We start from the raw sequence: 1,153,433 nt of genomic DNA, 5'->3' as shown, positions 1-1,153,433 counted from the left end.
TCATTCGCTAACGAGCTTATTTCTCCCCTCTACCATGCACACATACACACACGTAACCTCCGACAGACGGACGGTTGCCGGTTCGCCGGGATTCGAGAGGCAGGTTCTCCAGGTGTTCCCTAGGCCGCTTTTGACCGTTTCACGCTCGTTGACTTGGATAATAACATAATACGTCGCGGACATGTCCGGCGTGCACAATCTGTACCCGCGGAATGCGAGCGCCGCGATATATTAGCGGCCTTTGATACTCCGTCCGCTAATGCGAAGCATTTCGAGTGAAATTAGCTTTCCTGTTTGCAGCACCGACTCGTCCCCGCCCCTGCCTTCCTTGTTCTGCTTCTCTTCTATTCTTTATTCCCCCGGTGAAAAACGGGCGTCGGTGTATATTATCAGAGAGGAAGTGGCCAATGATACTGGCCGAAAAGACTGCTTCGAGAAATAATCATTATTATTGGTGTACTGACTCACGCAACAGGCACTGCACCACGCACTTCACTATACTCGTATTGCATAAACACAGGAAAATTTGCAGTCTGCAAACTCTGCTAGATTTTACAGCGTTGTCAGACTCTCTGAGCCAGTCAACGTTCCTATAAATAATATAAATAAAAGTTTATGTATGAATCTACAATGAATAAATAAAGACAATGTAATAAAATAGCATATCTGCGTATATCATATATTTATTGAACCACCAATCTTTCCCAAACGCCGGACTTGTTTTACAGTTATACTACTGATTTCCGCAAGAATATGTGACCGTGTATGCATAGCGAAACTTTGAAAAAAAAAAATTTTGGAATGTCTGATGTATTGTTGACTTCTACTACTGACTTTTCGTGCCCCCCCTTTCGCTATCATAGTCTCCTAATACAAACGTCGATTTTCGAGATTTTCGAAAAAATTTCGACCGTCTGGCTTGTCATTGGGTTGTGGTACAAAATTTTCCTACCACCTCTCTCACTATCACATTATCCTAATACAAAACTCAATGTTCGAAGTTTTTGAAGATTTTCGGAAATTTTTGGGTTTCTAATAGAACATGATAGTAACGGAGGTGGCATTAAATTTTCGTGCTACCTATTTCGCTATCATATTCGCCCAATACAACATTCAATTTTCGAGATTTCCGAAAATTTTTGGCTTTCTACTTTGAGAATACGATAAAGAAAGAGATGGCACCAAAATTTCCTGCCACCTCATTTGCCATAATATTCTCATAATATAAAACTTAATTTTTGTCTAATTTAAACATTTTTCTCTATCCAAAATTTTCTAAGATGTTCATTTAATTTTACTGTGGAATAGTCATGTACAGGGTGGGGAAAAAGAATACAATAACTGTTGTAACTAATATTCTTCATTTTTCCGAAAAAAATTACAACATTAAACTCACCATGAAACATATACGATATAGAATAAACTAGAATCTTAGACAGTATAGAGTATCCAGTTCTTGCTAATATGCCTAAATCCGCGAACTATCGGTAACATGGGGTGCGACCAGTGTCGTCAGATGAGGGGAATCACGGTGAGATGATGTACCCCCTCTCTGATGACCAGACCAGTCCACGGCACGGACACCGTGGTCTACGGTCTTAGTGGGGGACGTTGAAGGATGTGCATACTCTATTCTGGTCATCAGAGAGGGTACTTGTATACCCCTCTGGTGCCCGTTTCGGCACTATCTGGCGACACTGGGTGCGACAACGAAAAGGTATGGGGTCTCCTAGAGCTCCCCGAGGCCTAAACAGAAGAGTCCATAAGATGCAATGTCTGTACTGATAGGTCTGTGCATAGGTGGACATAGAAGACGTATGTTTTTCATCCTTGATCAATAGGTGACTTAAAGTATTACATTATTATTAGACAGTTTTAATTATATCATCACTCAAAAACATTGTCTGCAACCGTATATATCTCCCACAATTGTTACATTTTTCCATAGCAACGTTGCGGTTCATTTCAGCCGAAGTAAAATCAGCACCTAGTAGTCAGACGCAGAAGCTGGAGTTTTGGTTTCCACGCTTGTTCCAATAAAGTCTCGCGGAATATATACTTTACTTCTCGAAGAAGAAGTCGCCTAGTATTTTTCCCAGCATCCTCAGACTTTTGGTGCTCCCTACAATGAAGCGAAAGTAGGACACCGAAGACAACGACCATGAACGTTCGTGCCCGCGTTATTTCAGCGAGAGTGGTTCAGAAGTCTTCTAAATCGGGTCTAAATCGTTCCGGAGTCGGAACGGTAGCGCGACTCAATATTCTTAATAGGATGGTAATGAGCAATCCGCTAAGAAATTCTGCCGTCCCGTGCCAGTTACGATTGCGCGAAACCGTTCTCGATTAAGATCGCATTGGCATCGGATCAACTGGGTCGAATATCGTCGGCGCGGGAACAACGGTTTAATTATTTCTGTTTAGGGGCGCGCGAGAACCAGTTTCCGAGAGAGAGAGATAGAGAGGGGGGAGGGGAGGGGCTGAAAGGGGGTTGCATCCATAAGGGCTGTCCGGCACGGCTAAGCAGGCGGCTTCGGGGGTCCGCGCGTCGTATCGATCTAATGAACGATATTGATTAATGGTGTCGCCGGTGTGAATAGGCCGCATCGCTTCGTATAAATTAGTGGAGCGATTCCCGTTGCCAACGCGCGCATTAAGCAACGCGGCTTGCTAACACAGCCTCCGCACCTGGTTTACGCGTCCTGGGCGCTAACTCGAGTTAAACGAGATGAATGTTGGTTCGCTAATAGTTGTTACGAATTGCCACTGGAGCTTGCTTAGCCCGCTTAGAGAGATTTAGTCGAGAAACTAAGATGAGCTCGCCGACTAACCGTTCCGCTCCTCTCTCCCGGCCGATTCTTCTTCACGCTCGCTCGCTCATCGGATTCGTCGTTGTTTCACCAAGATTAGATGCCTGGACCGCCGGCCGCGTCTTCCAGGATCAAAATTTGACCGCAGACTAACTTTCCCGCGGATTTACCACGAAATCGTCAGCTGCACTGCACTACGGTCCTAGCATCTATGTGCTATGCCTACCGCCATAAGACGTAATGATCACTAGACGGTTTTATGCATCTATGACAAACATTTTTGGATTCGATATAACGTGAATATTCGATGGATTACAGAGTATTGTTGCATTATTTTCATATCATTAAAATGATTAAACGAAGAAATAAATGTATATGTAGCTCCTGTACTGTGTGGCCAGATCAAGACCTTTCTGTCACTCTACGTAACTCCTACGGCGACGATTATTCCCCAGCAATCCTCACGTCCGCGACGCGCCTGTCACGTGACGTGCTTCGTCTCCGTTGAGCACGTGTCACAATTGTAAGTCAGGCACATGAGATGGCGATTCTATTAGAACTTTATAAAACTTGCTAACATTATGAACACAGTTTTAGAATAACGATTTATTTCTCTCAATTAGTTTGATCAGCTCCTAGGACAGTCTCTAACAATTTCCAGCCGAATTCGTCGCTGTTTTGCAAGCGATCACAGATCTTTTTGTCTCGACTAGTGCGATTAACCAATAGTTACAGGTCCCCGACGGATGGTGCACCCTCTGTCTCGCGAATCGATTAACCGTGTTGTTCCGACCGAGAGTAATTTCCGTGAAATTCCATCCCCAAGAGGTGTAGCCTGACCGGAAGTCGATTCGTCCCGCTCCTCGGGATACTGAAATCTCAGTAGATTCGCTAAGTAGCAATATAGGATAAATTAGCTCTGTCAGAGCGGCAGAGCCTCGGCCTTGTTGTCCTCCTTCCGCCGTTTCTCTTTCTCTGTCGTCTTTCGCATCCAAACACTCGCCTCCCTCGAGACATCTCCTACCTGTCTCGCGATGCAACCCTGATGTATAGGTACGCCTGAACAAGCACACGGGAAACGGAAGCTGGAGATCTCCTTAATTCGTGGCGGAACACTTTTACGAGCCAAAAGATATGTATACTCTCTTTCGCGTCTCCTCTCAGTTTGCCACGAATCTGCTCGGGAAAATGCGAAATCTGGTGCAACTCTGATATACGGGCTTCCAAATGGTAATAGACGTGTTCATTGTGACCGTCGCAGCTAGATCTGATTTATGATGTGAAGTATAAGACCACCAAAATGTTGTTTTTTTTTTGCATAATAGAAGATGTAAATTCATTTTTGGAGACCTATGATTCTTCTTTGCCGACGTTTGTTCATTTCAGATCAAATAAATCATCTGTAAAATGTGTAAAATGTGGTAGCTGTGACTCTGTGCGGTCATGAATGGTGCGAGCAAACATGTCAAACTACAATCTCGCCATTGATTTTTAAGCAAGATTTTAGTTTTAGCTGTTTGAAGTACGAAGTATTTCACTGAAACTTTTAGAATTAGTGAGGCTTATATTCAATTTATTTCTTGTATGACGTTCTACGATTACTATATCGTGGCATGCGATCGAATGGTGCAATCGAGTTGAAACTTACCATACATCACCACCATTACCCAATTCTATTTATCCAGCAATTGACAACAATTTTCTAAAAAAAAAGAAATTAGAGCATTTTATTAACTGTTACTCACGAAATTGCTTGTGCCAATAATCTGCGGTGTCTCGCAGATCAATTTCATTTTTGTTGCATGATATCGGGGGCGATTAAGAAATGTGACAAAAATCCGATACACCTGCACCCGACTCCCAGGCTTTTATGGTCGCGGATATTGTCGACGTACACGCGTAACCCTACGCGTGAAAATGAGTGCAGCCGAAACGCGCGGCGGACGGCTATATTCAAGATAGGCGAACACTGAACATTTCTTGGGCTCGAAAATGGAGTCCGGAACTCATCAAGGTAATGCAGCTGGGATTATCCTGAAACCGAGCACGTTCCCAATGCCGAGAGTCGGGAGTACTGGCACTGCTCTCGGGAAAGGTAGAGCCTCGGCAGGTTATTAGTTGATCGTTTGATCGAAACCCCGCGGAGACCGCCAGACACTTCTGACACGTGCTGCGTCTCTGGTTGTCTTTGTGAACGTGCACATTTGATCGGCAGTGCCCGTGCTTGTTTATTGAAATAATTTGTCGGGACCGGGGCTAGCGGCTCGTCTGAATGATTCAATTATCAACATGCTTCACAATGGTCAAGACTGCCAATCTAGCAGTTCATTTGATAAAAAATGACTAAGGCAAGTTATTTCGCTTTGACGTGGAATATCTTTTGAGTACCAAATAGTCCTACATTTTTTCAAATTAGAATATTTTCAGTATTCTTTTGCTTGTGTATCATGCCGCAAAAATCATTTCCACTTTCATCCTTCCTCAGGAATTATTATTATTGCATAAAAATTATATATAAATAAAATTATATATTATATATTATTGTTTTAAAAGTGGAGAGCATTTTAGAACTACAAACTTTGTTGTTTTATTTAGGTTCGCATCAATTTTGAATTACTTAAAGGGCGAAATAAATTGTATAACATTTTTGAGATTGGCGAAGTTTCCGTTTATGTCCATCGTCAGAATTGGATGAAATTTTGGATGTAGGTTCTTTTTTGACTGAAATGATGATTATCAGAAGGAGTTTTGGCGACTCGAAAAAGTAATTTTTACCATTTCAATGTCACTTCCTACTATTAGTGGGAAAGTAATTGTATCCGTTGACCGGTTACAATTATCAAAATTAATAATGAACGTTCATTGTAATATAAAATGTTTTCCCGTGTGTAGGTATAGAAGAACGCTCGTTTGTTCCCCAACATAAAAAATAAAATTATCATATTAATTTATAAGGGAGCGACGTTCATGCATAAGCTGTTGAATTCAGGCCAGGGACAGCTTTGTTTCTTGTTTTCGCATGGATTTGCATAACTTTAAAAACAACGCTGAGAAGAAATATTTTTTAAAGAATTTCTCATTACTATCTCTACCGGTGTGTGTGCGTGCCTTAACACGTTTCAATGAAAATAATGAGATTTTTATTTCGTAATTCCTTTGCAGTTTGCGGGGAGGGGGAATTTGAACCTTTTTTCTGGAATAATCCGCAGCTCTATTGTTGGGCGATCGTACGGAAGTGAACATAATTTTATACAATTTTCGTTGCCTTTTACATGGAGAGTCTAAAAGAGTCTACAAAATTGACTTGACAAAATGATATTTACCCTGTGATGCAAATTCAAGCGCTTTCTTTTAGGTTCTAATGGAATGTGGAAGCTTCTGGCAACAATTATTTGTCGTTTATATATTGTTCGTAATGGACTGTAGGCTCTATGCATTTATAATACATTTAAATACATAACACATAAAATGGTAAATATTTAGAAAGTATGTTAAGATACTGTTGTGGGAATAAGCTGAGACTTTACTTTCAGTTAAGTCAAATAATGTTCTCTACCAATTTTAAGAAGCAGGAGTTGAATAGAAATGTATTTCTCCTTCCTTCAATGATGTTGACGTCAAAGATAATATGCAAGTGTCCTCAAACTCTTTTAATACCATAAGTATACTGTGGGTTTTATACATTTATGAGAGAAATGCGTAAGAGAAACACAGGAAACTAAAAATATCAGAAGAATTTGGCACTATTGTTATATTATTTTTTGTTTTATTACTCGTTCATTTCTATTATTAATGTATTTATTTCCTCATAACTTACTTTCTTTACAAGAAAAAATGGTAAGAACAATATATATGCGATATTAAGTACAAAATACTTACTTGTGAAAAGATATATTTGTATCACGGTTCCTTACAATTCTTTATGCAACAAGATTGCACCATTTCTCCAAATGTTTACAACTGATTGTTAAATACACTTGTACATACATCTCGCTTTTTATCGCGTCGCTATCTCGTCATGAAGTTTGATCGATATTTCATAGTTCGAGAATGCGAAAAGTGTACAAAAGAAGCCAGTCATGCTGGTCGAGTCCAGAATCGACGGAAGCCTGTCGAAGTGGACGTAACAGCGAGTGATAGCAGTAGTATGCGATCTGATGTCCGGTGCCAAGAGAGGCCAGTAGCAGGGTAATAAAATAATAGTGCAAGGATCGAGCCGGGTTAAACGATGACCCGCGCTATAGCTTTCCAGTCGAACACCGTCGGGTTCGGCGGATCAGATTAACCAGACATCGGGGAATTTATCTCCGAGCGTAACGACTACGTCCACGTCGTCTGGACGACGGGCGCGGATAAATACGTGCGTTTAGCGGATTGATTGGCTACAGCACACTTTGGCTAGCCTCGCTTCGGGCTGATGCACTTTTGCCATCGTCGCACCGAATATAGATGCGCTCTTGAGTCACGCGCGACGTGTCGGATCGTTCCTTGCCATTCGTAGCAAGGTTAAATTTTGCTCTGGCGCCACACACACGTACACAAGATCCCGAGGTCCTTCGCGACTCGCTATAAACGGGTGTATTCGTCTTCGTAACAGAGCTCCGGTTTTCCGGGTACCCAACATCCGTCGTGATACTAACGCGAAACTGCGCACGGAAACTTCGGACACTTGCGCTTTTTATCAAAACGTAATAAATTCGACGAGCTCGAAGGTGCCGCGCAATGCAGCTTGTTTATCCCATGCTCTTGCGAAGCTCCATGAAATACTAGCAGCAATTTGCTCTTTCAAAGATTGATCGGAGAGGTTTCAAGAGCGATTCTGATAAAGTTCGAAAAATGAAAGTATAAAGAATTGTTCTGACTAATGGTCGATTCCTTTCTTCGTTTTCGGTCCCTTTAGACACCTTATTGTATCGAAATCTTTATGAAATTCAAGTGATTATTTGCTCTTCCAGTTTTCCACGAAGTTTGAAAAGCGGCTCTCCTGAACTGCTCAAAATAAAAATGTGAAAATTTCATACCATTATCATGTTGCGTTCCTTCGGACACTTCCACGTTTTGGCCAGATGAAATGAATTCGTTCTTCTTGAAAGTGGCACAAAGTGCAGGTTTTTATGCGACGGTTTCCATAAAAACATCGAAATGTTGCTGTCTTGAGAAGACTGAGCGGTTGGCCGAGCTATCTCGTTAATTAAGAGTTGCTCGGTACCACTGGATCGGTGTTGATTAAACAAGAGATCCAACAAACATCTCAAAAATAAAGTTCACAGCACCATTCTCACTGTTTATCGACAATGAAAAGTGCTATTATAAATCCTTGACACATCTGCGTTACGTTAAGCGAAAATAATAGATAGAATAACCCGGTCACAAAACATCAAATCAGTACGAATAACTTGAGACACCGAAGAAAACCAGATCCCAGTAAAGATAGCTTATCACCCCCAACTGTCGCGTAAACTCGCCACCAGCTGGCCGAGCAGTTTAATTAAAATGTCTTTTCTGTTGCTTGTTGCAGGTAAGAACGGCACATCGTCCACCCGGCCCAATAGTCCTATCGTTCATCGGATCGGTGAGTGGTTCAAAGAAATTCGAAATTGAACAAGGTATCTCTCACTCCGCCGTCGATCCTCGGACATTAAGGGACGTCGGAAAAAGGAGAGTCGAGCATTTAATTACGAGATCTGTCGGCGCGAAGGCGACGCCGAGAGATTCGGTGGGAAAAAAATAAAATCGGTTCGAACCGTTCGACGGATCCTTTGATAGCGATGACGAGAGATAGAGAGAAAGCGCGAGAGCGGAGAGAGAGAGAGAGAGAGAGAGAGAGAGAGAGTGCCGCCCCGCGGTGGCGAATTCTCCTCGATCCTCGATCAGGGGTTGATACGGGCTGCGAAATGTCACTGGGCCAGACATTTCTATATTTGAATTCGAGTTTCGCATGACGGCGCTTCGACGTAGAGAAACGGGAGGACCGACGTCTCTATCTATTGATCTAACTGCCGGCTGGGCCGCGTGACGTTCAGCTTGGAAATAATGTTTTGTGAGTCTCGTTGGGGTAGTTCGTCCGTTCTTCTTTCTCCCACCCCTGCGATCCTCGTCGTGTCAACTGTAGCCTGCTTTCTTCCTCTCACTCTCTTCCTCTAACTTTCTCTCCATTTTGTTCTTCTTACGCTGACCGCCGATAACCGGGATACCGCGACAAAAATACAACGTCAGTCAAATCCTTAATCCTGGAAATAGAGGCTCTTATCTACGCTGACGTAAGTGGTGCAACCGGACGTGAACGCCACCCACGCTCTCGCCTTCAATCGCTTTGCTTCGCTGTCTTTTTGGGACAATTGCTGCCCGCTGATTTTCAGAACCTTCGGAAAAATAGGAGAAACTTTAGTAGCGCACTTCCTACTGCATTTCGATTAATAAAGATTCATCCTAACTTCAATTTGATTCTAATCAATTTTGCGGAAGGTCTTGTTTTAATGTGGGTCGTACTTCCTAGACTGTAAGTAAAGAACTATTTCCTACAGAAATGTTTATCTGAATTGCCACAAAATTAATTCCCCTTGAAACATAATACACATGATTCCAGCAAAAGAATTCCAATAAGAGGATCATTAGCTTGATTCACTCCTATCAAGAGGATAAACATAATCTCAGCGAACCGCAGACATCAATCTCTCTCGTCATCACTACCATCACACCCGAAAACGATTCACAAAATACACGTTCCCAGATGCGTGTTCGCAACGAAGCAGTGCACTCAACACAGCAAAAACTCGTCGGCTATTAGTTTCGCGAGACTCCCGTGCGCGGCGACGGTTTATCGCTTAATAAGGATGGATAGGTGGTATCTCTGGGCGTTTTCGGTCGACAATGAGCCGAGGTATAAGTTAGTCTGTAGTCCCGCAGGACACCCAGTACAGTCTATCGAGGGAACGTGCCGCGCGTGGTTGACGATAATTATAACACAGAAAACGGCGAGCATCGGAGACCAGAATTCCCTCACGTGGCGCGGCATTAATGACTCGGCCGCGCACTCTCTCTCTCTCTCTCTCTCTCTCTCTCTGTCTCTCTCTGTCTCCCTCTGTCTCTCTTGGTTGAAATACCGGGCGCGCAGTTCCTGAGGCTGCGGCCGGTGTTAGGTGAGAGACGAAATTCACGTCGAGGCCTTAAGCAGCGCGGAGCGTGGTAATATCCGAAACGGTAACTTCTGCACGTCCCCGGCGCGCATCCGAATCTACCGTCTACTACCAGCAGGAATATCCATTTCAAGACATTTAACCCGGCTGACTGCCGCGACGAGGTGAGACGGGATGTACACAGCTTCTAAGATTACTAGGCAGTTTCATTACGCTTACGAAAAGACCCCCTACCCCCTGCTTCCACCGTCTACGTCTCCGATCCCCCATCCCCCAGCATGCCGTCCCCCTTCTATCTCTCGCTCTCTCCCTGACCCCTCTGTTCTCTTTGTGTCGCGCAGAAAGGTTTTCGAGAGGTTCAGACCATAGCACGTCAAAACCGGAGACGAGGGCACCCACGAGGAACCGAGACGAGACTTCCTCTTCCTCCCTCCTCGAAAGTTTTCTGGAAAGTATCTCGGCTAAGGGGCCGCGAAAATAAAACTGATATTCTACATTAAATGGAATGACTTTCATGTTCCTGTTAGCAACTGGAATTGGATTTATCGCAGGCCCCGCTCAGCCGCTCTCGAGAGAGAAGCCCGAATTTTTCTACGTCTTTCCACGGCCATTCGAAATCTCAAACAAGATTAATTTCTAGCTACGCGCGAATAGGGTTGCGGATAAATTCGACCATTTTAATTCCCTGGAAACGTAGTGCAACAACCGGTCCTATTTAATTCTGCTGTTAATGTACCTTCGATTAATGGTGACTGAATTTCACTGTATCTACGGTTGACTATATGTATTGCGAGACAACATCCTTTTGTGTTATATATTTTTCAGGATTATAGTGTTTACAACTTCTTAGTTTTTAATAGTTGTCTAGCAGAAAGAAAAATTTACTTCAATGCCCAACTATTGATAATATATACAAGGATCAAATTGTATTCTGATTTCAAAGAAATAAGGAACTTTTCTAAAAAATGAGTAATTAATTCGTTACTATACGAAAAATGGTTAATACTTTACGTTTTATTTTATATTCAAACTTTCGAGATTTGAACGTCGAGAATTGTATCCATATTTTACTCCATAGTTTATATACTTGAACTATGCTTGCGTGCACATACGAAAAAATTAATTCAACATTAAAAGCCAGAGTGCTTGAACACTGTGTTTACACCGTTCCTATGAAAGTGCATTTTTGTTATTTTCGCATCGAAGAAAGGTTCGGATCAACACGGAGCGTTCCCGTTCACGGTATCGAAAGTGTAATTTCGTGCAACGTGTAATAATAATGTCTTCATGGAATGTGAAATCGAACGGAGCTAATGTTACAGGTTTACCGACGGCCGTGTAAAAACATGATTGATCGCCTCGGGGCGGCCGGTACGAATAAAAAGAAAATTTCGTAACCCGCCATTTCCGTATCGCACTTAACTAGCTTCGCATTTAATTATCGGTATGGAAATGTTATACACGCCGCGCCAGCGAGAATTCCTGGCGCGTTTTCGTACGTTCCAATCTTTTATATACGTTTCGCTAATTACTTTCGCAAATCGCGTAATCCCCGTTGATTAACGGGGAACGCGTACGCGAATTATCGTTCAAATAAGAGGCAGCCAGAGACATACTGCAATTTCGAAGGAACTGAATACGTGCTTACCGCGTAATTGGGGTGCGAATGAAAGAGTAATCTGCGGAAAGTGTCACTGTGCGGAAGCCTAAGCTCGTCAAACTTTCGTAATCTCCGTATCAGACGCGGTTCTCGCGATAAATCTCAACCGATAGACTAAGCACGCTCAAATCCGTTCTGCGTACAATTATACAACAATATTGTGTACGATAATATTCTACCACGTCTGGGTAAATATATGCAAATATTTAAAGATTCAGATTCGATGCAGACAAAATATTTTCAATTCAATGGCTTACAAATTTAGCAACCTGAAATTATTCTTAAATTAACTACGGATTTTCATGTGTGTACTTGGTTTACACACAAAATTGTAAAATATAAGAGGACCTGTAGATTAACAAGAATTTCCAGTCGATACAAGAAACATTTCTCTTGTTCCAATTTTTATAAAACAACCCATGAAAATGGAAATTTTCATGTACAAATCTGCAATTTAGTCTGAAGTTACCAGCTGTATGAACAAATATTGGAAACAATGTTTGCATGAGATCAAACGAGACATACAAGACAATAATTTTATTCATGTTTCGCTAAAGCATCGAATTACGACAAACTACTGGGTCCCAAGTGACACACAGGCGAGTCCTTTGACACATCCAGATTAAAAGCGCCAGCGCCATTAAATTAAGTAAAATCAATAGCAGCTTCAGAGTACTAAGATAAAACGTATTCAGCGAAAGAGCGGATCTGGAGCGGTATTTGCAGAGAGCCCGGTGTCTTTGATTAATTGAGGAAACAAAACGACAAGTAGCCGCGAGTTTATTTGTACGCGTCCAGAAAATCAACTCGCCGGGTAAATCTCGGGTCTTGGCGCGCAAGGCGGTCATAATTTCAGAACTAATATACAGCGTTCTGTATTAATCGGGCACGCACCATTACATCCTCCAGCGCATTACGTGTAAACCAATCTAAACGAGCGACAGTCATTACGGAGTTTCGCGGAGCAAGGATGCTGCGGGCACACACCTGCGTGCGCGCATTCGTGCCGTGTTGCCTCTTCCTTCTGAGAGCGAGCACAAATGACGTAGCTACAGTGCTAAACTGCGTTATGGCGGTCTTCCGTGGCACGTCTCATTAATCTCTTATTCGAGCCTGGAATCATAGTGGAGGATATAAAACCAGATAAATTGAGGAAAGAATGCTGCACTGAGCGCTCGCATAGAAAATGTCAGTGCAGCTACCTAAACGTCAGACTACCCAGCGTGTGGGAGGATCGTTTAATCAGTTTTTCGGGGGAAGTTCGTTTCTTCAGAAACCCTCATTAGTTATCCGATTACCTGCAACTGCAATAATCCCGTTATCAAAAAGTCTAAACAAACTGTATCAATTTTCAAGTGCACAAATTCATTCCTGGATATTGCAATTACCTTAATTATATGGATAAAAGTAGCCACTGTCTCTGTACGGTATAATATGCATCGATGCATGATTATTCTTCTCTGCTATTCTACTTCATAATTGAATATGATATGAATAAATTCCTATGATTTTTCATTTCGATTGTGACAAGATTTGGGATGTTTAAACGTGAACTTCTACATTACTAAAACGTTTCCTGACAATATTAACTTATTATACGTTTATCATAAAAGAATGTATAATTAATTTCGGTTGATTGAAATGAGCGTTCCCGGTGCCTAATAATTGAAGAAAAACATTCGTCCGTCTCCAAAGACCGCACAACAGTTCAAAAATCGATTCGCGGTAGGCACAGGGATTAATACGCCGAATAACGATATGTCTGACCATTGCGGCGTGTTCCACTCATTTATTTATTTTTCAATTTAATGGGCGCGGCATTGTTCGCATTGAAACAAATTTGTTAGAGACACTTTAAACGCGGTTTGTCGGGTTTTTTAGCGAACGGTTGTTAATATTTGCGGGAGAAGGCACAATACGGCGTACATAATAATAGAATAGCAAATCTCATTCGAAGTGTGTTTCCTCGCTATTCCCGGATACCGGTTCCGCTACGAAAAAGTTCGCCGGCGGAATGATTTCATTGTCCGTTGCCAGTTTCCATGGACACATTAATGTCTCATTAGCGGGGGCGGGTATTTCATTGCAGCCGCAAAAGTGGCCCACGATTTGAACCGTAAGAAATTCCCGGTGCACGGAGCCCCGTTTAAAAGAAAACGATGGCGGTTTTGATACGTACCTTCTCCAGGTAAATTCAAGCCGACAAAGAAGAAAAGCCGATCCGGGGGGTTGCTGGGAGGTCGATCTAAAGCGTAAACGACAAATGAGGTAAATACAGGATCGGCGGGCGACGGGTCGAGGGGTGTGCTCGAAGGAGCAATTAAGCCGCGAGTATTCAAATCGACGCGGAATGAAAAGAGCGACGTGTTTTCTCGTGGCTCAAGGCTCAGACCAAAGGAGGTAACCCTCTTATTAATACCATTAATCACCCCATAAAGATCCGGCCGGAAAACAAGGGGCCCCCGAGAGTGAAAAAGTCGCCGGATCAAGAGAGTTCAAGAAATCCGTACCGGACCGCGCCACCAGCCCCCGCGATAGTTTCCAGGGGACGCTGAGGGCAGTAAAAAAGGGCCGACTGGCACCGTATTGTTTCTCACGCAACTTTTCACAGATTTCACTTAGTCCACGGAGCAAGAGCTGGCTCCGGTTCCGAAGAGCCGCCCCCCCCTCTCCCAGGCCCTTTCTTCAATAAAAATTCATTTCCTTCCTTTGATTTACTTCAAGCACCGAGCCAACTCGTTCTTCGCTTCTTTTCTTCCTTCCCACTCTCTGTTCGTCTAACCCACCCTTTCTCTGTTCCCTTCTTCTTGTTCTTCTTCTTCTCCTCGCTTTCTGTGTCTCTCCTTCTCGTTCTCCGTCGTCGCTAAGAAACACTTGGAAAATACCGACCAGATATAAATTCCTTCGCGCCGGCTGAAGCGCAACGAAATCCTCGTGAAAAGCGATTCTCCGTGACAGATTTCGCCGCGTTCCACTTACCTTCATCGGTAAATGGCTTCATCGCTTAATGAATCTTCCCGGGATGGATACGCTGGTTGGCTGGCCATTACTTTTCCAGAACGGTCTACGAGATTTCAGCGGGAATGGCGCAAAATGTGCCGGTACGCGGATTTATGATAACGATAAATTGGGCACGCCTCAGTTTTTCTCAGAAACGCGAGCGCTCGGTTGGTCGCGTCGGTACATGTGTCGCAGTAAATAAATGTGAGTTGTTTTGTTTTTTAGGAGCCGCGAACTTTTTGATTTTTTGTACCGGACAGTGCTCGTTTCTTTCGTAGCTGTATGCGAGACGTTGTCTCGTCGCAGCGAAATGTTCTCATAAGCGACCGAGAATCAAATCTTCGGTAGAGACATAATAAATTATGAAATTGCACAGTAGCATTCAAATTAGTTTGTATTAGATTAAAATATCAGTGCGATATCGCAGAATGGCGTTTAGAGAAGCTTGAGTGCGTTCAAATTGTAGCAGAATTTTTCTAAGGTAAAAACTATCAATGTCTGACTAGTGCAGAATATTCTACTTAATGTGTTCTTGGGTTTGTTTCTCAACTAGTTATTATGTAACTACATAAAGTTGTTTCGTTAGATGTTATTTGACAACACCAGTACGTTCGCATGAGGATGAACATAAACAAATAATTATTGAAGGGCTACTTGTAATAGATTCTAACAAATCTGGCCATTATGTTCCTTTCATCTTGCTCCTACAAGGATCAAGTGTTACGAGTTAGCCGAACGATTTATGTGCACAACAAAAGCGCAAGATGCACCGTAGACAGAGTTGTTATTTTGCGGAAAACGAGGATAAATATCGGGAGCGGCGGTTCGTTAGTATGTTTTCTAGCCGAAAACCGGGATTGCTTAATCAGAAGCCGAAATTAAACGTCTCGAAAATACTAGCGAATGCGGGCGATAGCACGGCCCCGCCATTAAACAAACGCCAATCCCGACGAGCGTTCCGCCAAAGAACAATGTACCGCAAAGCGTGCAAAGCTTCTTGGAGGAACGGGGCGAGGATCTTGAGAGCGGCTGATGGCGCGGTAGCTCGTTTTCGTGCGCCCTATTAATTACGAGGCAACGGCTCGCGTGATTCGAGCTATTTGCCGATCCGGCCCGCCTCCCCGGCCCGGTTTTCTTACGGCGTCGGTGCTAGCCAGGGAGCCTCGATTTTCTCTCTCACATTCTCTCTCTCTCTCTCTCTCTCTCTCTCTCTCTCTCTCTCTCTCTCCCTCCCTCTCCTCGGCAACCTCGGCATCGGAGCCTTCAAACAACCCGTGAACAACCGAGAGGCCCGTCGGTGAATGAGCGCCCCGCGGAATGGAAGACGTCGAAGAGTCGAGGACGCGCCGCGGAACGGAACGGAACAAAACGGAACAGAACGGGCTAAAGAAGATACACAGAGACCCGGGGACTGCTTGAATAAGTCGAGGAGAGTCGCATCCAATATTTTAGAGAAGTTTCGAGCTCCTCGTTTCCAGCTTGATTCCGTGGCCGAGGGATCAGAGAGCGAGACAGAGGGAAAGGGGAAGAGAGAGAGAGAGGAAGGTCCGCGTGCATGTGCGGGGTCGCGCGCGTGCAGACGCCGCGTTCTGGGAAACAGGAGCGGAAGGGTATGCTAAAGGGCGGTTTCAAGAAAGGCACCAGGGAAAATGGAGGAAGAGGTGAGTCGGCCAGGATGAGCCGTATATCTTGGGGGATAAGTATCGAACCTGAAAATCGCGACCAAAAACCTCGACTGGCGCAGCAACGTCATGCGGAAAACGACGAACTAGGTCGATGTCGAAGAGTTTCGCTGCAGTTGGCTGGTCCAATCGAGTATCTATCCTCTCTTCTTCTTCTTCTTCCTTCTCTTCCTCCCACACTTTCTACTCTCCCCCCTCATCCTACTATCCCTTCTTCCAGCTCCGACGTACAGACTTCTTCTCTCTCGTCCTCGTTCATCCCGTATGCGGGAGGAGGAGAATCAAGGGGGAGGGGCACGGGATTTGAAACTCCGTCCGACTGTTTTCCTCATCGCCGACGAAAACATGCTGCCCTTGTACTGTCGTCGAGACAAATACCGAGACAGAGAGAGGGGGAGAGAGAGAGAGAGAGAGAAGGAGAGGAAGAGAGTTGGAAGAGTTGCGGAGCCAGGGGGGACGGAAAACTTTTCTACTGTTCTTTTCGTTTATAATTTATGTTACCCCGCGCACGGCCGAGACATTGTTATTGATTCCGTTACGTAAACAGGCGGCACGGTTTTTCCAACGCTTCCGCACGAAACTTAGCCGTTTAAACGCCGGCTTTTGTTCGTCGCCTCGGACGCTCGAGAGCCTTTCTGCTCAAAGGAGTCCATAGTATTGCTGTTCGACCTCCATTCACTGAACTTACCGTGGAATTAGCGATCGGCTCCGCTTTTGTCGGATGCTCGTTGTGGATTTGTTTATACTTGCCCGGAATAGGGCATTTATCTCCTTCTTAAATAATTATGGAATTTCTATACTGAAGTTCAGATGCTGGAGATTCTTCATGTCTGTTATAGTAACGACAGGATCTTGTCAAGTTTTCTGGAGAGATTCTGTTCAGCTTTCGATCAGAGAAAATCTGCTTTTATCAATATATATTAGATAGCGAAGATATTTTGTATTTGTTTTAAGTGTACATTTACTTATGTCAAGGTGAAGGTGATCCGAGTTGGGTCCCCTCATATCTATATTTACCTCTACCATAACCAACAATTCTTGACAAATCCCGCAAAGATCTCAGTGAAAAATCTCAATTGCAAGTACGAGGAACATTAGCAAGGAAGATCTATGTTAATAAATATGTAAATAGCAGTAAACAGCAGCGTTTATCGAGTACATATGTGGTCCCATTGAATATGGTGTCGTCGTAGCATAAACCGGCGTTGTGTTGACGTGTTCGCAGCCCTCGTGTGTCGTATTCTGGCCAATTGAAACCCCGAAGGTAAGGGCCGGGCCTCTCCTACATCGCGATAACCGAGTTACGTTCCAATATCATGATTACACGTCATCCTTGACAGTTGACAATCCCTAGAGTAATGACTATTGCGGAATGGTAGAACCAACGCGAAGCAGCGCGGCGGCCATGGGATCACGTCGTCCGGTTAAATTCTTGCAGCCGAGAGAGGGAATACTCTCGCGCTCGCTAATCTTCACGGCCGTGGAAACATATTGCCGCACGTTCCCGCTTTAATCTTGTGACGTAAAACGGTTCGTGAAAGAATTTGTGTTTTTAGATGCCCGGACCGCCCGCCCCGCTGTCCCGCGCCGACGGGAACTTTCCTCATTTCCTGCACTTGGGACTGCAATAATTTAAAAATCACTCGCGTGGAGTTTCATCATCGTTCTCGGTTATTACGCACCGACCGTCCCTCCAAAGAAATACTTTTGAAAGATAACACTCCACGTGTTCCAGATACTAAATAAAATTGCAGCTCTCGCTGTCCGGACTCTTTGGTCCAGGCTGGCACTCTCTCTCCGGGAACTTCTGACAACGTTTCTTCCGAAAACGTCGCCAGTAAAGATTAATGCTAGACCGAGGACCATTATACAAAGTAAAAATTGTCGGATTAGATTGCTGACGCCATAAATTACATAGAACTGTATTTCATATAACAAGTTGAAAATAATGTTATTGTAGAATATTATTAAATTCTTGACATATGTTCATCGCTTTGTGTTTGATCAATTCATTTTTGTCGCGAGTGCATAAAGTGTTTGATTATTAAATACATTTTCATTACACAGAGTATCTCTGGAATTGGGGCATAAGATCCCAGGTAGTAATTCTACATGTAAACATAAGACGAAAACAACGAGTAACAATTTTTCGTTTGACGTATCGTTGTCGAGATAATCGAGTTTGAAAAGTCATCGAATAGGCGCGCTGTTACCTAAGAGTCAGCTGACGCGTCTGATCATTACCTACCGTTTCTACTTACTATAAGTACTGATGTGAGATACGCAGACGAGATGCATAGTTAAACTCATTTTTCTTTAAAACGGAACCCTAAACAAAACAAATATTATTCTTTCTTGTAGACTTATTTTTGCACGTAGAATTAATAGCCAGAAACACAAATTGCTGTAACAATAAAAATGGCCATTATTTTGACTCTAACACCAGCAGCAACTCCTGTTAACATTCGGTATGACTAGACTGTGAATCTAAATGCAAAAGAGAGCTACATAACAATTGATTTATCGTTTTTAGTATTTTATTTTGCAGAACAAGAGAGAATCTGTTAGTCTTCGCCATATACACCAGAAAAATCATTATCAGCTGGACAAGAACTTCCTGAATGATATGTACCACAATATTTAATTAACCATTGAGTTCTTTGCCAAAAAGTCAAGCAAAACACTATAAAACTCTTTGAAAGAAATAAACGTATCCAACAAACTAGGAAAGCCTCTAAGCATTCAGAAAATAATAGTTTCGAGGAACAGAGCAAGTCCATGGGAGATTAGCGTAGAGACGGATTAAGGAAGCGAATCGCGAAATCTGCTGAGTTCTCGAACTTAAGAAAGACGGTTGATCGAGCAATTAGACGGGTCTTCGGGTCTCCAATTACTTTCTCTCTCTCGGTCTTCCGCTCTGTCTCTGTTTCTGTGGGTAAGGTCGAGCGTAGCTCTGCTGTCAGTTGTGGATGCGCCTTTCGCACGACAGGAGGAAGCACGCGCTGCTGCGGTTTTCCCGCCAAGTTCATTCAGCATCTTGCGTTGGATGTAAGCCAAATGCTGAATACACCAGCGCGTTCCACCTCTCGCTCCTCGCCCGGGTTTCCCTCTCTCGCGTAACTATTATCATCCTGGAACGGCAAGTTGATGTTGCCGTTGTTGCTAACACCGCCGGCGTCGCCGTGTTATAGAACAAGCGACACAGTCCCTAATAAGGTCGGGCCATGGCCCTATTCCGCAATATTTCGCGACCAATTGTGCGCCCCGTTACCGGGAACAAATGCGACAGCCAAATCCGCCGGGAATTATTGGCCAAGCTATTTCCTGCGAATCTCTCTCTCTCTCTCTCTCTCTCTCTCTCTCTCTCTCTCTCTTTCTGTCGCGCACGCATTCCTCGTGCCCTCCAAAGCCAAACGGAATTCTCACAATAGTCTCCGCGAAATTTTCAACGCAAAAACCTACGATCCCTGTTTCCAGCTGCGAATGCTCGTTGCTTCGATACACAGAAAATCCATGCATATTACTGCGACGTAATAGATAGTTGATCTACTAAATACAATTGTTCTTCTCTGTTTTTAGATCGAGATGAAAGTAAATTTTTCTGCTACGAAGACTTCATCAGTAGAATAAACGCACGCGTACAATAGACACAATCCTTTGTCTTCTGAGGCTATTAGTAAAGACAAAAGGATTCGCTACAGCACACCTTTAGAATCGACAATGCTCTCAACAATGCCGGATATTTAAAGACTCGATTACATTCTCATATCGTAAACACTATTTGTCGAAGAATTGTTTCCGCCATTTAAACAGTGTAGATCAATCGAGAGGTACATCGTCTGCACAGATTTAATTAACTCTCGACGATTAGATCGTATCCGGGCGTTAAAGTGGAACGACTGGAAGAACCAGCGAGCGCGAATCACTCGTGTTCGATAATTAAATTCATTGTCCCTCGCCCAGTATTTATGGACGAGTTAAACGCCGATTCTCGCGTTGCGGCGGGTACATTTTAAATGAAAAAGTCCCGGGGTGTATATAGCGCGGCGTTCACGTAGTGTTTACGCGTCAATTGTTTCCCGCGCACGTCGTGTCGCGTTCGGGAGGGAAAACAAACGGCGCGAATTATGCGATTCTGATTTCCACGGAGGCAGCAGCCTTTTCCACGGATCCCAGCCGCGTGCTTTGGAAGCGAACGGAGAATCGGCGTGCGGGTGTGCGTAGTGTTCATAGTATTGGCAGCGGGCCAAGTCACGTTGTGGCTCAATGAAATCTTTCTGGGTTAGGTTAGCCCCTTCCTTCCGTGTTAAACGTAGGATACGTTTACACGGAGTCGCTGGACGTAAAAGAAAGTGGAGAGGGAGAGACAGCCCGTGAGAGAAACATAGAGCGAGAGAGTAGAGAGGGAGCAAGAGGGAGAGAGAGAGAGTGAACTGGAGAGAGAAAGAGCGAAAGCTAGGATGCTGGCCTGTGGCCACGCGGAGGGCTCGTCGGAGTGGCTGGCTTTAGGATCCGTCGGAAGTAGTGGTGGTCAATATTGGTCGGACCAAGGGGCTTCTTAGGCACGAGATCGCGCTACTTCCGGGCGAACGCGAGCGTCGGCGCGGCGCGGCGCGGCGATTTCGCTGGCAACTGTCAGCGGGACATCAAATCATGGGATCAGGGGCTTGTTGCCCCAGATATATCTTGGACCCTAAAAATATACAGCCGCGCGGATGCTCGCCGTGGGAGCTCGGAGGAATCAAAGGAACAATTTCGTCGGCGTTTTCGCGGAATTGGATTTTTCAAGATCTCACCTGGTTCCAAATCTTCGAGTCGCGCGAGGACGCTTCCTATACATTGACGAACCTAGGGTGGCGTGCGAGGGATGGGAGACGATAGGGGGCAAGCAGGTGATGGAGGAGAGAGTTGAGAGGAGGGGTGGTGAAACGGTGGCTCGACGGTATCGTATGTACGTACGGCTGACAGCGGTTCCAGATTCGCGCGAAGAAACACTTCATTCAATATCGCGTCGTGCCAGGAATTTAGCTCGCGAACGCGTAACAAGTAGTCATGCACCGTTTCGGCATCGGTAGAGCCACGGGCACCAGCGCACACAGCACACAGCACCGCACAGCACGACTCGTGAGTACAATCCGGCTTCTCCTCCCCTGTCTCTCTCCCCGACGTGTTCCCCTACCTCGGGGAACGGGTTGCTCTCCCACCTGACGTTCACCACTCGACCGTTCTTTCTCCCTACCATCGCGCGGCTCTATCCCGCCGTCAAGCGAGCGTGGCGTGGCGAGGAGGAGCAGTCAGGCAGTCAGGTTCTCCGCTGGCATTAAGTATTCCCGTTGGATCGGCGTGGCGTGGCGTGGCGTGGCACGACACGGAACAGCACATCGCAGCGCTTCACAGCGCTGCGTGTCACGGCGCTGCGCTGCGCTGAGCTGCGCTGAGCTGATCGCCGCTCTGAGCGAAGCAGAGAGAGCCGCGGAGTGGCGCGACGTGGTGTGCGTCGCGTAGCGTCGGTCGATGCTGGGGTGCTCGCGAAGGAAGGAAGGAAGCGAGCGAGAAGGAGAAACGTCGCCTCCCTCACTCTCCCTCTCTCCGCGCCCCCTCGGCGAGCCCCTCCGCACCCCACGGAGCCACTCACTATATCTCGCTCGCTCCCGGGACCCAGCTCGTCAGCTCTCTCCGGCTAGAATCCGAGAGGCGCTATCCCCCTCGAGCGACGGCAGCGCCCCGGGGGCGCCTGCGCGCCTCGGAGGGGTAGAAACGGTGGCGAAACACCCGGTCGACGGGGGATAGGGGCCCCTCCCTCATTTCTATCCCTCGCTCGTCCGACGTACACCCCACCACGTTGGATTCGCGCGGCTCCGCCACCTCCCCTCGCTACGGCTCCACTGCCCGGGCCTCCACGATCGCCCCATTCCGTTCTCGGCATCACAGCGTACAGCATTGAACTCGACGCACGACGACAAGGAGCGCGACAACGACCACCTGCCTCTCGGTGCACTCCACGGATAATCTGTCTGTCTCTGTTCCGCCCCCAGTCGCCTTTCTTCGTTAGACCCCGACGACGGTTTCGCCAATCGAGACGCGCTCGACCGCCGCTGCGAGAACGGTTACGCGAGAACCTGAATACGTGTGACAGAACGACGACTACGACAACGACAACGACGAGGACTAGGACGGCGATAGAGGAAATACAGGATTCGTATTGTTCTTCACCCTCGTCGTCTGCGCGAGGATACACAAAACATCATCCGTGAACGGGATCACGCGTGAATCCGTCGATACCCCAGGATCTTCTTCCTCGTACGGACGTCTCTATCTCTGGGCCAGCTATCTCGCGGGTGGCTAGCAGAGCAGTGTGTCACTCGGCCAGTTCACAGTTTCTTCTTCCTGTGTTACGCTCGCCAGGGATCGAGTTCCAGTTTCAGTGTGCTCTTAGCGACCACGATTACGCGACTATCAGTGTGCTACGCGCGCGAATGTAAGCCGTTCGACGTATACAGAGGATTTACGACTCGCCGGAGAGGATCATCGTCGCTGTTTCAGCTGCGAGGGAAGCGAATCGCGATCGGTTCGACACCCTCATTCGTTGTCAGCGTCGTCGATCGTACGGTCCCGGCACGGTACACTGTCCTCGAGGTCCACGGATCCGCGGGATCGACGCAACAGAACCGGCAGAAAGTGAGCCACATCGTGACCATTTAGTCGTTGCCGTTGAAAGCCGCGAAACCAGCCGAGGAGGCTATAGTTACGCGTGTGCTGAGGAAGCGAGAGTTGTTCGTGACAGCACGAGGAGACACCCTTGGGTGGTCCCTCGATCGCCTGTCCGTTTCTCCGTTGACGCGGGCAAGCCGTAACGCGTTGATCGCACGGCGCTCGGTACTCGCGGCAGTACTGAGTGACCTGCAGCACCGAACAGTCATCGAAAAGTGTACACGACGGCGGTCACCACGTACATCACGCCGCTCATCACACCCGAGAAGGTACGGTGGTTCCATTAAGCAATCTTTGTTAAACGTATAACTCGTTCGTTATCGAATCGCGTATCATCGCGCCGCGACGCAAGAGAACAAGGACGCCGCTCCGATTGTCCCCGAGGAGGTTCTGTGGATCGGTGTGACCGTGCGGGTGTATCGACGTTTGTACGCTCGCGATTCGCGCGTACACACGTCCCCAGGCTATCATCGGTGTGCGTGTGGGTGTACCTTGTGTGCTGGCTGCGGGCGTGTGTGTGGGTGGAGCTTGATTCTGGACGTCATCCGTCGGGTAGAGACGGAGTGACCCGGCTCGGTGGATCTCTTGCTACCCTCTCCCTGGATCCAGCCCGCCTTCCCCTTATCTCTCGCGCCGTTTATTTCTCCGGACAATGTGCAGCGACCGAAAAGTTCCGCGTAGGTGACGTTCCAATGAGCCATCGCTGCCCCCCAAAGTCCCCCGGAAGTTTGGGGATCTCGAGCTCCTGATGGGCTGGATTTCTCGGAGCCTGTCACGTCGTGACTCGATCTCTTCCTCATTCTTCCACCGGTTTCTCTCGTCGTCGATGAAAGATCCTGGTCGATGCTAGATCCTCGTATCTCCCTGGTCCTACCCGTCGCTTCGCGTCGTGGTAACGCCAGCTGAGACCGTCCGGATAGCCTTTACTCTGTTCCTTTACTCTGACCGTGTCGGTGCGTCAAATCGGATGAAGGAATTATTAATGGAATTAATAAGTTGAGTGGTCCAGCAGAGGACGCCGGCTGGAGAGTACTATTTCCTTTTCACCGGTGGAGAGCGCACTCTAGTTCCTTATTACGTTCCCCGCCCGCCCAAGCAAACTTATTATCTTAAGTCCTTCGGCTCTCCGAGTGAAACGATAACGAGATCGTTACTTTCGAAGTTCCCGCCTTGCGGCCCGCCACTCGATAATTATTTTTCTCCCTCGGTTCCCGACTACTCTCTGCCCGATCCGAATGCAGTTTTTTAAGACTTTCTCCCCGCGAGCTCCGAGGATAAACGACTACACACTGTTTTAGAAATGATAGCACTCTCTCGCTCTCGTCGCCCAGACTCGCTTCCTGACGCAGACGTACGCGCGCTCTATTTTTCTGAGCCATTCTATCTCGGCGACGGTTTGTATCGCGATTTTAAATACGTTAACCCAGTTTCCTTTGTCGATCCTCGTTCTCCTCCTCTTCTTTCTTCTCTCTTCGTACTCTCTCTCTCTCTCTCTATCTCTCTCTGATCTCGACGGATGTTTCAATCCACCTCTGTGTCGGGCGCAGCATCAAGAACCCGTTCTACTCTCCAGTCGATTCCAATTTATTCTCGATGAAAATCGTTTCTCGATTAAAGTACATAATCCACTCGATGAGATTTTTAATTAATCCCCTACCTGCCTCCTAGCCCGCCGCCGTCGCCCGGAAAAAACGTCCAAGTCAGCGTCGACGCGATGTACACGTCGAGAACGATCCTCGATCGACAGAATCGCTCGCGATATGCTCGTCATGCGGGAATTGGGTCGCGTCCGATTTTTTCCGTCTCGTTCCCCTTTATCGCACACAGATATCAGTTTCGATGACCAAATGTGGCTCGATGATCTCCAAATATTCGCGGTTCTCGCACAGTTTCAGCTTGCGAACGCTCGCGGTCGGAGCGTAGCGAGTGTCTTCTCGGAACTGGAGCTCCCAAAGACGTATTTCCGCTTATTCCATGGCTCCGTCAATGATGACAATTTACCGCGTGAATTTTTCCAGAGTGAATGATTCCCAAATGTTCGAGATACTCGAAAAAATCGCGGTTCAAATACGACAAACTCTCCGTTTCCGCTTGCAAATATCTCAAAACCAGAAACGTATTTCCACGTAATCTACTGTCTCCGTCGATAACAATCGAGCAAGTGAACGTCCCCAGACCCAACGACTCCGAAACGTTCGCGATGCTCGAGAAGATCGCGGTTCAAATACGACAAACGCACGGTTTCAGCTCGCGAATGCTCGCGGTCGGAGCGTAGCGGGTATCGTCTCGAAACCGGAGACGCCGAAGACGTATTTCCACGTATATATCACGCGGGAAGAGGTAAATTCGCTCGTACATCATGCGAGCGCAAAAACAGGGACGTCTGGCTGCGCGCGCGGACGCTGAAATTTACGGTTGGCCGCGTGAAAATCTTTCCTTGAGGCTTCTCGGGGTGATAACACTCACCCCTGGGTCTTGTTTCTTTTTCCGTTTTTATCGTCGGGGAAGAAGTGGAAAATAGAAACACGTCGCATCTGCGTCTCGGAATCTTCTTCTGCCCGGGCGATGTGTTGCCGTGTCTGCCGAGGGAAAAATTGAAGAGAGACAGGGGATGCAAGAACGAAACGTTTTATTGTAACGCCCCCCCGCGAAAAACCCGGGGAACCCCGGCTGACAGGTGAATAGAATGATCGCCAAGTGTTTCAACCGGTTTTAAAGTGTCCGTCGCTGTGATCCCTGGCGTTCCGACCAGATTCGTCCGTGTGATTATCGTTTAGCTTTCTTCGATGTGCCCACACCCTTCCAAATTGCAATCAAGTCAGGCCTCTGCATTTATAATCTTCGAAACATTCATTAGTGTATTCATTCAATCATTCGTCGTGGATGTGTAACCTTAAACAGTGACAAATCTGGGAAAGTGTTCGTTTAAATCATTTCACAAATCGAGTTCTGCATTAAATCTTTGCGGACGAGAATTTCTTAAAATAGTAAGAATAATTTTATCAGTCAACTAGATTAGGTATATATATTGCAGCGTTACATAATGAAGAACATTAGTAATCTGTTCGTAACTCAAGGAGTTAAATATATAATTCTGATGTCGTTAATATGTCAACATCTGTTCTTATGATTGAATAATCAGCAAATTTCATTGGTTTCTTGAACACAGTTGCAGAAAAGTTCTAGCTCGACAGTTTACGTCAATAGTATTTTCGCGATCTCGTAAGTTCGGAGGAATATATCAAAACTACAATAACATGAAGGGCAAACCGGTGCAGTATCTGGAAGAGGAAAATGGTCGAGTCTCTAGCGTGAGAGGATTGGAGTAATTTTTGAATAGGGGAGCTCGATCGAATCGATACCAATTCGCCAAGAATTAATGGGCAGCTCGGCCGCGATTGCGGCGACTTTTGGCAATCGTTTCCTTAATAAATTCTTCAACCATAGCTCTCGATCTAATGTTAGATCTAATGCTATCTAAGGGTTCTTACAATCCTCTACGGTGATTAATGTTGCGTTTCATCTCGGTCCTATGGAAATATCCGGGCGTCCTTGCTCTCTCTCTCTCTCTCTCTCTCTCTTGCTCGTAGTCCATCCATTCATCAAGAAATACTTGTCCTCCCCTACACGTAACCAAGTTGCTCGTTTCTTCGCCGAAATATCGCGTATCACGATAAAGGGCCGGGGAATCCGGCAACCGGGGGTGGAACGTATGAACGCAATAAATATTTTTCATCCTCGCGCGTGAAAAAGTTTCCTCAAAGGCAGCTCGGGGAGCCGGTAGCAGGAGTGGGCTCTTGATTAAACGTTGCGCCAGCGAAATGTATTATTACCCGGCGAACGACGCTTCTAAACTGCGATGCTTCGAACTTAGTTGCGAGCGAGGGCGGATTTTTCACCGAGCGATGCTGCCGCTGCTCTTCGTCGGAGAGCAGCCCCTTCTTCTTCGCGTCTTCCTTCCTTCTTCGCTGATTTATCCGGGGAGAGAGGAGCTCTCGCGAATTCCTCGACTTCGATTTGAACGTGCTCCTTCGAAATAGCGGAGAATAGTTTCATTGTTTCAATCTGTTGAGTTCAAGCTTCAGGCATTTCAGAATGCTGGGTGCTTGATATACGTAGGCATGATTTTTATATAATGTGGATCAAAATTGAACAAAATCTCTGTGAAAGTGCACTGCGACTTTCGGATATCAGTATTTTTATCAGAGTAGACAAGAATACGTGATATGTTACACTAGGGCTTTTCAATTTTGATATCGATACGTTATTATTATTATTATTATTATTATTTATTTATTTATTTATTTATTTAATGCTTTAAACCAAGTATGGTTTATGATATCGACACGTTCTTTCAGAATTTCGAACTTCAGACGTTCGAGAGTGCTAGTAGCTATATGGTTTTTGTGTAATGTACACATGATTTTTACACGATCTGGTAAGACAGAATAACATTCTCTGTGATAGTGCTTTGTGATTCTATGATTTAAATTTTCCAATTTCACAGAAGGCAGAATACTATACTGGAATTCTTTATTTGACATGTTCTTTCAAGGCACAGTTTCAAAGAACAATTTCCGTGTTCCAATTTCAAAGCTGAAGCTTTAGACTCTTAGCAATGTCAATAGTTAAATATACATGTGATTTATGATTATTTTTATTATTATTATTATTGTGATTTTGTGATTTCTTGATTCTTCAGTTCCTGTATGTGTTTACTTTCACAATATCAGAAAGCGACTTCACTGTTTCAATCTAGGAACTATAACAGACAACTGAAAATATCAATAGCTACGTATACAAGTTATACGTTCTCCCATTACAAACGTGGATTGTAGTCGCAAACATTCTTACCAAAAAGCAGTGTGATAGTAGCAGATTTCAATATACCGATCTGGGAAGTATATTTCTACCGAAGATGCATGATGACAGTTAATACTTTACTTACCGTCAGCCTGTTAATAGGATTATCAATAATTGTACTACCCCAAAATGAAGTCTAAAAATCTTCTTCAACATTGTTATTCTAAATCAAATTATTAGATGACTGAGTTCCCAAATGAAATTGTGGTTGCTATTAAAGAATTCATTAAAAAGTCTTTAACTTTAGACCTGTTCGGTTTTAAGCAGACTGAACGTGAGATTTGGACTTACATTAAACATGGTCGGCTGCAATAGCTCGAGACACTAAACGCGACGCGACGGTCCCAGAATGATTTGAGTGTCATCGGACACCACTTCGAGACCTCCGTGAGCGAACCCATTGTCAGGGCGATCTTATACAAACAAATACTTTAGTTTCCATATGGTTTTCCCATACCTTTCGCACCCAATTAATTGCATAGCCTGAACATAGTTTTACCAAAGCGCCCGTACTCCGGCAACCAAAATGCACCACCCACTCACCAATAGAAATCATTTAGTCACCCCATACATTTTTGGTTAGGGAAAAGATCCGAGCTGACATTATACACGACACCGAAAAACAGATCTCGAAAATCACTCGAACCGAAACGGAGGAAGCTAATCATCTTGAACCGAAAATTTGTATCTTGGTAAGTTTAAAATATATATTGAAGTGTTGTGTAACTTCCAAAACGTCGACTCAGTTTCAACTAGTCGTTGTTACTTCTATAACCTCGTCAAAGCCCGGAGTATCGCCGCGAGCAAGCGAAACATGATTTACGACCCCGCGAGGTTCTGTATACGGCCTTGCGATATTCGGACGCTTCAAGAGATCACACCCATAGACTTTTAAAAATTATACAATATTCGTCATTAGGTAATGCGTTAAAATACACGAAAAATGAAACGAATCGAATAGAAGACAAAACCCCGCGAAAGTGATATTTGCTTATAAAGTAACAGCAGAGATGCTTTAATTTTGAAAAATTGCGTTTCAAATCGTCCTGTGAGTTAATGTAACAAATTGCTAAAATCCGGGAGGTTGTCAAGTACTGTAGCGTTTCGCGCTTGGAATAAATACCAGCACACAGCCAGTGAAAAAGGGAACGGATAAAAATGGGTACCGGACGAACTGGGATCCTTTTCCTGTTCGTACAAAACGAGGAGACGATGTTTCTAGCGTGACCGACACGCCGTGTCCTCTCCTGTTGCACACACGGACCAGTGCGCCCGGATTTTCAGTCTCGGACGACGAAAGAAGCTCGGCTTGCTCGTTCCGTTACCGCTTTACGCGAGCAAAAGGGAGGTAAGCGGATTTAGTAGCGGTCGCGCGGCTATTCTAGCGGACTGGAAACGTGGCCAGGGGTAAGAAAGGTTGTTATCGGGGGGTTGGGGGGGGGGTGAATTAAAACAGACGCGTTCCCTACCGCTGGCCAGTCCCCGGGGGAGTCTTTCAAGGGACACACGTCAAGAGACAGAGACCGAGAGAGAGAGAAAGAAATCGGAAGATCGAAATTTTCGTCGCGTGGCGGACTTCAAGCTGCTTAGGATCTGTCGAAAGTAGATGAGGCGGAAGGGAAGTTAATCAGCTTTGCGCGTAATTATTCGCAGTTATCAATTAACAAAGATTAAATTCTACTGGATTTTTAAAAATTTGTGAACGTACGGAGCTCTACGGTGAGTTTCAATATTCGTTCAGTAGTCAGAGGTCGAGAAAAGTCGATAGGCGAATCGCGGAGCAATATTCCCGGAAAACTTCGCCTCTGTTAAATGAGAAGCAGGATGCTGAATACCAGAAAAATGTCATCTGGAGGTAGCCGCGGGAATTGCAGTGTCTTTCGAAAGAAGGGAGGCAAGAACAAGCGACACCGATCGAAGGAATTAGGTGGCGGAATTCGCGAATAACAGGGCTGTTTACATCGAAACGCTTTTAAATCCGGAGCGACGAGGCGAGCCGAGGTGTGGTGAGGTGAGGTGAGGTGAGGTGAGGCGAGGCGAATCGAGTCCGGCCACCCTATTCTGTGAATCGTTGGGACGCGCGTCGCACCCTCTGCCGTCGTTGACAAACGAGCGAAATGCGAAAGTAGGTGACTCGTACCGACCACTTTCATCCCTTACGTTCAGCTAGGCGTGCATGTACGCTCTCGGAGAGAGAACGGGTGGCTCTCTCCCTCTCTCTCTCCCTCCCTTCTGGTACTCTCTTCAAGTACAAAATACACAGGGCCAGAGAGTCGCGGATTTTCTCCTCCGCGTTCCCCCGGCGCGTCCCGCTGTTTGATATTTGTCCCGGCTTCCGTCGCCGTTGCAGATTGACACTTTTCTTCTCCGTTTTCCGCCAGGAGAAGCGAAATGTAATTCCGCTGGCCGTCTGTTTGGCGAATTCGCACGAGGCAAGGCGAGAAAAGACACGCAACCCTCGATGAGGACGCCTCGATGCTGTGAGATGCAGCCCAGGATTGCAGTTTCGTGTGTTTCCGGCAGCGACCTGATTTCCCACCGTCAATTCTTTTTTCTCTATCCCCGACGACTGGATACGTTGCGCTCTTATTCCTCTCGCGAGTGACAAGTTACCGAACGAATTCGATGTTACGTTGCTTTAAGGGTTGAGCTAGTTCCTTGGAGCTCTCCAGATAGGATACCAAGCTTTCATTGCTATAGATTCTATCTGCTGCGATTGTGAAATCGACTGGGCACCGTTGTCGAGATAATTGGGTAATTTGTTTCTGACTCTGACAATCATCCGACTGTGAAATCACAATTTCGAGCGTTTATGTATGTTTTTGTCGATGACATTTCTTTGTTGTGTTGTTCATAAGTTTTACTCAGTTCCTTGTCCAGTCTTGACTAATTCCCAGTACTTAACCTAGTCTTCATTAATTCTCTTGCACTTTGTAGTAGCCAAGTTCGTAATCGATATTACTCAACAGCATCTTGATTGTCGACTAACTTATAAAATAAAATCAACTCTTCAAAGATATTTAACCATCTCAGGTCTATACTAACCCGCCAGGTACGACGCCAGTGAATTATACTGACTTTAATGAAAATTTCGAATTAATTACGCAAGATACACTTTCAAGCGTTACAATCTACTTTCTAGAATTCGAAGGTAATTACGAGAAACATCAGAAAGTCTAAATCTCCATCAAATTATGGTAACGTTTGCAACATTATGCAATGTTGGTCGTGCATAAAGAAGAACAAAGAATTCAAGACGGGGCAGCTTAATCAAGTAGTTCTAGCAATTATTAAGGAAAGAATCTGGGACATATGTTGACTGTTCTATCGTTTCCTAAAGACTTGCTTATAAAATCATTTTCACAATTTCTCACAATAGTCAGAGAAATAATCAGAGACAACTCATTCTGGCTGATCGATTTCCTGAACACATTCTCACGAAACCATTTGCACAGTTTCAACAACAGTACGAAAACGAGACCCATTTTGTCAGTCACAGCCGAACATCCCGCGGCCGGTGAACTGTGATTCGCGGTAAATAAGAGCGCCGTAGAAAAATATGTTTCGCCGTTAATTAACGAAACGCGGCAGTCAATGAGCAGCTTGGAGCATCCGCGTGTCAATTACGCGGAACGGTTTCCGTAAACGATTGCGGTGTGGGCGAACGTATACGTGAAAAACGAGAAAGAAATCGCGGTTCGGTTTGATGGGGGGAAACATGGGTCGAGGAACAGTTTTCCCTCGATACACACTCGATATGTATATTTTCCCTGAGGCTGAGGCGATACGGCTCTGTCCTGCGTGCCCCACCCTCCTCCTTTTTTGCTGGCCAGTTGTTTTAGTCGAGCGTGTTCTTCGCGTGCCTCGCGCTGTTCCGTGTCGCGTACGCGCGCGAAACGAATACGTTACGCGAGCGATCAAGAGCAACGACGTTATTAATTAACGACATCACAGAATTTCATAGTTTACCGTGTCAACGAAGACACCGATTACTAGCTCAAATGCGTCGCGGTGTCCGGGAAAATTATCCGTGGAACGTTTAACGCCGTTAACGACGTCTCCCATCCATCCGGCGCGTTGGCGACAGGAATTGTTTGACGTAGTTGAAAACGCGATCCAGTTTAACACAGAGAGAGGAAGAGAGAGAGAAAGAGACCGAGGGAATTGCGCGCTGAACCGATTATAACGTTTTTACTTTGTTTCAACCCCGAGGGAAATGAAATTCTGAGGAATATTAATTCCTGCGCACTAGTCCGCTGGACTTTTTCGCGCAAACTGGTGGACGATCTTCAAGTTTCCGCCATTGGACGTTTCTGGAAATGCTGATCGGGCTTTCCATTCGTTGGGGAGACGCTGGAGTCGTTTGGCCGCGTTGAGCAAATTGCGAAAGTATGCTACTTGGTGGCAGATGATCAAGAGCTCCCAAATTAACCCCTTGCACTATAACAACGAGTCAGACCCGTCATCAAGATTTTGAACGGAATGCACTAAATATGTATGTTATAGATTACGAAATGCAAACATTCTAAAATCTGGCTCAATCAGGCTAAGAAAAATGATTTAATCTTTGGGGTGGTTCCCGACAAATTCAAGAAAACCTCGTCTCTCCGCGAATCATTCTCTCGAAGAAATTATACCTTCACGTTGAAAGGCATAATTAGGTCGTAACACTCGCTTCAGCAGAATCGAGCTAGTTATAATACTGTCATCTTCCACCGAGCAGTCCAATAATCACTTTCTGGAACGTTCCAGCCCCGAGCAAGAAATGTATTGCGCGAATTCAAATTATCCGGGCGTTCCAGTAATTTCTGGCAATAATTCATTGTTAAAACATTGACTGAATCCACATGATAAATTATCAACGGCCTGAATCTGGCTCGGCGGTGGTATTCCGCGCGAATCCGGGCTCGAGGTCGATTCTACCCCGATAGTACATCCGTGTTAATCTCTTATGGGATAATTACCGCGATATGCGGCAGCAGGGTAGATCCTCTAATCGAAGGTTACACGATTACGCAGCGCGCGGGATGAATTCCGCGCGATTCCTTGACAAACGTAACGCAACGGGTGAGGTTGGTGCGGAGGGGTTTAGGCGAGTACGAGCACAAGTACGAGCACGATGCACACAGGCATACGAGCACGCTAGCGAGCGGTCGACAGAGAATTGAGGTTTCCGCCTCGGTGAACACAGACATGTCGACGCGCATCGGGCGAGAGCCTCGCGTACAGTACACGAGTCGTTAATTAATCCCTCGTTACCGTACGTATGGTACACCCAAGATCTGCGCTAAACAGAGGTAACCAGAGGTTTGACCGTCAAATCGCGCTTAAGTACGCGTGCTTCGTGGCCATTCGGGCTCCGTGGCGAGAACGCCACGGGAGAAGTATTGCGAACGCGATGCTCCGCGGCTTGTTCCGAGGCAATTCCAACAGGTTCCCATTAACGAAGCTACTAACGTATTCAGAAATAGTCGGCCGTTTAATGAACCGAAACTCTTAGACCGACGAAGCGCCGCCGAGCGCGTAATTTTCGTGTTTGCCCGTGATTTACGAAAAATAATTGCTGTAGCCACCGCTAGGAATCCTGAAATCTGATGATATTAGCCGAGCACACACATTCCCGGTGATTTCCCTCACAACGAATATATTTCGCCGTCTTACGAAAAATAATTTATCTGATAACCCCATTAGCGTTCCACATCACTTCCCTGCTATAAATCGTCGACTATGATACTTTAACTCCTAGGAAAGAACATTTAAACTTCTATACAAGATCAGCTGTTTGATTTCGAACATGGAGGCTCGTAACTAGACTGCGACTTCTCTGTCCAAATTGCAAGACCACGGGAAAAAAACAGAAATGTCTTTCCTCTTTTAATAATTTTGATAACTTGACAATATCCTCTACTGTTAACTGTTTAAATCCTCAATCTATTGACAACATACATATGTTTCGTCCCATTAGACTTACAAAATGTACGTCATGTTCAATTGAAAGACACTCTTCTTGTTCTGAAAATTTTCTTAATATTTTAACCAAAATTTGTCTTCCACTTTTTCCCCATTCACTAGAGGATAATCGCAAGCAATCAATGGACTATAATTACCAACCATCAATTTTGGTGAGATATTTTTCGCCCATTGAAAACCCTCCATATGGTGATAATATCAACGAGGAAATCAATTGAATAAATACCGTAGAACATTTCGTTGCTCCCAAATTATACGCCCTATCTAACTGGAATTCCTGCAGTAAATTTTTGTTTTCAATCAATGATTTCCCGTCATACTGGTTTCATTTGTTCGACGCTATTGATGTATTGCATTGTGCGACGTACATATTAATTTCTGTTTCATTTACGCCAGAAGTTACTTGGTTACTAGCGAGACAAAACCCGGTGAATCGATAAATTTCGGTATTTTTCATTGTCCGCGTGCCATGCAAACACAGTGCACGCTTTTATGCAACGCATAGAATGCGCGCGTGTCCGCGTGCAACAGAAACATTTACTTTCAATCGTTGTTACTATTAAATAACGAAATATGATTAACGTAACGATCAGTGACACGGCGCATTGTGTAGTGATTTATGCCTGTATTACACCGTCACTAGCGCCGCGTTATCATTGGCCGGCCAGTTTGCTCTGTTTGAACGCGCGATCAATGGAAAATGTGCGGGAATGCATATTGCATTAAACATCTCCGTGCATCATTTAAGGTAGACGCGAGCTATTCTGATATGACACATTAATACGTGATAGTATCGCCGCATTACAAGCGTCGTTCTGCTGCCATGAGTTGCACACGACGACTATCGAGTATATGTTTGTTGCAAAATTTATTTTGCCCCGATACAACCGCGAAACGACGAATTATTTACCGAGTCTTTTGTGTCGTTTGAAACTTTAACCGGGTCTCCGCGTTTGAAATACATTCCGAACGTCCTTCCTAATAATTATTCATATTCCAGCCGAAACGCTTTACCGTAGTCCTTTAAGTAACGTTTTATGAATCGTTTTTTTGCAAATAATTTCACCGTAAGGGATTAAACAGTTCGGAATTTAGTTAACACTAAACCTACCACCACCGGTCAATATGACTTATTATTATTATTCCAGACTTATTATTTTAGAATTATTGAATTAATAAAAATGCTTTTATAAGAATTGATTGTATAAATATCTTTAGTACAGCACGTATTATAATCGAAGCCACACAAAGTCTAAATAAAATCAATCTTGTCATTTTTATAAGGGAACATGTACCAGTTACTTTTAAAGCTCCGTAGGTTTAGTGTTAAACAAACTGTATGAAATTCTCTTGCCCCAAACGATTCACAATTATTGAAACTTGTAACATACCGCGTATAAATACATACAAAACTTTAAGTCCATAGAAAGATATCACTTTTTTAGATCATTTTTAAACATAACGGAACGATCTTCTCAATTTCATCGTGATTTTACAGTTTTGGAAATCGAAAGCAGGCTGTTAGCCAATCAATAAATGCTTATGAGAGTGTGTTGTTTGAAATTGAAGGATAACGTCATCGATATTAATTTAGCACCGAGAAACCCGATAGGTAGATATCGATTTCACTAAAATTCGCAACGCAAAACTAATTCGGGCAATTGCGTGGAGTACTTGCACAACTTCAGATTCAATTAAAAGTGATCAGCGTGTCCAGCAGAACTGTTCTAATTTACGCACAAATATTATAAATAAAAACTCGTAGAGGGATCGCGATCCGCACCAACTGGTTCCGAAGTGTTTCAATCACTGTGCAAGCAAGAAAATCGCCGGCGGATCGGCGACTGAAATTACGAATCTACAATAACCACGATTACTTTGGCACCAATTATGCAAATCGGTAGCCTCTAATCAGAAGCAATCGAGGGTTGTAAATTGATGCGTTGCCGGCGTTCGAAGCGATGCCGTTAGGAGTAACTGGTTTACATTTTAATTGGCGAAGGTGTAAAGCGGTCTTAATGATATTTCTGTGTTGCTGCGCGCGATTGAATGCGGCGTCACAATGGCATTTCTACGTACAATTCAGCTTCCATTCGTGACGTGGCAAACGGCTGTTGAATGTGCCTTCCTCCTCCTCCTGGCCGTCCGAGATCGAGTTTACGTCGTTATTGAATTTCTACGTGCTCCAGTAGCGGAGACACGTGATTAAAGGTCTCCCTTTTGCGCCTCTTTTCTTTTCTCTAAACACGCCTCCATGGCGGACGTATCCGTCTCAGGAAAAAAGACCGGCAGGAATAACAACCATTCCGTTGCCCGCTCAATAGACAATTTCACTAAATCCACCCCCGGATTAATTGCGAACCGATTATTCACCGTTGGCCATCCGCTCCTTCGTCGACGTGCTCCAAAACTCAATTTCGTAATCGACGACTTCGCCCGGACGCACAGTGATCGATCAGCAGTCCATTTGGTAAAAAATGACCTGTATCATATCGGTATTTAATGTATCTATATTACTTTCTAAATGTTTAGCAATTCTGGAAATGTCGATATTAATGAAATTTAATATTTATTATAATTAGAACACGCAGTTTTTTGAAAATAAACATTTTGTGAATATGATTTTATATCGAAAAATTTACTAATCTCCTTTTGTGAAGCCGATTCTATTTAATATTTCTTTCGCGCTAAACGCAATTTTAAGCAACGTTCCTGTTAATGTTAATAACGAAAATTTTGAAGTAGCAAAACTGCAGTTTCACACTTTTATCACATCACGATAATCTTGCTGTTTCTTAACAGAAGCATAAATGAAATTTCAAAAAGAAATTGAAAGTGGGTACTTGATTATTGACATAAGGGTTATGATAAAAATAAAACTGAAATTAGTACATGTGTTATTTTTCACATATTATTTTATCCCATAGACCCCATCAATTTCGATACTGATTTAATACTGTTTTAAGTAGATCAAGTTAAATTAGGATCAAAGAGGAATAAAACATAATACTGTATCTCCTCCAGGAATAGAAAATTGATCACTTTTTACTCTAGAAGCAAATTAAAGATGATTTCATACCTACATTATTCAACATGATTTCCATTCTGAATAGAGCAGATTAATAAATCAAGCAACTAATAATTGTGTTCGCTAGCATCGATAATGTTCAACTTCAACTGCGATAATAGAAGAATTTGGTGCATGTTTGCACCATACGAATATTAAAGTAAACGAACACGTGTCCTACACTAAATTGTTTATTCACCCGAAGATGAATGTAAAAACATAAATTTAGGAAAACAAGATTGTACACAATGCGTGTTAGATAAATTCGTCGACGAATCTCTGTTCCTGTATTACGAAACACCCAGTACGAGCAAATGAAGTCACCGAATGCATAATTCAGAGGACAGAACCAGGACACCGAGTGCATTTCGCCGAGGAGACATTGAACGGACTCGTTCTCCGTACGCAAGTAGGGTTGCAAAGGGCGGGCTGTAGTTTGTTCTAATTTCGAGGCGAACCCTATCGTACAGAAAATTACGAGCGTTCTCCCCGCAACTTCAGGAATGCGTTGTACTTGAAGATATTTCATGGAATAGCCCGGCATCCCGAGGAGGGGATAAGATTTTAGGGTGGAGTTTTACGAGCGTCGCCGAAATCTCCGGCATGCAGCTCGATAAAAACCGCTCACCAGGAGCCGGAGTATCCACTTTTATTACCTAATACTCGTGAGACTTGGCCACCGACGTATCTCGATTCTATTTTCTTCTCTTGTGACGATTTTAGCGCGGCCGATCTCGCTTAGCCTAGCTAACCGGTAGCATCGGCTGTTCGTCGATTCAATCGTTGCTCAAGATAAAATTGATCAAAGTAACGACTGCTACACGTAAGTCTGCAAAGAGATCGGTGAGGACGATTTTTGAGCGTCGAAATCGACCGGTAATTCGCCGAACGATTTCTGTCTTCCTCTTCCGAGAAAGAGAGCGAGAGAGAGAGAGAGAGAGAGAGAGAGAGAAGCTATTCGACGTCGTTGACGACGCGTTCGAGCTGCGAACGTTCCATTTCATTCCGTTCGATCGTCGCCGGGACGCGTGCACTTTATCTGTCCATTTGTCCCTTTGCTCCTCTTATCTTGCAACGTATTCGCGAACACTCGAATAATTGGAATTCCGTCTGCAGCGGGAATAAACAACGGAATCGCTCAGCTTCTACGCGGCGAACGGCTCCCGTCGCTAACGTACACTTTTCTGGTTGCTATATTCTTTTCCCTACCCTCAAATCTCGACGCATTCCTCTGTTAAATTCGAACATCGTCACAAAGCAACGAACGCTTTTCAGTTCAGACTCCAAGGAACGCTTCTGTTCCGATTTTGTAGCGTTCCGTGGCGCCAGACATTCGAGCAGATTAACTGGAGTCGGGTATCCAAATTGTTTTCCACAAGCTATTGAAAATTGTTAACTGTTGAATTGTCTAGATATTCTAACAATGTAAAGAGTCTCAGCTAATAGAGTCCATTGAGAGTTCAATAAAGTTCATTGAAGTTGCATTATTACGTTCGTGATCCATAATTTCATAACGTACTGATATCACTTCATTTCATTTGTGCCAACATATTTATTGATCGTATGGAAAGTATAATGTGCAAAGATGAAGAGAAGCCTCATGCAGTTTTCTATAAATTTTTGAACGCGATACTTTACTCGTGGAGGTAAAAAATAATTTTCTACTGTCACAAGTGTACCAATAAATAAATCGTTCCAAATGGTCAGAAAATGGCCACGGAAACCTGCAGTATCACTTTAAACGACCGTCCTACAAAGATTAATCGAACAAGGTGGATGTGACTATGAATTACATCGATCTGCAGCTGTCGTGAACCATGGAGAGGTTCTCGTGGTTGTTCCTGAACCGTTTCCGTCGATCGCCACGACGTTTTTAAACGAAAAGTGAACGTTGCACGCCTCGCTGGCACCGTCGTGATTTTTTCCCCAAAGCAGCGTAGCGAGCGAGGAAAAAAAGAACGAGAGAGAAGAAGTCGATATCGACGATCTACCTTGAACAGTCGACGACGGATTATCGCGCGCAACGGGCCAGAGAAAAGAAACTATAAGCGCACACAGAATCGAGGCACCGACTTCCGCGTAGGGGCGCGTCGGTTTTTTTTTTTTTAAAGAGCGCCCGAGCATTTCGGGCGTCTGAATAAAAGGCGACTCCTGATAATGTGCATCAAAGGCGCGGAGCAAAAATAGAGAAGCGTGCTTAAGCCACGCGTGCACTTGTCGGCCGTAGATGCTTTCATCTTCGCGTTCAAAGAGCGACTCGTAAACGTTTGATACCACAGGATCAATAAATGTATCGTGCGCCAACCGAAAGCCGGCGCAACGTCGCGCGAATCTTCTCCCGGAGAATGACATTCCTAGACAAAATCATTTCCCCGGCTAGCTGACGGTTTTTCCATCATGCTTCGAACCCGGCGGACATGCCTGCTGATCACGCAGACGTCAGAAATATTTTTGCGAATATTTGCGAACCGTGGAAGTCCGTGAAAAATGTGTAGAAATTGTACACGGTGTGGATCACAGGTGCGCCAAAAATCAGCAGAATATTTTTATAAATATTGTGTGCCTTACAGAATTTTAACCTTTTGCAGTCGGAGCTATTTTAACTTGAAAATTAAACATGTCTTCCCACCTAGAGTAATTCTATCGTATATTATTTTTTTCATTTTATGAAATTGACATAATACATCATACAATACTGAAATATTTATTAATTGATTAGATACCAACGTATTTAGTAATGTAAACAATATTGTGAATAATGCTACAGCAATTTTTAGTATTGACTCAGAGTCACTCCTCGACTGCTAGGAGTTAAGCTAAGATTACTACTATTTTACGTTAATCCGCACTAGCTGGATATTTTTATCGATTTCGTAGTAGCCTAGATTTGCCTTCAAACAGTTGATAAACAATCTTTTGAATCCATTGAAATCTCTTAATGCTACTGTAGTTATAATAATCCTATTGGAATCATATTGCAATTTGAGAGCATGAAGCCTGCGTTTTAAAACGGCTGTTGTTGCATCATGATACGACGTTTGATTCCTAAGATATCGTCATGTAAAAACAAAGGTGTTTTTTAAATATTTTTCTCACAGTTGTAACTGTCCTACCCCTACGCGCCGTATGTTGAGACAGGCCAGTTTTACTGTCTTACCTTGGGGTGAGTCAGTTGTTACTATGCTGAACGACTGTGGTCACGCCGAAAATAAAGGGGTTTTGTGAGCCGCAGGGCTACTCGCGAGTTGAGAATAAAAATTCATTCCGAGAAGAGCCGGTGGAGATAATTTGGATATAATCGAGTCGACTCTATATGCGGACAGAGTTCCCGAGCGAGATAGTTCGATAAATTCTCCGAGTAATCCCCTAAAGTCGCAAGTCCAACAGTTTAAGTCGGCGAAGTAGCTCGGAAGGGGGTAAATCGCAACCGCTCGGTGAATGTAGTAATGGCTCGGATTCAGGACGATAGCGAAAGGTGTATCGAAACTTTCGGTTATTAAATTCAACTGCGCCGCGGTCCCCCGAATTCAACCGCGGGAATCATTTTCGTCTGGTTGCAATTTTCGTCGACTAATTAAGTCGCCCAGTTCCCTCACGGAAATCGGTTGAAATAATTATTCGGTTCGCGCTTTGTCTTCGTAAACTCCTTTCCGTTTCTGCGGTAACGGTTTCGCGAGATTCTGCGTTTAAACGAAGGATACCAAACGGGTGGAACGAATGAAAAATTTAAATAACCGTCTTTCTTTGTAATTGCAACGTTTTCTGTCGCTGTCTTCAAGGCTCCGGGAAGTTGCGACAAAATCAGAAACTTCGCAGAGCGAGGTTGAATCGATGGAAACCGAGCTGTTCAAGTGCTGCTCGAAATGGCAGCTCAGAATTTTAAACCAGCAGCCCGGCAGCCGCGTCGACTATCTAAATCAATTATACAGGCCACTTCCTGAAACATTTCGAGTAGATATTTAAAGGCACGTTAGGTAGTTCGGGTAGCGTGTAAAATTCTCTTTGGAAGCTGGTTTCGCATGGGGCTCGCTTTGAACCAGTATTCCAAACGATCGATTCCAATCATTCTTTTTTGGATTACACGGCCCGGGGACGCGCTCTAAATTATGTAAGGCAAAGCCGATGCGGCATTCGCGGAAACGTGCGACACAGCACTGCTGTCGCAAATCGCGCTTGTTCGCGAGAAAAATCGAAGTCCTAATCGAATTCCCGTTTCGCGATGATGGTTCCGGTAATGGAAACGAGGCGCCGCGCCACACCGCGCCGCTCCGGGAGACAATCCCGATCGGCTAAGAGTGAAATTCTATTGTAATTCACGGGCCGTGGGAATTGTCACGCGAGACCGCCGGCTCCGATCCAGTTATCCTTGAACTACTGCCATTCGGGAGGCGTCTTCTTCACCTGGAAGTTCCTTTTCTTCCGGGCCATTCATGTCCCGCCGCAGCAACGGATGTACGATGATTGCAATTCAAAGAAGGTACAATGGAGAGGGATGAGTCCCGCCATTGAGACCGGTAAACCTTCATTGTTTCGCTACTTGGGGATGGCTCAGCTAACGAGGTGAAGAGAGATCCCTGACCATTTAATGTGAGGCAACGACATCTATTACATCAGCATCAGTCTCGGGGAGCCGAGCGAAGTATTTCGCTGATTGTGAGTCCGAGAATTCGTTTCCGCGTGATCGAAGGATCTCCACTCTCTCTCTTCCATACCGTCTCTTCGTTCGGTTGCAATCAGTCTTTGTCAACGTTAACAATGGAGAAGAGATCCTGCCGCTGATAAAACGTTGATACTCTCTCGAGAAGCGAAAAAGAAATCATTCCTCGCTCCCGCTGCGCCGGACCTGGCCAGAAATTTACTATCATTCGATTTCCGAGATAACTAGCCATTCGGAGTTTTTTTTCTTTCTTGAATTGGAAACATCCGAGGAGGATCTCTGGCGTTTTGTGCGCTTGACCTTTTGAATGGAATGATCTCACTTAAGGAAACTAGCCACGCGTTCCCCGAACGAGGTCGAATATTCTAGTTGTCAACGAGACTTTATTTGTTGTTCGATTTTATGGAGAGCCCGAATCAAACGGGAACACTCGAACTCGATTCGATTCGAATCCCGACGATTTTATCGGTCAGTATCGAGAGATAGAGAGACCGATATTTTTCATTCGAATTCGAACTCAATTTAAGATTTTCGATACTCCTTGATATCCGTGCGCTAATATATTTGAAATTAATAAATTCCCATTTATTTGCGCTCCACTTTCCCCAAATGATCGCCGGCTCTCCAACGTTTACACGAGCACAAATTCCTCTATAATTGATGCTCTCGTTCGTGTTTCTATCAGATTGAAATTAAAACAACGATTTTCATCGGACATTATTAAACTCGCTACTTTATGGTCCGGTCGTGTATTAAAATGCATAAATTGCGATCAAATTCACAGTTTCATATCGCCATGTTTTTTTGCTGCTTGACTTCTCCACGATTTTAATGGGACTCTGAGTTTCGAATGACTTCCAGGAATTTCCGTATGGTTGAGGGCTTAAATTGAAAGTAATGAATCATACTTCATAAGCGCAATGAAATTCAAAATGACATAGATATAGTAACGTCAAGAATTATTTGAATGGGATTATTCGAGTCGATTTTAGGATTTGTTTTGAAAGGAATTTTTTAATGCTTGACGGCTGAATTAAAAAGAAGAATACGTACTCGTGTCAAAATATCGATAAATCCTGACCTTGAGCTCGGACAAAATGCACCCCATTTTAAGAGGATTCTTCGAATCGATTTTAGAATGTATTGTCGTGGGAATTTTTGGACTTTTGAAAGCTTAAATTAAAGATGAAAGATGGCACTTTATGATAGAGACACTTTGGTATAAAAATAAATACGAGGATAAATGAATAAGACACAATTCTGTACCGCTGTCGTCACAATTGTGCGATATGACGGAATCAGTCGTAGACAGGCGGTTCGATAAATATCTTACAAAGCTGCAGGCGGCGTTCCGGCGTAAAAATAACAATGGCTGAGGGGCGCGTGGATGCAATTCGGAACCGGGGCGTAATCTTTAAACCGTGTATTAGTTCGAGCCGTTGGTAAAATATTGCGAAAAAAAGTTTTGGCCCGGTGAACAGCCCCCGATATAAAGCATGCATGCGCCGCGTATAATCTACGTGAGAGCACGTACAGGGGGTGAATTTGTAGGATCGTGGTATAACGTGGCCAGTGTAAAGCCCGGTCGAGTAAGGTAGGGTCAGGGCTGGACAGTGCGATAGCAATGCCCCGAGCCACAGACGAATGTTGAGCGCCTTACCGTCCGCTCGCTGATAACCTCCCTTCCTCGCCATAACCTCTTTTCGGTATTTATGGCCGGCAACTTAAATTCTGAAACGTCGGACACGCGAGAAATTAGCACCGAGCTCTGGGCTACTGCAGCTGCGTCCGGAAAGATAGACGCGGACGCCACGCCGCGCCGCCTATGAATTCGACGGTTGCCGTTTTAATTCGATGCGTATCGATCCCTTTCCATTGTTCCTCTACCCACGTGCTAGTTTAACAATGAATATTTCTATCGGCAATTTGCCCCCGTCCTGTCCGCGACAAGGTCCACGAAATAAAATCGATTCGAGACGTCTCGCTTAAATCAAAATATTGACATGTGGTAAAATGGTGAATTTGATTCGAACGTGTCGCCCGAGTAGTACACATTTGCTGCACAGTTACATATGTTTTCAGGAATTTTAGACCCCCTCAATTCGTTTGTACGAAAATAAATTTGCAAGTGCCCATCACTCGGTGATTAGTACTTCGCTGATTTTATAGTTAACTATAAAATGATTGAATGAGGGAATATACGAGGTGTCCAAAAATTGTCGAGTTCTTTGAATATGTAGCTTCAAATTACCTCGCGAACCGCCTCTTTCAAGGAACTCGAACACTTTTGGGACACCCTGTATTTTCATGTTACTCCCGCTCTTTAGAATTGATGTAGAAAGTTTCTATTGCATATAGGAGTTCACAGTCTCATGATAAATGCATTTCCAATATTTCTAACTCTCTGTAGTTCCAAACTGCGTTACGAAACAATTTCTACTCCAATTTTTTGTAACTCATTGTTCCCTTTTTGATAGAAAGGTTAATTAGAAAGTTAGAGAGAATTGTTTGAAAATATACTCAAGAAAAACAAAACCATCGCGAATAATATTCAATCTGTCCAATTAGAACCGCGAACAGATTAATATGTTGAGAATCGAGAAATCGTCCAGAGTTCTCGGGAGATGATTACTGAAGTAGTTAACAAGGTTTTCGCAGTGTCAGATCCGAAATGCGATTCAAAGTCTCCTGAAATCCGCGTCCTCCGCGTCGCACAATTCACTCTCAAACGACTCGCTCCAAAATTCATACTCTCATCTGTCCCTCGCAAACGCATATGCATGTGCATAGGTGTTCACCGGAAACTAGATAGATCCTTTTGAAAATAAGGTTACTGACACTCCGTGCTGTGGATACCTTATACTATAGCTAGCTGCTACGTGATAACACGCTCCGAAGATTCTTGTAAACTGGATCGCCTCGAATTATGTATGAAAATTCACGATGCTACCTTAATAGGACGTGTCTGGGGGTTGGGAGAAGTCGGGAAGATTGAAATATGGTAATTTGAATTTACGATCGGAGCGAAACACCTATTTTTACTACTATTTTTACCTTTACTGCGATTACGGCTGCCGCGTGTAATTTACTTTATGATTCGACACGTTCTGTCCTTCATGTGCTTGTACTAGGTACGGTTTGCAAGAAGATGAGAAATCAACTTCAACTGCTGAAACGATTTTTACAATGCGTGCATAACAATGTGTGTATAATTGTCCCAGCATTGCTTTTCTATTGCTTCTATGCAGACTCGTCAGAATATTCTTTGAATGCAACTTAAATAGAAAACTTAATAATTTTATCAAGAACACGGTTAAAAAATGCAACAAATAAGATCAAATATAAAATACTTCGTATCATAAAAGAATAACAGTAAAAACAGTAAAAATTGCTGTACAATTATTTACAATAATGTTTACATTATTAAATATGTTGGTATCTAATCAATTATTCTAGGTCGGAAGATATATTTAATTTTCAAGTTAAAATAGCTTCGACTGCAAAGGGTGAATGTTGATAATCGAAGAACGGAATTTCGTTTCGACTTCAGAGAAAAGAATAAAATTCATACATAACTTTACGATAGTTCAGGAAGACATTATAGTTGCTTCAAGAAGTTCTATATGGTCTCTCAGACTCAATCTGGCCAGTAAAGGGTAAACAACCCCTGCGGAAAGGCGTGTATGGTGGGAAGGATCGATGGCAAACGAAAACCGAAATTATTTTCAGCAGCAGGAAAGTACGAAGAGTACGGTTGGCACGTCGAAATCCCACGGCTCAAGATAATCTGTGTTGTCGCGAATCGAGGTCGAAGGGGCGAGCAGAACGAGGGTGGAGCAAGCGCGTTCGAAGGACAGGGAAAAAATGCTCCGAAGGAAAGGGACGGGGGAGAATCCCGCGTATATATCCCAAAGCGAACGTCGTAACCCTCCAGATGATAACCGATTCACCCTCCTCGTTTCCCGCCCTTTTGCCCTACTTTCTCTGTCTCAGCTTCTCCGGAAGACCGTGGCAAGGCCCTCCACCCACAACCCTTCAACCCCTCGCTCTGCCACTTTTTGAGGCATCTAAGGATATCAATCTTAAAGGGCCGCGCCTCTCACGTTCCGCTTTCATTGAGAGGAAGCGACCAGTTTTCTGACCCTGCGAACGCTCACTGATAGCTTTTAGATTGCCCGATGTGAGGGCGGGTTTGTTTATTTATACGATAACTGTGATTTATACCTCGATTCTTCTCCGGCTTGCATTTCGACCATAGAGATCTTCTTTCGAAAAATGGAAACAGGAAAATGTGATTATGATGAGGACGAGGACATATAGCGCGATCGATGAACTATACCAGCTGCGTTCAATATTTTTATTTGTTAAGTTGTTTCAATTCCTCGGTAATAATATGAACTTCAGTTTTGTTTTTGTTATGTTTTTCTTTACAGTTACCTGCATATGAGAATCTTATAATATAAATTAAATTCAATTTCACCGACACCAAGATTGAAAACATGCAAATTTGCCAGACTCCTGTCTCTTTATCTTCTTCCAAAATGAAGAACATTGTGTCTAGATGGAATAAAATGATGAGAGACAGAACGAAGAAGAAATTAGGGTGTTCCATAAAGCGGATTATTCGAGCGAGTTGCCATTAAGCCGTAAGGTCGTTGAAACGTTCCTCAGGTCTCGTTATTCTCGCAGCGAAATAAGGGTGAGCAAAAATTGCGAAACATTTTTCGAACGATACGATCCAAAAAGTTTCCGCGATATACCGGTCACGTACATACATTCACGCTGCCCCGCAGTCTCATCAGCATAGCAGCGGCATAGAGCGGCCGATTAAACTTTCACAATAATTGCGAACGAGCAAAGCGTTCTCCTTGCCATTTCATACGACAATATTCGCGCTCGCGAGGCAGATTTAACGGTTGGGCATGACGAAACTGGCACGCCCACTCTCCACCGTTTATTCCAATATTTATTTTACTCATTTCCCTCGTTCTGCACCCTCGCTACTTGCTCGCGCGATCCCCGCTTCACACTTACCTCGTTTCTTTTTACACTGCGGCTATTTAACGGATTAAGGAGTCATCCCTGTGTAACAGGTCCAAAAAGTTGATCTTCCTCTGCATATACAAAATATATAACACTAGAAATATGATCTCAAAATTTTACAGTTGCCATCGAGAAAATAAGAAAGTTCGTTTAGTTTTGAAACATATTGCTTGAAATGGTTGCAACGATATCTCAAAAACTACTGTACCTATCAATCTGAAATTTTGCATATGTTCTGAGCACATGTGTAGCTATCATCTGTACTGCGAGTATGCCAAAAAAAATTTTTTTCTAATTTTTGCACTCTTTTAAAAGCGAAACAGACGGAAAAATTACAACTTTATGTTCGAAGTGACACAATTCCTAAAATGTTCAATATTTTCCTTTCTTTTTGGTACAGACCATAGTCAAAAACATCCTAACAAGAATCAATTGGATTTCTTATTCCAGATAAGTAAAAATCATCAAATGTAATTATTATTAAAAAATTTGTAACCACTCTTCAGAGACAAGTACATACACAGGACAAGAGGCCAGGTTAAAAAGCTTTACTGAATGTTTATAAAGCATTTGCAAAAACGCCAATCACAATATCCCTGTAATCAGACCGCATTTCTGTACCACGAGCAGTTTAATTGTCCACTTCGGTCGTACAAACTTCTGCGTTGTTGTCCGCCCTGGTTTCTGGAATCCCTCGATCTCCGGGATCGCATGATAAATTGTCTTGTTTCATCTCGAGGATGAAATTCTCCCGCTTTATCTTCGCATCGGTCCAAGAACAGGCAAGAAAAACCGACCACCGAGAACTGGCCTGTCGAATCGATGGATTAATCGGCTGCCAGAGAGAAATTACCTACGGCTACGATCTATATTTCCACGTTAAGAACGCCGACGTCTGACACGCGGTCACGGCGCTTTAATTGGAATTACTTTCCGAAGTGTTCCACCGACTCGACAGTATCTCGAGCGAATATCTTTTGTCGGAGTAAGTCCCGTCGACGGTAAAAACCGTATTTACACAGCGAATTGTCCGCGTGATACATTTCACTATTCATGAACTGTGAATATTCATTAGTTTCCTTGACGCAACCGGTCTCGAGGATTTAATTTCACTTTTCAATAAAACATTGTTCGCCGAGCTGCCACAAAAGTGTATTCCACGTTTGTTCTCCCGTTACACGGTGACAAATTTCTATTTAAAACCTTAGAAACAATATTTCCGCTTTTAAGGAAAATTATTACATCATGTTCTGGTAAAATAATTTCTATTGAAAAGCCAGGCTCATCAATTTTCATCTTGGAAAGTATTTGCCAAAGTGAGTGTACAAATTAGAATTTTATAGAAAACGTTAATTCAACAATTTAGACAAATGTATAGACACTGTCTAAAAATGGCAGCCCCTATTTAAAATATTCCTTTTCGTCAAACTTCGCGAGCGCGCGCGAAGAAACTCGCCACTGTGTACCTTGCACAATGTCTTACTCACATGTAGAACTGTTTTAATGTTTTAATGAGCACTTAATTACGAATTTACAGTTTAAAAACGTAATCGAAAATTGCAAAGGGCTCTCGCTCGCTGAGGAACGGGAAGCAGCGGATTTCCGGAAGCCCCGGTGAAATTTATACGGCTTCTTCCGTGCGACAATTTCATTTTTGTAATAGCGGGAAAGGGAAAGAGGTGAATCGCAATGGCGAGATAGGGGCGCGTACGCGGCTATAGTCCGGTAGGGCCGCGAGGAAACCGAAGAACGAACGACGAGAACGAGACGGACCCCGGAGCGATGAAACTATAAAGCCACACCTAGTAAGTTGTAAAATTGTAATAGCCTTCCGGTATTTACATAATGCTACGGCATAATAAGTGGAACTCCCCGAGTTTCCATTACCATTTCGCTGCTATCCGCTCCTATCTTCGCTAACGACCCCGGCTCGGTCTCCTCCGTTCACTCTCGTGACTTATATTTTTCTACCCTATTCTTCCTCGGACAACTAGCTTCGTCTCTCTTCCGCGCTCTCTTCTTCCCACTCTCTGTGAGCGCTGGACATGGCTAAACTTGAACTGGATACTGTAAAATCTTGCATGGGATGAGATTTATTAGGGTTTTTTTTGTAGACTTTGTAGGAAATCTTGGAAATCCTGTACCGTTATATTCACTAAAAATTGGAAACCAATTACAGGTTCGTCTTATATATACAGGTGAGCTACCAAAAGTTGTCAGTTTCTCGGGACCGGTCTGGGACGACGACCCTTCCTGACCTGGGAGGTGTCTCGGTGCCCGATGTAGGCCGCCAATACTCCTTGGTAGTCTCTGATAAACCCTGATGGGTCCCCACACTAGATATTCCACCACTTTTCCTAGATCCTCTACTCTGTTTCTTCCTCTAGATCTTATACTCCCCTTTCTTATCCTAGATGCTCGCTTTCCTTTCTTACTCTAGTCGATTTTAAAATGTGTACTCGTAGATATCTTCGATCTCCTGAAGGCTGTCATTAAACGTGAAAGGATCACGCTCTGCGACAGCTGCGTTTGGGGTCAATTGAAACGCAGTGTCACTCATCAAAATTAATTATGTCACGATCCCTAAGTTACCTGAATCTTCTAAAATTGTGCGTTTAAGATAACTCCATCCAACCTGTATCGATGTACCACACAGAAGTACTCACTTCCGTACACACGAGACCCCCATAAGCACGCGAAATCTTACCCGCAGGACAGTCAGGAATATCCAGACACTGTTTAGCCGGGGGGACACAGTATTCCATAAGATCCAAGAACGTAGCAGCGGCCGCGAAACTTCGCTGATGTAATTACAAGCGGGCGAGCGATGTTCTTTAAGGAGCCAATCTGACGAGGTCTGGCTCGCGGGACAAAAGAGTTCTCGCAGCTGAAAGAAGCGAGCGGCCGGTGTCTCCAGGCATCTTGGATAGAGGAGACGATCTCGGGCTGAACTGTCTCGTTTGCACGACAATGCTCTCATTACGAAACGGGACCGGGCGTAGCGGAGCGTAATAAAATTTCACCGGCTCGGCCAGTTCTTAGGCCGAAACCCGTCCGTCGACGACGAGAACGATGAGGACGAGGACTCAGCCAGCGGCGCAGGATATCAGAAAACTTCAATTCCGTCTTTCGGCACTTCCGGCCGGCCTGAAGCTGCCACTGCTGCAACTTCATTCGAATAAGTGGTTCTCCTTTGCCCGGTCTACCCTCTTCCCCTTGCCCCTCTTGCTATTTATCCACGTCTATCTCGCTCGGTTCGCCACGCCCCGGTACTCTCCCCTTCTCTCTGCTTTACGCTACCCCACGCAGCACTCTGCCTCGCCATAGTAACTCGAAACCATTAAAATTGTCCAAACTTGGGCCATTGATCTCTATATCCGTGAAGTAAATGTTTGCACAAAAAGAATTGCCAGTTTTCGCTCCGTGTTTGTTTATAAAGCTTTGAAATAAGGGAAGTTTATCATTCAAGTGAAAAGAATTAATCTCTCATACAGAACATAACGTACAAATAACAGCTTCATTTAATTCGCAGTTGTACTAGCCATTAACCGGACAATTGTGACAATTGTGCGTTTTTCATTTTCTGACAGTTGTGTGACTGTCCTTCATCCCCTGAAATTTTTTCAGAGGCAGATAGTCGACAGAATTCGAGCCAGGTGATTTACTTAATTTTCGCGATCCGACCGTTTTATTTTCATCCTCGGGACTTTGTACACTCCGCTGATTAGCCCGAGACCTAACCGACCTCGCGATGGGGTCTAGCTACCCCATAAGATGAGAGCCACGCGGGGATGAGAGCCTGGAACTGGAGGGTGGGATTAGAAAGAGACTCGGGGTGAGTTCAGAACCACGAGGTGGAAGGACTTGCGCCCTGGGGGTTTACGTTACTCACCGGATATAGAGAGGTCTAAGCCTGGCCATCACTGAAATTACCAGAGTTTACCTCTTCTACCGTTTCCGCTGTATTCACTGGCCCCCTCTGAACCCCTTCCCACCCGTTTCCCCCCATCTTCCCACCCCTTTCTCGCGTTACGTGTTCTCTTTTCCCGCCAACAAAACTCCCGCCATCGCCATCCCTTGCGAAATGTTCCGCGCGGAGAGCTTTATTACATTGCGATCATATTATTAAGACGTTCCCCCCACGAACATCGAGCACCCTCGTTCTTTTCTTCGCTGGCACGATATCTCCCCCGACCCCTGTTAAAGCATTTTCTAGTAATTAGGTTCGCCGCGATACGATTTCATGCCACGGTTTTACAAGCGCGAGTTTCATTTAGTTTTCTCTTGTCTTCGATCCGGTTATCAGCACTGATAAGTGGAGTTACCAGGGTTACTGCCGCGCTGAGATTCTCAGACCTGCTGTAGGGTGAATCTGTCTCCCGATAGGTTGCTGACGTCAACCCTTGTTTGCATCCATTTCAGCTGAACGTGACAAACTTTGCGATAATCAAGTCGGCGATGCCTTACCTATTGAGTCGACAGGCTTGGGGAATCAAAGATACCGTCAGTGATTGTTTAGTCAATTTCATGGCTAGCTATAGCAATTTCATTCGTAAAGCAACACATTTCAGACAAATGATTCTTTCCTGCTACGTACAATACGAATAAGAGAATAAAATTTATGACGAAAGTCTGTAAATCCATTGAAAATTAGTAACATCAGTCAAGCCATTTGAAAATGCTATTGCACTGTTTTCAATCCACGAAAACCATAAAAAATTAGGCTCCTGTATCTACCGATTAATGCAGACAATTTTTGTTTGTTTATATCCACTGTTTATTTATATCTGTCAACAAATATTATTCCTATTAGCTCTTTATTCTCTAGAAAAAATGTGTGCGGATTATAGCCGTCATTTGTTTAAAAGTACAAAAAGCACCACATAGATGACAGGTTGACGGATATAGCCGTTATTTTCGAGAATTTGTTAAGCTATCAAACTATTAAAAATTATTAAGATTCTTTTGTCGAACGTATTTGTGAATTAATATGTTTAGCAGATCTTCGTGTCCACTAATTCCCACATAGTTCCAAACTCACACGTCCAATAGTGTACATTAAAATCAAGTTGCAGGAAAGATTTTTCCTCCGGTTGAAAAAATATCATGTATCCTTCAGTCTAATTTACAAACTCCGTGAGAGTTTCCTCTGCAAACGTTTTGTTCTTCTCCCCTACCAAAATATAAAATAAGATCGTGAACCTCTGTCGACCGCGACGCGCCGTGGATGGAAATCATACAGCACAACGAATTTTCTTTCATGGATTCAGAAATATCCTCGCGAATGCAGCTTGTAGCTACACAATGTATGCTACCCTCGCTCCCTTCGCTCGCGGAAAACTTTTCAATATGGGAAACACGTACCGTGCTCTCTGCCCTCGCGCCGGCACACTTTTCCCACGTCGAAAAAACCTGAGTATCCTGTGCGAACTATGCGAATAACTCCCGAGCCATAATTACGATTCGTTCTTACGCGCTTCAAGGACCGTCCTCCTTTACATAACCCAGAATATCGCCGAACACTGTGCGGAGATTAGCGAGCGTACCATTTTCGGACGTGCATAGAGACCGCGACCGAGAATAAATCTTGTTTCGATAAATCGATTCCGTTCGCAGGGTCGTAAGACTTGTACCCAGGAAGTTATTCAAAAGTTTGACGTTGATTGTTTCTTTTTTGCGGAAGTAGGTACGGGCGACGACGACGTTTCTCACGAATTTTTGCGAGACGAACTGTAATTCTAAATTTGAGGTATGCATTTTCAAAGTAAAAGAATGTTTTTCATTAAAATAAGAAATTTCTTAGAAATATTAAATAGGTTCGACAGGCTTCACAAAGAAAATTAGTAATTTTTTTTATCGAAAATCATATTCACAAAATGATCATTTTTAAATGATTGTTCTAATGATAATTTCTATTAAATTTCATTAACATCGATATTTGTAGCATTTTTGACCAAATGATCTGCTGGATCGGCTGCCCGGACCACTGTGCGTCGATCGCCGGCGTCATTACCCATTCGAGGAAACATGAAATATGGGAGGAGCTATATGTACTCTGCGTGGGAACGTGCTCGACGCGGTTCATATTTTATCAGCTTCTTATCAATTTCTTAAGCAAGACCGTGCCATTTTTCAGCTCGTGCGCCCGTCCGTTTTCCTTTGCGGACTTCCAGTTCTTCCGTTCGCAAACGCGATTTGAAAGCTGCATTAGTATCAGCGCGTTTTCGCGCTCCGCGAACGTATTTCGTGAGTCTCCGTGGAATTCTTTCTCCACCACGCCTCGCCGCGCTGGGACCGCCGAAAAGGATATTTAAGAAAACTGGAGGACCATAATTCCGCCCAGGGAAACTTTTCCACAGGAAGAAACGTCGTTTGCTGTTCGGCAGCAGGCATTCACGGATCTATTGTCGTAGATCAAAGTGAAAAGTTTTTCAAAGCTCTCTCTCCTACCGCTCTCTCCGGCCGAAACTTATTTTCTTCGGCTTATATCGGGACGGGATTTTCGTGATTGAGGTATTCGTGATTGTTGCGCGCGCTCTACCGTGAACTATTCGAATAAAATTCTGTTCCCCGACGCTCCGGTTGCGGAATTTATTGAAAATATGGTAATCAGTTTCGGCACATTTTCCAAGAGGAAATAAATATCGTTTCTGTTTCAGGCGCGTTCTATTTTTCGTGCCAAATATGAACACACCCCCGACGATCAATAGCAGTTTACGAAAACCGTCCGCACGTGTACGGAAATACCGATTTCGCAGTTACGAACGGTGTGACCAGAAATTCGGAACACACACATTCGACCGTAAATGCGGAAAACGTTTTATACGTACTTCTGAGCTGGGCTAAAGTTATGAACGGAAGAGGCGTTATTAAAATTGCACAGACGCTCTCGGGAGTCTTCCGTCGACTATTTATTCATCGTTACCAAGTGACAAATCTCAAATAAATGATGCTGTTACGTACTCTTTTATGGCATTCTGTTTAGAAGTGCAAAAACTCAATTGTTGATATTTTTGCATTTAATAATGTACATATTTCATATTTCAAAACAGCTGGTTACTTAATTAAGTCCCAATATAGAGATGTTCTTTTTTGTAATTTGTGTCCTATCGGGCTTGTAAAATATTCAACTATGGGTACACTATGGGTCAATTATAAAAATAAATCATTTTTTCTGAATTCATAAAATGACGATAACGAATAACCACTTGTGGCTGCACGTTTACTTTATAATTTGTAACCTAATAGTAATCTTTTACGACATGAAATTATAAGATTATAAAACAATGTGATAAATTCACCTTGCTGTTAATTCGGCTAAAACGACCATTATAAGCCTACCACTGATCTGATGTTTCGATATAGTAATTGCTAAACTGAATCTTGTTGTTTGAGGATCTAACAGTGTTTTCCTTGTTCGCAGATGGTGACAAGGACAAAGAAGATATTCGTCGGTGGACTATCGGCACCGACGACGCTGGAGGATGTCAAAAACTACTTCGAACAGTTCGGCCCGGTGAGTGTTCGCTTAACGTTGATTAATAGGGCTCGGCGGTGTCACAGGTTGCACGGGGATACGCGCGCCTCGTCGAGTAAACTCGCACGGGTGACAAACATTCGACACGCAGACCGTACATCAATGACAGTCGGGAGCGCGCGTCGCGATGCGTCGCGGTGCGTCGTTGTCAGGTTTGCGTCGCGTCGGGAACCGGTCCGTCATTGTAGCCGAAATCATTGGGGCAGGCTTCGGACGCTTTGGCCCGTGACGGGCCGCCGCGACACTACGGGACGGGACGAGGCGGGCTCGAAACCGGACATTGCCGGTGATCATTGTCGCGGGACCGGTCGAATCATTATTTTCGGCGGGGAGCCGGCGACGCGACGCGCGCGATTCGCCCGACACATTGTCGATCCGATTCAGCATTTTGCTTATTTCCTGCGTTACGTGCGGTCGTCTAATCCGACCCGGGGGCCTGGATGAAACAGCCCACCGGGGGTTGGGAACGCGAAATTTGACAGGGCCAATCGCCGGCAACGAGTGTCCACCGGCCGTCGCCAATTCACGGCGTTTATTGTTTCACCGATTTTAATAGCCGCACTTCGGGACCGGTTTTATTGCTCTAACGACGCGGATGCCTGACGTTCTCGGCCGCGCTCGCCCCCATTCAACCCTTGGATATTACAATTTCGAATAAAATTCACGGTGAACGCCGCCCGGATCGAGGGGAATCGAGAGCTCGACCTCTATCATCCCCCATAATTTCCCGCAGATTCTGCTGATTGTCGATTTCAAATCAAACCGCAGGAATATTTTCCTGCAAATCGAAAGATATAGGAGATCACTATCCCACAGGCAATCGCTCGTCCCGATATTGGATTTTTATCGCGGAAGGTATACTCTACCAATAATTGTGATACTCCTGTCGCATTAGCCCATTGCGGTCGTGATCGTTGCAGATACTTTATCGTTAATTGTTTGCTGCAAGAAAAAGAATTCTGTGACTGTTGTCCGCGTTTAATTAAAATAATGGAGGAATTGTATTTCATTTTTATTTGTTGTGAATTGTTGATTTCTTGTGTTCTTTTAGAACAAGAATATACATTTTTATAATTAATAGGTTATACGCCTACTCGACTAACGATAGGACTAAACACATTGGACAGATATCTCTATTTAAACAATGGCACACTCAAACTTATCTTCAGAATCAGAAGAGTTAAAGAAGGGATCGATTAATATTCATAATCCCTGTTAACACTTATAAGCATACTATTCTCGAATTGCTACTTTATCAGATAATTCGTTGTGAACATTTACAAATTATTTAATTTGTTCTAATGTAACTATTTCAAGATACAACTGTGCTTCTCATGCTGAAAAGCAAAATATTTTATTTCGACAAAGTTTGAAACTCGGTAATTCTTCCTGAAAAAGATTATTTAAGTACCGTCGCGTTTCTTACAGTCGTATAGTCTTCTAGAACCGAACTAAATCCGAGATAGACACGTAGGCAATTGTTTGGACCAAGGAATCCTCTTCGATCGAAATTGTAGCAGCCGGTCACTGTCCAGGTATCGGTCCATGCAGCGAGCATTGAACTTCCGGAATACTCGAGACGCCCTTCTCTCGCCACGGCGTGGTGAAGTGATTAGGAATTGGTGGAAGGACCACCTGAGACGAGGATTTCTGCTAATTAGCCTTTATCGACCTCTGGGCGAGACTGCGCGGACCATTACGCGTTATTGTGCGAACTTCTCCAGCTTCTATCGCTCTGATAATAGCCGTCGCGATTCATCGGCTCGGTGTATGAGACAGATAATGGTGCTCGAGCGTGATTTACGAGTCGGTGCCAGTTGCCCGAAATCGTTTCTCGTTCTGGCGATGAAGTAAATAGAATTAACGGTTTGGTAATTGCTAATAACGACCGTCGTTTGCCTTTTTCTGGTATCTCGGGACGGAAGCCGAAACGAACGATTGTTTGTCTCGAATTTGAATACCGCTTGTTATCTGTATATTTTCGCACCGTAGTATTTGTACGTGCAATAATATTAGTAATAATATAGTATTGTAACGACATTTTTAGGTCTGTTGAAACACGTGGAATAATTTAGAGACAGTGAACAATGTCTTCGATTTGGTTCCAATGACGATTAAATGGTAGCTCTGTGGAAGATTATGAGACCAAGTAAATTGTCCTTCACGTGCAAATTGTTCCCACAATTAATCAACTGTTCTTTTAATCAGATTTGCATGCAACACCCGTTTCATCTTTACATTTTTGTTTTCCCCCATCATCCCTCGTACAAAAGGAACGTCACGAGAATTCATTTGTACACCTGATGCACGAACCATCTTTAAAATGCCCTCATCAAATCGTTAGAAACGCAGTTGTAATTCGATTATGTTAGCGGTCTGTCTACCGAAAGCTTTTCAATAATTATGCTGTACCAAAGAGAAGCTTAAATATTGTCTTTCATACAATAATCGCAAACGAAATTATTCGATTACGTTATTGAGCGAGGGAAAAAATCCGTAGCTGTAGACCATAGACTTCGAAAAATTATTAGTTAGTAGTGGCTCCAAAGGAAGGCCCGGAAAGATCGAATCTAAAAGAGGGAAGCGGTGGGGATCCCGATGTCGATGGTTGTCCGCGGTTGCCGGCACGAGCCAGAAATGGATTTGAGATATCAGAGCTAGGCACTATCTCCGGTCTGGCCTCTTGACTCGCCCCCCTTCCCCGGACTACTCGGTTTTTCAGCGTTCTCTTTCGTTCTTCGTTGAAAGTCTCGTCCGGTTTCCGAATGCATAGTTTCCTGCTCTCGCTCTCGTTCTCCTCGCTCGTCTGACCCACATACGGAGATAAGATCGGTCTCCCACACATACATATAGATAGATAGATAGATAGAGAGAGAGAGAGAGAGAGAGAGAGAGAGAGAGAGAGAGAGAGAGAGAAGGGGGAGATGTTCACATTCACGGATGGAAAATCGGTATTGGCTTCTGTTCACCGCGGGGGTTGCAAACTGGCATCGCGGCACGTTTCAGGGTTCGACCCGAAGGAAGACGGGTAAAGGGGGAGGCACGTGCCGGCGCAAGAACCACGGGGAACACACTCGCACGGCTCGATACGTCGCCTGTGCACAGTTGTACAAACAGCAGTCTCTGTGTTTAGAACGTAAACACACCAACTGCCGACCAAATCCTGCTCTGGCCAGCTCTCTGCCCTGCACACGTAACCTTATATCGTTTGCCAGCCGCTTCAGGTCAGCTTGGTACCCCGCAAGTCCTGCTTCACCACTACGTTCCAGCGGCAACGAGATCTACGCCAATGAAATACCAGCCAGCCGCCAGTCCGATAAAGTTAACGACATTCCCCGTAAATTCGTTATATTTAGCTTCTTCACGATACCCCAGTCTCGGAGCCCAACGCTCATCCCCGAGATCGAGTTAGGTCTTCTTCTGATCCGACCAGAAATCGACGATACCGATCTTAATTCGATCTTATGACGATCTTGCTATGTTGCCTCTGATTTCCAGATCAGGTTATTTTGCTGCTCCTATTCCAAGTTCACAAAAGAAGAATCAATCGAGTAAAAGTCTTCTCAATGGGGTAGTTGATCTTCGTAAGGAGCTTCTGCATGTTTTTTAGAATCGGGAGGGTGTGACAATGAACACATTTTTAAATGGGTTGGCATACGAATTCCAACTTGAGATTTTGCAGAGACATTTCCACAGAGTCAAACTACAAGCCAACAATGAAATCCCACTCCTATAATTTTCTTTTTAAATCGATGATCTCTACTTCGAAAGATTTTTATCATGTATGGATTTTGAGAAGATTGTTCTTTTTATGTGGACTTTCAGTGTTGCTTTCTGTTTTACAATCTACAATATATACTAAACGTTTTTGCTAACAGTATTTCCAGAAATTTGATATCCTCCTATGGATATCCCATTCCGTACGCAGCTGTAAAATTAACGTAGTTAGCGATAATATTGAAATTGGATGTCGTTTGGTACTCGTACTCCGGAATTACGATCCTCCGCGGAGAGGTCTATGAAATTTGATCGTCTTGTCAAGTCTAATCAACTGAGATCACTGTGGAGGAATTGCCGAATAAATATTTCGCAAAGGTTTCGAGAGTGCTGTAGCTCGGTTCTCCTTTGAACGCAATCGAATCCTTCAGCATGCATAAAAGTGAAATAAATCTTTTGCTCCGCGAGATGGGAAAGCAATGAGTGAACCGAGGAAACTGATTATACTGCCAGCAACTGTATCATATTTATTCGTACGGCAGTTTGTTCGTGCGAAAGGAACCATCGAATCAAGGTCGATCGCAAACACACATACGGGTCGAAAGCGTGTAGAACTTATCAAGGACTCGTTCAAGAAATCTATACTGTCGTTTCTGAAATAAAATCCTAGCGTTCCTTGAGGATCAGTATCGTTTTATATCGAACGTTATTCAGCGTTTGATACTAAATGTTCGACAAGAAATGGAGCGTGGTTCCGATTCTATTCAGTTTTGCTTCCAATCTTGTTTGATATTTCGAGTTTTGTGTGATCAGAGTGGTATTAATAATTCTTATTGCGGACGCGCTCTCTGGAATGGCAAAAGTAACAGTATTTACTTTAAATCATTGTAATACAGTGGAACCTCGGTATACGACCTTAATCCGTTCCTGATGTTTGGACTTATACCGAATAGGACGTATACCAAAACAACCTTTCCCGTAAGAAGTAATATAAAAATGATTAATCCGTTCTCATGTAAGAGAAAAACTCTTATTGATATTATACCTACATTAATGGTGTTGTAAAATAATTTAAACACTGTTTAAACACGTAAATAAAAAATTAGATTTTATTATAAATTTTTAAATTTAAACTCTTCTTAATGCTAAAATACAAAAAGAAACACTCGGTCGACTGATCATTTTCTTTCGTCTCTCCGTGTTGTCTTCGCGGGCTTCGCGATCATACACCGACCTCATCAGTAATTCCATTACTGATCCTTACTTGTATGATCAGTCAGTTCATAATACATCAACTCCGAATATAATTGTTTTAATATATATTATATAGTAATTAATATGAAATATTAATTTAATTTTTCCTCCGAGATAATTATTTAAAAATGACGCAAAATTCACACAAAAAAGTGATGTCGTATACCGAACAGAAATCGTACATATATCGAGCAAAATTTGTCACGTCCAAACAGGACGTATTCCGAATTGGACGTACTCCGAAGCAGACATATACTGAGGTTCCAATGTACTTGATAAATTACATCCTAGGTACTTACCAGAAATTGTAGAACTTCTAGTGGCTGGGAATTCGGCATAAAAGGATAGTGGAACAATTGTATCCAGTGTACTGCTACAGTTCCGCAACCAAAGAGTGTAACCAATATTGTTGGCCCACTTCTCAGCTGGTAGTAAGTCGTAGATAATTTTCCTGACCCGATATTATCCGATCCCAAATTTATCAGTTCGGATAAAAACCGTGGTAGCGTGCCATACTGGACAAAAAGGGCTTTCACTATGCGGAGTGTTACGAGCGGCAAGAAAAATACAGCGGGAGATATGAACGCCTGCACAGGAAGGTGCTCTCGCTTCCTCCATTTGCACACATCATTAAAAAAACGTGTTGCAACACTTGTCAGTCTCGCAAACGAATTACTCCACATGACTCAACCAATATTAATCTTTACCACAGGACAAAGAAAATAATTTTTTAGCTCTAGTTCAAGGTTCATGATTTCTGTCGATCCCAAGACTATGGACGATCTCTTCAGACTATTCCTATGAATTTCCATTGGTCCCAAGACCAAGCTCTCTTCAGGACTATGTATACCGCTTTTGATCAGAACTAATAATATTTCATGAACCTGGTCGACTAGACAGCTCGGCGGGGCCACGCGACAGAAAACTCGGATAAGGACAATTCGGGCGACGTTACTTAAAAAATGAATGGATCCCTGAAGAGCCGAGGCTTAATTGCAACGGCTCTCGACTTTCGACTTCTTTCGTTCGACAGCTGAAGTGGCGGGAGAGAGGGATGGAAGAGCCCAGGGAAGACGAAGAGGTATCCACCGCGAGACCTCTTTGACGCGGCGCATAACGGTCGACTTGAAATTAAGAAATTAAGAATTAACGCGTCCTGGGATTGGTCGGCCGGGATCTCTGCTCTATCTCTTTTTTTCTCTCTCTCCCTCTCTCTCTCACACACACACACACTTGCTCGCCCACGCTCCTTCAAACTATCGTCTGGGCAAGCTCGTTTAATTCGACGCCGCAAAGGGAACTTCGCTTCCAAGCGATCGTTTATCGATGGCGAGCTCCGGCTCGAAAGCCTCCGGGAAGTTTACCCTTCGCTTTCGTAAGCTCGCTGAAAGACAATTACGTCATCGAGATTGGCCGATTGGAAGCACGAAGATTGGCTCGTTTCTATCGGACGCCGCGCCCCTGAAGAAAGTTCGACTTCCCTTGTAATGTATTGTGTTTACTTATCGCTGGATCGCCGAGTTTATTCAGGCCGCGTCAAGTTTATAATTACTGAATTGTGTTCCCTCCACCCCGCGATGTCTATACTCTTTTACGAAACGGTGAATGCTAATAAAAGTAGAATAAGTGCCGGCGCCCTTTGATGCAACGTGCTCCGAATCCAAGTGCACTTATCGCGAGATTCCAGAAAGGTTCGTGTACTTCAGCAATGTTAAAGATTACTTTAGAATATAGATTTAGTTTCTGTACATGATTCAGATTTTGTGCAATTTTTTGTTGGAGTTTAATATTGTAGGTGTCTAAAGATGTTCATGATTAGACAATAGATTTTATGCATTTATGACATATGACAAAAATGACTAGGTGTTTGCAACAGTAAAAATACTATACGATTTAAAAATTCTGCTATGTATATTATTTTCAAACCAAAGTTTTCAAAGTACTCGACAACGATGGTTTCACAGCAACGAAACTATAAGGCCCATTTTCATTAAAAATCCACAGATGGTCGTCTTCCCCAAATACAGTAACGAATGCTAAATACATGCCAGTTATTCACGCACGCCGAAAGACAGTTTATCATCGCGGAAATGTGCAGCGCAATATAATAAATATAAAGAGCTCAATTTGCACTGTCAGATGGAAAATTAAGATCTCGTGTGTACGCGGTTTGTCAACGTGACAAGTGAACGGTAAACACCGCGAAATAAGAACAGAACGCAGCGGCGTTTGCGTGAATATTTCAGTTCCTTCCAACGGGTTCGGGGGGCCACTGTAGGTGCATAGGGGGGACGGTGCATTGTTTCACGTGAACGTCGGGCGCGAACAGTTACACGGCGTGGAATCGTAACGCGCGCGTAACGGCCGCATATATCGCGGTCATTTCCATGAATCGCTAATAATTGTTCAGCGGCGCTCCTCTCACCTGTAGAACACGAGCCGGAGGCTTCAACCGGGATTTCGGCGTGCGCCTGCGTGGATGAATAAATAAATTTAATGGCGCTTGTCACGTAGCAAAACGGAATAAATTCCGGGCGTCTGACAGCCATTTAAAACAATGCCGTCGCGAATACACGCCATTTGTAACCCGATGCTTTTGTTTCACGTTGCTATTCATTTCGGCGTCCGCCCGCCACCCCTCACCCTCTTTCGGATCCCACACTTTTCACCCCCCGATTCACCCACCGTCAGGGCAGAAAGTATCGTTGGACGGAACGCCGCCGTCGCAACGCTGATAGTGTGCGCTCCTACCTCTCGATTCCGCGATTCATTTTTTATCCCCCCGATAAAAACGCAATTAAGGCTGTTCGATAAGGCGCGAATGATCGCGGCGTCGCCATTGTGTCTCTGGCGACCTTACGCCCCCAGAATCCAGAGATTCATCACCGAATCCCGGAAACAATTGGAGCGTTACCCTGCCGAGAGGAAAAATTGCCACCTTTCGCAGAGAACAGCTCCGGAGGGGGAGGATCTGTCGGTTGCCAATGGTTCGTAATAAATCCGCTATTATTGCGGAGCTCCGCGGTTTAATTGCTCCGCGAGGCGGCCAGACCGGCATCGATTTTACCATTAACATTTTTGGACGGTGTTGCGGGTGTAAATTGCGTCCTTAAAATCGTGCACCGCGGTACCGTGTGAAATAATTTGCTACCTCCTTTTATATCGCCATCCTGCCGACGCTCCTATCAACCACGACGACAGTCTACTCTCGAGGACTCGTGGTGGTGCTGGTTTCGTCGACCGAAGTTTCCTGATTAGTTCGCCGTTTTATGACAATTTTGCGGCCAGAAATTCAAGGATTTTAGGAGAGAGGTCTCCGCGATGAAAACTGAGTGTGTCCATACTTTCTTCTTCTAAGTACACCACTGAAATTGCGCCGCGTTGAGACGGAAAGATGACCCGGTTCGAGGATGAAGTTCGGGAAGCCTAAATGGCGTCGTCAAGTGCGTTGACTTGTCATCCTTTGACATTCCAAGAAGTACAGAAATTTTGTAGCAAGAAATTGCTTCAGTGTTTATATAGAGTGGAACAATATTTTTGTGCATCGAGTATCCATACTTTTCTGTGAACCACAAACAAATCTTAACATTATTATAAATATTTTAATTTCAGTTAGCAAATTTGTTAGTTCGAATGCCGGACACATGGCAGGAAGAACCAAGATCGAGCTTGAAAATTATTATCTGAGAATAAGTTTCCATAGAGAATATCGACATGAACCGATTCTACACTCACAATACAGAATCCAAAAAATAGCAATTATAGAATCGACATGGAAATAAAAATAGTAACCGTAATATACAAATACATAGTACATAATAAGTATACTGCGGATCTTTATGTAAATTACAACTTACGTAGATCACATAAGAAAAGACAAACAATGTTATTAATAAACTGCCGATCTTTATGCATTTGAGGCAAAAATGAGTGGACTAAATGCAAGACAGTATATGATGTACATATGGTATTCTGTAATGTTTTACTTTGCATAAAGGTCCGCTTCAGAAATGTGTAAGTACATAAACATATAAAGATTCGCAGAATAGTAGTTGTACATGTTGGTTCCTAAAGTAACAGCTATTCAGATGAGAAAGGTTCCTAAGAACACAGTTTTATCCAGAGCCTTTACACAACCCTTTTAGACAGTCATTTTCGGGGGCCGTTTCAAGCGCTCTCTAGAACTTCGTGTAAAAGTAAAAACAGTGGAGCGCGAAATCAAACTCGCAAAGAGACAAACGATTTGTCACCGGGCTCGTTTCTTTTTGCACGGTTCCAGCTATTTAATTGCGAGCCGGTCCCCGGAAGGGCGGTGGATTTAAAGCGTAACTCGTGTAAAGTGATTACCGTATCTCGCGCAGCCGGATGTTTTGCCCGTAGCAACCCTAATCCGTCAGCGTTTCGTCCTTGTCAGGATAGTGTCGGTTCCTCGATTTCTTAAGGGTTTTTTCGAAATCGCAGGAGCTCGAACGAGGGTCGGATGTTTCTGGAGCATTCCTTCTTCGGGGATGAAGGGAACAGGTTGAGCGGAGGCGCTGGGGCGCGTGGAATGAAATTTATGAAGGTCCTTTATTCCAGCACTTAGGGGGCTGACTTAAGTTTCAGCAATTTATTAATTTCCTCGTGTTTCGGGCGCGACCCTGGTAACGCGCGCGTCCCATTCTCTCCATCACCCCTCCGAGAAAGAGATCACGTTCAACCTCTTCCCCTCTCTCAACCCCCGAACTTGTACCTTTCTTCGTAACCGGTTAAACTTGTCCTCCTCCCGGGACAAGATTTCCTACAGGCATTTCGGTTACCGATCGCGGGAAAGCTTTTAGCGTCGTTTCTCCTGTGAACTCTCGCGACTTTGCCCAATTAAACGATTAAATTAGCGGAAAGCACATTAACGGGTGACGCGAGTGGTGAACACAACACCGGGCGAAATAAAATTTTGTACAGATGCGGTGGTGACGCGCACGGTTTTTTTTCCCTCCCTCCATCCCGATGAATCGTTCCGACACACGGGTTCTTTTTTCTACCGGGAAAAACAAAAGGCTGTGGGCGTGTAAAATATCATTCCGGAAATTCGATTTGTTTCCCGGCATGAAATATAGACGGTGTTAGGTGACGATTATACAAGCGTCGGAATTTATTGTACGTATTTTATTAGTGCGCTAGATATAGGCGTAAGCGACCGACCGAGCAAGCAAGCGAGCGAACAAGAGAGAGAGAGAGAGAGAGAGAGAGAGAGAGAGAGAGAGAGAGAGAAAGAGAGAGAGAAAGAGAGAGAGAGATAGAGAAAGAGAGAGAGAGAGAGGGAAATGTGGTTTAATGTCCCGTCTGAAAATTTCGCATTCAACCGGCCTCCGCGCGTAATAATATTTCACGGTAATTTCGCAACTGTGAGACTTAAAACTCGTCGCATTTTCTAGCGGCATCGGAACATTTCTATGGAGAGAATTATTTAAAAATTATCAAAGGCGACGGGCCGCATTCAATAAAGATCGAAATTCTATGTATTGCCAGCCGGCCCTCTTTTCATTAAAAATAATCGGCATCTTCCGCGCGTTTCGCCCCCGAAAGCGCAAAAAATTTCCAGCCGAGAAATTAAAAACATTATTCCAATTGTACTTCAGAGCGCAGCAATTAAAATGTTGCGCTTAAAATTAAAACGCGTTCCCCGTTCTAAAGCGACGCGTTTCTGTTCCCCGCGAATACGTTCATTCGTGCCTCCTAATTGGTTCATATCATCGAACAAACCCCTGGGTCTATTCAGTTCCGCGGAATGCGATTCAGATTTGCTGATTTTTCATATGGATCATTCGCGTTTTTCAGTGGGCTGTGCTTTCCGCAAACGATTATTTGAAATCATAATTACAGCTCGCGCCGTGAATGCAATTTCCGCCGACTTCGATTGTACTGAAAGTTATTCATTCGAATATGTAATTTAATAAAATAAAGCCTCCGATTTCAATAAATATTTCACTTTCCAATTACTTCGGAATTCATTTTTCGTTTATTCTTTGTACCCAGTGTTACAAAATAAGTTATTGCTTAAAGTATTCTGAAGGTAGTTTCTGAATCGATAAAGTAAATAGAAGATTCGGAATTATGAAAATGATTATGCAAAAAGGAGTATAATGTGTTTACAACAAAAATTCTTGTGTGGAGGTGTTCCTAACTTGTGTGATGTTATTGGGCCACAACAATCTTATTCTTTGTCAAGTAATGTACAAGTATTAATATCAATAACTGAACATAAATTATATCACTCCTGATTAATGAAACGATTAAAAGTGTTACTTGTAAGTAACGATTAGCAACTATTACTTTAAAAAAGATTAAGGATTATGAAAGGAGAAGTACTACTTTTGCATACTTGCATAAATCACAATTCTAAATGAGTAAGAACAGCACGGATGTACGTATTCTAAATATCATTTTTCACGTTGTACCAAGAATTTGAATGATCAACATTTTTTGAGAAACTATGTATGTTACATTCTCTCCCAATCGATCCCATCTAAACGAACAACTGAAAGACATAAATAAGGAAGTTGGTGCAAGTTGCTGCGAGTCCGCACGCAACAGTGGAGCAGAACCACAAGCCTAGAGGATCGCATACCGAAAGGAGCATTGGATCTGGCGGAACAAACTGCCGGTCGATTGGTAACTTCGCGATTAATCATTCCAAAATACCGAACCCCGCAGAATGCAGAACACAGTTCCGAAATTCCAGGGAATTCTACAGTTCTGTCGGGCGATCGCTTTGCGAACCTTCGAATTTAGAAGCGTCGGAGGTTCTGGCGAAGGGGTTGCCAAAATGTTTGGCAGCGAGCGGGTCAAGTACGCGAGAACACGGAAATCATGGTCCTCAGGGTCGCGTTGTATGTTCTTCGCTTGCGAATCAGAGCGAGCGAATCTGTGCAAGAGGGTTCGCGAGTGACGGGAGTTGGTGTGTGTGTGTGGATGTGGGAAGTCGAAGAAGCACGGAAGGGGTTCGGTTCGAAGCTAGACAGAGACAGAAAGGGAACGGGAAAGACTTCGTCGCTCGAAACTCTGACTCGCTCTCCCTCTCTCTCCCGGTTTCTCTCTTTCTCGTGTGCTTGCTTGTCGCAGCTTTTGTCTGGCGATGCAAGCATCATTAGCGTCGGGCGTAATGAGCACACTAATCACCAACCGACTGCGTTCCGGAGTAGTGAAGCACCCCGGAGCTGAAGGAAAAAAAGCATCGCGCCTTGCCGGAGACGCGACGGTGACGGCAAGAGGGAAAAAGCGGACACGGGGCAAGTGGCAGAAGTGTGCGAACGGGGGTGGCGTGCGAATACGTGTGCAGAAAAATTCATGGCGACGCGGTGGTTTACATCACCCCTCTCGCGAACAGGAGAACGGGGACGCGGAAGCAACCCGCGAAAATCAGCCAGTTATTGTCACGAGCTGATTGCGAACGTTCGATCCCCGAAAAAGGTTTATCGTCGAACGAGATTTATCAGACGACGATTTTGCAATCTGCTCAGGGAGATGATGAAACGATGGGCAAAAAGCTGAAGTAAGTGCAATATTGGAATGTTTCTGGATGTTGCTAAATGTCGTTGAATATCTTCGAGGAGATTAAAAGCCGTTCTAACATGTTAAATATTTTCGAACATTTATTAGATGTTGACATACATTTCTGGATACATGATGAGATGTTGGATTATAAACATATCAATACCTTGAAGTAATTTTTCCTTACTGATTTAAAATTGTAATATGAACACTACCCTTTGGCAGCATTTTATCTTTCATGTCTTATATCTTTAATCTGGTCATTTATAAAAAATACTCACCAATGCCTGATTTTATTATGCGTCTTGATAGTCGGAGTGTACAATGTAACAATTTTATGTGTCTCAAAAAATTTGTTGTATATAGATGTTTGAAGTCGGATGAACACGTCTTTCTATATTAATGGATACGGAACGACTGCCGAAATCGTGTCTGGTGGCGGCACCGCAGTCTCCTTATACGTGCAATTATCTACAAAATTCAAGTAGCATATTCACCTAAGAATGTTTGTTTAAATTCAATAGTTTTTGGTCGTTATCATATTTCCAAGTGAAGATGTTACCAACAGCCCCAATTTATACTACAGAATATCTTGAAATATTGTATAATATTTATATTATAGGAAATCGTTAAATATTTTCGAATGCTATAGGTCATAGGACATCATGGAATAATGGAGAATGTTATTGAATACCGTTAAATATCGTGTAACGTTGTAAAGTACCGTGAAGTATTGTAGAATATATTGTAAAATATCGTGCAAAATTGTGGACTATTTCGGACTACTGTAGACTGTAGAATATTGTGTAGCATCGTGGTGCAGTGCATCACATCAAGGAGCACAGTAGAACTCACGCACTTTAAACATTGATACCGTAGATTTTGAGTTGACGAACGATCAGTGGAAGAGTTTGAGGCAGAGGAATCAGAGATATTGCGAGTTGAATGCGTTAAATCAAAAGACTATTTGATATTAATTTCATCCCACGGATTTGGTGGAATTGTAACGTCAGTCCTAATGCGGGGAACGTTTGTAAAGCGCAAAGCCTGTAGATGATTAATTTAATTCGTCAGTATTGTCTTCGTTAAATTCCACATGCCCAGAGCAAACCGCGGATGCTCCTCTAATTCGCTGCGCTTCATTGCACGATGTTCTGTATAATGGAAAATGTGTGTGCTCTCTCGCGCGCGGCCCCGTGTGTCTGGCGGATGAAATTTCGGGGACGACTTCTCACTAGCGGGTTCTGTTTCGGTTTGTTGTCAATACGTGGGGGATCGTGGTTACTTGATTACTGTAATTATCGTGATACAGATTTACGTATTTGTCATGTCTGTTGCGGGAAATCCGACGCATTAGTCATGATAGCCGCGGCAGATTCATTACTGTGATAATTACATAAATTCGCGTTACGTTACCGCCGATTCATAATCACGTATTACCATAATTATCTGTTACGCCGATTCATAATTGCTGGCCGTTTAGTAGTATGTAATCGAAGACGCTTTGAACTTTCTACACCTAAATTTAACTACACTAACCAATTTCCACGGAATTCGTCGCAATTCATTTAGGTCGCTTGCGACCTTCTCCATTTTACACCCAATTATATAAAATATTTAATTCTAATTTGCGCTCACAGTAAAATCAACAGTAAATTCCATTCCCGACAAGCTATAAACTAACTCCGTCATTATCTTCTATCCGACATAAGGCTCCCTCCAGGGAATAAAAAGCTTTCGTCGATTCGACGATCGATTCTTGTCAAATTTTTAAAGCGCCATTGTCGAATTGGATTGAAATCGAGACGAAGCTATTCTTGGAAATCCGTTTAGGATTGATTCAAACGGAATAGTCGTTCCGTCGGAAGCTGAGTGGAGCGTAAACGGCGCCCATTTGCATTCTAAGGCAAGAGTTTATCGCGCGACTATTTGCCCGTTCTCGTATTAGGGCATGAAGGCCATTTCGCGTTAAGTGCCATTTCAGCGCAGAACTCACGCCATTTTATACGCGTGTGTCTCGCCGCCTGTTATATCCCCGTTAAATTTTTTCACGGTGGAATCGTTTTCACGCCGCAGCATATTCTTCGGCTTTGGAAAATATTATTTGTGGACTGTGTCTTGCGTTTTCCTCGTGGAAAGTTTGCAGATTTCTTATTCTCCCTCTCTATTTTTTATTTATATTTCTGACTATTTCGTGAGGTGTTCTATTATATTGCTTCATTATTTTTTGTGTTATTTTGCATTATTATGTGTTAGGTGATTAAAATGTCTTTTGATGGCTATACTGTTAATTTTTTAGGGGTGTATCTATTCGAGGATAACACTTGCACGGTCACGCAACGGTGACCAATTAACGGACGAACATACTCTCTCGTTCGCAGCAAGTTCTGCTGCCGTGCACATTACAACCCCGATTCATTCGTAAGAACTGTACGTACGCCGAGAACTCCTTACTCTTGGCAACTTCTTGTTCAAACAATTATATCTCCAACGCAGAGTAACTTAGTGGCGCGAAACAGGTACAAGCTAACGAGCAAAGTTTCGCTAATTAATAATTTCGTTGGAAAAAAGATTCGACCGGTATTACGAATTACAACCAACGCAATCGTAACGTGAAACAGCATCCTCCTCTTTCTGTATCCTGCAGAAAACTATTATATAATCACTTCAAAGAATACGATTTACCACGATGAAACGTCGAGAAACAAGACAGTCCTCGAAGAGGATGAAGTACCTTCAGCTAGATCTAGTAGTTGGAGAGTGCAGGATCGACCGTTCGGTTGCCACGTGCTGGAACAAGCCACATTATCCACATGATAATAAAAGGATCCGATAAATTCTCTTCCTTCGAATTCTAATGAATACTACAATTACTCCAAGGTACCATAATCGAATATCGGAAGACAAGAAAGTATTCCAAGAGGGTCAGTTTAACACGATCCAGTTGCAGTGTGCAGGATCGAATGATCAGGTGGCGTGTGCTGCAGCAGTGCACACAATCCACCTAATAATCTCCTACAAAAAAATTGTATTGAAACATCGGACATGCAACTTCGGACAACGAAGTTGAAGAGGATCAAGTGCATTTTAACGTGAGCGAGTTCCAGTGTGCTGGATCGACCGTTCGATTGTCACGTGCTGGAGCAATCCACATAATCGTCGAGTGCACCGCGAAAGATTCGATTCGAAGGATTCGATGGCATCTTTGGAACGAGCTAATCGGCGGAGCTGCCATCGTACAAGGGCGGGGGGGGGGGGGGAGGGGGAATCGCCGGGACATTGTGTCAAACAGAGAATCGGATCACGAAGTAGGTCAGCCGAGCCGAGGGCCCTGCAATCTGCCAAATGGCCGTTCGCTTTGCTCGAACAGGATGGTCCGAGCACTAAAGCCGAACCTGGAGACCCGGTCGAATCGGACACTCGGCTAGAGGCCACAAGCGGAAATGGCCTAAACGGGCTCGAGAAGGAGAGCCCGACGAAGTATAGCTTGGGAGATCCTTAGGACAAAGAAGAACGCGGGCCAGCGGGTTAGAGAAGGGGATAGTCGGAGCGCGTTTAACAGTCCCGTTAAACATTAACTGCCGCTCTGCAGTTTTCCCGTGCAACTCCGGGTTAACTTTGATTGCAGTTAACGGCCCCTGGGGATGGCGCCTTTAGAAGGGGTGTGGGAATCACCGTAGGAGGTTGATGAAGGAGGCATCTGCAAGATAGAGAGAGAGGAGGGGAGCGAAAGCTAGAGCAAAACAGGCTGAGAGAAGCGGACAGCCGATGAAGAGGAGGATTCGACTGCGGGAGGCACCTTCTAACTTCTTATAATTACGCGGGGGCTCGAGGGTTTAACTGCTGTTTAATTTCATTCGGCAATTAACCGGAGCTTTATCGGCGCTCGAAACACCTCGAGCCCGTCGCCATCCTCGTCGTCGTCGTCGTCGTCGTCTGGCCGGCCATCAACCGGTGTTTTATCGCGGCCGGCTTTCAACGGCGCGGAACGGCCGCGCGCGGAATCGGAAACGGCGGAAACGCGGACGCTCGTTGATCGCCCGGCATTTCAATGACGACATTACGTGCCGCGCATGGAATCCATTAATGCGATTAATGAACGCATTGTGTCTCGCAGTTTACGAGCTACGTGTTTAAGAGTTACGGGACCGTCTTCCCCGGAATTATGGTTGTCCGTTTATCCGCTGGCCGAACGGCATTCTGAGCGATATTTTTGATCCGCTATACTTCTCGTTTTCTTCCCAATTTAACGTCTCTCCGAGTTAGTACAGGGTGTATGAAAAGTAATGGTCATCCGTTCTAGGGGTGAATCTACACCTCTGGATCGGTGGACATTTGTAAGAGAAACTTGCCGCAAAATTGTTTATAACAAAGAAAATTGTCGGTGAAGTTGTTTTTTACATCGACATCTTCCACTCATCCAGAAAAGAAAAAGTTTGAAACACGGATGACCATTACTTTTTATATTTAAATCCTGTACATTGTAGACGGTTCACTATCAAAAAAGTTCATTTCTACGAGTTAACGCAAATGAAGCAAAAACTTCGTGAATAGATCTAAAAGTTTTCAAAATATTTACGCTCTGAACAGAAAACTAACAATCAAAATCAACGTCTCCAGTCATCAGTGCTTGCAAAACAGAAGATGCCAATTGGCGTCGCCCGTGATTCTTTTCCCATTAGAATAAGACCAAACACGGTACAATTACAATTACAATTACCTGTTTAATTCACGATACAGTGGAACCTAGATTATCCGAACTGATGATACCCGAATTCTCCAATTTCTTCGCCTTGTAGAAAGAAGAAACGCGAACCCTCTTTGATCGCAAGACGTTTCAATGGCATTATGTCGTGCATTGAATCCATTAATCCGATTAACGAACGCATTGTGTCTTGCGGTTTACGAGCTACGCGTTTAAGAGTCACGTGACGCATGGTGGATTTATATGGATTACTCGAATGGACACGTTTTATCGCGCCACTCCGGCTTGGATGCTTCGTGACGAACGCGTTGATTCGCTTTTCCTTTTTGTTGTTGTTGTTGGGTTGCGTCATCCATCGATCGGGAAACAAACACCACGACAAGTAAATATATTTCTTAATTGAGACAAATTGCCGCCATTCTTTTGTCTCCCGTCGAACGAGATCACCCTACTTCGTTATTTCTCGTTCGTTTCGCGCGTTTTTTCCCTGGCGCCTTCGTTATACCGTGTTATGTCAAACAATCCTAGTGTTTCAATTAACGGGCCGGACACTGTAAACAACGGGAACCCAAATTGTCGCATTGTGTGTCACGCGTTTTCATTCGTTTTAGCGGATTCAAATGGTTAACGGGTTTAGAGCGGTTCATGCAGTGAATCGATGGCAAATTTACACGCTCGGACTAAGTATCTGCACACTTAATAACAGATTTTGAGTGAATGTCTTTCAGATTTTCTGTTTTATTGTTATTGTGTAAATATGTTTGAAAGTGGTCGTCGTGTTTATTGATATTTAGTTACCATTCATTAATTTGTTTAAGAATTTTGTTGCTCAAAAAAGCATTTTTCGTTTTAGACCATCATTGAGTCTTCATCAGATAAATTTCTTTCACGTGAATATTTATAGCCATTACAAGATATTAATCATTATAATGTGGATCTTTTTGCAAAATAAATATTTTCTGCATCTGTTACAACTACAACATATATGCTCTCTTATTACTCTATGGTAACTATCATACATGTTCAATAATTAGTATTTTTATTGTGAAATGTTTAAACTGCGGATTTTATGCATTCATGACAAAAATGGTTAAATGAAAATCTACGAAAACAAGCTTCAAAAGTAACTAAAAATGTCCTTATGCTATTTTCAACTTATCAAAGCCACCAAACGAAGAAATGACAATGTTTATTATGTATGAAAATCCGAAGTTTAATCTTGTTATAGCCATACAAATAATCAATTCAGACGAACGTGAAGATGTCTGTATATCTATACAAATATACCAATAACAATTACATAAATTAGCAACGCGTAGGAATATTACATTGCACATGTTTAGACATAGCAGCTCAATCGATCGTCATAGAAATAGAGACTCAAACTTCCGAACCAACAATCATAGATATTTCTGTCTCCGGTGAGTAAATATTTTCGACCGCGTCGAATTTCCCGGGAAAATCTGTCAGCGATTCGTAACTTTCGCGAGTGGAGTACGTCGAATTTAAGTAGTTGGATATTACGGCTTCATTCGAAATTGTTGACGCACTTGAGGAAAGTTCCCAGTGGCGGATGTGATCTTCTGAATGAGCAGCTTGCGCAAATTCGTGGTTTCCCTGTTTGAATTTGTTCGGTATCCAAGAGGAGCGAGAGCGAGAGTCAGAGTTCGGAACCGTCCCATGGAAGATGGAGGGATCTCTGGTCGCTTAGAGCTTCATCCTAGGGACACAATTTTCCCTGTCATGAAACCATAAACATCCCCAGCCCACGGGCATACCTCGGCCCGACCCCGAGCCTCTCCATAATCTGGCCGCCAGTCTAACGCTGCTGCTGCGTTTCTCTAGCGCCATTTAGATAAACTCGTAATCTAGACGCCGTTTCCTACGGTGAAATATTCCCCCGAGGGTGTTGCGAGCCACCAGAAACCCCGTACACCGACCACACCGCGCCAACAAGGGGTGCGAACCCTTCCGCGTCGACAATTTAAGATCGATCCCCTACCAATAACAACAAGTCTCCCGGCGGCTCCTGCTAAATTGCTAGCCCGGGAACGGCTGTGAAACGCAGAACGAAACGTTTCTTGTGCATTTATCCTTCGTAAATGGGTCAACGAACGCCTCCGGCCTTTCCGCGCCGATTTTATCTCGAGCAAGAAACGCGTCACGCCGTTACGCTTTTCTACGTCGTCAAACTATACAGAACGATACTCCTCCGAACTGCCGAAAATGATCTTTTATCATCGACTAGGTAATTTACTGTGCTAGGCTCCTCATCGCGAGCATTTTCCCGGTCTCCAGAAACGAGTAAATTTTGACGAAAGAAACACCGAGAATTAGAGTATTCATTTCTTACTACTTCTAGTATTTCTTTATATAATGGTATGTATTTAATTTTATTTATATGAATTCTATCCTAATATTCTCATTGTTTTGTATTTTATTCGCGTAGTTCTGTTCTCAATGCATAATATCACACAAATCGTGTAAGAAGAGCGAACTGGATGTTTGCCAACGTCCAATTGTTGCTCGACGAGGACAATTAAAGAACGACATCAGAGAAATATAAAACAATAGAATTCCCTATTGAGATTCATGCAAAGCCATTGCCGCTTAATTTTATCGCTGGAAGACATTAAAGTTGCAAGCCGCCTTTCCACGAATTGGACCAACGAATAACGGCGCAGCGGGCGAAGGCGTAAAAGCTTTCGCGTTTCGAAAAGAGAGGAGAAAGCACAAGCGTCGAGATGAATGGGAAAAAATACCGGATTGCCGGACGAGTTTAAGTGATTTTTGAAAGTGTATCTCGTCCGCAAACTTTAATCGTGGCTCTGCGCGTGTCGAGAGGGTCGAAGGTGGATTCTCGAGGAAGAAGCAGCGTTCGTCGAAGCAACAGAGCGGCGTGACCGAAATAAAATGGCCGTGTTTGTTCAAAATATTGCGCATAAGTTACGGTAACAAGCCAGAAATCATTATGTGCACGGGTAGGACGGCGGAAGGGAGCGGCCTGGGCGGTAGAACGAACAAACGAGGCTGCCTCTGCATAGTTGGGAACGGCGAAACACCGTGGCACGTTGAATTCGCTTCCGTTGAAATTTGTTTATGCAAATAATACGCTGCAGCGACAAAGTCGGCGAAGGTGTACCCGCCTGTTTTCTCTTTCCGCGTTCCCATCGTCCATTTGTATTTCAAATAGGACGGTCGCGACGTAGTCATATCCTTCGACTCATCCGTCTTTCATATTCCCTCCACTCTACGGCCCCCGGAAATGAAATTTCTCTGCCATCCCAATGTGGAATCACCAAAGAACAAAAAAAGAAGAGAGAGAGCCACCGTGGCTCACTCATGCGAAATTCTTTTGGACCGCGGTCAAGAAACATTGTCAACCGCATGAATATCTTCCAGACAACGTCGCGTTTCTTATCAATACAAATGTTGCAATAACTGACATGTAAAGAAGATTCTTTGTATTCTTGATGTTTGCTTGACAGATCATCTGACAGCAATGTACAGTTCTTCTGATTCACGGTAGAATTTTCCCTGTTCGGACAGTTTGAGTAAATAAGTGAAGGAATTTTCTTTCTATTGTGCTGTAGACATCATGAAGTTATTGTTTACAGTGTACGTTTATATATACAAACGATTCTTCGTAATGTTTGATGTTTGGATCGCAGTCGACCTAGGAGAAATACAGATTTATTTATTTTTATTCAGAGTACAATTTTCTCTGTTCCAAGATTTTAAGTAAATAACTGAATAAGTAAGGAGAATATATTTATAATCAGCTGTAGAAGTCAGGAAGTTATTGCTTACTATTCGCATGACAGATGATCCAGCAAGAATACAGATTCACTATTATTGATTATAAATCAGAGTAGAATAAATTAAGTATGAAAGAAATTCTTGTTACTATCAGCTGTAGGCGTTGAAAAATTATTATGTTAACATATGTTCGCATGAGAAAGAGCCGTCGTTTTAGGCGTTATTCTTAAAGAAACATACGTCCGGTTGTCGGGCAACAAATAACGTCCCGCGCCGACGTTAAAGTTACACATTCTGGCGTTTCGAACCGGCAGATTTACACTGGCCGTGAATCACATTTCGCAGCGAAATATATTTTCCTGGGTTGAATTAAACTTCGAGGTTGCCTGATGCATAGCTTCGCTGTCATCCATCGTGAAACGAAATCTCCATGTAACGAGATCGAAACCTACGTAGCCCGTGTATTTCGGAATTTTGATCCCAGTCTTCATTTAAATAAATCATACGTTTGCTCTAACTCCGACGCTTCGTAACCACTGGTCTCTATAGTGGAGACTGTGACGAGACACGTTTGTACATACGCAACAATCATTCTTTAGAAAATTTCTTCGGATACCTAAATTTTCGTTCTTTGCACAACGATTTGCCTATTGTTGTCATTAGAATGTACAGATTGATTATTGATTGAAATTGATGTGGAAGCAGTTGTTTTAACACTTAAGCGATACAGTGTCTATTCAGATTACAAAGCATCATGCTAGGACCTGTCTAAAATTCTCTATAAATTTTCTCATATACCTTCGAGTATACACATGATTGAAAACTAAATGATCCAGACATTCACAGAAGTTAAAGAAACTTAATATGGAAATTATCGTACATTACAGTAACCAAAGTCAGTGTACAGAATTTTGTTGAAGAGATCCTAGTATACCACTTAACACTAAACCTACCGAGCCTTAAAAGTAACTGGTACACGTTCCCTTATAAAAATGACAAGATTGATTTTATTTAGACTTTGTGCAACTCCTATTGTAATATGTGCTCTATTAAAGATATCTATATATACAATTATTTTTATTATTTCGATAATTGTAAAATACAGAATCTGGAACAGCTTATTTTGAACGGTTGTGGTAGGTTTAGTGTTAAGAGTTAAAGTGTTGTACAAGGTTTATGGGGACTTGACGGGAATGACGGGGTTTCTAATATTTTTAATTTATTATTATTAAGATGATAAAAACTCACTTCTTTGGTTATACATATATTCTAAAAAGAATGGCCAATAATTTGGACATAGATATATTCTGGTTAGTTTTATAAATTGAAGTAAAGTAGTCACTTTTAAAAATGTTTTTGGAGATCGGAATGATGCGGGTGAATCATTGCGACACGCGCACACAAAGAAACAGAGCACCGTGGATTATTCTATCGAATTATTACAGTCGGGAGAGCACTATCTTGTACACCGTAAAATTGCTCGTTTAAAATCGAGACTTCGGTTTAATCGGCCGGGGCTGGTGGCGTGGTTGTGTCTCTCTTTTTGGGGGGAAATCGTCGTCGAAGCGGTCAAACGCAACGAGCGTCCGGGGCAGACGGTCGAATGTGCAATCACCGATCGAATGCCTCCTGCGGACGAACCATTATTCGTGTCCAATCGGCATTGTAACGTGGAACACACCGGCAACTGCCCGATAAAATCATTATACGTCTCATTACTTGTCAGCTGCAAATGTCCCTGTCGTTGTCTGCCTTTTAATTTTCACCACGCCAAGCAGAGCCGTGTCCCCAAACGATACAACCGCGTTCATCGTTCCCAGCGCCCTTTTTATCCTTTTTCTAGCTTCTTCCTATCCCGCCCTTCGACCGTTGAACTTCGATTTCTTAGAATTCCGATCGGGGAACAATTGAATTGACCGTCTTGTTCATTTACCGTCCAACAGGGTTAATCGCACGCCACCGAGAGGATCCTTCGCCTTTGTGCGATCGCTGAAGAGTGTAAATGAGTCCATTGTGATAGCTCCTCCACGGCAAACTCCGGAATTATGGTTATCCGATTATCCGCTGGCCGAGCAAAATTCTCGGTGATATTTCTCACTCGCTATACTTCACGCTTTCTTCAAAATATTACGCCCCACCAAGTTTCCGATGCGTTCTTTACCGATAAAACTTGTTTGTTTTTTATTTCTTTTTGTGAGCATTTTATCGACATATCTGTGACGTTTTTCTACACTGAGAAAAAAAAGTAGTTACTTCAATAACACGCGTGTTATTGTAATTTTTTTACTTCGATGAATATCAATGTATTCTTTTCAATAGTATGAAATTTAGAAGCAAATCGTGATGTATTTGAATTGTCTATCACGAAATGATTGAAAATATTATTCGATACAATACCGTACATTATTATTCGTAATATTTCTTTTTTTCCTTCAATCAGATATGTTGTTAAAAAAACTTGAGAAATGTATTGATTTATACTGGAATTGGTTTGAGGCCATATCTTATTTTTTTGAAGACATTGACGGTCAAGCTATTCGCTTATATGATTGGCGGAAATGAGTTTTGCTATTGAAATTCAATAGTATTAAATATTAAAATAAGTTCATATGATATTGGCACTATTCAATAGTACATCTTATTGAATCAGCATATATTTTTTTTGTTCCGACAGGATTTTTTTCTCAGTGTAGTTAATATGAGCCCAAACTCAACACCATTCGAACCATAATTACTTGTTCAAACGGGAAGAGTTGTACTTAGCCTAGCGCGCGCATCTTAAACACAAGTAGTCTTCCATTTTATCGTTTCATAGTGTGTAAACTTTATGATATTACTTTCGACTGCAGTTTAAAATTGCAGAATCACTTGACTAACAGATTGATAACCAGAAGTTGAACGTCTGACTTTGAATGCAATAAATAGTTTACAAACCGATAATTTTATTTAGCAGCTACCAAAATGTAGGCAACCAGTTCCGCTAGACAGGCTATTTATTTCGCAGGAAGCTTACTCGCAACGATAAATAGTTAACATTCGGCTAGCCGCGATTCTACCAGCAACGCAAATTTGGATGGACTACATGTAATTTTAAAAATACTCTCGCAATCATGAAATACTTAAGCAGACAGCGGGGAACATCTTCGAATGGAAGTAGGTTTCTATTCGACGGCTACAGGCTCGTCCGGATATTGTAATCGAACGTTTCACCGCGGATGAGTCGAGAGAGAGAGAGAGAGAGAGAGAGAGAGAGAGAGAGAGAGAAATAGAGGTCATATCAAGTTTCCTATCCGACGATGAAAGAGTGCGTCTCTTCCGAGAGCGCGCGCGCGAGCGCAAGAGGAACAAGCGGCTAAGCAGATTTCAGCAGGGAAAGAGGAATTTTCTTCTGGCAATGCTCACGCTCGATTTAGTTACAAGCCTAACCCCAGGAAAAATCGTTTCCTCCGGGGATATGACGTTGTAAACCGAGTGCTCTGTGAGCGAAATCGAAGCCACCACCGAAGATGAGGTTAAAATCTAATAGTCTGGCCTGGTATACTCCTCTAGAGGGCGGTGCGGGGGTGGAAAACGAACGGGATGGGGTTGCGCCCCTCGAATTACAACCGGATGACGGAATTTTGATTTTCTTGGCCCATCGCCGGCGCACGGGCTCCTCCCGTATGTCCATCACCCTTCTCATTCGATTTTACATCGGAACGAGACGGGCCTGATTACTCTCTGTCGCGAATTTTCTCCGTCTTGGATGGGAGAACGTCTCCGTGCTTCAATTGGAGGTCTTTTATTTCCCCCCACCCTCGTCTCCACCCTCAAGTCTTTCTCTTTTGTCCTTTGCAGTCCCCGTAAAAGAGAAACTTGTGCTGGTAATTGCGTTTTCGAGTAATCGATCTGAAAATATCCCGCTCCGCCTCTTCCTCCTCCTCCTCCTTCTCCTCGTTTCATCGTCTCTTCAATTTCGTTCGGAAGTTTTTGATCAAAGCGCCGCAGTATGTTTCGCGAAGATACCGCGAGGCTTCTTCTCCCGTCTGTTTCCGTTGTGTCTGTTCTAGAAGTTTAAACGATTTACGTCTCGTCCGACGTAACAGATTTATAAGCATCAATTTCGCGTCGAAGTTTATCGGGAACCTCTCAGACGTACAGGCACTGAGTCCATTAAGGAATTCTTTAAACTCGACTTTTGTACATTCGTTTCCCCTGTGCGCTGGATAGTGACACTTCGGCTGTCTATACGGAGCATTCGCTTTTGCTTGGTAGTCTGTAGAGAAATGATTAAATGATTTTACAGAAAATACTTTATCCTTGATTTCCAAAAGACGAGATGATCAGCAATACAATCGTTGACAAATAAATGTTACTTTTGATTCGCTAGTTTAGCGTTTACACTATTGATTCATAACTTGACTGCGGATTTTATGCATTGATGACAGGTAAATGGTACAAAGATTTAAACGAAATTGGGAACATCAGTATAGTATCCTCGGGCTATTAGAATTATTAAAAGAAGAAAGACATTTTTGTTTTGTTCCTATCTCTAGCAATTGAGACAAATATTTTTATTCTGCGTAAAGGTCTTTTCCTAACCCTATTGAATAAAATTCACCTAGTATTAATATTACACTATAACTATATTTAAAAAAATACCTTTTAGCAATTTCCAAGTGTGAGTTCACATTAATATAAGAAACAACTTATCCTTTGCATAACTTTTATCTCCATTCACATAAATACGCGTTCAAAGACAAAACTGTTGAACAAAATTCTTGCTTCGAGCTTCGTTACAAAAATTGTTAATCGTGTCACAAAATGGAGTGTCGAGTGTAAATTTGCTGTTAAAGACTGAATTGTTTATGTCGTAGACCTGACGGGGATTTACATGCAGTCGGATGGGGGGGGGGGGGGTAATTACGAATGAATTTGAAAGATATTTACTTGCACACATAGCTGTCGTGATTCTGGGACGAAAGACGGAGCAGCAGTTCATCTCGGAATCCTTTGAATAAGACTAACCCGCAGCTGGAGCTTCTTAAGATTAGTTGTTGACGGGTTAAGTTTCTTCTCGCGAACAAAGCAGTTTCCGGCGCTCATCAGCCCCTCGAATGTGACTGTTTCCAAGCGTAAATAACTACTGGATACGTATTTACGCAAGCCGGTTTATATTATTACGAGTGTACGCGGTAAACAACTCGATCGCGTTGTTTCCTCTTGTTCGTTGCCCGTGCAAAGTGGTTCTCCAGCAAATGTGTTGCTTCCTGAGACAACGACGAGTTCTTGAACGGGAGTAATTACAATAAAAATGGTTTAATACACTGAAGTGCAGTAAATTGAATCATCTGTGTTAAGTTGATTCGATGATCGGGTTCCATTTTTTTTAACGAATCTATAATAAGTTGCATGATGAATATCACTATTTATTTATTTTTAAACAGCGGGATGAATGAACGGGATGATTAATGACGGTTTAATCTGAAAGCGTGCAAGGTTACCGTGATAACAAACAAATGTATGATTTTTCGATGTGCTCGCTGCAAATTACACGTAACAATTTAATAACTGTCCTCATTGGAGAGGATCGACGAATATGTGGTGCAATTTATCTATATTGAAAATCGCTTTCCGAAACAGTGCGGGCGGGCCGTGTTGATATACGTCTGCTCAAACAAATTCGCCGACCCTTTTGTTTGCCAAAACGCGCCGAGTAATCCGATAAAATCTGTTATTGTTGAAGAACAGGCCCGGCATTTTTGTCCTCGACGCGACGTTGCGTTGCGCCGCGCAATGGACGAATGATAACGCAAACCGATCTGTTACGAGGAAACGAACATCGTCGATCATGATATTATTATAATTGGAACTCGAATATTCTTTCAACGTATTTCCAGTGCTTCGAGAGAAAGAGAGAGGGAGAGAGAGGGAGAAAGAAACAGACATGAGAAAAGAAAGCTTTGGATTTCAACAATTAAGAACGCTGATTGCGAAAGACTGAATAGACTGTTCCACTGAAAAGAAAATTTCGCTTGACAATGGAAGCAATTTTTACGCGGTTACATTTCTTACTGGCATTGCGACTTTCAAGTCCTTAACCTTTAACTACCCGCGCTGGTGTAAAAAGTACACCATTATTTAAAAAAATGCTGTCCCATCACAGTGCGACTTCCCCCACCACTGCCGCTGCATGTAACCTACGCCCAATGTATCCACAAAATACACACGAAGTATTGTTTTTGTGGCAGCACGTTGAACTGCTGTTTCCGTGTATTCATTTGTACAGAAGAAGGAAATGAAGAGGAGCCGCCACCAGCTTTGGCAGGTATTTTGATACGAGCGAGATGTTTTATCTGCGGTAGGAAGAAGAATCGAGTAACCACTATCATCTGCGGCAGTTGCAAGAGATCAGTATGTAATCAACATATGACCACCGTTATTACATGCGATTCGTGCAAGATCGGCGAACAGAGCAGCCAATAAAGCGAATGTGAAAAGAATGTCACCAGATTTTCTTTCTTATTAACAATTATTATATTCATTTATCGTTATTTTCTCAATAAATATCATAATTCATCAAGACAATGTATTTCCTTGTACTAATGCAATGATACATGTACTTAATCACACAGTGATACATATGATGTACAAAATACACCGCGCGAGTACTTACGTGAAATTTCAGGGCGCGGGTAGTTAAAGGTTAAACAAAAGGAAAACGCGATGGACATTGGTATAGACGCGGTAAACACTGCAGCACGCGTGTGCATGGTAAACCGGTGGAAATTGCATTCGCCGAACGAGACGAGTGCATCGGCGCGAGAATGATAAGAAACAAGAACGATAAGTGTGCACGAAACATTTTTGCCCGCCGTTAAATCTACCGTGATTAATGCGGACGAAGAATACTGCAAATTACACGACAGCACTATATTACCTTATGTCTTTTTGTTATTTTTTTCCAGGTTCCTCTCTCATCTCTTTTCTCTTCTCTCTCGCTCGCTGCTAGCTTTTTTTACGCTGACCCAGAAACTTTGAAGCTCGAAAAAGTGCACGAAATCCTGACAAATTAAAGCCGAGGTAGTCATTAAGTAATAGCTTTCTAGTTTTTCTTGCGCTGGATGGAAACTTTTTTCTGGGGAAATTTTATTTGAAACTGCAGATACCTCATCCTGCGAATTCATTTTGGTATTAAGGAAATTACTGGTAGAAATGCGAGTATCTCGGGAGTACCGTGAGTATTTCGGGATATTTGACTGCTTAATCCGATCGCAGTCTCTCCGAGAGCCAGTAAATCAGTTTACAATTTCAGAGAACGTTATTTGATGTGCTGTAAATGCTTTTTGGAACTCAATTTCATAAACCAGTAGTCGTTTTAATAATCGTTCTCTCCTGTAACAATTCGAAGCACTGTTATGTCCTCGATATGGGTTTATGCAATATCCAGACTACAGATTTTACGCAGTTATGACAAAAATAAATTTTGATGCGATGTCTTAAATTTATTAAAATTATTTAAAACAGATTTTAGAGGAATATTCCATTTTCTTGCATTGCAATTGCTATAAAGAGATTAGTCGAAGCTTCAAAATGCATCCAACACATTTTAACAATGTTGCAACGGTTCACAGAAATTAAAAATTCAATTCAATAGACTAATGAGTTTACTAAACAATTTTGTAACAGTAATAGCAAGTAAAAATTGAATGGGTAATAAGCTGTTCTTTATTTCGCTCGCTATAAAAAAAAAATAGTACATAAATGCTTTAAACTGCATCTTAAACAATATGCAACGATTGTAATGTCTTCTAGAAATTCAAAATCAATTCCAACAGATAAGTAAACTTAACAGACATTTTTATAGTAGTAAGAGCAAAATTAGCTGGATATAACAAATTAGTGCAAGCTACAAAATGCATTCGAAACACCCTGCCACAACTACAAAATTCTCGAAACGTAAATCCATTCTACAACCGTCGGGAAAAAGCAAGCTCTGTCACTTCGAAGAAAGGACAATATTAAATTTTCGGGGTACAGCACACGGCACAAAAACTTAGTGGAGGGTGTAGAACACGTTGGAACCAGAACGGGTACCGGTTGCGATGATTACCGATTCGGAATGGAACGGAACGCAACAGAACGGGCCGTGGCGGAGTGTGCGATATGGCGCCGGTCGACGCGAACTATAAATTGTTTCTAGTTGCGAGCGTTCTCCGATTCTCAATCAGCCAGGTTGATCCCCCGAGTACACGGCGGCAGAAATCTCGTGCCAATGTTTTTTATCGGGGCGGGCGTCGGTGGCGGCGAGAACACAGATTATTCCTTCTCTGTTTATCCACGCTTCATAGTCCCGTGATTTTTCCGCAACGGCGCTTTGTCACGGCACATCCGGCCGCTTCCGGCGCACCCGGGACCGGAAGCAAGATGGCCGACGCTGCCACGTCGGTGCGGCTACGATGAAATATTAGCGGAAAAGCCGGGAACGCTGCGTGCGCTCGACAGAGACAGCAAGAAAGAGAGAGGGAGAACAGCGAAAGACAAAGAGGCCGACAGAATCAGAGAGTGAGAGAGAACGAGAGAGGAAGAGAGAGTGAGGGGCACGCGGGCGTGTGGGTGCGAGCCCGAATCCGTGTGAAAGAGAAAGCCGGAGACAGAGGGCCCCCGGGAAATTTCGGAAAATCCTTTAGCCGTGAACGTAGCGGCGCTAGTCACCCGCCCGACGCCTTATATTCTCGCTTCTGCCCCGTTTTCCACCGGAAACGGCCGCCTTCGGTCATAGCCGGCTATAGATTCGGCCTGGCAACCCCCGTGGCCAAGACACCCGGATCCACCGCCGCCGTGGAAACCCTGAAAACTGTATAAAGAGGGACGTTAGAGAATACTGAACGCGGGGGTGGCTGGTCGCCCCGAGTGCGAGCAAGCTTCCGCTAAAGTAGAAAGTTGTTCCCTTGACAGATGAAGGACCTGTTGAGGGAAGAAGAGTTGCTTCTGGGTGAAATACGCCCGCTTCAAGATTACTTGTTTGCGTATTCCCGCCGTGTACTTTTCTGATATAAATTAGAAAGTGGTCTCGCTTAATCGGTCCCGGAGTCCGCCTCCAGCCTTCCGCGGTTTTCTGTTTTCCGCAGTCTGCAATACATGGGATTCGCTGATTGTTAGCGAAGCATTCATGAAAATTTTTTCAATTCAATCGTCGGGAACAGAAGTTCACTCTTGACCAGCGAACTATTCTTGCAGCTATGTGATTGGTGATATTTACTACTATGTATTCGCTGCTTTATTCGTCAATTTTTCAAAATATTGTCGATGGTGTATAAACACGTTAGTCTTTCTGTTGCTCCTCATGTAACAGTTGTACGTTTCATTCAATCGCCAGAAATTGAATAATTAAATGACGCTAGAACAAGGCCCTGCTATCAGGGGGTTAAATAAAAATGTCCTCCTTCATTTAATAATTTTAATAATATTTACAATATCACCGTTTCAAACATTTTTATTATAAATTTTTAATGAAATTGATTAGTTCCATATAAACAATCCGCAATTTTATTTGCAGAAAAATGTGTGTTACCATGGGAAAGCATGGCGGTGAACTTTTCTACTCAGGGTCCAGACATCGCGGTGAAGCGCAAACAGCGGAGAAAATCCGCTCGTTATAATTCACGTTTGAAAAACGCGGCGATCCGGGGGAACGCGACAGGGCGATTACGTAAGAATTGAATTTCAATTATTTAAAGAGCGGATCCCGTCGTCCGGATCCGCTTGAACGGTGGCATCGCGCACCCCCCAACCCCGCTGCCGTTGCGTTTGCGAAACAAGCCGTCGCGGAGGAGATAATAGTGATTCATGGATCGAAGGAAAGCGCGGCAACTCGGCGAATAAGCTCTGTGGAAATCGGCGTCGGTAGTCCGACGTTTATTTAGCTTCGACCTTTTCGTCGATAAATAATTCGAGACTGGTACTTCTCCCACCCACGACAACCGCGCTATCGCTCTCGGATTCTCTCTTTCCGCCCTCTTTTCGCTTGTTTCTCTCTTTGTCCTTTCTCTGTCCCTTTCCCTATCATTCTCCTCTCTCTCCTCTTTTCCTCTATCCCTCTCTCTCACTCTCTTTCGTTCAGTTTGCTCGGCTGCCTTCGTTCCTCTTCAACGAATCGAGCGGGCTCACGCGAGCGCTTCTCTTATCAAACGGGTGTCCATTATTCACGCGTTTGCGAAACTCCCTCTGCCTTTACAATGGCTGCCTAACCCGGTGCCTCGTGTTTGCGATCGATCGATCAACCCTAGCCGCGCCAGCCATCCTATATCTATTGTTTTTCAAAGAATAACTAGGCTGCCGTACGCGTTCGATCGTGACTCGCCTGGATTTCTTTTGTCCGCCCGGAATCCTAACCGAGGCCCCGTTCTTCCGCCCCTCTTTGTCCCGGCATTAACGAGACCATATTAAGGAACACGATTGTTGATCGCCCTACCAGCCCGCCCTTTAATTTGCAATCGATTGTTATTATTTAACGCTGCTCTATCCACATTCATCCGCAAATCCGTGCTCGCCTTTCAGCGTCTACGAAGAAAATCTCCTTTGTGCGATCGAAAAATAAAGAGAATTCTTCTCAACCAACCCTAAAATAGTGTCCCACTACTTCAGAATGCAGTATACCAAGACCATTTTAAAATTTCGCAAAATGGATTACATGGATGAGAGAGCTTTTTAAGTATTATACATATATGGATGTCGTCGATCTAGGCTGCATAAAATATTCGAAAGAAATGGAATAATCTTCATAGTTGTAAGTATCGTGTAATATATTATTGAAAATCAGTACATAGAACATTTTGTGGGCTCATGCAAGACCTGAAGGTTCCATTGGGGAGTTACCAGCTTCATAAATATTACAAGTTTGCATGTATTTCGATTATTCGCTATTTTTGTTGCAATATATACTTGAATTATGAAATTTAATCAATCCTTCCTTACAAAAGAGTCTTTATATCATAATTTTAACAATTTTTCAATAAAAAATCTAAAAATTCGTAGTCCAAAATTGTTCCGGTTGAAGATTGATACGAAGCTGTCAAGAAGCTCGAGAAAACGCGATCTTCGTTGATTAAGATTCACTTTCGCCTCCCCGAGACAGGCACCAAGAGGTTCCCGGCGAGCAGTATTTTCGTTCTATTCTTTCCCGTGGAAATAGTTTGTCGATCGGAGATTTCAATGGAAATTCCAGCGCGCAAATATTTGCATGCTCCGGGACCGGCCTGTGTTCAGACGTCGAAGGTGAACCAGATCCACTTGTGCTGTTTTGTCGATGGCGACTGTAACGAATAGAGTCTAAAAGAGTGGGGCGGACAGGGCTCGATGCAAAACCGCAAACATGTCCGTATACATATCTCTGCAGGAATCCTGCCGTCGACATTGGACCAAGGATGAAAAGTAAGCATCGACTCCGGCTCGCCCTCCGCCGACCCAGCTGCTGATTCAATATTCGTTTTTCTGCAGTATAACTTTCCATTTGCATGGCCTCGCCTCCCTCTTCGCCGTACCTACCCGTCCCTCGATTTCCTTCACCCCGATTCCTGCCGTCTCCTTCTACCCCTCTCTTTCCATCTTTCTGATCCCCTTTAAACTTCTTTCGACATGGACCAGCAGCTTTCTAAGTCAGGGGCTTCGACCCGCTATACACCGACATGTGTTGCGTAATATTGAAATATTTTTATACTCGCGATAGAAACGCCTCGGGCGGCGAACTCCGTCTCTGATATTGCGGGCCACCTTTTGAACTCAATGTTGGCAGAAAACCGCCATTTTGCCTCCGAATTTAGCACAACCATATTCGGTTTACCATTATCTCAGTCGCAAAATTCAATCCTATCGGCTGATCGCGAGGAATATATATTTTTTAAATATGTCGGTGGTCAAACGTGTTCATACATTCTCCAAACGGTTGGAAATGATTCTTCGGTAACGTTATGATATAGTCCAGTGTTCCTAATAACTAAATGGTCATTGATATATTCATCTTGGGAAGATTCATAATGGCAATATGTGATTTTTGATATTGAATCCATTCGGTGGGACACTATTTGTGTCGAATGTCCTTCGTGTACTACGAACGATTCTTTTGTACTTCACTTGTTTGAGAGCATCTTGTGTTTATTGGTATATGTCGATGATTGTACTAATGTAGTGTATAAAAGTTAGTCAGAATCAGTCAAGACGATATTGACAACTACGATGAATTTAGTATTCTCAGTCTGTATTCCTTTAAATAAACTACTCGATCTGTGTAGTATTTTTATGGCCGCCGGATTGGCACTCGGCGTGTTAATGAAGTTGCCGAGTTCCTGGCCGATTCACAAAAAATTAGACGGGTCGGCCGAGTTAATACGGCACTCAAAGCGTTAAAAGTTAAAACACTCCTGAATCTATCGACCGAGAATTTTCAATTCAAATGGTGCCGGTCCCCGGGAAGTTGATACCCCGCTGATGGATCAGGACTCTCTTGAGCGTGGAGACCCAGACCGATGAAATGTTTTCAGAGAAAACCGCAAGTGGAATAGGGAATAACATGATTAGCAGTTCTCGTGTTCAGTCGGTGTGTTTTCAAGGAATCCAGCGTTAACAGCCGCGTACGCAATTTGTACGTGAGCGGTGTCTGAATATGGTCGGCTTTTTTAGCAGAGCAGGCGAACGAGCCCCGGCGCGGTGCGGCGTGAGCGGGTCTCGCAAAAATTAATGTTGACGGAGAAGTGGTTTTTCTAACGCGCATTAACGGGATAAGCGGTGCAGTCGTCAGCCTGACAAATCTTCTACCCTCTTCTGCCGTTCCGTGGTGGCACTTGTGCAGCCACCCTCCCGCGATTACGAAGGTTCTGTCCCTGATGTAAGCGGTCTTCCTCATTTTTCTCTCTCGTCGGAGCTGCGAATTTACGACGCTCGTTCCCCGAACACTCAATTTCGCCTCCTTTTTCTTCGTCGTCGTCGCATACCCTTCCCCTATCCCCCTCTCACTCTCTCTTGCTCCTCCCATCCATGGTTGTCCTAACCGAGAGCGAAATACTTACGGAATTTCGACTGGGAACGGAGATAACGCAGACGCGCAAACACCGGTCGCGATAAATTTCGGCGTGGCCTTGATTTATCGTCGCGTCGAGTCCAACGTACAAACGAATGATTTACAAGCGAAAATTACGAGGCATCGGCACAGCGGAAACAGATGTACGGATGAAACGCGAGGGGACATCGCGTGGACGTTCGGTAACGAACAGAGAGAAGCTTCAAACCGAGGCGGAACACTTTTCCACGGAAAACAGAGGATCCGTCGGAGATCAGCCCGGAACACCGTGAGGGTCGGCCCCGCCGCGAACAAGACCAATTTACGATTTTGCAATTCCAATTGCCACGGCGCTACCCCCTTGGACAAATATGCAGATTCGGAGGACGCGACGGCCTTCTTCGCTCCTTTCCCCCGGACATCGCCGGACCATCAACACGAACACAAACACAGATAAATTTCGGGAACCTTATCCTGGACCCGACGATCTCTTCTGGAAAATATCACGGTTTCTTGCAGAAGAACTCGGTGACAGGGCAACATACTTTCCTACAGTGCTATGGGTTCTTCTTTCTGTAATGATCGACTATACTGCTGATTTTTATGCAAAACAAACATTGTCTGTGTGAATTATAATGTACTGGAACCAGATAAGTATTTGTTGCATCCTTCAATACTTCGAATAAGTTGATGATACTGTATCGACACTTTTGGATTTCTTTTATCTCGCTCTACTATTTTCTACTTATTCATATGTGTCATAAATGCATGAAATCCGCAGTCTACTAATGACTCCATTAACCTAGAAAGAAAACAATCACATGTTTAAATGCTTTCAATCCTCCTGTTCTCCTATACTCATTGTTCTCATAAATTACATTCTTTGATTGTATTGCTAATCTTCTTCTTGGACCTTATCCGATCACGATCGCATTCGTTTACTGAATTTGTAAACTAAAAAGGTACTGAAATACCATCCTGTAACAAAGATTGTAACAATTAGATTCCAAAGACGGATTGTGACCAATCAGAGCCGCAATTCTACGGAACCCGTCATCTCAGCAAAGCACACTAGCACTGGTCGCACTGCCAACAAAATATCCGTTGCCGAAACGTTAGGGTTGGCTTGCGGGATCCTGAAGAAACCCTATCGCCGACCGCAAACCGAAGCGAATGCCTGGATGCGGCTACGGCGGTGTTGTCCGGCGGGTTGGGTCCGTCCGAAAGCACCGTCGCAATTTGTACCGTCGAACAAAGGTAATTACCGTATGCGTTGTTAGTGGCAGACCGTACACTCTGCCGGCGGAAGTACAGGTACCGACCCGGCTAACCAGCGTAGGCTGTAACTCTGTGATTCTCTTTTTGCGTGACCGACTGCTGGTCGGATTCTACCTTTCGGATAGACGTTCTGCTCGTTCCTGTTCCACTTACGGTAACCTCTTCACGCACCGCACTATCGCTTTCGACTTCGACCAATAGTGAAACTCTCGAGGTCGCGATTCCCCAAACTGCTTGCCGACAAACCGACTGGTGGAAACTGCCCGGACACGTTACGGGCCATTATTGTTGCAGCGAACAGTAACGCCGTCGACCGATGTTTGTAAATATGCGAACAGAAGCACGGGTATGCACACAAGGCTATCCTGCAAACGCCACGTGATCGATAGAACGATCAACGCTGCGATCAGATCGCGAAACCACGATGCGATGGCCGACTGCTACTGCTGCAACGAACTGCTATCGGCTACGCTGGAATGCGCTCGTTCCCAAAATTACTGCAAATTTGAGAAGTGAACAGAGCGACGATTCAACGCACCATCATTTTCGCTGATATCGAAACACTAATGCGCCCGAAAACTGGTCCGAGCTGTTTTTATCGAAAACCAACGCCTGCTGTGACCTATCCGAGCGGAATGGAACGATGAAACCACCGCGCAGAATGCACGGAATTTTCGTTGTTTTGAAGGTATCCGAATGTTTGTTGCAAAACAGACTGTATCATCGGGAAATGAATTTTCGCAAGCGTGTCTGCGAGCGTTAGTAACGATTCGTTCGTGTTTGTACAAACTTCTGATCTAAATCAACGTATTATTGATTGAAATCAACTTATTGAATACCTAAACTGCGGACTTATGACAAAAGAGGGTGGGTTTAATCCGAAAGAGTTGTAACAGTGAAAGAACTTTAAAATTTCAAAGCATTTCTTACCTACTAACGAGAGAAATAAATTTTTTTATTACAATATCCTGCAACTTCTGTAAACAATTTTTATTTTACACGAAGATCCTATTAATCACCGACTGTATTTACATCGAGTGGAATTTTGGCGTTACCGTGTACAAAAGTGACATAAGTAACAAGTTAATAGAACATCATTTTCAAAAGCACGCAAAGCGCAGAGGTTCCAGCGATTATTTCTGCGTGTAACCCGCGGAAGTAACACTCATGGTCAACGATAACGCTTTGCAGCTGAAGTAGAGCGCCCAGATATTTTTCTAGAACTGTGTACTCGGTCGTATTCCCACCGAAAACGCAGCAACCCGGAAACCCGCAAACGCGTTCCAAGACGACCGCGCTCTCACTCCCAGGGGATACCGGGATGATAAAAGTCGAGGCGTAACGCGTGTTCCAGTTACCAGTGCCAGCGATTAAGGTCTCGCGGCGGTGAATGCAAGGCAAAGGTGTCAGCACAGGTCGCGGGCCGAATTAAAAGCGGGCGTACCATGCGGCACGAAGGGAAAGAAGAACGGCGTGGCGCGACGCGAGCTGGATATCCAGTTAGGATGGTTATAAATTGCGAAAGCTCGCGGACCGAAGTCCCTCGGGCAAGGGCGGCAAAACTTTTCTGCTGGCGCTCGCCTAACTCGAAACTCGTACACCCGGAAAACGTAGAAGAGCTTCCCTCCGTGCATTACTCCGCCTCCTTCTGGCTCGTGCCATGCAGGCGTCCCTACTTTTACTCGCGTCGCTTTTTCTCTGATTAAGGCGATCCGAGGAGCGGAATCCTCATGCTAGTCTGCGTCGACCTCAATTCTCTGTGTTCCTGGGAAAATTGATTTTTTAGGCAGAATTCCGGAGTCCTCGAACGACGGACCCTGTTCACGTATTACGTCTTCAACCTGTCTCAACATTCGTTCAAATTTTATGTTGTAGGATTTGTTTCTTTAATCAACGATAACCTTTTAAGAATTAGTTCGGCGAACTAATATATGCTGAGAATTTCTGTAAGAATTTTATTTGGTTTATAAAGATGCGTGGTACAAAATTAATATATAAATTTTCTTATAATTCTTATTAAATTATCTTATTAAAAATGTACGTTTAGTGTTAAGGGCATGAACAGATGAGAAACATTTGTGTAGGATTATAACTATATGAAACCTAGTAATAGAGGTATATTAGTTCTGACACGTCGACGAAGCGTCGTTCCTCGATTTCATCAAACTTTGATCGAAAATGGAACAATGTTTTCCCCGTTTGTACGGAGTTTCGTAGACGGTTAGTTGTTTGCATAGCTAAGACTGTTTACCCAAGTCGGTCTCCCGTTGTATCAAAGTTGATCTAAATTTTGTTCGTCCACAATGTTTGATCCGAATTTGATTACGAACTTCGGGAAGGAACAGTGCTGCCACTTACTTAAAATGTAGATTAAATCACTCCTGTCCGAGTGTACGGAAGTAATTTTATTAACAGACAAGAGAAGCATATGTCAGTTCGTGATGTATGATTTCTGCGGTAGTCGGGCGTTTTCCATTCTTTCGAGCGATTCCAGACGCGCACGCGGCAGCAACGTTCCGAGAACGGTAGAATTTATCTCTGGGAATGGTAGATTAATAATAACCGCCGGGACAATCGTTATACATCATTTTTGCTCGCATTATTATGAACGGCCTGAACTTCCCATCGTATACATTATAATATATCACGGGAGCAGCAGCCGGGCGAGAGCGGCGTGTCCCGGCATTCCTCTCTTGCCAGTTTTTACGCCATAATCGCGCAGTTAAGGAGATAAATATGATGTCAGTGGCAGCGGCCAACGACGTGCTGCACGTGCTAAGAAAAAATATATCCTTCGGTCCAGCTGAATGGATGCTTACACGAGCGTCATGAAAATTGATCGCCGCTGAATACTTCATTATAACCGGGAGGAACTGCACAGCCTCGGTTACATTGAAACGGCCCCGGCCGAATAATTCATTCAATCGTTTCAAACTTTTAAATACTTCCCGAAATTCTTAATCATACTAGACACGTACAGACCTTTCTCCGTCCGACTCCACCCCGGATTCATTTTTTAAATTCAACCACAAGGTTTCCGGCTTCAACAGGTTTAACCCACATGTCCCAATCACATTGCATTCAATCTCATGCACTGTGGGCACTGTTGACGTTTACAGTAATGCCTCAGTAATACGCGAGGGAGATGTGCACGATATTTGCGAAAAATGTATACCTACTACCAAAGGGGGCGCGCTCAAGAAGGCACCGGAAGGAGGGAGACAATACTATAACCTAATGACAATCCTTCGTTGTTTTTGTTGATTAGTTTCATTTTTGAGGTTTCATCGTTCAGTAGAAGTCGATACCTAAAAGTTGATGAATCCGAATCGCTGTAAAGGCGCTGTTATCGTTGGGCTTCCCGCCTTTTTGGTGGGAAAAAGTTTTAATTATTCTTTTGTGAACTTTCTACTAACATATTCGTGATGTTCTTCTTGTTATAAAGCGTCCAAACGAGACATAGTTCGGAGCATATGTGCTTCGTCAATTGACGTTTCAGTAGAACCTTGATTATCCGAACTGATTGGTATCTAAATCCTCGAATATCTTACCCCGAGCGAAACGCAACCGAAGTCAGTCAGCGTAAAACGACCGACTGGCAGAGTGGGCGCAGAAAGGAATTCGAGAAGTCTAAATTGACCAGAAAAGCGCCGACAGCCCGAAGAAGACAACTTCGTCGTCAGCTAATTGAATCGCGGCTCCCTTTCCCCGCGCACCGTTTTCCCGTTTTCCTCAAGAAACGAGGAAAGTTTCGCGGGCCGATACGCGATGAATAACGTGATCTATAATCGCCTAGAGGAGGGTAGCGCACAGGTACACCGGGCTCGTGTACTTCTCGGGGGCTTGCTCTAATCGGGTTTAGTTTATCTCGCGAGGACACGCGCTATACAAGTAGTAGGTATCTACGTTTATCCTCTTCTCGTCCTCGAAGCGTTCTCACTCGCTTTCATCCTTCGCCTACCCCGCGCAGCCCATCTTGGCTCATCATCTTCTGGAAGCAGTTGGTTGGGTGGCTGGGAGCTCCCGTCGCTTTGCTCTATAGGTAGCTAACTCATAACTACGTCACATCCTGCAGGTAATTGAAAACGTTATCTCGCACCCGGGACTCTCCATCCTTTCCTAGCAGCGGACCGGGGACCACCTCTCCAACCCTCTCCTCTCTCTGCCATAGCTTAAGGCTGCTTCCCTCTGCTACACTCTGCACCTCGCCCTCCGACCCGCCACCTTTCGCCGGTCTAGCACGGACTGGTAATTAACACTCTAACTCAGGGTGTCCTGATAACTCCTGGAAAACTCGGAAAACTCGAAACAGCGCGTGGCCAGCGCCCCCTCTCTCTTCACAGAAGCACGTGGACCTCTGCTTCATTCTCTTCCGTTCTTCCCGATTCAATGTTCACCAATTCGCAATCTTCCGATCTTTCTCTCTCGTCTCGTGGAATCAGCTACCTCTCGAGTTGCACTTCAGCTAAATGGATTTGGGTTTCCTCAGAACACAACCTACATTTACTAACAAGATGCGAGCCGCCACCTTGAAATAATAAATCCGCTTTCGTAGGAAATGGCTGAATTAGTGAATTGACTTTGTCATTTAAGCACATATTGTAATGAAAGCTGTATCTACAAAGTTTAAGCAAATTCAATCTTCGCGTAAAGAACGGACATTCGATCGGGAGTGCAATCAGCGAGAACTTACTGTACCTTCGGAATTGCATCCGAACAAAATGGATTCGGAGTTTCGCTGAACGGAACCTGCGTTCGCTGAGGTGGTTTTCGCGACAAGATGCAGGAACCAGAACAAGGAAGCAACCGGCTGTTGCCTATGGCGCCTGCGAACTGGAATGAGAACCGGCTAGGACTTGCTGGCTGCCTCGGATAATGGAGTTCATTGTATGGGCCATATTGCTGGCGCACCTACGGAGCAATCTCCCCGGAAATCACCGGCAGACCATGGATTCTGCGGATTTTTATGGCGGTGCCCTGTCTGCGGTTCTCCCGCTGGATTAGAAAAATCTGGAATAATTCTACGAAGTAGCAGTTCAACTTTGTTCCCCATTTTATACACTCGTGTACACCCTTATGAGATCATACACTTCATTTCGTTACCGGCATCTGGGCATTTTGAGGCACTAGGAATGCAACAGGAATATTTTTACGATTGAAATATGACGACTTTAAAAATTCAAATAAAAGACGTATTTCTTTTAACGTAGACGTATTACGATTAAAATTAAATAACAACATATTGTTTCTCGCTATGCAGATTTTTATTCTATTTTTATAATATAAAATCGTAGTTTGCATCTCAGCACTACTTTTACAGACAGGATATCAACCAACTGGAAGCATTAACAGTAGACGCATGAATTTCTGATCGTCTGACCAACACACCTAGAATCCGAAATCGACCGAGCACACCATGATAAATAGTTTTATGGTTCTCGAACAAGGGCACGGAATACCCGAGTGAAATACGCTCCCCGTTATTCGGGAGCAGACACTTTAAGTTTAAGACGATAACGCGTGTACGTGCTTCTGACATAGAAGAATGCTCGATATCGAGCTGCCGGGACCAATTATCATAAAATATATATATATATATATATATATATATATATATAAAATAAGTTCCGCGGTAGGAAGCATTACTGTGGGATCCTTATGCTCGCGGGAAACGGCAGAGCGCTTCGCGCTCTTCTTTGGTGAAACCGAGCGTAAACGAGAGAAGGATGACACGTCGAGGGGGGTGAGATCGATTTTCGTCCCGTCTACTTCTGTCCCGGACAGTGATAAATGGAGGACACCTTTCAGCAAACTCGCGAACCATGGGACCCTTTCTCCTTTCTTAGCTGCTGTCCGATGTGGCTCCATTAATTAACAAAGAATTAGAATCGCTCCTTCCAGGAACCATCAATATGTTCGTCGTGTGGGAAAAAAGAATTTGAGCAGGGTAGCTAAGTGTTAGTTCGCTACAACAGCTCTGTTTTCATTGTATGTGTGACTGAAGTGTTAATTGTTGCTGATAGGTAAACTCTTCGTAAAGGTAAACTTGTTCACATTAAATTCTGGTTTAAAGAGTTCCTTGTATAATTAAGAATCGATAGAATAAGAATCAAAATTAATATTGTCATTTATGATGATAAAAATGTGGCAATTAATTATCAGGAGCTATGTATTAGCTAGATACGCGCTTATGTCCTAATGCAAGATGACGTACGTCCTCTAATACATCAATTTTAGATGAAGAAACATTATTGGAGCAATTTCAACCTATCGTAACATACTAAGAGTATTCTCATATTCGGTTATCTGTCTGTTGGGTGGTAAATACAAATCTGTATCAAACCTGCTAATGTATTAAGCCTCCCCAACCTCTGTTAGCAAGTGCTTCGAACCGAGAACGCCATATGACGAGCCTAACCAGCATCGAAGCCAGTCCGTGCGGTGCTCCCGCTTCATTATCTGCAAAACTGCAGACACGTTCGCCACCGGGACAATAGCGGTCAGCATTCATCAGTATTACAGCCCATGTCCCGTTTCGGTCTGCGCCAAACCGATCCTAATGTTTGCCGTCGTATAAAGGACAAGACGATAATTCACGTCACAGCTTCTTAGCTCCTTGATGTCTCAGCGGTTTCACCACTTGGATATGAATACCCTGACTAAGAGTGGGGGTGGGGATAGTGTGGAAGGGGGCGTTAAAACAGGGAGGGTGAAAGAGAGACAGAAGTGACAGACCGGAAGCCTACAGGGGTCCATCGTAGACGCCATTCATCAAAAGTGTCCACCCCGAGACCTCATCTTCCCTTTTCCTCCGCTCTCAATCCGTCTAGCAGTAGTCACTTTTCCCCGACGCTTTCTCGAGGCCCCGGCGTCAACCTCCTTCGGCGTCACCTTTGCCTAGCACCTCTCCGAAATGCCATTCCCATTGATTAATCGAAGCGAGGCATGTCGGGACTTGGCAACACCCTCCATTTCCTCCCTTAACCGCCGCCACTAATACAACCCGTCTCGGTACCCAACGACGACGGACTACTTGCTAGCACCTATCACCGTTGCTTGTCACACCATCAATGTCAATAGAGGCGCGGGTGCCGCCGATTCAACGCTCGACACACACACACGAACAGTCGCACACACTGACACACTCGCCAGATATATTGACTCTCCAGAGGGTGCTCGATCCTTCGCGGTTCCATGACCGCCATTGTTGATTCCGTTTGACGAGACAAGCAACTGGTTCTCGTAACCTCCTTAAGCGATTTTGGTCCACGACGATCGCTAATTAACCCAGATATGCCCATCGCCGTTTCAGGCAGACATCTACTGTCTTATTCTCTTCTTACTCATTTTTTAATTCTATTTCAGCTTCATTCCATTGCAAATCTTTATGCGAAACATTTCCTGCAACTGATGCAAAAAACAAGAGCTACATCCGAACCCATTATTACCTAAATATTATTTTACACAGAGATTCGCAATCTAGTTCAAATTACGCAAAATTCTGACGGAAGCGTATAGAGACGCACTCTAGAGAGGAGTCTAAATTCGTCCAAGTAAAACATAATTCCGTCTCCATTGCATTCCGCGCGCATTATGCAATATAATATAAAATTATTTATTTATGCATTTTTTTAGAATCATGTTGAGTGCAGCGCTTATGCAGTCGTGTGTCTCGGCTTTCTCGGATGTTTTCAGTCTCATTAACCGCGCGCGATCGGACGTAGAGCAGCGTGTAACAGGAGAAGCACGCCTCATTTGCCACGGGGAAGAAGTAAATTTCCTGCATTCTGAAACGCGATCTGGGTTACTGTAATTTCTTCGTAGATCCGCACGCAGAGATTTCCGGCGCGTGCAACGAGAGAGCGTGGGGTGAAGAAACGACGGTGAAGAAAAATGAAATTTAGTAGTAGTCGTCCCTCTCTCCCCTGGTCCCGGTAACCGACGGTTTACTAAGCCTTAATGTAAGCGCGTTATAGAGGCTCTCGGCGCGGGCTGTTGCCAGCAACGCATGCTACATTTACTGTAAACCACGGTTTATAGTCGATGCTGGAGCACAACCCGGACTGAGAATGGAAGCGCGTGCGTTAATCACGGCCACGTTCCTAGGTAGCTATGAAACGCGGCTGCCAGCTATCGTAAATTTTCGTTCTGGCTCGTCGAGGCGCTCTAGCCAACGACGATACCCTCCGCTTGTTCCTTTTTTTGTTTGCCACTTTTAATTGGCCGCGATCGACGATATCGCCGATACACCCGCGGAACTGCGGCACGAGTGCCGCCGATCGAAGCGATTAAACTTTACGACACGGGATCCATTAACCTGTAAACACTAAATACTGTGCTCCCTTTTTTCTTAACGAGCTAGAGCTCTCTAGAACCGGATTCGCTCGTAAACGGCTCTCGGAATTTCTGTTGGCTGCGGTGTATAACTAAGCAAACATCTATTCCTGGCAGGGTCAGATAAAAGTGCTAGACAAAAATGGTAGAGGCATTTATACCTTCTTAGTGGATCTAATACAAATAGCTAATCAACTGCACTGTTTACTCGAAAATTAGAATTCAGTTGGAACGTTTCTAACTTTGGGTCAAAATAGCCTCAAGTCCCACCTTCGAAGGTGAATTTAACCCTTTTATACTACAGGCCGTCTGTAAGACCAATGGCAATAATTTTCATTCATACATGTTTCAATTTTGATAATAGCCATCAATCAACATTGACTTTTGCACCTACTTATTTTATTGATTTAGATTGTGTTCATCGATTATGCCACAATTACTTGACATAAAAGAACGATTTCATTATTCCTGATCTGTTCTACCTAGGTTATACAATTGAATTATGTTCTAGCAAGTTTCCAAATAAAAAATGGAGGAAATAAACAATCCTATCTTTTGGTACTAACCATAATACGCCGAATTCAATCATTCCATCGCGCCCACGCAATTCCCACGATCGCAGCCGGCCATCAAAGTGCAAAACACAGATCCGGTGCGTCCTTCGATTTCAATTTCGCTGCGCGGCGGTCGGCATCGAAAACTTTCGCCGTTGAAAAACTGCAAAATAAAACAACACACCGATTGGTGCGGGGAACCGTTCTTCGTATGCATGACATTTTCGGAAAAATTCAAGCCCTCTACGTGAACCGAATTGATCTGTGCGAGAAGAGGGACGTGGACGGGCGTGGTAACCGGCCTTCGTCGACGTTGTCATCGCCTCGGTGAAAAATAAAACTCGGAAAGAATCCAAATAGAGGGTGTGTGGGCGCGGTGACGTTCGCCGCAAACACTGCGACAGAGGGCCCGCAATCTCGACGGCCGAACACGGAAAAGGCTTCCTTCCGGCTCCCGGGGAAGTTGGGCTGCCTGCGGCGAAGGCCTTGAAACGAAACTGTCCCCAGCGGCGGCGGATTCCTTCGCGCCGTACCGAAATTCCGTGCATCCGGTAAATACGCTGAAGGCGTCGCGATGGAATTCAATCATTATGCGGGGCCGGGTTCCGTGCACGCCGCTTTACTTGCCGCCCCACGCGCCACCTCGCATTGTTGGTCAGCTCGTAATACAAGTTCCTTCGCCGCTGATCCTCCTGGATATTCCTGTCGTTGCTGCTCCTCGGGTTGCAGCGCGTTGCAACGACTGAATGTGCTCGTTGACCTCTCTGCGCTCTCCAAGTTTCGCATTCTGCGAAGATCACACAAATCCACGCTTTGTCAAACAATACGCGAATTACGAGCTGCGTACACACGTGTGAGACACACATTTTATTATCGAGCTATGTCCACACTGAAGCAACGCCAAGAAGAAGGTAACTACAGTGTGGACACAGTTTAAGATTTACATTGTCATCGACATGTTCTCTCCCACTCATATATATTTACAAATAAATTACCAAATTTACATTCCTTGGGGAGATTTCTGGTGGAGGACTATGGCCGCATATATGCATACATTGTTTGTGAAATGAAATCATTAAAAGGCAAACCTAAGCTCTATCACCAAGCTCCGACGATAGCGTCAGGAGCCGAACATATTCACTTCGACAACCCTTTGCTCCACTATCGAGTTCGCTATCAATACCGACGTCCACAGCTTTTTCGAAGGCGTACAAGTCGTCAAAGTGAATCGCGCCAGAAAACTGCGCTGCTTTTAATGATTCCGACCCGGTCTTGCACTTTATTGTGCTCGCGTTTTTCGGGGATGAAGAGCAAGGTGGTACCCGGTGCTTATGTGAAAGTGGAGCTTGCCTTGAGTAACCTTGAGTAACCTTGAGTTGAAAGGGGTGATAGAAAATGGTCAGACGGAAGAGGTGGGGAACGCTACAATTTGGCGCCGCCTGGTGTGAAGTACGCTGTATACTTATGTTGCTTTTCTGGCTCGTGAATTGTTTGAAAGAGTTTGAAGTATTACTTTAGTCACAAAATACTGGCGACGTTATTGGCAGAAATAAATGTTAAAACTGAATAAAAACATTGCGAAGCATCATAATGAAGACAGCATCGATTAATAGACATCGAATAATTAGAGTTACATCTTGTAAAAGCACACAAGAGTCTTGTAGTGACACGGATTCTTCGAATAATTATTTAGACTATTAAAAGAAATTAATTTTTGTACTCGTATATTCACCTGAACAAGCTGGTCTACGATCTACAAAACGCGAACGGCTCAAGTGAGTAATTACCACAAGAAATTGTTACGTTCCAGGACCTAGTTCATTTAAAAAAATGTCTCTAATTCTACAAAGTTTTTAGAAGCACTCTTTCATGAAGCAACACGTTGAACATTAAACGATACAATGCAATGCTGCCACGAGAGACTTCGCTTTCGAAAGAATTCAGTTTGCAAACGCAAGACATCACAACAAGTGGAAAAGTTTTACTTTGGTCAGACTGACGCAGTAAATCATACACACGCACGCGGAATTTAAGACCTGGAGCTCGTCGTACAATTTTCGCGCGTTGTCAAGGCAAATTCCTGAATCTACTACGAGTACGTGTTGTGCTTAACTTTTTCTCGTTTGCTGCAAGAATTTAATATTGATGTTCCCAAGAATAAGGGGTATGGCTTAAGAAATTTCTCACTAAAAAATCTCTCTATTTATCTTCTCGGGAGGAGGCAGCTTGTTCGGCATAGTTCTCATATGTGTCGAGAAGGGTCTCTGATATATCAAATCTGCGAGACCTTGGAAGAAATTTATGAAGAAACCGTTATCGATTATTTTCGAAGTCGATGCGTTAAATTTAAGCGGGTGGCGACCATTCCGGTAAGCCTGGGCACCGGGTCGTTGAACATTCAAACGACCATCCTCGTTGGAAAACTGAATTTTATTCTTGAGGAGAGTCCCTGGGGAATATCGAAGGGGGTCAACGCAGTTGGCGGTGGTATTATCATTGATCTTCGGGATAGACCGTTTAAGTAATCCAAATGACAGACCGCGTTCTTCGATTGTCGTTTCAGGCTGAGCGTCCCCTCACAATTCTCCGCTTTCCATGTCCGCATTATTCAGTCAGTGTCGAGTTTCGGCTTCCGTCCTGCACATAGCAGGCTTAGACATCACTTTACGGAATTAGATGGGGCCAAGTGGCCGTAACATAGCCGTCGTTTCAACAGTCGGATTTTCGAATGGTTCGCTGCTCCTGGGAACTTGAACCGATCCCCTTAGAAACTCGCATCCACCTAGTTTCTCCCTTTTATCGTATCAGCTTCTTTCCTCCAGCTTAGACGTCATCTTTTCTCGATGTGGTCTCTCTCACTCTCTCTTCCCCCCCTCTCTCTCTCTCTTCTCTCTTCTATCTACCATCTCTCCAGGTCACTCTACTCGAGGAAACTGTCTGCAAGAAGCTCGTTATCTTCTTTCCGATACCGATCACTTGAGACTTCGATCCTCGTTAAAAGAGATCGCCGCACCCGTCTATCTCGATACTCGCAATGCGCAGTTCTTTCGCGCCCTAGACCAGCGATCATATCGTTCATACACACGCAACGATGACACGCTTAAACTGTTCCTTCGTACACCGAGGGCCCAGCCATTCCACGCGATACTGATTTCGCTTCCGACCGACACGGGAATCGCGTGATTGCGTGCGCGTGCCGAAGCGACACATATCTGAGGAACTGTAGATTTGGTTTCAGTGGTTCGTTTGTCCGAAAACTTGGACAAAATTGAACAAAATAGCACGCATTACATTGTGTCTAATTAACTGTTTTAGTAGATTGTGGATTTTCGTGATGAATAATCTGCGTTGGTTGCACGAATCTGGATCAAAATAAAAATGTCCGTCTTCCTTTAATCATTCTAGTAAATTGAAAACAGTACTTTGATGTTCCTGAATTCTTTTAATTTGTTTAGTTTTTAAATTGGATGTACTCATTTTTTAAATACTGTTGACTTCACTTAGTGTTCACTCTTTCCAACATGTTTTATTCCGAAATTCATCATCGGACTTCAAAGCAGACTCTTCAATTCGAATGGAAATTTTTAAACGTATTTCAAGGAAAATGGATGTAGCTTGGTGTTAGGTATTGCCTTGAGTTCCAGAAGTTATAATCACATCCTAACTCGCAAAGTTTCTCGAGTTTTCAGGGTGAAACAGCCCTCATAAGGGTAGTTTTCTGTTCCAGCCAAAGAATAAAACGTAAAATCACATTTTACGAATTAGGAGACTTGTAAGATCTTTTATCCACGATTTTGTACAAATTGATCGCAGTTCGTTCCCCGACAGGGAAATGTTCTCATCCCGAAGTCTCTTCGACGCGGAGCATGAACGAAGGGGGCACGAGACAACGATAGCTCTGTTACGCAATGCGCGTCGTACATCGCAGGAATTTCAATTTACCAAATGTTCACTCGTCCCTGCGTCGAGTGAATTGTCCTGTCAACGGTAAAAATTTTGTCTAGCCTGCTGCTGTTGTGGAAGGCGCCAGCATTTGTAGCACTGCTTTACTTCGAGTCGAACTATATTGAGGCATGACAAATTAGTCGCTGTAAATTGGCTTGTTTCCAAAAAATTATTCATCGATCATGCTAATGAAATTCTTAGCAACATAAAATGAACAGAAAATTGGAAAGACTTAACAATTAGGATAACAATATCAGGAGACCAATTCTCTTCTGTCTTACGTTCGCTGAAATCGATGTCCTGCAACGTACTAACAAAGATATAGTTCAATGAAATTAAATTCTAGAGGGGTTTATACATTTTCCAGCAAAAAATCCCTTATTTTACACTTCTGGTCACAGTAAAACAGTTACTTCCATAAGTACCATAATTCGAGGTTACGAATAAAATCAAAATGATTACACCAAGATAACTCTAATATCTTCAACGTACGCATTTCCAAATTCGAACCGAAAGCCTCTAAAACACGGCCAGAATTTCTCAAGCGACATTAAACCGTATCCAACTACCATTGCACCTCCATCTTCAGAGTCTCCATAATTATTTCCCAAGCCCTTTCTGCTCTTTGAATCGCATGTGGCCGCGGGGACTTATCTGGATCCGTGGCGTCCGCTAGAAAGAAGAAATCACCGTGCGCAGAAGAAGATCCGAACTCTATTGCTCTTGGAGAGTAGAGGAGAGAGATCCACTCCCTGTAAGCGCGACACTACAATTATACGGAGCTTCTGGTAGGTTCCACGTGGATAGCCCTCTAGGTGGTTCTTCTCGGTTGACCCGGGTGAACAACAGCAACAGTGCCAACAAAGCCCAACGACGTCGACGCGCGACACTTCGAGGAACGGCTTGTTAGCGGCGGGGCCCGCGAGATCCGCGTATTTCCGGACGTCTTATTTAATTAGACACCTTTCGACGGCATTGTTAGGCATCGTCGAGGCGACTTCGCCGGGCACTCGTCCACGCCGCGGCATCCCCGATGCGGCCTGTACGTGTTCAAGTTGGCCCGGGGCCAATGAGCGCCGGCCCCTGGATTACGGTTCTTTTTAAGAGTCTCTCTCCGCCCGTTTTCTTTCATCTATTCAGTCGTGGCTGATCAGACGCTCTCTCTCTCTTCTCCTCCCTCTCCCTCTCTCTCACCTTGAATATCGCCGTGCATCGATGGACCCATACCGGCCGCCGTTCGCTCCGTTTTCTCGAGCCGTTCCGCTTTTCGACGTAGTTTCAAGCTCGAGGAGACTCTTGACCCAGGAAGACTCGATTCGAATCCCATAATCCCGGTCTTCCACGAAATCCTGGCTTCCAAACCATCCCCGCACACACGCGAACAACCGCGTATACGTACACGCGGGGCTCGACGCCGCGTGGCTATTGGTGCTCGAGAGCACTTTCTCGAGTGGAGAACGCCGAAGTCAATTTTGGAGTTGTCTAATGAAGAGTTCCAGCAACGAGCACTCGTTCCTTGTTCCTGTTTATGCCGGCCCACGGAACTTCCGGTGCCAGACGGAGAGGAATACGAGATTTACCCGACGGGAACAGAAAAGTTCCGTCTGCCCTCCGTCTCGCGGAAATTCGAGACTATGCGTGCTTCAGACGTATCGTTGCATTCGGAGCATGCGACAGAACACGAAATTCACCATTTTTTACGTGGGAACGTCACGGACACATTTTTCGATGAATTATGCCAAGGAGCTACATACAAATTTATTTCTTTTTCTTTCATTATATGTATAGAGCTGGAAACAATGCAATAGTATTTTTAAATGTTGTTATTGTTTTCCATTTGATCTACATTCTAATGATCGCTCTATTGCGGAGGAAATCGACAAGAGTTTACACCTAACCATTAACATTAATACAGTAACTTGTACTCATTACAGATTAAATTAATTTGTACCCCCTTTCCATGTTGAGACGATTGAAAAAATAATCACAGCGCTTCGAATAAGTTTAAACATGTTAAAACATCAATCCACTTCTGCAAGATCACTCTTGCAAAATTACGTGTCTCTTTATACTCGATGAAATTTTTTACAGCCTTGTTACACAGTTTCATTTCCCCACAAAGACATTAATGCATTCATTTATTCCTAACGAAACAGTGCTATAAAGAGCTTTATGATTGAATAAATATTCATGCAGTATTAACATTCTTAACGTCGAGTGCATAAATACTAAACCACTCGTTCCTCGTCATACATCTAGCATAAATCTCACACTGTCAAAGTCAGCATTGCAGAAAGAGATCTACAAAAAATTTTCAAGTTGCTTTTCATTTGAAATGGGCAAATGAAAGCGATATTAATAGTACAGATCAATTCATGATTAGACTGCGGATTTTTATGCAGAATAAAAAATTGTCTGCATTCGATACAACAAAATTTTATAAAACAAAATTAAACCGACTTCGAAAATACTCACTAAAAAAATGCACTACAAAGTATGAAATAATTTGCATTTAATTTATGTGAATACACACGAACTTAAATACAATACAATCTTCTCGGAGGCGGCGCAAAAATAAAAAATTTTCCAAACAACAGAAGTTGCTGGTTATGATTTCATTGGAATATGATGGACTTGGAAATCAGTAGGTGGGAAGAGAAGATACATTAATATGTGAAAGCATGTAGAAGAATTTAAGGATTTTCGTAATTTCCAGCGTCGAAAATTTTCAATTTTGCTCCACCTGCGAAAAGATTGTATTGTATTTAAGTTCGTGTGTATTCACATAAATTAAATGGAAATTATTTCATACTTTTTAGTGCGTTTTTTCGAAGTCGGTTTAATTTTTTTTTTTATTTCACACTTTTTAGTGGAACGAGCAGAATTTGTAGAACACCATAGGATGGTTTTTCGGTCTTATTGGTTATTTGCAATAAAAACCGCAAAGAATGAAAAAATGCAAAATTTGTTTTCAAGGGACCAATCGGGACATATACTCTACAAAAATGCAGAAGGTTTCGTCCTGATTGGTCCATCCATCTCGGAGTAATCGGTGAAATAATTCATTTTCCGTAAATAAAATTGTAAGGAATAAAAAAATACAAAATTTTTTCACGGGACCACCCCGGGGACATAGTCTACAAGATGCAAAAGATTTCGTTCCGATTGGTCCATTCATCTCGGCGTAATCGGTGAACATACATAGAAAAAAAGCGAATAAAGGCACATACATTTTTTAATCATGTTAGAAACTCAAAAATAACGTATTGGCATTCTTAAATGCTTTTATCTTTTTACTGATTCGAATTACACCAGCTCATTCTTGCGCTATAAATGCGTAAAATTCGCAGTCTATTCATCACCCTCCTGATTGTCACTCCGATTTAAACTTAAATTTGTTGCTGGATTCAGTGAGATGAAGTAGCTAAACATCAATCGTATGGATGAGGTAGCTACGAATTAATTTGTATACGTTATTGGCGTCGTGAAAGTCAGTAGAAGGAATCGCCCGTTCAGAGGGTGATTCGATTAACGTTGATAACCCATGTACGACCGAAGGTCTACCTCTAGAAAAGAATATTCGCCCGCAGAGCTGGCACACGTGCCGGTCATGGGAAATGCGGGTCACGCTATAGAAACGCGCGCAACTTTATAAGCCGGGCCGCGCGTTCATCGTGCCGGGGGAATTGTGGTGGATCATCATTTAAGAATGCTTCGCAAAGCACTTTGTGCGTCTGCCCCCCCCCCCGCGTCTTGTTCCACGACGACGCGAATTACTCGCGGAAATGCGCCTAAGCGACTCGAAATTTACCTATCCGTTTTAATACACGGAGCTGCTAACGCCTGCCGGCGGCCATGTCTCGTTTCACTGACGATAAATACTAAGGGTTACGTTGCTGCCGCCGCTGCTGCTCCTGCCTACCTCTGGGCTCCACCCTTGTGTCAATAAACGCCGGAATCAGAAGTCATTTGGGAAGTATGAGCACTCGGTTTCGGTGTGCAAGCATGGGCCACGGATTAAACTCGTGCTCCGGAAACTTTGCCCGGAATACTTATTTCCCGATGTTTGACTTACACGCGGTTATACGCGGCCAGAGATGATACGTGCTTCATCATTTTTCTATTTAATCGATTTTTACATACCCGAGGGTAGTCAAAGAATAATCGTTTTTGTTCGGAATTTTGAAGAGACTCAAAGTGATAGCAAATGTATAGTTTGTGACAGCCTTTAAATTACTTCTGTTCCAATATCTCTTCCTGTTCTCTTTTATATGATCTTTTTTAAGATTTCCACTTAGGAGGGCACTTAACCAGATTATATTTATTTTAATTTTTATTATACACTATTCAAGCAGATTATATTTATTTAATGAAATCAATGTTGTATTACTTGTACGTTTAAATGTTTATTGCTTAAATTCTTGTATAGAAGCTATCTTCGCTAGAAATTATAGATCTTGTGCAAACAACTTCAAAATACATGCACTTTAAAACTAATTTGTAGAACAAAGTTTGACCATTGTATAAATTAAAAATGAACCTTCTCATGTACTAGGATCTCCATTTATCATCCCTTAAGACTCTGACCTAGAACCCCCAACACAGCATCCAAACTCGCATTATCAACCGCGCAGATAGGCCAAGCTAGCAGGTTTGGTTGAAGAGGGTTGCGAAGTTAAAAGCGATATTAATTAGCGTTGACAATTTGCGTATCGGTCCCGAGGAAACGCACCGGCGCGGCATGTAGGGTCGAAAGATAGAGGGACCCCTTCAGTTTAACCTTCCCCGCTCCCGTCCCTTCTGCCTCATTTATTCCACCTTTCTCCCAAGAGACTTGCTCACGGATAAACCGACGGAAGCCTTGTGCAGCGGAATCATGCACGCGCATATCATTCATTAGGATCACACACTAAGCCGTCGGAGGGACAGTTGGGAGCTGCAAGCGCGGGTGGTATATAGGGTGGCGAAAGAGGTGGTGGTGGTGAAGGAGGGTGTGGGTGGCACTTGACGCGTCACAGTAACGAAGTAGTGACGCGCATGCCGTGGCACTTAATTAATTCTGATTAACCCGTAATCACGTAGTCGTTCCGCGGCGCTGCAGGCCCCCCGTCCAATTTGTGTCGTTGGCTATTAATTCCCGGCCTCTGTCCGACCCTCCCTTCCGACGAGTACCCCATCCGTGATATTTTAGGACACTTTGTGGCTCCGTGATACCCATCGAATGCCGTCCCACGTGTCTCCGAGCCTCGAGGAAGGTCGCTTACTTAACGAGCTGTGTGTGTTTGTGTGTGTGTGATCCGCGAACAATATCTCCACCATCTACTACCCCTACTAGATCTAGATCCGCTGCCACGGAAATACACGCTGAAAATCATTAACCCGGAATCTAATGAATTCCAAGCGAAGCAACTGCTACCTGCTCGCGTGCTAACGCTATCGCTCGCATCGGATTTTTCTTTTAATTGCCCCGGATCCTGTCAACGAGAAATTGTGACTAAACGGGGGACTTTTTACAAGGATGTCACTCGACACCTTGAACACGAGGGACTCTAATTAGGGAGCTGTTGGAGTTGCTTTCTGGTGTTGTTTCAGCACGATTATTGGTACATTGGTGTTATTGGCTTGTATACTTTGGTTAATAGATATTAGAAAGATTGTCTCGAGGAGATCCTACCTTTCTTCGTTTAATAAAATTGATAGCAAGCGAACCCGTTTTAAATGAAGATAAGGATTTTAACAGTTTGGATGCATTAACCCTTTGCACTCGGAGCTATTTTAACTCGAAAATTAAACATTTCTTCCGACCTAGAATATTTTCATTCTCAATGATTTCTTTTGGTGGATACGAAATTGATATAGTACCTCATACAATACTTAAATCTTTAATAATTCAAAATGGTACAGCAATTATTAGAACCGCCTCAGAGTCATCACTCGAGTGCTAAGGATTAATCGTTGTGTACTATGCTTTAGAAATCTTATATTGTACCCTTCACTTTCGAGTTTCCTTATATTTAGATGTTAAAGCTCTAACGCTGCAATGGTGCTGAACCTTCTGCATTTACGAAAAATTGTCTTAGTTTCTAGGCTTAATATCTTGAGACTAAATGACAAAAATTAACAGAAGTTTCGAAATGAGTGTATAAGTTGTGTGACCAGATAGAAAATCTCGGGCGTTTCGGACGAGATTGCGCTTTAATAAAGAATTCGGCCCGAGTTTGCTTTCGCCGATATCGATCTGCCGAGCAATTTAAGCGTCGTCGTCGGTGAGCCTTTGAATTTACGTTTGAAAAGGGATTCTTTTCGCCCGTGAAAGTTTCAGGATGCTTTGCTTGTTAAATTCACACAGGCTGGAAGTTTTATGGGACAGTGAAAAATAACGGTAATTCATTCTTGCCCGATAATTGACAATTTTAGATGGCGACGAAGGAAAGTTCCTTCATTATTAATCTATAACTTTCGCTTTATTGGTTCCCGAAGTATACAGGGGAACTTGGAGAAATTAAAACGAGAGAGCCCCCGGACCCCATTTTTTCCGCTATAAACTTCATCTTAACGGGGAATTTCTCGAAAAAAAGAAAGGAGGAACGAAGAAGCAACAGAAGAATGTACTATTCGGGAACTTTTTAGTTGAATTAGTTTTAACGAAGTTACTTTTTATTACTACCGTCATTTTCGCTCTTTGTTTCTCGTTTCTCCGTGAAATCCGTGGAACCGGTGATTTTGCAACCGGTGTGCCTGGCCGTGCTTTCTGCGCTTGTCCCGCTGAGCTGCGCGTTTAACTTCTTTCTTTTTATAATGTTTTTTTTTTAAATAAAATTATGCCTGTGATTGTGAGAGCGAAACGTTAAACCGCTTACCAAGCTTATAAAGTTTATGAACCGGGCCGATTCTATACGGCCGAATCGGTTTCAATTCCAATAATGTGCTATCGACACAAGAAAATGAATATTCCATTAGAATTATCTCGCGAAGTTTATGTTTCGGATAAAGAGAGGATATTTCTCCCCACCCCGACTGGTTTGCGAGAATGCGTACCGCGAACAACAAAAACCGCGAGCTATACCCATGAACCAATAAATAATCATTCTTGTGTTATGTTTTATTTGTTTGAAACCGAACCTTTGAATTTATTTGCTGTTCGTTTCCGATGGTTTTGCTTGGAATATTAACTGAAACAACGGTAGAACAAGCACGGTTCCTCCAGGTTTTTGCAACCCACACCCTCCGCAATCTCTCTCTCTCTCTCGTTCTTTCTCTTCCCCACTCTACATTATCGTCGTAGTAAAGGCCCTCGTATATTCATGCGTTTTTATTAAGCCTTTTTCGCCACGATAACTCCCGGAGCCTCTGGAGCGTTGTAATTAAATTTCAAGCAGTGTGCACTTCCCAAGAGGTCGATATCATTGCTGCATAAACGTGTACCGTGAACGAAAATATCCAATAACGGCGTCTACAAACAGTATAATTACGACCCGAGAATACACGTGAAAATTTAATCAAAATTTTTCCCCCGATAACTCTGTCAACGGAATAATTAATGACTCGCCGGCGTTCGATTGAAAAAGAAAATTACTTCGCCGGAAAAACTTGTCTGAAGTTCCTGAATCTGCAATACATCTCAATCGTTATAACGCGTCAATAGTTCATTCCATTCGTTAGTACTAGGGCTTGCAATCCCGCAAAGTAGGACCCCACGTCCTTTTTTAATCCCACATTTCTTAAACAGGTGCTGCGAAATCCCGCAAATTTTGCGGGACTATGCGTGTAATCAAAATTGCGCGAATGACGACACTGAAGATGAACTATGTCAACGATGTTTATACGTCTTTGAATAACGAAATAATAATCTCAATAATTGCAACAGATGAAATCAGGGACATTTTGACCAGTCTGGCAGTTCACTACGCCACAAGATCTCTTTTTCAACGAGGATTCCAGAAATTGTTTCCTCGAGCAGAACCCATGCGGGTCTCTTAAACAAAACTTGCTCGCATTAGCATTTTAAACCAGCCGCCGAAGTACTCGCGGCGTTACTCATAATAACAATGTTATCGTGCAAAGCCGACAGTTTTGCGCGCCATTTATGGACCACCGCAAAAAGTGAAAGCGACCGCCATCCTATTTTCCGCGGAATTTTAATAACTTCTGAAAACGCTGAAGCATCGCGCTCCGTCTTGAGGGAGCTTAATGAAACAACGTTTCGCGATGCTGAGCCGGTGGAGGTTCCCGCCAGGGATGCCCGCAGTTAGGAATCGAGGCCCGATACTCGTAATTACCGCAGACAGTCGGTGAGCTATTTCAATAAGCTATAACAGCCGCTTAAGGCGATCCAATTTTAAGTTGTGCAGAATGTGAAATACAGCATCTGGCGTGAGAAACACACAGTCAGCGCAAACCAAGTGCTACTGCCGATGATTTCCTGCCTCTCGTACTTTGAAACTTAATAAACCCGCGGCTCGATTATTGCGGCCATGCTCTGGACGAAGATCGATGCACCCGAAACCTTGCTGGCCGACGCAATCCTCGGGATTAACTAGTATTTGCTTCATTGAACTCTGGCTTATGTTGAATGAGTCGGAGTTTCTCTATAAAATAACAACATTCTAAATCTCCCTTAAACTTCCGCGTCTCCAAACTATAATCATAAATTTCCGTTAGAAAATACAGAAAAATCCGCAATCTCCGTATGACAGAATCATTTAAAAAACCCACTCAGTGCCACGGAATCCCTAAATTCAACAAGCCAAACGTCATTTCCGAAGAAAATTACCTGGCAACGCCACCGGAATAAATCATGCAAGCGATATCCCATTCATCTTCACCGATCAGCAAATTGAAGATAAACTTCCTCTCCGGGAAATTTCGGCTGACCAAGAAGAACGAAGTCTCGATCAAAGATGATTTTCCATGCCATCGGCGTCGGTGAAAGCCGCTGCTGAAAATAAAGGGATCGATCGAGCGCGTCCGTCGCGTCGGGTCGGTCGCGTTTTAATTCCCTGGCAATTGCGCTTTTTAATATGGCGTGGGCGTTAATCCTTTCGCGATTTCGGAATTTTCTGATTCCACGGGCGTCGAGCTGTCAGTCCGCTGGCAATAATGTTCTTCGTCTGATAATTAAAGGCGACTGTCGCCGTCGATAAAACCCAATAAAATATGGAAATTGGACGGTGTTCGAAACTGTTCGGTGTCGGTCCGCGGGAAAAAGAGGGAAATCGAAGGGGCTTGACGAGGCATTGGAAGAATAGAGAGGATACGGGACGCGAAAACAGAGCGTGGGTGGACACGGACCATGTTCGAAACGTTTCCGGTCGCAGACCAGTTCGAGGACATTGTTCGCGGATTCCCGGGGGGCAGCAAGGCTCATTCGATCGGACCCCGGCGCGGTTGTTACCGAAATTAGTTCGCCCTATACCGATGACATAAATTGTAGGTAACTCCGCCAGGTGAATATTCATACGGGCGCAATTATATTGGCACGATGTACCCCCGCGAGCACGCAGCTCTAAGGTTTTTCCACCGCGATCCTCGTCGTCGATTTTATCGGTCGCAGGTGAACACCTGTCCCTGTGGACGCCTTGCTCTGTAACCTCTCGGTTTTGCTGCCCGTTGACGCGTTCCTCGTTGACTCGTTCCAATGTCTCCCTTTTTAGCTCTATTCCCCGGCGCTATTACCGTTTAACTGGAACAAAAGTTTCACGAATTGCCAGTTGGCGAATCCTCTGGATCGTTTCAGGGTAAAATAGTTCGTGGGTAATCATTTGTGATCAATCCAAACGTTTGCGAGCTTAAATTACGATTTTAGAACAAGTATTTCAAAAATAGTTAAGTGAAAAAATTGATATTTGTATCACCTATGCATATATCCAAGTGTCAAATACTGCACCAACAAAAGGTTTTTATAGTGGCAAAATAAAATACTCCTGTCATGCAGCTAGGTTTGACTGACAAGTGTACAGTGTCAAAATGAACGAGCGAGGTAGCTTATAGTTGGCTGACAAATATTTGTCAGATTTCTCGAAATTATACTATTCGCTTTTCTAATGGCTTTTATTCCATATTTGGCCTTTTTCTACCACCGTTGTGTGGTCGGAAGAAACCGGAATTGTTACGACACAATTATTAATGCCGTTTATTTATATTGTTCCTATGTCTAATAGCCGGTACATTTTATTTGGACTTGTTTTCTAACGTTACGTGGTTTGATGAAACACTGAATTATTATAATAGTCTGTTAAATAACTGCGATTATATATTTGGTACAATTTGAATCATTTTGGAACACTAAATCTAAACCTTCGTCACATGCCGGAGCAGATAAGTAAGAACAAAGTTTCTCAAGCTTTTACAACCTGAAAGTCTTAGAAACTAAAAGAAGGAAGCAAAAGTAGCCTTCAGTTTAGTATATCTTTAGCTCAACCATTGGAAACGAAGAAATAAAGTTGAAGTACCGGGAGATTCGCTTTATTAAAATCTTCAAAGACTTTTATTCTTAGAGACTTTCTATCTTATACTCAAACTCAAAATATATTACCTGCGGTATAAGATAAAAATGTTATACTTAGATTTTCCGTGTGCCTCCTATCTCACGTATAAATTTCAGATGTGTTACCTATCGTGTGAGATAGAAATTTCTTAGATTTTCTATCTTGTGTTTAAACGTGAAATATCTTACCTGTTGTATAAGATACAAATTTTAGACTTGGCTGTTCCATAGACCTTGTATCTTATGTTTAAACTTGAAATATGATTCTACTTCTAAAACACAAATTTATACTTAGTCTTTATATAAATTTTTTATCTTTCGTTCAAAGAAGAATCATTTTATGCGTGTGTAAAATGAAAATATTATTCTTAGATTTCCTATAAATTTTCTATCTCGTGCCCAGAATTATTCTTGTACTTCCATTAGAGCTTCTATGTCACGTTCAAACTTAAAATGTATTATGTATCTTATAAAATAAAGATTTTATTCTTCGGATCTCCCGCGGATCTTCTACAGTGCGTTCAGGCTTCGACCATTTCGTTTAACGCGCGAAATAAAAATCTCATTTCGAACTCACGAGATTATACTTTGTCCCGAGGAAATTTCAAGTTGTCCCGTAGATTTATAAGACAGTAGTTTTCCAAGTAGGAAAGTGGGGAGTCCGATAAAATTCTTTGTGCTCGAGGCAGTCCGTTTCATTAAAATACCCGATGCACTTTTCCCCCGTTGCGCTGAAAGTGTTCACTGTCTATCGGAAAACGAAGAATGCATGCGTGAATGGTGAGTGCTTTCAATAAGGAAAAGAAGCGGGCATAATACGCGAATGGACGGAGAGTTAAAGTCGATGGCGAGCGTAACCGGGCAACGACAAAAATGGAACGATTTCGCGGAGGTAGAATACCGATGCACAATGACGGCGATCGTAATCGCCATTGTGCCGCATCCCCTGTTCTCGTTATTATCGGTAGGTCGGTGTCATCGTGACGGAAAAATGGCCCACGCATTTTCGAAGTGCTTCCCCTACCTCGTACCTCATTCTAGAGCGGATCGATCGTCGCTAGAAACTTTCTGCTGTTTTCCCTTTTACTCTGTTATCTTCCCATCCTCCTTCGCTCACTTCCGTCTTCTTCTTCTCGATGTATTCTACGGAAAAACTTCGAAAGCGATTCAATTCTACGCGAACCTAGGCACACACACACACACACCTCCACGTCGCAAAATATTAATTTCTCATCCACCGACAAAGTATACAACTCATTTTCAACAAATTTCTACTTCAAACTGGTAAACGGGCTCTAGTTCTCTAGGCAAAATGAAAAATTTTTACTCTAATTATAGGAGAGACGAGTTGAATCCAATTTGACCTTTTTCTTGTAATTCTTCATGTGATTTCTGACGAATAATTTAATTCTTTTAAGACAAGAACTTCTTATTATTGTATCTTTCTTCCACTTTCTTCATAAAACAATATTATGCACGCAAGTGCTAAATGTAAGACTTACATTGAATACAAAATGTAATTTAATATCAACTTATGTATTTTCTCAAAGATTGTTATGAGTAAATAGCATCTTATACAATAAACAATTCATTCATTCATTTATTTAATGCATGACTTACATTGTGCACTGCAGCATTGTGTGTTTAATGAACATTATTTAAGAACAATAATTTTTTTACTGCTACAGTATAACAACGTGTAGGAACATTAGGAACATTATATACACTAATGGGTCTGTAAGAAGTATCTTAAAAATGTATGTTTGAAGTAAATGGAAAAACGAAGCTGTGTAAATTTTAACAATTATTGAATTCTTAAAATCTCTTTTGATGTTTTTCTCGTTTTATATAATACTTTGCATCAAAATCGATATCAAAAATGCACAAAATCCGCAGTCCAGTGGCGAGCATTCTGTCCAAACATTTCTTTCGGGGATTGTAAATTTGCAGAATTTTCAGACACGTGTCAACAGCGATACGACTGTGTAAATCAAAGTACACAGGACCGGGAAGTTTTCCCGTGTGCAATATCATAACGCAGTCCGTTCAAAGCGGATCGTTTATTTTTCCTTTCAATAAAGCTCGTCTCTCCAATAAAACAGGCGATGGTGAGAAATCGACATCCTTCCGTCGCGTCAATTACAGAGCTCCTCTACTGAAGATTATAGACGTAAAAACATATCATAGGTTGCGCGACGCTTCGCTGTGTTTCTCGTTTTTCAAACAATTTCAGGTTGTTACGCTGGCGGACGGGGGGGGGGGGGACTTTATTGGCGAGATAAAAATACCGATCGCCGTTTCACACAAAACGATGAAAAGTCCCCGTTGATCGGGGAAACATTCGACCGATGTATTTTTCCTTTTCTCTTTTTTTTTCCCTCCATCGTATGTAGGTTTATTTTTCGCAGCGCGTCAAAGAAAAATATTAATCACGAAAATTCCGCAGCGACGGTCTACCCGTTCGTTTGTAATCCTTTCGAGCGCGCTTGTCCCGCATTCACTCGACTTTCTCTTTTCTCGTTGCAACGAGCCGCATAGGTAACGGGATTTGCTTTTATTATTAACTACGGAATGAAACGATTCTGTTTTTTTTGGTGTCGATGACACTGGAACGATTCGGAATAAAATCGTAATATTTCGAACATCGTTTAATGCTTCCTGATCACTTTATTTTCAATCTATTTCTGATATTATTTTCTTCTTAGTTGGTTTTGCACGTTCCCCAGATTAAACATTCTCCCGTTTTCTGTTTACAGATACTGTAAAATGTATGTTTTCCTTCTCTGTGTGCTACAAAATATAATTCTTCATGGACGTATATATAAAACGAACTTGTTAATTTATAGTGTCAGGAAAAATTGAGTAAACAGATATGCAATTATTTCTAAGGAACGCGTAAGGCTTAATTATGATTAATTTGTTGTATATAGAAGATTTAAGAATTATTTGATACAATACATTTTATGTTTGCACTGTTAATGTCACTAGCTAAATTAATTTGACTTTGTGGGAATTGTCAGGGGTCGTGTAAAGGTAATAAAGCTTTTTAACTGACTTTAAACTATATAAGTCTTAGTCCATTGACAAGATTAAAATTTCATGGTGTCCATAGCAACTCCACGGTGTCGTTCCAGAGTTAATATAACGACGAGCCGAAACTATCGTTTTCCACATTGCGATAAAAATCGACGTCGAAAATGTTCGCTCGTATACGATACGTTCCAGGGACCCGTTCATTGGAAGGGTCGGAAACTGCGTATTCGGCAATCGATACGACAAGCATAACAATTATCGAAATATCCATTAATAAAGTCGATCGCCAGGCAGAAGCTGTCCCGCCGCTCGAGAAGAGCTCCCAGATGCAAAATTAACAAGGCTTCCACCGCTCGTTTCCCGTTCGTAACGGCGGCGGCTGTAAAGTTGAACGCGGAAAGGATTTAATTGCGGCCGCATCGGTTAGAGGATCAATCGTTAGTCGCCGCGATATTATTTCCGGATTGTGTACACGGAATTACGAGGCGAAAAATATCACTCGAATGCTCTTTCCGCTCGGAGCTTTGAAGATGATCGGAATTTGTAGAACGTTTAATTCCTCTGAACGAGACTGAATTAAACACTGAAGAAAAATTGCATTTGACTATTATAAAATACTTCAAATCCCTTTTGGTTCAAGCTTCGAAGCTTGAAGGTTTACATTCTTTAGGTAGTTCTAAATGTTCATTCAAAAAAAAGTTCTGTAAATATCCACTGATCCGAAAATAAGGATTCATGTCCCAAAGCCCGCACCCACTAATTTTTTTACGCACTATGCCTTCAATTGCATAAACAAAACCTGCAGGTAAACAAATGTTGTCGCGCGTTCGTCAGTTGGCTCCGGCATTGTCGAATCGGAATAAAACATATGTATGCACTTAATAATCATAACATTCATGATATGCATGCTCATAGGTGCATACTCTTTAAAACCCCGAGTGATATTTCAACCATAATATTCGCTCCGAAAAGTAAATACAATCGAAGTCCCTGGGAAACATGAATTTCACTCCTACCAAACATACCAACGAATGCATAAATTACCAGCTGCCCCTCGATTTCTAAATCATTGTCATCTATCCCATAAATCCTGCAGAGGAATAGAGCACGTGACGATTTCAATAAATGTGTAAATTAGCTATTGTCCCTCGATGTTAAAATTATTATCACTGACATAAAAATCTTGCGGTAAGGAAGTGTAAAACTATTTTCGATGTTCATAAAAATTTTAATGAATGCAGAATTTAACGGTTGCCCCTCGATGTCTAAATCATCACCACCAGTCTCGTAAATCCCAAAGCCTTCAGCGATTACGTCTTTTGCTATTGATCAGACCTTGACACCCTCATCTTCGTCCCACAGGAAACAATCCAGGTTGTGTCCAAATTCAATGTCTAAATGATCACCATCTGTCTCGCAAATCCCACAAGCGACAAATCGCAAAGCAATTTTACTACTTTCGATGTATAAAATATTATCATCATTCTAATAAATCTCGGAGCCCTCGGAGCGATTACGTCTTTCGCCATTGGTCGGGGCCCTGACATTCCCATTTGCGTCCCTCCGAAGCAATTCCGGTAATCTCCTAAACGAAACCCTTTATCTCGGCATTACCATAAATCCTAATTAATTGGACCTCAACTTGGAGAGCACGTTAGCAGTGGCGGTAGCGGGAGTATCTCTAGGTCTCGTCTCGATTCTCATGGAGTCGTTCGCGAACTTGTCAGCCCTGTTTTTGGCGTGAGACGTCTTTCCTGAAGCTCATCCTCGCGGTGTCCGCGAACTTCCGGCCCGGAAGAGACAACGGCCTTGGTACGATTAATAGTTGGCTCGGTCCTCGAAGGCGAGCCAACCTATCCAGACCCAGAGCTAGGAGATAGAGGATTGCAAGGGGTAGATGAAGGGAGACGAGCAGGTTCACAGTGTATTCGACGTGGAATAAGGGGATGCTCGGGGGTGACACGGTAGCTGCAGTGCAGGCCAACAGGGATAGGAGATGGGGTCTGACTGGAACTGTGCTGCCATAACACTGCCGCTAATTAAACGATTAATCATGCAACGAATGACACGTACCTAACCGGTTCGCGGGGAATCGCTCCCGCCAGACTACGCGTCGCTCGACCGGCGAAGGTTGTGCCTGTTATTCCCTGCATAACCTGCTCTCGTGGTGCGTAACATCTGCATATTTCGGTGCATTGATACATGCACGTATCGGCCTCGAATGCCGGCAAACAGTTCGCCAATTCTGCTGACGTCTGACCACGCTGCTCTCGAAGGCTGATGGGGGGATAATTTTTAGGGTACGAGCCCCTATACGCAATGATTTTGCTCTGATTGTGGATTCAAGATAGTCTGTTGCAACCCCTTTGTTTAGAGAATATTATTAAGTATTTTTCAAACTTTGAATTACCCCTGACATTTTGTTCTGTAATTTAAGCGATGTTTGTCTGGATTTATCTCTCGTTCTATTGTTATACACGTTTCATTTATATGTTCAATATATTTACTCTATTGTATTCAATTTATTTAATAATGATGTTATTGTATATTGTGGAATATATTAAATGACAATGTCCTTATTTCGTTTGTTTCAGGTAAGCACTTGTTACTCACTGTAGTCAATGATGTCAGGTGGCGGTATCGTGAGTGCTAAATCGATTTTTAAGCATCAACCATTAATTTATCTTCTTATTTCGCTTTATTAATTAGTACATATTAGTGAGATCTTTTCCGTAACGGTCTGGTTGGGTTCTTGCGAAAGCTCGTGCAAGTTAAGCTGTTCTAATGGAAAATGATTATAAAGAGCAGCGCACAAAGCTAGGATGTACATCAAACATACGCGAAAACACCCCATTCGTCGGTTTATACACGTCCGTCTTGGTCCGGAGCCCGAACCGGGCACATTTTCCGTGTTATTTAAATAATTTTTAGGCTATTATGGATAAGAATTCAGAAATCAAATGTTTTCACTGTAAGCTCCTAAAATCTCATTTTCATCAATTTGTAAAATAAACAATACTTAAGATATCGATGAATCCTTTGAGATTCGTTGATATGTCACTAACGACTGCACATGTTCAAATTTGAATCGAATGAAATTTGATCGACCGCTATTCACAGGTAGGCTTGAAAAAACCAATGTCCTTTGTACTATGGATGGTAGTTACCTGTACTGTTGACTCGGAGTGTACGACATCCCAACATCACAATTTAGGTAAAATAAACGACATCTCGCGTCCTTTTCCGCGCGCTCTTTTCTGTGGAGCCCCTGAAAACATTTTTTTGGTGCTATGCACAGTGCGGAACTGTCAACGCGCTCTCGAAAGGCCATGTAGAAATGGTCAGACGTTCAAGCTAAATAGCCCGACCGTGCCGAGAAGAAAAAATATCGAAGCGAACCCTGGCGCAGACCGCGCGGATAACCGTGTAAAAATAGATACAATACCAGAGTAATCAAACTCTGTCCGGGCTCCGGATCTGACACTGAACTGACGAGTGCAAACCAGCCTTTACGCGCTACAATTAAATTTCTAGACGTCACTAATTGCAGTACACAGCAACGAGAAATAATGGTCTGACTAACGGCCAGACTGTTTTACATTAGATATGTATAAATAAATATGAATATATATATATATACATTAGATATGTATATACAATTTTATAACATTTTATAACATACTTTATGTCTTTATTCTCTAGTTTTTAGACATTAATAAAATACATATATCTCGAACCCTGTGTCTGTCAGAGTACTCCAACAGAAGTCTTACTACTGAAATGTTTCAGGAACATGTTCATATTTTTTTGAACATTGATAACAAAATATGTAATTTTATTTAAAAGTGAAATCATGTAATCGGCATTGTTAATTTTGAAACTAAGATATATCATCTTTGTACTATTAAATATATGGAAAACGAAACGACTTTGGACAAAAGCATGTGAAAAACAATTGAAATTAGTATACCCTGACATGAATTGTAAGGTCCAGATATAAACATGACTGTAATAAGATAAAGATTAGACGTTGAACAAATTTCTAATAACCAGTCGTAGATGAAATATCGGAAAGCAACAAATTCCCGGAGGGTTCGTTTAAACTATAAAGAAAACGCGTGTGGGCAGGTAGTTACTAACCGATAGAGAAGGACGAGAGATAACGTAATCGAATCGTGTATCACGCGGATGGAGGACACAGATGGGAAATCCCAATCCCTAGGTCTCCGTTCCGCAGGGGGATGGTCAAGTCGGCTTTCACGGTCCGCGCTGTATGCGCTTCGTTTCGATTGCTCGATGCATCGATATTCGACATCAACCGTGCCCGTCTTTATTCGTTGCGGCCAATGCTCACAGTACTCCCGGTTATGATTTGTTGCTCTGTTCCCGACATGTGTTGCTACGCCGAACGAACTTCCGTCGACCCTCAGTTTTGTCCGCCTCGAGCTTTCTACCCTTCCAAGATTTATACATCGCGATCCTACACGCAACGAAGCGTTTACCTACGATTTAACGAACATAAAAGGCGACTCGCAATTAAATTTGTAGAACACACGCATGAACGATTCTTTACGACCGTACCTGGAAGTCTACTGTTTCCTTGATATTGCTGGGAGTGAAGTTAGTGCTCGATTCCAATTAGTTTAGAAAGCTTGTAAAAAGGCTGTAAAAATTGTGACGCTTACGTTCGTCGGATCAATGAGTATTTAGTCAGAATGTTTAGGGTAATGGACAATTTGTGAATATTTTCTGAATCTTCAAAATGAACAAATTCTGAGAGGTACGATCGAACACGTTCTTTTAATGTTAGGAATATAACGTTTATTCAAAATTGTAAGGGAATAATAAAGACAGAACAGCAATGCTTCTTTTGTTCTTCTGTCTCCTTTGCCTCTGCCTAAATTGAGTCCAACGGATCTCATTGGAGAAAGCCATCATAAGCTACTACTCATCTTATTCCTCCGTTTGTCTTTGCTCATTCATCTTACGTATTGAATAAAGAAGAAGTTTAACACCGTATTGGCATGACTAGAACGAACATTTTTGTGCAAAATCAGAATTTGCTGTATCAATTGCAAGAAACAGGATCGTCCATTTCCATCACACTTCAGATATGACTAACAGCTTTAACTATTTTTTCGTAAGCAACAAATGGAAGGATCATTCTAAAAATATATATAGAAGCACTTCAGAATCAAAAATTGAGAATCGAAATGGTCCATGAGTGGAGCAATGATTAGAAAGTGAAACATTAATCAGATTCACTTGGCGATCCAGAGATCGAAATGCATACGTAGCAAGTGTCTTTCTGGAGCACGCGACGAGCATATCGCGCGAGTATGGTCGCGGGCCGAGCAAGCGTCCGGAGCCCGTACAGGGGAAACGAGAGGGCGAAGAAGAGATTGCACGTATAACACGAGGCTATAAAGAATATGAGATCGAAAAAAGGTATAAGCATGGCCTTTTCGCGCCGCCCTCTGTATACTGTATAATCCTCCGATTCTCCCATTATCCTGTTGTTTCTCCGCTCGTGGTCGCAATTTATTATATTCCGTTCCCCTTACTATCGCACCCCCTTCCGGCCCGGTTGTGTCGTCCTGTCGCCCCCTCTACGGTCGCCTTTCGTGCTCGCAGTCGCCCCTTTCGTGGAATACTCGCCTCCCCGTTCGCAAACCCTCGCGAAAGAGACGGGGATGGAAAGGATCGGGGGTTGGTGCGGAACAGAGAGTTAGAACGAAGGGGTGGTTGCACAGAAGAACGGAGGAGAGGAAGAGAGAATCGTTGGTCGGGGTGCGCTACAGGTGTCGACGAGATACAGGTGTTGTAGGATAGCTGTTACCGCGAGGAGGGTAAAACCGGCCTCCTCCTCTTTCAACCCCCCTTTACACCCCGCTTTCAACCACCCTCGGTGGCGCGCGTCCGAAACTTTCGGAGATTGCGGAGCTTCGGAAAGACTTTGGGAGACCCGTTCGACACTGCAGCCCGCGGCAACGGAAAGTGAATTAACGACGAACCTGACAACTTCGTTCTCCGACCCGTTTTTCCGACGAGACGCACGACGGAAGTCTTTACGAGGACATGGAGGAGAATTTTGGCGATTGGTAATTGCTCGGGACGTTCGAGTCGTTGTGCAACTGCAAGGAGGCACTGCAGGTTATTATGTGCAGAATATACTATGTTCATTTTGTACCGCTTTCGTGAGAAAGGAACGTCTCAACTTTAAAGTATTTCAGAAGGGAGATTGCGGGAAGTTTCTTTACGATTTTATGGTAGAAAATATTATATTATAAAATATCAATAGAAATTGTCGAACGATCTTCACTGTAAGAGGCTATCGAAATGTTTAGGTAGAGACGATAGAAAAATTAGAAATATATTTTTGTGCTGAAATTGAAATCGAGGAGGTCGCCTTTTTTTAAATTTATAGCACAGCAATGTATTCTAAATTTTTGTGTCTGCTGTGTATTGTAAATTGTATTTATGGTTTCATGGCAAGAACCGAATAGTATAACAATGTTTGAATTTTACTTTATCGAATCCAGAATTGTCAAATTAAGGATACAGTCGTTCGACAATATTGAAAACAAGTAATCCTCGTGTTGCTCACGCTCTCATCGCAGACGAGCCTCGAATTCCCTATGAAATCGAGCCTCCAGCGGGAGATTTTCACGAGCGGATAAATTGGACGACGAAATTGGCAGCAGGGGCGACGGTTGCCTGATGGGGGAGAATCGAGTCGCAGAAAAGCGAGCGCAAGGGACGAAATATCGCTAGGGTCGACGCTATAATTGCCACGTGATGTATCGCCGAAGGCGTCCTGACCCCTGAAAAAAAGATTCGGGATTTCATTCGAGCAATTTCTATCATGCAATTATCGGCAAGCTGACAGTAATTCGTCGAATCGTGTTAAAAATTATTCCCGTCGATCCGAGAACGAAAATTCGTCAATATAAAACTGAAACTTCACTTTAACGCCATTAAATGTCGTCAATCATGTGTCTGGAATACTTGTACGATTTTATTAATCGATTACAATAATTCATCATCCCTTATACCAGTCTAAAATTGAAAATATATTCGTATGAACGAGGAGAAAATTTGTTTGTGTGTGATATAATTTGGCTTGGATGTACGGCTTAAAAAATTGAATTAAAAAATCCTTTTAAGGAGATCGACCAGAGAGATTGACCTGAATCTCCCTTGTATATACTCAAGACCAGCCTTCTAACTGGCCCTCAGAAAGTTTTAGCTATAGTTTTAACTATATAAAAATTTATTAAATATGCATGTTGAGAAGAAGTCGAACACTGTTGGCCAGGGTTCTACCTAGGTTAGATTATAATGTTCTTATGTGTTAAGTATTCACTCCTGTAACCACAGCAGTAGCATAAAATGAAACATTCCTAACCCAGATCTTATTCAGGCAGTGTCGAAAGGGTGCACTGAACCTATGAACCTCATTTTGTTCATTATCACTTAACAAACAATAGACGACGACTGACAGCTTTTGAAGGTCATCATTACCTTGATAACATTCATCAATGTCATCATTGTAGGTCTGTCCTTAAAACAACATTTTTACCAAAAATGCCAAGCAACTGTAAAAATGAACAGTCCCAATAGAGAACGAAACCATTGAGTGAATGTACACGGGATGCGCAGGATCTCAGCAGTACATCACAGAATCATTTCTTCCGCACGAAGCTCGACGGAAGAAGCTAAACCAATTCTGATGCTCGTTACCGGAAGTCCGCGCAAGATAAAAGACCGCCGCGCCAAGAGATAAGCCACCTCAGGGAAGAGAAACGCGAAATGAACCCGTTGAATGGGAGTTCTGTCGCGCGCCATCTTGACAAAGGAGCACACCCTACCCTCAAGGTACTCATCCTATAAAACAGCAGTTTCAAATCCCACGAGATTGGATTCTCCAGTCGTCGTTCTCCCTTCCGTCGTCTATGTTGTCCTTCTACCGACGACAAGTGTATGTATCGCGCGCGACGCATTCTACGGCCGCCACTACTTAACGTTAACGAAGCCCATCCAGTAATAAAAATCTTCATAAAGCTGCCGTGCGGCATGCCGGGAACGACGCTGCCCTCCGGGAAACAGAAACAACGACGCCGAGTATGTGACGCTCGTTCGTAACTCTAGGAATCATGCTACCGAATCCTTTCTCTTACACTTGGGGAGAGTAACAAGAAAGAAACCGTGTTCCGGAACCCTTGAAGAAACATTATACTTGCTTGAGGGTGTCTGACGAAATACTTGCGAATATTGTTCGAATGGTTTGTCTAGGGTAGACACTTTTTACGGAGGTCAGGAAACGTGCAGTCAAGTAAATACAAGACACTTAGAGAAATATTATACAATTGTTTGGGAATGTTAAAAAATTCCGCAAGGGTTGACCTAATCTCATTTGTTCTACTTTAATCCTTGGGTACTGTTCAAGATAATTGAAACGTTTGTTTGTTAAGAATTAAATGGATTTATGATGAATATTCGATTTTGGATAATATTCTTAATTCGCGTGCAACGTATAGAAACGTTTATTATTACAATAAATTGATTTGATCACACATAATAATACATTTGTGTTAAAACTGCTGAATCCGACCAAGGGTCGTAGAGCTAAAAATATTTAAGTGCTTAACAGATGAAAAGGTTGATCGTATACAACGTAATAAAAATAATAAAATACTCATGCTTAATATCAGCACCTTATACGAACCACTCCTGAGGACTAGATTTTCTTCTACAATCTCCCCGTTCAATTTAAAATCGTGCAACCACAGCAAAGATACTTACACCACAGTACGGAGAAACTCTTCCAAAATTTTTCACCCTAATTTCCCTGAACTTCGGGAACAGATTCGAGCAAACAGTCGACCATCTCGTTACAAAATCATCTTCGAGAGTTCTCAACGCGGACATGTAACGAGAGGAGGATGATAAGTCAACCGAGGAGAACCAGAAGGGCATCTGCTCGAGGATAAGGGCGAGTCGGATCCGTTCCAAGCAAAAGGAACTTTTCTATCACCAGGCTCTTGCGGCAATACAATTAAAAAGATTGCGAAAGTTTGCGTGGCACGAGTGCGCGAACGTTCGAGCTTAGACCAAGTTCGCGGCGGAAAGAGGCAGAAGACCCGGGGTGTGGCGAGGCGTCTTCTGCTTACTTGCCCGTCGACGGCCACTGTTTGTTTGTCTTCCAATCGGTGAACAGAAACCTCGGATCCGCGCGGCGAAGGGACCACGGCCCGAAGCGAGTGGCTTCTTACGCTTCTAACCTCGTAATGCTTTTCCGCGCCGTTTGTTCGCCCCGGCACTCGTCGGAACTTTCGTTTCGTGGCAATTCACCTTTTCGAGAGCCCTCCGCATCCCTTAATAGCCTCCAACGAGTCGATTCACCCTTCCTCGACGATCCCGGGAACTGGAGCTCCCCGGGGTAAGAACCTTGTAGAATATTGCGCGAGTTGCTCCCTGATCTACCCACTATTTATTTCGAGAATACACCCTTGTCTGACCGTGGTTCCGAATCTACTGATTGGCGGCAAGAGGTCTTTGATTTCTGAGGCTACACTGATCTACAGCTTCGAGAAGAACTTGGCTTTACGTGCTCAGTAACAGGTGAATTGAGTGTTGAAGTTTTAATACAAATTGCTGGACGTTCAATCAGAACAAAAGAGGAACAAAAATTAGGAACGGTTGTTGTAATATTGATGAATTTGCTTCATTCAGGAATTGGCGACTGCTTAATTCTCTGCACTTCTTCGTATTATGCAATTAATGCAACTCTGGAGAATTATTTTCATCGAGAACCGTTGCGCCGAGAACATTTGAATATTATACATTTCACTCCTTGCGATCGATATTTCAAACAACAATTATTTTCATCATTTAAATTAGAATATAACAAACCAATAAAAAACGTGTCGAAAGAAGTAATGAAACATTAACACAATAGGTGATTGACAAAGTTAGCCAATGTTTTAACAAATTTAGTAAATCAACAGTACAGTCTAAATAACTTCATAATAAATAATTTCTCCGTACGATTCTTTAGCACAACATATATTTTACATATACTACATCCATGATTGTCTTTCACAAATCGAAGATTGGCCATAGTGGTCTCCTTAATCAATGTTTGCAACAATTTCATTTATTATATTTCTGGTAACATTACTGTGCTCCTGTTACAACTAGCATCACAATTACCCGTTACTTACATGGAGACACGACATTGATTTACTCGGAAACGAATGCTAATGTTTTTCCCAATACGTCGCGCTGACGCGGAAATATTTTAATGGAACAGGCGATCGTAAGCGAATTCGGATACGTCCTGAAATATTTTTCTTATGGTCCCGATTTCCATTGACCAATATTTTACAGGACATTTCGTTCCCGACGCGACGGCTCGCTCCTATGAATGGATTCGAAATTTTCAAGGAACCCTCTTTCATATTTAAATGCGCGCCTCGCATAGAATCACCCGGCCCGTCGAACACGTGACAGCTGCGACGTATTTCAGAATGAAACTGTACTCCCGCTGCTTGCCGAAGACCGAGAGGTATTCATCTTCCTTAGACGGCCTGCGATAACGATGCGGCGACAGCTGCATTCAGTCATGTTTTCAATAAACCAGTTAAATTGCCGACCGACTTAGACGATTTTCGCGCGCTATTAGTCTTCGACGTTCGGGATAAAACTCGAAACCCCCAACTTAAAAAAACGAGTTTTTTACTTTGACGAATATAGCAGCATGTAAACAGATTATATCTCTAAACTATCAGGTAGAAATTCGAAGCAGTTATGCAGTTTCTCAAACAGTAACGCGTCGTAATATCGTTAGGATAGATCTTCTATCTGAAAGCTTGATGTTTAAGAAAGAATTAAGCTAATCTACTTAAAGTTGTAATTGTATTTCTTCTTAAGTACCACAAAACGTACGAACTTTTGAAGTGAAAGAAAAAAATAGCGTTTTTGTCCACAAAATAAAATGTTAGAATGTTTTATATTTAGTAAATTGTGTAGAGTATAAACAGAGACTAGAGTAAAACCTATAAGCACAGTTTGCAGATTACCTAATCACATTCGTTCACAGTATACGGATAAAATCGTATGTGTTTCCCCAAGCCTTTAGCTTTCTCTACGGATTGCAAAAATAACCCAGGGTGCAAAATGTTTTTCCTAGTACGATAAACACAGTGATGGCTACTCACGGCCAGAAATTTTATCCTCTATATACACAATAAATCGAGCACAGTAAAATTTTGTCACAAAAATCGTTATCAGTACAGCAAGCTTCTATCGTTAAACGGGATCTAGGCTGTAACAGATCTCATTAACGACGTATGTTATTAAACCGCAATTTCTCCGGGCACATAAATCCCGGCTTTTGTTGGATCGTTTTGAAAATGGGCGAAATTGAAACGGAATCTCGGGGCGATTTCATTCATCCTTATTACCGGGAACCGTGTAATATTCGTCTTCAGTGGGGGAACGACGTTCATGAACCGATAATACGGGAACGTCGCCGTCCGGAAAGCCGCGAAGTAAAATATGAGGCGTATCATTGCTAATATTTTTCTCGTGGAAAACGGCTCATGGTCGGCGAACCGCCACTGGAGAAGAAGAGCCTCGGCCCGGAGGCGATAACTCACTTCCTGGAGAATCCTTAAGGGCGCCTCGTCGAAGTCGGAACGGAAACAGAGAAAGGAAAGGGGAGGGGCCGAGAGAGAATAACTCAAATTTATGAGGTGCAGAGCCAGACCAAATTCCCGGGCCGTTCCCGCCCGTTCCCCTCGAGTCCACTTATGCTCGACCGTTCCCGAATGGTTCCCCTGAATTCGTGCCCGTTCGCCGATACCTCGCGTTAATCTATCGACTTCAGCCCCGTCGCTTCACTGTGCTCCATCCACCGCGAATTTCCCTGTCCGTATAACCCCCGGGAAACCCCGTAGATATTCACCGAACCGAATGCCACCGTCCAAAACAACTTTCAAGTCAGCCATGTGCGGGCTACCCTTCACTTTCTTTAGCGTTGAATTAGCTTCTCCAATTTTGTGGAAATTTCGGTGTTTGCAAGGTGGTATAATACAATAGTGCTTTTATTTAACTGTAATTAGGTGTTTCACTTTATTCTGTCAAACTATAAACGGTACTTCAAAAGGTAATTTTCAAACTCTTCAAACCGTTTTATTTTAAATTCGTTACCTACTTCAATTTTGTGGAATTTCAATGGTTGTTTCAAAAGGATTCTATTAATCTGTTATCTAGCGAAGATATTAACTTACCATTAATAAGGCCTCTGTCTCGAAATTACCAGGTCTCTAATTACTGTACCGATGTAAATTTTCGGCGCAAAGCTATATAGCAGCGCCGTTTTGATTTCCGAAATTCGGCCACAGCGATCCAAATTCGATGATGTCCCTTTGAAAACGCGGCTGAAAACGAATTCTCGAATTATCATCGCGTGGGAATCGGTTGAAAGGATGCGAGCAACTGGCACACGTGTGCCGGAATTATCCTGTGGAAAATAACGAGCCTGGGAATATCGGGAGCGCATGAATTATCGACGCAAAATCGAGTCGCCTGCATTTCAATCCGCAATTTATTGCGTAACTGGCTGGTTCGCGGACCGCTTCCGAGCAGAATGGGAAAAGATTACTCGCTATTATGACGTTTACGTAACAATCATTATCATTCGGTGTGTTCGCGTGACCTATGAAAATCGCCGGGGAAATGAAAGTTTCAACCGTGGTCAATTAATTCTCCATATACTGTGCCGGAGTCTATTTTTGCCGGGAACATCCAAATTGTCATTCAAGTATTGAATTTGTTGCAATTAAACTATAACTGATTAGCTGTTTCATTGAGGATATCGGAAAGACTACACGAGATATCATAAACAGTATAGTTATAAAAATCATCCGTTGCCCGAGGGTTAAGCGAAACTCACTAACCCATCGATACTAGGAAAGAAAAATCGATACTCACGAGAATATTCTGATATATTTGTCACCATCATCTTCCATCAAATCTAGTTTTCAAACGGTATAAAACAATTAGACTTAACTTCTCCGAATAGAATTTGTGTTACTTTACTTAGAAACTAATCAGTGAAAGTCGTTGAACAACTTACAATTAGTTATAACAATATGCTAGTGCATGTAAAGCCTTAGAAGAATATTTTATTTATTAACAGATAGCGTATACATTAACTCATCATGATTTTGTATTTCCCATAAAGAAAATCAAACTAACTGTGTACGTGTTGTAATTAAAAATTGTAATGCGTAGCATAATTTATCGAGAATTCCTAACATTTCTATGACAATGTTTTCATTCACAAGAAAAGAGACACGACTCAAAATATATTTCTAAAAAAAATTTCAGACCATGCAACTTCTGTATACAAAACTTTTTCGTGCAAGTTGCGTGGACCACCCTGTATGTATAATAAAAAAAATTGACCATTTTAGGTAATTCTCAAATGGCTCTTCTCTAAAATTTCCCTTTTTGACTTATGTCACTCTTTTTGTGAATGAACGATTTCTGGAGAGATTAAACTTCGTACACACCTAAACATTTAGCCGAAAATTGCGCCAAACATTCAGTTTGCCGTTCGGCACCAATTTGACGAAATTTTCAGGTCTGTACGAAGTATTACGTTGTATTTGAACGAAACTAAAAATTTGGTCAAAAATAAAATGAGACAAGTATGATTGAAATCAATTGGTAGGTGAAAATTGGACCTGTACTGATTGGTTTGTAACTCGTTGATGCACTAGCCAAATTTCAGTAAGAATTTCGCGAAAAATGGGCTGCATTTGTCGGCAAGTGGGACAGCCGGGAAAAATCTTATTTTCCCCCCCCCGGCCGGGAATGAAACTATTCTATTTTGACGGTACATAATGGCTTTACCGTAGATTAAACTGTCTGAAACGTTTCTTGTTCCCCTTTGTTCTTCTATTCGCGGCGTTTAATCGATTCGTATCTATTATAGAGCGCGGGCGTTCAGTCCGACTACTTCTGAAATTTTCACGCGGTGGCGTTGCTCGTTGCAGCGCCCTGCCGCCGGCTATAAATTCTGAAGTCCCATACTTCTTGGGAATTCAGTTTGAAAAGTATTAGGGAAGCCAACTTCACCGGTATCATACATAAATCACCATACTTTCGCTCCTCCTTATCATCCGCGAATTTTATGACGCAGTAAAAATTAATCCCCCGCTGCCACCGTTGCGTTGCCACGGTGTTGCTGCGTCATTCCTGCGCAAAACTTTTCCTCTTATTTTAATTTTTAACTATTACCCAGAGCCGCTCGGCCCTCTCGGCCGTGATATCCTGCTCGCCAGGTATTTGTTTAAAATGTCAAAACAGTGACAGCTGAGTAGTGCTTTTGTTGTTCCGTTTTGAAATATGTATCGCCCCGGATTCGTGGATATCTCGGACCGATGCACGATGGGCGGAATTGCAACTTATGGATTTGAACTCTTCTATTTTTAAGAGCTCTCACTTTCTGCACAGATATTCTCTCGAATTTGTCGACGGATCCTTTTAGCCCGGTCCCTACGCAACGTTACACAATCATTCGATGACCATGAATGACCTGGTTGAATTGATTCGACTATAAGAACATTCGGTGCTCGATGTTTGGAAAAGTCCCGTCGAATCGATGCCAGATTGACGTAGAAGACAATTTACATACGACCAATATCTAATAATAGCTACAAAAGGTGCATTACTGCAATGTAATACAATGAACAGGAGGTATGCTTTGCAGGATTGTATAAAAATGTTTTCAACGTAGGAGACGTAATTGCTCTGGATATGGGTCATCCGGCTGAAAAACAGTAAGTAACGTGCTTCTCTGCATTTGATTCTTTTTAATGAAGTATCTGCCTTCCCCGGGAACGTTTTATTATATTATATCTTCTGCTTTTTCTCTTTCGCCAGTGCTAATTCGTCATTTTTGCGACTGGAGATACTATCTTTATACGCGATGTTCAGTACTATACTGCTCAAAGAACTTTCAAGTGGGCTGGGGAATTTTTTAAGCTTGGAACAATTTGTTTATATTTAGAAATATGATCCAGTAGTGATACTTGCTTTTATTCACATTCAAGCGATGCGGGATTATTTTTAAAATTACATACAAATGATATTAACACTAGAATTACCGAGACCCAAACGAGACTGATGCATTACTTTACAATAATAAACAGAATTTAATTTATTCAGAATCCATGAGATTTTTTATAAATTGAAGAGTTTCTTAATAATATATTTCTATAATTCACGAGTCGCGAAAGAAACAATATGAAATATTTCTAGCATTCATTACGGTTAACGTTGCCTTGTATTTTAAGATTTCGTATATATAAATGCATAAATATCCGCACTCTAGATATATTAGGTCGTTCGGAAAGTCATTTTGTTTCCACGAAAAAAATGAAAGCCAATTTTTTACTTTTTAGAATAAGTTTTATAACATTTTGTTCTATGAACTTCTGCGACTTTTCAGGCAACTTAAAGATCCCATGTCCATAGAATTTCTGTTCTTTATTGGAAAAAAATTGAATTATATGACTTTTTACTACTTTATTTGAAATGAAATTTCAAAAATGGTAATCCGATGGTACATCCTCTCCGTAAACAGCACACAACTTTTTCTCTCGTGCATTGCAATTTTACCCTTGCGGTAATAAAAATGCAGAAGGGGATGGAAATGCGTAATTTGATTTTGCATATTCCATGCGATGACAAAAAATTGCTTGAAAACATATATAGTACTACAAATCACGAAATACTACAATTTTGCGATTTAAAATGAAGTTAACTAACAACTTAGAAAAACGAAATGACTTTCTGAATGACGAGACAGTTTGTGAATTATACAGTTCTATCTTTGTGCTGCAAATTCGCCCAAAATCACAAACAACTCAGCGCAAATGCGTTAATAGAAGTGATCGTAAATGATCCGGAAATCGGGCATTAGCATGAACCAGCAAAAGTGTGGACCGGTGAAACGCAGGAGCGCGATTCGCGAGATTATTGTACCGCAAAAAATAGCGGAGAGAAAAGGCGGAGGTCTGTAATGAACTCGTTAAAGGCGATTCTTAGCTAGCGGGTCCGGTACGCACCGTCGGATCCCAATTTGCGCGGCGAGCGCATGGTGGTCCTGGTTGTTCGCATTCGCAAATGAACGCAATAACGTGAGCACGCAGGATCGACGGCTCACAGGCCGCGCCTGTGCTATCGGTGTCATTATTAGCGTGGCTTGATTTCGAGGCAGATTGGTAGCCGGTGGCTGGATGCGAAGTCACGACTATGCACACCCACGCAACCATGTGCACGTTTACCTGCATATGTACTCCGGCAGAGATTATTCGCGGACATATACGCGTGTACACTGCCGCTCAAGAATTATGTCCTCGAAAGTATGTTCATTAGCAAATTCTCTTATATGTATCCATTAACACGTTGCCGGGGATCACTTGTTGGTTCGCAATTGAAATTGCTGTTGCTGTTAAAGGATAGACTTTGTAAGAATTATGAAATAATTACCGGTTGGTAAAGTATTAAGATGGTGTCCGCATGCTTTTGACGGGAGAGTACATGTGTGGAAGGTTGTAGAGGAGACGACTCGGTGCACCTATGCACACCACGAGTTATCGATCGGCCGTGACTTTAGGCAGCGGCTTTACGAGCGATTCACTCAGAAGTTAGAGCCGGTATTAGCGTGACAGGCCGAAAGCGTGTTCACGGTGGCCGGATAGGGGTCGCAGAGAACGGTAGTGCAGTAGGGAGGGGGGAGGGTTAGGGGAAAGGTAAAGGGGTGAGAGACAGTGGCTAGAGGGTTGAAGTAGGTGGACGACGGGAAGAATGGGGCTCGTCGCGCTGCAAAGGGCCTCGTGTCTCTAACACTCTTTACTTAAGCGATGCTCCGCTTCAACATACGGCACTGTCGCATGCTGAATACTTCATGGTTCTTATCCAATGGAATGGGAACGCGTGTGTTTGCAGGCCGGCCCCGGGAAGGACACGATTATCCTTTTACGGTGCCGGGAAACGAGGTCGACGTACGCTGAATAAACCATTCCCCCGGACAAAGGAAATGAAAACCGCGGAAAGGACGATCGGGCGCGGTTTGCATCTTCGCTTATCGATCCGATATTCGGCTGCGATGGATGGGCCCTGTGATAGGATATCGAAGCCGACGGACTTCACTCCGGCCCGGCACGACGTTCGCTTCCCTTGAAGTTTCTGCCCGCAGATATCGTACCGACGCGAAATGGCAGTTCACATTTCAAGGGGAGGATCGGGTCTCCTCGTTCAGGATGCGGGGAGACATTGTTCTATGAATGTCTGGAGCATCTTGTTTTACAATGTGTTTTCTTATTGAGAACTTGTAGGGGACCGCCACTGAGTCACGCACAGGCCGAGTTGTATGACCGTGTCACCTTGATTTACTTGTCTACAAAAATGTATTTCTTCTCTTAACAATCTTAATATGTCTAAACTAATGTAAAAACTTTCTCCTTCTATTTTTTTACTATTTTGTTTCTACTATATCTCCACACGATTACTTCCTTACGGAGTCCTTACAATACTTTTTTCGGGATTCTGAAACGTTTTGTGTGGTTCACCTAATTGTTCTGCTGATTAGACTGTGGATGTTTATGCAAAATAAGAATCATATAGATTAATTGCACGACATAGGTACCAATTGGGAATTTATAATATTTCTCTTTTTACTGGTTTCATTAAGTTGTAAGAAATGTATTGATACTCTTAAATTATACTATACTAAATGATAATGATTCGTCATAATTTACGAAGACAGTTTAATCTTATCTAGTGTCAATTTCCCTAGACTTGCCTGTAGAGGGTGAACTGAAACAAAGATCTAACCTGCAGTGATATCGATCGAATATTTTTATTATTATATTACACAACACCTTGATAAAAGAAGCAAACTTCTGGCACGATCCTCCATCTACTCATTAATCGAGAATTTCTCTGCAGCACGAAACGCTGTTGTTCCAGTTGCACAGCCAAACAGTTTTTATTATTTCTGGACTCTCGTACAGTTACAGAGTTTTCGTTTCAATTTTACGAGATTTTCAATAGCAGCATTGCGCTCCACTTTAGTCACCTAATTTCGTAAATGTATCTACTTTTAACATCGAGTTAATGCGATTTGATCCCCGCCCGTTCGAATATTTATATTCGTCGGAATAAACGTGTTGCGAGAAACGGTGAATTTCGTGGGAGCGTATTTCTCGATAAGCCATGATCCCGTTGAACGCGATGTATGATAAATTCAGCGTGACACGATAATTGATATAAATGCGAAGTTATTAGCGAATAATAATATCACTGATAATAGAGCGCGGGAATCAAAGGCATTTACAGCGGCAAATCATGAACACGAAAATCCGGCACAATAGAAGCGGATACCGATGACCGCGCACAGATAAATTCACGATGCGTGAAGCGTCTGACGTTTATCACGAAATTTACGTGGCACGGACAGCAGATATGGATTCAAATAGATACGCATCATCCGGATCCCTTTTTGTAGTAATATGCCAATTTCTCCTGGTCCGGAGTATATTTCCTTCCTGCTACCAAACCATACATTTTCTTGATTTATTTGTGCGCATCTAACATCGCCATTTTTCAGAATCAGATTCAAGTTAATCCCCTGACAGTATATTGTGTCGACTATATTCGTCATTTATATTCGTCGAAAAGCACCCTCAGACATTTTAGAATACTTTGAGGCGAGGGTAAAATTAGAAAGACAAATAACAAATAGTTAGAAAGACACTAAAGTAGTAAATTCTTGTCACTAGACGTGAGTGTATTTTTTAAAAATTGAACTACGTATCTTATTAATAATAAGGTTGATGAACAAGTTTGTAAATCCTATAAATCCTTCATATGGATATCTGAAGCAAATATTTGTTGAGAGGTACATATTCCTTTATTAACAATTTTAATAGGACGATAAATAATGCAAGCTTATTACATCTTGTACATGCTCACAGTGTATTGAGCACTGAATGTATCAGCACGAAAATTCATTTTTAAGTCTAGACTAGTAATTCTCCTGTTTGAAAGATATTCCACGCGAAACAGTGCCTCGAGTGTACATAATCCCCTGTATCCGTAATTTGTTAGAAGCACGCAGACCCTGGTGACAGATTCCCCATTCGCACAGGTCCGCAAGTTGCAGCAGAGTGCAGAACCCGAAGTATAGGAAAACTGATCTCGGTCCCGAGATTTCCGATGCGGTGTTCGTCGGGCAAGTCGAGTTTTCGCGGGGAAAAACGCGCGGAACGTTTAATATTTACCGAAATCCCTCGTTAGAAGTCGGACTTAACTTCTAATCGAGTCTTGGGACAAGAGACACGCGTACCTGGGTGCCTTGTAACTCGTTTATCGACAAGGTGTAGAGTACGCAGTGTCGCAGCCGCGCCTATAAGGTAGGAAAGTGTGCAGGGTATCGGAAACTGTTGGTCGATGGGTGCCCGTGGCACGGTCTCGACGGACGAAACCAGAAGTAATGGCATTAAGAAGCCCCTAAAGGCTGGAGACTGCAGCCGCCTAACTGTCAGCTCCCACTTCGGTTATATTTGACCCTCCCCACCGGCAACGACTGGGCCAAATCACCAGAGCTCTGTCACGACAACGAACAATGACGACTTTCTAGCCGAGGTACTACCATTGTCGCCTTGTGCCCTAACCAGATCTGACTCCCTGTCGTTTCCAAGCCTGCGTCGGCCGGTTAAGCGATCTTATAAGGATTGAGGAGCTGATTCTTCGCGGTCGGCGCGGCGAGAAAGACATCAGAACGTCGGTTCATCGAGACCTCATTCACTGAACAGTACAACTTTATTCTCAGCTTTCTCTTTGCTTGATATTTGAAGGCCCTCTTTTGGAAACGATTAACACAATATAGTTCTAATTGTTTAATCAAGTACATCTCCAAATATCTTTTTCCAATGATCTCCTTCTTTATAAGAATTTCTGCTCCTACTATTTAAAAATGTGTCGACTCGTAAATGGTTGTCTAGTTAAATAGGCTTCTTTTGAAACGGCACATAATCTCACTTTGATTTTATACAGTGCGTACATGTACATTTTAATAATAACACAGCCAGAGCAACACGCAACATAATTATCTTAGCTATCTGACATTTTATTGATTTTTCCAAATTCATGTTATTAAATAGTCAGTGTAATAAGTCAGTGTGGAAACATTATCCTGCAAGGAAAGAACAACATAGCCCGTTTTCAACTTTTAATGGCGCAAACACGTAACAGATGTTCAAAGAGGAAATAATGCCATCGATTAACCAAAGTGCAAACGTTACCGAGTGAGCGAAACTCGTCGAAACCGTAAATTTTTCGCGCCAAGTCACCCGAAACGTTCCCGTCGGCCCACCCCACACGTACCAGACCAGTTTACGGGCAGTATGTGTAAATTGGTGGTAAAGTTAGCGTCTTAATATACATTGGTTAAACTGTTCACCGAAGTTTGCGAACAGACGAAGCGCGATGCTCGCTACCATGTCGGTCCACTTTGCCGAGCCATTTCGAAGTCCATAATTAATCTCAACCTACAAAACCATGGCAAAACGGTTAGCATAGCAAATTAATGCCGGACGACAATTTCTCGTGCTGCGGCCGCTGTTAATCGGCGTGTAAAATTACTCCTCGACGAAGACACTACACTCTCTGCCGTGACATTTACGAGTCACAACATCCAGTGACCAATTACAAAATCTATGGACTCTATCAATACTCACAATTACTAACGGTAGATCATTATACAAATTTCAATTTTAAGCGCCCCTTTTTCTGCAAAATTACTTCTCGTTATAAATATATTCTATTTCATTTTAAAATGTGTAACTTTTTCGTTAACATAGGAAAGATTTAGCTGCAAGAAATAGGCATGACAGTTTTGCAACAAGTATTGAAAGTGAATCCTGAAGATACATATATTTCATTGTATCATTGGAATATTCGTAGTTGTAATTCTACGAACTTTTTTTCAATCTCATCAATATATGCTTACCTTTCTATTCCAACTTTTACACAATAAAGGAAAATAGTTCCAATAGCGAAATTGTATTAGGTCATTTCATAAATAGTGCGGATTTCTCTGCATAGTTTTCTAAGGCAAAAAGTGACATTCGGCTGGAATACATAATTCTGTGGAATGTAGAAAATGAAGGAAAAATATACAAAGAATGGACGTGATTGTTTTAATATTTTGCATTTCTCACGGGATAACCTGATACTTATTGGAAACGTGAGAGAGATTTTACATTCAACATGAAATTTTATTTGGTACGAGTATTGATTGAACATTCTATTTCTTCATCAGGGTTTCATTAAACTCGATAGACTCGTGCACCCGCGCAGATTCGTTATCTAATCATTCCAGCGAGTCGATCGTTTAAATATCAGTCGGCAATTTCGTTTAATTAGTTGAACACAATGCTGGCTTTAGTCGTCGAGCATAATATAATTTCGGTTATCACCGATTTCCTTTGAATTTGTGTGTCCTGCGCGCGACGTGTGCTTCACTGTTGTAAACTTCGTATCGACCGGTGCAAATATTAAAAAGGAAATTCACATGCGCGTCGGCATCGTCGATTCTGTAATTGGTTCGAATAATGTTGCCGATGCGTGCGTCGAAATGGTTGGACCAGGTGTTAACAACACGATACCGCTTGATACGCGTTGTACTAGCTGCACAAATTAATTCGTGATCCTTCCTTCATCGCTTTATACATTCAAGCCTCGAAAATAACCCTTATATTTACATCATTTTAGAGGTAACTAACGAATCTAATAAGAAACTCGAGGCTAACCTCCAGTGGGTAACTTGGGTCGTTAATGACTCCAACAATCTTTATCGCTTGTAATAGGATATAATCGCTGAAAGTTTAAGTATTTAAAACATTAATTGGAAAAACAAATATCAGATAGAAATTCAAGAGTGAAATTTCGCTTCGGTCTTAAACGACCCAGGTTACTCACGGACTAAAACAAAGTCAGGCTACTCATGAGGGTCACAAATTAATTTGTACACCTATATCGAGTCACCTTTTCCGCTACGTTCGCCTAATCGATCGATTCCAGCATGAAATTGATGTAAAGAGTCGGCGCGGTTCGCGAAGAACGTGCACGATTCGCGAAAGAGAATGATTTTGGTTGACGAGTTTCATTAATTTTGGTCGGAAGTTCAGCCGAAAGCCAATCGGAAAACGATATCCGATAACGTAAATCTTGCTGTACACGCCATGCAACCGGCATGCCATGTGTGCACGCGGACAAGCATCAAAAGACACGCGAATTCGTCCGGCTCGTTGAATATTCTGAGACCGTACGGGGAAAAGATAGGGCCGTTACGAAACGATGCACGAAATCAAACGTTCTGCGGAACTTCTGGACATCACGTAATGCCGATATTGCGAGCACAATGCTATAAGAATCCGTGGAAGGCGGACGCCGGTTCACGGAACCATGAACACAATTAAACTTCGATCCGACATGACTGGTTACGATTCAGTGTACACAATTACGATAGCAATCGGAGTTCATTGTTCACCCACGGTGGCTTACATTCAATTTTCTTATTACCACAGACATTTTTGCCACACGTTTTACCTCTTATTTCACGCATCTGTGTAAACAAATGTACTTATTCAGGAACGTGTTCACCACTTTTAATGTTTGTTTAGACACGAACAAGTCATACAGAAAAGACGTCTATCGTTTCTACATTTATTATAAAGCTTGTCAAATAAAATTGAAGCATTCACGAATTATTTATCTCGTTTCTTTTCGACGTCTGCTATAGAAATTATTTAAAGGTTCATTTCGTATTTGAGAAAAAACTGATACCATATACTTACTTTACACTTGCCCATAAAAATGTTGATTGGTATGCACGAATTACATTTTCCAAATAATTACCACATTTTATTTTATGCATGAAGCGTAAAAGGGCCGTGCTGTTTTCCTGCATTTATTATAGAGAGCTTGTAGTAAAATACTTACTTTACACTTGCTGATAGAAACGTTGAATATTCATCACAATTTATGTATATTTTATGTTATACATTGAATGAAAGGCTTGTTCCTTTTCGACATTTATTACTGAAAGGTTATAGAATACTGTTTACACGCATTTGACTGTACGAAATCGTTAGAAAATGTGTAACCATCATGCACACTTTACCGTGCACTTGAAATAAAACAAAGCTGAAAAGCTCTTATTTATTTTGTAGATTTACAGCACGCGAAAAATTGCGGCCAGTGTAAAATGAGTGGTTTTATGTTCCCGGTATAAACGCGCGATAAGATGAAATTGCACGGATTAAAATTTCATTAGGTAATCGCATTCACGCAACTGGCGAGCGTGTACACATTGTTGTCATCTCGGATCTGCATGGTCGATTCCCGACGCCGCGCCGTTCAAATTAGGAATCGCCAATTCTGCAGTTGGCCTAAACAAAGAATAACGCAAGCGCGCGGATACTTAAGCCAAATCCTATATCACAATTCCAAGTCGGTGTTCAGGCTGAATGGACTGAAACACGTGAGATAATAAGCTGATGCCGCGTGTTTCCACAAGGACTGGTGCCTGGCACGCCGTTGGTCACGAACTTCCTATCTACCCGTATAAAACAGAACTCGCCTCTGTATATAAAACGCCAGGAGGAAAAACGTGGCGACGAGGGGAGGCTCGCGTTTCGCAAATGGATCTCCGATCATTGCCTATAAATAAACCATTTTTCATGTCCACCGCAAAAACCATTTGGCTTTTATTTACTCGGCGATCGGCGAACGACTCCCGGGAAAATTTATTGTTACAAATTACGTGCGGTAATTGCCGTAACAAACTAAAAAATAAAACGCCCAACTGCCCCATTTGTTCCTTTGACCGGGAGAAACGTCCTCGGTCAAACTTTACGCGAATTTTAAGGCTAATAAAAACAACTGGGACTCTTCTGCGTCGCGAAAAACGTGCAAAAATTCGTGTATATCAAATGTGTTTAATTGCTGGTGGCTGAGTCACATGTGTGAGTAACTGTGAGTTTTTATGGGCCATAAAAATCTCCTGTGTTGATTGTTATAAACAGACGGTAAGTGACAGTGTATTGCTTCCGGTAAAAATTAGTAGAACGAAAATAATATAAAAGCTATTCAATCCTTTCGATGGTATTGCAGTTTGGTTACACAATTTATTATACAACTCAGCGAAGAGTTAATTGAACACTGTAACTAAGGGGCTATTTTATTATCGGAGGTTTTAGGTCCCTCTGATTAATTTAAACGTAGAGAGTAATTGGAGGTTCTAGAGTAATTCGATTTGTTTTATTCAGCGACAACGGCACTCTATCCCATAAAGAAACCGGATTAATGAAATTAGAATGGCATTTAGGGTTTTCTATTTATCAACTGATACATTTGAAATAAACAGATTAATATGGATTGTTCAACATGGTTGATGATTGATACCTAATTTCACAAATTGACTGAAATTGCAACGAATGAAACTGCAAACATTTTGGTCGCCATTTTAGGGAAGGTTATTTACCAAGGGTTGAAATGAAATTGAATGTTTACAGACTCAATTCATGGTTTACATAGAATTGGTGCTAACAAATGACCGAATCAATAAGCAACCAACCAGATTCTCTTCTTTCCCCACCAAAGAACAGCTGAGCTCAGGCAGTCGATCAGATTCATTTAATTCTCCGAAAGCGTTAACGCGTCCTGCAAGCAAGTGCTTGTGAAACGCATCGCGTCAATCATTGTTCACGAAACCGTGTTTTATTGAAGAAACTCTGTCACCGTGGCAATTACGGAAGAATATGGTAATGCGGGAAAGGTGGTGTCAGCTGGAGGACATAGATGGCGCCTGGTCGCAACAGGATCCTTATGTATCAGGACTTGAAGCACGACGGGGGTTTATGCCTGTCCCCCAGCGAGTCCGTGACGATATTAAATCGTTGTGGCCCGTCTGACAATCCTGGCTACCCTCGTCGTATCCCCCGGCTTAAACAAAGTCTCATCTTTAATAATGGATTCGGGGGGTGAGCGCGAGGGAGGCTGTCTCATTGACGTCTGCGTTTCAAAACGTTCGAGAGGATATCGTCGAGACCACAACTTGAAGTTATCCGATGTCGCGAGGACGGCGAATTACTGTGTTTTGGTAATCCGAATCCTTCGCGTAATCTCTTATCGGCCTTCCCACGGAGCGGACAAGTTCGGAACGCGCGTGCAGCAGCGTCGCTATCTTTCCGGATAGCATCGTAAACGCCAAGAATCTGTTTTACGGTCCGCGGGAACGAGAAATAATCGGCGTTCCCTTTCGTCGGAAGTTTCTCACGAGGCTCCGGCTTTAAACGCTCGTATAAACTTTTAGAATTACGTCCGGAATAATTAGTCGGGGCTTGATTACCGGTCCAAGGGGGTGGTAGAGGGTGTGGAGTTCGCAGGGCTCGTTTCAATGACGTACGAACGAGGGGGTGCCTCCGGTTTCGCCCTGTCGCAATTTTTCTTTGGGTTTCGTTTTTCTCGAGTTCCCCCTCAGTTGTTCAGGTTAGGTGGTTCTCGTTTTTTTTTTTTTTTTTTTGGCCGCGGCGAAAGTAATCCCCACGAGAAAAAGCATCCCTTTGGCACCGAGCACTTCTTATTCCGGGAACAACAGGGCCGGTTATCGATCCGGCATCGAGCGACAGCCGCAACGACGTGTATTGATAGTCGCGGCACTGGCGGGCGGCTTGTTTGCTCGAAACATCGAATTTTCTGTGAAAGTTTACTGCGCGCCCTTCGTGTCGGCGAAGAAGTCGGAGCCGGCTTACGTGTCGCTGAATAAACGGATCAACCCTCGCTACCCACCTCCCTTTCTTCTTCTTGTTGCTTCTTCTTCCTCTTTGCTACCCTCTAGTTCCCTCTCTCTCTCTTTCTCTTGCTTTCTCTCTCTCGTTCTCGCATCTCTTCGCAAGCTACTTAAGTTCTTTGCCCTCCTACTCCGCCTCGCCTTTCCGCATCATTATGCGTCGAGATGCTCGCAGGAAGCCAGAACCACATCAATGTCGAGGGAATTTCACGAGCCCACCCTTCGAGACATAGCTCCACGGATTAGCGGACGGTCTATTTGAACGATTCCACCAACGCCGAAAGAACAGCAGATTCGACACTCAAACGGTGTCATGAAAATTTAGGTGTTCCTTTTTTGTGGGGGATGATCATTTCTTAGGATTCTTTTGGAATGTGTTTGTACAATGCGTTTTGGCCAAATCAAGTACAAAAAAATGGTCCAATTATAATACACGACACTAGCCGAATATTTTAATCAGGCCAATTAACCTGAAGCCATTAATTTTTGTTACCTCGAGAAAGTCGTGCGCCGGACGTCGACTAAAACGAGGTGCGCGAATCCGTCTAGTCTAAATCCATCCACGAATTAAATAGCGCCGAGTCCTGGCATTCTGATTCCTCTTCTTTCGGGGTAGGCAGGGAAAAAACATGGAGAACAAACACGTAGATGGGCGTCTAGCCACGTTAGGCAGAAAGTGTACGCGCATCTCATATAATTTTCCGCGAAAGTTTCCGGGCGCAAGGTGCTCCGTGCAGCCATCGTTCAGCTTAAATTCATTTTTGAGCACCGAGCCGGAGTCGGGTTTCCACATCTGCGTGCGGAACTCGTTTTACTCCCCTTTCTTTCTCCATTCCGCTCTTGTCCTCCATTTCTCTTCCGCCGACTTCATCGCTCCGACTTGAAAGGTAAACTCCGGCGTGACGGAGTTTCGCCGAGCTTTTTCATCGGAACACGATTCTCTTTCCTTCTTCTTCCACCTCTTCTTCCGTCCATTTTTTCCCCTCTCTTGCTCCCTCGCTCCCCCTGGTTGCCAACCCCCTGTCGGGGGCGGAAACGGGAAATAAGAGATCCGAACCGGAGTTCTGGTTACCTGCACCGCGATTCGCGCTGCTGGAAATCGAACGGCGAAACTTTCTAAGGAACGAGTCCCGCACGAACGCAACCTCTCCAAGTCGTTAATTATTTGAGGCTACAGTTTTCGAGGGCCATTCCACCAACCGGCTGCCGCCATCGATCTTCCACAAAAGGTAGCCGGATCTTTCTTTCCTCTACCCCCTTTGTTACTTAATTTTCATTTATTCGAATTAACGGCTCTGTCCGACACACGCTGCCCACCGAACAATCGGCCAAGTTCTAGCCGGTGACCTAAATAGAAACCGATGCAGCTGCCTCGAGTTTTCACCTCGATCGAATTGCTCGGGCACTGCAATCTTCGGTTACATCGCGAGACACTCTGACGGGCAGTAATTCAGACTTCCCCGAGAAAATTCGTTTTCGTCTTCCTTCATTTCAGTCTGGACATGTTTTGTGTCTTTATGTTAAAGTCGAATGACTGAATTCTTCCTTGAGATGTGGGTTTGTTTGAAGAATTAAATTTATATTGAACAAAGATTTGTTTCATTGATGCTTTGCGTAACATATTGATCATATATGTATAGCCTGCAGATCTCTATGTGAAATAAAAATTCTGTATTTCGATTAAGAGGAATTGGAACCAAGTAGAAATTTCTCTACTTCTTTAATAAATTCAAAAAGCTGAAGATAGTACGTTTATACTATGAAATCCGCAGTCTAGTCATATTTGAACCACATCATTGTTTTCCCAAACTTGATCCATTTTTACTCTATACTAATCTACTAAGTAAACTAAATTTTATTACGATCTACGAGATGTGAGAATTAAAAGATATTAAACAAAACGTTACAGCAAAACCAATGATTTGTTCGCAAAGTGTGACTATATGATTAGCAGACTACGGATCAGTAGAAGGTAAATAAAAATTAATTTCATTCCTTAGTAGATCTTTTACATTGAACAGATGATCATAACAATAATCATAGATATTTCTGATCTTTTACTGTTTTATATTTCACCGATCCAATTTCATCATAAATGTATAAAAAATCCACTGTCTAATAATGAGAGTACGACCTAGTTCTATGACTTTTTAGTTCCTCTCTAAGAAATTTTACTTTCAGAGTAACAGCAAGTCAAGTAATAAATCTGGATTCCCCGTGCAAGTAGGGTCAGAGAGGCGAAAATCATTAAAGTGAAATAGCAATTAAACGTGGTCCCCGATATTCCATTAACGTGCTGGGCACGGTGCAGTTCTTTCACATCTTCGTCGCGTGCTTCACGACTATTATGTTTTTCAGCAGTGCGATCGGAAAAATTCTAATTGGCGCGGCTCTCAAATTAACCCAAACCAACGTTTCCCCGGGTATATCGTAGAGATTTATTATTATCCCAAGCGAGAGAGCGTGGGGTTTGGATCGCGCGTTTCTCTCCGCAGTACCCCCTGGCCTGGTAATTATTATTTCTAATTATTAGCGACAAAAAGAAGCAGTGGAAAATCTGCTGCACCTAGCAAATAAACTCGCACCGCGATATTCGGCGACTGCCACTTCGCCGCGTGTAATTAAGCCCCGGGGCATTCTCGCGTCCGCATTGCCCGCGGCCCTATTATTCCACGTTTCGTTCAATCAATCGAATTGTGCCGGCCGATTATAATGCCTATAAACGTACACCGGCCCCGCGGAATAAAGTATTGAAAGCAATCGAGGATCGGAGAGAGAACTCCATTACTGGAACACTTGTCCGAACGACTGAACGGGGAACCTGTTCAGAAAACCTTCAAGAAACCGGGCCACGCAATTATATTCGGCGGAAAATATATTAATTAAAAGACCCTGTGCACTCTTGAAATTTACTGAAATCTACGCCCGACGAGGCATTCGCCTGTAAAACTTTAAGCCTCAATGCAATTCTGCCGAAAATTCTATAAATATGCGGAAATGAAAATGCTCCGAAAAATGTTGGTAGACTGTCGAAAATGCTCGATTTGCTATTTTATCGTTTGCTTGAAAACGATTTTTGTAGTCTCAGATAAATTTGTGTTTGTTAGGGTAGGTTTGTAAAAGAAAGATAAAACTCGTAACAATTTCTGATGATCTAGGATTTGGATGTCAGGCGTTGAATTTCAGCAAACCAACAAGTCAAAGAAAAATGAGGCAGTGCATCCACTCAAACACTTTGATCATCAATTCAACCAGTATAATTAACAAAACAGAAACTTAGAACTCAAGATTTGCAATATCAATTACAAGCTTGTCAGACTTTGAAGACTGTAAGCAAATTTCTCATACTCACTCCGGCATCGGAAAAATTAATTTCCGAGTGGAAATAGGATGCTCGATCCTCTCACCACAGCACTCAAATCCTAAGCACAAATAAATATCCCCGAAAGCCAATAAACTGGAAGGTCGCCGAGCATTGTTATTCCGACCGTCGTTGTAAAATAAATATTAGCGACTGTTCGCCGTGCACTTTTGTTCGGGTGGGAACGCGGCGAAAATTCGATAACTGAGACACGGAGGCGCATAATTATTGTCCATTATACCGCCGGTCGGAATTGGCTTGCCGGGTAGTCGTTCAGGAATACAAAGCACGGCGCGCGCGGCACGCGGTAAGGCACAAACGTACAAAATCGGAGGAAAACTGGCTCGTCGCGACGCGCGCCGCGGCGCGGCGTTGAAAAGCAGCGTGTCGCCGGAGCTTGCGGGTAGAACGCGTCACAATCAGAATCAGAAACGAAGAGAGAGGCTCGAAGCGGGAGCACGGAATCCTTCGAACACCGGAGATTTAATACAGCTCGCTGCATACTAAATCTGCACGAACGGAAGAGAGTGCCGGTTGCGATAGGGCGCGACACGGTACGCGAAATGGCCGGGGAAAAGAGGAAAACTCATCGGAATCCGTGGCTGCTCGCCTCGCTTTTACCCTCGATCGTTCGCGAGTGACGGCGAGGGGTTGAACGGCGGAAAAAGAAGCGGGCGGGAGAGAAAGAGAGTGAGAGAGTGAGAGAGAGAAGGGCGAAAGGGTGAGAAAAAGAGAGGAGGTAGCATTCTTTGGAAATCCTAGAGCTGCTGTAGCGGCGCTTCTGTTACCGGAGGGGTAAATCGGTATCGTTTCGTTTAAATCCACGTCGTTTTACGAGCTGGCGACGGAGGAAAAAAATGGGAAACCTTTCACGGGATGGCGTGGCGCGGAACGGCCGCGCCGCCGGCAACCGTGTTTATTTTAGAATGCTTCGTTCGTCGCCGTAAATGCAATTACGGTCTTCCTGCGGGAATCGATTATCGCGTTAGGTTATCTCATCGACGCATCGGCTTCTTCGGCGGCGGGGATTTAAATAGAAACGTTTTTGGCCGCCGGGTACCGCCGTGAACGTAAACAGCGCGCATCGTGAATACGATATGAGCGACGACACCCCGGAACATTCGACTCCGGCTGGATTTATCGAGCGGGGCTAAGGTCGCGGAAAACCAAAAGGAAATTGGTCCCGGCCCGGTATTCGTTTTGAGATTCGGTTTGAACATTTAATTTGACGCTGATATATTTTCAGTAGCTGTTGAACCGCATATTTCCATTTCTTTGACTCGATTTTGACTGTGTACTGATTAGAGACTTCGAATTTTATGGATTTATCACAAAAATGAGTAAGTGCATTTCAAGACCGTGGACAGATTAAAAGAATTTAAAAATATCAATGTATTCGTTTCAGCTGATTAGAATCATTAAAGAAAGAATGACATTTCTATTTGACACCTGTGTTAAACAGTTTATGCGGACATTATTTATTTTACATAAAGATCCGCAATCAAGTAATGATTTTTAATCCAGCTCAAGATCTTGTTCTGTTGAAAATGTTAAATGTAAGAGGAGGCAGAAGAAATAGTTAATAATTTACCTGTCATCAAGTAATGATTTTTAATCCAGCTCAAGATCTTGTTCTGTTGAAAATGTTAAATGTAAGAGGAGGCAGAAGAAATATCATAGTTAATAATTTACCTGTCACCACGTTCTGTACACTGTTTTAAATTATAGTTCATAAGAGAACACCACATATTAGTTTCAAAATTGCTGATATCAATCCCGGAAGAAATTCCTTACAAAAAGATAGATTGAAGAAAAGCAAAGAGCAAAAACAACACAACACAGAAATCTATTCTAACCAAGAAGCACAGCGAGAAAAATGGAAAATCTTAGCTTAAGTCTCGGCAATATCTGGGTTCTGAGGATATGCATTAGTCTCGTTTCTCAAAGCAGATTTGTGCTGTGTCGTACGCAACGTCTCACGACAAATCTCAAAGAAGGTCGGAGCCGAAAGGTCAGCGGAAAGGGTACGTTGTTGACCCAGTTTCACGAGGCGCCCTTTTAAATTAGTTTGCCAAACAAGAAAGCCAGTAGAAGCGAGGGATGAAAGGTGCCGCGGGAAATAATGCGAGGTGTCTGCGAAAAGGAAAACGTCTCGAGGTATAAAGGGCAGGACTCGTAAGACAGCAATCTACAACACGGTCCACGGAGAGCTGTAACACGACTAGAATCGAACTTGTAATAAGGTACACCTCGCCCACTCACCAGAAGTCGATTGCTCCCATGGGACGACGACCCACTCTCCTCTGTCTTTTCTCTTCTTCCCTCAGGCAGAACCTTTCGGCATTGTTCGTTTGTGAGTTTCCCGCGTCGATGCGGAAGCCACCGAGAAATTACTGTTGCTTTCGACTTCCCTTATACTGGGTGTCCTAGAATGTCGTCCGCCCTTGAAATGGGCGGTTCCTGAGAACATTTGAAGTGGCATTTTCATTTACAGAAATATCCGCATCGGCTTTGTTAAGAAGTTATTAACGAAAAACACCTGAGTCCGGCTCGGCGGCAGGTTCCACTGCGTGTAGCATCGGTCACCTGCTGCGGTGAAGTAGTGAATAAGAGAAGGAGCAGAAATTGATTGAATTAAAACTCACTAGCTGCTTCGAAATCTGTGTCACTGAGACATTCGTAGACTTCGTACTCTTCAAAACAAATGACAAGAAGGTCGATCTTTGTTTACAGCGTCTAGTTAATAGCCGATAACCAGATACTACCATTGTCTACTTAAGAAGCTACAAATTTATAATATGATTTCTAATGTTTTGTAACAGTAAATAACACAATGTGATATGTCGTTGAATTCGTCTCTGAAAATGGTATCGTGTTGAACAAAAAAATATATGGTTCCACTTAAAAAAAAATTGATGTGACTTTGAAAAATTGCACCATATAATTGTTTCCTTCGTACCGAACAATTTTTGTTAACACATTTTTCTCATAACTTCAGTGCGTCACGGAATATTTCCATTTTCAGATAAACGAAACACCCTGCATATCTCATGTTTCCTCGACTGTAGATCCACAGCGACAAATGTATACATATTTACCGTATTAACCCTTCGCCCTCCAAACTATTTTAACTCTAAAATTGAACATTTCTTTCGATTTAGAATATTTCCATTCCTTATGATTTTTGAAATTTTATGTATGTGTTATTGGTATAAATATCTGATACAATACCTAAATGTTTAGCAAGTGATTAGATACCGATATATTTAATAATATAAACAGTACTTCGAATAATGCTACAGCAATTTGTAGTGGCGCCTCAGAGTCGCCATTGAAGTGCTAAGGATTAAGTATCCTCGTCTGACTATTGACTGATTATACTACTTGAAGTCCTTACCAGCTGTACGAGCTACAAGAAGTCAGTGACTATCGCTTTGAAACTTTGAAATTCTGTTCCAACTATTTATTTCTGCGCTATTGATTGTTTGTATCGTTAGTGCAACAGGCCAGTTGCTTTATATACAATTGCATCGAATGAATTCCGATTCGAAAGAAAGAATAAAATAAAATTGAGGAAAATGAATAGCGGTTTAAAAATTTATCACAACGGATGGTTTGGTTAAATAAGTCGGAGGATAACAGAGGTTTCGCCATTTGCCCGGAGGATAATACGCGAATTAACGCGAATCGAGCGAGCAGAAAAGTCGGAATAATTCCGTGACTTCTTTATACGGCGCAGCAGACCGCGATGAACTAAATATTGAAGTAATCAAAGGAGCCGGGACCCGACAAAGGGTCCTTTAAGAATTTATATTGTTTCATTTCCAGAGCTTACTTTCAATTATATTCCCTCCTATTCTTGTAGAACCTGGAACTGGTCGGTATCTCGGACAGAAATACAAATACTCCTATTGAATAGCGTTTTACAACGAAAAAAGTTGTAAAATTGACAAACAAGAAACTACGGCGGGCATTCGCAAGAAGGAAAGAACGTCGTTGCACAATAAACGGAGAGAAGGATTCGGTAACTTTAAGGGAGCGAACAATCAAGACCTCTATTTCGGGGTTTTTTTTCTACGTGGCTGTCAGTTTGTTGGCTTCTGTCAGATTTATTTCCTCCGCCGTTGCCGGCTCCCGTAAGAATCGATTCATCCCCCTTTTTGCCGTTACGCCTTCGCTCCACATCTTGTCTATCGATTCCGTTGACATCTATTTTTACTCGGCGCACACCACCCACTGTGTTTACATTAGAATCTTCCCAACTTTTATCAGCGAATTCGATCGCGCGATGGCACCACCCGAGACCCTTGCGAATCTTTGCGCAGATTCACATTTTACAAAATTATTAACCCCTTGCACTTCGATCTTCCACAACGATAAGAATTTCTTTACTCTTCGTAATTTCCCTGACGAGAAAGAAGATTTATATTGTTCGTATTCTCATACGTTCACCAATGGTTAAATATCCATAACAGAAAATTAGAATTGCATTCCAGTTTAGCTGTTTATTAATAGACGGTACACGAATCACTAGAAGAGGAATTTAAAAATACTATTGTACCATCTTCACCCTATTTAAATCGTTAAACAAAGAAATACATGTTTGTTCACTCTCCAATTTTTGCTCTTAAAATTTTTTAAAATCTGGGCTGCGCATCTTCTTGACAGCTTCAAAAATGGTTTTACTAGTCAAGGAGGAACATCAAAATCCTATCCGGCTTCACAAAAGCGTAAGTCGATTCGTAACTAGTAACGTTCCTAATTGGAAGCTAGACTATGACGCACATATTGAATTATTTAAATGTTTTTCACTTGCCAAAAGCATTTTTTGACGTCAGATTTCAAACTGCAGCACCTAACCCTCGAAAACACGAATTTCCGCAAACATCCTCAATTTTTCTACAGCCTCGTCAGTACCCTCAATCTTCAAGGTTGCCTAAAGGGACTGAGGTCTCGAATTAACTAGTAAGAATGCAGAGACACGTATACCTTCTCAAAACCGTGACACGAACAAAATAAAGAGCACACTTTGTGAAAAAAGGGAGGAAGTGGGAGCGTTGACGATGAAGAGAGGTCCCTGGTGTGTCGGTCTTGCCATACGCTGCGATGCCTCCTCTGTTTTCATTAAAAGCTTCAACTGGTCTCTCTCGCTCTCTCCTCTCTCCTCGTGTCTCGTATGTATCGTCGCCTCCTTTTCTTCGTATAATATTACTTTTTCTTTTGAAAGTAAAAAACGGGACGAACGTCGTCTAAGGGACTGAATTCCTCGCCGCGTTCCCGGTGGCTCTCAAAGCAACAGGACGTCAGTTGTATCGATGAATAACCGTCATCTTTCTCGATGTCCCCGTTTCTTCTTTAACCCCTCATCCCAGCTTCCCCTGCGCAGCCCTGTTACCTTTTTTCTTGGGCAAACACAAACGACACGACGCGATCGCGCTTTGAATAATTCTTCATCGAAGAACGACGGCTTACACGCGGTCCTCTCGTTACTGCCAACAAAGCGGATCTCGAGGAACCTGTGCTGGCTGACCTTTTTTTTAGATTTTTTCGTGTCCCCTGTTTCGCGTTCCAATCCCTGGGCCTCCTGTTGCGTTCACGGAGCGGTTAACGATATTCAAACAAACCCCGCGTCGAGAGAGACCGGACCTCGGATCCAAACGATTAAGGTACTACGCCGATACCCGTGTCTAGTGAAACTGCAAACAACCTACGCGAGGAACTCGAAAAAATCCGGTTTATCGCACATGTTTATCTCCAAATCAGAATTTTAAACGGGAATACATCAAGCAATTTCTTTATTAACAGTTAGTATATTTATTAACAGAAATTTAAGAATTCAGGAACGACGGTCGAGTGCCAGTTTGTTTCTGTATGATCCACTTTATTATACAGGATGCGACCGAATAATATCTACAAGAGGACAGATGGCGATTTCTACATGCAAAAATCAATCAAAAGGAAGGTATAACACTTTTCCGTTTCACACCTTGTTTTGAATTGGTTGGTCATAATCAGATGCGTCAGACGATTCCTATCTAATAGCACGCGTATTCGCTGCATTTTAAAACTCTATTTTCTCATACACGACGCTTCGAATGAAACAATGTTATATCTTTGTGTTATATTAGAATTTCTCTCTTGCTGATTTATCATTTTTGATATTATTCGTTGATATCTTCAAAGAGATCCCTATTTCACACATATGTATATTTCACATATATTTGTGAAACCATAGTCTCGATGCATAAATTAATATCAATGTTCTAAAAATTATACAAATTAAAATGAGGATGCATTAATGCACGTGTATTTAAATACACGTGTTCCCGTGTACGTGTATGTAAATACACATGTATTATTAATACACGTTCAAAACCTCGATCTTTATTCACAGTCTAGAAAGCATACATTGCTGAAATACTCGTCAGAATTGCATAAAATAGTATGGGAATAATGCTATATAAAACGATTTGATCAAGCACTTGTATTACCAATGACCAACGTTTATGAATGTGTAAATCTGGACCACCCTAAATTTCACTAAACCCGCCCTTTCAGAGTTACTTTCAGTGTAGAACTATTACACAAGGCTCGGCAGAAGGTATTAAGTCGAGTTGACAGATGTGCACGGGATGGAACAGCCCGTTTATGTTTGGGACCAAGTCCATTGAATGTTAATCATGCAATCAAATATTTACTGTCGACACGCCTGCTGTGCTTGGCCAGTTTTCCTTTTCTCTTGGCTTGCGTGATGGAAACTGATCTCCTGACGTATCCTGTTTCAATTTTGTAATATTCGAGAGTCTCGTATTCCAAATAATTTAATACGCAGAGTACTAACTAGAAATTTCGAATTACTTGCTCATTTTAATAACGTCGCAACTTTTACGAATTCAATTATTTGTAAAATACGCAACGGGGTATTGTGTAGCGGATTTGATTGAATGAAACTGCAACTTCACGAACGAAAACGTTGACTTTTCCAGATACGATACGGGCGAACCAATGATAAATGATATCAAGAACATGGTTCTGACAGCCGCTGATACTACGCAAAATCGATCATGTGATCCGTTTCCGTAAAATAGAAAAGTTCGCAATCTCCGAAAAACGAAAATTCTGTTTCTATTCATCCGGTAGAGAACAATGTAAGAAAAACAACAGGAATAATCGATAAGGAGTTCCATGTGCCTTTTGTTGGTATTTTGCTATGCAAAATTCGCGAATAAATCTGTTAAAAAGCTTCTGCAACAAAGCTGCGAAAAAAGTTTGACTTATTTACGTTCCCGGAGCGGAAAGACTTGGAAAGCAGGTATCGCGAAAGTGATCGTTCTATAATCCACGGCGGATGCGATCGTCTTTGTGCCGGTGTCTCCCGATTAATTCAGCTAATCGAGATTCCACTGCATTCTCGACGGAATAATTCCCGACCGGTTTTCACGTGCTGCGTGGCCGCTACTTCTACCGTCTCGGGGTCTCGCTGTCCTCTCGCAGGAAGTAGGAAGGAACAAAGCAGGGTAGAAATTCGTAGGACGACAGGGGGTAAAGGTAATCCCTATTGTTTCCCCTGTCCCATAAATCCTACTAGCCGCGTCGCCTTCTCGCCTCCTGCACTTCTCCTCTCCTCTCGTACTCGCACACTTCAGCCACCGACAACACCCCCTTCACGACCCCTTTTACACCCCCGTCCCCTAGTATCCTAACTGTACCACCCACCGTCAACTCACGGTATTCTCAATCCCCTTGCTGTACGCTTTTCTCGCCGGTTTGCTTCGTACATTTCGGTCCAGCTGTGCTTTACGACACACGTGTACTTCCTCGAAGAATACAACCGGTCCTATCTCTAATTCGGCGGACTTCACTCGTACAGATTCGATCGTCGAGAGAGAAGTCGGTTAACCTTCGTTACCGAATCTCCTCAAAGCCTCCTGGGACCCGAGCTAGGTCCGAACCTCGAATTTATTGCGGTTAATTTATGCAATTGGTCTTCCATTGCTGAAGCTACCCCGGGGACGCCTCCTACGAAGAAGTCCTTCTGGGACGGTCAATCGTTAATAGCAATTGGAAATATTTATTTTCTGGGATCTGACAATGAGTCGTATTGTCCTTGGTGGTGATCGTTTAATTTCTCAGTCACTTGGGAACCTTGTATTCTCTGTTGTTAATGTATGCAATTGGTATTCAATGGTTGAAACTGCCCTCAGGGTGCCCTAGACGAAGAAAAATCCATTTTGGGACGGTCAATCGTTAATAGTGATTACAAATATTTAGGTTTTGGGGTTTTAGAAGTTCAGAATGTTATTTTCCATGGTAATTGTTTAACCTCTTAGTTATTTAGGAACCCCAGATTTATTGAAATTCAGTTGTAAAATTGGTCTAGAATCACTGTAGCTACCCTCCAATCGCCATAGACAAACAAGAAGCCATTCTGCGATGATGAAATGTTACATGTGACTGAATAGATTCTCTTCCCGAGTTTCGAGAAGTCGCATTGTTATTGGTGATAATTAATTTAAGATCTTATACACTGAATTAATATTATTAGATTTGATTAGGTGTCTAAAGATCGAGAACTAATTCATGAAATTAAGGGTGAACGTGTAGTGGATATGGGGCGATTCAACTTGCACAAGTGAATAAAAAAGAACGAATACAATTTTTTGTTAACGCTTTGGTTTCGAGAAGATTGAATATGAAAGTGCGGTGGCTGCTCGTACTGTCGAGTGTCGAGTGGGAATCAGCTGACGCGTCCGATCATGGCTGACCTATTCTACTTCTTGCGAGTACTACGGCGCACGGACTCTGTGCATTTTCGAACTAGATCATGTCAAACGCGAAGCATCGACCTATCAAATATTTTGATTCGTTTTTTAGATTTATTTTTATACCTAACCCTAACCATTTTTTTAATGCTTTTGTAACGAATATTCCATAATTTGTCTTACTTCGAGAGTTAAATTAAATGGACAAGAAATATCTGAATGTAATTGGTGCGCACGGAAATTGTAATCTAAAAGCTATTTTAAAGTAGCACGGTGCAACAACAACAAAAAATTGATTTCGAACGTTTCATAGCTGGTGCAACCATTAGTTACTCGAGGATCATCACACAGAATAATTTTTCCCTGAACTGATAGTTCAGCCACTCAAAAAATTCGTTCTGCTATTCCAAGTTCTTGACGGTGTTTCCATAACGTTGTTTACGATCCATAAAGCTTTCAATGGGGTGCTTCAGGTTCCTGACACGCAGAAGGGTTTGCTTTTCCAGTAACGTAGTCTAACAACGACTACTAATTCCTAATAGTGTATTCAGACGTTTTACCAGTTCTGCTTAAGTGTCCTTCTTTATTGCATGCTTAACATAATTATTCGATAAAGACTACAACCCACAGTAAATGCTTATCAAGATGTTATTGCATCTCCGATATATCTGAACTTTAATTCTATCACGTTTTTATTAGCTCGTTTTTTTTGTCTGTCTGTTCGGTACAAATTTTGCAATTGATTTTAAACTAACTTCCCGATGAGCTAGAGACTCGAAATTTTAAACATAGCTTCTGAGCTGGATGACAATGCAATATTTAAAACAATTTTTTAAAAAGCCTATGCATTTAGGAGATATAAACTATTAAATTTAACCGTTTTATTAAATTTAAAGTAGTTACAGGTAGTACGTGATCGCGTTCAGCGATCCCCACTCCGCGCGACAGCGCTCCCTACTCCACTAGGCGTTTCCAATCTAACTCATTGCCACTCCACTGACCCGCTTCGCACCGTAGGAGCTCAGTGTGCGTTCGAGCTCCGTGCGGTGTTGACAAAGTAACTACGTATGATATTATTATACTATAATGTTTGTTTACCAACCGTTACACCGAGATTCTCCGTCGAACCTTTATCTTTGACATTTTACCACGGCGTTTGTTTTCGATATGATGCGGTCGCAATACCGTCTGAAATTTACTACATGTCTCTGTTATAACCTCATCAAAATGTTTCAAATCGATTCAAAAATTTCATACACACAAGACTAAAAAGCCGAAAACAATTATTTAAATAGAAATAACATTTTTAAAAATACCACACAAGAAAAAGTATAAAATAATTTTTCCTAGCCCCGTACAGGTTCCTAACCCCATACAGATTCCTAACACCATACAGATAGTCCTGAAAATTTGTGATTGTGAATTTTTAATGGCTATGAAAATACTTGTAAAATTTCAAACAAAAAACGTGGGGCGCATGCAATAGATAATAATTGATGCATAAATAGTTCACCTAAGTCAGTAACAATTTTATTGCACTGCAAATAATATGAAATGCTGTGGGAGTTTTCTCAACGCCAGCTACACTCTACACTCCTTACTATTATCTTGCGCCCCACGTTTTTCGTTTTAAATCTTACAATTATTTTCATAGCTATAAAAAATTCACAATCACAAATTTTCAGAACTATCTGTACGGGGTTAGGAATCTATATGGGGCTAGGAAAAATGATCTCTTATACTTTTTAGTCCGTTTTAAAAACGTGGTATTTTTTAAAAATTTATTTTTATTCAAATAATTTTAAACAACATTTTTGTTCCTACAAGTGTATCGAAAGTATTAATATCGTACTTGCAAATATATCTGTAACAGCAATAGCAAATATTTACAACGCAAATGCCTAAAGGCTATTGACAACGAAGATACACGACTATTAGATTAATCGTCGAGCTGCACCGTTCTATCTATAGTCGGTTTCGTTCTATGTATCCTATGACGTAGCGCACGCTAGTAACCTACTCTCCTTGTTTAAAATTTCACGAGCAGAAGGAATGTGTAATTTTATTGTGGCCTTTTATATCTCAAGTTCGAAGCCTCGCGTTTCGGCCTGTCCTCCCGGAGATACCGTACACATTTATAACTGTTCCAAGTTTTAATCTCCCTCGACGTTGTTCCCGTCGCAGAGAACAATTTCTGTAGCGGCCATTAGTATTTCGTTAAAAATTCATCGGCAAGTACGTCGCTGGGTGAAGTGCATTCTCTGCGTAAGATTATTCACGAGCTCCAAAAAGAACGCAATGGATCCTCGGATCACTTTCCAGCACGATTGTTATTTTAATGAAAGACCACACTAATAACTCCTAATTTCAACTTAAATTCCACAAATTCTGAAACATATTTTGCTTGTAGCTCCCTTTTCAAAGGGCTCTCTCTCTCTCTCTCTCTCTCTCTCTCTCTCTCTCTCTCTCTCTTCGGATAAGCTATTCCACATCTGACAATTCTTATTTTGCTTAACAATCTGCAGAAGCATCTTCAGATATATTTATGCTGGACATGCTGAAAATAATTTATAGTTCAAGATACTTTAGATTTTAAATTGCAGGTCGATCTTGACTTCCGTCAATTTTACTGCTATAGTTTTAAGACATTTGAATATTTTTAAATTTAACTATGTAAATTTTAGTAGAAAGAAGAAATTCCATATTACCAGAGTTTGCGGATTTATTGGTGCAATGTTGGGATCTCAAGTAACTCATTTGGAAGCTAAGAAGTCGCAATGATCAGAAATTGATATTTTAACGCAGTTCGGATTAGTTCAGCCATCAGAAAATAAAACCACGATCATTTTCAGTTCCCGGCGACCGGTAATTCTACCCATCATTAATAAACTGGAAACCGGAATAAATGTTTTGATTACACGGGGAAATCGGAATGACTCGACTGCCGTGATCGGTGCATGCGAAAATTCGAAAAATGTAACCGAAGTATCGAGCCGAATCATCGCCTTTTCCAACAAACTGGATATAATATGCGCGTTGCGCGTCGTTCCGCGTTAAATTAAATTCGAGCCTCTCACCGCGTGGAAGCGCGCTAATTAACGTGTTTTTATTGAAATTGCAGATCGAGGATGCCATGCTGATGTTCGACAAGCAGACCAACAGGCACAGAGGTGAGTGAAATTTATGATTTTCTCTGGGGCCAGTTCTATCCGCGCGATACAATAATTCAATACGGGGTAGGGTTCACGGGGGAGATAGGGGAGAGGGATAGCGGGGGCCGGTAATTACTGTTTAATCACCGATGATCGTTAAAACGTGAGAGGACTGCTGACCACGCGGGGCCGCCACGCCGGTGAAATTTCAGTGCGCGCACCATAGGCACTGCAGCGCAACGCTGGAACTTTGCCGCACGCAAATATGTTGAAAATATGGTCGAGACTATTCTGTTTAGCAAGTCAATAATACTGGCATTTCGCTCGGAGATCGCGGATCGGCTAATTAACGAGCTGGTTCGAAACTATAATTAGTAATTACGATAATACACGATGTCAATACGCCGGCTTCGGCACAGCCAAAGATAAATAACATTAATTTGACGTGCGCGATCAATCGCTGCGTTAATTACGACGGTGATTGCGCGATTCAAACGCCTACGCCAACCATAGTTCTTGCGATTTTACGCTAAATCGCACTACTTTGCTAGTCAGGAGGCGAGAGGCGAAGGAAGAGGCGTAGAAATTTCACTTTGCGAATTCCGACGCGCTGTCAGGCGTGGCAAATTGCACTTGGTGTCATTAATTCATGCTAAACACTTTGTGGGTTAATTTATTGCTTTGATATGGCAGCGGATTATTTATTGCCGTAACGGGATCTGCGCGCAGCTGGAATGGCGAATATATCGAAAATTGTTTAGACAGCTGTGGCAATGAGATTAATTATTTTGTCTTTCCATAGAGATTTAATGACACAATGAACATTTTTCATTCAATAAGCAGGAAAAGAAGTTACCATGTATGAAATAAGATATGTCTAATTGATCATCATTTTATAAAACACTGCCATCTTTAACGTCAACCAGGTATTGTTATTGAACCATAATTTACCACTGAAACTTCTATGTCAGTTTTATGATTAGGATCCTTCTCAAACTCGATCAGTTGTTAAATATTTTGCAATTGTTATTAGACTGCTAGAATTTTTACCTTCATTGACTGTTAAGTTTGTGGAATTGCTGTAGTGATAGAATTTTTATACATTCATACACCAAGTATAAATATAAGAAATGCAGCAAAATGTATATTATTGTTGAAATTAATATCATCTTTGGTGCTAATGTTGAACTGATAGAATTTTTATACATTCATACACTGACTACAAACCGTTCATAGTCATATCTGCAACTTCTTAGCTTCACAACCTTCTTCCTCATGTTCGTAAGAAATAAAGTCAGCACGGATAATGTGTAATTGCAGAGATATTTGCTGTATGTTTTCTAATGGAGTAGATTTTTGATCATGCAACGCCCTCAGAATTTTGCCGTGGTAAGAATATAGGTTGAGAGATGGACTATGGTAATTTTATAGGCCCCGGTTCCGTTTCGATTCTAATCGAGGCACAGGATGATTTCACATTTTCATATTTCTCTCGCGGACGTAATTCATTCCTCCGTTTATACACGTACGCAAAGGCGGGGAAGTGAATGTTCGGGCGGTTCTGATTCCTGGCACGCGTCGCTTCTTTCGTTCTTTATGTTAATCGCACCTGAATAAAAGGCTGCGTAACCGGCCGCCACGATCACCTATTGTTATGCGTCACGCGATTGGCTGAAGTTCGAAGATGCCGCCGAATTTACGGCCGTAAGATGCCCTACGTGGTTGCAAGGCAGCAAAAAACCTCGGGAAATGCTCCTGATTTCTAGTTCTGGTTTTCTTTAAAAAATTGTTTAGATTTTGTAGGACGTTCATATACGAATTTACTAATCCATATTGAATTTCACAAATAAATACCAGTGACATTAAACATACATAAATTTTTCTTTAATAAATTTTTGATTGTCCACTTTCCTCATTTACAAGAATATTATCTCCATTTTTGAGTTCTTTTAAGCATTATCGAATTGAGCGTTCATTTACGTAAAATTGCCAATTTCTCTAATTGTATATCACCACCTTTGAAATGTAAAATAATTTGTTCTTATTTGGAAACTGGGTTAATTGTCATGTGCATTAGTTATAAAAAGTACACCACAATCTATATATTTATTATTATACTGTCCTTTAGCAATATATTTTCAGTTGTGTCACTTTTTTTACGAATGAATGAATTTTATCTACAGCGCAATCTAATGGAAGTAAAGTCCACATTCCAAATCGGCAGAGCATAATCGAAGAGCGATCTCCGACGCAATTGTTTCGCGTCTCTCGCAATTAAGAGAGCCTTAACGACCATCGAATGCAAGCAGAGAAGGGTGTCTCGAGGAAAATGAGTCTTGCCGTTGGGAGATGTCGGTGAAAATCGAGCATCTCGCTCTCCTGGCGAAATGAGATCGTTCGATCAAGGTGGCCAAGGTCGGGATGAATGAAATATCAGACTCCTAATGTAATATATATGCCCGGGCTCCTTGTACAACGGAAGAAGACCGTGAAGGAGAGGTGCACGAACGAGCTTGGGGGATAGAGAAAGGAGGATCCGGGAGGGCGAAGGGTAAAGGGTGAAGGGTATACGAATGGCAAGGGGTCTCGGTGTCGCGAGCCTGGATCCATTCACGTCGTGGCTTGAATGGGATCGATAATCGTCAGCGATCGAGGCAGCCCACCCGGCCGATAATCGGGAGTCTCTCTATCTTTTTTAACGGTATCCGAGGCTCCTACCAACCTCGCTGCATTCGCCCTTCGTTTCCATCCCTTCTGCTCTTGAGTAGAGTGCCTGCCGGCTCTCAGTGATAGATTCTAATATCGCTTATGAAAAATAGGGGCAAATGGGATATGAAAGCTGGCTCCCTTCAATGCCACAGGGGTTTCTCGCCGCCTCCGTGGGGTGGGGACGCTGGAGATAGATGGAAAGAGCGAAAGAGATAGAGGATTCGAACCGCTGGTTAGGCGAAGAGAGAGAGAGAGAGAGAGGGAGAAAGGGGGGGAGGGAGGGAGGGAGTGCAGCACGTCTCAGCAAACGGACGACAGCGAGGAAAGGAGTAGGTGAAATAGTGGTGTACCTCTGGCGAAGAAAGAGGTATAGGTTGGAAAGTGGGAAGAAGAAAGAGAGGCGACGAGAAATGGGGGTGGAGAAGGGGGCAGGGCTCTTTCAAAGCGGCGCGTAATCTCTCTCGCGATGACATCCAATACCATCCCCCGTCCGACGAGTCTGCGAACCTCAAACCTCGAACATCTCTTGCTCTCCGGCAGATTTCACAATATGGTACTTCCATAGTCGGTCTGTGACCCCTAAGGGGATTATTGTCGGATTTTCTGTGAACATTGCGTGAGCAACTTCGGCCGCAATCAACGAGACACGCATGGATCTTATTCGGTGCTCATTGTCTGCTCGTTACTCGCGATTGCGACTGCCGATCGACCCGGTTACTTGCGTTAGGCTAGATCAACTGTTCACTGTACACTCTTTAAACCTGGTGTCATGGCGTGAATCACCGCCATAGTATGTACATTGTCAGTTTTGTGACGGTGTTACCAAGATCATTCAAAGGTTAATAAAATGATAACTATTTAAAGATTTAAAAAAGGACACCTGATCTAGAGATTATTAAAAAGAGACATTATGGGAAAGACACTTCTGGTGCGACATTTTTAGTTTGAAACTCTTCGGTGCGAAGGATATTGTTTATTATTAGACTGGATTTTTATGCAAACTGAAAATTTGTTTCTTGTTTTAAGAGTTTTAGTATGTTGACGATACTGTATCGACACTTTTCAATTTCTTATATGTTTCTACTGTTTTATGTTTCACCTACTCATTTTTGTCATAAATCCATAAAATCCGCAATCTATTTATGGGTGCGTTCCGTTTCACGCTTCAAGCGCATACACTGTATAGTGTAGTATAAGAGTCTCTATGCATACACTATACAGTGTATGCGCTTGAAGCGTGAAACGGAACGCACCCTATAATACATGAGACTGTTCTAGGGTTATGAAAATTTTAAGATATGTTTTCGTTTTCTTTCGTTTAAGCAATTTTTATTAAAAGATTTGTGATAAATGCATTTCTTATAAAGCAATCATTTCGATGAATTTTTCAGAATATGTATAATTGGCATTGTTTAAATTTGCAATATAATTGTTCTAGCTTCTCATAAAAATCCAAGTCTTATAGTCCAATATTAACCTCCTCTTTGTGTATGGGGTACAAGTGCAACCCAGGGTAACAAAAACGGAAATAGAAAGTTGAGAAATGGAAAATTGCCAAAAAATTTTTAAGACTGCTGTCTGTATATGTTTCAAATTTTTAAAGTATTGAATACTTATCTTTTAAAAGTCAATACAATTTCACGAATACTTTTGCAGACAAATTTTGTCATTTATTTCGCTCGAAAAATGTATGAGGTTCAATTATTCCCCTGTACACGGTTAACATTAGACTAGCAGTACACAGAGAAAAGGTTAAAAAAGTTATGGCCGTTTAAAAGGTGCCAGAATACTACTGTGATTCGCTGTAGCAACAGGAGCCTTCCCAAAGACCCGAAGATTTACCTTGAATCGGGTGCGGCCCGGTAACCTAAAATGCGGCTGCTTTACACCGCGGCGAAGTGTAAAACGCGCGTCGATCATGGAATAAAAGGTCGGATAGGGATCTTTCAGCAGCACGAGGGGGTAGAGGGTGGGAAGAGATCGTTTCTTTGATAGCCGACGGAGTGGGGCTGAGCCGAGGGTCCCGTCAAGGTCGTAACGTTCTCCAGGGCAGATTCGATTTCGATCTGCGAGTGCGGATCGAGGAGCGGGTAGCCGCTCCTTGTTCCGTGTCGGAACAACGATCCAGAGTCGGTCGTGGAATTACAAAGCGAGATCCTTGTCGATGTTCCCGTTGCCGACCTCTTTACGTCCAAATCCCCGAAGAAGTTGCCTCGTCTGAAAGAAGAATCCGAGCGTCTCCGGACAATTTCGAGTCCCGCAGCGAGCTATGATTTCCACGCGGATGGGCAGCCTGCAATTGCAGCAAAGCGTATCTTCTCTCTAGCCGGCGAAGAGGCGCGACTATAGCTCGGGGCGCGATTATCCAAGCTTCGCTGGCCAAAGGATTTTCTCTTGGTGGGCTGGCTGCCTCCACCCTAACGCGAGGATAGGGCGCCACACCTACAAACCCATGGGTCCGTACTTTCGTCTCGTACCCGAACCCTGTTCACGCTTTACCCGCACCGACCCGCACCGTTTTACCGAGTCATTCGCAACAAACACAACAACGAAATATCTCCGTTAGGATCGAAAGTAGAAGAAAATGTTGAAGAATAAGGATGTTTCACTGTTGGAGAATTTAAATTCACTGATATACAGACATTTTCTGACTGCTGTTGTCTGCAAGGCCACTTGATGGTAGGGTGTACTGTAAAACGTGATCCTAATTTTTGGTCCGTAAAATTGCTAAAAAAAAATAAATGCGTCAGTTTCCAATCTATGATCTACTGTCGAATTGTCCGCATACTTTTGAATGACAGTGCATGTGCTACATTCGATATCCAGCTCTGTCCTTCGTGACTGCCTACCGGCAACGTTGAAAAAGAATCCCTTGTCTACTCATGAGTGAACACACGTCAAAGGATCCTCCTTCTACAACGACCGTTCATTGAATCTCTGATCCACCAAATTGTGCACAAGTTTTATGGCGATGTCTTGCCAGGGCTAGGAGGTTGTGTTCTTCTGGTCTTGAGGAGATTCTACAGATAATTTTGTGTTCCTGGGGTTGGTTTTTTTGTGATTCATAAAACTTACTGGAAGACGGCAGAACGATCCATTACAGTAGCAAGTAACCCTGACACTTAAAAATGCTCGTACAAAAGATCCTCCTCCATTTTCACCCACTTTCGTTTTACTGTTTTTACAGACTTCCGGTTTATAGATCTCACCCAGTTTCGTTTTACAATTGAATTCTACCGGTTGTGTTTCGTTCGCAATTTTGTATTTGAAGCAAACGTATCGAATTAGAGTGCACCTTTATTTCTGTTCTGCATCAGCGGAAATTGGAGATTTCGAGCGGAATAACGAAGTGTTTAGAGGCCAATGGAATGTAGATTTTAAACCGTAAAGAACATTAGCTTCTAGCTCCCCTATCTTTACAAACTTGAACTTGTTCGAGTGTAAAATTCCTTAGTGTACCGTCCCGTGATTAAATCTCTAATTTAACAGTGGAAGCATCCCTCTGTCCCAAGTTCTACACAGACGCAAGACAAATAACACTTGAGAAGTCAATGAAAAGGGGCGAAGAGTCTGCACGCGATACGTCATCCGCGTTATGCTCCATTGATCTTTGCTTGCGCTACAGAATATTGTTAGGTTGTTGCATATGAAATGAATTTTTAACAGCGACGTTAAACAGACGTATCTTTCTTCTAAATAAATTTCTAATCAACATATTCTGTCAATAAATTACAAGTTTCTTGATTGTATTCATCACATTAAAGTTTCTTTTATCACCTTTTGTGGTATTAGCAGAGCTATTTGTGGAAGTACACAGAAGAGGAAACTCTAATTTTGCATATTACCTTTAGAATAATCATGCAAAAATTTTATGTGCTTCTTACAGTTTTCATTAACAATAGAGTAAATTTGTAATTTAATTAGTAAATAATTAGTTTAATTAGTAAAATTATTTGTAAATCTAGTATTGCCACTCTGGTTAACCATGAGAATCCCTGAATGAAATCATCAAAAACCTCGACTCTTCAAGGGACCACTCCGAACTTCCCAAATTTCCCATAACCCTGGAGATTCCACGAACTTACAATGTAATCAAAACGAACTACAGAATTTCCACTCGCCATCGACATTCAAAGTCACTCTGGCCACCATCCAGGTCTCACCACATGCTGGCGTCTAATCCCTCGGAGTCCAAACAGTGTTCCAAAGAATCGGTGAAAGTTTCACCGGAGCAGTCTAATCGTGACAGGCAAACCATGTCGCAAAGTCTCGACTTAACGAAGCTCGGAATTCCGTGTCAGCGACGGGGGTGAGTTTCGGGGGGTGGATGCAATTACCGGTGAGGTAGTTGGCTTCCTATTCAGCTGGACAAGGAGAATCTCCGCGAAGTCTCGGGGAACTCGTGGAAGCCGACGCGACAAGGAGCAAGCGACCGGATATGTTATGCCGGTTTGACGTAATCCTGGGTCTGGGCATCAGTTGATGGGGACAGGGGGTGCCCAGAAGGGGGCAGTTTCCTTGTCGTCCTTGCAGTCGCGTAGAAATTCGCACTTCTGGGTCGGGACGATTCGCATATTGCAAATTGTGCCCCGGAACTTCGGTGCGAACAGTAAATAAGAAATGTGGGTTCTTCAAAACGGGGTAACTTTTTATAAGGTGCAGCAAACGACCTGCCATTTCTCAGGGACCTAATAGAATTAGTGCACTGCATGTGTGCAAAAAATTTTTAGAATATTGAGTATAACATTTAATGAAATACCTCACTGAATTATAATTACACAAACAAACTTATCATAGGATCATGGAACCAACAATGAAGTGGGCATTCCACTAAATGACGATATGTTTCAAAATTTGTGGGAAATATAAAGTAGAATTTTAGATCTTTCTCGCAGATTTGATAAAACTTTTATGAAAAATAGGTCTTGTGTGTACTATGATTGTCAACAAACCAACTTGCCAACGACGATGTCGATGGATTGAGGGGTTGAAATGAAAGATTTCGAAGTTTTGCTTTGTTCTATGTTAGAAGTATCTGCGACAGGTCTAGTACCTTTACACTGGCAGAGACTATACATAGACCTGCAAAGAACCGGTAGATTTTTCTGCCATCACTTGACTACAGTGAAACATGCACTCTTAAGTCTTATAAAATATTAATAAAACCGGACAGTGCCCGCTTTCCTGCCGTCTATACAAATAATGACAGTATGCTTCCAATGTTCTTGATTTCCACCATGATATCTGAATATTTTACATTTTACCCTTGCAGCTGTTACTGGTAATTGTACAATACGCTGCGCTCGTTTCGCTTTTGATGATGACTTTGGTTTCGTTTAATTGACTCGATGACTGTATCAGTAACATTTTTTGCAGTTACTGTAATGAAAGGATAAACGGGTGCTCTACTTCTTGAAGAAAATATTGTAGTGATTCTATCACTTAATCTGCACACGCTAGCATTCACAAATCAACGCTTGCGCAAAGATCTGTGAGCAGTAAGTGATTCTCCACCGATTAAAAATTCCCAAGCAAAATTCTCAGTGCGCGATTTCCCATCGCAAATGGAAGACGAGGTTCCCGATTCGGGGGAAGTCGCGCCGGAGCTAAAGAGGCTCGCAAAACGGACGAATTACGGCGAAGTTACCCGAAAATCCCGGCCATCTATCATTTCCAGGCGACCAACCACGAAGCCGGCGGTGTTCGTTTGTTGATCCGAGGGAAGCACGACGATTTCGCTTGTCGGATCGAGTCGCGGTGAATTGTGTCGCGGCGCGTCTCAAGACACGCGTTCCACGGGGCTAGTTCTCATCGATCGGCGGCAGGCGCAATTACCAATCAAGAACCGACAACGCGGAACTCCGTGGAAATCAATCTCGGCTTTCCGCCCGACTAAAGAACCGGCGGACTGATTCCAGGGCTGATCTTAGAAGTTAGCTACAGAGGAACTGCCGGCGCGGTGGCCGCGTGCTGAGGCACACGGCGCGTCGTAGAAACAGAGAGAAACGGAGAGAGAGAACAAGCCGGTTCACAGTGACGGAAACCGAACGGAGTGCTAGAAACAGCTTCAAAACAATTTCGGACCGATCCGTGGGAAATTCGAGCCGTACGGAACTATTCAAGCCCGAGAAATGGGCGCGGCTCCGCCTCGCCTGGCCATTTTGCATACAGTTGCCAGAAAAAGTCCTCGTACGCCATGTAAAATGCGGTGAACTCTCTATAAATATGCCTCGTAAAACATTAAGCAAACGTAACTTTTTTCCTAAATAAATCTTGTTCACCAAAGCACTATTATAATGAATAAACAGCGAATCTCTATGCAAAATAACATTACATTAATTGCAAGGAACGGTAGCCGTATTGAAAAGTTTCTTTCCTCCTTCAATTCCCCCACCGATACACGAAACATTCGACAGAATATTAGTTGGGTTTATGCGCCGGTAGAGGGAGCGAAGCGGAGTGTGGTGAAGAGGGGAGGAGCGTTCCCGTTTCAGTTCAAAAAATCGAAAAGAAATTAGAAACGGAGGTGCTCTATAAACGCGCGCAAACACGCGGAACGTCGGCGGCGCACGACAGAGGGTTGAATTACGGAGGGTTAAAAATTTCCGGTATTCGGCGGACCGTGTTGAAAAGTTTTCCCCGGCAGTGCACAAGGTTGATGCGAGCTCTCATGAAAATATCGTGTCTTTTATGAAGGATCCCGACGTCCCCGGAACATTTTTCTCCCTCTGGCCAAGCGAGAGAGAGAGCAAGAGAGAGAGGAGGGGCGGAAGCAAGAGGGCAGGGGTGGTTTTAGTCGGTCAAAGAAACTCTCGAGGCATCGCCTTTTGGGAGCAGGCACCAACGCCTGGCGAGTATCTGCCTCCGAGCGGAGTATCAGAATAGGGTTTCGCGCGTCGTTGCAACTTTCGAAAACTCCGACGTGGAAGTCGCCCAGCCACTGCTTTCGAAACTTCTGAACGATGGATGGTTCCAGGTCGTGGATGTTACGTAAAGGATCAAGACTCCGTTACCGTCGCCCCAGCTTCCGCTTCAGCCTAAATATGTCGCTGATCCCGATCCCGCCGTTTCATCCCCCCCACTCGAGAATTATTGACGACCCCCCTATTTCGAGGCCAAGACGTCAGGACACTGAAGTTCGACTTTCTTTCACGCCACGAGACCTCCGCGCCGTGGTTTCTTTGAATTTTTCAACTTACAAAATCTACCTCGCAGATCAATCAATTGAGTCCCTTCTACAATCTATTATAGCTTCAAAATGTGCAGATATTTATCTATTTATTTCACCATTTAAGGTCCAAGATGTTTTCTCTCTTTTATTGTAAAACGTGCTACACATCACTATCAAATTACTAAAGTCACAATACATTCAAAATTTACACGCATCGATAATCCATAGAAAAATAAACATAAACAATACAAAATAAATATTTTTGCGTTAATTATGGAAAGTAGAAAATAAAAATCGATTTCCACCCTTAACAGTCGTGATTAATGGAATACATTCGTGATACATGGAAAATAATAGGACAGTGTTTTGATCTCTCTCTCCCTACTCATTTCTCTGCGCATAAAATCTGCACTCTAGTAGTAACAGAGATTACTCGAAATGTTACATTGTATCGTGTCGCGAATTAAACCTGGCTCCATACCATCGCACTCAACATCGGTACCGTTAATACGTACTAGATCATCGTCGACGCTGATTAATATGATCTTCGCGGCTGAACTGATAATTTAATTTGGAGCCTAATGAACTCCTAATCACTCTCAGCGCATTAAGCTAACAACGAGGATGGAATTCGCGCCATGCAACAACACGAAACAGTTATTTATCCCTAGTTGACGCGGTTGTAGGTTCTTGAAACACTGAAAGTATTCCACAACTTACTTTGAGACTTGAGCACGCTTGTTATTCTGACGTTCCTCAATTACTATGCTATAGCACAAGATCGACTGACGCAATCGAGCTGAAACTTGCATCACGTCAGCACTAGTACTGCATGCATCGTTCGACACAGCCATACCTCCCTTAAAACGAAAGCTAGAGCCCAAAAACCTCTCTACGTCCATAAAATCCGGGGACAAGCTCTCGCTGTCGAAAACGTTCTTCGGTTCAATGGTTTACCCATCTCCGCCAGCGAAAACACTCAGACAATTGCAAAGTATGATGTTTGACTTGGTGGTTCCTCGCGGTGGTAAGCTTGTTTGACGGAGGAATAAATTTCATATGGAAGAATGGCCCCCACGGATTTTATTATCGGTAATGTAAGCGACACTGTTCCGCCTTGCATAGAATTGATTCCTTGCGTTTCTACGCCGACGATCGTGTGCGCCACCGTCGTCTCCGTCGTCGTCTGATTTCCGTAAATCCGGATCCGGGGGACGAGATGGGGAATCTCTATCAGCGAGATAGCGCCGCCGATTCACGGCTACGACATCCACCATGCATAACTTAATCCGGCCGGTTTTCGGTGGAAAAGAAAACCGATGCTCCAGCTAGGACAGCGAAAGAGTTTCGCTCCCGGTTTTATTATGGGAATCTCGGAACGGCGCGCGGCGCATCGAAACGCTCCAATTGTCACCTGCATTACGTCCGTCCTGTGCTATATTGCAACCGGCGAATCCCCGTAGGTGGAGAGCAGAAGATGCTGAAATATCGAAGCGAGGAAGACAGTTCTGCCACTTTGCTACCCCCATCTCGCGCTTCCCCTACCTCGAATGTGGAAGGCTCAAGAATAAGGATCTCTTGCTCAACTCCATCGATACCTTCCTGTTTCTCTTTGACTATGATAAGTGAACATGTTCACTTCACTGCTTACCTTCTTTAATCGTATGTGATGTCAGTCGAACTACATCTTTCAATTCGTGGAGAACGTATCAGACTTTCTTGTTCAGGCAAATAATTTAGAACTAATCTTTATGCAAAATAAAAATTGTTATCATTGATTATGATAAACCAGATTTGGCGAAGCCAAGCATAGAGTTCTTACTTTAATGGCTTTTATGAGCCGAAACATTGAAGCTCTTTTTTTAAATTGCATCACTCATTTTTACTATAAATGCATAAAATCGGTTCGCCGTTCGGTTCATCGTTCAGCGCAAATTCGGCGAAATGTTCAGGTCTGTACGAAGCATAATAATATTAGCATCAGTAACATGAGTTGTTTCAGAGAACTTGTTGATTCATGTATCCGAAGTTGTCATTGCTACGAAAACATTCATTAAAATGTCTCGAACTATGAATCTTTAACTCCAGCATCTAAATACTTTAAAATTATTTTTATTCACACGAAACCTAAAGAACCGTGACTAAACGAAATTGCTACAGAACTTCCACTGTACCAAGTGATTATTTGTGTGCACGTGGCACGCTCATTTTGAAGGGTGCCTCACCCAATTCCGTCGTCTGACAAGATCCGCACGCAGCCACGCATATTTATTATCAAATCAGCTCCGTTTCGCGAATCATCCACGATCCGCCGTACATAAACGTATTTCCACCCCCGTGTACCCCGTCCCCGTCCCCGTCGTCGTGGATCGGCCTCCATCCCCCCAAAGCCTCGCGCAAAGCCCCGTTGGTGCGAGTTTCTCGCGCGATTGAATTGAGCCGCCCCGGCTGCAATTTCGTGGACCTGCACTGGATCGAAGTTACCTCACGAATTTCCGCCCCTATCTATCGGCGCTCTTTCAACGGGGATAAAAAGAAGATCGTGGGAGAGAGGACGCTGGGTTGCGAACCAGAGAGGAAACGACGGAAGGGAGGTGAATCTGGACGACGAGCTGTTGAACCAGAGAATAGCAGGAAGAAGGAGAAAGAGCCCAGAGAGAGAGAGAGAGAGAGAGAGAGAGCAAGGAGCGAGAAAGAGGATCTCGAGGATAGGGACTCGAGCAAGGAGGAAGCCAAAAACGAAAAGCGTCGATTTCTTAGTGTAGCTGGGAGAAAAGAGACGAGTGGATCGGTTCGAGCGGTGTGTGCAAACCTCCGGAAGGTCGCGAAGTGTCTCCTCCCTGCTCCCCGGTTCTCCTCGAGGTCCGCATATCCGTCTGTGTTCGGTGCTATCCAAAATGCTGATCTCATCCGAGCCAACTTGACCCCTTCGTCTCGTTCATACTTCGGCGAGCTTAATCCATCGCCGAGGTGTCCTCCTTCTTTCTCTATCCCTGTACTTCGCCTCCGGAAAATCTTCCATCCAGAGGAGAGAATTTAAAATTCAAACGTAAGTGGCCCTCTCGAGTCGCCGTCGTCGTCGTCGTCGTGGTAGTCATCCTCCTCTACGTCGACGTCGTCATCGTCGTCGACGACGCCCGGGTACGACGTCGTCCTGGTTCGCGCAATTCCTCTTTTCCAGCCCCCTATCGCAGCCCGTCGCTGGCACCCTCGAGGCGTGGTCGTTCCAGATGCATGCATTTCTCGCTGCAGGGCCTGCAGGTCGCGCCTGGCTCGCTTACCGAGCCGGGAAAAAATATCACCGGCGAAAAAGAAGGAGCGGGAACCGTGGGAAACAGGGAAACCGGGGGAACGGAGGGAAAACGAGGGAAACGCGACGCCAGCACCGGTTTCCCCCCGTATCGTCTCTCACTTCCCCGACTGAGGTGCGGAGATAACGGCCGAACTCGCTGAAAATACACGAGGCACTGATAAATGAAATTTCTTTAAATAATTCAAGGAACACCCCACTCTCCCCCTCTCGGAATCGAAACGTACCAACTAGAGCGGCGCGAATCGCATTCTCGGGGCGCGCGAGTCTGGTTAAGCTCGACCCAACGAACGATAAATATTCATTGCTCACACATCCTCGCCGCGAGGATTCTCCCATTCGACGCTATTCCGCGAGCCCTGCGTCAGGTGTGGCGATATCGATATCTCAGGGCCGTAACACCGCGATCGAATGCTCCATGGTAATGTATGAATAAAATAAGTTCGCCCAACAGCGAGGCGCGGCACCAACGATAAGAGAGAGGGAGAGATAAGTTCCCTAAGTTCGAGGGATTATAGGGTTGCACGTCTGACTGCTTTGGTATTCTGAATTACAAAGTACCGCCGCTGGAATTCCTAATTAGCTGGCTGCAGCTTTAGTTCGCTGGTTTTCGGGCGACCTAGTAATGCGAGATTGAATCGCGGGGAACTAACAATCTGCCGGAAATCTTGCGCTCCCGTGAACTTCGGATCTATCGATCACTATTAACGCAGAACCCGCGAACTTCCGGCCGTTGTCTCGCTGTCTCGGCGAAGATGCTGCGTGTGACGCTGCTGGGAAGTTACTTGGTTCGGAAAACAGTTCTTAAGGATTTAGTATGTTGTGGTAAACTGGATGGAATTCAGCTTTCACGAACTCTGCGCGCATGAAGTTGATTCCTCTTCGATCGGCGATGGACGTATCAAAATAATTTGTTCTCTATCATTGTTGATAGAACTGCCTACAACAATTTTACAAATGCATCTGACTGCATTTAGTGTTGCATCTTGAAGATGATGTGTTATGATACGATACAATAAAGAACGCAGTATATCAATAAACGGACCCATTCAACGATACCGCAATTGTTATAATATTATATCTTTTGGAATTACTGCAAAAAATTCGACTCAAGCATTAGACCACTCATTCTTTTTGAAACCGAGGCTCGTCAAAGCGAGTTAAAGTTATCAGCGACCCAATTTGCGAAGAAGTATCTCTAGATGTTCCGGACATGATCGACCGTAGGGTAGGCAGCCAATTAGCAACGTGAAGCTGAATGCAATCGCTCGTATCGGCTCGAAGCATCCTGTAGTTTGAAGGATCCACAGGGACCGCGCCTTAAGTATTCGCGAATTGATCGAGCTAACCGCAGCTGGGAATTTAAGGATGGACCTTTCATCGACATCCTAAGTAGCAGTGTGCTATTCGATCATGCTTCACAGGTCGAGAGACATATGACGTTTTCCAAGCACGATGCAAATACGAGAGCATACATCGATCTGATGTTCCCATTACTCGAGCAGATTTTAAAGCCGACCGAAACTTCGGAAATTGCTGTAGCACACGTCGGCACAATCGAGTGAGCTCGGTGTTAGGAACGTCTGTCTAGCTTTTCGCCGACGAATCTCCTTCCCCTTGATTATTCCCGTAATGGAAACAAATAATATTTCTGCGAATGGCGCTTCAGACAGAAAAGCAGGCAGCAAAGCAGAATCCTAGATTTCGATCTAGTCCGTTCTTACGAGATTACAGGTTGGGGAAAGGAGTACATTTTCTACTTGTTGCTCACGCAAACATTTCGTTCGTTTCATTGCACCGCATGCAATTATTGGGTGTGCAGATTCATTCGTAGCCTTCAGATTCAATTCGTTATTTCCAATAACATAGGTCGGGATTTTTACACGTTCCTGTGGTGTATATCCATCCATGTTTTACTAGTTCATTTAACAATTGAAGAAGAAAGTGAAAGCTAATGGTAAAATAAAAAGAGGCAGCTTCCGCACTATTTTATTTCTATATAAAAAATACGAAGTCAGAGCTGCCAAATTAATTTGTACGATTGATAGATTCGGATTGAAGAAACAATTAGGAGGTAGCCTTAGAATCAGTAGAAAATATACTTTGGCACTTTTGCTTTGAGAAGCAATTCATCCTAGGGCCTTGTAATGCGGTAGCAATTTAGCAGCCTGGAGGAGTAGCTTCGCTATAACCTTGCAGTACTTTGACTGGTAGCATTCTAGAGCACTTCTGCTGCCAGATAGGCTTTCTAGTATTTCTTTCTGATCCTCTATAGCTTATGACTTTCGTCGATCGATCACTGACATCTAGAACTAGCTTTTACATATCCAGTGAACAGACAACAAACAACAACAAGCTTCTCGAATACTTCTTACAACTTGTAACTTTCATCCTGTCCAAGGGGCGGCGATAACGCAGAAACTTGCGGCTGAGCGATCCACGCAGCAACGTGAACGTAAACAGCGGCTTGTTCCTCGGAAGTAGTTCCAGGCTTGCCGTAAGCAGCCAATTAAGATGGGGGAGGTGTGTGTCTAGGAATTAGCGCGTAATGCAGCGCGTAAACAATCCACACGCGGCGTAATAATCCCCGTCGTTCCAGTCGATGCATGCCTCGGCGCCGTCAGCCATCGGTTCCTCGTGATTTCTTCCGCGCACTTATTTCCATCGTCTAATATTTCACAAGGCTTCGCGAGCAGAGAAAAGTCATTGAATTCCCGTGGAAAACGCGCCGCGCCGAGCAGAACAAAAATCTCCCTCCGCTCGCAGACTCCTCCCGCTCTCTTCATGACTCTGGTAAACAAACGAACCAGGGAGATGGTCTCGTGATTCCGCGCACCCGGCGCGCCGGCGATAAAATTACGAATTCGCCGATTCTCCGGCTTTCCCTCTCTATCTGTGTGCCTTCTCTCTCTCTCTCTCTCCGCCTCGAAACTCCCGTACCTTCCCCCCTCACAACGCTAACCCTCTACGCCCCAAGCTGCGTAATTTCACGCTGCGGTATGACGGCTCGATTTCAAATTCCGAACTCTATTTGACTCTCTCGAACACCCTGCCAATGATTGGCGCACTTAACCGATCGCATTTCGCATTCAAACGCTTCGCTGTCAAACGCCCGAACATATGAGCCACCCCCACTTCCACGCGCAAACCATCGTGACTGCGGGAATCGGTTCGACTCTGTTGATCGAAGGGTAGAGGGTGCTCGGAAGCGTCTCTGCGAGCCCGTAGCCTGTTTAATGTTAGAGGAGGGTAAGAGTCAGAGGAGACCGGGCGCCCAGCGATCGGCGACACACCTGCAAACCTCCAACGGAAATTGCTACTTGCACTGTGCAACTGGTCTAAGTTAGGACACCCCTCATTAACCGATACGTAATGATTCTTGTGACGGAAAGTCATATTTTGTATGTATCATTTTTGTATTTTGTATGTTGTTTATATTTGTATTCAACTATAGCATTTTCAATCGTCTATAACTCATGACCTAATTAGTCAATTTCGATCGAATTTTTACTATGTATATCACATTTTCTAAATTTCGTTACATTCCGAAATTAAAAAGTGTCTAATTACAGCTTTCTCATCTAGCTTGACAGAAAAACTGAAGTTGTTTGGATTAATAAAAAAGTGATTCCGATTGAAGGTGTGTGCCATCAATTATGACTGTACACATTATGTTGTATGGATTCCTTGGCCCGCTTCGCCAATTGTTTCCAAGCACAATGAGCAACAATCGCCGAATTTTTCGAAATACAGAAGCCACTAAATGCGCCCGTCAGCTAGTATATTACACAATTTCGAGACGCAACAACAACCCGGTCCGGCGCCAGCGGATCACAATTCAGCGGGCTGGTTGAAACAAAGTGTAGTATATAGTATATCCCGCGGCCCGAATTTCCCGGTTTACAACTCTCTCACGCGCGAGCGCGCGTTTCGCAGTGTTTGGTAAAACGAAACTGGGAGTTCGGACGTACGGGAACCAACTTTCACGCTACGTTACGGGGTTGACACTCGAGCGAAACAACCTGCGTGTCGACTGGAACTCGAGGGACACGATACATTTCGGTGGAAAAAGATCGAGCGATCCGTCTGGTTAACGGATCGACCCTCTGTTCGAGCATTCAGCGGCACTCGTCGCCCGGTAATTCGATCAAGACGAGTCAAAAGAATCCTTCAACGAGAAAAAATCGCTAGGTTCTCCAACGGGCGTCGAGCGAGTCTCTCTCGTTCGGTGGCGCGGGTGTATCGCGAAATTGGATCAGCGAATAATCAGGGAAATTAATTAACGATTCAGCGGAGAGGCCCGGCTCTGCACAGCCTATCTTCATCTCGACGGCATATTGTTTGTTGCGGTAGAACGACGGGCGGAAAGAGTGGCGCAGCAATGGAAGGCGCACGAGCGAGTGCAGAAGAGGAGGAGGAACGGATGTAACGAACATTGCGCTTATTTATCCCTCCAGCTGTCTGCGTGTGTCTGTATCTCTCTATATACATATAGTATATACGTCTAGCCGTGTGTGTATGTCTTTCGCAACGTGTGTCTGTCCGTGAGTGTTCTTTTTTTTTCATTCGACGTGGTTACTTCGATACCTCGACAACGGATGACTCTCTGGCCTGTCTGCCGCTTGACACAGATACACATCCAGCACACTTTTTAATTCTGTTTTAATCTCCGAGTTATTGCTACTCCAGAGCTCACACCGCACTGGCTTTCCCGACCATTCATCCTGTATTTCGAATACGCCGCACGTATATGATCCAGCGCCGACGACGGGAATAATGGGCCGCTGCTCCATGCGCTCCCCTATAATGGAGTCGTTCGCTGATATAGACGCTCACGGTTACGCGCCTCTCCGGCTCTTTTTTCCCCGAGCACTGTCGCGGCAGAATTTTTGCCAGGCACAATGATCAATTCAAGAAATTTCGAGGAAAGGCGACCCGTCGCCTCACCTCGCCACCGCAACCCGTTGTCTTACCGAGAACAATGCCGACTCGCTCGCGCGCGCACCGCCTCCGTAGCAACCTAAGAAAATATATTATTAAGACCGCCACGTGATGGGAAGACCTACGCATAGCGCAGAACTATTTCTTCGCGATGCCAGGAACCCATAAAAATACCAGATCCATGATAATATCGGACACCTGACTTCAAAGATGACTGAAAACAGTGGAACTTGCTCTTTTTTAATGGAAACTACCTCGTAGGAAGCTAAACTCGTGGAGACGATCAAACCAAAGGCTAATTAGTAAACTGCGGATCTTTATGCAAATTTTAAACTTCATGGCGTATTTTATAAGAAGTAGGATGAGCATCAAGTTGAATTTATTAACTAGAAAATTCCTTATGGTAAGCATAGATCACTTGTATACGTCCACGATTTTACATTCAGAGCATTGACGATTTTACATTGGACTATTAATTTTTCTGCAGTGGTCTGCATTTGAGATATGCAATATTTTGTGGCGTTACAACACTTTACGGTACCTTGACAGTAATCAACTTTTTTGACTGACGCCATTTTTGCAGTACATAGCTCATTCACCACGAAGTCCCACGATGTTAAAACCCGATTTTCGAAACAAAATCCACACTCGCATACAACCATCGTTCAGAAGCAAGTTATTCGCCATGAAGTTTCGCAACATTAAATCTTGAATGTTTAAATGAAGATACTCTCAGTGAATCTTTATATTCTCCATACAAACATTTCATGTATGTATGTACAATGAATAACTAAAGACACATTATTGACCCACCAATTTTAAGATGCACTATTTAATTTTCAAAAAATTTCGACCGTCCGGCTTGTCTTTAAGTTGTACTACTAAGTTTTTGTGCCATCTCTTTCGTTATCATATTCTCCTAATACAAAATTCGATTTTAGACGTTTTCAAAAAATTTTCGATCGTCTACCTTGTCGTTGAGTTGTACTACTGAATTTTCGAAAACTTTTCGACCGTCCGGCTTTTCGTTGAGTTGTACTACTGAATTTTGTGCTACCTCCTTCACTATCATATTCTCCTAACACAAAAACTGCCACATCTTTTGCTATCATGTTCTCCAAAAACAAAACTGAATTTTTGCCTAATCTGAAAAAATTTTCTGTATCCAAAATTTTTGAAGATGTTAATCTAATTCTACAATTGAATATTCATATACAGGGTGGGAAAAAAGAACACATTTATTATTGTAACTAATAGTGTTTATTTTTCACCTAAATACCTGGTTCACTGACTAACAATACTTTTGTGATAAAAATGAAAGAGTGGCGCAGCAATGGAAGTCATCTTGCCATGAGTGCATGAGGACCCATAATTTAATAACAACCAAGCAGCTGTAGCTCAAATTCAGGTATCACAAACGAAATATACTGTAGCCATTACATACACATCCGCGAAACATCGCTGACAAAATTGCAAACGCAAAGTGGAGCCAGACAGCTCCGTATTAAATAATTTTATTAATATTATTGCGGAGCGCAAAGGTGTATTATTCGCCATGTATGGCGCCACGTAATGAGGAAAATTTCGACGAGTCCGTTCAGACCGACTGGCGTTCCGAGATTTCAAACGCCTCGTTAAAGTGAACTTTTCGACTTTTCAGTATCGCGGTGGAGTTGTACAGCGTGGTCGAAATAGATGGATCGCTCGTTCGTCTCGTTCCACGGGGATGACAACATCCTCAGTTGTCCTGAGTACTGCCTAACAGGTTCCGACCTCGCCGAGTCCGCTAGAAGCAATATGCGATAGCTGCTCAATCATTTTCAGCTTAAAGAGCGCCATCACAGCATGGAAGCAGATTTCCTGATACGCGATCTTTTGCGAGACGCTGTGTCGGTGGCATGCGCGTTCCTTGCTGGCTATTATAAGGACATAATCGGAAATTGAAAAATACGACGGAGCATTACAGCGAAATATCCTCCGCGAAGCATTATTGTAATTTCATTGACGAGAGTTTGAAGAATAAAGATATCAGGTTCTCCCATATCGCTGCTCCGGAAGTATAATGACACAACTGCAAAAATTGAAGATTCGGTTTAATTCTTCTATGAGAGTAGTTTATAGACATTGTGGGTTATTATTGCAACTTTTAAGTTATTTCATTTATAAAATAATAAATACCAGCCTCGATTTACATTATGTCGATTTACAAACATCTAGTAAATGCATTTTTGAGAGCCCGCCAACACAATAAAGTCAATTTCACAGAATTTTACAGTTGCGTCATTATACTTCCGGAGCAGCGATATGTCGTCAGCAAGTCATATCTTAAGTGGGGGGTGTCGTGTTCATCCCAGAATTGGGACGTCGGATCACAGATGGGTTAACGGCGAATGCTTGTATAGTTAAACTCCAGAAAACACGTTTTTTTTATTGTATCCGATTTCGAACTCGAGTGCCTGGTTACCAGGAACTTTCGAGTCCCGACTAGGGTTACCATATTCTAGTCTCGCCAGCCTCCTTACTCTTCCGCCCCTCGCCCAGCTTGTCTGGTGAGTCCGCCCCACTCTTCCCACTAACACTGACGCGTACCACGTGGAGATGGATTGGGAAGAGTGGGGCGGACTCAGCAGACAAGATGGGCGAGGGGCGGAAGGGTGAGGGGCCTGGCGAGACTCGCATATGGCAACCCTGGTCCCGACCCGAACCCGGGGCAAATACCCGACCTCCCCTATTATACAACGTGCATGACTTAGCTTGCTGTCTCCAAGTCAGAATCGGTTGTGCTTGGAGTTGGTAGTGGCTCGGTAATCGAAACAGTTCTGGTCTTGTTGTGATCGCATAGAAATTGGGAAAGCTTGAAGGTAGATGTAGTCTTGGAAAATTGTACATGATTAGTTAGAGGGTGTGTTTTAAAAGGTGGTGGAAGTAGTGGAAAATTAGGAAGAGTAGGACTAGAGGTAAATCCGGTTACAAGCGACTACGAGTTAAAAAGGTTCAGAATATTTTAAATATGGTAGATTCGCTATTTCGTCCTTTATGGCGTTCACGGTCGTTATGCCGCCAGTAGATAGTCTAGATAAAATTCACGGTCGCGCGCTTGTCCGTTCACAGAGGGTTTTACGACGGCACAACTGCTTATATCTTGTCCAGGCAATTATTAAAAGATTCTTGAGATTCTCGATTGAAATACTTCTCTTTTAATTGAAGTTTATAATTCTGCGGTATAGAGCATTGTTGGCCGACCTGATATTGGTTTATCGGAATCGTAGGCAACTCTTTTTCACTTTTTCCGCGCAAAATATGCTCTCTATTTATGTCAGACATATTTTTAACAGTGTTTTAAACTGCACCTTTCTTTTTTAGATCGTGCAGCAGGCGATACAGATAATTAATTTTATCAACGTTTGCTCTTTGATTTTTCTTAAATGAAAAATATCGTTCCCGCACATTTTAAAACTCACAAAAATAAATTCCTATAAAAATATTGCCCGAAGAAAATACAAATTTCAAAAATAATTTAACGAATATTTTTAACAGTGTTTTTCATTTCCCTGTTCTTATTCAGCTCATGCGTCAAGCGATACAGATAATGAATTTTATCAGATATTAGATTTTAGAAAGAAATTGTGTATATCATTTTACAATAAATAGAAAATATCGTGTTAAATCCTTTGTGAAAACATTGTGGAAAATTTCAATAAAAATATCGTCTAAAGAAGGTGGAAACTTTGAGAATAATTTAATATACACCCGAAGTAAATCTCGAGGTTTAGACGCTCAGTGAAACCGCGAGTAGATTTTAATTAGGCGTTAATTAGGAGCTATAAGTTTCCTCAAAGCGAATATACGTGCAATTAAGGCGGAAGAAAAGTCCAGGAGATGAAAAGAGAGATCCGAAAAGAAATGTCCTGAGAGATACGTGTGTGGACCTATGTACGTGTGTTCGGGCGGTGCAACAAGTAATTTATTACTGTTAACAACTGCGCAAGTAGTAGCATCGCAAAGTTTTCAACTCTGTGAATAACATAATGATCCCAGTTAATAATAGTTTGTAGACAACGACGACGACGACGCGGACGAAATTACGTTAAGTAAGGATACCGTAATTCGATGAAATTAATTAACGAAAAACCGTATCGATTCTCTTAAGAGTTTGTATAATTTGGGCTAATACTGGCGCAGCGTGACGTGCGCGAGAGCTTGAAGCGATTTGAAAAATTATGGGCCACGTTAAAAATGTATGATACCCCGTTTCGTAACTGCACAGATGGTAGTTGCCATAGTAACGAAATAAAAGAAGAGCATAATCTGCACGCTTAGCTAGAAACTGGCACGACCTCGTCGGGTAGTAACTCGCAACAACGAGAAACGGTTTTTCTGGATATTGTGGTGTGCGGAGTGTTCTTGAAACGTTTCGGAAAAATTCCGGCGTGCTGCGCTAATGACATTAATAAAAAGGCATTGTTCCAACACAGATTCGCCGGCCCGCGAGTCTTACAACGTCGGAGTAAAAACGAAACGCCCCAGAAAGCGGAAACGTTCCGGGGAAATGTAATCAATTACAATAGAATCTGAAATAATTGCAATTGAATTTGCAACCATTAAATCTCCTGTGTCCACAGTGATTCTACGTAACGTTACGCAAACCTGTGTTCTGACACGCACTTGTTAATACAGCAACAATATCCTGAATAATATGTAAATGTTTATGACGATATCGGTGCACTGCTCGTTACGTGATTGCAGTTGCAACTGTGCAACCTCTGAGAAAAATATTCTGTGCAATCGAAGCAAATAAACATTGAAGTACGATTCATACAATTCATCAGAAAATACAGGGGAACATTGTAACCCCAACGAATTTATTTTAGTCACCGTGTTAAAAGAAAAAGAAAATTTCCATCTATTTTATACGCATGTATTTTTTAATCCTTAGCAGTCGCGGGGTGACTAACAATAAGCGTCACTACTAAGAATTGCTGTACCATTATTTACAATATTGTATAGATTTAGACAGAGCAAAATCATATACAATGGAATTGTTCTAGGTCCGAAGAAATGTTTAATTTTTGGTTAATGTTTAAATATTGACAACAAAATTTTATTTAGTTTCAAGGCAAATAGTGATATGTAGTGCACTAACCAGTATATCTGAAACGTAATCCCCTCATTTGTGAAAATGTATACACGTTCCTTGAAGGATTTCGTACGCACAATTGCAGTATATTTATCGATCAGAAGCAGGTTAGAAAGATCCAGGTTGCACGATCAGCAGAGATTGATAAAACTTCTTTTAACTCGCAGCGGTTCGGCGTTCGCTTTGATCGCGGAACATAGTGCGGAGAGTTTTTAAGCAGAATACACTCGAGATACAGCGAAAGCTGCCCTCTTGAAACTGCACTTTGTTCCGTGCTGATATCTCAATTGGTGGCTGAGACGTGAAGCTTTGAAGATCCCGGAGCGGTGAATGACCGTCTGAAATCCCTGAAAACTCTGTGACCTGCATTTACATATGAAAATGCGTGAACGTAACAATAACGTTGTAAAAAACCGCAGTAGACTCGTTGAAAATCATAGTTCGCTTCAAACTGCAGTATCTCGGTAATCGGGAGTCGGACAAAGACCAATTTCAAAAGGAAAATATCCTGCCTGTAACGATCTAGCGAAAGGTACGGTGAAATTGGTAATATAAAGTTTTATACGAGGTGTAAAGTTCACCTTACTTTTATTGAATCTTGCTACATTATAGCCATTTTTATTGCTAGTAAATGAAGAATAATGAAGGACTACTGTCATGTTAAAGCATAATGAGAAGTATTATTTTTTCATCACTGCTGTAAAGACCTGCCTCAGCGCTGAACGATTTCCGTGAGCCTACTGATCACTGAATATTAAAAAATACGCTTTCCATCGCCCAGAAAAATGAAAAAATTTTCTGTCTTCACTGAAATATTCTGAGGCAATAACGAGATCTCTATAGGCGCGTTTGTGCATTCATGGTTCACATATACTCTCAAATAACAATTCTCCAATTGAACTGCACAAGTGAACATTAAAAAATATTGGGTACGTATACAGAGAAGGGTACACCTTACCGATTTTGATGACCTTGAAATATGTTGTCAAGGTCTGGGTTAGGTTTGGGTTTATTTTCGTCGTATCGTGATAAACAGAGTTGGGCAAAAATTTAATCAACGATTGACGATTAAATTTCTACTTCAATCGTTAATCGTTATTAACAATTAATCTCTTAGTTTAGTCGTTAAAAAATTGCGGTTAACGATTAAATACTTATTAATCGTTAATTGGGTATAACGGTTTTTCTACTGTAGTCGTTAAATTGCGATTAACGATTACATTTCTTTCAATTGTAATCTTTAATCAGATAATTGATTAATAATTAACTGCTGAAATTTCGAAATGAAATACGGAATCAAAACTGTATGAATACTGAAGAAAATGTAAACTGAGTTTTTGTTGAGATATATTTCTGTCAATACTCCATCTCCGCTCTCGGTCTCTATCTCCATCCTTATTACAATTGATGAATAGACTGTATGGCGATTAACTTCATCAATCGATTGAATCAGTGTCCGATTTTTCGATGATTTCTTCTTTTAATCACCGATTGACGATTAACAGACCTAACTCAAATCGAACGAAAGAGCATGAAAACTATTTTTTATAAATATCTCGAAAACAAAGACCGAGCGGCAGTACGTATGTATAGAAAAAAGTTGCTTAGGATTATGAATTCTACAACATATTTGATTACTTTTCTGTATAATTACCAAATATTTTTCATTTGAGGACTTTTCTGTATAATTACCAAATATTGTCCAACAAAAACAGTCTTGGAAATAAATGATTATACACGCTTATTTGCATAAATGATTTGCTAAAGCAAGTATGAATGTTCGAAAGAGAAAATTGGTCGGCACGTGTGGATTCGCGAGATGCATATCAGGCGAACCCAGTGAATCTAACAAAAACTCGAAAGTTCCCGCAGATCTTGTAATCAGTTTTCTCGAGGCCGATTAAGTCGGTCGATCGAAGTTCCGCCGTGAATATTCCGTCGCATTCGAAGCGCTGCAAGCGTAAGGCGCTGATTAATATTCCAAAGTAATCGGAGGGGGTCTGTAACGGAGACGTTTATCGACATTAACAGCGCGGAGATAGTTTGGAATTTCAAAACGAGCAAAAGCTCGACGAGAACAGCAATTTGCCGGTGTATCCGGTAGCTGCGCTAATGAAAACTTCCCCAACTGCGGGCAAAACTAGTTTCGGATTAGAACAGAGAGCGAACAAACGCTGGGGAGATGCACAGGAGAACGGAGCTAGAGGAGGAATTACTTCGAATAGTTGCACAAGATCCATAGGAGTGCATTAATCAGCGGAATTTATGAAACCGGAGGACGCACTGTCCGGCGAACAATATGTGGCTCTAAAGCGAAACCATGGAAGTTGCTGTATGAAACTCATATTGTGCAAATTTCCCCTGTCTTTCATATTACTTCCATTGGTAAAATACAATCAGAATATTTCAATTACAGAATGATGAATATGTACCAACAATTTTCCGCTGTTCTCTTTGAGTGTACTAAAGTTTTATGCTTTTTCCAAACGATGTAATATTTCATTATTGGACAGAGATCATTTTATGCATTTTAATATAGTCTTTCCTATTACATAAATTCGTAAAAAACAATGAAAATGTTAGAATTACAGAACACCGACAATGCACGAATAATTCTTGTTGTTCTGTTCGTTTGTACTAAAGTTCCACCTTTTTTCCAACCTGAATATGTGGTTCTGAAGTTACATGATGTAAGCTACGGAATTCGTATAGTTATTCCATTTGTTTTAATTGGTAAACAACAATGGAAATATTAGAGTTACGGAATGGCGGGAACTAAAAAATAATTTTTATGCTGTTTTGTTCATTCATACTAAAGTTGAAACCTTTTCCCCCATAATGTAAGTTACTGGGAAAAAGCACATACATACTATGTAAAGTGATATAGCCATGTTCATTTCATGTTGCTCCAATTGATGAAAAACAATGGCAATATTTTTATTACAGAATAATGATTTGCAAGGTGTGTATTTTAACACTTAAATGTCAAAGTCAGCTTTAGCCCAGAATGTCAAAGATACTGTGCAGCTATACTTAGTTTTTGATAATTAATTTGAATCAAAGGTTGTGTAACTATAAATGCAACAAACTCGCGGCCATTAAAAACATATTTGAAAGAATTACCGATCAACTGGTCCATTAACTCGCACATACCAAAAGTTTTCGGAAATGTGTAACACGTTTTGTCTCACACCGAGAGATCGAAGAAACGGTGGAAACGGGAGACGGAACGTTGAAAGCAGTCGATGCGGGAAACGCTCGAATTTACAAATCGAGTTCTGATAGAAGCGCGACCTTGATTCTCCGGCAGATTCGGACGCAATAAAACTTTCGCGTCTGGCAAAAATTCGCGCGGTTTTTCCAAGTTGCACGGGATTCGCGCGGGCGTCGCCGAAGGTCGGGGACGAAGTAATGGGCGAAGTTGGATATTCAAAAAGTCAGCGGTGGAAGTAAATTTGATTTCCAACTGCGCGCGATCATAGGTCAGCAGTTTTTTCTTGCTGGGTGTCTCTGTTCCTCTTTCTCTCTCTCTCCCATCTGCTTCTCTATCGGTCTCTCTCTCTCTCTCTCTCTCTCTCTCTCTCGAGCCTTTCTCTCGGGGAGCAGCGAGGCCAGAAGTTGCGCAAACTCGTCAAGGGTCGTATTTGCTGGAAGGGCGGGTATTGCGAGTGACAGCTGGCTGTTCATTATTCCTGGATTACTCGACTGCTATGCCGAGATGGAGAATTGGCATAGAGAGAGAAGAACGTTGGGATCCAGGGAAAAACAGAGAGAGAGAGAGAGAGAGAGAGAGAGAGAGAGAGAGAGAGAGAGAGAGAGAGAGAGAGAGAAAGCGGAACGAGTTCGACAGAGGCGGGACAAGCGAGAGTAACGAGGAAAGAGGTTTCCGCTGAAAACATCGAATACCGTGCTTACCACTCAGCAAAATAGACCCCGTTTTGTTAGGTTGTCATTAAATGTTCTCAGCCCTAAAGATTTCCCATAAATTTCCTCGCTGTTTCCTTCAGGCTCTCCTTCGACTGCTCCGCACGTGTTAAAAGGAAATGAAAGCACAGGCTCGGAATAGCTTCTGCAACGATGGACTTTAAATTTTCAGGGCTTACGGGTCACCCAATAAAGCGCAGCCTTTTTTTGAACCCGTAATCCCTTGGCCTTGATTCCTTTCTCCTTCGCTGGGTTTCGTAGCGGTGCCCTGCGCCTTATGAGCCATAAAATGCCACCGATAGATCGATCCTGTCCTTCTGTTCGGCTCCGCTTTCTTCTGCACCCTTCGATTATCACTTCTGCTGGACCCGTTCGCAACTTATTAACTTACTTCCATGAAACTACAATCTTTCCTGGTGCATCGTTGCTCAGAGATTCCAAAGATATGTAGTCACACGAAAGATCCCGGGGTAATAGTTCTTCAATTTTCGCTTTACGTCATTATGTTGAACGTTACATTCGACCCTGAAGACTGTTTTGGTGATGTCGAGCTCTAGCTTTATTTTCTAATTCAAAAAATAATACTTTACAATTCATGTACTACTGAGTAGTTGTATCCAGTTGTGACAATTGTGATAAACATTCAAGAAACCAAACGTTTTATAGTACTCAATAAAGAAAATGGATGAATGTTCAGCATGGTGGATGTTCATATAAGGGTTACATAATTTCGGATTTGTTTCCCGATTTTATTGGAGCGCAGATATTTTGCTGAAGCAGCATTTCGAAGCGGGAAGTTACCCGACGGCCCGTAGCCATTGTCGAAACCCCGGGAACGTCCTCTTCGAACTTATTCCCCGTCTAAACTCGGGTTTATGCGGCAAGCATCTCGTTACACAGCTCAATGGGTGAAACTGTCCGCCGATAGAGAGCGGTTTTACGAGCGCTCGTAAACCATCATGTGGTCCCGGCTAAATACTTAGTATCAGCTCGAACGTCCGCCGCCATTGTCTACAAGAGCCGTTTAACCGCGAAGAAGGACAGGATGTTACGTTTTAATTACATCCAATGTCGTTTTATGATCCACTGGATCTTGAAGTCGTCCACGCACTCGTCACTGATATTGAGTCTTTTTGGGTCCAGTTTAATTCTGTGTTACAATCCAAATTCTAATTTTCTAACAACCATTTCAAGTCAATAGCTGAACTTACCACCTCCATCAAGAAAATCAATATTGATCTAAAATAACCAGGCTTTTTCTTCGATCCTCCTGTCAAGTGATGTTACATCTATTTGAGTCCAGTTTAATCCTGAGTTACAAGCCAAATTAGCTAAACCTATCAGCTCCACCAAGAAGATCAATATTGATCTCAAAGAACCAGGATTAAAAATTGGAAACACGTGTAATTTCTACCTAAGAATTTGCACTAATCTAGTCTGCCATAAAATCGTCCAAAGCTTCCAGCATGCAAACGCTAAAATTTGGACAATGGCTTACAGTGTCCTGAATTAGTTCAAGAAAATTATGAGATTCAAGTAAAATGGGAATTCGGGATTTATGGTTGGATCGACCAGCACGGGTGAATACTAAATTCGCTAACGGACACACACGCGTGTCTGGAGAAGCGGCAGGGTTCGCAATGGATCCTCGGGGAGCGGCTTTTAAATCAGCACACGTCTCCCGGCTTCACGATGTGCCGGCTCCTTTCTTTCGGCGACCTCCGCTCCCCGACAGCCACGATTTTAATAAGGCTTGATTACAAGCTTTACGACGTCTGGCAGCGTCACGCGTACCGCTTCTTGATGGCCCTTCCCGTGCAAGGACGAAATTCAAGTGCGCCGCGGCCACGAGTAATTAAGTTTGCAAGTGGTTGCGGTGCCTTCGCCGCGGAAAGATGTCTCCGTATCGCGATTTCACTCTGCTAGAGACTTTCACGGCTTCCGGGCTGCTCTCCTACGACACCGGGGGGGAAACGTCCAAAGCGATTTTGGTTGCTTATAATATTCCTCTTGGTCGTTCTATGTCATACTTCGCCAGCTGAGATGGAATAGTTTGGGTCCGATAATTAGCCAAGATGTATCCGATTATTCCATTCCTCCTGTCAATAATAGAAACATGAACCTTGAGCAATTATAATAGCTAGACTGCGGATCTTTATGCAAAATAAAAACTGTCTGCTTCGATTGCAAGAAATAGAAACCAAATTGAATGTTATTTCTTCCCTTAATAATTTTAATAGAGGAGAAATCATGTATTGACATTTTCAATTTTGAAAATTTTTCAACAATTATGAATTTCATAAATGCATAAAGATCCGCAGTCTAATAATAGCATAGTCCATGTCAGTGATTGAACACTAGAACAACCGAGTCCGTTCAAATGACGGATTTCAGATTTTTTTCGTTTACTCTTATGAGGTTATAGAAATATTTTCTTGAGAAATTTTTCACTTCTTTATAGAAATAGATGTTACAATAAATTCAATTCTGTTATAGCTTGATAGTGAATGGAAAACTTGTAACGTACATTTCGTTGTGCGAATTAGAATGAACTGTGAAGAAATTGCAGAAAATAATAGTCTTGATACTTAAGAGTTCATTTGATAATTCTGACGGTAAGGATATTTTATCGAAGGCATTAGTGACATTCTTGTGGCAGTAATTGTAACAATAATTAACTGTACAGTTACTGTGCTTGGATTTTGTAACCTCAAGAGATGGAGTCAGTGGTAGATTCAACTTTTCTAATGCAGTGAGAATCGACTTGACTTATTATTTCAAAGGTATCATTCATGTTTGTCACTGTCTAAACCCCAACGTGATACGAATCAACGGTAGATGATACATCACGCAACCACGACAGTATTCAAATTCAGTCTGAATCGTGACATATTTAATTTATGTATAGACCTTTTCTAAATGGAATAGTAAGGAACACAAATATCTTGATCGATGTTAATTCATTACGACAGTGATTAAATTAAATCTAGAACGCACTACTTGTGAATATGCTTTTTATAAATATAAGAACGAAGAGAATAACTACCTTGTGTTGAACACAATTTGTTCTTTGACTTGCGAAGTCTAGTTTTTCAAGTAGCTGTTACTACTTATTTTTTTTCAATTATTCCTGAAAGTACCTTTACTTGTCTCCTACCTGTACAACATTTAATGAATTTGCTATCCACATAAATTGCTTTACCCCTTTGATGATGAATAAAACACAATTTTTAAAACCGACTTCTAAAAATCGTGAAAATAATTGTTGAACGAATTATATTATAATATATGAGTAATAGTATAGTGTGTATGTATTAGATAAATATGGTATAAAGGTAATGATATTTTAGAAAAACATCAATGACATGAAATAATCATTAAATAAGAAATTGTTTACCTGTATGAGGAAATTGTAAGGAAATTTCAGTAGCATAACAAAGTATTACAACACTTTTTAATATAATATTTCTAACGATGAACAAGAACCATAAACATTGACATAAAAATGTTCTGAATATTTGAAGGTAATTAAACCATCTCTTAAATCAGTCTCTAATTTGCGCATTCTGTACATTGTGAGAGAAATAAACATATTCATTCATATATTAATATTTTATTTATATATGACATGCTTTAAAATTGCATTACTTTCATTGTCAATGGAAATATATTCCACATTGAATATTAATAGTTACAATGATAAATACATGATATTTGTTTGATCGAATATAGTGTCCTACGGGTAGTATATAAATTTTTTGTAATGAAAATTCAAGTGTTCAATGGAGGAATTCCGGCCCTTTAAAGTTTAACAGTGTTATGGAAATGAATAAGATGCTCCATGTCTTCACATATTAATTGATGCAAAGGTCTACATTTTAAACCTCGTTCCAGTTACTTACGGATCGTAAAAGTCCGAGTACATGATTTTGTAGATAAACGAGCGTGACACATTTCCGACTTAGAATCTTTAATGATCGTTGTACGATTTCACGTGCTACTGAATAGCACGTTTTTATTACGTGGAAATCTGGCTTCGACTCTTAAACCACGTCGTGCATAAACTATCAAGTAGCGAGTCCTTTCTTCACCCGAATCCTATTACTTGCTCATAGTTACAGTTTATAACTTGCGTTAAATGCAACTGCACCGTGTGATATCCGGCCCGCCTACGAACGTTTTTTTTTTCATTCAGACTAAACGAGGATAAATTGGATTGCTAATACTACCTCGTATCAACGTGGACCTGGAATAGTCGAATTGATACTCGATCAGCAAAATAAATTAGTTTTTGGGAAAAACAAATTCAAATAAAAAGCGCCGCGTGCATTCCATCAATATTTTGCCCCTAGGTCTGGCTCAAATCTGTCTTTCAAACTAGTTTATGCTTTATGTTGTTGTATAACCACAACATATTTGCCGATAGAAAATTCTATTATGATTGTTTCAACCTTTTAAATAGAAGAGACGTTTGTCCTCGTCTTTCTATTATACTATTCCCTTCACTAGACCACTTGTCAATGCGGTCATTTTACGTTTTTCGAAATCATATTTTCTGAATAAAAATACTATACGCAGTAACAATTCACGGTTTATGTTCTGCACATCCGAGATTTATGGATTTTCGTGATTTCACTTCGTTTCCCGATTTCACTTTTTTTACATCGCTTTGTATAGGATACATTTCATTTCGCCGTACTTTATAACTCTAAAAAAATAGTACGGTTATTCTGGTTCCTCTTTTTATTTATTTTATTTCTGTGTGGAGTATATTTTATTCTGTTACATTTTTGTGTTTTCATATAGACACGGAAATTTTTAAAAGAGTACAAATATTTTGTTTCTTGTTTTCATAATATTTGATTCGTTCCTTGAAAACATTTGAGGATTCTTTTTAGAAATTTTAAATGGATTTCCGACGATTGACAGCTGAAAGCTGTCGGCAGTGTCACGTGGTCAGAATCCGAGTGAAGCGGCGCGCGGCGGTCACTCCGAATCGAAACACCCGAGGCGACGCTAATTGACTTCTTAACTAATTGCATTAATAATACGGACGCTGTCCCGCGCGCACACGCGCTCGTGTACGAGAGGAAAATGAACGCGCAAAGTCCAGGGAATGAATCATGGATACGCATATAAATACTACACGGCCGGGCTTAGAAAGGAGCAGGTCGCTCGGATGCGTATTTAATATGCAAATTGAAGAAATGGGATTGTACCATGCTGTACGCGGACCGTGATATTTTGAGGCCGACCGCTGCGAGGATTATATCCTTGCGTTCCACCTATATTGATATTATGCAAATCCTGGCTACCGCGCGAACCGCATCGAGTGCTTTTAATGTCCCTTTGTGTCAAGCCGATACGCGTTAGGCTCGTGTGTCTACGACTGCTCCCGATTGCCGATTAACTTCGTCGGATTAGGTCCCAATCTGATTTAATTTACCACGTTGCACACTTTAACCGACGATCGAAACGGCAAGAATCGATTTTCTACAAAGTTCACAGTTCGTTACTGTTTTATCAATTGTCGTTTCGCATTTCCATTCGTACGAACGGGCCTTAAATGCTTGCTAAAAAATTATTTCATACACTTATATAAACTTCTTTTCAATGAAGTGGCACGACTTCATATTTTTGTTCGTAAAATTAGGGTGTATATTGAATATTTATTAAAAAATCATTTGAGTTACTGCATTGAGGATGTATAAAAATGAAGACACATTTAGAAATTAAATGTTACAGCTTCGTATTTTCGGCCTTAAAAGAAGGATATGCATAGAACATTTGTTAAGAAAACATCTGAAGTGCGTTACTGCCCTGATGATGTTTGAAAGCGGAGACACTTTTACCAATGATTTGTTACGATTTCATCTTTTCATTCGTATAATAAAGATATGCATTGTTTATTTCTATATGACGGTGTCTCTTTAAACTCTGAGGATGTTTAAAAACAGAGGCACATCTAGAAAGGAATTAAAAAGTTATCCAACAATGAGCCATGTTACTGCATTGAGGACGGATATTGTTTGGAATGTTTAAGTATGATAATTTCAGGAAACAGAGTGAAACAATCATCGTAAGACATGCATTTTTGTGCTCAGAGCGCTCTCAAAAAATGTTGGATAACCTACGGCAACACGTCTTTATGCCAGAATGTAGTCGGAATAATTACATAGGAATGCATACCTAAAACCACACTGCTTTTGAACGAAGTTTTCATGAATTTTGGACCGGTATGCGTAGCATGGAAACGAAACATTTAACGCAGGTGTTCTTTCTGGTCGTTCGGGACCGGTAATTAAACCAGGTCTCTCTGGTCCTTAATGACTCGTTCCAGCTGGGTCTCATATTCATACTTCGCGGGCTCGGATGAATATTACAATTTCGTCATCGAGCAGCCCGGCCTCTCGCTCTCTCACTCTCTCCCTTCGCTTTCGAGGCTTCGGTTAAGACGGATTGCTATTGCGGTCCGCGGAATTGCTCTTTACGGTTAATGCAGACCCTCGGGCGCGAATTTGACTCTTAATACGAGCGTACGGGGTCGTGTAGACGCTCGTAAACCGGTATTATGAGTTACGAGCGGCCGGGATTAAGGCCGATCACGCTTTTGTAATTCCATTGGCGGCGGGTGACGAGTGCCGCGTTTTAAGTGCGTCGTAACGACGATTACGTACTGTGTTGTATATCGCGCAACGCCGATTTCGAACGCACGCCGCTGCTGCCTGCTGCTGCTGCTGGCCAGGGGGTTAAATATGGAGATGTCGTTTTACGGCTACCCCGGGGGACCACGGGAACGTGCAACGCTTCTGCCGAAAAAAAACGGAATTCCCTCGTCGACACGTCAAATTTTAACAGTGAATTTTGAACGCGATGCCCCGATATTAACACCGTTCGCCGATAGGGCTGGCTCGTTCTCGTCACTTTGACTTGTCACGCATTCTGACAGACGTGATTATGTACGGCGACACGTTTCGTCAACTATGCTGTTCCAATTTGAAAATATGTTACAGAGGTACATATCGAGAATATTGTCAATTTTAGGCGGGATGTGTCTTTGTGTGCTTGTTAATGCTTTTTTGAAGCGTCGAAGCTCTAGATTAACTACAGTGGATCCACCAAGTATTTAAACATTATATTGTCGGTCTTTGAATTGTGAAAATTTCGTAAAAAAAAATGGTTTGACTATATACGTGAACTCATTTTAAAGCTTGGAGTCTCTACTTTCGTTAATTTTTGTCTGAGATATTTTGGCAGGATAGAGCGACTAAGCCTGGAAGCTTCCCCTTTAAAACGAATGCTTAAAATTGATTTTATGATTTTTTGTAGCCAATTTATTGTACTTTCAATGGAAGGTGTACCGCCAACTTTGTTCTAGTATGTGTGAGAGACACCATATAACTGAACATGTCCCCAATTTTGATGGCATAAAACAGCCAAAAGAAATCGTAGACCAATTTTTGAGTACTCGTTGTAATGGAAATGGTCCAATCTCTAAACCTATAATAGTTTCATTAAGAAAAAATTGTTATTATGCTTTTACAGTCGATTAGAATGAAAAGAACGAAAAGAATGAATTACATATATGAAAGTAGAGGCTTCGAGTTTTAAAATGAGTCCAAGCTTATTGAACGATTTTTTAACGAAATTAACATAGTTTAAACATCGACAATTTCTCTACAATTGGAAATGTAGTGATTGTTTAATTGATTGACTCTTGTGGCTATTAGTACACATCGTACGCAAGATGTAATATTCTTATCTACTACCAACTACAGCGATCGTTCGAAACACAATCGAGGCAGAAATTTCATCTTCCGCTCGGCTGATCTCCGAAGACGCGCTCGCGATTTTCTCGCGTAGTTTCTCGCGCTGGTCGTTCCGTTGGAGGAAGAGACTAGAAACTGTAGAAGAAGAAACAAGAATAGAACGCGCCGCGGTGGAAAAGAGTCAAAGGAAACAATAAGGGGTGGGTGGTAACGGCAGTGAAAGGGACGAAGGGGGGTATAGGGAGAGGAAACAGGGCTGTCGTGTCAGGAAGAAATGAAGACAGAGCTATCAGTTACAGAACACCGTCTGCACGGAAGCGATTCATTCCGCCTCAATGTTCAACCCTTATGCGTCCAACGATTTCCGCCATCTTTCAGATCTTGTACTATGTCGACTTTTGATCTTACATACGTTCTTCGCCGTGAGAAAACCGAAGGGGAAAAGACCGAGGACTGTCGATCCGTGAACCAAATCGATGGCCATTAGCCATTGTCCATAGACTTTTAAAAATTATTAAAAAATCGCCGATGACTGTTAATAGAACGTTAAACATATCGAAGTATTACCAAGGATCTTTGTTCCCAGACAAGCAGTTTTAGGTGGGACGTGTATTTGTACTTGTTGATGCATGTATGAAGCGTTCGAGCTCTAGAATAGTTATAGTGGATTGTGATAATTTCGTCTATTTGTCGTCTATCTTTCAAGGATCGTTGTTCCCAGACCAATAAGAAGGACGGATTCCTGTTGCCAAGTGAGACTCGGCCTAATTCGACGAAAGAATATCGGGTCTAGGGTGGACCCGAAGGAAGTCGATTTTGCATATCAAAGTGCGTGTCGCCGGTGACACAAAGCACCGTCACGAAATGGTTGGTTTCTCCGCTGGAAACTCACGACTTTAATTATCCCGACTAATTACGCGAATTAACTCAAATTAACCCCTTACCCGTTTGACCCGTCGTTCTTTGCCAGTCCCACCGCTGCCAGTAATCCGGACACGTTGCACACTGATTACCACCGATCGGTTAGCTCTCGCCTATGCCCGCCACAAGCTGCAAGTCAAAACGCCAAGCTTTGAAGTTCTGTCGCATTAATTCCCCTTTCCTCCCTCCACTCCGTCGATCCCCTCTTCAACCCTCGGTTTCAACCGTTGGTGGCCGAACCGGTGCGGAGGGTGAAGAGACAGAAAGAGAAACAGAGGAAGGAAAGAGACAGGGAGAAAGAGATAGATCAAGACCCCGAAACTCACCGATTGCCACGTAGAAGAGGGTAGCTGGGAATGTTACTTAATACTTGTAACTGTTGTTTGTGATTAATGTTTTCCATTTAGAAGACTGACTACGGCCTAAATTAGCGGAGCCGGAAGTGTTCGCTTTTGGAATGGAACGCGGAAGAGGTAGCTATCAGGCTTAAAGAATATTGAATCCCTCGGGGAATGTGGGACAAAATCAGCAACGTGGTTTCGGTAAATCGTGACTGGAATCCTACAGATTCTAATAGATGCTTTCTTATTTAGGGTTTAGGTATGTGTAGGGTGTCTCCATAAAATGGATTTTTCATCAGATGTTCTGGCTTGAAAATCTACATTTGCGTCAGGTCTAATTCTATCTTGTTGTTACTTAATGTTCCAACAAACGTCCTATCTAAATTTTGATTTTCTCCGAACTAGTTCAAATTATTCGTTAAATAGTTACTGTAAAGAATGGTTTTATTCATCATTGTTCTATCCCGTCATTGTTCAGTGTGAATGTATAGATGTCTTTTATTTTATTAATTTGCAATCTCGCAAACAGTCGTGAGACGTCACAAATCTTTTTGTTACATCTTCTGGGCTGCTCTTAATTACAGAAATCGATGCAGATATCGCGGCCGATAGGACGCTGAAAGATATTAAACAAAAGGTTCCTCGAACGTTGCCCTTTCGCGGCGGCCGATAAAAAGGGTCAGGGGGGTAGATTGTGGCTCGTCTTTCGCGAGGCACCGCTCCGATGCCGCTCGTTATTAAAATTAAATTGCATTATTAACGCTTCACGAACGATTTCCGACGGTTTGTACGGCAATTTGCGGGCGAGAGCGTCCGTGGAAATTCGAAAAGGGATTACTACTCTCTGCCGCGGCGCGGCAACCCCCGAGCCACCCTCTCCCTTCGCGGGCCAAAGGATTTATACAATTAATTCTCTAATTTGTCGCGTTCACGTCGGATTTCGTCGGCAATAGATTCTCATCGATCGTCAACCCGGTGTTCCTCCTCCTCCTCCTCCTCCTCCACTTCCTCGTCCTCTCTGCACGCCTCTTTTCGACGCTTTGTGTACCCGCCTACCTCACGTTTTACTCAATGTTCATATCTCATCATTATTTTCGCCCTGGTTAACCGCCGTTAATATTCCCGATACGATTTTAATTAATAAATCGCGTTGATTAATATCCACCGGCGGGGTTGCGGCGTTTTCCAGCTCCTTCCGCCTCGGTGAACCGCGAACTGGCTTCTCGGTATTTTTGCAGACGATGTTGTTTTAATATCTTAATACCTGAGCTTTTTTCGTACCAATTCGGATAATTTGTTGGTATTAAAAGCAGAGTGAATGCAAGTGGAAGTTAGTGCGGTTTCTGGACAAGTTATAAACAATATTTATTGCAACTACATTATTATAATGTCATCGTGAACGGTTCACTAAATAATTTTCAGCCAATGGTAACGAATTCGTACGGTTGCGAAATATGTACACCACGCGAGAATTTAGTGGTTAATGTAATTGTATATATAAATGAAAAGTCAGATGTTAATCGCCGGACAATATACTATGATGATAGGTCGTTGCTCTTTGTTGCAACATAATGATGTAGTGTTATAGAATAAACTAATATCATTGTCTCTTTTGAAACGATACTTACCACCCTGAGATATTTCCACTACGACCCACCCATTCATGTTTGTTCGATAACTAAAGATACAAGATAAAAATCTACGATTTTTGGGCATGTATTAATACACTCCCGTCGTTGAATTTGGAATTATACTCAAACAATACCAGTTCGAACAGAATCAGAACAATGGAACTTCCAGGCATTTCGACTTTAAATCAGAAAAAGCAAATGCAAAACTTCCAAAATACACTGTATCTCGAACGAAAAAGAATATCTATTGACAAAAGGATTGTGCAGCAAGCAGAAGAATTCGATGATTGAACACGATCGAGTACAAATTGGTCGATCTAGTAGTAAACTCGAGAATTCCAAATTAAATTTAATAGAACGGCAGTGAACGAAGACGACAGAGCCGGCCATTGATTCGGTTCGCACTGTCGCGTCGGCGTCGTCACTATCTAAAGCACGTGTTCAAGTTAGCGATAGCTCGTATGTAACGGTAGAACAGCCAGGAACAATTGGACGGCATGAAAAACAGTTGACCCGATTAAAACGAGATCGGCGCTCGATGGTTCCTTCCGGGACGATGCACGAGTGCCATTCATCTCCGGCCCGGTAAGAATGGGAATAACGATAACAATGATAATAACACGAGCAACAGTAAGGATATCAGGAAAATGAGCGGGGCCATCGATCGTCGACCAACAGTTGCCGGTAACGAATTTCTATTTGAGACGATCAATCTTCAGCTTTCTCTCTTTCCCTCCCCCTCTCTCGCTCTTTCTCTCTCTCTCTCTCTGTGTGCGTGTGTTCGTCTCGCTGTCGCGCGCTCGTTCTCTCGAGTGCCCCTTTTGTTGCGCGAGAGAACAGTGAGGGGGGGGGGGGAGAGGGAGCCTAGCGGATGATAAGGACGACGATTAAGGAGGGCAGAAAACGCGACCCTCGCCTCGGACTCGGTGGCGGCGGTGGCGGCTGCGAGTTCAATTAACGTTAACCGTTTGATATTTGCTCGGTCGGCGAGTGAAAAACAGCGAAACAAAGGTACTCACTGTAACCCGGTTTCCTTGAGCGGCACTCAACGGCTTGCTTCTTCAGGCCTCGTCTTTTCGAGTGCGCAGATTTGTGGGTAATTCGCACTGTGCGTCGAGCAGCTACACCTTTCTCCTGGCTTACCGCAGGAACACAGTTTCCGGCCAACGTGGTGGCTCTATGCCGAACATTTCGCGACCCTGCTACACTTAATTGCGACGCTTCTGACATCGTCTACTTTTTAGCAAAATTTTCAGACACGCGCTCCTTTGATTCATCGATCGATTCAGAAAGGTCGGGCACATTCAGCTACAGGGGTTCGAATTAGGTCTGTTAATCATTGCAAAATTCATATAACAGTCTACGTTTCTTGGTAAATTTTTCAGGCACGAGCTCGGTTGCTTCATGGATCGATTCAAAAGGATGGAATACATTGAGTTGCAAGGGTGAGGTTTATGTTAGGTCGGCTAAACATAACTGCAATATTTGCGTAACTTTCTGAGACTCCTGCTAAATTTTTCTGCCATGCTTTCTGTTGTGTGAAAAGTGACACAACTCAAAATATATTTCTAAAAAAAGTATAACAATAAATATATAAATTGTGGTGTATTTTATAACTAATGTATATGACATTGTCAGTATCTAAATATAATAACAACAAATTATTTACATTTCTAAGTTGCTGATACACAATTAAAAAAATTGTCAATTTCAGGTAATTTTCAAATGGCTTTCCTGTATAGTTTCTTATTTTTGACTTATGCCACTTTTCTTATGAATGAACGATGTCATCGATTGATTAAAAACGCATGGATTTTAATGCACGGCCTCACCATTTTCCTTACGGTAGTTCGAATTCCTTAGGAACAGAATCATTCGAATTCTACGAGGTGTGTGATAAACTACATAAGGAACATGAACCTAAGATGATGATAGTATTTTATTTATAATTGACCTGCCAGTTAAAGCTTAAAAATTGATTCAATCAATGAAAACCTGTAATACCACATCAAGCAAAGTAGCAATCTTCAAACAATACTTCCTGCACCATTTTAACACAATTTTTCTTTTTCGACTCTTTCACACATGTCTAGAAATAATCGAAGTAACCCGACCTGACAGTTCACTCACAAGGTAATAACAATATTAATGTTCAAACGCAAAATGCCAATTGCGCAACAAACGACGAACCATGTAGAAGCCTGAGACGCTAACAACGTTAACCACCCACCAGTCCTTGCCAGGTGTAAGCTGATTAGCATGTAATAGAATAAAACAAGCGCAGCGATATTTTGACGAGACATATCGTAGCAGTTAATTTAGAGTGTCCTCGTCGAGTTAGGCTGAAGTCACGCTATAATTCAGATGAATACCCGGCGTCGCGACGTCTCTAATCCGTCCCCGACGTCCCCGACGGTGTAGCCGGGCTGCCACGGTGTCATCAATTTGAGATTCGCTTCGAGGGCACGGTAATTACTTCGACGGTAGGGATACGAGCCTGAAGGACGGAAAAATAATTTGATTCGAGGACTACGAGGCCGTCAGGGGACGGGGGTAGGCTACGGGCTGTTAAAATAGTAGAATAATCATATTCCACGCGATTCCATCTAGCATTAGTGATTCTTTGAGCGAGTAATGAAGGAATTTAAATATTTCTCTCGTGGCAGTCCCCTTTCCCGCCACTTCAACCCCATCCACGGTCCACGTTCAACGGCCGGGCGTGAGTTTCCAAGTCAATTACCGGATCCAACCACCGTCCTACGCTCCGCGGCCGCTTTATTAAAACAATTCGCCGATTCTGGCCCGTATCCTACTCTCTCTCTCTCTCTCTCTCTCTCTCTCTCTCTTGCTCTTCCTCTTTTACTCTACTTCGTTCTCTTTCTCTTTTCCTCGCTGACTCTTCTCGCTCGCTTCACGGATTCGTAACCGCGGTCTCACGGAAACGCAAAATCCTTGTGGCTCCGTTTCTTCCCCGACTCTCTTCTCTCTCTCCCTCTCTCTCTCTCTTTCTCTCTCCTCCACCAACCTTTCTTCTCCTTTGTCTCCGAACACTGATTTCCCCGCCACCGCCACCGCACGAATTGATATTACAACGTAATTTTACCCGGGACCGCGAGTTTTTGCGCGCGAGAATAATTGCACTGGGAAATTGAAGTCGCGTATTTAACGCGCCGCACTGGATCCGCGAAAAAAGATACTTGACCGCTCTGCGCGAGTCTCTCCAGAAAGACTTCCTTCGAGTGCTACGGATCCACGTTGAAATACGTTCGAAATTAAATTGCAACTCTGCTGGGAATTTTAGATGAATCAGCGAGTCGAAATCAGTCTCGTATGAAACTTAAAAGGAATTTTCTGGGGTGATCTGCGCACGTTGGAAATAAATTGCCTTACACGTGAAACAAAAGAATGATTGTTCTACGCGATCATAATATTCATAATATTATCAAAGGGATAAAACTAGAATGATATCAAATGGTTCTCAAGAACTAGGCTCACGCTAAATTGTACATTACTTTATAAAAATAACAAGAACGAATCTATCCAAATTTTTAGCCATCTTTTAAATAGTATATGTATACTCAAAGAATCTCAATAATCGGAAATTAGAAATATTAGAAGCCAACATTTATACGGGTCCGTAAACATAGTGTTAAGTAAATTGATCATGTATTACTTATGCATTGGATATGCATTTTAAATTGTTTTATAACCAAATAATAATTTTAAGTTCCAGTGCTCGGATTCGTAAATTTCCTCGCAATAAAAATCATATGTTCGAAATTGGAAATATGCGAAAAATAATATGAATGCATTTGAGTTGCTATGAGTATTAAATGTTCACGCAGCGAAATCATACATTGCTTACAAGCGAAAATCGCTGGCTATTAGTCAACTCACCAGAAAGTGGATCGAGCCACGTTTAATTTCCGAAAGTTTGCTCCCAGTCGTCGTCGTATGCTCGGCTTTCCGGTGTAAATTTTATTCCAATAATAATCTATATTAGTTATCGTCACACTGGGAAGTGGAAACTTATTCCGATAGTCGTTCAATTTCTGTAGAAACGAGAAGGGTCGACGCGACGGTCCGGCTCGGAATATTTCATATCTTTCTCCCGTCGTCGGTGAAGAATAAAGTTGTCCTCCTAGAAACTTCCCTTTAACATTACATATATTACTTCGTAACATGAACCGGTTTCCGGATCGCTTCAACTTTTTCTTGAATTGAAAGGATCGATATTTTCAATCGCGGAAATAATACGTCGTCTCTGCACTATACACCATTTTACAGACCCTGAAATCAACTAGATAAGTGGACGGTGAAAAACTCAATATACAGAGAGACCACAGTAGTGAAATCTGAGTTTGTAAAACAGTTTAACACTAAACTTACCAGCACCGGTCAAAATGACCGGTTGCAGATTTTTTATTTTACATTTATTGTAATAATAAAAATGATTTCATAAAAAACGATTGTGCAGATAGTTTTAATAGAGCACGTATTACAATAAGAGCCGCACAATCTCTAAATAATTTTTATGGCTCGGTAGGTTCAGTGTTAAACATCACATTCATTGAATTATATTTCATTTTATTTTCGAGTTGATATTAATTCTTTTATCGACGGTTCGGATAATCGAGGTTCTACTACTTTGTGAATTAAACGAGTAACTGTGATACAAGCTATGTCGAGTTTAGTATCGTTTTAATCAGAAAAATGTCGCGAATATGTTGGTATAAGATTTCATAAGAAAATCATTCGAAAGAAATCAGGTTTATCATTTTATCAGTATTGTACCACCTCTATACAGACGTTGATGTTTCGCTTGCTCGCTATCTTCTTCTCTGCTCAATGTTAAAACAGTAGGAGATCAAGGAATAGCGTTTGTACGTGATATAAGTGACATTTTGGTCCCACAATTTTTAAATATATCGCGACAATACCGCAGTACGGATTATTTATCAAAGACGTGATCGTTCTAAAACGAAGCAGCGAAAATTGTTTTGCAAATACTAAATGAAAGCCGCGCGGGGCAGGTAAAAAGCTATGGAAACGAACAATCGATATACATATTCCGCGATACGTCGAGATTGCCAGCACCTATATTATGGTTGCGCGTTTCCGGAACGAGCTTAGTATCACGACGAGGCACGCAAAAGGACTCGTGAAATGGTCGAGCACCGGTGCGAGCATAAGCTACGCGGTTTCCGAGAACCGGCGGATTGCGAATTGACGGGTTGCACACGCGTTATGATTATTATAAGGCGGAATGCGCGAAAGGCGTGCAATTTCCGAACGGAATTCCCGGTAGCGTGGAATGAGAGCTGCAATAATGCAAACGCTGTGGAACCACGTCAGTCTTAAAGTTTTTGCGTGTCATATACTTTTTAATCACAGTATAACCTCGTTTATCCAAACACGGTAGAATATAAGGCCGTTCAGATAGAAGTAGCTCTATCTGAGGAGATTTACATACAAGACTATTTATTATATTAGGTTGTTCCAAAAGTTTATATTGCAATGTGCACGTTTAGCATTGTTAGGTAACACGAATCATCTGTTCATTATTGCCTTATATTTTCTCAAGCTTCATCTTATTTACCCTTTCCATTTCCTTTTTAGAAAAACTAGTCCGAATTTGCATTGAATACATTAATGGAAAACTAAACAAACTTTCAGGATAACCTAATACAAATTAATATAAATCTAGCATTATAACCGAGCAATTGTTATAATATTTGCAGTCAATAGGGTCATAGTCTATGATCTAATAGCATCTATGATAGTGCTTTCTTTGGAGCGTCCAACCTTATCGATTTCAAATATAAAATAAGCTAAGATATTTCCCAGCTACACAAAATTTCTTTTGAACCGAAAAAAAGGAAAGAATGTAATTTCCAGTGAACGCAACGGAGGCGACGGCCGCGTCAGTCGTAATGGTAACGTGACAGCGAAAGCTGGCACACACGACGCTGCCGGATTAAAATCATGGGACCAGAGTAATTTCACCTGACACACAAGCCGCTACGTGGACGAAGTTAAAGCGAAAACCCGGCCGGCCTGACGCGAAACGCAAAAATAGTTAACGCCCATCGAACCGTTCGTTCGGACAAGCGTGCGCGAAACGACGGATTTCAAGTTTTTGCTGATAAGCCGACTGACAGTGGAAACCGATACTCTGTAGTCTAACGTACAGTAACCATTTTTATCAACCTTCTCGGTAAATCAAGGATTTAACACCGGAGCTACCAGATGCGTCGCAATTACCCACTTCGGATTTATTGTTACACGATTATTGGAAACGTTGCGGCGCTTTTCGGTTGGATTATGGAATAAATTTGTTCGTACCCGTGTTGCGATTTAATTGGTCCTAGTCTGAAAATGTACGGGGTTGTTTGTGGGGGGCACTAACTGTTGGTTAGTCTCTTTGATTATTAACCGCCTGTAGGCTTAGGCAATTTTCGCATAGAACTCGTATGATGCCAGTTTTTAATACGTTTGTGGCAATATAATAGTCTTCACAATTATAACTATTAAACGTCATACATTCGAGAATATCATGTTATATATCATGATTAAATTGTAGATTTTAACATAAACAGTGAAGAAATTAAAAGAAGTTATTAAAGGAAGAATGAAATTTTAGTAACGTGAGAGAGAGAGTCTCTCGTCTGTGTCTCGAATTCAAATAAACGGACGTCCACAATGCGTTGCAACGTTTTTTACACGCAGCACGTTTAAAAAACGATTACAAACCAGCATTTTATCACAGATTCAAAGCCACAGAGCAGTAAAACTAACACAGTAACCGCACACTGGATGCGCATTCGAATAATTCATCGTTATCGTCGTTCATCTTTAACGCCTTATCAATTTTTACATTTATTCGTGCCAGGCGAAACAGGGGTTCAAAAAAGAAGGAAAATCGAAACGAGAGAAATTGTGTCATTGATTGTCGCGAGGATCGATTCTGGTATCAATTTCAATCGGTCCGCCGTTATCAATAACAATTCCGCGTTTAAAACTGAATCGCCACGAATACCTTTCGTCACGGTTTCCCCGGGCAACGATCGCGACTTTTATTTTGTATTTTTTTCTCTGTTCAACCGTCGTTGGGGTACGTTTCTAATACGTCGGACAACGGGTTGGATCGAGATTCTTTTTTTTTTATCTTCTTTTCGGTGTTTTTTTTTTTGTCTGTCGCGTGGGTGTACCGGCTGAACGAAGTCCGCCGCGATTTGCGCTTTAATGGGAATCGATCAGCCGGGGGAACCCGATTGAAACCCGACCGAGGAATCACGCGATGGATTTCACGGTGGTTGTTGGCTATCCTATCGCATTACGATTAATATTTCAATAGGAAATAGCCCGGCTATACCTGAATCTAGGTGGAGACGGTCCATCCTTCCACCCCGCTGCCCTTTCGCGAGCCCACCATCGCGAAACCGCATATACGTTAATTGCCTCATTGAATATGAAACGCGCATCGATTTGCATGATGCCGATTGAAATTCAATATTATCGCCCGGTCCTCAGAACACGACGTACGACCGGTAGATGGAGGATCGGACTTGCCCGAACCGGGGAATCGGCCACGATTTGAAGAACATGATCGAACAGAAAAACGATCTGGAGATATAGTCCTCGTCAAAAATTTTCTCTCTCTCTCTCTCTCTCTCTCTCTCTCTCTCTCTCTCTCTCTCTCTCTCTGCCGAAAAGAACATCTAAAGTATCACAGAAAACTTTTTGAATTCAAACGACTGTACGAACTCTAAAATATGTTTCGAAAAATAAAATTACGACAAATTCGAAGACTAGAATGTCCCCGTTATGACCACGTTTGAAAATTTTATGTGCGATTCTTTGTCGTCGTTTTATCGAACTTTCAGTGGAAGGTCTACCGCCGTTCAAAAATGTTCAGAAGGAGTTTGTTTTCCATTTTTACAGTTGATACCGCTACGCCGTTGAATAAATTCATGAATGGGTTTAAAAGTAGAGGGTCTGTGCAGGTGAACAGGTTGCAGATTATCCAGAAATCAAAGTGTTGAAAAATGTTTGCAAGGAGTTATGTGATACAGATAGAATCCTGAAAGTCGTAGAACGGGGGCACGACGTGTATCGATGCGCCAATGGCATAATGGAGGTTCTATCGCGATCGAATCGATGCAAACGTGAGGTTCATTTCGGGATGAACAGACGTTAAACCGAAAGATATTAATCCTCCGTTGATAGTCGGGGATAATTTCGCTTCGATCAGGAACAGATGAAACCTGTTCGGCGAGTAGTATTGATGGCGCGGAGTGTATTAAAGTATAAACTGACCAAATTAGTAACAAATCGAGGCAATTCCTCTCCTAGGAGTTTCTCGACATTTCATCGAGGGAGGGCGGCAAGAAAAAGCTGGGCTCCCTTGGACGCAATTAATGCGATCGCTTAGTTTTCTTCTTGTTACCTATTACACCATTCCACGGCTATTTGTAACACAAATTGTCCTTGACGTTTCCCTACCCGTAGGTCCGTTTTCTCCCTTCGCGGGACGATAAGGGTGTTTAAAAATTGCGTGGCGAGCAAAACTTGCGGAACGGCGTCGGCGAGAAGTCGTTTTAATCAAAGTCGGCAAATGTTAGATACGTATTTATTTCGCCTTCTTGTATCGCGGAATGTTTCACTTTCGTCTTCGTCAGCTATCGTTCTCTTTTTTTACCTATAACGTTAAGAAAATAGTATTTTTTCGAAGTATGGTGACAGTCGATAGGTAACCGTTCTTCAAGTCGGGAAAGAAGTGTGAGCAAATTCTAGAAACCACTAAAAAAATATGTGAACTAGAAACTAAAATTATAAACTACTTGAAAATATTGAATGTATTTTATCAGAAACAAATAATGAAAGTTTGCATCTGAACTTTTAAGACGCAACTGATATAACCATTGAACATTATAAAATACGATCAAGCTCTATATGAAATGCCGTATCCATTTGTGACAGTAATTTATCATTTTCACAGGTGGACATTGTTCCACAGATGAATTACAACCTCGATGATAAAGAAGAAAAGGTATTCACCCCTGGTACGTTCTTTTCAACCCACCCACAATTTTATTTCTTCATCACCGTCATGATTGTGAAATATTTTCCGATCTAGTCATTGAAGACAATTTTATATTCCAGAAAATTCTATGAAAATTGTAACTATTTGTATATACCCTACTGATTTGTTTTCAATGTATATTTCAACCAAGAACCACAGCAGATTAAACTCTAGAATGACAATGAAACAATTGAAAGCTGGTGAAATTTAGTTTATACACCTTGTTCAAGTTTATAGCACACAATATGTTATCCATGACTTTCGTGTGCCAAATTGTTTTATTATTTCAGAAAGGCTTAATACATTTTACATTTTAACAATACATTTTATGATTTACTAACAAATTTAGAAATATATTTAATTTAAATAACTAGCTGTTGAAATAAACTGTGATGCAGTTAGGTTTCACGAGGTTAAGGAGCTAAACGCGTTTGACTGCGCACGCACAACGATTGAATTGTCGTTATCGTTGACATCTGAATCGTGGGCCGGTGGACGTTAATAAATAACACGCGATCGTGCGTTGCACGTGCGCTTCAGGCTATATGCATCTGGCCAATTATGGCTCGATGTACGTATTAGGCTTGCAACGTGTTGCTCGTGAAACAGGCCTCGAGATCGTGAGCACCCTTATCGTACGCACGTTCCTGAGGAACGGTGAACGTAATGTGCGTGTTCACGCGCCCCTACCTTGATAACAGACGTTTCATCGACGCTCGTGACGTAGCGTGAAACAAGAATCGCACGTACCGCCATTCCGAGTGCGATCGAACGCTCTTGCTCCTCTGTGGGGCAGCCATAACCACCAGAACATGGTTGAGCCATTCGCATGCTCGCTCAATATTTAGCCACAATTTTTACATAGACCTCATTAAATTAGCGCGATGCTGATCTTCGACTACGAAATTCATTTCTATTATGATACATGTGAATAAACCACACTGTATTAGGATTTTTAGAATGCGTCAGAATTAAAGTTGTATCCACCGTGATCAATTTGAGCTCTTCTTCGTATTAATTGAATTAATATTTTCACTGTAATTTATATTAAAATCATTAAGCATGTCTTCATGTTGCCGATATTATATCCTTACATCCGATATAATATCTGAAGTAACGAACAAACGATTTAATCATTCACAAAACAAAAGATCATTGCATAATATTTTCTCCCACTATTTTAGACTGTGATGTATTATCTAGTTCGCTGACGAAAATATCCTCGATACTTCTAAAAATCTTCGTCGTCAAATCTTCTTCGAGCTCCCTAGCATTTTTCCGCCATCTTGCGACCAACGTCATAGATCCACCGTTGTAAAATTTTCGCGGTTACAGAGAAGGTTTAAAACTTCCTCGACAACGTTTCGCCGAGAAACAGCGAAGGTGTTAATCTCAGAAGGTACAGTCTCGCAAACGAACTTCTCCCAGGCGCTCTCGACTCGTTCGTGTAAAAAAGGGTCTATTCGCAAGTGTCTATCTCCCGAACAGGCTTGCCGAAGTTTCGAGACCTTATCACTTATAAATGCAAAGCTTATAAAGTATTATGCAGGGAGAATGGTCGATCGTATCCAAACGATTAAGAGTACTTCCCCAGCTCCATAATTAATTATACTGGAGGCACTTCCCGACCGAGCTGAGAACAGCGGATGTTCCGAAACTTTCTGTCTTTTATTAAAAAAGTTGCCGACTCTTCTAAGGCGTACTAGAATCCGCCGAGTGAATTTATCTATATGTTAATACCGACCTTAACGACGGGAACGTGACTTCCGGCTATAACCCGTACCCCCTCACGCTCGCACCCCCCACCCCTCGCAGGCTGTTCCAAGTTAGTAACTTAATTATCGCACGTCTTACGTGCACTCTTAGCCTTTTCAAACCCGTTGCTGACGGATTAACATCGTTAACAAGTAATTCAAACTAGTGAAATTCTGTGGTGGTTCAAAAAGTGAACATTCAATAATTAATAATTCGGTAACAAATAATCGTACAGCGATAGATCTGGATTCATTTTAAAGCTTGAACTTCTAGCTGCATTCAATTTTATCCTCGGTTTCAGTTTCTTGTTAGATTCATTTTTTTCATGATAGCGCGGGCGGGAATCAGAAAATGCGTGTTTCGGTAATGGTATAAATTGGAAAGGTTCTAAACGTTGACAAATTTTTTTGGTAACCAAATCCTTTATAAATCGGAAGATTGAAGTTTCTCCGTTACAACGAGACCTTCAAACTTGATCTACGATTCTTTTTAGTTGTTCTGTGTAGCAAACAAGCTTGGTCATACGAAGTCTTTATGTTAACGGTATACTTCGCATTCCAAATTCAATAGATTGACTACGAGACTTGATTCTTCAAATCAATGGTGGTTTGATTCCTGGAAAAAATTTTTTAATGATTCACAGACGTTTCAGTTTGTAGTATTTTTCGAATTAGAAAAAGAAGAAAACACAGAGTAGCACAAATTGGAAAACCACTTCGGCCTTCTTTCGTCGTTTCCAATTTCCCCGGTAGAAGGACGCAACTTCGATATAGAAAAAAGGAAAGTCAATTTCGTTGCTTGTAGTGGACGGCGAGAGGAATGATTCCATAAACCGGAGTTCCTATTATTCATCGTCGGCCGCATAGTTGGCGAACTCCGGCGAATTCGAGTATCGACAGCATTTGCATCACAGTAACGAAGTAAATATTTCATTTGCTATATTGATACAGTGCGCTGTGGCTGATATTGTAGCGAAACGAGTTTGGGAACTTCGGGGTGGTTTCGAAGTCGACACTCTTGGCCGGGCCGTAATCGAAAACGACAAAGTTGCTCAGCACGAAACTACCGAGAACCGTAATGCACACCGTTGCAACCGGGGATATACATATGCACGGTTGCAACCCGCACGAATTCATGCGCGCGTCAGGTAATGCCGATAATTCGGCTCTGATAGCAGCCGCTTTGACGCTCTTAGACGCGACGGCGAAACCGGATAAACCGGAGCCACTTTGATGGCCAAATACAGCTGATTGATAAGGATTCATCGGCTCATATTCGCTCCAGTTTAAGGCCTGGTCATGGGGACAGTACACCTGCCTTGCCTCGTGGAATTTCGCGGCGGGATCGTGCAACAGTATCGACCAAACACGCTTGCCAAATCACCTCGACATTTTTACTTGGACGCTCGCCAGACCTTCGTCAACCACTGCCCGAGTCTATTTCCATTTTTTTTTTGGCTTGTTTTTGCGACAATTATGATACACATGTTAAAAAGCTATCACGATGCTGCTCTAAACTGGAGCAGATAGCAGGCAACTTTTTATTATAACCATTCGCGCACGGGGACCTGGCCATTCAGATTACGCGGATTTTCGAATTCTCCGTGATTTTTGCCAGTATTGTTTCGCAAAAATTCGCTGTATTTATTTTATGGACAGCTGGATCCGTATCGATGCCGTACGGATTACCGAGAGACTCTCATTTATGCAATCGCAAATTATGCGGTACATAGAGTGTCTCTATCTTGCTTGCTGTTGCCTGTTTTCTGGAAGAAGCAGTGTAATGTAGTATTTTAATTGTCTTTGGTTACTCAGATTATAAAAATCATACCTCTTTAAAATTCTGTATCCATTTTCTCAGGTACCTTTAAGTGTACAATTCAAAACTAAATAATCCAAATGTTCAAAAGAGGTTAAAGAAACTTGCTATTTGCAATTGTCGTACAATACAGCAGCGAAACTGTACAGAAATGTTGTTGGGGTCATAAGGGACCCCAAAATACCAGTTAAGGTACTAAATAATCCAAATGTTCTAAAGAGGTTAAAAAGACTTGATATTTATAGAGAAATTTTGTTGGGGTTCACGAGAGACCCCACTATACCAGTTAAGGTCCAACCGTGTATGAACTCGGTGAAAATAGCGAGATGAAGAGCAGAAAATGGGACGTTCCGGTGAACGTTTCTCGCAATTTTACTTGGCCGTTCGATTAACGCGACATCAAATTAAAATTCTCCGGGAGCGTAAATGCGGAACGTAATCAACGAGCTATTCAGCGAACGCGCAGCTTCCGGTGGCTGCTCGCGTCGTATTTCCTCGAAAATACGAGACACCGTATACGACGAAAAAGGCTGACAGGGGCCGGGTGACGCGTGCCGCGTTAATTATCAAAGGATTCTTCCTCATCCAATTAGCTGGTCCCGCAGGAACGACTTGGTGCCTTGCCAAAGTCAGACACCCGTGGTCGCCATCTTTGCGCCACGAGGTTTGAATTTGCATCATCAGCTCGCGGAACGAGCAAGCGCGCACCTATATTCGCGTCTCTCTGCCCCACCCGCTCCAAACCAACCCGCAACTCTGTCTCTCTTGCGCGTTCATGCCTTTATTCGTGCGTGGGAATGGCGGAACGCGGGTTCACCGAGATAAAGAGGGGGTGGAAAGGGGGTGGAAAGGGTGTTTGCTGGTGACTTCCACGCTGTGTAGACCTAATCCTTTGCTCTACGGCTTAACGGAACGGCAGACCAGGTCAAAAGGGGGCCGACGGGGCGGGTATTCGCGGCACTTGTAAACAGCTGAAACAGCAACCGTCGATGCTGATACCTCCATCCACGCGTTATACCTTGTGAATGGGTACTGGGCCGGCACCGAAGTGTTCTCATAACTTTCGCGCCTTCGCAGACATTCTTTTGATCGACCCTACAATGGATATTACCGAGTCGGAAAAACCGGCCGATCGCATCCTAGATTTTTTTGGCTGGCTTCGGTGCCTCGAAAATGTCTAAGAATGACTTCTAGACTGCAGATTTTTAAAATTAAAACTTTCACAATTCAATTGTAGGAATCCGAAGGTTAATAAGCATGTATTTTCTCTCTTAGCCTTAGTATAATATCCTTCAATTGTTTTAATGTCTTTTCAGTTTGGTATTGGATCTGTTCATTATTATTAAAAATGCATAATTGTTGCATCGAATGCCGATGGATCCGTGACACTACCGACTAGTACAAAATATTGCTAACATCACAGATTTTTAAAAATGACTAATAAATTATGATGTTGTCATATTGTGTTTGAGTTATTAAAATGATTAAAACATTCTATTTCTTACAGTTGACTTGGACAATTATTATTTGGAAAAAGGATTGAATAGTTGAGATGTGTGGCTTAACCAAGTACTTTTTCATCTTTTATGCACGTTGTGCAGATCCTACCACTACACTGAATATACGAAATGAACACGTATAATATCGTGTAATTCTCTCTCAGAAAGTAATTCTCTGTAATTCTCTATTTTGGAAATATGCGTTTTTCTACCATTACATTCTCTCTCCCCTAGAAGAGACAACATTAGCCTAAACACTGGTGAAATATTGAAACTCACTTGCAGAGCGGTAAATGTTTCATAAAACATCATCCCATTCCGAATTCCCAGTGTTTCTTATTGCGCCATGAAGACCACAAAGACCTCCTATCCTGGCAGCTAAATCACTTTTCGTGGGTCCGAAGTTTCCCTAACTACAATTGTAATCTCCTGTTTGTGAACCACTTACGAAAGAAACTTGATTAAACACCGCGACCTAACGATCGCAGGAATAACTGCGTCGACATATCCCCACGACTAAGGATACCAGCGAAGGGTAAGGGAAGGACGGCGCACAGTGAGGCAAAGTGATGAATTTTGTGTAAACATCAAAGAACTTTAGATAGAAATGAGATAGAGTAATGATTTTTTCTTAGATTAGCTTCTTAGATTAAAGTTGAAATATTGCAAAGAAGGGAAAAATAGAGAGATTATAATCATTTCCATGAAAAAATTATGATCTCCTTAGTTTTTTCACACAAATCGCTTTTTTCCAAATTCCTGAGATAGTGGACAAATTTTGCGACCGGATTTTAAATCAACGTGACGAATTCTACGGGCAATGATGCAAATTTAACAACTTTTTTTGTACCATAATCTCTCTGTTTTTTCCTTATTCTAAAATATTTCAACTTTAATAAAAAAAATCATCGCTCTATCTCATTTCTATCGAAAGATCTTTGATTTTGATACAAAATTCATCACTTAGCCCCACTGTGGGCGCAACTAGAAAGTTTCCAACGAAGTGTAATACTAATGCAGAAAAGGATAGAGAGCAAGTAATAAGTTAGCGACTAACGAGCTCGTGTATGACAGACAGCACACGGCGGTGTCTTAGTCTCTAGATTCTTATCTCAACTTTCAAAAACGATGTTTTCAAGTTTATTAATAGTCGCGTACCAAGCGGTTCGGATCACGTGTCACGCTTCCACCCTCGCGAACCCCGGGCGCAAAATTGACGACCCTAATTACTCTTCGCGCGAGCGTATGATGGATGTGGCCAGAGCGAGCGAAGTGTGTTTCATACAAAGCAAACAGCCGCGGTGTTAACGTTTTAATGCCGCGTTGCTAATGAATGAAAGTAATCGACCGACATCTAGCTTTGATCCGAAGAGAGAGCCTAACCGATGTCGCGTAACAGTGGAAATGTTTCGACATAGAGTGGACGATAGCGAATAAAGCACACGATTGGAAAAACCAGTGTTGTGACGGAAAAAATTATAGACAGACACTTCACGGTATCGTGTAATTTATAAAACGACCGGAATCTGATAAGCGGTTCCCTACCGACTGTAATTACGCACACGCTAACTACTGTAATTAAACGCAACAATTACGCACTCTGGTTCACACGTATAAAGTTCTTTAGAATAAGGTTACTTTGTTGCAAGGGTAGATAAGGGCTAAAGACTCAGCCACTTTGCCCTCCAAGGCTCGAATTATGCCGGCGCGTTTTAACCCCAATTTTTGCTCCACATTGTTGAAAACTGTTCCGTACAATAAAGTAGAAGTAGCTTTTTATGATAATTGAATGAATTGACTATTTGGTTACGACGATCCTGGAGATGGGATCTAAAGATACTACGTAATTTATGTCAATCCCAAACTAATAGTCCACATACAGTTACTCGAATTAATATTCGGACGCTCTAAAAAAGACGATAACTTTTTTAATATTGTAGTAATTATACGATTTGAACTTTTTTGGAAAGCTAGAGCAATTAGTTTACTACAGGATGTGAAAAGAAATTTTCTCAAAAATTGCAATTGATCGGAATTGTAGAAAAAATACTAAAAGTTGCATTTTAGAACTTTTTTATGCGGGCCTATATTGAAAATTTAACAAGTACGTTCTGTAGATCTGTGTCAATTAAACATATTCTGAAAATTTCGTAAAAATCGGTCGACGTTGCAATGAGCTACAAACGTTTAAAGATGGTAAAAATTGCAGATTTTCACGATCTTCTGCCTGTATCTAACAATAAGAATTGTTACATCTTTCAATGCGTGTCGTTTTTTCCCACATCGACCGATTTCTATGAAATTTTCACAGTGCATATAATTGACACAGACCTACAAAACGTACTTGTTACATTTTCAATGTAGGCCCGCATAAAAAAGTTGTAGAATACAACTTTTAGTATTTTCTCCACAATTCCGATCAATTGCAATTTTTGAAAAAATTTCTTTTCACATCCTGTAGTAAATTAATTGCTCTAGCTTCCCAAAAAAGTTCTAATCGTATAATTACTACAATATTAAAAAAGTTACCATCTTTTTTAGAGCATCCGAATATTAATTTGAGTAACTGTACATGAAAATTGTCCAAACAATACAGATTTTAAGAGGATTATTTCTCATATTCATCGTCGAAAGAGATTATAAAATACAAAGAACTCATAATATTAGCTCTGTCTCTAACTAGTCCTTTTTCCAGCACATTGTATAAAATAATTGATATCCTACGGAAACAGTGCCTGCAAAAATGTAATATTATTCATCGCGATTAATCAAATTATGCCAACATATAGTACCTGTGAAAATAATATTAATATCATCTCATAGCATCTCAACATATTTCAGAAACATACCAATTACACATGTAAATCGTAATGTTTCAATGAGAAGTATTAAAATTAAATAACTTCATTCTCCAACTAGGAGCAGTCTGAAAACTTGCACATCTTTCCATATTATTTTGAAAATATCGTCTCTCCGAGATTAAAATCAAATATTTCCTTTCGAGGACCAGTCAAAAACACCTGTTATCATTTCCATAGCGTCGTTTCAACGGTTTTTCGAGCAGGATTCTCCCAGCAAGTTCGGAAAGTCGGAAGTTGAATATTCCCTTTGAGACGGGGCTGGTGTAACTTGGACTATGCAAGAGAGCCCAGTAGAAATTCGATTATTCGACGTAAATGCAAGGTTTCGGCAGGCGGGCGTGGGTAGCGGCGGTTGGCAGGCTACTGCAAAATGTCAATGCATTCCTTATCGGCACGTCAGGCGGCGACCTCTAATCCCCGGGCCGGTGTTATCAGCTGCAGTTCACGTTATCTTTGTTCCTGGGCTCTGTTGGCCACGCGCGAGTAGATGACGCCGGGGCCAGGAATCGTTAACGTATCGTTAACTCGTTCAATATCTGGCTGCTGGTTAAGCTCGCCTTCCCAGGGTACTGTCGTCATTATCGAGGCCCGACGGCATGGCATCCGGACCACCACCGTCTCCTCACTCTCTTTCTCTCTCTCTCTCTCTGTGTCTGTCTCTCTGCCTATCTTTCTCTCGACCGCACGCGCACCGACACTTTCATCCAGGACATGTCAGTGGGTCAGACGATTGCATACGAACGAGCGGGAGCCGTGTTTGCTCGTTAGTACGAACCGGGTTAAAACTACCATGAACCGGGCTCTGAAAAAACCGAGGGAGAAAGAGAAAGACAGCCAGTGAGGGAGAGAGAAAGAAAAAAAGAAATGGTGATTTCCTAACTTCAGGACTGCCGGAACGAATTTCAAACGGTATTAGAGCGTAGCCGGTAAAAGCGTCGTCGGTCTTTCAGCGTTTTCCGACCCGTATTTGAAGTTCCAGCGATTCCGTTCGACGTTAATTGTGACGGAGCTTTTTGCGATCGCATATTTCGCGTTAACGTCAGCCGCCGACTGGCGGAGTCGTCGTTCGCGGGACTGTTTGTTAATGGGGCTTCCGTACCCTGAACGAACGATTGTTTCGCCGTATTAATGTGTTCGGGTGACGTCGCGGTACCGAAACTCCGACGTTCGTCCCACAAAATGAATTCAGCGATTTTCCATCCCGTCATCGTTCCTTATGATCTTACTCGATCAAAGAATAGGATAAACTATTCAATTTGTGATCTAATTCTGAGATGCTCGCGCATTCGTAACGTAGATCAGTAAACAGCGGATTTCTATGCAAAATTTAAATTGTCTGCATTAATTGCAGACAACATTATTAAAGGAAGAGAAGAATTTCTAAGTCTGTCTTGTCCGTTAATAGACTTAGGCCCAACAATGCATGAATCAAAATGGCTAGCATAAACTAATAAATATAAAAAAATATAAACTCTTGGGGCAATTGAGTGAAGGAATTGGTTGGAAGAAATATAAACCAATAAAAGATTGAAATCAATTTTTATTCTACTTCCGCTCCCACAATCAATGCAGAACATTTTTATTTTGCATTAAGATCCACAATCTGATCGGAACAAATGTTTGGTTTTATAGTTAAAGTAGCTTCGAATGCAAGGGGTAATTTGTTGTAAACTTAGTCTAACTACTACACAACTACTTGCAACTGCCTCGTTATGAGGCCACAAAGCCCGGAAACCCATTTCCCGGGAACAAAAGTGGATTCCGCCTCGTAAGGATTGATTTTAAAGTCCGCGTCGCTGATTAAGCATTCTTTATTCCTCGAGGAGGTTGTAAGCCTCCGAAACGATCTCGGACCCTTTCCTGGCGAGGACAAAATCCAACATTCAATTATCGGGATAATCGTCACGTTCCAAATACTTTCAATAAATCTCTGGAGTCGGAGGAGGCGTTTCCCTTCTTTAGCAGAGGAGGAGGATAATTCCGGGGCGGAAAGTCGCCGGGTCCGGAGAGGGTTGTAGAGAGCGTTAGACAAGGTCACCGTGAAAGGACTTCATCATGAAGATTCCGGACGTGTCGGTGGGGTGGTCCGTATCAGCGTCTTCCCTCGCCTGAAGGGAAATTTCGGCAAAAGGCTTCGTTATCCACTGACAAGGCACTTTCTCTCTCTCTTGCTCTCTCTCCATCTATCTTCTGAGAACGTCTATGTCCTTTCTCCTCTCCTATCCTTTCTCCTCTCGGTATCCTTTCCTCCCTCCTTCAGAGGTAACCTCGTCTGGGATACACGGTAGCGATGCTTCCTAAAACCTAACCCAGTTTCCTCTGTGGTCTCAGCCAGTATGCTAATCCGCTACAACGTTCAGGCATCTATTGAAACCGCAGCTTCCTCGTGCATCACGAACTGACGGAGTTCCTCTAACCATGGCATCTCGTGCAACAATGATCTATGTAGCCCGACCAGTTTCCGTGTTGGTGCGCAGCAGAGAGCCGTTAGATCAGGACCGGACGTTAATTGCTACTACCAATCAGCGACGGAGCACCAGATGCCTGCTACTCGGGGGGTGCTAAGGGCTAGTCACTGCCAACCAGCTCCCGCCGTCGGTTCTCTCACCTCTCACTGCCACCCGCCGCTAAATTTGCCTTGTCTTCTAGAGTGTGAATCGATTAAGGGGAAGAGAGATAGAGAGCACAGCGAGATACCGAGAGCAACATGAGAGCGAGAGACGTAGTTTGTCCACGTGACTGAGTCGTCTGATTGACGGAGCACGATCACAGAACAGACCGACTGAGTTAGCGACGGTGTTACTCGTTCCGGAATGAGATGCCATTTAGCTATCAATTACCGCGTGCTTTTCGAATTGCATCCCGCCGCACCCCACAACCCCTGTTTTACCGGCTTTGTAGCCCGAATAGCTCTGTATTAGAGCCTCTCGAGACACCTGAGGTATTTAATAGAGGCCCTCTCTTGATTAATTATCCCGGACAATCGTTTTCCCTCTCTTGCGTGCAATAATCAAACGAAATATTATTTATTAATAAAACGATGGCCTCTATGCAACAGAGGATGAGAACACAAGGGCGAGACTGTGATTTCAGCAGAAAGTGGGGTGTAAATATAGCGGTTGGTGTTTCGCCGATTGGAAGTCGAGGTCGAGGCATTCAGAACGGTTTTAGAATTGATACAATTATTAGGTATCGGGTCTGCGAAGTTCGCGCAATTCAAACACGGGGAACGGAAACGATGAAGTCTAATTACGGGTCTCGATGAGCAGCGATCACTGAAGGGAGAGAACGGGTGGGGGGAAGGAGGACGGTGGTGGCGCGCAGATGGATCGTTACGAAATCTCAATTAAAACTCGATAACAATTTCGCGAAGTTACGTTAATGCTCGCTCGAGCGATCAGTAGTTTTCCCGGACTCGCGACAGTTTATTTTATTCCCGGGCAACTTCGACCCTCATTACCTGGGATCGTTTTTCATCCGCGGCGACGCAGCGAAACGAGTTTCGGGACAATACTTCGCGGAACAATCAAGAGATTCTTTCTTTAGAAACTCGAAACTTGTCCCGGGAATTACAGCGGGCGATTCTGAAGGCGGCTTGCCCTGGCTCGCCCTTTGTTTTTCCCCGTACCCCCGGCTAGAAGAAGTCGGGATAAAATGTAACGAGCTTGTACGTCATAAGCGGACACGCATAAATTTTACACCGTGTTTCCTCCCTTCCCTCCTCCACTCTCACTCTTTCTCTTTATTTCTCTGCTCGACAGAGAAAACATTCTGAGGCGCGGAAAATTTGACGCGGCTTCTTACAAAAGGCAAAAACGCTCGGTCTTGCGACATCACGGCCGACACCGAAACGAATCCCGGCTGACATTTTTGTACGCGAAATGGTGTACAACTTGAAAACGCCCTTTTCAGAAGCTGGCTGCGTCTTCAATGCATTCCCAGCACGATCATTTTTCTACTCGCTGCGCAGGATTTCAATCGGAAAACGTGTCAGTCGCATGGAAATAAGGGATGCTGAGCCGTTCGTTCGATGATTCTGAAATGGGTTACAATATACACACCCACTGGAACTGAATGTGTGTGGAAACCTGAACCATTTTCACTTTTAATTCGAACGCTTTTTATCGAATCTTTATGTGTACAGTTTTTTTAAAGAATAGTACAATGTGCCATTGAAGAAGGAGATAAAGGATTCATTTTTGATTTTCAACCCTTAAACGGAATTCCCATAAACAAGTACTATAAAAATTTTATAATGTACCATTAAAGGACGCAATATGCAGAATACATATTTGATTTACAACCCCTAATACATTACCATGAAGGTAGATTTCCTATGCTATGAAAATTCAGAAAGGAAAATATGGTATATTTCATTACTGGTGGCATTAGTTGTCAATAATCTGCAAATGAATTTCAATCTAGACACTGATCTCCATCGGTCTACTCTTCCACGGTGTGATAAAGACGGAATGAAACAGACAGAACGACTAACTAGCAGGAGAAGGAAATTTCAATTTCCCATGTGCGTATCCCCGAAAACCAAAATTGCGCTGGAACATCGATGATTTCGGGTTGCCCCCACGGGTCTCGAATTTCCCGTTGGCCCGTCAGTTTTAGTTCCTTGCGTAAATTAATCCGTGTCGGCGATATACATGGCTGGGAAGCCGACTATCTGGTTCGAACCGCGAAACTTCGGAAAACTAGCAGTAATCCGTCGGCCCTCGTTAGCGTCGCGAGCGAAGATTGGCCCGTCGTCCGATCATTGTCAAGATCACGGAAATTTCACGGGCATCGGTGCTCCGTTAGAGCAGAAAGTTGTACATCCCGTGGCAGCCCGTTGTAATCGGTGTTCCCCGAAGGTTTCCTCGAAGAATCAGCCGGAGACCGACTCCGATCCTCCCGACCTGGCAACCCCTTAATGGAAATCCAAAGTTACCGCGCGAGCAGCCCGTTATCCTATCACCGGGCGCCGGAGCTTTCGCCAATGACTTTCGAGTTTGAAACCTCGGATTAGATTAGATCCGGGTTGAGTAATTGGCGATTAATAACACGCTCGCCTGAATATAGGTATAACGTTAGACGGTAGGCCATCGGTATTGTAATTAGGGCCCTCTCCGACGCGGCACACACCGTGCGGAGTATCCGAGCCTTCTGGAGCTATCACATCCATCACGTGCCACCTGGCGATTAATACCGGAAAGTTCGGATGCTTATCCGAGTTACATTTACCATCGATAAGACATTAGACCACCTGAAGCGTTGCGTGAGCCTTCAAGTTTCCTCGATGCCGATCCTGCATGGCCGCCCGGATCTTCGTTATTTCGGAAACCGACCGGAAATCGCCTCGATTTTGACCATTACAAGTTCAACCCGCTCTGTCAAAAACTCCGTCAGAGTTCCGTCCCGAAAATAGTGAAAGAATATTTTTGAAGTACTATGTAGAAGAATGTTTAAGAATTTTTTCCCTGGAAACTCTGTACAACTGTTTCTGCACTTTAAAGGACAAACTTCAGAGAACACAATTAATTACAAAGTTGTGAACGATTTCCGCGAAGCCTTGTCGAAAAGTTTTTACGAATTTAACACTAAACCTACCACTGCCGGTCAAATGACCGGTTTTATATTTTTCATTTTACAGTTATTTTTTGTAAGATGCAGATTTTGTTTGTAAGCTAAAATATTTTAATCGCTTTTAGAATTAATATAATTCGTCAAGATTTGTGCAATGTACGAATATATTATACGTACAAACAGCATCAATTATTAATACCCAACCGCAAAGATACCAATTGTGGTTAATTTAGATCGTGCCTCGGATATTACAATGGAAATTCAATGACACAGAAATTCCTGATTGAAATTGATATTTTCCCGCGAGAATAATAAACACAAGTAGAATCAGTTCGGACATCGGATTCTACGGATTGTTCGGGAAACGTTCATATTCTGAGATTACTCCTTTCTGACGGCACACAATTGATCCGACAATTATGATAGCTGACAATAATGTCGATATAAGATTACTCGGCTATCAAATGGCCGCCGAGAAAGTTATTAAACGATCAACCAGTGGATTCAGCGAACATTTGCTCGGGGATAGGTCCTGGATAGCATCTTGGTCGTTTATATGGGATTTCAAGAGAGATTTACAGTGCGCCGTATCCCTTTCAGTTTCGGGCCCATTATTGCTGATATACTGAGAGATTAAGCGCACATGTTACGTACATCGAGCCACAATATAATGTATAATAATAAAACGCTTCTGGTCCGCAGCAGTATGTGAACTCCGTGCGGCTTTCTACCGTGTTACGGGGGAAATATATTGCTCCGAATAAATTCGTTTAGCCGCGACAGTATCGCTGACAATGACGTTTTAAAACTTACACGCTCCTGGGACAAACACAATAAAACAATTTCGCTCGCCTACCTGATACTTTCATATTGCACCATTGCATCTACACCGTTCGTTCTTTAAAACCTTCTCATGTGATCCATAGTTTAAACTTTGAACGCGTTAAAATACATTTACTTTAAAATTCGACAAATTTCTGAACATCGAGTTCCAATTCTTATGTGGTTCGCAAATTTGAGAAATAAAGAGATGAAACATTTCTGTAATCGAATTTATATTGTTCTAAATTTTATGAAAGGAGGGACAATGAAACCAAGCTCCCATGTATACTCAAAAGGCTCACAACATTCAACTTGTGATCTTCCTTAAGACACATTTCTAACAAAATTAATGAAATCTTCAACTATTGGATGGATGTACTTTAAATCCTAAAAATGTTATTACTCATTTACCTCAAGATTAACCAACTTCCCCGTCTGGATATGAAGTTTCATTTTTTTAAATTTGCAAACGTCAGAGACACACAGAACAAACATTTCTGTAATCGAATATCTGTATGCAGTCTTTTTGTCTTAATTGTATTCTTAAAATGCGCAAAATATTCTGCTCGTTCTATGAAATTGTTTCCAATAATTACATCATTGGCGTGCTGAATGTACGAAACATATTAAAATACATTCATTATAAAATTAATAAAATTCTGAACTATTCGACGTTTAGTTCTTCATTTTCGAAATTAGTTAGCGGAATGAATTCGCATGAACACGTAAAATTTGCTGATGATATAAAGCGTGGAAATACAACGCGATTGAATTTACATCTTCTGGAACGTCGTGAAAACAGTAAAAATTCGAGAAAATTGTGTCCCATCGATACGCAATTACGGCGTGACAAGTGCGTAATTATGTTTGCATCGACGAGAAATACGTCGAGTAAAACGTCGCGCGATAAACAACCTCGCCGTAAAAGGTCACAATTTGTAATTGAATATTTCCAATTAAGGTACTTGCGAGGGGCCGATATGCGAACGGGCTACATGTGACACAGAATCCCCGAATGCTCCAGTTCCGAGATTAACACTAAAATCAATAGATTTAAATCAGTGCAACACGGAAAGGGCATCGTGTAATTAATATGTCTGCAACGGGGACGTGCGTTCCAGGACAATTTAATCTTGAATTAATGTAAAACGAATACCGAAATATATATTTATCGGTATTTATACGGCGCATGAAGGATTCTATTAATCGAAATTGATTCGGGTTTTCGCTGTTTCTGTTTCAAATTCGTGCGCGATATCGACCAGCAGCGGTCGGTATAAATTCGCGGCGAAACTTTTCATTGCGTTTCCGAAAACTACGTTCGCGTTACTTTCAAAAATACCGGTCACGAAACTTCAATTCCAGGCCCCGGCGATATTTTGTGCATTGAACGTGTCGATTTCGAGTGGTTTTCGTGAATTTTCGCTTTTTATAACACGTCAATATACACGTCCGACCCACGTACAAAAAATAAGACAGACACATGAATAGAAAATCTATACTTCCGTCGCGCGAATGCTGATATTATCTTTCGACCGTGTAAAACTGTTAAATAAGGATGCGAACGTATCGTAAAGCGGTGTTTGATTGACGTCACACGCTCGTATGGTCTCGCGGAAAATAGAATTTTTTGAATAGACAACGTCAAGACATCGCTTGCCGAGCAATTTTTAAACACCACCGGGAATAAAAACTCCGTTTTAATAATGTAGAGTATAGCGTTGCTACCGACGACGTTGTAGAAGACAACAAAGTAAAACATACCTTCGGACGAATTTTCGCATGGACAACAATGTGGCACACTTTTATGACGATGATTTTGGAATGTACAATTTTTATTCCGAGAGAAACGGACTGAACTTTTTATTTCCTTCGTTGAGTTGTTTCTTTGGTTTGCTAGAATTCTTAATGATCGTACTATATCAGAAAGGAGCTTCAAAGCATTCATTTAAATAATAATTTCAAGAGAAATTATTAGGATATATTATATTGTGACTTTTTGGTTCATGATTGAAATTGTCTGTGAAAGGAGTTATTAGCTTTACACAATAGTAGAATAATGGAAGAGGGATGTGTTAGATCGAATACGTTTTCTCTCAGAAGAATATAAAAAAGCGATATATCAATTTCATATCCATCAAATGAAAAGAACCAAATGAATGGAATTATTTTACGTCGGAAGAAATGTTTAATTTCGAGTTAAAATAGCTTCAACTGCAAAGGGTTAACCAATTCCTTACCAAACCCTTAAATTAGGATTAATAAATGTATATACAACGATCAACGTCAAAAAGTTGGAGAATACCGACCAGTTTCCGCAGTCGATCTGAGAATCTGATTTGGAAAAATCGCATGTGCACCAGCCAGGTAACCGTGACAGAAAACAAAGCGTTCGTTAGTTCGCCAACAAAGCCATGTCGAGCTGTGTGTGTTCAAAGCGAGAAACTTCTTCGAGTAGCTTTTGAAATCCTATGGAACAGACACCGCGTGATTCGCGACGATTGATCTGCTTCAAATTTTATTGTGACTTATTTTTTTAAATTCGAGATTCGAGAGCCGACGTGGGTGGAGTCGAACGAGTGATCTCTCGTTCCGCAACTATAATCAGGGCTGAAGAGGTTCTTCGCTCTCCTCTCTCTCTTTGGCGGAAGAATCACCGACGAGGTCAAACAATGCGATGGCGACAGAAGTGGTCGGGTTTATAATTCGGTCGACACGTTTCTCGGCCTCTATATCCACGGGCTAATTACGTAATTCGATGGCCCCCGACGAGCTTCCGTATCCATTGGCAAATAAGAGATACGTACGGAGCCGTTGCGGTTGATCAAAACACAATGAGTGTAATGAAAAACCTCAGCATATCGGCGGAGCTAATTAATGGGAGCAGCGTTAATGAATGTCACCTAGATAGATGCGCAGACACGTTTCTTCGCTTCTTTTTCTCTCGTTCTTTCGCGCTGCATCTCGCTCTCTATCTCTGCGGATTTGACGGCTGATCGAACGTGCTACTTTCGTCGTCCATTGTATCGGTGTTTGTTAATTGGAGTACTTCATCGCGTGTGATGTACCTCGCGCTACGGTATCAATTAAGGTAATCCGCGGGATTTTTATATTGCAAAATTCAAGTGCCTGTAACGGGTAATAATTACCGAGTATTGAAAAATACAAGCAGAAGATATTTGTTCCGCGAAGGCAGGAATAATTGCCACAGGTTCAGTAAATTTCAAAATTAAACTGGTACTATTATTTAATTTTCGACTTGTTGAGACATTTACACTATTTTGCAAACAAATATTAACTTACAGCACAGTAAGATAATACAGTACGAAACTAGAATACAGAGAAGCATATTTTCCTCGACTAGTAATTTGATGATATAATATGCTTTAAAGATTTACTTATACTACTGAAATTGTGAAAAATCCAGTAACGCGACTTCCTATAAGAAAAATTTAAACAATGGACTTCTGTATGAGATATATAGTAGTGTAGGAAGATTGTCTTAAAAATCTGTAGCACGAATTGTAGAAAGATCGAGTTGTACTACTGAAATAAGGAAAATTCCAGTAATGCGATTTCTCTGTAATAATGCACTTCTATACCATTAAAAAGGATCATGAATATGTAGTGTAGGAAGATTATCTTAAAAATCTGTAGTATGCATTTCGGAAAGATTGACTCGTACTACTGAAATAATGGACACTGTAATGTAACTGGAAGATTGACGCAAAGTACTTCTGGCGGGCGAATTTCAGCTCGTAAAGGACCTATCGTCCTGCACATTATCCCTTTTCCTCTGCAGCGAACTGGAGGCTCGGTAAGCGCTAATTGACACCCGTCAACTACATTTTGCAGTCCGTGACCCATGAATGGATGGAATGACGCGTGTCTCTTTTTTGCGAACGACCTTGTTTCGTAACGTAACCTCGTTAACTATCTCAAAGTCGGCGGAGTTAAAGCCGAATTTCGTGCACATCTGTGCGCACCGGGGAGCAGTTCGAGCTCTGTTTGGTTCCGGAATTTAATTTTCAAGTTAAGTTCTCGGACAAGCTCCGAACCCAGTTCTCCCCATTGCGAATAAAGTTACGGGGTTTCTATTTTTTTTCTTTAATTGATAGCATCCTGTCTCATTTCCGACAGGTTAACAAGAAAGTTTCGCTTACAAATTGCTTCGGAAAAGCGCTCGCTTCGAAGTGCGATCCATCGGAGTTGTAAAATTTGTTATTGCTAATTAGATAGAATTTATAGAATAAAATTTGATAGTTTATCGAACGCCACCGGTGGAAAACTTTTCCGGTTTCATCGGCTCGCGGAGTAAAGGAACTTCGATGAAGTGAAACTGGAGCAGGAATTTGAATTTTTCATCCGAGAACCACGACCTTAATACGAAGCTCAAAAAGAAAATTCCCGAAGAAATATCGACTTTTCCAAAGAGTATCTAGATATAATAGTTGTCTTCATTTATCATCATCACGCGCAGCCCTTCGCTCCTCCATCCCCCATCATCATTTTCCCTCAGCTGCAGTGCGCACAAAACATTTTCCAATTAATTAAAAATCAAGTCACGTCATTTATCCACGTCTTTAATCTTTATTACATTCTCGAAATAAATCCCTCGGTGAGACGTGGCATCGTGAAAACAATATATTCCCGATGACTGCCACCATCAATACTCACTTTTCGAATTTTTTCTTATGAACCTAAACAATATATGTATTTTGATGAAATATTGCAGGCATATCTCCGTATATTTAAACTGTATCTCTGAATTTTAGCAATGAAGCGAACCATTCTGCGTGTTCACTATTTCCATTTTTTGACATACTTTAAGGACGTACTTTGGAATTTGCACGTGATTAAACCAAACATTATAATTTTATGGAACTTGACAGACATATTTCTGTATATTTAAACTATATTTCTGAATGTTTATGCATTGGCATGATGAAAATTACAATCGCTATTCACGCAGGAAATTACAACGAAAATTTTAATGAAGCTCCACCCAAGACACACAGAGTTTCCATCGGCATTAATACTTCTATACAATTTCCGTGCTTATCAGCTTCTTATCCCTCCGAACAGCTCCTCCACTCATTATTCGCCAATCTCCGTTAATTGCGTGCTGATTGATCTCCAATCAAAACTGTAATTATCCCGCGAATAAAACATGATTATATCTAAGGCGGAAATCAAAGAGATCGACAGAGAGTAGGAGGATGGAGGAGTGAAACGGAGGATATCAGTTGGTTGGATATCATCATCGTGGATCCTCTAACGACCAGGTAATCAGGGATAGGCTTATCCATCCTCATTTCCCAATGAAACGGTGACTCTTGTCCCGCGAGGACGCGCTTGTATCCGCAGCGCCGAGATTCGCAAGGGAACCGATGATTGGTCGGCCATTAATTTTTCATCGAATTCCGATCGGCAGAAATTACCGTGGCGTCCTTGAGGATTCTCCCTACCTTCCCTGATCATTCGATTGTCGAAATCGATTCGGAAATTACGATATACCTGACCGCCTACCCTGAACGCATCTGGCAATGTTTTGAAATTTCCTCGTGATTGCTTCTCGGCTCGCGTGGCCTCCTTCCCTTAGCCGACGACATAACCGCGTATCAAATACGAAGTTATCCCTCCATCACCGGATATAAATCCACCTCCACCCACTGTCGGCCTTAATTTGATTGCTTTCTGCGCGAGGCGTGTTCGATTGCGTCGGCTAACTTCGTTCCTTTTGCTTTTTCGAACGCCCCGAACGCACTGCGTTCGTGTTCATTACGATTACGCCACCGCGAGATCAAATTTAGGGGGTGTTACCACTCGGAGTAGTCGATTTCAGACGATCCTCGAGCTCAATCATTTTTTGATCACCCTTCGTGATCGTGTGGATATTGTAGATTTTTAGGCTTTGTACAAACAGTGGTTAGGGAAAATATTTAACCACGAAGTTATCGAAAAATTGTTAGTAAAATAGTAGATGAACCAATTCGACTAATTTTAAAACTCGGAACCTCTACTTTCAAAGGCCATCTCTCATTATTTTCCAACATGTTTTTACAAGTTAGGATAAGTGGAAAAGTTGATTCGTATTTGTGGACACATTTTCTAGATCCTCTAAAAAATTTTTTCGTAAATGAATCCACCATTTTTGTTTTACTAAGTACGGTTTCATTCAGTCTCGAATGAAAGGTGTACTGTTCACTTTATAATAATAAGGATTTTTATTTGTGTTTCATGAAATAGCCAAAAAAGATCGCACAGAAAATTTGAGGAAGTTGAAGGTTTAGTCTTGGAATCTGTGAATTCGTAGCAATTTTATTGCCAATTCTGTGTTTGAGTACACAATTGCGCTGCAGTCTGCAATTCGAACAATTGCAAGACAAAATTTCCGTTCCGCCGGATTCGTGCAGCAATATTTATTATAAACGCATGAATATTCGTAGTCTATTCATAACGCGGTTTATTAATACGTTGTTAAATGTTACAGTGAAAACTCGAATGAATCGTGTGAACCCCCGTTTTCGTAGCATCGCAGAATTCCGGTATTTGTTATACGTACAGGACAATTATAAATTCATAACGGATGGACTAATTGCGTGGTGAATGGAATCTGTACTTTCCGATGAGTTTGAATGAATATAGGTCTCCTGGTCTGCAATTAATTTCGTTTTCACCAGATCTTTAATTGTCCATCAAATTAATTAAGTACAACAGGAAAATTATCGAGGATTTCGAACTACTCGAGCTCGCGCGGTGACTCTCGTAACTAACGCATTATGCGGAAAGTAATTTGTAATTATCGATGACGAATGAAAACGTCAATAGTACAAAAAAGAAACGTTTACATTGAAATTCCTCCGTTTGAGAAAGGATAGTTCGCGCAAACGTCGACTCATGCTACTGATACCGTGAAACGCAACCAACAGTTTTTATTGTGGCAGTATCTGCGCCAATTACGGAAACAGTGCAGAAAGTCCGAGGTATTCTTATGTATAGTCCGCGAGTGTAAAACACCACAATTACGGCACACTTCCCGAGATGACAAGAATGAAGATTTAATTTAAATAACGTGCATACGTAGCGCAATGACGTCATTACCCCTCTCTCTCTCTCTCGTCCCCTTTCTCTTTCCCTCCCTTTCTTTTACTTTTCACTATAAAATTCCAAGCCCGCAGACGTTCGTTCTATCGATCGAGCGGATCTACCTCCTGAAGTGTATAGTCCACGTCATTAGTACCGAGTGAGTCCTTAATTATGTCAAGAGTCTCTCGCACAGTGATCCTCCGGCTTGGCCTTCTCAACCATCTGTCTCTTCCATCTGGGGAAGTTCGGATCTGCAGATTTTATGAAAAATGGAATTGTTGCTCCGGAAGACGGTCACGAAGCTGAATGGAATATTCAATGGGAACCGTTCTGCCCTTAAACAGCATGTAATTCCCAGAACTACAATTTATTCAAAATACAACGGGCATAAGTAAATTAAATGTTCCACCGTATTCTCGGCACAAGAAACGGAAAATGCAATTCTGCAACTTGAAAATGTCCACTGTAGACCTGGTCTATTATTATGAAATGCACAATAGCTCACTGGAGCACATACAGTCATTGCATTTCACAAAAACGAGACACAGAGACATTGCACATTTTAGGATCCTAATTAAACTTTTAGTTCGAAACGCAAATAATATACACAAATAATTCGCATCATGTTTTTATGACCATCATCATTATTCAGACATACAATTTTATTTACTTTAGTAAATCTACACTGGGCAAGTTTTGATACATTTTTGTATACAGGAATATCGTCTTTCTTTTCGGAGCTGTTTAATTACTACAATTAAATTAATTCATCAGTGCGAGTCAAGAAAATCTCATGAAAGCAGGAAAAATAAAAAGCAAGCTACCATTTATACTCAAAAGACTTACAACATTCAACTTGTGGTCTTCCTTAAGACATATTTCTAGCAGTATTAATGAAATCTTCAACTTTTGAATGGATATACTTTCAATTCTAAAAATATTATTACACATTTACCTCGAGATTAACCAAATTCTCTGTCTGAATATGAAGTTTTATTTTTTAAAATTTGCAAATGTAAGAGACACGCAGAACAAACATTTATGTAATTGAATTTCTATATTCCGACCTCAAATTTCATAAAAGCATACACAAAATTTTCAGTTCGTTCTATAAAATTGTTTTCAATAATTACATCATTGACGTGCTGAATGTACGAAATGTATTAAAGCGCATTCACTATAAAATTAATCAAATCATCTTGAAATTTCCTATATCCAAGAAGCAACTGTTCACTGTCGTGATTTACTGTCTGTTTCAAGTTGACTCCGAGGAAAATAATAAACTCCAAAGATCGACGCGCAGTTCCAATCTCAATAAAAATCTGTGCTCCCCAGAAGTATAAAAATAAAGTGAATTCTCGTTCTATTAAAACGGATCAGAGACATAGCTCAACCCAGATAGATTCCGATTGCTCGAATCGAAGATAGATCGCGAAGCAGCCGAAGTGGGGCGGACGATTGATAGATCAAAAGTATTTGCTGAACGTGGCTGACCGTTTTAGCATCCAATCGCGATAACACTGGGACGAATCACCAACCGGGATCTTGTAGGCAAAGGAACAGTGTCGGAGTCGGTCGCTCCTATACAGCTACAAGTCCAGTTTAATCATACTAAGTGCGCCACGTAACCCTTTCAGTCTTATCGGATTGAAATCTATCTATACAAAACTGGAAAACCGTTAGATAGATATGGATGCCTCTTCACGTGGAAATTCTCCTGTAACCACGGTACAAACTGAAATTTCGTAACTCCAGTATGATGATCCGATTACTAGAACTGGATTAATAGCTTTAACGTTATGACAAGTTTACTTTCGTTCTGCTGTTTGCTCACCAAACGCTTTTTCTGTTCCAGGTAAATATCCCGGAGACGGTGTAACCTTTTTCCTCGGCTGTTCTGTAAGTTAATTAAGACTATGTAAGCAGTAGAGACGTTTTCTTAACAGAGATTAGTAAGGTGAGATAAACTTTGGGTTAAGTTGTAGAGTACAGTTTCATTAAATCTTTCTTCTCTTTTTAGTTCTCTCTTCGTGCTTCGTGTTTTAACGTTCTCTCTGTGTATGGGATGCAAATGCACCCCAGGCTGACAAAAACGGAAATCAAAAGTTGACGAATGGAAAATTTCCAAAAGTTTTATAGAAATGTTATTTGTGATATGTTTCGAATTTTTTAAATATTGTAAAATTTTTCTTTCATTTTGTTCCAAAAATGTATGGGGTCCAATTACTCTCCTGTACATGGTTAACATTAGGATAGCAGTACACAGAGAGAAGGTTAATATTTGTGTTATACAGAATGAGGCAAAATTGATAGTTCAAAAATTGAAAATGAGTCTGAAAAATGCAATTGTTTGATCATTATTATTTGCTGTCAAGCATTAGTCCTATTAAACCACATTATAAGAGCTTCCCTCGAAAATATTTTTAACATTTTCACTTTGAGTAATATAATTTCTCAGATCTCATTCGTATTACAAATTTTGGAGCACCCTGTACGTTTTGATCTTTTATTTCTTGTCTCGTGATCTCCTTTCGTCCCCTTTTCGTTCAGTTTGCTTGGGGCGTGGGCAATAAGGGAGTCATTCGGCAAGGTGTTTGAAATTAGGTTATTACCATACATCGAAAAATTTGTATTACTTTCGAAAGTTCTTCATAACGTAATGAAACTTTGTAATACTCTGTGACACAATTCCACCGGGCGATCATAATGTTTAGTGGAATTTAAAACTCTATAACTTGACCCAATATCGCTGTAGCAGCTCCGCCATGCGATTGACTATGTATCAAAGTTTACCTTGAATTTCATTCCCCCCCCCCAACCCCGTGTAACTTTTCGGAAATATTTCCAGCCACGGCCCGTTACCGTTATTCCTCATCGTATCAATCTCTAGTTTAAAAAGAATCGATTAGAGTCGCGCGTAAAATTAGTTTCATACAGTTCCACCGGATATTTATTTCTGGAACGCATGAATTCTTGAAATCAGTTTAAGTGAACGTAATTACCGGAGTAACTATACTTGGAGAACTCTCCGCATCGAGCGCGCTCGCGGCCGTTTGCTAAATTATTTTAATCGGGGAACTCTTTCCGTCGGGATTAAAAATTTTTATCCCTCCTTGCGGAATACTAATAATTTTTCAACTTTGCCCCCCGTGAATTTTCCCATCCGCCTTGTAGGCTATTCATTGGAGTTCGAAAACTAATTTCGTTGCACACCCTCGAACATCGACGTAGGTACGTCCCTGGGAAACGCAAGTTGCAAAACCCTCGAGTACTATGAGGAAATTTGTCAAACATTTCGACGTCATTTGTAATTTGCAACATTTAGAAGTTGCAGTGATTCAAATGTTACGTGAATGGAAAATTTACGTCGCTGTCTAACACGTTCCTGTTTTCTCCCTTATGTTCAATCACATTACTAACTCTACCCAGACTATAAAAGTTATTATTCGATCGTTCAACTTCTGGCAATTTTTATGATTGAATGTTACATTAGGGGCAACAAAAAGACTATCTACAAGACGAAGCTTCTAAAATGTGTTTAAACAAATTTATAGATAAGAATTCAAGAAATTAAATTAGCTGAATTCGCTAGATGGAAACCGAAGAACGACTAATCTTGAAAGTCACGATTCTAGATCGGAGTATATTAATCGTTTATGAATTATCAGTCTACGTTTTTGGCTGTCAGTGGATTGTCATAAACTGTTGCCAATGTGTTGGTAGCGAAATTCCGACGATAGATAGTTCGATAAATCAGCGGGAATCTGCACCGCCGGCAGTTTCTTTTCTGCGAGTCCTTTTGGAAATTGGACGAGTGCTAAAAGCGTCCCTGGTGGGTCGCTATCATCACGTACGAGCCGTGGACTGTTCGCATGAACGCGCTGCCAGGCCGCGTTCGACGAGCAGGATCGCCCTTAGGAAGGTTCCACCCTCTCGCACTCGAGAGAGGGGAAAAATCCTGTTGTTAAGAGACCGTAATCCAAAATTTCCGCTGTACTATCGTACTAAGCCTGGGCGTCGCTCGCGGCCACTTTCCTCTCCTCTCTCTCTCTCTATTTTGGGGGAGAAAAAAGTCCGTTTCACTCTGAGCCGCTTACGACAACGACAAAGACGAGCTCCTCTCACGACTGTTCCCTTTTTGGACGCGGGCCGCCTTATCTCCGACCGAGATAGAGTGGGCCGGTTCTATCAGCGAAGAGGTATGTATCAGGTTTTGCCGGCGCAGTTTATCCTGCTCACTAACTGCCGCGATGGAGACAGTCGCAATTTCTTACTGTCACTGCCACCGACTGTCCGCCGGACGACTGTTTTAGGTGAGAACCGTTTTCCGAAGCGTGTGATCGCCGCTGCAAGTTCCGTGGATCTCTACAATCGTTCTCCGACAGATGCATACTGGGTTCATAAAGTTCCATGACTGGGTTATTGAAAAATTTAATTCCGTTGACTATGAAATTTTTAGCCATCCTCGAGCTACATACTCAATAGAACGCAAAAATGGGTGTAAGAGTATCAATACATTTCTTGCAACTTAATTTAACCACTAAAAAGAGAAATAAATTCCTACTTGGTTCCAACGTCTTGCAATTAATGCATACAATTATTATTTTGCATAATGATCCGTAGTCTACTTATTATGTACGTTATCGTGGTTACATATCTTTTTAACGTGACTTACTTCACTTTCATAATCACCGTCACATTTATTGTCTTCCTATGTAGTCTGCCTATGCAATCTGCAATGGCTATCGACACCGATAAAATAGAGTATTAATATTTAGTCGATTTTGTTCGAAATATTCATCACTAATCTACCTCAATATTATAATGCAAGGAATTGATTACTTGATAGGATTACATGATTGAACCAATGTATTCCATTAAGAAATAATGGAACAGAGAAATCATCGAATGGAAAAATATTCTGCTGTTGCTCCATGGATCGGCAGCGAGGGTTTCCAACATTTTTGTTCGGTGAAACGCAGGATCCCCTATTCTCCGGGCACCAGTTCATAACCCATGCTCACACGGTTCATTTAGAAAGCCCTACGCGAGCTCCGTGCATGACCTCCAGCAGATCGTATAAAATCGAAGGCTCAAGGGGGCCAAACGTCGTGGCAGAGATGCCAGACCCTTCCCGTCGACCCCGATGTCACTTTTTCTCGGCTGTCGTTCTATTGACACTTGCCCCGAGAGACTCGCCGCCATTTTTATATATCGGCCTCGCGACCTCACTTTCACGAGGTGACGGGAAATTCGAGCATTTACAACAAAGACGTTCCTTTCTTGGTGGCGCGCACACGCTATTTCCGTCGGTCCGCGCGCGTCGTCAGCTTGCCCTCACCACACCCCTCGCCGCCCCGGAACAAGAGAATTTTCCGGATCGATATAAATAAAAAGGTTTGTTGTCATTTTCGACTGAATAGCAACACCGTGAAGCACACACCTCTTTCCCGGTGTCTCAAATAGGAAGTGTGGGAAGGGTATGGACCAATGGCAAGGGTGGATAAATTGCACTGTCGCTATAACCGTAAGCGGTTGCGGTGCTTGCTAAGCGATCTTGGCTCTTATTTATCGACCTCGAGGGTGCTTGGATGTTTGGATGGGTCAGGGGTCAGTAAAATCGTGACATTTCTTAGAGACTAATCTTTTAATACTCCGAGGACGGCTGGATTTAATGATTGTACGAATCATAATCTTTGATTCCACCATTTAGATAGTTTAGATAAACTCAGTCTTGATATTTTTATAATATAACACGTGCCGGTCACTTTTCGTGGTGGGTAGGTCTAATGCTATGACTAGTGTTTTAGCAGTAGGGGTACAGTTGAATGCATTTTTTGAGACATTGATAGACTTTATAGCAGGAACTCAAATAAAATAATTTGAATTATTACTAGACTACATAGACGTTTATTTTTTTTTGTAATAATTTTAGTGAGCTAATAATAATACAATATTTTTTAATTTTTTAAATGTCCATATTCTTTCCATCTGATCTACTACATTTTGATCATAAATGCATAAAATGGGGACGATGTCCGACTGCCTGTTTTTGTATTTTTCATAGCCAGCTTCCGATTCTAGAAAATAATTAGTAATACTAGAATATCACATCGAGTAATCCGATCTCGTGTAATCAATTTTCATATACTGTTTCGAATCAGTACGGTGCACAGACGTGAAGGGTTAAATTGCGCGTGCCCGTTTCCGCCGAAACTATTAAATAACGAACAATCACCCATTGATTCCGGTCGATTCGCTTATAAAACGATAACAGTCGCGTGAAACCTAGTGCCATCCATAATGTAGTGAAAGATTCAGCGTCGATGAATAATACATTCAATTCACTTTTACGAGGATAAGCGCGTTAATTGTCGGGCCGGAATCGCTCTCGTCTGGTTATTATAAATTCATCGGTAACAATGGAAATTTGCATGGCGATCTGCAGCAATCTATCGCATTAGGTCGCGTTGCATATTGCATATTGCATATTAATATCGTTCCGAAAAAAGCCTTAATCCCCTCGCCCCCATCTGGGGGGTAGGTGGATGGGTTAGCGACTATCGGTTGCTGTATGCACATGATTTAGCCTCGGTCGGATTTTAAAGCAGAACAGGCGCCGAATATAAAAAAGAGGATGATAATGAATCTTTATCGTGGCGTCGCTTACCCAGAGGGATGCCTTCATCGAGCTCTGGGGCGCTGTTTATCCTATCGTGGAAGTTGCAGCCTCCGCCGCCGCCGCCGCCACCGTGCTTCGCACAATAAAGCGGAGGGGTTGGCATAACAGCTGACTACTCGCATTATCCCCAGACTGTAATTCGCATACAAACCATAACTGAAAGTGGCGCGTTCGCTTCCCCTGCACGACAAACATATTAAATGACGTTGGATTGGCCCGTGATATCGGGGACCGATTACCAACCCCCTCCCTCCCCCCACTCTCTCTCACTCTCTCTCTCTCTCGCTGCCGAACGATACAGACGTCATTTCGTTTGATGGACTCTCGGGACACTGAATAGGTGAATCTGTGTCGCCCCCATTGTGCCACCCCGCTAAATATTCCTGACTGATGCCGTATTGTCTCGTCACGGACACATTTCGATTTATTTAATCTCGAAGCACCGCGATCGACTGCGATCGGCTGCGACCCACCCCACGATACGTAGCAAAGCACGTCGATTGTCCAATCCACAGACCCTGTTGTTATCCTAAGCTTTTCTTGATCGCTGATTGCTATTTTTAACTCGTGTTAGATTCATGTTATTGAGATAGGAAACTTTTTTAGTCCGACATTGCAGGTAGTTCGGCTATTTTGTTTAGTGCACTTGTGTCTTGCACTCGGGGCATAAAATTACTAGTGAATCTGGAGGTTGGGTAAAATACGACGTCTTTGAAATTTAATATTTGTGAACTTTACTCTGAGACGGTTCTGGGGTGAGTGCCGTGGGGTCTCACACTCCGTGGCCAGATCCTTTTCGAACAAAGTCCCACTCATTACAACCTCATAAACATTACCTTTCCGAACGATAGCTGAATAGCCCAAAGTGGCCCACCTGCAATCGCCCGACGACGGTTCTTTTTATTTTCATGCATCCCTATTCAAGACGCCACGTACGACCAGGTACCATAAATCTTTACAATCTTAGGATCGTCTCTACAACAGCCTTTGACTCGGCTTAAACACGTGGACGCTAATATATTAAACTTACCATCACCGATTAAATAATTCATTTCGTATATTTTACTTTACCATTGTTGAAATTGTGAAGATCTTTTCGTGGGAAACTCTGTTTCATCTATTTCTATTCAATAATATAATTTAAAAACACCTTCTAAATCATTCTCGTTATTATTAAAAGGTTTATTAAGAAACCTTCTAGCATTGTTCGGGCACTTTATAAGATTTTGCAACAAAAGATTTCCATGTGGTAGAATGTAACTTTTAATTAAAATATTCGTTTAAAACAGAAACCAGTCACAGTACTTGCAGAAAAAATTCCTGAAGATCACCTTTTTGCTTCTTATTCTTAGCCATGAGCTTAACTTTAGATTGTTAGGAATTCTAAAAACGCGAAATTCATAAAGCTATATGTACCGAAAGATTGTCCGGTATATGTACCTTTAAGTGAGAAGCACTCCTTTAAAAAACGAGTCCACACTAATTCTTTCACGAAGAATATCTATAAATCATATTTTCTTTAGACAGTGTTCATCCTTAAAGCATGGGTATCTTTGAAGTAACTCGTTTTAGAAGAAAAGTTTGTGAAAGCATATTGGAGATATTTTAACTTCCGACGGAATACATTTATGCAACAAGGACCTTTGTTGCCTAGAACGTACGAAAGAAGAACGCCCGAAGGACGAAGTGGAAATCACCTTGGAGCTTCGAAGCCTGATTGAGGGCGGAGTTGAGTAAACAGCTTGTTATGCTGCATATCTCTCCACCGAGACGCCTGGAAGAAACTTGTTGAGACTCGAGCTTTGGTGTTCGAATGCGGCTGCGAAACCCAATGCATGATTCCGTCGAGCGATCATAAGATACTCGTGCATTTTTCAATGGAAAAATGTGCTCGACTTTTATTGGGAAATCTCTTCGGTATTCGCGTTATCGTGTTTCGAACACATTTTATGTGTCATCAATATTATAAAACAGAAAATATCGTACCGTCGCGTTCGATTTACTTAGAATAAGAAAAACATTTAAGAAAAAATTATTTCTGCATGTAAATTATGTTGACATTATATAATTTATTATTTTAATGCTAAATATAGCTCACGGAATTTTTAAATTCTTACTATTAATTTTCATGAGGAAACACGCTGCGATTGTTGATGCTCATTTCTACTTAAATTAGCTATAAATCTTCAATCTGTGCAAATTTCTGGAACTAATTCTTTTTGCACAAATATCCGGAACCCTTATCGAATGTAACGATACCAGAAAGAGTACGAGATATTACTAAATAGTATAACAATAGTCAATGAATTTTTATAATCTTAAAAAAACTTGCAGGATGATTCATGATGTTCAAATATTGATAACTATACTAATTTAGATGGTAACGAAATAAAATCTGTGCGAAAGTACTCTGTGTATACCTACTTGAAAAACTTCTGCAATGTAAGAATTTACACAATTTCCTTAAAACACTTGAAAATCGCTAACGAATGAACGCTGTTTCAAAGACTGTTTAAGAACGCAAAGAGAAAACGCAACACAAAGCAAAAAAAAAAACAATACTAAAACCTTATGCTTCAGACCTTCAACTACATCTAACAGCAAAAATTTTACGACTTACGCAAAATTTTGACAGCAACTTTTTTCTGATTTTTCGGGTCAAATACCCCACTCTGCAACGGTCCAATTGTGGTACTAATACCGTTCCAGAAAGATCCCGATAATAGAAAACAGGGGAGCAGCCCCGACGAGGACATTTCAGAAAAATTCGTTCGCATGTTCTACCGGAAATATGAAAAGCATCCGGTTTAATGTCAGCGTGCGCGGCCTGCCGACAAGTTCCACACGTTTTCACACGCTCTAACATTCCAACGAAGTATTTACAATTTGGAGAAGCTTTCAGCCATTTCACGGCGGAGACCCCGGGAGCCAGAGTTTTCCAGAGAACTTTTCTGCCGGGCACACAGCGCAGGGGCACGTTAAAGTGTTCGCAGAAATTTCATGGGGCATTAGGCGAATCATTCAACAGCTGGCACTGGCGTCGGGTAATTTATATCCAAGTACAACCGCCGTACCAAGATGAAGTCGGCCGCGGGAATATGAAAATTAATGAATCCTAATTAACGGAACAATACGGGAATCAATTTGCTCGGCCCGAAGATAACTGACCTCCTTTTTCCTCTAACGCAGGGAACGCGATAATGGAGCCGTGTATCAATATCACTTTGAAACGACGGGCTCGCAACAATGTCCATGTTGCTTTACAAATCGGCCGACAATCTATTACTCATCGTTGACAGCTTCCGTGATTAACTAAACTCGTATAAACGATTCCTTCGCGTTCCTGCCTCGCAAATCAAAAATCCCGTCATTTAGTTATTCAACTCTGCGTGGGCAGTGAGCGTCATCTTCGCTGCCATTCAATGTCACATCTAGGATAATCAAAATGGCACATATCTGTCCGTTCACGTATAATCCCTACACCATTTCATCAGTTGTCGCGCTATAATACTTTTGCAATTGGACTGCGGATTTTCCTGCAAATATAAATTTGATTACGGTGATTTTTAAACAATTCCTTTCCTGTCATTCACTGTCACAGTTGGGCTAATAAAAATGCAGTATGTATTAACATGTTAGCGATTGCAGAATCAATATAGTCCACCTCTGCACCAGAATCGCCAGATTAAAGCTTGCGTCCCCACTCAACGTCTTCCGACTACATAATTCTGTACTGGCAGAGAGAGAGGGTAACTTTTCCCCCTCATCTGGCGACTCCGACCTGCATTGCCACAAACTGGAGATATAGAAATTTAATTTCTTTCTTAACACTAGATCTACAAAATGTACGGTTCCAGATCTTTTATTTTACACTTATTGAAATAATAACAATTATTTGATTATTGTATAGATGTCTTTATTAGCTTGTATTACAATAGGAGCCGCACAAAGTTTAAATCAAATTAATCTTACGTTTAGTGTTAACATGTTTAATTGGTTGAAAATATCGTACCAGTATTTCTAAATTCTTCTGATGTTTCTACTGTTTCCAATCAAACCCACTCATTTCTGTCATAAATGCATAAAATCTAGCAGTTACCGCGGAGCCATAAAAAGAATTCACAGTGTAGCTGTTGATGTACCATATATAACATCCTAAAGGCATCCAGCTTAGGAACCTAGGAACGACTATGAACGCGTAGTTTTCCAATTTCAAGTCTTCAGAAAATTCGTGAATATTTCTCCAGCGAAACCTTATTTAGACGGGCAGTCTCTTTCGATCATCCTCTATCTCCCTCAAGCTCTATCCACTGATATTGCCTGCATTCAACAGGTCTTCCAGTTCCTCCAGACGAAATAAAAACGAAGCTAGAGTGATCTCAGTCGCCTCTTCTATGAACGCCGAAATAAAATGTTCAGCGTGCTCTCGATTAAAGCTGATCGGTAGACGGTAGTAATTAGCTGAGAGCTCTCAGGAAGGCCATTCCGCAGTACTTATTCTAAGCCACTTAAACAACGATTTCGTGCAGTTGCCGGTTGGACCTTACTGCGGTTCCAAGTAGGGATTCGAAGGTTTTTGGGAGTCGTGCCCGGATCCTGTAGGATTTAGTGCCGTGTACCGTTCGCTGAAGTGTCCTTCGAGTCGGTTCCACGTATATCGCTCGGGCCGAGCCGTATAGTAACGTCTCGTGTCAGCTCCGCATAATCCCTGGATCTGGAGGTGCCACGGTTAGGAAACACGATCGAACGTGCAACCGCCACCTTCCTCCTCCACCTTCGTTCCTCTCGTCCTTCCACCCAAGGCGGAAACTGTTCTGTGAACAAGGCGAAATACTGTCCGATCTCCAGCCCGAACATCTCTCCGGTTTATGTCATCTGGAATGGTCTCAGGCTTCTCACGGAGCTAGTTCCCCGAGTTTTCCCACTTTCTTCCCTTTTTTCTCTCTTCTCCTCTTTTCCCCTATCTCTTCTTCTCCCCTTTTTCTCGCTTTCTCTCTTCTCCTTTGTCTTCTTCTTTTTTCTTGAAATTCCCACGAGTTTTGTGGCTCCCTGTCACGCAGGCATTACCGGGGATACGGTTTGCACGCCGAACGAATATCGTGGGAATGAATGAATCTGATGATAAGTCGAGATTATCGAGCTTAGGACGTCCCGCGGAAATGCCAGTGATAGCGCCCCGTTATGGGATATATTATTTGCCGGATTATTTCCGACGGAATGTTTATCGTTTTTTGGAGATATTGCGGCCGCCAAAGTCGCGCTATATTTCCCGGGATGCTCTGACGTTTCCCGATATTCCGTGCCGAGCTCCACTGGATCGGAGACTGATCGAACTGGATTTTCAATTGTTGCCGAACTTACTCTTCTAGCGGACCTCGAACAAAACGCTCCCCTTCCTTTTCCATCCCTACAACACATCTTCAGAGCCGCCAAACTATTTCGAACACGACGATTTTTAATAGATTTCATGGCACATTTTAAGCCTGCAAAAATACAGAATAGTATTGTTATTCCGAGCAACCACATTTCAGTTGTGGCTCCCTCAATTTTTATTTCTAAGCGACACACAGTTACCAACAAATTGTGTACTGTTCTGCGATCACAATTAACAGCATTTTGAGTTTATGCTCTTTTCGAAGCGTCTTCCAGCAGAACAAAATTTCATTTCTTCATTAGTTTCAATAGATTGAGGATAATATTTCTGATTATCGTGAAATTTCTAATATATACTTTTTGTGAAACAAAAATATCAACATTTGTTCCACCATTAATTAAAGTTGAGCCATAATGAGTCTTTCAGTATCGAACGATGGTCGACCGGTTTTCATGGGTGCATAGTATGGATCATTGGCCATTGAAGCAATAGAATTATTCAATTGCGCTTGGGTTCGATTTTGCAATTAGTCGAAAGAACTAATAGAAAACAGAGGCGCGGCCGTTTATCGGAATCGCATTATCACTTTAAACGCGCTTAATTATAATAGACACGAATAATGCGATTATGCGAAGCATTTAGCACGCGACACGTGCGCTGCACACCGACAGGTCCACACACCGCGACCGAAGGTATTCTCTGGCTGCTCGTTGCCGGAACTTTTTCGAACAGTTAAAGCGGTTTATCTTTCATATCGTTAATACGGCAGCGTGAGCGCCAATGTTGAACTCCAGCGGAACAGTGCAACGTAGCCAACCGTTAAATCAAATTAATTTCAGATGAGAGCAGTGTTAACCTATTACAGTCGCGCTCGGTTGTATTGTAAAATATACGCACAAGTGTGCAGAACATTAGGGGACGTCAGTCAAACAAATTTCCCTTGAAAGAATATCCACTATTATTCATTAATTATATTCCCGCGTGCAATTTTTAATCGTATTTTCCCTTAAGGTGAATTCCGCTTTAGCAACTTCAAAAACTCGATTATATTTGCTTTAATCTTTGCAAAATAGATGCTTTTGACTACTTCGTGAATATAATTCTTTAAGAATTTGTTATGCCTCTGAATGCTACAGAATGCTTACAGATGTTCGCATATACATAAAATTGTATAGCAAACTCTAGAGGATATTTTGAATGAAAAAATTAGTACATGTTCCTTGAACCTAAGACTAATTATATTATCCTAAAAGTTGCAAAAAAATTTGCATCGAAGTTTCTTAAGAATAAAATTGATCAGCTATTTCAGCACCTCCGGTAATGAAACCATTGCACAAATGTTTATACACAGAAAATTCTGTTGAAAATTCCACAGGATATTTTGTAACAAAAAAATGAATGCATGTTCCTTGAACCAAAAACTAATTATCCTAAAAATTTCAAAAAGATTCGCATCATAGCTTCTTGAAAATGAAATCGCGAAGTCACCATACTTTCAGCATTTTAAGTAGGACTCCCTTTTACCGCGGAAGATTTTTAATAACACTGGCGTCCGAAATGTGCATCTACCTTTCGCAGTAGCGGCAGCAGCAGCTTGCACATTTCCGTGCCGACTGCAAGACACAGACGATTAAATTGTACGGAGACATCTGTCGAAATTAATACTGATAAAGATGGAAATTCCGAGGTACCGGAAGAGTGGGGGTTGGACGAAGGAATTCTTGTGAAATGAAAGGAGGAAATAGGAAAAAAGATGGGGAAAAATGGGAACACGGTGGCTAAATGAAAGAAGCGATTGTAGTGTGAGTTTAAGAACGTCACACCAGCAAAACGAGCATCATCGACGTCAGAACCGACGTTGCCGGCGCCGACGCCGACAAGTGGCATCAACGACGGCTTTTCCGGTCCTTTGAGCTGTTAACTTCCGCAGCTTTTAGCCATGGAAAAAATGTTAATTTCCTGACAGCTTGCCACTCGTGGCCACCTGAAACGTGTTCTCTTGAAATTTTTCCACCGTTGGGAGAATAATCCTGCATCACCCGCCAATTTAACAATTTCATTCTCTCGCCTTCCGCGTTTAACACTCCTCGTTTCGTTATCTTATATTTTATGCATAATTCTAATTCAATTTCGACGTTTTCAGAATCAATTTAGTCTGTCACAGTCTGGTTTGGAGCATAGATATTTGTATACATCAATATGAAATCACTTTGGGATCTAGGATCTTGAGTATGATGCTCTTCGGACCTTAGTTTTTGGATCTTAGACGTAGATGTTGGTCCTAAATCCCTTTATAGCTTTTGGATTTGGTTCTTCGACTCATTGTCAGCTCCATTCTTGATTCTGAAATCTAAATCCTGGTATTTTTGAACCTGGATCTCTGGATCTGGGAGATTTGGATCCTTTAGTTCGTAAGCGTGCATCTCTGAGTCGTGAGTCTAAGATCTTTAGAACTTCTGGTCTCACATCTTCTATCTCTGGGTTTTAGAACTTGGAGCTTTGGGTCTTGAGTCTTGGATCTTTATAATTTTTGGTCTTAGAACTTGGATATCGGAATGTTAATTATGTGTCAGTACACGTATTTTCTGGGGCTTAGAATTAGATTATCTGAAATTTCAAGCTGCAGTCCTAATCGCCTGATGCTCGAACAATGCGAATAAATCAATCGCCCACACGGTCCATTAGTATAATTTGTTTGAAAAACATGGGATTCGGTGTTTTGTACGCAGAGCGTTCATCTGTTTCCCCACGTGCATCCACGAAGGAAAATATCCTTTTCGCTGGAAAAAATTCTGGGAAAACATTCATTTTTAAGCGAAACAATAACTCGAGCATTAAAAGATAGACCGAGCCACTACGCCAGTGTACAATCGCACAGTAGTGCGGCCCACGTATTTTCAAACTCGATTTCCTCGAAATTGGAGGGTCGTACGAGAAATTTCATTTCGCATTTTCAATCTGTTTTTTCATGCCGAATTACATTCCGTCCGCGTGTACCGCCTATTACGAGACGTTCTATATGCGCCATGAAACAAAACTAAATCTCTTTCGGATCATCGGATGCGTATTCACGTTTGCAAAAAAAGAGGAGGAAAAAAATGAAAAAAACGCAGAGAAAAAGGAACGAACGAACGCGCGCGCGACTTTTTTTCGAAACTCTCGCGAATCCTTCGAACGTTATTACTTGGAGCGCGAGGGTGGGATCGTGTGGCTGACATTTAACGGTTGACATTTCATTGTTCGGCAAATGAGCGTCGACAACGACGGATGCTCTCGGATGGAAGAACGAAGAAGAAGAATCGGAGATGTGTTGCGCTGGTTTCTGCATGTGCATTTCTGCGTGTGCGTGCTCCAGATTCGCTGGTCCCGAAGGTGGCGCGACCGAATTTCAATTTGGCTGAGCATTTCAGTCACGTTTAACTGTTCGGGGACTGTTTCCTTCGAAACCCATGAATAATTCCGTCACGTGAAGACGCGTGGCGACGACGACGTCGACGACGCAACAGCCCAGCCGCACATAGCCCGTGTAATTCGCCGGGCAAATATTTCCAAGCGGTTGATACCGCTTAATATTGGATTCTGCGAGCGACCGGCGATCATCGGCCGGATTCGCGTGCAAAACCGGCAGACAGGATTTTAATTTATTGTCGAGTACACGCGATTTGTCGTGGCGCAACGCGCCGTCACCCTCTGCGGAACGATCTCCGTCCGCGTGGAATTTAATAACAGCGACGAGCTTTTTCCCGGATTTCACCCCGGCTACACCCCATCCGCCGCATTCTCCGGAAATGTTTAACGATGTGCGGTTCTGGTGACTCGTTCCTTTTCATTTTACTTTCGTTCAAGATTGTTTTCCCTTCAGCGGCGTGCTCCGTCGACAGTACGATAAAACGCGATCTTTAGAAATGTTTTTCTCCGGAACGATGAGACTTTGGTAAAAACTACTTAGTTAGATACAAAGCATATTTTGAAAAATATCTTATAATTGTTTCATTTAAAAATATTTACTGGTTACGAAGTTTTGGTTGATTTACCGGAGGTTCTGTCAAGAAAACGGTAGTCATTGCTGCTGAATTCATTTTTTGACCTGAATAAATGCTCTCTCTCTCTCTCTCTCTTTTCATCTTATCCAAAATTAAAAATTCCATTACATTTTTATAAAATACTACATTACTTAATACTTGCACGAAAGATTTATTTCGTGGATGCATATTTTCAATTTTTATTTTATTCACAAAACCCGAGCAATTTTGATGGTCTAAACCACAACACTCCCTTAATACGGTCGCCGTTTGTATATTAGACAAATCTATTTCAATTTTAGTAATTTGTGACTTATAAACATTTTTAAATAAAAAATCTATGATACACTGTACAAACTGAACTTTTTTAAGCACTATAAACAATTGTTTAAAATACAGAAGAAGGGAATAATCAATGGGCGTTCCTAATGAATCGACTAGGACAATGGGACGGTTTCAGTCAGACAAATACTACGAACACGGTCAAAGATGTTTGTCAAGTAGTATAGACACGACTAATGATCAAACGAAGAGAACGGGTAGAACCAAAGGTCAGACAAGTAGTATAGACACAGCCAATGGTCTGACAAGTACTATTGGTACAGCCAATGGTCATTCAAATTGATATACACTATAGTAGATTAGAAAAATGTATTACATTTGTTTTATACAATCTGCTGAATTAATTAATCAAACACAAAGAGAATTAATAATATGGGAATTATCTATAATTATAATGTAGTAATTTTGATTGGTGTATCAGAGATTGCGAATAAAACTGAATGGATCAAATTAAAGAGTATAACGAGCGTGGATAAAAACCACGTGCACATCTTTAGTGCAACTATTTCCGAGAAACGTAAAAGGGTTAAGAGAACTACACCATTAGAACGTAAAAGCTTCCTCTTCACCGTAGGGAACAAATCTTACATCCCCTCACGACCATACATCACGGAGTGCATCTACCGCAGATAAAAATTCTCGGTCGAGAGACGACTATATCTACGCGGGGATAATGTCGGCCATAAAATTCTACCGCTCGAATCGTACCGGTTCTTTTGCGGAGAAGGCCGAGTAACGAGGCTTCTCTTGATCTTCGATCGGTTTTTTGCGTGGCCTTAATCTCGGCATAAATTTCCGTAGTCTACGTGGAAAACGGTCTAAGTTTTGCCTCGCGCCGCGCCGGATGGATGTGTATTAGTATCGATTGATTTAGCGTAGCGCGTAAGGCAGAGAACGCTTCGGGGAAGAGATGCTTTCAATTAACCCTCGGCGCTTGCTCGGTGACGAACGAACTGGAATTCCACCCGTTTCTTGCCCCTCCTTGACAAATGGCCCTCCACCAATCAACCCCTAGGGACTGGGGGTGGATTCACGTGGATGTGCGGGTGCGGAATTGCGTTCGAGACACGCGTAATATCGTCTGCGTGGCTCTTGCGACGGGTTCCACGCAGACGCGGTTTTTTCGCGTTTGAAAATCCCGTCGGAGGTATTTCAACGCACACAGACAGAGACACAGACACACACAGAGAGACAAAAAGAAATAGATAGATAGATAGAGAGAGGGAGAGAGAGAGAGAGAGAGAGAGAGAGAGAGAGAGAGAGAGAGAGAGAGAGAGAGAGAGAGAGAGAGGAAAGGAGAGGAAGAGAGACAGAGAGCGGAGCAGCCCCATGACGCGACAGCCCCGTCCGCGAATTGGTATTCGCGCCTGTGCCTCGGCGAGTATTCGCTAATTAGCGACATTCATTCGTCACCGCCGACAAACGGAGTGATTACGTCGTCTGCTGGAATCAGCGCGATTGGCGAACGCGAACACGAGCTGTCCGTTCTTCTCTCTCACCCTTCCGTGGAAAAATTGGTCGGCTACTACACTGTTAACCCTTCTAATTAATTTCCTCGTTTTGTCCCGGGAATTCTGATCCCGTCGGACGGAAATTCTCCGGTGCTGAATCGCGACCGCGTAAAACGAACGAAAAAGATAATCGCGAAACGATGTTATTCCCTTTGATGTCTCCGCAGGTCCTCTTTCTGTTGAACGTGTCCCGTTGACCGATCGGGACTACGTTGTTTAATTGCTAATTGTGTTTGTCAACTTTGTATATGGTGATTTGGCTAGAGGGTAGTTTCTGGAAGGAGGGGTGAGTGCTTGGGTAATATGAGGGAAATAATAAGACTCAGCGAAACGGAAGAATAATCATTCCTTAAATCCTCCCCGGGGTGAAAGGATAAGGCAATTAACCTACATTCTTCTTCCGTAGCCCACAGCTACGTCACATCTTGGAGAGGCTACTTGCTCGCCCTTCTATTTTTCTTCTAATCTCTGCTTACGGCTCTAATGAAAACACACTTTCTCAAATTCTTCTCGCTGTCTATTTTATTCCCCACCTTCATCACCTGCTTTTGCTGAATTCTGCGTTTGTACACTGAATTTCTTCGGTCTTTAATACCATTAACAATGCCACGTCGGCCGTATGTGGGTGATACTGTTTTATCATCGGGTTTAGAAATGAATTGTTACTTGTAATGTATTCGAGAATATTCTCTCATTTCGAAAATTCGGATTATAGAAATAACAGTTATAATAAATTTCCAGCTGTGGTTCGATTATCTAAATTACTTTGTAATTTGGCGGTCAATCAAGGAAATACCTCATTTCTTCTGAACACTATTTCCATTGTATAGCACAGTTTCTTTTCATTCAGTCTAGTTCTGGTTCTGTTAGAGTTTATTTCACATATTAGAAAAGTGCAAGAAATCTGTACGTATAAACTATATGAAGGATTAATTTGAATTTAATTTGAACTTTTGAAATATCTATCCATTATCTGAAATTTTAGAATGACTTTTACGAATATTCTTTTTATTTATTATTGCTTTACTCAGATGTCAGCTGTTATACAGGCTTCAGTGAAGACATACATCGTTTTAACGTCTCCCACTTACAGTTTATGGGCATTTACGAATACCGTGGGTTTTCCTGTGACCAATGCTCGCCGCAGGCTGGCAAACAGGAAACAATGAAAGGTCCTGCGACAGTAGCTATACAGGTTCCGTCTTTACTGGCACTTGTATTCATTTCTTCCTTTTACGAGCGATAAAACCAGCCAGTGTGTTACATCTAGCGACTATGAACTCCGGCGCAGGGAGCCGAGTATTATACTACTATCTAAAGGTCAAGTTCTAAAACATTCAGTCCCTTCTTTTCATAACCATGTCTGGAATTTACATATCAGTTGGCTCCCTTACATCGCGGAATATAGTTTAATGTTAGCTCTGTTTTTTTCATAAAAGACGACTCAATCGTCAAAGTATGACTTACAATGTTGATGATCCTTACAAAGGATGATTTATAAACCATTAGCGGATATGTAACACACTTCTAAAAATATTTATTTCTGTTTAGAATCGAACGAATCTAATTCAATCAAATATTTCAATATCAGAAGTACATAACTCTCGAAAGGAAAAAACAATCCTAAAATTTTTCTCTGAAATATTAGAGTCGGTGAAGTAAGAGTAAATGTCAAGTAAATGTAAGAGTAAAGTTTCCAAGGAATATCGAGAGCGATAAAATTGCAGAAAATATGAGAAAGGTTCGAAGATCGAGGTTTATCCTTTTGCAGCTCTTTTTTCGCTCGCATTACGTTTCAATCGAACGCAATAGACGGCATATAAAATCCGCGGCCGATTGCCGTATGAGATTTATCCCATCATCGACTAGGTATTTGATAATTTCCCTCAGGTACGTTGGGAGCTCATCGGTGGGTATTATCGTGCTTAAAGGATCGTATCACCCATAGGGGTTGTTACCATCTTCGTCCTATCTCCCTCCCGAGTATATCACCAGAGACGTTAACGACCATCCTTAACGTCTCCTTAAGCCACGTTTTTAATCAGCACTCGTTCTCTCTGCTAATAGCGTTACAAACCGTAGGCCGATCCCAATTACATAAACGGTCGTTTCGTAAAACTGTAATCGTGTTCTCGCTGAAACTTTATATTAGTTACTGCAACACGGGTTGTTGCCATTCGCGAATGTTACTGGTGGAAGTAAGTATTATTCGATCGATCATGTTATTGGTGTTTTTCTAGCTTCTTTTTGCATATTTAGAATACCGAATCATTTAACGCCTTGCACTGCAAATTATTTTACGATTACAGTGATTAAAACTTCTTCGTCGTTCAAAAAATTACTTACCAATAAAAATTCTCCCAATCAATTGTAAGAATCTGAAATTAAATGAAAATCTATTTTATCGTTTCACCATCTTAAGTAGTAGAAAATAACGTAAAAAGATCCTCAAATTCTTGAAATACCTTCTCACTTTTGTATTGGATCTAACTTGTGTCCTAACTCCGCAATTTATTTATAATAGAAAAACACAATTTATATATATATATTACAAAAAAGGTTAATCTGTAAGCTGTATTACAATACTACAACGCGTAGCGCCAATCTCTGAGAGTCTCTCGCGTTTCTTCCGCGGACGGTTATCGATCGGGTACACAGCGTGAATTTGCGGAAGACTATTATAGTTATTAATGCAGTTAACTCGTCGGAGCGGGTACGCAATCAGCTTACGCAAGCACGCGTGTGTTGTCTTTCCGAACGTGGCTTGGCTTCCTTAATAGTGCGGCGCCGGTCGGACGCACAATGCGTAATAAGTACTATGGCGATACGGAGCATCGATGATACGAGGTGACGGGGGTTGGTCGAGTATGGAGTATGGGGGTGTAGGGGCAGGACAGCAGAGCTGAGCAGAGCAGAGCAACAGCTGCAGAGCGAGGAGCAGGAGGACACGGGGGATGGCATTGATTCGGCGGGCAATTAAGCTCGGATTACACTGGATAGGCCGTACTATATGCCCGGGGCTAAATGGATACACATAGCTGAGATTACTGCGGCCACTATGGCCTAATGTAATGCCGCCCTGCGGGCTGTGTTACAACGATGCTGGTAGGAAGATGCTTACAAGTGAGGTCGCCGTGGAAAGAGAGACTGCTCTGCTCTGCTCTACTCACACGCCCCTATATGCAAGAAAGGACCTGCACGATGGAAAAGGGACACCGACATGAACCTCGGAACAACAGACGTCCTCTGTCTCTCTCTCTCCCTCTCTCCCTCTCTCTCTCTCTCTCTCTCTCTCTCTCTCTCTCTCTCTCTCTCTCTCTCTCTCTGTCTCCTCCTTTCTCTTTATTACCCTCTTCCCTCTTCTCATCGATGAGCCGGATGCACTACCCTGAGTGCAGAAAGGTGGAACCTGACGGGATAGCTAAGAAGATATCTAAAAAAAGATAAAATAAATTCACTACATAATATTGGATCAGTGCAAAACTTCTGAAGTGAGGTTTTATCTCATTACATTCCTGTAGCATCTATATACAATGTCCATCAATGAAAAATATGATGCCCCGTCTTTTACACAATTGGTAAAATAATTACGAACAAAATATTTGTATTGGAAATGTACACTGGAACTTTAATATAAAATTGTTCTTTATTATACGGCGCGGGAGAAAGCTCTTTCCTCTACCAATTTTTAGCTGCGATTGATTTCGAAAGGAAAACCTTCGGAACCCCCAAAGGAAACTAGGGTCCTCTCGTATCTCCAGACTATTTAGGTTAGGCCATACAGTCCGGCTCTTGAATCAAAGTATCAAATACGATACTTTGTCATCTCTGTTTAGAATACGATTCCGAAACCATTTCGTTGATACTTCGTCATCTTTGTTAGGAATACGATTCTGCGATCATTGATTTATATTTGACAACGAAGAATAAGTTCATTATGCTTTTAACTTATTAATAATCCAAAAATTTTTATTAAAAAATGTGCTAAATACCATTAAATAATATTTAAGTTATTGTAACTTTGCGCTTTAACACGATTTTGATTGCATTTCGATGCGACACTTCATTTACGAGATATTGTCGTGTAAAAAAAGACAAAGTTTTTAATATTTTACTATCTCTTTTCCTCTTCCACAATATGTCTTTCTCACTCTAGCACTCATTACTGATCTACCCTTACGAGCCGCCAGTTGAGAGAAGTCAGATTTCACAATTTTTACTATTTGAGCATCGAATGCGGATCATTGTGCAAAATAAAAATTCTCTCGATTAATAGCATCAGGAGATACATAGACATGTATTTGTTTCCCAAAAAAATGTTGTACATATCTTGAGAACAATGCAACAGTATTTTTAACTTCATGTATGACCTTTTTTGTCATAAACGCATAAAATCTACAGTATAATCACGATAATATAGTATTTTATAATTTCATTGGCCAGATCTTGCGCCTTTTTCCTTGTCGTGAACGTACCTATCTATTCCCTTGGTTTCAACTTCGAAAACGAGAAATCCCGGTAAGCGCGGGAATTATGCGACCGGTTTATTGCGAGCACCAATCATAAACCCCGTACCCTCTTCGGAAGCCGGGCGATCCTGGTTTTAATCGTTTTCGATGGGACGAAAAACAGGATCCGGGCGTCGGTTACAGGTCGCTGATTTACGACGGCCCCGCTGTAATCTAGCAGCAACGGCGGCCGCGTAGTTACAACGGGTCCAGTAATTAATAATCGACGGTGCTTAGGCGCACGCTTTTATTCGATACTCCCTATAATTCTTTAATATGTACGACCGTTTTATCGGGGAACAGAAATTACCTGGCGTTGCTGCTCGCGCAAACCGGCCCGGCGTGCGGGAGGGTGCACCGGAAAAAATGATCAACGTTCTACAAGGGTGTATTTGCGCGGCGACCAATTGATAACGTAAATTACGTGAATTATGGAGCGGATATTAGTTTCGGACCGCCTGTGATCGGGAATAATAACGACGGCGCGCATCCCCCAGCCACGATATTTCCACGGTTTAATGCAGCGAGAATTGGACGCGTGATCATGGCTGCCGCAGGATCATAAAGATAACGTTGGATGATCGCGGAATAATGTTCGAGTGATCGAAAACGATGATTATTGGGAAGCTTGAGACTCTCGATTTAATTTAGATCATCGTTTCACTTAAATGAGATTTAAGATCCATCACACGGTGAATACAGGGGAGTAATCTATTTATATCTATCCCTTAGTAATATGTATACATAAATCATATTTTTATTGAATGATTGTGAAAGGTTAATACAGTAGTTAGTGATGTTTGTAAATCACTATTGAATTGAATTTATGAGTCACCTAACGTTATCACCTCAAGTGAAAGTGTCTATTGAATACTTAATGCGTGGTAAGTTTCAATCAAAAGTCGTGCAATTGACTGAGATAAGAATAGATGTAGATAAAATACCATTAAAAATATTTTTTTTTAAATTCGTGAACTATTATATACAGGGTGAGTCACCTAACGTTTGTATCTCAAATGTCCCTGTTGTTTTCAAAGATACATTAAATGTCTTGAGGACAAAATTGAATGGTAAAAATGGGGCTCATACGATACCAAAAAAATTTTCGTTTTTATGTAATTTTTTTGGAAAAATCAAGATCACCTTCATTTCTTTTAAATGGAACCACCCTTTTTTAAACGCCTACAATGATAGTCCCTTTTATTACGAATTCAGTGACAATAATTACTCAAGGTAGTTTAAGGTCACGGACAGGTTAGGTGACTCACCCTGTATAATAATGATTTGTATTATAATATCTGCTACAATTGCATAAAGAAAAAAAAACAACGTACTCAGTGTATACGTGTAGATTTCATGCATTCATGGCACAAATGAGTAGGCGGAATACAAAATAGAAAAGAATTTAATCAAATGAATTTGATACTGGTACATCATTTACAATCTATTAAAATTATTAAGAGATGATGTGAATTTTTAAGTAACTCCCATTTCGTACAATTTTTATTTAGCATAAATACCCACCGTCTAGTACTGATACAAGCTCCACTACTGAAATCAATGAAAATACCAAATTTCTGAATAATTACTACACAAAGAATGGAAGAGAGAAAGAGAGGAAGAGAGCAATGAATACTGTCCCGATCAGATCGAAGGCCGTATTGTGACCATCCACTAACGGTCCTGGTTTTATTGTGCACGCGTGAAAGGATGTCGGTATGACTAGCAGCAGTCACGACGAGAACACGAGAAAAATGACGATGAACTGGCAGACACGACGAGAAGGAAACAGGAAGGAGTAGAACGGATAGCAGGGGTTGGTTCTGGGGGCAAGAAGGGTGGGCAAATTCGCAGCATCGGTCGACATTCGAAGGCTCTGGGAAACGGCGATGTAGGGCATAAACCACTATCACGGACTATAACCATCTACGCCATAAACCTCAGCCTCGGCACCGTAACGAGAATAATGCGTGCCGCTAGAGAGTATCCGCCTCTATTACGCTCAGAAATCCCCCACGGGGTACGACCCCCTTCATGAAACGCGCTCACGCGCGTCGTGTTTCTTTTCGTGCTCGCTAGCGTTCATTACGCCTTTCGATTCCTTTTTCGAACGGTGGAAATCCTGTTTTACTACAGATCGAGTGTTGAGGGAACCGGCGGAATTTTCGATTGGAGAAACCGGCGAAAGAAATTTCATTGAAAATTTCAAGGCGCACACTGTGAGACTTTTCTTAATTTTTCAAAATGTTGGTTGGCAATGTTGTTGGATGTAGTATTGTCAGGGGTGATGTTATTGGAATGTATTTTCAATTTATGTGTTGAAACGATGGAGGTGTTGGATATTTTGTGCACAGTTGTTTATCCCGTGCGAATTTTATGCATTTATGGTAGAAATGGAAATAGAATACTAATCAATATCCACAAAATGTGCAAACATTTTTGGATTCTTTAAACCCTTTAACTAGGTGGCTTTGCAATGATGAATACGTACGAAGATGTAACTACAGCTAAATGACATTAGAGCATAACAAATTGTACCATAATCAACGAAAATATAGATGCCATGATACAATTAAGTGAGAGTCACTTGTTGAATTAAGGAAAACTTATGGATTTCTGAGAAGTCCCAGATTAGACTGCGGATCGTTATGCGAAATGACAATTGTTTCTTCCTTAAATAAGAAGAAGAATCCGAAATTTCTTTCTTCCCTAAACAATTTTAATAAGCTGTGAATCCGTTTATTATTTTTAATTTCACACACTCATGTTTATCATAAATGCATAAAATTTGCAGTCAGCTAACAACGAGTTAACTCGTCGGTTTCGGTTGAAAGGTTAATATTTGAGACTTATTCGACGTATAATATGCATGCAGACTTTTATGACTGACTATATTTATATGATACATACAGAGGATTAATTTTGATTTGAAAAATCGGAGTATAAAATCATCGAGAAATATACTAGAAATAAATATTCGAAACATTCTCAAGTGTAGTTTGTTTTACGGAGAATCACACGGTGTATTATCGTTTGCCAGTCAGTCCACTTATTTCAATACCCATCAGCCCGGCCAGTTAAACCGAAAAGTATGGTTGCTTTCTTCGTGATTGGCAAAACAGTGGAGCCGAGGGCAGGCGAAACTTTCAAGATCCCCCATCGCATTTCCGTCGGAAGACTAGAGAAGATCTCGACCCTGGTAAAGAAAAACGAAAGAAAGAAATCCTTGCTACCGCCGACCGATAATTGAACCCACTGTTCGGCTTTCATCCCCCTTCCCCTTTCACTTTCCAACTCCTTTTCACCACTCTTTCTCCCCTTTCTCCTCTTCCGCTTTCCTCAGCTTCTTTCCCTCTTACCCTGTACTTCCATGTCTGTACTGTAATCGAGTTATATGGCAGTACGTTCGATTCGCGATTCGCCTCGTGAAAACCAGGAAGTTTTTCACTGCACGAGACTCTCCGGGTAATGCTCGGGCGATAAAGGGCCGCTCGATGGTAAAGGGGGAGTGAAAACGAGTATAGGGTGGGGGGCGGAAGGGACGGAAGAAAGTACGAGGGCAATCTCGTGATGCTGCAAGAAATGCACATACCACGGATAGTGCCGATGATAAATCCGATGAACCGAAGTGAAACGATCAATCACACTGCGACGTCCTGCGTTTCCAAGACCTACACCCCCCACCCCTTCCGACTCCCTTCTCTACGCGTTAACCTCTTCCTCGTTGTTTTTCTTCCGGGACAGAGTGGATCAAAATGTAAAAACACGCCGTGTTTGTCGCACGCACCCGAGATCTCTATCGTGATCGACTAGGGAATTTATTGCGCTGCAGATATTTTGCAGAAAATTGCCTTCGAAAATTGGAGAACCCTGAAAATGCTGAGCTCCTTCCAATTTCAAATGCATGTCATTTGGCCCGTTACACTACGTTTTTTTTATGATTACAGAGATTAAAACTCCTCTTAGTCACTCATAATTTCCTAAAAAAAAAAGAAAGTGTCTATTGAATACTTAATGCGTGGTAAGTTTCAATCAAAAGTCGTGCAATTGACTGAGATAAGAATAGATGTAGATAAAATACCATTAAAAATATTTTTTTTTAAATTCGTGAACTATTATATACAGGGTGAGTCACCTAACGTTTGTATCTCAAATGTCCCTGCTGTTTTCAAAGATATATTCAATGTCTTCAGGACAAAATTGAATGGTAAATTGGGGCTCACAGGACACCAAAACAATTTTTCTTTTTGTGTTATTTTTTTAGAGATATCATGGTCACCTTCACTTTTTTTAATGGAACCACCCTTTTGTAAACATGTACCAGGATGTAGACGAATTCTAAGATAATTATTCAGAGTCATTGAAAGTCACGGTCGTGAGTTGAGGTACAAACGTTAGGTGACTCATCCAGTATATGGATTCAAAGATTTTCAAAACCAATCGCCTTCCGAGTGTTAAACAGTAGAAATAATTCGTCATGCAAAACGGGTTAAGCTTTCCTCAGGGACCCAGCTCGCAATTGCGAACCGCGTGTTCAACAAAAATATCGCCGTGCATTAAAGACGCGATAAATTCCGTCCACGTATCCCGGGGCAGATCGCTTATTTTATCGCAAGCGTTAAAACGCGGCGCAGCTTCGTTTGCATTTTCCGATTCATAAATCGCCGGGACCTCAATAAAACAACGCGTTCGACCAGTTTTTCCCGGATAGATCACTTTCGAATCGGGCCGATTTGTTTTCTTACGAGGAAATCGATGGGCACTGCGATGCCCTGCTAACTTTTCCGCCTTCGGATCGGATCTCCATAAAAGAACTGAACAGGGACGAAAATCAGCGGGGTATCTTTCCGTCAGATTTGTAAGATCGTAAAGCCGCCCTTCCACGCGTCGTTCTGACCCTTTATCGTCGCGGACCTCTCCCTTACCCTTTTTCTTCGCCCTGTTTTCCCCCAGGCCAAGTCTCGCGCGAGCTCTTTCGACCAAACCAACCCACCCTCCCAACCCTCCACATTCCTATCGAGAACCGTAGCAAAGTTTTATTATGAAACAATAAAATATGTGAGAATCCGAGTTTACCCGGGGCTCCCTGCACCGCACCGGCACGCTTTGATTTACAGTCGAAGTTTTATCGTATCGAGACAGAGAAAGAGTGGCCCTGGGTCTTACACAGTAATATCGCGGCTTACATTTTATATTAAAAAGTTTCGCCGCGAAAAAACCGACACCGGAGGAAAGATGACTAGATTCATTCGGCCGCGATTTTTGAAAGGCCATTGAATCGCTTTGCATCCTAATGGACCCGCAAGATCAACTTTGAATCGAGTTTCAGAGATGTGTTCGGTTCGTGGTGATTAAATGGATCTCGATCTCTGATATCGGCGTTTTAATGATTTTATTCTGGTTTTTGCACATTTTTGAAGTTCGATTTACTGGTACATTCACGAGTTGACTGTGAATTTCTATTCAATGTCGGAATTTTTGGAGCAACTGCACAAAACACGGGTTTTGCACAAAAACTTTTTTTACAGCCAAAGGATTTCCTTTACTGTTTTACATTTCATACACTTTCATTTGTACTTATATTAAATTTTATAAAATCTGCATTTATACACAATGTGCTATTAAATCTTGTGATTTACCTCATTAGACGCTTTGACAATAGAACAATTTTCTAGCATTTTTTAAAAAATCCGTATTATAATATCTAACTTAGCACACCTATTTATTAACATTTGAAGAATCTACTCCAATTGTTTAAACAACAATAATAATAATTTTTTCAGAGTTACAGAGACAATAGTAAGAGCCTTTGAAAAGAACGTTCCGATATATTCTATATATATAATTTCCACCATTACTAAGTATTTAAATTCAACTATAATGTTTCAGGAATACGTTCTAAATATAGCAAATTATAGAAACATATAAAAAAGACAATTTTTACAATCCATGAAATTAGTAACATTCCTCAAACAAGAAGCTAACACTAAAAACTAACTGTTAAAAAATTTTATAAAAAAAAATTAAACCGACTTCGAAAAAACGCACTAAAAAGTATAAAATAATTTCCATTTAATTTATGTGAATACACACGAACTTAAATACAATACAATCTTTTCGGAGGCGGCGCAAAATTGAAAATTTTCGACACTGGAAATTACGAAAATCCTTAAATTCTTCTACATGCTTTCACATATTAATGTATCTTCTCTTCCCACCTACTGATTTCCAAGCCCACCATATTCCAATGAAATCATAATCAGCAACATCTGTCATTTGGAAAATTTTCAATTTTGCGCCGCCTCCGAAAAGATTGTATTGTATTTAAGTTCGTGCATATTCACATAAATTAAATGGAAATTATTTTATACTTTTTAGTGCGTTTTTTCGAAGTCGGTTTAATTTTTTTTATTTCACACTTTTTATCTCTGTCAGCCGTCACATTCCAAATCGTAATTTATAAATATCTGAAAGCCGCAATCGATAACGACGTCGTGCGTCGTTACTGTTCCTAATATCTAACATTCAGCGGAGTTCACAACGGCATCACCACCCTACATTTTCACAAATAAAATCGTAATTAATAAAAAAATGTAAAATTTTTTGCACGGGACCATCCCGGGAACATACTCTACAAGATGCAAAAGGTTTCGTTCCGATTGGTCCATCCATCTCGGCGTAATCGGTGAACATACATAGAAAAAAAAGCGGAAAAAACCACATACAGATCGAATTGAGTAACCTTCTCCTTCTTCGAAGTCGGTTAAAAATTACAATTGAGGTGGACCATTTGTAATTGTGAATTAAAATGTCCCTCAGACAAGCAAGGGGTTGCAAATGTAGGGATTTTAAATTCTTTTGGGGAAATTCTTGGCGAATAACCTCGCACCTCTCGAACCCTAAAGGCACGCACCGAAAACGTCGGGGTACAAACCCGAAATAGACGTCACGTTCGATCGGACCACCCTTATTTTTAATCGGCACAGACTAACCCCCGTGACAACCTCCCACGCGTGCAAGCCGTTCTTCAATTCAATCGCACTCAAATCTCAATCGTGATTTTTGCGGCCGACCGAAATTAACAACCCAGCAATTCCGGTGTCATTAAAAATTCAAGAACACTAAAGCCGGTCCCTCGGCGACTGTCAGCTCTTCTTCCGTTCGTTACCGCGTTGTCACGATTAAATCTCTTTGGGAGCCACGAAGACAGTTAAAATAAGAAAAGCGTTTACCCCTATATTTCTGTCGTCATTGCAACCTTCAACGTTTGCGCAGACGATACTGCAGTAATCAAATTATTCGGGCCACAGTATGAAAAATATATTTTTTAATCGCGTGAAGAATGATGTTATCTAGATTGCTGCTGAATGCACATCTGTGATTTTCAAACATTCCTATTCTACACTTTAGTAGCTAGACTTTCGTTTGACACTAAAGAAAAATTAAACCTACCGCCAACAGTCAAAATAGCCGATTTCAGATGTTTTATTTTACAATTACTGAAATTATAAAGCTGTTTTGTGAAATGATTAAATTTTTCGATTCATCCCGGTGTGCGGAGTCTTTTGGCACGAGCGAAGTAGGACTGGACGGATTATCAATGCTAATCAAGCCGTTAATGGGAGTTTTATTCTGTCGGCGGGGCCGGGAGGAAGTGGCGAGATGGGAGAGAAGAAGTTTCCCTGGAGTTTAGCCCAGTTCCGGATCCGGTGTCGTTTCATTATTTTCTATACAGCGAGCCGTCGAACTTCCAGTTTCATTGTGGCTTTCGCGGATCCGATAATAGTCGATAATGGGAGCCGAGGCCGATTAATTATTTCGAACGGGCCGGCCGCTAAGTAAACCGGGAAAGAGATTGTGTACAAACTGTTCGCGGCGATCGGGGAATTATTCAAGAATTTAATCCGCAGAAATAAAGTTGCCAGCTTGCTCGTAAATAACTGAACGAGCAATCAACGGCCTAGGACCTCCTAAATTGGCTATCGCCAGGAACGATTCAAAGTTCATCGCCGTTAGTTTCTAATTAAACGTTTCTATTCGATCGAATTTCACGGAGATTACGACGACGGAGCCGTGAGAGGGGGGGGGTGAAGAAGAGTCAAGGTCCGTGACCTCCGGATACGAGCCCTGATAAATAGGTTTTTTGTTTGCCGCGAGTGCAGCGAGATGCATTCTCCCTTGCACCGACGCGACGTTCCGCGCGACGCAGCGCCGGAAAACGGCGAGAACATGCAACGGATTTAATTAATCACGGTTAATTAGATGTAAGCTCCTTGGCCTGACTCCGCTCCTTTTTGCCTGTGCAGTTGACAGACTTCATCAGAGATACGCGGGAACTGCAAACTGCACTTTACCACGTTTTGCAATTCGCTTAGCATGCAGCTCTTTCCACGGTTCGCATCAGACCGGGCTCGGCTCCGTCCTAGCACGCTTACGCGCGCCATCTTCCACTGCCTAACCCCCTTCAACCCTCCCCCCCTCTCTCTCTCTCTCTGAGTTTCTTCCTACCCTTGCCTCGCGTGCAAAGCAGATTAAACGAACGAACCAAATTGAGGTACTTAAGTCGTCGGGTGTGGATAGACCGAGAGCGAGAGGCGGCTGGGCTCGAGGGAGATAGCCGAAGATTAGGCGAAACTGTGCTTTTAAGTCGGGCTGCTTTATGAATGCATTCATCTGACGCCGAAACTTCAATGTTTCATCGCCCGACGATCAAACGGGGCCAGAGAAAGAACTTAGGAATCACTAAGCCCACGCAACCCACCGGAAAGTTCTCGCTTTGCCGAGCTACTTCCGAAACGCAAACTCCTCGCCCGGGCAAAAGTGATTCTACCCAAGCTCCAGCGAAATCCCCTTCAACTCACAATGGCCCAGTCGATAGGGGAGACTGTCGCTTTTTCTATCGTCCCTTTGTCTTCGTTTAGTGTCGTTAGCCTATCCCCAGTTGCTATTATCGTTTGAAATGTACTGCCTGGCTAGAAACGTCTGGCTAGAAAGGACCTTTTTCTTTATATTATTTTGCTACAATTTTCAGGTTTACTGGCAACAATTAACATCAGTTCCCTTTAACAGATGCAAGTAATTTTGAATGTGCATACAAATCCACAGGCCAACCTCAAAATACGAGCAAAGGAGATTCAGCCAGCAGAAGGCAGCCCATCGTAGGGCAAATGCAATTTATTGTATACATTTTCTGACTGAAGAAGCATTTCACTAATCGTCTCGTAGTAACAAATTACACAGTGTGTTTCAACCTATAATGTCTCCCATACAAGTTTTGCAACAAGTATCACTAGGCTGAGGATTCTTATGCAAAATAAAAATTTTATTACTTGCGAGCCACAAAGAAATATACAACCATTTCTTTCGTTTCTTAATAATCGTAACAAACTGACAACAATAGAACAATATAATTCTTTCTCAATTTTATTATAAATCCATAAAATCCGCAGTCTAGTTATCACTAGTCTGCCGATCTTTATGCAATATCAAAATTGCACGGCTTCTTTTATGAAAACTAGGATAAGGAGTGAGTTCAATTTATAAAATTACAAAATTCCTTATGGTCAGCATAGAATAGAGATATCATTAATGTTTGTTACGAAACATGTTTCCTTGTATTTTAAAAATGTGCACGTGCTATAAATTCATAAAATCCGTCTAGCTACCACAAAATCGAATCTCACTATCGCGCCAATACCGACCACCGAAATCTCCCAGCCCACGTCCATCACCCGCAAATCTCAGGTCACCTAATCGCGCGAACAATGCCATCGATTCTTGGCGATCTTTCTACAACTCACTTTTCCGGGCGACAGGCTGCTCGATGAGCCGTTCACCGTGGAACGATTAATTATAACTTTCGACCGGCCGTCAAGCAAGTCTGAGCGAAGCCGTCGACCATGCGATGAGTTTGTCGATCGGGGAACCATAAGATTGCTCCTCGATCAGACAACTTTCTTCCGGATTCCCCCATTGTCTTTGCTAAATTCTGCATCGTACAGTCAGGTGCGCGCCATCTGCTCGAGATAAATCTCTCTTTCGTTTCTTGCGCTCTCCGTAATTCTCTTGGCTCTGCTCGAAGCATATTTTCTCGTTGAAAATCATGCTCGGCGCGGGCAAAGACGAGCGTCAGCCCACAGCCATTACCGTCGAGAACGCGGCCATAAGATATAATTGAACGGAATCCTTCTCTCTATTTGGAGCAGCCGTCTAGGAGAGCCACTCTCTCTTGCGGCCCTCGTTTTCAGTATCGAGGGGCACCCAGTGCTCCTCTCTCCTTCTCTCTTATACAGGGTGTCCCAGAAATGTTGTAGGGGAGAGGTGGCACGCAAGGGACATCGTAAGTATCTTGAATATGGGTTGACCTTTCCAATCGTACCCAGTAGAAGTAGAATGGCCTCTTAGTTTTTTTAAATTCGAAACAGAATTGTCCCTTTCATGCCATCTACTTTCTTGAAAGGGGCGATTCCTAAGGTCATTTGAAGTAACTTCGCGGCTCTGTTAGACGTTATTAACGAAAAACGTAGACCAATCAGAGCGCGGCTACAGCGGACAGTTCCGAATCGGTCAATGCGAACGCCACGCAGCGAGACTTATCACCGAGCCAGAACGCTCGGAGCGCTCTGATTGGTCCGTGTTTTTTGTTAATAACTCCTTATCAAAGCCGCGGAGAAGATTTTCGCAAAGGAAAAAGTTGCTTGTAATAACCTCAGGAATCACTCCACTCGAGGTAGTACATTTTTAGGAGAGCATTCCCCCGAAAACTCTGTTCCCCGAGAAGGAACCTGCACTGGTTTTTCCGAAGCGTTTTCTTCGGTACGACGTTTCGAAGCGATAGCCGTGTATCGTATTTGTCAGAGCGGTGCGGAACGGGAGTGCCGGTGAGGGTGGTTGCGGGGGTGGCAGCCTGGCATTTCGTATGTAAGCCGCACCGCACATCCCGTTTCCACCCACGAAATTGTAGCGATTTATTATCGTCCCGGCCGAAAAGTGGCCTCTCTCCTCTCCAACGGAACGGAACCGCGGTCGAAACGCGGCTCTCGCTGATGGATCTCTCCGATTTTTTCTCTTGCCCTCTCCTCTCTCTCTCTTTCTCTCTCTTTATTTCCTTCTCTTATGCTCCCGCACTTTCTCTCCTTACTCTTTTTTCACCGGTCTCTCCTAGCCTTTTATTTCCTCCCCGTTCCTCTCCTGGACCCTTTTTATTATCGCGGGAATCGTTATGACGCGGAACGCCGCGCGTTCCGTGATTCACCGACGGAAGATAGCGCGACGGAGAGTGCTCTCGAAAGGAGAGGCGGCGGCGGCGACTGCACGGTAAATACAGCCACTGCTGGTAATTCGGCCATCTCTCGGGAAATTCCCGTTAAAAAATGAGAGGGATACGCCACCGGAGCGCTGACGATGTTGGCGTTATGTCGGGCATTAGGTATGGAAATGCGATAAACAGAGCCGGCCCCCCATGCGAATTATGGTTCTTGCCTCCGCATGAATTTTATCCGTCTCTGCGCGACGCTGCTCTGCCACCGACGTCCAAATTGTATCGCGAATGGGGAACGGCTGAATTGCACGCTATTGGCTCTAAAAATTGTCCAGCTGCGCTAGTTTCGCCGCGCGCTGCGAAATCCTGTAACAATGGTCCATGTGATTTTGCTCTTTTCGCTGCAACGTCGTTATCGGAGAATATTGGAAATGGGTGTTAATAAATGGTACTTTTGATATGGCACACTGGTACTTTTAAAATAAAACTATTCTTTATTTCACGACGGGGGAGGAAGCTCTTCACTATACAAAATCTTAGCTTAGAAATCCGTTAGAATTTCGAAAGGAAACCAGAGTCCCCTCGTATTTCCTGACTGTTTAGGTTAGGCCCCACAGTCCGGCTCTTGAAACAAAGTACCAAATGGGATACTTCGAAATATCTGTTTAAAAACGATTCTGAGATCGTTTCATTAGTAAATATTCCTTTCTATCGATCGTATATTTGTTGATACAAGATGTATTAATGCTCTCGTTTAATAATTCACAGACGCAATTATTAATTTTCTTGAAAATGATCTAAACATAGATCGAAACGTCGAAATTTTAATCTGATAAATTGCAAAATTGCCTTGTACTAAAAATTGATCGAACCAGTGCGCCGAGAGCATTAATACATTTTGTATCGTTCCATTAGTACCTCGTAATCTCCGTTTATTAATACGATTCTGAGATCGTTTCTGAAATAATTATAAAATAATTTTAGCGTGACCCGCACAGGACTTTCTTCGTAACGTCGTTCAATATTATCGTGTTTTGTAGAACTTTCACTTCATTCTTCGTCATCCAATGATTAACTGTTTCGACTTGTATCCCTCTGTTCCCAACACTGAAATATTCTCATCTTTTTCCCACACTAATCTCTGGTCTCAAATTCCCAAAAAAGGAACATCAAACTGAGGCGTAATTGCCGCGGTTAATACGCCGATTCATTCTTTCGATAAAGTCTGAAATTCCGGAGGCGTTAAACGGCGAGTCTAGCGAATTATTAAATAACAGAGCGAACGACCACCGAAGCCACGGTTCAGCCGAGAAACTGAAAGCTTCCGAAAAACCCGGTGCCGGGCTTTTCATTACGTTACACCGCATAACGGGGACTCAATTTAATTTCGAAATCACGTATCCGGAAGAGTCCACTAATGGGATTAAACGGGTTAAGTGTAAGCCGTAAACGGCAAAAGAGAGTGGAAGAGAGAGAGAGGAGCGCGTGTCCCGAAAACGCTAACGAAAACCGTAAATGAAATTGGACAGGGCGGCTGCTGGTCTACGAAACAGGTTCCCGATTCGTTTATTGTCGGCGTTATCGATAAGGGATGTCCCAAGCGCACCCGGGGTTTCCAAGACGCTCGACAGATTCGAGAGGCGGAAACGATACCGAAAGCCAGAGACGCGAAGAGGTTCCGAACGAATTTTGAACAGAATCTCTTCTCTCGGCTGGCGTGGCACGGTCTTCCCATTGTAGCGCGTTGATTATGAGCAATAATGAGACATCCCACTCCCTTAATCAAGGCGGCGGGCGGCGTCTTCGAGTCGTCGAATCTCAAGCGTGATTCTTGATTTGGAGGTTCGCCGAAATAATGAGTCTCGCAATCAGCGCCCCGGGAAATGTTTACGCTGCAATTACTACCGCCGGTAGCTGTGAATGTAGTTGCGATCACTACGACGAACGTTCAAACAGGATATACAGTGTGTCTCGTGAACTGTGTCCATCTGAAGCGTGAAACGTTTCTGATCACAATTCTTCGGCTTAACCAGTTGAAACTGCTCCTGCTTTTCTTTATGCAACTTTATACAACTTGATGCAGCATCGCACAATTCAATGTTATCCTCGTCAAACAAATTTTGTATACAAGAATACATAGCTGGTGATTCAGTTAGTACAAGCACTTGTACGAGTTGGTCTAATCCTTCACTCTCTAAACTGTTCCTTCTCTTTTCTTTTGGAACTTGATACGGCCACACATAATTCAATGTTATTTTCGTAAGACTAATTTTGGTCAAAACAATATTCGAACTACTTGAACGAGCTGAATGCACATTCACAATAATTGTCTACGAAGGCAAATGACGCAGTTCAACAAGAGATAGCTTAGAAACGAATAAAAAGTAAATGAACAGATGTTACTTTTACCCTTTTAAAGATACTTTTGGGACAACCCAATACAATATTTAACCTTTTACATATGTATATCGTGTAGCACAACCACCAAATTCAGTTACTTCTCAACAAATTCATCTGTACAAATCTTCCTCAAAAATCCCGAAGCGTTCAAAAAGTCTTGCAACAATGTGGCGAAGATCCGAAAATCAGAGAGGCAGGGAGATGATATTTACGGTGCGAGGGTTGATCGTATCATCCTCGAGCGGGGGCCATTATCCGGCCACGGAAAGTGTTGCTCTGTCCGGCTTGGTTACAGTTTAGGTTAAGTAACAGATATCAACTTGTTGATTTACAGCAACAACCGCGTAACTGTGGTTCCGGGGGCGTTCGAACTCCCCGGGCGAGCCATCACTTCCTAATGGCCGTCCTAAAACTTCCGCGGAACGATGTGCCACCGTTTCGAGTCGACCTGTAAGGCCGTATGAACTTTCTAACGGGGATTCTCTAAACACCGGTTGTTTTCGTCGACTTCTTGCGCGCGCGGGATGTGCGTCGGATTCGTTTTCCACAGGACCACGGGGAGAAATAATCGATCGATCCCTCGTTCTCGCGCCAGTGAGTACCAGCTTCGTAGAAAAACACCGAAAGCAGATTTACGGCGGCGCGGCAAGCGAGAGAATCGGTTCTCCTCTTTTGTTTACGTGTTCTCTGTTATTCGACTCCTCGGATTGCATTCATTAAAACCACCCCCGATGAATATTCAAGCGTCATAACGTTATACGAGTTCTCCCGGTGATTCTATCGCACCCCTCGATCCGATCGATAACGGCTCGATCGACACCGCGGACCGTCGCCACTCCGTGACTAGATCCCGCGCCACGGGATTATCCTGTTTTACAAGTTAATTGCAAACAAAGGTGACGATAATTGGGTTGAACGCGCCGCCGACGTTACACGGAAATCGGCGACCCGTTGTTATATAACGCCCCACGATCCCGTATAACTTAGCTGGATCTGCGAAAACATTTCTTCTGTATGTCATGTCGCAAAATAATAGCATCGTGCGAAGAAAAATATTAATAACTATGCATTAATTGTCAGAAGAAAAGTTGAAAAAGATTCGCTTCTTCTTTAATAATTTTTCTAAGTGGAAAATAATACCAGGTGTACAACTTAATTCGTCATTCTCACAGTCGATCAGTTGTAACTTTATTTTGAATCCACATCTTCCAACCACTATATTATAAATTATTTAACTACTTGAAAGCTAGAGTAAAATCATAAAAAGCGATAAAGATTATTTTGGTAGGTGGAATCCATTTGAATTGTATGCAATTAATAGACTGCGGATCTTCATGCAAAATAAAGACTTTCTTCATCAATTTTCAGGTACTGAAACCAAACACATATTTTTTTCTTGCTTTAATAATGTTAATGAGAGTCTCAAATAACGTTTTAAAGCTTCGTAATTAATTTATTGTTGTACATTCTACCTATTCATTTTTGTCATAAATGTATAAAAATCCGCTGTAGTAATTAACCTGTACATTCGTGCAAAGAAGAGCTACGCATTAATTTGTACTCTTACTACCTTGATGTTTCTGAATTCTCTTAATCTTTTTACTACTTTAAATGGTATCCGCCTATTTTCATCTTAAGTGCACAGAATCTGCACTGTATTAATAACGTCCTTGGGTATACTTGTGTCACATAATTGTTAAATAGAATTGATAGTTATTTACCGATTTATACTGTGGCTCAATATTAATTCGACACATGATGCAGTATCGCCGTAGAGATTCTAGCTGATGATTGTTTTCGAAATTGTGCAGAACAATACACCGTTCCACGACGTATTTAAATAGATTTCAGAACAAAGATCTGATCGTTGCTCTCGCCCGACATATCAGTATTAACGTAATTGTATAGATGTACTAATTGCAAGGCTTCGCGAAATTATTTTACGTGCGCCGAGCTGCATTCACCTGTCAATCCAGACCGCACCGCGATTGCTGTGTACAAACAATTACGTAATCATTATAGCAATGCCATTGTTGTTAACGGTATTTAGATTAACGATGGAGGTTAATGGTTTCATTCGCAATTTTACACGCTCCCGCCGATTATTATCTTTTGGAATACGGCAAAATTTGTAATAACGAAATGTTCTATTGTTCGATATTTAAATCGATTTCTGTAATGAGTTTTATGTTCGCGAAGCTTCTGCAGAAGAATGCTTACGATCTTTCACTTGCATAAGTTCAAGGTTGGACGATTATTATATCTGGAAGCATACTTTCCATGGAACTCTTTAAAATTAGGTGTCTGATCAGTGGCTGACCTATTCTACTTGCGCGCGTTGAACTGATTTTATTCTAAGAAACTTATTGTAAAGTTGTTGAAACACTTGAGACGGCACTAATGAATGTACCCTCAACCAATAATTGGACTCCCTTAATTAAGGGGACTTAGATTTTGTATCAATTAAGAAAATGTATGTTGCATTAAGAAGTATGCAGAACAGTTTCCCCACGTAGTTTTTTTCCCTTGCCTGCGACTTTTCGAAACTCCCTCTGCAACGAAATAAGGGGTGCACACAGAGGAAGAAAAATTTGTATAGAAGAAGCTCAGCATTCGCTCTTTTGAAGTGAAAGTTTCGCGATGCACAGCCCCGGCCGAGAGTTTCCCGGGAATTATAAAATAATACTTGCCGGTCCGACGTCTCCTAATTCGCGAACTTAATAATAGCAAACTGGAATCGAGTGGAGGCGGATAGCGTGGATGAAGATATGCCCTAATTAAATTAGTACTTAAAGCTAATTTCAAGTTGCTTTCAGCTTATAAGCAGGGATATTAGTTAAGACAGTTGAGGCAGGATAACGTGGCATCACTTTTCGCATTTTCCGGCACGGTGAACATTTGGCGCTCCAAACGAACCGTTCATTAGGAAATTAAACTTTGTCGTCAACCATTTCTCCCAACAAATATATACAACTTCACTGACAAATTAACATAGTCGCTGGCAGAACTACCTACATCTTTCATTTTATTTATTAACTTTACTTCAAACAAATAATTCGTACATGTAATTAAGGAGGTACTTACATTTTTACTTGGAACGTACATTTGCAGGATGTATTCTTCACTAAATTCGACATGAGCAATTAAAAGCTTAATGATGCTCTCGAGTGATAGATAGAAATGGATTCAGCAACAAGTGATTAAAATTTACAATCTTCTAAAACGTAGGTCCACAGTCACACGAACATTAATATTATCGAAGAAGGAATTGCAAGATTCGATAGACTTCGACAAAGGATTAAAATGGGGAAAATTGAGAATAAATATGCAGTTGACGCGTCCGCGAATGAAGGGCCGAGGTTTCAGCTTAAACATTTGTTAGTTGCGGCTGGTGAACGGTCATTTGCCGATAACGCGACTGAAAATGTCGCGATAACAGTTAGCCGTTCAATGTAAAATTACCGTCAACTTTCTCCCGCATCGTCGTGCGGAAAGTTTCCGGCAGAAACTCTGGGAATACGTCCGCCCCGGTAATCCGGCGTGAATCCTGGCGCAGCGAGCAAGTGCGCCGGAAATTTGCGATCCCGAATTTGCGATTGGCGAGCTAACGAGCGCTTGGAAATTCTAACATTGCGAAATTCCGCCGGCAACTAATCGAAGGATTGGAGATCGGGGGCTCGCGCGCGAGCTGTGCCGCGCCGAGTTCCCCGCAAAATCGAATCGTGGTTTGCGTTCGTTTAATTCGGACGGGCGACGCGACACATCCGAAATTGGACCCGGAAAAAACAAACGAAATTTTTAATTGGTCCCCGGGCTACACTTATCGAATTGATTCTTTCGAACGCGTTAGAAACATTAATTACGTTGTCGAGGTTTGTCAAAATCCATTTAGGGTCATCACTAAACCAGGATTAAGTAAATTATGTAAAGATGAAGGCAGAAATAGAATCTCTGCGCTGAGCGCATTACTTTCTGTTTTAATTTCGCACCCCACCCTCGTGGTACTAAATATCTCGCCAAATGAGAATTCATATTATACATTTAATTCGCAGATTCTCGAGATAACTGATGAAGGTCACTGGTATAACGAGATGATAATTAAAGAACCTTCCTCTCTTCTCGTATTAACACTTTATTCGGCTGTACCAATAGAAAGCTCGAAAATCTTTTTTTTATATTATATTTTTTTTATCTTTATTTTTGATAATCTTAAATGAAATTGTTAGATTACGTTACTGGGAATGACCTGTTGGTACAAATATTACAGTAGATAATGTGTCAAGAATAGGAATTATTTTCGCAAAAATTGAATGTTAGTGTCAAATAATTGCACGAGATTATGGTTTGCAGACTGTATGGTTAGCTGTAAGTATCGCGAAGTTGAACCAGATTCGCCTGAATCCAATGCAGACGATCGGCGTTCTTTTGGATCGGTAACGATGCAGCTGCGAGCCAGCTCGAAACGTTGGTCTCCGAAAGAGGCAATTAACGACTGAATATCTATGAACAAACTTTCCCAGCGATAGCCATCAGTTACCGTATAGGATTGCAGTTTACACCGCTCGTTATTGCGTCCGACTTCAAGAAAACACGGTTGGGTTGCGATGTTATCGTAACGCCGTGAGTACTGTTGCAGAAACTTTGGTCATCTTCGCTTTGCCCCGTCGAGCGATTAGGTTTGGCGCAAGATGGAGGCAACGGAGAGAGAACGGGAGCAGGGATAGAGGAGGGTGGCCTGCAGATTGCCTCTACAGCCCGTAGATCGTGGTCTTGATTTATTGGTATGCACTCCGATCGGTAATTGGGTTGCACGCACTAAACTGCTTAATCAATAATCTAGAGTGATCATCAATCCATAATAATAACAGCATTACGCACGATGACAATCTCAATCGTGCGATATTCCTGCCTGTGTACCATGCTCGTCTGTCAAGCTACAATTTCTCTGGACCCAATCGTTTTGGTACTATTAATCGTTTGATCACGCTATTCTTCTTGAACAATGTTCATATTAATTTTTTAATCGTCCGGTATGTTCAAAAATGGACTGATTTAATTTTTCACAACAAAATATGAAACATTTTCCAGTGACGTGGCTGTGGAACAAATATTTTTTTTTAAATTCAAGAATTGCCAGGATTCATTAGGTATTTTTATAAAATTGTAGGTAATTTTATTTGTAATTTTAGTTTTCTTTAAAAATATTGCTGTTAGTTTCTTTAATTTTTGTATACTCTAATGGACAGATTACATTGATTTTTTGAAACAAGACACGAAATTATTTCAAATTTATTGAATTTAATATTCAAAGACGCACGTTCTATCAATTCCACGAATTGTATGACAATTTAATCTTTCTTTTACAATACTCACATTAATACATTCAAAAATTCACAATCTTAAAACAAAACTGACTGAAAGCAATTCCTCTTTATTAAATTTCTTCACTGTCTAACAACTTCAACAGTATTTGTAGTAATTTCGTAATCATCATGCACGTTAAAAAGAACAAGTCAAAATGGTATTCAGAAAGAAAATGCAACATAGAATTGCAATATTTTTCTGAGACCATTTATTATTTCACCATTTTATATGTTAAAGAGAGGGATGGGACCATTTTGGTGGCACGATATTAAATTTTAAGGACGTCTTTCCCGGCTCGGAAGTTTCAGCAAAGACACGAAAGGCGAAAACGCGATAACAGAACACTATCTTTACGATCGTTTCTTTCCCTCGGACTTTTCTGCCGATGCATAAAGCTGGATTACGCCTCGGTCGTTAAACCCTTAACAACTGTACAAGTCGTTCAGAAGAGGATAACGATTTCGAAAAATCTTTAAGTAAATATTACCCCGGCCTTCACGCGCCGTTAAACAGTTCTTCAAATCGGAATAATTATTAGGGATAATGGCTTCGGCGTTCTTTACGTTGAAATGCTCGCCATTACTCCGCTCGATTTTACTTGAGGGGTCGTTTCCTTGCAAATGGGTCTTGTATCACTTTTATAGCCGAAGTCTTTGAGCGTCTCGTTTCATTTCCCTGTTTTATCGTTGCAAACCGTGGAATTCGTGAGTTTTACGTTCGATCACGACGGACTTCGTCCCTATCACGAGCCTTCAAAGCCCTTATCAATAATTCGAAGTCGACTTCATTGCGAAAATATTCCCTCCTTGAGCAACAAGAAGCTCGTTCAACACCTTATGTATATACCTAAAATTTTATACGACGTTCGGTATATATTATTATCGGACGTTATATTTCGAGAAATTCATAGTTTTAGCAGAAGTTTTTTTATTGTCAGATGGTACTCAACTGGTAAGTAATCCGAACTCTTTTAAGAATTGTTCTCCACTTTTAAATTATTTTAATCGAAGTACACACACATTGTACGATGCAACAGCTACACCCAGAGACGAATAAATTAATTCGTACGATTTCACATCTTTTTTTCTCTGTTTTGCCATTGTTGCCTCTACTGAATGATATACATTTAGTCATCTGTTACAGTGACGTAACAAGAACCAACTAATTTTAGAATCAACTTTCAACTGCTTATAAGAATTTGTATTCTTCAGTTGAACACTTCATATACTACTAAATTGTCCCAACAGCTTATTTCGTTTTCGACTAATGCACACAATGAAAATTTGAAATAGTCTTCACAGCAAGCAGGTGGTGTGATTAAATAATCGAAAACAGTATCGAATGATTAAACAATTAAATAATCTGATAACTATCTAATTGTAAGAAAATACAGATCAATTTTGCCGTTTGTCGAGAAACCTATGAAGAAACTTTCGAAGACGAACTACATACGTCTTTTGTCGAGTTTGGTCGAACCATCGGAGTCTAATACAGCGGAATGGAAGTCGGATATTACGGCGTTGGTTGTGCATTAAGCGGAGCTCGGCGTATAAATTTGATACAATTATAAAATTTAAAGATCGGCCGCGCTCTCAGCCTGTTGCTGAGGGCGGTCGACATCAAAGTTCCCGCTGGTTTTGCATCGGGGTCTCGTTGTCTCGTGAAATTCATAAATGCGGCGATACTGCCGTCGATATCGTCGTTGTATTCCGGCCGCATTAACGGAGGCAAACAAACGTTCAAAGAACTCGGCCACCTGACGGAAAGAACGTTGAAGCCGCCGGGAGCAGAGCGAGACAAAGACGAGTACCACAACAGAGGAAGAGAGGAAGAGAGAAATCGCGGGGCGGCGGGGGCAGAAAAAAACACAGAAGCGGAGCGAAGGTTTAAGCCATATCCATTTACAAGTTTCAAATCGTTCTGCCAGCCGTTTGAAAGGAACCTTTTAGCATTCTCAATAGACGGTAAAATTCTGAAACGCGCTTAGCAACAGCGTGGCTTTTAAACGTTAACATGGCCACTAGTACAATGGCGGGGTCGCATTATGCTCGAGACTCGAGAGGAAAGGACGAACAGAGGAGAGACGAGGCGGAGGGGTAGAGCCTGCAACCCAGACGGGGATAAAGAGAGAAGTTAGGACCCGGAGAGACGGAGAAAACTGCGATGGTCACGGAACAGAGAGAAGAATTGCTCTCTTCCGTCAACGCCCGACAAGCTTCGAGCCATCAACTTCCATTCTTCCTCTCGTCAAGAGAATTTAACCCTAGAATGAAAGTAGCTAATACTTGTACAACTACCACCCCCAAACACAAAACAGCGTCACCAGTTACGCTCCCCGTTCCCCGTGTCCCGATTTCCAGACGGGACGTCGCGTCGTGTTTTCGTCGTCGCGTCGCTTCAAACTTCAAAGGCCAAGTTTTAAGCACTTCCGAAATGATCGCGAGTGCGGGTGCGGACCTCGGCCATTCATTTTTCTTGTCGGGGTGCGCTGATCATATTTGCATTCGCCTGGGACCAGTGACAACTTCAAAGATATATTATATAGGATTCATTCGATCGTTATTAGAAAAGGAATTAGTAGAATGTTCCGAATACATCATCTTCAAAGATTTTATTTAGTGAAGAAAATCTTGGATTCTCTGAACAAGCCTTGTGCGTAATTTAAATATCAACGATGGTAACTACTAGACTGCGATTCTGTATGCAAAATAAAGAGTCCGCAGGTCAGTAATTACGGACATTCCTCATTTTTCAATTTATCTCAAAAAATAAGGGTCCAGCGGAAAATCGAACTATACCACGCGATAGAGCAGATTTTTATCTTGAGAAGCCACCTTTGAGAAAGCATCTTCGCCCGACATGAGTTGCCGCCAGTGGTGCTCACCACGAGAACGGTCGTTGGCCGGCGTACAGCGCGGTCACTTGCGTAGTAATTTACGCGTAGGACGGTTTGACCGTTGCGTTAGCCATTGTTGGATTTATTGAACTTGATGTACTTGAACTTTGGGCACTATCGATACAAGTGCCTCTCACGGCAGAGATACAAGTACACACACAATGAGAGAAGAAACACTTACATGATAAACATTCCGATAGTGCAGTTCAAACTAGTTCAAACCGCGCCGTATCCCGTCCAACGACCGTTGTAGTGGTGAAGCGCCACTGGCGGCAACTCATGTCGGGCGAAGATACTTTCTGGTTCGAAAAATACGTCGACGATGCAAACTTGAAAGGGTGGTTTCTCAAGATAAAAGTCTGCTCTATCGCGTGGTATAGTTCGATATTCCGCTGGACCCCTATTTTTTGAGATAAATTGAAATGTATATCCTCAAAAGTGGTGTCTCTCCGTTTCTAATGCTTGTTTAAACATGTTTAAACAATCATAATATATTAGTATTGGGTATTACTGGATTCGGGAAAGTCTGCAGAATCTTTTGCTGTAAAGAACAATTCAATATCTTTTATAATAACAATACAATATTTGTTTAATGTTAAAAAATACGTTTTTTTCAAAGTCATGTTTCTGAAAAACTGTGCGTGTAGAAGAATAATTAGGGGCAGATTCTCGGAATCAGCGCAAAAACTCTATAAGATCGACCCAACAGTATATTGGAAACAGAAAAAAGTTTTTGTTGGACAGTGTTATCAGTAACAGGAGGATTAATCGATATTCCAAAGCTGAACGAGGACTAATTTACGAACCAATCTCGCTAATCGTCGCAAACTCCGAATCCGCAGTTTCCCACCCCTATCGAAGACGACAAACACCTCTGGCTGGGAAATCTTAAATCTTGGGAAGACAGAGACAGAAAGCGGGCTGGATAATATTTTTATTCGGTCAGTTATCGGCCCCGATAAAGCCGGTTATAATTCTCGGGTCCGTAGAGCGAGGAAAGGTAGCCGAGAAAATAGTCAGATAACCACAAAGCGTGGCGCAACGGTAATTTCACACCGGTCCGGGTCGCTTATGGATCATTTGAGGAGTTCACGAAAGGTAAGAAGATAAGAGAGAACCGAGACGCTCGTGGAGTAGATAGGAACGAGGCAAAGGATATTTCGGGGTGTGTTTTTTATTGAAATGAGCACATCTGGCGTCGAACGAGGGTTCGCACAAGAGAGCTGAGCACGCATTTTTCCAGGCGGCCCTCGAGCAGAGGGGGTGGTTTTGGCGGACGGTTGTCTCCTCCGTGCAGGCAGGGTCACAGGAATAAATCCCCTTATGAAAATTCGAACTCGCGCAGCCAGTTTTTCTCTCAAAATTTATTGCCGTCTCGGCGGGGATCGCTGACCGCGCTGACCTCGCCGACGATCTAAGGCCTTCTGAATTATCCTCGGCCATCGTCGAGGCTCTAAAGACGCGTAACCTTCGACCGTGCCATCCAATACGTTCTCCAGGACACATGCCGCCGCGATATAATCACGTTTTATCGAAGTTGAACGCAAACCGAACCGGTCCGTGCGGGCACGATCGAACGCCGATGATCGTAATTCAGGACGCACCGTGGCCTATCGCACACTCGTCCAGAATCGCGAAGAGCTAGACAAAATTCATGTTTCTGTTAATTACACATTATTCTTTACTAGACTGTCAATTTGATGCATTTGTCAGAAAAACATGGGCACACGTGATCATGTGCTATAATTCAACTTGATAAGATTAATGAAGACAAATAACTTTTATTTTGCATAAACATTTGCAGTCTCACTATAACAATGGCTCCAGTGTTAAACAGTGCCCAATTTAAACGAATCTCCAAGATCTGAATATTTCGCCAAAGCCTTTGAAATGCAGCATCCAAATAAACCTCCGTCTTCGTACACGGATTATAAGTATTTTCCTCGTGAAACGAAATTGTGTAATTAAGATATACAGGGTGAGGCGCTAGAAACAGGCCACCTGAATAACTCGGTTGCTATTGGTGTTAGGAAGGAATGCATCAGATGGAACTTGCTTGGTTTCGAGGGGTCATTAATCTGATGTTAGTAACTTTTTTGTAGGTGGACGCGTAAAGGACATGTGAAGGTCAACTTCATTTTTTTAAATGGAATGAGGTATTTTTTAATACATCAATCGATGCAGCTGGACATTCGTTATAAAAAAATACTAACCTATGTATGTCGGAAAGTTAGTAGTTCAGGAGATATTTCAATTTAAAAAACTCTAAAATACCATTACTGTCGTACTAAGACGTTACACAAGTAAGTAAACACGAACGTCTTAGTACGACAGTAACGGTATTTTAGAGTTATTTAAATTGAAATATCTCCTGAACTATTAACTTTTCGATATACGTAGGTTAGTACTTTTTTATAACGTCTAGCTGCATCGATTGATGTATTAAAAAATACCTCATTCCATTTTAAAAAATGAGGATGACCTTCACATGTCCTTTACGCGTCCACCTACAAAAAAAATAAATACACTACATAATGTACCCCTTCAGACCATGCAACTCCTGTATACAAAACTTTTTTGTGCCATGCATACTTTGGAATACTGTATATATATATTTTAATAATAATAATTTAATGAAGAAAAAAGGGTCGAGTTCCTTTAAAAATGATTTGCAGTCGCAGAACAGCAAAATTATTACGACTATCAGTAGATGCGTGTTCGCAAAATATTAGCCTTCCATAAATCAATTTTTGAAAGTCTGATGAAAGTGTGCAGTGTATGATAGGGTTAAGAGAATCTGTCTCGAGTCGAAGAAATTCTCGGAAATAGTGGAACAGTAGAGCGGCACGCTAAATTCTAGCGATAAAGGTGCACGGCTTATTCCCCGGCATCTGGATGTTCTTTTTTCAATTCCTGGTGCCGCGGAATTACTTTTATTTCCTGCTCGCCTTGGTCCCTTTGCGAGAGCGCTTTCTTCGCCGTGGCAAGTTGCAGTGTCTACGCGCAGTGCGCGCGTCCCTCTCGGTCCTTAAGCTCCTCCACCGCCATGAAAAGCACGAGTGATTAAGTTATAAACTTGGCAAGACGTCCGTTTGAGTGAGGAAGGGGCTTACTTCATTTATGTAATTTATAGTACTCTGCCAGTCAGCTAACTCCACGGTGTGTCTGAGAACTCCGGCTTCACAAAGGCCGTGCCCTGACACCGGTAACATTTAACTACTTCCTGTCGGACTCCACCGAGCGTGCACACAAGTCCCGGACACGAGGACCTGGGTGCTATTCACCGTCCCCGATATTATTCGTCTTTTAAAGCTCTAATATCCTGTCCTCGGGATAGGCGGGGCTTGCTACAAAGTCGTCTTCTTTTCAAGAGGTATTAAAAAGTTATGACAGACTGTTCACGCCGAGCCACGTCCTTCACTCACTTTTCCCTGCGAATAAAGTCGAGACCCGTCGAAAAGGTGTTCGCTCGCGAGAATATCCACATGGATGTGTGTGGCTCGGTATGTCTGGGATATAATGTACGCGAAATATCGCATGAATTTATAATAGGACCGACACCGTGTAAAATGGCGTTTCGGCAGCGCGCGAGATGAAATTACATTGCTTCATAAATTTCGTCCCGCGCTAAAGAGCTTGATGATGCTCCACTGGAAAATGCCGGGCGATTTTCTTCCCGGGGTTGTTCCACGGAAACAACCGGCTACAGAAACTCGAGCTTAATAACCAGATATTTTCAAGTAATTCCAGATCGTTATGGTGAAATCCACCGCGCGGATAATCAACTACACCCGGCCAGCGAGCGAGACAGGTTGCGAACGATCGCCAAGTATAAACACACCGGATCGAGTTGTTTGCCCTCCGAGTTGAAACTGTTGAAACGGATACGGAAACTGGTTCTTATTTATTGTTGCTTCTCTTGCTTGCGAACGGTCGAATGCTCTCGAAACGCCGACAACTTAAGCTCGACTGTAAATGTTCTTAATACAATGTTTCCCGGAGTAACGTTAACAGGCAATCTACATTATATTAAAAATGTTACAAAAAAAATAATGTGTTATACAAAAGTTTCAATGCAGTTGCGCCGTTTTGAAAGAGGGGTAAATCAATTCCAGCAACCCTCTGTATCGTTCAGCGTAATTAAAGAGGATGTATAAACATGTAATTCTTTTAGAATTTGTGAAAAATGTGTAAGATTCCCATGAGAGGGAATTGAAACTTAAAATATTTCAAAAAACAATGATTTTATACTTCTTCTCTTTGACCAAATATGAAATGTTTGTGCGACAGCCCTCACGATTCCAACCATTTCTCGAGGTCACCCTTTAAACTTAGCCCTGCAACATGCAAGGATATTTTTTACAATGTTCGAAAACCAAGTTGCTTCAGTCTCAGAAATTAACCTTCCGTACTCGAATGGCTACTCTGAGGCGGCACCAAAATTTGCCATACGATTATCCAAAACAATTTACACATTACTGTGCTTGTATCGAAGAAGCTCATATATAATACAATGGAACATACATCAGCATGTACGATGGAAATATTCTAGGTGAAAGAACGTCTTGGTGTTGGAGTTAAACCAGCTTCGTGTGCAGAGGGTTAAAAAATCGATTATTTGGAGTTCCAATCGAGCCGTACACTCTCGAAAGGAAACATGGGATCCACAGTGCATCGAAGAATGATTTCCATTATCGTTCGTATCATCGGGCATAAATAAAGAGGAGCTGAGGTCCGATCGATGCTAATTACCCGAGCGAGCTGGCCGAAAGTGGCGCTGTTGTCCGGAGGGGTGCCTGTGTAATTTAATTCAACGAGCTCGTTCCATTTCCGGTGTAAAATTTAAAAGCCGTGGTGAGGGACGAAGCTTGAAGAATCGGGAGTGAGAGGGAGGGAGGGGAGAGAGAGAGAGAGAGAGAGAGAGAGCGAGAGAGAGAGCGAGAGAGAGGGAGCATGATAGAGAGAAAGAGGGCTGTCGACTCGCATTCGACTCCGGTATCCATCGGCTCTGTTTAATTACGAGTCACCGGGCGTAGTTTCTCTTGGCGACTGCTTCAGCACGGAAGCACTAACTCCTGGTTATCTTAAGCGACATCGCGCACTGGATTCGTATAACTCTGCGCCCGCCGGATAACTTGAGCCTGAATTACTACGCGAGAGACAGCCTGGTGGCGATGGGAACGAGGGAAGGGGGGCCAACGAAGAAGAAGAAGAAGAGGAGGAACAAGGAGGGGCGAGATTAAAATCACCTGGAGACCAATGCAAAGTTTTTAATAACCCTTGATGCTTGATTAAGTTATGACTCTTCGCCGGGGCTCGTCGTCCCTCTTACTCTTGTTCGTCTTCGAGCGAAATAAATTCCGGCGAGAGAGAGCAGAAATTCTTAGACTCGCGCATTCGCGAGCTATGGGGCCCAAGGAAAGGTCGGGAACGAACGGACACCAACGAGAACCAACGGGAACCAACAAGAAACTCGTCCGACTCCGTTGAATTAATGGAAGATCCGGTTGGGATAGTTATCTCCGCGGCGGAACGCATGGAAGTTACGTTAAACTCGGACGTTCTTAAGCCCGGAGAATTACGGCGAATAAAGGGCTCCCCGTATTTAAAGGGCCGGTTAAGATTCACTTTGATCCAGTTACCTAGGATGCCGACGACTTGCTTCTTATCGCACCGGTGTACCTTTAATTTTCAAGCTAGACAAGCGACTCGGTAAATTCTTCATCCCGACGATGGACTCCGGCGAACTTGCTTCCGCAATTTAGTGAAAAAATTTGCGTCCCCTGTATAATAATTATATTTTTTATTAGAGCCACATAGCTCCTCTTGTAGTGTTTCAGGCACCCGGATCACGGGCACCATTTTGTAATTTTTGGTGGAGGCATTTTCGACTTTGGGAAGGAGACTGTTTTGATGCCGATGGAAATAGACCTATTTTTATTGCATGTCTTTGATTTTCTTATTACTCTTCACACACACACATTAAATAAGGTTCTATTTAAATGGAATTATACGGTGTGAGGAGCTAAATGATGCTGGGTGAAAATGGACCCTGATAGCATCATATGATTATTATTAAGTCTGAGCAACGTGTTTGAACAACGTGAAATTACCTTGAAGACATTTTTCGGTTACGATGTAGTGGAACACTAAAATGTACACTAAACTAAAGAAAATGATAAAGAACTTGAAGTATTGAAGCAATTAACGTACAACCTCGTTGTTGACGAAAATGATTAAATATGAATATATATATATACTTATTCGACCACGCAATAAATACATTTTTAGTGTTCACCATTTCTAACATTAAATAAAGTATTGTCGTGCTCGATGGATTTTTTGCCTTCATCCAAAGCATACGGCAATTCATGAGAAGGACGCGCTCAGGCTCGCTAATTGTTATCCAGCAGCGTTAGGAACATAGAATTTCAATGACTTCGACGCAGTTGATTGCACGGTGCAGTGCAATCGACAGACATGATTACCGACGATGACGAGCACCCCTATTCTTTATGTTTCAGGCTTTGGATTTGTCACGTTTCAAAGCGAGGACGTGGTGGACAAAGTCTGCGAGATTCATTTCCACGAAATCAACAACAAAATGGTGAGTCGCCCAGTCAGGCAACAAAGCCTGTTTGTCGAATGAAGAGAGCACTCGCGCTCTCTCTCTATCCTCTCTCCGCGGAGAGAGCGCCGCGCGCGCCCGCAGAGGTGGTATCAAACGGTATTTGCCTTCCGCTTTCCGTCTGCGGATACGACGTCGAGTGGAATTAATTTTCCGTATAATTGAGAAGGGCTGCCGTGGTTATTTGCATTTGACACGCACGCACGTGAACACACGTACGCGCGCGACCACAGCTCCACCAAAGGTAGATCATAATCGGCACGGAAGACGAAAAGCGGGTCCTGGAAATCTCTCGCCGTGCCCGGAGAGAGATCACACGGGTCCTACGTTAATAGACAGTTCTGTTTGCCAGTCTACCTCCTACCTAAAATTTCGCTGACGTCGATCAAGGATTTACCGGATGCCACTTCTCGTTACCTAGAAACCCATCGCCGAGACGCTCCCGCGTCTGTAAACAACCCTCCGACACCCCTGTCAGGCATTAGCCACTTGCTGGATAAAACAGCCTTCTCGCGGAATGATAACGCTCACGATGATAGATTACTGCCGATTATATTATCTCTCTGGATCCTATTCCCTCGCCTACCCGAGCGTTAACTCGCATTTAATTACTGCAAATACGACACCAAACTCCTCTTCATCCCGACGACCAGCCTTTTCTCATCGATACTCATCCGTGTAGCTATAATCAGTTTTTCGAAAGAGGATTGCTGATGTCACAGTAGCTGCCCACCTCACTCCCAGGATGCAAGTCTGAATTGATAGTGGGGTGGACAGCTATCATGACTTCTACTATATTCTCGTTAGTAGGTAAAACGAACCTCCAGTTAACACTTTGCACTAGAACAGATTCATTTTATGTTTTCAACATTGTACGCCTGAAATTAAACCTGTTTCTTATACTGGCGGATTTAATAATATGAATGCTTTTATGAATAATAGTATGACAATTTTTAGTGACACCTCAGAGCCACCATTCGGGTCAATGTTACATTAGTGCATGCATAACTGTCGCGTTTCGTACCCACCGCTGGTTTGGACCAGCTGGTCGTCTGCAATGTGTGTTTCCTCTATATTACTCCATCTTCACTTCCCTTAACTGATCCAAAAGGACCCATGGATGACTAGATCCTGCTATCCTCAAACACTGAAGGATGGACTCCAGTATCTCCTCAAGTTCTTGAAAGTTGAGACAAAGGCTGTCTTATATCCGTGCCACAATCCGCCAAGTCGTTGCCAGAGCATATCTATGCCCTCTAAGCATACCCTAAGTTCACTCTTCCCATAGCAGTCATCTATCAACGCGTGCCACACAATCCAGCCCAGACTGGCTAGAGCAGCAATATCTTAACCGCGACGAGCGTTTCGCATTACCCCGTACACGTTCCGAATATCGAAATACTAACAGGTCGAGTGATTAGTCGGATACCTGTTGAAATGATTGAATCAGTGCTGTCCACGCTAATCTCCGGCGTTTACGAGGTTATCCACTCCGCCTCCGATTGCTACACACATAAACCCTGGCTGACACCTAATTACGCGGGTGTAGCCAGGCCAAGACAAACTGCTTGGAAGGAACGTCTTCTCGGTGGACAGCGCTGATCAGGACTTCCGTTCACGAGAAGAAGGCACAAAATTTGACAGAGGGGATATCCGCGACCCGACTCCTTTCCAGGATTGCAAGGGTGCGGGATGCGCCCTCCCGTGTTTCAGTAGTTAAAAGCGCTAGATAAAAGATCAATCTCGGTCGCGATCGCCTTCAGAAGTCCTATTTGTATGGTTACGAGGCGTAATCTGCATTATTCGGCAGCATAAAGTTGTCGCAGCTTTATGAAAATAGCTGCATGCGCAGCTGTATGCTTCCGAAAAATGCAAATTACGCTTCGTAAACCTAAAAATAAGTCTTTTGAGGGCGGTCGCGGCCTAGATTGATCTTTTATCTAGTGCTTTTGGCTACTGAAAAACCCCATCTTTACATTATCGACAAATGAGAAGGCATACCGCACCTTTGCAATCTTAGAAACAAGTCTACTCCCTTAAAGCTAGCGTAGTAGAAGTTATAGATTCTGGAGGGTCAAATTCGGACTATGCATTGCGAAATACGTATGAGCAGTGTGGGCACGTGATTAGTCACGCCTTCTTCCCGTGAACAAAGGATGGAGGATGGATCCTTAAGTGAGATGGTTCTGTTTCAAGGTCGAGTGCAAGAAAGCACAGCCGAAGGAAGTGATGCTCCCGGCAAATCTGGCGAAGACGCGAGCAGCCAACAGAGGCGCATACGGTGAGTTGGTGATGGTCGCGACACCCACCCCCACCACCTATCGTTACGCGCCGTATCCCCTCCCGACGGCCGCAGCCGCGGCCGCACACGCGGCTGCGGCTGCCTCCGCCGGCACCCCCCACCACCATTTGCTCGCACCGATAGTCGCTACCGCCGCACCAAACGCAGCCGCTACCTACCAATACGCGGCCGGCGCAACCACACCCGCAGCTGCGGCTGCGGCTACCACCGCGGCCGTCTATGACGTCAAACGGGCCCTAGCGGCTGCAGCAGCAGCAGCGGCTGCCGCATCCTACAGGCCACACCCAGTCGCAGCCGCAGCCGCGTCCAGAGCCGCCACGCTCACCTATTCAATGAGCGATCTACTTGGGGTACAAGGTCTCGACATGGGCGCTGTCTACCATCCCATACCCACCATAGGTCTATGACCGACGATACTTACGCCCCTCACCAGGCCTCAGTAGCCGACAGGGGTGAAACTTTCGCGATCGCGTCGTTAAATCCATTCGGCCACGTTTTTTTCTTCTAGTTCTAGAGGTGTCAGTTTACAATCATAATTACTCGGCTATCTGAGGATCTTGCAAAGTACTTGGATGTACTGTGAAGTGGATTATGGTAAACGTATTTAGCGTATGTCATTGTATATGTTACACTGCTTTCCAAAAAATTGAAGGGGTTATATACTTGCTTTTATACGGTTGGAAGATACAAGACATTTATAAATGTTTGAATGCATAAAATTGAGTAGAACTTGCTGAAAAATTGAGCTAAGTATTTCATATCAGAAGGACATAGCAGCTATTTTCCTAAAATTCATTTCAGCAACTTAGTTCTTTCGCAACCGCTGTTGTAAAGCAAAGTCTCCCTTTTACATGAACACAGAAAAATTGATCTACGATTTTTTATCACGGTTTTATCATATCTCAAATGGAAAGTATGCCTTAGGTAGTCGAGTATCTTGGACATTCAGTCAAAATCGCCAGCTCTGGTTGTTTCTTCTTGATAGGCTGATCAATTATTTGGATGTAGGATAGCAAATAGTATCATCGCTATATAGAGGCTTTTATTTTTATCAGAACAGCGTGTTGGATACGTGTGTGTCTGTTGAACAATCAGACGCACCCAAAACGGTACAAATTCGATAAGTCTAGTTTCTGGTAGCTGATTCGGGTATGAAAAAGAAGAGTACTCATACGTACTGGTGTCCCGTCACATCAAACGCAGTATTAAAGCACAGATCATGCCGGTATTATTTTCTATATGATCATAAGCTTTTCGAACGGGACACCGCGTGCCTTTTTACGGTACACCATGCATTCCTGGCGTAGGACTTGTTGCCGCCTTCGTTCCCAGAAGAGAAAGTATCTCCACGAAGCTGTCGTTGATGTCCGCAGTTAGATCATTTCTGTTTTGATAATCAGATCGAAGACATATCGCAAAGTGCAATGAAGTATTTAGATTAGTCGGAAGAGAAACCATTCCTTTTTCCGTGAATTCGAATTCGGGGGTGAACAAATTCTCGCGAGACTTGCTCGAGAAGCTCAGTTCAGTAAAACTGTGATCGTAGCGTGAAAAAAAAGAGTATAAAACTGGTAGTAGATGATATAGGTACGTTCGAAAGAACTCGGTTAGTTGCCTATGGGGCCTCGTTTCTCTCGTAGCCAAAGAGTAGATTAGTTTTAGCAACGAAACAAACGCATCGCAAAAGACTGGTAGTGTTTTTCGTAGTCGACTAGGATGGTCAGGTAGTAGGACAATAAAAAGAAGTGTTCAAATCTTACTTACAAGTAGGGAAGCAAAACGAGTACGTTTCGTTGAGTGACGTTCAGCAGCAGGTTTTGTCGGTGGTACATCGAAACGTCCCTTCTCTCCAACTTTAGTTTCCTAGTTTGCAAATTGCCAAAGATGTTTCTGCGAGTCTTAGGGACAAAAGTGACTCCTGGAGGTGGAACTTCCTATACATGCAACGTTCACATGGAAACTACAGTTCGCGTAAGCGTGGAAGCTATGCTTGCTTGAAGCGAAACGTGATGTTAACATTGAAGTTAAACTTGAAGCTAAACATTGTCTAGAATACTTTATCGAACAAAATCGAATCTTACTTTTGCTGCTACTAAAAGAATAAGATTACATTTTCCTAACACTTTCGATAGAATGAAAGTAAACGAATAAAATTTATAAAAATCGTTATACAAAAGGTAATTTCTAGAGTATATATCTTTATTCGAGAAAAGAATTGAATTTTGAGAAACTTTCTTACTACAATGATTTTAATAAATTGAACCTAACATTCTATCCTAGACATTGTAGATAATCAAATCTTGTAAGGAAATTGTAAATCACTCAAACCTGAAAAAATACAGTTATAGGAAACCTAAACAAATTGTCTACTGCACAAGAATAGAAAACTCCACCTAAAGGCACTAGGCTACTTCGACAATCTACGGGTTTCTGGAACCATTGCCAAAGAGAGTGCAATTTCGTAGTCGTTCTAGCCAGTATAGAGAGAGAAGGGAGAAAGGAACCAAGTAGAAGAGGTGTTTAGTTATCTCTCAGCCAATCGAAGAATCAAATTCCTGCCTCAAACGATTCTCGTTTGCGACAACACGTCAATTCACAAGTAGGTAGATGGTAGACAAGATGGTAGTGACTCGAACGAAGGTGTAAATCTGGAGTCGCGGTGTTGGGTTCAGATCAGTTTTCGCAGAGAATCAACTACGACGGAAGCATCGAAAGTCTGTCGAATATCGATCGTAGATTATTTTTCACGAGAGCGAATCTTGTTCCCTGAATTTTGAGGGAACTGGGGCGTCTAGCGTCGGGATCATAGATCTCTGAATCCCTTTCAAAGAGGAGAATGTGGGAGATACGCGTACACATTCCTGATAGAAGTGTGCGAGGACCTGAAAATAGGTATCGGGTCGAGGCGAGTCGGGTTCTCGAAGGTTTTCCGATAACTTTCGGGATTACTTTCGAGAATTTTTGAGAATTCTGACACGTTCGATAATCCTATGCTCGGGAATCCCGAATTGTTCGAGATATCTATGATTGAAAATCCCAAAATATTCAAGATCCCTATGCTTGGAAATTTCCAAATTTACGAGTACCCCATGCTCTGAAATCCCTAAATTTTAGAGAACTCCCTCCAGAATTCCCAAATTTTCGGGAACTCTATGCTCGGAAATCCGGAAATTTTTGCGAACCCGTCACGCGATCCCGAAAATATTCTCGACCCGTCATCTTCGGGTTTCCGCACGGTAATTCCTAGGTAGCGGCACGCTATCGTATATATTATTCCCGGTGGGTGGTGAACTTCTAATTTCGCGAGCGACGATGCCGGGCATGAATGACCCGTGCAAAATCGCGAGAACGGTGCGGAGGGCCGATAGCGCATCGGTAGCGAGCGGAGAATAATCGGCAATAAGCATTTCTCATTTGTCGCGCCTTTCAGAGTATTTTTCGCAATGAATTTCATGAAATTTCATAATGTGCAGAGAGACGCGCGTACACCTTCTGAACGGTGTTACGCGGCGGTTTCCAGAAAAAAAAGAATAAAACAAGTAGAGAAAAGAAGAAGGCACGCGAGACCGGCGCTATCTATATGTACATAAATGCGAATCTATGTACATACAGATAGAATGACCCGTACAATTGTATGAACGCATATATATCGTACCTTTGAACGAAGCAAGGGACAAGACAAAAGAACGAAAAAAAAAGAAAACAAACAAAAATGAGAACGAAATGATTAAGTAAGAGAGAAGCGATCCATTCTAGATAACGGCAGACTATATACATATTATTATATTGTTTTGTACCTATGTATTTGGTAAACGTCACATAGTATTTGATATTGATATCGATATATTTTGTGAGAAGCGCATTAATACCTTCTAGTTTTTGTAATAGACCTACAGATATATATATATACATATCGAAGCATATCTTATTATCTCTATCTTATACATATATATATATTATCTAGGTAACTTAGGTAATACATTTATGTTGTTACAGACCTTAGTTGACTTTAATGAGATTTTTTAGGTGATCTCTAGGTTCGACTTAGTTAGACCGAATAATTTTTGACGAATTACTATACTATGTATACGTTCCTATCATTGAGATTACTAGTTAATTATAGCTTTTTGGGAACTCACTATGATACTGTTAGTTTAGAATATACTTTAGGTCTTTCTTCGTGGAGGACCGCATATCATCTCTCCGAATCAAAACACGTTATTATTAAAAAATTATACATGAACGAAACCGAGTACAATTTTCCTTCCAAAGAATATTAAAATAAAAGGAAAAGAGAGAGAGAGACGAAGAGAAAAGAACGTTAAGTTGTCCACGAAGAATGCATACTATCAGCGGCTTTAAAGAGACCTATTACAATGTACCTATTACTTAACAAGCTACGTTACATAGTACGTTTATATTACGTTAAACGTAATATTATACCACTCTATAGGGTATATACTAAATATATGTCGTGCGTATACCCCTTCTACATCCACACCTTCAGTCTCATAAAACTTCCCAAAAAAACCAGCCCCTCATCCAGACCGCTGCCCCCAAAACAAAGATTCCTATTACTCGTTACATAGTATTTAACTCTTCTAAGCTATATAGCATCATTTACCTTAATAATAATGCGTGAGACGTGTGTCCTAGAAAGTACGTACTTTGCCCGAGAGGCTCAACAGTGTCAGTTTCGTAAGTAGACCAGATCTTAACATGCGGTTATCTTTTTCTGTTTCACCTTTGTAATGCTTTGTTGGGCCGGATTTTGGTTTGTTACGGGAACCGTAGCGTTGCGCATAGACAACAACGATAATAACAAACACGACAACGCCGAAATAAATCGAGACAGAGCGAAAGAGAGAGAGAGACAAAAAGAACTCAAAAAATAAAGGAAACGAAAACGAAAAAAAAAAGAGGACGACATGATGTTCCGCAACAAAGATGGCGTCGCTCGGACGTAAAATTGACGAACGTCGGAAACAAAACCGCGGCCATCGAACGGGAAGCGAAAGAACACAGAAAAAAAGTGAAATGTGAAAATATATATTTGACGGTGGTGTAGAAAGGAAACAAGCAGAGGGAAAAAACGAACCGTTTTCTCGCATTCCTCGGCCGCGCAAAATATTCTCTTTCCGTTTTGTTGGACGGCGTTCAGAGGAGGAATCAAAAGAGATACACCCACCCGTAAAATTCCGAAAGAGTAACTCAATGGGATTCCGAGCTGGCAAAGCTATCGATGTGACGTAAATGTTAATCGAGCGGCAACCCGATCGTAAACTCGAGCGGGTAAGAGCTTTATACGCTCCTCGAAACTGTAAGAGACTATTAATGTTAATGTCGTACGTAAAACGTCTGCTTTACGTGAAATCGATTTGTTGCATCTGAGAAAGTACACGTACATTATTATTATCCATTATATTGTTCTTACGAGTATAATCGCGCGGTTACACTAATTATTACTATATTATACACACAAACACGCACACACACACACATTCGTACACGATTAATTAATGTCACATACGCGTTGTAACCTGCACATTACAAATATTTATATAAACAAAATGAATCTATATATATATACATATATATATATATATATATATATATATATATATATATATATATGTATATATATATATATATACTATCCGAATCTATTTACATATTATATGACATTTGAATAAACACGAGATAATGTTCGAAGCACATGCGAAGTTTTCATTGTCGGATTTTCATTGTCCGAAAGAAAATAACACGAGGAATCGAGACTTTCGTAAAGAAAAAGAGAACGAACGAAAAAGAAAAACCGAATATGAGAAAGAACAAAAAGCGATGTCACGTGAAAGATAGAGTTGTTGCGTGCTTGACGTAATCAAAACCAGCCCGGTAGAAAGACATTAGGTACGGAATCACTAATACTATTAATATGTATCAGTGTATCTTAATGGCTAGAATAAATGCTCTTATATACTTTTTCCATCTGCGTATATTGTGAGAGCAGCGTCGATATGGACACTAGTATAGTGAATCAGTAGTGTAGTATTGTGGTCGGTGTTTTTTTTCAATATTGTATCGTCGATCTAAATGTGGTAGTGGTGCCGGTAATGTGTCGAGCCCTAAAAAATTATTACCATCGAAACGTCAAAGAAGAATCATCAAAAAAGGATTTATTTGATTAGGTTCCCCTAAAAGTTCGTTTCATTTTTGATTGATGCGATCAATACTGATTCGAAGTATTAGGTGTAAAAATTAATTCGTGAACCTCACAATCAATTAATAGTAACCATATTTTGGATTTACCAAATTGGAGATTCTGTAATTATTTCCAAGATGGCAGTAGAATTTAGTACTTGACAGTAGAATGTATTTTGGTTGTTTGTAAATTATCATCAAATTAAAAAAGTAAAGGCTACGAATTTATTTGTACATCTAATAGTTTTTCAATACAACAAAAAAGACAACGTTGTGAACACTAAACCTACCACAGCCGGTCAAATGGTTGGTTTCAGATTTTTTATTGTACAATAATTATAAAAAGATGCCTTCATAGAAATTAATTCAATAGATTTCGTTATTCAATCATATATTGCAATAAAAATCGCACTGAATTTAAATAAATGAATTCTTATTATTTTTTGATAGCACTCGGTAGGTTTAGTGTTAAATAAGAGGAAGCTTCGGAAATAATAAAGCACTAACGAACAGATGATTACATTGTTTGCATATGCTGGTGGTATCTATATGTGCACATCTTGTGAAAGAAACTTTTGGGACTACCTAATGTACACAGTGTGTTTTGTGAGTGAATACTTGAATAAAGAAGGTCGTTTCGGAAAATGGCAGTTTTCGGCAGGACACATTGCCGGCCCTTAGTCGATATCTAATAAGCTACATAGTCAGCCTAGCAAATATTACTTAACGGTAAATGATTAACCAATACCTTGAAGGCTACAATAACCATAGATCATAGGAGGGTTTATTTTGTCGTAGATTGGAAACACCTCGGCCGCGCGTAGTTACTAGTACCTTGTCACAGAATTTAGTCGATGCGCTACATAGTCGATGCGATATACATCTATAAATAGTCAGAATCTTAGTTGTGTGGTCTTTTCAATTAGTATCAAATTATGAAATTTCATGGATGCCTTTCTTTCTACTTTCTATCTCTATTTCTCTTCTATACTCTTCTACTTCTCCTCTCTGTCTTTCTCTCTTTCACTGAATCTATCTTACTCTTTCTACTCTTTCTACTCTTTCTACCAGTCTCTTTCTTTCTACTCTTCGCCTCCATCTTTTCTGTCTAACCTAGAAAGCTTTTAATCCTGTTTATTGATTTCAATTTTTGTTTCTGTTACTCTCTTTGTTTACCCTTCTTTCATTGTTTGAACCTAGTCATCCGTTACACTCGAACCGTCATTTCCGACGAATTTCTGCAACGCTTTGCTTCATATTTAACTTGTCTTCATGTACATATCTTAATTGTCTACGCATACCTTGGCCGGCACGAAGAAAAATATTGCCAATCAATTCTGCTCAACAGAACAATCTCGAAACGTGATTCAATCTTTCCAACTCGTTCTCTGACGTAAAACGTAAAATCGTCCAATACTTTTCATCGTGCTTAGTTGCAGAAATTTTTACTGAAACTCAAAGGATCATTGCACTAACCAATTAAAAAAATGGAAAAAAGAATATAATGGAGGGAAAAGAATAATTTGAAAAGAAAAGAATGGAAGTCTTTAAATGTTTTAATGGATCTGAACCCGGTATTAATGTGATCTGTTTTTCCTTATAGATTTTATGTGGTCCCTGGGAGCATTACCTGATAGTGAGTATGAAATATTCACGAACATATACAACCAAACGACTTTAATGTACAGTGTACAGTGACATGCCCGCCGTTTTATAAGAACGTCCAATCACGTTTGACGTAAGACCATCGATGTAATATTCACGGGCCGATCAATCATAAGGGAAACCGGAAATTCTGTACATTTTGTTACACGCACGCTTGGTTCGAGTCAGCGGATTCATGCATGATTTACGTACATACATTATACACACACACACATATACTTATGTATATATAATTTACACACATACATACATACACACACACACACACGAACGCTCCATCCGAGAAGCATATAAACTTTTGCTTCCGCGCACGGGATTCATTCATTCATTAACGTAATTAACGATACGCGGCTCGTAACGAGCTCTTTTGACATTACGTAAGAGGGATACGTCGATTGTATGAAAAATATATACATCGGCTCGAGATTGAATTAAAATAATGGGAATTGGAAACCCGATGACTATCCAGCTTGCGCGTCCTCCCGAAAATTTTACATTTCATCGTGAACTTTTCATTTGGAAGTCTTTTACACCGAGACTGTTTCGGAACAGTTTGCAGCGAGTCTTTAATATTTAAGTAGATGGCACTTTCGGTGGTAATCTCTGAAATTGACCTTCACTGACATTGCGGAATGTCGTTAAATAATTCCCCCAATCTACGTACTTTAAACTCTTCAAGAACAAAGTTTCCAGGAACAATCACAATCTTGCTTTCTGCTTGTATTTTATAGTACATCTTTGGTAACGTTGACTTAAAATGAACAAATTTGTGTTGATGTACTTGAAGAGTTTAATCGTAACGAATTACACACAATACACACAATGACACAATTCTCTCTCCGCAGTTTCAAGTTTTATCGAAATAGCATAGTTGAATATGGTGTTTCACAATTTTTGGTATGGAAATAATTAATTTTCTTTACACAAATACAATGAAAACATTTTCACTACTGGATGTATATTGAAAAGAGATTAATAACTGTATTATATTGTTCAAGCAAAGTATAAAGAAATCGTATATACGAATAAAGAAATCCTCCATCGTTTATCGTCCATGTATAACGAACTGTTAAGTATGGTGGATGAAATATTAACCCTTTGCGTTCGAAGCTATTTTAATGAATTCAGGAACTCGAAGTTTCTTTTTCAGCTTATTCATATGAAAATCAGCACATTTATTCATATCATGGTTACAATTTCAATAATTCATTACATACAGATTTTAATGATGCTAATATTGTTTCGAATTATGGTGTAGCAATATTTAGATGCTTCTCAAAGTCGCCGTTTCAGTGCAAATAACTATTTAATCAATGAGTTAATCGTTTCTGGTAGAAAAAGTAAATACTATTTATTCATAACATCATACATAAACATTCATTTGAGGAGCAAATAGTATTCAACCACGAGAATGTATTTTGTTCAATAAATAAACCGCGGATTTTATGTTTTTTTTCAAAAATAACCAGAATCTCTCTCAAACCACTAAAAGACTTTAATAGTTGTATTACTTCTCACTTACTAAAGTAGTAGAGAGAAAGAATCAATTTCTATTTGAGCACTTGAACTGTTTCTTGAAATTGACACAGAAAATATTCTATATGAAAATCAACAGTCTATCCACGAAATACAATCACCGAATCGAAATTTTCTTTTCGCATTCTCCACGTTCAAACAGTTTTAGCTTCGGTGGTATCAGAAATTGTGAAGCACCGTGTCTAGCCACCGACACGTGACAGCACAGGTGACGTAACCTGGTAAATGATGAATCTGTCGGAGAGGGATCGATCGCCCGGTGTAACCGTGGCAATCGTCGCATTTCCCCTTGGTTTACCGACAAGAACTAAATTTAACCGTTTTCCGATCTGTTTGCAGGTTTCCCAGCGGCGGCGTACGCGGCATACGCGGCAGGCCGTAGCTATTCTGGGTACCCTAGTTTCGGACTGCCCTACCCGACAGGTAACCACCTTAGCCTTAACCACCTTAACCACCATAACGCGGGCCATATCGCGCCCCTGAACCTGAACTTGAACCTCATACAGGCGCAGCCTGCCCCCCATCATAACCCCCCAACACCGACACCGCTCTTTTACCATCCCAACTTGGACCTCTACAACGCCATGCCTCTGTGAACTAACTATAATTATATCAATTCAATTAACAACCAATTAAAAAACAACTCGACTCGAGCTGTGCGCACACTCTAACCCATCGCTACACCACTAACTATGCTCCCGCTGTCGCAATCGACGACCAAAAACAGAAAAGAAACCAACAAAAAAAAAAACGAAAATCGTCATCGATCTTTGCGATCGACTGTGGTACGCGTGGGTGTTGAACGAGTCTCGAGGCCTGGTGTTATCAGCCAGGCTTCAACGATATATCACCGACGAGTCTAGATCTCCAGATCGTATGGATTTTTCGCTTATGTCTCGGAATTAAGGGGAACGAGGAATTATCGCGCGATACTTTCCAAGATGCATCTTATCACTCGCGAACCACGTACAAGTGGATTGCCGTATGTCTGAGTGTGAGAGAGAGTTTGTGTGTGCGTCTACGAATGTATGTCCGTATCATCATCCGTGACCGAACAGTATTGCGAGAGCGGTGTTAACGATTCTAGCACGCATCCGGAAAAGCTCTTCGATCTCGAAAAGTCGTATTATCGGGAACCTGTTTCTCGCGCGAAGTTGTCGCGACGTTTAGGGTATACTCAGAGAGTAAAGTGATTAGTCGACTCGTCGCAGAACAATGGTTCTGGTTTCCACGTCCTATAGGGCACACTGTACATTATTGGGCCAAGCCCGTTTCCGCAATGGACGACAAGACGCTTCCGCAATGGATGAAGTTCCCGGTCGCCGTCGCAGCCGCTCGATACGAGGATCAGCGTTGTACAAAGTCGGTATAAATTGTCGTATCGATATTATCTTGTCGGTATAACGTTTAAGATAGTGGTAAGCTGTTGCTGAAATAATAACGATGACGCTCCGCCCCGTTCCGAACCTAACGATCGATTTCAGATTGTCGAGGGCATCAAGTTTCGCGGATTCACGCACAAAACGAGATGATTTGCAATATTTTTTATTTTGGACGTGTCGATGGAAACGCTTGGTCCGTGTTCGTAAGCAAGTTTTGTTCGAAACAGTATTTTTGTTTGGGACACTGATTCGCACGGTCTTGGATTTTCGAAATGGTGAGGGAAACATACATTTTTATATCAGTTCAATTTGGCTGCAAGCTCGTGTTTATCTCGGGTTAGAAACTGCGCGTGTGTGTGTGTGTACCAACAATTGAACATTTCTGACACGTTCTTTTATTTTAGTACAGTTCAGAAATTAAAACATGATTAACTGTGATGAATGATCAAAAAGGACCATTTGAATCATAATCAAAAACTTTACTTCGCTTTGTTTTACTTTCTCAATTAAAGAAACATATGCCAGCAGCGTTCGTTTTCTTATTTTCAATATGACACTGTACATTTTTTTATCTGAAACGAGAGGAACTTTTAACCAAATTAAAATATTCAAGACACGTTTGCGGTAGAGGAAAAACGAGACTGTAAAATAATATAAAAGTGAAACGTGAGAAAAATTTATTTTCGAGATAAAATTGGACTTAAAACATAAGCGACAAGACTTGTACAGCAACCCTGTAGCATAGTAATACAATCTACATTATTAACTACTTTATTATGTATGACAAGAATATACTGGTGTAGGAACGTTAATTACAATACTTTCCATTAAAAGATGTTGTACAAGAATCGATAATCTTGTAGTATACTACACAATGCTGATTTGAACGTAAAATTATTATACAAATGGGTAATGTGTCATTATGTTTTGTGCGACTACAAGATTTTCGTTCTAATGTTTCTAAATTAGTACATTGTTTTCATCTATGGTGAAGTATTTACAAAAAATCCAGATTGCACTAGTATGCTACCTTTCTTATTTACATTGTCATAATAAATTGAGTATGACAATATTTTCCTTATTCAATGCTAAAAAGATATAAATACAATCTGTTAATGAGATTCAGATTGACATCCAAGCCTGCTAAACATCTTGGTTATAATGTAAATTCGTGGGCACCATTAATTTTTCATTCTAATCGATAACAATATGAAAAATTCTATTTTTCTGTTATGAATAGACTGCGGATTTTATGCATTTATGATAAAAATGAATAGGTGTAATTTAAGATAGCAAAAATATTAGAAAAATTTAAACAGCCTATTATATTAGTCTCAACCTACTGAACATAATAGGGAAGAAAATAAATTTCTATTTCACTCCAGTTGCAATTCAGGTATGAAATTCTTATTTTGCATAAAGATCGGCAGTCTAGGTATGAGCATTTAAACGTTCGAAAAAATACAGGCATTAATGATAAGTATTGAAAGATAAAGAGAAGCATCACACACAATAGCAATAAAGGACGCCACGGAGCAAGAGGTTGAACGTTTTCACGATAAATGCATCTCTTTCGCGACTCAATAAACAAAATTGGTTACCGCGATGCAAAAATGAAGGAAAAGTATTATTTCGGTGAATATGCTCAACGTCCCACTCAATTTTTCCGGAGGCTGATGAGGTAGCTACGTAAATACGCACAGACCGGCGCGCTTCGCAGCAAAAATGTTGAAAAACTCAATTTACCGAACTAGGACAAGATAATGAGGGGTTGATGTATGGGAAAAGTTACGTCGTTAAAGCGACCCTGGGATTCTTACCTCTGCGCTCAATACCAGATTGCGTGCCTTCAACTATCAATAACAAACAAGCCCCGGCTGTTGCGGAATTTTTCTTCTTTCGAGGCACCAGGGCTTTGCGACGCGGAACGCTATAAAATTGTTCTCGGCTGATCGATTAATCGATACCAATTACCTTTTTCTCTCTCTCTTTCTCTTTCGTTCTCTGAACAACTCGAAACTCCTATATATAAATGAAATTCTCGATAGGTTGAATTAACCAAACGGAAGATCTCCGTGCTGGTAACCAATAAATAGCGAAATCGATTTCGCGTCGATCGAGGAAAAAAAGGTTTGATGATAAATTTCAGAGAAATATTAACTGCCTTACGATACGTGGCTGTCGTTGTTATATGAATCGTCAGTTTCCAGAATAAAGATTGAAGTCGGTTGAATTTTCTCCTAGAAAGGCAGTGGGTGCAAAATGGATTGGCTCAGTCAATTTCCGATTTTTACAAAATTGACGATATTTAAATAACATAATTTTGTTAAGAAGAATGGTACGATAGTAAATCTTAAAGCTCCTACTTTTACGGTACACGACTCATTTGTTCAAGAATGTTTTTCACAATGTAACGGGTGGGAAAATGATGACATGTTTTTCCTCGAAAATGTTTAAATTGAAACGTCTGTAAAGCTATCGGAAAATTTTTTTCTTGACCGAATCCATCATGGACGTGAAGATTGCAGCTGCTTCTTTACAAGAGCACTTAATTATTAGCACTTTGTAAAATAACAACGAGACACAAGATCAAGTTAACAATTAGCGGTACAGTCTGCATTCAAACCTCAATAAAACAGCTACAAAAAATCTTGTGGCAATTTTTACGTGCTCGTTGTAAAGGAGATACTTCAATTTTCAGTTGTATGGTAGATTCAGTCACGAATAACATTCTCCAATGTTTCTAGTTTCTATGGATCTTTCAATTTGCAGGATTTTCGGGGGAAACGTGTCTTCATTTCCTACCCGCTATATTATAAAAAAAATGTACAGAAGAAGATTAACGATAGATTGCGAGCTCAGATTTGTTATTGTACAACTTCTAGTTCCGAAATTAGAAAAGTTCGATAATTTGACGAAAATCAGACATTCAACGTGCCAATACTTTTTGGAGGTACTGTATATGTATATACATATATATTTAAATCGGCAGTCTATTAAATCGATCGTAATTTAGGATTAATTGCGCGGTCGCGGAACGGGGTAAAATGTCATTGTTAATATCAGGCGGGGGTAACGAGAGCGTATCGATTGCGAACGATATACAAGGGAACCGCGGCGCGGTTGACCCTGCACGCACATAGGGTATACACACATGTACCCGTAGAGCAATTAATAGGAAACGTTCCGAAAATGAACGCATCCATGGCTCGGTATCGGCTGATCTAAATCGAACCGGTTGATTGGAGGTAGTTGCGGGCAAACTTTTCGGGGTCAAGCACCCTTCATGTTGGATTCGAAACTCCAAATGAAAATCCGCGGTCCATCATGAAACGAAGAAGACCAAAATAGAGCTCCGGAGCCCAGGACACAAGTCTCTGCGCAATGATTGCCGACGGAAACTCATCCGATCCTATTACACGTTTACCGGTCGCTTGAATCGGCTCGCGAGATCGACCATTGACGCTTCTATAACATTTCAACAATTAGTTTCATGAATTCATCCGATGACCCTTCATTCTGTATAGTTTCATTCGACGTTATTTGTATATCGTTATCTTTATAAGTGCGTCTGAACTGGCAATGCAATCTCGGAACAAATTAATTGAATATTTGAACAGACAAATTCTCGTACGAAGCTTCATTTTTTAATAAATCTGTGCTAAGAGCTTGTTTGATGGACGTAGATGTATGTATGTAAGTATTAGAGCACTTATCCAAGCATGGAGTCCACCTCTAGAATTTTTTCAGTGGTAATAAGTTCTTTGATATCGTTGGTTTAATCACGCTGATCTTGGAAATGGAACAGGATTATCTTTGTGTAAAATAAAAATGGTGTACATTAATTGCAATCGTGTCTTTCGTTAATGATATTGGTACGTTGAAAATGATCTATCGATTTTCTTAGACTTCTTTTTTAAAGTTCATCTACTCGTGTCTGTCCTAAATGTATGAAATAGCATGGGAATTAAAACTGAATTTGGGTTGAAGTAAAAAAACCGCTGCATAAAATGTTCATGTCCTTTAAGTTCTTTTAAGGTTTCTGCTGTTTTAAACATCAGTTACCAATTATTATCATGAATACATAAAATCTGCAATCTGCAACCACTATGTATAAATTGAAACTGCACTTCGGAAATGTCAGTGACACACTAAACATCTGAAAAAGTTACGAAACAAATTGTCGTTCACATGTTCGACTCACTCTACTCAGTTGGTCGAGCCCCCGTAAGATTGCATTGCCATTCGGAAGAAGCCCTTACTAATTCGTCAATGTTTTCGGTACCTTGAACATTCATATAAGAATTGCAAAGTAGAAACACTATATCGGCGCAGCGTCGGAACGGACGTTCCCGGAAGGACCTGTGAAACTCTCGTGTAAACGGGTGTAGACACGGTACACCGATCGCGTCCCATGTGCCGGACCTTCGCGGGCGTAACACTAATTCCAGCGAAGCTTCTTTCGATCCCGTAACTTTACCCTTGCCCTGTGTCTGCCGCTCAGCCATTGCTCTTACACGTCTTACTAGCCCATTTGTTCCCTTCTCTTTCGTCCATTTCTGGCCATTTGTCTGCCTCGCTCGTCTGTCTTCGCGGACTGTGTCTCTCTCTGTCTGTCTCTCTCTTCCACTCACTTGGCTTGCTTGTTCACTCCCTATCTATCTCTATCTCTTCTCCTTCTTTGTTTTCCGGGCACAAAAGCACCTCGAAAAGAAATTTCGAGGGGAAAAGTTTGAACTTCTTCTTCTCTGCTCTCTCCCGCACTTTGCGCTACCCCGTAAACTAGTGTGCACTCCTCTCTGTGTTCAGCATGGTACGAAGATAGCGAGAACAGTAACACATAACGCCAATAGTAGCGGACAAACTGCGACAGGTGTCCCATGCACGCCGACAGGAGGTAAATTAGCCAGGGAAGAAAAGACAAGGCCCCGGCGCGGCGATCTCCGGAAAACGAGCTCGCACACGTTGTTCACCAGTGTGCTGCGGTTTCTATCGTTTCGCTTACCCTCGATCGTCGTACACACCCTTCGAAACAATTCGCGTGAACGGGCTGAAAGTGAACTCATAAATAATGCATAATGTTTTTCGGACGTTGGAACTCATCCTCTTCCCCCCGTCCCCGCCACCCCGGAAAACGAAACCGTTCGTTTTACTTTCCCCCATACCTCCTATCGACACTTCCCTCTCGTTTCCAATTTCCCTCGCTGTTTAACTGTATCTGAATAACTTTTACGAAGAAAGAAAGAGAGAGTGAGAGAGAGAGAGAGAGAGTGGTAGGAAATAGACGCGTCTTTCTACGCCTCCCTCTCTCTCTCTCTCTCTCTCTCTCTCTTTCCCTTTTTGAACCTTTTCCCTCACGTCCTCTTTCCCTCGTCGCGCAATCTCTTTTTCTATTTTCTCTGTTTACTTGCGTATGGTTCACGAGGCATGGCGGTAGAAGGAAAAAGAGAACATCGGGCCACGATGATTGATCACCGTAAACGAAAACCCTACCCCCGCCTTAAAGCCGTCCGTACATTCCCAATGTCCGAAAAACATTCGTTGGTTAAGCCACCCTCTCCGCCACGAATACGAAAAGAGGGCTGGCTCTCGGACCGTGGTGCACGAGAAACGAATTTCCTCGAATCGAGGATATTTCCTCGGGAGATCGAACCGATCGGATTTACATTCGGCCGGAATGCTCTTTAGACTACCCCCCGCGAACTGGATTCTCGTCCCCGGGAACCGGGGAGAACGGAAATCTATTTTTCCGGTGGCGTTAGTGATTTTGCGTGAAATTGCTCCCCGCGCGAGCATCCCCTGTTTACTCGACGTTGCGACTGCGTTGCTTGTTGAACGATCGCGGAAACACGCCAGAGAAATTTCTCTAAGATGTTTCTACCTCACTTTGATGCTTGACCCGGCTGCTACACCAAGGATCTTTGTGTAAAATACAGTCCACGAGGTCTAGGCGCTGCTGAACCGCTCACGCAGTTTGATAAATGATCCTAATCTTTGTATTCGAGCTTGTAGCTTCGCACTGTGAGCACTGTGAGTGTTCGTTTCTATGTTCACTTCATTGTCCAAATTCGAAGCTCTTTAGACTATAGACTGCGGATCTTTGCGCAAAATAAATATTATCGAGGAGTTAAGTAAAAATTCTTCGTGTAATACCTTTAATAAATGGAAAATAATGCAACAATATTCTTACAATCTTCTGACATTCTCACTACGCGATGTTTCACTTATCCATCGTTACCATAAATGCATAAAATCCGCAGTCTATTGGGTTGGCAAATAAATTCGTTCGGTTTTTTAGAGTGGAATAAATCACAAAAACCGAACGCGAACTTATTTGCCAACGCAATAGTTATCAGGCTTGACTTACATATGACACTTTTAAAATTGAAATTATTGATTCAACATTCGTTTTCGTTGGCAAAAGATTAATATTTAGCTCATCTGTTTTGATACAGTATTCCTTAGGCCTGTTTCCAGAAAACAATTTATATCTATCTATACCAAGATTTCTATAGAGAAAAGTGAAATATAATGCTTGCTAGACACCATTGAACAGTTTCAAGTCAAATAATATTTTGTAAATATCCATATTGATACTTCAAACTCCCCAGTCAACGTGAAATTAGTAATTAGTCATAGATTATAGGATTCAAATGTCTCCGATCATCTTCGGTTCTCGATTTTTACAAAAGTGATTTTGAGTTGATTAAATACGTCCAATATGATGCTTGTTAGACCCCATCGAGCATTTTCTATCGTTCTAAAAAATCGTTACCTATTTTATCAAGTCATACAGTATTTTATAAGTGTTCATACGTGTTCAAAATCCCCAATCAACGAGAAACTGCTTAAATCTAGAACTTCTTACTAAAAACGGCGCCTAATTTCCGCATCGAGCAGAAAGATGTTTCAACTCCCGAAGACCGATACTCTGCGGAAACTCGTGGCAACGGCTCGACAATTACGCGTGCACCGTAACGTTTCGCCGCATGATTCATGGGGCCAAGTCTGTACGATAGTAATCACTTCCCGGCGTGCAAGCACATGGGGCACCTAGCTCGCAGTTTCTCCGTTACGCTGGTCGCGCGATAGCAAGTTTTGTCAGCGTGACAATCGTCTAGCAACTCTGATCGTCTACGATCACCTAACAGAGCTGAAAAGAGAAGAAGAGAGAGAGAGAGAGACAAACCGATTCCGATGGAAAGAAATATGAGAACAAATACTTAGATTAGGGATTCTGGGTGGTTATGGTAGTTTCAGATGGCCTTGGACCGCCGCAGCTATCAGCCACACTGCACGGCTTCTTGACAGAGTACCGAATCATTCCCGAACAATGAGCCACGGGAAACGCCGAAATACCCCGAAACGAAAAATCGAAATTCCAGAAATGGGAACGGCGCGATAGAACATTGCAAGTACGCGTGCTTTCGAAACCTCGAAAAATCCGTGGAACTCATGAAAACCGTTCGTGATTATCCAGAGGCCGAGAGAAAGGAAACAAAAGCAGTCTTTCAGCATCCCCTTGCCCGGACCTTCGAGCATTGTGTAATTCGTGGCGATAACGTCTTGGTAGATCAGGAGACTGGTGCAAGGATCGGATATCTCGGCTTTCTTTCTCTCTTCGTTCAAGAGAGACAAATTCCCCAGATCCTCTTTGACTGCTGTCTCTACCGTGCCCCTCTACCCGTGACTAATAACGAGACACTTCTTGCTAGCCGACCGTTGCTTCAACGGACAGACGTAACGATGACTTTCGCCGAGGTAGACGTCATGTAATGAGATCTCTTCCTTTTTTCGACGATTCTGTAGCTGAAGAAGTCTTGCGAGAATCTATCTTTGAGGATTTTTCACTGAATCCCGGGATAGAAGCGCTTCGAGAGTTTTCTTTGCTGGACCTCTAGACTCTGTCCCTCTTCTTTTATATAGTTTAGATGATGTTTGATGGGTTGATGATCCGAGTTGAGAATTTTGAACAAAGTGTGATGAATAAAATTGTTCATTGTTTCTTTGATGTGCCACTCGTATTGTTTTCGATTAACCTCTTGCTGTACGATTTTTATCACAGCTGTAATCATTAGACTTTGGTTGGTTCCTCATAAGTTTTCTAGATGAGAGATACAGTTTATATTTATCATATATCTGCATTTTCTTTGATGCTTATATATTGACAACATTCTTTCGATTTAAAGGAAATTCACATAATATTCAATTTTAATATGTCTCAACATTTTTGTTCATAAATTATGATTTTGTTCTTCGTTGATAGACTGTAATTATTATAATTAAGTTTAATGAATTTTGATTTGGAGATGTGAGAGTATATTTACTGTGAAACAAATGTTTAACGCTAGACATTTGGTCGATGGTGATTGAACGCGAAGTAACCAATGTTAGTCATAGAGTTCGATGACACGTGTCAAGGCGTTGGTTGACAACGAAAATTGTTTAGTGCATCGTTAAACGGAAAAATTCGCAGATGTTTATCACAGTTACGAGCGATTATTCGCGACTGGCGTATTTAATCTTTATAAGTGAATATTCATTGCTTCGCGCGGTCCGGGTGAATGGCGAGAGTTGATTAAATTCAGAGCAAATTGGTTTCAATTTGAAACACATATTAACCTACTTCTTATAATCTTCAGACTAATTGAAATTTCCGATTCTGGCGAATAGCAAATTAATCACCACCGGGATTCGCGAAATAAACGCGATACAGTGCTGCCAGGCATTTTGTGGGCATTTGTGTAATTTTATACTTTACCATATTGTTATCGGACTGAGTATAAGTGTTGAAAGATATGTCAATTCGATCGGGATCACATCTTATTGAACAAAGAAGAATAATTTAGATTCGTTTGCGGGACCATCGAAATGAAAATCTTCCACCAAAACTCACCCTAATAATTAACTCAATGCAGAATTCATCAGTTAATCAAAAATAATATTGGTTCGCCGCAGGGACTTCCACAGTCCGCATCAGTCAGTTCAAATCAATTTTCCACAGACCACCAACCGATCAAAAAATTAACATTTTTCCCAACCGTTTCGATAAATAAAAATATCCCATTCGTCGGACGTCAGAAGCAATAAATACCCAATAAATAACCGATCGCCGACACAGAGTAAGTCTTCCTGACAAACTGAAAATCCATCCTGTATGCTCGCATGCGGCATCTTCCCGCAGGTGCTCGCCGATCGACAGATCCGTATTATTATTTATCATCCATCAGCGTGCTCGGCTCGCCTAGTAGCGATAGAGACTAGTTTCGCGATGGGGCCGAGGATCGATGGGGGTTCTTCTGGAAATACTCTTTCAAACGGGCGATATTTCCACACCTACACCTTCACTCAAAAATACGTAAACACTGATCTTGATGAAATTTTTGAAGTACAATTTATTTCATTATTGTCAAACGATAGATAGTTGTTAAATCTTATCACAAGCATATATAGGGTGTTCACGGTAACACTAGCCAGCATTTTTCTTGTAAATAGTAAATATGTATGAGAAACAAAATGAAAGAAGAAAGAGTACAAGCAATGTAACGGGGTGTCTGTAAATTTTTTATCTGCATTACTTTTTTAGAAATGAAAATGACCTTCAATTTTATAAATGGAATTCTACGTATATCATATAGCGTGTATGAAAACGAATTTATTCGTATACGACATAATGACCTTCTAGGTCACACTAGGTCAGAAATGGAAGAAATATTTTGAAAATTTCATCAGTGCGTTGCAATTGATGTGGACAATTTTTATTTTGCATAAAGATCAGCAGCCGAATTAGTACATTGCGATCATTTACGAGACTATTTCCGAGGAATTTCTGTATCATTCATAACTTCCTAGAAGCAAAAGAAAGCTTATGTTTACTATATACCTGTAAGAATAGAACTTGATTTCAGTTTAAATGAATAACCTCAACACGAGTCTGACTGGATATTACAGTGCAAGGGGTTGAACCACTAGTGTCCACGTACTTTTGAGCGGAGTGTAGATCAATCCCGTGATACCTACGATTGGCGCACGGTTTTACGCACATATTCGCGTGCGCATACACACACCGGTTCAATCGCGAAGCGCCTCTTCCGCGCTTCTCCGCGCTTTTCATTGGGGATGGGGGATGGGGGATGAGGATGGTAGATCGTGGGTAGGGGTAGGGGGTTGTCGAGCGAAAGGGGTTGCTGCCGGGGGTTGCACGGCAGGAGAGAGGTGCACCGTCGTATTTCACAGTCATTACCGTAACGTGTTACCGAGCGCGCTCGTTGCGCCACGCAATAAATCGTCGGTTACCGTTACCATGGACGGCGCACGACGAGGATACGGGGTGTTCGAGGGGCGAAGCTCGGCTGTTATTGTGGCGCCCCAAACCCCCCCCCCCCCAGCGTTTCGTATCAACCCCCAAGCTATCAGCGTGACACGGTCTGTTCATAACAATCGTAACCTCTTTTTCCTCTCTTTCTCCCGTTCGAGCACCGAACCCGATTCCATCGCGCGTCTGAGTGTCGCGTCTCATCGCGACGGTTCTCGACGCTCTCGAAAGATTTCCCGCCGAAAATCTTCGTCAAACGACTCACGACAAAAATTGCCATCCGGAAATCTCGTTTCGACGCTGTGCCGATTTCCCCTTTTCGTGTTACTAGCGATCACTTCATTTTATCTTATATTTTATCACCAGACTGCGGATATTTAGGCAAAATAAACATTTTATACCCCGATTGTGACAAACACGAATTAAATACGAATTTGTTTCCGTTTGTAACATATTATCTACCGGCGATTATTTAATAACTTATTTATTTAATATAAGGATGTTTTAATAGATCCTTCAGTAGCAATAGCAATTTTAATTGTGAACGAACAACTACCCCTAGTGACGTGATCTGATACTTTCGCTCGACATTGATATAGAAGTGATCATTTTTTAAGGTTGCTTTTGGTACAACATAATTATTGAAAATTGTATTAATACGCTTTCGGTAGATACAGTGTTAATAAGTTAAAAATAATATGGTAGAGTATTTGTAAATTCTACTAATCTTTTTACTATTTCTATAAGATCCGCAGTCTGTTTAATTTACTTAGAACACTAGGTACTACGTACTACTAAAAATAGGAGAGGTGTTAATTATCATCGTGAGGAACATACGAGAGTGGAGAACTTCGTATTGACGACTTCGATTAGCTATTACGTGATCGTGTATCACGTAAACGTAAACCAAATCCGTTTTACCAGTTCGTCAACGGTCACACCTTCGTAAGCCAGTTTCTCAAGAGCTACCCGCCACTGTATTATACACAAAACGCCCAGAAACTGATGTACATACTTTCTCGTGGCAGAATAAGGACACAAAAGCCACAGATAATTTTACGGAAAAACTTTCGGCTCCGCGCTCCGAGAATTCCAAGTATCCGGAGTTTACACGTAACCGTTCCGAAGAATTTCGCAGCGTTTTCTTTCCTTTTTTTCTTTTTTTAGTCGAGTTTACTAGGAACCTTGTCTTCGTACATCGTGTCTTTGATGATTCCTGCTGTTCGGAATCGAAAGAATCATTTTGCGATGCGGACGTGCTCGGTACAAATACGCTCGGGATTGCGTGTACACGCGAGGCAGGTCGGAAAGCGGCCGCGGAAATGAAGCACAGGTGTGGGAAAATTCAGAAAGAGAATAATAGCTCGAATCCTATTCAAAATAGCAGATAATTTTTTTCCGAATTTTATCAACACTGAGGCTGAATAAAATATCCTTATTTCATCCAATGGATAAAATAAAATGAAATAAAAAATTGTCTTAATAGTTTGTAGGAGATTGTCAACTGGCAGTTGTTTAGTTGGTTTTAATAAAATGTGATCCACAGATTGAGGATCCTAATAGCAACAGCAATTTCAATTATGACCCCAAAAAACATCTCCATAACATAATGTAATAACTACACTAGAAGTATAAAGCAGTAAAAGATTAGAAAAATTTAAGAATATTGTAATGTTGTTTTCACAATGCAACAAAATCATTAAGGAGATGAAATCAATTTTTATCTTACTCCTGCTTGCGCCACAATTAATGCTGAACATTTTAATTTTGCATAAGAATCCGCTGTCTAATGATAACTTATATGGAAATGATATTGCACTAATTCAATTTTTTAAATATTTCTCGATATAGTGCAATCTCTTAGACTCCTATTGAAAAGCTCTCGACAGGTGAAACATTAAAAATGTCGTGAAAGTAGCAAGATATTCATAAGAAACAGTGTTATGTATTAAATATTAGTAAGAAACCGTGTTTCGCAAAATGATTTCACTGAATAGCCTCATTCGACTGAAATGACGTTTAAAATTTATTTTTTAAATACATTTTAAATTATTTAAAATGTGGGCTATTTATTCGGAATAGTATTTGTCGCACACCTGCGCGGAACGCTTTCGGGTCACCGTGTACATATACGCGTTTATACGGTAATTAATGGACCCGTGTGGATGCGTGTGTATGTGTGTGTGGGTGTGTGTGTGTGCGTGACTGACTTGGCGGAATGCGGCTGTTGAAGGAAAATGGACTGTACGATTTCGTTTCTTCGGTACGAAACGTACATTCTGACTGTTGATTTACACACGATGAATATTTATACCATTATTATGCGGGATATACGACTCCGGCATATTCGTATTTTCTTCCGGGATCTTATGGGGGACGTTCAAGACTGGTATAAACTATTATAATTTTCTCGGCGACAACGAAAGACAAAAGATATTTGTTATTTCAGTAGATTTCGAAATCATTTTTTCTGAATAAGATATAAACCGATAATAATCTACATAAACAAACAGTTATGCAACGAGTACGGTCAATAAGAATTCGAAACAGTTCGGAACCTGGTCTCTCGCACCCATATTCATGCATGTACACGTGACAATATACATAATTACATATATATATACATATATATATATTATATATATGAAGAATATATGTATACATGATTAATATAAATAAGAGAAAGAAGATATATACATACAAATATAAATATATATATATATAAATATAAATATACGTTATAAATATAAATATACAAAAAAGGGATCTATGTAAATTAATGTTGTTCATATTTGTTGAGATACGGATCGTACAGAAACCGTCGGTTCGAACACTCTTCATTTCTACGACGTCCGATCGATCACCGATTGATCAACGTTCTTAATTATTGCCTAGCATTACACCTCGGATCGTCCTCTTTGATTTTTTCCACGGGGAACACGATCGTTAATAGTCAGTCTCTTTCCCCGATTTTTGCGTTAGTACGCTCGTCGTTGTTTTACCATTTTTTGTTTTTTATTCCACGCGCATATACATCTTACATATATACATACATGCATCGTATATATCGTAACGGTGTTTCAAGTCTCGAACAATCATTGTTGTTGCAAACAAACGCGATATTGTGACGCCTCTAATTACAAAGAACGATTTGACTGACAAAGCTAGCTTTTGTTCGGCCTCGGCCACGTTTTCAAACACGTTCGCCAATCGGTCGAAACGATCGCATTGTCCGCTCGTGTAGCTTTTTCGCCGTTTCAATCAGTATCTTTTGCAAGGATTGTACAATCTCAATCGATGGGGAGCGCGGCAAATCGATGCGCGAGGCTGGCGATTTATATACACATACATATACATGTATACAATATAAATGTATACATATATATATATATATATTTTGCTTTACACGAATCCTGTACATACGTCCGACTAAGCCGACAATTGCTCGGACAGTGGAGCCGATGATGCTTGACGAGCCTCGAAAATGTGATTTTCGGAAACGCCGTGCACGCGCGCATCGACGCGCCGCGTCTTTCGATCGAAAACCAGCGTTGAGGAGATTTAGGTTAACCAGGTGCAACAATTTTCTCACCTGGAGACGCTCCGGAACAATCATCCTCAACGCTGAGCAACAACGAATCACCGAATCCCCCTAATTGCTCTGTTACCTGGGACTTGTTCCCGGTTCAGACGATGACCGATCGAAACAAATATCAATCAAAACTTGTTCTCACGTGGATCTCTTGACCGGAAGTTACGAAAAATGTTCACAGACGCATGGCTGGCAAACTCTGTGGTCCTACGTCAAGCAAAGCGTCGTCTGCCTCTACCCCCATTCCATTAGGTACTGTTCCGAAATGCGAAACGACGCGCGCACGCAACACCCATATCAGCACACGTAAAGACAGACATAGAGACATACACACACATGCGAGAAAAGGAAACACGTTCTTGTGTGAAACACGCCCACAAAACACTTGACACACACATGTATACACAGACTGAAAGAAAACGTGCGCGAGCACAGGCTCACCGCACAGACACACCGAGTATAGCTGCGACGCAAAGGGAGAATGATTAGACGCAAAAGCGCAGCGCATCCTCTCCGCGAAGAGATAACGGGGGAGAAAACGAATGCGTTTCTCGCAAGCTCGAACAGAGAGGAACGAAAGGAAGGTCCCTGCGAGGAATAGAGGCGGATAACACACACGTGAACGCCGGACCGGAGAAAAGAATATCAAAGAAAGGGGAAAGAGAGAGGGCGACGAAAACGCTTTTGTCGATGTTGTAAAACCTGTTCTCTTTTTTCCTACGGTGCCCTCAATTTCATCGACTTCTTCTTCTTCTTCTTCTTCTCTCTAGCCAGTAGAATTAGCTAGACACAACGTGTGCCTCCTAGCACCGTTGCGACGAGAGGAAACAGAAAAGAAAAGAGCATTGAGAGATGAACGCACGTCCGAATCTAGGATGCCCAATGGCGAAGCTGCTCGTGGTTGCCGTGATCTATGAATCATCTCACAGAGGCCTCTATTCTCGATACTCCCATTAACTCCGAAATTATCTGAGAGTCTATCCAATTCTACAATGAAGTTTAGCCTTTTTTGTATTCAGAGATTAATTTTCAAAATTTGGAAGAATTGGCTTCTGAATTAATTATTGTAACGCCAACGACGACAGCCTCGTTGGCCAGCCAAAGTAAAAGATGAAAGCGAGAATCAAAGAGATCATAGTCGAGATCAATCTTGCCCTTTCGTTATTGTGCATGCGTATGTGTGGGGGTGGGAAAGCCAACGAAGACACTTGTCTTGAAGACTTGTAGCAAGCAACAGTGTAGGTGATCAGCTGAATTCGGAGTAGCGAAGGAGTCCAGTTTTTTTCCGGGAGAGCAATCGACGCAATGAACATTTATGATCCCACCCCCCGTTCCTTTCTTTCTCTCTGTCTCTTCTAACCCCGACTCCCTAACACTCCTGTATCTCCTGTCCAATCCTCCTGAACCCCCTCCCCTATTTCTCTGTCGCCCGTACACACCTTCCGTGATCCAATCAGTCTGGAAAAGAGTTTGACGTGTTTTTCTCAAGTAGACGTTTGATCTTCGTAGTGGTTGAGATGTAGTCACGTTCTATGTAATCTCTAAGCTAAACACTTTAATCGAAAAACACTTAGCGTAGGTCATATAGATATAAACGATATAGGCGTTTCCGGGTGGTCGAGGTGGAGGCATCCTACCGGTGTCCGGTTTGTGATCATGCGGCTTAAGGAATTGTAGAAATCGCTCCTATAACTCGGCGAGCTGTTGTTCGAACTTCGAAATTCTTTGCTTTTTAAAGAATAGCTATTGTGCAAATTTATTTCATGCAAATGTCAAAATTAAATATAGTTTCATTTATTAATGATTGAATTGAATGTTCTATGGAAACTGTATCCGACCCTCCAAGTGACATGAGTTGAGGAAATCGTGAAAGAAATTATTGATGTCTTCTTGTTCAATTTTTACGGAATTCATTGGCAAAGTAAAGAAGTTATCTTACTTTTCAGTAATGTTTTCTAACAAAGAAAGCTATTATTATAATTGGCCAATGTAGTAAAAAAGCCAATTTATTAGAATTAATTTCCATTTGTCAATTTGATAAAAATGAAGATTAAATTTGTTGATCGAGTTATTTCATTTTGAAAGTATTGTACATTTAAGAAAGTGAAACCATAATGCTGGTATGTCAATTTCAGATAAATTTATGCTACCTCACATGTTTCTGAGGCTGTATAAATTAATTTCCACTTCTCAATTTGATAAAAATGAATATCACGTACGTTCATTGAGTTATTGCCTCCTTCAGGTCTATCTTAAAAGTATGTTCAAGCAAAAGAAGCTATTATTTCATGTTTCTGAGGCTCCGGAAATTGACTTCCAATTGCCAGTCTGATGAAAATGGATGTTATATATGTCCATTGGGTTGATGCATTTTTTGGTTTGATTTAAAAAATGCGTTAAAGTAAAAGAAGTTATTACTGTAGTTTCTGAGGCTGTAGAAATTGATTTTCACTTATCAATCTTGTAAAAATGAACATTAAGAATGTTAGATAATGATCAACAGTTTCGACTATTGGAGACACATTTCACAACAATCACAGACGCAATATCGGCTTGCATCGTAGTTGACGATTGTATAAATAGGAGGTTAGAGAGAATGAGAACGGGAATCGCGTGAGCAAACACGTTCGACAATCGGCAAAGTTCAATCGGAATTTTCGCAAGAGTGCAAATGGGAATCGGCAGGGCGCTGACACCGCGATACCGCTATCTCTTATCCAGAGCAAATTACATATTGCTAAACGTAGAAGTAAGGCATCCGATAAGTTAGGCGAGAGTAAAAAAGATAAAAAAGAAAGATGAAAACGTAAGAAAGAGAGTACCGACCCTCGTAGAAGAGATTACTGCACCGAAACAAACTGCCCGAGAAGAGAAAAATAAGAAATCAAACCGAGAAAAGGAAACTGAGAAAAAAGAAAAACGGAAAAGAAAAATCAGCGAAAAACAGTTCAACGAGGAAATTGTGCTTTTTGTATCGTTCCCCGCTTACCTTCCACGCCTGTTCAATGTCCTCGATCTCCAACCCTCCGCCGCCTTCCTGTCGAACATTGAAAATGGAAAAGCAAGGACGACACCCACAAAAGGATGACATACACACAGACACCTCGAGAAAAATCTTCGCGGTTTTGCTTGCGATCCGCGTGTGACAAAAAATAAAAGAAGAACGATCACTTTTTCAACTCGGACTTTCTTTTTCGACGTATATGTATAACGTACATACATACATACATAGTATTCCCTTCAATCTTGTTCACTAACGTTTAAACACACAAGCGATCTTGTTATCTTTTGTACCTCGGTGTTATTGTTCGGCCCTCCGTTTGTTTACGTAACACGGGAACGCACCGACATCGGATGTAACATGCGAGAGGAATAGTCGAATTTCAAAGGCCCGACCGCGTGAGCGTACTGGTAATTATGCAATTAAAACAGTTTAATATTGCGCGTTATTCCAAACAGCCTCGGGGGAAACGATTCCACGAACAATTACAATCGGCCCGGGATCCTAAACGGAATCAACAGCGCGCGAGAAACGGGTCGACTATGTCTCGCGACGATCTAACGTGATGCGAGAGGTGCTCGACGAAATTATGATGATCTATCAATGATTTTGTGGCCGGAGATTCGATGAAAATGATCACAGAGTACTCTCTTGCGAGGAAGCTGCCTCAAAGAGTCCGATTTTTCGAAAAATTCGCACATGAAACTAGCACCTTCATATTTTGCTTCTTAATCTACATAGGATAATACGCATTTTTTATTCACATTTGAAATCAACAAATTATATTTTTTATTTTTATAATGTATTGTTTAAGAGAAATATTCACACAAAGAAATTTAATGTTTTTAAATGTACGTGCTTAAAGTGGCCCCTAGACGATCAATATTATCCATATATTGTCAATATATGGCACAATATATTGCACAATAATATTGCTGGCTCACCCACACGAGACAATATTATTGCCCAATAAGTTAGTGCACAACTGATGACGCTGCAGTTAACATGTGGAATAAAAGGAAAGCAAGTTGTGTGGCCATTAGTTATAGCTTTAAAGAAGAAGGAGAAAAAGAAGCGCAGGTGGATGAAGGAATGGTTTAAAAAAGAGATGAGTACACTTATGAAAATTTGTTAAGTGATCTGAAGATAGAACTGACAATGTGCCAATATTGCGCAATATTACCCACAGACGAAGCAATATTTCCAAGATTGTACAATAAAAATCAAACTCTTTTTGATTGACTCAATATATTGTGCAATCTTTCAGTTTGACTTACAGAGGACCAATATTATTGTACAAAATCAATTATTGTGCAATATATTGACGATAATATTGATCGTCTAGTGGCCCCTTAAGAAAAAATTGGAAACACTCAACGCTGACTAAAATATGATTTCCTTTGTGAACGCCTTCAGTGAATGAAAAGTGCAGAAAAATTGCATTGAATATCAATGAATGTGGATTTTGCAATTTTTTATGAACCCTGTAAGCTGTAAATGCACAATGTCTCTATCGTTGTTTTCCATCCGAAATTTTAACAAGATTTTATCAGAAAAATGGAACTCTTTGGACGATGCCTTCGTCAGCCTTGCTTTCTCGATCATCCTGATCAAAATCCTGAAATCCACCACGTCCCATACCAATGTACCGTAGCACGCTGTGAACCGACTTAGATTCTGTTCTGTTCACGGAGTTGATAAACGAAACGGACGAGGCAAATCTAGGAAACGCGAATACATTAAGATCAATTGCGTACACCTACAAAAAGCAAAGTTAAGAGAAAAAACGAAGTGAAGCTTCCGATTCTCGATACGATTAAAAAGCAGCTAAGATTAACGAGGAGATATAAATCAGGTTAAACGCTCATTTGCACGAATTCTAATTTTCTCGATGGAAACAAGCGCAGAGATCGAAGGAGTGCGTTCGAAAGAATATTGTGAGAACGTGTGAGAAAGGTAGAACAAACGAGAGCGATTGTGTGTGTGAGAGAGAGAGAGAAAAAGAACGAAAGAGAGAGAGAAAAAGGGAGAGTGAGAGAGTGAGAGAGACATTTGAGTCACTGGTGTAATAAGCTAATGCCAAAGAGAAAGACACATCTGTCCTGAGCTTATACATATGTTAAACGACACGATGCTTAAACAATATTATTGATACTTTTATGCGTGGCTATAGTTCGCTCGCGTTAACGTCACCGTCTTCTACGAAAACAAGAAAACAGTATATACTGTTCGATCACTATGCGAGTATTGTCCCCCTATTCCTTAAGTCATTGGTTATTCCGTCGGTCGACGCTTTCGTACGATTATCGATTTGCTTGTGAAGCAAAAAAGAGAAAGGAAAAAATTATGAAAATTGGTCCTCGGTTAACGTTATCGAGCTATGGTCCGATTGTTGCTATTCGTAAGATTGTTGTTATATCGCTGTGATCGTGCGTGGGTTTCTATAATACGTTGCCCGATCCGGGATCCGATCGATCCCACCGATAATCGATCGACTATTCTCACGCTCACCGAAAATCATTTTCTCCGTCGATGAACCGGAGCAGATTAATTAAATTCTTTTAATTAATCCTTGTAAGAATACTTGAAGTCGCGCGTCCTCGTTGTGATTCTCGTCGATTCGTCGCACACCGGCTCGGGACAATTGGGGAAAACGTTCGAAACATTATACCGTCCATGATGTTGAAATATTTATGCGTAATCGCCGCCGAATGATGGAACACATATTGGATTTCGCGGACCGGTTCTGCCGTTCGATCCTGGCCTTTCTGTTGATACACCGAGTCGCCTTGCTGATTTCGAGGACGCGAGATCATTCGACACGATTTCACACCGTTTACTTTACTATCGCGATCGTCTCCGACGAGCAACAATGTTTATCCTTTTGATATACGTGTCGAACAACTGGGGGTCAATCTCAACGATCGACTCGAAACCAGCTGAAAATGATGGGGCGTAGGCAGAGAGTAACATTTCTAGGGGATTTTTAGACTGTCAATATTTATGTGAGATAAAAATAATCCAAGAACATCGTAAAGAAGATGAAACTGTATAATATTAACTCTAAACCTACCACTGTCGATCAAACGATTGATTTCAGATATTATATTTTACAATTACTAAACCTATAAAGGTACTTCCATGTGAAATTATTCAATAAACTTTTTTTGTTTCATTGCAAATATAAATGTGTTCTACTTTTAAGAATTTAATTGTGAGTTTCGGTGCTAACAAACTAAAATCATGGGAAAGTGTACAATAATGACAATCGTATCATTTACTGGACGTATAAGTCTGTGATTCGTAAATAAATGTGGAGAAAGAAAAATTGTGAAACATCTGAATAAATTCAATCTTGCAATTGTCAGAAGCCAATACGTACTATGTACTTTCTTTTAGTGTTCGGTTTTAGTATTCACAGATAAAAACGGGGCAGAAATACTTTTAAATTCTTCCAATATCTCTACAGTTTGGTATTTTTACTCTTTGGCGTATAAGTAGAAATATCGAGCATTGGTCAGACACGCCACCAATTTGAGATTCTGTTATCTAATAAAAAAGAAGACAATCTCTACCATTTAAAAAAAATGTTATTCTCTGTTTTTGATGCATTTTCTACTTGCAGAATTAGTTGTTTCCATATTTTACCATCAGTTGTGCGACACGCGGTATTTTAAAGCTTGTTACGAATTTTCGACAATTGTTGTTATTATTGCTATTGTTATCGTTGGTTCTACGGTTTTGTTTTTCGGAGGCCTATTTCGAATGATTCAGAATAAGATTTTTCCGTGGAAATCGCTTCAAGTTTTCTTACTCGCGCATCCCGACGCCATTCGACTCAGCGGGTGAGAGTACATGTATCATTATACGTACACTTTATGATATCTTTCTCGATGTAAATCTCAATCAAAAAGACGCTTCTTCTTCGAGATCCCCTATATCGCTCTATCGACGATGCGCCTTGGTGAACAAAATAAGCAAAAAAAAGAAAAAGAACACGAGGTTTGTAAACGTTCGGGGGTTATAACTGTGTATCTCCGTATGAGACCATCTGACCAGGATTCGGGCAATATATTAAAAAACACCGACGATAATACGAGAAGAAAAGACAAATTAATAAGAGGACATCCGCAGTCACGACAGTTTTGTAAATGTTTCAATCGGTACTTCGGTGAGGAGAGAGAAAACAAAACAAAATACCGAACAAATCGCGGATTAAAAAAAAAGAGAGAGATTAGGAGGATACAGATACGATAAACGTAACATCAAATGTCCATTCAGAGGATCACTCTGGAGCAAAACGAGAGAAACAAGTTTATTTACACATGCGTACATATTAACGACACAATGTAATGATTCGCTGATGCTCTATTATAATAATAATTAAGGATTATAAATAATGAATGTCTGTAATAAATAAAAATTACCACGCAAACGAACCAGAGGGAATTGAGAGGGGAACATACATCCATTGCGTGTCTCGTACTGACAGAAACTAAAAGATAAACATTTGAACAATGTTCATTAAAGACAGAGAAATCGAAGACATGAAAATAAAATCATAGTATCCCTAATTTTTCTTTCAGTACAGGATCAGGCACTTCAATTCGAGATATACTATGAGCTAGGTACCACCTAACGCGATCAGTATGCTTCTTCCGGTAACAAATTAAATTGGTTTACCATTCCACTGTTTTGGTACTCGGCTGGTATACTTTGCTACCAAGTTCTCCAGGACGTAATTACGTCCACGGTATCGAAGAGGGGAAAAAATACACACACACGCGTACACACGTGCGCGAGGAACATACACGAAAACGTATACACATCAACATTAACCACATTATCGCACACTGGTGGGTACGAGTGCAGTTCTATTATTACGTTTACACAACGAGGAAAAGTTGAAAGCAGCCGAGCAACTTTCGACTTGAATTTTCTAGAATATACTCGAAACTTTCGATGCTGGATTAAGCGCGCTGCGACCGTCGTCGATGAAATATCAAACGTCGCACTGCATCTCTTCAATTAGAATTCACGGTTTACATCCCGTCGCGTTGTAAAATTCAATCCTCGATTCGAATCGAGTTGAATCGGAAATGCAAATACGCTACGTTCTCCAGCATACTTTCTATTAAAGATATAACGAGTTCATTGCGCGGAATTATCGAAGCGAACGATGTCGCTGATGAGTACCGGAACAGTCGATCGACAAGTGACGTTTTATTGTGTCGAACGTACTGGATAAACAGGAAAATCATTGCATAAAACGTTGCCAAATATTTTTGACAATGTTTGTACGTTGTTTCAAGAACTGAAATGTTCACTATGTGTAGGTCACATTGGACGGAGAATGCACTTGTAGAGACCGCCGAGTATAATTCTCTAAGTTTTCAATTGGCTAATCACACATCCCACCTGCTATCCCCTCTATCGACTGCGTTGGGCCACGCCTATTAAAGACAGTATACGTTATTTCAAATTGTAGACTTACGAGGAAACTAGAGTGATTTATTGAGAATATAAATTACAGCTGCATATATATTATTAATGTTATAGATCATTGCTATTTATTGGCAGGAGAGGGAAAGTTCTTTTGATTAGAGTATATAAAACAATAGAAAATTAGTGGAAAAACCTTCTATCAACAATGTTAAAAATATTACCAGAAAATGCTCCTAACGCAGTGAATAAATTATTTAAGGTATCAGACTCTTGGAACTATATATATAGACTAGTTCATTGTTTTTATCTATTATTATGAGTTAAAAAATATAGAAAATGAATTAATGTACTAAACTCATCAATTGTTTCTAACAATATCTCAAACAGCACAACATTTCAAAAGGATGGTAACACGTTTATATTCGACACAAATCAAATTTGAGTTACTAATTTTGCCAATAATTTCCTAAGGCTGAAGGATCACTAAACAAGAGTGCTTCGCACCAAGTTGAATTGGCTTAGATAAATCACAGAAAATAAAAGAATGCGTTTAAACCACTTGTGGATCGAGTCACGCGTTCGGAAGTCTTGATCCAGCATCCAAGGCGCATTCACGTATCACCGTTGCGTCCCCCTGACCCAAATAGATGTAAAACTCGTCTAATCGCTGTGTCCGGGGTAGAACTGTGCATAATATAAGATCGGTGATGTCTGTTGTTGGGTAGGAGCGGTCGTGTACCGCGCACTGGGGCCAAGGGTGGGCCGAGTGTCCGTGAGCCCCAGCGGGGGTTGCACCGGTAAGCTTCAACCCCAAAGTGCCAGGTTGTTCCACCAAGTTCTCGTGTTCTCGCTCGTGTTGACGGTAACCGTAATCCGTAGTACGTAGCACGTACCCAAATTCCACGTATACACACTCGCACACACCGACTCAACCAAAACCACCACTCGCAAAACTCACAGAATCTCCCCCCCCCCCCTCGCTACTCTCTCTGTCACTCTCTCGCGAAGAGAGGCCACGCGCGCCGTGTTCTTTCCCACTTTAATTCGTCATTACCATTCGGTAAAGCTCGGTCGACGACAGTCTTTAATACCGAAAATTCCTCTGACACGCGAACGCGCCGGGGCTAATTAAAGTTTCCATAACGGAATCGGAAATAGAATTGCCTCACGAGTCGCCTCGAGTGCCGCATTACCGTTCCCGATCGATACCGTATAATTATTAAAGTACAATGGGAGCCGGCTGATCGGCGAAATACGCGCGTAATTAGCCGCCGCGAGGCCATAATCCTGTTATTTTTCATTTGTATGAAAATGACGCAACTTCCCGACGTTTAAAGTCCGACCGAATGTTCGCGCGTTATCCTGCAAATTGCCCTCACTAAATTCGCTATTTCGAACGTTCTTGATAAAAACTCGAGTTTCACGATTATTGAGATTTTCAGATCGCGAGACATCACACGATGAGGTTCATTTCGCCCGATCATTGCGCATGAGTACTGTATTGCAGATCGTATTGGTCGCTTGGTAATCTACAGAAATTCGCGGAAAAAAATCAATCAGCCCCCGATCGCACACTTATACATTCTCACTCAAACCCTATCACACACTTCACACGTTACTTGTTCTTAATTAATTGGATACGAGTCCTTGTTGCCAACTAGTTGTCTTAGGTACCCATAGTTTCGAGCATTTGTTGCCGATAGTATTTATATATATTGAATTGGTAGGATTTTTGGTATACATATCATGTTCTATATATTACATATATATTATATTATCTATTATAAATATTACGAATTTATGGAATGCTTAGGAGACAGAACGCCGTATATTAGTTGTGCATCCGTTTGTTCGTTGTTTCGCCTGTAACCATTTCGTCAACGAGGCCGACGATATGCGACGTCACGAGAGGTATCCCGGTTTTGCGTGACGAGGATTCGGCCGAATATTCATGAAACAAACAGGGGAAAGATGGGAGGGGTGGGGACAACGGCGAAGGGGAGAGGGGGGGACAGAGTTACAACAGTATGCATTGGCCGCAAAATTGCGCGTTATTGGAATAAATTGTTCTCCCCCATTGATGTTCGGGGACTCAATTTTATTTGTTATTCTAGTCGTTCGCCGTTACCCGCGCAGACGCGCGCGCGCGCGCGTGTTGTACTCGCACTTTTCGTTATACGCGGGATTGATCGTGACAGAGACGGAATTTAATCCACCGCACGGTTACGGAGCGCCGATAAAAGTGACGAATAATAATTCACTTGGATCACAGTAAATAGATTTTCATTCGTATAATATGAATCCCGCGAGCCCTGAATTTCTCACTTGATATCAATTCCCGACCGATATCGTTCGCGTTCGCGGCCCGTTAATTGCCTAGGCCGGTATATTTTCACGTGAAATCGTACTTCCCGTCGATTTTCATTAAAGTGCAAATCCAACGGCACATTTCGGGCCACGGGAATACGTGTAACTGTCCGAGGCCATGGTGTGGAAGCTGGTTCTGCATGAAAAAACAAGTTCGAGTCACGGGGTGATATTTTTTTAAGCTGCCTCTCTGAGAAAATGAAGATGTAGGCTGATAAACGTGTTCATTTCGAATGACGTTCGTAACGGGACTATTAGCAGACTCGGGAATTTTCATACGAATCAAAGAAAATTGTTGTCTTTACATTATTGTTCTTCGCCTATTCAGCGTTGTTTTAATTCGTAGAGTAATTTTTATATTCATATGCATTTGTAATATACTACAGAAGTTTTATTACCTTGTGAATTCGTCTACATGTATTTTTCTATCTGTGCGATTTTATTCAATAATTCATAGAAATTGGAATCAAATATAAACTGATGAGCTTCTCTAAATAATTTTATTCAATCAATGAAATAAAATATATAAATCCATAAATTTATTAATTGTAAACACTAACTCGTACATATAGGACGAAACGGGGCTTTAACGGTGCCGTAAAAATTTGACAAGTACATAAATTGGCGAATTAATGGTCCTATCGAATCAAAGTGTAAAACAACTGTATTTAAAACGGGAGTCTCTCTTGTCAACTACGTTTGAAGAACACGTCAGGCTTAAAAATCTTGATACTCTCTTGTCGACTGACTTTCTTCCAAAGAACAGCTTCCATTCCGATTAAACAAGCCCCAGTAAAGCTGTCCCCACTCTAAATTTCCGCGCGTACTTACTACATGAAAGTTTCATTCGCGAAGCCATCGAACGTGATTTATGCGCAAAAACCCGAATGCCTCGGTTTTCCGCGGCGTCCATTATTCGAATAAGATTTCACGAGCGGTATCCCCAGCAGATCCGCGACAGAAATGAATTACAAGCCGAGGGAATCGCTCCGTAAGATCTTTGGTTCTTTGCGAATCAAACGCGGAAGCGCGAGAACGTTTCATCAGCGCGATAGAATGGGGAAGCATGAGACAGGGGGATAGAAAGTGTTCACAGAAAGAGATATACACCGAATTGCTCCACTTTTATTCGCGATACGAATTACTCCGATGGAACACGATCGATTTCTCGGATAACAACGAGCAGAAATATCGCCGCGTATTTTCGTCGTTCTTGCCCTGAGGAATATTAATAGCGGCTCGATTAGGCGGGTATGTAATCGATGTCGATCGGGAATATTCTTCCGGATAGGATCCCGACAACGTACCCGTGTTCCCGGCGAAGAAAAAACACATATTTTACGCTCCGCGGCCGGACGGGTGGAATTTAATTCGCTGAAAAGTTCGTCGACTGTTTTTCATCGGCCCGGATTTGTTCAAACAATAACACCGGAGCTCCCATCGCAACCGTGTCGGCGATTAAAGGTAAAAATATAATAGAATTCTGAATCTGTTACGCGGGCTGCTGACACCGGAGAAATAAAAACATCGACGCGTTTAATCACCGGCGATTGGGGAATTTCAACGATTCCCGCGAGGTGTGCTGAGCCGATCGGCACGGGGTAAAACCGAGGGGCGGGATCAACCGGGGGATGAAAAAAATATAAACAGCGGAGGGATCATTGGATGAACTGGATTCGACGGTTAATCGCCGACAAAGTCAAAGTAATCCGCAAACGGTGAACGCGACCGAGATTTTCATTAGTCTGAACTCTAATCAGTGTTCCTGAAAAGGATACACGATTTCGAGGGGTAAGTATCGAAGAAGCTATGTACTCGAGAACAAGATTAAAGTCTTACATTTGTTGTACGACGCGTTTGATCACGTTTGGCGTTGTATGAACTTGTTTGACCAGGTTTGACCGAGTGGAATCGTGGCTGAGACTATCTTCTGACGATTATCAATTTTTTTCTTAATCGATTCAACAAACAATGTTGTCTGTCAATATATTTAATCTACCGGAAGAATTATGCACTGTTTCCTTTTTGATTAACTTTGTAAAAGGATGGACTGTAATACCTTTTACCTTTGTGATGATGGTTAAGATACAAGATGAACGCAGACATTCATTTCTTCTCGTAACAATTTCGATAGAAACTGTTAAGAATAGAAATTTCATGAGAAAAATATCTAAATTTTATGCGCGAAATAATAAAGAATTTTTCTCAGTTTCTACAATGTATGTCGAGAGCCACTCTGCTTGAGAATCAATAATTTTAACCTTGAATGGTATTGACAAAGGATTATTTTTGAACGAATTCGTAGTGGAATTAGAATTCGACAAGGCAAGTCGGAGAACTCGTCGTACGATAAATCATAACGTGTGCGCTCCCCTTTAGGGACGAGCTGCCTCGAACGATTTCACCCGCGCGTCGAAACTTTGAATTACTTTTCGTCGACTCTTTTCAATCTTTTCCAGTTTTCCCGTACAACCCTCCGCGTTGCCCGTAATGCATTTCTGTTTCTCGAAACGACTTCTGTTTACTCGGATTGATACAAGATTCCTGAAACTTTCTGGCGGAGGCTGACTTTCCTTTCCGCGGACCGCCGCGTGCCAGAATTAAACGTGTCCTTTATATATTTCCATTGGAGGTATTCCTTCAATTGAACTTTCTATATTAACTTTATTATCGTGCACTCGGCTTGTTCTTTCGACGGCCTCCGTTTATAGTGAATGCGTTTTCTGAGGAATTAAACGAACAGTTAACCACAATAATATTTGGACACTTTTAAAACGACGATAACTTTTTTAATATCATATCATACGACTTGGATTTTTTTGAGAAGTTAGAATAATTAATTTACTACATAAATTTAAAAAAATAGTTTTTCTAGATCTGTGTCAATTATACATATTCTGAAAATTTCATCAAAATCAGTAGATGCGAAAAAAGGCTGCAGGCATTGAAAGATGTAAAAATTTTTCACTATCTTCAAACGTTTGTAGCTTATTGCAACGTTGACCGATTTTGATAAAATATCCAGGATGTGAATAATTGACACAGATCTAGAAAATGTATTTTTTTAATTTTCAGTACGGGCCCCCCTAAAAAAGTTGTAGACAACAACTTCTAGTATTTTCCCTATAATTTGGACCTACTGCAATTTTTTTCACGTCTTGTAGTAAATTAATTGTTACAACTTCTCAATAAAGTTATCGTCCTTTTAAAAGTGTCAGACTATGACTGTGGTTCACTGTAAATGAAAACAGTATTTTCAAACGTTAGTCGATTGTAACTGGGCTTCAAATCCTTATGCAAGATAAATCAATGGAGAGAAATAAAAGCCAAATAGACAGTTCATTGTTTTACCGGCGTATACATATATTGCATTTTGTATATCCTTTTATGTCTTCCTATCATTTAAAATTATTCTTTTGTCCTTTATACCAATTTATACAATTTATATTGATTTATACGATTCGTTGTACAATTAATGTGTTCTAATGAATTCGTGCAACTTCTGAAGGAAATACACTTAGCGCGACCATTCACATGAAAATCAATTTATTTGATTGTTGGATTCATTAAAACGTTGGTTCATTAGAAAACATAACCACTAAAGAAAATTGTTAGTTGTCGTTTAAATAGCAATTGGTCCATTTTTGTAATTGTATTAATATACTGTCAGCTTCTTCGATGCAACCCACTCTTGCTCAAACAACGAAAAAGATTAAACACGCTATGAAGATAAAAACCTTGACTTCTAATCGTCTAGTTTCACTCACAGTTAAGAATGTCAACTACCATCGCGGCACACTGCCAGGAGCAGCTACAAGTGCCGCGGACGCTTTCGAAAACGACGTACTATCACTCTATAGCTTTAGATTGTTACCAGACTCGTGTTGATACGTTTATGTCCGAGAGCTGTGTTTTCTAAATAACAAACGTAGAGCGTAAAGAGTGTTCCACTAAAACCGTAATTCTATCCTCTATATTGTTCTATCATTATCTACGTGTCGTAATCTTCTCCATAGTGCCTAGACTAGCTGACAAGTAATGGTAACGAGAGATCTTTTTTAACTTAATATGTATAAATCTATACATATATACATATTATATATATATACACATACATATTATCCCGTATCAAGTACTGATGTTGGATGACTGCCTAGCTCATAGTAAATAGATTACTTCCAAGACTTCCAGTTTCTCTTAATCGTATCAGTAAACAAGCCTACAAACCGCTACATTAGTTTTCACTAGAACGTTAGCCTGACGTCTTTAGACTCGTTAACACACGGAAACAACGCGGCCGGATAACATACGTATGTAGCATGGGGAAGAGGAACAGCTCCTTTCATGGGAGTCCTATCGCGATAAGGACGAACTTTCGCGAACAGAATCATCGACGGGAAGGAGATTTCAAACGATCCGAAACGCGAGCGTGACTGTGTTCGAGTATCTCGTTCGTTTTCGAACAATTGCATGCACTCGGGGCTCGATGTTTGTAGTTCTAGTGAAAACTGAGGTCCTTACCGTGTTGCGAAAATAATGTTTCGCCAGTCTGCTATCGGGACCCATAGCCAGAACACACGTCGATGAAGATCTATAGTCCGGTTTCATTTCGCGAATTGTCCGCTCGCCTCTATGACTATACATCACGCGGAACCGCCACAAGCGTGTGCAAGTTTAATCCTTTTCTCTCGGAATCGTTCGCGATCGCGTTTCGATCCCACCGCTATAACCAAAACCCACCTCCAAGCCACACGTCCAATCCCAAAACCCCCATAACAACCAGCCCGTAACTCTTTCGTGTCTCGTTCGCGTATACGTCGGCTATGGGTCAGTTTTTTTTCGAACCGCGTGAAAGAAAGAGAGAGAAAGAGAGAGAAAGAGAGAAGTAAATAGATCGATTTCGGGTCGAGAGTAAAACGCTAAAGAGAGCAGGGGACAGACGTCTGGGACAGGATCGTTGCCGAGACCGATGACGAAGACTACCTTCAAGAAGCAGTCATCTAGGGGCGAGTAATCTACCATCTACCTAAACCTACTGTCTCTTAGAAACGTCGTCGTATTATCAAGTGGTTTTTTATTACTATACAGTTATTTATAGTTATTCTGACCTAGTGTGGCGGCCACGGCGGGACGAGCTTGATCGGTAACACATTGAAATGTGTATTGCTCTCTAGTTGGACACGTAGTGTCGCAGAATTGGACGAAACACTTGTCTCAACAAAAATGTCGAATACTACTTTCGTCTTTCTTATCCGACGAGACGAAGATCAGGTTTTTCTTCAGAATTGTCTTTAGTGGATACTCATCTCTCTTCAATGAAGAAAATTATCGTCTTGTCCAAGTAAAAATAAATATACTTCAACCGCACCACCTCGTAGAAAAAAAGCGAGTGTTTTGTTGAATCGTCTCGTATAAATTCGAAATGAAAATTCTTCCATAAATTTCAGGCTACCTCAGGAAATAACGTGATAAAATAATAGAGACATTATTCTGAAATTCTTGTAATGTCTTATCGGTTTTAAATTTTATCTACGACTTCTTTGTGGCACAAGTGCATGAAATCTAATCGTGTCCAACTCTGTTAATTAACATCGCGAAATGTCGAATCAGATCGTGCCGTGGTGGCGCAAGAAACGTAGTCATTTAGACAGATCGAGCTGAACGGATTATCAATAGTCTCTGGTTAGAAGCAGTCAGTAGTATAAAGAAGATTCGTTGTCAACTTGACTTTTGTAACTTACACGTTTACAGTAATTAATATAGTTATGTGTTAAGGTTGCCAATGCAGTCAAAGTAATTTGATTTATTTCAGGAATGAGAGTACATCATTGGATATGCATTTTGTGACTCGATTGGCAATCTTGGCGGTTTAGGCTACTAGTGAGAATTTCGCCATGGAATAGAACACGTCGACCGACCGTAAACAGTATCTTTGTCTATTGGAAGACAATTTTTTTCAGTGTCGTCTCAGTTTGATTAAATGGTTATAGACACAGTAGTACGATATGCTGGCGAAACTGGGGCCCCTCTACAGCCTCGGGCTCGCCGATCCATACATTATCATAGTTCATAGACCAATTTGATAGAACAGTAGATTAGTTGCGTAGATAGTATGAGAGTGGTATATACCTTTACTTTTGTGTGTCGTGTGTATATCCGCAGAGTTTAACTATCCGTATCTTTTTAATACGTATATTGTTACCACGTTTTATATGTACATTATCCTGTTTTGATCATTGTACTTGATGAACCCGTTGTATTCTACGAATAGTAATTCTTTTGATATATATATATTATTATTGTCTATATCTACATACATATATATATGGTATATACTATATAGTATATATATATGCTAGCTATACCGTAACACCTGTTACTTCGACCAGTTGTTACGGTTTAAAACATCGTTGGAGTTTTACTTGGCCACTAGTGTTTATTAGAACGCTAATTAGTAAATAGCCGAGTGAGAGATTTGGCGCGTACGTAGTTTAGACGTTTCTACGTTGACCATCGAATTACATATATTTTCACTATATAATATCTTGTGCTTACATCATACAGGGAGTCTAAAAAATGGCGCCCAACCTTGAAAGGGTCGGTTGCTAAGGTCATTTGAAGTGACATTTTCCTTTGTAAAAATGTCCGCCTCGGCTTTGTTAAGGAGTAATTAACGGAAAGCACGGGCCAATCAGGGCGCGGCCACGAGGCGCGATGGCGGAGAGAGCCCGGCACGGTGGTAGGTTCCACTAACTAAGCGTAGCGTTGATGTCGCGCCGCGGTGAAGCAATTGCTCTGAGTTGCTCTGAACAAGAGAAGAGCAGAAACTGATTTAATTGAAACTTACTTATTCAGCCTTAAATGCACTTGCTGCTTCGAAATGTTGCTACTGGGCCATTCGGAGATGAATTGTACAGCTGACTACAGGTATACGCCAGTGCAGAAAGCCAGGGACCTACAGGAACCTAAGCTCTTCAGAAAAATCTTGCGTAAAATCAGTGTCGTTCGAACCGCGGTAGAGAGAACATATGTATCTGAAGACCTGTCAATTCGAAGCCTGCGTTTGTTATTTATCACCAGCTGTGCAGTTCGTTCATCTGCACATCCTTTGTACATCCCTGAAATCAGCTATGCAATTCGTCTTAGAATGACCCAGTAACACACATCTTAAAGCAGCAAGTGCATTTACGGCTGAATAAGTGAGTTCTAATTAAATCAATTTCTGCTCCTTCTCTTGTTCGCTGCTTCACCACAGCGCGACGTCAACACTACGCTGAGTGGAACCTGCCGCTGAACCGCATCCTCTGATTTCTTCCCCGTGGAAATTTTTGCAAATGAAAATGTCACTTTAAATGACCTCAGGAACCTCCCCTTTAAAGGTTGGACGACATTTTTGGGACACCCTGTATATGTGCATACCTTCGAGATTTTACGATTATTCTTGTTATCATTATTATCGACATTGAATTACGTATCTGTAGTTTAGGATGTGCAATTAACCACGTTTTGGAAATTGTCTGTCGTTTGTCGACGCTTTGCGTCCTCGTCGATGCACTGGGACGCGCTCGACTAACAAACCCGGTCTGACAATTAACATTAACAACGTGATCGTGGTCGTTTATCGAACACGTGACTCGTCCAGTGTGTTGCTTTCGTCGGGGCTTGGAGTTTTTTTCCACAGGTGCTTTCGAAACAGTCGAGGGGGCTTCAGTGCACTAATGCCTCGATACATGTGTAAAAGATTTGTTTAATCATTTTGTCAACGAAATGTTGATCAATATATTTGCGACATTTGTCCGATTAAAATGACCCAAAGCACAACGTGATTCGAAGCATAGTTACTTGTTTAATACACGATTCCATAGATTCTCGATTATCCGAACCAAGTACATACGTGTTCCACATTTAAATAGTTCGATCTAAAGCGATCTACATAGTGCATGATTCATCGTATACATCAGTAAAATTTGAATCCTACATTGTAGTTAGGTAACTGTTCCATCATTAAGAACAGTGCATCCCGTTGATTAGTTTGGATAGTGGAGGTTCTATTAAATCGTGGATTAAACAAGTAAACATGAATCAAATTGCGTCGTGTTTGGTATCGTTTCAATCAGAAAAATGCCACGAAGATTGGTAAAAACTTCGTACAATAATGATTGAAAACACTAATGATTTTTCACTGGATTAATATTGTCATTCACTGGCTATTCTTTTCTATGTTCGAAGCTAAAGCTCAGATATTAAAGAACAGCATCTGTACACGATGAGAGTGACATTTCAGCTTGAGAATTTCGCACGTATCGAGGCATTAGTGTGATTCTAACCGCGACACGCAGAAATTTCGCATTAATCGTCCTCCGATGCGCTCGCCCGTCGGAATTAATCTCTCGCCGCGCGCGAAGCTTTCATTAACCGATACCCCAAAGCAATACTTTCCTCTTATCGCTTCGTCAGCTATCTGTATCCCATCCCGCATGCTACTGGGTCTCCCGTCTACCCGTGTGTATCGCATAACTAATATTTCAGGAACACGTATTTTACGAATACCTCTCCGATACCCAATCCACCGCGAACCAAAACGGTTCGGTGCACAAGCAAACATTATGCGCTCGCGTAATACGTACGTAGATCTGCTCTCTTAGAACCGCACCTGTATTTTATTGCCTGCACGAGGGAACCTGCAGATATGGATCAAGCGAACACTCTTATTTTTCCACGGACTCAGCATTATCCTCGTACCTCTGTCCTCGATGCATTCCTCCCACGCAATCAACTCTTTTATTGTGTTTGGTGCTCACTGTGACCGATTACGGAGCTCCTACTCGCAATTATTCAACGGTTCGTGGAAAACATAATTCAAAGATACAGATCTCCTAGTCAATTTGCCATGGCAACGATTCCAACCTTTGCCTTTCCACGATATTTTCACTATTTTTACATGAAGCAGCAACGTCAAAGTTACCCACTCGCAGTTATTCAATGCTTTGTGGAAAACATAATTCACACATACAGATTTCCTATTCGGACTTTCCGTTGTATGGATTTTAACCCTTTACACAATTTTGTTCGCATTTTTTATATAATTCAATATTTTCGAATCTGATCTTATCTTTAACCAGAATTATCTACAATTAACCAAAATTCAATTTTTCTTTATGCTGTGAATAAATAATCACCTTCTGGAACAACGCCCAATCATTACTTCGTTTCTGTATGATTGGTCTTGTATGATATTCATGACCATTACGAAAATCTGTTGATGATTTGGCTATCTTCAAACTCTAGAAACTACACAACAAATGAAGTGTACTACTAAATATTTCTAACAATCGCTAACAGTCTCGTGCAATAAATTTTGCAACACTCATTAGAGTCAGCACAATGCACACACGGCATCTCTGCAGGATTAACATGTACCTACAGAATAATATTTGCAACTTCGAAGTGCCATGTTCAATTAACAATAAAAATTCGTGCAATAGAGGATTAAATAAAACTTCGCGCAGCCAACGCAGCAATAAACCGAATGGCAATACATCGAAGCTTATGTTCCCATTTAGCAAATTGAAAACCAGTCGAGCTTTTTTGCGTTAATTTCACCACGTAGAAGCCGCGGCAATTGGATAAAAACGTCGGCCACAGTCCCAAGTATTTTGATTTATCCGTGCCGGGCGCCCGTTTTTTTTTTGGATTCGCAAGCGTCAGCATCACGCCGCCAACAAGAAGAATTAATTGCGACCGGCAACAGAACGACATTGGCCGGCGAACTGTGCTACCCGGTTGAAATCATTCACCTGTCCGACTGTCACAGTCTTCTGGCCCCGCCGATATTTCATATCCCGCGAGTGCATCTCGACGAGCAACCCTTTTATCCAGATTCTCGATCGTATCTACGTCAGCTGGAGATACACTCGAAATAGATGAACTCTTGGCCTAGATCTTTATGCGTCCGCCGTTTCGATGGAAGAAACGAACGAGCCTCGCCTTCGAGAATCTTCACTTCGAATCCGCATTACACTGTACCCTCTGTAAATTTTCTTCGATGGATCTTCTCTTGATCGAACGCTGGAACTCAACTTGTCCTTCTATTATTTTACATCGGAAGCATTTCGAATTTCCCTTTTGGGTAATCCGGAAAATTAACCCTCGTGCAATCGAGGATCCATCTTTCTTTTGTTCCACTAGCTTAAAATTCTTCAATTGTATTATTGTATCAAGAAGTTTCCAGAGATCTCAGAATTTAATACCTTTATATAAAATACTTAAACATTTTATTCCTGAGCGTTAATTTTGTTGTTGTACGTACTAGTTTGGAAGTCTTTCATCATTTAAGAATTCAATTGCAGAATTTAATACCTTTATTTAAAGTGAATTATTTATCTAAAGCGAGTTATTTCTAGAGAGCGTCAATTTTACATTATTGTACGAGGAAGTTTGCAAGTCATTATTCAGTAATGCAGTTGCAGTATTCAGTGCTTCTACTTAAAATACTTGGAGTTTATTTCTGAATTATTGTATGAAGAAGTTTGTAACGAAGTCTTTCGTCGTGTAATAATTTTTTAATCGAGTTTTATTCAAAAGTGTGTATTTGAAGAATCTATTTTTTGAATGACAATAATGTCAGTTGCTCTTGTTTCGTACTATGAAGTGTATTTGTAACACTATTACTGTTCAAATTAAACAAATTAAAATCAAGTTCATCATACTTGAACTGCAGATCTTCATTGAAAACAAATATTTTTTTTAAAAATTGCAAGAAACAGGAGCTAAGTACTTAAAAATCTTTAAAAAATTTCAAAGAATACTTTGCCATCTTAAAATCTTTTTAATGTTCGTACTCTTTCAGATGTCATCTACTCATTTATCTCGTAAATGCATAAAATCCACAGTCTATTCACAGCATTTCTGGTTTCCTTGCATTTATACGAATTCACGTGAGCTTGTCTTGCATTCAGAACATTTCACTCAGATTTTATCCAATCTCATGAACGAAAAATAACCGTGTAAAGAACATGGAATATTTATTTCAGAGTACTTTTTTATTTTTTTTTTTTTCATTCATGAACTGACATAATCAATTCTGTTAGGTATTAGGCTATTTCATGAACGAAAAACAACAATATAGGGTATGGAGTGTATTCCATGACAGAAAATATTAACTAAAAATTTTCTTACGTGGATTCGTAAAGAGTCACGAGCACGGGGGTTAACCATAGCGCAGTTTCCCACCGAAAAACCCTTTTATCAAAAAAGTACGACAGGCTCCTGCCAGCGTATCGATGTCCATGCTCGTGGATCCCGAATCTCGCCAACCATTTCCGACACACGTGGCCCCCTTCTTTTCACGAAAAACGTCCGATAAATGTCTGCGGGCAAAGATTTCCAGTTCATTCGTCACTCCGGCTGACAGCACTCCGATCTCGTTCTTTATGTCCACGTTCTCCTGCTCCGCCTCGTTGGCCTCAAAGTTCCGCGACGGATGAGCTCCCATTGTCCAAATATTTGTATTAAGCTCAATGTACCGGGCTACATACATACATACCAGAGAGAGAGAGAGAGGGAGAGAGAGACATCTTCGTCTCGCCGCACACGCAAATTCCGCGAACCACCGCGCTGCCGAAATAATCCAATCAAAACCCGTTGCTGACACGAGATGAAAAATTCACGAGCTCCCGAAAATCCTTTGAGTTTCATAGCGTGGCGAACAATGGCCTCCATAAAACCATCGATTTCCGATTTGCCCGGCTCCCGAAGTGCATCCCCTCTTCGAACAATTCTAGCAAATCGACTATCAAATAATTGGCTGCGCGATTCTGAGCTGTGCTGGCCAACCATATATGATTTGAGCCAAAACGACCAACAATTAATTACGTTCGTCAATGTTCAAGTTGCTCGTTGTTTTTCGAGAACCTTCGTACATTATCATTCACTGTGGAGATGGAAAAAAAAATTATGTACTTATATTTTCTTATATATCTACTCATTTCAAGGTATACCTTCACTTAACCTCTTCCCATGCAATCTTGTCTATGCCTAATTCGATTCATTTCATAATAATTTTAATGAATTCTAAGGTATAAGACTCTTTAAATTTTTTAAATCTTTCTCCTATTCATTTCTCTCATAAATACACAGCATCCACAGGCTATTTGCAAACGATTTTAAATTTGTTCATTTTGAGTATTGCCCAATACTGCTCGTAAGATACAGGGCAGTTCGAAAAGATCGTAAGTTTTCTTGAAAATTGAGTGACCCAGCGTTCTCCACAGAGTACTCCGTTTCCATTTGCAGGCCGGAACATGGTATAGGAAAAAAACGTGTATGAAGCCACGTAAATCGTCAGGCGATACAGAAGCGAATATTCCTCTGGAGCTGCAGTGGCTCGAAACATCCGGCCCGATAGAGACAAGCCACACCATTAAGCGGCGTGATACCCCCATACAAATCACGTCGATCTGCGATTTATGGTCCTACCCCCTGCCACCCTTCGCGCTATCGTGTTATCAGTCTTGCCATTCGCCCAAAACGAGATTCGAACTCTGGAAATACTCTGTTTTCACACTATCCGAGCTGTGATCCTTTTCTTTGGCGTTCCATTTGCTTTTTAAAACCACGTTGATCAATTTACACCCGAGGTGTCACGGGTATGTTTCACCCTGGATCCACAGTGTCCAATATTTTGTCCTCGGGCTCAGTATTATCTTGACTTTTATCTCACGGGAGCCTTCCCAGCTTTCCTTCGATGGTCCATGTGCTTTTTGAAACAACGTTGATCGACTTACACGCGAGGTATTTTTCACCCTGTTCCAGAGTTTGCAATATTTCGGAAAATTATTTTGATTTTGCTCACGCGAAGTTTTCACCCTTTCAGTTGGTCGTCGCGCGGAGTAATTCGCAGCTGTTCCTTCGATTCCCACGGAACTCCTTCACTTCCCAGGTTCCCTTTAGGATTTTAATGTTTCATTTGACGCAAGCAGCCACTAACCCAATTAACCCGAAGCTTGCTTTTCGTGCAATGTTACCTAGAAAATTTTCAGCCATTTTCGGCGATTCGACAAAAGTGTACACCGTGCAACTTGTTTCCTTGACGCTGCCTGTTTGAAAAAACGGAGATGGAGAGGCCAAACTGAACCTGGCAACGAGGATCCCCTATATTTCTATTATCTGCAGCTTCCTCTGACGAGATTTCCATGTCTTTGATGCTCTGATTATGCTCTGACGTCGTTGAGACTCCATTTTCCGCGAGAAATTGCTAAGTTAAATTTTGTCAATGCACAGTGATCTGTAGAAATATTTGTACGTAAACAAAAATTACTTAAGTAACTTAAGCCGCTTAAAAATTAGTTTTACTTATAGTAGAATAAAGCAAGTTAATAAAAGAAATCAAGCATTTCCTAATTTTCTCAGAATAAAGTTTTTGATGTCAATTGCTGATGTCTAGACTAAAAATTATCTGCATCAATTGCACGTCATAAGAGCCACTTAAGAATGTCTTTCGTTCTTTAACAATTTTGGAAAATTAAAAATTACGTTGTCTGCTAACGTTTTTAATTTTACAACTGCTTTCAATTCCTCCTGCTCATTGCCCTCATAAATGCATAAAATCCAGAGCCTACCAATTAGAAGATGTTTCGAGTGCCAAGGGTTGACACCCCAGGAGTACAGTTTGAGCTCGTCAGCATGAACCTGTGGCGATCACGGCTACAATGACACACAGCCATAGTTCTTGGACTTCGTTTTAGAAACGACAGAGTCGCATCCATTTATTCCTGGTCCCATTTCACGGAGCATCGATAACTCGTCACCCCTTTGATCCCCGGGGGCCCTTGGAAATTTCGAAATCAATCCTGTGTATGCGTCTCGCAGCCAGCTTTTGTACGCCATACGCGAACACACAACTGCTATAATTTACCGGCGTCGGTACTCCCGTTTCCATTCGCCGCTTTTGCCCGACTCCCTGTGTCCCGGTTCTCTGTTTTCCACGGCGCATTTTCCGCGACGATGTTCCACGCTCTCGCGCCCGCATTCGCGCGCTAATGTTCCGATGGTCCGCCTTTTGCGGACCGACTTTAAACCATTTACCGGGATCCCTTGTGCGATATTTTTTTCTTTGATTCCGATGTTAAAGGCTGGGCTCGCGTTAATGCACACGGCGTGGTGCCCATACCAGCTCGTACTCGCTCGAACTGCTCGTTCCTACTCGCTCGCGTGTTTATTTCGCGGAAGGCCCCCAAGGGAAAAAGTTGCGCGGCATCAGGCCAGACTATCCTGCATTCATCGACAGCACAAAACGCGCGCCTCGGATTTTCCACGAACCGTTTAAAAGGGTCCGCGAGCGACGATGCTTTTCTTCCTATCCATGGATCGTTCTCTGTTATCGAGCACGAGTAATTAATGTGCGCCGCGATTAGCGACGACAGAAGTCTAACTAAATCGGTACTCAAGCATATTTTCGATTACAAATTTTGTTTCGTGGAGTCTCTAGATGGAGAACCTAGACTTTCCTGTAGTCCCTTCTGGGGGTTGCAATCTTGGAAGATTGAAAATTGAACGTGTAAAATCTCTGATCTTTATCGAAAGTTTTAAGCAATCTCTTAACTGTATTTTCATAATTATGAAATGACAGAGTTGTACGACATTGTTTAACTTCATGCCCAAGTAAAACAACATGGAACTTGCGAGAGAACTTGAAATATTTATAAAAGATCGACAACTTCTTTTTGGAAAGAACGTTTTTTTTTAATTTCCAAGATTACATCCTCCAACGCGCCTGTTATTGATCATTTTATAACGTAAAATATTAATACGCTGATTCAACAATCCTGGTTATGCTATCTGCCACTAGTAAAATTTCTTTTTTCCTTCACGAACAAATATTAAGAACAAAGTACATATTAGATCTAATCTTCTCACGCATGTGGCTGACAACATCCAACAAAAACGAGGAACTCACGTAGTCATAACGGCATCAAAGACCACAATTTTCGTTTTTGCTCGATTCTCATCACTATAGATTTCCACGATCAAGAGATACGTTAGCCTGCTGTTTCCTGAACCAGCGAAAAATCAACAGCATCATTCGAAACATAAAATATCCTCGGACTTATTACACAATATTTCCCTTACATCTGGATCTCGCATCCACTTCCAAGTGAAATATTGAGTATGTACTTTAATTATAAGTACAAGCTTCGCTGGCTCCTCAGTAAACAGTCAGCGAACTCTGTATCTATAATTGCGAGAGACGCCCCGTGCAGGTTTTCACTAGCGAGTGAAATAATGATTTTACTTTATGCTCCTCGCAGTCCCAAAAACACCGTCCATGTATTTGATTTTGATTCCACCTTCTCAGTTCTCTTCTTGTTCTTTACCAATGTTAGGAGTGCCGGCAGTGTACTACCACGGAACCGGAAGTGACAATGCGGGGCGCGCGTATACGGAGACATCGATGCAACACGTCCAACGGACCGCAATCCGGAAGAAATGTATGAAGTCGACATTCACTCTGGGCCTGGAAAATAACGCATCGCACACTCCTTCTTTTTCCTTTTTTCTTTGTTTTTCTCTCCTTTCAATCTATACATCTATCTTTCCGTCTCATCGACTTCTCTACGCCTGTCACTTTGTCTCCTAAGTCTCTATCTAGCTCTATCTTCTTCTCCTTCTGTGCAGATTAAAACTACATTCGCCGATTTCGACGAACGTTCTCACACAGTTCACACGGTTCCGTCTGACAATTATAATTCTCGATTCACCCTGTCTATTGTTTAACGGAATTCGTTTCTGCAACATCGCGACGCGAATTATAGCAATTGTACGAGAGTTTCGGCGGGTTGAGCGCAAAACGGGCCGCGTATCGTCGTCGGAACACATCGGCGATCGATAGTCATGGGTTCTATTATTACAGGACAAATATTTCACGAGCACTCGCCACGTCCGCGCCCTGAACGCGATGGTCGATCGTTCCGGAACGACTTCGAGGAAAATGCTGCGCGGAAATCGCGTGAATTCAGAGTAGAGCTCTGGATTTTGAACGTGGGTCAAGGAATTTCGAATACGAGCACCTAGTTTCCAGATATAAGTAGAATTACAGTACTCGTGATTTAATTAGAGTTTCCTGTTTTACGTTTATTTAGTATGGACATGTGTGATGTGTTATAAAAATCGATTCCAGTGTGAATATGTTTGGTGTATGCGAAATAGAGAATCGTAATTGCTGGAGGATCTTGCAGATTCTAGAGAACACGATTTTTATTGAAAATTCATGTGGAAGACAATTTTATGACGATAGGAAAACTAGTGGTGGTCGATTGATTATGCACTTTACAACAAGATATAATACTTTGAAATATGGATGCTAAAGTGATTTTTCCATATTTTTCATAAAAATTTTTAACCAGGTTTTGAGGATATTGTGATAACAATTTTTCATCGATACTTAAATCGTTGTACCACATGTTATGAAATATTTGAACGAATTCATTTTTACTAGAACTTGTAGGTTGCCGAAGAATTAATTTTTCATCCAGGGTTAGATCATTCTATCATATACTGTGATATACACAACTTTTCACACAAGATTTAAAATCATTGTACCATATTTGTATTGAAACATTGTATTTTATCTCGTAAAAATCCAAAAGTATAGTCAACTCACTACAATAAATTTCTCACGGTCCCAAAGTTGTGCATCGATTTTCTCTGAAATTGAACTCTTAGATCTGCAAGATCCTCTCCACCGAACGTCGCGCATTTGCAGAACTTTTAGTGTCAACAAGCGTATAAATCCCGCATCCATCGGTTCTCTGATTCTCTATGGGAGCCATAACCGAGTCGCGAAAGTCTTGATCGCGAAACGCAAACATCGCAAACTCTGCGAGCCTCGTCGTCGATTTCCGGCGTATCGCGAAACAAAGGGCGCGGAGAAAGGAAAAATAGAGAACGGAAAGGAAAGCGGGGAAAAGCCACATGCAGACACACATACACGAACACACAGAGAGGGAGTGAGGTAGAATCCGGGGGAAAAGCGAAAAAGTCGCGAGAAACGTAGAACGTGTGCTCGTTCGATCGTCACAATCAGCGAGAGGTACGCGCGACAAAGCAACACATGGAGAAAGGTCACGTCCGTGTCTCTCTGTCCTTTCGGCCGTCATCACCTTTGACGTCAGATTTTCTGTTCGTTCGTTTTAATTAGCCAACGAGAGAATATGCGTGTGTGAAAAAGAGAGCGAAAACGAGAGAGAGAGAGAGAGAGAGAGAGAGAAAGAGAGAGAGAAAAAGAAAGTGCCGCTGCCGTGATCCGGCGCGGCGCGGCGCGGCCGATCGTCGAAAAACAGAAAGAGACGTAGCGAAACGCGGCATTCACGCGACACGCCTACGCCATCAAGCGCGGAGCAGTTGTGATCAAAGTTTTATGTTTCAGTGGATCTTACCAACGGACAGCTCACCTCCAACAACAACACGCCCTTGCTCACGCAAGCACTCTCTGGTACGTCTACAAAGTTTTCCATTCTTCTAGGCTTTCGTTCCTCTACCTGCGCTTTCTTGTGTTCTCTCGCCAATTGTTGTCGAAACGAGCTGAATGAACAGCGGGCCGCCGGCTTCGCATACGCGCTGACACACTTAAACATATTTTGATAACTCCTGCAATCTTTGAGAGAGGATCCTGAGGAAAATATAAATCCTCTCTCTTGGTTTATGGTTAAGGGTCATGCACATTAGGTGGTGGAGTAGAATTTTTATCAAATGGATCCTTCATTTAGACCCTTATATGGATATTCAAATTAGTACAAAAAAATATCAAATAAGTAATACAGTATGTTTAATATTCACTTTTATCGAATTGGTAAGTACATGGAAATCAATTTTACTGTTCCCCCTTGGAAATGTATATGTATATAGCGAATTAATAATTTAAAAGTTCAGTGTTCACACACACTATATTAATTATCTACCCTGATTGCAGCCTTTTTATAAGGCGATTTTAATATTTAACGTTTATAGTCATAATGACATTTATAGTCATCTTGGGAAACGCCTTAAGACTGAAGTAGTAAAAGACTTATATTTTGAAATTGCTTTACAATACAAAATTTCCTGGGTATATTCACCTCAAGAAAATTTTCCTCCACTAGACAATAAGCCCTACAAAACCAAAGCGATTTTTCTTTTCTATTTTTTTTTCTCAGAATTACAGGAGTTACTTAGGTGGTTTGTCTCTCGTGAAAACACACGCAGTATGCCCACAAATGAAATATTTTAAGGGATGAATCCACGATCCACTCTAATATAATAATTGAAAATGAAAACAGCTTTTAATATTATTGACTTGTAACATAAATAAGTTCGGCTGTATTCACAATATTTAGTTTAGTTTCAATTCTATGAAATCTAACTACAACTGGCGTCTTGTTAATCATGAGGAAATTAAACAATAGAAAGATTAAAAGAATCTCTATCAACGTATCGATGACAATCATTCACGCGTGTTGTTCTACAGAAATTGTTGGAGCATTTGACCATGGGCGGCCTATTCTACTTACAGCGATTGCTAGAACACGCGTAGCTGCCGAACTATGTTTGTGGCAGTAAATATATAAAGAATTATTTAAAAAGACTGTAGACATGCTACTACAAAAAATAAATGTACGCAGTGTCTTTATTAAACAATTTTTTTATCGCGTGATACTGGTACGTCTTCCACCGAACTTATTCGTGTTACAACCCAGTATTTCCACGTTATTAACGCGTAAGATCCAAAAACGGGAATCCTAATCATCAGTAACTGTGGAAAAATTTGCAAATGTTCTCATTGTAGATGAGGGTATGATCTCTCGAAAAATATTTGACACACATAACAGTCCCCGTCCAGGTGCATACGTCAGAATGCACGGCCAATAGGTCTCGCCGGTTACGACGCACAGTTTCCGATTCTTGATAGCTTTTCATTATCGAGTCACGCGATAGAAACGAAAGGCAATATATACGGGAGGAAGGAGGGTCGGGGGACGACGCTAGAAGCCTCCTACGGCTCCTTACGAGAGAGACCTTCGTGATTGCCAGATCGAGACGTTACGATATACCAGGCCGGGATCCGGTATTACGGCGTTGCAACGGGGCCCTGGAACTCGTGTAATTCAATCCTCTTTCGTGATTCGATTCTCGAGCTTTAACCAAAACAAGCTTTGCATTACGCCGTAATGGCAAATTGCAACCCTAATTCGGCTCCTTCGTACTTCGAACCGTGAATCGCGAAAACCCGCTCGCGCTCTGTTCAAGGAACTCTCCCTCTTGCAAACCCCACGTCCCCGACGAACCGAAGGTTTGGCCACGGGTTGGATATAGGGTTTCCGTGCTGGAATTATTTCTTAGTTGTCGGATCAGGTCGCCCCGTTCTGCCTTCGCCGTCGCGATGCCGTGAGAACGATTCGAGTCGGAGGGAGAACGGAATTGTGTTTCGATATTCGTTTCCCGATGGATCGATGCCCGTTTGCTGGCTTGTAGTGTGTTCCTGCGAACTAGTATGACGCGCCGAAGGATGCTAGTGAAGAAATTCGATTGGGGTCTCGCTTAAATGCTCGTTGTTTGGAGAGTGTACACGGTTCTGATCGATTCTTTCTACCCTGATGAAATATAAACAGTGGAGGATCAAATTATTAGTCACTTGCATAAAAGTAACGTTGTAGGCAAATATATTTCCCGTGTAGTGGCTCTAACAATTTGATCACCCACTACGTTTTAGTAAGGTTTTTGATTTTCTGTGGCACAATACATGTCACTTGTAAGGTTGGCGCACACTAGACCGCACCGCTCCGCACCGTGACTGCACGCCGACCGCCCGCTTCCGCTGTTTTGACTTTCTTCTGTTATTTTCAATGGGAGTGCGCACACCTAACAGCAACGTCACAGCGCCAGCACGCCTCCGTACCGCTACGAAGTTAGGTGTGCGCACTCCCATTGAAACTAATAGAAGAAAGTCAAAACAGCGGAAGCGGGCGGCCGGCGTGCAGTCGCGGTGCGGAGCGGTGCGGTCTAGTGTGCGCCAACCTATATACGGTGTTCTGTACTGTTTTAGTTTGTTGTACTATGTAGTACTACTTCCGATTGGCAACTGTGATATATAGACACACTAAATTACATATACAATTAATAATGTGCAAAGGTTATTGTGGAAAATATTTGTATTTTTATACGAGCAATCGAATTACTCTCTTTATTAATTATTAATATCTAATAAATCTTTATTAATAATATAATTTACGTCCTAGACATTCAATCTATAATATGAAATAACTATTAAGTTTTTAGCCTTAGTTAAGTTCACTGTGAGGTACATACGTTCAGTACCAGTCTTAAAACTTAGCGCAGAAGCTTCACATTTGATATACATTCACCATCGAGTAGACAGTCGAAAGCCGAATAGAAAAAATTGGAACGGAAGAGTTAAATCATCAAATTTTGAAAATCGAATTTCGAATCTCTCCAAGCATCGATTACAAGGATCCTTACATAGAAATACGAAAATGACATCGTAGGAACAAGTCAGACTAAAAATACATCGAACGAAGCGGGACGAGCCAGTATGCGTCTCACGATCTAAAATCGCGAGCAGTATAACCACACCCTTAGCGTCCGCGTGATTTACCGCGGTGTTCGAGAGACGATGAACAATATCCGAGGAAGAGCGACACCGCAAAATCTCGCCGGGAGTAGATTGCGCGCGAGAAATTTACGAGCGGAATCCTCCTAAATAAGTAAAAGGGACCGCAATTCCTTCCAGAATTCTTTTCCCCGAGAATCCGCGCTAATTTCTCGAAAATGGTCGGACCGTTCCAGACGCTTTTCACCGGGCGTATATCGTGAAAGGACTTTCTTCTTAACCGGCGGCAGGCGAGCAGAGTCTTCGTCGGTACGGGGGTGGGAAGGAGGGGTAGTAGAAGCAATTCAGAAAGAAAGAGAGAGGAAAAACGGGGCATGGAATTCTGAAAAGTGTCACATGTGTAGCTAGACGCCGCGCCGCCAGCGAAATACACCAGCTCCTCGGGCGCAACCCTTTTATTTTTTATTTGGTTTCACCACCCCCGCAGAATCTGATCCTTTCTTTCTCTTTCTCGTTCATCCTTCTCTCACCCCCGTTTCGTTCGCCGCGGCCGCAATCTCCTCTCAAATAAATCAGACTTTTGAATCGCGCACACCCGGGTTCCCTCTCCCCATCGACGAATCCGGCCACCGCCGGCAGAAAACTTTGTAACCGGCCGCCATTGTCCAGAGTTTAAAAGCTGAATGGGGTTTTAGATTGTACATCGAGCGCTTTCGGGGTTTGTCATACTCCACCCTCCGACTTTTCTTCAAGCGAGTTTCGAATTCTTTGCGTTCATTCCCCGGTCCACCTTCTTCTATCCGCGATCTCTCTCGTCGTCTTCGTTTTCTATCCCCCTTTATTCGGCTTCTACCCTGTTAATCCGCGAGCACGTATCGCATGAACGCCAGTGCTCAATTTGCCCGAAAATGTCGACAAAATTGATAAAAGGCAACTCTCAGGTCCTAGAATCTCATAGAATACATATTTAGTGGCAATTAAAAATAAACTGTTGTTCAAAGTTCATCATTAGTATTTAGCCTTTTAATCGTGCCACTTCGAAATTGTGAACACATGCGAAGACTTAAAACTTATTTTAGAAATATGGAATGAAAATCGAAATTATTAAGAAGAGAAATCTTTCGAATCTTACAATTAGTGTGAACAATTTTTATTCTACATAACAATCCGCAATCTAAGCATAAGTATTTACGAATTGATCTTGAAGAGTATGTTTAGAGGACATTCTCTGCATTTCTGTTAAGATGAAACAACTCCTGAAGGGTAGTTTCCCATATTGCTTAAAGAAGCATGGCTAAAATCAGATTCTGTACATCAACAAAGTCCTGATAGCGGTCTGTGATTACTCGAATGAGCTCAAATGCAAAACTGAAAAGATATTACAAGAATTTGAAGATATTGTTGCATTATTTTTGATTTTTCGAGACAATGGAAGGTGAAAATACATTTTCATCTAACTTCAATTTATTACAATTGATTTAGACCATTTTTATTTTCCATGAAGATCCACAGATCCTAATAAATATTTGCACATTCGAACTCCGAAAGATGCCAGATCTCATTCTTGTATGATAAAACTTGTATGCTCAAAATAGAATCTACAGATGAACTCATAATACTAGTATATGCAGTAACAAACCACGTATAACAAATAAATGCATGAATATTGTGCACATTTTCGGGCAAATTGGCTACCGGTGATGATTTTCCAACGAAAGAAACGACGCAGTGGCGTACACACCGTGCTAGGGACTCCGTACATTAATCTCTTTCGTGGTGGTCGTCTCGTTCAGCCGGCTCCACGAGGTCTGAGCGAAAGCTTTCTCCTGGCGAAGCGAGCGCTGGATGACAAATCGGTAATTTATTCTTTGCTCTCGTGGACCTTCCTGTAATTCCGGACATATTTTAGGCCATCATGTCGCCGCGGCTAATGGGAAGAGGATGCTCCCGTGATGGATCATCCGCGAAACTCCTCGAAATCGATACAACACGCGAGTCCCTCTACCAACATTTTTTTCCGAGCTTCTCGAACTCGAGCGGATCATTGTCCGTGTACTTCTGACAATTCTAACAATTATATACTAGCCAATAAGTCACTGTGTCATTGTAGATGTTTACCAATTTTGCTTTGCACTACGCGTGGCTGTCGTTCTTTGCCGTTTATTACTCTTTGCTCTTGTGAGTTTCTTATCGCTTTGCGCTGTTCAGTGATGGATGTGATTGAGATGACTGGTGATGGTTGAATGGAGGCGACTGACACATGATCTGCGAGCTGTAGAAATTTATTTTGGCTACGAACGTGTTGGGAAAATTATACTGCTGGACGAGAGTCTGAGTACACGCTGTTAGATGCAAGTTTTTGTTGAATGGAGGCATTTTTCTATATTGTCATTCAAAATAATTGCCAGCTTAAAATATTAGCGGGATATTAAATTATAACTTTCCTATATAACTTTTAATCTTCTACAATACAATGTTTCAAGTCCGAATAAAAAATAGTTGAGTTATAGTTGAGAATAGTTGTTTAAATTCTAGCTAAATAGCAAAATCAGCTTCAGAAATTCAGCTTAAATTTGTATAACTTTTACGGCATCTAGAGTTTTTAACAAAAGTTTACGTGAAACAGGGTATGCCAAATATTTATCCAGCAGTATAATCAGCCAACCATACAAAAATAATGAATCGTGTAGTCATTACTTTGCTAATAATATCGCACCGATGCTAAAGTAGAATGCGACGGTCCAAGCTAGACCAATAAATATCTGAAAGCTATCGTTGAAATCCAAAATACAATCGATTTGATTGAAGTAGTGATCAAGTAGAATGCGACGATTCGAGTCTGACCAATAAAGGTCTAAAGCTATCGACAAGATTTAAAAAACAAATCGATTGAAATAGCAATCAAGTAGAATGTGACGGTTCGAATCAGATCAAAGAATTTTATTCATTCATTCGTAGTATTAAAAAAAAATTTACTGACACATTACCTACCAGCAATTGATCAGTGTTTTTAACATTAATCTTACAATTGAACGAAATCCATAACCGAGAATATATATTAATAAATTTTTCAATAATATCACAACAATTTTAAATCATTAAATCACTTGAAGTATACAATTCAATTTATTAATTTCATTTTGAATTATTATTCATTGTACAGCATTCGGTAGGTAATATGTTACGTTCACGTCAATGGAACAAAGAGTGAAAATAAAATGTATCAGTCGTGAGTTAACTCGAGTTCTCGTCGGAATGCGTGGCCGCAAATGCGGTCTGTTTCTCAGTTCTGTTTATTCGCAGCATGTTTCCTTTGTTGTAACAGGAAACTAATGTAAATGCCGCGGGGTACGGCGTTTAAAGCCGTGTCAGAAACACAAACGATTCTTTCCCGGGAGCGAGAAGCGTGGGGCATTAAGCCGCCGACTCGAACTAAAAAGCACGTGGCCGACGATCTTTCTGTGTTAGCCGCCGTTAATATCTCGTGCGATTGCGTTGCTTGTCCTAGGCGACGTGTGTGCCAGTGTTCATGTATACACGGTGTCCCAAAATTCATGAAAATCCCGATAGGGGGTGGTTCCTGAGACCATTTCAAGCGACCTTTTCCTTTGCAAAAATGTTATCCGCGGCTTTGTTTAGGAGTTATTAACGAACAACTGCCAACTGTCTATTGGCCGACTGTGGCAACTCGCGTCTAGGTCGCGCTCTGATTGGTCCGTGTTTTTCGTTAATAACTCCTAAACAAAGCCGCGGATAACATTTTTGCAAAGGAAAATGTCGCTTGAAATGGTCTCAAGAACCACTCCCTTACGGGATTTTCACGAATTTTGGGACACCCTGTATACATACATATACATACAGAGTGTCCCAAAAATGTACTTCCCTGAAAGAGACGATTCCTCAGGTAATTTGAAGTTATGTTTTCCTTTGTTAAAATATTTCCCGTGGCCTTGGGAAGGAGTTATTAACGAAAAATAGGAACCAATCAGGGCGTGGCGTTGCGTTGGCAGTGGCCGCGCTCTGATTGGTCCATGTTTTTCGTTATTAACTCTTTAACAAGGTCACGGGGAAAATTGTTGCAAAGGAAAGAGTTACTCTAAACGACCTCAGGAATCACCCTTTCAAGGAAATACAACATTTTGGAACTCCCTGTATATAGTATACATATATATTATTATATCTATGCCGGCAGTTTTCTGTTGTTCCATTACGCGCAAAGCTGTCTTGTAATCCGCTTATTGAGTATCCTATCCCCGTTTTATTTGCTTTTCTCCCCGGTGTTTACGTGTGCGTTCACGATAATTTGCCGCCAGACGGAGGCTTTACTATATACCTAACCGCCACTCTTTGTTGTATCGTACTTACTATCCCCTTTCGTGTACACAGTGTGCGTGTGTGTTTGTGTTATGGTTGTTGTATTCGATGTATAACTCATCTTCGCTCGTTGCTGTGATGTCCCGTGGATCGAACGAAAAGTAGATGATCGTTGAACGCGAATCCTTCTCTGGATCGACAGTTTCTCGTATATATACATACATAATACATCACTATATACACTATATATATGCTTGTGGGATATACACATGTATAAGCACAGAAGGTGTGTAGTGATATGCAGCGTTCGATTATGTGAGTTTTGTCGATGGCGTTGCATAAGCGTGTTCAGTGCTACCAACGTTCTATTAGTCTCAATAAGTTGTTGCAGTCAATAGAGACGTACATACACATACACGATAGAATAGTATTAGACGTAATTAGGAAGCGTAATGTACTGTCACACACCACTGAAAACCGACGTCGTATATTCGTTCAACGAATAATTGTATATAAGCCAGTTATCGACACATTTGTTGCCTTTTTCAGCATGCTGTTACGGTGTCTTCCTGTGTGTAAACTGTATAATCGATCGGATCTTCTGAAGACAATCGTGCGTTTCGAGGAGACGCAAACAGTATATAAGACACGCTGTTACACGTCTTATTTACAGAGTTACTCTTACTATCTCTATGGCATGCATTTCTATGGTTCACAGAGACTTTCTCGAAACCTGTGTCCACATTTGTTACAGTAAAGTAGTCCTTCGATATACATAAATTCTTTCTACTGCATTAAATTTCTCCTATACTCGCATTCAAGATGTCCTAAAAAAATGAAATTTTTCAGATGAAATATCCAGGTTACTGATATCAATATATGAAACTTTTTACTGTTTACTTATTCAGGATTGAAAATGGAAATCACGTAATGGGTGACGGTATGCGATAACACGTCATCGTCTAGTTTAGTCATTGTTTAGGCAATATATTATGGTAACAGAACGAGGAGAATAAAACGTTCTCACATTGTCTTATTTTCGCTGTTGGACGAATGACTATAGGACAATTATTATACTTCTCTCTCTCACCATTTTAATTACGTATACAATCTAGGAATGTATCTAGTAAAATTGAAGATGAATACTAAAAAGAACAACATGAAAATCGAAAGTGGGTCTTACATCTGACAGTAATCACTTAATCCAACCACGTAGACCAATGTGAAGACACCCTAACAAATGTGAACACAACTGAATCGATTGTCTTCCTCTCCGAATTCACAGCCGCGTTTGTCTCAAAACCCGTAGTCTCTCGATCAACAGGGATTGTTCGCACCAAATTCTTCGAATCGCAGTTGTTTGGATCTTTATACCTTCAGATTTATAATAGCGCGCGCTCGAGACAGAGAAAGAAAAGAGGAATGAGAGAAATGCGAGAGAGAGAAAGAATGGGGTTGGTCGGTGCGGGCGTATGGGTGTAACTTCGGAATGCTAAAAATGAAGGCGCGTTCGTTGCAGTGATGAACAACTACCAGGCGGCCGCAGCGCAGGCCGGATTTCCGCCGGCGTCGCCGCACGCGGCCGGCGGCCACGGCGGGCCACAGAGCCGGTCTTTCCCTGCGGCCAACTCGCCGGGCCCCATCGACATGTATAGCTCAAGCGCCGCAGCCGCAGCAGCAGCCGCAGCCGCGGACTCCGCAGTCGCCAGCTACGTCCAAGCCGCAGCTAGTCCGCAGCCCCCTACGACCGCGTTCCCTGCGATCGCCGTATCGCGTGCTCCACTTAACTACAGTCCCGTAAGTCCACTATACAATCTCCCTTCTCGCGGAACCGGGACACTCAACACGGTAACATCGAGCGCTATCAAAATGTCCAAACACAAAAAAGTCCGAGGTCTAAGTTGACTCTAGAGAACCAAGGTCCAAGGTCCAAAGTCAGTCCAGAGGACCAAAGTCCAAGATCATAGTCAGTCTAGAGTCTACAGGACCAAGATCCATAGTCCAAGTCAGCCTAGAGATCCAAGATCCCAGTCAGTCTAGAGGACCAAGATCCAAAGTCTAAGTCAGTTTAGAGAACCAGGGTCCAAGGTCTAAGTCAGTCTAGAGATCCAAGGTCCAAATCAGTTTAGAGGAGCACGGTCCAAGTTCCAAGGGTCAGTCTATAGCAGGCGTGGGCAATTTTGCCTCAATTGAGGCAAAACTGTCCCCACCGTAGCGCCTACTTTGCCCCACCAGCATCCGTCGTTACTATGTAGGAAGGACGCGTTTCGCTTGTCGCAAGCAGTGCGCAGGCCTCGTGCATCGGAGCCACGAGGAGCGCCACCGAAAGGAAGTTTGGTGGGAGAAGCAGGCGTTTGAGGGGCTCCACCCGTGCCCACGCCTGGTCTATAGTATATATGTCCTAAGTTCAGCTAGAAAAACATAGGCAGTTAAAACATCAAGTTTGATCGCAGATGTCATTTATGCAGTTATTATAATAAATGAACGGATAGCAGATAATTCTGGCCATGTACTGCAACAAAACGTGAACAATGACTAAACGAAAAAGAACCGAATTCATCATAGAACTATTTTAGCTAGAGATACTAATCTCAAAAATAAAATCATTAAAATATTTTGAACGCAGTCAGTACGAATTTAAAGTTTAGTCTCCATTTGAGAATAAGTATTAACCGAAGAAATGAAGCCTTTAGAAATTCATTTTGTTCTCTTCCTATAAACAGCATTTATTTGAAAACTCGAAACTGACATTGATGTTTCTCCGAAACATTATCGCATAGCTCAACGACAATTTATTTGTATTTTCTCGCCGTCAAAGGATGTAAAATCAAAGAGCTATCTATTCGGAATCCCGAGCACTCTCCGATTGCACCGGATCACAGAATTACCAGTGAATAGACCGTGTACCATTTTGAATCACGTGTGGCCGGCTGGCTTTGGTTTCGATGTTTATTTATTAACATCTGCGCTCGATGTCACCGCATCCTAAAGCAATATCCTGTTATTTACGAACACGGAAGAAAGGAGAAATAAAAAAAGAGACCGATGTTGTACACCAGTCGCTGAGAGCCACTCTCAATAGGTATTCACTTAACGGTTTGTTTTTACTTTGACGCCGGACAAGAGCGAGTAATTTTCATTAAACTTCTTTCCGCTCTCGTCGACACAGAGAGAAAGTCCGATTGATCAGGCTACTTTTCCAAGTATCCGAGTGTCCAACAGCTAACCCGTACTAACAGCATCGAATTATTGAATCTTGTGTGTGACGATTTTTCCGTCCAGTAAATCCACGCTCGCGGAAACTGATATATTCTTTATTAGATTGTATGTACATATTGTACGATGAAACGAGGCTGTAGGGTTACCGAGAGTATGGTCGCCAAACCTTTTTTTTTAATTAGAGTTTTGTATTCACTTATGTTGCCGCAGCTTCGATTGCAAAACAGCTCCGAACGCTGAGCTTCTCAGTTCGCCTATATTTACTGATCTTATATTTCTCACGTCTCTTCCATCCCCCTTTACTCACCTTTTTTATATCTCCTATTTGTGGTCACTTGACGAAGAAGCGTTTTATTGTTTTTGTTTTTTAATTGGACGCGAAAACTTTCAGGATCAAGTATCGCAATTGCACGTAGTACGAATCGTAATTGGAATCCTCCGAATAACCAAGTAGAGAAATTACTCGTTGTACAATTGCAGGAGAACCTTAATGAATCATTTGTCTGCTTGTTTTAGGGCCCTCTAATACCAGCGGCGTTCACTAATGGCTACCATTGAGCCTTGTTAAGACCTAAAAACAGGTATGTAACCCAGTTACAACGTCTTCTATCTCAAGATGTGTACTGTCGTGAAAAATATTTTTCACTTCGTAAGAAAAAAAAGAAGCCTTTTTCCGATACGAAAAAGACTTCTTTTGTTTGATAATTAATCGACTGCTCGTTGTAGGACCCGTATGGAATTTGAACATGTATTGCAATGTGTATTGTACCGATATCAATGTAGATAGACCGTAAATATAAGCCACCACCTACGTTTGATAGATGCCGCATCGCCTGTTCACCCGATCATGTTAATTCTCCTGTTGTTCTCCGAATTTAGCGCATAATCTTGCGAGTACAGTAATGACCACCCTTCATCCTTCTGGTTAACCAACGCTACAGAAACAACACGGTCGAGCCACCTCTATTTACTTCTATCAACTTTGTGTAAAATGACCGATGTTTCCTCAAGAATTAGGCTGGGGAACTTAGGCTTTTATTAGGTTCACCAAAAAGTCATGTTCAGATCACTAGACCAGTTGTTAACAGACAATATGTATTGGACTAATTGTTAATTGAGAGCATTGAACAGAATTCTGTCATCTTTCAATGTATCAAAAAACATTGAACCAACTGTTAATAGGAAGCATTGAACTCTTCCAATAAATTTTTATTGAACCAGAATTTATAAAGCATAAATATGGCTCATTTTATACGAAAGTATTGTGTCATCGTTTAGCGTATTATTGTGCATTTCGTACACAACACCATAAGTGCATTAACAGAGAAACGAGAGAAGACTTTGTGGCTTACCTAATATACCTTGCAAATAACCAGAGACTTACCAAACCAACGATTTGATAAAGTATAACACAGTTTTTCGTTTTAAAAAGAAATGTACTTTATTCAATTTTGTTTTTAATTTCTTAATCAAATTTATGTATTTAATAAAATTACTAACTAAACTTGCCGAATTTGCACGAACTTCCCCAGTCTACTCGCAACATAGGAAGCAAAACGCTTTGGTTACACATGGGCAGTAAGATTCGAATCAAACTTCTACTCGATCCTGCTTAATCGGAACATTTTTGCGAACATCTCCAACAAACACAATGATCCCAGATCCACAGATTCGATCTCTGCTGTATTCCGTTTAAATAATTGCAATCGTACCAATTCGTTGCATTGTTATGCAAAAAGGATTTTGCTTCCTCGCCTATCAAAGCGCTCCGTCACCAGCTTGCGCTAACTCACTGATAGCTTCATCTCAAACAGTTTCATGATTCTACCAATTTTTTTTATCATTAATAGATGTATGATTTTCTTTTTGATTAGGATGGACGAGAGGGCAGAGCGCAGCATGGTCGACTGACGGTACAGCGAGCGAGTTAAATGCCTTGGAAGAATTTATCACGATAAACGAACTCTGGACGGACGAGGATGCGTGTCACCATCAGCAGGAAGAATCAAGATTTAGATAGATGTCAGGATCAAGAGGACGGAAGCTTTAGCGAAGCAGGAAATTTGAACAACATTCGGCACGAGGGTTGAAGAGACACGAAGAATGAAAGTTAAACAGGCAATTGTACATCCAAACCGTCTCCAGAAATCACACGAGAAGAAGACACGCAAGAGGATTGAACGGCAGAGGAGCAAGGGAAACGCAAAAATGGCTGAAGAGCTGCGTACAGCTGAATTTGGTGGCCGAAACTGCGTATTGATGCCCGTTCTCCGACATTAATAAAGAATAATATAATAATAATAATGAATTAAATTAATATGATTAATTGCTAAATAATTAAGCGACTAAGTCTAGAGTATATAAATACTATATATATAAATATATAAATATATATATAAATAATTGATAAATATTAGACGATAACGTATGATCCTTAGTATCTAAGCGAAGTGACGAAGACAGGAGAGAAAAATACCAACTCAAATACGAATATTATTACCGATTATTATATACATATGCATGTTTCTATACATACATATATATATAATAATGTTATATACATACATAACATTATGGCAATTACACAGATTAACAAAATAAAACAAACAAAAGAGGGCGAGAGGCGAGGTTGGCGCGCACGCGCGTATACGTATATTATATACATATACATTGTATGCATGTGTATGTATATATACATACAAGAAGTATAAATATGAATATATATATAAATATAAATAAATAAAAATTATAATTATTATACGCGTGCACACGTTCGCATCCGGGGAAAGAACGTTTCCTTCTGAGCTCTCGGGGTCTTAGGCGTTTCGAGCTAGTATATGACGGATTTCTGAGGACGGCCGAGAGAATGGAACGACGTCATAGAGAGAAAGAGAGAGAGAGAGAGAGAGAGAGAATGAGAGAGAGAGAGAGAATGAGAGAGATAAACTCACGCGCGAATGTAAGGGTAGTCGGGGGATTAGGAGGAGATGACGAGTGGCTTCGCCCTTTTTCTTTGTTTCTCGCGAGTGAGCGAGCGGCCGCCAGCGAACGTTTGCGAGCGTTTGCAAGCGTTTGCGAGCGTGTGTCCGCCACTTCTCAGCGTGCTCTTTGCCGAGCTGAATACCGGAATGGTACTTCTCTCGCCCCGGCGTCGTCGAACCACTCTTCTCCCTTTTTCCCGGGTGTGCAACGAGGGAAGAACAAGAAAGAACCCGAGAAAGAACGGAGGCAAAGAATGCAGCGACGGCAGTACTGGTGAACAACCGATGAGAAATAGAATGAAACAAGTTACATGGTAGCTGAGATACGCGTGTGACAGCACGGACGAGAAGAGAGACGCTGCTAGGGTTGCTTATCGCGCTGAGAAAGAGACAAAGAACAAACCGAAGGGAAAAAATGCAGCGACGGCAGCACTAGAGAACAACCGATGAGAGAAGCAATGAGAGAGAAAGAAGGGAACGAGTTGTAACTGAGACACGCATCACGGATGATGAGAGAGACGCAGTTAGGGTTACTTATCGCCTGGAGGATCGCCCGATTCGGATTTGCAAGGCAGTAGTTAGACAAACAAACTGAAGGACGTGAGAGAAAGAAATTGAGATATATGTGGAGTGCGTGTGTGAGAATGACCCAGTTTCAAATGGGATGCGTATCGACGTGAATCGACGGAAGAGAATCAGACATCGCGCCCGAAGAACGTTGGTTTGCATGCGAGTGCATAGTCGCTATAGACGGAGGTGCAACGACAACTAAGGATGCACCCGGCTGGATTGCATCGGCGAACATCTGGTCCAGCATTTAACGTCGAGACCGATCGCCAGTCGGGTTCAATCGGCTGTTCTATGGCTGTCCAATCGATTACTTGCATTAACCTCGGTACACACATACATATTACCCGCACGCGAATTATTGTATCATTGATTTACCATAATGACCTATATGCATGACCCTATAGAGGAGCCAGTGGGAAACTGAAGCAACGTTCACCGACATACTGACACAATCTTGCACAAACAGACATACATACACAGACAAATATATGTATATGTATATGTACATATGTATATATTCATATATACATATACATACGTACATACAGATTGTAAAAGCATGCAGACATACATACATACAGACTGTACATGTATGAAGACATTTATATATACATACAGACTGTACATGTATGAAGACATTTATATATACATACAGACAGTACATTCATGCAGACACGGAGACATGCGGACTGCATTTGCATGCAGTCATACGTACATACAGCATTCATGCATTCAAGCGTTTCATACAGATACTGTATACCTACACGTAAGGAGCAGCCTACAGAGAGTTATGATAATATATAGATACCGAGCAGACAATGTGTGCACGCGCGCGTGCATGAACACACGATGGTCTATACAAACAATCAAACAAACACACACACACACACACGCACGCACACGCTTTCACGTCGGCGACTTTTTGATCGACTTAGACGAATACTGAGAGATCTACACACATCACATCCAGAACGTACCATGAACAATTGCAGATCCATAAACAATTACGTGAAATAAGGATACGTTAAAGGGAAAAAAATATACATATATACACACATGTATGCAGTTATTATACCGTTCGTCCGCAATGTACAGAGCGTTAGTTAATGGCGAGGACGCGAATCGCCTAAATTTGAACGCGTTAGTGCGCGTTTGGAAAAATGATAAAAAAAATGAGAGAGCGAGAGAGAGAGAGAGAGAGAGAGAGAGAGAGAGAGAGAGAGAGAGAGAGTGAAGTGATGATCGAGAACAAGTAAAAGAGATTGAACGCTTTGATGATGAGAGAGAGATTGTGCGTCTGTGCCCCCGATTTGTATGCGAGAAAAAGCAATGATTGTATACATGTGAGAAACAGAATGCGAGAAGGTGAGAGAGTTCATAAAACAATATATAGGATTTACGAACACGGTCATTTAAATGCCATCGCGATTCAATGTAAAGTATAATTGAGCTAACAAGGAAAGACGTAAACGTGAGAGTATGAGAATATTATGTAGCCTTAATCGAGGAATGACTGGACACCAAAAATAATAAAAAAAAAGCAGATGAAAGAGAAGAAGAAAGAGACAAGTGGGAAAACATGTTGCGTTGTTTCGCGCTTCGAGTATTTGCTGATGGGAGGGGCAAGGATCGATACGAAGATTAAAACCGACGGATGCTCCATTTTGAATATTCGTCATTGGATTAAATTAATTGCAGCGTGAAGTGTAATAAACAGATAGCAGGGTGGTGTCGCGTTAAACAAGCTTTCTTCTACTTTGGTGCACGAATATTTTTACGAGACTCATCCGACAAATTCCGACACATACTTACACGTACGCAAGCTCAAAATAAAAAGGGTGCTTTGTTGAAAACAGGAAAAGATCATGCGAACCGCCCTGCTCTCGGTCAGACGAACCGTCGACGTGAACTATAAACGATCTCGGATTGGTTCACGTGACTTTTGTTAATATAAAACCGCTGATTCACGCCTGTTCCTTACGGAAACTATTGTTCTAGCGATTAAATTGGGATCTCCGTCAAGTGAGCGTCAACGAGCGATTTAATTAAATATAATTACGGGAGTAAAAAAATAAGAAGGAAGAAGAAGACGACGGGATATACGTGCAACGATTATAGCGCGGTTATTATTGTATTCAACAACAGGGTAAACTTTAAAGAGAGAGCGAGAGAAAGAGAGAGAGAGAGAGAGAGAGAGAGAACAAAAAATTAAATTCGGACGCGTGTCGCGTCGAACGGCGGCCATTTTGTTTTTCTGTGCGCGGCTGTGCGTGCGCGCAACGAGAAAACCAAAAAGCGAAAAAAAAGAAGGAGAAGTAATAAATGATAAACGAACGAGTCAATTGTAACGAACGTTAGCAATACTTCGTCACGACCACAAAGAATAAAATGGAAAATAAACGAACACAAAATGCAAAAAAAAACAAGATAAATAAGAGGAACAAAACGGAGGAATATTAATGTACACTATTTTCTCGGGTTACTGTAATTATTAAGTTGATCTGGACGAGATTCCGCTCGTCCTCTGAAGAGGAGAAAATAACCCAAAAAGGGTCGAGAGAAAACAATGGAACGAACTGCGGTCGCGTGTGTCTTGCAGAACGTGTAACTCCGACTTTTTTGCAAGCAAAACAAAATGGTAGCTGCTTCGTTACGCCATAAATGCGTGTAGAAAAAACAAGAAAGAGAAGGAAGAGAGAAAGAAAGAGATGCATGTATCGGACCAAAGGTAGTATCCTGGAAGAACCAGCGAGGCGGAAAAAAAGGGATATGAAAGAGTATTGAAAGAACGGGATTACAGCGGGAGAAAGAGGATACTGCCATTGGATACGAGCGATCAGAGATATCCGTTCCTTGGATTCGAAATTTTCCGTTCTTTTCGTCCTAATCGTTCCCCTAAATTTATACAGAGACTTCTGAAGAGGACATTCTCCAGAAGCAGGTTATCGTTGTTGCGAATTAGCGGATCCTTTTCTACAATTTTGCTCCACGTTGTCACGTTGGCTTTAGAAACTGCGTCGGGCCTTTAGTTTGCCAGTTAACGAACGGAAAGATCTCGCGAGGGAATGGTAGTATACCAGAACACAAACACCACAGTTCAGAGTGATCAAACGAGATTAGGAGAGACCGCAGCAGACAGAGAGAAGCATAAAGAACGAGGAAGTCATGCTTAAGTGTACAAGTTGTAACTTTCCGCAGTTAGGGTGAAAGAATTTTGGGTTCCTGGTAACTGATGTCAATTCATCGTTTTAAACTATTGATAAACGGATCGGATGAACAATACGGTTTACTCGGAACGAATTGACCGAGGATCTTGACGATCGAACTTGCAGTAGATAGCAAATTTGTCGTGATAGAAGGTAGCAAGGCTCCGAAACGCGTATTGACGATTGAATTGCTTTCGTTCGAGCTTACTATAAGTTTCTCCCGTTCACGATCAAACTATAAGGTAACTTTGCAGCAGGAACCCAGGCGACTTTCGGCGAGAATCCTCTGGCAAAGTGGCAGAGTTATTATATATAAATAAATATACATATTCGAAAGAGATCTACGATCAATTATTAATTAGCAAAGAAACAAAAAACGAAAGAGAATGCGAGCGAGTTGATTGACGGGAAAAGCGAACGAGGGAAATGAAGTGACGGAATAGGAGAGCCGAGTTAGGCGAAAACGAAAAAAAAGAAGGAAGAAAGAGAGAAACCAAGAAACAGGAGAGCAAGCAAAGAGTATATGTGAGTACAGTCCACGCGTTTATATTTATAAATATGAAATACATTAATATTGAAATATTACGTCTATATCTACATCTAGTATATATATAAATATATATAAATATAAATATATATATAAATATAAATATACATAATGAACGATTAAGAAAGGCAAGAAAAAATATATTATGTCTATATTATAAACGATTAAGGCGACAAACAAAACAAAAATATGAGGATTATGGAGATGAACAGATATATTGAGACATTGTTTTATGCATTTGTATATATATAGTTATTGATGTTTTAAAAAGCTAATTATACTATTGTACTGATGACAAATTTTTCGATCACCACCGATCGTGGGAGGAGAGCCGAACGGGGGTGCAATGGGAGTGAGAAAGAGGGTAGATTAAGAGGGTTGGGAACGGACAGATGACAAAACGATAAAACAAAAACTGAAGAAGGGAGAGAAATCGCGACCGGGGCGAGCTCGTTGTGCGATGCAGTCCAAAAGTCTCTTATTTTGCGACGCTTTTTCTCTACGAAACCGAAATCCGGAACTATGTTTTTGAGGGAACGAAACAAATCAAACGCAAGCAAGCATTATGGCAAAAAGATGATAAATATGTAAAGTTAGACGACGCCGTTCGCTCATCGACCGAGCTCGATTACTTATCGCGCAAACTCACACGCTCATACACGCATATGCGAGCACACGGAAACACATACAAATAACCAGGTATATATATATATATATATATATATATACAGTCGCATAAGTGATAAGTAATAACTACGATAATCGATACAAAAGATACAAATTATATATGTATATATATATATACACTTTGAGAAGACGGTAGAAGGAAGGGAATGGAGGTCAACATTGCGAAGAGAGTGCGAAGAAGACACAGACCAAGTGAAAAATCGATCATTGTCGTTCCGTGGTTGAACGGTGAAGTGAAAACCAGCAGAGCAGCAGCAACGTTAAATATTGCAGTGTGAAAAGAAACAACAACAAACCGATTTTGTGGTACTTATTAGTAATCTTACGATCGTTTGAAATGCAGTTTTAATCAACACGTTTTCCCCGGATGATCTTGTTACCGTTTTCGATCATTGTTATTGCGATAGGCCGATAAAATAAGAAGCAAAAACAATCGTTCATTTCGGATTTTACTGTTTCTGATACAAGACCTTTGCTTTGCCAAACTTCGTTGCGGTTGGTGATATGATTTCGAGCGTTTGAAACCGAGTTACTCCGAATAACAAACAAAGCAATGTCGAGTAATAATATTAACGACATAATCAATGCGCATTTAGGGGATCGTATACATGTGGAAACTGTTAATTAATCGATTACACCGCATCGAAGGTATTTACAGCCATAGGGAGAGGATATAGTTCAGTTTCGAGGACTCGGAAACTGCCGCGGTACCGTGGTCATAATAGAAATGAAATTATTCGACTAGCAATAGTTTTCTTCTACTATATATATATATATATGTGTATATATATATATATATATATATATATATATATATATATATATATATGCTATCACTCATACGATGAAACTGTTTCACGTTATTCATTACAAAGATAAAAATTGGCGGTCCCTCACGAAGTGGATCGTCGAACGAACAGAGTGGCCCAAAACGATTCACCAGACGATCTTCACTATTTTTCAACCCTGAGAACCTTTCTTTCCACGAGACAACGAGAGAACGACAATTCTCTCGAGAACAATTTGCAACATATTTGCGCGCGCACACACCGGCACGTACACATGGACACGCTCGATTAAACTCGATCAAACTCTTCCGAACACCTCTAAAAATTTTTACCGCACACCTCTTGAAATTCTTACCGCACGAATACCAAAAATAAAAGCAAAACAGGGAGACTATCGAGAGAGAGAGAGAGAGAAAATTAATGGAGATAATTACTTCGTCTCACGGATTCGTCGATATCGATCCTTCGATCGCTTTCTGCGCACCCTCTATTTCTTGACTGCTGAATATGTTTCCTAGAACGGCTAGTTTCGCGAAGTTTTCGCTGACATGAATCCACGCGTTCATGCGACGCCGCACATAAACGTGCATTCGATAACGAACAGAGAGAGAGAGAGAGTGAAAGAAAACCGAGAAAAACCGAGGAAAAAACGAGAAAACAACCCCCGTTGCTCTACGTGTGATGCGAATGTAGCGAGAGACAAGAGAGAGAGAGAAAGCGAGAGAGAGAGGGAGAGAGAGAGTATGTGTGTGTACAAGAGTGCGTGTGCGTATGAGACGAACTCGCAAAAGTCCGTAGATAGATAGACAATTTTCGAAAGATCATTTTCGTGCGTGTCAGGAAAAAGATCGACACCGAGAATCTTGCTGCGACTAACGCACGCGACTCCCGGACGGTTTTCCTCGAACTTCATTGATTTTTTCCGAGCTTGTTTGAATAAAAACAACGGGGAAACCGGCCGAAGAAACAAACACGGGAACACGATCCTCTCGATCGGGTTTCAATCAATTGTAATATAATCGATCGACGGTGTTTCTCCGACGATTTTTCGTAGTCGCAGCCAAGATGTAGGGTAAAAAAAGGATCCTACTTAGGAGTTACTTTAATTCGCATGTCAAGGGAACATGTGGGCTGAACGATGCTCACGCGTTTATTATTATTATTATTATTATTGATATTATTTTTTTGTTTTCCTGTTCTGTTGACTTCTGTATACCTTAAGGATTATTATCACACTATTGTTCATTGCTAGGATTAACACGTTTACGGATGGTATTCCCCACGAATACGTCCCTCTATAATTTGCTATCTTTGTCGGAATGCAATAATCGCTGTGTTACGAATACGATTATCATTGTATTTGAGGTGACCTCGTTTTTTCACAGTTTTTACCGAGAACGCGACCACGACCGGATCGCGCCGCTCACCAGAATCATCGACGATTTTCTGTTTGTTTTGGCTGGGATAGAAAATTCTTTCTAGAGTGTTTTAGAGTGTCTCGTAAGATTGCGGGCACGCGTTCGTTTAACGGAAAATCGAATAAACGGCGGCGGTGCGGTCGAACCCGATTGACTTTGCCGATTTTTAGCCAATTAGCGCGAAAACGACGGGCGGGGCGGTCCGATCGAGCCGCGGGCCTGAATGTAACGTGAACGTAACCCCATACGATAATGTATGTATATAAATATATTATATATATACGCACGCAAACAAAAAAAAAGCAGCATAAATATTACGATAATTATATTAATCATGTAATTACACGTGCACATGTTCGGATGCGCAGTTACATGTAATCTGTTAATATTCTTCCTGCGTGCAACAAGGATTACAGCCACGAGCTTCGATGAAGTTTTGCTAACCGTCGTACATATACATTGATCGCTATATAACGAGTTTTTCATTCGCAGCCCATTTAGAAACGTTACTTTCACTGTCGAGGTTTTAATACGAACAATACTCTGCTAACCGATAACCGATTGTTCGCTGTTCTATTACGAACATCGAAGCGTTTCACATCTCAATGATCATTTCTTCTGTTTGAAAAGGTACTCTAACCGATCAAATGTTAGTTGTACAAATTCGTTCGTGACTCTTGCAATTAATCATTTATAACTGGCCGCTTCATTTTATATACGAATATCATTTTGCTGGGTACATCAGTCATAACTGTATAAAAAATTATGGTGATTAATTTCAAGACTCGAATATGTTTAGATTGTAAATGATCAACACGGTCACGAATCAATTCAGATCCCTAATACATTGGGAGAAGCTCAAAGCGTTAGGTTTTGATGATCTTATCGACGAAACGACGGGAAAACGAACGCTTTAGCGATCCCGATGAGTTAATTGTTTGTACTGATTTTTGCCATCGACTTCATTTACGAAACGTTTCTCTATTCTCCATATGGTACTCCGATTCGCTCACGCGTTACACAATCGTGCTGCCCTTACACTTTTCGCTGCGGCGACGTTGTTTTACATTGATTACGCTGTTATTTACGGTGAATGTAATACGCGTTAACTTTCCAGTGCACGGGTGAAAAATACTGTTTTAAAGACAGGTATGAGCTTGGATAGCCTTTCGGAACACTATACTGGCTGCGGAGGATCGAAGCCACGCCCACTGGAGGCGTGTCGCACAGAGGAAGTCACATTCTTTGACCTTATGCTCTCCTGGAGCAATTCTAAGCACTCAAAAAGTTATGCAATTAAAATCCTTAAGATCAAATTTTATATCTAAAGTTCATTAATAAATAGTTTTCTCTTGCTTGTTAAAAAAATTGTTCATTTGTCACAGTGAAATTAACCCTTTGTCGTACGATTACAATAATTAGAACTTCTTTGATGATATCCTTTGAAAATGTGTATTTATTGTATGTCTATATTTACGTTAATGCTTACATATCGGTTACAGACGGATACAATTCTATTTCATCTAAATAGAAAGGCATAAAATTCATATCTACTAAATTATGTGAGAATTGTTCATCGCCAGTCTGACTTATACGACAAGGGGTTAATAAAAGTGACACAAGAGTTTATTTAGAAGTCCGGCATATTTTAAACAGTTTTTTGAGATTTTTATGGACCCGATCAGTGCACTGGACGTTCAGGGTACATCAGTAATAAGTTAAGATCGTTCCTTTGACTTTGGTCGATCGAATCGTGCTAAGGCAATCGCGTATCTTCGAGAAGCCTCGTGATAAGTTGCTGGATTTGTTTTCCGATTGACATATCAAGCTGATCTGCGAGATCTAAAATTTGTTTGATAGTCTAGACGCCGGTCGACGTTATCGGCACCGAGTGTCACGGCCTTTCTCCCGGTGATTATTATTTCTGTTTTCGAAACGAGCGTTGTTTCGCTTTTCTCGGTTTCGGTATGGTCTTCGCGACACGAAACGTGGAACGACAGTCCACGTGAACGTACACACGAACACACACCGAGCACAATATAATATATTCAGTCGCGTCTTCTGCGAGGAAACGAATAAAGAAACTGAAAAAAAAACGGAAAAATGACGGAAAAAACGGTCCTCTCGGAACTTTTAATATGAATTTAAGAGAGCAGAGAGAGAAGTCTGAAAATGCAATTTTAAATCGATTCGAAATTCTTACGGCGAACTCGCGATCGCTTTATGTATGTGTGAGATGAACATAACGAACAAAAAAAAATGAAACAATTCGAGCACTCACCCGATTCGCTGTGATTCTTACTTTTCCGTGAGATGACTTCTCTTCTTTTCTTTTTTTTTTGTTTTTTTCTTGTCCTCTTTTCCGTTTTTATTGTATACGTTGTAAGAACAAAGAATGTTCCGAGTACACGGCATGTTATGAATTCCGGGAGCCTGAGAATTCTCGTTTACAAAAGAGACATAAATACACTAACACACACACACCCACACACACAATTAACACACAGCAGACTCGTGATCGTCGTATTAGAGAATCATAGCCGCGATTTTGTTGTAACACGCCGAACAGAACAAGAAAGTTTTTAAAATATTTTTTACGACGCCTCGCGATTCACACGAAAGCAATGGCGGATGCGTTGAATGATAGAGAGAAAGAGAGAGACAGAAAGAGCGTGAGAGCGAGAGAGAGAGAGAGAGAAAGAGAGAGCGAGAGTAAATAAATAATGAGAAAAAGGGAAAAAATGAAACGGAAGCTCGGCGGCATGGTACAGCTTGCGATGAGGAAACATGCAATATAACAAGCAATAAATAAGCCACTTTTAATTCCATGTATATTAAACAATTATGTGGATGCTTAATGAGATTTATTGAATTAAATGAGCAAAGCGCCATGGACTAAGACAAAATACCGATTTTACATATTCTTACTAATCGTAAATGATTACAATACGTATAGTACGGCATAACTAAAGAAAAATAAAAAAATCATACGATTATGTATCGATTTAAAAGAACAGATAAAGATGAAAAAAACGGTAAATAAATAATTAATTAAAAAAAACAAACGGACGAGCGGCGGGTGACCGCCGCGCGGACGGTAATCTAATCTACATAAGTACGTAAAAGTTTCAATTTTACACTACCGATAATAATGACATAACGGTAAGACTCTATATAAGATACAATGATGATTTATAATAATTATAACGTTGTACAGAATATTTATGAAAGGCTCGCTGTTGGCGTCAGAGCCGCGCACGTTTCTGTTTTTTCGATCTTGAACGCGTGTTTGTATAACCAAAACGAACAAGAATATGAAAATGCATAGGAGGACAAGGAAAAAAGAAACAAAAAAAACACAATAAATAACAAATAAACAATCGAGAACGTTTGCATTTTCGCGTAACCAATAAATTGTTCGAAAATTCACGATTCGATCAGAGATCAAAAGAGAAAGAGAGAAAAAGAAAATTTTTCCAGGCATTTGCATAGTGAGAGGAAAACGTGCGCGACTCTCTATCCAAAAGCGGCCAGACTATAATGGATGTTTTGTAAGATAAAGCAAAACGATCACGGATTATATTGAGATCGTGTTCAGAGAAATGTATAGTCGATTGCGTATTCGTGCGTTCGAATTGACTCGACGACGCCTTTCTCGAAAGAAGGAAAAAAAATTAAAGAAGCGAGAGAGTCGAAGAGTGGCAGAGTGGGAGAGAAAGCGAGAGAGAACGAGAGAACGAGAGAAAGAGAGAGAGAGAGAGGAATAAGAGAACAAAAAAAACACATAATAAAAATTGCGAAGAAAAGAATTATGAGAAACCGCGGCTCTTTTCTTCCGCAAATAAAATGATATTCGAGCGTTCCCGCCGTCGCTAGGGGCGAATTAACTTAGCCCCCCATTTTGCAATTGATTGAGATGGGGGGTGTGAGATTTAAAAAAAAGAGAGAAAGAGAGAGAGAGAAAGAAACGTGAGAAGCGAAAAAAAAATAGACACAAAAGATAGAAAAATGAGAGAATTTATTCGCCGCGAGTGTGGCGTGAGAAAGGGCCGATAATTTAATTCATTGTGTATGTATACAGACAAAAGTAAATATAATATTGCGATTATAAATATTAAACTAATAAAGAAAATAACAATATTGTACCCCTCTGTACATATAAATATATATTACAATACGATGATTATTACTATATGATTTATTATAAATATATATATACATAAATATAAATATATCTCATGAATTCACATTATTATGTTTATTATTGTTTACTTATTATTATTAAAAATTATTATCATTGCGATGATAACGAGAATGATGATGATGATGATGAGGATGATGATGATGATTATTATTATTATTATGATAATATTATTAATATTTAAGAAAAGGTTCACAACGTGCCGTGTGTATGTGGGAATAAAATATATAATATAATGGACATTGTTTAATTCAATCTAATGTCTTTGTTGTTTTTCTCTTACCCTCTCTTCTACCACCCGTTACGAACTTAAATCGCCATTTTTATTAATACCAGGAATCGAAATAAATAAACAGTTTTCATTTTTTTAAACAAATTCAGTTATGTTATGTTAAAACAAGCTATTTAAAAAAAATTATTAAAAATGGCTCCATGAAAACAACACAAGCAGTTTTTAACTGCAGTAATGCTTACACACACACACACAATTAATTAATTAATTACTTAACCAATTAACTAATTTTTTCAATATTGGTAAACAAGATTAAAAAGTTCCATAACTCTTTCGATCCCTGGTTAAGAATAAAGTAAAATTCAGTAGAATTTTCAATTATATTTATATCAAATATAATCATACAGTTATAGTCAAAATTAGTTTACTCTTTCCCCAAAAATAACCTAGAATTCGATTGTCATTTTATTCTTACATTGAACCTTGGATAATTATTATAGATTATTTCTTTACCTCTACGTGCTTCTGTGCATTTATTATTTTCATTCTTGTGAAGCTTGGTTTAAATATTTTTTTATAGCACAACAAGGTCCTGGTAAAAGAAATAATTTTCTATATATATATGGTAATTATAGTTAGCCTATTATTGTAGGTATACAACTGTGCTTTGTTCGATACCTCGCATTCATATTTTGCGGTCTGAATGAAAGTCATCCATCGATACATCGATACATCGATCCGCAAGCATGGCGCTGACCATGGTTCATTCAGTTATCGCTATTTCAAGTGCACCTGTCAAACGTGACATGCATCTTCATCCAGATACCACATGTCAAATCGACTGATAACGTAGACCAATATTTAAACAAAATGGGGATATTTTTCGCAAAGAAAAAACCTCCGAGTCGTGTCACCGAGCAAGACAAAGCAGTTTTGGTATGTTCTTTTACAATTTCCTAACCTCTCCAGCGTTCTAACAATAGCTAATCAAAATACTGTTCTTTTTACAGCAATTAAAACAGACCAGGGATAAAATTAAGCAGTATCAAAGGAGGATAGAGCAAACGCTCGAAAAAGATCGATTACTTGCCAAGAAACTTATTCAAAATGGAAGAAAGGAGTATGTATAAATTTCCTTTGTCCTTCTATTGTTTCTATATAGTTCAAAATATACTTATCGACTGTTGCAACATTTCAGACGAGCTTTGCTGTTGCTACGAAAAAAGAAATTCCAAGAGCAATTACTATCCAAGACTGATGGACAGCTTGAGAACCTGGAGCGCATGGCACATGACATAGAGTTCGCTCAGGTGGAAATGAAGGTTGTGGATGGCCTAAAAGTGGGCAATATTGCACTAAAGAAGCTGCAGGAATTGGTGTCCATTGAAGAAATTGAGAAGATTATGGACGAGACCAAGGATGGCATCGACAAACAGAGGGAATTAGATGAAATATTATTAGGAGGTCTAACAGAGGAAGATGAAGGCGAAGTTGAGGCAGAACTTGATGCTCTATTAGCAGCAGAGGTCGAAGAAAAGACTCCAGAAATTCCAGTGGATCGAACTTTACCGGAAGAACCAGAAAATGTTGCTTTACCAGATGTACCGGAAGGATTACCAGAAAAGAAGAAAGGTAAGCTGTTAAACACAAGGTAAATGTCATAAATAGACTGCGGATCTTTATGCATTTATAGTAAAATTGAGTAGAAAATTTAAAACATTGAAAATGCCAATATGTGATTTCTCCTCTATTAAAATCATTAAGAGAAGAAATAACATTCAATTTTTGGTTTCTATTTCTTGCCATCGATGCAGACAATTTTTATTTTACATAAAGATCCGCAGTCTAGTCATAAGATATCTTACTTATATTGACTCACATATTTTTACAGAGAGAACAAAAGACAAAATGCCAGAACCTATTGCTCTAGAGGCATAAATAAGCACTCAATATCATTAGTGAGGTTTTTATTCTACATGTACTTTGCCCAGGGATATCTATGTATATATGTACAGCGTCTTACGTGTGAGGCTCAAAATGTCGTTCAATTTGTGTTGTGAGTTCAGCAGACCGTTACTGAAAGACAGGAAATTACTTTTCTTTAAGATATGTCGGTTAGAGGCTGTCTTTGATTATACAGTGTGTGCAAGTGATTTCCATATACAGTGAACAGAAGGTTCAAAGCAGTAGATAATACACGAGCAAATGTAAATTGATCATACACAAATTTAATATACCATATGTGTCATACAATGTTAATTATATTTGTACTGTCTTGTATGTACAAATATATTTGTATCTTATTATTGGCCTCTTATATTTACATATACAAGAAATGCAAAATACTAAGAAATTTTAATAAACATTGTTTCATTTGCTACACAGATCTGTCAAACTTATTAAACACCTAAAATTTATCTAGTATAGATAAAAGATCGACATTTTTTTAGATTATTGTAGGAGAGTTTCAGAATAACGAAACTTGCATTTTTTAAGTAAATGTTGTTTTAAATTAAATGACATCATGCTTCCTTTAGTATGCAGAAAGGAGATCACGCGTGAGTAATTGTGCTGCACGACGTCATATTTAATACAATTTGACCGTGCTACATTGCCATTCACATAATTAGAGGAACGCCACACGCAGGTCACAAGAAGAAGAAGATATCTAATTTGGACAATAATTCATTTCTATCTGGATTTAGCGATCAAAGATCAATGAAAATATTTTAGTACGATCGAGCATCCTCTGATATTGTAAACATTTGCAGATGGCTTTTTCCATTCGTCCATCGGAAGATTTAAATTCATCTCGCGTAAAAATGCTGCGCTTGTTCAATGGAATCCGCATCGATTTCTTTTATGTAGAATACATAATATTTTTCAGCTTGTAACGCTGTTGCATATAAAACAGCTTTTTCTCGTCGCGTCGATCCGTTTTATGCTCTCTCTCTCTCTCTCTCTCGATCTCTGTAATGGAAGACATCCACGATTCTCGTCCTGATCTGTAAAAACCGGATGAGACTAGCTCACGCCAATAACAACGTTCGAATTGTTTTAACAAATCGGACGGCGCCGCCTGCGGAGACATCATTTTAAAAGCTCGCCCGGTGATTAATGCAATTTCAATGGTCAGGGACGATCGGCGTGTCGAACGCAATCATTATGACCGCGTGATAATCGAGCATCCTTAATCAATTACAGCCGATTTACCGAAATTGATCAAGGAATACTTCTCGCGAATAAATCTTACACGAGGCACTCTTGTCGTCGGACTAATTAACGCCGTAGATTGCGCGTCTCCAATTAGAGCCACTTGTACAGGTTTTATTCGAGCTTGTAATTAACACTAGATTCACGAGACCCGTCGATATGACGGGTTCTAATATTTTTAAATTTCATGAGTATGCATCCATGAGGAATTACACACAATTTCTTTGGTTGTACATAGCCCGTATTAAAAAATATTTAAAATTACTCTGTTTCGGGGAAGACATCTTACGGTGGTCACAAATCTTCTGCTTCCGAGATTTCAAGGTCTCTGTTTTTTTTTATATACGGAACTGAATGGTTTTATTTGTATAACGCTTTCGTCTTCCGAGGTCATTCAAGATCATTTAGTGCCGTTTAAAATTTATTTTAGTTAGCTAGATAGAAGCACGTCTACCTAGAGATGATTTGTGAGTACCATAAGATGTCTCCTCGGAGTAAGTTTTATTTTAAACAGTTCTTACAACGAGCTATAGTTTGGGAATCACACTCTGTATATCATAAAAATGTGTGGCTTTTGGACAAATACATTCTTGTTATTTTTATAAAGTAATATAAAAGAGTCAGTATTAGTACTTCGTAGACTTAGTGTTAAAAAAATTCTCATTGTAGCAACCTTTCACGAGAATCAAAATTGTGGGAAAATTAGCGTGCTTATCTCGGGTCGTGAATCACGGAAAATCTCCGAGGAACACACGAACCCGCGTTCCTGGAAAATCGTGCAGGCCACGGGCCGACGATCATGTTGCTATGTATATAGCAAATTACAGGAAGTATCGGAGTTGCTTGATACTTAAGATGACGTCTGTAGTTCTCCGATTCTACACTGAAAACCGGACGACCTTCACAGGCGGGAGAGACGGAGAGAAAGGAAGAACAACACGAAGAACGGGATCCCCTGACTTTAACCTCGTCTCTTTCTCTCTTTCTTCTCTCCGAGACACCTCCTGCTCTCGTTCGACCATGTGTCGCAGTTCCGGGCCGTTTTCGGACGAAAGTAGACTGCCAATTTTGATGCACAAACCATTTTTATGCTAACCCTTCGCTGAAAATATGACTCTATCTTTGATCTGATTTCTTATTGTTCTGGGCTTTCAAAATTTCTGACATACTGATAAACTCCCTAGTTTAACGCGCAAGTGGTCTTTTAGGCAAATGTTTGTGAACATTTTTGGAATAAAAATAAAAATTTGACCTAGACACATGTGAAAAAATAAGCGAACTTCTATGCCGGCGGAGGGTTGAAACGGATACTCTATTTACCAGCTCTAACAAATCGATCTTTTTCTAAGTTTAGCTAATAATAGTACTCGCGAAGAGTATACCTGTAAAATTTCAGGCAGAAATTTGCATTAGTTTTGTAGATAGAGAGCTCGTCGAGCAATAACTATGACTATATCGTATGAGTCGATAATATGGAACGCCTGACTCGAAAAAATTGCGAAGGATAACAAAATTTGTTATTCTAAATAAAATCGACGTTACAGAACGTGGGAACTAACAGACAATGGCACTTAAATAGTCAATCCTGAACGAACTGAAAGGTTTCAAAATTATAATAAAAAAATTTCAGAAGATGAGTAAACTTGAAGCACCGAAAACTGCATTTCCATTTATATCTCTTACAACTCCCAATTTTGATGAATTAATTTAACAGGTTCAGGTTCGAATTATAAATTAATTTTATTGCACATCATCACGATGGAAACACGGAAAGTGTTTTAAATTGGAACAAAGTCGTGTCTATTACAACAGGCATTTCAAAGTACCTTGAGTGGTTCATTATATTTCGATAATATTCCAAGATACAGTGTTCGAAATCGCACGTAATGATAATCGTAACGCGGTTAGTTTTATCGCGAGTTCTAGAATGTCACCCATGATTTCATCGCGTGAAAATGATTCTGTCGATGTTATTTTTCATACACGTGCACGATCCAAGAGCACTTAAAACTGTCAATCTCGTTATTAGCATCGATTTTCTCTTGGTTAGCGACGGCGCTACCATTGCCAGCGAAACTGCGAGCCATTTCAGCAGAACACGGCGGAGACGCAATTTCATCGAGCGTTTTCTTTAGATAACAGTCTGGTTTTGCATGATTTATAGCTTTAAACAACGACTGTTGTGCCTTTCGTTTGAGAGATTGTGATAGTCTTGTCACGACAGGTGAAAACACGAAATTTGAAAGTTTGTGTACGTTCTTCTTCTTAAATAAATAATCCGTGTTAGTGTATGACGTATTGGGAAGGTTTTCAGTTGAATTTTTTAATGTCATTGTTATCTTGATTTTTGCGTAAGAATAAAGAGAACATGAGTCGCAATAAGTCTCGTCGAAAGTTTAAATCCAATTAATGTGCGGCGGATTAAAATTTTACTGCACTTGCATGATCGCATCTCGCGATAAGTGACTTTACATTCGTAACCATCTCGGACGACGTACCCGCTGCGCAAAGTAACTCGCGGGGGAGAAGGATACGCCTTATCGCACTCCAACTATCGCTGATAAAACGCTCTCTTATCGGCGTTGTGGTTATCAGACCGGCTCAGAGTCATGTTTATTAAAATATGGAAGCACCTACATGATATCTCAATATGACAAGGACCGAATAACTTTTTGCTTGTAACTTTTCAAATTGCTAATTCTAGCGAACTGAAGTCTCAGGATTCAAACTATTATTCAAAGTACTTAATGTACTGACCACTGTTTTTAATGATATCCTCCCTTTTGTCAACCTGCATGTTGATTCCATTTTCAAAACAATTACTGTGGTTTTAAACGGGAAAACTGCTGCGTCAATTAGAAATCCTTCGACGTGCAACGTGGTTGAGTAACAGCGTATTTAATTGTCATTTTTAAGCATCCAATGCCAAAAATGAATTTTTTTACCACCTATTTTTTGTCTTAATTTAAATAAAGAACATTTTTTAATCTACATACAAATACGAACAAAATGCAGATTATGAGCTGTACGACTTATAAACTGACCTAATAAAATTCAAGTTTACTTAGTTCCACTTAAAAAAGGAAAAAAGTCGCACATATATAACGTTTTGCACACAAAAAAATCGATATCCACCATTATTAACGTTTAATGACTCTACCAAGAACGCAAACCGCGTTATTTTTATAATAGCATGCACTTCTAGTCTTCGAAACATAGTCCACAGTTTTTAGTCAGCAACAATTTTACAAAATTTTAGTCAGCAACGGTCTTACGAGAGCAACAAAGACCCAATCAGCTGAGATTTCACGTTATATTTATTAGCGCGCATTGAATCGCAATCGCCGCCATCGCCCCGCCGAATTTGCATTGAATTACTGCTAAATCTGTTGCTCTGATTGGAGGTCCAAGATATTCCGGGCAGATTTCCCGTACAATGTGTAACAGTTCCTCATGTTCACTCTTCGCGGATTGCGGAAGTACTGCGATCAAAGTAGAGCTTCTTTGCTTAAATTATCATAAATTAGACAAGATATTTCCTCGTAATTATCTACAAAGTGTTCGTAAGATATCTTTCTGGGGGAATCACGGCTCGAATCAACGATAAACGATGATTATATCCAGAAATAACTTCACGCGGAACACTGACGGAAAAGTTTATAGTTTGATGTTCTTGGCGAGTACAACGCGTTGTGCTAACACATCGCAATACTTCTCCAAAATTATGGTCCCCTTACGAAATCTTCAGATGTTATCTGTTATCTGATATCGTCTGTCCGCTTAGATTGTAAATTCGAATTGATTAACTCAATAAAGACATAATATCAAAATATCGAGCAAACTTGTCTTCCGATTTACAATTATTCAATCGATTAATCTGAGAAGGGTGACAACTCGAATTTAATAACAATTTAAACTTCGGGGGTTTTCAATAATTTTACTATATCAAAAAGAGGCTTGGAAATCATTTTGTATAATCGAGCAACATGGAAAAACCCATAACTTGAATTTAATAGAGATTTAAATTCCGAGGTGTTAACTTGTACAACATTGAAGTCTTCCGTTTTCAAGATAAGCGAGATTGTAAATAAATAATTTAAAAAATAATAATTAATTGAAAATAATTAACTATTTAAATTGCAAGGTATTAGATTCTCAAGAAATGGTATCTGTTGTGTTCGAGCTAATCGAGAATTAAAATACCTCAGTTAATGAATCAATGATTCGAATCGCGAGGTGTTAACTTCGTAAAACCTTGTTTTTCTATTCAATACTTGTCATATCGCAGCACATACCAAATTTGTTGAGAAACGAGTCGATTTGGCGAGTAGAAAGCTTTACTCAGGGAGATTACACGGAGGAGTGGTCGGCCGAAGGAAACCGCCATTCAGTCTCGGGAAAAAGGAACACTCTTCTTCCATTAATTGGACAGACGAACAATGGAGTAATGCCCCACGCACCATAAAGACGAAATGAGTCATACTTCTACGTACACGAGATGACAACCGAAAATAAACGATGGTTGCGCATGTACCGTAGAAAGTTTATGTTGCAGCGAATATGATATTAAAGACTGCAACGTTCCACTGACAATGCATAGCTTTTAATTCGCTATGCGGAATGGAATAACTGCTTGTTTCAGACATCGACGAGTCCATAATTTATTTATGTAACGCTTCCATTGCTTCATATTTTTTACGTCGGGAACCCTTAGAAGAACAGCTGCGCTAATTAACACTCAGGAAACAGTATTTTCGCAAGTACAGTAATATCTTGATAGATGTGTACCTAGCAACGGTATATCTCTGTCGCGCAAAAAGCGTTAAACGAACTGTCTTAAATGTGTGCTCGCAATATTAATTAATAATGGACGTTTTTATACAAACGTTGTGCATCTTCGAAGATTTCAATTCTTTCGTAATGAAGTAAGTGGCAGTGTGGAGTGACTCATTGTTATCGTGCGTGGCGCTCGCTCCTTTAATCACGTGGTTGCAACGCAACATTTTGTGTTTTCTTTTTCTTTTCCGAAGCGATTGTTTAGGAGATTCGTAGAAAAGAAACATGTGTGTGTATCTTTGATGGTAACATGCAATCCTTCTGTGATAAAGTAAGTGGTGGTGGTGTGAAGCAACTCATTGTAATCATATACGCTGAACAAGTTCCTTTAAATGTATGATTTTAAGTTTAACCAACACAATACAATCTTTTATATTGGGTTGGCAAATAAGTTCGTTCGGTTTTTGTTATTTACTCCTCTCTAAAAAACCGAACGAACTTATTTGCCAACCCAATATTTCCTTTTGGAGAGGCAATTAAAAATGTTTATATGTACAAAAATATGTACGCAACCTTGACGCTTTTTTCCTTATAGATAATGAGTTTTAAAATAAGTTGCAGTGTTGAGTGACACATTGTTCTCCTATTAAAAGCATCATTTTATAATCTTAACCAGAGACAACTCCAAAGATTCATGGAAAGGGAACAATATGTGTCTTCGACGTATTTTTCTGTGGAAATGATGGTTAATAAAATAAGTAGCAGTGTTCAGTTAAGTGCAAAGTTGAATGTTCACTTTCAACATTGCTCAACTATGAAGAGACGATTTAAAGGGAATCATAGAAAAGAAACATTATCCATCCCCAACGCTTTGGTTCATGAAGATAATGGATTATAAAATGAATAATGTATTAAACAAACTTTCTCAAATGTACACTATCAACATTACCCAAGAACTGAACTATCTTCCTTCTCAAAACAACAATTTTAAATACCAACAAGGAAAGAAGCACAACTTCTTCGAAGCAATAAACCTCGGATCATTTTTCTACAAAGACAATGGATTATAAAGTGAGTGGCAGTGTTCACCGACTCGATGCGAGGTTCGCGATGGCAGTGAACACTCAGGAAGACCTTATAAATAGATCGAGAGACCCAAGGGAGCCGTTTAGTCCGGAGAACATTAATTGATGTCGCGAACGAGACCAGGACTATCAGCAAAAACAAATCGAAGTATGTAGCATGATCGTGCAACCGGTGTTTTCCGGAACGGTTTCCAACCTGTTATCATTCTTGGGAGACGTCCTCAGCTGCAACCTTATCGGACAGAATCGCGGTCTCGCAACTTTCAGCATCGTTGTTCTAATCGACGCGCTCGGCGCGGGTCAACTGGGAAGCGTTAATAGACGATAAATTGAAATTAATGTCTGTGTTCTTGAGCCTTGGTAGAAGTCTTTCAATGTTATGCGAGCGCGAAAAAGTTCATTGGATTAGCGCATGCAGTGATGTCATTTTATTTGTGGCTTTATTTTCAGCTGTTTGCAATTGTCTCGTAGATAGCGCTGCCATTTGTAGGATCACGCTACATCGGCGAAAAATTATTGGCAATAATGCCTGTTGAAGAGTCCATATTATTGCGCTTAGATTCATCGAGATTTACAAAAACTTTCCACGTAGAAACTGTCAAAGTAGAGAAGCAGTTGAAGTAAGCTACCTCGCGAATCCTCTTTCTCTTGAAGCTATAAATTCGCATAGATCATGCGTCTCCAGCTTGCGTATCAGACTGTCTTCGACTCCCGTGCAACAGTATATCTCCATTCCATTTCGCTCAACAAAGACAATTTAGAGAGGTGGCTCTCGTTTCACCCGCTTTCACTAGATATTATTATAATTTTATTGCTACCATAGGTTAACACCTACGCGAGCATGTCAGCTGCGGCGGCGCCTCTCAAGGATGCATTCGGATCAGTGCTTTTCGAAAAATGAATGCTGAAGAGCAGTCGTACTGAGGTTCACTATTCTATGAATTCAGTATCAGAAGTTTTATTGTACCTTTTTACTAGAATCCATCACAACAAAATTAATATTTAGACCTAGTCCAAGAATGGTGTCTCTTTAATGAAAATATGTGACAGTCCATGCGTTAGAGATTAGTATAATAAGGGAACTGAATGTTTCAAATTTACAGAGCAGACTGAATGAATTATCCTGGATCATTTGAATTATAGTAAAATTAGGTTTACTAGAATCCAGCATAGAAAATTAATTTTTAAACCTAGTCCAAGAATGGTGCCTCTCGAATGAACTTATGTGGCAGTCCACGCGTTAAAGATTAGTATAATAAGGGAACTGAATGGTTTAAATTTAGAAATAGAGCAGACTGAATGAGTTCCTCGTTTACTTTCCTGTTCTTCGGGCGCTTCTTCTATTCAGAATGGCAAAGTGAGGTTCAGGGAACGCGATCCCCGTTGGTAGTACGTCTGCGCTCCCATCGATGACACGCGCTATACTCCCAGTACTCGGCTCGAGCAGTGAAACTGGCAGCGTGGGTTACACAGTGTGCAGAACCGGGAATCGTGTCAGTCCGCGCCGAGTCCTCCGTGTGGGAGCTGCGCTCTCTTGGTGTGTCACGTGGGGGTTGTTGATCAAACACGATCTGCCTACAGCCGGCTAATTGATCTCCAGATGCACAGAAGAGCAGCGAGAGCTCGTCGATCGCAGATTAGAGATTCAGTGTGTTAAGTTCGTGTGTGAGACCGAAAAGGATCAGCGAATTCCAGCAATTCATTCGACACGAGCAATACCAGGTAGGTGCCCTTCAACGTTTACCTGTGTTTACTTGCGCGATACATACTATAATTTTTGCTATCTATTGCTTGGAACAAGAGTTACATGGAAATTGTTCCCTTTGACAATTTTTGTTGTTTAGAGACGATGTGATTTTGTTCTTTGCGATATTTTGACGCGTTGTGTGAAACATAAAGATTTTTGCTAGTAATTGCTGGACACAGCAGTTACAAAATTAACTTTTAACGGTTTGAATTATTTCAAGGTAATGGAACCATGTCCTGTGCTTTTTTCAAATGTTTATATTCTGCTGTGTTTCACCAGTTCATTTTGAATCATTGAGCAGAGAAAATATTTTTGCCACCTTAAGATAGGCTTAACAATCATAGATTTATTTTTCCTTTTGGAAATTTTAATTTGTGCGTACGTGCTTGTGTTCCATCTATTCATTTTTCTTATAAATATATAAAATCTGCAGTTTACCTATGATGGAATGTATGGTTGATTCAATCAGGATTCTGTGTAGGTCGCTTCCTTGAGCGACGTCACCAACTGGTCCTTTTATGAGTCAGGATGCTGCGAGGCTTGCCATGATTAATACTTTAGTAACCGGAAGTCTACCACACAGTAAGCTTCTTAATCTTTCACTGACGAATTCATTTTCCATTGTTTCTTTTTTTTATAAATGATATCTGCAACTTTAAAATAGTTAACATGGGAACAGCTATCGTGTTTACAAGAATCTTTTCTTGAAGAACAACAAGTAGTTCTCAAGGATTAGAAAGTTGAAAAAAATTCTAATCGTTTTCTTTCAACTACTGATCTCAATAGAAATTGCTATCACTATTGCACAATGAATTACTTATCTTCGAATCTTGAAGAGCTCTTGCATAAGTAATCCTACTTACATACCTATATTTTTGAGAGTACAAGTGCGCCAAGCTTTGATAATATACAAGAGGGGAAAGCCTCATGGCAATATCCTATTTATTATGTGTATTTTCAAATGTTTGGAGAAGATAAATTTATCGACCAGACCTTATGGAAGTAGTCCTGTGGTTGAACTTGTTGTAATTGTGAACCTTTATTCATTTATGCTACATTTAAATTATATAAATACAAGCGCAGAAGCATATTATAAAAACTGAATACTATCTTAATTTTATTTTGATGTAATATTATGTAACAATTTTTTTACTACCACAATTCATTCATAATCATCTAGACACGTAAAATCTTATACGGAAGTTCACAGTCGGAATGATAGAATGATTAGAAACAAGGAAAACAAACTCTTAGTATATTAGAATAACAAGTAAATATGATAATGAGAGCGTTCAGAAACAGCATTAGAACTAAACAAGTCCCCTGCTATGAATAAATGATGTACATATATAAGCAATATTGTTAGAACTTACTCCGTTAATAAAATGAAATATAATTGTCATATTCTATTTGCACAACTATTTTGAAATTGTAGTTGAAAACACCTCAGGGATTTCATTGTTACAACCCTTGTTATTATCGTTGCCGTTTTATCTCACTCAGATACGTAAATATCACTGATAACATAGAAAACATACCTAATTACGGTAATCAATAGTGCACGTAAGAGACGACCTCGCAAAATGTTGTTTAAAATTCCACCGCAATGCAAATGAGGAGTATAAACAAGATGCACGAGTTCCTAATTGTGCACAAAACACTAAAAGAAGTCGTACACGTTTTGAATAAAATTCGCGATGGCTGTAGGTTGATGCTTGATAAACTACACCGACGGCAGTAGAAAGTTTAGACTTCTATAGGTTTCTACTGGCGACGTAGAATTTCTGACGTGTAGTAAACTTATAAAAACTGGTAAGGATAGTTGAAAGGAAAGTTAGTACTGCGACGTCCTGCTTTAAGCACACGATAATGGTGTCCGAATGTTGAAATATGTAGAGCAGAATAAACATGACTCTCTCAGTTTATATTCTTCGAAATCTCGAGTACTCCCGATCCATTAACCCATACTCAAGATGAGTTCGTTGACTTGTGTTATCGAATGATTCTACGATAAGCATTTTTCTATTTAGATAACAACCGTCTGGAGCCGTCCTATTTTTCACATTTACGTTGCAAAATGCAGTGAAGAATTCTCAGTTCTTAGAAGATCAATATAAAGCGGGACCATTTCTATTCATTTAGTACTACTGTTTATTCTTGATGCAAAATAAGAACTGCTTCAATTTCAAGCAACAGGAGCCAAATAAAAATTTGTTTTTTGTAACAATTCTAATAAACTTTCTACTTCCAATCTTTCCAATATTTTATACGTGATCTATTGATTTTCGTTATAAATACATACAATACATAGTCTAGTTACGAGTAAGAGCATTTTTATAAAGATTGTAGAACATTTAAGAATACATTAGGTATAAAAATTACACGAATTTAAAATAGAGTAGAAAGATTAGAAAAGATCGATCACATTGTAATTTTCAACTTCTTCTAATCCTTAAAGAAAGAAGGAAAGGCTCCAGTGCCATGCAATCGTCGAACGCAATTCTTGTTTTGCTTGACAAATCCACAGTTGTCTAATCAGTTACAATTCTCCACGAAGTGATGTCAGAAGAAAGACCGAAACCATATGGAATCGCTCACGAGACGCAACAGTTAAAAGTAGCGTATCGATATCTACGAAAAAACGCTTTCCGGATTGGCAGGCCTATATTTAACCGTTCTAAAAATCGTTTCTTCGACGAGAGAGACGTTCTTCGAAACAGACAGAGCCGGTATCGTCACGTTTCTACCGCGAATCGAACAAGGATAACCGCCAACTGTCTCATCAACACGGAATCATAAATAACATCGACACTTTCGCCACGGGTCAACGGAGCGATTTGCCAACAGAGAGAACTCGAATCCCCATTATCATTTCCGAAACTGCGTAGCGGGTTTCACGGTGATACAGTTTAACAGTTTCGAGGATCAAGGCGGTTTCTCGAGAATCGCTTCGGTCACGGACGATTATGGCATCGCGGAAAAATCGGATATTCTAATAGGCGAAGGTGTCTCCGGTTCTGGAGGTGTGTATCGGTGCCAGTCTAATCGGGAAACGGGATTGGCGGCATTCTATTTGCAAACTGGTAGGCACGATCGTCGCAGATGTTTTTTCCGTTCTCGCTATATAATCGATTTACCGTTTTTTTCTCTCTTCCTTCTTCCTTCTCCGTGCTAATATGAAGACGGAAAACACGCGCGTGTAAGTATTAACGAGGCATAATCACCGATCCGTTGAATCGAACGCACGTGGATCATCGTTCCGCAGCGCTGCATCACGTGTCAACCAGCAGGAATACCGCGATCGAGTGACGCATACCCAATGATCTTTACGATTACTTGGGGAATTCATTCATCGAAGACGGCGCGTCATCAGAGACTTTTTTTCGTGCGAACGATTGCTTGATCGACGATTTATGATTTCCCCTCGCTCGACTTTTCTTGTTTATCCGCTAGCAAGGAAACGGAATGGCCGACTTGCTATCCTCAAGTTGTTATTTGCTGTGTATGTACTACTGTATAGGAATCTTCTCGCACCGTTTGTTCTCTTCAACGTTAATTTATTACTCTAGCATTGTTCCTTGTTTTGAAAACATTTGAAGTTTCTAGTATCTTTGCAAGGTAGCATGAAAATATTCAACCACTTGGCTTAGATACAGAGGCACATATAGCAGATTCGATAAAATCTTCATAGTCTCTGTTTCTTCATTTTTGACTGTGCTATACTTATGGTACTCATGGTTTCGTTCTAATCATTTCTGCTTTTGCTACACAGGGTGCTTATCGTACTCGTAGTTTCTGTTTATATATTTCTGCCTTCGTTGTTCCGAGTATTTATTTTTAACTTTATAATTTGAAATAGATCCAAATGTAGTTGCCTTCAACGCCACAATGTTACTGTGATATTGTTCTAAACGTTTACAAAGAGTAATGAATGTTTGGACTTAAAGGTAAAGACATAGCAGTTTGAATTAATTACTGTACTGTACTGTACCGTACTGTACTGTATTAATAACTAGACTGTACTTATTTTTTTACTTCCTAATCTGAAATAAACCAGTCCTTTTATTTACGTTACATTATCGTATTGCATTGACATTACGTCATCTGAAATAATACTTCTTGAACAACAACACGTCCACCACTTAATCGTCGAAAGACTTGCGTCGATCGTCGCTAATCATAAAAATTTCCCAGCTTGTTGATCCTTCAAAACCGGCCAAGAAAATCTGAATGACTCTACTTTAATACATACACATACATAGAGATAAAATAGAATCAATGAATTCTTCAAGGTTTATTTGTTCACACTCCTCAACCATTCTCCTCTCGTCCTATCTCTTCTAGATAGAATACTTCTAGTTAATTCCACAATCTGAAACAAATCTGCACTTACATTGCATTGACACGTTCACTGCCATGCCACTCGTATCTGATAAAGTGCACAAAATTTGCTGACAGTGTTGACAAATTAATAATTTCAACAAGGTTGACCAAGAAATTATTTCACTATATTCACCTTCACCTAGCCTTGCCATACGTGCATAAAATCTGCAGTATATTTATTATGTACAAAATATAAGGGAATTGGGGAAGTTTCTGTTGGGTGAAATAAATTGCTTTTACCCGATCTTTATGGTCGCTGACTGCATTATCTTCCAACATCGTATCAGCTGAAACAATAGTTCTTGTTAGTATCACTTAATACAGCCACCTTTTATGAAGTCATTTGCCATTGATAAGACCAAACTCCGACGGTATCCCGGTTGATCGTACGTCACACGTTGCTGACGCGTCAAAAACCATTAATTACGATTCTTCATGTCGTTGTCATCCGGAATCCGCATCGTCATTGATGATTCTACGTTTCCAAGAGATCGGGAGGAAAGCGGGGAGGAAAATTTCGGTTCTGTTTGCCGTCTTTGGTCGCGAAATATTTACTTCCTGCCGAGTTTCGCAGAAACTTATCTCGGTAGCACGCGAAATTCGACGACGCATGCCTGGCGGTATATCAGCATGAATTATAGTTGTAAGCCTGGGGATGATTAACAGTCGAGCTGAAGTTTCTAAAAAGGTAGAAAACCTTGGTCGCGTACAACTTAATACGATATTTATTGACGCAGCGTTAGGGGTATCAGCAATAAAATTACGATGCTAGATGTCATGGATTCCATAACCACAGTGAATTATCGTCGACTACGGATCGTTGAGTGCTGTGCAATTACTGCAGACCAAGAAACGGCGAGCTTGATCGTATCATTATCACCTAAGAATAAAGTACGAATTGGCCGAGTTGCAAAACAAAGTTAGTCGACGTGCGATAATTCGCTCGGTCGTAAACTTCTTCTTTTAACTTCGCAGTCGATCGAGAGACACGCGTGGCCCCTCAATGGCAGCGTTACGTCTCTCATTGCTGAAAGATAACGCGTTATCTGTTTCGGCGAGACAATAGTGCAAATAGGTGTGCGATACAATTTTTTTTTTCATTTCAAGGAAAATCAGTAATCGAACGTGTAATTTCATTTAACTATTTTTCGCCGAAACGACCGACCGGACTCGTCGCGTTTTTACGCTGCTGCAACAAAAACAAATGCAAACGAGAATATTCGTGGCGGCACGCCACGGCTGAATTATTTGCGAGCTCGAGCATAATCGCGAGAGAGACCATTCACTATTTCACAATTCCCGCGTGGCCGAGCGCGAGGTACGCTTTTAACTAAACGCTCGCAATTAACAGTCCGATGGAACAGTTTTCAACTAGAGATACTCATTCGTGCAGAACGATGATTACTTTCACAGATTTTTCCCTTTCATGTAGGATCGACTTTCTATCGATCTGTTGAATGTTTCTCTTTTGAAAATCCTCTTCTGAAACTTTGTTGCTGATGCGGGCGCACGTTTTCTAATTTTCATAATGCTCGCTTCGTTTCTCGTTTCGGGTTCACTTCTTTACTCTGTGACTAATGCATGCATTATGCATCGAATGCAACATGGAATTATTCTTCCGGATACCTCTAGCGTTGTTAATAAATGTTTATTTTAATTTAGTTAATAAGCTGTTATTTCCCATGTGTGATTTTTAACTATATGTTATTGGGTAATTATTTACTTTCAGGGCTTCCTCACCGATTTTAATGAAATTTAAATATGTTATAGATTTCTACATTTTGAACAACTTTTTCCTATACATGTTAGCGCCGCTCGATTTTAGTTTTCGAGATATTTGCTTGTAAACACGCTGCGGACATGAGAGAAAAAACAGGGTCTCACTCTGACCATACAGGGTGAACTTTCAGTTTTGAAAGACTACTACATTTTCGTATGCGTGGTCGGGCAGGCCCTCTCCGCCCTCCACCACCTAACCCTAACTAATTCTGATCTCATGATTTTTCTCATGATGATGAAAAGATTATGCGATCAGAATTAGTTAGGGTTAGGTGGTGGGGGGCGACTACGCATACGAAAATGTAGTAGTCTTTCAAAACTGAAAGTTCACCCTATATATGTATGGTCAGAGTGAGACCCTGTTTTTTCTCTCATGTCCGCAGCGTGTTTACAAGCAAAATGTAAACAAATGGTGGGCCGGAACAGGCTTACGTTGCCGTAGAGCGTGCAGCAGGAATACAGAAAATTCAATAGATTATTGGCGATAGTTTTTCGCAAATATCTCGAAAACTAAAATCGAGCGGCGCTAATATGTATAGGAAAAAGTTGTTCAGAATGATGAGTTTGAGAACATATTTAAATTTCATCATAATCGGTGAGGAAGCCCTGAAAGTAAATAATTACCTGTTATTGTGCGAGAGTCTGCATTTTTCATTGTAGATTGAATATTACGTGCTGTTGATTCAACGGAAGCATGATGGATCGATGTTGAAATTGCGTCGAGTACTATGTTTCGTGTCAACAGCTTGCTTGAATAATGCTTTCTTTCCGACGCGAACAAGCACCTTCGAAATTCCCTTTATGAAATTTCTGAATCTGAGAATTCAAGGTCATCTATATGCGCATATTGTTTCTATGCACAATGTTAACAGAGTATTTGCACGTTCTTTGTGCAATGATAAAACTGACGCGCAACAGCTCAGTGTTTGACGAACTGTTTAGTAACTTAAGAAAACGTTGAACCTTAATACTTCGATTCTTCTTTCCTGTTGTTATTAAACAATTTATTATCTGCGCTGCTTTCATCAATTCATTCTTATCAACTGACGTTATAAATGAACAATTAAAGCGGAAAGCTTGGTAATCGGTTACGTTTTATTTTGGAATGGGAAACGTGTTTTTTTTAAACTCGTTTAGAAAACTGTCCGACTGTCTTAACTGTCCGACAGAAACGTGATTTCCAAACATTTTTTTTGTTGATCAATTATTGGAATTACTTTTTTAACAAGTATTTTATTTTATAGTATATATGTATATATACGCATTGTACAGAATGCACAGTAATTTTGTTTAAAATTCTAATAATATATGATTTTAACAAAGATTCTGTACAAATTCTGAAGAAATCTGTAACAAAGATGAGAATGAAGATTTTCTTGAAAAAATTGATTTCTGATAAAAATGGCTGTCGTTAGACGCAAAAATAAGATCTGAGGTCTTTTTTAAATTCCTGAAAATCACATTCTTGGGTTACAGGGGAGGACAGTCACCTCGACTCAAGTAACCCTAATTCACGGTTGCACTACTTTTGGATTACATAATAGCGACGCGAACACGTTTGAGATGTAAGTAAGGTTCACAGTGTAGTGTGTACCAGCTATTTAAGTAGGTCCACATAAATTATCTATTTATATTTTCCATAAATATCGCGAATTCACCACAGCCGACGTTAAGTCTGTACTTCAGCGAAGAAACCAGAAAGTTGACTTTTCCTGTTTACATTTACTTTCCCCCACCTCCCATCGCGTCTCGGATATTCTTGCATGATGCTCCATAGAGTAACCATAACCTTGCTGGATCCGAATCGCGTTCACGAATGAATATTTTCATGAGCACATGGAACGGCAGCTGGGAAAACAATCTCGCCGGTGCTATCTACAAAATTTTCCGTTTCGCGATAAGACTGTATTTTCTGGTGGCGTGTGTGACAGATGCGAAACACGCGTTTACATGATTCACTCGGCTGCAATGACTTTATCGAGTCTTCTCGGGTTTTTGCACCGACGCGACGTGGGCACATGAGTTGCAATTGCAGTGACCGCAGATTGTTCTCCAAATAACTTTAACACCAATTTGTAATAATAACAACACTGCATCCATTTGATGCTTCTGATGAAAACATTTTTATGATTTCATTACTTCTGAAAGAAACAATTAGAAACCAATCATTTTGATTGGTTCGATAGTTCTAGTATCAAAGCTTATCGACCAATGGAAAAAATAAATCTTTTAATAGTTCCTGTAAAGATACTGATATATCTATTTCGTGTTCGCAACGATTTTTATGGAGCTGTTTTCGAGAACAGATAAACGAAAGCGTGATATTCAAAAATTAATGTACAGTAAATGTTGACAACGTGAAGGTCAGAGCTATTGGCAATGAAAACGAAAAGAAAATAAGGAGAAGGAAGTGATAATAAAATTCGCGTGACTTAACGACTCGTAAATTGTAACGACTGATAATAAAATCTGCCAGTGTTTTTAGGTCGTTTCCTGATAAAAAATGAAGAGCTGGCCACGCAGCTCTGTATGTATATCCAGTATAGTTTGAATAAACGATTGCAAAGAATTTAGATCTCGACTACAACTAGACAAACCTTGAAAATAGAATCCAACAATAATGTATACCATAAGTTGCGAATTTTAGTAGGCGTAAATATTTCGATAAATTAATAAGTGCAAAAATAGCAGAGAATCTGAATGAGCTTAACAATGTGTCTATTATTTGCAACACATTCCGGTCTCCATGAAAAGAAATAAATTTATATTCAGCTCCTTGTATCTTGCAACTGACGGACACAATATTTGCATAAACGTCTACAGTCCGATCGTAAGAAATTCCACGTAAAATCGCTATTATTAGTACTCTATTCAATTTTTGCCGATACACATCGTTTAACTCTTGAGCACAGCTGTCGTCAACAAACGACAAAAAGGTGAATTACATATTAATACAACACAGCTGTTGTCGATAAGTGTCGCCGTAGTAAACAATAAATATTGACAATTCCTTCTCCAAATTCAATATTTTCTCACTCGGTATTAGACTGCGGACTGCGGATTTTATGTGTTTATGAAAAGAAATGTGCGTAGATATGCAATTTAGACAGATTTAGAAAATTCAAGAGCGTATTAGTTGCAGCTTATGAAAATGATTGAAGGACGAAAGAAATTTTTATTTGACCTTTGTAGATATGTTGCAGTAGATGCAAATTTTTATTTTGCTTCTGGAGTAATTTTTGTATACGTTTAGGGGGGGCCGTGGTATAAATACGAGCCCCCCGTAGGCTTTGCAGTGAGATTTCACAGGTGTGGGTGGACTCGTGCCACAGACCGTTCAAGTATAAACTCGAATGATCTCGCGATCTCGCGAGAGTGGCGATGATCGCGTGACTCTCGATGTTGAGTCTATGAGGGCACGATAACTCTGTTGTTATCAGTGACGCAAATTCATTACCCGATGCGTTTAGCCGGGGGTCTATGCGCGCGGTCGAGCCTCAATTTTCATTTAATTTTCTTATTTTCCATTCCGTGAGCACTCGAACACCATCCCCGGCGCTGGCATCGTAAATCATTCATCGCCGCTAATAATCGGTGCATATTGCGATGCCTGTTCGTTAATGCTAGCCCGCGGTAAATGTGAAGTGTATATCAGTAGCAACGATAATAACCGGCGTGAATCGCTTTATGTAGTCGTGAATTATTGCTTCGCTTTCGTAATACTACGACTATTCGATTGCTCCGCGTTAAGGGTATACAAAGCATATGCGACCACCGTGTGATCTCAAGGTCACCATTTCCACGATGGTAAGAAAATGGCGCGGCTGTGGCTTTTATCGCGAGTCTTTCCTGCGAACCGCGGGACTCCGCAAATGGCGAAGGTTAACGCTATCCGAAAGTGGTCGATGGGTTGGAACTGGCAGTAAAGATAGCTGGAGATAACTATGAAATTGTGCGAATACTAGTTAAAGGAAGTCTTGTAAACCTTTCTTCGTGTTATTCATTCCAAAACGTAAAATCAGAAGAAAAATATGTCCTCTTCCCAAATTGCATTTCAAGTGCACAAATTAATTCGTTGTTCTCACGATTCATCGATCGTAACTTAATTTCAAAAGCAAACCTTCTACATCATTGGAGACTCATTAATTATTTGCAAGATGTATCGAGTACGTAGAAACTGATGGACATTATTTTTGAAAGTAATTATTTTTGAAACTTATAGGAGCTACATACGTATAGACATTCATTTCTTTTCCTAATAATTATAATAAGTTGGGAATAATACAACAGAGTATTTGTAAATTCGTTAAATGTTTTTACTGTTTTGCAGTCTGATGAGTAGACAGTAGATCTTTTTAAATAAAATAAACTGTTTATACATCAATTGCAAGGAAATCAAGCTGAATAAAAATTGATTTATCATGTAAATAATTTTAATTGCTGAAAACAACGTCTCCATATTTGTACATGTTTCTAATGTTTTCCCTGTTTAAAGTTTCACTGACTCACTTTTGTCATAAATGCATCAAATTCGCTGTCTACTAATTCGCTGTCATCAATAAATTCACGAAAATAGGTCCACGAATTATTTGGTGCATCTATAATACCACTAACTATACTAAAAGATTAATCCGCCGTCTGTAAACTGAGTCGCATACGTTCACGACTGATATTTTAACTGTTCTACGTTCCAAAAAAAAAAACTAAAAAGATTCTGGATTACGTGTTGAAGTCGCTATTTTAGATATATAATCGTTTGAATGTCGGACGCTTAAAGCAGTAATGGGAGAAAATAAATATTGGAAAGAAAGAAATTGAAGAGTAAATTTTCAAGATGCAAAATATGTGACTTTGGATCAAAGTAGATACGTTCGAGGATTCAACCAGCGAAGTAGGAAAGTCTAGCAGGAAAACTCTGTAACAATGTCCGAAGCTGCATTAGTCGTCGGTTAAGCGGGATTATAGCCGATCGTTTATTTATCGGCATTTGTGGCAAGGTGTGAAATCGGGTTAAGGTTAAGTCGTGTAACCGGCCGGTAGCCATGTAACAGTTGCGGGCCGAGTTGACGCAACGTTCGGCACCGTCTGTTGGTCCGAAAGGCTTCACGGGGTGAAGCATATGCATAATTTATGACGGAGGGCCTTTTGCTCGTATTAAACACAGAAAATGGTGAGCGTCACGCGGCCTGCCACGTCCACCTTCTTCTACACAGCACGCGAAACATGAGAAAGTTTACGCGTATCGATTTTCCGGCCATGAAGCCTCGACTTCGTTCGAAATGAGCATTGTAAGCCACACCGAAACGAAAAAATTACCACCGGGTCTCCAGTATACCTCTAGAAACGCGCCACTGTGCAGCCAGCCTTACAATTCGGACTCCTTTTCCTTATTTTGGCCGCGGAAGTGAGAATACACAACTCGCTTGCTACCGTTATTCGTTCCGGAGAGAGAGATTCTTCATATTTATGCTATTTCATTAAATATTTTTCAATCGATTATTATTTTCTGTGTTGATCCTCGGATTGTTCTTTCCATTTAATTTGTCTAGGTGACAAAATATATGATTACATTTATGAAATTCCTTTAATGAAAGTGGAACATTTAGGAAGATAATACTAGAAAATTTTTATATTTATTCTAGAAATTAGCTCTCTAACGCTTTGACAGCCTAGAAGTCCTAGCAAAAATTGATTTACCCAAATATATCACAATGCAAATGAATTTCTAAAATTAGGTTGTGTTCAGAAAAAATTGTGTCCCTCAAACATGAACGCGCGCGATTCTTTTTATTTCTATTAATTTTACAATAAGATAAAAGCACAGATGAGAATCAAAATTTAATACAGGGGAATGTAATAGATTCTTTGGTTATTATTATACTTTGGTTCAACCTTATTATACTTTGGTAAAAACGTAATAAAACAGAAATGTTCGACTAGAAACAATAAATATTTCCTCATAATTGATTCTTGAAGGGCGCCACTATTCGAGTTGGGTAACTGTTATCAGACGTCTATTCCGAATATTAATGCGAATCGATGGCGCTACGAACAGCTATAATGTCTTCGTTAGGTTAGTGTAGAAGTTGTGCGTAGTTCTTACACCTTATTAGCTAGCGAGTAGTCAAACAAACTAACTATAAATCAATACTTAAAAACTACTGATGACTTCATCAATTTTTCAATACAATAATTACTATCGTGAACTGTCGTGAAGTTCAATAATTCTTTCTATATTCGTTATCTAACGCGATGAGTGTATAGTCGATTACGCGTGAATAGCGCAGTTCTTGCAGGCCATGCCAAAGCATTAGCTTCGGTGGGACATATTAGTATTACCCTATTTTTATTCGATTTCATAGGATTTTAAAAGAGTTGGAGATCATATTAACCCTCAGCACTCGTGTGGTAATTCAGAGTGACCAATAAAAATTGCTGTACCATTATTCACAATATAGATTACATGATTAAATATGTAGGTATCTAATCAATTACTATACATTTAAGTATTGTATGTGGTATTATATGAATTCTATATCCATAAAATGAAAAAAATCATACAATGGAATTATTCTAGGTCGGAAGAAATGTTTAATTTTCGAGGTTAAAATAGCTTCGACTGAAAAAGGTTGGGTAAATTACTTTGATTTTATATGATGTTACTAAATGATGGTTTAACAATTACCGTTAAGCAATTTGCTTAAGTGCAAAAATTTCAGTAAAACCCATTTTTATTAATAGTTCACCCAACTCATTTTCCATTAAATCCAGTTGTCGCTAAAAATGAAATAAGTCTCGGAATCTTGGATTAACTGGTTTTTACAGCAAGGTTTTCAATAACTCAATGCTATGAATATCAATTTGTTGTAACAGGTATTTATCAGTGTAACTTGCTTATACTAGTTCGAAACCGCAACACTTGAATAAAGTTGAAAGTTACACAAGTCACCTTTGGTATCTCTAAGTACTTTCCACTTTCATGCTCTCGTTTTAGAAAAGAAAATTGCATTACGCGAGCAACGCAGATTTTCCATTTAAGTCGCGCAGCACCATCTACAAGAAACGCGAACGATAAAAATCCACGCAGAGTGTACATGCTAGTATTTCCTCCGACTCAGTTATCAGCTGATTCAGTGAGAAATAGATATGATGTTAGAAAATAAATATTTGAAGACACAGCCGCCGATAGCAACAGGTACTAATTTTGTCCGCGGACGGTTGCATTTCGCTCACGTTTCTCACGTTCGAAATCACGTTTCCAACGTGGCGCACATTTTATTGCATGCGGTGTCGTCGCTTGAATGTTGATACCTTTGCGAATTCCTTGAACTGGCTCGCGAAAAGTTAACGTAATCCGGTTATACACCACAAATACACAGTCGCCTCGCAGTACTCATAATTTACATAAAGAAAATACAAACCTCCGCAAGTTATTGTGTTATGGTACGATTGTGGAACTTTGCACATAGCGAATAAAAATCCTCAAATATATTGAAAACTGAAACATTCAGTATTAAACAATAAAGGTGACTAATTTTTACTACCTTTAAAAATTTCTGCATTTACCGAGACATTGCACGAATTAGTAAGTGCACTAGTATCTACAAAAATATCTTTACGATCTCAGCAATTATAAAATAAAGAATCTGTATTATTAACAAAAATTAGTACAGTTGAATGTATTTTTATTTATTCAAAGAATGCACTTATGGAGACGTTGAACGAATAAATAAAGGCGTTTAGTACGTGACTATCTTCAAAAACATCTCTACAATTTTTACAATTTTAAAATAATTTGAAATTCGTCATTTTGACGTAGTCCTAATATCAACAAAATTTAGTTGAATTTAATTTATTCATTTATTCAAAGCATTAGTCTTTTGCATCTTCTTCCGAACTTATAAATGTGTTTACGATCGTCATGTATCTCAAGAAGTACATGTTAGCCTGGATCGTACGAAATTGCGAGCATCCGTTCGGATTTCGATAAAGGAGCCAAACAGATCATCCATCAAACGGTTAAACACTTGAAGCTAGTGTATCTTCATTTGAAAACAAAGGAGTCGGCGCGTCAGGTGTAATAATTTCTATAATTAGACTTTGCCTCGGGAATTTTTCACGCGTATCGTGTACCGTATTTGCATGTAGTTAATTCTCGCGTGGATCAATCGCGAAAATAATACTATATGAATTAACAGTTTTATCGGCGATTATTCACTCTGGTTCACCTTGTCGCCGAGGAAAACATAGGTATTAACATCTCCCTCGTTTTTATCGGCAAATTGCAGACCGAAAGGACGCATTCGGACCATTATCTGAAGGTGGTTTATTTATAGCCAGCTCAGCCTCTCGAACATGTTGTTCGGCCCACGTAGATTTAATTGGTTTGTTATTTTATTGCGAGTGATCATTTAAAATGAATTTCAATTGCTGGAGAAGAAGAAACAATTCCCTTTTCATTTGTAAATTGCTTGGTAATCATGGTAGGATCAGCAATGGAAATATTTTCATTCATCTATTAATAAAAACTGTTACATGGATGTGTTGACCTCTGGGTCTGCTTTGACTCAGCATTTCGAAGGCACCATCGAGCAACTCAGGTCCTGCTAACAAAAATTGAAAACTGAATGAAGTACCATTAGTACCATTAAAAATGTGTTTAAAAAATCCGCGAACAACTGTTAGCTTGTTAACATTAAACCTACCACCACTGATCAAATGTGACCGCGGTTCCAGATAATTTTACAACTATTGAATTTATAAAGATACTTGCGTGATAAATGATTAAATAATTATATTTAACAGCGCAGATATTATAATATGAACCGCACAAAGTTCAAATTAATATCTTGCTACTTTTATAAGGCAACATGTATCGACTACTTTTAAAGCTCGGTAGGTTTAGTGTTAATGCAATTCGATACCAGAAAAGAGTTTAAGAGGCCTGTAGAATTTCGTATATTTAAAAAATCTTGGAGAATTGGCCTAGTCGTGGCGTGCCTAATTGCAACGGTTCACGAGGGCCGCAAATAGTAGCTAAACCGTTCTCACATCGATTGTTGTTATAAATAAGCTTCATTCATTTCAATCTATCACGGTCGCCAGCGCGTTGCGCAATTACACAAAGATTTATCATCCATCACGGGAATGTTAGCGGCGTGTCATTGTTTCGTTATCATTGGGATTGCTAACAGGAATACAACGGGACTTATTGTAACTAATACTGGGTAGCGTTTCGAGTAATCTTTTCCCAGACGGGAACAAAGAAAGCGTCGGAGTGTACCGTGTGAAACCCACGACACGAACACATAGAGTCGCATGGTTTTCATTTTGTCGAAAGATCGGCAAAATGATTCGTGCCAATCGATTCCACGGACGCTCGCGTTTATTTCTGCATCGTATCGGAACGTGGATAGTTATGTGAACTGGCGCACGTTCGGCCGGCACGCAATTCGAGGTTAAACGACAATTAAAAGTAATCAAGGACAGAGATATTGAGATGAGATATCGGAATTTCCGTGCGGCCGATGCGTATCGGTAGGGATTAACTTTGTATCGGTGGTTTTTCGGAACAAGGTACGGCAACGTGGCGGGTACAGTTGCGATTTACGACATGTGATAAACCGATGATGATACGCAAATGTTTGACGCAAATGCTATCTTCGATTACAAGCCTTTGACGGTTTCTTCGGAAATCCCGGAACTTCTATCAGGACGGCTTGATTGTCGATGTTTATCTTTAATTTAGTACGTTGTCTTTCACTTGTCGCGTACGAAATTGAACCACCTTTGCACTTTTTACAGTAATTTCACGGTTCAATTCGTCAATTTAAAATAACACATTTTTATGTTCAGTTGAAGTCGCTTTTCATCAAATTTTCTCGAAGGTGTGCTTGGTCATCTGTTCTTAAAGATGTCACACGAAATTAGAAAGTCTTTCAATGTTTCGATTTTTGAAAATTAGTTCCTCTAAGCGTTCTTGAATGTACTAGCAAAAATTAGAAGACTTTTTTAATGTTTTAACACGTATTAAAAATTCTTCTTAGAATTTCGTTCCTCCTTTCTTACAAAAGTACCAGCAAAAATTAGAAAACTTTTTTAATGTTCGCATAGCAAACGAAATATTTAAGTCCACTTCACGGGCGTTTCCAACCAATATTTTTATAATTTTACAAAGTAATCATGAAAGGACGTGGCGTGTTCTATCAGTGTGGTCATTATCTTTCTTCGTGGTCGCAGCCAAGGAATATATCTCCATCCTGGCTAACAAAGAGCAAAAAAATACAATCTGCCCGTGAATAATGCATTAATTTAACGCTATACAAAACATCTGATTAAATTATCGCACAACAGACGAAATAAACATTGCAAATCGATACTTCCTTTACAATTTCTGCATGCAAAAATCCATTAACACTAAATCTACCACCACTGGTCGAAATGTCCGGTAACAGATTCTTTATTTTACGATTATTGAAATAATAAAAATGATTTCACAAGGAATGTTGGTATAGAAGTCCCTTTAGTAGAGCACGTATTACAATAGGAGCTGCACAAAGTCTAAATAAAATCGATCTTGTCATTTTTATAAGGGAACATGTGTCAATTACTGTTAAGGCTCGGTAGGTTTAGTGTTAAATCACGTAATATAAAATGTCGGATTTCAAATCATTTGGAATTAGATCGTTTAAATGACTTTTTATTGAATCTTAAGGAGTTCTATGTCTCTGGAAAGTGATTGATGAAGATTTATATGTAGTACATACAGACTTTATATAGACTGATATACAACCTCTTTACAATCGATTTAAATACTATTTACATGGTCAAATTGCAAATGATTTAATGCGGTCGTTTGCAATTGCAAATGAATTGCTATATAAATGCGACATTTTATTTTACACGACCTAGTGAATACGAAAGCTTACGTGTTTATGTGAAAAATGGCAGGTTGAGAGAATAAATTGGAGAAGGTTCGGTATCACTAACGAGTATACTACTTTTATGCATTTATAACAAAAACAACTAGATAAAAAGTAAAACAATTAACATATTTAAAAAATTTTTAAATATTGTTACATAATTTCCAACTGGTTAAACATACGTTTGAAAAGTAAGTGTATATCTACACAACTCCAGCACCTTACAATTAGACAATTTTTATTTTGTATTATAAGTGGTGCATGTTAAGAATTCGTCGTATTATTTGTAACTTATTAAGATTATTAAGGAAATCAGCATTTATCTTTTGCAGACTACTAACGAATAATAAATGTGTACTATCAATGCCGATGTCTGCAGGTTTCAAGTACAATCGTGCCAAATTCAATTGCTAATCAGTGCATCGTTTGATCTCTCGGGCTTACATTAATCTGGTTTGTAAACACGTCAAAGGATTACCGATTGTTTTTCTGTTTTCATTGTGGGAAACACCGAGGATTTTATACTCGATGCAAAAATGATTGTTCCGGATCGAGCAGTAAAAAATGTACGAAGATAAAGCGCGACAGGGGACGCGTCTGACTACTACACGTCCGATTCTACTGATTCATAGATACATACATACGTACTACGTGATCGTCGGTTGTCCGTGATCAAATCTAAAATTCGTGATCTCTAGACTACGCATTTTTATGCAAAATAAAAACATTCTAAGTTGGACAGTAGATGCAATTGATTCATTTTTATAATAATTTTAATAATTTTTATAGTATACTGTTTCTGCAGTTGCGTTTTCCGCTCATCGATTTCTGCGGAGGGAATCACCATTCTTGTTCCGCAGGTTCTGCGCTTGCCAATCTCGGTTGTACTGAAACGGAACCTGCAGTACCGTTTACGCGTGACGATGACTTGAAAACACGAGCAATTTATCTCGCAATATTCTATGAAGTTCTTGCGGGGCGTTTTACATTAACGAGTAATTGGCAGCCCGATTGCAGATAGCAGTGCAACCCGACGTTGATCGGAATCAGGAAGCAATCCCTAACAGTCCGTAATAGGAAAGGAATAATTATTTTCAATGCCGATTCGTCGCGACCTTCGCCGTAAACGGTATTAGTGGACCAATTTTCATAATTACATAACGGTGGGTGTGATACTGCAAATCATACATATACGTGCGCTGCACCACCCACTTTTGATGGATAGCACATCGGGTTTTTTTTTATACGTGCTATTATGCACGTTCTGTACGAGTGATTATTTGTAAGTTTAACAAAGTAGACCGACGTCATCCGTTTATCAGGGTATACTTGTAAATATGTATCTAGTTTATCAGTAATTTTACATAATACCTTCATTAGTCGAAGTAATCGTGTGCTTCGATAATTTTAGGTTCTATTCTTGTTTCATTTACGTTCGCTTGTCAAGGATTTTCGACGTTGTTAAAAATGATACCAAGAATTTGGATGGACATAAAATTAGGATTTAAGGGACATAAGGAAGAACACACAATAATGTATAATTACCAGGAAATGCGTGGTGATGAGGTGTACCGAAATAGAAACATTTATTGTGTCGGGTTGTTTGAAAAGTTTTAAACCCCCCTCCAGTTTGAATCAACAGCTTTGTATTAAATCCTTCGACGATAACACAATTGAATCAAATATGCGCCATTTTGATCGGTAATCTTACGGCATTTTACGAGTGGCGCCGGTGTTTCGCGGTGTGCAATCTTTGCGGTTTCCGGGTGATGCAAAAAGAACCTATCGGAAACCAAGCTGGTATTTTTAGTCATTAAAATTAACAACATTTTATAATACTTTCTAGTATAGCACAGTGGTTCAGATGACTGTTAAAACGTTTCCAGTGAGGCACATGGTAATACCGCTAGTATCTAAGTGTGAATAAATTGTAAAGAAAGAAGTCATTTATTCGTTAAATAAAACATTCAAGGATGACAATTGCGAATCTATTTTAAATCACAAATATCCAAGACAAACAGCGAAGTTAAATTCGCGATAATAGTCATTCTTAGATTGCGGATTTTATGCGCGTATGTCAGGAATGAGTAAATGAAATATAGATCAATAAAAACTTCAGAAGAATGTAAAGACAGTGTTAAATCATTTCCACTTTATGTAAGCAAATAAAAGAAAAAGTACTGTAGCTCCTGTTTCATTCAAACCGATGCAGAAAACAGTTATTTTTCATAAAATTCCACCATTTAATTAACTATCTAGTGAATCTCTATCTGTGTATACACGTTCTGTGCGTGTATACAAAAGAAGTTGTACCGATCTTTAATGTTTTTATTAACCATTTAACCTGCTTGTTTGCGGAACGTGGACCAAGAGCTACACGATATCTTTTCACTTTCTATTAACACGCTCGATATCTGCACGAATTATAATTAATTGAGCCGCTCGTTTGCTCAGTCGATTAACTCCGTAAGCTATGAAGTAGAGAAAAATTCATAAAATAATACACATTTTACGCGGAATAAAAGTGTTCCAACTCATATTTAATAAATGGAAGCTAAAATGTATTTCCTTTGTTCATAATTCATTTTTAGAAGTTCTTTAAATCTTCGTCATTCAATGTAATGTTATATAATTTAAAAAAAAAACAGGGAGTTTATTTTAAATGTATATGTATATAAATATTTTAATTGAAATAAATTTTAAGGAACTTGATCATATATATATATCAATGAAGTGCTTTAACAGTAAAATGTAAAAAGGGTTAAAAAGGTGATTAATCACACTAGCCAATGAAAAACTTAAGTGTCCACCCACAACAGTTGTACCCTAATGTTTCCAAGTGCAACGTTTCGAAATTATCAAATGCGCGCGCGTGTTCAAGCAAACTTATTTGTGTCGACTAGGCCATGATAAGTGTCAAAAATATCACACGTTATCTTTACGATCTCCATCCCCGTTATCAGATGTAATTTTCAGTATAAAGACATCACTCTGCGGATAGACACTCTCCGTTTTAGTCGTCCGGGAATCGTGACGCGAAAACCAACTTTCAAATTCGTCTTCGGGTGCTGGACTACCTAGATCGAATATGGACGAGATCAACGGTAAATCATTCAACAACAAGCTCGACTTATCGCCTCAATAATCTGCCGAATCATCGATAAATCACGGTGCAACCGCGTCCTTTGGGAATCTGCGATTTCGCGGCCATAAATCATCATTTACCGAGCAACGGAAATGAAATTCGTCACTGTCCCCCGTGATCGAAGATGCAAATCCACTTTGCACTTTCTGAGACATTCGAATTTCATTCGACATGCACTGCCTGCCTCTTTAATCCGATCTTTGGTTCCAATTATTTTCGGATTCGTTCTTGGTGGTTAGAGTATTGCAAAATTTTCTGGATTGTTATATTTTCAATCTTTCTTTACTGTGAATGTCAATCCGTTTTGGCACATTCACAGATTATTTCTGCAACATGTTTTCTCTGGTGCGTGGATCTTGGCACGATTTTTGTTGTCGACTTTTGTAGTTCTTAATAGCTTGTCATCTGCTCTTCCTCTCTTACATTCAATACATGCTTTTTCTGTCATGTGATTCTCGGTGCAATTTTTCAAAGTATTATTCAATTTTTACGTTTCTAACACCCTTCTCCTGTCAATATTTAATATTTAATTTCGGTACACTTAAAAATTGACTTTACTAAATAAATTTCATACATGTTTTCTCTGTCATACATATTCTCTGTTCCCAATATTTTTTCACGTCGTTTTACATAACACTTACTCATTTCTGTATTTTTACAAAGTGTTTATGGTGAAGTTCGTACATGTTTCCTCGAGTACGATTTTTTAGAGTCTCAATAAATGGTTTTCTCCTTACATTTCATCATTAAATATTCATTCATTCTGGTAGACATAAAAATGATTTCTTATAATCTCATGCACGTTTCAACCTCGTTATTGAAATTTCTTTTGCGATTTCACACAATTATATCCACTTTTCATAATATCGATCCACTTTTTTGTACTTAATATTAACTCATTTGTGTACATTCTTGTCAACCTCTAGACTCCGAAATAACGTGCAAATAATTCGCCAATATCGAACAGGTAAAAATGAAATATATTTGGTGTTTCATCGAAGAACACAGTGCGTGCTGTATGTTTTCCTGAAGAAGAGCGGTGATAACGTTTCCCGTTAATGTTTCATGGTTTCTTTATTCGGAAGTAGCATGTGGCATGACAGAGAAATGACAGATATCGATCGTGCGGATTGCTAATGTTGGGATGGCCTACCTTCGCGGCGTATTCATTCTCGCGTTACCCTACTTTTCACGCAGCTGAAGAATATTTATAGACTGTTACTTGCCGCGAACATATTTCTTTCGCACTCAAAACAAACGCGGTTGATCGATTTATATTGCCGCGAACGCGAGGGCCGCCTGTATCCGGCGTCACTGAACTTTAACAAGTCCGTTGGACGTTTGTTTAAACCTTCCAACGTAATTAGCCCATGAATTTTCTACCAGCCACCACGCTCCAGCCTTAATTTACGTTGCTCGCGTGCCGACAATCCTTTTCAAATATTCACTCGGCTTTAAATACTTCGCAGACATTTTTTAAAACATTCATCTTGCAACCCCTTCGCTACATTACCATTTTAAACACACCATTGATATTAATTCAAATTTATGTGTGGATGCAGAATTAATATTTTTTAAATAATTGATCAAGCAAGTCCCCTTTTACATATTTAATATTACATAAAAAATTGTGATCGGTAAAATTGAATTCAAATCGAATGCTCTCTGTACAATTCACAATCAATCTGGAATTTCGTAGAATATAAAGGATATTTTTTAAACCATTGACGAATCTCTTTTAAATCTGTGTACCTCAAATAATTTGAATATTTCAACTCCTATACCATCGTATATAAAATCTTACAAAAATTTTACCTGTGCTCATTATAAAGGGTGAAGTTCCTATTGTCACATATTATTATAAAATGGTTCGAGAAAGTTTCTTTTCCTCTTTCGAGATTTCATCGTACGGAATGAAGAAAAATTTTTTCTACATTCATTTCGATGTGAGTACATAAAGTAAAGTCTTCCCTTTATATTGACGTATAATCTTTTTCATTGTTTTATTTTAGAGAAGGCGATACAGTAGAAAGGGTTGATCTACTGCAGACATTATTTTAACAGATATCGTTATAAGAGACGATTAATTTTTTTCGCCATTATCCACTACTATTTTAAGTTCATCCACGAATTCTCCGACAGCTTTGATATCGTTAACTAACGGGATTTACATGCATGCTTAATTGCAAAGAATGTGCCTCAATTTACCACGCACCATTTTCGCAGAAATTTATTATCGGTTCTTATCTCGCGCACAAATCAGAAGCAACAACTCGAGAAATATTATAATTATGCGAACACGCGGCTTTAGATCGAGCAATTCGATTCCTTCCAAACACACGTGACACGCCAACAATTATCGATATCCAGCACGCAAGCGCGTTTATGCGAACATTGCACACAGGTAGAAAGTTATAGGTAATCATAGAAAGTGTCCGATGGTTAAAGAATACGTTAGCAGTGTCGATCACGATGTTCCGATCAGAGCGAATGCGAAATCGCCTCGTGTGTCTGGCGTGCTGTCGTATTCGGCGAGTTAGCTTTTTTCCTTGGAAAAGAATTGTTCACAACCTGCCACCTAATTTTCGCTATTAGTTCCACCGTCGCTTTTGATGGCACACAACTGCTTTGTTCGACTGACCCACTTCAAGGAACGAGTGCTGTCTCTTTTCCCTGATGCGAATCGCCCGCGACATCGGTTTCAATGCCGTTAATATTCCACGAGTTTATTCCCGTCGTTTAATGGTTCATTATCGCGTCACTTTTCTTGCTGGCTAATTTCCTTGAGGCGTTCGCTTCTTGCAGGTCGCCAATGATTTGTGCTAATTGAGCGAGGCGCATAAGAATACATTTTTCAAGTATTTTTGATCACCATTATAGCAAGCATTTTGACAACCCATTAATCTTTGAATCAGGAGCGAGTGGTTCGCGCAGAAATTCATTTGTAGAAGCATTTCTGTCAGTCATTTTTAGAAGAATATGCTACGAATTTTTTAATTGCTTCTTGCTCATTTAATCTTTTAAACAGGACGTCGCAGATTCACATTGGTTGAGTGAGCAGTTCACACAGAAATCAACTTTTAGAAATATTTTTGACAATCATTCTCAGAAGAATATACTACAAATTTTTCAATTACTTCTTGCTTGCAAAGACAAAATCACTTCTTCCATTCTTTCCATTCTTTCATTGTCAACAATCTTCAGAATTACCCTACTGCCATGCACAATTGGAAGGTTATTGATTGCGATTGTTTCTGTGCCTTTCACCTCGGAAGTAAAATATATAATATATCGAAATATAAAATTCAGGGTAAATTGTTAGTGAAAGTTCGAATATTTGTACACGAAGGAAATCATTAGTTTGAAAAATTAACGCCTTTGTTAAACTTGTGTAACACCGTGTAAAGTTCTAAGGCCATTCGAAGCGTATTCAGCACATTCTACGTGAACCATAGTGAAGTTCAGCGTTCCCAGTGCATGTCATCGCCTATCTCGCAAATCAATACTATTCTAGCTAGAGGTAATGGACGTGGCGATATCTTTGTCGTGGATATATATAGATCCATTTCCTAAAATTGACCGACGTCATAAATAGCCGTCGCTCTTTGTGCGTGTATACACGTAATTGAGGCGCGAAAGTGGAATATTGCCCAAAAATAGACATCGTCAGTTATAGACAAATCCATGAAATTGCCCCTGACGTAATCGTGCTATTCTTCATACCATTACGGAAATAATTGCATACGAGATTGCTGGTGTATTTTAACCCCGCTGGGAAATCAATTCGTACCCATTTCATTTGATCTCAAACCTTCTACTAAACGGAACTGAACTTGGATCCAACCTTAATTTAATTCTGGTAGCTGTGGATTTTATAACTTTATGAAAAAAATGTACAGATGAAATTTAAAACAGCGGAGACATTTGAAGAATTTGAAAATGTATTATTTTCGGTATATTGAAATTATTCGAGAAAGACATTTTTACTTTGCAACATCTTATTTGCTAATTTTTTAAGTAAGCAAATTTTGTTTGTCTATTATATTACATACTATTATATGTATGCATCTTTATCTTTATCAATGGACAAATCCCAGGCCTTTTGATCAACAGGATAGGTGACAAACTCAAAAAGAAAACGTCATTGAGGAACAACTGTAAATTTATATGTAGTACCATCTGACATTGTTCCCAGCTAACTCGAAATGCTTCTTCGTTGTTAATGAGCTTTCTGTCCTAATGATTTTAAGTTCCTGACTTAATCCACTGATATATCGCATTGATTTCAAAAAGACCGTTTCGGTGTACAGCAAAAATTATATACGATTTTACACAAGCGTTCGAAACTTTCGTATCTGAATGTAGTATTTTATGAATTGATGGATACCAACATAATCAACCGAACTAACACAATGTTCCCATATTTCAGCAATGTCCTTGGAGGAATCGCGACGATCGCAGCGTCCGTACAGGTACGGGATGGTTCTGCTTTGCGTCGGAGCTCTGATAAACTGGTTAGGCCTCGCAGAGAACTACGTCGAACCGGTACGATATGTCGGTGTAGCTTGCATAATCGCGGGGGCTCTTCTCATATGTGCCGCAATGTGTTGTTGGCTGCACGCACCGCCAAGTAGGGCAACCATGCATACACAACACACAAATCATCCAATCACCGCTCAGGTAAGACTTCATTTTTCTAAATAGCCGCGTAGACGATAAATTTCTCCTCTCTCTCTCTCTCTCTTTCTTGAGTTTCTTACTCGCGTTACTCGGATACTGCATCCATTATCGATGAAAACGTAACAATCCTCTGTGAAAGCGATACTGAACCGAATATGCATCCAATGCCTTTCGTCGCTGACAATAAACTGAGAAAAATGTTACTTTCTCGAAGAATTATGTTGGAAATCGCACAAAATCGCTGCACAGTTTTGTATAATTATTTACATAAAATTTCTCCTCTTTGAAGTCTCTGCATAATCGACTAAAATTTACGTCGAAAAATATGACAAACTGCATAATTTCTCGAAAGCGAAAATGGGCACTAAAGAAAGAAAGTTTTCTAGAAATGGACTTCGCATATGATAAATTATTAGATGCTTTTATAATTCAATTTCTGGATCAAAACATCCCGTCGACGGCCATACGAGTGTTAATTGAAAATTCAAATAAATTGAAAACTTCACTTGAACAAAATATGCATAGTATCGTTGATCAAATACATGCTTAGAAATGTTTGCGACAAAAAATCGAACCACACAGCTAAGAGAAGATTGAGTAACATCATCTTGTTTTATTGTTCGAATTTAAGATTTTTGTTAGAATTGACGTCCAACAATGAATCAATTTTGTAAATAAGTTGGTGCAACTTTTACTTGCTCGAAATGATCCCGTGCGATCAAGATAGTGTAAACAATAAGATTAGGATTAATACTAAGAATTTGTTAATGCAGACCATCGATTTAGGAGGATCTCTTGATCAAAGCCTCCTAAGATTATAGCGTTTTTAAATCGATCTAACCCCCTCTTATAGCCCTCGGTACTACAGTAGTGTATCACCGAAGCCTCAATTATCGTCGACGGTAAACGGGCTACGGGATAAAAATAATGTACTTCGATCAGAATCGTCGTAGCCATCTTTCTACCACACGCAATTCCCTCCGGGAGCCTCGAAACGCGGTGGATGTCTTATAAACGGTTTACGCGAGCCGTGTGCTGTTCCATGGGCTCGGAATAATTGATGAGGACTTGTAACAGACGAGTTCGACGATCAGCAAATTGTTGGTGACGCATGAATACGCGAATCTTTCGAATCGATTCGCATTTATATCGAATACAATTCTCCTAGAATTTTAATCAGTTCCATAATACATTACCTTTTCTGCGCTCCCTTGCCTAATTAATCAACTTACATATGTAGATAGGTTCAACGAGACAGTCTTTCCACTTATAGACTGTAAAAACTGAATAACATCTCGAAGTCTGCACGCAGACATTTCCGAATCAGCGAGTGAAAATATTTCGAAATAAAATTCTTAAAAATACGAAGCTTGTGAAAGCATCAATCTTGCTCCTTGTATTTAATTTGTTCCTCTATGTAAAAAGGTGAACAATCAATATGGAACGAAATCAGATGTAAAGCTGCAGAATTAATTTTATAAATTGCCTCCTTGAAAATGAAGTGCTACAACATCAGATAATTTCTTCTTTAGAAATGGAACACGGCGACAACGCGAGATAAAATAAAATTATTCAAGACGTCCACGATATTCATAGAACGATGTGAAAAGCAGTCTTCAGAATCAGTATAGAATAGAACCGAGGGTCGACCGAGGATTAATTTGATTTGATGCTTGCAAAATAGCGTTGTTACTATTCACCGTGAAATTCCCATTGAGATTTCCCAGCGATGTAGATCCCGCGATCGCAGCTCGTTTCGAAGAAAACACGTCATCCCGGCCAAGCTGTGAGGTTCTCGGTGTCATTTGATGAAGGTTTTGTCGCGAGTCCGCTTATCTTCCCGCGATTCTATCTCATCTGTGTCTAGAACGTTTCCTCTTTTGTCTCTTTCGCGCTATTCTGCGCTCGTTCTCATTGTCCCCGGATCCTGATTACGCGTTGTTCTCGAAAAGTTTGCTCTCGAAACCCGTCTCTTCTCTGCGTTCTCGTTTTTTTCTTTTTCGCTTCTTCTTCTTCTTTTTTTTCGAAAGTATGCACCGACAGCGCGGGCACTCGACTTAAAATAGCCGGCGCTCCTCTTTTCAGAATAAGGAAACAATAGAAGTGAGAAGGCTGTCCGCAGCTCGATACATAAAGGAGGTCGGTGGTTGTTGCGGCGCGTTTAACTATCATTCTAAGGATGTTCACCCGGAAGCTCCGCAGCTATATTTATCGATGGTCATCCTTCGACGTATACCCCCATTCATGACTAGTAGGTCATCCGTTAGTTCCATCGAAAATCCACTGGGTCTTTGAAGCCTGATCTACAATACACTGCTAGTGACTATTTTCTTTTCTTTGCAAAAATAAGGAGAATGTTATTTATTCCGAATTTTATAAATTTTCATCATGATATACGTGTCCGAAGAAGTACCCCACAGACATCCCTTACAATTTTAATGATGATTGACGTTGATGATAATGATAATTAAAACGCAGATTTTATGTATTTGTGACGAGAATAAGTTGGTACAATTTAAAACAGTAAACAATTCTGAGAATTTATCCTGTCTTTGGTACAGACAGGTTGTTTAGATTAAATCCACGAATACATAAAGATTGTATCGTTGTTGTTATGCTAAAATCAATTGAAATAGTTATTTTATGACACAGCAAACGCACAGAGAAAAAGATGATAACAATTTTGGATGTTGAACATATAAATTCTGTCTACTCCAAAAACGTTTGCAGTGAAGGTACACAGTTTACTATAAAATTGTCAGTATAAGATCATTTTGTAACAGCAGACGTACAGATGAAAGGAGAATTGCTGACGTTGAACACAAGTTCTTTTCAACCTAAAAATTTTCGAAGATGTTCCAGTACCTCTCGACACTCCCTACTATTTTTATAGATCAATATACAATCAAACACGCAAGAGCCTGCAAGCCGACAAACATCCATCGCCACGATCGAAGTGTGCAAGCGAACATACTCGACGGAGTTCCCGTTACTACGATTTCGTAACGTCTCGCGAATATTTAGCATTGTGCCCACATAGTTGACTCAGTCCCGAAAACCGTTAGTTTTTCTAACAGTCTGAAGACTAAACGAAATTCCGAAACCCAGTAAAATCAGCGAGTTCGCTTTCTAATATTACCGTAGCATCACGATCCATAAGAAATTAATATTTATATCTATGGCGAATCGATGCGCGTCGTTTGACAGAAAATTGCGTGTCGGGAGCTATCCATAAAACAAATGAAATTCTGCAGAATGTTCACGAGCCATGAAACGATTGAAAAATACGTCAATGTCGCAATCCGGACGTCGCAATCGGTAGCACCGAGACGTGACGCGTTAACTCTCCCAGTGCACAGCTTTAAAATATTCATTTTTTCGCGAAAATTTACCAGCAACCTCAAAATTTTATAACATCGAAGTAATTTATTTAATGAATTAAAAATTGAGAGAATTCAAAATGTATGACAGCAGTTCTTCAATCATTTCGCATCTTCCAGATCTTAACAAAATTTTCATAAAATCTATACCGTAAAAATGAATTTTTAAATATGCGCAAATAATTCTGTCACTCATACCTGGGTGACGAGGCAGTCAACGTGATCACTAAAACCATTGTTGCTATTTGCATAAGACTAATCCTAGTAAAACAAAAATTCATCGAGGAATGCTTAATTGAAATAAATTTGAAACAGCGCAAATTGTTTACTGGAAAATGGTGGATACACAATCCGCGTGTACTGGAAAACGGCGAATATCGTCGTCAGTCGTTCACCTGGCGGGATGCATAGGTCTGATACGATTATGCAATTTTCTTGGAAGGTTTTTTTTATGGACTCAAATAACCACGGCTATTTTCATCCTCTGGGTTTCTCTGTCTGTCTATCTGTCTGTACGTAACGCGCCCTTTCGTGTCTTAGGTCCGTGTCTATAAACTTCATAAAGGTGTCGAGGCGAGCATGTACGTATATAGATATCTATAGACGACCCGAGATATATATAGAGGAGTACCATTTCGGGGTTAATATCCTTGCAGCCGAGGTATAATGCCGTCATAAACTCGAGCGGTAAAAGTTGACTTAGTTTTACGCCGAACCATCACGTGATACTGCATATTTAATTTCACAATTATTGAAATTGTCGATTCCCATGGCTGAGGCTATGGAATTATTTTCACGGCGTTTCGCGAGCACTGACTTCGTCAGGAAGACACGAAGAGGGAGCATCGCTATCAGTATTATACTGTATCGAAATGGTAGCAAAATAATATTTAAAAGAAACACAGGTTCTACGAGAAATCCGCAACAGTAAAATGATGCTTGAATAAGCGAAAGGTTCACATCTATAAAGTTATAAAAATTTTTATTTTTATTCAAGCACGCATTATAATAATAGGGCAAAGTCTGAGCAGAGTAAGTGATGGATTTGTTAGAGCTACTCACGTAAATTATTAAAGATTTCACATTGGAACAATCAACAATAATCGAAAATATTACTAGACAGAGTTATGAACTTTCCATTATGGATGGATGCTTATGAATATTTGTAAATCTGCATTTCGCAACACTGCAGATAGTATTCGTCAGGTGAATGATAAATATGTTTTTCAGACTGTGGGTTTAATAATTTGATCATTCACTGTGTGTGTGCATTAGAACATGTAACATATACATAGTATTAGGTGTCAAACCATTTGTAATTTAATCGTACAAGTGAATTTTTTATCGAAAGTTTACATCACTTAAAAGTTTCTACAAGTCTTCATGTATTACTTTTGTATCTTACATTTTTTATTACACGATCTGAATTTTGTTATATTTATATACGCTAGTTAATTTAAGCAAAAATGAGCCGGCAAGATTGTAGTATCACTTTCTTTTCATAGAACGAAAACGAGGTGGCGGCTACGAGTTTATTCATGGTGTGTTCGAGCAAGAATGATTCATACGGCAACTTTTTGATCCACAGATAGACGATCCGATCCATGTGATCTCCATCGAGGAACCATCTAGTGGATACAGACAGAAACCGCCAGACTACGAGGCAGTCACGGACGCGCCACCTAGCTACGACGATGCCATCAAGCTGAATCCTAGTCAACTGGTTAGGCTGAGCAATAGTAGTGCATTGTCGATGCCGGCAGTCCACAATATGGTTCCGAGAACCGTGGAAATTGCTTCCAGGGAACCCACGCCGTCGCCACCGCCGCCGTATGCGAGGTAAAATTCGATTTTACCCCTAGACTGCGAACTTCATTTATTCAAAACGAAAATGTGAATATACTAAAGGTAAATGGGTAGTCTCGTTTCCAGGATGGGTAGTCTCGATTCCACTTTCTCGATAATGCGAAGATGGGGGTTTTCGGTAGTCAAAAGCCGTCAAAGATAGACAAGAATAATAAAGCTGCGCATGTAGCTATTTTCATAAAGCTGCGACAGCTACATGCTGCCGAATAATGCAAATTGCGCCTCGTAAACATAAAAATAGGACTTTTAGGGCGATCGCGGACTAGATTGATCTTTTATCTCTCTCTCTCTCTCTCTCTCTCTCTCTCTCTCTCTCTCTCTCTCTAGCGCTTTTAAATATTGAAAAACCCCATCTTTGCATTACCGAGAAATGCGAAGGCGAATCCCCTACCCTTGCAATCCTAGAAACGAGTCGAAGCCCTTAGTAATGAAGGAAATGTATATTTAGTCCCATTTGTTTTGCAATTAATGCAGATAACACTGTCCAACAAATTTCAACTTTTTTTGTGATTTCAATATACTGTTGGGTCCTTCTTATAGAGTTTTTTGCGCTGATTCCGAATCTGGTTTTAATTTTTTCCCTATACGTCCAGTTTTTGAAAATCATGGCTTTGAAAAAAAAACATATTTTTCAACTTTAAACAAATATTGTGATGTTATTATAAAAGATATTGAATTGTTGTTTACAGCAAACGATTCTGTAGACTTTCCCGAATACAGTGATATCCAATATTAATACATTATGATTGTTTAAACATGTTTAAACAATGATTAAAGACGGAGATGCACCACTTTTGCACCAATTTTTGCGGATATTTTCGAATTTATCTCAAAAAATAAGGGTCCATCGAAAAATTGAACTATACCACGCGAAAGAGCAGACTTTTATCTTGAGAAACCCCCTTGTGAAGTTTGCATGGTCGACGTTTTTACCGAACCAGAAAGCAAAATATCTTCGCCCGACATGCGTTGACGCCAGTGGTGCTCTTCCACTAGCGCGGTCGTTCGTCGGGATACGGCGCGGCGCGCTGCGGTGAAACGGCGCGTGGCTATAAGCGCGCAATTATGTCAGCTTACTTAAATGTAATATTTTATTAAATGTGTTATACTATTGTTATTTATTATTTATTAGTATATTTATTCTGTATAAATTATTTTATGTATTTTTTAATGTTAGTCTCTCATTTATAGTATATCTAATACAAAAAATACCTTTTGTAACAAAAAAATAATTTATTCACACACTACACTATTACACTATTTACAATGCTAATATATATGTGTACACTATTCAGATATAATACACTACTAAAATACATATATTATATACACAACAACTAAAATACTATAAATAACTATAAATGTTTTTTATGAAGTTTTATACGTAGCAATGCAGATTTGAAATGCTTGACACGACTGATTTCAACAAACACAAAGCCGAAACTGAACTCTGGCATCAGTTTTCTTAAGAACCAACACGATATTTTGAAATAAATGACGGTCTACGGACAACGGAATACATACAATGTAAGGAAAGTCTGCAATGCGGTGACTGAAAAATTTTATTTTCAGTAATTGTCGTCTTATCTATGTATTGTAATTATAGTGCCAATGAACACTCGAGATTCTTCCGAGTAAAATAAGTCCAAACACAATATAAACGGGACTATTTTTATTGACTTAAATACATAATTAAAATAGTTTGCTCCATATTAAATCGATATAGTGTATTATATCTGAATAGTGTACACATATATATTAGCATTGTAAATAGTGTAATAGTGTAGTGTGTGAATAAATTATTTTTTTGTTACAAAAGGTATTTTTTGTATTAAATATACTATAAACGAGAGACTAACATTAAAAAATACATAAAATAATTTATACAGAATAAATATACTAATAAATAATAAATAACAATAGTATAACACATTTAATAAAATATTACATTTAAGAAAGCTGACATAATTGCGCGCTTATAGCCACGCGCCGTTTTACCGCAGCGCGCCTCGCCGTATCCCGACGAACGACCGCGCTAGTGGAAGAGCACCACTGGCGTCAACGCATGTCGGGCGAAGATATTTTGCTTTCTGGTTCGGTAAAAACGTCGACCATGCAAACTTCACAAGGGGGTTTCTCAAGATAAAAGTCTGCTCTTTCGCGTGGTATAGTTCAATTTTTCGCTGGACCCTTATTTTTTGAGATAAATTCGAAAATATCCGCAAAAATTGGTGCAAAAGTGGTGCATCTCCGTCTTTAATCATTGTTTAAACATGTTTAAACAATCATAATGTATTAATATTGGATATCACTGTATTCGGGAAAGTCTACAGAATCTTTTGCTGCAAACAACAATTCAATATCTTTTATAATAACATCGCAATATTTGTTTAAAGTTGAAAAATATGTCTTTTTTTAAAACTCCATTTTCTCAAAAACTGGACGTATAGGAAAAAAATTAAAACCAGATTCGGAATCAGCGCAAAAAACTCTGTAAGAAGGACCCAACAGTATATTGAAATCAAATTTGGTGTTGGACAGTGTAATTGTTGTTTTGATTTTTCTGCTACAATGACTTTTATGTCGTTGCATTTTTCCAATGGTACATAGTCCAGACACCAGGATTCTCGAAGTGAAAGATCGAGTTACAAAAATAATAAATAAAACTTAGTGGTTGATTGAATAGACAATGTTGAATTACAAAGTAAAATGATGCAAGAACGTACTCATTGATCTACAAACAGGAAGAATAGCTACAATAATCAGATATACACTTTAGCCAGACAGATTTGGTACGCTTCATTTTCAACAGAAGTTATATCACATTATAAATCATTGAACAATGTTAACTAGATGACACGTATAATTCCTACACGGGATTTCCGCTCTCGTTGTTGTCTGCTTCGTGAGACGCGATTGATATCTATATGTATAATAATGCGAAAGTAAAGAAGGAACTGAAAGGAGGGCAGGGAAATCCGTGTCTTTAGGAACGAGTATGACGTGTTCTCGCTGATGTGACGTTTCAGATCGTGCTACAAGATTCGTTGACGTCAGGTCGGCCTGTAGATCCGCTATCATTTTCTCGTAAAATAGAATATCTGATAGTCAATCCGATTGTGGTACGCTTTTAATAACGAGTGCTTTACATAGTCGTACGTGTTGCTGAATTCTAGTTCAGAAATAGAAGCTTATCAAATATGTATCTGGTATTCGTGCTAGTGATCAGTCACGGAAATAAAAGACATTCTTCTTCATCCATATATCGTGCTATACAGGTCTAAGAATACGTCGGCAATATGAAATAAAATTTGTACATATGATACTCCGTTTAGAATAAAATCGTTTTAAAAAGATGATGCATGTGTGCTATTCACCCTTGCATTATAACATCGAGTCCGACTCGTGATGAGGATTTCGAACAGAAATATATGCATTATTAATAGACTACAATTTAAAGTAGTAGACAGATCAAAAGAATTTAACCCTTAGCACCCCAGTGGCACTTTAGTGGAGTCACCGCTAAAAATTGCGCTGTACCATTATTTACAATATTGTTCACATTATTAAATATGTTGGTATCGAATCAATTAGTACACATTTAAGTATTGTATGAGCTATCATAACAATTTCACATCCATAAAATGAAGAGAATACTATACATTGGAATAATTATAGGTCGGAAGAAATGTTTAATTTTCGAGTTAAAATAGCTCCGCCTGCAAAAGGTTAATCATCTGCAACTTATTACAATCAATAAAGGAAGAAAACATTAAGGAACGGATTCCAATAAAGATTGTTATACCATTATTCAAAATATTGTATTTAATTAATTACTGAACCTTTGAGTATTGTACGAGTTATTATATCGGTTTCATCTATATAAAATGAGAAAAATGTTGAAAATGTCAGAAGAAATGTTTTTGAAATTAAAATAGCTCCTAGGGGTTAACCAGCGAATAAGAATAGGTTTTGATATTCGAAGTAGTTTGATGTGTCGTATCTCGATTAATTGAAAGTTCCTTCCTTTTCAGGTGAGATTGCCAGCACTATCAGTCCATGTTCGCAACGAAAGAGGTCTGCGATCTGCTGGAGGCCCAGCGTTTTGCAACACCGTTACAATCCATCGATATGCAACCGCGGGACGTGAGTGTGAGGACTCCGTCACCCGTTATCGTCGTCGATAGCGTGGCCAGCAATGGGAGTTAGCGGCAGCCACTGGACCTCGTCTACGTAGACTAAACTCTTTGTGTTCAGGGGATGCAATACTTACAGTTGTCTGCCGAGACGAGACACTGCTTTCTATCACGGAATCAATAGAGCAAACGGAAGAATAGCGTCCAAGATAGAGTACACGAAATGTTAGTCATATTACGGATCAACGCGTCATCGGACCTTAGCAACAACGAAAGAGACGATCGAAGCCTAACGGATGGTGTCACGACTAACAGTGCCTTTCGTCTGGTCGAGTTGAAAAGAGCCTAATCGAACCTCATAGCTAGGACTCGTTACCATAGGGAAAGAAGTCTGAAAATGCTGTTGGAACTCTGACCGAATGCTTGTGTGATATACGAGTGCGATTATCGTCTTCGTCTGGCTAATTTAGAGCGAGTCTAAAGTAGCAAATGCGAGTACACAGAGAGACAATGAGACGCGTCAATCATCCAGGAGTCTGTTTACGGTTTAAATGTGTTTGTTACGAACTTCGGGGAGAGTATGTATGTCAGTGACAATATCGAGCTACTCGAGATCCTTCGAAGTGTAAACGTGGTAAAAAGAGATAGAGAGAGAAGGTGTGTGTGTGTGTGGGTGTCCTAGTGCTTGGGACTCGACACGTTTCTAGGGGTGGGCGGGCACCCGGAAATTCAGGTTCGGGTCCGGTGGGGTCGGAAAACCGAAAGTTTATATTGTTCGGAGACCCGAATGTCATAGATTTTCGACTTCAGGTAACCGAAGTTTCCGGGTATCCGAGTATCACTAATTTTAGGGTACTCGCCCACCCCTACGAGTCTCATCGCTTAGGCAATCGTGCGGCTTGTTAGAGAAAAACTACTTGTTGCTTGCCATATGATTACCATGATTGTCATTTTACACGTGTACATACACACATGCGAAAGCCATTCGCACGTCCATTTTATTGTGATATATGTAATGGTGATGCAGGTATTACGATACGTCACTTGTCGAGCGCGATGTTGCTTTGTAAAAACAAGACTCTTTTTTTTTTATACGTATAATGGAACAACAAATATAAAGATAGTGAAATTGACGATTATCTTTTCCTTGCCCTTGTCTTGTATAATTCTTTGCTTATGAATAGACTGCAGCTCTTTTGGGAGGTGACACTAAGACAATAATTGTTCGGGAAATAAAACTAACTTAGAAATACAGCGGAGTTTTAGTTGATGTGGCCTCTTCGTTAATGAGTCCTCTTCGTTCGACGATAACGATGATCGGCTGCTGTAATCTAGCTGAAAAAACTAATCATTTTTAAATGCAATACAATGGAGTACAAAATTAAATCCCGCACGCGAGTGTAAAATACAACCAGCTCACGAGAGTCAAGCTAACTCCGCACACGAGTGCGGCTTATAAGCGCTTCGGGTGCCCTGGAGACGCGATAACCCGTACTTACTCAAGTTTCCATATCTGTGAGTGAGCCCCTTAGGGACCTTTGATCGGAGGAATATAAATATTAAATCAGAAATATAAATTTCATTTTAAATTAGACTGAAAGTTCCGATGGAAATTCCAATTAGGATATCAGAAATAATAATCGACGGTGTTCGTTGAAGTATCAGTTGAAGGTGGGTCAAGAGTAATCACAAAACCAGCATTACAGAATATTAGAAATAATACTGAATGGTGTTCATTGAAGGAACAATTGAAGGCTAGAATTGTTAAAGGTGGGCCAAGGGTGAACAAAGAAAGCATTGGAGAATATTAGACATACTTACCGGTGAAGGAATGGTTGAAGGAACAGTTGAAGAACAGAATTGTTGAAGGTAGTTGAAGGTGCCAAAAAATGGTCTGCCTTAACATTGTTGAAGGTAGGCCAGGGTAGTTCTGGATGACCTCTGGTCTCTGGTCGTCCTGGTCTCGGAGCCCGACCGCTCCTGCCGGAGTCCCGGGCCCGGAATACAGTTTACCCCCTCTCTGATAACCAGATTAATACGTGATCAGTCTACGGTTTTAGTCGGGGACGTTGGAGTATGCCCATGGTGCTGGAATGGGATAGTGAAAGGGGAAAAGGAAGAGAGGAAAAATCGACCAGTTTTGATCGATTCTGGCGACACTGGGCCCGCCTCACTCACTGACCGAGCGCACTCGCCGAGCTCACAGTCAGGCACGCAATGCCCAGCGATGCCCAACTCTTCCCACACCATCTGATATTGATCAATATCGATCGCCGTGATAGATGTTTATAACAATTCCTTTTGCTAACAATGTCGACAAGCACTCCTTCGACCATCTTGCCATCTAATTTTTTACAATAAAGTTTACTGTTTTTTTTAACATATTTCTGTTCCCGCATACTGATTCTTGGAACAATTATGTATAAAAAAAAATTTATAAAATATTTTTCTAAATTTATTCTTTAATACTTTCTTACGTACAATATTTCTAGGGATTTTTAATTAATTTTTTATTAAACCTTAAAACCAACACCAAAACATCGTCTGAAATATCTTCTTAACTTGAATACGTTCAGCGGAGAATGTAACATTTCATGATAATCGATATGGTTTCCTGATGATTCGCCTTCTTACCGACGAGATGCCGTCGGTGGTCTTCTGCTATTTGCTTATGGGCTTCAATGTCCTAAAGCATTAATTATAATAAAAAAAATACCTAGTCCAACCACAATATGTATATCCTAGAGGGCGTAAGAAAACAGCAAAATTTTTCCCACATCGTGGGAGGTCACGATGTCCCGTAAGGCTGGCTGCCTTTAACAGTATCTCATCGGTGCTACAGACATTGCATCAAGACAAATGCAATGCATTTTTCTATCTAATTCTGAATTACCGACTCTGTAGAAAATGCTCCAGTACGATAGCGGACTCTGCCGAAATGGAACGGTCAGGTAGCGAACTACATGAGGTTGCAACATAAAAGGTATATGTCTGAGGAAGGCAGATTGTAAAACGTTGTCAGCTTTAAGCACCTGATTAAGACAGGGTCAATTATGTCTATAATATAGAAAAAGCGCAATCTGCAACTGTGAAAAAATTCACGCGAATTTTTAAACGTTTGAGGACTGAAATTAAAGGTAGAGTATCGCGCTTCATGATACGAGCATTTAGGTTTAAAAGAAGGACGAGAGAATATGTTGAATGAGAAAATTGTTTCGATTTTGATAGAATTATTCGAGATAATTTTACAATGTATTCAAGCATAAATTTTTCGACGCATGAGGGCTTGGAACCAGGACCGACGTGATGGGTGTGCGAACTGTGCAACGGCACAGGGCCCCGCACATTCGGAGAGTTGAGTTGATATTTTGTCAGTGCATATGTCTCTGGGATTGTCACCTATTTGCACAGGGCTCAGCAAAATATATCGCCGGCCCTGCTTGGAACAATACGCAAACGTGACATGAAGTAATTAGTTATTGTGAGTATTATATTCAGCACATGGATCGTTCAATTTAATAGATCCTCGTGCCCCCTTTACTTCATCAGAAGACATTTTTTCATGCTTTCGCAACATAATTATGGCTCCTGTACGTGCGAATGTGTCCTGATACGTCGAAAGACTTCCGTGCAACAGTTTTGGTCTTATATATCCAATCACTATATCCATTTAACACAACGATCAATTAAATCTTAATATCACAATATATTAAATATATATTTAGTGCAAATACATATTTGATCTCCAGTTAAATCTTACTTCTTTTGGTAGTAGGGGGTGGTGCAAGAACTTTTTCATTGTGAGGATTAAAATATAAATTATGTATATGCAGCAATAGTTCGCTCTGTAAATCCTTTTCCTTTTTGATTTTCTCCCCTGTTTCTCCTTCATGAGGTTTTCGAGGAGCCCCTAGACTTTCAAGTTAATTAAACTACCAGACGAACAGTTCCTATCTAGGATACCGTGACTTACAATGATCTTCGTAGCTGACTCGATAAACAGATCGTTGATAGTCAAGGATATGTTTATGCACTAATTGTTCAGCAGCCTCGTCGAGTTCGGTAGGTATCGATGCAACACGTGGATCGATTTCTCCTTCCTCAATACGTTCCGAAAATCGATCTCTTGGAATAATTCTGCCAGAAATATTGTTTAAACTTTGAATACAACTCTCGCTGAGTTTTGTTATTAAAATCATACTCAATCTTTGCAAATGTTACTGACATTTCTGCCGGCACTGGTCTTCTCTTGACATACTTTCGACTATATTCCGTAGGTAACAATCTACAATAATTTGGCATTATTAGAAAGAATTTATTCACCTTCCCATATATGACAGAAAAAAATAAAACGGCGAAAGACTAATTGGTTATCAAGATAATAAATGAAATCGAAATTTATATACTTAACTCGACGGGCAAAATAAAGATGGCGTACCATGACCTGTGACCAAACTGCAAAATTAATACGCTAACTGTTCGTTAAAGAAAACAGAACTACAAGGATAAGACAACATTCAGTCTATAGTTTATTAAAGCCTGAGAACACCGCAGATCAATTTTCCAGGACAAGAATTCACAATTTGCGATCGCCGAATCTTTTTCTTGAGGACGGTATTGGTTCCAGATATTGTTGACGATTTTTCATATTGCTCAAACCCATTTTACTGAAGTTGTCCATGTATTCTGAACGACTCGTAAAAGGTTCCTCCCACATGGAGAAAGTTTCTGGAACTATGTACCCATTTGCTCAATTTTAAATCTCAGTTGAAAATTACTTATTCTAGTAAGATTTGATATTCCTAAGAATCTATCACAAATGAAGCGATCTTTTACCTTCGAAGAGCGTAAACGTTTTAGCCGGCTGTATGTGCGGTCTCTCGAGAGCAGTGTGACGGAAATTAGTAGGATCCCTGTAACCCTCTTTTATTTCTAAAACTTCCGTCGCTATCGGAGAACAGTATTGCGAATCAACTGCAGCAACCAATTGCCTATAGTCCTGGATCGGTAAACCTGAATCCAATAAAATCAATTTTTTAGATTTTTAGATTGTGCTAGCGGCCGCAAGTTCAGTGTAATTTAGCTCGCACCCCTTTTCGAATAATCTGTTTTATAAACGGTCTGCATCGTTTCATCCATCTCTACGCAATTACTGTCCAACAGCGCCGACGCCAGATTCGTCATTTCCATGTTGACGTTCATCAGTTGATTGACAATTTGTCGTTCCTTGTCTGCCAGGTACTTGTACCTATAAACATTTTCGAATCAAGTTGTACTAGACTTGTTAATAGTAGACTATAGAGTACTCGAATCTTGTCATATATAATTGTTAGACAGCTGGTGTTCATAGAAATATATTTTCTAGAATTGATTCATGAGAGACCGCCGGGAAATATCAGCAATTTTTATTTATAATTGACTACAGTTTTATTTATCATTTCGATCAATCGATGTTATTTTTACCTATTTTTGTTCTTTTCGTGGCCATGAATATCACATGGACAGTCTTCAGGGTCTATTCGAGTGGCGAACAACCTAACTCCGGTGTCCATTGGTGGTTGTCCTGGTTTTGCGACGAGAGGTACTGCATATGGCCATTTAAAGTCATCGTGACTGACGGTACCAAAATTTTGCGACGTAGCCATTGTGGATCAGCCAATTGATTGCGACAGCGTAATACCAGAATTTACATAAACCTTTTGAGAAAAAAGACATTTAATCAATTTTACTCATTGTACTCATCTTAAGTTAAACATGATTTAGTCTATGTGAATATAATTTTTGATGGGTCTATAGATCAGAATCCTAAGCATATTAAAAAAATATCTTTCGTATGAAGTACTTTCCTAATTCCACAGTGAGATCAAGAATTGTAGGGCTCAGTGCTAAAATTTTAGTCCTTGGACCAACTAATCATGAATGTATGAAAATTCAAAATATGAATTTGCTGGTTATTGCACCGAGGTCTACAATGGCAATGAAACTTAAGAATAGTTGGCTAACAATTTATAAAATTTATGACGAGAATTTCTGTAAATGACAAAAATTTTAAAAAGCAGAAAAGTCTTTTATACTGCATATTTGACTTTTTGGTTTCTGAAACTTCGATCGCCGATCAATTTTTGAGATCGAGCGATCTGGGCGCCAAGGGACAGGCTAATTAACACGCAACAGTTTCGCGATGTCGAAAGGGAACGACTCACCGAAAATTTAGTTGCGAGAAGACAACGACTAAGCGTTACATGACAGAGACTGATGATCGTTTCTCGGTGCACTCCTGGATTTCGTTAGCCTCCGAAAAAAACAGCATATCGTTTCTTTGGCCAGCACGATCGTGGCAACGACAGCTTTATAGAGTGCGTAGTGCAGCACGGCGTTTAAAAATGTGATACCGATACGCGCGCCGAAAGAATCGCTCGTCAGCGTAACGTCGCTCATGCTCGTGATATCGAGTCGTCTCCGCCAAGTATCTTCACTTTGTTGAGAGGCCTCGAGAATCCTGCGACATCTTCAGAAGTTTATTGAAATTTTGTTCATCCTTCCACTTGACATTTGTATTAAAAAGAAGAAAATACACTCGACGAAAGATAATTTGAAGTTTGCGACCGCTGCAACCTTGTGTAACTTCACGGTGCTCGAAATAAATTGCTGCTTGTTGCGTGCACCCGTCACATGCACACGTCTACTACTTTCTCCAATATTTAGGAACGACCACTGAATGATGCAGAATTTTTTAAAGTTCGTGGAAAATATAGGGTGCAATACAATTCTTTTTCTTTGTTGAACAGTTTCGTTTCTGAGTGTAGCACGATCTTTCTATTTTTATAAAATTACTAAAGATCATCCAACACTTTCACAACCGACCATTCTTTTGCAGTATTAAAATTAAACTGTTGGATAAGTGCTCAAGTAGTCGATGTTACATTTTTTGCAATTGCAAAGATACGATTGTAAAATATATTCAATCCTGTCATTGTTATGAGACACAATTCTGAGTGATAATATTAAGAGACAAGGGTTCAGTGTTAAAAATAAATTTTGTTTGAGAGATGAAGCAGAATAAAGAAACAGCAGACAGAGTGCTTAGTAAAAATCAATATACCAAAGCTCAAAATTCCTTTGAAAATCCAGATCTTGTTTAATAACACTTAACAGTGATGAAGTAGAAACAATGTACAGTATAATTGCACAAAATTCTTAGATAACCAGCGTTGTTTTTAATGAACATTGTAAATATCTATAAAAATGATTCAGAGCATGATTATCCTTTTTCAAGCAGATCCAACAGAGGTGTCGCTGAATTTGCAGTATGCGGGCGCACATTTTGAGACACGTTCCGTCATCTTTTGTTCGTTAGGTTCGTTCCGTATCTCGTTCTCAGTTTCCGTTTCGCAAGTTCGATCGCCACCCTCAGGAATTTTCGCATAAGCTCTCGACTCAACGTCAGGCCGTTTCGTCGGGTTAACTCGTTGTCGATCATCTCGCGAATCTATCGTCGCGAACAAGTGCTCCTGTGGACTCGACGGAGTCGATTTCAGGAATACCTCGTTCTGAGATTGACTGCAATTCCTTCGTTGAACACGACCCCTCGACGTGGTGAAAATTGGCCTGGTGGTTTCTTGAACGCACCCGCAATTTAGCCTGGTGATTGTTGTCATTGTGCCGCATGGCTCCAGACTCTGAAACCATAATCGCTGATGCAATGCTGGGCTGTGAATCCGCAGCTTTTCTGTTGCTGTACTTCTCAGTAGAAAAGAGACTGCAACATTTTCTAGCCAATCATGAAGTATCTATCATTTTTAACTACCCTTTCACAGTAAAAGCATCTTGTTAACAAGAAGACTATGAAAATATTTTCTAAACAACATTTCCATAATTTTTAACTAATTTCTCCCAAGCAAAAGCAAATAATTGTTTAACACGTTGACTACCACACGAATTTTATACGATCAACGTTATTGATCACAATTGTTAGTTGCTTGATAATGAAGCCTTACTAAATTGATATTTACTGGTATTAATATTATAATAATCTTTTTTAAGTATCTCCATAGTCGCTGGTGATCACCTTCAGCGTATTAATAAAAATGTGTTTCGATAATTCACGTACATTCTTCAGTCGATTTGCAGTGTAAGGTTGAAAGCTGGAACTCTGCAGCTTCCCCCGAGGTCCCATAGAAGACGCCAACGCCTTCGCCTCGAAATAATAATCGCCAATTAACTTCTTAATCTCCTGGGAGTAGTATTTTTCGCTAATATCCCTCTTGACCTGCAACTCCTTCAACTTTCTCAGCTTTTGCATTGCCAAGAACGCTTCTGGTGTATAGCTATCATTGTATTCAGCGAAACGAGGGTATTTGATAGCAATATTGTCAGGTCTTGGAGCGATGTTAACGTAAACCGATTCGTTTGGGAAATTCTGCAAGCGTAGAGAATATTAAGTGCTTTTTTAAATCATTGTGCTTTATTTTATAATTGAATGTTGAGGACCGGTTTGTACGAAAAATTTGCAAACACTGGGGAAAACCACTTGCCAGCGTTCCCAAAAGTCTTCTGGCACGTGGTTGTCCGTGGTTCCTACGATTTAGTTTACGTCACGATTCTGCTTGTAAACGTTAAAATAAACGGTATTAATCATACGTTATTCTTATTAGCGTAGGTGACCTCTCCGACAGATTCCTCGGAAGTCCTCGCTCCCAGATATTTGATTTCGTGCTCGCTGCCGCACGCCTGCTGATAGATCCTCGATCCCATGAACGAGGTGCTTTTCGGTCGCGTGTCCCTATGCCAATGATTTCCCGTCGGGGTGGTGGTGTGCGATAACGATTTCCGACGTTCCGTCAGCTTCGACGACCATCTTGACGCCAACATTCAATTAACATCTCGGAAAATACGCATCGCCAATCAAAAATATTTTATCGTTTAATTTACAATGGACAGTAAACTTTGCCTAGCTTGGATCTTTGTACCTCTAACGTTAAAATATTTATAATGATTAGAATGCGGATTTTATGCATTTATGACAAAAATGAGTAGACGATAGGCGTTACTGTGACCTCAAACGCACCTTCGCAAACGTAAATATTATTGTTTACGAATTGTACAACCTTTGCCGTGGTCGTCCGAAGTCACAGTCAATGTGTTGTGGTTGTAGGTTAAGAGAGGTCATTACTCGTCGGACATTTTGCCATTAATGCGGCTAGTATGCGTGGTCGTCATTTTCATTCACCCTTCGAGAGATGTCGTCGAGAATTGTGCAACGATTTATGCATTATTACGCAAAATTTTTATCCGCCACATTGCAGTTTAACGGTTTACATAATTTGTTTATCCTCCGTGTGAATCGACAAGAGAAATCTTGAGCAACTTCAGGGCTTTGGATGTCTGCAGTGAAATGATTCACAGAGACAATTCATTCCGACAATCAAGACGATACTGTAGAGTGTCTCTTTTTAACGACGTTCAAATCCACAACGAGCTAAACTCGTGCGTCTCAATCTCTGCTATTAAAAAATCTTGAGTACACGGAGAAAATATCTGAACATGGAATTTAATCCTTTAGGGTCTTTAAGTTTCCTAATATGCTCAATATTGTTTAAATAATTTATGTACTTAAATAAAAAAAAGTTCAGAGATACTCAAGAACGTTCGTCAATTTATTTGAAACATGCAGTCAATTTTAGTATATTTTTTCTGTTATTAAGTTGCCGTTGCCCAACTAGGTGCCGCTGATTTTTTCTGATGCATTTTCAGGGCCATGATAGAGCTGCCTAATTTACTGATGCTATCTTGGTACTCTGAACGCCATGGCGGTAGTCGAGTCTCTTGACTCTCGTCTTCACCTTTCTTCGCTTTTGACGTCTTCTTCTTGTCATCTCGCTTTCCACTTCGTTCTTTTATTAATTTAGCTCGAGCAGATGTGTCATCTTCTTTTGTAGCAACCGGACTTGTTAGTCTTCCGTTCGTTCGATCAGCTATTACAAATAATTATACATGTCATTGCCTTGGACTTTAGTAACTAATTCGACCATAAAACCTAATCGTTTAACTATACAACCAATTTTTTAAGCTACACAGACCAATAAAGAGTTTCAAAGAACAAGAATAAAAAATCTCACAACAGTCTTACAAGAACAAATTTCCGTCGCCTTCGCGCCATAATCCAACTGATAGGTAGTTTTTAGTCTATCCTCATCTATTCGGAGCCTAATCTCGTCCTCATTAGCCTCCTTTAACACCCCATAGAGATTAGGATGCTTCTCCTCCAGCTGAAACAATCATCTCCTCCATCATTTCTGTCACAACAAACGCAAAATCAATCAATTTCATTCAATTTACTTTTTTAATGTACGTGCTAGGCTGATCAAACTTCGTCACATCCGTTTCTGGATGAGGGCCAGTCTTCGCTGGATACAGCTTAGGATCAAGAAGACGTCCCATAGGACCCATGCGACTCCAACTTTGCTGGTCCCCGCATAGTTCAGTGACCTTGATCTCTCGAGACTGACTTGAGTCGCAACTACAGAAGCCGGCATCTTCAAGCTTGGACGCTGCTCGTTGGATTTTCCTCGACGGCCACGCGTAATCTTTTTGATAGGTTGTAATATACTGATCCATCCTACCGTCTATATTCTATTCTCGAACCATGGCAGTGCTGCGGGAGAGGTCTCTGCTACTAAAAATTTACTTTGACGGTTTTCGTGTGCCTTCATCTTCGTCCTTGTCGATAGAAGTCTGCTACGATGAAAATGTGGATTTTATGTGGTCAAAGAGAAAGTGGGTAAAAGAAAATCATTATAGTAACAATTTTCGACGAATCTAATGTCATGCTTATTTTATTTTCAGTTTATTAGAGTTAGTACTACACGAAATAAAAATGTTTAATTGGACATGTGTAGAAAAATTGATAATGATCAATTTTTATACCATCTTCATAATAAATATATAATTACTATTATTATTATACACCGACGAAACTGGTAACCAATTAACAGAACAAATAAAAAGGTAGATCTATCTAAACCAAATTTCAACATCCTCTAAGTCTCATTTTGAATTTGTTACGTAACAGGATGATCATTTCGTACAATGTTCACATTTTCTTGGTGCCGGTTATCCAACTCAAGAATTGATTCCCAAGCTTCTTCAAAATCCATTTTTCTAATTTTTTTCAAAGACGACATACTGAAGAGACAAAGATATAGATGTAATGATGTTTCTCGGTGAATACCCCATCCATGTTTTCTACATCTATGTTACGAGAAATGTGGGACGTTCCCGGACGGCCATACTTAGGCAACAAAATGCAATTCCGCCTGTCACGCGATCACAATCCCGATGATTATGATCGCGGTGACATTCACACTCCTCTGTCAACCATTGGTCATAACGTAACACAGTTCGAAAATTCAGTAATTTCGCGGGACGGCAGTTTCACGACTACCGTCCCGGAAACAGTCAGCCATGTATGATTTTGTCGACTGAATAAATAAACCATGTCCAATAAATAGTCGTAGACGAATGCGTTTACAAGCAATGCCGAACAAAGCTGCCGCGTATTAACGGAAGATGGCACCGGTCGTTTCGGGATTATTATGTTTGGCATGCGGCCACTTTCAATAGAAATTATCCGTTTTCCGGGTCAATATTTCGGCTAGACGTAGTTCATCTTAAATAAAAAGCTCACGGACCGGTTGCAGAATAAAAGCAATTTCATCAAACGACAGAAACCAATTCTCTTAAAATCAGACGAGTTTCTCAAAATGGCACCATTGCTATTTATGGGATGAGCGATTTGTGATACAGATCACGTCATGGGAAGATTCAATTTTGTATCAACCAAAGTGAAAATTAGTGGCATAAACCTTATTAAACGTGATCATTAGAAAAGAAGATGAATGAAACATATTATATGATGTTTGTTCTATCGACGCGATAAAAAATCGTATAATATGAAGAAAGACATAAAGTGTTCAAATTATTCGAAGTTTTTCAAACCTGTGTAAATTGTGCAAGTTCAATTTAATTCAGCTTTCAATATTGTCTATCGACTTTGCACGATCATAACTATATTTCAATGTAATAGAATATTTTTAACAATAACTATATTGATTCAACTTTAAACATTTAATAAAATCATGCATATTGAAAACGAATTGCTACTTCTACTTCAGTTTTTAAACATCGTAGGCACATCATCGAATCTAAATTTGTTATTGGTGATAAAATGGCACAGGTTAAGTCTACATACGTTTAATATACATATATTTAATAAATAGATCATGAATTAGTGTATAAATTCATAACGTTAGAAACCGCTCGGTATAACCCATAATCAATTAAAAATGTAAGTATAAAGTTCAATGCCATAAGGTCCTCTCTTCTTCGTGATATTTTGCATTATTTAACAATATGATACACGAATGAACAGAAATAATAAATTCTAGTAATGCTAGTAACAATTGATAATTTACATTGCAAAAGATTAATATTTTTAAAGAACCTACACGTCATACAAACATTGTAAATAAGTGATTAATAAATAGATGCATGTATAATTGCTTGTCACATGTCCGATTCACATGATCGCTATCCCTTTCCATCTGTGCATTTAGCCGGTCGGACTTCATTTTGCGCGTTCGGAACGATTCGTTTCAGTCGGTTGCGCGGCATCAATCTTCTTCTCACCCCTACTTTTTCATCGGTGATTGGCTTGGGTCCAAGACCAACAGATAGTTCAATGTGGAGAACTAGACACCCCGACTGCAATCGACAGTACACCGGAGGAGTCGCGCACGCTTTATTTAGAGTTACATCGGGGTTCGAGAGTTCGGTCATTCCGAGCTTCCGGAATCCATGGTGTCTTCGCCCATTCGGATTCTCAATAAACTTTCGAACAGCTCTCCGTCAACTTTCCGTCAAACAACGGCGACGAGGAACGACGAGAAGCAGGGCTCTTTATTGCACACCTTTACTGCAATAGTAGGTACCCTGGCGCGCGGTGGCAACTCATTAACTGTCCATCTTCTAAAAAATCATGAATCGAATTTTCCATATTGGTGTTTACGGGATTCGTGATACTGACTAAGGTAGGTGTCCCCTCTATAAGCCATTTAGTGGTGCAGTTTTTTTTTAAAAATAAGTTTCTTCAATATAAAACATCAAGAAATAAATAAAGTGAGAATGAAATTTAAAAAATTATACGGCTCTAATGTCTGTTCAGTTCCGATCCGTGATAACTCTGTTTCGTAAACATTGCAAATCCTCATCCGGGGCACAACATTTATTAATTCGAAATTTTATAATAAATAAAATCAACTTGCAGTAACCATGTCCCCTCTGTTGGCATAGCTGTCTTAACTACTGGGCTTACTCACGTCCCCTCTATGAGCCATCATAAAAAAAAAGTAAATTTAACAATGAAAAACTTAATTATTTACTACGTTACGACAATTTTTTTTAATAGCAGGCTCGCTTCAGTTCAACCAGCTTTTTTAATATTTCTCTTTTTCTTTATGTATACTTGAATTATTTATTTTATAATAAATAATGTAAATATTATAAATTATATCTTAAATAACATTTGAATCAATTTCTACATTGTTAAATAAGAAGGTTTATCGACAAGTGTTCCTAACCTCAGTCTTGCCGAAGAAGAAACGATTATTCAACGTCAATCCTGACGAATCAGCAACGATAAATCATTACGTTTAAACATCGTAGACTAGAGATGCAACAAGTTTTCAGATTTTGTAACTAATGGGCTAAGTATAACCCTGTTGCTCGGATAAATAGTTTCGCTAACAACTAGTCTGATCAACAACATCGTATCGTGTTTGGATACTGAATGTTCTTAGCTTCAAGAACATATGCAAAACAGACTAGTTTACCATTATATGTACTACAGAAATTCATTCAACAATATTTGAAGAATGAGACATTAATCAAACTCTTCCTTCTTGTACTTGAGCCTTTAATAAATCCGAAATATTCTATAAAGAAGCTAGATTAATTCTAAAATTGCGGGACTTGGGTCCATTCTGACCCAGAGTTACAAACTACCTCTTTTCCAATTTTCTTTTGTATCATGAGCTATTTATATCAGGTTCAATAAGAAGATCAGTGTTGATCTAAAAGATATGTAAAATAAAATTGGTGAGTAAAGATTTGTAAGGGTCCAGCCATAACTGCAATGAAATCCTCAAATGCATTCACCTTCGGAGGCTGTGCTTTATTAATTCTTGAATTTGATAACTTCCAAAAAATTTGTGTAGCCTCAAAGTTTACAAAATTTCTGCTCATTGTACTTACAATAAGCTCCATCAAAGATTACCTTTTTCTACCCTGTCAATTTCCTTATCCCTTGGTCCTCTGTTTGTGCAAGTTCGCAAATCGCGAGCGTTTATCTGAATGAGAAGTTGGTCCATCTCATGAACCACGCCGGAAGATGGAACCTGTTCAACACAGTCCGCAAGTAGCCGAGAGACAGAGATAGCAGGACGGAGGAGACAGAGACGAACAGAGGTCTTCACTAATCCGAGGGCCCGTAAAACAAGGCGTCAAAGTGAATTCGTTCAAATCGGATGATGCGACAGATGTCGCGCGTCTGAACTCTCGCGAAACGATGACGTTACGGGACGTCGAATTTGTTGGCGAAAGCGAATCATCTTTGTCGTCTCTCTGGCAACGATTTTCCCGTCCCGCGGGAAGAAAAGCTCGGAAACGGACTGTACCGTACCGGTTGCTCTAAACTCTAAAGATATCGCTGCGTCCACACGGCCAGGAATAGAACCGTGACGTCGTTGTTCGTCGACGAAGGAACGAACACCGACTCTCTTCAAGAGTTGGCGTGTTCGACAGTCAGCCAATGAGATACGCCTCGAGGTCGATGCTGAAGAAACGGCACCCCGCAGTTCCGATTTCGTCGCCAGATACTTCCTCGTTTCGTTTCCCTCGTGTCTAACAATCATTCTCGTTCGGCTCGTCTTCTTCTTCTTTTTTTTTTTTAAGGACCGTCACGATTTTTCAGGAACCTCTTCCTCAGAGACCAACGCCGACTACCAACGTCAAGACAATTTGTCTGCACGATTTCATAATAATTAGACTACTGATAGCTTGCTTTCGAAACCATGGCTCTTCTTCTTCTTGGGGTATTTTCAGTATGGTCAAACATTTTCTTGAGGACTCCGTTCTGATTCGGTTTAAGCGTGATCTATGGTGTTTTCTGTTGGGTTATTATTTTCTGTGTTGACTTAAATACTGTAATTATATTTGATTAGTAATATCTTGCTTTAAGAACAATGAATATTCTGCTTCTTCTTGGAGTATTTTCAGGGTAGTTGAACGTCGGTTTTCTTGAGGACTTTGGTCTGATTGGGTTGAGCGTGGTCTATGGTGTTTTGTGTTAATTGTTCTTTGCTGTGTTAATTTGAACACTGAAATAATTTGACTACTGAGTTCTTCGCAACGAGGTTTTTCTTCTTCGACGAAGATCATTGTTCCTTGCTGTGTTGACCTAAACACTATATTAATTAGACTACCGATATCTGACTTCCAAAACCGTGGTCTCAATACTAACATAATTAGACTACATACTGATATCACGCTTTCTTCTTTTGCTTTTTGTACTTCTTCTACTTATTTTTCTAATTCTTCTACTTCTTTTTGTACTTCTTCTATTTCTTCTTCTACTTCTTCTATTTCTTTTTCTAAGAATTAATGTTGCGTAAAGAATTGTGTGTAAGTAAAGTATTCGTAAAATTGTTTTCAAAATTGTCTTGTAATTAATTCAGGCGTGTAAACATTCAAGTAGGACGTTCAGCTTGTTCGCACGTGGATGACATATTTCCAAAATTGTTGTTAAAAGTACTTTCTAACCACTCCAAAAGTATAAATTAACATATAAATTAATGTGTTACATTTTGATTTCTCGTACAAGAATGACATATTTGTAAAATTATTTTCAAAAACATCTAATAAACTAGTTCCTTACCAAAGTGAAATAACTGAATCCGTATTTCGATTTATCGATCACACAGTGTTCCCGATCATTTATCCGTATTACAGATTCCCCGTTTGCTATAACATTGTTAAATCGCCCAAGAGACGACGCCAAGAGGTGCTAATGAACATTAATGGTCCTGTTGCTATTTCGACGGAGTTCCTATCCGTTTTCTAGCCGAGCGACGTCTGCCTATTTGTCTTGTCCCCATACAATTTTAGTTTTCCGAATGCACGGATTTCTGGAAGATGCGTCACGGTCGGTTAACGATGTCCTCATACTTGGAACGCCATTCTCAGTGATTCGTTTCGGGGTAGAGACGGCCATCTTATGTCTGTCTGACCTGAATCATCTGCTTCGTTTCTGAATTTACACAAATGTTACGTCAGTAAATTATTCCTAATCTACGGACAGTTGTTTACCTAACAAGTTTATAATACACACCCTTTCACAGAACATTGATCATTAGGACACCTGCTCTGTCTGCGGAACACATGATTCTCAAAGATTGCGTGTTTTGAACCACTTTTATTGGTATCAACGTAAATCATAGTTTTTGATCTTTTTTAGAGATTTATGAAACGTACGAACGTTTCTTTATCAAGGAAGAAGACTACGAGAAATGTATGTAGTTAGTGATATAGTGTAAATCGTGCAGAATGTAGGTGATCAATTAAAATCGTCTTTTTACGTGCATATTCATCATTTTTGAAATATCACTGTTTAAATTGATCATGATACAGATATTATAAAGCTATTTTCTTGCCAATACAATATTAAAAAGCTAGCGTAGTTTACAGCCTCTCTATCCACTGCAGTACTCTCAAACTTTTAAATCGCACATTCATTATTCGATGATTGTAAAAATACTTTCATTATAGTGTTATTATCCACCACTTCTAAAAAATTATCTACAACAATTTTGCTGTGTCTTCCACTCGAATCGCATTTTATATATAATACATTTACAAAACCCTTTCCAAAATGTATACATTTTATTCGGACTCAAAAAATAATTTAAACCAATGTGTTTTCGAATATCCATGAACACACTTGTACAAACAATGAATTGAACGTTTTAAAAAATTATAAAAGAATTCGGACAAGTTGTGAACAATGTAGAATAGTTCTCCGTGGTCCTGGCAGCTCTAGAAAATGTCGTTAACTTTAATTCCCGTGTTCACCAGTGGAAAATAATGCGAGAGTTAATCCACGGTAGTTCCTTTGTCAGCGTTTTCTTTCATCAGAGCGGCGACTCGACTTGGCCCCGACGCTTTTCCTTTCTTTCCCTTTTTCCCGGCGTCGCGTTGAGTCACACGAACCATCCAGAACTTCCGAAAAGGAAAAGCTCGAGAACTGGATGTCGGTAATGCCACGTTCCTCAGCAACTCCGTGTCCGCGAACGCTTTTGGTCAGATCGTTGCCGGTCTTTATCCGTCAGCAATAATTCTTTCCCACCTAGAATTTACGAGTGTGCCTCTTGTCAACGATTTTTATCGACTCTGTTCCCTCTGACAGTGTCCCCTTTCCTTTCTCCCGATCGAAGTTCTTGAACTATGCGTTGGAAAAAGAAAGTGGCGAATAGATAGTCACGGTTCAACGAGATAAATTATTGTAGTTGGGTTGTGCGTTTGACAATCTTGTACATTTTTAAAGAAATCGCGCCGTAAGTATTACCAATTTTTATTCTGAGAAAATAAGAATCTTTAATGAACTGGTTGTGTTTTTTATTAAGTGAGAAATTGTATTTTTAGGTTAGACATTTTATTCCAGGAAGATAGGAGTGAACTGTTACACTTGTATCACATTAGTGAACTGTTTTATATAATTTAGTTCACAAGAATTTGTATTTTAAAGTTGGAAGCTTTATTCTGAGAATTTCCAATGACATGTTCGCTGTTTCACATTAGAAGAAAGCAACTTCTTAGAAGAACTTATTAGAAGAAAGCAAAATTGATTCAGCGTAAACTAGAGCTGTTTGTCTAATCTAAATTTGTCTGCTCTAAAATTAAAAATGTATTTGACATGAACATCGTGTGTGCATGTGTGTGCGTGTGTGTATGTGTGTACAATTAATCTATGTTTCTGAATGTTTTTAGATGCTCGACACAATTTTTAATTCATCAACGTGCCAGGAACAACAAGACACTCTTGAAAACATATTGTTCAGAATATTCGTATCGATTTCCGATGTACGTAACGTTTCAACACGCGAAAATGGACGTCAGTAGTAGATCTGCGATAAAAGTGTAGCGATTATATCGGAATAGTGTTTCGGAAATGTTAGGCAACCAGACGTTTATGGCCGTGGCTCTCGCATACATAAAGCTGGGAAAAGAAACGAAAACAGGAATCACGACGAATTAATTTGACGGAACGGTCGTCGGTAACGACGCGAAGCAGACGGTTTACATCCAACGGGAAGTCCTCGGTGATTCGACGTACTTTATGCCAAAATTTCCAACGTCAAACACGATGACGGGAACACAGATTCTCTTGTCAGGATTTTATATCTCGCGGGAGGATTTTATGCGTTCCGCTGAATGAAACCGTGCGGATCATGCGTAATAATGTTCTTGGTGATAAAAAGTCGCGGGCTACAATTTATTCGGTGTGCGGAAAGTTTTCGGGACTACGTGTATACAGTTCGAATAAATATCGTAGGGATACAAAGTTGCTAAGACGACATTAACGGCCGCAGGAATGCAGTCGTAGCTGCCACACAAACATCATTTTTGTCTTCGCCATGTCGTTCCTCGGACGAATTCAGGATTAAAATGATTCTCAAGAGTTCATTATGTCGTGTATCATATCACTGTGTACCGTTCATGCGAGCAACCAGAGGATGCTGAAGTCCAAGCAAAATGGCGTCGTGGTTGAAACAGAACTTCATTTCCTATCTTCATCTTTGTTGAAATCATCGATAATAATAGGGTACATCATTATGAATTATTATTTACGTAAATTGTTCTTTACCAGACTCGTCTAGTCTGTGTTGATGTCCAAGAAAAATGGCGTCACAGCTACCACAGAATTCCATCTTCTACATACCTTCCAAAATGACAAGAGCAGGCCTGGGCAAATTCTTCCCGGAAGCTGTCGCTTCACGGCTCCCACTACCAGTGTACCGGTTTCCCCACTATCAACTGTTATTGCCCCTATCTATACGGCCCCCTATACGCTCCTAATCTCCCCTCCTCTTCCTACAATCCACAGGAGTTTGGTGGGGAAAACCCAGGAGTAGGGGACGCCTTTTTTTAATTTAATGGCGTGTGGAAAAAATACATTTGCGTACCCCCCCCCCGCCCGAAGGGGGGGTAGTGTGGGACTCGGGGGAAACAGGTCTTCGGTTTCCCCAATGCCCACTAAAAACCACACGTCCAGGACTTATGCCTTTTCCTCCCTCAATGTCTGGCTCGCTGGAGGGCCAGGCGGGGTCCAGCTTTTCGCATTTCTCTTGTCTGGTTTATTATGCGAGCTGGTACCACTCACGTCCTTGTCCGATAGGAGTTGGGAGAGGCCTGAACCAGAGAAATATAGAAATCAGATTATCCTAGAGCTTCTATCTTTGTGCTAAAAGCAAGAGTAATCAACCATCCCAATATTCACACAGTCTGAATCAATGTTGAAACAAGTTTGTATTCTACAAATTTGCACAAAAGTTAAAAACTCTTCGTATTTTCCCATGTACTGGCACAATTGTTCGACATAATTCTTCCGTAAAGGGATAGCGATGTGTAAAAAATATAAAAAGAAAATATAACAGGACGTAAAGATGAATGTCTTGAAATGGGCTCGCGAAGTTGCAGGTTGGGGCGTTTGAAGTCCGAGCAGGCGAACCGAGATGAACTGCGTGGGGCGGCATTAAATTAAAAAAATCATCCGTTCGGCATGATGGTGAACGCGTTTACGGATGCTCGCGTGTCTCATTAAATTTATACCGGCGTTCACATTCCCGTCAGACGACGTAGCACCCAATTAAACGTTTGATATAGAGTGGCCCCCCATGTTTTGACTTTCGGGGCGGCGCACGTCGGGAATCTGGCAAAAATAATCTGCGACACGCGAAGGGGGGTCAGGGGGGGGGGGAGCGAACGCAAATTCGCGAGTGAGTTTCGCGGAACAAGATGCAGTTCTCGCCCAAGACGACCGTACAAAGTGTAAAATTACGGTTCCGAGGTAAGCCCTTTTTTCTTCCTCCCATCGTTCCACATCCACTGTCTCTTCCACTGATAGTTTTATCGTCGCCAACAGTAGAGCATATATACCTCGTTCCAGTCTCCTGAGAATCTGCTTAATTGTTCTTGTTGGATTTAAGGAACAACGGGCTGCGACAGAAATGGAACTCTACGGTCGACGCCATTTTTCTTGGCTGTTAACGTCGCTCTGACGACTGCTCTTTGTATGACTTCGCTCTTGGAAATGTAGTTAATTATGTGGTGAATTTAAAAAAGATAGTTGGTGGCGAGTGTGGAGATCTATAGGAGTTTTAGCGCCATTTTTCTTGGACTTCCTAGTCGTCTAGATTGATAGATCTGTCCTGTATCAAGTAATAACCTCTTAAACGGTTTACAAACTGATTTAATACTTGATCTTTCAGAATTCATAATTTCTCTAATTTTAGAACGACATTTCGCTAGTCGGACGATCTAGAAAAAAGACAGTTTCTTTTGGGGAGCTCGTTACATTTTCGCGGAAGGCGAAGAAAAAGGTGGATCGCTGTTTTTTTAATTTTCAGAATGTGTCTCATCCGGAACGTGTCGCATGTCGTTTCCTACGAGCAGCACAGCTGGTTCCACGGGACAAACTGATTCAGATCTTTTGTTCGAGGAAGTTCTTCAGTTTGAAATCCCGGGAACCACGGTTCGATGCCGGTGTCACGTGTTCGTTTTTGGATTTCATGGAACTTCCATGCTCCAGCTTGTTTCGGATGGCGTTTATTAGTTTCGTTTCAAAATACCGAGGATGCTGAGGAACGGACGAGATGTACTCTGAATAAATCAATGGGATCCTCGACATGGACAGACAAACTTATCCTTTGTACCTTCTTACTTCAATAATGATTGCAAAAGAATTCTTCCTTTATTCAATTTTTTCGTCATGAGAAACATTTACGCTTCACAAGTGCAGATTTGAATAATCCTGAGAAAGTAGAGGGAACAAAATTGTGACAAATAAAACTATACTGTGGGTAATAGGTACTACATAATAGCAGCAGCCAACTCTTTGCTCTTAGCAGATAATCATTGATTCACTCTGCCTAAGCAATCAAAAATATTTCAGGATTTCTAACTATTTTTAAGCCCTGCAGTATCATATCAAGAATTGCAAAATATGAATACTATTTCTTTCTTTCTTTGAATTTGCAAAATATGAATATTATTTCTTTATGTCTTTGAATTTGCAAAATATGAGTATTATTTATTTCTTTCACGTCGAAACAAAATTCTATCGTTTTAATATTGACATTTGACCACAATGGATCTAGGCACACAATAAATAGAAATTTTCTCTTCTTCGCTAATTCTAATCAATGACAAAAGTCAAGTAAGAATTTCCACGTTAGACACACAATCTTATTAAAACTCACTTCTGGAAGAAATGTCTGGAAATAAGATTCTATCTTTTCAATATTGACATTTGACCATTACAATGAATCTAGGCACACAATAAATACAAATTTTCTCTTCTTCACAAGAAATTATTAAAGACAAAAAGGTTCTATCGGTTGCGAAAGGAACTCCAAAAAAAATCGTAGAACAAGTGGGTTAAAAGATTAAAAGTCAAGTAAGAATTTTCACGTTAGATAATGTTATTGAAAATCACTTCTAGAAAAACTTTTTAAACAACAATTTAGAACATCCCAAAAGACATTAACTATAAATCCGCGGTACACCACGCGTTATCTTATAAACTGGCAGCGCGGCTAATATCTTGGCAGAGGTGTCGCACGAGCATAACAACCGAACCGTCAACCTTTCCGCACGCGCGAGACAAATCAGAATCGGGAGAGTATCGTGGTCTGTATAAATAACGAAACAGTACACGAGAGAGCCTGCTCTAACATGAGAGTTATAGGTGATTTTTTATTCTTCTATTAGCGAGCGTTGTAAATCAGTGAGGTGCACCCCCGGAGCTAATTGGCTGGTTACTAACGAAGATTTTGGCAGGTACGGTGGTCGTAACGCCATCTCCGGCCGATTTGTCCACGCTCCTGCGACTAATTACTACCGAGATATCGTACACGGGTGATGAGCGCCGTTGATTAAGTCTAGGCTACTTGGTTGGCGTGCATGAATGTGACGGGGCCAATTAAAACACGAATATCATCAAATATGATCTTATTTGACAACGAAAATATTATATCCTGTGAACACACTGGTTAGATGACATGTAAAGGATGTATTTGGTAATGAATTAATTAATTCAGAGATTTGGAGCGTTTACGGTTCAGCAAAGATCACGTTGTTGTACTCTGTTTTTCTCTTAATGTTCAATAAAATGTATTAGTGGACTATTGTAAGGATTTTATGCGTTTAAGACAGACATGAAAAATGGTAAAAACATTTAAAGAATGTAAAAATACTGTTATATTATTTTCAAATCATTCAAATTATTAAAAAAATATATATGCTTATGTGGCTGTATCTTACAGTTGATCCAGACAATTTTTACTTTGCATAAAAATCCGCAGTTTACTTATCAGTCAATAAGACTTGAGAATGCTACCTGATTATGATAGCTATTGATACAGTGGTCTTTCTTTCGTGCCCAAAATAACAATTATTCGATGTAATTAAAAATTGAGTAATTAACTGACAATTTTGATACTCTCGATCTGGTTTTATCTCCCGTCGTTTATGAACTAGGAAAATTTTCCTGGTAGGAATATGTGATCGTATTGTGTAATATGATTGTACGACGATATCGTACTTGTGTCATTGGTGGGCGATGATGATCAGCACAGTGTCGTAATGCTTGTGCTATAGCCTACGATTATTGTTCAATAGTGAACTTTGTGTCCTACACCGTTGGCTAATTGCATTGCTATGCTTATTTATCCACATCTTGAAGCAACAAACAACCTAAGAGTCAAATATCAGGGTTCCCTTATGTAATTTTTGTTAAATTTCTTGGTTCTTCTATTAACATTTTTGTGAAATAACTGTTCAATTATCGTCTTTATCCTGATTATTCAGTTCAGTTTCGCTTTACGTTTATTATTCAGATGCACTATGTTAAATTTAGTACCCGTCAGATATGATGTTTGGCTCGGATAATTAACACTAAACCTACCACTGCCGGTCAAATGAACGGTTTCATATTTTTCATCATAGAATTATTGAAATTATAAACTTCTTTATCCAAGCACATATTGTAATAAAAATTGCACAAGATCTAAATAAATAGAGCCTTGTTATTTTTTAAGGTAGAACATTTTAAACGCTTTCAGTGCTCGGTAGGTTTAGTGTTAACGTTTAATTACTCGCATACAGTACTTACAATCTCAAAACATTAAATTTAGTGTTTCAAGCATAAACAAAAGTGCCGTTTACACTAGCAAATATTTGTTTTGCATTGAAGTAGTTATTTTACTGGATAAAAAAATTATTTATGTTGGAGTCTAAAGATCCATGTAAACAGTTACGTAGAAAATGGAGTGCGAGTAAATGAAGGTTAACGTTAATAGGATCCGCTTCCCAGCAACAATGCAGCCGACATTCAGACTGATCTGAAGAAAATAGCGCGTGATCTAGGACAAAGTAGCGCCTATATTTATCAATTCCTTGTAAGTACTCGATTTCCACCGAATCAAACGCTCAGTTTGTTAGGAAAATAGTGTCAAGAGATGTTTGAGAGCATGGTTCCAACGAACGTATTCGTTTTAATGACTGCGCCGCGAATCATTGGTAACAGGCTTCGATTATTTACTCACGCAGAGCAGAATGTTTATCGATTGTTTTGCACTGATTGTTTTCATCAACGCGGTAGTCGAACTAAAAATAATAGTCTACATATACCGAGAGAACGAGTCACTGCTCGACACTCACTACGGATACTGTGTCATCGGGTTTCTTGGCAGGTCGCAGATTCACGCGACAAAACGTCGACAAGTGTCAAGTTTGACGATGACCGCGTGACTACAAATTACGGATCGTTTGTCGACTTTTCCACCAGATGTTCGAAAAAAATCTTGTGGAAAACCTCAGTCTCTGAGAGAGAGAGAGAGGAACAAGAGCTGGACTCATTGCTGGTCTCTTACAATTCATTCTAATCATATTTTTTATTCTGGGCACATTAAGGCTCGAGATCTGCACACAACACCGACACAAAACCGATTCTCTAAAAAAATAAACGGTTCCCTAAAAAGATTGAAAACAAAGAAACGATATACTCTGCCCACGTTCCTAAACCAAGCTCAATACCTCAACATCAACCCTACAAAGAATCGCTTATAAACATCGTGACAAATGACCAAGCTGTCAGTGAAACATTAAGGAACGAACGAAGAAAACGACAGTAAACAATTCTCTAAAAAACATTGGAAGCAAAAGAAACGCTACACTCCCCACAGTTGTCCATCGACCTAGAGAAGCCATCCCTTAGTTTCCTAGGTTAATCAATCCCAATCCCGGCGACAGAGGGATCGATCCCCGTCGAACTCATTCCATAGCAATCGTTCATTAGTCGGTGGCACGCGATACGGTTCCCGGTACCGATCCGGGTTCTATAAAACGGTAATCATCGGACACTTGGTCCTCGCCTCTGCCAAGAAGCACCATTACACAGCACCACCTCGACTCGCCTGAACACGAAGAACGGTGCGGCGCAGAGCGTTCACAACGAGCGTTCTCGTCGTGGCCCAAGTTGGAAGGACAGCGGTGTTAAAATAAGCTCGCGAGAGTCCCAGCGCTCTGCCAATGCCTATCGGTTCAATCAGTCTGTCGGACGTGCGCGCTCTCCCTTTCGGCAGTCGTTGATCGTGCACCGTCCTCGCAACAGCCGTCTCTCGCATAGTCGGTTCCCGTTGCCAGTGGACGCGTTAACATTGCCAGTGGACGCGCTAACTTGCTCGTGGTTGCTCGTCTTTGCGCGCGGTTACCGGTGGCAGTGATCACTCGTTCACCCTCTGGCTCCTTTTTCTATTTTCTTACGTCCACTTTATCCCCAACCTTGCTGTTTTCGAAGACATGCAGTTTCAGACCCGCAGTTTCGAATTTTGAATCGAGACCACACAGCGACAGGCTAGATTAAAGTGACACGTGATTGATCCTCGAACAATCCTTCATCCAGCCAGCGGATCCTTTTTCTATTTTCTTACGGCTCCTCCATCCCCAATTCTGTCGTCGTCCAATCAAGACTCGCAGTTTCGGACTCATAGTGAAACGCGGTTCCGATCAAATTTTGGTTCGAGATCATAGCAACAGGCTCGATCGTTGTGGCACGTGGTTGATTCCCGATCCATGAACAGTGCGATCCTCCAGGAGCCGGACAGATCCAGTCAGGTGCACAGGTACTACACAGCGTTTTGTTACCCGGCGTCGGCCGCGTGTTCCATATTGGATTACGGAAGGTGATTCCCTTGAAAGGATAGCCGCGTGTAGCTCTGGGGGTACGTGTGTACGCCGGTGGCCCAACGCAAAAATAGACGTAATCAGCGTCTCGAATGCACCCGCCGCCGCCGCGCCGTTGCGACAGCGCGGGAAAATGATTTGCGAACCGCGAGCCGTGAAGATTTGTAACGCGCGGCTCCAGTTACGGATTTGCCGCGAGTCGCAGAAACAGTTTCACGATTTCTTCGAGGTAGGATCTCTCTCTGTCTCTTGATGCGCCCGTTTCTGTTTCGACAATGCTGATTTATGAGAAGCTTCGTCTTCTTCGTGTTCTTTTTCGTCGTCTTCGTCTTTTTCGTGGTTCAGCTGCTGGAGACGGATCTGGAGATTAAAATGATCCGCCGAGGAATGAAAGTGTAACGGGGACGGATTCGTTTAAAAATACTGAGTCCCGGTGGAGAGCGTCACGGAAACATTGATACTTGAATGAGGAGGTGTCATGTACAGGGTGGTGTACGAGAGGATGTTCGACATGGATGCGTATCGTTTACCATCGTTTGCCATCGTTTACGGGCTGCCCGTTATATAATGATCTTCGATGGTACCCTGGATTGGCTTGGTGATCATTATGATGGCGTGTGAATGGGGTGTTTGATGCGTGTTGGGTCTGGTTTAATTTGGCGAGGATTTGAGGTGCAGAATTTTTGTTGTACTGATTTGGTGGGGAAGAAAGATTTGTTTTCACATCGTGAATTTCTTCGATTCTCTTTCAGTAGTACATTTGTTAAGCGGTTGACATTTTTTCAGAAATTACTGCGAATGTACTGCGAAATATTCATCGTGCAACTCTGAAAGCACAGCGATTGGTCTGACAGATACAGGAACAATTTATTATAAAATATCGTGTTGTATGATAAATGCTAACTTCGAACTACAAATGTGTGATAGAGAAAAAGGAAAATAATATTACATTTCGTATACACGTTATTTCCTATCAATTTTGGAAAATATTGTAGCTGATTCTTATGTTTTGATCATAGTAACATTATTTATAATGAATCTGTACCCTTTAAATGTAATTAACCATTGTTTGCGTAGTCGCAAAAATTAATATTGCAGCGCAGGCTTCATCGACTATATCTTCGGAACATTTATTAATATTTGGAACCGCGAGGTGCGCAGGACTAACACGTGCCAAACTAGCGCTCATAAAAATTCCACAAAATCTGAAAAGCGAAGATTTACGGCTAGGATTATTATGCTAACCTTTCTGCATCTCGCAGATTTGGAACCTTCGTTCACTCATTACATTTCTACACAGATTAGTTCCTAATCGTTGTACACCATTGTAATAATTGTTGCAAGTATATTTCATGAACTAAATTAGATTATAAATTAACATTAGCTTAAAGAGAAATATTTATGTATAGATGGACTGCAATCTAATCCTTGGAAGATCAGAAACGTACAAAGATCACTTAAAATCCATAAGGCTCTACCAATATTTGCAAAAGTAAGACAATACATGTACGCAACAGATGTTTAACTTTATTAAAATAGGCAAATAGTCTGCCTATTATTCAGTAAAATATGAACATTCTCTTCCGTTGTAGTAAAATATTTATAAAAAATGAGTTTGCATTTGTCAGATCAGCCGCAGTCTCTAAAAGATTAATATTAGAACAACCGTCAACTCTAACAGTGAATTTTTTAAATAAAAGATCTCAAACAGAGAATTTAGAAGTTGGATGAATCTAGGATAATTCTAGTGTTAGTATAAAAGAAAAGAAAAAATGATTTCGTACGAATTTGAAGTATGAGCAAGAAAATCGTGTGAGCCATAATCGAGGTGTCAAAGTGTGATATTCGAGCGAGGATACGGATCAAGAATAATTCTCGCGGTATTCAGTCCGCCGCGGCATTGTTCCCCGCGCTCGTCGGCTATATTTCGTTATTTTAAGACAACGGGTATAGTAAACAACGGTGCGTGCGGCCGCGAGTAAATTTCTGAAAGCCGAGACGCAACAAATGCTTTTGCAACGGAGTTGAGCCACCCCGGGGTGGCCATGTTGTATATTACTGCAGCGATATTAGCGCGAGGCGAGTTTGTACATACACAAAGGCTCGGCCCGGTACAAATGGCGGATCAAAGGGGCAATGTTTCCCGTGGCACTTCATTAAACGCGCAAGCGTGTTTCCCGATGAAAACTGCTACCCTCTTTGTTACCTCTTTGTCAGCGCTTAGCTTGCCATACAGACTGGCACGTGTCTCTCCGCTAAGGAGTCCTAGCAATGTGAAACAAACTTGATCATTTAGAATTTTTACCAAAAGAATTAATGAACCTCTTTAAAAAAAGTACATATATTTGACAGCTTGTAGGAATCTTTTTCTTGCAAAACATTATAATACGTCGGGGTAAGAGCCTGTCTTTTCAAAGTTGATTTGCTGAAGACGTCGCAGAGCGAGCATGATTTTTAGAATCTTTACCAGAATAATTAATGGGTTCTTTTTTAACCGAATATCTTATTTACAAGTGTCTCATGTTGTATAGCTTGCAGCAATTTTTCTAATACATTTTACTGGATTAAAAATTGTTCATCTCCTTACATTTTTAACCTCGATCGTGTGAATAATTTTCTCGAATGATTCAAGTACAATCGCGACGAGGATTAAACTTGCTTGCAAGTTTGGCACATGGGTAGGACATAGAGCAGTTTCCGTCTTCATTCTTTCAATAATTTTTTTCGGACAGATACAGGTAGAAAATCATAAGAGTGGCGAACCCCTCGAAGAATTTCATTTGTGGCCGCCAGGATAAAAACTGCTGGCAAAAACGCTGATTTCCCATTACCCCCGACCCAAACGGCGCGTGACGCATAAATGAACTCGGCGCATCCTTAACGGAATCTAAATCTTGTGCCGGTCCCGCGATTAGTTCAGCCGGCCGACACCTTAAACGTTTTCCACGAATGAAAGTCGCGTAAATCGCGGCACACGCGCGCCCCGGCTATCCGGTTACAACGAGCTGACCACAAATATTTGAATTACAGGAAACGGCGAACGATACAGTCCCGAAGGGAAGGGGTCGCGAGTCGTTTCTAACTGGTGGTAAAGACAGAGAAAGAGAGAGGGAGAAAGAGAGAAAAAGGGATTGGGCAAAAGATCAGTAGTGCCCGACGTTGGAAGTGGATCGACGTAACCCGGTCTTAGATAATAATTAATCAGTGCCTCGTAATCAGTACGCTCGATCGAAAGTGAATCTCTCCAGGTGAATCGTTTCAGTGAATTCCCCGGGGATAAATACATGTTTCTACAGTGACGAAAGTGGTTGAAGCCGGTGATTGGTCAGACGGTTTCGGCCGCCGGTTTTCTCGATTACTACGGAGCATCGACTTGCCGAGAGTGAGTGATATAATTGATCAGTGGCAATCGAAGGGGCGGGGAAATCGTCCGGACACGGGAGTATCGGAATCAAATCACCCGGATGGGCATTATGTGACGGTCGAGCAGATGTTAGGTGTTGTCGGTCGCGCCGAGCCGGAGCCACGACGATCATCCGCACCCTCGTACACCAACATCGACGTGGCACTCATGGGAATTCAAAGCACCGCGCAGTTCGTCGAGAAGTACCACCACATTATCGGTAAGTTCACGTCTTTATCTGCTTTCTTTTCATTTTGCCCACTTCACTTGCTTTTTACAACATTTTTGGGACGAATTTATGGATTCAGTGAAACATAAATCTGTAAAACTTGTTCAAATTATTAGAGAAGAAAGAATATATTTTTATTTGATTTCTGTGTCTGACAATTGACTTAAAGTTCTTTGCATAGAGCTCCACAGTCTAGTTACTAAATAAACATGTACATTTACAATTTACATAAGTGAAAAATTGTATTTTTCTTTTATCACTACAGACTGGGATATATTTATATTTATTGAGATTAACTTTAATTCTTTTGATTCGATTGTCTTGTGATTGAAAATTGCAAGGTGGAGGATTGAAGATGAGAGGTGAAAAGAAACTGTAGAAAAGAAAGATAGAGATAGAGGGATTGAAATCTGCTGAATTAAGATGAAGATTACATCTTATGTAATGTTGGATAATGATTGGATTATATCTTATGTAATGTTGGATTACATCGTGGATTACTCTATGTGCTCGTGTTTGAAATATACGTTCATTGAAAGAAATCGAATAAATTGCACTCTGGATGCAGGAATATTTTTATGTTGCTTAAACATCCATAGTCCAATTATTACATTATAGCAAATGACTCATTGTCACTGGTGTCATGTAATTGATCTTCACGTGTGCAAGACGATCGGCTCTATTTCATTTGTACGTATGCCGCGGTGACTAAAGTTTTCAGCGCACAGCTACATTCAACTTGGCAGATTTATGAGGCTACCGGGAATTGCACTGAAACTCTACAGACTTCACATATTGTTGAATCTGGTATACTGTGGGCCAGTACTAGGAAGAAGTTAGTATAAATTAGAGAAAAAATAGTAAACGTTCAGCCAACAGGTGCACAGGGAAATTTAATATACTATTTGGTAGCATTAGATTAATTTCTACAGTTTCTTCTTATCTCTCCTTGTACTTAATAATTGGTGGGAAATTGATATCAGAAATGAGATCTCTCTTTCTCTCTCTCTCTTTTAACAATTGAGTCTAACTTATGTAAATTAAAATTGACTACACTTCGAATGACTGTCAATTTCCTACCAATTAAATATGTACTGTGTGTATACTGTTATTAATAATTTTGAAGTACTTTGCAGTTTTTACACTGTATCGAAGATTATTACTGTTTCAAAAGTGCTCAAAAATTGTGAATGACCTTGTACACTATCTTTTTCTACAAAGTTGATTTTTCACATTAAGGCTGTTCATTGATCGATGCTTGGAACCGTACAAACGACAAATCCCAACGTAATTACGCCTCGTACCCTTCTCTTCTTCCACAGACAAAAATTATGACCTAGTATATACACAAAGTAGTTCTTACCAACAATAATTTCTCCTTGTCCACCATTGTCATCCTTGTACATCTCCTTCCTGGAACGCTTGATTAACCTGATAAACCTAATCACAGGGATTAGTGTTTATACCTTTGCTGATAAAAATCGCTAAAAAATTTGAATAAACAAATTCTCTTTATTTTTATGAAGCAGTGTAAAATAGTCACTTTTAGTGCTCGGCAGATACAGTGTCAAAAAGTGAACGCTCCTTAATTAAAAAAGAAATGTGACTGAAGAAACTTGTACATAAATAAAAATACATCTAAAGTATCCCATCTTCAAATTTTTGTTCCAATGAATCTGTGAAATCAATTGCCCCCAACGGAGGGTTACGATAGCCTCACCGATCTCTTGAACCGATCGAGAAATTTAATGCGAAATGCATGAAGTGTGTTCTCTATCTCGGACACCTCGCAGAGACAGAGACAGAAGTAGGAACTTCGAACCACTCGTAAGCAATACGCGGTCTATTTTACACAGCGTTTCTGTAACCGTTGATGAAACGTGATCGACAGTCGGACAGCGATCAGGGTGGGGTCCGCGTGTATATTTAAAACCGTTCCGTCACGGATTTTCCCGGGCCGTCTTGAATACGTCAGTCAGAACGCCGGGGCTCGATAATTCATCGACCGTCGAACCGTTTTCTTGCGAATTCGATCGACCGGCATCCTTCGTTTCTGTTCCCCTAACCGATTTCTAGAGAAACGTCCTCGACACTCTCGCGAAGATGTACTGATTCCTAGAAACATTAGAGATTGTTTCAGAACAATAACAATGCATTCGATGTATAGTGACTCTCATTAATATTCGGATGCTCTCAAAAAAACGATAACTTTTTTAATATTGGACTATACGATTTGAACTTTTTTGAGAGGTTAGAGCATTTAGTTTGCTATCGGATGTGAAAAGAAATTTTTGCAAAAATTGCACTAAACTAAAGGTTGCATTTTACAACTTTTTTATGTGGGCCCATATTGAAAATTTAAATAATACGTTTTGCAACGTCGACCGATTTTGATGTAAGTTTCTGAATATGTTTAAATTACTACACATCTACGAAACCTGTTTTCTAATTTTTCCATAAAAGCCCACATAAAAAAGTTGCAAAGTACAATGTTTAGTGTTTTCTCTGCAATTCCGACAACTTGCAATTTTTTTCTCGTTGTGTAGCAAGCCAATTGTTCTAACTTCTCGAAAAATTTCAAATGGCATGGTCCAATATTAAGAAAGTTATCGTTCTTTTAAGAGTGTCCGAATATTAGTGGGAGTCACTGTGCATAAGATTGACATTAATTTTTGTTTTTTTTTTACAAAGAGAAACAGTGCTTAATTTATAAGCAATTTTCAAAATTGAATCTACCCGAAAGATCGACTTTTAGTCGAGTTTTATTCTCAATGTCCATATACCATATTAACGAGTGTCTCATTCGCATAACGTCTGAAGCTATATGTTCAAACTCTTCCACAAATGCTTTTCAACGATTTATCAAACGTCTCTCAGGGCAAATTGTAAAGTTTACTCGAGCCATAAATAATACTTTGCAGCAGTCAATCCTTTGCAATATTACCGATATCTGAATGAATAAGGATACTCTTAAACCCTTACTTATCAATTTTTCTAATCACATTTCTCATGTGAACAAAGAAAAAAGTTCAAGCACAATTTTCTTGTCTTTTACAAAAAGATGAATGATAAGGGGATTTCAAGGAGTCAAATAACACTTCTGTGCAATTATCCATTTCTACTATCTATCTCGGTCGTTCGTGATGCACCACGGCTAATGAGAAAATCGATTCGCTCGTAAAATAGTGTTTATCGATGGCCTAGCGGTCTCGCAAGGAAACGAAACGAAGCGACGTTATTTTTAGGGGTCTCTTCCTCAAATATGCCTTTCGGTTCATTTCACGGCCGATGGAAACACACCCTGCCGTTTAATAGTCTCCGTACGTCTACAGGAGAGATTGGACGCTAAGTAGATTGATTTCGGGGAAACGTCAAACGCGCTGCAAAAAGTAGAACGAACTCCAAAGAAAAATACGTTATCACTTTTTCCCTTAATTCTTTCAAAAGGACCAAAGAGTGCATCTCGGAGCTAATTAAATATAAATTGATAGAAAAATAATTAAACCTTATTTTGTTACTCTACACGATAACGATGAAGTAAACAATCATACTATTTGTTCAGAATAAATATTAAAAATATTGGGTTGGCAAGAAAGTAATTTCGGTATTTTAAGGGTGAAATAAAACCCAATTTTGTTTCTTCGATGTGTTCTTTTCTTCACAATTCCGCGCTCATAAAACTTCTGCTCCTTATCGGCAAATAATTGATCCAAGTACGATTTCAGGTTATCATCATTAGTGAAAGTTCTTGCTCGAATAAAAAAATTGGATTTTATTTCACCTCAAAATATCGAAATTACTCTATTGCCAACCCAATAGCTGAAATCCGCTCGAACTAACTCTACGCTTACAATATTTTCAAGAAAACTGTTCATTTTTCTGTTTTGTCTGGCAAAAATAATTACGTTTCCGACAGTTTACCACGGAATCACTTAAACAAAGTCTGTCAAATATCTCCACATCACTGTCACTTAAACCACGCAATTTACTTTAGCTTGTTTGTTTCGCCCAGCGAAAATTTCGCGTGCTTCGGCTTGTAAATAAAATGATCGCGAGAAGCTCGCGAATTCTCGGCTCTGGAACGCGCACGTTGCAAAAAGGCCTTTATTTTCGGTAACTAGACGGTACATCGGTTTCGTGCATAGACCCAGAGGGATCGTTTTCATGGATCTCTGCCAACTGCCGTGAGTCTGGGGCCTGTGTATGTTGCTTGTGTGTGTGGACGTGCGTACGTCGCGCGGAAACCACGCGTTTTACACGGGCGCGCGCGAGAGCAGCTCGTACGATACGTCAAGGAAAATTTCTGGTTGACAGTTGCTCGCCTACGTCATTACTTTGAAATAATACGGCCGGCACCGCTAATAACTAGCTTCCGTGAATCTTGTTAGTTAACGTTTTCAACCTTCTAAACGTTGGATACGATCTTAGTCTTCGCGTGATCGCGTCGCGACAACGTTATTTATTTGTTCTACGGACGCTCGCCGATTATTGCTCGGTAGACACGTTAATCCCTTCGTCATCGTATTCGTTATTTCCGTTTCTCCAATTTATTGCCCGGCCATCATCGCCTCTGTATTCATTCTCGTACGCACTTCTACACACCTTTATGCGATGTACAATTTTTAATTTTTCTAAAATATAATTGGTTGAATTATTCTTTCAAGCAAATAAGTTACAATAATTACATACAATTCAAATAGAACGTTTGTAACTCTGTAAACTGCAGAATGAAAATAGCATTTTCAACCGTTTTAGTAGAGTATGTGAATGATTAAACAAGTCACGTATTACAGTGAGTAAAATGATCGTAATGGATCCATATTCAATCAACTTCAAATAACCTGACTCTATTAAAATAGTTGTAGAGAATATCCATAGAAATATTTTCCTTCCATGTTTCATCAATTTTATTATTTTCTCTGAAACAGGAGAAACTTTTAATAAGAACAGTTTCTGCATTTTTATAGCGCAGGTTCACCAACAATGTAAGTAGTAATAATGAAAGAAACGTACCATCAATGTGATATAATTAAATGCAGAAATAGCGGCAATGCTCGACTAAAAACGGCGTGAAATTAAAAATAGCATTAACCTCGAAATTAAATGAAAAGGTAGGTGTGCAAGTCTCAGGGAACATCGCGTGTCGTTATTACACTAAAATGTGCTTTGCATTGGTCACGGAAGGGTTCAAGGTGCCACGGAATTTCCCTTAATTACACAAAAAGCGTGAAATCTATCAATCAGGATGCATAATTTTCTCAAAGTCTTTAAATGAAATTGTTCTCGAAAATGAATGACGATTTCAACATCTCCGAATCTATTGTGCGATTACAATAATAGCCGAAAGATGGAAACCGTGCTCGTATAAATAGAATCTTAAAATAAAGTTTGATTACAAATAACACACAAAGAACATCTGAATCTCCCAGTAGTCTGTGTACCATGCACATACGGAAAATTTCTAACTAACCAGTGTCCTCAATAAGGATCTTCGAACATCAACAGATCGAGACTTCGTTCGATCTTCTTGCAGAATCCAGATTTATCATTTGTTACTCCACGCTCGGAACAGCTTTAGATCGGATCGACGGTAGACGCGGGAACGGCGGTGCTTAATAAAACCCGCGTAGGCTATTTCTGGACGATCCAAATATTTTTCTTTCGTTATCCATCATTCCGCGCGTACACAATCGCATCTGGTAATTAAATGCCTTGTCGCGAGCCTTTCGCTTCGCGGCGAGATCGATCGAACATTGTAATCAAACAGTATACACTTTCGCGGTGCAAAGTAATGTTGAAACAAGTGCGCGACTGCCGAGTAAATTGCAAAATTCCAAGATAGATCGAAAAATAAGTGGTTCAAAAATATTGGCTAATTTATCGCTCATTCTTCAATGATCCAGTCCATTGCGAAATTGGCCACAATGCATTTACATTTTTGTCTTTAGTCCATTGATCGTCTTGTTTGCAAGAATAAATATTAACACTAAATCTACCATCACCGGTCAAAATGACCGGTTCCAGATTCTTTATTTTACGATTATTGATATAATAAAAATAATCTCATAAGTAGACTGCGGGTCTTTATGCAAAATAAAAAATGTCTGCGTCGATTCTAAGACACAGAGATTAAATAAAAATTTCTATCTTGTTTTAATTATTTTATTAAAATGAAACTGATACGTTGATGTTCTCAAATTTTTTAAATATGTCCACTCCTTTACATTGTACGTACCAATTTCTGTTATAAATGCATAAAATCCGCAGTCTACTCATAAGAAATGGTTGTATAGATATCTTTAGTGGAGCACATATTACACTAGGAGCTGCACAAAGTCTAAATAAGGTTTTTATAAGCCGAGCTTTCAAGGCTCGGTAAGTTTAGTGTTGAGGAAAAATAAAATCAGATTTGCATTTACATTTTATTAATCTCAATTTAATGAAGTAGAACTTGCCTGTAAACATTCAAACATGCGAGAAGACTTTCTGATCAACCTACTTGCATAGAATGGCGGTTTTACAGTGAAATGATACAATTTTTAATGCAAACCTTGTTACACTTGAATGCTTATTATTCTTTTATTGGCGATATTACAGATAATATTACTCGTCACGTGAATAAGAAATGTGGTTTTAATACTCGTGGATCTAACAATTTGACCACCGACTATAACATTTCGTCTTATTGATTGTGTTGTTTATACTACGGTAAGGTGTACAAATTAATTGACAGCTGTCGCAGTTAGTCAAATGTAATCGTCGAACCCATTAATTACTTGTAGAATTGAGCATTGAAATATATTCATAGGAAAGATCCAACAACGTAGCAACCAAATTTCGCTAGAATATAATCACCCGATCGCAACAACCTAGGAAGAGTTTAATTATGCGCTGTCAGCTAGCGATGTACTTGGTTCCGACTGCTAATGTCAGCTGACAGGAGGACCACTGCCAAATGCTACACCACGAGACCGAGTAGATCGATCTGGTCTGGTCGTCGTACATTGTCGAGAGGATTATGAGAATCTTCCGCGATTTTGTTAACGTTGTGAACCTCTAAGCGGCGTAATGGCCACCATTGACACCGATACGACGCTAGTAATAGATTTGAAACCGTGCGAGACAGGATTTAGTTGCGGCAGCGATTCATTAGGTCTATTAAAGCGGCTAATTCACGCTGATCAAGATCGTAATTCAATGGGCGTTATGGCAACATTTAAAGAGACACGGTCAACTTAACGCGTGAAACAGTGCGGCGATAATAAACTGACTATGGTATGGATTTTACGACGAATCTTATTTTCCCGTTTCGGCTCCCCTCACGCTGTTGGATTAATTAATTTTGCTGTCATAAGCTCATAAAGTATACAAACAATTTTCAATATTCAAAATTATTGAATATTGAAATCAATTTTCAATATAGGCCCACATAAAAAGGTTGTAAAATGCAACATTTAGTATTTTTTCTACAATTCCGATAAATTGCAAATTTTTGAAAACATTTCTTTTCACATCCTGTGGTAAACTAATTGCTCTATCTTCTCACATGAGTTCAAATCGTATAGTACAACATTAAGAAAGTTATCGTCTTTTTTAGAGCGTCCGAATATTTATTCGAGTAACTGTACGTGTTTTATTTATTTCGGATCTACAAAAGCTACTACCACTTCTTGTAATTTGCATGCAAGAATTGAAAATTGCATAAACATTCGCAGTCTATTCATGTACTACAATTTCAAACGACAACAGACGTCAAATCAATTAGATTTTCTTTAAGCAAAATATAAAATTGTGTTCAACATCAGCCTCTCTTCACCTTGAAACACAATTCTACATTAGACAATCTTCTAACAGCTTCTATCACCAACAAAAAACACGTCAATTGAATAAGTGTTACCGACTCAACCCACACCACCCACGTTTCTCTCTGACAGTCGTAAGATTCTCCGCAAGGTTCCCCTGAACTCCGCGATTAAAAAAGACAAGAAAACCTCCTAGAAACTTAACAGCCACCGAAAGCAACTCGAACAATCCCCAGCCACCCCGCAGCTAAAATTACAATTTCCACGAGAATTTCCCGATCGTGAGGAACAACATACCACTGTCAATCTCGCTATATTTCGTTTCGAATCCTCGGTACGAATGTACAACACGGAGGTTCGTTTTCACTGATATCTGACGCACTCGCTGGACCGCACGCGTAATCCATAAATAAGCTTCAGCTATCCGGTCCGAATCGGCATGGCAGAGCGGTTCCGCTTGTAAAAGCGCCGCGGCGGCGATCTCTCGCAGGTAGGAGTTCCTTTCGAGTGAGGGATTATTGGTTTTGCGTGTCTGCTTCTCGTATGAACGAGGGTAGACACGTGTAAGCAGAAACGGTGCACTCGACGAAAGGCCAAAGGCCTTCGCCTAAGATCGCTTTCCGAGCTGGTAGGAAGCCGAACAAGCGGAAGGATTACGCGTGTCGTGACATCGCGGCGGCTAGACCGGTGATTATAATACTTACTGCATTCTGATACGGCAATACCTTGATTAGGGATGGGATCAAGTTCAATATGTACTCACGAATCCGAGTTAATTTCAATAACCAAGTTTCAGTTCATGGGTTTCGATTACTACTTAAAAAACGATGAAGCACCGACATGTATGGTTTGATGAGAAAATATCTATTGGTCAGACTTTAATTGATTTTCTTATGGAATGTCTATGGACGTAGTGGTGCTATTTTTCTGATTAAAATGATACCAAACACGATGCAGTTCGGTTTATGTTCAATCGTTTAATCCACGATAGAATAGAACTTCTATTATCCGAATTTAGTCTGTGGACCCTGAGAGTAATTTAGATGATTGTTTGTACATGGAGGATTCGGATACCAATCAGTATAGATTTCTGTGCATATACGGGCTTCGAAGAATGTATTTATTGACAGATAGCTCAAGTATGTGTGAATGAAAAAAAAAATAATGCTAAACCGCTACGGTTCGATTTCCATCATTACTAATCAACCATTGAATCGCTATTAGGGAAAGGCCATTCTTTAATGACAAATTATTATTATTTCTTAATTGACGAAAAGCAACAAAAGGGTGAGATAAATGTTGCCTAGCTCCTCAATGACCAACACAAGAACACCCATTTATCGTTTACGTCTGAAAATATTGACTCAACAGCTTGATCAGCAGAAAGTTTCGACGATAAAGAAATTGTTGTAAACCATTTTCGAATCGGACTTGCACCGACCGTCTTGCGAGTGCTTCATAAGTATGACTACAGTCAGACTGGCATTTTTCGCGACGTGTGGTCGGAGCGGGACGTCGCGAAAGCGCGCGGGGACCACCATGCGTTTAATGGGACAGAACCTTGAGGCTTAATTAGCCTTCTTACTCGTTACGACGTATTAATCATCGTCGTCCGGCGAATTGCGTGCGCCCGCGCGCGGTCAGTGTTGGAAATAGCCGGCGTTTCGGCTATTTTCGACGGGCCGTCTGCCGTGCCGGTTTTACACGCTCGTTCCTGGAACGGGTTTTCACCGGAATCCTATAGTCCGCGACCGCGAACATAGTTCACGGGTGCGAGGGACTATTGTACCGGTGTCTAGCGCGGTTCGGGGAACTTGGCGTGCCGCGACTTTTCACGTTGCATATACTCACATACTCGCTCTCGTGCACGTTCCTCTCGTGTGTAAAAGTAGACTCGTTCTACGAGCTCTCTAGCCGGATGGGAGTGGTGGACGCAGCCGTGCACACTGCAGGATACGTTTCGCGGAAGGTGCCGGATTGCATAAGTAGAATGAACAGATCGCAAGTGGTCACCGATCGATCCGCTGCACACACACACACGCGCGCGCGCGTGCACCAGATAGAATTTCTGCGAGAAGTAGAAACGACTCTTTTGCTGTCTTTTTTCCTCGTCGGGCCGGGATAAACTCCGTGGATGGTTTTACAAACAGAATAACTTCGCGAGATGTTGCTCAGGGCTGAACCTGTTTATTGTTTGGATAGAAGCCGGAGGAGGTAACGATTTCAAGAGGAGCCCCGCGTGTAATGAAGAGAATGGAGCTGGTTGTGGTCAGACGTTTTTATCGAGTGCACGGAAATTTTATTAGATGTCGGTAGGTGGCTCTTTTATAGACTGGTAGAATGTTTGTAGAAATTGGTGGGCAGCAGAGTTGCTTTGGAAGGTGTAGAAGGGACTTATGGGACGTGTTAAAATGACGTGGTCTAATATTTTTAATTTACGATTGTTGTAAAGATGCAACAAATTTATTTCTTTGGTTAGCTATATGTTTTTTTAAAATATCGCCAAAAATTTAGATAGATACGTTATCGTTATTCTTATAAAGTAATGTAAAATAGTCAGTTTTTAATCTGACGAGGTTCTGATTCCTCTAAATGAAATGTATAAGACGATTGGCAATTCGAATCAATGTAAAACACAATAATGATATCTTCATCAATTGTATATTCACCAATATTTATTTATTTGCTATTTTCTCCATAATAATTTGTTGCTATTTATCAAGTAGATGCGATAGATCATATGATAGGCGATAAATGCATCAATTTAATTTGTCCTCAGAGCCCAGAAAATCAGTGAGGGACATTTAATTAACTATTTCTACACTTATGAAATTATCATTCACGCATCTTTACCTAATATATTGATACAAGCTTTGAATTAGGCATGTAATGATCCGGATAGTAGCCGGACTATCAGGCAATTCGAATAATTGAATAAACTTCGTAACTGGAGGCAGAAGAATCACGAAAGTTAAGTAGAATAAGTGGTCCGTGATCAGACATGCCAAATACACATGATTCACAAAGATTCGAATAATCGACTTCACGTCGTAGTGGGAGACGCAATCTTCACGAAAGTTAAGTAGAATAAGTGGGTCATGATCATACACGTCACATACACGTGACTCGAAAAGTCTGGTGAAGCGAACAATTAGATTAATCGAATACACTTGGCAGTAGAAGGAAGAATCTTCACTAAACTTAAGTAGAATAAGTGGGTCATTATCAGACGTGATATGTACGTACACGTGACTCAAAACTTGCAGTCAGGCTGTTCAGAAAATGAAGTAGAATCAGCCATGATCGGGAGTGTTTAAAACAAGTGTTGAAAAAATACTAGGCGGACAAGAAAACAATTAGGATAATCAAAAAATCTTCACAATAGAGGATAGAATTTTCACAGAAAGTTTAGACCGAGTGGAAACTGAAACAAAAATACTCGTCATACAAATAATCAACTAGAACAATAAAACGTGCTTTACAAGTTGCTTCTCGCGCCGTCGAGTCTAAACAGACTCGAGTTTCATTGAAGCAGAAATGTTACCGTATAATTAGAAGTGTTTACAGCTACTAAATTCGTGTATGACACACGAGCGATGTTATTTCATGACATAATACCGAAATTAATGAGGCTAAATGCTTCTGCTACTGCGACATGCTTTCTGGAAGCCTTAGCCTCTGTCTCTCTTCTTCTTCTTAAGACGATTTTCATCTCGCGAGATTTATCTTCTGTGTACATACAAAATGTTGTATGCTTCGCGGTCGATAGTGTCGATAAAGGGAGCTTTCGATAATTTGGTAGAGGAAGCTCTTCTGTTTCTAAAAAAAATACGTTCGGTAACTAAGAAAACGTTTCTATCGATGCTGGGAGGAGAGAGTCGATAGGAGAGGAATACGTGTCTTGTTTGTGGCTGTACCAGACGTTGAAACAGTCGTACCTCTCATTACTATTAAGTGGTAATTAGATAACAACAATTCATGCATCTTCCAATTTTCGTTATACATTTGGCAAAATTCTCTTTTTACTTTTAGATTCAAATTGATCGGAACATTATATATAAAAATTCACTATTATATGAATGCCTGCAGAACATTCTATGAGGAAGTCTCTCACAAAATTAATTTTGCTATTGCAATATTTATTGATTTTCTAATACTTCCTTTTCATTCACGATCAACTTCATAATTACAACCTCGTCAAAACAGTTGAAATTGACTGAAAACGATAGTACGTCTGCAACTTTTCAAAGCATGTTCTGCAAGCTTTTCAGTCTAGATATAAAACACATAGAAAAATAGTGAAGCTTAATTAGTTATAAACGCTGATAAATCGTCCGTCGAGTACCGATATAAGGAAAGTCAGTTATTTCGACGTGCTTGCAAGCTCGACCGCCACCTGACGAGCTTCGCAGGAAAATCGTGGGAGGCTGCCTGTACGGTGGCGACTCCCGCGGCTCTAAGAGGAGAAGCTCGGCTACGCGAGAGCTTTTCAAATCACAAGCCCGCGGCGCACGCGACTCGACGGCTGAGCAAAAGTACCGGCGCGTGCGGCGACCTTGCGATATTTTTGCGCCCCGCTAAAAATAATTCGCACATTTTATAATACGACCGGCGAGGACTGACCGGGCCTTGCCGATCGTCGATCGTGTTCCGTACGCTATACCTTGCCACGTACAATTCGAAAATTCGAGGTTGAAACCTCGTGCAATCCTTTACTCGCACAACTTCAACAATCATTCATTTGCAACAATCGCTAACATTTTAGTCTCGGTATTCGACATAGCAACAGAATATTAACGACACTGAACATTAACATTTTGTTAACCTTATTAAATATAGTGAAATTGGGAAAATGTTTTTTGTTCGAAGAAAATATTTAGGAGTTGTTAGCGTTTGTGAATTGTTAGCAGGATGTTAGCAGGATATGTTTGCTATTAAGTAACGCCGAACGCGATAATTGATGGGCGATAGAGAAACATATTGTGTTAAGCGCCTGATTAGGTGTGTTCGCGATGATTGCCCCTGTTCCGAGTCACGCCGCGCAATGTTGAATGCACGATTGAATTTCATCCGAAGCTTTTACAGTCGCGTCTAATTGTATTGCCATTAATCTAAGCGACGTTTATTTTTAGGCTATGCTCTCATCCAGACATTCGATATAGCGGTCCCACGGATATGCAAAGCATTAATCTCATTATTTTATGCCCGCGGATCCTGTTATTTCGGAATTCCGTTTATTTTCCGGATCTTTCGTGCGGACTTCTCCACTTTCTCCTTCGAAAGCTACTGTCTTTCTTTCGATTGCATCAATATCTTTTACTCCGACTCAATTTATACTTGAAATTAATTCGTACAGTCCACGAGAAATGATGAAGCAAGAATTGCACAACAAGTTGCCAATCTTTCTAGCAAATGGTGTATTGATTTTAGACATATTCGAAATTAATTCGTAAATGATGAAGGAAGAATTCTAAAAAAATTCACGACGATGTGTTACACTTGAAATTAAATCATATAATCAAAGAGTATGAATCAACAATTCCAAAACTAGTAGTTTTGGACAATGAAATCTTTTTCAGCAATGAATTGTTAAAGACAGTGCACCAAATAATTCACTAGAATATCAACTATTCATGCCATTTGAGGGACACGTCTTTTCTATGTTGCATAAAGATTGGGAGAACAATAAATGGAAATATGTACAAGCCGTTTAGGCCAGTTCTTGTGAGAGAAACGGTAGAATGCCAGGATTCGCGCGATGTGTACGCGGCGCAGACCAAACGGTGGCGATCATGTGAGCACCAGAACAGAATTAACACGAAGGGGGGCCAATCCGGTATTTCTGGCGCGATTGTCCGGCGAAAAATAGATTCGTATGGCGGTTCGGATTAAAAGACGCCACTGGGACGATTATTCTGGCGCTGTTACGCTACCCGTGTCCTTCCGTGATTCTTTCTCTCTCGCACTATCTCGTGCCTCTCTCGATCATTCGTTCCCAGCCCCGGCGAATGGCAACGTGGACACCATACCATCGATCCTCCTCATTTCCCAGGGGCTCGATCAACCGACCATCGTTTCTCTTTCCTGGGACTTTCGATTTAATTTGTGTCCATCCGGGTAATCTCGTTTCCGTAATAATTATCAACTTCCTCCACTAAACTGTTTCAAAACTGTGTCAAAACCTTGACAAGAAACCTTCATTTCCTACACTAATATTTTCATGAACTTCTAAGTGCCATAATATGTGTGAGTGAATTCAGATGTGTAGAAAATGATTAGATGAAGTTAGATTTTGTAGATGATTTTAGATATTCACATATAAGAAGAAAACTTATTTTCTAAAGGACTGAAAGATGATTGTATGAAACTTCTCCGCTAATTTTTATGAAACACTTAATGTATAAATTTTTTCCCATTAACATTTCAACACTTTGTTACTGGAATAGTTTTTAAATCGAATCATTCCTTATATAAAAAGTAAAACTTGATCACACTTTACCAAACATAATCCAGGCAGAAAGAAGTTATGTACTCTATTAAAATTTGGATTGCAGTAACTGCAGAGGGATTATGGCTCAATTAAAGCGTTTGATGGGATCTTAGGTATCCGCTCGTACCGTTTGTGGCTGGATAATCCGTGACCACGGGACACAGACAAAGTTTCAAGGTTCCTTAGGTATTCGAAATCGTTGGGTATCCAAGGCACTTGGTATTCAAACTGCTCGAAGTGTATATTTATTCTCGCCGCTTACTTCTTACACTCGGAACTGTAAATATTATCACGTTCCGATTTGCGTATATACACTTTTTTGCCCGCCTGACGTTAGAGGCGCACCCCTCCGTCGCGAATTCTTCAAACGAAACAGATTAAAATGTTTTAGAGAGAGAGAGAGATAGAGAGAGAGAGAAATCATGCTTAAAGAAACTTACCCCACGTGTCGCATACTTCTGGCGCCGTTTTACGACCGTTCCAAAACACCCGCATACCCTAATTACATCGACGAACCAATTCCTTTCGCGAAAAACTTTCATTAATCTCTGGGAACCCATTTATCAATCACGGGCATTAAAAGTTCCATCCTCGGAATAAGGGAGGAAGGATTCCCTTCAATGATTAGAAAATTCCTTGTGGTAAAGTTAAAATAAAAATGTTGATATCTCTCTCTCTCTCTCTCTCTTCGATTACCCACTTCGCTCCCCCGGACGTGTTATGTCGTCGACATCGATACCGTTCGTATAGGGTCACACACGTGTTACGTCGATACGGTATCGACGTCGCGATATAACTCGTCACTGAGAACCAAGTGGTTAATGTACACGTTTTGCAAATTTGCGAACGTCTGCGAACGTCAGAAGTACTCCACAGACTAATGATTACCAGACGGCGGGTTTTATGCAAGACCAAAAGAATTTAAGAATATCGATACATTACAGCTTTATAACATAGCTGAAGACTAAAATTAATTTCTATTTGGTCCATGAGACTTACAATTGATGCAATGTTTATTCCGCATGGAAATAGTGACACCAGAATAGGGAAATTGAGTCGAATTATAGGGGAATACAGTCACCCTCTCTCTGCCTGTACCGGATTAGTCACGTAACATTGTGACACATGCACTACAGAGACGAAAAGCGTCACGTGACGGGGCCTTGGCAGAAGCGAGGAGGAATAGCGTTGTAGAAGGGGAAGGGTAGAGTGGGAGACACGTCTTCATCTGGTGACACTAATACTCTGTCTCACAATAGGAGTGTGCGGGTACCCTGAAATTCGGGTTCGGGTCGCGTATTTTCCTTGGAACCCGAAAATTCGTGATACCCGTGTACCCGAAGTCGAAATCGGGTCGGAAACCCGAAAATTTATATTGTTCAGAGATCCGAATGTCATTCATTTTCGGATTCCCGATCCATCCCGAAATTTTCGAGTACCCGCCCACTCCTAATGATTATCCACAGATCCATGATGGTGATAATGAGATAGTACTCCATCTCATAAATCCCAGCAGAATTTAATCTAGATTCTTTCAGAGTCGAATTATAATTTCAAATCTCAATCCAATCAGTAAAACGGTGTAGACATTTTTTCGCGGAATTCTCACTCGACCCACGTTCTTCTCGTCACTCTCGGCTCGCGGGGGATTAATTAGCATTCGATCATTCGCACGGACACGGGAACCAGTATAAATCGTTCGGTAACGATTATTGCGAGCATCGCGGATTTTCCAGTGTCTCGTGAATTTTTCGCGAGTCACCAGAAGACTATAAATTCCCGGATACCTGGAAACGCTGTTGGGCTCGCAAGCGGGTAAAGGCGAGACCAGGAGATGAAAGGCGAAAGAGAACGATGGCGAAAAAAAAAATGACAAGTGGTGATGCTCGCGAACGGATTTATGGTGCGTCCCTGAAAACGATCATGTGCGAAACGAAGCGGTCAGAGGAGGAGGATGAGGAGGAGGATGCGTAGGATTAATTCGCGTGTCACGAGGTTGCGAATCGCGCAACATTCTACTGTCTGTTATGCCGGCCGAAGATCACGTGGCGATGCAAATGATTTTAAATTGGCTTGGCGGTGTGCACACCCGAAATAGCGGGCAATCAGTCGATGACACTGCGCAGTGCTCTCTCTATCTCTCGTGTGCTCTTTCTCTCTCTCTCTTTCTCTTTCTAGTGACGGCGGGTTCGACGGATCGGTCATCAGCCAACTCATCTTGCCGCGTGTCGGGTCGTCATCGATCGATGACGTCCCTCTTTTGCCATTGACGACTCGCGGCTACTTTTACTCACACGTGCTTCCCTTGCGCTCTCGATCTCGTGAGCGACGTTTCACTGTATCGATCCATTGTCGTCTTCGCCTTCGATTTTTCTGGCCATTGAAGAAGTACGAATGTGTCACTATTTCGATCGATTGTGGTCTTCATCCACGATTTTCTCGTCATTGAATAACCTTGCACATAAGTATTTCTATTTTTTAATCGATTGTGGTCTTTATCCTCGATTCTCTGGTCACTTAAGCACCATGGTAGAACTACGAAAGTCACTACTTCAATCGATTGTGGTCTTCATCCTCGATTTTTTCTGGTCTTCGAGAAATCTCACTGCAAGTACAGAAGTTTTGTTACCTCAATCGATTATAATTTTGTTCCATGATTTGTACCAATTATTCGAAAACCTCGATAGAAACACAAGAGGTCCGGTAACTTGATAGATTGTGATTTGTTTCCCCGATTTTTCTAATTACTGCAGAACCTTCAAAGAAGTGGAGACCTTCTGCCATTTTGATTGGCTGTAATTTTGCTCCTCGATCTTCCCGGTTAACGAAGACGCTTGATACAACTCCAGAGGTTCAATCTACACGATGATTTTTATTGGAAACCGAAAACAAAGTTGAAATATGTTACAAAGTGTAATTATAGGTGCCATATGTTCATAACAAATGTATTTTCTGCGATGATCGTGGGCGTGAATTAGCAGCGTACTACAATCTGTAATAAATGGCAGATCGGTGACAACGATCATGGCCAAATATAGATAATTGTATTCTAAAACGTGACGATACAATCGCTGTCCTTATTATGGCCGGTGTTTGATTGTGACACTGGTAAATCTCTCGCGGCGGTAACATAGCACGATTTTATCCGCGGAAATTTGCTTGTGCAAAGATTAACGCGACCGTGACGGGAGACTGGACATAATCTTGTGCCCTTTCTGACGTCAGAGGATGATTTACAATTCATCCATTAACTCATTATACTTCACGTTTTATACTTCATATGCACACTGTAAAATTGCTATTAAATAATCGCTATTAAGTAGCTACTTACAAAGAGTGAGAATGAAAGCACTATCTGGATAATTAGTAAAATAGCTTACATCTAGGTTGCGAATCATTATGCAAAATAAAAGCTTTTTGCATCAATTGCCAAATAAATAGATATCACCTGCTAATAACATTAACAAATTGCGAATAATGTAATGATAGCCTTCTAACATGTTTCCATAGCTGCTTACAAAGGGAGAGAATGAAAAGCAATATCTGGATCATTAGCATAATAGCTTACATCTGATAAAAGCTTTCTGCATCAATTAACAGAAACTGAAGTTCAGCAAAAATAGACTTCATCCCCTAACAACTTAAACAAACGAATAATGTCATGACAGCTTTCGTCTCTTTTAACATGTTCAATACCTTGTATTTCGTCTCTCTATTTTTTTCTATAATATAAACGCATGAAGTCTGCAATCTACTTATATCAAAGGATTCAAAGCATTAATCTCGAAATTAAATGTACGAACTTTCATTCCATTTAAATGGCTATACTCATTGCGTACAATAACTAGAACGTAATGGATTGCAAAGAGCTCGTTTCCGCGACGAATAAAAGTAAATGTGTTCTCCACCGAAAGTTTGCTCCGCATTAATGCTGATTTTTATTATACATCCATTTAAGCGTCAACTACCATCAGGCACCCTTGAGCTTTTAAATATTCCATTATATTAAGGTTTAGTAACCCTGCTATCGCATCTGTTGAGCCTCTCCGTTATTGTTTCGCGATCAATAACTGCCGTGTCTATCAGCTTTCACATATGCGTACGAACTATCGTAAAAGTGAACCACACCGATCCGATGGCCGACGTAAAAGCTACGGAACGAAATCGTTAGAATTCCCAGCGAAATCCTTGACCGTGAACGAGGTGCCAGCGATTCCCTGTGAAATCGATAATGAAATAAATCCTGTTAAAGCCGCGAGAAACATATGAAAATAACTTTTACAACGAGCCTGTTAAAACTCGTGGCATGTTACGAAATTTCATTTTTTCGCTAATAACGCCGGGAGATAAACTTCGCTTCGTTGAGCACGAAAGCACAATAAGCAATTCTTGGAACAATCGTGATCATTTCAGAAATTGTATTAGTAGGCGGGAACGAAATACTCGCCGTTTTTCGTACGATTTTATTTACTAGATTCTAGTGGCTTTTATGGGGAGTCCAGTCGATTTTTACGCGTTCGATTCCGCTAGAACGAATCAAATGGCCATTCAGAGAGTTTCAAGAATCGTTCGCAGCAACAACAGGATTTTTGTGTTTGTATTATGCAGGGACACGGTGGGATTTTTATCTCATTTATCGTGCTATCAAATTTTATTGTCCTCGAAATTTTGCACTCCCAAATCCCTTCGTAACGGGACGATAAATTCTATAAATTGCTCCACCAGAAATGGTAAAGCCTTCACTTTGCGAAAATTATGTGTATAATCTGAGACAGTTTAATGTTTTGTGTCTATAATATCGAAGTTATAAATATAATTTTAGAAATATAGAAGGAAATATAATTTTATTTAACGATGGCTGCAATGGTGCATTAGAAATATAATTACTATACTACCAACACGACACATTATATCTAAAATTCTAAAGAAGAATAAAATAATAAAGGCAAAGAGACCGTTGCAAACATTTAATTATTGTCATAACAGTAGGTAAAATCTTCAATTTTCCTAGAACTGAAGGCTGATATATAATTTAACTTCTGGGAGAAAGAATAATTCAAAATATGTTAAAAAATCCTGATCCAATTAAAGTGCCTTCGCTTGCATTTTCGAATTGATCACGAACTTCTGCGCTCATCTACTCGCATTATTCAATTTTTCGGAATATCATCGAAATGACAGTCCAGGGGAGGGAAGAAGGTTCCCAGAGATTTTAGCTGAGAGACGCAAATTGAAAATCTGGGACATTTCTTTCCACTGCGCTGCGGGCCGTGCAGTGACGTAGAACGATAAAAATCGCCGCGGGGCCGCGTTGCCTAATATTCCCAGGGATGTATTCCGCGTCCGGGGACTATTTCGAGACTCATTCTCTCTAATGCAAGTCAGACCACACCTCGGCCCGCCTATATGGCGTTCGTCCGTAAATCAGGGATGGGTTAGCCTCGCGGTACGAGCGATCTTTATTTTTTCGTGCCGAAAAATCGACGAGTGATTTATCGGAAGGGGATATACGGCCCCCAGAATTTCTAGGGCTGCAGAAAATATGATAGCGGAGGTGGAACTCCGTGATTCCGATGCTATCACGTTCCATTCCTTTCAAAGAAACGCGATTTCTATTATCAACGGCTGCATCGACGATTCACATCTTAATAAGATTCTCGCCACAAGTCCTTACGCTCTGTTCTATTGTAATGAAAAATGTTTCTCTTTTATCAAAAGGAATAGAAGTCCTTAGGCTTTTTATTAATTACAATTATAGTTGCATTGGGGGGAATAAATTTTTAAGTCAGGGCCATGTTTCTATTTTTATTTATTTATTCGTTTATGGGATGCTTGTCATTTTAAACAACATACATATTGCTTAAACTTGGTATTAAGAGCAGTATGGAATGCAACAGCATAAATTCAAAATGGCGATTGTCTACCGCTGAATCGCACAGCAATCTGTCATACAAAATATTGAGCACACGGTACCCGGTGTGAAAAGTTATTGCAAATGAATGATTAGGCTCGGAAATTGATTCTAAACGGGAGACAAGGATTGAAGACGCGAGGGTGCGCCAAAACTTGGAACGACAGCGTCTAATAGGGACGACACTGAACAAATGGATTTCTTTCTTCATCGTCACCTGATTCAAATTTTTAATGATGATTTTTCAAGTTTCGTTCGCTCGATGATTTTTCAAGTTTCGTTCGCTCGATGATCTCACACTTTTTTAGACAGTCCCGTACGCAATCCACCGCGACAAAATTTTGCGGCACAGAGTTGCTTGAACCGACGAATTTAGAAATTGCACGTTCGCCAGGAATTTCTTATAGAGTTTGGCAAACAGAATCGATATCGTCGTCAGAATCTCCTGCAATTTAGGGGAGTTTACTACTCTTCATGCTACACTGCCTGTTCTCCCGGTGTCCTCTCGTTGGTTTTGCGTATGATGGCGTCGCTCGATTGACGATGTCACCGATGATCGTTTCGTGGACCTCTTGAGGCAATTTGTTTTTTAAATATTTCTCTTATTCGCGGTAACGATGATAAATATTAGTAGTAGGTAGTTCACTTTGTTAGTTCACTTCATTCTTGGACATTATTCTTTCCCTTTATTCTTTTACTTTGTCCATCACTTTACTCTTGTCCACTTTGACCATGGTAAATATTGAGAATAGTCTGCAGCAGTAAGACTTTAGATATTGCTGAAATAAATAATAAAACACTACAGTAATCTTATTAGTATATTAAGTAGACTCACATTATCTCAGCCTTAGGTGGTAGTACACGCTGAGTTCTATCCCTGAAACGTGATCATTGAATTGGGATACTCTACTCTTGAACCAAGCAATGTTGCACCTATGCAAAACTTCAAGAAATACAATTTCATTAAAAATTGAACATTAGAATGACAATAGAAACAGAGTCACACTGATTGATTTTATTTAGACTTTGTGCGGCTCCTATTATAATTCTTATAAAATCATTTTTATTATTTCAATAATTGTGAAATATTAAATCTGGAGTCGGTCATTTTGACCGGTGTTGGTAGGTTTAGTGTTAAGACGTTTAAATCTTGCACCAAACAATTAGCAACATATCAACCCATACAAAACTTCAACAAATGCCAATTTCACCGAAAAGTGTACCTTGCAGAAAAAACTCCAAGTACAACTTCATTAACCCTTCAGAGACAACGATTTGCTTCTGTATAATAGACATTGTATGATGTTACAGACATTAAGATAATCTCTCCAGGACTTAGACTTCATGATATTCTCCCAAGCTATCTCCAAATTCTAGAAAGCAAACAGTAATACATGCAGACACGTCGCATCTAATAATCTATCCCCCGGTAAACAATTTTGGAATATTCCTTAGAGTGAATACGGTGCACTGATGTAGGATCCCAGGGGTTAAAACATGATCTTGCCCTTCAGTATCTTTCCGTCTGGAATGAGAACAGTATCCCGACCCAGTGACCATGATGGTCCTGTGTAAACCCTATTTGGTACACATCGGTTCGATCGCAGAAACCACAACGGTCGAATTATAACGCGGTCTTACGAAAACACGGAACGCGTTCTCCTCAGCGGCATCCGCGGCGATTTCGCGCCGGGTCCGTGCTTTATCGTTATAAACAAATCGTCAAGGCGTGGACTATCGTACTATGAAATACGCGAGTGGTGCACGTTAGACGGGGTGCTGGCCAGAAAGTGGCGTCGGTATTTGGCAAACGATGACAACGTCGTCGACACCACCTCCGGTTTGTCTGCGATCCCAGGTACCCTAGACCACAGCCTCTGCCTCTTCCTCGGTCTGGTCCATCCTCGTCTCCGGTCCTCTTACCGTCCATCTTGACTCAGCATCTCTCTCTCTCTCTCTGCCACTGAATCCGCCCTCACTCTCTGTCCCTCTCGACGTCTCCGTTTCCCTCTTTCTCTATATCTCGTGGTTCTCTCGCTTTTCTGTCTATCGCACGGCTCCTCTCTTCGCGTAAGAGAGCCACCGTGAGGAGAGAAGGGGCAAAGACGCTTTTAGACACGGAGCGTCCACGAGCGTCGCGACGCCTTGAGAAGCAGTAGTCGCGTACCTTAGGCAGCTTCCACCTTGCCGGCTCGCGAAACCTGAACGTAACGTGATTCTCGTCCGCGAATCCGTGTGCCCTCGTCAATTTCCATCATCAACGCGGACCTCAACCTAGTCATCGTCACCTGGAACCACGGACAAGGACGCCCAAGGAACGTCATCAATCACAGTGAACCTCGGAAAACGTGGCCCGCCAAGCTGGGCGGATAACTTCTAGTTGGACGAGTTAAATTTGGGTCGAGGATTTTGGACTCGCCTCTGGAACACTCTGCGCTCGTTCCTAGCCGATCGATTCTACTTCGATTTTCTGTTGTACACTTTACTACCATCCGAAGATTGAAACGTCTTGTATCTGGTGGTCCGAGACACCGTGGTCAGCTGAGATTCGCAGGTCGGCCGGATCCGCGAAATCTAAATTAATCTGGAGCCCGTTGTTGAAGTTCGGGCCGATGCGGGCCTGCTGGTCGCCGGCGTAAAAAAGCGCGTAAAGTCTCGTTCAACAAGGAACAAAAATAAATGTGATACAGGGAACCGAGAGGCGGATCAGTTTCCCAGCGGAGAGATTCAGCGCTGGAGCTACCCAGAAAAGAACAAGTGGCTGTCCTGCTGTCTTAATCCTTTAGGAAACATCCTTCTCCTTGCCGTGACCTAGCCCCGTCCAAAGTGGAGAGCTGCGAGCTGCTTCACACAGAGGTACCCGAGAAGAGAACAAGTGGCTGTTTTTCAGCCTTCACCATTTTCCCTTCGGTGACCTTAGCCACGTCCAAAGCGGAGAAATTTCGTACTGTACCCAAAAAGAGAACAAGTGGCTGTCCTACTATCTTGATTTTATACAGAACTTCAGAGTGGAGGGAGTGCGGACTGTATCGGAGGTATCCAAGAAAAGAACAAGTAGCTGTCTTCCTATTTTCATCATATACAGGATCATATTCATCATATTCATCATCCCTTCATTGACCTAGCCACGTTCAAAAGTGGCTCCCTTCAAGACTCCACTTGGTCGTCGGGCCACCAGTCAACAGATCTCGAGAGAAAAAGCGCTGGCAACGTCGTTGATCTTGAAGAGAAGACTATCCACCATCTGGAAGCATCTAGACTCGATTCTTTTCAGTGTTACGAGTGTATAGTGTAATCCCTTCGTCTCTTCTTCAGGATCGTGAGTGAGAGTCTCATTCGATGATCGACTAGGCGACGTTTTGTCGATCTTCAAGAGGAGACCCCGGTGGACACCGATCATCTGGGAGCATCTATTCTCGATCCTCGTGGCAGTTCTAATCTGTCAGTCACTGTGGTAGGCCAGGATACAGTGTCGAGAGTGTCTAGTGCGGTCTGATCGAGGATCTCGTCGAGATTTTTCTTCAGGATCGCGAGTGATAGCCACATTCGGTGATGATCTAGCGCTAGCCCAGAGGTGTGACGGCTGCCCGGGTAGTCTTGTCAGTCGTTGATCGTGTCCGAACGGTGAGAACGATTCCGCGAAAGTGGTTCGCGTGGCGAAGAAGGAGAAGGACGCGACGATGGCAGAGCGTCCTGGCGGCAGACGACGCTCGCGTCGCGACAGCGTGGACACTGGCGCCTCCGCCAGGGTCACGCCACCCTCCTCCAAGGACCGGAGGACCAAACGGTCTAGCAAGCCCATCAAAGAACGATGGCTGCTGACCAGAAAGACTTGGAGGTATATGGCGGACGCTGGACGACGTTTAATTCCTGATGGCACACATAACCGACCGGAGGACATCCCAAAAATTGAACAGTACTTCCAAGAAGTCTGTCAGAAAGAGCCAAGGTTCCTTCTCTGGAGGAAAGCTTCGTATCCAGGAACATTAGGCTTCAGAGCTCAGAGACGGAGGAGGCAGATCAAAGGAGGCAGTTGCAGAACCAAGGCCAGTTCAGCGGACGAAGCTGATGATCTTAGAGGACCTCCGCAGTCCTTTGTTATTCACCCTACCACAACAGGAAAGTTTGATCTGGCGAAGGCGAAAAGGGAATGGCTACTCGCGACAGAAGGTGGTAGCACGCCATCTAGTCCTGTGGAGCGCAGGAAGTTCCAGCAGGAGGATTGTGAGGCGAAAGCCTTGGCTGATATGCTGCAGAAGTACCTGAACATGCAGAGCGACGTCGCTGGCACGACGAAGTCGGGTGGAAGGGCGGAGACGAGTAGTCAGGTGGATGGGAAGGATGCGTTTGATTATCAGAGTTTAATAGATAGACTCCTACAGCATTTGGATATGATGGTTGCGCAGTCTAGGTTGGAGGACTTGTCTGTTCGACAGTCTTCTAAAGATAAGGATAAAGATAAGGATAAAGATAAGGATAAAGATAAGGATAGAGATAAGGATAGGGAGACATCGAAGGTTCCAAAGTCCATGCAGCCTTACCAGGGTGATTATGTGCATAAGTCCTTGATGGAGACTATCGGCCGGTACTATAGTAAGTCTGGAAACAGACAGCATGTGATTACAGACATTCTAACTGATCGCAAGTTGTTAGAAAAATTATACTTCGACCTGAGGTGCACCAGGGGGTTCAGAGGTCCTCGCGCGACAGGTGCGTACACTTCACCTTCGTCTCGATGGTGGACTCATCAACGCACCAGAGTTCCTACGAAAGATGAGGATTGGTTATCTACCTGGAGGGACACTACTTCTCCACCTCCGTTGATAGCTGTTCAAGAACCTAGCACAGACCGTGGCCCCATAGACGATGGTGTGCAAACCGATCCTGTTCCTCGTGAAGTGCTGGATGCTATACTGTTAGAAAAAGAGAAGGAAGAGGCTCTGCAGGAGAAGCCAGCGCAGAAAACCACCGGCAGAAGACGCAGCAGTGTAGACAACGACGATGTCTCACCATCTGTTAGTGATACTATCAAAAGGTACCTTCGGATGGCCAGGAAGAAGTCTATGGACGCTGACAAGGTGGATAGATTTAAACGCGTGAACTATGATCGAAATTTAAGAAATATTAAAGCTAAGGGAGAGATTACTAAGTTGAGTGACGACGATGGTAATAGTAAGGGATGTCAGACCGAGGACAGTTGGGCGGTTAATTATAGGGAAATGTCGTCCATGGAGAATCCTTTGGAAAATCTCTCGGACGTTGATACAACCGGCTCGCCACCGAGTCTTAACGCGAGTTCGAGGAGCAGCATAGATGCTGGCCTCGGTTCCGAAGAACCATTGACCCCCAAGCATCATCACCACCAGTCCTTCCTCTCCCATCTCCTTCACGGTTCCAACGCGCACAAGGACAAGCCGCACTCGGCACCCGGTTCACCGGCACTCACCTCCTCGTCAACGAATTCCGCAGGTGGCACAGCGATGCAGAAGAGCAAGTCCTCGAGCAGCGTGGTGCATCACGGCAGCCGACTGGTCGCCAAGAAGATATGGCGGTCCCGGAGCAAGAGTACGTCGAGGGCCTCCAATCAACCATCCGTCTGGACACCGCAAGTAAGTCTCTTCTTCTGCTCATGTGTGCATGTGTGTGCCTCTTGCCCCATTTTCTCACCCACGCTTTTCTCTTTTGCTGAACCTCTGCTTGCGTTTGGACCTTGCATACTTCTGACTCGTTTGCATAGCGAGAGATGAAAACATAGTGCCATGTCCATAGAGGAGGGTTACTTGCTCTGAAAGACTGATATCCTAAGCCAGTTCCAATTCTAATATTGTTTGTAAAATCTTTGAACTTTATTTCGGTTTAATGGAAATTAATAACATACATATTTATTAGACGCTGTTCAGAATCTTCATCAAGTGCCTGGCTCGATGTTATAGTGCACGGGGTTAAGATCAGTCGTATACACAATGTTTAGAAAATTAGAAAATTAAATTTTTCTACCGTAATACAATCAAGCAACTCGTAATTTGTTGACAGGATATGTTGATTACAGTAACACTTTGAAGAATAAGATTTATTGTTGAAAGAATTGTTTGTTCAGTTTTACTGTTTAAAATCCAACATTTCATATGCAACAACGTAACAATAATTCTACTAAATGCATAAGAATCACAAGCGAAATGGACTTAGGTGATCGTTGTTTATCGAGTTGTCGAACCCCTCCACGTTTTTGGGACTAATGCAGGAATTATGGAAGTGAAATGATTGTTAAGATGTGATCTTTTTTTTTTGTTTTAAACGAAATTTATTTACGGTTCGTAAACGAAACAAGAACGAACCGCGCGCGCTATACATAGAGTTTCCCCTTGCCAAAACACGTCTACGAATAATTTGCTTAAACCACCTGTCGCCGCATAGCCGGGAGTGTCCGCCTCGTTATGAGAAAGAAAACGAATTAATGATGTCGCTATTAAGGTTCACCGCGAAAATAGAATGTCGCTATTAATAACGACGCTAATCCGGTCGTTTTCTTAATAATACCCGCAGATTAATATTTCGTATTGCCATTGTGCGGTTCATTCCCTCGCACAATGGGAAATACTGGCGTGATAAAGGATCGCGTCGGAGACACGCGGGTTTTGCTAAATTAGGCAGTCTGACTTTAAACGTGCATTCGTTAACGTGCACTCGTTCATTACAAATTACTGTTCAAAGTTAAATGAAGGTCGTCCTCTCCTGAAAAAATAAAAAATTTAATTTTAAAATATACTTAGGAGAAGTAAATTACACACGTTCTAAGGTATAGTTTGGTGATAGTGGAAAATGATAGTTTATTTGTCTACCGAAAACCGCAAAAGAAGCTTACATGGACTAGGAAAGAACATGAAATTGGTGTCGAGAAGTACATACTATTATTACACCTTCTCGATTCAACACGAACGAACTGTCAAATCAAAAAATTATTGCTTTCCAAATGTTATGACTAAGTAATTTTGTTCACGAACGTGGATCCCGAGGTTTCAAGGTCAACATAGTGTCTGAAACTAAATGATATATTTCTGTTAGCGTATCGTTACAGCAAACAAACTCTATCATACTCTATTACACTTTAACATACGACTACAATCAAGGTCGTGTAAAGATAGCCATGAAAGATATTACACGATTCAACTTTACATCAACCGCAATAATGTAATCACTAGAGGTGTGCGAGTATATTCGGGAATTCCCGGATTTTTTTCGGTTTTAGAAAACATATCAACCATGACCTTGAACTTCTAAAGAGCGACTCCTCAAAAAGCAAGTTTTCAAAGTGCATGTCCTCAATCATGTCAAATCGTACTCGATCCTTTTCTATCAAATTGTGTCTTCAGCTTTGTCACTTGACTCCAGAGTTGGGCATATTTTTGTGTAAATAATAAGTAATAAATAAACGTGTGATTGTAATTTCAAATAATAACTAAACTTTTTATTGAAATAAAGGTCATTTAAAGAATGACTAATGAAGTAATCTATTTATTATTTCTTATTTGCAAATAAAAGATTATTTCTTATTTGGATTGAGGTGGAAATCAAATGAATAGTTTTTGGTTTTCTCTTATTTCTTGTATTTTGTACATACAGCGAAAATATGGTGAAATCACACCGTTATTACCTGTAATTTACATAAATACAACTATATTTTGTACTAAGTTTCATTCTAGTAGGTAGTTCGTAGTTCATATTTGCCTTAAACACTACTCTTTTTACAAACGTATGTTTGTTCGATTTTGGACATATTATTCGAAACGCCCTACTTGAATCGCGCATAAATCGTCTCAACCGAACAAGCTCTAAAGCTTCTCAAACAATGCACAACAGACGATACGTTAATATTAGTATCGTTGCTGAAGACAGTTGGAAAGAAAATTTGTTTAATGACTACGAATAATAAGTAAAAATACCGTATTATTAATAGATAAAAATACAATTTGTAATGACAAATAATAACCGAAATTGTATTTGTAAATAACAATTAACTTCATTTTATATAATTTATTTAGACTTGCTCAAATAATAAATAATTATTTTTGCTTTTTATTTGAATATCCAAATAACAAATAACTTATTATTTAAATTTTTATTGAACTAATTATGAATTTAAATATTGCCCAACACTGCTTGACACCAAATCTTGGCATGTGATGGGGGACACGGAAAATGGCTATAATTTGATTCTGCTACCGAGCCTAATATAAAATTAATCATCTTCAGAACGACGCAGAATTAACTACAGATAAGTGAACGGTATAACAATGACCCAGCAAAAAAATGTTCACGCGTGTGTTGAGAAAATGTTCGTCTCCAATTTCCGCAAATCCGCAAGAAACGTCTCGAAAACACAGTTGCTCTGGTGGCTCAGCATCGGCGAGTGTTGACGTACGTTGTACACGGTGCACATCGGCTATACACAATATTCGATCTAAATCGGTAATCCAAACGTCACGCAATCTCTTTGAAATATCCAAGCCATGACACCTTTTCGGTTTTCTTCTTCTTGTTTCCTCGGGGCGTCGTGTGCAGCCTCTCGGCTCCCGATCCGCTCGCCTCTTCGCCTTCTCGGCTTCTTCGTGGATCTATCTCATCGGTTCGACAGTCGGTCTATTTTTCTTTCCACCTCCCCTTTCTCCTCTCTTTGCTACCCACCCCGTTCGCGAAGCCATCGTTTAATATCTGGCCCGTGTGACCGAGTATACCGCGGCGTGATGTGAAAGAGAAAACGAAGAAGAATAAGAACCGAGAATAAGAAGAAGAGGCTCGACCTTGCCGGTGGCGATCTCGTTAAGTGGTAAGCGCGATAACCAATTTAGGGCCTCGGAATTTCGCTGGCGCCGCGCCGCCAGAAATAGTCAGCCAACGGTGGTGTGTATAAACTATACTTAACCCCTGCGCTACCACTACTACGTGCACCGACACACACCCGGAGTCTTCGACTAACAGTCGCTGTGCAGTTAGGTGCGCGCACCGGTGCGGTGGTCGGAAATCCCCTAAACCCTAGTCCCACTGTCGTCTTCTTGGCCTACAAATTGGATGATGTTGCATAAACTTGACTAACAGTCTCGTGAATATGCTAACATTTCTGTTCTGGGAGCCACAGGTCCTGGAGAAAGACTACTTACCATTTTGTAACACTCAGAATGGGACACTTGCGAATAGCACAGGGTGGTTGCAATTCTTAGTTGTTGTGTCATGTTCTCGAGAGTCTAAATTCGTTGTTGTGGTACAGACATCTTAATACGGGTCTTGATCAATTGTTGGAAGTTCTATTCTAGCAGCTCGAGATCCTGGAAAAGGACTTTTTACCATTTTGTGACGTTTAGAGTGGGACACATGCGATTAATACGGAGTGGTTGCAATTCTTAGTTGTTGTGTCATGTTCTTGAGAAACTAAATTCGTTATTGTTGTACATCTTAAAACACACACAAGTCTTAATGAATCGTTGAAAGCTCTATTCTGGCTATTCTATGTCTTGAAAGAGGATTTGCTGGATGAAGAAAATAATTGGAAAATGTTCAGACTCTTATCAGAACAGGAGGATGAGCTCTGATCTTATGATCCGTGTTACTTTCTTGCACAGTTTGTTGTCCTACGATGGGAGAAGGGAACACAAAAATATACTCGAAGACGAAGACCATTAGAAATAAACCGATTCGACATTTGGGATCCATTACTCGGTTGTATACAGTTTCTGACAGTCTAGCGATTACGAATTCGATCTGTCAATGACACCTGCACAATGCAACTAACATCTTGACGCAATCAAGAGTAAGACGAAATAGCTTACGATAGTAATATTGGGTTTGAGTGCAGTTGCTATATTAGTTACCCGTGTTCTAATTTTTCTACATAGGCGTACGACATAATCCCCATTGGTCCTCCAGTGCACTTATTTTAGAAAGCAATCTTCGCTCTGCAAAATTGTAGAAAAAAATTCATGCTTCGTATTAAATAATGTTCCATCTCTTTGCTTTAATTTCATTCGTTTTGTAATTATTACATTCTTCAAACGTATCTATGCAATTCTGGAACAACCTGTATAGTTAGTTTTCTGTTAAATTTACTTAATTAATTTCATGTTGTCGAAACATTGTTCTATGACTTGGTCCTTGAGTCTAAAAATTCTGTAATAATTTTCAGCCATTTTTACCATTGTTTTGTGTTACATTTTTGTCATTGACACTTGTCCATTCAATTTTCTAATATCTTGTGTAATAATTGATAGCAAATTGAGTTATTGTAAGAAAGATGTCAACTGAGCAATTTCCATTTCTGAAGAGGGTTGAAGCCTCGGTATTCGGCGAATATACTGAATCCAGGAAGCGATCGCGATAAATTAGCCGGGCTCAGCGCGTTGTTCTTGAAACGGTTAAACGGGAATCACGATCGTAAATTATTGGACATCGTTGTCCCCGAACAAGGATGCCGCTCGATAATATTTGAATTTGAAATTGACGGGGAGCCAATTCATTACATCAGAAGCAGCGAATTTGCCGGGGACGCTCGGTCGAGGGCGAAAACAAAATCCGAACGATCCTGACAAACAACAGTATTTACGAATATTCCAGTAATTTCCGTCTAACAATTTCCATTTCTTCGGACACTATCTGGATTAGAAAATGTTCATCTAGCATAATTTCATTTAAATCCTTGATCTTTCATTCAAGATACTTGTTCACTTCAATTACACTTGTTCAAAAATGTATATTGCTGAATTTCATTTTGTTGTTTTTGAAGTTTCAGAGTTGTTATTATTGATTTCGTTATAAATATATTATTAAAATTGATTAATTTGTTACAAATATTGTAGTCGATTGTAGTACTGCGCCTTTCTTTAGATATATATTGCTGTGGAATATATGATTTTGCCATGTCTGGAGCATCACTCGTCGTTCGCCTCTGTCCTCATCTCAAATTCCTCCACGTCACAATTTCGAGACAATCGCTTCTGCTGTAACTTCATCATTGTTGTAACTCCTAGTACGTCCAACAATATTCAACAGACGAGCGTAAACCGTTTGTTACGCGGTAAAAAAAGCCGCTTTCCCCAGCGGTCTCCTGTCGCAGAATTTAGCTGACGAGAACGACAGGAAGTTGGTAAACAAAATTCCCGTGGACGTACGTGAAAATATAACGGTACGTACATAGTCCCAGTTATTTCTTGCTGTCTGCTAATTGAGACAGCTAGAAATAACCAGAAATTTCAATTTCGTGTCGGCCTCTCATTAGATCGAAAACTTTATTCATCCCGATACCACCTATCACTCCAATGAAATATTGTTTGCAACGATATGAAAGAATCGGCAGCAACCCGATTGTTCGTTCGACGAAATAATTAATTTTTACGATGTAATATTGTCGCACGCGTTTGACAACGTTTATAACAAACCGCGTAACCGAATCGTAATTAAAACTTTCCGCTTAGAAAAGTTTTAATTAAATCCTACCTTCACCGTGGTCTTAACGTTGCTTGCTTTCGTGCATCCGTTATAATAGTTCGCACGCTTACGAGTTTAATGAGCTCATTTCTCGTTCTCCACACTTTCAACGATTTCCAGATCGAACAAACGAAACGATTTACAACAATGCCTCGCAACTACATCCGTCGAAATCGAACTCCGAAATTCGAAACACCTTGAAACCTTCACCGCGAATAAATTCTACAGCGCTTTGAAATGCACGATTAATTTTTCTACTGAACCAATTTTCTTGTAATTGAGTTTCGAACGAGGAAAGTAGACGGCGAAGGATAACTTATTGGGAGTCACACATTTATCTCGAGCCAGGCAGCTCGTGTCAGTAATTGCGCAGAAGAGTGAGAAACAACGGGCGAACTTCCCGGAATCGTTTGTTCATTAACAACAGGGAACAACAAAACCGGAGATGAAATACAATAAAATAAAATACGATATTTACTTGGCGAAGCTTGGTGAGGGCTGTTGGAAACATGTCTTGATTTAATGTCAGAATTATTTATCATCAAATCATACTCGTTGTTGATGGGTATTATAAATGTATCTTTATTTAATGTCAGCGTAGAGCACATTTATTATACGAGTTTCTAAATTAACATATAATTGAAATAGAACAGCAAATTAAAAAATAATTTTTTAAGAGGAAAAAAATATTTAAGATCTGCTACACTATGAAAATATAGGTGATTCATTTTGAAAGTAATATGTAGACAGCGGATCTTTATGCATTTTATAACAAAAATGAGTAGGTGTAATTTAAAACAGTGAGAACATTACAAGAATTTTAAAATTCTGTTATGTTATTTTCAACCTTTTATCCATGTTGACAAAGAAAATCAATTTCTATTTCACTCCGGTTTGTTATAATTCAGATAAAACATTTTTTGCATAAAGATCCGCTGTCTAGTAATACGTATATTATGCCATTTTAATGACCCTTTTTGCACCATATATGTATGAATGTCCATACCACTACTTATCGCGTAATAATTAATTTTTGACGCATAATGCGGGATCGTTGCAACGAGAGAAAGTTCTCAGAACATATTATGTTTCAGGGAAAGTGCACTTGGGCGGGGACCAATGGGCGACGAGTTACCTTGCAGAATACACCATTGCGATCGCTATCAGAAGTCGAGAGGAAGGTACTGTGCAAGGTTGCAGTCGCGAAACTTCAGGCCCTGAATTTGGGAGTTCACATCAGGCCGCCCAGTGGTGAGCTCTTTCAACGTGTTTATTGCTTAAATACTTTAACACTAAACCTACCGAGCCTTAAAAGTAACTGGTACATGTTCCCTTATAAAATTGACCAGATTGATTTTATTTAGACTTTGTGCAGCTCCTATTGTAATATATGCTCCACTAAAGATATCTATGCAATCGTTTCTTCTGAAATTATTTTTATTATATCAATAGTCGTAAAATAAAAAATCTGGAACCGGTCATTTTGACCGGTGATGGTAGGTTTAGTGTTCAAAGTTGTAACTAAAAATTCCACGAAAATGAGGCAACTGATTTAAATACGTATTCTACGGCTCCTCTTTCAACCCCCTTGTGTATTGCAAATCCTAAACGTATTTTTCATCCTCGATGTATTAAAGAAAATTCGTGACCCTGTGCACTCGAAATTATGTTAACTCAAGAATCTCGACGATTCATCTCTGACTCCTGGAATATTTCCACTACACGTGACCTTTTTCATTATGCGAATCAAATTAAGTGCGTCCACTTGTACTGCACTTAACCTTTTACAGATGAATATCACTGCTAAGCTAGTGAATAAATTCTTACTTCGAAATAATATGAAGAACAAATTTTTATGATATTACAGACATCTTTTCCTTCAATTCGGATATTTAATTCTTCGATCCTTAAAATTATTTCATAAGGAAAATGTCCAATTGTTCAACTAGTAGAAAAATATACTCGAAAAAAAGTTTATTCTATGGATGAACAGAAGATTACATTTTTAGCAAGGTAGCGTTTAAAATACACATAAATTTGTTGGTGTAAAAATTGGTCCAATTACTTGATCCTTTGCAGTCGGAGCTATTTTAACTTGAAAATTAAACATTTCTTCCGACCAAGAGTAATTCCTTTGTATGTGATTTTTTTTCATTTTATGGATATGAAATTGATATAATACCTCATGCAATACTTAAATACGTAGTAATTGATTATAGATACCAACATATTTAATAATGTAAACAATATTGTGAATAATGGTACAGCAATTACCTCGACAACTACGGGTTAAATTCGTAATTTTTAATGGAACTTCAAAATTTCCATTCCAGTGCAAAGGGTTACCAATTATCTCTCAATGGGTTGTATCCGTAAAAATAGTAAAATGCACCGATTTTTGATTATAAATTCTCAGTTCGATGCAAGTATAGCAAAACTGATTTCGCAACAGCCTACGTAAATTCAGTTTCCCTTCATTTTCGATCGTCAACGTTATTCAACAATCAAGAACGGTATCGCGTTTCATCGAGTCCCATTTCCCCGGCGCGTTCTGCGTTCCTTTGTTCCACTTCCGTATCAAAGCGGAAGTGAATCAATGAAACCACAATGTAGAAAAGAGAGCACAAAGATTTCTTATTGGAACGTGATTCTATTAATGCGGTTCTTCGAATGGATAGCTGTCGATTGAAAGAATAATTGACATTTAATCGGTGCGGTAACACACGAGAGGTGTTAATTCGTTTTGTATTGGTGTTTTGTTTATAGAATCTCTGAGCGGTACCCCTATTACTACAAAGCCGAAGAGGAGAGCACCTTTGCTGAAGAGGAAAGCTCTCACAACAGGTTTCTTCGACAACAAGGGGAAGGATGATAAGGAGAAAGGTGAGTGACAGGTGTAAACACTTGTTAATTTCGTTAAAGGGCAGCGAAATATAGAATGTCATTTTCCTGTTGATACTCTAGACAAAATAATCGATCGATGTGAAAAAAAGAGGAAAAGTTCGGAGGTTGTGAAAGGTTTTGAAAGGTTCCGTCAGGTATTATGAAGTTAAAAAAGTCCTGAAAGTCTTGTACGCCAGGACAATTTGAAAGTTTTAAACATCTTGAAAAGACTTCAAAGGACCTACGTGAATGTTGAGGCCCTTGCAAACCTTGCAAGTCTTGAAAGCCTTACAAATCTTGAATGTTTTGATAACCTTGAGAATCTTGAAAGCATCTTAAAAGACTTTAAACTCTTGAAAGCGTAAAAAAGTCTCGAAAATTTCTTAAAAGTCTGAAGCGGACAACAACAAACGTGCAATAAACTTTCGCCATCTCTTTGCGAATTCCAATCGGGGGGCCGCAATAGAAATTCACTTTATAGAGAATAAATAATTAAATGCGGTGAATTAAGTGCGTAGTTTAATGCGCGGAAAGCAGCACAGTTACCGATCGCAGATTTATGATTCGATTATTTGTTTGGAGAATAACTAGCCCAGCTATTTTCAGGTGCGATTCTGTTTGCTGAAGTGTGCTAGGAGGCTACTCTATCATTTTATGTGTTTACGACATGCCCGCGTGCACACGTATGTATTTCGATTTGGTCGACGCTGTAAGAAACACAAATATTATCGTTGGGACAAATTTTGGTGTTGCTCGGATTCTCTCTTCCTCGTTTCTAATTCCCTCGCTGAACAATTGCGTAAAGCGAGAGCAAAGACTTCCTACTTCACACGACCAGACGATCCTAATCTTATCCCGGCTTTTCTATTCAAGACCACTTTAATCTGTAATTTTAATTTGCACACTTTATGCACACCGACAAGTCCATCAATCCGAAGCAACCTTTTCACAATGCGGACTTTGATTATTAAATACCGATTAACTACTACTTATACTAGAATACATAATATTTTTCATATTATTGACCGTTCAAAAATGAGTATATCAAATTTCTGGGACCCTGTGAACTTTTAATAATGATTCCATTGTTATTGTAATAATTTTTCTACATCCTCTCAACAGTTTCGCCAATGTACGCAATACGAAAATGGCAAGTACAAACCTTCAAGGGATGTTCCCACCTTTAAAGATCAATAAAATAGAAGGAGGAAGAGGTTGCCTTACACTTTCATTAAAAGTCCTCTATAACCGCGTCATCTTCTCAAAAGATTCTAACATTCTTTGGGTTACCAAAGAGTATCTAAGAGACCAAAACCATCGCACGTGATTCTCAAATGTCCTTGAACCCCATCTCTCAACTTCTCGAGGCCACACGATCCTGAGTATTGCAAAAACGGAATCTTTGACTATCTTGCCATTTAGGGTAGTATTCCCCACGGTGCAGACGCAAGTGACACATCAAAAAATGCACCAATCCGTCATGTACAAGCACAGTCAATTCCCAGCAGGAACGGGATCGTGCAGCCTGGTATGAGACACAATTTCACGGGTTAAAATTAGCAACGGGGTGCTCGGTGGCGATGCATATTTCCGCATATACCGAGTTTATTTGCGGTAACTTGTGGGTACGAGGACCACGGGGACCACCGGACGTCAAACGGGATCCGGAACAAGCACATCACAGGGTTACCAACACGGAACCAACCCCCTTCATCCTCTTCATCCTGTTTAAAACCGTTTTACGCAACCCCTCGAACCGGTTTCGACGCGGTTCCCATTAAAATCGTTTTGTGCCCGTGACCAGCCGTTTGAAACGCGGCGAAACACTCCACTGGCTTTGTCCCGCCGTAAATCACACGGTTTTCGGGTCCGTCCCGTTTACAGCGAGCCGTAAAGCCGCCTGTAACGCGATTGATCGCGATGAAACTGGACCAGGCATTTCCATTTTATTGCATCGCCCCGGAAACCCTTCTCGCGTTTCTCAAGGAAGCTACGCGCATTTCTTTGCTGCGCTTACGTTCCCTCACTGCTGTGCGTCCATTTGTTTATCAGACCTTTGATACCGAAAAAGAGAGTTACTCTTACTCTTCGGCTACTTGTAATTAGACCGCGGATTTTGTGTATTTGTGATAAAAATGGGTAGACAAGATTTTAAACAGTAGACCAATTAACGAAGTTCTAGAATGTCCAAAATAATAGAAAAGAGAAAATATGCTGCGTTTTATACTTTTATATTTTAAAATTATACTTTGTTGGGTTGAACTGTGATTTAAATCAAATTTAAATCATACGTCTATGACAGTTATTTAACTCTTATGATCTAAAAACGTGTGGGCCAGACTTCTCTTTCTCCTAGAAAATTATTTTTCAGGCATTCACGTATACGTTCTTTTTAATAATTTCACTTTAGATGTAACCCAAGGAACACACACACGCTATAATCCTGAAAATCAACACATTTTAATAATTACGAACTACGCACAACAGAAATTGCCATCATTTTAATATCATCGTGATATATTATATAAAAATTGAACGGAACAAGAGAGGAACGAGGGAGAATGTTGTCGGGGAGGGGACGAATTTAGGGAGTCGTTTGTTCGAAATAGCGCACGGTCATTCATATATTCGCTGAGAATCGACGTGTTTCCTCCATCCGGTAAATTTCCTGTGTTCGCGAGTGTTCGCGACAAAGTAGCAGATGACGATGACTACAGTGCCAGGAATTCTTGATCGAGTCTCTTTCGTTTCCTAAGAAGTTTACGTTTCCGCAGTGGCGCGCGCGAGCGTGCATCAAAGAAGACTCGAGAAAATCCGATGAAACAATTTCCCGCGCCACGCTCGTCGTTTGCCAAATCTCGTTTGGCCGGTGTAAGGCCATTCTGGTGGCCCTTCTTTGTACACTTTCGTGGAAACGCGTTGATCCTTTTTGTTGAAGTCCCTGTGAACTTATTGTCTCGATGTTTGATCAAATACAGCTGATCAAAATATTTACTGGAATTTATTCCCACAAATGGGGCAGATGAGGAAAAATATAATAATATTGGATATTGACGTACAGCTGAAGTCTACACTATTTTACGTGCAGATTCTGGGGAAAATTGGCCATTTATAGGCAGAGTGAGTGGGGGAGAAAATGAGACAGAGATGGGGGTAAATATTGAATGCTAAACTAAATACATACAACTGAAGTCTAAAGAATTGCGTAAAGATTTTGAGGGGAGGATTGACAATTTTTAGACAGAGTGAGTAAAAGAAAAATGACAAATGGGGCAGATGAGGAAAAGTGTCGATGTAACCGGGAGTTCCAGGAAAAGGCTGGCTCTCCGGATCCATTGTCGCCTCCTGAGAGTGGCTAACGTTCCACGATCAGAGAGAGCTCGTTTGGAGAGGCTGGGATGGCCCAGATTGTGGTCTATAATCGGACCAGTATAGAGATAGAGTTTGTTGCCTTTCGGTTTTTAGCTTGGCTTCGTGACGGCCCGATTACGTAGCCAGAGAGGAAGAGAAAGAGAGAGAGAGAGGGAGCATCGGCTACGCGAAACTCTGACATGTTCGATCACACGAGGGGACGTCACTTAAATGACGTCCTCTTTTTAGACCACGTTCGTGCCACGCGAGTCACGCACACGTGTCTTTCCCGAGCGGAACACATTTTCCGCGCTGCTCACTTGACTTCACCGAGAGATGCGCTGTCATGCGAGTTGGGACAGTTAGAACCTCTTGCACAACACGTTGCAAACGTATAATTCCAGCGAATTACGTTCTGAATTCATTTTGCATTCGATGAGTCCTCTGGTGTTCAAGTGCGTTGGACTGTGGGTTGAGAAATTTGGACTGTCGAGGGAATACATTCATAATGCACAAGTCAATTTTGATGAAACTTAAATGGAAAGTACGTTTTCGCATATCTCTCACATTAGTTTTACCAAATCGAAATTGTCTCGAAACTCTTCATCTCAGGATCAAGATTCTCCTATTTTTTTGGTTCATATATTTACTTACTCTATGAAATTGAAATTATGTGCAAATCTCTAGAGCCAGGCTAGGCATTGCATTTTATCTGTATCCATTTGTCTTTATCTTTTTGAGATGTTTAAGATGGTTTTGAAATTAATTTAGAACATCATTCATACGTTTCCCAGAAAATTCACCCACTTTCGATTCTTAAATACTATAAAAACAAGTATTTATTTAAACCGTGACATTATGAATAGAACATAATTTGTTGATTTAAAGCGTCGAGCATTTCCCATGTTTACATATTACGAAACGTGTGATGTCTCGAATGTCTGCACCATAAAATGTATTTCTTTAAATTCCGACTTTCCATTTCGAACAGAATTTGTTCGTTTAAAGTGTAAAGCAAGACCGGGTGAAGTATTAGGCTAGAATCTTTGTGTACTTGAGTGAAGGGAAATTGTCGTTCCGTGTAAAAGACGGGTCACCGATGAAATTCTTCGGATCTGCATTTCAGATTCAACGGGAGGCCTGGTATTTGGCATACCGCTGTCACAGTGTTTGGAGAACGATAGGATCGCTAGAATCGCAGCTGGCGAGGTCGCCGACATCGGCTGCCTGTCGAGGAGCAGCAGACACGGGAGCAGGACAAGTTTCACGAGCCTCATCGAGCCCACCGTGGCAGCCAAGACCGATGAGGTAAGTAGATTGCTCCTCACGTATGTCAGACAACTTGATGAACAAGGCAAAACGGAGCCATGAGTTTATTAGGACGGTAAACGATGGGCATGACGCACGACGAATTTTCTTCCGACTTCTCGATTATCGAAAAACTAAACGTCTCAGTTGTAACCATTCGGATACATTCAGCAGGGATGGTGAAGAGTTGACGAGATTTTTGTATTGTACTGTGGTTTTCGGCTGAGCTATATGTATGTTTGAATGTGAAAAGAAGTACAGGGATCAATGAGTTTTTTACGTTTTTATGAAATATGCAACTGAGAAATATTAATATATTCCTTTCAATCATGTCTATTATTGCACTGCGGATTTTTATGCAAAATAAAAATTGTCTCCATTAATTTCAAGCTGCAGGAGCTTCATAGATTACATTTCTTAATAATTTAAATTTGTAGGAAATATAATACAACAATATCTTTAAATTTTTTAAATATTTTTACTGTTTTACTAGGGGTATGCGAGAACCCGATGGTCGGTATAAGTCGCGTGGAGGTTGAGTCGGGTCTGGCCGGGTTCCGGAAAACTTCGATATTCCCGAAGGAATCGGGTTTCCCGAAAATCTCGAGAATATGACATATGAGACTCTTGAAAAGAATTCGTGATGCGGACAACATTCTTCCAATGAAAAGAATTTTGTATAATCCCGATTCTTTAGAGAATCTCGAAATTCTCGAGATTCTCGAGATTCTCGAAACCTCTGTATTTACATTAGGTCTACTCATTGTTGTCATGGATGCATAAAATCCGTAGTCTATTCAGTATATATGTTACGGTAAATGTGATTAATCCGGTGATTATGCATAATAACCGGTTATTATATACAGGGTGTCTCAGGTGAAGGAGGCCACCCAAATATAACTTAAATGGTATCGAAGGAGGATCATAGAAGAACAATTTTTATTTGTCCGGTTATTTTTTCATAGTTTTTTCAAGGTCATCTCAAGGTCATTTTTTTTTATTCCATCTTGTTAATGACTTAAGCATATCCAAATATATTTTTTCAGCCGCTATAAGATGGAATAAAAAAAATAAGTTCTCTCGATGAAAAAATAACGATGACCTTTAAAAGACTATGAAAAAATGACCGGACAAAAGAAATTGTTCTTCTATGATATTCCTCCTTCGATACCATTTAAATTATGGCACAAATATCTTTTGTGCCATTAAAAATAAAGGAGATAGTTAGGTGGCCTCCTTCAGCTGAGACACTACCAAGTTTGCCGTTCATTATATATAATCACCACTGGTGATCATGCATAATAACCGGTTATTATACATAATCACCGGATTAATCACACTTACCGTAACATATACATTAAAATCCTTATGTTGTAATATTGCCCGTTTGATCGCCTTATACGTAGGCTGGTACTACTGAAACACAGCAGTTAAGTAGTATAGATGCGTGCTTGATGGGACGAACATAAACAATGAACATCATACGTAAACCTCCTTCATCTCACTTGCTCTAAATTACAATAAATATTGTTAGATACTGGTTCTTCAATGTGTATCAATAGACTGCGGATCTTTATGCGAAATAAAAATTGCCTGCACCGATTGCAAGAAAGGGAAAACAAATTGCATGATATATCTTCCCTTAATGATTTTAATAGAGGAGAAATCATATATTGACATTTTTCCAACAATTTTGAATTTCATCTATTCAATTTTCCTATAAATAACATACGAATAGAAAGCGAGACACAAATGAAAACATAAACATCGACGATAAAAAACTAGATTCTAGATTCTTCTAGATTCTTTGCTTTTGCATACAATATTATTTTCATCTTTTCCCTATTATTTGCTGTTGTAATTTATGCTCGTGTACAATGTGGTCAACCAAATAAGAAACAGAAATGCAACAGACGGAACATACTAATATTAATAAAGAATAGCTTGATAGAGTGATAGAGCTTACATCAGACCAATTTAAATAAAGATGAATGACTCCATACCGCTCACGAGCTTTCTAATCATTTCTACAAGTAGAAACAGTCAGGAATGGTCAGACACTCGACTCAAGTGCCGTTTACAATCATCAATACGTTCATCGATTATCAACAACGATATTCTCGAAAAGAAATCCATGGAATAAGGAACATTACTTTATTCATCCATCTACAAACATTTCCTTCAAAAATAATTACGATGGCACTAAAAGCGTCGGAGCAGTAAATTAATTCACGATCAACAGAGTGGCAGAGAAGGTTTATTTTGGCAGCTGGACCGTCGTCCTTTCGAAACGGATCCCTCGCAGGAATTACGTGCGATAAAAAATGTAGAATAATCGCCACGAGCGATTTACAATCGCAGATTTAATTCGGCGCTCGTTACTCGCAAAGAAGAGGAGAGAGATGAAATGATAGAGGAGAGGAGAGGAGAAGACCGCCCACGCCGCCCCTGGAAATCCGAGTCACCTGTTTTAGATTGACGTTAACTAATCTGCGCGCGAAACGCTCTCTCGACATGTCCCGATCGAAATTTTCACCGTCCGTTCGTTCGGCTGTTCAGAAATATGGCCACGACGAGAATAGATGCATTACACGAATAGTCGCGCGGCTATGCTTTTTTTTAGATGAAATACGCTAAGCATAGCGGTGACGCGAGAGACGGCCGGATTGTAATGGTGGTTTTGTATTTTTATGTGTGGTGTACGGTTCCTCTGTAAATTCTGTCTGTCAGGTTCTCGATTGCCCGGGAAAATGAATAGCGCCACGTATATAGGAAATTTCGTTGACAAATTATTGGTCGGACACGTACTAGAAAGCACAACATGATTCTCGGGAAACAAATTGCAGGTACGAGATGATTTCATAAACGTTTATTGGACACTGTGGCTTATACTGTGTAGATTTATTTGCTCAACTATAAAACAATTATAATAATAGCTTTATCAAGACTTTATCTATCGACCTAGCGTCTTTTAAAACTGACTTTACGTATTGTTCCTCGCGGTTACAATGATTAGAACTTCTTGATCTCTATGCATTTCTACGAAGAAATAGAACAATTATTTTTATCATGTGTCTATATTTGTGCTTAAATATTGGTGAAAGGAGAACACAATTTGGCTTCGATTCAAGAGAAAGGAATAATAGTCATATTTACTTGACTTTGTTTGAAATCATCATCACGAGTCTAACTTAATATAATAATGTAATGTTTTAATCACCACAACGATTTGCTTCGTAAATCAATAATTTATTGTTTCAAAGTAAACTCACAATTCAATCACTATAATCCTGTCCTGCGTAAACAATTGAAGAAGATCTGACGAAAAAAGATGAAAAATTCAAAGGCTTCCTGATCCTGATCTAATCAAACTCGATCGAAAATTCAGGAATGGAAGAAGACAGGCGTTGACCCAGCGTGCGAAACCGCGAGAAACCGAGTTGCAATGAGCGTCGCATGACGGACACCGGTCGTGATCATGAATGCGATCATAAACGACGTCATCGGTTGCGTCATAGTGTCCGCGGATAGTCGGATAGCGGATTGCACGGTGATGGCGAGGGCGAGGGCGTTTATCGATGGCCACTTGCGCGCAAGACTCGACACGTCCCTCGTCGGCCAGCTGAGCCGCAAGTGGTTATTTTTTGACGGATACGTCAGAACGATACGCCGGCGAACAGCCGTTTATTCTATATTTCGTCGCGCACCGCGTTCGAGAACACGCCTCTTTGCCAAATCCTCTTACCGGATTTAACTAACGGTACTCGCCAATTAAATGCCAATGGGCGACCCTGACGTCACGTTCACTGCACCCTCCAAATAATCAGGAAAATGAGGATAAATGATTCTACGACGATCTACCTGTGCGTAGCAACTTCAAACCGTGGAGACTATAAATCTAGAAATCTTTGGTGCTTTCACTCTTTGAAATATTCAACCTTCCATCTTCATTAAAATCCTTCAATCCCTGAATCTTTAACTTCTGGAATCGTTGTGTCATTGAATCACTGAGTCTTCCAGTCTTCGAGTCTTTGAGTTGTTGAATCATTGAATCTTTAAACCTTCGAATTTTTGTAATCGTGAAATTCTGAATATGTGAATCTACGATCTCACATCCTCGAATCTTTGAATCTGCTATCGTGTAGTTGTAGGCTGCGAATTGAGGAGCTCAAAAATACAAGTTTCCCCCATGAGTTACGAAACTATCGCTATAAAAATGATATAGGGACGATCACTAAATTACCCCGGCGTTCCTCTATTTTTACCATTTTTCAACTCTATTTTTCTGAGAGCAATCTCTTTCGCGACCGGAAGTAAATGTTTTGGTTTCAGAGGCACCGGCGCCACCTGGCCGCGTAACACTTTTATTCTTTTTTACATCGTGCTCTTCCATGCCGAGAACTTTGATCACGTTCCTGCGTTATTTTAAGAAAATTGAAGATTCGACTTGTGACTCTTGATTTACACGATTCAATCTAACTTCTCTCTCTACGTTTACACTGTTGATTATTGATTTTCCAGTTTATAGCCCGATTCTAGAGTAATTTGGTCAAACACGTGGAGAAGCTATTCGAAGCGAGCATTCCTTCTACTATATTCAGTCCAACGATTTACTATCTCAATTTCATCATATTCTAAACATGCAATAACATTTTTTAGATCACTGTAAAATCACCTGTACCACCACAAATCGCTTTTAGAAAATCGATCGAGCTAAAACTATTCGAGAAATTTGCTAAGCGTGGAAACGTTGGACTCGTGAATTTTCATCAACTTTCCCCTAGAAATAGAACTTCGCTGGTGTAATGGAGACGAGTGATTCACGCTCTGTGGATGCAGCGTCGATTTATTGTGACGTCCGCCACGACAATGCCACCCTCGACTTCCGGGAAACCGATCGGTGGTGAAGTCGAACGTTTTGTGTAAGTCAGTGGGTGGCGAGCCGAGGGATTGTTCGAATGATTTAAAGTGACGTCCCGGGCGCTCTCTACTCTGATACAACCCATCTCCCTTGTTACTGTTACAAATTTCCATTAAAACATCAATTTCTCAAACACAACCACCGTAAGATCCAAGCGAAAGATTATTTCATAATGTCAGACGTGCACAAAAATGAAAACATAAATTTCCCTCAAAGAGAAAATAGTAACATTAAAAACATAATTCGAAAATTTATAGTGTCGGACCTACATAGAGGCCCCTGTTTTTCAAAATATCCGCTTCAAAAGCTGATTCGTTTCACTTGCGGGTTGTGGTAGTGCAAGTAGAATCAGAGCGCAATGGTCGGACAAGAAATTCCGCGCTCCACTATTTAATTTATTCCCAAGTCTGTGAGATTCGGCAGACAATTTTCAATTCTCTACACACGTAAATAATGAAATTTACTGATTGCCCATCCACCTGAATTTATTGATAAAATATTCTCCACGTTAGCACTTTGCGCTCGACTATCTCCTCTGAGGCACTAAAAATTATACTATGATTCAAAAGAACTTCTACATTACTAAGCATCTTTGCGTTTAATAAATTGTTAGCCGTTCACGTGTGGTACAAGTGGGTAAAATGTACAATGGTAGGAAGTCTAAAAGAATTCAAGGATACCGACACATCTGATGAACGTCCGTATTTAGGAACCGAAATAGCTTCGAATGAAAAGAGTTAAGTGCCATGTCGACTTTCAACTGTTATACTCAAAGAAGCAATGTAACGTTGTATCAATTTTACATACAGAGACAGATTGAACTATAGAAATGATGGGGGGCGAAAGTTACGTGTGAATATTTTAATTATTACAGGTCCAATCGATCCGCCTTTCAATCAAAAGTTAGATCAGGAGACACGTGCGTTTTATTTATAAAGTTTTGCGGTGAACGTTTGCCCGGTGTCGCGATGAAAGGCCACGCGCTTAAATAGCCCCGGCGGGATTGATCGATTTAAAGCGATCTCTCGGGGATGAACGACGTAATTTTGCAGCTCCCGTCGACGTCACGCGTCTCTCGGATCGGACGGTGACGTCACGGATCGAGGACGCGAATAGAACCACGATGAGAGAGCGCTCGTTTTAACCGGGGGATTAATTAACTTACCGAAATTTTGCAAGACTTTCAGCCGAGACGGACGAGCTCCATCGATTTTAAATACGTAGGCGATACTACTATAACAGCTAATTAGTTGAATATTGCGTTGTATGATCGTAATTAGCGGCTCGAGGATTTTGGGCGTTTATAAAGTTTATGCACATTGAGTTAATGACGTTAATGAGTTTATGCACATTGAGAGACAATCAATTAATTTAACTAAAAATAATTATTACTTCCACTATTGGATATAAATAGGAGTCGTCAAAGACAGATTTAAGTTATCAATAAGAGAGTCTTGATTGATTGATATTATTTATTGAGGCTTCCTGATACAGATACACTGTTTCTTAAACCCATGAAAAATCAATAGAAATACATTACAATCAATCTGTTTTTGCTTCTCTATTCTTCTTATTTGCTGGCAACATTTCCATTAAGTTCATTCATATTTGTCTATCATAATTAGACTGCGGATTTTACGCTCTTATGGCGAGAACGTGTGTAGATGAAATTTGGAATATTAGAAAGATCAAAAGAATTCAAGAATGTTAATATATTATTTTTAACGTATTAAAAGAAATATGTCTCTTGAGCTTAATCTTGTTTCATCTTACTCTAATTATTATCTTTCTATCACCCTCAATTTTTTACCATTTTTAAGTTATCTAACCATAAGTTGGAAGAATGAGGTATGAATTGGGGTTAACGACCGAATTCTTTTGAAACGAACCAACTCAAGAGATTAATTAGGAAGGAACATAAGGTCCAGGCGAATTCTAATCGAAGTAAAGCAGCTCGTACAAAAGGAATAATAGGACGAAACCGCGTGTTTCAGGGTGGCTCGTGCGAGTCTCTGTCGTCGAAAGGGGGTGCGTTGACCGGAAGCGATTCCGGCGTTCTGGAACTCAGTGATAGCGGCGGGGGAGGGCCTCCAGGGGAATGGGATGCAGTACCCGGAGTAGTCAGACAATGCATCAGGCATCTGGAGATCACGGGTCTTCGAACGCTTGGAGTGTTCCGGGTGTCACCTTCGAAGAAGAGAGTCAGACAGGTGGGTTATATTTAATTCCAAATGCTGTATCGTTCATTGCAGAACCAAATATAAATACTGACCTCTTCTATGCATCTGAATTAATTAGAAGACACTGACGAGCTCATCTCTTAAAGAGTTTGTTGTAGAAGAAATAGCTGAAGCTGTTTATTCATTTTTGGAAGACTATCTGGTCTCACAGATGTAATTTCTAATGCATTCGGAATTATTTCATTGTAACCAACACAGTACAGGAGAATTTTCTGTGTTTATAGTTGCGGGAGGACTTCGATTGCGGTCGAGAAACAAAAATCGGCCCCGATCAGTGTCCCCACGATGTAGCAGCACTATTGAAGGAATACTTTCGAGACCTGCCGGACCCCCTGTTATGCAGGGACCTATACCAAGCGTTCGTCCACACTCAAAGTAAGATCAACCTGAATGAGGATTATCATCAGCCTATCTAAGCTGCTTAAGCTAAGAGGTTATCAAAGAACATTATACCTGTGAGGCTTTCATTAGCGTTGCCATTCAAAGTGATCGCATAAAGGATGTATTAATACTTTTGGGCTAGAGATTCTAAAGAGATTAATCGCTAAAGGAAAGTTACGTAGCAGATACCATAGCTGGTGATCTTAAGATCAAACGGACCAAGACGTATAATTGATTTGTACTGACGTAACTATTAGTACGTCTGCCTATCGCTAGCTTATTCTACTTATCACATAGATTTTTCAATTTTCTGTAATTACTGATCATTAGACTGCGGATTTGATGCATTTATGACAAAAATGGGTACTCGCAATATAAAGCACTGGACGTATTAAAAAGATTTAAACACATCAGTGTATCAGTCTCAGCTTAATAAAATAATTTTAAAAAGTATGATGTTTCTATTTGGCTCCTGTGGCTTGCAATATATGCAAACAATTTTTATTTTGCATAAAGATAAGTCTACTGATCATTCATCAATATACAGCATCAGTACGTTGATAAGATATCTTCTATCACTGTCCGTGCATCATTAGCTTATTCTACTTACCACTTGCTCACCCTACGTGTTACAGGAATTTCTCAATTTTCGTATAATTATTCCTCAATTATTCGGTAGTGTGAAGTCACAGTACATTAATAAGGTCTCTTCTATATTTTCAATTGATTATTTCTGACTAGAAGTATCAGAGCACTCAAAGTGAACCGCCTCGTATTTTACAATTACTGAAACCATATCTGAAACTCATATTATAATAAAATTGCTTCCTTAATTGTCAAGATTTAACATTTTTTTATAGATTGTTTTAGGGATTTCATTCTAATGACCAGTGATTCCCAGTATCAAGTTTTTATATTTTTCTTTTCTCCCGTAATCGATCACTAAAAAAATTGATGCCGACCTCGTTCCATCGACTTTCCAAGCTTTGGAAATTGACCGGTTATAGTTTTTCATACGGAGACTGACGCACAAGCGGCCCGCGGCATTCAGAGGATCCTGTTTCTTGCAGAGATCCGGAACAGGCGGCTTCAGCAAGAAGCTCTTCAGCATCTCATTCAGTTGCTGCCCACGCCGAACCGCGAGACGCTCTGGGCACTTTTGAACTTCCTCAGCGTGGTGGCGGTGAACAGCGAGGATCAAAAGAACGACACTGGCGAGTGGGTGCCGGGCAACAAGATGGACACGACTAATTTAGCCACAGTGAGTACAAACCCGACAGAGCCGATGGAGCCCTTCACCTTCGTCCACATTAATCCGAGACATTTGCTCAAGTATTAATCGTCAGACTGCAACCTTACGACCAGCCCAATTAGCTAACATTTGATCAACCTTCCACAGACATATACGCAATCTTCCACAAACATGTTACAGAATCTTTGTACAGGGTGTATGAAAAGTAATGGTCGTTCGTCATAGAGGTAAATCTACACCTCTGAAAACTTGCCGCAAAATTGCTTATCCCAAAAAGATTGTTGTTAAAGTTTGTTTTTACATCTACACCTTCTACTCGTCGAGAAGAGAAAAAGTTTGAAAGGAACCACGTGTCGCAAACAAATAGTTATGCAGATATAAGCTGGAAAAATTTTGCAAAACTCTATCAGCTCATGTCTCAATAACAATTTGCGGCACGTGGTTCCTTTCAAACTTTTTTTCCTCTCGATGAGTAGAAGGCGTTGATGTCAAAACAAACTTTAACAACAATTTTGTTTGAATGAACAATTTTGCGACAAGTTTCTCTTACAACTGTCCATCGATCCATTACTTTTTGTACACTCCGTACAGGTATTAAGTCGGTCAAAAATCCACAATACATGAAAATTAATGTTCATAACTTTGTAAGAAATTTTTCTACATCTGTAGCAATTAGTAGTACAGCCAATATTAAGAAGTTTATAATAGATTTTCTATTAGAGTTCACGAGAATGCATTTTATAAACTTAATTGTTACATCCATTTTGGGAAATGTCTCGTTTAAGAAGCACTGTACACGGATTTCTAAGTTCAATTTGTGCACGATGGACTTTGAACAATGGTTCCTGGTGGATAAAGAGTTTCAAGCTGTTGGTCGTTTGTGAAGGTATTCGCACCGAATATTCTCCACTGCGTGAAGCCAGGCCAGAGGTCAGAGATGTCTGCGGAGAGGGCCGAAGAGAGGATAGACGTAATAAATGTGGTCAGAGCGCTTTTGGAACATGCTTCGACGCTGTTCACGGTGCCGGCCGCCCTTCTAGATGAAGTCTACCTGCACATGATGGACACCCACCCAGCTGAATTGGATCTCGCCCTCTCTCGGCGCTCCGAGGAGTGAGTAATTTACGAGGATCTTCTTTTTATCTCCCCTGAACAAACCTGCTTCCACCGAATTCGCTCTTCCCGGAATTACGATACCGAAAGTATCGATGCTCCGATTTTTTATAACATGCTTTTCCGTCTTCGTTTATTTACCTTGCTTCACTACTGCGATTTTATGCAGTGTCTCTTCATTACGAAATTATCGATTAGAAGAACTTAAAAATACTGTTATATTATTTTCAACTTATTAAACGTATTAAGAAAGAAAATAATTGCAATTCAGGTAAAAAACTTTCATTTTGCATAAAAATCTAGCGATGAATATTTAAACTACTTTGCATTGAGGACTCCTTTTTCAATGAATGCGAACTGTGTTTCGTTGCAAAACATTCTACTGAAAATTTAATTGTTACAATGATAGCCTAGATTGTTTTCTGTTCATCCCACCTGATCTGTAAAGAGAACTCGCAAAGTTCGCGAAGTCAAAATTAATTTGACGAATGTTGCACCAAAAATTGTATTATTATTGTATAGCGAAGAACGACATTGTGTACCGCTGCGATCGCGTTTTATGTTTTTCAATCCAATGCTGTCCCGGTGGCAGACAGGAGGAGAGAAAGAAGGGTTGAAAACATTCACGAAGAGAAGGAAAAAGTTGACAGAACGTTCCGTGCGTTTTTCCTCGCAGGCAATGCGGAGACGAAGCAGACCCGTGCAGCGAAGCGGAGACGTTCTCGGTGGAGGAGACCTTGACGACGTCGACAACGACCACGGCCGGGACGACCGCGTCGACCAGAAAGGTAATCGATCGAGATTGATACGCGATACCGTTGCGTCGTAGTCGGACCCTCCTATCTTAACGCGTTTGACGTTCGACCGAGGCCATCAAACTCCCACGTACCTAAAATATTGTCTTCCCTCAAGGAGGCACTGTATCAGCCGAGATTCGCAATACTTCTTTCCTTCCCTATCACATTTTCGCCGTGAAGAGTGGCCTTCTCGCATAACAATTGTTAAGATTTTCTCAATGACAATGTTGAACATCTATCTTAATGGTAGAAGTTTAATTAATGTTTTTTCATGTGAACACACTCCTCCAAACGCAATGGTACATGCTATTATAACAGTAAATGTTTAACCTTCACTCTGCATATAGGAGTGTAACGCATCACAGACTAACGAAAAGTTGCCCAATGGAAAATTTCCAACGTTCTCCTTGGAATGTTTGGAATATTTCACACATGATTAAAAAAATAGAAATTATTAAATTTGTTATTTTTATTTCTAGCGAATTTTTATGTGTTCATTTAAAATTTTCAATCTCCTCATACCTACCATCATGAAATTTCACAAATATTTACACACTCAAGGTTTTGTCTTCACATTTTGCACTGAACTCATGCATGGGGTGTAATTAAGCTCCAGTACAGAGTTAACATTAGAATATATGTATGTACGCAGAGTGAAGGTTAAACACGAGTGAAAAACGTTTGAAGTAAGGAGGACGTTATTAAATTAGCTGAGACATTTATCAATTTATTATGAATCTATTCTGAAATTTCTGCTTTAGAAGAAAATGGTTATTTCAGAAATCTATAACAAAACTTCTCCGAAATACAACCAACAAGAACATTATCCCAAAATAATTGTTTTAAACAAATTTCGAGAAACGATGTTAAGTAATAGCAGGATCGTGGAAGGAGGTGAAAATAACGTCACTGGCACTGTGAGTTTAGAGACAATAGAAAAGATATGTCCACTTTATTTAAAACTTAATGTCTAACTTATTTATTAGAAACTAACCCGACACCAATTCAACACCATAAAATCATAAAAGAAAAACGAGAATAACGTAATAAAAAATAGTAAAGCCAAAGAAGCGCAATGGTTTTTATCGTTAGCGTTTGAAAGGTAAAGTAGCGCAGTGAGAGTAGCTCAAGCAGAACGAGTTTTGAAAAGCAACTGATCGTTCGGGAATCAGCTGTGCCGAAGAAGTTCGAACGGCGGGGGGAGAGGTGACGAGAGCCTTTATTGTCGCGAATCCTTATTATGATTTTGGTAATCCCGTCACCTCTCTCTCCCGTGTCCCATACTGACTCGCGTGCGGCCGCGGAGCTCGCGTGATTCGAAACAAACGATAACCAATCTTATTGAAGATGCGACCAGTTTCCAACGACTATAATTTACGCTGTATTTTTATATGAATTGTTATGCATAAATGGAAGTATCAGCGCAGAATTCAGCACAGTAGCATCATTTGTCTGAAAAGATTCGATGCAATTTCTCCGATGGAAAAAATTGTGGTGAACAGGTGAAAAGGCAATTTGATAAAAATGTTGCAGGTGTGGACAAGAGAACAGTGTCTTCACCAAACAGCAGGCATAGGTGGAGATATAGGTCCAAGGCCGCGGCGATCGAAGAGGCCCGGAAGCCGCAGAAAGGAAGAAGGCAGGAGTAACAGCGTAGACAGCGGATCGAGCGAGGATCCAGCAGATCCTCGACGAAGATCCTCACCTATGGTAATCACCGCTAGCCTAACGATACCAATGTCCGGAGCGTTCACGTTGAACCTCGACGATCCGGACATTCCTTACATCGAGGAAGCACCGAAGCATCCCATCGTCCCTCCTAGGAGACAGAGGCAGCGATCGATCTCCGGTTGCAGCGAAGGTAGCTCACCACATATGTCACTATCAGACCCTTGTCATTTCTGATGAAATAGTTAATCCATAAATAACCTGTAATAACACTATCTCCCTAAAAATTAAAAACGTAGTAGGCTGAACAGGATTATTCCAAAAACGAACGATGACTGTCTACATCAATTCAGAAAGAATTAGTTAATCCATAAATGACCTCTACAGAGTGTCTCCAAATTCCTTCAACAGCCGGAAATGGGAGGTTCCTGAGATCACTTGAAGCAACATTTTCCTTTGCAAAAATGTTATCCGCGGCTTTGTTTAGGAGTTATTAACGAAAAACACGGACCAATTAGAGCGCGACTTAGACGCGAATTGGCACAGTCGGCCAATAAACAGTTGGCGCGCCGAGCCGACTGTGCCAATTCGCGTCTAAGTCGCGCTCTAATTGGTCCGTGTTTTTCGTTAATAACTCCTAAACAAAGCCGCGGATAACATTTTTGCAAAGGAAAATGTTGCTTCAAGTGATCTCAGGAACCTCCCATTTCCGGCTGTTGAAGGAATTTTGGATACCCTGTATATGTACAGTGACTCCCACTAACATTCGGACTTCGAAATGAACGGATTTGAACTATTTTGAGAAGCTAGAGCAATTAGTTTACTACAGGATGTGAAAAGAAATTTTTCCAAAAATGGCAATTGGTCGGAATTGCAGAGAAAATACTAGAAGTTGCATTCTACAACTTTTTTATGTGGGCCTATCGTTATCGCTTTTTTTGCTGGCCCGAAACGTTCATCGTCAATTAATCGCACGGGCCTTCGAACTGTGCCGACGACTGCTACTTTCCGCGTCGCATTAGTAGTGGTTCACACCGATATACCGGAGCCGAGATCAGATTACTACAGTGGAGGGGATATTTTTTTGCGTCCATCCTGTAGCACCTTTTTGCGTCAATAGAGGATTTATTGTAGTTAATTCATAAATAATCTCTATACGTAACACTGTGTCTTTAAAAATTCAACTACTGGCAAGGGATTAAAAATGTCGTAGTCTGAACAGGATTATTCCAAAAAAGACAGATGTCTACATCAATTCGCTCTCTAAAATAAATCGTAGTGGTGGGGATAAAAAGCGCAGAATTAAACAGTATCATTTCCAAACTGAAGGACGACTCTGTCCACATCCATTCATACCTATGGAACACTGTCCCCAGGTGGAAGGCACGGCAGCGACAGCGCAGTGGGCTCATCAGCAACCCTATCAGGTGACCAAGCCCCAAGTTCTCCACCTTCCTGGGCATCCTCACCACCTGCAAGCCCCGACAGCGCAGTAACCGCCGTTTCCTACATACCTGATCAACAAGCCGTCCTTCAGAGGGTTTCCTTCACAACGTCAAGCGAAGTCCGCCAGGTGGCCAGGTCGAACAATCAAGAGTCCTCAAGGAGCTCAGCAGCGCCGTACACACCCAGTATCACTAGCATCGGTGGCGCAGTCCTCAGGTGAGAATCCTTGCCCTCTCGACTATGCGGACACACTGTCTTCCGCTCCAGGAATTAGGCGAATCAAAGTCCTGGTATTCGAGACTGACATTCGGGCCGGTTCGATAACCCCGGGTGAATCTGGGCCAACGTACCTTATGCGTTCGCCTAAATTGTTCGCTATTGGGTCATTCAATTAGATCACCTGGCCTTCAAACATTTCGTATCTGTCGGTCCAGATTGCTTCTACTTTGGTCAAGATTAGACAGATCATGGTCTTCTCTGTATTCAGTGACCATATGTTCTCTATTCAGAAAGACAGTCTTTTACTTCACTTAATATATTAGACTGTGGATCTATGTATATGCAAAATAAAAATCGTTTGCACCAATTGCAACAAACAAGAACTAAGTAATAATTTCTTTTATTCTTCAATAATGTTCATAAGCTGAATCTAATATATTGATGTTGTTTAATTTTTTAAATGTATCCACACTGTTTTAAATTGCAACTACACATTTTTGTCATAAATGCATAAAATCTGCAGTCTAATTAATTATTATCCTTTAGGTTTACTTCTTTTTTTCGAAGATCGCCATTTTGTTCTTTACACATTGTGAATTTAATTAATAACTTAATTACAGACAACTGTTTAATTTTTACCAGATTTTCAGCATTCGCTTATTGTATAAAAGCCTACAAAAACAACACATAATGAACAATATTTATGAGAAAGTGAAACAATTAGAACATCATTATCTACCTTGTATACGTTCTAGTAAAACCACGTTATTCTCACTAATCAAAAATTATTTTTCAGGTCGAAGACCGCCGACATCGAGAGGATGCTGCACATCTCAAGACCAGATACCGCAACAACAGTGTCTCAAAGCAAATCCAGTTCCTCAGCAACCTCTTCAGACAGTAAAAAGTACACAAAGAGGCGTTACACGGACTCGAGGCATCAGACACGTCATATCCCTGATTCCGACACCCTGGCGGGTAAAAACGCGATGACGGTTTCGTCATCGTCACCGGTCGCAATGTCCTCTTCGTCTCCGGTGACCGGTGTACAGAGTCAACGAGCTGCGGTTCAACCAGTCTGGAAACGAAGAGAACTGATTTCCAGCGCGCCTAAGGACAGGCAAGGGTACTTCTGAGCCCTGACGTTCCAGTGACGAATGGATCGAATCTTGGATGACTTCGATGGGTCTCTTCGTCCGTATGTTCCTGAAGACTTGATGTCGAGAGAGGGAGAAAGCTATGTGGATTCGTATTTGTGTTCAATTGGTGGTGGGGCTCTGCAGGGTCTGTTGTTGGTGGTTCTGGGGGTTTCATGGTGAAAGAGCTTGGGTGTTGAGAATTGTTCAAAGATGATTGTTTGAAGATGATTGTTAAGAATTGTTCAAAGATGATTGTTTGAAGATGATTATTAAGAATTGTTTGATGAACGGTTCTTTTTGTCGAAATTGTTAGAGGATTGCAAAGATGTAGCCCGCAGAAACAAAACGTAAATTCTATTGTTTCTTTATTTATGTATTTTTTAATTTATTGATATCAGATGAATTTTTTAATATGAAAACTCTTATAGTACTCGATGGTATCGAAACTTGATAGTATTTTAATATTCACGATAGCAGTTCATCAATTTTTTAACAACGTTTATTGTGTGTTTCAAAAGAAGTTGAATAGAATTTAACGATTTTATACGGTTTCGTTTGGTATGGAATTGATACAATTTTCAGATAATATGTACAATCATATTAGTAAGAAAATAAAGTGTTGATTCAAGCAACTGTATACAGCAATCCTCTGATCATTTCGATCGTTTATAAGAACGTACAGAGTGCAGAATGTAAAGCTTTAAAATTCTAAATTAACATAAGAAAAAGTAATTAACACACTCGCAACCAATTTTCACTGTTTCCGAAAATCGTGTGCAGTGTAGAATAATTTTAAACTTATTGTCGCATTTACGTGCATAAAAGTCGTATATCACGAACGATGTTGAAAGAAAGTCAAGACGTCATAATATGAATATGACAATGTGGTTTTAATAATTTTATAATCCACTATATACATATAGATACCTCCGAAAATATGTTTAACCCTGTTATAATCTTCTGATCATCTTGATTCATTCACATTTTTAAATACATAAACATTTCAAAATTTTTGGCCTAACCACGTCCACATTTTGATAAAAATAATTTCGAATTTTAGAATCATACGGGAAAATTGTTGCTAACGCAGCACAATTAAGAAAATTTCTGTTTTTCTGTCACATTCGTGACAGAAATGAGTAGTGGCAATTTAAAGCAATAGATAGATTTTAAAAATTTAGGAATATCAATGCATTAGTGAACATTATTAAAGAACGAAAGAAATTTTTATTTGGCTCTTATTTGTTGATGCAAAAAAAATTTATTTTGCAGAAAAATCCGCTGTCTACTAATCACAATTACCAAACATTTAAGTATTGTATGAGGTGTTATATCTATAGTGTATATAAAAAAATAATATACAACGGAATTATCCTAGGTCAGAAGAAATGTTTAATTTTCGAGTTAAAATAGCTTCGACTGCAAAAGGTTAATTTTGAGTTTTCCAAGAGCATTTTGCACAAGAATTGTGTACAAAGCTGGTTGCGAGTAGGTTAAACTCGAAGAAAAGCCTAGAGATAGCCGGGAAAGAGGTCCAAGCGCGTGTCCTGTCCAATCATCGAAGTCTCCGCGAAACATAGTCACTGCCGATCAGGCGTGGCCTGGCTAAAGTGTTCCTCGACATGATCCTTTCATTGGAATTCATGTCCTCGGTATCGTGGGGTGTCTATTGGTTCCTAGACTACCGTCCTCGCGCTTGCAACGATCTCCGTGACGAAACGATTCTCTCGTTCTTCATAGAGTACGTTTACATTGCAGCTGTACCCGAAAATATTGATTAGAATGGTCCATGAACGACCAATTCTAACAAGAGCGCAATCTAGCACTGCATTTTGTAGCTGTCGGATGGTTCAAAAGCAGTTCATGTTGTGGCTCGTTATGGCTTCCAGCTTCAAGATAAACGTACTCTGACTTTTCTCCGCTCTGCTTCCGTTCTCGGTGGTTTCGCCTGGATAACGAGCGATTCTCCGAGAGAATCTTCCTGCGTTAATGACGGGATCAAGTACAATCTGTGTAAACGAACTTCTCGCTCGATTTTGTATATTATGCTAATACGCGTTGAAACAGGTGGCTCGCTTCTAGCGCTTAATTGATATGCATAAAGCACACGTGGATTGGCGGAGAATTATAGCAAACCCAGCGGTTACGTAAATATGTAAATGCTGCATTTGCCGGAATCGATTTCTCGAATCATGTCTAGCATTTCTTCAATTTCAAGATACAATGAATCGGAGGAAATGATTCTTAGAAAGCCATTTTACACGGCAATCGTTATCCTGTTGTAACAATGTCAAAATAAGATTATATTTTTCTGTAATTAATGTGTAAAAGCTAGGGTAAATGTAAACAAACAAACATCGAATTATAGTGTATAATTAAAATGAAAAATATCGACAACGTGGATAGACCGCGAATTTTTATGCAGAATAAAAATGATCATCGATTGCACGAAATAGGAGTTGGAATGAAATTGATTTGAACTCCTGATAACAATATTCTTAAATTCTTCTCTTCTTTTTACTGTTTGTATTTTGGTCATCCATTTTTACCATAAATTCATGAAAATTCGCAGTACAATCATGACGTTAAATCAATAATTAATTGAATTGTATACATATCAAAGGGGCGCAACATTTTTGAGACTCGGTCGTGTTGAATCTTTATTAATTCTAATATTGCCATAAGAGTGTACAAAGTGTCAAATGATAGTTGGTAGACGAACCACTGGATCTTTATAGAAATCTTCATTTTTATTGGATATTTTGTAACACTCGGAATAAGGTAAATAATTCTGTCGATAACGAGGTTTCTTATGATTCGAATAAAATAAAAATGTGTGGAATGTTCAAGTCAATTACATTCACGATCAGTTATAGTTTCTCTTGCAAAAATTATATACATTAATAAAATGTGTACATTGTGTAAATTGGTGTAAATTGGTGTACATTCTACACAAGTTAAGAACTGAGTTTCTTCCAAAATTGATTGTCAATTATGATCCAGTTTAATCTCTGTAAAATATGTGTAAATGCTAATGCACAAGGGTTAAAGTTAAAATATACTTCAAACGTGATGAACAAAAAAATGTTGTTTAAGTGAAATGCACACATAATAAAGATCCAAAGTCTATCAACAGAAAACTATGACGACCATTTTTTAAGGCGACTGCACACTGCTAGATGTTGCCATAAATCGCAAAGTACTTGGTTCCGTCGCAGCTCACGTAGTATTTCTGCGGGAGGAGGCTGCGGACTATTGATATGTGTCTACGGATAACATTCTAATGTAGTAACGACAGGTTAGCTTCGATTTGTAAATTATTTTTATTACTAGAGCACGATGGACGATCCGTGTGAGAGTCCACGACGAGCCAAAGCCAAGAAATGAAAAGAAGACTAGTCCCCCGAGTCCCTCGAACTCGCGTCACGGCCATTTTGTATCTCTCGATAAAAAGAATATACCCAAACATAATACTTACATATATCATGCGTGAATCGTCGACGAGCTTTTAAAGATTTCCCATCGATCGCAAGGCCTGTTCTCACGTAACGTGTACAATATCCAATCAACAGGGGATGGTGGACTAAATAAATGTGTGGTCCGAGAGACGCTGTTGTTCGTCGTTTAAGTTTTTCTTTTTTCAGTCTGTAAGCTAATAAATGAAGGTTAATTTTTTTACCATCTTGACCACCTTGTTGTACGCTCCTGTCCATCTTTCGCGGCTCCGATCGGTCTCTGCATTTTCTTACTATGCTACGAAGTTAAAAATTAAGTCGGAATTTCGGTACAATTTTTTAGCAAATCTTGTTAGCAAAAAAAAATCACTGACTTAATATTTTAGAGTTAAGCAGTTGCCATTTTCCTTGCCAAAACTCGTGTCCCCACACTACCTTCCCCTTCTACGACGCTAGTCTCTGTTCCTCTGTGGCTCCCTAACCTTATCTAGTGACTCCGGCCGCAAGTTGCCCAGACCTGGTTTACATATGTCTCCGGTTGTTTGTACGAAATGTTAACTTTAAAAGGTGCATTTTAATCCTGAAGTACTTAAAGAATGCTGGTGTTGGTGTGAAACACTTATTGTATAAAAGACTACAAAAACACCACATAATGAACAATTTTTATAAGAAAGTGAAATAATTAGAACACTATCTGCCTTGTATATTGTATATAGTAAAACCATGTTATTCTCAATAACCAAAAATTGTTTTTCAGGTCGAAGAAACAGGATTTCGTTGGAGCGTAAATTATAGAAACTCGTTTATTATCAATTTCCTCGCATACAATCCTCGTCACACCTAAAGATCATATGGTCGTTATTACAAAAATTCATCGGGACGCAACGAACGCCGGGAAACAAGAGGGTCCGTTGTAATCGGGTAGTAAAGAAGTGCAAAAGGTGATACATAAATTCGGTAGTTCCGTTAAGATACAAGGTTGGTCTGCATGTGCGAAGATACAGTCTGAACATACCCAAATACTCTCTGATCACGATCGTTTTCCCAAATAAAACACACGGGGCCTGGTTGCGTGAACGCGTTTGAAAGCAGTCAACAGTAAACTTCAACACACATTACAAAATAAATCAACAAAAGTGATCCTGTGGAAATCATTTATGCATCGAGTGAGTTTAGTCTTGGTAATCTTTTTAATCAGCAATAATTTTTTATTTGTTAGTCTCCATTCTTTGAATTGACTGTAAACTGTTTGTGCAATAGAGACGCAGAGTGGAATGTTAATCAAGTATATTACCGTTTCAGAAGTTAGAAAATTGTGTTTGTAGATAGATTTCGAAACTGTCCACGCACAGGCTTCGCTCAAAGACACTCATACAGCTCGTGTGATTCGTATCGACGATGAGAATAAGGACAACGAAAGAATCCAACGCGATTGAGTCGTAAATATAATCATCCACTTAACATTATCATAGATCACAAATTAATTCGCTACAGAAAGTAGTAATTATGTTCCCAAAATATACACACGAAGAATTGAGGAAACAATCAATAAAATGGACGAAATTCGAAAGTACTATTCACTGACATAGGGCACGAAAGAATTCGAATTAAAAGATTCGCGATAACCAAAAATCATTAACATGTTCGCTATCACCATCACACATACATGATATCCACAATCCCGTAATTTACATGAAACTAGTCAAGTTAATCTTACGCTGCTATTTGAAGTCATAACATTCAGAGAGTTCATAACTTTCCTTTGCTACATTAATTTAATATCTCGTAGATAGACAGCAAAATAAATGGGGATAGCAAACATGTTAATCATCAGTTCATTAAATAAATATACAACAAATATCGAAAGAAAGAGTCTCCAGGACCTCTACACGAAAAATAAAGATGAAAAGAATCTACGAAGAAAGGAAAAGAAAATGGAGTAAAGGGAAAATCATCGAAAAGATAAGACACCCACCAACAGTAACGATAAAAAAATAATTTCCAACGATCGAAACGAGCATCGTTCCCTTCTGTCACAAGCGCAAAACACACATCTCGATTTACGCGTAACATACATATACATATTTATATATTTATATGTATATATATAAATATATTCTTGTATATACATATACAATCTTGTGTATATATATATTCTTGTATATATATACATATATATTAAAACAATCGCAAAAAATATAAATATATTTATATATTTATTATATATATCTGCGATATATATACGATATATATCTATAACATATATATATATATATATAGATATATATATATATATTATAAATCTCACCGTTTTACGGTTTAGCTGCCTATAGAGGGCTGGACGGATGCGACGCAATAAGTATTTTATTTATAATTCGTGCCCCTGAGCAAGGGCACGCTGGATTAACCCTACACGACGAACGAAGAGTACACCGAGAAGAAAGGGAACGGGTAACGAGAGAAAGAGAATTAAGGGGAAAGAAAGTGGAAGGGGGGAATAAACGAGAGAAATAATCGTATCACGTATCCTGCGACTTATGCGACGAACAAGAAAATGCTGGATCGTTCACAAATTTCCTTCTATCATTCCGATAGAAATCATTGGAAATCGTTAATTTCGGTACCAACAGATTGCCACTCGCCGCTTCTTTACAACGATTATTATCGCGATCGGGCCGCTTCGTGGTTAAAACGGATGCATAACAACAATCACATTCCAGTTTCTCTTCCTTCGAACGTTCAACAAAAGGACTTAATGTTACGCGGTTCCAGCCGTGAATATTTTTTTCTCTTTCCTCCATGGATTTAATATAATCTTGCATCTTCGAGATGCTACCTGATCCAGGGTCGCCAGATTAAGACTTGTCTTCCCGCTCTATCTTCCCCTTCTACGATACAATTCCCCCACGTTTCCGCCACTGCGGTCACGTGAGGTGTTGTGTCTCTGTCATGCATGTGTAACACTGTGACTTTAACTCTCTCACGTACCTTAGACTAAAAAATCATCTATTTTCGCGTATCACACTCTGTATTTGATGTCTTTCTGTTTGTAGTTGCGTTGTACTTGTTAAAGATATCATTGAGCAAGGGGATATACTAAATGATTTGATATTAATATCTATTATTTAAGTGAAAAATGAACATTTTCTGGTAGTTTGAAAATTTGGTTTCTCTAATTGCCCCCCCCCCCACCCGTATCGTGCATAATAAACGGCTACCGATCTCTCCAATTAAAACGTGCTCGCGAATACCACGTCATCAAAGATGTATCGATTAATGAAAGCCGCGGTTCATTTTCTGTCGGTTTGTCTCGCGAAAGTTTATTAAACAGCCACAGGATTCGCCGCGCACGTGCTCAATGGTTTATCGTCTCACCGGATTATGAATCTTGACGTTGACACATTCACGGCCGATGATGTTTCGATTAACATGACCAGCGAGCCTAATACCGCGTGATTATGCGACGATGATTAGGCCTTTGAGAATTTCTTTAACAGGAATTGTGGCTAAATAGATGATTTATAAATAGTAGAATGTGTCAAAGAATTTAGAAGTATCAATATATTATTTTCAAATTTATCAAATTATTGGAGAAGAAAATTTTTCTTTGACTCCTGTTTCCTGAAATCGATGCAGAAAATTTTTGCGTAAAGATCTATTGTTTAGTAATATGATTCAATTGCCAGAGGTTTATTTCAATATAGTGCAAGTATTATAATATAGTATAGTGTAAGCGCCTAAAATATTGATTATAAAGCACAGTTAGACTTGTACAAGTGTACACTTGAAAATAAATGATCTCTGAATCTTCGAATGATTTCTGAAGTAGTAATTGTGTTCATCTTGTGTTTTACCTCCAAACAAGGTCGAAATTTCCTCGTAAACAAATTTTCATTCTCCCGCACTCGTCTGTACTTCAAAATTGCTTCACAAAATTAACTGTTCATATCCTGAAAATGCATTAAGATATACTTTGATTGGTTGTAAATTTATGGTTAAAAAAAGATAACTGTACTCGGTATGTATACCTACTCGAGAATCTTGAAGTGTTTAAAATTCAACAAAAGAATTCAGGACTAGACAAGAATTCAGTATAATATAAAATCCATCGAAGAAATAAAAGGACGGCCCATACCATGAATTAACTACCCAAGATATTCGACTAATTAATAATGTAACGACGATTCGCTCCAAGATGTTCGTGAACCCTCAGTGACTCCTGATTAATGGGCAGTTAAGAATTACCGAGAGTAGAATCATTATCGGTCACGGCTGGAATCGCCCGGAACTTAATAAAGTAATCTCACCGAACACGACTTGGTTGATTTTCGTAATCATCGACGACCGAGGGATCTGGATCCAACGGCGCCGTTCGCCTCGAGATTCAGGTACCTTCAGCGATCTTTCTTTTTAATCTACGCCATCCACGAACATCCATATCCATCGTACACAGCGAACATAATATACCAACGATCTCTGTCTTCGAATAGAACTAAACTGAGACACTAGTCGTCGAATGCATCGATAATTATTGATTTTACCCCTAGAACACTTCCATAAAATAATATCTTATATACAACATCCCGAAACCTGCTGTTCGGGATTTATTCACGAAATAAACATTCACAGAAACTCTGCTCGTACAGAATCAATTCTCTCAGTTCAATCAACCCTTCATTTCAACACGTTCCGTGCTCGGCGGTTTTTCCTAAAGTTTTCATTCGGGCTATTTGATATTTCTATTTAAGACTGACGTGTTGTCATAAATTTTGTTATAGTTCCGACCGATAAGAAATTAGAATGTCTCAATATATGTCGAAATTTTGGGACTGAAACATGGACACCAACATATTGGACTGTTTTGTTATTAACTTTCTTAATTTTAATGATATTTTCAGGAAATCTTATATCAACGCATTCGTGATATCTTCCTGATTAAAATGAGCCCAAACACGATACAATTCATATCATACTTACCACTTTAATCCACGATATAATGCAGCCTCTATTATCCGTACTAATCCTTGGAACGCGAGTGTTAAGATAGATACTAGAGCAGTTATCTAAGTTTTAGCTGTAATTGACACGTTTGTATATGGAACAAGTACTTGATTAACGGAGGCTCCAAACATCATGTTCGGACAATCGAGATTCTATTGTATCGCAAATTAAACAAGTAAATACGAGGTAAATGGTGTCGTGTTTGGTCTCATTTTAATCAGAAAAATATCACAAACGTGTGAACGTTTCATAAAAAAATAATTCCCAACAAAAAAGTTCTGTGACTGAATTTATATCGTCCCACCGATTATTTTATCACACTTCTCAAATTTTTCATAAGTATTGTGAATATCTTTCGCACACATATCGAGTCATTACTGTACATACTAGAGTTTACACACATTATATGCCATCTGCTTTCCTCTGATGTTAATATACTTTCCAGTCTTAAACACACTATGAAATTGTATGTTTTGAACGCGTGTGCCATTAGCAGAACACGTGGCACGGGACGTGTTAAAGTTAGGTCCGCGTCGAAAGAAAAATAGAAGATAGACAAGAAGAGTCGAAGATCTATCAGGTCGAAGATCCATCAACGTATCGAGTCCTCGGGTCGAAGGTCACGATTCAGTGTTGCCACCTATAAATACAGTCGCGCGTCAGACGAGCGCCTTCAGCCGAAGGTCTCACATGTTCTCGAAGACGTCACGACGCCATTGGGAAATTACGGTCGGAGTAATTTCCCTCGATTTTCCTCGACTCGTTTCTCGAGTCCCCTTCTTCGTTAGTTTCCCGCGCGACGGAACAATCGCGTGAGTTTCACACCGAAGCACAATTTAGCTTCTATACTCTTCAGCTCCAACTTCAACTTCGCGCTTGAAACTTTACTGGAAAAAAGTCCTCAACTTTTCCAAACATCACTGATCAGAAAACTTTCTCTAACGATCACACAACGTTGGGAACCTTGGCAGCGATCGCACGTTGCCCATCGCGTCCACGTTCGCGAGAATCATTGCGAATTTCCGCGACAGAACAACGTTCAGAGGAGCAGAGCTTGCAACCTCAAGTATTTCGAGGAGTCGATTCGATCGTTCGAAATTTTCGTTTCGATTTTCGTCCCGATTTCAAAAGACTCGCAAGAATGGGATCCCTTTACACTTCGGTGGAGTGTGTCTGGATCCGAACTTTTTTCTGCGAGCCGTTCCTTGACAAGGTTGGACTGTGCGCAGAAAAACCGGGATTGTGGATTCCCAGCGGTTTTGGCTTCTTCAGGGAACTGCGGAGAGGGGAGGCTGTACTTGTTACACTTCCGGAAGTCGCCACAGACGCCATTGAGCCGTTTCCGGCACCTCCGACGTAGGGTTTTCCGCTGGCGTCAGTCATCGAGATGCTGCCACCTGGAACAGAAACAGAAGTTACGGTTTTAGATAGATGTTCTGTGAATCCTTACAAATATTTATTTTCTTTTGCATTTCCTTGAACAACATAGTTTAATGCAAGAATTGTGAAAATCAAAATAGTTAATCATTGGATAATAAGGAATTAAGTAAAACTTCTATAAATCACGATAATGTCGTGTGCATACCGCGCTAAAATTATATTACGGTTGTTTTATTCAGTGATGATTAAACTCTTCAAATGTAGTGGCAAACCAAACAAAGAAGTATTGACTTACATGTACACCACTTTTGTATTAAATGGCTCATATGTGCGAATTTGTGTGACCGATCTCTGAAAAGTAATGATCGACTTAACAATCGAAATACATAGAAAATAATGAAACACTTTTAAATAATTGAAACTCTTTAATTTCTCTAATGCCTGCACAATTTTTTCAACTCGATTTTTAACTGCATTTTCAGAAACCTGAAGACCTCCTTGGAAGAACACCACAGAATTTTTACGAAAAAGAAATCCACCATCTTGTAAAACGTTGGAAGATAATTGTGAGATTGTCAAAATTGGTTGGTGGAGTAAAAAATATGTACAGTATATTTCCACAATATAAAAAAAATCATCAAAATTCAGTGCAGCTAAGTCTTCCATTTAAAAATTGGTTGTATTAACACATTCGCGTCGAAAAGTTTGAATAATCTAAGAACGCATATATCCGGTGCAGAGTAGGGCAATAATCAACTAATATTTAAAACTGACTAATAGTCTTTTTGAATGTTAATCATAGCAAAATAATCATTAGTCAAAACTTTTTGATTAGTTAGTGATACCTAATTAATAATATTAATATATATTAATCGCACAATAGTGACTGATGACTAAAGATTGATGACTGATCATCAACTACTAATTCACTAATAAGCAATAGCTAAAGATTATTTAGAGCTGTGACTAACTATTTGCCATTTAGTTATCACTAACTAATCAAAAAGTTTTGACTAATGACTATTTTGCTATGACTAATATTCAAAAAGACTATGATTTTCGTATTTCAATCGACAATTGTTTAAACTACAATTTATGATATCGGCGCACTGGTTCGATCAATTGTACAAATATAGCAAGTTTGCAAAATTTACATGAAATTTAGTTTAAATTCCAACGTTTCGGTCTAAATCAAAAAGACTATTATTCATTTTTAAATATTAGTTGATTATTGCCTTACTCTGATCCGGTGCAAATATGGTTAATATAAAATCGTCAATTTGTACATCTGTAACTATTAACACTAAACCTACCGACCATCAAAAGTAACTGATGTGTATAGTATTATAAAAATAACAAGATTAAATTAATTTATATTTTGTGCGATTTTTACTATAACATATACTCGAGTCAGAAAATGTATAAAATGAATTCCCATGAAAACACCTTTACAATTTCAATAATTGTTAAATAAACAATCTAAAATGGGTCATTCGACCCCTCGTGGTAGGTTTAGTGTTAAATTTCGATACATACCTCCTGTTTAATCAGATTTTTCTACGACCTTACAGATAGCAGCGAATCTAATTTGGGACCATGTCCCAGATGTTACGAACGCTAAATTCGGGCCAGAACAATAGACTGCTAATTAGATTTACTCCATAAGTGGGCCGAAGATTTTATCGTCGCAATTACTGAAATATCCCGAGACACGTCGTCCAATTAACTGCACCGGGGATCGTTCCACAGAGGGATTAACAAAACCAGAAACAAATTTGTTTTTACGATAGAGCAACACGGAAGCGCCAACGCAGCGGTAACGATAGCATTCCCCGCGACGTCCACCACGCCGATATAGCAGAAACAAGTTCTAAAACGATTTCCTGATGCAGAGAGACGCCAACAGGTTCCCGTACCGCTCGGCCAGAGTTTTCACCGGGCGACTGGCAAAACAAGCAAAAACGCGACTGAATTTCTACGGCAAACGAAAAACAATTACCGTTAATGTATTCGCGACAGATCTCGTTAACGATAATTGATGTTCATCCTTAGTTCTGCGAACGCGTCTGTGCACGTCTACCAGAGAATTTCAGCCGTTACGATTAACGTCATCGATCGAACTCGGTAAAAGTATTACCAATATACAATTAGGCTTAATTTATGGTGCTCGGTGCGACAAGATTGCATTTAACAACGATATCACACGGCTATTATTATTAAGAACCAGTTTAGAATCCTCCTCATCGACTATCGTTAGGCTACTTGGGAGGCAGGAATCGTTTTCACGACGCGCCAGATGCGAAACGATGAAGCGCACGTGTCGAAAGATCATGCCACGTATACGCGCCAGTAATATTTAGGTGCACACCTGCAACCTCGCACGCGTGCAAATTCTCGCGAATTCAGTTTTCCTTACTCGACGCGCTGCGAATTCGCAATCATTTCTTTGAATCGCTGGAAAAAATTATCGTTCGATGCTAATGAATCATTGAATAATACTAGGAACAAATATTGAACCCCTTATCCTATACATACCGGCTTCCTAAATCCCAAAATTTCATCCACCTAAAACTATCTCCCTGAGGAACTAGATCTTAAGTATTCCGGGGCAAAAATATGCACTGACCCGTTCTTATGTAAATTATTAAATTATTTGTTTGCAATTTCTGAAATTAGATTTTCGTCCTCGAATGTGTGATTGAATTTCCTGAGATAAAATTTCTAATCCCTTTAGTCTCAATCATCCTATAACCCAGAGTCGCCAGATGAGGGGAATTTACTCGAATTTAGAAAAAAAGTTACCCTCTCTCTACCAGTACCGGATTAGTCATGTGACATTGGACATATGCACGAAAGATACGGAACGCATCACGTGACCGAGCTGTGACGTAAGCGTGAGGGAATAGCGCTGTAATAGAAGAAGGTTCGGAGTTTCAGAAACTTTGGCGACTCTGCCATAATCAAATTCTTGAAATTAAAATTCAAAACAATACAGTATAATTTGATATACCCCATTCATTTTCCAATCCATTAAATATTTAAAACAACACCTTCATGTAAATGCTTATATCAATCCTTATGTCAATAGGAATTTATTTCTAACTTGCATTTCAAACCTACTTTGTTCTGCTGAAAGATCTTTTTGTATAAATCAATGTATACTTTTGGTACATAAAAATGATTGCGTTTGTAGCTTTATTAAACACTGTTAACAATCCTGATTACTTACATCAAGATGAAAGGACGCGATCTGTCAACTTTTCATCTAATGTCAATAAAAAAATGAAAGCACTATAACGACATATAACGCCATAAAAGGATTATGTTTTCCTGAAGAAAAGTCGACCACACATCCTTGACCACACATTTGCCGTATTACCAGAGACCTCACACTCCAGCTCCGAAGGTTTCCATCACCCAGCAAAGTAACGGATAGCAAAGTGTCGGAAAAACAATGCTTTCCATCCCGTTTTTTTCTCCCCAAACCATTCATTTTTCCATTTCCTCCTCCGGTTGCTTCGTCTTCCATTTCAACGATCCTTCAGCATTTACCTACCGTCGCGTCACTTGCATTGCGGTCGTTTGTCCTTTCAGAAATCCGAGGCGCCGCGCCGCTAGCGTCACTGTTCAATTAAATTAAATCGTGTCAACTTCGTGTGCGCGCGCGCCTTCTTTTTTTTATGACCGTTTTATTTCTTAGTCGTAAAAACGCGATCCTCGCTCGTGTCATGCTCTTGCGCTATCCCTGCTTCATTGCCGCCGGAGGTCGTCACAGAAACATGACACGCATACAACAATTTTATATTTTTAACGTCTGAACCTGTGTGTGTATGCTGGTAAAACAAATTCGTTCGGACTCTTCGTTCTACAATCGTTGAATTTATGAAGACATATATTAGTGTACAAATTCATGGCTCTTTGTCTATAAATTTAAAAATAATCCACATCATTTTCTATCAGAGTCGCTAGATTAAGACATTTATGTCTCCACTCTACCTGTTCCTTTTACGACGTTATTCCCCACGCTTCCGACAACGCGTCTCGACTCTGTCATGCATGTGTCATATTTATACATACATTATACAGTTTAGCTTCAGTATACAGTACAGGTAGCCCTCCTACAACAACGCATCCTATAACACGGTTTCACTCTAACACGATAAGAAAATAGCAAAAACATTTGTACTAAAATGTTTGTTTTTTAATAGGTTTTCGGAACGTAACCCCCCTTTTTGTACTGGCTCTGGGTCTCATATAACAACAGTTTCACACAACACGGCATTTTAGGAACCTATCTACCGTATTATTGTAGGGTAACCTGTATACACAAAGTAACAGTTTAGCTTCGTGGTACTGCATACAAGGCATATGTTATCTCAAGTCTAAAGGTTACAACACAAAAGGTGTGTGTCTAAGGGAGATAGATTTTACAGTGTTGTCAGTCTCTCTGAGCCAGTCAACATTCCTGTTATAAATGTTTAGAATATAAGTTATCTACAACTACAGTACAAACGTTTTATGTATGAATCTTCATTGAAAAAATAAAGACAATGTAATAAGAAAGCATATCTGCGTTTATATGTATTGAACCACCAATTTTTTCCAAGCATCCGATTTGTTGTAGAGTTATAGTAGATTTCGTACCATCTTTTTCCTTGTCATACTATTCTCCTAATACAAAATTCAATTTTCGAAGTTTTCGAAATATTTTCGGCCGTCTGGCTTATCGTTGAGTTGTACTTCTGAATTTTCGAAAAATTTTCTATCGTCTGGATTGTCGTTAAGATGTACTGCTGAATTTCGTGCCACCTCCTTCGCTGTCATATTCTCCTAATACAAAACTCAATTTTCGAGGTTTTCGAAAATATTCGAAGAATTTCGACTGTCTGTCTTGCCGTCGAATTGTACTACTGAATTTCGTGCCACGTCCTTCGCTATCATGTTTTCCTAATACAAAACTCAATTTTTTAAAGAATTTCGTGCCACCTCTTTTACCACGATATTCTCCTAATGCAAAACTTAAGTTTTGCCTAATCTGAAATATTTTTTCCAAATTTTTCGACGATATTAATCTAATCCTACTATCCAATATTCATGGACAGGGTTGGGGGAAAAAGAACACATTAGATGTAGTAACAAATATTCTTTATTTACCACCGAAAATATTACAATATTACACGTGTATCATGGTGAGATGAGAAGAAGGTCCCTGGCAGAAATGCGGTGACGTAGTTAGAAAAAAGCAGACGATTGGATCAGAGTGTAATGGGGCGCCTCGCTCCACACGCATTTTCGTCTCTGACCGAAATATTGGCGAGGGAGCTCACACATACTGTGTAGCATATGACGTCAAACATAAACATTGGGACTAGGGGAGCACTAGGGATGTGGATAATCGGACCTGTATTAGACTCCTCTTGCCTCTGTGCCGTCGCGGTGCTAATTCTTCTTATCTCACCATGAAACATATACAATATAAATAGAACATAGAACAAACTAGAATGTTAGACACAATATAGAGCAGACTCGTAATTAATGTCTCGCGACGGCCGATTTTCGAAGGCTACGCGTCCCCTTGACACGCCCATAGGGAGCTATCCGTGACACATTAAGGCGACACTCGTATCAATAGATTCCGACATTGTTAATGCGTTTTTTTTTGTATGTGGTATCCCCTGCAAGCATTATGTTTCACGATAATTTCGGACAATAGATGTACAAAATGGATTTGGAAGATAAATGTTGAGATAAAAACTTGTCGAAACTAAAATTTTGACAATACAATTAAAAACTATTTTCAAAATTCATCTTTCGAATTTATTTTCTACATGTGTTGTCCGAAATTATCGTGCAGCATAGTGGAATAGGCCCACAGAGGTTACACTGACAAAGAAAAGCCGCATTAACAATAGTACCTACCCTCATGGGTGATGTGGAAATGTATTAATACGAGTGTCGCCCTAATGCGCGACGAACACTAAGGTCGTCACGGAGAGCGGGAAGCGCAGCCGGGTCAAGGGGCGTAGCCTTCAAAAATCATTTAATTTATACAAACAATGTTTATTTTGCATAAAAATTCGTGATTCAGCTATGATGCATAAATAATACAAATTGTGTGCCTATGTTTTCCTATTTTGAAGTCTGATGATGCCAGTGCCTAGTGTGGCAAATAAAAAATTTGAAACTAAATAGAAATCATAATTGATCAACTTTGAGGACGACGAATTAATTTGTACATGTAATATTAACAAAAACCGGATCAGTTCCAAATAAATTCAATCTTCTAATACTCACCATACCACACACATCAATTTGGTGATCAGTAAGTTGATTTCCCACTAATTTCTTGAAAGTATGTAGGATGATGTAGTACACGATGCAGTACAACACTGTGCAATGGACATAAAATGGGGATAAAAATCTGTTGACTCGATCAAAGATCAATGAACCACCATGAATGAAAGGGATTTCGAATGCAGTACAATACTATACTTCCAGCTCGTGCCTCATTTTATGGTAGCTTCATCTCTGCTTTCCCTCTCAACAACTCTCTTTTGCTCGAGCTCCATACGTGTCCTTCATGGCAAACACATCTTCTCTATTTTCTCCCTTCACCTTGACTCCCATCGGGCTCACATCCGAAGACATTTCTCCGGCATATTGAGTTTCCATCAGCTGCCAGGCGAAGGTCTCCCGTAGGAGGAAACGTGAAAGCTACTCTTCGATCGATGCCCAACGTTTAACGTTCGTTCGTTCTTCTTCGTGGAACCTGTAGTGAATACTCTCCGAAAAATCACATGAAATATTCGTAGGGCCGAGTGAAATTGGTATCGAAATCTTGCGCCAGTAATTTCTTAAATGACTACACTTAAACCACTTGTGTTCCTGCACGTTTACCTTCGTTTGAATATTTCATAAGGTTCAAACACGTGTGCCGGGGAAAAGTATCTCCTCCGAGGAAAGTTGAAGTATTTTCTTCGTACAAATCGAAGCTAATGACTCGAAAAATAAATATTTGATGTATTAATTCCCAAATAGGAATTTATTTCTCTCATTAGTTACTGGTTGCATTTTTGTGAGTTCTAGCTATGACTTGTTTCCAGTGTTGTGAGTGTCGTGTCTTCATTTTGGGACACGTATATTAATGTTCGTATACGCTTCTTGTATCTTAGGTTTCCTCCTACAATATCAAGTGTAACCTTCGGTGACCTGTTTAACGTGCTGCTCCTACACCAAGCCCTTATTAGGAGCTAAATGGATATGTTTCCCTTGTTAGCGGCACAAATGACATTCCGATGAGGGAAAGGCTTCCCATCCGCGGTAAAAGCTTTGAGATTTCTCCCTATATTCCGAGAAACACTCTCTCGCTTTCGACTTGTTACGTCCAAAAACGATATTGACGAAAATATTTATCGCAAACCTACGACTGCTACTTCTTTGCACATCTAATTTTCCTAATTTCTAACTTGTACCGAATCGACGAAATCTAATTCTCCTAAGTACTAACTATCATGGAAACTTATAATGTTGAAAATATTTATAAAACAACAGAGGCCTATTATTTCTTTGCGAGTTTAATTTTCCTAATTTCTAACTTTTTACTGAATCGACGAAATCTGATCTTTTTCCAAGTTTCAACTTTTACTATAAACTTATATTGATGGAAGTACTTATGAAAAAACAGACGACTATTATTTTTTTATAAATTTAATTCCTTTGGATTTTACCTTTTAGGGGAATATGAAACATGATGCAAGAAACTTGTTGAACAGTTAATACTTGGTTCTAAAATTGTAAGGGACTATCTAAAGACAGGCAGAAAATGGTAAGCAGTAGAATCTGAAGAAAATGAAATTGACTTTTATGGAAGCGTAGAAGTCTTTTTGGTCGTTATTGCAACGTTGTTTGCTTTCCTCAAGGCACGTGTCTCGAGTTTCGAGTTCCAATGAAATGAAGTTTTCAACATAAATTGAAAAGACAAATGCAGACGGACAAAACGACATTTGCCACTATCGATCCAGGCAGCATCAAAACCCGGAAACTTCCAACGCAATTAAACAAGTCGCGGCCTCGTACATAACATCTGTGTTTTAATAACGCATTGTGCACTCGTTCCTCTGTTCACGCGAAACAATTCGTTCCATATGTTGACCGTAAAAACAATTACCAGTTTCACACAATCAACATACGTTATCCAATAAAACAGAGAAAAGGAAAAATAAGTGTCGTAACGATGCCAAGTTACATGAAGGACTGTGTAACTTCTAATTACTGAATTCATGTTTTAAATAAGAACAGCACTTTTATAATAACATAATCTAATTTTTCTTTAGATTATTATTTAAATAAAGGCTGAAAATCTCCTTCTTGACGTAGCACAATTATTGAACATCTTAGACTGTTACTTGTTTTTTACGAGTTTGCAACGAAAAAATTCGTACAAGTTGCACAATGTATGTACTTTTAAATATACAGGGTGAGTCCGAAGAAACAGAACACCTAAATATCTCCGTTACTTTTCGTTGTACAAAAAAACTTTTAGGACAAAGTTACACTGTTTGAAGGGCTACATGTAACGGTGTAAGGGAAAAAATTTTCAAGGTCATCGATATTTTTTTAAATGGAATGAGGTATTTTTTAATACATCAATCGATGCAGCTGGACATTCGTTATAAAAAAGTACTAACCTATGTATGTCGAATAGTTCAGGAGATATTTTAATTTAAATAACTCTAAAATACCATTACTGTCGTACTTAAGACGTTAGCGTTTACTTACTTGTGTAACGTTTTAGTACGACAGTAATGGTATTTTAGAATTATTTAAACCGAAATATCTCGTGAACTACTAACTTTTTGACATACATAGGTTAGTACATTTTTATAACGAATGTCCAGCTACATCGATTGATGTATTAAAAAATACTTCATTCCATTTAAAAAAATATCGATGACCTTGAACATTTTTTCCCTTACACCGTTACATGTAGCCCGTCAAACAGTGTAACTTTGTCCTAAGAAGTTTTTTTGTACAACGAAAAGTAATGGAGATATTTAGGTGTTCTGTTTCTCTTCGGACTCACCCTGTATATAATCCTCACTTAGAAAATTGGTGCATTGAATGTTTCAGAAAAAATTCCTATAAAGATCACGCCCTGTTTAAGGCTGCCAACCAGGTACGACCCTTCAGTACACTGATACAAAAGTTAATTTGTATAATTTTCTAAGAAAACATATAGTTTGAACGATTTGTAACTTGTACAAGTAAATCTCGGAACGTGTTTATTGCAGTTTACCGCTACGACAGATAGCCATTGCAATCCGCAAACCTCGAATTACGCTACGTTTCATCTGAATTGTTTGAAAATGATTAAGCAAAGCGGCAGACGCTATCACGTACAAGCCGCGACAGAAACAAATAGGAGAATTTAAACAGAGCTGCTCGCTTAGGAATTCGAGGCACGCTCGTCGACTGCGTTTCGTAACGTCTCTCGTCCTCTGTAACAAAATTCCCTATCGCCTCACGAAACCTTCAACCATAGCCGACGATAATCCTGTGACAGAGGTCTCCTTGAAACGTGAAACAGAAGGGAACTCCGCTTTATGCATTCCAACTTCGCGACCGATGCGCTTAGTCTTGTGCGATTGCAAGAATATAAGCAAAAAAATACTTTTCGTTAAGAAGTGAAGAAAAATGATTGATTATTGTGAAAGTCCCTCTTCATGACCGAGAGGAAAAATATACTTATCTATCTATTTGTCTACAAAACATCTCGTAAAAAACTTTCCAAACACTTTGTTTTAATCTAACAATTTTATAACAAGCCTTGCATAATAATTTTTCATTTTATGGAGCTCTATTTCTTTGTACATTCTTTTTGGACATAAAGGTCATAAAAAGTAGCTTTCCATTTCAAATAACTTTAGTACTTCAATGTCGTCACAGGTTTCACCGGGAATTATGGGAGCAAAATATATTGTTGAAGTTCTGATGGAAGATTCTCTGAATGAATGAGATACTGAAGCTGGCAACGGACTAGAGAAATGTATCTCATCCGGACATAATTAGAATAAAGTGTAGGACGAAACTCACCGTTCGTGGGCTGATGCTCCCGGTAGCCAGGATTATTTATGGTTGCCGCGCGAGGATCACCTACAACCCTAATTTTCGTCGGGTCGCCGCCTCTCCTAGCATAAATACCCTCGTACACCGCGGTGACCAGCACTCCGAAGTTCAAGGCAATCGCAGCTAACTGTAACAGCAAATTTCGATGCAATTGGTTAGGCTAAAGTTGTGTCATCCAATTTATATTATACTTATACAATTTAAGAATCCAATAACCATAGAAAAAATAACTCTCCTGTTCTTGTTCGAACAATTGGAGTTCTTTACTTCTGCCAATGCTACTTTGAAGATTATGAAGGTGAAATTCGTTTAAACTGTGCATGGCCACATCTACATGATACAATTCTTAACACTGTATCCACAAAATACAATAATTCTCAAGCCACCATTTTTCAAAATAATGTGAACGCATACGTTCACAAGGGGACATATGTATTCTTCGAGTTCTGTCATTATCTCTCACGAGAATTGCCAATTTCCAAATTAGTTCCAGCAACAGAAAAAATGTTAACTGGACGCGCACCACAAGCCACCTTCACGGTTTCGCAGCCACGGACAAAATACAATAGCATTGTTCCGAAATTCGTGTTCAAATCGAGCAGCGGCCACGTGTTACTAGTGTTGCGCCTTCTTGCGGAATACACCTCGACCAAGTAGGAACGGAAGACCACGGGAAAGGTCAGAGGAGAAGTACTGTTCAATTAAGACGTACAAAGAGACACCGGGAAGCCATTGTCTCGCAGCAATGATTAATTCCCCGGTTTTTTCCCCCATTGTGGCTCGAACGACGCCAGGACACGGAGAAGAAGCAAGAAACGGGAAAGCCAAATAAACAGACTGGCGACGAGATGATTAATTGCGTAGCTTTCGACTACCCTATATCATCACAGTATATCTTTCATCTCGAGAAGCGTAATTCTTTGTTAATTCAACATTTTCACCGAGGAAAAGTTTCGCTAATGTGCACAAAAATTTTACTTCTCACAAGGAATTATCTCGAAACTAGAAATTCAAAAAATCAGAAACTTTGGGATATGTAGATACGTATTACGCTTGAAAATCCGGCTATTTTTCGGTTCTTTTTCTAGTTATATAAACAATTGATGAATATTTTACCAGACGATAGTCCACATTCAAACGAACAACTTTTGTTTGGAAACTTTTTTACTACGTATCCTCAAAGTTTTATAATTTTTGTAATTTCTGTGGGTTCGAGATCATCCGTTGTTAAATAAAGAGATTTTTGGTTCAAAATTTTCCAAGATTCTTGAATACAACTTTGTAAATGAGTATGAAAAAAAGAACAGAACTATGACTCGCAGCGGCATTTAATTCGTTGTAAATTGCGAATGGGTTTTACCTTGCCCTGTTTCGGTTTGTTCATTTTACCGAGCTCGATCTCGTCCTTGGCCTCCCGCAGAAGGCTCCGTCTCTTCTTTTCCATCATCTCGGATTCCGGATTATACTACGTATACGTAACAATTGTCACGTAACGTTCCGTGAAATTCCCGTACTAAATCTCCGTGGGTTTCACCATTCACGCTGTTGCCGCGGCAAATATTACCGCCCCATATGTCCCCGAGCACATAGTCATGCTTTCAACACTGTTTTACGCTTGGTCTACCACTGTTTGTTTGTAGTCAATATTCACAATTTTCACTGCAATTTATTTTTTCGACCCGGGATTTCGAGAGTCTCGAATTGATAAAAACGTCACGGATGTGTTCATTGAGATTTTTAGCGATTTTTAGCAATTGTAATTATAATACCTATTTAAAGAAATAAATTCCTCGAGCAATTTCCTATGAGTACATTCGTACAATCTCAAAACTGTGACCGTAATATTTTGATCCTGAGTGATAATTAATATTTAATTCTAGGTAAAGAATAGCATCATTTAAAGCACTAAACTGAAAAAATAAAATTAATAATGTTCACTGGTTATTCCATTGAAGTCATTTGAACAGGTCGTTAACTTCGTCGTAATTCTGTTTATTACTCATTCAGAGGTAGTTCCTGGCTCATAAAGTCTTCAAATTAATATGAAACACTACTTGAACGACACTAGAGTGTCATGAACAAAGATAACTTCAGTAACTAATGAAAAAATCAGAAGCAACAGTAAAAAACTTCATCCGTTGAACGATTTTAAAGAGTATTTAAAATCATACGTACACAGAGAACACCAATATACACAATAATTCCAAGCATAGATTCAACAATTCATTGAAGGATAGATTCAATGAAATAGTTTTTAGTAGGCTATCAATTTTAAAACGGGGAAACTCACAACTTATTCCAAGCTGTTACGCGTTCTTTATACCGGACAGTGTTCAATGAGCGGCGCAACAAAACAACAAAAGCACGAGTTAAAGCGAGCTACAGTTTCTAGAATCCACCGATTCATCAGATTCACAGTTCACTCCAAACACTTTCTTCGGATCGACAAGCAGTCAATTACTCGGCATTCATCGCATTTAATTGCGCCGGCTGGATGCGCAACAGAAATCTTCGGCACGAACGCGAAGACTCCATTCACTGATTAATTGATCGCGTGCACGCGTTAAAATTTCACAATTACGCGATTCCCTCGGTTAACCAAAGTTCCGTTCATTAATGGAGCAACAATATCGGCGGGTAACCCGCCGGGTCTCGTGTTTCAACGAACAGGTTACCCGAGAAACAGTGACCCGCTTAACAACTTTCACTGCGAGCACAACAATCCTTGCGCAACACACGTTTTTTCGTTTCCTATATCGAAGGAGACTGCCTCTTCCTGGCCACTGCACCAAAATAATAGACTACCTCGCGAACTAATATTGCAGACGCGAGGAGATAATTGAAAATTAACAAATTGTCGAACGTTTCGAAATGAGATAGGTAGCTCGTGGACAAAATGGAGAACGCGGACGAGCTGTCCAACGATCCGCACCAAAACGCTCACTGTCGTCCACCAATGTCGTCTCATTGTTTTTAAAGTGTCCAGGAGCCGGCGAGTGCCCTGACACATACTAACTAAGCCTCGCAGGGGGGCTTAAGGAGAGACACCTGCGAGCTGGTTCTGATCAGGTGGCCTTTTAGTATTTAATTCCCTGATCGCGCGCCACTCGCGTATAAGTTTCCACGCGGCGAAGCCTTTCGCGATCGACGAATCGGATCGGGTCCCCGGATTATGCTCGAAATCGTGGGAATTATTCACGCCCGGATCAATGGATCAGTCGTAATGATCAGCTCATTTTCTAGTAATTTCAATTGTAAATGTCGTCAACTTATAGATACGCTTCTGTAAGTCGTTATTCGATTTCATTATTTGCAAACGTACTGTGGGAAAAAAGGGGAAAATCTTAATAAACGTTGTTTTGTAAATTTTTTGTGCCACCTTTAGTTTGTTATGATCATAATTTATCCTGCTTTTCATTCTGATCATCAAATTTAAATTGTAAATTGAATTCAAATCATAGAAAGGCTTCTGTAAGTCGTTATTCGATTTCATTACTTGCACACTTACTGTGAGAAAAAAATGGGGAATATCATAATAAACGTTGTTTTGTAATTTTTTTTGTGCCACCTTTGGTTTGTTGTGATGATTTATCGTGTGGTTTTAACCCTTTCATAAAAACTTTTACGAAATTTAATGAATGACTATGGATCACATCGTGCAGAATAAAATTTTTTCTCTGTCGGTTGAAAGAAACAAAAGTTTAAAAAATTTTTAGGATATTTTTAACAATTTTACACAGTTAAAAATAATGTTCCGACGAAGAATCTACAGTCCATTGATAAGTTTTTCTTTTCTTTCTTTAATTCACCGCGACTATACGTGATGGATATTAAATTTCATTTTGTAAATCTGTTTGTAAAAATATTAATTTGCAAGAGCATTGACAGTGTCGTTATTAAAGTAACGGAAAGTAATTTTGCTACCATTAAGTACCACACATTAAAATCTCGTGTGCTACAAACTAGGAAGAGAGAAATCTTCCTCATTCGAGTTTCCCACGAAGGCACCAAGCATGCCACAATTACATACACCAAACTATTATACCATTATAACTGAAAACCTCTCTATTCTCAACCTTGTTCTGTCTCACATTAAAATTTAAATTATCGAAATAATACGTCTAGAGCTCCGACTGTTTCGAACAGTACACAATAGGGAACAGCTCTCTAATTGAATTATATATAATTATGATGCAATGTGGAGTCTACAAAATCACTCTAACTTCAGGAATTATACCATACCGTTCTACAATTATATTATTTCCACTAGACTTCCACTAGACCGAAGTAAAAGATGAATAGATCTCACAAGGTTTAATTTCGAATTCTTATAATTAAGCACTAATTGTAAGTAATAATTCCAACAAATGTTTGGAATTAGATTGGGCAATTTACAACTTGAAATTTGTATAGTCGAGAACTAAATATCCAATTTTAATTCTTTTTTCAAAGTAATAATTCCCACTTTTTGGAATTAGTTTGTGCAATATACAACTTGAAATTTTTATAATCAAGCACTGAGTGCACAAACACAATTTATATACTCTTCTCACAGTAATAATTCCAAAATATCAAATCAACTACAATAAATAAATAATTTGGTAATAATCAAGATATGTATAATAAATTTACAAAAACAAAATCCGAAGTCCGACGATGAATAATCATCGACCGCTAGACACCGCATTTTTCCATGATTCGTCACTCGATCGATCAACTATAACAGCTCGTCTGCGGGAAAAGTGAAACCGGAGACCCGGTTTGGCAATAATAAGCAAATGTCCGAGCGTGCCGTCATTATCGTTATCATTCACAGTGTTCCAATAACCGGGACATTCTTGCATGACGACGACGACACATTATCATCATCCACGGTAAACGCAGTTCGGTACCAGTTCCGTGACGACAGCATTGAATCCTGATACCTTTCTTTAGGCACGGTGATCGGGCGTGTTGCGTGTAATCGGTACAGTTATCAGGGTACGGGGCTCTTTCTTAATGACTCTATTAAGCAATTACTGCTGCGAGGTCGTGACGCGACGAATTTCAGAGCAGTTATGCAACCTGGATGATTTCAGAAAAAAGTGAAACTGGAGTATCCGCAAATTGGGGTTAAATGAAGCCATCTGCTTGGTTAATCGAGTTTGGAACTTTGTTTCCTAAGAGACACCATTCAGATTTCGAAGTTACTAATTGAAGTGTTCCTTCGGAGTTGTTAGTAAAATTAAACAAATTCAGAAAATTTCTCTTGAACACCTTCTATTGTGATCTATGCAAAATTTTATAGTAATTTCACAGACAAGGGTACACCTCACCAATTTTGGTGACCTTAAAATATGTGGTCAAGGTCATCATTCTGAACAACTTTTTCGTATACATATATGACCCGTTTATTTTGAGTTTATATATTTAAGATGTGTTTATAAAGATATTTAAGAGTTGCGTTTCAATGAAATTAAAAATATACGTATAGGATACCAATACATGTATCACACTCCTTAAGTGTATCTAAGAGAGTTAAATTTACAATTCCTATTAGAATAATAGCAATTATTAAGTGAATAATATGTGTCTTCTTACCAAGAATGGACTTAAGCCACTTTCAAAATTAACAACTAGATTTGTCATAAAATTTGAAACAGCCCAAGTACATTCGATATCATTTAAAATGCTTTAAATTGAAAAAACAATATTCAATTTATTTTATATTTCATTACAAAACTTGAAAAACACCATTTATGCAATTCGGGATAGCTTCTAACTATACAGGGTGGTCCGTTTAAATAAGGCCACCTAAATATCTCTTCAGGTTATTCTGATGCAAAAAATATATGTTACGTAATGTGCATGGTGTCAACGGTCCAAATATCTGGCAAGAATATTATTTCGGAGTTATCAAGGTCATCGATGATTTTTGATACATACCAACATTTTTTTTTAATTACATCGTGTAACTGATCGAAAAATACATTCAGATATGTATAATAACATGACATTGAGGGTACAACTTTCATTTTCGAAGATCAAGGTCATTTAAAGGTCATGTTATTATACAAATATGAATGTATTTTTCGATCAGTTACACGATGCAATAAACAAAACGTAGTTATGTATTAAGAAACATCGATGACCTTGATAACTCCGAAAAAAATGACCTTCGGAAAAAAATATTCTTGCAAGATATTTGGTTCATTGACACCATGCACATTACGTAACAAATATTTTTTGCATCAGAATAACCTGAAGAGATATTTAGGTGGTCTTATTTAAACGGACCACCCTGTATAAATTACATAACAATTTACTCTTCATTTACATTTCGTGTATGCGGGAGGGATTTGAAGAAGTCATGGTGCTCCGGTGGTATACATATATATCGTAGTAAGTCCATCATATCCTTGTATTTCGCTGTTGTAATTTGTCTTATATTTTTATAAAGTGGTGTCAACACAATATTTTCGAATTTTCTTGGTCTACCCCGACGTGGTAATAAATTCTATTTCGATATCGATATCTTATAGAAAATTTTATTTGGTTCATTTCTCAAAAAACATATTTTTAACCAAACATGAAACAGCTGACAAAATGGACTTGGGCCACTTTCAAAATAAACGGCTCATATGTTGCCGCCACTTGGCTTTAGTTTCTGAGATATTCTCAAAAAACTGTTGCTGCCATTAAAATGGATTCTCTCTCTCTCTCTCTGCACACACTTCCGCGTAATAAAAGGTATGATTAAACGTATGATTAGTGTTTACAAACTGAAACATGAGACATCTAAAGGCAGTCTACCATGATACGCCGAGAATAAACTCAAACTTAACCCAGACCTAACTTAAACCAAACGAAAGAGCACGAAATCTATTCTTATAAATATCTCGAAAACAAAGACAGAGCGTCGGTAACCCGTACAGGAAAAAGTTGCTTAGAATTATGAATTCTACAACATATTTGAGGTTCCATCAAAATCGGTGAGGTGTATCCTTTTCTGTATAATTACCAATTTTATGGTAAGTTTAATAAGATCAAAGGCATTTTAAGGTTTTACTCTCGAGATGTACTCTTCTCTTGACAAAATGAGCATCGTTAGATTTTATGCATTTATGGCAAAAATTAATGGATAACAATTTAAACCATTTTAAACACAGCATATATACATTGCAAACTATTTGTATTATATACACAGCAAACATACATTGAGACAGATTTTTAGTTGAGCCACAAGAAATTGTTCCAAGTGCAATAATCTTATTCGGCGGACCTTTTCGAACTCCCTGTAAATGTATTCAATACCAAATCGATGTACAGTGATTCTAGGTCACATAAACGATTTTCTGAGTCCCGGTACGACGGTTATTGGCTACAATAAATTTTTGAAAGCAGCCGAATCAGCTGTGCTTCGATATATACACGGCGTAGGCAGCATCTGCACGAAAATGACAGGAGACGTAGCATAATCGACGCATAAAGTCGCAGCATCTGGCTTCGAACGGGATCCGTCGGCGTCAGGAAATTGTGCGGATAAATCATCCGGCGATCGTTCCTCAAGGCTGGGGGAACGTCTGAGCCGTACGAGACGGATGAACGTATGATGGGACCGAGTTGCATGTTGCATCCAACGGTTTCTCTTCGGCGAGATAGGATGCAACAGGTTCTGACGATGAGTAAGCGACGCGAGGCGTCCCGTCGATAGGTATTAACGGCGCCGCGCCGGACACATTCTTTGCGACGGCGTCGGAGCACTTTTAGTTGCCTTCAGATAAAGTGGTAAAACTAAAGTGGTAAAACTTTTAAAATTTATTTGAATGAACGACGAAACATTTTTTGAAAAAGGGTTAAGACTTTCTGCATTGATGAGGAAATTTTCGGAGTCCATGATATTTGTGTTTTGAGAATTAAATTAGAGCACGGTTTATTCGAGTATCGTAGAACTTGTAGTTAAATTCAGATCAACGAGGCGTTTCTTCAAAAAGGGCTAAAATTTTTAGGTAAATTAGAAAGTTTTAAACCTTGTGCACTGTTCAGGAACGTTTTCAGATCCGAGAAATCGAGACGTTTATGTTCGGAGAATGAAATTGTGTCACAAAAATGACCACATGTTGCTTCCCACAACGCGATGCATCGAGGAACTCGAGAAGAGCAGAGTAGTTTCCCTTCGTTAAGTCTAGTATGCTAATCTGAAGTATCCGAACGAACGGTGAGCTTAATGGAAGGCTTCAACGCGATACCAGGGAAATTGGAATGGAGAAAGTTCGAGTGATTTAGCGTCTAGCGTCGTGGATGGCTTGAAACGTGCTGTGCTGTGTGGGTCAATGTGGACCCTGCTACGAAAGATCAATTGCATGTAATAAAATCTTCTTTTTAAACTGAGTGTTGCAACGTGTTTGAAATTACTAATGAAATCTGTTCTGAGAATAAGGAAAATCGGACAGCTACTAGAATTAGTGGTATCTAGTAACTTTACAGGCCCGAACCACTACCAGTATACTGGTACCCCCACTATCAACTATTTAATATTGCCCCTACCGTGTTTTGCATCTCGTGACTGCGTGGATACAACATCTCACACTCCTAATCTCTCCCCCATCTCCTCCTACACTTCACAGGAGTTTGGTGAAGAGGATCTAGGATTAGGGAGAGGAATCTAGTGGACAATTCTACCACTTCTTTGTCGTATGTCTGAGAGGATATGGTGTATTTATAATCTTCTGTTCATCGTGTTATAAACAGTAAATTAATTGAGACCGAGTAATAGAGCAATTTTCTCTTCCAATTCTTCCAACTGCCTTGTACACACTTTAAAAGTATATGAAGATTAAACTCTGCACACACACGAACCTCAGTAGCCGAGACATAGACTAATCCTTCCAATTATAATAAAACTTTGACGGATAAAAATGAAAAATTTTAATCGATTATATAAAAATGTATGTTACCTGCATGTAGAATGCTTCTCCCCTCGTGACAATGAAACTACCGGCTCTGTCGTCGGTCTGCAGGGCAAACAGGCTTGCTGCTACGATTGCCAACGATGCTGAAAAAGAAAGAAGTTCATGCTTATCTTCATCATGAAACACTGTCGTTTAGCTTAAACTTCCAAGGAAAATGTTATCTTAAACTTTCGAGGGAAGATGTGTCACAACCAAGCAAAATAATTTTAACAATTTTTGGTTTAATTTTGACAAAATAGAGGTTTGTAAGGCTTTGGCTTCGTTTCAAGATTCATTAATGCGGTCTGCTGCGGCGATCCTGTTCGATTCGACGATATTAGACGGTGTCGTTTAACGCAACAAGATCCACCGCGGACATTCGATTCCTCGTGTCTAAGGGTTGGTAAGTAGGCCGGTAAGTAGACAAGAGTCTGGTAATCCTATCGCGAACGACGGATTGCAAAACTTTCGCATTATCCTGCTGCAAAATCCTGCACTCTGATCTTCTCACGCGCCTTACTTCTTCTATACAGTGAACTACAGTAATATTCGGACACTTCTAAAAGGACGATAACTTTTTTAATATCAGATCATACGACTTGGATTTTGTTGAGAAGTTAGAACAATTCATTTACTAAAATAAAATAATGAAAGTTGTCGTTCACAATTTTTTTATGAGGGCCAATATTGAAAATTTATAAAATACGTTTTGTAAATCTGTGTTAATTATACATAATCCGAAAATTTCATCAAAATCGGTTGATGCGGAAAAAAGTACGGGCATTGAAAGATGCAAAAATTCTTATAGGCTTAAAATCGTGAAAATTGTAATTTTCACCGGCTTATTGCAACGTTGATCGATTGTCATAAAATTTTCAGAATACGTACAATTGACAGAGATCTACAAGATGTATTTTTTAAATTTTCAATATTCGCCCACATAAAAAATGTGTAAACAACAACTTCTAGCATTTTCTCTGTAATTCCAACCAATTGCAATTTTTTCAGCAATTTTTGTCACGTCTTGTAGTAAACTAATTGCTCCAATTTCTCAAAAAATATCCAAGTCGCATGATCTGATATTAAAAAAGTTATCGTCCTTTTAAAAGTGTCCAAATATTACTGTGATTCACTGTACATGAATGCTTATCATTTTCATGCGATACGAACGAGACGCAGTACAATTTGATTTATAGCCAGTTACTGTCCGCTCTTTTTTCTGATTTGCATTTCTTATCCATGAAAACATAATCGATTCTAGTTTTTATCGATTCATTTTACTGTTTCCTGTTGATACACAGGCGCTACACAATTTGATTTCTGCATTTTTATTTAATCCTTCCTCAGTTTCCTCATTTAATATTCCAATGAAAAAAGGGCGGAGCATAGATTGGTTTCTGGATTTTTATTCATTATGTTCGCTTTAATAAGAAATAACGTAAATTCAGATATTCTTTCTATTTGATGATTCGTTTTAATGTTGTATATCGCCACTTTAAACATTCTGTTCTTCTATTTACTGGTAATACTTGTTCATCTAATTTGCATCTTTGCTGTAGTATTTTGATGAAATAATTGCGAACAAATCTCACAGAACAATTTAACAAGCTTGCAAGCATTAAAAGGCAAAAATGTTTCTGCGTCCTGTTTCAACTTTCAAAAGTCAGAATCATCATCTCGCTCTACGTAGAGAACAAATATCTCATACAATAATTTAATAAACTCACAAACTAAAGAAAGGAAGAATAGTTTACAGTTTAAACCGTTTAAACTTTCAAAGATTAACATCTCATCCTTCTACTTATAAAAAAATTATTTTGTTTTTGCGTGTTTCTGTGTCCCCGTTTAAACTTTTAGAGATTGACATCATGTTTCGACTTATAAACCAAATATCTCACAGAACATTTAACAAACTCGCAAGCACAAGAGGGGAAAAATGGATTGCAGCAAATACCGATGCGTTTTAATTTCGACAGATTCAAGTCGTCTCTCATTGTCAGAGTATAAAGATGACTCTTTGTGAATCAGAAATACTTACTGGCCAATGTTGCAAGAGCCACTTTCCCTATCAAAGCCGTGCTGTACGAGACGAGCACCCGTTTCGCCGAGGAAGCCATCGCAAGCTGCAAAACTGCAAGACCGACCAGGACCGCTAAAAGAGCCGACGCTGTCGCCGCTGCTAGTCCTGCCACCCTCACGGCCACTGCGCAAAACGAAAGAAAAGATAAATCATCTGGATCCACTATTCAACATTTTCTACCTCCAATTTCTACCGCAGAAGCTTCCTTTTAAAAGTCTCGCTACGTTCAGGGTAGAGTAGAAATCGCGCTTGAATGCGAATTGTTAAGTCTTCTGCTTCCACGTTTTTCGCATTGAAATTCGAAAGACGAGATTTAAAGAACGATGCCGGCATTTCGATAATTTAAAATGTAAGTCGACATCGACATTAAAAATCACGATTTCGATTTTAGGGAACTGCTTTGACTGTGATATGAACGTGAGATCAGATTAACAATTTTTCGAGAACTTACACACAGGTTGAAACCTCGAAACACCCTGGTCACACCTCTCCCGACCGTATAAAAGGAGCTTGCACTGCCTCCATGGTCCAAAGTATCCTTTTTCCGCTGCTGAACCAGCTGCAACAGATGAGATTAAGAAAACTTTAAAATTGTTGTGTTTAAACTGCATATCTTTATGCAACATAAAAATATTGTGCATTGGTTGTAGGAGCTGCATAGACATTGTGGTGTCGTGTCGATCCCGAAATTGGGAAGTTGGATCACGGCTGGATTAACGGCGAATGACTGCATAGTTAAACTTCCGAGGACGCGTTTCTTTATTATACAAGGTATTGAACTCGGCTGTGCTTGGAGTTGGTAGTGTGGTGATACGAGCCAGGGCCGCAAGCAGCACGAGTGGCCAGTGAAGGGTTGTTACCCCCCCCCCCTGGGAATATGGTCTCAATCTGTTAGTTAAGGTACGCGAGAAGGACAGCGAGGACAGCGAGAACAAACCTGACGCGAAGTCAGGGAGCCTCTAGGAATGGTGTCAAACGCAGACGAAGCTGATGCGTAATCAGAGAGCTGCTAGGAAGGGGAAACTTCGTGAACGAATCCAATGCGAAATTGGGGAGTAACTAGGAGCGACGCGCAAAATTGGGGAGCCGCCGCGCCGGGAGGTTGGATGAGAGCACAGACGAACCTGATGCGAAATCAGGGAGCTGTTAGGATGCGGACGAACCTGATGCGTCATCAATCAATGCGAGGCGCGGCGCGGCGTTGGCCGGCAGTGGAGTAGGTAGGCACTAGACAGTGACCGCACAGGCGACCCCTGACAGTAAATGCGGATTTACTGTGTCTCGATACGCTAACGGTTGAAAGGTTCAGCATTTGTTCGTCAGCTGTGTTTCCTTCGGGTTTGTCGAATATTCAGAGTACATATGGTAGATTCGCTATCTGTTGGCCGTGTCTTTCGTCTTCTATGGCGTTCGCGGTCGTTATGCCGCTGGTAGGTAGTCTAGCTGACCTTCACGGTCGCGCACTTGTCCCTTTGCAGAAGGTTTTACGACGGAACAGACACGAACTTCTTCTCTTAATAATTTTAATAAGCTACGAATAAAATAATCGTACCAGAGTCGCCGGATGCAGGGAGAGAGCAATGAAACGCGTCACGTGACCGGGCTGCTGGGGATGCGTGAGGAATAGTGTCGTGGACAGGGAAGGTAGAGTGGGGACACAAGTCAGGCGTCTCTGAGTCGCACTCTTAAAATCGCCTGGTATTTTCACTGTTTTGTATTTCTTTCACTGATTTTTGTCATAAACGCGTCAAATCCGCAGACTATTAATCACATTTGCTTACAGTTATTCTACACTCTTTTATTCTTGTTTCGTCTCGAAGTGTTCACATACAGGACTACAACCTGAATATTCACATTCCGTCTAATGTAATCAATATACGCTACATTTAATCGCATCTAGACTGTGGATCTCGATAATAAATTAACATTTCCATTCATCTTTTTATAGAAATCCGAAGAACAGAAAAATTTGTTACATCGACAGGAAGATTCCTGCATACTGCATACTCGTGGTATGCATAGGATAATTACGCAATTAATTTTCTTGCAAATTACACTCCATTAGACATGATTACATCCAATCGCTAGCCTCCAGATAAAGATCTCCAAAAAGAAACAGAAGATTGAAGGAAGAGATAGAGGACTAAAATTAGTAATACAGGAAATAAAATCCATCTGCAACCTTATTTTTATCGATGTCGCTTATGTTCGCGACTAACCTTTTTACTGTTCTACATTTTAGTATGAAAATTCCTATAGTTTAGTTCGTACGAACATCAAATGTTTAAAGCGTCGATGGGGAAAAATAAATAATTGTAAAAAAAGAAATTCAAGAGTGACATTATGCTCCGGACATGAACGACCGAGGTTACAGACGAAGGGTTAAATTTCATCTACTCATTGTTATCATAAATGCATACAATCCGCAATCTAACGATTACCAACATTTACCTTGCCCTTTCAGTTTCAGCAACACTGATTAAAATCATCAACCGTAAGGTTCATACAATACAATTTCTCTGTCTGAGGATGCAGTGCATAAACAATCTCTAAGACTCGCAAGAGTATCGCAGAGATCATAGATGCAGCGAGCATGCAATTTCCTTCGTCTGGCCATTGAAACGGCACAGGTATCCTCTGAAAAAAACACAGCCTATCCGCTCTCAGAATCACGTACGCGCCGTAAATCATTGAAACAAGCGTCAACGGCGGTGGTTGCGAGGTCGTGTGCGATTACTATGGCGAGTAATCATCGTGGCCAGTTGAGCGAGACAAGTTTTCGGGCTGATGAATGTGGAGAGCGTTATACAACCGGTGCTCGATCGACAACCCGCGAAGGAAAAGCTATAACAAGCACAACGTAGCCTCGATCTTAACCGTACGAGCCGTGATCCCACGCGGAGGAGATCGGTGGACAACTGGAAACCGTAATTTCAAGGAGCTCGTTCCATCGGGCCGTTCAAACGACCCGTAACAGTCACCTTTCCCTCTGTAGACTGTCTGGAAATCGATTTTCTCTTTCTCCAGGAAGAAGGACCCGGGAAGTGCGAAATCAATCGTCGGTGTCCACGTGTACTTCCCCATCGGAGCTCGATACGATTCTTATTGAGTGCTAAAGCCCTTCATCCGCTATCTTTAAACCTTTCAAATTTAAAACACGATTTTCTTTGATGTCCTAAGATCCCAGCTTCACTGTTTTAATCATTTACACTCGGAGCTAACTCGAAAATTAAACATATTTTCCAACCTAGAGTAATTCCATTTTATATAATTTTTGTCATTGATATAACACCTCATACAATACTTAAATGTTTAATAATTGATTAAATATCAACATATTCAATAATTTTAACAATATTTTAGATTGGAACCACCAACAACAGACCCTGCAGAGCACCACCACCAATTGAACACATATATGGGATGACTCAATAAATGTATAAACTTTGCAACTTTTTAACAATATGCGCTTTCAAAGGATCAAGTCCTGTGCTACAATTTTGAAACAGCCTGTACCCAGAATTCAATTTTTTTCCTGCGTGGCCCATAGGCAAGCGCGAGCTCGAATATCGCTGTTTCATCGAGCGGCGATAACGGTTTCCTCTAAAAAGGGGGACGAAAATCGTGTGACGCGTTCCATAAGAGAAGGAAGAAGATAGATGAGATACTCATATTGCTGTCCTTGCGTGGGCGTCGGTGATTCATAGGCATCGATTCAAAATGCACACATTTATTAAACCGACAGATGACATCGACGAGGCCACTGAAGCGTGAACACTAGGACACCGGAAATTTCGACTGAAACCATTCCCGAAAAATTGTGTTTCGGACGCCTTCCACGATGCGTGGGTGGTGGAACGTCAATTTCCCGAGTGGGTGGGATTCGCGAATCGAATGGACTGACGCACTAATTAAATAGCGATGGTGGAACGAAAAATTCGAAACATTCACACTGGAATATTACACGTGAAACGAAGTATGCGCAAATGAAGTGGTTGTGTGGAGATGAATTAGCCTGAAACAATCACTGTCTCTCAATGTTTTTTAGCACTTTCTGAACAGACTCTTGCCATATCATTTCTCTCACAGCTGTGATAATTAAAATTGCTTTGTTGTTCATTATATCCAGACTACGGATTTTATGCATTTATGATAAAAAAATTTAATAGTGGAAGTACATATAACTGTGAAGACACATTTTAACTTTAAGAATGCTGTTCTATATCTGCGGATCTTTATGCATTTATAGCTAAATTGAGTAGATGGAATTTAAAATTGTTGGAAAATTTGAAAAATTAAAGATGTCAATATATGATTTCCCCTCTATTAAAATCATTAAGGGAAGAAATAACATCCAATTTGATTCTTTTTGTTGCAATCGATGCAGGCAATTTTTATTTTGCATGAAGATCTAAGTCTAATTATAATTATACAGAGAAGAAATATATCTTCATTTAATTTCTGTATCTTACAACAAACTTGGAACATTTTTATCTTAGATAAAAATACACATATTGTAATAATGTTCCCATTGATCTTTCATTGAGCTTCACCTAATGCAGACGCTTACAATGTGCCGCATTTCACATGGATGTCTGTATGTATTGTCAAAACATAGAAAGATTATTAGAAATGCAATTTTTAGAAATAGAGTGATTAGGAATAGAGTAAAGATTATTAGAAAAGATAAAGAGAAATGCGTTCCAAATCTTTCACCTTTTGGTACTCGAGAATATCATTACAGTCATTATATATTAAAAGACTTTATACTTTCGATAAGCGTATCGATGCAATTTTTTTAATTAAACAGCACAATGTATCCAATAAACAATTGATTCAAGCTATTAATATCTTATTTTTAAGTACCCAGCATTAAAACTTGCAGAATGAACTGTACTCGTAATCTCGATTCATTGAATGTTTTTTGCAAATATCTCGGAAACTAAGACCGAGCGACGCGACGGGTATATGTATAGGGACAGTTCACCAAAGAAACACAAATTAAATTTCAGACAACTTCATCTCGCATCAAAATAAAACAAAAATAGAGTTTCTTTCATGTGCACCAATCTCCACCATCACATCAACCATTTGCTCTTCTTGTAACATAGCCGGACCCATAACAAAGATGAATTTCTATATTAAGATCGAAGCAGAACGATGTGATTTGGCTTTTACGACAACTTGCGCTGTCATCGGATATATGTAGCTATGTTTTTACGAGCAATTCCCGGGTCTACGGTTCGCGTGAAGAATCAATTTAGGAAACACAAGAGTCATCACGCGAGACTAATCTCTCGAGCCGAGCCATAAGTGTCATAGTCGTCGGGACACGGACTCAATGTCAAGCGTTTTCGCCGAAAGCCGCGGCCTGAATTCCCCAAGAAAACCGCGGACATGCTCTCGTCAAGGTGCACGGGCAAAAATGCAATTTGTCACGGAGGCACGATCGCGTGAATCGCGTGTTCGCACGCATCGCGCACGGAATTGAGTAACTGGGCCACAAGCTAACGCTGAACACGCACCGGTTGTAATTTCCAGTTAATACTCTTTCCGCTTCGGCGTCTCCTACACGCCGAGAAATCCAATGGGAACAGGTGTTCCTGTTGCTTTTCTAAATGCTATTGCTAAATTCTGCTGTTTATTGAAAGCTGCGCGCAAGAGTTTAATCTGGGAATGTAGCTGCAGTAGAATTAGACGGCGTAGGTCAGACATCATATACTAAAATTAATTCACACGTGTTGCAACTACGAAGTAGTTGATCATTATTTAGTATACATTTAGTAATAATAATATTTAAGTATATTTAGTAAAATAATATTTAGTAATATTTAGTAATTGGTAATGTATAATAGATGAAAATGAGGTATTTCATAAAGTCATTTGAAGCGACATTTTCATTTGTAAAAATGTTCGCCTCGGCTTTCTTAAAGAGTTACTAATGAAAAATACGTGACTCCAGCTCGGCGGCAGGTTCCACTGAGCGTAGCGTTGGTGTCGAGCCGCGGGAAATTAATGAACAAGAGAAGGAGCAGGAATTGATTTAATTAAATCTCACTCATTTAGCCGTAAATGCAGCCGCGCGCCGAGGTCGCTCTCGCATTGGTTCGTGTCTTTCGTTAATAACTGCTTAACAAACACGAGGCGGACATCTTTGCAACTGTAAATGTCGCTTCAGATGACCTCAGGAGCCGCTCCTTCTTAACGATTTTAATGGGTTGGGAATAATACAACCATATTTTTAAATTCCTTGAATACTTTTACTGTTTTATATTTAATCCTTTCGTCTTTATCATAAATGCATAAAATCATATTTATGAAAAATAGACAAACGAGAACAAAGTAAAATAGCTATTTATTCGTTATTTTCGCAGATACAAATCGAACAACATTGAATAGACATTTGTGTTACCGAAATTTCCTAATTGATCAAGTCGAATCCCATTTAGCACACCGATCGGAACGCGTCCGCAATTATTCTTGAACCGGATTCCGGATGGTGCCAAGAGGAAATTGCCGATCTATCAAGTCGTCCGCGTCGGATCCGCTTCTCACTGTAGCACGCGAAGTTAACGGTCTCTTAAATATTCGTGTCTAACAATTCCGTGAATATGTATCGACGGGGGTTCGTAGCGGGTAACCCGATCCGGTGTGAATTATAGGTAATTAAATAGCAAACGATTCCGCGGCTTCGCTCGCCAGGATCCACGGTCCAATCGAGTTTCTCGGCCGAGCGATCTTATCGCGATTCGCGATTAGAAACGCGGCGGGAAAAGAGCCGTAAAACGCGCGCACCGTTGATGAAGTTCCAATGCGAGGTGCACACACGGGTAACGTTCAGGTAACGCGCGCGCAGGTAACGAGCGCCGGTCACGTCGCACTATAGGAAAAGAATGATTAGGGTCGCCGGCTTGTTTCGTAATCCGCGTGTGGGCGGACAACGGTAAACACCGCTGCCTTGTACGGTTATCGTTCGCAGGCAACCGTTGGAAAAATAATTGACGATCAGCGGATCCGACTAATAGTTCGCAATACAGACATTAACATTTTATTTCACTGGTTAATCGGTACCGGGATATCCTCACGGAACAATTAATACTTTCCTGTTGGCCGAGTTAATTCGCCGCTGATGCCGACAGACGAGACATGTATTTACAACTGGAAACACTCCTACGCTAGTTGAACGACCTGAAGGGTTAATCAGGAGTTGAAGATCTAATGAGGATTACTATCTTGTACTTGTTTAGAGATTTCTTAGGACAGACAGAATTGTCAATTTGTAAAATATACAGACACAAATGAAAATACCATTGTATTTAAACAATTTTACGGAATTTAAAAAATGTCTTCAAATTTATTTTTCATGTGATCTTATAAAGAGAAGCTTGCCCTTTCAAATAACCTACAGAATCTTTTGTCGCACTTTTGTTGCTGTTCAATCGAGCAATGTGCTTGTAGCGAAATTATTAAACTTGAAAAGAAAAATGCAGCTTGTGCTTCATACACTGTTTCATAATGAAACAGGCTATTTGAGAAAATATAGTTGAAGGGCTGAAAGTAGAGAGTTTACCCTGTAAAATGAGACCAGATAGTATTTTGTAACAACTTTTTACAGGATGTTACGGGAGCAAAAAGATCAAGGATGTTTCGACTGACGTGACTGATCATGGCGCACCGTATCTACTTTGCTCAAAGACCAGGCCACGCGCAACGTACAAATGAATTCCATAGAAAGTTTAACAATTTTCCAGTCGTACTTTAGTATTTATTTGATCTCGTGGGGTAGTGCATTATTGTTAGTAACCTCCAAATATTAACAATAAATGCATATTTCAACGACCGAGTATTTAGTTTAAGAATTTATTGTTTCGAAGAAACGTGGAAACAATGAGTCTCTTTGTCAGTGTAAAAACGGGATAAAAGGAACGAACGTCCCGGAACGGGCGAAGCGCTCTCTGAAATTCATTATATTTTTATTTACAACTTCCTCGAACGGCTGCAGCGATTTATTTTCCGCCGAAAACCGACAGTCTATTCGTTTTTACGATCGCTACGCGGCATTCGAGCAAACTGCCCATTTGTTTATGCTTCTCACTGTCGTGATTCGCATATAAGCGTGCTTGTTTTATTGACCGTAACTAACTGTTTACCCCCGTGTTTACAATATCTGTATCACAGATCGTGCGCCGGCATAGAAATCCGATATTACACCCACTGTAGTTGGCTTCACAGTAAATTAAAATGTTGTACTTTTGTTTGTTTTCGAATGTACGTATTTCGATATGGCAAATGCGAGGGCGTTGCATGAACCGTTGATTAAAACGTTAGTCTAGCGCTTCCGCCAACTCTGTTTACGCTAGAAAGAATGGCCGTTAAACCTGTGTTTGTTCACAATATAAAAATGTAACTGTTAGCCTTAGGTGATGGCTTTTGATTCTTTAACGCACAGGGAAGAAGCATGCTCCTTTTAAACAAGGATATTAAAAAGTTAATCAAATAGAGTTCCTGACATTTCGTTTCCTTCTGTATATGGGAGGGTTGGAAAGTCTATGTTTCTTATTTTAGACGGTTATTACACCTGGAAAATGTCATATGTTATTAGGTGAATCAATTGCAACATTGTACTATATGGTCTGAAATGAATAATTTATTTATAATATCACTATTTCTCTCATGACAACGTTCGTATAATAATTAAAACATTGAAGCCACAGCAAGGAAATGTTACAATCAAAATCAAAATTGTACTATGTGGCCCAAAATGAATAAATTAATGTAGAAATAAATCACAACTGAAAAACATTACTCTTTTCACAACAATACTTTGTTTCTTTCTTTTTCGAATGTATAGTTTAGGACGTCTTGCGACAAATGAAACATAATGTGTGAAAAATTAACTAGTCTAATGCCATCCTGTATTTCGTACGATTAAACTAGTAAAATAAATGGAACCGTGCAAGTTTCCGATTAAGGAACAGTAGGTGAAGCTAGAAATGTGGGTCGTCGTCACGAGAAATCTGTGTTTCGTCACAATAGGACACCAAGGGCCCAAAGACTGGGTCTCCAGATAAGAATACAGGTTTCTGGGACTCTGGGTCTACTAGGCTAATACCTTTCACGTAACACTTTTTTGTTCCATGCTGTCTTTACACTATAATCGAAGGTCTTTATACATTTAATACAAAGTGAACCACAAAGAAAAATGTACATTTTAATAATGCTGTCTTTGCATTACAATTACTAGACTGCGGATTTTTATGCAAAATAAAAATTGTTAGTATTTATTACAAGATTTATTTTTTTTCTCAATAAGTTTATAGCATCTTTATAGCATCTTATCAAAATGATATGAGAAAATTGTTAACTTTTGCTAAGTTTATTTGGTAATTTTACGCTTCGGAATACACTGCACTTACATACAGTCTAGTCAGTCAGATAATTAGTGATGTCCAATTAACCAATTCCTACGAAATATTCAGCAGATAAATATATAACTAATAAGAATCTACAAAGTACATTTTCTAAATTTGCGTTACCCAAAGGACAAGGTTGTAACAAGCAACTTTTACTATATCTTTTTCGTAATTCCAACTAAACGTCATTTCTCCAAAATTTTCTTGTCATCTGGTAAACTAATCCATCTAGCTTGACAGAACAACTGAGGTCCATTTATAAAACAGTTATTCTGTTTTAAAGTGTGTACTATTAATTATATGACTGAGAACTGAGATTTAAAAAAAATATATTTTTCACCGACGTTTCTCATGGTGCAATCGACATCGGGATACCGATGCGTATCTGCACGCATGTCCACAGACGATGGGACGCGTATCGTCCGTTGGTTATAATATTAAACTGCCCGCGGTTTTGTTCTAGCAAACAATGCGTCGCGAATCAACGCGTAGGCGGTGAATGATACATGGACGAAGCGGTATCCGTGAGCAGATCTGTGCGGTGGTAATTCGAAACATGTAATAACGACGCGCATTTAATATTGCGTGGAGAATAGAACCGCGAGTGTACGAACAGCGTAGAAATTAATTGAAATTCTTGCTCGAGATTAAGGAACTCGGCTGGCAAGTGACACGAGCGACAACATTTCTGTTTGGCACAATCACGAATGAAGTGGAAATTCAACTCCCCCATATACGCAGAAACCTGCTAATTGTCTTAAAATCCGCAGACCAATTTTCCCAAAATTTCTATCTTGTTATTCATAAAATAATATTACAATCTGCAGCTCTATTCATAGACTGCGGATTTTTATGCAAAATTAAAATTGTCTGCAACATTTCCAAGAGACTGGAGCCAGATAGACGTTTAATTCTTACTTTAATCATTTTAACAAGCTTAAAACACTAGATTGGCATTATTAGATCGTTGTAACTTTCTCACTGTTTTAAATGGCCGCTATCTATTACACATCATTTTATGGTACAAACCTGATCTTCAGAACTTATCAATTTTTATTGAGATATTTCACTTTCAAATAAAGTGTATTTTAATATCGACCAATGTGATTATCGACTGTTCTTTTTATACGTGTGGAAAAATAACACACACACATGAACAGTCTGCGAATATTTATGCACAATAAAAATGATTTGCATCAATTGCAAGAAGCAAAAGCCAAATGGACAAATAGAAATGTCTTTCTTACTTTATTAATTGAAATAAGCTGATACTAATAAATTGATATGCTTAAATTCTTTTAACCTGTCCACTGCTTTAAATTGCATTTATTCCATCTTGCCATAAGCAGCACAATATTTTAAGAGAAGAATAATTTTCCGAATAGAGAGCGCTTATTTTTGTTGGCTCGATTAATGGAATTGCAATTAAAGACTACCCGTTGTTAAGCAACAACCTAACAATTACCGCGACAAAAATTCTCTAAGTTAATGCAACTTTCGCCACTAATGCATAACACCGTCACGGGGATTGCCTAATAAGGGTGCGCAAGGATACTTAATGGCCCTCTTTTGCCCATTAGAGTTCCTTTCTTAAACGCGCCTAATTGACGGCGAAGTGTGAAAGCTCACGGGCCCGTCTGCTATTGCTACCATCTCGTTCGTTTATCTTCATGTCCCACATTATGCAATATCGGTAACGTGCGCGATTAGTAGAACACCGTTCCAACGATTCTACGTACTCACGGGTTAATGACTTATGGGTGCAGCGAATCGTTGCAGATGTAATCGTGCGCTTATGTCTTACAGCTCTGAAAATGCTAATCAAATTACTACCTTCGACTCTTTTTCTATTTCGAGAAGAAACTATAAACATCGAACACACAGCTACTGAATCTCATAAAAATTTTAATTAAGCTGTAGTACCAAACTTTACTCCTGGTTTCAGTAACTTGTTCGAGTAAAATTTATGAATTAACATTTTTAATTGATCGATTTCGATGAAATTTTCAGCGTGTATATAACTTTTTAAATACTTTAAAATTTCTACAGCACCTACATATGTATAGTTCTTTCATAAGGGAAGTGACCCAACACAAAATATATTTCTAAAAAAAGTATAATAATAAATATATAAATTGTAGTGAATTGTGTGTGTGTGTAGTGAAAATCAACCGAGTATCTAAATAACAACAAATTATTTCTAAGTCGGTGATACACAATAAAAGAAATTGGAGCTTTTAGGTCATTTTCAAATGGCTTTCTTATAAAATTTCCTTTTTTGCCTTATGTCACGTTTCTTATGAATGAACGAATGTCGTCTAGTAAACTACTCCGTCTAGCTTGGCAGAAAAGCAGAAGTCGTTTGGTCGATTTATAAAGATGTTTTTCGGATTTAAAGCGTGTGCCATTAATTATGTGACCGACCGTAGCTCGACTTTCTGACTAAAATTTTAAGAGTAGTATCTTTTAGGATAGAAAATATTAACAAGTCGATTTTCTCAAGCCAGTATACCGAACTCCTCGAAGTAACAAGATCTTTATTCTCGCAGATTGGATTAAACGAATGGGAACATTGTGATCAATGTTCCTATTTTAGGGGAAACTAGCCGAAGTGATGGGACTTCAGGGATCGATATACATAGTGGTCCCAATCGACGGCTAAGGTTCGCAGCATCTCGTGTGTCCTTCAGGACGAGTGACACCGGAGAAGAGGATCGTTTCTCTTCGAGGATCGTACAGACACGGTCCGACAGCTCCTGTGAGAGAAGAATCGTCGTGAGAGCGATTTTCGCATTAATCGGGTATCGTGTTGCGGATCTTCCATCTCGCGAAACAAATCGCTCTAGATCGATCACGGGATCTTGCGAACGATCGATACTCTGACGTCAGGATCCAGTTGTAATAGGATTTCGGATTCGGTGTATTATACAATGGCAGTCGCGCATGTAAACCTGTAGATTATAATAGTATCGCTTGATTAAAACATTTGCATTCTGAAGTCGAACATTTCGTATGCAATTACCTAATAAAGTTACCTATACTATGAAAATATTCGTCTCACAAGTAGTCACAGAAAGTATACAAACAATTTCCCAACATTGGTTTCGCCGTATCTAAATAATCGACGCGACGCGTCAACGTATTGCAGCGATCGAACAGTCCGATGTAGTTACACGATTTTTTGATGTGTCGTCCATCGATTGCATAATGCGTCGGCAAGCACCGGAATCAGTGATTACACGCACAAATGGAAACTTCGTTTAGGTTCCCGTACGAACGGCGTCGAAAGGGAATTACTCATTGCTGATCGGTATCTTATAATCGCTGCACCGTGCGCCGGCAATCGAAGAGAACTGGTTTCCTGTCTAAACTAAGGAACGATAGAGTTCAATCGACCACAACCGTTAAGCCACCAACCCGGCAGAAAATTCTCTCCTTTTTCTCCAATCTCCAATGCTGCGAAAGAAACTGCCCGACCGAAGTTCCTCGCCGAGACACTTTGCTACAATGAGACAACCTTTTCTGGTCGGGAGACGTTGCACAGGGTTCTATTTCCACGATCTAGCTAATGATCCACATGTATGAAATCACATTAGAATTCGATAGTAGAATGTTCACTAAGCCAGGAAATATAATGATATATTAATGATACAATGATATATTAATAGTATGTAAACATAGTTCAGTCCGTTTACTCTTGTAATGCTGTATTATGGCTTCCAAATTCTCTTCAATTGCGTTGGTACTTTATCTAACACTGCTATTTAAAAAATATGTATTGTTGCAGCTAACGTCAAAACGAATCCGAAGACCTAAACCATGAAAATCACCCACTGTGCTTGTCAGATAATCCGGAAAAAAATGTTTCGAACAGAAGTTAATCGATATTCAGCCGTTTATAAACGATAGAAAAAAATTATTACGCATTATTGTAGCTAACGTCAAGACGAATTCAATCACCTACTTTAGTATGGCCAGAGTTGGGCAAAAATTTTATTCAGATAAAATCTTTGCTCAACTCTGACTATGGCTTTAAATCTTAAAATAATGCTGAAATAGTTATGACCCGCTAGATTGGCATCTTCGTCCAATGTGCGCTGCAACGACCTGCAACAGGTCATCGAGGCACACATTCGCATCTTTCTCAGCTAATCCCTGTACTCTGTACGATCTTCAGAAAATTGAAGCATCTATTAGGTTGTCCTGTTACAATGCGAATCTTCTTTCGTATTTTTCAAAGGTGAATTACAGAAAAATAAATTACAGACATTGCTCTTTATAATGTACTTTGTGAATGTACTTGTGAAGAAATTTTTTATCGAATAACAACACAGCTTACAAATTGGATCATTTGTAGTAATTGTTTATAGTGTACATAATTAGTGAATGTTTTTATCCAACCAATTTTGATTTTACATAAATCACTGTCACGAGATCTTCATTTTATATAAACAACTGTTACGAGATCTTCATGTTACATGAACAACTGTTGTGAGATGTTCATTTTATATGAACCACTGCCACGAAATCTTCATTGTATAGGAACAACTGTTACGAGATCTTCATTTCATTGGACGACTGTAAAAGGTTTCCAATTAATTTTAGACGCTGCAGTTCAGAATGTCGCGTCGTTTCGAGGAAAAACTAGATTAAGACACCGTACAATAAGATAACCGTAAAGTGAATTATGCACTCGGTTCCGTGGCAGTCTGCGAGACTCCACGTGTTGAACGAATTATATAAAATCAATTTCCCCGACACCGTGCGACTGAATGAAACGGTCGATGTCCGCGCGCGTGACAGCAACACGTAGCGTAACTACCTGCGTGAGTATGTGTGACGAAAGTGGTACACGGTTCCTGTGCCGGCGAGGAATACTAGTGCGAAACAGTAGTGCAATAAAATGCGACGGTGTTGCGGCAATGGCGATGTTATCTCTATGCATACTTTGCTACTTGAATGGAGAAAACATGAAATGAATAACTCAAAGATTTACACTGCAACACTGAAAATGTTGCCTGTCAACATAAGAAAGACATCCATCGACGCGACGGCACAGAGAATCATCAAAAATCGACCTCAACTATAACCCTTCAAGCACGACATTGGTACACCGTCCTGACCCTGAGAAATATTTCGAAAATGATTATGGAAGAGAAAATGATGTGCTTCCATGCATTATTGCTCGCCTTCGAGAATTTCAAAATGGCTACGGAAAATATCTTGATGAGCTGAAGATAACATAACACATACAGTGAGTGTAAAAAGTATTCGTACGCCCTTTAAAATAGAATAACTTTTTTATAATTGTACCAAACGACGTGATTTTTTATAATCAATTAGAAGTATTGGTTTAATTCAATCAATCAAATTCAAATTCCAGATTCAGATGCAGATTCAAATTCAAATTCAAATTCAAATTCAAAAAAATACAATACAATCTTTTCGGAGGCGGCGCAAATATATTATTTAAATATAAATATATTAGTATTTAGAACAATTTAAGGATTTTCGTAATTTCCAGTGTCGAAAATTTTCTATTTTGCGCCGCCTTCGAAAAGATTGTATTGTATTTAAGTTCGTGTGTATTCACATATATTAATTGGAAATTATTTTATACTTTTTAGTGCGTTTTTTCGAAGTCGGTTTAATTTTTTTTCACTGGTATTCTTTGACTTTTCGTCGAGTATTTGACCTTCTCTGCCCGCAAAGTAACGTAAAGGTCAAAGCGTCTCACATTTGAATTGCCACGTTTTCTTACGAAGGAGGATTTGACGAACTGCGTGGGCGTATAGAATATCCCAGTCTGCGATAAAGCCGACGAGAACAGAGAAAAAGAGAAAAAGAGAGAGGATCTAGGCGAGTCGAAAGGACTTCCGGCGTCCGCCACCCGGAACATGATAGTTGCTCGAGCGAGAACGCGAGCTGCCTTCGCTATAACCGAAGAAGAACTCGCTATAACTGAAGAAGAGCGGCGCGGCGAGAGAGCAGCCGCATTTCGTGTTGAAACGATCAGATGACCACGCAATCCGCTAACGAGGATTTCACCTATTCATCGTGGAACGTCGACGACAATGTTGCGCATTTTTCCAATAACAATTTCTAGTGTCAACCGTCCGCGAGCGTAACGATCGAGCGATTTTCCGCTTAAGGAATGTCTCCTGTTGCGCGATCATCCGCCAGTATTTTCTGAAGAGAGACTGTTCTGTCACTGTTCTTCGAGGAATCTTGCATAGCGGAAATCCGTAGTGTGACCTTAATCGAGGCGGATAGTTCGATAGAGTAATGTGTCCGTAGCGGGTTTACGATTATTAGAGGGCACTTCAAGGTCACAGTGCCGGATGTCTGCGGGTTAAAGTAGCGTTATTGCTGCGACAGATGGTGAATTTTCTAAGTATAGTCACTTCTATCGATATGTAACGCTGAAACTGCAGTGACTCCTATAAAAATATGATGACTAGACCAGAGTCGTCAGATGAGGGGAGGGAGCACGAATTGAGGGGAAAAAGTTACCCACTCTCTCCCGGTACCGGAAACATGCGCGACAGAGACGAAACGCGTCACGTGTCACGCGTCGTCGAAAGGGAAGATAGAGTGGGGGACACAAGTCTCTCTCTCTCTCTCTCTCTCTCTCTTAATCTGGCGACTCTGGACAACACTGTGGATTTTATAATTTTATACATTTATGACCAAACTGTGGACACATTAGTAGAATTTCAAAATACTGTAGGATCGTTTCCAACTCGTTAAAATTATACAGAAACCATGTGTAGTTATTTCTGACGAAATTGAAACTGCAGAAGACACGTATAAAAATATGATAACCAGACTGCGGATTTTATGCATTTATTACAAAAATGTGTAGATGACACAACTGTGGACACATTAGAGGAATTTATAAATACTGTTGGATTATACTTCCAACCAGTTGAAATTATTCAGAAAAGAAATAAATGTCTACGTAGCTTCCATATCTGGCAATTAATGCAATTTTTATTTCGCATAAAAATAGTTTAATAATGACTCAGCCAAGCAACTAGCATCTATCGCAACCGAGGGGGATCCGATTCATTCGAGTCCAACTCGCAGTATCTCCGATATCCCGAGCCTGAACGGGAACCACAACCGGAAGGCCTTGCAAAGGTGCTACAGGTGTTCGTGTATTCAGATAACCGTGCGTTTACCATTTGAACGCGATAACTTCAATGGAGTACGGGGAAGAGCAGGAAAAATATCGCCGCAGGCTGATGTCCAATTCCACCTGGCTTTAGATCCTGTCTTGCCTCAGCCCGTGACCATGCGAGGGGTTTAAGGAGATTAGACCGGAGTAGAAAGATGATAGTAGCTTCCCGAGATTATTCTAGCCTCCCTTCTGGAGTCGTTTCACGTGTCTCTGCCGAGGGGCTGCGTCCAATTGCAGACAATTTTGCTTGTCTGAGTAAACGAGATGGAGATCAGGAAATAAGTGGGTTTGTGAAAATGATGGTGAATCATGGAAACTATGGAAAATAGAGAGAGTGCCAAGGATTAAATTGTTCTAGATACCTTCTGTTTAATTTTTCTAGGGCCTGAAAGATTTATAGTGGGTCCTAAGTAGTGCGTCTAGGACCTAAGGTGCCTATCGCATGATCTTCCCGTTTCCCTTACGGTGTTCTATTAGCCATCTGCTTTTCCACCTGGTTTTTCACGACGCCCTTCCTTTCACTGACGGAAATTGGTCTGTTCTCTTTAGCCTTGACTTTAAGCCCAGTTCTCGTGGATTAAAAGCTAAGTGTACGTTCTCTTAAACCTTTATCGTGAGAATTAGGTAGGTACTATGTCTAGGATGTTCATTGGATAATCCTTCTCTTGGCCTTACAAAGATCTGTTGGCCATTTTGTGACCTTCGCATAGTGCTCTTCTCTATGGTGTTTCAAACTGCGCATACTACTTCATGTTTCAGTGTAATCGTACTTTAGTGAACTCCTAGAAATATGTCTATAAACCAGCTAGTGTGACTGAGCTACCCATAATTCTCCTCTGGTCACGTAGGTGCCTAATCTTCCCACGTTCCCGACCAAGACATTTCCGAATCGTTTCCCGAGGATTGTATTTTTAGAGCCGACACGTTCGCGCGGTTTTATCGGATTACGTATCGACGCGAGATAACGCGTTCCCCCGTGTTTCATAACTCTTTGGCAAAACCTTTGCAGTCGTGTATACCACAAAGCCACGGTTTTATTTAATATAAAATTATTGGATTATGGGTATGTAAAAACCCATACAATCTTTATGGGAAAAACAATACTAGATTAATTTTGTTCTTTATTATGAAATAAATTCCAACGAAAATAATGAATTTATGTCCCGAGGGTGCTACCACCTGGACCGACGTGAGCTGATCGATAAATTTCCCCAAAACGAATAAATCGAAAATATCTTTGTTACTGTGAATGTACACGAAAATGGCGTTCTCCGAGGTATGCGTCTAAACGATTCCCAATTCTTTAAATTTCTCCGTATCAAATAAGGAAAATAGTGACAAGAATTAATACTGGTAGGGAAGAAGGAACTCTGCTGCGAGGCGTTCTAATGATTAACCGTTCTAATGACACCGATCTATGTTAAACACCGTACATCATCCGCATGACATCCTGCAGATCCCGGCGTCGTGTTCGTCGCGAACACGCGAACCATGACCTGTCCTCGATAGGTCGATGACTAGTGTAAAATAAAAAACAGAATGACCGTATCTTATCCTGGGAACATACAATCGCTGAAGAAATATTTACGTGTTCTCGATATCATTTTTGTATCTACGATACAACTCGTGAACATATACAGGGTGAGGCGCCAGAAACAGGCCACCTGAATAACTCGGCTGCTATATTGGTTTTAGGAAGAAATGCATCAGATGGAACTTGCTTGGTTTCGAGGGGGCATTAATTTGATGTTGGTAGCTTTTTTGAACGTGGACGCGTAAAGGACATATGAAGGCCAACCATTTTTTAAAATGGAATGAGGTATTTTTTAATAGATCAATCGATGCAGCTGGACATTCGTTATAAAAAAGTACGGTAAAACTTACGTTTAGGGGAGGCAGTTCCGATGACCTTGACCTTGACATATGTTGTCGAGGACAACATTCTGAACAACTTTTGTCATACAACTACCCGGTTCTCGGTCTTAGTTTTCGAGATATTTGCGAAAAACTATTGCTAATACTGTATTGAATTTTACGTATTCTTCCACGCTCCGTGGCAACGTAAGGCTGCCATAGTTTCGAATGAGCTACACCTTAGATAAATAAACATCTGGCGAATGAAAATTACATACATAAAACAGTGAATCATTCGACTAATTTTGTTGATCCTCAAACTGGAGTTCATACACAAAATATTGAAAGATTGTGGAGAGATCTGAGTCGAGAGTTGACTCAAAGAGTGGCACCACTAAAAATTGCTGTACCATTATTCACAATATTGTTTACATTATTAACCACATGTTTGTATCTAATCAATTACAACACATTTAAGTATTGTATGAAGTACTAGCTGCTCGCGGCGTGCCTACGGCCGCCCTCCGCAGCTAGGTCTTCCGGACGGGTTGCGCCCGACCACTGGCGGTATACCTGAAAAGGTTGTTATAGCAGACGAAAAACGTGCACGGATCAGCGGGAAAAGCTGTTCTTTTTAGAAAAGAACAGGAGTGGAAGTGAGTCCGGGAAAAGAGGCAGTCAGGAGAAATTCAAAAAGCGGGGCCCTGACTGTCTTCAAGGACATTAGAGAGCGAGGAAATGGCTCTCAGTCCTAGACGTGTGGTTTTTTTAGTGGGTATTGGGGTAAATGTATTTTTTCCTACGTCTTTAAAGACAAAAAAAGCTCCGAACCGGCCGATTATTTACAATCACCGCGCTCCGACATCTTGAACCCCGACAGATGGACAACACGTGCGACAGATCCACCAAATCAGATCGATGGGATCATAAATGCATACACAAATACTTTTCTATTTTATATATGTATATAGCTCATATCAATTTCATATCCAGAAAATGAAAAAATGAAATACAATGGAATTATTCTAGATCAAACGAAATGTTTAATTTTCAAGTTAAAACAGCGCCGACTGCGAAGGGTTAATCTCGCGTGAAACCTGAAATACCTGCGTCATTCTGAGAATATTCACTATATGCTGCTATTTCTCTCGCTCTCTCTCAGTAAAGAAACAATAAAAAATTTATTACTGTCGCAAGAAACGGGAAGTGATCTCATATTAAGTAGAAATAAAATTCTTACTTTCTTCATGACTCTTTCTGTTTCATCCAAGGGAATTTATATTCGTTAAATATTCCCCGTTTAATAGCTACGTTCAACAAATTTATAGAAAAGTATTTCGAGTGAATACTAATCAGTAGAATATTAGTTTGCTTATCGGAGCACGTTCGAAACAGACGAATTCCGATAATAGAGGTACACTAGCTATGTTCACTAGCCATCGGCTGGTGTTGTTGGTTCCGATAATAACAATCAACGTTCGGAAAACTTCATTAAACAATTTGGACCAAATCGCTCAGTTAGAAAGTCAATCTATCTGCGTTCGGATAGTGGAGACTCAATTATGAGTTCACAAAGCGGACACTGAATGCAAACTTGCATATAATTTCTGCCCTTGTAATTTTTCGAAGAAATTAAAGACAATTGCATCCTCAATAATAGCTAGACCGCGGATCTTTAAGCTAAATAAAAATTTTATATGTTGCTCTAGTACGTCATATCTGCGAAGTGCCAGACTTCGTTGTATCCATTTATCAAACGCTGAGCAAAAACTTCACACTGTCAGTGGACGATTATGTGAGGTTGATCCTGTCGAAGCATCGACAATTGACCTCTAAGAAACGATTAAAAAACGAACAAAAAACGTCGGAGAGTCATTGAAACCGAGATAGAACGTCGGAGATAGATTATCCGGAAGCCGATCATGGGACTAAATGGCTCGTAAAGTTAAATGCCGCGGGAAGGTGTAAAAGATATGGAACTGTCTCTTCGAAAATGCCGCGAACCGGACAGGCTTAAACAAGTGCCTCGTTAAATCAACCCGTTTATCGTCAGCAACGAGACAAAGTTCCACTGCGCGTGCACCTTGAAGAAACACGGATGAAAGAACATTACGAGCGCCTTACGCGATAGACCGCCGGTTAAACCCTTTCATAACGCGGAATCCGCATTGCTGGCTGTAAAAACGGGAACCTGGCGCCTCTCGCAACGATAAAACACAATTCGTGTACCAACAAATTATGCAATCTCCAAATTTCCAAGCCAATGTGCATTTCATTCGGCACAATATATCATTCTTATAAACACCATTTTCGGTAGATGAGCAAAGCTATTCCAAAATTAATCTCATGGTTGTGCTGTATGTCCTCTTATTCAGACAAACGCGTAGATCAATGTTAAATATATGCTAAATCGATGCTTGTTTACGAATTTCGTACGTTTATAATGTTCTCTAGCGTGCATAACGAAATAATTGTTATTACATTCTTTTTTTACATTGATACAATGCCCGATTTTTATGGTTTTAAAAGTATAGTTGCTGTTTGTAAGAAAATCTTTGATCACACACACAACACACGACACGAATATGTGATGCAAAGAAAATGCTACATCGATACTAGTCTAAGAATTTTCGTTTTTTATAGCATTCTCCGAGACGTGTCGCATGAAATTATTCAAACTCTTGCATTAGATAATCATTTATTAGAGTTTTAAGAGGCACAAACGATTTTCAGATTTTGAGTTTGTCGGAAAATGTGTTGCCCAAGTTTGTTGATTTCGAAACAACTTTTTGGACTGCTGATTGATAAAATAGTGTAAAAAATTCGACAACGAAGTCAAACGTGCGAAATGAAGTTGCTTTAAAAAAATGATTAAATTATACAATCTTCTTAAAATTATTTCTCTCTTTAAAATTCTTTAAAATTATTGTAACAAGACCTGTTACATTTTCAAGGAAATCGACGAAAAATGATTAAAAAGAGAATACGAAGAAGATAAAATTATTCCAAGAATATAAATTGCAAAGTATTAGGAACCGTTTCCTACGCGAACTATGGCATCGTCTTTCATGTTTCGCATAATTCACGACGGGGATCGCGGCTGTACAGTTACAGAAACGCGATTATCTGGTCGGCTTCTCACGAATGGTCCCGAAAGCAAGGTTCGCCGGCAATTAGCGAGAAAATGTGGTTATTTTGCATACTAGGGGTCGCGCTGCATACGGAGAACAATTCGAGAGCACATAGCGAGACATTGCCGCGAAAGATTCGACGTCGTTGAACTTCCGGTTCATCTAATGCACGGTATACTTTTTTTCATGGACACCGTTACACGTGAGAAAAGCCGGCATCCAGTTTTTCTCGGGCGCAGTGAGAGAGAGAGAGAGAGAGAGAGAGAGAGAGAGAGAGAGAGAGAGAGACGCCCCATGAAAAATACATGAACGTTCGGGGGAAAAATATTTTTCATCGTTGAATTTGACCCACATGTACTCGTATACATACTTAGACGCTTGCATAAATCACTTTGCACAAGTTATTACACCGCTCATAATGGCAAACGCATGATAAGGATTATTTATCGCCACCTTGCGCAACGAGCTTGCATTACATTATCACATTATCATTCTTTTTTAACAGGAACTATGATAATTTTTAATCTTTCGGCGAGAGGTGTTGTCTTCTTCATCTGTAAAGATACTGTTCCTGTATATTAGGTGTACAAATTAATTCGTGGCCTTTTCTTCCTGACTTTATTGAGTTTTTATAAACAACTAAATTGTCTGAAACGATCTCCATCACTGTTTACGCATTTACAGCATCTTACAAATAATTAATATAATGATTAAAAGAGTCGACATAAAAAAAGTTACTCTCATAGTTAATTCATGAACTAAGAAGCCACGAATTAATTTATACAACTAATACTTGTGCTGTACTGCATTTGGCACCGATCTATCTGTTCGCCTGAATCGTAACCGACGATTTTGTTACAAATAGCAAATGCATCCTTAAAACCATTAAACATCAAGCATTATCTCAATAACAAAAAAGAACGCAATAAGAATTATTTCATTTTGAGCACTAAAGATGGTGATAAAGTACAACATTCTTAAATCATATAGGTTTGACGCCGATCAATGCGTTCAACGAACTACGTATGTACAATATATCATTTCTCCGAATGATCGGTGAGTTTCTCACGAATGGCGGCAAAAGGTGACTCGCGAACCCGTGGGATACCATGGGACATAGTCCCCTCGACTCTCCATTTGGTCTCCTAGGGTTATTACCAGGCAAGACAACCATCTGTAATTGGTCCGAATGCCGAGCGTGCGAGCGAATCACGTGTCGTGTGTATATCCGCGACCGAGACCGAGTCGTACTCGTTTTCCGTGCTAGACAGTGCACACTCCCGTTTCCGTTTTCATACGCCGGATGTTGAACTCCCAGGGAACCATCCTGCCACGGGTAAACACCGATCCACCGACTAGAACGTCCGGCGCTCACCTTTTTTCACCGTTCCTCCCGCGATCTTTCTTTTTCCTCTCTTTTTATTCGGGGAAAATCCGTTTTTTGCTAGTCTTACTGTCTGATCCACCGGTTCTTAATGTCGTCACAAGAACGTAAAAGACTGTCGTAAAATTTGGGACACATTAACGCATTATTTCCGTTTATAAATAAACTTCTCGTGAGCATTAGAAGCAACAAATCGTGTTCGGTGTGTAGCTGTGCCAAGAAAAGGATAAAAATATGTCCTAAAAGTTTTATTGTGTTTCTTATTGATTCGTTTTCACTTATCGCGATGTGAATTTGTTTTTGTGTGTTTCGAAATGGCGTTTTTTGTAAAGGTTCGAACACTTGTGTCGTATAAGTTGACCATTTTTTAAGCGCTAAAAGCGCCATTTTAACTTCGCCAGATAATTTTTTGCTATTAAGAGAAATAAAAGTAAAAAGCTCTATTTTGATTTCGCCAGATAACTTTTTGATATTAAGAGAAACACAAGATATAGATTTTCGTAGTGTCTGCATGAAGAACACGCTAAAGAAGTTGAGTCGCTCGAAATTCACCGAATCCAATACCTGCAAGAGAGCTGTGCAAACATTGTGAAAGTGAATCAGACGATTAAGACGGTTATTATTGAGTGAACAATGTTTTTTTGTGTCAAATCATGATCTAAGAAATAAATACTCAATAAAGATTGAATATGAGGCGTTATCACTTTATTTCAGCGCTTACTTTTCAGAGTTTTTGGAGTGTTCTAACTTATACATTAAAATTTTTTCCCGAAAACATTGTCTTCAAAAAATTGACTATAACTTTTTATCCGTTAACGCTATCATTATACTTTCTACAGCGAAAATATTCCCATCCTATGAAATTTTATAGCTAAAAAACAAAACGTGCCCCACTTTTACGACAGTCTCTTAGCTATGAAATCATCGGTTAAACATGATTTTTATTCTCTCAAGTAACAATTGGCATCGTTATTTCGAGCAAAATTAGTGAAGCAGTTTTTTTATTTAGTAGTCTCCAATTTAGGAGGGGTGTAAAAAGAACTGAATACATTCCTAGCGCCGCCGTTTCCAAATAGGATTATTTTTCCTATTGATCATAACAATAATTAATTTTTAAAATTTAATTTTCGTATAAATCGTCTTGAATGTATAAGTACCAACCACTCAGAGTAAAAATTTAAACATAAAGATTTGGTACTTAATGGGTTTCTTTTGAAATGAGTATTATAGTTCGCGCTGAGGAAGGGGGTCCGTCGCGTCGTTAAATAGAGGAAGTTTAAATTTTGTAGACCAGTTTCCAACCACACGACGTGAATAAAAACTGACTCCCTTTACCCACGGTAAAAATAAGCCTTAAAGGCTCGAACACTTTTGTTAATGCCTAGCATAGTATCTGTTTTCGCCTGGAAAAGTTCTCTAACCACAATGCAACCGTAACTTTAGACGTGGCGTTCACGCGTTCCGGAAATATATGTTTACACGTATCTAGCAGCTTAATTTTCTCTGGGGACGTCGAACGCTGCTTCGAACAATTTCCTCTGTCTACCAATCGGTGGCTGTAGAATCGTGTTTTACCCTTTATAAGACCCCAGTAGCTTCGCATTTGCATTTAGATAAGAGAACATTTGTAGATGTTCTCAATAAAGATCAATATCTTGCACGGAATTAAAAAATATCAAGAATTAATTGCATCCTCCTATAATCTATGTTTAAATCAAGTTTATAATGCAAATTAAATTTTAGTAGAATTAACTTCGTAGTCATTATGCATTTGCAAATAGCGAGACTACAGACCTGCATACTATCTCACGTGTTCCCCATTTCTATAGTATATTTCCTAAGAATCAGAATAACTTAATGCTTTCCCGACGATGAGGTTTCTTGTTATTCAAATAAGATAAAATTCTTCTCAGTTCTTCTTTAACATACGCGTTTCCTTCTAATTTACAAATTTACGGACGCTATAAGTACACAAGAATCCGCAATCAACTACTAATCAACAAAAAGCACGCTAAAATGATTACACCAAACAAAGTAATTATTACATAAATTGAAACTTTTCAAAAAAAGTCATCTGTGTATAGAATATCACAGTAATAATTTCCAGAGAAAATTGAATCGACTCATACAGATTTAAGATCGCTGGATCTCCTAATCCTGCTCATCGGGACGAGTGTCGACTTTTCGATAAACAATCTCGTTTTGATGATGATCGTGATCACAAAACGAGCAACTTCTCTGTTATGCGAAAAGCTGTGTATTAAAGTATAACATCCGGAAGTGAAATTAATCCACCCAATGGCGAAGCGAACCGGACACCTAAAATAGATTATCCAAGAACGTTCACGATCACCACAAGCAAGATCCTCCAGCAACGATCTTCATAAACTAGTTGCAGGATGCGATTAACCATGAGTTCGGCTCGAAGGCAAATATTCAGTGGCGCTGGCGAAGGAGATTATCGTTTTAATGCTAAATGCACCGAGAACTAAAAGCAACTGGAACTTATGTATGTCTTGCCTTATGAGAATTTCAAGATGTTAGAGTAGCATTTACTGAGGTCTGCCGCGATTTTTACAATAATATGTGCTTCAATCAAGGAATTCGAGCAATAATTTCCCACGAAAACATCTTTATACAATAATTTCAATAATTGTCAATGCGTTGCCTTATAACAATTACGAAATCAAATTCACTTAGAACTGTCGCAATTTTTGCAACAGTATATGCTTGAATGGAGCAATTTATTCAATAATTTCTCATGGTAGCATCTTTAAACAATAATTTTGATTTAATTTTTTAATACAGCATAAAATTTGTAGAATGGTGCATGTTGACCCCAAAAAATTTTACGATCGAATTCACATCGATTTTTTTTACAATTTTTAAAACGTGCTTCAACCGAAGAATTTATTTAATAGTTTCTCAAGGAAGCACGTTTATAATTTCACCAATGGTGAAATAAAAGGTCCAAAACCGGTTATTTGATCAGGACTGGTATGTTTAGTGTTAAAAAATATTTCCTCCTTCACGAGTGCATCGATCGAGGTCGGGATCGAGATCGAAACGAACAGTGGTCACGATTCTGCAATCGTCTCATTGATTGGTGGCTCGCTAGACTGAAACAGGACTCGCCTGCCGTCGACTAGTCACATGATATCGCGGGAATGGCGGAGCTATTATAAGCAGAACGTCGTAATTACAGGGAGGAAACGTTGCATTTCTACTTCAAGAAAAAATCCTCGGCATTAGTGCCGACATTAAGAAACACGAGAACTTGTTACATCAAAATGCAATCAAATATTCTACACGAAGAATAACAATCATTCTCAAAGAACGATCCAAAGCGCGATGTCTTCTTCGATTTTATACTAAAAATCTACGTTTCCTCTTCGTCAACAAGTCATCATCATTGGACAATGAAGAATTAAGTGAAAGTTCTATAAAATACAATAATACATATCGGAGAATGTTGCATTTGTTTTGGCAAGCCACGCTAAAACTATGAATAACGATTGTATTTTGTTGAAGGATATGATTGGAGTGGAGTTTTTTTTTAATTAAAAGACTATCACGTCCTGCCAACTCGCGCCTCGTGCCGATCGTCATTTCGACTGTCGATCGTCACTTCGACTGGTGACACATACTATTACGTACTATTACACATGATTGAATATGGCAACAATTCTTGGATTTTGAGTTCCTTCCAGAACTGTTTTATTTCAACATATTTAATGGCGATTGAACCCTCGGGATGTTGAAACATATTGGCTTACACCAGTTTTGCACCAAACGGCACAAATGGTACAAGTGTCTATATAGTCTTTTTCAAGAAAAGCACGAAGATCATTATAGCACAATAATCAAGATAGAAAGGACATCGTGCCTACAGCGCTCTTCAGTTTCCTTCGGAAAACCGGCTGCGGTTTGTAACAAGTCAGCGGTACGATTACATTGGCTGGTAAGGGAAACCTGCTATCCGCGGCGTCGCATTCTCTTGCCAGGCCAAATTGATGTGTCATTGTCGATTCCCGATGCGGCACAATGCGCCGCAACGTAACACGCCATTACGCTTGGAAAACAAGTACACTACCCTGTCGTGTGCGCGCACACACGCGCGCGTGCCTACGCGTACGATGAAAAAGAGGGAGAGAAGGAGGAATAAAGAAAGAAAGACTTGGAAAGCTGGAGAAGAAGAAGAAGACAGTGAGAGAGAGAGAGAGATAGGGAGCGTTAAGGTACCGCTATGCACCGTCAGGAAAGTCTTCGAGCCGGTGAGTGCAACGGCCTTTACCTGGCTCTCACTCGGCGTGCCATCTTCCTCTAAAAGTTATAGTCCTCTCGTTCGCCAGTGTGAACAGGCCGGACCGTAACGGAACGCGATACATTATTATAAGCCGGCGGGATTTCTCCATCAGCCACTGCGTTACGACACCAAGACACCGTGTCTGCACTCTCCAGCCGCCGGGACCCCTCGAACTTGACGCCTATGGACTCTCGTTTGACCACGAAGATCGCTATCGTCTCGATCCCGATGCCAGAGGGTTGGACCAAATAGTGGACACACTGTTTTTAAATCGTACGTTGCAGCTTGAGGATCAGCAACCATGAAATTGTTCATTTACCTTAACCCGTATCGATTTGACACAATTTTCACATGTATCAAATGAATATATTCCACATATCGTTTTATTCATTGTGAACTAATAGTGAATGTAATTAGTCGACTGCGGATCTTTATGCAAAATTGACGTTTTCTACATCGACTACATTTTTCTCTTAAGAATATTAGCAAATTGCAAACAATATAATCGAGTTCTCAAAAACTTCTGATATATTCTCCATAAATGCATAAAATTGTTACTTCGTTACTTAGTTGCCTGTGTCAATCTAATCAAGGGACAGATTAAACTGAGGCATGATGAAGTGCAAGTGGAACGTCATTAATTAATTATTACTAGACTGTGAATCTTTATACAAAATAAAAATTATCTGCCTCAATCGTAGGGAACAAGATAAAAATGTCTTTCTTCATTTAATACTTTTAATAGGCTTAATATTGATGTTCTTAAATCATTTTAGTGGGCTTGATACAATGTGATGATGTTGTTATATTCTTTTTATCTTTCTACTATTATAAATTGAACCCACACAATTTCGTCACAAATGCATAAAATCCGCAGTCTAATTATTACATTTCTACATAGCTGGTAAGAAGTTATATCGTTAACATTTGCAAAAGTGTAACAAGGTTCGCAACACAACCTGTACTGCTATTATGCAGTTGTTAGTATAGTAAATCGTTCCACAGAATGTCAGCAATTATTACACACGTGTTCACGTCTTTTGTAAAAGCGCTTCATTCCGATGTAAATGGAGCTTGAATTTGACATTTCGAAATTCTCTGAAAGAAGGTGTGTGTGTGTGTATATGGGGTTGCGCACGTTGGCTTATGATGCAAATTATGTTCGCAGTCGTGGCGTCGCCATGGAGTTATGGAGCATATGGATGTCGCCGTTCCGACGCCAACGGAGTGCGAAAGACTGAAAGAATATTCCTGTGAATGGCAAGATTATCTTCTGGCTTCGAGACAATGTGGAAGCTCTCGCGAAGTTGGAAAGAAACTAATCGCCGACTAACCATTCTAGAATCCTGTACACTGTACTCTTGATATAATCACGAGACTGCGGATCTTTATGCAAAGTATAAACTTTCCAATTTAATTGCGTGGAAGTGAACTTTTAAATAAAAATGTATTCCACCTTTTAATAATTTTAATAAGTCTCATAAAATCATTTAATATTTTCACTGTTTGGTGTTTCTCCTCATTTTTGCCATAAATGCCTAAAATCCGCAGTCTAATAATTACAATCGCACTTCAACCTGATTGAAATTGACTATATGTATGTAGAAAGGAAATAACAGAGTTACAATTATCTAACTATACTGATTAAACGATTTTTAAACAAACAACTTTCCTATGTCTGATTTTTAGAAAATTTCAACCCCCAAAAGCAGAAATGAACTTCCACATCTTCTAATTTACGATGTTTAACCTTCCATATGCTATGCCGCACAGTGGGGTATTTGGCCCGAAAAGTCGGGAAAACTATTTTAGCGTTAATAATAATAAAGTATGTTGAAATGATGTAATTTATTATTTTAATACTGCATATGTAGATCGCGAAACTTTTTAATAAGTAAATATGATATTTTAAGAAATTTTTTAATTCTTACTATACTAATTTGATAATGAAATTAAATCTGTGTGAAAGTGCTCAGTATACCTACTTGAAAAGCTTCTGCAATGCAAGAATTTACACAATTTCCTTTCCAGCCAAATACCCTACCGTGTGCCGAAGAGATCCGTGAGTCCTAGGTACCTTGATCGGAAATACGACGGAAGCCGATCCCGAGCCATTGTCTTATATCGGAATAAAACTGTATTAGTGAAAGATCGGCGTGTGTTTATTCTTCGGTCTATTTCTTAGCTTTAGACCACCAAAAGCAGAATATGTTCCTTTGGTTTTGAGTGAAAACTCACCTCGTGTGTTAGCCTAGAAAATACAGAGACACCTCGAGGATAAGTACTAACTGAAAGCATTGCGCAACAGCAATAGGTAAACAGATATCTGCGAGTAGCACACACGTCTCGTCCATGACATTCTTTCCCGAGCTCAGAAGTTGTTCTCACGACAGAATCATAGTCGTTGCGTGCGTGGGCCGAGCTGTTCTGAATATTGAATCGATTCGAGATACTTGTCTATAACAAGATACCGTTGACACGTGAAAATAGATGTTGGAGAAGAACGATGCCCGACTAACGAGCATTTCGATGAACCACCACGTGATATCAAATTGCTGTCGATATTTTGCATCAATTGCAGATACCTGGCTGCTAAACGCCAACAAACATCAAAAACGTAACAAAGAGTTATGAAATGCTTCACAAGCTCTCCAATTTAATCTTTCATTAATGACTTGGAGGATAGTTTCCATCTCCGAATGACAATAGGAATCAATAGAAAAATATTCCGTAATTTATAAAAATCAGAATTTAATTTTTCATCGATGAGTTTGAGGACAGCTTTGTCCCCTAACATTAAATGTCAACAGAAAAATATTCCAAACTTTGTAAAAATAAGAAATCAATCTGAATTAGAATCGATTGGATCTATGATCATTTTTGAATCAGACAACAGCAAATATGCTACCAATTATTAATTTAGTAAGAGTGGTGCACAGACGAATTCAATTTAAAACAGAAATAAATTTTGTTTTGCCAGAAAATAATCAAATTGCCTGCACAAAATAAATTAAACTAAATTTAAATGAGAGGGATCGTGCTTGTTTCCCGGAAAGTATTAATTTCAAAGCTCCCACGTTCAAGTTTTTTACTCGAGTATTTCATTATGAACTGCCCTACAATCAGAGACCAGCGTGCAGCTGATTGGCTCCTGAATCATAATACGTTTAACACGCGTAATGCAATGATTACTGCAATATACTACATACTGCTCATCAGAAAAGCGATGCAGTCTCGGATAAAGCGTGTATTCATCAGACCAACCAATTTTGTTTCTTCTATTTCACGGTATTCATTCCAAACTGTTTAAAGACCAATCATCGACGTCACGCACATGATTGTCCTCACCTGCCTCATTCATTCTGTTCTTACAATATTCATGTTCATTTTATCGTGCCCATTTATCTTCTCTAACCGGTCCTCGATCCTTTATTTTCCATACGTTTTGCGCAATGTTTCAACGAGTCTATTAGCCTAGTTCTACGAGTTCTTATGTGTTTCAATTGCGTTCTAAGACGACCAAATAACATAATGTGAACACTGTATTTTTTTTACGGCGCACCTATGTATCAGGCGACGGTAATGCGTATCGACTGCCGATGCTTCTGATACTCTCACTTTTTCCGTGGCAAATTGGAAGTGTACACATGAGAGTCTTCTTGTGGTCAACGATCATCACTGTTAATCTGTAAGACTGCTTTCTGTGGCACTTCAAGAACACTGAAGCCTTTCAAGTACTGACCTCTAAATACTGCTGTGAGACGACGTGACAAGAGGACTTAAAAAGCCAGACACACGATGATGATCGAAAATTGTTGGGGGAGTAACCAAGGATAATTGACAAGATTCTGAAGATGCAGTTAAAATCAGGAAAATTTACAGCAGGCAAAAGAGTTTAACAAAGGTAGTAAAAAACGATCGAGTGTATTTGGAGGAGGCAAACAAAGATGATCAAGAATTGTTAGAGAAGTAGCCAAAAATAATTGAGAAAATTCTAAAAGTGTAGCCAAAATTAAGAAAATTCTAAGAAGTAGCCACAGGTAACCAAAATCTTCTGATTAGGTAGCTAGTGACAATCACAAAGATTTCGAAGAAGTAACCAAAGATGATCAAGAACCTTCTAGTTAGGTAGCCAAAGGCAATCAAGAAAATTCTGAAGAAGCAACCAAAGATGGGGAAAACAGTTTGGCAGCCAAAGATGACCAAAGAGAATCTAATTGACTACATAGTCAAAGATGATCAAGAAGAATTTGGGTGGGCCAGTAGCCAAAGACGACTAATAATTACAGGTCAAATAGTCAGAGGTAGCAAGAGAGTGCTTAAGAAGCAGCTGAAGATAAAAGATTGTGATTGAATAAAGACGACCAAAAGTATCAAATTAAATAGCTAGGGATGACCAAGAGGATTCTTAGGAAATAGTGAAAGGTGAAGTTTCTGATTGAATGGTCAAAAAGATTTCGACGAGTAAGCCAAAGCCAGAAAAGAGAAACAAGAAATGATTCACTATTTAAAACTTTCATCCGATGAAAGATGATATGAACGATAGAAAAAGATTATGGCTACTTTAAAGCATATTTAAACCTCTTCTTCCACATCCTATCGTATAATTTTCTATCATTCTGTCGCCTGTTTCCTCTAACGTATATCCTTTTGGTCAAGTTACATAGGAAAGCCAAGCCCATTCTTCCGTTGTAAGATTATCAGGGTGGAGAAATTCGTACGAAAAATGCTCGCGCGAACTCTTATCGTCTGCATCGCGGAACCTTTCCGGTAGTTCCCGTTTCTCAGCCTCTGATTAACATTTTTGTTGCACACACAGTCCCGGGCCCCTATCGTAGTGGATCCCCGTCACGTTACAGGACGATACGTGTGCGTGGGTAACAGTATCCAGAGCCACCTACTTACACCTGTGTGTGGCTGTTAGTTTCCCGGTAGACAGCCACGTACCGGGCGTACCACTGTCATCGTGCTTCTTTTGCGAGTATAGTACCGTTCATAATGATACGAACGACATTTCTGCGACATTTTATACGCTTCTTATGCAGAGCAATTCCGCTATTTTATATTCGTTATCTTACACGTCGACAAAATTCCTTAGCGTGCTCTGTGTATGTCAATATCCTTGCAACTCGTAATATTTTTCAATCTAACTTTACGTGTATGAGAAGGAATAAGAAATACAAATGTTACACCCACTGTAGATTTTCACACGGAGAGATTCGAGCTATTGTATTTTATGCGTAAGGTTCCGGTGAAATTTTATGTCATCACTAGTGGGAAGGTCTTTATGCAAAATTAAAATTTTCAGAAGCTGTCGCGTGGAAGCGGAGGCGACTACAAATTCATCATCTCCGGAATTTCAAGAGACTAAATATAAAATTGCTCTCGGATTCTTCCGGAGATTCTACATTTAATAATAAAATCATGTCGTTACATATTTAATAACATCACGAATGAAGAGAAGAGAGAAATAAGAATTGAAAGACATTGAAGATGACAGTTGCTTTCATATTCTTCTGAAGATTCTACTGTTCTACATGAAATTTTGTACGGACCCAGTTTTATCATAAATGCATAAAATATGCGGTTTAATCATTATTATAAAGAGACGAATAAGAATTTATTTCTCACATCAAGAATTTTAGAACGTGGAAAATAATTCTCTCTGGTACCTACTCAATTTTTCCGAGCTTTCTGCCATCGTTTAGTGCCTTCAATGAAATTTATTTCTAAAAATTGACCGATGCGTCATAACACGAATGCAATTCTGAGAAAATGCGCTGTATGGCCACGCAGTAATTATAATTCTAAAGTCCACCGACAAACGGTAGTCAGCCCGTTGTAAAGACAACCGCATTATGCGCGACGTGAATCACGCGAGTAACAGTATTCGAGGACCGCAGACTTACGGTCGGGGAGGTGTCCCGTGGAATCAAGCATTCCAGAAACAGAATCGATGAAACAAGACAGCGGCATCGCGCTTCAGACGACGAAGAACCGGATGCGAGGATCGCTGTTAACCCATTTTTATACGAAGATCGAGAGACTATCAACCGGCACAAATCTTGTTCCCAGACGATCTTTTCTTCCCCGGTGTTATCGTCGGGGACTTTCTGCAGAGGCTTTTCTACGTTTTAATGAAACGATGACGCGCGATTACACGCGTTAGGCGAACCAAGATCCGTGTTCTCGTGACGGTAATCGCGGAAACTTTCTCAGGGTTTAGTTGGCATCCTTCTATTGCCGGAGCATTAGCATCGAACTCCGTTGCAACAGAGAATATAGAGAGCTGGCTGCACGGCTGCGTTACGAATCCAGATAATAACGTCTCGGATTTAGAAGGTGTCCATGACTTACAAAGTCAGGCAAAATGTTGTTGTAACGAAGGAAAATTGTTTTCGAATCGAAATGAAGAGCGAGATTAAGCATGTGTGGTTCTGGCGAGTGGATCTGAGGTCTCCGGGACCAAAATGACGGCGTACGTTGCTTATACTTGCCTAAATAGGTTAGCAAGTTTGTTTAAATGTGAAGCTAGTATGTGTAAGGCTTTTAGACAAAATTAATGCAGAATGAAATCTCCTGGAATATTGATAATAAGCTCAACAAAATTTTAATTCATTTGATGAATCTATGTTTGTTTGATTTTAAACCACTATGGACATTCAGGCACACTACAAAATATTAGTGAAATGTTGCGAATATTTTAAGGCAAGTATGCGTTCTCTGAAAAGTCAAGTGCATACTTTTTAAACATTTTTAACCCGTTGTATAAACAACTAAAATGTGTGAATAGTTTTGTAGCTTTAATATTTACAATTTTATTGAATACATTTTTACTTCAATTTTATCTAAATCAATGTATATAATAGAGTTCAAAGAATGGTCATTCAGTACCATTTTCGTGAAATTGTTAAAAGAACATAAAAATTAATTAATGAGTTACGAGTTAAAAAGTATATAATGAAACAAAAATTTAATGTTCGTTTATAGCTTTGTATCTAAGGGAATTGCTACAGAATTTTAATTTCTAGAACGGTGCAAGGTGCACAATGCACGGAAGAGTATAAATACAGAAAGCAGATTAATATCGTCGAATAGTCGAAGAAAGAGGCTAGTCAATGGCGGAGATCTTCCTAGTGGCTACGTACCTGCAACACCCATTCACAGATACACCTGTTACAAACGTACGACCGCCGTTCACACATATTTATCACGGTCGGCGTATCGTAGTAGCCACCTGCTAGGGTCACGCACACCTTGTTCATTCTTGCTGCATTCATCAGTGACCGGCGAGTACAATGCACCCGGGGCACACAAAAACCATACAGCTGACGTGTCGAATGCGTACAAATTTATCTATGTAGATCCGCGCGCGATTAAACACACACACACACACTCCGGTCTTTGTCAGGAGAATTAAAATTCATTTAAAATTTGACGTTGGATTTCGTCAACCCTCTGATGAAGAGAATCGAGTCCGTTTTTAACTTGAAATTGTAAATATTCTATTTCAGTTCTGATCTTTTAGCATGCAGTCTAAATTATTAGCTAATTATACTTATAAATAGACTGCGAATTTATATGCAAAATAAAAATTGTTTCCATTGATTACAATGATCAGGAGTCAAACAGACTATCTTCCTTTAATAATCTTGATAAGCTGAAACATTGGAGCTGTTAAATTCTTTTCATTTATTATTATTACTCATTTTAACAATGAATGCATAACATTCGCTACTTATTAAGTTGACTATCTGCTTAAGTCTGCTCATATAGTTTAATGTTTCAAAATGAATTCCACTTCATCATATTGAACTTCTAGTGTTTTTATTCTGATGGTTGTAATATTTATTCTTATAAATAATACCATCAGTATATTAAAGAGAAAAATGACGAGGTTATGGCCAATTCGATATAAGAGGACTAACGTTGATCTCATAGAACTAGGTTCAAAAATATGGTAAAAAAAACAAATTTACGTAATAATATAATTCTGAATCTAGCTATGATTACTATGAAATTATTAAAAATCGTTGAAAGCACCTGCCATATCTAAGAATTAATCATCCTCAATGGCCACTGTCATGAATGGTGGAATTTCCCTGTAAAGCCCCCGCCCCCCACCTCCCGGGATGAATTTTTAATTTTTCATTATGCTTTTCTACTTGAAATGTATTACTATCGTCCGATTGTAAAGGGAATCGGTAATCGAGAACGCGATTAGTGAATGAGACTGGACTGATACGTTAATGAACGCATTAACAGAAATCGAAAATTGTGTTCAGAAATAGTTTCGCTCGTACGTGTAACGCGCTCGCGCTCCTTCATAAATTGTGTCTCGCTTCGTGAAGGGCTTTGTGCAACGAACACACATCGAACGGATCGACTGAATTCTTTATGATCGTATTTACGGCACACATTCCAGCGGATCGCGTTCGACTGGATATTAGAGCCGACCGAACGAACGCCGGACAAAAGCGACGCGAGTGCCTATGTGTTCTATACAATCACTGCTCAACAAAAATTGTATAATTTATCTCTCATTATTTTTCAATCACCCATCTCCTTACCACAATTTATTACTTACTCCAATTTATTGTATGCTTCCTTAATCTTCGAGATATTAAGATAGTTGTGCACGAAATTAACCAAGCATGTGAAAAAATGACAACAATAAAATAATTATTGTTCTTGAATTGTTCCCTCTTAACCCTTTGCACTCTGAGCTATTTTAAATCGAAAATTAACCATTTCTTCCGACCTAGAATAATTCCATTCTATGTATATTAATTTTTTCTTTGTACGATTATGAAATTGATATAATACCTCATGCAATACTTAAATGTTTAGTAATTGATTAGATAGAAACATATTTAATAACGTAAACAATATTGTAAATAATGGTACAACAATTTTTAGTGGTGACTCTGATTCACCACTCGAGTGGTAAGGGTTAATTGTTCTTTTTATATTCTCTTGTACATTATCTCTATGCTTAGAACACTTTAGACTTTTATAATACAATTTTTATGGCTCAGAAAATTGGATAGAATGCCAACAATAAAATAATTATTGTTCTGGAATTGCTCCCTTTAATTGTTTCTTTTTATATGATACACATTCTTGTACGTTGTCTCTATGCTTAGAACACTTTGGATTTTTATGGCTCAGAAAATTCAATAGCAATTACTGCAACTCGAAATGCAATTTAATGAAAATTTCACTCTATAAATACTTCAAACTTCCCTGCATGTTTTTGTAAGGTGAAACACAGTTCTACAATTCTATATAAATTGTAGAAAATTAAGAATATAGTGCCTACCAAAAACACCAAAGGAAAGTCGCATTACTTATGTGATGATCCGATAAAATCCTCCACCAATAACTATCACATACTTCTGTATCTTCAGCAGCTGTAAAGAAATCCGAGAAAGATGATGCCTTCCCTAAAGCTCCGCCGTCTACGTATGTCAGAATGTAATGCGTGTATACCATAGATTTAAGAACCTGGGCGTTGAGAAATTCTGAGAGGTTTTTGATATCAAGAATACCAAAAGGGTGTTGAGGAACAATAAGAACATATCTGAAACTTTCGATCACCTAAACGTTATCCAAAAACAAATACTTAAACATTCAGTTGATTCTAGAAACATTACCGTGACACTGTGAAACATGAGTGTCTGCATAATTAATGAATCAACTTTTTATCCGGCTTCTATTTTTTGCAATTGATGCAGTGCATTTTTATTTTGCATAAAGACCTCTATTGATTAATATCAAAGAACATACCTCCAATATACCATCAACATCAAATACAACAATTTCAATTACCAAATAAGAAACTTCCAAAAGATAGCGAGTCGACTAATACCCCATCGATAGCATCAAAAAGAGGAAACAATCGGACAAAATAGCCATCGATCGCCGAGACGTCGATAGCTCGAAAAAGGGGGAAACAAACAAAAAAAACAGATTGAACGGTGGAATCCGCTAATAGCTTTTCACGCTCCGCGGTTCTCACAGTTCTTCGGGTCCGTCGTCCATGCCCGTTACACCCTCAACCAGTAATACCAAGGTGCATCGCGGTTGCCCAATATCCCACGAGTTGCGGCTTTCTGCCTGTCGAGCTCGAGGTCTACCTGCTGCTAACCGAGGAAAGTCCAGACGTACATACACATATATTTCACACGTTTGTGTGGAGCCGACACGGTTGCACGCGCATATGTTGTACATAGAAACCATGTATTGCTGTCTGAGCATTCGAATGGGCACCGAAATTCGAGCAGGTGAAAGCTCTCTAGACTCTAGACGTCTGCACCGTTTGCCCGACAACCACCTTGTCAATGATTTTTCTAACAAGGAGAAGTCACAGTGGCGAGGTCATCAATTTTAATTAATCTTTTTCTGGTGGATCTAGAGCGTTTCCGACAATACTCATTATTTATAAAGATAATTAACATTTACCTTTATGATATCCAGAAAATACCTTGATATACTTAATTTCTTAATCATATCTTAATTTTTCCGGGCTTTATCTGATTTCAGTATTCTTGATACGCAACAATATTGATATCTGACAGATCCATTTTTCCGACATGAACCAAGTTTACTTTACGAATGATATCAGAACAGCAAAGTGTCTATGCAATTCATTAGCATTCATAAAATGTACGTACTGCCGAAAATATTTATTTACGGACTGTCCATTTCCTGCACAAAATATATGTATAACTAGTTGGACTATTGACAACCGCACCAATAAATAAATAGCAAGATCAGAAAGATAGAGAAAAGAAAATAGATACAAGGAAAAAAGGACTTGAAACTTAAAATTGAAAGTAGAAAGAACAAAAATGAAAAATCCCATAAAAATAAAAAAAAAAGTTATTAATCGTAAGAGAGATTTGAACACGTAACGTCTACCACCCACGCTACCATACCTGATGCGATGCGATTAAGAAATGAAGTATATATATAAATTAAATGTTAATTATCTTCATAAATAATAAGTATTGTCCAAAACGCTTCGAGATGGCTCAGCTTATTTTTGCTCTAGATTCACCAGAAAAAGTTTAATTAGAATCGACGACTCCACCACTGTGACCTCTCCTTGTAAGTCCAGATCTTCTTGATAGTTATTAGGTATTACATAGATTGTGGATCTTTATGCAAGACTTTATAAATTGATTGCAACAATAATCAACCGTATTTCTATCGCACCATTGTGTTGCCCACTATCGAAAAACTGCAAGTACGGTTTGTGTTGCAGGTTCAGTAATGATTGTGAATTGAAGCGGCGGTCAAGGTCTGAGTGGCGGACGCACAAGAACGTCGGCGTTGTTCTTTCGTTCGAGTGCTCACCCAGTCGTGTAAAAAATTTCATTCGATTAGTTCATTTTTTGCTCAGAGCTTGTCATCAATCGGCGAAAACCCAGCTGACAATTAGTGAACAATTTAAGAAAAATGAGAAGAACATGTCTCACTTATATGGAAGAAGCTACAGTTCGAATATGTATATCACGATCAAGTGGAACAAGCATTCCATTGTAATGCACTTCTGCTAGCAATTACGCATGTTAGAATTCCTTTAATCACTTTTATGCAACTAATTATTTTACCTCATATTCCAAGTCGAAGGTATTGAACTTTTCATTGACGACGTCTGTGCAATGTACTAACTCATAGTATCAACATTTATTAAACGAGGTCTGACTATACAGCACCACTTTTACATTCATCATTGATGGACTGCGGATCTTTATACAACAACAACAACCATTTAGAAGCTTCTCTTTTTCTTTAATAATCTTGATATAAATTAAACATGATGTATTGACATTTTCAAATCCTTGTAATCTTTGAACTACTTGAACTATTTTAAATTACACCAACTTGTTTTTGTCACAAATGGATCAAATCCGCAGTCTCATTATTACATAGTTTCTAGAAATGAGGATGAAAGCGTATCAAAAAGTTTAAATCGTCAACACACTATAACTAAATTTGTAATTGCTCAAATAACCAGTTCTACAGAAAAATCAGGGATTGAGCGAAAAACTGAATTAAAGAACTAAAAAAAACGTGGTAAAAAGGATTACATTGAAGAGTATAATGGAAGACTCGAATAGAAGAGCTAAACAACTTGAAAGTAAACACTTCTATTCCCGAAAAGTATAATCAACAACCACGACGATTCGCAGTCACTTAGTATTGATTTTGACTTGGAGTGCAATTTCTTAGAAGCCAACATCGATTGCAAAAATTGAAAGCAAGAACAAGGAGGAGTGCGCGCATATAGGATTAATTGAAAAACGCGATGATACCGGTCTCATTTTTCCGGAAACGAGGCATCGTCTCGATTTATGTGTGTTCGCACGTTGGAATCATCTCCTCGCCGGTTGTACCGCTAATTGCGGACCGCCTTGTACAGCTAGAATTTCCTTCCATTAGCCGAGGTAAAAACGGCAACCGTGTCTCGCGCGGTTCTTCGGTTCTTCGAGAAACGCGGCGAAGAGAAGAGGTTGAAGAAGTATCTAAAGGATAAAGGCCGGATCCGAGTAACCAACCTGCGTCTCGTTATCTGAAGGGGAAACAGGTCGAAGGGAGCTAGATGACGGAAGGCGGAGCAGCCGCGCCGCGTTGTTGTTGTAAAAACGACCTACTAGAATTAATTAACTCGATATACGGGGAACCGTGTACTGAATTGGGTCAACTCTGATCTCGTAGATCAAGAGTGGGAGCAACAAACTGTCCTTTCTAGATCCACAAGATCCGATATGAATGAAAGAAACAACGATGGGAGGAGATACGATGCGTGGATAGATATCGATGTACATACACGGGAACTCCATTTGCTGGAACGAAATTACTCGCTGTGCCAGATTTACTCGACTATACTTCTGACAGTCATTGTCTGGGTGCTGTAGCTTTTTCGTTAATAGCCGCGGCGAATTCAATTAACTGAACCCGATTATGAGGTAGGGACGACTTAACTGGTGATGTGGGTCTTGGAAACTTTGTGGAAAATGGTGAGGTATAGTCGCGGTTCGGCTATCTTTATTGCTGGAGTGTAACTCTTGTGTTTAAATTCATATACATATAGTTTAAAACATATGTTTAAAGAACAATGGAGTTAAACGTTCATTAAAATTCCATACTGATGACCGTTCTGTCAGTGCGTTTTATTAAAATTGGAACTTTAAACAATTTATAAAAACTGTTAAACCTATCCAAACTCAACTATCATTATTACTAGAACTTCTAACGTTGCATATAAATTCGTGCATAGCTAATCAAAATATTTTAGAAGCAATGAAATTAGACGTTCGATGAAATTCGGTACAGCTAATCACACTGGAAGTGCATTTAATTAAAATCTGTCTATAAACACACAAATCAGTTTACCATTTATTGCAAATAAAATTATAAGGACACTGCTGATATTAATTTTGATTTCCAAAGAAAATGTCGAAAGCTCGCGCCGTGCGTTAGAATCCATTCCAATAATTAATGGTTGAACTAAAAATGATAAGGAACATCACATTTGTTACCATAATTTGTATTTGATAAGTCGAGTCATAAATCATGCTCGACGAACCCACATAATCTAGTAAAACCTGAGTCGAAAAATTGATACAATAAAATGTGAAACTGAATGCCACGAATTCTCACTAACCATTTCTCTTATAAGAATATCCTAAAAAGCGTTGAATTTGGAGTTGTGCAATTTCGATTGCGAGAGAAAAGATCTACATAGTTGTCCGAGCGTTGTATCCTATGGCTAGATATTAGTAGATATCTCTATTGTATACCGATCTGGAAACAGAGCGAGCCGAATTGTTATGCAACAATCTGCGAGCCGAACGTGTAACGATTAAGTAACAATAAGTTCACCGCCTAAAGTGCTCGCTCCCCGTGCAACGACTTTTAATTCGCGCACAAAGGACAGTCTATACACGCGGCTGGTGTGCGTGTCCTTGTAACAGTTAAATGAGGAGCAGATGTATAGAAGGGTTTCGATTTAAATACCGCGGAGAAACGTATATTCCTTGGAAAACTAGTAGGCGACTTGTCTCACTCAGTATATGTACATAGTCTTTTACGAGATATTATCGAGCCTCTATTGAGTCACGCTGCACATGCTACTTCCGCGTGAACTATGCTATAGGAAAATAGGAACCACTGAGGTAATCAAATGCTTGCTAATCTCATTTGCGAGCGTGTGCGTCAGGAAAAGGAAAAACATACTTCGGCGACAACCGGTACCAGTTCAACGTGAAGCTTCCGAGGAATTGATGAATAGTAACTGATAATGTTTGCCAAATCAATTAACTCCGGAAAAGAAAATGTGTAGAAAATATTGATAAAATGCATTTAGGTTGGAAATGATTGTAATTATTGCTCATTTGCCAAAATCTGTGAACTCTAGAAAAGAAAATACGTGGAGAATATTGATGAAATTGTGTATAATAAATGTATTAAACCTAATTATTATGGAAATTATGTTTTGGTATGTGTTATGTTTGGCATGTGAATGGTGGAAGTAGCATGCGAAAGGAGGACTGGGAGTAAAATGGTTCAAAGGAAGAGATTAAAAACTTTTGTAATTATATGTGCACATTTGGTACACTCTTCTGATTAATATTATTCTTTTTGTGTTATTCTCTTGACAATGCTCGTACGAGTCTAGACAAAGCCTTGAATCAAGGACATATTACTTTGGAAAATGAAAGCAACTGTTATAGCTTCTTAGGACACGCCTTGGAGTACATACGTCAAGGTCACTGGAGGACATAGATAATTCAGTCGGAGAAAACCTAACGCTGTCTGCATTCTGTGTATTGTGTCAATTAGCCATCTTAACACGAGGATTCTCGAAGTACTCGTAAAATTACCGTTGATAGGGTTTTTATGTAATTTTATAATATTTATAATTGAACACCAGCTTAATGCACAACCATTGCGCCATTTTAAATTAACTCATCACGTAAAATTATGTTGTCTTCGAGTTCGTTTCTCTGAAGCAAAACTCGAGAGGATAATTTTAATCCCGAGGGATGTTTCAATGGAAAAAGAAAGACCTTGAGAACGCGAGTCTCTTTATTTATGCATTTTGTGCATGTGCATTGTTTAAAGACCCAGTAGGATAGAGACTTGTTGGTGGTTAATTAACCAACGTATTCGTTACAAAGAAGAGCCACGTTTTTAATTTAGTGAGAGCATTATTAACCAAGTTCAATTTTGTTCAAGAACTTTTCATAGATGCATAGAACCTGGACATTTTTATATTTAATATAATCTTTACCGACACAACCCTAAGTAGATCCTATTAGAAAGTTCTAGAACTCGTACGATCCCTGGTCTATGTATTTCGATCTCCAGTTAACAATAGGTTTACGAAAAGTGACTATCCTACATTATTTGTTCTTACTATTTTTTATAATATATGTATACCCAAAGCCATTTGTTGAATAATTAGGATATATCTTTACAATTTCACTAATCGTACATTAAAAAATATTAGAACGTGTCATTTCGACTACGGATTTCATACGTTGATAACAAAAATGAATATTATGAATATATTAGTTGAACAGTTACTAAAATTATTAGCACTAACCATACCTAGCACAAAATGTGACTAGTATGCGTCGTTTAATAAGAATTGCAAGAAATGTAAATAAATTCGGTGTTGCTACAATACGTGCTTAACTGAAGAAATTTATTTAATAATGTCTAACGCAAGCGTCGTGGTACGATTAGTCTTAAAGGAAGAACTTTTTCGTTGCCTTCTCTTTCTTACAATTGGTAAATAAAACTTATATTTCGCATGAGAATCCGCAGTTTAATCATCATCCCGTGCTCAATCCAATTCGAGACCATCGCGGAGACCGTAAAGCGCATGCATGATCGATGATCGACCGACGTATGATCACGTCGCTCGGTACCATCCCGTGGAATCAAGCAGAACAAGCGTGGTTCCGATCGGAGGAAATTTCAAACTCGTGACTCACCGTCAGGATTGGTGAAATATCCCCAGGTGGGGGTCGCCGTGGCCGCCGATTGGAGGACCACGGCCAGGACACTGAGGGCCAGGGCACCGGCGGCGCCTCGCGCCGCGACGGCGCGCTTTTCGTTTCGTTGTGAATCGGTAGTCGTCGTGGCGACCGCCCTTACGTCTTGACGGTTGGTCGAATCGGTTGCCATTCTTCATTCCGTTCCCGTGTCTCGTCGATCTCGCTCCGCTGCGCAACAATCGTTCCCTAGCCTCTTCTCAAAACTCTGAACCCGACCGTTCGTCTCAGTCCTCTTTGTTCACAGATATCCTTCACTAGTTTCGCGTACTTTGATTCCACGATCAAATCCAAAACATCCGAGGATGTACCCTCTTCTAACCGCGCCTCTAATGCCTTCTCTATCAAGGCCGACTAATTGCATCCGCGACGCGCATCGTCGTGCCTCGATGATCGAATCTAACACACTCTCCTCGATGTCGCCTATAGCACAGCACGGACAGGCCCGGCATGCGTGCATGCATACACGCAATCGATACTTCGATATACACCGGTGGGAGAGAAAGTAGCGGCGGGGACGAGGTGTATCGGCTTAGGCGAATTCCACGTTCCGTGTCACTCTTTCTTTCTTTCTTCCGTTCCCCGAGAAGGACACGCAACACACACATACACACACACCGTATACTTCACCTTTCCAGTGAGTTCGCGTATGTATGTGTCTGTGTGCCTCTCGCTTCCTCCCTGTTCACCTAAAACCCTTCTCACCTCTCTCGCGTATACGCGCCTTGCTACCTCGTGGCACGGCCCGGTACTCTCCAGAAACCGGTTTTTGCGATGCGCGAACCGGCGTCGGCTAAAAATAAAAGCGCCTCGTATTCTCTCTCGAGCTCTGGCTCCATCCGACGCCCGCAATTTTCTCTGTCCCCTCGTTACCAGGAGATCCTATCCCCTAACCGTGATATCCTTCCGGGTTACCTCCGCAGGAACGGACAGCAACAACCTCCTCCTTCTCCTCCTTCTTCCTCCTCTTCTTTAGTTCTCGGTATCGATTCGATCGAGCGTGTTCGATCGTCCGATCGAATCGCCCGCGGTCCCTCGGATCAGCAATCACGTCCACCACCTGTCATCGCTGGGCGATCAAAGATGGCGCTTACACGACGGGGTAGATCCTACTTCCTGGATCGACGATACAACAGAGGCTTCGCAAGGATTCCACGGTTCCACCGATCAGCAGCGGGATACCGTTGTCACAAAGTCATTCTTGAGAAACGTCGAGACCCTGGCGCACACGATCGATCGCGTTCGCCAGTGCACCGAGCTCTCGAGCCAGTCCGCTAGGTTAGGTTCGTTCGTGCTGGACATACGAACCGCTTGATATTTACCAAGGCGCTAACTTATCGATCCCATGGTATCCGGGATACACTCACTTCATTTCCGCGTCGTCTCCTCCGTTGCGCGTTTCTCGCAACCAGTTTCTCGAGACTTCGTTCCTTCGTTCGTGCATCGGTCCTATCACCAGTTCTCTTCCTTTTTTTTCTACCCCCACCCTCCGTCGATCCTTCGGTCCCGTTTGAAAATCCCGTCTCGGGACTTTCCCGCTCTTTCGTTGGCCGCGCACTCGCTCACGTACCAACCTATACGCACCGTGTCACTGTGTCACGAGTCGCACACGCACGTTAAACGCACACGCTTCGTTAACAGGTTCCGATCGAATCCTAGGCTTACCCTCAGAGCCACTCGGTACGCTCGTGAGCACACCCGAGCACGAACGACGGCACCTGAATTTCCACGATTACGATGTTTTACCTGGTGTGCAGTACAGACGGCGCAGGGGAACCAGTTCCACGGGGGACGACACGACACGCAAACGCGCAAACGGCGCACCGCGAGATGTTTGTACTTGCGTATTCCAGCCGTGTTGCGTACCGTAGGTGACCAAGGGTGCAACGGAGATAGGAGACCAACGGCTAAGGCCGCGGAAAAGAGACAGAAACAGAGAGAAACAATACGCGTACGCGAGCCTGCGCGCTGCGCGGCATACTGACGCGACCGGCACCGACAAGCTGACTCGAACACCGCGGCTTCTCCCACCCTTCCTCTCTCTCTCGCACCATTGCACACTGCCGCTACCTAACCACTCCTCCTCTCGCTCTCTCTCACCCGCTCTCCTACCCCCTCCAGACATCTTCTTCGCGCGACTACCCCCTCCAACAGCACCCGCTCGGATTTGCATCGCTGTCGTATGACTTTCGTACGACATATACCCGTTACAATTGCATTCTTGGAAACTGCATGCAACCTTGCATTTTTATTGTACGGCTCGCTGAGGTTACTAGTTGTTCGCGTCCTGCTCGAAATTTTGCGAGTTAGTTTGCCTTTGGACTGTTCAGAACTGCACCGAATTGATGCAATTACGTTTGAAGTTTTAATTATTCTTGAGAAGTTTCGAACTGTTTTTTTTTTTGTATCTAACTTATATATTTCATATCAATACTATAAAAGTAAATGCATGAAGACAGGAGAGCTTGACCTTTTATTACTGTTTGTTTTTTAAGTCTCCTTAGCTATACGTTATATGACTATGACTATACTATACAGGGTGAACACTATAAAGCGTTACAGACGAATATCTCTAAAAATATTGATTGTACGCAAAAATGTTTCAGATGAAAGTTGTTCAGTACCGAGGGAGGCATCATATGGTGGGACTTTTATTTTTCCCGGTGGACACTCCAAGGTGAGGTGAAGGTCAACTTTCTTTTTTTAAATGAAATGTCCTATTTTTTATACCATATATCGATAGAGTATCAAATTCTGATTATAAAAGTGTTGACCTTCATATGTCCTAAACCTAATACTTAACGAGATATTATCCAAAGAAGAAAGAGAATTGTTTCGATAATATCTCGTTAACTATTAGGTTTAAGGCATATGGACATCAATGCATTTTTACTCAGAATTCGATAGTCTATCGATTCATGATACAGAAAGTAGGTCTTTCCATTTTAAAAAATCAAGGTGACCTTCTCCTCACCTTGGAGTGTCCATCCGGAAGAATAAAAATCACGCCACATAATGTCCCCCTCGGTACTGAACAACTTTCATCTCAAACATTTTTGCGTATAATTAATATTTTTGGAGATATTCGTCTGTGTGTGTAACGCTTTATAATGTTCACCCTGTATGTATATTGTTAACGTTGGTGCTTCAAGTACCGTTAACTGCACCATCATATTTGTCTGACACGAATGTACAACAGTGTTTTATATTCACATTTACGATTGAACGCTTTTTGTAAGGGATAGTAATCTTTTTTATTTGCATTCCCAGTGGATAATGTTGCCATGAGTTCTCATTAATGGGGACTGTAGATCTACATTCTGCGCGATTCGATATGAAAACGACGATGATTGCATCGTAGAATAACGTTGGGAGGATGCTGCGGTGTGTTATATTATAATTAACCTAGTCTCACCTGTAACTATTCCGACTTTCCACAGTGTATGCAAACTGATATACTTTTAGCACAGACTTTTAAACGGCCGTTAATGTTGCATCTTTGGAGCACTGCTGTTACATACTTCCATAGATTGTAATTAGGTTGCGGATGCTCGTGGAAACCTACATTAAAACCTAATTTATGCACGCAGTTAACGCATAAAATCTGTGATGTGATCGTTATAACTATGAGACTGAGATTTTATCATATTACAATTTTTATTATTAACTTGTAATATTTATAGATTTATAGCGAATGTGAACTTTCCAAGACACTGTATTAGTAGCATCAATACATAAAATAAATTATAATTTCTGTATTCTGTAAAGTTTAAGAAAAATTTAAATTTTGTATAAACATCTGCCGAATCACTACATATAATTACTTACGAGAGTATTAATCGCCAATTATATCAGAGTATAAAGCAGGATTTTATTGAAAAATAAATGTTTCGTAGCATCCACGACGTCCACGTACTTTCAATTAAATTTAATTTGTTCCTTCATTGGATAATAACGGTACAGTGACTCCATATTGAATGAAAATTGAGAAAAAGTATTTGCAATTTATTTAAACTTATTAATTTTATTTTTAATCATTAAAACTTTCCTTATTGAATTATTATACAAGGCACAAATACAGAGAGAGAGAGAGAAAGAGAGAGAGAGATCGCCTTCATAAAGATAATATTAACATTACCAACCATCTGTCGTATCATAAAACAGGTTTCGACTAAAGGATACACTTTGTTGTTCCCACGTGCCTTATCTAAATTGAAGCATGTGCTTTGTCTGGCCTGTCAGCCTCTGCCAGTACACTTTTAATGAACATCGTGGTGAATGTAAATAGAGTGTGAACTGGAAACGGTTGATCTAGAATGGAGCAAACGTTCCAGATCTTGAACATTCGGTACCGGAATATTTACATTACGCTGAACACGACGGCAGTGCAAAAAGGCGTCCTGACGTCAGCGCATAGTGTGCGGTTTGAAGATAATAAAAGGCTTGCGCGGCGAATTCATATTGTCTTTTGCGGGCGAAGAGAGGACTCGTTGATGAGAAAAGGCGAGACGGAAGTGCCAACACTGTGCACGTAACATGTCGAGAATTTTACAGGCTACTAAAACCGTCGTCACCGGTAAATCTGTTTACGAACCACACATTTCCACTCCGAACGATGCAATTCGACATAGATTAGCTTTCGGATCTCGGCTGGGGACTAGGATTTAATTATTTTAGTCGGGCTGTATCCAATATATTTTTTTCGATGCAGCAAATATTCCGATTGATGTTGATGTCTTGCTGATGAATTCTGAATTTAACTTAAATTCATAAATGGATCATGATTTATTTATTTCAATTTCCCAGTGTCCAATACGTCCCTTTCGGAATTAATTGATGCTAATTAATCTGAATATTTTTCATCCACCAATAACTTCTGGAACTCGTGCACGAAGAGAAGGATTCTTAGCACGAGCAAATTCTCGCATGGCGCAATATCCCCTAAGCGACGATTTAAACACACATTTGCGAGGAAAAAACACGTGTGACGCAGAACTGTGCAATTACGGAAGTGTATTTCGCCCGTGCGCTTTGCACACAATAAAAAGGAAATGCAATGGTACGCGCGCGCACTGTCAACAATTGGGGAGGCTAACGTGAGCGAAATACGCATCGGTGTAATTAATATCAAGGTCGTTAGTCGCTTAATGCGTCGAGTGTAATCTCGATGCTCTTTCTCCCCTTGTACGCGCCGTTCGAAGGAATTTCCGTTCCGATTTCACCGTAATCATCAAGATTAGCGTTGGAAAAAAATTCAGTAAGTAATCGTTCATAATTGCACAGTTTAAGGAATATTTCCTATAATCTCGAGTATATCATTCCTTTCGCGTTCAATTTTCATTTTGAACAAATAGTTACCGACGCCAGATGAATTCCAAACGAATCACTGATGATACAGGGAACCATAGTTATTCGATTAACGCTCGTGAATGATGTGCAATACAATGATCATTTTTTATCAAGTATAGAATACCAACGAAATGATGGTGGATAGAAATTCATTAAAATTTTAATAATTATTTAAATTTTCGTTGGTATTCTATACCGTTGATAAAAAATGATCATTGTATTGTATATATAATGAATTCATTAAAATTTTAATTAATTTCTTTCGCAATGCTTTCAATATTCATATCGATATCAAGACCTTTAATTAGCGTTCGCAGAATCGCCAAAGAAACCTAATTAAGAATTATCCGCGTGGATCTACTCGGGCCGGTGTCGGTTATCACGGCTGATAAACTAATTAACGTATTCCTCGTTAAATCTGCGCGACGCGATTCTCTCGTGCAGATTATCATTCGCGGATCTGCGGCAGGTAAACTAATAACAAAGTTCATTCATGCGCATGGTAAAATGTGTCGAATCCCACTGGAATTATGGTTGCCCTGGCAACTACGATGATCCGGAGCAATAAGCCTGTGTAGGGGGGCATTAAATGGGTGGCGACATTTCACGATCCATCGATCGCACGCGTCGCAAAAACGCTCGCGGTGGTCATTATATCGCACATTCCGCGCAAATTGGTCAAATGATTATACTTAGAGGTTGAATATTGGAATCATTAATGCAAAACCTGGCTGCAAACTTACGTTAAATAAATGCTCATCTTGTACTCTGATATACTACTTATAAACCTGTTTAATTATTTTTAGTCAGATCTTTATTTTTGTCTTTGTTCCAGAGTCGCTAGAGGGGCTGGAACAATTGAGGGGACGAATTGAGGGGAAAAATTTGACCCTCTCTCTGCCAGTACCGGATTAGTCACGTGACATTGTGACACATGCACGACAGGAACGAAACGCGTCACGTAACTGGGCCGCGACGGAAGCATGGAAAGGGAAGGTAGAGTGGGGACACAAGTCTTAACATAAAGATTGATTGGTTCTCGACTAGATCGCAATAGAATTCTTATTAAAAAAGAATTTGTTTATGGCTACAGAATTGCGTTAAATAAATGCTCACCATGTACTCTGACTTCTAATATAATGATTGATTGGATATCGACGTACCATGACGTCGTATATTTCGTTCACTCCATCGATCGCTATGAAATTGACCTCACCCTTTACCTTCGGAACACAATGCTCAATTAGCAGATCACGTTTCTGCAAATTAGGAACTGCAAAACAAATATTGGCACATGGAAGAAACTTGTCTAGTATCGATAGTTACCCAGCATTACACTTTCCCGTGGAAATTCTAATTAATTGCACTGAAAGGGCAATTGCAAAGGAAACAGCGTTATAACAATTTCCACTTGCATATCCGCTCCGAGACAATTGATTCCGGTCAAGTCCGGAATCCATTCGAACTTTCCCTCCCTGTCGCAAGACTATACATAGAAGTTTCGACGCGCTCACGCGCCTCCACGCTCATTTCACATTCACTCGGTTCAAAATAAAATGTTCGACAACTTTTGTGCGTTACCGGCAGCTATTCAAACATAGCAATGTAGGTCTTCCTATCTTCTCCGTCCCACCCTCGAATCACTTTCGAAACCTCGTCAAAAGATCGCTACGGTTCGTTACGATAATAATGCTATGCAACGGGGAACATCCACGGCTCGCGTAGGTAACAATGAACTGTGTCCATTCTAGTTGCTCTAGCAAACACCGAAGGATTTCGAAATAAGTGGAATTTATATGATCGAAACTCTGAGGTCAGTAGAATTTCATTCGTAGTTGATAGTACATTGACTACTGACAGGTAGTGAACGTTTCTGATAACTGAACATTTATTTATTGATTTTTCTTCGATATACTTTCGGAGCACTTCTTCTAGATACTTTCGTTTTGTTGTTGTACCTAATTGAACAGTTGTCAATTGACATTGTTTGTTAGAATTAGAGAGATACTCTAATATTCTATACTCTTTGTTACAAGCTGCAGAAATGACCACAAAACTTGCAAATAGAACAATCATACAGACACACGTCACTTGTTAATTGCAACTTTAGGATCATCAAGATCAGGTGTCCAATGTCTCTAATTTCCACTTAGGACGATCTTAAAGTCATCGTCTAGCACTGATCAACCAGTAGTGTACATGTACGTTATCCTCTGCAAAGATATTAACAAATAAATTAAGAGAGATGCTATAAATCTTTCAGCGAGATAAAATATTGTTATGGAGTTGAATTTCTTCGATCTTTCCAGCTGCACTTCGTTTTCCATGAAAGTATCTGTTCTCACACATATACAAGATCCCACTCACTCAACGATCGATCCCTTTTGGTTAACATCTTCGAGACCCACGTTCTTGCTGAAAACTATTGGTTTCTTATTAAAATCGTAGCTAGCATCAAGCAGGCTTTATTGTATCAAGAAAGTACCCAGAGAATGGTCGGAGCAACGACGTTAAGGCGTAGGCAGCTCGCCTGAGGCTTCTCAAGGTTACTCGTTGCACTCTCGCATAGTAATCTTACGCAATAACCGAGACGAGGTACAAAAACGCATAAGCCGATACACTCGGGGGTGTTGCGGGGACGACGGACAGCCTCGAACGAACGTAGATGCTGCGTTAGAAAAAGTAATTGAGGTGATCTTGCAATTAGCTTAGTCACGTGTCGCTCGGAAACTGACTCAACTCATTATCTTCTGACCGAGTAATTCCATGCAAATACTCTTTTTTCACAAAACCGCCCGAAAACCAATACAGTAAACTCGCGTTTACTGTCCAACAGCCTGTGCTCTGCACGGACAGTGATCGCATACCGACATTATTTTTTTATGACCGCGTCTACCGCGCCGAGAGTTTAAAAAAAAGCCGAAGCATGACAGTGGAATGGGTAGGCACTGGACAGTGATCGCGTACCCGATCGCAGACGGTAAATGCGACTTTACTGTACATGATTTTACTTTTCTTTGTCTGTTACTTTAATCAAAACGTCCCACAGTGGGGTATTTGAGCGAAAAGTCGGGAAAAAGTCGATTTCAAAATTTTGCGTAAGACGTACAATTTTTGTTGTCCGACGTAGTTAAAGGTAATAGTTATTACTATTTTCAACTTGTTAAAATTATTAAAAGGAGAAATACATTGTCATTAGTTCGTGGTCCTTACAATTAATGTAGAGAATTTTGGTTTTAAAGATAAAGATCCGCTGTATGTTCGTCACAAATAATCTTCCCTATCATATTTCCTTCTTCAGATTTTTAGACCTTCGCAATCTAACTAACAAACAGTTTCAATCCTGAACCAGTCACACAACATCTTGGACATTATTTGATTTTAAGACTGTTTCATCAGTAGGTTTTGTGATCATTTTTAAAGATTTGAACTTCTATGTGTCTGGTAGGGTCTCAGTAACATGAAAATGAATGTTTAAGTTCGTTTTGTAGAAAGTCCTCAATGTATTTTTTAATTCATTTATATAGATTAATATTAAGAAGATTAATATTTAAAAAGTGTACCAAAGGTGTACTCATTGAGACAATGAATCGATAGCATATATTCGAATCATAGTAGACCTAAAGAAAACCGTAGTGCAAGGGGTTAATATACAACAAGATCTGAATAAGTAGAATAAACATTATAGGTAAATAGAATATTATGACTGCACAGGATGCACGTGAAGTTTCGTTGGAATGCAGAAGTGAAGATGTAATCGGATAAAAGCGACACAATGTTGGTTTGATCGCGAAATAGGATCCCGCGAGGGTGTAACATCTGTTCACGTCATCGGACGGTGTTAAATCGTTCGGTTGGCAAACGTGTCGATAGAAGGCACCCTGAGGAAAGTCGATTCATCGGAGAGCCCGTGATTTAACGAGCACAGAAAACGGTGCATGTTTGAAAGCGAACCACCGTTAGTTAACTGATGCCGCGCGCTCTCGTAGCACGTGTTCAACGGCGGGAGGATCGATCGATCGGCCGATAAAGGTCGAACGGATTCAGGGAAGATAAATCCCACGGATCGAGAGCCGTGAACGTTATACCCGGTGCTTGCATCGCGAATATTAAAGCCGCCCCCACAGGTATGCCATTGTGCTGCGATATGAATTCGCAAATCGCGACCGATTGCTCGCATCGGTAGCGAGATGTATTCCTCATTTGTTTAACGAGCTGATCGTGATAAATGACGGAGAATTTCCACGGCTATTGCTGTCTGTATCTCTGAGTGACTCGTTAAATGATGGAACGCTGTTTACACAGTCGTTTAGACTGGCAAAGTAGTCATCTTGGAGATGAAGCTCGTGTTAGAACTACCTAGCAACGCGATAGATAGATAGTCACCCTCATAATTGAAAAACGACTTCAGTATTTCTGCCAACCTAGACAGATCAGTTTACTTGATGATGTGTAATGGACATTTTGGAAATTTGCGTTTAATCTGAATTACGCAAAAAATAGTAAAAGTTACTTTTCACGACTGTTTTGCTTGGGCATGAAACGAAAATTTTAAAAAATGTGTTATGTAAATTCATATAAGTTGTGTAGATACATGCTGTTCGAAATTGATCAATTGGTACACGAGTTATAGACGATTAAAAATGATAAAACTCGCAGCTCTCCACGATTGAGGCGTTAAATGCAAAAGTGGTCTAGGTCAATATTTGTCGTGTTCGGTTTAACACCACAACTCAATTGTTAATTTTAACGTGGCTTATAGAACTTATAGAAGTATTTTATAGAACTTTTACCTAATTTTCCATTATCCAATGATTAACTATTATGGCTTGTACCATCTTTGCATTGAACAACTCAATCATAAAAGTAGAAATCTGAAGCAAGACATTATGACCCATCCGGTAGCAAGCCAGATGAAAAGCGCGCGAACTTGTTCTACCGTAAGCCTGATTAGCGGGTACATGGTCGCATGTGGATCGGACGCTTTAATGGTCTTATGCATTCTATTTGAACTTTGAAATACCCCGAGGCTCAGTGATGTAATGCTGTGAGATGAATTTTTGCAGAAGTTTTGGAATGATTCGAGACTGCTACCAATAAATTACAGGAAGTATTACTTAACTAAATGAAAGAGACACAAAGAGGAGCAGGAAGGGCAGGTGAGCTGCTTCGTTAGAGACGCACAATTTTATTTAAGCACGAGAAGGTACGGGATCTTCCCACGAATGTAATCTTCGAAATTACGCTAAAACTGTGGACAACTTTTCCTTTTTTGCCAGGCTTCCATTCTCCTTCGCTCTCTTCATCGACCTTTTCTTTCAGTTATAATTAAAACGGCTCCAGGACGACTGTGACGTCGGGGTCTTTGACCTGGAGATAACGAAGACTCGTGCACGATTTAATATGATAATAAACTGGCAAAATTATGACTTCAATGCTAACAAATAACACCGTCCAACAAATTTCAACTTTTTTTTTACATTTCGATTCTCACTATGCGATTCTTATAGAGTTTCTCGCGCTGATCCTGAATCTGTCCTTAATTTTTCTCCTAGACGCACAGTTTTTGAGAAATTTGAGTTTGAAAAAAGACGTATTTTTCAACTTTAAACAAATATTATGATGTTATGATAAAAGATATGGAATTGTTCTTTACAGTATAAGATTCTGTACACGTTCTCGAATACAGTGAAATAAAATATTAATTAATTGTTTAAACATGTTCAAATAATCATTAAAGACGGTGAGACACCACTTTTGCACCAATTTTTGAGGATATTTTTGAATTTATCTTAAAAAACAAGGGTCCAGCGGAAAGTCGAACCATACCACGCGATAGAGCAGACTTTTATCTTGAGAAACCACCCTTTTAAGTTCGCATCGTCGACGTTTTTTTCGAACCAGAAAGCAAAATATCTTCGCCCGACATGAGCTTCCGCCAGTGGCGCTCACTACGAGAACGCGCCTCGCCGCGCCGTATCTCGCCGAACATCGCTACATACCGTGAGTAAAAAAACCTAGTGACTGATTTCTGACAATATAACAATTCCTTGGCAATCGAGACAAATTGACGGTAAAATTCATTGTCGAACAGTGAAATATACCTATACACACATATTTTTTTGCTCCTCGTTCAGTTTAATGGACCGTTCGCATCTATGCAAGAGTAACAACGTAAACGAAGTTTAGCGTCGAAGCTCCCGCTAAAGTGACGGGCTTCCTGCCATCAAAGGCTTCGCAATTTCATCAAATCGTTGATCGATAGAGTTTTGACTCAAAAGATTTAGTTTGTCGAAAAACAGTTCGGAGAGGAAAAACAATTCGATTAACCTGTGCAGGTTGAGTTTGGCGTGTGCCATCACCGAGGTCGGACGTATTTACAATTTCGTGCTCGCGTGTATGGCGACGGTACTATAGGAATCTGTATCATGTAAGTGTTTCTTCTCCCATCGTGTGTGTATTTGTGTCTCTGCCGTCAGAGGCACTTGTATCACTAGTGCCCAAAGTTCAAGTACATCAAGTTCAATAAATCCAACGATGGCCAACGCAACGGTCAAACCGTCCTACGCGTAAACTACGCAAGTGGCCACGCCGTATCCCGTCCAACGACCATTCTAGTGGTGAAGCGCCACTGGCGGCAACTAATGTCGGGCGAAGATATTTTGCTTTCTGGTTTCTCATTTTTTCGTTGAAATGATTTGGTAACCCGCTAGTTTGAAGGAATATTGTATTCTCATATATATAAAACACATTAAAAATAATCATAATAAAGTATTTGAACGTTTACTTAAAATCAGCGTAAAAAAATCTACGAGAAATGTGTCGCATGTTAAAAAAATTTTTTCCGCGTGTAGTATTGGAAAAACCACAATTTTCTTGAAATTGTGCAAGTTTAACGAATTCTTTCAAGGTTAAAAAACGTTCGTACCACAATCTCCATAATTATCCCATATTCTGCAAAGTTTCAGCTTTCATTTTAAAAAAATTTCATCGCTCTGTCTCATTTCTAGCGAAAGTTCTTTGATTTTGACACAGATTTCGTCGGTTTGGCCCATAGTGCGCCGCGCTAGAGCAGCCTTACGTTGCCACGGAGAGAGCAAGAATACGGAAAATTCAATACAGTACTAGCAATATAGTACTTCCCCTATATTGGAAAAGGAAAAAGTTGTTGAAAATATCGAAATCTATAACATATTTAAATTTCATCAAAATCGGAGAGGAGTGTCTCTTTCTAAATAATTACCAAAACTTCATTTGTTCAAGGTCAAGATCATCTGAGGTGCCTCCCCTTAACGTAATATAATAGCCATGTTTAAACAATTATAATGTATTAATATTGGATATCACTGTATTCGGGAAAGTGTACAGACTACAGAATCTTATGCTCTAAAGAACAATTCAATATCTTTTATCATAATATCACAATATTTGTTTAAAGTTGAAAAATATGTCTTTTTTCAAACTCAAATTCCTCAAAAACTGTGCGTCTAGGAGAAAAATTAAGGGCAGATTCGGAATCAGCGCGAAAAACTCTATAGGAATCGCATAGTGAGAATCGAAACGTTTTTTGGCTGTTGGATAGTGTAATTAGCGTTAGTCCTACTATTACAAACTTTGGGAGTGCTAGATTTGGAAGACTGTAGCTTGCTTAAATATTTAGCACGATTTAAGCAAGATCGTTTACAATACTGAAGATTAGACTCGTGAACTTTATGATTGCTATATTTAGAAAATTGAAGGAACTTTATTTAATCAAGATCGTTTACAATTCTCAAACATTAGAAAGAATTCCCTGAGTTAGATCTGGATAAGATGATAGACTCGTCAACTTTGCGAATTCCAGATTTAGAAGATTGAATCTTCCGTAAATATTTCAGCAAGATCGTTTACAATTCCAAGAAATGAAGAAGTCTGCAAATGTTAGTCCACTGCGAAAATATTTAAGGAAACGGTGTCGGAATCGGAACGGAGAGCAGAAATACTACTTAGGTCGGCTGTTTGCAGGGTCGGTGAACTTAAAAGGTCAAGATTATTCGAGTGGATAAGAGGAAATGCCACGAGAGAAACAAAGGAACGTGTTTTAATTCCAACGTTCGCTAAGCAGTCATTGCTGAGTTTTGTTGATTAGTTCGTTTTATTTGTCGAAGAAGAATGCTAGAACCAGTGAAAGCAATGCTCGGTCGGAATGGATAGACGATAAGCCAGCATCGCTATCCAACCGCCATCTTGAATGATCCTTTTCAACGACCCTGCTAACCTTTCACTACCTCGATGGCACGGACACCGAAAAACAGGATGGCGCCGTAGAAGATCAGGCCTCGGGGTACGTTGAACTCGAACCTCGTGCAAAACGTGATCCACAGATTGTGGTTCCTTCTGCGCCCGTGTCATCGAACTCGCTGACAGTGATTCCGAGCTTCGCTCCCAACCTTTCACTCCGAATCCAATCATGCCACGGCCGTGCACAAATATCAATTACAGGCAAACAGTACACGCTGCACCAATTTCGAACGGCGATGTTGTCTCGGAAAAATAGAAATTGCTATACTCTATACTCTACCGAAATAGCAATTCAACTCTACCAATCCTACAATACTCGAGTATTTTACCTTTGATGGGTGGACATTTTTTAGGATTTCATGGCAGACATGATGGACGTATTCAAATTTTTATGTATCATCTTCTTTTTAGATATTTTTTAACTTTATTGTTTGGTATAAATGAGAAATAATGTTAGATAGCTGTTAAGAGATGGCTCATGTTATGAGGAAATTGCAAAGTCGATGTTCTGATTAAAATACAATAATTAAGGATCCAAGTTCTGTCATCCAAGGATTCAATCATGAAGAAAATAAATCAACAGACCACTTAATTCACAATACAAAATTGCAGTAACACGCAAAAACATCAAAGAATTTATTGTGTCTGAAATATTAAAACTATAACCACTAAATCTCCTGATAAATGCAGTTCATTTTCGCAGCGACCTTAATTGCCAATTAGCAGGGTTCAGATGAAGAACACTGTATCAAATGATTTGAAAAATTGTATCGTTCAGAACGACGCGTGAAACACCATTTCTGGCACAAGGAAGAGCCTCAAGGCCAGCTCGGCCACGGTTTGTTATTTTCGGGAGTCTGGTAGATGCGAATAGGCTGCGTACTTGATGATGTCACTGCTTCAATCATCTACGCATGGCAATCTAGGTGACTCACTCGATGTAAGTAGCAAATGTGCACAGCTTCAGAAGACTCCGATACAACTCCCATGTTTCATGCTCAGGGTTATCAATTATTGTCGAAGTATCAATCGCGATGGGATCTAGACAGAGTCTAGAGCCATTCGAGAACAGCAAAGGAGCTCGTCGAACGTCCGAGGAAAAGGCTCAACCAAAGAGCTTGTTGGGATTTCGTCACCTCGGCGAGCACTTTATTTTCCTTAACTGGATTACGCTAGGCGGCGTAATTGAGAGAGGCCGCACGACCTGGAAAACCAATTGACCCAAGCCCAATGGAACGTTGGAACGTGCCCCGGGAGAAAGTGTGACATGTCCCGTCAAAAGAACCCGCCAATTTTCAGTGTCGATCGTCGCAGCATATCATCTTCTTCAGATGCTTTCGTTTCGATTTGCCCTGAAAAGTTGGCCAAAACTATTTTAGCATCATTTTAAGACCATCATGCGTAGTGTAGTGAGTCATTAGATTCGTCTTGACGTCAGCTACAACAATATGTAATAAAAAATACATAGTGGCATTTAAAAAATTAAGTTGGTCATAATTTTTTATTAAAAAAAAAGATTGTTTTATAATTTTTTGTATTGGGATTTATAGATGACTGAATATCGATTAAGTTTTGTCCGAAACATGTTTTTCCCTGATTATCGGTTGTGCTTGAAAAATCGTGGTAAGTATTGGGCATTTTCAGTGTGACCGCGTACAAAAAGTAATGTAAAAGCCGTATTAGCATATTTTCGTAGCCAATTCTTCTTGCATTGTCAACGAAAACCTTTACAGTTTCAAATGGCGTAAAAAAGAACATCAGGACTCACTAGGAAACCTAAAAATGTCTTTTTTGAAAATTCTACAAATGCGGAATATCACAGTAAGACTAAGAATAAGGAAGTGAAAATTGCTAAAAACTATAACGTATACCTGTCCAAAGGTATCTGTAAAGAAAAAATTAACACAACATCTTCGTCACACATAAATGATTCTAATAGCCAAGCGATATTTCAGAAACGGGCGAACAGAAAAAAGAGTACTACAAAAGTTTTTACTTCCAATGCATACCAGCGCTACATGAGTACATAAATAAAAAAAATAAAATTGGTATACTGTTGTTCATAATTCATATATTCCAAAGACAACCAAAATTTTTCATCGTACACAAGATTTGAAAAATCCTATTTTGGCCAACTTTTCGAAGCAAATACTCCACTATGCGACGATCGTTTCAGCAAACCATCTTCTCTAGATGAATTTGTTTCGACGCAGAGACACTTGCATAACTGGATTATATAAAAAGAACTTCTTCATGTTAATCTGTATGTCATGTTTATAACATGTAGTAGAACAAGTTCATTAATGTTTTATACCATGCAGGATTTTATGCATTCATGATAAAACTGTAGATGAAAGACATGGAAGAATTTATGGTATTCATGAATCTAGCAAGATCGAAGATTTTATGCATTTATGAAAAAAATGGGAAGTTGAAGTACAACATGAAGCATCAGAAGAATGTCTCAAAATTGTTAAAAGAAGAATTTATATTGCTCGTGAATAACTAGCCTGCGGACTTTATGCATTTTTAATAAAAATAAGAAGACAGAGGAATTTATTAAAATTATTGAGAGAAGAATTTATGTTGTTCATGACTATATGTACATTGAAAATTGTATGCATTTCTGATGAAAATGGTTAAAATGCGAGACGATCAAGGCACTAAAAAGTGTGTCTCTATTAAGAGAAGAAATTATTTTTTATTTATCAACAATTCGATCAAGTATTTTTTCGGACACATCAAAGTAAAAAATTACCTTCTACGTCAGGTACCGAAATGTTCCACGATGTAATACATCGGACAAATATGCGAGAAAGTTGCGGTACGCTTAACAAGCAGACGAAAATTGTTAAGAAGGCCAAGTTCGATCGTGGGCAGCCCGCCTGGAAAGGAATGCACTATGCACGCAGGTTTCAATGAAAATTCCTGGCCGATCGATTGAATCTCACCCAGTTAAACTTACACGGACGATTAACTATTATCGCCGGATGCTGTGACGTAAATATACATGCGTTTCCAACATTCCAGCAATGTTATCGCCATGCTAGGTTTTCAGAATAAAACGATACAAAGAGACATTCCGCTCGGTGGATGTAAAGCAGAAACCGGGCACTATTATTCTGCATAGTAGCCGACCAATTAAACGAATTTATCGATGATTATTATCCCATGAAGAGCGAAAAACGAGTTCACAAATCATTGAAATTCCTATACATTCTTTTTAGTAGCACGAAGGCGCATAGTTAGTTCGCTATTCAGAGCTATAAACTCTTGCAAACAGAGTTCTATTAGACGAAGAAATTAGAATAATTTATTTCCGTAGAACTTATATTTTATACTGGATGTTTCAGAAATGTTGTACTTCCGTGAACATTAACAGGAATGAATTATAAGCTACCCTCAGAACCAATAAACCCCGTTAACTTAAGTGTTATCGGTATCACGAAAATACCATTCCATACGGACACTGTGGACATCATCGCTCTTAATAAATCTAAGAAAAACAAGCCCATGTGTCCACGACAACCTACAGACTACAGACTCTCCAAACACAATTCCTTTCGATCTATCGTCCCCAACAATCTTCACCACCCCAACAAACGCCTGAACTCACACCCAGCTCCAGAAGCAAGCAATTCGAAGTAGCCGAAATAAATTCAAAGCAGGAAAATCTGTCTAAAATCAAGGACACCTTGAGAATCCTTTTTTCTTCAAGAACATCTCACAGGAGCATGGATCCTTGGCAGTTCTCGTGGACGCTCGAGAGATCCCGAATAATCCGGGTGACCGTTCGTGGCCGCACGTTTCATTGCTGCGAGGCGAGATTCTTTACGACCCGTAGGTCGACGTGGTCCCTGGAGGTTAACTCGTTTAACCTTCCCCTGCCATGGTCGACCGAGATCGGGGATCTGCCCGATCCGAGATACGTCGTCCGGGGTATTCGATCGGGTGCGGAGTCTCTCTTCGTCGTGGTCTCCCTCAGTTTCGAGAGGGTCGTCTCTTTGCGATCCTTTGGTCCCACCGAGATCCTTGCCCGGTGAACCAACCAAGAGCATCGTGATATACCGGCACGTCACGATCCAGTTACTCGACCCACTCGACACAAACACGGTACCCGGTCTCTCGTGTCGTACCAGGAGGTCGCCGGCTGATCCGTGACAACGTCTTCTTTCGTGTCCTATCCGAGTTTTTCGGCCTCGTGACTCCTCGATCCTGCCAGACAGATCGACGTCGTGTCCTTTACGCCGCTCACTCGTGTTCTACGAATTGCCTTATTTAGGATCATACACTGGGTGGTAGCGCCCTCTCTAGCGGTTACGTCGCCCCGGACAAAAAGACAAATACATATATATTTTTTAAATAAAGGTAGGTACATATTTTTTATTTGCAATAAAAATCAAATCATTTTATTTAAATTTTAATAAAAGCAAATTTTCTATTAATTGGGTATTTAACACATCAATATTTTTTTTACACTTACAGCCAAAATGGCGCCCCGGACAAATGTCCGGGTTCAAAATAAACAAATCATGTTTCTTACAAGTAATATGCCAATGATTAGAATCTATCTCGACCCACAGTATCAACATCGTCATTCAATTTTAGAAGATAGAAAGTTCAAGATAGAAGTTTAGAAGATACATAGATAATTCAAAATACAAAGATTAACAAGTCTACAAAAAGTGCTCTTAAAAATACGGTTAAAAAAATGGATAAATAAAGTAGTGAATGATCATCAGTGGTCAAACATCATCAATGATACATATAATAAGAATTGATGACTGTAATGATACAGTTAAAATTATACAAGGGTGTATACAGGATATAGGATGAAAGGTATCGAGCCTGTCTCGATACAATAATGTTTCACTGATCCACTGAATAATTTTTATTCTTCCTTTTTAACAAGTCACTTGTGAATGTTACAATGACTGTAAGCATCCTCCACAGCAAGTCTCAGCAACTGTCCTCTGCTACCATGCTGCACGTTAGTCTCTCCAAAATAAAAAATTTCTCTAAGAGACTCCTTCGCAGAACAGGGATTGTAGGAATGGTTTTTGATCAATAATCTAAATAATTCATAACATTTTGCGTTACTACTTGAGCGATGCTGTATTGTATAAATATACATTTGCACAGTGTAGAATAGTGTCTATAGTAAATAGTAATTAACAGATTGTGGATTTTATGCTTTTATAGCAAAAAATAGATAAGTAAAAGAACAATGAGGACATCGAAAGAATTTGAGGATATTGTTATGTTGCACTCAATTGATTAAAACTATTAACCATTAAGTGGACTATTGGAGTATAGAGCTAATAATTAGATGAAATTTTATTTTACCACCACGTTTCTAATTACCATTTCGATAGAGCTGAATATTAAATATAAATATTATATTAAATCTAATTGAATCCAATTTCATAATTAGATGAAATTTTATTTTATCACCACGTTTCTAATTACCATTTCGATAGAGCTGAATATTAAATAGAAATATTATATTCAAATCTAATTGAATTGAATCATTAAATTTTGAAAGTATATTTCAAAGATCCACTTAAGGGTCAAAAGGAGAAACAAATTTGATTTGATTCCTGTTTTGTACAGCTTGATGCAGAAAGATCCACAATCTAGTGATTAATCTAAATACATATATTACAGCGTCTTGACAAAACCAAAAAGAAAATGTTGTTAGAAAAGATCGGATAGGAACATCAGGCGATAGAATCATTTGCGAGTACATATATAATATATATTATATTTCCATAATATATCGGTACATGTACATCCACCTTCCGATACGATACGATAACATCCATTATTGTGTTTTCAAATTTTAATAATTAGTATGCATAGACGTGGGTACGTACATATACACGTTTTTCGAGAGGAACAAGCTCCTCCGGGGGAATAAAATTCTTTCTTCTGATCTTCGAGAAAGTCAATGTATTCGACAAATTTCAATTATTCTACGAACATAACTGCGCAATCATCCCCGACGGCGACGGACGTGTGTACAGGGGGAGCGGAACACCGTTGTCTGATTGGGAAAAAGTGGCTAGAAGAAACACTAATCAGAGAACAGTGTGCCGACATGAATTTCGAGATTGTTCATTCGAGATCACGTCCTGTAATCATCGTAGCCGCTCGAACGAAGATGGCGCTTCAGGCCAGAGGAAATCGGGACAGAAAAAGTATCGTCAGAATTTGTCGCGCTTCTCTTCTTCTATGGTAAATTTGTACAAGTTTCATCCGTAGTGAAATTAATTCACCCCTTAACCAAAGAAATCGCGCGAAATATCTCGACAGGAACTAAAAAATAGGAACTTAAGTTAAATCGGAACGAATCCAATATATCCGCATACTTCTGCATATTGCTCGAGTATATTGAAATACTCTCACATACATTCTAGATCATCCCGAACCCAGCAAAATAATACAGTTACTGAATCAAAGCATTTCCCACGGAAGTGAAAATCTACTGCAAAATCTTCTGTCAAGTGTAGCAACTCTCCGCCATTTTATAATCAATCTCACAGAGTCTATCTCTCGATAGACAGTTTCTTAACTATTCTAACTCTCTCTCTCTCTCTCTTTCTCTCTCCATCTCTCATTTGTTTATTTATTCTCTCCGCGAAACAAAATAAAACCGGAAACGCAGACTTTGTTCCATTCTTTCGTGCTCCACTTCGATGGGGTTTCCGTGTTTGCGGTAGATCGCGAGAGGCCTTCAAGTGCGCGTTAAAAAGCAAAGCTCGGTCAGAGGAAACCGGAAGAAAGGAATTGTCACGCGAAAATATAGAGAACGTTATTGTCCGAAGAGCTGTTTGTTCAGGATCAGGACGGGCGAAACCGCTGGGGGAATTACAATAATAAAAGCTGCAGTTTGCGCTGTATAATGTCGAGCGGGGAGGATAAAAACGGAGAACCCGGTGAAATTTGTTGCCCGAGTATTGTACACGAGGGAGGTAGATACGAGACGTGCAACGCACAGAAACAAAAACGAGAATGGACAACGGAGGGTAAGAAACATCGTCGAGGCTGACTCCGGAATGATTCCCATGAAAAATTCATCCCTTCGCGGAGCTCACGCTCGATGCACTAACTAATTCCTTCGATAAAACAAACGAAATCTGAACAATATTGAATCGGTCGCATTGCCTCAGACTATTTAAACAATTTTTCTTTGCTTGAGAGGCTTGCATACCCCAGTTGCACATTTTACAAGTTTTCAGTTCGTGTTTCAGTGCTTGTCTGTCTAGTATTCCACCGGCGATGGTGAAGTTCTTTGTATATTCTAAGACTAGAATTCAGTTGTATTAATTGCAAATGTTTGTTTAAATAGTCTGCTAAACGCAGGTGCTTAACTTATAAAGAACGAAGACTTAATACGTTCACTACCCTTTCCAATCTGAATCATTTTAACCTTTGCAAATGAAGGAAGTAAAGAGGCCGCTGTGATCTTGCGAGATTGGTATTAACACCAAACCTACCTCAGTCAAAAATGTCCGGTTCTCCGTTCTACAATTATTGAAAATTATAAAAGTGCTTCTATGGAGAATTACTGAACAAACTTCGTTATTCAAACAAGTAATTGTATTCTAACAAAAACCGTATAGATTGTAAACAAATTCAATTTGCTCATAAGACGACAAATGCCAGTGATGTTCTATCTTGGGTAGGTTTGGTGTTAAAGCAGTTTCCGATCGACCAAGATCATTTCTAATTTACTTCAGCAACTGATTCGTATTAAATTATAAAATAAAGTATGTTTGATTGGCCGGCAGCGAACGTGATAACCCCTTGTGCATAAATCTGACTAGAACCTTATAAAACTAAAGTGAAGTTCGTATCGACGAATGAAAGTTCGATTGTTAATTCGTTTGGTTCGCCCGGGAAGATAAAGGTTAAAAGGGCACAAGAGGTTAACGGGATCGACGACAGAATGAAACGATCACGAGGGACCAGATTAACGTCGAGGTAGTCGTAATTAAATGAAGTCGTTGCGAGTTGTGCATCGGATTGAAGGGTCGCTTTGAAGGTAGAGAAGTTTTAGCCCCATTTCTGGAAGACACCCACTCGCTGGCACCGGCAATTTGAGCCCCACAGGTTGCATCTGCAGCTGGAGCTGTGGCAACAATCTTTCGGCCGATGGTCGCAGTTGCCACCGCGTTTTATACAGGCCCGCCTAAACAGGTAAATCAACGAGGTACGTCTACTCGAGATTAGGGGTATCAGAACAATGCCTTGTCGTGACATCGAGACATCGATAACGGGGATGGGACGGGATTCCAGGTGTCCTTGCAACCCCTGTCGCATCTGCGAGGGTGGAGTCTGCGGCGTGACGTTGTTTACAATATTTTGAATGAATAGAGGTTTATTTTCTTTCTTATGTGTAAATTCTAATTTTTTTACTGTTTTAAGTTACATCTACTAATTTTTGTGATAAAAAAAAATGCATAAAATCCACTGTCTATCTATGCCTTTGTACACATTGATGTGAAATATTATTGTTAAAATATGTTTTTACATAATTTTTTGCTGTAAATGCATAAAATCCGAGGACTACTTGAGTACACATTGAAGTAAAATTTTGTTTAATATTAAGACAACATCAGGAACATATCAAACAATGTTTATCCCGTAGTCTAGCTTGAAACATGAATTGTCCGGTAATGAACATCAAAAAACAGACGTCACATCGCATATCTTAGGAATCAAGTGTTAGGGTACATCAATTAATCCATTCAAGAAGATAATCTACAAATTAATTCGTGGCTTCTTCTTCACGAATTCTAAGATTCTAAAATTTTACGACACAAAAGTTTGATTGAATTATTACAGCATGCATTTCCACGTGGGAGAACGAATTCGGTAAAAGAGTTCAAGGGAATGTATGGATGAGTTTTGTATAGAAAGATGAGAAGGGAATGAACAATTGGCAACGCAGAGTAATAAATGCTCACTTTTGTTGAGCTCCCCGCAACAAATTTTCTAGTGCGTTGTCTGTATAATCGGAGTCTGCGTCTTGCAGAGCATCTTCCTCTACAACAAACAAAAAAATACAATGTTAGCATTATACTAATTTGACGAATTTCCTACATCATTTGTTTAATATATGTAAGAATGAGCAATACATAATCAGTCGGATTGAAGTGTCAAACGAAAATGGATTAATATGAACCGAGAATTTTTTTGTACATACAACCATTTCTTAAGAAAATATTAACACTATTCTTTGATCAGGCTTAAAAATTGATTATTATTGTGATATATTCTCATACACTCAGTTTTTCTTATTGTTGGATTTGTAGGATACAAAAGAGGCTTAAGTAACAATAGCTATGATAAATTTTAACTTTTCAGACTGTATTTATTCAGATTTTTAACTATTTTTATCTCCGTATATGTTCAAAGAAATAATTTCATTGAATTATTCTCCAAAAATGCATTTTTACAATCTGAATAACCGTGAATTAAAAAATTTGGGACCCGTAATTTTGACGAGTAGTACTATTCTTAAGTAGTATAATTTTTGGTGTTAATATTCGCCAGTCGAAGTATTGAATACCATCTCAACATCACCAGCACATTACAGCTAGAAATCGAACGAGACTAAGCCCATCGATTGAATCAGTTGATACAGAGTCGTCTCGACGTCTTTCCCATCTCCCAATGGGCCATGGATTCGTATCACTGGAAAGAAAAAGGCAACCGGAAGCCTTTGAAACATTCGCGGGGTATCCAGGAAGTATCTTGGAAAAGAATCAATTTTCCACTAGACGAAACGTATCGTTTAACGATCGATTAATCACCGAGAGAGAGTAATAGACCTTCTCCAGGTTTCCAAAGAACACGGAACTGGTTCGCAAGGAAGCAAGACGAAAATTAAATGAATCCTTTGATCGGATGTACTTAATTGTCACTCGACGATCCTGCCAGTGTGACATTTTGCCCTGTGTTCTTGGTAGACGACTCAATCATTCCGCGAATAACGCCTAAGGCGTTGGAACTACTGCAGCACGCTCTGCGAGAATGCAAAGCGAATTATATACGACTTGGATTAATCAGAGATATCTGTTTCCACGAAGGTCAGAGGTGGCGTCATGTTACCAAGACTCTTTCGTCACCAAAAAGGCGATGCTGTTGAGACTCCTTTTGTTGGCTGCAGAATGCTCCTGGTTGGTTTCAAACTTTTATCAATCCTTGGATGAAGCTAGATCCACTCAAATCCTTATGTTACCATTTTTTTATTTCGTATACATATTTCTGAACTTATGTTTTTGAGATCGATATCAATCCTCTTATTGGATCTAATATAAATAACTAACCATTCTAATTGGCTGCTGGAAAATTATAATTTAGCCGAAAGGTTTATAATTCCGAATGAAAATTATTAAAATCACAAATAGAGTTTATTCCACTTTTAAAAGAAATCAACGACAGATATTGAATGTGCGCTATAAATTACAGATGAACAAATGATTGCAAATTATATCTGTGGTTGTCAGAAAGAACGCCGCATGTCACACACTTTCACTTTCGAGATACATATAGCCGTTTAAAGTTTTGATCACTAATGCTTCGAAATAGGACATCGGTTAAATTGTATTATTTTTTCGAGCCTCTCGAATTTGTTGTCATGACTTTTTTTCTGGTAAAAACGTCAATCCTATACTACGAAGCTCAATGAATGCATAAACTCAAATTTTTTGAAATTGTGACATGCGGCGTTTTTTCTTGCAACCACAGATATACATATGCCTCAAATGTCTCCTTGATACAAAAATTTCGTTTATTTTATGGAACAACCGCAGATCGAGTTATTTGTAAAAAATAGATACTGACAAGTGAGTATGCCGTAAAAATTGAAGAGTTTTAGTGAACAAAGGCTATGTGACTCCACCCCTGAATTGTTAATACTCCCATCGATCAGCGAGAGAGCCATAAAACGAATGTGACAAAAACACCACGATCGATTATTGAATTTATGGTTCCATGAATCGCTCTGGAATCGGTAGATTCGTATTCATGGAGAGTGGGATGGAAAAGAAGTCGTAAAAAGGTCGAATAAAATTCACGGTCGTGGGGTTTTCGACGTCGTAAAACGTGCACGCAAGGAATTGCGGCTGGACGAGGGGGAAAGGTCCTCCATGTGTGTTGTATTCATCTCGCGACATTTTGCCGTGCATGAACAATTTCTAATCAACAATTGATGAATCTTTCACACAATTGGTTCACCAATCGACCCACAAAAATTCGTATTTGTATGATCATCGGATGACAGTTTCAAAAAGACTTCCTCAGATGAGATCCTTGATTAATAAGTGATATGTTCCATAAAAATTCGAATTTTCACCCTCGGCACATTTATGAAATTTGAAAGAACAACATATAATATGAACTGAAAGTGTTTTAACAATTTTTCTCTGGCATCCAGTTGTCGAAGTAAAATATTGACTTCCTCGGCAAGAGAAAACAGGTCGACGCAATAGCAAGAAGTGAATTATTCCTAAGGATACGCGCGTCCCTTTGATGATCTCTCTTTGCAGGTCCATTTTCAAAAGCGCGTCACGTAATCAGACTCCTTAACGCCGCGAATATTAAACCCACCGCGTGAAAACCTTGAAGGAAATCTTAAACTCCATTTTCCACCTTCATCGACGAGAACTGGATGCAAAACAGTCTTCATACAACATTACCATGAATTAATCCCAGCGAATAAATAATATCAACGTCCAATACGTAAATAGTAGAAAAGTTAATTTCTCGGAGTTTACTTTTAATTTAACCATTTAAATGCGCGAGTTTCCTTCCCATTCAAGCAACCCTTTGCAAACAGGTTCTGCAGTATTTCAAACATTTCATAAAGAAATATTAACTAAAGAATCGAATATCCATGCTTAAATAACACGAACATTTTAATCCCGCCCACTGGAAAGTTCGAATCAAAGAAATCAAATATGTAATAGCAAGAAAATATTAATATCCACGGAAAACAAATTCCACGAGATCACTGAGTATTATATTAGCAGTTTCCCAGTATGTAGCATGATTAAAAATACCATATTCCGATGCGATTTCAAATATTTTTAATGTTCTATTTATGGGAAAATTTTTCAATCGGAAGATACACCTGGTGAGTCTGATAAATCGTGACTGAGTGAGTGGGTGTGGGTATGAAATCCGGCAAGGAATTCATTAATTCTTTCCCGCTAATCCCGACTGGATTCACAGGGGTTTGATTCTATGATACAAGGGTCGGCAGCGGCTGCACACGCAATGACAATTCGTTATCTTCCCTTCCTCCATTTTCTTGGTCCTCGGCTATCCCATCAGCGACCTCTGGGAATAAGATAATCCGACGTGACGTCTTCTCCCTCTTGCCTTTTACCGGTCCCGCTCTCCTGCCCCGAGGATGTTGTCAATGTTTCAATATTCGCCGTGGAAATTATGAAATTTTCATTCGGTCGCTGTCTCGGAAATTTTTCTCGGCTAAAGCTGATCGAGCCCGACCGAATTATCGGCGAACATTCGTGACCTGGCTGCGCGTGGCAATTTTCAGGATCGATTCTAACAACTTGTTGCGCGAACTCGAGCACACGTACGAGAGAGTTGATATAATCACGGTCAATTTCATTCTGTATGAAATGAGGCATTAGAAAAAGTCGGGTGTACCGTTTACATACTATTCTGTGATCTAATGTCGCTAGAATGCTGGAAACAATAGCGAACAGCAAATATTTTTAATGGCACTTCTGCATTGAGTGGATCACAATATGTGACAATTTTGGGACTGAAAAGTTGCTCATTTTCTATACAGTCTTCTTTTATCTCTTGCTACTAATAGACAGAGATAGTAATAATCGGCACACAGCGTTACCGGCGAACAATACTAATTTTTTAATGAAACCTTTACTGACACGATCATCACGCTTTTCCATTTAAAACGATACTCAACACGACGCAATTCGGATCGTATTCACTTGTTTAATCCACGATAAAATAGAACCTCTACTATCCAAACTAATCGGAAAGACACTTCAACAAAATATGAACAGAAGAACAGAATCTTCAAGATATTATACTTGCACGTGCGTGTGAAAATATTAATGAGAATTCTAAAACTATACTAAACGGGGAATTAGTTCTCTAGAGGAGTTAGATTCATCGCGGTAAGCTGCTTACGCGAAACAGAACAAGCATCCAAAGCAAACCAGTTGGTAAAGCTTCGAATTGTGCTGTTCCAACACTTCCTCCTGTTTACGAGCAAACGATACATCTAATTGCCACCCTTAAGTAACATAAACAGACACATAGTGGAATGTACTTACATGTACATAGGTACATACGTTCTCGAGAGACGCTATTGTAAACAGAACTGTCTTAGAGGACGCTGTTGTGGAATTTCTACACTCGCTCACCAAACTTTTATTGGAACTTCAAAGAGGGCAGCTAAGAAGGAACCACGTCGCGCCGTAATAAGGCATCCTGACTACTTCGTGATTTATATCGTGATTTATACTTTCACGTTCATTTTATTTATGTTTTCATAATATTTATCAATTTGATCATATTCCAAATATTTAATGTTCCTTAATGGTTGTATAAAATTAGTCGTCTCACAGCTCGTAAACAAGAAAATATATTAAAGCAACCATTCAAGGAAGCTTTTCTACGTTGTTTGCTGCAGTTTCTTTCGCTGTGCGTTTCTTGCGAATTCTTTTTATAAAAATAGATGATCTTTGTGCAGGAGAGTAAATGTATTTGTTTCTACATTATTACGTTTGAATATTACGTGTGATACTATCGTAACCTTTAATTTAAGTTCATCGATAGACGACCGTGGAATTGGTTGTACGTCTTGGTACGGTCCAGGAGGAAGCCGTCGAAATTAATTAAACGAACATTCAATTAAAGCGCACCGCAAGGACGATTGCCGCTTGATGTTAGTTCCATTTTCTTCGTAATCGCCACCCCCATTGCGTAACGCATTTCGATCAAATTGCTGATTCGCTCGGATCAATTGACTGCCGACGATAACAATGCAACAGGGAACGTTGTTGAAAGAAATTAACAGCTAATAATTTAACCGAAGGACTTCATTAGTTACGTAAATCGATTCGAACTTCAGTTGTTGCGAAATTCGAACGCAATACACGACGATGTAATAATCTTGATTTTCTCAAGGTTGACACTGCTTTTAAAAATTTCCAAAAGAAATGGTAAGTATGCAAGTATCATAATGGTTGCTAATTGTGCCCCCATCTTCTATAAGTACCGTTTTAAACAATGAAAATTTGTACATAGATGTGGAATGATCATTTTGAGTTTGGCAACAATACTTGTTAATAATTAAAAAAAATGTTTTTAAAGATGTAGTCTTAATGCTCCGTGCCTTCGTTTTTCACGAACACTGCATGGAATAATGTCGATTTTCTCAACAGTGCTAAATATTGTGCACATCTTTTACTCCGAATTTTTCACGCAAAACTTTTTCACAGACTATTTTCCATAAACATACAAAGTAGCCAACAAATTTTTTCTCGTAAATATTTCAGGATAATCTTGTATTTGCTAAGAGTACTTCGAAGTTTTAACACAAATATTTGTATGAGAAATTGGTAAAACAAATGTTTGAAAACGCGCGTTAACAATAGCCGCATTTTCAACAAGCACCGCACGATTCGCAATTCAAACATTCCCATAATAATTCCTCATCCCACGCGTTTATAACACTCAACGTCGATTCATGTATGTTTGGTGGCGAAATGATATCAAACATAACTTTCGTCACGGTGCTTCCGAGCGCGATTATTCTCCCGTAAAAGTATTAAACCACCAGGCGCGTCCGAAATGAAATTTCATTCATCTATTTAGCACGACAACTCCCTACGGCTCATACTCAATTACTATCGCGCTGTGGACACCGTGTGTGTCCTTGTATACGTATACATATAATATACGTAAAAAGTATCCGTAGCCCTCGAGACAAATAATCATTAACGAACTAATACGATTAAAGCATGTCAACTCTATTTAGGTAACCGTGTAACTCCGAAATAAACCGATTAAACGTGTTTCCTGGCCCGCGGTTGAGCGACGCATGCTATAGCAGAGGAATATCGAACTCGCGCTCTTACTTGGAATAGCCATTATTGTTCGCGGCTTTAAAATAGTAATCATTGTTCACGACTCTAATTTTACGCCGCGCGACTGTCTTGATTTGCCTGACGCCGCCGGCGGATTCCATAATTAAAACTGTAGACCCGATTTAGCTGGGAATTCAATCAAAGCGTTCGACCCAAGCAGTCGAGTCATACTTCAGTGTTCTGCACATTTTTAACTTCTGTTAAGTATGCAACGTTCATTCGTTTATGTACCTAAGAATTTGACAATTTGTGATTTTAGACTGAAATATTTTTGCCACTGTACTTTAGAGAAGCATTCAAATCATAGCCCTTATTCTACACATTTTTAGCCTGTATTAAATGTACAAGTTAATTTGTGGACCTCATAAGTAATCAATTATGATTTTATTTGAAATTACAAGAGACTCGCATTCAAATTATTAGCCTGTAAGCTTGTATCAATCTTGGTTATTAAATGTACAAATTAATTCGTATTCCTCACAATGAATCATTTGTAATGTTATTTTAAATTCAAATCGTTTACCCCTCTGTTTTGGAAATTCATTAATTACTTGCAAAATGAAATACATGCATAGAAAATGATGGAAGTTATTTCTGAGAGTAGAATGTATTTTGGTTGTGTGTAAATAATCAAATAATTCGCGCAAGAGCAGCTGCGAATTAATTTATATACTTAAAACATTGATAAAAATAATTCTTTACTTCAACTGACTTTTTATATTAAACAGTGATTGTACCTTGTACGAAACTCAAATCATATAAAATATAATAATATAGTACAGCTATATTATGTCGCTCCTATTAAGATTACCAACAATAAACAGTTAAAACCAACAATAAATACACATCCTCATTATACCTCCAACAATAATGACGAAAATATTTATGCCAAACAACAAGTAAATGATCTCTGCCACCTTATACTTGTACAACAGAAACATCAAGAACCACACTATGATCTCCCATGATATACGTGTGCTGTTATAGCAAAAGAAGTCTTCAGGTAGGTTCTATTGCAGAACCTACACCCTGCAGGACCATTGAAACAGTTCATTGACGACCACACAGACCGCGAAGACTCTCTTGCAAAGGCATGGAACGAGAAAGATGTGGAACACCAAAGGAAATGAAAGATGACCCTAGATTGCACAAAGAACGCAAACCTCCAGTATATATAAATCTCCTCAAACAACAACAGCAACTCTTCATTCCGTAGAATTAACCATAGAACGGTCATTTGTTATCCTTTGTTTCCACTAAAGCAATTTTAACAAGTTTCATCCCCTACCATCTGTTCCCCGTGAAGAACGACCCATTCAATCCCAGCTACACCTAACCCATAGAAAAACTAAGAGAATCGTAGTACCCTCACCCTTTCAGAAACAACCCTATGTAATTCGTTCGAGAACCTACATTTTGCAGGACCACTGAGACAGTCCATTGATCACGACACAAACTGCGAACGAGATTGCAGAAAGAACGCGAACCAACATATAAATATTCAAAGTAAACCTCTCAAAACTACTACAAGAACAACCCTTTGTGAATAACAACTAACTGATCCTTCTCCAATCCATTAGAACAGGTGAAGAACGACCAACCTTTTCAAGTATATGTACATATACCTAACCCATACAGAAACCGAGAGAATCGCAGTATCCTCACTCCCTGAGAAACAGCCCTACACAATTCGTTGCAGAACCTACACCTTGCAAGACCACTGAAATATTCCATGGACGACTACACAGTCCGGCGAAGAATCCCAGAGGATTGAAACCACATCGGGGAAGATAAAAAAGAATCGTAGATTACGCAAAGGGTGCAAACCAGCATAGATATTCAAATAAACCTCTCCAAACTACAAGAAGACCAACCCTTCTTGAAGAACAACAAACTGATCCTTTTTCAATCTATTAGAACAGGTTCCACAGGAGCAATTCCGACAGATTCAACTTTCATCCCCTACCATCTGTTCCATTCAACAATGCCTAGCCCATAGAGAAACCAAAGGAATCTCAATTACCTCACTCTCCGAGAAACCTTGACCGTAAGTATCCTGTATGAACTGGTTCTCCATCCGCAATCCTTAGAAATGAGCAAGGGTAGCGGCGATACTCACCGTCGTCGTCGATGTAGGGGCTACCCAGGGACCTGTCGACGAGTAGCACGAGGAAGCAGAACAGCCATAGTAAACAGAACTTCATGACTCCCTCGGGTGTTCTTCGGCGACGGTGTTAATTTTCGGGGGATGCTCTGCTACTGCTCCGTTTTACTCCCGGTTGTTGTTCGTTTCCCGGTTCTGGTTTGTGTAACGATCCTTGTGGATGTTGCGTACCCTTTCCAGTCCGTAGCCGGAGTGCAAGTGAGGTTTCCACATCGGTCCGGTAGCTTATATAGACGCGGGAGGCGTGGCGACTTGCCCCCACGAGGATCTCGTTGCGAAGAGTGAGACCGCGGATAAGACTTCGGCGAGGTTCCACGGTCGTTGGTGGTGTCTGGACACCGTCCCAATGGTTTCACTGGACATCTCGATCGAAGGGGAATGATAAGAGCAACTCTTGGTCGCCTAGAGGAGTCTTTCGGACAGGCCTGACCACCCTCCGTCATGCCGACGTTTGGTAATTCTTCTTCACAGTTGTTTGTTCACGCTAGGGATGATAATCGAGTTCAATAAACACGGTGGCGCCTCGATATATGCGAAAACTTTGGAACAAAAATGTTGAGCTATGTCTATGTCGAGTAATAATCGAGAATAATTGTTTATTCTCTGGTTCACTAGTAGACAGTGAAATTGTTAACGATGGCAAGGATACTAGCCAACAGTGGAACGAGCAACTGGTATCCTCGCTGTGTCTATGCCGATTATGTCGCCTCAACGAGGCTTTATGTCATTGTTTTAAAGACCATTTCTCTCCAGCATCCCGTTCAAATAGATAATCTCTGTATTATCCAAATTTCCTAGAGTAACTATATACCTGTTCACTTTTAAGACATTAGGTTAAAAATAAAGATAACGAAATCTCAGGTTCTCTTGATGATCATTGATCCTTGTATGATCAAGAATAGTTGCATAGAGAATCCTAGAATCCTTCCATTCATTTATAACTTACATTTTAAATATAAAGTCACATTTTATAGAAATACATAATTACAGTACTGTATAACTTTTCATTAAATTTTTGTACAGTATTCTACCCCATCAGTGTTCGACCCCATATATTAAATAGCGTTTACTACGAAGGAATTAGAACAGGTTGAAGCTTCAGCGAATCTAACAATTGTTAAAATTGAACTGTGTTTGTTCGAATCCCACAGAATCAAATTACAGGTAGAAACGAGGGATAGAATTTTGTTTCTATCTTCGCCAGCTACATAGACGAAGGGTGGAAGCGGATAAAATTGCAGAAATTTCCTCCGTCTTCTGAGAATCATTTCCCCTTGGTGGAATAATTTCGATTAAGTTCGTATTCATGTTCGCGGAACTCATTTCACTTAGCGTCCCCCAGTAACCGGAAGAAAACCCCAAGATAAAAACAATATTCGTTGGATCTTGAATACACTATAATTTTCTTTATAATTAATAAAATAAAAATTCCCTACCTCGATTGCGATGGCCATCGAACAAACCAGTGTTAGATCATACCAATTCTTGATAATTTCCAGAAGTTTCAGTATTTCTGAAATTCTTTCAATGTTTCTACCGTTCCATACTTCATTTTCTCTTTTCGTCTAATAGGTTTGTCTAATAGTTAAATTTAATAACAAAGTTATCGAAGGCTTCATTATGCTCCGATATTGAAGGCAGAGAAACTAATGGCGTCTAACTCACCCATCGCGGACAATAACGTTGCTCGCGTTTCGATCCTGTGCTTGTTTAACGTCCATGTCTGTTTTCGTACTTGTTTATTTGCAATTATCCAGGACGTTTATTTATGTGGCTTGCACACGCCATCGACAACGTTTCGATATCCTGTCTCATTATTCTCACTCTCCCACATTAACTTTGGCGTTTCATCATCCGATGTTGGCGTTCTCGTTATCTTTCTTCCATAGCGAACCACCATGTTTATCTTAGCGCCATCCTTTTTTTACCCATCGAATCGTGAAAGGATGTTTTATACTATCCCCGTTTTTTGACCTGTGGATACATCCACTGGCTAAATGAGATATTATTTTTGCAGTAGCCCGGCACGATCGAAGATTAAGCACCTTCTAATAAACGAATTTCTGTCTGGGATTTTCGCGAAGTATAATCAATCACGTTTGACTTCGAGACGTGGTACATCATCATCAAACGTGAGATAAAATCGATTTTTTCGTAGGCTTCGCTTTCGAGTAGATCGACTTTGGAAATTGATCTTGTAACGAAATCGAACACGGAGTCATTTATTTGATCCAAAAGCCAAGTGATTCAGAAATGGATGTGTGAAATTGCGATGGCAGGCATGACGCGGTTCTTTCATCCAAAATCCAAGTGATTCAGAGAGAGTTAATGGGTTTTGAGGGATGATTTAGCAGAATGAGATCAGGTTGCTTCATTACCCACCCACGATCCAGGTCTTTAGTTGGGTAGACAACCATTTTGTTACTGAAAGAGACTATAGTCACCCACCACCGAGGGATTATTATTTTATAAAAGTCAACACTCTAATTTTCATAGTATCTCAGATATTATGAGTAGACTGCGGATAGACTGAGGAAGAAATTGGTTGGACGAAATATAAAACAGTAATAGATTTAGAAAATTCAAGAATGTTGTGATGTTGCATTTAATGTAACAAAGTTGTTAAGGGATGAAATCAATTTTTATGTTATTCCTGTTTCCCACAATCAATGCAAAACATTTTTATTTTGCATAAACATCCGCAGTCTCATCATGAGACTCTATTATACCTTTATTCTTTAACCGTTCGTTACATTCTAACAAATCGACCGTCGGCTCGTAATTACAACCAGCGGGACGAGCAGACGATCGCCAGATCATCCCAGCTGGTCGCCAACGATCGATCGTCACCAACACCAACGCATCTAACATATGTATAATACCTACAAAAGTATGATGGTTCCTACACAATCTGAACCAGGCAAACTTAATGTAAACTCGCAGATTTAGCATCCCACACTAAATTATAATAAGTACTTGTTAATATAAGGAATATACAGAACACTTATAAATAATCGGTATAACAAAACGAATATTATAAAAATGTGTATTTTACTTAAATTTCTTAAATTCTAGAAAAATTTGTATCTTATTTAAATATCTTTCTAAAATTTTGTATAGCCCTTTATCCCATTAAAAATCTTGAAATTGTTTGGTTATGTCTCAAAATCGCATAACCTTACAGGTGAACTTACAAGGAAAGGACCCCAAGTGTCCGACTTCGATTTTGATAATTTTTTGTGAGATGTTGGTATATGGATGCCTAATTATGTATGCAAAAAATATTTTACACCTAATAAGGTGTAGTTACTCAATAATTTTAAAGATATAAACAATTAAAGTTTTGATTTCATTAGCCGTGTAAGCAGGTTGCGTGATTCACAGGTATGAAACTTTAATTGTTTATATCTTTAAAACTATTGAGTACCTACACCTAATATTTTGCATACATAATTAGGGATCCATATACGTATTGTGGTCCTTCCCTTGTTAGATACACACCGCTGAATAGACTCTCATTCACGCGCGAGTATATTAAAAGTTTAATCGACGTTGATTGAAGCGGCAACTTGGATCAAAATGCCTTGTAGTTGACTTTCCGATGAACTTTCTTAAGTTGATTAATAAGTGATGTAATCTACCGTTAATTACTTCTCCCGTTTCGCAAGAAAAGAATGTAGACCGGTAACAAATAAATCGTAAATCTAATTAAACCGAGAATTAACGTAACACTTGCTTGCACATAATAAACGTCCCCAGTTTACTTTAACATCGTAACCATGCATCGTAAAAAGTATTTAAAGCAATCATTAAAAGTTCACGGTTCTTTACAACGTTGTTAACTTTCGCTTTAGTGCGACGTTAATGAAAATACGTTTTACGTTTAATTTTGTCGAACAAGTAATCCTCTGCACGTTTTAATTACGTACGAAATATTTTAAACAATCAAGATATAGGGTACTGTTTCTTTCTCGTGATTTATTATTTGGAAAAATTGTTCAGAAATTCTACATTTCCCTTTATTTCGATATTATTTATAGTGATAAAATATCGAAATGCGAACGGTAGGGATTAGGTAACAGAACCCTCGATGTTACAATGATCGAGAGTATCATTTTCGAAAGAAATGCGATCAGTGAAATACGAATCGTGAAATTACATCATGACATGCGCAAATACGCGCGAAGAATCTTCGCGTTAGTCACCAACAACATTTGTTTAAATTTATTATAGATCAAACTTGTCATACTCAATTCATATTGTTTTAATCAAACTTTATCATCAGACTACGAATTTGATGTATTTTATGCATTTGTTTTAAGCATTTATCTACTCATTTAAAAATAAACAATAGAAAAATGTAGGAACACCATTCATTATTTTGGTACTTATTAAGACGATCAACAGAAGAAATACATTCTTAGAGCACTCAAAGTGACACTTTTATTTTACTCTGTTTAAGTAACAATAATGTATTTGATCTGATTTTTATTCCGATATATGTCTAAATAAATTTATTGCATAATTCCCTATGAATGTACTTCTGCAATCTCAACAATCGCAGATTAGAGAAGTGTTACTGTACATGGCAGATCAATTTTTTATTTTGCAGTCTGCCATTCTTTCTTCGCTTTCCCATATATCGCATCTGTCAGGAACAATTTGCATAGAACAACGAATAAATCGCATTCAAAATACGTTTCACGTATCAAGTCCACCACCTTGACCCTGTTCCCAGCTCGGTAACCATGACATGCCCATTTGTTTGTAGCCATCGATCGGTTCCTCGCTTCGAACAGTTGTTTCGCGCATAAAATATAAAACGTCCTGAAAGGTGGCAGAGAAGGAAGAGAAGAATGGGAACCTGTTTACGAGCGAAGACGAATCCGTGTCTGCATGACATCGTAGTTGTCGTCACAATGATCTCATTGTATCGAGGGCTTGTGAAAGGTTCGTCCAGCGAGTTACTTATGCAATGCACTCGGCATTGTTCATCGGAAACACATAATTTAGTTTATTGAAGGGGCACTTTCAAACGGGGGTCGAAACCCGGACTGCAAACGACGTGTGCGTGAAAGCAAATGGTTCGAACCGAACCAAACGAGCTCCGAAGCCTTGCCGTGTCGACTGCGTGGGCAGATGCTACCGTTTGCAATGATAGAACGAGGGGATGATACTGTTCCAGCTCCGAAACTGTACTTGCCAGGATAAACGAACTTCAACGATACAAATTGATATTATAAAAATTTCAATTCATATAAAATATAATTCATCACATCAACTGTATAAAATATACAGCAACAATTTTAAAGAACATGTTTGCGATGTAGCAGGTCGGTTTTGTGAATCCCCGACTTCGAATGTGACACTCCGGTATTTATATGGTGATAAGGTGGCAACCCTGCTCATTAGATCGCATTAAAGAAATTTATTCGGGTCAGCTCTTAGAAAATCAAAGTGAATGATGTTTGAAACGGCCTGGATATGGAAGGCTCCCACGCGACACCCACGTGTGCGCGAACCAGTGTCTCCCGAATAGGGAAGTTTCTACTTCGAACTTTTTTCAACAGGTTTTAGCATAATTCTTTTGGGTCGTGCCCATTACACCCACTTGCGCGATCATTCTCGGCGAATGACGAAAATCGTACGTGATTAACATATGGAGCAGCTTTGTGTCGAGCAAGGGTAAATGGATGCGATTGTCCGGAAGAAAAAGGTTTAGATCAGTTAGAAGTGGATACGGTTTTGAAGGGGTGGTTTTCTAATTTGTCTTTCGAGGAAGGTACGAATTCGCTGCGTGGGTGGAGACCGGGAATGAGAAAGGGGAGTGTTAAAGAGCAAAGTACATACGTGCTGCTTGTTTTGACGAAATTTAACTGAAATATCCTACTGAAATGTAAAGTATGAAACAGTCAAATTAATTAAATTAAATTGCACTAAACTCACATCACACAGAGCGATGATATCTGTTAGAGTACAACAGCAGAATTAATATATTTAATACTTATTTTTATCGAATTGGTAACTGAGAACCATTTTATGGAAAACACTGTTCCGCCGCACATGCAAACAAGCAAAGGTCGTAAATCCTTGCTTCGACCAAGTCGCACTGCACGTGAGAGCTTCCATGAGGAAAACCCAATTTTATTTCAAATAGTTAGCATCCACACGCTGAATAATTGTCGCTATAAATCAGAATAGAGTTACATAGATCCCAATTAAGGGTTGGAAAAGGTTGCCCAATACCTCAAGCAGGAAACTATTTGTTACCGTTAAATCGTGTGCTGCGATCCTTAAATTGATGATAAGGGGAAATACACCGAAGAAGATATTCTATTGAAAAATTGAAGCAGCTTACCCCATTCACTGTGAAAAATTTTCGAGCTAAATTCAGACTCGGCGTGTCTATTTTTTAACCCTCCTTAAAAGGCAAGGGAGGATGAGGATCGAAAAGGAAAGAAAGAGTAGGCGAGTCGCAACAAGAACAGACCTATACCAGGGAAATTCGATGTCGTGCTCTAATTGGCGTTTATAGTACACAAGGGTGCCATGCCTCAGCTCTTGTTATATCTTCTGCGTAATGAGCCACGAGAAATCGGAGAATCATTAGGTGCTGAATTTTCTTACCTTTTCGTGCGCCCCCATTTTACATCTTCTTCGATTTTGTTATTCGTCGCTTCGCAACTATCTTCACTCTGGCACTCTCCATTCATTCTTCACTCACTCATTGTCAGTCTTCATCATGTCTTCATTCAATCCAATTACTAGAACAAAATAGGGACACGCGGTAGTGTCAAGGAAGATGATGATTACAGGACTGCGGATCTTTATGCAAAATAAAAATGACTTTCATCACAATTGCAATAAGACGAAATGAAATAGAAACCTCACTCTTCCTTTTATAATTTTAATAAGCTGAAATGAATGCATTTGCCATCGTTTTAGTACCGCAGCATTTGATCTTAATTTCGCAGATTTAGTAGACAACTTCAGTATGTTTTATCCTATTTTCAGCACAACCCTATTTTGGATTGCTTTGTAAGAAACTTTTACTATGTGCTCGCGTACCTTGAGGAAAAGGAGAAAATGTTTCTTGAAATAGAGGATGAAACTCGTGATTTTATTACGATCTACAAAAAGGATTTCCTCGGAAAGGGAGCTGAGAAACGAAGAGAATACAGACCGAAATGCGCGTATTCGTTTCCCCTAAATCTTTTAAATGGGCCGTATAAGAAATGTCTAAACACTCGTCAAAAAAATTTATCGTTGCCTCTGGAGGAACAAACCGAAAATCCTCAAGAATGTTTAAATCGGGTAAAAAAAATAGCGATGAAGCAGAGGATTAATTGCAGTGCATATTGTACTGAATGAATATGTTCGTACAATATGTAATTCGATCGCGCTAGATTGCATTGATGTTGTTACATGAATTCAAAATAATAATTAATGTCTAGATCCGTGAAAAGCATGTACGTTTGAAGAACGTTTTACCGGAAGCGGTGCCAAACGAAGAGCTGATCGAACAGAAGGAAAATGAATTGATGCAAACTGTGTACAATCATGATTACTCTAAGGGTAGGTTCGATATATTTTGTCTAAACATTTGCGTTTGTTACAGTGTCATAATAATTGACAGACTTTATGTAGTAAAAGTATTTCGAACTATATCACTGGAAGTACCTAAGTTTATTTACTGTCCACGATAAATTCGCTTATTCATATTCTCATCAGTGCATGAATATTTAATTATTTGTAAAATTAGGTGACTATTCACCCCGAGCAAATATCTACGGAAAATGGAAAGATATTGTTTTACCGAAAGACTGGGTGATATCAGAAACAATTCAAAAAAAATCCTACCGAAACCCATGGAAAATTGCCTCTAAACATTTGCTACAGGCTACAAGATTTAAGAAACCTATGGACAATTTATTACCGAGTGAAAAGGAGCGAGAAATTCTTCGCATAAAGTACAAATTAATCTCTGTTTTCCTCGAACCACATTCTACTAAGTATTTTCTGAATGAAAATTCAATATCTCTCATCCACTAGAAACATATCTTTGATTACAATCTTAATAATTGTATTAAAAAATGTTATCTTTCCTCAGCACTGGACTTACAGAATATGACGCCACGATCACCGATACTGGGATTAAGATAATGAAAGAACAGCTGTTGGGAGAACCACTTCCGATTGAACCGAGAATATATGCCAAAGGCCCAGACAGTCCACTTTCTGAATGCTCTCGGATATTAGCAGAAAAGAAGCTTGTACTTCCGTCAAACATAATCTAACTTCTACCAAAAAGATAAAATAGCGTTTTACACTTAAAATTATAGGTGAAGGAATTACAAGTAAATTAGAAAACGGAAGTTATTATAAAACACAACCCGTGTTGTTTTGCTTGTACATACTTAGTAACTTTACAAATATATTATTTCTTATTCTCACCCAACTTAGTTATCACTTTACACATATTCACACCCACGCTGGACACACAGTATCATTATAATCCGAGCGAATTTTACATTCGTAGTCTTACAGATTATTTACATGCCCAAATGATTGTAATCGTGATCGTTCCACGAAAGACACCCTTCTGAACACGAAATGTTATCTTTGACCCGGCAAAAGAAAGGTACTGTATGTTTCTTTCGTTCAAGATCTAAGTACCAAATATATTTGATTCCGATGGATATTGATTTTCTGCGTTCATCCACAAAAATTGTCATGTTAACACGTGATTGTAAAATAATCAATAGAAAATATTGCAGAATAAATTTAATGAGGCTAGAGTACACTTGTCAACGTATAATTTAAAATCAGAAGAATCATTTCCATTTATAAGTTTGTACGTAAAAAGTGTTAATTTGTATAAAAAAAGTTATGAAAAAAAATCCAATTGTTCAAACTGTTTAGGTATCGCCTAGTCTCCCACAATCAGTCGATGTATTATAGATAACGATCAAAGATCAAAAAACGTATTATTTACAGTAAGCCACTGCACGAATTAGGACTAAACTCTTACGATGTATTCTCTTAGTCATTAACTATATCCCGTAAAGCTTTTTTTTATCTCGTTAGACTAAATGAATTGTACTTGCACTCAAAAGTTGTACAAAAAAAGTCTCACCGACGCACACACATCTCTTCCGTTCAATCACTGCGATGGAAGTTAACAACTAATTTCATTTATAAAATCTACACTACAAGTGGTACCCAGCACGTGATTAATAAATTATGGTTCAGTCTCTCGATCCAATGTAACAATACGTTTGTTCTATGAAATTGTACAAACATTTTACACCCGATATGTTACAGTGAAAGCTTTTAATGTGTATGTACAATAATTGAAATGTATGTAATGCATGTGATATTTAACTAAACTATAATACAACTCTTTATTTTTTTTTCTTTTTTTGTTCACTTTTTCTATCCCTCGCAAAAATAGCAGAAACAAATCAGTTTTCGATTAAATTTACCATCGTTTCGCGTATTATCGGGTCTGCGTTCGGCTGTACGCAAAGAGAAGCTAAAAAAAATATAAGACCTAAGGCGCTTTTACCAGCGTAATATATACAACTTTGATAACTCCTCGCAGCACTTCCGTGACCCCGATAATCATATTTGCACTACACTTCGTAATGAAGATGAGTATTATTTACAAATGTGTTTGTTTCCAAGACTAAGGCGCAAACATAAGTAGATTTTTTATCACCGACACTCTTTCCTTCTTTTTGCTATCTCTATTACCCACTCCATCCGATTTAAATATTTTTCTACAGTAAACGATTGTTCGATGTAACGATATCATCTTCGGAAATCATGTCCTGAAGAGGAATAGCCGGTTTCTGTTAAAAAAAAGGGAAAGGAGTTGATTATAAACGTTTCCAGGAACATTTCAGAATACATTCTCGCTGTTATAAGTATGTATCATGAAAATCGCACTCACTTCAAGAACAATGGTAGATGCCATATTGTCTGTGTCGTGATACTGCACGTCTACATTTGCTGCTGCTATTGCTATAGTACGAACGGTATTGGTGCTGGCCGAAGTTGTGATGTGCTGGGTTATCATGGAGTTTTCATTTGCTCTACTGGAACCATTATACTCTTATATGCGTAAAACATTGAATGAGACACTGTGCTTGCTTTGTACAAAGAAACCAACAACGCAGGTAATAAGCCACCAACAGACACTTACTTTCGTTTCTTTACTTGACCAGAATGGAAGCGGCCGCCCTCGCCACGGATTCTGTTCATCGCGTGCCGGTGCCGAGACTCGTGCAGATATTTCTGACAAATCAAATAGAATTAATTTTAGTAAAACGAACCGCAAAGGAGACATGATATTAACTGCAGAATCGTGACTTACAGGCCTCTCTTTGGGTATCTTTCCTTCGGCTTCTAGTTTAGCGCGAGCTTGACGGCGTTTCAGTATACGCCTGTACTGCTTCGCGTTTACGTACAGAGGCTCCTCTTCGAAAACTTCGGCGTTAGGCAGCGCTACCCTTTGGAACTGAGTCTGCCCACTGTTTCCTGGCACCATCTGGATACAAGAGATAAAAAATTTGATGTCATTAAATTTTTTAACGGATGCATCGATGCTAGAGGTGTGCGAGACCCCAAATATTTATTCGGACTGGGACGGCTTCTCGCACACCTCTGGTTAATTCCTGTATAGATTAGGCACGCTAAAAATGTATTATGTTGTCACATCCATGTCATATTCATTGCAGATAGAATAGAATAAGACAATGTGCTGACAGTAATATTGCTCCATAATCACTACAAGTCGGTATAATATACATACACGGACTATGTAAGTGAAAGAGACATTCTACTAGTACCATGACAACATTTCCTGCCTGTGAAGCTGTTGCTGTAGGACTCGCCACAGGCTGCACTGGTGTTGTGGTTGCTGCAGTGGTCGCCGCCTGATTCGTTGTTCCAGCGATTTGCATAAGATTTCCATTGATATTTATCACTAGAAGTAATATCGATATTAGCAACAGTTTTTTTATGAAATAATTCCCAAGGAGTTAACAAGATATACTACCTGTTGGTTGCGTTTGCTGCACTTGGCCATCCAATTGAACTGGTTGATAAATGTACGTTTGCCCATCTGGAGTTTGAATGATTTGAGGTGTCTGAGGCTGTTGAATAACAATCTGCTGTCCCGTATTAGTTAAACTAGATACTGGAACAACTTGTATTTGTCCATTGGGCGCTGCAACTTGTATAGCTTGTGGCAACATCATCGCTTGACCTCCTTGACCCATTTGAACAACCTGGACTGTGCCACCGGCTCCGCCGACAACAACAGCCTGCCCTTCTCCGAGTTGATCCATCGCGAGCTCTTCCTACCTCTAGACAGAAATGCGTTAACAGAGACTTGGTAAGATAAAAATAACGTATGAATGAAGACGACCTGTTCTTTGTTAACATAAATCATTGTAAAGGTTCGCGTACATATATGCACGCCACGAGGACGAGTTAGAGGTAAAGATAGAAGTAGGAGGTTGTATACAGAGCGCTATGAATCATATACAATACAAGAGCCGTCTTTGTTCCGTCGAACAGCGATAAATAAAAATAGCGTTTCGCTCGCCGAGTTTCGTAAGGTTAGGCCCTTTGAGGGCGATCGTCGCTATTTCGAAGGCGCGCGATTGACGGGCTGCAGCCCGCCGATAAAGATCGCCAACGTGGCGAGCACACTCGGGCTTTCGAAGCCCACGTGCGGAATGTTAGATACGTGGGCTCCGAGGAATCGAGGCCAGACAGCAATCATCACCTTCTGTCGGGCAGAAGACGATCCCGGAGGATATCGGTCCTGTCCTCGCTGGCATGATTAACCTCGTATCCTCGCGACTCCGTTGAACCCGCAGAACTTGCGGGTCGTGGGACGGGTCGAGACTTCACGGTAGACGGAACGCGACATGCTCGGCAACGAATGACGCGGATTTCGGGACGAGAAACGCTCGTCTCGACAAACATGGCCGTGCGGAAAGGCATTTTGAACGTTGGAAAGACGCGAGCCCGCACTCGGAACCGTTCTCGGAACGAGAACACGGTTAATCGTGCAACCGTGCGCGGTCGTACACGTACCCCGTTGATGTTTGATAATTTGTGGACTTACATTGGATATTTTCGTGGGCACTTTCCCAATGATTGGTCGGCAAATTGAGGACCAATGGTCGACGATAGAGAGTCCTCGGCTCTTGTGTATTGGTGGTACTGAACGGGGGGACCTGCCAGTCCGATAGCAGCCCGATGCCACACCGGTCGATGCCCCTCCGCGCCTCGACGCGCCTAACCAATCTACTGGCTTGACTTATCCCCACCACTGCCTTCCCGCGCTATCGTCAAACTTCGCGCGTTCCCAACAGCTTATTTCCCGCTTCCTTTTGAATCGATTCGGACTACAGTCGATAACGATCCGCTTGCGATTTACACTCGCTTCTCTCCTGAACTCGAAACCCTTTCAAACCGTTATAGAAATTGTTACGAAAAATACAGTAAAACCTCGATTATTCGCACTAATAGGCGGAACACGAGCGTTCGGATGATAGAGCTGTTACTTCATTTCAATAATGATTTTCTATGAACTATACTTTCTATTCAGACAATAGAACATTCAGACATCAGGAATAATCGAAGATCTACTGTATTATTAAAACAATTGTAAAAATTTTATTTGAACGATTTCTTTAATTAATTCTGAAAATACGTTGTTCAGTCCGTACATTTCGCTTCGAGCGATTTTCTTAATTAATATTCAAAGTGCATTGTTCAGTTCGTACATTTTTCTTTGAGCGATTTCCTTGATTACTTTTCAGTTTCAAACATACAAATCTAATTTTAAACGTCTTTTTTAATTCATCATAATTTACTATACTTATATGTAACAATGGAATGATACCAATTATTATTATAAAAAATATTATTGTATCCTACATTTTTTTATCGATTTTCTTCATTAACATTCAAAGTACGTTGTTCAGTACGTACATTTTTCTTTGAACGATTTCCTTGATTAATTTTCAGTTTCAAGCATACAAATCTAATTTTAAACGTCTTTTTTCACACATTCATTATAATTTATTATATTTATGTAACAATGGAGTGATACGAATTGGAACACAATTTAAAATAATTAAATTGCAAGAATTCATATTTTGTACAGGCGGGGTTCGCTATTTTATTCTAGTAAAGATTGAATAATATTACGAATGGATTTATTGTTTATATAATCATTTTTATTTTATGTCAGATATTTCTCTATTCACAAAATAATATATTCGCGATTAATTTTTAATTCATTACACTGCACTTACATGAGTAAACGATAATAGTTGTGTAATAATTCAACATAATTGTAAAAGTATGCATTGTTTAACAAATTTCAGTTAACATGATGGATGTACCAAAACTTGGAATTTACAAAGTAATACGATAAATATTAATAAAACTAATTAATTAATAGAAATATCACAAATCTTTGAATCAGGAGTTTATGTGTATATACTCTTGACATTATAAAAACCTTTTTGCGGTAATATAAACATGATAAACATTAAAATGTGCATGATAATTGAAATATAGTTTAACGTAGGCAATAAGAGAGATACTTAAGCCATTCCTAATTGTTGAGACTTACTATTCGTTGAGATTTAACTATTTGTTATTTATCACTTTCAATAGCATTCAATGTACACTAAGCAGTCCATTAGAAATCGATAGGAAACCGAGAATAAATTTTACAAAACTTATCGAAACTCAATTTTTTAATTTATACACGTGAAGATTTGTAAGCCTATATCAGCAACGCATACGTGAAATCATGATAAAATAGCATTTGTGTTGCTTAGTTTTCCAGTGTATATGTCAGTGAGGAATAATAACAGTGAATCAGCTTTTTACAATATAGTACTACCAAATCCAGTTCGTTCCTTAGAACTGGTCTTTTGGAAACATTTTCATATGTAACATCTGAAAATAGCCTTGTACATTTAGCAACAATCAAGCAATTAACACATTATTATTGTGAAATAATACTTGAACTTCCACCTATAATACACTTGCATCTTAAGTTTTAATTGATATCGACGTTCAAGTAGATTCTGAAGTATTTTCAGACTTTGATTAATGTATTGAAAATTGATTTTTGAGAAGATGTATGTTGCATAATGTCATGTAGCACATGAATCTCTCTCAGACAGGACGTATCTGTAATCCTGTTGAGGATGTACAATAAGATCACGATAAGAAAGGAACAACTAGATCCTCTTTGTGTTCAACTTTTACATCCCCTAACGCTGTAACAGCCTTACTGACCATTTCAGTAATCTGTAAATATAGTAAAGTAATTGTTTATTATTGTTACTAAGTAGATCTATTTTAGATTTTTACATGTTTGCAATTATTTACCAGTCCATGATCACCGGAGCCCAAAGGAGCAGTGGCTAATATCTTCTCTGGAGCAGGAATATCTTTCAATAGACACGATGTAATTTGTGGGACTTTAACTTTTCCAGCTTCAATACGTTTAGAATATGCACGTGATCTGTCCATGTATTCATGTTGCTCCAAGTTATGCGAATCCAATGCCCCAACGTCTATCACATTGCTGAAACAAAATTATCGAACAAATAGTACATTGATTATTAGTACATCATTGATTGCAATGGAATGGAATCACGCGTAAGAATGCAACACAAGCACGAGAATGCAACACAAGCATAAAATCCGAGATACAAAAAAACACTCACGCCGCTGTTTCATGTAAAATTCTATTTAATGCGCTTTGTTCATCTGTTTTCTTGGGTGCAGAGCTTGCGTACTGGTTAACATAATCATCACTGAAAAAGGGAAACAAGCAAAGAAGCTTAGTACCTAGTAATGTAAGATTTCATAGATATGAGTACGTACCTATGTACTCTGGGTATGTTTGTGTTATTACTGACAGGATCTACTAACAAATGCGTCCTCTCGTTTACTTCCCCGCTCTAGAAGCAGTAAACAAATAACAATTTCAACAATGGAGTAGTTCGATTATAATAACATGCACGCGAATTGTTGAATTTTGCATAAATAAATCGCATTAATTTATATTCCTCGAGTAGGTAGAGTCACGATAAATGTCCGGATGCTGACAATGCATATCAAATGTTGTGCGATAACATTCCGGGCAACAGATACTAATATTAATTCCAGGAATTTCGTTTACCTGCGGCCCGCTGTCCTCTTTGCAGAAGCTGTAACAACATCCCATATTTAAGCGTATCGATGAGAGACAATTTCGCTAACAATACGTATCACTCGAACGTATTATTTTTTTATCTTCATTCCTGTAAACAATCGAATGAATCAGCTGTAGACGTACCGAAACTGCGCTTCTGCCACTATCCACAAATAAAATCTACTACATTACAATGTGTGACAACCATGACAACTTTTTCAAACCAGATACGAAAACTCCAATGAAAGATGTCAAGTACTTATATACGTATATATATGATACGATGTCCCTGGCGGTGTTTCGAGGGTACTAAGTACTACTAAGCCGAAAAACATAACCTATAATAGATCGAAGTGCATTGATGTAAGAATTTCGTGAATTTTTATCGTAAAATGACCGTCTAGTTCGTTGAATTGTAAGATATAAAAATTGTAATCACGCAATACTAGATCTCCGGACAATTATTACGTATCGCATCATACAATAAGTTAGCATACGAAAATAAAAATATGATTTTTCAAGTAACTATATAAGATACGGTAGACTTAAAAATCATCCTCCGGACAAGTGTTAAATAAATTATATTTCCTATATTTAACAGTAGTATGTAAATGGAAAATAATCACTAAACCTTATTAAATTTTTATTGTAACTGTGGGATACTGAATAAGGTTGAAATTTTAAAGGTACACATCTATTCTGTTTTCAACATGTCAAGTACGAAGGTACGTATTCTTCCATTTATTCGGCGAAATTCATGGATACATTATGCATTTTGATTCCGAGATAACATGCAATTATATTTTCAGGAACTGCCCGAGCTACAGGTCTTCAAAACAGTATTATTTCACTGTATAGTTATCATAGCCTTACCTGTGTTATCATTTTTTACTAGCAAGATTTTTATCTTTGACGGTACGAAAGCAATCAACATTATTATCTGAATATTTAATTGTTCTGTTTTACAGTTGTGTTTTTTTCAAAACACTTCATATAACTCTTTACATACAGTTAAGAAAAAACTCAGGATAACTAAATGATTTTTAATATATATATTGTACATTTACACAAAAGAAAATTATAATTTCTTCTACAAACTAATAATAGATGCCATACCTCTTCTGTTCTTTTTCATTTTCTTGTCAATGTAGTCAATACTTGGTCAGCCTATTATGTGTACAAATATGTGTTGCACTATGTTGCATCATCTATTCTTTTTAAAATTATGGTCAAGTTAGCATGCTCTGTATTGAAAAAAGGGCATAAATATTTTCGTGGATATTGAATGCCGTGATATATAAATTGAAACGATTCTGTTTTGTACATTTTAGGTTTATTGGGGCTGAATCATGTGCCAAGCAATGTATATTCAGCTGCAGTTGCGATTCTCGTGTTACACGTGGCTCTCGGAGCTTTTATATACCGTGCATATTTCGACGATCAAACGAAAACGCAATCGAAACAAGATTAAACCTCCCTTTCTGTGTTTCATATAAATAATATACTTAAGTACACTCTCTTGATTCGCGTACCTATCGAAAACAAGATGTTATATCATATGCATTGTATTCTACAATTCTCCATAGTTCCCGTTGATGTTTTAGGTAATATTCTTTCTTTGATTGAATACTGTAAAATATGTAGATGTTGAATATACCTGTACTGCATCAGTTAATGCAAGAACACAATTGTTAAATAAAGAGCAAAGACATTCCCACACAAAACTTGCATATTGTACAGCACAAACTTTGTAACATTCATACATATCTATTTGGAATATAATTCCACAATATATTCTGTTTTTATTTTCAAATAATTTTGCAATAGATTGTTTTATAATACCGCGATATTTAAATATATATATATATATATATATATTTATGTATATATATAACACCCGATGGATAAATTAATTTTAGTGCACTTCATGATCACAGTACCAATGACAATTAGGGGCGAATTTGCAATGTTCGGTAATTTTTTTAGGCTAATGTTTAGTCTCGTTAATAAACACAGAAACAATTTTTAAGTTGAAAATATAAAATATAAGAGAAACAATTATAAATAAACTGAATACAGATTCGCCCCCAAAAGACAATGAACAGCAGTACGTAGTTTTTGCGTTTTCTCTTTTATACAGAATAAATATAATAATCGAATTGTAATTAATATACAAGGTGAGAATACCATTCATTTTGGTACCAATGAAAATCGTTAGAAAAATTATAAGAACTAAAAGTAATGCATTTCTCGAACGCTGATGTTAAATTATTTCTATTTTCCATGACACAGCATATAAGGAAGGAAATAGTTTTACCTTTATGAACCGCTAGTATGTACATCGATATACCTAACTACAATTTTGTTTGTTTAGAAATGTCATGTCATCAAAATTTTATAGCATTTAAAAAATAAAATATCGTAATATGTATATAAAGTGAACTTGTTCAGCTCCTATACAGATGCCACTTTGCTGACATAGCGAAACAAATCCTACAAGCTTAATAAACTTCGTTAATGAAATATTAATTTATTTAAGTATTGTAAATGCAACAGAAGTTTGTGTGACAGGATAGTTTGCTGTCGGCCTGGGAAATGTTGGAATGAATGCTTATTGTATTATTAAATACATAAGATCGCCAGCGATATTAACTACTTCACACTTTAATTTAGTCATTAGCTCTAACTTAGCATTTGTCTTAAATCTTTCTACTGGCAATGAAATCAGGGACCTCTTGCAGAGTACTCCGCTGATAAAAATTTTGTTATACATTTCCCTATTGGTATATTAAAAATTGTAGAATTTTTTAATATCGAAAGGATTACAGTGGTTTTTGTGAAATAAGGAACTGCATCTTCCAATAAAAAAAAAATTCTGTACAGTCTTGTTTTAACCATTTGTTTAAAACAGCATGGGAAATGTACAATCCTACGAGAGAAATCATTCATAGATTCCTGTTATCAAGGTATAATAAAACGAATCACAAATGTGTTCTAGATGAATTTCAAAGTGCATTCTCTATTACGCGTCAATTTTTTTCTTCAACATTATACAATGTTGTAACATATAGTAAAAGGAACATATGAAATCTTCCTTAATGACGATCGAGCAAAAAATTCTTCAATTTTCAATATACTTGAATTGATGATAGTTTGTCCTTGAATAGGGCAACTTATCACATCAGTAACAGTGAAAGAAAAAAGAAAACGAAACAATCGCATGCGCTAACCAGACGAATCAGGTGCTTTGTGACATGTTACAGATGACTTGTATGATGAAATAATTTTCATTATTTTAATCATGATAGATTCAATAGTATTAAAACATAAAATGGGATGAGTGTTACTCAACATCCATTTCTTCTTGTGGTCGTTGTTGATTAGCTTGTGGCTGACCATCGCTTCGATTGTTTTGATTAGTTTCATGATGATCTTCAGCATTTTTATCCTTTGGTTTGTCTTCCTTTGGAAGTTCGACCTTAGGTTTCGGTTTGTTAAAAATTGGTAAGATAATACTATCCAACGCCTAAAAAGAAGGAAGTTAGCTAAAACCGCAAAACTGCATAAAAAATTATGCGCATAGTAACTAAAATGTTCAAATACCTGTTTCTCTGCACGTATTTGAGCGATAGTAATTTCTACTGGCTTTGTGCGAGGTACACCTTTAAGTTTCATACGTGTAACCTCTAACCATCTCCACTTCTCATTTATAGCCACCTCAACCTTCCTCACTTCGTCTTTCGTTATGTGAGAGTATTTATCATCTTTTCCGCCCACTTCTTTAATTTTATCCAAGGTCCGAGTCGCTCCCATCAATGCATGCGCTAATTCGTCCATTGCCTGGTTCCTGCCTTCGAATTCTTGTCGTTTCTCCTTGATTGGCTCGCCTTGTGCCTGGAAAGTGATCGAAGACGTATTTTCGCAAACATAAACTTTGATATATTCATAACTAATTACACTGTCCAACAGCCAAAAAGTATTTCGATTCCCACTATGCGATTCTTATAGAGTTTTCCGCGCTGATTCCGAATCTGTTTTCCATTTTTTTCCTATACGTCCAGTTTTTGAGAAAATGGAGTTTAAAAAAAGACATATTTTTCAACTTTAAACAAATATTGTGATGTTATTTTAAAAGATATTGAATTGTTGTTCACAGCAAAAGATTCTGTAGACTTTTCCGAATACAGTGATATCCAATATTAATACATTATGATTGTTTAAACATGTTTAAACAATGATTAAAGACGGAGAGACACCACTTTTGCACAAATTTTGCGGATATTTTCGAATTTATCTCAAAAAATTAGGGTCCAGCGGAAAATCGAACTATACCACGCGATAGAGCAGACTTTTATCTTGAAGAACCCCCGTTTGAAGTTTGCGACATTGACGTTTTTTTCGAACCAGAAAGGAAAATATCTTCGCCCGACATGACTTCCGCCAGTGGCGCTCGGGACGGGATACGGCGCAGCGACGGGATACGGAGCGGCGAACGACCGTTCTGGTGGTGAGCGCCACTAGTGATAACTCATGTCGGGCGAAGATATTTTGCTTTCTGGTTCGAAAAAAACGTCGACCATGCAAACTTCAAAGGGGGGTTTCTCAAGATAAAAGTCTGCTCTTTCGCGTGGTATAGTTCAATTTTTCACTGGACCCTTATTTTTTTTGAGATAAATTCGAAAATATCCGCAAAAATTGGTGCAAAAGTGGTGTCTCTCCGTCTTTAATCATTGTTTAAACATGTGTAAACAATCATAATGTATTAATATTGGATATCACTGTATTCGGGAAAGTCTACAGAATCTTTTGCTGTAAAGAACAATTCAATATATTTTATAATAACATCACAATATTTGTTTAAAGTTGAAAAATATGTCTTTTTTTTAAACTCCATTTTCTCAAAAACTGGACGTATAGAAAAAAAAATGAAAAACAGATTCGGAATCAGCGCGGGAAACTCTATAAAAATCGCATAGTGGGAATTGAAATACTTTTAAAAAGTTGAAATTTGTTGGACAGTGTTATTAGAGGTATGCACAAAAATGTCGGGTCGACAATTTTATTCGGAATCGGTATGGGTTCTCGTATGTATCGGAGATTTTTGGGGATTACTTCTCAATCTTCTCAAGAACCCAACTTGTCTCGACCCTGTCTTCCCAATCCGTCTTGGCCATAGAATACCCAACATTTTCAGGTTCTCGCACACCTCTGATTACCGATTGAAACGTTGAAACTCACTTTAAGACGCTGTAGACGTTCCGCATAAACTTGTCGTTGACAATCCTCACCCTCTTCATAGAGCCAATCTTCAGTTTCGGTTAGTGTGTGACAAAGTGCTTCTTTGTCCTCCTCTGTAACATATGTCGCTAACTCCTCTTCTTCCGACAATTTTGCGCGCAAGTCGTATACATATTCTTCCAACGCGTTGCGGGCGTCAATGCGTTCTTTCTCTTGTTTATCTGCGGCGATCATTTTACACTGTAATACAAAATATACAACAATTAGAAAGATAAACAGTACCTCGAGATCAACGCGTCATCCTGTGATTAGTTGCGTAACATACTTCTTTGTCTTGTGCAGAATCCAGGTCCTGCTGAGGAAGACCGAAGCCGTGTGTCTCCCAGGGCAAATCGATGGTACGAATAGGAATTTTCTTTTTACTTTTACCGTCTTCGCCCTTGTCGTCTCCCTAAAAAGCAACGAAATATAAAATTTAACTATATAATTCGTCAATTCGTTGCTATTTTTGTTTGCATAAACATGTTACAGAATGTATATACAAAACACGTAACATTTAAAATAAATTGAATTTCTCAACTTTCCCCTCTGCACGATTTTTACCAATCACTTACCCACAGGGTATACAACAAGGACAACAAAGGTGTATTTTATATTAAAAGAAATATCAGTAAGATGCAAGAACACAGAAGTAAATTAGAAGTCAGGTGAGAATAGATACGAGCAGAATTTATATGTTAATATGTATATATATATAGGAGAGAGAGAGAGAGAGAGAGAGAGAGAGAGAGAGTTAGGCACAATTTTATACGTGGTTTTCAATGCATCAATACTTTGTATCTGTTACATATGAATTCTTCTATCGAATCATCGTTTCCAACATCGATTGGAAATCGGAACCGCATTGCTTGCATTCCGAAAATTTTGTTTGGAACACCGACAACTATCGAACTCATTAGAAAATCACTGTCTCTTTTCCTTCTGCGACCCAGTGGAAAGAACAACAGAACAAAGACAAGACAGCACGGCGTGACACAGCTGTACCTTGGACCCATATGCATTGTGACACGTTATGGATTCGTAATTTTCTAAACATTTTGCATTAATCAATTATCAATCGTCATGTGATCAACATTCTTTGATTTTTGGTAAACGCTTCGATTACTACGACTAGAATCGGTCGAGTTTGCAGAAGAAATCGACACAGGTTTCAGAATTCTGAACGGAACTAATGCCATGCACTAAATATGAGCTACGATTAATAAATAATGCGTTTCTGCGGCGATGCACAATTTACATTGTACAATTATACTTTCATACTTTTCAACATTTGCCTACATTATGAAATCGTTTGAACCTTTCGCAAAAATGAGAGAAGGAATTTAGAAGAGGAATTACGTTTCACAGAGTTCTCGATTTTTACAACCGTTCGCATAGAGATGTATGTTATTGCATGTGTGATACGGAATATTTTTACTTGAAAATAATAAAAGAATATATGCAGAAGTTTTGCAGTGTCGTTTGTAACGCGTGTTCATTACAATCATGCAGGATATTTGAGCTGTAGTAAAGTCACAGTGATCTTGTAACAAGTGACTGACGATGCTGACGTGATGAAAGAAATAAAAGATCTATAAATATAGATATAGATATATATATGTATGTATCACCTTCACGCATAAACGATACTCGTGTAGCCATTACGAATTACAACAATGCAACGATCTAAGACAAATGTCGGAAATCATTGCATATGTTTCAATTAACATATGCATATGGGTCCAAGTAATGATAGTGTGTCGCGTACCGAGCTGAACCAAGAGAGAATCCTGGAGGAGTAGGAAGGGCCAGAACCCCACGCACCTCTTCCACCATCATCAGCATCTGAATTCCGTCGCGTTTTATCCATGCTCACCTAAACCGCAACAAACTCACATAGTTATGCACCAGACACTCGTGACCACAAATGAATTGATTTTACTTCTATATATGAAGTTCGCTCTCCCCGGATAAAATGGATGTGGTAACTTTGTTATGTTGTAACTCATGTGTTAATCAAGCGCCAATCGTCTCTTTCCAAATCAAATCAATTTGACAGAGTTTGTACTCGTTAATCAGTAATGGCGTGCGAGAACACGAAAATGTCGGGTCGGGATAGCTTTTCGAAAATTTCGGGATTCTCAAATTTAATAAATTTAATTTTATATAAAATTCTTATCAATATTTAATTTTTGAGGAAATTTGGATTAAGTTGTAAAGAAATATTTACTAAATTTGATATATCGCGATTCTGGAGAATATTACAGTTCTCGACCAGACATTTTGGGGTTTTCGCACACCTCTATCGATCAATTAAAGAAGAAGAAATATAGCTAGCACAATTTCATGAATACATTGAAAGGGAAATATTATGTACTATTATTACAGATAAGCTACCGCATAACTTACATATGCATATTTTATAAAAAAGAAAAGAATTGAACGTGGTCACATGCATATACGTACCTCTGGTGCTGGCGGTTCGTTAGCCTGTGCTTCCTGATCAGGCTTATCTTTTAGCTCCGCCTGTTGATCCACATCCATCGGTTGTTTCGGTTGCTGTTGTTGTTGCTGCTGCTGTTGTTTCTCCTCTTCGTCTTTCTCTTGTTGCGAAAGCTCACGTTTTTCGATGAGCGACGCCGAAGTGATCGTGAATATTCCATTCAAATTTATTCTGACTTTCACCTTCACTTTCGAAGACTCCCCTTCTGGTGTCGGCTTTACGTTCTTTATTACAAACGTACCTGTAAGATGAATATTGTTGTTAGATGTACAAAATAATTATAGTAACTGCTACAACACGTAAAAATCAAGTTCATACCGATATGATCTTGGGGATATGTTGGTGGCACTACAGTGTAACTGGCTGTGAGTGAGAACGGGCTTGATCGATAGAATGTTAATACCTTCGAGAACGGTACAGCATGATTGTGCCCGAATACTTCCATTTCACTAAAATAGTACGAATAATTTAGGATAGTGTCGTTGATAGAGATGTACGAGAACCCGAAAATATCGGGTAGGGATGGGACGGACCGAGAATTTTTTCGGAATCGGGATGAGTTTTTGAAAATGTCGGGTCCGGCATCGGGTGTTCTCGCACATCTCTAGTTCTTGATAAACTATTCAAGTGCATTATGTAAAGCATACGTACGAATCTTCGTTCTGATGAGTACTCCACTTAACTGTTATCGGATATGGTTGAATATCCGTTACAGAGAAATCACGAACTCTTACCGCAGGACTTAACATTGCACACTGAAGTGCGCAACCTCTCGAGACAGCTTCATCTTGATTCAATGTAGTAGATACAGGATGAGCAAAGACTTCTTCTATCAATCGTTTAATAGCCGGAACACGACTAGAACCTCCTGCTAACTCTACCGAATGAATATCATCCAACTTCAATTCTGCAAAAGAACAAGTTACGAGTTAGTAAACTACCTTCCTTATGTTAAACCTTAGCACTTGAATGGCTACACCGAGGCATCACTAACTAATAAATTTCATACGCATAAAAGTAAGTAAATCATATACAATGACAATATTCTAGATCGCAAAATGTCTTGGTATTGGATTTAAAACAGCTTGGAGTGCAAAGAGTTAATTTCGTTAACACATGGCCAATGAGCTTACTAGAGTCTTCAAGGCACTTCCGCAAAGTGAATTCCACTCGTTTAAATAAATGTGCACACATTGCTTCCATGTCTGCACGTTTCATAGTGCCATGTACATCTTTTCCATCCATGAAACATTCAATGTTCAGAGGAAGTGTCGTTGAATTGGCTGACATTTGTTTCTTCAGCTTCTCTACTTCTGCTAGTAGCCGTAAGTAAGCACGTGGACTCGACCGTGTATCAATATTATAACGTGTTTGAAAATCTTTGCAAAATTGTTCAGCCAAAATAGCATCTATATCTCTTCCGCCCAATTGACTGTCAGAAGCGCTCGCTAACATCTAAAAAGAATGTTTTATTAGAAATAAAAATGGAACACAACTATGCATGGATTACATTTAAACAAAAAACCGAGTAATACTCACGTGAAGTTTTCCCTTGTGGAATGTACAGATACACACTTGTAAGCTGGCATAACCACAGTCAACGAAAACCACGTTTCTCGGAGGTGCCTCGGACGCGGGTAAATCTTGTTTGTAGATACCGTAGCATAAAGCAGTAGCTGTTGTTTCATTGAATAATCTGAGGACATTCAAGCCCGCGATTCTCGCAGCATCCAGCAATGCCATACGTTCGGATTGTGTGTAATATGAAGGAACAGATATAACGCAATCATTAATAACAGTCTGCAGAGCTGTTTCAGATATATCCTTCAATTTTGTAAACAACATTGCAGTGATTTGTTCAGGTGTAAAAGTGTGTTCTTCTCCTAGATATTGTACCTGCAATTCATGAATGAGTGTAAACAGTCTTCCAACATACAAGCTTTACTATTAATATTGTACATAGTATATAAAGTACAGTCAATATGATTCATCAAATATAACTGCTCTAAAGTGATATAAATAAAATACGAGTCTCCACAAATGTGAGAAAACTGGCGACATGCCCAGATTACTATTGAATCCAGTCGCATTGAAAACAACGGTAATAATATTTATTAGGCCGGGAAGCTAAGTAGTAATAGAATTACACAAAACAAAATATTGTTATTATGTGATTACAGTTATTTTTATGAGTTTCTATTTCACGCTAAGTTTACAGGACGCGTTCTAATATTTTTAATATACTATTATTGAGATTGTAAAGATACATCCATAAGGAATTATTAAACAAATTTTATTTTCTAAAAAAATGGCTAAAAAATTGGATACATGTATTGTCGTTACTTTTATAAAGTAATGTAAAATAATCAGTTTCAGTGCTCTGTAAACCTAGTGTTAATTATTGATACTAGAAGAACAGTAATAAAAAGACGAATAGAGACTTACATGTATACCCAGATTTCCATCTGACTGCTGAGTTACCTTAAAAGGTAACATCTTGAGTTCATGTTGTACTTGAGGATCATTATATTTTCTACCTAACAGTCGTTTAAATCCATGAATAGTGTTTTTCATGTTAGTGAACATTTGATTCTTAGCTGCCACTCCAAGAATTCGGTTTTTTCCACTGAATGCCACGCATGATCTAAAAACAATAATTTTCATTAGTTCAAAAGCAAACAATACATTTCCAAAGTTCAAGTGCAACAAATTTGTGTCACTTTTAATTAAGCTGTGTATAATGACCCAACAATAATGACATAATCCCATAGACACAATTATATATTTTTAGGCTCGATAGAAATTAGATCAACATATTACAAGCCAGTAAACTTGTTATCGTTCACAGATAACATCATTAGAACATTCTATATAGCACTCAAGGTTATTTCATTCAAATCGAATGAAATCAGATGACATTGTTTATTAGACAAGTTCGGTAAATTGTAACACACAACTTTATCTGTGTTCTCTTGAATTCGTTATTTGGAGTCTCAATTACTAAATAAAACTACCGTTCCGAGGTGGATCGCGGTAAATTGGCCACACAAGATTTTAATCACGTAATATTTTCATTGTTCCACGGGGATGAAATGCAGGTGCAATAACTCCTGACACTGATAACACTCTCTCTAAAAACGTCCTTCATAGATCGATGGCAAATCGCGGCTGTGTCGCGGTCATATCAGATTTTGAATAAGACGGAAAAAGAATAGCGCATCGATCACACGACTACGCGATGAACTTTTTTTGTCCACTGTGTTAGTCATGTGAAAGTAAGCAGGGGACACACACCTAAATAGACAAAACGTTGCGTACATAAATGGTAGCGATCGAAAAATCGACGGGCCGGGTCCACGTTGGATTTTCGGTGACAACGAGCCCTTCGATTTTATCGATCGATTTTCATTTTGCGTCAAATAAATTTCCATCGAAGAATTCGCGATTAAGTGCGAAGGCCGGCACACGGGGTGCACCGGTTAGCGCTTTAACGTTATGCAAATCATCAGGAAACGATTACACGAGCGAAAGGAAACTTACGGTGTGCTTCGTAGACTGTAGTCATTCGCTATTGTTTCGATGCCTCCGGCACGTGCTACGGCCACATAACAGCTATCGTTGCCGAAGTCGATTCCGATTACGGACATAGCAGCCATGGCTGATAGAGGCTGATACAACGTATTCTGTGCGACACTGAGTTAACCGTCAAAATTAGACCGTGTATTCGATGTTCGTCCTCGTGAACAGTTCCTGACTAATTACCGAACGTTCGGCCTCACCGTTGTTATACTCGAACGTGAATATTGAACTCACGATCCCACTTTGATTCTCAGCTCCACTCACTCAACAGACTAAACGAAATGCCTTCCGCACGATGACTGCGATTACTTCTTTCTGCTAACTTCTGCTGAAAATTCACCAATCATGGCGCTGCGGTACACGTACTTGATTGGTCGATCCGTGGCTCTGGAACATTCTGGAATTATGCGCCGGAATCTATTCGACGCGAGTACCCTGCGTGTTCATTCTGGAAGGATCGCACGTAACGGATCAATACGAAACGTGAGTCCTATGCAGGACTCCGCTGGATCCGAAAATTTATGCTCTACAAGAGAGACAATTTTTAATCGAGCTCCTGTACATCTTTCACCTATTCTTTCTAGAGCGATTTCGAATTTATATATAGCGTGGATCGCGCATCGGCATGATTGGTTTACTCGTCAACATGTCGGTCGTGAAACGAATATTCAAACGTTTTAGATAATCGTTCGCGGAACATTCGACACGTTTGAATCGGAAATCCTTTCACGACAATCGCCGATATTCAAGTATAAACAACCGAACGAATTTCTCTTTGTAAAACGTTGAACGTTGTATCAATCTTTATCCTACATGTGAATAGTTGATAGATTTTGTATTTATATGTAAATATGGAACAATTGGGAACAATCGTTCCGTCCCAGTTGCTGTATTACATATAAATAAATACTCTAAGATATATTGATATTTTGTATAATCTTTGCAGTTCCTATTGCGTGATGATAATACAGTATTCTCAAACGCAATGCTTATCTTGTAAGTAGTGGTGCTTAACATGTGAGGATGCAACATAAAACGGAGTTTTCCGTAAATACGAAAAATGAAAAATGTATATGTAATGTGAATCTTTCGACGTATCGGTATATATTGGCAGTTATTCAATAATTTAGTATTTGGTAGTATTAATGTGTTAATTCCTATTCCTGAGAAGAAAACTTATGGTTCAAGCGTGCGAATAATATATATTTATCAAGCATACATACGAAATGTCACGTTTATGCAATTTGTGGGTTTATTTACGCTTGAAACCCTTGAAAAATTCGGATTCGTTGTTAAGCAATCTAAATCTTAAGAAAAACAGTGGACTCGAAAATGTTTGTTACCAAAGAAGTATAGGTTATGCACAAATATGTTGGAGATTGGAGAAACATTTTTATCCGCTGTACAAGTTACTAGATATAATTATAACGAGCCATTATAAGTCTATATTAACAACAACGAAATTAGCGTTCAATAAGTATGACAATAGCTGCAGGAAGAAATGCAACAATAACTTAAGATATTTATTAAGTGGCATTGGATTGACTATAGTCCTCTGCGAGGCACAGAATCCACAGCGAGGTATGTACTGTTTATGTTAGGAATTATACATAAGGGAACATCATCTTTCAATAAATACTTTTAAACAGAGAAACGATTCTTTCGGGCTGCACAGTATGGCCATGTTCTTGATCTAGAAAGGGTAAGTTAGGAAATGGATTTTTCTATATATCGATATATGATTATAACAAAAGTTTCATTTGTAGAGTCTAAAAGAAGGTGTTGACATAAATCTACGCCATTCGTTGGGCTGGACAGCATTACATGTTGCTGCTATTAATGAAAAATTAGAAATTATAGAGGTTCTATTAAAGAAGGGAGCGGATGTTAATGCTGGAGACGAATTCATTAATGTTTATAAAACAGCCATCGAGAAGAGATTAAACTCATTGGATGGTAAGATTCCAAACAGAAGTTATAATAAATCAATTAATAATAGTAATTAATAGACTGCAGACTTTTATGCAAAATAAAAATTCTCCAAAAATTTTCAGTACTGACAATAAGGGAAACAGAGTTCTCAGATGTTTTGAATAATAGGGCTACTTTTAAAGGTTTCACACCTCTACACTATGCTGTATTAGCAGATTCAAAAAGTTGTGTAAAAGCATTATTGGATGGAGGAGCTGATCCAACAATAGAAAATGAATCTGGCCATCGTGCTGTAGAATACGCTAAAGATGGAGAGCTTAAAGAGATGCTCAGAAAGTATTCTATCAAATATGACGAAATACTGAAGGAGAAAGTATGTCTGTTTAAATTAGAACTTCAAGGCCCACTGTACATATCCGGCTTTTTTAACGTGCAGTGTTTTTGCGTTGCCGGTATTAAAAATTTTCGGTGAAATGACAAATGTGTGCATTGTCCGATATATGATCGTGTATTTAACAACCGTATATGCGTTTGCGTAAACTGTGACAAACATTGCAACTGAATGTGCCGCAATTGCGTTTAAAACAAAGGTACAAAGTACACACACACATTGCCTAATTTAACTTATAGCACTTCAGACTGCAATTACAATTGCCGCACCGCACGTTAAAAAAAACGGATGTGTACAGCGGACCTAAGTTCTATGTATATGATATCATTTCTAATCCAAATATTATAAACAGGAAATAGAAGAACGTCGTAGATTTCCGTTAGAACAACGCCTGAAGCAACATATTGTTGGTCAAGAGGGAGCAATATCAGTTGTGGCATCTAGTATGATTTATTTCATTTAGTAATGAAAATTATTTAGAAATAGATTATATATTTAGATCATTCTGTGTATTTGTAGCTATCAGGAGAAAAGAAAATGGCTGGATAGACGAAGAACATCCGTTGGTATTCTTATTCTTGGGTTCATCGGGTATTGGAAAAACTGAATTGGCAAAGCAGCTGGCTGGATACATTCACAAAAATAAACAAGATGGATTTATCCGATTAGATATGTCCGAGTATCAGCAAAAACACGAAGTGGCTAAGTTAATTGGTGCACCACCTGGGTATATATAATTATATCATATCTACACTATAATCTATCTTGCTATTACCAAAATATTCTATTACCTTATCATATGAGTGTAGATACGTGGGTCACGATGATGGTGGGCAGCTAACAAAACTTTTGAAAAAGCGTCCAAATGCTGTTGTACTCTTTGACGAGGTCGATAAAGCTCATCCCGACGTGTTGACTGTCCTGTTACAGCTTTTCGATGAAGTACAAACATTTTTGATACTACAACATACTGGTATACAAGGTCAAGAATCTTACCAAAATATTAATTTTTATTCTCTTACAGGGAAGACTAACAGACGGTAAAGGGAAAACAATTCAATGTAAAGACGCGATATTTATAATGACATCAAATTTAGCGAGCGAAGTAATTGCCGAGCACGCAATACAATTAAGAGAAGAAGCACAACGAGTTTTAAACCTAAGGTTAGATAAGAATTCCGACGAAGATCAGGCGCCGGAGCATATTGAAATATCCCGTAAATTTAAGGACGAAGTGGTGCGCATTAATTTTTATTCGATATATGTATTATTTTTCTGTTTGTATATCCTTAGTCAGATATTTCAATGTTGGAATTGTTAAAAATATTACACGTACCTTAGGTTCGACCAATACTGAAAATTCATTTCCGAAGGGATGAATTTCTGGGAAGGATAAACGAGATTGTTTATTTCCTGCCTTTCTCTCGATCAGAACTTATCAAACTAGTTGGTAAAGAATTGGAAGCATGGGCGGTGCGAGCAAAGGAAAGGCACATGATCGATTTGAAGTGGGACAGGGAGGTCCTCTCGATTTTAGCAGATGGATACGACACGCATTACGGTGCACGTTCCATTAAATATGAAGTCGAGAGACGTGTTGTTAATCAGCTAGCCGCTGCTCACGAACGTGGCCAATTGGGTACGTTCGAAACCGTTTTTTTTGGAAACTTTTAGGATTTTTTCCAGGAAGATTCATTCAAAATTTCAAGTCTATCGGTCAATTAGAACTTGCGATATTGCGGCAACCGATAAACGGCTTATAACTACGTTAATTTTACGAGTACAAGCAAATCTTTTTGCACACATATTCTACATATAACACTTATACTTAAAGAAAATGCAAAAAACTCGATTTATTGAAGATGAAAAACCAGAATATCCCCTTAATTACATTTTAACAAAGTATTTGACGATACATAGGAAAAGGATGCTGCGTGTTGCTGAAACCCAAGTGGCACGAAAACGGCGCGACCATAACCCTATCTGTGCGACCGAAAGGTTTGAAGGACTTCGTCGACATTGCTGACGCAGACAACTTCAAGAAAAATGTAAATTCGTCTTTCTAATATATTGTGAATAATTCTTTACGATGTACAATCTTGTTGAACATAGAACTTATAGATGATCTTTTAATACATTTATAGATTGGTTCGTCTTAGTTTAATAATAATATTTATTATGTATATAGATACGTACATCGATCGCGAAACATATTTTGTAAAAGAAAATACTCCCTTTACCGCAATGTAGAGAAATACATAACACAGTAAGTTTGTAATACTTCTTTTCATTCTTAATACGGACTGTAAATTGAGACTGTATGTTATAAAACATTTAACAACCTGTAAACGAGTGTTGTTGCATCGTCCACACAATTTCTTGTTTTTGTTTAAAGAAAGTGTATGAAATATCGAATTATTAGCGAACGTCGAGAGTGGACAGCGTGCGGCTCGACAGCGCGACGCGTACCCTTCAGAAATCCAGAGCACAGTTGGGGTGTAGGTAGCGAACACGCTGACAACAAGGTGTCCTGGTGTCCTGGTGTCCTTAGTCCTTAGGACTAGAGTTTACCTAAGACCTGAGCGAACACTCATCCAATGACGTTCGGAGCGTTCAGTACTTAGAGCTTCTTAATAAATCGCACCCTTGGCGGACGGCTTCACCGTCAATAGTTGTTCTCATTTATCGTCCATACCAGTCATCCTTCCACCTAACGTATATGTATAGATATACAGGGTGTGGCCGGACGGGTGGTACAACCGAGCAGGGGGTGATACTACATGTAAAAATGGCGCACACTAGACCGCACCGCGAATGCACGCTGACCGCCCGCTTCCGCTGTTTTGACTTTCTTCTATTAGTTTCAATGGGAGTGCGCACACCTAACAGCAACTTCACAGCGCCAGTACGCCTCCGTACCGCTACGTGAAAATGTGCGCACACTAGACCGCACCGCTCCGCGCCGCGCCGACGCCAAACAGTGGGCAATTTGGACGAAATCGGCGACAAAATCAAAGAACTTTCGAAGAAGATAGAAGTGAGATAGAGCAATGAAATTTTTTAAAAATTAAAGCTGAAACTTTACAGAATATGGGAGAAATATGGAGATTATGGTACAAACGTTTTTTAACCTTGAATAAATTCGTTAAACTTGCACAATTTCAAGAAAATTTCAGTTTTCCCAATACCACGCGCGGAAAAAATTTCTTTTTAACATGCTATACATCATTTCCTGTACATTTTTTCATGCTGATTTCAAATCTGGTCTCAAAAATCTACGACCTCAGGATTATGCAAAAAATCGATTTTTGTCAACAAAACTAATGTAATCATTTTTTCGTTGAAATGATTTGATAACCCACTAGTTTGAAGGTATATTGTATTCTCATATATAAAACACAATAAAATTAAACATAATGAATTATTTGAGCGTTTACTTGACTTAACTCGACGGTTTGACTTTCTTTTATGTAGTTTCAAAGGGGAACGCGTACACTTTAAGGGCCACTGGCGCGCTTACGATGTTGCAAGCTTGCACGCACGGGTGGGCAATGTTTGGCGAAATAAATATTTCAAATATTGCTCAATATTTTAGAGTTTATTCGGCTTAAAAAAATAGTATTTCAAATAGGATATATTTAATTTCAAAAGTAAAATATTCTTATTTTGATCAATAATTTGTACCACGAGTGAAATTGTTGTTTTTTAAAAATATAAATTATAAAATAAAATCTGTCCATTAACCAATCCGAAGCACCAAATCAAATGTTTCATTATATGTACATGATAATCTGGTATGGGATGAAATATTATATAATTTGACTTGAAGTATTGAAATTTAAGAGTTCAGATCAAAGAATGAATTGAAGCAACCGCATCACTTATTGGATACCCCAATACCTCAAGTAAAATTATATAGTATTTCATCCCATCGTCGAGCTGTCAACAAACATTGAAAACCAAGTTTTGGATAAGAGCGGTAAAAGCTTTTATAAAAACTGCAATCAATAACGTTGTTAACAGATCGTCGCGTCGTTACCGTTTCTAACGTGAAAAATCGAAATAACCGCGCAATAGTTTTGGCTACAGAATGTGCTGGTGCCGTGTTGGTGCCGTGCAGGTGCGGTCTAGTGTGCGGAAAACAGTACCGGCGCGGCGTCAACGCGAAGTTGGCGTACAGTGCCGGACAGGCGGCGCGGCGGCGTGCGGTCGCGGTGCGGTCTAGTGTGCGCCTACCCTTATAAACGCATGAATATTAGGTTCGCGTGCTGTAGTACTGTAGTACTATATACACAAAGTAGAATTGGTTAATCATGGTCAGACGCGTCAGACGATTCATATGCAATAGCGCGTGTATTCGCTGCATTTTCAAACTCGATTTTCTCGAAAACGAAGCGTCAAACAAAAAAATGTTATTCCTTTTTTTCGACTTATTTTTTACATGTAGTATCACTCCCTGCTCTGTTGTACCACCCGTCCGGCCTCACCCTGTATATAGCGAAATAGATTAATTTCCTACAAAAGTGAAAAGCGGGTGGGTCTGACGGAAATATGGGATTCTTTATTTTTATTCGAATCATAAGGATACATTACAAGAAAATATCGGTTACACATCACATTTAGGATACATTGTACATTCTTTACCACGCAATTAGACAAGGAACATCCTCGAAAAAACACTCGGAAAACTTGCCTTGACCATCGATTGGCTAGTAACATTGTAAATTGTATTTCATTGTTTGTACGATAATTGTAGCCATCTCGCGGTGGCCGTTTTGCTTTTGGTTCGCCGTTAGTGCAAGGCAAATTCAGGTCCGACAACAGGAGATGTCTTGTTTGTTTAAAAACCACTCAGGTTACCGGTAGAAGACGACCGTCGATAGTAGAAACACGATACAAACATGGCGTTCACAGAAAGTTTTGACACTTTGTATTCCTGCAAATGTGGAGATACGAACTTTATGTTGTTATGCTTACAAGGTGTTCCTCTCAATAAAGATACCGTTTTGATTCAAAATCTGATTGAAAAATAAATTCTGAGATAGCATTAGGTTTACGGAGCACTAAAAGTGACTATTTTACATTATTATTTTATAAAAATGACGTCTATCCAAATTCCTACTACACATATAATTTTTCTTATAATATAAGCCCAAAGGAATAAATTTATTGAATAATTCCTCATGGATGCATAGTTACAATCTCATTGTCAATAATCGTAAATTAAAAATTTTAGAATACGTCATCTTGACGCGTCCTGTAAACCTAGTGATAAGATATAGACTCGCTTAAGAAGTTATAATACTGCTTTGTATTATACCTGGAAATTTAAGAAATTGTAAATTAAATTTGATGAATTCTTTTTTACTCACAATAATTTCGAGTTATTACAAAAATGGTTCAGAATTTTTATTCTCTCATGGGAGCTGTCAGTACCTCTAAATAAAAATTAAATACGTTACGGTATCAAAATCTTTTTCAATAATATGTGTTTATTGGAAAATGTTAGCTCAAGATTGAATTTTCCATCAGATTACAAACTGGTGTCTTTATTCCAGACATCCTATATTTTTAGAACTATTTCAAGTACACCACTGTGACTGTAATATATTTCTCGCAATACTAAAAACGTAAGAAAACTTACGCAAGTGTCGTTTCTGAAAAAATAGAAGGTATTAGACAGTCATGAAAAATGTTTATATTTATCAGATAAAAAGGGGTTAACAAAAATGATTACTTTCTTATTATACACAAGAATGATTGTTGGACTTCTTCGTGAAAGAAGTTTATCATTTTCAAACAGTTATATTCCATCTTCTTGTCTATCATAATATAAGTTTGTTAAATTTCTGTTCCATAGCTTACAATAGTTTATAAGAAAGTTCTCGAACTGTCTCCATATTCAATTTCGAGGTGTACTTATATGAAAATTATACATGCTTGCCGGGCAGCAGTGTAAATCGTCAATGGTACTATTATTAATAAGTATAAGAAGATAAGACCTGATAAGTACTTTCGGTATGTTGAAAGCACGTTTCATTAGACACCCAAATTGATTGTATATACGACACGGCATACATATAAGAAGAACATCTTTATATAATATGTTTGTATATATATAGGCGATGTATATATATATACACACATATATACTTTGTTTTTAATATAAATACTACGCGCATTCTCGTGGCGCGTTGAATATAATAGAAATACTGTTAAGTAATAAGTTAAGCGTACGATTCGGACCACGCTTTTTAACTTAAGCGTTTCTTCCCAACGAACCATTACAACTTTTCAGTAAGTTCTTACGTTTTAACGTAGTCATTACTTATAGTATGCACAGGCTACGACCATAATTTCGGTCACCCGAAGTCTGTGTTATTCTTAGAAAATTAGATAAAGATTTTCAAAAATTGCACGATACTTTTATGTAAATAGAGGATTTTTAGAGAATTCAATCTCCATTTTTTTAAATAACATGCTATTCGTTTTTAGCTTTGGTCATGCAGTGGTCATTTAGCACATTTAGAAACAATGTAAATAGTATAACAGTTGAAAAGAAGAACAAATAAAAGCGTCCTCCAAAAACGCCATAAACGCCCCAAGTGGCAGAAATGGCGGCCGCAGCCTGCGATTATATTCATAATATAATATATGATAGTTATTCAACATACTTAACGATCATCAACATTTAATTTATATCCTCTGCTTCCACAGTAACAAGTTACGCAGCGCTCATGTTCACTTTTCCTCTCCGTCGCCAATGAGTCTGAAACGCAAAATCGTTGCGACTCACCAGCAATTTGAAAAATATTCGATAGATCGGCAGGTTTCGTAATCGAGCCCTTAACTTAGGAATTAAATAGATCTAAGCCTCCAGGAGAATCTTTGGAAATGATCAAGTATTACAATATTGATATGACGAACTTTGGTCGGAAATATTCTCAGGTTCTCCTTTCCCGGTTTGTAAAATCAGACTCGAGACTATGGAGAACTGGTTTAGGTATCTTTTGCCTACATCTTCTGCGAAATAGGAACGTAAAAACGCGTGAAATCTATCAAAAACGTGTCCGGGAACGGTCCACACGACACGATCTCCTTAGTGAAAAACTCGTTTGACGCTTATGACTTTTCTAAACGATTCCAGTCCGACCGAAAACCGGATGTGCTACCGGTACTAGTAGTAGGTTTGCATTCTTTGTTGCTGCTTTGCGTCAATTACCCGACTATATGGTATCGACAGTATTAACAACGCGACAAATGCTGTCATGCTACATACAATATCGGTGAGGGACCGTTCTTAGGCTCTCGATTCACTGGGAACCGTGTGCACCACGGTTTTGCGGTATTACTCTTCAGGTCAGTGTTGTAGCGTTGTACTTAGGCCTAGAGTGCACGTTTGGGTACGTGTACAGATCAATCAGGATGCAGGATGTTCCAAAAATAATGATTAGTTCAATCTTCGGTTCGATACATTGCTAATTTCAAGTTTGAAATGGTTCGCAGATTTTTAGCAAAACTATTTCGTCGTTTTTACAAGCCACTGAGTGATTCGACACTTTGATGTTTACGTTAACAACGACTGAATTAACTCATTATCTTTTTTTAAATGAATTGTTCAATACTGCATCAATTTGTATGTTAGACAAATACGGTACAAGAACGAACACTGTTTAAAATAGATTCCAAAATAAATTGCGAATGGTCTTTCTTTTACTGTATAAAAATATAAAATAAGTGGTAATGATATTCAACAGTATCGCCACGTAAAATAAAAAAGAAAATTTTAATAGTATGACGATGAGATGGAACATTTTTTAATGTACTAAAGGACAGAGATAGCCATTGGGATCGTAAAAAAAGTTTAGATACAGCGCAGCTGTAAAAGAACCTATTAAGAGGCTTCCGGTAGTTAAAGTGTTAATACAAAGTGTGGCGTAAGAGATGACCATGTCAGATAGTCCACTGATGCAATAAATATTTCCGGCAGCATACTGCCGCGGGCATCAAAGAAATATTATAAAGAAACGGACTAAAATTGCGCATTAGCTTCTCAATAACAGGAGAAGAGTGACGACTAGAGGAAAGAATTCTAATATTGCGACGCGCATGGTATCGATCAAACGTGTTTTATCTGGAATTCGACGAAAATTGGGACTGTTCCGTGTAAACTGAAGCATGGCGTGTCTCTCTTATCGTTGCTACACACGATGTGACCGTTAATCGCGGTTGTGTAGTTACTGATGAGTAATCATTTCGGTGATTGTGTAAGCCGGATCCGAAAATAAAACGCGCCCAAATGAAAATCACAGTCAAAGGATAGACCGAAAAATAAAAATCCAGTATTTTCAAGATGTTTCAGAATTGTACCACCAGGTTACACAAATTTCCTTGCATCAGGTAAGGGTAATCAATCCCTCTTCAGGACAAATAACGTAACAGAAAGAGTGTTCTTTCTGCGCGAAGTGCATGTACTACCTCAAATCAGGCGCTCACTGGCAACAAAGCTGCCAAATAAATCCATCGTCAAAGACTAGATTGGAGAAGTAAAAGTAATATTTGTGTTAGAATTGCACAACCGCTCGCGACAACAGATTTGTCGCCAGTCGTCGAGCGCGTGAATAGCTCAACAAAATCGGGCCAAGTTCACGGCCCTGTTATCAGTAGACTGCGGTCTTTTATGCAAAATATACATATTCTAAGTTAATTATAAAACATAGAAGTTACATTAAAATACATTCCTCTTCCTAATAATTTTAATGAATCAAAAATAGTTCACAGTTTTGCTATGCTAATAAATGCATAAAATACGCAGTCTAGTTGTCAACCATTTATCAACATTAGATGAACGAGCTCCTCTTCGATTGTATAATAATTCATACAGATCGTGGACCAGCCACGAAAAGACGTAATTGAATATTAACCCTTTCGTACACGTGTTTGCCAGCTCACCGACACCTTAGGCTCTAAAGTTTAGGGATAGCTTTTCAATCTTAAATTAACACGTCACTTACCGATGATCATCTAACACTTTTCAAAATATTATGACTCGTGGCTAAGAAGAAATGTAATCCAAATATTTCTTTCAAGATATTAAAAAAATCTATGAAGTTTCTTTTTGACGGAGGCCAGCCATTGAAAAGCTTGCTAATAGGTTTCCGGGTTACCGAAACGTTTTAGCATCAGATTCCGACTGTTCAATTTGCAGCAATGTAAATAAATGATTATTTGTTGAATGAAATGCAATAAAAAATCACTACGGCTGGAACAAGCGACTTCTGAGATTATTTAGAACTTCAAGTATATAGTTAAAAGAGTAGTAAATAGGGGTATTAATATATCTCACAACAGTTAGGATTGTTAAGCAAAGCGAAATTCGGTCGGGTGTCTTCAGTTACCTTCAGTGCACAGCAAGCGGTGGTGGACGAGCATAGTCGCCCCCAAAACACAGTGATCGTTCAACGTAGAGCAACTACTCTCCAGGACCGAGAGGGTTAACAGGGGCTCAGAGACATCGATCAGTGGGTAACACGAGGTGCTCGTGGTTTTCGTTTCCAGTTAGTGGTTTCGAGAGTACATCCATAGAAGCGGTTCCACATATAACACGGCTACTTTTGTTTACATATACTGTTTACAGATTATTTTATCCAAAAACTGATTGTACGCCTGCAGCATGCCGCAGCACCGCTCTCTCTCTCTCTCTCTCTCTCTCTCTCTCTCTGTTTCTCTTTGGACAAGAAAAAGAGAACGATTCCGTTCTTTTGTTCTGTGTTAAGGGTGTTTGTTTCCTGGCGAACGGCCGCACGGATTTCTGGATGGACGATTTAGTGCAACGTGTGCCACATGTGAATGGTCTCCCTTGGAGATTGAGTCATTTGGTGCCAGTGCTCTCGTCCTTGGCTACCGCTACTCTCCACGCCTGGAATAGCGCCGCTTGTGGGCCCGATGATGCAGGAGCCCACGATCTCACTGCCACCGATCAATTCGTTGCTCGAGTCCATCACACGCACCTTTTGGAAATTGTGGTTAGTATGGTCGGTTTAGTATAGTTTGCTCTAGTCAGAATTACGTTGTTTTACCTAACACACTGACTGCAACGTCCATCATGCGTGGATCACGCAATTCTTTTTGTTCACTATTGAAAATTAATTTTAAGCCTTTCATCTTTAGTTTTCCTTTGGAATCTTTAGGAACCTTTAGGATCTTTAGGAATCTCTAGGATCTCTCGGATCTTTATCGATGATCTTAAACTCTACAATTTTTATCTCATTAACTAAATTTCGATTTTATAGAATTTTTTGTATCGGTTCAGCAGTCAGCGTGTTACAGGCTTCTCGATGAGCGTGATTTGTCAGAAAGCAGCACATCCGTTTTGTTTCTACACCTTGCCTTGCGGTTTATCTTAAAACAATCGTGCCTTTTCAGACTTTTTATGTATTCAATATAATCGTGAATCTATAGCTGAAATTTTTTTTTTAATTACACTCCACAAAATAATTGAAGAAAATTATTCGGTATATATTCATCACAAAACAGAAATCTAAAAACTATGCCACAATGTTATTACATGGAACTTGTGCAGGACTCCGAAGAAAAGGTTTCCGCAAAATTTCCGTCCTCGAGATTCGGGTTTATAAAAATTTAAACGCCGCCATCAGCGGAGCGGAAAAGAAATTAACTCCGGCGCAATTTGCGTTCTAAGTTCTAATATTTGGAAAATGCCGAACGGAAAAAGAAGGAAGATAGAGGAGGAAATTACGTTCCGCGACATAAACTTTAAGAATGAAATTTTTCTCGTGCCGATAATGCCTCGTTTTTTGCCTCTCCCTTTTATTCTCGATCGTTCTTTTCCCCTCGTTAACGAGGCGTGATTGACCGGCTGCGTCGCGTCGCGCGGAATTTCGTCACGCGCATCGATTCTGGAGCTCTCGAATTAAATAATAATTTTCATCGGACCGGGACTAGCTTCGCAGCAAAATCTGACTATGTACACAATATAGATGTATCATAGATGCAGATAAAATGTTTCCCTTGAATCCAATGTTAAGAAGCACTTCCGAGCTAATTACGCCGGCGGAAAGTCCTTCCGTCGAGAGGCAGTTCGCGCAAAAATGCGGATCGAATAAACGTCCGGGTTGCAACGATCGTTGTAAAATTTGTCCCCTCGGAGAGGAATAGAAATTGTTTTTTGCAATAATTCCCAGTTGAAAGTAAGATCTAATTATTTCGCAGAATTACAGAAACGTTCCGTGAATATTCTGAATTCCGTTCTCCACTTTACCGCTCGTGTTTCCACAATTAGTATTTATGAACGTGTATTAATAAAATTTGCACGAAATGGAACCCCAAGAACGAAGATTAACGACTTTCTCGCGCAATAGATATTTTAATAAGATATCTCATTGAATGCTATTATGTGTAGGAAATTATCAACAACGATGAAGTTCTGATCTATCTATTAAAGAAATCACAAGGCAAAGGATTCAAAACTAAATATGTATATCGGCTGTCAGAAAAGTTGCAGAGATAATGTACGAAATATTTCAACCTAGAGAGTCAATGGAAAGTTGTCAATTTGTGCAAGTGGCTCTCTTAATTTGATCACCCACTACAAATAAACATATGGAAAGTAAACTTATTATGATTTTCACAAACATGTGAATAAAAATGAATAATTGCTCAAAGATCCTCAGTCTACTAACTTGGTCTACTACCTCTGGTTCTCAAAAATGAATCCTGAGAAAATTACGCTAACAAATGCTTACTTCAATGGCGGAGGACGAAAGGGAGCTCGCGGGAACGTCGAATGACATCGCCTCGTTCCACGTAGGACTGATCGTGGCTTTCTTCACGGCGGTTTTCTTCTTCATCCGCTTTTCCCCGCAGAGGAGGTTCACCTTCACGAACGAGTTTAGCGTCCCCTTCTCCTACGCAACATAAATCGAAAAGGAAACTCGGTGAATACCACGGGATAGAAGTTCAACAAAACGAAAACTCAACGGAAAAGGAAATTCGACGCGTTCAATAAGCGCATCCCGCGGCACGTGTGAGGAATTGTTCATGTACGTCATTTACTTTCTGGTTGCAGGATGAGAATATTACCTGTGGCGGGAACAGATTTCTTGCCTTCACGACGACAACCTTCAACCGTTCGGCGCATGGCAGATATGATAAAGAGAGTAGAACTTCTTGTATTTGCTCCGGTGGCTTTCGTTCGCGTTCTATCGGCCCCCACACCTCCTCTGTCGACGAAGGGGAGTCTAATCGCAAGATGTGTAAAGGTACCTTCACAGAACCCACCACGTCATTCCTGGAGAACCGGTCGTAGTCTAGCACCTGGGGTATCCAGAAGAAACAATATCGTCATTCTCAGCTCGTACTATTTTCTAATTAGTGTAAACTACATTTTCGTCACGAGCTTATGAGAAACCCTTTGGTAAATGATTTTCATCTACTGAAGATTTTACACGTGCTGGTAGAAAAAATTGCGATTCTAAAAAGATGATTATTGATCTTTGAATTTTGAATACTACTATACCCTTTATAAAGTTAAAATTGTACCGGAAGATGTATCATGTTTTGTTAAAGTATCGTAAATTGGTTTCCAGGATTTCCTACACAATATCATCGGTGGGAACGTCGAGCGTGTTCAATTATGGGGTTCTATGCAGAAGAATGCGCGGTATATTACGTCTGTAACATGATGGATTATGACCGATCGATCGTCGAATAAAAGAAATATTCGGTGGTAATTGCCTGGAGAACGAGGGTTTTATCGTGGAATTCATCATGGCTGACAGGAAACTTGAATTGCTGATCGAAGATCGGGTTCGCCTCGTTATGGTATCTCGGTGTCTCCCGTTTCCTCGAGTCCACTACAGGAGTGAGCATCAGTTTCACGTAAGGTTCGTTGAATCCTCCTTGATCGCTGCCAGCTAGATTACTTGCTTCGATTAGGTGAACGTGCAGATCTGACCGATTGAAGTCGTACCTGAACCGCAGGTGCAGTCGACCTAAGCTCTTTCCGTTCCTGAAATTCCATTCACAAAATATTATCTCCCCAATTATTAATAAAATTCAGATTGAGAATGTATTCCGGTCTACGAGCTCTATTACTCTAATTAATCTTTGTGTAGGCAATTGAAATGTACAAATAGCTTTTTAAAGCTTCAGAGTTTAGGATATTTTGTATACATTTTTATTCTGAAACTATGAATCGATGTGATAGCGTCCAGAGAATTAAATCTTAAATATTCGTAAATATCTTACAACTATAAATCTCTGGTAATTTATAGAAGATTTAAGAGTAATCGTTGCATACCCCATAGCCTTTAGGAAAATGGGACCATTTCTCGCTTGGTAGAGATCGGGCTGTATGGATCCCAATGGCGACGCTGGGGGCTGCGGTCCACCCTCGCTATTGCACAAAAAATGAAAGAAGTATATCTCAATTATCCATGTTTCAGTGAAAAGGCCTAAACAATGTAAATTGACAATTAAAGTTCATCGAACAAACAATTGTTCCATGTTACACACGCAAAGGAGAATGATCAAAATTGACCAATTAGAAAATAAGAACTCTATACGAACTTCAAACTGGAATTACTGGGTCTGTAATAACTAGACTGCCGATTTTATGCATTTATAGCACCTTCGATCTCCTAAATCTGTGTATTGAATAATGCTTAAAAGAGTTTAATCAGATGCTCAGTTCCGTTGAGGTCTGATAGACCTCCTAAGGAAGACGATAGCTTCACCCTGCATCAGAATAAAGATCCATAGTCCAACGATACCGTAAAGAGACCAGGGAAGAAAAGAAAGGTAAGAAACGAGGTGCAACGTGAAATGAGTAAGAAGCAGGCAGCAGTTAGGGTGGTTTCGCGTATAATCTGCGAGACGTCTCTCACCTTCCAGAAGAACGCAACGGCGGAATAAGAAGTGGCGACAGGCTTCGGCCAGCTGATCTGGAAGCTCCGTGGGCAACGCTTATCGAGGAGCCCCCGCAGGATGAGCTCACACCTGTTGCCAGAGAGGACAGAGAGCTCTGAGAGCGTGACGCATTGCTGCTCAGAAGGCTTCCGGAACAACTGGCTGGACTTCCACAGCGTGCGTCTAGCGATGCTGCGCGGCCGGGTGATGGTGATCTGTGTACGAAGGATTTCCGTGCGTGTGTACTTCACCTTATCGCATTGCAATAGTGCACACTTAAGTTTCCGCCGTTATTCCCCCACAATTTCAGACAAAAGCATATATCCTCGCATCTATCCCTATCTGTCCCCCTTTCGTTGAATTGGCAGAAGCCACCCATTGTACAAATTAACAAAAATCCAATTCAGTATTATACCCGAGTAATCAGGTTCTAGTACTCGAACAGTCATGTTTCCCTGTTTAGTTCGGACGATCGAGATTCTACTGTATTCTAAAAATTATAACCCTTTGACTGCTGCATTTTTTAGCATGATAAACATTTTTCTTCGCATAGCAATCGTTGTGGCTAGCTTAAATAATTCATGATTATAAATTATAGCTGCAGTAAAAATAAACAGTGTATATCAATGTTATGCGTTGCTATCGTCAAGATTTATTCAGCACATCAAAGTACATTATAAAAAAAGCAGACAATGTGTATCACACACACACAAAGATCCGCTGTCTAATAATTACATAAATGAAAAAATCTTTAGAACAATTCGGAACCGGACTACGACAAATGTCGCGAACTCGAATTCTCTGCAAGCTCATCGTGTTAGGAATCCAGCGCATGCATGAAACCGAATTATGAACATTTGCGAATCACGGTGAAATCACGCGGACGGAATCGCGAAACAACGAGTATCCCGTCGACGATGCGAAGGACTTCCGGTCCGAGAGCCCGTGCAGCACGAAACTAACGAATCCATTTTCGAGCACGATGTTCCAGGACTTCTCGTTCTGTCAACTGGGAGAACTGGTGTTCCGCGGTCGTTTCGATCGATTTAATTACTTTGGAGCCGCGTCGAATTTACACGCGAGTCAATGCCGAACGAAAACGTCCCTGTCCGGTAAACGATCGACATCTGCGTTCTCTCTTCGCGTTTGTACACTGGCCATCTGTTCCCGTGATAGCGACCGCGATATCGCGTTTAATACCTCGCCGAGCTTTATCGCGGAACCAGCGTTATTGGGTGCACGATCGGATAATTTGTCCGCTGGCAATCGAGACAATCGAAGCAATTTTCATACGTTCAATTTCGGACAACGGATTCCGCAGACAGCTCCCCTTTGATCGAAGGGGGAATTCGATTTGAATTTGAGCTCCAAGCGAGCAGTTACCCAGCCTCGGTACGACTATCAATATTTTTGCAATTACTCTGCGGATCTTCTGGCGTTTATGGCATGTATCGACGGTAGTGGGCTCCATTTTGAACGTTTATTGTGATAAAACCATCTTTCATTTGCGGTTTTGGTTTACTACTTTCATCAATTACTCAATCTGTTGTGTTGAGATTATATCGATGTTTTAACACAAAGTGTTACAAAACGTCGAAGTCATTAGTTTATTCCAAAACCTCGTTCTCTGGAACGTCGTTTGCTGGCCGCGATTATTACAAAGAATTCGAACATTTGAAGTGAAAAATTCCGGCCAATTTACCATTAGAAATGTATCATCTAAAAATGTAGGGTAGATTTAAAAGTTTCTATTATTATTATATGTGGCAGCAGATTCGAGTGGAAGAAACTTATTTTACACAGAAAAATTAGCTTCACCGAAACGTGACAACGTCTCATTACATATTCTTTGCAGCCACATTGGGAAACTATTTTTAGGACATTCTGATACATATGATAACTTTGTAATACGGAATCAAAATGGATGCACGAACCGCTAGTAAAATTATGAATTATTAACATCGATTCGCGAGCTTTTTTAATAACGTGTAAGTATTTGTTCCTACGTATGATCATCTAACCTTGAACTTCTACTTGGTGGGTAGGAGGACGCGGTATGCAGAGCTTCGCGATGATGATGATGTCGTCCGTCAGGGCCGAATGACCTCATATGAGGCGTGTTCCGATGACCCGGTTGTCCTTCCAAAGAACTCTGGGAACTGACGGAAGAGTTCCTGGTGTACAACTTGCCAGTGCTTGCTCCGCTTCCTCCACTTCCACCACTTCCGCTGCTCCCGCCTGGATAACTTCGGCTCTGATGCTGTTGACACCCTGCATCGACAGAATTCGAAGTATAATCGTGATAACTGGCTGAAAAATTAAAAAAGTTATGACGTAATATACAGGGTGTCTTAAAATTCCTTCAACATCCGGAAATGGGAGGTCCCTGAGATCATTTGAAGCAACATTGTCCTTTGCAAAAATGGCGTCCGCGGCTTTGTTAAGGAATTATTAACGAAAAACACGGACCAATCACGGCGTGACCTACACGCGTGTTGGTACCGCGTGTTGGCTAAGATAGTAACGTGCTAAGACACGCAAGATATACTAACAACATGTAAGTAATACATACATATATTTTGTCAGACACTATACCTGTAAGTACTCTTTTGAAAATCTTTAATACACTGAGTACATCACCGTAAACATTCATTTCTAAATCTGGCCATGTAATTCCATCTCCAATTTCTTCTTTTTATACAGGGGGTCCCAAAAATGTTCGTAGTAAGCATAGTGTTGGTGCCGCGCTGCGATGAAGCAGTGAACAAGAGAAAATGCAGAAATTGATTTAATTAAAACTCACTTATTTTTTCAGCCGTAAATGCACTTGATGCTTTGAAGTCACTGGGTCACTGGGACATTCGGAGACAGTGCCGAAAACTAAAGGGGCCTATTCACAATCAAGCATGTTGTCCCCTTTAAGGGACGTACGGTCAGGTCAACAAACTGCACAACTTGGCGTAGATAACAACTAGACTATGAGAATTTATGGCAAACACATGTTTCGGTTATTTTTTCTGTAGATTGGTACGCAAAGTCGATAGGTAGGTAACTGTTAGAAAAAAGTGTGTCCTTTTACCCAGCAAGAGGTAGAAATGTCAGATACATGTGGCGTTTATGAGTCCCTAGTGTCCTATACCTCCCTTAAGAAACTTTCTAAAAGAAGGACAGACGATGTTCGTCATGTGTTGCCATAAATTCTAGTCTTACAGCGGTTCCTCTTGAGTCCTCTTTTTTGTCTAACCATCCCGTTGTTCGACATGCATAATGCCCTTCCTAAACTCTTCAGAAAAATCTTGGCCAAGATCAGTGTCGCCAGATCGCCAGCAATCGAGGGGAGTCAAGTACCCCTTCTCTGATGACCAGTCCAGTCTACGGCACGGGCACCGTGGTCTACGGTCTTAGTGGGACACGTTGGCGTGTGCGCGTCGTGCTGGAATGGGATAGTGGAAGGGGAAAAGGAGGAGAGTAATTGATGACCATTTGGTCATCAACTGGCGACACTGCCTAAGATCAGTGTCGTACGAATCACGGTAGAGAGGACATCTCTAAAGGCTTGTTAATTCGAAGCTCACAGTTGCTGATATGTGTGTTTTTATTTTAATAGTAACTAGTTTTAATAGTACTTAGTGTGTGCTGGAAGTGAAACTGAAAGTCCAGATCATTGATTTGACCCTATATGTAAACTTTAGTCCATCAGAGTCCATAACTGTGTCGCGCATCTCGGAAGTCGGTGAGGTGGCGCTGGGTGGTGGGCTGTACATAAGCTGTACATTGGGAAGGAGGCGGATGGAGTGGGAGATGCGCAAGAACGAACGAAAACCGGTTCGTCCGCAATTATGGACTCTGATGGAACCGACTTTATATACGTCCTTTGGCTTTCGGAATTGGCTGAACACACCTGAAGTCAGCTGTGAAGTTCATCTCCGAATGGCCGAGTGACAGACATTTCGAAGCAGCAACTACATTTACGTTCGAATAAGTGAGTTTTAATTAAATTAGTTTCTGCTTCTTCTCTTGTTCATTGCTTCACCATGGCGCGGCACCAACGCTACGCTCAGTGGAACCTGCCGCCGAGCCGGGCTCTCTCCGCCATCTTATTGGTCCGTGTTCTTCGTTAATAATTCCTTTAATAAAGCCGAGACGGACATATTTGCAAATGAAAATGTCGCTTGAAATGACCTGAGGAACCGCCCCTTTCAAGGAACTCGAACATTTTTGGGACACTCTGTACAGTAATCAGTTGTGCAACCGAGATGGATTGAGATTCTAGAAGACACAGCTTGTAGAATACAGTCGGAATAGTAAAGTCGATCAACATGATCGTTTGACGGGCTCATATACGGTGGGAAGCTGCAGCTTACTAGCATTAAGTAGGTTTCTCAATTAAACGTTTAATAAGTAATACGCCGCGTGTATTAGGTGGAAAGCTGAGAGAGGAGTTCCATGAAACCAGTTCTCTAATTAAATATTTAATAGCGAGCTTGCCCTCCACAAGAGCACGTATATATAATTGCTTCGCGCTCATTGGCTTATGTTCTCTCTCGCTGACACGGTGTTTATGCGCACCAGTACTTAACTGAGCTCGTTTTACAAGATGTCGTATTACATTTTAAGAGAACCAGTTCGAATAAACGTGAAATGATGGACACTCTTTATGGTGGCATTCGTAGCACTTCTAAGACGGGTTAAAAACTTGAATTGAAGTTGGCTCACTCGTCCGTGGGTCGTCACAGATCCAGAAAAGTGCCAAATGTAATTTCGTCATCATTCAATGCTTTTACAGTTCTGTATTTGACCAATACATTTTTGCAATGAATGCATGAAATCTACAGTATTTAGTAACTTATAATGCAACACCTCGAATTTTGTTTTCACAAGTATCTTTGTAACAAATCAACGTTCCCTTTTTCCAGTTGATTTTCACGCCAGTTGACTCATTTTTCTGCTTGTAATTAATTTACTTTCTTGTTCTGGTGATTGGTTAGTCATTTGCAGAATCGCAATTCCGATCGAATAAACCCAAGTGAAGGCACATTTCCATTTGTGCATTCAGTACACGTTTCGACGCCATTTTGATGCTCGGCAACGATGGGGGATTAGTTGGAATGTAACAGGATTCGGGGAATGTTTGCCTTTTGGGTATCGGTTTATTTCTCTGATATAAATTCGCTGGAAATTATCATCGAAATGGTAAACTGCTTTTGTCCCGAGCTTTTGTTCTGATCGTTCCGGTGATGAATTTAATGGTTAATCAAACTCTCGCAAAATCACACGGAATTCTCCATCATAGAGCACTTCGAGCGGGGTTAGTGTGATTACAAAAGTTCCTGTAAATTACATTCAATATGGTTCCGGTGTTGGTGTCTTCGTATTTCGCCAACATCCAGCTTAATCCCTTAGAGTAGTGCGGACTTTATGCATGCAAGGTATTCTGGTCTGATAATATAATGTGGAGATTTCGAAAGGCAGTGCAGTACTGCTTTAATTCTATTCAGTATAGATAAGGATGGTCATTGTAATTCGATTCTTTCAATCGAGTCTACAGAAATGTAAATTTAAATAATTGCATAAATCGTGTCGTTTGTTATGCAACATTATTTATGTAGCCGTCTGTATTTTGCTTGGGCAATATTTCTATTGAAATTTCTCACTATATCTTTTCAAAAGTGTCTTCAGATAACTATAAAGTTTGCTTTCGAAGCATTTAGAACCTTATTTATTATTTAAAAAAGTCAAACGATGAGTATTAACAAAAGCAATATTCGCGATATATGTAGACAACCTGATTCAAGTGCAAGAAAGTGACAGATTCACAGTTTTTGACAAACAGTATTTGCTGTCGAGGGTTTTAAAGCTCTGGCAATAGTGTTTCCATTAAAAAATTGCGATTACTGGCTTTTTAAACGATGAGTCGACTGCACAGAAATTTGAAATGGAAGAAACACGATTTATAAACGACTTAACATAATCAACTTTTGATTGATAATTCTGAAATAAAATAATCGGCCACTGAGAGCGCGCATGATAGCAGACTGAGAACAAACAGATAATATTTATTCGAGACTACACTTTCCCGAGGATAGAATACATTTATTCGTAGACAGTCTTACAAAAGAACCAGGTTTGTTGTCGTTTACATAGAATGCTGAGGGGAAAAATCTTACCAGACTCGACCACCACCGAGGAGCATGGCTGCACAGCGTGTTTTTCTTTAGCCACGTTGAATTCCTGAAATAAGAATCTTTTATTAGAAGGATTTTTAACATACAACAAGACCAAATATTATCCGTACAACCTCATTATTAAAAATAACTTTAGACTGTAAATCATTGCATTAGAAAATAATGGTCATTACGAACTAAGAATCTGTTTTATGGAACACTTTTCATTCAGAGCTTAATAAAACGACCAAACAGAAAATTATACATCAAGTTTTAAAATCTCATTTTAAAGAGGAAGTTTCAATTTTCAAATCTATGGTAGATTCGTTGACAAAACGAATTTTTTAATACTTCCCAAGACGTTTGCATCATTATTGAGAAGAAAACGTGTCATTTTATTGCTCGCTGTATCATACAAAATCACCTTAGGGGAATGAGAGTGGCGTATGTTGAATGTAGAGGCTACTTTAAAATGAGTCTAGGTTTATTATCATGTGATTATTTTTTACGAAGTTATAACAGTTCAAAGTCGACGACTTCTCAGAACTCATAGATGTTCGCTTTTTGAAGCCACTGTACGTTAAGATAAAAATCGAGCAAGGTATGAATAAATTCTCGTTATTCCTTTAATGTAATAGAAAGTTGTCACAGTTATTGTCCCATGGTTCCCAGTGCTCAATTACCAAAAGGGACCGATGACGAACAACTCCCACAGGAAATTCCCTTTTTTCCAGGGGAGAACGTGACGCGATCGAAGATTATATCTTCGTCGATCCGCGCAGCGGGATTGCGATTTCAAAAGTTAACTTTCCAGGTACGTGCCTTTTTTCAAAACAAGGAATCGCGAACAATGTAGGTCAGCAAAACGAGAAAAAAGAGTGAAAGAAAAATATAGACAAACGTCCATCGCGGCTCGGTGTAATATCGTTTCACCGAGTCGCGGAACTCTCCGACGATTTGTCGAATTTTCCTGAAACGGCCCATATCTCTGACACGGTTTCGTTTCTGGCAGGGTTGCTGTCCCGTGGGAACTTGTTTATTCCGAGACTCGTAATTAAAAATGGTCAGCAAATATGTATTTCCCGTCGGCTGCGCACAGTTGATCAAACAACGCTACCTGATACAAACTCGAAAATTCAGTGTTCTTTGGATCGACGACTCTTAATTTTACAACAACTCTTTGATGTTACTGTAAAGAAAAAATATTCTCTTTTATATGATGAAATTGAAATAAGGGTGGAAACAAATTTTTTAAGCTCTATAATAAAATTTATTGAATTTGTCAACTTTGTTTTACAATTTGTCTTACTATACTTTTAAGTATAGTAAGTCAAAAGTAGGGAATGAAAGTAGCAATTCCATTTAATTAATTAATATGTACGGATTAATAGTTTTATGCAACGTTGCATATTTCATGCAAACGCGGGCCATGTGTCACGACCAAATTATCGAATATTACTTATTGCCGGCGTAAAATGTTATTAATTGTAAACGTTTCCGCAGATACGTAAATATTTAAACAGAGTGTAAATATAGAAACTTTCGATCTTCTCGATTCACTATCCGCAAATTCGCTCGAATTTGTAAAATAAATCGGCACAATATGTACCTTCGAACACAGAAATTCCGAGTTCCACGTTCAGCATCTGTATCAAAAATTGTTTATAGTTCATCCCCGAGCTAATTTTAAAACATCACAATGCATCGCGCGCAGGATTTTGCAGCGTTTCGCTGGGTTTTGCCAACCCGTCGAAACAAGCTTTCGAAAAATTCTTTTTTTGTATTCTGATGCGAAATCTTTCTCGTTCGTTCGTTGTTAAATCTGCGTGTTATTTGATTTTCCCAGACAAATCGGTTTCAGCAAATGGCTGATGACGCCGATCCCCAGTATCGTGGGAAAAATCGATCGAATAAGCAGGCTCACAGAAGCCGCGAATCCTTTGAAGACCCTGCGTGAAAGATTCTTTGAGCGTTTGATCAGGCCAGAAGTGTGACAAACTTTTCAATGTGATGCAGGCAGCACGCGAATCAGTGGGAACTTAGATTGAATTTTTAACGCGAGCCTTGAAACGCTGCTCGCTTTGCGTTCCGTTTATCCTGTTCCTTTGCGAGTAAAAATATTTCTGTTGTCAAACCTCGACACATTTCTCCCCGATTCTGGATAAACTGCACGGTCCACAATTTGTTTTATTAGTTGCCAACAACTTGAACAATTTTACTCGAAACCTATTTCATTTTGCCGCTGGTCTAGATTGTCAAAGAAGGAATTTACAAACTTCGATGTGCACTTTTTAAATCATATTGTGTGCTTAAAAATTTTTTTAATTGTACCACCACAACTTTTAATTCACCTTTTCCTTCTGTGTCTAATACAGTTTTGTATGACACGAATTCACGAGATATATTTTTAAAATTTCCTAATCGGTTCCAATTTTTCAACAATCTTCCTGCGCATTATCTAGTCAACTAATCTCCCTAGCATCTCAGCAAAATCCTTTTACTTCAATTGTACAAAAGATAGACTAGTTTAAAGGGTGTATTATTCCCGTTACGACCCATTGTCCGTCTTAAACGTCTCCGCGTGTTGGAAACGGTTCGAACAATCCCAGTAGAAGGCGCTCGAGTAGAAATTGATCCGGGAACGACGTTGAATCGCGACACTCGACTGGCAACGTTTACAAGAACCATTTCCCTGTTAAAATTACGGCAGCACGTGCGGATTTCGATCTCTTAGCATTACGAGGCGTCGCGTCGCGGCCGACACCCTTGTACGATTTGCACGCGACACGAAACGGGGCGAAAGATTTGTCGTCGGCGTGCCTGCTGGGGCGAATCGAAGCGGGGAAAAAGGGAGGAATTTGTCGAAGATTTGATATTTCGGCTCGATGGGCGGAACCATGGGTTCTGCCCGCGCTGCTCAGAGTATCGACCCGTGAAAGATAGCTTCCAGCGACCTCGCCCCTATCCGCTTTGGCTATCTTCGCGTCGACACGCCGAAATTCGCGATCCAAAGCCTGCTTCTTACCAACGGTTCCCTACCTGTTGCCCTAACAGCCCGTTCCGTACACTTTACCCATCGCTGCTCGCTTAATGCTCCTCTAATCCTAGATAAATGCGCTAGCATGCGTAGAGATGACGATGCCAATTAAAACCACCCAAAATACAGGGTGGGGCATTTATCCTGGCCACCTTGGAATATCTCGGAAACTACATTCCAGAGAAAAAAACACTAATGCTTGCATCATTTACCCTCGTTTACGTCCCATTTTCAAGCCAAATATAGCAACCATAATTGTTTAAACACTATCACTTTCCTTCGAAAATGATCCTCTAACTCTAACGTTAACTTTCGGTGTACTTTGCGTAAAAAGCTTTTTTTCATGCAGATATTATTGTATATTATATGTATATATATATATTAATTATTATATCATATTCTATTATATTATTTATTATTATATATATATTATATATTTTCTGCAAACTTTATGCAGATTATATTCATCCGTGAAAATACACGAGGTTAAGTAAACCGTGAACCGTGTTCCGTAAAATCGATACTCCTGGTTTATACCAAACGAAATTCTCGTCGTCTTTTTTTAATCAAATGTTACATGTTTCTCACTGAATGTTCGAAATGATGTATTTATTAAAAATCCGTCGCTGTGAACTGGAGTTGAAACCTGCAACCAGGTTTGTACGTTCTGGAAAATTATTCAAATTTTGGTTTTCTTGCATGGTTTAACGTGAAGTGGGTATATTCATGACATAAAAGTTTAAATAGGTGTATTAACGAGCATGTTTGCAAGTAAACCATACGTTGCTCGAAGCGGATTGCAATTGCTAGACTGTGAATGTTTATGGTCTCAGATGAAAGTTAAAATGAGCGTATGAACGTGTACCTATGTATGTTTCCAAACGAAATATATCACATTGCGAATTTTTATAATCTCCAAATATCGGTTTATGAAAATTAAAATCGAACAAAAATATTCCACTCTTTATCATACATTTTGCAAATGTTATAAAGACGGAAAACTCTTATAAATGCTTATAAATGCGTAAATTCATGGTCTCGCGATTGCAACTTCAATTTTACAAATTCCGTGCGACAAAGAGGATGTATCGTATCAAAGAAAAAACAATGAAGTCGGGAACAGCGACTGAAATTTAAGATAGCTCGCGGAAGATTGAAAGACGAAGTATCTTATTGTTCAAGCTGAACTTTTCGCAAAAAAAAATTATTTCGCACGTGTGGGAACAAGACCTGCGTCATTCGAGGAGGACCCGGTGAAATGGCAATTTTTACAACTTTTCCCGGCCGTCGCTGGGCAACGTGCCGGTATAATGAATACGGTTTACGCAAACTTTGTCTTCGGTACATTCGTTAAAACACATACGGTGTGTCCGTGAATTCCTCCGGGTTAACGAGAAACAGTTATCGTGGACGAGTGCTGCGGTTTCACTTCCGCAAAGCGTTTCCTTGGAAAACGGGCACAGCACGAAAACACATGAGAAAGGTAGGCGCTTAAGGGGCTTATTCTGATTTTTTATTTTAAAAAAATCGAGTTTATTTTGCATTGTTGTGTACAAGTGTTATATGTAGAATATGAGTGCAAAAAGATTTGTTCGAATTCGTGAAATGAACGTAGTTGTAAGCGGAATTTTATGCAAAATAAAAAATGTCTGCACTAATGTCATATACAAGAGCTACCTAGACATTTTTACTAAAAAAAGACTCGTGTACTTCAAATACGCACAAATATGTGCGCGAAATCCGAATACAAAAGGTTTGATGGTTCAACTGAAGAAAATTTCTAAAGATTGGAGAAAACAATGACCTTCGAAATCCGAATACTTCCTTAAATGCTGTGGCTTTTGATGCTTTCGCCGACATCCTGTGCTTTGAAAAAGCTCCGGAGACCGTGACTTCTTTGCCGTCAGCTCGGCGATGTTTTAATTCAACACGAATAAGGAGAAATTAGTATGCTTTATCATGCAAATTTTCGCGATGCTACGGCCGCGACGCGCGACGACGAGGCAGTTTTAAATGACACGGTTCTGCGCGGAAAATGAGCCACTCTGTCGCGAGTATCAAAGAAGATTATCTGAAGGCGGACGACTTGCGAATTGCATGAATTTATAGCACATCTGCATGTTAAAAGTACTATGATGTTTTAATACAGAGCGCGTATCTTGATTTCACTTTTGCAAATCTGCAAGAGCTTGAGCCGGTACGATGATTCCATGCCTGTGTAATTTAATCATGAATAAGCAGAGTGCAAGTTTGATCGATGAAGATGAAGAAACACGAATTTGAAGTTGCACAATGGTTTCAGATTTGCATAATTTATTGATGAGCAAGTTAAGTGCAGGTGTGATCGATAAAGAAGGCAGAAACAAGCCCTCGAAGTTGCACGCTGATTGCAGACCTGCATAATTTAGTAATGAACAGGTGAAGTGCAAGTATAATCGATAAAACGCGAACAAACAAGAATTCAAAGTTTTACAGTAATTTCAAACCTGTGCAATTTAATAGTACATAAACTAAGAGAAAGTTCGATCGATAGAGATTGAAGAAACAACACTTTGAAGTTCCACAGCGATTTTAGACCCGCATAATTTATTAGCATTCTTTCAGTATCGTTTGCACCCAAATGTTTTTTATCTTTTTACTGTTTTATATTTCATTTATTCATTTTTAACAAGTGATGAAAAACAAGAATTTGTAATCTTCAACGTTTTTAAAGCCGTACAATTTAATCATGGAAACGTGGTAAATAAAAGGTAGAAAAGATAATGGCCGGTATTTTGATAACAAATCACGAGAATTTCGAGTTCGGGGTGCAGCGATATATCGTCTCGAGCGAGAAAACTCGCATGGGAACAACAGAAAACGTGGGAATGAATATTTGATGTTTCATTATACCGAATCGACAGGAAATAACTGGAAAAACACGCGAACGGTACACTACAGGCTACGACAAAAATACACTGTTGTTTCGAATAGCCACCATTTTGTTCCTAGAACGTCGGGTGGATCGTGTTTCAGCAATTAAGTGGTTGGAAATTCATTATCGAGCGCATACAGCCAGAAGAACCATTAAACTTCTACGAAGCGTGTTTTCAAGTTGACTTGTGTTACTGCGTGGAAAATGTATTGAATAAATATCTATAAACGAAGATTAAATAGTACGTAAATTTATTTCGAATCAGTAACATTTACAAAATGATCCGAACCAGTCGAGTTGGACAACGTGTGAGCAACTGTAAATTAAACAATTTTTAATCCGCCATATTGTGTTCAGCGAAAATAACACTAAAAGTGACTACCTTGCTCAGATCTAAAAGTGACTACCTTATCTGAATAAGGTATAGATCTGAATCTAAAGCGATTTTTATCTCAATATGTGTCCAAAAAATATGTTTAATGAATAAATTTTTTCTAAATGTACACTACAGTCTCAATAATTGTGAATTAAAACATTACGACCCGCCATTTTGTCGGGTCTAATATTTCCAGCGATAATTACCGTTTCATTCGAATATTTCTCTTGTTAGCTCTTTGAAAAATGTTATTCAACGTTAACGTTGCTCGGATTTCGAAGAAAATGAATCTTCCAGCCCCGTTTCTCTGCATTTTCACTTTTTTTTACAGAGCCACGAGTGTTTCTACCCTCGACCAGCCCCGTAAACGTCGAGCAAAATCGATATCTTTCGATTAATTCACATAATGGAAGGGTTCCGTCGTGCGCGGATGCTTGTACACACGGGGTTTAAAAAATTTCAACTGGCCGTGCGTCGGGGCCGGTCAAGATCCATTAAAGTCAATTAATTAAACGCGGCCAAGTACTCGGCCATATATTTTCGTGCTGCGCGCACAATATCTCATTGGTTCTGTGCTCGCCGGGAAGTCGATGATGGCTGATGTGCGCTAAAAGTACGATGGCCCAGAGCTCCCCCCTGGTGATTTAGTTGGGGTGGTCTCGTGTGCTGAAGTATAGTTCGCTGTACCAATTGTTTCGTCAACTTTATACTGGGTCAAACCTCGCTGACGTGGCGGGCGTACAGGCTCTATCAAAAAAGTTTCATCTAAACCCGTGTCTTTGACTTGGTGTATTGGAGTTATGATTGTTTCCGCGCTTTCGGAATATCGTTAGAACTTACACGATGGCTTCAGACTTGCATTATTTTTTAATAAGTAAAAACAGACTGTATTTTCATGGTAATTTCGGACCTACATAATTTAGCAATGAGTTGACCGTGTTCAATTGTAGCCGAGCAAAGTCCACGAAACAACACTTTGTAGTTGCACAATGATTTCAGACTAGCATAATTTAGAAACAAGTAGGTTAACGCAAGTTTGATTGATAAAGAATGAAGGAACAAGACTTTGGAAGTTGCAGAATGATTTCAGACTTGCATAATTTAGAAACAAGTAGGTTAAGCACAAGTTTGATACTTAAAGAATGAAGAAACAAGATTTTTTAAGTTGCACAGTGATTTCAGATTTGCATAATTTAGAAACAAGTAGGTTAACACAAGTTTGATTGATAAAGAATGAAGGAACAAGACTTTTGAAGTTGCATAATGATTTTAGACCTGCACAATTCAGTAACTAGCAGGTTAAGTGCAAGTTTCATCGATAAATTACAATCTACAAGTATAATGCAATAGTTTGCAACTATTTAGCGTTGTGCTTGAGAAAGATGTTTGGGAGGTTGTTTCTCACTTTAAAATTGTTATTTTGTGTTTTTGAGAATGTGATAATGTCTACAAACTGTTGGAAGGATTCAGGAGGACGTGTATTTGTGTGAATCCTGTATTATTCTTGTTCGTTTAGGATTGTGACCTCCTGTTTTGATACGTCCCCTAGAAGCTATCACGAAAATGGACCACTGGAAACCACGTTTTCATCTCCAAACTAATATTGAAGCGGGACATTCTTTAAAGCACCACCTCGCCGCGTCGGTACCGTATCACTTTTGTGCTCGCACTTCGCATTCAATCATGCTGAATCTCGAAAATCAAGATAGGTACATTTTTGAAATAGGATAAGATACTTCAATAACGTTCTATGTTTGCAATTGGTATGATGTGTCTGTTGGAAGTGTGTATTCTACAGAAAATTCCCTTTACCGATAATATACCTTTGTACATATGAATATCCATATCGTTAAAGGTTACCATGGAAAATCGCCGAGAATAGCCAGCATTTGCGAAAGTTTCTCAGGATGAAAATTTACTCTTTCAATTCCCGAGAAGTTTAAATAAAGACCACTTACAGGAGAAGAGAATATAATGAAAGCATATATGCTGTAGTTTTCTACATGCGCATGGATTTCGATGAAGTTCCAGTGAAATTAGTATGCACGTGCTTTGGTATCTTTTCCTCGGCATCTTCGGAGATGCCATAGTTTGCATGTAGATGCAACCAGCCTCTGTTAAAGTTAAAACGTCGCCTGGCAAAGACGGAATATAGAGGATGTTTTGCAATTAGAAGAGAAATTGCAAACTGAGCAATGAAATGCAATATACAAGCTGCTGTGCATTGTACTACTCATTTCAATGCGTCGTTGCATTTATATGTATGTTAGTCACTTAAGAACTGCAGACCTATCTACTTTGATCATCTACGGTTGAATAGATCTCTTCGAGACTTAAAGGACTCAGGCGCTATAGTATAGGAGATTCAAGAAGCAATAGATTGAAGATTCAATAGATTCAAGATTCAATAGCTGCAAGATTCAATAGATTAAAAATTCAAGGGGTCCATGGTCTAAGAGATCTAAAATTTGAAGGATCCTGGGACTCAAGATTCTAGGCACTACAGACTCAACAGATCTTCTAAAGACTGAAAACCTAATAGTCCCAACAAACTCAAGAACCAAGAGACCTAAAATTCTAGATACAACTCTAGGCCATTCAAAATTCAACAGATCCTTCCCAATTAACAACTGGACTCTCCAGAATGATTTGTGTTAGATATTAGACACTAAAAACTATATTTCGAGTGTATGATTTCTACGATGGTCATGGTCGAGTTGCTTGTCCAAGATCGTTTTTCTACATGTGGGAACACCAACATAGCGTGTCTCCATTCCGTGGGGGTCACTATCGGGTTTCTTAGATCCATACGATCCGTGTCAACTTTCCTAACACCGAAATAACATCGAAATAAACTATAAATAGAATAAAGTAAGCTTCTAGTTTCCTAAAAATTTTGCATTGCAAGCTCGGAACACGTCGGTGCATTTAATACTGTGTTTCACTCGATCATTTCGACTTGTTAGTTCGTTACTCAGTTGAAAGCAATATTTTTCTCGGCGACAGCGACGACGACGACGAGGACGTCGCGTTAAGTAATGATTCGTTTTCTGCACCGCGTTAAAAGCGGCTGCGAGAACCGAGTTTTCCGTCTTCGACGCAGCGTCCTTCAAAGCGGTCTCTAATATCGTCGAGTGCAAAATGCGATAACTCCTTTTCCCTTTATGTGAAAAAGCAACGGCGACTAAGAGGCTCGTTACAAAGCGCATTCACGAGTTTTCCAGTCGCGAACGCAGGAGATCCTCGTCAAGGAAATATGATAAGAATGCGGAACGACTGCAATTGTTTTATGCCCGGCCCGTAGAAGCTGGTTCGATGCTTCAGACATTCGCGATGACGAATTTTGACGTATACTTAAGCGTCATCGACGAGCGATAGTATTCACTCAAGTGTCTCTCGATCAGTATATCTTCTTTGTTTTACATTTTGAGGTACTTAAGACAACACGTTAATCGTCAGAACTTCTTTATTAGGTTGCAAAACTGTGAAGATATTTCCATTTATTAAAATTTATAGAAGAACAAGCACAACTTTAACTTCTCGGTTTTACTACTGATTAAAATAATTTTTATTTTGTATGGAGGTCTGCAGTTTGTTCATCACTATTCAATAGTTCATTTTTTACGTGCACGTATTAGAACTTCATGTTTAACGAATGCTTCATTTAATTAGTGCATTTCACAATTCACGAAAATAATTTTTATTTTATATGTATGTCGATCTGCTGCCTGTTCATTTATTGTATTTCGATAGTTTATTCTGTTTTCCTTACTTGTACGTATTAACAAGTATCTTTGTGTTTAATGAATTCTTTTCAAGTCATGCTTCTCCAAGATTGTTTTTGTCGGTTCTCGGGTTGTTTCCAAGAATTTGTTTCCATTTTTCGAGTATCACAAAGTCTTTCAAATTTTGTTCTTCACGCTCCTAACAAGAGTGAATACACTGGGTGTAAATCCCATCCTTAGAATCTGGTTTTTAAGGGAACGGATTATGTGCAGCTTTAAGGGGACAGCCGCTTTATGCGATTCACGTTTCACCGGTGGCATATTTTATTTTCGCTCGACGGAATAACTTCGTTTCTCACTCAACCATTAACGGGAATTCGTGAAGTATTAATATTAAGGCTAGTTCTGTGACACTTTCGGTGACCCAAATGCGACAGTGCAAATTATTCCTTGCTACTGAAATTTACTAGATAAATCTCATCGGAATCCTGTATGCTAATAACCTGCAAAAATAATATTTGCACTTTGTCGTGTTTTCAAAATTGTGGAAATTCAACGATCTTTTTTATTTAATAATTGTTGAAGTTACAAAGATGTTTTCATGTGGGAAATTATTGAATGATTTGCGTTATTCAAAGTATACTAGGTTCTTTGAAAAAGCAATTCATTTAATAATTTCCCACATGATAACATCTTTGTAACTTGAACAATTATTAAATAAAAAAGATCGTTGATTGAAAGAACATAGTATACTTAATAAAAATAGTGAAAAATCGTAATGGAATCTTTTAATTTTAATTTGAAAGCAACATCATTGTTGAAAGAAAATGATCGCACTTCGTTCCGCAAGTGAACAAACGTACATTTTCCAGATAGTCGGCAAACATTTTAACCGGCCAGAATGTTTTGTTTATGTGTATAATATTTTACCTCATTTCATCGCACCCGCTACAGAATTTTGATGTAATCGCTCGACCGAATCGATTTGAACGCAGAAATTTATTAAACGAAACCGCAAATGAAAATTCCATATTTTCGATAATATTACTAACAGAATAGAATATTTCGGGTGCCATTAACATACTTGTCGAACGGACTAGATATTGGATATTGAACGTTCTACAACATTCATTTACAAAACGGTAATGAATACAATCAATTGAACGGATCGTCTAATAATTATAATTAATGGGATCAAAAGCAGATCTTACCGGTAAGTGTACAGTGCATTAAATCGTGTTGTCGAAGACGAATCACTGTGGAACATTGTGCACAAGTGAGAGCTAGTCGGCTGTATGTATGCCTTGTGTATTAGAGCGCCTTGGGAATGCAATTTCCATCATTATCTCGCGAAACGTACCGCCATTTAGGGAACTTGAAAGCCCTTGCTCCATTCTGAGTCTACGCCCTAGAGCAATTAGCAACGACAATGATCATTGTCTTAGGCGAATTCTTGGTTCGATTATTAGGAAAACCGAGTAAAATTAACATCACCTTAATTTTCATTTAGAATCTTTTGGCTTCAGAATTTTTGCTAAATTTCTCCTAAATTCAATTCTACAGAATCAACATATGTTTTGTGATAGCATCTCAATTGTTCAATAACATTTGAAGCTCTCTATTATTAATCGTAACTGCAGTATTAATACTACCCATTTGCAGTAATAATAACAATTGACCACAGCATAACGACCAGGATACAGTAAACAGTCACAATAAATAGATCATTTCGACAATAATAATAGTACCAGTAATATGGACCTAATATGGCTTGTTTGTACTATTTCGAATTAATATCAACATAGATCGCGGTCTTCGCGAGTAAAATGAAAGAAAAATGTATAAAATCCGTTGTTTCTTCCTTATATTTTTGAAAGCGGAAAAATATGTAAAAAATCGATATAATCTGAACTCAAAATGCCGTCACCTTAATTGTACCTTGAAGTGCTATGTTCCTTGATCAAATATGCGCCGTTGATCAAAAGAATACAATCGTTGGGACGAGCTACAAACTTTCCTTGGGCGAAGCCAAATGCATATCAAGCGCTGAATCGTTTTGCATCTGCAAACCAAAGCAAGAGCTTGTTCTTTTTTCTTGTTCTCTGAACTGTGCATTGCAAACGATCTATTTGTAATCGTTAATGTAGATCTTGCTGTATTCCAACTTTACGAACAATAGTAGAAGAGTCCAAGGCTTGTCAGACAAAAATCTAAAACAATTCAGACACAAATTGAATTACCATTTCGAAGAAAGATCCACGGTCTAATAATGAAGCTGTGGATTGTTATGCAATTGTTATGAAATTTGAAATACAGTAGGACCTAGATGATCCGAATCTTTGACGTCTGAAGTTTCTAATATCACAACATCCTGGAAATTTAAATAGCTCGGTCTACAATGATCCAAAAGCAACGCTATTCAGTGAACAAATCAGTGGACATTTAATGTATCATTGTAATTGAGTAACGGTTCCATTATACAAACTCTCGTGTTTCCCAATTTAATCTGGGAATGTAGCTGCAGTAGAATTAGACGGCGTGGCCGAGACATCGTATATTGAAATTAATTTACACGTGTTGCAAAATCAGAGTCGCCAAATGAGAGGAGGGAGCACGAATCGAGAGGAGAAAGTTACCCTCTCTCTCCCAGTACCGAACACATGTACGACAGAGACGAAACGCGTCACGTGAGCCGCGGTGGACGCGTGGGGAATAGTGTCATAGAAGGGGAAGTTAGAGTGAGGACGCAAGTATTAATCTGGCGACTCTGATTTTCGCTGTTAAGATGACTTATGAAATGCAACGCACCTTTTTACGAAATATTAAAACAATTGAACAGAAAAGAGTATCACGTCTTTAAGGGAGTAGACTTGTTTTCCCAGGATTGCAAAGGTCCGGGATGTGCTTTCTTATTTCTCAATAATGTAAAGATGGGGTTTTGAAGAAATGCTAGATAGAAGATCAATCTAGGCCGCGATCGCCCTCGAAAGTCCTATTTTTACGTTTACGAGGCGTAATTTGCATTATTCGGAAGCATACAGCTGCGCATGTAGCTATTTTCATAAAATTGCGACAGCTACATGCTGACTGATAATGGAAATTACGCCTCATAAACTTAAAATTAGGATTTTTGAGGGCGATCGCGGCCTCGATTGATCTTTTATCTAGCGCTTTTGACTACTGCAAAACCCCATCTTTGCATTATCGAGAAATGAGAAGGTGCTCCTTAAATAGCAAAGTGTACAACATTAATTTGGCTATTTTTATGTAAATTGCAAGAGTAGAAACGTGGAAACGAAGTTGATTCGCGGGTAGATCGAGGGAACATTACAACAATCACCGAAACAAGGTCCATAATTGAAGGATCCCGAAGATATTGGCTGAGAACTATCGGTAGAACGGCGACGGTAAACCTGATGTAGGTTGTTTGGTCCAGTTACGTCACAACACGGATTACCGGTCGTAACCTAACGTCTACTAAAACTTTATGAACAACCCTAATTCCGCGCAAGCCACAAGGGATCGACGTAACCTGGCACGGAGGATCCGTTTGAACATCGTACGGCGTTTTGATTATGCGCCCGTCGGTGAATCGTTTCTTACTAATTAATAGATACTGGGGTCGCATAAATGTTGCATGATAACGGGAGGTGGGTGGTCGGGGGTGGGGTGGGTAGGATGGTAATATCGTTACGAGGAATCCAGGCCAGAGGTGGAGACAATTAAATTTCCGGATCAACGGCCGTGTCCACGGTCGCCGGGCACAGTTTCGCGCCCTGCCCTAGGCCTACAATAGCAATGATGCTTTCAGCAAGCCTAATTGAGGGGTTTAATACATTTTCCTGTGTAATAATGGAAATTACGTTGCATCGGGTCCGCCTCGAAAAGAGCAACCCTAAATTCGCGCAGCGACCTCGAGTTCTGACATCGAGGAGTCGTTGCACTCGATGGTCCCGCCCTGCGGCGATGAACAGGGTTAGTCAAATATTAGGACTTTGTACGGTACGGCAGCATAGTTAACCCTTAAACCGTGAAGGGGAGTCATTCTTGTCCGGAACATTTTGGAACGGTCTGCAAAACTCACTATTTTGCATATGAAATGTTCCATTTTAGAATCCGAATCTTATGAAACGTTTTGATCAAGAAGTACTATTACGATCTTCCAGTTTAATATACGTAGAGTCATTGGGGTGGGGAAAACATAGGCATACGATGAATACAAACTTCTTTCTTCTCCTAAGAAATTATGAACGAGAAATTAATTTGAATCACTGTAATCATAAAGTAAATAAACATAAAATAAAATTAATAAAATAAAGTAGTTCAAGGGGTTAACAGTGTCAAAAGAAAAATTTCCAGCGGTTCTTGACGATTGTCCTAATGATAAAAAGTTTTCCTTTACCTTTTAATAGCATCCAGAAGAAAATTTGTAGTTAGACGCAACAATCGTTCCACACACACACACACACACACACACACACACACACAATGATTGAAAATTTTAAATGTATTTCCACTAGTGTTGTAGTAATTAATGCGCCAGAATACCAAAGCCAATGTCACAAAAGTGTCGTTCCTCTGGAACGTGCAAAAAGGAGATGATCACACTACGATCGAATTAAAAAAACGTTCGGCTTTAATAGCGCCGTATAAGAAAAGTCTGTTTAGATGCTATAAATACTGGGCAGTCAGGGAACGAACTTGGCAGTAACAATGGGGAAAAAGTTTCGCGGACGCGGGGTAGAACCTCGTTTTCCGAGACAGGGTCTAACTGCTGATAATCGAACTTAAGTAAAGTCGGTGTTGCGGAAGTTCGAAAACACCTATTAGAGAGCCTCCGGGGCACTTATTCCGCCATTGTAACAGTCCAAGAGTTGCTCTACGCAGAAAGCAATTATTCGGGAAAGTTTCACCTGTCCAGGCGCAAAGGGGTGGTTGGCGACAGGAGCCGGTAAATAATCAAGCCGACCTGGAACACGCTTGTGCTACGATAACCTATTCCCCTAGGGAATCCGTTAGCTACATAGTGGTTTCTGGAACGACCAGAATCCAGGTGATGGCAAGCGAAACGGTGCATTTAAACGAGTTCACAATTTCCATTAATTTTCTTTGATTTTATGGTTCAATTGAACCCTTGCTTTTATGATTTTGTGATTGTTATTGATTTTGGAATGGTGTACAAATTATGTAGTTCCTGTGTTTCATATCCTGTACTTTTACGATAAGAAATGGACAACACGAACACAAAGCAAGTTTTAATATTCTATTGCAAATTAACTGTTCATTTTTCTGCAGTTTTGTCAGATATCAACTGTTTGTTTCTTTGAGATAATGTACTTTGAGATACGTTAAGAGATTGCTTATTTATTTGTTGTAGGTAGTGATAGAAACAAGATTGTTTAATTACCCTTACAGATTTTCTTAGGCTGAACTAAATAAAAATTGTCTGAATTAATGAAGCATAGGTATATGTTGAATGTATTAGATTGCTATTACAGTCCATTTTTAATCGCTCAATTAATACAATGTAAAATATTAAAAGTTAAATTGACCACATGCTATAGACTAATATAAATAATCAGTGTAGACTTTATGCCGATGTCCAATGTCTACCATTTTACATACATGAACGTTTTATAAAGTTGTTCACAATTACTAGAAAGTGTTTAATAGGAAATACATTTCAGAAGAATGGAAATTTTAATGAAATGAAATAGGATACTTGTAATTTCGATTGGAAACACAGCACAATGTAATCAGTGAACAAACCCGCAATAAGTCGGACAAGTATTACCGAACGACAGGGAGAAGATTACCAGTTGCATCAGCGTTAAATGTACACGCAAATCGAATTCGCATTTCGCTGTATTATGTTTCACATTTCGGCTGGTTATACACACACATATACACCGGGAATCGTGTTACGGGGAACCGTAAAATTTATGATTCGTAAATAGCGATTCCGCCCGTTCGCTACACCATTTTCCGAACGATAAACGCGGCTCGCGTGAACACAGGAGACTCTTTAACAGTTAACACCTTCCCACGGTTGGAAAAAGAGAATGATTGTATCCGACGAAACTTTCGCGAACGCAAAAATTATTGCGGCCGTAACATCCAATACCTAATTAATTTACGGCGAAAATGTGGTTCACGGAACTTCAAATCTCAATTTAGTTTTAAATTAATTTTTCTTGTAGGGTTCGATGATGCATTATTAAACTGCGGATCTTTATGTATTTATGGCTTATAAAAATTTTCAAAATATGCTCGAATATTTTAATAGAATTCAATAGAATTTAGTACGATTTTGATTTATCTTGGACCTACAAATGCTATTACCAATGAAAATAGAATTATATTTGGTAACACCTTCTTAAAAGTTTGTAAAAATTGAATAAAATTGCATAAACATCCGCAGTCTATTCATTGTACTATGAGGTGATGGTATAAAATTATTGTACCGTGTATTTGATTTTGATTAATTTGATTGAGAGAGTTTTCTGTTTCTAAAATTCTACTTTTCGAACTTCTGCAGTCAAATTAGCTTCAAAGGATTGATTTACAATGTTAAAAATAGTCCCTGTCCTACTTTGAACATTTCGAAGCTCCGCTTCAACGATGACGTAACTTCACAAAAGACTATGTACCAACAAAATCAATTAATAAAAAACCCGTGTTCCTTTTTATATGTTTCTGTGACGAGGTCAGAGTTTAATTACGGCCCGAACATTACAATATTCCGATAACCGCGGACAATATCCGCTTAATTAATTCCCTTCGATGCGCGGAGCTCTAGGCTCCGTGGACACTATGACATCAGGTCCCGTGACTGTTTCGAGTGACCTTAACCGGCAGATTGCGCAATTAACACGTCACTTCCTGATCTTCATAATCAGATTATCCGTCGGACACGTAGGAGTTCGAATTAGGTGCCAGCTGTCTAGGTCAGTCGTCTCCTGTGTGTCCAATGGGCGTGCTGCCACGTGTTGATCGCTGGGCAAGCTCTGCTTTTGAGAATATAGAACCGCTTTCGTCTGCTTTTTCCCCGTAGTAGTGACACGCTCCAACTTGAGTTTCAGTCACCGGATCAGAATTCTCATGTGTACACAGATCTGACAGTAACTTTCCGACAGCTCATTCTACGATATTACATGTCGATTTGAGTTACACTCCGGGGAATAGCCAATCTCGCGGTACCGAGAACTGCTCCCAGCAAGCTTATTTTGTAACGTTACATGCGACAGATCTGAGATATAATGTAGCTGCACTGCGCATCCTTAGGCAAAAGCAAGTTTCTCCAATTAACACATTGTTTGTGGGCGGTTTTTTCATCAATCCACCCCGTAAAGCGGGCAATTTTTTCAGATTCGTGCTTATAGTCGCGAAACGATTAATAATATAATTATGACTTACCTACTACATGTCCCACAACGGCTGGCGCCTAAATTTTACTGTACAGATGATTTTTTGGTTTCTCTGCCTAATACTATTCTCCTAACTATTATTTGTGGGGGTCCCATGGAAATCACCGACACATTCCCCGACACGGTTTTCACTGACAACATTTCACCGACTCCAGATTTGACCGACAATAACCTTGACCGACAACGCCTTTAACCGAAAACGATTTTGACCGACAACGAATTTGATCCACAACGACTTGAGACGACCACAGTATGTGATAATACTATATGATAATACATATAATACATATGATAATATATACTGTGGTCGTCTCAAGTCATTGTGAATCAAATTCGTTGTCGGTCAAAATTGTTTTCGGTTAAAGGCGTTGTTGGCCAATGTTATTGTCGGTCAAATCTGGAGTCGGTGAAATGTCGCCGGTGAAAACCGTGTCGGGGAAATTTGTGTCGGTGATTTCCATGAGACCCTATTTGTGGATACTAAAATTAATCCTCGTGCACTATTAGAGAAGTTGAAACATATTTTGAGTATGAAATTAGTTCTGTGAAGGTCTCGTTGTCCTCGAAAGTGTTAAAAAAAGCAATGTTTTTAATTAAAACTTTTCGAACCTGACGCACCGGAACACGCGCGATTCTGACGTCGTGTTCAGTATTGCTCCGCGATTTGTTTCATGCCCGGCTCGAGTATCAAACGATAGATCGCGGATTTTTTTTTATATCATTCCAGTGAAGTTGATCTGTTTTGATAGAACAATAAAACGGATATCGTGGTCGGAGCCGCGTCGCTGACTGACGTCAATGGCGTATGCGTTAGTCGGCCAGTGATGGCCCACTTTTTTCAAAAACATCAGTACATTGTAAATTTCATCGACAACTACAACAATATGTTTATAATACTAAATGTCAGTGAACTTATCGATATAAAATTAAACAATCGTAAACTTCCTCAGAAAAAAAGCATCCAATGCATTGAACGGTTTACTATGCTTACTATGCTTAAATCATGAACCAATTGAGATTGTTTAATTTTTAAGAACATTTTGTTACTCCTGATGGTACACCTTCCTAAATTAATATTTTTCTTTTACTAATGTCCTCAAGGGAAGTTAAAATTACAACAATTCTCGTCTCTTCCTAATTCAACAAACTAAACACTCAAGTAGACATTGCCTAACTTTTAAATTGAAATTAAAAACTCTTAAACAATGTCTTAAATAAAGAATGGTTGTATAGCAAATCTCGTGATGTTCCAGAAAAATGTGTTCGCACAGGGAAAAAGCGAAGTTGGCCGTGAAAAAAGGAAAAGCGGAGTCAGCTGCCCATGGGGATACGAAACCGAACAATGAACGATGGAAGCCATCAGAAAAGCTATTATCTCGATCGGGTCAAGGTCGCGTGTTCATTATCAGTCAAGGCCGCTTTCGCCATAACATTGAAGCTTCTTCGATTCCGAAAGCACTCTAATCGGATAACAAACTTCCATCTATGTTTGCACGGCGGGTATCTGTTAAGGCGATTAAATTCCAAAAAAATGAGATCACCCAATCGGACGGTTTAATCCAATTTGCGAATTACTGTAGACCTTGAGACAATGATTCCGTGAAACACGGGGGGCTTAATGACTCGGGCAATTGTAGAGATGCTCGGGGATGATCAACGAACGTGGTAAATGTTGATATAGTGCTGGAATGATGTTTATTGGAAATGAAAGCGATACGTGAGATTCAAAGTATTCCGTTCGAGTCACAAAGGGAAAATAGAAACAACAGGTTCAATGGTATCCAATCGGGTAAAAAACATACTGCGCGAATATTGTGAGCTTTCCAGTGGAAATGCATATTGTATATCGGATTGAAAACATGGCGCACTGCATCTTTGGGAAGAAATGTATTCGATTCGAAATAACTATAAAGCAGTTGATTTATATGTAAAAGTCTAGACACATATTCGATTCTTGTTATTTTCATAAAATAGCTTATGGAATATTACAATGCAAATATACATTTAACAACGCTATAGGCAACATTAGGTGACACATGGGTGATAAATATATGTTTTACACTGTGGTTTCAATATTTCTATCACTCACTGTAAGTATCGAATGTGACTTGCTTTTTATTTTGTCGTCGAAACCCGATAGGAAAAATAAATATGAGTGAAGAGATCTGCTTCTTCGATCGCCTGAGTGAGTTGTAGTTTGCCAACGTGGACGCGCCGCGCTGGGTAGATCCGGAGGGCATTAAAATTTCACTTTCTAGTTACATCATTTTCCCATCCTCAATCTGACTTTTTAAAATTCAAGAACTAAACGCGCAACCACGCTTCGATATACCAGAGACAGTTTCAGCGGAGCGTTGAATAAAAGAACTGTGAGGGAAGAGTCCAACCATTTTGCTCTCATACGCTCTTCAGAGATATTTGCATAATGGCGACTGTGAGGCGCCACTGAAAATTATACCATAATTCGGAATAATTCTTGCGTTACTAAATACATTCATATAGAATAAATTATTGAAAACTTAAATTCTTTGCACTCGAAGGGACGTAATCAAAAAATTATGTTCTCTGGATCTGTGTATTAAAGGATTGCTGTCTTTCAGAGCGATTATGAGATTATGAAAATTGTGATCAGAATTCTCTCGAATTTTCTTGTGACTAATATAAATCATTAGCTATAAGACATATATAGGAGTCAGGAGATGATTAATGTAACAATGATGGCAGAAACTAATAAGGATGGATGTGTGGATGTGACATGTGTGTACAGTAAACAAAAAACGAAGAGTTAACAAGAACGAGTGAGTGATAATTAGATCTTTAAGCTTCGAACAGACCTGAAAATTTTGTATTTTTTAAATAAATAAATAAATACTATTGCTCTTATCAACGTTGATCCCAAAGAAGGGTTCAGGAATATCAAAACGGGAAGATATACGTAAGGATTTGTGTGAATACACCTGTTCAAAAAAATCGGTAAACAAAAATTGCTGTGTAAGGATTCCAGGTGGTCCATCCCTAGAATCCCTGAAACTGTGAAAAGGACCTCGTCCTCGGATTAATCCTCATTTCCACCGGTTTCACCGGTCATCCGTTTCCCCTATCGATTCCACTGTTAGGTTGACCTCCTTTCACGGATTCTTTTGTGTATCCAGCTTTCAAGAGAGCCGCACGAGGTGATAAGCAATCGGCGCGACGCGCGACGCCTGGCGCGTAGCTACTCTTTGTTGTTGCGCTTTGTTGTGCCACTTTATGGTAGAACTGCATTTGCGTGGCTCTACTATCGGTGGTCTCTCGATGGTATCGCAAAGGCAACGGACTGTGTGCAACAGCATTGGGTTAGCATGCACGTTTATTTTTCCTCGGAGACTCGACGAGGGTCTGGGAGCGGATAATTGAAACGGAACACGACCCGCAACGTTTTACCAAGGCGACGAATTGACGGATGTTTACTCGAGACTAGACCACGCGGCGCCTTCGTTTCTTTGGATCCTTCACGGATAGATCTTTTACGGAGAGGAGACACGGTTGTTTGAGGAGCTGCACGTCAATTAGCGAACGACGCGCGAATTCCCGGAAGTCGGGTAAACGAGGAGGCAATGGATTTGCAGATCTTTCACATGATCTCAGACAGAGTTGGGCATTAATCGATTAAAATTTTAATCATGATTGATTGATTAATGTGTACGATTAAAAAAGAAATCATCGAAAAAGAACATAAAAGCACGTAAACAGAGTTTGTATTATACAGGGTATTTCACCTAACTTGACCACCTTGAATATCTTTGTTGTTTTATCTTTGTTGTCTGAAGAACAAAGTTGAATGGTAAAATGGGGTTCATACGATATCAAAAAAATTTTTGTTTTTATGTAATTTTTTTTAGAGATATGAAGGTCACCTTCATTTTTTAAAACGGAATGAGGTATGTTTTAATGCATCAATCGATGCAGCTGGACATTCGTTATAAATAAGTACTAAGCTATGTATGTCGAAAAGTTAGTAGTGCAGGAGATATTTCAATTTAAATATCTCTAAAATACCATTACTGTCGTACTAACAAACAGCTTTACAAATGAATTCGATGCACAACGTTACATGTGTTTAAAAAAAGTATGCGTCTACGTAGATGATGGAAACTGCATGATTAATTAATTTTGGATATTCTATTCGGAACAAGAAATGTAGTCAAGAAAAAAAATGAAGTTTCTAATCCAAATGAATAAAACTAATCACTTGTTAAATTAACAAATCACTTTTAAAATTAACAACTGTTTCTTTTTTGTGATTCTATATACTGTTTTTATATACTCTTCTTTGTGATTCTACATACGTAGACTAACTGTTTATCTCCGCGTTACATTGACGTAAAAGCATCGTTTATTTCCTGTAATTTTGAGCACTGAGGAATTGTTTACATTCTCTTTGAATCCGGTGGGAAATAATTGTTTATCTCCCCGTTGCACGCTGGAATTTGTTTTTTCTCGTTGCCATTGCGAGGGGTTTACGAATTAATATAACGTCGAATTTAATGTACTTTAATTGATATATGGCGGCGGAGAGCGAACAAATAACAAAGCGCTTTCAACGCGCAGCATTCAACACACCCTCGATTATTCAAGGCGTGAGTGGATTTTCGGAGCTTCGGCTTGCATTTTAAAACACGACGTTAAATAAAAAACGAAATCGCAAAAAGAAATGGACCGAGCGAGTCGAGCACGAACCGGCTTTTCTTGTATATTCCCGATGAAAGTATCCGATCGCCGCGTGGAAATACACTTGGAATGTACATAACTTTCCTCCAGCTACAAGCAAAATTTTGCGATTAAAAAATTAGGATGCCCTCTTTGAATATTACACGAAATACCCTAGAAATTTCGGACAGAACAACTTCACGGTTTCTTCCCAATAAAATTGTGAAACTCCCCTGAACACTCAAAGAGGTTCGGACGCGTTTCACGAGCCTGGTAAAATCGAGTGTTTGTTTTCAAACTGATCGCGTCTAGTGTCTCGAGTTTTACCAGCTCCGAACTTTGAAAACTGATCGATCAGAGCTCGACTTCTGTGTTTGAATGTTGTTGATCGCGTGCACTGTACTTTTAGAATCGTTTTGCTATTTTTCTCTCTGAGATATGTCGAAGAATTGGAGGATTCTAATTGACTTGTTGTCAAACTGCATTTCGTCTGCGAAAGTTATTCCTGAAAGTGATGCTTATAATCGAGTTTAGGATCTCGCGCATTTTTAGAACACTTCAATATGCAGAGCAGGATCAGCTGAAAGTTTCGGGGGAATTTAATAAGGTTACTGTGTTACTGTGTGATTTAAATGGAATACTCGCGACAAAGAGAGTCGTATCTCTGTTTACTTACTAACACTCCGAGGGAGCTCAAGAGCATACAAAATACAATGTTTTACTGTGGGTACGTTCTTTGGTTCTTTATTACTAAATCTATTCTTTTATTTCTCGTTAAAAGTATGTCGTTTAGTAGAATAGTATACACACAGGGTAAATGTACCTATTACTGCGGCATTTTCTTCCAATGAGATTAAAATACGTAAAGATGAATAATTTTGTCTTGAACAAATTTATACTATTCAATGAAATTGTATTCTCGTTCAACCATTCTTATATCTTTATAATTTCAGGATTTTTAAAAACATTCTTGATAAATTAGATATTAAAATAAAGTACGATCGAAGCATGATACAGCAATCGGTATAGTTACCCTATAAAGACATTTCCAACATTAATTGTAGCGAAATTGGACGGATCGATGGGTCAGGCAGCGATAAAAGACGTTGAAACGGATGTCTCCTCGATCGGCCGGAAGTCGGTGACTTAAGAATGACAGGCAATAATCGTCACCCTTGCGCGCGATTAATTAAAGTCCACCGAGCAGCTGCCTAGCCGATGCACTCGGCATTCGTGCTCCCGGATCGATGCTTTCCACTCGGTGAGGAACGGAAGAGCGGTTAATTGACGTTGAAGTAGCTGACAGAAACACGATCGTCGACTGTACGTTTATGATCGAGCCGGTTACCCGACGTGCATCCGTTCATCTTCCTCTTCCCGGATCCCCGTTTGCCGATACTTTCGATACCGGAGAGATTCGGCACACGAACATGATTTTCTGCTTGGTACACCGAGTGCTCGATGCGCAAAATATCCTTGGATACCGCGATCTGTTTCGGAAAATTCGTGGGAGGAAATTGGACTGAAAATGTCTGACAGAAATGTATTCTTTTGTTCTTGCTATTTGCAGAATTTTTGAATAGGAAATATCCTGATGTAGGTACATAATTTTTGGAATTATTATATTATACATTATTTAGATTGATAGAAATTGAGTTAGAAAAAATTGAAGGAACATTTTAAACTTTAGTAAAATTTATACGGTTATGTAGTGTTTAGTTATGAATATTTTTAATTTTAAACATTTTGGGAAGACGTTAATTATTGAACACTTGGCTAGTACATTTTAATGAAACTGGCATTTACATGCTAAATATTACTTACCATTCTTTTACCCACCCTTTATCCATCTAAATATTCTGAAGCACTAAATTTCGCTGTAAAATTGTTTGGGTTAATGTACGAAGTAAAAATGGATCGTTTGAAGATATTTAGTGAAACTATTCTTATGAATTGTAAAATGTTGAACAAGAGCTTGAGTGTTGAAGGTTAGTATCACAGCAGTATGCTATCGGACCTGGCAATCCAAAGTACCAACAGTGTACAAAGTGTTAAAAAAATCAATACTCTCGAAGACATGGTAGTCATCAGGATCTTTAGCGTTCAATATGGCGGACGTCTACTCTTCTGCGTAGTATACGGTGTGCCTCGAAGTCAGTTTAGTATAGCACATACAAGTGTGTGTTCTAATTGTAAGAACAAGAAACAAGATAATACTGTTTTTATAACAGGCGACTACACAGTGAATCCTCTTTACTAGGCAGAATCTGATAATGATGTCTTGGTATTGTAGTTTGAACGTAATTCATGGATTACAGTCGGTCACAAAAATATTGGGGCACTCCTAAAAAGACGATAACATTTTTAATATTGGACCATGCGATATGAACTTTTTTGGAAAGCAAGAACAATTAGTTTACTGCAGAATGTGAAAAGAAATTTTTTCAAAAATTGCAATAAATCGGAATTGTAGAACTACTAAATACTAAATACTAAATACTAAAAGTTGCATTTTCAACTTTTTTATGTGGGCCTATATTGAAAATTTAAAAAGTACATTTTGTAGATCTGTGTCAATTGTATGCACTGTGAAAGTTTCATCGAAATCGGTTGATGCGGGAAAAAATGACAGGCATTGAAAGATGTAAGAATCCTAATTATTGTAGTTACAGGCCAAAAATCGTGAAAAATTGCAATTTTCACCATCTTTAAACGTTTGTACCTCATCGCAACGTTTAATTAACACAGATCTGCAAAACGTATTTTTTAAATTTTCAATATAGGCCCACATAAAAAAGTTTTAGTATTTTTTCTACAATTCCGATCTATTGCAATTTTGTCCCAATATTTGTGTCCCAATATTTTTGTGACCAACTATATGTGAACAGTATAGGTACAGAATACTAGCCTAGAAACAGAGTTGGGCAAAAATTTAATCAACGATTGACGAATCAAATTCTACTTCAATCGCTGATCGCAATTAACAATTAAAGTCCTATTTTAGTCGTTAATTGTAGTTAGCGAAATTTCGAAATGAAATACGGAATTAAAACTGTATGCATACTGAAAAAAATGTAAACTGAGTTTTTGTTGAGATATATTTCTGTCAATTCTCCATCTCCGCTCTCTGTCTCTCTCTTTCACTCTCTCCTCCTTATTACAATTCACGGATAGACCGTGTGGCGATTAACTTCAACAATTGATTAAATTAGTCTCGAATTTTTCGATGATTTCTTTTTTTAATCAACGATTAATCAGTGATTCGCTTCATCAATCTATTGAATCAATCGTCGATTTTTCAATGATTACCTTTTTTAATCGTACACATCAATCAATCAATCTTAATTAAAATTTTAATTGATTAATGCCCAACTCTGCCTAGAAACTGCATTAGTGTAATTAATGAATGTGATTTCTCTTAAACACGATTTTTCGTGTAGAATTTTCTAGCGAGCCAGATTATATGAATATTTTTCTGTGTGAAGGTTTAATGACATAGATATTTTCTCGGATATAGCGGCTTAGCGATTCCATCAAAATTTTAATGTCCTATCAAACAGATTTATTTGATGGCTATTTATGTCAAGGCTTGTAAGTGGGTCACATTGATCTCGAAGATATAGGTTTTCAAATATTTAGAAGAAGATTATATATATGTATATATATATATATACATTGAATGCCACACCAGTGTCCATCAAAATCACACACAATGCAGAACAATTTATTTAACAATATAGAATTGCAAAGGACTTCTTACACCTCGTCGATTTTGACAAACTTTCTCGAAAGATCGTAATGAAAATTGGTCTCCAAAAGTTGTGTTGCCTGAACACAATTGACGTCGCAATCACAGCGTTAATGAAACGATCTCGATTGTAGAAGCCCGATCTGTTTCCAGGATTTCCGTGCCGTCATCGAGTAGGCCCAGTGTCCGATCACTTTTCTATAGTAATTCCGAGTTAATTGACTCGATCGGCAGCGATGAGAATGTATCCAGGTGTAACGAGATCGCGGTCCGCAGCAGTGGTTCGAAACAATTACGTTTGCCCGGCAAATTGAAAGCTGCTGTGTGTCTTCAAACATGGGGCTCCTTGTAATTTGCGAAATCGCGTGAAATGGAGTGTAATGCGCGTTACTCAGCTAATTAAAGAATGTGTCTCGCCGGGAGATGTCCTCTGTAGATCGTTCGTAATTATGTGCTTTCGCAGTCTGTCGTGTCATGCTGGTTTATGCTCCATTTAGTTACAGATAAATTGTTTCCGTTCGGATTCGGCCGTGCAAATTGATCTTTGACGAATAGCAATAGCATTATACTATATCAGCTGTTACGATCCGGCTTCGCGAGCTACAAGAGCCATTAATGTTGTTCGGCTTCTAGCATGACTTCTGTTGAATTGAGATCGAGGCTTCATTATGCCATATGCACACGTGGCGTTTCGGTTAGCACTGAAATATTTCTGCTAACCATTCGCAATATCAAAGAGAAACCACTCAGGTTCGCACATCGGAAGATTTGTGAATCGACCCCTGTGAACAGCGGTTCTTAGTTTTCTTTTCGCAAAAGTGTTTGAACAGGTTCAGTTTATCTAATGGGACTGATTAATCATGCACTGTATTTTCACTTTTTACTGAATGGCAGAAATATGTAAAATAAAAATTTTCTGCATGTCTTATGGTATACAATAGGACTTTCAATTTTTACACTGTGTCATAACTGCATAAAATCCGCGATCTAATAATTAATTCTTATAAATTTTGCCACCCATACATGATTAACATTGGAGTCGATGAGTTAATGATGCGAAAGAAGAAATAATTGATAAGCAAGTTGTTTAGACCGAGGTTGAACAGTAAGATCGGCACAGAACGATCGGTTTTTAACAGTAAAACTGAAAATCAGAAAAACAAATTCGTCACTGGTACCCACAACAAAATTTATTTGAAACATTTCAGGCACCATTTACCGGCCATTTAATTCGATATTTGTTTGCACAGAATACCGTTCGAATCGCACAAATGAAACCGGAAAAATCAATTCGCACCTGAGGAAAAACCGTGCAACTGTATAACGCACATGCATTCGCGCGGTTTCGAAATAGATTTTCCACTAGAGAGATCAACCTTTTGAAATATTCCGCAATTTCTCTGTGAAAGGGGGTTGTCAGTTATACAGAACATCGTGCATACGCTTAAAATTAGTTATGTGCATTCCTTCATAACATAAATTTCATCTCATTGAAGTTACAGTTTAATTTTAGTCCCTAGACACTCCTCAAAATCAGTTACACCAAAGATCCTGTTATTTTCATTTTACTCATTATCTCGTACTTTCGTGTTGTAACTGCCAAGGTCAGTTACTCCACAACTCGATGTTGAAGGATAGAAAATAATTAATTTTTTAAGGGTGGGGGTTGCAAGCAATCCTTTAATTGACACCTACCAAAACATTCGAGAACCACATGTTCTGAATTTACCTATCTAACATATCTGAAAGTTTCAAGATGGTCGAATTGCGTAAACATAGTTAAACAATTGAAAAACAAATGAAATTACGCCATTATAATATTATAATATATTGCGCGGGGTGTTTCTTACAGCCCTTATTCTTATCAGGAGATTAAGTCTCTTTTTAAACACGACGAATCCTATTAGATTCATCTAATCAGTTTTGCTTCGACGCGACGGTCAGTCTTCTTAGATCTCTGCAATCAATGGATTTTACGTGTGTGATGAAAACTTTTTTGTTAGAATTCTGCGAGTTTATTTTATATTATACAGAGTGTCCCAAAAGTATTGTACTTCCTTGGAAGGGATGATTCTTGACGTCATTCATCATTTGACGTCCCGAAATTTCCGGGTACCCGAGTATCACGAATTATCGGGTCCCGACCCGACCCGACCCGAAATTTTCGGGTACCTATCCACCCCCACTAATTGGTCGTGTAGGTTTGCGTTAGCGAGATTGACACTGCCGCTCATTGTGCTCATTGTGCAAACCATTGTGCACGGGATATAACGACGGGTAATGACGCATTCAAATCGGGATTATATTGTTTGGGCCCAGCAGACGTGATCGATTTGCTGGGTGGCTCTAATCGTTGAACCTTAACCCACTTTTCGGTCAAGAGTAACAACCACTCGACATTGATCTCGGCCATGCGAATGAGGGCCGAGGGCGCAGAACAGAATGTTGAACCGAGATTAATCGCTGTAAGATGCACGCGAGAGATAATTCGGAACAACTGGGATTCGCCACGACAGTCACGACATTGCTACCATTTCTTCCGGTCTCGCCAATGCCGTTTGCCTGTTTGTACACTCTGTGTAACCTTAAACGCAGCTTCTGTCACACCATTTTTTAATCTTGTAAATCTATCGTTCATTTTGTAGCATTACATTTTCGCTCTAATCCTTTGAGGGCGAATGTTCACATACAGGGTGTCTCAAACATGTTGTACTTCCTCGAAAAGGGCGATATCTAAGGTCATTTGAAGTAACTTTTTCTTTTGCAAAAATTTTCTCTGTGCTTTCGTTCAAGAGTTGTGATTGGCCAATATCAAGTCGCGCACGGCGAGACCTGTTGCTTAGCCGGGATCCGTCTGCTCTAACCGTGTTCTGATTGGTCCGCGTTTTTTATTGATAACTCGTTACAAAAACCGCGGAGAACATTTTTCCGTAAAGGAAAAAGCTACTTCAAATAAGCTCAGGGATCAAGGAAAGCTTCAAGGAAGTATAACATTTTTCGGAGGCCCTGTATAATAAGGAGTATACTTTTCATTTCTAAAGTTGCAGACGTGTAATTTGATTAGGTACATAACGAGAGATCAGTACATATTGTCCATTTTTCTCATCATTCAAGCAAGCTTCTATATATGATCTAATTATTTAAAAAAACATGTTCTTTGCATTTTAAGGTTGAAAGTATTTAGTATAATATATTATGATGATAAAGTATTATATTATTTGAGTAAAAATTTAAGATTCGTTTCCAAAATTCGTCTTTCCAGATTAAAAATTGGTTCTGAACAATGAAGTAAAAATTGGGATAAAATTGTAGATGGACAATATGGATATGTGTTTTGTGAGAGATCGTTCGTAATTTCACGTTGGCCCATGACGAACATCATAAAATAATTCGGCGAAATGTGAGGAATAATTAATACATACTGCGCAAAAACAATTAATTACTCCCGTTTCGATAAATTCATTTCGAACATTGCCAACCTGCGTCCACGATTATGCAAAATACCGGCCCGAGACCAGTTCAATTAATGTTTTACAAAAATGAACATTACATCGTTTGCCCGGCCTATAACGAAGACGGCTAATTGAAAGTGGACTAATTAACACTCGCGTCGTCCACCGAGTGTGTGACGTTCGTATTGGATACTGTCCATTTTTTCAATCAAAACTTCCGATGTATATTCATCCAATAAAAATATACGATAAAAGTACTTGACAAATATACAGTTGATGTAAAAAGTATTCGTACGCCCTTCAAAATAGAATAACTTTTTTATAATTATACCAAACGACCTGCTTTTTTATAACCAATTAGAATCATTGGTTTACGAAATGATATGCAAAAAAATTTTCCAAAAATTATAACTCACAAGGTTACATGCAAAAATAAAAAACATTTTTTAAAACTTTTTTATTTGGACCCTTAATGTGTGTGTGAAAATTAAAAATATTTGTTTTGTAGATCTATGTTGGTTATACACATACTGAAGATTTCATCGAAATCGGTTGACGCAGGAAAAAACGACACGCATCGAAAGATGTACGATTCTGTGGATTTTATGCAGAAACTGGTCAAACGTCGTATAAAACTACAATTTTCACCATTTTTAACAGCTTGTAGCTCGTGTGTATGTTAAGATTTCGGTGAAATTTTCAGTATGCGTGTAACTACTATAGATCTACAAAACATATATTTTAAATTTTCATTAAAGGCCTAAATAAAAAAGTTTTAAAAATGCATTTTTTATTTTTGCATGTAACCTTGCAAATTATAATTTTGGAAAACTTTTTTTGCATACCATTTCGTATACCAATGCTTCCAATTAATTATAAAAAATCAGGTCGTTTGGTGCAATTATAAAAAAGTTATTCTATTTTAAAGAGCGTACGAATACGTTTTACACCCACTGTAAATATCTTTTACAAACTTTTACAGCGCGATTCAAATTTACTTTGTGGTACTACAAGCAATTATCGGGAACATGTGCAGACTGTATATTTGCTTGTACATATTTGCAGAGACAAGTAATTATCGACAATCAAGACAATCTTTCAATATTTATCAAATTCCATGTCTGGTTCGCGTAAATATAATGTTTATCCTGCTCATAAAATGCGACGAGACTTGAAAGCTGTAAATAATGAGTTACTGAATTCACAGCTGCACAGAATTAGACCATGAGTTAGGGCTAAAACATTAAAATGTTATGCTAAATTCTAGAAATAAAATGAAACAGGCTTTAAGAGATGCAGATAACAGATGTAGGAGCTGAAAGTTAGGTTAGATACTTTTATTGGTACAATAAAACGTTATGCTAAATTGTAGCAATAAATTGAAACGGGACTAGAAGGGTGCAAACAACAAATGTATCAGTTCTAAGTTGTACATAATTACCAGACAGGTGCATTTATGACAAAAATAGGTGCAATTGAACACAGTAAAAAGATTAACCCTTGGCACTCGGAGCTATTTATCTGGAAAATTAAACATTTCTTCCGATCTAAAGTATTTCCATTCCCTATGATTTTTGAAATTTAATGGATATGAAATTGGTATACCTCATACAATACCTAAATGTTTAGTAATTGATTAAATACCGATATATTTAATAATGGAAATAATATTTTGAATAATGGTACAGCAATTTTTAGTGGTGCCTCAGAAGGGACAACCGAGTGCAAAGGGTTAAAAGAATTTATAGGTTCTATTATATCATTTTTAACCTATTAAACATATTAGAAAGGAAATCAATTTCTATTTCACTCCGTTTTGTTGCAATTCGGTTAGAGAATTTTTATTTTGCATGAAGATCCAATAATTACGGTCTAATAAGAAAGTCTAATAATTACGGTTGGAACAATACAATGTTGCTCGAAAACTTCTAATATATAGTAAAATAAAACGGGACACGTAAGATTCAGACAGCAAATGAATGAGTTCAAAGTTGCACAGAGTACTAGCATTTCTGAAATGGTGGTAGATATATGTATGAATAAAAAGTGAACAACCATAAAGGACGAATTAACTCGCCCTTCCCTGGTTAATCACGCCGCTCCCATCTTTAATCTTCCATCTCCTAGATAGCAGGACACGCGTGCATGTTTCTTCGTATTATTGGACAGCCCATCGCCGAGGAAGAATGAACGGTAATCCGGGGATGGTAGATCGATGGCGTGCCGAGTGGAAGAGCGGGCAGCGTAGGTGGACAATTAAAAAGCAATTTCGGCGTTGTCGTAAAAATATTGGATCAAGCTAATTTCGGCTTCGTTATCTCGAATATAATCTTTGTTAGAACGGCTCGCCGTAATTTCCATGCATATGGGGGGGGGGGGGGGCTTCGGACGTTCAATTACACTGACGTGCACCGCTCGTTCTTTTCAAGCGTAGCACACACTCGAATGTCGACTAATCGATACGTTTAAACATCCTGTTCGATGTTCCGCGCTGTCGACAGTATATATTAACCTACAAACTGGAACCTCGTTTATCCGAATCAATTAACCACCCGTCTGCAATCTTATTTTCATCGGCGCTGTCTGCATTCTTGGTCGTTTATGTTCACGACTAATTTTTTAACTGTGCTTTAAAAGAATCTAAAAATATTCTATACTATCCGATCGGTCACACTCTGTATAAACGTAGGAACGTCCAATGTTCAAAACTTTCAGGAGAAAAGATAAATATTGGAAAGAACAGCATTTGTTCACCGGTTGAGACGTCCTTTTTTCCCTAGCAGACCGTTTCACTTGTCGACGTTGTTGAACGGCTCGTTATGCCAATGACGCGGCACGGTGGTGAAAACGTCGACGTCGACACCGAGGCGAAATAAATCATATTGCCGACTTCGTTATCGTCATCGCGAGGCCATGGCACTTGGGTTCTCTCATTATCGGGATATGATTTACGAGCGAGGATCTCGTTCGCTTCGGGGAGAGGATTCTGAGGTTCGCGAGGTTTGCCCTTTCAAAAGGGCTGGAGCTGTGTCGCTTCTCTGCTGAGCGATAGACGTCTAGCTCACAGGGAACAAGCCTCTCCGATTGGAACATGAAAAAGGATCGCGTCATCAAGGAAACATTCTTTTACTATTACCCAAACAATGTCCCTCAAGCTATGATCCTCCGACAGGCTTTAGATCTTTCCTATCCCTATTGATTGAAATTTTCTGTTTGGGCAATTGCTAGGATTGAACTTTGTGAATCAAGTTGGATTTATAGTAAGTACACTGTGGATTTGCATGCAATATAAAAATGGTTTGCATCAATTTCATGGTACTCGGACCAAATAAATATTCGTTTCATCCTCTAACAATTTAAATGAGTCGATGATTGCATATCAATGCTCTTAGTTTTATATTTCACCTATCCATTTTCGTTGTAAATGCATCAAATCCGCAGTTTATTATTTTACTAGTTTTGCTGTGGAGATGTTGAAACATGATTTTATACATTCATGATACAATATTAAAACGTGATTTTATACATTTATGATAAAATATTAAAACGTAATTTTATACATTCATGATAAAAAAGAATTGATGCGATTTGAAACAGTAGAAATATTATCAAAAGAATCTCGAGATATCAATATATTGTCTTGTTTCACCGACCCTTATCGTGTTTGAGAGTCCGCGAAAGAAAAATACGCAGGATCTAGAGTGCGGAAAGGGTTTAAGGGAACGTTCGGGAACCAGGTTTAAAAGAACACTATAAAGTCACCAATTGGGTTTCGCGGTTTCACGGATCAAGTTTATTGTCGTGACAATTACCGTTCGTCGCGGGTAACTTAATTTATTGCGTAGTTTTCTCGTGCACTACGAAGGCTCGAGATTCTGACAGGAGATATTAATCGTTGAACGCTTGTATCTCGCAGGGTAGACGACGTCGCTCGATTATAACGATTCGGAAAGACTTGTGAATATTCGCGTGTACTGGCAGAGGAGGTTACAACGGAACAGAATGAATTCGGCAGGGGGTGCTATTTACATGTATGGATGCCCACACCACATTCATACACGGGAGCTCGCTCCGAGGTATCTAATTGCCGCGTTACCGTCGAGACGTCGAGGGGGATGTTCGTGACGCCACCTATTCATGGAAGACCGTTAACCGCGTCTAACAATCTTGCACTTATTAAGGTTGTTAAAGAAGAAAAGAAAGTTTTACATGGCTACAGTTTCTTGCAATTGATGTCGACAATTGTTATCTTCCATGAAAATCGTCTGTCTACTAATTGTAAAGCTATGTTCACACATGAAGCAACTCTTTACCGCTCCTTGTTGCCTTATTCTTCTTCTTTCATTAAAGTAAAAAAGACGCAGGCAAGAAAAAGTTGTTCGATATTACTTTAGTGTAGACAAAGCTAGACATGATTTTTGTTTATAATATACATTTGCCAACTTCGTTTTTTTTTTTGGCGTGTTCGCTGAATTCACAGTTCTACGGGGTAGGGAATCGCGTTAACCGTGATCGTACCTTCAAACGGAGAAGTATTCAAGGTTGGCCAATTCAATTAGCAAGGATCGATTTTCATCGTCCTTAACGACAGAAAGGCCTTCTCGGTGTCGATAACACTCGGCCAGACGCGGCCTTGTCAATTCTTATCTTGGATACCATTCCGAATGCGATTGTAATCGTCGCCGTACAGGACGCGAGGTGACATCAAAGCGGAAAGGGAGAATGGCAAGGGTGAATTGTGGTCGTGGGAACCGCGTGACAAGTTCAGCATTTTATTTGACTCACCGCGTGCCCGGCAATTGCATGAATTAATTCATTTTGCGCGTACCATCATCAACGCGGATACGACGTCACGACCGGTGCTCGTCATCGATGTCATTTCTTACAAACCTGACAAGATGTTCATTGATAGTCATCGTTCATGCATAGTGTGGATCCAAAATTCACAATAAAATACATTTTATAATAGTTTACATTTTATTAGATTTCTGTAAAAAGCACTAATTAACATTTTTCTTGATTTAATAGTCTGTTCTTGGGTTTCTAATTTGATGTTCGTTTTTGATTCAATCTTCACGCAAAAGACACTGAACTTGTGGAACTATGGAACACAGTATAATATCTAGTAGATACAAACAAAAATTCACGAACACTATCAAAATTCATGGATACCCAAAAACGAGTTTGTTTTGCGTAAAAAAAAATGAAGCGAATAATTTACATTATATTGTTCTACAGGTTACATACCTAGAGAAAACGCGTTGTAAAAATTCATTGACTACGAGCGAGTTTGAATACGGCTGATTACTATGTCTGACCAATACCGGCTGTTTCTACTGGCTCGGACAAGTGCACAGTGCACCGTTCCGATTAGCAATTAAAGCGTACTATTTGTACCATATTGATCAAGCTGCTGCGCAGAGCAATGCATTATTGAATCCACCGCGAGCAACAATTCCAAACAATTCTTAACAAAAGATTGTATTAAGAAGGTTTTATAACAAGTTGGATGCTGGGTCACCGGTACATATAACGTTATCGCTATTGTATTGCTTAAGAACAATTCTCATAAAATGCTACCGCAGTTACTGTCAACAGTTAAAAATGGTTTATTAACAATGCTGAGAGCTTCTATGAATAAGTGAAGCTTGTTTGAAGTGGATAAAGTTTACGCAGCATTCGTGTAGGGAAGTTTTAAGAAGACTTACATTGTTCAAGGGGCCTAGGGACGCTTTCAACAGAACAAACAAGTTCTAGAAGAACAGATTCTCAAAATCTACAGCTTCACAGAAAGAAATTTCGCTGAAATCGTAGAAGTACGTCCACTCTCTGCGCGCTTATTTTTACCCGGAGGAGATTCAATTTCCCCCGCAGTTTGAAACCGCTTGTCTTGGTAACTTGTCCGGCTGGTGCGTGTCTTAAACAGCTATTACGGCTCACTGTTTGACTCCATTAAAATATCGAATTGCTTTTCAATTTTCTCTCGAAACGAGAGAGTGAGAGAGAGAGAGAGAGAGAGAGAGAGTGGACGCAGCTGCCGGCGTACCGTACCGGCAAACCAGCTAACGAGAAAGAAATTTCATTTGCAAACACTTCCGAACTGGACGGTGAAGAGAATAACTATCGGGTCCGAATCGACGTTCAAACGATTAAAGAGAAGCATTTCTTGCAGTGATCTCTCGCGAAGATCGTCCTCGCTCCAGTCCCGACGGTGCCAGCAAAAACATACCTCTGTACATCATTTATGCATCCCATGACCTACGCGAGCCGCGCGCGTGAGTCGCAGTGCTTGATTCCTGAGTCGACATCGAGGAATCAAATTGTATATTCCTGCTAAGAAATTCAACGCCAGCTGAGAAGAATCGATTGCTTCGAATCTTCCATACAGATCAGTCTGTTTTCCGTTTGATCGCGCGCCGTGGAATAAATGCTGATCGTGGAACATCCGAGCACGGATGTTCGGGGCGGATGTTCTGCTCTCCGGGCGAACTGAGTGGCTCGAGACACGTGAAAACGCGAGAAAATGAAAGGCTGTCAGGTCGTTTCAGGTTACGTTGTGTCGTTCATAGAAAAACACGCGAAATATTTCGTCCACAGCGTCGTACGAATAATATATTATACATTTATTGGCCTTTTAGAATTGTTCATAAAAAGACAAACAAATCAATCGATCTGAAAATTTATATAGTATCTTTAATATATATATTACATATATATATAGTATATTTACAGTCACTGACAATTTAAAGTGGACACCCTTAAAAATCGCATAACTTTTTAGAAATTGGACCAAAGGACTTGAATTTTTTTAAGATGTTAGACCGGCTAGTTCGCTGGAGAATAAGTAAACAAAAATTTAATACGATTGCAATTGGTAGGAATTATACAAAATTTTTAAAAATGATGTTTTGTCAACTTTTTTATCTGGGCCTGTAACGATAATTTAAAAAATGCGCTTTATAGATTTCGGTAACTTATATGCATACTGAAAATTTCATCGAAATCGGTCTACATTGCAATGAGCTACATACGTTTAAAGATGATCACGTAAGGGCGAAATGCCCTGGCAAGGCTGAAAATCTGCGACTTTCACCCTTAAGCTCTCATCTTTAAACGTATGTAGCTCATTGCAATGTAGAACGATTTCGATGAAATTTTCAGTATGCATATAAGTTACCGAAATCTATAAAACGCATTTTTTAAATTATCGTTACAGGCCCAGATAAAAAAGTTGACAAAACATCATTTTTAAAAATTTTGTATAATTCCTACCAATTGCAATCGTATTTTTGTTTACCTATTCTCTAGCGAACTAGCCGGTCGAACATCTTAAAAAAATTCAAGTCCTTTGGTCCAATTTCTAAAAAGTTATGCGATTTTTAAGGGTGTCCACTTTAAATTGTCAGTGACTGTATACATATAGCGCGTCGTTCACATTTTTTTTTCTATTCATTTGAAACTACAGGCTGCATGATAATGATTGTATGACAATGTAGAACTTAGTCTAGACCAGTGATGAGTAACCCGCGGACTGTAGTGGGCCGAAAGTGGAAACCTAATATGTACTACGCGCGGGCCGCACCGAACGCAATATTAAATATGTATTTTGTTGCGTCGCCAGCTTCAATTTGTGTTTATGCTACGGTCTTCTAGTGTCTCTCCAACGAATTTATTGCTTTAAGATCCCGGTACGGCTGGAAAGTGTCAGCGGATTTTCGGTTTGGTGGCTTTAAATTTAAATTCGTTTGTAGTTGATCCGCCATGACCTTGCGTAACTGTCATTGCAACTTATTAAATTTCAAAGAATGTTCACCTTCAGAATATCTCTTTTAATATTAGTATTTTAATGTTTAATGTTATTTAATATTTTTAATGTTATTTAATGTTAATATTTCTTCAGCACAGATATTGTTCCACTGAATATCAAACAAACAGCACTTTTATTCATGCATCTAAAGAAAACATTCGTATGTCCAATTGTCCATAAACTGCCGATGTTTATCTTCAATTTTGCGTTTTTCGGAATCCGAGCTGATGGCAAAATACGAAAATGGTCGATCGTTATTATTTTCTAGCGCAGTTCAGCGAAGACTGCCGAATACTAGAAAAATAGCCGGCAGGTAAATAACAAAAATGTATCGAAAATTGTGGACGAAGGCGCTGCCGCGCCACATCGGATTTCGGCGGGTCGTAGAAATTATGCTGCTGCGCCAAATGCGGCCCGTGGGCCGCGGGTTGCTCATCACTGGTTTAGACAATGCAGTTTGTACTGAAATACGGAAATCGAGTGCACGACTGCAAGACGCCGGTCAACATAGATTCCTGAGCAGCTTTCGTGAGCAGAGATACAGCTTCTCGGGGAAGAACGGCAACGTCGGAAATCTGAACGCACTTGTTGCATTGATCTTACCGCGGCGGCTGTTGCATTTGCATATCGCACGTGCGCTTTCGGTTCAGCGACGCGACGGGGACAGAGAGGCTGCGTATTGATGGCCGGCACTGCACTCCGGCCACGTTTAAAGGTAAACTAATATTGCTGTTGTTTCGAATCCACCGGCGGACAGTCGGTGCATTTGATTTTATTGTACTCTGACCACTATCTGTGTCGCATTCAAGCTCGCTTCCCGTTCTGCAACGCGATATCGGATCGCTGAATTCCGAGTTCGACGGTCCGCGTATGCACTGTTATGGATATCTCAGATGGAAATGATCAAAACGTCACAATTCACCCATGTCACACAACGATGCACTTCCTCGCATCCTCTACCATTTTTTCTCTTGAACTTTACATTAAATTACGTTCTGCAAACATTCAGAGAAGTTACTAAAACCTTTTTCAAGAATTAAGTGGTAGAATGACATGGTTGAAAAAATTAATTATGGAATAAGAGAATGCATACTTGCATGTACTTTACAAGTGTCAAAAATATATAACATAATTGGAGCTGAATATTAATAGTTAATTCGTAACTTAATTTGTGATTGTAACAATTATACTGAGACTTCGAACAAACTAAAATGATTAAGAAAAGAAATAAATGTCAATGTAGCTCCTCTTGCAATTAAGACAATTCTTGTCTTGCATAAACATCCACACTGTCGCATTTTTAGTTTGTATTCATTAATTGGTTAACTTCGTAGAAAGACTTTATTACAATTTATTACACAAAAATTAGACAAGTTTCTGTTGCAATTGTTCGCCTTCCAGAATCGTTGTAATATCTCGAAAATCGCAATTCCCGGATCCTGCTTTTCTGGACAGATATTACCGTTAACTGTGTATGTAGAACAAATTTCCCATTTTTCCTTTACATTCTTGGTAGCGCGATGCATTCATTTGAGTCCGAGCGTATCGCACCAGGTTTGCATTTTCTGAACGACTTCTTTGCATACCTATTGAGCAATTCGTTACGTGCTTTGCCGTGATTGGTTCTCCCCGTTTGCATAGGTATAACGATGTTTGTTCTTCTTTTAACCCCAGGGATTCCCGAGAATCATCTGATGAAAAATCGATAGGAAAGCTAGGTTCTCCAGCTATCCAAAAAATCAGAGATACTGCCTTTCATTACATTGCGATATTGCATATAAAATTTTCATGCAATCTCACCGAGCTCTCTCTCTGTGCTATTTATTAAAAAGAAAATTCCGTCCATATAGCCACGTTATTAATTTACATTCTCCGAGCGTAGAAGTTGAAAAAATGATTGATTAAATCTATCCAGGAGAAGAGACTCCTCGTTCCAGAATAAAAGAACCACTTGACAACTTCCGTCTCTCGTTATTTGCCGTCATTATACTAAGGTCTTCGAGTCAGTATAATCAAAGGTACACTTTACAAGACTTACGGGAACAATTCACGATTCCTTTTCCGTCGTTAGTGGCCAGTGCGGTAAACACGTTTCCATTGTCAGGAAGACGCTCTTTGACAAGACAATACCGTGACGACACAGGTTTTACATACCATGTATGTTTGCTCTAACAGGCGGATGACAAATTATGACAAAGCCAGTGCTCTGTTATACGATCCGAAGCTTGTTATTGGGAAACGTAATAGGATAGTTTCATTTTTCTCCCTTTTTTGCCCGGAACCACTTCCACGCTTGCTATTCCTTTGTTTTTCATTTTCCAGGGAAATTGTGAGGCCAATATTCGGAAAAAGGTCCGACATCATCCAATATTTGGATAGAGGATATTTAAACAAATGCTTCATTTCGACGCGCTAATGAACCGACGGACAAATACGATGTAAACCCGGCCGGTTCTTCGGAAGCCGCGAACTAAAGAAATTCAACGAACTGTTCATCGTAAATAAACACGGTTGTTCGAATAAAAATGTGAAACGACAATTGGTGAATATTGTCTCCAGCAAAAATTATTTGTTCGACCAAATCCAGTGTCCATCTTTGTTATTACACATGTCCCCAATGTGGAAAATATTTCCATTGAGAATACAAGTAAACGGAATGATAATTCATGTCATACGTAGAACGTTTATACATAATATATATGCAGAACATATTAATGTAAAAATGAATACATTTGTTTTTTCACAATGTAAAGGATCAGCAAATTAGGCACTGATTTAAGGGAGGGTTTAATCATCCTCAAGCATTCGGAACATTTTTATGGAAATGCTTATTATTATTATCTGCACCGTTCGAAATATTAGAAAGTCTTCTTTGTGATGCTACTTTCCTTATAATTTTACCTGACACACGTAAACATTTTATTATTCAATATTTGGTAGAAAACAATTCATCATTTCATTGATATATTTTTCTAAAACATTTTATAACGTATTTGTCTAATATATGTATAACTACATTATTAATTCGTATACCAATTCATAGTTTTGAACGAATATTTTTTGCCAGGGGTAGTATTAGCATATTCTAGTACTATCTTTGATTGTGAATGGTGCATTACTATAATTCGAGCAGTTGCACTATCACGATCCGCGTTAATTATGTAAAAATTGGTCGAAATATCACATTTTCTGGCATCGCATACCGATACAAATTAAACATTAGAACAGAAGCTGCGCAATTACGAATGTACAAATACCACACGGAATTCTTCAAGCATTCCATTAAAATGATTCTTTCACTGTGTCCAGTCACAGATGTACGAATTTCACAGGTGTCTCTTGAAATTGATATATTTCGCTCAAACTGTGTTTGTATAACATTTTCACTTGATATTCTCTCGCCTTGGGGACGGGATAATTAATTTCTCTGGGAATGAAAGGAACGTGACACGCGGGCAAGATATTGAAAATGCTTTGACTTTGTTGCAGTTAATTCATGGAAGATTAAAGGGAGCGAGAGGAACGTTTTCCTCGATCATTAAGGACAGATTGCTACCTGATTCCCGAACAAATATTAATTTCGGACGGCTTACCGACGACGAGCCGTGCTCAATGCGCTTACACGCGTTCCCCGCGGATAATACAATATTTAGCCGTATCACAGAAATATTTCAAACGCGTATTGATCAGCCGCTGTCGTCCTCTCATATCGTATAATTGAGAAAAGCAGCAACTGTGAAATACGCGTGATCCAAAAGGAATCTTGTTTCTGACGTGGGAGAAAATTACGCGTAACAATTTATATTTAACACTAGGTTCAAAGAATTCCTCAAAGCGACGAGCTCTAATATTTTTCATTTATGATTATCGAGATTGTAAAGAAGCATTCACATCAGAAATTATTCAACAAATTTATTTCTTTGAAAATTTGAAACAGTCACTTTTAGTACTCCGTAAGCGTAGCGTTAATAATCTACAAATCTTCTTCCTTATGTGAATACAACAAAAGGTACGACTGGATAACGAATCCTTATGTAAACATCTAAACATCTAAAATAATTGCACAGAGGATTTTCCATTGTTGTTTTACTGTGTGATTCTTCAGTAATACTAACGAGTAAGTCACGTTATAAACGCAATTTTTGGAAGTATCTAATATTTCACGTTGTGTGTGACCCAAAGCAATCTTCCAAACATAAAAATCTGCATAAAGAACCACGGTCTAAACACATATGTCTCTGCTCTGTCCTTCAAAAGACAATAAAACTCCTACAGAAATAAAAATCTGTGTGGACACAGTAAAGGATACCTCCAGACTCTTTTTTCAAAAGCTATACTATAATAAGCACGATTGCTCGATCTATCTCGCTCACTAACCTCCGAGCTGGTCGAGGTGGTGCTGTCAGCGCTGTCAGTGTTCGCTACGGATGATAATGGTGATCTGCGACCCCTCTGAGCCCATTTGTCCCTTATGGTCGCCACTCCTGTCATAACACCGATCCTGCTGGCCGCGTTGCCAATGGCATTTTCGGGTTTTGCGGTAGCTTCATTGCTACCGCTCCTGCTGACGGATCCTCCACCGCCTCCTCCGCCGCATGCTAGCTCCAGGACATCGCCCAAGACCTCGGACAACTTGCTCGGCACTTTGACGAAGGTGTCCAAGACCTCTTCTCAATTGAACCTTTCTCGCAGGGTCCACAGGGACCCTGGTTCCACTATGCCGCCTTTGGTAGTAGCGTTGACTTTTCGACGACGATGGCCAACTTCAGCGTTGACAGACTAGAGGATCAGCTTCGATCTCTTGATGAGATGATCCGTCACTTTACTACGACCGACGGCCACCTAGACTGATGTCAAGGATCGTTAACTCTGCCACCGGGATTTTTGGGAGTCGAGGACCGAATCAATCAGTTTCTTTCATTAGGGTGGTGATTGGATTGCCATTCAGAACTTCTGTTTATAAAAATGACGTCATTTAAAAAATACTGGGATCCAGTTTTTTAAAGACACCAAGTCATAATAGTTGTCCTACATATTTGTTTCCTAAGTTGTAAGTCAGTAATAATAGATATAGAACATGCATGATTTTAAATAATGTTCAATTGGAGGTTCTTGTAAAAATGTTTGTGCGATTCAGATTCTAATTTATGCAGACTGTTTGTCGTCAATTCTTCGTCAAGGTTGAAGGTCTGAAGGGTTGGCAAGAAATTGGCTGTGATGTATAATAAAGACTGTCCCCCCCTTAACATTTCTGGAAAACTCGTGATATCGTTGTCCAAATAAAGATAGTTACTTGACAGACTCGAAATAGCATTAAGCGTTAAGGTCACCACAATGATTACTCGCAGACGTTCTCTCGCTTCCTTTTTCTCATCGTCGTGCCTCTATGTATATTGCGGTGTGATGCGACATTTTCAGGAAAAATGTCAAACTCGCTACTAGTAGTTGCTATAGCTAGAACACCGGTAGATATTTTCCGAGATAATAAGAAGAGACACCAAACAAATGTTTGCGGTGTTATTCTTATTGCTGTATATGTATGGCAGAAAAATTTTTCTGTCCTCCTCCTGACGCCATAAATTTAATCAACGTTACTTCTTAACTTTTTCCATAATTCTACACTCCAACTAAGTAAAGTTCAAACTCAAAGGTTCAGTATAAATTTAGGATCAATTTTGAGATTTTGCACTCCAACTCAACTTGTAAAAACTCAAAGGTTCAGCAAAAATTCGTGATCAATTTTGTGCACTTTAAAAATGTGTTCGTCTCTCCTTCGTTCAAAATAAATATTTTAAAAAAATATTTCTAAGAAAAATTTTCTGGGCTCTTTTTACTGGAAGCCCCTCGAGATAGTTCGAAGGTAGAAACAGTGCCAGCAGAAGGTGATTGTAGAGAAGAAGGATGATCACACACGGGGGTGTTCGTTGAAAAGCAGCATCGAGACGCTTATTCTAGCGATTCTAATGGTTCGCGGGGGGATGTCGAGCATTGAATGTCCCGGTTTTATTGATCGACCTGTCGAGTGCATGGGAAACAATTTCGCTAGACGAGAAGAGCACCGGAACACGGGAAGACGCAAAGTTCGAAGACGATTCTGCTCGGATGAATGCCGAGGGGAAGTTCTATCAGGATCTTGTCGGAAACGCCGCGGATAAAACTGTCGGAAACCCTTGATCCGAAACACGTTCTCACTGGTTTCAATACCTAACTAAACTCCCCCAGAAAGTATCCTAACGAATCCCGAAATTTCTCATTTCCTATCCTTAGCTACAAACAAAGATTTAGCTTCGCAAATGCCTCTAAAATTGGTACAAAGAGTCTGTATCCATTTTTATTACGGGATACAAGTGTTTGGAAAAATGTTGTTCAGTGCTGTCTGAGTCTAGAATGAACATTTTGCGAATGTTTTGCAGTGCAACTTCGTACAATCTACAGGACAACAATCCTTAATTCATCAAAAAAATTATATGAACATTTTTTTAATGAAAATAATAAAATTATGTTCGAAAGAGCTTGATTTGGTTCGAAAGTGGCTTGATTTAAACCAAACTACAATTAATAAATTAGTTAACAGAATGCAAGACAGGCTCAGTAAGACATGAAAAATCAAGAATGTCGAACTTCATAATAGGTCTGTACCTTCTGTTTCTGTTATTCCAAATTTCGTTACATTTCTAAAGTATTTTCTACTAACGTGCTTCCCGCACACGATTAACACAAATGTCGTACCTCTTTTGACGCCATTCAAAGTCTTGTATAATTTATCATACAATTTTGTTAAATTCTCTTGATTTCTTCTCTCACACACATATGTGACACTATAAAAATGTTTCTACGAGAAATGTTTGGTAAAAAATCATGTTTTTGGCACTCTTTAACACACCTTCCCTGTATGTTGCCGTGTTTGTCGTCAAGCCTGAGGCTTTGACGGTCCCACCGATTTCCCGTTGATGAATGGCAGCGGAATGGCAACGTTATGGCACCGGAAATCTCGTGGAAATTGAGCGAGCTCCAACCCCGTACACTTTCTTGGTTCGTTTCGAATCTCCGTAAGAATGTACCGCCAGCTAATTAGGTTAATTGACGAAATGAAGGACAAAACACCCGCAGTGTGGCCGCCGCTTGGATTTTAATTAACATTCTCATTAAACTGAATGTTGTTAAAGCTCTATAATAATTTGAACGGAATTACTAGCGAAGCAAAGACGCCGGTAAACATCGGGCCCGACGCTATGAACAAAGGAACAAAGCATGTTTTATTCGCGTTACGTTCACTGGGCAGAGTGGTTTTATTCGATGCGTGCGCAGATACGCAGACACACGCTTGTTGCTTCAATAAATAATATACAGGATGTTCCCTCTAACGCGATGCACTATTTTTCACCCACTTGCAGCCATCTAACAAAAAAAGATTACAACAATAGTTGCAGGGTATGGAATGAAATATTTAGCTTCAGCTATATTTAGCTGCTAATATTTAGCTCTTCTCTATCAAATAATGTTTACACTGTCTTAAAGTCGAATACGACGAAAAGCTAAATATTTCACATTTCCACTACTGTAAATCGAGTAATATGTTAGTAAAAATAGCTTGTGATATGTATTTTGAGTTCGTCTCGATGTCCTCTAAATATGGTAAAAACAATATGTTCCTATTTGTAAAACGCAAGGTGACCTCAATTTTGCCATGAAAACAATTTGCCATGAAAACTGTTTTCGAAATTTTTTACTAATATCTATTATACACTCCATACACCACAACTCTTGTTATAAACTTTTTTTGTCAGATGGCTGCAGGTGGGTGAAAAATTGTCGCGTTAGAGGGAACACCGCTGTAGATGACGACGAACTTTGAAATTACATGATGTCGGCCACCGGAACAATGTCCGGGTGAGAACTTTGTTTCGAAAATATTTGATCCCCTCGAACTTCATCGTTATTTTCAGTTTGGAGTTGACTCCTTGGTTTTGTGACAACGAAGCTATCAGAATCGCTTATCTCAAATAAATATTTAGGATACAGTAACTGTATTTCCGATACGCCATCTGTTTCGCTGCGATATTTCTTAATACAAACTGTTCGCAGGGACCACAACAAAGTGAAAATGGTTATTACGAGATTACGAAGCACAGGATAAAAAGATCCATTGTTTGTTTAGTTTGCACCTTTAATAGCTACCGGCTATTAAATTTATTTTAAGATATCTTTAAAAGAATTTACAAAGGAAACCTTCAACTGGAAAACTTTAATACTGCTTTGGTAAGGTTAGTTAATTATGAATATTTTAAAAAAATTTCCAAGACAATTTTACAAGCTGAAGCTTCTATTGAGAAGATTTACTTCAACAATAGAGACGAGAATAATTATGAATATTATTTTTCTCTCACTTCACACAGGAATTTATAAGGAAAATTCCAATTTTTATGAATTAGGAACATTATTTTTCACTTCAAATAGGAGTTCTCAAAAAGCAAAGTTTCAGCTGAAAAAATTTCACACCATTTCAACAAAACGCATGGAAATAACTGTGAATATTATTTTTCACTTCGGACAGGAATTTTTAAAATGATGTTTTAACTTCAAAAAATGCAATACCACATTAACGAACTTGGTGCAAAAAATTCAGCAAAATTTTCAGCAAAGTTTCAACTGAGATAAATGCAATGCAGCTTCGACGAATGATATGCATCTTGATTTGTTCTGTGAACACTTATGCGATATAAATCGTTTTGCGATTCTCGCAACGATTCGATAAAAAAAGGAGCAGACGAAGGAAAGAAAAGAATTTTTCAAATTGCTGAAGCGTGTCGCACGAGGTGGTTCGAATAGAATTATTAAAGTTCCATTAAATGTGTTCAATGAACGCGATAAGCTGTACAGCACCGTGTAGGTGTAGGTATTATATTCGCGATTCTTTTCGCGCCGGCAAAATACGAAGGAATATTGAATTACGTCGAGGAGCTTTGTTCCCGTCTCGTAGAAAATGTACAATCCCCTGCGATTTCTCTGCGTGCCACTAAAATGGCGAAACTATCTTGAAACGTTCAGACGATCACAATGGTTTCATCAGTTCCTTGGAAAACATAATTGCTTCGTGAATAATCGATTGTTAACTCGTTAATCCGTTCATTACCGAAAGTGAAAAGATGGATTCTGCAAGTCCAACAAAATTGAAGTGATTTCGTAGACGAGCAAAGCGAGGTACACAGTTAAAATTTATCATAAAAATTGCTTCTTTAACTCTTTTAGATCCAACAAATTTTAATGAATACATAGCGCGATAAAATAATTTATAAAAATGAAAAGATGACGATTGTGGCGTTAGAAATTGACGTTAACGATTCGATACTCACTTTGTAATTCTTTTACTATGAAACTATGAGATTTTTAAGCATACTTTCGTTAATGTTTTAAGAAGATCCAGAAATTTTTAACGCTCACGAACCAAAGTATCCAAACAGCTGTCATGATTTTAGTAACTTTGTTTAGCAGACCTGGAAAAACGGTGTTTTATTTCTAATTTAATGTAAGTAAATAATTCAATTTTTCGTAAATACTGATATGTGAGATCACGACAAGTCTTGAAAATGTGAATAAAATAATAGAGAAACATTTTACTTGCACGAATAAATTTTCAAAGCACAGTGGAAGAACCAAGTTGAAGATATCCAAATAAAATTAGGTTAATTACAATTGTTTAGAGGCAGGATCAGCTCTCGCGACACGGAAATGAACTTTCTACTTAGTCCGATAATTCCGAGAGTTTTCTGATTTTTCTCGGGCAACGACAATTTGTATCTAAACTTCTCTGTGAATTGAATTTATTCCAACCCTCCCCCTACTTCAATGTCAATGCAATCTAAAATCTCTTAGATTATAATATCTACAAATTCCCAATTTTCTGAAACAAGCCATGCATTTACTCGATTAAATGTACAACGTTGCACTCTCGATTCCAACGATAATATTGCTCCTTCATTAGTGTGTTATAATGAAAACATATCAATCAGGAGCAAAGGACTACACCGAGTTTCACTATTTCCTATTCTCTCGCCCAAGATAGAATTTCGATGCCGACGATGAAACTCGCTCGGGAAGTTGCAATGTCTATCTGTTATTAGTTGTGCGAGATACTGCAAGTTTGATACAGGTTTCGAACGGAGCGTGAGAGGATCTTCGGAATTCACTGATTGACACCGGCAGGTCGCTTTTATACAACCAGTGAGTCTTTGAAACGAAATATTGTAATTAGCTTAACGATGTGACGCGTTGCGACGAGACGTCTCACCGAGACGGGGTTATAGTTAAATCGCGAAGGACATGCGGCAGGAAAATCATGTTGCTCCTACCTAGCGAAGCGTAATATAGCTTGACCTTGGCGAGTTTCCATTTCGACGAAATAATCCAAACTATGAACACGCGCATAATGCACGCGGCGTAATTATTGCGTTTAATGAGAACGCCGAATTGGAATCTTCATCTGGAAATTGAAGAAGCAGAAAAATCGGCAATGCTTGAAGGTTTTATTGAAAACACTTGCCAATGGTCCTATTTATTTAAAAAACTGATTAATATGAATATTGAAGGATTTACTTGTTTGTGCATTAAACATAAAAAATGATTTCTACGTTACACAAGTAGAAAAATTGACGATGTTTGACGAATTTATTGAAAACACTTGTTGGTCTTGTTTCTCTAAAGAAATTATTAAAATCTCGACTGAACTGGTTAAACTGAGTTTGTTTTGTTTAAAGAATCACCATGGAGCAGTTGTGGGTTGCTCTTTACTTTACCGGACTCAAACATTGTGACTTTCTCCTATAAATTATGATGTATTTGGTATGTAATCCAGTAAATTTGTACCCGGAGCGGCTGCAGATCGAAGTTTCGATCCTGTAGGATCAATGGTTCAGGAGTTATGCTTGCTTAAAGGTGAGCAATCTGCAGGTAAGGGCGCCGCCATATTGGTTTGTAGTGACGGTCGCGCGCTGCTTATGGAGCAGAATAATTAATGAGTTGCTTGGTGATTAAGTCGAGGGGTGGGGGGATTAGGGCGGTTCTGCTCGGTAAGCGGCTCGCGGTCGTCACTACAAATCAATATGGCGGCGCCCTTACCTGTGAAAAACACTGCAGATTGCTCAACTTTAAGCAAGCATAACTCCTGAACCATTGATCCTACAGGATCGAAACTTCGATCTGCAGCCGCCCCGGGTACAAATTTACTGGATTACATACCAAATACATCATAATTTATAGGAGAAAGGCACAAATTTTAAGTCCGGTAAAGTAAAGTAAAGTTTACCCAAGTTGTGTATTTCAATGGCTATATTATTTAAAAAATGCAATGTAGAACGAGCTTCACTTTCTGTTAAATTGAGCTGTGAATTCATCGCGTACACACGTGTCCAATGATTATCAATTGTTAGCTCGCGTGCCCGAGCATCGCTGATTAATTTTACTTATGATAATGGCTTATGAATACTGAGCGCCGCGCCGTGCCATCCGCTTCTTATGACCATTCATAATCGATAGAACGCACACGGTGTCGCGTTATGATCAATGTTTACTCACATCGGAAATGTTATTCTACAGTCTCGAGTCGTAATAAGGTGAGAATAAATTCTGAATAATTTCCTTTTAAATAATAATTAGGTTGCGAGTCTTTGTGCAAAATAAAAATTGTCTAAGTAAATTCTTGAGAAACCAAAGTTTATCTCTTTGAATTATTTTAAACAGTCGAAAACAATGGAACATCGTCCTCAAATTCTTTTAATGTCTTCTCATTTCGTATTTCACGTTTTCAATTTTGATATACATAAATGCATGCAATCTACAGACCATAACCATAGAATAAATGATTAAATTATATTACCCAAACTAACTTATTTGATGCAGGAATAAAATTTCTATCACCATTTAGCAACTGATCAGCAATTCCTCTATTCTATTTGATCTTCTACTTTCAACTACCAAGTAATTCGATCTAGCTAAAGTGTTAAATATCAAACCGAATCGAATTCGACAAGAAAAGTTTCTTCTATCCCATCACGCAGTTCCGACAAACCAAAAATCGAGTTCCAGTAAGAATTAGGAGTCGACCTTGATCCTCACTCACGCTTTTCGAGAGATCGGCCGGACAGGATTCAATTAGTTTGCAGGATTTATCCAGGAGACCGTGTTTTTCGGTTCCTTTTCATCCTGACGCGTTCGATCTTGTGGGAAGGGGAGGATAACCGGCGAGAAAAATTCTTTTTCCCCTTCGTGAAAATCTCCTCCTTTTTGTGTTTCTTTCTCCCCGACGAGAGAAAAGTTCTGTTCGATCGGGCAGCACCCTTCTTTCAACGACGTCGGACTCTTTTCGCAATAAAACGGACAAATTTCGCAGTCGCTGGAACGTTTCATATCCCTGCGAACCTACAAACTTCCAGGAAGACATCCAGCACGCAACCTCGCCTCTGCGAGGAGCAACTTCGCAATGGAATTTCTTAATTAGCTGACGGAACGTAATCGAGTTTCGAGGGGCACAGAAGATGGTTCCTTATGTGTTTCGGTTTCTTCGATCGAAAAATCAGGCGAATATTTTGAGATATTTTAAAGCTGATATACAGAACTTAATATAACACTTATACAATTGAATTATAATTCCCGTTCGATTTCAGTGACTCCGAATTCGACCATACAAATTTAAATTTGCACAAACATAACATTTTGAAAGAAATTCATTACAGTTTAAAATTCATGACCACTTAGTTTATAATAAACTATTTATTATAATAGTTTATAATAGAAATCACTTGCACAGTAAATGAAAGGTTAGAATGTTTTCAATCAATTCATAATATTTTGGCGAGGCAGATCCCCGAAATATTTTTGTAAATAAATATTGATGTTTTAAAAGTGTAACACATTGACTTGCATATTGATGAAAGAAGTAGAGCAAATATGTAGCATACCATTATTGAATAATGAATAGCCTCTATGTACTTTACTGATCGCCGTTTGGCCATTACCGATAATTTCTACTTGCACTAATGCTCATAAATATTGCCGACAGTATCATCTACCTTAATTTTATCTAAACTGATAGAAAATAACATGATGGAAGCGATACGGGCTGCTTATATGTAGAATAATCGATATCTGTTGCAAGTAGAACTAGTCGATAATGGTCAGACATATCGTATATTCTCAACCAAATGTGTTAAATAAATGTTTTACCGCGATTCTTCCAAGAACGTCGGCCATTATCCTTTACAGAAGAATCATTTATAAAATTTTTGAGGAACGAATGGGTGTTAAAAAATTGCATCTTGTTTCTTTTGTTCTCTGTTCGTTGGGGCTGATTGTGTTTATGCTGTGAATCAACCTGTAGGTATGTCTACGTTTCAATTTTCTCGTAAGCCACCGCAAGCATCGTAGGTGTATAAAAATAGGTTATGAATGATCGAACGCCGTCAGAAATCGAGCGAGAAGAATTCATTCCCTGGCAAAGGCTAACACGAAATGGAAACATCAAAGGCACGCACCTCAAACAATGGCCGATTGTTTTCGTACGGGAATGTAAGTGTAGAGAGTGGCTAGGTCGATCGGACCGCCCGGTGGAAATCGATATTTACCCTAATTGTTGCCCCTGTTCTCTGCTACATTCTCTGGCAAAGTTTTTCCCCCTCGCCCTTCTTGTCATCCATCGATTCGAATCCCAACTGTGTTAGCCTGTTCTTTGCCACGTTGATTGCCACACGAATTTTCGTGCCTGTTGCCTGACTATCGTTCATTTTCCATTCATTACGAACGAATTCGAACAATATAGCGTGCATCTTCATGAATCTATTGGTTATTTTACGAAACACGCTGCAGCAACTAGTAGAAATTAGCAAATTTTCATCCAATTCTCTTTATCGCCAATTATTTTTTTAGTGGGTTGGCTAGATAATCCCTTAAAACACAATATTCTCTCCAATTTTTTTTATTCTGTTTACAATATTTATTTTTGCCACTCAACAGAAGCTGGATTTAGAAAACAGAACTATAGCTCGATAGTTAAAAGTACTTTCTAATTTTTTGAAGTTGCAGTATTAACTTTATAATATTTTCTACATATGTACTAGAATATCTTTTTCTTAAACAATTTGGTGACGTTTAAATAGAATTCAGGTTGCAAATTTCGAACATTTATTGTAATCTTGACCGCTTAAAATGCACTGTAATGAAGCTCAGTTCAGTTTAATGTTTAATTATCCACAATATTTCGAAAACTCATGCTAGTCCAAGAAGAAACAAATAAATTGCTCAATACTAATTCGTACTTGCATACAGATTCGCCAGTTAATGCGTACATTATCATTAACATTATTACTGTAATTATATAAACTGACGAACGAACACACGACTCCTGTCATCATTATAATGATAATTAACAGCGAAAAGTGCACGCGTAATGCGAGGTTCAGCAATGCTGTTTCATACCTAACCCTGCTAGCAGCACAATCAATTATTAAATTATAGTGTCAGATGAAACCAGCAGCCACAATGCTCTTCCTAATTGTGGATGAATAAATGAATAAAAGGAAAGAGAAATTAGCGTGTTAGCGATTCACAAAGATCGGGAAAGTCGGAACGTTCAGAAATTGAACATTAAACGGTCCCAGAGGACAATGGTAACGAAAAAGGGAATATCTCATGTCCGAAAGAGCTGTGCTCTTCCGCAAGTGGCTCGATTAACAATTAATGGTTTAACCTATATGTCCGCGGACAATGCTGCTTTTCATTCCGGCGAAGAATAGAAGAGTTTTCACCGAGAAGTTCGCTACAGAAGTCGACGACATTGAGAAAGAACGTCTGCGAGCTCAGAAAGGAATTCAAACGGTCCTCTTTTTCCCATTGAACAGTGAATTAATATATGGCTGGTGCATACGAGATTGCTGATACCGCTGCATTCAAGCTCCGTTGGAAAAAAACAGATATTAAGCACTCACGAAGACATATTGAAATGTAAATTGCTCATTATGTCCACATTATTTCTCGATCAGAATTTTGTGAGGAACAGAGTTCAAACATTGACAATAATAAGAACATGGATAAATTTTAAAGATTGTTTTCATCAATAGACTGTAGATCTTCATTCATCATGTTCGTAAATATTTCAAATACAATGAAACTTGTATAGTAAAAACGTAAGAGAACCCTCTTAATAGTTTTCTTGTTAACTAGGAGTGATTTACTGTTTTCTTCTAAAAATTCTTAACTATGAGTCATGGACATTTTGAAACCACTAAATAATTGCAACTAGGTAATATTTACAGTGACTCCCACTAATACTCGGACACTCTTGAAAACACATTAACTTTTTAAATATTGTACTATGCGATTTGAACTTTTTTGGGAAGCTAGAGCAATTAGTTTACTACAGGGAGTGAACAGAAGTTTTCTCAAAAATCGCAGTTGGTCGGGATTGTAGAGAAAATACTAAAAGTTGCATTTTACAACTTTTTTATGCGAGCGTATATTGAAATTTAAAAAAATACATTTTCTAGATCTGTGTCAATTATATGCACTGTGAAAGTTTCATAGAAATCGGTTGATGCGGGAAAAAACGACAGGCATTGAAAGATGTGAGAATCCTTAGAATTACTGCAGTTGGAGGCCGAAAATCGTGAAAAACTGCAATTTTTACCATCTTTAAACGTTTGTAGCTCATTACAACGTCGACTGATTTTGACGAAATTTTCAAAATATGTTTAATTGACACAGATCTACGAAACGTGTTTTCTAAATTTTCCATATAAGCTCACATGGAAAAGTTGAAAAATACAACTTTTAGTATTTTCTATGCAATTCCGACAACTTGCACTTTTTTTCAAAAAATTTGGTAAAGTTGTGTAGCAAACCAACTGTTCTAACTTCTCCAAAAATTTCAAGTCGTATATTCCAATATTAAAAAAGTTATGGTGTTTTTAAGAGTGTTCGAATATTAGTGGGAGTCACTCTCTTGATTACAATTAAATTATTTTGAAAGAACCTCTTCTTTAAAAAAAAGACTGTTTCGAATGTTCAGAAGATACCAAAGGATATTTACATAATTATTAATGTTTATTTCATGTTTTAATGTTTATACCTTGCATTTGTGAAAATGAAAATTTGGAGAACCACAGTCAGGAATACCGATTTCTAGATAAAAGCTACATTAGCATTAATTTGATTGTATGCAGGGGATTTGTACACTCAAATGGAAACTGTTTTGGTTATGCGAATTAGTTACAGCGCCAGCAGGTATTTTCATACAAACCCCCTGTACGCGGAACAGCCATTTCATATGCATCAATTTAATAGTTTGCCAAGCGCGAGCCGAGTTTCATGGACTCAAGTGATTAGTACATCGTCACATTTGTACCTGCGATGTGCATCTTCTGGTTAGTGAAAGGACAGCTTATGACATACAGCGTGAAATAGTTAGGCGAAACACTGACCAAGTTCGTGATACCTTCTGGGGCATGAGGACAAATAAAGTTTATCCTCATAGAGGACGAGAGACCGGAATAATCATCATTATACACAATTAAAACTACAAAGAAATCCGTATACCTCCTATCTGGAATCATTCATCAATCATTCACACACGCAAACATAAATCAAAACAAGTTAGCATGTAAAAACTGTATTAATCAGAAAAGAAAATGTATTCGTACATTTTCTAGGTTTAAAGATGTATTAGCCTTCATATTGCACAGAAAATTCAAATTAAAAATATATCAAATCATTTTCTTCTCAAATTTTCTACAGGACTCGATACACTTCCCTCAAAACTAAAATCATTTGCTAATCTTGAGTGTTAAAATGTATTTATTAAATGCAACGTATGAACAAAGTTATAAACTCTCTACATATTATGTTGTGTACTATGACTTGGAACAACAAAGTGTATCAAAATTAATTTGACTTTCTAAATAAATTGCCAGACCATGGACACCGTAGGACGGTGATGGTGAACGTGTAATTAATTAATGTTAAATTAGTAACGTGGTTAACGTGTTAAATAATTTCTCTCTGATGTTCCATAGAGCTATTTCAAAAATAAAATTTTCTATATTTTTTGCCTGTCAAAACATAAAATCGTTCTAACGATGTCACGACACTAAAGATCGTTCAAATTCTTAAATTTGGTGATCGTTTTTATTACTTCGCTTTGGACTAACGTCAACATAAATGTACAGTGAAAATACTGTTAAATGTTGGTTCTAGGGCAATGCGAAGCGCAAACACGATTAAAATCAGCGTGCACGGGTTCGGTTCGGTCCCGTTGTCAGACGGAACACATTTCGATCGTTTACATCCGGCGAACCAGCTACATCTATGTACTATTTCGCGGATGAATGACCAGTGCGTTCCTTTGACCCGACTCCGCCGAGCGGAGGTCACAATTAATTCATGCCGTCGAGCGTGACCGGGCAGTTCTATGATTATAATGGATCCCGGTGATAGGATCGAGCCACCGACGGAATATCTTCGATTAACCAAAAATTATTGGCACGCTGGCAAAATCGATCTAACATTATCGATAGAAAAATGATGAGATCCAATAAATATTGTATTTTTTAAATGGGTGGAGTGTCATCTGAGTCAGTCAATTTTTGCATTTAGAAGTAGGAAGAAAAATTTTCAGTGCAAAATTCGCACGACTGAATAGGTTTTGTATTTTTTGATAGTGTGTAATGTAGCTATATCTATGTATTGGGTTGGCTAATAAGTCGATTCGGTTTTTATGATTTATTCCACTGTAAAAAACTGAACGAACTTATTTGCCAACCCAATAATAGATGTAAGGTAGTAATGTAGCAATTATTTTCTCTGATTTATTTAAATTTCTGTATTGTTTCAATTTTATTTGTAGGAGGAATTGGAAAAATTATTTTCTCTAAACTGATTATTTATTTTTTAACACGTCGTGATATAAGCAATTTTTTGCGAGTCATGTCACCGGCAGAATTATCTCTGAAAGCTGGTTCGATCATACGCAATTTCCAGCTGCGTGGGTGTTGAACGTTTCCCGGTCACGCATGATTTTTTGTTATACTCTATCGACGTGCACGGCGTTACTCCGAAAACAATTTCATGTAAACACATTTACGAACCATGAAGCAACAGAATACGGACAATATTCTCCGAATATCAACAATCTTTTCTCTCTTACAAAAGAAGAAAACTATTTGTTCGAAAAGAAGAAGTTCCGAGAAATTTCAAATATATATCGTGACCAATGATTATAATAACGGGAGAGCATTTCTCAAAGTCAATTTACAACAGATGAATCGATACTGGAACTCATAATAACTGGACATTGTTACCGAAAGGATTCTTCAAGAGCTTATGAAAGTGAAAGAAGAAACAATAAATTAATTCTAGCATGAACGTTACTACGTACATTTATCACGATCTCCATCGATTCTCCATTACGAAACACAAAGTACATTTCCGAAGTGGATCGAATTCATTATTAATAATATCCACTCTCGCGAATCATTTTTCACTCAAGATCTCCCATCAATTATTCCCCTCAAATATGGTGCTATAGTCAAAAATCCTATTCAAACCTAGTTAATCGTTAATCATAATACTTATACAGACGATATTCATACAATTACACACCTCCACAATCGTCTTCCACGCTCTCAAATGGGGTCAAATCAAACTTCCAACAAACCCGACAAATGTATCGGATATATGTATATGGTTTTATAAAAATTACAAGACTGAATTTATTTAGATTTTTCACAATTTCGATAATAATACGTGCTCGAATAAAGAAATTTACTAAATAATTTCTAATGGGAGCATCTTTATAATTTAAATAATTAAAAAATAAGCAATGTGAAAGCGGTCATTTGACCGGTCGCGGTACGGTTAGTGTTAAACGATGTTAAAAGACCTGGAGAAACGAAATCAACAATACACAAAAAGCCTGTCAGCAAGCCACAAACCATTATAAACCCTCACAATAATTTTCCACGTTCTGAAACGAGGTCAAATTAAATTCAAGACAAATCCAGAACCACAAACGTATCGAGAAACCTACAGAAACGAAATCAACAGAACACAAGATAACACCACAAAACCACACAGCCTCTCAGCGACCCACAAACCATTATACACACGCGCAATCATTTCCCACGCCCTCAAATCAAATTCTACACAAATCCAAAATCTCGAACGTATCGAGAAACCTACAGAAACGAAATCAACAGAATATAAGACACAACAAAACCACGGAGTTCTCTAGTGATCAACAAACCATCATACACCAACCCCACAATCATTTCCCACGTCCTCAAACGGGGTCAAATTAAATTCCATACAAATGTGAAACATGAAACGTATTAAGAAACGAAATCAACAAAACAAAACAAGAGCATCTGAACGACCCACAAACTATAACACACCCTCACGATCCACGGTTCTACAACCTCAAATCGAACTGCGAATAAATCCAATGGCTGAACCAATGTGCTCACATCTCGCAGGCACGACGTTGGACCATCCCGTCTGACCACCATCGGGCCATTATTACTAGTCCACGCATTTTGAAAACTCGACTCGCGTCTAATCAAGATGACAAATTATGGTTTACCGAGGGAGATCGGCCCGGCCGGTGCGCGAACCAGGTGGGTACCAGGATCAACAGGAGGCGGTCTCGATCTTCTATCGAGCGGACATCAGCATGTCCGTGTTTCTGCTCGTGTTTCCCGACGAATTGGGATCAGCTCTCTCTCTTTCAGTAGCCTGGCTCCAACTAAACTACTCTCGAGTCGTGTTCACGGTGTCTACGTCGGGGTTCGTGTGCCCACCAGTAAACGCCGATTCGTGGATCGTGGCCGGGTTGAGGGTGGTGGTTGGTTCGTTGGTAGGGTGAACCAGAAAAGAGAGTGACCGAGAGAGACTGAGACTCGGCACGTTTAATCCGACGAAGACAGAGAACGACGAACGCTGGCGAACGTGTGTTTGTCAAGGCTCGATGTGCGCGTTCTCGCGTGTACGTGCGGCGACTGGTGAATCGAACAAGGACAGCAGACCAGAATGCGTGCGCCGCAACAGGTTACTCTCCCCTTCGATACGCTCCTGGAATCCTCCCCAAGCCACCCACTACCATACCATCCACGTCTACACCTCTCGCACCTTCTCGACCTTCCCATTTATTCCTCGATCGTTCTTCTTCTTTGCGAGCTAGTTTCAACCACCAACTTTCCTCTCTTTATTTATTTCTTGCTTGCTTTCTTAGTTTCGCTGGATCCTTTGACTTTCTCTTCGGTTTTAGGGGTTGCTTTACACTCTTTGTGGGGCTGACCAACCCGTTTGCAGGTGGATATTGCTACGGAGATTCGTGACGTTTTCTGGAGGGTTTTGGATTCTGGCCACACAGTCTACAACTTTTCGACCTTCCCAGTTATTCCTTGATCATCCTTCTTCTCTGCAAACTAATTTCAATCCCACTTTCCTTTCTTTATTTATTTCTTCTTCTCGTTGGATCTTTTCGTTCTTTCTCCGGTTTTAGGGATTGATTTATAATTTTTGTGGGTCTGGTGGTGGTTTACAGGAGGATATTGATACGGGCATTCGTGGGAGAATGGTTCTTTTTATTTGTGGAAGGATGGTTCTCTTGTTATTTGAGCGGATGATAATTCTTGTTAGTTTTGTGAGGATTGTTATTTGAGGAAGAAAGAGTATTTTCTTGTGGAAGGTTTGCGTGGAGTTGTAAGGAGAATGATGGGTATTTGGTCAGATGCAAAATTTCTTCAATTCCTTGTTCTTGTCAAGCTAGTTTCAACCCCACTTTTCCTTGTTCATTTCTTGGATTCTTTGGTTCGTCTTTCTTCTTCTTTATTTTTGGTATTGAGAAAATTAACAATTTTCTGATATTGCAACTGGTGCAGATTTTGTAGTTTCAGGAAGAGTTTGTGCAGGCTTTGGAAGGAAACTAACAGGTGGCCGAATTTTTCAGTAGAAGTATAATAATTTACGAGGTCCAGAATATCAATCTGTGGATTTTGTAATACCTCGGGAAAATCGATGTTTGAGTTTGGAAGAGAAAGAGAAAGTTTAAAAAGTGGAGGAGATAGAGAGAGAGAGAGAGAGTGAGAGAGAGAGAGAGGGAGAGAGAGAGACGGGGGAGAGACAGATGGGGAGAAAGAGAAGCAAGAGAAGCACGAGAAGCAAATGGGCTCGTATTATTAAGTAAAGAAGCATACGGAAATAAAAGGGAACGGGTGAAGGATAATGAGGGAAGGAAGAAGTAGTTTAAGGTTAAAGGAATCTACGAGAGAACCTTGTGCAATATAAGGACGACGTAAAACGTAACTTAAGAAAATTGTACTCCGGTAGAAGGAAATAATAATGCAGTTCTATTATCTTTTCATTCCTTAATCTCGCACTATATTTGATATACTTATGATGCATTAACCCCCATGAAAGAGTAATTAATGCAGCTTTTCTAGCAATTTATATGACTTTTTAATGCTGTAATCATTTCCTCTACTTCATTCCTTCAATCTCGTAAATTTGATACAGAGTAATTACTTTCACTCGTAAACATTTATACTATTTAGTTAATTACGCGTTTATTTCTCATGAACTTTTTAAAAGGCTGAGAGGACTTGTTTGTTTGGCCATTTTATGGCACACACGTGTATTAGGAATCAGGAATTCTTCCTTCAGAAGGGGGGGGGGGGGGATCTACAATATTATATATTTTTGTAATAATTTGTAAAACTATAAAGTATGTCAAATTTTTTTTTGTACATTCAATCAACTGAATTCTTATTCTCTCAAAAAACCATTTCTCAACCCCTAAATCAAAATTAAATTCCTGTCGATTAATTTATGAAAAATAATTCTTAATTTAACGATGTCAAGGATGTCAGCAAGTGAGCTTCAACACTACTCCTTGTATCCACTCTCAGATTTCTACATTACCTCTTACATACCTCTGTAGAACTGTCTTGTCTCCAATCAAATACCAAAGGGATTATCTACTTGAATGAGCGCAGCATTGACCTTTCAAGTTCATAATTGTACACGTTCCAAAGGTCGTGAAGCGTGTCACAGAAATCTCCAATTCATCGCACAATATTCCCCCAGCACGTGAGTCTGAATTTTTTTCAGTGTCGACGAACATTCTTCGAATCCTTCTCGCTCGAGTTTGAAAAGAAGCGATATCCTCGACGCGTCCCAGAAACTCGAAGGGCACAAATCTATCGAGATCTGCGGTCGAGGACCCGTTTCGGTCGATGTAAATAAATGCCGAGAAGCTGATGCACTCGGGGATTGAGAGATCTTGAAAAGTGTTCGGAGATGATCGCCGCAATCTGCTTGAATTTCCGTCCCGAACGAGAAAGGAGATCCCGGAACCGGAAATGGGCGAACCTGCTCCTTTTGTCGGCCAACAGTGAACAGATTATGCACCAGTTCTCCAAAATTTCTCAAAATGTGACAAAAAATCAACGACTGAAAAATCTCATTTTGCTATACACCTTATCCTGTACACATTCAACATAAGGTTTACGGAGCATTAAAAGCAACTATTTTACATTACTTTATAAAAATAACAAACATGTGCTTATCCAAATTTTCCTTATCCAAAATCTTCTAATAATATACACCCAAAGTTTCATTGACTGTCGTAAACTCAAAATATCAAGGTCGTAATGTTGATAGGAATCGTCTGTCGCGTCTGATCATGACCTACCAATTCTACTTACTGCGTATAGTAACTAAAGCACGCGAACCCAACAGATTTCTAAAGTCGATTTTCTCGAAAAAAAGGCCTCAAACAAAAAATTTTAGTCCCATTTTTCGACTTATTTTTACATGTAGTATCACCCCTGCCCGGTTGTGCCACCCTTCCTGCCATACCCTATATTGTATACAGAGAAATCCAAAAATAAACAAAGCAAACTAATTTCATACTCAAAATATGTATGAATTTCTTGAATAGAGCACGAGGATTAATTTCAGTATCTATAAGTAATAGTTAGAAGAATAATAATAGGCAAAGAAATCCAAACATTATATGGTAAATATAATCGTGAAAAATGAGCATTGGCAAAAAAGCTCGGACACGTGTCTCCTTATTTTGTCTCTAGAATCACCACAAAAAGTTTTGTTAAAATCGGCGATACCACAGATGTGACCTCGCCTTGTAAGTTGGACTTCGATTGTACCAGCTCTCCTAATTGATGAAGTCGGTGAAGAACAGTATTTAGTTTTTGCAAGGTGTAATTTACGTGATCAAATGTAGCAAGTTCGTAGAGTGGTACGGATACTGGTGCACATCTTGTAAGCAGGATTTCGCTTATTCTCCTCTAAATTTCCGAGAAGATATCATCGACTTTCCTGCCCCAGCAGACTCGACTGTCGAGGGACCGAGGTCGTTTGTGCGAATGTTTATCGTTCCGTGTAATCTGCTTAAGTAGGAATGTAAATGTGAAACGTGGCCCGTTTACAACGACTCAGTGTGAATTTGCCGCGCAGAGAACCTCCGGGCAGCAGTCCATTAACGGTCTGATTGCAAGGCTGGATCAATTCTGACCCAGCTTCCGAATTTACAATAATACGCATCAGGAATTTCCCAACATCCCTAAACATCTGGAGAGCTTACATCATACGTATTAAATAATATAAATAATTATTGTACATTGTTAGATACCAGTGTTCATTTTGGTAATGGTTTTGATAGTTGCAATTTAAATGGAAACCTTTATACATTTCTATAAAGATGGGGATTTCAAAAGCATCGAAGAGAAAACGTGTATGTTAATAAACATTCATAGTACTTCCTCTTATTCCCCTTCCCATGTATTTCAGTTATCTAGAATCTTTTAATGGACGATGAGAATTTCTCTCGTATTTTAGTTTCCACGAAATTAAACACGTTATTGGATATATGTATAGGGTAAACATCCGTCGGTCTTAGTGGATGTACCAGCGTTGCTAACAGTCATATGTGGAACTCTGTTATGAAAACTTACAACGTTGCTTTGAAATATAAATAACAAGCAATATAAAACTATTTTCTATACCGGGAATTTTTAATATTTGCCGTTTAAATCAAAAGTGCCAATAACAACTGGAGTGCCAGCAATGGTACAGTATACCCTAATAGAAATTAAGAATATTGGCTTGTACGTTTTCCTGGAAGAAATCCTTTTATGAGAAAGGAATTCCACTCCTATTGAAATGAACATTTGTCAAAGCATCGGACTAGGTCAATAAATAATATTGTTGCGGTATTTTACCCAAGAATAAAAGGAATACCTCTCTTATTGCCGTTTCCACTAACGTGCGTTTGCGAATAGAAGGACGTACATATTAACGAAAGTTAGTAACATTTCCATCGAATTTTATTTATACCAAGAATCTTTCAGTGAATGATAGGAATTTATTCTGTCAAACTAAAATAATAAGATACTTGTATATAATAAGTATTATAATAAATTTATAATAAACAGCTTTCACTTTCTTATCAAGAAAGTCTGCAAAAATATAAAATACTGCAAAATTGTTACAGCCACTGAAGTAAAAATCCAAATATCATTTGTCTTCGTTCCCTGTAGGAAAAAGATTTCTGCCCATCTTCTCAGGTTCATAGTGTTCATATGCGACCGAAGAAGAATAAAATATGGTCGTATCGATGCACTTCGACGCAACGAGTGCAAAAGTTGCGAAGTTTGTTCCCTGAGTACATGTCCTTAAACTTTTTCGCGTAGCTACGCGTACCCGTTTCCTATTTGCGCGTGTTTTCCATGAACCACTTCGGCGAACGAGTGGCAATAGAGTGAATCTCTTTCAGAATTAAGAACGGCGAAGCATGCTGAACGATCCGAGGCAAGTAAAAGTTTGTTCGTTCGCTTGATCTTCTTCTGGCAACCTTGCGTCACGGGAAATTTCATTTCTCGCAAAGGCTCGACGTCAAGACTCCGCCATCATCCGTCATTAACTCGCGATAAAGTATGCGGCAAGGTCGCGTTTTCAACTCGTTCCGCCGTTTCATCGCGTCGAGGATAAATTTATTAAATTCCGACTGGCAAATTTCCACGGACTTCTTGCTTATTTTGCGGCCAAGTTTACCATCCGCCGTCTTTCTTAAACTAGCAGATCCACTGGCTGACCTTCGCCGGCTTATTCCACTGGAAAAACTCAGAAAAAAAGGGTCACGTAAACTATTTAGCAACAACGTGACTTTAAGCTATTTTTTTTGTACAAATTAACAAACTTTCTTCCTCAACAAGTATCGCGTATAAACGTATGTATATTCTACAAACTTCAGTAATTTTTTTATTGGAAAATCTCTAGAGATTCCCAAATGTTTTCCCGAGAAGCACATCATTTCAAAGCCCGTATACTCTGTAACCTTTAGCATTTTTTTTATTGAAAAATCTATAGAAATATTTGAGCTACTGCCTTTCTCCCAGAAGTTGTCACCCCCTAGTTAACTATTTACTGACAAGGTCTTTAGAAGTTTTTCCTGAGAAAACTGAGAAAACACTTCCTCCGTTCACAAGCACATTATCTTATTTATTTACTTGTTGATGCCGTAAACCATGTTTGGTTTATATAGCATACATTAGTATAACACTTTACAATTAATAATGAAGTATATATCGTTATATAAAGTTAAATTAATATGAACGGTAGACGCTAAATCCTGATCTTATATTTTTTGAGAAAGTTAAAAATTAGCGTTGTAATGTCTCGCATAATATGATTAAGGTCTTGAGCTCCTGCTTCTCATTTAAAGGAACCATCCGCAATAAAGTGTGCTCTTGCCAGGGGAGCATTTAAATTATAGTGGTTCGAACGGCTTCGAAAACCAAGATATCGTTAAAGAAGTGTTGGAACAGTATTTTAACATTCGATTGGGTTCCTGATTCTGTAGCTTCTTTGGCTAAAAAATCAGTCTCTTTATTTCCTGTTAAGCCAATATGTGCTGGAATCCAAACAAATTTAGCAAATTCTATATTACCACTGTTGGATATAAATTTAAGATATTTGTCCTTTTCTGTAAGTAGTTTATTACACTGAGAATTGAACATAGATTTTTGTAAAGCTTTGACTACACTTTGCGAATCTGTGAGAATGAGAAAGTTGGAATCAGTGTGCGAGTTAACCACATCTAAAGCTTAATTTATCGTACAACACTCTGCTGTAAAAATGGACACTTGTCTATGCAGGCTAATGTTTTTTTACTAATATCTAGTTGTGGGCAGTAATAAACTGCCCCCACTGACTGTGCATTTTTAGTTCTACTGCCATCTGTGTAAATCTGAATCGTTTGCGGAGGGGCCGACTCAATAAATGCGCTTTAAGACAGCGTTAGGGTTGACTGAGTTCTGTATAGATTTATCTAATTCGAGGGCGCAGAGTGGAATGATAATTAATATTATTTAAAGTAAAGTCAAATTCTATGAAGTGTTTGAGCGACTCCCTTTATGTTTCCTGTAAATATGCATTACACAATATTTTGACACAAATTTTTGCGAGAAATCAATTTTGAAAAAAATCTTTTTGGTCATCTACTCGAAAAAATCACTAACATAATCTCCATGAATTTTTTATTTCAGTTGATCCAGCTTTGTGATATCATGAATTTTTAATGAGGGTTACTCGTTTATGAAAAGACTTTTTTGGTCGTTTTAAAAAAAAATGTTTAAGGGCTACGTTTGTTTCGAGATTGTTAATTAGGCATGGCGTTTTAAAAGAGCTTCGCTTCAGCCAGTGCATTTGCATTCCACTCGGAATCTGTAATTAAATAATAGTGGGATACTGGAAACTTATCTCGCGTTGTTTCGTAGTTCGTGGAAATTAATCGAGTGTTGTTAAACTTTGCCAGAACGTTACAGTGGACAGCGAGGAACGGGAGATGTTGCGTTGATTAAAACGAAATTGATCCCTGAAACCTTTTCCTTACTGCGGTGTTTGATTTCGACGGTAGTTGATGTTCGTCGTTTTTTCGCTGTAGGAAATTATACATTGCGATCAGGCGCTCGTTTCGATTCGTAGCTTCAAAACACATAGAATTTAATAAAAAGCATTAGCAGCTTGCAAATATCAGTACAAAATAAAAATGTTATACATGAACTGTAGAGTACTGGAACCAAATAAATGTGTCTTTTAATAATTTTAATACCTTTGTGAAACGTTTATATTCTCAAATTCTTCATTTCTGTCACAAATGCATATGAATTGCAGTTTCATAAAATCACAAATAATAATTCACACGTTTCTTTTGTGATTGAATAATTTTTGAATAGATCGTGGTCAATGTATGGTCTTACGTTAATTAGTGGTTAACTGGGTTAATGAGTATTTCTTACTCGGAGGGTAACTAGATCTTTTCTTCAACTCCCGGTAATCAATCAAAGCTTCCGAGTTAACTGCATGAATATTTTACGCAAATTTACCGTGTGTTACACCTGAGCGTACGGATTGATTCTAAACGAGTTGTAAATTACGCGATTATTCCAACAGTGTCACGGCTATAGCATGTGTTTCTTTGTGCCATTACAGTTGCCTCGAAGCGATTGCGAGTGTCACTTTCACATCAAAGCAGCGCGATAAGATTACGTAACAACAAGCATATAACATCTTTTTGATGGGCCCAGTAATTGTACTATTAATGAATGTTTTTAAAAGATGTATCTAAAATCATATGTTCAAAATCAGTAAAGTTGGTTAATAGGGTTTTGAATATTAAGTTAGTGCATAACTTGCTGGAAGACTTTAACCCCTTCGTTATTACTCGAATTTTCACTTCGTTGCTAACAGAGCCTAGCATGTTACTCTCCTGTATTGTAAACACAGATTATTGAATCTTTATTACATGCGACGTATACAGCATCAAACTTTGTGCATCTGCAGAACATTTACACTTGTAAAATATAAGAAAAGAAAGACCAATACTGCACTCATAAGACCGCACGACCGAACTGAAAACTTCTATGTCGATTGCACACCTGTCTAGCTCCCCGAGTTTACCCGAATGGCGATTCCATTCATTGGATTTCTGATTTTTCAAATGATCTATGACAATTAATGATAAACCATGAGCAAATGTGTACGGCACGGTAATCGAATTTCGTAGACAAACTCGGTTACAGTTGCCAACAAAAGAAGTTAAGCCTGCGACTATAGTCGATGTGTACCTTCGTGACTATAGTTGCTTCCAACCCGGAAACGGATAAGGTTGTCTCGGTGGCGTTTTAAAATTCCTGTGGAGGGGAATAAAAGCATCGAATTGGTTTCTACAAAGGGTTCGTTCCTTCAATAAACGAGGAGAATCGCGAAACTCTCGTATCGATCGAATCGGCGATACTTTTTGTTGGTTGCCGGGGATCGTTCCAGCCGCGAGTACAATGTTACGAGCCTATGATGACTCGTTCGCGAACGGTTTTGCATTATAGATCATCATGTTGCGCTCAACTTGCCGCCGGATAGAATTTTAAACGAGAGAAACTTCCCGCGATCTACATTTCCACCCCGGTGGAATCGATTGCTCGGAGAACCAGTTCCCCGAACCACCCCTTATCTAACCGGCCACCCCCAACAGCCCCCGATCCTCTCGCTTATCGATTCGACCGAAGAAACTTGTTCTCTGCGTGTTCGGTAAGTAATGTAACCTCCCTGGCGCGGCGGCTCGTTCAATATCAATAACGAGCGTCTTCCACGATCGACTGTTTTTGATAGATGACCTAGTTGCAGGCGCGTTATGCTCCCCGGATCACTGTTGCATCGTGCCGGAGCGGCGTTGTACCTTTATGTAACTCCGGGAAATTGCATTACTTTCGAAGGAGGACCGTTTTTCTAGTCCTCGGTCACTCGCGACGACGATGGCATGATCTCTTCGCAGAAGGTCTTATGTAAGTCTCCTACGTTCTTACGGGACTGTTCGATTAAAGTACATGTTGTTTATAATGTTATTGAAAAAAGTCCTCGAGGGATCACTCTAGTTTGATGCTGTCATTTTGCAAGCCCATTTTTGCGAATTTTTTCTGGGGAAGGTACTGACTGCTGTAAATTGAAACTTGGCACAATTGTTAACCAACATTTGTAGAGTCTACTCTAATTCTTTCAAACAATAATAACAAGTTTCTTCGATACCATAACAACATTGGCAAGAACTTTTCCAAGAAGCTTTTATTCCTAGCGAACATGATTATGACTGTTGTAGTCCCCTGTTGGGAATTTTTTAAAGAATGGGTACTGACTGCTGTAAATTGAAACTTGGCACATATATTAACCAACCTTTGGAGAGTCTATTCTTAGTATTTGCAAACAATATTAACAAATTTCTTCGATACTACAGCGATATTAGTGAAAGTGTTTTGCAGAGAAAGTTTATCGTTGATCAGCGTGATTTTAACGGTTTTGATCATCTGACACTGAATTTTGTAATTTATATAAGGTGTAGCCGGACAAAAAGAAGGAGTAACATTTTTACGTTTTACGCCACGTTTTCGAAAAAACGGAGTTTGAAAATATAACGAATACGCGTACTATTACAGTAAATATTGGATATAAGAAAAACTAATATCACTTCCCCCGAGGATTTTTCTTACAAATCGAAACTTGACTGTAGGTAGCAATAGTCTGACACGTCTGATCATAATCAATCAATTCTACTTTCTACGTATGTGTACGATTATCATGCTTCGCATTGTAAATAACTGCGTACACAAAATTAATTTGATTTTCCTTGTGTGATAATCAAAATCATGATCGTTATAGGTAATATTATGTGACGCTGGTCGCGCGAACGTGTTTTAGGGTTATACTTACGCCTCGAAGCTCGCGTTCGATACACGATTTTAACGAAACTCGTTATCTCCGTTATCGGTTACCGCTGTACGCGCGCAGTTAGAGAAACTTCATATCCCGACCGGGAATATAAAATCTGGAATTTGGATCGATACAGCGCTCCGCGATAGATATCGCGCACAGGAACGCACGCCGCGTATACACAAACACGAATCCCGAACAGATGTTACGTCGAGAGAGCACCGTGGAACCGAGAGATACGCAGATATTTTCTTCCCGTTTTTCGGCTTTCTCTCTGTTTCCTCGTTTTCCCATCCGTTTATCACCAGCGGCCAGAAACGTTATTTCTCGGAACACTGCCGGTGCAGCGACGGACAATTTGTAATTTGTTTCTTTCGTTCGGGAACGTTTGCTGTGAAAGAACAATGGAATATACGATTTCGAAGGTTTTTAAATATCGCGGAATTGTTGAAGAAAATGGGAGAATGTGACGACAGAAGATAGAAGTTTAGTCGAGCGGTTAATTAATGCAATTTCTTGCAGTTTGAATAAGTGAATCTTTAGTGAGTTCGTACAGTAGAACACTTTGTTAAGAATATTGAATTTTGAATTGAATAGTAGAATTACCTGTTTGTGAACACTACTATGGCATGATCGCAGAGAATTATTTATCATGATTATTACACGAGTTGCTTTGAAAAGTGCCACGTTGTCATTTCATCGAAAATTTTCAAATAACATTGTAGAACTTTAATAAGAAATTTTTAATTAGAATTATTGCAAGGTTCGATTACGTTTCTTCTAACACTTTTATTATAGTATCCAGTGAATACCAGAGTTACACAGGAAACTATTTCACTTTCTTAGGTACTTCGAAGACGCACTTTTGTATTCCAGCTGCGTAAGTGGCGAAATTTTCGAGCCTTAATAAAAAATCGCGCATAGAGACAGCGTTTTCGTATGTAAATACGCGTAGGTGGAACTTTATCGGACGTAACATTTTTACTGGGACACGATTCGGATCGTAAACCCGTTTTTATAGTGATACATTTACGGCATCCTGATAGCGGTCGCCATTTTTACGCTTCCCTTTCACTTTCTCTTTCTAGACTTTTTATCCTAAGAACATTGTGAAATTTGTTGTTTCGAACACTACGAACTTTCGCATGAATTTCTTAATTTATTCATTTGTACATACATAATAATATATCTCAATCTAGTTTGGCTGATATTTCAAGAATATATGTAGTAACGAAAAATTTTTATTGATTTTTCGCATGTAATATCTGCGAATTAAATGTACATGTAGAGCTTTTTATAAAAGTGATTTACATATCATATGTTGCTCGGTTTACAGATGTTGATCGGTTTACATTCGGAAAGGTACTGCTGTCTTCTTCCTAATAACATGCGTTGCCCTAAATACCTTGGCAACAGCCATAAACCACAAACTACTACAGTTTGGAAATGTGGAAAAAAGTTCAATCGTCAAATAGCGTTGCTGCGTGTACAGGAAATTGTTCTATTTTCGCAGGCTTTGGAAAATCAATTTCTTTGTTCGATTTTGATACTGTCAATACGTAGACTTGTTTCGTTCGTTGTTTGGTTGCAAAATTGATTTGTCGGCGAAAGACGGTTTGACGTTTTGACAATTTAAAAATAGTCCGCAGTTCGGTAACATAACAAATAATGTTAGAAAATTTAATAATTTTCTTTGTAAGGAGTACTCATCTTTACATGTCTAACGTTTTTAGACAAATTTTAATCAAGTGCGAAAAAATTAATGTGTATGAAGTTCTTTAAAAAGTGTTTAGATGAAGCTTACAATGCTTATGTATATTAAAAGTAATAATCACTGTTATAAAAATTGATTTAAAATGTTATTAAAATGCCTCAAGGAAGAGAACATTGAAGTAAGACAACTGTGAGAGTAAATTGTTCTAAAAATATATTTTGTATTTAGTTATGTTATTCTGTGCATTTAGCTATCTTGAAATTTATAAATAAATAATATACAGGGTGATACATATGATTTAGCTTCTGACACAAAGAAATAGGAAGTATTAGTTCAAAGTTGCAAACACAAGGTTGCAAACACAAGTCGTAGTAGTACAAATCTTCAGTCAGATCGATGAAGGGTATTGTCATTGTCAGGTCTGCCGACGCGACGTGTTCCTATAGTCTGTAAGTATAGTTAATAAGAGTAGGATACTGTAACTGTAACTATTAATCACATAATATATTCGTTAGATATAAGAATCCCACATCCGCTATAATTCTCTGTAATCATATCCCGTTATATTCTCAGTAATCTCGTTCACTATAACCAACCATATCTTACTATAAGCATCCTATTGTGGTTTTTCCAATACCACGCGCGGAAAAAAATTTTTTTTAGCATGCGACACATCATTTCCCGTAGATTTTTTCACGCTGATTTCAAATCTGGTTTTAAAATTTGTCTACGACCTCAGGATTTTGCAAGAAATCGATTTTTGTGAACACAACTTGTGAAATCATTTTTTCGTTGAAATGAATTGGTAACCCACTAGTTTGACGGAATATTGTATTCTCATATATAAAACACATTAAAAATGATCATAATGAAGTATTTGAACGTTTACTTATTGTATATCACTCGACGAACGATCACTTGGCGTATCGCTGCGATTGTCGCTGGTACTCCTTGTAGGCTATGTGTGACTGTAATGTAATTTCATTGTAAATTTATAATGTAATTTCATCATTTTAACTTACTTCTCAACAACGAATTTTTTAACTACTGGTGATAAAAGAAAAAAAATTAGGTATTACGATATATATTAAAGGAAAAAATAACGACAATCATCTAATGAGACTCATTAAACGAACATTAATATTATATCTAAGTAAAATAAAATACATTATCTAATAACAAAAAACTGAAAAAAGGAACTTTTTTTAGCTTACCAGTAACCAATAAAAGGATCACTTTAACTGATTATAGATTCATTTTAATTATCAGTCAGCTTTAAATTACTTTTTATGAATACTCTTTTTTCAAACATCTTGTCACTAAGGTTGCTTGATTTTCGAACTTCTTCAAAGTTCTGGGCTATATTTTGGAGAGCTGTATTTCAATTATATTTTATTTCAATTATATTGTATTTTAATTATTATATATCGTATTTCAATTACACATCTGATTAAAATACTTAATAATTGAATTGATTGAAAGGTTTGAAATATATAATTCAGTTACGACGTAGTTGAATTACTATATAATTGAAATACAATGTAATACAATTGCGTAATTGAATTACAATGTAATTGAATTAGCACAATTCTGAACGACGCATCGCGTAGAAGATATTATGCTCCCTACATCTATATATTCGACTTCACGATCCCAAAAAGTGCAGTGCAGTTCGTTCGGTCAGTCTGTCACTCTCGTTCCAGACTCCAGCGAGGCTCGCCGCCTCCTGGACGTCCCGTTCCGGACTCCGACGAGTCCTCGCCCTCATCCGCCTTCAAGCGGACTTACCATCTCACGTGCTTCTAATTCAAGTTCTCGTTATAATTGTAGTTCTTAATCATTGTATTTCCATTTCGTACGTAAGAAACATATATATCCCAGTTATTCATTTAATAAGTAGTAGTCTCGCTTATTGTTAGTTCTTCTCCCCACATCCTCGCGCTTGTGACACTCTCCTTTCAATTCGCGTTCTACCTGCTTCTGTATTTCCACCTAGCACGACTGAGCCTAACCAGTTGCTCGGTGCATTCCTCTGGTTCCAACAGGAAACTCAGAAGCCTCTCTTTACTCCGATATATCAATTCAACGCATCCTCTAATACGAGTATCACATACTGGGCAGCCCCCCTCAATCATCGATCACCAGCGACGTGATCTTCCCAGGACGAGTGAGGATCATCGTTCTCCCTGTGACGACCCAGCCTGATTCGACTGCAGCCGTCATCGAGCAACGGGAGCAGCTCGCTTGAAGGAAGCCTACCCGTATTCACCGGCTGCCATATTCTACTGTCTGATAAGTTACCAAACGCTTCCCTGCGAGGATCCTCGTCGTCTCAACTATCTCCGTTGTCGTCCGCCGCGCCGCGCCGCGCCGCTTCGGGCGAATCTACTTTATCTGTAAGCGTTAAGTAGTATACGCGCGTTCTCGCGAAAATCGTGGTTCCCAGTTAGACGTCGGACGTACGTGCCGCGTGGACAAAAGATTGTATCGTTCGTTATAATCATTTACTTTGTAAAATCTGAAAATAGCGCTATCCACGTAGTGGCAAAACGCTGAAACTGTTAGACAAACTTCCCGATAGGGTCAAAACGACACTGGTGCCTCCACCTGCGGTAATTAGAGGAACTGCGACCACAGATGAGGTATAAGCAGCGACCAGATTCTGTTAAAGACTGCCAGCCTTATGGGAGATCGTGTCACTTGTAAAAGTCGTCGCCCACTAGACCGCACGACACCAGCACTGCACCTGCGTTTTCAGTGGCGCTCACGACTATAACGGTCTGGGTTAGGTCGTTGGACGGGTTACGGCGCGGCGAACGGCCGCGCTAGTGGTGAGCGCCAGTGAAAACGCTGGTGTGGTGCGGTCCAGTGTCGCCAGTTGAGGTTGAAAGTTGCCTCAATTACTCTCCTCCTTTTCCCCTTCCACTATCCCATTCCAGCACCATGCGCACGCTCCAACGTCCCCCACTAAGACCGTAGACCACGGTGCCCGTGCCGTAGACTGGACTGGTCATCAGAGAGGGGATACTTGATTCCCCACGATTGCTGGTGACCTGGCAACATAGGTGCAGTCTTGTCTAATTCGGTGTCTTCTTACGCCCTCTGGATGTATTCTGGCTGGAGTAAGAAGCAGAAGACCATCGACGTGATCTCGTCGGTACAGAAGGCCATTGAGGAGATTCTCGTAAGCACCGACGAGGTATGTATTATTAAAGACAATAAAAAGACTGCCAGCCCCTTGCCACCGACGAGATACTATTAAAGACTGCCAGCCTTATGGGAGTTGGCGGGACTCGAATTTTTCGGTATTTCTTACGCCCTCTAGGATATATTCTGGCTCCATCCAGAGAAACAGAAGGCCAACGACAGCATTTTGTCGGTAAAGAAGACCACTGGGGAGATTCTCGTCGCGATGTATCGGTGAGAATGCGAATTATCACGAAACCATATCGATTATTATTAAATGTTACATTCTCCGCCATATTTCAGACGATGTTTTGGCACTATTTTGGCACTATTTAGAACTTTTAGCGATGTGGTATATCAGATCACTGTAACTTTCACGTTATCCCCGCGCCCACTCGCGCCCACTTACTGGTCCCGCGGAATAACACAGGGGCTGGCAGTCTTTAATAGTATCTCGTCGGTGCCCTTGCTATTCAGCGGGACCAGTAACCGGGCGCGACCGGACGCGGGGATAACGTGGAACTTACAGTGATCTGAAATACCACATCGCTAAAAGTTCTAAATAGTGCCACAATAATGCCAAAACATCGTCTGAAATATGGCGGAGAATGTAACATTTAATAATAATCGAAATGGTTTCGTGATAATTCGCATTCTCACCGATGCATCGCGACGAGAATCTCCTCAGTGGTATTCTTCACCGACAAAATGCCGTCGTTGGCCTTCTGTTTCTCTGGATGGAGCCAGAATATATCCTAGAGGGCGTAAGAAATACCGACATATTCGGGAGACACGAACTCCCATAAGGCTGGCAGTCTTTAATGGTATCTCGTCGGTGGCTTATGTCTGTGTAGTGAGATATACGAAACCTCATATGTTCATCTGTGCTTGTATATCTATCAATATGAATAAATAATTAAAAATTAATAGAATCGCTTTTAACTGCTGTGGTTATTTCACGACGCGACGCGTTTTTATAAGGTGGGTTCCGAACCCACCCGCGACCACGAGTCCGCAGTCGCGCGCTCTACCCACTGAGTCATTGCGCGCTCCACAGTAGGTTCAAGTGTGTCTGGTTAGTTACCGACATTCTACTGCCGGTATAATCATTGACACGTTTCACTTGCCAGCTCTATTCTATCTCGTGTGTACCATTACCATACCTGGATCGAATTTTTCGCTATTAATCTAGGTTTTGCAAGCAGATGTAAAGCATTCAGTCGTGTACGATGCTGTACACAGAATATAAAATTCAACAACGTTGCAACAGTTAACAGCAATCGGGTAAAATCATTTCAGTGCTTCAATGCCGAAACCTTTTAGTCATGTAACAGCATGATGGATTGAGTTCTGATATTTGTTTTGTGGTTGTCGTATACAAAGCGTTCGCTCGCAACTAGATTGACTAGATTAAGTAGCTAACGTATGGATACCTGACACATTTGTAGCACGCATACTCGACTTTGATCGATGTAAAAACTATTATCAAAGATTCTTTTCTTTGGTGGATCTTCACATGAAAATATTCTATTCTTAATTTACATTAATGCCCAATCTATAAGAGCAATGTGTATATCTGGCGTGTTTAGTGAATAGTATTTCCGGTGTTAACACATTGCAATTATTCAATCACATAATTGATTATACAAATTACAAAGCGGGTTTCGATCATTCAAACGGTGGTAAGTGCAAAGAATAAATTCCAGAGAAATTTTTCAAAATATTAGATTAACGAGTTCGAGTTACCTCGCCGATGGAGTGTAATGTATACGATGTGTGTGTTCCGTGTAAAGAATCGGGGTAATTAACTGGGTAAAACAAACGCTGGATGCTATTAATCCTAATACGAATAGCCAGATAATTACCTGTCGGTTCAGAATGTTCAACGTACATGTTGACAGCGGTTCTTTTATAGCGGGTAGCTCGCTAATTGGTTCTAATTCAATCGTTTATTCCACGCGCGATGTACGTGTATTCACCACGGCAAGCTCCGGTTCATTAAAAACCATTTCTATCGAGCCTTGTATCAACAATACGAACAAATCACAAAAAACCTATTAAAAAACGTATATAAAAAATATGTATACACATTTACACAGAAATGACATAATTAACCCTGGAAAAACTAAGTCTCGGAGATGAGACTCGACACATTTACAGTTTTTTATCTATTCATGATATAATTATTACAGTGCGGATCGTTATGCGAAATAAAAATTGTCTGCATCAATTACACGGAAAAAAATTGAATCCTTCTCGTAATAAATTTAATAGGTTGTAAATAATTTAGCAGTAACACTAAATTCATCTAACGTTCTTTCTATCTTGTGTATCACCTACTAATTTTTGTCACGAATGCATAAAATCCACTGTCTGATAATTATTAGGAAAAAATTGTTCAGAATTGGTACCGACCAGTCTCTTAATGTACATTTGAACTGATAGGAAAGTTGTTGGTAAAAAAATCGAAAAGAAATTCGCAGTGCGATGTGCTAATATTTTGGGCATCCAGAGCCATTCTCTCAGTTTCTTCAGGGTTAATGGAATTAGTTCCATTCACTTACCCCGGACTGCACCGCATAGTAATTCTTTTGCTGGTTCTTCCAGCAGTTGAGCACATGGGAGGACGTAGCGTCCTCCGACAGCTGGAACGAATTTTCCTGTCTATTTTCCGGTCTTCTGGTCGTGGGTGGATCGGGCCAACGATCGAGATTGCTCCAGTAGGTTCCCTTGCGTTTCACAGAATAGTATCGGTACACCACGATAGTGACGGCGACCACCAAGGCCAACCCTGTGCCGGCAGCTGCCCCGAAGATTGCCGAGGAAATCATTCCTCCTCGACTTCTTCTATTTTGTCACTGTCGGTGCTGGTTAACTTCTGCCCCGCGGTGTCTGAAAAAAAGCCACCGATCCATTAGAAAGCGGAAAAAACGCAAGAAGCCTCGATTAGATTAGGTTGCTTCCACTTATTTCCTCTCGGGAAATTAGCCGGAGTTATGGTCGCTGAAAGCCAGCCTCTAGGAAACGTGGCTGTGCTAAATGTGATTCGTTGTTCGATCATAATCGAACATTGTTGTCTTTTCAGTTACGATTCTACTTAATCGGAGATGATTGAATGATGTCTGCAGATAAATTCTGGGAAAGGGTATAGTTGAGGGAGGTTGTTGTTCAATGATCGATATTCTGTGTAAGCTGTGTAAACTGTAAGTGAGAAAATAGATAAAAAGAAAATCATTAAAGAAATAATATTAATCATATTTGATGTGCACTGTGACAGAAATTCTTCTCTCCTTTTTCTTTTGAAGTTTCATAATAGCTTGCAACAATGGGGGATTCGTACAAGGATCCAATCCCAAAAATTTGTTATATCACTATTCAAAATTTAATTCGCTTAATTTAATTAATGTATTAAATATGAATAAATTTAATAATATAAATATATTTTTTGGATAATGATACAGCAATTTTTCGAGTTGCGAAGGTTAACTTCGTGGGATGACTAGATTCTTCTACAAATCTCCACTTTCGTTCATCATCAGTTTCGCATGCTTAAAATGAAAAAAATCATCTGGAATGGAGAGATTCTAAGTTGGAAGAAATGTTTCATTTTCGAGTGAAAGCCAAATAGTTAATAAGCTCGCCATCTTCTTTAATATTTCGTGGTGGTGTTTTATCGGGTAATGTACCGTTGGCAAGTAACAATAATGAAGTGTTTGCAGATACCGCTGAAATTCCTAGGCGCTGATCCGGGTTGATATTAAATTTTGACGTGCATCGTGCAATTTCCCGGGAGAATAAGATCCTTCATCCCTTCAATCATCCCTTGCGAATCCAGCAGAGCCCATTGAAATCCGAACGTCTCTGGATTTGCGTGATTGGCCGTTCGAATCGCGGATTAATCTATTTATGTAGTTTGCTATGGCAATCGCTCACACGTGATTTTCATTCTCTACCGAGGCAATAGGCGTGACCATAAAAAACCGGGAACGAAAGCTATCCTCCCGTTGACGAACAAACATAAACGTACGAATTGTTCGAGACACGAATGGAGAGAATCCAACGACTATACTCGTTCCTTTCCCAGTTGATTAAACGATGAACAGAGAAAGGGTGTATCATCCGATCCTTCGAAAGGTCAACCCTTAATGGACCTTTTCATGTCAACCCTTCAGTGGCCACTAAAACGAGAAAATATAGTGGGGAGAATGTCCTCTTCTTATATGACTCATATTCACATTACGTTCGTGTTATATAAATGTAACTTAAATAGTATTACTTGTACCGATATTGTGTCCATATTTTCAGTAGTATAAAAATCACAGTATGTAAACAGTTTCATAAATATTATGATTTGACACCAGAACTATCGAGCGCTAAACTTATACTAATAACAGGATTGAATTTAACCATATTTTAATAAATTTCTATAACTTCACGGTAAAAAATTTTTTTTTGAGTCGCCAAAAATTCTTCTGCAAATCATTATTTTAGTAAAAAAAGAACCTATTCCGAAAATCCAATTCTGACAATGGACGTAAACGAAAACACAGCCAACACTGTGGACTAAACATGAAGAAGGCTTATGTCTGGATTGCATTTATTTATACTTAAGACGTTGCAGTAATATTTTAGACAAATATGATAGAAGAATTAACAATATTTCAGAAAAATATTGACAGGAGATAACAGCGAGCATAAACGAAATATCATGAAGTAAGTATATCTCACGCGGTCCTGTTATTGGACACTGTCACAGAACGTATGTTGCTGATGTCGTTTATTTGGTCATCTGTAAGAATACGAGGTTCAGCATCGCAGGAAGTGTATTTCACAACTGCGACCCTGGAATCCCTAGGATTCTTTGTTTTGTGGGTGTGTGCAGGCGTGGGCGTACCCGCCATTGCATTCGAGGAAATACTGCCGCTTACAAATTTCCAATGAATCTGCATAATACGATGCATCGTAGAAGTAAGGTCGTGTAATCTTTACTGTCAAATATTTGCTGCTGTTTCCTCCGGCTATCAAACACTCTTTCACTTAGGAATTCGTTTTCGCACGATTCGATCGCTTGCGTACGCCGCAAAGTACATTTAATATTAAAAAGAACATTTTAATCTTGCAATTTAACACTATTTCCTCAGATTATAGTGAAGATTATCAAAAATTTTGTGCACAGTTATTTAAAAATACTTTCAAGTACACAGTTCGAGCCTTCAATATTCGAACACTTGAAAAAAGTGAAGGATATTTCATATTTGGAATTACTTTACAGTGAGGCAGAGGAAATGGATCTAGTTTAGCAAAGTTTTCCAATGTCATCACAGTCTCCAGTGAATTATTGTGGAGTTAAATTATTCATTGGATATGATATTAAAAATCGACACGAAATTCTAAATTGGTACGCATATTGTGCACTTTTATTGATTTTATCCGCCCTTCATAACAAATCCAATAGTATCCCCGTTCAAGAGATGATCGTTTTCATAATTCAATTGGATTCTATCCTTTGGCGTGCAAACGTTTTCGACAATCTAATTTTCGTCGAGAACAAGACTTGTCCATCATCCAAATGGTACTTTGGAACTGAACCTGTCAGCTTTCAATTACGCGGTCGGTTACCTACGTATCGAACCGGTACTGGTCAATGCGAACTGGTCACCGATGACAGGTTTACATGAGATTCGATCCTGCGAGCGAAATCAGGGAAAAAGTGCAATTTATGTTGTCTTAAAACAGCACTACCATTGAGAGCTGTCCATTTTGGACAATTGATGAGATCAATTTTTGGATGGATATAGGATTTTGAAAGTTTCTATGTATGTTTGTTCATGTTTCAAGATAACTCAGTAAAATTTTTGTGCAGCTATCCTCACTTTACATAAATTATTAAATGCTTTCTACAGTATAACATTTTAACAAGAAAAGGTGATTAAATCTGTATGTGGTTATTTTATGAATTACAATGAAGTAAAATAAAATTTGTATAGTTATGAAGTTTAGAACGAACCTTTTCAGTACTAAAACGTTTAAATTAAATAAATACGCAATCCTCGAGGATTGAAAGTTGATTCGTGACCATAATCGAGGTCAATTAATCTCGCTATTTGCATAACTGTGCTCGAAGCCTGCTTTATAGGTCAATGGCGACGGGATTAAAAATGCCAGCGAATGTTCCGCTTCCACAAAAATGCAAACAAATTTCAAGGACTAAGTAGATCCTTAATCCTTGAATCACCAACTTTAGTCATTCCATTTAAACTAATTGAGTGCAAACTTTTGTATCACGATCTCCGACAGAAACGCAATAATTAAGAAAAGAAAGAACGTGATCTTACCTTTTTGCAACTGTAAAATGATTTCTTAGAAAGCTTACGGAAGTACTTCTTCCACTACTTCTTACAATGTTCACGGTTGCTACACTTCCGTTTTCATTACCCAAAGTGTCAGCGAAACGAGAACGCGAATCGTTCGTTCGAATAAAACGATACGATTTCGAGCATATGGAATGAACGACTGAAGGGCGAGAGAATTACGGTAATTTCACAATCGATTCCACGTTCGAATCGTTTCGAAAACGTCTCCCACAAGGCAACAACGAAAAGCCTGAGTAACGGTGACTGGACTGCAAGAATGAGAGAAGTCGGGTGGACTTATATTGAAAGTAGCTCGAATCTCCTCTAGAATTCCGTAATGCGATTTACCAACTTCTATCTGACGAGAGCATTTTTATGTCTGTGCTGAATGCTCGTGTCCGCGAAGAAAAATTATTGAATCAATTCTTGGCAATGCGATTTTTCTTCCTTCAAACTTTGGAAATGTGTCCGGAAGACGTAACTGAAATGCTTTGTGTGAATTTACTGACTTTTGTATGTGCGAATAAAATGTTTGAAGGTTGTTTGAAGGATGTTCGAAGACGTTCGAACACGTTTAGAGACGTTTGAGGATGAATGCCGATATAAAATGATAGTCTCAGAGCTTCTGAAGACTATTCCTAAATAGGAATTACAAATATGTGATTTAATTATGTACTGGTTGTTTCAAAATTAGATGTCGTGACTACTCTAGCGTGATTCCCCACCTTTGGATCGGTGGAGATTTGTTAAAAAAACTTGCCGCAAAATTGACCTTGACCTTGAATTTCAAGGTCAAACTTTTTTGTCATTGCGTCATATAATACTCATTAGGGGGAACCAAAGGCTGAAAGGATAATCTACAGGATTATATCCACAAAAAATTAATAATTTCTGGTTAATAATTATAATGAAAATAATTGAACAGTATTTTTAAATTCATTAAATGTTCTACCGTTTTCCATTTGATCCAGAACCTAATGATAAGTTTCGTTGTGAATCAATGAGATAGTAATTTCTTTTATTTGGCTCACCGACTCCGGTGGTATATTAAAATCTGACTTTCTCTGTACGTTATTTAATATTTTAATGACAAACATGATAATCTCTGAATAGGGTGACCGCCCGCAGCTTTCCGAAAATCAGGGAAGCGTTGAATAATGGAATAACGAATTCGGTCGATTTAGTATTATTCGAGGAAGACGCAAGCTTTATCGTCCCTCAAAGTTTCACCGTCCAGTAAACTCCTTCTAACACCGCGATAACACTCTGCCAGCTCGTGAAATCCTCTTATCTTCCTATCTCTCGATCACTATCCCTCCTGCTCGAGAGTTTTCTTATCCTACATTCGTGTTTTCAGTCACGCAACGAATCGATCCTTCTTATCAAGCCGCCTCCGGAGTGCAGAGTTTTGTTGTGCGTGGCGACACGTCAGTTTCGTAATTATATTCACCGGTGACACCTCCGTGGCATACTAATTCCCATCGACGACGGGTAATTTTGGTATCTCCGTCCCGGAGAAATTCGTCGAAACTATCTCTACATTTCGTCGACAGCTCGCACGAATTTCAGTAGGCACGTTCTGTGAATTCGTGCTGGCGGAAATTTGATATTGTAAGCAATGTGTTTCTTATCTTCAGCTTGCGCGTGTAAGATTCAGCCAACAGGGTAGAGCATTATCCGAGTTCAATTAAAATTTTGTTGCACTAATTGATCAGTTGCGTGCAACATGTTTGTGACATTTTTCCGATTAAAATGACGCCAAACATGACATAGTTCGCAGCATATTCGAACAGTCATACTTCTCTGATTGGTTCGGATAATCGAGGTTCCATTGTATCGTGAATTACAAATTGTGTCGTGATTGATGTAATTTTAATCAGGAAAATGTCAGGAATATATTCATGAAAGTTTCATAATAAAAATAATTAAAGGCAACTATGTTCTATCACAGAAAAAATATATGTTCTTTCTTTTAGGAAGGAACCTAGAAATTTCATATTGAACATTTTTCCACATTTTTAAATACGAAATTGCCGGACCAGAAATATGGAATAAGTGTTCACAGTTATGTAATATACAGCAGGCACTCAGATTCTAATGAAGCAAACTTCATACCCAACGAAGCAAATTTTCCTCTGAATTTAATCGTGAAAATCATTAACGAAATTTTACTACTCCCTATGATACGCTGAAGCTATCCCAGTGAATATGGCACGCTTCATATGTGCTATAAACGCTGTAACGAGTTCGTCTAAGCGATACAGACACGCCTAACGCAAAACTAAACGGCAGAGTTAGTTAGCGTACTTCTTTTTATGCAAACCATCCCCTCATGAAGCAATGAAACTTGATTGAGTCCATCAGAACTTGCCTCCGTTTGATTAAACTTTTCTCCGAGTTCGTGACTTGCGCAGAGGTCGCGTAGAAGGTCATCGCAGAACTTAGGCTCTATGGGATAAATGAAGTTCAAGGGAATTTTGAAAGTGCGAGCCCGAGCGCAAGTTTAATGGCACGTACTCGTGTGTGTCGCCTTCGGGTGATGCTTGGCACCTTTGCGAGATGAAATTTCACACGTGACCTTTATTTATCAAATATGAAACACTGTCTGGACACAGTTGGGAGCTTGAAGCCTCCATACATGATGAACTGGGAAACTGAAAATCCACTTTTCCTCCAAAATACTGCAACTTCGAACGTCTCTTAAAACTTTCAAAAATTTTTCTTGCGCATCATAGAATTGAAAATTGAAGCCCCCTCTTTACGTGCAATTTTCTTTTTTACTGTTTCGTGGAACAAACGCGAGGAACAAGTTCGGCCGTGTAAAGCTTCGTCCCCGCTATCGCTTCAGTTCCCCCACTATCAAATATTTCATATTACCCCTATCGTGCTTTGCCTCCTATATCGTTGAAATTGTCTCCCGTAGGGCTACAAACATAGGAGTTCTGAAATATGTGGTTCTACTTCAATATTTCTTTTTATGAAATATGGAAACATTTCTTCCTATCTCAAAAATGTAGAAAGGTGTGGGTTGTCTTAGGTGACTTACCCTGTATACATTCCTAATCTCCTCAACCTCCTCCTACACTCCACAGGAGTTTGGTAGGGATGATCAAGGAGTAAGGACAAGAGTCGTCTGTGGCTTGCGAGCCGCAAGTTGCCCAGTTCTGAGGTAAAGCGACTATGTACGTACTACTTACCGACAATGGCACTTAAGACGTACCATAGATTTTTCCGACCACGACATCATTTCCGCATCAGCGCTTCTTCAAAGCGAAGACAATATCGAGGAAAGTAGGTTAGTATGAAAAGGTGAGATGCGCACTCATGGGATTAAATAAAATAATCGACTTCGATATTGCCAGTGGATAAAATATGTAAACTGAAAGTAACATAACACATCTTAAAAACATAACTTCAACTACCTTGGACATTATTAATACGTTAAAGAAACATTCATTAGCTTCTTTGATCAATGAAGTGAATCTTTCGTTGAAAGAATATTTTACCGACTCAGGCATTGTTAATATGTTAAAAGACATTGTCCAACTTCTTTCGGAAAAGAATCGAGTGCTTCGTTAAAGGAATAAGTAGATTGAAGCCAACTGAGGTTGAATCTAGAGAACTATTGTTTCTGTAAGTACTGAGCATGTCTCCTCTGAATGAACAGCAAGTTTCCTTTTTTTTGTATCTAAAGGTCCCGGCACTGTTCAATCACTTCCAAGATGTCGTTAAGGAATCTATAAAATCTTATCGGGTGCTCGTTTTAAAACTTTTATTCCATTTCGAGTTACGATCGCTGCGCTGGAGATAGATAAAAGCAATTGTTATCCATTCGTTCAGAAACGATTCCCTGTCATCTGTTGTGTTAGTGGCCTTTCAAGGAACACGCTATTATACTATGTTTGCCGAAGGAACGTGTACGGATCTAGTATCCATAACATTCCCACCGTACGTCCATTTTTATTGCGTCATAACAATGCTATAAGAATTTCACTCTGCATCCTTTTTTTAGCTGGCAACACTTCGACATTTTTTCAGGAGACAAAACCTTTGAACTCGTTCGTTCCAGAGGATCCACAACTGGTTTTTATGCAAACTAAAAATCTTCCTAAGAGTAAAGCCTTTAATCAATGGGACACAATATAATAATTAGACTGTGGATTTTATGCGTTTATGATAAAAATAAGTAGATCAAATGCGAACTGGAGAAAACATTTAGAGGATTTAAAAGTGCTGGTATATTATTGTGATCTGCTTGCAATTGTTCACCAAACAAAAAATTGTCCACATAGCTTCTCTGTGTCTTGCGATTAATATACATATGTTTTACACTAGTGTTTACATTATTTACAACCACTTAAAATTAACAATAGAAGAAATTAATTTCTATACAATTCCCTTTCCTTGTAATTGATGTAGACAATTTTATTTTGCATGAAGATTCGCGGTCTAATTATAAGTAGCATTTTACACTAGTATTTACATTATTCACAACCACTTAAAATTGACAAGAGAAGAAATTAATTTCTACGTAATTCCCTTTCCTTGTAATTGATGTAGACAATCTTATTTTGCATGAAGATCCGCAGTCTAATTATGGGTAGCATCTCAGAAGTGGAAGTTTCCGTGGTCTCGAGTCTGGCAAAAGTGTTTTCGCAGTTTGTGCAGCGAAATTCGCTTCAGTAGTGATAACTTTATGATCAAGGTTTACATTGAGCCTAGTCACGTTGAGTATCCACCCACGTAATGGTCCCCGTTGGTGGGCCATCGACAGCACCTGGGCAAACAACCGCTCAGCTAGTGACACGTCTGTGTTGCCAAGCTGCATTAATTGATTTAGCATTTACGTGGAACAATTTAACTTGGCCATGGTGGCTTTGTCACCGAAATTCCGCGGCAGGTGTTCCTAGACAGGTTCAATAGCCAGCGAAACAGTGGTTAATTCGATTTTTCGTCCGATTGTGACCAATAATCGTCTTCATTAAGTCCTATTCGACTGCCACCGCGATTCTCGATAGACGCAACCAACACTGATACGTGATCCTTTCATCTAATTAATGTATTGTTCGTTGCAGCTTGTTTGGTGGGACTTTCTGTTCAGATTGGATTCGCTGGTAATATCAGAAAACGAGAGACGAGACCTTTTTGTTTCTAATGATTTTTTAATAAAATCTTATAGCGACATATTCTTGATATTTTTCTTATTAAAATGAGTCCAAACACGATACGATTTCGACCATATTTACTCGTTTAATTCGCAATATAGTAAAATCTCGGTTATCGGAACTAACCAGTGGGGCATGAGTGTTTAAATAATAATACTTCTTTATACGTGAAACTCTATATAGATAATGGACATCACTCCGAATGATACCGTGTTTGGTATCATTTTAATCAGCAAAACGTCACAAGTATATTAGTAAACGTTACATAGGAAAATGAATTATAAGGAACGAAGGTTTTGTCATTAGATTAATATTAGTAGGAGCCAAGCAGTTAGGTTATTCGTTTCCTAAACGATTCGTCCTCGTGCCATCGACAGGAAGGGTCAGTCTCGTGCCGCAGACAAGTAAAACAAACAAGATCGTGTAATGGAAGAAAGAAAAGGCTGGTACCGGGTTTCGCAATCGTGCAAATTGACTCGGTGACAAACAAATATGGTCTGAGCGGGCTTGCTCGCGCGCAATCAAATGAGGAGAATTTTCGAAAGCTTCGGAGCTTCGTAAATCCGGTGATCGTAATTGGCTGCCTGCAGGTTGGAATTAGAAGTTAGAGCTGTCACTTAACATTATTAGAAACGAGAGAGCGAGAGAGAAAGGGAGAGTTCAGCTACCATTGACTAGGATCGCGATTTAATGAGAATGCGCGAAACACCGACTTAATTGAGAGAAAAGGGACAACTGGACACCTGGACTCGTTAAATTTATTCGACCGTATTTTGTGCCTCAAGGGTTGCATAAAATGCTGCATTTCATTTCCTGCGACGAAAGGACCTGTCACGTTCACAGTACAGTTTGTTCGCGCCAATGAATTTGTCCCTGTACTGTCGAATGAGTCAATGCGGATTTTTATAGATAATATGGATCGAACATGGAAAAATATCACTGTTATTGACGGGTTTTGGACGGGCGATGGAAAGCGAAAAACTGTGGATGTTCATCGGAAATATTAATAATTTTTTTGTTCTATTTGCAGATGTTTTTGTCATACGGAAATCAGTGAATTCCATTGAACATTTTATCGAAAAATATCTCTTGCAGCATTGAATGGCATAATATGAATTTCCTTTGCCAATAATGCTTCAAAAGGGCAAATTGTCACTATCACTGATAGTTTGTATTAAACAGGAATTATTATAGCCTTTTGCTTTGACAATGGTGGTATAAAATGGCAAATTGCCACTGTCACTGACTTTCAACAACAAACGGAAGGGACAATTGTATAATGTAATTTCCAATTTTTCTTGTACTACTCAAACAAGCTTGGATTAGTGCACTCTATCAAAGCCTGGTTTAAACACTTCCAGCGAACATCTTCAGCATCCTCAGCAGCTAAATCAAAGTACAGCAGGTTTCATTGATCCCTATTAAAGTAGGAAAAAGATAATTTGATGAACCTTGGTCCACGTTCTCTAAATTAATAACCAATTTAGCTGATGTCTTACAGTTTTATCGGTACAAAGAGGGATTTATTTTTATTCACAGAAAAACGCGCAATATTACGACACTTTTCCCGAGTGCTCCAGTAATACAAGCGTCTCAGATATTACTAGAAGCGTTGCCACAGTGAAATATGTCAGGAGTATGAAAGAAAAAGCCATGCTATAAGGGAGATGTTAGCTGAAAACGTTATTTCACTTGAGTTTCCTTTTTTACCCGAGAAAACGTTGAATAGAAAGCCATCAAACTTCGCTTAGCTTCTTTCCGTCAAAAGCAGTTTCACTTCGCGGAACCTATTTGCGAGTTATTCTGCTGAAATTCGTCTTGTTTCGCGGAGGAGAGCTTGATACACCAGTTGGCAACAAATTAATTGCAATTATGGACATCAAACGATTAAAGCACGTCTCTGACGAAATAAACCGATTGAATTCATCGACGTTGTCGTCGCGTCGGAGCTTTCACGTTTAATTACTGCTTTGACGTGAAATATACGGCACATTCCCGTATATTTATTCGAAATCCGCGCCTCAAATGTACGTGCTCGTACAACGTCGCAGATATTGGGTCTCGCGTCTATCTGACACTTAGAAATCTGGTAATTCCGTTGCTTTGCCATGCGCACACCTCCGAAACTGCATGTGGTGCATAAGTTGCGACACGTCTCGAAGTATATCGCGTTAAATAATAGTCGGCTGTTGCAACTTCGTTTGACGGTTGTGAACGGACTCAATTACATGTCAACCGCGGAAATAATTTGACTAGCAAGGTTGCGGATTAGTATTAACACAGTATACAATATAGTATGTATACTTTCCATTTCTTTTCCAAGGTTTCATTATGTTCAATAATGAAAATGTAATTCTCGTTCATTATTTAGGTCAATTTCTCCCAGCAGTCTTCTGCTTTTAATTACAATTCTTCTTGACCCACCTGTCCTTTCCTTTAATTGCAATTTTTCTTGCTGGATTGTACAAATTAATTTGACATTAGCAATTCGTAGAAATTGCAGTTAGAAATTAAATTTTGATCACGAACAAGAATTTAAGGATTACAACATTTTATTTCGAAAACTTTTCTGGAATTCTCTTGTATATTTAAAACAAATTTTTCGGTTTTAATGAGGCACTGTACCTGCTGCTACCCTTGATGTTTACTCGTGAAAATCATCGCCGCAGCCGGAACAATCATAAACGACACGAGGATCGATAATCTAATTAATACTATATGTCCGCAACAGTCGCTTGCAATCATGTATTAACAGCCTCGCGTTAGTCCCGTATAATTAGCATAATTAACACGTTTACCACGGACCACGAGGCCTATTCCGGCTGATTTTCTGTTGCTACGGATTATATTAACAAATTGCGTGGCGATACACCCAAATATAATTACTTAATTAACTTCGTTAAAGGTCATTTTAATCATCGGTTCCATGTGTTCGTTTGTTGGTTATTATAATACATATAACATTCTTACCTAATACATATAATAAGTAACAAGTTAATCTCATTGACTAAGCGACTCCTTGCGATAAAAATAAAATAAATATGTTAATATTTGTTATGTACACCGTTTGTAATAAATACATAAATATCTATAATTCTCATTGTAATGAGAAGAGACAAAACAATTAGGGAAGACAGGAATCAAATAAAAATTTCTTTCTTGGTTAATTTTCATAGGATGAAGAGAATGAATTGATAAACTTTCTTCTTTTTTAATCATCCTATTTGAAAGTACTCAATTTTGCTATAAATACAAAATCAAAATTCGTCTGTGTGTAGTTGGCGTGAAGACAAACGTGTCGAACAGGAAATTGTGGAACCGACAAGGTAATGCGATCGATAGAAACAATTGTCTCCTGGGTTATATTGATCATCAACAGTTATTTCCGTCATGTCCGCTAATTCGTCAAATGATCTCCTAAGTGGCTCGGAACAAGATATCGCAGACAAATCGGCTGGCTACAGATTAATTAAACCAGTTAACCAGTTAGTTCGATAAGTGCTTAGGTGCCATGGAATTTGCGATACAGGCGTATCTGGTGATCGATACTTGTCGACGTGTTCCCTTTAGCGATTTGTCAAGACCACTGTCGCAACGATTCAATCCATTATACCTGATTTGACCTTATCAATTATACATCCCACAATGGCCCGGGCGGCCGATCTAGCAGTTCGTTTGATAAAAAATGAGGATATTATTCCGAAGGCACCGGTGGCCGATCGATATGAAATTTGGAGCATGTCATGAAGAATGTGGAAGGACCCCAAATATAAAATTCTATAATAACTTCGGGTATTTTTTAGTTTTTGAGATATTTGCGAGAAACTACAGCTACTACTACATTGAATTTACGTATGCGTAAAGCCTCCCTCCCACAACATAATCACAGCATAATTTTCCCATTGTGGATGTCATCCAGAATTTGCATATATATTTGCAAATTCTTATTGTTGCTAAATATATCGTACAAAGCATCGAAAACCTATTATGTATGATGCATTTACAATTGAGAACTTGTATCTTCTAAACGCATAAATTGCCGAAGCTAAAATTGCATATCTGAGGTCCTTCCCTATCCCAGATACTACCCATCAAGTTTCATCTTGATCGGCCACCGGTGGCTTTCGGAAGTACAGCCAAAAAGGACTTGTTTCATATCGGTATTTAATGCATTTACACTATTGTCTAAATGTTTAGCAATGCCGAAAATGTTGATATTAATGAAATTTAATAAAAATTATATTTAGACCAAGCATTTAAAAATGAACATTTTGTGTATATGATTTTCGATCGAAAAAATGACTAATTTTCTTTTGTGAACCCTGCAGAACCTATTTAATATTACTAAAAAATTTTTTTTGAAATGAAGACCACTCTTTTACCTTGAAAATGCATACCACAAACTTATAATTACAGTTCGTCATTTATTAAATAAGTAGTTCTTAATGGACTAATGAAAGTTGTCAATGTCATTTCTTTTTGACATGGAATATCTTTTGAGTTCCAAATAGTTCCGCATTTTTACAAATTGGAATATTTTCAGTATACTTTTCCTTGTATGATGTCGCAAGAATTATTTCCACCTTCGTCCTTCTTTACGAATGATTATTGTTTTGACTAATCAAAAAGTTTTGACTAATGACTATTTTGCTATGACTAACATTTAAAAAGACTATTAATCATTTTTTAAATATTAGTTGATTATTGTCCTACTCTGGATAAAGCGTTCCCTCCCAGTGCCGCACAAACCATTTCAGTAGCTTCAACGGCTGATTTCCTAAGCTGGAATGCAAAGAGTAAGCAGTGACGGAAATGATGCATCTCGTCGCTATATTGCTTCAAATTGTTACGTAGGACTGGAAACTCTAACAGCGCTCATCACGTCTCTTCTTAAAGCTAAACGAATGCTCTTTCAGATGGCACCACAATCGGGAAATAATTCGAATTCAGTCAGAAATTATGAACGTAGAAAAAAGGTGGAGGAACTTATTTGCTCACCTAATAGTTAACATTTAGTTAGAAATCACAAAAATTGATATATCGTCTCATATTTGATAAAGATTTTATATTTATTTCTGAAAGGAGAATAGTTGCACCGAAAATTTTAGTGTCAGAGATTGTTATGTTGTCTATAGTTGAATTCGAACAGAGAAGAATCCTTCGATCGAGAGATTGTCTCAGTACATCTGATTCCACGAGCATAACGAACCGGATAATCGAAAAATTAAAGTGTCGCAAGGACGCAATCTTTGTTCCCGGCACGAAATAAGTGACATTAATTCCCGAGGGAATGTACCTGGCGACATTCCTCTCAACAGTTCCCGCGAGGACTGCCCCCGAATAACAATGAACCCTCGAGGCGAACCGCAACGATTCGGTAAAGAAACACGAACCCAATTGTGGTCGTATCGTTTCTGGTCCATGTATATCAGCAATTCCGCTTCACGTTTCAATTATGTTGATTTGTGAGTGAAATTGTAGAAAAAGGCTCGTCCCAGAGATGATTTCGACAAGCAAACTTTGATAAATTAATGTCTTTCATTTCAAATTAAAAGTAAATCCCAAACTTTGGGAATTCGAATCCACATTTCCCAATTCTTCGAAAGCCTCGAGGAATTTTAATTACAACTTTTCAAGATTTGGTAGCTGGTTTGCAAGCTTTTGACGTTCTATGGTGATTTTTGACGGACCGAAAATTCCTGTCTTTGGAATTATACTTCTCGAAGTTCCATTTTGTTGGATAGTTATGTTATACTGTACATACTAGTTTTGAACCCTTTGTAGAAGGAGCTATTTTAAATTGAACATTAAACATTTCTTCCAACCTAGAATAATTCCATTGTATATCATCTCTTTCATTTTATGGATATGAAATTGATATAATACCTCATACAATACTTAAATGTGTATTAATTGATTGGTAGACTGCGGATCTCTATGCAAAATAAGAATGTTCCTCATTGATTGTGGGAAGCAGGAATAAAATAAAAATTAATTTCATCCCTTAATGACATCATTGCATTAAAAACAACATTGCAATGTTCTTGAAGTTTTCTAATTTTTTACTAATGTTTTTATAAGTGCATAAAAATCCGCAGTCTATTGATTAGATACCAACATACTTAATAATGTAAACAATATTCTGAATAATGGTACAGCAATTTTTAATGGCAACTCTGAGTAACCACTCGAGTGCTAAGGGTTAAGATTTGATAGCTAGTTCTTGAGTTTCTTAGGATTCTATAGTAATTTATGACTAGACTGCGGATCTTTCTGCAAAATAAAATTTTTATACATCAATTGCAAGCTGTAGAAACTGGGTAAAAATTTATTTTCCTCATTAATGATTTTTATATGTTAGAAATAGTATATCGGTATTGTTAAATTCTTTCACAATCTCTTTCCTGTTTTGAATTACACCTACTCATTTTTGTCATAAATGCGTAAAATCCACAGTCTATTTATGACACATCAAGATTCCTATTTTTGGAGTCGTCGAATTGTCGAACTTCTGGAGGCTCCGTTTTATTCGATAGCTGTAGTGTACACGTAGATTCTCGATAACACTATCGGTAATGGATAAACTTTGGGTTTCGTGTCACATGAATACCCGTTCAACGAGATTAACGGTGTCCGGAAAGGATTGCAATCGAAATGGTTATAAGTATTAATGCACTAGAAATAACTAAGCGTGCTTCACTCTGGAAAAAGTTTGAGGGAATTGGATCAAGTCCACAGTGAAGATCCACAAAAAGTAAAATGAACGAGAGAGCTTCGAATAGAATTTTACGAATAAAGCTTACACTGCAAATAAAATAAAAGTTGTTTTTGTCGAGGATTTTTATCAACAAGTTCGCTAATAGGATTTGTCTTGGCAATAACCTCCATGTTTGTAAATTTCTATTAAATGTAGCACATCGCCGTATAGAATATTTTTTAGTTAACTTATTTCCCATAAAATTAAGTAGGTGGTAAATGTTGTTGATATTGTAATTGGGTAAAATTAATTGCTTAATGGAATACAAAATTATGACGTCACACAAACCTGCTAAAAAAATGTTTTTTTCTACACATTATTTACAAATTGTATGCATGGGTATTATCAGCGTTAATTAATGCGTGATAGACCAAAGATGTTGGAGCGTAATCAAATATTGTTATTAAAGCGTCGATAATTTCAAACGATGCGCGCGTACAGCAAAGCAAGCTAAAATTTCGGTAGAAAACCTTGTCAAAAGCGGTTCACGATGTCCTGGATGTAACTAAATTGCAAATTCCGCGCGTGCGAGCGCTCACATCACCAGAAAAAACGTGTAATAAATATTACGGATTTTATTGGAAAACAATAACGTCCTTCAGCGATATAGATATTCCACAATTTCAGTCACTTTATTTTCTGTTATTGGTTTTCACGCAACACACCATTATAACATTGTGCGGAACAATATTAATAAAACGAGACTTTCCATTGTTATTTTTACCACGTTTAATTCCTCCAGTAGAAAATAAAATTTAACTCGGTTTACCATTCTCGGAATTCGAAACTTCAAACTGGACTGGAGTTATGTACATTTTTCAAGACCATAAACAATCCAGTTCTGTAATATAATCTTTATTAATTGGAGAATTTATTACGCACAATGCACAAACAGAATAAAATCTTTCTATTTTTCTTCTTTGAAATACGAACAATAACATGTTAATGCATGTATTTTCCCAAAGTGAATATGATCTAGTTTTAATGTTTTAACCATTGCGTACGACTTCACTATCATCTACAGAAATTAATAACCTCCAAATGCTTGCATAGAACAAACATATAAAACGAGAGAATGTTGACCGATCGATCGATTATTAATTGGTACCAGAGCAGAATAAATCGGTAAACGTGGTAGCTTTTAAACTCGCTATCGATTCCAGATGTCAATAATGCTTGCGTTAACATCGTAATCTCTATTAAAACGGCTACGAGCCTCCGCCTGACGGTGAAAATTTAATCCGACCATTTACTGCTTGCTAATCATCTTGCCGAGATATTGCACATCAGGCTAGAATTCATTCCGTATTTGATCGTTTCTGGGAAACGTTCGGAAGTCAAAACTTAACAATAGTGATCATGTATAAATCAACTATAAGTCTAGAACATAGTTTCAACATTTTTCTATTGAGCTTGTTATTTAGAAAAATATCATTAAGCTTCCAAGAAGTATCTCAATAGTAAATTTCAGATTTTAGAAAAATTGCCGATAGAACAGCTAACAAAAATCCATACATTATGCTTCATAGGGTCGTTGTGAGTGGGAACCTCCAATCTTCAAATTTATAGCAGATTCAGTCATGAAAAAAATATTTCCCACCTTTTTAGGGGTGTTTCAGTGTACATACAGTATTTTTTAGAAGAAACATTGCTTGTTTTTCCAACCTGTTGTATTATGCTGGAGCTTCTTAAAAATAAATGAACAATGGATTATGAAAGTACAGGCTTGGAGGCTTATCATAGAAAAAAAGAATGAACGTTGCGATAGTTAAGACTTTAAATTTCAAGCTTTTAAATTAATTCAGGTTTAGAATTTTATTTTTTCAATCGAGAAAAATATACACTTTGAATATTTTTCTTTGAATGCACTTTGAAATTGTCAATTTAGTGGTTCGAATATTTTTTTTCCAACAGATTAAAAATATAATTGATTGTCCCGAAGATCCTCCAGCCACGTTTGTAAATACTCGCACATAAAATTCGAGTGGTGTGAGATTGCAACAGGACATCGATGTTGTTGTGGTTACAAGATAATCTCTAGGAAAGTGATCGATGGAATAGAAAGCTCCACGTGGACCAGTCATAGTTCTTTTCCGTTCACGCAGCAAGCTCCAACCTATCAATTATATTCGGCCCCGGAAATATTAAAGACGTGCAAGAGACGCGGTCGATCGATAATCGCTTCGACGTTCACAGGATGTTTAATGACAGAAACGTGGCGGCGCAGTAGAATCCATCCGTCTAGGTGTGTATGCAGGCCGAAACGATTGATCTCTAATGTCCTAATCGTGATTTGTTCGAAGATTCGCCAAATTATGTCTGCCGCCAATGATTCGTCGCGATGCTGGTTTCCAATTAGGCAGGTAGACAACGATATTACTCAACCGGAAATTATCGTGGTGCACGAATTAATCGATAGAAGCTTCCGAAAACAAACATTCGAACGCGGCGTTCGCGCGATTTGCCGCATCCCAGACGAAAATTTGTTTAATTAATCTTTTTGCTAGCAGGAGTCAGTGAACTAGAGAATGTTTATCTCATTTAGCTTAAGTAATATTTTATAAAAATTGAAAAGTAACTTTTTATAATCTTATCAAGCGACTCAAAATTTTCAAATAAATTCACACAGAAGAGCTAACATGTAAGTTGAAGTTAGAGGTTTCTGATGATACAATACAGAAAGAAGTGATGTCCTAGAAAAGCAATTTTTCTTATCCTCAACAAGTGTTGTAAATTTTTGAGAAAAATTACTGACATACAGCAAAAGTTCATTTATTATTTTCTCTTTGATTCATTCCGATACCTTACATAGTCACCGACAAACGCAATTATAAAGTTACGGGAGTCGTATTACGTTTTACGCATACAGGAGTCGTATTACGTTTTCCATTATAAACGTGCACTGATGAAATGAATATCAGGTAAATCATATTATTCAATGCAATTTCATATTCTCTAAATTTAATGAAATTAGTTACGATCGACAAAACGGTATATTTCCCTAAATTTATTTGTAAAAGCGAGAATTCGTACAAACACTCGCAATATGGCAATTCAAATACGTAATTATTCAACGTACGGCTGCCATTGCCCGACCGTTTTCCTCGAATTGAACTCGACGAGTTTATGTACGACCGGTTAATCGCAACCACTGAGGATCCTCCCTGCAGTCGTTTGTGTTTGTACGCGCGAAAATAACGCCCACGCGTCTTTTATAATTCGCCCCTGACTCGAGACTAACATATTCGTAATTACTGGCAAACGGTGTTGAGAACTCGACATCCTCTCTTCCTCTCTGTCATGCCACCCCTCGATCCAAGTTTCAGTTACCTCCAGCGTTATAAACTCGACGCGATAGTCGCGAGCTGATTCGAGTTGCAAACACGAACAGAAGTTAAACTCGCGCGTTAGGCGAAATGTAGCTGATTGAGCAACGATGAAGCCAAGGCTAAACGAAATTTCTCGTTCGGACGTTTTTGGATTACTGTGTTGATTCGAATTGCACCATTAAAATGCCCATGATACTATTTGGTACGGTGGTTGTCATGAATTTTGAGAAAACTATTTGCAAATTTTAAATTGAAGTATTACTCCCGGTAGAAAGTATTCAAAACAATTATTTGCACGTATTATACGTTGTACATGTTGCATGTGTCTAAGACAATTACTGTTACACTGTATATTAAACGATATTTTAAAAAATAATTAATTGTCTACGTACGAAATTATAAAAAGATTCCACAACATAACCCAAGTGTAATACAGTGTAGTACACCGGATTTAATCAAAATACAGAATTTATACAGTTTGTTGGAAAATATTTGACACGTACTTTTTTTTAGCTGCTGATATTCGCGTTAAGGGGTGAAAATACTCGCCCCTATGTGGTCAGAAAATGTTATATATTTAATCATTATTGTTAAATGAGAAAAACAAAAGGCTCGTAGATCACGTACACAAAGTTACATAAATATCGATAAACAATTAACAAGATATATTGCAAACAAAAGATGAATTTTTAAAATATTGTTTGAACAAGTAAATTTTTCTGAAATCTTTTTATATAGTACATTCCTTGCTCCAAAACACTCCAACTATTAAAAAATCATGATCCTAGACCCTCTAGTTGTCGAGATATTAGCAGAAATAGGGTTCGCACCCCAACTTCGAGGGCTATTTTCACCCCTGAACATAAATGTTAGCTGCTAAAAAGAAATACGTATCAAATATTTTTCATTTCATTAAAAATTTCATTAAAATCGGTGTGTTACACTTGGGTAATGTTCCTTGTCAGTCAAAGATATCACGTGTCTCGTATGCCATACTTGATTATTATTTATATCTAGACTGCGGAATTGTATGCAAAATAAAAATTGTCTGCTTTAATTGCAGGATAAAGAAGGTACATAGATATCTATTTCTTTTCTCAATAATTTTAATCTGTTGAAGCTAGAATAGTTACGACTATTCTATGTTCTACGACTATTCATATGTTCCAGAATTCTCAGGAAACTTCTTAGCCGGAATCATACGTTAAACTCACATTTGCTCAGAGTTTGATAAATTGCTAGTCGCCATTCTGTTCGTTAATATGAAGGTACGTTGAATCCTGTTATCCGAAATGTACTTATGCGCACGATGCATGCAAAATACATGCAAGTCAGAGTGCCGCGCGTAAGCTGGTTTTCATGCTGCGGACTCCAGTTTGCGAATAGATTCCTATGGGGAACGGATACGCGCATAAAATTCGTCGGAACACAATGGATCTTGATGGGAGGGATCGATCGATCGTAAAACCGAGGGCGTTTCGTGGTTTTTGCAAAACCACGGAAGGATCAATAATTTATAATGTTGGAGAGAGCTGATTGCGCGTGTGCCGCGTATCCGAAAAATGACACACCCATCATGCTTCTCACGATCTATTCAAAACAGATAATTAATATATTATTTTAGCGTAACGCCACCATATTTTTCCAAATACTATAATACTATATCCTAATAACAGTGTAATATTGGCAAAAATTTGCATTGACAAAAGTGCTAGAAATGGTATTCATGCACAAAAAATATGATGACGGTATGTTTCTGGAAAAAAGCGTCGAGAATATGGATGGTTTTATGGAAATTTTGGTGAGCGAATATTCATCTATGTATGTTACAAAACGTGTAGGAGATAGGAAAAATAAAATATTTTTGAAGATGGAACATACGTTTACCTTGTTTTTGGTTTTGTGAATAGGTCGATAAAAGTGGAGGATCTTTAATCAGAAAAATTTTCAATATAATTATAGATAAGTAATTTTGTATTCACACAGGTACGCTTTTCAAACACCGTCGGATGTAATTGACTTTCAATTAACTACGCTGGAATTCAATATTTCCTGGCCGGGCAGGCCTGTCCCCGTTTATCCAATATCGAGCTCAGCCAAGTGGTTCTTATTAAAACCGCACGAAATTGCTCTAGCCACCGATCGAATACCTTAACTTCCGTAAAAATCCTTTTTCCCTTAAATTGAATTTAATTCAGCGAATTTTGGGTTTTTAATTGTTTCGATGGAATTAATAAAGCACCTTTCAGTATAGTAACTATATTTCATGAATTTATCATTTTTAGATAGTCGTTCTTTATGCAAATTTCGTTTTATACGAGTCAAATTAAAAATAAAGATACAATTTCTTTTATTGACCGTAAAGTTTCTTGTAATAAAATCATGGTGTATCTAATTTATTCGATCATGTCTGTGAAGCATAGTTGAATTCGAAGCAGGTTGCTATACAAGATGAAGTCCAGTTAATATATTATTATACATGCACTTATTAATATCAAATAATTGATCCTTATGCACCAAGCAATATTCACATGTCATTTCATAAATATAAAAGAATTCTTTCGTCGACTGTAGTGTTTCTTCCAGCAACAATAAAACAAGACCACTCTTAACTATTATTATAAGACACATTTCCTTGCATTTATCTCAAAAAGACTCATAGATATTGTTTACAAGGTCATCGATGGTGTGAAATACAGCAGTCCCCATTCGAATCGGGTGCCTTAATTAAATCCGGCGCGTCCAATCAGCGTTCGAACGAAATTCCCGGCTTGTTTAATTGTCCCCTTTGCCAAACGAACAACCAGAGAACTGAAAAAGCTGGAATAGTTTGTGCGCTTTGATTCATTCTCTATCCGAATTTCATGCGAATCATCGTTACTGTTGCTGGTCCGATGGAAATGCAAGAACAAAGGCAATGTTAAAAGAGAAGCAAAAAAAGATGGAACAGCTTTCCATTTTCGCAAGGCTTTCAGACCAGCTCTCGACCGGTCTACCTGTAACGTGTGTCGATTAAAGAGTTCATTGCTCATGCATGGCTGTCGAAACTCGAAACACTGTGACAACGGGATAATTGGCTAATGGAGTTGAGCATTCGGTTGCAAAATAGTATCTGTGATGCAGTGCAGTCTTAATCATAGAATTATGATTTTGTTTCTGCGGAAACAATTGGATAAAAGAAAGAAATCCATTCATTGTATAAAAAATGATATTCGTGCTTATTGAAATTTTAAAATGAATGGTTTTCTAGTTAGTTAATCAATGATCATGCTTATGATCATTAAGGTTAGATTTACAAAACATTGAACGTGATTATTTTATATTATTATACTTTATAGAAATACCAAGAATGTATTATTCAAATGCTTTAGTAATTTTTAAAACAATTCATGTCAAAGAAATAAATTTATTGAATGCTTATAAATTAAAAAAATTTCAACCCGCCAGAATGAACGGAATTCTGCAGCTTTAACGTCAAAAAATCAATTGAACAGATCTTAAGGAACTTGAATAGTTCCTTAAAAAGTGATTTAACCGCAGAATTTGATTTATTTAACACTAAACCTACCACCACCGGTCAAAATGACCGATTCCAGATCTTTTATTTTACAATTATTGAAGTAATAGAAATGATTTCATAAGGAATTGTTGTATATACAGGGTGTTTAGTAACTTTTGGTACAAGCGAAAAGGGAGCGATTCTACATGAAAAAATAAGTCGAAAATATAAAACAAAAAATTTTACATGTGAGGCTTTGTTTTCGAGAAAATCGATTTCGAATTTTCGCCGGGTACATCGTTTTCGAGAAAATCGAGTTTGAAGTTCCGCCAGATTCACGTGCTTTAGTATATGCAGACGCGTCAGACGATTCCTATGCAATAGCACGTGTATCCGCTGCATTTTCAAACTCAATTTTCTGGAAAACGAGTTGGCAAACATAAAAATTTTGTTCTTTTTTTTCAACTTATTTTTTCAGGTAGTATCACCCCCTTTTTGCTTGTACCACCACTTACCGAACACCCTGTATATCTTCAGTAGAGCATGTACTACAATAGGGGCCGCACAAAGTCTAAATAAAATAAATCTTGTCATTTTTATAAGGGAACATGTGTGTGTGTGTGTACCAGTTACTTTCAAGGGTCGGTAGGTTTAGTGTTAAAAAAGGAATTCATTTTTTAATATGTCCAATACAGTGTTAATCTTGTTTAATCATACACTTAAATTGTATGTAAATACATGTGAAGCACTTAAGCATAAATAAAAGGCTTGTGGAAGTAAGTTTCATTTTTATCTAAAATGTTTCAGTAAAATTATTCAAGGGAGTATAAACGTAATGTTTACATCACATCTTGACTTTGATCTAGGAGCCTACGACATTTAAACGGAAAGTTTAATTTCGGTCTGCATCTCCAGGGAGCGATACGTGTTAAGTAGAAACAGTCGGCTAAGGTCAGACACATCAGCCAATGGTACTCTACAAGTCAAATAGAAATGTATTCCTCCTCCTAATAATTCTAATTAGCTGGAAATAATGTTACAGTGTTCTTACATTCTTTTTCTGAATTTTTAAACCATTCTTCGTCAACGTACAATACACTTATAAACAGTAATTAAAATTTTACTGCAGCACCTCATAAATATTTCCACTTTCATGCTCTCTCTCTCTGTCTCTCTCTCTCTCTCTCTCTCTCACCTTCATGAAAATTAAAACGAAGAAATTTATTTCAGTATGTAAATAATGAATATATTCTAAGAAATAACAATTTTACGCGCACTAAGGATCTTCAGCCAATTCTAACTATTAACGAACAGGGAATTAGCAATAATTAATATCACCCTGAATTAATCCTAGCGGACACTGTATTTGCAATGCGAAAAGAACAAACATAATCCCCTCGGATTAGCAATCCTATCACGACGCTAATGATTTCACAAACTCCACATCGAAATCAATACACGTTCGCCGTGTATTTACGGGCCATAATTCCGTGAAATTGACAGAATACGGATAATGCATGAATTCCGTTCTTCCGTTCTACATATCTGTCGCGAAATAATCTGACATTGCGCGTCGGTTTTTCCGGGAAAATCATGTTCACGTGCTAGTGGAGGTACCTGGTGATACATTTCAAACCAAAATGAGCGATACTAGCAGCGACATTCATTTTATTGCTCGAGAATAATACCGGCGACTTATTTATACCCAGTGTGATAAATTGTATCATCATTTATGTACTGTGCAGTTGGGCGCTGAACGATGTTTCATGTTGAACGTGAGATCTTCCCACGATAAGCTCTCGGAGAGCATTGGGGAAGATAGCCTTCATTTATTCAACTTCAGAAATGTATTTAAGTATACGTTTTTGAAAATATTGCAGATGTGTGAACAGCTATAATTTTGTAAAAAATACAAGAACGCAGTAAAACAATAAATTTAAAATGACTTTATAAAAATGAATCAAGTTAAACGAATTTAAAAAAACCATTTCTTAAAAATTAATCTAAAGTAATTTTATTGTGTTCACATGTTTTTGAAAACCACTGTATAGACTTAAAAACATGAACAATATTTTTATATCGCTTCAAATGTTGCTTTGACAAAATCATTTTGATAAAAATGTTGTAAAAATATATATATACATATATACTGTTGTTTATAGTTTTACTGAAAATATTTAATTTTAAAATGTATAGAAAAATGTATAACAGCAATTAAGTACATCAATGAATTTATGACTCGTTATATTATAAGTTTTTTAATAGATGAATTTTTATTTCGCTAGAGCTGCCGAATCCAAATAAATAATAGAAATATTTTTAATGCGTGATGCACTGTGATCGCAGCAATTTTAAAATTTCTGCAACACTGCACACGTGCCACAAATTGCAGCTTCTTCGTTTCTGTCGCAATGATGTTACGTAGCGTTGTAACCGATATGATTTCATTTCCCGGGAGTGTTTAACACAGTGCAACAGCTTTTTCTTTGAGACACTCGGACTCGTCTGCTTCGTCTTCGCGTCACGATTTACTGTGAGAAATAACCGCTGCGAATGACAAATCCTAGAAGACAAAACGGCGGCGCGTCGTTGCGAAAATTGTGCTCTCGTCTATGAAAATAACAGTTCTCTCGTTTCGCTCCTTATCCGATTAGCTTCGACGGAAAAAGTTGTAATTTTTAGCTGCTCTATGCAAATCGTTAGATTTCCGAAATGTTAGCTTTCACTGCAGATCTGGGAAAATAGTGCGAGATTTAATTTAACGTGGCTGCAGTCTTATTTCTCTGAAAATGTTCATAATGTTTCGTTTAATCGCAATTTGCTCACACAAATTAAAGAAAACAAATTATCTCCACTTTTGAGAACGTGAAATTGCTGCATATTTCAAAATGTTCATGAGGTTTAATTTAATTGCAATTTGATTTATGAAAGAGTATATTCTCTTCAACCTTCGTGGTTAATGAAGAAACAATATAATTATTACAGTATTTCTAACATTTTGCAAGAAAGTTTTCTCTGTTTTTTAGAACATGAAATTTAGTAGAATTTAACGCAGCTTCATTTTTACTTTAGGAAGTTTCAGTTAAGTGCAACTTTATTTATGAGAATGTAAATTTGCAAGAGCCTCTGCAGCTGCAAATAGTAAAATTGTAAAATTCATTGTAATTGTATCAACGAGTAATAAAATCTTTTGAGTATTTTTAACAATTTCTAAAAAGAACTTTCTCTGCTTTACCAATTGCGAATTTTAATGTAGAATTGAATGCAATTGTTTTTTTGTTAACCTAATTAAAGCGTCCATGAAAAGAAAATCCCTTTCAGCTTCAATTTGTTTAAATCTTCTTATGTAACATGTTTGTAACACAATGTTTGAAATTTTTCTAAAAAAAAATTCCCCTTGTTTACCGATTCACTGGTCGTCATGTATGGTGAAAAATGCTAAAACTTTCGTTTCAGAGAACGGTAATGTATATTTAACGGCGATGAAAATAACTCTGGCAGGTGAAGTCACGGTTTTATACGACACGTGCGAAACAGGTAAAAAGTTTTATGTGCGTTCGTTTAATAAAAACAGGAAAGTACTTTGGTTTTCTTTCATTGCTTTTATCGCGGCACGTCAGACGTTTAGTATGACGGCTAAAATACGTTTATGTACAACGTTCTTGTTTAATAATGTCAAAAATCGTCTCTTACACATTATTGTGCAAAATAAGAAATCTATTTACTACTGTTCACAGTTCTAAGATATAGCTTCTCTCGAAAGAAAAATTCTTTTTTCAAAAAATTCCTCTTTCATTTTACTTGTTGATAAATCGCAGATATTAAAGCTTTTATCAAAAGACTTCAAAAATTTCAAGATCTATTGTTCACAAAATACTCTTACGAATAAACGATTACGTTAGCAACTAGAATTTTGACACCTGAAATGACTCGTCAAACATAAAAACAGATGAATGTAACAGTAACAACTAAGTAAAACGTTGCAACAGGAAATTGTAAATACACTCTTAAATGGAAGAAGCAACTCAATATTGCTGTTCTCGACGTGGCCTCCAATTTACAGTTCCAGTACTCCCGTTTAACAAAATTCTCCTCGACATTTTTCAAGTACCATCCCCTAAGTAAATTAGGCAGAAGTTTCCTGCGAGAGAGAGCAAACTTGTTGTCAGACAACTTCAAATTCAAAGGCAGAAAGGCTGTAACTGCTACAGGACCACGAAAATCCTTTTCCAAATTCTACCATATCGAACTCGTTACAAGACGATTGTATTCGCGAGATATCTCTCGAAAATAAAATTCTAGAAATTCCGGTCGACTTCGCGAAAACGAATTTGTTCGATCGACGATTAAAGACATATCCTGTTTCCTTCTATCTTGGCGATTTTGCCGCTCCAATGCTGACGTAATTGCTTCTCCGAGATCCGATATCCAATATATACAATATTAATGAAACACTTCAGAAACTGTAGGAAATTTGGACAAGTCCAGTTTTCTATTCGTTACGTTCGACATTTTATAGATTTTCTCTTCTTTCATTCGATTTTTGATCGAACGCTGGGAGGATCAAACAAGCTATTAGTAAATCTATGATATTCAATGTACAATGAACATGCACAATGAGCATGCACAATGAACATGTACAGTGAATATGTGCAGTGAATATGTGCAAGGAACATACACAATCTAATCTGGTAATTATGTACTTCGTGCTTTTGAAAAAATGTTTTTCCTATGGAAGCCGATAAGATTTGGGTGAGAAAATGCCAAAAATCAATGTTTCCATCCTGGGTGATTAGTGGTTCAAAAGTTATGAGTGTTTAAAGTTGAGCAATTTACAATGCAATTGACAGGTAACAGTGCCGCCATGTTGCCTATGTAGTGAGCTTCGTGCGCCGCTTACCGAGGGGGGCCGCTGGCGCCGATAATACATAGCGGCTATCTTTAAGATGTACACTTTGTTCAATTTTGCAATGTTGATGTTGTCTGTGCAGAAATCAATTTACAATATAATATAATGGTGCTACTGTTTTTAAACAGTTGTATAATGTATACAGTTTTCACAATTCTATCTCATTTTTCATCAAACGTTTTAATTCTGAGTTAATAGATACCCAATAATAATAATAAGAAATGATCATAACGTGGTTAAAAATCAACTTTTTTTTCTCATCCACCCAATGAAATGAAAGGTTTAATACATAGTTAACACACGAGGGATCAGTTCTATTATAATATTAATTGTATTAGTACAATTATTTTGATACTCTTCAATAAAATAGTACAAACATGAAGTACCAATAAACCCAACACTTTCGTCTATCAATTTCCTCGTAACAAACTAGAAAGGAACGCGTAGAAATTGCAAAACAAACAGTTCCCCTTGAATCGTCTCGCACCTCAAACCGCGATATTTCGAAACAGGAGCACCGACATTTTTCCTTGAAGATGTTGCGCTTCAATTTCTCGTTTGTCCCTTTCCCTCCACAGGTTGGAAGAAATGTGGAGGACTTGGGAACAGATGCTTTTTCGCAACAAAAGAACGGCGAACGGGGATTCGGTAGATTGCTCGACCCGAGAAAGTACAACGACGACGCCGTTCGCAGGCTTCTGCTATTATCAGCACCGGCTGATGTCGCATTTCCGGTGATTTATTGCCACTTGGTTTTTATATTTATTTGTCTGCTAGGGTTCTTCTCTCTCTCCCTATCCTCCTAACCAACCCCGATTCATTTGATGATTATTGCCCGTTCAGCGGAACGGCAGCGAAAAACATCCTCTCCTCGAGGATTCGCCACAGAGAAAGGAAGAGAGACTCGGTACACACACACACACACACACACACACACCAACAATAATGCTGCGTAACGAAACGATGCTAAAGTTAAAAAGGACCAGAGTTGTGCAGAATTACAATTGAATTACTCCAGGAATTATAATTACATAGTAATTTAATTACATTGTAATTCAGTTATATTGTAATTTATAATTCAGATCTTCATTCAATTAAATTACAATGTAATTCGTAATTGCAATTGGAGTACAATTACAAAATACTTTGTAATTAAATTACATTAATTTCGAATTACGGTGTAATTAAATTAAAATTAAAAATTGAAGAATAATAAAGTAATAAATAGGTAAGAAGAGGTTGAAAAATCCATGTGAAGGTTTCAAACAGAAGGAATTTATTATTTATAAATTTATAATATCTAAACAGAAATAACTTCTGCGTTACACATTTTTTATTATTATTATTATTATTTTATTATGAACGAGGGTGAGGAATAGAAACTACGCCGTACAGACAGCAAACAAGTATATGAAAGAAAAACATAAAAATATATCGCACTTCTTCAAAGTTCTGGGCTATTTGGAGAGCTAGATTTCAATTATATTGTACTTCAATTATATTGTATTTCAATTACACATCTGATTAAAATACTTAAAAATTGAATTAATTGAATGGTTTGAATTACGTAATTCAGTTACGACGTAATTCGGTGGTGTGGCATCTTGCGGTGTATTCATTTTCCACCTGCCCGGTTTTGTTGCTTCGATATTCATGGAATTTAATACTCATCTCGAAAGCACATTTCCTGCGCACTACGACATTAAGAGAGCTAAAAATAAGGGGTCCTTCGCAATTATTTGGTGTAGAAACCTGGGTGACAATTCTTTTCCGAAATTTTTAGGAGGGTTTAGCAAGTGCTTGGGACACGTGTACAATTTTCTTTTATCGTTGGAAAATAAGCGGTAGCAGTGGTTGTGTAGAAATATTTTTCTAAAGCTGCGTGGGGGGAGTGAAATAGAGAGTATTGTTCAGTCTTCCATTTTTACTACGTTTTTATTAGCTTGCTTTCTTGTCTGTCTGTCTGTTTGTTCGGTACATGCAATTGATTTTAAACTAACTTCTCTATGAGCTAGAGACTTGCAATATTAACAATGCAATATTAAAAAAAAGCTTTTTCTAAATTTAACCGTTACACCTCCCCGCGCGACGCTCGGAAATAATAGCTATGAAAATACTTGTAAGATTTAAAACGAAAAACGTGGGGCGCTTGCATGAATAATTCACCTAAATCACTAACAATTTTATTGCACTGCAAATGATATGAACTGTTATGCAAGTTTTCTCAACGGCAGCTACTCTACACTCCTTACTATGTATTATTTTGCACCTCACGTTTTTCGTTTTAAATCTTACAAGTATTTTCATAGCTATTAAATATTCACAAAATCACAAATTTTTAGAACTATCTGTACGGGGTTAGGAACCTGTATGGGGCTAGGAGAAATTATTTTATACTTTTTAGTCCGTTTTAAAAACGTGGTATTTTAAAAAAAATTTATTTTTATTTAAAAAATAAACGTACAAAATTGATAAAATGGTGGGACTATGAATAAACGAATTTTCATATTGTTCGTTCAGAAAAACATTGTTTGATTTACTTCACTCATAAATGTTTTAAACGTTTTACATTCACCGATAACAGTTAGCTATTTTTTAAGTCACACACACAGGGACATCTTGATTAAGCGAATAATTTTTTCTGTATCATACACGCCAATTTTAAATAAATGTTTTCCCTGCCAGCCGTTGACGCATCAGTAACTTCTGTAACTTCATTATTTTCATGAATCGAAGCGAATCTATTTACTTGAATGAAACACAATACAAAGAATCGATTTATCAATTTTATACAGCATTGGTTATTTGGAATCTCCCTTTCTCGGAAAACAATTTCAAAATGGTTAGGCAAGTACCGGTTACAAGGAATGGCGTGATTTGTTTGCTCAACTTTTGTGACGGATTGACGTTTCATTTCGTTCGGACGGATTGTGAAATGCGTCGCATCGGGGCCACGGATCACAGGTGTGCAAAGTTAGTTAACTGACAATTCCATTTTTCTCTCGGAAATAAAATTTGATGCGAGCGGACGCCACGTGTGTTCTGACTGTTTTAATTAACGACGAAAAAGAGTCTGTTATTTCTTTGAAACTGTGTTATGGATAGATTTAATTGAGCATGAAATTTTTGTTCTTTCAGAGTTTAGTAAAAATTGAATTTGTTTCAATGAAATCTAGCACGAAGCTCCGTTTGATCGAATTGATACATTGATTTTAATGTAATGCTAGGTCAAACTGGAGTGTTAAAAATATTATATGCATGGAAATGCTTTATTTACAATTTTTATTCTAGAAAATTGACACCATGTGGTTACCTCGGTTTAGTCCTACATTGTCAGACCTAACGTTTCATTTGAGGTACAATAAAACAGCGTAAAATAATCGCAGATCAATTTTTCAGATGCTATTGCAAAGAGGAGATTTCTCTTTAAAAGACCACATGGTTTGAATTTGTTAAATTCTAAAAGAGGACATTAATTTTCTTACTCTGTTCTATACTAAAAAAAAGAGTTGTTGAAAAATCTAATTTCCAGAGTGTGAAAGTAGAAACTTCGCTTTGAAGATGAAGACAAAATATTCTATCATTTTTGTCCAGGAATTTATAATATAGTGATCCCTAAATTCTGTGAAACAGTGTACATCCACGAAGCTTATCCATGAATCTCTTCATTCTAGTGCGTAACATGACAAAATGGCGCAACTCTCACACTTCAGCGCTCACTAGCCTTTAAAAGGCCACTTTCGCACACACATACACACAATGTCCAGTATTTTTATTTTTAAGTGTTAATGAGTTCCACCGTAAGTAAAGGTCTAAAAAATGCTCGTGTAATAAAACTGTACATCTCAGAGATTTTCAAGCTATAAAAGAAATTTATTAGAGGAGAATGTAACCCAGTGAATGGTTCGAGTCACCGAATTTATGGTTTCGTTGTTTGGCACGTGACAATTTGTCTATATGAAAATCGTGGATTCCGATTAGGACAGTTTACACAGTACGCTCGATAAGCGATATTGATTCGCTGTGAAAATTGTCCTGCTACGCAGTTTGTTATCAGAATATTGTCCCTCTGGATTGGATAACCTACCAATAGCCACCGCCATCGGTTCTATATGCCTCTGTACGCAGCATGACAACGCGATGATCGAGAGAACGTTTCGTGAAAGGATTTTCGAGGAACGACGAAAACAAATTACTGTTTTCGATCATAATTATTCGGTCGCAAGTTGATGCATTTATAACCATGCCTGACTCGAAATATCTGCTGTATTCGAAACTTCGACGCTATTCAAAGCACATGATCGCTAACATGAGGACAATGCACCTCCTAAGCGGAAAATAAAATTATACTACCTCTGCTATATTGCCTCTGGCAATAAATATTCGATCAGAATCGTGAATGTATTTCTGAGAAGAATTATTTTGGCGTTCGAAAGATAGAGAAGTTTTAATAGCATCGTTGACAAATGTTAATAAAACGACGAATACTCTAGTCGTTTTACTAAATACAAAATAAGACACTATTCGTTGATATGTAAAGATTATAGTCTCCTGATTATAATCACTGTTTTATGAAAGAATTCAATTAAAATATATGAGAATATTTTTAAATATTTCCAAGGATGTGTGTGTGTGTGTGTGTAGACGACAATCAAAATTGTTGATGAAACTTTTTTATGGAAGTGATTGCAACGCGTTCCTCGAACTGATATAAAATATATGAATAATTACAGTAATAGACATTTAATTTGCTTCGTCGATTATTTTTTGCCAGGAAAAATTCAAGTTGTGATTTATACATATCACATTTAGATTTTTAACGTTTCATTAAGTAAAGAAAAATGTAACACATGTGAAAATTGTTTCATATGATGGTCTTTTTTTGTAGTGGTACTTGTGAGAGTCAAACCAGTTGACCAATAACCCGGTGTCTTAATTTGCGAAATTTTATGAAATTATGCTAAATTTCGTAATGGGATTTCAAGAGAAGATTATACGAGCAATTTTGAAAACTTATATTTGCAGAGTTCAGTAAATATGAATTATTATCTATCGCTATCAGCCGACACTTGCATAACGTTAATATAGTGAGAGGAAGGAGTTGCGAAACATGTTCCTGAAATATGTTTTCCAACTCCGCCGAACTAAAGTTCACTATTTATCCACTGGATTAATTTTTCACTTCCGTCATGAAACTTTAGTTCTCGATTTGGAATTGAAATTTTTTCTATGTACTGAACTGTGAGAGAGACAGCTGCCGGAAAAATGTTAAAATGTCCTACCCAATGAACCTAACTTCATAATCCCTTAACAGCACGTTTCCAAACAGAGTTTCACAGTTCATTATAGAAATTATAAAATTCGATGTTGGTTCTAGAGTTCGTTACAGAAATTTGTGAAATTTTGTGTTGACAAATGAGTAAGTCTTTTTCAATTTAATAGACTTTTGATTAAAGAAACTTTTTTTGAGAAAGTAGATTAATCCTTTAGCTACTGGTATATGTTCACAAATATGTCTGTCTAAACGCAAAACAAAAAAGAAAGAAGACCCCCGTTCCCGGCATAATTTATCAAATCGCTTATTGACGACGGTCGTATCTTACGAAAGTTTCGTACCGTCGTCTATACACGATACTCGTAGTTAAAGAGTTAATCAAGAGTCTACGCGAGGGAATTGCTTACGTGTTTAATGGTTCGCAATTTCAATTGCATTATTTTACATATTAAACAGACTTCGATGTTGAAAAGCTCGTTAATATGGTTCAAACGCGTTGTAGTTGATGGATTAATATTTTCCTCATCAATTACGCTGGCAGATTCTATAATCTGCATCGATAATTCTCATTTATATTCATGCTTAATTGATGATTACTAATTATTGGTACAAGTGTAAAGAAACATGTATTTCTCTCATGCAATCAATAATAAAATATAGAATGAAAAAAATATACACAAATATGTAAAAGACTTTTTTAGAGCGATATACAATAGATATAAATTTTCTTTGTCTTTTAGGAACTTATTAATCAATTTATTCGATTTAATTCACACCAGATTCATTAAATATTGCATTAATCATGGATTCTATGTTCTGCGAGTTAAAAAGTATGGTCTTAAAAAATTGTATTTGGTAGCTAATATGGCAATGGTTATGTTAAAAGGTTCTTAAAGGTTAAATTTTGCGTTTAAAATGAACACATTGTTAGAATAATAATGTAAGTTTAACGTTGAATGTTAAATCGTGTCGGCATGAATGAACAATACTGTCATTGATCTAAAAACTAAAGCGCAAACTACAAAATGACACGAACTAGTTCAACTTAAAGAACTATTCTCGTCAACGAAGTTCCGCCAATCAACTAATCAACACTAAAACTAAACAATCAAAGAACATCTTACTTATTCAATCCACGTTGCGATCAAGACTCGGCCATCGATTCAACAGAGCAGGAGCGCCAGGAAATCGAATCTCTCTCGGACAGCTGTCAGCCTCGGACCACCTTCCGGTCTCAGGATCGAATTTAAAAAGAGATCAGAAACACTGCAAACGGTCGTCAAATTTACAAGCTCACCAACAGAACACCATTTTCAACCGGAAAACGACATGAACCGCGTGACTCGATCTAAAAATCCCGTTCGGTGGATGGATGGATAAAATCGATCGAGTTCATCTGCTCGACGCAGAGATCGCGGGATGATCGATTTGGAAATCAAGTGGAGAGATCGTTGATCGATTTGGCAGATGATGATAACTTTCGATAGCGATCACTATGGAGAACGACAGCGGTTGCTCGCGTCGCGGCGCGCTGACAACTGAACGCGCTGGTTCTCCGCTTTGGTCTACATGGCTCTTAGCCGGGCGACCGCGTGGGGTCGCATTGAAAAGGGTGAAAGTATCAACAGGGGGCGAGTGAAAGGGCCAGAGGGTCGGGGAGAAAGCTTGGGCACTGGGAGAAGGGGAACAGGTCGGATTTCCATCCCCACAAACCCATGCTACCCGTGACATTGAGGGGATTTTCATTTCTTTCATTGTTTTGGAATCGGACAAGGAGACTCATTTTATCAATTTTTTTCTAAGCAACCAGGCATCATTTCTTCATGAAAGTTTACAGACTTGTTTGTGCACCCCTTGGCTGGATCCTGGAATTTTTTCTGATCGCTTAACCTCCTGCGAATTTTTCTGTAAATTTTTTTACATATGAATAAATAAGTCTGGAAAATTCCATAAATGTACATTGATTAGTTCGTTAAGAAAATATTGTTAAAGTGTATTCTTAGTGCGGGTATAGGTTCTATTCTGATGGTTGAGGGTCGTTTGCTAATTTTTTTAAAAAACAGAACTAATGAACCCATTAATTTAAAAACTTGCATATAATGCATTTTTCTTTATACAGAAATATATATTTTATCTAAAGCTATGTGTCATAGTGTCATTCAATCTGGGTGCTTTATGAAAACCATATTCATATGTTAGTATAAGTTAGTCTTACAATCTATATATATTTTATATATACAGGGTGAGTCACCAAACGTTACCACCTCAAATATCTTTGTTGTTTCTAAAGATACGTAAAATATGGTAAGGACAAAGTTGAATGGTACAATGGGGCTGACACGATGCAAAAAAAAAAATTTTGTTTTTATGTCATTTTTTCGGAGATATGAAGGTGACCTTCATTTTTTTAAATGGAATGAGGTATTTTTTAATACATCAATCGATGCAGCTGGACATTCGTTATAATAAAGTACTAACCTATGTATGTCGAAAAGTTATTAGTTCAGGAGATATTTCAATTTAAATAACTCTAAAATACCATTACTGTCGTACTACGACGTCAGTGTTTACTTACTTATGTAACGTCTTATCACGACAGTAATGGTGTTTTAGAGTTATTTAAATTGAAATATCTCCTGAACTAATAACTTTTCGACATACATAGGTTAGTACTTTATTATAACGAATGTCCAGCTGCATCGATTGATGTATTAAAAAATACCTCATTCCATTTAAAAAAATGAAGGTCACCTTCATATCTCTAGAAAAAATTACATAAAAACAAAATTTTTTTTTTTGCATCGTGTCAGCACCATTGTACCATTCAACTTTGTCCTTACCATATTTTACGTATCTTTAGAAACAACAAAGATATTTGAGGTGGTAACGTTTGGTGACTCACCCTGTATATAAAAGCGAAGTCCTGACTCACCTATCAACGCCCAGGCTAAACCCTTGGACTTAGAAAGCTGAAATTTTGCACAGAGGTTTCCCTTATGATCTATACAAGGGATAAGAAAGGATATTTCGAAATTCAATCCCCAAGGGGGTGAAAAGGGGTTGCAACGTTTGTATGAGGAATATTTTGTTCGTGGTCGGATTTACTTCGTAATTGGTCTTAATGCTCTTTGATATAATTAATCAAACACCTATTTCGGCATTTTAAAAAATTCAACCCCTAAGGGGGTGAAAAGGGGTTGCAACGTTTGTATGAGGAATATTTTGTTCGTGGTCGGATTTACTTCATACTTGGTCTTAATGCTCTTTGATATAATTAATCGAACACCTATTTCGGCATTTTAAAAAATTGATCCCCTAAGGGGGTGAAAAGGGGTTTTGAAATCTAAGATTGCGGCATGACATAAAATTAAAACTCTATAGGGGTGAATGGGGGGTTAAAAGGTTTTATATGGAGAGACAATATCAATTTCCGAGGGCATTAAATTGTTTTCTGTGCGAGCGAAGCCGCGGGCAAAAGCTAGTCTAAAATAATTTTAACAAACATAAAAATTTTAAAAATATCATTTGGAGATCAACATAATGGCTAAACATTTATAAACAAACATACTACAAAATAACCACCAAAAAACACATTCATAAGTATCAATGTTTATAGAGAACGTTATCAGGTATGTGGTGATACCTGTAATGCTTTGTGCGACGTTGTTAATTAGCACGTTTCATTTCGCACAGCATTTGCGAAAACCATAGATGTGCTAATTCAATTACATTGTAATTCAATTACACAATTGAATTACATTGTATTTCAATTATATAGTAATTCAACTACGTTGTAAGTGAATTACGTAATTCAAACCTCTTTCAATTAATTCAATTACTAACAAGGGAAGGACCCCAAGTGTCCGACTTCGATTTTGATAATTTTTTGTGAGACGATGGTATAGGGATCGCTAATTATGTATGCAAAATATTAGGTGAAGTTACTCAATAGTTTTAAAGATATAAATAATTAAAGTTTCATACCTTGTTGATATACCATGACTTGAGCTGTAGTTTTCGAAGTTCCATTAGCCGTGTAAGCAGGTTGCGTTATTTACAGGTATGAAACTTTAATTGTTTATATATTTAAAACTATTGAGTAACTACACCTGATATTTTGCATACATAATTGGGAATCCATATACCATCATCTCACAAAAAATTATCAAAATCAAAGTCGGACACTTGAGGTACTTCCCGTGTAAGTATTTTTATCAGATGTGTAATTGAAATACAATATAATAAAAATATACAGCTCTCCAAATTATAGCCTAGAACTTTGAAGAAGTGCGATATATTTTTATGTTTTTCTTTCATATACTTGTTTGTAATCTGTGTGGTGTAGTTTCTATTCCTCGTCCTCCTTCATAATACGTAACGCTATTTTGTAATTGTACTCCAATTGCAATTACGAATTACATTTTAATTTAATTACAAAGTGTTTTATAATTGTACTCCAATTGCAATTACGAATTACATTATAATTTAATTACAAAGTGTTTTATAATTGTACTCCAATTGCAATTACGAATTACATTGTAATTTAATTGAATGAAGATCTGAATTATAAATTACAATATGACTGGATTACAATGTAATTCAATTAATTTGTAATTATAATTCCTGGAGTAATTCAATTGTAATTCTGCACAACTCTGGCGAAAACCTAATTGAAGCTGACGCAGTGTTAGGCGATCATGGGTTAACTTAAAGGACGTCAATTCGGTACGTGCATCTACTCATCAAAACATCCGAGTGTTTATACAGTTCTTATCGAGACACGTTGCAATGAGGAGACCTTACCGTTGATTATACAACATGGTGAAACGCCAATGAATGTGTTTCTCGAGCTTAGGTTGGGACACCCGTTGCTCCGAACGACGCCAGTGGAACCTGAGTCAGGTGAATTCAACCTAATCCACTGGGTCACATATCTCCTTGGCATTTGACCTTTGTCGGCGAACGTTTGTCGGCAAATGTCTGTCGGTCGATTCTTTATCGTTTCCGGCGAATCTAACGATTGATAACAGCACGGGCTTTAGCGCGTTTCTGACCAATTGTTCTGTTGCGTGAGTCGCTATGGATATCGTGGAATTTATATTCGGGGAAAAGGTTGGTTACAATTGATCAATTAAATTGGTTTTTGCTAGCATCAGATACAAAAATATGGGAGACGTTGTAGATGTTTGTTGAATAATTAAATGTTAACTAATCGATGCGAGGATAAGAACATGTCCGAGTCAGTGTAATTGATTTGTTCGTGATGGATAGATAACAATCAGAAGAATTTAAGTGCAATTTTTTGGTAACTTACAAAAATTGTTCAGGGACTCAAGTCAGTCTAGTTGATTCTTTTGTGTGCTTATGACATCGTCTTAAGTTCAAGAATAACATTGCTCAGAAATATTCACTAGAAATTCAAGATCCCGTCTTGTACGTACCTCAATATAAAGCGAGACTGCTTTTGATAAAGTAAAGAATGTTCTGCCCTGACAAGTAACAAGACCGACACAGAACTTCATCTTGTCTAATACGTCGTAATAGTTTAATACAAGTTAATGTAAGTTAATAAATTTATTACTAGCACGATGAACTATAATAAAAATTACTCGCTTGCATAATTCGATCAAAATAGCAGTTAATGCTGAAACTTATTACTAGCACCATGAACTATATTAAAAAGTACTCGCTTGCATAATTTGATCAAAATTCACTACCGTGTTGCGCAGCTACAATATTTGATCAAAAGAGGGTAATTTAAATCTTCGGATTATAATTGATTGCAGAGAAATCCTGTTCAACATCAAACAAAGTTTAAGTGGCTTAATGTTGATCCTAAACAAAGCGGATATTGTTGTCCGAAAATTCAGCGAACTTTCTAATACATGGCTCCTTATCGCTGTTTGTATCGCCGTTATCCCCGAACAAGGTTTGTTTCCTCGCGTCCCTATTTGTTTCGCTCCTCAAGGACACGTACGCGTATCCTATCATGCGTGGATTTGGCTAGAGGACTGACATAAAGTATTTATCTTTGTCCTTCAGGGACTCGCCAAGTGGAGCTGCCATTTTCGAGACAGGATAACAGGGGGGGATAACGGAATAATCTTGGACTAACCGGACTCATCCTGCCGGCGTATTTTAAAACGTCTCGCGAGGCTAATTGTACCGAATGCTACTCCACGTGGTCTAGAAATTTTCCTGATTAACCCACATACATTTCTTAAAACGAAAATGCAACCACTCTATTTTGCATTTATTTTCTTTCCATTTAAATAACGTTCTTAAAAGACTTTTTCATCAGATGTATTTCCTCGAAGTATAATAAATTCATGTTTCTTATTAAAAAGATTTATGACTAATTTTTATTTCACCTTCATATTATAATTTTACGTATAAGCTGGAGTGGGCTAAGTTCGCTCTAGTTTTTGCAAAGTTGGACTTTAAACTGATGTATTTTCAGTCTGGTATGTAAAAACTTAACGTTCTTCGTATCGAACTCTTGTCACAGTTATTACTGATGAATTAGTATTATGTATGTAGGATTCTAATTTTGCTCGAAAATTATCATTTTGGTAGGATATTGTACAAAGTGTCAACTAGGACGCACTTGTCCCGAAAATGGGGCAAGTCCGTCTCTGAGAGTTAAAAATGCTTTCGAACCTTGTTTCAAGTGCCACGGGGCAAGAAAATAATGATTAACAAGCCTGCTTTAAAATGCTTCTTATTGCATTAAATTATATTGTTCAGTTTCATAGTTATCCATTTTTAAACAAACAAGTAATTTTATGCTCAAATATGAAAGGGGATACAGTGATATTAAAACAAAGTGTTAAATATTAAAACTATTGCACGTTCAGGGTAACCTCATAGTTGTATGTGTACCTCGCACGTGACTGTTTGGCATTGGTTGATTTAAGCGAGGAAAACACCTTTATTCTTGGGCGACATCTATGTAGAATAGTTCATACTAACTTATACTACATTAATAAATACAAGCTAGAGAAATTTCGTTCATAGTATAATAAAAATAACCAATTAATGGACTTGCACCGTCGACGGACTAACCCCACTCTACCTTATTTAACTTTACAAACATATTTTTTTATCGATTAAATTTACGATGTACTGATGATTTATAAATGAAATACAATTTGTTGATTTAAAGTGTAAAGCATAATCTTTTATACGAGGATTAAGAAGTGATCTTTCGCGAAAGAATTCTAAAGAAAGAATTGTAACTTCAACCAAGTTTTCTTCCTTCTTTTGCTTTCAATGTCAAGGAACATTGTCCAGGAATTTCTCTTTAACTTGCATTCGTCCCATGCGAACTATCAAAAGAATGGATATAGAAAAGTTTTTATGGTTCGAGGGATGGAAGACTGCCGTTGAAAGATGCATAGCCTCGACAAAACAGCCGCCGACAGTACAGCGAAATGTGGACTGCCTGTTTCAGACAGCGATGTCAGAATCTCCTTAAATCTCTTTATCCTCGATAAAAAAAAAGTTCACGAAGATAGAACAATACTAGTAATATAATATCAAACAGACGTATTGACGTTTTTCTGCGTTCCATACGCAATGTACAAAGTGGTTTGTCCTTGAAACAATTTAAAAATGTATTCTTTAAACGAAAGAAGAGTTTTTGTTACCCGACAAATGGAACAATAAGAAAAATGTTTGCAAGAGATATCACGTTTCTCCGTATTAATTTGCGACGGTCGCTTTGACTTTTTATTTGTTGATGGCAATAATCTTTTAGGATGTAGCGTACTACACCTACTAAAGTAAATGCGATTGCGAGCAGGGAAGAAGGGTTGCTAGATTGCACAAAGAAGAAAGGGAATGACGCCGACAATCGAGTTTGTGCGGATAAGCATTATGTGGGACGGAAGATCCTTGTGCATATCCAACTTGAAAGCATACAGAAACTGTTATACTTTCTATCCTTGGAATAAACTTTCCCAAGGAAGCTTTCTCTATTTTATGCGCGGCGTTCTCGCGCCGCAAAGGCCTCGAGAGGCGAAGGAAAAACTTTGATGCCAAGGATTTCCAGTTTCTTGTTCCGCTTAATTAGCTCTCATGCGAGTGATGCATTCTTGTTTCCCAATTATTTTCAATATAACCTCTCGACATCATTGGGAGCATTAAAAATCTTCTGAAATACTCACGACTTCTATTCAATCGTTTTAGAATGGTCAATACATAAAGTTCAATACTTATTTAATTTTTGAATAAAAATTATATAATTAAATTTTGTGAAGACTTGAAGATTTGTCCTTGGTAGCTTTGATTTTATTTTAATGCAATTTTTTAGCGGTAGGCAAAATTTGTTTTTAAGGATTCAATTTTTTTTATAGTCTTAAATATTTCTAAATACTATTTGTTTTATCCTGCTGCCATAATTTTAGTTTCAACTTGAGTAGGGCAAATTAAGTCGGGCAAATAAAATTAATTAGCAGAATTGATTTTTCCTAATACGCTGCCTCAACAGTTTAGCATATTTCGAAATGCAAACTGGCTTATAATATTACTACAATTATACATAACTCGAACTAGTGGTAGGCAAATATACTCAGTGGTTGCGTAACTCATCATTACGGGATGCGCCGTTTATGTGCGTTACGATCCGAGCCGTTTACGATTTGCTACTCGTAATTAATATTACGCCATTTATTAATATCAATGTTACCTTAGTGGATATACATGGTAATTGAAATGAATTCGAACGTAATTACAAACTCGATGATTGAAGTGGATCGTGTGCTCCGATAAGTACGAACAATAATGTTCGGATATCATCATGATACTGAATTATTACAACAACAAAACGAGTCACGTATCGTGCGCATAATGACGTTACTTAATGAGGCACCGGCTTACAATCGGAAATCAATGCCACGTGTCGCTATATGCCGATCCAAGGGACGTAAATCGTTGATCTATGAAACTGTGATCTGGCTCATTGACACGTGCAGTCGATAAATTGGAATAGAGTCGCTGAACAGGAGATTATGCAATTCGGCAGTATACAAATCCCTGGAATTCGACATGCAAATAGAGCGATCATTTATTACCAAAGGAACGCAACGTAATGGTCTTTAATGTTCAATTAGCAATTCATTAGTGCATTATTACGAGATCAATAGACAAAATAAGAAAGCAGAGCAGGTATTGATTTCTACATTGAACAGTAAATTGAATGGTATTACGCAGTTTCGAAATGCATAATTGAATTTAATCAATGTTGAGTAATTGAAAATCTCTACATTCAATCATTTTAATCAATTGAAAATATTACATTTCAATTCTTTCAATATTTCCATTGATTTCAATCTCGCCTATTCATATATCGTTTACAAATTATTAACAAGCAATTGAATGGACCAATGCAATACAAAATCGAAAAAATATAGAATAAAGTTTGTTCATAAGTCCTTCGTATACGAAGAATAAAGAATGTGAAATAGTATTTATTATGTTTATTATAACAGAATAGATTTTTGATTAATTTTTCCATGGAATATCCTGTGAAATTACGGGATGCAGAATGTTGTTGCACTTGTTAATAATATATTATTGTATGAATACACACGTGGTGATGAGTCTAGTATCAATTAAATAAGGACCAAAGTTTTATCAATCCGAGTTTCGTATTTTGATCACGTAAAATGTAAAAGAGTGATTTTTATTTATCTTATGGAGATATCCAGTTCGTGATGGTGCATTGGCTGCACTCATAGGTGGCGCTTGATTCGACCTTCACATCGCGGTGCATATATCGTGACCATTTTATTCAACACCGCCACGTGTGTACCCGTGCTCGATACACTGCGCATGCTGATGCTGATATTTCACGATATAATTCATGTGAAAGGATAGGACACAATAAGGTCAGTGAATATGCATATTCTTATCGGGTAATTACGTTCTCTATTAATTCCGAACTGAAATTCTAACCTATATACTCGGTGATAAATGTATCATTCGATCAACAATGTTTTTTATGTTTTATTGAAATTATTCAGAAAAATAACTCTCATTTGAATTTTGTTTCTTGTAATCGGAGCGCAAAGTTTGGATTTTGCATAATGATTTTTAGTTCGTTAAATGTTTTAGCATTAAAAATGTCGAACTGTAGAGACAGCAATCGTTGCTTTTGGTGTGGATGTTATCTTACACAAGATCATCATTGCCAACCGAGTACAATTGGTGGATGCAGGAGAAAATCAGGGCCATCTTCCCGCAAAAACAATGGGTCGAAGGCTTTGCAAAAAGCACATAATCGTAAGCCGATGACATTTAAATCTGCCGAGACGCAAACAGGAGAAATTACGATTCCTAAAGTCTCTGTAGCTTGCCAAACTGATAATTATGATAGCAATCAAACAGCAAGCGTGCCCGAACAAACTGAAGACCTAATCGAACTTTTGCTCGCAAATATGGCTCGTTCTAGATTATTGTTGTTTCATTTATGGAGTGAGATTTAATATGTACATGCCATAATAACTCTATGGTCATTAATCAATTTGAGCGTTGTGTTACGCAGAATTTTATTAGTTTGTTTTTAAAACACCATTTTCGGACAACTAGCGCATTTTATTATCATTTTGTGGGAAACCGATCAATGAATATTGTTTTTAAAGAAGTTGTTAACCGTTGATGCTCAGTTACAATTAAATGTAACTTTGTTGGGGAATCGATACTGTGATATAAACATTTATTTTTATGTTTAATTATTTATTAATCAATGCAAGCGTAATGTTGAGAAATCATTGATTTACATAAAATCTGATACCTAATCTTAATGCAAAAATCATTGATTTGCATAAAATCTGATACCTAATGTTAATGCAAACATTATTGATTTACATAAAATCTGATACCTAATTTTAATGCAAAAATTATTGATTTACATAAAATCTGATACCTAATCTTAATGCAAAAGTCATTGATTTACATAAAATCTGATACCTAATTTTAATGCAAAAATCATTGTGGAAAGTATAACTAATTTGTAAAAGATGTTTAGCGTAGAAAAAGAAACATCACACGGAATCACGGACCATTTGCAATGATAGAGTATAATGTCATCTGTAACCTGTGCATATGGATTATTTGTTACATTAACATGTGATATTATTAAAAAATAAAGTTATATTTTTGTTTATGATGATAAAGTAGAATTATTTAATCAGTCGGTACATCAATTTTTCATTAAAAGCAATATGTTTCATTTTCAATTGCGATTTTAGCATTATTCGCATATTAAGTGTTGGTAATTCTGTGTTCCGCAGAAAGATAATTACAGCTACAGACATTGCATCTTATGGGCTTTTCTGTCTAGACCATTTCGGTGTCGCGCCCCATGTAACCATGTTCACAGATGTACAGTCCAGAGCATGAGAGAAAACTAGCGGGAAGGGAACGGGGAGAGAAGCCTGACTATTCAGTTTGTCTTTGCGTTCCTCTTGCCCCGTTCCCCTTCCGCTAGTTTTCTCTCGTGCTCTGGACAGTACGTGTATTAGCAAGAACTGAATGTTCTATATACACATATACATATGTATATGGCGCCTATTTTTGAACAGTGTAAATAGTACTTGTGAAGAATGTATTACAAAACGACGAAATGTAACAAAATCAATTTTGGTTTATTACTCATGTCATTAAAGAAAGTACTGTATATCAACAGTTTTACTCTCGCCTTTTTTTAAAATTCAAATGCTCCTATCATAAAGTGTGATCCTCCACCTTTCATTCGAGCCCTCAAACGTTCGAAAATTCCAATAAGAATGCATAATTGGCTAGAAAATTTCCCTTAAAAACATGTGTATTTTCTAAAAACTGGTGACCTGTTAAGGACCATCTTCTCATTTCACCACGATCCCCGTTTAATATTGTAATTTTTTTGGTGTAAATGAGAGAATATTAATTACTACAGTTAATGTGTTCTTTTTTCCCCATCCTGTACATGAATATTCGATAGCAGAATTAGATTAACGTCTTCGAACATTTTGGATACAGAACAACTTTTTAAATTAGACAAAAATCGATTTTCAAGGTTTTCGAAAATTTTCAGTCGTCTGGCTTGTCGTTGAGTTGTACTACTGAAATTTTGTACCACCTCCTTTGATATCATATTCTCCTAATATAGAACTCATTTTTCAAGGTTTCCGAAAATTTTTGGGTTTTTAATAGGAGAACATGATAGCTCCGACGAGATATGTACTGTGAAAGCAGAGAAGACTGCCAGCCTTATGGAAGATCGTGTCACTCGAATAATTCGGTGTTTTCTTACGCCCTCTAGGATATATTCTGGCTGGAGTAAGAAATAGAAGGCCACTGACGCACCGACGATCTCGTGAGCAATTAGTGGCGATAGTAAGGGTGGATTTATAGTGGAGCTGCGAGCATCGATGATAGCGGCGCGGGGAAAACAAACCAACATGCGTGACAACAGTTCGACACATACTAATGAAAAAGTACATATGTATTTTCATTGTTTTTCTTTTTTTCACCGCACAGCTCACCTCACTGCTCCACTATAAATCCACACTAAAGGAAGTAGTACGAAAATTCAGTAGTACAACTGAACGGTAAGGCAGTCGACCGATAATATTTCGAACATTCAGAAGTACAACTCAACGACAAGCCAGACGGTCTAAAATTTTTCGAAAATTTAAAAGCACAACTCAACGACTAACCAGATGAAATATAGGCATCGAACTGACACCCAATGTATTTTGTTGTCCGACGGTTTTGGGGCGTTAGCGCCATTACCATTCAGTGACAACACCCAACGTTACCGACAAAACCCGATTTCTGTTGCTTCGGTTTAAATGTTGAATATGACATTTATAAAGACTATTTTTGCTTATCGAAAAAATTACTTATTCTATATGTAATGTTACTTTTTACGCCTTCTTGAATAAATGTTTATATAAATATAAATATATGGTAGTAATGGAACAAAGATGAAAAAGGGCAGTTCCTCCATTTTGTTAACTTAATACGACTAATATTATGCTTTTATATTCAAGTTACAGACCGGTTCTGGGCCCGTTCAGTCCATTTGCCAATATGGCTAAATAGCACAGGGGTTGACAGTCTTTTTACAGTATCTCGTCGGTGACCATATAGTGATTGGTTTACTCCTATATCCCGTCTGTGCTCCTACATCTCGTCTGTGTTACTATGCATGAACTATTGTCACAGACAAGATGTACACTTCCTTAGTGCTAATATCATTTATCAAATTCTACTTTATGAATAGCTGAAAATGCAGGAAACGTACACAATCGATAAGATGACCGTGTACTGAAATCAAATCTCTCTTCAACACAAATATAAAACAATTATTTTTGTTGACATGCTAGATCCTTGAATACGTATACGTAATAAAATGTATAGAATATAACACTATGCAAAAGACACACGCATCCCTAATTATTTAAGCATCCCGCAGTTCAAAAATTGTTTTCGTAATTTTTACGCATGTTTATACACAATTAAGGAAACAGATAAGGAGCAATTTGCATTCTCTTGCAAGTTCGTACCGCAAAGCTCTCATCGATGCGACTCGCTATTTGTTTTAGAATCCAGGTCGATTTGGGAAGTCGAATCGATACCGGGACTCTAATATTAATGACTGGGTTGAGAACGATTCGAATGACAGGTCGAGCGAGACGTTTACACAAATGACCGGGAAGAAATCAATGCGAAACGATGTCGTGTTATCGAGTCGAATAGCGAACTGATCGATCAGCTGGGCGCGTCGATCCACCGCGTCCGCTCCCCCTGCCGCGCCCGCGAGGCCCGAGCTGCTCGATCCACCCGCGGCGTTCGCGGGGGACGTCGGGACGGAGCGGGGACGACGGCGCGCCGAACTGATCGATAGATCGGTGTCAATCTTTATTTACCTGCTTACATGGTCAAAATAAGTATAAAATCTTTAACACATTATATGTATATGCCTTTAAAAGCAACCACTCGTTTTTACGCGTGTAATACGCGGAAACAAGTGTTGCGCAAAAATGTTCCGCGATTTCGCAAATAAAACGTCGAATGCATCGATCTACGGTTGCGATTCGTACCAAACGTAATGGCAGGGAGCGGTTCACCAGGTCAGTGTTTTTCAATTTCGATATGCGTGCTGAATGAACCATTTTTTATTGCGACTTATATTCTATTTTTCTCTTAATTTAACGCGCAACTACGGCCCGACCTGGTCCGAAAAATCAAGAGGAATCAGGAGAGAGGAAGAGAATATCCTATAGTTCCAATTCCCAAGTACGGCCGCCTCGTTTTCTATGTGTAGCTTAAAGCCCCCGAACGAATAATGGGAACGTCAGTCAATGAAAACTCGACTGGATTGATAGTTTTCGTAACTCTTGCGAACAGAACGCGTGCACCGTAACCACTATCAACTTTTTCATTACGAACGTTTCACCGAAATCAATTTTTCAAGTGTCTTTCAACTGTCGCAATGCTTGCGGCTTCTTTCCCTCATTTTTATTCTAATCACCAATGTGCGCTATTCTTGCAGAAAATCGATGTCTTACAACCATAGTGTTCGCTCTCGACGCTGAATCTATCAAATATGGAAAATGACTGGTATACTGTTGCCTTATAAAAGTGAAAAGCATTCATTCATTTAGATATTGTATGATTTTGATACTAATGTATGATTGAACAATGAAATTTATTCAATAATTTATCATGATAATGTCTTCGTAATTTCAATAATCGTCAAACACAAAACCCGAGAATTTGTTCATAGTATTATATATTAATTCTACATCGTTGGAATAAATTACTACGAGACAAATAAATGTAAGGAAGAACATTTTCTTTTCTTTTTGGTGAAACAATATCGATTTCTATTAATATACGTTCTCCATACTTGGACTGCAGACTTTTACACATTATGAAAGGAACGCAGAGGATGTACAGTAACAAACAGAGGCGTTAGGAGCACACGAAAACCCATCATCCTTTGATGGATCGCTGAGAGAGGATTGATCCGTCCTAACTATGAAAGCTTCCAAAAAACAAATGGAAACTAACTTACTGGCTTTGGATACTAAGGTTCGCGGAGAAAGAGAGAGACGGCCATTTACTGCGCATCGATTTTCTATAAATATATCACATACCAGTTTTCGTATGGAACGACCGGCGATTAATAAATCATTAGTTGCCCGCTTTTCTGGTGAATGCATCGCTATAAACGAAAATTTTTGATGTTTCACATATAAACTTTATTTATTTCGTGGTGTTTCGAATGCGTTTCAGTATCATAAAGTTCATGAATTTGTAACAGATTTTTAATTCATAGTTATTCGTCCAATTTATTTCTCAAATGAAAATTTGAACACATTACCTTCTGGTGAATATTTTTTATAATTTTTAAAAGTCTATAGTCCATAGTTGAAGACTTTATAATGGATCCTTCAACAGCAATAACAATTTCAATTGTGAACCAACAAGCCACATGATATCGTCTATTAAGTTCATTTGGGATTATAATGTAAAAGAAGGTTTTTAAGCTTCCTTTGGGTATAGAAAATTGCTAACCCTTTGCAGTCGGAACTATTTTAATTTGAAAATTAAACATTTCTTCCGACCTAGAATAATTCCATTGTATGTGATTTTTTCATTTTATGGATATGAAATCGATATAATACCTCATACAATACCTAAATGTGTCGTAATTGATTAGATACATTATAACAAGAATGTATAATGGAGGTAGACAATGGAGAAAATGAATTTTTATTACGGTTGGAAGATGCAGAGAAGCAAAAGGAATAACTACTAGGTACATATAATGTGAATCGTATTTTTCCAGGTTTTAATTAAAAATTGAAAGAGGGAACAATTTCGGTGGTGGTACGAGGAAAATTTGCAGAGCAGATGGCGAAATTCGGTCATCGGTTTCGCGAGAAAGGGAAACGAAATAAAAGGGTTGGTTGCGTCATTCTTTGACGGATCGTCTGGAGCGATTGGCGATCGAGTCGATCAGGTGAAGAGCGGAAAAGGCCGCCAAGGCTAAGTTTAAAGGGTCGATCGGGTAGAGGTGGGGTAGTTTGAAACGAGCGTCTGTCTCCTGGGGGGTTACAGGTGGTTGCTCCTGGAAGAAAGAGGAGAGAGAAAGGAACGTGTCGAAGGAGGCGGACGAGCAAGACAGGGGAAGCTGCTGCATTTTACTACAGCCAAGTTCTGTAACAAACTGGAGAATAAATCGCGGGAAACCTTTCCTGCATGATGTACACAAAATGCAGTAGGGTGCATATCCGCGTGTGGTGTTATTGTTGCCAGGGTGAACAATTATGTTATGTATAAAAATGTGGTGTGGGACGCATTCTTAGGTTTTGATAGTTGAGTAATTTTAATAATATTAGTATTGCAGTATTTTGTAGTATCGTAGTATTTTATTTAGTATTGCAGGAAAATTGTAATCATGTTTGTGAAAACTATTTTAGAAGCGGAGCAAAAATGGCTGTAATTATTCGCTTAGTTAATTGCTTATTATATATTGTATAAAGACAGTAAAAAAGGTATATACATATATTTATATAATATTACTATAAGACGGAGGAATAGAAAGTTTGATTTCATTGTAGAAAACGTAAATCAGTCGACAAACAATAATACAATAATATAGAACAAAATGTAGGTAATGTCACAAACATATTCGTAAAACACACTACTATATCTGAAATATGCTGTACCAATTGTATCCAATGTAAATAAATGAATACTATCTGTACATATTATTTTGTCCTGTATTATTAACGTTAGTTGTACTAGCGAAAGAAATTAGCCACTATGAATACAAAAAATTTTGCTTGGGTCCAAACGGACACAGACACCACCGTCCGAGTGTTAGAATACTATTTTACCCAGCTCTGACAATGAATTTCCCGATGTTCCTCAACAGAGTGTCGGCCCATATACCGCCCGTCTCTTTGATTAAAAAAATTAATTAATGCATATTTAAGCGTGCTAGGACGATCACCCTGAAGCAAGTATCAACAACCGCAGCAACGGAAGAAGAAGGAAGCAGAAGCATATAAGAGGAAAACACAAAACAGAAGCAGAGAGAGAGAGAGAGAGAGGGAGAGAGAAGGCACAACAAGCGGGTCGTAGATGAGGATTCCGCGAGAGCAAAATTAAAACCACCAAGCCCTGACGAATCCGAAACGGTGGCTGGACGAGGTCTTAAAATGCCGGAGCTTAACCGCGCGCGCCACCCCGTACATAAGAGCTGGCGTTCAATGGTAGTAGAGGGGCGAACAGAAAGCGAAAGAGAGAAAGAGAGAGGGAGACAAAGAGAGGGTTGCTGGTGGGTTTGCGAAGGGGTAGGTTCGGTGGGGGCTCGGTTTTGCAAGCTCGTGGCGCCACTTAGGGGAGAGATGGGCCGCTAGGGGGAGGAGACGGCCGAGCAAGCAGGCAAGCAAGCTTCGGCTGCTCGGCTCTAGGCTTCGGCAGTCAGTCGTGCGAGGAGCGAGACTCGCAAGGGTCGAAGGCTCGTCTCCGACCCTGTGCTGGTCACCCTTCACCCTTAGGAGGAGGACTGTTCCTCCTCGCAGGGACACAGGGATCTCCACCTGTTCAGCCGCGTTGCGGACTACTCCGCGTCAACTAACCGCAAAACGTAGACAGACCGAGATAGACACACAACGCGTGTTCCGTGTTTCCTCGAAGAGGACTCCTGTTTCCTCTAAGGGAAAAAAATGTTGTTGCTGCTGCTGCTGCCGCGCAAGGAGACCGCAGGACCGATCGAACGATACACGAGATAATCGCGGGTGCCGTGAGGCCTGGAAACGCGTGCCGACAGCCGCCTGACCAGTGATTCCGCCGTGATTACCAGCGTAATTGATCAGGTGCGGTATAGTCTGTACGTAGCCGTCGTAGTCAAGATTACAGCTGCGGATGGCGATCCATGCATTCGCGCGTTGCACCACTTTCGGTTCAATTAACCGCGTTTAATCTCTTTTCTCAGTTTTGTATTGGTGTCCTTCTTTACCCTGAACTTGCACTTTGTCCGTGATACTGCGAATTTCTGTGAGGTGTTTTCTATACGTAGTAGTTGATAGGCAAGATTGAAGGTGTAACTCTATCTAGCAGCTCTACACACTTTGTACCCCGTTAGTGATAGTAAACTAACAGTGTTGGTGCTTTCTTCTTTCTAGAGTTTTCTATTGGTGTCCTCCTTTACTCTGAACTTGCACTTCGTACATGATACTGCGAATTTCTGTGAGGTGTACTCTGTACATAGCTGTTGATAGACATGACTACAGGTATAGCTCTATTCCGCACCTCGGCATGCTGTACCTCTTTGGTGATGGTAAACTAACCGCGCTGTATTCTTTCTTTTTTTTTGAGCTTTCTATCGGTGTTCACCTTTACGTTGTTGTTGTGCGTTGTCCACGATTCTGTGGATTTTTTCTGAAGATTACAGGTGCAGCTATCTAACATCCCCGCGATGCACCCTTTGGTCATGACAAAGTAGCGTTGGTGCTTCTTTGTACACTGTCCACGACTCTGCGGATTTCTGTGCGGTGTATTCTGTAGGTAGCCGTCGGTAGACAAGATTACAGGTGCAGCTCGGAAAGTCTTGCATCCTCATGTTGTACCCCCTTTGATGCTCGTAAACCAACCGCGCCGTGTCTTCTTTCTTTTTTCAGTTTTGTATCGGTGCCCTCTTCTTCGCTGCCCTTTGCACACTGTCCGCGATTTTGTGGATTTATTTTGTGGAGTATCGATCCTGCGAACTTCTGTGCATTATTTTTTTAGCCCTCGATAGTGAAGATGTTGCACCACTTTGGTGTTGTTACACTAACCTTTGTCGCGTCCTCTTCCTCTCTTTCTTAGTTTTGTATCACTGTCCTCCTTTCCTCTGCCCTTGCACATTGTCCGCGATTCCCCGGTCTCTTTTTCCTTCTCTTTCTAGGTATTTGAGGTTGACGATACCCGTCGCTCGTTTTCTCCCTCTTTCTTTCTTTCTTTCTTTCTTTCGTCGCCCAACCCCTTTCTGCCATCCTCCCTTCTACCGTTCTTCCGGCCTCTCGGCTGATTAACCGTGAAATAGGGTGATTACCAACGCGACACGACACCGCTCGTCACGATACGACACGGCACGCGCACCTACGTAAATGCGCGTACATTGTTGCGGACCAGATACGGCCGTACTCTGCAACCAGCGGCGGCCTGACCTCGTGGCGGATATATTCTTTTCTTTTTCGTTCGGTGCGCGAGAGAGGCGCTCTCGTTAAAGCCTCGCCAAACCGAGCGTTGCCAGGCTGATTTCTATCGCGGCCAACGACGCTCCGGTATTTCCAGTTTTCGTTCTCGGGCCAATGGATTTTCGTTTTTCTGCTGATCTTTGGATTCGATGGGTGACTGAAAATTTTTAGTGACATTTGTGAAGTTCTCGAGGACGATCAACTTACCAAAACCTACCAGCGATTATTCCATAATTTTTTGAAGTCTATGGCCATCAATTATATTCTATCATAAACCAACAAATCACCCTCAATAACGTAATTTAATTATTTCGTTTGGGACTATTGTGTAAAAGATTTTTAATCTTTCATTTGGTACAGCACAATTATCGAGAAGCCTTATAATAATAACAACAGAATTGAATTTATTCAGATTTCATATGATTTTTATGATAGCATGTACTTGAATAATGAAGTCTGCTAAGAAATTTCTATAATTTCACGAATTGTAGAAGGAAAAGACTGAAATCCGCCGTTTTAGTGTTAATAGCCTTCCGGTAGATTTAGTGTTAACAGTAAACCTACTAAACATTAAAATGGGCTAGTATTTATTGTCTTGTAAAAATAACAAATCCATTTAGACTTTGTGTGATTTTTATTAGAACATATACTTGAACAAAGAAATCTATTGAATCAGTTTTCGTGAAGCCATCTTTGTTATTTGAATTTGTCATGGTTGGTTTAGTATTAATATGTCATAATATGTAGACTGAAGACATCGATTGACGTCATGTTGAGTCGGGAGATACCGATCCGCGTCTTCTGTGCACCGTCTCCACGTTTGTTTATGTGCAATATTTGTAAAATGTTATGATCAAGAAATGATAACATTTTCCATTGTATGTATACGTGAATTTATTTTTCAATTTGCGATAACATGCGGGGTATGAAGGCCATGTGTATGTGAAGTGTACCGTCCGCAATGTTCTGATGGTGTACGCTACTGTTTATGTTGCGAGAATTGTCTAGTGTTTGTTTAGTTTTCTCTGGAGGAAAAGGGATGATTTTCTTCGTGGTTGTTGACGTTGTTGCAATTTTGAGGGAAACGGGTTGTGAAATTTCCGAGGAAAGGTGTGTAGATTTATGCTAGGAGAATTGTCTTCCGACTTTCCTGAAGAGTAAATTATAAACTTATAGGATATTCGACGCCTCAGATGGAGATTTCAAGTGCAATAAGTTGTAAAATTTTGTGAGAACGATTAATTCTGAACGGCGTGCAATTCCGATATTCGTCTTCTTGTTTCACCCATTGTTTCCCCGTCTCCCCTGAAGTAAAAAGGTGATTCTCTTCGTGGTTGTTGATATTGTTGCTATTTTATGGGAAAGTGGCCACGCTTTGAAACAGTTCGAAAGTTCCTGGTGGCTCCGGCGGCGACTGTTATGAGCCCGAGTCATCATCGAGAGTGAAGTTCAAGGTAAACATTAATAAGGCTAATGTATGTATCGATTCCTCGCGTCGAAATGAAAGGGGACAACCGGCGAAGGTCTGACCTCCGAAGTAAGAAGTTCCCCGGCGCTAATCGCTCCCTCCCACTATTTTCGCTTATCGAAGCAAATTCTCGGGTGAACGGGTGAACAATATTTTTCCTCTTGCACAACACGGACAAACTCCGGCAGGATGTAATCGAACGAAAACAGAGAAGAAATACACGGTCTTCGAACAGACCAAGAATTTAATAACGATTGCGTCGACCGGAACCACACAGGTGTTTGCTCGGAGCTAATATTGAAGAACAAGCGGTCTCTCGAATCGGAATCGAGCAACGAAAGAACGAATACGATTTACAATTTCGAGTGTAAATTTGATAGTGATTCGCGCGCTGATTTCTCATTCGTTCGACGTGGTTCTGGGTTTCCTCAGTTTTATTAACCGACGAGATCTCTCGTCTATCTCGATCAATGAACTTGGAAACCGAGAGCCGAAAGGCAAGCACACGTCTCGGGGAATGGCAGAGTTTACGGGCCACTGGGAGCAGATAGGATCGATATTTAGACGAAAGAAAGGAGCTCGCGAAAATTTCTGACCTTAAAGCAGGCGGTTTCGCCACTAATTGCGATGCACGCGGAGATAGAAGATGCTTACGTTCCTTTTGCGAATTAATTGCCCTTGCGCCAGACCTGGAAATGCCTGCATATGACTCGTCGCTTCAGTATCTCTGTGCGAGATAAAAATTCTCTACCTTGATCGAGAGAAATGGGAGTTCAGTGGAATGCTACTTCTTTCTGTTAGTGTACAAACAATAACTGTTTCTTTAAACACCTACATTCAAGTACATCGGTGAAAATAAATCCAAGTGGAATTGTACTATCAAAATCACACAGGGTGTCCTAAAAATGTTGTACTTCTTTGCACATGTGGATTCCCGGGGTCATTTGAAGTCACTTTTTTACTTATTAAAATGTTCTCCGCTTTGTTGAGGATTTATTACCGGAAAACACGGCACAGCGTGGCTACAGTTGAGCGGGTGTCGGCATTGGCCGAGCCGGACTCCGTCCGCAGTAGCCGCGCTGTGATTGATCCGTGTCTTTTTGTTAATAACTACGTAACGAAGACGCGAAAAACATTTTCACAAACGAAAAAGTTACTTCGAATGACCTCAGCAAACCGTTTCAAGGGAGTACAACATGTTTAGAACGCGCATCATGATTAGATTCAAACAATTGGAAGATTCAAAGAATTGATGGCTATCAATACATTTCACAACTTGGTAAAATCGACAAAGGAATTGAAATCTATATTTGGCTTCCATGGCTTGCAATTAATGCAAACGATTTATTTTGCATAAATGTCCGCAGTTGATCATGGTGCTATGTATCTAGATTACTTTTTACAATTTCTGGGACTACATTTAATGACGTACCACCGATTGAATAAATTTTACTTAGCAGAAGTTACTTAATTTTTCACTTGAAATAAAGAGACTTTTATACAATCACAAAAATATAATATAATATAATTGATAGTGTACACAAGATATCAAGTCGTACAAGTTAAACACGTTTAATGTTTTTACTGTTTTGTATGTCAAATCCGCGTCAATTCATCACCGAAGCCGCACACACAGTTATTGCATTCTATGCTTTCGTTTTCGACACTTCAATGAAAATGATTGATCGCGAAACCAATGAAACAGATTGCAAAATACCGACTCCTAAACGAAACAGTGTTTGAAAATCGCGTTCAAATGATTCCAGCTAGTGAACATCCACGATTTTATTCAGCATTAAGTAGAATAAGTTGTCGATGGTCAGACGCATCAAGCAAACAAGCTCTTTTCGATTTTTGTATCGAAACAAATTATGTAAAACTAGAGGGGAGTTGTTGCTCGCTCGCTTCGCGACCTTCGCGAGTAGGGTTGTTGTAGCTTGCCCGCTTTGCGAGCTCGCGAGAGGGTTAGTGTGGTACGCATTTTTCGAAATTAACTAACTGGTGAATGTTTATAATGTCGATAATGCAAACAGACGTCGATAATGTAAATTTCTATTGAAATATTGATTAAAAGCTGCGACGTTCTATTGAAATATTGATTAAAAGCTACGACGTTCGTTTTTTTTGTTGTATTGAAATATGATTCTAAAAGCACTGTTAGTTTTTCCCGAATTTTCATGTTTCCGGGCAACTTTCCCAATTTTTTAAAATCTAAAAACCTGATTCGGACTACAATGAACATTTAAAAAATAAAATTAGCCAAATCGGTCCAGCCGTTCTCCCGTGATGTCGTGGCGAACGAACAGCATTTTATTTTATTATATAGATAATGATTTTCATTTCGTTTTCACATGGAAAATAAAAGTTTGAAGAACGTGCACAGGTGGTTCGTTCTTGTTTCACCTGTTCAATATATTCAACGGATTAAAGATTGAATCTAAGAACTCGGTGAAGTATTTAAATTGAAGGACACGTTAACTCTATCAAAGTTTGACTAATGGCTCGACTAATGGTTTGACTAATGGTTCGACTAAAGACTGGCAAAAGTTCTACTTTTTAATCTCTTATCGAACAAATTAATGTGTTCTGTAGACGGTGACTTGCGAGAAGATTTTCATACACTTTATAGCACGCGTGTTTATGTTTCCTGATGTTGATTTAATTAAATCATAGTGTACAATCTGTTTGTTGAACGACAAGTTTAAAGTTAATGTTTTAATAGTTTTTGTCAGATAAAGTGTATACATTCTTAATAATCACTCAATCAATCCATTACAAGTGGGTTTTGATGTTAAATAAACAAGTTCTACCATAATCGAAGCAAACTACAGTAATATAGAAAATGATTTCCTTTTTTAATAGGTTCAAAATTTAGGTTTCTTCTGATCATGTTTGTTCAATTTTAAGCTCCCTGGTGTAACCAACTTCTGTATAATTTCCAACACAGGTCTGACGATGAATATTTATTGTGAATAATTTTTTAAAGAACAACGAATATATGTGCACATTATATGCGTAGATTTATTTCAGTGTTTAAACATTAGCATCACGTAAAATAAAATCGTGTTTACGTTCGAAACAAGTGATTTACCCGATACTTAGCAGATTCAACAATTTCCAACAATTTAAGTTTATGTACGTCAACAATTTCATCCGGTGAACGCGAACATCAATTCCTCAATCAGTTAAAATTTTCGCCATCGAGTAGCATTTGCAATAAAAGTAAAAATATCCCCAGTCCATGGCGCACGACGTCCCTCACAAAATCACCGGGCACGTGTTTCGATTCCTCGTGGAAAAACAAACGTGATCGTCGTCAAACAATGGGGTTTACACTGCGGCGTGTAATAACGTTCCTCGAATTAAGGTTCGATTTAAATGTAAAACAACTGGACGCTATCAGGAGATGGATGTTTCTCGCGTCGCTGATTAAATTTCAAACTCGATCGGGCGTGGCATGAAGCCGATTCGTGATTCGAAAACCACTTTTTGTTTTCGCCTGTCCGCCGCGTGTACGCTCGTCAGCCGGATCGACGAACGTTTGTGCTCGAGGGTCGTTTGAACTCGATATCTCGTCAGCACAAGTACGCCGCTGTCAAGCCACGACCTAAATGATTTTAAAAAGAAGAAAATCTGCCCGGTTCTCTCGTCCCAGGAGAGAGAGGGGGTGGGAGAAAGCGGTGTGACGTCTCGCGCAACTCGCAGCTCACAAAAGAAGTGAAACGCGGGACTGCGGCTCGCTGTCGACCGGAAATCGCGAAATACTCGAAAAATACCAGTCCTCGATGGTTCGTGAAACTCGAGGATTTTTTAGATCGGTCAATTAACCATTCCTACGAAGAGGGTCGTTTGAAAAAGCTCCCACGACGACGGAATTGCGAATCGAACGCGAGGCTGAGAGTGAATCTGTGTTTTTTGGGTTTATGGACGAGTTGGCTCGTTATCTCGATTATGTCTGTGTCCATTGATCATCGCTTTTTATCTCCGGCTAGATGCCCAAATTTTTATTTCATAGCTGAAACGGCTGATTAGTAGACTGCAGATTTTGGGCATCGATGACAAAATTGATATGTGCAATTTAAGACAGGAGAACGATTAACAGAGCTTGAGAACATCAATATATCATTTTCAACTGATTAGAATGATTAAAAAACATTTTTATTTTAGAAGTAAACGTTTACTATACAGGGTATCTCAGCTGAAGGGGGCCATCTAAATATCTCCTTTATTTTTAATGACACAAAAAATATTTATGGCATAATTTAAATGGTATCGATGGAGGAATATCATAGAAGAACAATTTCTTTTATCTCGTTATTTTTTTATAGTTTTTTCAACGTCATCGTTATTTTTTTTATCGGGAACACATTTTTTTTATTCCATCTTATAGCGGCTGAAAAAATACATTTGAATATGCTTAAGTCATTAACAAGATGCAATAAAAAAAATAAGTTTTCCCGATAGAGAATAACGATGACCTTGAAAAAACTGAAAAAATAACCGGACAAAAATATTGTTCTTCTACGATACTCTTCCTTCGATACCATTTAAATTATACCGAAAATATTTTTTTTGTGTTATTAAAAATAAAGGAGATATGTAGGTGGCCTCCTTCAGCTGAGACACCCTGTGTGTCTTCAGGTACTTTCACGATTAAATATTGATAATAAAAAGATGAAGTTCGATTCTGATTTGAAAGGACTGAACAACATTTACATTTAATGAACGTTCAGAATCTTCACCTCGCGTCTGACTAATTGTAGGAAACAACATTTTGTGTGTGTGCGTTAAAACAAAAATATACTGTCATCGTAACTGAAACGAATGGCGAAGAAAATGAAACGTGTTCAATATATTAACAGTGCACATACGAGTTAGTGAATCGACTGTCGTCACATTCAATTTCACTGTCACTCTCTACCGATCGGTAGAGGCAAGACTTGAAATATTAACTCAACTCGTGAAACAATGTTTCACATGCGACCCTCCACTATTTCAGTAAATAATAAAAGGAAAGAATTTGTAACAAGCTTCGGTGAACCGCAGTGCTTCCTCGGGTATAATATGTGCATGTATAAGTTCTGTGTGTTGTATTTTAATCTGTTAATACTGACGTCGCAGGGAGTACGTCGAGTACAAGGTTAAAGATGTTGGATGGTGGAATAAGAGTGTTCGAGTGAAATTTGGTTGAATGGAGACGTCAAGGTTGCATCGTGTCAAGTTTTTCAGTGCTCTTCATGTAATGGGTCACACTTTACAAATGTGGAAGGTCTTAACGTTCCCTTGAATGAAAATATTGTTTTATTCATATTGTGAAATACCCTAAATCAGTGATGAGCAACCCGCGGATTGTAGTGGGCCAATTGTGAAGATCTAATACATACTACGCGCGGGTCGCAATGAACGCAATATTAAATACTTTGTTGCGTCGCCAGATCCATCAGTTTGTGTTTACGCTACCGGCTACGGTCTCCTATGTAGTGCCTCTTTAACGAATTTATTGCTTTAAGACCCAGATACGACAGGAAGGTGTCAGCGTATTTTCGGTTTGGTGACTTTAAATTTAAATTTGCTTGTAGTTGATCTGCTATGTCCTTGCGTAACTGTCCTTACAAATGATTAAATTTTAAAAAGTGTTTACTTGCATAATCTCTCTTAATATTTTATTTCTTCAACGCAGATACTTTTTCACTGCATATTAAACAAACAGCACTTAACAAGTAAAAGATGATCGTATGTAATAATAAACTGCCGATGTTCATTTTCAATTTTGAATATAAAATACGAAAAAGCTCGATCGTTATACGACGAATGTGTTTTCTGACGCATGTTGGACGACCAACTATTTAATTTATGATAAATTGTGACTATGTAAGATGTTTTCGATAGTAAGTAAGCTGTTGTCGATAGTGAACACCTGGACCGGTCACTACCCTTAGTCACACAAAAATCAGCACTATGAGACATCATTGTAGTCATTTACACTCCCTCTCCCTTTAAGGGACTGCTATTGAAGTTCGCGCAAAAGACAGAAACCTCAGCACAGCTAAGACCTTATTATATATTCGAATTCCTGTCCATCACAAATTGTCAGACTTTCGACGAATTATACCTTGTAACGCGCTTCTTTTACTTTGTGACCGGAGTTATACTTGAGGAGTTTTATTAATAAACTAATGTTTTATTTATCATAAATCTACAACGTTTATTAACCCCTCATCTGGAATACGACACGCAGTTCAGCAGAGATTTTCGAATACTATAAAAAATAGCCGGGATTCCGGCGCCGGTTGCTCATCACTGCGCTAAACCATAGCTTAAAATTTCACTTTTCTGTCGTTGTACTATATTTATCATCAATCTAACTTCAATAAATTAGAAGCAGAATTAAGTTTGTACATTTTGATAATACATAGATATAAATTACAGGGAAGGAATGTTTAGATAATCCAGTATATAATTTACTAAAAGAATAATTTACTGGGAAGGAAGCAACGAAAATTTTGAAAAAAGTATATAGACCAAAACAGAGAAAACTGAAAAATTGTGATGAGTGATATTAATTTTGAAAATGATTTGAATTGAAGTGTATAATAAAAATAAATGATAGTTTTCGTTGACAAGGTTGAGTAATTGTGATCTAAATTATTTAATTTTGAAAATGAATTAATTTGAGAGTGCTGGTTTTTGTTTAAGAATGTCGAGCACGATTTTTCCGTGATAGAATGTACATAGTATGTTTTACCGGGAGTCGTTTAATTATTATTGGAAGGATATTCGTTCATCAGATGCCGCGCCGTTAATAACTTCGATGTACACCGACGTCGATGTGTCACTTGCTTGGATCGATTAAATCGCGACACTCTGAACAAACTAATATACACTGCTCAAAATAATTAAAAGACCACCTGTTACATTAACTTTATCGATTAGCCGAGCATTCATTACCTCCACGATTTCGCAAACTACGCGAGCCAATAAACATTTCACCGCGTTCAACGAACAACATAGCTTTCACTGTCGTGGACGACATTCACATATATTGTATAATAATTCGCAGCTACAATTTTCAGTAGAATGTTCTATCTCATCCAGATTTTTGAATCGAACGTGAATTGGATTTTACATCCTTTATCCGACATTTCCGACGAACGTGCTCGCAATTAAGATTCCCCAAAGTTCGGAAGAAGGGCAACTCGTCTCTATCACCCACGGGACGAACAAATATATTCTCTATCATTTTTCAGGAGAACCACCCTTCGTGACGCAATTTATCATCCACATTCAACCAATTTCGATTATCGGTACACCGAAACTCGCCGCGGGAAAGCATCATCATCACCACCGCGCTACCGACCAGCGAAAAATAAATCACGCGAAAACGCCAACATTCGGGACACGACAATCAATTAAAAAAATCAAAACAACAAAAACCAACCGGCCCTCCATGTCGACAACGTGGCGAGACGAAAAAACTGTGTTCGGAGAGCTCGCTGCCGCGCCGGTCGATCTGCGAAACCCTTCATCCGTTCAACTCGAAATTTCCGCGCGTTTCTCTTCGCAAAATTAACTGCAAATCCATCGTTCGAACTACTCGCTACCCTTATTCTTTCCACTTTTATGAACGTCCGAAGTTCGTCTCTTTCGGGGAAGAAAATCTCTCGTTTGGAAATTATTAAAAAATTACGCTGTGTTCCGGATGAACTATTTTAGTTTGACACAAAATTTTCTGATTTTTATATTTTTGTCATATAAATATGTCATAAAAATGTGTTGTCTTATATAAAAATGACAAGATTGAATTTGTTTGACTTTTCTGCGACTTTTATTATAATTGGACTGCGGTTCTTTGTGCAAAATAAAAACTGTCGATTGCCGGAAACTGTAACCAACTCTCGTTTTTTCTGTACCAATCTTAATAAGTTGAAGACAATATATTAGCATCTACAAATTCTTTTAATGTCTACTGTTCTAAATCGCACCAATTCGTTTTCGTCATAAATGTATAAAATCAGCAGTCTAATTATAATACGCATGCTGGAATACGAAGTTTTTAAATAAAATATATTATATAATAGAAGTCGTATGACCGGTGGTGTTCAGTGTTAGAAAGGGTTGGAGAAACCAAAGGAAGGGCGATGAAGAAGACAAATGTGTAAAAATGTTTTCAAAAAATGATGGTTCTAGAGTTTGTCGAATAATTTTCTCGCTGGCTACAACACGCCCATGATTGATTCGCTGTTCGCTCCGTAAATAACAAAATGATGACACACATTTACTGTTAGGTGTCGCGTTAACGCAGCGGCAGTGACCCTAAAGCAAAACCGTCGTGTCCCCTTGATCGACCTGGTGTAAACCCGCGAATAGATCGTCGATCGTCGGAGCCAGCGACGTAAAAAGAGGAACAGAGAGGGAAAAAGAGGGACAACAGAGTTTGGCATGGTACATTCTTACGGGCCGCTACTTAACCCCGTTGTCCATGTATGTATGTATGTATATTTCGATGCGCGCTGGGCTTGGTTGCAGTTAAAACGCAGTGCAGTAGACCGAGAGCTTATGACGCGCGGCACGTTTTAGGTGTGCAACCTTGTACCGGCTGTACACCTACAAATCTATATCCACATACACGTATATCTGTATGTAGTGTAATACGTATACACGGAGAAAGAGAGAGACGAATAGATACGAAATGGGCGCAGCTGGCTTAACAAAGGAGTGCACGGATAATATCGTTTGCGCTGCTTTGCACTGGGACACGACGTTCGTCAGAGTTAGCTGATACATTTTCGTGGAAATCACAACCTCTGCGTTTTTCTTTCCTCCCTTTTGTCGCCATTGTCGTCGATACTTTCCATCATCTATCTGCTGGTGACATCAGCTCTTTCCCTTTCAGCAGGCTCGCTTCCGACAAGAAAAATATTCTCATTTCTCAAGAACACGCCAGGTTGTCTTTCTAAGAGAGAACAGCATCAAACTATACATATAAGGTGAGTCACCCAACGCAAGCCACCTGAATAACTTCTACATTTTTTGAGATCGGAAGAAATGATTCAGACAAAAGTTGTTTGGTTTCAAAGGGCCCAGAACGTAGTGTACATAACATTCTTTCAAGTGGAGATGCTTAGGAGATTTGAAGGCCAATCCTACGTTTGTAGCCCATCGCGAGACAATTTCAACGATATAGTCATTCAAGGTCATCCCGAAACCAAACAACTTTTATCTGAAACATTTCTTCCTACCTGAAAAAATGTAGAAGTTACTCGGGTAGCTTGTCTTAGGTAACTCGCCCTGTATAACCAATCTTCGGAATACGTTGGCAATACTGCATTTGGTGTATACAGTCTTAAAGTTTGCAATATTCAAAGGAGTTTGTGTTTTAGTTTTCTTTTAAGTGCAAAGGCGAGGGGGAGATAGAATTTTTTTCGTCTATTAGTAATTGATGAAAAACGATAATGCTTATAGAAAATGTTGAGCAGCGTCGGAACCCTAACGTCTTTCTAATAGATAAAAATTGTCTGCATCAATTGCAAGACGAAGCCAAATAACGAGGCGAAGTTTGTTTTTGCAAAATTCGGAATAATATTGTATTAATTTAATTACTCAAGTTTCTAATATTGACACACTCTGTCACATAACTGACTCAATTCGAATCTCGGGAAGAGGTAAAAATTTCGCTGACGAGAACGTTTGCGTAAAGCGAATGTATGACAGACCTTCAGAAGTTAAATCCTTGCGACGAAATTCAACGTCACTTAAACCTTAAAAGATTCTTAATTAGATGAAATCGTGAAAGCCATAGAAGTAGAGGTCAATAAATTCATCTTCAGTCTTTCAATTAAAACTATGTAAATTGCGAGATCTCGAATTCTGCTATTTCAATAAAAAGGAGACAGCGGCTATGTAATTTCAGATTTTTAGAAGTATGGAAGAAACATGTTCAAAGCAGCCGTGTTAAAAAATCGCCTAACTATGAAAGAGCCGCGTTAAAAAAATCCCGCAGCTATAAAAGAACCGTGTTAATAAATCACGTGACTATAAAAGGACTGTATTAAAATATCCTGAACCTATAAAAGAACCGTGTTAAAAAGTCGAGCACCATGAAAGGAAACATATTAAAGGAACCGTATAAACGCAACACTTTGTAAAATGGCGCCGTGTAAGAAGAGCCGCAGGTGCATACAGCTAAAAAGAGGGAAGCAGACTCGATGAAATCGACAACATTCGACGAGCAAACTCGTCCGGTCGACTCGATAGACGGAAACTGGCGAAGTTCGTGGGCCAGGGAAAATTCATCGTCGTCGACCGGCGTAAGTTTTTCACGGATGGCGTGGGTGTAGACAGCGAGTTATTAAATAAATAAAGAGGGACGAGGCGGGGGGGGGGGAGGGGGGCGTCGATACGTTCACGCGGGCCACGAAAAATTCCAATAACGCAGGCGCAAAATTCGTGGTAATATCGGTAGAGTCCATTCTAGACGTGCACAGGTAAATAAAGCTATCGATATTTTTCAGGAAGTACGTGGGGGTGGAGTGATATAATTCCTGTAAAATAAACTTAGCCGTACCCGATATATCCGTCTCTGCCCGTCTCTCTCTCTCTCTGCCCTTCTCTGTTTCTCTCTCTCATTCTCTCGTTTTTTTCGGAATGTCGACGGACAGCGGGCTGAGCTGCTAATCAATATAATCCCCGATCGTGCTCTGAAGTCGTGTAAAAAAATTCACGCGCGTGTTTGCATCCCGGTATCTACACGCGTGCCGTTTGATCGACCGAAAATCGAAAATACATTTTTGACGACGACGACTACAAGTGGCAATCCTCATATAACCAATTTCTTTTCTATTCTATTTACTCTGGATTTTCACGGTTGTTTTCGAGATTTGTTTGAACTGGTTTGTGAAAGCTGCTGTTACTATGAAATATTTCGTATCGGGATTTGAGAGATTAACAAATTCTGGGATATTATGGACTGAGGATTTTGAAGTTCCAAGTGTGAGTTTTGTATTTATGTTGTGTTTCGAGGTAGTATTATCCTTGCTATTACAACATACATACATTATAAAGGTTTAAAATTGTAGTACGTAATGTTATATGTATACAGTCGGGGCCATAAAAATATTGGGACAAAATTGCAATAGATCGGAGAGAATTCTAGAAAAGATACTAAAATCGCATTCCACAACTTTTTTATGTGGGCCTATATTGAACATTTAAAAAAATACGTTTTGTAGAGCTGTGTCAATTAAACATATTCTGAAAATTTCGTCAAAATCGGTCGACGTTGCAATGAGCTACAAACATTTAAAGATGGTGAAAATTGCAATTTTTCACGATTTTCGGCGTGTAACTGCAATAAATCTAAGGATTTTCTGACATCTTTCAATGTCCGTCATTTTTTCCCGCATCAACCGATTTCGATGAAACTTTCACAGTGCATATAATTGACACAGATCTACGAAATGTACTTTTTTAATTTTCAATATAGGCCCACATAAAAAAGTTGAAAATGCAACTTTTACTATTTTTTCTACAATTCCGATCTATTTGCAATTTTTGAAAAAATTTCGGTAAACCTTACGTTTAGGGGAGGCAACTCCGATGACTTTGACCTTGACATATGTTATCGAGGACAACATTCTGAACAACTTTTGTCATTACAACTACCCGGCGCTCGCTCTTAGTTTTCGAGATATTTGCGAACAACTATTGTATTCTTGCACGCTCCGCGGCAACGTGAGCCTGTTCCGGGGCGGCATCTGTTTATTTTCTGTTTGTAAACACGTTGGTGTTTCATATAGGGTGAGCTTTCAATTTTGAAAGACTATTTCTGGATTTACGCATGCGTGGTCGGGTCGGCCCTCTCTGCCCCCCACCACCTAATCCTAACTAATTCTGATCGCATGATTTTTCCATTACTGGTTCAAATTCTGTATGACGGCTATATGTAGAATGAAAGGATTATCCGATCAGATATATTTGGTATGAGTCTTCTATATTTGAACTTGATCTCTTATATCATATTTGAATAGCATATAATTTTCAAAAATCTTTGTTTGAATAAAAAAGTTAAAAATGTGGTCTGTATCTCTTTTACTTGAACTCCTACAGTTTGAGCCTATCTCATATATACATAATTGCAGTTTTTTCACTACTTCTTCTATATTTGGATAAAACATTTCTGGCAATCCTAGTGGTGACACATAACTATCCTGAAAAAGTCTTGATGTGTCTGACCAATAGGAAAATAGACCCATAATCGTACACAAACAGTGTAAAGTAATTATGTTTTACCATGCACGTCTCGAAAAGTAGTTCGGGAAAATCGTTGGTAGGAGATAGTGTTCTTTAAAAAATCAATCGGAAACGAGCGATTGTGTATGGAAGTAGGTTGCTAGAAAGGGGTAGACAGGGTACGTCACGCGAATTAACAGTGGGCCAAGTTTGCCAGTAGAAGGTGGAGCTGGCTCGATATCGCGCATAGTCCTCGGAAACGTGGATTTACATCGGCGATAGACGCTCCTCGACCGGCCACCGATTGAGGCCACGTATCTCGGTATTAGAACGTGAATATCCCGGTGGCAGCCAACGATATCGGACGTTTCCTGATTCTACTTTCGCAAACGAACGGAATCGACGGCCATTAACGGGCCGTGCACATATGTGTCGCGTGTGCACACGGGGATCTATGCACACGTCCCTATGATGTATGCACTCTGTGCTCGGCTCGGGATACACCACTGATACGTGGACAACGGAACAGCCTCTATACACCGAATTAAAAATCCTACCGCGATCATTTCTTTTCCCTTGTCTCAACCCCCTTTATTCCTTTCCCTCTACCCCTTTTTCCGTTTTTCTTCATTCTCTCCCTCTGTAAGTGAATTCCATTTATTTCAAGCTTTTCACGTGTCGCTCTTTTCTTCTGGCAGACTCGGAGACATTTTTCACACTTAACCGGCAAAGGGAGGCTCATAGAATTTTTATTCTGGCGGTGAGTTAGGCTTGTTGGTTGCAAAGAAAATTTTATGGGTTAGGTATTGAATTGTAGAAGACGGAGAATCTTTACAGGTGGTTAGAATTCATAAGCTGCAGATAGTGTTGGAGTTGTAATGAATGAAATTAATTTGTTTCCAATTTTTACAATTTTAGAGATAAATAAAATGTACAAATCGCCAATTTTCAGTGGAAACTGTGGGATGTAAACGAAAAGATTGTTGTGCAGGAATTTTCAGTCACGTTCTGAAGCAATGTATCACAATATTTTTTTAAAAACAGTGCAGTGAAGTTTGAATGAAACTAAGCAAAAATTAAAATTCATTCATTCACAAGCAGTTTAGGAGGAGCATGTCTTTTGGACGTAAACAATATTTCCTAAAAGAAGGAAAAGTCATTGGGAACTTGTTTTTTCCGACAGTAGTCTCGAAAAATTCAAAGTAAATCGTACACGCACACGGCCGTGCACTTAAAACTTTCAAAAGAGAAGACATGCAATTCGGTGCAAGCGATCTTTTTTCACCCCGCAGAAAATATTCCTTGTTGAAAGTTGCAATGTCGCAAATATTCTACATAGAAGAAGTTTATCACTGACCGAAGTTTGTTCCGAACTTGTAAACCACTGTGTATACAAAGGTTTCAACGAGTAGCGTGTAACGAGTGCAACAATACATACCTTGGGTCGATGTTTAAAAATGAAACTTCAAGCCTGATACAAACGAAAGAATTTCTGCTCTTAAATGTTTACGTGCTCGAAATAAATGTCTTAGCAGCAGCTGATTTGTTTGCCGCAGCTAAATAACAATTCACTACCTCGGCAAAATTGATTACAAAATATTGAGACACTCTCACGTTCACCGGACTGATACAATCCCGACTCTGCCCCCGTAATCATGGTAGAATTTCTCGCATATACAATAAACTCTAATATTAAATAGTTTTCTACGTGTTCAGGATCAGAGCGTTCGCGATATAATCAAGTACTCGTGCATTTCGGTTCTAATCATCGAAATTGAAATGCTGCTGAAACATTTTCATGGCAATTTTAAAGTCGAAAAGGGAACGGGGCACATATAAAAAACCATGGCCTATTTTTTGAACTTTTGAAGAAAGGAGTAATAACTACGGTCAACTTCCTTTTCCGTGGATTATTAATTAATCTGTATAATAAATAATAATAATGGAGTATTAAATTAAAATTAACCTGTTTGCACATTGGGTGTATTGAAACAGAATTTGTCAAAACGAGTCACATTGTTTCAATTTTTGCTTCGATAATTTGATTCCGTTCTGTTCCGGCGTCTCCAAACATCTCGATGTTTTGTCAATCGAAGAACACGTTTTCCACAAACGCAAAACATATGGAAGTGCACATGGTATCTGCATAGCACGATACAGGGTGTCCCACCCGATTTCGACATCTTGATTTTCTCGCTATTGTTACTCGTAGCAAAAGATATTTCAGCAGAGGCTTGAATGGTATCGAGTGGATCATATTTTGATGTTATTAGTTTTTTCGTGAGTGGACGCGTAAAGGTCAACTTTGTTTTTTTAAATGGAATGAGGTATTTTTTAATACATCAATCGATGCAGTTGGACATTCGTTATAAAAAAGTACTAACCTATGTATGTCGAAAAGTTAGTAGTTCAGGAGATATTTCAATTTAAATAACTCTAAAATACCATTACTGTCGTGTACTAAGACGTTACACAAGTAAGTAAACACTAAAGTCTTAGTACACAACAGTAATGGTATTTTAGAGTTATTTAAATTGAAATATCTCCTGAACTACTAACTTTTCGACATACATAGGTTAGTACTTTTTTGTAACGAATGTCCAGCTGCATCGATTGAGGTATTAAAAAATACCTCATTCCATTTAAAAAAACAAAGTTGACCTTTACGCGTCCACTCACGAAAAACTAATACCATCAAAATATGCTCCACTGGATACCATTCAAGCCTCTGCTGAAATATTTTTTGCTACGAGTAACAATAGTGAGAAAATCAAGATGTCGAAATCGGGTGGGACACCCTGTATACAAAGGGGAATTTCCGTGTGGCGTTTATGCACTCGTGTACAAACAACGAGAAACGCGTGCGGCAGCACGATGCCTGTGTAAACGAAAATAATATAAAAGCACGGTTTTCGATTTCTAGCTGACCGGCGCGGCGCGGCGATTCCGCTGCGTTTAACCCGCGTAAGCATGGACACAAAGTGCTCTTTCCGTGACCCTTGTTATTTGCAGTTTCCGTTTCGACGATAGACGGATCCTTTGATCTATCTGAATCTCTTGCGTCGACCGCGCTTCGAAATCGTGCTTGTCTTTTTTATTGCCTTTCCTCTGTGCTTTTTTAAACGTGGTCTAGCAGTATTGAAATTCCAAAACTCGTTTTCCTTTATTGCTGAGTTTCGAAGCGTTATACTTTGTGAATATTTAAAAAAATTCGTCTTTTTGATCTCCTTCTCTCTGTATTTTTAAAGATTGTGAATTAAAAATATCGATGTATTTTATTGCTGATACTAGAAGCATCATTCTTTTTGAATATTTCAGAATATTCGCCTTTTTTATTTCCCTTTAGAGCAATATTGAATCTCCAAAAAATCGATTTCTATTATTACTAATTTTAGAAGCATCGTTCTTTATAAATATTTAAGAAATTTTGTTATTTTTATTCCCACTCATAAATTTTCTGTATCTCGAATCTCCAAAAATCGATTTCTTTAATTGCTGATTCTAAAAGTATCATTCTTTGAGAATACTAAATAAATTTCGTGTAAACATTTGCATAATTACAGAAGTTATGCTCTTCTTGTCGTAAATGAAATTTGGAGGGGGAGTGGAATTAACAAGTTTCATTCAAGAAAGATTTTAAGTTTGCAAGTTGCAATATTAAAGTGCGATTTAATTCTAAAATTCATTAAAATTGCTTCAGTCCACTATTTATTATTTCATCGTGTCGTGCACTTTCTTACAGTTGTTCGATCCTCGATAGTCGAAGGCAAATGGCGGATATGTGCAATAGAATCGTGACCAGAAACGTAAATATCGGATTGGAACGGTCACGGTACTTGTGAAGCGAACTGTTTATACAATCTTGGTGATCCATTTGTCTATGTTTTGTGCGGATGAATGATAGAGAACGAGATACCAAAAAAGATAAAATAAAATAGAGGATTACTTATTGTCGCTTGTCTGCAACGGTGTTGTCGAACTCTACAGTTCACTGAGGATGTATTATGCCACGGGAAGAACAGTGGAATTGAATAGTGCATTCAGGTAAGCTGCTTATTGTTAGCTTGGAGCTCACTGTTAATGTCACCTAACCCTAAAGGGCAGAGGTGAAATGTCATAAATCCACCCCAGTTATAAAATACTGAAAAGATCTGTGATTTCCTCTCTAAAGTACTCGGAAGAAATCTGTCATTACTTACACGTCTGCAATACTGGAGAATTATTTATAGTGTGTCGATGATATTTCTTAAGAAAATAAAAATAAAAATATGTACACAGATAATTTACTTTGTTCTGAAGCTGTTCTGAAAGATTGTGATTTCTGTTAGTCTTGAAAAATGGAAAAGTATTTTATGCAAAATAAGACTTGTGAACAATACTTGCAAGCTACCATCCTTATTAACCCTTAGCACTCGAGTAGTGACTCAGAAACACCATAAAAATTTCTGTACCATTCAAAATGTTGTTTATATCATTAATAAGTTGATATCTAATCAATTACTAAACATTCAAGTATTGTACGAGGTGTTATATCAGTTACATGTCCACTAGATTGGAAGAAATGTTTAATTTTCGAATTGAAGTAGCGTCGAGTGCAAAGGGTAATTAATTTCAATTTGTTGAAAATAGTATATCTACATTTTCAAATATACTCGGAATCTTTTTACTATTTTAAATGGCATCTGTCCATTTTTGTTATAAATGCATAAAATCCGCAGTGTAAATGACATAGTGAATTGTGTAACAGTGTAACAATGAATGAACTGGTCTCGAATGATTTTATCTGTTTGATTGTATGATCTCTTTATGAACATTGCTGGATTTTGATGAATTGAACTGGTGTTAGTTGGCTGTGAGTGGTAAATTAAAACTAATCGATGCAGCTATGCGAATTCAGCAGCTATAAGCTGACGCGATGGAATTCTAAAAGAAATTTTGACCAACGATCGACGATCAGGATTGAGCTGCGGTAACTTTTATTGCGTTCTACTTTATTTCTCCGGTGTCATGAGGGAAGAACCCGAAGCTTGCAGGGAATTGCCGGCGGCACCACTTTCGCGAACTTTCATGAACTTAACGGTATGCGAGCATTGTTCATCCCGTCCCATGGCCCCGCCGGGTATTAACCCATTAACATCCCCGGCCTACATTAACTTCGGTTGCCAACTATAATTGGCATTATATATCCTAGTCTGTTTCATCCGGCCGCTGCATCGGGCAAGCAGAAATTTAGTGCACCAATTAACGACCAATTACCACGCTGATAATCTTACATTGCCAGGAAAATCGAGGAGAATCAGTGGCGAGGCGACCGAGCTCGTGGAGAACCACTGTTGCTAGATAAAACCACAAAACACCGACAAATGTTAAAAACAGTATTAATATTGAAACAGCTCCATTAAACCTTTACATTCCGAGATAAAATGGTCCGCGTTCTCGAACTGTAATGAACATCTTTTTGTTTCGCATACAAAAATTATTTTTGTTTCTCGAAAGACAAAACAGTAAAAATACTATAATATATAAAATAATTTAAAGATACCGTCATATTAAATGTCTATTTTACTGCAATTTGTAGTAATTGTGGTGGGAAACGGTCTAATAATATGATACGTGTAGAAAAATACCAAGCACAGTGTTTTTAACAATTACTTAATGCCATGAAACATTTTTCGTGTCTCCGAGTGATTCCATTTTGTGTATTCAGAGATTTACATTCTTTAGATTTCAGCGTGGGTTTTTACAAACGCGCAAAAAGCGTTTTAATTTCTGACGAATTCATGCAAATTGCAGCTCGATGGTTTATAGCGATCGCCAGCATCAGTCGGCTTAAATTAATGTGAAATACATTTTTGTAGAACTAACCTGAAAACGATGGAGTTTTTGTTGAAGCTGACTGCAAGCTTCAGATTAAAAATACACACAGGCTATAAAAACTGTGAACACTTTTTGAAATGTTAATTTGAAAGCGCAACAGCTGAAAGCAGATTTTACATATTTTTCATGAGACAGTTATCAACTAAATGTATATTAGAGTATGACACGACCTACATACGTATTGACATAGTAGGTCTCGTTTGTTAAATAAGTATTTCCACGGTGCATATACATCGAAAGTTTATTGTAGGGAAGGCATGTCTTGTTAGGAGTAACGAGATATCGTAAAAATCGGTTTTGATTGACAGTGAATGTGGGCGGTCGGTGGATTTCCATTCTTCCTTGCAACAGTATTCAATTTTCCTCTACTAAAGCAAACATATCACTTATTTCCTGGCAGAGGGAAATCATGATTTTCTGGGAAGTCTGTTCTGGGACTCGGGATTATACGTATATACGCCACGGGAAATACAAAATCAATAAATGTAGTACATTAAGCTAAATACATCGGTCTGTATCTATAGCTTCTTTTCCACCCACTGTTATCAAAGCGTCATCTTTAGTCTAACAAGAAATGATCATGAACCCGGAAATTGAAAAATTATGAAGAGTCTTGTGTTGACAGCCGAAAGGAGCGGCGAGATCCATTATGTTGAGTTTTTGTTTGCGGTCGTGCAAGAACATTGCTAAGTGACCGAGTGAGTGAGATTATATTTATATTAACGTTACAAACCCACATTACACATTTCCGAGTACAGAGATCCCTCAGTGAATTTTCATCGTGAAGAACGTTCGGTAGGTACTGAAAAAAACTAAACGAAAATATAATCAGTTGAAGGAATACCTATGAAAGACTACATGAATTCGATTTCTAAAATAACCGAACCGAAGCAAATTATTTCCATCCTAAGAACATCAAATGGTAGAGTGTATATGTGTTGTATATCTTGACTCTTCACAAACGGTCTCACAAATAACTTCAAAATTCAAGGAATTAACAATTAATATTCACAAGATCTACCTGAGACCTCTAATAACTAGAGGTGTGCGGTACTGGGACGGGATTCCCGAAAATGTTCGAGTTTCCCGAATATACGATTTGCAATTTTTAAAGAAGTTAGAACAATTGGTTTGCTACAAAACGTGACAAACATTTTTGAAAAAAACTACAAGTTGTCGGAATTGCAGAGAAAATACTGAAAGTTGTAGTTTCCAACTTTTTTATGTGAGCTTATATGGAAAATTTAGAAAACACGTTTCGTAGATAAGTATCAATTAAACATATTCTGAAAATTTCATAAAAATCGATCGACATTGTAATGAGCTACAAACGTTTAAAGATGGTAAAAATTGCAGTTTTTCACGTTTTCGGCCTCCAACTGCAGTAATTCTAAGGATTCTTACATCTTTCAATGCCTGTCGTTTTTTCCCGCATCAACCGATTTCTATGAAACTTTCACAGTGCATATAATTTGCCACAGATCTACAAAACGTATTATATTTTTTATAATTTCAATATAGGCCCGCATAAAAAAGTTGTAAAATGCAACTTTTAGTATTTTCTCTACAATTCCGACCAAATGCAATTTTTGAAAAAATTTCTTTTCACATCCTGTAGTAAACTAATTGTATGGTACTGCGCACTAGTCGTTCAATCTCCTTGCCCCGTTTGAGAAAACTTTCGACGGCGGTAGCTGGGACTGTTTTGATCCAGAGTATTAAAATTGTCATCCGATTACTCAATTTCTGAGGATTCCGTCCGAGGGTTGAACCAAAGATGGTACAATGAATATATTAGTATAAAAATTAATTTGTAAATCTGGACAAACAATTCTTATAGAATGCTGACGTGGTAGTAGTGAACGCGTTAAACGTCTCAATAGAAGACCTTACGATCCAAGTGCGAACCTGACCTTGCCAGAGCAAGGTGTCGACGAAGCTCGCCTAACAAGAACCAATTGTAGCCAGCACCTGAGCTCTCGGTGTGCAGAAATTTTGTCGGGTTTCATAGAATAATTAATTACGAGAGCCATGTTACACGGTAACCGGATAACCGAGAGAATCGGGGCCTTCCACCTGTAAAATTAACGTTCCGGCGCGGCGGCGTGTGGGTCAACGGTAAATGTCAGCCACGAATACGGAAACCGTGATCTTTTCCACACGAGGAACGAAAGTTCCCGGATTCCTCGCATAGTTTCTGCCGTTTCTGGCCCTTGCCGTTGCACGTTATGCGGAGGAAGAAGCGCAGGTTGCATGCACCGCGAGAAACGTAATGACGTTATCGTCGCGCTGCAGCCAATCCTGAAGTCTCTCTGCGGGTAACGCAGTTTCGCATGGAAACCGAGTCGCCGTTTGATGTCGCTCACCGACGTGCATGCACACTATTCCATCCGGCGTACGTCACTGATTTCATCCAGTAGCATCGTGAGCGAAAAATTTGCAACCTCGGCCGATTCTCCATTCGGCCGATGCTCTCAAGTCGTTTTGCGTGTTTTTCAATCGAATTTCGTATATGTATAATTGCGAAGTTAGATTGATTGAATGTTTTTTAGTTAACACGTCAAATTTTACAGAACGCACTTCGTTTACAGAAGCAATTAGCGTTATTAATGAAAATTTTTAGTTGCTTGACAATAAAGTTTTAATCGTGCACTAAATAACTCAAATGATTCCATTGTTATTTGTATGAAAAGTCCATGATTAAAACTGATTTATTAAAATATCGATTGCGGATTTTATGCATAAATGCTAAAATTGGAGAAGTGAAATTTGAAATAGTAGGGAGGTTATGTGAATTTAAGAATGTCAATACATTATTTTGAAAAAATGATTAAAGAAAGAAAGAACTTTTGATCTAAACAGCTTACTGGCTCAATTGCATGGTTCAAATGTCCATATCGTCATTTTTGCGAAAGGCGTTTAGTAATAGGGAGGAAATATTTTTTTAAGAATGAAAGTCGGCTCGCTTCAGAATTCGCGAAAGTTGTTAATGCACTGGGAGGTGTTTTTAATTAGAGGTTTCACTTCGCGTAACAGCATTGCAACACTGAAATATTGTTTACAGAGTTGTCTCTATGTTTACACCAGCTCTCAGGAAAGTTTCACTTTGTTCCAGTAAACGTATATGCAGATTTGTTGCTTTTACAGCGCTCGCGAGTCAAATATGATAGAATTAAAATCCCCAGAGGAGGTTTAATACGCGATTCCTGAATGGAACATAGAAATCTCTGTTTCACCTCCGTTTCATGTCTGCCTCGAAATATTAAGAGAATTAATCAGTTGACTAATTGTTATAAATAAATTTCAGACAATGGTCTTGACTATTATATTTCAATTCTCGTGTCATGCATCGACTCTCTGTAACCATCATCCACGTCAATGTGACGTCACGCCCGTTTTCCCCCTCCACGTATGTAAAGACCAATTTCTGGTATACATATTGGGTGTCCCAAAAATGGTCGAGTTAGTTAAACTTTCACTCAGGAGACCAAAAATTTTCAACTTTTCTGAATGTAATATTATACAAAAAATTCGACGAAAAAATGATAAAACTTTAAATTCTAGTGCGAGGATACCAAGACCTAACCCAGATCTAACCTAGACCTAGCGAATGACAGCGTTTTCTAACCTTTTAAAACGCTAGAAATCGAGTTACTTTACTCGTGTATAACTTTTAAACGAGTGAACTACACACACAAACTTGGATTCCGTGCACTAGAATTTAAAGTTTTATAATTTTTTTCGTCGAATTTTGTAGGTTGAACTGTAACTTGGGTCACCGGAAATTTTTGCCTTTATCCTACGTAATCCAGTAGATTTTGGCGAGAAGATTCCAAAAATCGAAGTGTCGATCCTAAGAGATCAATGTTTCAAAAATTATGAGTGGTTAAAAAAGTTAAAAATTTTTGCTCCCGCGAGTACAAATTTAGACGTTCGAGTTCTTTGAAAAAGGCGTTTTCCGAGATCAATTGAAGCGACATTTTCATTTGAAAAAATGTCCGCCTCGGCTTTGTTAAGGAGCTAGTAACGAAAAACACGGACCAATCAGAGCGCGGCCACGGCATAGTTAGCGTAGTGTTGGTGTCGCGCCGCGGTGAAGTAGTGAACAAGAGATGAAGCAGAAATTAATTTAATTAAAACTCACTCACACATTCGGCCGTAAATGTAGTTGCTGCTTCGAAACGTAATGTCACTGGGTCATTCGGAAACGAACTGTACAGCTGTGACTGCAGGTGTACCGCAGTGCTGACAGCCAAGGGACGTATGGTCAAGTCAACGATCTGCACTTTCACTTTCAACACACTACTAGTTCGAACGACACCGATCTCACGCAAAAATTTCCTGAAATGTTAGGTAGGGTATTATGTGTGTCAAACGACGGGATGATCAGACAAAAATTGGACACCAGAAGGACCGCTGTCAGACCAGAATTGCTGGCAATCACGTATTTCGGTTTTTTTTCCTAAAAATGGGTAGACAGAGTCGATGGGTAACTGTTCGAAGAAAGTCTATCCTTTTACCGAGCATGAGGTAGAAATGTCAGGCACGCGTGGCATTTATGAGTCTCTATTGTGCTATACCTCCTTTGAAAAATCTAGAAGAAGGACAGATGATGTTTTGCCAATATGATTACCATAAATTCTAGTCTTATAGCAATCTAATTCAAATTAGTTTAATCAGCCTGCTTAAACTATAATTTGTCGAATAAAAAAAGGTCTATCCGTGGGGTTTATGAGTCTCTATTGTCCTGTATCTCCCTTAAGAAACTACGTAAAATCTTATTTTTATTACAACACTAATAAAACTATACAGATTTTAATACAGACAATAACTTGTTTCGTTCGCGGCTGCTATATTTGTTATTAATATGTTTTACTGGCAATCCCGTAAACCGGGATTTATCTCTGCGGCGTTGAAACATTTCGAACGTATTTTCCGCGCAATTTATTAGCCGCTTTTTTATCGCGACACGTCGCGTTATAGTTGGAACTTATTATACGCGGTATATTGCACCTGGAAACGCGATTCTGCGAACGTCAGGTAGAGGAACGTTATCTCCGCGTTGCAGCCAATCTCGAGGCCCCTGCAGTGACACGAGTACTTTCGGTGCTCGATGCAGGTGCATTGTTCCCAGGTAGTTTTGTCTAACTAAACGTAAACTGTTCACTGTTGCCCTATTCTCCGCCTCTAATTCGTACGGAAGATTGCTATACAACGGAAACCGGTCCTGTTACGCGGCTTTTGTCGCCTTACAGTTCCATAAAGGATTTTATATTCGAGATATCGATGTGTTTATGCGATCCGCAATCACCGAGAACGAATTTTCTACGACCAATGTGTTCCAAATAATATGCACACTCTAACAGGTCTCTTCTTGAAAATGTTATCCTTGTAATGAAATTGTCACTTTCACATATGAATAAAATTTCTCAGATATAAACCATTCAAAGAAAGCTTATTTGCAAGAATATGAAAAAATCGACATTTAATCTTGCTGTCTAAGAGAGAAGCGTAATACCATCAACATTTTAATAAAAGTATCAGTTTAATTTCTCAGATATAAACGTTCCGAAGAACGTACATTCGAATGAACATCAAAAAATCAATAACTTGCTGTCCGAGAAGCATCTAATAGAATCAGCATTTCAAAGACAGCACGTTCGAATGGACATTACAAGAATCGATACTTAATCTTGCTGTGCAAGAAAAACGTAATCAAAACGGTTTAAAGAAAACGCAATGCCTTAACACTCCGAAGGCGGATAGTTTCCATACTTGAATTGGTGGCTAGAGTAACGGTGGATGTGAGATTTTCTTAAGATCTCTATCTTTTAGCGTTTATTGTTATCCCATCAAAACCTGTTCTCCTGTAAAATTTGCACTATATAGCGACCAACGCGCGCGCGCGCGCGTTGATCCAGCTACAATTCAATAATTAAATTGTTAGCTGGATCAACGTTGGATGCTATAAAGTGCAAATTTTACAGGAGAGCAGGATTTGATGGGAGAACAATAAAAGCTAAAATAGATCGTAAGGAAATCTCATATCCAGCGTTACTCCAGCCAGAAATTGAATTGTACAAGTAACCAATGTTTCATAGCATTAAAGTAGCTAGCTATCCATCAATTTTCTATCTGAATCCATAATTAAGTGTACGTGTACAATGCTTAACTGAAATTAATTATCAAGATTCGAGTGATTGAATAATGCCTTTGAAACACTGGGTCAAAATACACTAAAGGAGAAGCGTCTAAACATTGAAGAATACATATAAATACTATTTCTCTATAAACGGAGTTTGATCATGCGCTCTGAAACCGCATAAATCCGTCAATTAACTGGCGAGGCATGAAGCTGTTCTCCGAATAAACCGCATAGCGTCAGTCAATAAATCAAAGTCGTACCGACTCTCAAAGTATTATACGCGCGGATATCAAATAGTCTGTCATTATGGTTAGTGAGATCCGGCTTTGATAATACATTCTAACGCGCCGAAAGCACGTACGCGGTGGCCCCTGCGCGTTTAGGTTTATCGCTGACCAATCGGCGCAGGGTGTACCGCATAACTTCGCCGAGCTACGATGGCACGTTAATTACCAAGACAGCGTTAATTTACTCGCGCGGGAACCGTGTACCCGCCCCTCTACATACTATAGGCCGGCTCGGCCCGTTTCTATCATGACGATAATAATTACGGTAATAATAGAAATGGTAATTGCGTTATCTATTTAGCGCGAGCAATCCGGCCGAGCCTTTCGGCTCTTTACCTTCGACCATTCACCCTTCAGTTCTCTTTCTCTCCTGTTTTCTTTCGACTTTTCTCTGTCATTGTTTTCTCTCACTCCCTCTTTATCTGTGGCTCTCCAGTTCTCGCAGACCCAAAATTTTTCAATCTATAAATTTTTATTCTTTAAATCTCTCGGTTCTTAAATTTTTCATTCTGCGAGTCTCTTACGCCTTAGTTCTCTCGGTCCCAAAATTTCTGCCTCTCAATTTCTCAGTCTCCAAATTTCCCAGCCTCCAAATTTCTCACTCTCCAATTCTCTCAGTCCCTAAATTTCTCATTCCCCAAATTTCTCAGCCTCCAAATTTCATAGTCCCCAAATTTCTCATTCCCCAAATTTTCCAGCCTCTTTTCTTACTCTCCAATTCTCTCAGTCCACAAATTTTTCAGTCACCAAATTTCTCAACCTCTAAATTGTATAGTCTCCAACTCTAGCAGTCCTCATATTCTCACTAATATTCTAACTCTGTCATTCTGTTTATCATTTTTCTTGCTCTTTGTTTCCGTCTATTATTTTCTTCCATTTCCACTGCGTCTCTCTCTCTCACTCTCTCTTTCTCTCTTCACTCTCCCTGAATGTGGACGCATGCGACCGCAATCGCGGTCACGTTGTCGGCGACCTAGCTTTGCGTGACGCGATACAGCCAATTTCGAAAGATCTCGATTGGCGAGACCGGCTCCGCGCGATCAAGCTCCTCATGATCACAATCGAGCGACCAATTGATTGTCCAATTTCGTATGTCCCTTGATAACCAGTGTTAAATTTTACAATAGAACCATTTGAAAATTTCATAAAATTGTAAATTTCTTTTTATTGTATATCACCAACTTAGAAATGTGAAATAATTTGTTGTTCTTTAGATACTGGGCTAATTGTCATGTACATGAGCTATAAAGTGTATACACCACAATTTATTACACATACACATATTTATTATTATACTTCTTTTATTGGATATTTTATTTATTGGATACCTAAAATTTTTGTACATATTTTAAAACTTGCTCCTTTCCGATCAGCATTGATCTTATCGGACTCAATACAAATAGTCAACGATGCAAATTAGTTAACAGAAAATTGGAATTTAGATGGAACGATTGTAACTCTGTCAAAAAAAATATCCTAGACTGCGGATCTTTATACAAAATAAAAATGTTATGCGTCAATTACACGAGACAGGAGCCAAATAAAAATGTTATTCTTGCTTTAAAAATTTCCATAAATCCATAAAATCCGCAGTCTAGTCTAAGTCCAACCCTTCAAGAATTATAAATGCATTCGCCGATGTAACACGACATCAGATAAAAACCACGAAAATTTACAGCCCCAGAAGTTGCCAGTACCATAGGCAATAGAAAAGTTTCGTGAGCAAGTATAGAGCAATTAAACGATTCCTGTAGAGCAGTGTTCGCCGAAAGTTTGTCGTCGATAGTGATATGCCCGAGTCAATTTCGAGTCAGCGTTGCGGGACTCGAAGCTTGTACGCGGGGGGATGTGTATTCATATGCATACACGTGTACCCGTTGGCCGTCATCCTCCTCGGGCATTCTCGATACGTACATGAACACATGCCATGTAGGTAAGCGCATATTACCCCGTTGTCCTCCGATAAACACCTGGTATATGTATAACTGCCTTCTCATAGAGAAAACCTCGGAACACCGGAAAGTCGTTCGTGTAGGTGGAACACTAGAAGTAAAAATTATGATAAACTATGAAACGGAACGGTTCGAAATTTTCAGGATAATTTGCTTCGTACTTAAGGAATATGTACTAATCTTGTCGCTGAAAAAGATTTGTTAGAAATGGATATAGGGAGCTGTATGTATAGGTCGCTGACGGGTTGGTGTGTCTGACCATGACCTGTCTATTCTACTTACCAACGATAACTACTTGGCCTACGGATGTTGAACCATTAATAGTTTAAAAGCAAAAGTATTTTCTAGTGAAGATATAAACAATGATGTTCTTGTTTTTTCGACGCGGCAGAGTAATGTTTATTTATCCTGATAGATGATAAAAAGTAGACTTTTCATGAGGGTTTGCTTTATTGATTAAATTTTTCTGATTTTATCTACTATTTTTGTTGAATTCGCAGGGACCAAAAATAACAGTTATTCTAAAATTTTCTACGATAAAAATTATTAATAAAAAGTTGATTATTGTTGAAATTTATGATAATGTAAACAAAATATAAAGAAAAAATTCGAAGAACAAAATGATTAAAAAACATCGATTTTTATACTTTTTGGTTACAAATAACAGTTATTAGTTTACAAAAAATTGGATCCTCCTCGATAACTGTTATCGATGAAGAAAAACTGGTTTGATTGCTCAAAGCAGTTATCGATGGGAGAAGTTCATTTCGATCACTCATAACAGTTATCAATGCGAGAAATTTATCTATATCTTTTTCGGATGGAGTAAGCCTGTGAAATTCATTCATAAGGTTTCGAACAACAAGACGAATCGACAGACCATAAGAACAACACAAAATCTGTTTGTTTGTCATATCAAATTTTGGTCGTAGCAATTAATTTTAGGAATTAAATTTAGGAATAAAAAATTTATGAAATAATTGATTGTCTACCATTTAATAATAACTATTACAAATTTCCTTCATCAATAACTGTTATGAGCGGTCGAAATGAACTTCTCTTATTGATAACTGTTATGAACGATCGAAATAAATTTCTCTTATCGATAGCTGTTATGAACGACCGAAATAAACTTCTCCCATCGATAACTGTTATGAGCGCGATCGAAATAAATTTCTTTCATTGATAACTGTTATAAGTGATCGAAATGAATTTCTCTCAACGATAACATTTACCAACAGGAGAAAAAATTTTCGGTTACTTATAATCCTTCTTTGTAACCAATACGATTTTAGTCGATGAAATACTTGTTATTCTATGACATTTTCTTTTTGGTTATAACAGTTATGGTCCTTGTGAATTCGTGATAAAATCGTGGAGCTATGTCGGAACACAGGTTGTTGAGCACCCAGTACACGCCTCCCAGGAATACAAACCACTAAATAGATATAGTGATCACGTTCCGAGGAAACCCCGTTGGATTTATTACGATCCGACGAGGATCGAATTAGCCGTTCCCAGTGTTCTGTCTCCTTTAACTTCTTCTCCGTCGCCTTTTTATACCCTAACCAACATCGGTCTACTATTATTGGCCGTTAGCCGCGATATATCATGGCACGTGTCACCTACGCAGCTCAGATTGCTAATGAAAACGCGAGAGACAGGCCGCGCGAGATCGCTCGCGCAAGGATTAATCCGATGATCCTTGGAAACTCGAATTGTGGAACCTTGGAATCTCTACATCCCTCTTTCAAGCGGCTTGTCTGTAAATAGAATTAGTAGACTGCGGATTTTATGCATTTATGATAAAAATGGATACATGTAATTTAAAGCAGTGGATATGTTAAAAATATTTGGGGACATCAATTTATTAGTTTCAGGTTAATAGGATAATTAAAACAAGAATACACCATTTTTATTTGGCTTCTATGTCCTGCAATCAATGCAAGCATTTTTTATTTTGCATCAAGATCCGCAGTCTACTAATTAGTTATTTCTAGTGTTCTTCTTGCAAATTCCTTCGTGAAATCAAACGTTATCATTTCGAATTTTTGGTGGACGATCATACATAATTTTAGTATTGCAGACAAGAGAAAGTAAGAAAAATTGTCTATCATCTTTTTTGATTCCGCAAAATTTCTGATAGATTTTCTATATTTTGACATTTTTGGAGTTGAAAATCCTACCCCCTATTTTTTTAAGGATTATTTAGTTAGGATTTATTATATCAAGTTACAAGACTGATTATCGAAGTGGGATTCGTATCGCCATTAGACCATAACTAGCGAAATGACCAGTCTCTCCAGTGACACGTACGCTTCCAGATTCGAGAATTTAAATTATTAACAGAGGTCGCAGCGTGCATGTTAAATTGATGCGGGAATTTCATGGCGCTATTGTCATGGCAATCAAGTTAATTGAATTTTGCATTACACTGACTGCATGCGAATTATAGACCTCGGTCTACTAATTCGACCTATTTTTCACGTAGAAACGTGGACGTGCTAATTCTAATGTGTGATCCACTTTGCATTATGAATTCGCGTCACGAATCTGCATAGAAATAATTCCGCAAAGAATATTCACTATGTGGTACACGCAGATTTAAAAAACTGCACTTGAAACATATAGTATACATAAATCTAGTATTTCGTAAAATATCGAATACAAAAGTGAAGAGAACTGCACTCGAAACATTCAGCTTAAATATTTGATGACAGGCTAACATTTCATATTTTATAAAGAATATTTTTGCGGAATGACGCACAGAGATTTATAACAATGCATTTCAAATATCCATTTTGTGCTGAATAATTAAATATAAAGTATAAAATAAAATGTTCAGTGTAGGGATCACAGATGATGAATATTGCACTTCAAATTGAACAAGAAAATTAAAAATGAAGTGCAGAATATTTGTGAAACGGTACACAGATTAATAAAATTACACTATAAATATCCGCTGCACTTAAAATTAAATATAAAACATTTAATCTAAATATAATTCTATTTCGTATTCTCGAGAGGATCGAACTCAAAGGTGGAATAATAAAGTAGTTTATTACGTTCGATGAAACATGCTGGGCGATTTATTACTGTACCAACCAGGAGATTGTAGTATCGTAACCGAATCTTCAAGACCATCGAATTCGAAGATTATTTATCTGCACGGGGCAGGGAACCGCAATCTGAGCAGCTCATGTTACTGAAGCGATGGAAACTCGAACACCGGTGGATTCGCAAGCGAATTGAGCCGTTTGACCTTTCACGTGAACGAGCATACGCGGATAGTTACAAAAGCGTTGATAACATGCATGCCGGAATAACGCGAGTTCGACAATGTAATCATAAAAGACAAATTAACAATATTTCGCAGCGCGAACGAGTATGAAACACGTGGGAACGAGAATATGTTTCAGTCGTTCACCAAATTCACGAAATTATCTCGGAAATTTATAAACACCGAAAATTTGTACCTGACAAAAAGTTGAACGCGCACTATCGGATACATGCTCGGAAAAAGCTGATGTCGTTTAGAAAACCTCGGATACGGGATCGATCTTGTTCAATCTCCGTCGAGGCAGCTGCTTATCAATTTTTCCGGGAAAAGAACTGAGTAATTTTGCTGCATCGTCGCTGCATAAATCCATATTAATCGAAGCGTTTAATAGTGAATTCATTTCCCAGCGTTGGAAAAATAATGTTCTTGCGGGAACAAATGGTGGTATCGATCTTGTGTAATTGGTTTTTTATGTTTTTCGCGAAATCGGTATTTCTTTAAGAGCAATTCTTTAATACGGCTAGCGATTTTTATCAACGATTTGTATCAAGGGAGGATACAATCAAGTCTTTTTCCTTGTATACATATTATGCATGGATTACTCGCGAGTTACTGTCAAAATAAATGACAAAAATGTAGATTTAATTTCATCTTCGCAGACAAGTACATTTATCAGCATTTTATTTAATACGTGTGCGATCATCATAATTAATATATCAATAGTTCAAGCTATTACTAAAATAAAATAAGGAAAATTTAATTTTGTGCTGACAGGAACGTGTACATTCTCTGCTTTTTGTGAAATCTACCAATGTCTGATGCTGCTATTAAAATAAATCCCATTCATTAAACTTTAATCTCACTTTCGCAGGAAAATGTTTTCTGCATTTTATTTTTATTGGACCAAATAAATTCTACTAATATCAATTTAATCTTCCATAATCACGATGTACAACGTGCATTAATCTTCACAATATTAATTTTCGATGGAATTAACACCAGCTGCCAACCGTACTTCGGCAACACCGCATATTTACAAGCTGAACATTAACACGTGTATAATTAACCACAAATAGCACACAATATGTTAAACAAAGTTAATTCCCGATCGAACGAGTCGAAAATTCGATTGCAGACGAGCAGCTTTCATCACGCGTGGTCACGCGTGTACACGGCAATTACAAATTTAATTGAATTATTCGAACGCGAGATGATTGCGAATTAAAAGCCGTGTATTCTGGACCCCGGAAGTCAGTCATGTAACTCGATAGAAAATAATATTACATGTAGTACAGTCCTTCCATAGTTCGCTGAATCTTGTGTATGTGTGTGTGTGTGTGCAAACGTAATGTTGCTCGACCCCGTAGAAATGCGATGCTAATGAAATTTCGCAAAGTTTATAGTGTGCATTACTAACAGCTAGCAACAATATGGAACAAGAAGCCATGCATGCTGCGTTGTATATTGTTATGCATCTGCCCTTTAACCTATCCTTTAATTATAGTAATAATAGCGATCGAATTTGGATACGTGTGGCTTGTCGCAGATACCAGCTGGACATTTTGTACGCGCTGCTTGTCATTTTAATTAGAAATGTTAAAATAGTCGGCCATTATTAGGCTGCGGATTTATAATCTAAACATTTACAACATAAAAAGTATATAGAAAAATATTGCAGAAGGATTGAAATAATTTAAGAACATCAATATAAGTTCAACATATCACTGACTCCTCTATCATATTTGTAATATATGCAATATCATTTTTCAGTTTTAATCGAATATTTTGTACTGTGGATAAATTGCAATACTGGTACTCTGGGTCACCCATACATGGCTACAATAACACTGTCCGACACCGTTCCACAACTACTGTTGGGCGGTTCTTATAGAGTTTTTCGCGCTGATTCCGAATCTGTTCTTAATTTTTTTCTTAGACACACAGTTTTTGCGAAACATGACTTTGAAAAAAAAACATATTTCTCAACTTTAAACAAATATTCTGGTGTTATTATAAAAGATATTGAATTGTTCTTTATAGCAAAAAATTCTGTAGAATTTCCCGAATACAGCGATATGCAATATTAATACATTACGATTGTTTAAACATGTTTAAACAATCAATTATAGGAGTATACAACAAGCAACAAGTATAGGAGAAAAATTAAGGACAGATTCGGAATCACCGCAAAAAAACTCTATAAGAAGGACCCAACAGTAATTAGGAAACATAAAAAAAGTTGAAATTTGTTGGACAGTGTAATTTTTCATCCGACTTTTGCGCTTCGCCTGTTGTAAAATAAATGTGTACTGACATTCACAAAGAACTTTCTCTGTCCAGGAGACAATTCGCACGAAAATTCACACTGCTCGAAAGAAGTATACTAAAAGCACATGGTACTCGACGCTTTTATAATGATTCCGCTATCAGGCATCTCCCCCACCCCTAAAACCTTGTCGGTACTTCCAAGGACCTTTTTTCGGCGAAAATCCCGTTCGCACCAGTAGTTCCTACTCAAAAACTCGAGTTTGTACTCCACTTTCTTTTCTTCCCCATACCACACCCTTTAAAAATGTGGATATAACCTACACCTGACTGGTATATGTATAACCCAACTGAACCCAACTGAAAGGCTTTTACTTACACTTTCAAGTTTGTATGAATTTTCCAAACGAGTCGCGCACACAATGAACACTTTTTAAAGTTTGTATTAATTTTTCGAATGGGTTTCACACACAATAAAAGATCACGGGGTGACGGAAGATGCGAAACGCGGTCACAAGAATTTAATTAACATGTGACATCGAGCCGCCGATAAATCCACACTTGTGCATTATACTCCCATTGCACTTAACTGATACCCTGTCGCAGGTTTTCAGATAGGATTAACGGTAACGTCCGATTGAATTACACCATGGACGTATTCGACCCATTTTGGGCATTTGTTTCAACCATCGAGCGATCGCTCGATACGTATTAAGTAATATAAGCTGTCGCTGTTGTCTGTTGTTAACCGGATCCCTACTGATAGGATTCACTGTGCTCCGTTAAAAACGAATTTAATCAGTTTCCTTCTGGCAACAATCAAGGAAGAATGCTTCATTTAATCATCCTGCACAATGATTTCAATTACTACTAAAAAAAATGACAAGGAAACTACAAAGTCGGTTGTTCATTAAAACTGAATTTCATCATTCCAGCAATAATTGCTGAAGAAAGCTTCATTACATCGTCCTCCTCGAGACCTCGACGATAGCTAGTAAAAAATTGACTAAGACACAGAAAAGATGGCTGCTGATTCTATGCATTTATAACAAGAACGAATAGGATAAATGCTACACGGTGACAGCTACACAAGAGCTACGCTGTCGTATTCTTCTCAATTCATCAAAATGATTAAGAAAAGAAATACATTACATATTCGTGTATGTGTAAAAGAGAGCCAAGATTTTGAATTGTAATGTCTCACGCAATAACCAACAGCGTGAAAACAGAGTCTGTGTAGAGTGAGAACAATCTTGTATTAGAAATTGCATGATACAATAAGCGTCAATTTCTCCAATGCACTGAAAGAAACAACGTTTACAACCGCACGCAACAAACTTCGTAAGTTCGAGCATGAGTTTCCACCTTTTACGTTCTGCTAGTGAAAGAACGATCGCTCTAACGTTGAGTTAATTTTTAAGAAGATCGTGATGGAGGCGTTAAGTTAGTTTCCGAGACAAAGTGCACGAGAGCCGCGGAATAAACGGCGAGCTCGGTATGATTACATCGGATGTCCCATAAAAAAACTGCAAAGGCGTTCTCTGCAAAGGGTAGTAAAAGGGAACGGAGGTGGAGATAAAACTTTTCTAATAATACGGGGGATGAACGACAAGGGATGAAATAAAATCAATCTTTCCTCCCCTTGCGTTTTCGAACAAAATTCGCAAATGTAAATCACATTCACGGCCAGTTAAATATCAGACAAATTTTCATCGCAACTCGTTGCTTCGGTTAGAAGTTGATGTTTCGTGGGGGGAGAGAGAGAGAGAGAGAGAGGCTGGATCGCCCAAAGCTAGGAAACGTAAAATAACAAGCGTCGTCTGGCTACGATAACGTTTTATGGTTTCGCGATACTACGGGGGAGAAAGTTTTCCAGTGAGGAAAATATCTTCGTCCGTTTTGCACGCCTCTGTTCCGTTACGCCGCGCTTATCAGATAGAGCGTTCGTGTTCAAACTGTCTCGCGGTAATGACGGTGCAAATGCACCGGGTGGTCGGTTAGTATCATCGTATAGCAGATGATTATCCTGGGGAAGTGTGGAGCGAAATCGTCTCGGGCTTCGGTTTTAAGTCTTGAAGAAGTTTTAGTGTTTTGGAGGCTACATTTTTTCTGCGATCATTTGCATAATAATTTATTTAATATTTTTAACATTGCAACTGTATAGGGGCCGCTTTCGAGAACCATACAGGTGATAATAGAGGCATCTGCAATTTCATTTGTCAATTAGTTTTAGTGTATTTTCGGAAATACCTTTTCTAGACGAGTTCTGAAAATACCATTCGGTTCTATGGCAATTTACATAGCCGTGATATTTTATTTAATATTTTTAAAACATTGGAATTTTACAAGGAACATCTTTGAGCACTATACAGGTGATGATAGAGCCATCAGCAATTTTATTTGTAAATTATTTTTAGTGTTAAAGTAACATTTGATTCTACGGCACTTGATATAGCTGCGATATTTTATTAAATTTTTTGAACGCTAAAGATATAATAGTGGACCATTGTGACAACTATAAAGTTGATGATAGAGCTATGTGCTACTTTATTTGTGAATTATTTCTACCGTATTTGTGGACGATATCAATCAAAACGCAGCAGCGTTCTCAGGAGCGTTCGCGTCTATGATAAATGAGCTGGCGGAACGCGTGCACTAAATGATGAATTGTAAAAGATTTGCCGTGGTGGTGTGCAATTTTGTAACAGCTAAGTGAGAGAACTTAACGTAGTCGTGTCAAACACACGTCGGGGCTTGCCAGAGGTGTCTTGCACACTGCTGTAACATGCAACTAACGCGTCATGCATCGGAACACCCTAACTTCACGTTTCGACCCTGTTTCTTGCAGCTAATAGAACGCTGTATGATCGCGGATAGATTGCGCTTGCTATTATGTCATGCAACATTTTCTGTGAAATGGAAATCCACATCGTTTGCAATTCGTTCATTAACATATATGCGAACTCAAATTTTGTTACGCAGCTTTACACTAAAATTCAACTGACTCTGTTACTCTCTGCTGTAAGCTTGCTACACTTAAAAAAAACTTTCTACATATTGTACATTGTTAGACGTGTTGCTGGTTTTCTAATAAATGGTATTACCTCTCTGTCCATTTTATAACTGATGAAAATTATTTGCGAATACTACTGTCCCTATCAAAGTACTTGACTGATAAAAAAAGTAGTTGAAAATATCACTGTCTCTATCAAAGTACAAATATAATCTTTGAATTATTGAGATTGGATGTTCAAACTGAAAATTACGAGAAAATGATAAGCTTCTTGCAGGAAATACAAAAAGTGAATGTTCGTTATAAACGTTTCGTTAAAGGTTTCTCACCGATCAAGGGAGAAAAGCGGCAGGTAACGCGTAATTGCAACATTTATTAAATAATTACCAGTCGTCTGAATCGTTCAATGGCAATTAATCTCGGCGAAATGGCCACTTCATTTAGTTGGACTTGCGGAGAAAGAGGGTTTTCAAACGCGCAAGAACTCCAGTCCCGCGAAATACCATGGCGAAAGCCGCGAGCATAATTAATGCGCGCGCGAAAAAACACTGAGGATGGAGAGAATACTTGCAAGAACCGACTTCAGATTTATATCCGTGAGATTCTTCAACTGTCTGGCTTGCTAAAGAATAAACGTGCTCGCATTTTCTATAATATTTATAGCCATCGAAATAAACATAACTTACAATTAGTTCAACCTTAGAAAGATTCTAACAGTCTAAACAAATTTTACTGTATACATTTTTGGGAATTTTTGTTCTTCAAAACTAAAAACGATTATTTTAAGCGACCTGTGAGTTTATCTCATAAAACGAATATATAATTAACCTGCTAACAACAATTTTACCCTCTCCGATATCTCTTTTTCTCTCATTTCTGTTCCTTCTCCGGTTGTTATTCCATCCCATTAGAATTTACTGCAAAGTTGTTTAAACTACGCTTCCATTCTGCGATTTAATTAATTCCACACGAGCGGGACAATTATCAAATAATTACTAGGGAGTTTTTAATAAATCAATTCGGCGCGTGTGCCAGTTTATTTTCCTGTATCTTTCGGGACGGCTGTGAAGTCCGTATAAATAATTTCCGACGATTTCGGTTGAATAATTCCCGGCCTCTTTAATCCTCGTGCAGTTTTCGACTCGATTTTAGTTCAAAGCAGATCTTTCCTCTCTTAATTGCAATTTTTCCTGCTGAAATACAAGTTATACGAACTGTTGTTGTTAAATACGTTAATATACAACAATCGACCACGAGTTATGAAATAGATTCTTTTGAGAATTGGTAATCAGAATTGATCAGAATTGAATGTGAACTCTGATTTAATTATCGAAATGTAAATGTTCTAATTTCCTCTACGGTGCGCATTAAAGGGAATAATTAATCGTGATTGATATTTTCGAAGGGTCTTTTCAGGAAATTCAATCGTACAGCCACGATTTCCGTAAATATGATGCCCTAGAAGAAAGCCGTAATCATAACTCTATTTCTTCGCTGTTCACTGCAATGAAACCTCGTTTATGGTTCGTAATTTTATAACGGCACACTGTCCGCTCCCATTCGAGGCGCAAAATTTTCAAAGTCTATCCGACGTTAAATGATCGATCTTGCTGAAAAAATTATCTGCGCCTTTGGCATCGCGAATATTATGAATTCTAGCACACTGCGATTTTACAAAGGTATTTCTAAAGAGTTGGATTACGGGATTCTGTAAAAAGAAGGTGTCTCATCGAAAAGGAATATTTCGTTCTCAAGGGGAAGCTAGGCGAGCAGATTTAATAACAATGAATTAAGCGTCCACAATTCGAGAAACGCGCGACATATAAACTCGAGCTCGCCGAGAAATAACTCTGCTCTCCGCGATCGTAAAATAATACAGCAGAACCCCCATTATAACACTCGCCGCCATCATTTCCAGTGGTAATTGACAGAGAGCTTCTCCTCGGTATGTGAAGTGTTTGTACTAGCGATCAAAAGAGTTATGAAACTTTTTAATAGGTTCTATTTAGACCATGGACGGTGGAAATTGTTTTTTGAAAAACGTCCACGCGTCGTAAGTTCCGCGGAGTACCAATAAAGAAAAGTTCCCGAAAGAAAAAGTTCTAGTTTGAATACAACTTGCGACAGATAACGCGAAAAATTTGTCCTTAACAGGAACCGGAAAATCATCGATATTTGAAAAGTTGGATACTGAGTACCACTGATGAATATTGAATATTATTATTCCAGTTGATTCGATATTCTGAACATGCTATTTACGTGAAACGTTGATGCATGTAATTAACATTTGAAAGCTCATTTTCGATTCTTTTATAGAAACTTTTGAAGTATTTTACCAATAAAAACTGTTGAAATGCACGCAATTCAGGTTGAAAATTTGTTTGACATGTGTGCGTAGTTGAACACGATTTTCCGCATTTATTAACGAGCCGTTGTAACGTCCATAAGTAACGATAATGCAAATTCATGATCGGATTAAGCGAAATTATGGACAAACTGGAATAATGAACGTGTGAAGCTTACAGTCAGTGAAAAAGACGTAGACGATTATATTTTAGGGGATATGAAAACTGCCATAAAATTCCACAGTTTAATTAAGATTTTCGACAATTTGTATTATGAATGAATATACAAATGAATATATAGATGAATATTTAAATGAATGTATAAATGAATATACGAATGAATACATAAATAAATATATAAATTTATAATGAATATACACTAATTCATCCAGGAAATTATTAAAAACAAAGCAGATCTAATCGTTTCACTAATTCCTCATAACTCCGTCAACAGTGAAGCATCGTAATCAATGTACACATACATCGAATAAATTCATATATAATAGACAACAAGAATAAACACATAGGATATAGAAAATATAGAAAAAATGTCGAATAAACACACTAATCCGTCTAGGAAAATATTAAAGGCAAAGGAAGCTTTCTAATCGCTCCAGCAGAACAAAACCGTGCAACAAGAGTCGGAAAACAAACCCCGGAGACTTATTCCAGTGTTGGGAAGGCAATTCCGCGGAACAAACGGCGAGGTGAACGTGCCATTAATTTCGAGTGTCTCCGTTATTCTGGATTTTCATAAGCATCTGCGACGACGACAATCTATTTACGGAAAGCGTTGTTTGCGAAGGCGATTCGACGGGAAACAATTGTTGCCGCGGGATCACTCGCGAGCCGGTGCATTCAACCGGCACTTTCACTTGGAAACAGGGATTCTCGTCGCGAGGCTGTCTCGGTTTTCAAATGGGGAACAGAGAGATAGAGAGAGAGAGGAGAGAGAGTTCTCTCCCTCGCTAAGTGGCGAAATCGTTCGTTAATTAAATCTTCTTCGACTCGGTGACCTCTCGGCTTAACACGCGTCCCTCTCACAGCTGTTCTCGCTTTACGCGAGATCTCAGTCTCATGCTTGAACGATACTGTTCCTGATCGGGGCCATGAGCTCGGGAAATCTTTAGGCTTTATTCTTCTCAATCCTTGTGGAAACCGCGATTGCTCTAATTACCGAAGACGTCTCATTCGTTTACGTTCTGACGAAGAACTGCGATTTTTATGAAACTGGAACACGGAAATTCATGTTTTCGACTGAGTAAGAAAGAACTGTGATATTGTGACTGTCGTCTTGTCTGGTTAGAGTACACTGTTGTAAACTACTGTGTGTTCACTGAATGTTTTATTTGCACACTGTTTTGTTCATTAAACACAGCATCTTATCAATCATTTTGACGTAGTTCTAGTATTAAATGGAACCAATTATGTAATCAACATTCGAACATTCTGATCAATGTACATGTGTACAATGAAAAAAAAACATTGTATGTACAATGAATAAATTCATATAGGATAGACTACACACTAATTCGTCCATGAAATTAATAAGGTGTAAAACAGAAGTTCAAGAAAAATGTGTGATCTTTTTTTAAAATAAGGTAAACGTTTGAATATGCTATGAATATGCTGAATATGCTGTTCTATATTTCACTTGCATATTATACATCGATAAAATCCACAGTCTAATTGTAATGCAAGTAGATTTATTATCGTTCGTTTTTCTGCGTGCAAAATTTGTATATTTTAATTGCACAGAATGTAATTAATTGTCGACGGTCTCGGAAGCATTCTACAGCAGTTGAAAGTTGAATTAAAAAATTCAGGGACACATTTACGCTCTGAAAACGATGAAAAAAAATATTATATGTATTGTTGAGAAAATCTCTGAAATTTTGAAGCAGAGACCACGTATAGAAAAATGTCGCTGATTGCGAAATGACAAATGCTCTGTTGCATGAAAATATCTGCGAAGATTTGAAAGAAGGATGCGAGAAGAAATTTTGAGAATGTTCACCAGACGGTCAAGGATTTTCTGAAGAAACTTCGAGAGCCCCAGTAGCGATTCTGATCGATTGGCCAATGAAATTCGCCGAAGTAACGATAACGACTCGTTACACAGCTGATCGCGAGCGAAAGAGACACAACGCGTTTCTGTTAAGAGGAAATCCAATAAACGAAACCAGAACCGAACCGAGGCGAAACCGGCTCCCGCGTTTCGAATCGAGGTACAATTAGTTCGGAATTTATTTACCTTGAACAAAAGGTTCTCGGGGCTGCGGTGCACGTTGCCGACGTCGTTCCTTTCATCGTGCTCGTTAGAAACTCTAACAACGGTCATAATTAACCGTTTAATTTAGTGGGAACAGTAGGAGGGAAAGAGTCACTGATATTCACAGGGAAAACCATCGCCTCGTCCGACGTTTCGAGGCCCCTTTAATATTCATTTTCCATCCGCTCGGGCGCCAAAATTTAATCATAACGAGTGCTTCAAGTGTTCAACATGAAACTTAGAATATTTATGGGATGCACCGTAACGTTATTTTATTCGATCGATGCAAAATTAGCTTGGAGTGATGGAAGTAATTAGTAGATTGTGGATCTTGAAATAGATTCACAATAATTTCATTGCTTTTAGAAAGACTAAAAATAATGGAATATTAATACATACAGTGTGAGAATGAAAATGATTTAAGGGAGGAGGACTTTATAGAATATGTATGGCAGGCATGAGATCCAGTTGTTTTATTCGATGTAAAATTAGTTTAGGAATGAATTAGTAGATTGTAGATCGTGAAATCTTCAAGTAGAATCCCATTTTCAATCATTATTTTATGCATAATTCAAGCCGTTAAAATATATCTTGGTATAATAGATTTTGAAGAAGACAATTATTTAGAGGAGGCAGACTTCATTAATTCATTAATTAAATATATTAATGATGATTTTAAGATTGGGAATTATTTAATACGTGTGGTATTTAAGATATTCGTAGCAGTGAAATATTAATATGAACAAAGTAAGCAAAATTGTACGATTTTGACTTATGCTGTTCAAATTCGATTCTTAAAAGACACATGACTTTGTCTTTCTCTTTAGAAGCAAGTAGAAAAACAACAAATTAATCAAACTTACTCAGAAATTCTTAGAAACTGAACGTCAATATTTATTTTTAAGATAAAGAAACATTTAGAAACAAGTATGAAACCTTAAAAATTTCTACAAAATCTACAAATAAAACAGTCTTACGTTACAGTCTCAGAGTGTATCAGAACACTGTAAAATTTCTCACTGATCGTATGAGAAGTTGACGTAGTCTTTAAAACAAAAGAACTTATTCAATATAAAGTATAGATAAAAAATCAGGGAGAACAGCGATAAAGACATGTTGCAAAACCATTTCCGAGTACGGTACGAGCGCTAAACGGCTCCATATTTCCGAATCCGTTCGGAACGTCTCGGAACAGTCGTTCTTTTTGCAGTATTTATCAGGCCACGTAGAAGAAAGGTTTCTTTGTCCCTGTTTTTTATGCAAATGCGTCGGCGGGCACGTTTCGTTACAAACGAGTCTGCTACCCGGTGAGAAATGGCGCGATAAATATAAAAGATCCTTTACGCGGATAGATTTGTTGCTTGGAACGACGCGACGGAAGAAACTCAGAAGAACTTCTCCGAGGAGAGCGAACTAACATTTAACTTCCGCGAAAAGTTTCGAAGCTTAATCGACTCGGCGTAACCGACTTATCTCGATGGGAGCACGTGATGATCTTTCCGAATGCCGAGAAACGGAAAGGTTCGACAGAAATTCTTGTTGTCCTGCATACAGGACGTGTTTTATTGTCGGTCGCGCCGGGCCGGCCAGCCTCGTCTTAGAAAATTAGTTTCGTTCCCGTACGGTGCTCGAATTTCACGCTCGACGGGCAGAACGCTGCGAGTTTGAAGCTACGAGTTCACTTGAAAACGAATCGTGCCCGTGACAGTCTGTTAATCATCAACATTTTTATTTCGGATAATTATTTCAGGAAAATCCGCGGATTTCTCTTCGGTAATTTAGTTTGAAATTGCGAGGTCGATATATAGAATTTATTTTAATGATGGTAGATCGCGAATATTTTTATTGCATTTATGGTAGTGTATGAGAATCTTTAGAAAATTATAAAATGAACGATTTAGGGGAATTTGGTAGTGTTATATTTTATTTTCTATTTTACGGGAACCATCGTGAAATACTATTTCTTTTTGCTGTCTTTACGTCCTTCGTTTTGTGTCTTTGAAAATAAAAAGTGTTTGCATTGATTTTAAGACACTTTTTAGTATGCCCACTGCTGTAAATTGTTTTTTATCCCCATTAAAATCATTCCCGTTACTTTTCAGTTCGTTTAAATCGAAGTGGCTCAATCCATGAAGATCAGATCTTCAAAAAGTGAGTTAAAAAATCTGTGAACAAAGATTGCAGCGTAAAGATTTGAAAGAGGAAATACAGGAACACGAAGGCCGTGCATTCCAGATAAACATCGTATTTTCTCGTCGCGTCGCGTCGTTTCGGCGCGGTGACAAACAATTCGATTATACGGGGAGGGACGATTCTCTTTCGCTTCTATTAACGAGCCAATTCAATTCGCCGAGGCGCAAGACAGAAACTATTTTCTTCGAGTCGACGCAGAACGACTGTTATTCCCGGGTCTCGGCATCGTTGCACCCCACAAAGCAGTTATTGAATCTTTCATGAACGGCACTCCGTCCTGGCTGCGGGGTTGATTAAATTTGGAAAAACCTCCGGGCCGTCTGGAAGAAGTTCACGGTCCTTGTCTTTCACTCTCCTCGGGGGTAGAACTCGATGGCTACCAGGGGCTAAGTTGTCGGCAAGTTGCTATCAGTTAGGGAGAGTTCTGCCCTCGAAAGCAACTATCAAGAGTTACCTATCCTTCTGGGAAGTGTGTGGTTGTTGTGTCTGGGTCGACTTCAGAGCGAGACACGGTGAGTTAGGCTCTCGGGACCGAACTTATGCTCCCCGGGGTCTATTGAGTAGCTCGACTAATTCTACCGAGTTTCTACCTGCGCGCGAAAGCGAAACTGACCTCGCGAATGTGTTTGGTGTCTGATCAACGTTGCAATATTTCACTTTGTCATCGTCACTTTTTCATTTGTTGTTTAAACCCCTGCCGTACCATTTTTTCTACAGTTACAGTGATTAAGTAGTAGAAGGGAAAAGAAAATGTATAATTTTCCTATGACTACATTTATTTGGATGCTTAAATATGGATTACAAACGAATCAAAAATTTCATTTCTTCTAAATATAAACACATATAACATTCATATTTGTTAGACTTTGTTAAAATCGTCATGACGAGTCTGACTCGTTAAAATACGGCAAGGGGTTAAGTCTCGTACACTGAGGAATAGTTGCATGAAAGAGCCTAAACGTTTCCGACGGTGGAGCCTGGGTCCATTTCGACCCAAAGTATCAAAATCGTCATTCCCTTATTCAGGTCCTGGCGCATTAATTAAGCGAACAAGCCCTTTGTATTAGGGGCAATGAAAACATGACTACAAGAAATTAATTTTTATGGTGTAGACACTGAATAATTGAAAACACGAACGCGAAGTGTCTGATCAATGTAGGACAATTTCACTGAATCGTCGTCACCGATTTTGTACTTATAATTTCATGAATGTGGAGTTTTTGAATTTATAACAAAAATGTATAATAAAACAATGAAAACCTCAGAATAATTTAAGAATACTATTATTTTATTCACAACTATTATAATTAAACACCCTTATTGATTTCGTCGGAAATCGATTACAAATGAATAATGCAATGCTCCCCAACGAAACAGAAAATAATCAGTAGTCACTGGAGCAACAAACACTGAAATAATAATTCAGTTTACACGCAAAAGCAGTCCATTATATTATATGGTGCGATTACTCGTGCCATAATAACACCGTATCTCGGCGAGCGGCGCGCAGCGAATTATAAAAACGTTGAAACTGGCGCAAGCAATCCGTCGGGAATGTAAACAGGGCCGAATAATATGAAATAATAACGCGCACGTGTCCTGGCAATGCGTTCCATTTGCTTTTTATTATCGCCGAAACGTTTTGTCCCGTAGTGATTGCCCACGCAGCCGAATCGTTATCGCAATTCGTCGTTCCATTGAATTAGGCGATTCATCGTTCGATCAAACAACCTGGCCAACGATTCGGTGATGATCAAAGGGTGTTTACAGTCTGGCCTCTCCGGATCGTGATATCCGCTATCACCGTTTTTTTTCACTTTTTTCCCTCTGTTTGTTTCTGATTTCGTTTTCACCGCGCGTACAAAACTCATCTCCCCGGATATTCCCAGTGAGAGGGGTGCAGGGACAAGGTTTATCGATCATGGCAATCTGAATTGCGACTTCCTCCCCCGCGATTCCCAAAAGTAAATCGCCGGCGACGATCGCGATCCCGTATTCATGACGATAACTCGGATGAAAGCTTGACGGGGAGTCACTTTAATGGATTTTACGTTAATTAAAGCTTGAGAGTTTCCTCGAGCGACGACTTTCCTGATAATTTTCACTCTTTCTCAGCTGACTCTGATCCTTAATTTCCCATCGTCCCCATCGAGGATGTAGCCGATTGCAGAAACTGCATATATATATTCGACAAATCCGCGAACGGAAAAAAACCGGGAGTTTGCACACTTTTCTTGGAAAAAGAAATGACCGGCATTTTTTTAACAGTTATCGCGGAATCAATGAATCTTCGAGAACCTCGATCTTCTGCATTGAACGTTCTTTTAACTTTTGAAACTCGGTGAATACATTGAAATTGTAGCAGTTCTTGTATTTGTTCCTTTTTTAATATTTTAGATACAATATTTACATTTATTTACAAATGCGGACTCCATACGTGTTCTATATGATGTCGTTATAGTACAGTCATTGCGACAAACCATTCTCACATTTTGCTAAACGATTTCACACGGTCCGGCTGTATATCAAGAATTCAGTGAAACAGTCAAGTACTGATCAGACTTCCACATGTTTCCAATTTATCGCTCGATTCAATTCGTAGAATCTCATAGATCTCCAAATAAAATATACAAATTGTAGTGTGACGTACACATTTTCCAAAAATAAATGATAAAACGTTGCAACAGCAATTACTTCACTCACATTATTGAGGTTCACGTATTATTAATATTATTACGCACATCATAACGTTGCAATTATTATTCAGAACGCGGAATTATCAAGGGCAATATTAATTATCACATACCAATGAGCGGATTGTCGATCTCCGTGCATTTCTCACATTTTCATTAACGACCGTCCTTCAAACTTTTGCCTCCTTTCTGCCACAGAAATCTTCATCTCGGGCAAATAAATATTCGATCTTCCTATCGAGTATTTACTTTATGGAGAAAATACGAGGTATTTTCGATACAATGTACATATAATATAACATATAATGAAATATTAGTAGACTTTGAATATTTATTAGAGTTTACTGCGAAGTTTTAATAATTGCAATGAGCTGAAAAATAGCGCGTCGATATTTTAAAATTCTTTTAAGCGTTCTATTTGCTATTATACCAAATTCGCAGTCTAATTATTACCTATCAGTGCAAACACTTCTGCTTATTTTCTATCTCTGTAAGTCCTTCGATCAACCAAATAAATCTGTCTTCACCCTTTCAACTTCGACGAAATTAATCTATGAACACAGGGGCTCTAATCTATGGAAACAGAGACTCGCATAAACATTCGCAGCCGGTTGGTGAGTCCTGGTTCTGGACGGAGAGTTTCCCGACGCAACGTGCGAGCAGAATGACCAACGATCTTGATACTGAAATGAAACCGGCCGGCGCGCGACGCGACGCGCCCCACGAGAAATTGAAAAAGAAATTGGAAAACCTAGAAAAGTGTAAATCGTGAATGTAACATTCTGCCCTATCTTTGCGGATGCGTTCAGAGCTATTCATCTTGTCGGCGAACGGCATGGAACTGAAACAGCAATCCAGATTACTGCAGCTAATAAATTCCCTGCCTGGCTGCCGCGCACTGCAGTGGCCCGACGTTCGAATTCAACCGATGAAAATACAACAGAAAACCAACGGGAATGCATTGGTGTACTTATTGCCGTTCCGGGATTATCGTAAGTTTTTGCTGCTTTCGCAATCTTGCCGGTAGCTGCGATTTTTTCGATGAAAAATCTCTGCAACATTACAAATTCAGAACATCGGTCCATATGAGCATATATCATATGTAAACATTTATGAACACTGTTTATAGATGACGGAACAGAGAGCCGGGGTATTTTTTAATGATTCTTGAACAATTTTAGAACCACCTCGTTTGGTTACTCAACCCTTTCAGTGCCAAATAACGACACTTGTATGATGGCTGCGCTGGCTGCACTTCTGAAAAGTGGTTGATTTATTCTAATTTAGAAATTTCTAACAATATTAGAATCTTATATTATTCTAATTTATGGAGTCTTCTTATCATTAATTTGGGTATGCATTTTTCCCTCAGGTTTAATGTTTTGGTCAGCACTAAAAATTAATTGATTACGTTTCTGAAATAAGAATAGTGAAGATGGGTCTTTTAAAAGTTGTTTGTGAGGATTGTTTATGTCTCATGAGTGCCAGAATGGTAGATCAAGATTGAGTAATCTCAGTTGGAAATTAGTTTATCACCTTGAATCAGAGAAAGATGCAAAGTTGCCTTTATTATACGAGAACAGGATCAATAAGTCTCTCGATCCGACAATGCATCGACTTATTTCACTCGACGAAGTATAAGAGTGGAATTAACATGCATCTTGTACGAATTTCACAGCTGTATGGCTGCTGTCGTTGACAAATAATCAGGGTGCAGAACTTTGCACTTGACGGTATTCTCTCAAAAGGGATTGGCACTCATTCTTTAATAAGTACCTCTTTTTTTATGAAACATGGAAGTGTTCGGGATGCTAATTGAATAGACAGCTTTGTGTAAATACTGTACGTATAGCGTGCCTGTTATTAGCCCTGGATCACATTGTTCTTTAACAAGGTATTTATCCAACCATATATAAAAGATCGGCGCTGATATAGTAAAATAGTTCATTCATTTGCTCAATATTTAGACATACCCACATTTCAAATAATTCAATATCACCACCAGAATGCCCAAATTAAAAATAATTTGCCCGATTATACTGCAAGAATTCAGCATGGTACAAACAATGCAGCCTCTAGAAAAGCCTTTTTGTCCACTCGAGCCCGTCTAAATGAAAAACAGCGCATTGTTGCGCGAAAACAGAGGACAACAGTGTCGAAATACTTTGCCACGGGGACCGGCACGTATTATATTTCACCGTGCGAGTGTCCAGTGATTTACGGCGAGTAATATGGACACCAATTTGCCGCATATTTTCGGTGTGCAGGTGCCATGCCGGTCGCACAAACGCCCACGCCGGAAAGCGAAGAGGAAATTGCCGTCCGGCGCGGCAACGGATAGGGTCTTTGCAAGTCTTGTAAACTCTTCCGAAATTGACCGCGTTGTTTCGCGATCGACATGCTCTTTGAGGTGCAAAAGCGCGGAAAATTCGACGATGGTGTAATGCACGTAACAAGGTGGACCGAGCGACATGCGACTGTGTCCACTTTCCTGCCCACGAGAATATTTCATCCGGTTCCGGAAACACCGGCAGACAACAAAAACACATATATACAGCACGGTGTACACATGGAGCGCAAACACTCACATTCTGGCCAGTTAAATCTCACCTCTCTCGGGCAAAAATCTTCTCCACGTTTCCCTTTCTAACTGTCCGCTATAGCTCGCGTAAAACCAACGGGATTTAATACTGTGAGATGAGGACAGCTTCGTGTGTGTGAGAGCGTGCGAAGGTAAAAAGATCCTAGGAATTCATAGGGATTCGTCTTTGTGCCAAGAAAAGGTCTCGTAGTTTGAAGAACCGTGGTTGTGCTTATTGTTAGTTTTAAAATTTTTCCTAATTTCACTTTGTTTCGTATTTCACAGATAATTAATTAAACAAAGATCGATGACGACAAAGTGAAATAGTCATTAGACATATGATATAGTAATCATTAAAACGTGACGAGGATATTGCGGGATTTAATACTGTGGAGTGAGGGCAGCTTCCTAAAAGTGTGCCGAGAAAAAAAGATCCTAGGAATTCGTAGTCTTTGTGCTGAGAAAAGGGTTCCGCAGTTAGAGGCTCGTGGATGAATATGGAATCTCGAAAGATTAAACTATTGTAAACTTTTTCTTTCCCAATTTAGTAACAGCCGCTTGCAAATTGACTCTTTGAAGGTACTACTAATAATTACAAGACCCTCTTGCATGTTAGAGACGCTGAGGGTAGTGTTCAGTCCAATTCATTGTATCAAAGTGAACTTTGTCAAAGAGAAAGTCTTTGATCCAAGAATACACTCTCGATAGTAAAATTGTACGTGGTTGGAAAAAATTTAATTCAGAAAAGAATGTATCTAAATGTCTATGTGGTTCCATTATTGACTGTTAGAGTTCATAAAGAATTCAACACGAATAGGTAACCAATTGTACTTCACGGGATTTAATTTTTCTGTTTAAGAAGTGTCGAGCAGTACACCTTCAATAATATCGATTCCCGTTCTGCAACACTTTCCGTCCTTTTAAAAAAAGAAAAGGGTGGAGAGATATATTAAATTTAGACTGCGAAGCCAGTTCATCAAAAAGTTCTGCATCATTTATCGGCGCGCTTAACGAGCAACAAAATCCTTTAAATTAAAACACTGTCCTCGCTGAAAATTCCATGCTGTCCTCATTTAAACAACTCATCTCTAATTCGAATTGGTTAAATCACATTGTCAGAAGTGATTTGCTCAGTTCCAATTAAGGGATTGTAATACATTGGAATAAGATCAAATACAGGACATCCTTCCGTAAAATGTAAAAAGGATTACTGTCACCGGAATATTTAAAAAATCGATCATATTTTAAAATCTTCACCAAAAAATGCACATTTCCTGAAGCAATGAGATGATAATCATTAGTAGACCATGGATTTTATGCATTTATGATAAAAATAAATTGCTGTTTGAGACCATAGGAAGATTAAAAGAATTGAAGATTATCAATATATTACTTTTGTTGGATTATCAATAAGTTACAAGCACAATGAGCTTATTGTGCGTTGTTAAAAATGAATCAATAAATTGTAAACAGAGATTTCGAAGTATTTATGGAACGGTCTAAACAGAGCGTATTCTAAACAGAGATTACGAAGTATTGAATTTGATACATTGTTTCAAGAGCCGGACTGTGGGTCTAATCTAAACAGTCTGGAGATATGAGGGGACCCTAGTTTCCTTTCATGGTTCCAAAGGTTTTCCTATCGGGATCAGTCGCAGCTAAGAATTCGTAGAGTAAAGAGCTTCCACCTGCGCCGTATAATGTAGAACAGTTTTATATTAAAAGTGCCAGTATACTTTTCTTAAAACCCACTTCCAATAACTTTCAATGTACTAGACTTATTGAAGAAAGGAAGAAATCCCTAATCTTTATTTCACATAATGATCCGCAGTCTAAGGTACCGTGCTGAACCAAACGAGTTAGAAAAATCTCCATAGCAACGTTCCGAAGAGACAAAAAGAAAAAAGCAAATCGAGGGCAGGAAGCGAAGTTCAATGACACGGAAAGCGAGATTCGTGAAAGAATCCTGTCACTATTAAATCTGCGCGAGACTATGGCGTTCAGAGGGAATGGTCCCGTCATAAAAGTGGCTCGTAATATTTCCAAGTGTCGATGAAGCTCTTTTTAACCTAAACAGAGCCTGTATTCCCGGGCGCAGTGCATGGTGTCTGGCTGTCGGACAGGAAAGTTTTCAGGGCGCCGCGCCGGTCACATATATCTTGAAGGTAATCGTCGGGAACGGCACGGAGGACTATAGCGGCCGGCTATCGTCTGGCAGGAAGACCATAGCCGCCGCCACCTTTTCACGAACCCAATTTTCATTTAACGACCGTCACTTCGGAGGACTCTTCCCCCTGGTTCCTGTTCCTCTGTTCCACGTTGCTTTCTGGACAGAGGAAGAGGGCGAAACGAGGCGGAAATCAATGGAGGAGGCAAACCTCCGAAGCACCGAATTCGATTTTCGAGGCTGTCCTAGCACGGCTGCCTTTGGTTAACCGGGTTGCTGGTGTTCACACTCGCACCTGCTCGTTCCTGTGGACCTGATAGAAGTGATTTTTATTCGAGGCGGTTCCATTCGGACCCCTCTTCATCAACGGGGACATATGTGTCTCTGTTTCCGAGCGATTTTGATTTAACGAGATCAAGGGAGAAAACCGGTTTGTCTCCTGCACGATTCGTCTTCGTTTAATGTACTATACTTTGAAGAGAGAACGTAGCAGTGACATGTTGAAAGCGATTTTTAATTATTGAGACCTAATTCAGGCTCATGTTAAGTGTGAATCTTTCGTGCTTTATATTCAGCTAGGTTCAGACAGGAGAACCTGGTCGTTTCTCGCATGATTCATTTTGGTTTAATATTGTCTGATGAAAGAGTGCTGAAGTGACTAGTTGAACTTACTTTTACCTGCACGAATAATAGTCATAATAATAACCCTGGACGAACGTGTCAAAATATTCAAGAAAAATAGAATAAATTCTCCGAAATTTCTCACAAAAGTCTAGCAACCCTGAAGCCAAATCAACCCGATCCAGTGGATCCAGCAGTCTAACGGTCGAATTCTCATTGAACTGTTCCAGGGTAAGCAGTATGACGATTGTCTCGCTGAAAAGAAGAGTATCCAACCTGTGCGTGACCGTGTGGAATATTACCTAGCCGGCAGTCGAAGTTCTAGAGAGTCCGGTGTGTCCGTCTAGGAGAGATCGAGAGAGCGACCTGTATTTTAACCGATCGGACAAGAATCACTTCCGGACACTATACGCCCACGCACAGAGAGCAGCAATATCCGTGCAAGCTGTCCGTGGGGCGAGGGTGAACGGGCGACACGGGCAGAACTGCCGGCGAAGGTAATCAGATTTGCGGGAGAGTGATGAGCTCGGCGTTCCATCAGCGTTTACAACGTTTCTGTCTCCTTCCTGCCGCATCCTGTCTGTGTCCTACGGCCTCTACTCGTCCTCTATCGCGTTACTCTAGCGATCCTATATCGGAGCGAATGCTTACGCGTGTGCACACACGTCAAGGACGTCGACGACGGCCACCTTCCTGCTACCACATTTTACCGGGCCTCTCTGTCTCCCTCTTCCTCTCTTCTTCTCTGTATGGTTCTCTTCTGCTCTATAGGACTCTCTGCTTTATCCTTCTGTCTCTCTTTGTCTTCTCATCTCCTCCCATCAACTCATTGCCCATTTAATTACCCTGTACTCTCGCAGAGGGGATTGCCGCTCCTTCTTCAACCCTCGCTAGGCAGATTTTGACGATTTTAAGGCAACCATGGATAAATCTAACTTCTACTCAACAATTATATTTTTTATTTTTCTAAATCTACTTTCTCGGAATTGGTAATGATGTGAACCGACTACGAGAAAATGAAAAAGTTGTGTTTGTTCAACGTTGCAGTTACAAATCAGACCTTTCATATAGAACAATAATCAGTGGCGCGTTACTCTATGGGCAACTTGGGCAAATGCCCGGGGCCCCAAAGCAAAAGGGGGCCACGAACACAAACCAAGGTCCAAGATCTAAATTCTACGTTTTTCCCCCGGGGGCCCCGAAATTCTACTTTGCCCGAGGCCCCAAAGACGATTAACAAGTGGCAATCTCACAGTAAATATGCTATGCTTATTGATAAAAGAAATTGTACAAGGACGTCGTTGACGAAGGCCACCTTCTGTGTAACCACATTTTACGGGAGCTCTCTGCTTCCCCTTTCCCACTCCGTCCCTCTCTATATGACTCTCTCTATCTCCCCCCTTGTCACTATGACCCTCTCTCCCTCTTGTCGTCTCTCTTTGTCTCCCTCTCCCATCCCATTGCCCATTTAATTACCCTGAAAGCCGAGCGCCACGGCCGTCTGTCGTCGACTACGTCGACAGAGACCAGGCTGCTCTCGTCGGACGTTAATAATGCACTCGGATGCATCGTCGTCGTCTTCGCCGATGCGCCAGAGACACCCGGGGATCTCGTCTTTCACCTGGTAATTTTGTTTCCCGGTCGTTCTTTGACGAGCGAGAGATAGAGAAAGCAGCACGTCGCCGAAAGGTTGTTCGAGGCCACCCCGAGCGATCCACACCGAAATGTCGTTCTCCTCCATTACCAGGGGAAGTTAATACTCGCTGCATGATTCTCCGCCGAGCATAATAATGATAATGCTACTGCGGGACCAGCTATTATCGGAATTAATTGCGGAACCGTGTGCCCTGCGCGTTGCGGGACTCTTCGCCGCTCTCGATTCGAGCTGGACAGTGTTTCATGCAATTCTTGAGGGAGGCTTTCTGATTTTGTCTTTCGAGACGATTAGAGCCACGAATTTTGTACAGATTTATAACTAGGGTTTCTTGTTGTATGGAGGATTCGTACAATGTTGAAAACACTCGTGTAAAAAGGGTGGTAAATTGATTAATTTCTTCAAATTGAAATTTATTTTTTCGCCTGCAAGGTCACTTCAAGGTCATGGTGTGTAGGTCATTGAACACATCTTGTGGGGTCGCCTTCCATATCGCGTTATAAAAGAATACACGTTAAGTGTGCACTGGAGCGGAAATAGTAACATTAACAGCGCCAATCGAGGTGAACTACGAAGACAGCGAAGCACATATGTTTCTCGCAGGAAAGACACTGACAGAGAATATGAAACAGCTTGATTTTTCGATCACCCGGTCGAGCTGCATTTAGCAAAGAAGATTTTTTGATGGTCCTTTGTTGAAATATTCTCTGTATTATTGCGGGGCCCGTACAGAGCCTTTTTGCAATTTGGCTCTTGGAACTTTATAAACAACGAAAGTGTACGTTTTTATAGAAGAAATTTTTTTCTGTACACTTTTTCCAAGAAAGGGCTCTGTACACTAACCCGCAATAATACAGAGAGTATTTCAACACAAAGAGCATTTGAAAAAAGTGTAAAAGTGAAAAAGAATAAAATTTCTGGAATCGCTATCCAACCGAATCAAGAACACGAACCGCTGATGGTAACTGAGCTTAAAAGCTAAACAGAATTCTGAGGCTCAAATTTTCGCGAATTTTGAGCTCTCGAGTCACCCACTTAATTCTCACAATTATTTCGCGTTGAAACTTCTAAAATTGTGTTAACGAAGCAGCAGAATCTCTGCGCGGCTCGAGAGAGGAACTTTTTTCTATGAAAATCGAATGGAACGAAACTAAAACGAAGAGAAAAGTGCTGCCTCGATTTACGGCGCTCGGTTAATTGACTTCATCGGGTAAGGGTTTAACGAACGAGTATTTAATGGAGCATCTTCGTCGCTTTGCTTCGTAGCAATCGAATTATGGGGAGGGGGGGGAGACGAGAAAATTTGTTTGACGTAACGAATTTATTAAATAACCGGCGAGAAGTGGGCCAATCATTTTTAAAGCTCGAGAACTCGATATTTCCCACCGGTATCGGCCAAACATGAAACTTGCTTAAAACCCCGTTCCTTTGGTTGGTACTTTACGGAAACGGTTCCGTTCGTCGCGGCGAGACAACCGAGAGTGAACCTTCCTCGCGATTCATACTCGTCGAACTTACTCTAATTTTGTAATAGCACGTAACAGCTTAACCCAGATTTTTCGTGCAATAAAAGAGTCACGAGCGAACCGTTTACACGCTCAACAGCCTGCAAACGAAACGACCAAAGCCGACTTCTTAGCGCGTAAATACGAAGCTTTCAAACGTTTCTTTGCCGCGCGGGATGATGAACTTCTCAGTTTCTCATTTCTGATTCCGCGCAAGTAAACTGAATAATTGAGAAACGCTGGAAATAAAGATCGCGAGCGTTAATCGCGGCCACCTTTCCTTGAATTCAACTTTTCAGCGCAACAAAAGCGCCCCGGAAATCCGTAAACATTTTCGCAATCGACCGATCGGCTGTCCGATCCACAGTTCTCTTTCTTGCAAAGTTAAGATTGAATTTTTATTGCGAACCTGTGATCCAGATCGGGAACAATCTAGAATTTTTAAATGAGTGTAAAAGTTGAAAGAAAATTATTGAAATAGATCATTCCATGCGAAATGGGACACTTTTTGGAGTACTGTTCGGAGTTTGTTGAAAAATAGGTTGCAGTCTTTAGTGACCTATGTACGAATCTTGAAGTGATTTTTCGATAAGGTGGAGTGGGGTAAGTCCGTCTACGGGGCAAGTCCGTTAATTGGTTATTTTTATTATAATATAAACGAAATTTCTCTAGCTTGTATTATTAATGTAGTATAAGTTAGTATGGACTATTCAACATAGATGTGTCGCCCAAGAATAAAGGTGTTTTCCTCGCTTAGATCAACGAATGCCAAACAGTCACGTGCGAGGTACACGTACAACTTTGAGGTTACCCTGAACGTGCAATAGTTTACAAGTTATTAATATATTCCGTGTTGTTATTTTAGGTAAGTACAACAAATATTGATATAGGTTTACATTAAATAAACCGTTTTTATTGTATTTTTTAAAATTTATTGAGAAAAACACTAAGATGCACTTGCTCCATAAATATTACTACACGGGGCAAGTACGTACTATCACGGTGGGGTAAGTGCGTACTGTATGGGTAACTATAAAACTAAACAATGTATTTAATGCAATAAGAAGCATTTTGTAGCAGGCTTGATAATAATTCTTTTCTTGCCCCGTAGAGCTTGCAACAAGGTTCGAAAGCATTTTTAAACTTTGTTTTAATATCACTGTATCCCCTTTCATATTTCAGCAAAAAAATACATGTTTGTTTAAAAATGGATAACTATAAAACTAAATAATATAATTTAATGCAATAAGAAGCATTTTATAGCAGGCTTGTTAATCATTCTTTTCTTGCCCCGTCGTATTTGAAACAAGGTTCAAAAGCATTTTTAACTCTCAGAGACGGACTTGCCCCATTTTCGGGGCAAGTGCGTAGTAGTTGACACTTCGTACAATATCCTATCAACATGATAATTTTCAAGCAAAATTGGAATCCTACATAATACTAATTCATCAGTAATAACTGTTGCAAGAGTTTGATACCAAGAACGTTCATATATTTGTATTGTTCATATATCCATCTATTGTTCATATATTGTAATAGCTCAAGCTCAGGCAACCAAAATTTTTTTCTGACAGCCGTACCGTCAGAAGTGCATGGCATTGGTTAAATAGTGGGAGATCGGACTAAGTTAGGAGCAAGAGTAGGCAATAATCATTTCATTTAACCAATTGCTTCCAAAGTGTTTATAAGCCTAAAAGATGTAAAAATAGTTCATAGAAGCAAAACTAATTGTTTCTTATGACTGAAATTAATTTTTCGTGAGACGTCCTGAATTATTTTTCCTGAAACATGGTTGTGCTAAACAACAATAACAGTCGTTAATAATCATTTTTAGTTAATCAGTTAATCCTAAAGTACCAGTCTAGAGTGTAATTACGATACAGATGCACGACTGTTGTCTAACCACGTATCCAGGTTTAATGAATTTTTTAAGTCGTCGGCGTCCGTGTGTCTTTTGCTCGTAAACTCGAAGGAAAATCTCATTTCGAAGTTCTATTAGATCCTACCGGAATACAGTCCCCTGCAGTGCACCGGAAGTTAGCATTCTTCCACTTTCTTCAGCATCTCCAGTCTCTTCTCAAAATCCTTTCTGGCAATGTTTTTAACAAAGTAAACAAGGTATGGTTACAACAACGAAATATTCAGAAATCAACAATAATTTTGCTACTAGCAGACCTTGCATACGTAGATTAATTAATGAACGCGTTGAAAACATAGTAACACGCATAAAGAATATAAAACATTGGACAAGAGAGAGAGCAGAATGAAGGAAACTGAAACCGAGACGGTAAATAAAATGAAACAGGAGCATCAAAATGAAAAAAAAAAGTCATAATGGACCTGAGGGAGCGGAAAATTGCATTAAATTAAATAAAACGGTACGTTAACAGTGGAATAACAATAACAATAAAACCTACTGCACTGGATAAATTCTTTTTCACAGTCGCAGGATGAAATTCGCGCGATTAGAACATTGGACAGCGTAATTCATTTCTCGCGCGAGCCCCGAAATCATTCGATAAATCCATTTCCTCTTACGACTACGCGGAAACATTGATACGTCCAACGAAATACGTCGAAATGAGAGAATTACAGGACACTCGATGAAAAAAAAGAATATTCTCCGAAACGATTAAAACCAAAAATTTCCAGAGCCGTTATTTTTGCGCTAAGTTTCGAGTTGCGAAGTGGAAAACGCGGCTTGAAACACGAGCTCTCTTCCTGTTATTTTTCTTTTTTGTTTGGTCTGTTTCGCCGATTCGTAATGTATCATATTGATTTATCGAGCCACAGAGCGCGCGGCGCAAAGTCAGAATCCGGATGGAAAACAAAATGTATGGACCGGTTCAAAGCTGCGTTTGACTTGGGCGCCAGCTTAATTGCAACTCAAACGCAAAACCAGGGAAGTAATCCGAGTTAATTACGAACCATTGATCGTCACCCGTAATTTCTGTCAACAGCTGTTTAACCTTGTTGGCACCGGAAACGATGCGACGGCATTGTTATTTACCGCGTATCTTGTTTGTATCAGTTTCAATTAGCACTAAGTGCGTCGCCGCCATCGACACGCACGGTTAATAATGCGTATGTGTCGATCCGCGCAGCTTTGCGGACATTCAGGCGAATCAGTTGATTAAATTGCATGTGGTGCATGTTTAAGAATTATCAAACCTTTTGTCCCGGAGCTTCCGCGAATTCGAATCTTCTGTTCCCGATGGAAATGGAATTTTCACGGAATTGTAATTTTGTATCCCCCCACCCCGGATGCAAATGCAAAAGCGAGAAAATGAATTTCCAGACCGACTGCAAATGTTTATGAAAAACAGAGGATATAGGCGCTGTGTTACTCGTAGAGTCCCTGAACTAAATTCGGTGAAATAGGTCCATTAATTAGAGACCGCAGGTAACGCATCAACCAGGAATCCACCGTTGAAGTTTCAAACTCAAACTCAAGGTTTCCAGTTTTGAAACTCTCCGCGGAAACGTATAATCTGAAGTTAGCGGGAAATTGATAAATTATTCAGCCGGCAATTCATTACCCATCGCCGCTTACTGCCTTTTGTGTCGAAACATTGCGTTTTCAGAGCTCTATTACGTGTGTTTGCTTTGGATAAGTAATATGTGTCGTTGCGGGATGATGAATTTGTTCTTTGTCCGCGTCCGAACAGACTTTTTAATGTTTCTGTTATTGTTTATTTGAGGAAGAAGCTTAAAATGTTCATTGCAACAGTTTCCAATACTGGAAAAAAGTACTTCAGGCTTTCCTGTGCTTTTTCTACGATTATTCGTGCGTCCCATTTTACATAATTCACGGAGGAAAACAGTTTCCTTTGTAAAACTGGAATCGGTGAAATGGAATTTTTCAGGATCGTTTTTCCTGTAATGTTTTCGGACGTTATAATACAATATAAGAATACATCACCTCAATAACACATTTTACCTTATTTAAAATTGTCAGGTGAATATTCGTCATAAGTTAACAAAATTATCCAATCTATGAAGGTATCAAATGAAGGTATCTAAATCCAACATTAGCTTCTGAAGTATGATTAAACGAATCAAGAATTCATCAAAGAAGAATTCATCATTTGAACAACTCGGCAGGTGAATATTTTCCGTGAAATCAGCAGAATCAAGCAATCAACGTGAAAATTCTCAAAAATGAAAGAGTTAAAATCAAATATGAACTTCTAAGCAATGAATACACGAATCAAGAATTCATAAAATAAGTATACATCACTTTCATCTTATTCGCAATCGTCAGTTGAACATTCGCCATAAAACCTGCAGAAGGAACTAATTAACAGTGAAATTCTCTAAAATCGTAATGCAAGTGTGTGAAATGAGTACAAGAAAATAAAAAGTTTCAAAAAGTAAGGATACATTATCTGAACAACACCAGCGTCTTTTACATAATCATTAGCAGAATATTCACCACAAAACATGCAAAGAGGATCAAATTCCAATAAAATCCTCATGAATGAAATGAAGCTAACATCAAGTGTATAAGATGAAGATACAAGAATTTAAGACTGAACTTCACCTGAGGAAGTTAAAATCCTATAGATTTTGGCAAGAACATGCCGAAAATCCTAGTTTTAATGTTAGAAATTCACTGGTTCGAAAGGTATGCGTGTGTAAAGTTGAGCGATTTTAAGCGTTTTTGACAGGCAAGTGCGCCGCCATACTGGTATGAACTCAGAAATCGTCAAATGAGAGGAGCCGCGAGAAGATTGATCAAGGTTAGGTCTTGGGCTTAAAATCGTTAAACTTCTTTTTTGAACCGGTGAAATCCTAACATTAAAACTTAGATTCACGGCATTTTCTTGCCAAAATCGACAGAATTACATTTAAAGACGATAAATATTTTTGGTATCCGGAGGTGAAGTTTAACCGGATTAAAAATTGATGAAGTAAGAATACATCTGAACAACCCCTATCGTCTTTTACACACTCATCAGCAGAATATTCGGCACAAACTTTGCAAAAGGAGGCAAATTCAAATAGAATGTTGAAGCAGGAAGCAATTTGAAGGTACCGCGAAGCGTGCAAAGTAAAGATAGAAGAATCAAGAGTTGATAAAGCAAGAATACACTTGTCGGCGCGTAAACAACCCTTTCCAGCTGGCGTCGTTGAACAAAAGCTTTGGTTTCGCTGTTGTGGAGAATACGAATCGAATGGTGAAGTGTTTCTTCGGCCACCCTTCTCATACATGAACCGTTTCGTCGTCACCAAGAGTGGTGCGAAAAGGCACTACACGATACGTCTAACCGCAAAACGCGGCCGCTGGCCGATTTCAACCGCAGCCACGGGCTAGCACAATACCATGGTCCGAGATTTCCGAGTGTTCTTGCACACACGTGCACACTCGTCTCCAGTTGTACCCGGCACATGTATGTACATACATACATACACGTGATCAGGTTTCGCCCTGGAACGGGCAGACGTTTTCGTTTGTCGTACAAATTCGCCCTCTCGTCGCTTGAAGCAGGGAAAAACCGGAGAACATATCGGCGAACGTGCATGTCTTTGCAATTTTTCGCGATCTTCTTTCCCCGGTGCATCGATAAATAATGGTCCATCGGAAACGTTGCTGGAAATGCGAAATTCAGAAACGAGATACCACTTTGGAATATTAAAACGTGCGTTTCAGTATGAAGTATACTTCAAACGAGCCTCTTAAGTCCCTTCATAACTATTTTTATTTTTCAAGGAATGAGTTCGCTTAATCAAATGAATAGAATACAAGGAAGTATTCAGTAAAATTAGTAGCATTTTCATTTAATCTAGACTCTAGAGTACTCGAGACCATAAAGGGTTTTCTTTCCGATGAATCAAATAGAACGTAACAATCTTAAGGTTAGCATATTGTTTGTTCTTCGCGGAAAAAACGTCGGAAAAATCTGAAAAATTCATGAAGAATAATTATAACTAGACCGCGGATGTTTATGCAATTTTCAATATTTGTAGACAACTTTTAAGAAAGTGGAATAAAATAGAACCTTAATTTCCGTGGCAGTAGCCTTTTTAGATTTGAAATAAATGAAAATCGTACTGAAATCTGTCATATTTTATATCCTAGCATTTTCTGAAAATTTTCAAAAGCCATAATTGCATAAACATCCGCAGTCTAATAATAACAATATATCGGTACTGCCAAAATATAAATGTGGTCACTCTAGAACTTTCATGTAAAATCTGCATTTTGTCGAGGTTTTTGATTTTTTACAAGCAGGATTTTCAATTAAAAAATCTGGAACGAATTGCAGTATATGTATTTGAGTGCTTGATATGTGTCAGATTTTTCTCAGAATTTCTAAACATCAACTAGGGAAAACAGGTCAAAACTAATTTTTCGATTTTACTCCATAACCACCCTTCCGATCGAGATATAGGGTTGAAATTTTGCACGGTATATTTTTTCTTGATGCCCTATCGAATGACCCATTGGTCATATAATTCGGCTCAAGGGAACTTTTAACCATCTTATCCTGCTATACCTAATAGGTATCCTAATCCTCCTTTGTTTTCATTTTAAAAAGATTTTACAGAAACCTGCGAAAAGATCCACTGCTCTAGTTGTTTCAAACGTATCGCTCAACCGAGGACAATGGCAGGATTAAAATGGTTTCCAGTGAATTACTATAACCTGCAGAGACTAAAATCGGTCATGAAGAGTATTCTATGAGGATTTAAATAAAGTTCATAACTAAGATTTTAGTTTCTAATGAATTGAGAATATTCTAAGCGCATAAAGGTTTGATTTAGAATAGTGGAAAATATGGAGGAATGTTGTGGAATATGTTTAAAATGGTCGGAGAAGAATGAGGAAAATTCTGGTAAGCAAATATCGATTGGTATGTAGGTCTTCTAAAATTGTGCAATTTTACAATCGCAGTTCTTTTCCATGTACAATGCAGCAGGATTACGAAACTACCCATTCCCGCGATTGCGCCGCGATATATAAGTCGGCTTATATCCTGGACATTAATTATTGTCACGAACAAATGCATCGGTTGTAAGCTTTCGGAAAATGGAACTTTCCAACCGCAGCCCTAATCCTTCTCGCTGTTCTCAAGAAACTTTAAACTGGTTGTACGGACATGAAGTTTATTTACGATGAACTACATATTGTATATGATGTATAATTTGCAAATCATCGTTTCAACTTTCACCATATTTCGTTCAGCTGGATTTCATATAGAATGCATAATCTAGATGAAATGAAACATTTTTGGTGGAACAATGATTTACCATTTGAACATTCGATAGTTATGCGACTGAAGTCGAAGAACAATGGGTTCTTATTAATTTTTATGATTCACGGTATTTTTCTCAACGCGTTCATTGTATTGCCATATAAACAAACGAACGAACCGCGTCAGCGCGACAAGCAGAATGCATTGGCTGCAGTTAAACGGAGCATAAAGGAAATTAAACGTCTTCGGAACTTGAGGAACAAAGATCTCCTTCAACCTCATCAGTGCTCGAGGATGCTTTCGACAAGGGAATAAAGTAAATTCACTCTCCACGTTTATAAGCGGCAGCAAACTTTCACAAAGCCATTATAAGAGCTTGGATCCGTAAAGATCTTTTGCCGCATCCGTAAATCAATGGGGCTGTACAGGGTGGCAGTATTGACAATACAAACTTTGAAAGTACATCCACCGAACTTCGGGAATTTCAATCACCATTTTAACGAGTTACTTTTTGTCGAACGTTCGATTCTTTTTTCATTTACCGAGTCTGTCAAACCAGGTCTGTCAACGATCGAGAATTGTTCGTTTATTGTTTCGTAATTTAGCGTTCTGTTCTGTGGGAATGTATGTATATCCTTTTACGGCGGCTGCACGAGATGCAACTTACTCGCCTCGCTCGAGACCCGTTATAAGTTATTAACATACCAGAAAGTGAATCAGAAACTAGACAAGACTTCGCAAGAGTTCCCCGGGCAAAATGTTACAACTTTCGAACAAAGATGCAGTTCCAAGCGGTTCGCGGTTCGCGTGCAACCAACGAAAACGCGGTGGAAATTTCGATTCATTACTTGCTGAACAATGCAAAGGGAAATCTACCGAACTGGCCGACTCTGTTTCGTTGAGAAACTTTTGCCAGTTCCGTTTTAAATGCGCCATCTTTTTTATTTGTTAGGGATAATAACAGATTTGCGCATGGGAAAATAATTTACCAGGAAGCCATACTAACGTTTATGAAATCATCCATATCATATTCTCCAGAAATTCAGCTCCAATATTGATTGCCCACTAAAATATTCCGATACTTTTAATAGCTTTGAGCGCATACTAACATCAATTATTTATTATATTCTCGTAATAATTGGATAAAGTAAAGAAGTTGAATTAATAACGTCAAAAATTCATACGGTGCCTGCAGTCGTCTGTTATTTAGACAGTAATAAAATATTCAAAAACAGCCAATGTATGAACCAAGGAATAATAAAAATATCATACAAAACAATCCATAACATTTTTCAAGCTTTGCTTTTTCCATTTCTAAATCTGTTGTTTTGTTAATTTGATGAAATAGAAACAATTTATAACCCTAGGGGGAAATAAATATATTCATCAATCAAGTTGTACAGTTATACAGGGTGGTCCACACAACTTGCACACCTATAATAACTTCCAAAGTATGCGTTCCACGAAAAAGTTTTATATACAGAAGTTTAATGGTCTGAAGGGATACATTGTGTAGTGTACTTATTTTTTTTACAGGTGGACGCGTTAAGGACATATGAAGGTCACATTCATTTTTTTAAATGGAATGTGGTATTTTATCATACATCAATCGATGCAGCTGGACATTCTTTATAGAAAAGTACTAACCTATGTATGTCGAAAAGTTAGTATAGTTCAGAAGATATTTCAATTTAAATAACTCTAAAATACCATTACTGTCGTGTGCTAAGATGTTGCACAAGTAAGTAAACACTAACGTAATGGTATTTTAGAGTTATTTAAATTGAAATATCTCCTGAACTATACTAACTTTTCGACATACATAGGTTAGTACTTTTCTATAACGAATGTCCAGCTGCATCGATTGATGTATTACAAAATACCACATTCCATTTAAAAAAATGAAGTTGACCTTCATATGCCCTTTACGCGTCCACCTGTAAAAAAAATAAATACACTGCACAATGTATCCCTTCAGACCATTAAACTTCTGTATACAAAACTTTTTCGTGCAACGCATACTTTGGAAGTTATTATAGGTGTGCAAGTTGTGTGGACCACCCTGTATATTTTCAGGAAAAAAGGCCTCTACTAATATTTATACTGGAAACCTTCAAATAAACAGTAAACCACTACCGACCAATAAATGCGACTAGTATGTACTGCCTTAAAAAATGGCAAGAATACATATATTTTACTCGGAGTTTGTACAATTTTTATTGCAATATGGAGTAAGGAAATTTATTTAACTATTACCTACGAATGCATTTTTATGATTTCAATGATAGTGAAATAAAAAATTTGAAGCCGGTATTGGTAGGTTTAGTATTGAAAAGAATAATTACTGCGGGGAAGGGAGGGACGAAAATGAAGGGAGAAGATGTAGGAAAGGGATAGGGAGGAAGAGGATCTATAATTCTTCTACACGATAATCTAGTGTTAACGGTTTATATTTGACGGGAGATTATCAGACGGTATTTCCTAGAACGGAAAGCGCCGCGGATTCCAATTTCGTGTTCCGAAACATACGAACTCGCATCAAATATTAATTAAGCTTCGAAAACGGTGCCTTTAACTTTTCAATAACGTTACGAACCCGTGAAATTCATTTCCAATGAAAATTGCACTATATTGTTGAGAATATAATATTCTGAAAAATTCTGCACGGTTTACTTATGCGTTCGGTATCCCATTGTGATCACTTGGTGGCTCGCATTCATGCAAATTTGGCCACTCGAAACTTCAAAGCGATTCACAAAAATATAATGACGGAACTTTACTCTCGGAAAAATCAGCCGGCACGGTTAACAACTAAACCGGCTTTGTTAAACATTTTGTCTCTTTTATCCCGAGTAGTTCTTGATAAAAACGTTGTACCTCTAAGCTACTGCTTCGATTAATACGAAATTAATTATCAGCCGATGTTTGCTTCAAACTAATTAGTAGACTGCAGATTTTATGCAATTATGAGAAAAATGGGTAGTTGCAATTTAATATAGCGAAAAAATCAAAAGAACTTAGAAGCATTAATGAGTTATTTTCAACTTATTAAAATTGAAATTCATGAGATCATGAAAAATAATGAAAGAAAGAATTTATTTATTTTAGACTGCGGGGGGATCTTTATCCAATTATGGCTCATGAAAATTTTCATCAAATGGTAATTTATAAAATATGACATTGTTAAGTACGATTTTTATTTATTCCAGATCTAAAAAGGCTACTATCACAGAAAATAAGATTTTATTTTATTCGAGTTTCTCTCTCTCTCTCTCTCTCTCTCTCTCTCTCTTAAAATTCGTCTACAAAGATTGCAGCATAATAATAATTACTATTTTCTGGAGATATATCTACTGATAATACAGTAGTAAATACAGATGGAAAATGGTACTTTCTGAATAAATGGAAAAAATGTTCAAAACCTCCGCTATTTTATCTCAAGTATGCAAAATGTGTCGAATCTACGTGTTATTGAAAAGTTCCGCAACACAACTTGTACCTTCGAAGTACCTTTGTGCCCGCTCGTAAAGTCGCTGATCTACGTGTTATCAATTTTTATAAATGATAGTAAATAGCAGCTAATTCGAGCAATCTTCTACAAAATTAGCAACCAGATAGAACCTGTTCAACTTAGACTCAAAACAGCCCCGAATCACCTCGTCCTGGATTAAATCACGTTCAAACGTTCCTTGTACGTGCAACCGGTGGAAACTTTTAATAGGGCCACCAATTATCCTGCTGTAATCCTCCAAATTGCAAATAAGTCTTCGAAGCTGCGAATTTCCCGCGATTATCAGAGCTCTTGTAAACCGTACGGCGTGCAACGTGTAAACATACGATAATCCCGGGAAAGAAGGAGGCGGCAGTGGCTAGCCGGGTCGGTCGATATACAATTACTTAATTACAAAGTTTAATTAAGGAACAATTTACCGTTGAATCCAAATAGACCAAGGCCACATTCTCCCGGCCGTTCGGACCCGAAATGCAGCAATAATTTTGGCATCGTATCGAGCGGATAGCTCGGCTCGGCTCGGTTTGACTCGGCTCGGCTCGGCTCCGAGCAAATAAATTTATTTCAAAGATTCCTGCGGCACATGACGAGCCAACGGCCGATCATGCTCTGCCGCTGCCTACGATACACCGGTGTGGCCCGCCATGCTGTGTAGGCATATACATAGCCTAAAGCATGCCAGCTATTGGCATCTGAGTGGGAGACAAAGAGCTTTGGTTCTAGCCGGGTATTGGACTATTGGATTCTGATCCTACTCTCGCCTCAGCGTTCGCTCATTCTCTGTCTATCTATCTTCCTCCCTCTTTCTCTCTCTCTCCCTCTCTCTCCTCTGACTACCAGTTCCCTCTGTCCTGCTATTACTGGTCCCTAACCCCTAACTCTCACCCCCTATCTTTGCACACCTCCTTTTTTCCTCTCGCAGTCGCAGCGACATCGCGGAAGTTATTAACCCTTAACCCTCGAAAGTTAATTGCTTCTGACGATTTCATGGGAGTGTTGTAGATTTTTCATTGTTTGTTGTCGATTTTTAGATTTACTTCTTTGAGGTCGAATTCATTAGTTGTCTGCGGATTTTCAGCATTTATGACAAAAATGAATAGTAAAATAGAGTAATAACAGAAATTTGAAAGTATCAATACATTAGCGTCCACTTATTAACACGTTCATCGCCGGATCAGAATCCCAAAACTCTTCAACAAAACTGAAAAGGATTAAATTAATGAAACCAAAATTGGAAAAACAAAACTTGTCCCTACTGTCTTAAAAATTTTATTTTATTTTACTGTTTCAATAAATTTTATTTTGCATTCGCTATTCATTGGGTTGTCCCAAAAGTTCAATATCGAAGAAGAAGATCGACGTTACGTTCAAAGAAGTAGGTATAAAAGTATGCAACAAGCAATTGATTCACGAGAAATCGTTCGAGTCATCAAGAATCGCTCACATTTCCATGAAATATAACATTCCAGGAATGAAATGTATAATGTATCTGATAATCGCCGCTCTTGTGAAAGGTAGATTTTCTTTATCACCGCGTTAATTTCGTTTTTCATTTCCGATTCCAGGATCCCGTCTCGCAGATAGAACCTTCGGAATATGGGATGGCATGGGTTTATTGTGCATAGCTTTCTCCTGTGAATTTCATTTTTACGAGATATTTTATTCGCAGGAATAAAATGTCAGCGTCTCTATTCATTATTCCAGCGGTGCGGGGGCTCGAGACTCGTGTCCACGGGCGCGAAACAAACCTTAAAAGCGAAAACGTAGCAAAAGGAAGAGGAAAAACTTACGACGACGATAAAATGTCCCATCCGTTCACCATATCTGACACATGGCTGACTTATACTACTTCCCATTCGGGACACGTTGTTGTTTCTATCGGAGCACGGTTTCTCTTGCTGTGTGGTGCAGCAGCAGAAAAGCTGGTTTTCAGAGCGTTCGATCCTGGTTGAATTTCTGTTAGTCTGTTTTTGACAAGGTTAATTGCGTTTGGCAGTGTGTGCGTCGGCTAAGTGGCGATCTAGTGAACGATCGAGCGAATTAGAATCACTCTTCGGCGAACAATTGACGTGGACAGCGAATCGGCGAATGGGGACAACGATGTTACTCCTGTTCTAGTAGCGTTTGGTCATTTTTGGGACGAAAGAGCTTTTGATAGAGGCAAGATTCAGCTGGGGGATGAGCTTTGAATTAAAACTGAAATGTTGCAGAATTAGGGAAAAATAAGCAGAAAAAATAGAGAATAAGCTATGCGCTCAAAAATATTTATCAAAATTGACCTTTCTTCAGAGCTTCGGTTTGTCCATTTTATCGCGTGGCTGAATTTTTATCTTAACATGTACATTATTTCTTGTTGCAAAATGTACGTATCAGTTTATGACACGGACGCAGATTTACCTTTTGGGTCTGTCGAACCGGTCGATATTTGGCACGCAGATGTCCGGGTTATTTTGCAGCACGTTTTTAAGGGTTTTTTCGGGTACTTTCGACGTGTCATTAACCTTAGCCTCGACGATTAATTCTCAGGAAGAAGCTAACGGTTTACGGTCACCGACGGACCTTCGACCTGGAGTGTGGGTGGTCCTCCGAGCGAACACTCGCGAGGTAACTCCGCAACCAGGGTTGCCATATTCTATTCTCGCAAGGCCCCTTACCCTTCCGCTCCTCGCCCAGCTTGTCTGCCGAGTCGGCCCCACTCTTCCCACTAACACTGACGCGTACCGCTAACTTAGTTTGCTCCACGTGGTACGCGTCAGTGTTAGTGGGAAGAGTGGGGCGGACTCAGCAGACAAGCTGGGCGAGGAGCGGAAGGGTAAGGGGCCTGGAGAGAGTAGAATATGGTAACCCTGTCCGCAACACGTATTAAGAAAAAGGAATTCAACCACACATTACAATGGACAAAATGAAACATTTTTTAAGAACGGTCAACTTGAATAAATATTTGCAGAGTCAAAACATATTTGTCATACTTTTTGCATATTTTTCCCTTCTTCTGCAACATTTTAACTAGAGTTAGAGAATAGTCCCGTCGCTGTATCTTGGTTCTATCAAAAGTATATTACAATTTTGTGCCAAAATATATATGTCCACTGTGTGCACTATGTCAGCTGCCCAATCAATTTTATTTTTAGAATTGAAACTTTAACCCTGGAACTGCACTGTTGGGCCTCACGAACCCAGAGCCTCATGAAATATAACTCTTTGTAAAATAACAAACCACGATTGAATTTTTTTCTACGCATTCTATTAAGATTAGTTATTCTCCCAAAACCATTGAATATTCACATTTTCTGCATTTTTTTCTAAAAAAAGGACTGGTTTTCTGAAACCCGAGTGAGAATTTTCTGCACCAGAGCACCGAATATAAAGGAATATAATCGTGAAAAAATTTATACGTGTACGCACACGTTCCATTAATTGTCGCGCATAAATTTCACACGAAATCACATTAAGCTACTAGGGGCGCATCGGTGCAGTGAATATTTAAACCTTTCCAGAAATTGATTTATTAACGACGACTGTGTGTGCTGGACTCGCTAATTAAATTTGTTTAGATTAAATCATCCAGGATGTCATACATCAATATATGTATTTCTTTGATGCGCCATCGTAGCACCATTTGTGCTAATAATAGTGGGGGATGAAATTATTACGAGCACTTCGAAATTACCATTGATTTTAACTCTTCGCAGTCGGAGCTATTTTAATTTGAAAATTATAAAACATTACTTCCGGCCTAGAATAATTCCACTCCATATGATATTTTTCATTCAATGGATATGAAATTGATATAATACCTCGTACGTACTATTGTAAATAATGGTACAGCAATTTTCAGTGGTGACTCTGAGTCAATAGACTGCTAAGGGTTAAGTTCGACGAAGAATAGACCGTGGTACACTTTCAATAATAATTTTTCAATTGATCTATGATAAATCAAATCACGGTGAAAAGCGCACAAAAACGCTGATGACAATTTTGCGAAGAGTGGGCAAAACCGTTTAAAAATTAAGCGAAACCGCTAGGATAAAATTGTCCTGGTGATTTCGACATCTGTGCGGTGTTGGTTACAAACCTCGAACGACGTCCTTCCGTTCACCGGTGACGTTGTGTACATCCGGCGGGGATACGAGATAATACAGAGGAACGGATAACGCAATCTCAAAAGTCAAATGATAGGAAGGTTAATGGATGAACGGTGTCGCCGGAATATCCAATCGTTTACGATATCGATTGTCTTTGTCCATTCTTCTTTCTCTCTCTCCAATCGTTTCTCTCTCTCACTCTTTCTTTCCCGTGCAGCCGAACGGAAGCAGTAAGTAACGTGCACCAATGAGAGACGGAAATAATGGGCAGAAGGCAGCTGTTGGCCACGACCCAGTTCACCTATTTTCCCTGGAATCTTTCTCCTACCATTTCTTTCGTTCATTCTCTCTCGTTCTCTCCTTTATTTTCCTTTCGCTGTTCCGTTCACCCTCTCCCAACCCCCTAACCCCCCCCCCATCTCCTTCTCTTCTCCGCCATCCTTTTTTCCTGGCGTGACCGTCGGAATGAAAAGATAACGGATAAGAATGTAAGGACGTCCGGACGTTTCTCCGTTCACTACCGGCAGGTCCTGCGGAAGATAAACCAAGCTAAGCTTGGATAAATAACCTCTCGCAAAATGACGATCGGAACATCTCAATCTTGCTATCCACGAAACACGGACAATTTCGAAATCAAACTATACAATTAGGTCGTTAAAAACACTAATATTTATAAATAATGAAATTCGGCCTCTATGCTTGTCAAATGGCTGTCTGGTGAACGAACATTTACGAATGTTATTGTTCGGCTCTAGTATTCTATCGCAACTCGAGGTCAACCATAGAGGCCGAGTATAACGTTAATCGACCTTTCAATGACCTTGGAAATGGAGAACAAGTTTAACGTCGGAGACAAGTTTATGAATCAGAAGCCTCGTCCAATCTTGATGCCAGTATTTACCGTCATCTTTTATTTACCAACCATACAGTGATTTGCCCTCTGAATGGCCTCTAGCAATCATTTTAATCTAGAACATAAGTACATATCTGAACGTGAAATTTCAAGGTCTTTCAGAATCCGTAGTCAAAAGTAGGGGTTCCCATTTTTAAAAAATACGTACTGACCTCCAACTAACCTTGAAAATGAATCCGAAGATCAAATACAAGGTCATGGTCATATGTCCTTCATTAATCCCTGCAACTTTTATTCCAAACATTTTTGCCGAATATGCTTATCTGAGAAGTTAACACCCCTGGACGGGTGGTTTTGGACACCCTCTAATTAAATTATCAGTAGCCATAAAATAGAACTTGTATGCATTCATTTTTTTTTTTAAATGAATTTACTCCTGGATAAGTAATTTATTTCATAAAAATAGCAATAGGAACATTTGAATTTTGCAATTCAGAAAATATGCACTTTTTGCGACGTTGCATACATGAATGCACTTCAACAATCAGGATATACAACGAGGAGATTATAAACACTCACATTTGTGAGTTTCATCGACAATACTCTTCCCTGGAAACTGTTGTTGGGAATCTCATAAGTTGAGCGCGAATTTAAATGCAGAATAAAAATTGTCTGGTTTTATTGTAGTATATAGGGTGTCCCAAAATTCTTTCAACAGCCGGAAATAGGAGGTTCCTGAGATCATTTGGAGCAACATTTTCCTTTGCAAAAATGTTATCCGCGACTTTGTTTAAGAGTTATTAACGAAAAACCACGGACCAATCAGAGTGCGAGTTGGCACTCTAGGTCACGCTCTGATTGGTCCGTGTTTTTCGTTAGGAACTCCTAAACAAAGCCGTGGCGGCCATTTTTAATAAGGAAAATGTCGCTTCAAATGACGTCAGGAACCTCCCATTTTCGGCTGTTGAAGGAATTTTGAAACACCATGTATAGAAGCTCCTTATACATCCATTGCTTACTTTTAGTTATTTTCACCGTGAATAAGTAACGTTTTATAGAAATGATAATCATCATATTATGTAAATCTTGTGATGTCTCTATATGAACCATGTTATTTTGATGTCTCTATTTGAACCATGTTTTATTTTAGCTAACAACACTTCCGGTCGAACCACTAACAGTAGAATAATCTAAGCTGATCACGTTTCGTAGTCCACCCTGTATAAGATGAAGTATCCCTGTTGTCAAATGAGACAAATTCAATTATACTGTGCCTTGTACTTAATTGATTACTTGGTTGTGTTGACTACACTGTCATTGCCCAGAACGTTTGTATCAAGCTGTCCCGTATCGGGAACGTTAAACATTCTTTCGTTCACAAATCGGGTAACCGATAAACTGTCCACAGAGCATGATTTCCCAATCCATAAGAGAGGGCGCCACGAATAACCCACCCCCATCCGGCGTGAAATTTTCTTCCGGAGGAAACTTTCAACCAGTCGCTAATGCGATAAAGATGTGAAAGAATTGGGAAAACGGTATAACCGGGATGGAAATAGAGTTTCAGGGTAACGGTTCGTGTCGTCGTCGACGTCGTCCTAGCCCGAGCCACCGAGAATTCGGAATAAAAATCATATTGCACCGAACCTTGCGAACAGCGATCCGCGGAATGTCCAAAAAATCCAGGTAGCCTGCATACCGAAGCTTGTGCAGTGTTAAATTGCTTTTTGTGTCAACCGGTTCGTGCGCGGAATAAAGCAGAGGTGAAACGAAAAAACTTGCAGCCTCCCTTCATACTCGGTTGGCAAAACTCTCCAAAAATATGTTCACTTGACTACTTCTTCCAAATTGATTCATATAAATTCAAGGCTGACGTCAATGTGCAAAAAGGTAAATGGTGCAATTTCTAAACTGGATTATCGGAAAGGGAGCAAAGGGGGAGCAACGAGGGTTGAACAACCCCTTTAAAAATCTCACGTTTTTATTTTTGAAATGGTCACAAAATTTCTAATCCCCCTAATTGTAAGGTGGACAAATAATTGATAAACTAATTCACATGAAAGATGAAAGGACAAATAATAATGAAACGATGTGTATTGCTTTTAAAAAATCAAAGAGAATTGTGTTGAATGAAAAGGAGAGGCCAATAAGGGATGAACATGCCCGTCCAAATTTTGTGCTTCATTTTAAGAAGACCACGAAATGGCTAATAGAATTTCGTGTCCGATTAATGGTCGGAGACTCTAACATTCTGCTCTAGGAGCATACCGAAGGCAATAAACCCAGGTCTCGAACGTTGCTAATGGTCAGTTAACAGTGCTGCACTCGCCGGTAATCGAGTTAGAATGTGTTAAACGAGTTCTGTGGCCTCGCGCCGTCTATATTTATCGATTCGAGTCTCCACAAACAATTTTAAAGTACATTATAGAGGATACAGCGTACGATCAAACGAGTTTTCCAATCGTCGCTCTGAAATCCTCTAAATAAAACGTTCAAACCCTTTCCAATAAGAATCCTCGAGACTCTCAATCATTTTATCCACTAGAAATAATAAATCCACTGTCAATTCATCCTCAATAATTACCACTACAGGAATGAATAAATTCCGATAATATCTGATGGCAATCGCGTCAAGCCGATTTCCCTCGGTTATTCCCGCGAGGGATCATTGCAATCGGAAAGACAGTGGTGTACGAAGATTTCTTGTTCATTGTCTACCAGCCTGATAAATTGGAACTTGGAATGTTCACAATTTCGATCCAGTAGATGGCGACTCGCTGGGGAGTTTGGAAAAGGATTGCAATAAAAAAAACTTGAAAGCATAAAACTACGATATGCTAGCGAACAGATTTGTTGTATCTGAAAGTGCTATTGCTATCAGATTTCGACGATGTTTCGCATCGGCTGTCAATTTTACGTTATTCACACAGTTATCTAGATGAATCTCTGTTCAGTTAGAATGATAAAAATCTTTGTATTTTGTGATGAATACAAGGGTGCACTAGAAAGACATAAAGTATCATTTTTGTCAGTTGAATAAGTCTCCGATAATTTTCATTAAACGAATATACTTCAATTTTACGGAAATTTTGAAGTTGCTTGTTCATTTTATTGAACAAATTACTGTCATTTTATATAACCGTTCAGGATTTTAGTCAATTATATAGACTGCAGATTTTATTTGTTTATACAAAAAATGAATTGATCTAAGTAAAAAGACAAGGAATTGAGAGATGTATTATTATCGACTTTTTAAGATGACTAAAAGAGAAAATATATTTCCATTCAACTTCGGTTTCTTACAATTGCATTAAGATCCGCAGTCTAGCTGAAGTGTCAATTTTAATGAATTACAACAAAAAGAGAAGAGCTCGAAGCGCTTAATGGCGCGGTCTAATCATTTCAGTTCGGGTTTCATTGTATGAATTACTTCGGTTTTATGAAATTTCGTGAGGTTCTCAGAGTACATTCAACACGGTTGCCTTGGAACGGTAAACACTGTCACGGACAGGGCATTTCTCTTGGTTGTCGTGACGTCAAAAGTGCTTCCGGGGTGGATTTTCGTTGACGGGAAAATTGGTACAAGCGTTTTCTGGTGTCCGCTCGAAAGCTCTCGATAAGAATGTGTTAAAGACAGGTTTTGTGCGGCGGCAACCTTCCCTATCGATCGCGGAACATCTCTGCTTTTGTAGAAACTAACCGCTCCAGAAGCCGGAGTTTGATTAACCCGGAAATCAATACATGCATCGGAACATTCGTTGCCGGTCTCCATTGACACGGCCTTGAAGCTCTTTCCAGGGATAGGGAGACACCATGGGGAGGTCAGGGTCATATTATCCTTGACACGATACCTGATCTACCTCGTTTCCGCTTCGGTACAACCTCTATACGTGTGACAGCGGCTCGAATTTCACAATATATTAAACGGCGACTGGTACTTATCAATTTTGCTAATAAACCACGCAGTTACGTAGTGCTCGGAAAAATTTGGCTATGGCATCAAATCATTCCTGAATACACTGGGAAAAAGTTTCCCAGCTGTAGTTTAATTTTTCTATTATAATAATAATTTGCTAGTCAAATAAAAATTCTTGTAGAAATCAATATTCGTATTCGTGAAGGCGAAATGTAAAAAACAACTAAACAAAACATTAAAAAATTCACTCGAGGAAATAGAGATTGCACAGAGCGTGATCGAGGAAACATTTGCCGAACATTTTTTCGACACAACGTAGCTATATCTTTGACAAAATAAGATTGAGCTAGATTATACATTGTTTCGAAGATGTTAGAAAAATCCATCAAAAGTTTAACGGCTTGGACGGTACCGTTGAGTGATAAATTTCAATTAGAATCGAAATAGCTTCTCATCCAGGGGATCCCGCCCAATCTGGGATTTAAAGCAAACAATCTAGCCCCTACGAGCAATTTATTATCAGCATGAGGAGGACTTGGCCGCCGTAAATGGACTTCCGGCGAGCTGGGGAGACGCGTAGGTGGAACGGTTTACGTCCATTGTTTCGTCCGGGAACCTGTTATCCGAGTTTTCCGAGATATTTTCTCACCGGGGACCTCTCCAATTCGACGCACCCCCGCAGATTCCTTTGTTATTCAGTCTAGCCAAGATTTGCTAAACCTAGATTTTCCAGGATCAATTGTAACTTCCCCAAAAATTCATCAGAAATGTTGTTAGCAGTAGCGGTTTATTTATAAATTTTTTGAAAAATATTTTTCGAGGTACTTCTTGTAGATACGTTAATATTTTTATTATTTCTGATGCAACAGCTGTTCATTAGTAAATACATACAGGCCTGGGCTACTTGCAGCTCGCGAGTCACAGACGACTCTTCTCCCTACTCTCAGGTCTTTCCTACCAAACTCAAGAGAAGTGAAAGTGGGGGGACCGATACACTGGTAGTGGGTATCGTGAAGCGACAGCGGGGAAGAGGTTACCCGGAGTTGAATTAATTCGTTAGAAATCAAGTAATTGAATGAAGATTTTGATATTATAGGCAAAAATTTTGAAGGGTTAAATTTGATTAATTTAACGCACAAACGCACAAGATCCGTTGCCTACATCCAACGATCCCCAGCTTCGCGTGCATCCCGAACAGCAGATATCTTTAATTCGCCGAGTGGAACAATCGAACTAGAACAATGCCGTTCGCACGAGCAAATAAAATCAGCCCGCTAATTAGTGGCCTCGTTACGCGGATTCCCCGTTTGATTCCGCATTTATCAAATAGAACTGCGCGCTGCGTTTTAATTCAACACACACGCCGCTCTCTCTCCCTCGTAAAAAGATGGAACGGAAATGACACAGGTACACAAACTAAAACGCGGAGTTTCACGTTAATAAACGCGAGTCCTTGGTGGCGGCGGCGGTTCGCAAAAAAACTAAAAAAAGAAAAAATATCAGAATCACGGGCCGATTTCGCGTGCACTCTCTCCCCGAGCTTTTTGTTTCTATCGGCTCCTCTCCAGCATTTTCTAAAAACCGCGCGACTCAACGACACGGAAATCGTCGAGGCGCATAGACTCGTCCGCTAACGTTTTCGCGTTCTTCTACACGTTAATATTTGAATTCTGTTCAAGAGTTTTATTTGTACATGAATTCAACCGAAATCGTGTAAAAGCTGTGCCTTCAATGTACCGGGTGTTCACATTTCCACGATATGGATGACATCTTTCTTGCACATGGAAACTGCCAAGAAGATAGGGGAAAATGTTTTACTGCTTTTCATGACTAATATACTGGCTTATATAAATTTTTTATACTTGTATTATTTTGCGAGGGACGATGGCGCTTTTACGTAAATGAATTTATCATGATACTTGTTTTCAGGAATGCAAAGAATCAAAGCATCGCCGACCATTCAGTAATGGTAAATAATCTTTTTTAACGGCAACTCCGATAAAGTTTAGTAACCTGATCGAATCACTAAATAAGTGAACAATTTACTAGTTGGTATCAGCTTTATAAATTAATTGAGCCATCGTTGGAATTATAACAAACTTGGTGAAACAATCGAACAAAGGGGAATAGATATTTAATACTTTATACTTTGTACGCTGATCTTATAGAAGAAACTAACAAGTTCCATCCAATTATATACAAGTTCCTCGGCCGACAAATTTTCGAAACACTCGAGATTTTTGTGTCATCTACGCGCCTTTGTGCGCTCATAGAAACGCAATAATCGCTTTTTAATCGTAAGCTCACTTTTTGAAATTGTTGATACGGATACTAGAAAAGCAACCCTTAAATAACATAGCTTATTGGTTATATGTTATACGTGTTGATATTCGTATATTATCGTGTTGCTGCAACACAATTTAAACAAAATTTGCTTGCAAGCTATATTTTGTATTTTATCAGCCTTCTGCGCAACGGAAGTGAATGCACGAGAAAGAACATTGGACCCACACGATCATAACGTTTGCCGGTTTATTATAGGTGATCGAGGGGAACAGATAATACAAATTCTATCCGGGCGGACAGACAGGCCGAATACCGATCCTTTTTGCTCAGGCTCATTTTCTCCATAAATCCTGGGGGATGGTACAGGGGAGGAGAGGATATAATGGAAGTTCTAGTGGTCGCTTTTGTGCGAGCTTATTGTCTTATTGGCTCGCTTCGAAATCCATTTAGGAGGGCAAACGGCGCGTTAGACAATGGTTCGCATTCAACAAGTAATGAAGCTCGCCGATTGGCAGTCTACTACTCCCTCGGTTACTGCTCGAAACTACTCGAGCGGCGCGGCGACCGGCTGATTCCGTATGCTTAGAAGTCGGATTTTCCGTCGGTGCCTCCGATGGATCAATCTGTCTAGACGAGCAAGTGCATCTCCATCATGGCGTTGTTACAACCAACCAACGATTATCCAACGACGGGCTATCTGTTTCGAGACTTAATCCAAGAACATCTTTCCTACATCCCCTATTTTGATCTAGTCTCCTTCTACAGCTTATGCAATCGAATCCATTTCTTCTGAGTGCTGGATCCTCTAAACGCATTGAAAGCGTCTTTCATCTTTTCCAAGTCAGATGTCAATTTCATACAATTGGATAATTATATGAATACATACGTTTCTCTGTAGTTAGACCAACAATAATGAGAGAGAGAGAGAGAGAGAGAGAGAGAGAGAGAGAGAGAGAGAGAGTGATAACAACTCCAAGGCGCCACTAAAAATTACCACACTATTATTTAACTCTAAACCTACCAACGGTTAAATTCACTATTATTGAAATCGTAACAACGCTTTCATAGGAAATGACAGATTCTACTTTTTCACTTGGGAACGGGAAGAGACATGAAGTGCCATTTTTATGCAGCATGTGCCATTATTTGGGTGCATCAATGTGTAGTTAGAGTAGCAAAATATCGTGTATATCATAATGAACACTAGAATACACTATGAAAACAGAATGTACTATTTTTATGAAGCTTGCACCGCACTAAAGAGCCAAATAGCTTAAAAGGGGCCAAAGTGACCTGCAGTAGTGAAGTATCTTTATGAATCTCAGCGTTGTTGATTTTTGTGGAAGAAAATACGATTTGATAGTGAAAGTGGTTTGGGCGTGAGAGTTTTCCGAGGGCCGGTATCGCGTGGAAGTCTCGCCCAATAAACTAACGGGAATGTTTGAGATGGCAGACCGTGATATTCGATGTTCCCTCAATTCGGGCCGGTGATGGCGAGGCGATTCGGATTCGAACCTGTAATTGCTCACGAAAGGTTTACTCACGTGGCCGGCTGCCAGCTCCTCTAAAGGTTATTGTCACGAAGAGAGAGAGAGAGTGAGAGAGAGAGAGAGAGAGAAAGGCGACGAGGAAAAGGACGCGGGAGAGCCGGTAAATATGCCGATTCAGCGGGATGTTTCCTGCTCAATGTGTTCTCGACTCTGTGCCCATTATCGTACGTGATCGTTGCGAGAATGTCTTATCCTTTATATAGATACTGCGTATATGTATACGTATATGTATATACATATACGTGTACCACCCATTTTATGTTCGCTAATCGATAATTTGATTACCGGAGAGAGTGAGCGAGTTGCGTTGCAATTGAACTTATCAAGTTATTCGCGAGTATTGCGCTGGGAACCCGGCTCGGATTAAAGGAAATTGAATTTATTCGTCAGCACGCGTTTCTCTGTGGGCGTATCCAGGTAAATTATTGGAAAACAAACTGCTCCGTAGGAAAGTGACATGGTTCTACACAAGGTGTTTGAAAGATGTTTGAGTTCTTTGAAAGGGTGGTTCCCGAGGTCATTTGAAACGACATTTTCATTTATAAAACTGTCCGCCTCGGCTTTGTTAACAAGTTATTAACGAAAAACACGGGGAGAGTCCGGCTCGGCGCGGCGGCAATTCTACGCGAGCGTATCGTTGGTATCGCGTTGCGGTGGAACAGTGAACAAGAGACGAGGGAGAAATTGATTGAATTAAAACTCACTTATTCAGTCGTAAATGCACTTGCTGTTTCGAAATGTGACACTGGACTATTCGGCGCAACTGACTTCACGTGTATGGCAGTGCCGGAAGCTAAAGGACGTACGGTTAGGTCAACGAACTGCACAGCTGGTAGTAGATGCAACCGTGAGCTTCGAATTGACACGTCTTTAGAGATGTTCTCTCTACCGCGGTTCGAACGACACTGACTTTATGCAAGATTTTTCTGGAAAATTTAAATTATTGTCGATATATTTAATTCTTAAAAAACTAATTTGTCTAATAAAATACAAATAGATTGATTTAGATGCACTCTACTTTTTCAAATCTCTTACACGTTTCAGATCCTGTACAATTTTTTGGAACCTATAAAACTCCTGGCTAGCTTTTTGGTTCTCTTAATCAATTGAAATTGACATTTCGACTACAAACCTAGCAACCTTGAAAATTCTGGGAAATCGGAGTAATTTGTTCAATACAATAAAAATTTTAAGCTTAAGACTCAGAAACTCCAAAAATTTCCTAAAATAAAAGTAGATGGTTGCATAAGAATAATAAGAATAAGAAATTGTATGTAGAAAGAATATCAAGAAGGTGACGACGTGCTCGGCAGCCTCAAAATGTCATAAGATGAAAGTAGTTTGTTCAATGAGAATAATAGGAATAAGAAATTGTATACATGGAAAGAGGATATAGAAAAGAAAACAAATAATAAGATTCATAAGGTGACGATGTGCTCAGCGGTCTTAAAAATGCCATAAGATGAAAGTAGTTTGTTCAATAAAAATAGTAAGAATAAGAAACTGTAGGAACGATATAGAAAGGAGGACAAATGATGTGCTCAGCAGCTTCAAATATTCCACAAAATGAAAGTACTTCATTCAATAAGGTAAAAATTGAAATGTTAAAGTGTCTCTCTCAACCTTCTAGCATTTATTAAATTCTAACCAGGGGAACCCTGAATACATCATCGCGAGAATACCTTTATAAATCTGTATAAAAATTCGGACTGTTTTAAAACGGTTAATAAAGCAACGAAATTAATTATCGGAAATTTCTCGTGGAGCTTTTAACAAAAAGCACAATCCTCGCAGATTTCGCAGGTAGCTTCAGCCCCCGGGTTTGCAGAAGGTGAAAGTTCAAACGATTGATGGAAGCATGGCGAGCAATGCACAAATGAAAGAATGACGATGCATTAAATAATTAAAAATTTACATTGTCAGCGGAATAAACAGTGGACTTTTTCATGAATAATAAAAGCAGCTCAAGGGACGCGCGTACGATAGAACTAATGAAAAGCTTTCCGTTGGAATCGCCGGCGTTATTATCTCCGGCTACGCAGATATCTTCCACGTGTCGCGTAACAACGGATGTAGCGAAATAAACAGCAGCCATACTAACGAAAGAGGGTAAGAAATTTCCAATCAGAGCCGGCGCATGCAACTTATTAACAGTATTTACTGTCCGTGTGTAACGAGGTTGCCCCCGATTGTTTTACGTATTATAATTATTATTTCAATCAATTTATCTTCTCTCTCGCACTCTCTCTCTCTCTCTCTCTCTCTCTCTCTCTCTCTCTCTCTCTCTCTGTCTCTTTCTCTGTTTGCTACTTTCAATCGTCCATTCAATAACTCCGTTTTATCTTCCGATTTTTTTTTTGGTTTGATCCCTCGAGAAAATTAAAGCGGAACAGCTTTTCAGGAAAAATTAATTCATTTACATTCGCAGTGTAATATCAAAGTTCGAACATGCGCCACGTTCGACGTTATTACCGAAAGCGATGACGATGTTAAACGAAACATGTGTATATCCGCAGCACCGTCACTAATTACTAAGTGACTGCGAATCCCTGAACAGCGAGGCGAACCAAGATAATTGTTTCACGACAAAGGTTTATCGAATCTTGCCACCGCGCCGACGGGATGTAATCTCGCTGCTGCTTCTGCAAACTTGCCGCCATGAGCAAACGTAGAACAACTGGACCATAGTAGAACACTGGGGCTGCAATATTGCTGCGCGATTTTGCTTGCAAACAGAGCCCGACGCATTATTGATCTGCTGCAATGATGCTTCTGCAGTCGCTAATAGCATTGAATGTAGAATCAAGTTTGTTCTTCTTCGTTGCACACTCTCTCGATCTTTCACTGTTTGACGCGTACAACAATCGACATCATCAGCAATCAGACATAATAGCTATACAAATTAACCCATCGAGTACCAAATTGTTATTTTTAAATTTTAAATTCGAGGACACATTCCATACACAATTCCGGTGCAACTAATGCCAGATTCAAAATGAATATACTGCATAATCTTTAATCTGTGTACGGCGGTGTAAACACACCCCAGACTAATCAAAACGTATATGAAAAGTTACCAAATGGAAAATTTCCAAAGTCCACTTAGGAATGCTATCTGCGACATATTTCACAAAATAGAATTGAAATTATTATATTTAACTATTAGTTTTATTTATAGATAATTTTTCGATGTTATATTCAATTTTGTAATCTACAAATGCTTACGCAGTCAAAGTTTTTTCTTTACATTTTGCACTGAAAACATGCAGGGATGTGATTATACCCCAGTACAAGATTAACATTAAAATATATCCCTCATGCACAAGAAGAACGTCACAAATATAGAAAAATACAAATTTATAAGAGAGCGCTTCAAAGTACATACTCTGATAATTTAACTAGCTGTGGCTGCAGAACTAAAAACAAATAAAATCTAACAGAACTATCTATGGGGTTAGTTTCATAAGTAGGTATGTATTAACATAAAAATGCATTTATTAATACTGTGGCGAGTACTTTAATGCAATAAAACGAAAACTGAAAAATGTTGAGTTCTGACATTCTTTTTTTGTACATGAACGATATGTATGTACGCAGAGTGAAGGTTAAACATCGAGAGATGACAGAGGATGCAAGTTACTATACATAGAATCTCGAGACCTCTGTTCTAGAAGTAGCAGACCGTGTTAAACTCACTCGAAATTGGGGAGAGACTACAAACCACTCGAAATCCCATACTCTCTGCAGAGAATACGTCGAATATAAACGAAATGGTGAATGAACCACCTGATCCGTATGGATCGAACCATACAGGCTGCACAAATACAATTCCAGACTGACGAGAAACGATACAAACCACTCCAGAGCCCAAGTGATCCGTCGTAGATTCCGCGAACTCAATAAATCCGACATAAACCGTCACAAACACAACAAACCCCGATCAATCCAAGCCGAAAGATACAGTTCGTCATGGATCCTAGGGATCCACAGGTTCTCTTGTGTTAGGAATAGTGGATATGCTGGGTCTATTGACTTCACAAAAGTCTGCATTGTGTTCCTCTAATCGAAATTATCTGCTTCCTTTAACTTTAGTGGACAATTGTCTATCATACAAAAATTGCATCCGAAACGTTCGGGGACTGCAGCTTGGAAGGCTTTATAATGCTAAACACAATTTATAAAACTCGAATTAATCGGATACACCGTTGACAAATAGCACGTGTCTAAATAGATGCACTCAAAATTGGGAAAAAATGTCGAGCACCATTTTTGACAACGAACTGGACAATTCAGTAAAATTTGTGAGCAGCATTAAAATCTACTTTTCTTTGTTAGTATTTTACAATACCACAACCTATGAATTCTAGACTTTACTTTTTTTTTACTTTTTGCCTATCGCTCGTCACACCGTGCGACGTTTTAATCTGTAGCGAGAAAAATTTCCATGGCGCTCGATGCGTCAAGTTGACAGATTGGCAAGCCGGAAGAAGTCGTAGAAACTCGCACACTCTGCCGTCGATACAATCCAATCTCTCCGGAGATCTAAAATGTTGATCTCGGCTGCAAAAGTCGCAGCAGACATTCCAGAAGTTCTTCTACACGTCGCAGAAGGAGCGAGAGAGTGAGCGAGAGAGAGGGAGTCGGGACTTGACGGTGTTCTTCGTGACAAAAGGTTCCTCTTGTGTCGCTAATGCAAATTCCGATAGCCGGCCGTACGTACGGGTGCGCGCCAGGTTCAGTCCTTTGAGGTTGCGAAACTTCCGAGGAGTTGCACGGAGGAGCAATAAATTTTTGTTCTATTAAAACCCCTCGGCGAAACAACGCGTCGATGATGTTCCAAGGCTCCCAGTTATTTCCAGCAGTGTCGCTAAAGGAGTCGTTCTCTCGCGCCAGTTACGGAGACTGCGGTTGATGCTCTCGAGAGATCTCTCTCCTCTCCTCTTTCTCTCTCATAGACCATGTAGCAGGGTGCACACGTCTTTACGCACACACGAGTTTACAGACACACCGATCCCGGAAGATGAAGCAATGGGCAGAAAGGGGAAAAGGGGAGCGACGCTCGCTCTTTCTTCCTTTCTTCTTTGTACAAGGTGTGTTCAGAAAGTTCTGGCGCTTTGTTTAGACCGACGGTATTGTTTCGATGTTTGTTCAAGAGTATGCGCACGATATCTGTGCAAAATTTATGACCAGCACTGCAGGGTGGGCCTTGAAGTTGAAATGTTGAAAGATGCAATATACTTTCTTCAAGAGAACTTTTTTGTTTTTTATTTTTTCTTGTATTGAACTTGTGTCAAAGTATCCACAAAGGACCACATTTGCTTGTTTATACTGAACGGTTATAGTAGAACCTCTGTTATCCTAATTATTTAGCCAACGTCTCATATCTGAAGTATTGGTTACAAGCAGTTCAATCTAATGCAGTATTTAGCATTGCAGCTGTGATGACTGTTGTATTACGTGAACACTCACATGCACCCAAATCGTTCGGATAATCGAGGTTCTGCTTTATCTTGGATTAAACGAGTAAATACGATACAAACCGTGTCGTGTTTGATATCATTTCAACCAGAAAAATGTCCGGAATATGCTGGTAAAAATTCCATTTTAAAAAATTCGCTGTTAACAAACAAATTTCATCAATCATGCTTAAAAATCACCGAAGAGATAAGACACCACCCTGATATAAGAGCGATAACTCAACTAAACGAAGAGCATGCAATGTTTATACATTAAATAATCCCCTCTTCGTACCCCAGGTCCTATATAGTATCATCTATCGCGATTTCATATGTTTCTGAACTTTTTGAACACAGTTTACATTTCCCCGCGCAATTTCCCTCTTTCGCTCTCACAGCGCACCAGGGTACTTTCTCCGCGCACACCGGTTTATAAACAGCGTTGGAAGATGAAGCAATAGTAAGAAAGAAGAAAAGGGCTCCACAACGGCACCATCCCTCTTTCCCTTATCTTCCTGTTTCACCGTTTCTCTGTCTTCCTTTCTTCTTTGTATTTCCCCCGCGCAATTTCCTCCCTCTTTCCCAGAAGCACCAGCCTTTACCTTCGGCCGCCAGAAGAAAGGGAAGAACGGGGGGGGAACGATGCTCGGGGGAGGGTGAGTCGAGAATGCGGCTGGCATTCCACGCATCTCTCCTCTAAGCCATATTAAATCCATCTAACGGGTGACCTACTACCGACACCGCACGCTACTTTAGGGGTTGGTTTATGTTAGAGCTGCGACAATCATCGGAGCACACAGTTCACTGTGGTACGAAATGGAAACTTTTATCATCGAGATTTGTGGATTTTTATGCTTTACAAAAATTTAATTGATTGCAAATGCAGGAGCTATATAGCAGAGTTGGGCATTAATCGAATAAAATTTTAATCATGATTGATTGATTAATGTGTACGATTAAAAAAAGAAATCATCAAAAAATCGACGATTAATTCAATCAATTGATGAAGTTAATCGTCAATCGTTGCTAAAAAAAGAAATCATAGAAAAAAAACATAAAAGCACGTAAACAGAGTTTGTATTATATACATATAGACCAAATGACAATACACCTAAATTCATTTTACATTTTGTTCAGTATTTATACAGTTTCGATTCCGTATTTCATTTCGAAATTTCAGCAATTAATCATTAATCAATTATCCGATTGACGATTAATAATCGTTAATCGCAATTAACGACTGAAGTAGAAATTTAATCGTTAACTTCAATTAACGATTAATAAGTATTTGATCGTTAATAGCAATTAACGATTAATAAGAATTTAATCGTTAACCGCAATTTTTTAACGACTAAACTAGGAGATCAATTGTTAATTGCGATTAACGATTGAAGTAGAAATTTAGTCGTCAATCGTTGATTAAATTTTTTCCCAACTCTGCTGTATAGGCATCCCTCTGTTTTTTTAACAATTTTAACCCCTTATGGTACGAATTATTTTACTACTTCTTTGAACAAAATAGATTTTCTAAATGCTGTATACAAACGTGAAGATCTCCAGTCCAGTGATTAGTCTATCGATTGATGCAATTAGAGAGGCGGTTTTCTAGGAAAGTGACACTATGAACTTGGATACTATTAAATTGCATATCCGCCGTTCTTCACTGAGTAATTATTAACGTGCAATGAGATTAAAATGTTCAACAGTACAAAATTGGGAGAAAATTTTGCAATAAAACGTGTAAAGGGAAATTAGAGAAGAGATTAATCGAAAGCAAAGAGATTCCAGACGTCGTAGGACACAGTTCCTATAAAATATTCAAGCGTCCGTAATTTAAGTATGAAAACCACGATGGCGTGCGCGTTTGCGAAATACTATCACGGATCGATAGCAATCCTTCGATGACCGTTGTCGGTTCCAGCAGTTTGGGTCACGTAGTTTGCGCGGTTGGCACTATACGTCACTCTCCACTGGAAATAGCTATGAATTCCCATAGCAATCTACGCAGCGAATGAGAAATAATGGCTGGCTGACAGTCTATCAGGTGATCAAGATCTTGACCTATTCCTGAACAGCCTTTCTCGATCGAACGATCCTTGAATGGTTCCCCCGGGGATCAGGAATCATTTTTTCCCATCCACCACTGTCTGAAACTATCATAAAATTGATTGACCCAGAGCCGAGTACTCGTTCTCTCCGAGAAAATAATCAAATTTTTCACGAGTTCATCTTCATCTGTGCCACTGCGGGATGGAGGAACGGTTGGAACGCGAGCATCTTGATTCTCGCGTTATCGAACTCGACTCGCGGGAAATAAAAACTCCTTTGAATCGCGGCGGGATTCGATTTAGAATGCGAAGCCTGTTTACGAGCGAAATAAACGAAAGCGTGAATCGTAATCCCTTGCAAGAAACATGAGGACGGGACCTTGGGGTTACAGGACTCGTTCCCAGAGAGATTGATCAGAGCCGTGTGCACGAGCATTCGATATCTGACACCCACGGCCAAGAATCGAATTAAAAATTCCTGTCGCGAAGTAATAATTCATTCATATTCGAAAACATCATGCAAATTTAACATTCTTCAGATGGTGTATCTAGATGGTGTATTCACTCGACTGTCTGTAAATTTCATTGTGTTTAATAAATTGTTGAGCGTTTAAGTTTGGTATGAGTAGTATGTTGTATTAGTTACAATTAGAGTGCGGAATTTATGAATTTACAACAAAAACAGGCTGAACTTCACCTCAGAAAACCAAAAATTTTTAACTGTTTTTAACGTAATCCTATAGATTTTTGCAAGGAAATAGCAAAGCGAATGTGCGTGTAAAGTTGAGCGATTTTAAGCGTTTTGGACAGGTCATCATCGACAATCTCAGGAAACATAAAAGAAATCGCTAATTAAATTCCCCATGGCTTAGAAGAAGCTTTAACAACAATCAAATCTGACACTGTTAAATGAATGCTCCTATTTCCTCAATATTTGTGAAAACCCAGAAGAAGCGTCGACTAAAAAAAGTGGTAATTTTTCAACCTGCTAGTAAGATACCCAGAGGAATGGGCTCTTTGATTGGACCGACGATTTCGAGAATCGATTTGCACACTTATGATCTGGAAACTGACAGTCAAACAGCAAAGGAGCCGAATGGGTCCGGGAATAATGTGGGCGTAACGAAGCTGCGTAGAAATATGTTATTGCAATTCGACGTCGAGTTATAATTACGGGGAGTGTGTCAAAGCCTTCCTATTGAATAGTTCCAGCTTTGTAGGGGATAATAAGCATTGATAGAGAACGAGCCTCTCTGTCTCTCTGTACTAGAAAGGCTGGTGTGGATGTATGTAGTGCGTAGAACATGCTAATTCTGCGACCCGGGAATTAAATCCTCATTCGAACTTTCTAATGAGAAGCACGCGCATCCCCGGTTTGGCGATAACGTTAAATTTGCCGCGTTGCACCGTACTCCGCTTCGTACGCTTGGAAATCAATAGCAAGCAAAGAATCGTAGACACGTGGAGCCACTTCCTTCCTGCATTAACCCATTGGGCCCAGTTGCACACTCTAATTTGTCGCAAACCAAGCAGACAATTCAGATAATCGCTCTAGAGAGACACAAAGATATTAATGATGATTTCCCCGATAAATATATCCATCGGTATATTTTATAATTATTTTTCTGAGACTCCAAGTGTGCAAACTCTCTCTCTCTCTCTCTTTTTTATACTTGACCGAGCATGAGAAATGTATTGTTAATCTATTAAACAATTCAAATATTCCCTCTGGAGACACACAAAGAAATGATTGGTGATTGCGTAAAGCATTAAACAAGGCAAGTTTTCTGTGACCATATATATTATATATTTATAAAAGTTTTTATAATTATTTCACTCGGGCTTGGAAGTTTGTTATTAACTCTGGAATAGTCAACTGAACATAAAAAGTTTCAGATTGAAACACCCACGTACCATAGAAAGTTCACAAAGCTTTTGATCGATCAACTGAAAACTGATTTTCAAGAATTGCGTCCTTTCACATCTTTTTCAGACAATAGACCGTATAGTAAATAATTTATTATTAATGCGGAAGAGTCAAAGGGGAGTATACTCTGTGTTCATATTCAAAAACTTCGGGTGAAAGATGACAAAGAAATTATTATTGTATTATTTGGTCCAACAAACCTGTACTACGCATCGACGACTGTTCCAAAGGTAGTACGAAAAATTCAAGATGTAGGAATTTCAATTTTTGGTTGTAAATAAATGTTAGGAGATTCGATGGAAAATATTATATGAATAAAATAGCCTATTCCAAATATTCAATTCGTCACGATTTATTTCCCACTATTTCGAAAGCAGTCTTCCAAAAATTGAATAAACAGAGAACATTAATAGAGTTCTAGTTCTAGAACGCTAACTGTACGATAACAACTCGAAGTATGCTCTACTCCGTTTATCTTTTTTCAACGAGCAAATGCGCGACACCTCTACTGTCTCATTATACTATGTATACTGTATACTTCACTGACGCACGGGAAACTTCAAAGCGCGATTGTCATTACTTCCAAGGACTTAGAAGTTCCCGTATTATAAACCGTAAGACTTCTAGGGCTAGTTCAACTACAGCGTAGTTCCTACGATTCTATGTAAACGTTTATAGGTCAATGTTATTGGAGTTTTAACTATAAAGCTATTGTTAGGATAGCTGTTAGGTACAACTTCGTTTGGTGTGAAGTAAACTGGAACTAGTATAGACAGTACTTCACACAATTGTACAAAAACATTTGGAGAACAATGTTACTGATGTGTCAGTACTTGTTTATCCTTAACTCTAAATATACCATTGTGTTATGTTCCGTTATGTTAGGTGATCGAACACCACGGTATATATTTGCATATTCTTTTTAATTTTTTTGACTATCCTTTGGTTGTCTTTTGCAACGATTTGGAACATTTTCTCTAATTTTAGATATTATTATTATTACTTACAACTACAATTTTAAATGTCATCTACTTAATTTTGCTTTAAATGCACAAAATCCACAATCTAATCATAAAACAGTCTCGATCGAAAAAATGTGCATTGCCTGTCCTAAATGATCCATGCAGCCTGGGCTATGTTAAAATGTTTTGATCAAAACATTGCATCCTCAGGATTAAAGAACAAACTGGAGAACATTCAAGATTTAATTCTGTGGTAATTAACACAGTGCCTTGCTCTCAGGACAAAAATCTCTGTAACGGTTTGTGTCGACACTCCCTCGAGACGTAGCCTCGCATCCGGGATACACTGTGATTTACAAAATATCCAGACCAAAGTAGTCTCAGCTTAGGACACAGACCTAGGTGTCGCTGATCGGAGCTCCGCCGAAATTTAGGGCTTCGAGCTTGGCTAGCATTAATGGCTCGGATTATGGGGGGGAAACCGTGAAATCCCGCTTTTGTCGAACGGGATGGAAAAGATGACAGAACAAAGAGAGAAAGAGAAGCGAAGTGAGAGAGAAAGAGAGAGAGAGAGAGAGAGAGGAAGCTAGAGAATGGAGGAGGGAAGGCAGAGAGTAGGGAGAAATTTCGGTGTTTGGCAGCAAACGTTAGAAACTCGAGGTTCTGGGGCGCAATGCGCCATCTGGCAGCTGCCCAGAATATCCACCCCTCTCCGGAGGGTTGCTATCTCTTTCTGGTGCAACACCCATCTGAAGATTTTCTCCCTCTTCCTTTCTTCCAGCCTGTTCCCACCGCCCCGGAATCCGCCAGCTCGCATGCAGAAAAGGACACGAGGGGATGAACAAAGAAAAACCAGGGGATGCAGGGGTATTCTCCTAAGACAAGGAGAAGAGAATGAAACAGGCACACGCACGTGCACACCGTTGCACCGGGTCCCTTTCTCCTACCAGCCGGTTTTATTTCGCCTGTTTTTTTCGTATACTCGTCGAGAGATAGCAGCTATCTCTCCTACTCTCTCGCGAACCCCACTTTTCCTCTTGTTGCTTCCTTCCGTGTCCTTATGCCAACGTTCTCGGCCACCTTCGCGGCAGACTCACTCCCCTTTTTTTACCCTTTACCTACCCTCGTTTTAGCCTCTTTTCTTCATTCTCGTTTCTCGGACCCTCTTCCTCCGATTCTATCTCGTACCAGGACCCCTTGAATTCACCGGGTGTGTTTTGTTTGCATTTTAATCGACCCCGGGCTATGCACCTCAGGATTTTGGCCAGCCCCATCGTCAACCAGCTCTTCGTTCCGATTCTTGCCTCCTGGACCTACCCCAACAAGCGCCATCAGCATGAATACACAGGGGAAAATTGGAACCGCGTGATTTCGTTCATTGTTTTCGCCCGTTTTATGGACCTCTGCCTGTCGGAGCCCCAAGGCGTCCTGTCGACGCACTGCCAAATGGAAAGTCGATGATCGCGGGGATGACGGTGACGGTGCTCAGGATTTTCGAATAGGGTTGAAACTGCCGTGTCAAGATTTCGTTTCCTACCACGTTCAGCATAACGCATTTTCCTAGGACGCAGTCAAACGATTATTTCAAAAGACTGTATATGGTATTTTATGTGACAGTGAATGTATTGTACAATATTTTTTAACATGTAGAACAATTTTCTTAGATATGAGTTGAGGAATTTTCTAGAGGAATTAATTAAAACATCTCCAGCGATGATATTTAAAATTTCTTTGCAATTATCTAGAAATTGCAGTCAAAGAACTTTCCAGAACGTGCACAGCAGAAGAAAATTCTGATGTTGCTTTGGGAATATCTTCTTTTCTGTGACCCTTAACGACGCGTTGGGAAAGAAACTTTAATTTACTGCAATGTGAATAATATTAAGGCGATTGAATGGAGTCTGTAGTTTCTTGGCATCACTCAAGCATTTCTTATTAATATTATAATTTAACTTGAAAGACGATGTTCAACTTTAATTTTAATTTAAAAAGAAACTTGAAAATCTTGGGGAATGTCAGTATAATGCATGAAATGTCTACATCTTTCTTTAGATAATCTGTCTTGTTTAAATAATTTAAGTAGGTATATTGCATTTAAATCCCGAAATCGTCTTTGCCATCTAGATGAATAATAATCATCAATTTCTACTCAACGGACCTGAGACTTCATATTTTAAAAATGATTATAATCAAGCTGCAGAATTTTATGCATTTATAACACCTGCAAAATTGAAAAATACCAAAAGGAATGTATATGCTAACAAAGAGGTGTAAGTGTTTCCCTTCTAATTTTGGCAGAAGAAACCTTGATTCCCACAAAACAATTTACAAAAATTGAAATTTGCATGAAGATCCACAGACTAGACATAATAGTAATTTAATTTTTAGTTAAAAGTACCTACCTAAAAAAATCTGTTTGGTCAGAATTGATGTAAATTTTGCGTAATTTTCAGTAACCCTCCGTTTGCCCTGAGCCATGCATCATTTAATCAAAACTGCATTCCGTATAAAAGCGCCGAGGACGAAGATTGCATTAATATAGTAACGCTATTTTACAATATCGCGAAGCTTGGATAGTTCCCGTCCACTTTGCAATTCGTCGTATTATCGCGTGTGATACATTCCGGATTATTTTAACGCCGTGGCGATCGAACTGGTTAAGAACGAAATTCAATTATCGCGGCGAGCTTCGCGGAGGGAACGAGAGATCCGATGGTGCAGTGGCATGCAGTTTTACGAATGCGGCCGAAAGTGCAACGAACCTGCAGCACTCCTGCAGCCGCGTATACCGACCGACGGGACCGACGCGCGACGACCCGATCGATCGAGACCACTCGATTACCGGTGCAGACGACCAGCTTCTTCTGGCTATGCTAATCATTCTTTAGGGCCATTTCCGCACCGGGGAAACCCACTGTGCGTGAAACACTGTGCAATTAATCAGAAAACTGTACGTCGAACCATCAGAAAAATTCGACAGGAAATCTCTTCATCGGGACCGACAAAATGTCACTCTCCCAGACTTTGGCTCACTTGCTTTTATTTTTGTGAATGAAAAATGGCAACTGGCCTTACCATTTATATTTTAAGTCAATATATATGCGAGGCATTAATGAAGTACTTTAAAAAATTCGACATAGACCTACTACTTCAGGATTGATAAAATATCATTTTTACGAATTTTGGTTCACTCGCTCTCATTATTTAATGAAAACTGGTAAGTCAAGTTACTTGTCTGTCCTTTTAATACTCCGGTCTCTTTACGAGGCATTATTACTTTCTTAATAGTAAGATCGACAAAGTGCCATTTGCTTTAATTTTTATGAATAAAAAGTTGCAGCTGGCCTTACCATTTCTATGTTAAGTAAAAATATACACTTTCGCTTCACGAAACACCAAGTATTTTTATACTACAGTGATTTGAAAGTTCGTTCAAAGTGTCAATAAAAACAAATTTTTTGACTGGACAAAAGCATTTCAATTAAGCACACCCACAAATATCGGAGTTCAATCAACGCAATTCACATGGAAAATAATTATCGAAGTTTAAATAACAATGTGGCGGATGTGCTCAGGTTAGATCACCGGAATTCGTATGAAATAGAATATCCATTCGAGTTTAATATTTCATATTCGCCGATTTAATAACTCGATCAACCGCGAGGCCGATTGCACCTTAATTAAATCCTCGAGCAAGTAGACTGTGGATTTTCCGGGAGATTGAAATTTTCGCAAATTAATTGACCGAGGAATAAGGAACACCTGAATGTTTCAGATTTCCTCGATTCCCGAGATTCTGCGGGGATCGAGCAAAAGTTCCCGGAGCAGCTTGTGTTTGTACAAACGGCTGATATCGCGACAACGGTATCGTCGTCTGCTCTAAATCCGCATCCGGGCTTGCAGTTTCGGTGCAATTGCAACGAGCACCGACTTTGTTGCGAGCAATTCGCGGGGCTCGCACTGTTTCAAACGGAAAGTTTTCCGCGAATGCTTTCGACAGTCGCGAAAATCGCCGAAATCTTGGCCGAAATTAATGCTTCCAATTCCCGAAGCGAACTTTTAAGACGCGTGTAATTAGACTGCGGATCTTTATGCACCGTGCGAATTTTCCACGGCGGTTGCCACCTGCTGCAACCAAAGCAACATTTGTTTGGGATTTTAATATAAAATTTATCAATTGTCTTACATATATGAATATGCATAAAACATACTAATGCTCTGTACATACAGAGTGAGTCACTTAAGACAAGCCACCTAAATAGCTTCTACATTTTTTGAGATAAGGTGGAGTGGGGTAAGTCCGCTCTAGTTTTTGCAAAGTTGGACTTTAAACTGATGTATTTTCAGTTTGGTATGTAAAAACTTAACGTTCTTGGTATCAAACTCTTGCCACAGTTATTACTAATGAATTAGTATTATGTAGGATTCTAATTTTGCTTGAAAATTATCATTTTGATAGGATATTGTACAAAGTGTCAACTAGGACGTACTTGCCCCAAAAATGGGGCAAGTCCGTCTCTGAGAGTTAAAAATGCTTTCGAACCTTGTTTCAAGTGCTACGAGGCAAGAAAAGAATGATTAACAACCTGCTTTAAAATGCTTCTTATTGCATTAAATTATATTGTTTAGTTTTATAGTTATCCATTTTCAAACAAACAAGTACTTTTATGCTGAAATATGAAAGGGGATACAGTGATATTAAAACAAAGTTTAAAAATGCTTTCGAACCTTGTTTGAAGTGCTACGGGACAAGAAAAGAATTATTATCAAGCCTGCTACAAAATGCTTTTTATTGCATTAAATATATTGTTTAGTTTTATAGTTACCAATACAGTACTCACATACCCCACTGTGATAGTACACACTTGCCACGTGTAGTAATATTTACGGGGCAAGCGCATCTTAGTGTTTTTCTCGATAACTTTTAAAAAATACAATAAAAACGGTTTATGTACTGGAAACCTACATCAATATTTGTTGTACTTACATAAAATAACAACACAGAATATATTAATAACTTGTAAACTATTGCGCGTTCAGAGTAACCTCAAAGTTGTACGTGTACCTCGCACGCGACTGTTTGGCATTCGTTGATTTAAGCGAGGAAAACACCTTTATTCTTGGGCGACACATCTATGTAGAATAGTTCATACTAACTTATACTACATTAATAAATACAAGCTAGAGAAATTTCGTTCATATTATAATAAAAATAACCAATCAACGGACTTGCCCCGTAGACAGACTTACCCCACTCCACCTTACGAAGAAATGGTTCAGACAGCAGTTGTTCGTTTTCGAGGGCCCCATTACTTGGTGTACATCATCTTCGATTTTATATTTTGGTCAGAATTTCGTGGTTTCTCGCGACAGCGGGCCGCATCCATCAACCCGGTTATGGCAACCAAAAGTTAAATCGCCGAAAGAAGGTTGCGGCGGGCTAGTTTATTGTGCAATACCTATCTCGGGGATCCTATCCGTCGACTTTTCCGGCTTGAAATAGAACGTAATTACCGGCCGTAAGAGAAATTAAACATTCAAATGTTCCGCGTAGCCGACCAAAATGCAATTTGCTGTACAACCTCCGGGTTTCCGGGGTCGCAGAAAATTCTGCGTTTAACAACGTTATGGCCGCAATCCCGTGAATTGCAGCCACTTCGCACGATAGAACGTTTTTACCCAACGCAACGACCGTGTATGCGATACCGTTCGCGGCGGACGTGAGTGCTGAATTATTCAGCAGCCGGATTCTTAAACACGTAGCGGAATCTGTCGATTGTAAAGTCGACTTCGAGCTGCGGAAAAATAGAAACGAATGCCATTAAAATTGGAAATTAAATCTCTAACTGCGGATCTTTTGCGCGTGTTTCATTCCACCGCGAGATCAAAGCGCTTTAACGATTCAAACTGTGTTTCATGCGGCTGGAAAATTTAACAGCTCTGCAAAAATTGTTAACGATTTTGTATATTCTATTGTGACAGATAGTATATGGTATGTGTGTTGCAGTAAAGAGTCAATTGTCACGGGAGAAAATTGAAATTGATTAGCTCGAGCCGCTTCTCGTGTAGACTGACTCGACACATTTTAAATTTCGAAAACCTTGGATGTACGATTGACACTATTTTTTTACCAAACACGAAAATCAATTTTTAATGTAATCTATTAAGTAAATCATATTTTATTAAGATCTACGAAGTGTGAGAATATTTTTCAAAAATTATTATCGTGATTAGCGGATTTTTATGTAAACTGAAAATTGTTTGTATTAATTGCAAGATAGAGGAAGTACAGACATTTATTTTTATTTTTAATCAGTTGGACAAGCTGAAGTAATCCAACTGTATTTTTAAGTGCTTTAAATGTTTTTACCATTTCGTACTTGATCTATTCATTTTTGTTATAAATGCATAAAACTGGCAGTTTAATCATAATGAACTTTCTTCTCGTTGAAAGATAACAGAATAAACTTCTACTTTCTCGGGAAATTATGAATAAGCTCGCATTTGCCACATGCAAATATACACTGAAATTACGAACGTCTACAATGTTAATAAAAATCAGAGAGCAATTCAAGTATTAACACAAGAGTTAAACAACGAACAAAGAAGCAGGAGAATGCGATACCATATAATTTAGCGTTTCCATCGAGCAGGTGGAAACGCAGAAGGTAACACATCGACGAGATCTATCTTCAGATGGTTCTATTTGTGTAGCGAGCTGTGTAAAGTGTAGCGGAAAAGTATTCGCAAGGAACGAACCACGCGGATTAAATATTTACCGTGCGTCTTCTCTTTTTCTGCACCAGCCAAGTTCCTTGCCAAGATAGGTGATTCATTTCTATGATTAAATGTCGCATTTGACAGCGATCCCGTCGGTTACGATTTAAACGTCCATGAATCCGACTCGGAAACCGAGAAAATATCCCTCGGAAAAATATTTCACCATCGCCGGGGCACTTCGCGGAACACAAATTCAGCCGCGGCCATCGCATTGTGATTGACAATTTTCTATCAGTTAATGGCCGGCGAAGCTACCCCGTCCTTTATACTTTTCAGCTTAGCAAACTGTTTCTTGTTTTCGAGAGCCCCTTGAAAGCCGTCCTTCCGTAAAATGTCGCTCTGGACTAAATGCGACGCACGGAATCAGCTTCCTGCGAAATCTGTAGACGTATAAAATGTATTTCTGTTTTCCTTGGTTTATAATCTACATACAGTGGGTAATGAAAGTATTCGAACGCCCTTTAAAACAGAATTATTTTTTTGAGATTACTTAAACGAGGAAAACAATATATATTTATGTACCCTATGTCTCTTACAACGAATGCAGACGATTTTTATTTTACATCAAAATGCACATTCTAGTAATTTTTTATTTCCTGCAAATGATCGATGTGGCAATGTTTGGTTGCTCGATGGCAGGATAAAAAATTTGCAGTGGGTCATTTTTAAGCCTTTGCAGATCCAGCGTCGATGCAAATCCTTCTGACTGTCCCGAAGGAGGTTGAAACGATTTTTTGCATAAGCAAATTTCGCTTGTGAGCAGGAGATCGATAAAATCCGGAAGGGAACAATAAATGTCTCGATTAAAATACCCGTATCGATATTTCCCGACCATGACCGGATCCCTTAGCGTGTGCAACGTCGCGTCGTCTCTTATTATTCACGGCTGCAATTCGCCGCAACGAATTTTAATAAGACGCCGGGCTGGCGCGAACTTCGCTAAACATGCTTGATCTTGGCACTCATAAATATGTAGAACAGGAACATTTGTTTAACCGAGTAATTCCATCTACAAAACGTCACGCGATAATCTACAAACAACGTTCAAAACCGAACGATGAAAACTAAAAAATCCAAGTATCAGGGACAGCGAAAATCAATATTGGAACAAAAGATCGTAGGAAGCAATTTTCGCGGAAAATATTTACGCGAAATATTTCCGAGGAAAAAATGTGCGGGCGCTGTTTGCTCGGCTTAGAGGAACGAGCGTTTTCATTTTAACGATGTACCGGTCCAAGAATAATAATAATAAAAGCAATTTATGGCCGTGACAGACGGCGCGAATAATGCCGAACCGAGTTGTTGTGCTCGTCGAACATGCTTCAACCTTTTCCGCGTGCCGGAAACGTGAAAATCGCAGAAAACCTCGGATATACTGTTTGGCTACTACGCCGCGAACCAGTGTTAGCTCAACGCAATTTTTAAATGGCCATAACTTTACAAAAAAGTCGATGGAATGTCCGTTTTTCAAAATATACAGACAGTGAGCTTCAATATTTTCGTTGTTTTTAACCCTACAAGAAAATGACGGAGGGAAAAATGTTTACTTTTAATGAGGTAGTTACTCAGAAATTCGCAGACGAATTGGCTACAAACTACAAAAAGAAATCAAATTTTTAATATATTGTTTAAACAAAAAACTTTTGTTAAAATTTTCTTGCGCGACTACATTGCCCATTGAAAAACACACAATTTAAAAAAAAATTCAAATTTTTTCGACCTCTGGTTTCCGAGATATCTGAAGAAGTATGGTTTTGACCCCCAACTTTTAGGGCTGTTTTCACCCCTTCAAAGTGGATGCCGATAAAAAAAAATACGTGTCAAATATTTTTCAAAGAACTATAAACTCCCAAAGTTTTATCAAAATCCGAATTTCGCATCTGAATATATTCCCTTGTAAGTATCCCTTGTAAGTATAAAACGTTACGCGTTCTCGTGTCGCAGCCGGTTGGGCCAGCGCGTTATGTACTTGCTTTCGAGTCGCTCTGGCAGCTGTCCTATATATTTCATGACAATTTCGCATTCATCACGAAAGAACCGTTGCATTAATAATATGCACACTAATAATTTATCTCTATCTACACCCAATAAGGAAGAAGTTTCACTTTTATTATACAGTGTAATATTCATATTTGTTTTTCACTGTACTATGAACACTGTAATTTTATTTTTTGTTGTATGATCTACTAGAAAATTGTACTATGCTGTAGTACTATAAAGATGGTGCTGCGTCGATGGTCTCGTTCATAGCACAGTATATCAAACGAATCGAAACCCATACAGGGTGCACCAACAACCGGCCGACTCCGACGTGTGAATTATTCATGACCACTCAAGAATTCCGATCTCGTAACTTTGCGAATTAGCGATAAACGAACTCGAGTCAATTTTCTGCAAGTTACCGCCTCCCATTGTCGAAAGTAATAATACCTTAGTTGCGCAGATGTCGGTCTGGAAACGCGTTGCATCGTTAATGCGATACGTGACAACGGCCGAGAGCAACAATTCTAGGTAGGGGCGATAAAAAGTTGCCGGTTATTACTGTGTCGTCAAAAATTTCATCGCTCGCAAAAGCTAAGCGCCATTATTACACCAGTGCCCATTACGCTAAATCCGTTTATCAATGGTACAAGTTCGTGGTACCTTTGGAATAGTAGAAAAACTATAATGCTGAGGAATGCTGGGAATCGTAGATGCACTTCAGGAATCAAAAATTACTTAATTATTACTAATGATATCATAATCATCCATGTGCTTAGGTGGAGCTGCATAATTTTTTAAGAAATTCTTTGTACATTTGGAGTCGATTTTATATTTTGTAGCGAAGACATACTTGTTCCAATCTTCCAATATTTATTTACCAGTTTAGAGCAAAATTGATTTCGATTTGGTAATTTTTGAAAATTTTTCAAAATTTGTTCACCGTTCTCTATTTGAAAATGAAATATGTGATGTACTTTTTAGCCACGTTTCAGACCTTGCGTATGACGAACAAAGACTAGTTTAAAGCGAGAGCTGAGAGATTAAAGAAGAGGTTTCACTGTCTTGTTCAAGAGGAACTGCAACCTTCGTTTCAAACGGCCCAGTAGTTCGCATACAGGGAGAAATCAATTTTTGGAATATTCTGAAACAAATCTGTTCTCATTAATTACAAGAAAATCGTAAAGTGAAAGTGGAATTTTTAATATGGAAATATTTTTTAAAAAATCTATGAACAATTATATCACATGAAAACATTCAATGAAAATTTGATTTATGTCAGTAGAATAACCAAATTGAATAACCAGATGCCTCAAGTAATAGAATTGAAGTTTAACAAGACCTACTTATTAACTTAAAAACATTTAACTTACAACATATTTCAATTTAATAATTTAATATTGATAGTCACACATCTCGGAAAATAATATTTCATATTATAAATAGCATTTCATATTATCATCTCATTAATTTCAAAGCATTCTTCAATATTTCGGTTTCTAACGCAATCCATGTATTCACCTTCAATCAGACTTATCGTTTTCAATGATTCTTCAAACTCGTAATTTCTAACCAAAAGAAACCGAGGAAAAATTTTTACACAAACAATATTTCGCTCCCTCTTTTTCTTCGACCATTGGGAACTGTCGAACCACAGCACGGCCTGACGAATTTAAGAGTGGTTGGGCGCCGTTATGGGTAATCTTGCATTCTCTTTGTGATAAATTCATCAGAGTCCATTGTGTCGTTTGAGGATCAGAGATGCAACGAACCAGCGAGACAGACACACACACACACACACACACACACAGAGAGAGAGAGAGAGAGAGAGAGAGAGAGAGAGAGAGAGAGAGAGAGAGAGAGAGAGAGAGAAAGGGAGAGAGAGAGAGAAAGGGAGAGAGAGAGAAAGGGAGAGAGAGAGAGAAAGGGAGAACGCGCGCGGAAAGGTAAAATAAGGACCGGTAAGTAGAGGATATCAAAACTAGGTTAGCCCAGAGCGGTTGTAGCTGCGCTTACATTTGTGCCACTGTGTCAAGGTAACCGATGTTAGATATACACACGTCAAGAGCAGTTGATCACGGACGAAAAAATTCGGCGACCGCGTCTGTCGTCGCGTATCCGCGTTCTCGCGTAATCGATATTTCGCCGAACCGGATTATTTATGCGACGTTATGGATGATACACTGCCCGTTTCTCGTAAACATACCGAACACACTCTATCAGACATTCCTACGCTTTTTCTACATGGTTACTGATTTCGTACAATGGCTACATTGCATTGATCATTTTCTAATAATTAGACTGCGGATTTTCTACATTTATGGATCAGAAATGAGCTCGGGAATCGCCACATTGAAGGAAGTACAGCATTTTTCAGACACCCTGTGTTAATACCAACCATTCAGAGCAAAAATTTAAAATCAAAATTTGGCGCTTATTGGGTTGAACAAATGGAGATGCAATCTCCTAAAAAAAGACCATAGAAGAGCGCAGCAGGATTAAAGAAGCACGCTATGTATCTCAGTTTATCGAACACGTAGTTCAGGTTGGGGATAGGCCAGCAAAAACCAGCGCACTGGCAACGAAACGGGTCTTTTCTCGCGTGTTGAATTTGTTGTCCCGTTTCGCCCGTCGCGCCGTAGCCGGGGATTGATCGATGAGTCGAATTCTGTGCGCTGGAGGCACGGTTACCCGTGCAGGAAACCGAGATTTTCGAAGGGGAACGGATACACGAAGACGAGGACGAGAGGACGAAGACGAACGAGGCGAGGATAAGATTTAACGGCAGAAAGACGAAGAGTTGCTTCGCTCTCTTCGGTGCTTCGCTGCCTCTCCCATCGGAGACAATGCTAGCAATTAGTGGCGTGTAAGATTTTCGCCCGGAGCTATACAGGCTCAGAGCGGACTGGGAAGATCTCTCTCTCTCTCTCTCTCTCTCTCTCTCTCTCTCTCTCTCTCTCTCTCTCTCTCCACTCTTGATCTCGAATATATATTCAGTCAGCGGCTAGTCTCTTTTTCGCTGTGCCGACTAGGAAAAAAGCGGGTCACGAACGTTACTTCGGCCCAGGTACGTTCAATTGGCCTGTCGAAGATTCATCGATCTACTTTCGACTCCCTCGAATCCCGCTCCTGTCAAGGTCCTGTCAGAAGCAACAGATGTCGAGTGCCCGTAAGACGCTCGTTAACTGCCTTGAGCGGACCTAATCAATTTATTAGTCGCCGGAAAATCTCCCAGCCGTTTTGCTGCACGATATCCGACCGATCGTATCTTTATCGACACCTGCTTCCCCCGTGCCGGGTCGTTTTCGACCTGGCAACACGCTGCCTTTCGAAACAGTCGCGCGACGTTTCTTTTTGGAGAAATTGTCAGCTTCGTAAAATAGGGAAACTGTACCGATTACTGCGGTATCATGCTTTGATCGTACTTGATTTTAATATCATTCCTAATTTGTCATGTAATAATAATATGTGTAAGCATTTTATGGAACATCGATGTCCTGAATATAAAAAAATGTGGTGGCCCTCGACACCTAATACAACACAACAGAATATTAAAAAACAAAATCGATAACATTTTGTACATATTACTGTAACATAAATTGTAGTAAGATGTATGTACGTCATTTTGACGGGCTCATAAATCGTTCTTGAAGTTATGCTGCAAGATCGTGAGCTATCTTTGACCTAAATTATCACTGAAGGTTATATTATTTCGTATTTTGCCGAGAAGAATTTTCTGTCACGGAGAAAGAGAAGGGATTTAATAATAAGCTTAATCGGTTTGCCCTCCAACCTTCGAGATTTATCAGCGAATTAGAATCGTGCTGCTAAAAATACCGACCTAAAATGCACCTGTGAAACCTACAGCTATTTTGAATAACTTCGTAACTCATTTTAAAGCTGATTTTATTTTATTGCATGAGCTACTTCAATACTACTCAACTACATGTACCTACAGTGAGCCATGAAAGTACGTGTATTCGTATATGCCCTTTAAAACAGAATAACTTTTTTATAATTGTACCAAACGACCTGATTTTTTATAATTAATCAGAGGCATTGGCTTACGAAATGATATGCAAAAAAGATTTTTCAAAAATTATAATTTACAATGCAAAAATAAAAAAGATATTTTTTAAAACTTTTTTATTTGGGCCCTTAATGACTATTTAAAATATACGATTTGTAGATCTATGTTAGTTATACACATACTGAAAATTTCATCGGAATCGGTTGACGCAGGAAAAAACGACACGCATCGAAAGATGTTCGGTTCTGTGGATTTTAAACGGAAACAGATAAAAAGTCGTGTAAAACTACGATTTTCACCATGTTTAACCGCTTGTAGCTCGTGTATATGTTACTCGATTTTGATAAAATTTTCAGCATATGTATAACTAACATAGATCTACGAAACGTGTATTTTAAATTATGAAAAATCAGGTTGTTTGGTAAATTATAAAAAAGTTATTCTGTTTTAAAGAGCTTTCGAATACTTGCGTGGCTCACTGTATGTTTCAAGAGTATTTTGAGTCCCACCAAAAATTGAGTCACATGGCATTCCGTCGTTTTAAATGGGACGATATCGCCGAAAAATTGTTTGCACGGCGTCCGTGCTACAAGAACAATAAGAGACGCTGGGGAAACCTTTTCCTTTAGTTATTGCCACTCATTGTTCCGTGCTCCTTCTTTAACATAATACGGCTGTTGTTCTCGTCCCTTTCGTTGCACGGTCCCTTTCAGCCAAGGCTCCGTGGACGGATCTTTTATTCACCGTGTACTCTGTGTTTTAATCTTATCAGATATACTCAAATTTTTATTCCGTGACCGTCTCGTCTTATCGCGCACAATTTTTATCGCTATTAAATTATGTGCATTTGAAGAATAGGGAAGAATTAAAGGAACGACAAGCTCTGCTTTTTATTAAACAACCTTTATCCATTTTTTAATATTAACCGTGAAAATGAAGGTTACTTTAACACATATACTATATTTGTACAATTAATGGTCTACATATTCATTATTTAACACGTTAATCGCCTATTCAACGACTAGAAAAATTAAAGCAAAAATCAGAGCACTTGATTTCATAAAACAGAAACTGAGAAGCTAAAATTTATAATGCAATATTAATTATTTTGTCAATGCTGTTACACTTCCTGTTATACACTGCTGAAATTTATTTGTAACCATCACTATTGCAATCAACCTGTTGAACAGTGGAGGAAGCAGAATTAAAGATTCCTCCCACATATAATTGTAAAAAGAGGATTGAAAGTAATTGTAAAAATGTAAGAAATGATTCCCGTTGAAAGTTAGCTAGCTGAAATTGAGCTAGTAGGCGGAGACGACTAAAAGATAGAAGTACTGACACATAATCTATGTAGATCGTACGCGGCGCGTCCGCTCCACTTTGCAAGCGAATTATTTCCTCAAAGAAAAAACCATTCGGATTGCTGATGTTCGTTGAATGCCGGTCAAAGTATCTGAGCAAAGTTCACCGACTCCGCTGGCTTGGCCTATTTTTTCAGACACACGCTGAGGTGTGCTTTCTTCCACCCCCACAAGCTACTCCCTTTTTTTTAAAGGAGCTGAGTGCATCACTACACGGGAGCGTAAGCCACACGTACTTTGTGCCAAAATGTCTGAGATAAAAGGGGAAGCATTACCCTGTTCGCTAAAACTCCCCTATTCCGTGAATCCTTATTTTTATTCGAACATAAAAACAGAAACCTTATTCCAGTCTGCTGGGAAACGGTATCAATATTGACTGTTGCTGGAGACCCCTTTAAAATTGGTTCTAAAATTGTTGCTTCCAATGTATTAACATGTAAAAATAAAAATCTTATTGCATACCTTTAGAAGAAAATTTCAATATTGATTGTTACTAGCGACCATCCTCAATTAGATTCTAAAATTGTTGCTTTCAATGTATCAGCATATAAATTATTTTCCGAGTTTGACTTTCTATTTGCAAGTTAAAGAAGAAACCTTATTTCTCATATTTAGGTCACAAAATCAATATTAATACCCTGTTATCCTAAACGACCATTCGTTCAGCCCTCTTGCATGCTACAGATCTTAACTTTTAATGCACTTTAATGTATCAGCATGAAAATTAATTTCTGATTTTGAATTTCTATTCGCAAGCTTAAAAAAGTAACCTCGTTCCACAAGCTTACGAAACAGAATCAATATTAATACTTTGATAACAACCATCCTTCCAACCCCCTTGCATTATTGAAATTATAAAGTTTCTTCCATGGAAAATGATTGTGTGTGATTAAATTTCTTCATTCAACAGCACATTACTATAAAAATTGCACAAAATCTAAAGAAATAGATCCTCGTCATTTTTATAAGCTAAAACATTTTAAGATCTAAATGCTAGGTGGTTAAAAGGACATTTATTGTGATAACCAAGAGAAGGTTGATTATTATATATTTCCTAGGGATGAAGAATAAAGTTTCACCTTTAAACTCACAAAAATTCATTTTTATGTTAATGATTCAAGTACAAAATATTCAGGTCCAAAGTTTAACCCTTAGCACTAGAGTGGTGACTTAGAGTCACTACTAAAAATTGCTGTACCATTGTTCACAAGATTGTTTACATTATTAAATATGTCGGAAGAAATGTTTAATTTTTTAGTTAAAATAGCTCCGATTGCAAAATTAAAATACCCCCCTGGCAAGAGATCAAGAAAATTAAAGAAAAATCAGATGACCGGAAACTTTGAGATCGTTTGAGGGATTGTCGTTTTGAGCAATTGTCGCAGGAAGCGTTTCGCGCAGTGGCGTAACGTTAACTAGCCGGTGGAATTTGTCGAGGGGTGTAGGGCGGTGGATATTCATCGGGAAGCAGCGCCTACCGTGAGCGATAAAATTTCCCCTGCGCGAAAGTTCTTAGGAAAATCGTGCTCTCTGGTGCCGGGAACATAAAAAGATTTCCACGATTCGCAAGAAACTCCGCCGCAAAATTAGACTCCCCATTCGCCGACAGTTTCGTCTCTGGCTACGTCGTGATGGATCCTCGATCTCGCCTTTCGACGTCGCTGCTTCTTCAAGTGCATGCACAAACCCGTGTACTACCGGTCCTCGAGGTGTGTATCGACGTGTGTTTGCGGCTGTATGCGCGTTTTCGGTCGAATAGATCGTGTTACGAATACATGCGTTATATACCACGGCCGAGCATACATATGTACGTAATGTATGCTAGCGGGGAGTACATAGACGGCGTAGCAAAGAAGAGTGAAGAACCCTCAGAAACTGCCCTTATCGTCGCATAGGCAGTCTGTCACGAGCCAGAATACGTGCTTCTAACGCGACATATTTCGAATATTTAATGACGATACTGGTCCATCGGATGTCTGCATGATTTTTCGTGATTCTTCCAAGATGGCCTCTTGCCTGATCCATCTGTGGGTGACAGAGTTGTGTTTTATATATGTTCATTGAGCTCATTCAATTTTGTTGGGTTAATTTCAAGTAACATTATTTTTAAAAAGTCAATTTTAATGTAATAAAGTAAATATTTAATAGTCTAAATCCATAACAAGCAACAATAGGTAGTGGCTGATTAAGAGTGATAAGGGTTCAGTCGGCAATGGGAAATCAAATTATTGTTCCAAATTTATAAATGAACTATGACGTTGTTATATTGAGGTTAGCGAATTGAATTAAAATCTCTGAAAGAGTATTTTCAGTATGACACATCTTAACATTCCAACTTTTATTTCATTAAATAAATCATGTTCCTGGAACCCGAAGTATTAAACGAACCATTGTATTTCTTCTAAAGTGATTTGACGCCGCGTGTTTGAAAGTGGATACGACGGCCCATAAAGTTAATTTTAACGGAACAAAGGGAACGTTTGGTGGTCAAAGATTCCAGTAAACAGGAATCGATGGTTGTTCACCGAATCAATCGTTTCGTAATGGTATGACGAGTGGCTCCTAGTGTTATCCGATCGGATATCAGTGTACAAACTGAAATATACAAGCCGCGCCCGTATAGAATGGAATAAACTAACGGTGCATGGGGTATCCGTAAGGATTGTTAATCCCGGGGTAATCTTGGTTCTGTAACTGTAATCGGATCATGCTCCCCATGGATTTACTCCGTGTGTTTCAGGCTCGGCGGTTTGATTGGATTTACGGTTGAGCCCAGATTTGGTATTAAGAAGGATGGGCTGGACACTCACCGGTCTTGGGGTGGCTTTGGCCATTGTCGTCGTGGCTGGTGCAGCTCTGGCTCTCTGCAGAAGGTGATTATACATACGCCATTTTAACAATTCCGCATTCCAGTCGACAACCTGCAACTTACTAAACGCGATAACCTCGTGCTAATCCTTTACCGTTACCTTCAACCCTTTCGGTGAAACGTCTTATCCATTATTAACCTCAAAATTCCATGTAGTGATCACACTAGACGTTACTTTATGCTTTCACACTTACTTGCCACAATTAGAAGCAAAAAGTTCATGCAACAATGGATTACTCCTGTTTCATGGAACAGAATAATAATTGCTTTATTGTTGGATAGACTGCCATTTTTTTTAACCTTTAATCGACCTTTCCGGACGATCATGAACATTTCGGAAAATTCATGTATGCTTCATACTATTATATTTACAATATAAAATATTTCAACAAATTATTGGTCAAAATCATTGTGCTAATTTCAAAGTTATTCGAATTTTTTCAAATTTATTAAAGAGAACTATTACTCACTAAAAACTACATCAGGCATAGAAGACCCACCCTTACAGTTTCAGTGTACCGTAATAACGTTTACAATCTGAGGGTTAATGTTTTTGGACACTCGGTCTTCTTTTCGATGCTTCCTTTTAATTCCTGAGAGCAAGGTCGTCTCTATTATCAGAATTTTAAGATTATTCTTTTAGATTTTAACACTCTGTCTACTCTCCCGTTCGGATGGCGTCCAGGTATTCTCGCCGTACTTTCCATACAGAACGGGCGTCCAAGAATATTCCCCCGTACACTCCTGTACCATATCTCGGGGGTCCAGGAGGTGCTCTGTCCTCTCTCGTTGGACAAGCGTCCAGGTATTATTACCGTGCTCTCCTTGCCGAACGAGCGGCCGGAACAAACTCTCGTACTCACCCGTTCTCTCGGCAGGCATCTATGTATTGTCGCTGTACTCTCCTGCCGAATTTGCTAACCAAGAGCAGCAGTTGGTATTACCTCGTTCTCTCTTTCTCTCTCTCTCGGAATAGCAAAAAGGGTCGTGGCCTCTACGAGTTCGCAATTTATACGCATTCGTTGCTATCCGCGCTCGTGAAAATCAACAACCGCGTTATTAAGGCTGATTAGACTTTTCGCGCACTCCCCTGTCTATAACCTACTTCGAGGAGCTTCGAGAAGCTTGTGGCTCCGCGGTTTGTTTTCTTTTTCCTTCTCGAATTTTCTACGCATGCTAGATATGTAGTAATTTTGATTTGCTTAGGCAAATTATTTGTAAATCAAACCGTTTCGCTATCGCAGCAGCCAAAATGATCTAAAGTGGTCAATAAACAGGATTTTATGATAATCGAATAGGATTCGTGTTCCCTCCACTTATCAGGTCTCGCATACCTGTTCTTATCGACGTATTACGGGGTATCGATTTTGTATCAAGTGTTATCGCTTATCGCATAGTTAGAAAAACGTCCGGAAGAAATAAAAAGACTCGTACAGTATCTAGCATCCAGTTTCATCCAACACATTTTTCTCCTCGTCAAGGCGATTTTCTCGATAAAGTCAGGTACCGGAGTTTCGAGAATATCGACTCACGATTATCATTATTACCATTTCTCAGGCACGGACGCATCCGTGATAATTTAATGAATCTGACAACGACGATCGTTTGCAGGCAGAATTTCACATTCTGTGCTGCGGGACGAGTCGCTCGGAGGAACGTTCTCGTGGCCGTAGAATAAACTCCAGCCACACAGAGAAAAGGGTAGATAAGAAGTCTCTGATACAATTGGTGGCTTGAATGACCCTTTAACCTGTTGCATGTGTAGCGTTCACCAGTCCTCGTACACCGTTATGTAACGTGAGAAAACGCCGGGAAACACGGAAACCTCCGCAAAATGTAATTCGAGAATTATTCGCCGTTGTGCAACGCGAGGAGAGTCTGCTTCGAGTGACTTGCGTGCAGTTTCGGTGGCATCGGTGAATACAACTTGTGCATTTTCATAGGATGCAAATTTTGTGATACAACTCTATCCGGTATATGTACTTGGTGGAACGATGCTACACCTTGCGGGAAGAATTTCTGGTATAGAACGAGGCGAGAAAGATGAAAATTACTGAATTTGTTGGACAGTCTACGATGTAGTAATTTTTAGTTTGTAATTATTATTTGTTTAATTTTAATATCGGATGAGTGTTCGGTAAATTTTTAAAATGTCTGTGACTTACTGAGGAGGAGTTTGTTCGGAAATATTTTTTGACGGAAACAATTTGTATTACGTATAAATAGTTTAATAGTCATATTGTTCAAATAGTCTAATATTTCTACTGTTTTTAAAATTTGCAATCTAGAAATAATATTTTAATGATACCATTCATTGTGTGTGTGTGTGTGTGTGTGCGCGCGCGCACGAAACACATTAAATAGTCAATGCAATTCGCAATCTACAAGAAGCTAATTTCTTTTTCCACAGAAAGGAAGATTCCATATTCAACTAACAGAAAATGCACAACAAAAAAGAAAAACGTAGTAAAAACGGAGCTGACACCTTATTGCCGCTTTATGAAACTCTTCAATTTACAGCGTCGCGATATCGCGAGATTAATCTCGAATTTTTCGCGCATTAATTTCCGTCGCAATTTCTGCGGCAATAAAAGTCGACAATTATGCTTCGGTCTGCATAAAAATCAGGGTGGAAATAAGCGTTCGATGCGCACCGCATCATCTCAAACGGCTGGATACATCTACGTTTAACCGTGGACTCGTATCAAGCATCGTATAGTATAATGTATGTCTGTATATACATGTATATGTATACGTATATATATATATGCGCCGTGAAATTCGCTTAGCGTTAAAGGCAGCTAGGAAAGAATTAGAATTTATACCTTTATCGGGCGTTTCCATCCTAACGCCGGGCGATAAAATAAATATCGGCCGACGACGGGGCGTAAAAGTTTCAGCAAAAAGCGAGCTGGGCCGCGCGCCGCCGGATCGGATCCGTTATGCGACTGTTACCCGGGGGCGGAGGTGAAAATTTTATTTTGCCCCCGCTTTAGTGCCGCGCTTACTCAAATTGATTTTCCCTGTGACCCCTTTGACAACCTCGCATCTCCTTTCACTTAATAATAGCATACTACCACGTGCTTGCCATTAGGCTCTCGCGATACCCGAACGGTCCACGTGAATGAACACCTCTCAACATGAAAAAATGGAGTCGCCTGACAACCCTTTAATGACGATTTTGATGACATTATGACGGATGCTGTTAGGCTATTGTCTAACGCAATAATAATTCTTTTATATGTTTTTAAACCCCCCCCCCCCTCTTCTTTAAACTCGATATGTAGCTGATTCTTTAAACTGGCTGCTAGAAAATAGAGTTCAGTGGTTACAAATCTGGGTCAAAATGTACCCGACTTCATTCTATAAAATCAAAGTTCGAGCGGACTGACCCAGTAATCCAATTCCTACGCCGTTGTCCCGAAAGTTTCACTAGGAAAACATGATTATCGGCCGCAGCATCTAACATAACAGCTCGCAGCATCTCTAAAAGCCCTCGCCCACGGCTCCCGAGCTGCCGAACGGAAAGGCCTTAACGTAATAATACTTTGTGTATTACACCACCTCAGGTATCGCATTGGATGGCAATGGGGACCTAGGAACGTATGGAACGTCTGCGAGGAATGGCGACAAAGGCTGTCTTGGCTGTGGGCACCTCGGGAAGAGAAGGTACATATCCACGAAATCGATTGTCATACCACAAACTACATCAATAACAATTTAGAGAAGCAGTTTCACTTAACAAGTCCAATTTCTAGCACTCTCGTGTGACAAGGTCATTTTCTAGCTTCCTCGTGTGACAAAGAATCGATTTGCTTTTTATGCGAATCAAAAACAGCGAGATTGTTATAAGGTTTGTAACGCTGAATCAAAATGGACTAAGTTCCATCATCCCGGGAGTTAATGATTATAATTATCGGCGGATACTGCGGTATTGACATTCCTGAGCTATGCAGTTTATAGTGTCAATTTCACTTTGTTAATGTACACCAATGACCCCTCTGCGTACTCTTGGAGACAAAATAATTTGCAGAAACTTCTTTTCTGATATTTCCATTAAAACTAGAAGTACTGAACAGTCAATCTTTCGTTGTAAAGATCACTAGAGTGTACTTGTTAATGTTTCGCGTCGCTCTAATTATAATACGCACATGAATGAAACCAATTATTCAATAATTTCCTACAAAGACACCTTCACGATGTCGCGTCGCTATTAACGTTAGTAGCAGCAAACAATCAATCCATCTATGTTTAGTGTGTTACAAAAATTTGAAGAGTGTACTCATCAAGATTTAACATCACTCCTGCTGCACAATACACAAAAATTTATAAAATTATATATCAAATTTCCACAAGTTGAACCAATGGAAATTAAGAAATCTAGAATGAGTAATTTCAAATTTAGTACTTCCAATGTCAACAGTATCATATATTCAGACTACTTTTTTTCAAGTAATGCAATACTCACTATCAGTTGCGACCTCATCAGTTTGTCCACGTTTTGCATCTGTGCCAGTCGAACGAAGCTCTCTCGTTGCCGATTCGTCCTTGACATTACACGCGGAGATTACAAAAGGCTGTAGAAGCAGGCGAATCGTGAGAAAAAAACTGTGGCAATCGTTCCGTCATGCTGATTCGCAGGTTAGCCTGGTAAAAGCACAATGTCCAACGGCGCAGACAATTCCTGGCTTGTATCGGCAAACCGGAAACACGTCTCAGCATCTATTTCACAGTGACAGCGACCTCAGGCTCGACGCGCAGGGAGCTTATAGAAGGTAACGGGGCCGATTGCTGCGTTCTTTAACAATGGCCGCGGATTACACGTATATTTATATCGTCAGTTCAGACCGAAGATGTTCGAACGGAATGGTGTCATTAATCTGGAAACCGGTCAACCGGTGTTCGGTCACTTTATGACGGTTAAGGACATCAATACTTTCGTAAAGAAAGTTTGAATCGACGTATTAGACCCTGTAACTAGTAAATTCAATATAACAGAATCAAAATCTTCATCGTTTCTTACATCCGGATTAACCCCTTGCACTATCCTTGCAGCTTCGAACAGAATAAAAGTCTGTTTTGTTGTCGATACATACATAGTCGACATAGGCATACAATAAATATAAACTTTTTTCTTCTTCTTCTTCTTCTTCTGAGAAGTTACGAAGATTGACGAAGAAGTTCTAATCACTGCTACCGTAAAATAAATCGTAGTGCGAGGGGTTAATGTGAAGTCATGTGCCCCTTGAGCTTTTCGCGATCTTGTTTTTATAAACACATGAATTCCAAAAGGACATGGTTTACACGCGAAAGTCACAGTAAAAGAAAGAGGAAAGGGTGGTCTCCAGGTGATTCGCGAAAGCGAACGACGGTGACAGGTGAGATGATTGGATATCGAAGGGAGTCGATGCTTGCAGATTCGAATTGGTGGACAGGGATCTGCCCCGGAGCACCGCCGACACCAAAATACCGCCGCAACCTTTAAGACCAGCACCCGAACCAAGGTCAACCGCTCGACCAAGGCTGTCTCCACTTCAAACCTCGAGCACCAGACTGAGAATGCACGAGTCTGGCACGGGTCCATTAACTCCGCCTCCACCGATGCAAAGACCCTCGGTTCCCTTGAGACCAGCCGAGCCGTCAGTCTTCCTTTTCCAGACTCCGTCGATGTCGAGCTACAACGTCCACGAAGCCTCGAACGAGACTGCGTTTAGGTATGAGGAGATCGGCCCGACCCCCGAATCCTTTCACATGGACGCTCGGCTGATGTACGAGCTCGAGGAAGAACGCAGGCAGCAGGACAACTTGTGCAGTCCCTACAGGTAGCGAACAAACCGTTCACAACCTACAAACCTACTGAAATCACGACCCAAGCATACGGGTATCAACCTAACGAAACGACAAAGCTTCATCCCTTCCTACAATTTACTTCCTTCAGATAATTTCAGACACGCCTACAAATCACCACTCGAACTCATAAACGGCCAATCACGACAAAACCGAGACGACGACAAACACTACTCATTCAGAATCGACAGATTCGATCCAAAATTAGTTAGTCGAAAATTTTAAGATGTTCGGTTTGATTGGAAAACTGGAAGTTGGGTATCTAACTTCAAAGATTGATTGACGTTGGTATATAAAACAAGTTGGATTGAATCGAACTGATTGATTTGATCCGGATCCATCGTTCAAACAGACCAGTCTTCCATTAACTTGTTCCGACGCAATCAGAGTCGCGAAGTTCGAACAGATCGACTAACTACAGATACATTGTGCTTACAGACAGTTCGACACCGGCATGGAGTCTTCGAGGGTCCATTGCGGTATGCATGGGACTATGGGCACCATGAACGGCAACATGGAAGACGACAGGAACAGCAGCTACGGCAGCTACGATATGCTCCAGAGGAACCACATGGTGACCATCAGCCAGTCGGTGATGGAGCCAGTCTACGAGCCTGGTTCATTACCGAAGATGCTGCAGAGTACCCAAAACCTCGGAAACGATCTAGATCGTACGAACAACGAGCTGCAGAGCATGGAGATGAAACCGTTCAGGAGCTGCAGCCTGCAAGACGACATCGACTCGTCTTACCTGTTCAGAGAGTCCCAGGGCTTGCAGAAGGTCTCTCAGTGCATACGCAGCTTGCCAGATCTTCCTGTTTACGAAACGATGAACGAGATCGATCAGGACCACGGTCTCTTCGAAGACACGATCCCAGATCCGATCAATATGATGAACTTCACCAGCGACTCGACGCCCAGCCCAGTCCCACCGCCGCCTGCTCCGCCGGATCCGCTGCAAGATGTGCCAAAGAAGAACGGGAAGATCACCGGCGAGAGGATATTCAACGCTCTCAGACTGTTTTCCATGGGGAATTCAATCGACAAGTTGAAGTTTTACAAGTACGTTCCGTTCGATCGTCCTGTAGAAGCTTCAGCGTTAGGTATATCACAGTAAACACAGTATCGACAAGACAATGCTAACCCTATGATAACACTTTTATTTCCAACGATTCTTTTATGTAACATTTACCGACTACACTGTACTCCGGACATTTTTCTGATTAAAGTTACAACCAACATGACACAGTTTGGATCATATTTACTTGTTTAATCCACGTTATTATTGAACCTCGATCATCCGAACTGATGAGTGAAATCCGTGTATTCGGATAATAGAACAGTTATTCAGTTACAGTGTAAAATTACATCTTTACAATTTTTAGGTTGTTAATAGTCGGATAATTGAAAATTCAGACGCCATCGGTTCTGATGGTAGAGGTTCCAATGAATTGTGAATTAAACAAGCAAATATGATCTGCATTGTGTCGTGTTTGGGCTCGTTTTAGCCAGAAAAATGTCACGAATATGTTCATCGAGGTTTCATTAAAATATAGTTAACATTAGACATCGAACGTTATTATTAATATTGATTCTTCCTTTGATCGTAGTTGGATACATTCCCCGCCGCAGCAAACCGAACAATACTCTTCTCCGCCGAGATTTCCGTCATTAATAGAGGATAATATCACTAGTCCGTTGCAGAGCGATATGCAAGACCTTTACGCAGAGAATGATTCCGACGTGTTAAGCGTCGATGATTCTAAACGTAGCTCCGATCTTTATAGTCCCGAGCTGAACATGGAAGCTCAAAGAACTGCGCAAGAGGTAGAGTTACTCGTACAAAATTTGTTGACTCTATATTGTGAAATCATATTAATGATTAAACGGTGTTGCTTCGACAGGTATTCAATAGTTTACAAAATCCTCCACCGTCGCCATTGAGACTCAAAGAACACAATCATGAGATCTACGCCTACGAGACAGATCCTAGCTTTACGAGGACTTCAGAGGTATGTTTGTCAACTCCTCATATGTAACTGAACATTTCATTAGTCGACTTCTTCACAGTAACAAGAATGTTGTATTACACAATGTTATCAGCTTGTTCTTCGAGTCTCTTTAGGTTAAAGATAATTGAGATCAAAACAAAGTTATTTTCAATGATCAGACGACGTGCATTAAATTAAGGTGAATTCCAACTGCGCTTAACGAGGATTATTTCCAGGACATTCTGAATAGTATCGAACAAAGGAGGAAAAGCATGGAGAGACAGAACGGCATATTCAACGAGCTGAACGAGCTTGAGGACACGAGCATGTTCAGGTGAGCATCCCTTAATTGCCGTCTCTGTTTATCCACTGTGCTCTTGAAAGAAAACGATTAACGCTGTGATCGATTAGTATGTTTTGCAGAATGCGGGACAGCCAGGAGTTTGGCAGCGTGCTCGACGACATGCCGATGCAGCACAGACCATCTCAGGTACAAACCAGCTCCTCATTCGATACACTCGTATTCCTGACATTTATTATGCCTAGCACGCACTCGGCACAACTCACTATGGAATTTTTCATTTAATCATGCTTAATGAAACTTGTTACTGGTTAAGTCGATCAGACGTTCAGATTTTTTCTATTCGAGTTTTTCTTATGTAAATGGAGAATAGTTTTTGTCAGTGCTTTTAGTCATGTTTAGTCACACGATGTGGTAACTTGTTTCGGCAGTTCCCAAGTGTTTACTAGGCGTCAGGAATAATAGTCGTGTTCGCTTAATGGACGCAGGTTTGTTAAGCAGGCAGCACTATACTATTCACTCTCATATGCTCCTCAGAACTTTTGCTGTGCACTCTCGAGCAACGATATTGCTGCAGATACTGATCAAAATTTCAATCTTCCAATCAATCCAGCAATCAAAAAACGATTTGTAAAGATAGTATACTAGGCTCAGTGAATGTTCAAACAATTGTTTAAAACGACTGAACACTTACTGCGTCAGAACAAATATGTACAATAGTCTTTTTAAACAATTTTTTGATCGTGTCGTACAGGAGTCTGTATACATCTTTCGTATGTATTAATGGCCCCGCGAGGGTATGTAAATATGTAGTTTGCAGTCCAGAGGTTAAAGAAATATTCCTTGCAATATAATCATAAATGAAACATTTTACATTATCTATGAGAAGATGAATTGATTTTTGGGCTGAGGAGCGCGCGAGGGTTGGAGAAGCAACCGGAGACGTTCGTGTCGTGAGGAATAATTATCGAACAAATTTAATTTATGGGAGGAGGCGTTCATGACGAATTATACAATGAACGATTACAATGGAATCAGTCCCTGCAATCGTCGCGGACCGCTTGCGGACCTGCAAGCGCCAGAGCCGGAACCACCGCCGGATGAATCGACCCTGAAGAGAGCATTGAGCGTCGAGAGCATGTGCTCGGACACCAGTGTTCTTATCAGTGACCTCGAAGAACCGCCTATCGTTGGGCAAGTCAGCATAGGCGTTCAGTATATCAACCGTGGGGCTGACAACAGGGTTAATCTTTATGTCATGATCCTCGAGGCAAGGGGCCTCATCACCCCCGACGGCGAACCTGCACAAAACACATATGCCAAGTAAGATTCTACTTTTTTGGCAATGTAATATAGCATTAGTATCATATCATTTCGCAGTTCGGAGACTTTAACCCTCTGCGAATCCTTTGTTGACAGTCATTCGAACAACGTTATTGTTTCGCGACAGCGAATAATTTTTATAGAAATTATTACTTGTAAGAAATGTGAAACAAATCTTTACAGAACTTTCTCCTTCGTTTCGTTCTTTATACTTAGCTGTTCAATACACAATTCCGTTTCACTGAAAATAATTTACTAAGCAAACAGTTAATGCTCTAAGTGCTGAATATCTACCGGAAAAGTGTGTCTACAAAGTCAAAGTAACTTAAATACTTAGACCGAAACTGAAATTCTTGGAATATTTGTTCAAATGTATCACGATAGAGATGCATTTAACGATATGACTATCGATACGATATCGATAAACTATATTTATCAATGTGTAGGGTGTGGCCGGACGGGTGGTAGAACCGAGCAGAGAGGCGATACTACATGTAAACATAAGTAGAATAAAGGAATAACATCCTTTCGTTTGACACTTCGTTTTCGAGAAAATCGAGTTAAACTTTATGCACAAAGTAGAATTGGTTGATCATGGTCAGACGCGTCAGACGATTCCTATGCAATAGCATGTGTATTCGCTGCATTTTCAAACTCGATTATCTCGAAAACGAAGCGTCAAACAAAAAAAATGTTACTACTTTTTCCGACTTATTTTTACATGTAGTATTACCCCCTGCTCGGTTGTATCACCCGTCCGGCCACACCCTGTATACAATTGTAATCGACATATCAATCATAATAGATAACTATGTATTATGTATTTTGTTTAGAATTCTGCCGGGCAAGCTCCGTTCTTGGTATAAATGTCAATATAGATTGTTCTTGCAACTCTCATTTGTGTTTATAAATATGAATAGAATCGGTATTTCTATCCGTATCATTATTCTCCTTCGATCTATCATGACGTCAACACTTGCTATGCAGAAATTAAATAAGATATATTTCCGGGAAATATATATCCAATAGCCATAAAATATTTGTCAGTTCCTGAGACATCTGTTCCAAGTGAACGAATATTTTCAAAAACAGGAGAGATACTATCAAGTCGCAGAACTACATTGCACCCCAAGCATGTAAATGCGTTAATTGTAATCCGTATGAATAATAACAACTAAAAATGTCTATAGCCGAAAATGTAATAAATCTTATTCTTAAATTTATTAATTGGCAACATATCATTAGTTATCATAATTTTTGTTATCCATATTCTGTCGATATATCGATAAATGTTTTGTTAGTCATATCACGATAAGAATGAATCTCTGAACCTAATGAAAAAATAGTGTCGTTCGTATGTAAATGAAACAGAATTAAAATTCTATTAGATTAGGAATAAGGTATGTGAGTTGATTTAAAAAAGGTTCAAACCCCTCTTTTATCGAATTCTATGTATTTGTATACAATAATAAATGAATGTGTCAAATCTGAGGGTTGTTTTTAAAAATGTTCTTAATTGAGACATCGAAGAATTTTTAAAAGAAGTTGTCAAGACCGGTTTCGTAACGCGCAAGATAATTGAAGGGTTCGTGAGACAGTTTGAAGCCCATCACTAGTTGAACCAGACTACACATAGTTCGAGCATAATTAACAAGAACGCTTCACTTTGCAGAGTATCCCTGTTATCAGGCACAATTTACACGGACCAGGACCTAAGAACGGGATTATATAAAGGGAGTTCATCGCCCAGCTACCACCATAACTTTTTTATCCCCCTTCCAGGTCCTCCTACTGGCAGGCTGCTCATTGAAGTAAGTATTCGTCAAACTGTTATAGTACAATGCAGGCTTCCTCTTTACAATGTTAAAGATCTCTACCGATGTGCTATTATGGGGTATACTGCACAAAAAGTCGAACTGACTATAACTGTCTGAACTAAACGACGAATTGTTTAAAATATTGTACACCCTATGCAATTCACACAACAATTATCTAAAATAAATGAGGAATAATCTAAAATATATACTGAACAACCAGCTGGTAAATAAAGAAAAAAATTAGCTTGGCAATAAATACCTATAATAAATTTACTTATAGTAAAGCTGACAATGATTGTCTAAAATAACTAATGAATAGTTCAAAACATTGTACAGTCATTAAAGTTGACAGTAAAAGTCTAAAAATAAATTAAGAATTGTCTAAAATATAAATGCTGCCAGCAAAGTTGACAACAAGAAAAACACATTGTAAAATAAAAGAAGAATTATCGAAAGTATAGCCAGCATTGTTGACATCGTTGAAATAATTGAATGTTTAAGGTGTACTCCAGTATAGATGACAACGACACCCTAATAGGTGTAGCAACCTTTCAACTGGAGCCACCACCAAGGCCGCCGTCGACCACCTGGCTAAATCTCACAGGACCCCTACCGCGACTAGGTGAATTATTCTTCTCTTTGACCTACTTGCCGACTGCTGAACGACTCACTTTAGTTGTCGTGCAGGCGAGGAATTTACGCGGCAGTAGTGTGCCAGGGAGTTTCTTCGTTAAGGTATGTCCGCAGAATGCTCTACAATACTCTACATTCAGGAGATTAGGCCTGCATTACACCGACTAGCACATTCTAGAAGCTCCTGAAGAATGAATACAAACTCACAAAAAAAGAAGTTCACTTCTTTAGAGTAAACTTTAGAAGTAGACTTCTACAAAGTGTTTAATTTCGTCTCGTCTATTAAAATCTCTTTTGTGTGTTGTGTTCTGAAGGTGTACCTGCTGCAACAAGGGAAGAAGATCCACAAAAAGAAGACGTCCATAAAGAAAGCAGAGAACAGTCCAATTTTCAACGAGTCGATTACTTTTAACGTGCCCACCAATATTCTCGCGGTACGGGTTACGTAAATTATTTAACGTGGTCAGTGTAAGCAAAAAAATCAACTCTTCTGTAGTGCAAAGAAAATTGGACAATGTCTACACGAATTTCTTCAAGCTTAATGTTACTACCCTGGCAAAAAATCACTCTATCAATTCTATCAAGTGTCTATAACCGTAATTGTTCATATACTTAATGGGCAGAATGAAGGCAATTTCGTTAATAAAAAGACGTATACCATGATAAAATACGTCATGTATGAAGACAATATTAATACAAAAAGGAATATATGTATTTTCTTACAAGTGACAGGGTGGGGACACTTTATATTGATTTAAGAAGGGGCTGAATCACACCTAAATGACAGAGGAATTTTTTTGACATTCTCTATTAAAAAATCTATCGTAAATAAGCTGTAGATTTTGTGCATTTATGAAGAACATCGAGATGTGAAATACAAAACAATAGGAACATTAAAAAAATTCAAGAACATCAGTACATCAACCCCCACCTCTCCAAATATTTCTAATTAGCTCTTGATCTTGAAATCAGTGCAGACAATTTTTATCTAGCCTAGAAATCTGCAGTCTAATTATGAAGGTTCTAATACTTTGATCTACCACTTCACAATGTTCACAGCAGTGAACAATGAATACAAGTGAAACAAAAAATATACAAGATAAAATCAATAAATTATTTCATATGCAGTAAGACAACATGACGATCCATCATTTTACCAATATACATTCTTCTTGAAACATCCAACACCGCCATCATATTCCACTACTAATATACAGCAAACACAGTTTTTCATTTTTAACATTCATCTAAATAATCTTCCACTGATGGTACCTACGACTTTGATCGAATATTTTCTGCCAGGCGGTGAACGTATTCAAAAACACAAAATGGCGAACATTTTTATCATTCTACTGTAGAAGGGTTGATCGTGTTCTCGATCACGAAGTCGATCATTCCATCAATCATGGCCAGAAGCGAATACACGTATTTATTTGTTTTGCTTTCAGAACATCCAGCTGAGACTAACCGTGGCAGAGGTAAGCGGAGACCAGAGCATAAGCTCGAAGCCATACTCGGTGGGTCATATTATAGTTGGTCCCACGTCAACCGGAAGAGCACTGCAGCATTGGACCCTGATGCTGACGAACATCAGACATCCGATCGCCAAATGGCATCATCTAAGAAAGTGAATTCTGTCGATCGAAAACAGACGAGAAATGTAGGGACGATTAATATGTCCATTACGGTCGTGAAGTATACTTGGAGAACGGTAATGTTGTCCGACTTTCCGCATAGAATACTCTAGTTTTTTTCCGTGATGTAGCCAAAGTGCCGTAGAAAAGCTTTAGTCGTTACGTTCGCTATCGTAAGATTGACAAACAGCGTTCGTCCATTTCGTTGAGGCGCATCACATGGCGAATTACGTACATACATGGTGAATTTACAGGGTGCTGAACATGTTAAGGCCTCAAAACCTCACGACATTTTTCCATTAGTGTTGTAACTAACTATGTAAGCGACTTACCCGGGTCTCCGGCGCTACACCGTTCTCCTCTATACTCTAACAAGTAGCAAGGGCGTGCAATCGCTCTATTTCAATTGATTATGTCTGTTAGATATTGGAGTACTTATAGCGTTTGCGAAATTAATTGAGGAAGCTCGGTAAAAATGAAATAGAATGAAGGTAGTAGAGTTGATCGGAAATGAGATAACAGGGGATACATCTAAAGTTCCTTTTTTATCTGAATTGTGGACTATAAAATTGTGCTGACTGTACCAAAAACTGATGTCGGCACATGTAGATGACGATTGGTGTTCGAGTAAGATTCCAAAATTACAAATTTAATTGTTTACCTCCATAAATTATGTTGGAAAGATGAAGAACATATTAGAGTCAAAGGAATTCACACCCTGATGAATGAAATAATCCCCAAAAAGAGAGCTTTCCCATGATTTATTGAAAACACCATAGCCTTTTAGTCAAAACATCAAACATTGAAAATTATAGAACATTGCTGAATTAGTATTATTGAAATAAAATTGATCCGAGTGCATAGGGTACGGGAAAATTAAAGAAGAATACAGAGTCAAATTGCAGATCTTGGAAGTTTGATAAAAAAATAGTTACGGTTCTACTATCTTTATTTTATCCCGCTGCACTAGATTATCAATTTGCATATGCAAAAAATTTTAATTAAAACGCATGGAATACAAAATAATTCTTGTTTCTCAAAAATTTTGCACGCCCCTGCGAGTACTCCTACACAGTACAACCGATACGTTGGAACTAGAAAAACCAAAAAAAATATAACAACACACATACACAAAATAATAATTGAACAATTTAAGATCCATCATCATTTCCGAATAAGTGGTATTATCAATGTCAAAGCTCGTATCCTATCGTACGTGTAACTAAATGGGAAATGCATGATATGTTGTGTTGCTTAAATGTAAGATTCCAAAACGAGAAAAAACGAAAAAACAAAAAAATAGAACGACGGCTCTGTGATTATGAACTCGCTTGGAACGCGTCAACGTCGATGGAATTAAGGCAATTAGGGCAAGAGACGAACGAAAACGGAATTAAAACGAGGAGGACAATCGACGGAGATGCACGAGCCACAGAGCTATTGATCGTTTCCAGACTGATATATCGATATCAAAAAGTTAAAGAAAATAAAAAACCAAAAAATAATCATCGTCAGGCACAAAATCGCTATAAGCTATAAACGGATCTACATCGTCGCTCGCCATTGCGCGTCCCTCCAAGGTTCAAAAGAACCTTCACAGCGACTACAAGGTTCCCTATACGAGGCTCAAATATTTATATTAATATTTTATATACGGCCGATGAACGCCAAGGCCAATGAAAACGACATTCTGATCGCTATTCGTTCCGCATTTTCCAAAAACTCTGTATTCTTCACGCACCGATCGACAAATCAACCAAAATTTGTATTGCTCCCATTTTATTTAATCAAATTAGACAAGTGGAGCACTTCTCATACCTTCTGGAACAATTACCAATTGTTCCTTTCTTGTTTAAACAATTACAATTCACAAGGAATCGTTATAGACCAACACAATAGATAAAAACACTCCTGTTTTAACACTAAACAGGGAAACACTTATTTACCTATTTAATGTTGCGTTCTTTTAATTCTTGTTTATCACTAGACTGCGGATCTTTACGCAAGAATGTTCGAAGTTGGTTGCAAGGAACAGAAGTAAGATAAAAACAAATGTTTTCTTTGAAACATTTTGTAATTCGAAAATAATGTAACGATGTTCTTAACACGAAACCTACAGAGCACGAAAAGTGACTGGCATGCGGTGCTTTACAATGTTCACAAGAATGACAATTGCTATTTTTATTACAGTATATGTTTGATTTGAGAAATTGATTTAATCGTGTCCTGCGATAGAGTCTTTGTAATTCCAACAATTCTAAAATAAATAATCTGGAACCAGACAATTTGGCCGGGGTTGGTAAATTCAGTGTTAAACTCTTCTAATGTCTTCGTAGTTTTGTATTCCATCTACTAATTTTTGTTATAAATGCGTACATATAATCCGCAGTCTATTCATTGAACGTTGTATTCTTTCACTTCGACATATCAAAACGTCGCTCTTCGTTTCTCGAGCCGCTGATTAAAAAGAAAAGGATTTGAAAAAATAAAACCAAAAAAAGAGAGAGAGAGAAGTGTTTCGGCGATTCGCGCGAATGAGAATGATCACGCGCGATTCCCACTGTATTTATGGATGATACAAGCTCTAATTCAGGGTTTTATCGAAATGTAAACTATCGAAATGTTGTTCTCAAATGGACTGTTAATGTTTGTACAGAGTTTATTAACGACGTGCTCCCACATGGAGCACACTCTCTTCAAGACGTGGACGATCAATCTCGAAAAAAGAAAACGATTCGCAAGATCGTTTATTCCCTCTCATCATCGGTATACTATATACCTTCGACTTCTTCTTCTTCTTCTTGTTCCCTCATCGACACACATGCACGATCTGCCTTCGTGATTCCCACATATTCTCGTGTTGCCGAGATCGTCGGTGAGTTTCATCCTTCATTCATTCCCATAAAACGAAACTGTGACCGGCGCTCGGCCGAACTATACAATCTTCTAACGATGCAGGGTCGATTGCGAAACCGCTGCCGGTTGTTTGTAATGAGAGGTAGTGTTTTATGAAATTCTCGCGTCGACTTGATCCTAGCATTCGCTCGGCTGCGGTCCCGTTGGATATTTGTTTGCACGAACGCTGGAAGATGACACTGATCAGTGATATGTTACTGTTGTTTGAATGAGTTTACTTTCCGGCTCGGAAAATGGGAAAATTGACCCTCTGAATTCGAGGATGTTTGAACTACAAAACGCAGACATTCAACACTTTCATCCTGTATAATTTTTGTCACTTTGTGTACATGACATTGGTAGTATATTTGCTATACTCGACGTTTTCTTCTTTTCTTCTTTTGAAAAATAGATAATACAATATTTCCATTCTGTATATTTTGTATCATTTATTCATACAAACCTTATAAATCATTTCGTAAAAAAGAATTGGATTATGCTGGCTTAAGATCCCCATTTTCATTAATCAATATTCAATTTATTTATTCAATCAATTTATTTAATCATTTATTTAATCAATATTGAGATTGTAAATGACTTTACAGGAAATAATTCTTTCATGAATTTAACTAATGTTATAATATTATTCATCATAAATTACTACCATTTTATTTCTTCAAGCATAGATAATACATTGTAATAAAAATCAGGTAAAATCTGGATAAATTCAGCATTGTAATTTTTCCAAATAACATCACTATCGAATATTATTAATATATGAAATAGTCACTTTTTCAGAGCCCCGATAAGATCCAACACTCGGTAAATTTTGAAAACTGAGCGTCGAAAAGTAAATTGATTTGTTAGAAAGAACCTCAGGAGATGTATTGAAGTTTAGAATAAATAATTCATTGAAGAATGGCGGATTTCGAGTAAATCGCTGCCAACGGGATCGTCTGCGCGAATCGAATGAATTAGATAGCCCTTCGGACCTCATAGCCTATTCTATACCTATAAATTTTGTACCTCTTCGTACACGATTATACTTAACTTAAAAATCGATCCTTCGTATACACACGTATACACAGGCATACCACGGAGATTCTCGCACGTACATGCATACACGGACAGACAGACACACATTACACAGATACCATGTATATACATATACATCTATACTATACATTACGATGATATATTATAGATACCATTACGAGAGAATTTTACACTCTATACTATACATTTTTTGTCATAAACGCAGACTACTTGAAATCCATACTTATGAACTTATTCAGGTTTTTTCTATCGCCAACTTACTATGGGACTAATATCGCTGAATTCTCACTAACTCCGTAAATATATTTGTAAATGATCCATCGTGGACGATATGTATCTTTACATGAGTGATGGGCAAGTTGGTCCGCCGCGGACAAGAAGGATCCGTTGAGCTTCCCCCACCAACCTCTCTTTCGTATAGAGCGCAACGGTGCGGTGCCTTGTGTCTTCGTCGTCGGCGTCGGCTACAGAGAGACGTACGAGGAGGAAAACGAAGGCATGAGCCACCGCTGGGCAGCGAAGGTGCGCGCTGCATGAGAGAGGTTGATGGGAGAAGCAAGCAATTGAGGGGCCCCTACCGTGCCCATCGCTGTTTACATCGTTGCGCGCAAAGTGATCCGCGGGGATCGTTCTGATTAATCGTGATCTATGCAGGCGATCGAAGCCGTGCATGATTTTAAAAGACTGCGGCTTCGACGGTGTTCTAATCAAAGAGATAAAAAATTTTGTAAAAATCAATGTTTGAGAGCCAAAATTGGACAGATTATTTTATATTTACCCGATCGAGAAGAAGATCATCGTTGTCTCGAATGAAGTTGTATCACTTTCACTTTGGAATACGATTATGCAAGAACTGTTGCGTTCACAACAAAAATTCTTGTGCTTAACCACCCTACGAATAAGCCCGGTAATTTTAATTAGCAATTAAGGGGGTGTTCTGGTCGAGAAGTTCTTCTAATTTTCAGAAATATTTTCGGAAGATTTCTTCTAATTCTTTGACTACCCGAAAGGCCAAAGATGCTAAGAAATCAAAACTAGAGCTTCAGAGTGCCACCATTTCTTTGAACAATAAGATAACCTATTCATTTTTGTCCACATCATAGTTACATTTATACTAATAAAAATCCTACTTCATTTTTTGTTTCGAATTATCAAAATGATTACAGTTGTGTCATTCAATGAAACGCTTCTTTTTTTAAACAGATCTTGTTAAAAAAAAATTGCAGCTCGTACAATTTTAAGTATTATGGCTGAAGAATATACAGGGTGTCCCAGCTAACTTGACCACCTTGAATATCTTTGTTGTTTTTATAGATACGTCAAATGTCTGAAGGACAAAGTTGAATGGTAAAATGGGGCTCATAATATACCAACAAAATTTTTTTTCATGTAATTTTTTTTATGAGATTTCAAGGTCACCTTCATTTTTTAAATGGAATGAGGTATTTTTTAATACATCAATCGATGCAGCTGGACTCGAAAAGTTAGTAGTTCAGGAGATATTTCAATTTAAAAAACTCTAAAATACCATTACTGTCGTACCAAGACGTTACATAAGTAAGTAAACACTAACGTCTTAGTACTATTAATTGAAATCTCATAAAAAAATTCCATGAAAAAAAAAATTTGTTGGTATATTATGAGCCCCATTTTACCATTCAACTTTGTCCTTCAGACATTTGGCGTATCTTTAAAAACAACAAAGATATTCAAGGTGGTCAAGTTAGCTGGGACACCCTGTATATATGTATAATTGTATGCTTCAGGTGATAGTAAACAAGTATACAACAAATCAATGCAGAACAGTCTTTTGATTTCATTTTAAAAAATTCCCAAATGGCCTAAAGACGATATTCTATCCCAGAATGCTCCCAAAGCGAGATTAGAAACTTTGAATTACTGTTAAGAACTTCGAACTATTCCCAGCGAGACTCGCGACGATGGGAATGGCCTTGAATGAACAAGTATTATCGATCCGACTGTATCTATAATATCTGTTACATGCCGGTGATAATGCGATTTTCTGCATTTAGTGACCTATAATTTTAGGCGAGTCGCCAACCGCACCTCGAACCTATAGATTGTCACCCGCAAATTTCGGACACAGATCCCGTGCTAACAATGCATTGATCGAAATTTAATGGGTGACAGTAATGAATGTAATAGCGTGACTATTTTTCCACAGCGTGTCCCCAAAACTAAGGATACAGAACTCAAATCAGAAAAGATTAAATAAACATATGCTCTTAAACATTTGTCTTCTAAAATTATTGCGAAAAATTGTGTACATCTTTCACCTTATTATACGTATGTATATCATTTTGAGCGTTTATGTTTAACATTTATGGAACACGTACGATTTGTACATGAGGAGCGATCAATTTCTTAAAATGAAAATTAATTTGGTGTGATCGCCATATGATGCTTGAGAATAGTTGTATAAAAGATTCTAGTATAATAATTTGCCCATTTTAGCTTTATACTTGAAATTAACAAATTATACTTCGTTTATGTTACAGTTTAAAGAAACACTGTATTTTCAGTTACACTGTATTTAAACAAAGAAAATGCATCAACTTTCATTCTGAAATTTAAAAAAAACATCACAATAACTAAAACAAGAAAATGGGTGAATTTTGCATCCTACAGATCGTATGGGGGTGTAAAACGTTTCATTTCGTTGATTTTTTAACATTCAATTTTTTAAAAATTTTCGTTAGCCTGCTGGGTGAAAATCGCGACTAAAAAGATGTTACGTACAACATTTCTCTGCTAAAAATTGCATATTTCGTCGTGCCTCGTTTTTGGGGCTACCCTGTAAATGACCTTTGATCAAAGCCGCGTGCCTAATTGAGGCATCGATAGCTATCCCGGGGAGAAATGGCCGCCGTGAGCCACGACTAATTAGTTGTCCCCGCGGTGCACTCTGCGCTGGTAAAATCGTACGTAGTACGTAATGTATAATCTGTATACATGTAAGTCGAACGATCATTTAACACTGTTGTAAATCAGCACAAAATTAATCTTTTATTCTTAATACCTATGAGGTGCTCGCACGCACGCCCACACTCGCGCCTTGACCCATTAATTAATTAAACAGTTAACAAGGTCAACAGCATGGTTGTGCGTGTCGCGTGTGCACGTGTTACGATACATACTAAGTTTACTATTAAACTGGAAAATATTACATACGGCGCAGAACGAAGACAGGGAGAGAACAATATTGATGGCGTTCAATAGCTTGCTTCTCGTTTACCGAAATTTAGTTTTGTCAGAGGCTAGCTATAGACGAAATTAAGAAACAGAGAGCGAGAGAGAGAGAGAGAGAGAGAGAGAGAGAGAGAGAGAGGCAGGAGAGAAAGAGAGAACAAATGTGTGTGTAATAAGAGGATGAATGTGTAGACGGATGAGAGGAAAAGAAAACGGATTATTAGAGTGAACGAGAGAAAATGGAACGATGACTATGACAGAGTGCGAGGAATCGTGTGAAAGATTGTAAGAAGTGGGATAAAGAGAAAAAGAGAGCAGGAGAACAGAGTGATGATGACAATAATAATGCTAAGCGATTCGCACCAGAATGAACATCATTGGTAACCATTGTTACGGAGATTATCATGCACAAATATGATTGTTGATTTTATAGAAATGTCATTTTTCTATGCGTTTCGTGTATACATATGTATTGTGCAGGACCCGCTGCAGCGGTAGACTCGGGTCAGAAAATCGATACAGGAAGTTCATAGAAATATGCGCCCTATTTGGCCTTGTTCCCAAATTATAACCATACTTGTGCTACAGTGATTGTTGACTGCGCGTGATTATGCAGACGTCGATTCTTGTGGATTAATTTATCGGACTCGCGGGTGAACATCGATTTCCTTAAGGTTTTCCTAGGGCTACAAATAAAATAGACATTTTATTTTTAAACTATTATAGATCTACTGCTAGCTTACGAATGTTTATGCAAAATGAAAATTTTCTGCATCGATTGCAAGAACCAGTAAACAGTAACTTCCTTCTTCAGTAAGTTCAAAAAATTGCAAATAATATATGGATATCCTCAAATTCTTTTAGTCTTTTTACTGTTTCAACCGTTTAGTGTGAGAGGATTTGTAAAAATATTAAAAATATTTTGCTCGGTAAACTAGATCATGTACCACAATATTTAATAATGGAACTTGTTACTTAAGAAACTGTGTTAGAGCTAGATCCGCGTGAGCCTTGTACCGTCAAAATGGCGACAGTCGTCCTCAAAGCATTAAATTTTCATCTATTTATGCTATTAGAGGATTGATAACGTAAATTCGTTAACTATAAAGATGACATATTTTATAGAGAACGTCAGCTGAATGTAATTGGAGTACGAAAATGGCCGCAGAACTGGAAACGGGGTCAAATAAAAGGACCCGCGTTTGCTTGAACTTTCTTCGTCGTTTTTATGCCTACGTATTATGAAACAGACTCTATTTCATTTCCAGAAACAACTCATACATTACCAGTTTAGAGTTAAATGCATATGTGGAAGATTAAAAAACACGATCGATACGTAAAGATATCCCGGACATTTCGTATTTTTATTCTTCACTGCAGGGTTCTATCAAGAAATAACACATTTTATTTCGAATATAGTATCTTTTAAACGAAATATTTATGTAAATGTTATTAATGAAAAGGGTAATTTACTTGGAAATTCTTTCCTTCATTAATTATTTTGTTCAAGAAAGAATAAAATGGGAAGCATTTCATCAATTATTTAGTGTTTGGTTGATATTTTTTATCAACCACTTTTTATTTTTGGTTTAATATTTCGAATCATAGATTTTGAGCGGTTATTAAATCACTGCTGGTAGTTATCGTGTTGTAACATTTTATAGTTTATTCTATCACGACCAGTCATTTTGGTACGAATCGCAACGCGTAGGCCGTTGCATGAGTGTACGATTCATACAAAAAGTACTATATAAGTTTAAATTGTTTTATATTTTTGTTACGCCTCTCTGTGATATGATAAGGGCACATTCACCTCACCCTGTATATGCATTAATCTTTGTATCTTATTGATTAAGGTGAAACTTTTCGAAGAACACACAATCCTTGCCAAGCCCTTTCTAATTACATTATCGGGTTATTGCTCGTGCGTACCATTGTATTGCGATGATTAGATTGCGGGAATTCGTTCGAGAATCTCAAAGTGTATATTCGAAAGTCGCAACACACCTATTGTACATTGAACGGACTTAAGGGAATTGTTAAAGCGTTTATAGATGACAATGCTACGCGGACTGGATCCATTGAATCGCAATCTTCTTCCGAAAACGGTCACGTTTTGTAATTATGCTACTATTTTACACGTTGACCGCCAAATCGACCATTCAAAAAATCCACGAAGTCAAAACAATTTAATTAATTACACCGAAAGTGTAAATATAAATATTATGACGAGAGAGACCATTCCTTTAATTCTCATGATTTGATTTTTCTTTATTGTGGTATAAATTAAAAGGTATACTATATATATATATATATATGTACATACATACATACATACATATACATATATTCACAAGTTTGAATACATATATGTATACAATATACATATATAAAAATATGCTACACATTTTGCAACAACAAAAAATTAGTACATATTCCTTGAATATAAGATAAATCATCGTAAAAGTTTTAAAAAGATCTGCTTGTAAATTTTTCTAGAAAAATCGCAAGGATAATCTTATTTTGAATTTTCTAACCTGGGCTAATAAAATTTGGTCTACTCGATTATATCGCAATGAAAATAATTAATTTATGTAGCAGTCAACGTGTTAAATAGAAACTGAAAATGCTAAAGAAATTAAATCGATTATTATAAAGAAAGAACTATAATTTTAAAAGGATGAATTGACTTTGTAAAGCTCGTATGTTTTTTTGCAAAAAATAGACGAAAGGTAAATATTAGTACAATGAAAGGAAAGCAGATTTCCGACGATAGTTTTAATTGATTCAGTCTGTGGAATACTTTTTTCTAAAGAGAACTGTGAAGGGGTGAATTATCTGTGTACCATCAAGGAGTATTCATCGTGTGTGTACTTTTACTCCTTCAGTTTCCTGATCTTGGTGTTATGTGTCTATATTTAAAAAAATCTAGATTTATTGAATGGGAGAAAACTGAAGAACTAAACGGGAAGATTCGTCTAGATTTAAATATTGATTTTAGCAATAGTAACATATCCCTTAAGATAAGGTACGTTCGAGCTTGTGCTTGTGGAAGATATAAAGGTGTATCGTTACACATTAACATTGTATTGTATTTAATTATAAACCAATCCAACAAAAAAAAAACAAGAACAACCACCTTACATTAATACTGTGAAGAAAATATATTACAAATGACAAACGTTAATCGCTATACAAACGTGTGATAAACACACGGAAGATGATCATTGTTAATCATGGTTGCGGTTCTATTTACACGATTCGTTTACTGAATAAATTCGAAACACATATATTTGAAGTAACAACTAATGCTTTCAATTTTCTACTGTTCGTAAACCTGGATCCTTATCGTCCTAACATTACAAAAGAATAATTAATCATATCTCTTTTCTCAAATTATTTATTTATACCTGTTTTTCTTTCAGGTAGGAAATTATTTCCCGAGGTGCCATTTTGGTTTGATTAATTTATAAACCTGGTTGTCAACCGGTCTTACAATTTCATAGTTATTCTAAACAATAAAATTTATTCGATATATTTTACGAATAAAGAATATTTATCTTTTAGCAATAATGTAGGAAGAAATTACAGCAATGAAAATTGATATCAGCAGAATGCCAGTGCTGATGAGATGATGAGCATGATGATGAGTCAGTACGAAATGGTCTGGTACTCATCCAATCTCGTGTCGCTGCTGTGTTCCATGTTCCATTAAAAATTGTGGGATTCGAACGAAGATAAAACTTCGAATTATGCGGTCAGTGTTAAAAAAAAAATAGATCAATAATCAATTCTAGATCCCTAGATTGTCGTAATACTGTAGAATTGATGGTGGTCCCACCCACATCGTGTGACTTCTTCGAGAATCGTTGAAACGAACACCTTGACTTCTGCCATAACCTCCAAACACAATGAACAGGTTCGAATACGTCGAGGCACGGTTTCATCCGTGTGAAAATCATATTCGACGTGACATCGGTGTACGATTATACGACGGTGACAACAAGGTATTTAAAATTAATTATAAATAGTATTTGAATGAAACGAAACATAACCTGTATCTGTTGACAGACAAGCTTTGAAGGCGGTGAGCTCATACTCACAAGTCATAGAATTCTCTGGGGGAAACCTGGTGACATATCTCGTGGCCATACGTGTCTTTCACTGTCCCTTCATCATATTATTTTTTATGAAGAAGAAGTCCCTAGTCCGTTCTCCTTTGGACGTAGTAAAAAACTCATCATGCACCTCTCCGAAGCCCCAAGCAGTATGTTTTACATGTATTTTATATCTAAATATTCGATTATATTCTTATAATCTTTTCTCTTGCAGATAAACTGCCCGGCCCATTGGACAGTAGTATTCACAATCACATAAAACTCTCATTTAAAGAAGGCTTAGATTCTACCTTCATTGTCCACTTATCCGATACTATTTCGAAACAAGTTTGGGAATTCTCACCCATTACACCAGCCAGTTATTACAATGTCGACACTCAGAATAGCAGGCACACTGCTAAACCGCTTCCACAAATAAAAACCAGAACTGGAATCATAGGAATAGAGAGAAGCCTTCAAGAGCAACAGAAAGCGACAGACGACAGTATATCAATGGCTTTTCAAGATCTCAGGAAGCTCATGGGAATGGCCAAAGACATGGTTTCCATTTCGAAAACCATCTCAGCGAAAATACGGGTGACTCTCGACAGCTACCTTGTAAAATTGACATTCATAATCAAAGACCATTGCAGGAGAGGCAAGGGGACATCACTGAGGATGAAACAGTCAGATTTAAGTCTTACTTAATGAGCCTTGGCATTGATGACCCTGTGACTAGAGACGCGTACAGAAGCAGTAACGAATACTTCAAGCAACTGGCTAAACAATTAGCTGATATCTTGGAAGAACCTATTAAAGTCAATACACTTAATAATTACTGCTGACAAAATTCGACGAATGTATAGTACGATTAATGAAGTCTAATTTGTAGGAAGTTGGAGGCATGATGACGTTAACAGACGTTTACTGTCGTGTGAATAGAGCCAGAGGCTTGGAACTTTTGTCACCAGAAGATTTACTAAACGCCAGTAGACAATTAGCACCTTTAGGTTTGCCCGTGGTGCTGAGAATTTTCGATAGCGGAGTTATGGTTCTCCAGATTCGTTCTCATAACGATAGCGCCATAGTTAACTTCATAGCAGACTTAGTAAGTAAATTTAGAAAAATTTTTACAGAAGTTTCTATTTTTCAATTCATCGTTTTGTACAGATAAAAGAAAGAGGATCGCTAACCGCGGAAGAGCTTGCTCAATCAGATGGTATATCAGTCCTCTTAGCTCGTGAACGATTACTAGTCACGGAAAAATATGGAAAAGCATGCAGAGACGATACGATCGAAGCTTTAAGATTCTACCCGAATTTATTTTTAGAAGGAGACGAATAACAACAGTTCCCTCGTTATCGCATAATTATAGAAACATGTTACTTCTTAAGCAGATGTACTTTGTCCACGACATAGAATTCATTATGAAATGTTCATATATTTTTTGTGCCTTTACATTTTACATACATAAAAGAAAGAAAAATATTTTAAAAAATATAAATAATGCCTTGATTTACAGATAGAAAATTTATTGTCCATAATTTTAGATTAATATTTATTGCAATCGTCTTATGATCATCTTTCAGATTACAATGAATTCGCAACAAATGGACTGCAGTTGTTTGTGAAGATGTAATTGTTCGATTCATTACGATCGAAATAAAACATGAATCTTGAAAATGTTTGGCAAATTTTTTAATCATGCGAATCGCAGAAAATCGTTATGAGCGCATAAAATTCGCAGTCTGGTAATAAACACCAAAATGCATAGGAGATTGCTTTCGAATGATGGTTGTATTAACGTAAGGTTACCAATATATAATTGCTAAATATTCTACAAAAATATCTGTGTATCAATTATTATGTATAAACATTTGTAAATAAACAATGTTACAAATTTCGCTTATACACCCCTGTTTTATTATAGTTCTCACCGCTTACTATTTTTTTTACAAATAAAACTGTTTAAATCGTTAAAAAATTTTTCGAAAGATTGATATTAAATGACTATCTTGGTATTGTTACCAAAGTTGGTTTATTTTACACATGTCATGTAAAGACTGAAATGAACATAATGATAGATGTGCTTTTTCTTAAACCTATTTGAAGTTCTCGATGATTAGTATGTATAGTTATTCATGACCATTACATTTAAAAAATTACAGTTATTCTATTAGTTTTGTATTAACACTTCGTAATCCCTGCAAGGGATTTCTCTTCCTTCGTAGGGAATATAAAGTACGCCGTGAGATCGTTGTATCTGAAATTAACAAGATCGATATTACTGACACCTTTACTATTACTCAACAAGTACTTAATATTCTATGCGCGCAAAAAACAATTTCATGGATTGTGACACTTTTAGTCGTAGAAAATACTTTCAAATGACAATAATGATTAGATTGGTTTCCAACAACTAATCATATTACGGAAATGCATGTGATTCATCGAGTGTGATTGAGTGATTCAAACTCGCTGAAATCGTTTTTCTGTTTAACGCTAATTATTTGAAGGTGCTTGTTTGTAAAGAGAAATATATAAACAATTAAATAAAAATGTAGACGTCGAATGCGATATAAGTCACCGGCTTGTCTAAGTGTTTACTTTGAAATGATATAATTCCATCGATCACCAATTGTTCTTAAATAAAACAAGTTGACTGCTGTGTATGTTGTCCAGAACATACTGAGTAAATATTAATGCGAATATTTAATTGCAAATTTAAAAATTCTGTTTGTAGATTAAAAAATATGTTAGTCAAGTTGATGCATTTTTTAAAATCTATTTTGAAGGGCGGGAAAATCAAAGCTGTAAAAACAATTAAAAATAAAATAGGCTTTAACCACTACTGGTGGCTGACCTTTCCACCACATGGAACCCCCATGTGGATTGTACGACCAACATAAAGCATCTCCCCATCCATTGTCCTTCCACCCTCAACTGCACCTTCTGGGACGTAACCATTTGATGCATGAACCCATTTAAAGTCGGCTGGCATCAGAATCTACCCAAGAAAAAAACTGTCCAGTCAAGACCGTAAATTAGAGCGTTATGCGATAGGATCGATTAATCCTGGAACGATCAAGGATTCCGCAAATTAATCTAATGAAGTTAAAATCTATAGTTTCTAATTTGGAAACAACAGGAATTGCGTAATGAATTATTGGTTTTTACTTCGAAATCGTGTTTCATATGCTCCTGTCCAGCATGACAAACGTAGGCAACGCCATGTTCCGGCTTCACCTTCGCTGGTAACATGTCGCCGTGATGAAAAGCACGGCCAACAACAAGATTTCTACCATCTAAATCAGTGCCAATCGAGATCATTCCTGGCACCGTGTAACGGGCCCCAGTATATTTCATCCATCTGTATCCTATGATAAACATTAACACGATCATTAGGCCCTCGATAGTTAATCAATATAGACTGTCTCTCCCTAAGTAGCCACGTACGTCCCTAAAACGTACGTTTCAGATCCAGTTCACGTCCAAACGTCCTACGTCCATTCTGCGTACGTTTTAGGGACGTACGTGGCTACACGTGGCTACTTGGGTTGTAATTCAATAAATCTTCTCATAAATAAAACAATTCATTTTTGATCACATATTGACTAAAGTCGAGCGCGCGCGATTATAATTCTTGATTTAAGTAAAGTATTCGATAAAAGGCAAAGTGAACAGTTCTACATTTTAGACAGGGATACGCCCATAGCGATAAGATTAACAGAAAATCCAAGATAACGATAACCGCAATTAACGCACTTCTAAAATCAAAAAATTCCCTTCTTATCACAGGTGCATTTTGCTTTATTTTATAATCGTCGAGTTTAAAAATCTATAACACTACTTCGATATCTGTAAAAGATAGAAATATTTATATAAGAATATTATCAGGTATTAGACACTGCTGTTTAATATTTTAATCTTTTCTATATAATAATTCTATATGTATAATGTATACTTGCAGCCATTACGCGGTATCGCGTTATCAATTGGATTAAATAGCAAAGTCAATATGTAACATATATGCTATTACGTTACATTGGAAATGTAATGAATTGAGAATAATAAAGCAGCATTCTTAGATTCTTGCACTCATTTTTGTCTTAAATGCAAGAGATCTATGTATAGTCTAATAATAAGAATGAAGCATTTGACACGGCAATTTTCAGTGTTCATCGATAAAGATTGACAAAATTAATTTTACGAAGAAAAGTGATACGATAACAAATGTTAATCGTAATATTATAGACACGTCACAAATTGAGGTGCTCACCTGTCATTTTTATATTCGAAGTAAATTAACTAACAATATCCGAACGCACGTCCGTTCGCTTGGACGATCCAATCGAGAATCTATTGCGATGAGCCACAAATGCAATTATATGTACCTAGTGTCCTCCCTTCCGTAAAGTAATATCTTATCATTGGGAAAGATTCCTGATAGCGCGTTCGTGTTCAACATACAATTTTCGTTATTGAATTCGCGTAATCGTACTATGTACTATTAAACAATATTTGATTGTATGCAGCATTTACGGATTGATGATTATTTTATCACTTCTGTTCAGATAAACAAATTCATCCATCCAATAGCAAGTTCGTTGTTCATTAAAACGCATTCGATAAATCGCGAGGATACCCAAGTAGCCACGTACGTCCCTAAAACGTACGGTTCACGTCCAAACGTCCTACGTCCATTCTGCGTACGTTTTAGGGACGTACGTGGCTACTTGTGGCTACTTGGGTATGCGTTCACATCGTGTGAAGGAAATAATAAATACTTTGTTATTAAAGAATCTTGTTAAAAAATTGCATAAGCAAAATATAAAAATTCCATTTCTACGAAATAGTACTCATCCGCTCATCAATTTAACGTGATTCACTCTTTCGATGCAGTAAACATGTTTACTGCTATAAACTATTATTTATTGATGTACAATATATTCGATGTACATATATACATATACAGATACAATTAAAAAAATGGTATATACAAAGGTGCACCATTTTTTTGGTGTGTTGAAATTGTTCAGCAAATTCAAATATAAATCACTGATAAAAATGAGTGAAAAAGAATGAGTCATTTACGAGAAAATTCGTCTCGTGATAAGTTAAGAGCTCGCGGAAAGATGATTCACTAAATATTAAAGAAAACTTGATTGTCAAATCGAAGCTTCAATCTTACAATTATATCCACTATACATTTCTGCGATCATATAAAATCGTAAAATCTTCATGAGAAGCATTATTGCAGTATATTACTTAAATTCAATATTTTCGTACATCTGGCAAAGTTTTCGTTTCTGATTCTCATCAGGATTTCGGTATCAGACAGCAGTATTCTGCCGCGACAACGTTAATCTCGTTTTTCCTTTGACAGTCGAAATCTTCTTATATCTCGTCAAACCTGAGAGACAACTATAATATTTTTCTCAGAATGTGAATCTTAAATTGCTACACGATTTTGAATTTTGAAGGAAAGTGTCCCTATCGCGATCTTCTGCTGTAATTTGCATTCCCAAAAATGATTAAACCATGTCAGGAGTGCATTTCAAAATCGATTTGAAGTAATCTAATCATTTTACTTCGAGTTACCGACTGAGATTTATCATTTTTTCGACATGATCTCTAACATTCTGTATGTATTTCTATAATATATGTTATTATATTAATATACTAAATATTATTTTACAACATCAAGTGTGATATCAATATTTGAATGAGCCTCTAGAACCCCACAAAATCGAACCATTAAAATATCTATTCTATTACATCTATTACTATGTATGTACTTACAATTACATATACAGTCTCCTATGTATATGTCATCATGATGCGGTATCATTCTAATCCGTATAACTCATGCAACTACAACAGACATACATAACTTTTTAGCAAAAACTTACCATGAACAACCGACGTCTACTTCACCGACCACTTTCGGCACATTTTTACACGTTTTCCTCACTTTTTTAAATAAATTGACGAAACATTCAACCACCATCACTGCAAGCGCGCCATTTAAAATGCACTAGCGTCACAAAGACAGAAGTGCCTCAAGTGCCCTCTGTTTTTCATTTCTGCAGTTTATTACAATAATAATCCGTGTGTTTATCCAAAAATCTGTGACATAAATCCATGGTCATTTTTTGTATATTTTTAATAAAATTATATTTAAATTCATATTTGAGTGTTCGTGTTGTGAATTGCATGGCGATGGCAATGACGTCTTATAGCAATGATGGTAAGAAAGTAGTCTGTAGGCAATCTTCTATATTTTTGAGGTTAAAGCCTAACCGCACAGAATTGATATAACATTGTGCTTTATAAAATTGAAGGTTCGGTTAAGAAGAAATGTCCTTACATGGAAAAATGTTACCGAAAAAATCCGATTCACTTCAACGAGATGTCACATCCACATCGTGAGTAATACTTATTAATTTCGTATATTCCTATTCAATCGTATTTTCTATTCAATCAAGGTAAGCAAGAAAAACAGTTAACCTTTTATTTCAGTGGAGAAACTTGTGATAGATCAATTAGAGGGAGAGATCAATATTCCTGACGATCCAGGTTTTGAATGTTCGGATCGGTCCCTCTTAATAGATCAATTAAAAGTACTGCAAATGGTATTAAAAAAGCAAAGGAGTAGTGATCAAAATAGCACGCAATCTGTAACAAAAGTTTCCACTGGCACAAGCAAAAATCAGGGGTCCAATCAGAGTTTAAAGGACAAAATAGAGAAGCATAAGCAAACAACGATGGAAAGAAGGGATAATAAATTAAAAGAAATGGACGAAGTGGCTGGAGCACTTTTCAAAGCTTCTAACAGCAGTAGTAAAAGCAGCGTACACACTAACAAAGTAAATGTAATGAAGGAGGAGTTGACTAAGCTAAAACTGGTAGAGGAAAGAATGCAAGAAGAGGAGCCTAGCCAAGGAAAAAAGAGGAACAGTAATTTTAACAATGATCAGAATGAAAAGAAAAAGTCTAAGTCAAATCACGATGATGATATAGAATGTATTCAGAGTTCAATTAGAAGTTCAGAAAGTAGTCATGGTTCTTCTTCTAAGAGCACATCTCTGATAGAATCTTTCCAGCAATGTAAAACAACAAAGTCAAGAGCGGAGCTCAGAGAGAAAGCTATTAAAATGATGATGAATCATGGTCTGAAGGTATCTGTAGTCGAGCCAGGAAACTTTGCCTTGAAGTACGCTCTTTCAGCACCGTACCATCTATTCTTCACAAGGATACAAAACGCAAAAGAAACATACGATCAACAGTTCTCAATAACATTTCCCGAAATTCTAGACATTAGTTTGGGAGAAATAGATTCTAGTTTACAAATTAATTTCATGGTTGATGTCGGGTGGTTGTGTTTACAATACCTGCTGGCTGGTCAGCGAACAGACATGCTAATTTTATATGGTGAAAGAGTGGACGAGGAGAAAGTGGGTCTAAACATCACCATGCTCCCCATTCAAATGCCAAGCAGGTTCGGCTGCCACCACACCAAGGTGATGATCCTAAAGTACAAAGACGAAGGTATAAGAGTGGTAGTGTCCACTGCGAACTTGTACTCAGATGACTGGGAGAACAGGACTCAAGGGTCTGTGAAATACTGTACAAAGTGACTTACAAGAAGATGTACGGTTCTGGAAATTGCTTTTTGGTGGAGATCATGTAGATTTTGTAGTATACAGGGTGTCTCCAAAAAGGTTGTACTTGCTTGAAAAAAGTGTTCCTTGAAATCATTTAAGCTATTACAGTTTTTCAGTACTGGGTATGCACTACAAAGTCTATGTGATCTTATCCAAAATGCGATTTCTGGAACCATGCAGTCTCCTTGTTAATATTTGTTTTCTTCGAAGAATGAACCTTAGACGATAAACAAGTAGTTCTATTCCGTCCTGATCAGACTCTGGATATCGCCGCACCTGCCTCCGCTGCCAGAGTCAGCGAATCCCGGCGACGGGGAGTCACCGACGGATTTCAAGAAGGATTTGGAGCGCTACCTAAACTCGTACAGGCTGCCAGCTTTGACAGAGTGGATTGCTACCGTCCGCAGAGCTGACTTCTCGTCGGTGAACGTATTCTTCGTAGCCTCCGTCCCTGGGAGCCACAAAAACCGTGACACAGACCTATGGGGACACAGGAAGCTAGCTTCTGTGCTCTCAAAGCACGCTACTTTGCCCCCGGATGCTCCTCAGTGGCCAATCGTTGCTCAGAGCTCCAGCATAGGCAGTTTAGGCCCTAACTATGAGAGTTGGCTCCTGAAGGAGATAGTACCTTCAATGTCCAGAGAGACAGCGAAGGGGGTAAAGAGCCACCCGAATTTTCACTTCATCTATCCCTCGATTAAAAATTATAAAGACAGCTTTGACTGTCGTGTTGCGTCTTGTTGCTTGCCTTATAGCCTCCAGACGCATTCTAAGCAGGAGTGGATAGAATCCTATCTATAGTAAGTGAAACATCGGGGCACATTTCCTCTGTAACGTCTCCGGCCACTTGGGAGACGGTAAGACGATTGGGAGCAGTGAAAGATACTTTTCCTGTGATCTAATTGGCTAGCAATTTAGTGTTGACTCACCGCTGAGTCAACGCTGCAATCTCATTGGTCCGTTGTGCTGTGGAGGGGATAGGAGTGCGACGCTAAGGAGATTTTAGCATACGACGCAACAGAGGATGAAATTTTTTGTGATTCAAATTGAAATTTATATATTTTGTTATGGGAAACGCTAAAATTTGATGCTCGATGGAACATCGTGTTTCTTGACGCGGGGGACTTTACGGAGGAAATACGGTGTTTAGCAATTTTTTATATGTAACGAGACGATCGATTCACATCCTCAGCCAGTGGAAGGCTTCGCATACAGCCAGAGACAAAGCCATGCCTCATATTAAGTCGTACACGAGATTCTCGCCGGATTTGAAGAGGATTTCGTGGTTCGTCCTTACCAGCGCTAACTTGAGCAAAGCCGCCTGGGGTACATTCCGAAATAGTCACTACATCATGAGCTACGAAGCTGGCGTTATATTTATCCCGAAGTTCATTGTACGTACGAATTCATCAGACTGCGGATTTTTACATTTTTATAAATCAACGATCGCACGACGAAACTTCAGTTTTTGGATAAAAATGGCCAACTGTTGTGCGAGTGTTAATCCATAAAAATTGTAATTGTAATAGTTTGCAACATTTTACTGTACCGCTGAAATTTCTCTGAACACTGGACTGAGGATTTTTACTTAAATCCACATTCTTATGTCCTAGTTCATAAAAATTGCAATTGGAACAACGTCTTAATTTTTTCAAAGGTTCTTATCACGAACTACAGAAGATAATAATCCTTATTGAACATTTTTTTAATTTTTTCCTGGACCGAAAAAGGATGCTACAACCCCAAAATCCGCAGTCTGATGATTATCTTTCTCCGTTCCCGTAAGACAGGAAATAAACATCCATTTTTCTAGACGGGGTCAACGACATTTCCGGTTCACGAAGAAGAGAAGAACGTACCTGTGTTCCCCATCCCATACGATAGACCTTTAAAGAAGTACGAACCAGGAGACAAGCCATTTGTCACGGAATTCTTTTGCGGCCGTGATTGACCGGACCTCGAGAGCTGTACAAAATATACTGAAATCTTTCCTGCGGAACCTTATTTTTTAACTTATTATGCTGTACGAGAGAATTTTTTAAATAAACGGATGCTTTTGTAGTAAACACCATTAACATTTCAGTGAAAAAGATCTGCACATTGTTTCCTATACGTTGTTGCATATCCGGTCTGTTAGGGAACAAATGTAGGTCGGTAACGTTCAGACAAAGATTCCTCCAGTCATGTAAAGGCCAAAAGCTAGCTATACATGTATTGGATTTAATCGGGTTCGCTGTATACTGTATAGCATCCATTGACATTTAAATCCTATAAGAATCCTTTGGTGAACGAAACTGTATCGCTTCCGTTCCACGCGTGACCCGATGGTACAAATCGACCTTTTACTTTCTTGATGACGCTTGATAGGAACGCAGAGTTTTAACTGGGTAGTTTATGTAATATCCAACGTTCTATCACCCTAATAATTAATACAAATTATGTTAATAAGGATTACCCGGGTACACGGATATTCACTTTCAATACTTTGCAGGTAGCAAAGTTTCTACAGATTTCTTCTTTCTTAGGTGATCATAAATTGATTTCTCCTTTTGTGATATAAAAAACTGACCTGAAATTGTGAAGTTTAACAACTTGACTGCAACATCATTGAATATCTTCGACAATCTTGTTCAAATTATTGACACAAGAGTTAAAATGAGGTAAACATTAGAACGACGATGATTCAAAAGAATGCCTATAAATATTCTCTCGCTGCTTATTTGATGGTGCGAAGAGTTACCTATAGTAATTCCCATGACGCAGCTCGGTTCTCGATCAGTTCCGCGTCGATTTCGTGGTCGATGGTGCCACGCGTTTTCCATAAAACATCAGCAGGAAAGCGTTTCCTGGGCCTCGAAGCATGCTTCGCCTTCGAACAACGTTTAACGAACCTTGCGCTTGTTCTTCCTGCCGTTCAGCAACAATTACATTACACTTACACGGCGCAGCTTTCGCAAGACCACCGGGACAAATCAGATCATCAGTTTCTGGGTGTCCTTGCGACGTAGGAGCGGCGGCAGACGAAAATTTCCACTATGGTCTCAAGGTGTCGTCGAACGACCGAGTCAAATGCAAATTTACAGAAAGAACCGCGCCTTCTACAAGCTCATAAATTGATCTGGTGTAATGCGTAACATCGCCGTTTCTGACAGAGCCATCTATTCCGAATCTCTTCTAACGAAATTTATTAATTGTATCTCACAGACGATTTATCTACTTTCCCCAGCGGCTTCTTCTCGGAAATATTGGGTTACAGCCGAGTTCCGTCCGATTTTAGTTGTACGATCAAGATTCTGATAAAATATAGCCACTACAGCTCAAAAGTAGCTAGCATTCTTAGCGATCTTTCACCGTCCTTATTATAGCAAGTTATGTTTACCAACATGATCGAAATTCCATAACTTTGTACCAGGAATCGAAAGGATTATGGAACTTTAGAAAACCGGTACAGTGGAAAGTTTTCAAAGTAACATTTTCTCTCATTTTAATGCTTTATTTACTGGAAATCTATTGATAAGATTTTTTTATAATAATACTGTACCAAAAGGAACCTTAAAAATTTTCTTTTACATAATAATTAATCGAAGAGAATTGATGTTTTTACCTAATTGTTACAGTACTTTGGGAAGAGTTCTTGGTTTTGGCTATCAGTCGCTGGCGAATCTTATCTGAATGTATCCACTCGAAAAATTATGTAAAGTAAACAGTGCTTTCCGTTACTTCAACAGACATATTTCCGCTTTGTAGAAATCCATTTTGCGTATTTTTCATCCGATGTCTTGTTATCCACGCTTTTTGCACTTCCGTCTCGCAGTTAATTGCTACTAATTCCTACCATTTCATCGACGAATGTTCAAAGCTCGTTAAAATACTTGTAAAACAGCTTTTAATTCGATTTTTCAATTTTCCTTCTTAATTTATATCAATTATGACGCAATGATGGTGTACTTGGACGTTGTTTGCGCCTTAATAACACGCTCGTTTATTAATAAATATCGAAGAAATTGACGCAGAATCTTTTATAAATAATCCACGTGATCTCTCGGTGAATGTAAAAGCGGACGTTGTGTGTGTTTCATGGATCAATTAGCGAGTACCTAAAGGCCGAGGCCGCACGTGCCCAATTATGATTCAAAGACTTTTTAAGTGCAATTGCGGTTTTTCATTTCGGGATTTACGACGTTATCATTTGGAAATGATTTCCAGTTGATCATTATTCATGGTCCGTTTTTTAATCATTCTGCCAGTGAGAACTCTATCCGTAAAAGTTTTTTTTCATTTCTGTCGAGCCAGAGATCCTATTTTTATTTGTGTGCTGGACCTTGATGCATTAGTGAAATGGTCAATGCGTGCTGGCAGAGATAAGAGGGTTCGTGCAATCCTGACCTTGTAAGCATTTTTACGAAAATGCAAATGTACCAAAAATGTATGAGTACGTCTAGCGAACTGTAACTATAAAATTTTGAATAAATACATCATTATGATTGTTTTAATTTGAACAGAAATGAAGTACGATAAAGAACAGTATAATAAGTTTCTTGATAAAAGTGTATAATAATCAGAGCAATAGTGATGTGATTAATTAAAATTCAGCGCGTTTTAGCAGCGTCACCATTGAATTTAAAATGAAGATTTTTTATGAAGTTATGTATAGTGTGTTTTTATATGAACAGGTGAGCCTTTTTGCAATTGGAAAGTGTGGATTATTATGCAGATGCAGCCTGGAAAATTCTACAAAAGGTTATAAAAAGAAATGAGACAACCGTATCTAATCAATTTTTATTTTATCACGAATTTACTAGAAACATCGATATAAAGATATGAAAAGTTTAATTTAATTTTTTATTAAACACGTTCTATCTTTGTTGCACGATATTTCCGAAAATAAATGCATTACAATTTATTATTTTAATTCATCGCTTTCTATAATTATTAATTCATATTTTTAACGATTTCTTTTTATATACAATATAGAATTTGAATTACAAAATAGCGCTCGTATTTTCGCATTTCGTATACTCGTTTGAAAGTGCCTATCACATAGATATAGTGTAGAGTATACATAGAGTAAACACTTCCTAATATCTCGACATATGCATGTCTCACTTTATCTGCCTTTTTATAATTTTCGCATCATGTGCCTGTTAAACAATTTAGCTTTTCTATAGTGGCTCAATATAGCCAGTGGACCAAATTAGGCTACACTTAATTCCTAATTTTCCATTGTCCACAATTACTAAAATAAAGCACTGAAACTCCAAAACTGTTGCTATGACGCAGTCCACAGTTAACATATCATGTATCTACCAGCGATTATCACATAATTTTCCAATGTCCATAGTCCATGGCTGAGAATTTTTAAATATCTCCTTCACCAGCGACAGCATTTTCAATCATGAATCAATAATTCACCTTCAGTAAGGCAATGTAACCAATTTAAATTATTACATAAAAGACGATTCCTAAGTTTCTTTTGGTACAGCACAATTTTCAAAAACTTTCTTAAAAATTGTCAGGTGAGGGATTGAACTCTTCAACACTTCATTCACCCGAAAATGGATCAAGCCGCGATAAGAATGGTTAGGCCCACGTGTAACTTAAAATTCAAACGCCGAAACGCGGCTAGAATCTCATTGCACAAATCTGTGAACCAGCACTATAAAAAATAGAAACCTTTATTCGTAGGTGTCCGAAATCGTGCGAACAATTTTCGCAAGCCCATCTCGAAATGGTCAGATCGTTTCTGTTGGTCAGCCACCTACAAACAACAACTGGGCGCCGTGTTCGGTTGCCATAATCGCAGCCGGCGAAGGATTCTGACGTCAAGGCTCGGTGAGGCTTCGTCTCCCACCTGGTCGATCGCCGGCTTGATGGTTGGATGTCCTCGGCGCAGATGCGACATCAGAAAAGGGACGTCCCGGCGCCGAGGGTGACGACGAACCCGCGGAGACGCCGAACCGCCAGTCCGTGAGATGTCGTCGCCAGGAACAGACCGATTTTAGAGTGTGTGTGTGTGTGTGTGTGCGAGAGAGAAAGAGAGAGTTTTCGAGATCGGTGGTGTGCGCGCGGTCTGAGGAGAGCATGTGCGTGCACTGAAGCCCGGAGATTGCAACGGGTTGCAGCGGATACAAGGGGTGTAAGGGGTGCGTTTCCACCAGCTGGTCTTGTCATCGTCGCGTGCGGCCATCGATTGCAGTTTCTGGGAATTAAACGGCGAAAAGATTAAAGAGCTGATAGAAGACCTGATAACGGCTTCGAGTGGCGCATTGCCGATCCGTAAATTTTGGACCGTCAGTTTTGCCGACTTTTGAAATTGTGAGGCGGAACGCGAGGAGACTGATTAGCGGCAACATTTCGAGGAAAAAGTGGTGAAAGTAGGTTTTGTTTCAAGTTTTCTGTTGTTCTTGATAGTGTTATGTTAAATGTTTTTCTTAAATATTATATTTTTAATATTTTTCTATTGCTTTTGTTTTAACCCTGAGCACTCGAGTGACGACTCCGGGGCGCCACTAAAAATTGCTATATCATTATTTGAAATATTTGCTTACATTATTAAATTTGTTTGTATTTAATGAATTACTAAATCACTAATAATATGGAACCCTGAATAAAATGTTAATTATATGTATAGCTATACCCCTCTAATATTAAAACTTTCTATGAAATTATTTAATTCATAATTATGATTATATATAATATATCATAACATATGAATTTAATTAATTCATAATTAAACCGCTCTGAAACTCCACAATCATGATTATATATATCAGAACATATGAAATTAATTAATCTATAATTAAACCTCTCTGAAATTTAATTTCATTAAAATACTGTAACCCATTTAATGATATATTCATATGCATAAAATGAAAATTGTTATATATGTAGAATGGAAACATTCTAGTGACATGTGAATCATCCTCTCGGTTGTGAGAAGTTTGAGCACGTTCTGACATGTTGACTGAGGATGTCAGCGAGGACCATTGTCTATGGAACTTTGTAAAAGTGTAAATGGTTAGATAGGGGTGTATGAATAGTGCTGTAGAAAGATATTTTGTCTCGTTGTCTGATGAATGCTAAATTTGTTCGATGGTTCACTGATAGTTCAATGGTCCTGAATTGTTTGTTTTATAGTTAATTAAATTGTAATGGTGCTTTTATATTGGGAATTATTTAGCAAATTTCTTTATTTAAACATGTGATCAAAATTGTGCAGAATGTAAATAAATTAAATCTTGTCATTTTAAGAAATATATATATGTACCATTCATTTCTAGTGTTTGGCGTATTTATTATTGAAACGTCGAGAAATGATCTTTCTACACTTCTATAATATTCTAATGGTGCCCTTTCAACCCTCCTATAACTTTAAACACACATAATTACATGAACTATACTACTACAGGAATATACATATACTATACATATACTACAGGAACTACATAAACATATCTTTCTTTTTCAATTTTAATGAGTTTTAAATAACGCAACAGTATTTTTACATTTTGTGAATGCTTGTACTACTGCGAATTTAATTTAATTAGTTTTGTTATAAATGTATAAAATCCGCGGTCATAAGAAAAGAGCTGGCCAGATACGTTTGTGCTAACATATTCGGGATATATTTTGAGTTGTGGTTATTTCGCATCTTTACCTTTTACCTTACTTAGATCGTTTGGGATCGAACTATCTATACATATGTAGATGAAGCATACTCAGATAATAGAGGATTCAAACATTTGAAGTTCGGGTGATCGAGTTCCTTCAATGTTCCTTTAAAATGTGAATTTATTTTCAGCAACTATTTTTAAACAGCGTACGAGGGTTAATAAACTTGGACAACCCTTATATAGCATGTATGTTGTCATCACAGGTTTTAGGTGACACAGATTTCGCTCATCACGTTTTATGAAAAGGTTGACTCTGTACACAGTGACTTTTTAAAGAGTGTTTGATCACTAAATTTCGAGTTTTCGATGAATTGTCAATGTTTAAAGTGTTGAGGCTTCGAAATAAGTCCAGATTTTTACGAAATTATAACAGTTTAAACATTGACAATTGACGAAATAGTTTCTACTTTTCCATGGAATAAAAATTGATGTACAATTTTTTTTAGTTCTTTATTTAACTTTGAATGAAAGATGTAGTGCCAGCTTTGCAATAATATGAGGTATACCACGAGTGTTTCACAGAACCGAACATAGTCCGCAGTCTTCTTTCATAAAACAGCGAAAAAAATCGCACGTCAATTGTTAAGACATCGTTGCAAAGATGAATCTTCAATCTTCAAAATCATGGTCGATTCAATTTCGAAAAAAATTTTCCAGTGATTCCAGAGACATTTGAATCTATATGTATGTACATGATGAATACCCATTCGTATTCGTCATATTATAACAATTTAAACATCAACAATTCTTTGCAAATCACAAATCAAACTTCACATACCTTTCGAAACCACTACTCTCATCTCCAACATACGCTCGCTACTGACAATTTTAACACTTTGTACTCGAGTGACGATTCTAAGGCGCTACTAAAAATTGCTTTGTTATTATTTAAAACAATATGACGAGCGATAGTGACAAGCTCCATATGTGTAAAAGGAAGTAACTTATGTACAGTGGAAATATTCTAGGTCAGAAGAAATGTGTTGGTTTTTGAGTTAACACAGCTTCAAGTGCAAAGGTTAAGATTCTCACAAGGAAAATGCTTCCAAAACCGAATCTTCACTATTTTCCTTATAACAACCGTTTACACAGAAACATTCTGCCACCACTAACAAATTCCACGCATATTAACGAATCTCTATTCCATTGACAGTGGTCCGAAGCGTGACTTGTGACACCTATTTCCATCGTCTCGATTATTGCCAGCTGGCAGCGCGTCCTCCACGTGACGGTATCTAATAACTAAAGCAACTCTCGAATGTTTGCCAATCGAATAGAGTATCCTGTCGTCTTTAGACTTCCGGTGCACAAGCATTGGAGATGTCCTGCGATCGTTATCCGTCCGCTGTCGAGCGCACGCTTCGTGTCGGTTAGCAAAGGTGGAGCCCTCCGCGCGCGCAACGTTTTCTGAAAAACGCAATCCGTATGCTGTCGCGATCACACGTCGACACGTTTCTCACGTTGCAGGTGTACATGAGGTGTTCTCCGAGGTTTCCTGGTCTCGGTTCAACGCGAGTTTCCTGTGCGAAGATCAAGATCTTGGTGCACCGGAGATATGGGATCGGGATTCGGTCCCCTAAGACGAGTGTCCTGGTCTCTTAAAGCTGATGAGTTTCTGTCATGCTAGTCGAGCAGCGCAGCGCTTCGTCGGCGAGAAACCAGCCAGGAAACGCCGTCAGCGAATCAATAAAGTGGTGCTCGGCTTCCCGGTGGCGGAATCCCAAAGCCTGACTAACATTTAGCCAGTTTCCACGACTGTTTACTGGGCTCGAAGACAGGAAGAGGTTGTCGAGGAAGATCCACTCAGCCTGTCAACATGATCACTTGTTGGGTGCTGACCGGCGTGTTCCTCGCCATCGTCGCCATCTACGGCCTAATCGAGATACACTACTTCCTCAGGATGTTCTTCACTGTGTTCTTCGCGCGGTTCTGCAAGAAACGCGTGAACATCCTTGACGAGACTACTGTCTATGGTAGGTTATTTTTTATGAGATGAGAGACTGTGGTGTGTATTACTCATGTTCATCAGGGTTGTCTTGACAAGGGCTGCCTTGTCAGTGCAATTCTTGACTTGGGTTTGCGTGTGTGTTTCACGTAGTACTCACAGGTGGCTGTTTAGCCCTTTAGGAATGACGTCTGTGTTCAACTGTGATCTCAACGATTCATTGTTGAGAATTTCTAAAAGAATCGTTCAACAGTATTTTTGTCGTGAACCGATAAGCTTAGGGACGTAGTTCAATCATTTCTTCGGGGGTTGTTTGTTTACATAGTGTAGTCATTGAGATAATAGTAATGATTAGACTGCGGATTTCATGCATTTATGACAAAAATGGGCACGAGTAATTTAAAGCAGTGGACGAATTACGAAGATTTAAGGAGATTAGTGTATTAATTTCAGCTTTTTAAGATAATTGAAAGAAAAAAGAGTTCTCTTTTTGGCTCCTGTGTCTTGCAATCAATGCAAACATTTTTTATTTTGCATAAAGATCCGCAGTCTAGTAATGATACATTGGCTCCTCACTGTAACTATTAATTGCTTTCAATCAACGTACATACAGTATACTTTGTGCTAATACGGTGGACACTATAATACAATGTAGTGAACGAAGAGTTGTTTGTTGAATTAAGAGGAAAATAAGAAGCATTTAACAGTTAAAGGGTTGAAAGAAAATCGAGATACATAATTGCTAATATACAAGTTATACATAAAGTGATCTATAAAAACTAGAAAAGAGTATGTAAATCATGAATTAATTCGTCATCCCTCAATTAAAGGGTTGGAACGAAATCAGTATAGGTGCTGCAAAGTAGCAGAACGTTTCCCAATAAAGTAGACAAGTTATATGTATATGTCATCTCTCAATTAAAGGGTTGAACCGAAATGAGTATAGGTTCTGCAAGATGGTAGATTGTTTCCGACTAGAATAGACAAGTGATATACCAGAAATAAAAAAGAATATACGTATAAATACTGAGTATTTAGTGATGACTAAGTGCGGGAGTTAACCGCAGTCGTCAATTTGTCGCAATGGAAGGTTGATGGAGAGACAGAGACTGACTTGACTGAGTAGGTACGTGTTGTACGCAGAATTATCGGAGCTACGTAATCGAATACCATACGCGTAAGAACACAAAGATTCCGTGAAAATGCATCTCATTCTCGTACCGGTCGCTACGTCAGTCCATGGAATCCTTACAATTCGACGACTTACCGCGGTCCCGTTCCTGTGGAACCTTGACCCACCACACGCGAGTCAGTTGACCGGCCGGCTGCTTGTGTCGCAAATCCAACCGAGTATTGATTCGGATACGAACGCGGCGAAATTCTGCGAAACTGGACCAACCCGGGGAACGTAAACACGAGTCTTCTGGTGATAAGGGATGTAGATGTCTTATGCTCGGGAGGGACCGATTGAGGAGCCTCGAGGATCTAGAATCTTGTATATGGCTCTGCACACTGTCTCAGTGGGCTAACGAAGAACTTTTCTAGCTTCGTTCTTGAAAAATAATTTTGCGGAAAGTAGTTGTAATCTGGGGATTTTGAACCTTTGATATTGGATGGAGGAGCTTTGTGGACATTTTTATAAGAGAGTTTCACTAATGTGACTGTTGAGAATCATTTGTTAATAATAACAGGATGGAATTTGCCACTCATGAACGTCTATGGGTGTACTGCAGATTTTTTCTGAAGTAATTATTTGAAGAAATGTTTTAAGTAGAACTTTCTTACAAGTGTCCAATGATACAGTCTGAGACTTCGAATGCTTCTAGTGCTAATTCTTGTGTTTGGTTATTCAGAGTTTCACTCCATTTAGACGTGAACATCTAATGAACAATGTAAATCTTGTTTAGATACTTCCGCAACTTCAAACTGACCTTCCTCACGCCATAAAATGAAAATATATATGTTTTATTAGCTTGAAATGTAACTTATTTTATAAAGAATCCATTAATTAATATCATACTAGTTACTGCGAATCGTTGAAGGTCGGTTATAATAATTTAAGCTCGTCGAGCACACTACATATGCATCCTATCTCTGGGACGTATAATCGATTTGCTATAAAAATTGTAGATAAAAAAAAGAAAAATAATGAAACATGGGATCATGTTATTGCATTTTATACACTCGCTGCAACACTGTTCTCAGAAAATCGATTATATTCCTTAAAAAAAGTTTCCAAAGAACTTCATACGACGTAAGCATTTGCCAAATTCCCAAACAGAATACTATGCACCTAACCTTGCATCACCTTTGAATCGGAAATAATTAACAAGTATGGAAAATATTCAAGGAAATATTTAAAAAATGTTAATTATTTCCGTACATCAGACTACAAGAAAATTAATTAACAAGTGTCGGAAACTGTAGGAAAATCCCTTGGCACACTCCAATCGACATAAAAGTTAGTCCGTTAGTGCTAGAAGTTGACGCACTGATTCTCAACTAGAGAAAAACGTTGGTGGTCGAACCATTTGCAACATATCAACTTTTGTCGGTGCATATGATTACTATGTATTATCCTTTCGAACAGCCAGGTGTTCGAAACACATAGGTACACACACGCGTCTTTGTTACGCCGTGCGACTACTACGACGAATAATAATAAATCCTCGAAACGCGCTTAGTATGCCACAATATTCTGACGGATGCTAATCTTTTATTTATTAGTCCTTGCGACGAACGAGGAAACCGATTCGCGCCAAGCGCCGTCGCGACTCCTCGTGGTCTGTTTTTCGATTTCGCGATAGTGAATCGTTTAGATTCATCGATCCATCGAAATCATCGATCTATCGAAGTTGCTCAAGTGTTGCAAGATCAGGGATGGTTACGTGATGATTGAAATGACAAATAATAAGAATTTTTCAACACCTTCTTGGTGTTTGAGAGTTTCTAATTTGCAGCTTTGGGATTTTGGAATAAAATATGATACATAATTTTTTCCTAATACTCAATAATCTAAAAAACTGGTCCTCTTAATCATTCTCTGCCCTGTAGGACTCTTACTTTGCGGTTTCAGAGTCTTGAAGTAAGAAATAAGCGTCTGAGTCGCAGGGTCTGGATCTTGGAATGAAAATATGATTATGAATACCACGTGTGTTGGTTGTTATACTAACATTTGGTTTCGATAGGTATTTGCGCCACCACCGACGTGGACACGCTCCTTTACCACATGAACAACGCGAGATATCTACGCGAGCTGGACTTCGCAAGAGCGGACTTCTATGAAAGGACGAGCCTATATCGCGAGATCTGCTCGCAAGGGACGGGTGTTGTACAGGGGGCTGCGACGATTCGCTATCGTCGATTTGTCAAGCCGCTTTCCATCTTCAAAATTACGTCCAAGGTATGCTGAAGACTATTACACACCTATTGTATTTTATGCGACTGCATTCCCCATGTGCTCATAATATTAATTAATGCAGCGGATGTTAAGACAAATTTTTACATTTTTATAGATGCTAATTAATTGCTACGGTAATCGATCTCGCGATTCAGCATCCTCTTTATTCTCCAAAAAGGAAATCCACAGTGTACTGATTTTATTATGAACTGTATTAGCAATTTTAGATTTAAAAAATCTTTTAATATACATATTTAACTTTTTAAAAATAATACGAGAACAGATTTTTGTCTTCACTATAAACTATTTCACTAATTTAAAATTGAACACAATATACAAGACATAGTTCTAATTTTGGAATAAAGATACCATTAGATTGCTGTGTTTATTGTGAACTATAAATATTAGCAATTTTTAAATTAATGATGATGCTACAGGTCCCGTAACTGTAGTAACTATAATAATATCTGGTTTTTGAAAAATTGAACAATACAATAATATCCATTTGACAAGAATTCATGCAATATATTGAGCTGCGAATTCCACCTCTCCGTCTCACAAAAAGAAATCGAGTGCTCACGAGAAGATCACACACACAATGCTACTGTGTTCAGTTTCGGTTACGCTTGGTTTGCTTTACGAAGTGTTTACGACGCGTTCCTGCAGACAGGTTGCAATATTGGATACATCGTAAGAGTCATTGTTAGTCCCATCTTAGTAGCTACGTCACGCGCGGCTGGACTCTGACCGATTGTCTCGGGGATTCTTCGAAGATTTTTTAGTGCTCCTTTGTCAGATTATCTTCGTCCAGGTACACACGAGAAGTATCAACATTTGTTTTCGATAACTTCTTGGAAATCCTCTAAACTCTTCCTCTCTTTTACGTGGGTAAACTTTCAACAAAGAGACACATACAGTGACTCCACTTTGTCGTCGAACATCCATTAAAAGAGAATAACCTGTCTGAAGGTCGAAATATTTGCTTAAAATTTCACCAGGATACTTGAATGTTCTTTTGAGAAGTTAGAAAATACAAAAATTTAAAGCACAGAGAAAATAATTTTTGTAGATTTCATCAAAAGTGGGGCGACGTTGCTATAAATCACTAATGGTGAAAGTGTGGTAAAAACTCTAAAGGTTCTTACATCTTTCGATGCTGATTATTATTCGCGTCTGCAGCATCCGATGTCAATGTTTCAGAATTTTTAAAATAATAATAAAAAGCAATCTTTAGTATTTGAAATGGTACAGCAAAGAGTTGAAGGGTGTTAGAATAATATTAAGACTAACTGTACGTGAACGAACAAATAAAATCGTCGGTTTCGGTCATGCAAACTGGAGAAGCGAATCGTCGTCTTTCCTGTCTGGTTGCCGAAGCCGATTCTCGATCATTCATCATAGTTTCGTATGCATTCGACGGCCGCATGACGCACCGCAGTGGAGGATATACATACCCTATCCTCCTCGCGATCAATTTTATAGCTATGTACGCGGAATATAGAATCGAAGCCAATTAAACAGATTGTCATAAAACGAAGAGTCGATTATCCCATTGTTCACGGACTCGGTGGTTGAGCTTGCCTTTATAGAACGAGTCGCGCGACAGCACCTGCTTCAAAACCTCTCGAGCATGCCATATGCAATATTGATATTTGCAAATCAGTGGCGCAGCAAATGGTTTCCCATAAAAAAAATAGATTTTCCCAAAAAATTCGACTAACTGTTTTACGTTCAATCAATTGCTACATTCAAAAATTAGTTTTTATATAGTTGACGCAACAGCTGAAGCATTAATAAACCTCAGAACATATCATAAATGTGATGAAAATGGATTTTGACTAATATTTTAACACCCAGTGTATTGCCACTCCTCTGTACGCTAAACTAGACATGTTCAATCGAAGGGATTAATTATAAGACACGAAAATAGGTCAATTAAATTAAAAGTAGCCGGTGCATGTTGTCTTATAAAAAATAACAAGATTAAGTTTATTTGAACTTTGTGCGGTTCATATTATACATTTATTTAATCATTTACCACGAAAGCAACTTTATAATTCCAATAATTGCGAAATAAAATATCTGGAACCGGTCGTTTGACCGGTGGTGGTAGGTTTAGTGTCAATCAATGACATTGTTTTTCAGATTATATACTGGGACGAGAGATCGGTGTTTATGGAACACCGGTTCATCACTCCAAACGATGGATTCATACGCGCTATAGCAATTTGCAGACAGAGACTGTTAGACTGTAGCGCAGAGGCTGTGATCGGATCCCTAATGGAACGAGGAGTGAAGCAGACTGCAGATGTCGAGGCTGGCATTACTCAGGTATAATTGGATCCTTTGATTACCTGTAGGATAAATGCAGATAATATGGAACATCGTGTATTTTAGTTTCTCGGAACCAATAATTTTCGTAACAATTAAATGTCATTTCAGCATCAGTTGAAAGGGAAATCTTATTGGTTTTATAGAGTACTAACAAGACTGTTCAAAGACAGTGTAACATGTCAAATTAGTTGACAGATTCTAAACCTACAAAATATACATCGTGTGTGATTTAGTAACAGATTACATCTGCTATTTTCATGATGACCAATTATGTTCCATTATGGCCTTTATATCTTCGTAACAAAAATCGTGGGATAATGATTTTAGGCTCATTTTAAAAAGTGCAAACATCTATTCTCAGAATCCTGAAGGAATTCTTCTCAATCATGCTTATACGATATTCTACATTGTATAGGAGAGTCGAAAGACAGAGTTGATATTTATCGAAACTGTTCCAAATTCAAACAACTCTGCAGATTTCGAAAATTTTTTTTGACCAGTGAAACCACCACAGATTCGGAAATTGAAGTCTACCTTATACAGAGAGCCCTTAATACTTGGTGTGCGATTTTTTCTTGCCGTGTTATTTGTTGCATAGTCAGACTCCTCCCAATTCCATCATCTTCTCATGTAGGATTCATTCTAGCTTTGGCAAGCCTCAAAATCAGGGTTCCATATTACCGAACCTTTAACATACGCGGATGTTACGATAGTATGATAACTCTAGGGACATTTGTTTCTCTCTGTTTATCGTGAAAGATCGACGCAGATAAATCGGGGCGCACGTTGCAGATGCCACACGTGAGACCGGAGATGCCACCGGAAGTCGCCAAGTGGCTCGAGAGCAACGAGATCTCTTCGGCGCACCTGAGACAGGCTGCGGCGGCGGCGACCACCAATTGCTGACAAACGGAAGATGCGCCTTCCAGCACGAATGGCGTCGTTTCCGCTTCCGTCTACGCGACCACGACAGTATAGATGTCGAACGTGTTCCAAGGATTCTCGAGGGCGTCGGTCTTCCTCGAACTATTTCTCGGCGGATCACAGCCTCTGTGGAGTTAATAAATAACTCGGCTGACGACAGGACCACGAACGATTGTTACGCTTCAAGCTTCTACAGATCGTGATCTTGGACGCCCGCTTCAGTATCGATTCCATACGTTGTTGCAACGCGATATGCATGTGTGTATTTACAAGGTGTTTCAGAAAGTACCTTACGATCAATGGGAAACAAAAAAATGTGTATATACGTTGGCACAGGGTGCGGCACTCGACTAAGAACGCTTCGACTGACAAGCAATGATCCAGAACTCAAAAATTTAAAAAATTATGAAACTTCGGGAATATGTATGTCCAAACTGACTTTAATGGAGTGAGATCGACCCTTGAAAATTCGGCTACTTTTAGATTCGTTTCTAATTATACAAATAACTCATAAATGTTTTGCTAGACGATAGTTCTCATTAAAAAGAACAGCTTTTGTCGGGAAACTTTTCCCCTATATCTTATATGTAGGTTGCCATTGCCAGTTATAGTGCAAAATCGGAAAATAGCCGAATTTTCAAGAGTCGAGTTCAACCTCTTAACGTGGATTTGGTCAGCAAAAAATTGTGTAATATGTATCGTATTGTGTAATACATATCCCCAGTTTCATAATTTTTTAACTTTCCGAGTTCGGCATCATTCCTTGTGAAAATAATGAAATATGTTTGGTTTCTAAGGCACTCAATTGAAAACCCCTTATTATATTTGTTATTTAGGTAAATTGATTGGAATTGTCTAAATATGCTTGTTTTCTAAGGCACTCGATTGAGAATGGCTCAACATATTTTTGATTTTTGGGGTTGCAGTTAAAGAACGCCTAAGTATCTGTGTTTTTTTAGGATTGCAGTCAGAGAATCGTTAAAATAGAGTTAACATGTTTTACGAGACACATTTGGATGTATAAGTAATTTTTTATTGAGGATTATTCTTGACCAGAGACTTAAAAGTCATCATTCAAACGCTCATTTTAATTAGGATCGTAATTTTTAATGTACGCATCGTCGATGCAGCTTGCTGTGTCACGTTAGACAAGAATGTAACTGTTTATGTTAACTATTATCAAAGATTAGGAACAGTTATACTACCGTTTTGGAATTATTTGGCTTACAAATTTATTAGCATTATTAGTTATTAGCAAGATGAAAATTGAACAATATTCTCTGTGAATGACTTTTAACGTGAACGATAGATTTTGTATGAATTGCATCAATTATTGTATTGAGACTCGCATGATTTTGTTTGAGGGATTTTATCTGGATTATTATGACTTTCGTTGTGGTTCTAGTGTCGAGTGTTGCATATCGTATGCATAGAAAGCGAAAGAGTACAAAAAAGAGATAGATGCGACTCTATTTTGCTAGACAACGCAATGGTGTGGTTTCCGACCGTGAGAATGCCTCTAAATAATTATTTGTTAACTCCTTGCACTCGGAGCTATTTTCATTCCAAAACTAAAGATTTCTTCCGACTTGGAATATTTCCATTCTATATACAGGGTGGTCCACGCAACTTGCACACCTATAATAACTTCCAAAGTATGCGTTGCACGAAAAAGTTTTGTATACAGAAGTTCCATGGTCTGAAGGGGTGTATTATGTAGTGTATCTTTTTTACAGGTGGACGCGAAAATGACATGTGAAGGTCAACTTAATTTTTTTTAAATGGAATGAGGTATTTTTTAATACATCAATCGATTTAGCTGGACATTCGTTATAAAAAAGTACTATGTATGTCGAAAAGTTAGTAGTTCAGGAGATATTTCAATTTAAATCACTAAATGTCCAGCTGAATCGATTGATGTATTAAAAAATACCAGATTCCATTTAAAAAAATGAAGTTGACCTTCACATGTCCTTTACGCGTCCACCTGTAAAAAAAATATATAAATACACTACACAATGTATCCCTTCAGACCATGCAACTTCTGTATACAAAACTTTTTCGTGCAACACATACTTTGGAAGTTATTATAGGTGTGCAAGTTGCGTGGACCACCCTGTATATGTATATATGAGTTCTTTCATTTTATGGATATGAAAGCGATATTATAGTAATTTATTAAATACAAACAAATTTTATAATGTAAATAATATTTTGAATAATGATATGACAATTTTTAGTGGTCCTTCAGAGTCGCTACTCGAGTGCTAAGGGTTAAAAGATACAACCTTCTCATCTCGATGATTTTTTAATTGTCACTATATATCGACAACATATTAACCCTAGATACTTAATAAGCTATCTTGCGTGGAAATGACAACGCTGATTAAAAATACGAATTCAATTGAATCCTTTACTCTTAAATATAAGAGGAAAAATGTTTTACCTATATTACAAAGAAGCAGAACATAAAAATGAAAATAGTTAAGCTATGTTCATACTGAAGCAACATCGAGTAATTTTTTGTCGTTTTTTTGTTACCTTCTTTTTACTAAATAAAAGAAGAAGGTTCAGTGTGGATATAGCTTAATATTTACTATTGAATTTGAGAATACTGATATCACAAGGCTCAAATGTTCTAATTAAAAGTTTTGCAAAAAATTGTCTAGAGTTAAAAGATCATAGTGATGAAAGAGTGGTACCATTTTGAAAATGCTTACCAAAATGTCGGGGTGCTCGGTCGGATTGATGTATCAATAGATTTCGTTACGGAATTCTGTATGTATGTATGTATGTATGTATGTATGTATGCAAGTGTGTATGAATGTATGTGTGTAATTTACAAAAGGCTGCCGGCGACACCGTGGAACGGTGCGCCACGGTGACTTCAGAGAAGATTCCACCGAGGCCGAGAAATCCACTTCAATGGCGCTTCCGAGGTTTGAAGAGTCGTCTTTATTGAGAATAATCGCAACTCGCGCGACGTTATTTACATTTTTTTATTATAACGCGTGACTGGCGTCGGTAAACGATTCTTTCGGGATAAAAAGAAAAAAAGAAAGAGAGAGAGAGAGAGAGAGAGAGAGAGAGAGAGAGAGAGAGAGAGAGAGAGAAGGTTGAATCGCAAGAACGGCAGAAATGCAACAATCTATTTTACAAACGAGCTAACAAAAGAGATGTTTATATTTCTACGATGCACTCGACGTGCCTTCGCGCGATGCAAATCGCGTTTTAGGTTTTTACTTTCTGATCTAGTTTCGGTGTCTCTTCTGCAGGGCTGGGTACATTAAAAAACTGTATTATAAATAGTAACTGAAATACTTTAATTTATTTACGATAGTGTTTCTCTCAAGATGTATTTCTCAGTATTATCTAAGTACATGGGTATTCGAAAAGACGTATTTCTTTATGTATGAATTGGAATTATTAACTTTTCTCGGACATAGTAAGCTATGTGAGAAACAGTAACTCAGTAACTCATTGTATTGTGTATAAATATAGTTGACCAGTTCAAATTCAAAACAGTGGGAATGACAAGGAGACCTTCGGGACACTGTTCTACTATTTTCAACGTATTAAAATTGTCAATAAAATGAAATTAATTGTTTGCGTAGCTCCTGCGTCTTGCAAGCAACACAGACAATTTTTATTTTGCATAAGAATCATCAGTCGAATCATCGTACTTACCATTAAATGATAAAAACAGTAAAAATACTGTTGTAATTATTTTTAGCCTATTAAAATATTCAAAAAAGAAACGATTGTCTATCTAGCTACCGTATGTGCAATGATGGAGGGCATTTTTATTTTGCATATAAATCTACAGTCTAATAGTTATCAAGATATAGTAACAGCTATTTTAAAGAGAGCGAGAGAGAGAGAGAGAGAGAGAGAGAGAGAGAGAGAGAGAACTTCATCCATATATAAAAATATTTCTTACAAGTTCTTGCTGAAATGTACGTAATAATGCTTTTGTCTATCAAATAAATATTTTGGATAGTATTTCCTCGAATACGAAAGTAAACGATTTTTCAAATCGACCAATGTAGCGACAGTCAAGGGAATATTTCTCAGAGAATATTTTTATACCTAATTTCAAGTACTATTTTGCCCAGCACTGCTCTTCAGCGAGTAGGATAATCAGCCGGATATGAGTCGACGTTTATCACAATCGATCCTCGAGGTTTTCGAGGATTTTTATTACCGGCGCCGTTTCAGACAAATTCGTGAAATGTCCTCAACCGAATTTCCGATTAAAAATCCGCATCGTAGTTTTTTGGTGATTAATGTAGCCGTGGATTTTAGCGAGCCTTGACAGCTCTAGCATTCTGGACGTTGTACGTACATATGCGGAGACGTGTTATTATACCTCTAGATAATAATAATTGTCACTGTATCGGATAAATATAGTGTCGATAATCATGTCGTCGACACACCACTGTCCAAAAGAAGAAAACAAATAAATATTCTTTAGATAGTTCAGGAGTTTTCGGTCTAGTGTCCGTCTGGAATTATTTGCCTTGCAAGTTTATTCTACGAAGTAAACAATCGAATTTGCAAGTTGACGTCTTAAAGTTTCAGTTCACGATACAATGGATACAATGAACTTATTGGACTTTCTTTTTACGTCATAACCTCAAGTATTAGCAGTTTTTCTAAGCTCTTGGATAAACTGTGCTTCAAGTAATCAATTTAACAATGAACGTATCGATTTTTAACAGCGACGTAATTATAATACAATCTTTCCAAAAATTGTAAGTACATACTCGTTTGTTGAAAACTGCAAATGCATTGTAGAAAATAAGCCCAGTAAAACGACTAAAAAAAAATTATATATCACATTTTTAAGGCATAAGTGTAAACAGGAAGGTTCAATTTTTAATCTACGATAGTTTCAGTAACCCAAACAATTTGTAGACACAGATGTATTATGAATTGTCAAAGTAGAGACTTCAAACTTTAAAATGAGTCCACGTGCATTGTCGTACGATTCTTTCTCACGAAATTATAACAGTTTAATGATTAATCAATTTGACTGACGATCTAGCAACTTAAAAAATTTGATAAAATCAAATCGCTTTATTTAAAAAAATAAAATTTGGAATTTTTACTGAATTCTCATTTAATTTCCTTGCATTTTGCAAATTCTACACAAATGTCACCACAAAAATCCACTTTTAAATCTGTATAAGCAATTCCATCTCCGATGTTTGGGAGACGGCGTATTCGTAGCATTGAATATTAAGAATTTCGCAAGAATTAAAAATTTAGTGTTCCAATACATTGCAAATTCACAGTGCATGTGATCACGGTGGTAGCCGAACTATTACTGATTCTAATTAGTAGATTGCGGATCTTTATGCATTTATGAAGAAATTGCCTAGGTGACATATAAAACAGTGAAAAATTAGAAAAATCTAAAAACAGTGTTGTTTTCAGGTGTAAGAAACTATTAGGGGATGAAATGAATTTAACTCCTGCTTCCCACAATCGCTGCTGAACATTTTTATTTTGCATAAAGATCCGCAGTCTATTAAGAAGCACAAAATGAATAATTGGAACGATCCTTACGAATTAAATGTATCCCTTTAATACCTCCAGGGGGGGGGGTAGATAGGTGACCTTAGCCGATAATTAAAATCGTGATGCAAGTCCTATAAAAGAATGACCTGAAGTGACCCACATACAATCGAGTAATCCCTGATAGGGTCCCAGGTATTGTTGCCTGTTGTGGCCCGAGGACGAATTACGGATCAAAAAAAGAAATTCGTGTTACTTATTTAGTGACCTAGTACTTTGACCGCGGCGCAGCGCATGCCGAGCACAACGTACGAACACCGTTGGATAATGAGACTTGGCTGGATCAGAAACCGGTTACGTCTTCTTCGTCAGGTCTCGCTGTCCGGTATTTCATAGTAAGCTCGCAGTCTTCCGTGAACCGTTGCCGCGTAAACATCTACGTGTATAGTCTTCGCTCAATTTTTTTTCTTTACCTCGACTTTCGAAATCGATACAGAAAAATGGTTTGCGCCTGTACATTGGTACTTGTGCTGCTTCTCTTCATGTTCTTTGATGTCAACTACTTCCTCAGGATCATTTTCACAGTTGGTACTGGCAGGATCTTCTGCAAAAAGAGGAAGAGTCTGTTAGAAACCACTACCACTTATGGTTCGTAAAGTTTATTGTAAAATTTATGTTATATTTCTTGATAAGATATCTTCATGTTTCGAGAATTCTGATAATCTTAGATACTTGTTGGTGGTTTCTGTTGATGTAGTATTTTTTTCTGATCGTGATAGCCAGTAATTAATATTGACCTATTCTGCCGGCTCAGTCGGTCTCGAGGTTTGGATTGAATTGCGCAAACTCGAGTATGCCACGTGATACGGTAGATTTGATGTCTAAGTTTATTATTTAGACATTGCAATTTCTATTTTTTGTCGATATGCGATGTCGATCGCGACGAAGGAGAAACTATACTTTTAAATGTTCATGTACCCTACCTTTTATTCTTAGACAGACATTGAGTGAATGCAAATAAGTATATTTAAAATGAAACTATTTTAAATTATCTTTTTAAAATATGTATAAGCATATTTAATGAACAGCAGTATATGTATATTAACGGGAACGGTGCTTGATCGTATATGCACGTAGTCGTTAATATAATCTGTTTACTTAATTCATTGCAGTAAATAGTGCAACAGACACTGAAGAATGCATAAAAAATATTGCAAAATGCATTCTTAATGTTGTTTTAAAACATTGAAAATCCAGTCTAAGGTTTACCTGTATATATTATTCTTTACCTTTGTTGGACTAGAAGCGTTGTCTAAATTAAATCTGGCAATATTATATAAAAATGTCATTAACAACACGAACACTTCCGAGAGACATTGCATATTTGATCAAATCAGATGCCTGAATGAACTAAATCCTTCCTTCTTCCGATTACTATTAAAAGTCCACTGCATTAATCACAGGAAACGCATTTGGAAGATCAATATATTCAAGATCAATATCATTTCGTGAACAGTATAAAATTATATCTCGATCAATGTGTATTGTATAATTGCGTATACAATTTACCATTTACTGTTTCTTTATTATTTACACGATCATGCACGTCAGCTTCACAAAACCATTAATGGTATCAATTAACATGAGATGTGACACACGTCAAACCGGAAGACATTTGACGCTATTAGGATGTTGACTATATAAGTTTCTTTCGCTGCTTTTTACACTTTTTCTATTACACCTAAATGTTAATGTAATCAAATGTCCGCAATGCAATTCACCTACCTGTACTATAATCCCAAAACTCCTCAACCTATCAGCAAAAATACAAATACTTTACAAAAATTCAAAATTGAATCAATAAACATTTATGCCGTGATGAATCGTCAAAATTGTACCGGCGATAAGATTGCAGTGCGATCTTAGGTCGTGAATCTCGCTATGAATAAAACAACGCGCCATGATTAGATTACAATGCTTCACTTACGAGTGATAGTCATACCAAAGTAATACAGTATACTACCTCTTGTTACGGTTCGAATTGTTATTTCATTTTGTATCGATGGAATAATTTTTTTACAGGAATATGCACCACCCAGGATGTCGATTTAATTCTGAAGCATATGAACAATGCAAGGTACCTTCGAGAACTAGATTTCGCGAGGTTCTATTACTGGGACTGCACCGGTTTGTATACTGCAATTTCGAAGAGAGGTGGGGGCGCGGTGCAAGGTGCATCAACAACCCGGTACAGGCGAGCTCTTCCCGTTTTCACACCTTTCAAGGTCACGACCAAGGTACTGTTCAAGTTTTCATTGCAAAAATTGATTCACAATCTGTTATCCGAACTTATAACTTTAGGTAAAAAATTGTAATACACCTTTGTAAAATCGATTCTAAACAAAATGCAAACCTTCAACTTTTGCACTTCGAGAGTAATAGCTATGCAGTTCTAACTTACATAAGATTTGTTAATGTTGGTTTATTCATAGAGAAATATGTTTAAAAAATAGTTACAGTGGAAAAGACGTCTAAAATGTGTCAATTTTTGTGCATATTCTTTATTTTATTTAGAAAAGGTATTCAAAATGTAAATTCTCAATTTTTATTAGGACTTTGTGGTTCACGAGTTTTTAGTATGCAGTTGTTACATACTTGCATAATACGATTCTGTAAACTGTAACACCTCTAAATGTGGTCGTGTAATTTAATACTATATTATGCGTGTCGAGTCACCCTGCTTTGCAAAACAATTTCGTATGTGTTCTGAAAATGGAACATGATTCGGAACTTCTACCATGGTCATCTGTAGGTCAATGTCTCACTCTATCACATGGAATAATTAGAATTCCTTCTACATCTATTTATTTGATTCAATAAATTGAAAAATATCGGGATGATGCCAATAGTTTTCCACATTTCAGGCGTTCTTCACACATTACATATTATTTAAACGTACTGTCGTACTAAAAATGCAACATTAGCCTACACCATCTGATTCAGCACATGAAGATTTGCATCTTATAGAAGACTATACATTCCAACTGAAAGTAACTTACTGATTGATATTCACACAACATCAAGACATCGTATTTACACAATATATACGAATCCAAATACGCGTTGAACAGTGTGATTGCAATAGCGCACTTGACATTCGGACGACAAGGTTAATTCGCGAGCGAACAAGGCTTACTCGAGCGGTCGTTTAAAACTGGTTTCACTTTCACAGCTGATCTACTGGGATGACAGGAACCTCTACCTGGAGCATCAGTTCGTTAGCATATCAGACGGCTTCGTCAGAGCTGTCGGCCTCAGTAAACAAACTACTTTTGGCCTCAAAGTTCCTTTGACCGATATTGTCAAAGAACTGGAGCCTAGTGCCGAACAGCCACAGATAACGAAGGAGCTTCAATTGTGGATGGACTCCATGGAGGAGTCCTCTCAAAAGCTGAAGAAACGTGATTGAATCCTGCCTTGTAATTCTAGCATATTGTTACAGCCTATAACTTTAGGGCACTTTCGAAGCGCTCAGAAATGTTCGAATAAAAAGAAATGGGGAATTTTAAAAGTCGAGCGATTTGAGATTTATTCGAAGTTAATTCGTGCACACAGCACGAGATAATTGGTAATTTGCAGATATGAAATGCGTAAATTTTTTTTTCTATGAAAGTTTCGGTAGGTAGAGGTCGATCTAGAATATCAAAATTTACAATAGGGTAAACTGTACTATGGCTGGCACTGCAGTAGTTATTGGCATTTTTTATTTAAACGGCAAATATTAAGAATTCCTGGTATAGAAAATCATTTTATATTGCTTGTTATTTATATTTCAAAGCATCGTTGTAAGTTGTCATAACAGAGTTCTACATACGACTGTTAGTGTTTTATTAAAATTTTCGTTACGAGTAAGTATACTTTATCGCTTTCTAACTTAATTTCGGACTGTACTACAGTTGTAATAAGTGCGTATATGTTCAATTATAAAACAAATAGCCTGTTTAACGTTTACTTCTTACTGTGACAATGACTGTGCTATTTGCCTTACGATTGTTATTCACTGAATATATTTTATAATAAACGATTTATATTATAATAAACGATATATTTATATTTATTATGACTCGTAAAACTGTTTGATTTTGCCGAAAAATCTCTATCAGCTTATAATAATAGCAAGTTAAGCTCGCTTAAACATTTCAAAAAAAGACAAAGATTTTTACTACGATTTTGGCTTAGGGTGCCAATCATTGTACAGTTTACCCTACCGAATTTTATTTATTTTGCTGTTTTTATTGTTTAATTTTCATGAGGTCAGTAGTCTAATTATAATACAATGGTGTAACCATTTTAATTTGTTTATGGCACGTGAATACTATGATCAAATTGTGTTGTTCAATGTACTATTTATTTTATTTTTTCTATGCCGTTGACTTTTTCACCGACATATCAACACACTTGACTGATTGAAATCGTTCTGTCGGGGATTTGTTATATTTTGTCTTCACTTCGTTGTTTAACATTTGGGAGAAACATAGAAGTATCAAATCTGAAAGAACAATATCCGGTTATTGTTAAATAAGATAAGATGACCGTGACACGTGGAATTAGATTGACTGTAAAAGTTCTTCTATCTGAACTTTCAATTAGAATTCTTGACTATGGAAGGAAGTTATAGCACTTTTGACGTCAGGTGCTAATGGAGTCGTGCATTTGTATACGTAAAACGTTCATAAATTATTCAGTAGATGCATAGTATCCATAATGATCCAGATCAATCGCTGCTAGTTGCCAAAAAAGCATCGGAATATTTCCAGTAGACGTAATACAAAATCAGATTTCCTTTCATTATAATCTAATTGTTGAAATGTATCAAATCATTTTGCAATATTTTACCACTGTAGAACAATACAGATTACATTAACAGTTTTATCGTACAAAATCATACTTTTTATAATCTTTTATAAATACAATATGCGTTTCATTTCACACATGGCAATATAATAAAAAGAATTTATTTATATAATAATATTTATTTATTATTTCTCTAATCATTTATATAAACAGCCTTCAATAACTAGAACTTAACCATATCTTCCGATAAAAATACTCTCGAAACCAAATCCCACAAACGTAACGTTAACTCAAGTTAACTGAAATCCATCACTCCCCGAGCTCACCCGTTCGTGATACCGGCCGTCAGCGTATTGGCGCGTCTTCTTATAAATGATTCAGTATGAAGGCCCCCCAAGGGAAACCAAGGGACGACAGTAACGATGACAAGGCTGGGTCATTGTGCGATGAACAAGACCGACCGTCGAAAAACGCCGTTTCTCTTGGTGATGCACGGTGACAGAACAGTTCCCGTGGTAATCTGTCACGAGGCGTGTCCTCACCATCACCGTCACCACATCTCGTCAGTGCCCTCGTCGGTGCCATCACCAGCCGTAGAGATGGATTTCTCCGTAGGCCGTCAGATGGCGACTTTCGTTTCGCACAGTGACTGATGGAGAACGGATGTGCGGGAGTTCTGCACGTTCCTCCCGTGCAGTCGATCCGGGCGCTCGAAACCTATCGCGAACGCGCGCGCCGACCTTTGACTTCGCTTTCCATGAACTTTCGTGGCCCGAGCAGTGTTGAAGAGCTCCTGTCAGCTCCCGGCGACCATCGTGCCCTGGACCACCCTCGTCCCACCTGTAAGTGACAGTGTTTCGAAAACTTACTTCCGGTTTCGCCCTCTTCCGAACCGTTTCGAATTTTCCGCGCACTCCAATCTCCATTTCAAACTGTCCTCCAAAATTGTTCCGTCTCTTCAAAAGTTCTGAATTTTTCGTCTACGTTTCTTGTAGAAACTAGAAGCTCTTCATATTATATATTGCGATTGCTGTAATAATCTATAAAACTACTACAAGGTCAGCAATTTTTAGAAAAATGTTTTGGACCGATTGAATCCAGCAAAAATTTCTAACTATTTCAGTTGATTTGCCCACGCTTAAAATTAACTATAGCGCTGATAATTTCAGTCTATAAAATTTGCCCGTCTGCGAGAAGATTGACAGAGTAATTAATATTGATGTCGGTTTTTATTTTGTCGAATATAGAATATTAGATTAGAAGAAGAATATAGAATTTGCTCTACTGGGTCAGAACAGACCCACCTCACAAACTATTATTGTATTAGTCATTTTAAGTGCATAATGATAATAATAGTTCAGTTGATCGATTTTTCAATGCATATTGTATGGCGTTTCGTGTATACATACATACGTGTCAGCAGAGTGTCACGTAACAGCTCGTTTTACGAAATTCCTCGCGCGAAGCATGAATTAATGAAGACACAAGACGATGAGCAATCAGCTGTTCGTAATGAATATAGCGGTTTTGTCGTTCGCTTCCGATCGACGTGATAGAGAAAGGGAAAGAGAGTATTACGTCGAAACGACTGCGAATTTCCGGTATTATTGTGGAATCAATCGGTGCGTCAGCACGGAGGCGAATTTGCATGTGCGATACCTTTTGTGAAACACGTGTTGTATGCAATAACGCGGAGAAATGTATGCAATTACATCAGGAAAATTCCTACGCAAGTAGATTCGCTATTGTCCGATGGTTTGCTCATAGGAAACAGTCAAACTTGATGACATGCTCGCTCGTCATTTCACGCTTTAATAGTTGCGATGAAAAATTAAAAATAATTGCGGTCTTTTACTTCGAACTTTCTCTTTGTTCATGCTGAAATTAAATATCGAGGTATACCCCTCTCGATGAGAAATAATTATTATACTGTGGATCTGTGTGCAAATTGGAAATGTTGTGCGTCGTTGATTTGCAGGATATTGGAGCCAAATAGAGATTTATTTTCTTTATTAATAATGTTAATATATATGCTGAAAAAATATATATGGGTGCTCTTAAATTCTTTTCGGTTTTAAATGTTACGTGAGCATTCGAAATAGTAGAAACCAAGACGCTTGCGAAATTGTATACATTCACTGTTTTGTTACTTTTAGAAGACTTATTCATTTCTTCAATCATCAGGAATGTCTGACAAAAAGGTTCCATTAGCTTCCTGAATGTTACACCACTCTTCACAGGTTCAGCTAAAAACTTGCATGTAAGAAATCTAATCTGGTTTTCTTCTCACGCAAGCATTGAAGCATCGTAAACTATTACATAATTGTACACATACCACTATCAGGGTGTGAGATCTCAATAAATGCTCTCCGCTAATCTTTGCAACAACTTCCAGTCTGACTGACAGTGTTAATAATCAAATGGAACATTTCTTAATGCCTAAACAAATAAGGGTTCTTGGATCTACAGATTAACTGCGATTTCTGCAAATTATTGTTGAGGTCGTTGGAAATTTATTAGGTGTAGCAGTCAACTCTTCCTAAAATTAAAAATCAAATCGTTTCAAATGAAAAATCAAATATTAAACCTTTTTTGACTATATTGTCATGACAAAGCTTCAGTTTACTCGAGCATGCATTTTTATATTTTAGGTACTTCTACAATGGTAAATGGACCTTACAAATTGACGAAAGCAAAAACCATTTGCACTAATTAATACGATAAACTCTGCTCTTTATAATGGTATAACTTACGAATACATTCAAATAATAGTAAGTAAGTACTAATCGAAAGGTGTCAACTGTTAACCAATACAAGTAGTTCCAACAAATTGGTCATCCTCAGCAGGTGGGAAAGATTGAACCGCAGAAAACTGCAATTATTTTAACACCGACTTAATTATTTAGTGTTGAAGTCTGCAGGCGACATACTCAGAGTTTCTCCTAGTCTCGGAAGCCGAGAGAATCATCCTCACCGAGGCTCATAGCAATTTTGCTGCCGAGACCTCGTTAACCTCGGCGAAACGCCTCGTGAATTAATTCGTTGCCAGCTAATGATCTAAATCGTTACGTCAGCTTGCACAGTTTTCGCGCAACAATCCGTTTCGAAAACCCAACCATCTTTGTTCTGTTAAAACTGCAAAGGTTCGAAAATCGTCGGCGCAAAATGGACCTGGAACGATCCACGCATTCGGGTCACACAGTTTCGTACGTGGGACCGGTTGCGTAAGGCAATCGAGACCGCGTATTACATAATAATGATTATGTACGAATCTCATAATCAAGCTAATACGAATTGTTCAACGACACTGGTCTCGCTGCAGCCTCCGTTCCCCATGAGAAACAATCCCGACGCCGATCATGGCCGAATTATAGCGCGATCAGGTCTTCTTGGAACTGATCTTCTTATTTTGCTGGACACCGGTTTATCATTGCATCAAGGTACTATTGGTTCTGGATAGTCATTGCATTATGTCCAACCTCTAACAGTCACTGAATTTCTAATAATAATGGATTTCAAGAAATATTTCTAATATTTTTAATTCACGATTATTGAGATTATAAAGATAAATCCATGAGGAATTATTCTATTATTTCTTTGGGTATATATCATCAATTCATCAAACTAACAGGTACAAATAGTTGCGCTCACATTTGAAGTCATTGAAGTCACTCAATCTCTAATAATAATGAATTTTTAGATATATTTCTAATATTTTTAATTCACGATTATTGAGATTGTAAAGCATCCATGACGAATTATTCAACTATTTCTTTAGGTATATGTATATCATCAAACAAATGGCTAAAAATTTTGACAGACCCATTCTCATGCGACGCGTGGACGACGCGACGCGCGTCCTGTATCAAACTCTAAAATCGATTTGTACAGTACAAAGGATTCTAAACAATAATGAAGTTATTTTCCATGGTGAACTCAATTTAAAAGTGCCGGCTGTTTACACGTGTTACTGGCCCCGCTGTGGGGAGCAAGTGGTTTAATGATCGTCGATTGGAACAGGTTTCTGGATCAAGGACCGTAATCCTCCCCTCGCGATGGGGATTAGGCACGTTAATTAAATGTCGCAGCGGGCCGCTGCGATAATCCGCGGCGCGATCGCGACGTCGAGGAAATTGATTGTGCGAACCGGCCGAACGTCGATTTCTCTTCCCATGCAGCTTCTCCTCGGGGAACAATCGTCAGACTGAATTTTTCTGCTGATACCTGCTACTATCTTCCGCTTTCTTCCGTGCTCGTGGGAAATCTCTTCCTCTCGAAATTGTCGAAACTTTACACCCCGGGGCGATAGAAACCATTTTGCATCGATTCAATTCAGACACGTGGAAAGCGAAGAAAGCATGTGATGCTTCAATCTTGTATTTTCTATGTATAAAACGAAACTGTACACATTACTGGTCGATAGCGTGAAATCACTGTGTGAATTGGCAGAAATAGATACACGCTTGTTAACCTCTTAAGTGGAGAGAACGGATATATCCGTTGTGGTAGACAATTGTTTCGTTCATTTCGAATATTTTGTACCTTAAAAAACACATTCAAGTTCAATCATGCATTTCCGTACATACTATTGAACATAATTGAACATAATCTATGCAGTTCAAACAGCCGTAGTATAGTAGCGAACCTCGTGCAAGAATCTTTTACTGTTTAAGTTGCATCAAGTCATCAGTTTGCAATTTTTGTAGACGTATTATAAGAGAGAAACTCGAATCAAATAAAATCTTATTTTCCGTGGTAGTACCCTTTGTAGATCTGAAATAACTGAAAATCGTACTGAATTCTATCGTATTTTATATCTTAGCAGTTGTTGAAAATTTTCAAAAGCCATAATTGCATAAAGATCCGCAGTCTAGTAATCGCAAATCCCTTCATTTTTCGTTCATTTATATTAGTAAAATAGTAAAAATGTTAACTGCGAAAATCGTTTATAAAATTACAAAATAATAATGAACGATATAGAAGAATCCATTACTGTTCACAAGAAAAATTCAACTTGTTTATATAACTGTAAAATCCATTTTTCGATCATTCAAAAATGGATAAAGTCATAAAAATGTTAGCTTCGTTTAAACTGTTTAAAATCTACAGTATTATTATATATTGAACGACATGCAAGACCCAATCCTTTCCCATCTACAAAATTAATTTAACAAATTTAAATTGCAGCAAATTCGTGTACTTTCCATACACAAAGCATAAAAACTCTCATATGGACATTATTAATACAAATTATGAATGTATCCGACATATCTAAAGAAAATTTTTCTGAAAATCAGAGTGACTCTAAATTTTCTAATGTGATATTGCAGCTAAGTCTGAGGTCTTTAACAAGTCGTTTAACAATGAAATAATGACTGACAATACGAAAATCGCAAAGTACAGTATAAAGCAATGGGTTGAGTAGATGAAAATCTATGGATCGGTCATAATCTGGTATAAGAGAGTCAAATCACGTGCAGGTTGCCTGGTATTGAGAGATACGAAATCACGGCGCCAATGTGCATACACGGCCCTTTGTTCGATCATCTTTTCCGTCACGTGGGAGTATAAGCACACGCTGCCGCATATCGTCTCACGATTAACGAGCGCATTGTAATAAATTAGGAATTATGACGCTGTGCTCTCCCTCTTTGCCCTCAGATCCTTTCGCCCTGGTGCAATTGACGCGCTGCATTTTCCTACGGCGACCCTCTTTGCCATCGACAATTCGATGATTACGCTTCGTGATGGATAATTGCGCACGAAGGATTCGAAACTCACCAAGATCCGTGGACGATCTTCTTTTGCCAACTCAACAAGTTCATCCTTAACAACCACGAACATTTACATTACACGCAGATTGCGAATTTTATTTAGCACTAAATATTTAACTAAACATTTAACACTAGACCGAGCACCAAAAACAATTGAAATGTTTTAGCTGACAAAAATGATAAGGCTCTATTTATTTTGATTTCGTGCAATTTTGATCGCAATATGTGCTTGAATAAAAGAACTTATTCATTATTTCACTTCATAATTTCAATAATTGTAAAATTAAAAATATAACACCAAATATTTGACCGACAGTGGTAGGTTTAGTGTTAAAGAATTAAAAAATGTTGTAGTATTTTCATCAAAATAAATGTAGAATCGCGTGACATCCTTATCCATAAATGAATATCTGTGCAGCGTCTGTGTCCTGTAATCAATGCAGATGACTTTTATTCAGCGTAGAAATCCGCAGTCTAATAATAATTGATCAACAGCGTTCACCAGACATCGTTAAAGTTTCAGCACTATATTAAAATTAAGTTAACAACCTGATACAATTTCATTGTTGTACTACGAGCCATAAAAACCGCGAATATTCATGCACAAGGCTCATCGCGGAACAATTGGATTTGCGGAGATGATTAACTGTAGTCTCTCGTTGTGAAATGTGGGTAACCACGTTTATTGACATGTTTACCCACGCTATCGGTTCTCTTATGTATTATGCAAGAGCGCGCATTGTGTAGGCTGTGCTTTAACGAGCATCTGCACTGAATTGGGAAAAGTTTCTGCGCGGTTTAATTGGCCATTCTCGGACCGATTCTGTTGAGGTGTTAATAAGAGTTGGTCTAGCCTAGTTTACAGTGGAATGGATGGTAACCTTTTTGAATTGTGTTTGGCGAGGCAAGTGAACAATTGTACTGTAACAATCTGTGCCGAAATTTGTGTGCATTTTTTGGTACGTTCTGCTAATTAAATCGTGTACTAACAAATGCACGCTGTTAAATGAGCCAAAATGAAACGTGCTCGTTCATGAAAATGACACATAAGTGTGTTACTCTCTCTGCGAGCTCAAACACCATGAAGGCGAACCGGCAAGCTCATACAATAAATTAATTTCGGTACAGTTCGTGCTATAAATGAATAACGTACCTTAAACACAATCGACTTACTTTCTGCAAACTGAAAGACCATAAAAGCGTCAGTTGAACCGCAAAGTTCGAAAAGAAAAGGCTTTCACCGATCGGTTTCCAAGTGAAATCTGCAGATTTTCATGCAAGCGACTTGATCACGATCGTTGAAATTGCCTTGGAAAGAGTAACAGTCCAGAGAGACGAGCTGGAAACCCGGTGCTTATGGTTGTTCCTTTCCTCGGTTACGTCACGTGGGAAGTTGGGCGCATAGGACGCGCTAATGCACGGCTGTCGATGACACGTACTATAAAGCTAGAAAGAGCGACGCGTAAAGTGAGAAAAAGAGATAGAGATAGAGATAGAGACACATAGATAGGGGGAGAAAGAGAAAAAGAAGTGTGCCGCGTTAAACTCTTACGTTTAAGCCACGTCCACACCGAGGCGAGACGAGCGGGGAGATCATAGATGATCGCAAATTGTCCGCAATTGGCAGGAAGTCGTGGCAAGGGGGACCGTGTCTACGCCCCCTCGCACTCTTTTCGCCGTTCATTAGCCACCGCGTTTGCGGTTCCATTTCGCTCGCCTCTACCGAATTGATTTCAAGTACGATTAACCCTGCTACGCGAATCCCTGACGAGAATCTCGCGCGACTTGTCGGCCACCTGTACTGGAATCTGATCGTCTAATCAATACCAGAACAGATGACACTTCCTCTTCGCGAAGAACGATCTACAAATTGTTCATTCTTTATGGACCTAACAGAATTTCTCTGCGGAAACAGGCTGGGGGTAAACTGGGAAAGAGAGATCGGTTGAGGCAGTGGCCATGTTTCACCTCGCCTGCAGCTGTCAATTTTAAATTTGTCGAGCATCTAGTTCCATCTTGGACGTGCATTTTAGCCGAAGGGAATCTTGGAATCTCGAATAGTAAAAATTATATAACCCTATCACTAAATGTCTCTATGTGGACCATTTTGCACGGTTACAATCAACCTAGATGAAGCTGGCAATTGGTTGCAGAATGAATCTTGAAAAAATCTTCCGCTAAAATATCTGTTATCCTTAGTAGTAAATTCACACCAAATTTCAACTCGATGGGTAAATTGGTTACTTATTTCTTATGAGGAGTGACTGAAAAAATGGTCACTCCCCATAAGAAAGTTTTGAATGCTGCATTGCTAGGTTACACGAGTTAATTTGTCATATGGACAAAATAAAGATTTCCTGAAAACGATGAGTTGGCAATCTTTTTAGGATCGATGCAGTACGTGTAATGACGTCGCAAACCAAAAGATCGTATACATACATATTAGACGGCATAAAAATATTCTAATTTATTCCGCCTAGTATGTTGTTTCAAAATACGTGCAAATGAACTCGAAATAAAGATGAAGAGTACAGTGCGATAACAGAAATTCACCAATTCATTCCTGCAAGAAAAGCAAACGGAAAATGAGATGACCGACAAAGGCTATAGGTAAAGTCGATAAAGTTATCGATAATTCACGGTAATTGAAGGCTGGATTGTCTTGTAAAAATCGGATTCGACGTGCTTATTTCGCGAGAGAGAGAAAGGGTCAAGAAGCTGATATAGCTCTCGGTTCGTTATCGTGGAACGTCTGTGAGCATTATTGTGGTCGATGCACGGCGCGATGTTGCTTATTGGGTTGGAAAGAAAGTTCGTAACGTTTTCAAATTAAGAATCGAAGAGAACACGGGAAGTTACCTCGAAAATGGCAAAAAGTAATAGAACAGAATGGAAGAATAAACGCTACGAACTTTCATTCCAACCCAATACTTACCCCAGAGATTGATAATTTTCTGTGACTCACGAATATGATTTCGTTAAGCGAAAAATTGTATTTGGTGCTGTGATAAGGCGAATCAATATTGGCCTGATAACAGTTGGATCGAGATGAGACGCTGAGGAATCTCCAAGAAAACTTCATTCTTGGTACAGTATAGTATTAGTATACTGTATAGTATAGTATAGTATAGTACAGTACAGTATTATACTTCTATACTGTGTTCGCGCTTTTATTCAAGTACGCGGAGTGCATTGTTGTGCATCGTGTAAGGCAAAAAATATTTATCAAAATTGAATAAATTTGTCGTTTTATCCAATAATAATATGATAACATTAAATGAAATGTAGCTACTTATTATACAATTCAGAAAATCCGAAAAACGTTCTTCTTCAACATCGTCGGGGTTTGAGAAATTTTATTTTGAACAACGTCAGATTTATCGGCTTTAAGAATTTTTCCTGCTTCTACCAGAGAATATACTACATGATTGATTCTTTCTTAGCATGTGTGTGTGTGTGTGATTCGGTAGACTCTCCCAAACAAAATATTATATGTATACATTTACACATGTTTAAACAATAATTAAAGAGGGTTAATGCTTTTAAGATGCCATTTTTTCTATTTGTAAAATTAAGTGTCTGAAGTAACCGTAAAAAAATATTCGAATCCATGTGAAAACTCTATAGAAATAGTTACCGAAACGCAAAAGAGAAAATAAATTTTGTTCGAGGGTGTTCTCAATGGAACAAAGATCTATTAAAAAAATTTGTTTCATTATTTTTTTATTTATCCTATGTGATTGGAAGAGATATAAAGCACTACCAAACTGCAATCTATAAGCTCCACGTGACAGCGTTAAGAATAGCAGTGAGTTTCACGGATAACGCGGCGTGTCTTTTTAGAATTGTAAAGGCCCGGCGATGGAATCCATGGTGCACGGTCATGGTATCTTCAATGGGAATCTCTGTAAACAGTGTCGGCGTGTTCGACACACTTTTTTCATGCATTAAACATCATGCGCACGTGTAAATAATGGATCGGTTGGCGCTGGTCGATCCGCTGAATAAAAGATATCCGCTGTGATTTTACTCTCGGTGCATCGTGGCTCGTTCTCATTAGAATCCGGGCCTCCATCTTCCTTTTAGCGGACTCCACTCGCTGTTAGATCGCGCGAGGATCCCCACGTAATTAGGATCAACGGTTTCACTGAATTGTCAACCAGCCTCTGAGAACTTCTAGCCTCACTGTTCAGATACTATCGTACCCTCTAATCTCGGGAACGAAGTGCATTCGTCGCGTGAAACTGAACTAATTTATTCAAAGCTTTTTGCTTGAACCAGATGTCATCAATAGACTGTGAAATTCATTATGCTAATTTTTATTTTCACTGATTATTTTACGAAAGGCGGAGAAAGGAACGATTTGAATAAAAGATAGATAAAAAGGATCATTAAGTTTTGTGGAGCGTAGCGTGCGAAGAGTTCACAGACTCCATCTTCTATCTATGGATTTAATAAAAAGTGCTGGGTTCTTTTGTTTAGAAAATAAGCTGTTGCCCTATTCACTCTAACTATAATAAATATGAATAAACGGTCCATTTTTGTTTACTGTGCAGTGTGCGAGAAGAGTGTACAGACTCCATCTTTTGTCTCTAGATTTATTAAAATCTGATGGTTTCTTCTGTTTAATAAATAAACTATTGTTCTATCGATTAAAATGACTAAAAACCAGTAATTTTTTCATTGTTTGTTTTTCGTAAAAACACTCGCGAAATCACAACAGCGCTGTGAACAGCTGCCTGTTTCAAGAAATCGTGAAATATTCTAGAAAGTATTAACAGGGGAGCAATTTTCTTCATTTCACGAATTCGCAGATATTGTAAATGCATGGAGTTTTTCACTCCAGTCAGCAGAAGGCGCGAATTGCGAGTTTAGTGGCGTCACGAGGACGAATTTCTTTGCACAGGTGAGACGACGTCGACACGAACTAAGAAACGTGACGCGATTATCGTGATCAGTCGACTGTAACGATGACTTTTGACGGTTCAGAGAGCCGTCATTTTCCGCGGTTTTGAAACGCGCAGCTAATCATACAGGAACGGTACCGTGTAATAAAATCGAAAGGAATGGATTCAATTTTTCATATGTGCAAACTGACGGTGTAAACATTTCTAGTGTACTCTGACACAACAGAACATTACCCCACATTTCCTAGGAATTATATACTACTTCTTTTGAAATTGCAGTCCTACTTTATTTATGCTTCTTATATTATTTACTATAATAAGAATTGTGAGAACTGGTCTGGCATGTTAAAAATAGAAAAGCAACAGTGATGTCCAGGAGGATCCAGAGATCATCAGAAACCTCTCGAGTGCTCGATAGATCAGTTGGCGAATTAAAAATACGCGTCGATCTCGAAAGAACGGCCACAGAGTCGTCAGATAGTGATCCTAAATCAGGATTTCGCGGAATCAATAATGAACCATTAGAAAATGATTCATTCTAAAATATTCGAGTTTGGTAAAAGAATTGATACGTTGTAATCCAAAGTGTTACAAAATCACAAAATAAAAATTTTGAAACCAGTCATTTAGGACTCTTTCGCTAAAATTCAACGCGTCGTTAAATTAATATTGCGGATCATTGGGGGCCATTGTGGATCGCGATGTCAGATAAAATGCAATTCTTTTGAGAGGAAAACATGCTTCGAGATTTCCTGCGGCCTTGAGGCCTCCCTCAGGTCTCAGCATGCGTTCGTAGGAAAGTGACGAGCTAGCGAATAGTCCCGTCGGCGATTCTCCTCCACCTTGAAGCGAGGACCCACGCGATCATGATCGTGATCGGGATCTCGTATAGGTGAGAGGCCCCTCTATCAGCTTGCGTATCCCGTTAGGGGACCTAGAAGGCCCAGATGGGGCCAGGGAGCCAATCGCGTCGACCCGGTTTCCGAGCACACCGGAACGGATCCTCGACCGGCGAGGATCGCTCGATCGCTCGATCAGTCAACCGGTACGAGCGGATCGACGAGTTTGCGCGCCGGAAAGTTGAGCCTCGCGCCACTGCTCTTTTCCTACCAAAATGGGAGCCATCTCGCTGAAAAGTTGATCTGTAAGTTCCTAAGAAATCGGAAAGTCAACGGAAAAATCAAGTTCGATGAAGATCGTGTTGGGTTAGCTTAACTAATTAAATGCAGGTGATTAAGCTTCGTTAATTATAAGCTGTAGTTGAGTTTAAAAACATGTAGTGGTCTTCTTCTGTGATGAGTGGATCTTGTTTCTTGTTTAAGATACAGGGATATAGAGGAACAAGAGTGTGGCATTTTCCTGTGGTGATAGTAAAAAACATGATTGTGTTATGTTCGTTTCATTTCTGTTTTAAAAACTGTAATAGAAATTTACTCTTTTCTTGGATGAAGACTCTAGACGAATGTTTATTTTAGTCCTTTTGTAAAGGAAAGTTTGCTATTTTTGCGTGAAGGTCGCAAGAAGAATGTTCATTTTATATTTAGCTAGGTTCCTTTTTAAAAAAAGTAATAGAAGTTGCTATTTTTTGGCGAAGTTTGTACGAATAATATTCATACTATGGTTAGTTTGGTTTATTAAAATTAGTTTGGCAACATTAAAAAATACACATTCAGACTATGCATCACTTCCAGCAGATTTTTCTTCAATTCTCCAACTATGACACAGCTAACAATACGTTTTACAATTAGTATAAAGATGGAGTGTTATACAAGAATTATGTGTACGTAATCAGCAATTATATTCTGTACGTCTTTTTAGCGATTTTCATATATTTTTCTACTCACCACGTTGTGTCAGACGTTGCTTTACAATTCTCTAATTATTACACACTGCAGATTTTCCTGCAAGATAAAAATTGTCTGCATTAATTACAGGAGTTACGAATCTGATAAACATGTTCATACTTCTTCACTTAGGGATTTTAGTAACTTGAAGAAGTGCGGCATCTTCTAATTCTTTCAATGTTCTCGTTGTTTTTAAATCTTCGGTTTACTAAGAACAATTTTTCTAAAGGAGATACCTACATCATGTGTCTCACTTAAAAATGTTCTTTTGGAAAAATCAAATCAGAGGTCTCTGGATCTCTAGACAATCGTGAATAGATGAAATAAAAACTACGAAGATATCAGAACAATTTTCATCTATCTTCTGTCTCACACAATTGATTTCGAATATTTTTGTTCTGCATAGAGATGCGCAGTCTAGTGATCTCACATGATGTTTATCCGTACATAATTTCAGTCTATAAATTTAAATAACGATTTTTATAGATTCTGATGCGTTGCCAATAAATTTCGTCTTCTTCCGAAGTGAGCACCGCGCGGGTGGCCACGCGTTGTCCCACAAATAGGTTTGTCAGCCAATCCGTCACCGTTTGCCACCGCGTTAATATTCATCCGCACACCTGTGATCATAGTTATGTTTACCGTGGTTCCGTGAATCGGTAACGAGACGAAGTCGGAATGAAATAATCGCGGGCTTCGCTCGCTCAAGGCAGCACGCTCGAGCGGAATACGTAATCGTCGCGTGCCCGTCGTCGGTTCCGTGCCGCTTAATCTTCATCTTCTTCTGGCTCTGCTCTCTTCTTCTTTTCATCTTCTACTACCTCTCCTTCTCCTTCTGCCGCTGTTCATCTTATTCTGTCCAATTTCGTCGGTGGTCAACGCGTTTCTTGGTAATTTGGCGCGACGCGCAGTTCGCACGCGATTTTCTTTCTCCTTGACTGCGTCGGCCAAGTCAAGATCATCCTATAATCTATCACGCTCTTCAAGAGTTGATTGATAGTTAGAAATAAAGTTTAGATCACGTTAGACCATTTTCTTGACGCGTACCACGCGTAACGAGCTGAAATAATTGGTAACCCGATGGACAATTAAAATCGCCGCGGGACCACGCGGTGGAAAATTGCTTTGAAAGTATGGTTGCAAGAAGGGAATTACAATGTTGCACTTCCGGTAGTTCCAGGAAACACTGCCAGTCCCTTTGCTGCGAGGATCGGCCGAAGGAACGAGCCATGGGCCGCACAGGATACACGTGCATCAGGCACGTCTTCTGCTCCCTCAACGTTCTCATTTGGGTACGTTACATTCGCAATTTGCTTGGAAACACTGCAGTGCTACCTATTTATTAGTAGACTCTGGTCCTTTATGCATTTCTGGTATTTATACAGTTTTTAAATGCATGAGAACATGCATGGCAACAAATATTATCGACATCTAATTTAACACGTTGACTTTGTAATTGACTTTGTAATTGATATGCTGAACTTTTTCCTCGTTCTAGCTTTCTTTTTCATTCCTCTTTGCATTCATAATTATTTGCAAGTTCATAGAAAATACGTATATTAGAAACTTTAAACCATGCTCAGTCGACCTGTAATCCTTTGGGAAAATTCAATATGGAATATTTTATGATTTCATTGGCATTTAAAAGCAATAATTTCAGCATGCGTAACGTAATATCCACCTGCTAGCATTTTACACAATATCGTCTGAAGTGTCATCAAAACATGTGCGAATGAAAATTATACGAACACCTCACGAAGTCTTCATTTTATTACACAATCAGGAAAAAATTGTGTTTGTGGTATGTAATCCTCATTCTTGGACATTCAGCTATAACAATCGCTTCGACTTATAACGTTTCTATTTTATAACCAGATAGTTTACAAACAATTTTGCTTTTTATTATTAGGATCGAGATCATTCAAGAATTACTTTAAACTTTTGTAGAGCAGCTGCAGCCCTAATATTTACGCATGTAAATGTGTCCTGACACACCTACAATAATAACGAAACAAATTCACCGCTTTACAAACGTGCGGAAAATATAGAAATGAACGTTCAAACGCAGTAAAATCAAATTAACCAGCGTAGCGTAAAGATGGCGGCTCCGCCCGCAGCCCGCACGTCTAATCCCCGATCCCATAAAGCGTAAGATAAGCGTCTACAGTTACATTTTTACGGTTTCGCGTTCGTTACAGCATCTCTCGCATATCTTCTCTCCAGGACAGCATAAAGCCGTATTTTCTGCACGGTTCATAAACGCGCAATGTTTCCTTGAAACCTGTTGCGATCACCACTTATGAATAGCTACGTTTGTAAGACTATTAGCTAGTTCGAAGCGAGTTTTTCCGTAGTGGTAGCGCGCGTTACCGTTAATACTATCATCGTCCATAAAAGCGTCTTTCTAACCGGTTAAAAATAAATATGTATACTCGGGATTCTGCTGACGGTGCACGCGGATCGAAAACACGCGCTCCGTGCCTCATAAAACAGTCACGGTTTCTCGAAGAGCGATTGCAAGGAACAATCGAGTTGATCTTTTTTTTTTCTTCTTCTTCTACTTCTTGTCGAGCTTGCAATCTCGGTCTCGTATGAGAGAAGAAGACGTTGATCAGCACGAACGGAGCCCACGCACGCTCGATTTAAATCGACGAGCATATTGTCATTCCCGACGCATTCCAGCGTCTCTCTTCTCGAATTTATTGTTCCACTTGAAATCGACCGTCTCCGCCGCGTGCAACGCTTAAATAGGACGTTGAACCGTGCTCTATGAGCTACGAACTTACGGTACCGGCGAAGACGCGACTCGTACATGTTCGCGAACGCTCCTACACGATTACAAAGTGACTTTTCCTTGTCCAGACTTCAACAGGTACACTTGTCCTCGCCTGGTGCCTTTCTTCGCGCGATTTATCGCCTCTCTGTGTTTCGAGGACGAGGAGTCGCGGACAAAATCGCCCGAAAGACTCGTTTCTTCGTTGTGGGATGTGCGATTTTTTGGCACTCGTAGAAGACTCATTTCTGACGTTGCCTTTTTTCGTACCCTGTCTTGCGATTTATTGGCACTCGTTTGAGATTGGAGGATTGTAGACAATATAGTCGAAAAGACTCGGGTTTTAGGTTGCATTTTTTGCACTATGTCTTGCAATTTATCGGCACCCGTCCGCGTTTTGAGAACAATGGATTATACCTAACAAAATGGTCGAAAAGTTTCGTTTCTTTTGTTACTTTCTTCGCCCTGGGTCTTAAAAATGATTGCCGCTTGTTTGAGAATGGAGGATTGTAGACAAAATAGTCCAAAAGACTAGTGTTTTAGGTTGAATTTCTCGCACTATGTCTTACAATTTATCGACGTTCGTTTGCATCTTAAAACCGAGGGATTATAGCTCACAAAATCGTCGAGACGACTCGACTCTTTTATTAGTTTCTTCGCTCTGTATCTTGGAATTTATTGGCACTCGTTTGCATTCTGAAGAAGAGGAGTCATAGCTGAAAAATGACTTGAGAGACTCGTTTCTTTGGTTACTTGGAGACTACAAACAATTAGTATCGAAGTATAATGAATTGTTCTTTCATTGTTAACATGCTTATTAGATGCACAGTTTCCCTTATCGTGGTTCTGTAAGTACGATGTAATTATGTAGGCAGACGAATAGTCTGAATTAGTCTTTTGTAACACTAGTTGACATTTATAGCTGCCAACTGCTTTAATTGTGTTTTATTTCGATGATAATGAGATGTAACATGTTCCGGCCTCTGAGGAAGAATATCAAGTTTTGTGAATACTTTTAACGTATGCCAGGAATTACAAGTAGTATATCTTGAAAATTATTTTTATGCTATATTCTTACAGTAGTTTGCCTGTAAACTACATATGTTTCTGTTAGATTCCTGTCAGAAAATGTCTGATTTTCAAAACGTTATGCTTATTTAATGTCACTTTCAACAATCGAACATTTTGTATACAACGATCTAACGGTATATTCAAAATTATATTCAGTTTGAATATTGAATCTCAAGTATTCATCTCAAAAGGGCCACTCGTTCCACCTCAAACCGGTCCGCCATTAATCTTCCATATAATTTTCCAAATTCCTCGCTAAACACTACACGCCCTTAATTACACAGTGGCGACCATGATCGATGACGATTACATGTATGCAATTTCACGCGACACGGGACCAGCCACTAATCAAAGGAAGTCAACGTCGTGTTCCCGCGGCCGTTATCCCGTCGAGATCCTTAACGGTACTCATTTCACGAGCGGCGTAAATCGAGCATCGTTTGATCAGTCGATCGACGTTCATTCAGAGTGCGGCCGATTGTGCCCGTTGATAAAATCGGTGCACCAGCAGCGTAGCAATCGCTATTGGGTCGGTCGAGCACCGTGCTTCCAGGTGATTCCGCTGTCGACGCATATATTGGGTTCGAACTAGTCCGACCGGATCGGATAACCCGCCGTTACACCACAAAGATGCTAATTTACACTCGGTGTGTAACAGTGTCCGCTTGTCTAGGGTCAATATTCCTCGCGGCGCGGCGGCCTCTTTGCGCCTGACAGTTGATTACCCGCTGTCTTATCTGCTAGCGACTGTTCCTGTGAGGTCTTGAGGCGCTTCGCACTGCCATGCCATCGAGTTGACAAAGTTGTTCGTGAACCACCTATGTACCTGGTGTTGTAGTTTTTCTAGCTTTTGTTAGCTGATTGTTTTGTGGAGTTACATCGTGAAAGAGTTGATAGGGAACAAGTAGCTTTATTGATTGGTGATAGAGTTGATAGAGAGGTGCTAGCTTTATTTTTTGGTGACAGAGTCGATAGAAATGTGGTACGAATGAGACAATGATTATAAGGTGTAGATGAAGCTAAAGATTGTTAGAGAAAAATGTATGGCTTTAAAGGGTGTAATCTTTATGAAAAATATAAATTTTCTACATCAAATACAAGGCACTAGAACCAAATAAAAATTTGTTTCTTCCTCGTCTACAAAGGATTAATTCAATACAGTAGAGCCTGATTTTGAATACACTTATGGAACAAAAGAAGACCTTTCGTTCACCAAAATAATTATCCAGTTACTTTTCCGTTAGTTTTCCACTGCAGCAATTGGTCTCCATGTCCAGAGCAACAGTCTAGCACGTTCGTTGAATAATGCAATGCACGATGGTCAAAAGAAATGCTCGTGTACCAATGTGTTCGACGGTTTCCGTGTGCGCTGGGAATCTCGATTATTCAGCGGCTGTGTAATCGGTAAAAAGTGGGTCGTCAACGCGGGAACCACGTTGTCAAGCACTGAAACATAAAATCGAGTCAACGCGAGACCAATGGGCGTCCATTTTTTAAACTGAAACGTGGAGGTTACTCATTTCTATTTGAATTAGAATAACTTTTTTGTAAATGGACCAAACGACTTCAGTTTTTTGTTATGAATTACGAAAAAAATAGTAAATAAATTGTAAAAAGCAACTTTTACTATTTTCAAGGGTCGTTGACCTTTCGAGGAGATCTGCAGTTCAACAATTTGCCATCAACCAGTGCGTAATAGTACAAGTTGCTTTTTACAACAGTTTTTACTGGTTTTTTCGTAATAAACTAATTTGTTCTGACAGAAAAACTGAAGTCGTTTAGTTAAAGCATGTGCCATCAATTACGTGACTGATTGTACACAATGTACACGTTGATATTTTTCAGTTGTTAGAAATGAAGGCTCGATTTACACGTTTCCGAGTCTTTTCGTTTCTCGCGGTCGCTGGCTACAGTTTCAGGGGAAACTATCGTGATCAATGGAACATTGTGGGTCTCTCCAGGAGAACCTGAGACATCTCAGTTGACAGAGAGATTAGAAGGGATATTGACCTCTCCAGGAGATCTGCGGTTTAGCAATTTGCCATCAGATAGTACGAGACGACAGCAGATTAAAGCAATCATTGAACCGAGCGAGAGAAGCTGATTGCGATTTCTACCGTTCCTTTGTGCTTGATTTCTGGCTTTGACCTGATTCCGAGACTCTTGACTAGCGATAACTAGAAGGGGACCCTACTTACCAAGTTAATTACGTGCTTCAGAGTTGATTAGGAGAGCCCCTGTAATTCATTTTTGTTAGAAATTGTGATAAGTAACGAGGGTGAGACATAGACTCAGCATTATGGGGGATTTATTTTAAAAAATGGAGATGTAGTAAGGAGATAAAAGAAATTCTTTCGTGATAATTTTCTTTAATCTACAATAAGGTCACTTCAAGGTCATAAAAGAAGTGCATGTTTTCTGACAAAATATGAACAATATATGTATATGTGCTGAAGTATATAATACAAATGACAATAAATACCTTGAAGTCTCAAGATTATTCGTGAAGAATTAAAAAATAATCGAACGACACAGCATATTTTCCAATTTTATGAAAATCATCAATAGACTGCGGATTCTATGCATTTCTAATTAAAATGAATAGATGAGATACCATATTGTGGAGACATTGGAAGATTTGAAGAACATTATTACGCTATCTCCAACTTATTAAAATTGTTAAACGAAAAAAAGTCATTTTCTTTCAATTTCTGTCTCTTACAATAGGCTCAGACAATTTGTTTTTTATACATATAAAAATCCGCAGTCTAATCATCAATAAGAAATGTCTAAAATTTTCAGAGTGAATAAAATGAATTAAAAAACAACTCAACAACCTGCACATCACAACTTGCCCTTTAACTTAAACTTAAATCATATTTTACCAGTAACAAATTGCAATGATAATCATTTAACTGCTTTCGCAAACGACAGGAAACCTGAAGGTTTGACGTACGTTCGGTAATGATAAAGCAGTTAAAAACAACAGTAAATGCTGTCGATCCTCCGCGACCGTCACGCAAAATCGCACAGCGTGGTCGACCGGTTCCAGACCGCGACGTTTCCTGACCCGTGCAATTCTTCTGTTGCAGCTATGCGCTTGCGGAATTTTGGGTGCGGGCCTCTGGCTCCGATTGGCATACTCCGGCTACATGACCCTGATGCCGTATTACAGTTTCGCGTCAGCTGACTCTTTACTGTTGGCCGCCGGTTGCCTGACCTTCGTGATCGCCTTCTTCGGCTGCTGCGGTGCCTGGTTTCAATCCAGATGCATGCTGATCACGGTTCGTAGAGTTATGTTCTCTTCCGTTGTCGTGGCAGGTTCACCTTCGCTGCGGATTCAGATTCTCTGGTATCGATGATCATTGGCGTGCCTGACATGTCAATGCTTAATCAATGTAGATTTTTCTGCAAAATTAAACTTGTTTGTATTAATTGCAAGACACAGGAACCAGATAGACGTTTATTTATTTTTATAATCATGTTAACCCCTTGCACTACAATTTATTCTACGGTGACTGTGGTTAGAACCCGAGCCCGCGAACATTCTTTATCGATCGTGATTTCCTAGAAAAAGAAGAAAATCTATGTCTATTGTATGCCTATATGTTATCTAACAACTATACATTGACAACAATAAAATAGACTTTTATTTCGATCTAAAGGAAGTTAATCATTTTTATATTTAGTATGTAAATAGTGTCCGAAATTTTCATCACGAGTCTGACACGATATTATAGTGCAAGGGGTTAACGAGGTGGAATTAACACTGTAAGATTTTTAAGGTTATTATTGATAAAATAATAATAATTTTATTAATAATAATTTTTCAAGATAATGATTCATAATCTTCTTGCATATCAACCCATTCCTCTTTTCCTGTGCCACAGTATTTCGGCCTGGTGATGCTGATGTTCCTCGCTGAGTTCATGCTCGGCACTTTAGCCTTCACCTTCAGGGCACACCTGTCTAGAAGCTTGAAGCAGGAGCTGTTATTCGGCATTGAGAAGCACTATAACGTCACCTATAACACAACAAAGGAGCCGGGAACCATCCCTGTCATTTGGGATCACATACACACGGAGGTGAGCAATTTATGGCTGTCAATTGGTGCCTGATCTGTTAATAAGTGACTTATAAAGATGGGAACTGGCATAAGACATTTCTAGAAAAGATACAGTGACTGAAATTGCGACTGCACGGATTCAATTTATTTAGAATCGAATAAAATAAAGTTAATAGGATCCGGTGTGCAAGAATTTTAGACGCAAGAGTTGGTTGAAGTGTTCGGTTTCTTCCATCAACTAGTTAAAGTATTAAACAGCTTAAGTATCGCGTTCCGAGAGAGTAATCGGATGTAGCGAATTATACTTTGCCGTGTGTCGGATAGTGCGAATGAAGAACAAGGGTTTAGTTTCTCCTACTCTATACTTTCGTGTCGTTTGCATAGTTCTCTTTCAAGGTTCCCACCAACTATAATGGATACCTTCGTTTTGAGGGTATCCATTAAACGAATCTGCAGCATCGATTTGATGGAAAAATGCATAGGCGTTTTGTCGACAATATTGCGTTACATCCTGAACAATGTGGCCATAATTAGAAATGGCGGTAAACGAAAACACACGCGACAATAAATTACAGATGCATGGTCAGCATTACATCGAGATGCTTGCGTAATTGGAGGAACTGTGCATTCACTCGTTCACCGGCTGCACAAGTGCATTTAATCCGGCAGGGGACATTCTGCTGTGTGCGACGTGAATCGGTCTACGAGTGTCATTCATTGCTTCCTTACACTGTGTTTCAGTGATGAATGATCGAGAAAATATCGCATTGCATTCTACAACAGATGTAGTCATCGTTGAACACAATCGGAACATTCACAGACACTTATCGTACAAAATGTAGCATTGTTTTATTATTCTCTGCATTTATTTATTTATTCATTATAAAATAGAAGTATTAGTCTCGAGATATAATTAGAGCATTTATAGATATTTCTCTTATACATTAAAAATATTGTCTTATTCTTATTCGTGTTCAGTCTCTTTAATCATTCTAAAATAGAAATATCCGTAGGTCTTATGAATAATAAATACACCAATTGTTTATAGTATGGAATATATTCATTTCAGTTATTCATATTCTTTTTCGGCTAGCCCAGTGGTCGACAAACTTTGACTTCTTGTGTGCGGCTCTTCCATGAATGACGTGTTTAAAACATATTTATTTTATTTTAATTCAATAGTATATCTTAATACAATTCTAATTACTAAAAGCAGGGTTCTTGTAATGAAATTTGGCGCTCAAAGGAAATCTAAATCGTTGTACTACTGATATTTGGCTCTTTTGACTAATGAGTTTGCCGACCACTGGGCTAGCCCACTGTATTGAAATATCAGACTTTGTTATCATCGTTTTATTATTCATTTTTTTTGTCTTCCAGCCAACAATTTTCAAATATTAGTTTGTAAATTCCTGTACTTTATTCACCGTGTGCATGTTTAGAATAATATTCTACCATAATTATATGTATACCCTCATGCCCTCATGACTAAAAGAATGAGTAATGACCGCGAATAAACAGTCATATCTGACAATACAATGTATTTAAATAATAAGCTAGAATGGGTAAAAATTCAAGACTGTGGAACGACTGACGCAACATCGAAGTTATCGTGTGCACAATACAAAAATGCGTTCCATATTCAATGACGGGGTACTTACATGGGGTGACATGTTGTTTGTTCAACTGAATAGTTCGCACACGCACGGGAAAAATTGTTATTCTTTAATAATTGTTTCAGTTCCACTGCTGCGGCGTGCGAGACTACACGGACTGGTTCCAAATTGACGCATGGCCTAAAGAGGATCGCGTTCCCGACTCCTGTTGCATGCAAAGAAAACGATACTGTGGTCGGGCGGACCCTGAGGGCCTCAACAAAGAGAACTGGTACAAAGAAGGCTGCGTGTCCGCCATTCAGATGTGGTTGGTGACCAGGCTCCACGTGGTCGGTACCGTTGGCCTGGTAGTCGCGTTTCTTCAGCTGTTTGGTCAGGTGGCGAGCATGATACTGTTCTGCACGGTCAGACACAAGAGGTCCTCCTACACGTACAAGAGCTACGACACCACGAACACCTAGAATTTCCGATGGATCTTAGACGAAACCGGCGTCTAGGGTCCATTCGGGTACGCTACACGGAACGATCACGATCTTCTTCCACGACGAAGGAGATTCCGATCGTTCCAACGAGATCTGAACCCTTGTAAAGTTTCTCCGTTTACCCTGACGAGACTCTTCTTTGTCAAACGATCTTGAGTTCGCGGATCGGTTTGCTCTTTGGGCAGGGCCGCCTTATTTGGAAGATTAGGGCGTAGACGGTCTGTAGAGATGATTAGGATTGTTTTTAGATCGCCGGTGCCTTCTGGATGAGGCGGGGCAGTTTGTAATCGAGTGTATTCGAGTGTCTCTGTGTCCTTTATGATGTTTGGAAAAGGAGCAAACAATTGAATTCAAGATTGTTTAGATGACACTAAGCTTATTGTTCGTGTCTGTCTATACTTTACAGTATTTTATAAAGAAGCAATGGTAGGGACACAAGATTGGGACATCTAACTATAGATGTCCTATGGAATATAGGACCATTAGGGCCATTTTTGAAGAGAAACAAAGAATTCAACACACTAGATTGGCTAGAACCTAACAAGATCCATTGAGTTTATTGTAACTATTTTGGATTCCTTGTTTTCCCTTTGTTGTCCTTCAAAGAGCAGCAAACATTCAAACTCGAGATTAATTAAGAGCTATGAAGATTAAGTAAAATACATTAGCACTATTACTTTTGTGTGTTTGTTTTTTGTGGTACTTCAGGACGAAGATTGGATAAGAATATCGGGAGGAAACATCACGTTTATTTTTTTTGTCTATCTGCCCCTTGTGATATTTCAAAGAGAAACACAGAATTGAGTATAGAATTCGCTAGGAAGAGGTTCATAGAGTTCATTCGGGTAGATACTTGTTTCACCTTGTGGTTCTTCAAAACGATGTCGACAATCGAATTTGAAATTGGCTGAAGACCACGAAGATTATAGATCCTGTAAGGTATCATTAGGATTACTATGCAGAAAGTGCCTAAAACCTACCAAGACCTATCGGGTTCATTTGGTGTTTTTGTTTGTCCCTTATCCAGGCAAACTAGAGGATTGCCCAAGAACGAAGGTAGAGCAAGGTAGAGACTTGCCTAGGAATTGCAAAAATTATACTATCTAGAAAAATTCAATTGCATCGTCGAGTCTATTTTGTATGTCTGTGTGTCCTTTATCAGAGTGAAACAGAGGATTGCCTAAAAGAGAGCCTGAAAAGATTGTACCACTCAGAAAAATTCAATTGCATCGTGCAGCCTATTTTGTATGATTGAGCGTTTTTTATTAGACTGAAGCAGTGATGATTGAAGCCTAAAAAAGTGCCTAGGTCCTGCAAAAATTCTACCAGCTAGAAAAACCCAACTACATGCCTAAGCCTATTTTATGAATCAGAGATTTCCCCCAAAGAGGACCACCCTCTACAAACATTTGGCAGCCCAGGAAAGTCCAAGACCATTTCCGAATCGAAGTCAGTCACGACGCATCAGTGCGTTTCTAGGAGTGCATAAGAAGACCAGACCGCGGCCCTGCCGGTAGAGACATTCGATTGGACAGCCAGTGAACAAGACGATCGTTGTCTCGGTCCTCGCGGACCCCGGCATCGCTGAGATTATCAACCAGGAAGCGGCTTGAAGTGATCGACGAGTGCAGCTCGAACTATACTGCGAGCCGGTCCATTAGTCCGACGGCTCGTTAGTTTTGATAAATGATTCCTCCTCGATTAGCCAGCACGAACAGCTTCTCGAGGAACTCTGACTCCCTGGAATCGTAGTCACGAAGACCTCTTTCAGAGAAAAAGGTTTGCGCGAAACGGCAGTGGTCGTCGTCACGGAGCCATTATCTCGACCGTTGGGAAAAAGCGATCGAACGAAATTGTTCTGTAGGATGTCTTTTATGTTATCATGCATGTTTTATCTACTGCGTTACGTTATCAAGACTGCGAATGTTCATGCCGTTCAGGAAATTACGTTTTTTAGTCCTTCTACGTTCTTCAATGTGGGTCTACGTGTGTTATTCTAGCATCATTGCAACGTTTTTTACTGTGTGCATATGTACACTATGCTATCATATAAAACATTATTAATACTAGGTTTACTTTTTTAATTTACGATTACTGAGATTGTAAAGTATGCTCCAGGAATTATTCAAGCAATTTATTTCTTCGGGTATGTTGTACAAAAACAGTGGCTGGAAATTTGAATAACCACACTCTTGTTATTTTTATAAAGCAATGTGGTCACTTTTAGTGCTCCGTGAACCTAGTGTTAATGACAAAACACAGTTGTTCGAGAATCACACGGACTGACAAATAAAACCTGCCAACAATTTCTGAGAGGAGCGTTTATCAAATAAAAGAAACGTGCAACAAAGATATTAAAAAGTTGTGACCTCTACGAACAATTTTGATGTTTTCTAAGTAAAATGACCACAGCAGGAACATCGGCAGTCTGTTTATCAAGCACTGCGTATACCAAAATTGCTTTTCGACCGACCCGCCGTGCAACGATCTTTTCCCGTTCCGTTAGCACAGTCGGGTCGTGGCGATCGCGAAGTATGTTTATCGAGCAAGTATGTCTATCGTTTAGAATCGCGTCGACGCACCCGTGGGATCCACAGTCGTCGAAATCGATCATTCGCATAGCTTTAAAGCCACGGACGCGTCGATCAGTCTGTCTCCAAGCGTATTTATTTGATCCTGTACACCATCATACTGTAGTTGATAATTTAGCAGCACTACTATAACTCAATTACCATAGAAGTTGCTGACCATCGAAGCGAGTATAGACGCGTTGTCTTGCGAGGAACAGTTCACAAAGTTGTCAAAATGCCGTTTACGCGACGCGAAGCTCGTTACGTTGTACGTATATTGATCGAATAATAAATAATATATTTATGCGACAGCTCAGAGATTTTCATTTGCCAGACTGGCAAGAATTATACACGAGTGAGTACTTGATTTTGTCGAAAACAAACAATTTATTAAACAAACAGAAAGTGTAACAATTTATCGAATTTGGGTATATTCGTCATTCAAGTCCTATTATACGTGCTCCAACATGATTCAACGCCTCTGTTAAACCTCTGGAAGCCTTCCTGGCGGTGTTTCTGGGTACCTGAAGAGAATGTTTAAAGAGATTAGCGGAAGAGCATTTCAATATTTATAGAAAGATGAAGAAAAATTAGAAAGTGCTCACTTCGATCACAGAGTTCAGGAAATTGCTGAAACCTTCTAGGCTGGAGACGAGAGCTCTGCCGATTCCAATGAACTTGTCACCGTTATTGCCATACTTCTCGCGCTCTTTGATATTATCCACTAATGGCGTGGGCTTGAAGAAGGCTTCCAACATTTCCATAAACGGCTTGGTGATGGGTCTCTCTAGGAGACCTTGTCCACCTTCTGTGTACAATTTTACGGTGTCGCGAGAATTTTGCGCGGTTTCGATTATTGGTGGATTGGTGGTCAATTCGAGAGACCTTCGGCTGTTGTTGGAGGCGTCCGATTTGGCGGAGAGTATGGTCGTGAACTGATTTTGCGACTCGCTGGCTAGTGTCTGAGTAGACAATAGAAATGGGAGAATAGAGGATTAGTTTATTAAGTTGCTGGTAAATTTTATTATCTCAAAATGGTTAGAACTTGAAATCCTCTGCAGTATATTTTTTAGAAACAGGTTATTAGTCTGCGAATAGACTGCGAATTTTACGCATTTACGACAAAAATGTGTATGTGCAACATGAAACAGTAGAAAGACTAAAATAATTTGAAGGTATTATTCAGTATTTAGCTCCTGCATCTTGCAATTGGGGTGCACAAGCTTTTTATTCTACATAAAGATCCGCAGTCTAGTCATTAATTTGATACATTTTTTAAACACTTTTTTAAACATAGAAGTAAAGGAACAGAGACAGCTATGTTGATTATACGAAAGATGAGGACACATAAGAAACACAAGAAAGCAGTGCATAAAATAAATGAAGGATCGATTCAATTAAACGTTGAAGTAATTCGAAATGATTCCGATTTTTCATTTGCAACTCATGAAATAAATGTATTATATAATGTAGTGTATAATCGAAAAAAATGTATAAGGGCACTGTTAAAAAAGCTTCAAGATTATAGCCAGGGGTACGAAATAGTGGATTAGAGAAATACTGAAAAATGATCATATTATTATGGTAATAAAAAAGTGTAATCAAATGACAAAATTTCCACGAGGGAAAAATTTGAATCTGTGCGATTAGTATACGTTCCACGGATTACGGACAGGCTGTAAATAGTGCTGCTGATCAAAGATACGTCATTCCCTGTCGGGCTCACAGGATCTCCTGGAGACACCAGGAGATCAAGCCTGAAGGTTTGATCGAGGACTCCCCTTAGGGATTATGGATCCCTTTGGAGAATTTTCCCTAGAGGGTTCTGGGGTTCCTAGGTTCACTTGAAGAGTCTACTCCAAGGTACTTCCGGGGGCTCTGGAGTTCCTTGGAGACTCCAAGAGTACTTAGGGAACTTCCTCCATAGGAGTCTGGGATTCCAAAGAGATTCTAGTAACGTCCTTTTGAGGGTTTGCTTCGAGAACTATGAAGGATCTTGGATGCTTTAGAGGCTGTAGGGTGCTTTGGAGGATGAGCTCAAGGAACTCTAGAGTCCTTAGAAGAATCTCAGATCTCTTGAAGGCTGTAGGCCCCTTGGAAGGATTTCTCACCACGCGGTATACTAAACTTCTGGCAAAGTTCATGTTACAATGTTGCGTTAGTATTAAATACAAATTGGCGTTCAACATGAATATTTCGTTTCGGGTGAACGGCCGTGCCGGTACATTTATTGCATTGCTCACTTTTTGCAAGTCCGTAGGTGAACTGGTCGGTCCCTGCGTTAGTATGGTGACAGGATTGATCTTTATACAGTATTACCACATGCGACAGCAAAAAGGGTTAGCCTTGTAACAGATTATTGTGAAACACGGTTCGGAGGATCATTCAGTGAGTCCTTTGGACCACTGATTTTTTTCCACAATTAGTTGATTGAACGAGAAAAAGCTATTGAATAGAATGAAACATATGTAGAATGTGTGCCTGATTAGTGCGCCAATTACCTCCGCCTGATCGACTAGGATGTTTCTGGCCAACGTGACTGAATTGATAAACCTTCCCGCGCCGATTCTTATCGCGTCGGCTGCGCGGCCTAACAATTCCTACAAAAACCGAAATTGTAATTTTCGTGCGAACCAATTTTTAATCCTCCTCCTGTCGATTATTCAGAACCTCGATCCTTTTCGAACAAATTGCTGTACCATTTACGTTGCAGTCTATTTAAGTGAAAACTGCATCACAAACGCGAGAGCTCTCTGCAATTTCAGCTAGCGAAAGCGATGTTACAGAAATCTGGAAAGTCACTCACTCGTCCTTGATCCAATCTCGACGTAGCCTGAGAAGGACTCGTCGTCGTCGTTCCTGCGTCATCGGTGTTCAACGAAAATTTCGTTGGCTGCTCCGTGGGAAAACCGATCGATAGATCCAAACAGCACACCAGGACGATCGCGCTTATCCTTAGAATGATCCTCACTTTTCCTGCTTCCCCCATTTTATTGATCCTGGTCGAATCGATTTGCTTCTAGTAACAAAAATCCAAAAATTGTTTGTAAATAGTTATTGTTTCTCTTAAATGATGATAATTGTCGTTTTAGCATTCGTGTACATATTTGCAATGAATAGTGACCCACCTTCGTTCGAACGACTTTATCAATGCGTACTTCGCTCGGCAATGTTTAAATAATATTGCGACGATCTGCGAACGATGTACCACGTTTCGCAGTCAATTCACGACTAACAGATTTCATTCTGCCCCACTACAATCTCACCGTGATATCTTACGACACGCTGTTACTTTCTCCTTCGATTTACTTCTCGATGTTAGTAATGCCACGTACGAGACCGGCAAGGCTTGCTTCGATAGTTACGTCCTTCCTCGGAAGTCCGTTCGTGATCACAAATGTCATAAATTATTGGGAAATAGTTCCGCGACTGTGGCAGTAAGAGCTGATTGCTGGTTTTTTTTTAATTTTACGCTGATCGATCCCCGAGATCCACGACTTTTCACTTTCGACGTCGCGTCGCCTGGCTTCCACCGGCGTCGCTCCTGTGCGACAATTTCAATGGTATACGATAATTAATTAATTTTTTCATACTGTCAATTGTCGCATTGTTAAATAGTGTGTTAGTCGAGTCATGTTTCAGTCCTCAAATGACAGTTTCATGGTTAATCTTCTCAATGCTTCAGGACAACATGTCATCGTGAAGCCATAAAAGAACTTAAGATTGTAGTTACAGTACTTGATAATTTATTAAAGCTATTAAGAGTAAAGATACATTTTTATTTAATTTCTGTTTCTGGCGATTGACTTTGCTCGAAGACCTGTTGTTCAATGGCCACTACAAACTGCAAATTTTATGTAAATCCTTCAAAATTTCTTCTCCTAAACGTACGGTAATAACGCAATCAATTTTTGTTAATTTACACGTTTCTTTACGAGCTTGAAATTCATATGGTTTTTAAATTGAATACTCCAATACCAACATAATTTTGTTCCATTCTAGACGCTAATACAGTAGGACCTCGATTAACCGGCTTGATCGGGAGACAAACAACCCGGATAAATTAAGGCCAGGTACAGAAAAATGTACATTATATTCCAAAATAAATTTTTCATTTTTGAAAATTTATTTCCCTTTATGATATAATCATATTTAAGCGCATATTTAATCGATTTCTTACTTTAGTATGAATGAAAGATTTATTTCAAATGGAACTATGTTGAGGCTAAATTTTCAGTGAATTTATAAATGGGTATTTCAAGGGTTATTACATGAATAATAGTTTTCCTAGTAAACCGCGCTATGAAGGTTCATACGGTGAAGGTTAACGATAACGTGAACGGATAAATTATAGTGCAATATGTTTCGTTGTCTTTCGTTTTTGTAGACTGCTCATGCATTTTTTACCATTATTATAGAACAAGAAATAGGACAATCCAAATTACTTATATTTAGATTATATTATTTATTAACGAATTTCGGCGATGAAAAGTGTGGAAGAAGAATAAAGACTAACAAAGATACCTAGTGGGCAAAAATTCCTTTATTTGCTCACTATAATTGCTGTTTCCATATAATCGAGAATATTAAACGTTCGCATTACATATTTATTATAATTAAATCGGCCTGCTGAAGATTTCAGCAATGTCGTGAAGTATCGAAAGAACAAACTGGATTATTGATGCCGGCAATTTCAATGGCATCTGCAACATGATAAAAATATGATTAGAGGAGAATAGTGATTCATAGATTGTGGATCGTTTTGAAAAATTGGAATTTTCTGCATTAATTGTAAGAAATTTCTGACTTCCTTTAACAATTTTAACATGTTAAGCTAAATATGTCAGTACTCTTTGTTTTGACGTTCAGTCATATTGCATTTAATATTTCCAAAGTTTACTATCTAGAACAGTAGAAGTCAGTTTTCCTATATGCGATCAAGTTCATTTAAACGCATTTTACATTTCTTTTTAAAAGATAAATTGGACCACTGAAAATTAATACTTACCAAAAGTTGAGATATTGGAAAGTAATTGAGAACTCCTGACTGCAAGTACGACAGATAAGAAATTATGGTCTCCTTGTATTGTACAATATTCTGTAGGAACGGACGGATTACTCCGGTCCAAATGACGTTGCCGATGGGGTTACTCTCGATTAAATGAATTAGGTCTGCAAAACCATCAACGTCATTTAGACCAATTATGCTTGCGGCGAATCCCACAACGCGGTCCAGGACTAATTCCACCATCTGGATACCTGAAATGGAAGAAAAATGAACACAAGACAAAAAATTAACAAGCGCAATTGCGATCATGCGAGCGACACTTTCGAATAATCACGACGGTAGTAGAATTTCGATGGTTGCTATTTATTAATTTATTTAAATTTAGTAGTGCTACCGTAGTGTCCTCAAAAAAAATAGTTTAAAGCGACTGTAAGAAAGTCATGATAATATAATCCTTCTTTTGAAGCGCACACATACTGGGATATATAAGATTGGATCCCGGATTCACACCTCCGTCATCTTCCTTGCCGGATTCGTTGCTTGATTCTTTCGATACACCTGAACGTAAAACGACAGAAATGATTAGTGTTATCGTGTCGGAACTTCCGACTCGGAAGAGGTTGGGAGGTTAGTGTAGTCTGATGTTGCAGTTAAAGGGACAAAGTGTTATAAGTAGACTGTGGATCTTTATTCAAAATAAAACCGTTCTGCATTTATTGTGGGAAGCAGGAATAAAAGAAAAATTGATTTCACCCCTTAATGACTTCGTTACATTAAAAACAACATTACAGTATTCTTAAATTTTTCTAATCTTTTACTGTTTTATATTTCACCCAACCAATTTCTTCATAAATGCATAAAGATCCGCAGTCTAGTTATTAGTCTGGGGCAGGTGAGAGCACAGTGCCCCCATGGGGCTCTGCTCTGGCTCTGTCGAGTGCAAGAGCTAAACCACGCCCACTCAGAGCGTCGTCAACAACTATTTGCTCTGGGAAGCAGAGTAGGGCAATAATCAACTAATATTTAAAAATGACTAATAGTCTTTTTGAATGTTAGTCATAGAAAAATAGTCATTAGTCAAAACTTTTTGATTAATTAGTGACAACTAATTAATAATATTAATGTATGTTAATCGCACAATAGTGACTGGTGACTAAATTTTGATGACTGATCATCAACTACTAATTCACTAAATAGCAATAGCTAACGATTAATTAGAGCTGTGATTAACTATGTGCCATTTAGTTATCACTAAGTAATCAAGAAGTTTTGACTAATGACTATTTTGCTATGACTAACATTCAAAAAGACGATTAGTCATTTTTAAATATTAGTTGATTATTGCCCTATGTTGGGAAGCCATCCAGAAGGTTCCGTGGTAAGATAGTGATTTTCCTAGTCGACAGTGCCTAGGCCTAGATCAAGCCTCGGAATTACTGGCTCGCGACAGCCGATTTCCCGTCCCCTTTATCTGGCCGTGCATTAGGGCGACACTCGTATTGATAGATTTCCACATTGTTAATGCGTTTTTTTTGTGAATGGTATCCCATGCAAGCACTATGCCGCACGATAATTTTGGACAATAGATGCAGAAAATGGATTTGGAAAATATATTTAGAAGAGAAAATTTAAAAAAAGATTTTCATTGTATTGTCCAAATTTTATTCACATTTGGAATAACTAATTTGCGTCAGTAATTCGAACAGACAATTCCAACCTTCACGTACATCTTAGCAACTTGTCGAGCATGTCTAAACGTGTGCAAAAATCTAGTTATCTCAGATGTGAATAAAATTTTAATAATACAATTTAAAAACTATTTTCAACATTTTTTCGACAAGAATTTATTTTCTACATTTGTCGTCCGAAATTATCGTGCGACATAGTGCAATAGACCTACAGGGGATACCATCGGCAAAAAAAAACGCATTAACAATACATGGTTAGTACCTCATGGGTGATGTGGAAATCTATTAATACGAATGTTGCTCTAATGCGCTACGAAAAGCTCCTATTTAGGGCCGTCACGCATAACGCATAACGCATAGGGAGGGAGACTTTTTTAGTACACCTTCCAGGAAGACTGTCTCTATCATAAAAATATTCTAAGGAGTACAATTGTTTTCAATACCGAAACGTTAGATTAAAAATAAATGAAATCTAATATTTTAAATTTTAGTTTTGTAAGTTCTGAAGCGGCTATGGGAATACATTGGCAAGCCACACTACTACTTTCACTGCTAGTCGAGTTTGTTGTTGCACTGGCGATTGTAAAATGTTTACAACAATTGAGAATTTGAAAAATCACCTTTTGTATCCTCCCATGAAATAATAAACACTTTGTTACATTTTGATATCTTATTGAGGAAAATTGTACAAAAGAATAAAATTCTACACTAAAATTTTTACGATATTTTAGTGAACTTTTAAGTTACAAACGCATAAATATTAAATATGTAAACACTCTCGCACTAACCTGAGTGATTGGCCTCCTTGGAGCTAGGCTTTGCCACTTCCTAAAATTTGAACAAAAAGAATTACAATGGTAAAAAAAGTGGAGTTTTAAGCCAAAATTCGAGGTTTCATTCGACGTTTTTTAAACTTGGAAACCAATAGTCTTTAATATAATAGAATTAGAAGTAGCAGAAGGTAACACTCTATCCTTGTCCGTTCTTTTAAAAAATTTTTTAAAAATTCTTCTCAAAGTCTACATTGTTGTGACCACTGTATTGTTTCAGTGTAGATTAAAAAATGTTTATAGGAGGATTAAATACATACAATGTACCTGCTGACAGGTATCACACTGTGTCAATATTCCACAGTAAGCAGACCGTAGTTATTCTGATTTTATGATAGAAATGAATGCACGAACTACAAAATTTAATAGTTAAAAATAATTCGAAAACACTGTTACATTCTTTATGACTGACCAAAAGGATTCGAAAACGAAATGCATTTTACAGGAGTTCGAAACATTTCATCACTTTGGGCTTTGCAGTTTTGTCTTCAGAAAATTATATCTGGCCACATAATTACCTAAAATGGACTGTATCTTTTCATTTCAAAGCTACAGAGGGTTGTCACTTTACAGAAAAAATCATTTCCCAAAATACAAAAAATTTATTTATGCCCGCAAAAACTCGCTTTCTAGATCGAATCAAACCTTTAGCGATTCACTCTTCAAAATTCTGCGGTTTCTCGCGATTTCCTGTCTAATTGTTACTTACCTTCGATCCGTCGGGTCTGGCAAGAGCCACCGCACAACAGCAGAACAGCAAAAGAATTGCAAATTTCATTTTTCCGGTTGCAACGTCTACAAAGAGGAAATGGAAGGGGAAGAACTGTCGCTAGTTTCGTGAACGCACCTGTCCGAAGCCACTAGAATTCTATCCTGCTTTTTGCAAGCTCGTTTCCGTATATATAGGTCACTGGCGAATAATGCGATAGCGATATGACGTTTATAATAAACACTATGATGTGTTCGTTTACGTTGAAGCAATTAGAAATGTTCATAACGTCCTTGGCTCCTGCCGAATAGGTAGTTCTGGTCTAATTTGAATACATCGCGAACCTGTGATTAACGACAGATACGTATATCGGCTGATTATGCAAACACGAGCTTTGACGTTGACCAGGGGTGTAATGCATTTGCGTCCGAAAAATTAGGGTAATAGGGTAATAGCTTGTAGTATCTCATAGAAAGCCATGAGTAGTCAAGGCCGATTATTACCGAAAGTCTCTTATCGAAAGTTTGAACTTGAACGTCACTCGTTTTTTTTAATCGTTGCATTTGAATTTATAAAGGCACTCTTATCAACAGTGGTGACTACACTGCGGGTCATTATGGAAAATAGAAATTACCTTTCTCTTTTAATGGTGTTTTTAAATTGACAATAACATATCAATGTTCTTTGCAGTTTAGTGATAAGCAAGTTTATTTGAAACATTGCGCTAATTAATAGTGGAAAAGGAAGAAATATTGGGTGCTCGTTCCTGATAACTACAAATTTCCATTCCGAATCATGCATTATACGTTTATTTACCACGTATCTATTATTTTGTCATTTTTATTCCTTGTATTACGTGTTTATTAAGTCACCAGACCGTGGACTTCAAGCATTTATATTAACAATGAGGAGGTACAATTTAAAAATGGCAGACACGTTTAAAGAAATTGTTGAAGAAGTAAAAACATTTTTGTGTGGCTTCTGCTCCTTAAAATTAATTAGGAAATTTTATCTTGCATAAAGATTTACATATCACTTGTTAATGAGTGACTATTCAATGAAATCATTCGAGAAAGTTGCACAATTTTATTTAATTAATAATATTGGAAATATTTTCCTCCAAGAAGTAAACTATGTATGTATCACAGTCTAAAATACTGACGGAGGCAATAATGCAATGATACTTTGATAGTTGAGTAATTATATGATTGTTTGCAACTTTAGGGATAGTATACATCAGCTCGATGTTAACAACATTTTTTAGAGGTTCAGTTTATTCCAAACAGCACAATCATCTTCTTAAATATGTTTTGTAAGTTTTAACTTATGCAGAATCAGTAATTATCGTAAAACATCACAAACTTTTAAGATAACTAAATACATTGTAGTCTTTCTTGAACATTATACAGTTCCATTTAATTTTGATTGCTATGGTGTCCAATGCATAAAAATATGAATTTATATAAAATTTTGACAAGTTTTCAAGCACTGATAGAAGGTACATAAATGGAAGGAATTTTCAAGTCATTGTGTCGTACAGACATGGCGCTCGCGCGATATTTATTATTATGCCTAAACCATAAGGAAAAAAATAATAAATCTGTATATTAAGTTAGATAATTTATTAACACACTTCCTGTAAAAATGTATACAAAATTCCACCTACGACTACTAACTTCCTTTACCACAAAGCTACGCATAATGCACACGTTGACCGCGAAATGTTCCAAGTTCACGCAATACCGTCGGTCAACCAGCATTATTATTTAACAATCGATTGACAGCGTTCAGCGTCGATACCGGTATCTGGAATACGTAACAATAGCGTAATTATTGTATGACAATTTGCTAGACACTTTTATTTCTAATCGTAAATTTTTATTGAAAATTACTCGGTAAAAGCATTTGTTGTTCAGTGAGTCACACGACGTACGTGTTTATACTTGGACTGCGAATTTTATGGACAGTTACTCGAATTAATATTCGGCCGCTCTAAAAAAGACGATAACTTTTTTAATATTGTACTATACGATTTGAACTTTTTTGGGAATGTAGAGCAATTAGTTTAGTGCAGGATGTGAAAATTTTTTTCAAAAATAGCAATTGATCGGAATTGTAGAAAAAATACTAAAAGTTGCATTTTACAACTTTTTTATGTGGGCCTATATTGAAAATTTAAGAAATACGTTTTATAGATCTGTGTCAATTATATGCACTGTGAAAGTTTTATCAAAATCGGTTGATGCGGGAAAAAACGACAGGCATTGAAAGATGTAAGAATTCTTAGATTTATTGCAGTTAGAGGCCGAAAATCGTGAAAATCTGCAATTTTTACCATCTTTAAACGTTTTGACGAAATTTTCAGAATATGTTTAATTGGTACAAATCTACAAAACGTATTTCTTAAATTTTCAATATAGGCCCACATAAAAAAGTTGTAAAATTGCAATGTTTGAAAAAAATTCTTTTCACATCCTGTAGTAAACTAATTGCTGTAGCTTCCCAAAAAAGTTCAAATCGTATAGTACAATATTAAAAATGTTAGTAACTGTATTTCCTAATGTTGAAATTTCTAAGCTTGTAATTCTAGAAAAACTAAACTATTTCATTTTACTCTTTCTTGAGAAATAATGTTATCGTAAATGAAATACGACTCAAATACTATTTTACAATTTGTTCAAACGAAAGTTACGAATTGAATCATTTATGTATATTTGTTCACTAATGGTCTGTAAAAGTCTTCTTCTTGATTTCTCTATAATTAACATTCGTTGATCTTTGTGCAAAGATGTTAACACATGATTTTTGCTATAGACGATCATTTACTCAATGAAACAATTTTTTCTCAGTATATATGATGTTTGTAATATTTCATTTAAAATTCAATATATTGTTTACAATCTATTGGGTATGGAAATAAGTTTCCGCCCTTTTTTGTTGGAAAGAAGCGTGTAAACGTTTTCCAACAGTAAATCGATCGACATTTACTTCATTTGACAGTTGTTCAAGTGTTTGACTTGGATTTTCATCAAGTAATGCCGGCAAATCTGTATCTTCAAATTTTTTGGCGCTCCATCGCAATCTTTGTCCCTTACGTCGAAATTATGGTTTTTAAACCGCCGAAACCATTCTTTATAACTTGTTTCTTGTGCCGCGTTTCTGCGACACCTACCTTTCTTTAAAACAAAATAATGCAACATAACTTCCCGCAAATGGTGCTTATTTTTTACGCGAAAAATTGACTGCTGTTCACGCTCCAAACAATTGCCACTAACTGCGTTTGTAAGTAACGCATCGAAAATGCGAAACCAATACGAAAATGAGAATTCAGTGCCTTTTCATTAAATCAGATGCGAACCCATACTAAAAAAATATCAATATTTCTCTGCTACTTTGGTTTGGTGTTTTGAAGTATTAATTACTGAACTAATAGCTCAAACCAGAAAAACCAACATATGCACAAAAATTCGCAGTCTTCCCAAGAAAAGAATTATAAAAAGTTTACATTAAAAATGTCATCGTAGTATCCATCATTTTGATTAGGTTTCTGCTCCTGTTGTTTTGCTCCAGGCAAGTATGAGCTGAAGACAGTCTGTCTACGAGCTATGTTTTGAGAATGTGCGACTTCCGGTTCTTGAACCTCTGCTGGAATATTGTAGATAATTTGTTTCCTGGGTGCCCAGAACCTTTTTCTGAACACTCGCTTTGGGTGTAGGACTGTCACTTCCTTAGTGAAAACTGAAAAGATAGTATTCAATTAGAAATTGTATGTTAGCAATTTTCTGGAATGGACTTTTCTATTCAATGAGTGCCAGTGTGATATACAAATTATTTTGGCGAAGCTAGTCAAGAGTGGCACCTAGAGGTTCCATATTGTCGAATCGTACACCAACGAATTGTTTTTATTAAATAGACACTCATTCAATTGTTAATGACTCACCAGCTGGAGCGTTTTTTACTTGATCTGGTAAGGCAGGTACAATGGGGACTGGTTCGAGCAGAGTTTTGCTGATCGTCGTCACTTTTCCAGCTACCTCAGACACTGCAGCTAGAGGATCTGGTAGAGCTGCACCTACTGCACTAGCTGGTGCTGGGTCTGGTTTATTTGTGTTTTGAACCTGATGCAATTATATCAATTGATTATTGATTATTATTAAGTCTTATTAATACAGGGTTGCTCCTAACTCACGTCTTGCAAATGTACTAAAAAATATATTTGTATGTATATGTGTGACAGGTATGTTTGCAAAATAATTGCAATTGTATGCTTTTCGTTTTTCTTTATATTACATATACGTAGACTGCGGATTTATATTTATTCCTTTTCTTGATCAATTTAATAAGTCCAAAATAATAAAACAGTATTCCTTGGAATATTTTCACTATTTTAATTCGTTTCTGTCATGATTGCATGAACTCCGCAGTCTAATTAGAAACGTCTTTAGACAATATTTTATGTTAGAACTCTATGTTTAACGTGTGTCTGGTGCAAATATTCGACGTGAATAAAGAAACAACCCAGTGTTCGGTCGACTGTTTTAAAAGATGAATGAACTGCGAATGATTTCGTACATTTACAGCATATTTTACAGTGCAAAATATTAATGAAAATGTACCGTGACAGATGGACGTCGGATTTGAACGTACACATGAAACTCTGATGATCGCAACCGTGACATATGAACGATAAGAAAATACACAACATAATTTCGTGTCACCAGAATATATATTTCTTCTTGTGAATTTCGATTATTTCCGTGGATTACAAGTAAGTACAAGCGTTCATTTCGCTTGATTATACTAAATAGGTCGCAGTGTAATACAATAATTTTGATCGTCCAGCCTCCTAAAGTCCTAAATCATCTTTGACAGTCCTCCAGCTTACCGTCACGAGTTCAATGGCCTTACCATCTGGACCGTCGGCGGGTCCTTTTCTGTCGACGAATCTGCCTTTCCAGTCAACTCACGGGACTGTTGAAAAAGTTCAACCTTGAATTCTACGCCGAAAGGTTCCGGGTACATTAATTTCGTACACGATCTTGCCGATTCATGCGAAAGAAACACAAGGGGAAGTAGATGTTTCAACGCAGGCGATGCGATAGAGAATTTTTTAGCTACCGCAGACAAGACAGCTTTCGAATTTATGCGACGGCTTGACAGACAGACGCGCATAAGTTACATATTGAATGGTACAACATGCAGTCAGGCAGGTCATGCAGATTACTTTGGTTAGAACGCAAGAACTATTCTCGTTCGGACTTATGCAAAATGGCAAGTTTGTGTCTAGAAATATTGGAAAAGCGTACTGCATGCAGGTAGCTAGGTGTTGACAGGCAGTATTCTATTTATTATCGACCTGTTGCTGTGATGTAACCTTCTTTCGCGAGATAATCTGAATGTTCGATCGACCTCTTGTCGGGTTAGGGTTCGCGGGGCCAGATCCTGCGTTTGTCGGTGGCTCTGTGTTCGCAGATTGCGAACCCGTCGATGCACCCGCATAAAGACCACCCCTAATCGGTTCTGTTCCATTTCCGCCCACAACGCCGCCCAATCCGGCTGCAGCAGACGGTCCTCCTTCGCTGAACCTCGCTCTTGCGTATAAACCTCCCCCTACACATTTGTTCGCATTAAAATCATTGCCATTTCATTCTTAACCCTCTGATCGAGTACCAAAACCCATGATCCAGTTAGAGTCAATAGAAGCTGTTTAATTGAACGTTCATGGTAAGTAAACCTCTTCTAAATGTTCTTACTGTTTTGCATTTGAACTACTGCTGTTTGCCATACATGCGTTAAATCCGCGATAATAATGAAACATTAGTAGTTTATGTATTGAGTTGGAGCGAAAGTTTCCGTAGCATTTTCGAAGTCAAATTCACGGATAGAATTAAGATATTTATTAGTAGGTTAATTTTGTCCTATTACTTTTTGCCATATTGGAGGCAACTTATCATGTTACTGAACAAACCTATGAATAAATACCCTAATTTTATCTTTGTATTTTAATTGGGAAACGCTGCGAACTTTCGTCCCAACCCAATAGAATTACATAAGCATAGTAGTCTGTCGTGTCTTAAAAATGTAATCTCAAAAACATATGAAATTTCTAAGTTATTCTCTAATCCTACAACTTATTCTTTAACTTGTTTGTAGGAAGCATTTTTACATTGTTTAAATGTTGTTTTACAAACTTGTGGATTGTGATTTCAATATTATCTGATTGATGCTTTCACTGCGGAAAATCCAAAAAATAAATCAATTTCACCAAACAATGATGTTTGTACTTCACTACTGTACAAATCTAATGAACGAAATTAATTGGTTGTTTCACTAAACAATTTTGTCTTCATTGTGGAAATCCAAGAAAATTGGAAGTTCCTCAATAAAGAATTTTATAGATCACATTCTAGACACCTTTTTTCGTACAATACTTCCATGAAAATTTTTTTTTTAGTTTTCTGCAATGTAGATTCAAGTGAGGCACTCTAAAATTCAAAATCAGAGTTAAGCAGGTTTATAAGAAGGATTTTACAGAGTGTACAAATGCTTTCTTTGATATCTGTTCATGCATGTTGCAAGATGCGCTAAGTTGTCCCTATCCACCGCTAACTGTCCATGTAATTGTTTCGGTTACCCAACTGCAAGGTTAGGAAAGAATACACGGTACTAACTGGCAGTTGGATTATTGCCATCCAAGGCTCCACCCAAACCAGCTGCTGCACTAGCTCCCCATGGTGTTCCTGCGCTTGCATGAAGTCCGCCACCTGTTTGTGATCCACCTAGGAGTCCACCTAATCCAGCTTGAGCGTGGAAGCCGGCGAAATTCACTCTGATGCCCCCATCGGTGAACTGAATCAATGGTGGCTGTTATAGGAGTCGAAATGAGGTGAGTTAGAGCATGATCCATCAATTTAGTACATGTTTTCTATGAGTATTATCCACTACTAACACTTAAAACCTCTGTTTCTAACCATTATACTATCTTTTCCTTCTAACTTTCTAAGACTCCAACTTTGCACAATGACATGTGGAAATGTTTATGGTATTATTAGAATATTATTAGAATGAGAAGCTGAACAGAAATTGTTTTAAAATTGCGTAATTAGATTCGAAGATCTTAATCTTATTACGTGTATTTATAACTAATTTTAATTTGTCGATTAAGAGATGATCAAAAAGTCCTTCAAAAATGAAAATAAATCATTGCAAATTTATCCAAACACTAGTATATGTCAACAGCAACAATTGTCTAGGAGTGAAATAAACAAAATTTTAGTAAGAAATGATTATTAACACAAACACTGGGTAGTCAGCACGAGATGAGCAAACAAAAATACAAAATGGCGTCGCCGTCAGTAAAACATTGAAAGAACCACTCCGTGATAATGCCGCTAAATGGTAAAGCACATAATTTCTATATGGTTTCTTTCGAGGAACGATCACTTTTCGATGACGTACACCGTGCGTAAAATTTAATTGTTAGGTAGTAAACATAACGATCACGATCGACGAGCCAGACGCTTCCGCAATCCTTTCTCCAGCCGCGTTTCCAGATTATCTAACGCTGCTCGTTCGCCTAACTTTTCCTTTCGGTTGTTTCCTCGCGAACCAGTTTATCTGTTCGCTCTGTTTGTCGTTGTATTGATACGGCCGTGAGAATATACAGCAGTCATCGTATAATTAATGTCTGCGAAACGATTAGGTTCTCCGGCGCAACTCGGGAAAACTCTCGTGGTTCATTTGAGATGAAACTGGAATTTTTTTGGCACGTATATAGGCTTTTTTGTTTAATGTGATCCTGTGAGTGGTCAATTTGCATATTCGGTTATCCCGAAATATTCTAAATATAGCAATTATGCGAGTCGACTAGTCTCTTCCGCGTCGATGTCGCCCGAAGCGGCGAGCGAAATTTGCAAACTGCTGCTTCATGATTGGATAAAATGAGAAACGGTGAACCTTTGCACTGTGAAGTATGTTACTACTACTTTTGCGCTACTGTTGTATAGATTAAAAATATTCACGCTTCTGTTGCGTGTTGTTTAGGTAGTTTAAAAGCGAATATATATAAATAAATTCATTTTTGTTTATCATAGCCTTCATTTTGTATATTTACTATCAGACTGTAAGTATAGATAATACGTAAATTAGCCATGGATATTTTTATGTATAACTTTGTTTTAATAAAAGAATCATTCAATTAAAGTGGGAATAATAACATTCCAACTCAAAGTAAATGGGATAGTGCTGTATTGAATTGAAAAAGATCTTCCAATCATTCATTTTGAATGTATAAGGGACTATGAGCAATTTGTTTTTAATATTCTGATCGAGAAAAATAATTTTAATCTGAACGATTAAAAATGTCACTAATCATTAACACTGCTGTTCTTCTCAATGACCTCAGACATCTATACATTCTAAATTATACTAATTAATGTATTCTAATTAACATTTTACCATAATTTTCCTTTCATTAACAAGCCCAAAGAAAAATTCTATTACAACGTTCCACTAGTGAAATTTCTTCGATTAATAATTACAGAAGAATTGATTGAGAAACTGGAAAGATTGCTGGTTATTACTAACTTTCAAAAGACTATTAAGCAATCACCAATATATGAACCATTAACAATATTTACTAGACGTACCAAGCACTAAAAGCGGTCTGCAAATGTTGCCCCATAAAAATTACAAGGTTGAATTTACTTAAATGTACCGACAATTAATAGTGACTTGCACATATTCTCTCATAAAAATGACAATATTGAATTTACTTAAACGTACCGAACACTAAGATTGAATTCACTGATACAATAGCTTTCACAATTTTTATAATAATATCTTACCATTTGATCGATGTTGGAGATACGTTTAGTGTTAATACTATTTAACTCTGGATAATTGATCTCTCGTAAAGATGATAATAATATTTAGATATTGCGATGATCAGCTGATCCATCCCTTACTGGTTAACCCTTATGTCAATAAGTAAAATTTTCTACGATATTCAATGCGGTTGCACTTTATAGTTTCGACGCAAATTTTTATGCCTCAAATGTGAATTAATCTGTGACCACCCAAGCACATAAAAATATACAATAATCTTGCTATTGGTTAATAAAAACAAAGTTCTAAAAAGAAATTGAAAATGGGTGCTCAGGTACCCGGGTATTGATATAAGGGTTGATATCAAATATAATTATTTCATCGTGTATCTCTTCTATAAAATGCAATATAATTAAATAAAATATACTAAAATATAAAGACTTCAATTACAATTACGCTCATAATTTATGTCGTCATTACCACGCATGATAGCCTAGGTACCTAGGGTAAAAATCAGCAGTAATCACAATAAAGATTCTGTTTTAGATCATAGAAAGAACAGCAGTATTAATGAACGAAAAATCGCAACGTTCCTAATCGAATGGTGAGCTAAATCAGATTGATGCCTCGAAGGGGTGTTAAATCATGGATCACTCACCGAGGTGGACGACTGTTGCCCGGTGACAGCGTTGTTTTGGGGCATCCCGCTGGCGAGAGCTGCCAAACAAAGAGCAAAGACCGTGACTACCTTTCCGCGCAGCATCTTTCTGTCAACTGAGTAGCGCCACCGGCTGCGGACTGAAAGTATCCTGGCGTTTTCTAAATAGGCCTCGAAGGCATCTCGTACTCACCGGTCGGGAAGGGAGGAGGTCTGACTAACAGTTGGGGCTGAGGCAGGAGAATTAAGTTTATGCAGTTTATGGTTGCCCGACGCTCTCCGACTACCGATGCATAAAACTTCGCGCTAACTAGCACGAGTCGTTTGTAGGCGGATTACACGGTAATCGCTTATACCGAACGCACCGTGATTACAGAGTTCAAGGACAAGCCGCTATATGCCACACGCTGACAAATTATAACTTGATCCAGCTGTTTCTTTATCGGCTTCACATTCATGAAAACGTGCAACTTTCCCGGCAAGCTACGCCAGATGCAACGACGACTGCAGGTCGAGTGAAGTTGCATCGATCCGACTCGTGTTATACATCTACCAAGCTTCTGCGAACAGATCGCAAGAACAGCAACACGTGGTCGCGCGAAAATTGAAATGATCACTATGTGCATACAGTCCTTCGCAAAAGTTTTTCTGAAGAATGAAGTCCTCCGTAAAGCTAATATGTAATCTTGATTTTCACTGCAGTCTCTGATGCATCTTTCATACTTAATACGTACACAAAGGTTTCGACGAATTGTAATGACCTAGTGCATTCAGCAGTAGTTCTAATAATTTAATTACATAAAACTATTAGAAATGTTTTTCTTGACCGAATCTTACATGGATCCGGAGATTGAAGCAATAGATCTTCAAAGCTTGATCTACGATTTTTAAGCTGTTTAAGAATTTGTCAAGTGGCAATTTGAATGGTGATTCGTAGATTTTTGTGGTTGACTGTATGTATTCATTTACGTCAATTAATACGTAATTGTATATGAAATATTTATCGATGTCACAAGTGTTAATAATGCTGATCGATTAAAGAAATAATCACGTTTTACCTGTGTCTTCGTATCATTTCTGCGCATTTTATGCACATGCACTTCTGTTTGGGAATTTCTAGAAAGTTATAAAGTATTGCAAAATTTTAATAAGATTTAAATTCTGAAGCAATCCAAAACAAAATTATTCTATGAAAGTTCATAATTCTGTAAAGATCCTAATAATAAAAATCTCAGTAAATTCACATGTAAATATTTCATAGTGTAGTTAAAAGTATAGAAGTACAGAAGTATAAATTTCCTTATATCATAGCCTATTCAAAATTTAATGGATTCTATTATTTAAATAAAGATAAATGTGTATATAGAAGAGAAGAACATTCAACAGGTTAGTTTAAAACGTGTTTCTATTGCGGAAGAACCGCGAATTCCACAGAAACTGTTTATAACTTGCTCTCCTTGAGATGCTAGTCACATTGTACCCATAAAAATTCCGACGTGGGTAAAATTCTCTTTTAAACAAAATGGACGCTGGAAGAATTCTTTGACCCGACGGAATGATTCATTTGATTGCATTTGGTTCTTCGAAGTGTGTTATTTAATCGCGAATGACACGCAGACCAATAACACGACGTCTACATTTTATCTGTAGTCTATCATTATGTACTAGTAACTTACAAGAATCTACGGAGAAAAACAAGATTAAAACGTCAACAAAACGTCAGTCCTCTTCATCTTATACTAATGACATCATTAATAATAAATCATCTTTTTGCGTCTGTGCATCATTTAAAAAGAATTTATGCACTGCTCAGTTTGTTTAGAAATAGATTTTTAATTTGATATCAATCTGTGTATTGGATCAAGTTGGACCAATTAAAAAGTTCTGTTAAATCCATCTAGCAACATTTGCCAAGAAATAATAAATTTCACATCATTATTCATTTTACATTTGATTTACTGACAGTTAATTGATTGTACTTCAAAAATCGAAAAAACAAATGATCTAAAATTCTTTCATATAATTCCGTCCGACACACAATGAATTACTTCTTCTGAGCCATTAGCAACGCTACTAACTCTCTTTCAATAGCTAAAGCGTTGACATTAAGCTTCCGGCTGCCGCCACGTGACTCTCCAAACACAAACAATGCACAATAGCCACAACCTGCACAGTCACCTATCAACTCGTCAATTTGGCATGATGATGTCATACTCGCGAAGCCTAAAACTCGACATTAATCTCCTCCAGTTCCAAGAAGTCGATCATAATAAAATTCCAGCAAGAAACACCGGTTACCTGTGTCGTAGGAAACGATCAACTTTTTGCTCTCGATCTTGAGGGACGAAGTCCTCCAAACGAAGTCCTCGAGCGTACGCAATACTCCAGGATCAAAGGTGAATTAAATATCGTTTCTAACTTTAGAATTTAGGCTAACGTTCCAGACCCTCGGTACAAGTGTTCCGAAACCAAATTATTTTGGGCCCAGCAAATGGCCCGAAAACGTACCGTTAGCACGAACATTTTTTCCCTAATCTCGATAGGGTCCGACAACTATCATCAGCATAGGGATCATCGAACTCTCTAGCATTTTTATGTACAGCTGCTGATCGGTTATACGTCGAAATAGTAAATTTAAAAGCGTGTTTACGTTTCCTTTGAAGCTACTGTTCGTTGAAGAAACGGCGAACATGATTCATCCAACCTTGCTAACCTGGTATTTTCCATATGAGCGCCGAGACGTTACGATAACCTGGATAATTTTCCATCTAATTACCTTCTCACAAATTGTCAGTGGACATCCGTGTACCTGTGACGTTAAAGCGAGAAGAAAAAGGTGATGTGACATTCGTTAGAGAACTCCGCAGCTTTGCGATGGTTAGAAAACATCGATTTGTCATCTAATTGATTGTTGACGGAAAGAGAGGATTAATAATTGAAGGTGTGGGTTAAGGTTGGCGCACAGTAGACCGCCCGCTTCCGCTGTTTTGACTTTCTTCTATGTACTTTTTTTTTTTATTCGACAATCGTATCTAGCGCATTCTACCTGCAATCTTCATGGTTTATACATTTTCTAAAGTGTTTTAACAGTTTTTATAATAACATTGTGAATGCAGAATTTTGAAAGATTTAGTGTCTACCTCAAGTCCGTGCAATTTCTTCTCCGCTGGCGCTTCACGACTCCCACTACCAGTGTACCGGTTCCCCCACTATCAACTATTTCAAATTGCCTCTACCGTGCTTTGCCTCGCGTGACTGCGAGACTATTCTCCCCAACCTCCTCCTCTACTCCACAGGAGTTTGGTGGGGAGGTCCCAGTAGTAGAGAGAGGAGTCGTCCGCGGCTCGCGAGCCGCAAATAGCCCAGCCCTGGTCTATCTTCTTTCATAAACACTTAAATTTGCAAAAAATTCAGTAATCCAATAATAAAGAAACTGATAAGTAGGCTACAGATACATAAACATTTACTTCTAGTCTTAATAATAGTAAAAAATTGGAAATAATGTAACATTACAATGCAAGTATATTTAAATTTCTTAGACGATTTAACTGTTTTCCATTTAATTAATCGTTGATATAATACTGACAAGATTGAAAGCCATCGCTTGCATCATCAAGCATCGTTTGAAATTGTTATCTGTCGGTTGTTCAAGGGTTAATAACTTGGGTAAATATAAATGCTACGTTCTTACCATTCTGCGTCGAAGTATATTCGAATATTAAAATTAGAGTGTTTACTGAAACGGAAGTGCGAATGCGCATATCGATTACCTGTCGGCGAGTTCGCGTTATCTATCGTGACGTATTCGCGCCACGTGTTCAAAGGTGTCCCGAACGAGTTCTTGCGGATTCGAATGAGTCAGAACATTGCTACCATACTCTCCATCGCGGCTCGCTGTTTGTTACAACACTAGACCGATTTCTCTGTAGAATAAGTTTTAGTTGAGGTTGCGGGCTTAGGACGATTTGCTTCCTCCACATACAATGACCATTTTTATCGATTGCGTAACGTAATCATTCATTCTGATGATTTTATTAATTTGTATGGATTGTTGCACGAAAGCTATACATATACAGGATGACACAGCAATCGAGGCATGGACATGTCTTTGTTCGTATCAAAACATGGACATCGGAAATAGACATTTAACTGAATGTTTCCTGTCAAGTGGGCAAAGCAATGTGTCTGTTCGTGGCTTATCGTTTCCACATCCCGCAGTCATAAATTCAGAATGACATTGCAACTGCGCTACTTTATTCTCCAACCTGAAATGACATACGGTCCCCTGGACTGTGAAATATCACACTGGAAGGTTCCTAAAACTGTTGTACTTTACTGAAATACTTTCAACCATGTACTTTAAAATTCAAATATTCAAGAAATGTTATAACAATTTTTTCAGCAGCCTAAATTGATGTCTGGAGAATCTTTTGGGATCATGAGAAACTCCACAATACCGATATACCTGGCTGGCCGTTAGGTTGCCCGGCCGTGTTTATTGTACTACTACTATTGTGTTCTGGGCTCAAGCTTCGGGGCTCGACCCTACGGCCTCGGTACGTGTTCATTATTATATTAGGGTAAGATCACAGTGGGTCCGACATCAGACAGACTTGGTGACGTCAGAGCCGTCTGGCAGACATTTCAAATGTGTGGGTAGGCCCAGGTAGGCCCGTCTGTGAGACCCTTCTAGTTTCGTCCTGCATCGGCCCTCGTTTTGGAAACTCGGAGTTTATTGTACCAGCATTTGCTGGCCGTTCCCGGGGTTGTTCTCTATGGAGAGGTTTATGACAGGTCATTACTATTGAGCTGGAAGTCGACACTTTCTCGGACAACGCGTGTTGACACAGTAAAAACTTATGAATTGGATGCGCTAAAAACAGCTTTCTGAAAAATAGCTTCGCTGTCGATCGCCTAGTAATGACCCGTCCATTTGCATGCCCAATGTTTTATTGCACGTGGCGATAGCCGCTACGCTATCGTACGTCGCACAGTGGTGCAAAATCCCCAAGACGTGGCAATAATTCGTTTATTATGGCAATGTCATTTTGAAAAATCTATGTGTATTGAAATACATGGCAGTATTAATACGTTACAGTATTAATGCAACGATTATAGATTATAATAGAACCTAAGCACAAACACTGACATTCGAAACAACTGCGACATATACTATTGAAGAAAAAATTTTTTTCTCATTTCTTTGTTGTTTTTGTGTATATGCACTCCTTGATTTTCAAATTATTATTCAGTGCGGTGAGTACATTACTTTAAATTATAAAAAATGCGAAGCTAATCATTAATTTTTTTTGTATACATATTATTGAGACCCTATGGGTGCCACCGATTTTTATTTGGTTATAATCCAAAAATTTGCGACTTTATGTTACTTTTCCACAAATAAGGTCACAATGGTTTTAGAAAGTGCGAGATAAACGATATTTTCGAATCCACATTTATTAAGCTTAAGATTTTTAATACTAAGAAAATGAAAACACTATCCGAATACCCAAAGTCACAAGTTTTTCATTAAAGTATATCATAGTGAAACGATAAGAGTATTTAATAAAAATTATTTCAGTTGAGAAAATATTTGTTTTCATAGTTTGCAATTGTTTTAAACAGGTGCATTGCTATCATAGAACCAGAAAATTGAAAAAATAAAAATTATGATAAAATATAGCCCCAAGTGTCCTCTTTATGGACCCGTTTTTAAAAATACGGATACTTCAAAATTGGTGACATGAAAATTATTTGAAGTAAACGCTGCACCGTCCTACATCAGACGAAAATCAAAATCATTTTATTTTCCTCTTACATCGTCCGGCGTCGAGGCCCCGGCCCCATGGGGTTTGTCCATTGTTACCCTTCTCGAAGTATCTGAAAAAGGTTCAGCTCCCCGTGATTTTGACCATTTCGTCCGGTTTCTGGCTCACTGTGAGTACCTTGCCGGACGAAAACGGACGAAAAGACACCAACACATCCCTCCCGAACGCTCGTCTGTGTGGGCTAATGTCTGATGTGGGACGAAAACGGACCCACTGTGATCTTACCCTTAGAGCCTCGAGCTCTCCGAAATTATTCGAAACATATTCGAAGTCTACGACTAATAAATAAAAATAATAGATGAAAATTTTATTCGAAACTTCGAATAAATCCGCTTCGAATAGAAAGTTATTATCTATTATTCGTCGAATAAATTCTCGGCGAATAAAAAATTATTTAAATAACGAGTCGAATAAAAGATAATTTTTTATTCGAACCTTCGAATAACGAATAAAAATTTTTTATCTTTTATTCGTTATTCAAAATTTTTAAATTATTGTATAACTACAATAGTTAATTTGATAAAAATGTTCTGCATTGATTGTGGGAAGCAGAAGTAAAACAAAAATTGATTTTGTAAATTAATGACTTTTTTACATTAAAAACAACATTACAATGTTCTTAAATGTTTCTAATCTTTTATTGTTTTATGTTTCACCCAGTCAATTTTTCATAAATGCATAAAGATCTACAGTCTACAGATAACAATTGCAGGTTCAGGCTCAAATACTTGTTCATAATATTCTGTGTTTAATCCTAAAATAATCTCAAGTGTCAATTGATGACAATTCCTCATTTCTCAAGAAACCAATTTAATAATGGAATGAGACACGCCATTAAACAAGTCTGTCCAAGGCTGGCATATTCTATTTATTTCCATCCTCAAACAACACTAAAAATTCTATTCTCTAGTAAAAAAGATTCTCCTCTCAAGCGAAGAACTTCAATAAAATGTTTAAAATGATACTATGGAATGAGAATTTACAAGAAAACAGAATTTTTCTTATTCAACATTTTGCTTCCCAGGTCTATTAGCAAGTCCTTTCATGACTCACGGTTTCTACTTCTCGAAACCAATAAAGCAAGTATTCAAATAAACGTTTAAGTCGATTTTCTCGGAAAGAAAATAATTACAAATTTTATTGCACACCTGTAACTTGTTCTCTCATACAAAAATCTTCATCTTAATTCTACCACGACTGCTGGAGCATCCTGTACAAAATTTTTAATACTGCTTTCGTAAATCATACACAGTCTTCTACGAAACACGGTAAAGTTAAAAATCGATTCTTTTTATATTATCTTTTTGTTTCACGACTTGAACGTTATTCTGTTGCTTTTCGGTGCAATTTTGTTTTGTATAGGACCATCCTCCTCCTCGGATTGCAGCCCGTTCTGTGCAGTATTCGATGCAACTTTATTGTATAGACTGTTCTCGTAGTTGTAGGTGATTGGCTTTCTGTCTTTGGGTGCTATTTTGTTCTGTATCGTTGTGACAGTGCTGCTGGGTCTGGATCCATAGTAACTTCCAATTCCAGCAGTGAGTCCGTGCCAAGTATAAGCCGTGTCTTCTTCTATGTTCTCGTGGACTTCATAAGTATGCTGACCATTGTTTGCTGGGTTTCCGTGGCCTCCGTGGATGCCTGAAAATATTTTTGATATGTTATTTTTGTTTACGAGACATTCTCGAGACTGCCACAATTTTTTCAGTAAGTCCCGGAAGAATAGATTGTGAAATAGAACCCCGCACTAATTATATGGAAAATCTATCCCGGTAAAATCAGTTGGATTTTTCATATGTTGTAGCTTATGATCTGCTGAACAAAAGATGTAATGGGCACAAAGCTCAATAATGAACATTTATCGAGTTATAATCAGTCAAACATGACAAATTCGAGCTGCTGAATACTCAAATCAGAGACCACAACAACAGAATCCAAATGAGTAATACATAATGAGATCATTTTTTTACTAATCCACACACACACGCACACAAACACACAGCAGAGAGGATTTGGAGTAAAAAAATACTACGGGAGTGACGAACCGTGGGGTCCTTATCTCTGCTGTGACACGCAAACATTTTTGTGAAAGATTTCTGTTCACAGACCTTTTTCAAGGTCATTTAAAATTCAAAAATAATGATGCCACCAAACAGATTTTGTGAAACCATACTATTTTTGTTCCAAAATTTGAGTATTCAGCAGCTCGAATTTGTCATGTTTGACTGATTATAACTCGATAACTGTCCATTGAGTTTTGTATAAGCTACAACATATGAACAATCCAACTGATTTTACCGGGATAGATTTTCCATATAATTAGTGCGGGGTTCTTTCCTGTAAAATGTGCTGGAGAATCGTGTGCATTCGTATTTATTTAAATGAAGCCGGCTCAAAGCGAGGAAAACTACGCAACAATTTCTTCGCATTGCGAAATCGATTATCCAAACGAAATTCAAAATTGGATTTGAAACTTGGACATTTAAAATTTGATTGCTCGATTATTCGTTCGATTTTATTGGCTCTGAATGGTTGGGCAAAGAGTGTGATTGCTTCATGGTTGGATTGTGTATGCATAGAGATTTTGTCGTACTGAAACTTGAATGAATGATTTCACCACGATTTCTATATGACTTTCGTATCAAATTAATTTTGTTCGATTTGTTCACTTAATTGTAAATGTGAACGAAAACTAATGTTATATGACAGATAAGCTGCAACTCATAATATGTACAATTATCCTCAGATAAAACTTGTCATTCTGCAGAACTTGCAAATTGTAACATACCCGCAGACACTGTGAGTGGAATAATTTAAATCCGCTTATGCAATAAAAAGGTGATAACGACTTTTTCTACATTGTAGAACGTCGCCGTCGTGCAAATGCACAATCTTTTTGATAAGTATTACAAAATTGCGAGGAACAAAGTGCGATTCTATTGAATTTTAATGATATTTACATTTAAGATGTGAAATTCCAATGCACAGTAAATACACAGTATGTCTAATTAATACAAACAAAGAGTCCAATAATGAAAAATTGCGTTGTCTTTCCGGGGCTCGTGATTTCTCCGCGTTGGAATTTTCGCACAAGTATTTAGGCGATATATCTATGGTTGTCAGGAAGAACGCCGCAAGTCACATATTTTCACTTTCGAGATATCGCCGTTTAAAGTTTTCATTACTAATGCTTTCACATAGGACATCGGTGAAATTGCAGTATTTTTTTCAGCCTTTCGGATTTGTTTTTCTGACTTTTCTTCTGGTAAATACGTAAATCCTATACTATAAAGTTCAATTAATGCATAAACTCAAATTTTTTGAAGTTGTGACATCCGGCGTTTTTCCTGACAGATAGAGGCAAACAGATGGGATAGTTACCATGATTTCCATTACCACCATGACCACCATGCCCACCAAGACCCATGTGCCCTCCATGACCACCGTGGCCACCATAACTACCGAATAAACCATGATTACCAACCAGCAGGTTCGACAGCGCATTCAACCCGAACGGATCTTTATTGTGCAACTTGATGGTCCTTTTAATCTGCTGTTGTTTCAAGCGTTGTTGTTGTAACTGTTCCCTCTGCTGTCTCTGTCTTTCCCTCTGTGCTGCCAACCTCTCCCTCCTCTCCTGTCTGATCCTTTGATATTCTTCTGCATTCTGAGATCTTTGACCTGTTCTCGATTTAACCAGGTTTCCGACAGCCTCTAGCGTCGATATCGGAATCTGGAAAAGTAATTTAACAAAGATACCACCAATTTCGTAAATCTAAATGAACTCTTAACAATTCGTTAGTACCTGCAACACATTGTCAATGGTCTGCGAGTTCTCTGGGCTAAACGACTGCGCTGCTGCCGAAGTTTGCCTGATCGCTGTGATCGGGATCTAGAAGGTGAGACACAACTTTAATTATTACACTGGTCATTGTAATTCGTTTTTTATGAAGAATTGTTTACTAAGGAAGTAAAAAGCGTGCCTGAATAGCAAAATGTTTATAACTTCCATGGGGAAATTAAATAAAATACCACCTCAGTGTTTACTATAAAAGTATTTATAACTAAATTTAGAGACGTTTATGTAATTTCCTACTTTCTGAACGAGTCTGGTGTGCTTCGAATTATGTAAACATTGATTTTCCATCGCAGAAGATCTGTGTATTTTGATTTTAAAACAGTCTAATTACTTAATATCTATGTTCAAGGAGTGATGTACGAAATAGTCCGGCTATTAACTAAAGTGAAAGATGTTTATGTAATCTATAATTTTTTTAACAAGTCTACAGTGTTGGAACGTAAATAAATATTGATTTTCCATCGGGGAAATTGCAGTATTTTACCTTTGTCAGAGTTTAATTATTTAATATTTATGCCCAAAAAGGGAGTGACCGAAAACACCTATGAAATACTCACATTGAAAATATTATCAATAACCTGTCCACCCTCTTCTGAGTCACTCTGGCGCCTTATCCTGAGACACGTCTGCAACAGAAGCGTATCTGTGTCAATGTTCTATTGGTGCTTACAAGTCAGTTAAATCATCGCGCTCAGTATAATCCGCGAGGACATCTTTTCATAGAAACAGGTCGCGATAAATTCGACCCACACAGTCCAGCAAACCTGTTATTGTAAATTCGGTAGACATACGTTTAAGACGATGGATACGATGGTTCGCGATCAGTTTCTGTGGACATGTTCCTCGCAGCTTTCACTTTTCTACATATAAAGAGCGTCAAACGATTTTCTGTGTGCCTCATTATCCGAAAGGTCAGCGTGCCTTCTTGGTTCGCGTCATTGCTTCTTTTAAGCTGTTTGTGTTCTGTTTATCTTACGTATTTTGTAAACATTTGCTAATATTTTTTACTGAAAATTGCCATTACAAAAAATACTAGATGGTTGCCGAATCTTCGAGATCAACTAAGTTCTTTTATGGGGACGTGTCTAAACACTTTAGGAATTTTTTCTGAAAAATTAATGGCTGTGACTTTTTAATTTACTTTTTAATTTTATTATATATTATAACAATAATAATGATAAATATTATAACATATATAATAATTTCTTTGTTGCAATATCTTCAAAAATAGGAAACAAAAAATATCTTTAAATACGTGTAATAGTTTTACAGTCTTACTATTTTTAATCAAACGTTGGGACCTCGTATATGTAATAGTACTATTCTTATTAGAGTAATTATTGCATAGATTAACTGTTTCTATTAAATTTTCAGACAATATAGAACTTCTGTTAAGTACATTTGTCCGTAGGGCTACTATTTTCATTAAATTTTTTGATAGAACTATAAAATACAATTTTAACGATGTCACTTGCATTGGAACGTTCACTCAACTGCTTCAATCATGATAAAATATTGTATTTGTCAATCAAAAAGATCACCGAAAGACGTAAAAGGAACAATAGAGATTAGTATGAATGTAAAAACACTTACCCCAACAGAAACAATAAAGCATAGAGCACCAACAACGACGAAACTCCTCCCGAACATGTTCACTTCTCTCCGACGATCCAATCACGATTGTAACGAGCGATCTTCGTGATCGACGGACTGCAGAACAGGTCGACGATCCACGGATCTATAAGGGTGGCTGCAAGATCCCACGCCGAGCATCGACCAATCAGATCCTCGCGGATCTCCTTTTGACCAGTGGTCCTTTCTATTTCACATAATCTTCGTACGCACGACCCGGCCCCTTCTTTGTCCTCTCTCACCAACTAAACATGTGTTCGCGTCACTTTTTCCACTTATACGAGGGCGTAGGTGGTCACCGTGTCATGCTGCATACAGGTGGGCGGTGGAAAAAAGCGATCGGCGCATCAGAACTATTTTATCACTGCTCGTGCATCAACAGTGACGACCCTAAGTGTACATTTTGTATGAAGATCCTATCTGTACATTTCATATGAACTTCCTAAATATACACCTTATATGAAGCTCCTGATTCTATATTTTGCCTGAAGTTCCTGATTGTATATTTTGTCTGAAGTTCCTAAGTGTACCTTTTATCTGAAGTTCCTCAGTGCACATTTTTTATCCGAAGTTCGTGAGTGTATATTTTGTCTGAAGTTCCTAAGTGCACATTTTATTTGAATTTCCTGACTGTGCATTTTACATGAAGTTCCTGACTGTGCGTTTTATATGAAGCTCCTGACTGTGCATTTTATATGAAGCTGATAATTGTAAAGTCCGAAGTTCCAAAGTGTACATTTCATTTGAAGTTTCTAAGTGTACATTTTATCTGAAGTTCTTGAGTGTATATTTTGTCTGAAGTTCCTAAGTGCACATTTTATTTGAAGTTCTTGATCGTGCATTTTATATGAAGCTGCTAATTGTAAGTAAATTTTATCTGATGTTCCTAAGTGTACGTTTCATCTGAAGCACCTAAATGTATATTTTCTCGGAAGTTCCAAAGTGTACATTTCATTTGAAGTTTCTAAGTGTACATTTTATCTGAAGTTCTTGAGTGTATATTTTGTCTGAAGTTCCTAAGTGCACATTTTATTTGAAGTTCTTGATCGTGCATTTTATATGAAGCTGCTAATTGTAAGTAAATTTTATCTGATTTTCCTAAGTGTACGTTTCATCTGAAGTTCCTAAATGTATATTTTGTCGGAAGTGCCTAAGTGTACATTTTATTTGATGTACTTAAGTGTACATTTTATTTGATGTACTTAAGTGTACATTCTATATGAAGTTTCTAATTGTACATTTTATATGAAGCTCCAAATTGCACATTTTTTATAAAGTTCCTAATTGTACATTTTATATGAAGTTCCTAACTATATCCAACTCCACAAGTACATCGCTACCACACAATCTACATACATTATCTAACAACCCTCTAACGAAACAATCACACTACCTCATATCATCAGCTCCTCACACGACCAAACGCAACCTAACTAGATCCCTCCAAACAAATCAAGAAACCGAGCAAAGCGATTCAATCCAGTTTAAGACCCTACAAACCCCAATTGATCTAACTCCGTCACGCACACCTCGAAGCCTGAAAAGCTGTTTGCAGTGACACGATTGATCACCAGCGACGTGACACTCACCAGAAAAGGCGCTCGGCCGAAGAAAGTAAAAATCGGTCGTTCGACACGTCTCGACAGCGTTCACTGACGATCCATGGGACTCGGAGTGATCCACATATAAAGACCCGGGTCCGTAAATCCCACGCCGACGTTCGACCAATCGAAACCGTCAAGGTGCTTTCTACTTACCGCAATCGGTCTCCTCGAATTTGCGCGTTCCGCGATCCCGTCCCGACCTCTTTCGCTGATTATTCTCGCCCGCAGGTGTTGCCGGCATGTGGGTCGACTCGGGGGCTAAGTTACATAAATATCGGACGATGATCTGCGCCGATGATGTAACAAGAGCGAACCTCTCCGGCTGTTCTGCGTTTTGCAACGACCTATTTAACGTGGCCTTCGAAAGACAAGTTTGTGGCTCTGACGTCCTGAGAATCGGTTTCTCGCGTGTCTGTTTCGGTAACTTTTAATTGGGTAAAATAGGATTGTACATTCTCAGTTGTGTTTATAAATAATAGATTCATTCAGTCTTTGGCTACTCGGCGTTAGCTCTAACGGGATTTGCACTGAAGGATCGCAAAGCAAGACGTCGACGAGATCCAGGGGTTCCTGAGGGTCATCGGTATGCGTTGGGGTTGTCCTGCAGGTAGGTGCCTACCTGCTTGCCTAGATCCTTCTGGAATTGTCTCACGTTGATCTCAGATTGCTGGAAAAGATACGATTCTTCAGTCGTTCGAGGATTCTGAGGAACAGCTGGGTTCTCGAAGAATAGATTCTACAGAGAAGAGGAGCGGGAACAGAGTTTTGGAATTTTCTGGCTACAATCTTATGGTTGTTGCCAGTCTCCTAACATGAATAGAATCCTAGAGCCTTGTAACCTTCCTTGATCTTTCAATGCGATTAAAATCAATTTCAAATTTAATTAACTCGAAGCCCCTGGCTCTTGCAAGCCCCCCGATATGGATAAGAGATGAATCCAAATAAATGAAGATCAAGCTAGAGCCCCAGAACATAGAGTCCACTTAAAATCAATTTTAGAAATAGACGATCTTTACACGTTTAAAATAGATCCAAGAAACTACGGGTTCCCAGAACTATACGTAGAACGCTTTAAGTTCTCCTATCTTCGTCCTACCATCGTCCTGTCTAGCTAGAAGCTTCTGATTTTCCTTAGGTTTTTAAAGTTCGTGAGAGTCTAGGAGATCATAGTCTCGCGAAGAAAGACAGAATTGGCTTACGTTTAAAGCTTCGTTCCACTCGAGATTGAACAGTTTAACCAAACCCAAGACGTTCCTCCTGATCAAGCTTTGTATACTGCTCCTCGTCAGCACGAAGGGCGCTGCTGTGGTCGATGTTGGCCCTGTGGTTGCTGCTTCTGTCTCATTTGTGGAACTCGTATTCTTCGAAGAAGTTGAGGCAACAGTAGCTGTCAAAGAACCCCTAGGCATTGAACCCTGAGTGGCTGAATCGGGTGCTATGTTGTTGTTGATCATGTCACTGATCTGCTGGAATGCTGATCTTGTGTCGTTGATAGTCTGGAATAATGCGAATATCGAAGGGTTATTCATAAAAGATCGTCTAGAAAGAATAGAGAATCTCGCGAGAGTAATTAATTATAAATTATCTACTACACAGAGGAAGCCATATAATTGATCGAAAGTTGCTTTAGCTTTACTTACTTCGAAGGTGACTCTAGCAAGAGTCCAAAAGAACCCTGGCCTCTGCTTGCGAATCTGTCTAGCAACCCTCTTCGTCTCCTCAGACATAATCTTCTCATCCAACGAATTATCGACCACCTCATCAGAATCCTCCGACAACAATCTATCAAGGACCTTCATATTCTCCACTATCTCCTTCTCCCTCGAACTGATCTCTGTATCATCCACTTGTTTCTCCTCATTATTTAATCCATAAGTTTCATAATCATAATATCCTTCCCGTTGCTGGTAAGTCTCAGGCACTTTCACAGGGTATCTTGGAGAACCGCTTCGAAATTGACTTGATTCATAAATTGGAAGATCTTGGGGGACGTAGTGAGTTGCGTATGATTGCGACCTCTGAATACTTGGCGCCGCATAGTAATCTGGAAATACTTCTAGTGGTTGCGATCTATGATCTGCGGGTCGGGGCAGTGGGTAATTTGTCCAGTGCATTTGTTGAGGGTCGCTTTGCAAGGGACTAACGAAGAATAGAAGGAATAGGCCACTTGACAGTGAACAGAGCGGTGACATCTTCATCTGAAATTAGGTATGTACTAGTATCAATATATTTTTAGTTTCAAACATTCTATTATTGTTGGATGTCAAGAGTAAAATTTATTAGAGAAAGAATAATAGCGTAAACCAGAGTACGATTTGATTTTCATGCCGTTTTGTAAGGTGTGCTGACCAGCAATGCTTGATTTTAGAGCATTTCTAAAGAATAATGCTTTTTCACCAGGTTTTATAATTTTAGTACCCAACACACACACACACACACACAGACCCATTTTTGAATACCACGCGACAATTCCCCAAAAATTAAAAAAAATGATTGATACTTGCTTTTCAAACAAATTCCAGCAGAACCGAGTCCAAACCGAGCAGTCTCGGATAAGAATGAGAATCGGAGTAAGAAAAAGGCTTATTTACTTGGCCTCAATTTACCACCCGCTCGATAAGAAAGTTTTAAAACACTGGTATCTTCGCTTCATATTCCCGTCGCGTATGCAGCTAGCGATGGCCCGGCCAGGAAAATGGAAAAAACGCGACTAACGAGACGATTTGTATTCTCCGGGAGAGCTTCTTCGATTTAAACGGTACTGATCGATTAGCCAATGGCCGGTTTGCATATATGGGAACGCGGAAAACCCTGGCAACCTCGTCACACCCACGGTATCATGCTCCGTGAATCACGCATGCATCGCGAAGACTATAACTCGCCTGGCACTGAATTTCAGAAATACCGTTTGCCCGTGGAACTTCGTCGCGCTTTCACTCGTTGCACTTTCCTGCACTTATGGATATATCGGTCTATCCGCGGAAGTTGGTTCTCGTTAGAATTACCAGTTAGGATCGGTGGAATTATAGCGTTGAAGGGTTCGAAGTGATCTAACCTTTCTGATAGGAGGAGTGTAACTGTCCGAACGCGATCGAATTTCGGCTTTTCAGTGGACATCGGTTGGATACCTTGCCTCGTGCTCCATTTTCACCTGCATACGACCTCGAGATTACGCGTGATGCGAATTCGACAGCGATTTATTTCGACTGTGGCGAAATCGATCCATCGGGCGACGAGTTTAGGGCTTGGCGCGACGATCGCTGCATAAAAATTTCTTCCACTAGCGTGGAAGACTATTTAGTGTAAGAATTTCGTTTATTCATTCTATAGGTAAAATTTCTTTGAGTAAAGTTCAAGAAATAGACATTTCTTATTTGTATATTCCGGAATCATATTTTTCATACTATATTAATCTTCAAGGTTCCTATTAACCCTAAACCTGCCAAGCATTAAAATCGATTAAAATGTTTTACCTTACAAAAATGACAAAACTGTATTTACTTGGTTGTGTCCCATTTTTATTATAGTATGTGCTGGAATAATGATATTTAGTGAAACATTTCCCATGGAAGTAGCTGTATAATATTAATAGTTGTAAAATACAAAATATGAAACGATCATTTGACCGGCAGTGGTAGGTTTAGTGTTAGTGCTTCTATTTTTCACTGAAAACTGAGAGTTTTAAAAACAGAAATTAGATACATCTCTAGGAAGGAAATCTGTTTCAAAGCAGAGATTAAAATAACAAATTCCATGTCTATTTTGAAGCTATTACAGACTCCTTTACTAGTCATTCTGCCTAAGGTGTAATAAAGTGAGCGTAAACATTCTTGTCAACTTGAAAGACTCGAGGCAATCCGCTTTTTTAGCATAGCACGCTGGAAACATTTTTCTAGCAAAATTGTGGAACTTCTTATACAATTAAGATAGAGCAATGATACTTATCTTAAACTAAAGTAAAAATGCTGTAGAATACGGGCCAAATAGAAAAAATGAAGAAAAATGTTTGACCTTGAAAATTGTTGAAGGTGACCTTTTTTGGAAAAAGTTTCTACCATGAAAGATCAACTTCGAATAATATTATATTTTGAAGATGATAATATATCCGTCACTCTTTCTCCCTATTTTCCCTTATTCTGCAATGTTTGAACTTTAATATAAAACAAATTCCATCGCTCTATCTCATTTCTACGAAAAGTTGTACTAACTTATATATGATCAGGATTCATTTTTAATTCGACTTAAACATTGCTTTATCAATTTTTTGTACTCCATAAATCGACCCCATAAATAAAGTTACATAACCAACAATCACCGCGTAACACTGCCAAATGAAGTGAAATCAGAGCTGCCTCAAGAACTGATACACACGGCAATTGCCATCTTATGAAACGTGAACGTCCCTGGTACAGAATTACGCAACCACCGAAGTAGATCGTTGATGCACTTTCCAAGTGCAATGAACGATTCCCTTCCGCGTGCATTGTCAATGCAAGCGAGAGATTATTGCGACCCCGGGAGTCTGTCTATAAATTAAAAGCAGAGTTAAACGGTTTACACCATTGGAGATGCAAGACTATTGTCTTCACCATTTGTTTGTACGATACTGAATAAACTGACAAGGAACGAGACTTTCTACGGAAGTGTGTCTCGATTACGCGTCATGCGAGAGGAACAATTCACGGACGCTTACGTTGTGTCTGCTGCATGACGATTCTGCTATCTCTGCTTGATTTCATCTACTTGGAGAATTGAATCCTCGAAGAATTAATTTCTTGATGGTGTTTCTTAATTGTTGCACTGGGCGTTGCATTAACAGATTCTCACTATGGTGTTTATTGTATGGATTTTATCTTGGAAACTTGCACTTTTCTGACATCATGATGATAATAAATTTTGTATAAAACCAGAAGTTGGTATCTGCCGAAGGAGGAATTGAATTTTCGTGAAATAAATTGAAGCTCCGACATCAAGGTTAATTTATAACAGAAAAGTTGCCAATTGAAAATTGATCTTGTCTGTAAAGATTAAAATTAGTACCAGTTAGAAGCTTCCAACTGTAAATTGTATTTCTCTAACAATTTTCTAATATTCATCATTTTCCTAGCGCGAGAATTAATTTCCCATAAAATATTAAGTGTGCAAATAAGTTTTCCCCTTTTTTTTCTACGATCATACCTTCTGACCGAATTCGAATTACTTCCCGATTTTGGTGCCATCTGAAACAGCGTTCTATTAGTTTTATGAAGAGTCATGATGAGCACTCTAAAAGTTTCGAATCCTATGCAACAATTTCTTTGCATTCCAGCTTAGGAAATCAGCTGTTGAAGCTACTGGAATGGTTTGTGCGGCACTGGGGGAGAACGCTGTATCTTACAGAACATGCAGAAAGTGGTATCAAAGATTTAAAGCCGGTAATTTTAATTTGGAAGTCGACGATCGTTCAGGTGCACCGAGAAAGTTTGATGACGGGGAGTTAGAGGAATTGCTAAAAAAAAAACGATCCAGACACAAGAAGAATTGACAGAAAGATTGGGGGTCACACCAGACAAGATTTTATTACATTTTATATCACAATTTCGAAAAAAAATGGGAAAGAACTTATTTGCACACCTAATAATTATAATTGTCGAGTTTTCAAGGAAGAGGATGTAGAAATTAAAAAAAAATTCAAGTTTAACTAGTGTTCTGGACGTCGATGTGACTCGCACAGATGAGCAACGATTATGCCAACCGTCTTTTCGGCAACGACACTCAAACACTCGTCTTCACGGGGATTTTTCGGCAGCAATTACGAAACCTCGATACGGGCACTCAATCGATCGACCGACCCGTCGGCAAACGTGTTGCCCGGAGTTCAGCGGAGTCGATACTTAGCCACGTTCCTGTGAAAAGTAACACCACGTGGACCACTGTACAGCCATCTTTCACTTTCACTCCCGGCCGCGACCACGTGCTTCCTCGAAGGTAAACCAAAAGTGTGCACGCCACTGCGTGCTACTTCATTTCGATCATGATCTACTTCCTTGAACCAGCTCCGATCAACATTAACAAAATTGTGCCACGTTCTGCAAATCTATTCTGAACAGTAAGTTCTGAGTATCATAGTAAGTTGTTGTTGTTGTCTTCGATCGTATAAAAGTAAAATGGTTACAGATGTAAAAAATTATAATTTTCCTTCTTCAACCAGAGCAAGATCAAGTAACAAGAAATTATAATCTCACTGCACTGCCACAATTTGAAGCACATTCGCAAATTGCTAATCAACCAAATATTATACATTTCAACAATATATTAGATCGAATGGTCACGTTTTAAATTAAAACGTACTTTAACTAACACTGCCCAACAAAATTGTACAAAATCAGTGTAGTCTTCCAGTACTTCAATTTTTCTAGAGAAGTACTTTTTATAAGTAATTTCCTTTTAACCGTACCACGATTGCAAACACTTTTCGTACAAACATAACACGCTCTATTTCCCCACTATCCTTACGTCAATTTCGTGAAGTAACAAGCCTAGTGCGCGCAACCTTAAAAAGACGAAAAACCTCTTTTCCATCGTGCATCGACCACAAATTTCTCTATTGCGAAGAAGGCAAATATTTGACGCAGAAATACCGCGTCCACTCTAATTGCTTATTATAAGGTACGTTTTCGGTCACGCAACCTCGGCGCGCACGGAGCAATCAAAAAATGTCACGCGGTGCTTTCAGATATATGTGATTCACTCGAAATTCCAGGACCTCCATGTAAAATCATTTACGATCGTGAGGAACGTTTACGTATGATCGTTGTGCAACGCGGGCGTCCACCTGTTGCGGGTCAGTGATTCTCATCGCGTGGGAAGTTAGGCGAAATTAGGGTAACGCGTTTCTTGACTCGTTATGCTAGTTGGTGTATCGTTGTTTGCGTTTCTGTAGTGTCCAATTTTTACCGATTATTGTCATCGGATTTTTATTAAGGTTTCCATAAAAATTGATATTGGAACTCCAGTATTTTTACAAAACTGATTTTTAAACAACCGATCAATTATGTTCAGTGTTCGATCATTCATTAAACATGAGCGATTCTTCGTTTCGACGCGTTTACGCCTTATCTTGAATTAAACATTCAAATGAATCGATCGAATTAAATAGCATCAATTTTTGGAACAATGGGAAGCGCACAAAGTAGAATAGACAAACCGGAGGAGGCTCGTGTAGGGGAAAGGTGAAATGCGATCAAGTATCAAGGACGCTTCGATCGAACCCGATGCATTTGCAATTACTATTGCATCGGAAGCTACGCGGTGCATAATAAACAGTCTCATGGGAAAAACTGAAGCCGTGTTTAAAAATATTGTTCACAAAGTTCCCCCAATCATTGGGAATCCCGATGGATATTTTGTTCGAGGAAATCACTTCTCTAGAATTTTAATAAAATTTATTTATTGAAACTGGATTCAAGTAGAAACTTGAAAATGAACATGGATAAAATTGCCCAATGCGTGCTGTCATTCATGACTCGCAAAATCAATTTTAGAATATAAAATATTCATTTTAGAAATAAGCTAACAGCAACATTGTGCAATTATTTACAGAATAATACTAATGATCATCTTAAACCGACGGGAAAGAGAAAAGAATTTATTTCCCAGACTGGAACGTTATTACAGGTAGTAATGAAATAGAAAAACATCCTTAATCTTTGTTAACATAGACCTTTCTCTTGCGTTTTACAAATTCACAAGCGCCATAGAGTTAGCAAGATTAAAATCACCGTATGTTCCAATCCAGGAAATTGTTTACGGTAAAATTTGGATAGAAACATACTTAATCTTTGTTAACATAAATCTCTGACTTTAAAGATGCCATAACTTTTAACACAGATTATCAACGATTGCAACAGCAGATAGATACTCAGAAAGATAGTTGAATCTTGAAAGTTTCGAGTCCCAGAATAAAAATACCACGATTTGGAACAAGGTTCCTCCTAATGACTATAGAAACCAATTTAGAACCTAATCGGCCCCCTTTCGGGTGTATCGACCTCACCGGAATGACGTTCAAAAAATTCTTTCTCTCTCTGAAGAACCCAATGAGGATTCGTCACTGTTTTCGTCATCATTCAAGCTAATATTATGCCACAAACGCATAGGCATAATGCGATACTGTACTGCTGATATGAACGAGTCAATTCACAGTGTACTCACTTTTGCTTGTTCTCCGCAAACACCTGTTGCGCAATCCTCGTTGACTTCTAATACGAAACCTTATGCAATTCCTCCCTATTACCCTGTCGCGGAGAACTGAATCTGGAGAGCTACTGGAATCGTGCAGGCAGTCTCTGGCAAATTGGAAACGTCCTGGACCGATTTACCAAGTCCGTAAAATTTTACGAAATTCTGAAACATCAAATTAAATTGGACGATTCGTTACGATTGTTAGACTGCAGGTTTTTGCACATGTAACACAACTTAGGGGATGAAATTTAGAACAGCGAGAAGACGAAAAGAATCTCAGCACGACGGTACAATATTTGCAATTTACTGAAATCATTAAGGGGAATTATTACTGAAAATAAACACGAAACATAAGAAACATTAGACGAATTTCATATTACTCGTATAATATTTACGATCTATTAAAATTATTAAGAGAGGAAATACGTTTTTAAGTAACTCCCCTTTCTTATAATTGATGCAGACAATTTTTATTTTACACATTGAATCACTCTATAGTCTTCATGAATGAAGTTCAAATAAGAGCACCAAGTGCTCTGACAATTAATCAATTATTTTTCCTGATGAACTGATAATACAGTCTGGAATAGTAACACTCAAGCCATATGCTGCTTTAAAAAAGGTAAAATAATTTTTTAAATTGAGAAACGTTTTTGCAGACACTTTTGAGTCATTCTACAATAGAATCAGTTCTGAACTCGAGAAAATAACTCATGGAATATTCACCAACGTATACAGTACGAAGGAAATTAATTTTTGTTGTAACTCATGGACCTCGAAACACGAACTGCGACCAGCAAAACGCATTCGCGTTCTCGAAGGTGCCGGAGAAAAAAGGGAACTCGAAGGATGCAATTTACGGTGTCACTCACACGGCAATGAAGCCGTGCGTTTTTCTAACGATCAACAAACCGCACTAGATTCTCTTGCATCATCTGTCTACTATTTCCAGAGAAAATTTAGAATCCACGATGCAAATCTACCAAACTTCGGCGCTGGATTGTATAATAAAACGTGTCCTGTTACATCAGTGCCTCGTAACAGATTATGAAATAGTGACCGGTAGTTCTTCGGCCTCGATAAGAATTTGGGATCTCGGTTAGTGATCCTTGAGCTACATCCAGTAGATCGAATGGAAAATTAATCAGCATCGTTCGAAGTAAAATAGAAATTGATTCGAGGCTTGTCTACACTTTGCGTGACCATGGAGAATTTATCTTAATTATAAACAAGTGGCTATAGAGACAGTTGGATTGTCAACCTTATCTATTCGTAAATGGATAATTAGTAATTATTCACAGATAAGCAATCGATTATCGACAGTATTGACGCAGAGTCTCGTGAAACTCGTGTTCAAGGCACTTACGTCTTATCAGCACTTTCCTGTGCATTTAAATACGGACATCCGTTTTCTTCATTGGGAAAAATACTTCGCAATTGTTTAGTTATTTTGGAAAAGTTCGATGCTGAACAGTCTACTTGAAAATTCCTCGTGGCGAGAATTTGATGGTTTGAGAGTCTAGGTAGGACGCAGAGGATTACTATCTTTAAAGTCTATTTTGCATACAAATTGCAGGAAACAAATGTTTCTATTGGACAGAGGACTTGGAGATCTCTTTGTGATCTTAGAAAATATTAACGCTGAATAATTCATAGGAAAATCACTGGCATCTCGCGTGTGATGGTTTGAAAGTCTGTGTACGATGTTGAAGATTACTCTCCTCGGGGTATACTTCGCATACAAATTGCAGACATCAAACTTTTCTATGAGACAGAGGACTTAGGCATCTTTTGACGATATTAAGAACGATTGACGTTGAAAAATTCACGTCCAACAGCTGTAGAACCTAAACGGGACGTCAATGATCATTCTCTTCAGATCTCTTCAGGTTCTACTTCGCGCATAAAATTCAATCATGAATCTGTCCAGTCAGACACGCGATCGAACCATCTATTAACAAATTCAAGAAAGTTCGATATTGGAGACTGGATTGAAAAATCAGTCGTACTTCATGGCTATTGTTCCATGGTGTTAAAATTTAAGAAAAATGTCGAAGATTATTCTCTCCAGGGTGTACATCATGTACAAAATGTTAACATCTATCCCTTCTATCAGACAAATGAACCAATCAACTCTTAACAACTTCAAAAAAATTAATTGCAGAAAAATTACTCGTACCTTGCATTGAACAGCTTCGAAATCTAACTAGGACGTCAATGATCACTCTCTTCAGGTCTCTTCAGGTTCTACTTCACGCATAAAATTCAAACATCGATCTCTCCAGCCAGACAAATGATTCAACCATCGTTTAACAAGTTCAGGAGAGTTCAAGAATGAAAATTAGACTGCAAAATGACTCGTACCTCGCTTCTAACTGCTTCAAAGTTCCACCCTGGATACCGAGGATCACTTTCTTCAGGTTCTATCTCACAGACCAGCCTGTGCAGCGCAACGGACGACACACGCGTGCCAGACAAACCCGCAAGAACAAGTGCATCTTGCTGGACGGTGGGGCCGACACTAACGAGATGAGTTTCTCCGCCTCCCGATGCCTCGAATCAGCCTCGAAGGTCGTTCGTATTTTTACGAAAGACCTTGCGCACCGGGGACACCGAACAAATTTTACGAAATTTTAGTCTCCTAGCCCCTCTTCCCTTAGGGGTCTTGTCTGTGGTCTCTGAATCACCGTGCGCTAGAAAATTCATGGTGTGACATGAATCTCTCTTGTGGCTTTATGATCACTTTACTTGGAAAATTGAGCAACTATTATGAAGAACTGATTTTGTAACAATGGTGGTGTGAGGTGCTAGCTTGATGTTTGCCGTGGCTCCATTCATTCATCAGTTGGCTCGTCGTTCGTTGAAGTTTATTAAATGATGTCTATATCCGTATGTACTATTTATGTTTTGGTTTATTTCATGAAAGGGGTGAACGATTATTGTTAGGTTTTATGCATTCATGATAAAATCAGTAGACTGAATATTAAATAATAAAGTCGTCTACACTGAGAAAAAAATCCTGTCGAAACAAAAAAAATACATGTTGATTCAATAAGATGTACTATTGAATAGTGCCAATATCATATGAACTTATTTTAATATTTAATACTATTGAATTCCAATAGCAAAACTTATTTCCGTCAATCATATAAACGAATAGCTTGACATCAATGTTTTCAAAAAAATAAGATATGGCCTCAAACCAATTCCAGTATAAATCAATACATTTCTCAAATTTTTTTAACAACATATCTGATTGAAGGAAAAAGGGAAATATTACGAATAATAATGTACGGTATTGAATCGAATAATATTTTCAATCATTTCATGATAGACAATTCAAATACATCACGATTTGCTTCTAAATTTCATACTATTGAAAAGAATACATTGATATTCATCGAAGTAAAAAAATTACCATAACACGCGTGTTATTGAAGTAACTACTTTTTTTTCTCAGTGTAAGAAATTCTAGAATGTATGGCATTTTTAAGGTCAAGGAATCAGTGTGTTATCCTTCTCTTCAGTTGAACTCATTAAGAGAAACAATTTCCATTCGCAGTAAATTCCATGATGCAGTAAATATTTATCACAGTTTACTCACACATTACTATAATCGAGAATTAAATTACTTCGTAATATGTCTATGATATGTCCGCAAGTCCGTATGAATTATTAAAAAATAATATCTACGTAAAACTACGTTTGTAAAGAAAAGGATGAACAAAATTGGATGCACATGGTTTGTACATGAATAAAATTCAACGCCTGACGAATGGCAAACCATTCAACACTTCTGTACAGCGTGAAACAGTTCCTTAGGGGTCTGTGAAACTGCTGAAGGCTCCTGTTCAATAATTATTACCCGTGCCTTCAGAAAATTAAGACAAAGATGAGGCAACGAGCAAACTCGTAGCTCCACACATTACGAAACTTGAAGATTTATACGACTTTTTTCAGTAAAGAAGCCATCTCGTCCTGATTACAACTATAAAAATCAACAACAATAATGCAGAGCACCTTGTCCTGTGGCGAGCAGAAACAGATACGCCTGCCAGTTAAGTGGAACATGCCTCGATTCATAATTATCGCAATTCATCTAGTCTATCCATGCCACGATAAATGTAGAACTAGGTCGGACGCATCGTTTTCTTCTCTTCAAAGGCGTCGCGACGTCCGACATAACATCCAACGACCTCCACTTGCATAATCCTCCCATTTGCATTTCTATCTCGGACTAAACGGTGCAAAGTTCGTCGAATTTTTCCGCCTAGATTCTCGAGAAGGTCGTGATTCACTAATCTATTCCAAACTTTTTGCCACCTCCTTGAAAACCCTTAATTGTGCAATCGTGTTAATCTGCAACCACTTTTTTAGATAACAGCTTGTGCACTTTCTAAATCGTTCAGTGGAAAAAATGACCAATCGAGATGAGATTAGATTGCAGGAAATTGATCGACGGTGATACTTGATTGATTTGATAGGACTTGCACGAAATATCGGTCGAATTTACCGGTTTTTAATTGCTACTTATATTACTTACCTGTTGCACCTGTGGCAGAGTTGCAGTTGGCGGCGTTTGGGCAAGAAATTATTATCAAAGAAATTTTTTCAGAGTGAAAATTTTCTAGTTCGATTGTAGCAGACTCATGTGGAATATAAATAGATTTAATTGCTTGAAAGTAATACAACTGTATTTGAAAGTTGTTCTGATTTTTTACTGTTTTGTGCTTCAGCCGTTCGTTTCTGCATTAAATCCGTGAAATGTGCAGTCTAATTACGATAATTTGCATGTTGTATTGCCTCATAAAACTGTCTGTTAAAGATCTGCTGAATCTGAACGAAACCTTTGTTGTTTTTTCAGTGCATGGATTAGATTCTTTTAATATTTTTGCTATTTTATCTTTCATCTGCTCATTTCAGCTAATTATGATAGGTTCACAAGATAGGTTACAAAATTGTCTTCTAAAAATTCATTGAATCTGAAAACGTCATTGTGGCTTTCATTATTGTTCAATATAAATTAATTGAATTATGTATTCTAGCGTAGAAAGAACAGATAAAGTTCTTCTGATATTTTTACTATTTTCTACTTTATCGGTACATCTTTATGATAAATACTTTAAAAAAGGATGGATATTTATGATAGATACACATGTTCCTTTACGAACATGTGTTCAAAGAATTTGCGGAATCTGAGAAGGCCTTCCAGAATGATATTGAATGCCTTTGTGACATTTTTATAATGACTTTTTTTTCTATTTATCCAGCGAAGAACAGGTAGAATTTCTTCGGCGACAGCATCGAGAACCTGAAATCCGCGTTACGACACTCACGGGGTGTCAGACCTGTGCACTCGGACTTTATGCAAGAACGGTTGCATAATCGTGACGTTTTCCGAGGTATAAATAATATAGAAACTATGTATATTGTAGGAAGTTCGCATCGATGCTTGATCGCGTTCCTCACCCTACTCCCCGTGCTTTTCCTTTTAATCGAATGTTCAAATATTCCTTTCACCGGACACGGAAGTCTGCGGGGACTGATTAAGAACGATTTCCTCGGGACGCTTTTGCAGTTACGAGTTCGAATTAATAATCGTCGAAAGGTGTGCGTCAAAAACATTCGACAAATATAACCGGACAGCATCGAGACCCATATAAACATTACAAAACAAGTTATCCAGTAAAAATAACTCGCGATTAAAAACAGGATACAGATAAAAGGATCATTCTGTACACATTAGTAGCCGTCGAAAGTTCTGCGAAAAACATTTGATAATTTTTACTGGACAGAAGCTCATGGAAACCGAAAGCATTACAAAACAAATTATTGAACGATCTAACAAAAATAAAGACAGGTAATCATTCGAAAAACATTTGATGACTTTTAGCGGACCATTTGAAACCTATAGAACCATTAGAAAACAAGTTATTGAACGAATCTATAAAAATAGTAACTCTAGATTCTAGATTAAAACAGGATGCAGATAAAGGATCATTCTCGGAGTAAGGAGGTAGGATTTAAAAAATTCCATTCACTTTATTCTACGGTCCAGGCAGACCGTTTTGAAAGTTCACAAAAACTGTCGCTAATCACAGGAGCGACAAAAAATTGCTATACACAGTCTTGCATGGTAATTGCAAGACAGGTCCGATAAGTATCGGACATTGAGCAACCCGAAATAATCGGCAAAGAAGCTGTAGTTGCTCAATCGGTCCATACAACGATTCTAGGATTCTGTGATCTCAACTAACGCACCTAATCGACACGCGAAGCCTCCGAAATTAAAACGCGAGATGCATTTTGTCTAGAAAGTGCTCGTGAACAAAATCGTTCACTAACAAGACAAATTGCATCGTTCGGTTTTTACGAGGCAACAAAACTGGCTTTGGAAAAATTGTTAACGCGCTTGTCTAACACAAGTGGCGGTTTCTAAATTGTATTGAGCACCTGTTGGTTCTTCCTGCGTGTATCTGAGATGCTTATCTGGCTTTTTCTTATAACGTAGGTATGTATAGTGAAATATTACAGGAGTTCTCTACCATCACGCGGCTCCTGAACTATAACTCTCGTAAACGCGTATATTTATGGCTGCGCGTCGAGCTAACGGAACGATAGTTCAGGTAGTTAATGAGCGATTCTAGTAGCCCATGAAAATGTACTCGATTGATATCGTTGAGCATTTCATTTCTTCGTTGGGCTGTCTTATTCGTTTTACATGTAGTTGCTCTCATCAATTTCTTGTTTAATTATGGACTCGAGCGGTATGATTCGAAAATTGTATCAGAATTTATTACATTGAGAGATTCAGAAGTTGTTCGTGCGCTTTGGGGCCATCTCGATTGTAGGTTACTTGTTGAGCATTTATTGAAGTCACTCGGAGCTTAGGGTACTGATGTCTCTCGAATTTTTGAATGATTTTCAATTTTACAAGATGGTTTTTGGAGCTTTTAAGTTCTATGACGCTGCTGTACCACGCATTGAAGTCTCCGTGAAGCAAATCTACTGTGCACTCTGAGGTTTTCCAAATTTCTAATTTCTATGCTTATTTCTAGGTTCTATTTCGAGGTTTCTAGAGCTACTATACCTGCTCTATCACGCGTTGAAATCTCCTGAATTCGTTGATACCGCTCTACCACGCATTGAAGTCTCCAGAATCTTTTGATGCGATTATATTACAAATTAAAATTCTATTAAAAAATTCTGAACTACACAGCGCTATTCTAGTATTTAATTTACAGATTCGTGGATCTTCTGGCACTATATTACAGCATGCTCAAGTATCTTGAATTTTGCGACGTCATTTGATCAGGCATTGAAATCTCCTAAATCTTCTGACATTATTCTGTCAATGAATTGAACTGTCCTAAATTTTTGTGAAGCTTCTTACAATCCATTGATGTCTTCTAAATATTCTGGCACTATTTCATTACGTATTGAAGTCTCCCAGATTAAATTATGCTACTCAACTGCACAATAGTTTGTTTATGCAGGCAGAACTCGTATTTTAAACAATTATGATACAATTTTATCACTCATCGATTTTTCTCCTGAACATTATACCAAATCTCATTATGCACTGAAGTGCTTCACTGATGCAATTATGAAGAGTGCATCCATTCCATTAAATGAAAATGTACTTAATCATATAATTGAAGTATCGATGAGAGCAACACCACAAGGGTTTCCCGAACTAACTCACATAGAAAATCAAAGTCTGTAACAAATGTCTTAATAAATATCGCTACCTTGGATCTATCCTACTTACAATCTTCCCCACTAGTTAACACATTCTAAAGTTTCTATTTCTTTGTACCGCAGACTATGTTCACGGGTCTTTGGAATGTTCACTACGATCTCAATCGATCCCGTGTCGATCATACTTTAATAATCCCTGAATGATTCGTTGAGCTATTTTCCATCGTGGATCTTTCAGCAGATTCTTCTAATGAGGATTGTCGGACGGTAGACCCTTGATAGCGAACGCTCCACGGAAGAACGGCTTGAAGATCTCTAGGACTGTCTGTGTTCGGCGGGCTGAGTTCTGAAAATCGTCAGGAAAGATCGGTCTTCGTTGCTGAATCGGTTTTACGCTACATTGATCCAGCAAATCAGCCGTGAAAATTCGACACGCGAAGTTGCTGGTAATTGAGCATTTAAAGTACGTGCTAAATAACGCCATTGCCGTGTCACGCACACAGTGACCCATAAAAATGTACGGTGAAATAGATTTTTCATTTTTACATTTCAAAAGTGAGGTGCAAAAAATTGTTCATCGAATGTGTAGGAAATATTGAACAATTTTGAAATTGGTTATCTTTCTCTTACAGAATTGATTTAACTGGATAGTAGTCATTCAGATATAGAAATTAAATTTTGGGATGCATTGTATGCACCAAAGTTTCTACGAGGATTCAAAGATTCTGTACACCTCAGACACATTCCAGTGTTTCAAACAAAAAATCTATTTGACTAGAAAGTCTTGCCCAACATTGTGCATGAATGAAATTAATTTTTGTGGTATACTGCTGATGGCATCAAAAGGTCTCCAAAGGTAAATAAAGAACTCATTTTTACATGACTAAAACTCTCACTTCATTAAATCAATTACCCCCATCTCAACAATTTTTTCGGGTGGCTGGTTTGGCAGTCGCTCTGTTAAATATTAATGCACCACTACCAAACGATATAGTTCACTTGTCGCGGCGGTCTCCAGTAGATTAGCATGCACAGAAACGCTTGAAGATTTTGCAACTATGTCGAGTGAAGGGTAACACGTTTCCGCCAATAAGTCGATCGATAATCTAGCCACAAAAAACTCGCTGACAGATTCTCAAGCAAGGTGTCGCCGGAAACCCCTTTGACGGTCCGCGAAACTTTCGAACGGGAAAAGCGATACTGATGTGGAGGTCTGCAATAAGATCGCGGCCGAACTAATCAAATCCATAGAACGAGTCTCGAAGTAGCACGATTGATTTCACTATGATTTATTGGCTCTCTTGTCAATTTGATAATATTAGGCTGTACCAAAAATCGTGTCGCAAAATAATCAAATTGTGAATGTCTTTGAATGATATTAATTTGTTTTATAAATTCAATGAAAATGAAGGAGATGATTTTTGTAGTGACCGAATATTTTTTCAACTTACAAGTATCAAGCTGCTCAAGATCTTGCTGACATTCGTGACTAGGTTGAAGCCAGTGCCAAACGCCGATGATGGCACGTCCAAGGATACTCGTGTCCTGTCAAACTCAGGGATGTCCTCCGTGGTGCTCACGATCTTTTCCTGAATACAGATAAAATTACAGCCAATGATAGATTTCCTTCGACAGTGGTAGCGGCTTATTGCTTGCGAACACCGATCACGATTTTTTCCCTCGATCGAGAACGGGTTCGCGATCGAGCCGACCGAGATCGCGGCTGCATAGCCTACGCGTTGACGCAATCGATTTTTATGCGACCACGATCTCGCTAACTTCGGTAACCGAGTGTACAAGGTGTTGAGAAAATCGGTAGCCAAACTTTGGTAGTGTGGTAGAATTACTTTCGGCTGTTGGAGATAGGAAAAGGTAGGAAACACTATACACAATCACAATCACAGTAAAAATGTTAGCACAGATTTTCATTATGTTAATTGCAGCTGGACTAGTTGGAAATGTATGCAAAATAAAAATTGTCTGATTTGATTGCAAGATACAGAAAGTACACATAATCATTTATTTCTTATCTTTATAATTTTTATGAGTTGAAAATAATAGAACAACCATTTATAAATTCTTCAAATGTTTTTATTGGTTTGTGTTTAATCCAGTCATTTTTATTATAAATGGCACCAAAACGTCTTCAAAAATGAATTTCACGAAAAATCAGTGGTAGCAAAAGAAAACGCTATAATAAATAAATGGTACCAGTGACGGTACCAAAAAATTCGGTCACCTATTTCTTCGACACACTGTACATTTTCCTGTAAATCTGTTTCTCATTGCCTCGTTTAACCATTCGAAGTAAAAACGATTTTAATTCAAGAGAAGGTTCACTGAACGTAGCCTATCCAATAGGTAAATCACTCTAGCATGGCATAGTATGCTTTTTTTTTCAATTAGCACTCCATCTATCGATGGTTATTTAATAATTATTTTGAAGTCGTTCAAGATTAGCCAAAGATTTCTTAAGAAACTTTTTAACGTCGGTAATTGCGGTCATGAATCGACAAAGAGTTTTGAAAGTAACATTGTATAATTATTTAACACTTTCACCGCCTTGGAAACTCCCACACAATTACCATAATGAATTAGATAAAACCGGAAAGAATAGTTGAAGTTCGAGTATATAAAAATTAAATTTATAGTCTGAGCACAGCACTGTTTCATACACAGATGATAAAAGTGGATCTATGCAAAATTAAATTATCTAGACACAAGTTACAAAGACTGAACCTAACAAATATATACTGCCTGTATCATTAATTTTGATACTGTAATATTAAACGCCCCTAACTGTAATTAATGACATTAAACTGCGAATACATTTCTCGCATTCCTCACTATTAATCATTATACTGGAGAGGTAACAAGGATGAACGTCTGTTTAGAAGAACTCGTTTAAGAACGAAATAATAAGTATTTCTATGATGACGTTCCTTATGATTCAAGAGTAAAGTAAAATTACTACTAATTGTTGTTAACGTACACATTCCCTGGTAATTTTCAAATGTATGGATGCTACAAGTGCTACAAGTGCATCCGCAATCTAGTCACGACATTTTATCCAGACTTTGAAATTAATTTTCATATCCTCTCTCTAAAAAAAAAAAACAAATTCGAGGTACACTGAAGATCATTACACTTGTCCAGCTTCCTCTAATGATTCTAGAATTTCATCAGATACAGATCGCTATAGCTAAACAAACATTTGATCACCAACATACCGCTCCCGAAACGTAATCAACAATCAAGTGAGCCGAGTTTCTTTTCTTAAATTATCTTCGCTAATCAAATCTTCGAAACAAATTCAAACAGAAATAATGAAGCTGCTGCTAAACATCTCACAGACATTGATCATGCCAATTAATAAGCTCCCGAACATTGAATGGTTAAGATCGACGTCCCACAAATCATCGGAAAGGATCAATACAGGAAAGGGATCAGACGACGTTCGCAAAAGGGTTTGGAGTACACGGCTCGTACATAGAAAACATGATCATGCGTTTATTTGACAACATCATCACCATATCGTGGTCATCCACAATCATCCTTTTCTCGTCGTCGTTAATACTTAGAGCTTGTATAGATACTGTATTTACATCGATGACACAGCGTCGAGGTAATTCGAGCGAGGGAACATTCGCAATGCTCGTTCGTCGACTACTTCCTAATCCTATTTACACATTTTTGCTCAACGTTGGCGGATTCTCGTTGATTGCCAGCGCTGTACAGGTAAGAGGTGGGGGTAGGGGGTATACAGGTGGGAAAGGGCGATAAAAACAATGCTGAACAATAGACAATCTTGAGGGGTGGGCTTGTAACAGAGGGTGCGAGGGATTAGTGGTAGTGTCCTGGCAATTTATCGGCCGAGCTAGAAAGAAAAATCCATGTCGTCAAGTTTGCACTGTTTAGTAGTCACTGCTGGGAAGCTGCTGTTGCGGATTCGTGAGCGGATTTATTTTTGTGCAAATTGGTCGTGTGATTTGATGAATTGCTTTTGATGCTTTGCTTTTGATGCTTTGCTTTGGCGTTTTGTGATCCTCTGTGAAGCGGTGCTGCTCGGTGGCCCTTTTGGACGTGTCCACAGTCCAAGGTCCAACAGTCGCCATTTAAGCCGTATAATATGCCGCTTGCGGTGGTTCGTATTCGTACTGTTTGCGTACATAATACTGACTTTAATCGGCAGATCTAAGTCGGTTAGGACACTTGGACGAGGGTCCCAGACCCTCGTCTAAGCTTCTAGGACAAGCTGTGCATCGAGCGATTAGTGGCGAACCAGAGAGGACCTACGTCGTTAGGTTATTTCGCGAACCGCGAGACACGGCCGAGCGACGATCATTTGGTGAATTATGGTCTTCATCCAACAGCACAATCCTTAAACCACGTCAGACCAGCAACGATAAATGTAATATTGCGGATTTTATGCATTTGTGAGAAACGTAAGTATATAGGTTCAATTTAGAACAGTAACAAGACAAGTATTCGGAAATGTATGCATTTCAATATTATCAAAATTATTAAAAAGAGAAAGTCATTTTTATCTTGCTCCTGCCTCTTGCGCTTCAGGCAGATCATTTTTATTTCGCATAAAAAGATTGGAGGATTGCCGTGCTATTATCATTAATCTTGAACTGGTCAGGAGCATGTCGCTTGGCCTCCCAAGTACCTTTTTAAACGAATAATAATGTACTTGCATCTACTATGAATAAAATATTAGATGCTTCACTTGTTCTACTGAATATTTTTTCACTCAATTTAAAATACATTGTAAAAGTATCGATCAGTTGTCGTTTAAGTGGACATACTTTTCTAATAACACTTTGATTGCCAACCGGTGTCAAATGCGGTCTGTTGGTTTGGTTTTATGCTATTAGATGGACGATGATTTTTAGAGTGTGTTTATGTTGCCAATCATTTACTGCAGTCTTAACATAAACATGCTCTCAGATGTATTCACGATGCGGCGCTGCCAGAAAAGATTAATTAGACTGCGGATCTATGTGCAAAATAAACATTGTCTGCGTCCGTTGCAAAGAACTGGAACCACTTAGAAATTTGTTTATGTCCTCAATAATTTTAACAGGTTAAAGCTAGCGTGTCAATACTGTGCAATTCTTTTGATCTGTGTCTGTTGTTTTAACCCTCCGACGACGGCGGTGACCAGGTATTTTCTGACCCAGTGCGTAAAATTCGTCATTAGTCAGTTCCTCACAAGAAGTACCTCGGAAAATGTTTTAAAGAATTGACCAATAAAGTAGCTAATAATCCTAAATTATATAGCGTCGTCCGAGGATTAAATTGTAGTGAATTAATTCTGTTCCAGATGCATAAAATCCGCAGTCCATTAATTACGGATGCATTGGGCAACGCGAGCGCCGTGTTAAAGGAGGCCATGCTGCCCGTTCTCGCTCTTATCTTCCACACAAACGGAATGCGGTTACACTGCATGCAACCAGATGCAGCTACCACTGTATGCTACTGCACACCGGACAGTCCGCGCCGCGCCGTTACGAGAAAACGTTCAGAGAAACTATACTACAATGTACAATTGAAATTCATTCGCGCGGAGAACACCTCTCTCGGGCACCGGGAGGATAGAAAGCGGAAGGGTAGAAGAGAGACTCGTTTCGAACTCGCGAGCAAGTTAATAAATTAAAAAGAGAGAGAACAATCGATCGTAGAAAGACTAGGTATCTAGCTGTTGAACGATTTATCCGGATCCGTAACCATTTATTATATTTCGCATGCTGAAATAGTTGTTTCTGAAAAGTGGTGCATTCGGTGAACGAAAAAATGAGTCATCTGGTTCGACCTTGAAGATGCTCGCGATAATGGATGATCTTTTTAACAGTAAACCTACCGAGTAATAAAAATGATAGTAACACATATTGTTGTATAAAAATGGCAAAAAGAAATTAATTTATTCAATAATTTCTCATAGGAAGTCCTTATAATTTCAATAATTGTCGGTGGTAGGTTTAATGTTAGTATTTTAGGCGATGAAAACGATGGATTTTTAACACTAGAAGCACCGAGCGTTAAAACCGATTCTTTAAGAATGGTTTAAGAGCTTTTATTGGAATATTATTCTAATTTTGACGCGGCAGTGCCTTTATAATGTAAAGTGGAATAAGAAGAACAAGGAATTTGGTGTTTGCAATTTCAGTAATCACAAAGTGAAGAATAAATAGATTAATTTGGTATTTATAATGAGAGTAATCTACAAAGGAAAAAATATAAAAATAATTTTGTTCTTGATTGAGCACTTCTAGTGTTAATGTCGTATAATTGACGGGCACCGGGAGCCACCCCTAGTCTTTCCGAGGCCAGCCCCGGCCAGAAGAAGAACATTCACGGAAGATCAGGTCTCAAGCAGTAGCGACAATCAGGTCGATAGAGAAACGTGAGAAGAGAGAAGAAACAGTTTTAATGTGATCCTACCCCTCCGCCTAGATTCGCAAACGCTCCAAGGTTTATTCCAGCGCTGGCATCTTTCGTGCCCGAATCACTATGTCCTCCGCCGGAACTCTGACTCAGAGAGGACAGGCTGCTGAGTTTCGAGCTAAGGATGCTTCCTAGGAGACCTGCGGAACTGCCTCCCCCGTGGCCGCTGTCTGTAACTCCCAAATTCCACAAATTAAATGCACTTTTATAATCTAGACAGATATTCATTCATTAGCAGTCAGTTCTTGTGTTAGATCCTACAGTTACGTAAAGACATTGTCTACTGATTTGATCACTATTCAAACACTAAATGTTGAAAGCGAGTTTGAGCTTCATTCAAAATTGTGATCATTAGACTGCGGATCTTTGATGAATATTCCATGACTCACTTTGTCGAGTTTAGAATTGATTCTACTGTAGAATAGCTTTAAAGTGCCCCAGAAATGTTTCTCAATTTAGAAAATTATTTTATTATTTTACAACAGGATATTGCTTGAGTGTTGCAATTCCAGATAATTGTCAGAGCACTTGGTATTCTTATTTGAACTTCATTATTGAAAACTACAAGTGATTCAATGTTCATTGTAGTAAACTCCACAAACCTTGCAAAATAAAAATCTTTTCATGAATTGCAGGATTCAGGAACGATAAGAAGTTTATTCCTTTCCTTTACAATTTTACTAAGTTTTACACAATGTGTTCTCTTGTTTCAAATAGCACCCACTCACTTCTGTGAGAAATGCTTAAAATCCGTTGTCTAATAATCATGATTGCAGAGATTAAAACAAACTTTTGGATCATATTGTAGAATCCCAAGGTTCTCCAAATAATCGTCTACAGGGCCAACTTACTATAGACAAGCTTTTTAAGATAAGTTTTTGAACTATAGTCGGATCCTGAGACACATTATAGCCATCAAGACACACTACTCTTTCATTCCGTCCCCACTTCTAGCTTCGTTAAGAAGACTCGAAGCTTATATAGGACGTTCCATTCCAAAAATCGGATTGTGAGAGCAGTTTCAGTCAGCTTATCAATTAGATTTGTGAACAGTACCTGGACTAACGGCCAATGATCCCTCAAGTTTCCCAGCGGTTCCAGCTGCGACTCCAGTCGCGATCGAGCTGAGAGGCGCCAATTTCGAAGCGAAAGCTCCAGCCAATCCAGTCTTTGCACTCGTGAGGAACGTGGATGCACTATTGACCACTGGTCCGATGCTACCACTAGCAGCCTGGATCTTCGAGGCTATCAGTTCACTGATAAACTTGCTGGTAGCAGAGTGATGAGGATCGATTCCGAAGGCAGCGTTCTTCGCTTTGTTCGACTCGTCCAAAACCGCCAATGCTTTGGTCTTCGAGTCGATGAAGGTATCTAGCTTCTAAAAACGGGACCTCTAGATGAGGGAACGAGTTTGTTTGAGTTAGGTGATGCGATTAGGGTGTTTCTTACGCCGAAGACGAAATTCAGGATCCCGTTCGAGACTCCCAGCTTCACCACTCCGATTTTTCGTTTGTCCCTGTCGGTCCTCTCATCGTCTGCTGCCTGGTCGCTGTCAGTTTCCACGATGTATACCTGACAGGTGGTTTGATTAATTGAAATAAGATACACACGGCGGATTTTGCTCCGGCGGGAAGATTGTCTCGAGGATTGAGTAACCGGAGAAAGGAGAGAAAGGGGGAGATAGAGGTAGTGTGTCTCGGGGCCGTGCGACGACTTCCGTGATTATTTTGAAATGTTGAGTCGATATCACCGTAGGTAGAAATGTGTGGAATTGGTAGCTATAGGAGGAGGAAATGATCGATTATAATTATTGCGCGAGAGGAATCCTGCGGTCGAGTTGGAGACGATTACATTATATGTATGTACGCATTGGTCGAGACGTTTAGGTAAGTGATTTTATAGGTAAGTGACAGGAAGAGGAAGGGTTCGAGTGTGTGGCTGACACGAAAGGAGAGGGAATATGAAATTGTAAGAGAAATTAAGAGATGGAGAAATAGAATTGCTTCCTGTGTGTATACGAAGAAATAGTTGGACCTGGAACTGGAGTAGGGGACTTTGAAAATAGAGGAAACCAGATTTCTGATTTAGAGAAATGGGCTAGATACAGAGAGAAAAATATAGATTAGGAGGGGAAGAGCTAGAATAATAAATAGACACAGCGCTAGAAAACTAGAGCACTGACATGCTAAAGGATTAGAGAATTAAAAAATCTAGAGAACTGGAAAACCAAAGAACTAGAGAACTAAAGTACCAGAGTGCAGAATAGTATTACAGAACTATAGAACTAGAGAAATAGAGCACTAGAATATTAGAGAACTGGTAAAGTTAAGTGCTAGAGACATAGGGTACTAAAAAGATAGAATACTAGAGAGATAGAGAATTTGAAAAATAGAGAATTTGAGAAGTAAATAACTGGACAAACTGAGAAGTGGGATACGAGGGAGACATGGAACTGAGGAAATCGAGAAGTAGAAAAATAGAATAGGACCACAGAAAACTGGGAAATTGGTAGGATAGAGCCGGGAAGGCTCCGCAAGTGTCGACGAGTGGTCACGCGTCTGCGAAGTAACAAACTTCGAGTTAGTCAACCACTTTCTCTCTCTGCTCGTTCCTCGTGGTCGCGATTCTCTTTCTCTCTGTTCAACATCGGTTCGTCTTTCTCCGCCATCGATACGATATCGCCCCGTACCAAAAACGAACAACAGTGGAACAATTGATTGTTTTAGACGCGTTCTCCTGTTTCCCTCTTCGTCTTCGCACGCAGGTGGCGACAAGATAATAAAACTTTGAAATAGGCGCTTTCACTTTCACCATTCCCGACACGTTCTGTTTATGAGTTACATTTCGATTTCGTCGACGCTCGCTGTCTACATTACGCGTAACGATTACCTCGCGATGTAACCGGTGATTTTAATCAATATTTCGTTCTGTACGGCGCCATTAACGTACACGGGGCCCGAGGGCAATCGTTCCGAAATCTTATAGCCGACAGCTTTGATCTACTCGCACGTGCGTTGTCCTGCAAATAATATTTTATGAATGAGAATGTCTAGTTGATTATAATTTGATTTCAATCTGTAGGAACTTGCATTGACTTCAGTTTCCAACCACAACCCATAAAAGTTAATGATACACACAAACAGGAGGAATCTTATCTCGTCAAGTAGGTTAGACATTTATACATTGGACGAGCTGCACCTTGCTCCTTGCACAACTGTCACTTTACAGACACACACAGAGTTCCTGTACAGAGTCTATCTCATTCTCTAATGTTTATTTACTACGGAGATATGCACAAATTTAGAGACAAGAGGACGGAAGCTACATCAACGACACTGTTAGCAGACAATTTCACAAATTACGACAGAACGAGTTACAAAGGACAACGACTTCAACTTCAGACCATGATAGACTGACGATAAAAGGATATACGCATACGCATCAGATAGTTGTGGTTTCACAAATGCGAGCCATCCGAAGAATCCATTACCGGCGCGATTACGTCACAGGAGCTTCTAAACTTGATTACACTTTCGATTTCGCCGGGCCGCTTTCTAAGGAGCTGGCCAAGGTCGCGTCGATATCGACGATCGACCGAGGTGGTCTCGCGACCTAACCGCGTGTCATGCTTACCTCGTTCAGGGGGCTGAGGTCCTCGGACTCCGCTTCCCTTTTGACAATCGGGCTGGCGACAGCGATCGTAGCCAGCAACCCGCAGCCGAGCAGCACGCAACTGATTCTCATTTTGTCTCTTCCTATTCCGCTTCCTGCGATTCAGTTTGTTTGCTCTGGGGAAATCAATGTGTCGTTGAGCAAGCGGTACCATTCTCGGTCTACCGGTGTAAATACAAGAGCCCCGCGCGCACTCGCGAGAACCCGCGAACCGAAATGTCAAGTGAAAGGATGGCCGATGGGGATTAATGAAAATTCGTGTTTGAACAACCGCGCCGAGCGCGCCTTTGTACTGAGCCCGAACACAAGGACCAGGCGACACGCCGCCAATCAACGCGTGTGCTACCCTTTCAAATAGCAAAAGTAAAAGTCTGCCGGATTCGGAATCGTATAGACGGCGGTACGATTCAGGGAACATGATCGACGGAACAGCTGACGCTGCTGAGTCGAACGTGACCGGGAAAATCCCAAAATCACGTGGCGATGGTTTGGGAACAGTGATGGCAAACAACGTAGAACAAGTTTCGTGATACATAGTAGAATGCAGACTGAGAATTGGGCATTTTTCCGAGCAATTTAAAATTAGAGTGAGCCTTCTATTTTGATCCCCATATATATCTCAATTGAAACTTGGCTATTATTCTGAGCAATTTAAAATGAGACTGAGCATGTGTGTGTGCCACTGGAACGGCCATATGCTCCTCAAGCTAAAGATTTATTTTCTATTTTAGTAAAATCTTTTGTTTCGGTGTTATTGTGTTGTACTCTTTGATGGATTCGATTGGTTGAACTGATATATACAATAATTGATAGATTTAACAAATTTACTGAATGAATTTGTTGATAATATTCAACAATCTCAGTTGTAATTCATTGACACTGCGAGTTTGCATAGTACTGTGAATTTAAGTAGAGAGAAGCTAATGCATTGACTCGTATGAAAGTTGAGGAAAGCGTTGGAACAAGAGATGACAGAGATGATTGAGCAGTTGTCACATAATTTTCATATCTTGTTATTTAACCCCTAAATGAACTATTGAGGCCTGTACACCTTTAACACGTTGATTGACGATTCAGCGAGCACAAAAATAAAAGGTTATACAACCAACAATTATATCAGCCAAATATGTATGACATGGCATGATGTACGTATGATATTTCGATTCTGGATCCTTTCAGGACAAAAGCCACAGTATTTAATTTGCGACATCTATGTAAAATTTGATGTATCTTTGTATTATTTACAACATGAGTGTATATAAAAATAAAATATAATCCGAATGATCAATCCACTATAATATAATTTTTGAAAGCCATACGAGTACGTCACAAAAGTACGTATCTCTTCAACTACACACGAAAAGGATGAAACAGCTATCCAGCCAGGCCCTCGATTACCCCACCGTATATCCAATCTACCAAATTCAAATCGACTTTCACTTGCCAATAGATAAGAATCAGCCTGAAATAAATCCACTTTCAAAGTTCACTCGAAATCTCCACAGAGTAATATAAACCACGCGAGTCTAAATCTTTTAATTCACAACAGCGTCAGGCTACGATAACTCGAGAATTCGAAAAGAAGTGTCTGGTATCCGGCCAACTGTCAGAGTGTCAGAGTTGGCCACGTGGTGCCGGCGATCGAAAAAAGGAGGTGTGCGCGACGACGACGATGCGATCGGTAAACTTACTCAGAGCGTGAGCCGGTCGAGTGCGTGAGAGATGTGTGCCTGACGGAGCGCGAGCCTCGTTTGAGGACCACGGTGAAGGAGATCCCGATGTCTTTAGAGAGCCGAAGGGGAACGAAGGCGAGCATGTGTGCCCCTTCGAGAATCGAGGATCGAGCTTCGAGAATCGCAGCCGGCCTCACCTGCCTCGCCTGCCTCGCCAGGGGCCCCCTAGGTGGGGCGGGTTCCGATTTCCTCCGCGAATCCCGCGCAGCCTCGTTCTCTCTCGGCTCTCGAAATTCCCATACCCCCCGCAAGGGCCCAGTACTCGCGGGCCTTATGCAACCGAACAGTACGAAGATACTCGGGGGAAGATGGCACAAACTGGATGCGGATGCGACCGCGACGGGAAAGGCGGTTCTTTCAGGAGCAAATCTTCACGCCCATCGACACTTTATGGTGGGGAACATGTTGAACCGAAAGTGACACTGATAGCGTGCATACATTGGTGCACTTGCGGAGTGGCGGAGTGGATGTCGACCTGACTGGTTTGTCGTTGCCTAGAAATGTTAATATCGTTTCATCATCTGTTGGATTAATGGAGTTTCTGTTTTTGCTAATTGTGAGGCAAGATATGTGGAGCAATGTGGGCTGTGGGAAATGTGGATTGGTTTGAAGGATGGGTGGTGGATTCAGGTGATGGCTTTTCCAAACACAAAGCGTTACTTTGTGAATTATCTGGATCTTGGGGATTTTGGTGGGCGGTGGGTAGGAAAGGTCAAGGAAACTGGGAGAGTTTGTTTATAAAATGTTTTTGGGCTTGTAGTGGTTGAGTTTGGAGAGTATCACGTCGCTTTTTTGTTTAAAAATGTTTGTTGGTTATAGAGTTATGGCTGATTTTCTGTCCTGCATAAGAACACAATTTATGGGGATCATTGCTACTAGGTATCGGTTCAGTCGAAATGAAAAAGTCAATCAGATTTGTGAGTTTTTTAAAATATTTATATCGAATAAAATGGTGGACGTCTTAAGGTAAAATTGCTATTTCTAATGATAAGTTCATTTGTTTTTAATCTTTCTTCCAATAACTAGATAATATAGTGTATTATACAACTCCTATCTCGAATTTTTAGTTTCAGATGAACCAGTAACCAGTAGAGATTGTCATTGGTTTATATGACAAAACCTCCAGAAGATCAGCCACAACTTTGAATTCGATAATTCCTTGGTCTCTTGATCTTTAATAATTCATTCATAGTTGATAACACCTAATGCTACGAAAACTGTGTAGTCATTTTGAGGCGGGTACCTTTCCTTACCTTATCATATATCATGACTATTTCGAACGTACTTAAAAAGGAAAATAAACACGTGTTGTGACGTAAGTAGTATTTTCTTCGTAGACACACGAGTACAACTAAACATAATTAATTGCAACCATTATGGAAAGTTGCCACTTAAATTCGCCAGCTAGCTATCGCAAGTACCGCTTCGGAATTAAGAATATATGTACGTCTTAATACATCAGTGAAATCCAGGAAGCAATTCCTTTTAGTCTTCAACAAGGAAGCCCACAAAGTCATCCTCCCATTTAAAAGATGCATAACTTTTATATTCCTTAACAATTTATACTTATTTTCACCTGGATGTAGTTGGACATGGGACATCAATGTGCCAATGATATGGCCTTAGAAATATATACAAAATATTTTATTCAACTGAGGAAGACATTTATTTAGCTACCATAAGATGAACTACTCTGTATAGTCTGTTGCTAAAATTAGTTTTACTCGTTGCAAGATTAAGAATTTCGCCACTGAAAATTTTCAAAGAACTCAAAATTGGAGAAGAGATAGTCAGACAAAGTTAGGCAATCTTTTAAAGGGAAAATAAAGGAGCACAATCTCTCATGAAACTAATTTCAAAACTGATACGGTGAAAAGAAAGTTATACGACATTTTAACGAGAAAGTGACATGTCACCGAGTCAGAGAATGTACAAATACCAATCACATTTAATCTTCGCCCATCGATATCCCATCCCACGCATCTCATTTCCAAGATCTCTCACAACAAATAAGGAAAGCAAGAGGCCACATAATTGCAATAAATTATATAATCGCGCATTTGTAAGCTGCGCGTTCGCCCACAGGTGCACTTACGAAAACGGTCGGGCTGTTCGAATGCGTGCAGTGTCCTCGCGATTTTAGGGTATCGGCCGATCATTATGATCGCGAACTATCGTTGCAAAACCATGTGCGTCGAGTGTCCGGCGAGGTGCAGCCACTTTCTCATAGCATTATCTCATATGACGCCGAACCATCGTAACGGCGATTACGCAACGCCAGTTTCTCCAAATTGGACCGTACACTCTTTCTCGCTTTACATATCGTGCGTTTGTTATACCGGCTCGTTAACGGGGATGCGACGAAATATATGGTGCCGTCCGCTGTATACTCGCGATCTAATTGCCCTAATTAAACACGGTGACGAGCCTCGGCACTTCTCCGGGACGTTGTCATTGCAATTAAGCGCAATTACGCTTAATGAGTCGCTTTAACACTGGACGCGGCCCGTGAAAAGCTGCAGTTTGCAGATTTCCTGTTTTGTAATTGATCCGAGAGGTACTCCTGTCGGAAGATATTAAATTGTTTACACGTGGACCCAGAAATGCGACTGTTTGCTTTCTTTTTGGAGACGCGAGGGAAAGTTGCTTAATTTTAATCGAGTGGGCTGGACATGGTTTGTCACGTGTAAGTTATTCTACACTGTCGACAAGAATTAGACAGCGGATTTGGATTTCCTGTATTCACGACCAAAGTGAGCAAGTGTTATTGAAAACAGTAAAAACATTAGACGAAATTAATAATACTGTTATATTATTTTCAACCCATTAAACATATTAAGAAAGAAGATATAATTTCTATTTTACTCCAGTTCGTTGCAGTCTAATAAGTTATATAATTTTTAGTTGCTCTGTGCTACCGTTAATAACGGAAATATTTTTTGTCTTTATTAATTGTGTGCAAATGTTTCAGTCATTTTTACAATTTTCTTTTTATTTATACACAACGTGCAATGTACGTCAGCAGTCGATAACGAAGTTGGTTAGGTACGCATGTCGATACCAAATAAACAATATAGCACAAAAAGGCGAAAGATTATCACCATTATAATTATGAGACATTATGCATGAACAATTGAAAAAGACTAAAACTTCTACGTACACTTAATGGTTTATAATTAGACAGCATATTTTTGTGCACCATAAAAATTGTCAGCAACATGAAGTTTTTCGATTGAATAAAGATATATTTCTTCTGCGACAATTTTAATGAGATGGAAATGACACGGCAGTATACTTCTTTTGGCATTTTCACTGTCTTGTGTTTCTCCTATTGATTTCTGCCATAAACGTATAAAGAAGGTAGCGCAATTTACAGCGCGTAGCTAATTTACAGTACCGGTATCGCAAGAAATATTTGGTTTGATCTAAAGTTCTCAATTCAATTAATTTTATGATCTTTCAGGATCTTCAGGAAAGTAAAATTGTGATTGAAAAAGTGGATCAGAGATATATTACATATAACATTAATCGTAACTTGCTAGCACTTCCTGCATTTATGACTGCATGAAGAACACAGTTACAAAGGTAATAAACTGTTTCATCGATGATTCATAATTATATGGTTGCATAAGTGTGTAAAATAAAATTGGGATCGATTGAATAAAAACAAAATTGACTAGAACACGGTTCATTGTGTTCTGTTATGCTCGAAAACGTGTGCAAATATGTTCAATCTCCTAAGATTCAAAACAAAATCGATTATTTATACAGTATCCAAGAAAGAACAAAATTTAATTGCAATAAAATATTTTGCTTTCCTTGACTTCGCCTTACACTTATGTAAAAAGGCAATTGCAGTCAAATGTGGGATTTTCTATAACTATTTCTCCAAATGCTATGCTTACAAAACTCGTGGCAGGTCTAGAGAAACAGGGTCACAATTTTCATTTAAAAGCCAGCGATTTGCCACGGATTAGCAAAAGACAGCGATGCCAATGTTAAACCGCAATTACATAGTGAGAACGGTACTTTTTCTCGGCCACTGAAATGTTTCGTTTCCGTCGGAGATCGCTAGACTATTTTTACTACCTCGATTACAGCCTGAAACGGGATTCGCCGGTAATTATCGCTGCTCGCTGGCAACGATCCGCGAAGCTAATCGGGACGAACCGTACTTTCACCTTGACCATAATCTTGGAGGTGGTGTAGATTTTCAGGTCACCTTGGAATCACAAAAACGCTAAAGCTGTGGTGCATATCGAGCTGCAATTTTCGCGGTGCAACGATTAAGATCAATGTCAATGCTGAACATTGGATTATAGATTGCAATCGGCGAAAATTAATACAAACTGTCTCGGACCATAAATTTTGTGATCTAATATCACGGCTGCGTCGAATGTATTTTGTATGCGTGTGGATATGTGTGGTGAGAATGAGACCGAAACATAATGAGAGAGATGCAAAATGTATGAAGTGAATTTGGTTGAACGAGATAAAGTTTTGTTCGGAAAATTTGTCAGTCGTTAAGGATGTTCTGGAGGTATATAAAAACGCAACAAAATTTTTGAAAATTTGACAAGATATAATCCTTACTACATTAATGCAATTACCAAAGTTTTGGTTAGTTTCACTGCACCGTTTAAGAATTAGAGCAACTTAAAGTTTGCACATTTTAACACGTCTTCTTATGGAGAATTCATAAAATTCCACTTCAAACCCTATTTAAACTTTGAAAAAACGCAACTAGAAACTCCAGTTTTTTTTATATATGCTAAAAATTATGTAATTCATTTATGTTCATTCAAAATTTATTAGGATTCAGTAAACAGTTACAGAGCAAAAAATTATAAACTTTTACAAAACGTTAAATTTATCGTGTTGTCATCTCACTAGCATGGAATCGCGACAACTGTGTAGACCACTGAATATAGCTACAATCAGAGGGTAGAATTATTCGCAAAAGTCACTCACAATTTTTTATAATATGAAGACAATTTGATTAAAAAATAAATATAACATGAAATTCACTAATTAAACGAAAGCTTTTTGAATTAATCTATTTTTTAAATGCAAAATATACTCATGAATGGCTTTCATTGCCAATATATTGATGGATTTCGAATTTCTTGTACTTTTGTCTCCCATTGTACCTCCGTTTATGATACACGTAATATGTTTCGTTAAATATATGGTTTATGTATAAACATCGATAATATATGCTTGGAAAGTGCTTAAATAATATATTCGTTCATTCAGAAGAGAAGTGATATAAGTCAAAAAAAGGAAATTTTACAGGGGAGCCATTTTTGAGAATTACCTAAAATTGCCAATATTTTTTATCGTATATATCTAACTTAGAAACGTATAATAATTTGTTGTTATTTAGATACTGGGATCCTTGTCATGTACATTAGTTATAAAGTACACCGCAATTTATATAATTATTATTATACTTGTTTTAGAAATATATTTTGAGTTGTGTCACTTTTCTTATGAATCAACGATATGCTTTGAAGGTGGAATAGTATTTGAAAACTAAATTACATATTGGTTTATAATTGGAAATATATTATCTTGTGTTCTCATTCTCTTCTTGCACCTGTATATGTAGTATGCGCGAAACTAAAAAGAAATTGGCATCCCGCAGTAAAATTGCAGTAATATGAATTATACAAAAAGAAAATGCTGTATGAACTCTTTTGGAAACTTGGGAGTTAAAGATTAGCAGACGAATGCAATGGCCTTTAAGATTACAATTATTCTGTGTCAATGTGTACATTGTGTGTCAATTTATAAATCGTATAATTAAAAATGGATTGATTTTATTGTTTGAGCTCAATATTTTGCTCATTTTGATGTCAATCGCGGCTTCAGTGGGATAGTTGCGCTGAATTTATATTCCGCAACTGTTTTAGCGCATAATGGTCGATTATGTGTTTTTCTATTGTACCGGTTGGAAAGTTAATTGCCGATCGCGATGGTCTAGATCGCAGGTGGTCTCTGCGGATGGCACGTGCACGCGTTGTTTTATTTGCAGCGGTTTTCGTCTCCGACGTGGACACATCAAATTGCACAATGGTCACGATCCGTTTCCCCGCGATTTACATGCGCTACGAGCCGAGGAAGTCCTCGGCTTAGGGAGGAATTACGAAAACCATGATCACGAGAATCGCCTGATTTCGTTGTGTTTCAAACCCTCAAGGTGACTAGTCGATACACCTCGATCGAGGATTACCAAGAAGAAGAACGAAGACGACTGAAATTGTGCAAAGTGCACAGCGGCGTCTGGGTTTTTGGCTGAGATTGTTGCACAATGGTTCTCGTTTTTAGTGTTCGTTATTATTAATACGCGTCACGTATCGAGGAAGAGGTCGATCTTATGGGAACACGTTGCGAAAGCCGTTGCTCTTCATGGACAAGAACGGTGTTTGTTTTTTACACGGACAACCTCGGTTTAGAATAAATATTATGTTTGCGCAACGCGAGCGTGATAGTCTATTTTTTAATTACAGTTGTCAAGGCTTGACTCCGAGACGATCTACATACGAGATTATGTTAGAAATAATGTGAGTGAATGTTACTTTGTAATGGGAGGGGGGTTTAATGAGTGTTATTATGAAATGTAATTGCAGATTGTGCGCTTTTGTGCCGATATGGTGAAACAGAGTTTAAGTGCTTGTTCTGGGGTGTGCAATTATTTTTTTTTGGAATTACTTCTTGTAGCAGTATCAGCAATTGTGAGCATCAAATTGTTAGTTTAGATAAATGTTATAAGTGGTTGAAAATGGCAATCAAGATCTAGCTTCATATGGATATAATGTAAATATACAATTAAATACATGACTGTTCTCAAGGAGATCGCTTTTAGATTTATTTATTGGTAATCACCAACCATAAATAGAATTCGAAAGACACAAGAAAATTGAGGCAACAATTTTTTAAATTACTATTATATTTTTATATCACACGTAAGACAGTACTTTATAATCCTTTGAATTTTGTATTACGAATGAATTTGCTGTGATTTTGTAGGATTTTCATAATTGCTGATGAGTACAGTACGTTGTGAAATAAATTGAGTTAATTTTCAATGTTACAAAAGACATTTTACAGGATTAAAAATTGAAGGAACAGTGTCTGAATCGATTAATGAATAATCTTAGAAAATAATCGGACACAAATAAAGGGAAAAAGACAAAAATGATGCCAACAACACGCGGTGTTCCCAGGCGGTCACCCATCCAAGTACTAACTGCGCCCACCGATGCTTGACTTCGGTGATCGGACGAGAACCGGTATTTTGCAGCGAGGTATGGTCGTTGACGAAGGATACCCAACATGAAACCTAACTAGACCTAATTCAGACTTAGTCTAATAATTATTAATTATTAACCCCAACACATAAATATATAAATTCATTTTTCCAACTACTTTGATATCAAACGAAATAAACTGGGTTGCAATTTTCCATTTAGTATTATTAAGTATACTTTGAATTATAAAAAGACACTTTGTGCATAACCAAACATACAAGTAAGGCCCGTACGCTAAAAAAGAAGTTGACAATTTTCTTAGATCATCTATTTGGAAATCCGAAAAGATAATTTTCAGATTAAAAAAAATTAGACAATTGGTATTTTGTGTTGAATAGTACACATCTGCTGCTAATTATAAATTTTTATTGTAATTTCTGCAAATAAAACACCATTCTCATGAAAAATTCAAGCTTACGAGTTGCTCTCTTCAAATCAGTAGAAACGGCCTGCACTGGCCAGACATAGCAATCAACCATTATTCAACACTTCTCCCATAAAATTAACACTGAAAATCGATTGTTTAAAACATCGGTAGATTCTACACAGTCATTCTATATTTCCAAACTTGTAATTTCATAATTTGAAGACGAAAAAACGAGCTCAACGTCCTCATTGCACTATTTCGTCAGCTGGTTACAATATTCCTGATCCAATCTTCCCATTAAGGACTAGAATGTCAATTCAACGGATTTCTACCAAGTGAAGTAACATTATCAGATAATCGTCAACATCTCGAAAGTGCGAACACTGTTTAGAAAGGAGGTAGTGTGTCGTCAGTGGCGAACCACAGTCTCGTTAACTATAGAATAGGGGACAATGCACCGGTCATAGAGGAAACTCAACAAGCGATGGTAATCATTCATGAACGCAAATTGTCGTTAAAGAACCAAGAAAACCACGGTCGTCGCGTCGGTAGGTAGGTAGTAGACAGTAGATGGTTGTCGGCTCTGTAAGTAGTACAGTTATTATGTGGTCAGACCGTTCGCTCGTCTCGGATCGTCGTGTGGTGCCACACCACGACCGGATGCGTAAACATGAAAGGTATTTTCGAGGCGGATCGACGCCGGGTAACTTTCCACCTCAAAGCAAAGAGAGAGAGAGAGAGTGTGTGTGTGTGTGTGTAGAAAAGAAAGAGACTTATCAATAGACAGAGTGAGAATGTAGAGAAACTAAGAAAGAAATAGAAAAATAAAATACTGAGAGAGCTTATACGGTAGAGAGAATGAACAGGGAGATTAAGAAAAATAGAAATTATAGAAATAGCGGTACACAGTGAAATAGGGAAATATTAAGGAAAATAGAGCCTATAAATTCGAGAAATAGAGGGACAGAGTAAAATAGAGAAATATTAAGAAGAATAGAGCATGAATTAGAGAAATTCAGTGGCACAACGAAAAAGAGAAATATTAAGAAAAATAGAGTCTATAAATTAAAATAACAGTGTGAGATAGATATTCAAAAATGGTCAACAAATTAGAGAGGGGGGGGGGAGAGCGGAAAACAAGAAAATTGAGAAGAGAAATGTCTATAAATTACAAACATTTTCAAGATTGAGGAAACAAGATCCCACAGAATAGATAGAGCCGCAGAATGAGGAAGTTAAGCAGAAGATTGGAAGAAAAACGCATAGAGATTGAAAAACAGGAATACTGATAAAACCAGAGCTCGACGTAACACGTGGAAAAAAGTGAAAGAGCAAGAAAAAGAGCAACCACTATGAACGAAAAAGAGAGTAAAATGAAAAAGAAGATTGAAATTGAGAAAGTCGGAGGAAGCAAAATGGAGTGACAGTGAAAAACGGAAAACCTCTGCAGCGGAGAGTCAGCAAGATACAGAAGGTAAAAAAGATTGGCGCCTAAGAGGCGGGGAAAGAAAGGCGGAGAGGGGCAGAGCGTGGAGAGTGTGGAAAGAACTGATCAAGGACCCCAACAGAGGAAAAGTACCGAACGACGAAATATCAGTCGATCCTAACCCAGACCAAAAAATCGAGTTCATCGGAGAAGCCGGAAGTGCTGGTGCTTATGTAAAAGATTGTTGGGTATATCGTATTGGCCGGCAGGAAAGCCGATAGCCTTCCTTTCAAGGAACAGGATGGTTTCGTGGATAAAATTCTCGTTTTTCAGCCGGCGCGGCGACCCACCGAAGAAAAGTGGAAGCCGGCCGGCCCGAAACCGAGAATGCATGTCCAGCGACTGCAAGGTGGTGTTATGCAACCGCACGGAAAAAGAAAGTGGATGCTCCGGTTCCTCCGATTCCGCTCGAGCTGGCCGAACACGGGCAATTCGATACAGTGTTACGATTAATTATTTATCCGGGTTAACGAAAGCGCGCCACGCAACTGAATTCGAAAAATCGCCTCGGGCCCCCGTTAACGGGATATTTAATTTTTAAGTGGTTCGATGCGATCCTAAAAGCTTCTGGATCGTCCTCTTTTGATCTCTTTGCAATTTATTTATTGGTAATAATTTACGACCGTTAAATTGAATGATTATTGGTTTCATGGGGCATTCATTTCATTTATTTCATCGAATATGGTTAATATAGGCGTTTATAAATTTATCACTGAAATAATTGGTTAAGACTGCGGATTTTATGGGTTTGGATAGAAATGAGTGTATAGAAAGTATAAACAAACTAAATCATAGATAGTGCAAGGGATTAAACATATTACATAAAGTGCAATATTATTATGTTCTCAAGAGAACGTTATAAAATTAGACTCTTTCTGTTTCTATGTCATAAACCAGGGAACTTCTAGGAAGAACCATTAACTCGTATACAGACATTCTTACACAGCTTCTTTTCAATTTTCTAATATTATCGCATGCTTTTGTCATACATCTTGCATTCTATCTATCTATCACAATAATTTTCCAACACGCAGATTGCCATGTCAGCGAGCATCATCGAGAAAGTCCGAACACCAGCTTTCTACCAACAGCGAATTCCTAGTCTCTAGTTTGCGAAAACACGGTAAAACAAACGTCCGACATACGCGTTTACTTACCCCCGTGTCGCCGTCCTCGATCCTTTTTAATAACGATCAGCAAACACCGTGGGGGGTTCACTCTGCCGTAAACTTTCGAGACACGTGGTGGTTGGGCCCGATCGACTTCTGCATCACCGGCACACCATGCCCGTTGGTAAATGGTTCCGCGAAAATCAACGGAGTTCACTCTCACTCGGATATTGCAAAACAATCGATGATCCTCGGGAACACGCGCGAGGGAAAAACAGTAACATATGCATGTACGAATAAAAAATCTCTTAATGCACTTGACACGATCAAATGAAAAAAGATGAACGTTTGTTGTCCATTCGGAGTCGATGAGCGCAACGGAAGATGAGTTAGGCTTCTACTGATGAAGAAGAACTGTCTCCTCTGGGCGTGTTTCCTCTTATAACGTTAGCAGCGGTTCTCAATGGACTCCATCGACGGTCCTGATTTCTTTATGCTACCAGGCGAGGGTCACTATGTTTTCGAGGAGATCCCGGAGGAAAGCGACGCGATCGACACGATCGACACCTCGAATAGAGCTGAAGAGCCGCGCTGCCGAACGAGGAGGAAAGCCGTCACGGGGAAATTGGCCGCACGAAACGCACGCTGCTCTGCCGGTCGCGACGAAGGTGGGCGAAATTTATGGCGTAATTCCAACGCCGCGTGACTCGAGCCGCTCCAACATTTTTCTACCGCACTTCCTACGACGCCGGATTGACGGCACTGCTAATCAGGAAACCCAGTTACTCAGCTAATTAGTGGGAGACGCGGTCCCGATCAGAGAACGTCGATGACGCTTGACAGCTCCAGCTACAGCGCTCCAACGTTGCGAAATATTCTAATGACTAGACTTTTTTATAGGAAAATAATATTTTTTAAAACCGAGTAAATATTTGTTTCTCTCTTTAGCAATTTCAATTATGTTCAATGACCTTTGAAAAGTTGATCTGCAATTTTCGTCACTGTTGTATCGCATTTGAAATGAAGAATAGAGTTGTAGGATTTTCGGAGAAATAGTTCAAGAGTGTGAAAGTTGAAACTGCACTCTCTACAACGGACACAGATAGAACATTTTAATATTTTTTTACACGAAGTGACAAGAGTTCCATAAATTTACAATTCTACAGCAATAATCTAATGTTCCATTAATTTTGTGGAGTTACATAAGAAGACCAACGAGTCTAAAGTAAAGTAAACGTATTCAAATAAACCAGTAAACAGTCCTCGTCTGCTAACTATTCAATTATCAAGAGAGCAAGATTAAATATAGAGAATCAACGAAAATATGGAAGAAAATGAAACGAATAATTATAGTCGCAAGAAATAACTATTCGTGTTTTCATTCGTTGTACACATCTTGTGGATTACATCTTCCCGCGTTACTGTCGCCAAGGTATTACATTCCGCACTTTGGCCACGTAACAGTTCCATTAATTACGTGTCGGTTCTATAACGCGCTTTCACGCATTTTAGATGAACGTGTTGATTCATTGTTCTGACGTTCGCCATGTTGTCACTTGTATCTTTCTGTCGGTAGCAGGTGTCGACGATTTTCTGAGGAAAATGACAGTGGAATGTATTCTCCGTGATTCGTTTGGTCGATCGAGTTCACGGGGATTGTCACTTTCGCTTTCACGATCGCATGGCCACGACAAAGACCGCGGCGAGCTTCATCCTAGAAAGGCCAACGAGTTTCTTCCTCCGTCGATTGAGCCGAATGCGTTTATGTAACAGCGTCCCGAGCACGCGGGCCTACGTGTTACACGTATCCTTTTACCCACTTGGAAGCCGAGTGTTATAACTGAACAGAGTGTCCTTTCCTTGTCAAGTGATGGCTATGACCGACGATCAATTTAATATTTTATGGAGAAGAATTAGTATTTATTAGTAGGAAGGAAAGGAGAAAGAATTTATCGGGCTGTAGATCATCAAAAGAAAGTCATTCGAGAGGCTGCTAAGACTACAGGAAGGGTAATATTCAAAGGACCTCAGAGGTTCTACAGAACTCCCAAAAAATGTTCTTTAAAGTATTTTCTAAGGGACCACAAAACTTCTTGGATGGATTTTCTACAGGATCCGAAAGGTCCTTGAAGAGATTCACAAAGGAACTTCAAAACCTAATATAAGGATCCTGAGGAGATCCAAAATAAATTCCAAAGGTGCCTAAACGGATCCACAAGGGTGCCCTAAAACTTCCCTAATAGACACAAGAATTTTGAGAAAGGGTCCTTCAAAAAATTTCGAGGCACCGTGAAAGGATTCACCTCTAAGGTTCCAAGAGGATCTTCGAAGGAACCTCGAAGGACTATGACTAGCTTTTCCTTAACGTCCTTGAAATTATGCTTTACGGGATCTAATCTTGATCTCGTATCTCCAGAAAATGCTACCAGCCCTCAGGGTCGACAGACGATGACGAAATTTGGTTACGCCACTCCACAAAGTGCGTAGAAGCTTTTATACGTGCACTAATCAGTAGATTAAGATCTTTTAGTCAGACCGTCTTAGTAATCTACTTCGAACTGATTTTGAAACAACGTACTATTATGATTGCATGGTAATAAAGATTACAATTTGCATATTACGCAATTTATTATTATTGTACATCAAACTTTATTATTTGTATACCTAATGCAATTATTGTTGCCTTTGCAAGAGGAAAAATAAAATTTTCAGGAATTATTCCTATCGATCCTTTTGAAATGAAAATATTGTTTTACACTTTCATTGATCAATCATGATCCCAATCATTGAGTCGTGACTCTTTCTCACAGAAAAATCTCTGCAGATTTGAATCAATATCTGTTTTGTTTTTTAATATTGTTTGTTTGTGCTGTTTGCCGGCTCGAACCCATTGCTAAACGTATGCATACCAGTCCGCAGACCGAATAAATATATCTTCTTTACTTTCTCCGGTTAGCTCGGCCACGGAACTTCCGACACTCTCGCTATCTGTTCGGACCATGGCGACCATGTGTTTATAAACAGCCATACCTGCGACGCGTGGTCGAGTTACGTTCGCAAAGTGCTTTATTTTTGCAAAAGGACAATGGTTACGACATCGGTGCGAGCTTTTTCTGACAGGAGAAAGTCGTCGATCTTAACGATCCTCTTGTGAAAACGATCGGATCGGCTGATAAAAAAGAACGTTTGGTAATTTTCCGTCGGACAAAACGAAATATATTTCCCTGCATGAAAGTATAGATTCCGACTATACACGTTATGTCATGCAGTGGTGATCAGAAGCCTGTTTAAAAACTGAACGACCGTGTTAATTACCCGCGTAATGTGACGAAATAATATTCTATAGCAAAATAATTCTGTTCTCGAATTGAAAAAATTGTGCAATTTAGATAGAAATCGGCAGAAACGTTTCTGATCGATAACTATTACTCAAATGTAAATATACATTACTTAAAATGTAATAAATAAAAATATTATTTGTTATTGTAATTAGGTTTTATTTAAATTAACGCCTAGATACGTAGTTTGTTTCGCTATGCTCATACATATTTCGAATTCTCTCGTCCGCAGTAATACGTACAAAGTGATATCAATTTTATTTTTTAATATTTTCTTATGTTGTATTAGGTTTTGAGGGCCGCCTGTTTTATTGTATTCAGAACACATCATTCTTCCATAAAATGCTTACACATATCATTATTTCAGGATAAATTAGGATTAATATAAAATAAAGTACGATCGAAGCATGATACCGTAGTAGTCGGTATAGTTACCATAGGTGTCAAGAATACCAGCCAAGAGAGTGAACGCAACATATCAAGTCGTCAGCAGAAAATCGAATCGGCTAATTGACTCAATTAAGTTGCAGGAGGCTTGAATCGTTAATTCTGTGCTCGCACGGTTGTTGTGCAAAAAATGTTTTCCCGCGTTGATTGCCGAAGTGGAATCCCCGGTGGAATGAGTCAATTTGATGCGTTCTAGATTACGTAGAGATTGCGATGCAGTCTTCCTCGAATATGCGCATCACGAGGGATGCAACCGAGCGAAGCTGTCCAAATTTCGCAACAGTATGATTAACGGTGGTAGTTCGCTGTTTTCCCTATCCGAAGATCGCTCATCTGACACCTGAGCGTTAACTGCTGTATTAAACGTTAACCCACGACATTCAACACTTATCTATGACGTCCTCGAGCAGGTGGAACACTTTTTACTACCTTGCAATATCTCTGGATTGATTGGACACAGGCGAGTGAAGGTAGTCAATTAAAATCAGCGGTTCTCATGCTTCCTCATATTTATTAACGTTTTAATAAATACAGTTGCGTATATCTAATATCCTTATTATGTAAGCCGAGAGATAAAACAGCAAGGTAAAAGCGAGAATTGCGGTAAACGCGCCGCGCATACTTGAAATGCCTGCAACGAAAATGGCGACGTTTAGGAGTTTGCATGAAATGCGCCGGTAAAAGTGTAGGTTTTGCTGGTGGCTACGAATATTATGCGTTCCGGTACCATTCGTTGACAGAATGCGACGCAAAAAAACTGTCAGGAAAAACTGCCCTCGGTTTTCGCTTTTTTACACTATGCTAATTTGCGAGCGCAACAAGAAATGAGAGATAAAATCACAAGATCGATGGGAACGCATTACGTTACCCAAAAAGTTCTTTTCACGTTTGTAATAACCATAATTCATTTAACTTATCGATCGTCTGTAAGAAAATTGTTGAAGCACAATTGGGAAGTTTGAAATTGCTATCATCAATCCTCGAGCTTTGCTTTTCCTGATTATTACGTGTTTGTTTCTTTACAATATTCTGTTAATTATAAAACATTCAGATCCCTGGCACTATCAGGCTAGAAAAATGATTGTACCTAAAATGATTAGCGCTATTTTATTGATCTCGTACAAGGCATTTATTCTTAACATACGTGAAATCATGTTGTCCAGTAAATACTAATTTATTAAATAGCAATAAATCTTTCATTAATTCTCTCGTGAATTATCCACTTTTTATTGAATTAGTAAAACCACGGACATTCAAAATGACGAAATGAATGATTCTACTGCCGAATAAAATGAAATACAGTGTCACAAATGTTCTAAACTAATCGTATGCTCCATCAATATCGTTTCAATTACAAAATTTTCCAATGACAGCCCGGAAAGATCTTATGTGATGGTTGGAGAGTAATGTTCCCATAAAACGTTTTCAAACACAATTTCACTAGAAACAATTTTATTAATTCATTATATAAACGCTAGCAGGATCACGTAATTGTTATAAAAATAATTATACCGAATACATACTTCTCTCTAGAAAATAAAATTTGGGAAAACATTGAACCAATTAGCAAATTTTATAATTATTTTATAATTATCATTATATAAACGCTAGCAGGATCACGTAATTGTTATAAAAATATTTATACCGAATACATACTTCTCTCTAGAAAATAAAATTTGGGAAAACATTGATCCAATTATCAAATTTTTGTCAACAGACAACGAAATTTACATTCTAACTTTTTTTGACAGTTTCTGAAAGATGAAAGGCTGCTCCATCATGTGGTCTAATTCGATTTTTTCTGAGCCCTTTTATTCTAACAATAAATTCAAAAGTGACTGTTAATTGTCCTGATAAAATTACTGCGTTCAGCTCTCTTTTTAAAAAAATTTAAACACATTGAAATTTCTATCGTGTTCTAAAAAAATATACCGTTGTATTTAGGAGAGTCTGCAGAATAATTCAAACTAACTAATCACAACTATAACTATCACAGTTGAAGCAGGAAAAATTCTTAAAGACGAAAATGTGTTTTTATTGTATATGTATTTTAGGTTAGAGAGAAAAAACTAGTTCAAATTTTTTGACAGCGCCATAGTTCGGTATTTGTTGTTTACCGTTATACCGAGGACTCGCGTGACTGTGCAAGGTTTGAAAGCGATCACTATGGCCGTGGGAGTGAGAGGGAGTCGGCGTCCTTCGGATCGCTCTGTTGCGCAACTCGCGAACTTGTGAAATTTCCGGATGAAAGGGTACATAGTCCAAGACCTTAAACTTTGCAGCTGCCGTTTCCACTTAGGCTTCTCGGAAGATGAATCACCGATGACACGGGAATCTCTACTAATGTGGAAAGTTGATTCCCGACCGGATATATAGCTGAACATCTTTTGTGGACTCAGCGATTCACAACCGCGAACGTGTTAATGCATTTCAACCGGTAGCGATCCTAATGTATTGAGGCTGTTCGAATAACAAATATTGCTATCGAGTCTTTTCGTCTTTTATGAATGGTTTGCGTAAACACAAACATTCATGCGAATTTCCAGTTTTAGATGCAAATTTCTAAATACAGAAAGCTTTCGTTTTCTTCTGTGTACTGAAGGTCTCATTATATGTATGTAAATTGAGCATCTTAAATGAGTTAGATACAAATTTTTTGCGTTGATTCATTCATTGTGAAAGATAACCTTTTAAACTGTTAGGTACATTTTTTGGAAAAGCGTATCAAAGTCCTGGATTTTGTGTAAAAAAAGTTTGTACTGACCTTATATTTTTAAATAATTAAATGAATTGTTTAGGACATGAGGAATTGAATGTATGAGCCTAATGTAATATTCTAACATTCGTCTGCAAAAATCTTATCATGTTGAAAGTCTGCTGTCACTGCAGATTGATAGCGAGTCGGTAGAACGAGAAGCATGAGTAACTGTGAGCAATTGTAACAATTAACAAGAGTCAACATATGAATATTAACATAAACTTAACTGAAAAACACTGAAACTTAACTTGAAGTGATTCACCTTTCAACAGAACAAGTAACAAACTAAAAGCAACAGAAGTATAATAACGATAACAGTGAACCTTAAATCTAAAACTATAATTAATCTCTGTGTATTTACAGACTGTTGTCTGTGCCAAACTTAATTTTAAAAATGCGACTTCGACTTCGACTTGCAAAAGCTATGTATTTAAAAAATGATTTTAACTTCCTATAACTTTCATAAAATTCCAGCCTCAATAAAAGTGAATAAAAATAGATTTCACTAAAAAAATGTTAGCCCAAGAGAAATGATAAGAAATTGATTTTAGTTTTCAAGAGCTTTTTCGAACATTCTCCACTGAACAAAAACCAATGAAAATTGCATTAGATTCTGAAAGGCGTCTTAATCGAACGCTCAACGCACGCACTGCATCCGTTAGCAGAGAAAAAATAGTAATGAGGCCGCGTTTGGAGTTTCCACATTTAATCATTATCTCGAGACACCGAGTGGACTAAATAAAACAGTGGGAATATTAGTTTCTGACACGTAATTGCCCGGTTACAGTCACGAACGTCTAATTAGCGGGATCTTCTTCGAGCGGTGTTTAAGAATCGAAGGTACACGCGGCGATTACTTTCTCCGGTGATTAATGCGACGATTATTAAAGTTCCCCTCGCCTTTCTTAATTCACGAAACAGGATACGAGCGACTGGGTCTCGCATAAACGTCGGGATCCATGTCACTGGAATCCGCTTGAGGAATCGGTTGAATCAGTGTCTCGAAAGTTCGAGTGTGACCATCCTGCGGAAACTTATCGATCGTCGTAAAGAGACAGTTTATTAGTGAAAGTACTCGATGCTAGATTGTTACAAAGTCTGCTATCTTGTATAATACTGCCTCGATCTATAAATTATTCAACTCCTATCGGAGTTATAATTCTCGACGAAATTTTAATGTGAACCGATCGCGATTCAAGTATAATCACCTTGCAGATAAATCATTAATCAGTTTGAGCCACGCTCTTTGAGGTGGTATTATTGTGATTAGGAAATTCGTATTATAGTTCCTTGAAGTGATCGGTGGCTTTTTTAGCTTCCATTATTGGTAAATAATAGTCAAGTTTCGAAACGGTAAAGTTTTTGCGTGAATTCCTGGTCGCCTCCTTGTGGGATCGATGGATCCCCTGCCTTCGATCGATGTCTCGTGATCTAGCGAGACCGTAAAGGAAGACGTCAGCCTTCGTGCTCTATTTATCTTGATCTGTTGCGTCAATGTCGCATTTGTCCGACGATTATAATTAACGGCCGAACTGAAACCGCTGGTTGGTGGGAGGCTGGAACAAAAGTTTAATCATTATTGATCTGTGAGAACAATTATTCTTAAAATTAAAACAAATATTCTTAAATTTACAGTGAAAAATAGATTGCGGATTTTTACTCAAGTACAAAATAGAAAAGACAGAAGAATTTGAGCATATTGTCATACTATTTTTAATGTTTTAAGGCGTTTAAAAGGGAACATACTTTTTCATTAACTTTTTTATCTTGCACAAAAGTCTGTAGTGTAGCGTGTAATAATTGATTACTAGACTGCGGATCTTCATACAAAATAAAATGTTGACTTATCAATTATGATCTATAGAAGCCATGTAACAATTTATTTTCCTCATTAATAATTTTTATATGTGAAAAAATAGTGTGTCGACTCATTTAATCTTTTTCTGTTGCGAATTATACCTTTTTAATTTCTTCATAAATGCATAAAATCTGTTGATTTCTACACCAGTAATGTAAACACAAACGTGTACTGCTCATGTCCACCGTGATTCAATGAGTCCCGTCATTAAAGCACAGATAATTACAGAGTATGAATGATATTCCACAGAAAAAAGGAATAACGAATTAATGAAACAAGTTAATCGTGGACTCGGCAACGCACTTAGGGTTGATGGGTTGTTCGAATAATCAACAATTCTTCAATGATCCACTGACACGATGCACTAGATATAAAAACCTATTTTGCATAGTTTTTTCTTACTCCAGCAAAAATATATATAAAAGACGAGCTCGTGAGATGTTCACCATTGACTGAGAACGACTGGCGTGACAGTGTGAATTATTTACACTGTAAATCTAAGAATTCAATCTCCATTTAGATGCTCGAAATTTCTTCTGGAGTGTTACGCAAGGTTTATATAATCGAATTTTAAAAACACACGATTCATATGCAAGATTAGGTCTGCATTCTTTCCGAGAGTCATCAAGATGAACCAGAAACCCACACAGACACGAGAAGCAATGCTTCTTGCGACGGTAACTGAATAAAACATGTTAAAAATGATTTTAATATTTCTGTGCATGTTGGTGACACGAATTTATTGCTTCGCGTAGAAAGTTCAGATTTTTATTCGGAGTAAGTAAATGCTCTTTGTTACGAAATGGTTCTCGCAAAACTCGAGGTCCTGAGAGAACTGCTAAGTGTACTAATTAATCATCCACCATTTACAGCTACATTTAATATTTATGTCATTGGTTTTATCGCTTTGAGTCGACAGGTACACCTACGACTGCGTTTATAAACGGAAAATGAATACACTTCACATTTCTATAGTCATTGCGAAAGCAAAGGATTACTCATGCACTAGATGTTCCGATTTCAACTTTATCGAAACCAAGGCGCTCGGCTCAAAACGCTTCATCCTACTTTACGGTTTACAGATTACTTTACGACTATTTTTATTCCACATTGCGAAACGATGTGCAGTGGCAAAAAAGGGTATAAATATTCATCGAGGTGACTGTTAAACGGTCGCGAAATCGAATGAAAAATCGACGTCTACGTGTAGCAACGCTCGAAGAATTGCTTTTCACAAATACGAACATTAATTTTCGAAAGGTGAGGTGACCGAATCAGGACGAAGCCTGACTGGTTCGAAAGGAAACAGATGCGAGCAGGTGACTAGAAATTTCGCAAATGCCGTCCAAGGGTCAAACGTCTAAACGCTGCAGAAACGCCGGCTTTCTTTCACGAATGGAAAGTGAATGGCCTTCGAAACCGGCGCCTGATTGCCGAGCGACATTATTATTGAAAAAAACATGAAAAATACCGTTTAACCAGTTATCTGGCACGGTTTAGAACGAGTCATACGCTGCACTGCTCGCTGGTCACTCGGGTTTACCATTTAAACTGGAATCTTTGACAGATAACTCCATTCGGAAAATTCAAATGCAAACAATTCGAGAAAAAACGAACTGTGTGCAATGCTGATGAAATTGATATGCTAATAAGACATTATGTGAAAGAAATCAATTTGCTGGAGGTATAGTTCCAACGACGTTTCTTGGTTGTGCATCAAACTCACTGAGAGTCGCGCCTTATCCGTCGTTGAAGTCACCGAAGCTAATGCGCTTAAATTGATTAAGGTTAGAGTGATGTGAGTTAGGGCGATGAAAATGATCTATGATAATTCTGGAGGCTTGTAGTTCTCATCTAGAGCAATACAAAATATTTAGTTAATGTAGGGTCTAAAATAAATTATTTATTTTCTGCAAAGATTTTGTTAAGGTTAATTCTAGTATAACTGTTGGTTAAAAATTTTCCTCTCTACATGTACAGTACTGTGACCCCAAACTAACATCCCTAGCATCAGGGATCTTCTAATTACCCACAGAAATTCTCCCGCAATTTTTCGTTTTAATAAATAAGTCGTCAAAATGAGAATTTCTCTGGAAATATAGACTTTATCTACTGTTGGCGACAGACTGTGAATGTTCACGGTGTTTTGTCGCTTTTTCAGCTTTTTCATGGGAACCGCAAACTCTTCCGCGACAATTTGGCACGCTCACTGCACCCGTTTGAAGAAATGAAATCGGGGAAAACAGAATGATCGATCCTGAAGTTCCTCGATCACGTAAATCGCCGATTAGCGGGGGCTACCGGTAATTCGCGGGTACCACCGTGACTTTCACGGTTCGATAACGATTATTGCCAAGTGTACGGGCAAGGAACCGGCTGGGCCTTGCGCTGGCATGTGTGGGTGGTGCTGCTCGAACGGAAGAACGCGATCTCCCGCCGTTATTCATAGGTCAAACGGTGAAATGTACTTTCACCTTCGAATACCGGAGACAGTTACACACTGCGGGAAATACGACGGGAGCCCGCGCGATTCAATAATGAGGAAGATTCTCGCGGAAACGAACTCGACCCACGATTCACTGACGATTTAGCTTAAATTCCAACTGCATTATTATGCAATCCAATCCGGTAATCAGTATATGCTGTGTGACAGTCATATAGTACTCCAGGGAGATCAATCAGAACTCGATCTTGATCGAGCAGGAACTAATCCCATCCCATTGCATTAAATTTGAATTGCTTTCACTTCGAATGAAATACTGTCCTTGGAACTTTCGACACGCCATCGTCTCCTAACTTTTATATGCTTCGACCCCAAAATTACCTCATATGTATTACAGATCTAGAATACAATGGATTTTTTCATATTTTTTGTATGCGATTTGATATAAAATTTTTGCATGAAACCCCCCTTCTGACCAAAACGAGTGTCCTTTTCTTTTAGAAGCATTGACAGGTCAAATCATAGGAACTACTATTCGCTCGCCGAAAGATGGCACGAGAAACTCGTAGGTACCACGTGATGCTCCTACTACGCGTTACACGTCTTCCGCGTCATCGCCGTTCCCCCTTGCACCCCATTGACGAGATTCTGTGCCATCTTTCACCGAGCGTACTATACTTAATCTTGCAATATAAAAATCGGAAAAAATTCCCTAATATACATGTATTACGGTTCCTATCATATGTCTGATTTTTTTCAGCATTTTCGCACGCCATTACACTGAGAAAATCAGTCGAATAGTTTGCTAATTTGATTTCCCTCTGTAACAGACATTCCGGGCATGATAAACTCAATTACTAATATATAATACGTATATTTTAATTTTCACAGTGATCTGAAAAATGTCCAGGAAGACTGATCACTTTCGCTGGTTTATGATCGCACCTATAAAATCGAGCCGATTATACTGGGTAATCGGAAGAAAGTTTCTCGTAATGACGTCAATGCGTGGGTTTTTTGCATGAATTCCGCAGGAACCACCGATCTAAGGATTAAATGCAGATCGTGCGAGCTCCGTAGGCGGAGAGAGTCGATCAACGACCCAATCCTCTCCTTTTCGGGGCGGGTTGCGATCGTTACGTCACGCGCGAAATCGCATCTCGCTTGCGGAGTTGAACGACAGCGGAGCCCGACATTATCTCCTCCCTTCCTTTTCCCCGGATCACGTAATCGGCGATCTCATAACGCGTCACGCACCGGCCGTCCACTCATGAACACGCGCCGTCACTTACGCACCGTGTCGCGGAATATTTTCGCCACATAGCATTTCTGTGAACATTTCCGATCTCTTCCGTAACGGAAAGGTGCTTTGGGGGATCGAAAGTGAGCCTGTTTTGGAAAGTTCATCCTCCAGGACCGATTTTTTAGTTCTTCTGGAGCAAAGATCCATTACTGAACGAATTTCGCAAATCTTTTGGGTTCGCAGGGCTGTATTCTATAGCAAGCTTTATTGTTCGCTATGGGGCGTACACTTCGAAATATTAGACAGATTTCTGTTGTGTTTGTAAACTATTTACCATAATGGTATAAACATTTACACAGATATAAGTATTAGTTGTACTGATGGAACTGTAAAAGGATTCTTTGAATTTGTTAATATAGTACAATATCTTGTCTTTTATCCATGCATATTTACAATGTTTAAAATGGACTAAAACGATCACAAACGTGAGTCATTTTACTTGATGGCCGCAAAAAGGGAAACGATTTTACATAATTCATTATGCACATCGCCCGGTTTTATTTATTTGGTCGATTGTTGCTCTTAATTCTTCATTATGCAACGCCGCCTTTGACCACCTACGCGCTCCTCTGGTTTGATCATGTTAAAAGGTTTCGGCTTTTATGTTGAGCTTTACGCAATCGGCGATCACACTATCTCTTTGTCGAGTTACCGAGCACTTCTTCTTGGTGACCCAATTTTTAGATAACAAGATAATTAATCCGGATATGGGCGCGTGACGTAAAAGAGCGTGCAAGAAAACTGAACTCCGCGGAAACGATCTCGTGCGAATCAGTGTAACGTCAAACTTAAAAATCAGGTGGACAAGTGTACGAAGGTGAAAATCGGAACAGGAGGTTACAATTGTGATTGATCGATCCGGGTTGAGTTGAAAGTACGATGACGTGTTCTGCATCCTTGGATTCTCGTGCCGTTTGTAAGAAGTAGTTAATTGATTGCCTATTTCGTGTCGAGTCTTGCGTGACAACTGTGTAATCGTTCCGTGATCCCTCATTAGGATCATTTATTATTTAGTAGAATAATGATGTTTGAAAATTGTTACAATAATTTTCTTCGTTCTATGATTTGTGATCATCTAGTTCCGCAATGTTTCGAAATGAATGGATCGATTTCTTTCATTATTATTGAACAGAGAGAATAAAGATCTATGAAAATGGAGAATAACCATTTTCTTTGATTAATGATCGTCCACTTTTTCAGTGATTTAGGTTTGATCATTTCTTTCAAGGATTCTTCTTCCATGATCTTGGAAGGAAGACAACAAGGTTGCACGAAAATGGTCAATAATAATTTTCTTTGTTCTTGGAATTCGTGACTGTTAGTCTTTTCTGTGCTTTGCAATTGACTGACCATTTTTTCGAGCGAGACACGAGGATCGTGAAAGCGTCACAGTACTCGTCTTTATTATTTACAGGATGATATAGAGGGGTAACAGTGTATATTTCTTCCAATAGAACAAAGTCAACAGAACAATAACATAACATTTCTATTAATTCATGTAGGGATAGCACGATTGCATGATTATAAATTCAAGGACCAGATGAATCGACATCACCTATATGAGTTTTACAAATAAGTGTACGGGCAACAGGTGCATACTTGTTGTCCTGTAATTTTCCCATTTCTACTTTCTTGCATTCTGCAGACCCTAACCAAGTTTGGCACACCGAATACATCAGCGGAAAAATCGCGCTCCTCGCGTCGATGTTCCGCGAGTACTGTTGTTTTGAGTTAGTCGAGGAGGAGGCGTGAACCGTGATGGTGCAGCTTGGTAAGGGCTTGGGGCACCATAAGAAGGGGGTGGTGCTGGGGCTGGCGAAGCCGCGGAAGACGAAGACGCGCCCAGGATACCCATTATCGCGTTAATTAGGGAGGCGACTATCTTTAAGATCGCGTTTAGTATGTCATTAACCGAGGAACCGAGCAGGGCGATTGGATTTTCCCCCTGGAATGGCGTCATGGGCTGCAAAGTTCAGAAATTGCATGTAGTAGGGAGCACAGTCCTGATAAGCCTCTCGATCGTGTCAATTTTTATAAGATTGACCCCTTTTCAAGATTTTTAGACTCTTACTGCGACGGATTTTATGGCCATAATTATTCGAACGATTTTCCAATGTTTTGTACATCGAATTTTATATTGAAAAGATATACATTATATTATCAGACGAAAAACAAACATTGTTCTTTTATTTTTGTTTCTCTTTTAACAATGGGTACACATCAAGCATAAATTGATATTTGTTTTCATTATACACGACTCACAAAATAGGTACTGAATGGAATATTTTTCTGTCTATTGGTTTCTTTACTAAAAAGTTCTCGTTGAAATGCTGAAAGATGTTGATTACACGATGTTGTGCCATCATTCGAATAGTTATGATCAGCATCACTAACCACAAAGCAAATGAAAATTTAATCTTCTACGTGCAGAGAAATGAAAGACAAATAATTGTAACAAAATACTGGTGCTGTTAAATCTGTTAATTAAAAGAAACGGGTTACAAAAATGAACGGTATTATCAAAAGAGCAACTCACGCGACTAGGCTGACCACCATAACCGTAAGAATCGCCGCCATAACTAGTAGGTGCTCCATAGGAATCCCTCTGTCCACTGGAACTACCACTAGTTCCAGCAACAGACCCAGCAACAATCGCCTTAACAAGACTCGTAATATCGGACCCGCCTCCAGAATTCTGAAACGCATCAAAAACAATCCAACGATTAATCCCGGCTCATCAACAATCCTGAAACTCGCGTATAAAACCGATCAACTCTAAAATCGATTATCTTAACGTTACCGTCGAGCTTAATAGCTAAAATCGTATTAGAAAAACGTTGATCCAAGACAATGGTATATACGACACTTATTTAGTTTGCAAACGGTCAATTTATTAGCGATGGACAACGGTTCGTTAACAGAAAGTCAATGCGTACTTTGCTAAGACTAGAGACGACTCCTGCGATCAAGCTCTGGATCATCGACATCTTGCCTGGACCGGACTGAAACGTCAAAAATCATTCACAGAATAAACCGCAACATAGACAACGTAATCTACGGAATCGTCTACAGAATCAATTATTACCTCGCTCAAGGGACCGCTCAAATTCGTTATTAGGTTGCCGGAGCTGGATCCACCTTGTCCTGGAGCCTGAAATCGACATGATTTCCTTGTTCGCGAGAAATTAACTACGAAAGATTCAGTCTACTCACATTGCTGCTCTGTCTGCTCAGAGGAACGAGCAAAGGACCAGACAATGGTCCAACCAGAGGTGCAAGCACTTGAAGAATTGGCGTCAAAATGGCGACAGAGTCCCGCATTCCGTCTGGCCCCTGAAACAAATCTCCTCACTCAATTACCTGTCCTTACCTGTCCCATTCTACACTTTAGGATGTAGCTGTAAGCAAAAGGCAGCTGGAGAACTCACTCCGCTGATCTGCAGCAAAATTGGCACCAAGATCCCAGCGACATCTATGCCAGGATTCACTCCGTCCCCCTAAAACGCATAAAACATTCGCAAGTACAAAATCCAAGACGAGCATCGTGCAAGTTTCGAAACTGAAAGGATTGAGGATTACGTTCGACAGATCTTCAAGCAGAGGGATGGCAGCCTCGAAGACTTCAGCGATGTCTGTGTCGGACTCCGGCTGTAAGAATCATCAGTTACAGTCATCCCCAGTTCATTATTAAACTTCCTGGAGCTAGGTATAATTTTATAAAAATGAATTAACAGTTCCTTTACGTGAAATTGTTAACTGTACGCACGAAAGGTCTATGGTCTTACGTCACTGAGATCTTCGAGAACAGGTGCAGTCAGCTGAAGGAGACTAATTAGGGCCTGCACAGAGCCACCCTCCTCTTCTTCATCAGAGTAATCGTCCTCTTCTGAGCTGCTTTCTGAGCTATTGCTCTCTTCATTTTCCTCTGCGTCATCTTTTGGATTGCTACCTTCATCTTCTTCGCTCTTCTCTTCAGAGTTTCTGTTTTCTTCGCTCTTATCCTCCTCACTGCTGTTTACATCCTGGTCGTCGTCCTGCAAATTTAGGTTTCCCGCGCAGGGGATCACAACGCTCGATAGTCAATTGTCTAATCGCGAGCGAAGGGTTTTGATTATAGTAGTATGAAGGATAGCGAACGTACCTCGAGCTCCTGCGCCAGAGACGTCAGATTACGTCTTCCTTGTTGCGATTCAGACTGAAATCAACGAATCGCAGTCAATGAGTCAATGATTTCACACCGTTCTTCTCCTTGTCGAGCAGTGAGCGCCCTAAATACATTTTTATAACAATCGATTCGACTTATATAGCTAATCTTCATGGAATCAAAATAGACACTAAGAAATAGCAACCATGATCCAGGCAGATTCGTACAGATTATTTGTAATAATAAATGTTTGTAACTGTTTTAATCAATACATAACAGTGTTGAACAGTCATTTTCAGAACCATTTCAAGTCCAATGGCAGCAACAACGATGTTTGATATATGTGTGATGAAAATCGCGACTCTTTTTCTCGGTAATTTGACACAGTTTGATGAGCGCAGAGGAAATCGCGTTGTTCCTCTCTGGACGAACGAGCGCACGCGCTTTCGCGTGCAAATGTCTAATTGAATCGGTTTGCTGTTGAAGAGACGTCACCGAGCTGAAGTCACCGTCTAGCTTTGATATGTATGTGCATCTATTAGTTCTCGACTGTTTTGTAAGTACTGTAGAAATTAAATGCACAGAAGTTATTACACTATTTTATGAAGTAGACCTTGAAACACTTAACACGGTACAACCACGCGAACTACAATCTTCGAGACTAGCTGTATGCGTTTCGTTTTAGTAAGTCCTATTATGTAAGCATGTCCTATTTCTCATCCCATTAGCGCCAAATAAACCCAAGTCTCCAAATGTTGCTGTCATCATAACCCACATTTTAATTCTAGTTTGAAAGCGTTTATCATGTTACGTAACTTCTTTTATGAACAGGAGCATGAACTAAGAATCGTCAGCTTATGTAATAATTATACCAGTAACACAGATCTTTCCAACTTAGTAAATCGTTCAAAGAACAATCAACTATGAACTGCTTTAATTAAATTCAGCCATGCGCAGTAATATACTGTTACCAACATCTAAATGTTGAACACAAAAGGTGCAATAAGTGGTTGAAAGCAACAAATTACACTCTCCACAACTGCTACTTGTGGTCTCTCAAAATGCATATCTTCCATAGCTACGTTAAAAGAACTTTCTCGTCACCTGAACAATAGTATCCATTAAGATCACGGATCTTTTCATACGGCCAAATATAATGTCCACTCTCGCGCATCTTCTCCCGTGGGACCACTGGAGCTACATACATATCGTACCTAATTTCTTTAAATGCACCCGTTTAACTATCTGCCTTTCACCGTTCAAATTATCTGAAACCACAGCTCCCGTTCTTTTCCCTGACCCGAACTACTTTGACACGCGCGCGTTCCTTTCTCTGCAATCTACTCCTCCCCGATTGCATTACTTTTACTCGACTCTCTCTATCAAACTCACCGGCGTCTGGAAATGACTTAGCTACTTCTGGGCTCGGTCTAAATTAAGACTAGATCTCGACTAGGTCACGTTAGGCTGGGGATTAGCTGCATAAACCTGTGCTGCTTTCGGATAATCTGTTTCAAAGTTGGGAAACGATTGGGCTGGGCATTTGGGATCTAGCATGTGACTAGATTAGGCATATTGGATTCGGGGTAAATCAGGTTAGGCATTCTGGGTGTAGGCAAAGTCTGGGTTAGGCATTTTTGGTCTGGCAAAAGTCTGGATTAGACATTCAAGGTCTTAGCTGGGTATACTTGATCTGAGCTAAGCCTGAATTGGTACATTGTGTGGGCTACTTTTGGATAAATTATTTTAGGCCTGAGTTAGGCACACTAGGTTTGAGCTAAGGCTGAACTAGGTTTAAGCTAAGTTTAGTCTGGATGTCTGGTCTGAATTAGATCTGCTCTAGAGCTAAACTAGATCTGTATCAGATCCAGGACGGAATTTCCAACCTACAACTTTAACACTTTAACGACGTCTATTTTCTTTCAACTGTGTCAAACTCACCGGCTTCGGAGGGTATGGCGGCGGCCTTTCGGGATAAGTTTGCTGCGGCCTCTGTGGGTAAGTCTGCGGTGGCCTCTGGGGATAAGCCTGCTGTTTAGGAGGAAAAGACTGTGGCCTAGGTGGTGGCGTGGATTCCTGTCTGGGTGGCAACGGGAACGACAATGGCGGCTTCAATGGTGGAGGCGAGAGATCCACAGACAAACTATTATTCGCAGCGGGACTCTTTTTCCTCAGATCTCCGAACGCCTTAATAATCTGCGTGAGCATCGAAGGCTTCTTTGTCTTTTCCTTCTTGGTCTTCTGCTTGCTCGATTCTTCCTCCTCCTCCTCCTCCTCCTCCTCCTTCTTCTTCTTCTTCTTCTTGCTCGATTCTTCCTCGTCCTTCTTCTTCTTCTTCTTCTTCTTGCTCTTTTTCTCACTCTTCCTTGTTCCATTCATCTTCTCAGTCACTTGACTGCCATCATCGAACACAACGTTTATTTGTCCCGACTCATTCATCACCGTGACGTTATTATCAAAATAAGGCGAGAATGCATCGAGAGGATCTCTGGTGGGTACAGCAAACTGCTTTTCATTGTCTGTTCTCAAGGTCGTCGGCTCTATCGTAGCTTCTCTCGTGAACGTGATCACAGCTTCAAACGGAACGTTCAAAATCGGTTTTGGGAAACTCGTGGAATTCTTCCTGGTAGCTAACTCTAGACTCTTCACTGGTAATGGTATCTCTTCGCTGAAGCTGGACGGTCTGATCGTGGTGTACCTGAAATCCACAGGTAGGATTCCTAAGTTGCTAGTGACATTCCTCTCAATCCCATCGAAGAAGTACCTAGTAGCAAACGAATCGCTGGGGAACCTGATGTTGTCAGTGGTAGCAGCCACAGGCAGGTAAGTCCTCGCAGGTGGCACAGCTTCCGTGTTGAAGTTGTCAATATTCTTCGGACTGAAAGGTCCAAAATCCGGGAATGTGGGCACGAAAAACTGCTGTTCGTTCACCTTCAACGCATTCGCTACGTCGAATGTCTCTTTGAGCAGAGATTCCTTGACATCTGGCCTAGCCAGATTAATATTTGCCAAGATCTCTAGAGGACTATGAACAGTGGTATGATCCGTGATCCCCATAGTAGCAAAGGTGGTTGGTCGAATACCAAGAAAGTTCTTAGCCGTCAGAGGACCTACAGCAAAAGCCTGCAGACTAGGAATATGAACAACTTCCTTCCTTGGCGCAGGAGTCACATTAACAGCGATCCTATTCCTCTCTGGGTACCTATTCGTATCCTGAATCTTGAACTCCACAGGATTCTTATTACGTTCATGATTCTTCGCATTCTCCGCGTACCTGGAAGTCTCAAAGGTCTTAGCGTAGGCCTTCATGATCCCAACTTGTCTTGAAGGATCTAAGTTCTTAAACCCAGAAGTCTTGTAGCTCTGCATCTGGTTGTAGCTACTAGGGGTCCTGATAGGCTCTGCAGGCGTCTGAGTAGTGTCCTTAACCGTTGTCAGCGTGATGTTGATTCTGGATGCCATAAGACCCATCACATACTTGGCCCAGGCTACTAAGTCGTCTTTCGTGGCGATCTTCAGTGGTAGTTGGATCTCTAGGATCTTTGGCACACTGGAGAACCCGTTCCCCAGGTCTCTAGCCACCTCTGGCGATCTCTTCACTGGCGGTGTTGGCATCGAGATCACCAGGTGCGTAGCTACCAAAGCTAACAGCGTTGGAGCTGCTGGCATTCCTCTAAGTAAAATCATTTTGGCAAAAGGTGTCCTGGAGTTAGGACCAGAATCTTCTCAGGGGGTCTATTGGCACTTCTCAGTTTTCGCTGAACGTCCGCGCGTGATTATGCGACTCGTTGGGGTCATTTCTGGTAGAATGCACCGCGAAGTGCATCGACCACTGATTGGCAGATCTAAAAATTCTTTAGATCTAGGAATCGCGTCGCGAGGTCCCCATGTTGGGAAAAGCAGAAAATGGGAATCGTTGAACGCGACAGGGAAACTGATCGATGCGACGAAAAAATGGCTGCTTTATAGCAATCGGAGGACCGTCCGCCCCTTTCCTTCCTGATCATCGAAGCTTGCACTTTTCCCGACTATTCCAGCCTGGATATTGGCATTCATAATGACAGTGCATCCAGCAATATGCGTCCACTTCCGCCGTTGCGTCCGATGGTTGATGTTCGAGCTGCAATTACCCGATCAAGCAGCGATGCACACAAGCGATGTGCACCTGACGACAGAGTGAGCGGCGTTTCACAAGTGCATCGCCTAATCTGCAGAATGTGCAGAATGCAATCGTGTCTGCGATTTGGTAATCAAGGCTGCGGAGGAAACACGTGGTCTTTGGGGGATCCACGGATCGATGAGAATGTCGACGATTTTTTGATGCGCTTGAGTTGTTGGCTCGAGTCAGGAGAGGGTTTTGTAAGGTTTGATGATTTTAGGATTTGTTCTTCGAGACTGGGGTATTTTCTTAATATCCCTTTTTATTTATCAGGTTGTTAGAATACATAACAATCACATTGATTGACAGTGATATAAATTCTATTTAAAATCAGAATTACATATCTACATAAAAATTGGTAATTGTTCGCCATTACATTTGCATTCGAAAATTTGACACTTCATATGTACCTACCTAATACTAATAATGCAAAGAATTGTGTTCAATCGATTGTGTAATTTATAATTGCGAGTGGCTTCTTTTCAGTCACAGTTACATATTTATACAATTTATAATACTATATTAATATGTACATATGTATATAATCTATAATAGTGTATGTTTTACTTCCTCACTGCAGCAATCATTGTGACTTGTTTTCATTCATGGCAACGATGCCATAAGAAATAAAATTATTATAAAAAAAATATGCTCGTAGTCAACACCAATGTAATGTACTTCACACCAGCATCATACTGCAAAACAACCAAATGAAAGAGTTATTAGATGCATTAGAAATAAAACGAAACCTTTAACGTCCAAACTTAACAACGCTAATTGTGAAACGCTACTCCTTTCTCTCAGGAGATAGTGTATACTGTAATTGACACTAAACGCTCAGCGATGTATTAATGAGTTTCTCGTTGTCTAAACTGTCTGAATTAAATCTGACCTAATCCTGAGTAACAAAAAATGTGCTCATCCTTTCCACGATAAAATCTCATTAATAAATTCCTGGCTAATCAACTCTGATGCTAAAAGCCCATAAAACAGTCCTTACTATGTGTAAGTTTATCAAGTAGTTTATTAGAGATTTATGCGAGACTTTTATTGCTGATTGTGAGATTATTGCAGAGAAAGGTTTCAGAGATTGCAAGATCGATAGGAGAAGAGGCAAGAGAACAGGGCAAACCTTTGTTGGCCGCGACCATGATCGCGATCTTGACATTCTCGACGGGTAACAATGAGCTCGGCACTCGGTGAATGATCTCCCGTTACGATCATTAGCTGTTTCCAGCTAGGAACAAAGCAAGGACAAGTTTAACGCGCTCCCACGCCGATGAAAGTTACCATGCTGGTTCGCTGCTGTTTATTAAGTCAATCATGCGCGGTCCCCAGGTAGATTATAGGTTTTGCTTGGAATCTCATTAAGTACGGTGGCTGGGAACCACTTTGAAGCAGGCTCGAAATGGTTGTCAATTTATGGTCGTTCATCATTTTCACTTCTGCTCTTGTCTGCTTTAGAATTCATAATTTAAATGTATTTTTATTTGCCTCTGAAATTTCTCTGGAAATGAACAAGTAAAAACGTTAATTGGTTCATCAGCGTTACGTTAGGTATAGTTGTATTTCCTCAGGTTTGTTCCTTGTTGAGAACATGTTCGTCAATTTATGGTCGTTCATCATTTAATGTCCCATTGTAATTGTATTTATATTATTTCTCTCTTTAATTCCTTTATAGAAGAGGAAGTAAAAAGATTGTTACTAATCGTGTGCATTTTGTTTCAAAGTGTTATCTTAGGTATAGTTGTATTTTCTTCCTTCCTCAGCATTATATTAATTTACGAATTTATTATATTAATATTATATTAATTACGATACAAGGTGAATGCAATATTTTTGTCTTTTTCAACCCTTCATGCTTTTTCAACGTAATTGTTTGTCTACTATCGCCTCTGAACAACCAACTTCATTATCGACTGGTAACACACCTCTTACGTCGTGTTTGAATAAAAGAAATTTGACAACATGACTCAAACTTGGAAAGGAATGTTCCTGCACAATGCTTCGTTGCAAACGCAATTGAATATGATGATTTGTCTCCGGTGCACGTGCTAATGCATAGGAAAAGTCCGTCCATGACTTATACTTTCTACTTCTTGTAAGTACTAATGCATACACGTGAAACATACTTTCAATATCGAATGTCTCGGAAACGAGCATGGAAAAATTCTTTCCACGTTTTTGACATGTCTTTCCATTCCCTTTCTAATCCCACAATTTGTTCACATTCAATGTAACAATTTCCACAGTGGTCATTAAATTAACAGTGGTCAATAAAGATTTCATTCAGCGATTCGTTCCGATTGAGCGTAAAGTTATAAAACACGTGAATGCATTAAAATTAAGTGCACAGGAAACGAACGAGCAACACCCTCTTCTGTGTGGGTGGAAATAAAAAGAAATTAAATAAATAAAATTGTTGGAAATGAATAAAAATTAAGCAAATTTTAAAACTGCAAAGAAACTTATGTATCTTAGCCACGGTTAATAGAAGTTTTATTCTATTTTTACTAAAAGGTGTTTTCTTACAACTACAAGAAATATTTCCTTCATTTTATATAAAATGATTTGCGAAAATGGAAATGTACAAGAAAATATGTGTGTTAGTAAAAAGTAAAAGAATTGTTATTATATGTTTACTGGAAGAGGTCCTCTTACTGTTTCAAAAAAAGTATCTCTTATCATAGTTTGTATAAAATAATCTATAAAAATGAAAATTTACATTAAGATCCACAGTCTGGACAGGAAGTTAATAGGATATTTATTTCTTACCAAAAGCAATTTTCACGTTGATAAAAAGAAATATTTCCTGCATCCCAATTTTTATAAAATGTTTCGTCCTCTGACATACATCATCACCATAAAAAGCGTTCGAGGCGATCAGCACAGAGTTACCCCAATTCCAAGAAAAAGCGACGATAATTGCTCAAGCAGCTCCATGCGTTTAATTAATCGATTATTCGAGATAGGAAACGGGTCGTAGGTTCGATTACGGTGTGTCTCGTGGATCATCCTCGGTCGAACAGGTTTCGCAAACGATCGAGCGAGCGGTCTGTTACAACCAGCGCCGTTAGATCAGTTTACTGACCAGCCTCGACCAGGTTTATTGTGCCACGACGATCGTACCAGATGCCAGCCGGATGCCTCTTATGGTCTTTCAGACCATAAGATCCTTTCAAGGTCGCGTTACCCGATAGAATTTCAATTCACCAGATCGTTGACTCGCGATTTAACGGCAATGTCAGCTTCGATGACGTTAGAAAAGGGTGTTGGTCCATTCTTGTTCGAACTACAGCATTCTTACGTCATCAATGTTGCAAACACTTATCCATGAATGAGCTAATTGAGTATTGTAACCTGATTGGACAATGGGCGAGCATGGAAACGCGTTAACACAAGAACAGGTGTGGTACAGAGTCAAAGCGATGTGAGCACTGGAGTAATGCGAGTAGCGGGTCTCAGTGCTCACCATTCTTTGGCCCAGTAGGAGGTGGACCGGGTCTCAATTTTGAGTCCTGGACTGTTAGGTTTTTCTTTAGTGGGTATGGGCCCGGTACATTCGAGAGTACCGTGTCGAGCCCCACACTTTCCCCCCGACCGTCATCTTTAGGGGAGATGGTATGTAGTGCGTAAATGCATTTTTTCCCTAACAGTCCTTAAACTTAAAAAAAAACTAGTCTACCCCCTGCTATTTGGAGACCTGCTGATTGGACAATAAAATGGCACTTTGTCTTCCTGTGAGAACTCTCGTGTAGTGGTTCAAGTTTTTATGGTTTTCTAGGATTGATTGGGACCTTCTGAGCGGGCCTCGATGATAAATCAACCGTTTTATAGTGATAAATTGTCGTTGAATCTGTGACAAGGTTACTAGACTATGGACGTTTGTATTGTGATCGAGCTCATGATTATCGGTAGATTGCAAAAATTGGTGTATTTATAGGATATCTATAGTCCTCAGAACACGACAGAATGGGAAATTTAATAGGATTTAATATTGACCGATTTGATTTCTGATTTTTTGAAAACATTGATGGGGAGAGATCTTGGTGCCATTTTTGTGTGAGCGAAAGTTTGCAGAAAATTCCACGGACAAGTTAAAGTTTCTGCTTTTTACTATATATTCAGGAGTCTCTGCTTCAGACAATAAGCATCTTTTATGTATAATTTGAATGTGGCTCATTAGCATACTAGCCATTTTATTTCCCTCCAGATACGAGATATTAAAATTAGCTAGAAATTCGAAATGGGAAAGTTGCGAGAAACGATGTAGACAGTTTACAAATTTAATCGTCCTTTTCACAACGTTCGCATAATTTGGTGAATGAAAAGTGCGAAAGGTCATCGTGTTTCCGATATGTAGGTCCATTGCTCAACTGAGAGAAGAGACCCCTCCGCAAGGCTAACGAGTCGTTTTTATGAATCCTCGTTCGCGATCAACGATTTATGACAATTGCTCTTTTCTTACGGAGCATGACGACCGACGATCCTTGCGCTAATCCTTCATTCGCATTCTAGTCGCGCAACGCTCCGTTTTGCTCGTAAGATATTTCTTCACGAATTGAACATTCTGCAGGTTGAGCCCCTGGGCATTCATGCTTATGTTGGTCGTTGTATAGTACATTATTGCTACTACATCATGTTTAGTAATTGGTGACGTGCAATCAGAACATGTTTAAATACCAGTCGTGAAAAATAGTAGAGGTGGAATTAAATATTGTAGTGAAGAAAACAATGTTTAAAATGTCAATGAAAATTACTAGTATTAAAAAATAAAATTATGTTCTTCGATTGATATCGTTCATTTCGTGTTTTAAAAAAATTTCATTTTGTAGTTACAATTACATAAAACATTCTCCAAAATACGATTGTTTGAAATTTTACCTAGCCGTGGCCAAAAAGTGCAGCAACAAAAATGAGCATAAATTGCACGAGTGGAAGTATTATAAAATGAATCAATGGTTTATAACTCGATTGACCGATCGAGCATTCAGCGACCAAAAAATTTGCACCACGGTCCAGCTAATTTTCAGATACGGTAATCGGTTTTTGCACGGTCCGAGGAGAAGACCATCCGGATTTCGCGGTTTCAGTCTAAAGTTTCGCGTGGTCCCCGTCCCGGCAGGACGCCAGGAAACCTTTCACTTTTCCCGCGTTATGAAACCTCCAAGATCCGTCGGATTGGCACGATTAATTTGGCAAGGTGGCCACGCGAACCTGACTCATCCGAGCGAGAAGAATTATTTCAAAAGAATAGGTAGAACGACTCGGTAGACTCGGTCGTATGATTTTATAGTTAACAACGAACGATGATTTCCTTCCTATATCTCGGTTTGCACACGGGGAAACCCGCGGTAAAACGACATGCAACGAAGGCAATTAGTCTTCTTCGCTTTCGCGGTTATAATGTGGACCCATTGGTCGCCGATAAGTACTGATATTTTTCAGCCCGGGAATGCTTCACTGGGCACAATGTGGATTCGGGGAGTGACCGAAGAACGTGACAGTGTCGTTGGACTTTCTATTGCACTATGTTGCACTCTATTGCACCGATACGATGGGTCGTATCTATATCAGACTGTTTCCCGGTGCATCGCCGCGCAGTTGACGTCGATGCTGCTTGACTTTCGTTGCAAATTGATTTGGGAAAAATGTTGGAGGGTCTCAGGAAATACCTATTGCCGTGTTCAAACTCCGATTTGGTAACATTTGATTCAGTAATTTGCAAGTAGAACAAGAAAAATGATAAATACTTTTGCATTCGTACGATTTAATTCAGCAAGCTGCAACTGAAACAAGATACACTAATAAATTGTATTGTATATTGAAATGCAGTTCGTTTAACATCATGTTTGTTTTTACTTCAGTAAGCTTGAATTTAGTAATCTGTAAATGGAATAAGAAATACGAGAAATAAAATGTACATGTTAAAATACTTTCTATTAAAATTGTTCGATGGCTTTGCTTCGGTTAGATTTAATTCAGTAGAGTGTAAGTGGAACAAGAAACATGAAAAATAAATTGTACATGTTATTAAAATACCTTCTACTATGACTGTTTCGCTTCAGTAAGATTTAATTCATTAAGGGATAGATAGTGAACAGTAAGAATTAAAATACAGCAAAAGTCAATTCAATAAAGTAGAACGAGAGGTATAGAAAATAAATTATATGCAAGAAAATGCTCTCCATTTAACCATGATCTTTTTGTGCGATTTATCGAGCATTAGAAAAAAGAAGCAGATCAAAGTACAGTGATTTAAATTGTGTAAAGTTTTCTGTAACGTTCTAATGAACATTCTAATCTCGTTTGAGATATTGTAATCAGCTTTTTTTTAATGTTCTTCCATAAAATTGATCGAATGCAGTGGTTAACTTTTGCCTGATCAGAACGTTTACTTTGCCCAACAATGTATGATCATATATCTTTGCTAAATTATGTGTCTTTATATAAAAGTTTGAGAACAAAGAATAGAAATACAATGGCTAGAACACAATAGATACTTTGCAAAGATTATGAAGTGTTTCGTAAGAGTGCAACCGGTTTTTAAGAACTCTGAATCTCAAGTTTCTTCTAACAACCTTTCTTTCGTTCGCTTTCAATCGGACAGCTGACAATCAATAAAGAATACAATATAACGGTAGACTTTATTTTACCCTTTCGACGTGAAAGGAGAATTGTGAACGTCGTGTCGTGAGAGAGAATTGAATCAAGTATCCTCAGGATAAACTTGTTTAATTGGAAAATGGAGAATATAATTTACGCCGGGGTCGAGAAAACTGGTTCGTGTAGAATTTATCTCGAATTATCAGTCGATTTTTATGGAAATGCAGATTTTTTACAATTAATATTAGACGATGAAACGCATAAAACTATAAGATATAAAAAAGCTTTGTACGTAAAAGCATTGCGTTGAATTCTAAATTCTGTTTCTCACTATTCAACTATTATAAACGTGTCGACTGACAGTTACGGGCATCGACTACTATAATAAATGTACTGATCGAATGCACTTTCGATTTTTACCCAAGTAGATTTTAATTGCCACGTTAATAGGACTCGGAATGTTTTCGCCTATCCATACAGTATACTCTACATTTAGAACATAGATATCGAAACAATAAATTACTACAATCTCTATCTCACATTCTATATAAACAATTTCATTCCTGATTTTTATCGTCATTATGGAAGAATGGTTTCTTATTGAAATTTCATATTCTACAAATATAGAACGAAGATGTCGAAACAATACATTAACACAATCTCTATCTCACACTCCACACAAACAACATCACTAAAAACGCGAAAGGGAACCACTTCTAGCGAAATCCTGCTATAAATAATTTTATTCTCGGACGTCTCAAGACTCTTAAGTAAATAATTGTATAAAGTCTTGTATTCAAGGCTCGCGCCAGATCCGACACAGAAGTTGCCGCAATCTGCAGCCTGTTTATGACCATAATCAAAACTCCGGCAAAAGAGACTATCTAACAGCGATAAAAAGTGGCCATGTCGCCGATAGTGCTGCTGTCGTTCGATTCGATCGCATAGATAAGAGGTACACCTGTTGAACAAGTTGTCGATCCCCGGATCTTTTGCTTTGCCCTGTAAGTGTTAGTGTTGCCCTGTAAAAATCGCTAGTAAAGTCTGCGCGCGAGACACACGTTGCGTAATTCTGATCTAATTAACGCGGCGGTACCTTGCGAAATGTGACCCGTTCGATCGAGGCGTCGACGGTATCCGGCGGGACACCATGCGGAAAGTACACACCTGACTTCGACATGAACCGATCTGTGGACTTTGTTGATTAATTGGAAATTAATTGAGAGTTCGCAAAAACCGGATAGAAGTGTCTCCGTCTGGTGATCGTGCACGGAAGCAACGATAATCGAGACCTCCGGAGACCGGTTCCCCGGTTGTCGGTAAAATCGCAATCGATCGGCGACGATCGAGACGGCTCCCGTCGCTGCGATTAGGTCACTTTCATACGACTCTCCGAGGACCATTGGATCACTCAATCATAGCTACATTTCGTATCGATACTGGCGATAAATCATCAGTCTACTGCGGATCTTCATGCAAAATATCTTCATGCAATGTTCTGCTCAAATGAAAAAAAGTTCCCTCTTTCTTTAATCATTTTAAGAAGTTGAAAATACATTGATGCTTCTACAATTTTTGCTAATTTATTTTAAATCATGCCATTTTTTAAGACCATAATAGGTCACAGACTTTTACGACTGTATTTAATACTAGAAATTCTCGAGTATTTAATTTCTCAGAAACATCATCTGTGTGAGATTTTGATGACCATTTTAAGACTCCACTGTATTTCATTTGAATATTGAACAACAAGTTGGGTTAACGATCCTGACCGCACATGTCAGGACCGCATAGTTGAACGTTATTACTCTTAACAAATAACACCGTAACGATTTCATCATGATCCTGTTCTTATGCAAACTATACCGATCGGATATACAGATTAAAGTAAAAGCATTGATTAATCACTTAATGTAAAATTGGTCCGTTGTACAACGATTGACAGAACTTCCTCCGGTATCCGTGCAATTATGCCTGTCGCTATATGATTAAGATTCTTCCGCGGGAAATAAGCAAAAACGTTTTCAAAAAGAGAATGACAATTTCTCGCAGGATGTTGTAGATCGTTGAACCTGTTGCATCAGTGATTTCTTCGCACTGATGTAACGTGCACCTTATTAGATGGAGTATAATCTGAAGGTGTACACGTGTTTCCTGAAACCATTATCCTCTGAGGAGAATGAATGTGTAAATTTTGATGATTACTGATGATTGCACTGTGATGATCTGTGGTTGAGCGGCGAACAGACTGCCGACGTGCAATTAATGTTTCCGTACAATCATCTTAGATTCTCCTATTTTGTCTGGTGATATTTAAACGTTGCTGTTAAATGGACATTTTAGAAAGTTGGTAAAGCACACTGCTCCACAAACAATTTCATACAGATTTTCTGTTTAAACTATCGAATGATGTCTTGCTAAACAGAGATCTCGCAAAGTTGAACCACTTGAACATAAATAATTTCGAAGAAGAATTATTTCTGATTAAAGTCGAGTACTAATTTAAATTTACGATAGTGAAAATAAAAATGTAGTGCATACTGCATACTATCAATGCTAAAATGATATAATAACTAGTCCGTGAATTTGAAGCAGTTGCAATAAAAATATGTGCACAAAATGCAAAAGAGTCTGGAAGTGACTATTTTACATTACTTTATAAAAATATCGAAAAATGTGTTTATCTAAATTTTTAGTCAATCTTTTAGCAACACATACACGCAGAACAGAATTTGTTGAATAATGTTCAATAATCATAAATTTAAAATATTAGTTAATATTGTTAGAAACATTATCATTTTATTCTTTACCTATTAAAAATCTTTCGATAAGAAAGTAGCACCTGTTTTTTCGCAATTACCATAAACATTTATTTCGCACGAAGCTGCTCTAGATACGTTTTAACGATGAGAACGGCGATAATGATAAAGACAAAGCAACTTGCCCCGATATAAAAGCTTTCATCACAAAACAATGGAAGGTTTTCTCTCATCATCGCTCTGATAGTTTATCGCAGGTGGATATTTTATCTCATAATCGGCTTACAGGTGTGCCATAAACGAAAGACAAACGTTGTTCCGAGTTCAGGAGCCGTTCTCATGCAAATCGCCCAGCTGCAAGGTTATCAACATTCGCGGTGCAGTCAGCGCCGTCGGTTCGATGCACGATTCCGCTGGTTTTCGCCAGACTTTCGAAAGTTGAATCGCACATGTCGATAGAAATAATCGTCGTTGACGTGTCACCTCGCCAGAATACTTTACGTGGACTCTAGCACGCATACAGCTACTTTTTCTCTCTACATTATGTCCTCGAATACGCAAGTTCCGCAACAGAGATGAACTCGATGCTTAAAAACAATGTAGCTATTTATGCACCGGCCTTGTTTCTGATTTGCAGGTACGTTCTAGGCCGAGCAATAATATATTGATTGACAGGAAATTACCCATACAAGTCCTTGGCAAGGATTATAGCGAAGACGATGCCGAAGCTGGCCACTTGGAATTAAGAGCAATTATCATTGATTGGTTGCAAAACCAATTCTGTCACAAATTACGGATTTTACGAGCACTTTACAGGAGCTGATAGTCACAATTTGTGACGAGTTGTGGGATCGTTGTTATTAGACTGCGGATTTCTATGCAAAATAAAAATTGTGTCGATAACAATGAACAGGGGTCAATCAATAATTTTTTACTTTAACAATTTCTTATATTCTTTTAACTTGTCTCCTGCTATAAATTGTACTGGTTATTATTATTCGTTTTTGCTGTATGGACGTTGTACCACGTTGTACAATGTTCAGAGATCATAACAATGTGAAATAAGTCGTCAAACATAGTTGCTAGCCTACAAGGAGCGCTGCATACTTATTAGCTATGACCTCTGAATTATGGTAATTTTTTCTGTATGTCCTTCGTACCACATTAAATCGTTAAATGCATATAAGTGAATTTATTTTTAATCGCTGAAAAGATATCTGAATTAACCGTCGAATGGTAGACATTTTTTATGACTAGACTGGGGATTTTTGTATAAAATGAAAATTTTCGATGACATCCTACATGTATACGGACAATCTTTATTTTTCCTAAATATCCGCTGTATAATCATAAATGTAGAAACCCGCAGTGTATTTGCAACTATACAATATTTCACAGCTTCGCAGAAGCATTCACAGCTTCGTTGATCAATTTTTAAAACATGTCACATGGCCCGGAAACCGATCCCACGAGAGAAAGTGTCACCAATCCCCGCAACCGGTCCTGTCGAAAAACACTCGCTACGATGATTCACGCTTTGTTTTCATAACGGTATCAGTGCGGACTACCCAGTCGATGATTTCCCGCTAATCCTGTTACGAAGGAATTTACATAAAAATTACACAAGAGCAAAAGATACGACGAAAAACAGGGCGAATCGGGGCACGAAGAAAGTCACCGATTACGTGGACCAATTAGATCAGAGATTTCCGCGAAGATTTCTTGCGCGTGAAATTTATATTTCCATTGGTCTTCCTGGTTGATGCGAGTTCCATGGTTAGATCATTTGTCTTGGACAAGCAAATACAGGATCACCGAGAATGTGATTATTTCGACGTAGAGAGGCAAATATGGCAAGCGAGACGTAAGCGCGAGAAGGCAGCCGATTTGCATGTCACACAGCGAGCCGGTAGTTCAGTGATTAATGAACAATACACATCCTTAATGTATTACCTCTCTTTAAACTGTGCATGATTAGATTTAATTCCGTAATCAGCCGCTCAATTAAGGTACAGCACCCTAACGTGATGGGAATTGATTGTTTTGTCAGTGAATCATTTTTCTTTAATTTTTTATACTGTCAATTGTAACTTTAATACAAGAATTTCATATTGACCCTTCTGCTGGGTCTATTTCGACCCAGACTATCAAAATCGTTATTTAACTTATTAAAATTACCGGACCCCTCAAAATGACGAATTCAAAATTCTTTATTTCGCAATCATTCAGGTTGTAAAGAAATTCTTCTGGACAACTGCTGTATATGTATATTTGCTTATACAAGCGTGTTTTATTTAAACAAGAGTACAATATCTCGATACATGACGTCTCGTTATTTTCAAAAGCCAATAGAAACTGGTCACGTTTAGTGCTCGGTAGTGTTAATTAGTCAATCTCTTTAGAGATTGATGTGTATTAAAATAGAATTGAGTAACCTATTGAGTGTCTAAGAACTTTCTTTCGAACTTATGTATGTCAACACGAAATCAGTAGCAGAATGATCTTAGAGTTCTACAGGTTTGCTGACGTAAAATTAGAAACTAGTTAACACGATGATTTTTAAAAGACACTGACAAAGGTCCTCCGTCATGCTTCCGTAATCGTCGATCGTTGTTTCTACCATCTTAGAAAGTAAAAGATGTATTAAAAGAATTTTTGCAACAATAAAGAAACATCAAGGATCCTTTCCATACATCTAGTTAAACGGCTGAATAAAAAGTTCAATATCTTATCTCTACGCTTAATTACGTGCCGATGCTGACAGATACGTGCTTTCTTGTTCGCTTATTTGTGTAACGATATGCAATATATTTCGTCGAGTATTATTAGATTGCAAATTATGCGTGATTAAATGTGGAAGCTACAAAATTCACGATGAATGGAAATAATCATAATTAATACATGCGAAAGAGGACTTCCTCGAAATTAGCAGGCGATATTGGAATAGATGGATGCATACTATTAAGTCAGTATAATCTGTGACTAAGGATAAATATTACATAAATAGAAACTGATTTATTCTTCGTTAACGTTCGTAACAAAGACTGGTCTGGGAGGAAAGCAAAAAATACAGCCGTGCATACAAATTGCATCATCAAGGAACTGTGTACAACGGCGTCGCAGACATTCGAAATCATAAATATTTATTAAACAACTGCTTTGAGAGAGCTATCTTCTCAACTGCTTTAAAAGAGTAATCTTTGTTACAGATCGTCTTCTAATATGCATACAACAAAAGATTATTTAACACTTATGAATTATTTAGATGCAATTTTTCTGCACAATAGAGCGTGCATAATTCGAAATATTGCGTCACTACCAATATCATTGATGATATGAACTCACGTGACTTCATTACACCTCCAGGTAATGAGATGTGGAATGAGATTTTCATAATTTATTCATGTTTATTTCTATCTTCATTCATATTCGGCTATTTCTATATTTATTGAAATATCATTGATAAAGCGAACTCACGTGACTTTATTGAATCGCTACGTCACGGGCTTTGAATTCTTGGTAAAAAATCGTACGATAATATTTTCCTAGTACTCGACCATAAGCGAAAACGTGTTTAATATTCGAGTGATGCAACAAATATTCCCAACAGAGTAAATAGCAGCTTCATCCGGACAAAGAAGGTTCAAGACTACTCGGAACGTGGAATTACCATATTCGAATCATTATGTTCCAGGCTCCTCAAGGAGCGCTCATTGTCAGAACGATTCAAATAAACGACAGCAAGCTTTCAACGGAATGGCAAAGAGAAGTGTCGATTCGTTTTCCGTATTGAACAGGATCGATGGCGAAACTGTAACGCGAAACGCGCGTAGCTTATGGCTGTAAATATTTTCTTTACATAACGCCGGCGTTCCGAAGTTCCTAGATCGTTATAACGCCGATCATGTTGATTGATATTTATCGTCGTTGTCCCGTTTTCCGGTACGTAAAAAAGTTGTATAAATATATGTAAGCTTGCCATTATTATAAAACAATATCACTGAGCTGTGAACGTTTATGAAAAATAATTATTATTTCTTTTCTCAATAATTTTAATCAGTGGAACTAGTACGCCAGTATATGTGGAAATTCTTTAAATGATTTTACTGTTTTCCACAGTCTACAGAGTCACTCACTTGAAAGGGACGGTTGCTGAGGTCAGTTTGTGCGACATTTTCATTTGCAAAAATGTCCGCTTTTGCTTTATTAAGAAATTATTAATGAAAAACACGGACCAATCAGAGAATGGCCTCGACGCGCGGTGGTGGGGATAATCCGGCTTGGCGGCATGTTCCACTGACGTAGCGTTGGTGTCGCACCGCGGTCAAGTAGTGAACCAGAGATGAAGTTGAAATTGATTGCATTAGAACTAACTTATTCAGCCGTAAATGCAGTTGCTGCATTGAAATGTCTGCCACTATACCATTCGAATACGAATTGCCTGCCTGCCTACCAGATCTACCGCATTTTAGGGAGGGCACTATGCATGTCGAACGAAGGGATGGTCAGACAATAAACAAGACACGAGAGGGACAGCTGTAAAATTAGAATTGAAGAGCTCAGGGCAACAAACGATTAGCTCGATTGCGACGTGACTGTAAAAGAACAAATTTTTTCGATAGTTCGGTGCAACAAACGGCCATATAATAAGACGTTTGTGACTGTTTGTTGCCTCGAACTAGATTACCTCTTTGCCCGAACGTAATTACCTTATGTATATCACCTTTTATAGGTGACCGTTTGTTTCCCGGAATGTTTACAGTCACTTTGACTGTTTGTTGCTCCGAAAGATTAGAAAATCCAAGTTGGCAATCGTGGCTAAATCCAGCTGCCCGTTTGTTGCACTGAGCTCTTCAGTTTATGACAATCACACGACAAAACATCGTCTGTCCCCTTCTTTTAGAAATAAACTCTACATACCAATCTGCAGGAAAACCGAAAAATATGATTCAAGGAAGTATAACAGTTTTGGTACAACCTGTATAACTGAATGAAAAGACCTTGAACGATCATCTCGGAGAAAATATACCATTACTTACAGGTAAGTTTCGACATCATGAACATTTTGACTAGTCAGCAACCGCGAAGATTAGCATACAATAGCAGACAGAAACAGCGAGAGAAGAAGAAAGAAAACGGGAGAGATTTAGCAACAAGCGTCGGGATTAGTCGAAAGCGACCCATCGCGCAGAAATATGACCAGAAAAATGATTCAATCTAGTTTTGTAAGTTTTACAAGCAACCTTGACCCGCTCGCAGACCTCCAGAATAGAAACGAGGAACTTCATCGGTCTCGATGTTTTTTCTTCCTCCTACACCTTTACATCGAGTCCCTTATCTGATGATATGTCTTAGAGAGGTATTTATGAACATCTTACAGTTACTTGTCGTGCGCATTTTCAGACACAAGGAAAACGCATGACCCTGAGGGAGCCTCATTAGAAACTCGAGCTCGGAGAAACAATCGTGTATGTACCGCTGTGGAGGTATCTTCGAATCGGATCCGAATTCCGACTATTTTCGTGACGAGCATAACTAGAGGGAACACGAAACTGTGTTTCTTAATCTGTAAATGGAGTGGTTTCAGGGCCGTGTACGAAAATAAATCTGATCCATTGCATTTATTAGATACAGCAATAAACTGTTTCGAAGAATTATGTAAGAAACCTTCTTAATTCATTTAGACTTGCATCTCTTCAACCCATGAAGAAGGTGGCATGATTATTTTCGTTGCACTTCAGAGCACAATTGAACGAGCCAGACAATTATAAAATTTTTGTTAGTGAAATGGGATAACTCTACAGAGCTAAAAGCGCAGTAGAATATTTCTATGGAAGGAATTAATTTTTATATCTAATAATATCTGCATGTTTTCAGGATATGTATAATTGACACAGATCTACAAAATGTATTTTTTAAATCAGGCCCCCATAAAAAAGTAGTAAACAAGAACTTCTAGTATTTTCTCCGTAATTCCGACCAATTGCGAATTTTTCAAAAATTCTTTTCACGTCTTGTAGTAAACATAATTGCCAATTGCACTAACTTCTCAAAAAAATATACAAGTTGTTTGATCTGATATTATAATAAAAAAGTTATCGTCCTATTAAAAGTGTCCGAATATTATTGTGATTCACTGTACAGGGTGTATAAAAAGTAATGTTCATCCGTCTTAGGGTGAATCTACATCCCTGGATCGGTGGACATTTGTAAGAGAAACTTGCCGCAAAATTGTTTATAACAAAGAAAATTGTTGCTGAAGTTTGTTTTTTACATCAATACCTTCTACTCATCGAGAAGGGAAAAAGTTTGAAAGGAGCCACAAGTCGCAAGTTCTTGCAAAATTTGATTATGTAGAATTATAGGCATATACAAAAGCCTACTACTACTACAGTCCACACGACCGTGTCGATGAGACAGGAAATGATCGTGTGCGTGCCCTAAGCCAAACGAAATTTAAAGGGACATCCGTCGCTAGGCCCGTACCAAGTGATCGTCTCCCTGCCCATTCGGATCATAAATTTGAAGTTGCAAAATATAAAAGAGAATACCTTCTATCCATTTTTATACATAAAAATATTAATCCTGGATTATAAAATACTAATGTCTAGGTACTTACAAATTTTTCAGAATCTTAGAATCTCCATTCTGAGTCTTAGTATTTTATAACCCAGGATTAATATTTTTATGTATAAAAATGGATAGAAGGTGGATCCTTCGGAGATAAGTTTTCTTTTCAACGAAGCAGGAAATAATACTTCTCAGAGTGAAATAGGGTCCCATTAAATCGGTCAGGGACAGAAAAATCATTCGGCGAGCTTCTCTAGGTCTGTTCATTCAATTACTATCAATTAATTCTAAGGAAGATAAAATTCATATGAATCTATGATGAATATGCATGAGGCAGTGCCATGAATTTAGCACAGAAAGTGCGTAATGCGTTTCATACGAATCGATTCTCGAGGAATAAAAGGAAAATATCGAAACAGAGCTCGTTTCACGCGGAATTACTTCGAATCGGGTAATGTCCGCGATTTGTTTATTTTCGCCGGTGGTTTCCACAGATAACCGGTACCGGAACCATCGCCGTTTTATTCCAGGCCCCCTAGCTCCTGGAGAACGTTACGTGGCTAACCGGTGTCCAGATAATACGACTTCGGAAAATAGATAATGTAGCGTGTTTCCTCGCCGCTTACATAAATCTGTGATCGATTAGAAGCCGCGGCTCCATTCGCGATGAAAAGATCGTTGCATCCTTGGACGTGTCTACTTACTGGGTCCGACGAGTTTCTTTTTACGAGTACTCTTTTTACGAGAAGACGCTCTCTCTCTCTCTCTTTTTGTGTCTCTGCTTTATATCGGTTTCAAGGAGGATCATTTTTTTTGTAACGCCTCTATGCATCTATTACTTGAACCGAGAATCGATTACGTCTCCTTTTAACCCCATTCGGTTTTATTTGGACTAATGAACTGTTCCGATTCACTTTATGAGGTGCCGTAAGTTATTCCAATGGATCAGATAATTTCCTGTTCGCTCACTGTTTGGCGTTTTCTAACAGATTGTACAGGTTTTTTCAAAGGGGTTTTCGCATTTTTGTATTTTTCTCTGTTTTGTAAAATTATTTTGTGAGGTCAACCATTTTTTACTGAATCTTAAAATTTTAACTATCTTTGGATATTTTTATTGGATGATTTTTCAGTAGGTTTAAGAATTTTGTTATGGGTTCTTTTTCTGTGTCCTAGAATTTATTTCTACGTCTCAACATCATTGTCTAATATCCAAGTCTAGACTACATTTTAATCAGTAATAATCAAACACAGAAACTGCAGAAAGCACATTTGATAAATTCTCGAAAAATTGTTGTGAGAAGGTCTGTGTTCCAGATCGAAGGATAATCCTTCCCAAGGATCAACGAAAATGGAACAAAATCGCGCATGAAAGTAGCGTTGCGTAACGTTGAAAGTTCCTCCGATTCTTTCTTCTTTTTTTCATCTTTTTTGACAAAAGTCCAATCAGTAGTATTCCGTGTAGGTGTGGTTCAGCATTCCTTAGCGAATTGAGTAACCTTTATCTTATTAGGATAACGTACTACACACGAACGTTTCATTCGATTATGTTCCAGGAAATTTTTCACGACACCCCGGACATCGCGTCCTATTTTTCAAAATCTACTTTGCACAGATCAGAGGATCTTTGGTTTCGTCATTGGCGTAATGATCTTCCTCTTCTTTCGAGTCGAGGAGTAATAAGCGGAAACGTCGCAACTGGACAAACTTCAACGACGTCTGAGACTCGCGAGAGGCTTGACAGTGTTTACAATGACGATGAATTACCAGGTGCTTGTCAGTCGTGTCCTGCTGTCTTTTTTGAATCGACCAAAAATCGTTTCGAAGTCGAAATAAAGAAGAAAAGCATTTTCTTCAATTATTTCCTTGAAAGTCGTTATACCGGTTAATTGCGTGTGTTTATTTATTTTTCTGGTGGAAAAAATTCTATTGGAAGTGTTTATGGAATTTCACGAGTACACGTGTGTAAATATGTACCCTTCAATTATTCGTCAATTGTGCATTTTTCAACACGAACTACGAGTTCATCAATTAAAAGAAATATTTCCAACATTTTATTAAATCTAATGAAATTTTCCTGTATTATTGTTGTACACGAATGAAGTCTTCCGTACAAGATAATTGTGGATCTATGTACGTACTTTGGTGTTCATAATTATGTTTATGTATGGTAAAGTACAGTTAGAAACATGACAAATATATTGTTTCAAATAATGGTCTCTAACACAACCCACAAAAAAAATTTTTCTGGTAATAATCAAAATCCATGCACAATAAATAGACACTTTTCTAATTGATAAATTAAATAAATTTATGCATACTAGTTTATTTAACCCTCGTCATGCGGTGCTGAGCCTCGACGCTTTCAATCCAAGTATAAATCATTTCCAATCATGGAGAACGTGTACAAAGTACTTTAAATTAAAGAATTGATGATATGATCCTTGCAAACATTATCTGAAATCATTACACAAGCATCGCCATTACACAGGCAACGCCGTTGGTCACTGTTGAACTGTTAGCCTTCAGCAGACCTGTCAGTGTTACGAAGTTAAAAAAGAAGTATTTCAGTGATTATTTTCTACATCTTTTAATCCTAGCTCTGCCTCTAAGACGACGAGCTAATGATCGTTGGCGCGATTATATCTTCGCTAACGAAAATTTCCACGATGCCATTAGATCGATGACTCTAAGTTCACGAAAAGGAAGATACAGGCAAGATAGAGTGGCTCTGGTCGTTCAACTCTTCACGAAGGACACTACGAAACTGAAGACTCTGTTTACAAAACAGTTCAAGGTGTTTGAACTGCGGTTCTGCGTATTCGTCATCGTTTTAATGAGACTTCTGACTCGAAGACCATCTATAAATTATTGTCCCCCCATTTAAAGAACATTGCCAGAGTTGCGAAACATGGGAATGAACTAACGGGACTCTGAATGTTAGTAAATAATACTCGATATAATAGGAAACGCTGCAATCCTTGCGGATTTCGAATGGTTAGTCTATCCAATTGAGTTTATTATTGGGCAACGGTGAACGAGCACACGGTCGTTGCCGTGAGAAAAACTTTCGACAATGGTTACCAAATTTTCTACGGTGACAAGCTCGATCAAACGTGACCGTTTCTTTGTCGGGGATTAGCGACGCGTGTCCCGCGCTCTGTTTTCTCTCAATTATTTCCGGAATCTTTTGGAAGAAACGCGAGAAATTGGCGAAATTCGCGTCCCTGAACAACACACGATTTGCAAAGCCGCGTTTTTGCAGCCACGATTTCTTTAGTCTCCGAATAAAAACTAACTAAATTATGTATATTTTCATTTACACTGACTATCCTGTTGTTTCGAATCTTTACATGAATTCAGTGCCGTAGTTAATTGAATGAATTATGTACTACTTAAAATTTGTTGTACTCTAGCAGTCAGAAAGATATAAAAAAATGTTTAACATGATTTTTACCTTCTTTAAAATGTCATACAACCATTAATAATATAATCAAATATTTTTAATCCCAGTTTCTATATATGAACTTTTGTTTAAGAAGTAACGCAAGTAAAGGAATTCTTCTGAAGTGGCGATGATGTAATTTCCATTTATCTTTTAAAAATAGGCACTGTATAAAAAACTAACAAAAATGTAGCAATTTTCTACCGTCTTTAGAATGTCATACAACCACTCATAAAGTATGAACACTTTTTTTTTAACTTCTTAAATTGTCATTTCTAGAAGAGGCACAGTAGAACCAGCCTTCTAAAATGGTCCTCGCAGACAAACTCATTTAGTACTAGTAATTCTGCACACTAAAACATTCAAAATAATTTACTAATAATTTTACCTTCTTTAGAGTGTCAACCCGCAACGCAAATTAAAAAATAATTATTTCCCAACCCGAATTTTGATAAATCATTCGACGTAAAGCTACGTGCGTACAAAAATCTCCTCAAATAAGTGACATAAAACTGACACAATAAATAATCCCGGAATAAAAATGACGTAACTTCAGCTACCGAGCATCCAGTTCCAACACGTGAAAGGGTCCAGCCTTGTAGAATTGGTCCTGACCATATAAATAAGCCTTATCGAAACGCAGTTTAATTGAAAACAGTGGATTGTCTGACTAAAACTTTCCACTGGAAAAACACTAAATTCATGGTGAACTGTAATCCATTTATACGCTATAAAAATTGTTAACAATTTCTGCTAATGCACCTTAATTGCAGAAAACGTTCGGCGAACGAGATTTCACAGTTTCGTCGGCGGCTCCTGTCGAGTAAACAATTGGTCGGCAATCTGGAACGAAAGTTTCCAGAACTTCCAGGTGTGCACCGTGATGCAGATCGACGAGATCTGCTCAGGATCTTAATGGGATCTTCACTGGATGCGACACACAACGGCGAACGAAACTGGAAACGTTCCCCGGAGAAAGCACGTCCACCGGTGTTATCGAGTTAAATCCGATTTACGGGTGCGATTCCAGTCGACTCGTTCATGAATAATTGCTCGCGAGAGTTTCTTTTTGGATTGCCTAATTAAGCGGCGAGGATCTATTGTAGTAGGTGCGTTCGTTTTGCACGACAACGTTGATTCCCGTGTCTGACAAGGGGCGATCCTAATCTACTGCGCTCGGGGAATGTGATCTTTCCCTTCTGCGATTTGTTTCCTTGAAATTAGCGCTCTGTGTGAAAACATTTATTCACTGCTTTGCAATTAATTGTGAGTGATACTATTTACACAATTATTCACAAATTTTTTCCACTTCCTCCTATTAATATTTCCTTTTCATTAGACAACGTAATTCTACATTATTCCGAGCTATCTACATTAGTACTGTGTGTGAGAAATTTTTATTCACAGCTTGGTAATTAATTGTGAGCGATTAATTGTGAAAACAATTGCTCACTAATTCTTGCCACTTCCTCCTATTATTATCTTCTTTTTATTAGACAAGATTCTATATTGAGCATTTTTTTTAACTTCTTATACGACATAGTTGAGAATAACCTTGTTTCGAATTGAAGAGGTTCAATTGCAACCTTTTCATTTATTTAATTTTGTCTTCTTCTGATTATTGATTATTTAGGATTCTAAATGATGTGATAAAGTATTCAAGAATATGCATACAGTGGAGTTGATATGCTTTTTAGCTTGGAATCTGTAGAATTATTCCCCTCAGTAATGCTGGCTAGGGAAAATGATCTACAATAATCTGCAACCTTTTTCTACCAGTAAACAAATTTGTATATAGTATACTAAATACGGATTACCCAGATAAAATTTCAATTTCTGATAGAAATCGTGGAAAATATCGTATACGATTGTTTCGTTCTCTAAAAACGTAATTTCGAGAAAAATTTATCACATAGATCAGAAGTTTAATGAGCCAAGCCGACGCATGAACGTCGTCAAAGATCAATTGCGGGGAGAATGATCAACTTTCATCAAGTTGCATGCCTTTATATAGATTTTAAGATACTTCTCGTCAGAGTGGGGCACGCACCGACCAGTTTCATAATTAGATACGCGAATCAAAAGAAAAACACTTGGAATGATGTACTCGGTATAACCTGTCTGCAACACAAAGTAGCAGAAACTTTTCACGTTTTTCGTGACATAATGTGAAATTGAAGCACGTTTCCTGTAAAAACTTGGACACGTGCTCTCTGGGATCCCTGTAATGAAACATTTGATCGGTGTCGATGATTAATTCCGAGAAAATTATAGTAAATTGTGACAAAAACTTGGACATTTAGTAATGTCGACGAACATAACGAAGGAGATTAACTTCCTCATTACAAATTTCTGCAAATCATTACTGAATTATATCATCCATATTTTTTACTTGCATTTTAAAGATAATTGCTCGTGTTGAAACGGACCTCTTTCCCTAATGATGTAATAATATTATGTTTTATATGCTATATGTATAGACATATAGAAGTAGATCTTTAAATAATTAATGGCTATAGATCCATAAATAATTATATTTCTTCGGTAAGAAATGTAAAAGATATACGATTAATCAAAAATGTTATCTATAATAGTTTCCTGATATACGACTTACAGGATGACCCAATATTTTTACAATTGAATGGTCCACGGGAAAAGAAGACGATTAAAAATATCAATTTATATAAACTATAATTAGGTATCACTAGCGAGACTGCACGTCTTTATGCATAATATAAATTTTCCAAGAACCACTGATAACGATTGATGACGTTTATTCTGATAATTTTCCACACAAGAAAAAACAGTGCAATTCTCTCGTTTTCAAAAAGACAAATTTTATAAAGGCTCTATCCACCTGTCATGAAGGAAATGATTGCGTTCGAAGGACTACTGATAACGATCGAGGACAATTATCCTGGTCCTCATTATACTTCCGGTCCGTTCATCCACACGTCCGGGCCGTGGATCGGTCCGATCGAGCAGGTCCGGGGCCAGCGATCGTCGACGATCCCTCTCTCGAGGATCACTCGCCGCAAGAGAAAGAGAAAGAGGAGACGAGAGGACGGAGGCTTAAGTGTAGCGTGGAGGTGGCGCCAGGCCCCTCCTTCTAATAAAAGCCGCTCACTAAGCTCCGTTACACAGACAGTCACAGAAAAGCCGACGAGAGCAGGAGCCGCCGAGAGCTCCTTTTGGGTCCTCTTTTTCGAAGCGGTTTCAAAAAGTTAATCGAGTGACGGAATTAGTAAACGGTGTGTGGTGAGTTCCTCGACGGGCCGATGAGTCCGTCCCAGTGACCGGAAATGGGACACACGTGGCTTCCGGTGACCAGTGGGGAAACTGTCGGGCATCCTATAGTCTCCGAAAAAATTCTTTCAAAATTTCCAAAATCCCTCGAAATTAATTTTGTGGAGTCCTCTCGAACAAATGTTGACTTTATCGCAGAAGGAAACGAGTTGCGAGGTTTGGGATCGACTTGCTAGTGACTTTTGCAAGATTAAAATACACCAGATTATGAATTCTATATAAATGCAGGTGGAAAGACGAATTCTAGTTACTTTCAGATGATCAGTGTATATTAGATAATATATTTTAAGTAAATAAAATTGGAGTTTTGGTTTTAATACGTACATTATGCACGGTGACAGTCACCGGTGACCGTCGTTGAAGTTTCAGTTCGACGGACGATTCTGATTAAACGATAGAGATGCTCGATAAGAGACAAACAAAAAAATGTTATTAATATATAAATTTTTTGAAGTAATTCAATATTGTAATTAAATTCTATAATAGTAACGTATTATTTTTCAATTAAAGTGGCTTGGGAGGAAAATCACAATATTAACGAATTTGTTACTTACCAATACAATTTGTGTAAAACAATATTCCTTCAGTTCAATATTGCTATGTGTCCCAAGCAACTTCCACCACTCCCGAAAAAATGATAAAATGTGTAATTAAATATGTGAACTCAACGTCATTAATGCAAGTGATCCCAAGCCTCCGCCATGCATAAAAATTTTGGCAAATAAATGAGCAGTTTTAAGAGTTTCAAGAAAGTTTTAAGGTCACTGAATAAGTCATTTAAACCAATCTCCAGTGCATATTTCATATCGCATGACACCAAGGACTTGCAAACTAGTTTTCTGGAGGTTTACCCATCAGTTTCCCGCATGCAGGGTGTCCATGCATGCTCCTCGAGTTCATGTTCGTCGCCAGTGTGATTCGCGAGCCAAGATTCTCAGTGAAAATGATCGGTGTAGTGGTTCTCGGCCAAGAACGACGGGCTCGAGGAGAAAATCGAAACTAGCGCGGCGGCCTCGTGTCCATGTGGAAAATCGGTTTCCCATCGCATCTGGACGTATCCTCCTGAGGACGCACGTGTCGGCGTGTTGTTTCTTTTTGAGTTTCGACATTGTCCCTCCTTGCCCGTGGATCAGAAATTAGTCCGATTCTTTTTCGTTCCCCCGGGGAGAAAGGTTCGACAGCTGTCACGGTCCTCTCCTTTCTCCGTTGGATATGAAAAGTGTAGCTAATTTTCTGCCGCTGTCGCTCCACGACCTCGAAAGTAACTTGTGTGATAGTTTTCGGTCGGCTGCCGACTGTATCTCTTTGGAAAGCTTAAGAAAATCCTCGCAGGATTAGACGAACGCTGCCGAATTTGTACCTGTATCAATTCGTAGTCGTTTGATACCACTGGTAACGCTGTAAATATTTTTCTGGATGAAGATACGTAACTAAACTAGGTGCAGAGCACAGTTAATGATTGATTAATACTGCTGAAAATAGTTTTTGTCAGGGGTAGGTAGCTAAACATGAGCATAGTTCATAATTCGTTAATACCGTGAAGTTTGATGAAAGATGTGCAACTAAACTAGACCAAGAGCATAGTTCACAATTAATTGATAGCGCGAAGAATGCTGTAAATATTCTTTTTTGGCATAGTCATTAGAACATATAGTACATAATTGTTAGATATAAATGTTTGAAGCTAGCAGCAGGTTCAAATTAGGCAACTTTCTGCTAGATATATTTTTTAAGGATGATGCTGGATAGCCATATAGGTAATTTATAGTCCGATTTCCGCACCGGCTGACGAACAATTAATTGAAATTGCTAATAGCCGACCTCCAACGGGCAATGTTGCACCATCGGTTAGGGGACGCGCGTGCTGAATCTATATTGGCTGGCAGTGTCGCCACCATTGTATTCCGGCTGTCTGCTACTGCAATTATAGACCCGTTTCGGCGATCGAACGTTCTGCAATACCACTTGAATTTCTAGTTTGCTCTGTGCAGTGCGCCGGGAAAACTAATACGATGTCAACAGGTGCTTGGAGATGCCTCGGAATGTCTGTCAATTGAAAGACGCTTACAATCACTTCCTCAATTTGCAGTAACATTTCCAAACAACAATCTATTCTCTAAAATACCCCTCCGAAGTAAAATCATTTCAATAAAATCAATTTCAAACTGATGAGTTGCTAAATATTCTCAAGTGAATGCAGACTCTATTGATCTATATGTAGAATCTATTATAAATTAAATTGTGAGATAATTGAGTAGAAACATTTTTAGCCGAACACCGATTAAATTAACTTGGAGGAGGTCTAGCACATTGCGAAAGGAACAAGTTACAAAAATCCTTGTTGGATATAGCTCTCTCTCTCTCTAGTGGATCTAAATAAAATTCAAATAAATCAAATGTTTAGCTAAAAATCTCCAGACTGGACACAGATTAAATCGATCTAAAAAATCCTGTTTATTTCTAGATAAACAAAATGCCTACCTCCAGGAATGTTCAACTAAAAATCTCTAAATTGAACACAGGTTAAATTAGTCTAAAAAGCTCCAATTCATTTCGATATTAACGAAGCTTTCGGCAGAAAATCTCCAAGCAGGGCGCAGATTGAATCGATTCGAGAGGCTACTTTCAAAGATTTAATTCTTCAGACAAAATTTTTGACTGTTCGAGGAGCTGGTGAACTTTTTGCGACGCCTCAGACGTAACGGATAACGAACCGGTAATTGCCAGGTCGATTGTAAGAGGCGGCAGTCCATCTTTCGCGGAGAATCTCCGGCGTCCGAGATGCCAACGGCATTCTCGACTTTCATTCGGTCGAAAGTGATAGTTTCGAACGTACCCATGCTCGAGAAAGGAGAGCCATTGCTCGATCCCCTCCTGAGGGTCTCCCTCGCACTCTCGTCTTTGTCTCCTCCGATCCTTCTGACCGGTTTCCGGTCCATCCAGGAGTACATAGTAACGCACAAGCGGACCTTTCTCTTTCTGCGGCCCTGTCGAAATTTTTTCTCACCGACGAACGCAACACACTGACGACATTGTGCTTCTTGCAGATATTCTTCGAGGCAACATGAAGTCCACGGCCATCATCTTAGCAGCGCTCTGCGTGGCTCTTGTCAGCTCGCATCCGCTTCCTGAAGGAGAACGCCTTCGATCCGAGGTAAGAGGATGAGAAAAATGTTCGATGGACAAAATTATAGCATTCGAGATAAAAATTTCTCGAGTCTGAAATTTTATATTCGACTCGAAGTCCACCTTGATGTTAGAGGTGTCGACTAGCATTTTCGATCAATCGGTTGATTATTGAATGGGTTTGAGAAGGTTTTTAACGGGGGTTGAAAGGAATTTGTAGTGTTGCATAGTTCTAATGTTTGAGGCTGGGATATACATAGTCTAAACTGAATTGAACGCGTGTTTTTCGTCGTAGGCTTTTGTTATTGGCGGAAGAGATTGTGTTGTGGCGATTAGATTGTTCTGTCTAACCGCAGCACGTGTCTTTTATGACTGGATGGTTTTTAAGAACGTTTTGTGTTCGTTTTAACCAGGTGTTTTTCTTGTGTGGTGGGTGTTTGACCTTTTATTGTTATGCATTCAGAGACAGACTATGTTCTCTGAGGATTTACGTCTGCGTTACGACACTAGATGTATTAGATAGATCACAATGACTCACTGTAGATTTCTTGTTTTGCAATTATTGCAAACGCGTAGGTGGGTTTCTAGATAATTATTGTTTACATTGACTCATTCAAGGCATACTGTATGCACAATGGTCAATTGAAGAATATAAGAAAATGTAACCTAAACATTTTGAGTTCTTTACACATCCATTGATAAAGATTGTTTAGTAGAAACTATTTGCATTAGAAAGTAAAAAGAATCATAATTCTTATTTTGCTGAATTTTCAACTTTCTGGAGATGGTAGATTCGTTTACAAAATTTTCCACTTCGCATCGTCCTTTCAAAAACATAAAAATGTTCAAAGAATTTGAAAGGCTGGCTGCAATTTATTGAACCACAATCTCCAGCTGAATCTTTTGTAAACTTCACAGAAACGTTTTACCGAAGTCAAATCAATTCGTACATCTTGAAAAAGAGAAGTGCTGTTACTGGTGCCAATTAACTGCGAACAACAAGTCAGGTCCAATCTCACGATGTATCTTGCAAACGATTAATCGGAGTAGCATTGCTTGTAATGCTAATCACCAAGGAATTATAGATAAGATCCAATTTACTTACCTTTCGCCTATTTGTATCGTGGCACCTTCATCCTCAAAGGCCCAAACAAATTCTTCAATTTTATAAGCCAGTGGGTAGATCATTCTATAAATGCTCCATGCTCAAATTCTACGAAGCAAAATGCCACTACCTATATACAATATCATCAACTAACCTTTCGACTAATAAGTCGGTAAAGGGTTAATTCACATGAGAACAGAATATTACATAACGATCCGGTAACGATCGCTTTCTCTGTGTCACTGGGCTAGCATGATCGTCGAATCATTTGAAAAATGGGGAACTCTGGAATAGGAGAAAGTCCGGTTTAGGGAATACAAAATTTGCCATTAAGCGACAACCGCGACCGGTTAATTACGAAGATAAAGCCAACGAGGAGAGTTCGTTGCGAATCGTTGCGAAAGTTCTCGCCTGGATTTCGTCGTCTGAAACGATCGTTCGCCGTCAGATCGTTGGACCGAGGCGATCGATTCGGTGACCGGAGATGATGTTTCACTTTCGACGGAGGCCTCTTTCACTCGAGACAAGTGCTACGACCTCGCGGAGCCATCGCGACCGAATGAAACTCGCGATTATTCTCACCTTTCCTTGCTTCTTCTCTTCAATTCGAGGTCTCCGATCCGCTAACAGGACTGTTTAATGCCTGCTTTATGACACGAGTCATGTTTCCTGTTCAACGAACAAGCGTTCGCTCTCAGCGATGCTTGCCCGACCAATTCGGCGAATCATTGAGTCATCCGGCGACCTTCGATCATCGGAAATATTTATTCTTATAGAGAAGTCGGTATTCCGAGGCAATTTTAGCGTGGTACAGTCCAACGAAAAGACGGGACGGCAGACCGGCTCTCTTCTTCGGTACCCGACACTTTCACTGGCCGCGAACACTCGCTCAAGCTACACCGGACACTTTCTTCGCTCGATCGATGCCCAATGGAAAGCGCGTGCGTGAGCGTGCACGCGTGTTCCAACCTCTCTCTGATCTCTGATTCTTGGGGCACACAGTCGCGTCGCGTCGGCGTCAGTGGTTCCCAAACTTCCTCTTCATAAACGTCTGACAAAATGATTATTTTTTCGTTTTCCGGGGCGAATAATGATATCCCATTTCTGAGGAATTCAGAAAGCATCCTGGTTTTACTTCAAAATGACTTAACTTGGTTCTGTGCCGCCATTTTATAGGTAATCATAATTTTTAATACCTTTCTGTTCACACAATGAGTACATTTATACTGATTAATAAACAACTGCAATTTTCGACTGCAATCGTGGGAAACGTCGACCCATGTTTCTCACAACGTACTCTATCAGAAACTATATAGATTTTTAGTATTTCCAATGGGAGCATCTTCATAATTGCAAGAATTACAATAGCAAATATTTCCGATCGGTTATTTGACCGGTGCTGCAGTAATAAGTTTAAGCGCAAACGGTATGCCATAGTCGTGGGAGACTTGAGCGCGCGTTGCACAATGACACAGTAGCCCGGAGACTTCAACGCGTGGTCGAGCGCTCCTGATCTCGATCGTTCATAGAATCCTCATTAACCGCCGGTATAAATCAACTAGTCTCTTCAACAATATACGGAGAAAGGTTTCCACGATGGACTCTCGAAAGCGGCTTGGAAACGTTTCCTGTGTCATCCATAACAGCTTGACTAGTTACCGTAGGATCGATTATTCGAAAGTTCCGATTTCCGATGGGATAATTTCACCGGCGCGGCGCATGGAAATACAACGAATCGGCAAGAGAGACTGCGATCGTAACTGTAACACATGGGAGTATCGTAACAGCTGGTCGAACGTGATTTCAGGGAAAGTGAACCACGCTAACCGGGTTGAGCAACGTTTTAGATGGTCCAAGAAGACCGTTCGAGCAATAATTAATTCACCGAATACTCGGTGTCTTTTGCAACGGGTTCGTTGTTTGTTTTTTAATTGTACGGTTTTTGTCCACTCGAGGTGAACAGACCAAACAACGTAACACGTAACTCAGTTCCCAGGAGTCTGTTATAGTAAACTGTAGCGGCACTAATACGGCCGCTCGTCTAATAATACGCAATTCTGACGTTTAACTCGGTAACTCCGGTTCGGGTTATTGTTGTACGCAACGGTGCAGTTCCGTCGCGCCATTTCGCGAGACGGTTTCCTTCTATTGCGTTCGGTCTACCTTCCGAGAGCCTGCGAGCACGTGTTCTTAGCCGATTTCGCGTCATTCGAAAATTGCCGCCCGTAAATCGTCAAACACTCGAAGAAGGCTATTATGCAACGCTGTTCGGTTAACGCGTCTCGGACACTTTCAACGAGCTTTCCGGCTAACGAGCGGGTCGCTAGCTCGGACACTTCCTCGTTGCTGACAAAACGATCATTTCTTACTGGCAATTTGATCTCCAAGAGATTCGTTAACGCTGGAACTCGTGAACGATGCAATTCGTGGATGAAGGAATTCGTGAATGGAGGAATTCGTGAACGATGAAATTCGTGAACGATGAAATTCATGAATGATAAAATTCGCGAATGAGGAACTTCCTTCGTACGGGTTTTCGGGAGGAGGAATTGGGGGAGAATGGAAAAACAGACTGCAGGGACAAAGGGAAACTGTTTTCAGGCACTCGATCGGCTGATGGTCGTCGAAGCCGACAACGATGTCGCCCTAAGAAGCAAACGGACGATCGGTATCCTGCGGGAACTCTTTCCCGAAATTTCTCAGGTGAGCCACTGCCGAATACATGACGCAGTGAAGTCCTGCTGACGGCCAGGATCATTAGAGCCCCCCGTAGCCTTCAGATCCCACCGACAGACGCGAATATTTGCGGTGGTGGAGCAACTTGAATGACGTTTTACGTGATCGTCAATTGCAAGTCTCTACAATGCCTGACGAAACCTAACATTTGAGAGAGACACACGGATTTTGCACGTTTTATTACTCCCGATGATTTGTTAAGTGACACTTGACATTTTATATTTCAAATTTTCATTCGGTCCCATCTTCATGTTTATCTTTTTCTAACCATTTCTATCCATTCTATAAGACTGCTTTCAACTGTTTAAAATTTTCAGATGGCCCTATCTTTGTATCTATTGTTTCCTAACCATTTCTATTCACTCAAATAGACGTCTGGCATCTATTTAAAATGTTCACATGTCCCTATCTTCGTATTTATTTTTCACCCTTTGACCGAACCAACAATTTCTATTTATTATATACATCCCAATCTTCATATTCACTTTTTTTTGTAAACGAGAATAATATAATTTTCTTGAGGATTCCTCTAATTTCGTCTAATAAATTATTTAACGTCCATAAAATATGTAGAACCTGTTTCTCTGTCTCAAATATTCGAAATTCGCCACGCATAGATTTTTGTAATTGACAGTACGTGTTCATTGACAAGAATTAACATTTCCGTGTGGGATCCCGAATCCTTCGAAATCCAAGCATCGTCGATCGATCCAATTATACCCGCATAAGAGGACTGTGGGCGTCCTCGAGATTGTATCGATGCAGATGGGAAAACCATAGAGATGTATCATAACACTAATTAACTAGCTGGTATTCGCAGACAATTAGAAGAAGTTCGTTGATCCCTAGAAAATTTCGTTTTTAAAAGCGGAAGCAAGTAAAAGTGATTCCATGGATACATCTTCCAGCTGGGAAGAGAGAGAGAGAAACAGAGATTATAGTCAATTAATAAGCATGAACGAGCCTCTCCGAGTTAGGGTGTATATACAAAATGCAGAAAACAGCTCTCGATGGCCGAGGAGAAATTTTTCACACCGAATTGGCATTCTTCCCAAGAAAGTTGCGCGTTCGATTTTCTAAATGCATTCGGAATTTCTTCGGGTGCCGTGCGTCAAGCTCTTGCGCAATCAATAATAATTATAATTCGTCTTTATTATACGCACCGGTAATATGTACGCAACGTCCGTTAGCTAGACACTTATGGTTGGTTGTTGAAAGTATGGGACGTTTTAATATCACAACTTCGATATTGGGCTGGCTGTGAGATCTTATTCCATATTTAAAGACATCAATGAAAATTTTCTTTCATTTCATCCATCTATTGTGAGATTTGTATGGACTGTTGATTTTATGCATCAGTGACAAAAATGAATATAAGCTGACGGACGTTAAGGTACACGTACTCAGTGCCCAACCGAAGATACAATCTCGATCAAATCAACCTAAAAGCACACTGTCTTCCAATACGATCCTCGCATCGATCGTTCGACGGTCATTCTCCTGGTCTCCCAGCACGAAAGACAACAATCTCTATAACCTACTCTAGTCAGCACGAAGGATAATACCATCACATTCGTCGTTCTAAAAAAAAAAAGCGAAATCAGTCCTATAAACGGACACTTGACGTTGAACTGGACCAGCAAGAACACGCTCCACCGACAGAGAATCGTCAAAACTAGATCCGAAAGTATCAGACCCGGTCCTCCATAGATCCTCGATCGTCATCCTCGAGGTGGAACGAGCCAGGTGTATTTCGATCCAGCTAAGAGCCGTTGTTTTCTAGATGATCGAACAAAAGGTGAACTCGATAGTCGCGGAGGTGATCCGAGTCCTCGGGCCTACCTTGCTGCAGAATTTCCTCGGGAATAACCAGTCTGGTGGCGAAGGACGCGGGTCGAATGACGGGTCGACGGTGACCGCCGCGTCGCCATTCGATGACGACGACGACGACGACGAGGACGCCGGGTTCAAATCGACCAGCTCAAACGGCTCTAAGGTCTCGATCTCGTTGCCGACATACCCGCCGGACGAGGACGAGGACAATGAAACGACCAGCCCGGGTCCGCAGAACACCATTGCTACAACTGACAGCACCCAAGACAACTCGCTGGCGTGACCATGTCACGACCAGCTCGGTAAAACCTTGGAGGTCAATGATCCAGAGATCGTCAACGATCACCACGTGGCAAGGATTATCACCGCGCAAACGGGACTGCTGCGGCAGATTCTCCTTCTCTGTACACTATTCTTCTATCGTCTGCTAACTCTCTTCATCTTTCTACTCGTTCTGTGTTATCTCGTCTATCATGCCCACGTTGTTTCTCTTTGCGTCTCTATCTCTGTTTCTTCTCATCGGCTTCAGAGATGTTGAAGGATCATAACACTGTGACTGTCGAAGGTTCTTGACAGCTTCCTTCATGGATTGTCGAGCTCTGGAGCACTCTTCTCGCTTTCGACTCATTTCAAGCTTCACCGAAGGTGATCCTTGACTGAGATCGTGGTCGATCTCAGACGATGGAGGACGTTGATGACCTTTGCTGCGAAACAAACGTCGGCGTTCCTTCACCTCGAACATTCTCTCACCGATCATTGACTTTCTCTTTCCTTCTCTTGTTGTATGGTTCACTCTGTTGGCTTCTTCTGGGCGAGATGATCCATCTCTCATCTATCATCGTTGATGTTGGAGAGGATATTCAATCAAGTGGTTCAAAGGCTTCGGAATATTCCGAAGCATTTAATATTGATTTAATATTGCCGAGTCGAAAGTATTCGTGGAGGTGTCGAGAGGAGTGAATACTTTTGAGTTCGTGATCGATGAGTTTGTGCTCTCGATTTAATTATTAACGAATACAATACATTTCATACAACGATTTATGCTGCTTTGGCAACCCTGGACGTACACCAGAGTTGTTGCCACACGATTCCCAATGAATTTGGAATTCTGACTCACTGGTATAGTAAGCTACACTGTACTATAATAGTGGAATAAATTACTGAGACAAGGGATTCGAAGGGGTGGATGGATAAAGGTGTCAAGTAACAAATTGTCTGTTTTCTGTAAAAGAGTTTTTAGCGAGGTATGTTGTCCTTTTTTGATGAATGAAGATAATAACACAAATCAATTACAAATATATATTGTTATGGTTAATCTCTGATACAAAAAAAGATAATAAATATCTTCATTCATCAAAAAAGGACAACATATTTTGTTAATAACTCTTTTACAGAAAACAAACTTGACACCTTTATCCATCCACTCCTTCATTTATATTGTGTTTATATTAAACAGCATTACATGTGAAAGTTCATATGCGACTAGTGCCTTCAGAAATCGTACGAAGAACGCAAGAAATTTTCATTTAAAGTAAATATTTAGTAAAGAATTTCAGTTGTACAAAATTATAAATATGTTGTTAGTACAGTGTCTTATAATTTTGTCCACGTGAAATTCCATAAATTCCATTAATTTTATTCTAGTTGAAAGTCTTTTGCATTATGCGTCTTGCATTTCTGAAGATGTTGGACACAATTAAAACTATTTAGCTCTGTTTCCCATAAAACTTGATCAATGTAAAAGGAATATTAGTTCTTATTACGATAGTTTTCAGAGTGTCTCATAATCTTTTCTAATAAGTGTATACTATACTAAATTTGCACACATGTACTTGCACACGTGCAAATTCAGCATAGTTTAACAAAGTTTGGCTTAGTTTTCCGGTGGCTCCACGATTGGAAATCGTTCGCTAATTCAGTAGTCGGGTTCATTAGCGCTTCAGTTTGTCCAACTAATAAAATCGTCGACGCGTATCCCGATCACGAGACATCGCGAGAACACGCGTCGCACGCGCCATCTAATCCGTGTTCCGCTCGATCGCCATCGAATTGTAGAAACGCTCGAACGCGTTCCTAACCGTTATCTGTACAAACTACAAGTAGAAACCGCTTACAGCGGACAGCTGTGAATGCTGAGCAAATTGCGGCTTGAATGCTCTTCGAGCTGCTTGGACGGAGAGCTTGCAAGTTGTAAATTGTGGTACAAATTGTGGAAGAAATTCGTTCAATGTGAAACGGAAAGCAGAGGCAACAAAATCAGCATACTCCGGTCTCTACAAAAATATCATTGGCAGTCAGTCGGGTGTTTGCAACTTTGATAACTAGACCGCGGTTTTTATGCATTTTTGACGAAAGTAAGTAGGTGAAATATGAAACAGTAAAAGCATAAGAAGGATTTAAGGGTATCAGTATATTATCATCATCTGATTAGGACTATTAAAGGAGGAAACTAATTTTTATTTCATTCCAGCATCTTAATTGTAATTGATGCAGAAAATTTTTATTTTGCATAATGATCCGTAGTCTATTGATAACGAACCATGATGTCGCGGCTCATTTGTCACTATTTATCTCTATGTATCTCTGAGATGAAACTGAATTGCATTTCTCTTGTATTAATGTGGTTTCACGCGAGAGTCCAGTCTACATTTTATTGATTTATTCAGCTCCAAATGCATAAAATTGCACCAACAATATAACGTTCAAAACACAAAGAAGTTTGTGAACTTTGAAGTTGCACGTGAACGTGTTAAGACAGTTCCAAAACTGTCACATTAACGTACAAAGGAATTTGTGGATTCCGAAATTGAGTACGTAACGCCAACTTTCCTGCTTACTACGAATCTGGAATATTTTCTCGAACGATTCGTACCACGATTTTCGCACAAGTTCCACGAAGAAGTTCTTTTTCTGGCGATCGATCGGTAGTGGTTCATGAAGAGGTTCGAGAAGATCGATCGTGGAACTTCTGTTTGCAGGACGTAAACCCGGAAGCAGAGGACAGAGTAAACGAGGTGGCGGCAGAGTCGCAGAACAACGAGGTCAAAGTACAATTCGCGGACGAGGCACCTAGTGACGTGGCGCCATTAACACCGTTGGACGAGGTGGAAGCTGAAGATGACGAGAACAGGAACAAGAGGTTCTTGAACTTCGGATTCGGTGGCTCCTCTGGTGGTTCCGGAAGTGGCGCTGGCTCCGGCAACTTCCTCTTCGATATAATCAGGGTGAGTTTTCCGCAATCGTGGAGAATACGCGATTTTGTTGAATGTTTTGACGAACGTTGAGTGAAAAGTGGAGAAACCTTCAAAAATCAAAAATTGATGGATAATCAGGATAACAAAAATTGATTCAACCAGCAACTAAACTAGTTGTGTTCTAAGTTTCCTTAGAGCAGCAGTAATTGCAATTGGTCCAGAATACTAAAGACTTCACCCACTTATCTTGCAGATAACAGATTTATTTATAATTTGCTTATCCAAAGGAGAGAATTTCATTTTCATGGCCCTACAAACAAATGCAATTAATGAATCTAAAACTTTGCATATATGTATTTTTATTATACCTTTATTAGGTTGCTCGAATTTTTTTAGTTTCAATTTATCTAAAAATATGATTTATCTAAAGATATTATTAACACATGTGTCATAGCTTTTAGCTACACAACTACTTCGAATTTCTTGCAGAATCATTGCTTGCAGGTTTTTTGTTTTTTGCAAATGTAATTCTCGTATTAGTAACAAGGTTAACTTCCCAAGAAAAACTGACTATAAAGAATGGTAAAAATCCATAAAATGCATCTAGGTTTCATCGTCTAGGATAAACGAGTTAACCGCATTGATCGTTGAACGCACAGTTCACCTAACGCACGGCCTTTTCCCTCGTCCTAAAAAAAAGGAAAAGGAAACGACCGATAGTGAAACAGCTCTGCGACAAAGATCGGTGACGCTCGACTAGATCGGTAGATAGTTTAATATTCAAGTAAGAGGCTGGCACAGAACGGCAAGGGCGCCTACTCAGCCACCGGTGAAAGTCTTGGACCGAATTACCGAGCTGTGTACCGATTGCTTGTCGTTCCAAGGTTCCCGACCTAGCCACGACCCGACCTCGCGGAAAATTATCCGGCCAAAGGTGCAATTTTTTATATTGAACTGCAAGAAAAGTGCAATAGTACTCACCAACGAAGCTTAGGAATTTTCCAACAACGATGTCTTTGGCAATAAAAATTTTATAATAATCTCTCTAAAGAAAACTATGTAAGTATCTGAAATTGTCAGGTTGTCCAACGATTTGTTCTACTTTCGATGAGACACTCTTAATTGCCTTAACGAAAGCAACAACGGGAGAGATAATCCTAGAAAGTAATCGGGACAACGCAGAACGCGTTCGGAAGCCCGTTTCCACAATAATAACGCGAAGATTATTACAGATTTCTCCTGTTTTATTCAACGAACGGGTTGGTCGGATATAGTCCACGGCGACTTATTGTCCACGAATGTTTACTGCAGCTGCATGGGCAGCAATGCGACTGGTCGATTCGAGTCGAGTCGAAACTGGTCCACGGATGACGGCCTTTTATAGAGCCAGAAATCTACTGTGCGTTTTCTTAGCGTCGCGTCGTCGAGGGGCTCGGTGAATCGATCTCCCCTCGAAAAATCGTCGAGTCTTACGACGAAGACCAGGCTGGACTTAGTAAGTCTATGACTAAACTTAGCAGCTTCGTGGTTAGATTTGATTCTTTAAATTTCAAGCTTCATCCTTCATAATTTAACCCTAATGATTGCGACATGGTTCTTATAACACAAAGATCCCTTTGCTATCAAAACTTGATCAAATCTGTTCTAAACCCGCGACCTTGCACTTCTCACTCAAGAAAAAGAAGCGAAATTAACGATCCTCCCTGAAAGAGCACACTTAATGATCTCTTGATCTTTTGAATAAGATGTAGCCTGACGGTCGGTTCGCGATGCGGTACTGCCAGCATTTTAGGATAATAATAAATAAGGTTTCGTCTATTCAAGAACCTTTGGTATCAAAAGTAGTTTGAATCTCGACCATCCACTTTTCACTCAAGAGAAGCAGCGAAACTAACAGTCCTCCGACGAAGAGAACTCTGAATATTGATCATGTACCATGAAGCGGTAAGATCGCGTAGGGAGGAGACTGAATGCAGAAGGCAAGCGTCATGTGCATCGACTAAAACGGTTTTTCAGCCACTTTTCAGGACCTGGTCACCGCGGGGGGACGTGGTGCGATCGGCCGATCAGCACGAGAGCATGATCTAACCCCGAAACAGTCAATGACAAAGCAAAACACACAAAAAGTCCGGCTACAACCCAAGAGCGGATCAGTAAACGAAAGTTCTCGTCTCTGTTTTCGTTTAGCAAGCGGCCGACGGGGCGGCAAGAGCGGCGGGCACGGTGTACCGCGTGGTGGCAGGTACGCAGAGCCTAGGGCTCGGCTTAAGCGCCTCCCGGGACTTGGGCCCGGCTCCCCAAGATGCCGCCCCTGCTGCCCCAGCTGCTCCAGCTGGTTCCTCCACGGCGGGATCCTCGAGCAACGCACCGGCCGCGTCAGGAGCCGGCAGCCTACCACCGGTACGCCAATCCTTCCGAGCAGAGCCGAACGGACACTGCCGACTGCACTTATCACTTATCTCCTGGTGAACGGGACCGGAACGGGCTCCTGACATCTCCAGATCCGCGGTTGGAATCATTCTCTTCCGACTGAGGATCGATGAGATCGAGCCCCAACGGATCTTCGTTTATTCTGGCTTCTTTCACTTTTACTCTTTTGCTGCCAAAGAAGTGGAATATGCAAAAATTGCCAGGGCCGATGTGATGCTTATGTTTTCATGAAGATATCAAATCGGCCCGTGACAGTTTTCCATACACACTCGGCGCAGAGCCCGTTGGCAGCAAAAGGGTTCATCTCGCTTCTTCTTCTTCTACTCTCTTTCTCGTAGACTCTACGTTTCTGCTTCCTTTTACTCACACAGGGGCTTCCGGTTGCGAATACTTCTTTCGAGGTTCTTGAAGAGTTTGATTCATAGGTACTGCGTTTCCCTCCGTAGCATCGCGTGAGGGGTTGAACGTAAATATTAGGGGGTAAAGGAGATAGTTTGTATATAACTTTGAAGTTTGTCACAATGTTCCTTGAAAACCTCTGATCAAGATTGTTACTTATCTTGGGGTGGGTATTGTGTTTCTTCCATAGCGTCGCGTGAGGGACAGGTATAAATGACAGGGGGTTGTGAAAATTAGTATAACTTTGTCTTTGAGGTCTGTCACAATTTTTCTCGAAGACCTACGATCAAGATTGTCATTTATCTTGTACTGGAAACTGTAATTCCTCCATAGCGTCGCGTTAGTGGGCAGTCTATGATCAAGATCATCAGTTTCATAATGTGTTTAATTGAATGGTCAAGTCCATGATCAAAATCTGTGATCAAGATTGTCATTTGTCTCGTGGTGGTTCCTCGAAACGAAGTAATTCGCACTTGTAAACTATGGGTCGCGTCCTGAACAGCTCGATGCATCCGTGTGCATACTAGCATACTAGCTGCACCTGGCTGTGTTTGATTTGCACGTCGTCTTCCTCTCACGTGGTTAACACCTTGCACGTTCTTTCATTTACTTTTCCGCCTTCCGTTTGTTTAACAACGACCACGCGAACCTCCCTTTCTTTGTCTTTCTCGTTTTGCCTCATATCCCTGTCTCTCTTCTGATCTTTGTCTTTATCGTCTTCGTTTCTTCTTCTTCTTCCTATTCTCTTTGTTCTCCTTCGCCTTGTTTGTGCATGGACTGCGCGCCAGGTTCTCTACGCTTTTAATTGTCTACGAATGGAAAAGTTCGTCAATGAACTCGAAAACTCTTGAAACAAATGAAAATGATTTCAGGAGAACCTGGCGCGCGGTCATAGCGACGCATTATGTTTTCGATCCCGTGGTCATAGTGTGCGCCAGGTTTCGTGATCCAGTGTTGTCACTAATCAGCCTTCGTCTGCGTTCTTGATGAGTCACTGAAGAGATACTGTTCTTTTTATCTAAATGCTAATACATTAGGTGCTAGTTCAATAAGGCAATCTGCTGAAACATAGAACACATAGCATTGAAACAACGTATCACTGTGTCTATTGGGTATTGACGCTCAATAATATTTGCACAATCTGATAGCTCTGTGTTTCGTAATTATTGCTTCAGAAGCTCTCTTCTCAATCGTTTATGCTTATCTTAAGTACACACTTTTTGATTCACTGTTTCTGAATGGGTAGAGAAAGTTCCTTGCTTATATAAGAGATAACAAATATTTTTAGTATTACTGTTTCATGAGACATGAATTATAATAAAGTACAAGTTGATAGTACTGTTGAACTGTTTATCTTGCTGATATTATCAAACAAAAATATAGTCCATTGATTGAAGACGACGTAAAAGTATTTGATGAACGAACTTTTGTATTCCCAAAACTGACAGACAAACAAACATATTCTAGAACGAACATTAATCGTTTCAAGAACAGTGAACAGCAGTTATCGGTGACTCGTCACGAAGTGACCTAATACTGCTCATCAGTCCACTAACGGTCCTCCCGGTAAATATTAACCAGTTAAACCGCGCCAAGTATGCAGCAGCCCCCAAGTCCACCTAAATGATCCGAACCACCTTTTTCCAATCGTTCCACCCAGCCAACGGTCCCGACGCGACACCGACAACCACCGACAAGCAAAATGCAAACAACTTTCGGCTGACGAGGCAACTTGGACATCCCGGCCGATTCGACTCGGAATCTCTCAGGGCAGCCATTGATCGAATGCCGATTCTCTCGTTGTTGTGATCTCGTACTCGTCCATTGCACCGTATATACTTCTTAGCGGCGTAGCTGTGTAGTTTTGACTCGTTGCTGCTGGAACACGCACCGAACGATGCTGTGCCGGCGCATGATTCGGCTCCCCAAGTCCCATATAATCATCCAGAAAACCACAATAATCTCAGAGACTTCAATATTTTCGAGCGTTGTTCACGGAGCCGAATCGTTTGCGACCGCGCAGGAAATATTCCTAGCAAATTGACGTACGTTTAGCTGCTCCAAAACCAGTCTAAGACGACCCCGTTTAGGCCAGGTAGGTATCAAACAGCGTGCGTCATGCTGCTATAGTTGTCACAGTAATGTATCGTACCTATGGGTCTTGGTAAATGTATATTTAGTTTTGATGCACCTGTAGGCTGTCCATACTACAACAGAAATAACCATAGTTAACACAATCAACGCCGGTTTCCAAGATGACGAATAAATCCTTAGTCTTCGATATATCAATTACAATTTTGAAATAAGTATGGACAGCCTAGACCAACCACGAAACAATGTCACGAGCCGAAGGAGCGCACGTAAGGATCGTAGCAGCAAGATCGATGGATCGTAGCCGCAAGTAGGATTCAGGATGTAATAGAGCACCGTAGTGTCGGGAGCGCTGGAGCCTGGACGCGGAGCTGCTACACACTCTGCAATTTTTTATTCTGTTCCCCGTTTTATTTTCTCTCGAACAACCGTACCTGATAGATTCGAAGTAGAGCGAGAGCACACGCGTTCACGGAACGGATCGATCGAAGATCAATCGAGACGAAGACCGGGTCTCTTCTCGTTCTTCACCTTCGCCTGAACGGTGTCGGGACTAACCGGAGCCTGTGGTTCGTTGCAGATGGTGGCCGGAAGCGGAAGCCAAGCCAGCGGAGGAGCAGCGATTGCTGGAAAAGCTGAGGATGCGCCGGAAGCGGTGCCTGGACCGGTCACAAGGCTCTTCGTTATCGCCAACAGGGGGATATCGAACCTCATTCAAGACCTTATCCTCGTGAGTACTTTATTTAAATTTATTGGAATTAATTCCTTTTAGTGGGTAAATTAAGAGCATTCTTAGTATTTTTCTTACACAAATATGTATACGACCGGGTCACCGAGATTTAAAATAGAAATTCGCAAAATTGGGTAGTGCCAATAAATATTTTACTAAAAAATCCGGTAATTATTTAGAAGTTGGTCTTTCTATCCGATTTTGATGACCTTGAAATGTGTTGTCAAGGTCATCATTCTGAACAACTTTTCCCTATACATGTTACCGCCGCTCGATTTTAATTTTCGAGATATTCGCATGAAACTATTGCTAATACTGTATTGAATTTTCCGTATTCTTGCACGCTCTGTTGGCAACGTAAGCCTGTCCCGGTGCGACGTTTGTTTACTTGTTGTTTCTAAACACGCTGTGGAGATGAGAGAGAAAACAGGGTCTCACTCTGGTCATACATTTATAGAGTGAGCTTTCAATTTTGAAATACTACTCCTGGATTTTCGTATGCGTGGTATCCGCCCCACCATCTAATCCTAACTAATTCTGATCGCAGGATTTTCATTACTAGTTCAAATTCTGTATGACGGCTATATAGAATACAAAAATTATGCGATCAGAATTAGTTAGGATTAGGTGGTGGGGGCGGATACCACGCATACGAAAAACCAGAAGTAGTCTTTCAAAATTAAAAGCTCACCCTATATATATATATATGTGACAAGAGTGAAACCCTGTTTTCTCTCTCATCTCCACAGCGTGTTTAGAAACAAAAAGTAAACAAACGCTACGCCGGGCAGGCTTACGTTGCCACGCAGTGTGCAAGAATACGGAAATTCAAATACGCAAAAGTTTTTTGCGAATATCTCGAAAACTAAAATCGAGAGGCGGTGACATGTATAGGAAAAAGTTTTTCAAAACGTCAAAATCTATAACATATTTAAATTTTATCAAATTCGGAGAGGAAGACCAATTTCTAAATAATTACCAAAAATCCTTTATCCAAATACTTTTCAAATATCTTCCCTTTATGTGACGTAACATAATCTTCACTTTTATCAAACCCATCCTTGAAAATTTGAATAAAAGTAGCATCCAGAGTTTCAATTTCAATATACACGCAACTCCGACCAAAATTAGGCAGTGGCAATAAATATTCTACTAAAAAGGATCAGTCGTGTCATCACCAACCTCGAACACATCGCATACGCTGGAAAGCGCGTCAACTGGCAATATCTCTGCCATTTCAATCGCAAGCGACCTAATCCAGTTACTGCATCATTCATCAACCGTTAGCTCGAAGTGTGCAATAAAAAGCTTGTAATCGCCATTTCGCATAACTCCTCGACCCGGCACGGATCGGCGGCATACATAATTCTCATCTCAGACACGCTGTATCATAGCAATCACTCTAATCGCCATTACGACCGCGGGTTTATGGCTCGGATAGCGCAATATGTTTTCACTTCGGATCGATTACGCAAACGACAAAAACGATGAGCGAAACGGGAGCGTCTTCCTATGAGCTACTCGTCCTGGAAAATCATGGCTTCGAGGAGAGACGGAAGTTAGCGTAACTTCGGAGCACGCGATTATGATGCTGGTTTAATGCCGCGTTGTTCCCCGACGCGGAAAATCCCGTGGAAAGCGATCGCAATCGTGTCGTAACGAAATCAGTCGATTTTCCGGCGCCTCCACTCGCATAATCGATTTCTAGCCGCCGCGCCGCGCCGCCATCCCTGAAATTCCAGTCAAAAGCCACGCTCAGCTGAATTCCATTTCCCGTGTCTCGATTATTCGTACGATTTTGTCACGGTGAAAACAATCGAGAGCTCGATCACCAGACGGGATCGTTATGCAAAACGTATCGTCCACGCAACGATCGACAACGAACACCCCCACAGAGATCCTTGCGCCGCGGCGTAGACGTAATCGCGAAAGAAAGTTTCACCTGCGTGCCCGAATCGTTAAGTTGTTGACTTATGTTGTTTATTTAGGCGATCAAGGCAGTCGAATTTCTCTTCCGTTATCTTAGATACGAAACAGTTGCTCCCTGTGTCGACAGGTTGAAATTTGACTCGAGAGCTGCCATGGTTTCTTCGCATGGCTTCTCGATGAAATTCCACGAATTTCGTCAGAGACTTGCGAAATGGCGAATGAATGTCTGAATTCTTTGAATCCTTTATCATACGTAACTGTCGGTTGTCGCGACGGATCGTGCTGTAGAGTTTAGATGATTTTTATGATCGTGGATATTACTTCAGTGGATCATGAGTGAGATGGAACTTGCTGTGTTGGTTCAACAGAAAGTTTGATTTTGCAATGACGAGTGTGGTTATGTTGTAATATGAAATCGCGATAATTATAGCTTTGGAAAGTGTCTAATTCGAAGAAAGAATAAATGATGTTGAAATGGAATTCTAAGAGACTGAAGACGTTTCTAAAAAATATCATTTTACAGCGAGGCCGAAACGATCAATTTGTGTCAGACGTCATTTATATTCCTATAACGTTGAACGAGACTGTATGCACTTTCGATGCAATTTGCTCCGCCAAATGTCTACGTAGCGTACCGGGTAGGAGCTAGGAACTTTCCTAAATGTCCAAGGCGGAGCTCTAACCTCGGAAAGTCCTCGAGATAAAATCTACCGATTTGATTATTCAATAGCACAAACATCAGATTCTTTATAAATCCACGGTACTCTGAACTATGATAAAATTTCTAAGAACTCTCAGACAAGGAAATTAAGTAAATTTACGACGATACCGGAGTGACGATCGATGGATTCAGATAAGTCTGAAAAATCGGAGACTCTTTGTTACGGCTCTAAATCGAGAAAGTATTCTATCGTGAATTATGCTTTTCGTCGATCTAAGGTCCCGTGGAAATCTCGCGAATATATTAACGACGAGCGGTAGATTGAATTCGTGGTGGAACGAGTGTCTACATACACGCGAACGAAACCGGTTAGGTCTGGGTCAGGTTAGGGGACTCGATGATTTCGATAGAGACCCGCGAAATCGGATTCAAATTCGTCGACCGGATCGAGATTTTGCCGAAAGTCGATCGAGCCGCGTTGTCGTTCCAGATATATAAAACCGGCCAGATTACGCAAGCGGCCCCCGTCGGGATCGATGGAAAGTAAAAATGTAAGCGACTTTCTCTATGAAATAGCTCGTCCATTTGCCGGCTGACTTATGCAAGCAGCCGCTACCTGCCACCTGGCACGCGATACTGCCAGGGGCATGGCTCTGACCACCTCTTCCACAAAATTAGTGAACCGTCGATCGATCGACGGGATCAGCTAAATCCAACGTTTTCGAAACTGTGCGTTGTTAGATCGCTACGTGCGTGAAACTTTTAGCGGAGAGTGTATGCCCAGGCCGGAATGGGTTCGACATACTCGCTGAACGCGTTTGTTGCGTTCACTGGACGAGTACAGGGCGATTCATCTTTGGTGATTTATGAAAATCTGCACAGAAGGAAGAATATTTTACATGATTTTTTCCATTCGAATTCTTTTAGCGGTGGTAGACCAGGTAGACGATGAAGAATTGGATTGTACGAGAAAAATGCACACAAGATTATTTTGCATATTTATTGATGAAGGTCTGGGTTAGGTGTAGATAAGGAATGTTAAATTAGGGCACACGATTTACAACTATACAAAATAGTACTTCACATGTGTTTGTTGATGAACAATTGAAGAATGTTCAACTAGGTTGTACAATTTAGGAAGATGCAAAGTAATAACTTCATATTTATTCATAAAGGTTCTAATGTTCAGTATGTTCCCTTTTGAAAGACTATATTTCATTGATTGTTAAGTCTGCAGGATTTTAAACGATCTCCCGTCTTGTTAATAGAATCAATGTATCACAATAACTTCCTATCCTGTTGGTAGAACCAATGTATTACATCATTTCCTATTTTGTTAAAAGTTAACGTACTACAATCATCATTTCCTATCTTGTTAATAGAATCAATGTACTACGATCATCGTTTCCTAACTCGTTAAAAGAACATTGAAGAATTTAAATAAATGCCATTCAAGAATGTATTCACATTTTTCGTTACGTATTTTGGCATTTTCTTTGAAGAAGATACAATAAATTTATTTAATCGCTAAAGGATTTAGCTGAACACCATTCATGAATGTAGCCACGTTTTTTCCAATTTTTTAAAGAACGTTCATTACATTCAATGTCTTAGAGGATTGTTTTTTTAATAAAACACACTGTATCAGACACACTGAAGATGAATTGGTTAAAGAGTCTGCAGGGCCTCCGAACGTGAAGTCAGGTCTACGTAATTAAATAATTAGCATTCCGGCAGTATAAGCATAAGCTCGGTAGCAGTTCTCGCTTCATGGTCTCTCAACGAAAGCGAGACCAATCGCTAAAACGCGCTCGCGGAATTGCGTTTCTGGTTCTGAGGGCGTTGATCGCACGTACCCGTCACAACACCGGCAATTCTCTCACGACACCAGAAAAACAACGTATCCCCCGGGCAAAAATCGCATGTTTCGCGCTCCGACTTTCGAGCCTCGATCGCCTAATTGATCGATCGAACTCGCGACATTCGCGGTGTGCTCGACTGTGACCAGATTTTTCTGCGACTTTCAACTCGGGAATTGCTTCGAGGAAAGCTGAAAGAAAAAGATAATGCCAAGAACTAAAATTCCGTCTACAGTTCGCAAATTGTTACTCGGGAACGTTTTTCCGCTTTGTTATTAAATAACTTCATTGTTGATGGAATGATCAAAAGAGGACCATGAATGGTTGAAGCCAGACGCTTGAAAGTATTATGACTCGTAAAAATATATTTGACTGGATTAGATTAATGTCTCTGCTAAAATTCTTTTATGAAAGCGTTTGGTTGATGATGAAGGAGACGAAAGAGTTTTATTTGAAAAATATTGATTCGAGGAGTAACATCCTTGTTTGTTCGTGAAACATTAAATCTGAAGATGGAAGACTAGATTCAGGAAAGTATTCGATCATTTGTAATAGTTGCGATCGATTACTATAGCCTGTATTTTTACAAGAAATTACTATATTCTGAAACAGCTACATACATTGTATATCCTCCACTATGACCATCATCAAACAAGATTGATAGAGAAGAGATAGACAATGACTATGACAGACAGTGTAATTTAGATTACCGTAGTTTATACTTCTCAAAAAAATAAAAGTGGTTCTAATGTCTTGCTAAAAAAATGTCTCAAACAAAAGTAAATCAGTGCTAAACAAATAATGTATTTTTCTACAAAATAGGATATTTGTCTTTGGTTGTGAAAATTTCCTGGTCCCGTTCGAAAAATACAAAGTCATGAAAAAGCGTTAAACAACTAGAAATAACTCGATTATTAGAAGATTAATTCACGAATCGCTCAGTATAATAATCTCAAGATTTCTGCTCGAAGACGAGCCTGAGTCAGCGATCACGGACGCTAATCCTGCTCATTATGCGCAACCTGCAAGAAGAGTGCATCGGCTGGAAAGCGTTCACGCTTGGTGCATCACAGGGAATTCCTCTCCGGCGCGGTCGAAAATCGGAAACTCCGTTACAGACTCCGGGACCGAGCAAAACGATCTCGTCGACCGTTGGTCCCGTGCGAAGGACCACGTCAATCGTTGATCGTTTTTCTTTAACCGAGAGAAACCCCTCTCCCTCTCTCTATCTTTCTCGCGAATAAGAAGAGTCGAAAGCGGCAACCGGCCTCTCGAAAGCGTTGCAAAATTTCTTCGCGCGGAAAACAGCCGTTCTTTTTTCTTGGAAGGAAACAACAGAGAAAAAGAGGCTAACAATTCTGAGGAATCCAAACGAGGAGCACCTTTCGCTTGGTCGTGATCTCGAATTGGACTTAAACGTTTGTTACTGAAATCCCAATTTTTGCACAATTCTTAACTCATGTTTCTTTTTTTGGCACTACTGTATGCCGTAAAGAATAACTGAGTATTACTTCATAAATAATATCCATTTTTTACACACTTTCGAAAGGTGTAAAAGTGATTGCATCTAGTCACAAACATCGCATGTTGCTCTTTAGGAACTATAATTCAATATTCCCCTTTCTTCTTATCTTGCTGATATTATCGAACAAAAATATTTTAGTCCATTCATGATGCAACACGACGTAAATGTATTTGATGGACAAGTTACTGCTAATGTCAATTTTTTAGATATTTTGGAAATGTGTAAAAAGGATTGTATCAAGTCAATTTTCCAATTGCTCCTAAGAACAAGGTCCAAAAATCACATGTTGCTTTTCAGAAGCTATAATGTACCTCTTTTCTTAAAAATCATATAGCTTTTCCTAAAATGAAACCAACAGTGACAAGTGACACAGTTTCTGTCAAGTCCCTAACTCGATCAGTTAACAAATAAGTAATGAATGTTTGGTAATTTGCAGCGCCTGGCAGCAACGAGCGAGCGCATCGTCAACTTCAAGGCGAGACTGATCACCTCGATCATCTAGAATTCGGCGCGAAAGGACTAGGGTGAGGAAGTACAAGACAAGATTCGATGGTCCTGACGTGGTAGGGCCACGTGGGAGCCATAATCGAGCCGTGATCGTCGCAGGAACACGGGTACGACGTTGGCAACGTGGCTGTGGCAATCGGCGTGTTGCCCCCTTGTCCCCGAGGTCCTTTGTGTCTCGTCGATGGCCGTCTCGTCCTCGTGAAGCAGAACCTCGCGATTTCATGTTCGACATTCACGCAAGACCCTGCCCCCCTCTCGTTCTTTTTCGTCCTCCACGGCTTCTCCTTCCATCTACTTCGTCTTCCAACGTTTCCGTGAAACATTTTCTTCCAACCCTAATTCGTCCTCTCCCTAATCCCTAGTTCTTCGAGTCACGATTGATAATCGTCGATTATACATATAGCGTTTAAATACTTAGATTCGACGACCGCCGCAAGAAATCGCGCTCGCGCAACGCGGAAACGGATATTTCTCGCGCGATTGAATTTTGTAATGGGACGTTTAGGTGAATGATATACATTGTCGAAGGTTCTCAATGTTGTTGCAAATAACTGTAACAACAGTTTAATACTGTCCATACAGTGTTGTTAATGTATACTAACTTGAGCATCTGAAATAGTTCACTTATTATAAATGATGCAAGGAAATTCAAAGGATAAACAAATCCGAGAAATCTTTTTAACGATATCAGGGAAGCATCCTGTACAAGATTCTAAAGGTTCTAGTTCAAATAATTTGCGATCATTCTGATTGGTGCAGGTCATTCTAGAGCAATCGCTGGACAGACATAAAAAACCATTAGCTTGATCATTATTAATGCAAAAGAAAAGAAGAGAAGAATATATTCGAAATTTTCTGTTTTTGTGCATGTACTTCAATGTTGAGAATCTTGGAATTTTGATAATGTATATTTATTTCTCTGGACGTTTCTGAACAGAGAGTTGCGAAAAGCGCGAGACGCATCATTTTGTCGGTGCTCAATTCCGTCGGATCGCGTCAAGCCAAGAAGAAACTCGAGCGGACTTGTACATAGCTACTCCCGGAATGCAACAGTGCCAAGCATTGATTGTTTCTATCCCCCTCTTTGTATTAGCAGCCCTTGTTTCCTTGTCTGTTGCTTCTATAAGGGTTGCTAAGAGCGTCGACTGCGGTGCACTCGGAAATTTCGACGAATTGTGAATTCTGGAAGTGTTAATCGGAAATTGTGCAACCTCCATTAACGCTGGATTTAATTGGTGGAGTCGGACGACTCACCTCGAACTCTTTCTCCCAGAGCGATTAAAAGCTTACCTCGCCTCACATCGATTCAGTTACTTGAGGTACATGCGAAATTAAAAATTCTACTTTGATAGATTTTAGGTGAAGCCACAAAAAAGTTTTGTCACAGTAATTGCTTCTTTGGTTTGTGTATGAAATTTGGTTCAAGCAGTCGTTAGGTTAAAAAGGTATATTCTCTGCCTTCGTGTTTTGTAAATAAAATGAATAACGGATACCATGTCATTATCAATGCACACGCGTTTCAATAAATAATATTTTGCCACATATTCAGCAATCTTTCAACCTCTTCATGGTATCCAGAATCAAAAACGATCCCGAATTTGGTTCTTAACTTACGATATTACCTAAGAGGAAAATTAATTTTTGTAGCTGAAGATTGGCAAACAATCATCAATAATTTTCGTTTTTTATTATATGTATAGTAGCATGAAAGAGAATACGTGAACAAAAGTGTGAGTCGGAGGTACCTCCTAGAAAATTTATTGTATACATATTAGTCGATTCAGCGTGGGAGTTGCAAAACCCGAGAAATTAGGCGTGTCATTTACCTTTCATCGTACTCGACTCGAGCCCAGAACGTCGCCATTCTCTTTCCGCACTTTCCTTATCGGAAAGCGCGATAAGAGAACGCCAATCGTTCGGTATCCGTCCAGTTGTGTTGATCCTCGAATTGAACGCATAATCTATCGAATGTAAATCGTCCCTGTTATTGTGTAGTGTAAATAAATAAATATTATTGTCATAAAGCTTCCCCTCCCTCTTTTCATCCCCAACCCTCAATAATACCTTCTTTCAATCTTCTACAAGAATGATTCTTTTTCGACAATAATTTATTAATCTAATAGCTTGTACTCGCTATAAATATAAACAGACAGACGACAGAACGTTGTTGCATCAACAACAACATTGATTTCCACGAGATCCACGACTGGTGTTTAGCAAAAATACATTCGAGGATTCCCGATTAATTACTCTTCCGATTAATGTTCCCTCGACATACATTAACATTGGTAGTATTGTCGACGAGATTGTTACGAATGTTAGGCGTCTATCAGATTTCCCATAGTACACGGTTCTCGCATGCTTAATTCTATCGATTGCCATGTGATTGGAAGAACGAACTTCCAAAATGGGTATCGTGAGCGACTGCTTAAATCTAATCACTTGAACGACTGTAATCACCGGGTGTGTGAGTCACGATCACCGTTAGGCCAACGAAATTGACACACGTTGCTTCGGTTAGGCCATTTGTTACGTATCGTCCGCGGGTTTCGCGGTTGTAGTGTCTTTGCTTGAGGATGCACGAGCTTCCTCGAAGACGAAGTGTTCGTCTTCGCAGGAAGCCCATCGGTGTAGCTAGGGTGGTGAAATCAATGGTGGCTGCTCCTCAGGGACACCGACGTACACTGGGTCGCCTAATCGTATACTACCTGGTCCACCTCTTAGGCCTAAGTGGAATCCCATCACTGGACTCTCGCCGAATGTGTGCCGAAGGTTTGGGTCCACAAATTGTCTGTACCTGGAAGGTAATTGGTACTTTATTGATCACTTGACATAAAAATTAAATGAAATGTAACAAAAATTACAAGTAACACAAACGATATTCAATTAACGACTGTTAAATATTCCAAACAAAACGCCCCCTCGTGCACACTCATGTCTTTATTCATGCACACTCAGTTTTCCTCTCACTCATATTTCTTTCTCATTCTCACCACACATATCCACACTATTGATTGTCACCAAAGACGGCATTTATTATTTAATTTATTGTTCGTATTCATGGCAGAGCAACACACACACAGGAAAGAGAAGAAAATGAATTAAATTAAAAGAAATTAGGATACTTCGAATTGTTTTGTGGATGCAATGCTGAATGTATCAAGTTCGAGGACATACGTTTTCAGTGTTTTCAGTGGCTCCACATTCGGATGCTTAACCCCAGTCTCGGGGTTGATGACAGTCAGGATACATCTGGTGCAAGGCATCACGTTCTTGAACGTCACGTTGCCTATTTTCACCCAGCGCCAACCATCCTCTTCGTAAGGAAGTGCTCCTTTTACAACAAAATTTGGTCGAAACTGTTCTGCATTGACTGGATCATCCAATCTGGTGTTTAAATCAGCCACGGATGATTCGTTGATTAGACAGTAGCTCGATTCATCCGGGTATGCTCCCTGGTTAAAAGGAAAACTTTGTATGCATAGTCTGGTCGTTAAGAGATTAATTAACATATGCTCCTGGTAGCTAAAGCGTTACAACACCGGTAATAAAGTGTTATAAACTCACAGTGTCGTCGCAACGGAAGTCGAACTTCTTGTTTCTCTGTCGAAGTTCCCTCGTTGGTCCTGCCAATGGATAGTAGACTAGTCTGAAACCTGTGTCTTCCATAAGAATGAATCTAGACAGCCACCTGGCCACTTCTTCGCCACAGTCGCAAGCTGTGACAGGTTTTCCCCAAACGGCTACCGGGAAGCCTTTGCCTTGTATCCGTGACAGGTCGACGGTCATTGGCATCATTCCTGGAGCTGAGAGGGTAAGGACCGATCCAGACACACTTGGCGACACCTTTAAGGAATTGTAAATCAGCGTCATTGAAGTTCTCACCGACGAAACAAATTCAGATTACACACTGAACGTTAATGGGTCTAGGATAGTAGCTCCAGAAATGGAGTATTAAATTACTGGTAAATTATGCGAAACAGATCAGAGTAATTATTTATGCTCTCACTCATCTCTCGAGTCAACTTCACACATTTCTTACTGATAATATTGTCCAATGAAGTAATTTAAAAAACCAACTGTCTACATGTCTTCCCATGATCTTGATTTTTTACCACTGCGTTAATTTCGTATCAAGAAGCAAATCAGTCTATAACAATAAGATATGTACTCTATACAGGGTGGTGCGTTATAAAAAAAGGTCACCTGAATAACTAGCTTGCTTTTGAAGATAAGAGAAAATGCATCAGACCAAACTTACTCTGTATCGAGACGCTCATAATCTGATGTTACTATATTTTTCATACGTGGAGACGTCAAGGAGATATGAAGGTCAACTCTTTTTTTTTAATGGAACGGTATGGTTTTTTATTCACATTCTGGTACGGTGTTTCAAGACAAATACAATGACCTATTATAAGGTCACTTCTTAATATCTCCTTGACGCATCCTCCTATGAAAAAATTAGTAACATCAGATTATTTACGCCTCGATACCAAGCAAGTTTGGTTGAATGCATTTTCTTCTATCTTCAAAAGCAAGCGAGTTATTTAGGTGGCCTATTTTTATAACGCCCCACTCTGTATGTTAAATTAATTCAGCGTCGATGATCATTGATAAAATTGTGTACTCGTTTGTTTTCAATGTAGGAATTTACCAAATCAATTCTCACATCATCTATCTTCCTAGCATCTTAATTCTTTTACCACCGCGTTAATTTATATGATTTGTACTTCAAATTAATTCTGAATTGATCGTTTCTTTTAAAACTATGTTCGAATGAAGACCTCATGTAAAATCAACAATTTTTTAATGGCTGATGGAAAACGAACGCATGCCACGAGGCAAAAGCCGCATGGAATTAATTATTTCCGTTTCACGCCGGCGGTTAATTTCTACAGGATTTCACGACGGCAGAACGGCTCGTTAATTCCGATTATAAAAGTCCGTGGCTTCCTGAATCCAACAGCTTTGGCCACCAATTGTTAGAAATATGGCTTTCGGGACTTAACAATCCATAAAAACAACGCCGAAGAAAAGAAAAGAATAGCTCAGTCGAACGACCCCGCATCGATTCCTTTCTGATCTGCTTTCACGGTAATTGTGTGTTTTACAGAACACGGTTTTCGTTGTAAAAGAGAACCATTTCGCATAGAGATACGTTTCATAGATAATTGAATTTATTGGCGCCTTGATCACCGGTTCGAAAGCTGTAATTATTCTCTGACCTCTTTCCAATGTCCATAATAAACATCATAAAATCGTTCTTCTCTCCTGGCAACTCAATCTACTTAACACAACATGCAGCTATGGTTGCATAGATTAAGCGGTAAAGTGATTGTTTGGTAAGAACGATTTTATCGGAGTCTATACTAGACACAGATGTTCGTTCCGAGAGCTTATCGGTCTATGGTAACTTCGCAGAATCTCGCGTGAAAGGATTCTTAAATGATTCCCGATTTCCCTAGAAAGTGACTCGTATCAATTACCTTTCTATTCTGTGAGGCAATTAGCTCTTAATCAACGTTCCGAACGTGTTTCCGGCAAACCTAATCGCACGTTGCGTGTCCGACACTGAGGATTTAAATCATATATCTTATTAGGAGAACATCGAGACACATTAGATTCTGATTTTCAAGCATTAGAGAAATCAGCTTCCTTTCATTAGCCTTCCTGCAGTGTGCAAGAAATCATGAATGAACATCAATTTCATTCAAGAAATCTCGTCGAAAGTATCGTTCAGTGTGTGAGGTACAACGGTCGTATAAATTAATTTTTATATTTCCCATTTTTATTGATCATTCTGTGTAAGATTATTATGAGTAAAAGGACATTTTTGTGTCTGTCTGTTGTATGTTGCAATTAAGGCAATTCTTTATATAGGATAAAGATCCACAGACTAACTGTAAACTGCGAATTTTATACATATCTGACAAAATTGAGTACATATATGTAAAATTTATGAAAGCAAAAAGAGATGAAATCTTCATCATATTTAACTTGATACTTCTAAACTATTCATGTATTCTCTTCGTGGTTTTAACCCTTTGCAGTCGGAGCTATTTTAACTTGAAAATTAAACATTTCTTACGACCTAGAATAATTCTAGAATAATTAATATAATACCTCATACGATACTTTAAATGTGTAGTAATTGATTAGATACCAACATATTTGGTAATGTAAACAATATTGTGAATAATGGTACAGCAATTTTTAGTGGTGACTCTCTGAGTCACCTCTCGACTCCTAAGGGTTAAAGTTATTAAGAAAGTGACATTATTTCGCATCAGAATCTACAATCTAATTATAATACAGATCAGTCTCTCATTTATTCAACGACGATTGAATACAGTTCTAAAAACCTGGGAAGGAGAATTAGGGTAAAGTGTGCGTTTCTTACCAGGACCATTCGCGGCCACTGTCTAGCAGTGACGAAGTGTCCATTTAGATCGATGACCATTAGGGTTCTGTCTCTCATCCAACCGGACTTCAAGCCAAGTTGTGTGCACTCCATGGTGTTCAATCTGATTGGTCCGAGCGATTTGACTGGAAACGCGATCAGGTCACTCAGCTCGCCTACTTTTCGCCATTGCGAGGGTGGACGATCCTTTTGGTTCTTGGTCCACCACCACCAAAGGAAGACGACCACCGTCCCGGCACCAACCGCGACAGCCGACATGTACGTTAGCCGCGTTCTGTCTGTTCGTGAAAGGTTCACCGATTAATTCTCAACGGTTAAGCGACCATGCGAAACGGTCCGCTGCAAAACTATTCAGTTCGAATTACGACAGGGAGCCCAGATAAAACCGGCTAGCGATGATAACGCTTGTATCTGAATTCTGCGCTCATGTTGGTCGCATGAACATTATGGAGCAGTGCAGTTCAGGCGATTACTATACCGTGGCACCAAAAAATACGTAAAAATACGTAAGTACGGAATTTTCGATTCTCGGAAAATTGAGAATATTCAATTTGCTATAATTTTGTAAAGAGGAGTCGCTCGATGATAAACTTGGGCTCGTTTCAAAGCTTGAAACCTCTACATTCGCGCAGTGCTTTATTCGTTTTTTTCTAATACCTTTATTTAGGATACAGTAGGTGGGAAATTAACGACCTGTTGTTTCTCGAAAACGGCACAACGTCTCTAAAAACATTGGAAAACTTTTTTTATGAATGACTAACGTAGATTTGAAGATCGAAGCTTCCTTTTTGCAATGACTCATTGAATATTGATCTACGATTCTTTTTAGTAAAGTCTTCTAAAGATTCTTTCTGTAAAGTCCTTACGGTGTTCCTTATGTTACTGTAAAGATGTCAGTACGCTTTTCATTTAAAAAGCTCATTAAAACAACTAAAAAAGTCGTACATGAAATTTTTTAGGGGATAATAATTAATAAATAAAGTATATGTATATATTTCTTAATAACCATAGCAGTTGAAGAAGCGACGTAAAACAATCAAACAAAAAAATGTATATGTATGTACATTGATGATTTGAACATTCTTTTCATGAGATCGGAAGATCCATCATCCATCTTCATGCAAAACAAGTATGTATCTATAATTATTCAGCTAAGTCTTTCTCAGTTCCAGTAATTAAGAGCAATTGATGCAATCTTTGGTGATACAATTCGTTATCGAATCTACTTAACTTTTACAATAGTTCTTTTATGTGTGGCAAGATTACATGCGTCCTCTCTTTATCTTACATCTTAAATCAACATGATAGTCATACTACTATTGTATACCTATCACATTATACCAATAGAATTAAGAGACACTGACGAGAAACGTTTTTAAACAAAATCTTGATCGAAACGTTTCAACAAAATTATCATCAAGAACGTCTCCTAAGAGTGGGATAATTCTCAAGTACTCCTGAAGTGTGCCATTTTAGTCCCTGATGCTTTTCAATGGCTCCTAGTTGTTCTAGAAGGATTGATACAGTGGTGAAAACAAAGCAGTCCGTGTGACTGTCATCCTCGTGCCATTCATTGCAATTCGCGCAACTAGCGAGAGAGACGTTATCGGACGAACGCGCGCAAACAGGAGATCGACCGATCTGCAATGCAAATCGCCGGCGAAGCGGCCGGCCGAGGAACAGAGACAAAAGAAGACCCCCTAGACCGAGATCCTTGTTCCTGAACGCTGCACACCAGGCTTTCGTCACTACCTAAACCCGTGTCAACCAGAGCGTGAACGTTTTTTACGTCTGCGTTCCTCGAATCTATTCCTAGCTGCGCGAATAAGCATCAGCGGAATGAATGGACTCAACTGACGTTCGTGACTCGAGGAATCTGATGATCGTCGATCATCTTTTCAGAACATAGTCTCCGTTAGAGTTTCTAAACCGTGAAGACGTAGTATCGAATCACAACGTCACTCGGAAAATCGATCACCTCAGAGACTTTGAAATTAGAACGTGAATGATTAATGTGTTTGGGCATTTTAATGAGATTGGCGTAACCAATGAGATATCACATTATGTAACGCGTATTTCCCGCTAATTGACATGAACGGAGTCGTGGGAGTTACAGATATTACCACTGATAAGAACCTTCAGATAATATAATAAATAAATAGAATGCGATGATAAAGAGTGCTCTAGTGCGTTTAAGTTTGGTTTTGTGGTACAAAAATTGTTTAAATCAAGAATAGAGAGATAAAAAATATCTCCGAGGAGAATAGGATAATAAAGAATACTCGAGGGTATGGTCGGAGAGATGTAGGAAACTGTGTCGGAATTCAAGTTTAACACTTTGTTTTTATAGCAGGGAAATTGTTCGGCAGATTAGAGTGGTTAATGATTGAACGATCGACAGCAGATAAATGATTTTATATAAGCAAACCGGATCGAGCTGAAATAATGTTATTACCGATAATTGAAACTGGTAGCGACATCCTTTCGTCTCGCTAGAAAACGCAACGCGTATAGTGTAACGGAATACCGAGACACGTCGGGACAACTTGCACAATTTGTTCGTGCTAAAATGTCCCGTATCGACGATACCGTCGTAGGAAAGTAGGCTAAAGAGGTGCGTGCACTTTCGAAAATGTGCAGGGGTCATTGCGTTTCTCCGTTTATCGTCGATCGTGCTTCAAATTTTCCCGTAATCCAGCAGTCCTCCCAAATCATCTCTTAAACACCTACCTGTTAAAAGGAATTTTAATGATTGTAATATATCTAGAAGAAGATTGATAATTTTCTTGCGAATAAAAACCTCAAAACAGATTAATAGACTAGATGTTTTAAAATATTTTTCTGGTTTATGAATAAAATCGTTATTGTTATTGACAAATTGGTAAAATTGAAGAAGAAGGTCTATTGTACAGCGTGTTTAATTTTCTTTCCATACAGAGTATTCATTTTGAAAATACTACACTGAAATTCCACCTAACATTGAGGCGCGTCTGATCACTGGTGGTCATATCTACTTCCATCATACTGTAAGAGAGCCCCCAAACTCCTCTAAAATTATTTAACTGGAATTGATAATTGAAAACACGTATCTCTTCTGAAATGATTAATAGGGATTGGAATTTTTACTTATGAATATCGCCGATGTGTTCGATTACTAATGTCCCTTTTTAGTGAACCTTGTTTATATTTCCGGTAAATAAAAATAACAAATAATAGACAGACACAATGATCAAACAAATTCAATAAATTTTCTAATTCAATTGTATCTGTACACAAAACAATTCCATGACTATCTACGTCCTCCTGTGTTCACAACACCCAAAACAAGATAAGAACAACCGAAGTCGTCCATAACATCTAGTATTTACTAATATCGTAGAAGCTATCGTAGAAGCTATCGTAGAAGCAAACAAATGTTCTAATACTCTACTACAATACTAAACATGCTTGCAGTTTTATAGTGTTGTGGGAGGTCTAGAAGACACGTGACTACGTCTATCTGTTCCTTCACTGTTAAATATTGGACAAGGTTAGAAAAGTCAGTTCACAAACCCCTAATAAGTAACCGAGGGTGCATTGTTCCCTTCGCCGGTATCGATTCGGTTTTTTTCTTTAGTGCGTGTCGCAGAAAGAAGGGAAATCGTGTTCGGGGGAAGGGTCCGATGCAACAGAACAGACCTTTCGCGTGGAATCAATACCACGGGCGTTGCTCCCCGGGCCGCGAACAACCACACAAATCATTCTAACGAGGATGCTGGAACATCAACTTCTCGCGTCAATTAAACGCGCTGTAACGGTTGCATCAACTTCAATCAACGTGCGTGAAAAAATTTACGCAGTTACTAAGAGATAACACTGCTTTCTACGATCGACGCCACGTCTTTATAAATGCATTTGAATACATCTTATTGGCAAAAAATGAGCAGGCGAATTATAAGACACTAAAAATGTCAGAAGAATTGAAGGATATCATGATATTAATATAAAAACACACCATTCACTTGAAATTATGGAGATTCAGAAAATTGAAGGATGTCGTTTTATTAATGCGTAGCTACTTGCAATTATCAAGAGATGAAATGAAATTCTAGTTTGCTCAGGTTTCTCGAAATGAACGCAAACAATTTGGGTTTCAGACAGTTCCAAAAAGTCCAGAAGAGCAAATTTTCAATACAGTTGAGTCACATATTTTTCACAAGTCTCTGTACCAAAGTGTTTCTCACAACCGGTCAGTGTTTTCGCGAAATAGATGGCAGACGAACAAGAAGCGAGTCCTAGCGGATTTAATTATTCGAGCGTGGTGAACACGTGATTGTAAGAAAGTGAGGTGCAGTTATAATCGTAAAAGTCATAGAATGGACACGATGAGAATGTCCTTGACTTTGTCAATCAACACGCGATAAATGTAGGCACAAAGTTCAATGGAGTCATGGAGCACCGGCACGTACATACGTTACGTTGAGAGAAACTGTTATTGGTTAGTGGGGGTATAGTGATACAACTTACCCATGGCGAAGGCCGCAGAGAAGACGGACGAGAAGCGAATCGGACGATCGTGCGGTTGAGACTGATGTAGGCTTCGCCGGATCACGCGACCGCTTCTCTTCCTCGCGATGAAGACACCGTTATCTATACACGCTTACGTTCTGCTGTATCCTCCCCCCGTATAGTACGAGCAGTCGGTGCACTTACGGCAGCCTGGCCACGTGTGAGGAACCATAGAACTGGACGCAGCATCGAAACCCTGAACTGCCCTGAAGACTGCTGTGAATTGGACTCCAGCCGACATGCGCACCCTGCTTGAACCGGTAACATAGCGCCTCATTTAAAGGGACTCTTCTTCTAATGTGTTTACTGTTTTAATGATGAGTGTTCTTACCTAATTGATCAGCCGAGTCCAAACTTGGACCTACTCAGTCTAATTCAACCTCCCTCTGTTTGGTTTGATATTGAGTCAATTGGAACTATAGTGGAGGGTCTTCAAGTACTCCGAGGTCTCCCCATAAACTACTCTATTCCCTTACTTTAATCCAGACTTAATATGTGAACAAGACCTTTCTGATTTCGTTTTAGCCACTCGGTCAATTCGAAGTGATTCGCGAGTATCTTACAGCGCTCTGAGAAATTAAAACGGGAGCCACTATCCGCGGTTTAAGGGCAGAATAAATAACTTTATCACGATCATTGGTTAGTATGGATATGATATGTATATCACAAAAATTTCGGTACATTCTTATTCTTAGATTGTAAAATCTGTTATCATCGTAATTCTTGAGACACGAAACAATTTTAAATGTCATTAATTAGTGTTTAAACAAGTGTATTGACTTCTTTGCTAGTGCCTATGCGTGTCAATGAACTATAAGAAGGGGGAACAAAGAAAAACTTGAGGGCGACGTTGGAACAATGAAGATGTGGCGATTGGTAATCTGGATGACAACGTTGTAATTACGTTGCGTCATGTCGATGCTTGTGATAATTGTACATGTGTTACATTATGTTTCCTGTCAAGTTTGAGTACCCCATTTTTCATTGTTCGAACGGAAAAGATGGTCAGAGCTGCTGAAAATTAAGGAATGGGAACATTTTTTATTCGAAGAATAGGAAAATGAAGATGTAGATCGTTACTACGATTGCTTTGTTGCAAGAGTCGTGGAATTGAAGTGAAGAGAGCAGTGCAAGAAACCTGTTTACAGCTAGATAATTCTGTGATTGCCAGGAAAAACGCCGCATGTCACAATTTCAAAAAATTTGAGTTTATGCATTCATTGATCTTTATAATATAGAATTTATGTCTTTAACAGAAAAAAAGTCATGAAAATAAATTTGAAAGGCTCAAAGAAAAAATGTAATTCAACCGATGTCTTATGTCAAAGCATTAGTGAACAAAACTTTAAACGGCAATATCTCGAAAGTGAAAATATGTGACATACGGCGTTCTTCCTGATAACCACAGAATTGTTAGTAGAAAGTCTTTCCTGAATTTAACGAAAAATAATTTATTGCAACTCAAAACATTTCGTTCGAAAATAAATATAATTTTCTAATGTGTGTGTGAATCACAATTATGAATGATCTATATTGAAGGTTTAAAAAAAAGGAAAACTAAGAACTGAGAATTGACTATCTGATTGTAAAAAATTGCAACACTCCAAATTCAATTGTTCGAATATCCCGCCACGATTAATGCGCACGCGTTAGCTGGAAGGAATCACGACTGATCACGACATTGGCAACGGCAACTGTCAGCAGTCAGTGGCTCAGTGTGGGTAGCTGGTGCAAGCTGGTGGTAGTTATAGCAGTCGTGTTCGATAGCAAGAGGTGTTTTGATTTTCGAAAACTGTCTTGTATACATGAAATGACAGTGTTTTAATCGATCGTCGGGTTCACAGATGCATTTTATAAGGGAAGGCTGAGCTAAGTATTAAAAACATTGGCAACATTGAGACAAAAAGTGGTTAATCACTTCCTCTTTCGCGTCATCTAATTTTGTAAAGGTAAAGCCTGTCAATTAATCATTGTTGAATTTAACAATTATAATATTCATTGTCCTATTATACTTTCCAATTTCACACGATCAACTAACATTTTCATAGCATGATTAATAAGATTTCCGATGACTGTCATTCTTTTGAGGTTAGGAACTACGACGTTCTATGAATCACCAGTATGAGCAACACGTTTCCTAGAGCATCGTTGTTTAGTTGCTCTCATTGTTTCTTTGTACTCGTAACAATCAATAACATATTCTCCACACTTCTTTTTCGGAAATGTTAAAATATTCCCAGAGGCATCTCTTGTTTTGAATATTACTTGGCATGATAACAGATAACAAAATCGAATTACAAATACAATGTTATCATTCGGTGGTTGTGGGTTCATCGATCCAATCCTGTCAATGGAAAGCAAGACACTCTGAATTTAAGAGAATTGTTTACCTCTGTTGCAGCCTTCGACATGCCTATTTTGTACAGTGTCGTGGCTCGAGGACCAGTCGTGCTTGCTAAATATGCTGCTTGCGATGGAAACTTTGAGGAGGTCACAGAGAAGCTCCTGGCTAAAATTCCACCAGAAAATGATAAGCTGACATACATTCAAGGGCCTTATCTATTTAATTATATCTGTGAAGACAATATTATCTACTTGTGCATCACAGATGATGTGAGTAAGCAAGTACTCACCATAATTATTTTGAAGTATTCACTGAAGACCCAACTGCAATTTCTCAATTTTGCAGGCATTCCAAAAATCCAGAGCATTTTTGTACCTCACAGAGATCAAGAGAAGATTCATGGCTGTCTACGGCCAAGGAGCACAAACCGCAGTGGCATACTCGATGAACACAGACTTTGGAAGAGTTTTGGAGAATGAAATGGTACATACAAACTGTACTAATTTACACACTCCCATATCCGACCTTTGCACATTAATATTGTTTGTCTAGAGGTATTACAGGGAGTCCAATCACGAGATCGACGTAATATCCAAAGTCCATGGGGAATTGGATGAACTGAAGGACATCATGGTGCAAAACATCGACGGTATCGCCATGCGCGGGGAACGATTAGAACTGCTCATAAATAAAACGGAAAATTTAACTACCAATGTAAGCGAGATTTTCCTTTTATTTGCTATCAAAGAAACGCAACATACCTATGTTATCAATGTTTTTTTTCCAGTCGGTCACGTACAGGAACACCAGTAGAAACTTAGCGCGCTCATTGTTCTGGAAGAACGTAAAAATTTACGTGATCATTGGCGCGATTCTTCTTGTAAGTATCAATATCAACAAGTCTGAAGCTAACTATAGTGGATCATACTAAACGCAACCGACTTTGTGGTTATTATAGGTTGCTATTTACGTTATCGTATCCGTATCTTGTGGTGGGCTGGCCTGGCAAAAGTGTGTAGGAAATTAATCGAGGCGTCGAATGTTTAGACAATGATCACACGACGATGATTTCCTTCAACACAATGTATTGGTTGGTCGGAGCATGGTGTTTGTGCGACCTAACGGGGAGAGCACAGACAGACAAATAAGGAATCCTCGTTTCACTCTGTATATAAGAAAAACTGAAAGAACAAGGTTCGACTGTGAAATAAACCTGTTAGGGGAAATACACGAATATAATTAGGTGAATTATATAAATATGTATAACGCTTTATTATTTTTATTATATTATCGGGAAGATATATCAAATATCGTTTCTATACCCTGAGCGATGAGTATAAGTGCAACTTCGCCTATGTATATTGTACCATATAAGTACGTTCTGCGAACGAATAAAAACAATGCTACACGACATTCTCGGTCACTTTCATTGTGCACTTTCGGCAACCCTCCCGGGTGCAACAAGTGAAGGTCACGACGTCGTACTGTGTTCACCGTCGCGAAATTCTCCGATGGACTGGGAATTGTATTTTTCTGGGCGTGGCTCATCCAATCAGGAACCACCGCAGAAATTTATCGAGTACACAGTCTCTTCCGGGCCATTAATTGCATCAGATTTTTTCCACGCGGAAGCACACTGTGTACATGCTATGTTTTTACGGTGTTGGGAGCTGGCGCATGCTCCGACGCATTTTTCTTCACCGAATGGCCTGTGACTAGAGGGATGAACACCTTGGGCAAACCTAATTCAAATCTGTCACTAAGGTATGATAATATATTATAAATTTTATTTTATTTCTCAATTACTGTCTATGCATATTTTTATACACACCACAAATGGGGATAGGAATGTTTAGTATTAAAATATTGAGTACTATAAGTGGCTGATTCGCAATATTTTATGAAACGTACAAGGGGTTGTTCATTGACAATTTTTATTGCAACTCGTTGCTAGATAGATGCGTGGATTGACCAATTTTCTGGAAAAGCATTTAATAATTATAATTACTAGATTCCAATACGAAATTAGAAACTACAACTAGATTAGAAATACAAAATAGAGAACATTTTCGAAGAATTAATGGACACTCTGTTCTATTGTTTTCAACTTATAATCAAACTTACAATAGAAAGGACACACATGTTTATTGGACCTCTGCCTCTCAGAATTGATCCAGACAATTTTTATTTTACATAAAGATCCACTTTCTAGTAAATACAATATGAGAAATCTGAAGTGGTTTTATTTTAACTCACTTCGTCGAAGTTCTTAAGGACATTGTTAATTAGTGACGCGGATGAATAGCACGCGCGCTTATGGGAGAAAATCACCGCGGCAACAACTTTTTAATCTCTGGCATAAATATTGAAAAGCTGCACACAGGGTAGATCTAATTCAAAATTATTCAAACGACCGACGAGGGCCATTTAGTATGAATTTGGCCAGGCATGGAGTGTTTAAGATCAAAGAGCAAGGATGCTAATGAAAGTCTCTCAAATTTCAACCCTTAGCACCGAAGCAAAGCGCAGAACTGAGATCAACGTTAATTATCGAATACTTTGAGTATCATTGGATTAATAAGATTATTAAACATACAATATTTTTTACTTTATCATTTAAACGAATAAACTTTTCTCAGATCTCTTTAGTCAGTCAAATTAGTCATTCAATAATACAAATTTTGTCTATGTAGGCTACTAACAGCTAGTTTAAGAGTTGCTTTCATAACTTCAGCATGAATATCGAAAGTTACAAAAATCTACGAATATTTTTAAGAAAATCTCACGTTTATAAAAATCAGCGATACAGTATCGTTCTCATTCTTCTATTTCTAACAATCTCCGAGATATTCCTCGACATAGGAATTCAACCCCTAACATTGAGGATTATTTTCACCCCTCCGATATGAATAGTAGCAGCCGAAATTAGCGGTATGATTTCGCCTTCACGCTTCCAACGCTAACATTCCTCAAGATATTCGACAAAATAGAATTCCATCCCCCGACTTTGAAGGATGTCTTAATATGAAGTATAATTTAGCACAGTTTCGTCAAAATTGGCGGTATAGTCCACCATCATTCTTGTATTTCTATTAGATTCTGAGATAGTCGACAAAATTCGATTCTCACGCCCAACTTTGAAGACAGTTTTCACCCCTTCACTATCAGCAATCGAAAGCTCTATTTATCAAATTCATCAAAATTATTAATATAATATCGTGCACATTCCTCTATTTCCTACAGTATCCAATATATTCTTAGAAATAAGCCTCTATATCTTAGATCTGTTTCCATCTCTTCAACCCCAATATCATCGTCAACCAAAAACTTACAATTTATCACAGTTTCAACAAAACCATCAATACAACATCTCCACTTCTTTATCTTCAAGAAATTCCAAAATAATCTCTTTCCACCCCTTATTATCTCAGACCAGCTCCCACCGTTTCAAGCCCAAACACAATCATCTCAACCATCGTCCCAAACACCCATCTGGCCACAGTTCCCGAGGAAGTCCACCACCGGGGCAATTTTGCTGCCTTCCAAGGGTCTGTTTGTGGGTACACTCCTGAGGCGTCGCGGCGCGGGATCCGGGTGGCGTCGGGTCGCAGGCGCTGTGGCCGCTTCGCAGCCCGGGCGATCGCAGCAGCAGCCCGGCGCGCGACTCCGGCAGGATGTCGATGGCTCGCGTGGCGCGCCCTTCGGGGGGTGCCGGAGTGACTCCGTTGGCTCTCGTCTCGGTGGCTCGGCACGATTGATCGCTCGTACGTCGTCGTCCCTGAACCCGGCTCGCAAACACTTTCCATTGCAAGGTCGCTCAACAAGTTCCGGCCGTGTGTGCGGCCGGCCGGCGATCGGGGCGGCCGCTGGCACCTGGGTTAGCGCTGAGATTAATCGGGAGAGTAACACACAGCACATCAGAGCACAGCATCAGTCGCAGCCGCATCAGTTAGAGAGAAGTAGGAGGTGGGAAAAACGCGACAAAGAGCAGAGAGAGAGAGAGAGAGAGAGGAAGAGGTCCCGTAGTGTTGCGGGGGCGGGCGAAGTTCGCACGCGCGAGGGAAAAAAGGCTTCCCGGGAGCGTGGTGTATGCTCGCGCCGCGAGTGCAAGAGCGTACTGCACTAGCGCGGTGTGCAGCTGGTGCACTCGTCGATGAATGCGCTGCTTGCTCCCGCGTAAATCCTCGTATAAACTGTTCACCTCGCACACCGGTGCTGTAGTCCCGGTGCTGTATACTAGTCCACGTTGCTGTTGTGTTACGTTGCTGCCATTCTAGCAGCAGCTTCGGAATCTGTGTTTACCGTTTGTGAAGTATCTAGTGGGTGGTTTCGTGCGGTGGTTCGCGGCCGGGCATGGGACCGCCGAGGTTCCGGTTGACAGACACGAGGTGACGCGGGTCCGCTGCCGGCCACCGCGAGCGGATGTCCGCGCGGGAGGGTAGGAGGGACTGCGAGCCGGTGGATGAAAGTGAAAACGAATTGGACCGCGACACAGGGGGATGAGCCGAGGATACGCTGCGTGGAGAACGTACGCCGGTAAGAGAACACCACCATTCTCGGTTACTGTTGTGCCTGCATCCCTCTGCGATCATTATAGCTTGCGGCCTTCGGCGGAATTCGGAGGCCCGAGAATCAAGAGATTGTCTATGTGATACTCTAGCTAGCTTGTGTCGTTGATCTGAATTTAGAGGACTGGGAACCGCGAGATTGCCTATGTGATCCTGTAGGTAGCTCTGGTTTAGAATAAAATTTAAAGGGCTAGGTCTCGGTAATCCTTTAGCTAGCTCTACCCTCGAATACAATTTGATGGGTTGGGAATCGCAAAATTGCCTATGTGATTCTCTGGCTAGCTTGCATCTTTCGTCAGAATTTAGAGGGCTGCGTCTCGCGAGATTCCCTCCGTTACATTCTAGTTAGCCTTGTCCTGAAATAAAATTTGAAGGAGTAGGTCTGGGTGATCCTGTAGCTGGCTCTGTCCTCGAATAAAAACTGCGAAGATTAAACCTGGGTGATCTTCTATATAGCTAGGTCTGATCACGAACGGAATTTAATGCGGCAAATCTGGGTGGTCCTCTAGCCAGCTCTGTCCCGGAATACAATTGGAAGGGTTGGGAATCGCTATCCCTAATTAGAATTTATGGGGTTGGGTGTCGTGAAATTCTCTGTATGATACTTTAGCTAGATCTGTCCTGAAGGATTAAATCTGGATGATCCTACATATAGCTAGCTCTCTCCTTTCATAGAATTTAGAGGAACAGGTCCCCTAGTTAGCTTTGCTCAAGTAGAATTTTGAGAATTGGAAATTCCAAGACTGTCTCTTTGATCTGCTAGCTAGCTTGCGTTCTCGAATGGAATTTAAAGGGTTAGCATCTAGATGATCCTCAAGCTAGCTTTGGCTTGGTAATCGTTTAACTAGCCGTGTGCTCTCACAGGACTTAATGTGTTACGTTTGGGTGATTCTCTAGCTAGCTTGCGCCCTGGAATACAATTGAAAGGGTTTGGAATCGCCTAGCTAGAGAATCTACCTAGCTGTCGTCCTTGATTAGAGTTTAACACTTCAACTGCCAATCCAGCAGCCTTAAAAGTGTTTTAACATCAAAGTAGTGTATTAAAGATCATGATCAAATCATCGTGATCAGTTACACTCGATACATTATCACAACAATTAATTTGTAAATTTAGACAAATAATTCCGTCTGCCGTTTCTGGGGGATGCGGCACTGAAAGTGTTAAAGGATTGAAAATCGCGAGTGTCTTTTCGAATTGGGATAGCCTTTCGCGTTTCCCGTCGCGGTGCTAGTCTGAATGCCGTGCCGAGGCCTGGTTCCGTGTTACAGGCTTGTTGTACATATCGTCGGCCCTTAATATCGGAGTTAATTGCTGTTTCCACGATCTCGCCCTTCGAGGGACGAGGCTCGCGATTAACTGCGCCCTGTTGCCCAGTCTTTCTCTCTCGTGCCGCGCTGCGTAGATAAAGTATTCAAACTAGCTATCGACGTAGAAAGCCAATGAACTAGGTAGCGGCGTACGTGAACCTGAATACATAGGAAACGCCGGACTTTTCCCGGTTACACACGCGATACCCGCTGACGGGAAATCGTTGCTGCGGATCGCTGGGAAATGCGCGGACTGTGTACATCACATCGCAGGGCTAGATTGCACCGAGACCCAGAATAGTATCATCCTTATCGATTCCACTGCTATTTAAATTGTCGCGGATATACGGCTGGGATCGCTGGCAGCGTTTAGGTTTGAGGGATGGTTGACTTCCGGTTTGTGCATTATGAAAATCCCGCGCACTTGATGCGGTCAATTTTCCTGGAATCATTTTGCTTTGACCTTTTCGTGTTGTGTTCGAGTAATTTCTAGTGTTACGGTGTGATAGTAGTTTATGTGTTTTCCAAGGGGATGATAAATTAGGGGGTAGCACACTATTCTAGAATCGATGCAGACTATTTTTGTTTTTCATGAAACTGTGCAGTTTATTGATCAGTGCTGGTTGATCGACAGTGTCAATTTTTCTTGTTATACTATAACTTCATAATTTATTCAGGCAACCGATAATACTGTAAACGTTTCTCCTTTTCTAGTTACATAAGTACATTGAATCTATGTAGGTATATTATTATGTGTAATTAATTGAGACGATCAATATCAGTGGAAACGCACTTCTTTATCAAGATAATGTTGTAATTCAATGTAATGTATCTGATTTACAATTGATGGTTAATTAGTATTGCCAATAGCATTGTTAATATTTCATTTTATCAAGAGGTGGACTCTAGGTGGACTCTATATAACAATTCGTAATTAATTCAAGTAATCAATAATAAAATTCGTGGTTAATTACTATTGCCAATAACAATGCCAGTGTTTCTCTTTTTCAAGATACATGACTTGGTTGGTAGACTCTGTATTGTAATTCATAATTAATTCGTACACAAATGCACAATTCTCTATACTTTATCAAATAATATACTCTCAACAAATCAATAGAAAATATACGATTGTTGCTAAAGGTCTGCAGCGAACATACAAATATTCACAATTCTGTACACGGCTGTTGTAAAAGACCTCCATTCGACGCACAATAATGCACAATTTGGCACGAATAATTGATGCAGAATGTTGTCAGAATACGGTGTGTAGAAAAAAATGTGTCGGATCTTTCGTTGCATTTTTCAAGACCCCATGGAAAGGGACAAAGTGTTCTGTACGAAGCGAGAGAGGGGGGGGGGGAGAAAAAGAGGGAAACACGAGCTATGGGGGACGAGCCGACGAAATATTTCCGACCTGGTTCGGTCGAGCAAAGGATACAGAGCGCGTCTTACCCCACGTTATCTCTCCCACGCCCAGTAGAATTGCCGTAACGTGCACGGGGAGCCGTTTGATGGAGAAATATTCGATGCCACGTACGGAGAGCCATAAAACGTCCATGGGAGGGTCCGACGCCAAATGGCGTTCTGAAGCGAGCCTGTACAGGAAGGACGCTCATTGACGTTTGGTCCTTGAGGTCCTGGCAAAATCCTGGCAAAGTTTTAGCAACTTTCCAGCAACCTCCTGACGAAAAACAACATTTCTCACTCTCAAGGAGAGGTCACAGTGGTGTGATAATTAAGAAATGAAGTATATTAAGATATCTTCTGGATATCATAAAATTAATTGTTAATTATTATTACAATTATAATTATAATTGAATTGTCAAAAACGCTCAGATGTGGGTCTGCTTATTTTTGCTCTAGATTCACCAGAAAGAGTTTCATTAAAATCGACCACCCCACCACTGTGACCTCTCCTTGCGAGTCCGCTATTGGATCACTCGGAGACAAATGTTCTCCGAAGGCACAACACCCCTAGGACATAGACCCTCGAATTTTATGCAAAATATTCGCTAACTTCCTACAGAATGCACTCACTAATCCTCGTGCAGATTGCCTTTGGGGGCGATTCAGTATTTATTCCCGACGTTAGTTCCCTCTTTTATTTATTGGAATAGCTTATACGGTAGCCTCTCTTGTATTAGGTTTCTCGCGAATTTAGGGGCTGGCTGTGGCTCTTTATGCAAACCCAACATTCCTGGTGTAGTCTACAAGGTCCTGAGTTAACCAGACATCTCTTCTCGCAACTACTATGCTTCCTGCATTACTTACCTCTTTTTAGTCTATTTTATTGTAGTTGTACTCTTCCTCGATCCTGTAGTTAGCAAGTTCGCATAGGATCCTTAAGGTGTTCCAATTTTTAATAAAGTCTTTAAACAATCTTATAATTTGTAACTATATCATTGATAATGTTCAGGGTTCACTGTTTCATTTATCAATTGATTAAAACATATTTTTGAAGGCACCTCTTGTAGACGCGTTACTAATGCTTTGGGTCAAAAAAGACCCAGACTTCAATGCAGATTTTTATGAAAAATAAAAATTATTCGTATTAATTGCAAGCTACAGGAGCTGGATAGACACTTACTGTTCGTCTGAATAATTTTATAGAATTAAGAACAATCTGCAAAACAATCTACTAATAACTAGACTGTGGATTTTTATGCATTTATGAAGAAATTGGCTGGGTGAAATATAAAACAGTAAAAGATTAGAAAAATTAAAGAATATTGTAACCTTGTTTCTAATGCAATAAAGTAATTAAGGGATGAAATCAATTTTCATTTTACTCCTGCTTCCCACAATGAATGCAGAACATTTTTATTTTGCATAAAGATCGGGAGTCTACTAATAACGTTTCCAAGTATTTATAAATAATTGATGCCTCGTTGGAGCACTCAGTCGATTTCATTGTACCCAAAAGTTGCCGAAGAATGTCACTCAAGGATCAAATAATGGATACATCATGTCTGAATCGTTCCAAACTTCCCTAACAGTTTAGGAATAGTTGATGGCCCATCGAGGCGCTCGATGGAACGTTTGTTCTTGGGAAAATGATGAAAGAATCTGTTTCGTGAGACAAAAGAGATTTCGTGGTGGAATCGGCGGCGGAATCGGCGGCGTTCCAGACAACATAACGAAATGCTCGAAGCTAGAACGGGCTATCCAATAATGGGTCCTGGGGGTTCGTCTGCGGTTCAAGTTTAGCCGATGGTAGGACAGAATTCCGGGGCGCATCGCATCGGAGTTCGCAATGTATCGAGGGAAACGTTGTTTCAGCCTCGGAGGCTCGGCTGGTTGTAATAGATCCCGGTGCAAGCTCGCTTTTAGACAACATATCTTGTTACCCGGGGCGAGCGAGACGCTCTTCTCAAGTCCTTCGAAGACTTCGAGACAACGGGGGTATAAGCCGTTAAGTGCATAAGTCTTGTCTCTCACTGAGAGAGTCGCGACGTCTCCTTTCGCGGATATCTCCTCTCTCTCTCTCTCTCTCTCTGTCTCGGTCTCTCTCCAGTCAGCTGCTGGGAGGTTTAATTAAGTCGCGTGAAAGAAGATCGTTCGCGCGAACGAGATTTTTCCGCGTGTTCGATCCCGTGGGGAGCCGCGAGAGAACCGGCGGCTGAGAGACGTCTCCTAGTTTTAATTAAAGTCACCCAGGTCTCGGGAGCCTGCGTCTACGGCAATTAACTCGAAGACAAACGGATCGGCCGATTGAATTTCCTAGCTTTAGTAATTAATTTCGACGTAACGGAGTCGCGCCTCCGCCCGATAATCTTGCCGACTGCGTTCTACCTGCGGAGGAACGCTGCCAGAAACTTTCTGCCCTTTGCCGGCGAACGACGGGAAGTCGTAAATCTCCTCAAGGAAAAAGGGAAAGGTCGGATAGGGTTTCGGTATACATTAATTATTAATTAATCCATCAAGCTGTTTTTCCGCCGCGAATCGCAACCCAGGTTTTACGTGGAAATTTTTTCTTCTGGCGGAAGAGATTTAGTGCTGTCTGTGGGGTCGAGGGTTTTGGCTGGTTTCACGTGTACTGCGAGAGACATTCGTGTTCAGATGTTTCTTAAACAAGAATAATTTATTGCAGAAACGTTTGGGTAATGCTAAAGCAACGAGCTACCTTGAAGAATATAAGGATTTTTCTGATGACTAGTATCTAAAAGAAATTTTGTTAGCTTCTTCTAGATGTGATACAGTGAAGAGTCTATTAATGAAAATTAAAAAGTTTTATTGCGTCATAGTGATGTCGACTTAATAGTTAATGGTCGTTTAGCCTCATACCCTACTACATTATGTCGAAAACGATCATGTTAATAAATGGATAGGTCAAATATGAAACAATTGGCTTGCACAACTTTTATTTTGCATAAAGATTTGCAGTCTATTTACTACTATATTTATTTTTGAGACGTGTGTCAAGGCATACAGGATCAGAATAGAAATAATTAGCAAGGGCTTGACCCTCACCTTATGATTATTTTTGCAACTTCCTTCACAAAACCTAATGTAACGTTAATTAATTGTTAAAGAGCAATGTTCACGCGAAAAGAGTCTTCGCAGTCTACTTATTACTATATTTATTTTTGAGACGTGTGGCAAGGCATACAGGATCAGAATGGAAATAATTAGCAAGGGCTTACCCTTACCTTATGATTATTTTTGCAACTTCCTCCACAAAACCTAATGTATCGTTAATTAAATATTAAATAACAATGTTCACGGGAAAAGAATCTTCATATTCATTTCACATTTACAGTAAAGGTTAAATGTATACAATGTGCCACCATATTCATCTTCATTGTTAAATGATAGAGGAACAGAACTTATAAACAACAGAGGGCTGCACGAAGCTCAGATCAATGTTCAAGGAGCTCGAGCAATATTTTATGCATGTTTGTGTCCCGCAATCCGTTCTTTCAGCAAACTTACGCGACTCCGCAGCTTCCTCAACCCCTCCTCTATTTCCCGAAGTCATTATCAATGCACCAGCGGCGGTGAATCTAGGGGGTGGTTGACACCCCTCGCGGGAAGAGAATCGGCACGCAGCTCGTTGACTCCAGGACCAACATCCTTGTTTCGCAGTAGTGTAGTCATTAGGGATGTGATCGAGCTCTGTATGCATTGGGTCGTTTCGTTTCGAAAATCGAACAAATCAGAACAAGATGTAGATTCAGGCCAGTCCAATATTTTTCAAGGTACTTAACACTAGGTTTATAGAACCTAAAGAATAGCTGACATGGATGGCTAAAAATTTGGATAGATACATTCGTGTTATTTTTAGAAAGTAATGTAAGATAGTGACTTTTAGTGTTCCTTAAAGCCAGTGTTAAGAGGCTCCGATCCCAATCAAGGCTCGAATGATCTCACACGATGCTCTCCGCCATCGGTAGCAGTCCTCGAGCGAAACTGGCACTGCCGGTTAGGGGTGAAATTTTAATTCCCGCGGAAGTTTCTTATTCAGAGATTCCGGAGTCGGCATTCACCGTCTCACGTACGACCACTCGGCGACTCGGCTTTCAGCGGGGGCATTTTTGTTTCGCGCCGACGACCAAGGAACGCTTGTTCTCTCGCGTGGCCGTTTGCAAGAGAAACAGAGAGAGATAGAAAGATGGATAGAGCAGAAGGAAAGAGAAAGATAGGGTCACGGGGGAGGCACGATAGAACGAGACGACGATCTGTCATTCAAGGACGATTCTTTCAGCCTGCAAACTCGGTGGATTGTGTGTACAGGGCCACCCTCTTTAGACTTCCCCGACCGTGGAGCAAGAAGCTCGTAAAAGACAAAAGGGGGTTGGTAGCATCGCAGGGGCGCTGGAGAAGGCGAAGAGGAAGGCAGAGAGAGACCAGAGGAATCGAGGGAGACAGCAACGGAACAGGAGGACAGGGACAGAAGATAAGAAAGATGGGAGAGAGCTCACCGGATCTCAGCCTCCGGCTCCGCCGGGGCAGCTCCGACTCCAGGGACTCCTTCTACATGGACTTCGCACAGGTACGAATCTAGCCGATCCCTTCCACTGGCAGCAATAATCCTCGATAGATAGCTACTGCCATCTGGACCCTTAAAATTTATTTCGGAGACCGAATTCGTATTGCAAATGCTGCTGAAATACTACTACCTTTTAAGTATTTGTTCTAGAAGGGGTAGAGTTTGGTGTTGGAGCTGCGATAAACGAGCTTTGATGTCAGGGATAATAAATTCTTCGTCGGAGTAATTTATCTTTGCTCACGTATTTGATGCTCGCGAATTTGATGCATTTATAGCAAATATGAGTAGGTGTAATTTGAAACAGTAGAAACATTAGAAGAATTTGAAAATACTGTTATATTCTTTTGAAAATATTGAACATGTTGAGAAAAAGAAATAAATTTCTATTTCACTCCAGTTTGTTGCAACTCGGGTGGAAAATGTTTACTTTACAGAAAAATGTTCACGAAACTTTAACAAAAACCTTCCTTCTTCGGAAAATAAAGTATTAGGTATAGTATCGAAGTCCTAAAATATATCACATCGAAAGATGAAAATATATCGGTATTCGGTCTCTGATTTATATTAACGAGCGTTGACAGCCCCTTCCCATGTGCGCCTTGTCAGAACGACTTTTCGTTAGGATCATCCCCGATGATCCCGAGATAACCCGCCAGAAGAACGACCAGACAAATGAGTCGGTCTTCTTTCTTCTTTCGGGGTAGTTTAAAGGGCGTTGGGAGGTGCTCGCTAGATATTTTATGCGGAAGCCTTGGAACAACCCCTAACACCGGGGCACAGAAGTTTGTTAATGGACCGTGTTCTTGTAATAAACTAGTCAATTACATGGCGAATTTATTGGGCACTGTGCCGATCTCCTTGCTTGAATCTTATCAAATGATATTGTACAACTCCAGTTGCCATATATCAGCCCTTAGCACTCGAGTAGCGACTCGGAGGCGCCAGTAAACATTGCTGTATCACCATTCAAACGGCAGACAATTTTTGCATGAAAATCTGCAGTCTACTATCGAGTAATAAAAATTAAAAGCAATTCTGAAAATAAGTAAGTATATACTGTTTGATCATATCACGGAAAATAAATGTATATTGCTTGACAGCCGGAGCGCAGTGGGCGAAAATGCTAATCTAGGGGGTCAAATCTATTTCAGTATTATTTTAAGATGTAAAGCCATAGTAAAGTAGGTCATTGGATTCGTTTCTTTTTTATTTGTAAGCATTTTAAACCCTTTTGGATTTATTTCACTTTACAGGAATAATATAAGTTAATACAATAATATAGAATACAGTAATAACACAATAAGAATACAAGTGAATGTCCGTTAACGCAAAATATGTAAATTACGATCTGTGAAAAAAGAATGAATACTAATTGTAAGGCAAGCTCCAATATTTGGTTGGATTCGTTTTGACGTTAGTTACAACAATATGTAATAAGCAATACATAGTGCCATTGAAAAAATTTAAGTGACAAAACAAGGGAAAACAATGGATAAGAATTAACAATGTATAAAGTGGTATAATGTGTTAAAAGTCTAGTTAAAGTTCGGAATAGAGATAAAATTACATGTTAACTATTACGCAGGTTTCGAAGGTTAATGAAACAATGTGAACAAAAGAAATTTGCAAATGTATTTTCAGTAGTGGAAGATAACAATACATATTTTTTGAATATCATTGGTACATATGGTACAACGCAATTAAAGAGAATTTTGAAAGCCACAATACAGGACCACAAGAGTAAACGAAGTGAACTATATTCTTAGATACTATTAATATATCATTATAGATTATATTCTGCAATAATTTTTATATTTCCTGGTTAAATGCACATCGTACATACACCCTAAATACATCTGGATCATTATCAAAATTGAATTTTGTCCAGCTAGATCGTGGAAATAGCTCGCTGTGAGGATCTACACTATCTATCTATCTATCTATCTTCTATCTATCTAGTATATGTATATATAAAATAGAAAAGTATGTGTGTGTATGTATGATCTCATCGCGCATCGATCTGATTCGTTGGGTCTGTCGCACGTGTTGCCCATCTGTCGGCGTTGAAGTTGTCGGAGCGGTGGTTGTAAATAATCGGCCGGTTCGGAGCTGATTCGTGTGCGTTTTTGTCAGCTATAACAATCTCTTTAGGTATACCGCCAGTGGTCGAGCGCAACCCGCCCGGAGGGCCTAGCCGTGCCGCGCCGCACAGTGGTCGGAAATCGCTAAAACGTGCCCAAAATAGGAAAGAGTACTCCAATTTAGTTCAAAATTGATACTCATAGGTTTTTAGGATCGCTGATTATAAATCTGATGTCAAAATTACAAAAAACTTCAAATCGTTCCGCTATACACTAACAGCAGAATAATCTAAGAGATAGAATCTATTACAGGCATGGCCAGAAGTAGCACGCGTGATAGGGGTTCTCAAGGAATACCCGTGGAATACCCCCACTTCTCCCGGCCGCGCGTCTAACTCCCCGTGGCGGCCATAGTGCTCGCAGTAACTACGGCCGCCAAGAGGATTGAATACGGACATTTGTAATACGGATATACACTCCGCATTACAAAAATAGTTATAATAAGTAAAGTGGCACCTAGGGGTGTCCCACCTTTGTTGATTCTACTAGGTGATACTATAATCTAAAAGTGTATACAGAGTCCCATGCTCACAATCCCTCAAAATCGTAACTATTTCCCTAGTTTTCTGAAATTTTTGTATGAAATTTTTATACATCCCGTATAATAGATTATCCATAATTATTTGCACCTTATACAATACATAAGTATGATTTACTTACCTCCAGGGGTACCCTCCATATTATAGAATGAAAATTAGCACAATATAATGTAAATGTAGCGAGTTCTGCACACTTTGCTGACGCGATAATTCGCAGTACGTAGCTGCGCTCTCAAAGAATGTCATTTTCATACTGATTTTCCCGGTTTGGTAGAAGGGCCAGACACTTTTTTCAATAACCATAAAATAGCCCAAACATAAGTACAACCAACCCAAGGGTCCAAAACTCACGATTTGAAAATTCATTTTTTCGATTTTTGGGCACGTTTTCGAGCAAATCGACCACTGTGCGCCGTGAGCATCTAGTTTTCATGTTAAAAAGATCTACAGTCGAGAGATCAACCTGGGGGAGGGGAAGGGTGAATTAGATTGTCACAGTGGATCTCGCTGACAAATTCGTCTCGTTTCCAGGGAATCGACTCGGACATCGAGGAGGTGACGCGTCCAGGGGACAATTCGGACCCTATGATGGACAACCTCGAGGAGAACGGGAACGACCTTCCTCCGCCTATCGAGGACATCACGACAATCCCGGAAGAGGCGTCCGAGGAGCTCCGTGAGGAGGAAGAGGAGGCCGCGGCCATGGAGGCAGCCCTGCGAACACCCGAGGGCCCCATAATTAACACGGAAGCGGAGAAACCCGTGCACCACCACCCCCCACCACAATTCTCCATGCTCGCGCCGCAAGAGTGAGTACGCAGAAATCCTCTGGAAACGAAATTGCTAGTGCGCCACCCGTACGAGACCGTCGTCGTCGTTACCAGGGGGTAATTTAATCCGTACCCAGCGAGAGGCTTCGGTTTTAATTGCAATTCCCCGTTTCTTTTCCCTTTTCCTTTGCCCGTTATCTCGAACTCCCACAGGCCTCGTTTCGACTATCTCGAAACGCGAATTAGTTCGGGATAGAGAGAGGTCTCGGTCTGGTAATGATTTTTCAGTTTAGAGTAGGGCTCGAGAGCTGCTGGAGTATCGGTTTGGGTTATTGAAATCGTTGGGAGGAGTATTTGCTTTGTACAACCGTTGGGAAGAACTGAAATTTTGGAATTGTTTTGGTTATGGTTCCTATTTTGGTGCCAACACTAGTAATCGTTCTTTTTTAATTCTGTTTCGATTCTGGAACGATTCCAGTGTAGAATGTTGTATCGACATTTCTGTGATTAATGTCACTAATTATTGCAGCTGTAGAGTAGTGTAGAATAGGGTAGAATACTGTATAATGACAAAATGATGTCGAGAAATCGATAAAACCCGACCGTCAGGTTCAACAAAATTGACGCGACTTTGAGAAGATAGTGGTAATTTTTAGAATGTTATTCCGAGGGAATTTTTTAACGTTTGGCGGCTTAAATAAAAGGTGAATGGTCGCACTTCGAGATAGGGGTATTTAGAATTTTTTTAGTTGTAAGATTATGCAGAAAAATCGTTCAAACTCGACCGTCAATTCGGTAATAATTGACTTGATTTTATAGGGATTGTTCTAGTTTATATTTTACAATGTGTTCCTTAAGGAATTTTCTAACGTTGGTGGGCTTAAATCACAGAAAAAGAACCAAAAAAAATACCCATTTCGTATGAACAACTATAATTAAAGAGATGCTTCCTCAACGAATTAAATTTTGTACAGACAGTCTACCTCTCTGTAATTTTGTTTGAATTGTGAGGATTTCTCATGATTTTTCTGTAGATCGTTTCGCAGTTTGATCTCACCAGAAATTCTCCTAATTAGATGTTGTACTATATCACTTCTACAAGTATCGAAGTTTGAAGTGATCGGAAGTTCTTCAAGAAATCTCGAATATTAATTTTCACAGAAATTATCGGAAGCTTAATTAAAACAAAGCTGCAATCCAGCAAAGAAAATTGCTCGTTGAAAGTACAAGAAGACTTAGGGCACAACTTTCTTCGCAGCCTTCTCTTTCTTTACTTTCTTGAAGGGCGATTTCGCGTGCCTCGAAACTTTAGGCATCGCTGAATTAAAATCAGTCGAGCCTTGTGTTTTAAGTTTACGTGACTGGATTGCTGAGCTCTATGCAAATTGCATAGACTCGTTTTCGTTCAGAAACGGAAAACTTCCGTCAGGGCAGGCTTCAGAGTTGACTAGGATAGAATATTTACAAAACCAATAAATTTTCGACGATCAGCATGATGATAAAATCTTCAGATAAAAAATTTGTTTCAGGGTAGGCTTCAGACCTAGAACCAACAAATTTCTGAATAAAAGCATGAAGCTAAAATCATCTGACGAAAACCATGCTTCAGCACAGGTTTAAAGAAGGTTTCACACCCGAAGCGCACAATTTTCAACAATCCGCAAGTCGCCTTCAGATTATCTGGACTCCTCAATAGACGGTGCAAAAAAGGGACCAGATTCAAAACGTTTAGGCTCAGAGTTCATTATGAAGGAGCCAGGGACCGCGTCAGTGTTTAACTATGTCGTTCCGGCTGGCATTTCTTGGCAGCGGAAAATATACTCCCGGCCGTTAACGAATCCGCGTCCTCGTCTCGTTCAGACGCGGCTCGAATACACGCTCGTCGGGAAAAAATGCGAGCGAGAGCGTGTTAAGTAGGTGAACGGAATAAAGCATCGTCGGGGGCTCTCTTAGAATACGCGAGGCACGCACCGCGCACGCAGGGGTTGACACACGCAGAAAATATATTTCCGGGCCGGGAATCACGCTAAATTGCGTCGCGAGAACTCGCGTGCATTGTCGATTGTCGAGTCAAGCGTGTCGCAACAGTCGATCGTGCTATTAGCGCTATGAAGCTTTGTATTAGAGCGATGACGCGGTCACGTTACAGGAAGTCCGAATTACCATCTTCGGCAGCCGGACACCGTAAGGGAAACGGGCGATTTCTGAAATCGTTTTTAATCTATCCGGACCGACACCCTAACTAGGAATATGCATTCCTGGCGCATCCAATCGTCGCCACTTTAGAATACGCGGTCGAATCTGCTCCGGGAAGATGCGCTGATTCTGCAATCTTTTTACCCCTTGTGTTCTGACATAGAGTTCGACTCGAAGATTTTTTATACAGGCTGTCGACACATTACTTATTTCATATATTTGAAATTACATTACAACCTCTTCAATAGTTTTAACAAGTTGCCAGTAATATTTAAACAATTTTATTCACAATTAAAGTGTTGCTTTCGATGGAATTCGAGCGACTCAACATCGTTGGCATCCTCCTCTTCATACAGACAATACAAACATCTATATCTTCTGAAGTAGATGAATCCGAAGTATCAGATGAAAATGACAATTTTCGCTTTGCTCGTTTTGCTGCTGATCTCCTTCACAGCAGCGCTTTTTTCTTGTTTTTCTCTTAATATCGAAATATTATTTCGAAACACACACACAAAAAGAAAAAACAAATTCATATCACGATAAGTACACAATTCTTTTTACACATTTGAACTGCATCAAATTTCCAGAAAAGATTAGATATATTTAAATAATCAGGGTTGATAAATATACAGTTGAAAACGAATCAATATGAAACATACATACATTAAAATGTTTTACGTCATATTTTTAGTCTTCGCTTGCCACAGCTGCACTGAACACGATTTGTTACTTTGAATGCTCATGAAAAGTTTGTTTATAAGCAGAAATACAGTTGACAACCATGACAATGCACTGTGCCAACTTATACGGTGGCCCAACCTTTATGATAGTCCCTCATATACATATTTCTCTTCGAAATTGAATATGTGTCTCGGATTTGTCTCGCATTCGTTCACTGGCTATTAGCGTGTGCAATCATAACGCACGTGAACGTCATTTGTGTGTTCCTTTGACGCCATAGTGAATGAAGTAAGTCGTGTGGCCTTCTGGGTCCTATATAGCCGCCGTGAGATCTAGGTTTCGTTCCCCCTCGACTGAGCAATAGTCATTGTTGGTTCCTGAAGCCTGAGGTTGGAAAGACGAAGTATTATATATTTCAATGTCTGCACGCAGCTAAACACTTGCTTCATGAAACAACAGAACGACGACCATCTTTCGCTGCAACGTGTCTTAAAGCTACGTCCACATTGAAGCAACGAGAAACTTTTCGACAATTTGGACATGTTATGGCATGGTCATCCAACATTTCTATGAGTTTAAACAACGAAGTGCATTAAATTATTTAGACTAATTCCAAAAAGTTGCTCGACGTCGTACAGTAGGGTATTTCGCCTGAGAAATCGGAAAAAAGTCGATTTCAAAATTTTGTTAGTTAAAGGTCTGAAAAATAAGGCTTCAGTATTGTTTTTTTTTGTACACTCGTGAAGTACTCTACTTCATCGAAAGTCAAGAGATTTTATACCACGCTTTGTGTGCGTTCTTAAACAGTCTGAAACAGCGTTCACTCATTAGCGATTATTAAGTGTTTTAAATCATGGACAGTCGCAGCGTGTTCCTGGATAAAAATGAATAGTAAGAATTTAAAAATTTCTTTAAATATCATATCTACTTATTAAAATGTTTCGCGATCTCGAAATAATAAATTACATCATTTCAACATAATTTACATGCAAAAATAGTTTCTTCTGAATTTCCAGACCAAATATCCCACTATGCGTCGTTCCGGTGTGGACACTGCCTTCGGCCTCAACGAAACCGTCGAAACGGAGAGCAACGCAGAGCAACGCAGAGTCGTGAGCATTCCCGTCGCCGAATATGTTTTTGTTTTTCCGAAGCGGAGTCAGCGAAGGTATCCGGCCGCGCGTCCGCGTCCGCGTCAATTATTCCTCGCTTTGTACTTCGTGCGTAACGTCAGGATGTAAATTACGGCTCCCCCTAAACGGCCACGTTTCTCCTCGTCTCTTCATTCGAATGACCACCACGACTATTCACAGCCACGGGACATTAGTCACTGTCCACGATTAACGCGCATCCCTCGGCTCCCGTGTATCCAGCAAGCGAACACCGAGCAACGGCGAAACGGCGCGGCACGGCGGCGGTTTGTACACACCGGCGACGATTGAACTTGATCGTGAAAAATCGTTTCGCAACCGTCTCCACTTTGCTCCATCAATTTCCACTCTGGTTCCGGACTGTAGCCGAATCAACGCCCCGCTCACAGACCCGTTAACTCTCGCGAAATCTCGTTTCGTCGCTGACGGATGGCCTTCTAACGTTTATTTGCACGAACTGCAGAAACCGAATCTCTCGGCTGCGATTATTCACCGTGCTGAGGAATCGCTCGATGGAACGTGTTGGGTAATACGTCCCTGCGGCTGTCGATTATGTTATACAAGGAACCGCGATGTTAATCAATTAGGCGGAGAATTAATTGGAGCCGTCGCGGGATTGTCCGCGGTTGTACGTGGCGAATTTAGACGATCCAAGGCGGCTGGGTATTTTGGGGACGGTGATTATTAAGCTATGGGGGATGTAATTATATCCATTATAGTTGCGTATGGACTGGTCTTTAAATTAGAGACAATGTGCTCATACAACACTCAAATGTTTAGTAATTCATTAGATATTAACCAATTTAATAATGTAAAGTGAAAGATACTTTGAATACGACCTTTAGTGGCACCTCAGAGTCGACACTTGACTGCTGAGGGTTAATAGCTCGATCTCCGAAGACTTTCTCGCTTTCGTGCACCTGTGAATGTTGCACCAGCAGGATGCAGTAGACAGCACACTCGGTAACGATCAGTATAGGCCACAGGGGGCTGAACTTGGCACGTATCTCGCATATCATCCCCCAGGCATCGTCGTCGCGGCAGCAGCCCTTTTATTCTTATCTTTATCTCCGATATCGGTTCAGCTGGGCCCTCGAACTTCGGATAAGACTCTCTTTCTCCCCTCTCTTTTGTAAGCGAATTCTCATCTTGGCGGCATCCGTCGAAAGAAGGAAAAGATCGTAGGGTTACCTTGCACTCTGCACAAGATCCTCTCAGGATCGGTGTGCTTTAAAGGACACTGTGGAGGTTGCTGATCGAATCTGCATGTAAAACGACGGAACAGGTCTCCCTTGCTCCGGACGAAGGAGAGTGCGGGGTTCCGGTGAAAGCAGAGAGAGAGAGAGAGAGAGAGAGAGAGAGAGAGAGATGGATGGGGGTCTGGATAAGGCACGGAAGCAGGAGAGACGATCACGAAGGTCGCCCGTTGGCCGTAACGAAGTGACAGGTCAATATTAACTTCGGCGCCGTTGGCCGCTCGTGCGTTCACGAATTCACGTTCGATATCCGCCGGAAGTAATCGAGTTCGCCGGGGACGGAGCGAACCCGCGGATCCACCGCCATAGATCGATGGAGATTGATGTTACACCGACGATTAATCGCGACGATTCGAAACCCTGTAGCCAACGTCTCGCCAAACGAGGAAATAACCCGTTCACTCGCTGTATCCAGTAATCAATCGGCCATCGCGTATTGGCGGGATCCTGCGGGATCGATGAATCCATCTCCTCGGCTCCCCGAGCCATTTCCTTCAAATTGTTCCGCATTTTGCTCGGCGTTCAACAATGAAAACAGCGAAAACAGTCGTCAATGTCGTTGATTTTCTTTAACATTAAGGACTGTTTTCACCCTTTCGACATGAATGCTGGTCGATAGAAAATAATGCTTGTCAAATGTATTTAAGAGAACTACCACTCATATAAATGTCAGCAAAATCGGTGTGTCCCACTTTGATGTGTTCCCTTCGTCTTGTTAGTGTTAATTCAAATTTAAAGATTTTGCATATACTTTTAGAAGTAATACATAAATCTCGTAATTATTCATCTGAAACATTGTCTTTTAAGTAACGAAATGCAATTATACTTAAATATTACATAAAATCATTGAAATTTTAGAACTTTATTTAAAAAATGGATTTCATTGAATGGATGGAGAGAGCCTAAAAAAATTTTTAACCCCTACAGCTAAAGACCACCGTAGTGTACAATCACGTATTATAAAGATTGAAAGGTAAAAAGAATAATGAAGAGGTCAGAAATGGCAATTGCACCAGCCGGTATCGATCAGCATTTAATTTGGCAATTTAGATGCGCGAAAATCGGACAGTGAGAAACCGGTCTTACGCCACTGCGAGTCTGATTCGGGTAACGAGCTCGCTATCAAACGGCCGCGTATCCGTAGATGATACGGTGGTGAGGAGGATCGTGGAGAGGAGAGGAGAGGAAAGAACGAGCGAGCAAAATGGACGGCCGTTGTCGGAGAGTGTCGCGGGCGATAGCCGGGGCCCTCAGTTTCTAATGCGGGGTCCGTGAGTGTCGTGACACGAGCCGCAGGGCCGTGACTCTGTGCTTGCACCGGTGCTTACACCTGTTCACCTAGAAATTCTAGGCACTGGGACTTCGAAACGACAGGGTCACGGATATGCTCATCAAGGAGACCTCCCTCAGGTACTCAAGATCGTCCCTCGATTATTGATCGATCAGGGGACTTTGTATAGTGATGCTATTTATCGTGAAGTTGTCCAAGATTCATAATTTTCTATAATTTTCGTATGAATGGTTAAAATCGTGTTTGTGGAGTTGTTGAATTAGAATGTCTTTTAGAAATGCACAATTTTAAATGGCGGGTCACTGGTATAAACGTTATACAAGTGTTGGTGTTGTTGTTAAGTTGATTCTTTATTCGAATGTTAGATTGTGTACTTAGTTTACACTGTGGATTTTTATGCATTTATGATGAAATTGGCTGGGTGAAATATAAAACATTAAACAATTAGGAGAATTGAAGAATATTGCAATATTGTCTTTAATGCAATAAAGACATTTCGGGGTGAAATCAATTTTTATTATACTCATGCTTCCCACAATCAATGCACAACATTTTGTTTTGTATAAAGGTCCGCAGACTAAGTTAGTTATACATATGTAGGTAGGTATACACCTTCTTTTAACTTTTGTTAGCAGAAGTAGGCTTCAAAACGTTGAACAATTCGACTTACATTCGATGCACCGATATGTACACAATAAATCTGCGATATTAACAATATGTTGCGATTGCGAATCTTCAAAATATAGTTTGATGATTGAATATGACCAGCTTTACGAGAAACAGCACCACTGTATTACGTCCCCTCCGTTTTCTAGGAATCCGGGAATCGCGCACGCACATCGTCAGCGATTCCATGGTACCCCAAGGATCGCCCGACGGCGCGGCGCGGCGTCTCCGCGTCCTCCGTATGCTTCGCGTGCTTTTCCCTAGGGAATTTCGATCGGGCCGCGCCGGATGTATGAACGCGTTCCTGAAATTTCCCGGCGCTTGATCTTCCTCGACGCGAATAGAATTCTTTCGGCGTTCTGCCGACAGAATTTCCAACGATTAAGTCTCTGTCTCTCTCGGTTAGGTTATTTATTGATGGTCGAGCTGCATGGTATTTTCCTGTGCTGCGAGATTTTCGCAAATATTTGGACACGCCAATTTTGGTTGAAACCTGCTGGGCTACTCTTGTGTTTGGTATATTGATATTTCAGGAGTGTATCATTAATTCATTTAAAACTCTGGTTGAACTTGCTGTTTAGAATGAATTATTCAAGAACATATGATATTAGCACAAGACAATACGACAGTCTGTGTATTTCTTCTGAACAATATAGAAAGATTGTATCATATTTGTTCAAAGAACAAAAGAACATTCTTAGAAAAACTGGCCATTACCTTTCGGTAGACGTATTAAATTACTTTCGAGTGCTCACTCAGCGTAACTAGCGAATAAATCATAAAATCCTCGAACTCCAGGTCACAATTACCACTAAATCCGCCATCAGTTTCCCTGACGGACTGTAGCAGATCAAGAATCGGATTCGATCTGACAATTAGGCTCGCGCAGCGGCGTTAAAAAATTCGCGGTCACGAAGCGGACCCTCGAAGCTCGCCAAGAGCGCACTCGACCCGCGGCGAAACGTCGAAAGCATAATCCCCTGGCAGGGATCGTGGCTCTGCTGTAATAATCGGGGAAAACCCAACTCCCCGTCCACATTTCCCACCCCTTTGGGGAACAGAGGAGGAAAGTAGAAGGATGGACAAAGGGAAAAAAACGTTTACGGAGTATTTAGACGGGTTCGGCGGAAGAACGATTAAAAGAGGAGCCGTTTCGAGTTCGAGTGCCGGGTAAGAAGAGACCGAAGATATACCAAGAGGAGATTCCTGGGGGGTGTCCACCCCCTCCGAGCAGGAGGTAGCCACCGAAACAGGGGTGAGCCAGTGCCCGGAGTCCTTGAGCCACGGATACACTCGTCCCACAATGAGGGAACGGCACTCAGCCACTGAATCAACCCCTCAGTGCCCACTCGCGCCCCTCCACAAGAGCATCCCTCTCGTCCGGCAACACCCTCTCGCGCTTCTCTGCTTCTCCAACACTACGTGATTATTTCAAAAAGCTCCAAGCCACGAGACGAGCTCCTCACCCCTCTGTTTCTTCCATCTGCCCCTCGTACTGCCCTCCTGCTTCACCCCTTCGAACGTTTTCTGTCCCTTTCCCTCTATACTCGGTGTTCCGATACGCGTAGCTACTGTTTCTACCCCCTAGAGAACATCAAGGTGGAAGGATTCACGTTCTTAGACCTTGGTGAGGGTTTTTGATTTTTTTCTGAAAATTATTCCGATTTTTCTTACCTCTACCTCACTGGTTCCCTACCCTTTTCTCTTACTCTTTCTACTGCTTTCTCATCCTTTCTCCCACTATACAGTGAAGGGATTATCCGTAATTGAATTATTGGGGCCGATGCGGCCTCACTCATGTTTATGCTAATAATTATTTACTAAGTGACGATTAATAATATATCTTAGATGAAAATTTACTACCTCGCTAAGTTCCTATTTGATTATTTCGATACAGATGAATATTATGTAAATATAATATAATGGAATCATTGCATTTTTAAAGATCATTTTGAAGGTCCACTTAAGGGTCAATGTTAAGGAATAATGTAAGGATTGGGAGTTCTGTTCCTTGCAATCAACTTTGCCAATTGCTATTCCGCATACAGCTCCTCGATCTTGACATGTACTAATTGCTATAATCTTTCCATCGATTTAAGAATTTTTCAGGGACACTGAGTACATGTTTCCCTTGTCCCTCTATGACAGTGCGTGCGCTGCGAACCCTCGCAACCCTCCTATCTCGTCGAAAGGACGAAGCTCCTCCACATCCCTCTCTACTATCGGCCTCGTAGGGGTAGGTCGCTTTACCCAGCAGAGCTCGTTTACCTTCTTAAACGCGCGGAACAACCATCGCCCGATTTCTGATATATACATATTTAGACACCAGCCCGGATCATCCCTCACGCCTTTCAACGGGAATGATCGCGCGATGGTTACTTTCACGCATATTTCGTCGACGGTGAGCCGAGGCTTTTAGAATATTAGACGGGGATCGTTCTCAGCGAGCCTCAACCCTTTTCAGTATAAAGGGGCGCTTGACCCTGTTCGCGACAATTGGTTACTGTCGTTTGCGAGATACTACGAGTATTTGACTTTGTAACTCCGAGCAAACTTAACCGGTGCATTGTTCCGGACACGGGGGAATCCTTCTGGATCAGTGTTGATCTTGCGAGGAGGAATGTAGCACTCTGATGCAGAGAATGTTGATTATTCTTAATGGCTAGGACTTTGTGGTGAGGTCCTCTTGTTTTTGTTGAGATACTCTTTGTAGATATGTCGGTAGTTGTAGTCATTTGTGTCTGTTGTGGTGGTTAGCTGAGGGAGTAGACTGAGAGGGTAAGTTTAATTTAGGGCTTGAAAGCAGAAGAAATTGCAGCTGAAAAATGATGTTCTTGTTTTGTTACACTTTTTTGAAAAACGCTAGTTAAAATATGTATACATCGAGCTGCGGGATAAATATATTTTGAGATACTATCAAGCAACATTTCTTAAAACTGCATACAGCCACAATATTATTTTGTATACACATACACACAATTAAGAGATAAATTTTGTTTCGTCGTTCTTTATGAAAATTAGTTAAAAATTGGATGAAAAAGCTTTCAATAAACAAAAGTTCTACTTTTGAAAACATGATTTATTTTTTAAAACCGAGGGGAGAGTTGCCACATTTAGACTGGCTTTTAAACTGTATAATCCACAATTAATTAACATAAAGAATGACACTGTAAAAATTGTTCTTTCTCAAATTATTATATATAGCGATTTGTTAATGCTACCGTTAATACTACTGAAAAAATGCACTTTTAATAATCATAAACCAGCTAGACGAAGGTAGATTTGTCGTACAGAAGATACACCATAAAAATTTTTACGCTTCTCTTACCATTGCATCTACCACGTTGCAGGCAATAAATTTTCCGTGGAAAACTCGAAGAAACCCTTGCCATGGAACGTCGAAGGTGTAACACCCCAACCCTTAGATCTCGAATCCACTTCGCGGTAAATTGGAAATTTCGCGCTGATACGTCGACGCAATATCGTGGTGAAATAATTTATCCTCTTGATATTCTTTCGTAGTGAAACAAGTAAAAAGAAAATAGCTAGACGTGCCACTCATCTCCGTTGTTTTCTTGTTTTTGTACAAAAATTGCTTAGAACAAAATAGCACATTGACATTTTTAAATTCTCTTCATCTGTCAGTTGCATTAAATTGCACTTCTCATTTCTGTCATAAATGCATAAAATCCACAGTCTATTTAGGGAATTCTAAGTCTATATTATTTTAAATTGAATCTTACGTATTCCGCAATGTCTAAACTTTAATTCAATCTTGATTCCATTTAAAGTTTGACACCGTTATCCCAGAAACGTCCAGTCTCATTACCAGCAAGTAAGCGGGTCGCAATTAACTGTGACGCGAAAAATACTTTTTCACGCGTCTATTTCTTTCTGAGACCACGAGATCAGCTACACTTCGTACTTTCCCCTCTTCTCTTTTTGTTCAGAGTCGCGAGTAATTAGAGGGCGTAACTTTTTTAATTTCCTCGATTAAGTAGCTCCCCGACGCCATCTTTCTCTGACCATTCGCAGGGCTGCCACATTCCGAGGTTTTTCGTTACTTTTCATGCTCCCGGAGAATGGAGTAGCTCGACTTCTCGCGCAGTTTTCCCTACCTGCGAGAAACGGTGAATGCAAACAGTGTCACCAATGCGGGCCATTTCGCCAACTTCAATATCGCGCTTTAATTGAGCGCGAAAAGCTCGAGCGGCGGCGCGGCGGGCCCGTTCTCTCTTGCTTTAGAGAGCAATTAGGGAACTTTTAATGGGGGCGTCGATAGTGTTCTGTGTGCTCTTTCGTATCTCGTTAATCGGAGAAGCGAGCCGAAGTGTTAATGATTGAAACCGATACCGCGACCGGGAAGCAAATCACTGTGTTCATGTTCACTTAATAAGACAAGTGAGGAGTTACTGTTGGAACTTAATGGGGTACTTCATTATTTAATTATTGGTTACATTATGGGATTTTCAGGCAGAAATTTAGACTGTTTTATAATAATATGTGTCTACATGACGAAACCGATACCGTCTTAAGACACCTCAACTTTAATCAGTATTCTGAGCATGTACTCTGTCGAGCTTGAGCTTTATTCTGCAATGTCTCAGCTTCAATTTTTAAAAAATTTTACCACTCGGTCGCAATTCTACTAAAAGATGTACGCTTTTTCTGATAGCATCAGCCTGTACGACGAAACAAGAACGTTTTTAAAGAGAGGTCGACTTTTTAGACATTTTTAGACATAAACATTTTATAGATTCAATTTACACAAAAAAATTTCACCACTCTGTCTCGATTCTATCAAAAGCTTTGCGATTTTTATTATACCATATACCAAGACATAAATTTTTTCAAATAAAGACGGCCAGAGGACGTACTAATCACTGGAGCCGTAAAAACTAGATTGCTGTCGGGGAAAGTATATTTCATTCTTGTTTACGCAGAAAGGAAATTAACAAAGATTCAGCGACGCTGCAGTACAGAATTTCGCAATTTCGAATTCTGGCCGACGTCCAAGAAAACATGCATTTCGTTGCACGGTGCTAGGGTTGCCATAGGACAACTTGTCGGTGTAAATTCCATGGTAACGGGAGGTAGCTTTTCAATTTCACGGGGTTTTCGGGGCTCAGGAACGAGTCTCGAGCGGCCACGTGTGAGAAACTGGCCGGCCGTATTTCGCCGACTGTCAGATTAGAGGGATCGGGCTGGATTATCATTAGATAAACGGCCGCGCCGTTGGAAAGTCGTCGCTTTAATGACGCTGCACGAAACCGTTCGTTCGCGCGATAGTGGGCCTCTTCCTGCAGCCAGTGTCAATGTGACAAGTGTATCAAACACGTTATGGCACCGCGTTGACCTTAAATTAGAGGCGAGAGAGACACTGCTCCCCTTCGGCTCCACCGAAACTGGCGCTGACGACGACTAAATGAATGGAGGGCGTCGCGAGATTCGACGTCGATCTTGCTGAAGTTTCATTTGCAAATGAACAATCGTCGATTCCCCTTCGTCGTTCACCGGAACACTGTCCGGTGAGATGAACTTCAGCCGGTTCGCGCACACAGTGTTCTGGCTCGGCGTTGTTTACTCAACGAAAATTCCTAATTCATTTTCTAGTAGATAATTTTGACCCTGCCGCGAACGAAAATGTTTTTTTCGCGACAAAGTTATTTGCAACCTGTTTTGAGGTACTTGAAAATCGCAGAACTTTTAATAGAATCGAAATGGAGGGTTGAAATTTTTTTGAAATTAAAGCTGAAACATTAATAAGAGAAGAATAAAAAAGGATATGGAGACAATACTTTCAAAATATTTATTAAAGTCAACCTCTCTTTAAAAATCTATTTATCTCATCACCCAAGCACACATTACAATAAAAATCGTACAAAGACTAAATAAACTCCTATTTTGATGGTATAGTCTATCACTCACTTGCAGTGTCTGTGGGTTCACAATTAATTCGTTCATGAGTTCCGTGATTCCGCAGCAAAATTGTTGGCGCGCTCGCAGAGTGCTTTGGTAGGGGAAAGTTTTCCGGGCCATTTGTTGCCGCGATTTAACAAGTTGACAGGCAGTTTCACGGCTGCGAGACTTGCGAGTTTGTCGGTTGAAGCGTATCTCCGATAGGCGACTTGCCAGCGGAAACTCTGTTAAACGAATTACGAGGGCCGCGGCCACGGCTCGCGCGCGGGTTCTCTCCCCCCCCCCCCCCGTTCGGCTTCTTCTTCGGGCTCGTGTGGGAACTCGAAGAATCCGATCGACGGAAACAAGGGAGACGATTAAATCTGAGTCGCCCGGGGCGGTCCTGGGGTCCTCATTTAATTAGCGCTGCTCGAGCACCGGGGACGTTCCACCGGCACCCGATTGAATCGCGTCGAGTCCAATCGAGTAATGGACTCGTTCAGCTGCTGGGAAGGTATCCGAGCACTGCATGTCGCCAGAACGATTGAATTTTAAGGAACCGGAAAAAACGGACGATATTACTGTGGTTCGAAAAAATAACGTGTTCCTGTGGGTGGTCGATGTTGTGTAGAAGGTTTTGGATGAATCGTATACATCCCTCATCTTTTGTTCTTCTGTGATTTTTTCTTCTTCCGAGTTGAGACAGAAATGGATACAAAATTTTATGAATGAATACTTCATACGATGATTATTTATATTGGACTGAATTTCATTAACATCTGCTCTGAATTGATTAAAATTGCTTCATACTGTGTCTACATCGCATTGGACTGGAATTGATTAAAAATTAATCTTTCATATTAAAGATTTTAATCAGTTGGAACTATAACCAGCAAAAATCCAATTGTCTTGTGATCTATATCTTGAAGGAAAGAACCTAATTCAAACTATCATAGCTGGCCATTTGATTCCCTTCAGACTTGCAAGTCTGACATAGAGGTTACTATTACAGTGACCGTAGCTGTGTTTTAAATTGTCTTCTCTCGCAAAACAGGTCGTAAAGTTTACCTTGATTTACATTAAAGATTGTCTTGATTAAATGAATTCTTAATGAAACATTTTAATAAATTGATAATAATATTAATTGTTGCATTAATGCATGGATGCCACTGTCTAAAAATGTAGTGTACATTTGGAAGCGTGCCTCGATAGGAATTATGCAAATGTCTCTCCACACTGAAATGCAGAAGGAACGCAATACCATGAAATTTTATTTCCTGTGTCAGTAGTTATACTAAGGCAAAAGTGACAGAAAACTTCACGAGATCCGACCACGGTTTTATTGTATTTTTTTATGGGGAAAGAAGGAATTTATAAAGGGAGAAGTTATGAATGCTAACGACTGTATAATTATCCACCCATTCGTACTAAGCAGTTGAACGCGCGTGCAAATGGTTCTGAATGCAAATGGTTCAATCAAGAGCGCATAAATCTAGCCAACTATCTCAGGAAGCGTTCCTTCAGTCCACGGTGGTACTCGTTACCTCCAAACTTTCCAGCTCCCTATGCTCTAACTACAAAGAACTTAGAAGATACGTTTCGCCTCTGGGAGCAAATTAACGCTGCCATTTACTTTACAAACTGAATGCAAAATAACAATTGCAGCTTCTATAAACTAGCAACCGGTTTGGTAAAATTTTCCATATTGTTCCGAATTAGATTGTTGTACGGTTTTTTGTCACGAAGTTCGAATAGCTTAAATATCACGAAGAACGGGGGTGTACGTCGTAGGCGGTGGGGGAGAGTAGACGAATATGGACTAGGTTGTAATTGGGTCAATTAGGTGGACCTAACTTACAATTTATAATGGTATTCATCTTTAACCCTTCGTTTCTTTGTGTGCGACAATTACGTATGGTGTTACAGATATTAGCATAATCTACAGGTTACTTAGACTGTTCATAGTCATCTTCAACTTCTAGGAAGCAAGAAATAATAAATAAAAGTGTTACCATATCTGACAGTCTCACTACATTAAAAAAATCTAGCCACAGTCAGGACGCACACACGTCGTCCCTAAACAGTCAAAGGTTATACTTAAGTACGAGGGTGTGCATGCATATTCACTTTATTTTCGGGACAAACAGGTTAATCCTATGGATCATAAGGTTACGCAACCGTGAGGATCACCGGAAGCGTAGGATAGTGTGGTGGTGGTTAAGGGGGACAGGGAAAGTGTATCGCTTTATTGACGTAGTTCAGGTACCCCGGGGATCGTGGCTGGTAATTATCCCGGTAATTGAGCCGCCGATACCGACGACGAATCGATCGGCCAAGGACAGGATAGAAATAATGAGGAAACACGGTGGGTCTCTCTGTTCAGCTGGCCAGGACTGCAGGCCGCGCTGCCGTCGCCGGCTTCGCCGTCCGCGGTGATCGTCTCGCCGGAAACGCTGTCTAGACACAGCAGCAGCTCACCCTCCCGCACCCATCGGCCACACCAGTTCGCCCTGGCCTTGCCATGCTCCTCGCAACCGATTTCCGCGGTCTGCTACCCGGCCCCGACCTTCCTCGATGCCGCCGACGACCGGAAGTGGAAGAAGCTTGGATGGTGAGTCGATCAAACCTTTTCTACTACCTACTTTTCCTTCTTTCTTGTAACTTTCTATTTCTAGCTCTAAAAGAATTTGTAACGACAGTCTAAGACTTGTCAATTGAATTTGCAAATCCTCGTCGACTTCTCCTTGCAGCTTCCCAAAGAGATTACTTGTTCACCGATTTCAGGATTTGCTGGTCGTTTCGCCAGGGGTCAGAAGATATCAATGTGGCTTGATGAGTGTCTACACACATTGATGTTTTCTGGTTGTTTTCATTTATAGCTAGCTTTATCAGAATACATTCGTGTATCTTCGCACATAGCTAGTTTCATCAGGAGTCAGGAGACATCAGTGTGTATTCACGAGTGACTTAATACGAAACTAGCTGTGTGGGGAGTTTGAAGACGCGTATATGTCTTCACGAGTATCTTCACACGTTGAGGTTTTTCTGGTGGTTTTACACACTCTTGCATCGATCAGCTCGAATCTTTGATCATTTGACTGTGATTTAGGGGATCGAGGTACTACCGCTCTTTCCGTTTGGGGCACAGGCGTTGAAATAGGTTACGTAGACGTAAATTAATGACGTCCGTGACCTGTAGCGAGGGGTACGCAGTGAATTTCAAACTGCTACTAGTATTCGAACGATTACCAGCGCGAGGCGGTACGCACGGGATTCGTGGTTGTCGGATTTCGGTGTCGGCTATGACGTGATTCTTTTATTTCGATCGTACATAGTTGATGTTGATCAACTTGCTGGATGGTGGATTGGGGTTGGGCTTTTGATGCTGGAACTGTGGTTGTTAAACACTCGTTTGTTGAATTTGGTGATATAGACGTTGCACTGATGCTCCGTGAACGACAATTGTGCTGAGGATGCATGGTGCAATGATGACAAATAATCCTTTTTAGAAGCATTGGTCGAAAGTAAAACATTTGGATGGTCTTTGAGTACATGTGCACTAAATGGTTCTGTCAATGCCACGATTCATACACTGCTATTGCTGTCATTTTATTAAGTAACACAAAGTTTCTGTGTTCGTGTCGTACTTTATATTAATTTATTATTGTGTACAGAAGTAACTACACTAGTAAGTAGAATCACATTAAAAGCAGACATTTTAATGTTGCTCGCATTTAGAAACACAAACAAGAATGGAAATAATCTATGCAAATGTCCATTGGACCAAAACTTACACTTGGTGCAGGTGCACCTGATGTGCACTCGACGATACACGTGCACCTGTACTTAACGACCACTCGACCAAACATGTGCGGATGTACCTGACAGAGTCTCATGTGGAATTCATCCTCCGAGTGTACCGTGATTTTCGCAACAATGAACAAATATATCCCGTCCGTTCCAAATTTTCAACTTTAAAAAACATTAATTTATTTTTTGTTTGAATCGTGCCTTTCTGTTATTAATTAGACACGTGGGATGCACTTGCTTATGCTTGCTCTCTGATCATAATAAATGTTTAGCCTGTACACACACCAAGGATCAAAATTCATCCTTTTCGTTGGTTGTTCAATTTCATTCCGATTGAAAACAAACAAAATGAAACTTGTCAAATTAAACTGTAAAATGGTAGAGAATATTTTCTGTAACTTTCTAGAAATTTCTGAAGCGAACAGGTAATGAGAGTCAATTAATCAAAGATTATTTTTATAGATAGATTATTGGAGGAGAACGAGTTTTGTCTCTCGAAGGTACATGTCAAATAATAACTATGCGAATCAAGAAAATATCAGCAGCCAATACAGAACAACCCTCGGTCAGCATTATCTCGTTTCGCAAATGATTGGTCACAGATCCACCGAGCCTCAATTGATCCTAAAAGCAGCGCGTCGCGATAATGATTGGGATAACCATCGTCCGAGATTCCATCTTGACTCGTTTCCATTCCGCGCGAATTAACGCAAAGAGGGGAATACATACGCCGGTCACCACGGAAATTTCACGTGATCCTCCGGGTTATCCTGACCGACGTCTGCGCTGCAATTACCGGCACTTTATGAATCAAACACACACACACACACACACACATACACATGGGCGCGCACGACCGGCCACGCGATTACCCGTAATTGAACCAATTCTTACGGGGGTGGGTGTATTTGCGGCCAATGGTATCTGCGCCGAGGCTTCGTTCGGGGAACCGGACCGTTTAACTTTTTCATTTGAGAACAACCACGTTTCCCTACAATCCACACATCTGCCTCGACGAATTTCTGGTCTATCTATAAATGCTTTATCTACTTCAGAAAAAGATCTCAGTGTAAATCCCACCTGCTCATTGTCCTCATCAATGCACAAAATCCTTAGTCTATCGATTAGATTCAAATTGAAAGTTTCAAACAATTCCAACAGAACCTAAGACTACATCTCGAACCTGTAGTGTCTATCCGAAGTCCTATTTGTAGACTTTAAACGATAGTTAATCGATCAGTGGGTAAATATGTCGACCATAGTTCATTCATTCGTGCTGAACGTTCACTCCGGAAACCGTGATAAGACGCTCGAGGACGTAACTCATAACAGGTATGCACCGGAAATAGTCCCATTTCCCTATCGAAGGAATCAACTCCTCTCTCTCTCTCTCTCTTTTAAACTCGAGACGCAGATCTCATTCAAGCATAATTTCCGCTTCTTTCGGCAGCGACGCCCTGGCGACGACGTTCAGCGCCCTGTACGGAAAGCTGCTGGTCGTCATGGGAATCGCCTTTCCCATGGCGGAAGTAATATCCACCTACATCCCACCGTCGTTCTACGAGGGATTCTACCTGTACCTGTACTTCGGCAGCATGATCTTTCTCGTCTACACCTACGCCACCTTGTTGCGTGACAGTAAACCCAAATCAAGTAAGTTAACGATTGAAGATGATCGGAATACGATTCACGCTGTTCATTTTGCTTGTATCGATCCAAGTGAATGCAAGTGGGTCCTAGTGAAATTTCATTGAATTGACGTTTTAGGTAGCTCTGCCGTGTGTTGTTGTTTTCCGAGTAGGTAATGCCTTCCTGCACAGAGTTCTAGTTGTACACCACGCGGACTTTTAGGATTCTAAGGAGCGTCTGCGTTCCTCTCGCGATCAGTTTATTTAATTTTCTTATGCTCTCAATACGCTAATTTCATTGACCATTGCCCGAGGAATGCTGGTAGAATGCTACTAACCGAATCGCTAGCCGTTTACTTCATAACAACGTACTCTCTTCAAGGATATAATAAAATTTAAAAATATAATTGTTGTAGTCGATTCCAGAATTGAACGAACTGAAACAAGATTAACAAAAATTCGAACAATTCTGCTTTTATCGAGCCAACAGTATATGCACAGATGTGTGCCAGCATCCTTGAAGAAGTTCAACAATTCTACTATTCAAATTCAATTCCCGGTCTTCAAATAACAAGGATAATTACTAGACTGTGGACTGTTATGCAAAATAAAACTTGTCTGTATTAATTTCCAAATACAGAAGCTACATAGACACGCATTTCTTTTCTTGATAATTTTATAGAGTTGAGAACATTTAGTTTTGGTGATCCTCCTCAGGGGAGGAATGCTGCAACTCGGAGTTCCCTCCATATCAGCAACGCCGGCCTGGTTGTTCGGGCCAAATCCCAACTTTTTTCTTTTTCTGTTGGCCCTACAGTTTATAAAGTTTATAAAGGTGGGTTCCGAACCACCTATTTTGCCAACAACACGCGAAAAAGCACTCAATAGAGTTGAGGACAATGCGACAGTATTTTTAAACCTTTTGAGTGTGTTCACCAAGTTGCTTTTGATCTACTCATTTTTATTATAAATGCATAAAATCCGCTGTCTAGTAATAAACATCATCTTATCACCTCTTGGACTTATAACTTAACCAGCACTTACACCCCTAATCCAAATTCTACTTAATCTCCCAGGTCCTCGGCCACCCTTGTCTAAGACAATCTGAGAGTTAAACGGCGTGAAAGAATAGTCTTTCTTGAATTTAGTCAGCTTTGTCCAAGGCAAGAATATCGCAGATTCCAAAAAGCTCGCTGGTCTCGCTTTCAAGCCGCAGTTAAAATCGCATTAATCTTAACCGACCGATTACCATAAATTTGCATTAGAAGAGAAGCGAAAGGACGTGTCCGACCTGGACTCGTCGAGATCGTCGAGCGGTGCCGGCGGCGACAGCGACGCGCCCGACGCCGCGTGCCCTCACGTTACTGCCATCAGGCCAGCCCAACATTATGGCAGCTTCTACCTAAGGATGGGTGCCGTTGCCTTCGGAATCGGATCCATGATCTACTCAGGCCTCGAGTTCGGTCAATACTTCGAGCTCGAACAGAACACCAAATGCCATAACATCATGCTCGCACTCACGCCCGCGACCAGGATGGCGTTCATCTTCATCCAGATGTACTTCATATTTCTGAACAACGAGGTGAGCAGAGAGATCTTAAAGATGGATGTTTGATAAAGAAGTTTTTGGAAGATTCTTGAATGAGCTCTGGGATTTTTCCAGAAAATTTCGGGAAAATCGTGAGGGTGGGTTAAAAGAAAATCGGGTGGTAAAAATTGTACTCAATTTTGAAATAGTAGGGATGACATCATTTTTATGAAACTTTACCCTGAACACATTTGAAATGACAAGATTTAAATGATAATTGACATGAGAGACTGGTGGTGCGTTTTAATTTCAAGAAGCATTATTTGGGGGATCATCGTGCGAGGTTATAAAAAGATTGGACAGGCAAGATTGTTTGATCAAATGACACTCTGGAATCTCTGAAGCATCCCCAGAAGTATCAAAAGGGACGGTTGTCTAACAACCCCTGCAATTTAAATAGAACGCTCAGCCAGATATAGACTCAGCACCGCAACGACTAAATTAAATCAGCAGATTCCACTGCATCTCGATTTCAAGATCGATAACAGACGAATTTCGGTCGCCCGGTTCGTTCATTTCAGTCGGAACCGTAAAGACAATCGATAATTGCGAGGTCTGTTCCATTTTCCCAGAAAACCAGCTCGTTCTCTCTCGGTTCGCGGTGCAATTTTTTTCGCCGAGCGATTGCGTGAGGAGTCCCTTCAAAATCGTCGAAGGGGAGCCACTCGTCCTCTCTCCTGCCTAGCTGAAGGGTCTAAAAATAACGAGAGAGAGAGCTCGTCGATGTTGCAGAAATCGGTTTTGCCGCGTAGCCTAACGAAAGAGCGAAAGCGTCGGTGCAAACCGAGGAGAGGTTAATGAAATGGAAGGGTGAACAACCCTGAAACTAAGGCTGGAACGAGAGCAGAGTCCAGGTGGTCGGTGCTTCACTTTATTTTACAGAAGCTTTGCTCTTTCCTTTGCCACAGATGAATATCTCGTCCTCGACCGCTTTTGATTAAAACTTCGCAAGAGCCTCTCCGATCGAGGACGCTGATCGTTCAACGTTTAACGACCCGACGTTCCGCGGCCGACAGAATCGAATTATTCCTCTATTGCACTAGGTATTGGATCTAGACTGCGCCGGAAACTTTGCTCCACTGATCCCCTGCATAGCAAACGTTGGTAATCGTTTGTTAGAAGCAGCCCAACCAACTCAGGCTACGAGGATTTCTCATCTGAACGTCATGACCGCTTTTATTCTTTCTTAGTAGGGCTCTTCATTTCATTTCGAATTCTTTTGTTCCTTGGAGCACAAGTTATTCATTCTTAGGGTTCATACACCTTTTCCTGGGTTTTCATAATTTATACAGGAGATAAAAGTCAGACAGGAGATAAAAGGAGATGTGGAAGTTATTTAGGTGGCTTGTCTTAGGTGACTTACCCTGTAATTATACAAGAACAAATTTTAAAATGTACGATTTTCCAGAAAAATTAAAAAATCAGAACCCTTGAATTTAAGAGAAATTTTTAACAGGTAATAGAATCTTTATTGCAATCGTGAACTTTTTGATATTTATAGATACATATATGTATAAATGTATAATATAATATAGTGTCTGAGCGCCACCGCTGAAAGGTTATTAATACGACCTGCTGTGTACATGCTATATGTATGTAGTCGTTTGAAAGGAAAATTCAAATAAATAAAATAAACCAACTATGTCCATGGAAAATTTATTACTCATAAATAGCTGAATACTTACGCTGAACACAAGCAACACTTCGCTTCTGTCACACATGTAATGACAAAGTTCCCGTACTGCCAATCAAGAAACGAATTTCACAGTTCGGAACTGGTTTTCTGATTTGCTTCTAAGAATCCGCGTAAGTCGAGGACTTACTCTATCTGCAACTCGCAAGGCTGCAAAAGAATGTATGGATCTACTTGAAGTCAAGTTGCACTTTGCACAAGGATTAAAATCACTGGCCGTTTGTGGTGCGCTTCCAAGGAAGTAGAAGAAGATCATAAGACTTCTTTCCACTTTGTGTGTTCAGAAGGGAACGTGACCCCAGCATCTTCCTTTGAAGTTCTCAGAGTACCTCCAGGGATTATAATAATAATAAAGGGTATTAAAAGAGAGAACTACGAAGTAGAAACATGATTCTTGTTGTAGAAGGCTGATTGGAAAGCATGTTAATTTCTGTTTCCTTCGACAGCAAATGAAAGTTTATCGTCATCGGGTGATCGCGCGTTTCGGGCTGATGCACATGATCGGCACGAATCTGTCCGTCTGGCTGAACGTCCTGATCCAGGAAACGAAACATGAGATACTGACGTTCTACAACCCGGAGAACGGATCGTTGAGAATCTCCCACAGATTAGGTATGGTTCGTTACACGCCTACACTGCGACTGAAACTTTGGAATGAGTGGTTGATTCTTAGAGCTATTGCTTCCGGTTCCAAAACGTTAATAAACCTTTTCCTGATTCGAAGTAGTTGGCTTTTAGAGCTAATTCATGTAAGTCACTTTTATGATCCATGTGACAGCCCCAAGATGATGTGGTTTATGTTGCCTTTTGAACAGACCACTTGTGGATTAGACTAATCAATATTTATTGGTACTCCTGTGTCGTTTAAGAAGCGTGTTTTGCTCTATATTATAATACGTATAGATCCACTAATGGCTTGCATGAATTAATGCTTATTGTTCTTGGGTATTAGAATCAATTCATTGTAAACTGTTGGAATTTTTACTGAAAGTTAAATCAAATTAGGTGGAAAGGGCAATGTCCATTTCGGTGGTCACGTGTACTACCACCATGGCGGGCAGGTGAGGATTCCAAGAGGTCTGAAGGGACCCCATCACATGTTCGAGTGCAGGAGAACCAACATAATGGGCTCGTTGGTGCAGGATGCTAGTCCGTTCCTCTTCCCCTGTACGATCGAGTACAGCCTAATCTGCGCCGCCATTCTTTATGTGATGTGGAAGAACATTTCCAAGGCTGCCTTCACGCCACCCAAAGTACCGCCGGGATCCAGGCATCATACACACGCATACAGGTAATTTGTTCAACCCTAATCGACTCCAGAAATTGTCCTAATTCTTCTTAACATTTTTCCAAATATTTTTTATTTTTGAAATAAGAGTAGATTTCTTGTTTATCTCGTGTTATTTTATTTGAAGACATTTATTGGAAGAGTTTTTCAAAATTGTGCATGTCAAACTCAACAGACCCGCCACCCAAGATCACCTCCAAAAACTGGATGCATGTGTTAACAATCCCAAATTTCTGAAGACTAACGCAATCTATCTCCTCAGGAGATCGCCGCACCACTACAGCGTGGACTGTGCACGCGCGCACAAGGGTCTCTTCGTGGGTATCTTGATCCTGGTGCTAACGATCATCTCCCTGATTCTGTTCTTCGTGCTGATCTCCCGTCCAGAGTTGGTCGGATTCGCAGTGACTGAAGTGAATGTCTGTGAATTAACCTTATACGGGATGTCAACAATAGCGACGTTGATAGGGATGTTCCAGATGCGAAAATTGCGCTACGATGGTAGCAGGAACTTGGAGCTGGACAACATCCTGTTGGTAGCAGCCCAAACAGGAATGTTCATCTACTCCACGTTCACGATCATCGGGGCACAGTTCACTTTAGCAAAGCACACGGTGTTAGTTCTGGTGACAGCACTGGCTAGCGTTGTGCAGACAACGTTTCAGACGATCTTCATCCTGGACGCTTCAAGGAGATCGGTAGCAACTGCGAAGCAGATTCGGAAGAAGCCAGGAAGAGAGATTGTGACGTTCCTGTTGGTGACTAATTTAGCAATGTGGGCGATCAACACTTTGGAGAAGTCACGCGCAGAATCGCATCCAGTGCAGTTGCACTTTTATGGTCTGTGGGCCTGGACGATCATCACACACGTGTCGATGCCTCTGGCGATCTTCTACAGGTTCCACAGCACCGTGTGTCTCTGCGAGGTCTGGAAAAGGGCGTACAAGGTTAAACCAACTTACATGTGACGTAAGGGGTCACGCGAGGTCGTATGCAACACCCAGACTCCTCAGAGACCGACCACCTTGCCGGCCAGGCTGGACGCCATTGTCGAGAACGATCGTGTTTACTTCATGTAAGCGGACACGGGTTCTGACAAACGAATCCTCGGCTCGTCCAGAGTTCCAGTGAACTGCTCGAAGCAGTTAGATGCGTTGCGCGTGCTTTGGACGCTGGGATAGAGAACCGCTCTAGCTACCCTTAGGGGATATGAGCTATCCTAAATTGCTCTGGGTAGTTTAGAACTCGATGTTCAACATTGATGTACGTTTGTCGGATAGTCCAGGGTTCTAAAAGACATTTCAGACCATTTGACTGTGCCATATATGGTTTAGGCACTTTAGGAGAGGAGATCTAGCTATCCTTAGGGGATGCGAGTCATCCTGATAGCTCTGGGTAGCTTGCGATTCTCGATTCTTGGCATCGATGAATGATTCTCAGGACGTCCAAGGTTCCAGGAGGCAGATTAGAGCATTGAATGTGCACATAAGAAGAAGTGCTCTAGTTACTACTAAAGGATACGAGTCATTCTGAGTTGCTCTAACTAATTTGAAATCCAATTATCATCATCGATGGACGATTGTTAGCTAATCCAGAGTTCCAGGATACACCTTAAGCATTTTAATGTGCCATGCGTGGTTTAGACACTTTAGAAGTGCTCTAGCTACTGTTAAATGATGCGATTCATTGTGAGTTGCTCTAGGCTAATTTGAAGCCCAATTATCATCATCGATAGACGACTGTTAACTAGTCCAGTGTTCTAGGAGACACCATAAAGCATTTCAATTGTGCCATATGTGTTTTAGACGCTCTAGCTGTAGCTGTAGGATGTGAGTCATACAGAATTGCTCTAGCTAATTTGGATCTTCCTTGGCATCACTAAGGGATGATCCTCAGTCTGTCCATGGTTCCAAAAGACATTCCAGAGCGTTTTTATGTAATAAGCTTGTTTCGAACGCTCTGCGAAAGTTCTAACTACCTTTAGAGTATGCTAAAGGATCCTGCATTGCTCTAGGTAGTTCAGAACAGGTTTTACGTCACTGATAGACAATCCTCAACTGGTCCGCAGTCTAGAAATCACCTTCAAGCGTTCGAAAGCACTAGAAGCCCTTCAGAAGCTCTCAGAAAAGAGCTCTAGCTCCTATTAGAAGAGGTGAGCCAATCCCGCGTTATCCTAGACAATTTCGATCGAATTTTTCATCACTAATAAACAATCTAAAAACGTTTGAATATGTCACATTTCAGACGCTTTTGAATAGGAGCTCTAACTCCATTTATGGGGTACGAACCACTTAGTTACTCTAGGTAGTTCTTGTTTCGACTACAGAAGCACCAACTTCTGTGTTCACGTTGAGCAAGATGTTTTATCATTGACAAAACGGAAGCATCGGTAGATCGGCTTCCGGTTTTCATGAATCGAGGTAGATCGTTCGGAGTCGATCCTGCGGTGTACATAGATCGTTGATCATCGACATCTGGACGATCCATACTTGTATCGTGCGCAAGGAAGGCACAATCGACAACGCACAATTTTTTACCGCGGTTAGGCGTAGGCGACTAGACGCTTAGTATCGTCGGAGCAACGACCGTTCCTTCGATTTCTTCGGGAACAATTAATAGACACGGTCAATCCAAAGATTGAGATTCATTCGTCTTCGATCGCAAGACTGAGGCAGCCTGTTCTCGGTCCACGATCAAAAGTAAACAATTCCGTTTCCGCGATCTGTCCTTCGATGTAACTCGAATACTCTCAACGGACATCCGTCTTCCACGTAGTACAAACTACAACTTAAATAACGTCTCTCGCGTCCAGGTTATATAGATTTCGATAGATCGATTGGAGAGAGGCAGACAATCTTTAAGAACGCCAGGCGGCTGGCCAGAGTATATCTATCTTATCGCGCGTTCTTGTTAAAATCTTCCTTACCCGTACACCGATCATTGAGAAAACGATAGAGACGATAGATTCTAGTGTGATTTACTATAATACGATAGCAAGAAGCGAAATTCCAAGGCTGGGATATATAGGGTCCAGCACGAACGTCCATGCATCCGTCGAGGTAGCCGTGGTGTTGGCAAAGAAGTCTGTTTCTCTCGCTTTAGCGTTGCAACGTCCAGAAAATTAATTTGTGTTTGTGTCTACAAGTGAATTGGATTATTCTAACGCCTGATGTACGAGCACGTAATAATTTACAATTTCAATATCACACCTGAATTATTTTTCGCTCAACGTTGCCATGAGTTTCGAAAACTGTTTCAAAAGATACAGCGAATTGCGATGCATCCTGCGATTTTGCCACGTCTGAGGTCCAGTGAGTTTTAGCCAGTCCAAAATCTGTCGTCCTGAGATAGCGGAGAAAATGGTATTGACGGTGCATCGCTTCGTACTCCCGTAGATCCGTGATGATAGAAAACATACAGGGTTGCGTTGAAATTATTGACTATGACGAGAGCTCGTGCAATAATTGCATTAATATTGTTTGAAATAAGCATTATTTGTATCCATTGGTCCAAAAACATTATCAGAATTCTTATACTATTCCCGATTTACATTCTCACAAATATTTGTGGTTGGAAAATCGTCCAATTAACAAGTTGTTTCATTGAATGGCCAAAATTGTTTTAGTTGGAAAAAAGACATTTGTCGACAATTTCAACGCAGCCAGGATAAAAGAAAGTTAGAAGCGAGAGTGCGAGGGATGATGGGAAAACGTTCGGAGGAGCAGAGTACAACGGCGAATCATATCATTAAGCCTTAATCCGTCGAATGCGCTGTCCAAGCTCTAATTTAAAATCGGGCGAGAGAAAAGGATGAGAAACAAGAGAACGAAAAAGAAGAAGGAGCAAAGGGGGATCAGAGCCGATCGAGACGACCTACTCGAGCGGGTATCTTTTTATTTTCTGCTCAACAGACAGTCCTTAGGGAAGTTTTTCGGGGGTGAAAGAGATGAACGGTGCGCGACTATCGAGAATGATTTGAAAAGAGTGCGTGTGTTCTTTGTTTCCGCGGGTGTTTTGTTCGATTGCGTGATGATATGCATGAGTGTCCCGCGGGAAAACCAAAAACAAACGAGAGAACGTCGTTTGATCGAACGTGTCTGTTTCTTTTTTGATAAAGAGACAGTGTTTTTCTAGTTAATCGCGTGTTTCGTGCTACACGCTTATTTCGGTGACACACCGCGTGCGATCGGCGATCGGCCGATCGTTTGTGAGGTTCTTTTTTGTAATATATAATATAGAAATTTTCGAGGCGGCTGTAAATACGTGAAAGAATTTTTAGAACGATAAGGCGGCGGCGAAGCAGGAGAAAAACGGATGGATCCTCTCGGTGTTTAGAGCTAGTTGTGTCGACATGTTTCTTCCTATATTATATATAATATATACACATATATATACAAATATAAATATATTTATTATTGCGTTGTTCTATTCTAATATTTATTGTATTTATCAGATATAGGATTTACAAGCGACACGTTACGTTTATTGAGCGGGGCTCGTGTCGAGATCCTTCGCCCTTATTTTTCTCGTACTATCCATCATCTTCTTCAACTTCTATTTTTCTCTGCACTTCGTCTCTTCACTTCAAGAAGATGTTTATAACATGAAGTACGTCTTCGAAATGTCCCACGAACCAACCAGAATATTTCTAATTAAATTCTAGTTGACTCTCTCTCATTTTATCTGTGATTAGAAGTTGACATAAATGAAATTTCATCCCTTATGAACATATTAACACGTTGAATGCTGTGGAGATCACCGGTGGCTATTAAAAAATAATGTTTAACACTAAACCTACCGAGCACTGAAAGTGACCGACATGTGTTGCCTTATGAAAATGACAAGATTGAATTTATTTAGATGTTGCACAATTTTTAGTATAATACGTGTTCGAATAAGAAAATTTATTCAATCATTTCTCATGAAAAGATCCTTATCTTTTAATAATTATAAAGTATATAAAACCGGTCATTGGACTGGTGGTGGCTGGTTTAGTATTAAAAATGATTATAAAATCAGAGCTACCGGATATAAATATTTTAGAATCGTAATTAACTACATTATAGTATAAGTCGAAGACTTCAATAACTAATAATTATTACGAATAATACTGATCGGTGTTACTAATGAAATAAACGATGCTAGAGTGCGAGATGCACGAAACTCTCACAGCACTGAACGTGTTAAGGGATGATTACCATTTTATACTCATTCAAGTCATTGATAGTGATTCCTAGAGATCATCTTCATACAAAAAAGAATTTTCTAAACACAACTAACGAAGACTGAAATTCAATAAAATTGTATTTTTAATATAACACCGAGCTGCAAGCAATAATTCATCGAACTTTGTATTTTAGTATATTTGTAATATTCGTATTCGATATAGAAATAGAAAAAGCAGTAGTCTAATAAGACTGATGCCGTTTTGAAATTCAGAAATAGAAAAATCCGTAGCGAGACTGATACCATTAAAAAATTTTTAATGACTGTGCAAAGTGTTCTAGTAGATTAGGACAGTTATTCTTATAGTATAGTGGACGTAATGCTTCGGAAAAATGTTTTACGCGAATGTAGAGAGCGATGAAGCTTCTGAATGAAGATCGAATGTTTGGCTGGTGGGACGCTACGACTTTCATGTTTCGATTTCCCTGACACAATACTGTAGCTAATGATCTCGCCACGAGTCTTAGCCGAAATTGAGAGCGAACACAAGATAGAAAACACACGAGGTAAGTCACGATGTGCGCGGCTCGTATTGAAGAGCCGAACGGACGTGCACACGGCGCATTACCACCTTTCTACGTCACGTTTCTGAACTGTACTTTTTCTATGTCCGCATACTCTAGTTCCTACGCAATGTTTGTACTCTTATACCCTTTGTACTATTTGTACCTTACGAATCGCAATACACTCGTCCGCAATAATCGCACGCCTTCGTTATTCCCACTAGACGCTCATTCACTGTCCATCGTACTAAAGAAAACAATTATTGTGCAGATCTAAATTAATTTATTTATGTTATCCGTCATCTTTAAACTCTTTTCTATAAGTCTATCCTACAGTACGCTCCCATATAACACGACCAAAAATCTGTGCATATGAATAATATTTCATGCGGTAGTAAATTTACAGTGAATATACAAAAAATTGTTTAAAAAGATCATAAAATTATCGTCATGCAGTCTGTTTAAACATTTTTTTCATTGCATTATACGGGAGCCTATTGTGTTGGTTTAATTATACTAATTCGGTTCAGCACTGTAGGTGTCTCATCTTCTGGATTTTATTTTTTCTCGTTATAGTTTTTGAAAGAATCTGAGAGCATTCCAGGGTATGCTAAAATAATATTTTAGCCGAATGTTTAAACCATTTGGCAATAACAATAAAAATTCGACGGGAAGTTTTATACATTCAGCTAAAATATTGCTTGCATATTAAATTACAGACTACAAGTGCCTCAGATTGCTCTGAGATTTTTCAAAGTCTATAACAATAAAAAACAAAATCTAGAAGATACGACACTTACAATGCTGAACCAGATCAGTAATTAAACCGATAGGAACCATTTGGCAATAACAATAAAAATTCAACAGGAAGTTAGATTTAAAAGAAATGGCAATTCGCTTGATGATAAGAGGCAATCTCGTAGCGTGGTTAAAAACAGTCATTCTTGTGCTGTTAAAAATACTGTGAACGCATTGACTACTACATTAGCCAGTCATGCACGACGCAATCCTATATGCGGAATAAAAATTAATTTTTATGAAGAGAACATAATGTCAATAAAATGGTGATACGTTTCCAAAAAGGGCACATTTACATGGAAAAGTGTATCGAGAAAGTAGAGCAAGTTTTCATCCTAGAAAGTTTCGTTTCCGAATCACTTCATCTTCTATTCATGTTTGAATAATGTACCTCATTTTATTTCGTTCTCGTTTACATATAGCTTCAATGTATCAGGATTTTATGAATAGTCCTTACAAAATTATCTATGTAGGTATATTATTGCCATTTTTCTAATCCTACATTTTTAAAGGTACAAGTAGAGATATTACCAAATCGCAGCGTCTAAAACGAGAAAAGAGATGTTGGATCGAGGGAAACAAATTTTCCAACTCCGCCTCGTTGGAGGAACTAAAAGCACCGATGCGAACATCGCTTGCAACTCCGATATTCCGATGCCGATATGCACACATTGCCCGCACCATAAAACCCAGAAGTCTGTGCGTGAATCGAAACATGTTTTGGCGTATGTAGGCCAGACGAACGTCAAAGGAGAACCAGATGGACGTTCGATTCCACCGCTGAAACTACGATTTGAGCTCTGAGTAATGAATGCCCCAGAAATATAATTTCGCGCCGTCCTCGGCTATTAGAAAATGATTAGACTGCGGAGCATTCCGCATTTCGTATCACTAAATTTAATAGAATTCCCTGGAGCCTCGTCTCTCCAATTTCTATTTTTCCAAAATAATATATTTCGTGTTTTAACGTTGCAAACTACGTGCTTGGATTATTGTAACATTAATCATATGCAATATTTTTACAAGAATTCAACGCTTCAAGTGGCGCGACAGACACAGATTAAAATACTTGAATATTCAAAGTTTACTTTATAATAATATCAGCAAAAATTATATACAGTTTAACTGAACAGGTGTTTAAAAAAGGGCGGTTCCATTTTAAAAGATGATGTGTATCGTGTGAACCCCATTCAACTTTGTTCTGAACACATTGAATGTATCTTTGAAAACAACAAAGATATTTGAGGTACAAACGTTAGGTGACTCACCCTGTATAACTGTAAACCACAGATTTTTTCATTTTCGTGCAGAAACGGATGCATCAGCATTTCCCAGCTCCTAGACCGAACGAAACCGACTAGCTATAAACTCGTACGAGGAAACGCGGTCGCAGCAATAACTCGCGCCGACCTAAATACCTGCGATTCCGATCTCGGTGTCCGTGATCTCTAGATGTTGAGGTAGGCTTGTCGCGAAGTCCACGGTCACTCGACCAGAGCGAAGCCTTTTTTCTTTTTTTTTGCTCCCTAAGGGATATCTTCCTCCCTTACTACCTCGGGATGTCGGTAAGGACCCTTTCTTCGATTCGCTTACCGACATCTTATCCCGAGTTAGGCCACAGCCTGTTCTTGGCTTTACTCGACTAGCGAAGCCTAAAATCGAATCAAATGCAAGGGAGATGGATCCACGACTTTCTCCTAGCAGATTGAACCTAACCGTACATCGTACGTTCATCTCTCTCTGCTGAGAGCAGCACAATTTCTCAAGGAAGCGGTTTTCGCTTTTATTTGAGAGATTCGTTAATCTCGAGAAGATGAGTGCCGCTCTCAAGGAAGCGAGAACGCTGATACATTTTCCGTGTCTTTTACGTGGATCAGATTTTTATTATTCTATGTAGACTAGTTGAAGTTTACGTAACCGAGCCGAAGCATGCTTTGGTAATTGATAACTTTGATGCTTGTGTAATATAATGATGGATCTGTTGTGAGTGCTGGAAAGATTTAGAAGGAACATTTAGGTTTCTCATCTTGACATGTGCTACATGGTTCGATGATTTATTTTCGCATTTTACGAAGAGTAATTTGATTCTCCTAATTGCTTTTCTGTTTTTTGATCGAATAGAAATAGTAAAGTGAAATTGTTTTGGAAGTAACGTAGAATAGAATGAAGTTAAGAAGTCTAGACAGTTACTTCGCATTGAATCGATATCCACACGGTAAACTAGATTAAAAATAGCAGTCGGTTACCGCTCTAAAGGTTAACCGGAAGTTCAAACCGCTGGTTGCATCTGTGCATACACTTCCGCTGATATTGAATATGATACTTGACGCATGCGAAGTAGATTCGAGAAAACTAAGTGGTAAGAATGTTCTCTGGCATGAATCTTGTTCTTGGTATATCGAAAGTTATTGTGCTATAGCCGGGACAGCGCGTGGGTGCGTCGAGTTTATGGTTAGCCATGTGGTAATTTAGGTTAAACGACGTACGTCACGGTAAGAGTTACGATGGATGTGATCGCAGATTTTTCTCGGTGATTAATTACAGATTGCACTCTTCCTTATACATAGTTCATCTTGTTGAACTTTGGAATTCGTTTTCAGGGTAAGTTCACCTACAACTTGATTCAAGAATGGCATTCTCAAGGTCATTGAGAATGTACAGAAGGTTTGGATTGCCAAGGATCTTTCAGAATGCAAAGGAAAGAAGAGAGTAGTAATCAATTCCAAAGAGGGAAATCTAAGGGACTGTGAATCATCAAAGGTCAAGGGATTGCGGAGGCAAGCAGTTTCAAGGTCTTTAGAATACCAAGGGCCATAATTCCACATAGTCCCATTATAGGGCTTTTCCAAAAGAAAACAATGTCAAAGGTGTCAAGAATACAAGAACAACAATTACAAGGAATTCATAGGGTTTCTTCAAAACGTCACAATATCACAAAGGTCTTACAGAGTACAAAGGACAATAGTATTTAAACGGTTCTGAACATTCAAAAGGCCTCCATTCCCAAGTCATTGGGAATGCAGCATTCCAAGGATCATTCATCGGAATCCAATTGAATACAATACAATACAACATAAAGGAATTGTTTAAGGATTTTGGGAATACAAAAAAATACAACAATGATGTCCCTTATAAATGCATAGGACGACAATTCTTAAGGGTCGTCGTAAGACGAAGAACCAAGGTCAATTGGAGATGTTTCAAGGATCTATTAGGAATACAGATAAATTCAATCAAACACAATAACAAGGTCCTTAGAAATACGAAAGA

General features: G+C 39.5%; 33 protein-coding genes, 2 long non-coding RNA genes and 1 pseudogene across 94 annotated transcripts in view; 16 read left to right on the top strand and 20 right to left on the bottom strand.

Annotated features, from left to right (window-relative positions):
- The window catches only part of Rbp6 (RNA-binding protein 6), a 1,047,152-nt gene extending 699,145 nt beyond the window's left edge, over window positions 1-348,007 (top strand). The window contains exons 6-17 of one of the 7 annotated variants that reach the window (XM_076447556.1): window positions 8,326-8,379; window positions 54,020-54,112; window positions 156,945-156,993; window positions 276,216-276,298; window positions 278,516-278,600; window positions 286,426-286,458; window positions 288,363-288,446; window positions 312,484-312,636; window positions 331,551-331,616; window positions 340,561-340,838; window positions 342,777-342,841; window positions 344,135-344,275. In XM_076447556.1, coding sequence (XP_076303671.1) covers window positions 8,326-8,379; window positions 54,020-54,112; window positions 156,945-156,993; window positions 276,216-276,298; window positions 278,516-278,600; window positions 286,426-286,458; window positions 288,363-288,446; window positions 312,484-312,636; window positions 331,551-331,616; window positions 340,561-340,838; window positions 342,777-342,818 — 1,020 coding nt within the window. In that variant the 3' untranslated portion in view covers window positions 342,819-342,841; window positions 344,135-344,275. Of the gene's footprint in view, window positions 1-8,325; window positions 8,380-14,920; window positions 23,266-54,019; window positions 54,113-156,944; window positions 156,994-276,215; window positions 276,299-278,515; window positions 278,601-286,425; window positions 286,459-288,362; window positions 288,447-312,483; window positions 312,637-329,508; window positions 329,614-331,550; window positions 331,617-340,560; window positions 340,839-342,776; window positions 342,842-344,134 lie in introns of those variants that run through there. The other 6 variants (XM_076447555.1, XM_076447550.1, XM_076447551.1 and 3 more) reach the window with 6 other exon arrangements.
- A 9,602-nt stretch (window positions 348,008-357,609) lies between these two features.
- LOC143221900 (uncharacterized) lies at window positions 357,610-403,135 on the top strand. 2 transcript variants are annotated; one of them, XM_076447557.1, is made up of 6 exons: window positions 357,611-357,826; window positions 357,901-358,010; window positions 358,089-358,522; window positions 392,370-392,620; window positions 397,589-397,839; window positions 401,901-403,135. In XM_076447557.1, the coding sequence occupies exons 1-6, from the start codon at window positions 357,761-357,763 to the stop codon at window positions 401,902-401,904; spliced, it is 1,116 nt and encodes a 371-aa protein (XP_076303672.1). In that variant the 5' UTR covers window positions 357,611-357,760; the 3' UTR covers window positions 401,905-403,135. The 2 variants fall into 2 exon arrangements, with proteins under 2 accessions (XP_076303673.1, XP_076303672.1); XM_076447558.1 differs by lacking the exon at window positions 401,901-403,135 and having other exon boundaries at window positions 357,610-357,826; window positions 397,589-397,843.
- A 3,290-nt stretch (window positions 403,136-406,425) lies between these two features.
- Window positions 406,426-408,340, bottom strand: LOC143221904 (uncharacterized). Its single transcript, XM_076447563.1, has 5 exons — window positions 408,206-408,340; window positions 407,466-407,698; window positions 407,093-407,250; window positions 406,839-407,015; window positions 406,426-406,736 (listed from the first exon to the last, which is right to left on the bottom strand). Exons 2-5 carry the CDS (start codon window positions 407,645-407,647, stop codon window positions 406,579-406,581), a joined length of 675 nt encoding a protein of 224 aa, XP_076303678.1. The 5' UTR covers window positions 407,648-407,698; window positions 408,206-408,340; the 3' UTR covers window positions 406,426-406,578.
- Window positions 408,341-409,260: 920 nt separating this feature from the next.
- LOC143221902 (uncharacterized) lies at window positions 409,261-411,181 on the bottom strand. Its single transcript, XM_076447560.1, has 3 exons — window positions 410,643-411,181; window positions 410,113-410,421; window positions 409,261-409,681 (listed from the first exon to the last, which is right to left on the bottom strand). The coding sequence occupies exons 1-3, from the start codon at window positions 410,871-410,873 to the stop codon at window positions 409,274-409,276; spliced, it is 948 nt and encodes a 315-aa protein (XP_076303675.1). The 5' UTR covers window positions 410,874-411,181; the 3' UTR covers window positions 409,261-409,273.
- Window positions 411,182-411,690: 509 nt separating this feature from the next.
- On the bottom strand, window positions 411,691-427,069 carry LOC143221903 (uncharacterized). 2 transcript variants are annotated; one of them, XM_076447562.1, is made up of 5 exons: window positions 418,447-427,069; window positions 413,090-418,365; window positions 412,341-412,736; window positions 412,132-412,270; window positions 411,691-411,976 (listed from the first exon to the last, which is right to left on the bottom strand). In XM_076447562.1, exons 3-5 carry the CDS (start codon window positions 412,617-412,619, stop codon window positions 411,702-411,704), a joined length of 693 nt encoding a protein of 230 aa, XP_076303677.1. In that variant the 5' UTR covers window positions 412,620-412,736; window positions 413,090-418,365; window positions 418,447-427,069; the 3' UTR covers window positions 411,691-411,701. The 2 variants fall into 2 exon arrangements, with proteins under 2 accessions (XP_076303677.1, XP_076303676.1); XM_076447561.1 differs by having other exon boundaries at window positions 412,341-418,365.
- A 369-nt stretch (window positions 427,070-427,438) lies between these two features.
- On the top strand, window positions 427,439-430,745 carry LOC143221905 (uncharacterized). The gene is made up of 2 exons (XR_013011891.1): window positions 427,439-427,806; window positions 430,608-430,745. It is a non-coding gene; the product is annotated as an uncharacterized LOC143221905 (long non-coding RNA).
- A 7,623-nt stretch (window positions 430,746-438,368) lies between these two features.
- Window positions 438,369-491,056, top strand: Rhogap102a (Rho GTPase activating protein at 102A). Its single transcript, XM_076447548.1, has 12 exons — window positions 438,369-457,021; window positions 463,979-464,135; window positions 465,651-465,767; window positions 470,245-470,426; window positions 477,342-477,557; window positions 477,812-477,962; window positions 479,039-479,229; window positions 480,107-480,333; window positions 481,010-481,121; window positions 482,664-482,991; window positions 484,175-484,460; window positions 485,260-491,056. The coding sequence occupies exons 1-12, from the start codon at window positions 455,093-455,095 to the stop codon at window positions 485,597-485,599; spliced, it is 4,236 nt and encodes a 1,411-aa protein (XP_076303663.1). The 5' UTR covers window positions 438,369-455,092; the 3' UTR covers window positions 485,600-491,056.
- Window positions 490,965-560,070, bottom strand: LOC143221901 (uncharacterized). The gene is made up of 6 exons (XM_076447559.1): window positions 559,858-560,070; window positions 517,025-517,132; window positions 516,532-516,696; window positions 514,500-514,597; window positions 505,531-505,690; window positions 490,965-495,455 (listed from the first exon to the last, which is right to left on the bottom strand). The coding sequence occupies exons 1-6, from the start codon at window positions 560,048-560,050 to the stop codon at window positions 495,211-495,213; spliced, it is 969 nt and encodes a 322-aa protein (XP_076303674.1). The 5' UTR covers window positions 560,051-560,070; the 3' UTR covers window positions 490,965-495,210.
- Window positions 560,071-579,290: 19,220 nt separating this feature from the next.
- LOC143221969 (xibalbin-1) lies at window positions 579,291-591,084 on the bottom strand. 2 transcript variants are annotated; one of them, XM_076447714.1, is made up of 3 exons: window positions 590,824-591,084; window positions 582,519-582,597; window positions 579,291-581,767 (listed from the first exon to the last, which is right to left on the bottom strand). In XM_076447714.1, the coding sequence occupies exons 1-3, from the start codon at window positions 590,906-590,908 to the stop codon at window positions 581,605-581,607; spliced, it is 327 nt and encodes a 108-aa protein (XP_076303829.1). In that variant the 5' UTR covers window positions 590,909-591,084; the 3' UTR covers window positions 579,291-581,604. The 2 variants fall into 2 exon arrangements, with proteins under 2 accessions (XP_076303829.1, XP_076303830.1); XM_076447715.1 differs by having other exon boundaries at window positions 579,291-581,740.
- A 6,786-nt stretch (window positions 591,085-597,870) lies between these two features.
- Window positions 597,871-599,645, top strand: LOC143207496 (uncharacterized). The gene is made up of 4 exons (XM_076421052.1): window positions 597,871-598,182; window positions 598,323-598,443; window positions 598,631-598,838; window positions 598,979-599,645. The coding sequence occupies exons 1-4, from the start codon at window positions 597,955-597,957 to the stop codon at window positions 599,163-599,165; spliced, it is 744 nt and encodes a 247-aa protein (XP_076277167.1). The 5' UTR covers window positions 597,871-597,954; the 3' UTR covers window positions 599,166-599,645.
- A 140-nt stretch (window positions 599,646-599,785) lies between these two features.
- On the bottom strand, window positions 599,786-603,171 carry Nf-ya (nuclear factor Y-box A). Of its 4 annotated transcripts, none has more exons than XM_076421042.1 (7): window positions 603,011-603,171; window positions 601,931-602,240; window positions 601,722-601,858; window positions 601,247-601,420; window positions 601,076-601,167; window positions 600,824-600,968; window positions 599,786-600,722 (listed from the first exon to the last, which is right to left on the bottom strand). In XM_076421042.1, exons 2-7 carry the CDS (start codon window positions 602,220-602,222, stop codon window positions 600,651-600,653), a joined length of 912 nt encoding a protein of 303 aa, XP_076277157.1. In that variant the 5' UTR covers window positions 602,223-602,240; window positions 603,011-603,171; the 3' UTR covers window positions 599,786-600,650. The 4 variants fall into 4 exon arrangements, with proteins under 4 accessions (XP_076277157.1, XP_076277155.1, XP_076277158.1 ...); XM_076421040.1 differs by lacking the exon at window positions 603,011-603,171 and adding an exon at window positions 602,666-602,998; XM_076421043.1 differs by lacking the exon at window positions 603,011-603,171 and adding an exon at window positions 602,666-602,998 and having other exon boundaries at window positions 600,824-600,965.
- A 937-nt stretch (window positions 603,172-604,108) lies between these two features.
- On the bottom strand, window positions 604,109-606,420 carry Lamtor1 (Late endosomal/lysosomal adaptor, MAPK and MTOR activator 1). 3 transcript variants are annotated; one of them, XM_076421046.1, is made up of 6 exons: window positions 606,305-606,420; window positions 606,101-606,221; window positions 605,803-605,879; window positions 605,643-605,732; window positions 605,302-605,500; window positions 604,109-605,220 (listed from the first exon to the last, which is right to left on the bottom strand). In XM_076421046.1, exons 2-6 carry the CDS (start codon window positions 606,143-606,145, stop codon window positions 605,131-605,133), a joined length of 501 nt encoding a protein of 166 aa, XP_076277161.1. In that variant the 5' UTR covers window positions 606,146-606,221; window positions 606,305-606,420; the 3' UTR covers window positions 604,109-605,130. The 3 variants fall into 3 exon arrangements, with proteins under 3 accessions (XP_076277161.1, XP_076277160.1, XP_076277162.1); XM_076421045.1 differs by lacking the exon at window positions 606,305-606,420 and having other exon boundaries at window positions 606,101-606,298; XM_076421047.1 differs by lacking the exons at window positions 605,643-605,732; window positions 606,305-606,420 and having other exon boundaries at window positions 606,101-606,298.
- LOC143207495 (vacuolar ATPase assembly integral membrane protein VMA21 homolog) lies at window positions 606,374-608,097 on the top strand. Of its 3 annotated transcripts, none has more exons than XM_076421049.1 (4): window positions 606,374-606,475; window positions 606,799-606,837; window positions 606,922-607,027; window positions 607,444-608,097. In XM_076421049.1, exons 2-4 carry the CDS (start codon window positions 606,823-606,825, stop codon window positions 607,581-607,583), a joined length of 261 nt encoding a protein of 86 aa, XP_076277164.1. In that variant the 5' UTR covers window positions 606,374-606,475; window positions 606,799-606,822; the 3' UTR covers window positions 607,584-608,097. The 3 variants fall into 3 exon arrangements, with proteins under 3 accessions (XP_076277164.1, XP_076277163.1, XP_076277165.1); XM_076421048.1 differs by having other exon boundaries at window positions 606,419-606,715; XM_076421050.1 differs by having other exon boundaries at window positions 606,425-606,527.
- Window positions 608,098-608,224: 127 nt separating this feature from the next.
- On the bottom strand, window positions 608,225-617,795 carry Hsc70cb (heat shock protein 70Cb). 2 transcript variants are annotated; one of them, XM_076421034.1, is made up of 12 exons: window positions 617,433-617,795; window positions 616,338-616,536; window positions 615,432-615,788; window positions 615,026-615,347; window positions 614,544-614,799; window positions 614,211-614,341; window positions 613,856-614,133; window positions 613,158-613,265; window positions 611,676-611,801; window positions 611,351-611,590; window positions 609,716-610,006; window positions 608,225-609,638 (listed from the first exon to the last, which is right to left on the bottom strand). In XM_076421034.1, the coding sequence occupies exons 1-12, from the start codon at window positions 617,546-617,548 to the stop codon at window positions 609,456-609,458; spliced, it is 2,607 nt and encodes an 868-aa protein (XP_076277149.1). In that variant the 5' UTR covers window positions 617,549-617,795; the 3' UTR covers window positions 608,225-609,455. The 2 variants fall into 2 exon arrangements, with proteins under 2 accessions (XP_076277149.1, XP_076277150.1); XM_076421035.1 differs by lacking the exon at window positions 613,158-613,265 and having other exon boundaries at window positions 617,433-617,794.
- Window positions 617,796-617,951: 156 nt separating this feature from the next.
- Window positions 617,952-622,072, top strand: LOC143207491 (mitochondrial disaggregase). Its single transcript, XM_076421036.1, has 10 exons — window positions 617,952-619,052; window positions 619,121-619,173; window positions 619,238-619,427; window positions 619,526-619,776; window positions 620,147-620,237; window positions 620,314-620,521; window positions 620,604-620,736; window positions 620,819-621,031; window positions 621,136-621,433; window positions 621,715-622,072. The coding sequence occupies exons 1-10, from the start codon at window positions 618,698-618,700 to the stop codon at window positions 621,858-621,860; spliced, it is 1,938 nt and encodes a 645-aa protein (XP_076277151.1). The 5' UTR covers window positions 617,952-618,697; the 3' UTR covers window positions 621,861-622,072.
- A 2,261-nt stretch (window positions 622,073-624,333) lies between these two features.
- Window positions 624,334-748,634, bottom strand: Sytbeta (Synaptotagmin beta). 3 transcript variants are annotated; one of them, XM_076421037.1, is made up of 10 exons: window positions 748,194-748,634; window positions 714,347-714,674; window positions 639,891-639,954; window positions 635,745-635,994; window positions 633,702-633,938; window positions 633,116-633,211; window positions 632,551-632,824; window positions 631,897-632,130; window positions 631,560-631,721; window positions 624,334-629,804 (listed from the first exon to the last, which is right to left on the bottom strand). In XM_076421037.1, exons 2-10 carry the CDS (start codon window positions 714,611-714,613, stop codon window positions 629,619-629,621), a joined length of 1,770 nt encoding a protein of 589 aa, XP_076277152.1. In that variant the 5' UTR covers window positions 714,614-714,674; window positions 748,194-748,634; the 3' UTR covers window positions 624,334-629,618. The 3 variants fall into 3 exon arrangements, with proteins under 3 accessions (XP_076277152.1, XP_076277153.1, XP_076277154.1); XM_076421038.1 differs by lacking the exons at window positions 714,347-714,674; window positions 748,194-748,634 and adding exons at window positions 681,440-681,909; window positions 696,684-698,211; XM_076421039.1 differs by lacking the exons at window positions 714,347-714,674; window positions 748,194-748,634 and adding exons at window positions 681,440-681,904; window positions 696,684-698,211.
- A 15,900-nt stretch (window positions 748,635-764,534) lies between these two features.
- Window positions 764,535-895,687, top strand: LOC143207152 (uncharacterized). Of its 5 annotated transcripts, XM_076420296.1 has the most exons (17): window positions 764,535-764,951; window positions 767,679-767,767; window positions 817,931-818,197; window positions 871,547-871,679; window positions 875,245-875,344; window positions 876,317-876,450; window positions 877,093-877,497; window positions 877,961-878,584; window positions 879,133-879,349; window positions 879,427-879,534; window positions 879,750-879,847; window positions 879,925-880,004; window positions 880,804-881,137; window positions 882,810-882,948; window positions 883,456-883,689; window positions 883,902-884,021; window positions 885,036-895,687. In XM_076420296.1, exons 4-17 carry the CDS (start codon window positions 871,600-871,602, stop codon window positions 885,216-885,218), a joined length of 2,856 nt encoding a protein of 951 aa, XP_076276411.1. In that variant the 5' UTR covers window positions 764,535-764,951; window positions 767,679-767,767; window positions 817,931-818,197; window positions 871,547-871,599; the 3' UTR covers window positions 885,219-895,687. The 5 variants fall into 5 exon arrangements, with proteins under 5 accessions (XP_076276411.1, XP_076276414.1, XP_076276413.1 ...); XM_076420299.1 differs by lacking the exon at window positions 767,679-767,767 and having other exon boundaries at window positions 879,925-880,003; window positions 880,809-881,137; XM_076420298.1 differs by lacking the exon at window positions 767,679-767,767 and having other exon boundaries at window positions 879,925-880,003; window positions 880,806-881,137.
- Window positions 895,688-895,841: 154 nt separating this feature from the next.
- Vps36 (vacuolar protein sorting 36) lies at window positions 895,842-898,388 on the top strand. The gene is made up of 6 exons (XM_076420302.1): window positions 895,842-896,389; window positions 896,454-896,649; window positions 896,715-897,076; window positions 897,133-897,297; window positions 897,372-897,587; window positions 897,650-898,388. Exons 1-6 carry the CDS (start codon window positions 896,294-896,296, stop codon window positions 897,821-897,823), a joined length of 1,209 nt encoding a protein of 402 aa, XP_076276417.1. The 5' UTR covers window positions 895,842-896,293; the 3' UTR covers window positions 897,824-898,388.
- Window positions 898,389-898,500: 112 nt separating this feature from the next.
- LOC143207166 (uncharacterized) lies at window positions 898,501-902,551 on the bottom strand. Of its 5 annotated transcripts, none has more exons than XM_076420329.1 (5): window positions 902,392-902,523; window positions 901,769-901,903; window positions 899,657-899,856; window positions 899,343-899,486; window positions 898,501-898,742 (listed from the first exon to the last, which is right to left on the bottom strand). In XM_076420329.1, exons 3-5 carry the CDS (start codon window positions 899,843-899,845, stop codon window positions 898,656-898,658), a joined length of 420 nt encoding a protein of 139 aa, XP_076276444.1. In that variant the 5' UTR covers window positions 899,846-899,856; window positions 901,769-901,903; window positions 902,392-902,523; the 3' UTR covers window positions 898,501-898,655. The 5 variants fall into 5 exon arrangements, with proteins under 5 accessions (XP_076276444.1, XP_076276443.1, XP_076276442.1 ...); XM_076420328.1 differs by lacking the exon at window positions 901,769-901,903 and adding an exon at window positions 902,282-902,353 and having other exon boundaries at window positions 902,454-902,500; XM_076420327.1 differs by lacking the exon at window positions 901,769-901,903 and having other exon boundaries at window positions 902,392-902,551.
- Window positions 902,524-906,212, top strand: Gkt (tyrosyl-DNA phosphodiesterase glaikit). Its single transcript, XM_076420300.1, has 6 exons — window positions 902,524-902,729; window positions 902,824-902,907; window positions 903,002-904,094; window positions 904,404-904,946; window positions 905,339-905,540; window positions 905,960-906,212. The coding sequence occupies exons 1-6, from the start codon at window positions 902,624-902,626 to the stop codon at window positions 906,095-906,097; spliced, it is 2,166 nt and encodes a 721-aa protein (XP_076276415.1). The 5' UTR covers window positions 902,524-902,623; the 3' UTR covers window positions 906,098-906,212.
- A 152-nt stretch (window positions 906,213-906,364) lies between these two features.
- Window positions 906,365-923,536, top strand: LOC143207162 (protein THEM6). Of its 2 annotated transcripts, none has more exons than XM_076420322.1 (5): window positions 906,365-910,520; window positions 913,287-913,792; window positions 916,953-917,167; window positions 919,310-919,495; window positions 920,291-923,536. In XM_076420322.1, the coding sequence occupies exons 2-5, from the start codon at window positions 913,636-913,638 to the stop codon at window positions 920,402-920,404; spliced, it is 672 nt and encodes a 223-aa protein (XP_076276437.1). In that variant the 5' UTR covers window positions 906,365-910,520; window positions 913,287-913,635; the 3' UTR covers window positions 920,405-923,536. The 2 variants fall into 2 exon arrangements, with proteins under 2 accessions (XP_076276437.1, XP_076276436.1); XM_076420321.1 differs by having other exon boundaries at window positions 920,258-923,536.
- Window positions 923,466-931,621, bottom strand: LOC143207167 (uncharacterized). The gene is made up of 2 exons (XR_013008631.1): window positions 931,123-931,621; window positions 923,466-926,546 (listed from the first exon to the last, which is right to left on the bottom strand). It is a non-coding gene; the product is annotated as an uncharacterized LOC143207167 (long non-coding RNA).
- LOC143207163 (protein THEM6) lies at window positions 926,443-930,971 on the top strand. The gene is made up of 3 exons (XM_076420323.1): window positions 926,443-926,590; window positions 928,025-928,239; window positions 929,175-930,971. Exons 1-3 carry the CDS (start codon window positions 926,443-926,445, stop codon window positions 929,409-929,411), a joined length of 600 nt encoding a protein of 199 aa, XP_076276438.1. The 3' UTR covers window positions 929,412-930,971.
- Tsp5d (Tetraspanin 5D) lies at window positions 931,365-965,940 on the top strand. 6 transcript variants are annotated; one of them, XR_013008629.1, is made up of 6 exons: window positions 931,365-931,638; window positions 944,496-944,613; window positions 950,258-950,449; window positions 951,056-951,250; window positions 952,973-959,462; window positions 959,902-965,940. XR_013008629.1 is itself a non-coding variant. In XM_076420313.1 (5 exons), the coding sequence occupies exons 2-5, from the start codon at window positions 944,551-944,553 to the stop codon at window positions 953,306-953,308; spliced, it is 786 nt and encodes a 261-aa protein (XP_076276428.1). In that variant the 5' UTR covers window positions 931,365-931,638; window positions 944,496-944,550; the 3' UTR covers window positions 953,309-965,940. The 6 variants fall into 6 exon arrangements, 4 of the variants coding, with proteins under 4 accessions (XP_076276428.1, XP_076276432.1, XP_076276431.1 ...); XR_013008628.1 differs by having other exon boundaries at window positions 952,973-959,791; XM_076420313.1 differs by having other exon boundaries at window positions 952,973-965,940.
- Window positions 956,267-959,161, bottom strand: LOC143207161 (uncharacterized). Of its 3 annotated transcripts, none has more exons than XM_076420318.1 (5): window positions 959,028-959,161; window positions 958,706-958,918; window positions 958,401-958,499; window positions 956,505-956,861; window positions 956,267-956,423 (listed from the first exon to the last, which is right to left on the bottom strand). In XM_076420318.1, the coding sequence occupies exons 2-5, from the start codon at window positions 958,886-958,888 to the stop codon at window positions 956,337-956,339; spliced, it is 726 nt and encodes a 241-aa protein (XP_076276433.1). In that variant the 5' UTR covers window positions 958,889-958,918; window positions 959,028-959,161; the 3' UTR covers window positions 956,267-956,336. The 3 variants fall into 3 exon arrangements, with proteins under 3 accessions (XP_076276433.1, XP_076276434.1, XP_076276435.1); XM_076420319.1 differs by having other exon boundaries at window positions 958,706-958,926; window positions 959,029-959,161; XM_076420320.1 differs by lacking the exon at window positions 958,401-958,499.
- Window positions 960,425-964,275, bottom strand: LOC143207165 (uncharacterized). Its single transcript, XM_076420324.1, has 5 exons — window positions 964,135-964,275; window positions 963,384-963,423; window positions 961,385-961,465; window positions 960,908-961,158; window positions 960,425-960,602 (listed from the first exon to the last, which is right to left on the bottom strand). Exons 1-5 carry the CDS (start codon window positions 964,201-964,203, stop codon window positions 960,516-960,518), a joined length of 528 nt encoding a protein of 175 aa, XP_076276439.1. The 5' UTR covers window positions 964,204-964,275; the 3' UTR covers window positions 960,425-960,515.
- Window positions 965,742-973,946, bottom strand: LOC143207156 (uncharacterized). Of its 3 annotated transcripts, none has more exons than XM_076420303.1 (8): window positions 973,812-973,946; window positions 973,619-973,758; window positions 970,806-970,998; window positions 969,491-969,744; window positions 969,043-969,105; window positions 968,075-968,252; window positions 967,640-967,872; window positions 965,742-965,940 (listed from the first exon to the last, which is right to left on the bottom strand). In XM_076420303.1, the coding sequence occupies exons 2-8, from the start codon at window positions 973,721-973,723 to the stop codon at window positions 965,884-965,886; spliced, it is 1,083 nt and encodes a 360-aa protein (XP_076276418.1). In that variant the 5' UTR covers window positions 973,724-973,758; window positions 973,812-973,946; the 3' UTR covers window positions 965,742-965,883. The 3 variants fall into 3 exon arrangements, with proteins under 3 accessions (XP_076276418.1, XP_076276419.1, XP_076276420.1); XM_076420304.1 differs by having other exon boundaries at window positions 973,619-973,677; window positions 973,812-973,943; XM_076420305.1 differs by lacking the exon at window positions 969,043-969,105.
- A 6,608-nt stretch (window positions 973,947-980,554) lies between these two features.
- Window positions 980,555-986,803, bottom strand: LOC143207159 (uncharacterized). The gene is made up of 5 exons (XM_076420312.1): window positions 984,899-986,803; window positions 983,863-983,931; window positions 983,252-983,338; window positions 982,828-983,179; window positions 980,555-981,087 (listed from the first exon to the last, which is right to left on the bottom strand). The coding sequence occupies exons 1-5, from the start codon at window positions 984,953-984,955 to the stop codon at window positions 980,756-980,758; spliced, it is 897 nt and encodes a 298-aa protein (XP_076276427.1). The 5' UTR covers window positions 984,956-986,803; the 3' UTR covers window positions 980,555-980,755.
- A 149-nt stretch (window positions 986,804-986,952) lies between these two features.
- LOC143207157 (uncharacterized) lies at window positions 986,953-994,875 on the bottom strand. 6 transcript variants are annotated; one of them, XM_076420307.1, is made up of 6 exons: window positions 991,235-994,719; window positions 990,857-991,067; window positions 989,597-989,821; window positions 988,182-988,739; window positions 987,741-988,037; window positions 986,953-987,208 (listed from the first exon to the last, which is right to left on the bottom strand). In XM_076420307.1, exons 4-6 carry the CDS (start codon window positions 988,737-988,739, stop codon window positions 987,119-987,121), a joined length of 945 nt encoding a protein of 314 aa, XP_076276422.1. In that variant the 5' UTR covers window positions 989,597-989,821; window positions 990,857-991,067; window positions 991,235-994,719; the 3' UTR covers window positions 986,953-987,118. The 6 variants fall into 6 exon arrangements, with proteins under 6 accessions (XP_076276422.1, XP_076276425.1, XP_076276421.1 ...); XM_076420310.1 differs by lacking the exons at window positions 990,857-991,067; window positions 991,235-994,719 and adding an exon at window positions 994,735-994,849; XM_076420306.1 differs by lacking the exon at window positions 990,857-991,067.
- A 5,902-nt stretch (window positions 994,876-1,000,777) lies between these two features.
- Window positions 1,000,778-1,025,164, bottom strand: LOC143221933 (uncharacterized). Of its 3 annotated transcripts, none has more exons than XM_076447602.1 (7): window positions 1,024,644-1,025,164; window positions 1,012,549-1,012,703; window positions 1,010,365-1,010,487; window positions 1,009,972-1,010,293; window positions 1,008,913-1,009,085; window positions 1,003,917-1,004,054; window positions 1,000,778-1,002,811 (listed from the first exon to the last, which is right to left on the bottom strand). In XM_076447602.1, exons 2-7 carry the CDS (start codon window positions 1,012,657-1,012,659, stop codon window positions 1,002,713-1,002,715), a joined length of 966 nt encoding a protein of 321 aa, XP_076303717.1. In that variant the 5' UTR covers window positions 1,012,660-1,012,703; window positions 1,024,644-1,025,164; the 3' UTR covers window positions 1,000,778-1,002,712. The 3 variants fall into 3 exon arrangements, with proteins under 3 accessions (XP_076303717.1, XP_076303719.1, XP_076303716.1); XM_076447604.1 differs by lacking the exon at window positions 1,024,644-1,025,164 and adding an exon at window positions 1,014,032-1,014,185; XM_076447601.1 differs by lacking the exon at window positions 1,024,644-1,025,164 and adding an exon at window positions 1,014,279-1,014,438 and having other exon boundaries at window positions 1,000,779-1,002,811.
- Window positions 1,021,525-1,021,644, bottom strand: LOC143207620 (5S ribosomal RNA; annotated as a pseudogene).
- Window positions 1,025,165-1,028,884: 3,720 nt separating the features above from the next.
- On the bottom strand, window positions 1,028,885-1,044,799 carry LOC143207324 (uncharacterized). Its single transcript, XM_076420655.1, has 10 exons — window positions 1,042,828-1,044,799; window positions 1,040,884-1,040,937; window positions 1,040,528-1,040,776; window positions 1,040,322-1,040,390; window positions 1,040,171-1,040,239; window positions 1,039,956-1,040,075; window positions 1,039,828-1,039,893; window positions 1,039,679-1,039,744; window positions 1,039,279-1,039,437; window positions 1,028,885-1,032,694 (listed from the first exon to the last, which is right to left on the bottom strand). The coding sequence occupies exons 1-10, from the start codon at window positions 1,044,571-1,044,573 to the stop codon at window positions 1,032,659-1,032,661; spliced, it is 2,634 nt and encodes an 877-aa protein (XP_076276770.1). The 5' UTR covers window positions 1,044,574-1,044,799; the 3' UTR covers window positions 1,028,885-1,032,658.
- A 22,735-nt stretch (window positions 1,044,800-1,067,534) lies between these two features.
- On the top strand, window positions 1,067,535-1,093,877 carry LOC143207319 (uncharacterized). 7 transcript variants are annotated; one of them, XM_076420642.1, is made up of 7 exons: window positions 1,067,535-1,067,673; window positions 1,070,776-1,070,882; window positions 1,074,561-1,074,662; window positions 1,079,507-1,079,752; window positions 1,081,910-1,082,122; window positions 1,085,223-1,085,372; window positions 1,091,783-1,093,877. In XM_076420642.1, exons 2-7 carry the CDS (start codon window positions 1,070,793-1,070,795, stop codon window positions 1,091,846-1,091,848), a joined length of 867 nt encoding a protein of 288 aa, XP_076276757.1. In that variant the 5' UTR covers window positions 1,067,535-1,067,673; window positions 1,070,776-1,070,792; the 3' UTR covers window positions 1,091,849-1,093,877. The 7 variants fall into 7 exon arrangements, with proteins under 7 accessions (XP_076276757.1, XP_076276760.1, XP_076276756.1 ...); XM_076420641.1 differs by having other exon boundaries at window positions 1,067,539-1,067,680; XM_076420643.1 differs by lacking the exon at window positions 1,067,535-1,067,673 and adding an exon at window positions 1,067,687-1,068,798.
- Window positions 1,093,878-1,093,943: 66 nt separating this feature from the next.
- LOC143207318 (mitochondrial amidoxime-reducing component 1) lies at window positions 1,093,944-1,102,944 on the bottom strand. Of its 2 annotated transcripts, none has more exons than XM_076420640.1 (5): window positions 1,102,784-1,102,944; window positions 1,098,257-1,098,555; window positions 1,095,421-1,095,699; window positions 1,095,031-1,095,308; window positions 1,093,944-1,094,650 (listed from the first exon to the last, which is right to left on the bottom strand). In XM_076420640.1, the coding sequence occupies exons 1-5, from the start codon at window positions 1,102,785-1,102,787 to the stop codon at window positions 1,094,488-1,094,490; spliced, it is 1,023 nt and encodes a 340-aa protein (XP_076276755.1). In that variant the 5' UTR covers window positions 1,102,788-1,102,944; the 3' UTR covers window positions 1,093,944-1,094,487. The 2 variants fall into 2 exon arrangements, with proteins under 2 accessions (XP_076276755.1, XP_076276753.1); XM_076420638.1 differs by lacking the exon at window positions 1,102,784-1,102,944 and adding an exon at window positions 1,100,733-1,102,072.
- Window positions 1,102,945-1,106,426, top strand: Vamp7 (vesicle-associated membrane protein 7). Of its 4 annotated transcripts, XM_076420650.1 has the most exons (8): window positions 1,102,947-1,103,085; window positions 1,103,169-1,103,271; window positions 1,103,351-1,103,464; window positions 1,105,227-1,105,438; window positions 1,105,515-1,105,652; window positions 1,105,722-1,105,883; window positions 1,105,957-1,106,049; window positions 1,106,128-1,106,426. In XM_076420650.1, exons 4-8 carry the CDS (start codon window positions 1,105,235-1,105,237, stop codon window positions 1,106,194-1,106,196), a joined length of 666 nt encoding a protein of 221 aa, XP_076276765.1. In that variant the 5' UTR covers window positions 1,102,947-1,103,085; window positions 1,103,169-1,103,271; window positions 1,103,351-1,103,464; window positions 1,105,227-1,105,234; the 3' UTR covers window positions 1,106,197-1,106,426. The 4 variants fall into 4 exon arrangements, with proteins under 4 accessions (XP_076276767.1, XP_076276765.1, XP_076276766.1 ...); XM_076420651.1 differs by lacking the exon at window positions 1,103,169-1,103,271 and having other exon boundaries at window positions 1,102,949-1,103,085; XM_076420648.1 differs by lacking the exons at window positions 1,102,947-1,103,085; window positions 1,103,169-1,103,271; window positions 1,103,351-1,103,464 and adding exons at window positions 1,104,463-1,104,598; window positions 1,104,670-1,104,774.
- A 2,353-nt stretch (window positions 1,106,427-1,108,779) lies between these two features.
- LOC143207317 (proton channel OtopLc) lies at window positions 1,108,780-1,149,563 on the top strand. Of its 6 annotated transcripts, none has more exons than XM_076420632.1 (10): window positions 1,108,780-1,109,135; window positions 1,116,782-1,117,040; window positions 1,120,249-1,120,526; window positions 1,124,384-1,124,479; window positions 1,136,013-1,136,240; window positions 1,138,890-1,139,092; window positions 1,140,333-1,140,649; window positions 1,142,795-1,142,960; window positions 1,143,354-1,143,639; window positions 1,143,899-1,149,563. In XM_076420632.1, exons 2-10 carry the CDS (start codon window positions 1,116,954-1,116,956, stop codon window positions 1,144,602-1,144,604), a joined length of 2,367 nt encoding a protein of 788 aa, XP_076276747.1. In that variant the 5' UTR covers window positions 1,108,780-1,109,135; window positions 1,116,782-1,116,953; the 3' UTR covers window positions 1,144,605-1,149,563. The 6 variants fall into 6 exon arrangements, with proteins under 6 accessions (XP_076276747.1, XP_076276749.1, XP_076276748.1 ...); XM_076420633.1 differs by having other exon boundaries at window positions 1,108,992-1,109,705; XM_076420635.1 differs by having other exon boundaries at window positions 1,108,992-1,109,705; window positions 1,116,753-1,117,040.
- The last annotated feature ends 3,870 nt before the right edge of the window (window positions 1,149,564-1,153,433 follow it).

Source organism: Lasioglossum baleicum, chromosome 3 (assembly GCF_051020765.1).
Source record: "Lasioglossum baleicum chromosome 3, iyLasBale1, whole genome shotgun sequence".
Lineage (NCBI taxonomy): Eukaryota > Metazoa > Arthropoda > Insecta > Hymenoptera > Halictidae > Lasioglossum > Lasioglossum baleicum.
Note: the sequence above shows the minus strand (reverse complement) of the source record. Positions and strands in the feature narration are given on the sequence as shown.

Excerpts from the sequence above, each read along its gene's own strand:
- LOC143221900 (XM_076447557.1), top strand. The coding sequence starts at position 357,761 with ATGGGGATATTTTTCGCAAAGAAAAAACCTCCGAGTCGTGTCACCGAG. Across the intron at positions 358,523-392,369 it reads ATTACCAGAAAAGAAGAAAG|CAATGTCCTTGGAGGAATCG; the intron begins GTAAGCTGTTAA and ends CCCATATTTCAG. Across the intron at positions 392,621-397,588 it reads ATCATCCAATCACCGCTCAG|ATAGACGATCCGATCCATGT; the intron begins GTAAGACTTCAT and ends TTTGATCCACAG.
- LOC143221904 (XM_076447563.1), bottom strand. The coding sequence starts at position 407,647 with ATGGCTACGTCGCAAAATTTTGGTACCGTCAGTCACGATGACTTTAAA. Across the intron at positions 407,251-407,465 it reads CACGAAAAGAACAAAAATAG|GTACAAGTACCTGGCAGACA; the intron begins GTAAAAATAACA and ends AAATGTTTATAG. Across the intron at positions 407,016-407,092 it reads AACAGATTATTCGAAAAGGG|GTTTACCGATCCAGGACTAT; the intron begins GTGCGAGCTAAA and ends TATTGGATTCAG.
- LOC143221902 (XM_076447560.1), bottom strand. The coding sequence starts at position 410,873 with ATGTTGGCGTCAAGATGGTCGTCGAAGCTGACGGAACGTCGGAAATCG. Across the intron at positions 410,422-410,642 it reads CCTACGCTAATAAGAATAAC|AATTTCCCAAACGAATCGGT; the intron begins GTATGATTAATA and ends CTACGCTTGCAG. Across the intron at positions 409,682-410,112 it reads CTGCAAATCGACTGAAGAAT|AGTCTGGAGCCATGCGGCAC; the intron begins GTACGTGAATTA and ends TTATGGTTTCAG.
- LOC143221903 (XM_076447561.1), bottom strand. The coding sequence starts at position 412,619 with ATGGATCAGTATATTACAACCTATCAAAAAGATTACGCGTGGCCGTCG. Across the intron at positions 412,271-412,340 it reads CTAGCACGTACATTAAAAAA|CTGGAGGAGAAGCATCCTAA; the intron begins GTAAATTGAATG and ends TGATTGTTTCAG. Across the intron at positions 411,977-412,131 it reads GGCGACGGAAATTTGTTCTT|CTGATCGAACGAACGGAAGA; the intron begins GTAAGACTGTTG and ends TATTTGTAATAG.
- Rhogap102a (XM_076447548.1), top strand. The coding sequence starts at position 455,093 with ATGGCAGAGCGTCCTGGCGGCAGACGACGCTCGCGTCGCGACAGCGTG. Across the intron at positions 480,334-481,009 it reads CTCTCTCGGCGCTCCGAGGA|GCAATGCGGAGACGAAGCAG; the intron begins GTGAGTAATTTA and ends TTTTCCTCGCAG. Across the intron at positions 484,461-485,259 it reads ATCGGTGGCGCAGTCCTCAG|GTCGAAGACCGCCGACATCG; the intron begins GTGAGAATCCTT and ends ATTATTTTTCAG.
- LOC143221901 (XM_076447559.1), bottom strand. The coding sequence starts at position 560,050 with ATGGCAACCGATTCGACCAACCGTCAAGACGTAAGGGCGGTCGCCACG. Across the intron at positions 516,697-517,024 it reads TTCGAGGTTTCAACCTGTGT|TGGCCGTGAGGGTGGCAGGA; the intron begins GTAAGTTCTCGA and ends CGTTTTGCGCAG. Across the intron at positions 495,456-505,530 it reads GGAGCATCAGCCCACGAACG|GTGGCAGCATCTCGATGACT; the intron begins GTGAGTTTCGTC and ends TTTCTGTTCCAG.
- LOC143221969 (XM_076447714.1), bottom strand. The coding sequence starts at position 590,908 with ATGAAGTTCTGTTTACTATGGCTGTTCTGCTTCCTCGTGCTACTCGTC. Across the intron at positions 582,598-590,823 it reads CCCCTACATCGACGACGACG|AGGAAGATGCTCTGCAAGAC; the intron begins GTGAGTATCGCC and ends TGTTTGTTGTAG. Across the intron at positions 581,768-582,518 it reads TTGCGGGGAGCTCAACAAAA|ACGTACCTCGTTGATTTACC; the intron begins GTGAGCATTTAT and ends AATCTCGAGTAG.
- LOC143207496 (XM_076421052.1), top strand. The coding sequence starts at position 597,955 with ATGTTTCTTGAAATAGAGGATGAAACTCGTGATTTTATTACGATCTAC. Across the intron at positions 598,444-598,630 it reads CAATCATGATTACTCTAAGG|GTGACTATTCACCCCGAGCA; the intron begins GTAGGTTCGATA and ends TTGTAAAATTAG. Across the intron at positions 598,839-598,978 it reads CGAGAAATTCTTCGCATAAA|CACTGGACTTACAGAATATG; the intron begins GTACAAATTAAT and ends ATCTTTCCTCAG.
- Nf-ya (XM_076421042.1), bottom strand. The coding sequence starts at position 602,222 with ATGGATCAACTCGGAGAAGGGCAGGCTGTTGTTGTCGGCGGAGCCGGT. Across the intron at positions 600,969-601,075 it reads GGTCAAGTAAAGAAACGAAA|TAGAGCAAATGAAAACTCCA; the intron begins GTAAGTGTCTGT and ends TAATGGTTCCAG. Across the intron at positions 600,723-600,823 it reads CATCTACCATTGTTCTTGAA|AAACCGGCTATTCCTCTTCA; the intron begins GTGAGTGCGATT and ends TTTTTTTAACAG.
- Lamtor1 (XM_076421046.1), bottom strand. The coding sequence starts at position 606,145 with ATGGGATGTTGTTACAGCTTCTGCAAAGAGGACAGCGGGCCGCAG. Across the intron at positions 605,880-606,100 it reads AAGAGGACAGCGGGCCGCAG|AGCGGGGAAGTAAACGAGAG; the intron begins GTAAACGAAATT and ends TACTGCTTCTAG. Across the intron at positions 605,221-605,301 it reads GCTCCGGTGATCATGGACTG|ATTACTGAAATGGTCAGTAA; the intron begins GTAAATAATTGC and ends CTATATTTACAG.
- LOC143207495 (XM_076421049.1), top strand. Across the intron at positions 607,028-607,443 it reads CAAGATTTTTATCTTTGACG|GTTTATTGGGGCTGAATCAT; the intron begins GTACGAAAGCAA and ends TGTACATTTTAG.
- Hsc70cb (XM_076421034.1), bottom strand. The coding sequence starts at position 617,548 with ATGGCTGCTATGTCCGTAATCGGAATCGACTTCGGCAACGATAGCTGT. Across the intron at positions 616,537-617,432 it reads TACAGTCTACGAAGCACACC|ATCATGCGTGGCATTCAGTG; the intron begins GTAAGTTTCCTT and ends TATTGTTTTTAG. Across the intron at positions 614,134-614,210 it reads ATATCCCCAAGATCATATCG|GTACGTTTGTAATAAAGAAC; the intron begins GTATGAACTTGA and ends TTCATCTTACAG.
- LOC143207491 (XM_076421036.1), top strand. The coding sequence starts at position 618,698 with ATGTCACGTTTATGCAATTTGTGGGTTTATTTACGCTTGAAACCCTTG. Across the intron at positions 619,174-619,237 it reads ATGTTCTTGATCTAGAAAGG|AGTCTAAAAGAAGGTGTTGA; the intron begins GTAAGTTAGGAA and ends TTTCATTTGTAG. Across the intron at positions 620,522-620,603 it reads TTAATTGGTGCACCACCTGG|ATACGTGGGTCACGATGATG; the intron begins GTATATATAATT and ends ATATGAGTGTAG.
- Sytbeta (XM_076421037.1), bottom strand. The coding sequence starts at position 714,613 with ATGATTTCCTCGGCAATCTTCGGGGCAGCTGCCGGCACAGGGTTGGCC. Across the intron at positions 635,995-639,890 it reads CTCGGTGGTGGTCGAGTCTG|GGTGTCAACAGCATCAGAGC; the intron begins GTAAGATTTTTC and ends CTGTCGATGCAG. Across the intron at positions 633,939-635,744 it reads CCACCAAGTAGAAGTTCAAG|ATCACCATCACCCGGCCGCG; the intron begins GTTAGATGATCA and ends CTTCGTACACAG.
- LOC143207152 (XM_076420297.1), top strand. The coding sequence starts at position 871,600 with ATGGGCTGGACACTCACCGGTCTTGGGGTGGCTTTGGCCATTGTCGTC. Across the intron at positions 876,451-877,092 it reads GCGCAGGGAGCTTATAGAAG|ATTCGAATTGGTGGACAGGG; the intron begins GTAACGGGGCCG and ends CGATGCTTGCAG. Across the intron at positions 884,022-885,035 it reads TGCCCACCAATATTCTCGCG|AACATCCAGCTGAGACTAAC; the intron begins GTACGGGTTACG and ends TTTTGCTTTCAG.
- Vps36 (XM_076420302.1), top strand. The coding sequence starts at position 896,294 with ATGAACAGGTTCGAATACGTCGAGGCACGGTTTCATCCGTGTGAAAAT. Across the intron at positions 897,077-897,132 it reads CCATCTCAGCGAAAATACGG|GAGAGGCAAGGGGACATCAC; the intron begins GTGACTCTCGAC and ends AGACCATTGCAG. Across the intron at positions 897,298-897,371 it reads TCTTGGAAGAACCTATTAAA|GAAGTTGGAGGCATGATGAC; the intron begins GTCAATACACTT and ends TCTAATTTGTAG.
- LOC143207166 (XM_076420325.1), bottom strand. The coding sequence starts at position 899,869 with ATGTTTATCATAGGATACAGATGGATGAAATATACTGGGGCCCGTTAC. Across the intron at positions 899,487-899,656 it reads ATATGAAACACGATTTCGAA|ATTCTGATGCCAGCCGACTT; the intron begins GTAAAAACCAAT and ends TTTCTTGGGTAG. Across the intron at positions 898,743-899,342 it reads GGGTTCCATGTGGTGGAAAG|ATACAACGATCTCACGGCGT; the intron begins GTCAGCCACCAG and ends TGTTAATTTCAG.
- Gkt (XM_076420300.1), top strand. The coding sequence starts at position 902,624 with ATGGTCATTTTTTGTATATTTTTAATAAAATTATATTTAAATTCATAT. Across the intron at positions 902,730-902,823 it reads GACGTCTTATAGCAATGATG|GTTCGGTTAAGAAGAAATGT; the intron begins GTAAGAAAGTAG and ends ATAAAATTGAAG. Across the intron at positions 905,541-905,959 it reads TATTTATCCCGAAGTTCATT|ACGGGGTCAACGACATTTCC; the intron begins GTACGTACGAAT and ends CCATTTTTCTAG.
- LOC143207162 (XM_076420321.1), top strand. The coding sequence starts at position 913,636 with ATGATCACTTGTTGGGTGCTGACCGGCGTGTTCCTCGCCATCGTCGCC. Across the intron at positions 917,168-919,309 it reads TCTTCAAAATTACGTCCAAG|ATTATATACTGGGACGAGAG; the intron begins GTATGCTGAAGA and ends ATTGTTTTTCAG. Across the intron at positions 919,496-920,257 it reads TCGAGGCTGGCATTACTCAG|ATCGACGCAGATAAATCGGG; the intron begins GTATAATTGGAT and ends TTATCGTGAAAG.
- LOC143207163 (XM_076420323.1), top strand. The coding sequence starts at position 926,443 with ATGGTTTGCGCCTGTACATTGGTACTTGTGCTGCTTCTCTTCATGTTC. Across the intron at positions 926,591-928,024 it reads AGAAACCACTACCACTTATG|GAATATGCACCACCCAGGAT; the intron begins GTTCGTAAAGTT and ends ATTTTTTTACAG. Across the intron at positions 928,240-929,174 it reads CTTTCAAGGTCACGACCAAG|CTGATCTACTGGGATGACAG; the intron begins GTACTGTTCAAG and ends TCACTTTCACAG.
- Tsp5d (XM_076420313.1), top strand. The coding sequence starts at position 944,551 with ATGGGCCGCACAGGATACACGTGCATCAGGCACGTCTTCTGCTCCCTC. Across the intron at positions 944,614-950,257 it reads CCCTCAACGTTCTCATTTGG|CTATGCGCTTGCGGAATTTT; the intron begins GTACGTTACATT and ends CTTCTGTTGCAG. Across the intron at positions 951,251-952,972 it reads GGGATCACATACACACGGAG|TTCCACTGCTGCGGCGTGCG; the intron begins GTGAGCAATTTA and ends TAATTGTTTCAG.
- LOC143207161 (XM_076420318.1), bottom strand. The coding sequence starts at position 958,888 with ATGGGGGAAGCAGGAAAAGTGAGGATCATTCTAAGGATAAGCGCGATC. Across the intron at positions 956,862-958,400 it reads TCCTAGTCGATCAGGCGGAG|ACACTAGCCAGCGAGTCGCA; the intron begins GTAATTGGCGCA and ends TTGTCTACTCAG. Across the intron at positions 956,424-956,504 it reads TCCTGAACTCTGTGATCGAA|GTACCCAGAAACACCGCCAG; the intron begins GTGAGCACTTTC and ends CATTCTCTTCAG.
- LOC143207165 (XM_076420324.1), bottom strand. The coding sequence starts at position 964,203 with ATGAAATTTGCAATTCTTTTGCTGTTCTGCTGTTGTGCGGTGGCTCTT. Across the intron at positions 961,159-961,384 it reads ATCCAATCTTATATATCCCA|GTATCCAGATGGTGGAATTA; the intron begins GTATGTGTGCGC and ends CTTCCATTTCAG. Across the intron at positions 960,603-960,907 it reads TTCCAATATCTCAACTTTTG|ATGCCATTGAAATTGCCGGC; the intron begins GTAAGTATTAAT and ends ATCATGTTGCAG.
- LOC143207156 (XM_076420303.1), bottom strand. The coding sequence starts at position 973,723 with ATGCTGCGCGGAAAGGTAGTCACGGTCTTTGCTCTTTGTTTGGCAGCT. Across the intron at positions 970,999-973,618 it reads GGCAACAGTCGTCCACCTCG|CCACCATTGATTCAGTTCAC; the intron begins GTGAGTGATCCA and ends CTCCTATAACAG. Across the intron at positions 967,873-968,074 it reads AGTAAAAAACGCTCCAGCTG|TTTTCACTAAGGAAGTGACA; the intron begins GTGAGTCATTAA and ends CTATCTTTTCAG.
- LOC143207159 (XM_076420312.1), bottom strand. The coding sequence starts at position 984,955 with ATGTTCGGGAGGAGTTTCGTCGTTGTTGGTGCTCTATGCTTTATTGTT. Across the intron at positions 983,180-983,251 it reads CCATTGACAATGTGTTGCAG|ATTCCGATATCGACGCTAGA; the intron begins GTACTAACGAAT and ends TTACTTTTCCAG. Across the intron at positions 981,088-982,827 it reads TGGTGGTAATGGAAATCATG|GCATCCACGGAGGCCACGGA; the intron begins GTAACTATCCCA and ends AAATATTTTCAG.
- LOC143207157 (XM_076420309.1), bottom strand. The coding sequence starts at position 988,739 with ATGAAGATGTCACCGCTCTGTTCACTGTCAAGTGGCCTATTCCTTCTA. Across the intron at positions 988,038-988,181 it reads TTGCTAGAGTCACCTTCGAA|ACTATCAACGACACAAGATC; the intron begins GTAAGTAAAGCT and ends GCATTATTCCAG. Across the intron at positions 987,209-987,740 it reads AGTGGAACGAAGCTTTAAAC|CAATCTGAGATCAACGTGAG; the intron begins GTAAGCCAATTC and ends TATCTTTTCCAG.
- LOC143221933 (XM_076447602.1), bottom strand. The coding sequence starts at position 1,012,659 with ATGAGAATCAGTTGCGTGCTGCTCGGCTGCGGGTTGCTGGCTACGATC. Across the intron at positions 1,010,488-1,012,548 it reads ACCTCAGCCCCCTGAACGAG|GTATACATCGTGGAAACTGA; the intron begins GTAAGCATGACA and ends ACCACCTGTCAG. Across the intron at positions 1,004,055-1,008,912 it reads TTGCGAATCTAGGCGGAGGG|GAAAAGATCGTGAGCACCAC; the intron begins GTAGGATCACAT and ends ATCTGTATTCAG.
- LOC143207324 (XM_076420655.1), bottom strand. The coding sequence starts at position 1,044,573 with ATGATTTTACTTAGAGGAATGCCAGCAGCTCCAACGCTGTTAGCTTTG. Across the intron at positions 1,040,391-1,040,527 it reads TTCTCGAAGATCTCAGTGAC|CCGGAGTCCGACACAGACAT; the intron begins GTAAGACCATAG and ends TGATTCTTACAG. Across the intron at positions 1,032,695-1,039,278 it reads ATGGTGGTCAGCCTAGTCGC|CCTCCCACCAACCAGCGGTT; the intron begins GTGAGTTGCTCT and ends CTTTTGTTCCAG.
- LOC143207319 (XM_076420642.1), top strand. The coding sequence starts at position 1,070,793 with ATGAAGTCCACGGCCATCATCTTAGCAGCGCTCTGCGTGGCTCTTGTC. Across the intron at positions 1,079,753-1,081,909 it reads TCCTCTTCGATATAATCAGG|CAAGCGGCCGACGGGGCGGC; the intron begins GTGAGTTTTCCG and ends GTTTTCGTTTAG. Across the intron at positions 1,085,373-1,091,782 it reads TCATTCAAGACCTTATCCTC|CGCCTGGCAGCAACGAGCGA; the intron begins GTGAGTACTTTA and ends GGTAATTTGCAG.
- LOC143207318 (XM_076420638.1), bottom strand. The coding sequence starts at position 1,100,757 with ATGTCGCTACCAGTTTCAATTATCG. Across the intron at positions 1,095,700-1,098,256 it reads AGTGGCCGCGAATGGTCCTG|GTGTCGCCAAGTGTGTCTGG; the intron begins GTAAGAAACGCA and ends AATTCCTTAAAG. Across the intron at positions 1,094,651-1,095,030 it reads CCACTGAAAACACTGAAAAC|GTACAGACAATTTGTGGACC; the intron begins GTATGTCCTCGA and ends ATTACCTTCCAG.
- Vamp7 (XM_076420652.1), top strand. The coding sequence starts at position 1,105,235 with ATGCCTATTTTGTACAGTGTCGTGGCTCGAGGACCAGTCGTGCTTGCT. Across the intron at positions 1,105,439-1,105,514 it reads ACTTGTGCATCACAGATGAT|GCATTCCAAAAATCCAGAGC; the intron begins GTGAGTAAGCAA and ends TCAATTTTGCAG. Across the intron at positions 1,105,884-1,105,956 it reads CGGAAAATTTAACTACCAAT|TCGGTCACGTACAGGAACAC; the intron begins GTAAGCGAGATT and ends TTTTTTTTCCAG.
- LOC143207317 (XM_076420633.1), top strand. The coding sequence starts at position 1,109,632 with ATGAAAGTGAAAACGAATTGGACCGCGACACAGGGGGATGAGCCGAGG. Across the intron at positions 1,120,527-1,124,383 it reads TCCATGCTCGCGCCGCAAGA|ACCAAATATCCCACTATGCG; the intron begins GTGAGTACGCAG and ends CTGAATTTCCAG. Across the intron at positions 1,136,241-1,138,889 it reads AAGTGGAAGAAGCTTGGATG|CGACGCCCTGGCGACGACGT; the intron begins GTGAGTCGATCA and ends TTCTTTCGGCAG.